Raw genomic sequence first — 1,153,433 nt, forward strand, 5'->3', positions numbered from 1 at the left:
TACCTTTCCAAACATCTACGATATTGTCCATTGTGGAGCTTAAAGACACGTTCAGAGAGCAACCTATATGTTCCTGGACATAAGATCAAAGATTTTACACCCTTTTATGCGATAAATTAAAGTGGCTGGGTATATTCCAGGGAGGATGAGCACACTTCATAATTTCTCAAAAATCAGCCAACTCCACAAGGTGATACGCCAGCGACTGCACCAAAAGCAACTTGACCATGTTTAGTTGGCAAAAATAAACAGAGAGATGTGAAGTAAAAAAGCCCAAATACCGAAAAGATATAAGTTTTATCAGTTGAGTCAGAGAAATAAAAACACATAAAATGGAAGAGTGAGACTTAGAATAAAATCCCCTGCCCAAAAAGAGTCGAATAGAGTACCTCTGAGTCATGTAAAGTACAATCGATATGATAATAAGTGAATCTATCTGTGTATATTTAAAAGTAAAGGGACAGATTAACTGTATACCACAAAATTGACACAGGTAGACCAAAAATGAAGTACACCTGCGAGAGAGGTTATACCATATCTAACATATGTAGCGTGCCAGCACATACAAAATCTGAAACATGTAGTCCAATAAGAAGAAAACCTTGTAGTGGTCTGTGGAGCGCTGAGATAAGGGATAATTATAGGGACAGCAATCTGGTTAACAAACCTTTATTACCGTATTTTTCTGACCATAAGACGCACTTTTTTCCCCAAAAATTTTGGGGGAAAGTGGGGGTGCGTCTTATGGTCGCAATATACTCACTCCTCGGGAGACGAGATTCAAATCTCGGCAACGAGATCTCGGGACGAGATCTGAACCTGAGCATTCGCCGTCCCTGGACCGGCAGCCATCTTACCGGCATCCATGTTCCCGGAGGCCACCGCAACATGGCAGCAACGGATGAGCAGGGGCCTCCGGGCTTTGAGGAAATGTCGGCGGAGCCGCTGCTCCTGCACCGGAGCCGCCGCCCCTGCACCAGAGCACAGCCTGCCGCCACCACCACACCACAGAGCCCACCTGTCCCAGCACAGCCCTCCTGCCCCAGCACAGCCCACCTGCCCCAGCACAGACCACCCCACCTGCCTTAGCACAGCCCTCCTGCCCCAGCACAGCCCACCTGCCCCAGCACAGCCCACCCCACCTGCCTTAGCACAGCCCACCTGCCCCAGCACAGCCCACCCCACCTGCCCCAGCACAGCCCACCTGCTCCAGCACAGCACAGCCCACCTGCCCCAACACAGCCCACCCCAACTGCCCCAGCACAGCCCAACCCAACTGCCCCAGTACAGCCCACCCCACCTGCCCCAGCACAGCACACCTGCCTCAGCCCAGCTCACCTGCCCCAGCACAGCCCAGCCCACCTACCCCAGCACAACCCACCTGCCCCAGCACAGCCCACCTGCCCCAGCACAGCACAACCCACCCCACCTGCCCCAGCACAGCCCACCTGCCCCAGCACAGCCCAGCCCACCTCGCCTGCCCCAGCACAGCCCACCTGATTTTTCCATGCAGATCCGCAGGTAAAACCGCAGGTAAAGTGACCTGCGGTTTTCCTGCGGATTGGCCAGCGGTTTTCAATGGAATAGGTGTCAAACCGCAGCGGAATCCGCAGAAAGAATTGACATGCTGCGGATTTCAAACCGCAGCTTTTCCGCAGTGAAAAATCCACAGCATGTGCACTGCGGATTGTAAATCCCATAGCCTAACATTATACTGTACACTGTCTGCGGAACTGCTGCGGATCCGCTGAGGCCAATCCGCAGCGAATCCACAGCAGAATCCGCAGCGTGTACACATACCATAAGTCCAATAGAGCAACAGAGGTAACAGTGCAAGCAAAGCATAATCATATTGTGAATATCTGAGGTTGTGGGTTATAAAAATTACCTATACAGGTTAACAATGCAACAATTTTATTCCATACATCCATGGTTGTCCAACAAATCCATGTAGATGGCCAAAATACAATGTCCACAGTCCACAAGTTCCCAATCTGAGATTGGTAGTTCTAGTGGCCCCATATCAGGGGATACCTACTGTCTCCCAACTTTTGGTTGGCCCTCAGCTTTTGGTATCTCCAGCCGGTATAGTGTGCAGTCACAGCCTATGTTCCTCTTGAGACTTGATCTGATTGCTAGCCATCTTGCTTTTCACAAATGAACAGTTGATGCCACTTCATCTGCTGATAGAGAGCTGTAGTTCCTAATGCATACAAGCCGGGATGTCCATGATTTATTTTCATCTTGCAAAGACAGCCAACTGCCAAGGAATCATCTGGTGGCAACACGCAAGAGAGCTACCAAACATGAGAAGCCTACACATAGAACTTGCCACCACTGCAAACAGATCATTCAGGTGTTGTATAGTCACCTCCAACAAAAGCATCAACTGTTCCATATCTGACCGCAGAATAAACAGATATTGCCCCAGAGGATCTGTTGACCTCATCTATGTTCTATATCGCCAAGGCCAACATGCTCCCCTTCTGATGACATTATCTACTCGACAATCCTGTCTTGTTCACCACATAATCATCATCATCATCATCAGTCCTGATTTGGCTGACAGTTGTCTCTGTGTGGGAAATGGTCTGAGCTCCTTGCCCACCCCGATTTATTTGGTCAGAGGGCTTCTACCACTGCCAATACCACCATAGCTTGCAGAGCCAACAAGATAGCTTGGCATTCAAATTATGGTCTCCATTTTCTCTGGCTACATATAATTGAAGTATAGAGGTTGGCTGTTCATTTCTTCCAATGTGTGAACTGGAAGAAATTGCTTATGTGTAGTATTTTACTTTATCCTAAAGTTGCTGCTGTGGGTTAAGCAATGGCCGGAGCTGAGCCTCCCCCTCCCCTACAGAAGAGGCGTGGGCGGAGGCCAAACATGACGGGGGGGTTGGAAGGTGAGGGTGGGAGGAGCGTCTTCGGGGAATGGGGGGCGTTGCACATTTAAAAGGGGGTGCAGTGGGCCTTCCTCCCTTTCTGTTCCCGCTCTTACCTGCAGCTTGTCCCGCCCTCCCTCCCTTTTAGCTGATGGATAGTAGCATTGTTGTTTATTCGGGTCATGGCGGTTTTTGAAAGGGGGGGGAGTCCTTGGAGTCGTTTGGAAATTTGGTTTTTGGAGATTCACTGTATAGGGTCTCCTCTGTTTATAAGTTGGTGGTGGTGATCTGGTGAAAGGTGGATGGGGAGTTCCGTAAAGAGTGCGGATCCCCTAGTTGCCTAGTGGACAGACGTGTCGGTGGTTGGTGCTCCCGAGCCTGTGGGGTAACGGCTGGGAGTAATATGTGGGGTTCTGTCCACAGCATTTTGGGGTCGATTCACCTAGATCTTGTGGCTTCAAGGACTCCTCCTCCGGGGTCAAGTTACTGTATCTATGTTATTTATAATACTTTATTGTTAATGTTGTTTGTTTAATAAAAGGCTGCTGTGGCCATATAAATTCCAAAAGAAACCTTTGGTCTTTGGTTTTATGTTGCGGCGTATGGGATTAATTTGTGTTTGGGTGGTGGGTGCGGGGTTGTGGGTGGGTCCCGCCTCCCCCGGCTGGGAGCAACTTGACAATACCAACGTCAAAACAATAAGAGGCAAAACAGAAAAAGGTATCTACTAGCGGCACCACATTTTTAGCCATGGTATGGAAGTTTTTTTTCTCTCATGCTACCATGTTCATTGCCATTGTCACTTTTCATTTTAACATACATTGTGGACACAAATACCATATTTTGCAGACTATAAGACGCACCACAAATTTTAGGGAGGAAAATATGAAAAACTTTTTTTAATAAAATGGTGCTCTTATGGTAGCTTACCAGGAGTGGGGGTCGGCTGTGGTACAACAGGGTCTTGGGAGACAGGGTCACTGCTGCAGGAAGCTGGCAGTGACAAGAGTGGGGCAATTCTGCGGGCCCTGGGCTGGGAGGAGAGTGCGTTCGGCGATGGAAGGCTGCTGCGGGCTCTGGTCTTTTAGAAAATGTCCACACACTTCACATCATGCATTGGACTTCGCATAAAGGGCTACCGAAGGCGACGCATGTGTAGATTGAGGTCCTTCAGCAATAACCCTGCCTCCTAGTACCCGACCTACAGCTGCGTCACAGGTAAGCTACATTCGAATTATAAGACGCACCCCCCCCTCATTTTTCCCCCAAATATGAGGAAAAAATGCAAAAAATATTATATAACTTTCATGTCATTAACAAATTTTTTGCTAAGCATCCCAAATTGGTTCACGCCTGGAAAGAATCATGTGGCTGCATGTGTCATAATTTTTAAAGGTTTTAAAAAAAGAACCCTTGGACCCCTGCCAACAAAGGTGGGACAAAGAGAGAGGGAAGGAAGGGAAGATTGTTATCATGATCAACAATGAAGGCCTCATGGTGAAATATAAACACTTATACACCTCGGCTGCTATCAATTAGGTTATTATTAGTGATGAGCGAGTATACTCGTTTCTCAGGTTTTCCCGAGCATGCTCGGGTGTCCCCTGATTACTTTGGCAATCTCGCAGATTTAGTTTTTGTTGACACAGCTGCATGATTTTCCACATGCCACAATCCACACATGTATTCAGGCTGTCTAGCAGCCACAAATCATGCAGCTGCGTCAACAAAAACGAAATCTCCAAGCACGCCAAAATACTCGGAGGATACCCGAGCATGCAAGGGAAAACCCGAATAACCGGTATTCTCGCTCATCACTAATTATTAATAGTTGTCTGAAGAAACTTCTGCTGCGCTGAATGGACTTGGGCACTCATATCAGTATAATCTGCTATTCGCAGGTCCCTTTGCAATTGTCAGTCAATGACATCCCAGATGTGTTTGATGGGTGACATTTCTGCAGACGGCGCATGCCATATTAACTTATTTAGGCCACACAGACTGCTCACAAAAGCAAAAGCAACATGCGATCTGGCATGGTCAGCTTCATGGACAATATGCAGAATTAACTGTACCTCTGGTTCCATGGACAATTCATTCTGTATTGTAAGATAAATTGGATGTCACATTCCAAATCTAGAATATATCAGTGCCTACACAAACCATCAGAAGGCATTTGCACAATATTGTGCTTAGAACCAGACATCAAGCTTTAGGTGTTTCATTGACCTCATGCTACCGTCCTCATAAGCTATCAGAGTAGGAATGAAGTGGAGGTCTATCATCTTCAGCGATGAGTTGCAGTTATAGCCAGGGATTGGCCCTGAGACCATGTGGGCAACATCATTCAGATTCCTTCATGAAGAAACAACACACTGATGCTACTCCCAGGATTATAAAGTGGGGTGGCACAATGTATGGTAGCCGGATGCTTCTAGTCTTCATCATTACAACTACGCTAATAGCTTGCTCTTTCAATAATTTTTTTGACAGAACTAAGTGTGTGCATTTCTCAAAAGTGTCCCAGGAGTTGTTTTCTAACACCTGGCCATATGTTGCTTGTGCTATTATGTGTAGCCTGTGTGGTCTTAAATGTGCTACCAAGGCCTGCAGCATCTCTGAATTTGTCCTCCATCGCACACATCTGAGACATCATTGGCCAGCAATTGCAAAGGAAGTTGCCAGCAGCAGATCTTTTTGATTTGCCCAAGAGCATTCACCGTGGCAGAACATTTCTCTGACAACTATTAATAACTTCACTGATAGCAGCCAAGGTGTGCAAGTGCGGGGATTTCTGCTAGTGACACTCCTACTCAATGCTGAATAAACGTTTTAAAAGTATTGTTACTATCTAATGATGTGTGAGTATACTCATTGCTTGGGTTTTCCCGTGCATGCTCGGGTGGTCTCTGAGTATTTTGGCGTGCTCGGAGATTTAGATTTCGTTGTCTTATCTGCATGATTTGCGACTGCTAGACAGCTTGAATACATGTGTGGAATGCCTGTTTGTTAGGGAATTCCCACATGTATTCAGCCTGTCCAGCAATCGCCAATCATGCAGCTGAGATGACAAAGTCTAAATCTCCGAGCACGCCAAAAAACTCGGAGATCACCCGAGCATGCTCGTGAAAACCCGATCAACGAGTATACTCACTCATCACTATTACTATTGGGATGCCCTCACACCCAAGACTGTGGGGTACACAGTACCGGGCCCGGTGGATCTCAATGGAAGTTGTCACGGTAGCTGTGACCCGGCCCTGGGTGCCTATTGTAAATATTCAGTGTGAATGAATAAGTCATGACGCCACCTGTGGTGTTCGGCAATGTAGATGTTAGGCCGACGTTGCAGGCAGATCATCTGGGACAGATGGTGTGGTGCAGCAGTGATGGTATAGCCCTCCACAGGCAGGGCTGTTGTCCCAGGGTAGAGTAGATATGGTGACACTTAGGTGGTGTAGTGTCAGGCGCAGGGGATGTAACAGTGCCGGGCAGGTTGACGTTGGAATAAGTAGAGGACACCCGGGCATGTAATTCCAAAGCTTTACTCACAGTCTGTTGTACAAACAGGTGCCTGCTTCTGTGCCGTGTCCTCCGGGTCTGGGACTCAGTCAACCCCCAGGCCAGATGGAATACTCCTTTCCAACACTCCGCCAACTTGTGCCTTTCTGAACGTCTCCTCTTATAGCGCCTTTAGATGAAGTACTCCTAGTACTGAGTTACACTGGAGTTCCTCCTGTCTGATGTTCCCATGAACTGTACTTGTACAGCAGACAGCTGTAGCCTGCTTTGGGGGACTCCTTGCTACTAAGTCCCGGCTCAATATCCAGTTGCTGTTGTGCCCCCAAGTCTTGTGTGGGAATAAAGTGGTCACTACTTCTATTGCTCCATTGTCTGCTGCAGGACCATTAGTATCCGTACAACCTCGGGGACCGGGCCCCGGCCTTGCGCTTAGAACTTCTAGGAAGGGTTCTCTTCTCACCCACATCCTCGGTTCTCTTTAGCCCACCTGCCCCAGCACAGCCCAGCCCACCTCGCCTGCCCCAGCACAGCCCACCTGATTTTTCGTGCAGATCCGCAGGTAAAACCGCAGGTAAAGTGACCTGCGGTTTTCCTGCGGATTGGCCAGCGGTTTTCAATGGAATAGGTGTCAAACCGCAGCGGAATCCGCAGAAAGAATTGACATGCTGCGGATTTCAAACCGCAGCTTTTCCGCAGTGAAAAATCCACAGCATGTGCACTGCGGATTGTAAATCCCATAGCCTAACATTATACTGTACACTGTCTGCGGAACTGCTGCGGATCCGCTGAGGCCAATCCGCAGCGAATCCACAGCAGAATCCGCAGCGTGTACACATACCATAAGTCCAATAGAGCAACAGAGGTAACAGTGCAAGCAAAGCATAATCATATTGTGAATATCTGAGGTTGTGGGTTATAAAAATTACCTATACAGGTTAACAATGCAACAATTTTATTCCATACATCCATGGTTGTCCAACAAATCCATGTAGATGGCCAAAATACAATGTCCACAGTCCACAAGTTCCCAATCTGAGATTGGTAGTTCTAGTGGCCCCATACCAGGGGATACCTACTGTCTCCCAACTTTTGGTTGGCCCTCAGCTTTTGGTATCTCCAGCCGGTATAGTGTGCAGTCACAGCCTATGTTCCTCTTGAGACTTGATCTGATTGCTAGCCATCTTGCTTTTCACAAATGAACAGTTGATGCCACTTCATCTGCTGATAGAGAGCTGTAGTTCCTAATACATACAAGCCGGGATGTCCATGATTTATTTTCATCTTGCAAAGACAGCCAACTGCCAAGGAATCATCTGGTGGCAACACGCAAGAGAGCTACCAAACATGAGAAGCCTACACATAGAACTTGCCACCACTGCAAACAGATCATTCAGGTGTTGTATAGTCACCTCCAACAAAAGCATCAACTGTTCCATATCTGACCGCAGAATAAACAGATATTGCCCCAGAGGATCTGTTGACCTCATCTATGTTCTATATCGCCAAGGCCAACATGCTCCCCTTCTGATGACATTATCTACTCGACAATCCTGTCTTGTTCACCACATAATCATCATCATCATCATCAGTCCTGATTCGGCTGACAGTTGTCTCTGTGTGGGAAATGGTCTGAGCTCCTTGCCCACCCCGATTTATTTGGTCAGAGGGCTTCTACCACTGCCAATACCACCATAGCTTGCAGAGCCAACAAGATAGCTTGGCATTCAAATTATGGTCTCCATTTTCTCTGGCTACATATAATTGAAGTATAGAGGTTGGCTGTTCATTTCTTCCAATGTGTGAACTGGAAGAAATTGCTTATGTGTAGTATTTTACTTTATCCTAAAGTTGCTGCTGTGGGTTAAGCAATGGCCGGAGCTGAGCCTCCCCCTCCCCTACAGAAGAGGCGTGGGCGGAGGCCAAACATGACGGGGGGTTGGAAGGTGAGGGTGGGGGGAGCGTCTTCGGGGAATGGGGGGCGTTGCACATTTAAAAGGGGGTGCAGTGGGCCTTCCTCCCTCTCTGTTCCCGCTCTTACCTGCAGCTTGTCCCGCCCTCCCTCCCTTTTAGCTGATGGATAGTAGCGTTGTTGTTTATTCGGGTCATGGCGGTTTTTGAAAGGGGGGGGAGTCCTTGGAGTCGTTTGGAAATTTGGTTTTTGGAGATTCACTGTATAGGGTCTCCTCTGTTTATAAGTTGGTGGTGGTGATCTGGTGAAAGGTGGATGGGGAGTTCCGTAAAGAGTGCGGATCCCCTAGTTGCCTAGTGGACAGACGTGTCGGTGGTTGGTGCTCCCGAGCCTGTGGGGTAACGGCTGGGAGTAATATGTGGGGTTCTGTCCACAGCATTTTGGGGTCGATTCACCTAGATCTTGTGGCTTCAAGGACTCCTCCTCCGGGGTCAAGTTACTGTATCTATGTTATTTATAATACTTTATTGTTAATGTTGTTTGTTTAATAAAAGGCTGCTGTGGCCATATAAATTCCAAAAGAAACCTTTGGTCTTTGGTTTTATGTTGCGGCGTATGGGATTAATTTGTGTTTGGGTGGTGGGTGCGGGGTTGTGGGTGGGTCCCGCCTCCCCCGGCTGGGAGCAACTTGACAATACCAACGTCAAGACAATAAGAGGCAAAACAGAAAAAGGTATCTACTAGCGGCACCACATTTTTAGCCATGGTATGGAAGTTTTTTTTCTCTCATGCTACCATGTTCATTGCCATTGTCACTTTTCATTTTAACATACATTGTGGACACAAATACCATATTTTGCAGACTATAAGACGCACCACAAATTTTAGGGAGGAAAATATGAAAAACTTTTTTTAATAAAATGGTGCTCTTATGGTAGCTTACCAGGAGTGGGGGTCGGCTGTGGTACAACAGGGTCTTGGGAGACAGGGTCACTGCTGCAGGAAGCTGGCAGTGACAAGAGTGGGGCAATTCTGCGGGCCCTGGGCTGGGAGGAGAGTGCGTTCGGCGATGGAAGGCTGCTGCGGGCTCTGGTCTTTTAGAAAATGTCCACACACTTCACATCATGCATTGGACTTCGCATAAAGGGCTACCGAAGGCGACGCATGTGTAGATTGAGGTCCTTCAGCAATAACCCTGCCTCCTAGTACCCGACCTACAGCTGCGTCACAGGTAAGCTACATTCGAATTATAAGACGCACCCCCCCCTCATTTTTCCCTCAAATATGAGGAAAAAATGCAAAAAATATTATATAACTTTCATGTCATTAACAAATTTTTTGCTAAGCATCCCAAATTGGTTCACGCCTGGAAAGAATCATGTGGCTGCATGTGTCATAATTTTTAAAGGTTTTAAAAAAAGAACCCTTGGACCCCTGCCAACAAAGGTGGGACAAAGAGAGAGGGAAGGAAGGGAAGATTGTTATCATGATCAACAATGAAGGCCTCATGGTGAAATATAAACACTTATACACCTCGGCTGCTATCAATTAGGTTATTATTAGTGATGAGCGAGTATACTCGTTTCTCAGGTTTTCCCGAGCATGCTCGGGTGTCCCCTGATTACTTTGGCAATCTCGCAGATTTAGTTTTTGTTGACACAGCTGCATGATTTTCCACATGCCACAATCCCCACATGTATTCAGGCTGTCTAGCAGCCACAAATCATGCAGCTGCGTCAACAAAAACGAAATCTCCAAGCACGCCAAAATACTCGGAGGATACCCGAGCATGCAAGGGAAAACCCGAATAACCGGTATTCTCGCTCATCACTAATTATTAATAGTTGTCTGAAGAAACTTCTGCTGCGCTGAATGGACTTGGGCACTCATATCAGTATAATCTGCTATTCGCAGGTCCCTTTGCAATTGTCAGTCAATGACATCCCAGATGTGTTTGATGGGTGACATTTCTGCAGACGGCGCATGCCATATTAACTTATTTAGGCCACACAGACTGCTCACAAAAGCAAAAGCAACATGCGATCTGGCATGGTCAGCTTCATGGACAATATGCAGAATTAACTGTACCTCTGGTTCCATGGACAATTCATTCTGTATTGTAAGATAAATTGGATGTCACATTCCAAATCTAGAATATATCAGTGCCTACACAAACCATCAGAAGGCATTTGCACAATATTGTGCTTAGAACCAGACATCCAGCTTTAGGTGTTTCATTGACCTCATGCTACCGTCCTCATAAGCTATCAGAGTAGGAATGAAGTGGAGGTCTATCATCTTCAGCGATGAGTTGCAGTTATAGCCAGGGATTGGCCCTGAGACCATGTGGGCAACATCATTCAGATTACTTCATGAAGAAACAACACACTGATGCTACTCCCAGGATTATAAAGTGGGGTGGCACAATGTATGGTAGCCGGATGCTTCTAGTCTTCATCATTACAACTACGCTAATAGCTTGCTCTTTCAATAATTTTTTTGACAGAACTAAGTGTGTGCATTTCTCAAAAGTGTCCCAGGAGTTGTTTTCTAACACCTGGCCATATGTTGCTTGTGCTATTATGTGTAGCCTGTGTGGTCTTAAATGTGCTACCAAGGCCTGCAGCATCTCTGAATTTGTCCTCCATCGCACACATCTGAGACATCATTGGCCAGCAATTGCAAAGGAAGTTGCCAGCAGCAGATCTTTTTGATTTGCCCAAGAGCATTCACCGTGGCAGAACATTTCTCTGACAACTATTAATAACTTCACTGATAGCAGCCAAGGTGTGCAAGTGCGGGGATTTCTGCTAGTGACACTCCTACTCAATGCTGAATAAACATTTTAAAAGTATTGTTACTATCTAATGATGAGCGAGTATACTCATTGCTTGGGTTTTCCCGTGCATGCTCGGGTGGTCTCTGAGTATTTTGGCGTGCTCGGAGATTTAGATTTCGATGTCTCATCTGCATGATTTGCGACTGCTAGACAGCTTGAATACATGTGTGGAATGCCTGTTTGTTAGGGAATTCCCACATGTATTCAGCCTGTCCAGCAATCGCCAATCATGCAGCTGAGATGACAAAGTCTAAATCTCCGAGCACGCCAAAAAACTCGGAGATCACCCGAGCATGCTCATGAAAACCCGATCAACGAGTATACTCACTCATCACTATTACTATTGGGATGCCCTCACACCCAAGACTGTGGGGTACACAGTACCGGGCCCGGTGGATCTCAATGGAAGTTGTCACGGTAGCTGTGACCCGGCCCTGGGTGCCTATTGTAAATATTCAGTGTGAATGAATAAGTCATGACGCCACCTGTGGTGTTCGGCAATGTAGATGTTAGGCCGACGTTGCAGGCAGATCATCTGGGACAGATGGTGTGGTGCAGCAGTGATGGTATAGCCCTCCACAGGCAGGGCTGTTGTCCCAGGGTAGAGTAGATATGGTGACACTTAGGTGGTGTAGTGTCAGGCGCAGGGGATGTAACAGTGCCGGGCAGGTTGACGTTGGAATAAGTAGAGGACACCAGGGCATGTAATTCCAAAGCTTTACTCACAGTCTGTTGTACAAACAGGTGCCTGCTTCTGTGCCGTGTCCTCCGGGTCTGGGACTCAGTCAACCCCCAGGCCAGATGGAATACTCCTTTCCAACACTCCGCCAACTTGTGCCTTTCTGAACGTCTCCTCTTATAGCGCCTTTAGATGAAGTACTCCTAGTACTGAGTTACACTGGAGTTCCTCCTGTCTGATGTTCCCATGAACTGTACTTGTACAGCAGACAGCTGTAGCCTGCTTCGGGGGACTCCTTGCTACTAAGTCCCGGCTCACTATCCAGTTGCTGTTGTGCCCCCAAGTCTTGTGTGGGAATAAAGTGGTCACTACTTCTATTCCTCCATTGTCTGCTGCAGGACCATTAGTATCCGTACAACCTCGGGGACCGGGCCCCGGCCTTGCGCTTAGAACTTCTAGGAAGGGTTCTCTTCTCACCCACATCCTCGGTTCTCTTTAACTCCTCACGTTCCGTACTAATCCTTTCTTTCTCTGGAGAGTCAAGCTTTCAGTCTATGTTGCGCTCTCTTTCTCTCCTTCCCGTGCCAGCAGACCCAGATCACTGGGATCTGCTGCAGCACCTCCATCCATCTATCCCTCTCTCTAGGGATCTTCTTCTCTCTCCATCCAACTACTGACTAACTACTCAAACTCTTCCCGCTCCTTGAAATGTAATCTAACTCCACCCACCTCCCAGCACGTTTCGTGTTCCAAGCGGGGAGCCACCAATGGGTGCTTTGCTATACTCCAAGCAGGGAGATGCCGAAGGTGCTTTGCTACACTACTTTGTGGTGTGGGATGCAGGTGTTGGAGCGTGGTCAGGAGTCTCCACCTTACCTGGGTGGTGGGGTACCACACCTCAGGAGGAGGTGCAGTACCTCTGTGGCGACTGAGCCTCAGGGGCGCTACACTATCCTGTCATCACTTATATATCATTAACATGTCTATTGATCTTACGATTTCCATAATTATTCCATAATTCCATGACTTTTCCTACTTGGAGTTGCAATTTCATTGTTGAAGTTTGTGTTTCGTTTAATATTTGAGAGATTTTATTAAACTTCACACTGTCATATTACTGACAAGAGTAAGTTACAGGAAATTTTCTTAGGATGCTTAAAAGGAATTACTGTGCGTTCGGTTTGGTTTACCACCGTATTCACAGCTTACTTTATTATTCAACAAGGAAGTGTAATAATGGTCTTCCAACCTCTCATTTTACAGCTCTAGGGAATATTACGACCATCAACAGCCAATAAAAGCCTGCGTAAAGAAAGCACTATTTACTGTAAACCCATTGCTGAATCATAATGAGGCTTCCGTTACACGAGGGTTAGCGTTCATACAAGAACTATGACACTTCCTGATCATTAGTCTTCGTACACGTCACAGCAGTTCCGCTTACTGAGTACTAATGTAACACTTAATCAGCTGCAAAGGAAATGTTAAAGTTTTAGGAAATACAGTTTTACTTATACAAATAACTGATTATTAAAGCCAACACATTATTTAATAATAAACTTTCTAACATAAATAATATTAATACATCATATGTATTTTACACATAGCCGATCTTACAAAATAAACTATGTACTGTATGTACAATCAGTTCGTCGGTTCCCTTAGCAGATGGCACAATTCAGACACAACAACTATTGAATAACACTATCAGTTTGAACATACAATATTGTGTACTGAAAATGGGAAAAAAATTCCAAGTGTGGTGAAACTGCAAAAAAGTGTAATCCCACAGTTGTTTTTGTTTTTTTACTACAGTGGGGCAAAAAAGTATTTAGTCAGTCAGCAATAGTGCAAGTTCCACCACTTAAAAAGATGAGAGGCGTCTGTAATTTACATCATAGGTAGACCTCAACTATGGGAGACAAACTGAGAAAAAAAAATCCAGAAAATCACATTGTCTGTTTTTTTTTCATTTTATTTGCATATTATGGTGGAAAATAAGTATTTGGTCAGAAACAAGCAAACAAGATTTCTGGCTCTCACAGACCTGTAACTTCTTCTTTAAGAGTCTCCTCTTTCCTCCACTCATTACCTGTAGTAATGGCACCTGTTTAAACTTGTTATCAGTATAAAAAGACACCTGTGCACACCCTCAAACAGTCTGACTCCAAACTCCACTATGGTGAAGACCAAAGAGCTGTCAAAGGACACCAGAAACAAAATTGTAGCCCTGCACCAGGCTGGGAAGACTGAATCTGCAATAGCCAACCAGCTTGGAGTGAAGAAATCAACTGTGGGAGCAATAATTAGAAAATGGAAGACATACAAGACCACTGATAATCTCCCTCGATCTGGTGCTCCACGCAAAATCCCACCCCGTGGGGTCAGAATGATCACAAGAACGGTGAGCAAAAATCCCAGAACCACGCGGGGGGACCTAGTGAATGAACTGCAGAGAGCTGGGACCAATGTAACAAGGCCTACCATAAGTAACACACTACGCCACCATGGACTCAGATCCTGCAGTGCCAGACGTGTCCCACTGCTTAAGCCTGTACATGTCCGGGCCCGTCTGAAGTTTGCTAGAGAGCATTTGGATGATCCAGAGGAGTTTTGGGAGAATGTCCTATGGTCTGATGAAACCAAACTGGAACTGTTTGGTAGAAACACAACTTGTCGTGTTTGGAGGAAAAAGAATACTGAGTTGCATCCATCAAAAACCATACCTACTGTAAAGCATGGTGGTGGAAACATCATGCTTTGGGGCTGTTTCTCTGCAAAGGGGCCAGGACGACTGATCCGGGTACATGAAAGAATGAATGGGGCCATGTATCGTGAGATTTTGAGTGCAAACCTCCTTCCATCAGCAAGGGCATTGAAGATGAAACGTGGCTGGGTCTTTCAACATGACAATGATCCAAAGCACACCACCAGGGCAACGAAGGAGTGGCTTCGTAAGAAGCATTTCAAGGTCCTGGAGTGGCCTAGCCAGTCTCCAGATCTCAACCCTATAGAAAACCTTTGGAGGGAGTTGAAAGTCCGTGTTGCCAAGCGAAAAGCCAAAAACATCACTGCTCTAGAGGAGATCTGCATGGAGGAATGGGCCAACATACCAACAACAGTGTGTGGCAACCTTGTGAAGACTTACAGAAAACGTTTGACCTCTGTCATTGCCAACAAAGGATATATCACAAAGTATTGAGATGAAATTTTGTTTCTGACCAAATACTTATTTTCCACCATAATATGCAAATAAAATGAAAAAAAAACAGACAATGTGATTTTCTGGATTTTTTTTTCTCAGTTTGTCTCCCATAGTTGAGGTCTACCTATGATGTAAATTACAGACACCTCTCATCTTTTTAAGTGGTGGAACTTGCACTATTGCTGACTGACTAAATACTTTTTTGCCCCACTGTATGTTCACTATATGTTATAACTGACCTGCCATTATGATACTCCAGGTCATTATGAGTTCATAGACACCAAACATGTCTAGGATCTTTTTCATCTAAGTGGTGAAAAAAATTCCAAAGTTTGTTAAAAAAAAAATTGCACCATTTTTCGTGATCTCGGGTTGGGTTAGGGTTTATTTTTTGCATGCTGAGCTGACGTTTTTAATTATATAATTTTGGTGCAGATATGATCTTTTGATCACCCATTATTGCATTTTAATCCAATGTGGCGGGGACCAAAAAAAACGTAATTCTGGCGTTATGACTTTCTTTTTTGTTACGCTGTTTAGGGATTGGGTTAATTCTTTTTTCATATTAATTGGGCAATTCTGAACGCGGTTATACCAAATATGTGTAGGTTTGATTTTTTTTTTATTGTTTTATTTTGAATGGGGCGAAAGGGGGTGATTTGAACTTTTATATATTTTTTTTTTCATATTTTTAAAAACATTTTTTTTACTTTTGGCATGCTTCAGTAGTCTGCCAAAGGTGACATAATCCGATAGGCTCTTCTTCATACAGACAATGATCAGATCGCCTGTATGTAGCAGAATTGCTCAGCTGCTTTTATCGCCGACCACCAGGCAGCGCTCATAGCAATCCGGCAGTGACCACCATGGAGGTCTGCTGGAGACCTCTGGTTCTCATGACAACCTATCAGCGACCCACGGTCATGTGACATGGGCACCGATGGCCGGGATATTCAGCAGCTTGCCGGAAGCGTGTGTTAAATGCTGCTGTCAGAGATTGACAGTGGCATTTAACTAGTTAACATGGAATCACGATCCACCCGCGGCTGTTAGAGGCACATGTCAGCTTTTCAAAACAGCTGGCATGTGCTGGAAAAGATATGGGCTCAGCCCACATCAAAGGGAGGGAGTCTGACATCGGCGCACTATTACGCCCAATATCGGAAAGGGGTTAAAGATGTGCAGATAGATAGATATAAATTGCAATGTATTATTATACGGTTTTGCATAGTGTTATACGTAATGTTATTAATATACAGTATAATGTAGGATGTGATAATGTAAGGTGTTATAGCACATAGTAATACAGTATATTGCATAGTGTAGGGGGATGCGCTTTGCGTATCCCCTGCTGAATTGAAGAGACGCTGCAGCCACTGGAGGGTTCTACACCCTCAATCAAAGACTGGATCCTATTCAGTAGGGGAGCAGTCAGCAAATGTCTCTAAAGGACTGTGTCCCCGTCCTACTGACTGATGTGGGGCAATGGACTTTGTCCTACTTGGACTGTATCCTAGTCACGAATCACCAATGTTTGTGGGGAGGTGGAAGGATAACTCAATGTCTCAACCAGCTTGATGATACATTGTCTATGAACTGTTGGGCTACTGTTGTGTTCGCCTGAGGGCTGTTGTTTTAAAAAGAACTTGAACTCTTTGTTCCCGGGTCTCAACCTACTAGGGCCGGGGTCGTGCTGATCCATCATGGAAAAGTACACTACATACCCCTGGAGAAAAGACAGTTATTTTTGTTATTGCATTGGCGTCTTTCAGGCATTTGAATGGTCAAGGATGACCATTATTAGAGAAGGTAGGAATGTAAGTGTGGTGATGGACTGTGCTATCGCGTTATTGAACCCAAAAACACAAGTTGCTTTGTATGTACTGTATTATGTTGTGCATCTTTTGTATATATTGTGTCATTTGAATTGTAATATATTGTGATATGGTTATATATACTGCTATCTATATATATAATCGTCTTATGGTGTCTATCTGTCTGTAACCGAAATCCCGCTGCAGGCGCAGCTGTTTTTAACGGTAAGCTGCTCCTGCCGCTGATTGGTCGCGGCCACCAGGCGCAGTCAGGCGCAGCGCATCTGTAAAAAATAGAATTAAAATAAAAAAAGGTTATACTCACCTTCCGACGGCGTCCGATCTCCTTTCCAAGTGCCCGGCCTCGCGGTCCCAGTAATGCCTTGAGCCTTAGACTGGAGATGATGTCACTCTCGCGAGAGCGCGACGTCATCAGCGGTGTTTCACGCAAAGCATTACTGGGACCGCGAGGCCGGGCATGTGGAGTGGAGATCGCGGCTGTCGAAAGGTGAGTATATAACTATTTTTTATTTTAACAGAGACCATGCATACCAGGAAAAGGGGGTGAGGGGTCCATGCTTACCAGGAAAGGGGGGTGAGGGGACCATGCATACCAGGAAAGGGAGGTGAGGGGACCATGCATAAAAAACCTGCAAGAGACAAAATGAGCAAAAACCCTGCTGTAACTAAATAAGTAAAAAGCAAAAGTGCATTTAAATAACAAAAGGTTCTTAGTAATACTGTTTTTGATCAAAAACAGCATACAAGTCATCCCAACATTGACAAGATGACCCTGATTAGGACGGTCCTACACTGTCTAAATTAAAAATCTTACCATGTGTCAGAGTTTACCTCAGTGTGTGAATAAGGGCAGACAAAAGGACTGGGTCCTGACCTGTGGACACCAGTCTGGGGAAGCCTTTCAGGACAGAGTCAGATGGCCATATAACTCGTGCAAGAATCGCATCGCACTGCACAGACTGGCCCAGCACCTCTCCTGACCTGAGCAAGACAGCATGATGAATTACTATGCAGCTATCAAACTCAGGTCAGGAATGCCGACAGCCAGTACGAGTTTTATGATGCCATTCTCGCAAAAGAAATATGGCCATCTGACTCTGCCCTAAGGCCATGGCCACACTATCAGTATTTAGTCAGTATTTCACGTCAGAATTTATAAGCCAAAACCCGGAGTGGGTCAAACATGCAGAATTGGTGCACTTGTTTCTATTATACCTTGTCCTCTGATTGTTCCTCACCAGGTTTTGGCTAAGGCTACTTTCACACATCAGTTTTTTGCCGTCAGGCAGGATCCGGCTTTTTTTAGAAAAAACGGATCCGGCATAAATTTTGGAGAACTGTAGAAACGGATCCGTTTTTTTGCTGGATCCGTCTCTGTTCCTGGAGGCTGGCCAATTGGATCTGAGCATGCGCAGACTTAAAAAAAACCGGATCCGGTGGCTGGATCCGTCTTTTTCTGGATCCGGCGCATTCCGGCGCCCATAGACTTTCATTGTAGCAAAAAGCTGGAAGCGCCGGATACGGCGCTTCCGGCTTTTTCGCCGGAGACAAAAAACGTTACAGTAGCCGTTTTTTCCAGACACCGGAATGAGACAAGTTGCCGGATCCGGCAAAAAACGGATGAAACGCAATGCCATCCGGCACGATCTGGCGCTAATGCAAGTCAATGGGGAAAAACCGGATCCGGCATTGCATTTTGCCGGATCCGGTTTTACAAAAAAAAGCCGGATCGCGCCTGAAGGCAAAAAACTGATGTGTGAAAGAGGCCTTACAAATGCTGAGAAAAAATACTAATCAAATACTGATTGTGTGGCCGTAGCCTAAGGCCGGGATCACACATGCGAGGAATATAGACGAGTCTCGCATGTTAATACTTGTCACTACCGCCGGCACTCAGGAGTGGAGCGTGTGGCTGCATAGCAATATACGGAGCCACACGCTCCGCTCCTGAGTGCCGGCGGCAGTGCCAGGTATTAACATGCAAGACTCGGCTGTATTTCTCTCGTGTGATCCCAGCCTAAGGCCATGTTGAGTATTTGAGTTTTTTACCTCAGTATTTGTAAGCCAAAACCTGGAGTGGAATAGTCAAAGGAAAAGCATAATAGAAATATTTGCACCATTTCTGCATTTTTCACCCACTCCTGGTTTTGGCATACAAATACTGGGGTAAAAAACTCACCAAATCGCAGAAACGAAAATGGGCTGAGGCTGGAAGGGTTTAACCTACAAAGACCCAATAACTCTGGGAACATTCTGATAATACAGTAAACATGCAGTTGTAATCCATCAGTATACTGCCGATTACCATATAGTCTATGTATGGGACTTAGCCTACAGTACAGTGTCCATTTTAGGACATTGTCCATTTTAGGACATGATCATATATTAAAATCAAACATCAGAAATACTCTGTCTGATACCTGATTCTCATACCTGATACCTGATGTCTGATACCTGATAACTGATAACTGATAACTGATACCTGATAACTGATAACTGATAACTGATACCTGATGACTGATACCTGATACCTGATAACTGATACCTGATACCTGATAACTGATAACTGATAACTGATAACTGATACCTGATAACTGATAACTGATAACTGATACCTGATAGAGAATATGGGAAGCAAGATGTGCCACAGTCCGCGCTGCTGAATCCACAAAATCACCTGGGATGCAAGATGTAGTAACAAAGTACTGCTTTATTCCTTCCTACGCGTTTCGGCGCCCTTCCTGGCACCTTCCTCAGGGATATCATTCCCATATTCTCTGGCAGTTTTTCCACTTTGGAGTGGTCGGTGGAGGTCCTGCAGCAGCTGATACTGTGTTATGTCTTCAAGCCAGTTGTGGGTCACACAACCGGAATAGGTGAGTGGAACTGCATTACACCACTCACATCGTAGTGTCACTAGTGATAGGGCACTATTGCACCTCTTGTTCCCCCACCCTTTTTGAACTGATACCTGATGACTGATACCTGATAACTGATACCTGATAACTGATAACTGATAACTGATAACTGATAACTGATAACTGATACCTGATAACTGATACCTGATACCTGATACCTGATACCTGATACCTGATAACTGATAACTGATAACTGATAACTGATACCTGATAACTGATAACTGATACCTGATAACTGATACCTGATAACTGATAACTGATAACTGATAACTGATACCTGATAACTGATAACTGATACCTGATAACTGATACCTGATACCTGATACCTGATACCTGATACCTGATAACTGATAACTGATACCTGATACCTGATACCTGATAACTGATACCTGATAACTGATAACTGATACCTGATACCTGATAACTGATAACTGATAACTGATACCTGATGTCTGATGTCTGATAACTGATAACTGATACCTGATAACTGATAACTGATACCTGATAACTGATACCTGATAACTGATAACTGATAACTGATAACTGATACCTGATAACTGATAACTGATACCTGATAACTGATAACTGATACCTGATACCTGATAACTGATAACTGATAACTGATAACTGATACCTGATACCTGATAACTGATACCTGATAACTGATAACTGATAACTGATAACTGATACCTGATGTCTGATAACTGATAACTGATACCTGATACCTGATACCTGATACCTGATAACTGATAACTGATACCTGATACCTGATACCTGATAACTGATAACTGATACCTGATACCTGATACCTGATACCTGATAACTGATAACTGATAACTGATAACTGATACCTGATAACTGATAACTGATAACTGATAACTGATAACTGATACCTGATACCTGATACCTGATAACTGATACCTGATGTCTGATAACTGATAACTGATAACTGATGTCTGATGTCTGATGTCTGATAACTGATAACTGATAACTGATAACTGATGTCTGATGTCTGATAACTGATAACTGATACCTGATAACTGATACCTGATACCTGATACCTGATACCTGATAACTGATAACTGATACCTGATACCTGATACCTGATAACTGATAACTGATACCTGATAACTGATACCTGATAACTGATACCTGATAACTGATAACTGATACCTGATAACTGATAACTGATACCTGATACCTGATACCTGATGTCTGATAACTGATAACTGATACCTGATACCTGATACCTGATAACTGATAACTGATACCTGATACCTGATACCTGATAACTGATAACTGATACCTGATACCTGATACCTGATAACTGATAACTGATAACTGATAACTGATGTCTGATACCTGATAACTGATACCTGATACCTGATACCTGATACCTGATAACTGATAACTGATAACTGATACCTGATACCTGATACCTGATGTCTGATAACTGATAACTGATACCTGATACCTGATACCTGATACCTGATACCTGATAACTGATACCTGATAACTGATACCTGATACCTGATACCTGATACCTGATAACTGATAACTGATACCTGATAACTGATACCTGATACCTGATAACTGATAACTGATAACTGATACCTGATACCTGATACCTGATAACTGATAACTGATACCTGATACCTGATACCTGATACCTGATAACTGATAACTGATGTCTGATACCTGATAACTGATACCTGATACCTGATACCTGATAACTGATAACTGATACCTGATAACTGATACCTGATACCTGATACCTGATGTCTGATAACTGATAACTGATACCTGATACCTGATACCTGATACCTGATAACTGATAACTGATACCTGATAACTGATACCTGATAACTGATACCTGATAACTGATACCTGATAACTGATAACTGATAACTGATAACTGATACCTGATAACTGATAACTGATACCTGATACCTGATACCTGATACCTGATAACTGATAACTGATACCTGATAACTGATACCTGATAACTGATACCTGATAACTGATAACTGATAACTGATAACTGATAACTGATGTCTGATACCTGATACCTGATACCTGATACCTGATACCTGATAACTGATACCTGATAACTGATACCTGATAACTGATAACTGATAACTGATAACTGATAACTGATAACTGATGTCTGATAACTGATACCTGATACCTGATACCTGATACCTGATAACTGATAACTGATACCTGATAACTGATACCTGATAACTGATACCTGATAACTGATACCTGATAACTGATACCTGATAACTGATAACTGATAACTGATAACTGATACCTGATAACTGATAACTGATAACTGATACCTGATAACTGATACCTGATAACTGATACCTGATGTCTGATAACTGATACCTGATAACTGATAACTGATAACTGATAACTGATAACTGATACCTGATAACTGATACCTGATAACTGATAACTGATAACTGATAACTGATAACTGATGTCTGATAACTGATAACTGATAACTGATACCTGATACCTGATACCTGATGTCTGATAACTGATAACTGATACCTGATACCTGATACCTGATACCTGATAACTGATAACTGATACCTGATAACTGATACCTGATAACTGATACCTGATAACTGATACCTGATAACTGATAACTGATAACTGATAACTGATACCTGATACCTGATACCTGATACCTGATACCTGATACCTGATACCTGATAACTGATAACTGATACCTGATAACTGATACCTGATAACTGATACCTGATAACTGATACCTGATAACTGATACCTGATAACTGATAACTGATACCTGATAACTGATAACTGATAACTGATAACTGATAACTGATACCTGATAACTGATACCTGATAACTGATACCTGATAACTGATACCTGATAACTGATAACTGATAACTGATACCTGATAACTGATACCTGATAACTGATAACTGATACCTGATAACTGATAACTGATAACTGATAACTGATACCTGATAACTGATAACTGATACCTGATAACTGATACCTGATAACTGATACCTGATAACTGATAACTGATAACTGATACCTGATAACTGATACCTGATAACTGATACCTGATGTCTGATAACTGATAACTGATAACTGATACCTGATGTCTGATACCTGATAACTGATACCTGATACCTGATACCTGATAACTGATACCTGATAACTGATAACTGATAACTGATAACTGATAACTGATACCTGATAACTGATACCTGATACCTGATACCTGATACCTGATAACTGATAACTGATACCTGATAACTGATAACTGATAACTGATAACTGATAACTGATAACTGATAACTGATGTCTGATAACTGATACCTGATACCTGATACCTGATACCTGATAACTGATAACTGATAACTGATAACTGATAACTGATAACTGATAACTGATACCTGATAACTGATACCTGATACCTGATACCTGATACCTGATAACTGATAACTGATACCTGATAACTGATAACTGATAACTGATAACTGATAACTGATAACTGATAACTGATGTCTGATAACTGATACCTGATACCTGATACCTGATACCTGATAACTGATAACTGATACCTGATAACTGATACCTGATAACTGATACCTGATAACTGATACCTGATAACTGATAACTGATAACTGATAACTGATACCTGATAACTGATAACTGATAACTGATACCTGATAACTGATACCTGATAACTGATACCTGATGTCTGATAACTGATACCTGATAACTGATAACTGATAACTGATAACTGATAACTGATACCTGATAACTGATACCTGATAACTGATAACTGATAACTGATAACTGATAACTGATAACTGATGTCTGATAACTGATAACTGATACCTGATACCTGATACCTGATGTCTGATAACTGATAACTGATACCTGATACCTGATACCTGATACCTGATAACTGATAACTGATACCTGATAACTGATACCTGATAACTGATACCTGATAACTGATACCTGATAACTGATAACTGATAACTGATAACTGATAACTGATAACTGATAACTGATACCTGATACCTGATACCTGATACCTGATACCTGATACCTGATAACTGATAACTGATACCTGATAACTGATACCTGATAACTGATACCTGATAACTGATACCTGATACCTGATACCTGATACCTGATACCTGATAACTGATAACTGATACCTGATAACTGATAACTGATACCTGATAACTGATACCTGATAACTGATACCTGATAACTGATACCTGATAACTGATACCTGATAACTGATAACTGATACCTGATAACTGATAACTGATAACTGATACCTGATAACTGATAACTGATAACTGATACCTGATAACTGATACCTGATAACTGATACCTGATGTCTGATAACTGATAACTGATAACTGATACCTGATGTCTGATACCTGATAACTGATACCTGATACCTGATACCTGATAACTGATAACTGATAACTGATACCTGATAACTGATACCTGATAACTGATACCTGATACCTGATAACTGATACCTGATACCTGATACCTGATACCTGATACCTGATACCTGATAACTGATAACTGATAACTGATAACTGATAACTGATAACTGATAACTGATAACTGATAACTGATAACTGATGTCTGATAACTGATGTCTGATAACTGATGTCTGAGACTTGATTGCTATCAAAAATCAAGCATCAAAATGCTTTTCAGATACAGTACTTGAGTGGATCATTTCATAAGGGAAGAAAAAGGATTCTTAAGCAGGCTGGTGAGCTGTTGGCTGACTGGTTAAGCAACCAGTTCTAATCCCACATTAGATTTTTAATTATATATATTTTTTTTAACTAGCAGATTACCACACAAAATCCTATCGTGCTTCACTTTTAATATCTGACATTCTTACTATCTTCCTCTCTGGTAATAAAATAATCTATAGTCTAAGGGTGAACCATCTGCATTCCACTTTTAATATCTGACATTCTTGTTATCCTCCTGATTTCTAGTTAAATAATCTTCTATAGCCTAAGGGTGAAGTATCTGGATGAAAAATAGTTTTGGTGTAAAATAATAAGAAAAATTATAAAAATAAAAAATTAAGTTCCACTGCTAGGATTTGAACTCACAACCCCTTGTTTATAATCCTATACACAGTACACTACCACTACACTATAGTGGCAACTGCAAACTTGTTCAGGATGAGTCTGATACTTGACTTAATTGTTGCAAACCTCAAACATTGAAATATTTTCGTCTGATACCTGATACTTGATACTTTATCAAACATCAAACATCAGAATGTTTTTGTCTGAGACCTGACACTTGACCAGTCAAAGATCAAAATCAAAATGTTTTTCAAATACACCTCACTACAGTACTTGCATGGTTCATCTCATAAGGGAAGAAATAGCAGTCTATCACAACATGTTAAGCTGGTGGCTGAGTGGTTAAGCAACTGCTTTTTGGAATGGGAAACAAGGGTTCGAATCCCACATGTTGTGTTTTTGTTTTTATACAGCAGATTACCACATAAAATCCAATCGTGCTTCACTTTTAACATCTGACATTCTTATTATCCTCCTCATGTGTTAGTAAAGAGTTTCGGACATGCTGTGTCTAACGATCAAATTACTTCATAGAATTTTTTTCTTTACATTCACCCAAGAACTGGCTACAAACTCATGAGCACTAGGTGGTGTCACTAATCCCCTGTGTACAAGGCATGGTCCTCCTGTAGCAGCAAAAAACGGAGCTCTGGGTGTGTCCTACACTGCCTGGTTCTGCAGGGGACGAGCGTCTGTTCATTGCCATCTCACAGATCTGCGGAGCATCGGTTCTCTCTGTAAGGCCGGCGTCACACAATACCGTAGAATACGGCCGAGTGCTATGCGAGAAAACATCGGCCCAGTGTTAATCTATGGGGCAGCTCCCATCAGCGTTTATTTTATCAGGCGTATTCAGCGTGCGTGTAAAATCACAGCAGTCTGCGATTGGCACCGAGATTCGGATGAGACTCGCCAATGCAAGTCTATGGGTGCGAGAAAAAAATCGCACAGCACTCGCACCGTGCAAGGCCTGTCCGATTTCTATGCACCAGTGTCCTTAGAAAAAACAGCAATTCATGTGCCGCATACAGTAAAATCACACTGACGGGTTACAATAGAAAAGATGGAATAGATATATAAAATTGTCAGTGACACACACATATATGTATATATATATATATATATTAGATAGATAGATAGATAGATAGATAGATAGATAGATAGATAGATAGAAGAAAAGCCGGTAATGCAGCAGTCACGGCAGTGTGACATCACAGCAGGAGCCGCCAGGATAGAAGAGATGGATTACATACAGTAAATACACACAGGATAGGCAGATGTATGGATGTATGTGACATATACAATCAGTACAGCGTGTGTGCAGCTTACTGTACTTGTTTTTAATTAATAAAAGATTATTTTTCTAGCACAAGTGGCGTGAGCTCCCGTGCAATTTTTGCAACCAGCAGAAGGAAAGCTGATGACTGAGGGCTGTTTTTTATAGCCTGTCAGTGATCTGACATTACATAGTGATGTCCCATACTGGGACAATGTAAAAAAGCAAAAAAAAAAAAAAAAAATGCAATAAAAAGCGATTAAAAGGACAGATGTAAAAAAAATGGTACCGCTGAAAACATTATCTTGTCCTGCAAAAGACAAGCCGCCATACAGCTCGATCAGCAGAAGAATATTAAAGTTATAGCTTTCAGAATAAAGCGATGCAAAAATAATTTTTTTTCCTATAAATTTGTTTTTATTGTGTAAAAGCGCCAAAACATAAAAAAACATAAATGAGTTATCGTTGTAATCGCACTGACCTGAAGATTAACCCCTTCACCCCCAAGGGTGGTTTGCACGTTCATGACCGGGCCAATTTTTACAATTCTGACCACTGTCCCTTTATGAGGTTATAACTCTGGAACGCTTCAACGGATCTAGGCGATTCTGAGACTGTTTTCTCGTGACATATTGTACTTCACTTTAGTGGTAAAAATTTTTCACTATAACTTGCGTTTATTTATGAAAAAAACAGAAATATGGCGAAAATTAAATTTTGCAATTTTCAAACTTTGAATTTGTATACCCTTAAAACAGAGAAAAATGTGACCCAAAATAGATACTAAATAAAATTTCCCACATGTCTACTTTACATCAGCACAATTTGGGAAACAACATTTTTTTTGTTAGGAAGTTATAAGGGTTAAAATTTGACAAGCGATTTCTAATTTTTACAGCAAAACTTACAAAACCATTTTTTTAGGGACCACCTCACATTTGAAGTCACTTTGAGGGGTCTATATGGCAGAAAATACCCAAAGGTGACACCATTCTAAAAACTGCACCCCTCAAGCTACTCAAAACTACATTCAAGAAGATTATTAACCCTTCAGGTGCTTCACAGGAGCAGAAGCAACATGGAAGGAAAAAATGAACATTTAACTTTTTAGTCACAAAAATAATATTTTAGCAACAATTTTTTTATTTTCCCAAGGGTAACAGGACAAATTGGACCCCAAAAGTTGTTGTCAAATTTGTCCTGAGTACGCTGATACCCAATATGTGGGGGGGAACCACTGTTTGGGCACATGGCAGGGCTCAGAAGGGAAGGAGCCCTGTTTGACTTTTTCAACCTAAAATTGGCTGGAATTGAGATCGGACGCCATGTCACGTTTGACGAGCGTCTGATGTGCCTAAACAGTGGAAACCCCCCACAAGTGACCCCATTTTGGAAACTAGACCCCCTAAGGAACTTATCTAGATGTGTGGTGAGTAGAGTTGAGCGAAACGGGTCGAAAAATTTCAAAAGTCGCCGACTTTTGGCAAAGTCGGGTTTCATGAAACGAAACCCGACCATAGGATGAGGTCGGCCACGAGGTCGGCGACTTACGCGCCAAAGTCGCGTTTCAAAAGTTTGTTTTGCGCTCTTTTTCAGCCAATCAGGATCCACGGACACTGTGGGCAACGTGATGACATAGGCAGGGGTTACCACCATCTTTCAGAAGGGCATGCAAGTGATTGGCTTGCTTTGGTGGGCGTCACAGGGGGTATAAAAGGGCGTGCACGCCGACCGCCATCTTACTTCTGCCGATCTTAGCATAGGGAGAGGTTGCTGCTGCTGATTCTGTAGAGAGAGCGTTAGGCAGGGAAGAAGAAAAAAAAAACTGCTTCTGCTGCTAGCGATTTTGCCTGTACAACACACCAGTCACTGTGTGTGCAGTGCAAGGGGAGGCTATATTGTGGTGGATCAGCGGTGTTGGTTGTTAGGCTGGCTTCTAAGGCTTCCTGACAGCTGCATTGCTGTTTACTCACTGCTCTGCAAACTGCTTTTTTAAAAGCAATCCCAATTTTTTTTTTGTCCTGCTGAGGTACTGAGCGTGCATTTTTTCACACCATACAGCGATGTACGCTCCTCACACAGTAACGTGTAACGGCTGTTATCACAGCCTCAGTGAAGCTATCTGTGTGTCACTCTGTGAGAATAAGTCGAGGACATGTTCCGTTCTTACAGACCTGCACCTACTAGTTTTGTCTAGCTTTCAAACAGTTAAATATATTTGCTGTTTGATCACATTCAAAACTATAGAGAGACAGCGTGTGTCAGTCCGTATACTTAAAAAACACAGAGCTTGACAATTTTATGTACACCGGACAGCCGTGTACGTGCACGCTCCTCTCAGTACCGTGTAACGGCTGTTATCACGGCCACAGTGAAGCTATCTGTGTGTCACTGTGGAAGGATAAGTGGAGGACTTGTTCCGTTCTTACAGACCTACACTCTAGGGAGATTCCTATTCTGCCCAATTCTACATACACCTTGTAGTTTGTGATACACTAGCCAATTTCTGCCTGTGACATAGCGCTCTGATATTCAGTGGGCCTCACACAATCCAAAAGTGTCCAGTGTCCACTAGTGTGTGCAGAAATTCAAAATCTCCCTTATCCTGTTTCTCACTTTTTTCACACCTGTGCCATCGAGCCTGTGACATAGCGCTTTGATATTCAGTGGGCCTCACACAATCCATAAGTGTCCAGTGTCCACTAGTGTGTGCAGAAATTCAAAATCTCTGTGATCCTGTAGTCACTTTTTTCACACCTGTGCCATTGAGCCTGTGACATAGCGCTTTGATATTCAGTGGGCCTCACACAATCCAAAAGTGTCCAGTGTCCACAAGTGTGTGCAGAAATTCAAAATCTCTGTGATCCTGTAGTCACTTTTTTCACACCTGTGCCATCGAGCCTGTGACATAGCGCTCTGATATTCAGTGGGCCTCACACAATCCATAAGTGTCCAGTGTCCACAAGTGTCTGCAGAAATTCAAAATCTCCCCTGTCCTATAGACACCTTGTACCTTGTTTTGCATAACTATATAGTTTGTTGGATTTTGTCTACATTTCTACAAAAAATGAGGAAGGCTGGTGGAAGAGGCAGTGGAATTGGGCGGGGGTTGGCAGCTGGTAATGATGGAGTTGGTGGTGGATCTGATGGTAGTGGCAAGAGCAAAATAGGACCGAATGCAGGAGGTGTTGAGCCTGCGTCATCGTCTGGCTCCACAAGGCCTCGAAGGCTTAGTTTTCTAGGAGTTGGCAAACCGCTTTTAAAGGCAGAGCATCAGGAAAAAGTTTTGTCTTACATTGCTGACTCAGCCTCCAGCTCTATCGCCTCCTCTTCTGAAGTTGTAAAAAGTAAAAGCACTGAGTCGTCATTGGAGGCTCATGTTCATGAACCACACCTTTCCTTGTGTCCTTCACCCCAACCAAGATTGAAGGATGATGCAGGCCATACTACTGATTACTCCATGGAGCTGTTTTCACATACCATGCCTGGATTATCAAGTGAAATGGTGAATTACCCAGGCCAAGATGAATCTGACATGGAGTGCACTGATGCACAGCCGCTGATAGATGATTCTGCTGGTACATTCACTCAGAGCACTACATTGTCCTCGCAGTGTACAGAGCCAGATTCTGACCCTGATGAGACTCAGGTGCCCCTTCCCGCACACTATACCACCATACACGGTGACACAGAGGAAGGTGCACATGACATTGAAGAGGAGGTGATGGATGACCCAGTTGTTGACCCAGATTGGCATCCATTGGGGGAAGAGGGTGCTGCTTCCAATAGCTCAGATGAGGAGCATCCACAGCAGACATCGACATCGCAACAGCTGTTATCTGGCAGGCCCGGAGCACTCCAAAGACAGGTTCCAAAAATCAAAAGAGTTGCTGGACAGCTTGTCCAGAGGGTCAAAAGATCACAGCGTGCTAGGCTGCAAAATGTCTGCCAAAGTAGGAAGAGAGCAGTGTGGCACTTTTTTGAACAAAATCCTCATGATCAGGCCAAGGTTATCTGTAAGAAGTGCGTAAAGACCTTTAGCCGAGGGAAAAATCTGAAAAATTTGAATACCAGTTGCATGCTTAGACATTTAACCACCATGCACTTGCGAGCGTGGACACAACACCAAACCTCAAGTGCCACATGTGCAACTGATTACAAAGAAGGTAGTCAGCAACACTACATTGTTTCCCCCACTGTAAGCCCACCGGTTAGCACAGCAGCAAATGTTGAGGTGTCGTTGCAAGGCCACAGCAGTCAGGGAATCCCACTGTTATATCAACGAAAGACTGATTCTAGGCCATCAGAAAGAACACCAACTCCATCACCATCATCAACCCTCTCTCAGTCCGCCTTGTCCACCGCTACTTCCACCATATGCAGCACCTCAAGTTCAGCTCACCCTCCCAGACACTATGAGTAGGTCAAGAAAGTACTTAGTCTCTCATCCGTGTACACTGGGTTTGAACGCCCACATTGCCAAACTAATCTCGTTTGAGATGATGCCCTATCGGTTGGTGGAAAGCGCAGCTTTCCGCGAACTCATGGCCTATGCAGTACCATGCTATGACCTACCCAGTCGCCACTTCTTCTCTCGCAAAGCCAACCCAGCCCTCCACCATCATGTGAAAGACCGCATTGTCCATGCACTCAAGCAGTCAGTGAGCGGAAAGGTGCACCTCACAACTGATGCATGGTCCAGTCGGCATGGCCAGGGCCGTTACGTGTCCATCACTGCGCACTGGGTTAATGTGGTGGATGCAGGGTCCACAGGGGACAGCGGTGGTGGGACAGTGCTGCCTAGCCCACAGTATAGGAAACAGTTGGCTGTAGGCGTTCGACCCTCCTCCTCCTTCTCCTCCTCCAGAAACGAAAGCTCGTCCACAGAGCGCAGTCGTACGAGCACTCCATCTGCAGCTGCCACTGTTGCACACGAGGTGTCCCCCTATCGAGCAGCTAGAGGAAAGCGTCAGCAGGCTGTGTTGCAGATGATCTGTTTGGGGACAGACACACCGCCGAGGTGCTGGCCGAGTACTTGAAGCGACAAACTGAGTCATGGCTGGGCAGTGTACATCTTGAGGCAGGCAAGGTAGTTAGTGATAACGGCCGTAATTTTGTGGCAGCCATAGCCCTTTCAAAACTCAGCCACATACCTTGCTTGGCTCACACCTTGAACCTGGTGGTGCAGTGCTTCCTCAATAATTATCCGGAGTTAACAGCCCTGCTCCAGAAGGTGCGAAGACTGTGCGCGCACATCCGCCGGTCACCTGTACACTCCATTCGTATGCAGAAGCTGTAGCGATTGCTCCACCTTCCCAACCACGCCTCATTATCGACATTGCAACAAGGTGGAACTCCACCCTGCACATGGTTGAGCGGCTGTGCGAGCAGAGGCAGGCCATAATGCATTTGTGGGAGGATACACGGACCGTCACTTTGAGAGCAGACATGGAGTTGACAGGTGTGCAGTGGTCGAAGCTGAAAGACCTCTGTAAAGTCCTTCAGTGTTTTGAGGAATGCACACGGCTGGTAAGCGCAGACGACGCCATCCTAAGCATGAGCATCCCACTTATGCGTCTGCTCATGCAAACTTTGACGCACCTTAAGGAGCAGGCGTCTGCAGCCAATGTTGATGAGGAGGGAATCCTTGATGACATTCAGCCATTGTCTGCTCAGGGACCTCTCCTGGACGAGGTGGAGGAAGAAGAGGAGGAGGAGGAGGATGATGGGGATGATTACTTAGGGGAGGAGGATGCATCTCATGGGGCAAGTGAAAATGTTGGCGTGGCAAGGTCTGGTACAGGGTTTGTGCGTGACTGGAGGGATGTGGATTTGCCAGAAAGTGCTCCTCCAACCAGCACTCGCAGTGCATCATTGACACCGGGAACATTGGCCCACATGTCAGATTATGCCTTGCAGATCCTAAAAAGGGACCCCGCATTGCCAAAATGATGAACGATGACGACTACTGGTTGGCCAGCATCCTGGATCCACGCTCTAAAGGCAAATTACAAAACATCATGCCACAGGAGAACCTTGACCTAATATTGGCTAATAAACAAGCAACTCTGGTAAATCGGTTGCTTGAGGCATTCCCAGCACACAGCAGCGGTGATGGTTCTCACACGAGCCGTACGGGCCGGGGGCAGCTTGGCAGAGGTGTTCGTGGTGCACACAGTAGAAGTGGCGTTGGAGACAGGGGTTTCATGACAATGTTGTGGACTGATTTTTCAAGTACCGCTCATACAACTGGTAATACTGCATCGATGGAAAGTGACAGGAGACAACAGTTGTCAACTATGGTTACAAAGTACTTTTCCTCCCATATCGATGTTCTCCCACACAGGTCATTCCCCTTTGACTATTGGGCCGCTAAACTGGACACCTGGCCTGAATTGGCACAATATGCCTTACAGGAGCTCGCTTGCCCAGCTGCAAGTGTGCTATCGGAAAGAGTCTTCAGTGCAGCTGGATCAATCCTGACAGAAAAAAGGACCCGTCTGTCAACCCAAAATGTGGATGATCTAACCTTCATTAAAATGAACCATGCATGGGTTTCCAAGGATTTTGTCCCACCTTCCCCTGATGACACATAGGGTGACAGAAAAATGGCTTGCTTTGGTCCACCTCTTCCTGGGACTTGACCTATTTCGCCTTTTGCATCAGCTGAATGTCCAACATCAACATATGCCACTTTCTAAAACTCCCTAACTGTGCTGCCTCCCCCCCATGGCCGTGGTCACCACCTAGCGCACGACACCGTGCGAGTGCCGATGCCCTGGACAGGTGGGTAGGCAGACTCTTGGGCGCGGGCACTGGCACAGGGTCCCTCATAGTGCAATCAAGTGTCTCTGACGGTGGTGGTGCACACCCGCCGTCAGACACACCGCCGTACTATGAGGGGCCCAGTGCCAGTACCGACGCCCACGAGTGGGCCCCCCTTGCTTGGGCAGGGCCCCAGCATTTGCAATCTTTACCTCTCCCTGCTCCTCCGCTGTATAGTCTGGGCCGTCAAATCCATACTGTGCCTGACACCGTTTAAGCCTGCCTCCTGATGTATAGACATATATTTTGAATGTGTACACTATGCTATCCATACATGTTATCCGGGGATACGGTACCCTTTCTCACCTTTGTGCAATCACGTGCAATCCATACTGGGCCTAACACCGTCTGAGCCTGCCTCCTGATGTATAGACATATATTTTGAATGTGTACACTATGCTATCCATACATGTTATCCAGGGATACGGTACCCTTTCTCACCTTTGTGCAATCAAGTGCAATCCATACTGGGCCTAACACCGTCTGAGCCTGCCTCCTGATGTATAGACATATATTTTGAATGTGTACACTATGCTATCCATACATGTTATCCGGGGATACGGTACCCTTTCTCACCTTTGTGCAATCACGTGTAATCCATACTGGGCCTGAGAACGGCTGGCAAGCTGTTAAGCAAGCTACAGCACCTGTGGTTTGCACACGTAAGTTTTTCATTTTTTCAGGAATGACGGTTAGGCCTAATTCCGGAACTGCGGTTGACCTGCACTTACTGGGAAATCATCGTTCGCGGGTAATAATTGTAATCACAGATCCCCATCACTAACGTTGTTCAGCGGGTTATCTGCACCTGTAAGCGACAAACGCTGGCCTTTTCAGTGTAGCGCACATGCAGCCACGGACATGTAAGGGCATGACACACCAGTTATTGGCCAATCTCATGTGCCAGAGCCTCACGTGTCCCTCTAGTAAGCCGGACTCGGACTGCGGGGCATGATGGAGTCTCGTTCGTTAACGGAATTAAGCTTGCAATGTGTGCATCTTTTCTGTAGCTGGCATGGTTGAGGTTTCCCAGGTGGAGTCGAATTAAACCGTAGGCTCCACTCCTGGTGGTGCCCTTCTGGACATTCCTTTAAGGTTCAGCTTTGCAACCATACTGCCCACGTAAAACAAACACTTTGCCTTCATGAACGCTGTTTGGAGGGTCATGACTCGTGGGAATAACGCCGCCCAATCAGTTAACCTGCTAGAGAGATCCTTCGTTGCTCCCAAGCATGACATCACACTCCCTAGGAGGAAGGTAATGCCACTGTGGCGACCGTACTCCTGGGGGCGACACAAGTGCACTGATGCCCAGCCACTGCTCGATGAATCTGCTGGTACATTGACCCAGACCACTACATTCCCCTCGCACGCTACACGGCCTGAATCTGACCCTGATGAAATTCAGGTTACCCTTCCCATATACAGTTCCATCTTACACGGTGACAAAGAGAAAGCTGCAGATGAAAGTGCAGGTTCGGCCCACCTGCCATCAGACACACCACCGTACTATCATGGGCCCTGTGCCAGTGCCGTCGCCAACGAGTGGGCCCCCCCTGCTTCCTCAGGATCACAGCACTTGCAAGGTTGAAATACTGTGCAGTGAGATGGAAGATGGGGACGACGAGGAGTCCAGACTAGTACAGGGATTCCCTAGCGAGGAGACTTATTTCATTGTTTTCAATGTTGGGACAGCAATTTTTGGGGAGCACTATACTCTGGAGAATGATAGATGGGGCCCGCCATATACTGGAACATTCCAAAGGTGGACATCAGACACTGGAGCAGCATTTACAGGGCCCATTATACACTAGAGCATTAGAAATGGGGTCCATTATGTTTGGAGCATTATTTGGGCCCATAAGACAGTGGAGCTTCATCCATGGGGACCAACATATACTGTAGCATTATGTGGAGCTCATCATATACTATTTCAAACATTATATGGGACCAATGATTCTGTATGGAGAAATAGATGGGCCTCGTCATGAGATGTAAAAAGTGAAGTATTTTTCATTGTACTATACCGCTATTTCTCTGCCGTTTCGGAGCATGATGAGTTGTGGTATGTGTTAAAGGGGCGCTCTTTCGCCCAGGGCACATGAAAACCTGGAGCCAGCCCTACCCCCCCACAACTTTAGCCAAATAACCCCCATTTTTCAGTGCGTAACTTGTATTATGAAGTTAATTAAGGTTGACAAGCTTAAGTAAGAAGAATTGATGCTTTTGGCATTCAAATGGGCACTGTAGGTGTGTTTCCTGTCCTCCTCTCACTGCCGACTTTTATTCCCCATTGACTTACATTGGGTTTCGTGTTTCGGGACGACCCCGACTCTTCCCTATAATCGGCCGATCTTGCTCGACCCGACTTTTGGAAAAGTCGGGTTTCACGAAACGAAACTCGACCCTAAAAAAACAAAAGTCGCTCAACTCTAGCCCGACGTACTATCCCGTCCACGGTCATACGGGCCCGGGTACCGTGGACGGGATAGTGCGTCGGATGTCAGGAAGGGGCTAAAGCTGTCTTACCAATTATACTACACGTGGAATGGTTTAAAAAAACAAAAACAAAACGCAATTCCTGAATTGCTGGTTTTTGTTCATTCTGTCTCCCAAAAATCAGAATATAAAGCGATCAAAAAATGTCATGTGCCCGAAAATGATACCAATAAAAACATCAGCTCGTCCTGCAAAAAACAAGCCCTCATACAACTGTCAGTCGAAATATGAAAAAATTATGGCTCTCAAAATATAGTGATGCAAAAAATATTTTTTGCAATAAAAAGCGTCTTTTAGTGTGCGACAGCAGCCAAACATAAAAACCCAAGATAAATCTGGCATCACTGTAGTCGCACTGACCTGAAGAATAAAGTCGCCTAATCACTTATACCGCTCGAGGAACGGCGTAAAAAGTAAATAAAACCAATTCTTCACCTACTGTTGATTTTTTCATTCTGCCTCCCAAAGATCACAGTAAGGCTCGGTGCACATTTATCCTGCGCTCTGCGCTTACACTGGGGTTTCAATGTAAATCTCTGAAACAAGTGATTCAAACAGAACCCCCGGCGGAAAATTCCCTATAATGAGGCAGATGTAGTCACTCTGGACACCATAGGACCAGTGATCCGGGGGTGTCCGTCTTTTTAGGATTGCAAAGTTTTGTGCACTTCTGAAAAGGACACCGCTGAACAAAGGCCAGACAGAGTCCAGAGTAACTCTGATGCCTCATTATAGTGAATAGATTAATTAGGGGATTCATCTGAATCACGTCACTCGGAGATTTAGATGGAAACCTCAAAGTAAGTGCTCAGCGTAGAGCGCCAGGTAAAAAGTGATCCCAAATGTTATGTAAAATGTTCCCAATAAAAGCTTCCACTCAATCCACAAAAAAATCAAGTCCCCACTCAGGTCCATCATCTGTAAACAGAAATATAGGGGGCTTCCACGTTACTGGAACAGCTGTTTGTATGTGTGTGTGTATGTATATATATATATATATATATAGTGAAACACACAGTACGAGCACAGCCCCCTGTGGAAGCCAACGCAAAACGCGCGTTGGGGCTGCTGTGTGCATGGTATACTGGGCACTTTATTGATTTGGAGTGATTTATATTGTTTACATTTGGTTAAATTACCAATGGTGACCTCTATTTAATGTGTTACATTTAACTGATAGAGTCCTTATTATTGCTTTTTTACGGTGTGCAGTTAGGAGGTTATCTAGTGGGACTGTTTTATAGAGTGGATTGTTACGGACGTGGCGATACCAAATATGCGTACTTTTATTTACTTTTTATTATTTACATAAATAAATGTATTTATTGGAAACTTTTTTTCTTTATTTAGGCTGTGAGTCCATGATGCGATTTTTAAGCGTTTCCGCGGCGTTTTTAAACGTGCGATTCTGCCGCGGAAACGCTTAAAAAAAGCATTACATGCATTTGTAATAGAAAACGCACATGTTGTTCCAATGGTGCGTTTTTTACCGCTGCGGAATCGCTTAGCGGTAAAAAACGCAGCATGTTCATTAATTTTGCGGAATCACCCGCGATTCCGCATACCATCAATTATATGGGCAAGAACGCATGGGAAAACGCATGTCAAAACACTTGACAATCGCGTCAAAAACGCGTGTCAAAAAGCGTATGTATTTTCCCTAGCAAGGGCATGCATTTCTGCTCAGGAAAAAAATCGCATGAAAAGCCCTACGTGGGCACATAGCCTTAAGGATTTTTTTAAAAAAATTTTTATTCTTTGTAATTTTTTTTAACTTTTTTACATTGTCCCAGTATGGGACATCACTATGTAATGTCAGATCACTGACAGGCTATAAAAAACAGCCCTCAGTCATCAGCTTTCCTTCTGCTGGTTGCAAAAATTGCACGGGAGCTCACGCCACTTTTGCTAGAAAAATAATCTTTTATTAATTAAAAACAAGTACAGTAAGCTGCACACACGCTGTACTGATTGTATATGTCACATACATCCATACATCTGCCTATCCTGTGTGTATTTACTGTATGTAATCCATCTCTTCTATCCTGGCGGCTCCTGCTGTGATGTCACACTGCCGTGACTGCTGCATTACCGGCTTTTCTTCTATCTATCTATCTATCTATCTATCTATCTATCTAATATATACATATATGTGTGTGTCACTGACAATTTTATATATCTATTCCATCTTTTCTATTGTAACCCGTCAGTGTGATTTTACTGTATGCGGCACATGAATTGCTGTTTTTTCTAAGGACACTGGTGCATAGAAATCGGACAGGCCTTGCACGGTGCGAGTGCTGTGCGATTTTTTTCTCGCACCCATAGACTTGCATTGGCGAGTCTCATCCGAATCTCGGTGCCAATCGCAGACTGCTGTGATTTTACACGCACGCTGAATACGCCTGATAAAATAAACGCTGATGGGAGCTGCCCCATAGATTAACACTGGGCCGATGTTTTCTCGCATAGCACTCGGCCGTATTCTACGGTATTGTGTGACGCCGGCCTTACAGAGAGAACCGATGCTCCGCAGATCTGTGAGATGGCAATGAACAGACGCTCGTCCCCTGCAGAACCAGGCAGTGTAGGACACACCCAGAGCTCCGTTTTTTGCTGCTACAGGAGGACCATGCCTTGTACACAGGGGATTAGTGACACCACCTAGTGCTCATGAGTTTGTAGCCAGTTCTTGGGTGAATGTAAAGAAAAAAATTCTATGAAGTAATTTGATCGTTAGACACAGCATGTCCGAAACTCTTTACTAACACATGAGGAGGATAATAAGAATGTCAGATGTTAAAAGTGAAGCACGATTGGATTTTATGTGGTAATCTGCTGTATAAAAACAAAAAAACAACATGAGGGATTCGAACCCTTGTTTCCCATTCCAAAAAGCAGTTGCTTAACCACTCAGCCACCAGCTTAACAGGTTGTGATAGAATGCTATTTCTTCCCTTATGAGATGAACCATGCAAGTACTGTAGTGAGGTGTATTTGAAAAACATTTTGATTTTGATCTTTGACTGGTCAAGTGTCAGGTCTCAGACAAAAACATTCTGATGTTTGATGTTTGATAAAGTATCAAGTATCAGGTATCAGACGAAAATATTTCAATGTTTGAGGTTTGCAACAATTAAGTCAAGTATCAGACTCATCCTGAACAAGTTTGCAGTTGACACTATAGTGTAGTGGTAATGTACTGTGTATAGGATTATAAACAAGGGGTTGTGAGTTCAAATCCTAGCAGTGGAACTTAATTTTTTATTTTTATAATTTTTCTTATTATTTTACACCAAAACTATTTTTCATCCAGATACTTCACCCTTAGGCTATAGAAGATTATTTAACTAGAAATCAGGAGGATAACAAGAATGTCAGATATTAAAAGTGGAATGCAGATGGTTCACCCTTAGACTATAGATTATTTTATTACAAGAGAGGAAGATAGTAAGAATGTCAGATATTAAAAGTGAAGCACAATAGGATTTTGTGTGGTAATCTGCTAGTTAAAAAAAAATATATCTAATTAAAAATCTAATGTGGGATTAGAACCCACAAATTTCATATTCCATGAACGAGTTGCTTAACCAGTCAGCCTACAGCTCACCAGCCTGCTTAAGAATACTTTTTCTTCCCTTATGAAATGATCCACTCAAGTACTGTATCTGAAAAGCATTTTGATGCTTGATTTTTGATAGCAATCAAGTCTCAGACATCAGTTATCAGACATCAGGTATCAGTTATCAGGTATCAGGTATCAGGTATCAGACATCAGGTATCAGTTATCAGTTATCAGGTATCAGACATCAGGTATCAGTTATCAGGTATCAGTTATCAGGTATCAGACATCAGGTATCAGTTATCAGGTATCAGACATCAGGTATCAGTTATCAGGTATCAGTTATCAGGTATCAGTTATCAGGTATCAGACATCAGGTATCAGACATCAGGTATCAGTTATCAGGTATCAGTCATCAGGTATCAGTTATCAGTTATCAGGTATCAGTCATCAGGTATCAGGTATCAGTTATCAGGTATCAGTTATCAGGTATCAGGTATCAGACATCAGGTATCAGTTATCAGTTATCAGGTATCAGTCATCAGGTATCAGTTATCAGGTATCAGACATCAGGTATCAGGTATGAGAATCAGGTATCAGACAGAGTATTTCTGATGTTTGATTTTGATATATGATCATGTCCTAAAATGGACACTGTACTCATGCGAGTCTCTCGCATGAAAACCTGGCACTGCCACCGGCACTTGGACCGGAGCATGCGGCTGCACAGAAATACATGTAGCCGCAAGCTCCGGGGTCCCAGGGCCAGCGGCAGTGCCAGGTTTTCATGCGAGAGACTCACACAAGAATCATGTGAGTCTCTTGCAAGTGAGTATGAGCCCTTAGCCAGAGCAGAAATCATTTTTTCCTGGTATGGAACTAATTACTGGCCAGTAATTTCCTGGTTCCATCTTCTTTCCGTTTTTGAAGATAGGGACAACATTTGCCCTTCTCCAATCTTCTGGGACATCTGTTTTCCAGGATTTTTCAAAGATTTTGGCTAGTGGTTCTGCTGTCTAACCCTCCCAAAAATTGTTAAAAATTGATTGGTATTATATTGCTCATCCACACAGTATTAACTGTTCTTGGGTACATTTCATTGCTATATAGTCCTCAAAAAATGTCATAACAATGTGTCAGTATTATTCTGCTCACCCATAGAGTATTACTTGTTTTTGGGTATATTTTGTTGGCATATAACCCTCAAAAACTTGTTAAAAAATTTGTCAGTATAATATTGCTCATCCATGGAGTTTTACATATTCTTGGGTAGTATTTACGTGGTATGCAATCCTCAAAAAACTTGTTCTTGAGTACATTTTATTACTATATAACCATCAAAATACTTGTTAAAAAAATTATCAGTATATTGCTCATCCATAGAATATTACATGTTGTTGAGTACATTTTGCTGGTATATAACCCTCAAAAACTTGTTCAAAAAATTTGTCGGTAATATTGCTCATCCATGGATTTTTACATATTCTTGGGTAGATTTCGGTGGTATATAAGCCTCAGAAAATGTATTCAAAAATTTATCAGAATTATACTGCTCACCCATAGAGTATTACATGTACTTGGGTACATTTCATTGGTATATAACCCTTAAAAAACTTGTTCAAAAGTTTATCAGTATTATATTGCTCGTACATAGAGTATAATTTTTTTTGGGGTCATTTCATTTGTATATAACCCTCAAAAAACTTATTCAACAACTTATCAGTATTTTATTGCTACTCCATACAAAATAACATGGTCTTGAGTATATTTTGTTGCTATATAACCCTCAAAATACTTGTTCAAAAATTTATCGGTATTATATTGCTTATCCATACAGTAAAACGTGTTCTTGGGTACATTTTGGTGGTATATAACACTCAAAAAAGATTCAAATTTTTTTCCTGCTTTAGTCAATCATCCATACAAATTAACGTGCTTTGTGTAAAACTTCAGTGGGTTAAAGTTTTTACAAACTGCTTGTCCTGGTGCAGATAAAATATTTTTCTTCCAAAAATTGACTTTTGTCCCATATTCTCTACAATCTGGTTTGTGAGAATTTTCTTTGGTTTGAAATAAAATCCAAAATTGGCCTGGTACAGGTGTAGAACTTGGTTGTTCAGAAATTGAATATTGCTACGTATAATTTAAAACTTGGTTGGTGTGAAATTTCACTGGTTTTAAAAAACACCAAAAAATTTAACTGGTTGTTCAAAATTTGACTATTGTAACATGCAGAATAGAACTTGTGTGAAATTTTCTGATTTGAAATTAAAACAATAATTGGCCTGTTACAGGAGTAGAAATTTGATTTTCAAAAATTGACTATTGTCATATATATTGTAGAACTTGATGTGTGAAATTTCGCTAGGTTGAAATAAAAAAAAAAATTGTCCTGCTATAGGTGTACAAATTTGGTCCCTCGGTACTCGGTCCCCAGCCGCCACTATTTCTCCTTTTGTGGTGTCCCCGCCTTGTACCAGCACATGTCCAGGAATACAGGTGCATCTCACAAAATTAGAATATCATCAAAAAGTTAATTTATTTCAGTTCTTCAATACAAAAAGTGAAACTCATATTATATAGAGTCAATACAAACAGAGTGATCTATTTCAAGTGTTTATTTCTGTTAATGTTGATGATTATAGTCCACTGTATTTTACAAGACCAAAGTCAGCGCAGCCGTCTACCAGGAAATTTTAGAGCACTTCATGTTTCCTCTGCTGACATGCTTTTTGGAGATGGAAATTTAATTCTCCAGCAGGACTTGGCACCTGTCCACACTGCCAAAGGTACCAATACCTGATTTAAAAACAACAGTATCACTGTGCTTGATTGGCCAGCAAACTCATCTGACCTTAACCCCATAGAGAATCTATGGTGTATTGTCAAGAGGAAGATAAGAGACACCAGACCCAACAATACAGATGAGCTGAATGCTGCTATCAAAGCAACCTGATATAATAAAACTAGGAAACAAAAGAGCGCAATAGGGTCTTATCTGGTGATAAATTAAATAAATGTGAAAAAAGTCTACTCACCCTTTCCAGGAGAGGTATAAGCATATAAACTCGCCGTCAGCTTGCTGCACGCCCGAAGGTCCACTGCGTGACCTCCAATGCAAATCCTTAAGGATATAAAGTTATTCTCGGGCTTACTGTGCGCTGCTTGACCGGAATGAAATCACCACACTATGAGCAATTTGTCCATTTATTTCCCTACGCGTTTCAAAGTGTGAACCACTTCTTCTTCAGGGGGTGTCAACCCCTGAAGAAGAAGTGGTTCACACTTTGAAATGCGTAGGGAAATAAATGGACAAATTGCTCATAGTGTGGTGATTTCATTCCGGTCAAGCAACGCACAGTAAGCCCGAGAATAACTTTATATCCTTAAGGATTATCAAAGCAACCTGGGCATCCATAACACCTCAGCAGTTCCACAGGCTGAACGCCTCCATGCCATGCTGCATAGATGCAGTCATTCATGCAAAAGAATCCCCGACCAAGTATTGAGTGCATTTACTGAACATACATTTCAGTAGGCCAACATTTCAGATTTTAAAATCATTTTTTCAAGCTGGTGTTATAAAGTATTCTAGTTTACTGAGATAATGACTTTTGGGTTTTCATTGGCTGTAAGTCATAATCATCAACATTAACAGAAATAAACACGTGAAACAGATCACTCTGTGTGTAATGACTCTATATAATAAATGTGTTTCACTTTTTGTATTGAAAAACTGAAATAAATTAACTTTTTGATGATATTCTAATTTTGTGAGATGCACCTGTATAACCTGTGCCCTTACCAATGCAGATATTGGGATTATCCAATTAATGACCAACAGGTGGACAAGTGCTGGTGGCCACAGATGCTACATATCCCTGATGGCACAATGTGAAGGCCGGGGCCAAGTCCCACCCTGGCACAGCACATGTGCTATCAACACCAAGGATTGCTGGCCTTACTTCTATCATGTTTTCCTCCATCTACTACACCATCTTGCTCCTCCTCAATCTCCATCTCTGATGTGCTATCTCAGAGCACATTCTACACATTAGTCAAAAGCAGGAAATTCTGCAGCACTGCCTCAGAGAAGCGGTTGAGGCTAATTTATTTAGGAGACAAACCGCACACTGTGGCAGAGCTATAGAAAGAAATAACAGACCAGACAGATCTGTGACTCTCGCTGCTGAATCTACGATGAGGCATGGTCATGTGTGATAATAGGCATAACCTGGGGGTAGCTGTGAAGCTTGTCAAGCTCACACATGTACCATGCTTGGCCTATGTGCTCAACTTGGTACCTCAGTGGTTTCTGAAAACATACCCAGATTTCCAAATTTGCCAGAGCTTCTGTTCAATGGACATTATGTCGGTGCCCAATTCTGCAAGTTAGCTGCAGCTGCCGCCGTTCTTGCAGTACTGCAGCAGTGTTTGCAAGTGCCAGCTCACCAACTGGTGTGCAATGCAACCACACGCTGGAACTCCACACTACATGCTGGCAAAGCTTTGTAAGCATCAGAGGCCACTTGAGGAATATGAGTTCCAACACGCCCATCAGTTTTCTGGTCAGCCTCCACACATAACAACTGAAGAGTGAGCATGGATGTTTGACATTTGTTCGGTTCACCAACACATTGAGGGCTCAACAAATATGGTGAGCAAAGATGGTGCCATGATCAGCACAATGATCACACTTCTGTGCCTACTTAAACAGCTGCTGCTGACAATTAAACATAAACTGTTGCATGCGGATCATGTGGAGACAGAGTACATGACACAGGGAGATAGTGCCCAGCCTCATCTCATCTGTTCAGCACAGATTGGACAACAATAAGTAGGTGGAGGCTGAAGAAGAGGAGGAGGAAAAGGAGATGTCTCAGTGCAAAAGATGCTAGTACTTACACAAGCTTCACCTGTCTCTCCTATGTGGATGGGCTGAGGAAGGGAATAGGGAGGAAGAGATGGAGGAGGAGGAAATGGAGAGTAGTTATCATGATGGATACAGGGAAGTGTTGGCTGTAGGGACCTTGGCACACATGGCCGACTTTATGTACCGCTTTCTTTCCCATGACCCTCACGTTACATTCATCTAGGCCAAAAAAGAGTACTCGTTGTTTACCCTGCTAGACCCACACTATAAGGACAACTTTGCATCTCCTCTTCCTGAGGCAGAGCGGTCTTCTGAAATGGTGAATTACAAGAAGGCCATTGTGGAAAATATGTTGAAAAAATTGCCATCAGGCAATGCTAGCAGCAGGGGTCAAGCTTTCTTGCCCAACCAAGGAAGAGAGGTGATGGAGACACACACCATGTACAGCAGAGGCGGGTGTACACTGTCAAATGCCTGGGCCAATTTGTTGGCACCATTCCAATATCCATGCTCTCATGGCTGGGTATTTTTGACAAGGGGAAAAAAGTTTTAAAAGATGGTCAAGCAATACCTGGCCGAACAAACCAGTGTATTCACTAATTCCTCTGTGACCTACAGTACATCCATTGGATCTCAAAGCTGGACACCTAGCATGAGCTGTCCCTCTATGCCTTGGAGGTTTTGTGCTGACCTGACCCTAGTGTCTTGTCTAAGCGGATTTTTAGTGCCATGGGGGGTCATAACAGACAGATGCTTTTGCCTGACAGGCTCACTCTGATAACAATGAATAAAGCCTGGCTTAGACCAAACTGTTGCATACCATCAGATGATAGCAGCACATGGTGATTTTAATGTTCTATATTTGAAAGACACAATACAGTTGATGCATTCTAGGGTCTATGGATGATCCTACTTATAATTTTGTCCTGGCTCTGCACATTGTGCAATGCCTTTATGAGTGTATGAGTACCACAACTACTTTTGTTTACTATATTTGAATGAGCCACTACATTTGTTGCCTTCAAGGGTGTATGGATTTCCCTACTTGTATTTTTTCACAGGATTTGAAATTAGTGCATAACCTTTATGAGCCTAGGAGTATCAATACATGCTCATGTGCTCGTTGCTTGGGTCGAGCAAATTGCAATGCTTGGGTGCTCGACCCGATCATAGAGGCCAACATAAGTTTATGAGAAACCCGAGCACTTCTGACGCGATCACCCCCCGGGGGTCTTTTTAGGGTCTAAAAACATCTGAAATCAATAAGAACAGTGTTGAAATGACATGGGAACATCATGGGGAAGACACCTGGAAGCATTTCTGACTCCCAGGTCACTGCTGTGAACAATGTTGTCAGAGTCTTATGCCACTTTTCCAGGCGCATAATAAAACATACAAAAGCAAAACCAAAATTGATTTTCCTGGAAAATATGTTAAGGAACATCCTTTCCAGGGTAATGATTTGTATGTAAGTGTGGCGCCCCCGAGGCTCAGTCGCCACAGAGGTACTACACCTTCTCCTAAGGTGTGGTGCCCCACCATCCGGGTAAGTTGGGAACTCCTGACCACACTCCAACGCTCGCACCTCACACAACAGGGTAGTTCTGCATAACCACATTGCGGCTCCTTGCTCAGAGGATAGCAGAGCACCTTTGGTGGTTCCCTGCTTGGAACACTGGATGTGCTGGGGTGTGGGTGGAGTTAAGATACATAAAAGAGTGGGAAAGTGTAGGAGGACAGGTCAGTCTGACAGAAGGTCAGTCGGGTAGGAAGTCACTCAGACAGGAGTGAGGATCCCTGGAAGAAGGGATGGAGGAAGGATTGCTGCAGCTGCCTCAGTGATCTGAGCCAGCTGGCACGGGAAAAGAAATGGAGAAAGACGTAGAACTGAAATCTATGCTTCCATAAGAAAGAGAGACAAGTATGGAACGAAGGAGTAGAGAGAACAGAGAGGACGTGGGTGAGAAGAGGAACCCTGCATATAGGTTCTCAGCGCAAGGTCGGGGCCCGGTCCCCCAGGTTGTATGGACACTTATGGTTCTATATACAGCACTAGGATATCCACTTCCCAAATTGTTTAACCAGCCAATGGATAGAATAATTAAAATATACCTTTTATTGATTTTTATAAAATAAAGTGCAAGGTGCTCAAGTAACGTTAAACACAACAAAGAAGAACGCATAAATGAAAAAAGCTAGTATTGCCCATCGTTACTGAGTATCCCAATTATCAAGCATATTCATTGGGTATTTTAAATCAGTCCAGAACAACCAACCTTTTCAAAAGACATAAGAATTTCTCAAAATAGTCTCTAGGTTTATCATATCATAGCGTTGGCCGTTTTCATTGGAAACCGGTGTCATGCCATCAGTATGTTCCCAAATATGGCATACCCGTTTCCCTCTCCTCATCAGGAGTACTGTATACTACAGGGTACAATACTGCTATACAACATAAAACAGAACCACATAACCTCAGTTATTACGTTCGCTGCAGGTTCTATGACACATACATAGTATATCAGATAGAAATGTATCAAGTGTCCTATAAAAGATATAATCCCGCATACCCTCCTTATATATCAGCAACAAATCTGAATCCACCAAGTATGCATAAATATCTTAGATAGACCGTCTCTTATATAATGAGACCAATATCTAGACAGCAAAGTATTATATACAACATGGAACAATCTCACCCAAAAGCAGGGGCATTTTTTGATTGATTGCCATCTCCGTGACTAGTAGGCGCGACACCCCTTTCTCCCGACGCGTTTCGTCCTATCTCATCAGGGGAGTCCAGTGGGGTTCATCTGAATGGTGTAGCACGCATGGCCGTTCTATACTTCATCCGACATTATGTGTACATACACTCATGCATGCCTCCTTTTAAATGTTGGCGCCGTGGCGTCTCGGGAAGCCGTCACTTCCGGTCCCTGATCCACCTCACATCCTGTGTTCGGGTCGCGCGCATCATCAGCGTGCTCGCTCAACAGAGCGCGTCACACGCTGAGAGCGCGTACCACCAACTGGGCATGCGCACATAGCGCTGCCCCCTCCAAAGGGAAAATGATATATATACTTTATATTATTATATTGGCGTCATTTAATTGCGGCATCACACAGCCCCTGTTGCACTATATATGCGCCTATCATTACCATCCATACAACAGCAAAATATCATCTCATGCTAATTGTGGGAGCCCCTCTAGAGTTTTAATTCTTGGAGATATTTATCATATTTTGAAGTATCCCCTACTACGATCATGTGCAGGAATTCATATATACGGGATTAGTTCCATATTAAATCAGGGGTTTTAGTTAATACAACTGCAGAATCAACAGACTCCTTCAGAAATATATCAGTTCTAGAAAAATAGGCAGTTATGAAAATTATTGCTATGACAGTACCGACTCACTTTGACCAGATGGGCCTTATAACCACCGAAAAAGTGAAAGGGGTGCCACTATATTCTCCCTATAACAGTTCCTAGACTATCTCTCCCTACCTACCGCGGAGATTGGCACCCTAAGACCTGCGCAGATGGCGTCCCCACTCAACGTCGGCTTTCCCTCACTGCTGACCCTATTAATCCCTTTGCTAGATGAAAGATACAAAGGATAGTTGATCATTAAGACCCTTTGGATATGTAGTTTGTAACCAGAAGATCCATTTTGTTTCTTTTTGAAGGATCATCTGGTCCCAATTGCCTCCACGTGTAGGTGGTCTTATTTTGTCAATACCCATAAATGTAATAGCCTTGGAGTTACCCTGATGGTATCCATTTATGTGGTTAGCAATGGACGTGTCTCTTTTATTACTGATGTCACGTATGTGTTCTCCTACTCTCCTCCGAAACTCTCTCCTGGTCTTTCCTACGTATTCCAGGCCGCATTCACATGTTGCCTTATACACCACTCCTGTACTTTGGCAATTAATAAACAGTCTGATAGAGTACACTTTTCCAATGTTATTACTTTTAAAGGTTTTACCCGGGGATATAGAAGCACAAGCTTTGCATTTCCCACATCTATGACATCCCAGTGGAGGTGACCCCAACCATGTCTGGTTGCACGGATTCTGAAAATGACTGTGGACCAATCTATCCCTCAGTGATCTACCTCGACGAAAGGTGACCTGAGGGGTAGGGCCCACTGTATCCCTGACATCCAAGTCCATACACAACACTGCCCAGTGTCGTTCTAAGATTTTACGTATCTCTTTAGCCCCACTAGAAAACTTCGTTATAAACCTAGAGATATTATCCTCCCGTTTCGGAGGTGCATGGCTCAATAGATCTCTTCTGTTTTTTGTCAGAGAGTTTTGGTAGGCTTCCGTTAGCACATTCTTAGGATAGCCTCTATCCAAAAACCTTTGCCTTAAATCATCAACCTGTTCCTTATAATTGGCTGTATTTGAGCAGTTCCGACGGATTCTAAGATATTGTCCCTTCGGAATGCCTCTCTTAAGGGAGTTGGGATGCCCACTTTCCCATCTTAAGAGGGAATTTTGTAGCCGTAGGTTTACGGTAGTTTTTTGTCATGAGCTCACCATTCTCGTTCTTTTGGACTAGGATGTCTAGGAATGTCAGAGTGCATTTATTAACCTCATAGGTAAAATGCAAACCAATCTCATTGTCATTTAGTCCCCCAACGAACTGACCAAAGTCAACCTCTGTACCTTTCCATATGACGAACACGTCGTCTATGTAACGTACCCACATCACTATCTTCTCGCTGAATTCAGTGAATGTATCATTGAACACTATATTCTCCTCCCACCAGCCCAGGAGCAAATTTGCATACGTAGGGGCACAGGGGCTCCCCATCGCAGTACCCCTGAGCTGGTGGAAGACCTTGTTATCAAACAAGAAGATATTGCTGTTTAGGCAAAATTCCAAAGCTTTCATGACGAACTCATTATGTCTATGGTATTGACAACCTCTTGTATGTAAATAACTATCAACTGCTTTAAGACCAGCATCATGAGGGATTGAGGAGTATAATGCTTCCACATCTATACTTCCCATTATCATATCAGCATCTAAACATACACCATCTAGTTTCCCAAGAAAGTTGGTAGTGTCACGCACATATGAATTTAGAGACAGGACAAATGGTCTGAGTATCTGATCAAGATATAGACCCAAATTTTGTGTGATACTGTTAATACCTGCTACAATCGGTCTCCCCTTAAGGGGATTCGTGCCTTTGTGAATTTTCGGAAGGCAATAAAACGTAGCCATAACAGGGTGCACTGGAATGAGAAAATCTCTCTCATTCACATCAATTACACCAGCATCAAAGCCTTCATTAATCAGGTTTGTTAGATTATGAACAATGTTATTAGTGGGATTACTCTGGACCACTTCATAGTTTTCACCATCATTCAATATTGCCATACACATGGACTTATATTGCATTATGTCCATCACCACTACATTTCCTCCTTTATCTGAAGGTTTAATTATGATGCTTTTGTCCTGCTCCAAAATCTTCAAACTACCCATTTCCTTATTTGTAAAATTGTGAAAATTGGCCTTAAAGGTACTTGACAAATTCATTAAATCATTCGACACAAGATTGACAAAGACATCTATCGAGCTTAAATCTCCCGTTGGGGGTGGCATTTTTGTACTCTTGTTCTTTAATTTTGTAAATGGACCCACTCCTCTATCATTGGGGTTCACATCTCCCAAATGATACAAGAAGCGTACGTCCGCCAATAACTCGTCATCAATGCCAAGCTCTGTCGATGTCTTTTTGTCCTCTCTTATAAAATGCTTTCGCCATTTCAATTTTCGTGCGAATAGGTGCAGATCTTTAATTGTCTCAAAGCAGTCATAATCAGTTGTGGGAACAAAGGATAACCCTTTACTTAGAACGCACATTTCAATTTCTGTTAATGGTCGTGTAGAGAGATTAACTACTTGAGGTTCTAAGGGGCGTTGTGGGTGTTCTGTCGACTTCTTAGGGGGTAGCTGAGGTCTAAAAAATCTCCCTGCGGGGACCTTCTACTACTCCCTCTATTACCACCCCTGTTTCCTCTACCTCTACCTCTTCCCCTCTGATACCTAGACTTTGTCTCAGTATCTGACACCTCCACTTCAGAGGAGGAGATGTCTGTTTCTGGTATTTTAAAGTTACGACCAATGGATACTGAATATGCTTTATTTTCTCTGAATTCCAGAAGGTCCCTATTATAGATTTTATGTTTCCGTTCTTTCAAATGATATTGAAATCTTTCAAGGCTATTTTGCAGACTCAGCTCTTTAGCTGCAAAATCTGGTTCACTTGAGAATTTTTTTGTGACTTCTATCTGTTCTTTTAAAGTCTCGTTTAATTTATTTAGGGTCACCTTCTCTTCATCTAATAATAGTTTCATAAGTCTAAGGGAACTTTCTGTTGCTTCTTTTTCCCACTTTGCTATAAGACCTGGGTTCTTGTATCTATAACCCGGTGCAAGAGTGATTCTTAAATGTCGTGGGACTATTCCTGCTCTGATATAATTGTCCAAACTTTGGACCTCCCACCAGGATGAAACTTGATCTTTATATGTTTTTGTCAATTCCTTGAAGGCAGCAGTGTATGAAGGAGTATATCTCTTCTGTATAAACGTACGGTCCGAAAAAACGTCTCGTGCCTCAGATACCCAAGCATTGGTATCAATCCCTACTGTTAGAAATCCTGCCATAATCTTCAATCAAAATACATATATACAGCACTAGGATATCCACTTCCCAAATTGTTTAACCAGCCAATGGATAGAATAATTAAAATATACCTTTTATTGATTTTTATAAAATAAAGTGCAAGGTGCTCAAGTAACGTTAAACACAACAAAGAAGAACGCATAAATGAAAAAAGCTAGTATTGCCCATCGTTACTGAGTATCCCAATTATCAAGCATATTCATTGGGTATTTTAAATCAGTCCAGAACAACCAACCTTTTCAAAAGACATAAGAATTTCTCAAAATAGTCTCTAGGCTTATCATATCATAGCGTTGGCCGTTTTTATTGGAAACCGGTGTCATGCCATCAGTATGTTCCCAAATATGGCATACCCGTTTCCCTCTCCTCATCAGGAGTACTGTATACTACAGGGTACAATACTGCTATACAACATAAAACAGAACCACATAACCTCAGTTATTACGTTCGCTGCAGGTTCTATGACACATACATAGTATATCAGATAGAAATGTATCAAGTGTCCTATAAAAGATATAATCCCGCATACCCTCCTTATATATCAGCAACAAATCTGAATCCACCAAGTATGCATAAATATCTTAGATAGACCGTCTCTTATATAATGAGACCAATATCTAGACACCAAAGTATTATATACAACACGAAACAATCTCACCCAAAAGCAGGAGCATTTTTTGATTGATTGCCATCTCCGTGACTAGTAGGCGCGACACCCCTTTCTCCCGACGCGTTTCGTCCTATCTCATCAGGGGAGTCCAGTGGGGTTCATCTGAATGGTGTAGCACGCATGGCCGTTCTATACTTCATCCGACATTATGTGTACATACACTCATGCATGCCTCCTTTTAAATGTTGGCGCCGTGGCGTCTCGGGAAGCCGTCACTTCCAGTCCCTGATCCACCTCACATCCTGTGTTCGGGTCGCGCGCATCATCAGCGTGCTCGCTCAACAGAGCGCGTCACACGCTGAGAGCGCGTACCACCAACTGGGCATGCGCACATAGCGCTGCCCCCTCCAAAGGGAAAATGATATATATACTTTATATTATTATATTGGCGTCATTTAATTGCGGCATCACACAGCCCCTGTTGCACTATATATGCGCCTATCATTACCATCCATACAACAGCAAAATATCATCTCATGCTAATTGTGGGAGCCCCTCTAGAGTTTTAATTCTTGGAGATATTTATCATATTTTGAAGTATCCCCTACTACGATCATGTGCAGGAATTCATATATACGGGATTAGTTCCATATTAAATCAGGGGTTTTAGTTAATACAACTGCAGAATCAACAGACTCCTTCAGAAATATATCAGTTCTAGAAATATAGGCAGTTATGAAAATTATTGCTATGACAGTACCGACTCACTTTGACCAGATGGGCCTTATAACCACCGAAAAAGTGAAAGGGGTGCCACTATATTCTCCCTATAACAGTTCCTTAAGGGCAGCACGGTGGCTCAGTGGTTAGCGCTGCAGCCTTGCAGCGCTGGAGTCCTGGGTTCGAATCCCACCAAGGACAACATCTGCAATGAGTTTGTATGTTCTCCCCGTGTTTGCGTGTGTTTCCTCCGGGCACTCCGGTTTCCTCCCACACTCCAAAGACATACTGATAGGGAATATAGATTGTGAGCCCCTCCCGGGACAGTGATGAAAATGTGTGCAAACTGTAAAGCGCTGCGGAATATGTTAGCGCTATATAAAAAAAAAAAAATCTCTCCCTACCTACCGCGGAGATTGGCACCCTAAGACCTGCGCAGATGGCGTCCCCACTCAACGTCAGCTTTCCCTCACTGCTGACCCTATTAATCCCTTTGCTAGATGAAAGATACAAAGGATAGTTGATCATTAAGACCCTTTGGATATGTAGTTTGTAACCAGAAGATCCATTTTGTTTCTTTTTGAAGGATCATCTGGTCCCAATTGCCTCCACGTGTAGGTGGTCTTATTTTGTCAATACCCATAAATGTAATAGCCTTGGAGTTACCCTGATGGTATCCATTTATGTGGTTAGCAATGGACGTGTCTCTTTTATTACTGATGTCACGTAATGTCAATGTGATGTCAATAATTTTCATAACTGCCTATTTTTCTAGAACTGATATATTTCTGAAGGAGTCTGTTGATTCTGCAGTTGTATTAACTAAAACCCCTGATTTAATATGGAACTAATCCCGTATATATGAATTCCTGCACATGATCGTAGTAGGGGATACTTCAAAATATGATAAATATCTCCAAGAATTAAAACTCTAGAGGGGCTCCCACAATTAGCATGAGATGATATTTTGCTGTTGTATGGATGGTAATGATAGGCGCATATATAGTGCAACAGGGGCTGTGTGATGCCGCAATTAAATGACGCCAATATAATAATATAAAGTATATATATCATTTTCCCTTTGGAGGGGGCAGCGCTATGTGCGCATGCCCAGTTGGTGGTACGCGCTCTCAGCGTGTGACGCGCTCTGTTGAGCGAGCACGCTGATGATGCGCGCGACCCGAACAAAGGATGTGAGGTGGATCAGGGACTGGAAGTGACGGCTTCCCGAGACGCCACGGCGCCAACATTTAAAAGGAGGCATGCATGCATGAGTGTATGTACACATAATGTCGGATGAAGTATAGAACGGCCATGCGTGCTACACCATTCAGATGAACCCCACTGGACTCCCCTGATGAGATAGGACGAAACGCGTCGGGAGAAAGGGGTGTCGCGCCTACTAGTCACGGAGATGGCAATCAATCAAAAAATGCCCCTGCTTTTGGGTGAGATTGTTCCGTGTTGTATATAATACTTTGGTGTCTAGATATTGGTCTCATTATATAAGAGACGGTCTGTCTAAGATATTTATGCATACTTGGTGGATTCAGATTTGTTGCTGATATATAAGGAGGGTATGCGGGATTATATCTTTTATAGGACACTTGATACATTTCTATCTGATATACTATGTATGTGTCATAGAACCCGCAGCGAACGTAATAACTGAGGTTATGTGGTTCTGTTTTATGTTGTATAGCAGTATTGTACCCTGTAGTATACAGTACTCCTGATGAGGAGAGGGAAACGGGTATGCCATATTTGGGAACATACTGATGGCATGACACTGGTTTCCAATAAAAACGGCCAACGCTATGATATGATAAGCCTAGAGACTATTTTGAGAAATTCTTATGTCTTTTGAAAAGGTTGGTTGTTCTGGACTGATTTAAAATACCCAATGAATATGCTTGATAATTGGGATACTCAGTAACGATGGGCAATACTAGCTTTTTTCATTTATGCGTTCTTCTTTGTTGTGTTTAACGTTACTTGAGCACCTTGCACTTTATTTTATAAAAATCAATAAAAGGTATATTTTAATTATTCTATCCATTGGCTGGTTAAACACTTATGGTTCTGCAGCAGACACCGGTGGAGTAGTTGGCTGTAAATGCACTACTCCCATCTAAGACTTTGGGCACAACAGCAATTGGATAGAGAGCCGGGACTCAGGAGAAGGGAGTCCCCGAAGCAGGCTACAGCTGTTTGCCGTACAAGTAGAGGTTTTGGGAACATCTGTCAGGAGGAACTCCAGCGTACCACGGTACTGGAGATCTTCACCGTTAAAGGCGCTATAGAGGAGACGTTCAGGAAAGGCACATAAGTTGGCGGAGTGTGGAAGGGAGCTTTCCATCTTGCCTGGAGGTTGACTGAGTCCCTGACCGGGAGGACACGGCACAGAAGCGGGCACTACTGACTGTGAGTAAAGCTTTGGAACTACATGCCCTGGTGTCCTCCATTCCTTCCTGCGTCTGTCCGCCTGGCACTGCTACATCCCCTGCTACACCACCTAAGTGTCTCCCCATCTACACTGCCCCGGGAGGGCTATACCACCATTTCTGCACCACACCATCTGACCCGGAGGATCTGCATGCAGCGTCGGCTTAACACTTCCCTTGCCGAACATCACAGGTGGCGTCACGAACTATTCACCATTAACATTCCCCCATTGATTTGGGCGCCCAGGGTCACGGACCGGGTCACCACTGCTGTGACACATCCCGCTGACACCGGCCCGGTACCGAGTACCCCCCAGCCCTGGGAGGGCGACCCATAAGGCAAACCAAATAACTCAAAACAAAAATGTTCCTCCACCACTTTGGCTATGTTCACACGTAGCGTTTTTGATGCGTTTTTCAACTTTAGCATTGCTTTCAACCAAGACAAATGCATTCACTGGGAACGGTCATTTTAACGTTTTACAACCTTAGCTGGCCATGTGATGTGTGACAGATTATCAGACACATTCTGTTTTATTTATGAAGGAGGGACTGTTAAACGAGGAGGGCCATCAGGCGATCTTCAATGTTCTTAAAGAGAGCCATCAGCCGGCTATGCTTTGTTGTTCCCATTATTAAACAGTGGGTCTCCTATAATGTTATTGCCTATGAATTGAATTCAAGGCCTGCCCCCAATTTGGACACACCCCAATATTCCAGTGAACCAACGTACTGGGTGGCCATTTGAAACCAAAGTTCCTATTATTATTCATTTGGTACTCCCATAATGTTAGCGTATGCATTGAATGCAAGGCCCGCCCTGCCCCAAAGTTACATACACCCCCAATAACCTTTTGAACCAACTCACTGGATGGCCACATGAAACCAAAGTTCCCATTTTTCTTAATTTGCTACTCCCATAATGTTAAATTATTAACACAATGTCCTGGATACATATGGGAATGGCACTTCAAGTCAACAATAAAAACAAAATTCCTATGACAATAGTCAAAGGAAAACGAAGAGATCCAACAAATGATGAAAACACAATGTTTATTATTAATATGAAAATACAAATGCAAAAAAATGTAAAAAAAAAAGCAGAAAAATCTCACAAAGAGATGCCACTAAAAATATCATGTGAGGATGATCATGAACCAGGTAAGCCAGCATCAAGCCATAATTGAATCAGGCAGCAATAGAAAACACTGGGTACAAAAACCATTCCACAATAGGTGACAAGTGTATTTGCTACTCCCATAATGTTTTCCCATGAAGTGAATGCAAGGCCTGCTCCAAATTTGGGTGCACCCCAATACCCCTTGGAAGAGACATGGAGGAGTGCCTACTAAAAATCTTTTTCCAATTTTAAGGAACTGGTTGTGATGCCCATACACTAAGTGTATAGGCTGACAAACATTTCCCCCTGGGGGTACACATCAACATACTGTGTAAACTTTTTATTGCGGGCATCATAAACACCCTCGAAAAAAAATAACCTGGCTGTTGCATCACAGAACACGTTCATGCTGGTGATCTAGTGGTGGTGCCGGAAGAGACGTGGAGGATGGCCTACTTAAAATCTTTTTCCATTTTAAAGAACCGGGTCTCCTATGATTGTAATGCCCATACATTGCGTGTATGGACTGACAAACATGTCCCCCCGGGGGCTACACGTCAACATACTGTGTAAACTTTTTGTTTACGAGCATCATAAACACCCTTGAAAAAAAAACCTGGATCACGGAACACGTTTACCCTGGTGATCTAGTGGTGGTGTTGGAAGAGATGTGAAAGATGGCCTACTAAAAATCTTTTCCCAAATTAACCCCTTTACCCCGAGGGTGGTTTGCACGTTAATGACAGGGTCAATTTTTACAATTCTGCCCATTGCCCCTTTTTGAGGTAATAACTCTGGAACGCTTCAACGGATCTTGGTGATTCTGAGAGTTTTTTCGTGACATATTGTACTTCATGTTAGTGGTAAAATTTCTTCAATATGACTTCCGTTTATTTATGAAAAAAATGGAAATATGGTAAACATTTTGCAATTTTCAAACTTTTAATTGTTATGCCCTTAAAACAGATAAATATGTCACACAAAATAGTTAATAAATAACATTTCCCACATGTCTTCTTTATATCAGCACAATTTTGGAAACAATTTTTTTTTTATAGGAGTTATAAGGGTCAAAAATTGACCAGCGATTTCTCATTTTTACAACAAAATTTACAAAACCATTTTTTTAGGGACTACCTCAAATTTGAAGTCAGTTTGAGGGGTCTATACGGCAGACAATATCCAAAATTGACACCATTCTAAAAACTGCACCCCTCAAGATGATCAAAACCACATTCAAGAAGTTTCACACGAGCAGAAGCAACGTGGAAGGAAAAACTGAACATTTAACTTTTTAGTCACAAAAATGATCTTTTGGCAACATTTATTTTCACAAGGGTAAAAGGAGAAATGGACAGAGCAGAGAAAGATGTTGTGCAATTTATCCTGAGTATGCTGATACCCCATATGTGGGGGAAAACCACTCTTTGGGCGCATGGTCGGGCTCGGAAACGAAGGAGCACTGTTTGACTTTTTCAAACCAAAATTGGCTGAAATTGAGATCGGACGCCATTTCGCGTTTGGAGAGCCCCCTAGTGTGCCTAAACAGTGGAAATCCCTCACAAATGACCCAATTTTAAAAACTAGACCCCCAAGGAACTTATCTAGATGTGTGGTGAGCACTTGGAACCCCCAACTGTTTCACTAAAGTTTATAACGTCTGGGTGTGAAAATAAAAAATCATATTTTTTCTACAAACATGATCTTTTAGTCCCTATTTTTTATTTTCCAAAGGGTAACAGGAGAAATTGGACCCCAAAAGTTGTTGCCCAATTTGTCCTGAGTACACTGATACCCCATATGTGGGGGGAACCACTGTTTGGGCGCACGGAAGAGCTCAGAAGGAAAGGAGCTCCTTTTGACTTTTTCAAAACAAAATTGACAGGAATTGAGATTTGACGCCATGTCACGTTTGGAGAGCCCCTGATGTGCCTAAACAGTGGAAACTCCCGCAAGCGACCCAATTTGGGAAAATAGACCCCCTAAGGAACTTATCTAAATGTGTGGTGAGAACTTTGAACCCCTAAGTGTTTCATTAAAATTTATAATGCCCGGCCGTGAAAAAACAAAAAAACAATTTTCCACAAAAATTATTTTTTAGTCCCCAATTTTTTATTTTCCCAAGGGTACCAGGAAAAATTGGACCTTAAAAGTTGTTTTCCAATTTGTCCTGAGTATGATGGTACCCCATATGTGGGAGAAAACGACTGTTTGGGCACACTTTGGGGCTCGGAAGGGAAGTAGTGATGTTTTGGAATGCAGACTTTGATGGAATGGTCTGCGGGCGTCATGTTCCATTTGCAGAACCCCTGATGTGCCTAAACAGTGGAAGCCCCCCACAAGTGACCCCATTTTGGAAACCTGACCCCAAAGGAACTTATCTAGATGTGCCTAAACAGTGCCAATGCCCAACAAGTGCCCCCTTTTTGGTAACTAGACCCCCAAGGAACTTATCTAGATGTGCCCCCTTGTGGGAACTAATCTACTGTTTCCTGTTATGTAAATTTAAGTAAATTTAAAGTGCATGGAGGATTGGTACAGTTTGAAGCACTCTTTTATACACAGGCCAGGCTTTTCAGGGCAGATGACGCATTGATAAATGGTGTCCTTGCGTATTCCCCTTTTGTAACACACTCGGAGCCTTTTTGCAGCTTACCTTTATTTCCAATTGGAGGGACCACCCTGAGGAAATGCTGACCTGGTACGATACGAGCACCTTCAGTTCCTGAAGTACTGAGTGCCAAATATCAGGACCTAAACCATTCAGAACACTGGAGTGTTGTATAAAATATCTACACTCTAATATTGCCAAAGTTCTGGCTTCTTCAGGATCCCCATGTGAAGGACCATGTGAAGAACCAGGCCCCAAAACTGCATCATTTTGTCATGAACCCAGTGCAGGTTTTTGAGCTGCACGTCAGGGCTTAATGTCTGGAGCTCAGTACAGGTTTTGACCTGCATACCTGGGGTTAATGATTGTGGCCTCTTTTTGGTTCTGGGAGAGCTTCTTAAACCCCTGGGAAGTTCCAATCCCTGTCAGTTATACTTTTGCCTTTGGCCGAGTGTGGTAACCTCTGTGTGCCTGTGCTTGTTCGTTGTTATAGCTTGTTTATATGGTTGTGACCCGATTCTGTTCCCCATTGTGAGTTTGCCTGTTGTATTGCCAACTGTTCAGCAATAAAGGTTCGGATACACTTTAAAGAAGGCTACTACTTGGATATAACACAATTTTATTATACAATGATTAATTTAAATGATAAAACACCAAAATAATGGAATGTATAGTAATTACAGGAAAATAGAAAATAGTATGATATTGCGTATACTTATATATTCAAAACTACAAAGGTTTTGGTACATATACTCACATTAGGAAGAAGGAAAGAAAAGAATCTTCACTAGGGGCATTTACGTCATCGACGTCATCGGTCCGGAAAAACTTCTGCTGGAGGGGCGGTCAGCGGAGACAGAGAATGCTTTCCTAGGATCTACACTGTGCAGAGCATCCTCTCACACAGGTCCAAAAGTTCCCTGTCTCTTCTGGCTGCCTCTCAGCTTTTATATGCTTTAAACAAAGGCTTACTCAATATAATATTGGGTAAACATGAAAATACACAAGTTAGTTGTTTGATGTTCCAATTACATGATAGTAGCCACCTATCATTAATAAATAACATCAAACAAATCTTGTGTCTTCGTACTATTTACTCTTGCCCTGATATTTACATATGATAAGAAAAAAGTTTCCAACAACTTTCTATGACCAGAGCCCTAGCACAAAATATATATTTCAGACCACAGTTAGAGAGATCTTTAAGATTGAATACACTATAATGGGTTTCAGATCACCATCTATATTCCTGGTTCTACATTAGGCTCATCCATCCATATTTCTATAGCCTTATGTACAATAATCTGCAATTGTCTATATGCCTGGTCCACTTTTAACCCCCATATGACACAAATATCAGGTGGTGCCTGGTCAATATACTCACACCATTCACTGCTCTTACAATTCAAGTAAGTCAACAGTGCACATAAAGGTTAATTCTTTCCAGTAATAAAGATTAAACATACTGTTTCAACAAACATTGCCTTTTAGTATACTCAACACTAAGGCTGCATTTCAATAGCCATTGCAGGTCTGACCTCATGAACCCTGGTTTCCAAGAACTGGATATGGGGCCTTCAAATGCAGGTTAATTTCAATATGGACTAATCAATATATTACAATGTGTAGGCTATATACAATATGTAGGCTATAAGATATCCATATTTTTATTAGCACCACACCTGTTGATTCTCTACTTCGTTACCGTCCCTGTGTATGAATCATTGCCTGTGATCTGACTACTCTCTGCTCGCCCCTCTTGTACCTTGCAGCTATCTCTGTGTGTGACTCATTGGCTACGTCCTGACTATCCTCACTGTCTATGCCCCTTGGTAACTTTGTCTCACAGTTACCCTGCTAGGAGTTATCTTGCAGCTCCTAGCTCTCTGGAGTTTAGGCCACGCCCCCAGCAGTCACGTGCTTCAGGTCCTGCTGTTCTGAAGTATGCACCGACTCGGCTGCTGCCCGCTCCACAGGTATCTTTGAGCACAGTTCGCTTTACTTAGGACACGCGCACTGGCTCAGTAAGCAAGTGCAGTGCAGTGTTCCTGATATTATAACTGACGGTCAACTTTTTTTTTTTTTTTCCTCACTTCTGCAGCATGGACCCAATGCATGCCTTATATGAGCAGGTGAAATGCTTGACTCAGTTGCTGCAGAAGCTAAGTTTGGAACACCAAGCTCTGACCCAGTCCCAGCGGCAGGTTGCGGACTCGGTTCAGGGGGTGCTTTCCGCAGGCTTTCAGCAGGTGGGGAATAGAGATGTCATTTTAGTCCCACCCGAATCCCTGGTTAAATTGCCAGATATGATTTCTGGTAACAAAGATGATTTCAGAGCATTTAATGAGGGCTGTAAGCTCTTTTTCTCTTTGAGACCCCGCTCCTCTGGGGATGAGAAACAGAGGGTGGGGGTGGTTATGTCCCTGCTTAGGGGGTCCCCACAAGCCTGGGTATTTTCGCTTTCCTCTTCTGCCCCTGAGAGAATGTCTGTGGATGCGTTTTTTGAAGCCTTAGGGCTTATTTATGATGAGCCAGATAGAGTGCGTTTGGCTGAGGACAAGGTGATGAGTGTCTGTCAGGGGGAGCACTCGGCCGAGTAGTTCTGTACTGAATTCAGACATTGAGCAGCCAAGATTTCTTGGAGTGATGCCGCCCTTTGGGGGCTGTTCCGTAGAGGCCTGTGTGAATGTCTGAAGGATGCTTTGGCACTCCATCCTCCGCCTGACTCTCTGGAGGATGCTATGACCCAAGCAGTTCGTATGGATCGCAGACTGCGGGCTAAAGGCGTTATGCAACTGGAAACACCATTATTTTTCAGTGGAGATGAGACCCGGACTCTTCCTGTGGCTATGGAGGTGAGCGCTGTCACCTGTGAGGAAAAGGAAAGAAGACGCCGCCGGGAGAAGCAGTTGTGCTTCTATTGTGGGGAATCTGGACACTGGAAGAAGGACTGCCTCTCCTGTCCGTCATCCTCCAAGATGGCGGGAAACGACTAGGTCTGGGTAGTAGTCGAGGAGGCTACCCAGAACTTCAGGTACAGTTTTTCTCACGTGCAAAAATGGTGCTGCAGGTGGAACTGGAACTTAGTAATGGTCCGGTTCAAACTACTCTGGTTCTGCCGTGAACCTGATTGATACCAAAATTATGACTCTTAATAAGATAGGGTCAGTCAGGCTTCAGGATCCTGTTAAACTTGTGGCAATTGACTCGTCCCCTCTTACCCAGGACAGTATCTAATCACTTATAGAATTGCCCTCATAATAAAGAAATAAATACCGTAACTATTAATGTAGATCACAATGTCCCACTGAAAAATTAAATCAGAATAAAGGACCAATTGGTATAAAAAGCTATATTTTTATTCACAAAGAATTAGAAAAAGTACAAATGGAGAGATGCACATATCAATAAAGGGACATAGTAAGCCCATATTTATCATATATCAAACACAAATAAATACACCATTATCAAAAATAGTAATAGGTGATAAGTAAGCAATAGCTGCAAAATCCCTTATAAAAACATCCACAGAGAATGTGAAACCTGTGCAATTTATTATAATAAATATCTGTAAATTGGTATGGTAAGGATTCTCATCAGTGCGGGGGCTCTCAGGTCTATAGACCTGAGAGCCCCCGCACTGAAATCAGTGCGGGGGCTCTCAGGTCTATAGACCTGAGAGCCCCCGCACTGATGAGAATCCTTACCATACCAATTTACAGATATTTATTATAATAAATTGCACAGGTTTCACATTCTCTGTGGATGTTTTTATAAGGGATTTTGCAGCTATTGCTTACTTATCACCTATTACTATTTTTGATAATGGTGTATTTATTTGTGTTTGATATATGATAAATATGGGCTTACTATGTCCCTTTATTGATATGTGCATCTCTCCATTTGTACTTTTTCTAATTCTTTGTGAATAAAAATATAGCTTTTTATACCAATTGGTCCTTTATTCTGATTTAATTTTTCAGTGGGACATTGTGATCTACATTAATAGTTATGGTATTTATTTCTTTATTATGAGGGCAATTCTATAAGTGATTTAATATTAATTTTGACTGTTGTTTAAACAGAGTCATATAATGGATCTCAAAGCCAAGGAAAGTTCTTGGCAAGCGAAGGCCACTAGTATGTTCAAGAGAGGTGCCACATCATCATATAGTTCCATTTCCCATGTGAGTCAGGAAAATACACAGAAATATAAAAGAGCTTTGAACAAAAAAATCAAGGTATGGTGGACGAAAATTACCTTAGAAAATTATGTGGCACAGAATATCGTTCCAAGAGGCTTAAGGATCAACATATATCCCACTTTTGATTTGGAGGAAGAAACTCTAATTAATAGGTGGATTGCGGCTGCTAACACCTGTTCTTTGGAATTTATCAAAATAATTATTGAAAAGAATTCTATTATTCTTAAGAATATAGAGACTGAAATTGAGGATCTCCAAAAAATCTTATTACATGATATGAGAAAAGAGGAATTTCAGGAATTTGTTACAAAACTTGATAAAGATATCGAAAAATGGGAGAATCATATTAGTCTAAATAAACAGAAGAAGTATGAAAGGGATTGGGCTGATTTTGAGTCCAAGAGAATTTTCAAGTGGCAAATGCCAAAGAAAAAAGACCCCATCCCAAGGAATCTGTTGAGGGACTTTTCTACATCTAATTCCTCCATTAGTGATGTGGGAAGCAGTACTTTTGAAGCCAGCTATAAACCAAGAACTCGACAGCATTATAAAAAAAGTGCTGCCCCCAAAAATCAAGTGAGTGATACTGTCGAGGTTATTAATTTGTCTAGCCATATGTTAACAGATACACAAACAAGGGTGCTACAAAGAGGGTTAACGTTTTCCCCTTCATCTGATTTAGACACGTTCACGGCAATAAAGGACTTGCATCTCTTCTCCAGAAAACTGGTTTTGAAGAGGTTACATCATAAAAAAGAAAGTGGTGGTGACTTCTCTAGTAGGGAGGAAAATGAAGCTCTTGAGATTCTTGAGTCTCTGATTGATGAGAATACATCAAATGTAAGTAATTTCCCTGTGAAATCAATTAATAAATCTACAAAATTTCCCCCTTTAACATTAGTACCGGCAGTTGATACGTTCACAAAGATTGTGTCATCTGAAATCGATAAATTAAAGAAAACCAGTCATTTTGGCTATAATAATTTGTCAATGCAGGAGAGGAATGCTTTGAGAGAACTTAAGGAATGGGACGATGTGGTTTTCAAGGTGGCCGACAAAGGAGGTAATATAGTAATATGGCCGAACTCCATGTATGAGGCCCAAGCCAATAAATTGTTAAACAACACCCAGGAGTATAGGTTACTTACTTATAATCCTATGGGACAATTCAAATTGGAATTGATTGATATTTTGGAGGCCGCAGTTGAAAACCACATTGTCCCTAAGAAATTATTGGAAATTCATCAAAAACTTAGTCCTAGGTTAGCAACGTTCTACCTGATACCAAAGGTCCATAAAAATTCCCAGGACCCACCGGGAAGACCTATAGTGGCAGCCAATGAGGGTCTCTGTGAGATCATATGTAATGTGATAGATCACTTTTTAAAACCTTTGGTGACTCAGTTGCCCTCATATATTAAGGATTCTACAGCTGCACTTGGACATTTAGAAAATATTCAACTAACTGAAAACATGATCCTCGTTACAGCAGACGTTGAAGCTTTATATACATCGATCCGTCATCAAGATGGACTTAATGCCGTTGGTAAATTTCTCTTAAACAGTAATGTAGATCATGACATGGCCAACTTTGTTCTTGCTTTATTGAAGTATGTATTAACTCATAACGCATTTTCCTTTAATGGAAAAATTTTTCTTCAAAAGCAAGGTACAGCTATGGGGGCGGCTTGTGCCCCCTCATATGCGAATCTATTTATGGGAGCCTGGGAAAGATATATTTTTCAGGACAGTGAAGTAGTGGGTATGGAGCGGATCCATAACTGGATCCGTTACATAGATGACATCCTGTTTATTTATGAAGGATCAGGTGAGGAATTGAGGTGTTTAATGAATACCCTTAACCACAATAACCAAAACATTAGGTTGACGTATCATTATGGACGTAAAATTGAATTTTTGGATTTGTCCATTACAGTTCTATCTGATGGTCGGCTATCAACCACAGTATATCGTAAACCCACGGCAACAAATTCCTTGCTCCATGCTTCATCGGCACATTTAAAATCCACCATAGATGGGATACCCATTGGACAATTTTTGCGCATTAAGAGAATTTGTTCGGATGAAAGTCTTTTTGAAGAACAGTCCTCTATTCTAAGGAAACGATTTCAAAATAGAGGATATAATCGGAAGTCCATTCAGAGAGGATATATGAGGGCAAAATTTGTCCCAAGAGAACAACTTTTACCTTAGAACGTGATTCCTCCCAAGATTGTACACAGGGAACAGCAGGTAAGATTTATTTCAAACTTTAATAACAAATGGTTTGAGGTTAAAAATATAGTACAGAGACATTGGCAAATTCTTTTGACCGATCCTGTGTTGAGAGAAATCTTACCATCAGGTCCCTCATTTGTGGCAAAGAGGGCTCCAAATTTGCGAGACATTTTGACACATAGTCAATATGATCCTCAACGGAAAGAGAGGGAGAAGAATATGGAGCGTATGGGATTTTTTCCCTGTGGTTTGTGCAAGGCATGTGCCAATATGAAAAAAAGCAGCAAGTTTCAGAACTTTGATCAATCTAGATGTTTCGATATCAGAACCTATATTACATGCTCAACGAAAGGAGTGATTTACTATGCTACTTGTCCATGTCAGAAGATTTACATTGGGATGACTAGTAGGGAGCTCAAGATTCGAGTTCGGGAGCATTGCCTTGATATTGATAAAGCCAAAAAGATTGAAGATGCTGCTTTGTTGAAAACATTACCTAGGCATTTTAAAAAATTCCATCACAGTAACTCTAGATTACTCCAAGTCAAGGGTATTGATCACATTAATTTGGGTCTCAGAGGAGGAGATGTTGGTAAAAGATTAGCCAAAAAAGAGTGCCAGTGGATATTTCGATTGGGCACCTTAACTCCTCAAGGACTCAATGAAAGCTTCGGTTTCGGTGCCTTTTTATAGCTTTTTCATTTCATTAATATATCCTTGACTTTCCTCCATGGGTTGTGGACTTTTTAGGGTGGGTTAGTTTTTATTGAGTGATATTAATATGTTGTTTTTTGTAGTTACAGCATATCGGTTTTGGTCTGATTATTCCAGTGGTCAAATGGTAAAGAAGACACATGGTGCATTTATTGAAGATTCAAGATCTGAAGATGCCTCATTTTTTATATTTTGTCCTCATTTATTTCCCCTTTTATTTAATCCTCATATCATGGTCTTTTTCATAGTTGCCAATATAGCACGATTAAGTGTCATTTTTTTATGTGACATTTTCATCATTGATTACATCTTACCTTGTATTTGTCATATTTCCATTTGGGGGTATTGAGAGTGTATTTGAAGTACCCCTTATTACATATATCTTGTGAGTGCGCATAAGTGGGTCTTGATTCACCAGAGAAGAGTGTGATGCTCATATTATGTACGTTTCGCTTTCCAGGGTCATCTGGTGATGACTGGTGGCGAACGACATAGGAGCACACAAACACTTCTCTTATTGATAGCAGTGAATCAAGTTCAACTCCCTCATGCGCCGCCTTTCACTTCATGTATTCAGGGTGATTTCCCTGTTATTTATTTTTTATTTTTATTTTCGTATTTTCAATTTTTTCATTTTTTAGGCCTCCGTGGTTAGTGCTCCAACCATTATTTTGATCATGAAATTTTGAGTAAATAATAGTCTACATCTGTATTTCCGTCCTATATGTATAGACATAGGGTTCCAATACTATAGCATAGATCTCTATACTCGTGTTAACATAGCGCTATAATATGCTGATATACTAGTGATCTATATATTAAGATTATTTGTTTATAAACCTCATTTTTGTAGCGCTTAGTTTTTGGGAAAATTAATATTGTTTTCTAAGATTTGGCGATCTACCTCAAGTGATATTATGATTTACCATTTATGGTTTGGAGCACTTATCTCTGGGCATGCGCTATTGACTTTTCAGTAATGGACATGCGCCTTGGTCATTCTAGTAAGGTAACTGATTGCAGCTGGGCAGAGGATTATTTAAACGGGGATTTCCCTTCCTAAGTCATGCCTCCCGTTGAAGCAAAAGCGAAACGCGCGTCGGGGCAGAGGGACGCCCGAGGAGATCCTTTATCAACCATCGGTAATAGCTGCTTTGCTCCATTATATTATTTGTTTCATTGTCATACGATCAATGCAGTTGTGCAAGTATATGGATTCACATTGTGAGAGCGGACTTGAGTGCCGCTAACAAAGTTTGATACTGCCATAGGGATGTTTAGTACGGTGGCCCAGGTTTTTGTTTTTATTTATCCATGGGCATCGCCACAGTCAGATTCCTTGCGGTTTTTTGGCCATTTATAGGGGTAATATAGACCTGAGAGCCCCCGCACTGATGAGAATCCTTACCATACCAATTTACAGATATTTATTATAATAAATTGCACAGGTTTCACATTCTCTGTGGATGTTTTTATAAGGGATTTTGCAGCTATTGCTTACTTATCACCTATTACTATTTTTGATAATGGTGTATTTATTTGTGTTTGATATATGATAAATATGGGCTTACTATGTCCCTTTATTGATATGCGCATCTCTCCATTTGTACTTTTTCTAATTCTTTGTGAATAAAAATATAGCTTTTTATACCAATTGGTCCTTTATTCTGATTTAATTTCTACCAGGACAGTATCTGTTGCAGGTCTGAACTTTTTTCTCTAAAAGTGGGTTCCATTCATGTGGAAAAACTACGTTATCTTGTGCTAGATAACTTGCCTGCAGGACTGGTACTGGGGATGCCTTGGCTTCAACGCCATAATCCTACCATTGATTGGGTAACAGGGGAGATCACTCAATGGGTGTAAAGATAAATGTGGTAACCTGGGACATCTTGTTAACGCTGTTAAATCTGTATCTGTGTCTTCTGTCGGTCTGGAAGGTATTCTGGAGTACCTGAAGGATTTTGAAGATGTTTTTTTCCGAAAGTGAGGCTGAGGCGCTGCCACCACATAGACCCTACGATTGTGCCATTGATTTAGTACCCGGAGCCAAGTTACCTAAGGCACGATTGTTCAATTTGTCCGGGCCTGAGCGCCAAGCCATGAAGGAGTAAATAGCTGAGAGTCTCCGCAAAGGGCATATCAGGCCTTCTGTGTCACCTGTGGCAGCAGGATTCTTCTTTGTGAAGAAGAAAGATGGTGGTTTGCGGCCGTGTCTCGACTTTCAGGAACTGAACAAGATAACGGTTAGGAACACTTACCCGCTTCCCCTCATCCCAGACTTATGTAACCAGTTAGCTGGGGCCCAATGGTTCTCCAAGTTAGATCTCTGGGGGGCCTACAATCTGATAAGGGTTCGGGAAGGGGACGAGTGGAAAACTGCATTCCTCACATCAGAAGGACTCTTTGAAAACCTGGTAATGCCATTTGGGTTGACTAATGCCCCTCCTATTTTCCAGAATTTCATCAATGTTGTGTTTTCTGACCTGATAGGCCGTTTTGTTATTATTTATTTGGATGACATTTTGGCGTATTCCCCGGACAGCCAATCTCACTTGCAACATCTACAGACAGTTCTCCAGAGACTCAGGGAGATCCAATTGTTCGCTAAATTGGAAAAATGTTCATTTTTTGTAAAGGAACTGTCTTTTTTGGGGTTGATTGTGTCCTGTGAGGGGTTTCATATGGATCCTAAGAAGGTGCTGGCGATCGCTGACTGGGTTCAGCCTTGAGATCTCAAGCGGCTCCAGCGCTTCTTAGGATTTGTAAACTATTATCGGAGATTCATTAAAGGTTTCTCACAAGTGGTTAAACCACTCACGGATCTTACCCAGAAGGGCGCTGATGTAAAAAATTAGTCTGTACTCGCTAAGGAGTCCTTCTCAGCTATTAAGAAATGTTTCATGTCCGCTCCGGTGTTGGTATAACCAGACCTGTCCAAACCATTCATTGTGGAGGTGGATGCTTCTGAAGTGGGGGTGGGGGCTGTGCTGTCCCAGGGTCCGGCCACCCTTACCATTCTCAAACCCTGTGCCTTCTTCTCCAAGAAGATCTCTTCAGCCGAGAGAAACTATGACGTAGGCAATAGAGAACTTCTTGCAGTCAAGCTGGCATTTGAGGAATGGAGGCACTTTTTGGAAGGGGTGGCTCACCGTATCACGGTTGTCACAGATCACAAAAATTTGGCATACCTTGAATCTGCTAAGAGGCTTACTCCTAGATAAGCCCGTTGGTCACTTTTTTTCACGATTTCAGTTCTCCATTACTTTTTGACCGGGGTCCAAAAATGTTAAAGCGGATGCCCAGTCCAGAAGTTTTGACCCGGTGTCTCCCCCCGAATAGCCATCCTCCATTCTTCCCCCAGGGGTGGTAGTGGTGGGGGTTTCATCTGAGTTGGAACAAGAAATTCTAAGGGCTCAGGCCCTAGTTCCGGCAACCAGGCCAGGGGATATATTGGGGGATATATTTGTTCCGGATTTATTGCGGCCTAGACTTCTGCAGGAGTTTCATGAGTCTAGGTTGAGTGCTCATCCAGGTATCACGGCCACTAGGGAGGCAGTAGCCAGGGGTTTTTGGTGGCCTTCACTAAGGTCCGATGTGAAGAAATTTGTTTCTGCTTGTGGTGTGTGTGTCCGTTCCAAAAGCTCGCATAACCGGCCGGCTAGAGATCTCATACCTTTACCGGTTCCTGATAGGCCATGGACTCATCTCTCCATGGATTTTATTACCGGCCTTCCACCTTCCAGGGGCAATACCATGATCTGGGTGCTGGTGGATAGGTTTTCTAAACAGGCCCATTTCATTCCCTTGGCAGCATTACCCTCAGCAGAAACATTGTCAAGGTTGTTTGTGCAGCATGTGGTCCGATTGCATGGGGTACCTCAATGTTGTGTCTGACAGAGGTGTGCAGTTTGTGGCAAAATTTTGGAGGGCATTCTGTATGAAATTGGGCATCTCACTCTCCTTCTCGTCGGCATATCACCCGGAGAGTAATGGTCAGACAGAACGCACCAATCAATCCCTGGAACAAATTCTCAGGTGTCTGACCTCCGCCAGACAGGAGGATTGGTGTGATGTGCTACCGCTGGCGGAATTCGCTTTTAACAACCGGGTGAATCAGTCCACCAACATGTCCCCATTCCTGATTAACTATGGGTTCAATCTGCATTTTGGGGAGTTTTCACGGGTGGATTCCGGTTGTCCAGGGGTAGAGGGGTCCATTCAATGGTTAAAAAACCTCTGGGCTGAAGTCCAGCGTAATATCTCTTGGGCCCAGGAGAGGTACAAATATTTTGCTGACAAAAAGAGAGCCTCGGGAGATATGTTTCAGGTGGGAGAGAAGGTTTGGCTTTCCACATGTAACATCAACTTGAAGGTACCATCAGCTAAATTGGGACCAAAGTTCATTGATCCGTACGAGATTATGGAGATAGTCAACCCAGTGGCATATAGGTTGGGTCTCCCCGCCTCCTTAAAAATATCCAATGTGTTCCATAAATCTCTGTTGAAATCCATAGTCTGTCAAAGAGGACTCCGAGTCTGTTGTTCCTCCAGTGCTGGTGGAGGGTCAATTGGAGTATGAGGTAGGACATATTGTGGACTCTCGCCGGGTGCGCCGCTCTTTGCAGTACCTGGTCCACTGGAAGGGATATGGACCAGAGGAGCGCTCATGGGTCCCTGCTCGCTCTGTACATGCAGATCGCCTGGTTCGGGCTTTCCATGCCCAGTACCCGAGGAAGCCTGGGGGTCCAAAGCCCCCCCATTGAGAGGGGGGGTACTGTCATGATCCCAGTGTAGGTTTTTGAGCTGCACGTCAGGGGTTAATGTCTGGAGCTCAGTACAGGTTTTGACCTGCACACCTGGGGTTAATGATTGTGACCTCTTTTTGGTTCTGGGAGAGCTTCTTAAACCCCTGGGAAGCTCCAATCCCTGTCAGTTATACATTTGCCTTTGGCCGAGTGTGGTGACCTCTGTGTGCCTGTGCCTGTTCGTTGTTATAGCTTGTTTATATGGTTCTGTCCCAGTTCTGTTCCCCGTTGTGAGTTTGCCTGTTGATTCTGTACTTTGTTACCGTCCCTGTGTATGAATCATTGCCTGTGATCTGACTACTCTCTGCTCGCCCCTCTTGTACCTTGCAGCTATCTCTGTGTATGACTCATTGGCTACGTCCTGACTATCCTCCCTGTCTATGCCCCTTGGTAACTTTGTCTCGCAGTTACCCTGCTAGGAGTTCTCTTGCAGCTCCTAGCTCTCTGGAGTTTAGGCCACGCCCCCAGCAGTCACGTGCTTCAGGTCCTGCTGTTCTGAAGTACGCACCTACTTGGCTGCTGCCCGCTCCAAAGGTATCTTTGAGCACAGTTCGCTTTACTCAGGACATGCGCACTGGCTCAGTGAGCAAGTGCAGTGCGGTGTTCCTGATACATTTCAACTGTGTCTACAGTAGACCAGTTAGAAAATGATGAACGGTGGTTTTGTGCCAAAAATTGACGAGCATACAAATTAGTTTGGCCCACCATGAACAAAATCCTCAGAGAAAAATATTATGAAAAAGTGGGCCGATGGTGTCAAACTTGATTCCTGGTTTTGCCACAAAATCAGGAATCAGTGTCTCTTAATTTTCGTGGGGCGAGCTCCATACATTGTTTGTAATGGGGTGCGCTGGTTCACCTTCTGGAAAGGTGGGCGCTGCCTCATCTTCTGTCCTGGGACGTCTGCTTGGTTTTTCCGCAGGACCCGAGGAGGAAGATAAGGAGGCGGAAGAAAGATGGATCAGGGATCAAAACACTTACGGTTAAAGTCTCTCTTCTTTCTTCTGTCTTGTCCTCTTTCTTCTTCCTTTTTTTTTCAGCAGGGATTGTGGTGTTACAGGCTTCTGTGGCACCACAAGTCCCAGCACAGCAGGAGATCCAGCAGTATGACTTCTCTGAAGGAATCCTCAGCTAATGTGAGGACCTGCAGAGCAGTCACAGACAGGTCACAGAGCGATCAGACCGCTGCTGTGACCTGTCATTGGTGTGATCGATGATGACATCGATCACACCAATCAGAACTGGCTCTGGAGACGCTGGTGCTGCTAGGCACCAGCCTAAGATCGACGCTCACATACTATACCGTCCATGGTCACAGGCCCAGGTCACATGGACTTTATAGTACGTTGCATGGCAGAAAGAGGTTAAAGGAGCGGGTCTCCTATGGTTGTAATGTGCATACACTAAATGTATGGGCTGAAAAACATTCTCCCTGGGGGGTACACAGCAACATACTGTGTAAACTTTTTGTTTACAGGCACTATAAATACCCTTGAAAAAAAAAAAACATGGCTGTTGCATTATGGGGACACATTCACCCTGGTGATCTAGTGGTGGTGTCGGAAGTGACTTGGAGAATGGCCTACTAAAAATCTTTTCCCAATTTAAAGGAGCAGGTCTCCTTTGGTTGTAATGACAAACATTTCCCCTTGGGGGATACACATCAACATAATATGTAAAAAAAATATTTACAGGCATCAAAAACACCCTTTAACACAATAACGTGGCTGTTGCATCACGGACCACGGTCACCATGGTGATCTAGTAATGGTGGCTCATGAGGATGAGGAGAAGGAGGAGGAGGATAACAGCAAGTAGGCAAAATCAGGAAGCGTATATCCATGTGTGGGTGTAAAGAGGTGCATGAGAACATACCTCCTAAAAGATGACACTGGATTTGAAGTTATGTTTCACTGTTTTCATTCAGTGGTATAGAGAAGTCTGGCCCAATCCAGCCCTTGTTCATTTTTATGAGAGTCAGCCTGTCAGCATTTTCAGCTGACAGGCGGATGCGCCTATCAGTTATAATTACACCAGTGGCACTAAGTACCCGCTCTGACAAAACGCTAGCGGCAGAGTAGGCCAGGACCTCCAATGCATAAAGAGCCAGTTCATGCCATGTGTCCAGCTTGGATACCCAATAATTATAATGCACAGAGGAATCACAGAGGACGTTGGTACGGTCAGCAAGGTACTTCCATAGCATCTTCCAAAACTTTGCACTCTTTGTGAGAGTACCCCACGCCTCAGGGCCAGTGCAAAGGGAAGTCAGAGAAAACTCTCCCAGAACTTTGCCAGTGTTCCCCTGCCTCTGCTGGATTGGAGTTGTTTCTCTCTCAACTGTACTCCTTGGTTGTCCAACAAACTGTGACCTCTGCCGCCAGCGTTTTAAGATGGGAATTTTTTTATAATTCCGCAACAAGGGCCCTCTGGTACTGCCGCATTTTAGTAGACCTGTCTGTCTCTGGAATAAGACATTGAAAGTTCTCCTTGTAGCATGGGTCTAGAAGTGACATCAATCAGTAATGACTGTCACCCAAAATTTTGAGAATGCGAGGGACACGGAAAAGGCAGCACAACATAAAGTCAGCCATGCATGCCACACTGCTAACAGGCAAGACTTCTGTGTCCACACCAAGAAGATGACTGACCATGCTGTCCTCCTCCTTCCTGTCCTCGCGCCATTCTCACTGAACAGACGTTATGACAGTTGTGCTTGTAGTAATGTCTATAGCACATGAAACTAGCTCCTGTGTTCTTCCTCCTCTTCCTCATTGTCAACCAATTCATGTTGGGATGACATGAGGCTGGACTGTTTGTAATCACCCTGTATGGTTCCTTGCATGGTTCCATCTCATCATGCTCCGCCTGCAATGCATCCTTTTTCATTCTGAGCAGAGAGTTTTTCAGAATACAGAGAAGCAGGATGGTGACGCTAATTATGGCGTTATCGCCGCTCACCATCTTGGTGGACTCCTCAAAGTTTTGTAGGGTGGTACATATGTCTGACATCCATGTCTACTCCTGAGGTCTTAACTATCTGAACTGAATACCGACATCCTTGTTGATGCTGGTAGTCAACAACTGCCCTCTTCTGCTCACAAATCCTTTGCAACATATGCAGTATAGAGTTCCAATGCGTTGGGACATCACACACCAGTCCATGATCTGGAATCTGCAAATGCCGCTGAAGCACGACAAGGGCGGCAGAAGCAATAGCTGACTTTTTAAAATGGGCAAACATGGGGCGCACTTTCACAAGCAGATCCAGCAGCTGCGGGTAACTTTTGAGAAACCATTGAGCAACGAGGTTAAGCACATGGACCAGGCATGGTTCATGTGTGAGCTCGCCTCGCCTCAGAGCCGCCACCAGATTCCAGCCATTGTCACACACGACCAAGCCTGGCTGTAGGTTCAGCGATATCAGGAACAGATCTGGCTGCTCTTTTAGAGCTGTCCATAACTCTTAAGCATTGTCCGGTTTGTCACCTAATTATATTAGCTTCAGTACACCCTGTTGCTGCTTGGCTGAGGCAGTGCTGCAATGCTTCCAGCTTGGGACTGATGTGGCCATTTCGGAGATGGAGGTTGAAGAGGAGGAGGAACAGGAGGAGGTGCAGGAGCTGTAGACTGTGGGCGCAACCCTGATTGACCTAGGGCCCGCAATCCTCAGTGTCGGGAGGACGTGTTCCATTCCAAGGTCCGACTGGGTCCCGGCTTCCATTATGTTAACCCAGTGTGCCGTCAGCAAGATGTACCATCCCTTGCCCAAGCACTTGTCCACGTATCTGTGGTTAGGTGGACTTTCCCAGTAACAACATTGTTGAGGTAATGTTGTGGGACACGTGCTTGTGTAATGCCAGGACGGCACACTGGGAGAAATAGTGGCGGCTGGGGACCAAGTATCTTGGGATGTCCACCGTCATCAGGTTGCGGAAGGCTTCTGTCTCCATGAGCCTAAAAGGCAACATTTCGAGCGCAAGCAGACGAGAAATGTGTGAATTTAGATCTTGTGTGTCACAGAAAGTGTGATACCTTTGTTTTGAGAAGCACAAAATCTTTTTTTTTTTAATCTCCAAAACACTGAAGCTTACAACTGTTTAGTTACCAAAGTATGCGTGTTACTTAAAATAAAAGGTCTGAAAACAAAAAGACAATAAATGGTGCATTCTCTAAATTGGGAATGTCAGCAGTGGGGACCACAACAGTGTTAAGTTCTATTCTTTATTTTTATTCTCTTTCTTAATGACCTTGTGTATAGTTTTAAAAGTGTATTGTCAGTCTTTGCTGATGACACAAAACTTTGTAGCATAATAAACACTGAGCTATGGATTAATGTGTCCCCCTAGACTCCAGTCACAGGTCTCTCATACAGCCAAATCAGATCTCATACTATACTGTGACGAGGGGCAACATACTGATACATGTGTCTGCAAATTGAAATTCTAATATGACTTTTATCTTCCTAAGGCATGTGAGAAGTCTCATTAAATGGTAGATAATGAATTTTAGAATTGCTTCATCCAATAGGTAGCACTATAGGTCAAGTCCTCTTCCTCTCTGAAGACACAATTTGCATTGTTAAACTGGATAATATTATATAACTATCTAGATAAGATATTTTCATGAGCAAACGCATGGCAGATTAAGTTTTTGCCACAGTAATCATATTGCAGTTTATACATCAAATTCAAATATACTCGGGACTACAGAAGAAGGACTTGGGTATTCTGATTACAAGTAAGCTGAGCAGCAGTACTCAATGTCAAGCAGCAGCTGCAAAACACAAACAAGATTTTAGGGTGTATAAAAAGAGATAAAATCCTGCGATCCAGTGATGCACCGCCAATGGCAGCAGGCCACACGGCTGCTTTAGGGCCCGTGAGTCTGGGGGGCACTGTGTGGCACTAGGCTCCCCTCCCCCCACTATCGCAAGTTCAACTGTATCTGCATCTCGGATGTCAAAACAGTTGAAAGCAATGATGAAAAAGGAGCATCAGCTCCCATCATTCCCCCTCTATGTCTGATGTCTGAGCTCTGTGGGCTGATATGTGCAGGCGCCTCAAAACGCTCGCTACAGAAACCTGAGCAGAGATAGTACGAGGAGGAAAGGTGAGTATTGTGCTTTTTTAAATCACTGAGCAAATTGTGGTGGCCATAAAATTGTATAGATAACTATGGGGAGTGCCTTTTACTGTATGGACTAGATGGAGTGTAATATTACTGTATGGTCTATGAAGGACTATGGGGAGTGCATGATACTATATGGTGTATAAAGGACTACATGGATTATAATACTGTATATAGTCTATGGAGGACTATGGGGAGTACATACGGTAATACTCCATGGAGGGCAACAGGAAGTGCATTATATTGAGGACTATGGGGAACACATTAAACTGTACGGTCTATGGAAGACTAGGGGGGTGCATTATACTGTATGAAGGGTGCATTACACTGTATGGAAGACTATGGGGAGTGCATTATATTGTATGCAGAACTATGAGGAACACAATATACTATATAGAAGACTATGGAGAGTGCATTTTACTGCATGGTTCATGGAGGACTATGGATAGTGCATTATATGGAGGACAATGGGGTGCATTATACTATATGGAGGACTATCAGGAGTGCATTATACTGTATAGAGGACTATGGGAAGAACATTACACTGTAAAGAGGACTATAGGATGTGCATTATACGCTATGGTCTATGAAGGACTATGGGAGTACAGTATATTGTATGGAGGACTCTGGGGAGTGCATTATACTGGTTTATGGGGAGTGCAGTATAATGTAAGGACTATGGGAAGTGCATTATACTGTAAGATGTGTTAGGCATTGGGTTCCTGCCTCTGCACAGGAGAGAACTCGAGCCTTGGTGGTCTCCCATTCCTCTCCAGCCAGAGAGGAGGCTGCTGAGCAGAGATGTTGGTCCCAGGCTAATGCTAGGTGTCTGGTTGCTCCTCCTGGCTCTGCTATTGTATCATGCGTGAGTCAGCAGCAAGCAGACGCTCCTGGGACTAAGGCCTGCTTTTCCCCTACTGAGCATGCCCGTGGGACGACCTCTCAATGGAGATCGGAGGTCACATGGGCAGATCCTGTTCCTGCTCGGATTGGTCCATTGGGAAAGTCCCAGAAGGATGCCGGTATAAAAGAGTTGCATGGCCACTCGGCCATGCGCTAGTATAGACAGTTATTATAACTTGTGTTTGAGATGATGGATGCATGAAACTGGTGAATGACTCATTATGAAACCCCTCCCTTTGATACGCATGTTGTAGGGTTATCTTAGTTTGAGTCAGCGCCTTGTAGTGGCTAAGCCTAGCATCACAGTGCTTCGCAGTCACAGTAAGTCTCTGCGCCATATTGTGCCATCCAGCACATGGCACCTAGTGGCTGCATCCACCAGCGTGGCGCCGTGCTCAGGTCTAGCGCTTTCCTCCTTAGTCTGGGTGGTTAGTGGCTTCTGCCAGAGTGGTGCAGTGCACACTAGTGCGTCACTACTCTGTTTGTCTCTTGCTAGCTCCGCTGTAGCGGTGCCAAACGCTAGTGTACTATAGGGACTCTAACCTCATGTCCTTGGGGCAGAGTCCTGTGTCTGTATACTAGTGCTCATCCGGCCGAGCCCTGTGAGCTTAACAGGCTTCGGCATTTACATTGTGTGGCACCGCGGTTCTGTGAATCAACAGAACTTGCTCCTGTACACACCAGGTGACGTTAACCCGCGTATGTTCATTTATTATTTGCCGTATACCCTCCGCCATTACCGAGCAGCAGTTCTACATCTCTGCACGGTGGACCCCAGGCTGCGAACGCACTTCATTATCATCTTTATTATTTATTATTATTATTTATTTATATAGCATCATTGATTCCATGGCGCTGTACATGAGAAGGGGTAACATACAAAGTACAGATATCACTACATACAGATTATTTGGTGCGTTCTGTCAGCCTAACATGGTGGACAATATGGAGTGCAGTGTACTGTAAGAAGGACAATGGAGAGTTCTACGTACTGTATGAAGGACCATGGGGAGTGCAGTGTATTGTATGGAGGACTATGGGGAGTGCAGTATACTGTATGGAGGACTGTGGAGAGTACGTTTAACTGTATGGAGGACTATGTGGATAGCAGAATACTATATGGTTTAAGGAGGACTATAGGGAAAAAGCCAACAACCTATATAGCATATACGGATATTCATGAAGGACAATGAAAACCTACTCAACAAATGAATAAACCAAATTAAATTAAAGTCCAGATTATGAAGACTTAAAAAATATTTTATTAATTACACAATAAAAGCAAAACCAGACAAAAAAGACATAATGCAATACCATAAAATGTCGTAATGTATGAAGGTAGTTACATAGTAAACACATAAGCCATAAGTAAATATAGTGATCATAAAAATTCCATCCGCAACAAAGTGCATATAATGAGCAGGTAAAGAGTATAAAAACTCAAATAAAGTGCATAGGAAAAGTAATAAGATCATAGATACCCGTGATCAATGGCTACATGTGTCTCCAGCTCCCTCCAACGTACGTTTCGCCTACCGTGGCTTTCTCAAGGAGACTGAGAAAGCCACGGTAGGCGAAACGTACTTTGGAGGGAGCTGGAGACGCATGTAGCCATTGATCACGGGTATCTATGATCTTATTACTTTTCCTATGCACTTTATTTGAGTTTTTATACTCTTTACCTGCTCATTATATGCACTTTGTTGCGGATGGAATTTTTATGATCACTATATTTACTTATGGCTTATGTGTTTACTATGTAACAACCTTCATGCATTACGACATTTTATGGTATTGCATTATGTCTTTTTTGTCTGGTTTTGCTTTTATTGTGTAATTAATAAAATATTTTTTAAGTCTTCATAATCTGGACTTTAATTTAATTTGGTTTATTCATTTGTTGAGGAGGACTATAGGGAGTATGGTTTATTGTATGGAGGACTGTGAAGAGTGTATTATACTGTATGGAGGACTATGGGGAGTTCAGAATATATATGACCTATGGAAGACTATGGGAGTACAGAATGCTGGATGAAGGACCGTTGGGGAGTGTATCATACTGTATGGAGGACTATGGAAAGTGCATTAAACTGTATGGAGGACTATGGCGATTGCATTATCTATAATATATCCGGCTAAGCGTCACTCTGTTCAAAGCCTTTATAGACTGAGCAAGCGCGCTGCGCCTGCACAGTCTGGCTCCAGACAGAATGAAGCAGCCAGTGGTGAGGAGTGTGTATGGTGCCGGAGATGGCGGTACGCGTACACACTGCATACCGCTATGTCCGGCGCCATACTTACATACTTACCTGACCGGGAGGAGCGTTGCCGCGGCACTTCTCTTCGGCCAAAGACCGGGCCAGGAGAGCGGCAGGAATTGCGCATGCGCATAGTGCGATCCGGCGCCATTTTACTGAAGACATATTTGCAGTGTCTTCAGCAATATGGAGCCGGACAGCGCTATGGGCATGCACGTACTCTGGTGCCAGACTCCTCCCCCGGCCTCCAGCAGAAAATGACAGGCAGTGCTGGAGCACAGGGAAGAAGGGTGAGTATAAATGTTTTTTTTTGTATGTGTGTAGTATCATAGGGGTGAGGGGGACCATGTATACCAGGAAAGGGTGACAGGGGACCATGTATACCAGGAAGGGGGACAGGGGACCATGCATACCAGGAAAGGGGAGTGAGGGGACCACGCATACCACGAAAGGGGGGTGAGGGGACCACGCATACCACGAAAGGGGAGTGAGGGGACCACGCATACCACGAAAGGGGAGTGAGGGGACCACGCATACCATGAAAGGGGGTGAGGGGACCACACATACCACGAAAGGAGGGTGAGGGGACCACGCATACCATGAAAGGGTGAGGGGACCACGTATAACACGAAAGGGGGGTGATGGGACCATGCATACCACGACAGGAGAGTGAGGGGACCAGGCATACCACAAAAGGGGGGGTGAGGGGACCACGCATACCACGAAAGGAGGGTGAGGGGACCATGTATACCACAAAAGGGGGTGAGGGGAACCATGCATACCACAAAAGGGGAGTAAGGGGATCTTGCATATGGGGAAAGGGGGGTGAGGGGACCACACATACCAGGATAGGGGGGTGAGAGGACCACGCATACCATGAAAGGGGAGTGAAGGGAATCAAGCATACCAGGATAGGGGGGTGAGGGGACCATGCATACCAGGAAAGGGGGGTGAGGGGACCATACATACCAGGATAGGGGGGTGAGGGGACCATGTATACCACGAAAGGGGGGTAAGGGGACCATGCATACCCAAAAGGGGAGTGAGGGGACCACGCATACAAGGAAAGGGGGGTGAGGTGACCACGCATAACATGAAAGGGGGGTGAGGGGGCCACGTATACCACAAAAGGAGGGTGAGGGGACCACACAAACCAGGATAGGGGGGTGAGGGGACCACGCATACCATGAAAGGGGAGTGAGGGGACCACGCATACCAGGATAGGGGGGTGAGGGGACCATGCATACCAGGAAAGGGGGGTGAGGGGACCATACATACCAGGATAGGGGGGTGAGAGGAACACGCATACCACGAAAGGGGGGGTTAAGGGGACAGCGCATAACATGAAAGCGGGGTGAGGGGAACACGTATACCACAAAAGGAGGGTGAGGGGACCACACACACCAGGATAGGGGGGTGAGGGGACCACGCATACCATGAAAGGGGAGTGAGGGGACCTCGCATACCAGGATAGGGTGGTGAGGGGACCATGCATACCAGGAAAGGGGGGTGAGGGGACCACGCATACCAGGATAGGGTGGTGAGGGGACCATGCATACCACGAAAGGGGAGTGAGGGGACCATGTATACCATGAAAGGGGGGTGAGGGGACCATGCATACCCAAAAGGGGAGTGAGGGGACCACGCATACAAGGAAAGGGGGTGAGGTGACCACACATAACATGAAAGGGGGGTGAGGGGGCCACGTATACCACAAAAGGAGGGTGAGGTTACCACACATACCAGGATAGGGGGTGAGGGAACCACGCATACCATGAAAGGGGAGTGAGGGGACCATGCATACCACAAAAGGGGAGTGAGGGGACCACGCATACCAGGATGGGGGGTGAGAGGACCACGCATACCATGGAAGGGGGGGTGAGGGGACCACGAATACCACGAAAAGGGGGTTAGGGGACTATGCATACCAGGAAAGGGGAGCGAGTGGACCACGTATACCACGAAACGGGGGTGAGGGGACCATGTATACCATGAAAGGAGGGTGAGGGGACCATGTATACCATGAAAGGGGGGTGAGGGGACTATGCATACCACAAAAGGGGAGTGAGGGGACCATGCATACCACGAAAGGGGGGTGAGGGGACCATGCATACCACAAAAGGGTAGTGAGGGGACCACGCATACCATGAAAGGAGCATGAGGGGACCATGCATACCACAAAAGGGTAGTGAGGGGACCACGCATACCACAAAAGGGGCATGAGGGGACCATGCATGCCACAAAAGGGGTGTGAGGGGACCATGCATACCACAAAAGGGGTGTGAGGGGACCACGCATACCAAGATAGGGGGTGAGGGAACCACGCATACCAGGAAAGGGGAGTGAGGGGACCACACATGCCATGAAAGGGGGGTGAGGGAACCATGCATACCACGAAAGGGGAGTGAGGGGACCATGCCTACCACGAAAAGGGCATGAGGGGACCACGCATACCAGGAAAGGGGAGTGAGCGGACCACGCATACAAGGAAAGAGGGTTAGGGGACCACGCATACCACAAAAGGAGGGTGAGGGGACCATGCATACCACAAAAGGGGAGTTAGGGGACCACGCATACCAGGATAGGGGGGTGAGGGGACCACGCATACCAGGAAAGGGGAGTGAGGGGACCACGCATGCCATGAAAGGGGGATGAGGGAACCATGCATACCATGAAAGGGGAGTGAGGGGACCATGCATACCACGAAAGGAGGGTACGGGACCACGCATACCACGAAAGGGGGTGAGTGGACCACGCATACCAGAAAAGGGGAGTGAGCGGACCATGCATACCAGGAAAGGGGGTGAAGGGACCATGCATACCACAAAAGGGGTGGTGAGGGTACCACGCATACTATGAAAGGGGGTGAGGGGACCACGCATACCAGGACAGGGGTGTGAGCGGACCACGCATACCAGGAAAGGGGGTGAAGGGACCATGCATACCACAAAAGGAGGATGAGGGGACCACGCATACCACAAAAGGGGAGTGAGGGGACCACGCATACCACGATAGGGGGGTGAGAGGACCAAGCATACCAGGAAAGGGGAGTGAGGGGACCACGCATGCCACGAAATGGGGGTGAGGTAACCATGCATACCACGAAAGGGGAGTGAGGGGGCCATGCATACCACAAAATTAGGGTCAGGTGGACGATGCATACCACAAAAGGGGGGTGAGGGTACCACGCTTACCAGGAAAGGTGGGTACGGGACCACGCATACCACGAAAGGGGGGTGAGGGGACCACGCATACCACAAACAGAGGGTGAGGGTACCATGCATAGCACAAAAGGGAAGTGAGAGGACCATGCATACCACGAAAGGAGGGTCAGGTGGACCATGCATACCACAAAAGGGGTGGTGAGGGTACCATGCATACTATGAAAGGGGGTGAGGGGACCACGCATACCAGGACAGGGGAGTGAGCGGACCACGTATACCAGGAAAGGGGGTGAAGGGACCACGCATACCACAAAAGGAGGGTGAGGGAACCACACATACCACAAAAGGGGAGTGAGGGGACCACGCATACCACGATAGGGGGGTGAGAGGACCACGCATACCAGGAAAGGGGAGTGAGGGGACCACGCATGCCACGAAATGGGGGTGAGGTAACCATGCATACCACAAAAGGGGAGTGAGGGGACCATGCATACCACAAAATTAGGGTCAGGTGGACCATGCATACCACAAAAGGGGGGTGAGGGTACCACGCATACCAGGAAAGGGGGGTGAGGGGACCACGCATACCACAAACAGAGGGTGAGGGTACCATGCATACCAGGAAATGAGGGTGATGGGACCACGCATACCAGGATAGGGGGATGAGGGGACCACGCATACCACAAAAGGGAGTGAGGGGTCCACACATACCAGGATAAGGGGGGTGAGGGGACCATGCATACCACGAAAGAGGAGTGAGGGTACCACGCATACCAGGAATTTGGAGTGAGGAGACCACACATACCAGGAAAGGGGAGTGAGCGGACCACGCATACCACGAAAGGGGGTGAGGGTACCACGCATACCACAAAAGGAGGGTGAGGGGACCTCGCATACCTCAAAAAAGGAGTGAGGGGACCACGCATACCAGGATAGGGAGGTGAGGGGACCACGCATACCAGGAAAGGGGAGTGAGGGGACCACGCATGCCACGAAAGGGGGGTGAGGGAACCATGCATACCATGAAAGGGGAGTGAGGGGACCATGCATACCACGAAAGGAGGGTCAGGTGGACCATGCATACCACAAAAGGGGGGTGAGGGGACCATGCATACCACGAAAGGGAGGTAAGGGGACCATGCATACCATGAAAAGGGGTGTGAGGGGACCATGCATTCCAGGATTGGGGGGCAAGAGGACCATGCATACCAGGATTGGGGGGTGAGGGGTAGCATGCATACCAGGATTGAGGTGTGAGGGGACCATGCATACCAGGATAGGGGGGATGAGGGGACCTTGCATACCAGGATAGGAATGAGGGTGCCATGCATACCAGGATAGGAGGGGAGCAGCACATACCAGGATGAGAGACCATATACCAATAAAAATGCTCGAAACCCGGGCGTAGAACAGGTTCATAGCTAGTACTATATAAGGGGCTATGGGGAGAGAATTGTATTACTGTGTGAGGACTATGGGGAGCACATTATACTATATGGAGGACTAAGATGGAGCTATTATAATATTTGGAGGACTATGTGTGGGCCATTAGAATATTTGGAGGGATATGTGGAGGGAGCCTTTATACTTTATGGAGGGCTATGTGGTGCCATTATACTGTATGCAAGTAATTATACAGTGTGAAGTTCATCATAATGTGTGGGGGCCATTATACTATTTGGAGGGCTAGAGGGGGCATTATACAGTGTGGTGATGTGTGGTGATATGTGGGACAATTATACTTTATGTAGACCCATTATACATGGAGCCTGCAAAAGACAAAATGAGCAAAAACCCTGCTGTGACTAAATAAGTAAAAGCAAAAGTGGAGGACTGTGTGGGGATCACTTTTGGGGATCATACTGTATTGGGTCATCACATTTTGCCTGGGGAGTTGAGGTAGGGTACAGTAGGTTCATCATGCTATGTGTGTGGAAGAATTAACTGTGGGGGTATCATAGAGTGTTTGTGGGGCACTTTTGTTTGCATCATACTTTATGAGTGCAATGAAATCTAGGGCTTAGTATGATGAAAATTACTTTGTAAAGACTGTAAGGTTGTGAGATATGTTCTTCTATGATCCCACCGAATATTAATTATTTTTTTGGGTGGGGCAGCCCATTTAGAAGTTCTGCTATGGGGAAACACGATTTCTATGTATGCCCCTGCCGTGATTCCATTCTATGTATTACCACTCTATAAATATCTTGTAAGACCAAACAACAGGCCCAAATCCACGTTGGAATCCTGTTATGGGCAGCATATTCTAAAAGGTTATTGAAAAGATAGAGTGGACTCAATGGTCAGCAGCTAGATTATTAAATGGGATGCAATGTCTCTAATAATGAGAGGTTAGAAAAATTTAGCCTATTCAGCTTAGAAAACAAGTACCTAATTTACATGTATTAATTGATGTGTAGTCAATTTTAAAAAAAATGGGAATGCATTCATTCTAACAACTTTAAAAAGGACTAGAACACATTCTTTTCTTTTGGAGGAAAAGTAATTTAGGCACTCAAAAAGTACGGGTTCTTTATAATCAGAGTTATCAAATTATGGAATGCCCAACCTCAAATGGTAGCTACTTCATAAAATGTCAGCATTCAAAACAGTATTGTGGGTTTTTAAAATATATTGTGATAGATAATGCACATTGATCAACAATGTTTGAGTCTTTTAAACTATCTATGTAATTATGACTAAGCTCTGCAGAAACATTGAACAAGTAGATATTACTGTTACATGTTAGGTCAGGAACTTGTAGCTGCTGCCATGCAGAACAAGTATTAACCCCTTCACCCCCAAGGGTGGTTTGCACGTTCATGACCGGGCCAATTTTTACAATTCTGACCACTGTACCTTTATGAGGTCATAACTCTGGAACGCTTCCATGGATCCCGGTGATTCTGACATTGTTTTCTCGTGACATATTGTACTTCATGTTAGTGGTAAAATTTCATTAAAATAACTTGCGTTTATTTGTGAGAAAAATGGAAATTTGGCGATAATTTTGAAAATTTCGCAATTTTCCAACTTTGAATTTTTATGCCCTTAAATCACAGAGATACGGCACACAAAAAACTTGATAACTAACATTTCCCACATGTTTACTTTACATCAGCACAATTTTGGAACCAAAATTTTTTTTTGTTAGGAAGTTATAAGGGTTAAAAGTTGACCAGCGATTTCTCATTTTTACAACACCATTTTATTTTTAGGACCACATCACATTTGAGGTCACTTTGAGGGGTCTATATGATAGAAAATACCCAAAAGTGACACCATTCTAAAAACTGCACCCCTTAAGGTGCTCAAAACCACATTCAAGAAGTTTATTAACCCTTTAGGTGCGTCACAGGAATTTTTTTGAATATTTAAAAAAAAATGAACATCTAACTTTTTTCACCAAAAAAATACTTCTGGTTCAATTTTTTTTATTTTACCAAGGGTAACAGGAGAAATTGGACTGCAAAAGTTATTGTGCAATTTGTCCTGAGTATGCTGATACCTGATATGTGGGGGGGAACGACTGTTTCGGCGCATGGCAGAGCTCAGAATGGAAGGAGTGCGTTTGACTTTTTCAATGCAAAATTGGCTGGAATTCAGATCGGACGCCATGTCACGTTTGGAGAGTCCCTGATGTACCTAAACAGTGGAAACCCCCTACAAGTGACCCCATTTTGGAAACTAGACCCCCCAAGGAACTTATCTAGATATGTGGTGAGCCCACAAGGGCTTTACAGAAGTTTATAACGTACAGCGGTACAATTAAAAAATCATATTTTTTCCACAAAAATGATCTTTTCACCCCAATTTTTATTTTCCCAAGGGTAACAGGACCCTAAAAGTTATTGTGCAATTTGTCCTGAGTATGCTGATACCCCACATGTGGGGGTAAACCACTATTTGGGCGCATGGCAGAGCTCAGAAGGGAAGCAGCGCCATTTGACGTTTTTGGCTGGAATTGAGATCGGACACCATGTCGCGATTGGAAAACCCCTGATGTACCAAAACAGTGGAAACCCCCCACAAATGACACCATTTTGGAAACTAGACCCCCCAAGGAACTTATCTAGATGTGTGGTGAGCATTTTGAACCCCCCAGTGCTTCACAGAAGTTTATAACACCCGGGCGTGAAAATAAAAAATTCGTATTTTTTCCACAAACATGATCAATTAGTCCCCAATTTTTTCATTTTCCCAAGGGTAACAGGAGAAATTGGACCCCAAAAGTTGTTGTCCAATTTGTCATGAGTACGCTGACACCCCATATGTGGGAGAAAACTACTGTATGGACACACGTCGGGGCTCGGAAGGGAAGCAGTGACATTTTGGAATGCAGACTTTGATGGAATGGTCTGCGGGTGTCATGTGCGTTTGGAGAGCCCCTGATGTACCTAAACTATTGAAACTCCCCACAAGTGACCCCATTTTGGACACTAGGCCCCCCACGGAACTTATCTAGATGTGTGGTGAGCACTTTGAACCCCCAAGTGCTTCACAGAAGTTTATAACGCTCGGACGTGAAAATAAAAAAATCATTTTTTTCCACAAAAATGATATTTTTGCCCCCAATTTTTTATTTTCCTAAGGGTAACAGGAGAAATTGGACCCCAAAAATTGTTTTGCAATTTGACCTGAATAGGCTGATACCCTATATGTTGAGGTAAAACATTGTTTGGGCGCATGGCAAAGCTTGGAAGGGAAGGAGCACCATTTGACTTTTTCAACTCAGAATTGGCTGGAATTGAGATCAGACGCCATGTTGCATTTGGAGAGCACCTGATGTGCCCAAACAGTGGAAACCCCCCAATTATAACTCCAACCCTAACCCCAACACACCCCTAACCCTAATCTCAGCCCTAACCCTAACCCTAGCCCTAACCCTAGCCCTAACCCTAACCCTAGCCCTAACCCTAGCCCTAACCCTAGCCCTAACCCTAACCCTAGCCCTAACCCTACCCCAACACACCCCTTGCCCTAACCCTAACCCTAATGGAAAAATGGAAATAAATAAATTTTTTTAATTTTATTATTTTTCCCTAACTAAGGGGGTGATAACGGGGGGGTTGATTTACTATTTATGGCGGTTTTTATGTTTGGCAGCTGTCGCACGCTAAAAGACGCTTTTTATTGTAAAAATAGTTTTTGCATCACCACATATTGAGAGCTGTAATTTTTCCATATTTTGACCCACCGAGTCATGTGAGGTCTTATTTTTTGCGGGACGAGTTGACGTTTTTATTGGTACCATTTTCGGGCATGTGACATTTTTTGATCACTTTTTATTCCGATTTTTGTGACGCAGAATGAACAAAAACCAGTGTTTCATGAATTTCTTTTGGGGGTGCGTTTACACCATTCCGCGTGCGATAAAATTGATAAAGCGGTTTTATTCTTCGGGTCAGTATGCTTACAGAGATACCTTATTTAGGTCTTTTTTTATGTTTTGTCGGTTTTATGCAATGAAAACTATTTTATATAAAAAATAATTATTTTTGCATCGCTTTATTCTGTGAGCTATAACTTTTTTATTTTTTCGCTGATGATGCTGTGTGGCAGCTCGTTTTTTGCGGGACAAGATGACGTTTTCAGCGGTACCATGGATATTTATATGTGTCTTTTTGATCGCGCGTTATTACACTTTTTGCTTCGCGGTATGATAATAAATCATTATTTTTTGCTTCGTTTTTTATTTTTATTTTTTAAGCGGTTCGCTAAAGGGGTTAACTAATGGGACAGTTTTATAGGGCGGGTCGTTACGGACGCAGCGATACCTAATATTTGTACTTTTATTGTTTTGGGGTTTTTTTATTTCTAAAAAATGGATTTATTTGGGGGAATATATATTTTTTTTTCTAATTTATTTGGCGATTTTTTTTAATTTATTTTAACACTTTTTTTTATTTTTTTTTTACTTTATTAAATAGTCCCAGGTGGGACATCACTGTCCTGTGACAGATCGCTGATCTGTCACATCACAGATCACTGTGACAGATCAGCGATCTGTCACAGGCACTGCAGAAGGCTTCCTCATGCCTGCGCTTTGCAGGCACTGAGGAAGCCAGCTACCTGCAGGCCCCCGAAGGCCCCTGTCGCCATCTTGGATTCGGGGGCCTGCAGGAAAGGAGCCCCCCGCAGCAGCGCTGCACATTGCGCTGCCGTGGGGGGCTCAGGGAAGCACGGAGGGAGCCCCCTCCCTGCCGATGCTTCCCTTTAACCCCCGGTACACCGCGATCATGTTTGATCGCGGTGTGCAAGGGGTTAACGTGTCGGGGGCGGTCCGTGACCGCCCCTGACACATTGTGCCGGGTGTCAGCTGTGATAATCAGCTGACACCCGGCCGCGATCAGCGGCGCTCACCACGTGGGCGCCGCTGATCGCGGTAGACGTACTATCCCGTCCATGGGCATAGGGGCCCGGGTCCCATGGACGGGATAGTACGTCTGATGTCAGGAAGGGGTTAAATATATAATGTTGTGAGGTCTTTCTAAATAAGGCCACTGTTGGAATATGTTTGTGCTATATTTGTATGCTGTTTATAAAGTTAGAACAAAAAAAAACTCCCAGAGGCTCACACAGGGAGAGCATGTGACTGTACTTCCTGTTTTCCTGTGTCTGTGTATGAGAGAAGCAGCCTGCTCTGTAAAGAAGTTCTGTTGTCACATGCTTGGAGAGCATCCTGAATAATCCACTGCCAACAGCCGCAAACACATTAGTACTTATAAAAGTTCTTCTAGAACCATTAGCAAAAGAAGTGTAATAAGAGTATAGTTACTAAGCTCATTCAAGTTAATGCATGGCAGTCTTTAGACAGTGACCACCTTTTAACTCACAATGTTCTGCAGTAATATCTTAAGTCTACTAATGATCTTCTCATCAGAACACTCTTCTTAATTTGAGAACAAGCTCCCTAGAGAAATGCCAGAGGTGTCCAAAATGGCAGTAAATCAGAAAGAGCCAGATCACGTCTGAGACGTTTTTACCCTTGACAAAAAGGAAATTTGATAAGAGCATGTTATGTACGATCTTTGTACTTCTACTGTACGTTAAAACGGCCAAAGAAGCTTGGAAAACAAAGACTGGCTTCTTAGGTTTTCAAATAGTTTTCTCTATTAACGGCCTCGAAAAATAACACTTCCACATATTTTCAAATATTGTCAGGTTCAGTTATGAAATGAGCCATTTCTTAATGACTTTGACCTCCAAAATTCAAATCTGGCAATGAAAATTTTTAGTTGGCTTATGTTTCTATGACATCAAAGCGTTTTCCTTTTACTGCTACATATACTTAATGCATAAAAGTTTCAGTACTTTGGAACATTATAATTTTTGCAAATGGAAAGATGCAGAATATTTTGTCATGCCAATTTTCTGATATATATTTATAGGAAACTAAGCAACAATTCTAATAACCAAAACGAAACACTATTGTGAAACAGTTACAGAAATTACACTGCAAAATTTGGTCCTCATTCAGTGACAACTCTTTTTTGATGGTCCCCTGTACTCCTGCATCGGATCATCTCTTACAATTTTCCAGCAGTAATCTGCAAGCATTAATGGATTCCATTTTCCTTTATATTCTTTCTCTATAGCTGAAATATCTTGGTAAAATCTTTCACCATGCTCGTCTCTCACTGCTTTGCAGTTTGGTGGAGAAGAGTCTGGATGCGAATGTAAGAAATAAATCTTTAAATACATGGTACAGGCAATAGCCTTATATGTTTTGAGGAGATTTTCCACTGACTCATCATAATTATCTACTATTGAGTTTCCCAAAAGCGTTACAACTAAAGGGAATGCTACCAATGCAGCTTTTTCATTGCCTTGCAACAAAGAAACCCCTCATCTTGAAGAAGCTTTCTTATCTGAAGCCTAATAAAGACTCCTTCCTTTATCTTTGCTTCACACAGCCTAAAGGTACTGTCACACTTAGCAATGTACCAGCGATCCTGACCAGCGATATGACGCGGTCAGGATCGCTGGTGCATCGTTAAGTGGTCGCTAGTGAGCTGCCACACAAGCAGATCTCACCAGCGACATCGCTGGGGACGGGGGTCGCTACTTACCTGTCACACTAGGCGATCCTGCATCCTCCCGCCAGGCTCCACACTCGTCGCTCGTCTCTCCACAGGAAGCGCCGCAGGAAGCTGACGACGAGAAACGGTCCTGGACGTTCTCGCGCGATCAGCAATAACCAGCGGGGGAGCTGGTCGTAGGTAAGTATCACACACAGCGATGTCGCTAGCGATATCGCTATAACGTCACAAGTGACAATACCTTTAGAAATACTGTTATATCAGTGAGATACTTGGATGCTTTTGCTTTTTTTATTCATTGCCTTTACAAAGTTCTTCTCTAGGCCCTTCTTGATATGCAATATTGGTAACAAAATCATATGTGGGTTCACAAGTGCTGAATGCAGGACATTTTTACTCCCTGGCTAAAGTGAATGTTGGAGAAGCCAGTCATTTTTATTGTAGTGGTATTCGCTTGAATGACTATCCCACTCACACAGAAAGCAGTAGTACTTTGTATATCCGCCCTGGAGACCAAGTAAGTGGGTAACCACCTTTAAGTCACCAAAGAGGGGCCACAAATGTTGCTCATAGATCAAGCACCTCAACAACTGTTTCATGTTGTCATTGGTTTCTTTTATGTGGACTGCATAACCAACTGGAATTCAAAGTAGCACATTGCCATTAGGCAGCAATACAGCTTTTAGCCTTGTTTTGGAAGAATCAATGAAGAGCCTCTATTCCTCTGGATTATGACTTTTATTCAGCGTTTCTATTAAACTGTTGATGCTGTTGCATGCCATAAGATCGACCTCATGAAGAAGAATTGGACAAGATCTTTATCACGGTTGTGGAAAAAAGAAGTCTGAACCTGCTAGGAGATTCCACTACTGTAGCCTGGTGCCTAGGAGCTCAGACTATATAGGGGTTTACACATAGCAATATCGTGTATACCGATTTTGTGATTTTACCGATTTTACACATAGCGATACCAATTTTGTGATTTTGTGGTCTTAGACAAGACCAGTTCAGACAAGATGCTAGCGGCAGGGCAGCACAACACCTCCAAGGCATAGAGTGAGAGCTCATTCTTGGTGTTCAGCTTTGAGACCCAATAGATGAATGTCACAGAGGAATGAGGGAGTATGCTGGTTTTGTCGACCAGGTATTGTTTGACCATCTTTAAAAACGTGTCCCTCCTTGTCAAAATTACTCAGTCATCAGGCCCTGGGCACTGGGCTGGTGTCAAGAAAGTGGCCCAAGCCTTGGCTTCTCCTTATTGCTTGAGCAAGGAAGCTTCTCCCCAGCTGCTAGTATTCTCTGATAGGAATATTTTCAACATATTTTCTACAATGGTCTTCTGGTAGGGCACCATTTTACAAGACCTCTCTGCCTCAGTAAGAAGAGATACAAAGTTCTGCTTGTAGCGTGGACCTAGCAGGATGAACATCCATCACTCTATTTTAGCCAAGATGAATGTAACATGAGGGTCATTGGAAAGAGTGGTGCATAAAGGCTGCCATATGTGTCAAGGTCCCTACAGCCAGCACTTCCACCATGATGAGTACCCTCCATCTTCTCCATCTCACATTCCCTTCTTCAGCCCATCCACATAGGAGAGACAGGACAAAGCTGTGTGGGTACTAGCCCCTTTTGCATTATCAGCCAGCTCCTGTTCCTCCTCCTCTTCCTCAGCCTCCACCTTCTCATTATTACGCTATCTCCGCTGAGCAAATGAGATTAGCCTGGGTTGGGTAGTATCTCCCTATCTCATGTCATTCTGCATCTCCACCTGGTCAGCATGCAAAGCTTCATGTTTAATTGTCAGCAGCGACTGTTTAAGTATGCACAGAAGCAGGATCGTTGCCCTGATGATGGCGTCATCCCCGCTCACTATCTTTGTATAGTCCTCAAAGTCTTGGAGAACCACACAAATGTCACACAAATGTCAGATATCCATGCCCACTCTTCAGTTGTTATGTGGGAAGGCTGACCAGAATACCAACGGGCATGTTGGAATTCGTATTCCTCAACTGGCCTCTGCTGCTTCAAGCTGGACGGTGCCAAGATGCATTCGTCCAGGCTGAGAACCACTGTCGAATGAGCTGCTGCGAGCACAGCCTCAGTGACTAGCGGTATCATCACCGAGGTTACCGCAGGCTCTGAAGGTGCCTTTCCAGTCGGTGAAATCACCACTAGCACAAGGAGAAAAAGTCTCATGGTGCAGCGCTGAGCTCACCGAGGTCACCACAGTTCAGGAGCACAGTTGGGAATGCAGCCTCAGTGCCTGCGGTAACCTTGATGAGGTCACCACTAGTCACTGAGCTGGATGGTCGCGTCTTGAAACTGTCCTGGTAGATAACTGTTTATCCCCAGACATGGATTACGGTGTGGGACAGAAAGACGAACAACTGAGAGATATGGTTGTCTTTTATTTTTATTATACTAAAAGAGACCATGGCTTCAGTCGAATAGGTGATGACGTGAGTATGGTTTAATTTAGACTCATTAAAGGAGTCTGTGTCAGTCTTTCAATTAAATGACTTTATTTTGGCTGTGTCTATTTACAATATAACTATAGGTTTATTAATGGCTAGGTGTCTTATAGATGCCTCTCCATTACTAAACTGTGGACTTGATGTCACCGGACAATACAAAGGTGACATCAACCATATATTAACCCCACCTTGCCCTGACACAGGGCAAGTGGGAAGAGTTGGGCAAATTACCAGAATTAGCAGATCTAATAGATGCGCCTTTTCTGGGGAGGCTGCGGGCTGCTATTTTTAGGCTGGGGGGGCAATATTCATGGCCCCTTAAAAGCCTGAGAATACCATCCCCCAGCTGATAGCTTTAGCTTAGCTGTTTATCAAAAATAGTTGGGGGAACCCCACACTGTTTTTTTTTTCAATTATTTTCTAAATTTAAAAAAACTGCTTGAGGACCACTCTATTCTTGATAACCAGCCTTGCTCACACTGACAGCTGAGAGTTGTTGCCCACAGCAGTCAGTTTTGACTGGCTGGTTATCAAAAATACAAGAGAATGCCACATCATTTTTTCATTATTATTTATTTATAACGCAGCTGGTGGCTGATGAATACTCTATTCAGCGGCCGCTTGCTCTCCCTGTTAATAGTTGAATACATCTCTCAACATTGTCCCCAGCTAGCGCTGATTGCAGCTCAAGCAGGTAACAGTGATGCAAGCTGTCTTCACTTCAGCCCAAAGATTCAGAACAGGTGAGGAATATGTAGGCACAAGTGGTTAAACAGTTTTAAAAACCAATAGCAGCTGTTCAGGAAACTTTAGATGGTTGTCGTGCAGTGGCCAACAAGTGGCATACAAACATAAAAAAATATGGAAAGGCAGCACTCACTGTTTCCTGTGGTGAAAAGAAGTCCTTTATTTCAATTCATGCGGACATCCAAAGCGTCACAGCGACGTGTGAGAGGAGATATGCAATGAGATGGAAGGACGAAGACCGTTTCACACACAGGTGACGCTTCTTCGGGTCCAATCTCAGAGACAAAAAGGAACTTAGGTTGGAGACAATCACAAACAACACTGTTACTAGGATCTGGATTACCAAGGAACTGTCCAGCGAGCTGAAGACCTGTCCAGTGAGGGAAGAGCTGATGCTTGGTGCACAAGAGCTGCTGGGTTCGAGTCTTTCCAGGATGGCCCTTGGACAGCTCAGGTGCTGACTTTTCTGGATATCTCCGATGAAAAGCTCTTGTAACCCTGGGTGCATGGACGTTGCCCTCCAGCTCCCATTAATTATCTTCTGGTCCATAACCCCTCCATTGCACTAAATACTGTAATTTTCCGCTAAATCTTCTAGAGTTCAGAATTGCATCCCCAATTTACTCTTCCTGGGGGGGTCTAGTTTCCAAAATGGGGTCACTTGTGGGGAGTTTCAATAGTTTAGGTACATCAGGGGCTCTCCAAACGCACATGACACCCGCAGACCATTCCATGAAAGTCTGCTTTCCAAAACGTCACTACTTCCCTTCCAAGCCCCGACGTGTACCCATACCTATACAGTAAAAATAAAATGGTGTTGCAAAAATGAGAAATCGCTGGTCAATTTTTAACCCTTATAACTTCCTAACAAAAAAAATTTTGGTTCCAAAATTGTGCTGATGTAAAGTAAACATGTGGGAAATGTTACTTATCAAGTTTTTTGTGTGCCATATCTCTGTGATTTAAGGGCATAAAAATTCAAAGTTGGAAAATTGCGAAATTTTCAAAATTTTCACCAAATTTCCGTTTTTTTCACAAATAAACACGTTATTTGAAATAAATTTTACCACTAACATGAAGTACAATATGTCACGAGAAAACAGTGTCAGAATCACCGGGATCCATGGAAGCGTTTCAGAGTTATTACCTCATAAAGGGACAGTGGTCAGAATTGTAAAAATTGGCTCGGTCATGAACGTGCAAACCACCCTTGGGGCTTAAGGGGTTAAACGGAAAGCAGAAATTTTAAAAGGTCATATGAATTTCTGACCCCATTTAGATTATGGTATGCTCGTTTTCAGATTTTTTTGTAGGAAGCCAAACCTTTTCACCGACCTGACGTGGGCTTTGCGATGTTTATCTGTTGTTTCTTTGTAATCTTGTTGTACCTTTTGTAACATCTCAAATAGTTCTTTCTGAGCTTTCTGCAACTCTGTAAGTCTGTTAGTAACAGCAGGAACCAAAGTATTAAATGGAAGGTTAGGAATAAATACTGGATGCAAGCCATAGTTAGCAAAAAAATAGACTTTGGGATGTAAGTGGAGTTTGGTGGAGTTATTAAAGGCAAATTATGCTCTTGGTAAATAATCCTCTCACTCATTCTTTAGGTAAGAAATAAAACAGCACCTGTATTGTTCGAGATTTTGGTTAGTTCTTTCAGTCTGGTCATTGGTTTGTAGGTGGAAGACAGTAGACAAATTGATAGTAACTCCTAAAGCTGTACAGAAGCTCTTCCAAAATCTTGATGTAAACTGAACACCACTATCAGAAATTACATTGTCAGGAATTTCATGCAGACTGAATATCTCCGAGACCATTAATTCTGCAGTTTGCTCAGTGGTAAGAATCCCTATAGTTGGCATAAAACGGTCCATCTTTGTGAGCCGATCCACCACAGCGAGGATAGAAGTAATTTAAGTAGATGGAGTTAGGTCCATGATAAAATCCATTGAGAATGATCCTCAAGGCATGGATGGAACTGGAAGAGGTTTTAGGAGTCCTAGAGGAGAATATTGTGGCATCTTGTCCCGTGCGCATGTTAAACAGGAGAAAATATATTTTCTCACATCCTTTCTACAATTAGGTCACCAACAAGAATGAAGCAGTAGTTCTTGCGTTTTCATTTCTTCAGGGTGTCCTACAAGTTTAGAATCATAGACAAGTTTGAGGACTTAAACTCAAGCAGATTCAGGGGCATATATTTGGTGGTCTGGCATCCAAATCCCCTCCTCAAAAGAAAGATCAACGTCTTTAAGAGGGATGGGTAAGAAAAAGTCAGTTTGGTATCCATCTTTAATCTTTGTTAAAAATTATTTGGTGTCCAATATTCCAAAATTTTTGGACATAGAATAGTACAGTCAGTGTTTGACCTCTTCTGAGGTCCAAGTTCAGTAAATATCCTGAACAGAGCATCAGCCTTGCCATTTCTTGAACCAGACTGATAAGAAATTATAAAATTAAACCTGGAGAAAAATAAGGCCCAACATGCTTGTCCTGCAGACAACCTCTTAGCTGTATGGATAAATTCTAAATTTTTGTGGTCAGTAAGGACAGTGACAGGAAAATTGGCCCTTTTCAAAAGATGTCTCCATTCATGGAAGGCGTCTTTAATGGCTAAAAGTTCTTTATTTCCAATGTCATATTTCTTTTCTGCAAATGACATGGTATGAGAAAGGAATGCAGATGGATGAAGTTGCATTTTGTCTCTGTGGCAAAAAGGCTCCCCCCGAAGAGCCTAAAGGTGTCTACTTCAACAACAAACAGCAGTTCAGGGTTTGGATGGACTAGTCATGGTGAGGAAGCCACTTGTGCCTCTGGAGACCGGGAAAACACTTTGGTTTTCTTTGTGAGTGAAGTAATTGGCAAAAAATTTCTGAAAAGTTTTTAATGAATCTTCCGTAGAAATTTGCAAATCCTATAAAGGGCCGGATGTTTTATAAATTTCTTGGGGAATACAAATCAATTACCGCTCTGATTTCAATGGGATCCTTGCTCAAACCATCTGGGGAGTTGATATCACAGAAATTCAGTCCTGGTTTGTTCAAATTCACATTTTTCAAGTTTGATATAGAAATGGTTCACCTGTAGACATTCCAGGTCTAACTGGGCATGAATGTGATGCTCCTCCAAGGAATCTGAAAATATAAGAATGTCATCGAGATAAACAGCAACAAATCAATTCAAAATTCTAGAAACTAGTCTTTAATGAAGTGCTGAAAGGTGGCAGGGGCGTTCCTAAGGCCAAAAGGCAAAGCCAGATATTCAAAATGTCCGTATCTAGTTCTAAAGGCAGTTTTCCACTCATCTCCAGGGCAAATTCATATTCGATTACAAGCCCCTCTTAGATCGAGTTTGGTAAAAATCTTGGCAGAACGCAGTCTCTCCAGCAACTCAGTAATTAAGGGGAGTGGATTATGATTTTTAATGGCAATCATATTTATATCATTGTAATCAATACATATCCGCAAGGTTGAGTCCTTCTTTTCTACAAAAAAACAAGGGTGCTCCAGCTATTGAAAAAAAAGCTTAAATTAAGCCTTTCTCTAAATTTTCATCTAAATATTCTTTTAGTACTTTCAATTCTGGCTCAGAAAGATTGTAAATTCCTTCAAACGGAATGGATGCTCCAGGAAGCAATTCAATGGGACAGTCATGAGAACGGTGAGGAGACAGTTGATCGGCTTTCTTCTTACTGCAGACCTCATTTAACTGTTGGTACTGAGGTGGTAGTTTATCATAATTCTGATGAAAAATCTCAGATACTTGAATTTGTTTGAAAAACAGATACATTAGCATAGCAATTGTTCTTTCAGTACTCAGAGAGAAAGGTAATGGTCCTCGATGACCAGTTGGTAGAAGGGTTGTGCATTGAAAACCAGGGTATTCCTAGAATAACTGGAAATTTTGGATTGAAAATATGAAAACTTACCACTTCATGATGATTCGGTTCTTTACAGATTTCAGTTTCAATTGTCTCATAACAGGTCCAGACTATAAAGGTGATCCATCCACAGTTTCCATATCAATTGGCATGGATTTAGTCCTATTTGCAATGTTATTATTGAGTGTGAATTGTAAGTCCATGAAATTCCCTCCATAATCGAACATGGCAGAGTATTGTATTTTTTGGCTCCCAATTATGACCTGTGTGGGAACAACAAAATGAGAAGATGAAGATTGCTCCTTGACCTTATTCTGCATTACAGATGAGATGGCCTGCATAACTGTATCTAGTCATTCAGAAAGGTCTAAATTGCTTGCAGTTTTGGCATTTGTGAAGGCTATAGTCCTTTTATTAGGACAATTAATACCAAAATGTCCAAAGCCCCCACAATAGAGGCATACATTTTCTGTGTGTCACCTCTCCTTCTCTACTGCAGAGAGACATTTTTGGATTACATCAATTTAAATAGGTTCAGGCACACTTTTCATTTCCTGTTGGTTTTTAATGCGGATTGAGTAAAGGAGTAGTTAGGGTTTTTTTCCAAACACTCGCGTCTTTGCTTTCTTCGTTCAGTGAGTCTCTGTTCAATTCGGATGCATAATTGAATAAAGTCCTCTAAATTATCAGGGATCTCGACCCTTGCAAGTTCATACTTAATTAGCTATGATAATCCTCATCGAAAATGTCTCTGGGCAGTTAAATTCCATGTAGTGTTTGCCACCTTTTGACGGAATTCGGAGGTATATTCAGCTACAGAGCGCCGCCCTTCATTTAGGTTATGCAACTTGTTTTCAGCTGTAGCACAAGGATTTGGGCGATCAAACACTTTATCCATAGCTGTGATGAAGGAAACTAGGTCATTAAGGCGGTCAGAATTCTATTCTACATAAGGTGAGGCCCATGCAAGAACCTAACTGGTAAATGGAGAAGGTTGCTTCTGAAAATAGATACGGCATTGATTAAAGAATTCACGGTAATGATAACGATCTCCAGTGAACTTTGCGGGTAGCAACATGTGTGTATTTGATTCAGGGCCAGAGTTGCGCAAATCCAGAAGTTGCCTCTGTAATTAAATTTATTTTTTGCTGACCCAACACCCATGTTTGCAAATTCGAAAACTTTTCTTGGTATTTGGCACCAAAATTCTGAAGTTCAGCAACTTGTTGCCTCAGAGAGGCTGCACCAGACTCCATTTTGTGTGCAAGATCATTCTGTTATAGACTGACCTGGGTTGGAGTAGTGGTATTGCTACCACTAGGGGCAGCATCCACAGATAGTGTAGTCAGGAATAGCCAGAGGTCTGTACAAGGAGTAGCAATGTCCCCCCCCCCCCCAAGTTTCCCTCAAGACTATTTTAATTTATGACAGCCTGTTATCTTGGGGTCTGACTTTTTCTCTGATCGGTACCACTTCTGTGTGCAGTGTACTTCAACACAGCTTCATTTAAGGAAAATATCAGTGGTGCTGGACTAAAAATTCCCAGTCTACTAATAGCTGATTCTTTTTAATTTAATGACGTATATGCTGGAAACATGTGGATCCCACCTCTGGAACACATGCCTATGGGAAAAATGAGGGTTCTCTGCTCTTCCACCTTTTTAGTCGTTACATCTAGGAGGAGAATGAATGGAGAAGTGTCTGCACATGTACGTAACTATATCCATTCATTTGTATTAAAATGGAGCCAAGGAAACATCTTAGGTTGATAATTTTCAACATAAGTTTCAAGCAACTGTAGGACATAAAAAAAAGTCCCAATTTGTGAAAAATATGACATTGGTCTCCTGCGCTTTCCTAACAATGGTAAGTATAACAATTAATATGTATGAAAATTCACAATTTGCACTCAATTTTGAGAAACCTGACTTGTGTCATTTAAAACAATAGTCCCAGACTCTTGCCTACCTCTGGACACTACCATGCTTAAAAAGTTGCTCTGCCACAATTTGCACCAAATTTTTCATCAAGATGCAACACTGGATAAATATGAAATGGAAAAGTTAAAGCCAGTAAACTGAAAATGGGGTGCAAATTACACAATTCTTGATAAATGCAGGCCACCATTTCTATTTCAAATAATTGTTAATAGATAAAAAAATTTAAATTCTAATTTGCCAGCCTTGTCAAAACTTAATTTCGGTGGAGGATTCAATCTTCTGAAATTTTTAAAATGGAGCCAAGTATTTCCTTGGGAATTTGCACAAATTGAATAGTAAATTGTTCAAATTCACCAGGCCTTATGGATATATTAGTATTCAGTAAGAACTTGATTAGCATTTAATTGATTTGTAAATCTCTATTAGGTACATATTGCAGAATGCTACACCTCACTTGTTTTTTTTCCTTGAGAAAGATGCCGGTCTAGCGATGAAATGTTGAAAAAAAAACCTTGTGTCACGGTTCGACTGACGAGGGTCCAGGGGGCACCTTTCCTGTCCCTAACACTAGAGGGCAGAATAGCTCAGATGGTGAAGATGCCGTGGCCTCCGCCCTTGCCTTATCTTCTAGTACAGCCCTTCATCTGTCCCCTTCCCCCACCCGGGGAAGAGAGGTGCTACTTTGCAATGCAATACACCAACCCGACAGACAGGGTAACAAATACAAGGGTAAACTGAAAACTTCACACACACCAAATATACACTCACATAAAACAGAGGTATTCACCAGGGTGTGTAGGGAGGGGGAAGAAAGTAAAACAGGGTAGGCTAAGGAATTTCCAAGCATATAAACCAGGCAACAATAAACTCCTCCAGCACTCCTTCACAACACCAACCTCTCCCACTGAAAGATCATGTAGCTATTGCAAACTCTGACAATGACTTGGTAATCGGGCCCAGATTTTATAGGGGAAAGGAATGGCTAACCGAGCACAGCTGAATGTAGGATTATTCCAACATGGCTGATTAACCCCTGTTCTGCTAGTAGAAATAAGCACGTTTAATACACTAGAGAAGTGTTTCTTCTCAGCGCAGTAGGAGCAACCAGATACTGCGGTCTTCAGGCTCCGCGCCATTGCGGTAACCCTGTGACACCTTGTTTATACTCTATGGATCTCATTCCTTTCTGCGAGTGCAGCCTGCCCCTCATGATAAACTCCACTTTTCCAGAATGCTTTAACTGTCTCTATAATATTCATTGAAGTATTAATGAGAGCACAGCGTCTCAGGAATGGGAAACAATTTCTATGAGTTCCTAATGTAATACATATTGGGAATCCCTGCTTTGTTGTACCTACAGAAAACATAGTAAAATATACGTATATTAGCTTACCTTCTGTACAATCAACAATTATATGTTTTGCTCCATCTAGAAGTAATACAAAAATACAATAGATTAGAAACAAATTATTGTTGCATATTATAGGCTGCCACTTCCAGTAGTCTGCATTCTGCTTTTAGTGCATATCTATATTTTCTATTGGGAAGACTCCAGGCGATAGACTTACAGGATGTTTTCTAGCTATTTAATTGAACTGTTCAACATCACAAATATCAGGGCTTTGGATGAATTATATATTAGGTATTTGTGAAGTCTTTGAATATATAGGTGTAAATTCACCTTTGACTCTAATATTTTAAAATCTTGGTCCATTATGAATTAGGAAATTCGTTCCTATACAGCAGTGGTCCTCAACCTTTCTGACCTTGAGAGCTTCATCCACCTCTGAGAGAGGGTCGTGAGCCACATCCAGCTCTGAGAGAGGGTCGCAAGCCATGTTCAAATTTGAGAGATGGTTGCAAGCCACATCCGGCTCCCACACTCCCTCACATTAGTGGCAACCAAAGCCCTTATTATGGGTAGCTTTTACACACAGAACCAGTATACCAAGATCCAAGGGTTCCCACAATCTCCCCTTCAGTATAGTCCCATCAAGCACTCCAACCACACTGTCGTACCCAGCTTCAAGCACCTTCTCTGACTAGTAGTATCATCTTGTCTCCAGCACACCATCCTTAAATTATTTCTAAACTCCTAAGACCAGTATATGTGCATCCAGTTCTACTCTTCTGTGCTGGACTACTCACAAAATTCACCATTTTGAGATGTGCTCTTCATAGCTCTTTACTAGATCTGTAGCTAATGCACCAAGCTAGCAGACAGCCGTGAGCCACAATTCATTAGATCACCAGCCACATGTGGCACCCGAGCTACACGTTCGGGACCCCTGCTATATAGTATCTTGTACATGTCAATGAACTGACGGCCCAGACTGAAGGCGATGCAGCTATCGTGTGTGGTTTGTCTGCTGCTATGTTTTCTCTAGGACCAAATTGATGAAATCAAGTAAAACCTTTTACAGGCTTGTAAGGACATCAATATTCTTTACTTTGCTGAGAGTCATAAATTGCTGAAATCATCATGCATGGTAAGCAGCCACCAATACCTTGCTTTATGAATGGAGGTGTCAGCCAGTCAATTAGCTGCAGAAATAACACTCGCTCCCTTAGGGAGGATTCTCTCTTTCTCATTGATAGCAGCTGAAATGTCAGACATGCTGTAAATGTCGTGGAGGAGGCAGATTACAATTGGCAGCTGTTTGCTTTATTTCTTTGCTTAAAAATGGAGTTTTCATATAAATAAAATATATTTTTTTTCTAAACTTAAAAAGGTGAATCCTTTATTTGGAAGAGACAATGATGGACCTGACATTTAAACTAACTTGAAGGTGGGTTAGTTATTAAAACTTTTACAGCTGTGGCAGTACTGGAGATGCATAGACTTTTTCAGGGATTATCTTGCCATGGACACTGCGAAGCAGAAGCCACTATTGCCACCAGACAAAATCCAACAATTGTTCGATTGAATATATTATCTACCCAAGATAATTGGAATGGTTGTATCACCATTGACTTTAATGGAAATTTACTTGTGTTCTTGCAAAAATGGCAATAAAAATGAATGAAAATGAACAAGCATCTCCTAACTCTTGCGCAAATTACATCATACAATTTGTGTTGACTGTAACTTCACAACCAGACATGATACAACAAAAGCAACTTCAAGATGGGGGCTGGGGAGGGCACAGCCTGAGAGGAAGCCCCCCCATAACTGCAATGGGAGGGCAGGTTTTCAAAATTGTTTGGGCCTCAGTGTCCTGAATGGCTGGGACTGGGTCATGGGAGGAATTCTGGGTGGGGACGGCCTGGGGGTAGTGGGAGAAAGTGTGGGAAAGACCGCATTCGGCGGACCCACCTGATCACAGAAGAAAGATGGAGACCGTGGATGCGCTCTTGTCCAGGCTCCAGGATGTGGCCTGGTCCAGGAGGGGAGGATGGCTCCAATTTCAGCTGTCCTCTCTCCTCAGGTGGGTGGATACGCCCAGAACTAGCCAGCGGGGCAGGAGGACGAGGCCCCCTGAAAGGTTGTCACCGGAGGTGACTGCGCGCAGCACGTGACGGCTGCGGAGCCCCTCCAGGGACTCTCCGGGTGGCGCGAGCACCGGGGCAGCTCCCCCCCTCAGCGCCGGTCCCGGCAGGAATCCACCCAGCCGACCTGCAGGCGCAGCAGGAAGGAGAGCGGGAGCCGTGCCGGAACAGCAGGCCGGGCAGGAAGTGAGAACGTCGTGGGCTGGAGCCGAAGTATCATGGGACGCAGCGGTGCCAGGCCGGTCCCCAGGCACAGGAGCGGTCCGCGGCAGGCCTGCATTGCAGCGGCGAGCAGGTCAGCGGGCAGAGGCGACGTCATTGAGGATGGCGTCAGCAGGCCATGCAGCGGGTGCTCCCGGGAGGCCATGCAGCGGAGAGGTCCACACCGGGGGGCCCGCCGGACAGGGCGCCAGACAGAGCGGCACAGCGGGCAGGCGGGGGCAGTATGAGGATGTCCTGCCTGGCCCCAGCACTGAATACAGGTCAGGGAGAGCAGCGGGCAGCAACGGGCAGCTGCCTGGCAGTCGGCCGGAGTGTGGTACGGACCGGACAGGCCGGTCCGGGTCCGGGGATCGAGACAGGTCCCGCTCGGGCCGAGATCCACGGAGCACCAGGAGTCACGTGCTCAGGTCCCCCCTGGTGACGAGGAGGCCAGGGGCGCGGGCCAGGAGCAGTGCAGAGGGTCCGATGGTACTGGCTCGGACAGCGAACAGCAGGATCGTGGAGGACGTCGGGATTCTGGACAGTCGGCTGGCGGGGACACAGCACCCGCGCAGCTATGTGAATATGGCTCCATGTCGTGTCTGTCGCCCGCAGGGGCTGTATTGCAGGAGGTTGTGGGTAGTCTAGGGGATAGTAGAGAGCAGAGGGGGTGTAGTGGGCCTAGCGGGGCTGAAGTGCCCGGGCTGAGGGATATTTTGAATAATATGTCAAAAATTTTGAGAGACTCGAGGGGGGGGTAATTGGGGAAGCAGCCCCATCTCCGGTGGGGGCATGGTTAGTGGGCAGGGGGTCCGGCACTCAGACAGAAGGAGAGGCATTACGCCCGGTCGAGTGTGACGGAAGGGCATCAGCGGGGGTATCGGTTTCGGTGCCAACGAAGACGGACAAGGGTGACAAGATAAAACTGGACGATAGGGCTAAGGGAGAGGTTTGTGTGTGCTTTGAGGGGCATTTGGGTGCCCATTTAAAGAAGGAAGTGAAGGAAAAGATTTGGCGGGATGAGTACGTCGAGATATTTTCCCTCATTCCGTTGGAAAATTTAACCTGGATAAGGGGAAGAAGGACGATATCAAAAAAGAGGAGGAGGAAAAGAGGAGGTGGCGGTTGATTCCACAGACGTTTGTAAATTGGATGCAGGCATTCACTATTTTGGCAAGTGTCATAGGCGAAAAGTTTCCAGAAAATTGTTCTGGCCTATTTTGCTATTTAGATGCTATTGGGGAGGCGCATCGTATTTACGGGGGTCAGGCATGGCTACGACACGATGAGCAGTTTAGACAGAGGAAGGCGGTGCGGCCAGAGATAAAATGGGATCAGAAGGCTATTGGGTTGTGGCTGAAGGTGATGGCCCCAGTGAGGTATGGGCAGTCCTTTCACGGGAGCGGGGGCAGTGGCAACCAGCAGGCAGGACACGGAAGTGGTGGTCAGCCAACCCAGGGAGGAAAGGAAAAGTCTGGAACGTGCTGGCAATTTAATGACTGCCAGTGTAAATACGGGAACAGCTGTAAGTTCAAGCACGTGTGCTTCCACTGCAATGGTTCTTCTCACGGGGCGGCAAAATGTTTCTGTCACGTCGCCGTCAGACTCGGGGCCTGCTGTTCCACCCTCAGCCACTAGGAGGTGATGGACTGTCACGCCGCCCTCGGGCTCAGGGCCTGCTGTCCAGACCTCGGCCACCAGGAGGCGCCGGACTGACATGTCGTCGTCGAACTCGGGGCCTGCTGTTCCGCCCTCAGCCACTAGGAGGCGCCGTGGCTCGCGCCCGAGTGATGGCAGCAACAGTGAAAGGGCTTCTGCACAGGCGTCTAGTGGACACAGACTCCGCTCCTCTGTCAGTCATGAAGGGGTTGGTGCATCGTCATCAGGTCTGGTCCTGGGGGCAGTCCTGATGACATTATCAGCCCGGGAGCCTGTGAGGGATGACCTGATCCTTCAAATACCTTGGGACTGGGCTTGCAAGCCGCCGGATATTTTCTTGGTTCCCCTGCGTGTTACTGTGTGAATTGCTATAGTTGACTGACTCTGACTCTGACCTTGGCCTGGACTTCTGACTTTGCTTCTGCCTAATGATTCTGTACCTCTGCTGCCCTCCTGGTTTATGACTCTGACCTTGGCCTGGACTTCTGACTCTGCTTCTGCCTAACGATTCTGTACCTCAGCTGCCCTCCTGGTTTATGACTCTGACCTTGGCCTGAATCTGACTCTGCTACTGTCTACTGTTTTTGTACCTTGCTGCCCGACTGGTTTAGACCTGGATACCACTACGTTTTTGTCCTGTTTTGGAACACCTTTCTGGCGACCGTCCTGCTCTGGCCACTGCTCCTATTCAGACAGCGCCTCCTGGGCTCTGCTATAAATCCAGATCCCTGTATAGGGGTAAAGGGTATCAGTGTTTCTCGGGGTGTTGGCTGGCTGCGGCCCAGACCGCAGACGGACGTCACAGTTTCAAAAAGGGAATGGTAAGCCACACGTGGGTACCGGTCAAGGGGGAGAGCCCTGTGAGAATTCAAGAGATGGCCCCCTTTCTAAATAGGTACCCAGCTCGGGTGGAGGCCAATGTTATTTGGAAGGGTTTTGTTGAGGGCTTCCGGATTCCCCCTCCTGGCCATGTGGTTCCTTTCTCGGTTAAAAATTTGCGGTCGGCAACGATGCATGTGGAGGTAGTGGATGTGAAGTTGAAAAAGGAAGTGGAACTGGGCAGGATGGCTGGTCCGTTCCCCACGGCACCAGTAGCGGGTTTGATTGTTTCCCCTTTGGGGGTAGTGCCGAAAAAGGAGCCGAACAAGTTTCGTTTGATCCAGCATTTATCATACCCAAAAGGTTTGTCAGTTAATGATGGGATTGATAAAGAGTTGTGTTCGGTGGAGTATACCTCGTTTGATACGGCATTGCATTGGGTGCGACGTTATGGTTCAGGGGCTCTGTTAGCAAAGACCGACATTGAATCGGCTTTTCGTTTATTGCCGATTCATGCGGTGAGTATCCCGCTGTTGGGTTGTTTTTGTAACTGGGATTTTTTCCTCGATAGGTGTTTGCCGATGGGTTGTGCAATTTCTTGTTTACTTTTCGAGATGTTTAGCATTTTTCTGGAATGGGTGGTAAGGGACGTTGCAGGTGTGCAATCGATCATTCATTACCTGGATGATTTTCTTTTTATCGGTCCTCCGGATTCATCATTGTGTAGGAATGCGTTGGCAGCCATGGTTTGGGTGGCGGAGAGTTTTGGGGTGCCTTTGGCGACGGAAAAGACGGAAGGCCCTAAGACCGTTATAAGTTTTTTGGGCATAGTAATCGATTTGGAAAGGATGGAGTGTCGTTTACCAGAGGACAAATTATCATTGTTGAAGCAGGAAGTAGATAGGATTGCGAGGTTGCGGAAGGTGACGTTAAAGGAGTTGCAATCCTTATTGGGGAGATTGAACTTTGCTTGTAGGATCATGCCCATGGGTCCCATTTTTTCCCGTCGTTTGGCTTGCGCGACGGCTGGAGTGAAGGCTCCGCACCATTATGTTCGCTTGAATAAGGAGCATAGGGAGGATCTGATGGTTTGGCAGCGTTTTTTACAGAATTACAATGGTTGGTCGTTGATGCAGGAGGAGACGTTGAGCAATTTTGACTTTGAGATCTATACGGATGCAGCGGGCAGCTCTGGTTACGGTGCCTACTGCAAGGGGAAGTGGAGCGTGGGGCAGTGGCCGCAAGCATGGAAGTTGTTAGGCCTTACCAAAAACTTGGCGTTGTTGGAATTGTTTCCTATTGTCGTAGCTGTCTCGGTGTGGGGTCCTATGTTCACGAATCGGAGGGTGCGCTTTCATTGTGACAACGCAAGTGTAGGGTGATTAACAGTTTGTCGGCTTCATCTCCCCCGGTGATCAGATTGGTTAGGGTTTTGGTTCTACGGTGTCTGGAGTTGAATACGGGGATTTCTGCAGTACACGTGCCCGGTGTTACAAATTCAATAGCGGATTCTTTGTCTCGTTTTCAGTGGAGGCGTTTTCGAGAGTTGGCGCCTGGAGCAGATGCCTCGGGCGTGGAATGCCCTTCTTATCTGTGGTGAGTAATTACGGAAGAGCAGGAAGATTGATCCGGGAATCGGTATCGCACCAGACCTGGTCGTCATATGAATCCTCGTGGTGAGTATGGCTAAGTTGGGTGTCGGAATGGGGCGGGGTTAACAGCGAGGAGAGGATGTTGGCAGTATTGTTTTTAATTGGAAAGGCGGCTGACAGCAGTTGGTCCGCGGCCAAGGTAAACAAATTTGTAGCGGGTCAGGCTTTCAGTTTCAAATTATAGGGTGTGACGGACGTGACAAAACAATTTTTGGCTAGACAGGCATTGCGAGGGTTTCGCAGGGGTAATAAAACTTGTGACAAACGGAGGCCTATTTGTTCAGTACATTGGAAGCTTTGGGTAGCGTCTTGGAGGGTATTTGTACTTCTGGGTTTGAGCTGGCAATGTTTAGGTTAGCTTTTTCTTTGGCCTTTTTCAGAGCAATGCGCATCGGTAAGGTAGTGTCAGGTAGCAGGGTCGCGGCCGGAGGTGTGTTGGCAGAAGATGTGGAATTTTGGGCGGGGGGCATTGTTTTTTGGATTTGGCATTCCAAAACCGATCAACTGGGTAGAGGCAAGAGGGTAGTGTTGGGGTGAGTTGATATAATGTGCCCTCAGAGGTGTTTGGAGTTGTATTGGGAAGGGTGGTCAGGTAGAGTGGGTACTTTGCGGTGCCATGCGGACGGTACATATTTGTCTCGTTTTCAGTTCATTGCGGTTTTGAAGAAGGGATTGTTAGAGCTTGGCCTCCCCCCGGATATGTATGGGTCCCATTCCTTTAGGATCAGTGCCGCGTCTGAGGCTGACAGTCTTGGTCTGGGGGCCAAGGTGATCAGGACAATTGGCAGGTGGAGGTCAGATCGTTATTTACTGTATGTTCGGCGTTAATTGTTGTTATTGAATGTTAAGGGATTTGTTTTTCCATACTCTGTTATATTTTTTCAGGTGGCGACCCCTTTCTGGCCTGGATATTTGTACACTCGTACGTGTATTGGGGTGCGCTACGAGCTGATGCAAAGCCGGATAGTAGGCAATTGGGCTTTAGGAGGGAGCAAGTGGTGATCCGTTGGTTGGGTTTTCGAGGCATGGTGTGGAGCAGGGTGCTCTCTGAAGTAGCCAAGTCCGCTCGCCTTGATAGACCCCCCGACGTTCTTGTCATACATGCGGGTGGTAACGATTTAGGGGTCAAGCCGGTAAGGGAATTCATTAGGGACATACGTTCTGATTTTTTGAGATTGTGGACATCTTTCCGGGATGTGTTGACTGTGTGGTCAGATGTGGTACCCAGGAAGAAGTGGAGGCAAGCGAGGTCTTTAAAAGGGATTAACAGGGCTAGGGAAAAATTGAATTGGGCAGTGTCGGGATTTGTATCTAGGAATGGGGGTATTAGTGTTAGGCATTTTGAGTTGGATCGGGGGTCGATAATTATTGGTTGGCCGACGGGGTTCATTTAAATTCTATTGGAGTTGATTTGTGGGCATTGGCAATACAGGAGGGGATAGAGAGGGCCTTGGTGGCTTTGGGGCACTCTCGAGCCTGAGGTGGTCAGGGCTATTCGTGGTTGGCGGGGGGTGGGGTTCTTGGAGTTGATGATGCAGTTTTCAAATGGTATGGGGATCTGGCTTTTTGGAAATGGGCTCTGGACGGGGTTTTTACCTCGGGAGCTCTGGTGATTAGTCTCCCAAAACGGGAGTTACGGTGCCCTCGAGATGGGGATGGATGGCTGAGGGTAACATGGTGGTTGAGTTTTCCCATTGGTTTTTTGGCCAAAAGGTTTTAGCCAGATCTTTTAGCTCCAAGAACCCTCCCCTCATATTTTGCATTATGATTGTATATTAATGCTTATTGTTAAATGTTATTGTTTCTTAATAAACTTGGCCGCTGTGGCCAAATTATTCAAAGAATTCAATTAGTAGCGTGTGTTCTTTTGGGAATATGAATATCGGAGGGAGTCGGGTACGTTTGGATAATGGTAAAAGGGAGAAAACTGGACTCGCCATATGCGGTCATGAAGCTTATTTTTGAGATAGTAATAACTCTGTACAAGACCTTTTTATCTCGTAATCCTTGTTACCTGTGATAGAATGCCATTGCCCTGGAGTCCTGTGCTGTTCTGAAACTCCAATTTTGATGTATTCTTTCCTGCAAAAATATATATAAATCTGCTTAGCTATACCTACCCAATAACCAGTAGCGTAGCTACCGCGAGGGGGCAGATGGGGCGGTTACCCCAGGCCCAGTGCTCTGAGGGGCCCGCCCTGAGCTATGCTATTGTTAACTCTATGTTGACTGCACAGCCATCCGGCTGCTATGGAGCCCTAGAGCAGGAGGGGTGGGGAGCATCATCGTAAGTTCAACTGTATTGGCTGGAGGCCTACGGGGAGTACATAATACTATATGGAGGTCTATGAGGAGTGCATTATACTATAGAGGCCAATGGAGAGTGCATTATACTATAGAGGCCTATGGGAAGTGCATTATACTATATTTAGTTATATGGGGAGTGCATTATGCTATATAGAGAACTATGGGGAGTGCATTATACTCTATTGAGGACTATCTGGTGCATTACACGATATGGAGGCTATTTAGGGGGGCCACCATACAGGGAGACAATGTGCGGTCTTTTTATAGTGTAGGGGCCATCATACAGCATTGGAGCAATCAAACAGTTTGGGAGCTACTAGAGGGTCAGTATACTGTGTGGGGGATACTATACAATGAGGGGGCATTACGCTATGTGTAAGAGAGCATCGTGCTGTGTAGAGAGGAGCTGTACGGGGGTAGACTCAAGATATTATTAAATATTAAGTAGGCACTTATTGTTATAGGGGACCTCAGGTTATTGTGACTGTCAAAGGGGCACACAGAGGGCATTATTACTTTCCAGGGGGAAAAATATGGGCACTGTTTTCTAGGGCACTTTCATACGGCATTACTGTATTAGAAGTTGTCTTACCATTTAGAAGGCACACAATAACATATAGCAGGTGCAGTAATAGGGACATATATGGCAGCAGAGGCTCTGCTTTGAGGTATCAGCAGGATGAGGAGTTTGTGCAAGTTGGGAATAGATGGGGACGATGCAGGAAATGTGAGAAGTCAAATGTGTCTTTGTTGTATTCTCTGCAGCCGAGTCCTGACTGGAGAAGTTGTTGAGTCAGTCTGGGCCAGAAGGAAAAGACGGGAAAAGTGAACAATTACATCAGAAAAAACATAAGCTGTAAGTCACTATTAATAACTGCACTGTTATCTATTACATGTTCTGTAGGACTGGTATATTCCACTCTATGGACAACATGTGGCGGTAATATCGATGTTGGTCTTTGTATAGAGATTATTTTCAGTAACAGCCTGGTCATCTGCTGAGGTTCTCCTACATCCACAATTAGTATGCACCACCATAGTTGTAATCAGGCTTACCTGGTTAGGGGCCACTTAGAAGTTTCACCCCATCCAGAACCAAAACCCTAGCTACTCCTCTGCCTAGAACATAATTTTTGCACATTGAACAGCAGACTGAACATTGTAGTTTCACTTTAATAAGTCAAAATTGTAGGAGTAGAAAGTAATTAGTTTCAGACTGACCCACTGAACTACCTGAAATGTAAGCTCAAACTTTAAATGGTTCCGTAGAAGACAACCAACTAAAATATTTTGAAAGTGAAGTTGATGTACTTATAAAGTCATAAAGGCTTTGCCGAAAGTGCAAAGCCTGACATAAATTATGAGAATGGTCATCCATAAACCCCTGAAATGCAAAAACTGGACTGGTGGGCCTTATTAAAATATTGAATATTGCAAACACTTTATGTGCTGATGTCATCTGGGTGGTTGAAAAGTGTGGGCTAATCCAGGCTTTGTTCATTTTTTGAGAGTGAGTCTGTTGACAGACGAAAGTGCCTGTCTGTTACTACCCCCATGGAGGCACTAGAAAGCCTCTCAGTCAAGATGCTAGTGGCAGGGTAGCATAATACCTTCAAGCCATAAAGGGACAGCTCATGCCAGGTGTCCATCTTTGAGGCCAAATAGATGAAAGTTGCAGAGGAAATAGGGAGTATACTGGTTTGGTTGGCCATGTATTGCTTTACAATCTTTCAAAACTTTTCCCTCCTTATTAAAATTACCCTGGATGCTGGGCTGGTGTCATGAAATTGGCCCACACCTTTGACAGTGTACTCCTGCATGTTTCCTTGACATCTCCTCCTAGGTTGGGCAAAGAAACTTGCCCCCTGTCGCTAGCGTTGTCTGATGGGAATTTTTTCCACATATTTTCCACAATGGCCTTCGTGTACAGCAGCATTTTAGAATACCTCTCTACCTCAGGAAGAAGAGATGAAAATTTTTCCTTGTAGCATTGGTCTAGCAGGGTAAACAGCCAGTACTCTTTTGTGGCCAAAATGAATGTAACACGAGGGTCACAGAAATGGCAGCGGTATATAAAGTCTGACATATGTGTCAACATCCATACAGCCAACACTTCCTTGTTTCCACCATGATGATGACTCTCCATTTACTCCTTATCCCATTATCACACAAGACCATGCCTGGTTGGAGGTTCAGCGACAAAAACCACAGAACTGTCTGTCACACCGGGAGAAAAAGTAGCAGCTAAGGCCCAACTACTGAGAGACAGCTGCGGCAATGAGTCGGCAAAAACGTTTTGTGTCTATCAGCCTAAATTACATTTCCATGGCAAGCGACCTGGAAATGGGCTCATTTAGCACTTTGGCCTCTGGGTGGGTAGCTGGGAACTTCCATTTTTGTTGCAAGGCCTGGGCTGACAGCTGAACAAGGGACATGGATTTGGAAGTCACTGATGATGGTAAGTCAGAATGTGCAAGGATAAAAATAAAGAAAAAGATGGGAAATAATGGAAAGTCAGCTCACCACATCACAATGCACCTTGTCAGGTAGAATTGGATCACACAAAGCCATCCCAGTCTCGGGCGTAAGCAGCAAATACAAAAAGGAATAAAAACTCAAGTAAATAAGCCAATGTGAAAAATTTATTTAAAAAAAATTGCTTTTATTGTGTCAAATATAAAAATAGAAAGCACTGGTCACCAAGAGATATCCATGGAAGACAAGGAGCCTCTAGCTAGGAGCCTCAATCATAGTGTATAAATGAGCGAGGATAATTGCAGGTCAGGAGACATCTGTGACAGTGTTTGGACAAGGATTTGGGAAGCACCAAGCACAGGTGAAGATGCACCATGCACACAGGCCTAGACAAGTACTATCTCCATCCAATACGAAGTGTCACAGAGCTGTGCAATGGTACCAGTGTGCCAAGCCGGGCAGCATATGTCCTTTTATTATTCCTGATGATGTCCAACGGCCGGTGAATCACAGTAATTACACAACCAAGATGGCTACGGCATTACAGTGACTCACATGCAATCCTCGCATGCTTATTAGCTGCTTAACAGGCGCGGATGGGGATTTAAGTTTGAACTTGAACACGTCCCATTGCTCACAGAGTAACGATCACATCCAAGCACCATGACACTCGAGTGATAACCAAATATCATGGAGCATGTTTTCTCATCCCTAATTTATATGTAAGAGAATTGTAGAAGTAGTCCTCAAACATCCGCTAAAAATTATGAAGGAGGGCATCACACACCCTGAAAAAATTAACAGTGAGGGTCGCATGATGAGCCTCTAAAAAATGATAAGCGAGGACCGCCTGATGACCCTCTAAAAATTATGAGCTAGGGCTACCTGATGACCTTTTAAAAATTATGAGCAAGGGCAAGATGATGACCCTCTAAAAATTATGATTGAGGGCCATCTGTTATCTCTCTAAAAATTATGAGTGAAAGCCACATAATGACCCTCTAAAAATTTGGAGATAGAGTCTCTTGTTTACCCTCTAAAAATTATTAGCAAGGGTCGCATGATGACCTTCTAAAAATTATGAGCTAGTTCCACATGATGACCCTCTAAAAATTTAGAATGAGGGCCACATGCGTTTGCGCATGTTAAATTAGCTATATAATATATGCCTGCAAACTTTCTAGTATTAATAGGGAGAAAAAATATGTAGTGCTGAATAAGACTACTGTTTTTAGGGTGCAGCAGCAGTAAACCTATAGAAGGATTATAAGACAATAAATCCAGACTGTATACCTCTAATTCAAAACTTTCCCTCCTCCACCAGCTATCCCTACACTGAATGCAGGTAACAGTAGTTTTACTACATAAAGGACAGAATACACTATAAGAGAAGACTGCAGTATAGAGTGCCAAAAGTGAAATTAAATTTTATTTGAACATGATTAAAAAATATACAGTATATACATTTAAAGTGTCCAAGGTGACTGAATTCCAAGCAGGGAAAACCACCACAGATAATACGATCCAATACCAAATGTGCCAGTGTAGCTCAGTATAATTAAAGCCTAGAGTATCTTACTTACAGTAAAGGGATAAATCACTCCTTGTCAAATAAGGTTATTTAGTAGGGCAATAACAAGTAGTACTTACATGGATGGATAGTCTGTGTATGGCATCCCCGCCGCCCCAACGCACGTTTCGCGTCTTCGTTGCTAAACTTGATCGCTCATCACTAATCAAGAACTATCTTTTAGGACATAGAAAAACAATGAGTTCTTGAAATAATTATATGGACCCCACAGAGCCCTGATCTCAACATCATCAAGATTTTGTGGCATTTCATGAAGATTTGAGCAACCTTACTGTACATCCAGAGATCAACAATTGGTTCTAGAAGATGTTTGGAACAAACTCCCTGACAAGTCTCTTCAAAAACTGTGTGCAAGTGTAGCTAGAATAATTGAAGCTTTTATCGTGTTTTCAAGGCAAAGGTTGGTGATACCAAATATTGATAAAAAATAAGAACTACCACATGCCCACAGAGAAGAGAAAATTTGAGACAATTCTATTTTTAAAGCATTCTTACTTTGCAGCACTTTTCCACACCTACCTAAAACTTTTGCTCAGTACAGTAAATAGGACATCATAAGAACTGTAGAACCAAAACTGAAAGATACTAAAAATCAAGGGTTTTCTTTATTTTAATAAAGCATTGAAGAAAAAGTAGAAATGTTGCTCCAATGTGCATACCCTTTATGTGCCTTTTAAAAACAAACACTCACGTGGTCAAAATAGTTGGTAATGACAGAAAAACCCACAATGGGTTTTTCATGAGTTTTATTTTTAAAAAAATTCTGTGGAAGCATGGTTGAAAAGTAATGTCTGAGTTTCATTTGTTCATTTTCATAGATTTTTGATTTATTATTACTTTTGTCAGATTCAAGTTATTTCGGTCACCATTGTGGGTTTTTCTATCATTAAACGAAGGGTACCAACAATTTTGACCACGTGTGTACTGTACGAGAATATACCCATATGCAACACTAATAAAATGCTGAAATTCTAGTTAGATTTTTCTGCCTTTCTTCAACATCCACAGCAGTGATGGAGAAGACAGTTGTTAAAATGTATTGTAAAGTTAGAAACGATGAGTTTCCACTCAAATGTCTTGCTGCCATCCTTCTTTTAGAACCATTGTAAAGGTTGCATTATTGACCTGTTTTGTCAGTGTCACTATATAATATCATTCAAAGACGCAGAGATACTGTGACCTATATAACAACTACCACCTGCCTAGACTCTTCTGTATGTTTCTTCCTTTTTTCTTTAAAATTAAATACCATATCACCTATTTTCTGGTTTTCCAAAAACAAAATTTCAACTTGAAAATCTATTGACCTCAGTTGGAACGTCATGAAATGATGCTGAAAAAAAAACACTTTGGATTAAGTTCTTAATAAATATCAGAGCGAAGTACATTAAACGAAATCTTAAACATCAGTACTTAGAATACTGTAGTAAATTGCAAAAATACATAAAATTAAAGGGGTTGTTTGAGATGTTTAAGAAACAAGGTAAAGAGGTAGTCACCTTTCCGAAAACTTTCTTCAGTAAGCAGTCAAGGGCCCACCAGTAACACTGACTTTGGGGGGGGCAACTTTTCAGGGAAGAAGAACCAAAAAACTGCTTCTGCTGTTAGCGATTTCCACTTACAACACAACACTTTGTGTGCAGTGACTGGGGAGGCTCTATTTTTGTGCATCAGCTCTGTTGGTTATTAGGCTGCCTTATAAGGCTCCCTGATAGCTGCATTGCTGTTTGCACACTGCTGTGCAAACTGCTTTTTTAAAAGCAAAAATACTTTTCTTCCTCTTTTCTGCACAGTTACCAAGCGTTCATTTTTCCACAATTTTGTGTGTGCAGCAGTCCTGCTTATTAGGCTGCCTGCTGCCATACTTGGACTGAGAGCATCATTGTCAGCCTCCTAAAATCTCTAGTGAGATCCAAATTCTCAACCATACTATATACACCTTGTACATGGTCATACACCAGTCAATTTCAGCCTGTTAAATTGAGGTGTAATCTATAGTGGGCCTGAGATAAGAGTTCAGGCTCCTAAAATCTCTAGGGAGCTTCCAATTTTCCCCAATACTATATACACCTTGTACCTTGTTATACACCAGCCAATTTCAGCCTGTGAAATTGAGGTGTAATCTATAGTGGGCCTGAGATAAGAGTTCAGCCTCCTAAAATCTCTAGGGAGCTTCCAATTCTCCCCAATACTATATACACCTTGTACCTTGTTTTACAGTACCATATAGCTGGTGGTATTTTGGGTACATTTTTCCAAAAATGAGGAAGTATGGTGGAAGAGGCCATGGAAGTGGGCGGGGGTTGCCAGCTGGTACTGATGGTGGTGGGGGTGGGGGTGCATCTGCTGGTAGTGGCAAAAGCACAATAGCACCTAAGGCAGGAGGTGTTGAGGCTGCGTCATCGTCTGGCTCCACAAGGCCTCGAAGGCTCCCTTTTATGGGAGTAGGTAAACCGCATTTAAAACCGGAGCTTCAGGAACAAGTTTTGGCTTACATTGCTGACACAGCCTCCAGCTCTATCGCCTCCTCTTCTGAAGTTTCAAAAAATAAAAGCACTGAGTCGTCAGTGGAGGCTCCTGGTCAGGAACAACACCATTCCTTGTGTCCTTCACCCATACCAAAAGTGAAGGATGCGGCAGGCCACACTACAGATTACTCCATGGAGCTCTTTTCACATACCATGCCTTGGTTATCAAGTCAAATCGTGAATTCCCCAGTCCAAGATGAATTGGACATGGAGTGCACTGATGCACAGCCACTGCTAGATTTTTCTGCTGGTACATTCACTCAGACCACCTACATTGTCCTCGCAGTGTACTGAGCCAGAATCTGACCCTGATGAAACTCAGGTGCCCCTTCCCGCATACTATACCACCTTACACGGTGACGAAGAGGAAGATGCAGATGAAAGTGCAGGTTCCTTGAGCAGGTGGGGGGGGCATACTCATGGGCGACGGCACTGGCACAGGGCCCCTCATAGTATGCAAAAGTGTCTCTGCCGGTGGGAGGGCCCACCCGCCATCAGACACACCGCCGTACTATGAGGGGCCCTGTGCCAGTGCCATTGCCAATGAGTGGCCCCCCCTGCTTGCTCAGGATCACAGCACTTGCAAAGTTGAAATACTTACCTCTCCCTGCTCCACCGCCGTGACGTCTTCCGCGTTTCCTGACAGTGACATTCTGGTCAGAGAGCGCGATGACATCACGTCTTTACACCCTCTGCCTAAACAGTCCAAGTGCAGAGAGATGGAAGATGGGGACGACGAGGAGTCCAGACTAGTACAGGGATTCCCTAGCGAGGAGACTTATTTAATTGTTTTACAGGTTGAGAGCAATTTTTGGGGAGCACTATACTATGGAGAATGATATATGGGGCCCATCATACACTGGAGCATTCCAAAGGTGGACATCAGACACTGGAGCAGCATTTACAGGGCCCATTATACACTGGAGCATTAGAAATGGGGCCCATTATATATGGAGCATTATTTGGACCCATAAGACAGTGGAGCTTCATCCATGGGGACCAACATATACTGTAGCATTATGTGGAGCTCATCATATACTGTATGGAATATTATATGGGACCAATGATTCTGTATGGAGAAATATATGGGCCTCATTACTCTGTATAGCACACTATGCGGTGGCCGTAATACTGTATGGAGTAATACACTGTCTGTTTTTGGAGCTATTGAAGAATTTAAAATGGATATCAGTCATGAGATGTAAGAAGTGAAGTATTTTTCATTGTACTATACTGCTATTTCTCTGCCGTATCAGAGGATCATGAATTGTGGCATGTGTTAAAGGAGCCCATTGACACTTTTTGGCCCTGGGCCAACGAAAATCTGGAGCCAGCCCTACCCCCCCCCCCAAAACTTTAGCCAAATAACCCCCAGTTTTCAATGCCTAACTATTATTATAAAGTAAATTAAGGTTGACAAGCTTAAGTAATAGGAATTGATGTTTTTGGCATTAAAATGGGCACTGTAGGTGTGTTTCCTGTCCTCCACTCACTGCCGACTTTTCTTCCCCATTGACTTACGTTGGGTTTCGTGTTTCAGTCGGCCTTCAACTTTTCACGATAATCGGCCGATTTCGTTCGACCCGACTTTTGCGAAAGTCGGGTTTCATGAAACCCGACTCGACCCGAAAAAAGGCAAAGTCGCCCATCTCTAATGCCAAGTACTACCCATATAGTGGAGTTCAGGGCCCATGACTCCAAAGGGGCCCAACGGGGGATTCCACTGTTCCCCTATGGGCCAGTACGAGCCCGTCTGTAAGTTGAGATAAACTTTAAAAGAAAAACAGAGTATTATTAACAGCAACATCTTTCCACCGCTGCAACAGTCTCTGTTGTTTGCCTGCAGCACTGATGCCACATTGACAATCAGTGAGCTTAATGGATCTTGCCATCTACACTGCAGATCTGTCAATCCTAGTGAATGGCAGCAGCACTGTCAATGTGATATCAGTTCTTCAGACAAACAGAGACCGTGTCAGCAATGGAGATCCGGCACTGTTCCCAGCTGGGTTAAATAAAAGGGAAGGAAATGTGTTAAAAAAACTATAAATAATAGCCATCATTGCTACAAACCTGGTGGATTACATCAGGTAAATGCTTATTTTTTTTATTTTATCACATTTCCTGTTATTAGTCCATTTAAAGAAGTACTCCCTTCTATTTATTTTTATAAAATATGTGTATATGCTCATGTATTTCAGCGTGATTTCAGGGCCTCATACTGAAACATTTTCAGAACCCATTTTAAGACTCCACCCAGGGTCCACCTCTCCAACCTTCCACAGTCACATAGCCCGGGTTGGGTCCGTGACCCCCCTCTTACTTCTGCTCCCCGGGCCCCATACAAACAGTAAGGGCAGTAATGTCCTGATGGTGGCCCTGTGTGACTATTAATATACTCACCTACTTCTGCTCTCTCCAGTGTCCAGTTCCGCTTTGCTCACCTTCTCCATGACGTGACCCCTCTGCAGACTACCTGGGTCACACTGTGATTAGTATGACCTGGAAGTGGCTTTTACAATTTAAGTCTGTTTAACATCATAAAGAGGCCCGATTGGCTAACACTGTAAAAGAGACTTCTGGCTCATGCACAGAGGGAGGTGGCTAGTAGGAATTGCTGTGACATCACTGAGAAAGGAAGGAGAACAGCTCTTGACACCGGAGAGAGAAGCGGTAGATGAATATTACATTACATGCATATGTACACACATTAAGTAAAACAATAGAGTTGTGAGTGATTCTTTAGGAAAAACATTTTTTTTTAAATCTCCTTTAACCCCTTCCCGACATTCACCGTATAAATACTGCGCCGCGGGAGCTGCGTTCCCGCAAACCGCCGTATATATATGGTGCTGTGATTGTGCAGGTTCACACTGACATTTAACCCATCTGATGCTGCTGTCAATAGTGACAGCGACATTAAGAAGCATTTGAGAGGGAGTGAGCGGCGTGATGTGATCACATTTTGCCAATGGTCTCCATTGTGTAAAAGCGACAAAACATTAAAAAATTATTCAAATGTGGTATTGCTGTAGTCATACTGACCTGAAAAAAAAAAAAAGCTGCCTTATCAATTTTACCACATGCAGAATGGCATAAGAAAAATCAATTCCTGAATTGCTGGTTTTTGGACATTCTACCTCCCAAAAACTGGAATAGAAAGCCATCAAAAAAGTCATATGCCGGAAAATGGTACCAATACAAACATCCACTTGTCCCGCAAAAAAGAAGCTGTCACATGACTCAGTCAGCTAAAATATGGAAAAACATAGTTGTCTAAATATAGCGATGCCTAGTTTTTGCAATAAAAAACATCTTTTACTGTGTGACAGCTGCCAAACATAAAAGCCCAATATAAATCTGGTAGCGCTGTAATCACACCAACCCGAAGAATAAAGTCACCTAATCTTTTATGCAGCACGAGGAACAGTGTAAAAGATAAATAAAACCAATTCCTTACCTGCGGTTGATTTGTTCATTCTGCCTCCCAAAGATCACAGCAAGGCTTGGCTCACATTTATCCTGCACTCTGCACTGAGCGCTTACACAGGGTTTCCATGTAAATCTCTGAAATATGTGATTCAGCTGGAACCCCCAGTGGAAGATTCCCTATAATGAGGCAGATGGAGGCACTGTGGATGCCGTCACATGTGTGATCTGGCAGTGTGCGTGTTTTTAGGCGAGCATAAAAGCGGTCAACCACAGTTTTGTGCACTTCTTAAAAGAAGGGTGACGCTGAACAGAGGCCAGACAGAGTCCAGAATAACTCTGTTGCTTCATTATCTTGAATAGATCCCTTGGGGGGTTTATCTGTCATGTCACTCAGAGATTTAGATGGAAACCTCAAAGTAAGCGCTCAGTGTAGAGCACAGGATAAATGTGATTCAAAATTTTATGTAACATGCTCTCAATTAAAGCTTAAACTCAATGCACAAAAAAGCTACCACTCAGGTCCATCATCTGTTAATAGAAATATAGAGGGCATCCAAATTACTGGTAGTACAAAGGCTCTAAATGGCTCCTCGTACCCCAAAAGAAACTCAGCAAATTCTGTGCTCCCAAATCCAAATGCCCCTGTCAGGAACACCGCACTCCACTTGCTCACTGAGTCAGTGCGCATGTCCTGAGTATCAAAAGTGCCCACCGAGCCTGTCTGGGGGTCAATCTCTTGGCAGACTCGATATAGGCCAAATTTATGTGATTTGTGATGACTGTAATGGGATGAACGGCCCCCTCCAGGAAATGCCTCCATTCTTCAAAAGCCAACTTTACCGCCAACAACTCTCTATTGCCGACATCGTGATTTCTCTCGGCAGAGGAAAATTTTTTAGAAAAGAAGGCGCAAGGCCTCAGATTAGTAAGGGTAGGAGGGCCCTGAGACAAAACTGCCCCCACTCCTACTTCCGAGGCGTCAACCTCCACGACAAAAGGTCTTGATGGGTCGGGTTGTACCAATACAGGGGCTGAAGAAAAGCACTTTTTTAATGACATGAAAGAATTTTTTGCAGCTACAGACCAATTTTTTACATCAGCTCCCTTGAGAGTGAGGTGCGTTAGAGGCTTTACCACCTGCGAGAAGCCCTTAATAAATTTCCTATAAAAGTTAGCGAAGCCCAAAAATCGCTGCAACCCTTTCAAGTCATGAGGCTGCACCCAATCCGTAACAGCCTGGACCTCCTTAGGATCCATGCGGAGCCCCTCCCCTAACACAATCAAACCCAGAAAGAATAATTCTTGCATGAAGAATGAGCATTTTTCCAACTTGGCATACAAATGATTCTCCCTCAGTCTCATGAGAACCATCCGCAAATGGTGCAAGTGAGATTGACTGTCCACCGAGTACAAAAACTTTGCACAAAGATACCTGTGGAGCAGGGCAGCAGTGGTGATTATGCATGCTCCAGGCTCACAGGACCTGAAGCATGTGACTGCTGAGGGCATGGCATAAACTCCAGAGAGGTAGGAGCTGAGGAAAACTCCTAAAAGGGTAACTACTGGACAATGTTACCATGGAGCAAAGACAGAGACAGAAACCAGATCAAGCCGAGGTCAAAGCATGACAGTACCAAAGGGTTAGACAGAATGGATAGTCAGGACATAGAAATAGATCAGAAACCAGAATGGGCAATAGACGGTACAATAGGGACAAACTGTAACGGAGTAACGATAGCCAAGCCAGGAGGTCAGAACCGGAGAAAACAATAGTACCAAAATGAGAGATGGAGTACAGAGTGAGGGGACAAACCTGGTCATACACGGGAAACAAACAAGCAATGCAGTATACACGCACACCAGGGGGGTCAGACACACAGCCAGAACAACAGTATAGCTGACAGAGAACCCTGGTAAAGAGTGAGTATAAATACCCCTCCCAGATCCAGAAAGAGGCCACGTACACTTAACCCTGTGAGTGCAAGGCAAGAACCCTGTTCAAATCATGACAGCCCCCCTCTCTTATGAGCCCCAGTGTGTTTAAACCACATATAGCGTCCACATATTTGGAATTTTTGTAGTGATAAGAGCCTGCCTAATTTACTGGTGTATGTCTCCAGAAGCATGAGCTGAGCACAGCATACTGGTCACTTCAACCTACTGGTTACTACAATGGAAGTTTGTAATTTTCATTCACCAACATCCACTACTGGTTTTTACTGTAAAACACCCATGGAGTCAAATTCGTTATTACACCTGTAGATAAATTCCCAAAGGGGTATAATTTCCAAGATGGGGTCACTTAAGGAGGGATTCTGCATTTCTTGGACTTAGGGACTCTGTATATGAAGTCCGCAAACTATTCTAGGAAAATCTGCGCTCCAAGAGGCAAAGAGTGCTCTGTCCATGGGACAAATTTTGGTGCCATTTTTACCCATTTCCCAATATGAATATGTAAAATCTGGGGCTAACACACAATCTTGATGGTAAAAATGTAAATTATTTTTCTTCACTGCCCAATGGTCTATAATTCTGTGACACACCTGTGGTGTCAACATGATCACTGCACCCCTAGATGAATTCATTGAGAGGTGTAGTTTGTAAAACGGGGTCACTTTTTGTGGATTCTGGTGTTTTGGCAACATCAGGTGCTCTGCCAATGTGACATGGCACACTCAAACGAGTGCAGCAAAATCTGCAATGTAATATGGTGCGCCTTCCCTTCTGAGTTTTGAACTGTGCCTCAAAAGTAGTTTTTGACTACATGTGGAGTATCTGTGTACTCAAGAAAAATTGCACAACAAATGTTGGGGTCCATTTTCTACTGTTACTCTTGTGAAAAAAAAATTGGGGCTAAAAAAACATTTTTATGGGAAAAATGTGATTTTGTTCTTTTTCACAGCTCAATCTTATAAATTTCTGTGAAGCACCTGGGGTTTCAAGATGCTCACCACACATATAGATAAGTTCCCTGAGGGGTCTAGTTTCCAAAATGGCATCAATTGTGGGGGGTCCACTGTTTAGGCACATCAGGGGCTCTTCAAATGGAACATGGCATCCACTAATTATTCCAGCAAATTTTGCATTCAAAAAGTCTAATGGCTCTCTTTCCCTTCCAAGCCCTGCCGTGTGCCCAAATAGTACCGTTGTCCTACACATATTGGGTATCAGCATACTCAGGATAAATTGCACAACAAACTAAATGGGCATGCAAACTAAATGGAGAATTTCTCTTCTTACCTTTCTGAAAATGCAAAATTTGGGGTTAAAAACTTTTTTTGAGGGAAAATTTTTGATTTTTTTATTTTCACAGCTCAACATTATAAATGTCTGTGAAGCACATGGGGGTTCAATGTGCTCACCAAACATCTAGATAAGTTTCTTGAGGGATCTAGTTTTCAAAATTGAGTCACATGTGGGGGATTTCTACTAATTAGGCACATTAAGGGCTCTGAAAACACGACATGGCATCCGGTAATTGCGCCAGCAAATTTTACATTCAAAAAGCCAAATGGCGCTCCTTCCCTTCCAAGCATTGCCGTACACTCAAACAGTGGTTTTCCCCCAGATTTGGGGTATCCGTGTGCTCAGGATAAATTGTGCAACTAATTGTATGGTCCATTTTCTCCTGTTACACTTGTGAAAGTAAAAAAAAAAATGAGTCTAAAGGAAATTTTTGTGAGAAAAAGTTAAGTTTATTTTTTCCTACCACATTCCATTAATTCCTTTGAAGCACCTGAGGAGTTAATAAACTTCTTGAGTTTGGTTTTGAGCACCTTTAGGGGTGTAGTTTTAGAATGGTATAACTTTTGGGTATTTTCTGTCATATAGACCCCTCAGTCACTTCAAACACGATGTGGTAAAAAAAAAAATTATTTTGTAAATTTTGTTGCAAACTTTAATGAGAAATCGCTAGTCAACTTTTTGATAACCAGCCAAGCTAAATCGGACAGCTGGGGTTGGTATTTTCAGACTGGGATGGGGCCATGGATATTTGCCCTCCACAGTCTAAAAATAGCAGCCCGCAGCTGCACCAGAAAAGTCGCATCCACTAGATGCGCCAATTCTGGCATTTTGCCTGGATCTTCCCAGTTGCTCTGGTGCAGTGGCAAGTAGGCTAATAGTTGTATAGTAATAGTTGTTAGGGTGATGTTAGCCGTTTTATTGCCACTGACATCAATCCTATTGGTTAATAATTGAGAGGGTTCTATAAGACAACCCCATTACTAACCCCATAGTCAAATGTAATAAAGACAGAGACAGAGTAAAGTCCTTTAATTAAAATAAATACAGACTCCTTTGTTAGAAATTAAAACTCCCCAACCCTCCCTGCTACTTTTAGGCTTGGGAAGGACAATATTCATGGCCACTTCCCAGTCTGAGAATACCATCCCCCAGCTGTCTGCTTTAGCTTTGCTGGTTGTCAAAAATAGGAGTGAAACCATGCAGGTTTTTTATTATTTATTTAAATAATTTAAAAATTACAATGTGGGGACCCCTCTATTCTTGATAACCAGCCAAGATACAGCTGATGGCTGAGGGCTGCATCCCACAGTTGTCAGCTTTACCTGCGCTGCTTAGCAAGAATAGCTTACTTCTTGGAAACTGGGATGCAGGTTCTTCAGACCATATAAAATAATTGCCATAATCAATCCGGTAGCATTTCATCTTCACTTGCCATCTACTTTCAAGAACCATAATGTGTTTCACTGATCACTTCTCAAAAATGTATATTGCTTCCTTAGAAACAGCTCTACTGCCACCTTCCCTTGTCATTGTTAATGGAAATCTGGTGTTCGATTCTCGTTTTGTACGCCAGTCACTTCAGTATTTAGTACATTGAAAAGGTTACGGTCCAGAGGGGAGAATATGGGTACCAGTGTCTGATGTTCATGCGATCAGGTTGGTTTGGTCTTATCATCCCTCATACCCAGATAAACCTGGTCATGAGGGTCCAGAGTCCCCTTTTAGGAGTCTGGCAAAGCACCCCAATTGGCGCATCTAATATATGTTCCTTTTCTGGACGGCTGCAGGCTGCTGTTTTTAGAATGGAGAGGGTAATATCAATGGCCCCTTACCAGCTGGATAATAGCTGTTTGCTTTAGCAAGGCTGGTTGTCAAAAATGGGGGGACCACACATTTTTTTTTTTAAATGATTTATTTAAATAATTTAAAAAAACAGCGTGAGGACCCCTCTATTCTTTATAACAACCAAATAGCAACTAGACCCCAGTGGTCACCTTTAGTTGGCTGGTTGTCAAAAATGGGGGGGAACCCAAGTTGTTTTTTTTAATTATTTATTTAAATAATGAAAAAAACATATAGCTTGGATACCCCTCTATTCTTGATAGCCAACCTTGCTAACACTGACAGATGAGGGTTGCAGCCCCCCGCTGTGAGTTTCGCCTGGTTGGTTATCAAAAATGCAGGGTTACCCACGCAGTTTTTTTTTTACTTATTTAGAGTGCAGGCGCCGGCTGATGAATGCTCCCATCAGCCGCTGCCTGCTCTCACTGTTATTAGCACAGCAGGCACAGGCTGATGGGAGCAGTAGTCCCATCAGCCCATGTCAGTGACCGGAGCTAAATTTTATACCTCCGATCACAGCTGCGGGCTCAAGCTGTCATTTGACAATGTAGGAACAGTGGCTGTCTGACAAGATGTAATGATTTAACCACTAATCAGAAGCAGTATTTGCTGCGCTGTCATGCACATGTCATATTCTTTTTCCCCATCTGGTATAAATTCTTAGCTCTTAGCTTGAGTATTTGCTAGTGATAACTTACTATACCTTGAAGTTGCTTTGGGAGCTGAGAGCCTTGAAAAAAGAAACCTTTTTTGAGTCGTCTCTGGAGATTGCTGTTTGGACGTTTGTTTGGTGTTATCCTTCTCCTATCCCTCTTTTTGGTTTGCCTCATCCTTCCTCTCCCATTATATACAGTTCCTAAGTCTGGGTTTGCTGAGATCATGGCTCTACTACGAAGGACACAGGTTTAATATTCTACTGGATGCCAGCTTAGGGAGCCAAGGCCCCAGCTGAATGAATACAGATCTGTTCCATTGACCATCACTGAACCCATTAATACATATGGGGTAGTTAGGATTTGCACCCACCGGTCAGCTGAGCCTCATGGATAAGTTTGGGAAAGCCAGGATTGGGACCCTCCGGTCACCTGGCCTTGTAACTCAATGGACTGTCAGGTTCCTAAGCTTGTCACTACCTCCTCTCTGTGCTATCCACAGGTCGGGGTAGTCAGCCCTGGAAGTCGCAGCTGCTTTTATCTCGGCATGTCATCGGAATGGTGAGACTTTGTTATTTTGCACCATCTTGGGTATTTTGCTGGGACTGTTCTATGTGTTTTTCACCTGTGTTGTGGTTCAATAAAGTATTGCCACACTATTTTACCACCAACCTGTGTTATCTGAGTAGTAATATGTCCAGGGTAAAAGTATAGCGGGCGTTCAGTGGGATCATCTCTGGTCCATGCGTTCTCATGCCAGCTCAGCGGACTAGAGCACCTTCTGACCCCCCGTGTCTCCACAGAAGCATTTCCTAAAGTGGTTTCCACTGGAAAAGTCATTTTTGACCATCTCAGAAATATTCCATACACTTTATAGCTTAATTTCCTTATTGTAGCCAAACTACCTGCTAAACATAATTTATATGCTATTTACCTGCAGATTACAACTACTGTATATATAGATAAATAGTGTTTTTGAAGGTAATTATTTCCCTTTAAAGGGAATTTTTCAGCAGGTTTATGCTATTTAATCTGTAAGCAGCAAAATATAAGGCAAGTGTGCCCAATTCCAAAGATGCATCATTTAGTTTACTGGGTGCAGTAGTTGTGACCAAATCAGAGTTTTTAGTTGCATTATGTAGCAGAGCTCAGAAAACTAACCCAGCCCACACCAAGCTCTGTGTATACATTGTCTACTGACAACGAGCTGCTTATTAGAGGAGGGGGCGAGGCCCAACCAGGGTTCATGAGCTGCTATAGTCCAGCAGTGCTAATCTCTTGTGCTAAAACCTTCATCGTAAGTGAACAGTGGATCGCCCGCCAGGGCAGTGAGGATACTCGGTACCGGGCCGCTTCTTAAAGGGATGTGTCACGGCAGCTGTGACCTGGTCCGTGGCCCTGGGCATCCAATAAAAGGAGATATTTACAAGGGATAAAGTTTATAAAGTTTGTAATAAGTGTTCGTTATGCCACTAGTGGTTTCTGGTCAGAGGTGACCAGCGCTGCACAGCAGAACCTCTGGGAATGATTGTGATGCAGCATAGTTGGTATAGCTCTCCACAGGCAGAGCTTTGTCCCAAGGCAATTGTAATAGAAGAGATGTAGTACTTGGCAAGGGATGTAACAGGGCTGAGTAGGTGTTCAGTGATGATAGATGTAGCAGAGTTGGAAAGGTGATGCAGGAACAATTAGAGGTCACAGCTGGGTGCAGTTCCAAAGCTTTACTCACAGTTCTGGCTGCAACACAGATGCCCGCTTGGTGCCGTGTCCTCCAGGTGAGGGGTCCAGCAAACTCCCAGGTAGATCTGGATACAACTTCCCAGGACTCCCTTCAGTGTGTGCCTTTCCTGGCCATCTTACTGTGTTGTTTTCTCACCTCTCCTGCCCAACACCTCAAAGTCAGTGTCCCAGGCCAGCAGCTGTGGACCTTGTCTGGTAACGTACTCTCTGCGTTCCCTTGCCCCTCTATGACTGTCTTTCTGGCGAAGATAACTGTGGCTTGTGGCTGCAACACTTAAAGGTGCCTCTGCCTCCGGCTTGCTAGTTGAGTCTGATGATCTCTCCACAAGACTAGGGGGCCAGTACCCCACTGCGACCTGGTCTCTCCACTACTGGATCGGGCCCCACGGGTGGCATCTGCACTTCCTGTGCCCCTGAGACCCCTTCTACTCTCCTCTGGGAGCTTCTTTCTGTCTCTTTCCTTCTGCAGCTCCTCCTGACAGGGAGCTGCTTCATCACACGTCTGTTACGTTCACTTTCTCCTCATGTTCTGCCTAACTCTGCACTGTTCTTCCTGCTCTCCTTCTGTTACACTCCACCCACCCCAACACCCTTTCCTACCCAGTAGGGATTACAGGAGTCCCTGCTACTGTAGTGTGTGTGGGGTGCGAATGCTGGAGGTCTGTGGGGTGCTCTCTCCTTACCTGAGAGTGGGGTACCACACCTCTGGATGAGGTGCAGTACCTCTGTGGCGACTGAACCCTCAGGGGTGCCACAACAACATACAACCAAAAAAAGTGATAAGTCAAATATCAGTGTCTCAGCTGGTACCCGATGCTGTCCTCAGTTTACATAGCAAAACTTGCTCACAGATTCTCTTTAAATTAAATAAATAGGTGTGTTAGATTGAAAGACATACAACTCTCTGAAAAATTCCCCCCACCCCAAAAAAAAACCCTCCAAACCCATTAATCAGTTGCACTGGTTTGGCTATTGAAAATAGTGATGAATTGAAATAACTAGAGGAAGCTATGAACAGCAAATTCATGGGTCTGACATGCCCAATAGAGCAGTACAGCACTTTTGCAGCAAAGCTTCACTTTAAAGTTGGAGATCAAGAATGGTCCCCACTATGACAAACATTCATATCCTCTAATAGGACAAAAACAAAAATATATTTAAAAAAATCAATTTAAACTTATTCTAAGGTCATATTCCCAAGTATGAAAGTGTTGCTATATTTTCCGCAGCTTTTTTTCCTGCAGATATTTGTACCAAACTACTGTATACAATTGCAATCTTCTCTGATTAGTGCATTTTTCTGCATTTTTCTGTGATTTTGGTGCGTATTTGATGCAGCATTGTTTTAGTGAGCATTTTATTAATGGAAACCTGGGATTCTGCACTTAAAGATGACATTACGTTTTTACATGCATTTTTTCAGGCTCTCCATAGTAGTCTATGGAGAAACAAAGAAGCACCAAAAACAAAAGCACAGTTCGACAGACTTTTTAAATGCACAATGAATATGAGTTTTCATGAAATCACATCCACTTTGCTTGAATTATTTAACACGAAAAAAAAATTTCTGCACACAAAAAAATGCAGTGTTTACTCTACATGGGAACTTGTCCTAATCCTTATCCTTAACTTATGAAGATAGAGAATATTTTGCATAAATGTTATCGTTTTTCACCTGCAGGAAAGAGCACACATCAAAATTGCTCCTAAAAATTGCCTTTTTAACATACTAGTTGTGAAAAAACAACATTTCTAAGTAACCTTATTGTTCTGGAACCTTTATTTATCCAGCTTTACGAATTTCTCTTGAAGTTGTTTGTAGAATAATGAGATATTGATTCCCCGCACCTTGTAAAGTGAAAAGATCAGGTCCGGGACACTTATTTGAGCAGAAGAGCGCTCCAGATATTAGGATTACATGATGCACAAATATTCTCTCAGTGGTTGATAGACCATTCACTTAAATTTGTCCCCGAGATCAGATGTGCAGGTGTTTTCGATAAAACAAGTTACAAATCATACAATCATTAGAACAGCACTGTACTGGAACAACACAAAAAAAAAACAGAGGAAGAAAAAGGCAAATTGAGCATAATTTCACACAAAACCCTAAAAATAAACCGGACAAAATTGTTGGCACCCTCAATTTGGTTGCACACCCTTTAGAATAAATAAGTGCAATCAATCACTTCCTATGACCATCAACAAGCTTCTTACAACTCTCAACTGGAATTTTGGATCACTCTTCTTTTGCGAACTGCTCCAGGTCTCTCATATTTGAAGTATACCTTCTCCAAACAGCAATTTTCTACACAGGTCTCTCATTACCGGCCACTTCAGTACTCACCAGTGCTTTGTTTCCATCCATTTCTGGGTGCTTCTTGAAATATGTTTGGGATCATTGTCTTGCTGGAGAGCCCATGAACTAAAATGCAAACCCAGCTTTCTGACACTGGGCACTACATTGCAGCCCAAAATCCTTTATATCCTCAGATTTCATGATGCCTTGCACACAGTCATGGCACTCAGTGCTAGAGGCAGTAAAGCAACCCCATAACATTTTTGAAACTCCACCATATTTGACTGTAGGTACTCTGTTCTTTTCTTTGCACGCCTCATTCCATTTTTGGTAATCAGAAAAATTATGTGCTATAGCAAAAAGCTCTATCTTGGTCTCATCTGTCCACAAGATGCTTTTTCAGAAGGATTTTGGCTTACTCACATAAAAATCTGTAGTTTGCTAAAATGTATGTCTCTGTGACAACAGTGGGGTCCTCCTTGGTCTCCTACCATAGTGCTTCATTTCATTCAAATGTCAAGGGAAAGGTCACACTGACACTGTTGCACCCTGAAGGAAAGTTCACACTGTTGCATCCTGAGCCTGCAGGACAGCTTGAATTTCTTTGGTACTTGATTGAGGCTGTTTATCCACCATCAGGACTATCCTGCTTTGCAATTTTTCATCAAATTTTTCTCAGCCGTCGACATTCAGGGAGATTAACTACTGTGCCTTGGGTTGTGAACCTCTTAATTATGTTGCATGACAGGGACAAAGGTATATCAAGATCTGTGGAGATGGACTTGTAACCTTGAGATTGTTGATATTTTTCCACAATTTTGGTTCTCAAGTTCTCAGACAGTTCTCATTTCTTCTTTCTGTTCTCCATGCTTAGTGTGGCACACACAGACATACAATGCAAAGATAGTCAGTCGCTCCCCTTTTTATCTGGTTTTAGGTGTGATTTTCATATTGCCCACACCTGTTACATACCACAGGTAGTTTGATGAGCATCACGTTTGAAACATAGCTGTTTACCGAAAATGTTTGAAAGGTGCCAAAAATTTTCAGAGGTTTCGTGTGAAAATTATGTCCAATTTGCCTTTTTTTCTGTTTTTTTTGTGTTGTACCAATGCACACAAAGGGAATAAACATGTGTATAACAAAACATATGTAATTGCTATTGCGTATATTTCTCCCTGTGAGATGCTGACAAATCATAAGCAGGCAAAAAATTTAAAGGAAAGAACACGCCCACATGATACCTAGTGTGATCAAGTAACTTGTAATTGTTCTGCAGTGAGATCATAGTAGGTTGTCATTACATGCCTATCATAATAGCAATCTGCCTATTCTGGACTACTACAGCAATGAGAGATATCATGAGTCCCTGCTCCAATCTTACTGCAGAGTTAACCTGAGCACAATAGAAATAAGGGTAAAACTGACACATCTCTGGACAGGCAGTGTCAGGGGAGGGAAAGTACAGCAGAGGTGAAAGTACTATGAGAGGAGGAGAGCTAATATAAGGGTTTGTAATGTGACTAAGCTAAACTCAAAAGTACTGCTCTTTCTCCTATAAGTTCCTTGTTTGAAAGGTGTTAGTCATTTGTGCTTTCTAATCATACAGGCTTGATTATGGATATATGTCATTCATTGCACAAACTGAAAAACCTGCTCTGAGTTATAGTGGAGGTGTGCTCTTTTCTTTTTCTGCTGTGTTGCTGCCTGCATATGAGTCTTGGAAGAGGGAGAACAGCTTACAGTCAATGGCTCCTGAGTGTAGCTGGGGCTGGCCTCTGAAGGGGTAAATCCATAGGTACAGGAGTGTATGGATACAGTTCATGCTCACCCCTTAGTACTCTATATAGAGGAAGCAGTAAGGTCCTTACTAAGTTGCGAACAGTAAAATATTTACATTTCACATAACAGTTTGGTGCTTTACTGACATATACAGGACAGGTTGACCCTTTTCTAGTTACTGTGTGTATCTAACTGGTAAGTGAGCATTGGTACTGCATTCTGAGTGGTGGGGAAGGTCAATCCCGGGTGTAATGGGTGAACGTCTTCTAACCATGGGACTTACCAAGGATACAGCAGGCTCTGGAGCACTCGCCATTCCTGGAAGTTCATGATTAAAGACCAGGGTCGGTATTACTACAGCTTCTTTGAATCGCAAACAACTGTCAGGGAGCATACCAAGTATAGTCGCCAAGTCCAGGCCACCCAGGTCTTTCTTATTGATATAGTTGGGATTAGAGATGAGTGACTTTGCCTCCGGGAGGGTCGAGCCGGGTTTCGGACCACCCGACTTTACCAAAAGTCGAGTCGAACGAAATCGGCCGACTATCGGCAAAAGTAGAAGTTCCGACCGAAACCCGACCCCAATGCAAGTCAATGGGGAATAAAAGTCGGCAGTGAGTGGAGGACAGTAAACACACCTATAGTGCCCATTTCAATGGCAATGACATCAATTCTTATAACTTAAGCTTGTCAACCTTAATTTACTTTAAAATAATAGTAACGCATTGAAAACTGGAGGTTATTTGGCTAAAGTTGTGGGGGGGGTACAGCCCAGTTAGGGAGGTGGAAAAACTGGCATATGTTGAGGTGTAGGCTGGACGTTCAGCAGCTGCAAATGGAGGAATTAAAGAAGTCGGAGGAAGAGGAGGACAAAGCGAGCCATTTTGCTGGCAACCTATGTGTCATCAGGGGAAGGTGGTACAAAATCCTTTGAAACCCAGGCATGGTTCATTTTAATGAAGGTGAGATCACCTACATTTTGGGTCGACAACCGGGTCCTTCTTTCTGTCAGGATTGATCCAGCAGCACTGAAGACTCTTTCTGATAGCACACTACCAGCAGGGCAAGCGAGCTCCTGTAAAGCATATTGTGCCAATTCAGGACAGGTGTCCAGTTTACAGGCCCAGTAGTCAAAGGGGAATGAACTGTGAGGGAGAACATCGATAGGGGAGGAGAGGTAATTTTGAACCATAGTTGGTTGCAATTGATTCAGTAATACCAGTCGTGTGAGCGGTACTTGAGAAATCAGTCCACAACATGATCATGAAACCCCTGTCTCCAATGCCACTTCGACTGTGTGCACCACGAACACCTCTTCCATGTTGCCCAGTACGGCTCGTGGTAGAACCTGCACCGCTGCTGTGTGCTGGGAATGCCTCTAACAAAAGGTTTACCAGAGTTGCTTGTTTGTTCACCAATATTAGTTCTAGGTTCTCCTGTGGCATCATGCTCTGTAATTTGCCTTTATAGCGTGGATCGAGGATGCTGGCCAACCAGTAGTCGTCATCCTTCATAAATTTGGCAATTTGGGGGTCCCTTTTTAGGATCCGCAAGAGATAATCACACATGTGGGCCAATGTTCCAGGTGTCAATGATGCACTGCCAGTGGTGGGTGGAGGAGCACTTTCTGCCAAATCCACATCCCTCCAGTCACGCACAAACCCTGTACCTGACTTTGGCAAGCCAACATTTTCTCTTGCCCCCGAGAAGCATCCTCCTCTGCAAAATAATCATCCCCCTCATCCTCCTCCTCCTCATTCAGGACAGTTCCCTGAGCAGACCATGCCTGACTGTCATCAAGGCTTCCCTCCTCCTCCTCCTCCGCTGCAGACGCCTAATCCTTAATGTGCATCAAAGTTTGCATGAGCAGACGCATAAGTGGGATGCTCATGCTTATGATGGCATCGTCTGCGCTTACCAGCCATGCGCATTCCACAAAACACTGAAGGATTTTACAGAGGTCTTTCAGCTTTGACCACTGCACACCCGACAACTCCATGTCTGCCCTCAAACTGCCTGCCCGTGTATCCTCCCACAAATGCATTACAGCCTGCCTCTGTTCGCACAGCCTCTCAACCATGTGCATGGTGGAGTTCCACCTTGTTGCAACGTCTATGATTAGGCGGTGCTTAGGGAGGTGGAGCGATCGCTGCAGCCTCTGCATACGACTGGAGTCTACGGGCGAGCGACGGATGTGCGAGCACAGTCTTCACACCTTATGGTGCAGGGCTGGTAACTCCGGATAATTATTTATGAAGCACTGCACCACCAGGTTCAAGGTGTGAGCCAGGCAAGGTATGTGTCTGAGTTTTGCCAGGGCTATGGCCGCCACAAAATTACGTCCATTATCACTGACTACCTTGCCTGGCTCAAGATGTAGAGGGCCCAGCTATGACTCAGTTTCTCGCTGCAAGTAGTCGACAAGTACCTCCGTGGTGTGTCTGTTGCTGCCTAAAGACATCATCTTTAAAACAGCCTGCTGACGCTTACCACTAGCTGTTCTACAGTGGGACACCTCGTGTGCAACACTGGCAGCTGCGGATGGAGTGCTCGGGTGACTGCGCTCTGTCGACGAGCTTTCACTTCTGGAGGAGGAGGAGGTGGAGGGTCGAACGCCTACAGCCAACTGTTGCCTATACCGTGGGCTAGGCAGCACTGTCCCACCGCCGCTGTCCTCTGTGGACCCTGCATCCACCACATTCACCCAGTGTGACGTGATGGACACGTAATGGCCCTGGCCATGCCTACTGGCCCATGAATCTGTTGTGAGGTGCACCTTTCCACTCACTGATTGTTTGAGTGCATGGACAATGCCCTCTTTCACATGCAGGTGGAGGGCAGGGATGTCTTTTCTAGAAAAGAAGTGCAGACTGGGTAGGTCATAGCGTGGGACAGCGTAGGCCATGAGCTCTCAGAACGCTGCGCTTTCAACCAAATGGAAGGGCATCATCTCTAATGGGATCAGTTTGGCAATGTAGGCATTCAAAGCCAGTGTATGCGGATGAGAGGATGAGTACTTTCTTGTCTTACTCAGAGTCTCTGCTAGGGTGAGATGGACTTGAGAGCTGCATATGGTGGAACTAGCGGTGGACATTGCGGACTGAGAGGGGGTTGGTGATGGTGGTGGTGGTGGTGATGGCTTAGATGCAGTCTTTCGTTGGAAAAACATTGTGATTCCCTGACTGCTTTGGCCTTGCGATGACGCCTCAACATTTCTTGCTGGTGGTGTGCTAACCGGTGGGCTTACAGTGGTGGAAGCGATGTAGCGTTGATGGCTACCTTTAGTCGGAGCAGGTGCACATGTGCTACCTGAGGTTTTGTAGTAGTCCTTCCACGCTTGCAAGTGCATGGTGTTTACATGTCTAAGCAGACAACTGGTATTCTAATTTCGGAGATTTTTCCCTCGGTTAAAGATCTTTCCGCACTTCTTACAGATAACCTTTGCCTCATCAATAGGATTTTGGTCAAAAAAGTGCCACACTGCACTCTTCCTACTATGGGAAAAATTTTCAGGGCTTGCCGCTGTGCTAATTTGACCATCTGGCCAAGCTGTCCTCCAACTATTTTTGTTTTTTTAACACATTATTGGATTGCTATGGGCCTGCCAGATAACCGCAGCTGCGATGTCGATGCCTGCTGTGGATCCTCCTCCTTTTCTGAGCTATTGCCAGTGGCATCCTCTTCCCCCAATGGATGCCAATCCGGGTCAACAACTGGGTCATCCATCACCTCCTCTTCTATGTCATCTGGACCTTCCTCTGTGTCACCGTGTAAGGTGGTATAGTATGCGGTAAGGGGCACCTCAGTTTCATCAGGGTCAGAATCTGGCTCAGTAGACTGTGAGGGCAATGCAGTGCTCGGGGTGAATGTACCAGCAGAATCATACAGCACTGGCTGTGCATCAGTGCACTCCATGTCATATTCATCTTGGACTGGGGAATTCAGGATTTCACTTGTTAACTTAGGAATGGTATGTGAAAAGAGCTCCAGGGAGTAATCTGAAGTGTGACCTGCCGCATCCCTCACTTTTGGTGGGGGTGAAGGACACAAGGATAGGTGTTTTTCCTGACCAGGAGCCTGCACTGACGACTCAGTGCTTTTATTTTTTGAACTTTCAGAAGAGGAGGTGATAGAGCTGGAGGCTGTTTTGGCAATGTAAGCTGTTATGATTGAGTCACCGAGGAGGAAAAAACAAAACACAAGCTCAGCCCAGAAAATCAGAGAGGTTGGAACTAGCGGATTGCAGACCCCTGATCCTATCACAAAACTAGCAGTAGCCTTGGAGTGTTCCTACGGTGATCCTAGACACCTCGTCACAGCCGGAGATCTAAATAAGCCTAAAGAGAGAGAAGGGAAAAACTGACTGCCCCAGAGCAGACCCCAAAGCAATAGGCAGCCCCCAACATATAATGACGGTGAAGCAAGATGAAAACACTAACACAGATAGAAAGATAGGTTGAGCAAACGATGGGGCCCAAGCTAACTAAAAAGGACAGGACAGAAAAGCTGCTGTCTGCAATCCGAGAAAACCCTGCTAAAAATATTGCCAACACAACTGATAAGTAAAAAGGACCCTGAAGTCACTAGACTTCAAACACTATATCAGCACTCAGAAAATTCTGGAAGCAGAGCAAAAGAGAACACTGATCAATGAAAAAGAATCCAGCACACCCCTGGCCGGGGATGGCTGAACTCAAAAAACAAGGTAAACAAAACCAAAACTAATAAGTTCAATAGCAGAGCAAAAACTTATCTTTGGGAAGCAGGAATCAGACTGGTCTCCAAGAATCCAGCAGAGAAATCACCAGCGACTCAGAAGGGCGTCGGCTGCCTTATATCCAGTCTGTAGTTCCCGTTACCCAGTCCACCTGATCAGGTGTTTGGTTTCTTTCATCCAAATCAGCCTCACTACCTTCCTTCACCAGAAGAGGGAGATCCTCGGACACAAAAGATGAATGAACAGATGAGCTCACAACAGTAAGCCAAAACCTGTTCCTGATGCTCCGGCTTTAAAAGCGGTTTACCTTCTCCCAGAAAAGGGAGCCTTCCAGGCCTTCTGGAGCCAGACGATGATGCAGGCTCACCACCTCCTGCCTTAGGTGATATTGTGCTTTTAGCACTACCAGCAGATGCACCACCACCACCATCAGTACCAGCTGCCCCACCCACGTCCGCAGCCTCTTCCACCATACTTCTTCATGTTTGGGAAAATGTATCAAAAATACCAGCAGATATATGGTACTGTATGAGGAGCATACAGCTGTATACGGTGTAGGGAAAAATTTAAATCTCCGTATATATTTCCGGAGTCACACACAGACTCTCACTCAGTATGGATTTGACCGTTATACAAGCAGCAGATATACGATACTATATGAGGAGCGTACAGCTATATACCGTGTAGGGGAAAATTTAAATCTCTGTATTTATTTCCGGAGTCACACACAGATAGTCAGTATGTATTTGTCTGTGATACCAGCCGGTACACAGTAGTGTGTGAGGAGCGTCCAGCTCTATACGATGTGGGAAAAAATGAACGGTCGGTAACTGTGCACAAAAAAAGAATAAAAGCATTAGTGCTGTGTAAAAAGCAGTCTGCACAGCAGTGTACACACAGCAATACAGCTATCAGGCAGCCTAATAACCAGCGCTGCTGCACACAAGAAAACCCTCCCCTGTCACTGCACACTAACTGTACAGCACAATTGCTATCAGCACAAGCACATAAGAACTTCTTATATCTTTACAGCCCTAACTCTCTCCCTACTGATAAACAGCAACCTCTCCCTACTGTTAAGATCGTCAGAAGTAAAATGGAGGTCGGCGGTCAGGGCTTTTATAGACACTATGACGCCCCCCAAAGCAAGCCAATCACTGCAATGCCCTTCTCTACGATGGTGGTGGACGCTGCACAAGTCATCTCGTTGCCCACAGTGTACGTCCTTGCTAATTGGCTGAAAAAAAGCACCTGCAAACATTCTGGGAAATCCGACTTTGGCGCTCGTTTTGCCGACCGCAAGGCGGACTTCACACTATGGTCGGGTTTCGGTCGGCGAAACCCAACTTTGGCATAAGTCGGCGACTTATGAATCTGGCCGACCTGTTTCACTCGACTCTAGTTGGGATGCACTCAGCTTAAAGTTATCATGAGAAACCACTTTGTACATTTTCCCTACATCTCTTGTGATCTGGAAGACTTTATGATCCTGATGTTCTTGGGGACAGATGGTGTTCAGTTCTGCTTCTCATTGATCATTTAATTAATGGGTCCTGGATTTGCACTTTAGAACGGGGTCTCCAGCTGGCCTTGCTGGGGCATGTTTGCTATATTCTCACTATTGGTTCTGTGTTGCTTTGTTCAGATGTTCAGCAATGCACTGTTGTACTTTCTGATACTGTTCCTGGTGTTCTTGGATTCCATGCGCATTGGAAGAAATAAATACATCTTCAGGTCAGATAGCTACCATTTGGTGATCAACTGGTAGCTTGCCTGGTCTCACTCTCATCAAGTGCTCAAGTGAATACCTGGTGGAACTGATGGGGGACTCGATTGTAAATGTCCGCTAAGTCAAGCAAGTTCTGTGGTTACTGGTTACGCTGTTCCAAAGGTAGGGTCTTCAATAGTTTCAGGTTAACCCCATTCATTCTTTCACATAATCCATTTCCTTGCAAGAGGTAAGTGTCATGATCCAGGTTGGATTATGACAGATTTTGCACTAGTAACCTTTTTTTTTTCCTTAAGCAGTGTGCTTAAAGATAGTTCTGCCCCCGGTGGCCATTCGGGTCATTGTACTCTGGTTACTTTAGTTTAGTGCACGTGATTAAGAAGCAGGTGTGATTGCTGGCTCTTACCTATAAAAGAGTTTCAAGTGGTTGCAATCACTGTTGGTGATATTGCTCATTTCAAACCAAGTCTGGTAGAGGAAGGAACTACAGAGAGGAGTTCCTTGCAGCTCAGGCAGTGCTCTTGTGTAGTAGTTTCAGGTGGAAGCTGAATTCTGGTGGTGGACTCTGTTGCTGGGATCAAGAGCAACAGAGCAAAGCTAAGTTGTTGTGACTTCATTTTCCCCTTCATTACTGAGGCCCGAGGAACTCCGTCTTCTGGTAAAGAAAGGTAGTGAGCCTGATTGTCAAACACCTGAGGCTGATGATTGTGACTGGCTGAGTGGAGTTACGGACTGGATATAATGCTGCCGACGCCCTTCTGCCCTGCTGGTGATTTCTCTGTGGGATCCTTGGAGACCAGTCTGAATTCCTGCTCCTCCAAAGCTAAGTTTGCTGCTCGGCCTTTTGCTTTTGTGCTTTGACTTTGTTTTTTGCTTTGTTTTTCTGGATTTCTGCCATTCCCTGCTGGGGTGTGCTGAATTCATTTAGCTCTGTCTTCCGAAAATACCTGAGTGCTGATTCAGTTTTTGAAGCCTAGCTGCTTCAGGGCCTTTTTCATATCAGCTGGTTGGCTTATGTCTTTGATAGGGTTTTGGCAGATTGCAGACAGCAGCCTTCCTGTCCTTTCCTATCTAGGTAGTTTTGGGGCCCCGTCTTTGCTCAGTCTATCTTTCTGTCTGTGTTAGCATTTTCATCTTGCTTCACCGTCATTATATGTTGGGGGCTGCCTATTGCTTTGGGGTCTGCTCTGGGGCAGTTTAGATTTCCCCTTTCTTTCTTTAGGCCTATGTATTTCTCCGACTGTGATCGAGGGGTCTAGGGCATCGTAGGAACCCCCCACGGCTACTGCTAGTTGTGTTGATAGGTTCAGGGGTCTGCAATCTGATAGTTGCCAACCTCTCTGGTTTTCTGGACTTAGCTTGTATTTCTGCTTTTGCCTCCTACGGTGACTCATTCATAACAGAATCACCCGCCATACCGCAGATTCTAGGGTACTCAATAGCAGGAAAGAATTGTAAAAAAAAAAAAAAAGTGTGTATATTTTTTCCTCTATATCTCTGAGGCCGTGGGGGGAATTTTTTTTTCTCTCAATGGAGATAAAGCAATTGTTTGATCGTGTGGAGCAGCTCGCTTCGGAAGTGCGGGGAATTTCCGCCTACCTTGCTCATTCACATGCTGCTGAACCAAAGATTCCTACACCTGATGTATTTTTTGGGGAGCGGTCTAAATTTTTGAATTTCAAAAATAATTGTAAATTATTTTTTGCCTTGAAGCCTAACTCATCAGGGAGCTCCGCGCAGCAGGTTAAAATTGTCATCTCTTTGCTGTGTGGCGATCCCCAGGATTGGGCGTTTTCTTTGAAACCAGATGATCCTATTCTGACTAATGTGAATGCATTCTTTCAAGCCTTGGGGTTGTTGTATGACGAACCTAATGCCATTGATCAGGCTGAAAAGACCCTGCTGGCATTGAGCCAGGGTCGTGACTCTGCAGAATTGTACTGTCAAAAATTCCGAAAGTGGGCAGTACTTACTACCTGGAATGATAATGCCTTGGCTGCTCTCTTTCGGAAGGGGTTGTCAGAAGCCGTAAAAGATACTATGGTGGGATTTCCTGTTCCCTCTGGTCTTGACGATTCTATGTCATTAGCCATTCAGGTTGATCGGCGTTTGCGTGAACGCAAAGCTGCACGAGAGGTGTTGCCACCTCTTGAACAAATGTCTGAACCTATGCAATGTGATAGAGTTTTTTCCAGAGAGCAGCGTCAGGAGTTCAGAAGGCATAATAAGTTGTGTTTTTTCTGTGGAGACGCCTCGCATATTATTTCTGTCTGTCCCAAACGAGAGAAACGCTTTGCACACACGTTTTCTGTTGGGGGTGTTCAACCTAAGTTTCTTCTGGCTATTACTCTGATCTGCTTCCTGTCCACATTTTCCGCCAAGGCGTTTGTGGATTCGGGAGCAGCCCTAAACCTAATGGACTTGGATTTTGCTAAACGTTGTGGATTTCCGATGACACCTCTGCAGACGCCTATCCCTTTGAGGGGAATTGATGCTACTCCTTTGGCTAAAAATAAACCCCAATTTTGGACCCAGGTGGTAATGCGGGTCGCCCCAGACCATCAAGAAAATTGCAGATTTCTGGTGTTGCATAATCTGCATGATACTGTTGTTCTGGGGTTTCCCTGGTTACAGATTCATAATCCAGTTTTGGATTGGAAATCTGTGTCCATGGTGAGTTGGGGTTGTCGGTGTGCCTTTAGTGAGGCTCCGGTGTTTTCCACCTCTCCTCAGTCGCATGATGTTCCTGATTATTTGGCGGACTTTTATGATGTATTTAGTGAGAATGAGTCTGCGTCTCTGCCTCCTCATAGGAGTTATGACTGTGCAATTGAACTGAGCCCGGGGTGTAAATTTCCCAAGGGTCGGCTCTTCAATTTATCTGTACCCGAGCACGAGGCTATGCGATCCTATATTAAGGAGGCGTTGGAGAAGGGTCATATTAGACCATCCTCGTCACCCTTGGGTGCAGGTTTTTTTTTTGTAGCCAAAAAGGATGGATCATTAAGACCTTGTATTGATTATCGTGCCCTCAACAAAATTACTGTTAAATATCAGTATCCGTTAACCCTGATTTCTGATCTATTCTCCAGAGTTAAAGGTGCTTGCTGGTTTACCAAGCTTGACCTCAGGGGGGCGTATAATCTTATTCGCATTAAGCATGGGGATGAATGGAAGATGGCGTTTAATACTCCGGAGGGACATTTTGAGTACCTGGTGATGCCTTTTGGGCTCACTAATGCCCCTTCTGTCTTCCAGTGCTTCATGAACGATATTTTCCGAGATTTTGTCGATAAATTTTTGATTATCTATCTGGATGATATTTTGATCTTCTCCAAGGATTGGGATTCTCATGTGGACCATATTCGGACTGTGTTCCGGATCTTGAGGGAGAATTCCCTGTATGTCAAGGGATCTAAATGCCTTTTTGGAGTACAGAGGATTTCTTTTTTGGGATTTATTTTGTCCCCGTCAACTATTGAAATGGACCCGGCCAAGGTACAGGCCATTCACGATTGGGTTCAGCCCACTTCTTTGAAGGCCCTCCAGAAGTTTTTAGGTTTTGCTAATATTTATTGGAAATTTATAGCAAAATTTTCTAGTATTGCCGAGCCATTGACTGATTTGACTAAAAAGGGTGCTGATGTGTTAAATTGGTCTCCGGAGGCTGTTTCTTCCTTTCAGGAGTTGAAGCGAAGATTCACCTCCGCCCCGGTTTTGTGGCAACCTGATGTCTCACTTCCATTCCAGGTAGAGGTGGATGCTTCTGAGATTGGTGCAGGAGCTGTTTTGTCCCAAAAGGATCCTGTAACATCTAAAATGAATCCCTGTGCTTTCTTTTCCCGAAAGTTCTCTCCATCTGAACGTAACTATGATGTGGGGAATAGGGAACTGTTGGCCATGAAATGGGCATTTGAGGAGTGGAGACATTGGTTGGAGGGAGCTAAGCATCAAGTCGTGGTCCTCACTGACCACAAAAATTTGATTTACCTAGAGTCGGCTAAGCGCTTGAACCCTAGACAGGCTAGGTGGGCCTTGTTTTTTACACGTTTTGATTTTGTGGTTTCTTTTCTTCCTGGAACAAAGAATGTCAAGGCAGACGCCCTCTCTAGGAGCTTCTTTGCTGATTCTCCTGTGGTGACCAAGCCTGCTACCATCTTAGGCGAAGGGGTAGTTCTTTCTGCCATCTCGCCCGATTTGAGACGTGCTCTGGAAGAGTTCCAGGAGGACAAACCTAAGCGTTGTCCCAGTGGAAAGTTGTATGTTCCTGACCAGTGGAAGAAGAGAGTGATGTCTGAAGTTCATTGCTCTGCTTTGGCTGGTCATCCAGGTATTTTTGGTACTAGAGATCTGGTGAGTCGGTTTTTTTGGTGGCCCTCCTTGTCTCGTGATGTCAGGAATTTTGTGCAGTCCTGTGGGATGTGCTCCCGGTCTAAATCGTGTTCTCGCTCTAGTGGGTTGTTGATGCCTTTGCCTGTCCCCAAGAGGCCATGGACCCATATTTCAATGGATTTCATCTCTGATATGCCTGTCTCTCAGAGGATGACTGTTATTTGGGTGATTTGTGATAGGTTCTCTAAGATGGTTCATCTTGTACCACTCCCTAAGTTGCCGTCTTCCTCTGAGTTGGTGCCCCTGTTTTCACAACAGGTGGTTCGTTTGCACGGGATTCCTGAGAACCTTGTATCTGACAGAGGAGTGCAGTTTGTGTCTAGATTTTGGAGAACTTTCTGTTCCAGGCTGGGAATTCAGTTGTCCTTCTCCTCTGCTTTTCACCCTCAGACTAATGGGCAGACAGAGAGAACAAACCAGACCTTGGAGTCATATTTGAGATGTTTTATTTCTGCTGATCAGGATGATTGGGTTTCATTTTTGCCCTTGGCCGAATTTGCTTTGAATAATAGAGCTAGTTCTGCCACTTTGATGTCACCTTTTTTTTGTAACTTTGGGTTTCAGCCTCGATTTTCTTCAGGGCAGGTGGAGCCCTCTGCCTGCCCAGGTGTTGACACTGTGGTGGAGAGAATGCACCAGATCTGGGACCAAGTGGTGGATAAGTTATCTCTCTCCCAGGAGAAGGCCCAGCGGTTTTCCAACCGACATAGGACCATTGGTCCCCAGTTTAAGGTTGGTGATATGGTGTGGTTATCATCAAAAAATATTGCTATGAAGGCGGCTTCTCCTAAGTTTAAGCCTAGATTTATTGGACCTTACAAGATTGTGGAGATTATTAATCCGGTCTCTTTTCGTTTGGCTCTTCCTGTCACATTTAAAATCCATAATGTGTTCCATAAATCTTTGTTGAAGAGGTTTGTTGAACCTGTTGTTCCGGGGGTGGCACCTCCAGACCCTGTATTGGTTGAAGGTAACATGGAGTACGAGGTAGAGAAAGTACTGGATTCCCGTCTGGCTAGACGGAGACTCCAGTATTTGGTTAAGTGGAAGGGTTATGGTCAGGAGGATAATTCCTGGGTCTCCGCCTCTGATATTCATGCCAAACGATTGGTGCGTGCCTTTCATCTGGCTCACCCTGATCGCCCTGGTGGCATAGTTGAGGGTTCGGTGACCCCTCGTCAAGGGGGAGGTACTGTTGTGAGTTCATTTTCCCCTTCATTACTGAGGCCCGAGGAACTCCGTCTTCTGGTAAAGAAAGGTAGTGAGCCTGATTGTCAAACACCTGAGGCTGATGATTGTGACTGGCTGAGTGGAGTTACGGACTGGATATAATGCTGCCGACGCCCTTCTGCCCTGCGGGTGATTTCTCTGTGGGATCCTTGGAGACCAGTCTGAATTCCTGCTCCTCCAAAGCTAAGTTTGCTGCTCGGCCTTTTGCTTTTGTGCTTTGACTTTGTTTTTTGCTTTGTATTTCTGGATTTCTGCCATTCCCTGTTGGGGTGTGCTGAATTCATTTAGCTCTGTCTTCTGAAAATACCTGAGTGCTGATTCAGTTTTTGAAGCCTAGCTGCTTCAGGGTCTTTTTCATATCAGCTGGTTGGCTTATGTCTTTGATAGGGTTTTGGCAGATTGCAGACAGCAGCCTTCCTGTCCTTTCCTATCTAGGTAGTTTTGGGGCCCCGTCTTTGCTCAGTCTATCTTTCTGTCTGTGTTAGTATTTTCATCTTGCTTCACCGTCATTATATGTTGGGGGCTGCCTTTTGCTTTGGGGTCTGCTCTGGGGCAGTTTAGATTTCCCCTTTCTTTCTTTAGGCCTATGTATTTCTCCGGCTGTGATCGAGGGGTCTAGGGCATCGTAGGAACCCCCAACGGCTACTGCTAGTTGTGTTGATAGGTTCAGGGGTCTGCAATCTGATAGTTGCCAACCTCTCTGGTTTTCTGGACTTAGCTTGTATTTCTGCTTTTGCCTCCTACGGTGACTCATTCATAACACTAAGTGGTGTTACCCCTGTTTTGTAACTTTCCTTTTGTGTGTTTCAGTGCAGTGGTCAGATTAGTTTCTGCACCGTCCATTTCACTAGAAAGGGCTAGGTGCAGGCTGAGCTAGAGTTTTTAGGTTCCTGATCGGCGCTCGGTGCGGAACCAGCCTAGGGATCGTTATGAGTGTAGAAACACTGACACAGGGGAGTGCAGGAGGTCTCCACGTCCCTGTTCCCTATTGCAGGGCCCTCCATTGTATCAGTTTCCCTGGTGTTTCCCTTTATTATTTAAATTTGCCCTGCTGGAGGCAGTTTATCCAGTTATACGTGTAATTCTGAAATTCGCCTGCTGGAGGCGGTGTATCCGGCTGCATGGTATATTATTTAAATTCGCCCTGCTGGAGGCGGAGTATCCAGGGTCACGTGTGCCATAGAAATTCGCCCTGCTGGAGGCGGTGTGTCCAGTCACACGTTGACCATCACATTGTCACCAACCATAACGTTTTTCTCTGTTGAGTCATGGGCCAAGTGCAGACCGGTGAGCAGTTGCTGCTGGTCCTCACTGAGATTAGTGAGGAGCTGAATGATGTGTTTCAGCAGCACCTGCAGTGGAATTATGGGTCTGAGGCCTATCCTCTGCCTCAACTAGAGGGTCCATATACGGCTTTGGCGAGGATGTGCCGTGGAGTCCCTGCTGGGGAGCAGGACTTGCATATACTGGCAGACATACCCAGGCAGGTGGGTGGAGTCGGTGTCCCCATGGTGCTGCCTGGTGTTCCCCAAGGTGAAGGGGTACGTCCCTGTAGTGAGCAGACTAATGATTTAGTCCTTCGCACTGACGCCAAAAATTCTGTACTGTCAGAGAAGCTGTGCCTCCCTGGTCGTGTGGTGGAAGACGACCTGGGAGTGTATATTTCCTTCTCGCCCTCAGAAGGTACTAGGTTAGCAGAGGTGATGGTTGGCAAGGTACCTGAGGGCATACCGGTGCTTGTGAACAGTGGAGCTGAAGTCAGTCTGGTGGATGCTCAGTTTGTCCAGACTCATGGTCTGAGGTGTGAGACGCCGCACAGACCCATAAGCGTCCAGGCCATTGACTCTGTCCCACTGAGCCAGGGGGGTTAAACGAAGTCGTAGAAGACATTGTGCTGTATAGTGAACATCATGACGAGTCCCTGTCATACTACGTCTTGGAGGGAAATCCAGCACCTATCGTTGTGGGCCCCCCTTGGTCTAAAAAACACAACCCGGTTTTAGATTGGCGGACTAGGGAAGTAGTCAGCTGGGAGCAGTCGTGTGAGGGCTGCTGCCTAGTGGCTACTGTCCCTGCCGTCTCTCTACAATCGTCCCCTTCCTCTCCAGTGAGAACAGCGGAGATGCTGCAGGAGAGTAGGGGCAAGGCTCAACCCTCGCCATTAGCCAACCCTGAGAGGCGCAGAACTCGTAGTAGGAGGGGTTGGAGGGTGGTGTTTCCCTTGGTGAATTGCGGGGGTGTGAGTGTGGTGACACAGGGAGACACCTCTTTTGTCAGTTCCAGAAAGAGTTCACCCTATTTTGACAAACGAATGTGTAGTGCCTCCAGAACATACTTTGCCAATACCAGCGGTGCTTGATTGTCATAAACCTGAAGTGCAGGTACTTGCTGGGGTGAACTCTGGACCTGAGCGTCCCCGCTGTAGGTGGTTCCCTGATGAGGAACGGTCTTGAGGGTCCAGAGGCCCCTCATTGAGGGTGGGTACTGTCATTATCCAGGTTGGATTATGACAGATTTTGCACTAGTAACCTTTTTTCCTTAAGCAGTGTGCTTAAAGATAGTTTTGCCCCTGGTGGCCATTCGGGTCATTGCACTCTGGTTACTTTAGTTCAGTGGACGTGATTATGAAGCAGGTGTGATTGCTGGTTCTTACCTATAAAAGAGTTTCAGGTGGTTGCAATCACTGTTGGTGATGCTTCTTTTTTCCAACCAAGTCTGGTGGAGGAAGGAACTACAGAGAGGAGTTTCCTGCAGCTCAGGCAGAGCTCTGGTGTAGTAGCTTCAGGTGGAAGCTGAATTCTGGTGGTGGACTCTGTTGCTGGGAGCAAGAGCAACAGAGCAAAGCTAAGTGGTGTTACCCCTGTTTTGTAACTTTCCTTTTGTGTGTTTCAGTGCAGTGGTGGGATTAGTTTCTGCACCGTCCATTTCACTAGAAAGGGCTAGGTGCAGGGCGAGCTAGGGTTTTTAGGTTCCTGATCGGCACCCGGTGCGGAACCGGCCTAGGGATCCTTAGGAGTGTAGAGACACTGACTCAGGGGAGTGCAGGAGGTCTCCACGTCCCCGTTCCCTATTGCAGGGCCCTCCATTGTATCAGTTTCCCTGGTGTTTCCCTTTATTATTTAAATTCGCCCTGCTAGAGGCAGTGTAACCAGTTATACGTGTAATTCTGAAATTCGCCTGCTGGAGGCGGTGTATCCGGCTGCATGTTATATTATTTAAATTCGCCCTGCTGGAGGCGGTGTATCCAGGGTCACGTGTGCCATAGAAATTCACCCTGCTGGAGGCGGTGTGTCCAGTCACACGTTGACCATCACAGTAAGATGGCGTCCTTATTTTCTGACATTCGTATAATGCACAGAATTCTTGGAAAAGTTCTGCTTCTAAGGCTGGACCTTGGTGAGTCAATACTTTCTCGAGGTAACCATGAGGGTGACAAAAATGTTGTTTGAAGGTCTAAGCTGCTAAATTACAGTGAGATCTTTAACTGCTCTGACCACTAGGAAGTGGGAAGCTCTCTGACTTGTCAGATCTTTCCTTTTTAGTGTACATGGGCCACATTCTCTGTACCACTAGTCAATGGAGCTTCGCATGTTGGGCCAGTATGTGAATTAATCGTTCCAAACTGGGAGACTATGTGTTGATACGAATGGTACTGGATTATTCTCAGATTTTTTATCTGCCATTTGCAAATCTTTATCTTTCTACATGTCATCTCAATTTTTTTTTCATTCACTATACTCTCTGTTAATATACAATTTGCAGCTGTATCCTTCCAGGGTCACTGCAGGAGTGCCAGTACCCCTGATCACTAATCCCTGAGAATGCAGATTAACTTGACATATCTGGATGGGTAAGGTTCTGCATCACCAGTAAACCATTACTTCCCAGTAAGTGAATCTCATTTTCAGGATCCTGGGTAAAGTCCTCAGTGGTGCAATATTTTTCATACAAGGTCAAAGGCATAGTTGTTACCTGAGCCCAACATGTTCACCAGGGCCATTAAAGGAATACTGTCAATCAGGACTGCAACCACAAGATGACTGCCAACATATTTGCACTGCACTTGCACACTTGGGGACCACCAGGCCTTACTCCTGAGAGTTGGTCCACTGCTCCAGGACCTTCCCATTTAAAATACACCTTCTCTCAATGTGACCGGCTTTGTAACACCATCTGCAGACTGGTTGGCTGGCGTATCGAACTTGTTGGTAGCCCTTCAGTCCCTATGGGGATACCTTCTTTGGGATGTTAGCAGGTGCTTTCATCGATACCGAGGCAGTTCTTCTGGACTGGAAGCGAGCTGATGAGCCTATACCGTTTGGTACAGCACAGCAACACTTTATGTCAAGTTATTCACTTGCTGTTGTAGTGTTGAGATAATACTGTCCAGTGAAGCTTTTTTTTTGTCTGGGTGGGCCCACACCAAGCCAGGACATAAGAGCAGCAAATGGTCACAGAGTTCTCACAGCAGGTGAACCGTTCTCAGCAGAATAAAAAGGGAAAAGTTGTGGAAGATCAGTGTGTCTCAATAAGCAATTTCCAGACCTTAGGTGCATGATGATGATTGCAGCTTTCCGCAGTTATTCAGCACACTGAGCCAACAGCCCCTTATGGTGTGATGAACCCAGCTCTTTTTGGCAGTGTGTAGTAGCCCTATTCACTGCCACTGCATATAGTACTATATGTGCACTAGAACTTCTCTAAGCCTGGATCTTGGCATCCACGGCACCACGGAATGACAGGAAAGTACCTCAGCTCTCTTCCCACAGCTGATAACTAAGGATCGTATCAAGACATCTCTCCTCTCTGGTCCCTAACTGACATTATTTGGCAGTTGGGCATTTCTTGAATGGAGTCCCAACAGCAATCACAGCAATGTCACTGGCTGCCCTCTTTGATCTCCAGCACCACCTAAACCCAAGGGCACAGAGTTGTTTCTCCTGGGCTCGATAGTTCTCCAGCGTGGGTCTGCTACCCACCAGAATTCACAATAGCCCTTACACTAATTGCATGTGTGTGTGTGTGTGTGTGTGTATGTGTGTAAAAATGGACGAAGAGCTGGCTTCTCACACCATCACAGATATTTTTGACGGCAGACTTTGCAGAGCACCACAGATTGAGACATATGTGCCCACAATGAAAACTATCTGATAACTCCCTCTTAGGGTGCAATCAGATGGCCGTATAACACAGCTACGATACCATCGCAATGCTCAGGCTGGCTGGTGGCTCTCCTGACCCAAGCCTGGCAGCATGTACAGTATTTCTATGTAGCTGTCACACTTGGGTCAGGAGACCCACCGGCCAGACCAAGCATTTCGATGCGATCGTCGTCCATATAATACGGCTGTCACACTGACCACTTAGACCTCAAAAAATTAACTCATTAGATGCCAAATATTTTGATTATAGATATCTCTTCAACAGAGAGGCAAAATAAAAACAAATATGAACTATGTTTTATTGCATAGAATGTTCAGTTCAAAATGGAAAATTTGAAGAAAGATCCTCTTTTATTAGTTGAACCGTTATTAGTTATTCAATCACATGGACTTTATATTAGTGTAATTTAAATAAATGAGTCGTATAAACTCATGTAAACTAATCCCGTATATATCTTGCATCATAAATTACATGGGATGTCTGCTCATTATAGATTTTCACATTGTGACTAGTGTTGAGCGATACCTTCCGATATCGGGAAATATCGGATCGGATTGGATCAGACCGATACCCCAAAAATATCGGGTATCGCCGATTCCGATACTGGAAACCCATGCAAGTCAATGGGGCACAAATATCGGAATGAAAATAAACCCTTTCTTTCTTTGCACATCCAGTTCGGGAGGGGGGAAGAGTGTGGGCGGTGCGTGGGCAGAGACTGTGCGTGTGTGTGCGGGCGGGGTCTGTACGAGCCTTTCGGGGGTTTGTGCGGGCCTGCCGGGGGTCTGTGCGGGCCTGCCGGGGGTTGTGTGTGTGCAGGCATCGTCCGATGGGACTACAAGTCCCCTTGGGCGATGCCTGCTACAATGACAGTGATTGACACATTAGCCAATGATGGGACAGTAGTAGTCCCATCATCCGGCTAATGTGTTGAATGTAAAAAAGAAAAGAAAAACAAAAAACCATACATACTACATACATACTTCATATATAATACATTCATACATACTACATACATACTTCATATATACCTCATTCATACATACAACATTCATACAACATAATACATATGTATGTATGCTGTATGAATGTAGTATATATGTAGTGTGTATGTAGTATGTATGTAGTATATATGAAGTATGTATGTATGTTGTATGAATGTTGTATATATGTAGTATGTATGTAGTATGTATTATGTTTTGTTTTTGTTTTTTTTTACATTCAACACATTAGCCGGATGATGGGACTACTACTGTCCCATCATTGGCTAATGTGTCAATCACTGTCATTGTAGCAGGCATAGCCCGATGGGACTTGTAGTCCAATCGGACGATGCCTGCACACACACACAACCCCCGGCAGACACACACACAATCCCCGGCAGCCCGCACAGACCCCCGGCAGACCCGCACAGACCCCCGGCAGACCCACACAGACCCCCGGCAGACCCGCACAGACCCCCGGCTGGCCCGCACAGACCGTGCATCATGATGACATAATTTCAGCAGCCAATCACAGCCATGCCATTAGTTAACATGGCTAACACAACTGGCTCATTGCATTATGGGAACTTCCGATTCCGGTATTCGATATTGTAAAAATATCAGAACTCGGTATCGGAACTCCGATACAGCGAATATCGGCCGATACCCGATACTTGCAGTATCGGAATGCTCAACACTAATCGTGACACTTTATGTCGATGAATTATGCATATATCAACTCCCTATGTGACATTGTATCATGTAAATATACAGTATCTGGTGTGTGACTCTTCTTTATAATGTTTTCTGTTACGTCATTACACTTTTTTTCGCTGTAATTTGATGTAAGAGCTGCCTCGCTTGGATTTTGTAGATAGAGAGATATTGCTTGGTTACTTCTTTTCCTACATCGTTACTGCTTCATACATTGCGATATCTATCGAAACCGTTCTTTCATAAAACATCTAAATGTTCTAATCATCTAATATAAAATGCATATCTATGGGTAACAAGGCATGAATCTGTAATGATGCTAAATGTATCTTCTACAATTATGGCCAGCTGCACAAGAGATGGGAAGTGCACATCACACCGGCGTAACCAGCCTGACATTACACTCGAGAGATGTTTTTCCCGGAAATAATTTTGGTTTATTCATTGTCCCATCATATTTCAATGGAGAAAGCCACTAGGATTTGGTTATAATTACATATTTACAGTAAGTGCTCTGAAACTAAGAGAATTAGATGATTTCACATGTACACAAACCGCAGACATCCAGCAACATGATAATTGTCAGACATCTGTGCTTGTGTCACTAGTCAGACATACTAATGTTCCACATATAGGATTGGCATATAAATAACTGCAATTAATAATGCTGACGATAAAATGCAAGATGTAGTCTAGTCTCTGGATACAGTCATTATCACGCCAGATAAGTTCTGGAACAATATTACTGCACCGACATGAAACTCAGGTTATTGGGTGTGTAGTACGTGTCATATGACTCCACTATGACTACATTCAGAAAGAAAAAATACATTGTGTTTAGTTGTGCAGCCACTATTACACAGTGCGTCCAGTTCAACATGAAAAATTTGGTGAAAGGCCTTCTTTAAATGGCCCCAAGTAAAATGGACATATGATAAGCCTCCTGTGTACTGATACCACTTTTATTGGAGGTGGAAAGCTTTGACTATGTTTCGCCCCTGTGGGTCCAGTGGCCACAGAGGTACTGCACCTCAGCCAGAGGTGTGGTATCTCACGACCGGGTAAGATGGGAGCACTTGACCACACTCCTAACACTGCACCCAACACACACTAGTTAGTCAGGGCATCTGGGTGTACCCTTCGGGAGGATGGCCTCATTCCAGACTGGCTAGGAAAGGGTGTTGGAGGGTTAGTGGGAAAGGTAGGTAGAAGGGGAGGAGCTTAGAAAGTGGAGTGATTTAGAACAGCCAATCATTGACAGCAAGTGGGCAGAGTTAGAGAAAGAGTGGGAGATTTGAAGTGAGTGGAGGGAGTTCCCTCAGGGGGAGAGCAAGTGGAAGGACGTGTTGGGGGGCAGCTCCTGTCAGGAGGAGCTGCTGGACTGGTTTGCTTGGAAAGAAAGGCTCCCTGAAGGAAGGAGTGATTCTTCTAGAGTCCCACGCTGATTGCTATCAGGTGGGGGAAGAAATTAGGTCGCAGAAGGGTCTCAGCCCCTAGCCTAGTGAAGTGAACATCGAACTTAACTAGCAAGCTGACAGCTGTGGTTACTGTATGGGCCACAGCAAATTTCCACAGTTACCTTCTCCAGAAAGGCTGCCACGTAGGATCAAGAAATCGCCTGAGTTACGAATTCTGACAGGATCCGCGGCAGCTAGCCTGGGACACTGACTGTGAGATGCTGATAGGAAGGAAGGAGTTAAAGCAGCATTGAGGAAATGGCCTAGGAAGGAATATACTGATAGGGAGTGCTGGAGGGGTGTACTCATTTACCTGGGAGTTTACTGGACCCCTTTGCCTGGAGGACTCAGCACCGAAGTGGGCATCTGTATGCACCAGACTGTGAGTAAAGCCCTTTGGAACGGCATTCAACTGAGTCCTTTGTCTCCTTTCTGCACCAAGCACCCAGCACTGCGACATCCACCTGACAACATCACCCCTAAAAACAACTCTCAATGGCCCTGGGACTATTGCTCTACCTGTGGAGAGCTATTTTCACCTCAGCTGCGTCACACCAACAGTCTCAGGGGAACAACACCGCAGCCCTGGTCGCCTCTGACCAGAATACCACAGGTGGTGTCACGTATTCATATATATAACTTTATTCTCATTTTATTACACTTCAATAATAACTCAACAAACATTTTCCATTTGACCGCCTGGGGCCACGGACCGGGTCACAGCAATCGTGACATCCTCGATTGAAGTCGACGGGCCTGGTACCGAGTTCGCCACGGCCCCCGGGACGCGTCAACTACACTTGGGACAGAATGCTTGAAAAAGACCATGTGATGGTCGAAACGTTGCATGTTTTCATGGCATAATAAGTTTTATATGCTTCTTCACCCGGACTGGATGCTGCTCTTCTTCATTCTGTGACTTCTCATGTCCAACTGGGTCCCTGGACTTAGAGCGCGCATCCTTTGATCCTGTAAGTGCTGTCAGCCATTTTCTATTAACTACACTTGGGAGTCAGGGTGCACAGGGTTGTCAAGTGTCCGTTAATTCCTGGACCAAGAAAATAAATTAATGTATTCACTTTTTTTTTTAGGTTTGTGGCATTTAACTAGTTATTAAATATAATTATCAGAATTGTACAGCTTACAGACAGTTAATGCTGGTGGTAATGAGTATATATCAGAGGATTGAGCTACAACCATTTATTAATATAATATTTGTACGTAGAAAATAAAATGGTGTCTGTTCTTGATTTCTGGATAATTTGAACAGCTAACATAGGAAAAAATTCAAAAAAGCACACATATGAAAGGTAGACTCACCAAACCCTGACTGATGCACTAGTAGGATGCAGCAGACCTCCACTGATAAAGGTTTAGGGCAGCACGGGTGCAACCCACTGATGAAGACAGCCAGTAACCAAAAGAAAAAGAGGAGGTGACTGCCTAGTGGGAAAAATGCACACAGATGAGGCTTGCATAGGACATCAGTCACACAGTGCAGTGCAAAGTGTCTGAACAGCCTATTGATCACGCCCATAGTATTAGCAGGCGGGCTGTTCTGCACTTATACATACGGTACATCACACAGAAAAAACCAAGCCAACATAAAGAGGCCTAGCTGCATCCTGCAAATATGATAAAAAGTGCAAAAAGATAAAAAGATGGGGCCTCTTTCACACATCAGTTTTTTGCCTTCAGGCGCGATCCGGCTTTTTTTTGTAAAACCGGATCCGGCAAAATGCAATGCCGGATCCAGTTTTTCCCCATTGACTTGCATTAGCGCCGGATCGTGCCGGATGGCATTGCGTTTCATCCGTTTTTTGCCGGATCCGGCAACTTGTCTCATTCCGGCGTCTGGAAAAAACGTCTACTGTAACGTTTTTTGTCTCCGGCGAAAAAGCCGGAAGCGCCGGATTCGGCGCTTCCAGCTTTTTGCTACAATGAAAGTCTATGGGCGCCGGAATGCGCCGGATCCAGAAAAAGACGGATCCAGCCGCCGGATCCGGTTTTTTTAAGTCTGCGCATGCTCAGATCCAATTGGCCAGCCTCCAGGAACAGAGACGGATCCAGCAAAAAAACGGATCCGTTTCTACAGTTCTCCAAAATTTATGCCGGATCCGTTTTTTCTAAAAAAAGCCGGATCCTGCCTGACGGCAAAAAACTGATGTGTGAAAGTAGCCTTAGTTACTATTTTGGCCAAGACAGATAAGCTCGCAACCCAAACGTCAAGGGTCCCTAGATTTTGCGAGTCCCTAACACTAAATCTGAACAGCTAACATTGGAAAAATTAAAAAAAAACTTACATATGAAAGGTAGACTCACCAAACCCTGACTGATGCACTAGCAGGATTCAGCAGGCCTCCATTGATAAAGGCTGGGATAGCACAGGTGCAACCCACTGATGAAGACAGACAGTAACCCAACAAAAGAGGGGCTGGCTGCCTAGTGGAAAAAATGCACACAGATAAGGCTTGCATAGGACATCAGTGTTAGGCGTCGGGTTTCTGTAACTGCACAGCACAGATCCTGAGCCTTGCATTCGGCAGTCTCCCATTCCTCTCCGACTGCAGAGGAGGCTGCTCAGCAGACTCGTCGATCCAGGCGCTCGGCTCAGACCAGCTCTGGTTGCTGCTGTCACCTCTGGTCCAGCTATAGCAACGCATGCTGGTCAGCAGCGAGCTACTCCAGGGACTAAGATCTCCTTTCGGTCCATTGAACATGCTCTTGGGACGATCTGTCATTGGAGATCGGAGGTCACATGCTCAGGTCCTTCTCCAGTTCGGATTGGACCATCAGGAAGGTCCCGGAAGGACGCTGCTATAAAAGAGCCGCATGGCTGCACGGCCAAGCGCTAGTATAGACTCTTATGCTTATTTGTGTGTATGATGATGGATGTATGTAGCTGGTGATTGACTCATTAAGACTCCCCTCCCTTTGATACACATGTTGGTTAGGGATTTAGAGTGAGAGTCAGCGCCTATGGGTGGCTATACTCAAGCCACGGTGCTCCCAGTAGTCTATGCACACTAGCGTCCGACTGTGCCTCCCTGCTACGGGCAGGGTCGTACCGCACCAGGTAGTTGTGACCGCCATGCAACGCCGTGCACACCTCCAGCGCTTTCCTCCCCGTCCTGGGTGGTTAGTGGCGTCCGCCGAAGCGGCACTGTGTGCACTTGTTGTGATTAAACATATTATTACCTTTTGATGGTACTGCAGCCACGGCGCCGAGCGCTGATGGTCTAGAGGAGCTCTAGTCCGGTGTCTCTAGGACACGGCTCTGTGACCCTAATTAGTGCTCACTCAGCCGAGCTCTGTGAGTTCAACAGGCTCCGGCGTTTGTTTCAGCGGCTCTGTGGAGTAACAGAGTTCGCCTCTATTCACATTGGGTGAAGTTAACCCACATGTAAGCAAGCGTTTAGCCACCATCTTGTTCCGCCATTACTCAGCAGCAGGATCCATCTCTGCACGGTGGACCACGGGCTGCAAACGCACCTCATATCTCCTTTCATATTATTTGGTGCATTGCGCAGTCCCTAACATTATACTATCGCCATGGTCTAGCTAGTAATGGCGGACAAGCAGCGACTGCATAGGTACTGTCATAGTCCAATTCTTGGATCTGTGTCAGATTCGAGATTCCCTTATTTAAACCATTTTTTTCCTTTCATGCTTTTAGGGCCTTAATATGGGTTTTGCCCCCAGTAGCAACAGGTGTTATTACATGTCTGATAGTTTTCTTTGCTTTACCTTTTGCCCCCGGTGGTCACTAGAGTTATTACATGTCTTTGGTTTCTCTGGTGATGGTGACCACTTCTCCTTTGCTATATTAGGTCACCTGGTGTATCAGCTGGTGTTGGTTATAGCAGTTCCTTGGTGGATTCCAACCACGGTGAAGTTAGCAGCTGGCTCTGAGGTGTTTAGCCACTGCTGAAAGCTGATCTGGTGCTGAACTCTGCTGCCCGGTGTCTGCAGCAGAGAAATATGGTGAAGGTAGCAGCTGGCTCTTAGGTGTCGAGCCACTGCTGAAAGCTAATCCAATAATGAATTCTGCTGCCCGGTGACTGCAGCAAAAAAAGATAAGTGTTTGTTGCTTTCCCCGTTTGGTGTATTTTCCTTCGTGTGTATTAGTGCAGCGGTGGGACCAGTGTCCGCACTAACCAGTTACCTAGTAAGGGATAGGTGCAGGGTTAGTGAGGGATTCAAGCATCCTGGTCGGCGACAGGTGAAGAGCCTGTATAGGGAATGTTAGGAGTGTTCAGGGACACTGCCTCAGGGGAGTGCAGGAGGTCTCCACGTCCCCGTTCCCTATTGCAGGGCCCACTGTTGTAACTGTTTCCCCGATGTTTTCCTTTTTTGTCTTGTTGTTTCAGTTACCGACCTGCGGGTGGGTCGTGTCACACAGGACAGGTACACGTGACAGGTACATCCAGCAGCTGGAGGGCAGGTTGGCAGCGCTAGAGAGTTCCACCTCAGCTGCGGATGTTACCTCGGTCGCTGTTCAAGCAGCCACAGAGGCTGTCTCCCGTGTCTCCACGGCCATCTCTGCTCTGACTTTGTCCCGCCTCCCGCTGCCCGAGAAGTTCTTGGGTGATAGTGCATCATGCAGGGGTTTTGTGAGTCAGTGCTCCATTCACCTAGAGTTGTTGGCCACATGATTTCCCTCTGAGTGGGCTAAGGTTGGATTCATCATCTCCCTCCTATTGGGCAGGGTGTAAGGACTGGAACTGTGTACCTGCTTTGTCTGCTCTTGCCCTTAGTTCGGTTGGATTCTGCCCGTAACCAAAATGGAGTTGCTGGCTTCACGGGGGCCATCTTGCTTCCTGTCTGATACTGCTGGTTTCCTGTCTGCTGTGCATATAAATGAACTCTGCACATTGTACCTTGCTTGTGAATCTTGTACCTTAGTTGCTGCCAAGCTGGAAGGACCTGCAACCTGCTTGCTTCTTCTAATCTTTGGGATACCCCCCCTGCTTTTGGATCTACGTACCACGGAAGGACTCTGTTGCTTTACACCAGCTCTGCACCCACCTCCTCTACAGTCTGCTTTCCTTTAGGAGCCTGCCCAGGCTCTGGGCCCTGGACCCTGCATTGCTGGACTGGTCTGTACTACTACATCTGCACACTCTGAGACTGTCTTATTTGCCTGCTTATCTGTACAGTCACCGTTTGCATCTCATCTGAAGTTCATATCTCTGCAATATATATATATATTGTAGGGATGCAACTCGCTCAGGAGCAATGGGAGTAAATCAGGAGGCACGTTCCTTTAAAAGATCATAGGGTTTATTGCTTCATAACCCATAAAGCAGCACATAACACAAGGAATAGCCTTTTGGTCAGGCGAAAGCAAGCATAAATGTCCATTATTTCAGGCTCAGTCCTGGAGCCTCAGCAAAACACAGGAGACTTATCCCTCCTCACATACAGCCAATATACACAGGCCTCCCTGGGTCAGCAGCCTCAGCTAGTGGTCTTCAGGAAGGTAGCACACCTTCTTCCACCTAGGCCTGCCGGGACCTTCCACATGGCCCAATCAGATCCATGCGCTCTCCCTCATGTGACCTACTCTGGTTACCTTATATGGTCCGTAGCCACACCCAGCGGGTCACATGGCTATAGCCTCATCACAGGTCCTTCAAGCATTCATACACATTACCACAATGGATATGACTGTAGGCCCGTCCTGGGACACCCACACAGTGCCCCCTAGCGGACATAGTGGTCACTGCACCACATACCTCCCCCTTCTGTTCAAACTTGTGGGATTGAACACATGACATCACCCAGGGATCTCGAGACCGGGCACCGATGTCACCTTGCCCTACAAGTCGAGAGGACTGTCTCCATCTGTTTTGGCAGTCAAACTGTATCATATTTACGTTAGGCCTCCCCCGCCCCCAGCGGTCAGTATCTCGGCCTTGGGCTTTGGCGTTTCCATCAATGTCTGTCAGAGTGACCAGACACTCATTAGTCTCCACCTGTCTGCGGTGCGCTCCGTCACCTGACCTTTCTCTCACTGGCCGGCTCTTCCAGTTCGTACTGTCATGAGTCCCACGTCCAGTCGAGCCAACTGGCTGGTCTGAGTCTGACCCTTTGTTGCTATGTCCACCACCGGGTCTCCTGCCTATGCTACTAAGATTAGAACTGCCACCTACCTGTCCTTTCATTATTTGGAGGATCCCTTCGGGCCCTTACACCTTGGGATGGAGGTGGATGCCACCTGACATTCTGTATCTGCGTATTCATTTGCAGACGGTCCTGTCTTAGCTGCTCTATCTCCTTCAGGTACGCTACCCGATATTCCAGGAGCATGCGGAGGTTCCCAATGCTTTCCACTGAACCAACCACAATGACAGGAACCATGTCATCTTCAACAGCAACTTGGATTTCACCAGCAGGTGGGATCCTCACTCCTTTCACACCGGATCCATGCACCATCTCCTGCATCACCTTTCCAAGTCTGCCAACGACTTTCCCCACCAGATTTCTGGGTAACGGAATTATGTCTTCCACAAAGCCCAGCCGACTTTGAGCCTCCCCTGCAAGCTCCAGACGTCGAGCGGCTTTCCTATTACGCACCACGAGCACCTGTTTTGTGCGGAGACATTGTAGGTGCTTCTCCTTCAGGACAGCCACCCTTCTCTCTGTGTCTTCCGTTTCGGCCAGTATCACAAACTGGTCTGTCTCTGGTGCCCAGTTCACACTATAGGCCGTTACTGCCTTTTTAAAGGTCTCATGCACACCCTCGCTGGCACATGCTTCTCGCACGTCTTCGGGTACCTCCATCATGCACTTGAAGGTCATGGACTTGCTCTCATCCTAGACAGACGGCTTTGGGTTTACCACGGACACTTCCCTCAAGATATCTGCCACGACCGGGTGACCATCTTGTGCAGCTCTTGGCTCACCATCTTCCTGAGATTTACAGTCTTCAGGACCCTTTTCCAAGATGGGCTTTGGCAGTTCAACCTTGTTATCACTTGGGCACGGCCGCTGTAAGTCTTCGTCCTGCTCTTCTCCCGCAGAAGACCTTTTACTACTCCTCTGAGTTCTTGCAGAACTTTATCCCGCTCCTCTGCCAGGTAGCGACGCTCATCCTCTCTCCAGAGAATCTCCTGTTGATGCTTCTCTTGGGCCTCTCTGAGCACTTCCATATCCTTCACTATAGCTTTGTTCATAATTTGACACGCTGACAGGTGACCTCTGAGCTCAGAGACTTCCTTCTCCAGCTCATCCACTCTGTGCTCAGCTGCTTGCCTTAGGACCCTTTCTTGTTCGACATTTTCTTTTACAGTCTCTTTAAGCATCTCTATTGTGTAGTCCTGTTCTCTTTTGGCCAACACACGTCGCGCCATAACTTCTATAATTAGATTTTCAGATGGGCTCTCTTGCCTACCCACACTCTGCCTGTTCAGAGTTACACCTGTTCCTGCATCTAGCTCTATGGTCTCTGCGGGTCTACTACAGGTCTGTTTTACTTCCAGCCCATCACTAACTCCCTCTGTGCTGGCGATTGTCCGAGATAAAGTGACCTCCTTACTACACACTCTTTCCCTTGTGTTGGAGTCACAGTCTGAATTGGAGACACCACTCACCCTGTCATCCTGGAACAGCCAGTCCCCACTCACACAGGTGTCGGATCCCTTTCCTGGAGGTACCCCGTTTCCCACGGTCACACCTTTGGTCACCCCGGCCAAATCCCTGAGTTGGTCAGACCCACACTTTCTCTCAGTCACCCGAAACTCTGGACTATCGACCTTAGGTGGTGCTACCTCCTCCTTTGAGCCACCCCACACTTCATCAACTTCCCATGCATCGTCAAGCAAGCCAGTGTCCCGGCCCCTCTTCAAGGCATACACTAAGTTTGGTGGCATACTACCACCTTGACACTTCCCCTTTGTCATCTCAATCATAACTCTGACCACCGTATAATTCACAATGACCCCATGGTCGCAGCGAACCCTGACGTTTTTCTCAGTCAGAGGTAAAATGAGAGGAGTTCCAGTCAGAGTCACCTGACTCTTTGAGTCCAGCCTACCAGGGACTCCTTCCTGGTGCACCATCACGGTACACACCTGTGGCCCATCGTTATCAGGAAAATACATGTCGCTCTCCTCAAAACTCATACACACACACTGCGGTTCCACAGACATACCCACTGAGGCAACCAGTGCTGCCATTTCCTGAACCACCCCAATTTGGGTCGCCGCCCCCTCCTGGGACTCCACCCCCTTTTGGATTACCACGCCAACTTGGGTCACCGCCCCGTTTTTGGACCCCGCCCCCTTTTGGGCTACCACCCCGATTTGGGTCACCGCCCCTTTCTGGGCCACCACCCCGATTTGGGCCACCACCCCCTTTCGGGATTTCCCCATGTCCGTTCTGCAGAACTTCTTATGCCACAGTTCACACAGTACAGTTTATGTCTTTTTGGGCTGGTACTGGCCCTTTAAGCACGACACAACACCAGTTCCTTCTGGCGCTGCCACAGCTCCTGCTGTCACAAATCACCGGCACCACCAGTTGCTGTTCACACACAGCAGCTGGTGTCCTCTTCGTAACTCTGCCAAGTTACAGGAAGCCGCTTGTCCCCTTCATAACCACGCCGAGATACCGGAAGCTGCTTGTCCGCTTCGTAACCCCGCCGAGTTACAGGAAGCCGCTTGTCACCTTCTTGACTCCAACTGAGCAACCGCAGGCAGATCCAGGGGCTCAGCAGGTGTTCTTCAGGACATCCGTCTCTGCCTGAGACTGCCCAACACTCACGCCTCACCAGGTCCAAGGTTATACCACGTGCTCCAGGGATCCGATTCTTCTCCCAGAACCTCCCAACACTGACCCTCCAGGACCTTGCTCACTGAACCCTCTAGGTTCACAGTCTTTATCACTGACCCTGGTCAGTACAACACAGACTCCTGTCTGTTACCTGTTGGTGACGGCCACACAGATTCCCGGACGCCTCTTCTCCTCAGAGGTATCCCACAAATATCAGTACAGTCACTTTCTCTGACCCCGGTCAGTATTACTCACGATTTTCCTGACCATCTGCTCTCCTGGCTCAGAGCCACCAGCACGGCAACATGTGCTTCTTGGAACCGCTGCCCGCATTCTCCACCAATTGTAGGGATTCAACTCGCTCAGGAGCAACGAGAGTCAATCAGGAGGCAAGTTCCTTTAAAAGTTCATAAGGTTTATTGCTTCAGAACCCATAAAGCAGCACATAACACAAGGAATAGCCTTTTGGTCAGGCGAAAGCAAGCATAAATGTTCATTATTTCAGGCTCAATCCTGGAGCCTCAGCAAAACACAGGAGACTTATCCCTCCTTATATACAGCCAATATACACAGGCCTCCCCGGGTCAGCAGCCTCAGCACGTGGTCTTCAGGAAGGTAGCACACCTTCTTCCACCTAGGCCTGCCGGGACTTTCCACAAGGCCCAATCAGATCCATGCGCTCTCCCTCATGTGACCTACTCTGGTTACCTTATATGGTCCGTAGCTACGCCCAGCGGGTCACATGGCTATGACCTCATCATAGGTCCTTCAAGCATTCATACACATTACCACAATGGATATGACTGTAGGCCCGTCCTGGGACACCCACACAGCACCTCCTAGCGGACATAGCGGTCACTGCACCACAATACATATACATCTTAAACTGTGATATACTGTGTTTGTCTTAATTTCTGACCCACGTCATCGGGCTCCATAGAACGTTAGCATAAACTTATAACACAGGGCCTTGGAGTGGGCCACCCTGCTGTGGGAGCATGGGGATCCCCTGGTACAGAGTTCCACCCATTTTCTGGTCACTCTGAAGCAGGTTTTCCTGGGGCTTCGGGTCACGCACGACACCACACTTCAGTTGCTGGCCCTAACTCAGGGTTTGTCTCTGGTCAGCCAGTATGCCATCCTCTTCAGGACTCTGGCCTCAGAGCTGGAGTGGCCAGATAAGGTTCTCATACCTATATTCTGGAGAGGTCTGGCTGATCATATCAAAGACGCCCTGGCCACCAAGGAGGTGCCCACCACTCTGGAGGAGCTCATTACTGTCTCCACCCGAATTAACCTTCGTTTCACGGAGCGAGGGCTGGAGCGCTCCAAGTCCAGTCAACGGTATAGGTTGGCCCCAACTTTTCCTAAACCACTGGAACCTCCCGGTCAGGCGCCCAAGTCTTTAGAGGCCATGGAGATGTCCCACACGGGTTCCAAGTTCCGGTCCGTGCAGGTACCCCCGGTCTGTTTCCGTTGTTGGCAGACTGGCCACCTTGCCAACCAGTGCCCACAGCGCTCAAGAAACGCTCACGTCTAGTGGTTATCGGAGGGGGCCTACTAGACACAGCGACTTTCTCCTCCAAGCTATTGTTTAAAGGGGCGCTGGAGTTCAATTCTTCCACTCTGATCATGGAGGTTTGCGTGGACTCCAGGGCAGAGGGCAATTTCATATCATCTGCCTTCACCCAACAACATGCAATTCCCCTGGTCTTGCTACCCCAACCAGTCACTAACAGAGTGGTGAATGGTGCGACACTACCGCCCCAGATCACCCACCAGACGGCTCCACTGAGGCTCTCACTGTCTCCTCATCAGGAGATGTTATCTCTCCTTGTTATGCCCGAAGGTATCGACCAGGTCCTCTTAGGGGTTCCCTGGCTACGATTTCACTCTCCTCATATAGAGTGGTCCTTGGGGAAAATTCTCTGTTGGAGCAAGTCCTGTGAGGGTAGGTGTCTGAGGGACTGCATACAGGTCGCTGAGGTTCCCACAGATTTCTCCTCGCTTCCCAAGCCCTATCAGCAGTATGCAAAAGTTTTCTCCAAGAAGGCGGCGAAGACCCTTCCGCCGCACCGCCTTTACGACTGTTCTATTGACCTCTTGCCGGTGCTGAGCCTCCTCGGGGTCGAGTCTACCCCCTATCTCTCCCAGAGACAGAGACCATGTCTCAGTATATCAGGGAGAATCTGGCAAGAGGATTTATTAGGAAGTCGGTGTCACCGGCGGGAGCGAGATTCTTCTTTGTCCAAAAGAAAAATGGAGAATTACGCCTCTGCATCGATTACAGGGGCCTTAACGCTATAACCATTAAGAACAAATATCCTCTGCCCTTGATATCAGAACTGTTCGATAGGTTATGTGGAGCGAGGGTATTTCCCAAGTTGGATCTGTGGGAAGCCTATAATCTGATACGTATTCGTGCGGGGGATGAATGGAAGACGGCCTTTAACACCAGGGATGGCCACTATGAGAATCTGGTCATGCCCTTCGGCCTCTGTAATGCCCCAGCCGTCTTCCAAGACTTTGTAAATGACGACTTCTGGGATATGCTCTCCACCTTGGTGATGGTCTATCTGGATGACATTCTTATCTTCTCTCCAGACTTGGCTTCCCACCGGAGAGACGTCTGCAAGGTCTTCGACCGGCTGCGAGCGCATTCCCTCTATGCCAAGTTGGAGAAGTGCCAGTTTGAGCAGGAGTCCTTGACTTTCCTGGGCTATATCATCTTGGCCCAGGGTTTGGCTATGGATCTGGCCAAATTGTAGGCAGTAATGGACTGGCAAGAACCCCACTCCCTTAAGGCGGTGCAGCGCTTTTTGGGGTTCGTTAGCTATTATCGCCAGTTCTTTCCCCATTTCTCCACCTTGGTGGCTCCTTTGGTCGCCCTCACCAAAAAGGGAGCCAATCCTAAAGTATGGTCTGAACAGGTCTCCGAGGCCTTTTCCGCCATCTAGACACATTTCGCTGGCGCTCCCATTCTCCACCGTCCCCATGGGGATAAACCATTTATCCTGGAGGTAGATGCCTCGTCCGTCGGTGCCGGGGTGGTCCTTTATCAGAAGGACGCTCAAGGTCGAAAGCATCCCTGCTTCTTCTTCTCTAAGACCTTTTCACCGGCGGAGAGGAACTATTCCAGGGAGGTGTTGGCCATGAAATTGGCCTGTTCTGAGTGGAGACACCTCCTGGAGGGTGTGCGGTTCCCCTTCCAGGTGTACACCAACCATAAAAACCTTGTATATCTACAAACGGCCCAGCGGCTGAATTCCCGCCAGGCCACATGGTTGCTGTTTTTCTCCTGATTCCGTTTCACCCTTTGCTATCTGTCCGGTGAGAGGAATGTTCAGGCCAATGCTCTTTCTCGCTCCATGGTGTCACTGGAGGAAGAGGAGACTGAGCTTTGGTTAATCGTCCCATCGGAGAGCTTGAGGACTGTGGCCCTGGTCGCTCTTGAATCGGTGTCCCCGGGCGAGACCTTTGTCCCCGACCGTCTGCGGCCAGAGGTTCTCTCTTGTGCCCACGCATCCAGGGTGGGAGGTCACTTTGGGATGAAGCGGACCACCGAACTCTTGGCGAGGACATATTGGTGGCCGCACATGGCACGAGACGTGGGAGATTATATTCGGGCATATGTTTCCTGCGCCCAGAACAGGTCTTCTCGTCAGAGGCCTGCCGGGCTACTTTACCCCGTGCTGATGGCGGACAGACCTTGGGAGATGGTCGGCATGGACTTTGTGGTCGGCCTGCCCAAGTCCAGTGGCAGCACGGTCATCTGGGATGTCACCGATCATTTTTCTAAAATGGTGCACCTGGTACCACTCTCGCGGCTACCTTCTGCACGAGGCCTGTCAGCCTTGTTCATAAAATACGACTTTCGCCTGCATGATACGCCAGACAAGATAGTCAGTGACCGGGCCCCCAGTTTGCGTCTTGGTTCTGGAGAGAGCTCAGTAGTCTGCTCAGTATTGAGCTAAATCTCTCCTCGGTCTACCACCCCAAGACAAATGGGTTGGTTGAGAGAGCCAATCAGATCCTGGTCATATACCTGCGACATTTTGTCTCGGCCAGATAGGAAGACTGGGCATCCTTGCTACCATGGGCGGAATTTGCGTTGAACAACGCTGTGGCCGACTCCACTGGTCAGATGCTGTTCCTCCTTAACTACAACCAGCATCCGCACGTCCCTGTCCCTATGCCTGTGTCGTCCACCGATTCCAGGGTGGCAGACTGGGCGGTGGAGGCTCGTGACATTTGGGACCGCACTCAGGATGCCATCCGGGCCTCTAAGGAGAGAATGAGGGCTTCTGCCGACACGCATCGGCGCACTGCTTCGACCTTTGCTCCTGGCGACTTAGTGTGGCTCTCTGCCCGTAATATCAGGCTGAGTCCACTAAGTTCTCTCCTCGCTACATTGGCCCCTTCAAGGTTCTTGAGCAGATCAATCCTGTGGTTTACCATCTGGCCCTTCCACCACACTTGGCTATCACTGACACCTTCCACGTGTCTCTCCTTAAGCCTATTCACATGTCCCGGTTCTCTGAGTCATCTGTCGGGACATCAGACCTGTCTTCGGACGAGTTTGAGGTCAATGCCATCATGGGATGCAGGGTGGTGCGTGGAAAAAAGTATTATTTAGTGGACTGGAAGGGTCATGGTCCAGAGGCTCGGACCTGGGAGCCAGTGGAGAACATCCATGCTCTGCTTCTCATTGCGGCATTTGAGCGTAGCGAGGCTCAGGGAGGAGGGGGTCCTAGGGGGGGTAATGTTATGCATCGGGTTTCTGTAGCTGCACAGCAGAGATCCCGAGCCTTGCATTCGGCAGTCTCCCATTCCTCTCTGGCCACAGAGGAGGCTGCTCAGCAGACTCGTCAATCCAGGCGCTCTGCTCAGACCATCTCTGTAGGTTTGGTTGCTGCTGCCACCTCTGGTCCAGCTATATCAACGCATTCTCGTCTGCAGCGTGCTACTCCAGGGACTAAGTCCTCCTTTTGGTCCACTGAGCATGCTCTTGGGACGATCTCTCATTGAAGATCGGAGGTCACATGCTTAGGTCCTTCTCCAGCTCGGATTGCACCATCAGGAAGGTCAGGAAGGTCCCAGAAGGACGCTGCTATAAAAGAGCCGCATGTCCGCACGGCCATGCGCTAGTATAGACTCTTATGCTTATTTGTGTGTATGATGATGGATGCATGTATCTGGTGACTGACTCATTAAGACTCCCCTCCCTTGGATACACATGTTGGTTAGGGATTCAGAGTGAGAGTCACGCCCTATAGGTGGCTATACTCAAGCCACAGTGCTCCCAGTAGTCTATGCACACTAGTGTCAGACTGTGCCTCCCAGCTACGGGCACGGTCGTACCGCACCAGGTAGCTGTGACCTCCGTGCGACGTTGTGCGCACCTCTAGCGCTTTCCTCCCCGTCCTGGGTGGTTAGTGGCGTCCGCCGAAGCAGCACTGTGTGCACTTGGTGCGATTAAATATATTATTACCTTTTGCTGGCACCACAGCCACGGCGCTGAGCGCTGATAGTCTAGAGGAGCTCTAGTACGGTGTCTCTAGAACAGGGTCTGTGACCCTAATTAGTGCTCACTCAGCCAAGCTCTGTGAGTACAGCAGGCTCCGGTGTTTGTTTCAGCGGCTCTGTTGAGTAACAGAGTTCGCCTCTATTCACATTGGGTGAAGTTAACCCACGTGTAAGCAAGCGTTTAGCCACCATCTTGTTCCGCCATTATTCAGCAGCAGGTTCCATCTCTGCACGGTGGACCCCAGGCTGCGAACGCACCTCCTATCTCCTTTCATATTATTTGGTGCGTTCCGCAGTCCCTAACATTCAGTCACACAGTGCAGTGCACAGTGTCTGAACAGCCTAATGATCACGCCCATAGTATTAGCAGGCGGACTGTTCTGCCCTATAGAAAAAACCAAGCCAACATAAAGAGGCCTAGCTGCATCCTGCAAAAATGATAAAAAGTGCAAAAAGATAAAAAGTGGGTTGCACCTGTGCTGCCCTAAGCCTTTATCAATGGAGGTCTGCTGCATCCTGCATGTGCATCAGTCAAAGTTTGGTGAGTCTACCTTTCATATGTGTTTTTTTCTGGATAATTTGCCCAGAAAACATAAAATTGACCTTGGCCTTTCTTATAGTTCCGGGTGGTTGAATAGGACATTGCAAAAGTCAGATCCTGGTGGAGATCTCATTATTTATTGAAATTACCATATTCCATCTTGTCTACTGCCAAAATGACAGTCATATATCAAAATCAAAGTCTTATCTTAGCTTTCTTTCTCCTGGGCGCACATTTAGTATAGTCTAGACATTTATCGTTATACTCTCATTTATCTAATTGGTGACTTCTACAGCACAAGTGACACATACCACACAAGCACTACCTGCACTCCCTCCAAGTCTAGGCATCTTCATGATATGACTGGTGCAGATAAAGAAGTCATTAAATCGCTTAGCAAGTATGAAAATTGGTCCATACATAGGGTTTTGGGCAATGCCAACCAGAACAAAAGGATCTAGTGTTAGTTTGCTCTCCATATTCTCTTTATATGACACTTGTATCTATTCCTTCCTTCCTGGCTTGACTCCTTTGCTGTTCCAATGAAGAAGGGCGTCCCGAACAACCTTAAATGAGCTCTTTATAGTGCCTTGGTTTGGTACATACAACCTTGTGAAGTGCCCACTACACAAGACCTAACTTTATATGTATCTCACTGTGTATAGACACTTAAGTAAAATAACTGAACATCGCAAATCTACCAAAAGTAAGGAGGAGGTTAATTTATCTAAGACATATCCACAAAACTCCATATCAAATTTAGTGTATTCAAATATTCCTTGGAAAATCTAAGGAATAAATTAGCAGATTTTAGCTACACCTTTCTGTGTGAAAACTGTAATAAAAGAGGTGCCAGTCTCTACTTACTGAGAAATACAAGCAAATACTAGGTGTACATGTGCCCTACAATATGATTGTACTGACAAAGTAAAAGCTGACTTCAGGACAAGTGTTAATAAGGAGAAGGCAAAGCCAAATGTGAAAACTGAGGACAATAGGACAGAATATGTTGTGAAGAGGAAGAATTGAGATGAACTGATCTTACCTAGTGCGGGCAAGGTCAGATTCCACCACCAGAGATCACCATACTAGATGTTCAGGCTGTTCTGAAGACCAGCATCTTCATATGTTATGTTACAGACATTTTGGTGGCACTTTTTGATTATACATCAACAGCTTTTCATATATTTCGCAAGATAAGATGTACAATTCTGAAGCACGATACATTGCAGAGTAAACCCTTAAGTCTGAAACAAAGGTTTTGATTTAGCTATGAATCCTCGCCTGAAACCTCCAACCAATAAAAAAATGGCTAGGTTAAGGGCGCATTTCTGAGCGGCAGCTAGGGCCTAGTTGTAGCATCTCGAATGGTACCGGAGCGTACTCCCAGTTCAGCTTCACTATGTTCAGGAGTTCCCTTGTCCATTTCGCCCCAGACATGAAGACATCTGCCCATGTAGTAAGTTTTTTATGAATATATAGTCCCATGACATTGTGACACCTTCAAGGTTTGGGGTTATTATAATGTCGACAGGGATCCTGAATCATACCACTGAGGAGTTGTGTACAGTGATTGGTTAATGTATAATTATCATTGTCACATACAGGCTGACATTTAATTTAACCTGTATTGTGAGACTTGGGTTATCTTTTATGTACAGCCAACATGGGACAACCACTCTGTATATTGAGGATGTTGCTCCATGTTTTTCCATGGTCTATTGTGTGAGATCATTTTATTTGCAGCTATTCTAGGAGACTTGTAGGTCTCCATGGAGATTGTACACTGTGTTAGCTGTCTGTGTGTTCCATACACAGGATATGCGGTCCATGGACCGGAAGCGCATCACACGCCGGGGCGTGGTTTCGTGTGGCGCATCTCCCGGCTTCTATATTTATATCACGCTGCTTAGGACATCAGTAAGGCAGCTCTCTACTTTATTATAACTCCCTTGATGAGTCCGTGATTGGACGAAACGCATCGGAAGACGCTGTACACTATTGAGGCAAAGTGACGTCACCCATCTTTCTGGATTCCCTGTTACTTGATGCTGAGGCGTGCGTTTCCCGGCTGTATGGGTGAGAGCTAATAATGTCCTTTAAGGATTGTTTGAGATGTGTATCATTTTAAAGTTATCACACTGCATCATCTTAAAAAGCTCTTGTGTACCAATAACCTGTGACAAGGAATGCTCATTATTTTTGAATGGGGCGACATGATTCCATGGTTTATCTGGTACCTTTATACTTGGAAAGGTTTATGATTATATGTTTTTTCTAATTTGTGCCTCAAAGCTGCTGCTAAATTTAAGTACTAGATGGTGGCCCGATTCTAACGCATCGGGTATTCTAGAATATATATGCAGTTTATTTTTGAAGATTCAATAATAATGCAATAATGTACCCCCCAATCCTGATATGTATGGTCCTCTTACCCCCCCTTCGGGGTATGCATGGTCCCCTCATCCCCCAGTCCTGGTATGCATGGTCCTCTCACCCCTCAATCCTGGTATGCATGGTCCCCTCACCCCCCTATCCTGGTATGCATGGTCCCCTCACCCCCCTTTCTTGGTATGCATGGTCCTCTCACACCCCAATCCTGGTATGTATGCTCACCATCACCCCCCTTTCCTGGTATGTATCGTCCCTTCACCCCCCAATCCTGGTTTGCATGGTATCCTCACCCCCCTTTCCTGGTATGCATGGTCCCCTCACCCCCCTTTCCTGATATGTATGGTCCCCTCACCCACCAATCCTGGTATGCATGGTCCTCTTACCCCTTTTTGGGGTATGCATGGTCCCCTCACCCCCCATTCCAGGTATGCATGGTCCCCTCACCCCCAATCCTGATATGCATGGTCCCCTCACCCCCCAATCTTGATATGCATCATTCCCTCACCCCCCTTTCCTGGTATGCATGGTCCCCTCACCCCCCAGTTCTGGTATGCATGGTCCCCTCACCCCCCAATCCTGGTATGCATGGTCCCCCACCCCCCAATCCTGGTATGCATGGTCCCCTCTCCCCCCCTATCCTGGTATGCATGGTCCCCTCACCCCCCTTTCTTGGTATGCATGGTCCTCTCACACCCCAATCCTGGTGTGTATGCTCACTGTCACCCCCCTTTCCTGGTATGTATGGTCCCCTCACCCCCCAATCCTGGTATGCATGGTATCCTCACCCCCCTTTCCTGGTATGCATGATCCCCTCACCACCCTTTCCTGGTATGCATGGTCCCCTCACCCCCCAATCCTGGTATGCATGGTCCCCTCACCCACCCCAAAATCCTGGTATGCATGGTCCCCTCACCCCCAATCCTGGTATGCATGGTCCCCTCAACCCCCTATCCTGGTATGTATGGTCCCCTCACCCACCTTTCTTGGTATGCATGGTCCTCTCACACCCCAATCCTGGTATGTATGCTCACCGTCACCCCCCAATCCTGGTATGCATGGTATCCTCACCCCCCTTTCCTGGTATGCATGATCCCCTCACCACCCTTTCCTGGTATGCATGGTCCCCTCACCCCCCAATCCTGGTATGCATGGACCCCTCACCCCCCCAATCCTGGTATGCATGGTCTCCTCACCCCCAATCCTGGTATGCATGGTCCCCTCAACCCCCTATCCTGGTATGCATGGTCCCCTCACCCACCTTTCTTGGTATGCATGGTCCACTCACACCCCAATCCTGGTATGTATGCTCACCGTCACCCCCCTTTCCTGGTATGTATGGTCCCCTCACCCCCCATTCCTGGTATGCATGGTATCCTCACCCCCCTTTCCTGGTATGCATGGTCCCCTCACTCCCCTTTCCTGATATGCATGGTCCCCTCACCCACCAATCCTGGTATGCATGGTCCTCTTACCCCCTTTTGGGGTATGCATGGTCCCTTCACCCCCAAGTCCTGGTATGCATGGTCCCCTTACCCCCCAATCCTTGTATGCATGGTCCCCTCACCCCCCAATCCTGATATGTAGAGTTGAGCGAAACCGGTAGGTCATATTCTAAATTCGCCGACTTTTGCTGAAGTCGGGTTTCATGAAATGAAACCCTACCATAGCGTGAGGTCGGCCACGAGGTCGGCGACCAGAGTGCCAAAGTCACGTTTCAAAAGATGCTTCCAGCGCCCTTTTTCAGCCAGTGATGGAGGACGCACACTGTGGGCAACGCGATGACATAGGCATCGGTCACCACCATCTTTGAGAAGGGCATGCAAGTGATTGGCTGGCTTTGTGTGGCGTCACAGAGGCTATAAAAGGGCGTGAACGCCGACTGCCATCTTACTTATGCCGATCTTAGCATAGGGAGAGCTGCTGCTGCTGATTCTGTAGGGAGAGTGTTAGGCAGGGAAGAAGAAAAAAAAAACTGCTTCTGCTGTTAGCGATTTCCACTTACAACACAACACTTTGTGTGCAGTGACAGGGGAGGATATATTTTTGTGCATCGGCTCTGTTGGTTATTATTCTGCCTTATAAGGCTCCCTGATAGCTGCATTGCTGTTAGCACACTGCTGTGCAAACTGCTTTTTTTAAAGCAAAAATACTTTTCTTCCTCTTTTTTGCACAGTTACCAAGCATTCATTTTTCCACCCTTTTGAGTGAGCACTGTACAGCAGTCCTGCTTACTAGGCTGCCTGCGTCCATACTTGGACTGAGAGCATCATTGTCAGCGTCCTCAAATCTCTAGTGAGATCCAAAATCTCACCAATCCTATAGACACCCTCCACCTTGTCATACACCATCCAATTTCAGCCTGTTACATTGAGGTGTAATCTCTACTGGGCCTGAGACAATAGTTCAGCGTCCTCAAATCTATAGTGAGATTCAAATTCTCAACAATCCTATAGACACCCTACACCTTGTCATACACCATCCAATTTCAGTCTGTTACATTGAGGTGTAATCTCTCCTGGGCCAGAGACAATAGTTCTGTGTCCTCAAATCTATAGTGAGATTCAAATTCTCACCAATCCTATAGACACCCTCCACCTTGTCGTACACCATCCAATTTCAGCCTGTTACATTGAGGTGTAATCTCTACTGGGCCTGAGACAATAGTTCAGCGTCCTCAAATCTATAGTGAGATTCAAATTCTCACCAATCCTATAGACACCCTCCACCTTGTCATACACCATCCAATTTCAGCCTGTTACATTGAGGTGTAATCTCTACTGGGCCTGAGACAATAGTTCAGTGTCCTCAAATCTCTAGTGAGATTCAAATTCTCACCAATAGTAGATACACCTTCTACCTTGTTTTACAGTACCATATAGCTGGTGGTATTTTGGGTACATTTTCACAAAAATGAGCAAGTATGGTGGAAGACGCCATGGAAGTGGGCGGGGGTTGCCAGCTGGTCCCGATGGTGGTGGTGGTGTTGCATCTGTTGGTAGTGGCAAAAGCACAATAGCACCTAAGGAAGGAGGTGTTGAGCCTGCGTCATCGTCTGGCTCCACAACGCTTTGAAGGCTCTCTTTTCTGGGAGTAGGTAAACCACTTTTAAAGCCGGAACAAGTTTTGGCTTACATTGCTGACACAGCCTCCAGCTCTCTCGCCTCCTCTTCTGAAGTTTCAAAAAATAAAAGCACTGAGTCGTCATTGGAGGCTCCTGGTCAGGAACAATACCTTTCCTTGTGTCCTTCACCCCTACCAAAAGTGAAAGATGTGGCAGGCCACACTACCGATTACTCCATGGAGCTCTTTTCACATACCATGCCTGGGTTAGCAAGTCAAATCGTGAATTCCCCAGTCCAAGATGAATCTGACATGGAGTGCACTGATGCACAGCCACTGCTAGATTTTTCTGCTGGTACATTCACTCAGAGCACTACATTGTCCTCGCAGTGTACTCAGGCATAATCAGACCCTGATGAAACTCAGGTGCCCCTTCCCGCATACTATACCACCTTACACAGTGACACAGGGGAAGGTGCACATGAAATTGAAGAGGAGGTGATGGATGACCCAGTTGTTGACCCAGATTGGCATCCATTGGGGGAAGAGGGTGCCGCTGCCAATAGCTCAGAAGAGGAGGAGGAGGAGGATCCGCAGCAGGCAACGACATCGCAACAGCTGTTATCTGGCAAGACCGTAGAAGTCCAAAAACGTGTTACAAAAAACAAAAGAGTTGCAGGATAGCTAGGCCAGACGGTCAAATTAGCACAGTGTGCAAGGTCTCAAAATGTCTTCCATAGTAGGAAGAGTGCAGTGTGGCACTTTTTCGAACAAAATCCTAATGATCAGGCAAAGGTTATCTGTAAGAAGTGCGCAAAGACCTTTAGCCGAGGGAAAAATCTGAGAAATTTGAATACCAGTTGCATGCTTAGACGTTTAACCACCATGCACTTGCAAGCGTGGATGGACTACCAAACCTCACGTACCACATGTGCACCTGCTCCGAATGAAGGTAGCCAGCAACACTACATCGCTTTCCCCACTGTAAGCCCACCGGTTAGCACAGCACCAGCAGCAAATGTTGAGGTGTCGTCGCAAGGCCAAAGCAGTCAGGGAATAATAATAATCTTTATTTTTATATAGCGCTAACATATTCCGCAGCGCTTTACAGTTTGCACATATTATCATCACTGTCCCCGATGGGGCTCACAATCTAAATTCCCTATCAGTATGTCTTTAGAATGTGGGAGGAAACCGGAGTACCCGGAGGAAACCCACGCAAACACGGGGAGAACATACAAACTCCTTGCAGATGTTGTCCTTGGTGGGATTCGAACCCAGGACCTCAGCGCTGCAACGCTAACCACTGAGCCACCGTGCCGCCCATTCACAATGTTATTGCTATGAAAGACTGAATCTAGGCCATCAGCAACACCACCAACACCATCATCATCACCAACCCTCTCTCAGTCCGCCATGTCCACCGCTAGTTCCACCATATGCAACTCTCAAGTCCAGCTCACCCTACCAGAGACTCTGAGTAGGACAAGAAAGTACTCATCCTCTCATCCATGTACACTGGCTTTGAACGCCAACATTGCCAAACTAATCTCGTTAGAGATGATGCCCTACCGTTTGGTTGAAAGCAAAACTTTCCGCGAGCTCATGGCCTACGCAGTACCACGCTATGACCTACCCAGTCGGCACTTCTTTTTGCGAAAAGCCATCCCAGCCCTCCACATGCATGTGAAAGACCGCATTGTCCATGCACTCAAGCAATCAGTGAGTGGAAAGGTGCACCTCACAATAGATGCATGGTCCAGTAGGCATGGCCAGGGCCGCTACGTGTCCATCGCTGCACACTGGGTTAATGTGGTGGATGCAGTATCCACAGGGGACAGCGGCGGTGGGACAGTGCTGCTTAGCCCATGGTATAGGAATCAGTTGGCTGTAGGCATTCGACCCTCCTCCTCCTCCTCCTGAAGCGAAAGCTCATCCACAGAGCGCAGTCGCACGACCGCTCCATCCTCAGCTGCCAGTGTTGCACACGAGGTGTCCCACTATCGAACAGCTAGTGGTAAGCGTCAGCAGGCTGTGTTGAAGATGATGTGTTTGGGAGACAACAGACACACCGCGGAGGTACTGGCCGACTACTTGCAGCAACAAACTGAGTCATGGCTGGGCAGTCTACATCTTGAGGCAGGCAAGGTAGTTAGTGATAACGGCCGGAATTTTGTGGCAGCCATAGCCCTTTCAAAACTCAGACACATACCTTGCCTGGCTCACACCTTGAACCTGGTGGTACAGTGCTTCCTCAATAATTATCCAGAGATAACACCCCTGCTCCATAAGGTGCGAAGACTGCGCTCGCACATCCGCTGGTCGCCCGTACACTCCAGTCGTATGCAGAAGCTGCAGCGATTGCTCCACCTTCCCAAGCACCACCTAATTATCGACGTTGCAACAAGGTGGAACTTCACCCTGCACATGGTTCAGAGGCTGTGCGAACAGAGGCAGGCTGTAATTCATTTGTGGGAGGATACACGGGCAGGCAGTTTGCAGGCAGACATGGAGTTGTCTGGTGTGCAGTGGTCGAAGCTGAAAGACCTCTGTAAAGTCCTTCAGTGTTTTGAGGAATGCACACAGCTTTTAAGCGCAGACAACGCCATCATAAGCATGAGCATTCCACTTATGCGTCTGCTCATGCAAACTTTGATGCACATTAAGGAGCAGGCATCTGTAGCCGAGGAGGAAGAGGAGGAGGGAAGCCTTGATGACAGTCAGCCATTTTCTGGTCAGGGAAGTCTCGTGGACGAGGTGGAGGAAGAGGAGGAGGAGGAGGATGATGGGAATGTGTTGTGAGTTCATTTTCCCCTCCGTCACTGAGGCCTGGTGAACTCCCTGTTCTAGTGAAGGAAGGTAGTGAGCCTGATTATCAGGCACCTGGGACTAATGAAGACGATTGGCTGAGTGGAGTCACTGACTGGATTTAAGGCAGCCTACGCCCTTTCTGCCCTGCGGGTGATTTCTCTGTGGACTCTTGGACACCAGTCTGATTCCTGCTCTCCTAAAGCTAAGTTTTCTGTTTTGCCTTTTGCATTTAAGATTTGTTTTTGTTTTTCTTGCTTTTTGGATTCTGCCACTACCTGCTGGAGTGTGCAGTGTTCCGTTAGCTCTGTCTTCTGAAAGTACCTGAGTGCTGATTTAGTTTTTGAAGCTTAGTTGCTTCAGTGCCATTTTTATATCAGCTTGTTGGCTTTTGTCTCTGATAGGGCTTTGGCAGATTGCAGACAGCAGTCTTCCTATCCGTTCCTATCTAGGTAGTTTTTGGGCCCCGTCTTTGCTCAGCCTGTCTTTCTGTCTGTGTAAGTGTTTTCATCTTGCTTCACCGTCATTATATGTGGGGGACTGCCTATTGCTTTGGGGTCTGCTCTGGGGCAGTTAGATTTCCCCTTTCCTTCTTTAGGCCTATGTATCTCTCCGGCTGTGATCGAGGGGTCTAGGTCATCGTAGGAACCCCCCACGGCTACTGCTAGTTATGTTGATAGGTTCAGGGGTCTGCAATCTGATAGTTGCCAACTTCTCTGGTTTTCTGGACTTAGCTAGCATTTCTGTTTTTGCCTCCTACGGTGACTCAATCATAACAGAATCACCCGCCAAACCGCAGATCCTGGGGTACTCAATAGCAGGAAAGAATTGTATAAAAAAAATAAAAAAAAAGTGTGTATATTCTTTCCTCTATATCTCTGAGGCCGTAGGGGGAATTTTTTTTTCTCTCAATGGAGATAAAGCAAGTGTCTGATCGTGTGGAGCAGCTCGCTGCTGAAGTGCGAGGAATTTCCGCCTATCTTGCTCGTTCACATGCTGTTGAACCAAAGATCCCCACACCTGATGTATTTTTTGGGGATCGATCTAAATTTTTGAGTTTCAAAAATAATTGTAAATTATTTTTTGCTTTGAAGCCTAACTCGTCAGGGAGCCCCGCGCAGCAGGTTAAAATTGTCATCTCTTTGCTGCGCGGCGATCCCCAGGATTGGGCGTTTTCTTTGAAACCAGATGACCCTATTCTGACTAATGTGAACGCATTTTTTCAAGCCTTGGGGTTGCTGTACGACGAACCTAATGCTATTGATCAGGCTGAAAAGACCCTGTTAGCATTGAACCAGGGTCGAGAATCTGCAGAGTTGTACTGTCAAAAGTTCAGAAAGTGGGCGGTCCTTACTACCTGGAATGATAGTGCCTTGGCTGCTCTCTTTTGGAAGGGTTTGTCAGAAGCCGTAAAAGATACTATGGTGGGATTTCCTGTTCCCTCTGGTCTGGACGATTCTATGTCTTTAGCCATTCAGGTTGATCGGCGTTTACGTGAACGCAGGATTACACGAGAGGTGTTGCCACCGGTTGAACAGACGTCTGAACCTATGCAATGTGATAGAGTTTTGTCTAAGGCGCAACGTCAGGAATTCAGAAGGCGCAATAAGCTGTGTTTTTACTGTGGAGATGCCTCACATATTATTTCTGTTTGTCCTAAACGTGAGAAACGCTTTGCACACACGTTTTCTGTTAGTGGGGTTCAGCCTAAGTTTCTTTAGGCGATTACTCTGATCTGTTCCCTGTCCACATTTTCCGCCAAGGCTTTTGTGGATTCGGGAGCAGCGCTAAACCTAATGGACTTGGATTTTGCTAAACGTTGTGGATTTCCGTTGACACCTCTGCAGACGCCTATCCCTTTGAGGGGGATTGATGCTACCCCTCTGGCTAAAAATAAACCTCAGTTTTGGACCCAGTTGGTCATGCGGGTCGCCCCAGACCACCAAGAAAATTGCAGATTTTTGGTGTTGCATGGTCTGCATGATGCCGTTGTTCTGGGGTTTCCCTGGTTGCAGATTCATAATCCAGTTTTGGATTGGAAGTCTGTGTCTGTGGTGAGTTGGGGTTGCTGGTGTACCTTTAGTGAGGCTCTGGTTTTTTCCACCTCTCCTCAGTCGCATGAGGTTCCTGACTATTTGGCGGACTTCTATGATGTATTTAGTGAGAATGAGTCTGCGTCCTTGCCTCCTCATAGGAGTTATGACTGTGCAATTGAACTAAGTCCGGGGTGTAAATTTCCCAAGGGTCGGCTCTTCATTTTATCTGTACCCGAGCACGAGGCTATGCGGTCCTATATTAAGGAGGCGTTGGAGAAGGGTCATATTAGACCATCCTCTTCACCCTTAGGTGCCATTTTTTTTTTGTGGCCAAGAAGGATGGTTCTTTAAGGCCTTGTATTGATTATCGTGCCCTCAATAAAATTACTATTAAATATCAGTATCCGTTACCCCTGATTTCGGATCTATTCTCTAGAGTCAGAGGTGCTTGCTGGTTTACCAAGCTTGACCTCAGGGGGCGTATAATCTTATCCGCATTAAGCAGGGGGATGAATGGAAGACGGCGTTTAATACTCCGGAGGGACATTTTGAGTACCTGGTGATGCCTTTTGGGCTCACTAATGCCCCTTCTGTCTTCCAGTGCTTCATGAACGATATTTTCCGAGACTTTGTCGATAAATTTTTGATTATCTATCTGGACGATATTTTCATCTTCTCCAAGGATTGGGATGCTCATGTGGAACATATTCGGACTGTGTTCCGGATCTTGAGAGAGAATTCTCTGTATGTCAAAGGATCAAAATGCCTTTTTGGAGTACAGAGGATTTCTTTTTTGGGATTTATTTTGTCTCCGTCAACTATTGAAATGGACCCGGCCAAGGTACAGGCCATTTATGATTGGGTTCAGCCCACTTCTTTGAAGGCCCTCCAGAAGTTTTTGGGTTTTGCTAATTTTTATCGGAAATTTATAGCAAAATTTTCTAGTATTGCCAAACCATTGACTGACCTGACCAGGAAGGGTGCGGATGTGTTGAATTGGTCTCCGGAGGCGGTTGCTTCCTTTCAGGAGTTGAAGCGTAGATTTACCTCCGCCCCGGTTCTGCGGCAACCTGATGTCTCACTCCCGTTTCAGGTAGAGGTGGATGCTTCTGAGATTGGTGCAGGAGCAGTGTTGTCCCAAAAGGATCCGGTAACATCTAAAATGAATCCCTGTGCTTTCTTTTCCCGAAAGTTCTCTTCATCTGAACGTAACTATGATGTGGGGAATCGGGAACTGTTAGCCATGAAATGGGCATTTGAGGAGTGGAGACATTGGTTGGAGGGAGCCAAACATCAAGTTGTGGTCCTCACTGACCACAAAAATTTGATTTATCTAGAGTCGGCTAAACACTTGAACCCCAGACAGGCTAGGTGGGCCTTGTTTTTTACACGTTTTGATTTTGTGGTCTCTTTCCTTCCTGGAACTAAGAATGTCAAGGCAGACGCCCTCTCTAGGAGTTTCTTTGCTGATTCTCCTGTGGTGACCAAGCCTGCTACCATCTTAGGCGAAGGGGTAGTTCTTTCTGCCATCTCGCCCGATTTGAGACTTGCTCTGCAAGAGTTCCAGGAGGACAAACCTGAGCGTTGTCCCAGTGGAAAGTTGTATGTTCCTGACCAGTGGAAGAAGAGAGTGATGTCTGAAGTTCATTGCTCTGCATTGGCTGGTCATCCGGGTATTTTTGGTACTAGAGATCTGGTGAGTCGTTCTTTTTGGTGGCCCACCTTGTCTCATGATGTCAGGAATTTTGTGCAGTCCTGTGGGACTTGCTCCCGGTCTAAATCTTGTTCTCGCTCTAGTGGGTTGTTGATGCCTTTGCCGGTCCCCAGGAGGCCATGGACCCATATTTCAATGGATTTTATCTCTGATATGCCGGTCTCTCAAAGAATGACTGTTATTTGGGTGATTTGTGATAGGTTCTCTAAGATGGTTCATCTTGTACCACTCCCTAAGTTGCCATCTTCCTCTGAGTTGGTGCCCCTGTTTTTGCAATAGGTGGTTCGCTTGCACGGGATTCCTGAGAACATTGTATCTGACAGAGGAGTTCAATTTGTGTCTAAATTTTGGAGGACGTTCTGTTCCAAGTTGGGAATTCAGTTGTCCTTCTCCTCTGCTTTTCACCCTCAGACCAATGGGCAGACAGAGAGAACAAACCAGACCTTGGAGTCGTATTTGAGATGTTTTATTTCCGCTGATCAGGATGATTGGGTTTCATTTTTGCCCTTGGCCGAATTTGCTTTAAATAATAGAGCTAGTTCTGCCACTTTGATGTCAACTTTTTTTTGTAACTTTGGGTTTCATCCTCGATTTTCTTCAGGGCAGGTGGAGCCCTCTGCCTGCCCAGGTGTTGACACTGTGGTGGAGAGAATGCACCAGATCTGGGACCAAGTGGTGGATAAGTTATCTCTCTCCCAGGAAAAGGCCCAGCGGTTTTCCAATCGACATAGGACCATTGGTCCCCAGTTTAAGATTGGTGATATGGTGTGGTTATCATCAAAAAATATTGCTATGAAGGTGTCTTCTCCTAAGTTTAAGCCTAGATTTATTGGACCTTACAAGATTTTGGAGATTATTAATCCGGTCTCTTTTCGTTTGGCTCTTCCTGTCACATTTAAGATCCATAATGTGTTCCATAAGTCCTTGTTTAAGAGGTTTGTTGAGCCAGTTGTGCCTGAGGTGGCACCTCTGGACCCTGTATTGGTTGAAGGTAACTTGGAATATGAAGTAGAGAAAATTCTGGATTCCCGTCTGGCTAGACGGAGACTCCAGTATTTGGTTAAGTGGAAGGGTTATGGTCAGGAGGATAATTCCTGGGTCTCTGCCTCTGATATTCATGCCAAAAGATTGGTGCGTGCCTTTCATCGGGCTCACCCTGATCGCCCTGGTAGCGTTGTTGAGGGTTCGGTGACCCCTCCTCAAGGGGGGGGTACTGTTGTGAGTTCATTTTCCCCTCCGTCACTGAGGCCTGGTGAACTCCCTGTTCTAGTGAAGGAAGGTAGTGAGCCTGATTATCAGGCACCTGGGACTAATGAAGACGATTGGCTGAGTGGAGTCACTGACTGGATTTAAGGCAGCCTACGCCCTTTCTGCCGTGCGGGTGATTTCTCTGTGGACTCTTGGACACCAGTCTGATTCCTGCTCTCCTAAAGCTAAGTTTTCTGTTTTGCATTTTGCATTTAAGATTTGTTTTTGTTTTTCTTGCTTTTTGGATTCTGCCACTCCCTGCTGGAGTGTGCAGTGTTCCGTTAGCTCTGTCTTCTGAAAGTACCTGAGTGCTGATTTAGTTTTTGAAGCTTAGTTGCTTCAGGGCCATTTTTATATCAGCTTGTTGGCTTTTGTCTCTGATAGGGTTTTGGCAGATTGCAGACAGCAGTCTTCCTATCCGTTCCTATCTAGGTAGTTTTTGGGCCCCGTCTTTGCTCAGCCTGTCTTTCTGTCTGTGTAAGTGTTTTCATCTTGCTTCACCTTCATTATATGTGGGGGGCTGCCTATTGCTTTGGGGTCTGCTCTGGGACAGTTAGATTTCCCATTTCCTTCTTTAGGCCTATGTATCTCTCCGGCTGTGATCAAGGGGTCTAGGTCATCGTAGGAACCCCCCACGGCTACTGCTAGTTGTGTTGATAGGTTCAGGGGTCTGCAATCTGATAGTTGCCAACTTCTCTGGTTTTCTGGACTTAGCTAGCATTTCTGTTTTTGCCTCCTACGGTGACTCAATCATAACAGGGATGATTATTTTGGGGAGGAGGATGCTTCTCAGGAAAGGCAACAAAAAATGTTGACTGCTGATGACGCTGATGACGTTGGTCTTTCTCGCTCTCGCGATAGTGATGACGGTCTTCTTTCTCGCTCTCACGAGAGTGACTTCATCAGCGGTCTAAGCCGCAAAGCATTACTGGGAACACGAGGCCGGGCGTGTGGAAAGAAGACAGGAGTCCGTCGGAAGGTGAGAGTAACTTTTCTTTATTTTAATTCTCTTTTTTACAGATTAAGGCCTGTGCCTGCCGCTGATTGGTCGCGGCCTGGAGGCCGCGACCAATCAGCAGCAGGCGCAGCTTACCGTTACAAACAGCTGTGTCTGTCGCTGATTGGTTGCGGCCTGGCGGGGGCCTGGCGGCCGCGACCAATCAGCTGCCCGCGATTTCGGTTACAGACAGACACGATAAGGCGTTTATATATATATAGATGCTGTATTCGTCTGTTTTTGTGGCCATACAATAGACACTGGAGAGTGTTGCTGTGGCCTGTTTATTAATGCACCATTAGAGGTTTTAGAACATATACAGTGCTGTGTAAATTAATGGGGAAAAAGCATTTTTTGAAGTAAAATCGTAAGTTGGTTACCAGTCAGTGATTCTAACCAGTTTTAACTGCTTTGAACAGGTGTGAGTGTCTGTTCAAAGCAGTTAAATCTGGTTTGAATCACTGACTGGTAACCAACTTACAATTTTACTTAAAAAAATGCTTTGTCCCCATTAATTTACACAGCACTGTACAGTATTTGTTCAGGATTTGTTGTTTTTAAATATCCTAGATTCCTCTTAACACATTTGGCTAATTAGTGGGCATTATTGGTGGTCAAAAGAATATGCAAGACATTATATCCAAATTCTTGTAGACCACACTGTGTCTATCAGTAAATTTCAAAAGAGGTTTTTGTAGTGCTATATGACAGACCTATTTGTTCAGTAAGGTTTTTTAAATATATTTGCCCTGCATCTTGTGTCATTGTTCTCGTTTTTTCACTTGAGTTTGTGTTTTTTTTGTTGTGGTTATTTCACATTTTATACAGTAATTGAATAAATGTTAAGTTTTATGGTATCCATATGCTAATTTTCTATGATACCGTATATATTCACGTATAAGCTGAGATTTTCATCCCATTTTTGGGGGCTGAAAGTCCCCCTCTCGGCTTATACGCGAGTCATATACGCCAGGGGGTCGGTGTAGGAGGGGGAGTGGGGGTGTCAGATCATACTTACTCCCTCCTGGCGCGCCTCTGCAGCTCCCCCTGCTTCTCCCTCGGTCTCCCTTCCTTCCTTCAGCGGTCACGTGGTACCGCTCATTAAAGTCTTGAATATGCGCATATTCATGACTTTAATGAGCAGTACCACATGACCGCTGAAGGAAGGAAGGGAGACCATGGGAGAAGCAGGGGGGGCTGCAGAGACCGCGCCAAGAGGGGGTAAGTATATGTGATATTCACCTGTCCCCGTTCCATCGGTGCTCGCCGCTGTCTGCCATGTCCTCTGTCTGTGATGTTTAGGCAGAAAAGGGCGTGATTACGTGGTTAGTGTGCGCCATGCCAACTGCTGCCTGAACAGTCACTGTCAGAGGATCTGGCAGACAGCGGCAAGCAGTGATGGACCGGGGACAGGTAACTATCTCAGTTGCCGGGGTCCTGAGACAGCGGTGACACTGGCACCTGGCCCCCAGCGACAAGAGGTGAGTATGTCATTTTATTTTATTTGCAGCAGCAGCATATGGAGGCATAATCTATGGAGCATTTTATGGGGGCATAATCTATGGAGAATCTCATGGGGGCAAAATCTATGGAGCATCTTATGGGGCATAATCTATGGAGCATCTTATGGGGGCATAATCTATGTAGCATTTTATGGGGCAGCATATGGGGCATATTCTATGGAGCATCTTATGGGGGCATAATCTATGGTGCATCTTATGGAGCATAATCTATGGAGAATCTTATGAGGGCATAATCTATGGAGCATCTTACGGGGGCATAATCTATGGAGCATTTTATGGGTGCATAATCTATGTAGCATCTTATAGGGGCATAATCTATGGAGCATTTTATGGGTGCATAATCTATGTAGCATCTTATAGGGGCATAATCTATGGAGCATCTTATGGGGCATATTCTATGGAGCATCTTATGGGGGCATAATCTATGAAGCATCTTATGGGGGCATAATGTATGGAGCATCTTATGGTGGCATAATCTATGGAGCATTTTATGGGGGCATAATCTATGAAGCATCTTATGGGGTATAATCTATGGAGCATCTTATGGGGGAATAATTTATGGAGCATTTTATGGGGGCATAATCTATGGAGCATCGTATGGGTCATTATCTATGGTGCATCTTATGGGGCCATAACCTTTATGGAGCAGCATATGGGGCATATATATCTATGGGGAAGCATATGGGGCATAATCTGTGGAGCATCTTATGGGGGCATAATCTATGGAGCATTTTATGGGGACATAATCTATGGAGCATCTTATGAGGGTATAATCTATGGAGCATCTTACGGGGGGCATAATCTATGGAACATTTTATGGGGGACATAACCTTTACTATTATTATTTTATTATTATTATTTATTTATATAGCACCATTGATTCCATGGTGCTATACATAAGAAGGGGTTGCATACAAATTACAGATATCACTTACAGTAAGCAAACTTACAATGACAGACTGATAGAGAGGGGAGAGGACCCTGCCCTTTCGGGCTTACATGCTACAGGATGGTGGGGAAGGAGAAAGTAGGTTGATGGGTTGCAGCAGTTCCAGTGTTGGTTGAGGTGATAACTCAGGTAGTGGTGAGGAGGCAGGGGTTCATTGCAGGCTGTAGGCTTTCTTGAAGAGGTGGGTTTTCAGGTTCTGTCTGAAGGATCCGAATGTGGCTGATAGTCGGACATGTTGGGGCAAAGAATTCCAGACGATGAGGGCTATTCGGGAGAAGTCTTGGAGGCGGTTGGGTGAGGAACAAATAAGTGTGGAGGAGAGAAGGAGGTCTTGGAATGACCAGAGATTACGTGAGGGAAGGTATTGGGAGATTATTTCAGAGACATATGGGGGAGACAGGTTATAGATGGCCTTGTAGGTCAGTATTAGTAATTTGAACTGGATATGCTGAGGGAATGGGAGCCAGTGAAGAGATTTGCAGAGGGGAGAAGTGGAGGAGTAGTGAGGAGAGAGATGAATTAGTCGGGCAGCAGAGTTAAGGATGCACTGGAGAGGTGTGAGGGTGTTAGCAGGGAGACCACAGAAAAGGATGTTGCAGTAGTCGAGGCGGGAGATGATGAGGGCGTGCACAAGCATTTTAGTAGATTGAGGGTTGAGGAAAGGACGGATTCTGGAAATATTTTTGAGCTGTAGGCGACAGGAGGTAGAAAGAGCTTGGATGTGCTGTTTGAAGGACAAGACAGAGTCAAGGGTTACTCTGAGGCAGCAGACTTCCGGTACTGGGGAAAGCGTGATGTCATTAATTGTGATAGATAGGTCAGGTAAGGAAGATCTGTGAGATGGAGGAAAGATGATGAGTTCAGATCTGTCCAGATTGAGCTTGAGGAAGCGAGATGAGAAGAAGGAGGATATGGCTGATAGACACTCCGGGATTTTGGGCAGCAGAGAGGTGACGTCTGGGCCAGAGAGGTAGATCTGAGTGTCGTCGGCATAAAGGTGGTACTGAAATCCATGGGACTTTATGAGTTGACCCAGGCCAAGGGTATAAATTGAGAAGAGTAGGGGTCATAGAACAGAGCCTTGGGGGACACCAACAGAGAGAGGGTGGGATGAGGAGGTAGTTGGGAGTGGGAGATGCTGAATGTGCGGTTTGAAGGGTATGAGGAGATCCAGGATAGGGTGAGGTCTTTGATGCCAAAGGAGGAGAGATCTGTAGTAGGAGGCAGTGGTCAACTGTGTCGAATGCAGAGGACAGGTCTAGAAGCAGGAGTATAGAGTATTGTCCGTTTGCTTTGGCTGTATGGCTTTATGGAGCAGCATATGGGGCATATTCTATGGAGCATCTTGGGGGGCCATTATTAACCTTTGTGCAGCATTATATGGGGTGTATTTTGTATGGAGCATCTTATGGGCCATCATGAACTGTATGAGGCTCCTGATTCAATATGGGTATTCAAAAACATTTAACCTACTGATGTCTCAATTAATTTTATCTATTTTTATTTTTGAAATTTACCAGTAGCTGCTGCATTTTCCACCCTAGGCTTATACACGAGTCAATAAGTTTTCCCAGTTTTTTGTGGCAAAATTAGGGGGGTCGGCTTATACTCGGGTCGGCTTATACACAAGTATATAAAGTAATTTTGGATATTGATTCCTGCTACTTCTACACATATTGGAGCAACCTGCATTTCTGTTCGGCTGTGGCTTCTGCTACAGCTTCTGTTTCCACTGCTGATGTCATTGCTGCCCTTCTGTCCCACTGGCTCTGGATGGCTGAGCTTCTCACTTTAATGTTATGGGGTCACTATGCTGTCCCGGGCTCTATAGCCCAACCGGACTCTATGGGTTCCCTGGCCCCTCTACCTACAAGCAGGAAATATCTATTGACTTACCCACAGCGGACTCCTCCTATGTTAACTATTTACAATACTCAGGTGTCATGTGCCCCAACTAGTGGCCTAACTAAATCACTATGCTTTCCCTACAAATACACATAAATACATTACATTACTACGCAGTATATATACATAGCAGCATTACGTTTAGCACCCCCCTTACACATTGACACCTGAAACACATAGATGTCGGCGGTATGCTAGCACTTCATTACTTGCCATCATCTCACTAGATGTCTTTTGTATGAATTTTATTTGAAAAAGATGATCCTGTTTATTGAGATGTATTCCTTTCCTTTTTATTGGAACATTTCGGCAGTGGCAGAGCCAGCATCTGACCTCCGAACAGATTGGGTGAATATCAATGGTGATATGGAATCATAATTACTATGTTTAAAAAGGCATATAAATGATTTAATCCACCTGTGTAGGAGGATGGGTTAGTATGACACCACTTGCTAGAAAATTTAGTTTTCAGCATAAATGAGTACACCCCCTTTGAAGAGTAAAATTTAAATTAATTTCTCATTGAACACAAGAACAATTTCAAAAATTTTGACAAGACTGAGTTTCATAAACATGTTTTAAACTCACAACATAAAAGTAAGGTTAATAATATAAGTTTCGTAATAAAATCTTCAGTTTTGCGCAACTAAATTAATGTAGAAATGAATACATTTCAAATAAAAAAAACTACTACTTCTAGTATTTTGTATGACCTCCTTGATTTATAATGACAGCACCAAGTCTTCTAAGCATGCAATGAACAAGTTGACAACATATTGCAACATATTTGTTTCCATTCTTCTGGAACAACCTCTGTTTGAGCCTGGATTCTGGAAGGAGTGTGATTCTCAACTTCTCTCTTCAGAATTTCCCATAGGTGTTCGATTGGGTTCAGATCAGGACACATGTTTGGCTACTGAATCATTTTCGACCTGTTCTTCAGAAATGGACAGTGACCTTAGGTGTGTGTTTTGGATCATTGTCATGTTGGAAAAATACATGTCTACCAAGGAGACGGAGTGACTGCAGCATCTTCTCTCTCAATATAGAGCAGTAAATCCATGAATTCATGATACTATCAATGAAATGTAGCTCATGACACCAGCAGGACTCATGCAGCCCTACATAAGGACACTGCCACCACGTTTCACTGTAGGCACACTGCATTTTTCTTTGTATTTAACATTTATTCATATACTAGCTGACGAGCCTGGCACTGCCCAGGCATAGTAACAAATTATAACATTCTATGTAGTCATAACATTTATCATGGTCTCATCACTCCAGAGTATAGGGTAGCAGCAGTCTGCATATTTTTCAGCATGGGCCCTGGCAAATAGTAGGCGGGATTTTTTGTTCATGGGCTTTAGGAGAGGCTTTCTTTGTGGACAACAACCATCCATGCCATTTCTGTGCAGTGAATGCTGTACTGTGTCACTGGAAACACTCAACCCGGTTTGGCTTTCTACTTCTTTAGCTAAATGCATTGAACATGTATGTCAATTTACTTCAACCCATACCATCAGAAGGCAATCCCCTGTGGGATAGTTGCAGTTCCATCTTTGTTTAATTTTTGTATCACTTTTGCTAAAGTTTTCTGACTGATAAGTAAAGTTCTGCCGATCTTCTTGTAGCCTTCATCTATGTTGTGTAAATAAATTATTTTCTTTCTCAGATCTTGTGACATTTCTCTTCCATGTGGTGCCATTGCTCACAACATGGAATGGGAAGGGATTTTCTTTGTTAACTAATGCCCATTTATAGTCAATGATCTGCTGGACACCTGTTTAATTAATACCTGTAGTTGAATTCTTGTTAATTAGAATTATGTAGTGTAAACTTTAGTTTTGTTCCTAAGACTATCATTGGGGTGCACTCATTTTTGCAACACGGTCTTAAAATAATTTGTAAGGAAACTTAATTATTTTGGTGTGCAAAATAACAAATTTTGTTTTCAATCAACAGCTTATATTTGTGGGAATATTTTGTAGCATGCAATCCATAGAAAATGTTGATTCTGAAAGGAAACTGAAAGTTTTTGACAAATATGTTGGGCTGTATTCATTTAAACTGAGCACTATATGTTTAAAAGCGGCCTATCTAAGGGGTGCACATGTGCTTACATTGTCCTATGTGAGAACATTCACCACCTCGGAGCCACACGATGAACCTTATATAAAATGGGGAAGCGAGTTGAGGCTGTAACCCTTTTATTTTATGAGGAGATAATATGTATTAGTAACTACCAACTATATTTGGGTTGCTTAGTTTATCCCTATGATGTTATGGCTTGTTAATTATTCTTTATCATCAGTCCATATAGTAGGCTTCATCAAATGTTAGGGATTCATTAGTGATTACTAAGGCTTAGCTTATGTTGACTCCAATTTTGGGTTGCCAACCTTCATGGCTTAGGTAGGGTCTTTTTTAAGATTTACAGCTCTAGAAGAACATTATTGGTGTCCAGCCTCTTTCTCCAATTCTCTGAGGGTGAGTATTCTATCCTTGTCCCCTATTATTATATATGTTTAGTACTATGTTATCCCTTTTAGCATATAATTTCTTAATATAATTTAATAAAGGTTTATTGGCTTTTAACCATATGATTTAATAACTGGGGTTCATTTCTTCCATTGCACTCTTTCTGTACCAAGATTTCCAACAGTTTGATCATGATGTCTCCTTGGACATGGAAAAGCTTGGAGATCATGAACATCAAAGCTTTTATTTTATAATTACTCTATCTTCACCCTTAATAACAAGAATTGCAATGGTCTTGAAGACAGGCTACAATAGGCTTCACTTGTTTGTCAATTGAGCAAGAACATACTGCAGTCCAACATGTATAATTCTTGTTTCAACCCCCACCCCTTCAAGACATAGAAATACAGGTGGGCTGCTGCATATGAATAAGACACATTATTCTCAAGAGATTGAAAGGAGAATTATAACATAGCAGAGGGCTATATTTTTCTTCTGGTTTTCCCTGCTTACAGGATATTAATATCTATTCCTCCAATTGGTAAAAAATATATTAATGTGATCTCCCGAATAAGATGTACACCGGGGTTTAGACTGTCTGTGAATCCTGTTGATTTTGGTGACTTGTTCCAACAACTGTCTCACGTGTTTACCTATTATTACTACAATGATGTAGAATTAAATATTCATCATTATTTTTGCTCAGCGGCAGGGGCATAACTAGAACTGATTGGGCCCCATAGCAAACTTTTAAACGGGGACCCCTCAAAGACACACACCCTCAAAGACACACCCCTCCAGGAACTACATTTCCCAGAGGTCCATGCAGCAAGCAACTCTGCAGAGAGCTATTAGACAGCGAGGGCTCAGGGAAGGGGCGGGGCTGAACTAGTCTGCAGCAATACACTCTGTGACTGGCTGCAGGCAGGGAGGCGGGCCCAATATGTGCTTCGCTCCGCACAGCAGGCACAGAAATGCAGCGTAGGCTGCGAACTCATAGTGTACATTTTTTTCCTCCGGGGCCCCGGATCCCCTACACCAGTGGTCCCCAACCTTTTTTGCACCAGGGACCGGCTTCAAGCAAGACCATTCTTTCATGGCCTGGCAGGGTGGGGATGGAGGTGTGACAGGGGCGGAGCTTTGGTCATAAGGGGGCAGGGCTATGGACGCGGTTGTAGTTTAGCAGTGCATACTTATCATTTAATTATAACATTTATAATGTGACTCAACTCACCATAGGTTTTGAATGAATGGGAGCACCTGGTTTTTGCTTGTTTCTCTGTTTCAGTGGGAGCACTTGGCTACTTCTACTGATGACTGTCACTGCTAATGATGATTGGAACCTACAAGGAAATGGAGCATTGAGCACTTAAGAAAAATTGTACTGGAGTACTGTTACATGCTGATTATTTTCTAATCATCAGAAAATGTATGTGTGGTTCCCCCTGTCCTGTCCAGCTCTGTGTGGCTTCCCCTGTTGTATGCATGGCTCCCCTGTCCCATCCTTGTATACATGGCTCTGCTCCCACTCTCCCATCCTGTATACATGGCTCTGCTCCCACTCTCCCATCCTGTATACATGGCTCTGCTCCCACTCTCCCATCCTGTATGCATGGCTCTGCTCCCACTCTCCCATCCTGTATACATGGCTCTGCTCCTACTCTCCCATCCTGTATACATGGCTCTGCTCCCAACCTCCCATCCTGTATACATGGCTCTGCTCCCAACCTCCCATCCTGTATACATGGCTCCACTCCCACGCTCCCATCCTGTATACATAGCTGTGCTCCCACCCTCCCATCCCGTATACATGGCTCTGCTCCCACCCTCCCATCCTGTATACATGGCTCCCCTGTCCCATCCTGTATGCATAGCTCCCCTGTCCCATCCTGTATGTATGGCTCTGCTCCCACTGTCCCTCCCTTGTATATATGGCTCTGCTCCCACTCTCCTTCCCTTGTATATATGGCTTCGCTCCCATTCTCCCTCCCTTGTATATATGGCTCTGCTTCCACTCTCCCTCCCTTGTATATATGGCTCTGCTCCCACTGTCCCTCCCTTGTATATATGGCTCCGCTCGGCTCCCCTATCCTCCCCCATCATACTTACCCTCACGTCGCTGAACTTCCTTCCCTGCATCTCGCGGGGTTTCAGCTTCTTCCTGTGCAAAGCGGTCACGTGCTACCGCTCATTAAGGTGCATGAATATGGACGCCATGCCTATGGGAGAGGAGTGGCATCCATATTCATGACCTTAAATGAGCGGTACACTTGACAGCTCAGCACTGGATGAAGCCGCCGCGCCGACAGGGACCGCTATGCAGGGTGAGTATCAGCTGCTACACAGCCGCTAGCTCCCCTTGTGTCCGTGGACCGGCAAGAGCACTGCAATGGCCCGGTGCTGGGCCGTGGACCGGTGGTTGGGGACCCCTGCCCTACACTACACGCACAGGGCCGGCGGGCCCCCAAGACAGCGTTGGCCACCCACAGCACCCGCCGGAGTGCCGCAGTAATGTACTTAATTAAATTGCACAACCGGGTAGCGCCAATCGGAGCCGGGGACCCGGGCCCCTATATGGGCCGGGCCCCAAAGCAACTGCTTTGGCTGCTACCCCGGTAGTTTCGCCAGTGATCAGCGGTGTCCACCAACCTTCACTTGGTAGTGTCTCATTTTCTATTTTACAGTGAATACTGCCATTGACTGGAAATACCTAAGAAAAATTCCCAAGTACATCACAGGGAAGGTGAAGGTCACAAGGAAGCATTCTCAGCATCTGGAGGAGAGTAGATTTTTTCACCAACATAGAAGAGGAATCTTTACTGTTAAGGCAGTGAGAATCTGGAATTCCTTGCCTGAGGAGGTGGTGATGGTGAACTCAGTCGAGGGGTTCAAGAGAGGCCTGGATGTCTTCCTGGAGCGTAACAATATTGTATCTTACAGTTATTAGGTTCTTTAGAAGGACGTAGATCTGGGGATTTATTCTGACGGAATATAGGCTGAACTGGATGGACAAATGTCTTTTTTTGGCCTTGCTAACTATGTTACTGGGCCGCCCTCACACCCAGGGCAGCAGGATACTCGGTACCGGGCCGATGTCAGGTGGAATGTGTCACAGCAGCAGTGACCCAGTCTGTGGCCCTGGGTGCCCAATATCAATGGCGGTGATGTTAATGGTGTTAAAGTTTATTGGAATAGTTTGTGACGCCACCTGTGGTGCTCGGCAAGTGTGATGTTAGGCCGACGCTGCAGGCAGATCCTCTGGGACTGATGGTATGCAGCTTAGATGGTAAAGCTCCCCACAGGCGGAGCTGTAGTCCCAGGGCAGTGTAGATGAAGTAATGGCAGGGAGGCGCAGTTGGTGTAGCGGTGCTGGAATAACTGGAGGACACCAGAGTATGCGGTTCCAAAGCTTTACTCACTGTTTGCAGTTCACACAACTGCCTGCCTCCGCACTGTGTTCTTCAGGTCAGGGCCCCAGCCAGCCTCCAGGCAGGATAGGATTCTCCCCTCCACACTCCGCCAATATGTACCTTACTGAACGACTCCTCCAATGCGCCTTTAGGTGCAAAGCACTCCAGGACTTAGTTACCCTGGAATGCTTCTCTCTAGGTGATCCTAGTCTCTTCTTGTATGACAGACAGCTGTAGCTTGCTTCGGGGACTCCTCTCTGCGTCCCGGCTCACTATCCAGTTGCTGTTGTGTCCCAAGTCTATGATGGGAGTAAGGCGTTAGTGGCTCACTACTCCTCCGGTGTCTGTTGCCGGACATAAAGATCCAATCAACCTCGGGGACCGGACCCCGGCCTTTGCGCTCTGGACTGGAAGGGTTCTCTCTCTTTCTCAACCTGCTTCCCACCGTCCTTCTATTCTCCTTCACTCCGATCTGTTCTATCTCTCTTATGGAATCTGTAGTCTCCAGTCTACGTCTCTTTCTCCTTCTCTTCCTTCCCATGCCAGCTGGCCCAGTTCACTGGGGTAGCTGCAGCACTCCTTCTTCCATCCCTTCTTCCAGGGATCCCCACTCCTCACCGAGTGGCTGTCCGAGTGGCTGTCCCCTCCTACTCCGCCTGCCCTCTTCTGCGGACTGACTTGAAATCCTACACCTTCCCTCTCTTTTATATCTAACTCCACCCGCCTCCCCAGCACCTCTCGTGTTACGAAGCCAGGGACCACAAAAGGCACCCTATGACCTTTCCAGCATAAAGCATGGATGGGTCCCTGCTGAACTATCCTGTGTGTGGGGTGCAGGTGTTGAAATGTGGAAGGGAGTTCCCACCCTACCTGGATGGTGGGGTACCACACCTTAGGAGAAGGTGCAGTACCTCTGTGGTGACTGAAGCCTCAGGGGCGCCACATTACTATGTTAATTAATTTACACAACTTCCTGTTAGGCAGGACATTCTGCAGTAAGTCCTATATCATTTCCTATAAGTCTCAGTACTTTTGAAGTTAATTCATTATTGGTTGTGTGTTTTGTTGCATCAACAGCTGAAACAAAAGCCTAATTCTAAACAAATGGTCTCCCCAGGAAGTCGCCATTATATTTCATTGCTATTTAATTAAAATAATGCTATCATACCAATATATTGTGGATGCGCCAGCATTCTCGGTCCAGGACCAATTTAACAATGTCTAGTTTTGTTACCATCAATCCAATCTTGAAATTCACTTCCCGTCAATCATTGATAGGAAATTCCAGCTGCACACGTCACACTGCCTCTGGCGTTAGTGGTGGGCGTATTAACAAGCTACCTCTGTAAACAAATACTTTCAAGAAATAATAATTTCATGTTTCTCAAGGCTGACATTATCTGATCATCTGGAAATTGCAGGAATCTGAAGTGATTTGATCTAATTCTTGCAAAGCATGTTGTTTTATATGTGATTGGTTTAAGAAGTGGGGGAGAGGGGCCAACTGCCTGGTAGTGTCCTACTTTTTGTCTTAGGCCGGGATCACACTACCGTGTGTGATACGAGAAACTCGCACGAGTCTCTCGCATCAACACCCGGCGGCAGAAATACATGCAGCTGCAGTTCTGGTCCTGAGTGCCGGCGGCAGCGCCAGGTGTTGATGCGAGAGACTCGTGCGAGTTTCTCGCATCACACACGGTAGTGTGATCCCGGCCTTAAGCTTATTATCCTCCATTATTTTGCATTGGCTGTTGGCTTGGTTGTCCATTGATGGCGCAGGTAGAGCACATTATGCATAAAAGGTAATCCGAATCATGTTAATAAGGCCTCATTCAGACACTTGTTTTTCACGAATGTCTTCTGTTTTCCGCATGAACAGAACCAATATCCATTGAAGTCTACGAGGCTGTTCCCATTTCTATTGTTTTTTTGTAAAGCTTGCGTGCGAAATAAATCACAGAGACAAATCGCACATCAAAATCACCCAAGACATACATGTCTATTGGTTGGTAAAAATCATGGAGAGAAAGTGGATGCCATCAGTGCATAGTTAGTGTGTGTGTGATTAGCACTGTAATGGATAGGGACAGCTTTGTATTTTTTTTTACATTGCAGGTGAAATAATCTTTTACGGCACAATTGGGTCTCTTTTATTTACACTAGATTACTGCATGTGTGCTTAGGTTCAGTAATTTACATGGTTGTCCACCCCTGAATCTTAAAAAAAAAAACAGCATAATCTTGTAGCATATTAAAATAAAGTATTATTATTCTGTAACAGGTGTGACGGCCGTGGGGGAGGGTGGTATCCGAGCCCAAAGTTACAACAAAAGAAAGAAGATCCTGCTTGGGTTGTGTGTGCTGTTTTCTTAGCGATACGCCGCCACAGACTGCATGCTGCTGCTTAAAATGGCAGGCCAGGTACCGATGAGGTAGAGATGAATGAAGGAGTCCAAAAATAAACTTTTTTTCACTGAACAAGCTGATGAGAAGTATGTACATGAGATAGCAGGCATAACACTTAAATAATATATCTTTTGCACAATCCAGAAGCAATAATAATAATAATAATCTTTATTTTTATATAGCGCTAACATATTCCGCAGCGCTTTACAGTTTGCAGACATTAGCAAGAACTTCACGGTTACACGTAGCGGTACATTACTTCTGTAACATGTTACATTAGACCAATAAATCACTAAGGGAACCTCCATCATCCCTTCTTGTGAGGACATCACCAGATGTGGTGCATTGCAGCGACTCCTCACTAGAGATGAGAGAATATTTCAATGTTCAGTTCGGATTACAATCGCCAAATCTGCAATATTCTTTGATTAATTTGTGAAATATTTGCAAAACATAACCGAACGCTATTCAGGTCAATGGGAGGCAAAAGCAAACGCATGCACAACACCTTATAATGGCCCCAAATGCTACCAAAACATCAAATGAGGGACAGACACGGAGAAAGTGGCCTCAATTCAACCAGAGTACAAATTTTAGCATGACACTGCAGCAATCAGCCAGGCATGAGGTATCAGGGTCTGGGACAGCATTTACAGATTTCAATTGAATGTCACAGTAAGATGTGGTGGGTGAGGGATGGGTATAGGCCTCCTTTGTTGGGAGCCCTGACACCACATGCAACACCTTTACCTGTTTTCATGCTGAGCCACACTCAGGTGGCACAAATATCAGTTTTCTAGTCTACCAATATAAGAAAATTTTAAGGATAGTAACACGGGTAGTTGAGTCCAAGGAAGTGGAGGCCTGACATTCTCGGAGGCCTACTGCTACAGGCAACATGCATGAAGGAGACCCAACAAGGAGTCTACACATTTACAAAAACTAGTGGCAGACACCAACAAAGTGGCATCAATTGCAATAAAGTAGAATTAGTGTAGCGGGGACCGACACCTCTTCCAGTACAGCCAACCCAGCAGATGGAGACTGTAATGCGCAAGGTGATAGAATCACTGTTCCATATCCCTCTGAAAGCTTGGAAGGGGTGTATCTAGGTGGCCTACCAAATCCCTACTCGGACAAGTGGCAGTAGGCGAAAAACTGCGACCCAAGGAGGTACAAAGAGATGGCACAGGGTACTACTCCATGGCTGACCTACAGAATGTGTCAGCTTACCCCCTATAGTGGGTAAGCTGCTAAGGCCCAAAGGAGGGATGAAAAATGCAGGCAGGCATTTTAGAGACTCTGGAACCATGGGTGAATATGGGACCAGCTGAGGAGCACTAAAACATTGGCAGGTGCGGGCTGGACTAGGTGTTAGACAGTTGGGTGCTGGCAGGTGTGATCTGGACCAGCTGCTGGACAGAATAGCGCAGACAGGTAGAAGCAGATGGGTACAGACAGGTAAGAGCAGATGAGTACGGGGTAGACAAGCAGACAGAGAGACCTGGGGAACCTGACAACTAGCAAGCATGCAAGGCAAACTAAAAACGTAGCTCAGGCACCTCCAAATTGGAGGAGAAGCCTTAAATAGAAGGTGTCGCCCAGCTATAGGTTCAGAATATCGTAGGTTGATGTGGGTGCTCATTTTAAGAGGGAGGGAGCACGTGAGTGCGCCCTACAAGCATAGTTCCCCATCCTACAACTGAACCTTAGTGGACACTGACACATAGGGGGTGAAATTAGGAAGTGGTGTGTGAGTGGGTGACACTGAATGTCTTGTCTGTTATGTACGAGGAGATCCAACAAAGGGCTAAGTCTGTAATGTCAACAGATCAGAACGTCTGTAGTAAGAGGAAATGGTCCACTGTGTCAGGGACAGATGCCAGGTCCAGGAGAAAGAGGAGAACAAACTCACATCTCTTTCATTTGAGGTTAGTAGGTCATTGGTGACTTTATTCAGGGCAGTTTCAGTGGAATTGTGCGGTCTGAAGTCAGATTGTACATGGTCAAAGAAAGAGCAAGAGGAGAGGTGAGAGGACAGTTCAAAATCGACATGTTGCTCCAGTAGTTTGGTGACATTTAGTGTCCAGTGTCAGGCAGCTGCTGCAAAGGCAAATAAAATAATGGGATGCATTAAAAGAGGCATAGATGTTCATGAGGAGAACATAATTTTACCTCTATATAAGTCACTAGTGCGACCACACTTGGAATACTGTGTACAGTTCTCGTCTCCGATGTATAAAAAAGACATAGCTGAACTGGAGCGGGTGCAGAGAAGAGTGACCAAGGTCATTAAGGAACTAGGGGGTCTGCAATACCAAGACAGGTTATTACACCTGGGGTTATTTAGTTTGGAAAATCGAAGGCTTAGGGTTGATATTATGACAATGTATAAATATATGCAGGGACAGTACAACCACCTTTCTAATGATCTTTTTTACTCTTAGACCTGTGACGGGGACAAGGGGGCATTCTCTATGTCTGGAGGAAAGAAGGTTTAAGCAAAATCACTGTTAGCAGCGGATTAATCAGCGTAACATCCAGAGTCAGCAAAACAGAATGTAGATTTATTCATATTCAGGTTGAACAGCTTACAGCATGAAATGTGATCAGTCTGGTATCTGCTGTGGCTTGCAGCATGGGAGCATTCCAACATCAAGAAGGGAAGAGAAGGAGGGGGCATCCTGTCTGTTTTTTTTTTTTGTCACTGAACTTTGTTAACAATCTCACAATATGCACAATATATCAAACAGTACAGTAGTAGTTGTTGCAATACATGCAGATCAATATGCATTATTCCAACACCCCCACTCAACAACTACTTATCCTCTTAGTCCCAGTGTGGTTCTCAGTTCTTGGAACCTGGCTTGTGGCAATAGCTTTGTCATAATGTCAGCTGCCATCTTATCAGTTTCACAATACACGAACTGAATTATGCCACGATCTATCAAATCACGTAAATGATGATGTCTGACGTCAATGTGCTTGGTTCTAGCACTGATCTTTTCACTGCATGCAAATTTAATGCATCCTTGGTTGTCCTCATAAATCACCGTCGGCTGAGTTGACGGTGTGCCAAGATCATTCATCAATTGTCTTAGCCAAATGACCTCCTGGCTTGCATAGGCTGCGGACACATACTCCGCTTCTGTAGATGACAAGGCAACAGACACTTGTTTCCTACTAGACCAGGAGATTAAACTTTCTCCAACTTTAAACAAGTATCCGCTTGTTGACTTACGATCATGCGAATCACCAGCTCAATCTGCATCTACATAGCCGGTGAGTTCTAGATCTCCCGTTGCAGACAGCTTTAAATTTACATCTTGCGTTTCTTTTAAATATTGGAGAAGTCTCTTAACAGCATTCCAGTCTCTTTGGCGTGGTTTTTCCACATATCTGCAAAGGATTCCAACTGTTGTTGTGATATCCGGTCGAGTCATAGTTGATATGTATAGAAGTGCCCCCACTGCCTGACGATATTTCTCATTGTTTGTCAACAGGTCATCTCCTTCCAGCTTCAGGTAGGATGGTTCCATTGGGGTTGATATACCTTTGGCTTCTGACATTCCAAACTGATTCAGAATCGAATTAATTTTTGCACTTTGGTTTAGAAGAAAACTTCCATCTTCCTCTCTCTGGATTTGGATTCCTAGATAATATGTCACATTTCCAAGGTCTTTCGTTTCAAAATGCTGGTTCAGAATTTCAGCCATTTTTCCATTTTCTGTGTCTTCCTGATGAACTACAATCACATCGTCCACATATAAGAGAATATACATCCACTTTCCATCTGTATATTTTGTGTATAAGCATGGATCCGCTTGACCTCTTTTAAAACCTTCTTCCAACAAGACCTTATTCATCTTGGTATTCCATGCTCTTGCTGATTGCTTAAGATCATAAAGGGATTTTTGTAGTTTGCAAACAAGATTCTCTTCACCCTCTTTTACATAACCTTCAGGTTGAGTCATGTATAAGTCCTCCTCAATGTCACCATTTAAAAAGGCAGTTTTTATATCCAAATGTCTGACATTCATCTTTTGTACAGCAGCTACAGCTAACAAAGCTCTGAACATGGTCTGTTTAGCGACTGGAGCAAACATAGCATCGTAATCTTCACCATACTTTTGAGAATATCCTTTTGCCACCAACCTTGTTTAAATCTGTGGACTTTACCTTCAGAGTCATATTTGGTTTTGAAGACCCACTTGCACTTGATTGCCTTTTTGCCCTGTGGCAGCTTGGTGAGTTTCCAAGTTTGAAGTTGATGAAGCGATTTGATTTCCTCATTAGCAGCATTGATCCACTTTGTTCTTTCATGGACAGGTAGTTCTTGCATTTCATCCCATGACTGCGGCTCTGATTCAGGTAGTGTCTTGACTATGTAGGATAGACGTTTAGCTGGTATGCCTCTGTTTGATCTTGAAGATCTCCTGATTTCAGATTCACCTGATTTTTCTGTTCTTTCAGTGGTTGAAGAATCCAGCCAGACCTCTACATCCTCCTTGTTATTGTCTTGTAATTGGGACTTCAGCTGGACTACTGGCGTGATGTCACAAAACTTGGGGGACGCAAAGTTCTCATCAATCACTACATCTCTACTTATTGTGACCTTGTTTGTTTCTGGGTGTAGAATCCTATAACCTTTCTGGGTTTCACTGTAGCCTACCAGGATCCCTTCCTTAGCGTGAGATTCCCACTTAGTTCGCCTTTCTTTGGGAACATGTACAAGCGATTTACTTCCGAATATTCTTATATGATGTAGTTTTGGCTTTCTGCTGTTCCATTGCTCAAACGGAGTTTTCTCTGTAGCTTTACCTGGTAGTCTGTTCTGAAGATAGCAAGCTGTCATGATTGCTTCACCCCAATATGCTGTGGGCAGATTTGCATCAAACAACATACTTCTTCCACTTTCACAGAGTGTTCGGTTCCTTCTTTCCGCAACACCATTTTGCTCAGGATTGTACGGTACAGTGGTCTGAAATAGGATTCCATTTTTCTTTAAAATACTCTGTCTCATTACTTGTGTATTCAGTCCCATTATCTGCACGTAGAATCTTTGGCATTCTCCCAAATTTATTATATACCTCAGCTAGATATACTTCAATTTCTCTAGAACTTCTTTCTTGCTGTGAAGCAGATGGACAACTATATATCTTGAATGATCATCAATAAATGTGAGAAAATATCTCTTCTTCCCAGGAGTCTGAGTGCTCATTGGACCACAGACATCTGTATGTATTAAATCTAGTGTCTGTTCTGTTCTTGTAGTACTTCTCTTAGGAAAAGCTTTTCTAGACATTTTCCCTTTGATGCAGCTAGTATATTTCATTATCTGGTTACATAGTTCAATTGTAATGTCCTCAGCTAGTTGCTTTTGAACTAACTTCCTTATTGCTTCTGGGTCTCTGTGTGCTAGGCGCCTATGCCATACATGAATGCAGTTATTGTGCCTTTCTTCCTGAGCAGTGTACACACACTCTTTGCATTTAAGCTGGTAAAGTTCATTTGTGATTTTTCCTTCTGCTAGTGTGTGGCCCTCTTTTGAGATGATGCAGCTATCATGCTTAAATGTAACTTCATTTCCTTGTTTTGTGAGTTTCTTCACAGATAGTAAATTACTCTCAAGACTAGGCACATAGAGCACATCTTTTACTGGGATCTTCTTGCTTTGTGTTGGTGAGATTTGACAATCAATATAACCATCTCCTATACCTTGTGAAGTCATGTACTGACCATTAGCCATAATCACTTTCTCTGACTTACTTTGGTTAAGCTTAGAAAAGAAGTCCCTGTTATTAGTCATGTGAATAGTTGCTCCAGAGTCTATACACCATGCATGCTTTGATGTATTTACGCTGACAGTATATGCAGTTTCAGTATTCACAGAATCATTTTCTGCAGACACAGCACTTTTAACCCTTTGAAGACTGCTTTGCTTTTTCAGCTGATTCATTCTAGCTTTCCAGACTCTGCAGTCGGCTTTCAAATGTCCTGATTTCTTGCAAACAAAACATTCACGTGTTTCTTTTAGGTGCTTTCTGTTATCATTTAGATTTTGTGTCTGTAAAGCAGATTCTGCATCGCATGTCCTGCTGTTTACACCTTCCGCTTTCCGCTTATATTCATCTATGAGCTGCCCTCTGACATACTCCAATGTAAGCTCATCATCTGGGCGCGCATCTAGTGCGGTTACAAGCGTGTCATAGTTTTCTGGAAGACCACTAAGCAGTAATGCGGCTACATGAAAGTCCTTCAAATCTTCCCCAGTGCCTCTCAGGCATTCTACAATCTCTAGAATGCTTGTTATGTAGTCCTGCATATCCTGGCCATTCTGTAGTTTAGACTTGTACAATTTTCTCATGAGATAAAGTTTATTGCTTAAATTTATCCTCTCATGCACCTTTTGCAGCTGCTCCCACATTTCTCTTGCAGTTTCACTTTTACACAAATGCACAATCTGATCATCATCTATACTGAGTGATATAGTACTTTGTACTTTCTGATCCATCTCTATCCACTCCTGTGATACTGGGTCAGGTTTAGGCTCCTGTGTGTATTTCCACGTACCTTCTCTTATCAGCAGCATTTTCACTTTGAATTTCCAGGATTGATAATTCTGGTTAGTGAGACTTGGTACTGTAAACTTCATGGAGTTGCTGCTGCTGGTGGCCATCTTTGCTGTCTTCCTTTCTTTTCTTTTCTCTGTGCTCTGGGGATCTGGGACTCTAGGACTCTGGGCCCATAACCTGTTAGCAGCGGATTAATCAGCGTAACATACAGAGTCAGCAACACAGAATGTAGATTTATTCATATCCAGGTTGAACAGCTTACAGCATGAAATGTGATCAGTCTGGTATCTGCTGTGGCTTGCAGCATGGGAGCATTACAACAGCAAGAAGGGAAGAGAAGGAGGGGGCATCCTGTCTGTTTTGTTTTTTTTGTCACTGAACTTTGTTAACAATCTCACAATATGCACAATATATCAAACAATACAGTAGTAGTTGTTGCAATACATACAGATCAATATGCATTATTCCAACAATCACAGACGCGGATTCTTTACTGTAAGAGCAGTGAGACTATGATGTTGTAATGAGTGATTCCCTACTAAAATTTAAGAAGGGACTGGATGCCTTTCTTGAAAAGTATAATATTACAGGGTATGCACACTAGTTTCCTTAATATTGCGTTGATCCAGGGAGCTAGTCTGATTGCCGTATGTGGAGTCGGGAAGGAATTTTTTTCCCCAATGTGAAGCTTACTATTTGCCACATGGGGTTTTTTTGCCTTCTTCTGGATCAACATGTTAGGGCAGGATAGGTTAGGATATGGGTTGAACTAGATGGACTTAAAGTCTTCCTTCAACCTTAACCCCTTACCTACAATTGACGTAATATTCCGTCCATGTGACCATGGACCTAATTACCATGGACGGTATATTACGTCATCGCGATCAGCGGCGCCCACGTGGTGAGCGCCGCTGATCGCGGCCGAGTGTCAGCTAATTATCATAGCTGACACCCAGCACAATGTGTCAGGGGCGGTCACGGACCGCCCCCGACACGTTAACCCCTTGCACACCGCGATCAAACGCGATCGCGGTGTACCGGGGGTTAAAGGGAAGCATCGGCAGGGAAGGGGCTCCCTCCGTGCTTCCCTGAGCCCCCCACGGCAGCGCAATGTGCAGCGCTGCTGCGGGGGGCTCCTTTCCTCCAGGCCCCCGAATCCAAGATGGCGACGGGGGCCTGAGGAAGCTGGCTTCCTCAGTGCCTGCAAAGCGCAGGCATGAGGAAGCCTTCAGCAGTGCCTGTGTCAGATCGCTGATCTGTCACAGTGATCTGTGATGTGACAGATCAGCGATCTGTCACAGGACAGTGATGTCCCACCTGCGACAAGGTAATAAAGTAAAAAAAAAAAAAAAAAAAGTGTTAAAAATAATTTAAAAAAAATCGCTAAATAAATTAGTAAATAAAAAAAAAATATTCCCCAATAAATCCATTTTTTCAAAATAAAAAAAAACAAAAACAATAAAAGTACACATATTTGGTATTGCCGCGTCCGTAATGACCTGCCCTATAAAACAGTCCCATTAGTTAACCCCTTTAGCGAACCCCTTAAAAAATAAAAATAAAAAACGAAGCAAAAAATAATGATTTATTATCATACCACCGAACAAAAAGTGCAATAACGCGCGATCAAAAAGACGCATATAAATATGCATGGTACTGCTGAAAACGTCATCTTGTCCCGCAAAAAACGAGCCACCATACAGCATCATCCGCAAAAAAATAAAAAAGTTATAGCTCACAGAATAAAGCGATACAAAAATAATTATTTTTTATATAAAATTGTTTTCATTGCAAAAAAACGACAAAACATAAAAAAAACGACCTAAATGAGGTATCGCTTTAACCGTACTGACCCAAAGAATAAAAACGCGTTATCAATTTTACTGCACGCGGAACGGTGTAAACGCACCCCCCCAAAAGAAATTCATGAAACGCTGGTTTTTGTTCATTCTGCGCCCCAAAAATCGGAATAAAAAGCGATCAAAAAATGTCACGTGCCCGAAAATGGTACCAATAAAAACGTCAACTTGTCCCGCAAAAAATAAGACCTCACATGACTCGGTGGGTCAAAATACGGAAAAATTATAGCTCACAATATGTGGTGATGCAAAAACTATTTTTACAATAAAAAGCGTCTTTTAGCGTGCGACAGCCGCCAAACATAAAAACTGCCATAAATCGTAAATCAAACCCCCCGTTATCACCCCCTTAGTTAGGGAAAAATAATAAAACTAAAAGAAAATGTATTTATTTCCATTTTCCCGCTAGGGTTAGGGTTAGGGTAGGGTTAGGGTTAGGGCTAGGGTTAGGGTTAGGGCTAGGGTTAGGGCTAGGGTTAGGGCTAGGGTTAGGGCTAGGGTTAGGATTAGGGCTAGGGCTAGGGTTAGGGTTAGGGCTAGGGTTAGGGCTAGGGCTCAGATTAGGGTTAGGGGTGTGTTGAGGTTAGGGTTGGAGTTATAATTGGGGGTTTCCACTGTTTGGGCACATCAGGTGCTCTCCAAAGGCAACATGGCGTCTGATCTCAATTCCAGCCAATTCTGCGTTGAAAAAGTCAAATGGTGCTCCTTCCCTTCCAAGCTCTGCCATGTGCCCAAACAGTGTTTTACCCCCACATGTAGGGTATCAGCATACTCAGGACAAATTACAAAACAACTTTTGGGGTCCAATTTCTCCTGTTACCCTTAGGAAAATAAAAAATTGGGGGCAAAAATATAATTTTGCGGAAAAAAATGTTTTTTTTATTTTCACGCCCAGGCGTTATAAACTTCTGTGAAGCACTTGGGGGTTCAAAGTGCTCTCCACACATCTAGATAAGCTCCGTGGGGGGTCTAGTTTCCAAAATGGGGTCACTTGTGGGGAGTTTCAATAGTTTAGGTACATCAGGGGCTCTCCAAACGCACATGACACCCGCATACCAATCCATCAAAGTCTGCATTCCAAAACGTCACTACTTCCCTTCCGAGCCCCGACGTGTGCCCATACAGTAGTTTTCTCCCACATATAAGGTATCAGCGTACTCAGGACAAATTGGACAACAACTTTTGGGGTCCAATTTCTCCTGTTACCCTTGGGAAAATAAAAAAAATGGGGACTAAAAGATGATGTTTGTTGAAAAAATACGATATTTTTATTTTCACGCCCGGTCGTTATAAACTTCTGTGAAGCACTGGGGGGTTCAAAGTGCTCACCACACATCTAGATAAGTTCATTAGGGGGTCTAGTTTCCAAAATGGGGTCACTTGTGGGGGGTTTCCACTGTTTAGGTACATCAGGGGCTCTCCAAACGCACATGACACCCGCAGACCAATCCATCAAAGTCTGCATTCCAAAACGTCACTACTTCCCTTCCGAGCCCCGACGTGTGCCCATACAGTAGTTTTCTCCCACATATGAGGTATCAGCGTACTCAGGACAAATTGGACAACAACTTTTGGGGTCCAATTTCTCCTGTTACCCTTGGGAAAATAAAAAAATGGGGACTAAAAGATCATGTTTGTGGAAAAAATACGATTTTTTTATTTTCACGCCCGGACGTTATAAACTTCAGTGAAGCACTGGGGGGTTCAAAGTGCTCACCACAAAACCTAGATAAGTTCCTTGGGGGGTCTAGTTTCCAAAATGGTGTCATTTGTGGGGGGTTTCTACTGTTTTGGTACATCAGGGGCTTTCCTAACGCGACATGGTGTCCGATCTCAATTCCAGCCAAAAACGTCAAATGGCGCTGCTTCCCTTCCGAGCTCTGCCATGCGCCCAAATAGTGGTTTACACCCACATGTGGGGTATCAGCGTATTCAGGATAAATTGCACAATATCTTTTAGGGTCCTGTTACTTTTGGAAAAATAAGAATTGAGGGTGAAAAGATCATTTTTGTGGAAAAAATATGATTTTTTAATTGTACTGCTGTACGTTATAAACTTCTGTGAAGCCCTTGGGGGTTCAAAGTTCTCACCACACATCTAGATAAGTTCCTTGGGGGGTCTAGATTCCAAAATGGTGTCATTTGTGGGGGGTTTCCACTGTTTTGGTACATCAGGGGTTTCCATTCGCGACATGGTGTCCGATCTCAATTCTAGCCAAAAACGTCAAATGGCGCTGCTTCCCTTCCGAGCTCTGCTATGCGCCCAAATAGTCATTTACACCAACATATGGGGTATCAGCGTACTCAGGACAAATTGCACAATAACTTTTAGGGTCCTGTTACCCTTGGAAAAATAAAAATTGGGGGTGAAAAGATCATTTTTGTGGAAAAAATATGATTTTTTAATTGTACCGCTGTACGTTATAAACTTCTGTGAAGCCCTTGTGGGTTCAAAGTTCTCACCACATATCTAGATAAGTTCCTTGGGGGGTCTAGTTTCCAAAATGGGGTCACTTGGGGGGTTTCCACTGTTTAGGTACATCAGGGGCTCTCCAAACGCGACATGGCGTCCGATCTGAATTCCAGCCAATTTTGCATTGAAAAAGTCAAACAGCGCTCCTTCCCTACTGAGGTCTGCCATGCGCCGAAACAGTGGTTCCCCCCCACATATCAGGTATCAGCGTACTCAGGACAAATTGCACAATAACTTTTGCAGTCCAATTTCTCCTGTTACCCTTGGTAAAATAAAGAAAATTGAACCTGAAGTATTTTTTTTGTGAAAAAAAGTTAAATGTTCATTTTTTTTTAATATTCAAAAAATTCCTGTGACGCACCTAAAGGGTTAATAAACTTCTTGAATGTGGTTTTAAGCACCTTAAGGGGTGCAGTTTTTAGAATGGTGTCACTTTTGGGTATTTTCTATCATATAGACCCCTCAAAGTGGCTTCAAATGTGAAGTGGTCCCTAAAAATAAAATGGTGTTGCAAAAATGAGAAATCGCTGGTCAATTTTTAACCCTTATAACTTCCTAACAAAAAAAAATTTTGGTTCCAAAATTGTGCTGATGTAAAGTAAACATGTGGGAAATGTTATGTATTAAGTTTTTTGTGCGCCGTATCGCTGTGATTTAAGGGCATAAAAATTCAAAGTTGGAAAATTGCGAAATTTTCAAAATTTTTGCCAAATTTCCGTTTTTTTCACAAATAAACGCAAGTTATTTGAATGCAATTTTATCACTACCATGAAGTACAATATGTCACGAGAAAACAATGTCAGAATCACCGGGATCCATGAAAGCGTTCCAGAGTTATGACCTCACAAAGGTACAGTGGTCAGAATTGTAAAAATTGGCCCGGGAGTTAACGTGCAAACCACCCTTGGTAGTGATGGGTTAATAACTATGTTACTATGACACAGGGGAGAAGTGATATGAGGTGATAGGTAGACACAGGATGGGTCAATGGTGGGCTTTTAGAGGATGGGATGTGATCGAGGTATGTTTCAATTAGGATGTATTGTTTCAATATTCAATTAGTATTAAAGTATTCAATTACTATTCAGTTAGGATGTATGTTTCAATTAGGATTAATTAACAACACCAGTTGTTATTGACAGATTTAAGAGGTGGGCTTAGCTTGTGATGAAGACTGTGGTAAAGTTAAAAGGTTGTGAGGCATAGTACTCCGCTGAGATGAAAGGCGAAGGAAGGGGAACTGGTGGACGAAGGAAAGAATTGAAAGTACTGAATAGCTATTTAGGGTTGTGAGACAGGTATGATATGAGGGATGAGAAATCGGTTTGTTTTGCTGCAGTCAGAATTTGCGCAGCTTTGTAGATGAGGGACAGAAAGAACCTGTGCTCCAGTAGATGGCAAGTGCTGCATCAAGTGGCCTCTGCTCTTCTTCCTCCACCTTTGTTACACCAGGCCCCCGTCCTGGCGCTGCGCCCAGGTCTGCCGCTGTTACAGCTGGCCCACGTCCTGGCGCTGCGTCCAGGCCTGCCGCTGCTCTCCGTTTTGGGCACTCACCTCGAGCCTCTCATGCTGCTGCTCAGCGTTCTGTCCTCCCTCCTGCCTCCTCCTTCTGGCGTCCTGTGAGGAGATCTGTAGCTAAGACTATTAGGGCACGCCCGCCCGCTCTCTTGCCTTCTTAAAGGGGCGGTGTGCATTATTCAAAAAATGCAATCAACCAATGGCAGCGCACTGGCTGCTATTTCTGGCCTCTCCTCCATAGGGAGAGCACCAGAGCAACGAGTATCTATCAATGCTACAGCCGGTTCTCATACTAACCTGTCTGCGCTGCATCTGCAGTCTCTGTGCATTGTCTAATGCTCTCTGTCTCCACAGCATATCAGTATCCTGTGTTACCTGTTCCGCCTACAGCCATCTGAGTCCAAGGACTGTGTGAAGGTCACTGGAACCGACTCCTTACCAACTAACCGGATCCAGGACCCAGCGCATTACAGACTCTGCTGTAACTTTTGTTATCCCTTTTGGTCCTGCTGGGACAGCTGCCACGTGTTCGTGGTCTAGCTGGAGGTAGCACCTGTGTCCTCTGGGTATTCCATTCTGGCCCTGCCTGAGGGGCTTTACTACGGGTGCCCGGGGCTCACTAGTCACGCCCCCTTCGGAGCCCCCCAGACCGTGGTCCCGAGGTTCCTCTTAAAAAATAAAAACGAATGTGAAATTCACCATCTCTGCCTCCGCTTCCATTCGTTACAACCTTAACATCACACACAGTACATTCCTCAGTGGTGGAACCCCAATTAACCTTTTTTCCCCAACATCACAACTCTGCAAGTGCCCAACTGACTGCGGGGAACCACAGATGGGCCATTCTGCAGAGCTGTTCACACATTCTATTCCATGGGTATCAGAGGTATGCTCTAAAGATTCACAGAGTCAAGAAGAAGAAATCTTCTGCACCGATGGCCAAATTTTTTATGACTTAGATCTATGGCCGGATGAAATTTTGTTGAAGCATAAACCAAACCCTCTTGAACAGACATTAACCCCATTGGATGAAGGTGATCTATTTGTGATGAGACTCAGATAATTGAGGCGCCCCCGGACTGTACTGTGCTGTCAAGGCAGGAAGAGGAGGAGGATGACTCTCAGGGCGAGGAGTGGGAGAACAGAGAGGATGACGATGAGGTAGTAGATCATACTTGATGTAAACCCAGAGGCATGCAGCTGAGTAGCTCAGCTGAGGAGGAGAAGGAAGATGAGGAGGTTACGTAGACCCAGAGTTATGCAACCACGACAACCAATTCATCCTGAGGCCCAACTCTGGCAGTGGACAGCAGCATTCGTGGTTCTGCAGTTGCCTATCTTGGGTCTTTGTTTCAGATTGGCAAAAATCTAAAAAGTCATGTTATCTGTCAACTTTTTTAAAGACAACCTCATAAAGTAAAAAAATGAAATCATTTCAGTACTAATACATGACCTGCCACAAGCATGATCAACATGTGTTAATCCGGGAATATCATTGTGCTAAAATGCAGACTAGCGGGTCTCACCAACCACCTTCCAGCACATCAACCGCATCTTCTGATTCTTCCTCCTCCCTCACCATGGCAAGTGTTGTCACATAGGTCTCTGGCCGAAGAACCTCCACTTGTTTAACACCTAATGTTGGAGTGATTGATAGCCCGCCAGCTGATACGGAATTGGACATGCATGCTGTTTTTGACTGATCTTACATACCAAGCACACCCCTTCTTTCTCAATCCACTGTAACACCCCTGTCTGCACCTCCCTCGTAGTCCAGAAGCTTGTTGTGTTCACCCTACTCCACCCTGTGTCAGCACAGCAGCAAACGCTCGTTTGTGCAGTTGTGCTCACACAAAAGATTCTTCAGTCCTACACATGGCACAGATAACAGTTTGAATTTCACCATCTTCAATCTACTAATAATAATAAACTTTATTTAGTACTTTATGTACTAGCTGAAGAGCCTGGCGCTGCCCGGGCATAGTAACTAACTACGGTTAGTTATAACAAATTATAATGATTATATCTACATATATAAAGCTGAGTGTAGAGCCCCGCCCACGCCACATAGCCACATTCACTATACTATCCCACATCGTCCCATCAGCCAAAGCCACCAGACTACTAATATGCCACATCATCCCATCAAAGCCACCGGACTACTACCCCTAATATCCCACATCATCCCATCAGCCATAGCCACTGGACAACTACCCCTAATATCCCACATCATCCTGTCAGCCAGAGCCACTGGACTACTATCCCTAATATCCCACATCATCCCGTCAGCCAGAGCCACCAGACTACTACCCCTAATATCCCACATCGTTCCCTCAGCCTGGGGTCAGAACCAGAGCACTGAGTGGAATGGCCCTAACTTCCATACCGGGGATCCCTTTAAGAGACGCTTGGCATCAAAACCAGAGCACTGAGTGGATTTGCCCTGACTTCCATACAAATGATCCATTTAATAGAAGCCTGGGGTGAGAATCAGAGCGCTGAGGGATTTACCCAACTTTCATACTGGTTATCCCTTTAAGAGAGGCCTGGGGTCAGTACCAGAGCGCAGAGTGGATTTGCCCTCACTTCCATACCGGGGATCCCTTTAAGAGGGGCCTGGGGTCAGAATCAGAGCGCAGAATGGAATTGCCCTAACTTCCATATCAATTATCCCTTTAAGAGGCCCTGGGGTCAGAACCACAATGCTGAGTGGAACAGTCCTAACTTTCATACCGGGGATCCCTTTAAGAGAGGCCTGGGGTCAAACCAAAGCACTGGATGGATTTGCCCTGACTTCCATACCATTGATCCCTTTAATAGAGGCCTGGGGTCAGTACCAGAGCATTTGAAGGCAATTGTCCTGACTTCCATACCGGGGATTCATTTAAGAGAGCCTGGGGTCAGAACCAGAACGCTGAGTAGAATTGCCCTTTCATACCGGGCATCCCTTTAATAGACCCTGGGGTCAAAACCAAAGCGCTGGACGGATTTGCCCTGACTTCCAAACCAATGTTCTCTTTAAGAGACCTTAGGGTCAGAACCACAGCGCTGAATGGAACAGTCCTGATTCCATACCAATGATCCCTTTAAGAGAGGCCTGGGGTCAGAATTAGAGCACTGAGGGATTTGCCCTAACTTCCATACCAGAGATCCCTTTAAGAGGGAAGATGTGCCTATGGGATGGAGGAAGTGTGATGGGTATATGGGCACAGGAGGGGGTGATTCATATCTGTCATGTGCTCTCTGCTCCTTTCTGGGGGGCAGACAATGGCTAGGAGCTTATGTTCCTGGGGATGCTAGATTTCTCCCACCATGTCAGTGTCCGCTGAGGTGTTGTCGAGTGAGAAAACTGTTGCTCATAGCAACCAATCACAGCTCAGCTTCTTTTAAACAGCTCTGGTGAAATGAAAGATACTTAGTGATTGGTTGCAAAGAAAACTGTTGCTCATAGCAACCAATCACAGCTTAGCTTCTTTTAAACAGCGCTGGTGAAATGAAAGATGCTTTGTGATTGGTTGGTGATACACACACACATTCAATTTTATATATAGATCACAAACACATTACGCATAGCTTTACGAGTCAGCAGTTCATATAAAACAGTAAAAAGTTACAAAGTTTAAGATATTCAATCAATTCAAGCAAAAATAATGATGACTCTGCTCTTCAGAGCTTACAATCTACAATGAGGTGGAGGTGACACCACTTACAGGTGCTTATTTACAATGATGGTACAACCATCTTGAAGAAATGGGGGGTAGATAAAGTCTGCATGAGCCTTTTGGGTACGGTTGAGTTTGATGATGAATTATGTTCAGAGAAGTAGAGAATAAGCTATATATATATAAAAGGAGTTTGATTAGGGAACGTGATAGGCCGCCCTAAACACGTGTTTCTAGGGAGCACCTAAAAATGTCTAAGTTATGGTTATACTCCTAGTTTCATGGGGGACAAAGGGAAAGAGGTGAGTCATCTAGGTAGGAGATTGCACTGAACTGGACAAAGTCCAGATCAGGGGTGTTACCGTCATATGGAAAATGATATGTATGTATCACCTATATGATGGGATAATTGGATATGCTCTTTCCTGTATGGCCCCTGTAATCAGGGCAAGCTTGCGTTCCACTTGCTGGAAAGCACCGCGCACCTTCCCTCCTACTGACTCACTCGACTCGCATCTACTTGCGGTGAGCGTGCGTTCCACTGTTGAACGCATAGAACTTATCACATGTAATTTTCCGGTTGTGATGGACCAAGCAGTGTGTCTACTTCAGGTTTATGTGTAACGCATGGAATTCAACACATCTAATCCTGAGCGGACGCACAGGGTAAGGCAAGGACCAATTGGGTGGAATTTGATAATGGCGCCAATATTTAAAATTCCCAACGGATTGTGAGCACAAATATGGGGAGAGTCTGCCAATATAAAGAGGTTACTCGCTGTGGGTGTAATTCAGGGAACGGATGTACATAAGAAGGGAGGTACACAGGGATACCCCTTTACACCAATGGCCCAGACATAGGCTGAGACACAGATAGATTGGCTCTAGGGATCTCCTGCCACTGCAGGGTCCCATAATAAAGACGGATATATAATTATTCTACCACAGAATCTATTGGAATAGTTTCCCTGATGAATCCCCAGAAACAGGGAGGAAACACGTAGGGAAGTTGCAATCTATCTGTGGATGGTGGGTTATCCATAGTAGGGCACACTTGAGGCCTGTCCTTCTAAGGACAGGAGCTATACAGGGGCACAACAGGGAGTCAGAGGAGATCATTTCTGTCCTATCCCTCCCCTTTCAAAAATGGACCCTCCATGAAAATACATCTACTACAATGGTGAGACCAAACCATTTTTTAACTTGAGCACTGGCGTGCACGAGCACTTTATACATGTGGTTTTTGTGTCCTTTTTTGTCCATGATTTTAGTGTTGTATTAAAAGTTATGTTTTATTAATTAGGGAGACTCTCCTATCTATACTTCATTTGTGATCCCGGGAGTGCTATTATAGTGATATTATCTAGGCACTATAGCTGAGTGTGTAAAGCGAATGTTGAATTATTGGCGCTATATAAATGATAAAAAAAAATTTGAAATTGATGCTCAGCCACACTCAGATGGCACAAATTTGAGTTTCGTTGATTACTATTGTCAGAAAAATGTAAGAATAGTAACACGGGTAGTTGACTCTATGGGTGTGGAGGACTGCCGATCTCAAAGGCCTACAGCTACAGGCAACTCACATCAAGGATACTCAACCAGGAGTCTACACATCTCCAAAAATGTATTGGCAGATACCAACAAAGTGACATCAATTTCACCACAGTAGAAATAGTATAATAGGGACTGCCAAATCTTCCACTACAGCCAACCCAGCAGATGTACACTTAACCACGAGTGCACACATTTCCAAAAATTAGTTGAGGACAGGACACCAACAAAGTGGTATAAATTTCAAGAGAGTAGAAATAGTATAGTAGGGACAGACGCATCTCCCACTACAGCTAACCCAGCAAATTGACACCCAACAAAGAGTGTACACATTTCTAAAAATTAGTGGCAGACATCAATAAAGTGGCATCAATTTCACCACATACCCCATTTAGACCTCAAACACTGAGCCTAATCCCCCTTCTACCACAACCTCACTTTTTCCCAGTCATGTTGCTCACATAGTGTGCTATGAGCACAGTATTAGCAACTAAAAATTAGATTTTTTACTCTGCACCACCTTTGCACAGCTGAATTTCAGCACTAAATGAGAAGGTGAAATATGGCATGCTGAATCGAGTTAGTCACAGGAAATTTTTTTTTCTCTGTGTGGATGAGGCCTGTATGACAAAGAAGATGTTCTCCAAACAATTTAAAACTGTAATCTCCCCTACTGTATGACTTTATTAACAAGAATTTTTGGGGGCCTGTCGATAAGGCCTGTATAAGATTGAGTGGATGCTCCAAACAATTTAAAAGTCACATGTCCCCTGCTGTATGACGCTAGTAATAGAAGAAGAATTTTTCTGGGCCTGTTGATAAGGCCTGTGTAAGATTGAGTGGATGCTCCAAACAATTTAAAAGCTACATGTCCCCTACTCTATGACGTTAGTAACAGAAGAATTTTTGGGGGCCTGTCGATAAGGCCTGTATAAGATTGAGTGTATGCTCCAAACAATTTAAAAGTGACATGTCCCCTACTGTATAATATTAGTAACAGAAGAATTTTTTGGGAGGGAATGGGAACGTACAATAGGATCCATAACAGGGCGGCTATGGGAAGTAAAGATCCAGGATCCTGCCTACAACTATTACGCATCTACCAAACACCAACTACCAGAGAGCATTTCATGCTCGTCAGAAGATAGGTGTAACAGATGCGTGTCTCAAGCTAGGTATAAAAGATGCCCGTGAGAAATTAGATGCAAAAGATACACATAATCTAGAAGATAGCCTCCAAATAATTTCAATGTCACCTACTGTATGATGTTAGTAACAAAAGATTTTTGGGGGGCCTGTCGATAAGGCCTGTATAAGATTGAGTGGATGCTCCAAAACAATTTCAAACTGACATGTCCCCTACTGTATGACGTTAGTAACAAAATAATTTTTGGGGGCCTATCAATAAGGCCTATATAAGATTGACTAGATGCTTCAAACAATTACAAAGTGACAAGTCCCCTACTGTATGACGTTAGTAACAGAAGAATTTTGGGGGGCCTGTCGATAAGGCCTGTATAAGACTGAGTGGATGCTCCAAACAATTTAAAAATGATATGTCTCCTACTGTATGACGTTAGTAACAGAGGAATTTGTTTGGGTGGGAATGGGAACGTACAACAGAATCAATAACAGGGCAGCTATGGGAAGTACAAGATCCAGGATCCAGCCTACAACTATTACTCATCTACCCAACACCAATTACCAGAGAGCTGTTGATGCTCGTCAGAAGATAGGTGTAACAGATGCGCATCTCAAGCTAGGTATAAAAGATGCCCATGAGAAACTGGATGTCAAAGAAGCACATATCTAGAAGATAGGCTCAAAATAATTTCAAACTCAGATCTCGCCTGCTGTATACATTTGTAAAAAAAATGAAATAAATTAATTTTAATGTGCAACAGCACTGCACACAGAACAATTTCAACGCCACTAAATGAAAAGGTTGGATATAGCGGCTGTATCACCTTTATCAACAGAAAAAAATTAGAATTTTTTTAATGCAGACAGTTTAATATCACCGCCACAACATGACAAAGTGAGATACAGCAGGCTGTATCTCATTCAGCAAAAGAAAATATTCTATTTTTTTGCTTAAATGCGCTTTAGGTCTGCAGACAGGTTCATATCACCACCACAACATTTTAATGTGGGATACGGCGGGCTGTATCTCATTCAGCAAAAGAAAATATTCTAATTTTTTTTATGCGTGTTAGATCTGCAGACAGGTTCATATCAACACCACAACATGACAATGTGGGATACGGCGGGCTGTATCACATTCAGCCACAGAAAAAATGAGATTTTTTTTTAATGCGGAATGCTGTAGGTCTCCAGACAGGTTCATATCACAGCCTCAACATGACAACGTGGGATACGGCAGGCTGTGTGACATTCAGCAACAGAAAAAAATTCTACTTCTTTTAATGTGCCTTAGGTCTGCAGAGAGTTTCCTATCACCACAGCAATAAATGACGAGGTGGGATACAGCAGGCTTTTCACATTTAGCTATCAAAAAAATATTATTTAGAATGTTATACTTGTGTATGGAGCAGAATAGAAGCAGTGCACAACGCACTAGTTGAGCATGCGCCCTGCTGGCTTTGTCTGAGAACATCAGTAATGCCCCCCCAAAAAAAATTCCGGAAATTAAATTTTACAGCCACATTGGACACTATCGAGCTGTGGGGAGGAGGACTCCCAGACAGTGACCGGGCAGGTACCCAGGGGACCGCCATCAGGGTTCCTGAGGGAACGATACTGGGAGGACATTAAAGGGAGAGACTTGACTGAAGTTGTCAGGGAAACAGGGGGTGGGGCAAGGATAAAAGGAGCATGGGGCGCGCTGAAGTGGCAGTTGGGAGAGAGTGTGACAGGAGGCAGGAAGCTGGGTGACTTAGAGAGACACCGACAGGAGCCTGTGAGGAGGATACTGTGCACTCACCGACAAGAGAGACGTGAGAGACTTTTACCAGAGGCCACTTCCCACCCCCGTTCGCAGAGAGACACGCCTGCCGCCCCCCGCTTTTGTGAGACAGATCCCTTACCTCAGGTCGTGGCTGTGACTACACGTAAACCAGCCACAGAGGCCTGGACACTGCCCCCCGGCCTTCTTCCACCGCGGCGACCCTGTCATCACCGGCCTCAGGGGACACCACCTCATCCTAGGCGACATTAGAGGCCCATTTCCCGGCTGTGGAGGGACCCTTATCAGAGGACAGCTACTGGTCATTTGGGGAACTGCGTCATTACCGCGCCCCACCGTCATCGTTTCTTCAGGGCCTGTTGCACCCCACTGTCATCATTTTTTCAGGGCCTGTTGCGCCCCACCGGCATTGTTTCTTCAGGGCGTGTTGCGCCCCACCGACATCGTTTCTTCAGGGCCTGCTGTGCCCCACTGGCATCGTTCCTTCAGGGCCTGTTGCGACCCGCCGTCATCGTTTCTTCAGGGCCTGTTGCGCCCCACAGCCATCGTTTCTTCAGGGCCTGTTGTGCCCCACCGACATTGTTTCTTCAGGGCCTGTCGAGCCTAAATCTTCCCAGAATATCGAGGCGTCAAGACAGCCACATCAACGATCTCTAAGCGGCCGCATCTGCGATCCCGAGTGACGCAAGGAAGGATAAGTGGACTATAGTACTATAGTTTGGCCACGTTCCGGTTTTTCTACACCCGGACTAGCCAGGGTACTCCCAGTTTCCTTAGAAAAGCATTGTTTGTTTTATTGAGTCCCTGCGAGGACAGATTTGTGTTTACCCCTTTCTGCCTGTTCAGCATAGCCCTAGGGGCTCCAATTTATAAAAGTTGATTATACAAGTTTTACCCTGTCTCGTGTCTCGTCACTGCATCCTGAGAATCTGCTGGTCACTACAGAGCTACACTATCAGACTCATATGCAACCACCTATCTAACTAGCTACAATGTGGGATACAGCAGGCTTTTTCACATTTAGCTACTGAAATAGTATTGTTTAGAACAGGGTTTCCCAACTCCAGTCCTCAAGGCACACCAACAGATCATGTTTTCAGGATTTCCTTTGTATTGCACAGGTGAAGCAATTATCACCTGAGCAATACTAAGGAAATCCTGAAAACATGATCTGTTGGTGTGCCTTGAGGACTGGAGTTGGGAAACCCTGGTTTAGAATACTATACTTGGGCATGGAGCACAATAGAAGCAGTGCACAACACACTTGTAGGACATGTGCCCTGCTGGCTTTGCCTGTGGACCTCAGTAATGCCCCCCCAAAATAATTCCAGAAGGTAAATTTTACAGCCACACTGGACACTATCTAGCTACACTATCATACTAATTTACAATCGCCTAACTAACTAGCTAAAATCTTGCTGTTAACAGTGCCAGCGTCAGTAGCAGCCTCTCTGCTCTGTTGCAGTGTCAAAATGGCGCTAACACAAAGTGTACACTAGTTACATGGAGAGGGACATGTGATTTCAGCAGCCAATGACACAAGCCATTGTGTCAGGACATTGTGGACATTCCTGTGCCCTGATTGGTTAGCCGCAATGTGCACACAAAGTTAGGGAAAAAAATGACTGCTGTGCTGTGCTTACAAGAACGCTGCGCCTCTGAGCTCTGTAATCCTCCTCCCCTCATCAAACACGTGCCAAACGCTCATGATACACCACCATTATCATTGCTAAAGTGCTGAAAATATTTTTGTGGTAGCACAAATATTTTCCCGCACTGTTGCCAAATGTTACCAATTTTTACCGATTTTATATAATTTTGCTCGGGTTTCCGATCACGAATCCGAATGTGCCATATTCATGCTAAGTTTATGTTTGGCGATCGTTTTCCAAACAAATTCATGCAAAACTAGTTATAAGGGTTAAAAGTTGCCCAGCGATTTCTTATTTTTCAACAAAATTTACAAAACCATTTTTTTTAGAGACCACATCACACCACCCACTGGGCTAGCTATATCTTTAACCATTTCCTATTTTATATGCTAAACCTATTACTCTTATTCTATAGCCTATGCTGTCCTAAGTTTATCCTTTTGCTATACTCACATTATGCATTAACACTTTATATACTGTACATCTCCATAATACATTACCTTAGACTAGTGATGGGCGAGTAGCATCATTGCTCAGGTCTCCCAGAGCATGCTCGGGTGATCGAGTATTTTGGCGTGCTCGGAGATTTAGATTTCCTCGTCTCAGCTGCATGATTTGCGGCTTATAAATATAGATAGGTTGATCCCATTATTAACATGTTTATTACGGAGCAGCCATCTCTATCTTTCCGACGTGCTAAGAATTTGAAAGACTGTTTGGTTTCAAGTCATTATGTTAATCATAAACCATCTACATTTTTGGATAATTTTGTTCCTGTGGATGGGTGTGTTCCATGTGGCCGTTGTGTAGCCTGCCCCAACATTGTTCGCAGTAATTCCTTTAGTACCTCGGATGGCAGTAAGACCTTTTTCATTAGACAGCGGATCACGTGCACAGCGAGGTACGTTGTCTATTATGCCACATATCCTTGTGACCTTATTTATGTAGGTTTGACTACGCGCCAATTGAAGGTATGGGTAAGAGAGCATGTGTTGGGGATTCAGGCTGCACACGGCCATGTTGATGCTGCCACCCTTAGGACCATTCCGAGGCACTTTAAGGAACATCATAATTGTGACTCGACACTATTGAAAGTGCGAGGCATTGATGCTCTGAAAATTGATATTAGGGGTGGTGGATTGTCTAAAAGACTGGGCCAACTGGAATCTAAGTGGATATGGAGGTTGAAAACTGTACATCCACAGGGCCTAAATGAATGTCTATCCTTTGCCCCTTTTCTATAGTTCCCCGTTAGCTGCATTGTGGCATGTGTCTTTTGTGTGTTTTTAACTTTTGTTTTTATTTTTAGTGACTGCTTTTCATCACATCAGTGTTGCTGTTGGGTTGTTATCTCCATTCTACAGGAATATTGGCGCCATTTTTCCGTGCTGGGGATGAAGGAGGAACTAGACCTTTTTCTATCTATATGATGGATTGGACTCCATATTTGTTTATAAACATTTATATTTCTATTTGAACCTGTTAAGTGGGATTTATGTCCTTTGGCTTCTCCTCACTTTTAGCTCTGAGCTATATGTATATATGTGTGTGTAATAATGGATATGGGGGTATATATATTTGTGGGGTATATCATTATTGGTTATATGTTTGTTCCCTTTTTCTCCTTCTTTTAATTAGGGTGATTGTTACATGTTTATTATCCTTTTGTATATTGTTTTGTTTTCGCCCCCTTCCTAGTACCTTATTTATGTATTATATTATTCTATTATAAATATATCTTAAAACAAAGTATTGTGATCGCCATTGTCCCCTATATTCTTCTTTATGAGCGCCCCCTTTCTGTGTGTCACAAATGCTGCGCAGTGAATTTTATCTGTATAACTATCAGTGACGTGCCCACATGCTTGCACTCTTTCAAGAAGGCGGCTGCACGTCTCTTTGCTTCTGCGCATGCGCCAGATGGTCCATCCTCCATTCCTGTCACTTCCGCCCGCGGTCTGGAGCCTGACGTCACGGTGCCCCGTGCACTCGTCGGTGTCAGCTGTGTTGGCGGTTGGGACTGGGGGGTTGGGCTGGACCTTCCTGCGCTATTGGTGCACATATTTTTATGGCGCTTATAAATAGCATCTAATTCAGTATACTTGCACGCCCCCTGAGGAAGGAGTTCTTTTCTGAAACACGCGTCAGGGTCAGTGGCGTGGGTGTACAGTGCTTCCCTATCCTGGTATGTGTTTGAATTAATTTATTTCGCCCATATAGTTTCCAAATTTGCATATTACCATTTCATACTGGTCAGCTGGGGACTTTTCCCTATACTCATTATAAATGCTGGCTATCTACCTTTCTTTGTGACCATATGGATGTAGTTCTAATTACTTTTACAATCAGGTATAGGTTGTAATTTTCACTGCTATGTAATTATAAGCATTGTGCATCGTCAGGCTGCCGCTATTTCATATGTCACTTTTTAGCCACATTGTTTTCTTGCCTGGTTTATTAATAAAGATTTGGTAATTTTACCACACGATTGTTTGGACTTTTTTGCATTGCTTTTTCTTTGTGGTTCATGATTTGTGACTTGTAGGCATGCTGAATACAAGTGGGAATTGCCTAACAAACAGGCATTCCACACATGTATTCAAGCTGTCTAGCAGTCGCAAATCATGCAGCTGAGACGACAAAAACTAAATCTCCGAGCACGCCAAGATACTCGGAGACCACCCGAGCAACGAGTATACTCGCTCATTACTACCTTAGACACACGTTACTTTTACCTATAAAACTGCACAACAGTTTTCACATAGCGCGCCTGTTGTCTTCAGGGGCAAAACAAGGTAAGACAGTCCACATCCCTAAAACTGCACCCTTATGAATCCCCCCCAGCACATGCACTGTGCGCTGCGGGGAATCAACGGTTTCTGAGCTGGGACCAGAGGGTATGTATGATTTAGGACTCTTTCACACTTCAGTTTTTTGTGTCGGTTACAATCCGCCAAAAAGGTGGAGAAGCGGATCCATTCTTAACTGATGTGAATGGATGGCACAGGATCCGTTTTTTGACGGATCTGCAAAATGAGGAAATTTAAAGGAACCGCTGGCCGGGAAGGAGAGAGAGAGACAGAAGGAGAGAGAGAGAGAAAGAGAGAGAGAGAGAAGGAGAGAGAGAGAAAGAGAGAGAGAGAGAAAGAGAGAGAGAGAGAGAAGGAAAGAGAGAGAGAGAAGGAGAGAGAGAGAAGGAGAGAGAGAGAGAGAGATTTTTTTTTTGTCCGGCACCCAGACAGAATTTGGGGTTAAATCAGTGTCTGGAGGATCCGCCGGCCAAAAAAACATTGCAAGCTCCATTTGGAAATCTTTGAGGATGTTAACGGACAGCAACATTATGGCGGATCCTCACAAAAACGGATGCAACGGACGGCAATCGGTCAAAATCCGCCGATAATGGAAGTCAATGGGGAAAAAAACTTTATGGAAGTGAGGCCATGCCCACTGCCCAGGAGTATGTATAAATCATACATACCCTTCAGTCCCGGCTCAGAAACAGCCGAATCCTAGAGTGACTGCAAACTTATCGATATGGACCCGACAACCCCTTTAAAGCAAAAAGAAATAGTCTAAAACCAATTTATTCCGGTTGTGTCTGATGGTAAAAAAAAAAAAAATCTGCAAAACAAAAGCTGAATAAATATTTAATTCCCGACGTTCTGTAGGTCATGGTTTGTCATTACAGATTTATTCTTTGAGATCTTTTCGTAAAAAAAAACCTCATATTAGCAAGACCAACCAAGTAATATTCTTCTACTAGCCATCGAGTGTCTATGTGTTACAGAAAACAAATAATTCACAAACTCATTTACGAGATGCACTGTTTTTATTAAAATATACTTTTAGTCAGCCTCCGTCAAGCAACTAGCGCTTGACAAGATGCTGTGAGAGTGATTTTTTATTGCTTTATATTATTGCATTGCATTGGAAATATTTTGCTACAACAGGACCAATTGCATTGTCAACTGTCCACCCACTCCCCACTTCTCTGGCGAAGTTAGAAAATGCAAGTATGGGTTGCGTACTTTGTATAATATAACCAGAGGCAAATCTTACAGCTGATCCAGTAGTGCTTACTTTGACAATGAGAATTTGCATTGCTTTTTGTTGTTATTGCCTTGTTATGTAGAAATGTGTCTAATTATTATTCAGCAAGGTTATTACCTATACTGCTCTTTGTAATAAGCGTCAAGTCACTCTATAAACTGACATTATATACAAACACATGGAAAAAAAAATCCAGTCTGGTGCTGGCACTCCCGAAAAAAGTATATTGTGAGAGATCGGCTTATTTAAAAAATGTTTTTAAAGATTTTTATTCTGAAATGTAACAGTAAAAACAACAACAACGCGTTTCGGCTTAAAAAAAGCCTTCATCAGGCAAAATATACATGTTAAGCCGAAACGCGTTGTTGTGTTTTTATTGTTACACTTCAGAATAAAAATCTTTTAAAAAATTTTTTAAATAAACCGATCTATACTTTTTTCGGAAGCGCCAGCACCAGACTGAATTTTTTTCCATGTGTTTGTATATAATGTCAGTTTATAGAGTGACTTGACGCTTATTACAGAGCATTATAGGTAATAACCCTGCTGAATAATAATTAGCCACACTTCTACATAGATGTAGAAAGGTGGTGGTTAGCAGGGAGAAGGAAGGGAAGAACACACGCAGATGACCATCACTGTGGCTTCTTCAGGGGTTATGGTAAAGATTGTAAAATTCTTTAAATATTGTATATCAATGATACAGTTCTTCACAATATTACCTGTGATTAGAGATGAGTGAATATTTCAATGTTCGGTTCAGATAACGATCGCCAAATTTGCAATATTTGTCGATTAATTTGCCGAACATAACCGAACATCATTCATCTCAATGGGAGGCAAAAATAAACGCCTGCACAACACCTTATAATGGCCCCAAATGCTGCCAAAACACATCAAATGAGGGACATACACCAGAAAAGTGGCCTCAATACATCCACAGTAAAAATTTTAGCATGGCAATGCAGCAATCAGCCAGGCATGAGGCATTGGGGTCTGGGAAAGCATTTATAGCTTTCAAATGAACCACACACTAAGACGAGCTGGGTGAGGGATCGGTGTAGGCCTCCTTTGCTGGGAGCCCTGATCCCACATGCAACACCTCTACCTGCTTTCATGCTGAGCCACACTCAGGTGGCACAAATATCAATTTTCTAGACTACCATTGTCAGAAAACGTTAAGGATCGTAACACAGGTAGTTGACTTCAAGGAAGAGGAGGCCTAACAGTCTCAGAGGCTTACTGCTACAGGCAACATTCATGAAGGACACCCAACCAGGAGTCTACACATTTACAAAAATTAGTAGCAGACACCAACAAAGTGGCATCAATTGCAATAAAGTAGAATTAGTATAGCGGGGACCGACACCTCTTCCGCTACAGCCAACCCAGCAGATGGAGACTGTAACGGGCAAGGTGGTGGAATCACTGTTCCGTATCCCTCTGAAAGCCTGGAAGGGAGCATAACTAGGTGGCCTACCAAATCCCTAATCAGATAAGTGGCTGCAGGAGAAAACTGTGACCCAAGTAGGGAAAAAGAGGTGACACCAAGTGCTATTCTATTGCTGACCTACAGAAGATGGCAGCTGACCCCTACAGTGGGTAAGCTGCTACGGCCTGAACGAGGGATGAAAAATGCAGGCAGGCACTGTAGGGACACTGGAACCATGGGTGCAGATGGAACCGCCTGAGGAACAGAAAAGCACTGGCAGGTGTGGGCTAGACAGAGTGCTAGACAGATGGGCACTGGCAGTTGTGATCTGGACCGGCTGATGGACAGAAGAGCACAGACAGGTATGAGCAGACCAGCACATTCAGAAAATAGCAGATGGGTACAGTGTAGAGAAGCAGACAGGTGGACCTGCGGAACCTGACAACTATCAAGCATGCAAGGCAAACTAACAACGTAGCTCAGACACCTCCATATTGGTGTCACGATCCATTTTTTGATTTGTGTCAGTGTGAGCTTCTCATATATAAACCTTTTCCCTTTCAGGCCATTGGAGGTTAATGTCAGTTTTTGCCCCCGGTGGCCGCTAGTGTTACTACAACTTTAGTTAGTCTGCTGATGGGTTTTTCCCCCTGGTGGCCGCAGGTGTTACGGCATTGTTATTAATTATCTATGCAGATGGGTGCCACTCCCACCTCCCTTTATAAAGCCACATTGTGCTGCAGCTCACTGTTGGTAATACAGGTCATTGCGAAGCCAACCTTTCTGAAGAGAGAAGCTATCTTGAGCAGTGGTGTTTGCAGCTGATCCGGAGCAGTGGTTTTCCTGCTGGAAGCTGTGTTCGGGTGCCTTACTTTGCGGTCCGGTGCATGACTGCAGAGCAGGCTAAGTGTTTTTTGTTTTTCCCCTGTCTGTTATTTTCCTTGGTGTCTTATTAGTTCAGTGGTGGGACCAGTGTCCGCACTTGCCAGTTCCCTAGTAAGGGATAGGTGCAGGGCAAGTGAGGGACCTAGGTATCCTGGTCGGCGACAGGTTTAAAGAACATGTATAGGGAACGTGAGGAGAGTTCAGGGCTCTTTCAGAGGTGAGTGCAGGAGATGTCCATTCCCCCGTTCCCTATTGCAGAGTCCACCTCTGTAATTGTTTCTCCGGTGTCCCCTTGTTTGTCTTTGTTGGTTTTGTGACCGACCAATCATCGGGTCGCGTCACGCAGGGCCTGTCGCCCCTGTGACATTTGGAGGAGAAGCCTTAAATAGAAGGTGTCGCCCAGCTATAGGCTGAGAATACATTAGGTTAATGCGGGTGGTTCCATTAAGAGGGAGGGAGAACACGCCCTCAAAGCATAGTTTCAGGTCCTACAACTGAAACTTGGTGGGCATCGACACATAGAGGGTGAGATGAGGAGGTGTCATGTGAGTGGGTGACACTAAATGTCAGACCTAACGCAGATTAAAAAAAATTATATTTTCTGTTGCTGAATGTGATGCAGCCCACCATATCCCACACTGTCATTTTGTGGTGGTAATATGAAACTGTCTGCAGACCTCAAGCACATTAAAATATTTTTTTTTCTGTTGATAAACGTGATACAGCCTGCTATATCCAACCTTTTCATTTAGTGGCATTGAAATTGTTCTGGTGAACAGCTGTTGCACATTAAAATTAATTTATTTTTTAGGTTAGTCACCCCATCTGTAGAGGGTAAACAAGTGGAAGTTCTTCAGCCGGAGACCAGTATGACAAAACTTGCCTTGGTGAGGGAGGTAGAAGAATCAGAAGATGTGGTTGATGGGGTGGATGGTGGTTAGTGATGCCCGCTAGTCTGCATTTTAGCACAGTGACATTTCCAGATTAACACATGTTGAGCGCGTATGTGCCAGTTCATGCATGTAGTACTGAAATTATTTCTTTTTTTGTTACTCTACTAGGTCTTTTTTTAAAGTTGACGTGATTTGCCTACGTAACCTCCTCGTCTTCCTCCTCCTCCTTCTCTGCTGAGCTACTCAGCTGCATGCCTCTGGATTTACACCAAGTGTGATCTACTACCTCATCATCAGCCTCTCTGTTCTTCCACTCCTCACCCTGAGAATCAACCTCCGCCTCTTCCTGCCTTAATAACTCAGCACAGTCCACGGGCGCCTCAAGTATCTGAGTCTTGTCACAAATGGATCACCTTCACTCAAATGGGTTAACATCTGTTGACAAGGGTTTGGTTTATGCTCGGACTAAACTTCGTCCGGCCATGTATCAAAGTGAGAAAAAACTTGGCCATCAGTGCAGATGATTTCCTACTCTTGTGAATCTTTAGAGTTCACTTCCTATGCCCATGGCATACAATGTGTGAAGAGATCTGCAGACTCAGCTATCTGTGGTTCCCAACAGTCAGTTGGGCGCTTGGAGAGCTGTGATGTGGGAATAAAAAAGGGTAATTGGGGTGCCACCACTGAGGACTGTACTGTGTGTGATGGTAAGGTGGAGGAAGAGGACCAGAGGCCACTTGATGCAGCGCTTGCCATCTACTGGATCACATGTTCTTTCTGGCCCTCATCTACAAAGCGTACCATTATATGGCTGCCAAAGAAAGGGAGCAGAGTTGCCCGTCCAGTAACAGAAGTTGTAAAAATGCTGCACAATTGCTCACAGCAGAAAAACAAACCGATTTCTCATCCCTCATATCATACCTGTCTCACAACCCTAAACAACTATTCAGTACTTCCAATTCTTTCCTGCGACCACCAGCTCCCCCCTCCTCTCATCTCATCTGAAAACTTTGCCTCAACACCTGTGAACTTGACACATTAATGTACCACATCATTCCAAACTTTATCACAGTCTTCATCACAAGCATAACCCACCTCTTCAACCTGTCACTAACAACTGGTGTCTTCCATCCAGATTTAAACATACCTCGATTACACCCATCCTCAAAGAGCCCACCCTTGACCCATCCTCTGTGTCTACCTATCACCCCATATCATTTCTACCCTATATGCCTTCAAACTACTGGAGCAACACATCCATTTTGAACTGTCCTCACACCTCTCCTCTTGCTCCCTCTTTGACCGCTTACAATCTGGCTTCAGACTGCACCATTCCACTGAAACTGCCCTGACTAAAGTCATCAACGACCTTCTAACCGCCAAATGAAAGTTTAATGAGTTTGTAATCCTCCTTTTCCTGGACCTGGCATCTGTTTTTGACACAGTGCACCATTCCCTCTTACTGCAGACTTTCTGATCTGTTGACATTACAGACTTGGCCCTTTGTTTTATCTCCTCAGATCAGGGCTTATTTGGATTGGTGATAATCATACTGAGATGCTATAGGAACTAATTTATTTCATTATCCTTAGCACCCTATTTGGCTACTTATAGTATTAATTAAGCCTTAGTAATATTGCTAATATTAATTGTACACTAAATTTTCACTACTTCTATATTGCTGGGAGTTTTTGTACTTGTTGATATATATTGTGAGGTTGCTTTGGCTGGTCCCCTTGTGGGGTATTTTCTGTGTAAGAATGAATTATGTCTTTTATCATTTTAAATATCTAATATATAAGGCTCAATGTGGGTGTGTAAGTATGTGTCATGATCCATGCAGGATCATGTCAGATAAGAGCACTGGTAATGGTAACCTTTTTTTCCTCTCTCTAAGCTTTGTGCTTAGAGATAGTTTTGCCCCCGGTGGCCAGTATGGACATTGCACTGGTGTGCTTAGAGTTAGTTTTGCCCCGGTGGCCAGTATGGTCATTGCACTGGTGTTTTTAGAGATAGTTTTGCCCCTGGTGGTGGTTAGTGTAATTGCACGGGAATCACTAACAGGTGTGTTTACTCAATAAAGGTGTGTCAGTTGTGCTCACTCATGTTGGTGATATTGTTGGTCTTTTCCAACCATGCTGGGTGAAGGAAGGAGCTGAGGAGAGTCCAGTACAGCTCAGTCAGAGTCCTGGAGTGGCAGCTATGGTGTCAGCGAGGAGTTCGTGTAAAGCATGGTGGAGTGGCAGCTATGGTGTCAGTGAAGAATTCTGGCAAAGCTTGGTGGAGTGGCAGCTACGGTGTAGAGCTGCACTCAGTTGCTGGACTCTTTTGCTGGAAGCTGCACTCAGGTGCTGGACTCCGTTGCTGGACAGCTGCACTCAGGTGCTGGACTCCGTTGCTGAACAGTGCACCCAGGTGTTGGACACGGTGGGATGAAGATGCACTCAGGTGTTGGACTCTGTTGCCTGGAGCAAGTGCATCAGAGCAAAGCTAAGTGTTTCCCTGTTTGTCACTTTTCCTCATGTTGGTGTTAGTACAGCGGTGGGGCCAGTGCCTGCACCACCCAGCTCCCTAGTAAGGAATAGGTGGAGGGTGTGCTAGGGTGACAGGTATCCTGATCGGCGACAGGTGAGGAGCATGTATAGGGAACGTTAGGAGTGTTAGGGACACTGACTCAGGGGAGTGCAGGAGATCTCCACATCCCCCGTTCTCTATCGCAGGGCCCACCATTGTAAATGTTTCCCTATTCCCTGTGTCTTGTAGTATTAGTTACTGGCCTGCGGGCCGCGTCACACTGGACAATTACACATGCTGTGGCCTGTTGTATTAGTTACCGGCCCGCTGGCCGTGTCACACAGGACGGGCACATGACAGTATGTATGTATGTATGTGTGTGTGTCCGGGATTGGCATCCGCACCGTCGCAGCTACAGCCACAAAATTTGGCACAGTCACATGTCTGGACCCCGAGAGCGTCGTAGGCTATGTTGTGAGGCAAAATTTTAACCCCGCGCTTTCCAATTCACCAAACAATTTTGCCCCTATCTACATAATGGGGAAAAAGTGAAAGGAAAAGTGTTGGAGGCAAATTGACAGCTGCCAGATGTGAAGAAGGGGGACTTAAAGAATGAGAGCAATGGCGCCAAACAGTATATACCGTACAGTTGCTAAGGTGGGGCCCTGACATGAGATACTCACCACACATGGGAATATGAACACACACACAAAATGCGCCACACACTACCACGTGCTTCAACACATATACCACCCTCAGCACACATTTCACCACACATACACCAACCTCGCCACATAAAAGTCGAAACACAAAAGTCACCACTCAAAACTCGCCACGCTGTCCTAGAGCTGTTTAAAAGATGAAAAATGAGCTGTGATTGGTTGCTATCAGCAACAGTTTTCTTTGTAGACAGTTGTGGTAACTGAGGCCTATTATTCTTATCATTTCTATGGTGTTATCGTCCTTCTGTAAAGCTGGAAATAACACAATTTATTACCGTGCCAACACAGACCACCCTCTGACACAGACTGCAGGGGGAGCCCAGTATCACACAGGATAGGATTAGATACATGGCTCAGCAGTCAGTATCACACAGGATAGGATTAGATACGCAGCTCAGCACACAGTATCACACAGAATAGTATTAGATACACGGCTCAGAAGACAGTATCACACAGAATAGGATTAGATACACGGCTCAGCAGTCAGTATCACACAGGATAGAATTAGATGCACGGTTTTTATGTGCAATATAATCATTATAATTTTTTATAACTAACCACAGTTGGTTACTATGCCCAGGCAACGCCGGGCTCTTCAGCTAGTTTATTAATAATTGATATTTTAATTCTGGGGGGCGTGGCCTGCACGCTGATGGCGACGGCTGCTTGAAAGGAGAGCTCTGTGCTTCAGCAGGATAAACCAGCTCTTATCAGCTCACAGATAACAGGATTACCAGCTACAGGAGGTGTGAGTAACCCCAGCCCTTAGCAATGCCTAAGTTGAGACCTAAAAAAACTGGCACTCCAGCCAAGCTGACAGACTTTTACCCCCGGGATAGGGAAGTCTCCTCACCTAGCAAGATGGTGCTGGCTTCCCACTCAGCGTCTTCCCACTCCTCACAAGGAGATACAGGCTGCGTGAGAGGCAATACAGGCATTCCTCTGACAGAGGAAACAATGCAATCTCTGCTGAAAACGCTGAGGGTTTCCCTACAGGGTGATCTCAGAGAAATAGTCAGAGAGCTGAAGGAAGAAATCAGGTCTCTGGGTGATCGCACAGAGCATGTAGAAACTAAAATGGCTGAATTTGCAACATCACATAACAATCTGATAGATGCTAACACAGCTTTGGAAAAGGAGGTGGAGGCATTAAAACTTAAAATCAGTGATATAGAGGACAGATCCCGAAGAAATAACCTAAAAATCAGAGGGATTCCCTCATCTGTAGCAGATAAAGACCTCCATGAATACTTCCACAAGTTTCTGCAGCTTATACTTCCTGGATGGGACGCCAGAGACCTGATAGTGGACAGAATTCATAGAGTCCCTAAATCCAAAGGCATAGATCCAGCTCTGCCTAAAGATGTCCTGGCTAGACTTCATTTCTATAAAACAAAAGAAGCTGTGCTGTACACACTGAGGGAAAGTCCAGCCCTGACAGACACTTTCATGGGACTAAAAATCTTCCCAGATCTTTCTGCTACAACTCTTAATAAAAGAAGAGAATTCGCCCACCTTTCTAAACTCCTTAGAGATCAAGACATTAAGTACAAGTGGGGTTTTCCGGTGAGGATGATAATTTTCAAAGATGGAGGCACTTACATATGTCATACTCCTTCTCAGCTGGGCAAATTGCTGGATGACTGGGGAATAGCCCACCCACCAAACCCTGGCGGGCGGGAGAATCAAAGAAGATCTCCAGACAAGATTAACCCTGAATGGTCAGCAACTTAGCTGGGACTCCTTCCTGCTTATGGCACCTGCTGTCCTTGCTCCTGTGACACGGGATGTCACGTAGCCCCCCTGATGTTCTTGCCTATGGCGAGCGGTTATACTCCGGTCACCCTACTCGGGGCAAACCGGTGTTGATGGAACTTTTTTGTTTTTGTTCTTCTCAAAAATGTTCTTTAATTTTTTTCAGAAATTTCTTTCAATTCCTTGTTGGTCTAACCCTTCTCATCCCTGATGGCGTTCCTAGGAATTCAAACCCCCCTGCGGCTCCAATATGAGAATTAAGATATTGTCTATTAATGTGAACGGACTCAACTCCCCAGCAAAAAGGTCAATGATGTGGAGAGAGGTGATGGCATCTAACTGTGATATAGCGTGCATTCAGGAGACCCACCTTCTTTCCACAGATAATAAACGGCTACTTCATCCCAGGTTTCAACACGCCTTTTTTGCTAATGACTTAAAAAAAAGAGGAGGAGTGGCCATTTTAATAAAGAACTCAGTGGCCTTTAAATTGATAAATGTCAGTTATGGAGCGGATGGAAGATATATTATTTTGTCTTGTTATATTAACAGTGTCCCTTATACCTTGGCAACGGTCTACTCCCCAAATTCATCGCAATTGACCTTTGCTAGGAAATTTTTCCAAGCATTCAAGGATACTGCCACAGGGGCGAAAATCATCTGTGGAGACTTTAATATACCTGTTATACGCTCCATGGATTGCTCCAACATCAACATCTCACATGCTAAGGAACTTAAGCATCTCATCAATGAATTCCATTTTCATGACATCTGGAGATATTTACATGCATCAGAAAGAGACTATACATTCTTCTCTTCCAGGCATCGCTCATACAGTAGAATTGATTTCTTTTTGGTCGACAGCAAATCTATAAGTAATTGTGTTGCAGCTGATATTGGTTTAATCACTTGGACAGATCATGCGCCGATCTCTTTGTCTGTTCAGGGTGGCTTTAATGTTCTAAATTCCCCCAGGTGGAGATTGAATACTAGCTTGCTTGGTAGGCAGAAGGTACATGATGAAGTAGAGTCAGTGTTAACAGAATATTTCAAACTTAATAATAATGGGGAAATTTCTGACGAGACCCTGTGGGCTGCTCATAAAGCAGTAGTCAGGGGGCAGTTCATAAAACTGGCCTCCATCCAAAAACGGCAAAAAGACGTAGATATTAAATATATATTAACCCGTATTCAACACCTTGAATCCCTGAATAAAGCCAAAGCAACCCCTAACTTGACTAAAGAAATTGTAACCCATAGATTTCAACTAAGATCCCTACTCCTGCAAAATTACGAACATAATCTAAAAAAAAATAGATCGACATTTTATGCTATGGGGGATAGAGCGGGGTCCTTATTGGCAAGAAGGACGAAAAAACGTGAGATTCAATCTAAAATAGAATTCCTGAGGGACCCAAATGGAACAATCACTAGACATCCCATTGAAATAGCAGAAGCATTTGCGAAATATTATGAGGCCCTGTATAATCTAAAAAATGATTCCAACACGTCACAGCCGACTCAAGTGGATATACAGGGCTTTCTAGACACCCTGGATCTTCCCCGGGTCTCAGATGAGCAATTAGAGGAACTTAATCTTCCCTTTACTACACATGAAATCCTAGGTGCCATCAAAATGACTAAGTCTAACTCTGCCCCGGGCCCCGATGGGCTGCCATACGAATATTACAAACAATTTACATCCACTCTGTCCCCCTTTATGTTAAAAACCTTCAATTTTTGGCAAAATAAAGGGTCAATTTCCCCAGACAACTTGGAAGCGATTATTATCACGCTACCCAAGCCAGGGAAACCTGCAGACACCCCGGGTAATTTTAGGCCCATTTCACTCCTAAATTGTGATGTTAAAATTTATGCCAAACTAGTGGCGGATAGACTTCATAAAGTGATCCCGGCCTTAGTGGCCCCAGACCAAGTTGGTTTTGTGACAGGCAGGCAATCTAAGGATGGCACCAGACGGATGCTTGACTTGATTGGACTTGTGGAGATATCGGGTGAACCCAGTGCATTCCTGTCTCTTGATGCTGAAAAAGCCTTTGACAGGGTGCACTGGGGATACCTGGAGAGAGTTCTAACAAAATTCGGGTTCTTGGGAAAAATTAAGTCATCCATTCTAGCTCTCTACTCTTACCCAAATGCGTCAGTGTTGGCATCGGGGTTTCTGTCATCTAAATTTCAAATAAGTAATGGCACTCGCCAGGGGTGTCCATTGTCTCCCGCTATTTTTGCTTTAGTGGTAGAACCTCTGGCGGAAGCTATACGAAAAAACATAGCCATTTCTGGTATAAGAGTTGGGGAATTTGAACATAAACTTGGTTTATACGCAGATGATGTGATAATTTCCTGTTCTAACCCTGTAGTTTCGATTCCAGCAGTGGTGAACACATTATCGAACTTTTCTAAAGTGTCGTATTATAAGCTTAATGCGGCAAAGTCTTTGATATTGCCGTTTAATGTACCGGTGGAAGCCAGGAGTGTGCTGGAGGGGGCCTTTCAATTCAAATGGTGCGACAGGGGGATACCTTATTTAGGTATTAAGCTGACACCATCGCAGATGTTAATTAAAGAAAATTTGGAACCTCTGATCCAAAATTTAGAAAAGGAATTGGGAAGGTATGAAAAAATATCGTTGTCCTGGATGGCCAGGATACAGTCCTTTAAAATGGTTTTCTTACCCAAAATATTGTATGTACTCAGATGCTTACCCATCAAAATTTCTCACAAAACCCTGATGAAACTTCAATCGTTGACTAACAAATTTGTCTGGGGTAATAAAAGGGCCAGGGTCGCAGGTAAAGTGTTATATCCCCCATATGACTCAGGGGGAGTGGGCACCCCAAACATATCGGCATATTATAAAGCCTTACTAATTGAATCACTAAAGGAATGGTGGCGTCCAGGTAATTCACATAGATGGGCTCAGATTGAAAATTTCCTGTCCCGCCAGGGCTCGGTCAGAAGAATGATGGAAGCAGAATATTTGAGCCGTTCACGGTTCTCCCCGTGTGTTCCCACCATGTCAGCTTCCCTGGAGGTCTGGCGAAATGACTTGATTCATAAGATTCAGATTCCTCTTTCAGAGATTTCCCTCAAGTCGTTGGAATCTCAAATCCCCTTTTTGAATCTAGCCAGGTGGGAGGGATCGGGCATTACAGTGCTGGCGGATCTATTCTCTGATTTGGGTGTTAACCCCTTTAATGAAATAGTATGGAAACACCCCTCTTTAAAGGGTTGTTTCTATCAACACATCCAAATTAGTCATTTTCTGGCCTCTAAATTTCCTCTAAAGTCGAATCCTCTGTTACCTACAACAAAGGCTTTGGTATTTAAAAAGATAATTAAATCCAAAGGTATCTCCTCAACATACAAATGGCTCAATAACCCCCCCGAAGAGCAAAAATCTCCTTATATGAATAAATGGGACGTGGAGTTGAATGTTTCTACCTCTCCTTCAAACTGGCACTCGGCTTCAGCAAATATCCAAAAATATTCCAAGTGCATAAATCATCTGGAGCAACTGAAAAAAGTACACCTGCGATGGTATCGGTCCCCAGCCAACTTAGCACAGTTCCTCCCAAATTATTCGCCACATTGTTGGAAGGGCTGCCTCCAAAGGGGTACTCTTGGTCACTGCTGGTGGGCTTGTCCCAAGGTTTTCTCGTTCTGGCTGGAGGTGTTTGGCCTGATGGGTGAGCTGACAGGCAATACTATTAATCCGAATCCGGGTCTGGCAGTGCTAAACGTGGGTATAGAGGAGTTCTCTTGGGAATCCAGGGGATTATTGGTTCACATTCTAGTTGCTGCCAGATATTGCATAAGTAGCTATTGGAAATCCCCAAAGACACCTACATTAGCTGAACTATATAACCGAATTAATCTCCATTGCCAATACGAGTTCTGTCTGGCTCACTCCATCCGCGCCAAAAACAAAATACTTCAGACTTGGGACACGTGGCTAAACTCTGTATATGCATCCCCTGTCAGGCACCTGTTTCCAGGGCAAACTGTCTGAGATTAATAAAATGGGTCAAATAGGGTCAAAGAGAGTGTTACGCAGGGAGTTCATCCGTACCACATGTCAATATTCAAGGTGTTTATATCTATGTTGTTGTTACTGCTCGGGCTACCCCGGAACGCCATCTAATTCCCTAGCTCCCCCCCCCTCCCTGGTTGCCGCTTTGCAACCATCCATGGTTCTCCCCCCCCACCTCTTCCTCCCTTCCCCTTTCTTATCTTCCTTTCTTACTCTCTGGTTCTGGTTGTTTGAAACCCTCGTTTTGAGGATTAAAGAGTAAATGGTAGGTTGACTTTATACATATTAGGTGTTGATTAACCAAAAAAAAAAAAAAAAGTTGTAACTTGTATCAGACATGATTGTTGGTGGTATGATGGGAAATGTGAATCATAATCAAAAGATATACTACCACGTGTTACAGCGTTGTTCTCTTTGTGTATTAATGCCATTGATGCCTGAATTTTTTTCCCTTTTCTAATGTAACTTCCTACAATAAAAATTGATTGGAATAAAAAAAAAAAGATATTTTAATTCTTATTTTGGTTCTCTTCGTTTGGTTGGCTGTTTAATTTCAGCTTAGACCTTTTGGTTATTATAGTGATTTGAAGTGCCAAGAATTTGCCGCTTACTACTGTACAGGACAGTTTTTTTGTGTAATTATACAATCTCTCTGTGTTACATCTTCTTCTGTTCTTTCCTCTCTGTGTTATGTTTGCCTCTAACCTCTTCCTCTCTGTGATATATCTCTCTGTGTTACGGATGGATCCCTAGCTGCTCTGCATGCAAAGCTTCATGTTTCATTGTGTGCAGCAACTGGTTAAGTAGGCACAGAAGCAGGATATTTGTGCTGACTATGTCACCGCCACTCACCATCTTTGTGGAGTTCTCAAAGTCTTGGAACCAAACTTATGTCAGACATCCATACACTTTTCAGTTGTTATATGTGAAAGATAACAAGAATGCCGATGTGTGTGTTTGAGCTAATAGCCAACCACTGGCCTTGTTTGCTCACAACCTCTTACCAGCATGTGCAATGTGGAGTTCCAGCGCGTGGTGATGTCGCACGCCAGTTGGTGAGTTGGCACTTGCATGTGCTGCTGCAGCACTGCCAGAGCGATGGCAGATGTACCAGACTTGCGGAAATGGGCACTAACAAGGTGTACCTTAACCAGAAGCTCTGGGAAATCAAAGTTGAGCACATGTGCCAAGAATGGTACATGTGTGAGCTTGCCAAGCTTCACAGTCGCGGCCAGGTTACCCCCATTTTCACACACAACCGTGCCGGGTTGAAGGTTCAGCGGAAAAGATCACAGATTCGTCTGGTCTGTTAATCCTTTAAGTAGCTCTGCCTCAGTGTACAGTTTGTCTCCTAGACAAATTAGCTTCATCAGAGCCTGTTGCCAGTTTGCTGAGGCAGTGCTGCAGAGAATCCAGCTTCTGCCTTATGTGTATGACATGCTCTGAGATGCCCCATTGGAAATGGAGGATGAGAAGCAGGAGGGTGTGCAAGAACTGCTCTAGGAGATGGAGAAAACCATGATAGAAATAGTGCCAGTAATCCTCAGCAACAAGAACACATGCCAAGGTGTGACTCGGCCCCAGCCTCCACAATGTTTACCCAGTGTGCCCGCGGGAAAATGTAGTATCCCTGTCCACAAGGGCTTTTCAACATGTTGCTCATTAAGCGGACAATGCCAATAAGTGCATTTGTAAGGGTACATGTGATGTTCCTCGACACATACTGATACAAGGTGGGTAGGTGGGGACGCCACATTGGGAGAAAAAGTGGCAGCTGGAGACCGAGGGATGGTTGTTGCCATGAGTCAGCGTAAATCCTCCAAATCTACCAGCCTAAATGGCAACATTTCAATTTCATGCAGCCTGGAAATGTCCCTGTTTAGCATTTGAGCCTGTGAGTGGGTGGATAGGAACTTTCTTTTTTTGCACCAAGGCCTGCAGTAGGACAGCTGAAGGCTGTACTGGGACAAGGATTTGAAAGTGCGAGAATATGGAAGGATAGCTGCAGCCCAGAAGGCACCTGTGCCAGTGTTTTGGACAGGGGATTGGGAAGCACCTAGCAACTGGGGAAGAGGCAGTGGTGTCAACCGATGGCACCAATTGTGGACCCAGGGGTTCAGCCCACCAAGTTGGGTGCTTAGATGACATGTGCCTGATCATGATGGTGGTGGTTAAGTTCTTAGTGGTCAGACCCTGCTGATCTTGGTATGGCACAGGTTGCAAATACTTAGTTTGTCTCAGAATTCTATTTAAAAAAGTCCCAGACTGGGGAACACCTAACTCTTTGACAGAAAATCAGGAGTGTCGGTGCTCTGCGGAACAGTTGTCAGCTTCTCCCTCTAACCACCCCACTGTCTCTTCTTGTCTGTTTTGTTGCTGACAATCTCAACCCCTCATTGCTGCTGGTCTTGTGCTGCATGCCAGCTTCCCAGTTTGGGCTGGTGACTTCATTATCCAGCCCCTCGTTATCAACCACTGCACCCTGGTCCTCTTGACTTTGTGACTTAACAACAACAAGACTTAAAGTTAACTGTGTCTCATCATCATCTTCCTCCTCCTTATCTCAAATTTGCTATTATGTCATGTTCTCAGACGTCAAGGTTAGATTTCAGAAAGGCAGATTTTAAGGGATTCAGAAAGAGAATTGGAGGGATCCAATGGCTGGATATCCTTAAAGACAAAAATGTCCAGGAAGGATGGGAAATCTTGAAAAATGAAATTCTCAAAGCACAGTTGTTAACAATTCCGAAAAGAGGGAAGAATAGGAAGCAGTTAAGGAAACCAGGATGGATGAACACAGAACTTAAGCACATGCTAAAAAGGAAGAAAAAAATGTTTATAAAATGGAAAGAGGGAGGCATATCTAAAGAAGAATATAATGCTGTCTGCAGAACCTGCAGGGCACAAATCAGATTAGCTAAAGCTGAAAATGAATTGAGGCTTGCAAGAGATGTCAAAAGCAATAATAAAGGATTTTGGGGATATGTCAAAAGTAAAAGAAAAGTCAAAGATGCTATAGGATTTTTACAGGATGAAAATGATGAAATGGTAAGACAGGATGTTGAGAAGGCTGAACTTTTAAATTCCTATTTTGCATCTGTTTTCTCTCAGAAAGGAAATGTAACATCAACTGTTATTCACTGTCCTATTAAGGGAATAGAAGAATCCAGGATATCTATAAACAGAAAGATAGTGAGGAAACACTTAGCTAGCCTAAATGAATTCAAGTCTCCAGGTCCAGATGAATTACACCCCAGAGTACTGAAGGAGATAGCAGAAGACATTTTTGAACCCCTCTCTATAATCTTTGAAAATTCTTGGAGAACAGGAGAAGTGCCAGAAGACTGGAGAAGAGCAAATGTTGTTCCTATCTTCAAAAAGGGGAAGAAGGTGGACCCAGGTAACTATAGGCCGGTGAGTCTGACTTCTATACCAGGAAAGATCTTTGAACAAATTATTAAACAACATGTATGTCAATACCTGGATACGAATGAAGTGATTAAACAGAGTCAGCATGGGTTTGTAACTAATAAGTCATGTCAGACTAACTTAATTTCCTTCTATGACGGTATCACTGATTGGGTGGATCAAGGAAATGCTGTAGATATAGTATATCTTGACTTCAGCAAAGCATTTGACAAAGTCTCTCATACAATCCTTATTGAAAAAATGATTAAGTATGGAATGGACAAGGCAACTGTTAGGTGGATTCATAACTGGCTTAGTGATCGGACCCAAAGAGTGGTCGTAAATGGCTGCACATCCAGTTGGAAGAATGTCTCAAGTGGGGTACCACAGGGCTCTGTCCTGGGCCCTGTATTGTTCAACATCTTTATCAACGATTTAGATGAAGGAATTGAGGGTAAACTGATTAAATTTGCTGATGACACAAAGCTAGGAGGGATAGCTAATACTAGAGAAGAGAGAGAGAGGATTCAAAAAGATTTAAATAAACTGGAGAAGTGGGCAGCAACTAACAGAATGGTTTTTAACAGGGAGAAATGCAAAGTACTACATCTGGGCAATAAAAATGGAAAAAGCATATATAGAATGGGAGGAATAGGGCTAAGTGACAGCACATGTGAAAAAGACTTGGGTATACTAATAGATCACAGACTGAATATGAGTCAACAGTGTGATGCAGCAGCAAAAAAGGCAAATGCAATTCTAGGATGTATTAACAGAAGCATACAGTCTAGATCACGTGAAGTCATTATTTCCCTCTACTCCTCTTTGGTCAGACCTCATCTGGAATATTGTGTCCAGTTTTGGGCACCACATTTTAAAAAAGACATCAACAAACTGGAGCAAGTTCAGAAAAGAGCGACCAGAATGGTGACCGGTCTGCAAACCCTGTCTTATGAGGAAAGGTTGCAGGATTTGGGAATGTTTAGTTTGCAAAAGAGAAGACTGAGAGGAGACTTAATAGCTGTCTACAAATATCTAAAGGGCTGTCACATTGTAGAAGGATCAACTTTATTCTCATTTGCACAAGGAAAGACTAGAAGCAATGGGATGAAACTGAATGGGAGGAGACACAGATTAGATATTAGAAAAAACTTTTTGACAGTTAGAGTGATCAATGAGTGGAACAGGCTGCCACGAGAAGTGGTGAGTTCTCCTTCAATGGAAGTCTTCAAACAGAGGCTGGACAGACATCTGACTGGGATGATTTAGCGAATCCTGCTTTGAGCAGGGGGTTGGACCAGATGGCCCAGGAGGTCCCTTCCAACTCTACGATTCTATGATTCTATGATTCTATGATTCTTGTGGCCGTGGCTGCTTTAAGTTTTGTGCATCACTACACAGCATGTATTCCTGTGCCTCTTGGAGAATGCAGGTTGAGAGGCCACAATCAAGAAATGTTGTGGTAAAGAGCTCCTTGGAGTGTCCAAGTGTGGGATCACTAGTCTCCTGGGACTCAACATGGTGGAAGGATGGAGGATCAGAGTAAAAATTAAGTGATACAGACTTTAGGGTGGTGAGACTGGACCACCCAGACTGTGTGGTGCTGCCAAGTCTGCTGGAAGCATTATCTGCTATTCAACAAACCACCTGTTCGCACTGCTCTGGCTTCAGAAGTGATGTACCATGCCTCCCTTCAAAGTGGGACAGGAATCGATGTGTCGTGGATGGGTGTGTTTCTTGAGATCCAGCAACAGGCATAGTCACAGCTGCCCCACGTCCTCGCCATCTGCGTGCACTATCATCAGTACTTCCACTTTCCCATCCCGCAATGCACGCCTTACATATTTTGTAATTGCTAGGTCTCTTGAAACCAAGTTTATTTTTAATAAAAGAAAAAAATTGGTCACCTGTAGCAATCAAATCGGGTTTCGGGAGTTTATTCCACTGTAATGTAACAGAGAGGATGCAAAAGTGTATTGATGACAATTAAATTAAATCCAGTAAAATGTTTCAATGCTTTTTATCAACTTTAGAGATCACAGAAATGTTCACAGACCAAATAACACTGTACGGCTAAGAAATGAAAGCCTACAACATTGTGAAAAGCTTTTTATCATTTTTAGTAATCACAGAAATGTTCACAGACCACATAACACTGTAGGACTGAGAAATGTAAGCCTACAAAAATTTGAAAGGCTTTTTTTTAGTTTTAGAGATCCCAGAAATGTTCACAGATCATGTGAAACTGTAAGGCTGAGAAATTGAAGCCTACAACATTTTTAAAAGCTTTTTATCAGTTTTAGAGATTACAGAAATGTTTGCAGGCCACGTAACACTGTGCATATGAGAAATGGAAGGCTACAAAATTTTGAAATGCTTTTTATCAGTTTTAGAGATCACAGAAATGTTCAAAGACCACATAACACTGTAGCGCAGAGAAATACAAGCCTACAAAATGGTTAAAACCTTTTTATCAGTTTAAGGGCTCATACTCACTTGCGAGAGACTGACATGATTTTTGTGCGTGTCTCTCGCAGGAAAACCTGGCACTGCCACCGGCACTCGGACCGGAGCGTGCGGCTACATAGAAATACATGTAGCAGCACGCTCCGGTCCCAGTGCCGATGGCAGTGCCAGGTTTTCAAGCGAGAGACACGCACAAGAATCATGCAAGTCTCTCACAGGTGAGTATGAGCCCTTAGAGATCACAAAAATGTTCACAGACCACATAACACTGTAGGGCTGAGAAATGGAAGCCTACAAAATTTTTAAAAACATTTTATCAGTTTTAGGGCGCATACTCACTTGCACTGGCACTGGTACCGGAGCGTGCGGCTGCATAGAAATACATGTAGCCACATGCTCCGGTCCGAGCGCCGACGGCTGTGCCTGGTTTTCATGTGGGAGACTTGCACGAGAATCGTGCGAGTCTCTCGCAAGTGAGTATGAGCCCTTAGAGATCTCAAAAATGTTCACAGACCATGTAACACTGTAGGGCTGAGAAATGGAAGCCTATAAAAAATTTTCAAGGTTTTTTATCAGTTTTAGAGATCACAGAAATGTTAACAGACTACATAATACTGTAGGACTGAGAAATGAAAGCCTACAACATTTTTAAAAGCTTTTTTTCAGTTTTATAGATCACAGAAATGTTCACAGACACTGTAGGGCTGATAACTGGAAGCCTACAAATACTTGATGGATCAAAATATAATCAATATTTTCAGCCCCCGCAAAAAAAGCTGCAGCTATAAACCGTATTTTTTGGATTATAGGACTCATTTTTGCTACCCCCAAATTTGGGGGGAAAATGGGGGTGCCTCTTATAATGCGGATATACCATACCGGCCGCCACGGTGGAGCAGGGTACCAGGGTTGCTGCTGGAGGATGCAATAGTGGCGTATTGCTGCAGGCCGCAGGCTGAAATCAGGGGGTGTTCCGCTGCAGGTGAAAACGGCTGCGGTGCTCTGTGGTGCGGGGGGCTCCGCCGGCATTTCCATTACTGTGATGGAAAATTTTGCTTCCATTTTTCAGAATTTGTCCATCATTAACATCTCTATGCATCCTATGATTCCCATAATTTCATGAAATTTTCAGTTTCAACTTTGAGGACTGTATATTCAGATCAAAACTATCCATCTTCAACCTGCATGTACAGTATATCGAGTATAGTCTGTCTAATGGTTTCCGCATGAACCAAAGTTAGAAAATAATAGAATAAAAGGGATTTTTGGTTCACTTCATTTGTAGCTGATGAATTAGTAATCAAGCTCCAGAAATTCATCTTTTCTCATATCCTGATCCCAGGGACCTTGTTGTCAACATTTTGCTATTAGCTCAACATTGATTATGAGTCATTGGCTGCAAACAAGAGTTCCTGCACTTCTGCTTTTGAAATGACAAGTCACCAATAAAATTATAATTTCTGATAGTAACTTATGTACAGTGAGATGGAAATAATACATGAAGGAGAGAGCTGTATATATTACTGTAAATAATAAAATAATTGTGAGATAATGAAGCTGGAGTGCAGCAAAAAGTATTCAGTTACAACATTGAAATTGCTACATCAAAAATAAAAAGTCAAGGATTTATTAAAATAACAGGATGGATAGACATTTTAATGATATGCAAATGATGACAAAATGGAAAAAAATTAAGCTAAATTCTATTTATTCAGTATGGAGTATGAGTGCTATGCTCTTGGCATACGATCAATGACATTATTAATGTTGAGGAATGTTCTGCTACTTTGAATGCATTTGGAAACACAAATCATGAAGATCCAAATTATTAAGGTCCCTTAACAATTGTTGACCAATGGCATTCCAGATGTGCTCTATGGAAGGCAAGTCTGGAGAAGATGCAGGCCTTTGATGCAAGTTTAAGCCACACAGGCTGCTCACAATTGCATGAGCAACATGCGGCCTGGTCTTGTCATGTTGAAAAATGGCTCTTTGGACATGATGGAGAAATGACCATACCGCTGCTTATATAACCAAATCAATGTAAAGGCCAGCTGTTAATGCCGATTGATCCTGTGATTTTCATGACTACATGATTTTTCTATCTTGGCATTGCAAGTTCAATGCTGATAACTGTATATAGTTTCACTTCAACTTATTTGCAGCTGGTTCAGTACTATGACCCATTGTGACTATTAGGTTTAAAACTATGTTTCACATGGTATGCAGCAGACCTGGATGAACTGCGGCATGCAGGCCACATCCAGTCCTTTGAGTGTTCCTCTCCAAACCATGGACTGAAACAACCAGGGCTGCCACTAGGAATTTCAGGGCCCCATAATGGCAAAATTTTCGGAGCCCCCTTTAGACTCCGCCCAGGCTCCACCCCAGCACCGCCTCCACCCCTCAAACTGTCCACAGTCCCACCACCCTCTCTTGGAAAAACTCCACTTCTCACCAATCACACATTAACAGTTCCCATCACTAGATCACACATATAGTCGGCAGCTTTTGCTTTGGCCAAAAGATTTTTTACACCGCCATCACAACACTGTAGACACTTTTGGCCAAGCTCTACTCTACGCTAACCTATTAAATATTTGTTAAAATATGCAATACAATTTAGGTATATTTTTATTTATTTTTCAATTTTTAAAATGACCAATAATGTCACATACAAGGGACAAATACCACCGCACCATGTCCAGACCACATATTACCACCACATAGTGACCTTTAATACCACATACAAGGAACAAATACAGCCACACCATGACCAGACCACATATTACTTTCATAGTGACTGAATAATATCACATAAAAGGAACAAATACCACCGCACCATGACCAGACCACATATTACCACCAAAAGTGACCAAATAATAGCACATACAAGGGACAAATACCGCAACACCATGTCCAGACCACATATTACCACCACATAGTGACTGAATACTACAATACTGATCAGTAATAAAAAAACACAATACTATCACCATAAGTGCCATTATACACAGGAGATCTGTACTTAGTATGCAGTATCTGTGTACAGGTAATACAGTGATCAATGACATTATTCACAGGAGCGCTGTATATAATGTACAGGTAATACAGTAATCACTGGTGACATTATACACAGGACCTCTGTATATAGTATACAGTGTATAGTGTCAGTGTCAGTGTATAGGTAACACACTAACTCACCAGTGATGTCTCTAGGTGGAGTCCTTCATCCTTGCATTTCATCTTTCATCCAGCACAGATCACCATCACGTCTTCCAGCCAGGGCTCGTCTCTGCAGGAAATAACACAGTTATCTAGAGCTCCGCTTACAGAACACATTATTTATTTTTTTCCCAGCTTCTACATTACATCGCATGAATAAAAAAAGGGCGACATAGTATCACTCTACACAGTAACAGGACCGCCCCCCCCATTTAAAACAATATACGGTACTCAAAAAATAAAATAAATACATCACTGCAGTAATAATATCCCTTTATTAGCCCCTATGATAATAATATCCCCATCCTGGCCCCCGTATGTCTCATTCCTGGCTTCAGCTATATGTTCTCCCATCCCGCCCTCATGAGTATCCATTGTGCCCCATATGATCTCCCCATCTGTCTCCATCATATCCATCCTGCCCCATGATCCTACACCATGTGTCTCCCATCCTGCCCCCTCCTGTGTCTCACATTCTGCCCCCTCCTGTGTCTCACTGTCACATTCTTCCCCCTCCTGTGTCTCACTGTCACATTCTGCCCCATGTCCATCCTGCCCCCTCCTGTCTCTCACTGTCACATTCTGCCCCGATATCTCGCATTTTTCCCCCATCATGTCTTGCACTCTGCCCCCATTATGTCTTGCACTCTGCCCCATCATGTCTTGCATTCTGCCCCATGTCCAGCATTCTGCCTCCATGTCTGCATTCTGCCCCCATGTTTGCATTCCTTGCATTCTGCCCCATGTCTTGCATTCTGCCCCATCTCGAGCATTCTGCCCCATCATGTCTGCATTCTGCCCCCATGTCTGCATTCTGCCCCCATGTCCAGCTTTCTGACCCATCATGTCTGCATTCTGCCCCCATGTCCAGCATTCTGCCCCCATCATGTCTAGCATTTTGCCCCATCGCGTCTTGCATTCTGCCCCCATCATGTCCAGCATTCTGCCCCCATGTCCAGCATTCTGCCCCCATCATGCCTACATTCTGCCCCCATGTCCAGCATTCTGCCCCCATTATGTCCAGCATTCTGCCCCCATTATGTCCAGCATTCTGCCCCATCATGTCTTGCATTCTGCCCCCATCATGTCTGCATTCTGCCCCCATGTCTAGCATTCTGCCCCCATGTCCAGCATTCTGCCCCCATCATGTCCAGCATTCTGCCCCCATCATGTCCAGCATTCTGCCCCCATGTCCAGCATTTTGCCCCATGTCTGCAATCTACCATTATGTCCAGCATTCTGCCACGTCTGCATTCTGCCCCGGGCCCCCCAGATTGCCACTTTCAATTAAAAAAAAGCAAGTTCTTCTTACCTGGCCGCGCTCCAGCGGCGACGCTCATGCTCCCTCCACGCTGCTGAAGTGCGCACTTGCTGGCGACTGACAGTGATGTCAGACGCAGGCGACGTGCGCGCTGCGGCTGACATCAGCTGCCAGTCTCCGCATGTCAATAGCGTTCAGTTGTCACAGCACAGCGCTGCTCAGGGCCCGGTTTAGCCTGCCAGTAGGAGCCCAGTGAGCAGATGAGATAGGGCCTGATGCGGGCCCCCTCTGCCCACTGGGCCCCATATGCCAGTCAGGGCAGTAATAATTCCCTGATGGCGGCCATCGTAACAACCAGTAAGCTAGAGCCAATGGCGTATCACACCACATGGCTCCTCTTCTCTCACACTCCCTGCATGGTGTCTCAATTGACATGCAGATACAGTTGAATACATTGCTGGATTGGGGAGTTGTTGGCTCCATTGTCCATCAATCAGTCTGTGCAACTGAGTGCCTGTGCACCATAAGCAATTACATAACCAGATTGCACCTGCATAGTGAAACCTCAGTTCACATGCTACACAAAGTGGAGCATCGCATCAGGGGAACGGTAAAAGGAGACTTGACTTTTTTATTATCAGTCAATATTTACAGCCATGGCTGAAAATGTTGGCACCCTTAAAGTTGTTCCAGAAAATAAAGTATTTGGCTGGGTTCACACGTGGCGTTTTTTTTCGTTTTTCCGCGGCGGTTTTTACCAGGGCTGTGGAGTCGGTAAGCCAAACCTGAGACTCCGACTCCTCAATTTCCCTTACACCGACTCCGACTCCAACTCCGACTCCGACTCCACAACTCCGACTCCCACATATATTGCTTATATTTAAGTGAAGAATGTATTGTAGTACAATGTGAACATCAGACATTTAATCATTTCTATGATCCAATAATCAAGATATTTAGATAGAACATAATATCTATTTATTGGAATACAACTTTAGAACACAAAAAACTGTAATAAATTGTAAATATGTAATACACTGTATAATATCGATTACATACATACGGTACAGACCAAAGTTTGGACACACCTTCTCATTCAAAGAGTTTTCTTTATTTTCATGACTATGAAAATTATAGATTCACTCTGAAGGCATCAAAACTATTAATTAACACATGTGGAATTATATAATTAACAAAAAAGTGTGAAACAACTGAAAATATGTCTTATATTCTAGGTTCTTCAAAGTAGCCACCTTTTGCTTTGATTACTGCTTTGCATTCTCTTGATGAGCTTCAAGAGGTAGCCACTGGAAATGGTCTTCCAACAGTCTTGAAGGAGTTCCCAGAGATGCTTAGCACTTGTTGGCCCTTTTGCCTTCACTCTGAGGTCCAGCTCACCCCAAACCATCTCGATTGGGTTCAGGTCTGGGGTCTGTGGAGGCCAGGTCATCTGGCATAGCACCCCATCACTCTCCTTCTTGGTCAAATAGCCCTTACACAGCCTGGAGGTGTGTTTGAAGTCATTGTCCTCTTGAAAAGTAAATGATGGTCCAACTAAACACAAACCGGATTGAATAGCATGCCGCTGCAAGATGCTGGTTCAGTATACCTTCAATTTTGAATAAATCCTCAACAGTGTCACCAGCAAAGCACCCCCACACCATCTCACCTCCTCCTCCATGCTTCACGGTGGGAACCAGGCATGTAGAGTCCATCCGTTCACCTTTTCTGCGTCGCACAAAGACATGGTGGTTGGAACCAAAGATCTCAAATTTGGACTCATCAGACCAAAGCACAGATTTCCACTGGTCTAATGTCCATTCCCTGTGTTCTCTAGCCCAAACAAGTCTCTTCTGCTTGTTGCCTGTCCTTAGCAGTGATTTCCTAGCAGCTATTTTACCATGAAGGCCTGCTGCACAAAATCTCCTCTTAACAGTTGTTGTAGAGATGTGTCTGCTGCTAGAACTCTGTGTGGCATTGACCTGGTCTCTAATCTGAGCTGCTGTTAACCTGCGGTTTCTGAGGCTGGTGACTCGGATGAACTTATCCTCCGCAGCAGAGGTGACTCTTGGTCTTCCTTTCCTGGGGCGGTCCTCATGTGAGCCAGTTTCTTTGTAGCGCTTGATGTTTTTTGCCACTGCACTTGGGGACACTTTCAAAGTTTTCCCAATTTTTCGGACTGACTGACCTTCATTTCTTAAAGTAATGATGGCCACTCGTTTTTCTTTACTCAGCTGCTTTTTTCTTGCCATAATACAAATTCTAACAGTCTATTCAGTAGGACTATCAGCTGTGTATCCACCAGACTTCTGCACAACACAACTGATGGTCCCAACCTCATTTATAAGGCAAGAAATCCCACTTATTAAACCTGACAGGGCACACCTGTGAAGTGAAAACCATTTCCGGTGACTAGCTCTTGAAGCTCATCAAGAGAATGTTAAGAGTGTGCAAAGCAGAAATCAAAGCAAAAGATGGCTACTTTGAAGAACCTAGAATATAAGACATACAGTATTTTCAGTTGTTTCACACTTTTTTGTTAATTACATAATTCCACATGTGGTAATTCATAGTTTTGATGCCTTCAGAGTGAATCTACAATTATCATAGTCATGAAAATAAAGAAAACGCTTTGATTGAGAAGGTGTGTCCAAACTTTTGATCTGTACTGTATATATATACAGTATATATATACACTGTTTGTGTATATATATATACATATATATATATATATATATATACACACACTATGACTTATCTCGGCTAACATAAAGCCTAGATCCTCAGGCTATATTCACACTATGGGCGTAGCCAGGATCAAACCTGGGGGGGCAGAACCTCATACTGTTCTGCAGAATTTCATACTGCACACCTCAGCTGCTGCAGAACCTCATACTGCACACCCCTACACTTGAAAATAAAGCCTGCACCTTAAGAAGATGTGGTGATGAATGCAGTCTATTTATTCCAACTATCAATTGATGTTGATGTGTTACTGAAGACGAGCAATGCCTGTCCTGGGCGTCCTTTTGGGCAGCTATGAGGTGTACCTGACTGGTTCTAAAAAAGGAGTGTTAGTCTGTGTGCTATCCGGCTTTCATTCTTTTTGGTACAGATATGATATGGATAGACAGATATGGATAAATGGATATATAGATAGAGCAGATTTCTAATCTGCTTTTGCTATTGAAAACATTAGCTATGAGCTCAAAAACCTTTCAGGTGATGCCGTTTTTTTAAAAAGCTGATCTGCTTTTGCAACTGAAAAACGTATCCTCAAACAAGGCAGGAAAAACGCTGTGTGTGAATGTAGCCTTAGATCAGGAATAGAACAGTCATTTATAGGACATTTCATAACTTTCCCAAATTCCTATGAAAAAATATTCAGCACATTCTGCATTGAACAACTGTACCCAATTTATTATATATTTTAGGAGTCGGAGTTGGTCCATTTTATACCGACTCCGACTCCACCAAAATGAGCACCGACTCCGACTCCACAGCCCTGTTTTTTACCGCGTGATTTTGCCGCAAAAACGTGAAAAATAAGCATCCTATGGATTCCTATGGGATTCTGCAATGCTGTGCTAATGCTGCGGTCTTTACCGCGGCGGAATTGCTTCGTGGTAAAAAACGCAGCATGCTCATTAATTTCGCGGAATCGCGGCGATCCCGCACTCAAAGGAATGCATTGTTCTGCTTACTTTCCTCATGTGGCTGTGCACACCATGCGAAAAGTAAGCAGAACATTTGCAGATGGTACCCACGGTCCAGAGGAGAGGAGACTGTCCTCCGGCCTTTAGGTACCATATGCCTGTAAAAAATAGAATTTAAAATAAAAAATATTGTTATTCTCACCTTCCGATGTCCCGCGCAGCCTTCCCGCCTCTCTCCACGCTCCCGGTCCCAGTAAGCCTTTGCGAGCGATGGCGTCCGTTCTCGCGGGATCGCGAAGTCTCGCGGTCATTCACGCGACGTCATCGCGAATGACCGCGAGACGTCGCGATCCCACGAGAACAGACGTCATCGCGGTAATTGTCGCAAAGGATTACTGGGACCGGGAGCGTGGAGAGAGGCGGGAAGGCTGCGCAGGACGTCGGAAGGTGAGAATAACAATATTTTTTTATTATTATTATTTACATTCTATCTTTTACTATTGATGCCGCATAGGCGGCCTCAATAGTAAAAAGTTGGTCACACTCGTTAAACACTATGTTTGACGAGTGTGACCAACCTGTCAATCAGTTCTCCAAGCGATGCTACAGATCGCTTGGAAAACGCTAGCAATTCTGCAAGCTAATTACGCTTGCAAAATGCTAGTTTTTCAGTGGGAAAATCACGGGAATTTAAAATGCGATTTTCCCGCGAAATGGAATTCCAGAATTCTTGCGGTAATTTCCGCGAGAGTTCCGCTACGTTTCTCCCAGAAAATGATTGTGATTACATGTTTTGCTATGCACATGTTTATTTCCATTGTGTGTATTTGGACAACAGAAAAAAAAATCAGAGAAAAAAGCAAATTGGACATAATTTTACACAAAATCCCTAAAATGGGCCAAACAAAATTGTTGGCAACTTAATATTTGTTGCGCACACTTTAGAATAAATAACTGCAATTTCTTGCTTCCTATAACCATCAACAAGCTTTTTACACCTCTCAACTGGAATTTTGGACAACTCTTCTTTTGCAAACTGCTCCAAGTCTGTCTGAAAGCGCCTTCTCTCAAAAGCAATTTTGAGATCTCTCCACAGGTGTTCATTCGGATTCATTATGGCCACTTGAGAACTCTCCAGCACTTTGTTTCCATCCATTTTGGGGTGTTTCTTGAAGTATATTTGTTATCCTCCTGGAAGACCCATGACGTAGGACGCAAACTCAGCTTTCTGACACTGTAAACTATATTACAACCCAATATCCTTTGGTAGTCTTCACATTTCATGATCCTTTGCACACAGTCAAGGCACCCAGTGCGAAAGGCAGCAAAACTTCCCCAAAACATCTTTGAACCTCCACCATATTTTACTGAAGGTACTGTGTTCTTTTCTTGGTAGGTCTCATTCCATTTTTGGTAAATAGTGCATTATCCAAAAAACTCTATCTTGGTCTCATCTGTCCACAAGACACTTTCTCAGAATGATTTTGGCTTACTCATGAACAATTTGGAAAACTGTAGCCTATCTTTTTATGTCTCTGGGTCAGCAATTGGATCCTCCTATGTCAAAAAATGAGAAAATCTCAGCTCACCCCTGAGATGTAATTCCAGGCACAAGAAGGAGTGTTTTTTGTTTTTTATTTGTTTTTAATATTTTTTCTCCCATTTTTAATTTCATCTTTCTAGTTTGTCGTGGGACCTTCTAAATCATCTGGAAGTGAAAATACATTCTCAGCACCTCTGATCATCTACCGTACTATCAAGCCCCTCTACTATATGTCTATATGATCTTTTGTATTGTGCTTGTATGTATGTCTGAAAGTATATTCTTGATATAGGATGTTTTATATATGACTATATACTGTCGCATATTCGCGATTGTAAGGCTGCATATTTTTGGTACACTTTTGTCCTATATTATATCACTCTAATGTGGAGGTTCTTTTCTCTCTACTTTGATATTATGTTCCGGTGGTGATGTAGTGGTTGTGCGCGTGCGCGCTGTTTTCCTTGGTGTTGGCGATCGGGGGCGGCGTCTTTTTGCCTTCCCCCGGGCTCTGGGAGGTTTTTCTTCCTCCTTGCGCCCGGGGTAATGTATGACGCCTTCCCCTGTAACGGCTGACGCCTCTGGTCTCCAGTGCGCACGCGCCATCTAGAACCACGTCGATTGGCTCACTGATTCCCATGTGACCGCATCACATGGGACATAAGAAGGTCCTGCGCTTCACCACACACAGACTTCCCTTGAGAAAGCATGGTCTCTTCACGCGAAACGCGCGTCGGGCTTTTCCTCACCTGGCCCTGGGGTCATCCCGCTCCTGCCTATGCCTGGGTAAGATATCGTGTTACTGATGCTGTTTTCAGGCGATCGGTATTTACTTGCATTCTATGGTGTCTCTCTGGGCATTATTTAATAACATGTCGGTGTACAACTGCACTTGCTGTCTATTTCTTTATATATACACCGCATGTATATCCTATTTCATAAGGCATGGTGGAGTGGGTATTACCCTGGGTGAGCTGTTTCTACCCTGTGGTGCTGTCATTTTATTTATTATATTTTTTTGATATGATGTTACCTTATATACCTCAATAAAGATTGTAAGATTTTTTATCTTATTCACCTGTTGACTCATATTTTCTCTTGCATGCAATTTTGTTGGAGTGGGTGTCCCTTCTCTTAGGGGGAGCACAATTTATCTCCCCTTTCTCATGACACGTATGATGTCACTGAGGCATTTGTATCTAACAAGAAGGAGTATGTCTTCCTCAATGCTGCACAGCGTCAAAGGCAATAGGAAAAATAGAAGTAGATCCAGCTCACTTACAGGGCTTATTTAAAAATTAGAAAACAAATTGGATAATCTTTTAAAAATGCAAGATTACAAACAGACATCTCAGATGGCACAGCAATGACAGGGGGTGGGGTGTAATGAGACCATACACGTTTCGTGCAACATGGTTCCTCCTAGGTCTCGTAGCACTGACAATAATGCACCCTCAGGGCGCAGGAATGCTTGAATTTCTTTGGAACTTTGCTTGGGCTGCTTCTCCACCATATAGACCAGGGGTGGGAAATTAATTTTGCCATGGGGCCGCATTAGAAACTGAGATGGTGTCAGAGGGCCGGACTAATATAATTAACTCAGTTGTACCCAATACTAAATATGTATATAATATATAGTATACATATGCTATCTTTTCATAAACAAGGGGCTTTATTAGGTGCTGACTAGTGTTGAGCATTCCGATACCGCAAGTATCGGGTATCGGCCGATACTTGCTGTATCGGAATTCCGATACCGACTTCCGATATTTTTTCAATATCGGAATTCGGCATCGGAATCGGAAGTTCAGTTGATTGACGGCCTGACGTCATCATGATGCGCGGTGTGTGCGCATCATGATGCGCCGTCATTTCGGGCCTTCCGGGGGTCTCTGCCGGCCTGCCGGGGGGCTGTGCCGGCCTGCCGGGGGGCTGTGTGGACTGCCCGGGGTCTGTACCGGCCTGCCGGGGGGCTGTGCCGGCCTGCCGGTGGTCTGTGCACCCTGTGGGGGTCTGTACCGGCCTGCCGGGGGGCTGTGCCGGCCTGCCGGGGGGCTGTGCTGATGTCCGGGGGTCTGTGCAAGCATCGTCCGATGGGACTACAAGTCCCATCGGGCGATGCCTGCTACCATGACAGTGATTGACACATTAGCCAATGATGGGACAGTAGTAGTCCCATCATCCGGCTAATGTGTTAAATGTTAAAAAAAAAAAAAAAAAAAAAAAATACTACATGCATGCTACATACATACTACATGCATGCTACATATATACTACATGCATGCTACATATATACTACATACATACTACATACATGCTACATACATACTACATACATACTACATACATACTACATATATACTACATACATACTACATACATGCTACATACATACTGCATGCTACATACATACTACATACATACATACTACATACATACTACATACATGCTACATACTGCATGCTACATACATACTACATACATACTACATGCATGCTACATACATACTACATATATACTACATACATACTACATACATGCTACATACATACTGCATGCTACATACATACTACATACATACTACATGCATACTACATATATACTACATACATACTACATACATGCTGCATGCTACATATATACTACATGCTACATACATACTACATGCATGCTACATACATACTACATATATACTACATGCATGCTACATACATACTACATACTACATATATACTACATACATACTACATATATACTACATACATACTGCATGCTACATACATGCTACATACATACTACATACATACTACATACATACTACATGCATGCTACATGCATGCTACATGCATGCTACATGCATGCTACATGCATGCTACATACATACCACATACATACTACATGCTACATACATACCACATATATACTACATACATACAATACATTCATACAATACATACATAGACATACAGTACATATAACATAGAGTAACATACTTACCAATACTTGTCACATTGTTCCCCGAAGCCATTGTCTATTCCGGGATAAATATTAACATAACAAACCACAAAAATACTCACCCACGATCCGAAGCAGTCCACGAGTGTGTCCCACGACGATCTTGGGTAGAGAACTGCAGCATCAGATGATGCTGCCGTTCTCTACGGGCTGTAGGAATCCAATGACGGAAGGTAGGTATCCTTCCGCACTGTATTCCTCCGCCACTTAAAAAAAAAAAGTCCCATAGACTTGAATGGGACTTCCGGTATCGGAATCGGCGATACCGATACTTTTTTTAAAGATCGGCCGATACCATCCGATACGATACTTTGAAGTATCGGACGGTATCGCTCAACTCTAGTGCTGACCACTCTACCCAGAGTCCCAGACCCTGGCCTGACGTAAACACCCAGTCCAGACCCATACACCCAGTCCAGACCCAGTCTAAAGTAATTGAAGCTAGCCTTACGTTGCACCACAGTGTCACTGGTCTGCTTGCAGCAGTATAGATCACACCACGCCCGCACGTTTTAGCACAGAGTTGGAGGCATGGTGTGATGTATACTGCTGCAAGCAGACACCATCAACGGCATCTACGCAGCCCTCTCTCAGACCATGCCCCCCTCCAGCCTCGACTAGTCAGCACCGCAGGTCTGGTGTGTGGGCGGTGCGCTGGAGGCAATGTTTCTGTGCCGCTCTCAGAAGGTCGGGGTCTGCTCCGCTTCCTGCTTTCCTCATGAATGATTCAAGAGGAAAGCAGGAACCGGAGAAATCCCGGACCCCTCCGCGGGCCGGTCACAGGCAGGGGGGCCGCCCCTTGCCAGGTCTGATCTAGACTATCCTGCATTGCAACTTTTTTCTGTAATCCATGTCCGGTAAAATTAACTTTAGTAGACTGTAAACTTCTTGATTATGTTGCGCATCGTGGACAAAGGAACATCAAGATCTCTGGAGATGGAATTGTACTCTTAAGATTGTTCATTGTTTCCAACAATTTTTGTTCTCAAGTCCTCAGACAGTTCTCTTCTCTTTGTGTTCTCCATACTTAGTGTGGCACACACAGACGCACAATGGAAAGATTGGGTCAACTTCTCCCCTTTTTATTTGGTTCCAGGTGTCATTTTCATATTGTGCATACCTGTTACTTGCCCCAGGTGAATTTGAATGAGTATCACATGCTTGGAGCAAAGTCATTTACTCACATTTTGGGAAAGGTGCCAACAACAACTTTGTCCAGACCATTTTTGGGGATTAGTGTACAGTTATGTCCAATTTGCCTTTTTTTCTGTTTTATGTGTTGTTCCAGTGCACACATAGGAAATAAACATATGCAAAACAAAACATGTGTAACTGCAATAATTTTCTAGTAGAAATACTTCATTTTCTGGAACAATTTCAAAGGTGCCAACAAACGCCATGACTGTATACAGGTATACTTGGGCAGTGGGCACTATACCTTGTGGGGGTCAGTGGGTCCATCATATTGTGAAAGTGTGTGCGCGTAAGTGGGTGCGTGCGTGTGAGAACTGTGTGCATCTTATACTGTGTGGGGAGCTGTGGGGAGATTATACTGTGTGTCATGTCATGAGAGCATCATACTAGGTTTGTCGAGCTGTGGGAACATCATACTATGTGAATGGGGAGGTGGGGGCATTATATTGTGTGAGGACTGTAGGAACATCATACTGTGTGCATGGAAGATAGTGCGGACCATTCTAGTTTGTGGAGAGCTATGGGATCATTACACTTTGTAGAAGGCTGTGGTGATATTAGGCTAAATGGAGGGCTTTGAGGAATCTAACTGTGTGTAGGGGGATTTTGGGGGCATTATACTGTGTGGGAGTGACTGGGGGAATCATGCTATGTGGGGAACTGTGGGACATCATACCGTGTGGGGGTATCGTACTGTGTGGAGGGAGCTGTTGATCAAGGAAAATCTATACTTAGTATTTACACTTAAACCTATATATAATCAGAATCAGTATGGTTTAGTGATTTTAAAACCTTATTAAAAGGCAGCAAATTATATGGTCCTGGTAAGAATATGTGTTAAATTAAGCCTTAATGTAAAATGTATTAGCAGTAGTAGCTGGTAAACAAACTTAATTTTGATCAACAATAAAAACTAATTTTTAAATAATAATATTAATATTGAGCAAAATTAGGTTTAGCGTGTTGGTGAGGCCCTCCACAACAATTATGGTCTCTCATCTGTCCCATTGAGAAATTTAATTGCGTACCCCAGGATTATTAAATTAGTGCAATCATTCTATTCTCTAACTTCTTACACAGAATACACAGAAGAGAGAGTCTCTATTACCGATCAGCGAGTATACTCGTTGCTCGGGTGTCCTCCGAGTATTTTGGCGTGCTCGGAGATTTAGTTTTCGTCTTCTTATCTGCATGATTTGCGACTTGTAGACAGGCTGAATACATGTGGAGATTCCCTAACAGGCATTCCACACATGTATTCAAGCTGTCTAGCAGTCGCAAATCATGCAGATAAGATGACGAAAACTAAATCTCCGAGCACGCCAAAATACTCGGAGGACACCTGAGCATGCGCGGGAAAACCCGAGCAATGAGTATACTCGCTTATCACTTGTCTCTATAGCAAATATCATACTTAGCCCCCATTTCAGTTCTGGACTCAGGGACCTTCTCTTATCCAGAGAGTAAGGCTATGTGCACACGCTGCGGAGTCACCAGCGGATTTTTCCGTGCAGATCCGCAGGTAAAACCACAGGTAAGTTGACCTGCGGTTTTATCTGCGGATTGGCCAGCGGTTTTCCCCTGCGGTTTGACACTTGGGCAATGGAATAGGTGTCAAACTGCAGCGGAATCCGCAGAAAGAATTGACATGTCAATCCTTTCTGCGGATTTAAAACCGCAGCTTTTCCGCAGTGAAAAAACCGCAGCATGTGCACAGCGGATTGTAAATCCCATAGACTTACATGGTACTGTACACTGTCTGCGGAACTACTGCGGATCCGCAGAGGCCAAATCCCCTGCAAATCCGCAGCAGAATCCTCAGCGTGTGCACCTACCCCAAAGATAACAAAAACTGGTGTTGCCCAGCGCTATTGTAGCACTGCTAAATAGTGGAGCGCACCGCTGTGCAGCAAACTGTACCTGGCTACATTCATTGACGTGAGGCAGTGGTGTGGTTCTTTTGCTTAGATGAGGGCTACTATGCAGGGAAAAAGCAAGAACCACAGTGTTACAGCAGAGCTTTATCCCCTTCATTCTCAAGATCAAGTGGTGTTATATCACAGTAATGCTAGTTGGATTCTAGGAAGTTGAGGTTTCGAGCTTTTATAGGCTTCTTCCAAGGATGTTGTCAAGATAAGTCAACACTTTTCTCAAGATGATGTCTGGGAACCGTAATATCACACTCATCATATTCTATTATAGTCTTTGTGATTGACAGGTTGACTTTAATGTGTTATCAGGCGGATAAATAAAAGTTGATACTCGTTTTGAGAAACATGCACGTCTCTTAGTAAAAGTTGTAAGGTCTTCTCCCAAGGCTTGTGAGGAATTCGACAGCACTTGAGATACATTTGTTTATAAGACTACTGCTAATGTGAAAACTAGGGAAGAACTGTAGGAGTATATTCGCAGACTAGTTGAGCCAATTGGTTTCCTTTATCTCCTACGTTTCTCTATTTGAAGAACCATTATCAGAGATGCGGGACAGAATAATAAGATCCTTATGCCCTATCAGTACTTAAAGAGGTTTGTAAGGAAAGTTCATTTGTTTCGAGCTGCATGCAAGTTGGAAAGTTGAAAAAGAAAATGCGCTTTGTTTGACTATGAGTCACCTTTGAAATTTCCTAGCTATGAATCAGATGACCTGTCTCTGGCGGCAAAACTATGTTTAGAAAAGTTTAGCAGAGCGGCTATGATAATGGACCCCTGTACACAGTTCTTTGATCAAGTATGCTCCATAACAAACAGTAGCATCCAGCTCTCCAATATGGAGTATTAGTGCGTTGTGAAGCCCAGCCAGGCACAGCAGTCACAGGTGATTGCGATGACAGCATCAGAGATATAAGCAGAAGACCAGCTGAGTTTACTGATGGCTGACGTACAGACTCGGCTGTGCCAACAAAACATTTTGGGGCCTCATGCCAGAATTAGAACAACAAGGAAATCTCCTGGGGACATGTTTGATCCGTTGTATTTATAATGAGCTGGCAGATGAGTGCACTTGTTATAATTGTGAAAAAAATGTATAATAATACCCAGAGTTAAATGCGGGAATAGTGATTGATTTTGACATCCAGTGTATTGAATGTCTTTGTAAGGGAAAGTTAAAAAGTGCTGAAAGAAGAGTCAGGAATATGTAAAGTACAAATCTTGTATTGCAGACATAATGTAAAGTCTCATCAAGTTTCATTCACATTTTTTTTTTTCAACTCTTTTTTTTCTATAGTCTTTTTTTTTTTTTTTTAATAAAGACACACCAAAGCCCATGAAAGCAGAAGGATAAAAAGGCAAAACCACGGCATAAATATATTGTATAAAGTGTTAAATGCAGTAACATAAAATAGAAAAATTAAGACTGTCATCAGAAAATACTAGGGAAGACAGACAATACCTACAGTAAGAGTCATCAGAAAATACCAAGGGAAGACCGCCAATATTTACAGTAAGGAAGAGTCATAAGAAAATACCAAGGGAAGACCACCAATATTTACAGTAGGGAAGAGACATCAGAGGATACCTCGGGAAGACAGCCAATAGCTACAGTAGGGAAGAGCCATCACAAAATACCAAGGGAAGACAGCCAATATCGATAGGAGGGAAGAGTCATCAGAAAATGCCAAGGGAAGACAGCCAATATCTACAGTAGGGAAGAGTCATCAGAAAATGCCAAGGGAAGACAGCCAATATCTATAGTAGGGAAGAGTTGTTAGGAATCTGTGTCCTGCCATACTTATGCAGAGATCCAGATCCTCACATTTGTCTCCAGAGGCTAAGTCCTTTCAGCCAGCTTCTGAGCATGCTCCTGGAATGAGCTCCCATTGGAGTTCAGGAGTCAGGTGCTCAGGTCCTGCTCCTGATTCCATTAGTTCAGCTCAGGGCTCTGGAGATTTCCGGAAGGTCCCGGTCACTATAAAAAATGCGCATGGCTGTCCCGCCATGCGCTAGTATTTTTCATACTTGCTGCTGTGTGTTTGGTATTGGATGCTTGGACTGGTGAATGACTTATTATGAAACCCCTTCCGTCTGATATTACGATTGTGTGAGTGATTGGGCAGTCGCCAGTAGCAGCGTTAGCGCCAGCGCGCTCCAGCAATACCTTTTGCAGCAGCTAAGCGTCCAGCATTGCGCCAGCGTCTTTGCAGCGCCTTGCTTGCGGCTTTGTTCACGCCGCGCTGCGGTTGCAGCCTCCCGGGTGTTCGCAGTCGCGACACCTCGTACCTTATTTTTTACGGTAGGTCTATTGGGGATAGTCCTGGTGTTTAAGGCTATTTCTGTGACCTTTATTACCGTGTCCACATCGCTGAAGTCTGTGACTCTATACAGACTCAGCGGTATTTATGCTTTTGTTGGCAGCTCTTTGCATATAACAGAGTCTGCTTTAGTGCACGGAGTGCAGCTAAAACCCTGTGCACATTACCGCCTGAGTGCCCTGCCTCTTTTAGCAGCGGTTACCCCATCTACCGCACGGTGGACCCCGAGCGGTGAAGGCACTTTATTTTAATTTTATTTAGTGCGTTCCACCGCTCATAACATAATACTAGCACCAGAGTCTGGCTAGAGATGGCAGATCAGCAGCAGCTGTTACAGCTTGTGCGTCAGCTCGAGGCTCGTCTTGCTACTCTTGAGAGGTCTCTCGCAGCTGAACAGGCTACAGATGCTGCCGTCCAGGCACTCACAGATGCGGTAGGACGTATGTCCATGTCCGCCCTTGCACTGACAGTTACCTGCCTCCCGTTGCCCGATAAATATGCTGGGAATGGCGCCTCCTGTAGGGGTTTTATCAGCCAGTGCTCGATACACCTGGAGCTGCTGGCTGCGCAATTTCCTACAGAGCAGGCCAAGGTGGCTTTTGTTATCTCCCTACTGTCGGGCAAGGCGCTGGAATGGGCTATGCCTCTGTGGGAGCGTGCTGACCCCGAGATTCGGTCCTCGGCTAACTTGCTAACCGCCATCAGGCAAGTTTTTCTCGGTCCTCGGGTCATGCATGATACGTCCCTGCAGTTATTCGCCCTTACTCAGGGGTCACTCTCGGTTAGCCAGTATGCCGTCTGTTTTCGGACACTGGCATCCGAGTTGGAATGGTCCGACAAGGCCCTAATCCCCGTTTTTTGGCGAGGTCTAGCGGAGCATGTGAAGGATGCTCTCTCTACTAGAGAGATTCCCACTAGCTTGGAAGAGCTAATCTCAGTCTCCTCACGCATCGATCTCGGTTTTTCAGAGCGCGGTATGGAGCGAGCTCACTCCAAGCGCAAATCCGTTTCTGCTCCCAAATTTTTTGTACCCCTTGAGCTAGACGAGCCGGAGGTTCTACTTCCTGAGCCCATGCAGGTGTCTCGCACCAACTTTAATACAGACTCTGACCAGGATTCCATCTGCGGTTGTCACCATGTCTGTGCGGTTTCTCCGGAAGCCGGCTCCCCGCAAAGGTCGGAGTCTGAACCGGCTATCGAGACCTTTGTCCCTCCTCATCTCAGGGCTCAGGTGCTCGCCTGGGCACATGCGCCTAACACGCACCACCATCGGAGCTATATGCAGGTCTCAAAAATGTTGGCTGATGCGTATTGGTGGCCCCATAGAGCTCGGGACATAAAAAATGTATTCAGGCTTGCACCTTATGTGCTCAGCCTAACCCTCCTAGACAGAGGGTGGCGACATCTGCCGACACGCGGCAGCGTGCCTCTGTCACTCCTGCTCCTACTATCTCCCAAGTGTCCCTCTTGAAACCTGGTGACCTTGGTTCCTCTGATGCCTTCCAGGTGTCCCGGGTTACGGTAACCCCTACCTGGACACCAAGCTCGCCCTCGGACGAGTTTGAGCCCTATGCCACCGTAGGGCACAGGGTAGGCGCCCGGAGGGCTCGGGGAGGAGGGGGCCTTAGGAGGGGGGGTAATGTTAGGAATCTGTGTCCTGCCATACTTATGCAGAGATCCAGATCCTCACATTTGTCTCCAGAGGCTAAGTCCTTTCAGCCAGCTTCTGAGCATGCTCCTGGAATGAGCTCCCATTGGAGTTCAGGAGTCAGGTGCTCAGGTCCTGCACCTGATTCCATTAGCTCAGCTCAGGGCTCTGGAGATTTCCGGAAGGTCCCGGTCACTATAAAAAATGCGCATGGCTGTCCCGCCATGCGCTAGTATTTTTCATACTTGCTGCTGTGTGTTTGGTATTGGATGCTTGGACTGGTGAATGACTTATTATGAAACCCCTTCCGTCTGATATTACGATTGTGTGAGTGATTGGGCAGCTGCCAGTAGCAGCGCTAGCGCCAGCGCGCTCCAGCAATACCTTTTGCAGCAGCTAAGCGTCCAGCATTGCGCCAGCGTCTTTTCAGCGCCTTGCTTGCGGCTTTGTTCACGCCACGCTGCGGTTGCAGCCTCCCGGGTGTTCGCAGTTGCGACACCTCGTACCTTATTTTTTACGGTAGGTCTATTGGGGATAGTCCTGGTGTTTAAGGCTATTTCTGTGACCTTTATTACCGTGTCCACATCGCTGAAGTCTGTGACTCTATACAGACTCAGCGGTATTTATGTTTTTGTTGGCAGCTCTGTGCATATAACAGAGTCTGCTTTAGTGCACGGAGTGCAGCTAAAACCCTGTGCACATTACCGCCTGAGTGCCCTGCCTCTTTTAGCAGCGGTTAACCCATCTACCGCACGGTGGACCCCGAGCGGTGAACGCACGTTATTTTAATTTTATTTAGTGCGTTCCACCGCTCATAACAAGAGTCATCAGAAAATGCCAAGGGAAGACAGCCAATACAGCCAATACCTAGAGTAAGGAAGAGTCATAAGAAAATACCAAGGGAAGACAGACAATATCTACATTAGGGAAGAGTCATCAGAGAATACCTAAGGAAGACAGCTAATAGCTACAGTAGGAAACAGTCATCAGAGAATATCAAGACAGCCAATACCTACAGTAGGGAAGAGTCATCAGAGTATATATACTAGGGAAGACAGCCAATATCAACAGTAGGGAAGGGTCATCAGAGAATATCTGAGGATGATGGCCAATATCTATAGTAGAAAAATTAAGACTGTCATCAGAGAATACTAGGGAAGACAGACAATACCTACAGTAGGTGTCATCAGAAAATACCAAGGGAAGACCACAAATATTTACAGTAGGGAAGATGTACAAAAATACTTGGCACTCAAAAATGAAGAAGCAGTATATTCTTTATCTAGCATCCAGACAAAAATAGACTCATATCATATGAATGTTATCGGTCCAACAACGGATCTTCATCTGAAAGGTTTTTGGTTTCTTTTGGTAGAAAACTGCAAAAGATACAGATAGGGTAATAGATATCCTTAGGTGGTAGCAAAGTCTATGCTGCTGGTATTATATAGAGGCTGGAGCACGAGTCTATCTGGTTGGAATTAGATAAATGTGACTGGATAAGGCAGGGCTACAGGAATGGGTTAACTGCGCTAGGAGTGCAGGCTCTGCAAACAGATACAGCGCTTAATGCCTGCAGGAGAAATCCAGGGTGCCGCCGTGCGCAGTGTTATCAAGAAGTTTAAAGCCCATGGCACTGTGGCTAACCTCCCTAGATGTGGACGGAAAAGAAAAATTGACAAGAGATTTCAACGCAAGAGTGTGCGGATGTTGGATAAAGAACCTCGACTAACATCCAAACAAGTTCAAGCTGCCCTGCAGTCCGAGGGTACAACAGTGTCAACCCGTACTATCCATCTGCGACTGAATGAAAAGTGGCTGTATGGTAGGAGGCCCAGGAAGGCCCCACTTCTTACCCCGAGACATAAAAAAGCCAGGCTGGAGTTTGCCAAAACTTACCTGAAAAAGCCTAAAATGTTTTGGAAGAATGTTCTCTGGTCAGATGAGACAAAAGTAGAGCTTTTTGGGCAAAGGCATCAACATAGAGTTTACAGGAGAAAAAAGAGGCATTCAAAGAAAAGAACACGGTCCCTACAGTCAAACATGGTGGATGTTCCCTGAATCCCATAGAACACCTGTGGAGAGATCTAAAAATGGCAGTTTGGAGAAGGCACCCTTCAAATATCAGGGACCTGGAGCAGTTTGCCAAAGAAAAATGGTCTAAAATTCCAGCAGAGCATTGCAAGAAACTCATTGATGGTTACCGGAAGCGGTTGGTCGCAGTTATTTTGGCTAAAGGTTGTGCAACCAAGTATTAGGCTGAGGGTGCCAATACTTTTGTCTGGCCCATTTTTGGAGTTTTGTGTGAAATGATCAATGTTTTGCTTTTTGCTTCATTCTCTTTTGTGTTTTTTCATTTAAGACAAATTAAATGAAGATAATAATACCAAAGAATTTGTGTTTGCAATCATTTTCAGGAAGAAACTGAGTATTAGCTGACAGAATTGCAGGGGTGTCAATACTTTTGGCCACAACTGTACATACATTACTTATATTGTATTGATTCCATAGAATGTAAGTCCGCATGGACAGGGTCCTCTCCCCTCTGTACCAGTCTGTCATTGTAAATTTGTTTACTGTTAGCGATATCTATAAGTTTGTATGTAACCCCCTTCTCATGTACAACACCATGGAATTAATGGCGCTATATAAATAAATAATAATAATGACACCACTGAACAGAGGACAGACGGAGTCCAGATTAACTCTGCTGCCTTACTGTAGTGATTGGATCCATCGGGGGTTTCATCTGAATCATGTTACTCAGAGATTTAGATGGAGATGCCAAAGTAAGTGGTTAGCGTAGAGCGCCGGATAACTGTGATCCCAAACGTCATGTAATATGCTCCCAATAAAAGCTTCCACTCAATCCACAAAAAAAGCAAGTCCCCACTCAGATCTGCCATCTGTTAGCAGAAATATAGGGGGCTGCCACATTACTGGTAACACAAAGGCTCTGGAAAAGAGAAATGGCTCCTCACTTGCCAAAAGAAATTCAGCAAATTCTCCGCTCCCAAATTCAAATGCCCCCTTCCGTCTGAGCCCCAGTGTGCCTAAACCACATATAGCGTCCACCTGTTTGGCATTTCTGTAGTGATGAGAGCCCACCTAATTTACAGGTGTGTGTCTCCAGAAGCATGAGCTGGTCATAATGTACTGGTGACTGCATCGTACTGGTCACAACAGCATGCTGGTCACTACAATGGCAGTTTGCAATTTTCACTCAGCAACATCCACTGCTGCTTGTTTCTGGAAAACACCCATGGAGTCAAAATTGTCACTACATCTGTAGATAAATTCCCAAAGGGTTATAATTTCCAAAATGGGGTCACTTGAGGGCAGATTCTGCTTTTCTAGCACTTAGGGGCTCTGTATATGGAATCCACAAACTAGTCTAGGAAAATCTACGCTCCAGGAGGCAAATAGTGCTCTGTCATTAACGAGTCACTCCGTATGGCAAAGTAGTACTGTACATCCACATATGGGGTATTTCTACATTCAGCAGAAATTGGGGGACAAATTTTGGTGCCATTTTTAGCCCTTTCCCAGTGTGAAAATGTAAAACTTGGGACTAACACACAATCTTGGTGGTAAAAATGTAAATTATTTTTTCTTCTCTGCCCAATGGTATAAAAGTCTGTGACACACCTGTGGTTTCAATATAATCACTGCACCCCTAAATGAATTCACTGAGAGTTTTAATTGGTAAAAAGGGGTCACTTATGGGGGGTTCTGCTGTTCTGGCACCTCAAGGGCTCTGTCAATGTAACATGGCACCCTCAAACAAGTGCAGCAAAATCTGCACTGTAATATGGCGCCACTTCCCTTCTGAGGTTTGCACTGTGCCTCAAAAGTAGTTTTTGACCACATATGGGGTGTCAATGAACTCAGGAGAAATTGCACAACAAACTTGGGGTCCAGTTTTTCCTTTTGTCCTTGTGAAAATACAAAATTTGTAGCTAAAATAGATTTTTGGGGGAAAAATGTGATTTTTTTATTTTTATTTTCACAGCTTAACATTATTAACTTCTGTGAAGCACCTGGTGGTTCAAGGTGCTCAATACACATCTAGATAAGGTTCCAAAGGGGTCTACTTTCCAAAATGGTGTTACTTGTGGGGGTTTCCACTGTTTAGGCACATCAGTGGCTCTTCAGACACAACATGGCGTACGCGAATTATTCCATCAAATTTTGCATTCAAAAAGTCAAACTGTGCTCCTTCCCTTCCAAGTTCTGCCGTATGCCCAAACAGTAGTATTTCTCCACATATGGGGTATCTGCATACTCAGGAGAAATTGCACAACAAATTATATATATTCAAAATATGGAGCTAAAAAGATTTATTTGGGAAAATTTGATTTTTTTTTATTTCTATGGCTCTACGCTATAAACTTCTGTGAAGCACCTGTGGGTTCAAGGTGCTCAATAGACATCTAGATAAGTTCCATAAGGGATATAGCCAAAGAAATAGGGTCTACCTCAAAATGGCACTTCAAAGTTACAAACATATCAAAACAGACGAAGAAGTAATGCCATAAAATATGAATTTTATTAAAGCACAATGGCCAAACAAATAAAACCACAATAAAAGGAGATTCCAGTCCAAACAGGCCAAACAAGGTAAGCATATGCATATATATCACAATGTTATTTACTGGTGGGAGATACAAAGTTTCTAATATCTTAATATAACGTCATGGTGGCATATAAGATTATCCCTTAGCTCTTTTGTAATTAGTCCCACTTCAAAGGCTTTATCCAAAATAGTCATTATTTCTTTCTGAAATTTCAACGTGGGATTGAATGTCATCCTCTCATAGCATACGATATCCCTCAGTTGTCTGAAAGCCTCTCTCTCATATAGTACGGTGGGCCAGATGACAACATTTCCACCTTTGTCCGCAGGCTTAATAACCACCTCTTTGAGGTTTTTAAGTTCCTTGAGTGCTTGTTTTTGGACAAAGGTGAGGTTGCCATGTTCCACATGTCCCCTAATATTCTCAAACTCCCTAGTAACCAGACACTGGTACATAACATTGTGATATATATGCATATGCTTACCTTGTTTGGCCTGTTTGGACTGGAATCTCCTTTTATTGTGGTTTTATTTGTTTGGCCATTGTGCTTTAATAAAATTCATATTTTATGGCATTACTTCTTTGTCTGTTTTGATATGTAAGTTCCATAAGGGGTCTAGTTTCCAAAATGGTGTCACTTGTGGGACGTTTTCACTGTTTAGGCACATCAGGGACTCTCCAACTCGACATGGCATCCACCAATTATTCCATCAAATTTTGCATTCCAAAAGTCAAATGGTGTTCCTTCCATTCCAAGCCCTGCTGTGTGCCCCAACAGTTTTCCTCCACATATTGGGTATCAGCTAACTCAGGAGAAATTGCACAACAAAATATATGGTTTATTTTCTCCTGTTACCCTTGCGAAAGTAAAAAAAATAGGTCTAAAGGAAAATTTTTGTGAAAGAATAGTAAACGTTTATTTTTTCCTTCCACATTCCAAAAATTCCTGTGAAGCACCTGAAGGGTTAATAAACTTCTTGAATGTGATACTGAGTACCTTGAGAGGTGCAGTTTTTAGAATAGTGTCACTTTTGGGTATTTTCTTTCATATAAACCCTTCAAAGTGACTTCAAATGTGAAATGGTCCATAAAAAAAATGGTTGTGTCAGATTTGTTGAAAAAATGCTGGTCAACTTTTAACCCTTATAACATCCTGACCAAAAAAAAATTTGGTTGCAAAATTGAGCTGATGTAAAGTAGACATGTGGGAAATGTTATTTTTTAACTATTTTGTGCGCTATGACGCTCTGATTTAAGGGCATAAGAATTAGAAGTTTGAAAATTATGAATTTTCTAAATTTTTGCCAACTTTCCTTTTTTTACAAATAAACACAAGTCATATCGAAGAAATTTTACAGCTATCATAAAGTACAATATTTTCAGAATCACAAGGATCTGTTGAAGCATTACAGAGTTATTACCTCATAAAGTGACAGTCATCAGAATTGTAAAAATTGGCCTGGTCATTAAGGTGAAAACAGGCTTCGTCTCAAAGGGGTTAAGCATGTCTGTGGAATATGTTGGCACCATAGAAATAAAAAGTATTATTCTTAGCCTGATTATGGAAATCTTAAATCAAAGATGAAGACTAAAAATTGCACAAAAATGTTGTTACTTTTGCCGTTTTTATACCAGTGAATAATTACTGAAAATGTCTAATTTTTTTAGACCGTGTAACATTAAATAGCTGAGACAGTCCTTAACACTTTACATATAAAATAATCCAATAACAGTGCTACAACTGTAATAATGTGTATACAGTAATATTGCTGTAAAAATGAATATTTAGATTTGCAATGATTGCAGGTCTTAGATAATAGGCCATAAAACTCTTCACATATTCAATGGTTTTTAATATGGTTCCCTCCTGGGCACTGCTGTCGGACACAAGTGGATTATACTGTGTACCTCCCGGAAGATGATACATGTCATATGATACTGGGTGTTGTACGGACACACTTGCACCATCGATAGGTTACAAAGTCGATTGGCAATATGTACAATCACAAAGTGTCCCAGAGCTGGACCGGTTCCTTCATCATGTATACATAAAAATCTTGCTCAACTGTCAAGTTTAAAAGGACATAAGGATATGAAATGGTAAAACAAGGGGAGGAGGGGAGTTAAAATAAAAGAAAAAATGTCTAAAAATGTCTTCTCGGTAAACAGGTGAGGAATATGGTGGTTTATTATTTTATTCTTTTACAGGGGGCATTGGCTTCAGTGGATTAGGCATGAGGTAAGTGTAATTTTTTTTATTTTAATTTCAATAAAGGAGTGTCTGTCATTATTTCAATTAAAAGACTTTATTCTGGGTGTTTGTTTTCTTACAATATGATTATGGGGTTAGACGCTTCTCTGTCACTAACCTGAGCTTGATTTTGGTGAAACTAAAACAGCTGACATCATCCCCACAAATAGTGGGAATAGACAGGTAATGCGCCATAATTGGCACATCTTATGGATGTGCTAATTGTGGGGCGGCAGCAGGCTGTTATTTTTAAGCTCGGAAGGGCCTCTATCCATGGGCCTGGCCAGCCTGATAATACCAGGCTGTCTGCTTTATTCTTAGCTGGTTCACAAAAATAGGGGAACCCCATGTCATTTTTTTTTAGTGGGATCTCACTATTTTTTCTAACCATCCAAGGTAAGCAGACATCTTCACCCTTGTATTATCAGGTTGGTAAGGTTCATATATATTGCATTCTTACCATCCTAAAATACCAGCCCCCAATAGTCTGCTTTACCCTGGCTGGTTAACAAAAAAAGGGGGACACCACAACATTTTTTTTAAATAAATTATTTCTTTATTAATAAAAGGTTCAAGGAGGGGATGGCATTACATTCAACTGACCTCTCTTTCTGCTTTCTTCAACTGTCTGTCTAATCTATGTCCTACTCTGTCACAAGACTCACAACTAATTATTTAAATGAGTACACATGCATAGTACGGTGCGTAAACACACTCTAAAATGCATGTGTCATGAAGATATGCAGATTTATCGCATCTTATGAAAGTGTATGGCCAATTTAAGCAGAGGAGACTGATCGTCACTGCTACATAAATTGATATACTGCGGCTCATAAACCTGCGCTGCAGGTGAGTTTACACAGCATCAAAGGAAGCACAGTGGGCATGGGATTTCTTGTAATCTATAACGCAGCATTTTGAACACAGAGGAAGAGCGTTCCTGCTAATGCTGCTATACCAGATCATACCCTCAAAGGAAGATTTTACATACACTCTGTCTCCACCCTCTTAAGGGGGCAGGTGTACATGTAATGAGCTGATCTGGTTTTCATTTGCAGTTTGCTTTTAGAAGTTTCCTGGTCAACACCATCTCATTTTAATAGTCTAATATGTCATTAACCCAATAATATCCTGAGCATACTAGTGCAAACTTGAGTCTCTGTTACCTAGCAGTATAGTACAGCTGTATCCTGTGTAACGTTCCACCATGTGAGTGGACATGGATTACTCACTTTGCAGGTCTTTGAGGTAAACACTGGCACGCTCAGGGTTTAAAATGAAGCCATTCAGTTTTTACTAAGACAGTTCCAGCAGCCATTTGCACTGTCTGTTAAACATTCAGCTTTAGCACATGAATACAGATACAGTCTCTCACTGAAAATACTTCTCACTGACCCCGGTCAGTATAACACGGACACCTGTCCGCTACCTACTGGTGTCGGCCACACAGGTTCCCGGGTACCTCCTATCCACAGAGGCACCCTATAGCAACTTCTCACACAGTCTTTCACTGACCCCAGTCAGTATAACACACGGGTGTCAATACCGTCACCTGTTGGATCGCCCAGGCAGGTTCTCGGATCCCTCTTGTCCTCAGAGGTGTCCGATAGATATCAGTCTCTTTCTGACCCCGGTCAGTATCACATGGTTTTCAAGACCGTCACCTGTTGGCCACGCAGGTTCCTGGATCCCTCTTACCGCAGAGGCATCCTGTACACATTTCTCTCTGACCCCGGTCAGTATCACACAGTTTTCAAGACCGTCCGCTCCTTTTGGCTCGGAGTCGCCAGCACGGCTTCCCCAGGCTATGCAATGTCCAAGCCTGGAACATGAGAGCTCTGTCCTCACTGACAGACTCCTAGCACTCTCTCACACCTGTGCAACACACCTTCCTTAGATAGCCTGTAACCACTCCCAGTTACCAATCACATGGCTAGTCACATGTTCATGACCTCATCACAGGTCCTGCAGATTCACAACCACATACATATCTCTTCAGACAAAATGGGGTACGGTGAGCCCCCTCACCACAGTGTGTGGTACATGGGTAGCCCGACCCTCCCAACTCTCAAAGCTACCCGTAGCCCGGACCCAACTGTGAACAACTACTTAAGAAAACACTCCGGGCTACATCACAGGAAGCTGCCATCCCAGTGACACATACCTTTCATTAACCACGCGACCACCAGTCACACCACACCTGGTACAATAAGTGCATTAGCATTTACACAATGTAATAAATAGTGATATAAAGACATTTGTGCTAATAGATAACAGTAAGCATTCTGTTGTACCCTGCTTTGGGGTACTACATATGCACCTGTTTAAAAAGTTACGTATATGGTTCCATATTAAACTTCTGATGCTTTTCCCTTAATCTTAGCAATATCCTATCCTTATCACATAACATATTTAAAAACATTATGGACCAATCATGTAAGATTCTCATAACAATATTTGCATGTGTTCTTTTTCTTTGTTTTTTCTTTGTTACATTTTGGTATATACTGCGATAGCCATGTTTTTCTGTTTTTTTTGTGATCCTTGTAAAGACTAGGCAATAGGTTTCCTAATGACATACCTCGTTTAGCTACCGTCCTGTAGCCTTGATCAAGTATTTTTGTTTTAAATTTTTATTGATGACTATATATTGTACTAAACGTTGACAAAATTGTATTTTTTTAATTCATTTTTGATTTATAATTTGTATCCAAAAGTTTAGTTCCAAATTGATTTTGGAGTTCAATACTTGGAAACATTTTATCTTATTCATTGGGTTGAACAATTATTTATTTCCTAAAGCTATTAAACTTATATAACAGATGATAATCTTATGTTTATATCTGATTGTATAAATCTGAGTTCTCCCTTTGCTCCTTTCACTTTCCTCTTTTTACCTTGTTCCTCCCCAAATAAGTAATTTTTTAACCCCCATTCCTAATTTTTCATTTCCTCTCTAGTTACCCATGTATATACAGCATTAAAAAACCCAATAAAAATGATTGAAAACCAAAGGTTTAGTTGAGTTCTATTTTCGTCTTTTTAGTATGATTTAATTTTATCCTTGTCATTGTATCCCTGTACTTGTAATCTGTTTTTTATTTTATTAATTTCTATAGTGAAAGCTTGTGAACATATACGATGTGCATGTATGAATTCATTATATGGAATTGTTTTGAATGTGTGTTCAGGATGACAGCTGTTGGCTAGCAAAGTTGCATTGCGACTAATAGGCTTGCAGTATATTATTGTGTGAACAGCATCTAAAGACACATTGCCTTCCAATTGGATATCTAAAAAAATCTTTTTATTTGAAGAAGGATGTAAATTTGTGGTTTAAAATGTTACTATTTATATATCTGATGTAGTTTGGTATGGCTGTCATGCCACATGCCACATGTGAGTATATCGTCAATGTAGCAGCCATACCAAGCTACATCAGACAAAAAGGCATGGTGATCAGAATAAATAAAAAACTCTTCCCACGATGCCACAAAAAGAAGTGAAAGGGGGGTGGAGAAAAGCTATCCCATGGGCGCCCCTTTATCTAAACAAAAAACTCATCATTACATGACAAAAAGCTTGTATTTTCACAAACATTCAGTGGCAAGCATGAATTGTTTTAGACCATCGCTGTACTTGCTATATTTGTTTACATGATGTCCCAATGCTTTTATGGCTAAAATATGTAGATTTTTTTTCTAATAATAGTAGGATACCAATGATGTCTATGATGTTACTTTAAATGGAAATTAATTTAGCAACTTATTGTTCCAGGAACAAAATGCATTGATTGCACTAACTTATTTGGAAAGGGAAAATACAGTAGATAACTCAGTACAGTTTCTCGTCGTTTCTCACCCTCCTTAAAAATTATTTTTTCCTTATGAATTGCACTAATACCTCCCAATTGTCTACTATGGCATTGCATTAGTCCCATACTCCGACTCTTTCCCTCTATCGATCTATTCCACCCAATTTCTGGAGATGCCGATCACACACTGGTACCTTAATTTATATTTTCTGGGAATGCAATTGTGGCACCCCTGAGGGTTCAGTCGCCACAGAGGTACTGCACCTCACTCAGAGGTGAGGTATCCCACTTCCCAGGTAAGTTGGAGGCACCTGACAGTACTCTAACACCTGCACCTAACACACACCCTATAGCAGCAGGGCATCCTTGATGGACCCTATGGGAGGACGGGAGGAGGATCTCAACCCTGCCGGGTAGTAAAGGGTGTTGGGAGGTGGGTGGAGCATGTAGGATCAGAACGGGAGAGTAGAGTTGTTGTTAGGATAATCTTCCCATAGGGGAAGAAGTGAACAGACATGTGTGGAGCAGCTCCAGGTCAGAGGAGCTGCTGGAAAGGGAAAGACAGAAGGAAGCTGCCTGAAGGAGGAGTGGATCCTAGAGGCACTGAGCAGTAACCTTACTGCCCGTGGGGCTCGTTCCACGCCGGCTGACATTGGGTGGAGGGATCAGGTCGCAGCGAGGTACCGGCCCCCTAGCCTAGTGGAGATATCATCTGACTCAACTAGCAAGCCGGAGGTTGAGGCACCTTTAGGTACCTTATCCACAAGTCACAGTTATCCTCATCGGAAAGGCAGCCATAAGAGAGCAAGGGAACGCAGTGAGGATGTTACCCAACAAGGTCGGCGGCTGCTGGCCTGGAACACTGACTGTGCGGTGTTGAGAAGGAAGAGGGGAGAAAGCAACATAGTGAGATGGCCAGGAAAGGCACACACTGAAGGGAATACTGGAAAGGTGTTCTCCATCTGCCTGGGAGTTGGCTGAGCCCCTTACCTGAAGGACGCCGTACCAAGCGGGCATCTGTGTGCACCAGAACTGTGAGTAAAGCTTTGGAACTGCACCCAGCTATTTCCTCCAATTATTCCTGTGTCACCCCCTCAGCACTGCTACATCCCTTGACAAATACTACATCACTACCATCTTCAACACATTGCAACTGCCCTGGGACTAAGCTCTACCTGTGGAGAGCTATACCAACTCTGCTGCATCACCATCAGTCCCAGAGGATCTGCCCTGCAGCGCTGGTCACCTCTGACCAGAAACCACAGGTGGCATCACGACCACTTTACAAACGCTTTATTTCTCCCCTGTAAATATCCCCTTTTTTGGACGCCCAGGGCCACAGACCAGGTCACTGCTGCTGCGACACTGCCCCTTTAAGAAGCGACCCGGTACCGAGTATCCCCACTGCCCTGGCGGGCAATCCACAGTCTCATTTCTTGTTTCTGTGGCATGATTGAAGAGTTTGATGAATACCATTTTCCCAACAATAATTTTCTTGGCTTTCTATATTATCTACTAAATGTCCCCTCAAAAAGACTTATGGAAAAAGTTCACCAGGCTGCTCTTATCAGCACTGTGGCAAAATCTCTTATTATAAGGTCTTGAAAAAAGACTATATCTGTCATGTTCAGTTCTCTATGGAAAATTAAAGGAATTGTGATCAATGGAGCACTTGACTTCCTCCTTTAATAATACTTTAGATACATGTACACAGATTTAGAACCCTTTGGACGCTTTTGACACCATGACTAATTTCTTGGATGCCTAACATAAAAAAGCTAAATACTAGAAATAAGTGGATCAGGAATATGATTTCGCCTGTTTGTGTATGTTTTTCCTGAAAATTTGGTTCTTCAAGAACTTATATCTTTGCACTTTGTAAAGCAAATTGCAAGAGGGACCAGAATAGCAAGGAATCATCTCTTACGTTAGAAAACTAAACAAGAAAATAACTGGGTGCCTCTATTGGTCACCTACTATCCAGATCTGGAGGAGATAAGGGGAGCTGCATGGAAACTACAACCTTTAGTACAAAATGATGCTCGATTACAATCCATATTTCCAGACCCTTCACTTCTGTGTTTTAGGCAGCCCCCAAATCTAAGAAGCATTATTGTCAGAAGCTGCCTGTACTCCCCAACAGCTACAGGCACATTTCCCTGCAACCACAAAAAAATATAAAACCTGTCCATTTATAACGGCCACGAACAAGATAAAGATCCCCAACTCACATCAGGACTACAAGATCTCAGGTACTTTCAGCTGCATCACATCTAATGTGGTGTACTTAATTTTTTGTACTATATGTCTAGCTTGGGGTCTGTATGTTGTAGAGACAGGGCCAGAACTTAAAACAAGGATGAATTCTCATCGCCACACAATAAAAGAAAAAAGAACAGATCTACCTGTGGACAAACATTTTTATATCCCTGATCACTGCATCATGGACATGAAATTACTGGTATCAGAAATTTAGCTGAAATCCCAGAAAGACACAAAAATTTTGGATTACAAACTTATGACAACCTTTGGCACACACAGAGCAAGAATGAATATGTGCTCCTCAGACCATTTGGGGGCATCACAACCATGGACTAGAACTCAATCACAGGACAATAAAACTTTCACACTCCTTATCTAGGAACTGTTCCAATATTTAGGGCCACAACTGTTTTTCACTCTCCCATACTGACAGTTCGGCTTCACATCACTTGTCTTATCTATTGCATTATTCCTGTGTCCTGTTGTGCATTAATATATGACCTCAGATTTTGTGTTATTTTATGCCTGATGAAGAGACCTGAGTAGTCTCGAAAGCTTGTTACCATCTTTTCAGTTAGTAATTAAAACGTATCAACCACTGAGGACTCTCAAATCTTAATATTGTTGAACAAGTTATTTTTCACAAATTTAATGTCCCTTATCATGCTCTGGGGTCTCTCCAGACTCTGGTTCATAATAACTGTAAAATGTAAAAAATAAATCATTATAGGCACCCTATACTCATCTCTCTGGCTCCTCTGCTATTCACAGTGACACTTCCAGTCCCCAACGCATCTTCTGATCCCATGCTGGTCACTTCTTCTAGTACTGTGCCGGTCTTCCAGGGATCATGACGTCAAGGAGGGTTCTGCGCAGGAACACAGAAGGTCAACAACATCATGACATGCACTGTGACCTTTCACATGCTTGCACAGAACCCTCCTGGATGTTCAGCCCAATGCGAGAAGGCTGAAGACTCCAACGCCATTATGGCTTAGAAAAATGGAGGTTGTGTTGAAGAGTGTTACAAAAAAATCTGCATTTTGGCAAATACATCTTTTCGTAAAATTCAAGTAGAACTCAATTTCCTTTAATTTATTTTTCTTTTCTTTCCGAAATACAATGAATAGACAAAATGCATTAGTATTAATGACACAATGTGCTCCGAGTATTATGGCTTTGTAGATAAAACCCCTAATAGGAGGAGGGATGACTCCAAGTGTAGTAGCAGATATTGATATGTGTATTTTAACCAATAAAATACTTCATCTATAAATACTCCTCACATGGGTTTTCATCATTTTGGACAGTGGAAGTGGAAGTCTACGGCACATTATAGTTATCAGGATTATTTTCTATGACATCTGAGGGAATGACAATAAACAAAAGCTGGGACCCTTTTTGGTCGTCCATAAACTTGCTTAATTGATACCATCAGGCTAGTGAATTGTTGTCCAAACACATTACACAAACTTGATTTCCATCATATGGCTACATAATGCATTATGAGAATAGACGTGTTAGAATATAAATTGCATTTCTGATTGTATCTGGATGAACTATATCCGTCTTGTTTGCTCGGAGACTTGAAAACTTTGTATTCACATCTGTTCAGTCACAGTTCTCCTATTATTTTCTTCTACACAGATGTTAGCAGGACAATTGAGCTGAGTGTTGAGCCTGGTTTATGTGTCTCTGATGATAATCTTTAGCTATGAGTTCTCCATGTGAAGACTATGATTGGTGTAATCCCTAATGTAAATGAGACCATAGCATCTTCAGATCGCAAACAGATGTTCTGCTCATTGGGCCATTACAGTCCCATTAGATAATTATTGACTAGTTTTCTAAAACTTTTTGGTTTCTTGCCTTTTACTGTACATAAACTTAGTTACTGTAGTTCGGGGCTACAGAACCACCATGCAGCCCTTTGAAAATGATGGTTCAGTAATGTCAGTGAAATCTGGTACCTATGTGTTTGTGGGCTGAAATCTAGTGCTCCGGTCACATTTACATTCAAACATTCCAATCACCTGTTCTGCTTTCAGGGACAGGCAAATGGAATTAAAGTCCAAAATGGATTTTTTACATAACTAAAGCAGAAAGGTGCCATTGATTATTATGGGGTGTGCCTGGGTACCCATTATGTGCCAGTTTTGAGCGTGGGAAAAAAAAACCGTTCTGCATGAAGCGCTTCTCATACCGTTCTAAAAATGGACACATACCAGAACCAAGACGGACCTCGTAATAATCAATAGGTTCCATCTGCTTCTATCTGCATCAGACATGCAATGGATCTATTTTGAATATCAATTCCAGAACAAGCAGAATGTCCGAATGCAAGTGTGAACATAACCTAACTAAGACATAGTCTGTAGTGCAAGCAATGGTGGAGCCACAGTGCCCATGCAATTGTCAGCGGTAGGGTGGTCATCAGAGGCATAGTTAGGGGTCTATGACAAGAGAATGAGGGGGAAATACTTGGATTAGCCCAAAACAAGGTAAAACATTTACACATTTAGAGTGGGTACAGTGGGCATCACAGCAGACGTCACTGCTGTATAAAAAGAACTATGCAAACACCAAGACCAATATTACCACAAGTGTCCATATGAAGGTGCTGCAGATATAAGGGTATACAGTAGCATGAAATCCAGTGGCTCATGTTGCATTCTCTGATTGGATGCATTCACTTTTCTGGTCTTTTCCATCTTGCCCAGACCGTCATGGAGACTTCATAATGACTTTACTTGTCTACAGAGATACAGTCATATGTTAAAGTTTGGGCACCCCTATTAATGTTAACCTTTTTTCTTTATAGCAATTTTGGTTTTTGCAACAGCTATTTCAGTTTCATATATCTAATAACTGATGGACTCAGTTATATTTCTGGATTCAAATGAGGTTTATTGTACTAACAGAAAATGTGCAATCTGCATTTAAACAAAATTTGACCGCTGCAAAAGTATGGGCACCTCAACATAAAAGTGACATTAATATTTCGTAGATCCTCCTTTTGCAAAAATAACAGCCTCTAGTCGCTTCCTGTAGCTATTAATGAGTTCCTGGATCCTGGATGAAGGTATTTGTGACCATTCCTGTTTACAAAACAATTCCAGTTCAGTTAAGTTTGATGGTCGCCGAGCATGGACAGCCCGCTTCAAATCATCCCACAGATGTTCAATGATATTCAGGTCTGGGGACTGGGATGGCCATTCCAGAACATTGTAATTGTTCCTCTGCATGAATGCCTGAGTAGATTTGGAGCGGTGTTTTGGATCATTGTCTTGCTGAAATATCCATCCCCTGCGTAACTTCAACTTCGTCACTGATTCTTGCACATTATTGTCAAGAATCTGCTGATACTGAGTTGAATCCATGCGACCCTCAACTTTAACAACATTCCCGGTGCCGGCATTGGCCACACAGCTCCAAAGCATGATGGAACTTCCACCAAATTTTACTGTGGGTAGCAAGTGTTTTTCTTGGAATGCTGTGTTTTTTAGCCTCCATGCATAACGCCTTTTTGTATGACCAAACAACTCAATCTTTGTTTCATCAGTCCACAGGACCTTCTTCCAAAATGTAACTGGCTTGTCCAAATGTGCTTTTGCATACCTCAGGTGACTCTGTTTGTGGCGTGCTTGCAGAAACGGCTTCTTTCGCATCACTCTCCCATACAGCTTCTCCTTGTGCAAAGTGCGCTGTATTGTTGACCGATGCACAGTGACACCATCTGCAGCAAGATGATGCTGCAGGTCTTTGGAGGTGGTCTGTGGATTGTCCTTGACTGTTCTCACCATTCTTCTTCTCTGCCTTTCTGATATTTTTCTTGGCCTGCCACTTCTGGGCTTAACAAGAACTGTACCTGTGTTCTTCCTTCTCCTTACTATGTTCCTCACAGTGGAAACTGACAGGTTAAATCTCTGAGACAACTTTTTGTATCCTTCCCCTGAAAAGCTATGTTGAATAATCTTTGTTTTCAGATCATTTGAGAGTTGTTTTGAGGAGCCCATGATGCCACTCTTCATAGGAGAATCAAATAGGAGAACTACTTGCAAGTGGCCACCTTAAATACCTTTTCTCATGATTTGATACACCTGGCTATGAAGTTCAAGGCTCAATGAGGTTACAAAACAGCACGGTGGCTCAGTGGTTAGCGCTGCAGCCTTGCAGCGCTGAAGTCCTGGGTTCGAGTCCCACCAAGGACAACATCTGCAAGGAGTTTGTATGTTCTCCCCGTGTTTGCGTGGGTTTCCTCCGGGCACTCCGGTTTCCTCCCACACTCCAAAAAAAAACATACTGATAGGGAATTTAGATTGTGAGCCCCATCAGGGACAGTGATGAAAATATCTGCAAACTGTAAAGCGCTGCGGAATATGTTAGCGCTATATAAAAATAAATTATTATTATAAAACCAATTTAGTGCTTCAGGAAGTCAGTAAAAAGTAGTTAGGAGTGTTCAAATCAAGAAAATGATAAGGGTGCCCATACTTTTGCACCGGTCAAATTTTGTTTAAATGCAGATTGCACATTTTCACCTCATTTGAATCCAGAAATATAACTGAGTTCATCAGTTATTAGATATATGAAACTGAAATAGCTGTTGCAAAAACCAAAATTGTTATAAAGAAAAAAGGTTAACATTAATAGGGTTGCCCAAACTTTAACATATGACTGTATATTGGATTTCTCGCATGTCCGGCACAATCCCTGCTTATTTCCAATCCCATGGTTCCAATTTTCAGAGGGCCACCAGGTGCTGTGAAACCTGCATTTTGTAAGGTCCACAGTTCATTTTTTGCCACCGGATCCCAGTGGAGTTATTGTCTTAGCGGGTGAAGCCGCTGTAAGGTGAATATAATACAGGAGATGGGGGAGCTGTATGATCAATGTCAGGAAACTGGATTCTACCACCAAAAGCATTAGAATTAAATTCTGAATACAGTGGATGCAAGCGAGGGCCTGTATTGTGGACAGTCTGTCAGGCCTCAAATCCATGTCAGGAACATGTACAAGCCTCATTTTACTTGGAAGCAGCCTCCTCAAGGGACAGAGACAGGAGTGCCGTTGACCAATCTGCACAAGTTACACACTTTTTCAGGAAACTATCCAACCAGGCAGAATGTTTCTTTTCATGGTGTTGAGCAACAATGGAGTAATTACAGGATATGTCCCAGAGAGTGACGAGGTCTGTGGAGTGTATTACTCAGGTGATAGGCAGTGCTACAGAGTTTAAGTAAAGACCTTAGCGTTGCAATGACCATGCTCCAATATATGTAAGGCTGCGGAATAGGTCTGTGGAGAGTATTAACCCAATTTCTTAGACGTGCTTAAAATCTACAGAGACTGGCCAATACCCCACCCCAATTTTTTTTGCAAGGACCCAAATTTAGAAAATGTAAGGGAAGCAACAGTTTAATAAAGAAACACAAGTCTCAATTAGGAGCCTGGAAAAATCAGCAATGGTATTTGTCCATCACCGGACACTGTAAACTGCTAATGTTGAGAGACCTGACAAATTACAAGGGATTGTAAACAGTTCCTCAGAGTTGCCAGCATTAGTGTCATATGTCTCATGGGACTCTTGATGGTGGGAGGAAGAAGGATCAGGTGGAGGATTCAGAGGCCCAGCCTCTTGGCTACTGAGACTGGACCGTGTGGAAGACATCATGGTGCTGATTGTCAACACATCGGAGCCTTTGTCTGCCATCCAACCTACGACATCCTCACCTTTGTCTGGGCCCGATAGTGGTGTAGGGCGCTGACCAAATTTTGACAGGAACCTAGTACGAGATACTGTCACCTTCGGATCTGTCACATGGCCTTGGCTCGCACCACCACATCCATGTCCCTTCATGTCACCCTTTCTCATCTTGAATGTGTTATGATTATGAAACCAAATAATACTGTCTTTATTTTTCACAAGTACCCTTGCAAAGGTCTTATGTACAAATTCATGGTATCTAGCTATGTGTGGCTATTTTATGGAGATCGTCTTGCTGATACACTCCTAATGCGGAGCTATGAAGATAATTGCCCCTGCTAAATTGTCACGTAAGATTATCTGTACCCATCTTGCTAGATAAAGATACACTATTTTTTGAACCAATAGAAAATTCAGATATTTGTTCAATCATCTTGGTGATACACTCCAAATGCAGAGTGATGAAGATTATTGACCCTGCTAAACTGTCACGTAAGAGTATCTCTACCTGGATTGCGCCAGTCGTACAACTGCTAGGCAAATATTATGTATTTTAAGCAATAGACGAGGAATATTGTTCAGCAATTAGATTTTAAAATGGATGTTACTATATGATGGCACTGAGGAATATTATTTTGCGGTAAAAAAAAAAAAAATTATAGGCTGCTTCACACAGGAATTATGTAGCTCCCAAAAAATGGTTTTGTATATGCTGGTATTAATAAATATTATTTCCCTCAACAAATAGCTGATTTTTATTTTTCGGTGGTGGATGAAACCCTCCCTATTTCACTCTAATCCCACAGTCTGTTCATAACACTAACTACTATACAATGTAAGGAGATAGACCGGACCTCAGGTACCTGCATGCCGGGTCCAGAACTAGAGAGGCTGCATCCTCTATTCCCGGGGGGAAGCCTGAGCGAAGCGGACCTTCCCCTGCTGCCTGGGGGAAGCCGGATAGAGATGGAGCTTCCTCCTGACAGGAGGGGGCGGGGAGAGCCAGAAAAGGGAGCGCAGCAGCCAGTGGATCAAAAGGGAAAGCGCGCAAAATAAAGCAGTTTGGCACCAAGGCAGAGCAGCGCGCAGAGCGATGAGTGGTGCACTCTGCTTCCCTTGTCCCCTGCATGGAGTACCGACGCTGCAAGAGGTTGCATAGAAAGGGCCCCGACGCCTGCAGAGCCAAGTAGTAGCACACTGGAGAGAGAGACTGCTGCAGAGCCATGCAAAGCAGAGCAGAGAAGGGCTGTACATTACACCTCGGGCAGAACCGTGCAGAACCGAGCCATGCACATGGAGCAGAGACGTGCACACTGAGTAAAGCTGAGCCAGCCTTGCAGCAGCCAGAGGGATGAGCGCCATGTCCTGAGGACACCAGCAGCATGCAAGCCAGTGACTGTCGTCGCCCGCCGCCAACAGCAGGGACCAGAGAGACGGAACATACAGCATGGGTCCGGTGACTGTCCGAAAGCAAGGCACAGAACGCTCCATGTCCATGAGTGTAACACATGTGCCCCATATGAGTGACCGAGGGCAGGACAAACACTTGTACCCTGTCCGGGCCTTTAAACAAATTCTGAGCCACATAGGGCCCGTACCAGATCGTGACCCCTTTTACTGTCAACCAATTTGGGCTCGCTTGACCGAGACTGTGAGAAGAGTTGTGCAGGAGTCTCGTCGAGCTTAGACAGTAGTCGTGGCCCTTACCTTTATAGGAAACTACAGTATATGGACTAGGGGCAGTGGAAGGTACCGGAGACCGACCACTGTCACCAGAAGACAGGGGTATTGTTGTCTGTGTAGGGTTCGAGCAGGCTCACAGGATGCAGTGACGAGACACGAGACTGAATGTGGTGTGAAATAAACTTTTATAAATTTCAAGCCGCAAGGGCTAAACTGTTTCAACAAAAAAAAGGTAACAACTATTCGTCCTCGCAGGGACCCGGGAAACAACGTAACCAACTAAGGGTCCTTATTTCTCTATAGTGCACTTAGCCTTCCGGGCGTCGCTTGAGTTCACAGATACGACCACTCGGGGATTGCGGATGTGGCTGCCTTGTAATCCACGATTTCCCGGAAGGATTTGGGCTCGTCCGGCCCTGAAGAAACCAGAATGGTGGGGCGCAGCAGGCCCTGAAGAAACGGGAACGATGAGGCGCAGCAGGCCCTGAAGAAACGGGGATGGTGGGGCGCAACGGGCCCTGAAGAAACTGGAACGATGGGGGTGCAACAGGCCCTGAAGAAACTAAACGGTGGGGTGCAACGGGCCCTGAAGAAGCTGGAAAGGTGGGACGTAACAAGCCCTGAAGAAACTGGAACGGTGGGGCGTAACAGGCCCTGAAGAAACTGGAATGGTGGGGCGTAACAGGCCTTGAAGACACTGAACGGTGGGGCGCAACAGGCCCTGAAGAAGCTGGAAAGGTGGGGTGTAACAGGCCCTGAAGAAACTGGAACGGTGGGGCGTAACAGGCCCTGAAGAAACTAGAACGGTGGGGCGTAACAGGCCTTGAAGAAACTGAACGGTGGGGCGCAACGGGCCCTGAAGAAGCTGGAACAATGGGGCGCAACAGGCCCTGAAGAAACGAGGACGGTGGGGCGCAACAGGCCCTGAAGAGACTGGTCAGGGGGAATCTCCCAGGCGTCCGTTTAGAGGTTCTCGTCCCCCAGCCAGGTCATGACGCAGTTCAAAAACATAAATGTTAACAAACTCCGCTTACTGTCCCCTCAGTAACTGGGACGGGGCTCTGCGGCCGCCTATAGCGAGGTGGCGCCCCATGAGGCCGGTAATGACGGGGCCGCAGGTGTGGGAGGAGACAGGGGGGCAGTGTCCTGGCCGCTGTACCGGATTGCTGTCTCGTCGCAGCGGTCGCCTGAGATCCCAGTCCTGTCACGCCACGGAGAGAATCAGCGGGCGTCACTTTATCTGAACGTATGCGGGGAGGGTCTCTTACGCGCCGCTTGTCGGTGAGTCCCAAGTTTTCCCTTCACAGTCTCCTACCTGTCTCTCTTCCACACACCGTCCGTTACCTCAGTCCTCTCTCTGTCACACAGCTTCCTCTCTCCTGTCAGGCTTTTTTCCAACTGCCACCTCAGCGCGCCCCCTGCTCCTTTTGCCCTAGCCCCGCCCCCTGTTGCCCTGACAACTTCAGTCGCATGTCTCCCTTTGTAATCCCCCTGATGTGGTTCCTTCAATAACTCTGATGGTGGTCCCCTTGGTTCCGGCCCAATCACTATATGGGGGTCCTCCTCCCCACATCTGCTTGACCCCATTAATGAGGACACTGCGTCGGCTGTTGCCGGCACCATTGAGTTTGCAGCAGGAGCTGCAGCATTAGGACTTCCTTATACGTTTGCTAATATTTGAATAGTTGAATTGTACTGTTCCTTTAATGCTGTTTAACTCTTTACCTCCCTGAGTGGAGTATTTCCCCTGTAAATAAACCTGTCACCCCTTGCTCTGCTGCTTGCATACCGTCACTGCATCCTGCGTGTCTGCTTCTTACCTTACAACAACACAGTGGAAAATAGCAGAGATCTGCAGCATGTACTTGCAATGCTGAGAATACCCAGGTGCCTGCCTTTCACCCTCCCTCCTATTAAATCTCTCCCTACTTAATTCCCCACATAACAAAAATGTAATCTCTTCACAATCTTCAGCTCTTAAAAGAGCTTTTGGTAATAAATAACACTCAATATAACTTTCTATCACTCTCCCTATGCTCACACTACGCTCTCCCTATTCTGTTTCCAGCTGCAATGTGGGCAAGATGGAGCCAGCAGTTTTTAAATAGCCCCTATAATGCTGGAAGGCCAGCCACCACAGTAATGCCACACCAAAGATGGCACTGGCATTACTGTGATTGGCAAGCAAGCCCAGCATGTTCATTGGCTGCAAATAAAGTGTCAAACATGCTGGGCGGGTCACTCGAATATACCTAGGTGAATACCTAATTTCTCGCCTAGTAGCGAATAGCCCAAATACCGTACTATTCGTGCGAGTAAGGAATAGTGCCGAATGTATTCGCTCATCACTACTTATAAAGCATTTCTCATCTGGATGACTTTTGGATAGGTACTTGGACTTAATTCCTTTAATCCATCTTGTGCATTATGATTTTATTTCTGTTTCCGTCCACTTGGTTTCCAGTGAAAAGAAAATCCATGGAAGTCATCTTACAATTTGCAGAATTCAACAAAAAACTGCAAAACCAGCCTTCTCCTTTATTTTCAACTCCCATTGAAACTAGATAAAGAGAATGTCTGACAATGCTGCAGTGAGGCTCTGTTCCATCTTCAGACACAGACCACTTGTCATTTTGTTTTTTGGTTCAATTTTCAAAGATATCTATAAAGATATCTATCTATCAACAAAAAAAGAGCCAGCACTCCCAAAAAAAAATCTGGGCAAAAACGTCAATGTGGAGACTGTCAGTTCCATAACAGAACCTTTCTCAAGAAAAAGTAGGAATACAATTGAAATATACATAGGAGTATCAATTAAACATATAATCTCTTTCTGGCATGCTTCAAATCTACACAACTTTACCTGGCATCTGACTGTCTATGTGAAGTGCATCTCTTTCTGGTATGCTTTTCTTACCTACCATTTGATTTCCATGATCTGTTTCATTCCTCTTGATTTTGTTATTCTAGCATATTTTTGACCAGTCACTCCAACCCCTCCCTCTGTTTTATGACCTTTGTTTAACTCTCAGCATCTGGTCTGACCATACCCACCCACCTCCTCATTCACACCTGATTGTCCTTAGCTGAAGATATATTCAGACCCATGAGTCTGATCAAGACTTTAGTCTGATCCAGGCATCTTTCCAATTACATCTTTCAAAGTACAGCTTTCTATGTACAATACTTTAAATTAGACTACAATGGGACTGGAATTGACTGTAAGGTAATAGAACAGAAAACCACTACAATGTTTCTGCTGAGCGGAGATGGAAGAGATCCCGTACTGCTGAGCACTTTATCGTATACAAGCAGTCACTCGTCAGCTTCAAGTCCCCGCTCACTGCTGCAAAACAAATTTACTTCTCATCTCTCATATCCTCCCTGTCTCACAACCCTAAACAGCTTTTCAACACTTTCAATTCTCTACTCCGGCCCCAGCACCTCCTCCCTCTCCTCTCATTTCAGCTGAAGACTTTGCCTCTTTCTTTAAGGAGAAGATCGGTAACATCAGAGAAAGCTTTGGCTCACAGCCCCCAATGCCCCTTCTCTTAACTGCTCAGTCCTGTTCTTCCAAAACCAGCTTCTCCACCATGACAGAAGATCAGCTCTCCACCCTTCTGTCGAGATCACATCTCACCACTTGCACGCTCGACCCATTCCTGCCCCACCTCATCCCTAACCTCTCCACAGTCTTCATCCCAACCCTAACACATCTCTTCATCCTTTCACTTACAAATGGTGTCTTACCCTCATCCTTCAAGCATGCCTCAATCACACCCATCCTCAAAAAGCCCTCTCTCGACTCATCCTCTGATATCACTTCTCCTTTATGCCTCAAAATTGCTGGAACAGCATGTAAATCTTGAACTGTCCTCCCACCTCTCCTCCTGCTCTCTCTTTGACTGGTTGCAATCTGGCTTCCGACTGCATCACTCAACTGAAACTGCCCTAACTAAAGTCATCAATGACATACTAACTGCCAAGAGCAAGTGACACTACTCTGTCCTCCTTCTCCTGGACCTGTCTTCTGCCTTTGACACTGTGGACCATTCCCTCTTGTTACTGATTCTCTCATCTCTTGGCATTACAGATTTGGCCCTATCCTGGATCTCATCATATCTAACAGACCGGACATTTAGTGTCTCCCTCTCCCACACCACCTCCTCACTTCGCCCCCTGTCTGTTGGTGTTCCCCAAGGATCAGTTCTAGGACCCCTACTCTTCTCCATCTATACCTTCAGCCTGGGACAGCTCATAGAATCCCATGGTTTGCAGTATCATCTCTACGCTGATGACACGCAGATCTACCTATCAGGACCAGACCTCACCTCCTTACTGACCAAAATCCCACAATGTCTGTGTGCTATTTCATCTTTCTTTTTTGGTCGCTTTCTAAAACTGAACATGGACAAAATTGAATTCATCATCTTTCCCCAATCTCACTATACCCCTCCACCAGACCTATCCATCAATGTCAATGGCTGCTCACTTTCCCCAGTCCTTCATGCTCGGTGCTTTGGGGTGATCCTCAACTCTGCCCTCTCTTTCAAGCCACATATCCAAGACCTTGTCTCCTCCTGCCGACTCCAACTTAAAAATATTTCCAGGATCCATACATTCCTTGACCAAAAAACTGCAAAAACCCTTGTGCATGCCCTCATTATCTCCCCCTTGACTATTGCAACCTCCTACTGTCTGGCCTCCCCTCTAGCACTCTTGCACCACTCCGATCTATTCTAATCTCCGCTGCCCAACTAATCCACCTGCCTCCCCGTTATTCCCCAGGCTCTCCTCTCTGCCAAGCCCTTCACTGGCTTCTTATTGTCCAGAGGCTCCAGTTCAAAACCCTAACTATGACATACAAAGTCATCCACAACCTGTCTCCTCCATACATCTGTTACATAGTCTCCCGATACTTACCTACACGTAACCATCGATCCTCTCAAGATCTCCTTCTCTACTCCCCTCTTATCAATTCTTCCCACAACCGCATACAAGACTTCTCCCATGCTTCCCCCATACTCTGGAACTCTTTACCCCAACACATCAGACTTTCACTTACCATTGAAACCTTCAAAAGGAACCTGAAGAACCATCTATTCCGATAAGCTTTCAATCTGCAGGGATCCTCAGTCTACTGAGCAGCAGCACGACCAGCTCTACCCTCTCCTTGTGTATCCTCACCCATCCCCTGTAGACTGAGTCCTCATGGGCAGGGTCATCTCTCCTGTTCTTGTGTGTGTGCCTTGAATTGCTCATGTTTATTGTACTTGTCTATGTATGCCCCTTTTTTACATGTAAAGTGCCATGGAATAAATGGCGCTATAAAAATGAACAATAATAATAATACTTACAAATTCATTAGAACCAAGATACTAACCCAATATGTAGTAGGTGAAATAATAATAATAATAATAATAATAATAATAATATTAGCAAGTACCTCCAATCAGAAATATATAGTTCTTCTGATTCACTATATTTCTTATCCCATGTGCAGGGTATTGCAGTAGCTTAGCTGTCCATGGTTATGACCACTAACAAATAACTGTCATTTTACAAGTGGTGTTAACTACGGATACCTACAGTAAGTTACTGCAATTCCCTGTACATGTCATAAGCAACATAGCTAATCAGAAGAACTATACTATATTTCTAATTGTAGGTATTTGCTAATATTATTTTATTATTATGAAGTGGAAAATCCCCACAGGTGACCGTATTTTCAAAACTATACTCCTCAAGATATTTTTGAGGTATAGTTATAGTAATGATAATAATACTTTTGGTTTTATTGGTTTATGAATCTATAATGTGGTGGTACGTGGAAGTTGGGAGGAACACATCAGAGAGAGTATTCCCCTCTTGGAGCATACTCTGCATGTTTTCTGTGCTCTTCCTTTCTTTGCTGTTTTTTGGAATCTCACCAGGAAAATATTGCCCTGGTACAATATGGACACCTTCAGTTTCATAAGTACTGGGACCCTCACCTTCTTGATTGCCAAACATTAGTGCCTTGATAACTCTTTACTGAAACTGAAGGAAGGTTCCCATGTTGCCTGCAGATCAGAACAGGACAAAAGCATTATACAGTGCCATTTATAGAATGTGCACAGCCAACTTTTTGTACCATACTTTTGATGTTCGCATGGCAATGTATGGTTTGAGTACCTGATCTGAGAGATCTACACCTGCTATGAATTTATTATAACACAATCTAGCTTTGGGACTTATGTAGTGGTACCTCGAGTAGGAGCTGTTGCCATGATGTTTTGTGGTCAAAATAAGGACAGCCCTCTTGTCCTTCTGCTTGATCACCAGCATGTTGTCACTAAATTGGGGTCTGCTCTCGCCTTTCTTAGTAGCTGCCCAATAAGCAGCTTAGGGAGGCCTGATTTCTTTGCACTGTGTTGTAACACTGGTTCCACAACCAAATCCATGAAACAATGAGCTGTTATTGTACTTCAAATGAAGATTTGAGGGGTCCTGCTACCGTACATTATGCCACCCCCACACCATAAACCTGGGAGTAGGACATGTGTGATGTTCCCTCTTCGTGGCATTGCCCACGTGGTCTCAAGACTAATCTCTGATGGTCCATACACCAGAAACAAACATTTGAGTCAACACTGGATAGGATAGACGTCTATTCCAGGTTCTTCTGTTGTCTTGCTCTGCACCATGATAGCCTTTGAGAGCGGTGACATGAGATCTATGGATCACCTGTAGCTGGACATCTGGCTAATAGGCTAATGATGTTCATATGTCCTCTCATAGTTTGTATATACACTATACTTTAGACTGAGAATGTGATGTCCATTTTAATTCTCAGTACAGAATGGATCAATCATGGAACCAGTGGTATGGCTATTTCTCCAAACAGTCTCAGGAGCCGGTTTCAACACAATGATGCCAGGCCACATGCTGCTCAGGCTATGTGGCCAAAGATCACAGACAGGGAAAAAAGGACTTAAAAATCCTGTAAAATTTTAGCAAAAACACCTCTTGAAAAAATAGCCTCACCAAACCTTGTCCAAGTGTAGGGAGAAGGGCCCCCATAAAGTGTCCGGGCCGGAACCAAGGGGACCGCCATCTAGGTTCCTAAAGGAACTGTACCCGGGGAACGGAGGAGGAGAGTGGACTGCTGGGAGTGACAGGACAGCAAGGGGAGGGGCGAGTATAAAAGGGACAGGGAGTGCGCAGGGGAGTCAGTTGGCGGAACGGCAAACACGAAGCAAGAGACTGTGGGAGTTTGAGAGAGCCAGAGTGACAGACGGTGACCAGAGAGGAGACCAGCGGCAGAGGTGAGACTTACAGTGGCCTGGGGAGAGTAAGCGCCGAACTTACCAACAAGATACTGCTGCTTCACTCCAATCCTGGGTCACTACCTGCCCACGGTCTTCCGCAGCTGTTACCGCTGTGTTCCAACCTGTTGCGGCCTGTCCGCTGCCTCTCGCAGCCGCTGCCGCTTCACTCCAGCCCGTGGATGCGGTCTGCCCGCTACCGCCCCGCTTCAGCCCACGGCTGCGGCCTGTTCATCATCGCCCGCAGTTGACGTCACCCCGCTGCAGTCGGCAGTTGGGGCCTACTCCTCGCCTACAGAGAAACTCTTTGCCTGGGCCCAGGCCATGCATGTGGCCTGCCAACCGCCACTCCTGGTAACTGCAACACAGCCCTGCTTGGGGACTGGAGTCTCATTGAACTCGCTTACGAGCGGAACCCCACTGTTTCTACAGGGGGTTACCTCACCAAAGGACTCCCTCAGGGCCTGTTGTGCTCCAACTCCTCCTGGGCGCTGGGGTGTCCGAAGACTACGACAGATCTTCAGCAGCCGGGCCCAGCGGCTGCGACACCAAAGCAGCCTCATCAGAGACGCCGATGGACGTCAGGACAGATAAGTGACACTATAGGAAATAAGGACCCGTAGTCGGCCATATCGCGGCCCTATGGCAACCGGCCTTTGCCGGGTTAGTCGTGTTCTCTTTGAAAGTGTTTGTTTGTGCAGAGTCCCTGCGAGGACAATAGCTGTTATTGTGTTTTGGTTGCTTAGCATAGCCCTAGTGGCTTAAATTTATAAAAGTTTTCTTCCCAAAATTCAGCTCAGTCTCGCGTCTCGTCATGGCATCCTGCGTACCTGCTGTTACCTACACAATGACTAATGCACTAGCAGGATGCAGCAGGCTCCCAAAGATGTCCTAAGCAAGATCCACCTGTGTGCTTTTTTTCCACTAGGCGGCTAACACCTTCATCATCACTGCTATAGTGATAGGGTGGCTGTTCTCATTAGTGGACGGCACCTGCGCTGCTCCAGCCTTTATCTTTGGGAGCCTGCTGCGTCCTACTAGTACATTAGTCATTGGCCAAGGTTTGGTGAGGCTCTTTTTTCATGATGTGTTTTTGCTAAAATTTTACGGGATTTTTAAGTCCTTTTTTCCCTGTCTGTGAGCTTTAAATTGATGTTTAGTTAGGTACTCACAATAAAATGGCGACCCTTGACGTTGGATTGTGAGCTTATCTGTTTTGGCCAAAATAGTAACCAATACCTCAATGAATGCATTTATCTTATGCATTTTTTTGTTTCTTTTTATTGCACTTTTTATCAGTTTTTGCAGGATGCAGCTGGGCTCCTTTTTGATGGCTGTGTTTTTTTCTGTGTGATGCATATATAGTGCTGAACAGCCCGCTTTCCATTATAGGCGTTTTTAAATAGGCTGTCATCCAGACACTGTGCATCGCACTTTCTTGTGTGACTTATGTCCTAAGCAAGCTCCATCTGTGTGCTTTTTTTCCCACTAGGCAGCTAACACCTTCATCATCACTGCTATAGTGATAGGGTGGCTGTTCTCATTAGTGGAGGGCACCTGCGCTGCTCCAGCCTTTATCTTTGGGAGCCTTCTGCGTCCTGCTAGTGCATTAGTCATTGGACAAGGTTTGGTGAGGCTATTCTTTCATGATGTGTTCAGGCTATGTGGCCTAAACAGGCTACCATGGCCTGCAGCGAATGCGGTCTTGTTTCCCACTGAGCACATCTGGGACATCATTGGTCGGTAATTGCAAAGGGAGCTGCCAGTAGTGAATCTTGATGACTTGCATAAATAAGTGCTTTCAGCACGGCAGGACGTTCATCAGACAACCATTAATGACCTCACTGATAGCAGCCAAGGTATAAGGTATACTCAATACTGAATCGAGATGTTTTGAAAATTTAGTTTCCGTTTTGTGCATCATATCCATAACATCAACATGTTCACCCATCCTGTAATTTCTATAATTGCATATATTTTCCTTCTTGGTGTTGAAATGTACCTGTCCTCCCACACAATCGCGGAAAGAGGAACTATTTAATAACAAATGAACAAAAGGGCAAAGAATTGAGAATGTGAACATTAAATCGCAACAGGGAGGAACGTGACATTAATGTATATACAAGCCAAAGCAGAAGTTACATTGGCAATTACAACTAAATGGTTACGTTGTGGGTAAATAGGTAGAAAATAGCAACTAAACATCATATATGAGGTTCTCCGGGACAAGAAGAAAAGTCCACAGTCACTATGTGACTACAGTCTGCCATGTTTTGGCAGTGTGCGCCTTGCAAACTATCACGCTTTCTATGTACTTCCCGTGCAAATGAGTGGTCTACTGCCGCAAGCATGTGATTTCCATATTTGCGGTCAACTAGATTCTCGTCCACTTCTCTCAATGTTCACTCAATATTGAGAGCAGCAGAAGAGAATCCACTCATCATGCATGCTACTGATGACGAGACCGCACACGCACGGGAACTAAAGGGGAATCCTGACAGTGTGCACATTCGTATGACATGGCAAGCTGTAGACCAATAATAAGGGCAGAGACACACTGGCGAATTTGTCTGAGAATCGGATCGTAAAACTTGCCCTGGCCGGCACCTCTCCTGACCTGAGCATGACAGCGTGATGGATTACTATGCAGCTGTCAAGTTCAGGTCAGGAGAGCAGACAGCCAGGGCAAGTTTTACAATCTGATTCTTGGACGAAAAATTTGCCAGTGTGTCTCTGCCCTAATAATAATAATTTTTATTTATATAGCGCCAACATATTCCGCAGCACTTTACAATTAAGCGGGGACATGTACAGACAATAAATTCAATACAAGTTAAGACAATTTAAACAGTGACATTAGGAGTGAGGTCCCTGCTCGCAAGCTTACAATCTACAAGGAAATGGGGGGGGATACAGTAGGTGAAAAGTGCTTGCTATTTCAGGTCTGTCAATTATAATAAATAGGGATTTTCATATAAAGCTGCATGATCCGGTCATCAGCCCGTGTGTTTAACCCCTTCACTACCAAGGGTGGTTTGCACGTAAACTCCCGGGCCAATTTTTACAATTCTGACCACTGTCCCTTTATGAGGTAATAACTCTGAAACGCTTCCATGGATCCCAGTGATTCTGACAATGTTTTCTCATGACATATTGTACTTCATGATAGTGGTAAAATTTCATTCAAATAACTTGCGTTTATTTGTGAAAAAAATGGAAATTTGGCGAAAATTTTTAAAATTTTGCAATTTTCCAACTTTGAATTTTTATGCCCTTAAATCACAGAGATACGACACACAAAAAACTTGATAAGTAACATTCCCCACATGTTTACTTTACATCAGCAAAATTTTGGAACCAAAATTTTTTTTGTTAGGAAGTTATAAGGGTTAAAAGTTGACCAGCAATTTCTCATTTTTTCAACACCATTTTATTTTTACGGACCACATCACATTTGAAGCCACTTTGAGGGGTCTATATGATAGAAAATACCCAAAAGTGACACCATTCTAAAAACTGCACCCCTTAAGGTGCTCAAAACCACATTCAAGAAGTTTATTAACCCTTTAGGTGCATCACAGGAATTTTTTGAATATTTAAAAAAAAATGAACATTTAACTTTTTTTCACAAAAAAAAATTGAACCTGAAGTATTTTTTTTATTTTACCAAGGGTAACAGGAGAAATTGGTCTGCAAAATTTATTGTGCAATTTGTCCTGAGTACACTGATACCTGATATGTGGGGGGAAACCACTGTTTCGGCGCATGGCAGAGCTCCGAAGGGAAGGAGCGCCGTTTGACTTTTTCAATGCAAAATTGGCTGGAATTCAGATCGGACGCCATGTCGCGTTTGGAGAGCCCCTGATGTAACTAAACAGTGGAAACCCCCCACAAGTGACCCCATTTTGGAAACTAGTCCCCAAAGGAACTTATCTAGATATGTGGTGAGAACTTTGAGCTCATAAGGGCTTCACAGAAGTTTATAACGTACAGCGGTACAATTTAAAAAAATCATTTTTTTCCACAAAAATGATCTTTTCACCCCCAATTCTTATTTTTCCAAGGGTAACAGGACCCTAAAAGTTATTGTGCAATTTGTCCTGAGTACGCTGATACCCCACATGTGGGGGTAAACCACTATTTGGGTGCATGGCAGAGCTCGGAAGGGAAGCAGCGCCATTTGACGTTTTTGGCTGGAATTGAGATCGGACACCATGTGGCGATTGGAAAGCCCCTGATGTACCAAAACAGTGGAAACCCCCCACAAATGACACCAATTTGGAAACTAGACCCCCAAGGAACTTATCTACATGTGTGGTGAACACTTTGAACCCCCCAGTGCTTCACAGAAGTTTATAATGCCTGGGCGTGAAAATAAAAAAAATCATAGTTTTTCCACAAACATGATCTTTTAGTCACCACTTTTTTTTATTTTCCCAAGGGTAACAGGAGAAATTGGACCCCAAAAGTTGTTGTCCAATTTTCTGCTGAGTACGCTGATACCTCATATGTGGGAGAAAACTACTGTATGGGCACACGTCGGGGCTCGGAAGGGAAGTAGTGACGTTTTGGAATGCAGACTTTGATGGAATAGTCTGCGGGTGTCATGTTGCATTTGGAGAGCCCCTGATGTACCTAAACAGTGGAAACCCCCCACAAGTGACCCCATTTTGGAAACTAGATCCCCTGAGGAACTTATCTAGATGTGTGGTGAGCACTTTGAACCCCCAAGTGATTCACAGAAGTTTATAATGCCAGGGCATGAAAATAAAAAAAATTGTATTTTTTCCACAAATACGATCAATTAGTCCCCAATTTTTTTATTTTCCCAAGGGTACCAGGAGAAATTGGACCCCAAAAGTTGTTGTCCAATTTGTCCTGAGTACGTTGATGCCTCATATGTGGGAGAAAACTACTGTGTGGGCCCACGTCGGGGCTCGGAAGGGAAGTAGTGACGTTTTGGAATGCAGACTTTGAAGGAATGGTCTGCGGGTGTCATGTGCGTTTGGAGAGCCCCTGATATACCTAAACTATTGAAACTCCCCACAAGTGACCCCATTTTGGAAACTAGACCCCCCCGGAACTTATCTAGATGTGTGGTGAGCACTTTGAACCCCCAAGTGATTCACAGAAGTTTATAACGCCCGGGCGTGAAAATAAAAAAAATCATTTTTTCCACAAAAATGATATTTTTGCCCCCAATTTTTTATTTTCCCAAGAGTAACAGGAGAAATTGGACCCCAAAAGTTGTTTTGCAATTTGTCCTGAGTAGGCTGATACCCTATACGTGGGGGTAAAACACTGTTTGGGTGCATGGCAGAGCTTGGAAGGGAAGGAGCACCATTTGACTTTTTCAACGCAGAATTGGCCGGAATTGAGATCAGACGCCATGTTGCATTTGGAGAGCACCTGATGTGCCCAAACAGTGGAAACCCCCAATTCTAGCTACAACCCTAACCCCAACACACCCTTAACCCTAATGGGAAAATGGAAATAAATAAATTTTCTTTTAATTGTATTATTTTTCCCTAACTAAGGGGGTGATAACGGGGGGTTTGATTTACTATTTATTGTGGTTTTTATGTTTGGCAGCTGTCACACGCTAAAAGACGCTTTTTATCATAAAAATAGTTTTTGCATTAGCAATATGGATTGGATATGGATTGCATTTGCAATATGGATATTGGGAGCTATAATTTTTCCGTATTTTGACCCACTCAGTCATGTGAGGTCTTATTTTTTGCGGGACGAGTTGACATTTATATTGGTATCATTTTTGGGCACGTGACATTTTTTGATCGCTTTTTATTCCGATTTTTGGGACGCAGAATGAACAAAAACCAGCGTTTCATGAATTTCTTTTGGGGGGTGCATTTACACCGCTCCACGTGCGGTAAAATTGATAAAGTGGTTTTATTCTTCGAGTCAGTACGGTTACAGCGATACCTCATTTAGGTTTTTTTTTATGTTTTGGCGGTTTTATGCAATGAAAACTATTTTATATAAAAAATAATTATTTTTGCATCGCTTTATTCTGCGAGCTATAACTTTTTTATTTTTTCGCTGATGATGCTGTATGGCACCTCGTTTTTTGCGGGACAAGATGACGTTTTCAGCGGTACTATGGATATTTATATGCGTCTTTTTGATCGCGCATTATTGCACTTTTTGTTCGGTGGTATGATAATAAATCATTATTTTTTGCTTTGTTTTTTATTTTTAATTTTTAAGGGGTTCGCTAAAGGGGTTAACCTATGGGACAGTTTTATAGGGCAGGTCGTTACGGACGCGGCGATACCAAATATGTGTACTTTTATTGTTTTTTTTTATTTCCAAAAAATGAATTTATTTGGGAATATTTTTTTTTTCTAATTTATTTAGCGATTTTTTAAAAAAATTTTTTTACACTTTTTTTTTAACTTTTTTTTTAACTTTATTAGGTTGTCCCAGGGGGGACAAACCTGTCATGTGACAGATCTCTGATCTGTCACATCACAGATCACTGTGACAGATCAGCGATCTGTCACAGGCATAGACGCAGACTTCCTCATGCCTGCGCTTTGCAGGCACTGACTGAGGAAGTCAGCTCCCTACATGCCCCCGTCGCCATCTTGGATCCGGGGACCTGTAGGGATGGAGCCCCCCGCAGCAGCGCTGCACATTGCACTGCTGTGGGGGGCTCAGGGAAGCACGGAGGGAGCCCCCTCCCTGCCGATGCTTCCCTTTAACCCCCAGTACACCGAGATCGTGTTTGATCGTGGTGTGCAAGGGGTTAACGTGTCGGGGGCGGTCCGTGACCGCCCCTGACACATTGTGCCGGGTGTCAGCTGTGATAATCAGCTGACACCCGGGCGCGATCAGCGGCGCTCACCACGTGGGCGCCACTGATCACATTAGACGTAATATTCCGTCCATGGGACTTAGGGCCCAGGTCACATGGACGGAATATTACGTCCAATGTAGGAAAGGGGTTAAGTGCAATAGTTAAGTATTACGTGCAGTTATCGTGTGCATGGAGGGTGTGGAGACAGATGAATAGTAGGGTGCAGATTTGTGCAGACTTTTCTTCTCAGCCTGGAAAACACCTTTAACCCCTTAACAACCGCCGATACGCCTTTTAACGGCGGTAATTAAGGGTACTTAAACCACAGCGCCATTAATTCACGGCGCTGTGGAGAAAGTGAATAGCGCCCCCCAGTGTCAGATTTTCTCCGGGGTCTCTGCTGCCGGGGGTAGCCGAGGCCCCAGAGAACATGAATCGGTCGGTTTTTACCGACCCCGCTTTTGCGATCGCCGTTATTAACCCTATAACGGCGACCGCAAAAAAAAAGCCGCGATTTTACATTTAATTTCTCTTTCCTCTGATGTGATCGCACATCAGAGGAGAGAGAAAGAGGGTCCCCGATCCCCCTCGGTACCTCTCCGTGGTCCTCTGTTCCCTCCCGGTGGTCCTGTGTCCCGCTGACGTTCTCCGGTGGGTGCCACCATCTTAGATCCGGGGAAAATGGCGGGCGCATGCGTAGTGCGCCCGCCGGGAATCTGCCGCTTCCGGCGGGCAGATTCCATTCATTCATTTTGATCACGATGATAAACTATCATCGTGATCAAAATAAACAAAATAGTACATAACCCCCCCGTTTATCACCCCCTTAGTTAGGCCAACATAACGAAATAAAGAAAATATTTTTTTTTTCAGTTTTCCATTAGGGTTAGGGTTAGGGTTAGGGTTGGGCTAGGGTTACGGCTCAGGTTAGGACTAGGGTTAGAATTAGGGTTAGGGCGAACTAGGATTAGGGTTAGAATTAGGATTGGGATTAAGATTTGGGTTGGGATTAGGGTTAGGGATGTGTTGGGGTTAGGGTTGGAGCAAGAATTGAGGGGTTTCCACTATTTACCAACTTTGGGGGTCTAAAAATTGGGTCTAAAAAAATCACTTTTGTGTAAATAAAAAAAGACTTTATTTTCACGGCTCTGCGTTTATAAACTTCTTTGAAGTGCTTGGGGGTTCAAAGTGCTCACCACACATCTAGATAAGTTCCTTAGGGGGTCTAATTTCCAAAATGGGGTCACTTGTGTGAGGTTTCCACTGTTTAGGCCCATCAGGGTCTCTGCAAATGCAACATGATGCCCGCAGACCATTCCATCAAAGTCTGCATTCCAAAATGGCACTCCTTCCCTTCCAAGCTCTCCCATGCACCCAACCAGTGGTCCCCCACCCCACATAAGGGGTATCAGCGTACTCAGGACAAATCGCACAATAACTGTGCGGGTACAATTTCTCCTGTTACCCTTGTAAAAATAAAAATTTGGGGGCAAAAAGATCATTTTTGTGGAAAAAAATGGATTTCTTATTTTCACGGCTCTACGTTATAAACTTCTGTGAAGCACTTGAAGGTTCAAAGTGCTCACCACACATCTAGATAAGTTCCTTGGGGGGTCTAGTTTCCAAAATGGGGTCACTTGTTGGAGGTTTCCACTGTTTAGGCACATTAAGGGCTCTCCGAACGCAACATGGCATCCGATCTCAATTCCAGCCAATTCTGCGTTGAAAAAGTCAAACGGTGCTCCATCCCTTGCGAGCTCTGCCGTGTGCTGAAAAAGTGGTTTACCCCCACATATGGGGTATCGGCGTATTCAGGAGAAATTGTACAACAAATTTTGTGATTGATTATCTCTTTTAACACTTGTGAAAATAAAAAAAATTGGTTCTGAAGTAAATTTTTTGTAAAAAAAAGTTAAATGTTAATTTTTTCCTTCCACATTGCTTTAGTTCCTGTGAAGCACTTAAAGGGTTAATAAACTTCTTGAATGTGGTTTTGAGCACCTTGAGGGGTCTAGTTTTTAGAATGGTGCCACTTTTGGGTATTTTCTGTCATGTACACCCCTCAAAATGACTTTAAATGTGAGGTGGTCCCTAAAAAAATGGTTTTGTAAATTTTGTTGTAAAAATGAGAAATCGCTGGTCAACTTTTAACACTTATAACTTATATTATTTTTCGCTAACTAAGGGGGTGATAACAGGCTATCTATATTGATCCACCTAAATAAAATGGGAATGGTTGGTGATATCAACTTCCTATTTGTGGCACATTAGCATATAGGAGGGGGAAACTTTTCAAGATGGGTGGTGACCGTGGTGGTCATTTTGTAGTCGGCCTTTTTGGATCCAACTTTATTTTTTCCAATGGGAAGAGGGTCATGTGACACATCAAACTTATTGAGAATTTCACAAGAAAAACAATGGTGTGCTTGGTTTTATCGTACCTTTATTCTTTCATGAGCTATTTACAAGTTTATGACCACTTATAAAATATGTTCAAAGAGCTGTCCATTGTGTTGGATTGTCAGTGTATCCCTCTTCTCTTGACAGACTGATAGCAACACCGCAGAAGAAATGCTAGCACAGGCTTCCAGTATCCGTTGTTTCAGATGCTCCACATCTTGTATCTTCATTGCCTTCAGTTGACCCTAAAGATAAAAGTCTAAGGAGGTCAGATCGGGAGACCTTGGTGGCCATTCAACTGGCCAACGACCACCAATCCACTTTATCACCAACCATTCCCATTTTATTTAGGAGTATCCATAAATATGGCCCACCCTGTATAACATTTGTTTTCTTTTTTCAAACCACTTTTCAAAGAATATTGGAAATATTTGCACTTTCCATGTAATTGCAGTTCTCTAGCAACTGTCCATACATCTTTGTAACATGCCATTGCTCTGTTACTCTTCTTTGAAAGGTGTGAACAGAATTGACACATAGGGATTACCATGTACTAAGGTTAGGTTCAGACATACATATTGCATGGTCTGTATATAGACCACAATGCCCAAGCTGACTGCAGATCTCTTGACCTGAAATTGTAGCCTTAAATTAGTCTGCAGGTTTTAGGAATAGGTCAGGAGACCTGCGTCATTTCAGGCACTGTGCTCTGCATATGGACCGTGGAATACACCCATCTAAACCAGGCCTAGATTGTGTCTCTGAACAATCTGACATTTTAAGTACTGATTGGACCATAACAGAGTCGATTTATGCTTAGGATGAAGAATAGAGGACCAGCACAAGCCCGATTACTAAGAAAAATGTTGAATAATAGCTTTTATTGGAAAATGCAACTATTTCTTAAAACAAGCATGTAACAGAGATACATAGCCTTTTTTCACTTCTCTAATCATTTACATTTTTGTGTTTTCTTGTGAAGTATACCATAAGACACAATATTTGCTTTACTTTATATGTTTTAGATAAAGCAAAGCCAATTTTCATTGATTGCTTTCCTTTAAAGTGGTTGTCAAGGCTAAAATGAAAAATCTGCAGTGACTCTATGTGATTACAGACTGCCAAATCTTGACATTGTGCCGTGTGCACTGCCGACTAGTCTCTTGGAGTTTCTATCAATTCTTTTCTAATGCGAGAAGCCGGGTGAGTCTAGTTGGCACATGACCGCAGCTATGTAATTCATCACCCAGGGAATACGGGCAAATCATGACAGTGTGTGCACTGCACACTATCGCGATTCAGCAGTCTGCGGTCATATAGAGTAACTTCATCAACAGCTCTGCTCGCTGCATGTCCTGCCTTGCTTTCACTGTCGAGCCAACTTTTGGAGATGGGAAATCGGACAACTGCCATGTTTTCTAAGGACTTCAAAGGTTTAGACCCCAAGAAGTAACCTAAAGGTGGAGTATGTAGAGTATATTTTCTATGACCTTGAACCATCAGGAACTGAACTATCCAGTCCATCATTATTTAGACATGTGTTTGCGGTATTATTTGGACACTGAACGACCATTCATGTAGGTGGTGAATTATTTAGGGAAGGTGCTGTTATTTGGGCAGTGAATGTCAGTACTGTGTGGGCAATGTGTGGCAGGTCAAACATTCAAGCAAGAAATTCACATATAGCCATGTTTTATTAGTATAATTTGAAATCGCAAAAATAGTTGTCAAGAGAAAGACCATACAGTGTCTGCTACCTGAGCTACTATTTTCTGGGAAAAAAGCCCTGCTAGCTTAAGGGGAGAATGTAAAAGGGGGTATACGTAAACTCTTTTATGCTACGAAGTAATATCCAATCTGTATGTGTAATCCAATGTGCTAATAAAAAAATAATAAAATAAATAATAAATAATTAAAAAATCTGTTCCTGGTTTAAAAGTCTTATTTTCTGTTTAATTGTGCTCTACTTATTTTAGAAAAAGTTGATGTATCCCAGAAACTTTGCTTTTGTGGCTGTCACAATGATATGATACTTATGTGGCGCCCCTGAGGCTCAGTCGTCACAGAGGTACTGCACCTTCTCCTAAGGTGTGGTGCCCCACCATCGAGGTAAGTTGGAGGCTCCTGACCACGCTCCAACACTCGCACCCCACACAATAGAGTAGTTCAGCAAAACCACATTGCGGCTCCTTGCTTAGAGAAAGGCAGAGCACCTTTGGTGGTTCCCTGCTTGGAACACTAGACGTGCAGGGAGGTGGGTGGAGTTTAGATACATAAAAGAGCGGGATGGTTTAGGATTACAGGTCAGTCGGTCAGTCAGTCAGAAGGAGAGTCTGGGAGAGGAAGCCACTCGGGAGGAGTGGGGATCCCTGGAAGAGGGATGGAGGAAGGAGTGCTGCAGCTGCCTCAGTGATCTGAGCCAGCTGGCACAAGAAAGGAAAGAAGGAGAAGGACATTGAACTGAAGCCTGAGCCTCCATAGAAGGGAAAAGACAAGTACGGAACGTAAGAGTAAAAGGGAACACAGAGGACGTGGGTTAGAGGAAGAACCCTGCCTAGAAGTTTAAGCGCAAGGCCGGGGCCCGGTCCCCGAGGTTGTATGAATACTAATGGTTCTGCAGCAGACACCGGTGGAGTAGTGTACTGTAAATACACTACTCCCATCTAAGACTTGAGGGCACAACAGCAACATGGATAATGAGCCGGGACTCAGGAGAGAGGAGTCCCCGAGATAGGCTACAGCTGTCTGCCGTGCAAGTGAGGTTCTTGAGAACATCTGATAGGAGGAACTTCAGTGTTACTCGGTACTGGAGATCTCGCAAATACGCGCTAGTAAGGAGACTGCACAGCCCATCTGCTGAGAGAGAATCCCTGAATTGCTTCCAGGCTAGCCTGCTCCAATACCATCTGTAATCAGGACCCTGGACTGCAGTTATCAAGTAAAGGTACAGAAATTGCACCCCGCTGTGTCTTGTCTGCTTCCTACCTTTCCGGCACCGCTACATCCCCGTGCCAACCACATCTACACTGCCCTGGGACTATAGCTTCACCTGTGGGGAGCTTTTACATCTTTGCTGCACGACACCATCAGTCCCAGCGGATCTGCATGCAGCGTCGACTTAACACCTCCCTTGCCGAGCACCACAGGTGGCGTCACGAACTATTCATTTAACTACATTCCACCATTCACATCTTCCTATTACTTGGGTGCCCAGGACCACGGTCCGGGTCACCACTGCTGTGACACATCCCACTCACACCGGCCCGGTACCGAGTACCCCACAGCCCTGGGAGGGCGACCCACTTACGTGGTCCAATAGTAAACCCACTATGTAAACTACTGATAAGATTTGATTTCATTTTTCATAGTATCCACAGTGGGTAAGGTGTTCAGTACTTCAGGATTCCAAACTTTCCGTCGTTCAGAGCTATAAAAACACGTAAATACATCATCGTTCAGTTTAGTTTTTCCACAACTGTCTCACTGTTGATTCAACTCAGATATGGCTTCAAAGGGGTTGCAAGTATCCAGCAGATGTCTTTTGTTATATCTGTATAGGATTTATTAAACCAAGAGCAAAAAAGTACTCCATTTCATCATCAGTTAAGATGTGTCAAGCATACAAGGCATACTTTGGACTGACTGTTGAAGACCAGGACAAATCCAGGGACACAATTCACTTGAGAGATGTGTAAGAAAACTCTGGAAGGATGGTATAGAGGGAAAAAGAGGGCTATGACATTTGGAGTTCCAAGAATGTGACAAGAATCCACTGATCATTCCATGAACTGATACTTCTGAATGGTGGACCCTTCTAAGTGACATGATGGCAAGAATTCACCTGCAGTCAATTATCCAAACATCATCTATTACCCCAGTGCCACATGGCCCTGCAGTCAATTATCGAAACATCATCTATTACTCCAGTGCCACATGGCTTTGAACTTCCTGTTCCTACTCCTCCACAGACAGATGAACTTAGTGATGAAAGTAGTAGCTTAGAGATTGCGGCAGATTTTTGGGATCAGAATTACAGCGATACAGATGAAACCAATTAAAGGAAATGATACCATCCCAACCACCATACCCTTAATGATTTGATCAGTGACCTTGTTCTTGGGTGGCGCCCCCAGGAGTACGGTCGCCACAATGGCATTGCCTTCCTCCAGGGAGGGTGATGTCATGCTTGGAAGCAATGAAGGGTCTCTCTAACAGTTAATCATTTACATGCAACACAGTTCCCACTCGGGGCAAGCAGAGGGAGCTCTGAACCAGAATTGGGGGAGGAGTGCTCTCTGAGGGCCAGGAGGGGAAGTTAGTTAATGTGAGGAGGGCAACGAGTGTAGACATGTGGAGAGAAGCTGGAGGTTGAGCTGAGGATAGAGAGCTCCCTCCCGGTGAGACCGCATGATCTGGAGCCTGGTGTCCTGCAACAGAAACCAGAGGAGTAGGAAGCTGTAAATGCTCTATTCCCAACTAAGACTCGGAGGCACAACAGCAAAGGGTGAGCCAAGAGAGATAGAGGGCTACAGCTGTCTGCCATACGGGGTAGTTCTAAGAGACAATAAGAAGGAGGAACTTCAGTGTAACACTGTACTGCATGTACCTCAAGCCAGCGCTAGGAAGGAGACTACAAAACCCATCTGATAGAGAGATCCCCGAGTTGCTTCTAGGCTAGCCTGCTCCTGTGTCATCTGTAATCAGGACCCTGGACTGCATTTGCCAAGTAAAGGTAAAGAAACTGCACCCTGTTGTGTCCTTGCCTCCTTCCTACAACATCCTCAGCACTGCTATATCTCTGTGCCAAACACTGCACCTTCTTCCTAAACACCTATCCTCACTGCCCTGGGACTACAGTCCTGCCTGTGGAGGGCTACACCATCACTGCTGCACCACACCATCTGTCCCAGAGGATCTGTCTGCAGCGTCGGCTTAACACCTCCCTTGTCGAACACCACAGGTGGCATCACGAATCACTTATAAACTTTATTCCCAACTCAACACCTTTTACATGGGCGCCCAGGGCCACGGACCGGGTCACTGCTGCTGTGACACATCCCCTCTGAGAGAGCGGCCCGGTACCGAGTACCCCGACCCACTTGCAATGTCTAATGTTGAGCTCTTAACATCCATAACTCTGTGCGAGTGTCGGAACAGAGGAAGAGAGATCACACCTTTTCCAGCTTTTTTTTTTTTTATGAAGATGAACTCTGCTGTTGTCATGATATAACTGGTCTTTTTCAGAATATTGGAGTTCCTTTAGAACCTAGTAAGTGGTGCCTCTTCATTGACAGTTGATCAAACAGTCTTAAAGCAGTATCTACATATATAATCGCCAGTTGGGACTTCCGGCCGCTGTCCCCGAATCCCATAAGGCACCGTAGCAGTGTCACTTACGCCTGCGCAAGTGACATACACGTCACCGCTATTCCTGCGCATGTGCAGTAACAGCCACAACTGCGTGTTCTACCCACGCATGCGCGGTAATGACGCGTCTGTTACTGCGCCTGTGTGGGGAATAACGGTGAGATCTATGTTTTACTTGGGCAGCAGCAGTAACAGCCTTACGGCCACGCATTGCACCTACACAAGTGACAGATATACATCACCGCTATTCCCAGTAACAGCCGGTTCCTTGACAGCTCACTTTGCACACATGCACTGAAGAGTGAGCTGTCAATCAGAAGTGATTTCTATTAGTCTCTACGCGTTTCGAAGTGCCTTACTTCTTCCTCCGGACAACAACCTTTAAGTTAAAGTTTTGGTCCTGAGGAAGAGGTAAAGCACTTTGAAATGGGTAGACACTAATAAAAATTGCATTTTAGGCTATGTGCCCACGATTCAGAAGTAGCCGCGTTTTGGATGCAGCATTTTCTGCATATTTTCACTGAACCATGTGGATTTACATGGTACGTTGTACATTCTATTGTGAAAATTTCTGTTGTGGAGACTAGCATCTCCACAAGAGAAATTGACATGCTGCGGATCTGAAGTGTCAGTGTCCGCGGGTGATCCGCAGGTGCACATAGACGCACAGCGGACATGGGATTACTAGAAATCCCAACCACTATGCTGTAACATCTGGTTGCTGCAGTTTTGATGCTGCAAAAATACACAGGGTCAAAACATTTTTGGCAAAAAACGTATCAACCAAATACCCTGTTTTGTTATCATCTTTTTACCAGCACTTGCTGTTTATTGTTACTTTTTTACAACAGAGAATTTTTATACGTTTGTTATACTGTGTTTTTCTGTGTTTCAGTCTTTTGGTGGTGTGAACACTGTCCTACAGACTTGTTCACTGTATGCATGGCCCATGTGTTTATATTCACAGGGTCAAAACAGCAGCAAATCCGGAACATGAGAACGTACCCTTACCGCTCATCCTGTGTGCGTCTACATTTGTCATCTTCACCAGCAGCACAGATATTTCCCCCATGGCTCCTTTCTATGTATATGCAATTGTCCCTAGGACCCGTCGAATCGCAGCAGCTGGGATACATCCTTTATATTGCTATGTGCACACAAAAATTGCAGGTTAGCATATCCTTATTTATATATTCTTTATTTTCTCGGATAAAACCCTATCCCGCTTTTGTTTGCTTCCTAGTCTCTCAAAGCCCGGGGCGTTCTTACTGCCGTCAATCACTGTGTGCTGAGTGGTGACTTTTGATGCTCCGCCATGCCCATATGGCTGAAAGCCCGCAGCTCTCAGGAGGAATAAAGCTCTTTTTCTCCTGGTCGAACTGCTTCAGTAGGGTAGCAGGACTGCCGGATTGTGACACTATAGACCTGCAGATTAACCCCCAGATCTGCAGGTTATTAGCGTTTTGGGGACATGATCGGTTCCCTTTAAATTTCATATTCAATTGGCAACAAAACAATATATACATGAGTCCTATTGGTAGGGCTAATATGTGGCGCCCCCAGGAGTATGGTCGCCACAGTGGCATTACCTTCCTCCTAGGGAGTGTGATGTCTTGCTTGGAAGCAATGAAGGATCTCTCTGTCAGGTAAATCCAGCACACAGCAGTTCCCACTCCAGGCCAGCAAAGGGAGCTCTGAATCAAATGGGGGAGGAGCTGCTCTCTGGGGCCAGAAAGGGGAAGTTAGTGGAGTTCGTGTGGAGAAGGTGAAGTGTGTGGACGTGGGAGAGAGGAGCTGGAGGATTGAGCAGAATTCAGGCTCACCTCTAGCTGTAGCGCATGGTCCGGAGTCCGGTATCCGAAGTTGTATGGATGCTGATGGTCCTGCAGCAGAAACCAGAGGAACGAGAAGCTGTAAATGCTCCGCTCCCAACTAAGACTCGGAGGCACAGCAATGACGTGTGTGAGCCAGAAAGAGGAGGCTACGGCTGCCTGCCATACGAGGGGAGTTCTAAAAGAGAGCAAGCAAGAGGAAATTCAGTGTAACTCAGAAATGCAAGTACCTCAGATAAGCGCTAGGAAGGAGACTACACAACCCATCTGCATAGAGATTCCTAAGTTGCTTCCAGGCTGATCATCTCCTGTTCCATCTGTAATCTGGATCCTGGACTGCACTTACAAAGCAAAGTAAAGGAAACTGCACCCTTTTGTGTCATTGCCTTCTTCCTGCAACCCCTTCAGCACTGCTACATCTCTGTGCCTAACACTACACCTATTACTACGGCCCTGGGACTACAGCTCTACCTGTGGGGAGCTCTTACATCTTGCTGCCTTATACCATCTGTCCCAGAGGATCTGCCTGCAGCGTCGGCTTAACCCCTTCATTGCCGAGCACCACAGGTGGCGTCACACATCATCCACCTATAATCTTTATTCAGCTACGTTTCACCCCCTTTGCATAGACGCCCAGGGCTACGGACCGGGTAACCGCCACCGTGACACCTGCCTCTGAGACACCGGTCTGGTACAGAGTAACCCCACTGCCCTGGTGGGTGATCCAAATACATACACTGATGACACAACGTGCAGCGGTAAGTTCAGCGCTCGTGACACGGTTCACTGGCTATTTATGATATTAATGTGTACAAATATTTCTATTTCTTTAAACCAGAGTTACATGATGTAAAATCCACTTACTAGAAGATGGCAACAATGCGAGAAATTAGTGTCTATTTTAGACATGATGAAGCTATCAAGTGCTAGGTGTAGTGCCGGCAACCAATACTGGTAACTTGATGACAGTGTAATGGAATCCAAGTGGCTCCATCTGATTAGACAACACTTCAATAACAAGGAAAGAAACTGTTTTTCGTATGAAATAGTGGCCTTGGCTGAACTCATCATTGCTTTATTGCAAGATGAAAAGTACTGAAGCTAAAATACTCGGCGTGAAATAAGAGTCTGCCAAGTGCTGTCTACACTGTAAGGACTGGTTACATTAACAGCAGGAGCAAAACACAGCGAATGATAGACACTATAGAGATTATAAAGAGATATACTGTATATTTATATAGATAGATGATAAATTTATTACCCATCAACTATAATTTAGGATCAATGAGACCAGACAAATTTCAGATAGATTTTAACCCCATAATGACCAGGGGTATTTTTGGTTGTGCATTTTCACTTTTTCCTCCCCTTCTTCTCAGAGCCATAACTTTTATATTTTTCCGTCAATATGGCCATGGGAGGGCTTGTTTTTTCGGGACAAGTTGTACTTTTGAATGACACTATTGGTTTTACCATGTTGTGTACTACAAAACTGTAAAAAACATTCCAAGTACGGTGAAATTGCAAAAAAAAGTGCAATCCCACACTTGTTTTTTGTTTGGCTTTTTTGCTAGGTTCACTAAATGCTATAACTGACCTGCCATTATGATTTTCCAGGTCATTACAAGTTCATAGACACCAAACATGTCTAGGTTCTTTAACCCCTTCACTACCAAGGGTGGTTTGCACGTTAACTACCGGGCCAATTTTTACAATTCTGACCACTGTACCTTTATGAGGTCATAACTCTGGAACGCTTCTATGGATCCCGGTGATTCTGACATTGTTTTCTCGTGACATATTGTACTTCATGTTAGTGGTAAAATTGCATTCAAATAACTTGCGTTTATTTGTGAAAAAAACGGAAATTTGGCGAAAATTTTGAAAATTTCGCAATTTTCCAACTTTGAATTTTTATGCCCTTAAATCACAGCGATACGGCACACAAAAAACTTAATACATAACATTTCCCACATGTTTACTTTACATCAGCACAGTTTTGGAACCAAAATTTTTTTTTGTTAGGAAGTTATAAGGGTTAAAAATTGACCAGCGATTTCTCATTTTTGCAACACCATTTTATTTTTAGGGACCACTTCACATTTGAAGCCACTTTGAGGGGTCTATATGATAGAAAATACCCAAAAGTGACACCATTCTAAAAACTGCACCCCTTAAGGTGCTTAAAACCACATTCAAGAAGTTTATTAACCCTTTAGGTACGTCACAGAAATTTTTTGAATATTAAAAAAAAAATGAACATTTAACTTTTTTTCACAAAAAAAAAACTTCAGGTTCAATTTTCTTTATTTTACCAAGGGTAACAGGAGAAATTGGACTGCAAAACTTATTGTGCAATTTGTCCTGAGTACGCTGATACCTGATATGTGGGGGGGAACCACTGTTTCGGCGCATGGCAGAGCTCAGAATGGAAGGAGCGCCGTTTGACTTTTTCAATGCAAAATTGGCTGGAATTCAGATCGGACGCCATGTCACGTTTGGCGAGCCCCTGATGTACCTAAACAGTGGAAACCCCCCCAAGTGACCCCATTTTGGAAACTAGACCCCCCAAGGAACTTATCTAGATATGTGGTGAGAACTTTGAACCCACAAGGGCTTCACAGAAGTTTATAACGTACAGCGGTACAATTAAAAAATCATATTTTTTCCACAAAAATGATCTTTTCACCCCCAATTTTTATTTTTCCAAGGGTAACAGGACCCTAAAAGTTATTGTGCAATTTGTCCTGAGTACGCTGATACCCCATATGTGGGTGTAAATGACTATTTGGGCGCATAGCAGAGCTCGGAAGGGAAGCAGCGCCATTTGACGTTTTTGGCTAGAATTGAGATCGGACACCATGTCGCGATTGGAAAACCCCTGATGTACCAAAACAGTGGAAACCCCCCACAAATGACACCATTTTGGAATCTAGACCCCCCCAAGGAACTTATCTAGATGTGTGGTGAGAACTTTGAACCCCCAAGGGCTTCACAGAAGTTTATAACGTACAGCAGTACAATTAAAAAATCATATTTTTTCCACAAAAATGATCTTTTCACCCTCAATTCTTATTTTTCCAAAAGTAACAGGACCCTAAAAGATATTGTGCAATTTATCCTGAGTACGCTGATACCCCACATGTGGGGGTAAACCACTATTTGGGCGTATGGCAGAGCTCAGAAGGGAAGCAGCACCATTTGACGTTTTTGGCTGGAATTGAGATCGGACACCATGTCGCGTTAGGAAAGCCCCTGATGTACCAAAACAGTAGAAACCCCCCACATATGACACCATTTTGGAAACTAGACCCCCCAAGGAACTTATCTAGATGTGTGGTGAGCACTTTGAACCCCCCAGTGCTTCACTGAAGTTTATAACGTCCGGGCGTGAAAATAAAAAAATCGTATTTTTTCCACAAACATGATCTTTTAGTCCCCATTTTTTTATTTTCCCAAGGGTAACAGGAGAAATTGGACCCCAAAAGTTGTTGTCCAATTTGTCCTGAGTACGCTGTTACCTCATATGTGGGAGAAAACTACTGTATGGGCACACGTCGGGGCTCGGAAGGGAAGTTGTGACGTTTTGGAATGCAGACTTTGATGGAATGGTCTGCGGGTGTCATGTTGCGTTTGGAGAGCCCCTGATGTACCTAAATAGTGGAAACCCCCCACAAGTGACCCCATTTTGGAAACTAGACCCCCTATTGAACTTATCTAGATGTGTGGTGAGCACTTTGAACCCCCCAGTGCTTCACAGAAGTTTATAACGACCGGGCGTGAAAATAAAAATATCATATTTTTTCAACAAACATCATCTTTTAGTCCCCATTTTTTTTATTTTCCCAAGGGTAACAGGAGAAATTGGACCCCAAAAGTTGTTGTCCAATTTGTCCTGAGTATGCTGATACCTCATATGTGGGAGAAAACTACTGTATGGGCACACGTCGGGGCTCGGAAGGGAAGTAGTGACGTTTTGGAATGCAGACTTTGATGGATTGGTATGCGGGTGTCATATGCGTTTGGAGAGCCCCTAATGTACCTAAACTATTGAAACTCCCCACAAGTGACCCCATTTTGGAAACTAGACCCCCCACCGAGCTTATCTAGATGTGTGGAGAGCACTTTGAACCCCCAAGTGCTTCACAGAAGTTTATAACGCCTGGGCGTGAAAATAAAAAAAACATTTTTTTCCGCAAAATTATATTTTTGCCCCCAATTTTTTATTTTCCTAAGGGTAACAGGAGAAATTGGACCCCAAAAGTTGTTTTGTAATTTGTCCTGAGTAGGCTGATACCCTACATGTGGGGGTAAAACACTGTTTGGGCACATGGCAGAGCTTGGAAGGGAAGGAGCACCATTTGACTTTTTCAACGCAGAATTGGCTGGAATTGAGATCAGACGCCATGTTGCCTTTGGAGAGCACCTGATGTGCCCAAACAGTGGAAACCCCCAATTATAACTCCAACCCTAACCTCAACACACCCCTAACCCTAATCTGAGCCCTAGCCCTAACCCTAGCCCTAACCCTAGCCCTAACCCTAACCCTAACCCAACCCTAACCCTAGCGGGAAAATGGAAATAAATACATTTTTTTTTAGTTTTATTATTTTTCCCTAACTAAGGGGGTGATAACGGGGGGTTTGATTTACGATTTATGGCGGTTTTTATGTTTGGCGGCTGTCGCACGCTAAAAGACGCTTTTTATTGTAAAAATAGTTTTTGCATCACCACATATTGTGAGCTATAATTTTTCCGTATTTTGACCCACCGAGTCATGTGAGGTCTTATTTTTTGCGGGACGAGTTGACGTTTTTATTGGTACCATTTTCGGGCACGTGACATTTTTTGATCGCTTTTTATTCCGATTTTTGGGACGCAGAATGAACAAAAACCAGCGTTTCATGAATTTCTTTTGGGGGGGTGCGTTTACACCGTTCCGCATGCGGTAAAATTGATAAAGCAGTTTTATTCTTCGGGTCAGTACGATTACAGCGATGCCTCATTTATGTCTTTTTTTATGTTTTGTCGGTTTTTTGCAATGAAAACTATTTTATATAAAAAATAATTATTTTTGTATCGCTTTATTCTGCGAGCTATAACTTTTTTATTTTTTTGCGGATGATGCTGTATGGTGGATCGTTTTTTGCGGGACAAGATGACGTTTTCAGCGGTACCATGCATATTTATATGCGTCTTTTTGATCGCACGTTATTGCACTTTTTGTTCGGTGGTATGATAATAAATCATTATTTTTTGCTTCGTTTTTTATTTTTAGTTTTTAAGGGGTTCGCTAAAGGGGTTAACTAATGGGACAGTTTTATAGGGCAGGTCATTACGGACGCGGCGATACCAAATATGTGTACTTTTATTGTTTTTGTTTTTTTTTATTTTGAAAAAATGGATTTATTGGGGAATATTTTTTTTTTTTTTTACTGATTTATTTAGCGATTTTTTTAAAATTATTTTTAACACTTTTTTTTTCTTTTTTTTTTACTTTATTACCTTGTCCCAGGTGGGACATCGCTGTCCTGTGACAGATCGCTGATCTGTCACATCACAGATCACTGTGACAGATCAGCGATCTGTCACAGGCACTGCTGCAGACTTCCTCATGCCTGCGCTTTGCAGGCACTGAGGAAGCCAGCTTCCTCAGGCCCCCGTCGCCATCTTGGATCCGGGGGCCTGTAGGGAAAGAGCCCCCCGCAGCAGCGCTGCACATTGCGCTGCCGTGGGGGGCTCAGGGAAGCACGGAGGGAGCCCCCTCCCTGCCGATGCTTCCCTTTAACCCCCGGTACACCGCGATCGCGTTTGATCGCGGTGTGCAAGGGGTTAACGTGTCGGGGGCGGTCCGTGACTGCCCCTGACACATTGTGCCGGGTGTCAGCTATGATAATTAGCTGACACTCGGCCGCGATCAGCGGCGCTCACCACGTGGGCGCCGCTGATCGCGATGACGTAATATTCCGTCCATGGTAATTAGGTCCATGGTTACATGGACGGAATATTACGTCAATTGTAGGTAAGGGGTTAAGTGGTGAAAAAAAATTCCAAAGTTTGCTAAAAAAAAAAAAAATTGTGCCATCTTCCGAGACCAGTAGCGTCTCCATTTTTTGTGATCTGGGGTCGGGTGAGGGCTTATTTTTTGTGGGACGGGCTGACTTTAATGATACCACATTTGTGCAGATACGTTCTTTTGATCACCCATTTTTGCATTTTATTGCTATGTCACAGCGACCAATATAACGTAATTCTGGCATTTTGATTTTTTTTCCCACTACGCCGTTTAGCAATCGGGTTAATCCTTTTTTCATTGATAGATCGGGCGATTCTGAACACGGCGATACCAAATATGTGAAGGATTGATTTTTTTTTATTGTTCTATTTTGAATGAGGCGAAAGGGGGGCGATTTGAACTTTTATTTTTTTCATAATTTTAAAAACATTTTTTACTTTTGGCATGCTACAATAGTCTCCATGGGAGACTAGAAGCTGCCATAGCACGATCGCCTCTGCTACATATAGGTGATGCTCAGTTTGCCAATATGTAGCAGAATTACTGCTTTGCTATCAGCACCGATCACAGGGTGGCACTCATAGCAATCCAGCATCAACAACCACAGAGGTCTCCAGGAGACCTCTGGTTGTTATGCCAACACATCGCTGACCGCCGATCACGCGACGGGGGTCAGCGATGCGCGTATTTCCGGCCACGTCACTGGAAGTGCTGGTTAAATGCCGCTGTCAGCGTTTGACAGCGGCGTTTAACTAATTAATAGGCGCGGGTGGATGGTGATTCCACCTGCGCCTATTGCGGGCACATGTCAACTGTTCAAAACAGCTGACATGTCCCGGCTTTGATGTGGGCTCACCGCCAGAGCCCTCATCAAAGCGGGGGAGACATCCAATGACGCACTGTGTCCGTCATTGGACGTTAAGGGGTTAAAGATAAGTAGAAGAAAAGTACTTTAGCTAAAGAAGCAAGAAATAGATTCCGTCAAGTGTAGTTTAGACTAAGGTTAGCAACAGAAGTAAAAATACAGATAGATAAGAGATAAACATATAATACATGGATCAACTATAATTAAGGATCCAGGAGATCAGACAGATTTCAGATTACCAGATAGCTATAAGAAAAATTGAAAATTAAATATTGACCTTGACCACCCATTTATAATTGTAACATGGAAGTAGTATATAGGACACTGAGTATAAGTTTGACTTACCTTAAGATTTATGATGCTTGATATATTAGCTTCAGGAGTCATGGTGAGGAGCATAGTTGTGGCAAACAAAGGGCAATTGTAGCATGTGCTTTAGTGTTTAATGCCAAGGAGGTGCCCACACAGGGTGTTTAGATCCAGAACAAGGGCAGCAAACTGAACGTTTAACCCTAGCGAAACAGTCTGTCAATAGCTATGGATAAAGATGAGAGACTGAGGATTCGCTGAGAAGTCTACAAAGCTGAAATACCCTGAAGTGTGTGTGACAAGGGTCCCTCATTGCATATTCTGATTAAATACATGTAAGGTGGAGACTGGAGAGTGCAAGAAATGGATCTTCAATGCTTAGGAGAAAATGTGATTGGAGATACTTCAGCACTGACTTGTTAGACCTTTTTCAATATGTTTATTTTTCCAATAGGAATAAAGACAATTCAATGTGATCTGCAGATTCAGGTCTTGAACTTCATAAAGAGTTACATGAGGAGGAGTAAAGGGTCCTTCTACCTATTCAGTGGAAGTAAAATGAGGCATTTTTGGAGGGTAAAGTTACAAAAATAATACAAGTTATTTCTGAAGATCAAGTAAAAAGCATTGCTGTAATCCAATATCTAAGCAGCCATTCTGTCCTCTGGCAATCCTCAGTTTCTAATGTTTTCTTGGTGACGGTACAATTTTTACATGAACCAGTGCTTGTTGTCTCCATGTGTTCCGTCGACATTGAAAATTCACATGGAGGTCGTTTATGTTTTCACATTTCAAACATGAACTGGATTTCTGTTTTTTATTTGTATTGGCACACATGGAATTCTAATTCTGTTGTAGTTCTCTCTGAAGTCCCCGGACTCTTTGTATAATACACCAGCCAATCTGCAGCTGTGGAACCATCACCAGAAGATGCCGATTGTAATGAAATTATAAATCTGTGCTGCTAATAATTAATTGTGTTGCATAAAACCGGTTAACATTTTGTCGTAACGTTCTGAAACTCTATCATGTCCAAATAGAATTTCACAAGAGGTTTTACTTAGGAGTTCAAGGCTGTAAACCTTTTGCACATTGTCTTACCCCATGGTTAATGCCTTTGAAGATCTACAATAGCTTTAATTGATGTAATTTTCTCGGAAAAAAAAAGTAAATTGCTCTGTTTTCAAATTTCCATTTGGGATTCCCAAAACAAGATTTGTAACCGACAGCTGTTCTGGAAAACTCCGATTACGCACAGGAAGCGCTACAGACTTTGTTACGTTGCAGATTGTCAGTAAACAAATGGAGAATCCTCCTTATCTCAGCACAACAGTCAATATTTTGTGGCAGTGAATTAAGTCAATGACAACACAATTTTGTAAGTGATATCTCTGATACAATAGCTGTGGCCACAAGATCAGATTGCAAACAAAGTCTAGCAGCCCATGACATACATAGTGGGATAGACATTTACTTGGTCCTTGCTTCAATTGTAATTTGAAGGTGCTATCTAAAGGTCTATTTTTACATCCCAAGTCCTAACCACTCCTGTAATTAGCTTTATTATACAATTCCCTGCACTTCTTTTTCATCTAGCCAATTCCTAAAGGTGTTTTATTTTGCTTCACTTCCCGTGACATTTTGTTTAAGAGGAGTCTCAAACAGGAAATCTAAAGGGGGCTTTACACATAGCGATATCGCTGCTGCGCCACTGATTTTGTGACGCAGCAGCGATACCGCTAGCTGAGGGGTAGCGCCACTCCCTGCTTTTATTGCCCCATTGATGAAATCTTCTTTCACAGTAGAAAATAAAAGCAAAGTGCTGGCGTAGCGCTCCCCTCTCCCAAAGATGAGCGCAGCACAGTGGCTTAGTGGATAGCACTGCGGCCTTGCAGCGCTGGAGTCCAGGGTTCGAATCCCACCAAGGACAACATCTGCAAGGAGTTTGTATGTTCTCACCGTGTTCGCGTGGGTTTCTTCCAGGTACTCTGGTTTCCTCCCACATTCCAAAGACTGTGGAATGGGTTCGAATCCCACATTCCAAAGACTGTGGAATGGGTTCGAATCCCACCAAGGACAACATCTGCAAGGAGTTTGTATGTTCTCCCCGTGTTCGCGTGGGTTTCTTCCAGGTACTCTGGTTTCCTCCCACGTTCCAAAGACATACTGATTGGGAATTTAGATTGTGAGCCCCATCGGGAACAGTGATGATAATGTGTGCAAAACTGTAAAGTGCTGTGGAATATGTTAGCGCTATATAAAGATTATTATTATTATTGTTCTATCACCATGTATACAGGACATAGTAAAGTACAGGTGATAGACGCTGCAAGGAAGTTAGTATAGCCCCAGCCTCTGGTATTGTCCAGTTTGAGACTTCACTCAAACGAAACATCACTGGAAGTGAAGTAAACATTTAGGGATTAGCAGGATAGGGAGAAGTAGTAGCGGACCACCTCTTTAAGATATATGAAGTGGAAGGAAGGAATGTAATACGAACGGTTGTGAAATTCGACATATCCTTCAAGATTGTTGTACGGAATTTCACTCATGAAAGATACTTTTTAATTCATTTAAAGAGGATTTTCAGGACTTTGATATTGATGAGTGATTAGATGATTGCAGATTCAAGTCGCCAAAGGGGAAGTAAAAACAAGTTGTATTTTTGAATAAAAATTAGAAATCGCCTCTTTTTTGCACCATTAAAAATATAGAAATATAAAAAATAATCATGAATTATTGCTGAGTCCATAAAAGTTTTATAAATGCAATGAAGTGAAAAAAATTGAAACATCCTATTTTTTGTCACTGCAATTCTGCAAGAACAAATGTCACAAGAAATTATCACATCATATCTGTCCCAAAATGGTATCAATAAAAATGTGAGCTTGTCATGCCAAAAATAAGCCCTCACACGGCTCCATCAACTTAAAATAAAAATGTTATAGGTCTCACAAAATGGCAACGTGAAACCAAATCCTATCACAGGTCATTTTTACATTTTAATGTTTGCAAATAATAACTTAAAAATAAAAACCTCAAAAACAATTGGGGAATTTCAGGTTTTAGTTGCAATATACTGCAATATATATTAAAAATCACAGTCTCCCATGAAGGCCAGTCATAGGCTGATTTTCACAAGAGTACCATCATGACCGGCACTGGGCACTTCAGCAAGTCCCTAGCTGCCACGGCAGAGGGGTTAACAGGAGCTTTTAGCATCCTGTGTTTCTGCCACCCTCCTTGGAGACCACAACAGTTTTCATGCTATGCACCATTTAGGACCATCTTCCTTAATAGGTCAATATTGATACTTATGCGACCCTATCCCAGTTGCCCTATTGTCCGCTCCCTCTATGCTAGCCTGTGCCAAGTTACTGTAGGAACTTGCCACAACCTGCATATTCAATAATTAGATCCTTCTACTACTTTGGGCTTTTCCAGGAGTTTGCCCCATTGTCCACTTGCTCCAGCCAGGTATCTACTTACCTTGGAAAAAGAAAAGATCCAACCAGCTCACCTGTTGCAGCTTGTGGTGTGTGGAAGCAAGGGAACACGTAGTCCAGCGTATGTTCAATCAAGAGAGAATAAAAGGGAGACATTCCCAGCTTCCAAAAGATCCATAATTTATTGTGTAAAAACAGAGTTCACATGAATGTCAGAGTGATGCATTTCGAACACTAGACCTGTGATCTTTTTCAAAAAGCTCAAGTTACTGTAGGCACTTGCCACAGCCTGTATATTCAAGAATTAGATCCTTCTACTACTTTGGGCTTTTCCAGTTTGCCCCATTGTCCACTTGCTCCAGCCAGGTATCTACTTACCTTCCTAGCTACACACAAATGCACTCAGCACCCAGTTTCTACTTCACTCCAAGCTCTGTCCACATTTTCCTGGTACTATTGCACTTTCAGGTCTGCTATGTCAAGTTACATGCCAAGAAATTCACCTTGGCTATTAACATTCCAGATTACCAGCTTCACTCAAGTGTTCTCATTGGTATTCACACCTTCATGTTTTCTCTTAAGGTATCAGATAATTAACTCACTTAAAATACCAGTTTGTCTATGCATCCGCTATTACTGTGTGTACTACATTTCGGCAAGCAAGATGCCACTTACTTACACAGTTCCTTTGTCCTGTACTATCCACATAGCTGGTTCAGCTGCAAATAGTCCTTCCAGGTTTGGTTGCCCATCTGGTGTCCTATATACCATGATATACTGGTTCTCACTCCTTTCTCCACATGCCGTCAAGGCAAGTCCAGCTTTGCTCCATAATCGCTTCAAATCAATGATGCTTACTTTAACATATGACTTAGAGAATCCACCTTAGCTAGCAGGTGAGCCCTACAACATCATTGCTGCTGGATAAGGAGGATTTGTCAGGATTGGTAATACAAATGCTTCTCACTAAATTAGAATATCATCAAAAAGTTAATTTATTTCCGTTCTTCAATACAAAAAGTGAAACTCGTATATAATATAGAGTCATTACAGAGTAACTTATTACAAGTGTTTATTTTTGTTAATGTTGATGATTATGGCTTACAGCCAATGAAAGCCGAAAAGTCATTATCTCAGTAAATTAGAATAACAAAAAACATCTGCAAAGCCTTCCTAACGTTTAAAAAGGTCCCTTAGTCTGTTTCAGTAGGCTCCACAATCATGGGGAAGACTGCTAACTTGACAGATGTCCAGAAGGCAGTCATTGACACACTACACAAGGAGGGTAAGCCACAAAAGGTCACTGCTAACGAAGCTGGCTGTTCTCAGAGTGCTGTATCCAAGCATATTAATGGAAAGTTGAGTGGAAGGAAAAAGTGTGGTAGAAAAAGGTGCGCAAGCAACCGGGATAACCACAGCCTTGAAAGGATTACTAAGAAAAGGCCATTCAAAAATTTGGGGGAGATTCACAAGGAGTGGACTGCTGCTAGAGTCATTGCTTCAAGGGCCACCACACACAGACGTATCCAGGACATGGGCTAAAAGTGTCACATTCCTTGTGTCAAGCCTCTCATGATCAAAAGACAACGCCAGAGGCGTCTTATCTGGGCCAAGGAGAAAAAACTGGACTGATGCTCAGTGGTCCAAGGTGCTGTTTTCAGATGAAAGTAAATTTTGCATTTCATTTGGAAATCAAGATCCCAGAGTCTGGAGGAAGAGTGGAGAGGAACACAATCCCAAGCTGCTGGAGGTCTAGTGTGAAGTTTCCACAATCAGTGATGGTTTGGGGAGCCATGTCATCTGCTGGTGTAGATCCACTGTGTTTTATCAAGAACAAGGTCAGCGCAGCCGTCTACTAGGAAAATTTAGAGCACTTCATGCTTCCCTCTGTCAACAAGCTTTTTGGAGATGGAAATTTCATTCTCCAGCAGGACTTGGCACCTGTCCACACAGCCAAAAGTACCAATACCGGGTTTACAAACAACAGTATCACTGTGCTTGATTGACCAGCAAACTCGCCTGACCTTAACTCCATAGAGAATCTATGGGGTATTGTAAAGATGAAGATGAGTGACACCAGACCCAACAATGTAGAGGAGCTGAAGGCTGCTATCAAAGCAACTTGGGCTTCCATAACACCTCAGCAGTGCCACAGACTGATCCGCCTCCATGCCACGTCGCATTGATGCAGTAATTGATGCAAACGAAGACCCAACCAAGTATCGAGGGAATTTACTGAACATACATTCCAGTAGGCCAACATTTCAGATTTTAAAATCATTTTTCAAGCTGGTGTTATAAAGTATTCTACTGAGATAATGACTTTTTAAAGCATAAACGTTAACAGAAATAAACACGTGAAATAGATCGCTCTGCTTGTAATGACTATATAATATATGAGTTTCACTTTTTTTATTGAAGAACTGAAATAAATTAACTTTTTGATGATATTCTAAATTAGAGTGAAGCACGTGTACTGTATATAGTATCAGGACTGGCAAGCTGCAGAGATCCATATGGGAGAGTGACATGAGGTCTTCATGACCACTCCAGTTTGAAGACAGTCAAAATAATTTCTAAGCCATGTTTGAAAAATTTCTATTTGAGTATCATGAATTCTTGAATATTTCATCTCTTCTGGAGGTCTACGTATGAACCTAGAAACATTTCAGCTATTTTGGACTGGCCACAGCCCGTCTTAAAGTCCTTCAAAGTTTTCTAGGCTTTACAAATTCTTACTTATGCTTAATTAAAAATGACCTGTATGTGTAAGCTCCACTTACAGCCCTCATGCAAAAGGACACTTATTTTCAAGCCTATAAGCAATTTTAGTATTGCTTTTCCATTGCTCCAGTTCTGCACCACCCTCATGTGAACAGGTTGCGTTGCCTTGAAGTGAATATGTCTGCTATTGGCAATTCTATCACAGAATCCTTCTGAATCTAGAAATTAACCCTTGCAGTTTCTTCTCCAGAAAATTCCCTTAGGCAGAACTGACTTACTCCATTGGTGATTGAGAACTCACCCATAAAATTAGCTGTAAAGGAATGGTAACAACTTCTAGAATAAACTACGTATCTGGTCAGCCTGTAGTCTGAATTAGCGTGGTGGTCACTCTTATTCTTGCAGTTTCACTTCATCCTCACCCACCATTCAGCAGCAGGACTGATGCTCCTCTCAGATACTTTGATCCATGAGATGCGTCTGAAGTTGCACCCTCAGATGTAACATAACCTAAATGTATTCTTGCTTCTATTTCTCCAACTAAAGAACTTTTCATCACTGCAAAGTCTTAGCTAGGGTTCATTCTTCCTTTCTTTCCAGCCTCCAAGGGTTTAAAAGAACTGCAAAAGTCCGTTCCCATTTTTATTGGTGGCCTAAATGTAAACAAAATATCAAAGAGCTTGTGGCAGTGGTGTAGACTCATGTGAGGTAGAGGGTGCAGTTGCCCCAGACCCACTCACATAATGGGGCCTATCTGGAGTGACCACCACTCTGAAATTCAAGGCCCATGCTGTGCATGCCAATACATATAAAATATCCTGTGTCTCTCGCTACAGTACATAGGAACTATTCAGCTTGGTTATAATGACCATATGCTAACCCTTTGAAGCTTAGAGTCTCTGAGCTGTGGTACCGTGTTCGACATGTCCAGAAAAGCTGTTCTTGCAAAACTGGTAAAGTAAATTTGTCTATACATTACCCTACAATTATATATTTCCTTCACAATATTCAAGAAGCAATCATCGTTGTGGTCATTGTAGTGGACCATTTTTCCAAGATGCCTCGTTTTTCTCCAAATGAAGAAAGATTGCAATCATCATGACTTTAACTTCTTCCCAATATGTGCCATATACGGTTCCACGGGAGCTGTGTTACCCCAAACTGGCACATAACGGCACAGGTTCACTCTGAGCGCCACCGCAATAGAGTGCGGTTGTCAGCTCTATGTGAGATCTGAGACCCTACAGCAATGCCCACAATTGGTGTTAGCACCGATCATGGGCATTTAACCCCTTCTGGTAGATCACCTCACTCAGTGGTACATGGAGGTAGAAAACGGGAACACTGTCTTTTTAAATCTTCTGTTGGTTTATTATACAGATGGCATATATCAATATGAAATGAAAAATAAACACAGCCCTTTGGGCAAAACAGGAAAACAAAACAAAATGGTGCATCACAGTCCATACACCTGCAGGGATCTGTCCGCTGTGGAGAATTTAGCATCCACAGGTTCAGTCTTTCCTCCTCAGGACAAAAACCGCTGCAGTTCCTCTTTTCAGCCCTACTGAACATTGACTGCCTCTAGAGGCCAGCTATTTAAGCTCCAAACCACACCCTGGAGTGAAGGTAAGGTGTACAACCTACCCACCCGCTCTATGGTTGTCCACAAAAACCAGCCCTTAAACAAACTGGCTAGTTAACCCCTCACAACACTTAATTTGCTGGATGAAAACTTCTGGGCTTCACATCACTGAAGCCATTAACCTCAGTGAAACATATCTCCCCTCCAGCATCTTTCTAGTGAATTTGTCACACCCATTGTCCACAGCAAACACCGTTTACACCTTCTGTTTGCTGGCGATAAGCCTTCAACTTTTCTGGCACATATCAGCTGATTTTATCACCTGACATGTGTCCCTAATAGCCCTGTGTGGAATCACGATTGATCCACGGCTGATAACATGTTAAATGGTGCTATCAATCTCTGAAAGCGGCATTTAACATGATAGTGCTGGAAGAGCGACACAAACCCTGCCCATTGTCGTTGCCAAATAGCTAGGAGCATCGCTCAATGGCTGAAGCCCTGCTGTATGTAGCACAAGTGATCAGAAGATTGCAGCTTCCAGTCTCCCCTGGAGACTATTTACGCTAGTAAAAAGTTAAAAATTTTTTTTTAAAAATATTTAAAAAAAAAAAAAAAAACAGTTTAAATCACCATCCTTTAAAAAACAAACACACACATATTTGGTATCGTGTTCAGAATTACCCGATCTATCAACATATAATAATTAATCCAACCAGTAAACGGCGTAACAAGAAAAAAAATCGAAACGCCAGCAACATTGCATTAAAATGCAATAATGGGTGACCAAAAGATCATATCTATACCAAAATGGTATCAATAAAAATGTCAGCTCGGCACGCAAGTAAGCCCTCACTTAGCCCCAGATCATGAAAAATTGAGACGTTACGCGTCTCGGAAAATGGACATTTTTCTTTTTTGTACAAACTTTGGATATTTTTTTTCACCACTTAAATAAAAAAAGAACCGAGACATGTTTGGTATCTATAAACTCGTAATGACCTGAATAATCATAATGGCAGGTCAGTTTTAGCATTTACTGAACATGGTAAAAAATAATATTAAATAATTGTGGAATTGCACTTTTTTTGCAATTTCAATTCACTTTGATTTTTTTTTGTTTTCCAGTACACGACATGGTGAAACCAATGGTGACTTTCAAAAGTACAACTCATCCACCCAAAAACAGTTCTCACATGGTCATATTGACAGAAAAATAAGTTATGGTTCTGGGAAGAAGGGGAGCAAGAAACGCAAAAACGGAAAACCCCAAGGTGGTGAAGGGGTTAACCCCTGTGATTCCGCTGTCAGTAGTGACATCGCGGGGTATCGCAATGGAAGTGAGCTCCCCCTGTGTTCCCATCGGCACAACGTGATGCAATCGCGTTGTCATTGGTCTCCATGGTCACGCAGGGACGGTGGCCTGTTAACTCATGCAGAGCGCACGAACTGACATGCCGCCTCTCTTCATGTCAGATGCTGATGCTCTGCAGAGTATAAGTTCAGCGATCTGTCATTACACAGTTGATGTCCTATTCTTGGACAATGTACAAATAAGTAAACAAAAAAAGTTTAAAAAAATTCTAAAAATATTTTAACAAAAATCACAAAAATATTAATCCAATAAATACATTTATTATTATTATGCATTTATATAGCGCCATTTATTCCATGGCGCTTTACATGTGAAAAGGGGAAATATAGACAAGTATAATAAACATGTCTAAGACAAGGGACACACAAGTACATAAGGAGGGGACCCTGCCCGCGAGGGCTCACAGTCTACAAGGATGGGTGAGGATACAGTAGGGGAGGGTAGAGCAGGTCGTGCGGTGGTTCAGTCGACCGAGGATCATTGCAGGCTGTAGGATTTATGTAGAAACAAAAAGAAAACATTTTTTGCTTTGCAAGACACACTTTTTTCCCCAAAATTTGGGGGGAAAATGGGGGTGCATCTTACAATGTGGATATAACTTATCTGTGCTGCCGCTGTGGGTGTCCGGTGCTTGTCGCTGCGCTGTCCCACGGTGCTGCCGCCGCTGCACTCTGTCCCGTGCTGCGTGGGGGGCTCTGTTGTTCCATCCATGCTTTCCTGTGCATGTGCAGTGGATTCCTTCCGGGAAAATGGCCGCCGGGAGGCGGCGCATGCGCAGATGGAGATCTTGGCACTGAAATCTCGGGGGAAAGAAAAAGAAAGAAATAATTCTAGAATTGCTGGCTTTTTCTCATTCTGCCTCCCAAAAATAGGAATAGAAAGTGATCAAAAAATGTCATGTGCCCAAAAATGGTACCAATAAAAACATCAACTCGTCCTGCAAAAAACAAGCCCTCAGATGACTGTCAGCAAAAATATAGAAAAATTATAGCTATCAAAATATGGCTATGCAAAATCTAGTTTTTGCAATAAAAACGTCTTTTAGCGTGTGACAGCAAACATAAAAAACTGATATAAATCTGGTATAACTGTAATCACACCGATCTGAAGAATAAAATCGCCTAATCACATATACCGCACGAGGACCAGTGTAAAAAAATAAATAAAATAAAACCAATTCTTCACCTGATGTTGATTTGTTCATTTTGCCTCCCAAAGATAGCAGTAAGGCTCAGGCGCATATTTATCCTGCGCTCTGCGCTTACATCTGGGTTTCCATGTAAGTCTCTAAAAAGCGTGATTAAGACTGAACCACCGGTGGAAGATTCATTATAATGAAGCAGATGGAGTCACTGGGATCGTTGTGTGGCTGTCTATGACCCCGCAGTGTCCATCTTTTTAGGCGTGCATATAAGTGCTGCTGACCACAGTTTTGTGCACCTCTGAAAAAAACTTCAGTCTTACCAGTGATGCGGCGGTGTCCATCTTTTTAGGAATGCATAAAAGTGTCTTCGGCCACAGTTTTGTGCGTTTCTGAAAAGGACACAGCTGAACAAAAGCCAGACAGAGTCCAGAGTAACTATGCTGTCGCATTATAGTGGATGGATCCCTTGGGGGGTTTCATCTGAATTACGTCACTCAGAGATTTAGATAGAAACCCTGATATAAGTGCTCACAGTAGAGCACAGGATAAACGTGATCCCAAGTGTTATGTAAAATGTTCCCAAAAAAAGCTTCAACTCAATCCACAAAAAAAAAGCAAGTCCCCACTCAGGTCTGTCATCTGTTAACGGCAATATAGGGGACTTCCATGTTACACTTAGTACAAAGGCTCTGTAAAAGCTAAATGGCTCCTCGCCCCCCAGAAGAAATTCTGCGCTCACAAATATAAATGCCCCCTCCTTTCTGAGCCCGTGTGTCTAAACTACATTTAGCGCCCACGTTTGGCATTTCTGTAGCAATGTCAGCCCACCTAAATTACGAGTGCATGTTTTCAGAAGCAAGAGCTAGGCACTACCACGTACTGGTCACTGCACATACTGGGGACTACAGACAGTACAATGCACAAGCACCACAATGGCAGTTTGCAATTTTCACTCAGCAACCTCCACTCCTGCTTGTTTCTGGAAAACACCCAAAGAATTAGAATCGTCACTACACCTGTGGATAAATTCCTAAAGGGGTATAATTTCCAAAATGGGGTCACTTGAGGGGGGATTCTGCTTTTCTAGCACTTAGGGGATCTGTATATGGAGTCTGAAAACTATTCTAGCAAAATCTGCGCTCCAGGAGGCAAGAAATGCTCCATCCCTCACGAGTCTCACGATGTGGCCAAGCAGTACTGCACATCCGCATATGGGGTATTTCCTCTTTCAGCAGAAATTGTGTGTCAAATTTTGGTGCCATTTTTATCCGTTTCCCAGTGTGTCAATATAAAATCTATGGCTGAAACTATAGATGCAGTCCTATCATGCAAAACCAATGAGACCAGTGCGGTAATATACTGTATGTTGTTCAGCTCTCCTATATCTGTACAATACACTATGTTGTCTGGTCACTTCAATTGATCTTCCAGGCAGTGAAACTATTAAACCTGGAGGACATGTGGCTTTTCATTCATTAATTATTTTCATTTCCAGATAAGACATTTTATTTATTTAGATCCTTTTGCCATTAATTTAATACATAAACCCATAATTTAAGTGGCCAGTAGATTGAGGTTTACCAAGGGTTACGTTCTTCACCTTTGTCTAGGAAGTGAGACCAATCCTTTGTGATACTAACTCACATGAATATTATTGAGTGGTATATTTACATACATCACTGAACCGCATGCAGGTAATGTCAAGCCTTAAAGGTGATCAGTACCTTTACTGTCATTTTTGTTATTCACATATGTCTAACAAAGTAACTTTGCAAATAATCTAGTTTAAAAATATACTACCATATGAAGTACACAGCTACAACAGACACCTATGTGCACCAAATTGATGCAGCTGCTGCTCCACTCAGACTACAAAGAAATTATGTGTGTAGTATTTTCATGCTGCTATGTATTACTCCCCTGCTTTTTCTTGACATCTGAAACTTGTAGAGACATCTGTTGTCAAGCTGCAAAGGAAGCTGCCAGCAGTGGATCTTGATAATTTGCACAAGTGCATTCAGTCCAAGTGCAGAACCGTCCACAATCAATCATTTTTTCTGCAGTTCCATGAGTTTTCTTTCTTAATCTTGCAGTTTTAATGGTGAGGAGTCTAATTTATCTTGAATTTCTCCAAGTAAACAGATGCTCATCTAAATGTCTGTTTTTCCATGACAAGAGTAGAGGTGAAAATGGAACATAATATGGGTTTTATAAACAGAAGTCACCTGCCATTCATCTCTAATAGTTAAAGGGAATCTGAGAAAAGGGTTTTTTGCCCCATTGGAGAGCAGCTTGACGTAGAAGCAGAGATCCTAATTCCAGAGATGTGCCAATTACAGGGTATCTCTCAGTAGTTAAAATTACTGTATTATGGGCTGCAGGTCCTTTGAATGCTAAGCTCTGCATAACTTTGCCTGCAATATTATTTGGCAGCTTTCTGTGTACATAGATAGTATATTAAAAAGCTGAGTATTTTGCAACTATGTGGCCCCCATTCATCATTGCCTTTGTGCTTGTTTAGTTTTGTGTGTTTTGCACCCAATTCATTATTCTCTTTGCATCCTTTGTAAAGTCTATTTTATATGTACTCGCCTGTTTTATTTCCACTTTGTGGGCTGTTTAGTGATTCCTGATGCATTCGGTTGATTAATAAACCACACTTTTTAAAGAGTTGCTAAATTTGGAGCAACTCCACTCCTATGTCACCCTGGTGTATTTATGAGTAAACCAGTAAAGTGTCACAAAACAGTTCAAGATAGAAAAAAAAGACCATTTTTTACTTTGCGCCAAATTCTTGAAAACAGTGCAGCATTTTGAACAACTTTGCACCCAAAAAGGCAACTATTACTACAAGACAAAATGCAAAGTGACTCTGTAATTGGCCAGCTCTAGCGGCCACCACCAACAAAAATAGCTGATAGGTGGGAGTGCAAGGTGTCACAAATTTTGTGACTTGTGGCATTTTCTTGCTAGTTTCAGCTTGCTCCACTAAAGTGGCCAGAGCTGGGACCGATGCAACGCCCCTTCATCTAACTCATAACAAGCATGTGTAGTTTATGCCCTAAATCTTGCTTCAATACCCAACCGGTGTAAGATTTGTCATGAGGCATACGCCACTTTTAAGATGATCCTGATACATTAAGATTAGTGATGAGCGAGTATACTCGTTGCTCGGGTGATCTCCGAGTATTTTGGCGTGCTTGGAGATTTAGTTTCTGTCACTGCAGCTGCATGATTTGTGGCTGCTAGACAGCCTGAATACGTGTGGAATACCTGTTTGTTAGGGAATTCCCACATGTATTCAGGCTGTCTAGCAGCCGCAAGTCATGCAGCTGCGGCAACAAGAACTAAAGCTCCGATAACTTCCAAATACTCGAACACCCGAGCATGGTCGGGAAAAGCCGAGCAACAAGCATACTCGCTTCATCACTATTTAAGATGTATGTGCATTAATAACTTTGGCGCCTGACTCCAACACATCCCCTCATCACGACCTGTGCACACAAGGCTGGTTTTGATGAATAGGGGGCCTTAGTGTTTTTCTGCAAATGATTACTATATAGTGAAGGGGGAGTCCAGAACGCAATTCACGTCCTTCACATAAATTTAGTCCCAATGGCAGGACAATTGTGAAAGGTGCTATGACCTAAGAGACGCTATAAGCAAATGATCAGTACAAGAAAAGTAATACAATTTACAAAATTAGGGGTGATTCAGACGCAAAGATAAATGCGAAATATGCATTCACATGTATCAAATTGTATTTTATTTTTGTCCTTTCAATTTCCAAATTGTTTGTCTTTACCCCCTGTGCACTGAACATATCTTGCTGATGTCCGTTGAAGGCATATCACGTCAACAATTTTTAGGCTGTCATCGAAATCGAGAAATAAGTTTACACTGGACAACAATCAGGAACTTTTGCTAAATTAGACGGTTTTTTACAGAATTATTGCCCCAAGTAAACATCTTTACCTCAATAGCTCACATATTTTCCGAAGGAGGCAAACCTACCTTTTATTGCCGCTGACCCTATGGTAATATATGAACCCACAGCTCCAGTATCACAAGTCAGCACAGGTAGGTGATGTTCATAGTTTTTTTTCTGTATCTATAGAATTAGGCCAAACCACTGCCATGTTCCCTGGTGGAAAAATAATATTTCCTGTAAATGCGGTTTATAGATTTGTAAAGACGTGCCATCACTGGTGAAGCATGTCATGGTCAATGGCATCCTGGATTCTTCCTCTACTCGATTACTTGCCCTATTTGGGTCTGAAACATTGTCTGCTAAATGACAAGCATCCAGTGCTGCCAATTTCTGTAATGAACCCACATAAATCAGGGGGAAAGGGTTAGGGGTCAAGCTTGGGCATAATGTCGCTCACTAGGGATGGTGTCCTTATTTTTGGGAGTGAGGTTTTATTCATAGAGGTTGAATGGAGCAGCATTGTACATTCTTGTCGTTTCTTCACTTTTAGAGTATGAATGGAGGATCAGCACACTTCTGGGCGGAGAAATGTTTCCTATTCTAAAGACTAGCCAGTTGGCACTCCTCAACGATCTAATGCCTAGCACCTAATCAATGGACACGTGTTGTTTGTGGTTGGAATTCTCCCTTTTTTCCGAACTATTTCAGTTCTCTAACTGAAGTTCTCTGTTTCCTTGGGTTTGTAACTGCTTTAGAATATGTAGGTTTATGACAAATACCGCCAATTTCTAGCAGCCACTACACATGAGCTTTTATCACAACCATTTGTAACTGGAACCACATTTAATATATTTCTTTGAAGAAACATATTTGGATTCATAGAATATAACATTTTAATTGTGCTTTGTCTGTAGTAATGGCAAATAAAACTATAAGATGCTATGTGGAGTTTCCCTCCAGGATCTCATGTGAGCCTTGTTCTTTTATACTTCTTATATGACAATAAGCCATCAGAGTCTCCTTAGATTAGTTCCCAGGGATGATGGTAGAAGCATATTTGACACTCCATTCCACCACCACTTTAAGTACCGTATGAGAACTTTAAGAATTTTCTGCAAAAATAGTAACTTAACAGAAAAAAAAACTTTAAAATATTTTAAAATGTGATTTAAATAAAAGTTATAATCATGGTTGTATGAGTAGAACCTATGGCTAGCATAATCTCAATGTGGATGAATTCAAACAATTAACTCCAACGGGAATATCTCATAACCTCTGTCCATGTAATTGGGAAGTCCCTCTGTGATTGAAAATTTACAGCTACTCTAGCTTACCCGGCCCACGTCTGGCTGCAGTAGAGCCAGGTCATTAACCCCGTCTCGACCTATGACATACAGTGGGGGAAACAAGTGTTTGATCCCTTGCTGATTTTGTACGTTTGCTCACTGACAAAGACATGAACAGTCTATAGTTTTAAGGGTAGGTTAATTTTAACATTGAGAGATAGAATATCAGAAATAAAATCCAGAAAAATCACAAATGTATTTGCATTTTGCAGTGAGAAATAAGTATTTGATCCCTCTGGCAAACAAGAATTAATACTTGGTGACAAAACCATTGTCGGTAAGCATGTTTGGCTGCTGTCACACACTAAAAGGCTAAAACAAATCCAATTGTGGAAGTTATTATTCCAAGATCTATAGATTAAAATGAACTTTAACTTTGTTCATGGGAAAAACCCCTTTAATTTGGGTGAAGTCTCTCATCTCCAGTATTTAACACATCAGCTTCACTTATTTTTTTTTTTACAGGGATCATCTGGTACAGGAAACTAGGTTTGAAATATCAATTAGAAAATTCTGAGCTAACTGAGAACCTACCATTTAGAGCAGTCAACTATTGGCTTGAGCACGTAAAATCAATTTGCTTTGTGACCGTATAGACCCAAGTTCAATGGTAGTGGTTGAAGTATTCCTGGGTGTATGATACAGTGTGACGCAGTGGTAACTTAGCTAATGCTGGATCATGCTCCATTTTAATGACCAGATCGGGTACCTAATCTCTCCGCACTGCAGCTTTACCTATTCAGATTGTACATAAGTCAATCACAAGCCCGACACAAAGCAAGAAGTCAGTGCACGGAGAGATTTTTCACAGCAATGACTAAATATTCGTAACCTATAGACGACCAAACCGCCAGCGAGAAAAAGAAAAAAACATCAGGCACATGTACTAAAGGAAACAAGCCTGCACAGTAAATACAACATTTACCTTGACAAGAATGAAACATGGCAATTATCAAGTCTGGGAATTAGAATGTGCTAAATTACATCACATATGAATGGTTGAGGTTGCTGGTAAAGATTCCCAACATGCTACAAGTTGCACATGCAAAACCTTTTCATATCAACTTCAAGTTATCATAAAACGTAATTTTAAGGTTTTGCAATGACCATGTAATCAACCAAACCATTCATATTTTCCAAACATTTCCATATCAGACTGCTATTATTGATGAGCGAGTATACTCGTCGCTCGGGTTTTCCCGAGCATGCTCGGGTGTCCTCCAAGTATTATGGCGTGCTCGGAGATTTAGTTTTCAGCGTCTCAGCTGCATGATTTGTGACTGCTAGACAGCTTGAATACATGTGAGGAATGCCTGTTTGTTAGAGAATTCCCACATGTATTCAGCCTGTCTGCAAGTTGCAAATCGTGCAGATAACACAACGAAAACTAAATCTCCGAGCACGCCAAAATACTCTGAGGACACCCGAGCAACAAGTATACTCGCTTATCACTAATTACTATATAGTAGGTATTCTTACACTTTGATGACATTCCATTTTGGAAAGTCAACCCAAATAGAGTGGTTTCTTTTGATATTTTAAGATCTGCTCCTACCTGTTCTTGCACATCAGGAGGATATAATAAATAGAGGGGGCACCCATGTAACTGGAAGCCTGGTCATCTGCCCCCTCTGGTTTCTGAAGCTGTGGAGGGGCATCTTTGCTCCCTCTAGCGTCAAGCCCCTTCTCCCCGCAGTTCGTTTTCACCCTCATGACCGGTACAAAATTTACAATTCTGACCAGTGTCACTTTATAAAGAAATAACTCCTGAAAGCTTCAACGTGTCCAGTGATTCTGAGATTGTTTTATTTTTTGTTACGTATTGCACTTCATGATGGTGGAAAAAATTGTTTGATATGACATGCGTTTATTGGTGAAAATATTGGAAACTTGGAGAAAATTTTGCAATTTTCAAACCTTTAAATCTTATGCCCTTAAACCAGATTGTTATGTCACCCAAAATAGTTCAGAAATAATAAATATGGGCTAGTAAGAAAAAGTGGGACCTCGCAGTTTGTTGTGCAATTTCTCTTGAGTGCGCCAATACATGTAATTTAGAAATACTTTTCAGGCATAGTGGGAAAACTCAGAAGGGAAGGAGCGCCATAATATAGTGCAAATACTGCTGGAATGGTTTGAGGTGCCATGCCGCTTCCCCATAAGTGACCGCATTTTACAAACTAAACCCCTCAATGAATTCAGCTAGACGTAACAGTGATCATATTGACACCACAGATGTGTCGGAGAATTTTATACCATTGGGAAGTGAAGAAAAAATAATTATATTCTTACCACCAAAATGTAGTTTTAGCCCCAGATTTTACATTTTCATAGTAAAAAATGGGTAAAAATGGCACCAAAATTTGCTTCTGAACACAGAAATACCCCATATGTGGCTGTAAAGAACTGTTTAGCCGCATGGTCAGACTTGGAAGGGAAGGAGCTCCATTTACCTCCTGGAGCACAGATGTTCCTAGAATAGTTTGCAGACTCCATATACAGAGCACCCAAATGCTAGAAGAGCAGAACCCAACCCTCAAGTGACCCCATTTTGGAAATTATCTACAGGTGTGCTATGAGCGTTTCACGAAACAAGCAGCAGTGGATGTTTCCGAGTGAAAATTTGCCGTTGTAGTGCCCTGTACATTGTGCCCAGCTAAATAAAGTGATTCTGGAGACATGCATCTGTAAATTAGGCGAACTCTCATGGTTACAAAAATGCCAAACATGTGGAAGCTAAATGCAGTTTATGCAGAATTAAGCTCAAAAAGGAGGGAGCGCTTGAATTTGGGAGTGCAGACTTGGTGAATTTGTTTTAGGGGGCGAGGAACAATTTTGATTTTGCCGAGTCTTTGTACTACTACTATTGATGAGGAAGTCCCCTAAATTTCTGTTAACAAATGACTGACATGAGTAGGGACTTGCTTTTATTGGGAACATTTTGCATAACATTTTGAATCTTGTTTAAGCTGCATTCTACGCTGAGCACTTATATTGGGGTTTCCATTTAAATCTATGAGTGACGTAGTTCAGATGAAACCCCTGAGGGGTCCATTCACTATAATGAGACAGCAGAGTTGCTCTGGACTCAGTCTGGCCTCTGTTCAGCGGTCTTCTTTTCAGAGGTGAACAAAACTGTGGACAACCGCCCTTTAATGGACACCGCTGGATAATAGGCCAGACTGCATCAAAAGTGCCTCCATTTGCCTCACTATAGGGAATATTCTACCAAGGGTTCAGTCAGAAGCATGTATTTCAGAGATTAACACAGAAACCCTGGTGTAAGTGCTCAGCGTAGTGCACATGATTAATGTGAGCCGAGCTTTGCTGCAATCCTTGGAAGGCAGAATGATAAAATCAACAGCAGGTGAAAAATTGGATTTATTTTTTACGCCGCTACTCGTGTGGTATAAGTGATTAAACTACTTTTTTCTCTGAGAGAAAAAAAGCTGTGGCATTATGGAAATCACAGGATGGAGGTGTTAATGATATGCAAATGTAAAAAAAATGTTAACATTTGCAAAACATCTCGATTCATTCAGTGTCAAGTAGGTGCACCGCGAGCAGAAAGACACACACGCCTTGGAAGCCATCAGTGAGGTTACTAATGGTTGTCTGAGGCATGCTTTGCTACGATGAATGCAGTTGGGCACACAAATAATCAAGATCCGCTACTGACAGCTCCTTTTACAATTTCAGAGGCGCTGCAGGTCAAGGTGGTTTAAGTATACACAGGCTGCGCATAGTAGTTTTAGCATCTGGTTGAATAACAGCCAAACTATGCTACAAAAGGTGAGGTTGTGGAAGACTGTTTGCTCTCACAGGTCATGCAAGACTGAGCACAGCAATCAAACACCAGGTTAAGCTGAATTAGCATGATCACTCTCAGGCAAAGATTTCAAAGCAGACTCGGGTGTAAAGATGCATTCAATTTTTTGTAAAGAAGCAAAGAGAAACAAACTGGAGCAAGTTCAGAAAAGAGCAACCAGAATGGTGACCGGTCTGCAAACCCTGTCTTATGAGGAAAGGTTGCAGGATTTGGGATTGTTTAGTTTGCAAAAGAGAAGACTGAGAGGAGACTTAATAGCTGTCTACAAATATCTAAAGGGCTGTCACATTGTAGAAGGATCAACTTTATTCTCATTTGCACACGGAAAGACTAGAAGCAATGGGATGAAACTGAATGGGAGGAGACACAGATTAGATATTAGAAAAAAACTTTTTGACAGAGTGATCAATGAGTGGAACAAGCTGCCACGAGAAGTGGCGAGTTCTTCTTCAATGGAAGTCTTCAAACAGAGGCTGGACAGACATCTGACTGGGATGATTTAGCAAATCCTGTTTTGAGCAGGGGGTTGGACCAGATGGCCCAGAAGGTCCCTTCCAACTCTACGATTCGATGAAATGGGCAAGCTGAGGACTGTAGATACAATGCTTCGTCCAGGAAGAAGAGCAGCAGATGAGACACACATCATGGGTGCTTCCCTTCAAAATAGAAAGATGGCCAGCAATGCCATCAGCTCACAACAGGCAGCAAGCAGTGGACACCGCTACTGTTCTTAATGCTGAAAAATACAGGCACATACTTATCACGCAATACCATCAGGGAGTCATCTTATGTATTCCAAATTAATTCTGCAGCAGGACAACGGCCCCAAACATACAACCGATGTGATTAAGAAGATTATTCAGTGTAAAAAAAAAAAAAAGAACAAGGAGTCTTGTGAGTGGTGATATGGTCTTCACAGAGCTCTGATCTCAACATAAAAAATTCTGTCTGGGATTGCATGAAGAGAGAGAAGAATCTGCGCAAGTCTATATCCACAGACGATCTGCGGTTAGTTCTCCAAGATGTTTGGAAGAACCTCACAGCAGTCCTTATAGGATACTAATGTGCAAGTGTACAGAGAAGAATTCATGCTTTGATGTAGCTACAAAGGCGGACACATCAATTATCAATTTGATTAGGTTTCTCTTTTGTTCACTTTGCAGTTTGTTGACTGCTAAAAATAAACTATTAACACTTCTATCTTTGATAACCTTACTTTATAATATACTTTTTACACCTACCTAAAAAACTTATGCACAGTACTACACAGTTGAAACCAGAAGTTTACATACACTATATAAAAAGATACACATGCATGTTTTTATTAATATCAGACATGAAATCAGAATAAACGCTTCCAGTTTTAGGTATCACCATAATATTTGCCAAATGCCAGAATGAGAGCGAGAGAATGTTTATGTTTTAAGGCATTTGTATTACTTACTGCAAAGTCAACAGTTTACATACATTAAGATTACTATGTCTTTCAACAATTATGGACTACCCATATGATGATGTCATTCGTTTGGAAGCTTCTGAGTTAATTATAGACATGTGGATGTATTTTAATGCACACCTGAAACACACTGCTTCTTTGTGTAGCATCATGGGAAAGTCTCAAGAAATCTGCCAAGATGTCAGGAAGAGAATTGTTGACTTAACAAGTCTGGCTCATCTTTGGGTACAATTTCAAAATACCTGAAGGTTCCTTGTCCATCTGGACAAACATTTATACGCAAGTACAAGCAAAATGGGAATGTCCAGCCATCATACCCCTCAGGAAGGAGACGGGTACTGAGTCCCAGAGATTAAAGTGCTTTGGCCCGACATGTGCATATCAACCCAAGGACAAAAACAAAAGACTTTGTACAGATGATGGTGGAAGCTGGTAAGATTGTCAACATGGGTTGAAAGGCCACTCTGTGAGGAACAAGCCATTACTTCAAAAGAAACATAAAAACAAGACAAAAGTTTGCAAATGAACACAGGAACAATTACCTTAATTTTTGGAGACATGTCCTGTGGTCTGATGAAACTAAAATTGAACTTTTTGGGCATAATGACCATCTTTACATTTGGAGAAAAAAAAGGGTGAAGCTTGTAAACCTAAGAACACCATCCCAACCGTGAAACATGGGGTGGGGGGTGGCAGCATCATGTTGTGGTATTGTTTTGCTGCAGGAGGGACTGATGCACGTCACAAAATAGATGGCAACATGAGAAAAGATTAGGTGGCAATACTGAAGCAACATCTCAAGATATCAGCCAGGAAGTTAAAGCATGGGGTGGAAATGGGTCTTCCAAATGGACAATGACCCAAAGCATACTGCCAAAATGGTAACAAAGTGGCTTAATGATAACAGTCAATGTTTTGGAGTGGCCATCACAAAGCTTTGATCTCAAACCTATTGAAAATTTTTGGGCAAAGATGAAAAGGCAGGTGTGAGCAAGGCGACCTACAAACCTGGATCAGTTACACCAGTTTTGTCAGGAGGAATGGACCCAAATTCCGATCAACTATTGCGAGAAGCTTGTGGAAGGAAATCCCAAATGTTTCCCTCAAGCCATTCAGTTTAAGGGCAATGGTACCAAATACTAATAAAATGTATGGAAACTTATGACTTTGCTGTAAGTAACAAAATGGCTTAAAACCTTCCCTCTCATTATTCTGGCATTCAGGAAATAATAATAATTATGGTTATCAGTTTTTTCTGAGTCTATATCAGATATTGGGAAAACATGGATTTTTGTGAGTACTCACCGTAAAATCCTTTTCTCCGAGACACTCATTGGGGAACACAGGTACGGTGGGTGTATGCTACTGCCACCTGGAGGCTGACACTAAGTGAACAAAAGAAGGTTAGCTCCTCCACCGCCGCATACACCCTCTCCCCGATTGCGGGCGGAAACCAGTTTAGTGCAACAGCAGTAGGAGAACACAAAATAAATCAGCCTTAATGCAGAATACAATGTCTGGAAAAGGGCCACCCTAATCTCAAAAAAAGGAAATAGATTAATTAAATAAACAAGCGCCAACTGGCTCATAGGGTGGGTGCTGTGTCCCCCAATGAGCGTCTCGGAGAAAAGGATTTTATGGTGAGTACTCACAAAAATCCATGTTTCTCCTTCGTCTCATTGGGGGACACAGGTACTGTGGGACGTCCTAAAGCAGTCCCTGGGTGGAGATTGACTCACCGATCCAAGCCACATGCACCTCCTGTCTAAAGGTGCGCCACTGCTGCTTGGAGAATTCTTCTACCCAGGCTTGCATCTGACGAAGCCTGAGTATGCACATTGTAATATTTAGAAAATGTGTGCAGGCTGGACCAGGTTGCTGCCTTGCATACCTGCTCCGCCGAAGCCTGGTGCCGAAGTGCCCAAGAGGCACCCACTGCCCGAGTAGAGTGCGCTCTGATCCCTGCTGGAACCAGCGTGCCTCTAATGCGGTAAGCCTCTTAAATAGTTAGACGGATCCATCTGGCTATGGTCGACTTTGAGGCTGCGAGTCCCTTCCTGTGCCCTTCGGAGAGCACAAACAGCGTGTCCGTCTGGCGAAAGGGTGCCGTCCACAACACGTACCTTCTGAGTGCTCTCAACAGGTCTAATGTGTGAAGCGCTTTTTCCACCTGATGTACTGGTGCTGGACAAAATAAAGGCAGGACAATGTCCTCATTAATGTGAAAAGAGGACACGACCTTCGGCAGAAAGGGGGGAGCTGGTCTGAGAACTGCCTTATCCTTGTAGGAGGTGAGAAACGGTGCTCTACAGGATAGGGCCGCCAACTCCGAGACTCGCCTAATGGAAGTTATGGCTACCAAGAATACCACCTTCCTGGAAAGGTACGACAACAAAATTTCCCGTAATGGCTCAAAATGAGCTTCCTGCAGGACACTCAAGACCAGGTTAAGGTCCCAGGAATCTAGGGGCACCCTATAGGGAGGTACCAAATGTGAGACCCCCTGGATGAACGTCCTCACCTGCATATTAGTAGCGATTTTTTGATGGAAGAGGACAGACAAGGCCGATATCTGTCTCCTAAGGGAACTCGGGGCCAACCCTGAGTCTAGGCCTGACTGAAGAAAAGCCAAGACGTTGGGAATAGAAAAAAAACCAGTGGAGCAACCCCGCGATCTCGACACCAACCAAAGAAGACCTTCCACGTGTGATCGTAAATTCTTGCCGAGGTAGGCTTCCGGGCACTAACCATTGTCGCGACCACTTTACGCCCAAACCCCGCCTGGGTCAGACTCCAAGATTCAACGGCCATGCCGTCAAACATAGGGCCCCTAAGTTCGGGTGGCAGATCGGCCCCTGAGACAGTAAGTCTGGATGCTCTGGCAGACGCCATGGATCATCTGCGAGGAGCTGCACTAGATCTGCGTACCATGCCCGACGGGGCCAGTCTGGGGCCAGCAGAATTGCTGGAACCCCCTCAGTTTTGATTTTCCTGATGACCCTCGGAAGTAGCGCGGCAGCGAGGGAAACAAGTATGGAAGGCGAAACTGGTTCCATGGTAGAACCAACGCATCCACTGCGATCGCTCGCGGGTCCCGAGACCGAGCAACAAACACGGGCACCTTAGTGTTCACCCTGGAGGCCATCAGATCCACATCCGGTGTTCCCCACCACTGGCAAATCTGCTGGAAGACCTCGGGGTGCAGGGCCCATTCCCCGGGCACGACATCCTGCCGGCTGAGGAAGTCCGCCGCCCAGTTTTCCACGCCTGGTATGTGGGACTGCTGAAATTACCGAGCGGTTCTCCTCAGCCCAGCGAAGTACGTGTTCCATTTCGCGCATGGTTGCCTTGCTGCGCGTGCCCCCTTGATGATTTACATAAGCCACCGCCGTGGCGTTGTCCCATTGAATCCGGACAGGACGTCCTGCTAGAAGGTGCTGGAAATGTTGCAGCGCCAACCGCACCGCTCGTATCTCCAACAAGTTGATCGGGAGGCGTGCCTCCTGTTGCGACCATCGTCCCTGAGTCATGTGATGGTGGAAACCCGCTCCCCAACCGAGGAGGCTCGCCATCCGCCATTGAACTGGGGGAAAGGGTTACCCCTGAAGAAGGGAGGGGCACCAATGATCGAGCGTAAAGGGGCTCTTGTCCCAGGATGTCAAGAGTGCGTGCTGTAGGGGACGAAGATGAAATTGGGCAAACGGAATCGCTTCCATTGCCGCCACCATCTTCCCTAGCACCCTCATCCCAAACCGAATGGTATGAGGGACAGGTTGCAGAAGCTTCCGGACTCCTTGCCGGAGCGCTAGAGCCTTGTCTTGAGGAAGAATTACCAACCCTCGGAAGGTGTCGAAAATCAACCCTAAGAAAGAAATCCTCTGGGCTGGGACAAGGGATGACTTCTTCCTATTGACCAACCATCCCAGGTGGGATAAGGTATCCAGCGTAATGCTGACATTTTCTTCGCATGCCCGAAATGAAGGGCCTTTCACCAAGAGGTCGTCTAAGTATGGCAAGACGACTATACCCCGAGAGTGTAGAATGGCCATGGCGACTGCCATTAGCTTTGTGAACACTCTGGGGGCGGTGGCCAGCCCGAAGGGTAGTGCTACAAATTGGAAATGCCGACCCTCGATGGCAAACCGTAGAAACCTCTGATGTGGAGAAAAATAGGGATGTGCAGGTAGGCGTCCTGGACATCGATCGAGGCCAAGAATTCTACTTGCTCCATGGACGAAATAACTGAACGGAGAGATTCCATCCAAAAATGTTTGATTCTGATGAACCTGTTCAGGAGCTTTAGGTTCAGTAGTGGCCTGACTGTCCCGTCCTTTTAGGGGACCGCGAACAGATTGGAGTAAAAACCCTGAGTCCTCTCATCCTCTGGTATGGGAGCAATAACCCCATTGAGCTGGAGTACCTCGTTGGCTCCCCGCAATGCCTCCGCCCGGGCTTCCACTTTGGGAAGCCAGGACAAAAAAAATCGTCTTGGAGGACATTTGACAAATTCTACTTTGTACACAGACGACACTAATTCCATCACCCACGCGTCGCGCGCTACCGCGACCCAGACGTGGCAGAACCGGAGCAGACAGCCGCCTACCCTGTCGTTTTCGGGTAACGGGTGCCCCGAGTCATTCAGCTGAGGGTTTTTGGGATCTGGCTGCCCTTGACCTGGGCTGGCGAGCCCGCATCCTGCCCAGCGGGTTGGCTCTATATGGGACCTGTTGATCCTTGTCTTGGTTGTAGCGAGCTGGAGCAGCGGAACTGGCCACTGCCATCCACCCAGGGTTGCGAAATGCCCAAAACCACGCCTGACGAAACGGCGGTTTGATTTTCTACTGCAGGAGAAAACGGCTTTTTCCCCCTGTAGCATCAGAGATGAGTTGGTCCAATTTTTCCCCGAATAGGCAGCTACCCTGATAAGGCAGGGAAGTCAAGGATTTTTTGGAAATCGAATCGGCCCGCCACATTCTTAACCATAGGGCCCTCCTAATGGCGATTACATTTGCCGCCGCTAGTGCCGCATCTAAGGAGGCATTAAGTAGTCACCCGCCATTGCGATCTGACTTGCTATCTCTGACACCTCCGCCGGCAGGTCCCTATCCTGCAGGAACTTATTTAATGACTCAGACCATGACATCATGGCCTTGGCTACCCAAGTCGCTGCGAATGAGGGAAAGAGTGCCGATCCTGATGCTTCATATACTGAGCGGGCCAAGCTTTCTATGAGCCGATTTGTGGGGTCTTTAATGGAAGAGACACTAGGTACCGATAAAGTTTTCGAGGCCAAGCGTGACACTGGGGGATCCACGACTGGAGATTCCACCCATTTCTTACAGAACTCCGGTGCAAACGGATATCTTGCTTCCAGCGTCTTCTGGCCCGCGAAACACCTGTCCGGTTGTTTCCAGTAAATCAACAGCCGCGGAGACACCATCACATGTTTCTCAACGCAAGCAATGACTAGCCAGGTCTTTCACCGGGAAGGAACAACCACGGGAAGGGCAGTCTTCAATGAAGGAAGCCACCTATGCCAAAACATGGTATCCATCCACAGACAGCTGTTTTGGGGTATTGCCCCTCATCAGTGTGAAGTAGGAAACTGGCTAGTAGGAGCAATGCCTAGTAAAAGACTGTGAAAAATGAGGGATGGGGGCATTGCTCTAGCAACACTGCGTTGAGAAACATGTGATGGTGTCTCCGCAGTGTTGGATGTTGATCTCCATGAGGTCATTCATCCTCATTTTTCATGGTCGTTTCCTGTGACGCTGTACTATGTCCTCGAACTCTGGGTGAGTGTTAAACACCCTATGCGGTCGCTTGGCCCTCTTAAAGGACACCTTATGACCTGAGGCTAGGGGGACATCATCTTCGATACCCAAAGTCTGATTCACAGCTTCGATGAGACTGTCAACCGTTTCCCGACACCCTGGCGTATCGAGGTCCTCATCTGCGTCATTATCTGAACTCTGCTCGCTCCCGGATAATGGTGATGGTGAACGAGACGCCATACTCACGGATGCCGAAGCACCGGACGGGTCCGGCGACGCAGTGTGGGTTCTTTTCCTTTGCGCCTGCCTAGAAAGTGTGTGGCCCCTGCAGGCCGGAGGCTCTAGTGAGGTGAATGATCCCTCCCAAATCGGCAAGCCGCCACCTCTGCTCCTGGGGCTTGAAGGGTCTCGATCGCCTTCGTTAGCGATGCCATAGACCGTGAAAGTGATAAAGCCCATTCGGTGGGATCCGGACCCCTGGGCTCCGAAACAGGGGAGGGCTCCTGGGCGCATTCGAAGTCACAGACTTCACATACTTTTTTACTCTGCGCTCGTGGAAAACTAGCCACACAGGAAATGCATGCAGCATAAAGGAACGTGTGCGATTTCCCTTTTCCGGTCATATTGCTGTCAGGCTCAATAACCCCCTCTGTTTTCTATAAGAGGGTTGAGGGAAGGGAGGAGGAAAACCCCCCCTTTATCGCACGTAGCGCGGATCCAGGGTCGGGGTCGCCCTTACCCTGATCCTGTGTCCCCACGTGCTCCTGCCTTTCTCCCCTGAGTAGGCCGAGACGTCCTCTCCTGGTTGCGGCCTACCCTGTAATGAGACCGGGGGGCTCAATTTGTTCGCATCCGCCCTCCACGGGGGGCGGCGCCGGAAATGACATCACGCCGGGGGCGGGACTTCCACCCGCAGCCTAGCCATGGCTGAAGCCGCGGGCTAAATTTCTACTCCTCCCCGCCCGCCCGCTGGTGGCCCCGCAATCACGGCGATCCCGCCGGCCCTACTCTGAGCCGCTCCATGCGCGCTGGCGGCCCCCACCTGGGGGGTAGGAGGGAGGAAGGAAAATGCTGCCGGCTCTTCTCTGCCGACCTTCTCAATGAAGTGCTTCCTCCCCAGTCCTCCATACCTGCGATAACCTCCGCTACAGATCCAGCGCACCAGGTAGAGGGGATGGGGTAATTTTCTGGACGGTGCAGGCACCCTAGCGCCGTCCCTCCTGCAGGGGCTAGGAGAGGGACCGTCCGCCGCCATGCAGCACTGCCGTCTTGCGTTGGTGGAGCAGTGGGGGCTGCACAGACTAGTCTTGTGCCTCTGTGCAAGCCCATCGTTTCAATACCTAGGGGTGGACAGGGCTAAGTCCGGCATTATGTCCCACGTCGCGTGAGAGGATACGTGGAGGGATACTCGCATGTGCTCACCCGTTGATGGTTTGGGGAAATCGGATCCTTTCAATAGGATGCGTTGCCCCTGTCTTATCTTCATAAAATAAAAAAGAAAAATAGAAGTCTGTCGAAAAAGTCCCAGATATGTCCCACGGTGCGGGAAAGGATACGCGGAGACGATACTCAACGCGTGCTCGCCCATTGATGGTTTGGGGAGATCGGACCCTTTCAATAGGATCTGTCACCCCGTCTCATCTTCATAGTTAAAAAAAGAGTCTGGAGACATCCAGACGTGTGTGCCTCCAACGGACACTAAGCAAAAAACTGGTTTCCGCCCGCCCTTTTTTTGTTCACTTAGTGTCAGCCTCCAGGTGGCAGTAGCATACACACACAGTACCTGTGTCCCCCAATGAGACGAGGGAGAAACATGCATATGTGTCTTTTTATATAGTGTATGTAAACCACTGGTTTCAACTGTATGTATGTGTTACACACCTATATAGCAAACTTTGCGTAAAGCTTTGATGAAACATTTCTACTTTTATAGTGAGTACAGCTACGATGCATGCCTACATACAACAAACAAATCTACGTAGCATGATCCTACGTTCATATTCCCATTGATTTGAAAGTTAGGAAGTAGTGGACAGATTGAAGAACCTGTGACTGCACGATCAGACTACACAGGGTGTGCATATAGTGTATAATCATGGGGACACAAAGGCTATGCACATATAAAATGGCAAAATATTTTAAATTGAGACTATTTAAAACAAATTTCTATCTTTTGTGTTATTTACATTGAAACAATAAAAAAAATACTATAAATGTAAAAAAAAAAATAGGTGTTTTCATCTAGCCTTTGAACACAAAGTGATAAAAGGAAAAAAAATACTTTAATTACAACTATAAAAATAACGTATTTAAAACATTTCAGACAATTAGTAGACAGGTTATTTACAAGACAGCTCTGTACACTTATAGTACACACGGAAAAAAAAATATTAATAACACAGGAAACCAATATTTACAGCTTAAAAATAAAATAGCACTCATAATGATCATTCACAGAAACCATTAGTAAAAACCATGGCTTACAGGAACCTCTTAAAGTTGTAGATTTTTTTTTATAATTGGTGCTGGGATCTCCAGCTATAACGCTAATGCTTTTTACATTACCACAATGTGTGGGGAAATCCTGCCTGCCAATAAAAGCGTTTGCATGAGTAGTCTGCGTCTAACAAGGCATTTTCAGTCAAAGGGAAACAAAAGGCACTTTGCTAAAGTAAAATGTTATGGAAAACCTGACAAAGTTTAAACATTTTACTATTTTCCTAAATGTTTTTTCATTCCTATGTCATAATGTGGTGCCATATCGCTAGGATGTCCCATCATTACGGTAGGTGGAGGTCTGACGACTGATGGTCTTGGGAAGGATGGAGACAACAATGGCGTCAACATCTTACAACCAGACTGTACGGCGTGACGTAAGGACGGAGTGTACTGAAAAAAGCACATTTATAGAAGAATCAGACAATAAAATGTATTATTTGTAAGACAGGACAAGGCTTTGCAGTCACTGGACTGGAGAATACATTCCAGATGTGGGAGGCTACTTTTTCTTCGCAGCTTGTAAAAACTGCTGAGATGATCCAAGGAAGAAGGGTTTTCTTTTCGCGCCAGCTAACGCTCCTTCCGAAATACTCCTAGGCAGACGTCTTTGCACATTGCTGTCCTTATTCTTTGATACCCCTACAGTAACCAGAAAAAAATTAAAACTGGACAGTTTAGTAGCCACACTGGAAGCATTGCAGTTACACATGGGACAATTTTTGTATGCAGATATATACACAGCTTTACATTCAGAGAACATGATATTCCTTATATTTCCATGCCATGAGTCCACATCATTCTCAACTTTAAAGTCAGGGCTGTGGAGCCGATGTCCATTTTGGTGGAGTCGGTATAAAATGGACCGACTCCTAAAATATATTATACATTGAGGTCAGTAGTACAGTGCAGGATGAGCTGTAAATGTTTCCAGAAGAATTTGGGAACGTTCTGAAATGTCCTATAAATGTCTGTCCTGTTCCTGATGTAAGAATCTGGGCTGTTAGCTTAGATGAATCTGTGCTGCACTTTATATACTTCAGCGTATATCTTTTTGTCTTTGGAGCTTTAAATATGATTTTGGTCCTGAAATCTAAGAAGTGTCTGGGTGCGTGTGTATAAGAGGGCTGTGGAGTCGGAGCCCATTTTGGTAGATTGGAGTTGGGGTCATGGAAATTGAGGAGTCGGATGTTTGGCTTATCGACTCCACAGCCCTGGTATGAGGGAGTCGGAGTCGTGGAGTCGGAGTTGGTGTCATGGAAATTGAGGAGTCGGAGTTGGTGTCATCGAAATTGAGGAGTCGGATGTTTGGCTTATCGACTCCACAGCCCTGGTATGAGGGAGTCGGAGTCGTGGAGTCGGAGTTGGTGTCATGGAAATTGAGGAGTCGGAGTTGGTGTCATCGAAATTGAGGAGTCGGATGTTTGGCTTATCGACTCCACAGCCCTGGTATGAGGGAGTCGGAGTCGTGGAGTCGGTGTCATGGAAATTGAGGAGTCGGAGTTGGATGTTTGGCTTATCAACTCCACAGCACTGTGTATAACAGCGAGAATTCTGTGGAGTCAGAAAAGGAAACCTCACTGTTAGAAAATATTTTAGATGACTGATTACAGCCACAAAACCATTGAAGATGATGACCTGGAAATGTCAAGCTTTCATCACAAAGTCAAAGATACTATCATAATGTATCATTTCAGGCTTACCCACTGGCCTTTTCACTCTCAGCGCTTTGCAGTCCGTGGGTATGTCCTGTCTTACGCGTTTCGGTACAGGAAGTAGTACATTCTCCTCTTTCACAGCACTGCCGGCAGCTAGACTGAAGACGAACAAAGAAAGGACAAAACGGTACTACAGTTTGGTCTATTTAGCAAAGAAAGAGCACTTTCCTTACAGTGTACGGAGCAGGTACAGCACAAAGTAATGAGAACAGAGCAGAGCTCTTTGCTCCGAGACTAAAGCTTAATTAAAAATTAAATTTTGCGAAATATAAATGAAAATAGTAATTATTCGCTAAAGTCTACAAGACTCGCTTTAAGGGAATCTGTCACTAGGTTTCTGCTAGCGCAGCACGATATACAGTTGACCCTTAATCCAGTGATGCATCACTTACTGGGCTGCTTGAAGCAGTCTGAGAAAATTATCTGGCAGTTCTCTGAAAGCTGAGCTCTGTATAACCCCGCCCACACCACTGATTGGCAGCCCTCTGGGCACTGTGCATAGGCAGAAAGCTGCCAATCAGTGGAGGGGGCCTCAAGTGAAACAGAGCTCATGATTATGGAGGACTACATTGCAGCAGGTTTACTGGTTTTATAATGATAATCTCCTGCTGATAAATTGCTGACTATCAAAACAACAACGAGCAGCCGAGTAAGTGACAACACTGGATTCAGGATCTCTGCCCCTACACTGTAGATTAACTAGCAAAAACCTGATGACAGATTCCCTTTAAGATTCCTAGAGAAGCATAAGCCCAAAATAAACTGTGCCGCCAAAAAAAAAAAAAAAAAAATCTTTAAACTTGTTAGGCAAAAAAAACAACAAAAACGTTCCATGTAAAATCTGCATCATGATTTTACTTCTTAAAGTGCACACAATGGGGCGAGATAATCAAACACTGTCTAATAGCAAAACTGGCTTAGTAAAATGTAAATACTAATTATTATTTAACGCCGAAACACTAATTGTAATGAAATATCCACAATAAAACACTTTGCACTTTGATGTTAAGATTTTGTGGTTATACTGAACTTGAACTGCATATGTGATTAGTGGTGAGCGTCAGTGGGTGACAATGATAGATGGGCGCAGGAGAAGCCGCAGTGTTGTCACTTGCATTGAGACGACAGCATTGACAACTGACGGAGAGTATGTGCTTTATGGCAACTGCAGCAAATGGGAAGAGACAGAAAACTGTCAGACTATTGCAATCTTCATGCCCGCTTACCCTGCCTAATCCAGGACTCAAGCCCACTAACTGATAAGAGGATGACTGCACATGTCGACCCAGTCTAGTCTATACAGCAAAGATGACTAGCGAGCTATGGTGAAAAATGAAGTGTACTCCGTATTGTTCTGCTTTAGTCACCAGTTTAAAGAATTTTATCCAATAAACATAATATATACAGTGCCTACAAGTAGTATTCAACCCCCTGCAGATTTAGCAGGTTTGATAAGATGCAAATAAGTTAGAGCCTTCAAACTTCACACAAGAGCAGGATTTATTAACAGATGCATAAATCTTACAAACCAAAAAGTTACCGTATTTTTCGCTTTATAAGACGCTCCGGATTATAAGACGCACCCCAAATTTTGAGGAGAAAAATAGGAAAAAAACTTTATTTTTAATAAAATGGTGGTGCATCTTATAATCCATGCGTCTTATTGCTTTCCAGGGGTGGTGATGGAGGAGGCCGGAGTGGAACATTGCTGCTGGGATGAGGGGGTGTTTTGATGTGCAGCGTGCCGCTGCCGGTGTCTGTTACTGCCGCCGCCCTCTGTCCCCTGATGCTTGCCACCACCGCCACGCTCTGTCCCCCGGTGCCTGCTTGCCACCACCGCCGCACTCTGTCCCCCAGTGCTTGCCACCACCGCCACGCTGTCCCCCGGTGCCTGCTTGCCACCACCGCCGCGCTCTCCCCCGGTTCTTACCGCCACCACCGCGCTCTGTCCCCCCGGTGTTTGCCGCCATCGCCGCGCTCTGTCCCGTTCTGAGGGTACTTGCCGCGGCACTCTGTGCCCTGATGCTGCCGCTGCGCTGTCCGCCACCGCCGCGCTCCTGTCCCCCAGTGGTTTCTTCCGCCCCACCGCCGCCGCCGCGCTCTGTCCCGTTCAGCGTGGGGGGGTCTCTGTCGCTCCATGCCTGCTTTCTTCCTGGAAAATGGCCGCCGCGCATGCGCAGACGGACATCTCGGCACTGAAATCTCGGGAGATGAGATTTCAGCGCTGAAATCTCATCTCCCGAGATTTCAGTGCCGAGATGTCCGTCTGCGCATGCGCGGCGGCCATTTTCCAGGAAGAAAGCAGGCATGGAGCGACAGAGACCCCCCCACGCTGAACGGGACAGAGCGCGGCGGCGGCGGTGGGGCGGAAGAAACCACCGGGGGACAGGAGCGCGGCGGCGGCGGACAGCGCAGCGGCAGCATCAGGGCACAGAGTGCCGCGGCAAGTACCCTCAGTGGCAGCGCAAATGTATATCCTCTTTGTAAGACGCACCCCCTTTTTCCCCTCAATTTTGGGGGAAAAAAAGTGCGTCTTACAAAGCGGAAAATACGGTATGTTGCTCAGTTAAATTTTAATAAATTTTAAACATAAAAGTGTGGGTCAATTATTATTCAACCCCTAGGTTTAATATTTTGTGGAATAACCCTTGTTTGCAATTACAGCTAATAATCGTCTTTTATAAGACCTGATCAGGCCGGCACAGGTCTCTGGAGTTATCTTGGCCCACTCCTCCATGCAGATCTTCTCCAAGTTATCTAGGTTCTTTGGGTGTCTCATGTGGACTTTAATCTTGAGCTCCTTCCACAAGTTTTCAATTGGGTTAAGGTCAGGAGACTGACTAGGCCACTCCAACACCTTGATTTTTTGCCTCTTGAACCAGGCCTTGGTTTTCTTGGCTGTGTGCTTTGGGTCGTTGTCTTGTTGGAAGATGAAATGACGACCCATCTTAAGATCCTTGATGGAGGAGCGGAGGTTCTTGGCCAAAATCTCCAGGTAGGCCGTGCTATCCATCTTCCCATGGATGCGGACCAGATGGCCAGGCCCCTTGGCTGAGAAACAGCCCCACAGCATGATGCTGCCACCACCATGCTTGACTGTAGGGATGGTATTCTTGGGGTCGCATGCAGTGCCATCCAGTCTCCAAACGTCACGTGTGTGGTTGGCACCAAAGATCTCGATCTTGGTCTCATCAGACCAGAGAACCTTGAACCAGTCTGTCTCAGAGTCCTCCAAGTGATCATGAGCAAACTGTAGACGAGCCTTGACATGACGCTTTGAAAGTAAAGGTACCTTACGGGCTTGTCTGGAACGGAGACCATTGCGGTGGAGTACGTTACTTATGGTATTGACTGAAACCAATGTCCCCACTGCCATGAGATCTTCCCGGAGCTCCTTCCTTGTTGTCCTTGGGTTAGCCTTGACTCTTCGGACAAGCCTGGCCTTGGCACGGGAGGAAACTTTCAAAGGCGGTCCAGGCTGTGGAAGGCTAACAGTAGTTCCATAAGCCTTCCACTTCCGGATGATGCTCCCAACAGTGGAGACAGGTAGGCCCAACTCCTTGGAAAGGGTTTTGTACCCCTTGCCAGCCTTGTGACCCTCCATGATCTTGTCTCTGATGGCCTTGGAATGCTCCTTTGTCTTTCCCATGTTGACCATGTATGAGTGCTGTTTACAAGTTTGGGGAGGGTCTTAAATAGTCAGAAAAGGCTGGAAAAAGAGATAATTAATCCAAACATGTGAAGCTCATTGTTCTTTGTGCCTGAAATACTTCTTAATACTTTAGGGGAACCAAACAGAATTCTGGTGGTTTGAGGGGTTGAATAATAAATGACCCTCTGAATAAACTTTTCACAATTTAAAAAAAAATTAAACAAAGAAATAACATTCTTTTTTGCTGCAGTGCATTTCACACTTCCAGGCTGATCTACAGTCCAAATGTCACAATGCCAAGTTAATTCCGAATGTGTAAACCTGCTAAATCTGCAGGGGGTTGAATACTACTTGTAGGCACTGTATATATATATATATATATATATATAAAAAAAAAAAAAAAAAAATTCATGTTCTCATGATACATTCCACAGCAGGTGCTTTTTTTTTTTTTTTTAAATAATGGAAACTTGCTAATGGAAAAAAAAAAAACGTATTTTTCAGATTATAAGACGCACCCCAAATTTTGATGAAAACAATAAGAAAAAAACAATTTTTTTATAAAATGGTGGTGCTTTTTATAATCCTTGCATCTTATTTCTTACCGGGGGGGGGGGGGTGATGGCTGCGGTGAGGTGGGGTCCCAGGGTTGCTCCTGGAAGAGGCAGGAGTGGGGTGATGCTGCAGGCAGTGATGAGGGGGGGCTTTGATGTGCGGCGCTGCTGCTGCGGGGGTCTCTTGGGCTGCTGCTGGGTGCTTGGCGGTTGCTGTGGGTGTCTCCGGTGCCCAGCGGTGCTGTATGAGTATCCGGCGCTGCCCGGGGCTCTGCCAACATTCTGTGACCGGCCAGAGCCCCGGCACTTCCACAGTTCCATGTGCGGTGGTCTCCGGGAATATGGCCGCCGTTGGGGTGGCGCATGCACAGATGGTGATCTCGGGACCAAGATCTCGAGAGATGAGATCTCAGCGTTGAAATCTCATCTCTCGAGATCTTGGTCCCGAGATAACATCTGCGCATGCGTCGCCCCCGGAGGCAGCCATATTCCCGGAGACCACCGCACATGGAACCATGGAAGTGTCGGGGCTCTGGCCTGTTCCAAAATGTTGGCAGAGCCCCAGGCAGCGCCGGACACCCACGCAGCACCGCTGGGCACTGGAGACACCTGCAGCACCAGCCAGCAACCGTCAGGCACCCGGACACCCCCCTCATCCCAGCATGCGGCCTACACCCACGGTATCGGTAAGGCATGTACGCTTTCTAAGACGCATCCCCATTATCCCCCCAAATTTGGGGGGGAAAAGTGCGTCTTACAAAAAGAAAAATACGGTAAGTAAAACCCCAAATGGTCACATATTCACATCTTAAACACTCACCACTATGGTGCAATAGGCCGTCAATCTCAATTAAATCCACAGCAGAGATGACGTCCTGAACAGATACCAAACCCCTGCGCTGCAGCCAATCCACTTCACAGTAAAAACCATTTAACAAGCAGCAAGGAAACCAAAACTCTTTTACAAGTGCTCAATTAAAAATTTCTGACAACATACCATGACAGTAGTTTTATGGTATGACATATACCGTAATAAAAATGCCTTAAAACATTCTCTCTCATTCTGGCACTTGGCAAATATTAATAATAATGGAAATCTTAATTGACCTAAAACGGGAAAAGTTTATTCTGATTTCATAGCAATATCTAAAGTTTGGAAGTGATGGTCAGTCTTTTGATATTTGTATGCATTAGCTGTCTGACTGAGCACTCCGCCCCTCAGCCTCAGGCATTAACTACAGCAGGACCCCATCTTCCCATAGAGATGTAGATTTTAGTCTAAGAGAGGATTCACATTACGCAGATTCCCAGCAAGGAGAATCGCCTTATCATGGCTGTTGGGCATACATGAATTGGCCAATTTGTGAGCTAAGTGTTCTCAAATTTTTCATATTTTCTAGTGCAGTAATGCAATTCAATTTTCTTATTTCATGTTTGCATGCTATAGCGCTACTTTATTTGTTTATTCTGATTTCATGTCTGATATTGAGAAAAACATGCATGTGTGACTTTCTATATAGTGTATGTAAACTTGAGGTTTCAACTGTAGTTTCCTACCCAAGTTCATCACTGCCGTATGTTTTTAGGACATAACCGGGTATTAAAAATTCTTAGACATGAACGAGGTTGCACAGTTATATAAAAGTCAGATGATCAAAGTACAAAAACGGTCATCTTACCTTTGCAACTTTCTCTTCCTTTCAGCAGCTGAAGTCATTGCCATGTAGGACGGCTTATCGTTTAATTTTCCTAGATTCTTGCTTAGTAAGGATGGGAGTCCTAGCCTGAAAGAATAGAATTGGTCACCGTAATAATAATAATAATCTTTATTTTTATATAGCGCTAACATATTCCGCAGCGCTTTACAGTTTGCACACATTTTCATCACCGTAATAAGAGATTCTCTTGTATGCACACCATGCTCTAGGCATGATCACAATTGGATACAACAACTAGAAAAATAATGAAAATCACATCCCCTGCATTGACCCAATCCATCACCGATACTCTGTGGTATTGATATAGGATGCCATGTGCTGGAATTTGTATATAATCAAACACACTTAACAAAACCAGATATCCATTGTATCATTTCATCTTCGTTAAAAAATAAAGAAATCTAACTTTTAGGTATAGCTTTTAGCTTTTTTCTTTTTCACTTTTTGTACAATTTATCATTTTAGCTCAGGCACAACTGAGAGAAACAAACTGTATAACGATATGCCCCCGTCACAAGGGAACGAAAACGTTCAATTGTTAATCTGTGCATATATTTGTAGGGGAAATAACAGAGGAACCGCACAACCTAGAGTTAGAAGAACATAATCTCCTCATGTATGGAGCGGGCTCAGGAGCTGAGCCTGCAACAAATCTGGCAGCTGTTGGCTGTGTGACATGCCCAGCATCTGCCTGTAACAGCAGTGACCAGAGCTTGGTCTGAATATTGCTGTTTAACCATTTTAATTGTTTTGTCAAAATCAAATCAGTGACAGGGAAAACTACAGGACACGATTACCGACTCCCGTCACCTCATTCAGATGCCAAAATGACTCGCATTAGTCCCATCATGCCAAGAAGTTGTCATGGCAGCTAGGGTCCCGTTGAACACCCCCCCCCACCCGGACGGCCAGCTTAAACTTCCTATGAAGCCCAGCCTGCAAACTTCAATAAAGTAGTAATGCAACACACAGACAGAGTGATCTCAAGTGCAAGTCCCCCAGGGAAAAAAGAAAAAAATCTAAAAACTCAAAATCAATCTCCCTTTCCCAGTTTAAAAGTAAAGAATAAAAAAAAAAACAAGACTCCATCCATATATGCTGGATATATAAAATGTGGTTTGTGTTAGGCGTCGGATTCCTGCCCCTGCACAGGAGGAATCTCGAGCCTTGCCTTCTGCGGTCTCCCATTCAGTCCCAGCCGCAGGGGAGCCTGCTCAGCAAAGACGTCGTTCCCAGCGTCTTGCTCAGGCTAGTGTGGTCAGGTTGGTTGCTGCTGCCACCTCTGGGTCAGCTCTGGCAATCCGCACTAGCGAGCAGCTCCAGAGGCTAAGTCCTTTTTGCAGCCTTCTGAGCATGCCCATGGGATGACCTCTCATTGGAGGTTGGGGGTCACACGCTCAGGTCCTCCTCCAGCTCGGATTGGACCACCAGGAAGGTCCCGGAAGGACGCTGCTATAAAAGGTTCGCATGGCCGCTCGGCCATGCGCTAGTATAGTCTGTAATTTGTAGTGGTATGTGTGATGATGGATGCTTGTGAAACGCTGACTGACTCATTATGAAAGCCCTTCCCTCGGATACGTATGTTGCTAGGGTTTTGAGTTCCAGTCAGCGCCGGCTAGTGGCACTGCCTAGCACTGCAGTGCTCCCAGCACATGCTAGCGCCAGTGTGTGCCACACTACAATAGGCACTACGGAACCGCACGTTCAGCGACAGCAACCGGAGCGGCGTCGTGCGCCACTGATGCGCTTTCCAGCCCAAAGCTTAGGCTGGTTAGTGGCATCCGCCAGAGCTGCGCTGTACGTACCTCTTACGGTATTGAGTTATCAGCTGTGCCCTGTGGCTGTTAACAGGGCACAGCGTTTAGTAAGGGTCTCTCCCTGGCGTCGCAGTAGCGGCGCCAAACGCTGGTGGGTCTAGAGGGACTCTAGCCCCGTGTCCTTGGGGAAGGGTCCTGTGACCAAAACACTAGTGTTCACTCTGCAGTATTGCGGCCCTGTGATGCAACAGGGTTCGCCTCCTAGTCACCGGGTGAAGTTAACCCGTGTGAATCTGCCACACAGCCAGTTTCTTTCTGCCATTACCGAGCAGCAGTCTACCATCTCTGTATGGTGGACCCTGGGCCGCATTACCATCTTTTATTATTCAGTGGGTTCCGCCAGCCCTAACAGTTACGGCTGGTGAACGCGCCTTCATGACCTGATGAAGGCGCATTCACCGCCGAAAAGCTTTGTGAGGACATAATGACCAAGTAAAGAAATTTCTTTTCCATCCAAAACAAGTGTCTGTCTTGGTCTGAACGCCCTAATCAGCCATACTTCTCATTCCTTGTATTTTACATCCTTCTTGGGTGAGCGGCTTGGTGCAGCACGGACCCAGCAGGCTTCCAACCACCCTGCAAGGCCTGAAAAACAGAGGACCTGTGGTGAGATCAGCATCACGTGACACCCCTTGTGACCAGCTAACCTTGGAACCTGGAGGTCAGGATGACGAATGGTGCACGATAAGCACTGCAGGCTCTGCAAAGGTGGTTATGCCGGCAGCTTAACCATGGCAGGTTAGTGTACTTTGCTCCTAACCTACTCTATTTGACCACCGGGTATCACACCAGAAGCGTCCCCTCCTCTCTTCTATTTTGTTTCAGCCCTAACAGTTTGTCTCTATAACTTCCTGAAGAAATGCAATAAAAAGTGAATAAAATGTTCTGTGTAAACAAAAATCGTAACAATTAGACCATAAGTTCACCACGAGAAAAAAAAAAAGTTATGGTTTTGATAAAAAAAAAAAAAAAGAAAGATTAACAAACACAAAACTGTCCTCATCAGAAAGGGGAGAAAAAGAATTTCAGCAATCAATGTTACCAATAACAAGTGTAGTACATAGCATGAAAGCATTACAAAAATCTACAGGGTGGGCCATTTATATGGATACACCTAAATAAAATGGGAATGGTTGGTGATATCAGTTTCCTGTTTGTGGCACATTAGTATATGGGAGGGGAAAACTTTTCAAGATGGATGGTGACCATGGCGGCCATTTTGGATTGCATCTTTATAAACGGCCCACACAGGTGTATCCATATAAATGGTCCACCCTGTAGAGTGTTCTTTGACACAACCTACTTAAAGACAAATACCTTTGCAACATGCTGGTTGGAGGTTTAGCCTCTTTGATGTTAGACTCTGGATCCAGGCTCGTGCTGTCCTGAGAGAGGATTACAGTGGAGTTCAGATCAGCTTGCTCAGATCCAGTCTTTAAATTGAAGGTGAAACCTAATTTCCGGAAATCCTTATCATGAGCCATAAAGCTTCGGGTACTTTCCAGATTCTGGTCAACGCTTGCGACATGTGCAACCTCTTTAGTAATGGTGACAGTTTTATTCAACATTTCTGGGGTGTAAACAAGGGGGGTGAGCTCCTCGCTGATCGAATCATCCGCATCATTTCTTTTGGTAAGTTGAGTTGGTCCAAAAGGTTGAGAAGATTGTGGTGAATCCATTAGTTTTCTTCTGATCCTCTTACGAGGTGGAACTACTTCTACTGGCTTTGGAGGAAGATTTTCCTTTATGGCCATCAGAGGGGCATCTATAAGATGGAAATAAAAAGTTACAGTATGAATAAAAGTGACGTGCGCCATTATTTTTAGCATTTTCATTTAAATATGAAGGTTAAATGATATGTGGATTTTGTAATTTTTTTTTGGGAAGCTTCAGCAAAAAATCTCTAATCCAGATTATCAGACTATCTGACATCAATGTTCAATAATTCGATAACCTAAGTCTAGAAATGCAATGATAAAGAGGCCACAATAAAATGATAAAATACACGAGATGCAGAAAAATTGTGCCCCCTGTACATACACCTACAAGAAGCTATTAGGACATCCCATTCCAGATGGATAGGCATGGTTATGCAGTTGGTCCCGCAGCAGATATCTGATGGCTTCCAACCATCTGGGAAGGATTTGCTACAAGACTTCAGAGGGTGTCTATGGGAATTTTATTCCTCAGAAGAGCATTTGTCAAGCACTGATGTTGGATGAGAGGGCCGGGCTCACAATCTTCATTTTAGTTCCTCCTACAGGAGGTAGATGCTGTTGAGTTTAGTGCTCTGTGCTGGCAGTCAAGTTCTTCCTCACCAAACTAATCCCCATGCTTTCTAGATCATTCTTTGTGCACGGGGGCCTAGTTGTGTTGGAATAGAAACAGGTCTTCCTCAATCTTTTCCCACAAAAGGTGAAAACATAGAATTGACCAAAATGTATCGGCATGCCGAAACATTAAGACTTCTGGTCAATGAAACCAAGGGGCCCAGGCCAACCACTGAAAAATAAATCCATAGTATTTATCCCTCCTCCTCCAAATATTACAACTTGCACAATGTAGTCAGACAGGTAACACTCACCTGTTATTCACCAAACCCAGACTCATTATCAGACTGAGAAGAGTGATTTTGTCCCTCCACAGAACACACTTTCACTACTTCAGAGACTAATGGCAGCATGCTTTATACCAATCCATATACCAAAGTGCTTGGTGATGTAAGGCTTGCATGGAGCTGCTTGGCCATGGAAATCCATGCCATGAAGCAGCACAGTTATTGTGCTGATGGTAATGCCAGAGGAATCATAGAATCGTAGAGTTGGAAGGGACCTCCTGGGCCATCTGGTCCAACCCCCTGCTCAAAGCAGGATTCGCTAAATCATCCCAGTCAGATGTCTGTCCAGCCTCTGTTTGAAGACTTCCATTGAAGGAGAACTCACCACTTCTCGTGGCAGCCTGTTCCACTCATTGATCACTCTAACTGTCAAAAAGTTAGAGATATGGACTCTGCAGTTATGGAGTCAGCAGAACATTGGAAAATTAGTACACTCAATGACTCCTCTCTGTAACTGGTCTCTTACTTTGTGGCTGAATTACTGTGGATCCAAAACGCTTCTACCTTTCTATATCAACAATCACAGTGGATCGTAAAACATTTGGCAGGGTAGAAATTCAATGATTAAACAGAAGCGGAGAGTGGATACATGATGCTCAAACCACAGGCACTCCACATCGTTAAAATGAGGGCTACTGAAGTCACGCCTGAGGTATCAGAGGTGGCAATATTAAGAAATTACTGGCTCAGCGTGAAGCAAGGTGCATTGTTACCTTGGGCACGATAACCCCAACAGGGTTAAACGAAACACTAAGCTTCTCGTCCTTCCTGTAGGCATCCTATACCCTTCTCTGTGTATGTATGTATGTATGTATGTATGTATGTATGTATGTATGTATGTATGTATGTATGTATGTATATATATATATATACACACACACACACACACACACACACACACACACACACACACACACACAGTATATATATTATATATATATTGATTCCAAGCAAAGGCAGCACTGCATAGTTAGTTTTTTAGGTGATAGTGAATTTATTAGACCCATATATCAGGTGTTCTATTTTTCCAGCTTGGCTTGTGGTTAAAACTTAGATATCCTAACATCTTACCATTGATAATTGAAAAGCCACTTCGGCTACCCTTTTGGGATAATCGATTGTGTACTTCTGGAACTTCTTTCTTCATTACTGCTTTGTTTTCCATACATTTCCATCACCCTTGTCCTCTATTTGCCATAATATTTAGTAGTGCGCCCTTCCTATTTGGCTTTGCTTGTCATTTCCACACACCACCCTGTACAGGGGGGTTCGTCTTAGGGCAGCACACGGTTTATAGGGATGGTTAGGCTGGGGTCACACTGCGTTATGGCAGTCCGTTAACGCTGCCATTGACCCCCATTATGTGGCGCATCACGACGCATGCCGTAAAGAGGCACACATTCGCGATGTGCCGTCATTCACTGATGGAGCCTCGGAAGCGGGCTGCAGCGTCTGAGGCTCCGTAACCGCTAGCGCTGATGAATCATCAGTGTTAGCGGTATAGCATAACACATCGCGTTATGCTAGAGTGTTAACGCAGCCTGTCAACGCTATGCGTTGAACGGGCTGTGTAACGCAATGTGAACCTGGCCTTACGGGTACAGCTTTGTTTAACTTTTGTATCAATTTTGCCACAGTATTCTGACTGATAAGTAAGACTTAATTGATCTTTTGTAGTCTCCACATTTTTTATGTAAATATTTGATTTTTATAGCCTTGAGACATTTCTCTTCCCTGTGGTGCCATTGCTGACAGCATGAAATGGGAAGGTGTTTTCTTTAAGTAACTCCCTTTTATAGTCAACTGTCTGCTGGACACCTGTTTAATGAGTAATTACACTTATCTGTGGTTGTATCCATATTAATTAGAATTGTGTAGTCTAAATTTTAGCTTTGCTCCCAAGTCTTTCATTGGGGTGTACTCAATTTTACAGCATAGTCTTGAATTAATTTGCTAGGGAAACTATATTTCTTGGTGTACTATACAGTTGTGGCCAAAAGTATTGACACCCCTGCAATTCTGTCAGATAATACTCAGCTTCTTCCTGAAAATGATTACAAACACAAATTCTTTGGTATTATTATCTTCATTTAATTTGTCTTAAATGAAAAAACACAAAAAGAATTGTCCTAAAGCCAAATTGGATATAATTCCACACCAAACATAAAAAAGAGGGTGGACAAAAGCATTGGCACTGTTCGAAAAATCATGTGATGCTTCTCTAATTTGTGTAATTAACAGCACCTGTAACTTACCTGTGGCACCTAACAGGTGTTGGCAATAACTAAATCACACTTACATAGTAACATACATAGTTACATAGTTTTGAAGGCTGAAGGAAGACCTTATGTCCATCTAGTTCAGCCTATTTTTAGTGCAGCTGTTCTGCATTGTTGATCCTGGGGAAGGCAAAAAATCCACAGAGTAGAAGCCAATTTTCTCCATAGGGAAAAAAAATTCCTTCCCCTAAGCTGGGTCCACCATCTACCTATAATATTCTGTTATTTGTAACCTTCTATACTCACAAGAAAAGCATCCATTCCTTTCTTAAATTCATTCAGTGAGTTGACCATCACCACTTCCTCAGGAAGAGAATTCCAGAGCCTCACTGCTCTTACCGTGAAGAACCCTCTTCTATGCTGGTGTAGAAAAGGTCTTTCCTCCAAACGAAGAGAATGCCCCCTTGTTCACAGTCCTTGGTACAAACAGTTCATTGGAGAGATCTCTGTATTGCCCTCTGATATACTTGTACATATATATTAGGTCTCCCCTAAGTCTTCTCTTTTCTAGAGTAAATAGACCTAATTTTGATAACCTTTCTGGGTATTGTAGTGAACCAACTCCATTTATCATTTTAGTAGCCTGCCTTTGAACCCTTTCAAGTTCAGTAATGTCTTTCTTGAGCACCGGCGTCCAAAATTGCACACAATACTCCAAGTGTGGTCTGACGAGTGATTTGTAGATTTGTACAGAGGGAGAATTATGTTTTCATCTCGTGTCCCCAGACCTCTTCTAATGCATCCCATGACCCTATTTGCTTTGGTGGCAGCTGCCTGACACTGGGCACTCCAATTTAGCTTCTTATTGACTAAGATGCCTAAGTCTTTTTCTATGTCTGACTTCCCCAGCAGTTTCCCATTTGGTAAGTAATTGCAGCATCTGTTTATCCTTCCCATGTGCATAACCTTACACTTATCTGTGTTAAACCTCATTTGCCATTTTTCAGCCCAATTCTCCAATTTACTCAAATCTGTCTGTAGTTGCAAACTGTCCTCCTTTGTGTTAACTACCTTACATAGTTTTGTATCATCTGCAAAAACTGATATTTTACTGTGTAAGCCATCCACTAGATCATTAATAAATATGTTAAATAGTAGGGGGCCCAATACAGAACCCTGTGGTACCCCACTAGTAACCCTGGCCCAATCTGAGTGTGCCCCATTAATAACCACTCTTTGTTTTCTATCACTAAGCCAGCTACCTACCCATCTACACACATTTTCCCCTAGCCCAAGCTTTCTCATCTTACTTACCAATCTTTTATGTGGGACACTGGTGAAATGCTTTAGAGAAGTCGAGATAAATGACATCCAATGATTCTCCTTGGTCCATTTGAGAGCTTACATCCTCATAGAAGCTGATCAGGTTAGTTTCACAGGAGCGATCCTTCATAAATCCATGTTGATATGGAGCTAAACTTTTATTAACATTGAGATATTCCATAATGGTATCCCTTAGAAACCCTTCAAAAATTTTACCCACAACAGACGTTAAGCTTACCGGCCTATTGTTTCCAGGTTCCCTTTTACACCCCTTTTTGAATATTGGTACCACATTTGCTTGCCACCAATCAAAAGGAACAGACCATGCTTCTATAGAGTCTTTAAATATAAGGAATAGAGGCCTGTCTATCACATTACTTAACTCCCTTAATACCCGAGGGTGAATGCCATCAGGGCCTGGTGATTTGTCAATTTTAATCTTACTAAGGCGGTTCTGCACTTCTTCCTGGGTTAGGCAGGTAATACTTAATGGGGAGTTTACATTATCACTCTGCATTTCCCCTGGCAAATCCTTTTCCTGTGTGAACACTTTTGAGAAAAAAGTATTTAAAACATTTGCTTTCCCACATCGCTCTCTATGATTTCACCCTCATTGTTCTTTAAAGGGCTGACACCATCAATTTTAATCATTTTACTGTTTATATAATTAAAGAATAATTTGGGGTTTGTTTTACTTTCCTTAGCAATGAGTCTCTCAGTTTCCACTTTTGCTAAATGTATTTTTTTTTTTTTTTTTTACACATTTTATTTTTTTCTCTATAACTTTTTAATGCTTCTTCATTGCCTTCTTGTTTTAGCTTCTTAAATGCCTTGTTCTTGTTATTTACTGCCCTTTTTACATCCTTATTTAGCCACATTGGTGTTCTCCTGTTCCTAGCCCTTTTATTTCTGTACGGTATGGCTAGCTCGCAGTGGGTGTGTAAAACTGATTTAAATATTTCCCATTTATTTTCTGTGCTCCTATTTTTGAGGACATTGTCCCAATCAATTCGGCGAAGGTCCTCTCTAAGCTGATCAAACTTTGCTTTCCTGATGTGACGGGAGTATTCTCCAGAGCAAGGAGGGACAACAGGCCTGGGAACGATCCAACAGATTTATTGACCAGAACACAGGAACAACACGAAGGTAATTTGCAGAGTCCCAAAATAAGTCCACAGGAAACTGATTCGGGGGCACCTCCCGACAATCCTTGTGCCAGATCACAAAACCATAGTCCTTTTAGAGTCCCAGAAATCCGCCACGATCACACTAAGGCCGAGGCTTCCTCAGACAGCCTCGCCCTTCTCTTTCAGCATCCAACTCACATCTGATGGGTCACACATAAGTCCATTGTCTTGGGCTCCTGGGATCAGCCCAAGTGTAGGGGAGTAGAAGTTCCCACCTCCTAGTCAGTGGTTTGGTCCATCGCACGGCTCCGAGGTGTCTACAAGGATGTGTATTGTGAGTCCTCCCCCTGCTGAGGAGAACAATGGTGATTCCCCTAGCTGTGTTGACCCAAGCCTGAATTCAATTATGGTCTAGATACACAAGTCTTGTGGAAAGGAGACAGGTTACTTACATAATTACATTATAGTCCCAGAGACACAGGCAATGGGGAAAGGAAACATATTGTTACAGGTATACACAAGACATTGCAAAGTATTGGGGAAAAATACATATCATGACAATCCCTTCCCCTCCTAATTTGTGTACGTACTAGGGACCTCTGCAGGTCACTGGTTAAGTACACACAGGCATGGCGTAACTTACATGTGGCTTCATGCAGCCACGAATTGGCATCGTAGCTTACCCACATCATTGCCCAGGAGAACAGCTGCAGGCAGACCACCCATCACCCCAACCAAACATCGCCTGACCCCAAAACCAAAGTTCAGATCCACAGTGGCTGTGGGAATAGTCCTCCATTGTCCACCAGCCAGTTCAATGACAATCCCAGGTCCTCTATTAATTGCCTCAGGCCGAACCACTCGGGGATCAGCCAGCGTGAGGAAAGCCCCTGAGTCACAAAATCCAACAAGTCTTTGTCCATCCAGCACGACCTCCTGCAAGTGCTTACCTCGATGAGCTGAAGTCGTCATAGCTGCGGGTCGCACACCATAAACTCCTAGTGGTGCAACATGGGTGGGTGAGGCACTAGGCCAGTCCTCACGTAGTGGTGACACGTCTTCCTCCATGGCACTTGGCTGTACATAATTAATAATATGAATGGGTACAGGATCAATTCTCATTTGAACAGCTGGGCAGGAGGCTTGCAGATGCCCCGGCTGCCCACATCGATAGCATCTGTGCTGTGTCTCACTCCATCCAATGCGTCCTCTTGGGCGAGGAGTAAGGGAACCTGCCGGTCGGCTCCCACCTGAAGGTGCTGTAGGGGTTTGAGGACGATTCCTCCATGAGCTGGCTGGACATGAGGCCTGCAGATGCCCCGGATGCCCACAACCATAACACCTGCGCTCTGCTACTTCCTCTCCTCGTCGTATTCCAGAAAACGCAGTGGAAGCAACAGGAGGCACATTAACACAGGTATCAACACGAGGTGGTGGCTCAGAGGAACGGGGAACAATGGGGACAGAAGAACTGGGGGCCACCGGTGTTGTGGAGCTGGTAGGCCTCTCTCCATCCTCCAACAGAACTCTCCACCGAGGCTTGATGGTGAGAGCCTCATCAGCGAGAGATGCAGCTTCTTCCACTGTAGCAGGTTTCCTCTCACGCACCCATTCCCTGATCTCAGCGGGGCACTGGGCAAAAAATTGTTCTTTTAGGATAACCTGGAGACAGGTGTTCCAGGTTAAGGCCTCCTCTGCCTCCAGCCAGCGATTACATATTTGTTTGAGTCTGTGGGCATACATCTTGAAAGACACTTCCTCATTACAGGCTAAAGTACGAAACTGGGTCCTGTAAGTGTCTGGGGTCACAGCATAATGTTCTAGAACAGTCCGTTTAATCTCCGCATACTCACAGTTCAACCGAGGGTCCATAGCTCTATAGGCTGCGGCAGCTCCACCCTCTAAGAGCCCCACAAGATGTCGGACGCGCTCCCTTTCCGGGACTTCCATTAATCGACACTGATGCTCAAAGTCTAGGAAGAAGCCCTCAATGTCACCGGAAGCCTCATTAAACGGCTTGAAGTCTTTGCGGGACACTCTGGGGAGTTCCCTCATGGGGGATGCTGTGGGTACAGTCTGTCTGTAGCTTCTCGCTGCCTCCAAAGTGATCTCCCTCTCCAGCATTGCCCTCTCCTCCATCCTGCGCTGCCTCTCCTTGGCTGTGCGCATGACCTCCCTCTTATCTTCTATGGTAGCCTCTTCTCCCAGCAAGGCCATCTCCTCCTCGTACCACACAACCCACTGACTTTTTTGGGTATTTACCTCCGACTGCCGCCTTTCCTCTCTTTGCTGTGAGGATCCTTCCTCAGCATCATCTTGCAGGTGAACTGCTTCCAAAGCCTCAATCAGCTGCTCCTTGGAGAGTCCCTTGTAGCTGACTCCCAGTTCACGGGCCTATGAGTTCTTGTACTCTACGGTGCTGGTTCCAGATGTTGATGGGCCGTTGTCCTCCATTCCTTCTGCTCTGATCCCAGCGCTGCCAACCAGTTTGTGACGGGAGTATTCTCCAGAGCAAGGAGGGACAACAGGCCTGGGAACGATCCAACAGATTTATTGACCAGAACACAGGAACAACACGAAGGTAATTTGCAGAGTCCCAAAATAAGTCCACAGGAAACTGATTCGGGGGCACCTCCCGACAATCCTTGTGCCAGATCACAAAACCATAGTCCTTTTAGAGTCCCAGAAATCCGCCACGATCACACTAAGGCCGAGGCTTCCTCAGACAGCCTCGCCCTTCTCTTTCAGCATCCAACTCACATCTGATGGGTCACACATAAGTCCATTGTCTTGGGCTCCTGGGATCAGCCCAAGTGTAGGGGAGTAGAAGTTCCCACCTCCTAGTCAGTGGTTTGGTCCATCGCACGGCTCCGAGGTGTCTACAAGGATGTGTATTGTGAGTCCTCCCCCTGCTGAGGAGAACAATGGTGATTCCCCTAGCTGTGTTGACCCAAGCCTGAATTCAATTATCGTCTAGATACACAAGTCTTGTGGAAAGGAGACAGGTTACTTACATAATTACATTATAGTCCCAGAGACACAGGCAATGGGGAAAGGAAACATATTGTTACAGGTATACACAAGACATTGCAAAGTATTGGGGAAAAATACATATCATGACACCTGAAATTCAGCATTTTTGTAACCCCCTTCCCCTTGCAGCCAGTTGACATGGATTAAAGTTGACTCAACCTCTGTCCTGTGTCCTTGTGTGTACCACATTGAGCATGGAGAAAAGAAAGAAGACCAAAGAACTGTCTGAGGACTTGAGAAACCAAATTGTGAGGAAGCATGAGCAATCTCAAGGCTACAAGTCCATCTCCAAAGACCTGAATGTTCCTGTGTCTACCGTGCGCAGTGTCATCAAGAAGTTTAAAGCCCATGGCACTGTGGCTAACCTCCCTAGATGTGGATGGAAAAGAAAAATTGACAAGAGATTTCAACGCAAGATTGTGCGGATGTTGGATAAAGAACCTCGACTAACATCCAAACAAGTTCAAGCTGCCCTGCAGTCCGAGGGTACAACAGTGTCAACCCGTACTATCCACCGGCAACTGAATGAAAAGGGACTGTATGGTAGGAGGCCCAGGAAGACCCCACTTCTTACCCCGAGACATAAAAAAGCCAGGCTGGAGTTTGCCAAAACTTACCTGAAAAAGCCTAAAACGTTTTGGAAGAATGTTCTCTGGTCAGATGAGACAAAAGTAGAGCTTTTTGGGCAAAGGCATCAACATAGAGTTTACAGGAGAAAAAAAAGAGGCATTCAAAGAAAAGAACACGGTCCCTACAGTCAAACATTGCAGAGGTTCCCTGATGTTTTGGGGTTGCTTTGCTGCCTCTGGCACTGGACTGTTTGACCGTGTGCATGGCATTATGAAGTCTGAAGACTACCAACACATTTTGCAGCATAATGTAGGGCCCAGTGTGAGAAAGCTGGGTCTCCCAGCAGGACAATGACCCAAAACCCACTTCAAAAAGCACTAGAAAATGGTTTGAGAGAAAGCACTGGAGACTTCTAAGGTGGCCAGCAATGAGTCCAGACCTGAATCCCATAGAACACCTGTGGAGATATCTTAAAATGGCAGTTTGGAGAAGGCACCCTTCAAATATCAGGGACCTGGAGCAGTTTGCCAAAGAAGAATGGTCTAAAATTCCAGCAGAGCATTGTAAGAAACTCATTGATGGTTACCGGAAGCGGTTGGTCGCAGTTATTTTGGTTAAAGGTTGTGCAACCAAGTATTAGGCTGAGGGTGTGAATACTTTTGTCTGGCCCATTTTTGGAGTTTTGTGTGAAATGATCAATGTTTTGCTTTTTGCTTCATTCTCTTTTGTGTTTTTTCATTTAAGACAAATTAAATGAAGATAATAATACCAAAGAATTTGTGTTTGCAATCATTTTCAGGAAGAAACTAAGTATTATCTGATAGAATTGCAGGGGTGTCAATACTTTTGGCCAGGGTGGATAAAAATCAATGTTTAAAAAAAAAAAAAAAAAAAAAAAAAAAAAAAAAAAAAAAAAAAAAAAAAAATCGGATTTTTTTTCAATAAACTGCTTTTTGAGGAAAATATTTTACCATCCAAAGGTTCTTCCATCATGAGATAAAGCGGAGTTGTTTAACTCAGTAGAATAAAGGCTGTATATGTGTAACATTCACAATGCCATGCTCTTCCAGAGGTTTCTGTAGGATTAGTGGGCAGTTTCTCTCCTATATTATCACAGACGCTCGCTTTACTTACGCAGTTCTCAAAACTGAATTTGACTCCGCAGAGGTCCCAGCCTCTTCTTCACGGCAAAAATGTTACAACATGAACAGAGTTGAGAAAAAGACCTTAATCCTATTGTTCTACAAACCTATGAATACAGAATCAACCCCTTCAGTGCCAAGTCCAAGAAGTTAGACAATATGTTTCTGATTGTTTGGAGTGGAATAGATCTGCACAACACAAGAAGAATGTGAATCTAAGTGTGAGGAGGAGGAAGGGCAAGCAGACAAGAAAATGAAAGTGAAACTTTGAGCACAATACTGCAGCATAGCCACAGACAGACAAGTCTGGATCTGTTTGTGTGTACGATCTGAGGTTTATTACATTCTTTCCTTATAATGGCAGCAGGCCGTAAAAGAGACCCAGTTTGGGAATATTTTAATGAAGCTCCTTCGGTAAGGCAGGCATGCAAAATGCAAACGATGCAACAAAGAGATGCAAGGCCTGGTGGCGCGAATGAGGCAACATCATGAGAAGTGCGGTGATGAAGATGACCAAAGAAACACTTCTGAACAGGCAGGATCTTCAGGTTGGTAAACATTTTTATTGAATCCTATTTCTAAAGACTGGACTTTCATGTGTGAGAAAAATTATATTTCTTATTATTACTGCATGTTACTGTCATTTGGTACAGTTATGAAGAAAAACAAATATTCCTTTTGGGGCAGGGGCAGTGATGTGTTGTGTACAATAAGCAGAAATTGTATAAACAATAAAATAACAGCATTGACTTTTTTTGTTTAGGGGAATTCATGGATTCTGGAAACTATCCACCTCCAAGATCATCATCATCCTGTTCTACAGTTTCAGAGTTATCCATCCAGGATAGTGCTTCATTAGCAGCAGCAGCATCATCATCAGACACCCACAGCCACATATCGCCATCACCCAAAAGGAAGAAAAAACCTTTACCTCCTGGAACCACCATAGATAGGTTTGTGATAAGAACTAGCAGATTAGAAAAAGAGTTGATTGATGAAAAAATTGCCCAGTTTATTTATGCAACGAACTCTTCTTTCCGTCTGACTGAGAACCCACATTTCATTAATATGGTTCAGTCACTGAGACCAGGATACAGTCCACCCAGCAGAGCTGATGTTGCAGGGAAACTGCTGGATCAAGTGTATGACAGAGAAATGGAGCAATGTGCAACAGCTCTGGAGGGTAAAATTGTTAACCTAAGTATTGATGGGTGGAGTAATGTCCACAATGATCCTATTGTATGTGCTTGTATAACAACAGAAGAAGGTAAAGTCTTCCTTGCACAAAGAACTGATACATCAGGAAATGCACACACAGCAGAATACTTACAAGAAGTGGCAGTAAAAGCTATAACGACATGTGAACAAAAATTCAAATGTCTAGTACGCAGTTTGGTCACTGACAATGCTGCAAACGTATCCAAGATGAGAAGAGATTTAGAAGAGCAGGGAGGGAATACAAAGCTGCTAATAACATATGGTTGCAGTGCTCATTTGCTGCACCTCTTAGCCAAAGACTTAAGTGTTCCAGAAATAAAGGCTAATGTTGTTGAAATTGCTAAATACTTCCTTAATAATCATTTTACCGCAGCAGCTCTGAAAAGGATGGGTGGAACCAAGTTAACGCTCCCACAAGATGTTAGATGGAACTCTGTGGTGGACTGTTTTGAGCAGTATATCAAAAACTGGCCTATTCTGATGACACTTTGTGAAGAAAATCGAGATAAAATAGATGGCACTGTCACGGCCAAAATCCTCAACATTGGGCTTAAGAGAAATGTTGAACATATGCTGAGCTTCCTGAAACCCATCTCTCAAGCTTTAAACAAAATACAGAAAAATAGCTGTTTTATTGCGGATGCTGTTGAAATTTGGAAGGAACTGAGTGAACACTTAAAAACAGAACTACACATGGACAATTAAATTACAAGCAGTAAACAAACGAATGGGACAAGCACTGACTCCAGCTCATTTTTTGGCAAATATTGTCAATATCCAATATCAGGGTCAAAACCTAAGTGCTGAGGAAGAGGAGTTAGCTATGACATGGGTATCCAGCAATCATCCATCTTTAATGCCAACTATAATAAACTTCAGAGCTAAGGGGGAACCATTCAAGAAATATATGTTTGCTGAAGATATTTTAAGGAAGGTCACACCAGTAAACTGGTGGAAGTCACTTAAGCGCTTGGATTTAGAGACTGTTCAAGTAATGATTTCACTTTTAACAGCAGCAGCTTCTTCTGCAGGCGTTGAAAGAATATTCTCTTCCTTTGGACTCATTCATTCTAAATTGAGAAATCGGTTGGGACCCAATAAAGCAGGAAAGCTTGTTTTTCTTTTCCAGATTATGAATAGGAACAAAGAAGAAGATGATGATGAAGATGACGACAAGTGAGCTATAGAGGACAGCAGGGACAGTAGTATTTAAGTTTTTCATGTGTCGGCTGGGCTGACAGTCTAAGTTTCTTAAAATATATATATATTTTGTTTAGCCAAATTAGTTAACAAACATGGATGTTTGTTTAAGCAAATAACTTATGCTGTAATGTTGTTATTGTTTCAGTTGAATAAATCTATTTAAATTGTTATTAAGGTCAGGATTATTTTTCTCCTTCCTAAGTACAACAGAACAGTGGTGTCCAAATATGAATGATTAACCCATTAAACTGGGGAGAAAAAAGTAATATAAAAAGTGATTCTAAAAATCTTCATCTATTTGCATGTTAAAGTAGCAAGAACTAGTTTAGGTAGAAACTTTGATTTAAATCACTGATTTAAATCAAGCCTTACTGACTAGTGATTTAAATCGTGATTTAAATCAGTTAGATTTAAATCAAATCCACCCTGCTTTTGGCCACAACTGTAATATTCCTCTGTTAATTGTTACCGGTGGGTCGGTTGTGCCCTGGTCTTTACTATGGATTGGGACGCACGTGAGGCCGCATGACGGGCCCAATCTTCTAATATATTTGTTCATACAAAATCTCCTTCCGACAATTCTGATTTTACTAAACTCACTTCAGAAGTTACCTCAGCTCATAAGCTAGGCATCCGCCTGTGGTGGAACATTAGGAGTTTAGAAGAGTACAAAAAGGCAGGTATTGTTCCACGGGGTCTTAGAGTTCAGATATTTCCAGCCTGGGAACCTTCTCCATCCATTAAAACAGATGTGGGAACAGAGATTGTTACAATGCTATAGGCACAATTATCAATATGTTGCTGGACCATGACAGACAACTCTTTACCTTCACCAAAATCAATATCAAAGAACTGGAAGTTAAACTCCTTGCCTTTGATGAGATTCAGCTGGTAACACCATTTAAACAGAAGCTTAAAGAAACCTTGGATAGGTTCAAGAAGGACATTATTTCTAGGAAACAGAAAAATACCAGAGAGACGGGATAGATTTTGAAAACCAGACTGCATTCAAATGGAGGCATACTGGCAATTCTCACCAGGCCATGCTGCTAGCCCCAACAAGAGGAACATTACCCACAGTACCAACCCCGGGGACAACTAGTTCTAGTGATTTTTTGTCTTCTGGGGCCAGCGATCTCAATACCGGACCAGACTCGGGAGGAGACACCAGAAATCTAAGAAAGCGACAAGTCGGGCACAGGGGCCCTTCACCACCTTACTGGCACAACCACAGGACCAGAAGCTGTTAGTCCAACCAGACAATGTTTCCTTTTTGATCCCCCACAGCACAGGTACCATTGACTTCTTTGCAAATCATAAATCTGTCTAACAATATTTTGTCGCTGGATGAAATCTGCTTTGCAAAAAGGCTTAACTTTCTCTTCTACCCAAACCCCTGAAAAATTTGAATTAATCAAGCACTTGTTTCTCTTCTGTAGAAAGCTTTTCCTACAGGTCATTCACAGACAACCAGACACCATACACACAACCACGGCAGAAAAACGACAAGCATTCCAGGACCTTCTGCAAGAAAACGCCAAACAGCTAGGAGACCCTTTCCATACAAGAAAAAGTCTAACAAGTCCCCCTCATTCTCCCTGGTTTCTGCAGTTAAAATATTTTTTTGAATTGGTTAAAAGGGACATTTCTGCCATGCCTACCTTACTTGAGAGAAAAGCCATTATCTTGCTTAAGAATAACCAATTCTTAATTAGAGAAGCGGACAAGGGAGGTAACGTATAAATTGTACAAAATTACTGTAGATCATGCATTAGTAATTATATGGCCATATGCATTTTGTGTGTTCCCATCTTACATAGGCTATTGGATATTATTATATTATAACAACTAATTGTTTGTTTCCCAATTTGTGCAGTGTACTGACCAGATGTATTTTTCTGGGGTGTAGTACTTGTAATTCCATTATCTTACTGTATCCTCACATCTAGACAGGGGTTTTGACACTTGGTTTTAAATTCTTTAATGTTAGTGCTTTTTTGTGTCAATAAAATGGTCTTTTGCTATTTTATATTTAGGTGTGCGCAGTATATATGTATTGGCCTCTCTTTCTGCATTACTACTTTTGGAACACAGAAATCAGTATTGTATTCTGTTTAATATTTTATGGTCTGCGCTGTACGGATGCTCAAGGGCCAGAGCTCTCACTGGTCCCTGCTGCACGCGGTCTGTTCCCGCCAAGTCTGCCTGTTTCCGTGCGCTTTGTAGCTGTACCCCCTTAACCACGCCCCTTGCTTCTGCATGCAAGGATTGGTCCTGTCCCTCAAGCTTTCCCCCGGACAACAGACGAGACAGCCCTAACAGTTCTGGAAACGGCATAGAACAGGTACCCGCGGCACGGTCCTTCTCAGGGCTGTGGAGTCGGTAAGCCAAACCTCCGACTCCAATTCCTCAATTTCCATTACTCCGACTCCACGACTCCCTCATACCAAGGATGTGGAGTCGGTAAGCCAAACCTTCGACTGACTCTTCAATTTCCATGACACCAACTCCGACTCCACCAAAATGGGCTCTGCCTTCACAGTCCTGCTTCTTCTTACACATACAAGGATAGGGATGAAGATTCATGCATACCAGGATAGGGATGAAGAGCCATGTATACCAGGACAGGGATGATTAGCCATGCAGACCATGATGGGGATGAGGGGGTCACGCAGACCACGCTGGGGATGAGGGGGCCATGTAGACCAGGATGGTGATGAGGGGGCCATGCAGACCAGGATAGGGATGAGGGGGCCATGCAGACCAGGATAGGGATGAGGGGGCCCTGCAGACCAGGATAGGGATGAGGGGGCCCTGCAGACCAGGATAGGGATGAGGGGGCCCTGCAGACCAGGATAGGGATGAGGGGGCCCTGCAGACCAGGATAGGGATGAGGGGGCCCTGCATACCAGGATAGGGATGAGGGGGCCCTGCATACCAGGATAGGGATGAGGAGCCATGCATACCAGGATAGGGATGAAAGGACAATGCACACCCGGCTTATACTCGAGTCTAAGTTTTCCCAGATTTTTGTGGCAAAATTAGGTGCCTCGGCTTATACTCGTGTCGGCTTACACTCCAGTATATACGGTAAGCATTTGATTCTGTGTCCTCCCTCTTTTCTCACATGTCTTTTGGAGTTGCTTCAGGCCATTTATATACAGTTAGAGATTGCTTGATGGCTATTTTTTGAGAAATGCTTTTCTGGATTGTATATGTCTAAGTGTCTGATATACACCACCTTTCAAGAGGTGTGCCCAAATACTTTTGTCCATATTCTTTTGTCCATATTGTGTATATATGTCCACATGACTATTTTAGGAGGGGGGAATTTTAATCAGCTGCCTTCTCTCAATGACCTGGTTCTGATCTTGTGAAATGATTATTTATACAGTTGTGCCAGATATCAAGAACTCACTTCTCAGACTTGTGATTCAATTTATTTAAACTTCCCCTCTTATTAGTGTTTTAGCCCTTTGACAATAAGTGATTTGTACACAGCAATCTACATGAAAAGACAAACTGGACAGCACAGAATGATTTCTGAGGTGGTGGGAAGACAGGCCACAAGAACCCCTCGGAGTCTGGTCTGTGTGTGCCCAAACAAGACTTGTCTGAAAAGTGCTATATTACAACCTAAAGAAAAATGAAATTAAAACCCCACAGCTTTTTATTTCAGTTAATAGATAATATTTCATGAAACAGAACAAGAATTTTTTTTTAAATCAGAAACAGATTTTAGGTTTAGTGCATGGAAGTAATAGAACATTTCAGAGTAAAGCTGGTATGAAACCAGCAGAAACACGGAGCTGAAGCAGAAGTTTATGTTGCACTTCCCGGTACTGCACAGTCTAACATTATTCCTACTCACAAAAATAAGAAAACGCTGTACAGCATGGGCAAATGAGGCAGCAGGTACAAATTCAGAGCCACAGGACTAAAGAGAGGTAAAATTATACACTTATCCCTAATTACAGGAGCGGACACAGACAGAAGGGGGCTCCATGTGCAAGAACAATGTAGAGTAATAGCTCATCTTCATGCACCATTTCACCAACTTTGCAAGTGGCATTTGCCCCCTTACTTTATGGGCCCATGTGGCTGCACCAATGGTATGTCCGTCCCTGCCTAATTGTATTCATATGTGCCCCAATTACATAGCCGCACTGAAAAAGCCAACCCCGTCGTGAAGGATCAACCCTCATACGCTCTTAAATATCCCCTACTGTGACATCCCCAAAACCATGCCACATATTCCAATGTTCATCAAGGGACTTACAAAATCATTAGACGAGCAAGCAAAAAATGAAACCATGGGTAAATGAAGATAGAATAGATTTGTTTGATAGACAGACTTTCAAACAAGATGAAGAAGGTAACAAATCACCAGGTCAGCAATACAACCACTTATAGTATTCCCTCCTCAGTAGAAGAAGCATCTTCTTAATGGCAAATTATTTGGCACCCAATAAGTTAAGTTTAAGTTAACTCCAAGTGCGTGTCATCAGTTTTTGGCTTCACTTTTCCCTATAGGATGCTGCTCAATCATAAGCAGGCAGGAGAAGTGTTAAAAAATGCCCTGACTGGTCAAAATCATACAGGGGTAAAAGAACACCCCCCCCCCCCCCCCAGTGAAAATAATAAGATAGTAGATTACTTGACCAATTTTTTTTGCATTTGTGTTTATGGTTCGCTATTTTCCTGACTGGTCTTAGTGTATATATCCAGCAGGTATGTGTGTATGTACTAGTCTTATATTGCACCATTGTATATGTGCATATATTCCTCTCATTTACATGTATATACATATGCCATCTGCTTATTCCTTATTCTAGTTACATAATTGCCAGTATCTCTCCAATGGAGAGGAAGAATACACTGCGTGCAGAATTATTAGGCAAGTTGTATTTGAGAGGATTCTTTTTATTATTGAACAACAACTATGTTCTCAATCAACCCAAGACTCATAAAAATCAAAGCTTAATTTTTTTGGAAGTTGGAGTGTTTTTTTTTTTTTTAGATTTGGCTATCTTAGGAGGATACCTGTTTTTTTCAGGTAACTAATACTGTGCAGAATTATTAGGTAACTTAATAAAAACCAAATATATACCCATCTCACGTGTTTATTTTCACCAGGTAAACCAATAGAGCAACACAAAATTTAGAAATAAACATTTCTGACATTCAAAAAAAAAAAAAAAAAACAGTGACCAATATAGCCACCTTTCTTTATGATGACACTCAAAAGCCTTCCATCCATAGATTCTGTCAGTTGCTTGATCTGTTTACGATCAACATTGCGTGCAGCATCCACCACAGCCTCCCAGACACTGTTCCGAGAGGTGTACTGTTTTCCCTCCCTGTAGATAGATCTCACATTTTATGAGGGACCCCTGGTTCTTTATGGGATTCAGATCGGGTGAACAAGGGTGCCATGTCATTTTTTCTTCTTTTAGACCTTTACTGGGCAGCCACGCTGTGGAGTATTTGGATGCATGTGATGGAGCATTGTCCTGCATGAAAATCATGTTTTTCTTGAACGATACCGACTTCTTCCTGTACCACTGCTTGAAGAAGGTGTCTTCCTGAAACTGCCAGTAGGTCTGGGAGTTGAGCTTCACTCCATCCTCAACCCGAAAAGGTCCCACAAGTTCATCTTTGATGATACCAGCCCATACCAGTACCCCACCTCCACCTTGCTGGCGTCTGAGTCGGGGTATTGCCCCTCATCAGTGTGGAGTAGGAAACTGGCTAGTAGGAGCAATGCCTAGCATGTTTTTGCATCCATCCTCATTTTTCACAGTCTTTTACTAGGCATTGCTCCTACTAGCCAGTTTCCTACTCCACACTGATGAGGGGCAATACCCCGAAACAGCTGTCTGTGGATGGATACCATGTTTTGGCATAGGTGGTTTCCTTCATTGGAGACTGCCCTTCCCGTGGTTGTTCCTTCCCAGGGAAAGACCTGGCTAGTCATTGCTTGCGTTGAGAAACATGTGATGGTGTCTCCGCGGCTTGTGTTTTGCATGTTTTTGCATATTTCCCATAAAGGATGGGGGCATTGCTCTAGAATCACTGCGTTGAGAAACATGTGATGGTGTCTCCGCGGTGTTGGATGTTGATCTCCATGTGTTCATTCATCCTCATTTTTCACAGTTAAGATATTTCTTGGCCCAGTCTTGATGTTTTATCTTATGTTTCTTGTTCAAAGGTGGTCATTTTTCAGCCTTCCTTACCTTGGCCATGTCCCCAAGTATGGCACACCTTGTGCTTTTTGATACTCCAGTAACGTTGCAGCTCTGAAATATGGCAAAACTGGTGGCAAATGGCATCTTGGCAGCTTCACGCTTGATTTTCCTCAATTCATGGTCAGTTCTTTTGCGCCTTTTTTTTATCAACACGCTTCTTGCGACCCTGTTGGATATTTGCCATGAAACGCTTGATTGTTCGGTGATCACGCTTCAAAAGTTTGATTTCAAGACTGCTGCATCCCTCTGCAAGACATCTCACAATTTTTGACTTTTCAGAGTCCGTCAAATCTTTCTTCTGACCCATTTTACCAAAAGGAAAGGAATTAGCCTAATAATTAAGCACACCTTATATAGGGTTTTGATGTCATTAGACCACATCCCTCCTCATTATAGAGATGCAAATCACCTGATTTACATAATTGGCAGTTGGCTTTCAAGCCTATACAGCTTGCAGTAGGACAACATGTGTAAAAAGGATGATGATCAAAATACTCATTTGCCTAATAATTCGGCACACAGTGTATATTAAAAAAAAAAAAAAGCTTTATTCTGCTCTGCAGCTATTCTTACATCTTGTGTCCAGTTATCAAAGTCGTCACGGCTCCATTACGCCTTGACAGCAATATGAACAAAGTCTTATTTCTCTTCCCATTGGAGGATATCATTTAATGGACGACGCATTGGTTAAAATGAGGTCAATTTGTCAACATGAAGCTTCTCGTATAAAATACATTAGGCATTTTAGCCCTATTGACCAGCATGCTTATACACCAATAATATCCTCTCCCTGACAGAATGGGCCATTTTACCAGTCTTCGGGGCCACCTCTCTCTCTCAACACTTTCCAAATTGTACAGGGCATCTATTTCTGTACAGTTCATGCCATTCTCCTTTATAATAAAGGAAGCAAAGTGGACGAGTAGCACGTCACAAAAAAGCAAAAAAGATACAAGAACATAATACAAAAGAAGTAAATACACTCTAAAGGGAAAAAAATGATTGTGTGAATTGGTACAAAAATAACGTGGAAGAAGTTCATGTAGTACTAATTATATATACACTTATATAGACACTGATCAGGCAACCATATACTACATCACTTCCACTTATAGAAATCCGAACACAGCTTTTGCAACAACATAAAAAACAACTAATTTGATAACAAAGGCCATTAATCACCCACATCACATGCCAAGTATTACTCATATATGCAGCAAATCTCTACGACACAGAGGCAGGACTGCCTGGAGTAACTATGGCTACCTATCTGTAGTGTCAGAAGGAGCAGAGTGGGTGAATTTCAGACTCCTGGTCTCTGTGGTAACCTACATTTGTTCTACTAAATAATTATTAGCACCGTAGATGTGGCTGTGCTCGTTGTCAGCACAAACAGTGTGAAAAAGAAATCGATAAAATTGGTAAAAGTTTCAGAAGAGTCACAGGTACAGCTGTATCCCTGCTGGTTCCCCATGGCTGAGCTCTGGGCCTGGGGGCAGAGCTAAGCTCAGCTTCTTCCGAGGTTCTCTCTTTCAGAATCGCAGAAAAATTTCCAGTGAATGTGGGAATGAACTTACAGCAGCACAAAAATGGATTACTTTAGGTTACTAACCTTCAAGTATTACATTTTTTTGTGCTAGAAACTTTTTTTTTCTTCTTCACTTGACGTCATGATAAACGTCCCGAATGAATGTGTTATTGGTAAATTATGGAGAAGTAGATACGCCGAGGCTTTCAGCTTCAAAGGCCTACAGGGCGTCTATGTGCTAAACTTAAGGAGGCTACAGATTCATCTATTGGAATCAAAACGAAGAAAGGACAATAATAAAGTTAGCAAACCCTGATAGAGACACATCACATTCTATCCTATGAAATTTTGCTTGAAACACCCAGACAAATGGGGCGGATGATGTTATCTGGTGTCCGCCAGGTCTCACACACAGTCACTAGCATCACCAGCGCTTCCTTCCTCCTGAGAAGAGCAGAATACCTTTAAGAACTGTTGTACAATGTTGGTATGCCATTTTTTTTGGCACATTCAACTTAATAGATCTCTCATCATGGAAAATTAAGAGACTTCCCTCAACCACTTCTGGGTTCTCTTGCTCTAACAGATGACGACTGACTGCACCTTATCCCTCAATGGTTTCCTGCTGCACTAGAAGCGCGTATCGTAGGACTATATTACATATTTATACCTGTTACGATCCGCAAATGGAGGTAAACAGTTCTTTTTCTCACAAGGCTTCATGTAAAAATGAAAAAAGAATTATGGTGTGCTCCATTGCACCTCCAAACTTAGGAGCATTGCTTCTAGGTTAGAATATGGCTCGGCAAACCATGTCCTCATGCATGAGGTCAAATCGCGAACCATCCAGCACCTCTGCATAGAACACAAGCGTATAACCTGCCCTACCTAACAGATGCTCACTCCTTGCACTGCGGTCACAAGTACTCGGTGGTTAGATCTTTCTATGCCTCCTCCAGTGTGGTTTGTTTGGTCCAGTGGTTCCCTGCATCTGAATGTTTAGAAAGCAATGGGCTCAGAAAAACGGGTCATGGCTTTGGCTTACAGATTAATAATACAATCAGTACATTTTCAAATGATATCAAGATAATCAGCAAAGGGCACTCCAAGCCAATCCTTCATTTACACATTCCAATGGACATCTACATAAAACACGAACACTCTTTTACAATAAGCTACGGCTGTGAGCGCCAAGAAGGAATGTGATCAATACGTATGAAAGCCGAATTCCAGGCAAAACTTGACAATTCAGATGTGGGGGCACTTCCAATGGTATTCAGGATTTTTAAAAAATAAAAACAAGACTTTAATGCTTGAGCTCTTTTCACTAATTGCTAGTGTGGCTCAGAAATCCTTTTTGTATATAGACCAATGTGTTTATATCTGTTTCTATGGAGCATGTACTTTGGGCATATGTCTGGGTAGTACGAGTCAAATTCGTTGACTGCAGATTTCAGTATAAAGGGGTTCTAATCGTATCTGGTCAATGATTGAGACATACAGACAAATATGTCCAGGTCATATGCCGAACAGGCACTGAAAACAAGGTGTGAGTATGGGCCTTATATCTATTTCCCAAATCTTGAAGTTTGTACCCAAGTCAATATGTAAGGAGAATGAATATATACTCTGTGGAGGATTCATCCCTCCCTCACCGGAGAGTTGAGATGCCGTGCTGTAGCACGCTCTAGGATTTCAGCTATAAAATTAATTTTTTTATGGTTTCATTGCACACATGAAAAAAAGCAAACTTTGCAAGAAGTTTCAATAAAAAAAATTACCGTAGTTCTGTCGTTTGGTGTATACAGCGTAACAGATTTCAAGCACACTCTGTGTGGTCAGATCCGACAGTGAGATTCCCTTCCACCAATCTATCCCCCGATTTTAGTAGTGGAAGCTACAGCTAGGTAGAACTTTATAACTTAGATATTTTACCAAAAAGCAATATAGAAGCAAGAAGATCGTTTGGTAGAGGGAGTTTGCTGTCAAAAATGTCAGCAAACGTGCAAGTTAAAGTTTCCTTCCAGTGTTAGTGATGCAGAAGCAGTGGTATAACCCCCAGGGATTACTGCTCTACTCTAGAACACAGCACAGGGTCTACTCCGATTCCCAGCCCCCATGCCCGATCCTCACTGGGCCCCAAGCAGCTCCTTCATCTACACACCCAATGTCAGATCAGGCAGGAGAGGTCATTGATGGGAATCTGTGCTGAAGGAAGTATGATTCTGTAAGAAGACGCCCACGCTTTAACCAAAACGTACAAAGAATCCAGCTAGTGATTAGCTTTATGATATGCAAGTTAGCAAATTCCCTCTTGGCTGCTTTTGATGAATAGAAAAACAATTACTATTCCACATAGAAACTAGACACCTACATTAAAAATAATTAGTTTTATGGGACTCACAAACAACAATCATAATGGCCATTAGTGGATAATACATGTTGACTTCCAGACATCACTTTACTAAACGATAAACAAAATGTACAAAGGTATTTAAAAGTTTTATCTGGCAGGTTTTTTTTCTTTACTATTGAGCCACGTAACTTACCTGTAGGTCGTTACTAGCTACCTACCTGATCCGCGGTGAGCCCTTCTCTCCTAGCTCAGAGCAGTGATGTGAAAAGAAAGCAAAAAATTCTGCCGGGGTATGTAAACTTTCAGCCCAACTGTATATCATAGTCTTTGCCTCAAGTACAGGACCAAGAGGATACACTACTTCATAGATGCCATGGTAGCTCAATCACCGCACGCTGATTTTGACCACAATCAAAATGTTGATCGTGTGCCAACAGTTGTGAAAAAAGCAACCTTTCTGGGGATCCTGTTGGCACAGTTCTATACCATGTGGAGTTCTCAAAGGGTAGAGGCGCATGGGTTGTGGAGGCCTTGTTTGAGCCAACATCCCAAAGAATTTATGGATGGCATACTAGAAGACGTAATACGCATACTAAAACCAGAACTGCAAACCACACGTCAAATAAAATGTCATGAGTTTCCGCAGGAATATTGCGCCAAATGGGAAATCAGACAAGCATGAACTTGTCAACATGAGACATAGGACTAAAAGAAAAAAAAAAAAGAGCCGGCTGTCAATAAACAGGACATCAGCAGTCATGCACTGTCAAGAGAGCAAAGTGGAGCGGAAGAGAATTGGCTGCTCTGCAGATGTGACGTCTGCAGAAGCCATTGAATCACTGGCAGGAGCAGTCTGTGACAGATGACCGGTGGATGACTGCAACGGCACAACAGGCAGGTATGTAGCAACTATCTGCCTGTTAGTTCATAGGCCATAGTAAAAAAAAAAAAAATAGCTCTGTTAACATTAAATCACATAATTTGATATTTTGTGTGTACCTTAATAAAAGATTATCACTATTGATCCTATTTTTTTCCTACAAGTGCTACTCACAAAATTAGAATATCATCAAAAAGTTAATTTATTTCAGTTCTTCAATACAAAAAGTGAAAACTTATTATATAGGGTCATTACAGGCAGAGTGACCTATTTTAAGTGTTTATTTATGATAATGTTGATGATTATGGCTTACAGCCAATGAAAACCCAAAAGTCATTATCTCAGTAAATTAGAACACTTAAAACCAGCTTGAAAAAATGATTTTAAAAGCCGAAACGTTGGCCTACTGAAATGTATATTCAGTAAATGCACTCAATACTTGGTCAGGGCCCCTTTGCATCAATTACTGCATCAATGCAGCGTGGCATGAAGGCAATCAGCCTGTGGCACTGCTGAGGGGTTATGGAAGCCCAGATTGCTTTGATAGCAGCCTTCAGCTCGTCTGCATTGTTGGGTCTGGTGTCTCTCATCTTCCGATTGACAATACACCATAGATTTTCTATGGGGTTAAGGTCAGGCGAGTTTGCTGGCCAATCAAGCACAATGATATTGTTGTTTTTAACCCGGTATTGGTACTTTTGGCCGTGTGGACAGGTGCCAAGTCCTGCTGGAGAATGAAATGTCCATCTCCAAAAATCTCTAAAATTTCCTGGTAGACGGCTGTGCTGACTTAGGTCTTGATAAAACACAGTGGACCTACACCAGCAGATGACATGGCTCCCCAAACCATCACTGATTGTGAAAACAGCTTGGATTGTGGAAACAGCTTTGATTGTTTGCCTCTCCACTCTTCCTCCAGATTCTGGGATCTTGATTTCCAGATGAAATGCAAAATTTACTTTCCTTGTGGAGTGTGTCAATGACTGCCTTCTGGACATCTGTCAAGTCAGCAGTCTTCCCCATGATTGTGGAGCCTACTGAAACAGACTAAGGGACCTTTTTAAACGCTTAGGAAACCGTTGCAGGTGTTTTTTGTTAATTATTCTAATTTACTGAGATAATGACTTCTGGGTTATTGTTGGCTGTAAGCCATAATCATCAACATTAACAGAAATAAACATTTGAAATTGATCGCTCTGTGTGTATATAATAAGAGTTTCACTTTTTGTATTGAAGAACTGAAATAAATTAACGTTTTGATGACATTTTTATTAAATCAGATAATTTTTATTGAATTTTTCAACATACAACAAAAGACAACACCCAACCAAACTCCCTCTCCTCCCTCCTTGTTCCGGACCACATAGCAATTATCTCATTATGTTAAACAACATATTTAAGCTGAATACGGCAATCTGTACATACACTGTGTTTATGTGGTCTATGACTTGGGTCCAGAAATTCCCAATGGAACCACATGATCAAAACATATGCAGCAAATCGGCAGGGCCCGAACTGCATCTCAGACACAAGTCATCCTCTCTTACCCAAATTTTATGCAGAAATTTGGGAGTCCTGTATACCCGATGCAGCAGATATATTTGTGACAGCCTTTGTGCCTCACTAGTGGACAGCTGGGGAATCGAGGATAATATGTCATCCCACTGTTCATTGTCAATTACCCCAATATCCTGCTCCCATTTATCGTTAAGCTTCAACGGATGTTTATCTATAACCTGGGCAAGGAGTAGTTGATAAAATCTAGAAATTGCACCAGCGACACAATCCTGGTTCCCAACCAAAGAAAATAATAAATGATCATGGGTTCTAAGCGGAGTAAGGGACTCCTGTTTGTGCCATGCGTGTCTCAATTGAAGGTTCTGAAAAAGTACTTATGTGGTAGCTGGAATTCATCTCTTAACTGCTGAAAACTTTTATAGACTCCATCCAGCTGAAGTTGATCTATAAATAGGATCCCTGCTTGTCGCCAGGGGCTAAAAGCCCTCTAACCTGAATATTTCCAGCAACTTTGGGTTTTGCCATGTAGGAGTAACTGGAGTAACCCATCAATATGAAGGAGTTGCTTAGTTTTTCCCCAGGTTTTAATCATAAGGACTAGAGTAGGGAGTTTCGTCTTATTTTCCCCTCAAATAACCTGCTTCCAAAAATGAGAATTGGGTTTCTTCCCGTCTACTCCTTGGACAATGGAAGCTGTAGAGCCATGTAGCAGTTTAAGCTGTTGCAATTGTGAGGTTTGAAAATTCAGCCATGGGTAAGGGGGCAGCCAATCCTTCCTCCTCTGTAATGTGTCATATTCAATCCGAGCTGTGCCTTTTTTCCAAATTCATTCTCTGAACATAGCTTGAAATTTTGTAAAAGTGTGTCAGAGGAATCCACACTGGGGCGTTATGGATGACATAACAGCTGGGGCATGAGAATCATTTTAACCAGATTTGTGTGACCCACTACTGATAATGGTAATTTACAACAAGTGTTGATTTTTGCTTGGAATTACATGTATAGTGGATCCAAATTCAGAGGTATAAACGATCAAACATTTGTGGAAACTTAAGTGCCCCAATATTTAAACTCCTTCCCCACTTTAAGTCTTGTTTGACTCACTTTGGATGCTTGAGAAAGTTCATCCACTGGCATTAACATAGATTTCTCCCAATAAATACAAAGCCCCGAAAAATCTCCAAACTGGTTAATCATAGATATAGTGTTTAACAATGAATCCTCTGTATCTCCAAGAAATACCAAAAGGTCATCTGCATATAATGCCACCCTTTCTTCCACAGACCGATGCACAAAGCTCTTTATCTCCCCACTAGTTCGGGGTTTAATAGCCAGGGGTTCCATTGCCAATTAAAACAGCAGAGGGGACAGTTCCCCCATCACAGGTCAAAAGCCTCTGAGGTACAACCATTTATTTTAATTTTGGCACATGGATTGCAGTATAAAAGCTTGACCCAGGACAGGAAAATGGGACCAAAACCCATGCCCCTCATGATAGACCACAAGTACTCCCACTCGACGCTATCAAAAGCTTTCGCGGCATCGAGTGAGAGTACGGAGTACTGCCCTCTCCCTGGGCAGAGAGGAGTAGAGAGCGGGTGGGCAGGGAGGAGCAGAGCACGAACGGGCAGAGAGGAGCATAGAATAGCACTGGCTGCAAAGTTAAATATACACGAATAGCAGCATTTAAACAGCTAGCATAGAGGCACTAAACTGAAAAACCGGATCAAGTGAAGGTGTTTATTGGCTATTTTAAATTTTTGTGGAAATTGAAAAACTGAAAAGTGGGGCGTGCAATATTATTCAGCCCCTTTCTCACTCTGAAAGCATCAAAACTATGAACACATGTGGAATTATATAATTAACAAAAAAGTGTGAAACAACTGAAAATATGTCATTCTAGGTTCTTCAAAGTAGCCACCTTTTGCTTTGATTACTGTCTTGCACACTCTTGGCATTCTCTTGATGAGCTTCAAGAGGTAGTCACCGGAAATGGTCTTCCAACAGTCTTGAAGGCGTTCCCAGAGATGCTTAGCACTTGTTGGCCCTTTTGTCTTCACTCTGCGGTCCAGCTCACCCCAAACCATCTCGATTGGGTTCATGTCTGGTAACTGTGGAGGCCAGGTCATCTGGCGTAGCACCCCTTCACTCTCCTTCTTGGTCAAATAGCCCTTACACAGCCTGGAGGTGTGTTTGGGGTCATTGTCCTGTTGAAAAATAAATGATGGTCCAACTAAACGCAAACCGGATGGAATACCATGCCGCTGCAAGATGCTGTGGTAGCCACGCTGGTTCAGTATGCCTTCAATTTTGAATAAATCCCCAACAGTTTCACCAGCAAAGCACCCCCACACATCACACCTCCTCCTCCATGCTTCACGGTGGGAACCAGGCATGTAGAGTCCATCCGTTCACCTTTTCTGCGTCGCACAAAGACAAGGTGGTTGGAACCAAAGATCTCAAATTTGGACTTATCAGACCAAAGCACAGATTTCCACTGGTCTAATGTCCATTCCTTGTGTTCTTTAGCCCAAACAAGTCTCTTCCGCTTGTTGCCTGTCCTTAGCAGTGGTTTCCTAGCAGCTATTTTACCATGAAGGCCTGCTGCACAAAGTCTCTTCTTAACAGTAGTTGTAGAGATGTGTCTGCTGCTAGAACTCTGTGTGGCACTGACCTGGTCTCTAATCAGAGCTGCTGTTAACCTGCGATTTCTGAGGCTGGTGACTCGGATGAACTTATCCTCCGCAGCAGAGGTGACTCTTGGTTTTCCTTTCCTGGGGCGGTCCTCATGTGAGCCAGTTTCTTTGTAGCGCTTGATGTTTTTTGCCACTGCACTTGGAGACACTTTCAAAGTTTTACCAATTTTTCAGACTGACTGACCTTCATTTCTTAAAGTAATGATGGCCACTCATTTTTCTTTACTTAGCTGCTTTTTTCTTGCCATAATACAAATTCTAACAGTCTATTCAGTAGGACTATCAGCTGTGTATCCACCAGACTTCTACACAACGCAACTGATGGTCCCAACCCCATTTATAAGGCAAGAAATCCCACTTATTAAACCTGACAGGGCACACCTGTGAAGTGAAAACCATTTCCGGTGACTACCTCTTGAAGCTCATCAAGAGAATGCCAAGAGTGTGCAAAGCAGGAATCAAAGCAAAAGGTGGCTACTTTGAAGAACCTAGAATGACTTCCATGTTTCTCCTTCGCCTCATTGGGGGACACAGATACTGTGGGACGTCCTAAAGCAGTCCCTGGGTGGGATATTGACTCACCAATCCAAGCTACATGCACCTCTTGTTTAAAGGTGCGCCACCGCTGCTTGGAGATTCCTTCTACCCAGGCTCGCATCCGCTGAGGCCTGAGCATGGATATTATGTTTGGCAAATGTGTGCAGGCTGGACCAGGTTGCTGCCTTGCAAACCTGTTCCATCGAAGCCTGGTGCCTAAGTGCCCAAGAGGCGCCCACTGCCCGGGTAGAGTGCGCTCTAATCCCTGCTGGAATCGGCGTGCCTCTAATGCGGTAGGACTCCTGAATAGTCAAACGAATCCATCTTGCTATGGTCGATATTGAGGCGAGTCCCTTCCTGCGCCCTTTGGGGAGCACGAACCGCATGTCCGTCTGACGAAAGGGTGCCGTCCGCGACACGTACCTCCGGAGGGCTCTTACCAGGTCTAACGTGTGAAGAGCCTTTTCCACATGGTGCACCGGTGCTGGACAAAATGAAGGCAAAACAACATCTTCATTAACGTGAAAAGAGGACACTGCTTTCGGCAGAAAAGGAGGGGCTGGTCTGAGGACCACCTTATCCTTATGGAAAGTGAGGAACGGAGCTCGGCAGGATAGAAACGCCAGCTCTGAAACCCGCCTGATGGAAGTGATGGCCACTAGGAACACCACTTTCCAAGAAAAGGTACCTCAAAGAGATCTCCTGAAGCGGTTCAAATGGAGCTTCCTGCAGAACACTTAGGACCATGTTAAGATCCCAGGCGTCCATATGTGCCTTATAGGGAGGTACCAAGTGGGAGACTCCCTGAATGAAAAGTCTTCACCTGCAAATTGGTAGCAATTCTGCGCTGGAACAGGACGGATAAGGCCGATATTTGTCTCCTGAGGGAACTTGGGGCAAAGCCCGAGTCTAAGCCCGACTGGAGAGAAGCCAAGATGTCGGGGATCGAGAATCTCAGCGGAGAAACACTGCGGCCTCGACACCAAGCAAATAACACCTTCCAGGTGCAGTGGTAAATTCATGCTGAAGCAGGCTTCCGGGTGCTAATCATTGTAGCGACCACCTCGCTCCCGAACCCTGCCTGGGTTAGAATCCAAGATTCAACGGCCATGCCGTCAAACACAGGGTCCCTGAGTTCGGGTGGCAAATCGGCCCTTGAGACAGTAGATCTGGGCGCTCTGGCAGGCGCCAAGGAACGTTGGCGAGCAGCTGCATTAGATCTGCGTACCACGCTCGACGGGGCCAGCAGAATCGCCGGCACCCCTTCCGTCTTGATCATTTTGATGACTCTCGGCAGTGGGGGAAATAGATATGGGAGGCGAAACTGGTTCCGTGGCAGAACCAACGCGTCCACCGCGAATGCCTGCAGGTCCCTGGCCCGAGCGACATATGTGGGCAACTTGGCATTCACTCTGGAAGCCATCAGGTCCACATCCGGAGCTCCCCACAGTTGACAAATCTGCTGAAAAACTTCGAGATGTAGAGACCACTCTCCGGATGCAAGACCCTGCCGGCTGAGAAAGTCTGCCGCCCAATTTTCCACGCCCGGGATGTGGACAGCCGAAATCACAGAGTGGTTTGCTTCGGCCCACTGAAGAACGTGCCCCACCTCGTGCATGGTTGCTCTGCTGCGGGTGCCCCCTTGATGATCTATGTAAGCAACCACCGTGGTGTTAACCGATTGAATCCGGACAGGGCGGCCTGCTAGAAAGTGATGAAACTTCTGCAGAGCCAGCCGAATTGCTCGTATCTCCAATAAGTTGATCGGGAGGCGTGTCTCCTGTGGCGACCACCGATCCTGGATTGTGTAGTGGCAAAAACACCGCTCCCCAACCGAGGAGACTGGCGTCAGTTGTCATTACGAGCCAATGACCTGGGGGAAAGGTTTCACCTGGGCCAGAGAAGAACTGGTTATCCACCATCCGAGCGACTGCCTGATTTGAGAGGACAGTCGGCACTGCCAGTAGAGCTTGACAGGATTCTTGTCCCAGGCTGACAAGAGGGCGAAGATGGAACTAGGCGAAAGGCATCGCTTGCATTGCTGCCACCATTTTCCCTAGAATCCTCATCCCGGATTGGATGGTATGAGGGACTGGTTGTCGAAGTGTCCCGACTTCCTGCCGGAGAGCTAGCGCCATTTCCTGAGGGAGAATTACCAACCCTCAGCAAGTGTCGAAGATCATGCCTAGGAAGGAGATCTTCTGAGCTGGCACAAGGGATGACTTCTTTGCATTGACCAACCATCCTAAGCGGGCAAGAGTATCCAGCGTGATGTTGACATTTTCTTCACATGTCCGTATAGCCCGGCCCTCGACCAAGAGGTCGTCCAGATAAGGCAAGACTACTATGCCTCGAGAATGCAGCGTGGCCATGACAACTGCCATAACCTTTGTGAACACTCCGGGAGCTGTGGCTAGCCCGAAGGGTAGCGCTACGAAACTGAAAATGTTGATCGCTGATCGCGAAGCGTAGAAGCCTCTGATGAGGAGGAAAAATGGGAATATGCAGATATGCGTCCTGGATGTCTATTGAGGCCAAGTATTCTCACTGCTCCATGGCCGATATGACTGAATGGAGAGATTCCATCCGGAAATGTCTGATCCTGATGAATTTGTTCAGAAGCTTCAGGTCCAAAACAGGCCTGACAGACCCGTCCTTTTTGGGAACCACAAAAAAGGTTGGAATAGAACCCCTGAGCTCTTTCGTGTTCTGGCACTAGAACAATGACTCCGTTGTGCTGGAGCGATGTGATGGCTCCCAATAGAGCCCTTGCCTGGGTATCCACCCTGGGAAGCCGGGATAGAAAAAAACGTCTTGGAGGGTATCTGACATTCTATTTTGTAACCTGGGGCCACCAATTCCTTTACCCATGTGTCGTGAGCGACATTGACCCAGACGTGGTGAAACCAGAGTAGGCGGCCGCCCACCTTGCCGGTGTCGTCTGGTAAAGGCCTCGAGTCATTTGGCCGACGATCTTTGGGATCTGGATCCCTCCGATCTGGGCTGCTGAGTACGCATTCCCCCCAATGGGTTGGCTCTATATGAGACCTGCCGCTCCCTATCCTGGTTGGGGTGGCCTGAGGCGGCGGAATTGGCCGCTGTAGTCCACCTGGGGTTGCAAAATGCCCGAAAACGTGCCTGAAAACGGGTGACGAAAAAGCGTTTTGACCTTTGTTGAGGGAGAAACCCGCTTTTTCCTCCAGTGGAGTCAGAGATAAGTTGATCCAACTTCTCCCCAAATAAGTGGCCGCACTGATAAGGCAGGGAAGTCAAGGACTTCTTAGAAGTAGAATCGGCTCGCCATGTCCTTAACCATAGGGCTCTTCTGATAGAAACTGCATTAGCGGCAGCAAATGCCGAGCAATTGTCTGCATCCAAAGACGCATTGATTACATAGTCTCCGCCTATTTCCATCTGACCTGCGACCTCCGAAATCTCTGCAGGTAGATCCTGCTCGACCTTGTTTAATGTTTCTGACCATGATATCATAGCCTTGGCTACCCAAGTTGTTGCGAATGAGGGAATGAGCGCTGACCCGGACGCCTCATATACTGAGCGAGCTAAGCTCTCTATAAGGCGATCCGTGGGATCCTTAATTGAAAAAACACTAGGGACGGATAGCAGGGTCTTAGTGGCTAGACGCAAAATCGGAGGATCCACCATCGGGGATTCCATCCATTTTTTATGGCGGTCCGGAGCAAACGGATACCTTGTTTCGAGTGCCTTTTGACCCAAGAAACGCCTGTCTGGACGTTCTCTGTGCCGCTGCACTATGTACTCAAACTCCGAGTGAGAGGAAAAAATTATGTGCGGGCACTTCACTCGCTTAAATGCCACTTTATGTCCCGTAGCCGCTGGGGGATCATCCTCAATCCCCAGGTCTGATTGACGGCTTCTTTGAGGCTGTCCACTGTTTCAGGTGACCCTGGAGTGTCCAGGTCAAGTGGCTCGTCTGGGTCGCAATCTGAGGTCTGCTCGCTATCAACCACTGGTGACGGGGAGCGAGAAGCAGAGCTTACGGATGCCAAAGCACCAGATGGACTGAGCGATACCGTGTGGATTCGTTTCCTCTGGGTCTGCCTGGAGTGAGAGAGGCCCCTGCAGGCCGGAGGCTCTTGTGAGGTGGAGGTTCTCTCTAAGACCAGCGAGCCATTGTCCCTGCCCCTATCTGGGGCTTGAAGGGACTCTCTTGCTCTTGTAAGCGACTCCATGGACTGTGACAGTGATAGGGCACACTCCGGGGGATTCAACACATTGGTCACGGTCGCAGGGGAGGGCTCCTGGGCGCGTTCGGATTCGCAGGCTTCGCATAATCGCTTGCTCTGCGAATGCGGAAACGCAGCCCAACAAGAGATGCATGCAGCGTAAAAGAACATGTGCGTCTTTGCTTTTTCAGACACGCTGTATCTGTCCGCCGCTGGGGAGGGGGGAGGAGGTAGCACCTCAGTCTCCCTATAGCGTGGCCTCTCTGGCAGCACTTACCCCAGTCCTGCGCCCCCCCATCCTGGACGCTTCCACCTTCAAATCGCGCGCCACCAGCTGTGGGAATGAATCACCAGCATGTAAAAACCGCTCTAGGGGCGGTACTTCCGTTCTGCGGCCTAGCCGCGCTCCGAAGCCGGGGCCCAATTTTTTTTGCCACCGCCCAGTGCGGGGGGGGGGGGGCTCCGCCGGAAGTGACGCGCAGCCCGGAGGTGGGACTTCCGGCCTCAATTTTTCCCCTACCCCGACCATTGGGGGGGCGCGGTTCCAAGGCGCTAACAAAACATGCTGCCACTAACCGGCGCGGTGCCGCCTGACGGATCCAGCCACTCCAGCCCTCGGATCTTTGCGGGAGCCCTCCCAGACCCTCTCCTCACCGATGATCCTCTTCAGCCTGAGCGCAGGCACCCTAGCTCCATCTAACCCCTTCAGGGGGTGAGGAGAGGGACCGTCCGCCGCCATGCAGCACCGCCGTCTTGTGTTGGTGGAGCAGTGGGGGCCGCACAGACTAGTCTTGTGCCTCTGTGCAAGCCTATGGTTTCAATACCTAGGGGTGGACAGGGCTAAGTCCGGCATTATGTCCCACGTCGCGTGAGAGGATACGTGGAGGGATACTCGCACATGCTCGCCCGTTGATGGTTTGGGGATATCGGATCCTTTCAATAGGATGCATTTCCCCTGTGTTATCTTCATAAAATAAAAAATAAAAATAGAAGTCTGGGGAAAAAGACCCAGATACGTCCCACGGTGCGGGAAAGGATACGTGGAGACGATACTCAACGCGTGCTCGCCCGTTGATGGTTTGGGGAGATCGGACCCTTTCAATAGGATCCGTCGCCCCTGTCTCATCTTCATGGGAAGAAAAGAAAAAAAAAAAAGTCTGGAGACATCCAGACGTGTGTGCCTAAAAATGACACTAAGCAAAAATCTGATTTCCGCCCGCAATAGGGGCGAGGGTGTATACGGCGGAGGAGTTAACCTCTTTTTTTCACTTAGTGTCAGCCTCCTAGTGGCAGAAGCATACACCCATAGTATCTGTATCCCCCAATGAGGCGAAAGAGAAATATATATATATATATAAATATATATATATATATATATATATATATATATATATATGAGAGAGAGAGAGAGACAGACAGAGAGAGATATAATATATAATTAATATATATACAGGGGTTGGACAAAATAATGGAAACTCATAACATTTTGGCATCATAATCCTCGAACATGTTATAAACATACAAACCGTGACATATGGTAATGTTCGTAGTTGATTATTTGTGTTATGTGATATGTGTTCGTAAATTGACTGTTTGTTTTGCAGAATTTTAAGAAAATTGATGAGAACCTGATACCAATGGCAGACCTCTCGGATTTTCAAAGAGGCCAAATTGCTGGTGCTCGTATGGCGCTAGTGTAACAGAAAGTGCCTGAATGCTTGGTGTGTCAAGAGGTACTGTCTCCAAAGTAATGACTGCGTTTGAAAGAGAAGGAAAAACGTCTGCAACAAAGCACACGTCTGGTCGAAATTGGAAGTTGACAGAGAGACCGTTGGACTCTAAAGCGAATTGTGAGAGAGGATCGCAAGACCACGGCTCCGAAAATCACTGCTGAGCTCAATGAACACCTACAGAACACAGTTTCCACGAAAAATGTCCGTCAGGAGCGGCACAAATCTGGGATTCCACGGAAGAACTGCAATTAGAAAACCGTTTAGAGTGGTGTAGAAACCTCCAGAATTGGTCCCTCGAGCAGTGGAAACGTGATATTCTCAGACGAATCATCGTTTACCCTATTTCCAACCTCCGGCCGAGTGTACGTTTGGAGACAGCCGAAAGAAGCATTACATCTAGACTGCCTTCTCCCAACCGTAAAACATGGCGGAGGTTCTGTGATGATCTGGGGTGCTATTTCATGGAGATCCACCAGGCCAATGATATCCCTTCATGGAAGAATTAACAGCCGAGATTATTTAGGCATTTTGGGCGACCAAGTGCATCCTATGGTTCAAGCACCGTTCCCGGAGGGGAACGCCATCTTTCAGGATGATAATGCACCAATTCATACAGCTGGAATCATTAAAGCATGGCACGAGGAACATTGTAATGAAGTTGAGCATCTCATCTGGCCCCCACCCACAATCCCCAGACCTCAACATTATTGAGCATTTATGGTCGATTTTAGAGATTCAAGTTAGACGTCGATTTCCGCCGCCATCGTCGCTCAAAGAACTAGAGGGTGTTTTAACTGAAGAATGGGCTACAATTCCTTTGGAAACAATTCACACCTTGTATGAATCCATACCTCGGAGAATTGAGGCTGTAATCGCCGCAAAAGGTGGACCTACACCATATTAAACTAACTTTTGTTGATGTCTCCAGGTGTTTCCATTATTTCGTCCAACCCCTATATATATATATATATATATATATATATATATATATATATATATATATATATATATATATATATACACACACACACACACACATATACATACACACACACAGACAGACATTCACACACTGCGCCCGAGTCAAAAGATTTTAGTTGATAATTCTGAAGTCAAAAGCTTTGAAGAGTCGCAAAATTTTAATGCAACTTGAGGCTGCACTAAAATTTTTTGACTTTCACTGTTTTCACTCCAATAAAGTGTGCAGAGCTAAGTTAAGCTGGGACAGGGGCGTGACAAGCCCAGCTAGTTAAATTCATAATCAGCGATGGCGTTCTTTACTTCACAAATCTTATTCCAGTGCCAGACTGGAGAAAGATTTGTGGCTGGATCAAAATCACTTTTCAGAGGTGCCAAAGCCATTCAAAGGCATTTGCTTTTTAATGAATCAAGAGTGTCTGGCTCCATCACGACCCCTCATCAAGACCGGAGTGAATAACACCAGTCTTGATAAATCAGGGCCATAAGGTCTATCCATATGTGAGTGAAAACGAGGCCATGTAATGGTAGCACCATTCTAGTGGGACTCCATGTCTACAAGATTCTTAAATAAAATATTGAGCAAAATAACTGTAATTTCGGCATTGTAACTCTGATAACCAGATACAGATTTAGAGCAAAGCAGGCTATAGTTTGATTTGCTATTTGTCGTTTATGGAGAAACTTTTATTAAGGTGGCCAAAATCTAAAAGGGTTTCCTAGGAGCAGGCTGCAGTCAGTAAAAAAAAAATAAAAAAATAAAAAAATCAGGACCGAGCATATAGCCAAGTATAAAATACTTTATTGCTTTGTTGACACATAAAATCCATAGTTATGCTAGATATTACATATGGTTCTTTAAATATGGACTAATGACCACAGTTTAACAGGTGGCCGAAGGGTTGCAATTTCCGCGTAAAGTCCACCTTCCGTTAAAACATCTTGAACGAGTTAAGACTAAGAACTAGTTCCCCAGAAGGTGCAAATAGATCTATATAAATCTTCATTTTAATTGAGGAGATTGTTATGCTGGGAGATTTTTTTTTTCCTATAAAAACGGAGATTGGTCATTTACTCAGAACGACTCCATTCAGTTTACGGTTTAGCTGTGAAGCCACTTGTCACCACACTTCTATGCTGTCCATGTAGAATTAAGTGGGGAGAAAGATCTTTGGGTTTCAGGTTACATGGCTTACACAGCCTTCCTGAAAATGAAATCCATGTGTAATATATATTGTGGGACACAAAACAATGGTTTTATTTTTATACTTAGACTAGTCAGTAATATATTGCACCAGATTTATCACAGTGGCCTATGCCAGCTGACAAACCTGACGACTATGTAGTCCAAAATGTTGGCACAACTCAAGGCGGCATAGCATTCTCACACAATTTTTGCCCTGCTTTGACACACTGGGCAGGACTGGAAGGGGGCATGATGAGAAATATTGCTCGCTAAACCACAAATTTTACTCCAGCACAGGCAAGAGTAGAATTTGTGGTGAGGCGCACAAAAACGGCGCATGGCATTTGTCCGACACTCCTGATTTATGAAGTGGCATACGCCAATCTTGAGGAGTCAGAGGATAGGTTTACACCCCTTAGTTGACTGATTGTCAGAAGGTTGAGACAAAATTTTCTCTGAGTGAAGCCCCTTCCCCTGGGGACAATTTTCACTGTTGCACCTTTATTTTAGGGCCCGGTCACACATAGCGACTCACCAGCAATCCCGACAACGATATGAACTTGTCCGGATCGCTGGTGATTCGCTACATGATCGCTGGTGAGCTGCCAAACAGGCAGCTTCACCAGCGATGACGAGCGCTCATGTCGCTGTGTACCTTAGATACCAGCGCGCTGGTGCAGGGAGCTGGTAACAAAGGTAAACATCGCGGCACTTAGAAACCCGCTGTTTACCTTGGTTACCAGCTCCCTGCACCAGCGCGCTGGTATCTAAGGTACACAGAGGGTTTCTACCTTGGATACGAGCTGGGAGCTCGCTGATCGCTGCTCTCCCGCCTGCCACACGCAGCGATGCGTGCTGGCCAGCAGGAGACCAATTATCCAAAAAAAGTCCAGGGCATTCGAGCACGATCAGCGATACCCGGCGGGGGCGGTCGCTGATACCTGTCACACACAGCGATCTCGCTGGTGAGATCGCTGTTGCCTCACAAAACTTGTGACTCAGCAGCGATCTCGCTAGCGAGATCTATGTGTGTGACGGGGGCTTTATCCTCCCTTTCTTCCAAGGGTCATAACTTTTGATGATAATCATGGCACAGCAATATGAGGGCTTCTTGTTCTTCTCTTTATGATAAAGGGTCAGTTTTTATTTTGATATATAGAAAAAGGGGCGATTCAAATGTTTAGAGAGTTTCCCCTTTAGGGGACTTACAGTAGTTCTTCCATGAACTAAGTACATGTTAATCAATAGATCTTGGAATAACACTAAGTTCCACAAATGGATGTGTTAAAAAAAAGTTCCGCTGCTATGTAATCGATGTGTATGACTAAGCAAAGCTGCTCAAGTTCATGGTCGACACATCCCATAGCTCCTTGCCAAGAAAGTATAAAGATGACAGCAGTGGTTTCTTTCTGTGAGGTAACACATTTCACTGGCTGTTTTAACACAGGAGCGAGTGTTTCTGCTGCATCTTTAGTCCTCTTAGCTCATCATAAATCAGTGACGTAGGAGCTCTTTTGGAACCAGTACCTCCCAGAGATTCATAGCGCTTACTTCTGATATGCTATACCACCTTAGAACGTAATACTTCTTAATCATTTTTGCATTTTTTTTATTTTTTTTTATTTTTTTATATTGAGTTTGAGTTTATATTTTTTTTGCATTTTATTTTATAATATATATTTTTTGTTATTTTGGTGTATAATATTTCCATGATATTGATAGAAAGGTTATTGGATTTTAATCACTATATTTAAGCATTTTTTATTTATATACATGGTTTTATATGATATATGGGCGTTTCCACAGGAAATGATGTCAAAGAAAGGTGTATTGAAACAGTTTGTGATTGTATTTATATCCTGAATTTGTGATTGTTCTTTATGCCCTGATGAAGTGGCTGGTTTTGCCACGAAACGCGTAGGCTCATTAAAGAAGCTTTTTATTATATGGACTGCCGAAGGTGCGTTTTTTTCTGGTCAGCGTGGTTTATTCAGTCCGGCTCTTTTTTCCCACTTTGGATTTGTTTTACTTCTTAATCTTGGAATAGTACTAAGTTCCACAAATGGATGTGTTAAAAAACAAAAAAACAAAAAAAAAAACCTTCTTGTGCCACTGCTATAATATTATATAATGTCTGTGCCTGACTATGCAAAGCTGCTCCAGTTCACGGTCAGTGCAAAACAAAGCTCCTGGCCAAGAATCTATAAAGGGGCTTGCAGCTGTTTCTTTCTGTGAGCTAACACATTTCACTGCCTGTTTTATCACAGGAGGGAGAGCTTCTTCCACATCTCGATTTCTGTTAGCTCATCAAAAAGCAGTGATGTGGGAGCTCTTGTAGAACTAGTACCTCCCAGACATTTGTGGTGCTTAATTTAAATATGCCATAATACCTTACAATGTCATACTCCTTAATAATGAGAAAGGAGTAGAAAAAACATGGAGTAGAAAAAAGTTGCATGGTTCCTCTGAGACATGTCATTGCCCCATAATCAGAGAAATTAAAGAACTGCAACATCGTGTCAGACTAAAGTACATTTTTGGAACAGTTTTGAGTGGACATTGTATTTTTTTTTCTTTCAGTTCCATTATCTCATTATAGTTAATACGGAATAAATTCTTGGACTTTAAGTGCGCTGCCAGACAAATTCCATAACCACACAAGGTTAAGAAAAGTTAACCCTTTAATCCCTACGCGTTTCGAAGCATAACGCTTCTTCAGGGGTTGACACATGAATACAGAGAGCTGTCATTGCATTTATACATACATGATTCAAATTTGGCGCCATCAAAGACACGAGGTGCGCCGCAAAGGTCAAAGATCAAAGTAATTCAAGCGTCTTGAAGAGTTCATAAAGGTTAAACATTCCATAATTAAAAAAACAATTAAATCTTTATTATATTTTGCAGATAAAAGAAAAAAAGGAAAAAAGAAAGAAAAAATGAAAAAAATGAGGAAAAATAAAAAAGGCGCATCTTTGACATTTTCTTCCTTTTTTATTTTTCCTCATTTTTTTCATTTTTTCTTTCTTTTTTCCTTTTTTTCTTTTATCTGCAAAATATAATAAAGATTTAATTGTTTTTTTAATTATGGAATGTTTAACCTTTATGAACTCTTCAAGACGCTTGAATTACTTTGATCTTTGACCTTTGCAGCGCACCTCGTGTCTTTGATGGCGCCAAATTTGAATCATGTATGTATAAATGCAATGACAGCTCTCTGTATTCATGTGTCAACCCCTGAAGAAGCGTTATGCTTCGAAACGCGTAGGGATTAAAGGGTTAACTTTTCTTAACCTTGTGTGGTTATGGAATTTGTCTGGCAGCGCACTTAAAGTCCAAGAATTTATTCCGTATTAACTGTGGTGCAGTTCCGCTGTGGACCGTTGGACGTGCAGCAGGCTGACATACTATACAGGCTTTACTTTCTCTTTGAGAAGGTGAGTATAATACCTTTAGTAATTGTACATTTTACCCGGATAAGACCCTATTGCGCTCTTGTTTCAACCTTTTAGTGCATACAATTATCTCATTATAAACAGACCATTTCAAAATAAATATGGTAAAATAACTCTCGCTCCACAGGCGGGTGCTATTCTTTATCTTAGATTCAGTTAAAGAGGTTGTCCGCTATTTTTTTTTCCTGATAGCCTAAACCCTTGGCTAGGCCATCCATATCTGATTGATTGTGACACTCGGCACCCCCGCCAGTCAGTTATTTGCTGGCGCCGGCCGGATGTGCTCAGTTGTGGAGTGGAACTATACAGCGCCATCAACTTCACAGTGGCTGTGGCCAGGTACTGCAGATCTACCACTCTAAGGGTACGTGCACACGCTGCGGAATCCGCTGCGGATTAATCCGCACGGATTTTGCAAAAACCGCAGATAATCCGCAGGTCCAAAGACCTGCGGATTATCTGCGGTTTTGCCTGCGGTTTGGTCCTGCGGATTCACTATCTCCACAATGGTGGAGATAGGAACCCGCAGCGGTTTCCGCAGAAAGAATTGACATGCAATTCTTTCTGCGGAATTCAAAACCGCAGCAAATCCGCGCGTTTTTTTCCGCAGCGTCGGCACAGCGTTTTTTTTTTTCCATTCAAATTAATGGTACTGTACACCGCAGCTAAAACTGCTGCGTCTCCGCAGCGGCCAAAACCGCTGCGGAAACGCAGCGGAATCCGCAGCGTGTGCACACAGCCTAAGACTCAAAGACAGGGCTAATGTGCTTTACCCAGTCATGGCTACTATACAGTTGATGGAGGTATGGTATGCAGCTTCACAAGTGATTATATCCGGCCGCTGCTGCACCAGAAACAGCTGATCAGCAGGAATATCGGATATCGCACCCCCGCCGATCAGATATTGATGACCTATCCTTAGGGAAGGCCATCAATATAAAAGTCCAGGACAAACCTTTTAAACTACGTCTAAGATACATTAGAAGTTTTCCATATTTCGGTCATTCTGGAGCGGTCTAATCATTATTTGTATTTCTACTTTCTGATTTTGAAGAATTTACTTTCATTTTTCCAGGAAAACACAAGAACTAAAGCAAAAGTCAAAAAAAAGTCAGACTCTCTCAGGTATTAATCATATATTCAGAGCAACTCAAAGAAATAGCAAGAGGCAATTAGAGCTGAGGGGATGATCATCTGGAAGCGTCTGATATTTAGAAGAAACACTTACTTTCTTGTCCAGTACAAGGCTTGACAATGGACATGGCGCTTTCATGTGGCACTGTGGGGTCTACAGACTGTTTTTTCTGAATTTGCTTATCGCCACCTACAAGAAAAAAAAACTAAGTTACAGTTGTGCAAATTGTCAAGATCATAGCAATACGGCAACATCTCCCTTCAATTAATTATAAGTAAGGGAAATAATGAAGAAAACGAAAAGATTCCATTGTGTTCAAACACTTTCATTGTACCTATTGATGTACAAGATGCTCCCAGTCTCTTTCTAAATTCTGACAATATAAAACAAGAATTTTAGGCAAAAACTACCTCGAGACTTCTCCATAACCTTTCTGGGAGCCCAACAATGCACCCGTCTCTATAAGCCTTTAGTGATGAAGCCAATTTTGGCCTAAAGACCAAGTTACAAATTTCAATTCAATTTTTTCACGGCACATGACACTTTATGTTGCCTGTAAATTTAGGACATTTTGTGGGTTTTTTTTCTATGAAAATACCATATCTAAAATTTTATATGAAAAATATATGTTTGTACAGTGTTAGTCAGTAGAAGAATAATAAAATTTGAGAGTCCTCGGTGGTTGATACCTTTTAATGGCTAAATGAAAAGATGTTAGATGGCAAGCTTTCGAGACTTCTCAGGTCTCTTCATCAGGCATAAAATCAGGCATAGATTCTATGCCTGATGAGGAGACCTGAGTAGTCTCGAAAGCTTGCAATTTGTTACTATCTTTTTAGTTAGCCATTATAAAGGTATCAACCACTGAGGACTCTCAAATCTGAATATTTTTCTAAAATTTTACAAAAAGTTAGAAAAAAAATAGTAATTTTCACATTCTGAATGCTTACACCCTTAAACCAGAAACTCATACCACAAACTAGTTGATAAATTTAAATTTCCCATATCTCTGCTTTACGTCAGCATCATTGTTCAAATGTTTTATTTTGCTGCAGTGGTTCAAATATTGCAGAAATTTTCCATTTTTTTCAAATAAATTTACAAATCTCATTTTTTATGGACCTATTCAGTTTCGAAGCAACTTCAAGGGTCATATATTGGAAACCCACCAAAAGTAACAGTGTTAAAATCTGCACCCCTCAAAATCAGTCAAAACTGCTAGTCTGAAAATGTGATAACCCTTTAGGGGCATCACAGAAATTAATGCATAGATGAATGAAAAGAAAAAGGGATAAAACTTTTTTTTTTTTTTTTTTTTTCAAATAAAATGTTCATTTTCAATAAAGGGTAATATGAGAAAATGGACCTCACAATTTGTTATGCAATGTGACATAAAACCAGTAATATCCCATGTGTGGTTGGTGCTATTTGGGCACACAGCAGGGCTCGCAAAGGAAAGAGCACAATTTGATTTTTGGAACCCAAATCTGGCTAAAATACATTGGGGACACCATGTTGCATTTCCAAAGGCCTCCCAAGAAAACAGAACCCTTTCTCACACCCCACCAAATAAGCCCATTTTGGAATCTAAAAGCCTTCAAGGAACGGATCTAGGGGTCACTTTAACGTATTAAACCAACAGGTGCTACACAGATTTTTATACGATTGGGCCATGAGCACAAAAAATGAAAAAAATCTAAAATGTTACATTAGACTCACACAAAAGAAAAAAAATAGCACCAACACACCTTTAGGCTATGTGCCCACGTAGCGATTCTGCAGCAGAATAAACCTGAGCAGAATCGCACACCCTGCTTTCCTAAGCGTTTTTGCCCATATAATTGATGGTATGCAGAATCACCCGCAATTCCGCAAAATTAATGTACATGCTGCGTTTTTAATCGCTAAGCGCTTCCGCAGCGGTTAAAAACGCATCATTGGCACAACATGTGAGTTTGTCAATAAAAATCAATTGGATGCTTTTCTTAGGCCTCTTTCACACTTCAGTTTTTGTGCATCAGTCATAATCCGCCAAAAGGACGGATGGCGGATCCGTTGTAGTACTGATGACAACGGATGTCACCCGTCCGTTTTTTTGACGGATCCGACAAATGAAGAATTTTAAAGGAATCGCAGCCTGGAAAAGAGAGAGAGAGAGAAAAAGAGAGAGAGAGAGAGAGAGAGAAAAAGAGAGAGAGAGAGAGGGAGAGAGAGAGAGAAAGAGAAAGAGAGAGAGAGAGAGAGAGAGAGAGAAAGAAAGAAAGAGAGACCCAGAAAGAATTTGCAACGGACGGCAATCCGTCACAATCCGCCAATAATGGAAGTCAATGGGGAAAACCTGGCGGATTGTGACTGATTGTAAAAAACTTAAGTGTGAAAGAGGCCTTAAGCGTTTCTGCAGCAGAATCGCTTGTCAAAAAGCGCTGCAGAAACACTTAAAAAAACACTACGTGGGCACACAGCCTTAGTATTAAATTAAATGTACAGGTGCACAAATACGCTATGTGGCCAACATAAGATTATTTTTAATCAAAGTGCGCAAAAATCATCCAACCACGTCAAGGTGTACACAAACACGGATGGTTCCTATCACTAATGTCCGACTTCTCCATGTGGGGCTTGAAAGGGAAAAACACAACAATGGGTCGATGAAATTAAAAAAATATATAAAATACATTTTCAACAATATATTCGCCGCAAATTTCTGATTTTCACAAAGGGTAATAGGTTAAAACAGACCCCACAATTTGTTACACAATTTCTCCAAAACGTGGTGTTACACCACGTGCTGTCGGAAACTACTCCACACAGGAGGACTCCGAAGGAAGAAGCGCCATATGACTTTTGAAGTGGAGATTTTACTAATAGTCTGCATACGCCATATGCAGAGACTCTGAGGTGCTTACACCCCCAAAATTCATCTATGGGTACACTGACTTTTGTATGCACACAGATGTTTTCCAGAAGAAAGCATGGAGTGGATGTTGCAGAGCGGGGGTTCGGGTGTACGTACTGGACCAAAATTCACAGAAAGAGCAGAGGATGAAATGATTAATGCATGGATTACACCAAATTTTTTCTTACAAAACTATATCAGTCAGCTCAGCCCCTCTGCTGTATAACATGGTGCCTGCGTGTTGGATCATTTTCTGACTGGTAATGCTCTCCAATGTATCAGTGCAGCCTCTTTCACTAGAAATAGAACGGTTTTGCACATAAGATGGAGAAGATTGCTGCTGCGCAGTAAAAAAAAAAGAAACACCGAACACCCCTGAATCCAACACTACAAAGGAAAATCCTACACTCAATCCCAGCAACGAATATACAGCCTCATCTTCACAGCAACCCAGGGCAACCAACAGCCTAGGACACACAAAAAATAAACAGCCCAAATAAAACACCGGGCCCTGACATCCTCCTAATAATAGACTCAAAAGGGAAATTCCTAGACACCAAGAACCTATTCCTGGGGGAACGGGTCACAAAAATCCGCTGTTCAACATTCCCACAAACAGAGAAGGTGATCAATAACTCATACTTCACAGAGCCCACACATCTCCTATTACACACAGGCCCAAACAATATTCACCAAGAGACAGCCACCCAAGGCCTATCAAAACTCACAATAACTGCCCAGCAAAAATATCCCAGATCCAAAATAATCCTGTCTGCCCTGCTTCCAATGAAAGACATAGACCAACCGGTAACCCAGCAAATCAACTCAGAGTTGGCCGCCAGTATCGCTTTAACACCAAACATACAACTGGCAAGACACCCTGAAATAATGCTCCATCACCTGTATGACAAGCACCTCAATAAACAAGGGGTCAGCCATCTAGCCAGAGAGCTAAAGGACATCGCTCTAAACAGACCTCCAAGACCACAAGCAAGATACCCACCAAACAGATGGTAACGCACAGCGATCCGCAGTAAGAGTCCACAGAGAGGGCAGAAGTAATGGAGACCACAAGCCCCACTATGGCAACATAAAATAACAGAGGACAGCAACATGGCAGAAATAAGGACATTGCTCAACACAGTGTGCAGCAAACTCATGGGACACCCCTAAAACATGCCACCTAAATACACCACTCGAACTTTTATGTGCTATGAAAATCTTTCCCCATTATAACGTATAGCGACTAAACAAGATATCCTTAGTTATCAGAAGCTGGAACATTTAACATTGAATGCTTCAGCTTTTGGGTCCAAGACAAACGACCCAGACTCCAAACAAAGGCTAAAGAACATTGACATCCAGGACCTTCTGGAGACATGGGCCCGAGCAGGAGGAATCCCTGGGATACAGAGAATTAGGGCCCCGTCACACACAGCGAGATTGCTAGCGAGATCGTTGATTTTGTGACGCATCAGCGATATCGCTGTGTGTGACGGGGATCAGCGACCAGCCCCCCTGCCGGGTATCGCTGATCGTGCAGGATCGTCCTGGGCCATTTTTCGATCGCTGGTCTCCCGCTGGCCAGCACGCATCGCTGCGTGTGGCAGCGAGAGACAAGCGATCAGCGACACTGGTTTCCAACGTAAACATCGGGTAACTAAGAGCAGCGCGGCTCTTAGTTACTGAAGTTTATGTTGGTTACCAGCGTGCATGCTGGTATCTAGGGTAAACAGCGGGTATCCAAGAGCCGCGTGGCTCTTAGATACCCGCTGTTTAGATTGGAAACTAGCTTGCTCGCTGGTCCTGATCGCTGGAGGGGCTGTCTATGTGACAGCTCACCAGCAATCAGCCTAACGATGTCCCAGCGATCCCATCCATGTCGGATCCTTGGTAGGATCGCTGGGACATCGTTATGTGTAAAGGGGCCTTTATGTGTCTCCGCCAAGAAAAACAAGAACACCAAACAGGGCCGCTGCTCAGGGGGCATACTAATATGGTACAAGGAGAAGACCAAAGAGCACATCAAAGCAGTGAAAAGAGGAGACAGCCATATCTGGATAAAGATAAGCAGCTCCTTCCTCACCTCTCAGCAGGACATTTAACTCTGTGCAGCTTACATCCCTCCATCTGAATCCCCATACTATAAGCCTGACATCTACGAGGTCCTACAGAGGGAGGCAGCTCAATTCCAGTCCAAGGGTAAGGTTCCCCTCTGTGGTGACCTCAATGTCAAGACGGGTACAGAAAAGGACTGTCAGCAGATGGAAACACATACGTGCTGAGAGATGAGTCCTTCTACAGCAACTCAGTACAGACAGCAAGAAACAGCTGTGACAGAGTGGTGAACAAAAGCTTCAGAACACTGCTGAACCTGTATCGGAGCCTGGGGCTGTATATACTGAATGGATGCATCAGGGGGAACTCATTAGGGAGATTTACACTAAACTCCCACATGGGCAGTAGTGTGGTGGATTATGCCATAACAGTCATGGACCCAGCAAACTTAAATGCCTTCATAGTCACCCCCGAAACCCACTTGTCAGACCACAACCAGATACTGCTGTATACGAGATCCACGGACAAACCACCCACAGAAAAGCCCTATCTCCACAACCTACCACCATCCTTCAAGTGGTCTAAACAGTTAGGCACTGAATACATCAAAGTGCATCCTCAAGGAGAAAAAACAGATGCACATTTCCCAGAAACTATGGCAGCTTGAAGACTCCCTCCAGGACAACTCATTCTGGGAGACCTGGAGTCATATCAGCACAAAGCCCAAGCACAAGACCCTCCACATCCAGAACGGCAACTTCTGGCACAACTACTTCAAGAGCCTCTACAGGAACATACCAGAAGACATAACCCCAGAACAGCAACATCTAACCAATAAACTGAGGGACATGGAGGAAACAATCAAGGACTTCCAAAACCCTCTGGACACACAAGTGTGTAGGAAACAAGAAGGCCGGGGGCAGTGACGGCATCCTGCTAGAGATGATGACATACAGTTCCACATACATGCAGCACTGGCAAAACTTCACCCACGTCCTAAGCACCGGCTACTTCCCGCAATGCTGGAATCAAGGTCTCATTACACCCATCTACAAGAATGGAGACTGATCCAATCCAGCAAACTACAGAGGGATCTGTGTCAGCAGCATTCTGGGAAAACTGTTTAACAGCATCATTAATAAAAGGATATTCACCTTCCGTGACATCCTCAGCAGAAGCCAAGCTGGGTTCATGCCAAACCACCACACTACCGATCACATCTACACCCTGCACAGCCTCATCAAGACCCACGTACACAGCAAAAAACGGGAAAATATTTGCATGCTTCGTGAACTTCAAGAAGGCCTTTGACTCAGTGTGGACCCCAACCTGTTTCTGAAACTCCTGGAAAAGGGAATAGGTGGCAGAACCTACGAAGTCCTCAAACATAGCTTGTCCGGCAGAGTAGGGCCGATTCCCCTTATGGCTAACTATAAACAAGAGGGCACTATCACACCAGGCGCACATACAGAGCAGCAAACCCAGCTCCTACCATTATAAAGCCCTACTGAGCCAAAGCTCAACGCAAGCCATGAACCCGAGCAGCCAGTCCCGCCAAAGTCAGCAACACACCCTGACAAAGCCAAAATAAAGAAGATCGCAGAGAGCTGCAAGATACAATATATAATAGAGGGTTGGCAGAAGTGAATTAGAGAACTCCCAGAAACTCACTACCTACCGGTCATTGCGGAAGGACTAAGTTATGGCCCCATATCTGGAGAGGTTACATCACCCCAAAGACAGGCAGACCCTGAAACTATACAGACTGAGTGCCCACAGTCTAGAGGTGGAAACAGCGCGGCACCAGCATACAGGCACAGACATGCAGGACAAATACAAACGCATGGGCCATGCACATACAGTGAACAAGTCGGTAAGACAGTGTTCACACCAAGAGACTGGAACACAGAGAAACATAGTACAACAAACGTGAAAAATACTCTGCTGTAAAAAAAATTTTCAACACTAAACAGCAAGTGCTAGTAAAAAGAGGATAGCAAAACAGGGTATTTAGTTGATATGTTTTTTGCAAAAAATGTATACTAAGCCGCTCTACCAACGCCAAGGTATACCCATCAGAGAAGTCATATCCAATGTATTTAAAACCTGACCATGTGAACAGTACCTATATGTTTTCTATCATCTTTTTACTAGCACTTGCTGTTTATTGTTGAAAATCTTTTTACAGCAGAGTATTTTTTCACATTTGTTGCATTGTGTTTCTCTGTGTTCCAGTCTCTTGGTGGTGTGAACACTGTCTTACCGACTTGTTCACTGTATGTGCATGGCCCATGCGTTTGTATTCTATTGGTTTCTTGCTTCTGTAAGTTTTTGGGAGGTCTCCACCACTCTCATGTGGGACATGCACATATAAAGCCGTCTCACACAGCATGTCCTCATCAGACATTACCTCTCTGAATCCTGCTCATATAGGTACTGTTCACATGGTCAGGTTTTAAACACATTGGATAGGGCTGCTCTGATGGGTATACCTTGGCGTTGGTAGAGCGGCTTTGCATACATTTTTTGCAAAAAACTTATCAACTAAATACCCTGTTTTGCTATCATCTTTTTACTAGCACTTGCTGTTTATTGTTGAAAATTTGTTAGTATTTTTCCACATTTGTTGTATTGTGTTTCTCTGTGTTACAGACATGTAGACATACAAGCCATGTGGCAGCAGGGGGCACTGGAGAACGAGGCACACTTCCTGCTTCACTGCAACAAATACTCAGCAGTGAGGGCCTCCCACTTTCAGAGACTTCCTATTCACAACCCAGACTTCCCATCCATGGATGAGGAGAGGAAACTCTGCACCCTACTGGGGGGGGGGGGGAATCAACAGTGGAGATCGCCGCCCAATATGTCACCATATGTCATAAGCTGATCGGAACTTAAAACCCCCAAATGGACTATTATTTCCCAAAATGTGCCCCCAACACCCCATTCCCATAATCCCCAATCCCCTCCCCTGTCACATCTATTTTCCTTGCTTTGGCAACACTAAATGTATTTTGGTCCTGCCAGTAAAGCCTATTTGAGCGGAGTTTGAAAAAACAAAAGTCATTGTAACATCTACTTCTTAAGGATTGGCGAGGTACATGACAGCAGGTGCCCACTGATCAGAAAGTGGGAGTATATCCCAAGATTATCACAATCCTTTCCAGAAAGAAAAACCTCTAATAATCTAAATAATTCACCTAGCATTTTGCTAAACATAAGAAGCATGAAAACACTGTGGCCCCTAATCATTAAGCTTTGTGCTTCGCATGCCAGTCTTAAATGACTTTGGTGCATCTTATTCCTAGAAGCCATTTGTTGAATTTAGCGCATCTTATCACTGGCGTTCACCTCGCCAGAAATGATGCTCCGGCGAATGATTGGAGTAAACTTTTCTGGCATAAGAGGCACTGCCGCTTTTGATGAATGTGACTTGGGGGCGTATCCTTGCCGTGTCCCGTCTCCTCCCCAGCTCTACCCATTTTGATAGAGCTGCTTGAAAGTGGTATGAAAATGCCAAAAAAGAAACATTTTTTCAGAACTTCAAATCTAACTATTGAAAAATGTTTAACGCCAGATTTCTGGCATAAACCCTGATGTATTGGTCCCTATGCATTTACATGAATAGACGTATCAATAACAGTTTGCTGATGGTCTAAAAGTAGCAAGAGATGTTTGTTTCCACGCCGAGTAACCATTAAACTACCAATATTTGCCAATTTATGGCAACTGTTAAATGTGGCGCTTTATCTAGCACATAAGAACAGAACTTACAGCATGGGGTCGTCTGTGAATACGACAGATGAGGGAAAGACAGAAGTGATGCAATATCTGGTAAATCCGTTTTGTTTAGATCCTCGACAATTGTCTGGTCGGCCCATACGACTGCCTTCTCTCTCTGGACCAGGTGCTTGACTTCTTGGAATTCAGACTCCACAAATGCATCCGCTAACCCTGCTTGATGTAATATTTCATATTGCCTCCGGAAGGCAGGCAGAACTGCATTGAGCAACCTGGCAAACCAAGTAGGAAAAGTTAGGAATAAGGCATATAATTTTATCTCTCTTCAACAGAAGAAATAAAGCTAGCCACAGATATAGTAGGATGAGGCCTCCTGTAATGAGCAATGGTCTGGACAGGCACAAGCATGCACAAAGCTGGGTGCAGTCACAACCCTGAATAGAAGTAGTTCTCCAAGGTCCTCTGATGGTAGTGTTATATTTTCCGGATGGTGGTGCTACAGGAAAACTGAACAGTTGCCAGCAATAGGGTGAACTGACAACTTCTTATTTTGGGGAATCCTTAAAATTAAATTGTTTAAAGCGCAGACAAATGGTCTTTTCGATTCCGTTCAGCCAAAACTTCAAGAAGCTGATCTATACAAAAAACGTTTTTAATACTAACCCAAAAAAGGGGAGGGGAAAAGAAAAGTACCTACTTCGAATTGTATCTATGTTCTCGTTCTTGAAGAGACACAAGAAGATTCATGTTTTCAATCTGGGCTTTTAAATCTTTTACGTCCAGCTTTAAGTGGCAACACTGTAAATCTTTCGAAAGCTCCTGAAATAGAAAAATAAGTTAAAAAACAAAACAAAACAGTGTTTTCATGCAGTCTGAAGCAATGCATACATCAACTTCCAGGCACACATTTATCAGGGAGAGATTATAAAATGCCCAACTTATTCTAGGCCTTTACAATTAACTACTGGTAGCCATAAATTATTAATGAAAATGTCACAGGAGCTATTTATAGGAAAGGATCATGGCTACTTTGCAAGAGAAGCTTATGAAATATTAACAAGTGAAATCTGTGAAGAATCAAAAACCATTGGAAATTAACTAAAAATAGAAATATTACAATACGGAAATTCTTGGCGTTGTATGCCCTCTCTCTTCACATGTTTGAGGCCGCAAAAGAAAGGAATGGATAATTGATAGGAAAAAAACAGGATTCCATATTAATAGATAATAATGATGTCAAATAAGAATATCAGCGATCTAAATAGTCTGAACATTGAGACCTAAACCCAAAAACTACAATCTGAAGTGCATGTTAAAACATGCCCATACTAAAACATAGTGTTGTTCAATGAGGACAGTGCATTCACATTAAAAGGGGCTGCCTCCCTGCCAAAATCCCTTTTATAAATTAAGTCTGTATGGCAATTGGCTAGTTTCAGTAGTGCAGCCCCTAAAACCATGTTGTTGTATGCAGCATCCATTTCAAAGAAGGGTGCCAAAGCCACGTTATAAGTCCAACAGAACTCTTGGTAAAAGTTCTCTGCTTTAGTCAAATGTCTATCTGCCAAAAACTGCAAGGCTCTGACTTGGCAACTCTAGGGGGTACTGCACTCCCCAACAGCTAGGAGACAGCAAATGTCAATAGAGTGGTAAGTTCGTTAATGGTTATTGGGGGGTTTTTATTATCAGGGCGACGAATAGAAAAATTTGTCACAAAGACCAAATGGTTTGCAGTCTCCCCGATGCCAGGGTTTGGCAATTGATGGAACGGGATGATAAATTACTGTAGGGGTTGGTGATGACCCAGCTGACATGGTCCATAAGGCAACCAATAACATAAGCAGTAGGTGGTGGATCATCAAAGAATAATTTTACAGAATTAGGCTCCAAGCTGAAGAGAAGGACCTCCAAGGACATGTTCTCTAGAACACTGCCTGTGCTATGGACAATGCAGGAGACACAGTGGGAATTTAGGGACTTAAATGCATGGCTTAAAGGGCATTTGTCACGACCCTCCTAAGCAGTCTATACGGGCATATAAGACATAAGAAGCTGAATAAAATGATACCTTGATATCTGCGATCCAAGGCCTTATTTCAGAAAAACCCACGTTTTTTTTTCTTAATGTACATGAGCTGTTAAGATCTATGGGCCGGACACTGATTTCCCTGAGAATCTGCCTCCAAAGATTACTTTAATTAAATGGGGTGTTACCAAAGTGAGACATGTAGATCAGGAAAGCAGACTGTCAGCCATGACATGTCTCACACTGGTAACACCTTTTATTTAAAATAAGCCCTGTAGGCAGATTCTCATGCAGATCATTATACGACCCACAGAACTTAAGGGCTCATTTACATATTCAAAAAAATGTTGATTTCTTGAAAAAAATAAGACATTTGATTGCAAACATTAATGTATCATTTTGTTCAGCTTCCATTGACCTACATGCCCATATAGACTGCTTAGGAGAATTGAATCCTACTTATAGATTCCCTGTAAGCATTGGTGCAAGGCAGAATTACTAAAGCAATGGGCTGACTGTACTGAGGTACAATATGTATTCGCTCTGCTTGATTTCTAAAACTTAATATGGACAAAACAGAATTCATCATCTTTTTCCCGTCTCACTGAACTCCCCCCAACAGACCTATCCATCAAAGTCAATGGCTGCTCACTCTCCTCAGTCCTTCAACTTCGCTGCCCTGTGGTAACCCTTGACTCCGATTTCTCCTTTGAACCACATATTCAAGCCCTTTCCACTTCCTGCTGGCTCCAGCTCAAAAACATGGATTTTTGTGAGTACTCACCGTAAAATCCTTTTCTCCGAGACGCTCATTGGGGGACACAGGTACTGTGGTGTATGCTACTGCTGTCTGGAGGCTGACACTAAGTATACAAAAAAAGAGTTAGCTCCTCCTCCGCATACACCCTCGCCCTGACTGCGGACGGAAACCAGTTTAGTGCAAAAGCAGTAGGAGAACACAAAACCAATTTAGCCTTAAAGCAGAATACCATATGTCTGAAAAAAAACACCCTAATCTTAAAAGGAGCCATATTAATTAAACAAACAAGAGCCAACTGGCTAATAGGGTGGGTGCTGTGTCCCCCAAAGAGTGTCTCAGAGAAAAGGATTTTACGGTGAGTACTCACAAAAATCCATGTTTCTCCTTCGTCCCATTGGGGGACACAGGTACTGTGGGACGTCCTAAAGCAGTCCCTGGGTGGGAGATTGACACACCGATCCAAGCCACATGCACCTCCTGCCTAAAGGTGCGCCACTGCTGTTTGGAGAATTCTTCTACCCAGGCTCGCATCTGACGAAGTCTGAGTATGCACATTGTAATGCTTAGAAAAAGTGCGCAGGCTGGACCAGGTTGCTGCCTTGCATACCTGCTCTGCCGAAGCCTGGTGCCGAAGCGCCCAAGAGGCGCCCCACTGCCCGAGAAGAGTGAGCCCCTATCCCTGCTGGAATCGTTGTGCCTCTAAAATGGCAAGCCTCTTGAATAGTTTGACGGATCCATCTGGCTATGGTCGACGTTGAGGTTGCGGGTCCCTTCCTACGCCCTTCAGGGACCCAAAAAGTGAGTCTGTCTGGCGAAAAAGGTGCCATCCGTGACACGTACCTTCTGAGAGCTCTCACTAGGTCCAATGTGTGGAGAGCCCTTTCCACCTGATGTACCGGCTCTGGACAAAATGAAGGCAGAACAATGTCCTCATTAATGTGAAATGAGGACATGACCATCGGCAGAAATGGGGGAGCTGGTCTAAGAACTACCTTATCCTTGTAAAAGGTAAGAAACGGTGCCCTACAAGATAGGGCTGCCAACTCTGAGACCCGCCTAAATGGAGGTTATGGCTACCAAGAATGCGACCTTCTTGGAAAGATACGACAACGAAACTTCTTGTAACAGCTCGAAAGGAGTCTCCTGCGGGACACTCAGGACCAGGTTAAGGTCCCAGGAGTCTATGGGAGCTCTATAGGGGGGTACCAAAACAGAGACCCCCTGAAAGAACGTCTTGACCTGCATATTAGTAGCAATTCTTCGCTGGAAGAGGACAGACAAGGCCGATATCTGTCTCCTAAGAGAACTCGGGGCCAACCCTGCGTCTAGGCCTGACTGAAGAAATGCCAGGATGTTGGGAACCGAGAAGGACAGTGGAGCAACCCCGTGCTCTCGACACCACCCAAAGAAAACCTACCAAGTGTGATGGTAAAATTCTCGCCGAGGTAGGCTTCCGGGCGCTAACCATTGTAGCAACCACTTCACGCCCAAACCCTGCCTGGGTCAGAATCCAAGATTCAATTGCCATGCCGTCAAACACAGGGCCCCTGAGTTCGGGTGGTAGATTGGCCCCTGAGACAGTAGATCTGGTCGTTCCGGCAGACGCCAAGGAACATCTGCGAGGAGCTGCACAAGATCCGCGCACCATGCCTGACTGGGCCAGTCTGGGGCCAGCAGAATTGCCAGAACCCTCTCTGTCTTGATTTTCCTGATGACCCTCGGAAGTAACGGCAGCGGGGGAAACAGGTATGAGAGCCGAAACTGGTTCCATGGCAGGACCAACGCATCCACTGCGATCGCTCGCGGGTCTTGAGACCGAGGAACAAACACAGCCACCTTGGCGTTTACCCTGGAGGCCATCAGATCCACTTCCGGTGTCCCCCACCATTGGCAAATCTGCTGGAAAACCTCGGGGTGCAGGGACCATTCCCCTGATACGACGCCCTGTCGGCTTAGGAAGTCCGCTTCCCAATTTTCCACGCCTGGTATGTGGACTGCTGAGATTACTGACTGGTTCCCTTCGGCCCAGCGTAGTACATGCTCTATCTCGCGCATGGTTGCCCTGCTGCGTGTGCCTCCCTGATGATTCACGTACACCACCACCGTGGCGTTGTCTGATTGAATCCGGACAGGACGTCCTGCTAGAAAGTGCTGGAAATGTTGCCAACCACATCGCTCGTATCTCCAACAAGTTGATCAGGAGGCGTGCCTCCTGTTGCGACCATTGCCCCTGGGCCGTGTGATGACAGAAAACTGCTCCCCAACCGAGGAGACTTGCATCGGTTGTGATCACCAACCATTGATCTGGGGGGAAAGGTTTCCCCTGAAGAAGAGAGGAGTCGCGCGTCCACCACTGCAGTGACCGCTTGACCTGCAAAGACAACCTGCACTGACGATCGAGCGTGAATGGACTCTTGCCCCAAGATGACAAGAGGGGCGTGCTGCAGGGGACGGAGATGAAATTGGGCAAATGGAATCGCTTCCATTGCCGCCACCATCCTCCCTAGAACCCTCATCCCGAACCGAATGGTGTGAGGGCCTGGTTGTTGAAGCCCCAGAACTCCCTGCCGGAGCGCTTGAGCCTTGTCCTGAGGGAGAACCACCAACCCTGGGGAGGTGTCGAAAATCATCCCTAGGAACAAAATCCATTGAGCTGGAACAAGGGATGACTTCTTCCCGTTGACCAACCATCCTAAGCGGGATAGGGTATCCAGCGTGATGTTGACATTTTCCTCGCATGCCCGAAAAGATGGACCTTTCACCAAGAGGTCGTCTAAGTACGGCAAGACCACTATGCCCCGAGAGTGTAGAATGGCCATGACGACCGCCATTACCTTCGTGAACAAGAGAGGAAATTCAGCACAGCCCCCAGCCGGGGCTGGCTGACCACACAAAAAACTGAATAGACCAACAAAATCAAGTGTGAACATTAGCAGAAAAACTTAGCTTGAGATGACTGGAACAGAGCTGAAAACCAAGAGCTGACAAGCCAGAAGGAATCACCAGCAACTGAATAGGGCGTCGGCTGTCTTAAATCCAATCTGAGACTCCTGACGTCCAATAGTCATCCTCATTCTCAGGTGGCAGATCTCCACCGATCAAATCAGCCTCACTACCTCCTGTTACCACCAGAGGGAGTCTGGAAGGAGGACTTACAACTGGTGAACCAGAGAATGAACTCACAACAGATTCCATTCGAAAGTGTCTGATTCTGATGAACTTGTTCAGGAGCTTTAGGTCCAGAACCGGCCTTACTGTCCCGTCCTTCTTGGGGACCGCTAACAGGTTGGAATAAAAACCCTGAGTTCTTTCACACTCTGGTACCGGATCAATGACCCCGTTGCGCTGAAGTGCCTCGATGGCCCCTAGCAATGCCTCTGCCCGGGCTTCCGCTTTGGGAAGCCGGGAAAGAAAAAATCTTGGAGGGTATCTGACAAACTCTATTTTGTACCCGGACGACACTAATTCTGCCACCCATGCATCGCGTGCTTCCGCGACCCAGACGTGGCAGAAGCAGAGTAGACGGCCACCCATTCTGCCGTCTTCGGGTAACGGATGCCCCGAGTCATTTAGCTGAAGGTTTCTGGGACCTGGCTCCCCTTGACCTGGGCAGGCAGCCTCGCATCCTGCCCAGCGGGTTGGCTCTATACGTGACCTGACGATCCTTGTCTTAGTTGTAGCGAGCAGGGGCAGAAGAACTGGCCGCTGCCATCCACCCGGAGCTGCGAAATGCCCGAAAGCGTGCCTGAGGCTGACGCAATGGCAGTTTAATTTTCTGCTGTGGGAGAAAACTGCTTTTTCCCCCTGTAGCATCTGAGATGAGTTTGTCTAATTTTTCTCCAAATAGACAGCTACCCTGATAAGGCAGGGAAGTCAAGGACTTTTTGGAAATCGAATCAGACCGCCACAGCCTTAACCACAGGGCTCTCCTAATGGCGATTGCATTCGCCGCCACTAGTGCTGCGCAATTAGCCGCATCTAAGGATGCATTGATTAGTCACCCGCCATCGCGATCTGACCTGCTATCTCAGACACCTCCATCGGCAGGTCTCTATCCTGCAGGACCTTATTTAAAGATTCTGACCATGACATCATGGCCTTGGCTACCCATGTTGCCGCGAATGAGGGAGAGAGTGCTGATCCTGATGCTTCATATACCGAGCGGGACAAGCTCTCTATAAGGTGATCCATGGGGTCTTCCGCCCATCTCTTACAGAGCCCTGGTGCAAACGGATATTTCGTTTCTAGCGTTTTCTGGCCCGAAAAACGCTTGTCTGGACGTTCCCTGTGACGCTGCACTATGTCCTCGAACTCTGGTTGAGTGCAAACACCCTATGTGGTCGCTTGGCCTTCTTAAAGGACACCTTATGACCTGTGGTTAGGGAGACGTCCTCCTCAATACCCAAAGTCTGACTGACAGCTTCAATGAGACTGTCCACCGTCTCCCAACACCCCGGGGTATCCAGGTCCAGGGACTCCTCCGCCTCATAATCTGAACTCTGCTCGCTACCAGAAAATGGTGACGGTGAATGAGACGCCGCACTCACGGATGCCGAAGCACCAGAGGGGCCCGGAGACGCAGTGTGGGTTCTCTTCCTATGCGTCTGCCTAGAGAGAGTGCGGCCCCTGCAGGCCGGAGGCTCTTGTGAGGAGGATGAACCCTCCCAGACAGGCGAGCCATCGTCTCTGCCCCTATCCGGGGCCTGAAGGGTCTTGATTGCCTTTGTAAGTGAAGCCATGGACCGCGAGAGTGATAACGCCCATTCCGGGGGATCCAGACCTCTGGGCTCCGTCGCAGGGGAGGGCTCCTGGGCGCGTTCGGAGTCACAGGCCTCACATAACTTAATAGTCTGCGCTCGTGGGAACATAACCCCACAGGAAACACATGCGGCATAAAGGAACGTGTGCGTTTTTCCCTTCCCAGACATATTGCTGCTAGGGCTCAATCTATGAAAGTTGAGGGGAAAGGAGGAGGAGGATGAGGATAACCCCCTATCACACGTAGCGTGGCTCCAGGGACGGGGTCGCACTTACCCTGCTCCTGTGTCCCCCGTGCTCGTGCCTCTGCTCTGATGCGCTCCTTCACCCCTGGTCGCGGCCTACCTTATACTAAAGCCGGGGCCTCAATTTGTCTGGCGCCCACCCTAGCCACGGGGGGCGCCGCCGGATATGATGTCACGCCGGGGGTGGAACTTCCACCCGCGTCCTAGCCGCTGCCGAAGCAGCGGGCTAAATTACTCACCGCCCGCGCACTGGCAGCCCCACTATCCTGGCGATCCCGCCAGCACCTCCATGAACCGCTCTCCTCACCCACGCGCTGGCGGACCGCCAGCACCTCCACATCCACGGCCCTGATGAGCCACATGGAGGTAGTAGGGAGGGAGTGAGAGGGATGCGAGAAGGGTAGGAGAAGGGGGGAAGGAGGGAGGGGAATGGAGCCTGCCGATTGCAGCCCTACACCGCTGAACCCAAAACACTGCCCAGGGCCCTCCCCAGCCATCCATACCTGCGACTCCAGCCACTCGGTAGAGGAAATGGGGTAATTAATTTGGACGGTGCAGGCACCCTAGCTCCGGCCGCCTTCAGGGGCGAGGAGAGAGACCATCCACCGCCATGCAGCACCGCCGTCTCGCGTTGGTGGAGCAGTGGGGGCCGCACAGACTAGTCCTGTGCCACTGTGCAAGCCCATGGTTTCAATACCTAGGGGTGGACAGGGCTAAGTCTGGCATAATGTCCCACGTCACGGGAAAGGATACTTGGAGGGATACTCGCACGTGCTCGCCCGTTGATGGTTTGGGGAAATCGGATCCTTTCAATAAGATGTGTTGCCCCTGTCTTATCTTCATAAAAATAAAAAAAGAAAAAATAGAAGCCTGGGGAAAACTCCCAGATATGTCCCATGGTGCGGGAAAGGATACGCGGAGACGATACTCAACGCATGCTCGCCCGTTGATGGTTTGGGGAGATCGGACCCTTTCAATAGGATCCGTCGCCCCTGTCTCAACTTCATAGTAACATAAAGAAAAATAGTCTGGAGAGATTCAGACTGCGTGTGCGTCCATAGGACACTAAGCAAAAAACTGGTTTCCGCCCGCAGTCAGGGCGAAGGTGTATGCGGCGGAGGAGGAGCTAACTCTTTTTTTTGTATACTTCGTGTCATCCTCCAGACGGCAGTAGCATACACCACAGTACCTGTGTCCCCCAATGAGACGAAGGAGAAATATCTCCTGGATCGGTACATTCATTAACCAAGAGTCTGCAAAAACACTAGTGTGTGTCCTCATCATCTACCACCTTGACTACTGCAACCTCCTGCTCAGTGGCCTCCCTTCTAACACTCTTGCACCCGTCCAATCGATCCTAAACTCTGCAGCCCAATTAATCCACCTGTCCCCAGCTATTCCCCGTTCTCTCTTCTCTGCCAATCCCTTTACAGGCACCCCAATGCCCAGAGACTCCAGTTCAAAACTCTAATCATGGCATACAAAGTCATCCACAACCTGTGTCCTCCATACGTCTGTGAACTAGTCTCGGTATTTACCTGCACGCAACCTCAGAGCCTCCCAAGATCTCCTTCTCTACTCCCCTCTTCGATTAATTGCATACAAGATTTTTCTTGTGCATCCCCCCTACTCTGGAACTCTCTACCACAACATATCAGACTCTCGGCCACCATGGAAAGCTTCAAAAAGGAACCTGAAGACCTACCTCTTCCGACAAGTCTACAACCTGCAGTAACCCCTGTTCCACCATACTGCTGCATAACCACCTCTACCCTTACGTACTGTATCCTCAAGCATTCCTTGTAGACTGTGAGCCCTCGCGGGCAGGGTTCTCTCTCCTCTCATACCAGCAGTCGTGACTTGCATTGTTGTTTTTTTTTTTTTATGTATACCCCTTTTCACATGTAAAGCGCTATGAAATAAATGGAATTATAATAATAATTCTACAGATAAACTAAAGGGCGATGGAGGAAAACAAGGCAGAAAATAAAGGGGTAAGTAAGTTGACGCTCGGTCAGCCTATATTGGAACGTAGAGAAGTGATTGCACCCAGAGAGTTGTGGTGCGTGACTGCTACTCTGAATGGCCCCTCGTTGTAAGTGACGTACCCCAAGGCTCAGGGCTGAGACCACTACTATTCAAAATATTTAATTATATAGAAGACAGGATTAATAATGTTTCTGTCTTTGTAGATGGCACCAAGCAATGTAGTATAGTGCAGTCTATGGCGGATACTCGTAAGTTACAGGCTGATTTGGACAGAGTTTGAGCATTGAGGTGGCAAATTAGTTTCAATGTGGATAAATGTAAAGTTGTGAATCTGGAACTAATAAAGGCACTATATGTTTTGGGGGGGTAAAACTAGGAGAGTCACTTGTAGATCACAGACAGCATGCAATGTTAATCAGCTCAGATTTTATTTTTAAAGAAAATACTTAGACACATGTAAAATGTATAAAATTATAAGTCTGGGTGTTTATACGTGGGAACAAGAGGGAAAAAATTGCTGTTTAGGGCAGACAGGATCATGCAATATGGATGTATCCATGCCCCGTCCCTCTGTCTTTTCTCACCCATCAGTTGAACCTGATGGACATGTCTTTTTTTCAAGCATACTATGTAACGGGATTGTGAGGTTGCGGTCACCATTCATAAGACATACCCATACAGCCGACGACGTGTATGTACTGTGAAAACGATACAGATTACTAGCTTGAATTATAGTGAACCTAAAGTCTGATCAATCAGCAAAGGCATAAGCATTACCGCCGGAATCTGCTTGTCTGGGCCGAGCAATTTCATTTCATTTTCCAGGCGATGCAGCCAATTCGTGTTCTCCTCAAATCGTTTCATCTCCTCTTGTTTTCTCTTTTGTATAATGCCCTGTTTGGTCTTCAAAGCCTCAAGTCTATGATCCCGCTTCATCGTTGCCTACAAGACGAGGGTCAATAAATTACAATGTTTCCAGACAATACCTCTACCAAAAGATCTATGCCAGACCCCATTTCACAAGGTTATTGCAGATCCATATTTCAGGCTTACTAGGCACCAGTATCTGTGTCCGGTTCTGAAAAGAGCTCCAACAACCATTCCCGTAACTTGAAAGTCAAGTGGTATGCTCGCTAATGTGACTGTCCCTTGGGTACCATTTTTAACACCTCTTCTTGGCTGGACACGTTTTCATAATATTTTTGTCTATAATTATTTTTTTTTTTTCAAATATACCCCCACCCCACCCCAGAGTGATTTTTCGGTCAATATAGCAGTAAGCGGGTTTGTTCATTTTGTGAGACGGGTTGTAGTTTTGATTGACATTTGTTTTGCCGTACAATGCACAGAAAACTGAAGAAAAAATTACAAGTGGTGTGAAATGAAAAAAAAAAACCATAACTCTTCCAGTTTTTTTTTTTATTCGGTTTCTAAAATATTCAGTGTGTGGTAAAAATGATCTAGTAATAGGATTTTTGGATAGCAAGGTGATTTATACAATTTGGGGCTCTATATGAAGCTTTCACTGCATTTTTTCCCCTTTTTGATGATTAATGTACAGTTTATACAATTTTAGATTTTGATAAACATTTATGGACATGCCCATACCAAAAACTGTTTATTTTTTAATTTTTTTTAATTGTAAAAAAATCAGACAAAGTAAAAAAAAATTATATTTTTAAAAATATTATACAACTCATCTCTACCCGTTTTGAAGTACGGTAATCCAATGTCTTCAGAAGAACCACGGAGATCTGTGATACTACACATGGTATAAATCCAATCAATGAATTAAATAACATCAGTGCAGGAAACCCGTTAATCTCCAATAATCCCTGTATGGTAAAATTTTCCTATAGAACTAAGATGGCAGTGACAGGAGCCTTCAATAGGAGTCTGGAGACATGGGCTAGGGGAGCGTTCCCATAGCTCTCCATTCAGGGCATGCATGCTCTGGCAACTAATTCATATAACTAAGTTGTAAGTGACTGTAATGGTTAAACAGAATCTAAATGGTTAAACAGCCATGACCAGAGGTAGTTTAGATGGCTTCACTTACTGACAAATGTCAGCTGTACACCAGAGCTGGCACCTTCCGGGTATGCTGCAGACTCAGTTCCTGAGCCCGCTCCATAAAATTCACATCGGATGTCTTATGTCTGATTTGTGGTTAATACCTCGGTAGTGGATTATATTCCAGTTTTGTGATACAGATTTCCAAATTGCCTACACTAACACATGATAATACAATTTTTACTGCCCTTCTTGACCTCAGTGCAGATTACCAGACTACATTACGAAGGAGAACAAGAGTTTGTCCCCAAAAACAGTATGGTGATAAAACATTCTCATTTAGACACCAAAAAAAACTGTTGGGTAAATGTTTAAAGGTAATCTGTCATTAGATCCACCATGGGCAGAATGTACCAGCGCCTACTGCGCAACTGACAAATAAACCAGGGACTATAGTGAAAGACTAGAGTAGTCCGGTGTGGCCTCCAGATTTTCCCTGCTCTGCTCCAGTTGATTGACGGGATCTGTCCCACGTATGTACATGTGTAGATCTATACATACTTGGGTGAGATCCGTGAAACAACTTTAGCGCGGTGGGGACCACAACGGACTAGTCACAACTCTCCCTATAGTTCCTGGCCGGCTTTTCTAAACTATGCTTTCTCTGAACGAATGCAAGATTTCTGAGAAAGCTCTCGGGATGCAGTCGTGTGGCTCGGGCGGCATGAATCTAACAGCTTCCCTTTATACGACAGCTGCATCCACGATGGGTTTCATGAGGCTTCTCTCCTCACCATGGACCCAGTTTTTTTATGGCGAGTAGCAGAATAGGGGGATTAGACTGAATTCCCGACAACAAATAAGATCTCAGCATCATCTAACCTCCAATGTCTTGGGATTTCCATTTGGCATATCGCTTGGTTCTCAGTCATGGAGCTGCCATCTCTATAGTTACTTTGACATCTTCTCAGGAGCAGATTACAAAACATATTAACCGGAAACAGCTGCCAAGCTAAACTCAGGTAAAAATAAACTCCAGCCTCATATTGTCAGGTGGCAGATTGCTACTTTACGAACTACAAATTCAAGCTTTCATTTTAATATGTGCTTGAAATTGTGAACATGCTCATAAGAAAAAAAATAAATAAATAAAAAAAATCAAATACACCGGCATATGGTCCTCTCACCAATTTTGAGTTCTGTAGCTAAACTTTCAAGAATCAAGGCAGTTCAGAGATGCCAACCATATGTCCATTGAAAGCAAACAGTCATTTTCATTGAAAGCCTCGCTACACATCCATAGACCGTATAATCTTTTTAGTAAATATATTTCCTTTACGCCATCATCACTGCGCAGGAGAGGAGACACTACGGAGTTAAAACCATATGGCATAAAATAAAGTTTAATCCTCCTGACATTATTAATCACACAAAGGCTGCATAACTTGGCAGGTTAAGAAGCTGCACTGTCCTTCATGACATTCATGTCTGATGGACTCACCTTTAATGTCTGCTCTTGGGAACACATCATTTGAATCTGCTCATGGTACTGCCTCTGGTAAAAGGCCTTCAGCTCAGTTTGCTTCAGACGCATCTCCAAGTTGCAGTATTCTGCCCGTATTTCTTCTCGGTTTTCAAAAATGCATCGAAGAAGATCTTGACACCTGCAAAATCAAAGAAATTCAGGATTCACTGTCAGGTCTACGCAACGCGAACAGGGACAGCTGGCTATGTAAAAGAGATGCACAGGCTCTACGGCAACAAAAGGGTAGGGAAAGGTTACTTAGGACCATCAATTAGCACGCAAAGGAAAAATTCAGTGCCAAGGAATCCAAAGCATTTAGCATAGCCCACCAGCTAAGGCCGGCGGTACCAGGCACATCTATTTGGAAGCTTTTTATTCTATGTACTGTATCTGTAGGACAGTCTGTTTTACAAACTTCAAGCTATAGTTTTGATTGCTATTATTTTGGGATAAAGACAACATTTTGATTACTTTATTCATTTTGGATGGGGCAATTCTGGAGCTCTGGGTCTTTTTGGTCTTGGAGTCTATCTTGTGGGATAAATATTTTTATATTTTATTAGTCTTGGCAATTACGAAGTGGAAAAAACAAATATGTATTTTTTTATATTTTACATTCGGGGAAAAGGAGTGGGGTTTTAAACACATTCTAAAAAAATTATATATTGTACACACATACATATTTACTTTTTATAGATAGATATACAAAAAATACCCGTGCCATCAATACATATGCCCTGCCAGTTATTAGATACCCTGCTGGCATAGTGTACTGGCCAAAAGAAGAGATAGAAGCTGCAGATGTGAAGACACGAAAGCTCCTCACAATGCATGGAGGTCTCCACCCTAAGTCTAGCACCCAAAGATTGTATACCAACAGAAAGGAGGGTGATCGAGACTTGATAAGAATCCAAGCCACCATCACTGATGAAACGAGTATCCAGGAATACATCAGAAGAATGGCGCCAAAAGATGAGATGCTGAGAGAAAGCCTAAGGCAGCAACAACAAATTTGATCTGGAAGGAAGAACAGGAACATGAAGCGCCATGGCAAGACAAATCGCTGCATGGGATGTACCATCGACAGATAATGGAGGTGGCCGACATGGAGAAATTCTACCAATGGCTGGAGAAAGCTGGACTCCGAGACAGCACAGAGGCACAAGAGCAAGCACTAAGTACCAGATCCATAGAAGCAGGAATTTACCACAAAAGACAAGTCCCAAGGTGCAGACTATGCAAAGAAACCTCAGAAAGCATCCAACACATAGTGTCAGGAAGCAAAATGCAAGCAGGAACAGCGTATACTGAACGCCACATCCAAGTAGCGAGAATTGTATACAGGAACATCTGCACTGCATATGGGCTAAACCCCCCTAATTCCAGATGGGAGATCCCAGAGAAAGTGATGGAGAATGAAAGGGCTAAAATCCTGTGGGGCTTCAACATCCAGACGGATAAGCAGGTGTTGGCTAACCAATCAGACATTGTCATAATAGACAAGGATCAGAAGACCGCAATGATAGATATGGCAGTGCCAAGTGACAGCAACATCAGAAAGAAGGAATATGAGAAGCTGGAGAAATACCAGGGCCTCAAAGGAGAACTGGAGAAGATGTGGAAGGTGAAGGCAACAGTGATTCCAGTGGTGATAGGAGCACTTGGAGCAGATCCCAGGAGCAACATCTGAGCACTCTGTCCAGAAAAGCGCAATATTGGGAACAACTAAGATCCTGCGCAGAATCCTCAAACTCCCAGGCCTCTGGTAGAAGACCTGAGAATGACATAGGACAACAAAGACCACCACCGGTGGGGGTGAGAATGAAGTTTTTTCAATAATATTATATATATATATATATATATATATATATATATATATATATATATATATATATATATATACACACACACATATATACACACATTCATATATATATCTCAAAAAAATAAAGGGAACACGTAAACAACAGAATATAACTCCAAGTAAATCAAACTTCTGTGAAATCAAATTGTCCACTTAGGAAGCAACACTGATTGACAATCAATTTCACATGCTGTTGTGCAAATGGAATAGACAACAGATGGAAATTATTGGCAATTATCAGAGAAAAAAGAATGGATCTACCTGTGGCAAAACATTTCTGTATCCCTGATCACAGCAGCATGGATATGAAATTACTGGTATTGAAAGGTAACTTCACATCTCAGAGAGAGAGACGAGTTTGGGAGTACAAATTTATGACGAACTTTGACACTCTCAGTGCTGGAATGAATGTGTCGCATGGATTTATGTCTTTTTACATCAATTAAGGAATTTCCTTTTAAAACCTTGCGGGGCAACACAGAACTAGACCCCAATCAGAGGACCATAAAACATCCAGACTCCTTATCTATGAACTGGTCCAATGTTTATATTTATGTTTCTCCCTCTCCCATACTGATAGTTCTGCTTCACGTCACTTGTCTTATCTATTGCATTTTTTCTAGGCTGCATTGTGCATAAATATGTGACTTCAGATTTTGTATTAGTCTAGCCTGATGAAGAGACCTGAGTAGTCTCGAAAGCTTGCAATGTATTACCATCTTTTCAGTTAGCCATTAAAAGGTATCAACTACTGAGGACTCTCAATCCTGAATATTTGGCAATTATCAAGACACCCTCAATAAAGGAGTGGTTCAGCAGGTGGGGACCACAGACCACATCTCAGTACCAATGCTTTCTGGCAGTGCCCCTCCGGTTCCTCCTTGCACAAAGGCTGAGGTAGTGGTCCTGCTGCTGGCTGAGTTGTTGCCCTCACCTGCCCCCTCCACGTCCCCTGGTGTACTGGCCTGTCTCCTGGTAGCGCCTCCAGCCTCTGGACACTATGCTGACAGACACAGCAAACCTTCTTGCCACAGCTCGCATTGATGTGCCATCTTGGATGAGCTGCACTACCTGAGCCACTTGTGTGGGTTGTAGAGTCCGTCTCATGCTACCACGAGTGTGAAAGCACAACCAGCATTCAAGTGACCAAAATATCAGCCAGAAAGCATTGGTACTGAGATGTGGTCTGTGGTCCCCACCTGCTGAACCACTCCTTTATTGAGGGTGTCTTGATAATTGCCAATTTCCATCTGTTGTCTATTCCATTTGCACAACAGCATGTGAAATTGATTGTCAATCAGTGTTGCTTCCTATGTGGACAGTTTGATTTCACAGAAGTTTGCTTTACTTGGAGTTATATTCTGTTTACGTGTTCCCTTTATTTTTTTGAGCAGTGTATATAAAATTATGTATGTATGTATATGGATAGATAGATATATATATATATATTTATATTACACACGCGCATATATACATACAGGCACATAGTATTTGATACACGGCCGATTTTGCAAGTTTTCAAACTCACAAAGAATGGAGAGGTCGGTGATCATACCTGTATTTTTACAATTTATAGCAATACAACAGTATTGCAGTGTAATGTGTACTTACTGATGTCGTTTGCAATGCAGCCACAGACTGGGCTTCTTCAAAGTTTTAACATGGCAAACAAAGGGGGTTTTCAGAAGGCTCTGTGCTGTCATTGCCGGCCAAGGTGCATGAGGTGGGTTCAGCTGCAGAGCTCTATATAGTATTGGTGCATGGCTGCCTAACATGTACTGCAAACATAACTAAAGGTTAAAAGACCTAAATACGCTCAGGTCTATCACTTACAGGAAAGAAGGGGACACATTCTCTTTAAGTTGATATTACTAAGGAGTTTTCTGACCACACGCTGATCGAGGAGAAATCCTGAAGGAAATATGCTTTTTGCTGTTCAGTTATATTAATATACTACTAGACTGTTTGTATAAACCAACCAGGAAATCACCAGATTTGATCATTTAGGTCTGGACTATTCAGAACAGAACGAGCCAGCGGATTGTGTTAGTGCTCAGCCTGAGGATACATTTTAACAGCTCAGACCTCAGCTGCTCAACTGTGCGGCTCTGCTAATGCGCAACAGTAGGATTTAATGAAAGTTGTAGCCGGTTCCTGTAATTCTCAGTGCGTTTCCTATTACGTGGATGGTGATGCTGTTCTGCTAAATTTTTAATACACAAGAGTCTACGGCTTCCAGAAAGCTCGCGTTAAGGATGTGCTGTACCAGAATCAGCAAGAACTACTTTTCGCATCAATCTTAGGATGACAACACATTGCTCTGAAACGTTAGTCACATAGATAAAAAAAAAATACCATACATTAAAAAATGTCCTATTGTTTGTTACAGTTCTGAAAAAAACTAAGTAAACCCTTTCTTCCAATTCTATAAGCATGAGGACTTCACTTTAGGTAAATGCAACCACAGGCGAACAAACACCTGACAGATCACACAGTCACATTTAATAAAAACTAGGCCAAAACGAAGTAGCAGTATGTAAAAATTAAGTACACCATTAAACTTCCATAGAAATGACGAATGCAATAAGCACAAAGGTGCTGCTGCTAATTAAATGTCTATGATTAATCATTTATCAGCAAGTATGCAAGCACAGCCACCTCTATAAAAGCAGAAGTTCGGGCAGTTTGCTGGTCTAGAGCACTTGCATGTGTTAAAGGGAATCGGTCACCTATTTATAGGCGTATTTATAAGCTGCGGCCACCGCCATCAGGGGCTTATCTACAGCATTCTGTAATGCTGTAGATAAGCCCCTGATGTAACCTGAAAGAGAAGAAAAACGAGTTAGATTAGGCGCCGGACCTCGCTGACCTTTCCCGGCGCCTGCGCACTGCAGTACTTTGCGCTGCCCTCAACAGAGCATAGAAGTACGCCTGCGCAGAAGCCGCGACAGAAGCAAGGAGGAGGACGTCATCGCTAGAAGATGGAAGGACCCGGACCGCCCCCCCCCGGTGAGTATAATGTAACTCGTTTTCTTCTCTTTCAGGTTACATCGGGGGCTTATCTACAGCATTACAGAATGCTGTAGATAAGCCCCTGATGGAGGTGGACGCAGCTTATAGGCCAAAAAATAGGTGACAGATTCCCTTTAACACGAGGCTAAGAAGGAAAGACATCAGCAATGATGTGAGAGAAGCAATTGCTTCCGCCCATCAATCTGCAAAGGGTTATAAGGTCATTGCCAAACAACTGAGTGCACATTTTAAAGTGAGAAAGATGGAGAACATTCAAGACAGTTGCCAATCTTCCCAAAAGTGGATGTCCCAGCAAATTCACCCCATGGCCAGACCATGCAATGCTCAGAGACATTTAAAAGAAAAAAAAAAAAACATGAACTACAGCTCAGACTCTAAAGGCCTCAGTTTGCAGGTTAGATGTTCAAGTTCATGACTGTTGAATTAGAAAAAAACAAATAGAATGTCCTGTTTGGAAGGGTTGCCAAGGAAAAAGCTTCTTCCTAAAAAGATAATGGCAGCACCAATAGTTTGCAAAATTGTATCTACAACGCTTGTGAGACAAAGTCATTTGGATACATGAGACCAGAGTGAAGATGTTTGGCTATAATGTCATAAAAACCAAACATTGTATTGGAGCCTAAACACCGCACTCCAACTGCTAAGTAAAGCTATGTTCCCACAATTCGTTTTTTGATGGGTTTTTATGCTGCATATTTTCGAACAAATGCCAGTAACTAGTAATGATATATACTGTAGGAACAAAGGGAGCGCAAATAGGGTCTTATCCGATGGTAAAAAATATATAATTATATATTATCCACTCACCCGCTGCAGGAAAGGTAAAGCATGTAGAATATGCGTTCAGCTGCTGCACGTCCAATGGTCTAACCAGTGACCGCCGACATATAAAACCTATGGAACTTTTTTATGGACTTCGTGCGCTGCCAAACATTAGACTCAGATCCAGTTGAGATGAAAGATTATAGTTTTATCCCAACGCGTTTCGAAGTAATTACTTCTTCCTCAGGGGATGACAGACCTACTTCGAAACGCGTTGGCAATAAAACTATAATCTTTCATCTCAACTGGATCTGAGTCTAATGTTTGGCAGCGCACGAATTCCATAAAAAGGTTCCATAGGTTTTAGTAACTAGTAATGAGCATACATGCTTGAATAAACGTCTTAACCGAACATACTCGGGTGTTACTAGAGTACGGTATCTTGGTTGTGCTCAAATAACATGTTCGAGGCCCCGCGGCTGAATGTTTTGCATCTGTCGCACAGCCACAAGACATGCAGGGGGAGCCCAACAACTGGCAATCCCCGCATGTCTATCCAACAGCCTCAAATCATGCAGTCGCGGGGACGCAAACATTATTTCAGCACACCCAAGATACTCGGATAACACGTTATCTGAGCACATTCGCTCATCACTACAAGTAACCTAATGCATTTAATAGATGCAGAAACGGTGCAGAAAATTTGCAACATCACAAAAATCACCAGAAGCTCAATGTGAGTGAGACCTTAACCTTAGCTGGATGAGGTGAATGATCTGGGTTTGTTTTTCAGCCACAGTCAAATAAGCGCTCCTCTGTATACCAAAATACAATACAGTCAAATTTGAGGCCACTTATATAAGATGCTAAAGCCTGTCCAACATTCATGCAACAGAACAATTTTTAATATAGACACTGCCAATCCATTTTTAACCCCTTCACAACACACACCCGTACATGTACGGCGCATGTTGTGTGTCTCCTCTTGATGTGGGCTTTGGCGCTAAGCCCACATCTTTCCCGGCACATTTCACCTGATTTGAACAGCTGACATGTGCCCCTAACAACCGCGGATGGAATGGCTATCCACCTGCGGCCGTTAACTACTTAAATACCACTGTCAATCTCTGACAGAGGCATTTAATGTGATCACGCCGGAAGCGCGTCAATCATCCCGTCCATTGGCGCCCGTGTCGCTGATGGGTTGGTATGACAACCCGGCATCTGCAGCAGACCCCATGTTAATGTCATTGCCGGAATACTATGAGCATGCTCATAGAAAGTCTCTCATGGAGACTATTGAAGCAAGTGTAATGTAAAGAAAAAAAGTTTTTAAAAATATAAAAAAAAATAACATAAGGGTGTGTGACTATGTGTCTAATATAGTGATATTAAAACAAGTCCCAAATGGGACCAGAGACTGCTGAGTGCTTATGTACAGCATATTGGAGATCTTGGCGTTACTTCCAGTGTTATACAGCTGACATTCTGCAGTATTATACAGAAATAGTAAGCCCTAACATTGGTTCCCGTCCCAATTACCATCATATATCTATATATTTTTTTTAAGGGCGGAACCCGCTATTTTAAGATAAAACCAATGCAGCCTTGGCACAACAGAGCTATCCACGGAGGAGACAGCAACATCTGATCACTGTATGCGGGGTATATCATCTATATTATTAATTATATAAGGGATGTAATTAAACGAGACAGACTTCTTCCTGCAGCCAGCCCACACAACATGTTTGCATATGACGGTCTATAGCAGGAATCTCAAACTCGGCTGGGTATATGGGTCGTATACGGAAAAGTTTGAACTTGGAGAAGCGGGGGCACATTCTTTGAAGAACAAAGTGACATTTTTTAGTGATACCATTTTTTTTCTATACCCCTTTTGAACATTTTTGCTGTGTTTTTTTCAAATTTTTTTAGCGCTTGGGTTATGGATGTGGTGATAACAAATGTGCACTCATATTGTATTTATCTCCCCATATTGTAGTCATGTCCCCATCCAGGTACTCATATTGGAATCACGTCCTCATATTGTAGTCATGTCCCCATATTGTAGTTATGACCCTAGGTTTGAGAGGAGGAAAATATTTAAAATAAGAAGCAAAAAATGTGGACAATTCTGTACAAATATTCCCCATCATGGATATATATATATATATATCTATCTATCTATCTGAATATATGTGTGTATCACCAACCAATCACTAAGCATCTTTCATTTCACCAGAGCTGTTCAAAAGAAGCCGAGCTGTGATTGGCTGCTATGAGCAACGGTTTTCCTTGCAATCAATTACTAAGCATCTCTCATTTCACCAGAGCTGGTTAAAAGAAGCTGAGCTGTGATTGGTCGCTATGAGCAAGTTTTCCCACTTGACAACACCTCAGCAGACACGGACATGGTGGGAGAAATCTGGCATCCCTGGGAACAGAAAAAAAGGAGCACAGAGCACTTTGGTTTTGACCCCAGGCCTCTCTTAAAGGGATCCCCGGTACGGAAGTTAAAACCGTTCCTCAGCTCTGTGGTTCTGACCCCAGGGTCTCTTAAAGGCATTATTGGTATGGAAGTTAGAGCAAATCCACTCTGCACTTTGGTACTGACCCCAGGCCTTTCTTAAAGGGATCTCCAGTATGGAAGTCAGGGCAAATCCATCCAGTGCTTTGGTTCTGACCCCAGACCTCTCTTAAAGGGATCCCCGGTATGGAAGTTAGGGCAATTGCCTTCAAATGCTCTGGTACTGACCCCCAGGCTCTTTTAAAGGGATCTCCTGTATGCAAGTCACGGGAAATCCACTCAGCACTCTGGTTCTGATCCCAGGCTCTCTTTGAGGGATCCCCTGTATGGAAGTCAGGGCAAATCCACTCTGCGCTTTGGTACTGACCCCAGGCCTCTCTTAAAGGGATCTCCGGTATGGAAGTTAGGACCGTTCCACTCAGCGCTCTGATTCTGACCCCAGGCTCACGGGATGATGTGGGATATTAGGGGTAGTAGTCCGGCAGCTGTGATGGGATGATGTGGGATAATAGCGGTAGTTGTCCGGTGGCTCCGGCTGATGGGATGATGTGGGATATTAAGGGTAGTAGTCCGGTGGCTTTGACGGGATGATGTGGGATATTAGTAGTCCGGTGGCTCTGGCTGACGGGATGATGTGGGATATTAGGGGTAGTAGTCCGGCGACTGTGACAGGATGATGTGGGATATTAGTGGTAGTTGTCCGGTGGCTCCAGCTGATGGGATGACGTGGGATATTAGGGGTAGTAGTCCAGTGGCTTTGACGGTATGATGTGGGATATTAGTAGTCCGGTGGCTCTGGCTGACGGGACGATGTGGGATATTAGGGGTAGTAGTCTGGTAGCTCTGGCTGACGGGATGTTATAGTGAATGTGGCTATACACTCAACTTTATATATAGATATAATCATTATAATTTGTTATAACTGTAGTTCGTTACTATGCAGGGCTCTTCAGCTAGTGTGTGTGTATATATATATATATATATATATATATATATATATATATATATATATATAAAAAAATATGGGGGGAAGCCAGCACTGCTTAAGGTTAGAACGCATAAATTGGAGTGCATATGCACATAATATCTAGCTGTATTCAAAAATGAGATATTTAGCAAAAAAATTGATCAATTCAATTGAGCCACCCCGCCGCGCCAAGGTGCACATACACACACATGTACACACACATACATACACATACATATACACAGTGCCTTGCGGAAGTATTTGGCCCCAGGGAACTTTTCAACCTTCTCTCACATATCATGCTTCAAACATAAAGATACCAAATGTAAATTTTTGCTGAAGAATCAACAACAAGTGGGACACAATTGTGAAGTTGAATGAAATTTATTGGTTATTTTAAATTTTTGTGGAAATTCAAAAACTGAAAAGTGCGGCGTGCAATATTATTCGGCCTCTTTACTTTCAGTGTAGCAAACGCACTCCAGAAGTTCATTGTGGATCTGTGAATGATCCAATGTTGCCCTAAATGACTAATGATGATAAATATAATCCACCTGTGTGTAATTAAGTCTCCATATAAATGCACCTGCTCTGTGATTGTCTCAGGGTTCTGATTGAAGCACAGAGAGTGTCAAGAAGACCAAGGAACACAACAGGCAGGTCCGTCATACTGTTGTGGAGAAGTTTGAAGCCGGATTTGGATACAAAATGATTTCCAAAACTTTAAACATTCCAAGGAGCAATGTGCAAGCGATCATATTGAAATGGAAGGAGTATCATACCACTGCAAATCTACCAGGACCCGGCCGTCCCTCTAAACTTCCATCTCAAACAAGGAGAAAACTGATCAGAGATGAAGCCAAGAGGCCCATGATCACTCTGGATGAGCTGCAGAGATCTACAGCTGAGGTGGGACAGTCTGTCCATAGGACAACAATCAGTCGTACACTGCACAAATCTGGCATTTTGGAAGAGTGGCAAGAAAGCCATTTCTCAAAGATATCCATAAAAAATGTTGTTAAAAGTTTGCAACAAGCCACCTGGGAGACACACCAAACATGTGGAAGATGGTGCTGTGGTTAGATGAAACCAAAATCGAACTTTTTGGCAACAATGGTAAAAGATATGTTTGGGGTAAAGGCAACACAGCTCATCACCCTGAACACACCATCCCCACTGTCAAACATGGTGGTGGCAGCATCATGGTTTGGGCCTGTTTTTCTTAAGCAGGGACAGGTAAGATGGTTAAAATTGATGGGAAGATGGACAGAGCCAAATACAGGACTATTCTTGAAGAAAACCTGTCGGAGTCTGCAAAAGACCTGAGAATGGGGCGGAGATTAGTCTTCCAACAAGACAATGATTCCTAAACATAAAGCAAAATCTACAATGGAATGGTTCACAAATAAACATATCCAGGTGTTAGAATGGCCAAGTCAAAGTCCAGACCTGAATCTAATCGAGATTCTGTGGAAAGAGCTGAAAACTGTTGTTCACAAACGATCTCCATCAAACCTCACTGAGCTCGAGCTGTTTGCCAAGGAAGAATGGGCAAGAATTTCAGTCTCTCGATGTACAAAACTGATAGAGACATATTCCAAGTGACTTGCAGCTGTAATCGCAGCAAAAGGTGGCGCAACAAACTATTAAGTTAAAGTGGTCGAATAATATTGTACGCCCCACCTTTCAGTTTTTGAAATTCCACAAAAATGTAATAATATATATATATATTTATTTATTAGATATAGATATCTATCTATATCTCTCCGCAATCCAGGTATCCATGGCCTCCTTATCCCTATCCTGGCATACATGGTGCCCCATCCCCATCACTATGGCATGCATGGCGCCCATCCCTATCCTGGCATGCAGGGCTCCCTCATCCCTTTCCTGGTTTCCGTGGCTCTCTCAGAGTATAATGCAGCTCCCCCTCACACAGTATAATGCAGCTCCCCCTCACACAGTATAATGCAGCTCCCCCTCACACAGTATAATGCAGCTCCCCCTCACACAGTATAATGCAGCTCCCCCTCACACAGTATAATGCAGCTCCCCCTCACACAGTATAATGCAGCCCCCTACACACACAGTATAATGCAGCTCCCCCTCCATACAGTATAATGCAGCTCCCCCTCACACAGTATAATGCAGCCCGCCTACAGACTGTATAATGCAGCCCCCTACACACACAGTATAATGCAGCTCCCCCTCACACAGTATAATGCAGCCCGCCTACAGACTGTATAATGCAGCCCCCTACACACACAGTATAATGCAGCTCCCCCTCACACAGTATAATGCAGCTCCCCCCCACACAGTATAATGCAGCTCCCCCTCACACAGTATAATGCAGCTCCCCCTCACACAGTATAATGCAGCTCCCCCTCACACAGTATAATGCAGCTCCCCCTCACACAGTATAATGCAGCTCCCCCTCACACAGTATAATGCAGCTCCCCCTCACACAGTATAATGCAGCTCCCCCTCACACAGTATAATGCAGCTCCCCCTCACACAGTATAATGCAGCTCCCCCTCACACAGTATAATGCAGCTCCCCCTCACACAGTATAATGCAGCTCCCCCTCACACAGTATAATGCAGCTCCCCCTCACACAGTATAATGCAGCTCCCCCTCACACAGTATAATGCAGCTCCCCCTCACACAGTATAATGCAGCTCCCCCACACACAGTATAATGCAGCTCCCCCACACACAGTATAATGCAGCTCCCCCTCACACAGTAAAATGCAGCTGCCCCTCACACAGTATAATGCAGCTGCCCCTCACACAGTATAATGCAGCTCCCACACACACAGTATAATGCAGCCCCCCACACACACAGTATAATGCAGCCCCCCACACACAGTATAATGCAGCCCCCCACACACAGTATAATGCAGCTCCCCCTCACACAGTATAATGCAGCCCCCTACACACACAGTATAATGCAGCCCTACCCACACACAGTATAATTGCAGCCCCCTACTCCACACATGCACATACAGTATAATGCAGCCACACACAAACACTATATATTGCAGCACCCCACCACCACACACACGCAATAATGTAGCCCCACAGTCCAGCAGCATATTACACACTGTAATGCAGAGACACACACACACACTACTGCCATTCCCCTGGTGTTCCAGTCTCATCAGCTCCACTGCTGGCACAGCGTGGCACACGATGAAGTGAGGTCATCGTGCGCCCGCTGAGTCAGAGGGGGAGCGGGACTGATGGGAAAGGGAGCATCATCTGACGCCCTTTCCTCCATCACTGTTTTCAACTGTATCAGCGTCTATGACGGGGGGGGGGGGGCGGCGCCTGGCCCCATAACGGCTTGGTCTATTTGCCCCTAATGCTGGCCCTGCCTGCACGTCGAATGAAGCATGTGGCCTGCGTGTTTCAGACTCTTGGTCTATAGGGAGGTGTAGAGTTCATGGTCTGCATCTATAAAGTCGCTGTCATATTTCACACAGAGCTCGGTAGGAAGCAAACCAGCATGTCTGCAATGAACACCACCATAGCGGCTGTGGTTATATCCAGTCACACCAGCACTTGTAATCACTTACACAAGTCATTTACAATGGTTTGGCGTTAGTTGCCCTTTAGTAAAACTCTGCAAACTCGGAAAGCCAAGCTGTTGGATTCTACTATTCATTCTCACGAATTATTGGACTGGGGCCTGAAGGTTTATCCATTACTGCCTGTGCAGATGAATAGGCTGTCACTACAGAAGTCTGTCCTAGAGCAACATTGACTCTTTAGTAACCCTATCAAAGGGGTTACTAAAATATAATGCACATTATAAGTTACGGTTCAGCGTCACATCCACTCCTGCTCTCGGCTCGGAAGGTGTGATGTCTCAATATGAGAAACAGATTCCAAGCACATCCATCCAATTCTCCCACTGCAAGGGGCAACCAAATCCTCTGAAAGCAGTGTGCGACAAAGGGGTATCAAGCGTTAAAGTGGACATACACTTTAGATAGCTGTTAGTGACCACCAGACACATGCATGGTCAGCTGAGCAGAGTGCGCGTTGTAACAACTCTGTTGGCATCACTGCATGGCCTCCCATCACCCGCACACCAACTTACTCACTGCTCCAGGTCATGCTGATTTCTGTCTGCTGCCAGCTCCATGCTCTGTGCCTCTTGTCTCCTGTCTATTCTGTGCATGTTTCCTGGCTGTGTGTATAGGGGGGCGGCGCCAAAACTCTCTGGTTCTTATGGAATCAGGGTGCACCTGTCTAATGTGTCACTGACCAATTACCAAGAGCCCTCTAATATTTAGGGCAGCTCCACCCAGTGGATCTTGCCTGTGCAATGTGTTAACTCAGTTTCTTGCTGCTGAGTAAGCCAGGCCCTGTCCTATGTCTCGCCTTCTCTGAAGGCTTTATTCCTAATCTCTGTGTCTGTAGCTTGCCTAGTACTTCTCTGTCCACCCACCAGGAGGCAGAATATCCTGGTCCCTGTGCTATTACTCCTTGCCTTGTCTTATCCTGGTCTCTGTGTCTTTGTTCTAGCCTTGTCTTGTACATGTCATCCATGTCCACCAAGAGGCCGTATATCCTGGTCCCTGTCTCTTTGGTCCTATACCTTGTCTCACATCGTTACCTTGTCTGAACTCTGTCCTACCTTTGTCTGTCTCCTTGTCTCTGGCTTCTTTCCCTGCTGTGTCTTTCCTTGTGTCCTCCCTGTCTGCTTGTGTTCCGCACTCTTGCGGCTCTGTTCGTGCTCCGCTCTCTTGCAACTCTGCCTGCTCTGTACTCTCTAGGCTCTGCCTTTGCTCCGTACTCATGCGGTTCTGCTGCTGCAGAACCTCTTGCTGCTCTGCTCGTGCTCCGCACTCTTTAGGCTCTGCAGTCTTCTGGTGGTTCTGCTGCTGCAGAAACTCTTGCTGCTCTGCTACTCTTCCCCAGTCTTGCGGCTCTGCCTGTGCTCCGCACGCCTGCGGTTCTGCTTGTGCTCCGCACCCTCGCAGCCCTCCTCCTGTGTGAGCAGGTCCAAACCTGTTCCGTCAAACTCCACTCCTTCCTGCCTGTTCCTTCATACACCGTTCCTGCCTGCCCTGCGTCTAAGCCGTGCCTGCCTGCCCTGTGTCTCAGCCGTGCCTACATGCCTGTCAGTCACACCTGTCCAAGTGTCCTGTTCCCCAGTGGGATCAGCAGCCACAGCCAGACACCACCCTGGAGTGGCACCTGGCAGCTACCTGCCGCACAAGCCTGATCTCACCATCAGAGGCTCCAGCGAAGACCGAGGTAGCTGTCTTAGTCACGCCCCTTCCAGGGTAGCCTGGTTTGTGGCACAGTGGGGCCACAACCCGACTCACGCCCACCAGTCAGGGCGTGAGTGTGACACGCATGTGTGCACTATGAGTGAGAGGAATAAGTCGTAGCTAGACATTAGATGGTTGGTTGGGGAATGGTCCATCTAAACTGTATGACCACCATTAAACAAGGGAAACCACCCTGATGTGAACCAACAAAAGCAATTCATGGCATATAGAAAATACCTCTTAATTTCTGCCTGCTGCCGGTGTGTGGCAGACAACTGCTTGCTTTGCTCTGGAATCCTTTCCTCCTCATAATTCTTTAATTTCTCCTTCAGTATTGCAATCTAAAAATAAAACATGGGAACAAGATCCATTAAAAATCCATTGATTTTAAAAGGATTATCCATTCTGGAAAAAGATCCATTAAAAATCCATTGATTTTAAAAGGATTGTCCAGAATGAGACAGTGCCAGGAAACCGTGACACTGCCATTCATCAGATTACTGAACAACATTGAGCTGCAAAACCAGGAACAAACCATGGACAGTAGGAACAATGATATTGTATATTATGTACAGTTTTTCCCTCCAGTTCTGTAGCATACTGAAAAAAACCTTTAAATAATCCCATATTACCCTATGGCTTTCTTTGCTTGCATACATAAGAGCTATAGCCAGTGAGTTGTCGGGAAACATGAACAGGTCGTATCATCTCAGACAACAATTTTTTAATCGTCTGTCTTCAGGAGCACACTGCCCTATGCCTCCAAGCTTCTTGCCTGCTGGGTGGAGCGGCACTCCTAAAGACTGACAGCTCAGGCTGGCGGCATGGTAGAACCACTAGCTGGAGCGGAGTGAAACTAATGCTGGCCAGCTTCATGGCACAGCATTCAAGCTCTACAGTCAAGAGCATGTAAGCACACGCTCCTTACCCAGGAAGCCAGCCACCTCTCAGACTGCAACTGTGGCAAGCAACCAAGACAAATAGCACAAAACTAGTAATGATTCTTCTATTCTTGAAACCGGAGATTTTTATTGAGATCAATTATAAACATGCTTATTTTTACCAACTCTTTGCAATTTTACCCACATACTGCAGTATTATGAGAAAACTCCTATAAAATGAGTGTCACCAGAGAGCTTAGCCTTTAGACCTGAACCCAGCTCCCTACACCCCACAGCAGGCCACTGCTTATTTCCCCTGCATAATTCTATATATGCCTGCAGTGTCCGCTACCGGCATATATAGAATTACAGCAGAGACTGAAAATAATTACTACTTCCCATTTTGGTGGAGTCGGAGTTGGTGTCATGGAAATTGAGGAGTTGGAGGTTTGGCTCACCAACTCCTCAGTCCTGGTATGAGGAAGTCGGAGTAGTGGAAACTGAGGAGTTGGAGTCGGAGCTTTGGCTCACCAACTCCTCAGTACTGGTATGAGGGAGTCGGAGTCATGGAAACTGAGGAGTTGGAGTCGGAGGTTTGGCTCACCAACTCCTCAGTACTGGTATGAGGGAGTCGGAGTCATGGAAACTGAGGAGTTGGAGTCGGAGGTTTGGCTCACCAACTCCTCAGTCCTGGTATGAGGGAGTCGGAGTCATGGAAACTGAGGAGTTGGAGTCGGAGGTTTGGCTCACCAACTCCTCAGTCCTGGTATGAGGGAGTAGGAGTCGTGGAAACTGAGGAGTTGGAGTCGGAGGTTTGGCTCACCAACTCCTCAGTCCTGGTATGAGGGAGTCGGAGTCGTGGAAACTGAGGAGTTGGAGTCGGAGATTTGGCTCACCAACTCCTCAGTCCTAGTATGAGGAAGTCGGAGTCGTGGAAACTGAGGAGTTGGAGTCGGAGGTTTGGCTCACCAACTCCTCAGTCCTAGTATGAGGAAGTCGGAGTCGTGGAAACTGAGGAGTTGGAGTCGGAGGTTTGGCTCACCAACTCCTCAGTCCTGGTATAAGGGAGTCAGAGTCGTGGAAACTGAGGCGTTGGAGTCGGAGGTTTGGCTCACCAAACCCTCAGTCCTGGTATGAGGGAGTCGGAGTCGTGGAAACTGAGGAGTTGGAGTCGGAGGTTTGGCTCACCAACTCCTCAGTCTTGGTATGAGGGAGTCGGAGTCATGGAAACTGAGGAGTTGGAGTCGGAGGTTTGGCTCACCAACTCCTCAGTCCTGGTATGAGGGAGTTGGAGACGGTGTCATGGAAATTGAGGAGTTGGAGGTTTGGCTTACCGACTCCACAGACCTGACCTAATCTCAGGAAAAACAAAAAGTATTGTAAAATATTGAAAAAAATAATATAATATATATATATATTTTCACATATAACCCAGTCACTGAACTTTTACACTGCACCCTGGCCATTACACAAGCCCCAATGTTACGGTACCTCTTTCTTTTGCTGCTCACAGATCTTGACGTATTGACTAATGTGACTGTCCAGGCTAACCACATTCCTCTTCACCTATTAAAAGAAGCAAAACTCCAAACATTTAGTCTTCAATAACTAAGCCATTTTTCATTCATACGAAAAGTATTAGGCCATAGTCACAGTCAGAGATGGTCACATGAGTGGGTTCAGTCTATAGAGTGTTTGCCGTCTATGAAGACACATCTGCATGGGCGCTGTACACCCAAAAAGACAGACTAGGCTTCATTCTCCACATGTTATAGGCAAAAAATACAGTAGCCATTTCTGGCTGGGTATAGCCTTTAAATTGGATTGGTTTGTGGTAGTAAATTTGTAAATAATCACAAGATGCAACATAAAATGTGAAGAAAACACTTTGCAGCAATTAATGAGGTATAAAAAAGGTGAGGATTGTCCCTTACTGCAGATTTGATGTCCTTGGCCCGGTTTGCATACTTCAGAGTATTGTATGTATCATCATATGACAGCGAGGAGGGGCTGACTGCAGCGATCATGATGGTGTGGCAGTTTCCTCCCAGCGAATCCTTTAGGAGCCGGGTAAGCTTACTATTTCGGTAAGGGATATGTTGCTTCTTTGTCTATAGGGCACATAAAGCATGATCCGCCATTAGTCAATCGATGGTAGAGTTGGAAAACGTGCACATTGCTGTGATCGGTGCAATGTAAAACAAAGGAAATGAGGATCCGATAACACTGTGATGCCCACAGGCTAGGGCTGTCACACTAACCCTAAGGCCGGGATCACATATGCGAGAAACTCGGAAAATTCTCGCACGTCAATACCCGGCACTGCCGCCGGCACTCAGGAGCGGAGCGTGCAGCTGAATATAGTTCTATGCAGCAACACGCTCCGCTCCTGAGTGCCAGCGGCAGTGCCGGGTATTAACATGCGAGACTCGTCCAAGTTTCTCGCATGTGTGATCCCGGCCTAAGGGAGACCCTGAAAGGCCGGAGATACATATTTAGGGTATGTTCACATGGAGTTTTTGCTGTTGATTTTTCAGTATTAAAAACCAGGAGTGTTGGGAGGAAGATACGCTGCGTAAAATACGTGTGTTTGATGTTGTTTTCAAGTGTTTTTTTTCCATTCATATAAGTGAAAAACAGAGCAGAAATGCTGAAACAAGTGACATGCTGCAGATTTCAAGACTCAATGGGTTGCTCAAAGAACGCAAGGAAGGAACTACCTGGTTGTCCGAGAGGATCCTCACATGATGACCCTGTAGGTACATAATGAGTTTTTTAACTGCCAACTCATTCGCCAACAGCTCCCTCTGGTTAGACGAGGTCTCCGTTTTAGGGTCCCATTGTCCCTGGACCACTATGTCCCCCATATAGGCACCCCAACCCGAGGGGCTAGCATCGGTGGTTATTATACGGGTTATCTGCGTCACCCAGGGCACCCCTGAGGATAAGTTGTTCTTGTCAAGCCACCATCTAAGAGATGTAAGGGTCAAAGTACTCAAAGATATCTGACCTTGTAAAGACCCCTCTAAGGCTCTGTCGCTAACTAGGACGTCCTTCTGAAGGGATCTAGTGTAAAACTGCGCCCACCTGACTGCTGGCATACATGAGGTAAGAGAACCTAACAGTGACATGGCTTGCCTGAGGGTCATGAAGGGTCTATCAATCGCCTGAAGTACCTGCTGTTGAATGCGTTCTAACTTATCTGGTGGCAGAAGACACTGCTGGGTTTCTGAATTTAACAGTAGGCCCAGGAATTTTTGGACTCTTAGGGGCTGAAATCGGGATTTCTCGTAATTTATTATCCACCCGAGGTGCTCTAGTCTGGACCTAGTCTTTTCTATTTGAGATAAACAATGGTCCACCGAATTTCCCACAATCAAAAAATTGTCTTAATACGGGACTATCAGAATATTCGCCTCTAGTAGATGAGCCATGACTTCGGCCACAATCTTCGTAAATACCCGGGGGGCCGCTGACAGACCAAAAGGGAGAGCCCTAAACTGAAAGTGACAGATTAAACCGTTCACTGAAACTGCCACTCTCAGGAACTGCTGGAAGTCTGCGTGGATAGGCACATGAGAGTACCCGTCTTTCAAATCCACGACTGCCATGAAACACCTTTTAAACAACATCTTTATTGCTGAATTGATAGACTCCATCTTAAAGGTTTGGTTAACCAAGAATTCATTAAGGGAACGCAAATTAATAATGGTTCTAAATGATTTATCTGGCTTTTGGATCAGTAATAGGGGAGAGTAGAAGTCTCTACCTCTCTCAGATTCCGGAACCTCCACCAAGACCTTTTTAAGACAGAGAGTCAAGACTTCTGCTTCTAAAGCAGTTTGTTCAAGTGGCGAAGATCGTAAGGGAGTTAGTTTAAAGGTATCCCGGGGAACATAACTAAACTCCAGCCTGAGTCCGGTGGATATTACGTTCCGCTCCCAGTCACTATTGGTGATCTGAAGCCAAGGTGGGAGGAAGGCTGACAGTCTACCTCCCACGGGAATCACTAGTCATTGGCCAGGTTTCTTTCGCTCTCTTGAAGAACGCCTGAACATAAAGCCTGTACCTCTCCTCCTTCTATTCTCCCATCTGGGACGGTCTCTATTAGGTGATGGGTTGCGCCTTCTTCCCTGACCGAATTTCCTTCTATTGAACGAACGTCGGTAGGATGCGGACCACAGATTAGGGAACTTCTTTTTGTCATCCCCTGCTTTATCCAGCAACTCATCCAGGACTGTTCCTCCATTTTTCCTATCACTGCTTTTACCAGCTTGTCCACCCGGTCTAAAAGGTAGACAGCACCACCCGGAATCCTCTTCCTCCGAGGACGACGAGGGGGATGAGCCAGAGGAGTTTTTATTTCTCCTCCACTCCGCCGAGGAATCTGACTCAAAAGGGTTCACAACCCCTGAGCTTCCTGCTTGGGACAGGGTTTTCAGGGTTTCTTTCATTTCTGCCCTATGTTTTTTAGACTTGCAGTGATTTTAGGCGATTCCTCCGCCACTGTCTGCTGGATACAGGGGGGGCACAACTTTTTGGGGTATGAGTCCGGTAGTGGGCATGCACAGAGAGCACATTCCCTGTGTTTTGCCTTACTTGTGGCCTTCTTCCCCTAGGAATAAAAACATAGAGGGAGGCTCCATCACTGAGTGAACTTTCACGTAGATCACTTACCAGTGCAGCAATAAAGTACCGAAGAATGAGGGGGATCTTTCTCAGTAGATGCTCCTGTCTGTCTGGAGGAGCTTTTATGACTGGATTGGTCACTCCGTTTGGTGTCCCGCGATTCTTTTTCCTTTGTTTGACCTGCCAAAGGTTCTCTAGAGGCGGCAGTGATGATTGCCGCTGCTGCCCTTGTTCGCTCTCCATCATCGCATGCAATGATGTGGCCAGAAGCATGGAACCCACCTTAGGCCCTGCTTAAATACCCCTCCTCCGGTCAGCAGACATGCCACGCCTCCCCCCCTGATTGGACTCCTCCCCCAGCTGGCGCAGCTATTGGCTCCCGAGCCAACGCTTACCGGCACTTGTCCCAATGGGCGCCACCATCTTGGATCTTCCGCGCCTGCGCAATGGCGCCGCTGACCCGGAAGCGCCCCACAGGCTCCACCCCCGATGTCACCGTGGCCCCGCACACACTTCCTGTGTAACCGGAAGTTGCTCGGGACGACCGGACATTCTCATGCAGCGCTCCCGGATCCCAGCCACCGAGTTGCGCCGGTACGCCGACCCCAGCCACCGCGCCGCTGGAGCAGGGAGACCCCGGGGGGCATACTTACCGGTGGCGGCTTCTTCCTAACGGAGGCGGATATCCTCCGGACACAGCTCCCTGCTGCGAACACCACAGCCGTGCAGCCCAGCAAGGACCACCGTGGCGTCTCCAGGAGCTCCGCACCTGGCCGAGGTAGGAGACCCTCCCGCTATCTGTATCGACCGGTCGGCCTGGGATCCTCTTCGGATTCCATCTGTAGGATCCCGCCCCACCAGGAACAGGAAACCAATTGATGCGTGGGAGAGGTGCTACCCTTTTGTATCTGTAGGTTTCCTGTTCCTGAAGGGCGGATCCCCTCTCTCGTGGTGCTGTCATGGGAGTCCGAATAAATATGTCTTATATTATAGGTTCTTCAAAGTAGTCACCTTCAGCTTTGATTACTGCTTTGCACACTCTTGGCATTCTCTTGATGAGCTTCAAGAGGTAGTCACCGGAAATGGTTTTCACTTCACAGGTGTGCCCTGTCAGGTTTAATAAGTGGGATTTCTTGCCTTATAAATGGGGCTGTGACCTTCAGTTGTGCTGTGCAGAAGTCTGGTGGATACACAGCTGATAGTCCTACTGAATAGACTGTTAGAATTTGTATTATGGCAAGAAAAAAGCAGCAAAGAAAAACAAGTGGCCATCATTACTTTAAGAAATTAAGGTCAGTCGGTCCGAAAAATTGGGAAAACTTTGAAAGTGTCCCCAAGTGCAGTGGCAAAAACCATCAAGCGCTACAAAGAAACTGGCTCACATGAGGACCGCCCCAGGAAAGGAAGACCAAGAGTCACCTCTGCTGCGGAGGATAAGTTCATCCGAGTCAACAGCCTCAGAAATCGCAGGTTAACAGCAGCTCAGATTAGAGACCAGGTCAATACCACACAGAGTTCTAGCAGCACACACATCTCTACAACAACTGTTAAGAGGAGACTTTATGCAGCAGGCCTTCATGGTAAAATAGCTGCTAGGAAATCACTGCTAAGGACAGGCAACAAGCAGAAGAGACTTGTTTGGGCTAAAGAACATAAGGAATGGACATTAGACCAGTGGAAATCTGTGCTTTGGTCTGACGAGTCCAAATTTGAGATCTTTGGTTCCAACCACCGTGTCTTTGTGCGACGCAGAAAAGGTGAACGGATGGACTCTACTTGCCTGGTTCCCACCGTGAGGAATGGAGGAAGAGGTGTGATGGTGACACTGTTGGGGATTTATTCAAAATTGAAGGCATACTGAACCAGCATGGCTAGCACAGCATCTTGCAGCAGCATGCTATTCCATCCGGTTTGCGTTTAGTTGGACCATCATTTATTTTTCAACAGGACAATGACCCCAAACACACCTCCAGGCTGTGTAAGGGCTATGTGACCAAGAAGGAGAGTGATGGGATGCTACGCCAGATGACTTGGCCTCCACAGTCACCAGACCTGAACCCAATCGAGATGGTTTGGGGTGAGCTGGACCGCAGAGTGAAGGCAAAAGGGCCAACAAATGCTAAGCATCTCTGGGAACTCCTACAAGACTGTTGGAAGACCATTTCCGGTGACTACCTCTTGAAGCTCATCAAGAGAATGCCAAGAGTGTGCAAAGCAGTAATCAAAGCAAAAGGTGGCTACTTTGAAGAACCTAGAATATAAGACATATTTTCAGTTGTTTCACACTTTTTTGTTAATTATATAATTCCACATGTGTTAATTCATAGTTTTGATGCCTTCAGAGTGAATCTACAATTTTCATAGTCATGAAAAGAAAGAAAACTCTTTGAATGAGGTGTGTCCAAACTTTTGGTCTGTCCAAACTTTTGGTCTGTACTGTATGTATGTAATCGATATTACATAGTGTATTACATATTTACAATTTATTACAGTTTTTGTGTTCTAAAGTTGTATTCCAATAAATATATATTCTGTTCTAAATATCTTGCTTATTGGATCATAAAAATGATTAAATGTCTGATGTTCACATTGTACTACAATACATTTTTCACTTAAATATAAGCAATATACGTGGGAGTCGGAGTCGGAGTTGGTGTAAGGGAAATTGAGGAGTCTGAGTCGCAGGTTTGGCTTACCAACTCCACAGCCCTGATTTTAACCAGCTCTGGTGAAATGAGAGATGCTTAGTGATTGGTTGCAAGGAAAACTGTTGCTCATAGCAACCAATCACAGCTCAGCTTCTTTTGAACAGCTCTGGTGAAATGAAAGATGCTTTGTGATTGGCTGGTGATACACACATACATACATTCAGTTTTATATATATATATATATATATATATATATACACATATATACATATACACACACACACACACACACACATACATATATATATAGATAGATAGATAGATAGATAGATAGATAGATAGATAGGGGCTTAAAGTGAAGACTCTCCACTTTAATTTGAGGGTCTTCACATCCTAATTTAAGTATTTAGGCATTACAGCTCTTTAACATGTAGCTACTTCTTTGTTTAAAAGGACCAAAAGCTAATAGACAATTATCTCAAAAGCTTTTAAATGGGCTAAATGGGTTATTCCCTAATCAATCCTTCATCAATTAACCCCTTCACTACCAAGGGTGGTTTGCAAGTTAACTACCGGGCCAATTTTTACAGTTCTGATCACTGTCCCTTTATGAGGTCATAACTCTGAAACGCTTCCGTGGATCCCGGTGATTCTGACATTGTTTTCTCGTGACATATTGTACTTCATGTTAGTGGTAAAATTTAATTCATATAACTTGCGTTTATTTATGAGAAAAACGGAAATTTGGCGAAAATTTTGAAAATTCCGCAATTTTCCAACTTTGAATTTTTATGCCCTTAAATCACAGAGATATGGCACACAAAAAAGTTAATAAGTAACATTTGCCACATGTTTACTTTACATCAGCACAATTTTGGAACCAAAATTTTGATTTGTTAGTAAGATATAAGGGTTAAAAGTTGACCAGCGATCTCTCATTTTTGCAACACCATTTTATTTTTACGGACCACATCACATTTGAAGCCACTTTGAGGGGTCTATATGATAGAAAATACCCAAAAGTGACACCATTCTAAAAACAGCACCCCTTAAGGTGCTTAAAACCACATTCAAGGAGTTTATTAACCCTTCAGGTGCGTCACGGGAATTTTTTGAATATTTAAAAAAAATTAACATTTAACTTTTTTTTCACAAAAAAAATTACTTCAGGTTCAATTTTTTTTATTTTACCAAGTGTAACAGGAGAAATTGGACTGCAAAAATTATTGTGCAATTTGTCCTGAGCACGCTGATACCTGATATGTGGGGGGGAACCACTGTTTCGGCGCATGGCAGAGCTCAGAAGGGAAGGAGCGCCGTTTGACTTTTTCAATGCAAAATTGGCTGGAATTCTGATCGGACGCCATGTCGCGTTTGGAGAGCCCCTGATGTACCTAAACAGTGGAAACCCCCCCACAAGTGACCCCATTTTTGAAACTAGACCCCCCAAGGAACTTATCTAGATATGTGGTGAGAACTTTGAACCCACAAGGGCTTCACAGAAGTTTATAATGTACAGCGGTACAATTAAAAAAATCATTTTTTCCACAAAATGATCTTTTCACCCCCAATTTTTATTTTCCCAAGGGTAACAGGACCCTAAAGGTTATTGTGCAATTTGTCCTGAGTACGCTGATACCCCATATGTGGGTGTAAATGACTATTTGGGCACATGGCAGAGCTCGGAAGGCAAGCAGCGCCATTTGACTTTTTTGGCTGGAATTGAGATCAGACACCATGTCGCGTTTGGAAAGCCCCTGATGTACCAAAACAGTGGAAACCCCCCACAAATGACCCCATTTTGGAAACTAGACCCCCCAAGGAACTTATCTAGATGTGTGGTGAGAACTTTGAACCCCCAAGTGCTTCACAGAAGTTTATAACGCCCAGGCGTGAAAATAACAAAAAATTTTTTTTCCACAAAAATGATATTTTTGCCCCAAAATTTTTATTTTTCTAAGGGCAACAGGAGAAATAGGACCCCAAAAGTTGTTTTGCAAATTGTCCTGAGTAGGCTGATACCCCATATGAGGGGGTAAAACACTGTTTGGGCGCATGGCAGAGCTTGGAAGGGAAGGAGCACCATTTGACTTTTCAACTCAGAATTGGCTGGAATTGAGATCAGATGCCATGTTGCGTTTGGAGAGCACCTGATGTGCGCAAATAGTGGAAACCCCCAATTCTAACCCTAACCCTAGCCCTAACCCTAGCCCTAACGGGAAAATGGAAATAAATACTTTTTTTAATTTTATTATTTTTCCCTAACTAAGGGGGTGATAAAGGGGGGGTTTGATTTACTATTTATGGCGGTTTTTATGTTTGACAGCTGTCGCACGCTAAAAGACGCTTTTTATTGTAAAAATAGTTTTTGCATCACCACATATTGAGAGCTATAATTTTTCCATATTTTGACCCACCGAGTCATGTGAGGTCTTGTTTTTTGCGGGACGAGTTGACGCTTTTATTGGTATCATGATCGGGCATGTGACATTTTTTGTTCGCTTTTTATTTCGTTTTTTGGGACGCAGAATTTAAAAAAAAAAAACAGCGTTTCATGAATTTCTTTTGGGTGGTGCGTTTACGCCGTTCTGGGTGCGGTAAAATTTATAAGGCGGTTTTATTCTTCGGGTCAGTACGGTTACAGCGATACCTCATTTAGGTCGTTTTTTTATGTTTTGGCGCTTTTATGCAATGAAAACAATTTTATATAAAAAATAATTATTTTTGCATCACTTTATTCTGCGAGCTATAACTTTTATTTTTTCGCTGATGATGCTGTACGGTGGCTTGTTTTTTGCGGGACAAGATGACGTTTTCAGCGGTACCATGGATATTTATATGCGTCTTTTTGATCGCGCGTTATTGCACTTTTTGTTCGGCGGTATGATAATAAATCATTATTTTTTGCTTCGTTTTTTATTTTTATTTTTTAAGGGGTTCGCTTAACCCCTTCACTACCAAGGGTGGTTTGCACGTTAACTACCGGGCCAATTTTTACAATTCTGACCACTGTACCTTTATGAGGTCATAACTCTGGAACGCTTTCATGGATCCCGGTGATTCTGACATTGTTTTCTCGTGACATATTATACTTCATGTTAGTGGTAAAATTGCATTCAAATAACTTGCGTTTATTTGTGAAAAAAACAGAAATTTGGCGAAAATTTTGAAAATTTCGCAATTTTCCAACTTTGAATTTTTATGCCCTTAAATCACAGAGATACGGCACACAAAAAACGTAATACATAACATTTCCCACATGTTTACTTTACATCAGCACAATTTTGGAACCAAAATTTTTTTTTGTTAGGAAGTTATAAGGGTTAAAAATTGACCAGCGATTTCTCATTTTTACAACACCATTTTATTTTTAGGGACCACTTCACATTTGAAGCCACTTTGAGGGGTCTATATGATAGAAAATACCCAAAAGTGACACCATTCTAAAAACTGCACCCCTTAAGGTGCTTAAAACCACATTCAAGAAGTTTATTAACCCTTTAGGTGCGTCACAGGAATTTTTTGAATATTAAAAAAAAATGAACATTTAACTTTTTTTCACAAAAAAAATACTTCAGGTTCAATTTTCTTTATTTGACCAAGGGTAACAGGAGAAATTGGACTGCAAAAGTTATTGTGCAATTTGTCCTGAGTACGCTGATACCTGATATGTGGGGGGGAACCACTGTTTCGGCGCATGGCAGAGCTCAGAATGGAAGGAGCGCTGTTTGACTTTTTCAATGCAAAATTGGCTGGAATTCAGATCGGACGCCATGTCACGTTTGGCGAGCCCCTGATGTACCTAAACAGTGGAAACCCCCCCAAGTGACCCCATTTTGGAAACTAGACCCCCCAAGGAACTTATCTAGATATGTGGTGAGAACTTTGAACCCACAAGGGCTTCACAGAAGTTTATAACGTACAGCGGTACAATTAAAAAATCATATTTTTTCCACAAAAATGATCTTTTCACTCCCAATTTTTATTTTTCCAAAAGTAACAGGACCCTAAAAGATATTGTGCAATTTATCCTGAGTACGCTGATACCCCACATGTGGGTGTAAACCACTATTTGGGCATATGGCAGAGCTCGGAAGGGAAGCAGCGCCATTTGACGTTTTTGGCTGGAATTGAGATCGGACACCATGTCACGTTAGGAAAGCCCCTGATGTACCAAAACAGTAGAAACCCCCCACAAATGACATCATTTTGGAAACTAGACCCCCCAAGGAACTTATCTAGATGTGTGGTGAGCACTTTGAACCCCCCAGTGCTTCACTGAAGTTTATAACGTCCGGGCGTGAAAATAAAAAAATCGTATTTTTTCCACAAACATGATCTTTTAGTCCCCATTTTTTTATTTTCCCAAGGGTACCAGGAGAAATTGGACCCCAAAAGTTGTTGTCCAATTTGTCCTGAGTATGCTGATACCCCATATGTGGGAGAAAACTACTGTATGGGCACACGTCGGGGCTCGGAAGGGAAGTAGTGACGTTTTGGAATGCAGACTTTGATGGAATGGTCTGCGGGTGTCATGTTGCGTTTGGAGAGCCCCTGATGTACCTAAACAGTGGAAACCCCCCACAAGTGACCCCATTTTGGAAACTAGACCCCCCACGGAGCTTATCTAGATGTGTGGAGAGCACTTTGAACCCCCAAGTGCTTCACAGAAGTTTATAACGCCTGGGCGTGAAAATAAAAAAAACATTTTTTTCCGCAAAATTATATTTTTGCCCCCAATTTTTTATTTTTCTAAGGGTAACAGGAGAAATTGGACCCCAAAAGTTGTTTTGTAATTTGTCCTGAGTAGGCTGATACCCTACATGTGGGGGTAAAACACTGTTTGGGCACATGGCAGAGCTTGGAAGGGAAGGAGCACCATTTGACTTTTTCAACGCAGAATTTGCTGGAATTGAGATCAGACGCCATGTTGCATTTGGAGAGCACCTGATGTGCCCAAACAGTGGAAACCCCCAATTATAACTCCAACCCTAACCTCGACACACCCCTAACCCTAATCTGAGCCCTAGCCCTAACCCTAGCGGGAAAATGGAAATAAATACATTTTTTTTTAGTTTTATTATTTTTCCCTAACTAAGGGGGTGATAAACGGGGGGTTTGATTTACTATTTATGGCGGTTTTTATGTTTGGCAGCTGTCGCACGCTAAAAGACGCTTTTTATTGTAAAAAGTTTTTGCATCACCACATATTGTGAGCTATAATTTTTCCGTATTTTGACCCACCGAGTCATGTGAGGTCTTATTTTTTGCGGGACGAGTTGACATTTTTATTGGTACCATTTTTGGGCACGTGACATTTTTTGATCGCTTTTTATTCCGATTTTTGGGACGCAGAATGAACAAAAACCAGCGTTTCATGAATTTCTTTTGGGGGAGTGCGTTTACACCGTTCCGCGTGCGGTAAAATTGATAAAGCGGTTTTATTCTTCGGGTCGGTACGGTTACAGCGATACCTCATTTAGGTCGTTTTTTTATGTTTTGTCGGTTTTTTGCAATGAAAACAATTTTATATAAAAAATAATTATTTTTGTATCGCTTTATTCTGCGAGCTATAACTTTATTTTTTTGCGGATGATGCTGTATGGCGGCTCGTTTTTTGCGGGACAAGATGACGTTTTCAGCGGTACCATGCATATTTATATGCGTCTTTTTGATCGCGCGTTATTGCACTTTTTGTTCGGTGGTATGATAATAAATCATTTTTTGCTTCGTTTTTTATTTTTATTTTTTAAGGGGTTCACTAAAGGGGTTAACTAATGGGACAGTTTTATAGGGCAGGTCATTACGGACGCGGCGATACCAAATATGTGTACTTTTATTGTTTTTGTTTTTTTATTTTGAAAAAATGGATTTATTGGGGAATATTTTTTTTTTTTTTTTTACTAATTTATTTAGCGATTTTTTTTAAATTATTTTTAACACTTTTTTTTTTTTTACTTTATTACCTTGTCCCAGGCGGGACATCACTGTCCTGTGACAGATCGCTGATCTGTCACATCACAGATCACTGTGACAGATCAGCGATTTGTCACAGGCACTGCTGCAGACTTCCTCATGCCTGCGCTTTGCAGGCAGTGAGGAAGTCAGCTCCCTGCAGGCCCCCGTCGCCATCTTGGATCCGGGGGCCTGTAGGGAAAGAGCCCCCCGCAGCAGCGCTGCACATTGCGCTGCCGTGGGGGGCTCAGGGAAGCACGGAGGGAGCCCCCTCCCTGCCGATGCTTCCCTTTAACCCCCGGTACACCGCGATCGCGTTTGATCGCGGTGTCCAAGGGGTTAACGTGTCGGTTGTCAGCTATGATAATTAGCTGACACTCGGCCGCGATCAGCGGCGCTCACCACGTGGGCGCCGCTGATCGCGATGAAGTAATATTCCATCCATGGTAATTAGGTCCATGGTCACATGGACGGAATATTACGTCAATTGTAGGTAAGGGGTTAAGGGGTTAACTATTGGGACAGTTTTATAGGGCGGGTCGTTACGGACGCGGCGATACCAAATATGTGTACTTTTATTGTTTTTTGTTTTTTTTATTTCCAAAAAATGGATTTATTGGGGAATATTTTTTTTTTTTTTTTAATTTATTTGGCGATTTTTTTAAAATTTTTACACTTTTTTTTATTTTTTTTTTTACTTTATTACAATGTCCCAGGGGGGACATCACTGTCCTGTGACAGATCGCTGATCTGTCACATCACAGATCACTGTGACAATTCAGCGATCTGTCACAGGCACTGCACAGGCTTCCTCATGCCTGCGCTTTGCAGGCACTGAGGAAGCCAGCTTCCTGCAGGCCCCCGGAGGTCCCCGTCGCCATATTGGATCCGGGGACCTGCAGGAAAGGAGTCCCCCGCAGCAGCGCTGCACATTGCGCTGCCGTGGGGGGCTCAGGGAAGCAAGGAGGGAGCCCCCTCCCTGCCGATGCTTCCCTTTAACCCCCGGTACACCGCGATCGTGTTTGATCGCGGTGTGCAAGGGGTTAACGTGTCAGGGGCGGTCCGTGCCCGCCCCTGACACATTGTGCCGGGTGTCAGCTATGATAATTAGCTGACACTCGGCCGCGTTCAGCGGCGCTCACCACGTGGGCGCAGCTGATCGCGATGACGTAATATTCCGTCCATGGTAATTAGGTCCATGGTCACATGGACGGAATATTACGTCATTTGTAGGTAAGGGGTTAAGCATGTAAGAAAAATCTGGAGCTGATTCTAGGTGTGGCATTTGATTAAAATTATACCTGGAGTTAAGAAATCCGTCTTGTGGTTCTTGTGTCATCAGTGTTAGGCCTCTTTCACACTTCAGTTTTTTTGCATCAGTTATAATCCGCCAAAAAGGCGGACAAGCGGATCCGTTGTCAACTGATGTGAACGGATGGCACAGGATCCGTTTTGAGACGGATCCTGAAAATGACGAAATTTAAAGGAATCGCTGGCTAGGAGAAAGAGAGAGAGAGCGAGAAAGAGAGAGAGAGCGAGAAAGAGAGAGAGAGCGAGAAAGAGAGAGAGCGAGAAAGAGAGAGAGAGCGAGAAAGAGAGAGAGAGCGAGAAAGAGAGAGAGAGCGAGAAAGAGAGAAAGAGCGAGAAAGAGCGAGAAAGAGCGAAAAAGAGAGAGAAAGAGAGAGAAAGAGAGAAAGAGAGAGAGACATTTTTTTTTTTTTTGTCCGGCACCCAGAAAGAATTTCGGGTTAAATCAGTGTCTGGAGGATCCGCCACAGAAAAAAACGTTACAAGCTCCGTTTTGAAGTCTTTGAGGATGGTGACGGACAGCAACTTTTGGCGGATCCTCAAAAAAAACGGATGCAACGGACAGCAATCCGTCACAATCCGCCATTAATGCAAGTCAATGGGGAAAAAAACGGATCCTCAAAAAAAATTGAGGATCCGTTTTTTTTCAAAACCTGGCGGATTGTGACTGATTGTAAAAAACGGAAGTGTGAAAGAGGCCTTAGAAGTTTTCAGCTAATGATATGCACATGCTTCAGAGAGGGACTGTAGGCAGAGTTCCTCATCATAGAGACAGACTACTTGTGCTTCGGGGCAGCCTGTGGGCAGGTCTTTACTTAGTTTCTCTGGCTTAGAGCAGGAAGATAAGATCTGCCTACAATGCTGCCCCGAAGCATGGGCATCTCATTAACTGAAAGCTTCTAACACTGATTACACAAGAACCACAAGACTGATTTCTTCACCCCAGGTATCATTTTAGTCAGTTTAACACTGTCAATCTGACAGTGTCTGTAGTTTACTTAGCAAAATCCTGCTGACAGGTTCACTTTAAGGCAGAAAGACTCATAAAAACAAACAACTGAAGTCAGCTGCGGTAAAGGCGGCAAAGCATCACAAAGAAGGAAACCCAGTGTTCAGTGACGTTCATGGCTTACAGATGTCAGGCAGTTACTACCTGCAAAAGGATTCTCTACAAAGTGTTAAAAATTAAAATTGTATTTATGGTAAAGTTAGTTCGTTAAAAATAATTGAACTAAACCTGAAAGTCTAAACTTCAATTGTATCTTATTTATTTATTTTTAAATAAAACAAAGTGAGATGCAGAGCCCAGATAATGAAGATTTAGTCACGGTCCAATCATTTCTGCAACCTAACTGTATGCCCCTGCTGCAGGCTCTCACTTTCTATACCAACAACATTGAAATTCCATCTTTATATTACAGAAACATTCTGCAGAACTTTATAGTTCAGACTGTTGATAGTAAAGTGACTGCAGAGCTTTATGTATGTGAAGAAAATAAAGGACAGGTGTTACTTCACTTGAACCTTAATCACAAACGTGTAGGGTGTGAATTCAGGCAATCGGAGAGAAGTTTGTTATAGTTTCTCTGATAACTAAACTTTCCTTACAACTAGAAAAGAATGGAAAGATCTGCGCTTTTTATTGCCATGAATATGGAGAATAGACAAACAATGGGATTATAGCTGTAATGGCGACTTTTGGAGGTGTTTGCAATCATAAATCTCAACCACAGTTTTCTCACAGTTTAACACTGCTGAGAATCTCAATAACCGATTGCTCTACAACAAAACCACAGAAAAAATGAAGAATTGTACACTTCTTATTGAAGTCAGTGCTCCCCAAAGCGATTACCAGCTCAGGAAAAGGTTCAGAATGCACAGTAGAATGTGAACGTATAATTTTCCAGCTGATCTTTCTGGAAGCCGGTAGAGGGATAACAGCCCCCCTTTGTTTGGATCAGAGAACCCCCATGGCATGACATCCGGGTCACCAGAGCTAGGAAAGTTGCTTGATCATGCGCAGTGCATGATATGAGCAACTTTCTCTAATCAGTGCAGAGCTGACAGTTTGCATAGTATGGGGATGCTGCTGCATGATGAGGCGGTTTCCATCTTTTAGGATTGCATAAAGTGCCGTCAGCCACAGTTTTGTGCATTTCTGAAAAGGACACCGCCAAACAGAGGCCTGACGGAGTCCAGAGTAACTCCACTGGGTGTTTCATCTGAATCACGGTCACTTGGAGATTTAGATGGAAACACCAAAATAAGTGCTCAGCGTAGAGCACAGGATAACTGTGATCCCTAACGTTATGTAAAATGCTCCAAATCAAAGCTTCAACTCAATCCACAAAAAAAGCAAGTCCCCACTCAGATCTGTCATCTGTTAATGGAAATATAGAGGGCTTCCACGTTACTGGTAGCACAAAGACTCTGGAAAAGCGAAATGGCTTTACACTTCCAAAAAGAAATTCAGCAAATTCGCCGGTCCCAAATCCAAAATGCCCCCCCCCTTCTGAGCTCCATAGTGTACCTAAACCACATATTGCGTCCACATGTTTGGCATTTCTGAAGCGATGAGAGCCCGCCTAATTACTGATGCATGCCTCCAGAAGCAAAAGCTGGGCAAAATACTGGTCACTACAGCGTACTGGTCACTACAACAGTAGTTTACAATTTTCACTTGGCAATATTAATTGCTGATTGTGTCTGGAAAATACCCATGGAGTCAAAATAGTCACTACACCTGTAGATAAATTCCCAAAGGGGTATAATTTCCAAACTGGGGTCAACTGAGGGGGAATTTCGCTTATCTAGCAATTAAGGGCTCTATATCTGGTCCGCAAACTGATCTAGGAAGCTCCAGGAGGCTAATAGCGCTCTGTTCCTCCCAAGTCTCTCTGTATGGCTAAGTAGTACTGTACAGCCACAAATGGGGTATTGCATTGTTCAGTAGAAATTGTGGGACAAATTATGGTGCCATTTTTACCCACTTCTTGGGTGAAAATGTAAAATCTGGGGCCAAAACAAAATTTTGGTGGTAAAAATGTAGTTATTTTTTTCTTCAATGCTCAATGGTATACAATCCTGTGACACACCTGTGGTGTCAATATGATCAGTTTGTAAACTGGGGTAACTTATGGGGGGGGGTTCTGCTGTTCTGGCCCCTCATGGGCTCTGCCTGTGAGTTATGGCACCTGCAAACCATAACAGTAAAATCTGGTGCTCCTTGCGGCGTAGTGTGTTACTAACAGTAATGTTTGAAACTGTGGTCCAGCTATCTTCAGCTCAGTGACCAGGTCCTCCAGTGTAGTTCTATGCTGATTTCTGACATTTCTCAGAATCATTTTTACCCCTTTAACCAAGATCTTGAATAGACTCTAGTCCAAGGAAGATTAACAGTCATCCTGTGTTTCTTCTATTTTCTAATAAATGTGCCAAGAGCTGTTGCCTTCTTACCAAGCTACTTGCTTATTGTCATGTTGTCCATCCCAGCCATGTGCATGTCTACAATTTTGTCCTTGGTGTCCCTAGACAGCTCTTTGGTCTTGGCCATGGTGGAGAGGTTGGAGTGTGATTAACACAGGTGCATTTAATGCAAGTAATGAGCACAGAGTAGGAGGGCTTCTAAAAGAAAAACCATCAGGTCTGTGAGAGGCAGAATTCTTGCTGGTTGGCAGGTGATCAAATACTTATGTCAAGCAAAAAAATGCAATTTAATTATTTAAAAATCATAATGGGATTTCAGTTTTATTTTTCGATTCTGTCAATCACCGTTAAAGTGTACCTATGAGAAAAATTACAGAATTCTCCATTCTTTGTAGGTGGGAAAACTTGCAAATATATATATAAATATGTGTATTATAATGTCTATTCACATTTTCACATCATGAGACAAAGACCACCTCCAACAATTATTCAACAGTACCTCACCATTACGAGGCTTCAGGCAGGAAGTACTCAGACGGAAGTGGCCACTGAGCTTGGAGTGTCAGCGTCATCAGAAGGTTGCAACAAAGATACAGTGAGAATAGTCACAGAAAAGCAGAGAAGTGGACGTCCTTTGGCCACATCCCACACTAATGACCACTTAATTGTGAACAATGCCCTTAGGAACTGGATGATGAATGCCACACAACTCCAGGCACGTTTAAGGAAGTTTAGAGGCACCCAAGTGTTATGTCAGACCATTCAAAACTGTTAACATCAGCGTGGTCTGTGTGCTAGAAGATCTGCAAGGATACCTGACCACATCACTAGGCAGAGGAATCATTGTCTTACATGAGCCAGGGGGCATCTACACTGAATAAAGAACCTGTGGGCCTCAGTGCTGTCCACTGATGAAAGTTGATTCACGCTAAGCAGAAATAATGGCCACCAACGATGTTTGTGACATCAAGGAGAGTGCTATGCATAAGACACTTGTCACCAGTCGAGCCTTTGGTGGTGGTGTTACAGTGTGGGCAGGTGTGTCTAGTCAATACAGAACAGAACTACCCTACACTTTGGATAAATGTTGTTATTCAAGGAGTAGTGACTTGTCACTATCATTCACAGTCATTGTGCCTGTGTCAACACAGGCCTAATTTCATCATCATGGATGACAATGCTCCAAATATGCCTAATTTTTTGTGAAACACAAAGAAAAAACAGTATGACAAACGTGCAAAAATACTCTGCTGTCAAAAATATATAACAATAATCAGCAAGTGCAAGTAAAAAGATAACAAAAACAGGGTATTTAGTTGATACATTTTTTGAAAAAAAATGTATACTAAGCCACTCCACCAACATCACGTTATACCTATCAGAGCAGTCCTATCTAATGTATTTAAAACGTGATCATGTGAATAGTACCTATATGAGAAAGATTCAGAAAGGCGCTTCCTGATGTGGGCATGCTGTGCAAGACGGCTCTTTATGTGCATGTCACACAAGAGAGGGGCAGGAATCTCCCAAACCTTGCATAAGCAAGAAACTAATAGATTAAAAACACATGTGACATGCACAAAAGTGAACATTAGATAGGACTGCTCCGAGATGGGTATACCGTGACGTTAGTGGAGTGGCTTAGTATACATTTTTTGCAAAAAACGTACCAACTAAATACCCTGTTTTTGTTATCTTTTTACTAGCACTTGCTGATTACTGTTATATATTTTTTTTACAGCAGAGTATTTTTGCACGTTACTCATACTGTTTTTTCTGTGTTTCAGTCTTTGGCTGGTGTGAACACTGTCCAAACGACATGTTCACATTTGTGCATGTCACATGTGTTTTTAATCTATTAGTTTCTTGCTTATGCAAGGTTTGAGAGGTTCCCTCCCCTCTTGTGTGACATGCACATAAACAGCTGTCTTGCACAGCGTGCCCACATCATGAAGCACCTTTCTGAATCCTGTTCATATAGGTACTGTTCACATGATCAGGTTTTAAATACATTAGATAGGCTACTCCGAGATGGGTATACCGTGACGTTGGTGAAGTGGCTTAGTATACATTTTTTGCAAAAAAAGTATCAACTAAATACCCTGTTTTTGTTATCTTTTTACTAGCACTTTGATTACTGTTGGTATATTTTTTACAACAGAGTATTTTTGCACGTTTGTCACTGTTTTTTCTTTATTTTTCAGTCTTTGGGTGGTGTGAACACTGTCCAACTGACCTATTCACTTTTGTGCATGTCATGTGTTTTTACCTTTTTGTGAGTAGTGTATATGCTAGAGGTTTGGCAGATGATGTGGTAACAGTGATCACATGCAGTCATTCAATCATTTACATGACCTCTGCAGCCAGTCACTGGCCTCGTAAGCAAGTCTTCCACGTACTGCACATGACCACTGATGCCAGGAAGAGTGGCTAATGGTGTAGGGCGCATGACCAGATGCCAACCTGCGACTGGCAGAGCAGCAGTGCTGTAACAAAGGGAGTTTGAAAGACGCGTTATCCCTTTTTTATTTAGTCACACTGGTACGTTTCATGACCTCCAAAAAAAGCCTCTTTAATGAAGTCAAGGCTCATCAAAGAATCTTCCCTGTGAGTGTCATTTTGTGTATGAGTTGCTGGCAAACACATGAGAAACAAACAAGAAAAAAAAAGCCTAATAAAAAAAGCTTAATCCTTAAATCCACGATCTGTACATACATGTAGAGCCCATGCCCTCCTCAGAGCAGAATAGAAAAGGAAGAAAAGCAGCAGCCATATGTTATACTTGTTATGCCAGAAAATATCTGGCACGACAACTGACAGATTCAAGTTATACAAACCTAGTAAAGCTGGCCAAGGAAAGCATTTCACTTTCAAAATTGTTGTAATATAGTATTACATAGCAATAAGGACCATGCCTTCCAGACAATAATGTCATGGTAGTTCATCGTTCTACTAAATCCTTCTGACATCCCACGTGTGTTTCATCAATGCGCAACGTGTTACCATCCACCCATTTCTAAAGAACCGTGTAGGACGGTAACCTCCCTCCAGGCGCCCAATAATCCTGAAAAACACTATATGAATGCACTATATGGTAACAAGGAGTCGGTAAACCAAACCTCTGAATCCAACTCCTCAATTTCCATGACTCCGACTCCCTCATACCAGGGCTGTGGAGTCGGTAAGCCAAACCTCCGACTCAAACTCCTTAATTTCCATGACACAGACTCCGACATACCAGGGCTGTAGAGTCGGTAAGCCAAACTTCAGACTCCAGCTCCTTAATTTCCATGACACAGACTCCGACATACCAGGGCTGTAGAGTCGGTAAGCCAAACTTCAGACTCCAGCTCCTCAATTTCCATGACACAGACTCCGACATACCAGGGCTGTAGAGTCGGTAAGCCAAACTTCAGACTCCAGCTCCTCAATTTCCATGACACAGACTCCAACTCCACCAAAACGGGCTCTGACTCCACAGCCCTGATGGTAACTACATATTATACAAATCTACCAGGCGTCAGGAAGCAGCACTGGTGGGGTATGTGCATACAGGGTCTTCACCAGTTATTCTTTTGCACATTTACAGTGTATTTTACCCACTTCATAAAGGGTTCATCCTTGGGACCCTCAAATGAGTAAGGGTAGGCTCATGAGCGCGCATTTCCAGTCTGGATGTTGTACGTGAAAACAAAGACCAATGCCATTCCACGGGACAGTGCAGACGAACCGTTTTGTTTTTACTGATCAAATCTGCGTGTGAAAAATAAATCACAGCATACAGTTTTTTCTTTTTTGCCAAAAATTGTATGACACTTTGCAGTTCAAGTCTATGGGTGTGCCAAAAATCTAATTCCATAGGAAGCCATCATTTAGCATGTGTTTATTACACTGCAATTCAGTAGGAAACTGGAAACGGTCTAGTAAATGACTAATAGCTGCTGAAGTAAAAAACGGATTGTATATGGACTGCACACGGGTAATGAGTGAGAAAAAAATCTGCGGTTTATTAGATGAGCCTGCCCCAATGGTGGAGAAGTGCTAGATGCTACTCACTGCCTCTAACATCGGGATCCACATCAAGCATCATATTATGGAAAGGTAACAATGTTAAATGCTGGAATACCATGTACAAAGGATTGTGAGGTCTGCATTTGGCGGCGATGTGTAGTAAGTTTGAGCATTTTTAAATGTTTTATTTTTTTCTCTAAATGCAGAACATTCTAGGAATGACATCTTTACTTCAAACATGCATCATTAAGGTGTTACAAGATAAAAAGCAAACTTAAAAACTTCACCTCATCTCCCGCAGCCTCTAAAGCATAAAAAAAGCAACAAAACAAAAACTAAATACTGTAAATAATAAAAAAATAATAAATGTGTGTAGGCGAGGTCATGGGACCGGAGGTCAGATAAAATATGGATGAGAAATGGACTAAATAACAGTTTTCGACTATGTAGACAAACCCTATTGATATGGGAATGTGCAAAAGTCAACTTGTTCATACATTTCCAGGAGCAGCAACAGAGGAACGTCACAACGTTGTAGATCCTTAACTAGAACAGACGACAAGAGAGCCGTCGGGGGCCTTTAATCATGATCTTGTGCAGTGCTCCACAGATGTGAGCAGCACAGGGTATGACAACTCAGCCATACTGGATTTATTAGATCACATAAACAAGTATGGGGCCTTTATTCTCAATTCCCCACTTATTTAAGTTACAGGCAACACAGAAACACAAAAGGAAAAAAACAAACATTCTAAAGGAAAATCTCTGACACTTTGTTTAGCTTTGCATTGTAATGCTTGTGGCTGGAGTAAGGCAAGCTCTACAGCCAGATGTGCTGTATTGCTGCACGACGGAGACAATCCAAGATTTTCACTAAGACCTCATTCAGATGTCACAGATTTTTCACGTGCACGCACACACACACACACACACACACACACACACACACACACACAAAAGTCATCAGTAAGGCTCTCATAGACTTAAATTGCAAAGTGACCTCTGGCTCGCTCCAGCAAACATTGGAGCGATCCAGTGGGTCACAACCTGTTGGAGACCGATGGGAGCGGAGCAGATAGAAGGTGAAGACGGTAGTGGGTGAGAATAAACCTAAGCGCAGGGATCTTCAATTATAAGCACCAATCCAGCCCTGCATGTGAACAGCTCCATAGATTATGGATCAGAGGCTGGACAGACATCTGACTGGGATGATTTAGTGAATCCTGCTTTGAGCAGGGGGTTGGACCAGATGGCCCAGGAGGTCCCTTCCGACTCTACGATTCTATGAATGGTACGTAAAAAACGGACATCTAAGTGAAGCCTTAGCGGGACAAGAAAAAAGCTCTGGCCGTTACACAAATGTAATATGCTGCCTTGAAATTGCACCATATTTATGCAGTTATTAAGAGCAAAGAGCTCACAGCTATCTGTTTTGTTTTTTTCTCTGGCTGAAGACCACCTTGAAGTCTTACCCAGTCATCTCAAAAAAATATCTTTGTCCAAAAAAAAAAAAAAAAAAAAAAAAAAAAAAAATGCAATACACACCATATTAAATCTCAACCCCAGCTCAAAGTGACTTCAGTGTCTTCGGTTTGGCTAGACTTTTAAAGAGGAGAAACTTGATTCTTACATTTATTTCCTCCAATAATTGATAAAATGTGCACATATTGGTTCCACAGTGAATTACTCTAAGTGATGATATGGACATTTGGGCTCACTACAACCACAAAAACATTAAAACAAGCAATGTTAAGAAAAAACAAGAACAAGGGCTGGCACACCCATCAGTACAAGTGTAATTCGTGCGTGCACATTCACATTGTGGCTATTAACAGACAAATATAACCTAGAATAAAAATAAGACATACAAACCCTACAGTAAGAAAACAGTAACAAATGTTAAAATAGTTGATGAAAAGAGCGTAAAAGCCATCGAACCTTGACCAGGTGTACCCCATCGGGATGGTCCCCAACTCTAGTGTCTCACCTAATGTGCCAGCAGGCCTCAAAATAGATGGGCCTATAATGACAATAAAAAGGCGGCAGGGCACAAATCCTTAAAGTGGAGAGGGCTGACAGAAAGGTCAGCCAGTTGTCCCCTCATCTTGAAGGAATGTGCAAATACCAGGCTTGACCCCAAATCCAGAGATGGAAGAAATCAGCTGCAGCTTTCCTCAGGTGATGGTCCGGTGTAAGGACCGCCATGAATCAAATAAATGATATAAAAAACAAAAGTTGCATCCTCAGCTTGCTGCCGTGTTTTATTTTTTACAAATAAAGGAGGATATTAAAGGATGGTGTCAGTTTTTCTTCTTTTCTCACTTCCACAATATTTGCCGGTTGGTCGTTCTGGCACCTGAGATTCTTGCTGTATGGAAGTTGGTCTAATGGATTTTTAAGACAAGGTGAGCATTGGTGCCATTTTTTTCTTTTCGTGAAATATGTTCATATGAATTTATTAAAAGAATAATGGCAATGAGTTTCAACATCAGACAGATGTCTTCCTCAGGACAAAATAGGTGGCGGTTGAGCTGGACTTGGGCTTGAGTTCCACTGGCAGGTGTAAAGCACAGTCAGGCCCAGGTCCTGCTCGGCCCCCATCTATCCTGAGGCCAGCTGGTTCATAGCGAGGTAAGAAACTAGAGTGAGGATCATCCTGATGGGGTGCATCTTGTGGTGGGGTGGCTTTTATTAGGAAATAAAATGTTAACCAAGTGTTACTTTCTATATACTGTAGGGTTTCTATACACTGTTTTTACAGTTCGGTTCATATATATTTGGACAGAGACAACATTTTTCCAATTTTGGTTCTAGACATTACCACAATGAATTTTAAACAAAACAATTCAGATGCAGTTGAAGTTCAGTCTTTCAGCTTTCATTTGAGGGTATCCACATTAAAAATTGGATGAAGGGTATAGGAGTTTCAGCTCCTTAACATGTGCCACCCTGTTTTTAAAGGGACCAAAAGTAATTGGACAGATTAAATAATTGTAAATAAAATGTTCATTTCTAGTACTTGGTTGAAAACCCTTTGTTGGCAATGACTGCCTGAAGTCTTGAACTCATGGACATCACCAGACGCTGTGTTTCCTCCTTTTTGATGCTCTGCCAGGCCTTCACTGCGGTGGTTTTCAGTTGCTGTTTGTTTGTGGGCCTGTCTGAAGTTTAGTCTTTAACAAGTGAAATGCATGCTCAACTGGGTAGAGATCAGGTGACTGACTTGACCATTCAAGAATATTCCACTTCTTTGCTTTAATAAACTCCTGTGTTGCTTTGGCTTTATGTTTTGGGTCATTGTCCATCTGTAGTATGAAACGACGACCAGTTTGGCTGCATTTGGCTGGATCTGAGCACACAGTATGGCTCTGAATACCTCAGAATTCATTCGGCTGCTTCTGTCCGGTGTCACATCATCAATGAACACTAGTGACCCAGTGCCACTGGCAGCCATGCATGCCCGAGCCATCACACTGCCTCCGCCGTGTTTTACAGATGCTGTGGTATGCTTTGGATCATGAGCTCTACCACGCCTTCGCCATACTTTTCTCTTTCCATCATTCTGGTAGAGGTTGATCTTGGTTTCATCTGTCCAAAGAATGTTCTTCCAGAACTGTGCTGGCTTTTTTAGATGTTTTTTAGCAAAGTCCAGTCTAGCCTTTTTATTCTTGATGCTTATGAGTGGCTTGCACCATGCAGTGAACCCTCTGTAGTTACTTTCATGCAGTCTGCTCTTTATGGTAGATTTGGATATTGATACGCCTACCTCCTGGAGAGTGTTGTTCACTTGGTTGGCTGTTGTGAAGGGGTTTCTCTTCACCATGGAGACTATTCTGCGATCATCCACCACTGTCTTCCGTGGGCACCCAGGTCTTTTTGTATTGATGAGTTCACCAGTGCTTTCTTTCTTTCTCAGGATGTACCAAACTGTAGATTTTGCCACTCCTAATGTTGTAGCAATTTCTCGAATGGGTTTTTTCTGTTTTTTCAGCTTAAGGATGGCTTATTTCACCTGCATGGAGAGCTCCTTTGACTGCATGTTTCCTTCACAGCAAAACCTTCCAAATGCAAGCACCACACCTCAAATCTACTCCAGGCCTTTTATCTGCTTAATTGAGAATGACATAACGAAGGGATTGCCCACACCTGTCCATGAAATAGCCTTGGAGTCAATTCTCCAATTACTTTTGGTCCCTTTAAAAACAGGGTGGCACATGTTAAGGAGCTGAAACTCCTAAACCCTTCATCCAATTTTAATGTGGATACCCTCACATGGAAGCTGAAAGTCTGAACTTCAACTGCATCTGAATTGTTTTGTTTAAAATTCATTGTGGTAATGTCTAGAACCAAAATTAGAAAAATGTTGTCTCTGTCCAAATATATATGGACCTAACTGTAATTAATCTGTTGATATATTTAGCCCCCTTAGTGGCAGGGTTATCCAGCAATATGGAAACTCATGGGAAAAGTCCAATTCCAAATACTTTGGCTGGGAAATGGAACTGCCCCATTCTGCTTGTATCTCTAGGTAAATAAAGCACAAAAGTCAATTCTGCCCTCTAAGACAAAAAACATAAATTAAACACAAGTTAAAAAGGAACAAAAAACACCACAAGTAAATACAATTTTCCTTTTTTCTACAATTCCACCCATAACCTCATTATTATAGACTGAGTGACATGGTCTTTTACGGATTTCCATGAAAGCTCTGGACAAGCTGCAGAAGAAACAAACGGACATAAAGTGGTCTAACTGGCCCCTAAACTCTAGTAACGTGCTCATACCTGCCAACGTGAAGATCCCCTGGAGAATGATAAAGACACCCATCCAGGCCATTGCCTCCGATTTTCAAAGAAAACAATATATTTACAAAGTAAAAAATGAAAACAAAGAAAGCTAATCCAAAGAGAGTGGTGCTGCAAACAGCCTCCGCTCCTCTTTGTAGTGCTAGTATTACCAGACAGGCATTGAAGGATGAGGAAGCTGTTTGCTGGGTTAGAACAATAAAAAAAGGAGAGGAACGGGTAATGACTCTGCTGAAGACATTTACTGAGAGACGAAAGGAAGCGAAGGGAGACTTTGTGAGTGGAAGTAACTACATTCTGTGACTCCAAGTCTATGTTTCTGTCTCCCTCCGGATTCATGCCAACAGACCCGTAAGATGTCTTAGTGGCCACAGAAACCCCATTCTGCTTGATAACTATGGGTCCAATGTTATAAGGAATTCTGTGAGCAAAACACCTTGAAATGTTAGAGAGTACTCTTCTAAAAGGTTTACACACAGGAATTAATGTTTCAGTGTAAGGAAAGAACAGTCAATGTCTTCACTGCGCCATCACAATCTGGTCGGATAGGAAGAGCATGGAGGACTTTGCCTACTATGCTGATGGCTAGAGTCCAGGGTCAACATGGAAAGCCTAACCAACATCCCAGCCCATCATAGCCCTACTGAAGCACTAATTCATCCACATTGGTGGAGAGTAAGAGTTACAGGGCATACAAGGAACAACTCAGTACACCTCTCTTTGAGAAATTATATGGCTACCCAACTTATCCGAATTGCAGGGATTTGGGAACTGTAGACTGGGTGGGATACTCAGACTGCCTCATATTTTAAAAGGACAAAATACTCAGGGAATTTTCTCAGCTACAAATGGAAGCAGGGCTACCTCATTCTGAATTCTATAAATCGTAAGACACACATATCAGAACATATCCTTTACTAAAAATGTGATCATACACAGAATAGCCACTTCACACAGATCGGGAGGGTTGAGATCAGTATTACACAGTGCAATGTCGGATCCAGTTCTAGTAAAATATCCTATATGCTGTAAAGCAAGATGGGAGGGATTGATAGGTCCTATTGCCGATGAGCACTGGCAGGACATCTTAGACAGGACTACCCAATAATCCTTAAGTGGATCCCACATTCTACCCCAGCTATATGTTATTGATCAGGTCTATAGGACGCCTACATCCCTTTTCGACATTGGGCTCACAACACCCAATCCAGTAGACTTGCTACACATGCTCTGGTCCTGCCCCAACTTAGAATCCTTCTGGAAAGGCGTGCTAGATGTCACACAGTTTATTTAGTGCAAACAGATTCCATACCTTAGGTATGTATACTGGGTTACATCGAAGACCTGAATATTGACGAGTATGGTAAAACCGCCATCTCTCCAATGTTGTACATGGCTAGAAAATTAATAGCTCAATAGTGGACTCCCCCAATCCCTGAGTTCATAAAGAGTTACTGGTTGCTCAACTTGGAAAGAGGCAATTATCTAAAGACAAATGCAATAACTACATTTGAAAATCATTGGGCTTCTTGCATGGAGAACTCAGTTATTGCATCACATGAACTGAAGAGCGATCAGTTGGGTCTTTTATAAACGTCTACTCCACATAACAATAAACTCCGTGTGCTTTCTTAAGGTCCTTTTACATTTAGCGATGCACCAGCGATCCCGACCACGATATGACCCGGTCAGGATCGCTGGTGCATCGCTAAATGGTCGCTAGTGAGCTGCCACACAGGCAGATCTCACAGCGATGCAGCAGCGATACAGCGGTCGTTATTACCTTTCAGACGCGGCGATGAAGACGTCTTCCCACCCGCCTCCACACGTCGCTCGTCGGCGCCACAGGAAGCGCCCAACGAGAAATGGAGCTGGCTGATCTCGCGCGATCATCGATGGACAGCGGGGGAGCCGGTCGGAGGCAAGTATCACACATAGCGATATCGCTAGCAATAATCGCTGCTACGTCACAAAATCGGTGAAGTTATAGCGATATTGCTAGCGATATCGCTATGTGTAAAACCCCCTTTAGATGTTGGCATTACCTTCCTTCTTGTGTTGCATAGGCAGTCGTTGGGGTACATTAAATATTCCAAATTAAATAGACAACTAATCAAACAGGTCGACCTCCTCCTTGCCAAACCAAGAATTTGCTATCCATTTATGCATTTTTTTTATTTTTTGTTGCACTTTGTTGGGGTGTGAGGGAGGGTACGGGGGGGGGGGGGTTGGATTTTTTGACGTTTGTTTTGTCTGTATAATATGAGAAAAAACTTCTCAATAAAAAATAGTTGATCCCAGCCTATCCACAAGGACTCCAACATACTAGAATAACAAAGTATCAGGAGAGGATTGCCCAGAGAAAACGTTGCATCTGTTTTCTTTCTCCCCACTTTTTTTTTATTGAAGAAGTTGTACATTAATCAATATTCAGCTAACACCGTCAAGCTTCACTACTGTCCTCCCAGGACCTTTCATACACCAGTGCCAAATTTTAGACGTTCCTCAGCTCTGGTGTGTGTCTCAGCTTATACTGGAACTGGAAGAGTAAAGACGACAGTGCAGCCCAAAAAACACTGAGTTGACCATTCATTAAGAACTTTATTATAACAGTTCCTAGTTTTCAGAGCAAATGTTGAAGCTGCGTAGACAGGTGTTGCATATGCAAATCTTAAAATGGTTTGCGCTAGAGTAAAAATGTGCCACATTTATTAAGAGGTGAACAGATCTCAATACATTTGGGACATCATTGGCTGCCCTTCACTACAATCTCCACTAATTTCTGCAGTAATTATTAATGTGTTGATCCAATGGTGGCTTTACTCACTTCAGATTTACACATCCCACTTTTGTAAACATATTTGGGGGAGAGAGAGAGAAAGGGAGGGACTAAAGAGCCTGATATGTCATAGACTAATTTACCCAACCCTGAACATGCCCCTATCCTCTAGAAGGGGCCCGATAAAACCTGGACTCCTATATGCCTCCCTACCCCTGTCCCCCTATTCTTACCATTTGCTTTGACAATGCTAACGTACTTAGTCCTGCCAATAAAGCTCATTCGATTTTGAAAGGGAAAGAGAGAGAAAGGGAAGATACAAAGTACGGGAAGATATACGCCTGTTTTGTGGAATTCAAAAAGGCCTCCGACTCAGTGTAGCATCCAGGACTATTCCTAAAACTGCTGGGGAGCGGAATAGGAGGCAAAACATATGATGTCATCCGAAGCTCCTATACTGGAGAACAGTTGCAGCATGAGAGTCAACGGAAGGAGGACGGCCTATTTCCAACAGAGCCGAGGCGTGAGACAGGACTGCAGCCTCAGTCCAACGCTCTTTAACATCTACATCAATGAGCTGGCGGTGGCCCTAGAGTCCTCCTCAGCACCAGGACTCAACCTCCATGACACTCAGGTGAAATTTCTGCTTTATGCCGATGACCTTGTGCTGTTATCACCAACCGAGAAAGGCCTCCAAGATCATCTGAAAATACTAGAGACCTTCAGCAGCATGGGCACTGCCAATCAACCAGAAGAAAACTAACATCATGGTGTTCCACAAAAGAAAGGAGAAACCTACTGACCTTCCTACCTTTATGATAGACAAAAGTCCACTTTCAGAAACCAACAAATACACCTACCTCGGCCTAGAACTCAGCCAGTCAGGGAGCTTCAAGCAAGCCATAGAGTTACTGAAAGACAAGGCATCTAAAAGCCTTCTATGCCATCAGAAGACATCTGTACCTTCTCAAGGCACCAGTAACTGGCTAAAAATCTTTGACTCCATCATTGCCCCAATCTTTCTCTACGGCAGTGAGGTCTAGGGCCCAGTCTCATACCCAAACTGGTCAAAGTGGGACGCTGAGCCGAATGAAATATTCCTCCTAGAGTTCTGCAAGTATCTTCTCCAAGTCAATTAGAGCACATCAAACAGCTCCTGCTGATGGGCAGATTCCCACTACACCTCGCAATTCAGAAGAAGGCGCGGTCATTCAAGGCTCATCTATAAAGTAGTAGTCCCAGCTCCTACCATCACAAAGCCTTCCTACACCAGGAAGCCTCCCAACTATCTCAAGGGGGAAACGGGAGAGAGGGTTGAGAGAGAGGGGGAGAGAGAGAGAGAGAGAGAGAGAGAGAGAGAGAGAGAGAGAGAGAGAGAGAGAGAGAGAGAGAGAGAGAGAGGGGGGAAAACGGGAGAGAGAGAGAGGGGGGAAAACGGGAGAGAGAGAGAGGGGGGAAAACGGGAGAGAGAGAGAGGGGGGAAACGGGAGAGAGAGAGAGGGGGGAAACGGGAGAGAGAGAGAGGGGGGAAACGGGAGAGAGAGAGAGGGGGGAAACGGGAGAGAGAGAGAGGGGGGAAACGGGAGAGAGAGAGAGGGGGGAAACGGGAGAGAGAGAGAGGGGGGAAACGGGAGAGAGAGAGAGGGGGGAAACGGGAGAGAGAGAGAGGGGGGAAACGGGAGAGAGAGAGAGGGGGGAAACGGGAGAGAGAGAGAGGGGGGAAACGGGAGAGAGAGAGAGGGGGGAAACGGGAGAGAGAGACGGAGGGAAACGGGAGAGAGAGGGGGGGGGAAACGGGAGAGAGAGAGGGGGGAAACGGGAGAGAGAGAGAGGGGGGAAACGGGAGAGAGAGAGAGGGGAGAAACGGGAGAGAGAGGGGGGAAACGGGAGAGAGAGGGGGGAAACGGGAGAGAGAGGGGGGAAACGGGAGAGAGAGGGGGGAAACGGGAGAGAGAGAGGGGGGAAACGGGAGAGAGAGAGGGGGGGGAAACGGGAGAGAGAGAGGGGGGGGAAACGGGAGAGAGAGAGAGGGGGGAAACGGGAGAGAGAGAGGGGGGAAACGGGAGAGAGAGAGAGGGGGGAAACGGGAGAGAGAGAGAGGGGGGAAAAGGGAGAGAGAGAGGGGGAAACGGGAGAGAGAGGGGGGGGAAACGGGAGAGAGAGGGGGGGGAAACGGGAGAGAGAGAGGGGGGAAACGGGAGAGAGAGAGGGGGGAAACGGGAGATGGGGAAACGGGAGATGGGGAAACGGGAGATGGGGAAACGGGAGATGGGGAAACGGGAGATGGGGAAACGGGAGATGGGGAAACGGGAGATGGGGAAACGGGAGATGGGGAAACGGGAGAGGGGGAAACGGGAGAGGGGGAAACGGGAGAGGGGGAAACGGGGAGAGGGGGAAACGGGAGAGGGGGAAACGGGAGAGGGGGAAACGGGAGAGAGAGAGGGGGGGGAAACGGGAGAGAGAGGGGGGAAACGGGAGAGAGAGGGGGGAAACGGGAGAGAGAGGGGGGAAACGGGAGAGAGAGAGAGGGGGGAAACGGGAGAGAGAGAGGGGGGGGAAACGGGAGAGAGAGAGGGGGGGGAAACGGGAGAGAGAGAGGGGGGGGAAACGGGAGAGAGAGAGGGGGGAAACGGGAGAGAGAGAGAGGGGGGAAACGGGAGAGAGAGAGAGGGGGGAAACGGGAGAGAGAGAGGGGAAACGGGAGAGAGAGAGAGGGGAAACGGGAGAGAGAGAGAGGGGGGAAACGGGAGAGAGAGAGAGGGGGGAAACGGGAGAGAGAGAGAGGGGGGAAACGGGAGAGAGAGAGAGGGGGGAAACGGGAGAGAGAGAGAGGGGGGAAACGGGAGAGAGAGAGAGGGGGGAAACGGGAGAGAGAGAGAGAGGGGGGAAACGGGAGAGAGAGAGAGAGAGGGGGGAAACGGGAGAGAGAGAGAGAGGGGGGAAATGGGAGAGAGAGAGAGAGGGGGAAACGGGAGAGAGAGGGGGAAACGGGAGAGAGAGAGGGGGAAACGGGAGAGGTGGAAACGGGAGAGAGAGAGGGGGAAACGGGAGAGGGGGAAACGGGAGAGAGAGAGGGGGAAACGGGAGAGGTGGAAACGGGAGAGAGAGAGGGGGAAACGGGAGAGAGAGAGGGGGAAACGGGAGAGGGGGAAACGGGAGAGAGAGAGGGGGAAACGGGAGAGGGGGAAACGGGAGAGAGAGAGGGGGAAACGGGAGAGAGAGAGGGGGAAACGGGAGAGAGAGAGGGGGAAACGGGAGAGAGAGAGGGGGAAACGGGAGAGAGAGAGGGAAACGGAGGAGAGGGAAACGGAGGAGAGAGAGGGAAACGGAGGAGAGAGAGGGAAACGGGAGAGAGGGAAACGGAGGAGAGAGAGGGAAACGGAGGAGAGAGAGGGAAACGGAGGAGAGAGAGGGAAACGGAGGAGAGAGAGGGAAACGGAGGAGAGAGAGGGAAACGGAGGAGAGAGAGGGAAACGGAGGAGAGAGAGGGAAACGGAGGAGAGAGAGGGAAACGGAGGAGAGAGAGGGAAACGGGAGAGAGAGAGGGAAACGGAGGAGAGAGAGGGAAACAGAGGAGAGAGAGGGAAACAGAGGAGAGAGAGGGAAACAGAGGAGAGAGAGGGAAACAGAGGAGAGAGAGGGAAACAGAGGAGAGAGAGGGAAACAGAGGAGAGAGAGGGAAACAGAGGAGAGAGAGGGAAACGGGAGAGAGAGAGGGAAACGGGAGAGAGAGGAAAAAGGAAAATAAAATAAAAAAAAAAAAAAAAGACCCACAAAGAACAAGTCTGTTCACTCACCTTTGGATCTGCCAGAGCATTAATTACATTTCCAAGAGCCAACAAGGAACGGTTAATGTTTGTGCCTTCGCGTAGCCGCTCACCCTTCGCATTGGTGGCACTTGCCCGTTCTGAACCAGCCAAATCAATAAGACTCATTTTGGCAATTCGAACATTTTGATTAATGCTAGCACTTTTGTCCTGCTGTCTTAAGTATATCTAAGTAAAAAAAAGACACAAGATTATTCAGAACTTGAACTAACAACATTGGGGAGATTTATCTTTGCACTTAAATGGCACTTAGCAGATATTAATACCACCGCATTTTCACTCACCTGAAATACAGCGTGTGATCGTGAAGAAGTGGCATTCATGTCAGTGGGATGCTGAGTTCTGTTCTTATTCCCATAGTCTAGCAGTTGGAGGATATTTTCAGCAGATTTTGGCTTTAGATATTTGAGGGAAAGTCAAACAATTATAAAAGCGCAAAAACACAACATTACCAATCAATGATTTATCAGTAATCATCAATAACTTATGAATAACAGCCTTTTACCATGATCAGTCCAGAGTTACTGTCTGGTAATCATTAAATGCTCTCGGTTTCAATAAACGGAGGCTCATCTGATGGCCAATAAAACATCCAACAAAATGTACCCAAAATGACGCGCTGACACCAAATTGTCGGCCTCTAGGTTAGGGTTACATGTCTAACTTCCTACACAAAGAAAAACACTCCCGCCCCTCCTTTGTGTGACATGCACATAAAGAGCCGTCTTACACAGCGTGCCCACATCAGGAAGCGCCTGTCTGAATCCTGCTCATATAGGTACTGTTCACATGATCAGGTTTTAAATACATTAGATAGGACTGCTCCGAGATGGGTTACCGTGATGTTGGTGGAGTGGCTTAGTATACATTCTTTGCAAAAAACGTATCAACTAAACACCCTGTTTTTATTATCATCTTTTTACTAGCACTTGCTGCCTACTGTTATATATTTTTTACAACAGAGTATTTTTGCACGTTTGTCATACTGTGTTTTTTCTTTGTGTTTCAGTCTTTGAGTGGTGTGAACACTGTCCAACCAACCTGTTCACTTTTGTGCATGTCACATGTGTTTTTAATTTATGTCTAACTTCCTGTAATGTACAATTAGTCTCTAGCAGCAGAGGACCACACGGATTACAGGACCTGAGGGTGTGTCTGTGCTCTCTATTCTTGCTATCATGTCAGTCAAATTGCATAGTCATAATTGAGTGGGGGGTATTCAAGGGCAGGCAAGCCACCGAACAAAGGCAGGATCATTGCACAAGGCCTAATAGTGCTGGCAGAACGTTGATGAAATAGAACCTGAAAATGAGCGGATGTAAGATAAATCACAGAGCAGGAGTTCTGGGATGTATTAAATTGGTATGTGCACCAACAAGTTAACTGATTGGGGGAAAAAGAGGGTATAGTCTCTTTGAGCGGCACAGTGGCTTAGTGGTTAGCACTGCAGCCTTGCAGCGCTGGGATCCTGGGCTCAAATCCCACCAAGGACAACATCTGCAATGGGTTTGTATGTTCTCCCCGTGTTTGCTTGGGTTTCCTCCGGGTTCTCCGGTTTCCTCCCACACTCCAAAGACATACTGATACGGAATTTAGATTGTGAGCCCCATCGGGGACAGTGCCAATATTGTATGTAAAGCGCTGTGGAATTAATGGCGCTATATAAATGAGTAAAATAAATAAAAACATTTCTCAACGATCTGCAACCTATAGCACGTGTGCAACAGAGGGTATGGGTGCCATGTTTGCCTGGAAGGTTGCAGTTCTGGTGAACCCTACATATTTGTAATTCTAGCTCTGTGGCTCTAACTTTTAAAAGAAAAAAAAATGTTACAACTTGTCAAAAATGTGCATATTTTACATAGCACTTTACCAGCCAACACTTTAATTTTTGGTGAAGAATCTGCTACAAATACTCAATGTGTGCACATACCCCTACACCTCACCCTCTTCCAATGCCACAGCCTGAAGGCCTTCCAAACACAAGGAGGGAAACCATGTAGTTTACATACATCATTACTATATGCGGTCAATATTCCAAGGGTAGTTTGACGCTAAAGAGGTAAATGCATACTGTATATACTTTAAGGGCTACCGTTAAAAGGGTTTTAGCTCATCTCACAGACCACATACCTCATGCAGCGTTAGCCCTTGAACGACCACTCCTTTCTGAGCATCTTCTCGCACGGCAAGAGGACCAGAGTTTGCAAGAAGGTCACGGATTTGCTCGTTGTACACCTGTGAAAATGAAGGGGTCTCAGACTTGTATTTTCTATGTGGAACATTAGAAACTCTGCCTTATCATCATGTTGGAGTGCAGTTTCAGCTTCTGCTACCAGTTAGGATCAGAACTTCTGGACCTTTAAAGAGTTTTGCATGGGAATGACTGAAGGTTTTACAGAGTTAAACACAACTGAAGTCTTTGATGAAGGGACTGATGTAAAAATAATACTGCTTCTGAATATACTGTGACGTTTTCAGCATTTTGAAAGAAAAAGAACTCCAACTATGGAGCCCGAGTGGCATACGCAAGACCCATGTTGTAGGAGCACACAGGTATAGCTATCGGCACATACTGTACCAGAGATTACATTACAGGAGTACTCTCCCTAGAAACTTCGCCACATGGAGGACCGAGGCACAGATCTGTAGGCGCTGACGAGGTCTTTGCACACAGCTTTGCCATGTGCATTAGGGCTTAAAGTGGCAATACATATTGATAACCTGTCGGCCAACTGCTAAGAAAAAACTGTATCATATATCCTATAGTAAATTAATAGTACACTGAAATAACATTGGATACTAAGTAAACGCCATTTTGAACAAAAAAGTGTAACTGCCATTCCACCGCGACAAGGTGTATGTAATCTTTACGGTCCTATCCTGTCTTGTAATAAAACCTTACAATGTGTCAGCTGACCTCAATGTGAATAAGGGCCGAGCAGGACAAGGCACCGACTGTTCAGCCACCTGTCCACGGGAAGCCTTACAGATGAAATGCCCAGCTCTGGAAGGGTGGCCACACCCCTGTGTGTACAAAGCACAAGAGACAACAGCAAGACCAAATAAATGAGCCGGAGCAGAAGTTGTGCTATTACTATTTACTTGCGATAGGCTTTATGCTCATGTGTTTTCTTGGGTGTGGTCTGTGAAAAGGCTACAGTGTGAACATGCTCTTAGATTGCATGTATACCAACTTATGCTCAGGCTCATTTCTTTTGTTTTTTTCCTCTTCAGAGGGGGGAAGCAAACAGCTTCCCTACACCTCTGGAGAGGGCTGTTCCTCCGTAAAAACAAAAGTATTCGGCATGCTGAAAGCGAACGTTAGACTCCTTCTTTCACCTGACATCTGCAGTTGGCGACAGTTCAGACACACCATATACATTTGAGGACCGACATAGTCCAACACATTTGTCTAGTGCATTTGACCAGCTTAAGGCTGTATAGAAGACCTCTGTTAATTAGCTTAACGTTAAACTGTGGGTTCATAATAAACATGGATTTTTGTGAGTACTCACCGTAAAATCCTTTTCTCCGAGACGCTCATTGGGGGACACAGAGACTGTGGGTGTGTGCTTCTGCCGTCTGGAGGCTGACACTAAGTATACAAAAAAAAGAGTTAGCTCCTCCTCCGCCGCATACACCCTCGCCCCCAGACCGGGCGTAACTCAGTTTAGTGCATAAGCAGTAGGAGAACGCGCCTTAAACTCAGGCAAGAAATTATACGTCTGAAAAAGGGGCCACCCTAATCCTTACACAAGGATTTGTATAACTCAAAATAAGTAAATGCCAACTGGCTAATAGGGTGGGTGCTGTGTCCCCCAATGAGCGTCTCGGAGAAAAGGATTTTACGGTGAGTACTCACAAAAATCCATGTTTCTCCTTCGTCTCATTGGGGGACACAGAGACTGTGGGACGTTCTAAAGCAGTCCTCTGGGCGGGATCTTAGCTCACCCAATCCATGCTAATTTGCGCCCCTGATTAGAGGTGCGCAACTGCTGCCTGGAGAATCTTTCTTCCCAGGCTTGCATCCGAGGATGCCTGGGTATGTACGTTATAATGTTTGACAAACGTATGCAAACTGGACCAGGTAGCTGCTTTGCACACCTGCTCCGCTGAAGCCTGGTGTCGCAGTGCCCATGAGGCACCCACTGCTCGAGCCGAGTGTGCCTTGATCCCTGCCGGAACCGGCGTGCCACTGATTTGATAAGATTCTTGGACCGTCAGGCGAACCCATCTGGCCAAAGTCGCTCTGGACGCAGCGAGCCCCTTCCGCCGCCCTTCTGGAATCACGAATAGAGAGTCTGTCTGGCGGAATGGCGCTGTCCTTGTCACATACCTCCTAAGGGCTCTTACCAGATCCAGGGTGTGCAATGCCTTTTCTACCCTGTGCACCGGTGCCGGGCAAAACGAGGGTAAGACAATGTCTTCGTTGATATGGAATGCAGACACAACCTTCGGCAAGAAGGGAGGAGCTGGCCTTAAAACTACCTTATCTTTATAAAAGGTCAGGAACGGCGGTTTACAAGATAAGGCCGCCAATTCCGAAACCCGCCTAATAGACGTTATAGCTACCAGAAAAACGACCTTTCTGGACAGGTAAGGTAAGGAGACTTCTTGCAATGGTTCGAAAGGAGCCTCCTGAAGGGCCCTGAGCACCAAGTTCAGGTCCCATGATTCCGTCGGCGCCTTATAGGGGGGTACTAAATGTGCGATCCCCTGCATAAACGTCCTAACCTGCCAGACGTAAGCGACTTTTCATTGGAAAAGCACCGACAGGGCCGAGATTTGCGTTCTGAGCGAACTCGGAGCCAATCCCGCGTCCAGCCCTGCCTGCAGAAAAGCCAGTACGTTGGGGATCGAAAAAACCAGAGGAGCCACTCCGCGATCCCTACACCAACGGAAAAAAACTTCCCAAGTCCGGTGATATACTCTCGCCGAGGAAGGCTTTCGGGCACTCACCATCGTGGCCGCCACATCGCGCCTGAATCCTGCCTGTGTTAACAGCCAAGATTCAATGGCCACACCGTCAAACACAGGGCCCCTAAGTTCGGATGGCAGATCGGCCCCTGGGACAGTAAGTCCGGCCGATCTGGGAGACGCCAAGGTACGTCCACCACTAGTTGAACCAGATCTGCATACCAGGCCCGCCGGGGCCAGTCTGGGGCCAGCAGAATTGCTGGAACCTTCTCTCTCCTTATTTTTCTGATGACTCTTGGAAGCAGAGGCAGCGGGGGAAACAAGTACGGGAGACAAAACTGGCTCCACGGAAGCACCAGAGCGTCTGCTGCGATTGCCTGCGGGTCGAGGGATCGAGCGACAAACCTTTGTACTTTGGCGTTCTCTCTGGATGCCATAAGGTCCACGTCTGGTGTCCCCCACCGTTGGCAGATCTGTTGAAAGACCTCGGGGTGCAGGGACCATTCCCCTGCCGCGACCCCCTGTCGTCTGAGAAAATCTGCCGCCCAGTTTTCGACTCCCGGAATGTGCACCGCTGAAATTACCACGTGGTTCTTCTCTGCCCAACGCAGTACCAGCCCAACCTCGCGCATGGCTGCCTGGCTGCGCGTGCCCCCTTGATGGTTGACATATGCTACTGCTGTAGCATTGTCCGACTGAATGCGCACCGGCCGGTGTCTCAGCAAACGCTGAAAATGTTGCAGGGCCAATCGTATTGCCCGTATCTCCAGAATGTTGATCGGGAGAATTACCTCCCGAATGGACCACCGCCCCTGGGCTGTGTGACTCTGGAAAACTGCTCCCCAACCATGCAGGCTTGCATCGGTCGTCACCACCAACCACTGTTCCGGGGGAAAAGGTTTCCCCTGGACCAGAGACGAGTCGCGAGTCCACCATCGGAGTGATCGCCGGACCGGTGGAGACAACTTGCACCGATGACTGAGAGACAGCAGCCTCCGGTCCCATGCTGACAAGAGCGCATGCTGAAGCGGACGGAGATGGAACTGGGCAAACGGGATTGCCTCCATCGCCGCCACCATTCTGCCCAACACACTCATGCCGTACCGGATGGATCTGGTGCCCGGCTGTAGAAGGCTCCGTACCCCCTGCTTGATCCTTCGCGCCTTGTCCTGAGGGAGGATCACCAGCCCCCGGGAGGTGTCGAAAACCATGCCTAGGAATACGATTCTCTGGGCTGGAACCAAGGACGACTTGTTTCGATTGATCAACCAGCCTAGACGGGCCAGGGTATCCAGTGTGATACTGACATTCCCCTGGCACGCCTGAAACGACGGCCCCTTTACCAAAAGGTCGTCCAGGTACGGTAGTACCGTTATGCCCCGTGCATGCAGGATGGCCATAACCACCGCCATTATCTTTGTAAAGACTCTGGGGGCAGTGGCCAAACGAAGGGCAGAGCCACAAATTGGAAATGTTGCCCTCCGATCGCAAAACGCAGGAACCTCTGGTGTGGAGGAAATATCGGAATGTGTAGATATGCATCCTGCACATCGATCGAGGCCAGGAATTCCCCTGGATCCATGGCTGCAATGACCGAGCGGAGGGACTCCATCCGGAACCGCCTGACCCTGATGAATTTGTTCAGGATCTTTAGATCCAGTACTGGCCTCACAGTCCCGTCTTTTTTGGGGACCGAAAACAGGTTGGAGTAAAAACCTTGCGTCTCTTCGCCTTGCGGCACTGGGACAATGACCCCTTTGCGCTGTAGCGTCATTATAGCCTGTAACAAATCTTCCGCCTGCGATTCTGTCCCGGAAAGTCGGGAACGGAAGAATCGCTGTGGCGGGAGTCCGACAAACTCTATCTTGTACCCGGACGATATCAATTCCGCCAACCAAGCGTCGCGTGCCACTGCGACCCAAACGTGGCTGAACCCTAGTAGGCGTCCGCCCACTCTGTCGTCCGTAGGTACGAAGCGCCTCGAGTCATTTTGCTGGAGGCTTTTGGGATCTGGCCCCCCTCGCTCTGGGCAAACGGCCTCGGCCTCTACCCAGCGGATTGGCCCTGTAAGAGGTTTGCCTTTCCCTACTCTGGCCATCGTTTGCGGAGGAGGATGCCCTGGCTGAAGTCCCCCCCCAGGGGCTACGAAAGGGCCGAAAACGCCTCTGCGTTTGCCTGAATGCCGGGCAACTCCTCTGCTGCGGGAGGAAACTACTTCTCCCCCCTGTGGCTTCTGAGATAAGCTTATCAAGCTTCTCACCGAACAACCGATTGCCCTGAAAAGGCAATGAGGTTAAGGATTTTTTAGAGATAGAATCCGCTTTCCACAACCTCAGCCATAATGCTCGCCTAATGGCGATCGCATTTGCTGCTGCAACAGCCGAACACTCGGCCGCGTCCAGTGAGGCGCTGATGAGATAATCACTCGCTCCTGATATCTGATTTGCCACCTCCAAGACCTCCGCGGGCAGATCCCTGTCTTGGAGGGCCTTATGCAGAGCGTCCGCCCATGAAACCATGGCCTTAGCCACCCAAGTTGCCGCAAAGGAGGGGGCCAGAGCCGACCCTGCTGCCTCATACACCGAGCGGGCAAGCCCCTCTATGAGGCGATCAGTTGGGTCCTTGATGGAAGAAACACTGGGTATCGACAATAGCGATCTTGATGCTAAACGGGATACCGGTGGGTCCACTACTGGCGACTCCACCCATCCTTTATGGAGCTCAGGAGGAAACGGATACTTAGCTTGCAGCGCTTTTTGCATTGCAAAACGCTTATCCGGGTGTTCTCTATGTTTCTGGACTAGATCCTCGAACTCCGGATGCGTGGCAAACCTTCTATGCGGTCGCCTGGTTTTCTTGAAGGAGACCTTGTGACCTGAGGCCGTGGACACATCGTCCTCGACCTCTAATGTCTGGTTGACTGCCTCAATGAGGCTGTCCACCGAGTCTTGGTACCCCAGGCTTTCTAGATTCCAGGCCTCCTCCTCCTCGCCCTCATCCTGATCGCTCCCTGAGCTCAGCGACAGGGAACGAGATGCCCTAATACCCGCCGCCGAAGCCCCGGAGGGCCCGGCCGACGGGGAACGAGCTCTTTTGCCATGAGCTTGTCTGGTACTGGAGCGGCCTCTAACGGTCGGAGGGTCCTGAGACGTGGACGAGCTGTCTTTCGCTGGCAGACCACCATCCTTGTCCCTGCCCGGGCCTCGAAGGGATTCAATTGCCCTTGTAAGGGACAACATAGAATGCGATAAAGACACCGCCCATTCCGGGGGGGGTCCTGACCCCTGGGCTCTGAAACAGTGGGGGGCTCCTGGGCGCGCTCCGACTCGCAGGCTTCACAAAATTTACCCGCCTGCGCCTTTGGCAGCCTGACCCCACAGGAAACACAAACAGCGTATAGGAAAGAGTGAGCTTTCCCTTTGCCAGACATATTGCCCAAGCTTGAAGGTAGGGTAGAAGGAGGAGGAGGGTAACCCCTTCCTTGACTACCAGTGCGGCTCTCGAAACGGGGTTGCACTCACCCACAGGTAACGTTCCACTCCTGTTGAACGACCGCGGAAATGCGAGGGGGGGGGCGGGAGTTTCCGCTCCGGTACTGTGTGCGCCCGCCGCTCTCCACCCCCTGGGCTGAGCCGTACCGGAAGTCAGTGGGCGGGTCTTCCGGCTACCACCGGAAGTCGGCGGGCGGGGCCTCGCGCGGTACCCACAGACTTCCTCATGCAGCGGGGGCCGCGGCTTCCGGCCGCACTCCGGTACACGGGGCATGCGGCGTTACTCGCCGGGGGCAGCACCGGGAGAGAGGCGGACCTCCCCATTATCAAAGGTGAGCAGGGCGTTCCGCCGTGGGGGCTCTCTTGGGGTGCTCTCAACTCCATCCCCGGGCAGGGAGGGGGAGGCTTCTGGTATCGGGACGAATCTTCGATCCCTCGGCTCACCTGCGCCTCCAACTCAACCCCTGGTCTCACTACCTAGGGGTGGAAGGGGCCTCAATGAATCGCGTTGCAGGAGAGGAACAACGTGGAGGGTCGCTCACACGTGCTCGCCCGTTGAGGTTATGGGGAAACCGAATCCTCTTATCAGGATGCGTTGCCGCCTCTTTACAAAATAAAAAAGAAAAATGGTTGTCTGGGGAAAAGTCCCAGATGTGTCCCTCGGTGCGGGAGAGGAAAACACGTGGAGGGTTACTCACACGTGGTCGCCCGTTGATGATTTGGGGAGATCGGACCCTCTCTATAGGATCCGTCGCCCCTGTCTTATCTTCATAGAGAAGAAGAAGAAAAAAAAAAAAAAAAAAAAAAATCTAGTCTGGAGCTCCAGACTGCGTGTGCCTCCATCAGACACTAAGCAAAAAACTGAGTTACGCCCGGTCTGGGGGCGAGGGTGTATGCGGCGGAGGAGGAGCTAACTCTTTTTTTTGTATACTTAGTGTCAGCCTCCAGACGGCAGAAGCACACACCCACAGTCTCTGTGTCCCCCAATGAGACGAAGGAGAAAAATAGAATTCTAGAAAACTAGGATTAAAAATAAAATAAATAAATTTACTAGGATCTATATTACAGAACTGAATCATCCCCAACAACGTACGCTTTTGTCTATAGAGACTTCAGTGATTTCTTACATTGCTGGGCATGGACGATTGAACAGTGAAGGGCAGCTTTAGAAATACATTAATTTTGTTTTGCTGTAAATTAGCAGCGAAAGAGATATTACGGATCACCACTAGAAATGACGAGACAGAGGACACGCTGTTCTCACAAGAGGCACAATATGAAAGTATAAGTGTAATATGCACATATCACTCCATCAAACACATAGCTTTCTATACCCAGCTATGAAGTCTCACAGAGTCCTGCAGACCGGGCAGAGTCAGGATCTTCTCAAAGTCAGGTCACACAACACATAGTTACCAGAAAGAAAGAAAAACTAACCTCCAGATAAGAGACCGCGACATTGCAAACCTTTTCCTCTTTCATGCTCTCTATTCGGTCATACAGATCCATCATCGTGAGATACATAACTCCAGGACACCCAGGAGAGCCCAGCATTGTGTGCGTCTTGCCTGCTCCTGTAGCTCCATAAGCCAAAACTAAGGAGACAAAGCAAAGTTGTTAAAGCTGACAACAGAATAAAACCACCTAACCCCTCTAGATAAATGGCAGTGGACATTGACAACTTGAGAACGGCTAAGGATGTCAAGCATGGAGTAATTTACTGGATGCCGTTGACAATTTTATGCATGCCACTTTACCTGCCTTTGCTGTCCCAATTAGCATGGGATTGGTAATGGGTAGCACAGTGATGCTTGTACCTACACGGGGCAGATCTCCGGCTTATGATCTGCAGTCAGTCTGATGGCCTTATATTCACATCTACCATTCCCGGCTCTAAGATCCTAAGCTAGATTGGATTTACAATAGTATTTGGCTAGCACTGGCATAGCAGAAGAAGGAAAACTTACATACTTCAGAATAAGGTGAACCACAAAGTGTTCCAAGCATTGCAAACAAGCATTTACACGGCAATATGACAGAGATTGAGGATTGTTAAAAACACTAGTCTCACAATTATCTTGCTGTGTAAACAGACTGCCGGTCGCTCGCTCGATCAAGCAAAACGCTCACTTAGCAGGTGAAGTGTAAAGTACTGTCACACTTAGCGATGCACCGGCGATCCCGACCAGCAATATGACGCGGTCAGGATCGCTGGTGCATCGCTAAGTGGTCGCTAGTGAGCTGCCACCCAGGCAGATCTCACCAGCGACATAGCAGGAGTCGCTACTTACCAGTCAGACGAGGCGATCCTGACGTCCTCCCGCCCGTGTCCACGCGTCGCTCATTGGCGCCACAGAAAGCCCAGCAGGAAGCTGACGATGAGAAACGGTTCAGGACGTTCTCGCGCGATCAGCGATAATCAGCGGGGGAGCCGGTCGGAGGTAAGTATCAGACATAGCGATATCGCTAGCAATATCGCTGCTACGTCACAAAAACCAGGGACGATATAGCGATATTGCTAGCGATATCACTTAGTGTGACAGGCCCTTAACAGATCATCATTCTCGGCAGTGTAAGTCCAATTAACATTCTGTGTACACTGAGGTAGAGACCTGTTAATCCAGGGCAGTGGGCGAGGAGGAGTCTCCAGTGTGACTCCATCCTGAGCAGCTTTTAAATATCCCTGAGATCAAACAGCAAGTGCAAAATACATGATGCCCATGTATTGGGACCCAAGAACCAGCCAGGGCTGTGGAGTCGGAGTCATGGAGTCGGAGCCCATTTTGGTGAAGTCGGTATAAAAAGAACCGACTCCTAAAATATATAATAAATTGGGTACAGTAGTACAATGCAGTTTGTGGGGAACATTTTTTCATAAGAATTTGGGAAAGTTATGAAATGTCCTATAAATGTCTGTCCCATTCCTGATCTAAGGTCTAGACTTTTAGCTGAGATGAATCTGTGCTACAGTTTAAGCAGTCAAGCTCATTCTCTACAGATAAGGGGAAAAATAAACACAGGGAAGGAATGCCTGCATTCATCTCAGAACTTCTGGAGTTAACAGGAAAGCAGGATTAATGTAAGTACTTCTTAAAGCATATCTGAACTTTCAATAAACTGTGCATAAATCAATAGCCCAGTATATGTTGTCTCTGCAGGCTTGATGTTTTAGTTTTCTTTTCCTCTTAGATCCTGTTTGGAGAAATTAGCTGCTCTGACGACCTATATACAGTGGGGCAAAAAAGTATTTAGTCAGTCAGCAATAGTGCAAGTTCCACCACTTAAAAAGATGAGAGGCGTCTGTAATTTACATCATAGGTAGACCTCAACTATGGGAGACAAACGGAGAAAAAAAAATCCAGAAAATCACATTGTCTGTTTTTTTTTCATTTTATTTGCATATTATGGTGGAAAATAAGTATTTGGTCAGAAACAAGCAATCAAGATTTCTGGCTCTCACAGACCTGTAACTTCTTCTTTAAGAGTCTCCTCTTTCCTCCACTCATTACCTGTAGTAATGGCACCTGTTTAAACTTGTTATCAGTATAAAAAGACACCTGTGCACACCCTCAAACAGTCTGACTCCAAACTCCACTATGGTGAAGACCAAAGAGCTGTCAAAGGACACCAGAAACAAAATTGTAGCCCTGCACCAGGCTGGGAAGACTGAATCTGCAATAGCCAACCAGCTTGGAGTGAAGAAATCAACTGTGGGAGCAATAATTAGAAAATGGAAGACATACAAGACCACTGATAATCTCCCTCGATCTGGTGCTCCACGCAAAATCCCACCCCGTGGGGTCAGAATGATCACAAGAACGGTGAGCAAAAATCCCAGAACCACGCGGGGGGACCTAGTGAATGAACTGCAGAGAGCTGGGACCAATGTAACAAGGTCTACCATAAGTAACACACTATGCCACCATGGACTCAGATCCTGCAGTGCCAGACGTGTCCCACTGCTTAAGCCTGTACATGTCCGGGCCCGTCTGAAGTTTGCTAGAGAGCATTTGGATGATCCAGAGGAGTTTTGGGAGAATGTCCTATGGTCTGATGAAACCAAACTGGAACTGTTTGGTAGAAACACAACTTGTCGTGTTTGGAGGAAAAAGAATACTGAGTTGCATCCATCAAACACCATACCTACTGTAAAGCATGGTGGTGGAAACATCATGCTTTGGGGCTGTTTCTCTGCAAAGGGGCCAGGACGACTGATCCGGGTACATGAAAGAATGAATGGGGCCATGTATTGTGAGATTTTGAGTGCAAACCTCCTTCCATTAGCAAGGGCATTGAATATGAAACGTGGCTGGGTCTTTCAACATGACAATGATCCAAAGCACACCGCCAGGGCAACGAAGGAGTGGCTTCGTAAGAAGCATTTCAAGGTCCTGGAGTGGCCTAGCCAGTCTCCAGATCTCAACCCTATAGAAAACCTTTGGAGGGAGTTGAAAGTCCGTGTTGCCAAGCGAAAAGCCAAAAACATCACTGCTCTAGAGGAGATCTGCATGGAGGAATGGGCCAACATACCAACAACAGTGTGTGGCAACCTTGTGAAGACTTACAGAAAACGTTTGACCTCTGTCATTGGCAACAAAGGATATATCACAAAGTATTGAGATGAAATTTTGTTTCTGACCAAATACTTATTTTCCACCATAATATGCAAATAAAATGAAAAAAAAAAACAGACAATGTGATTTTCTGGATTTTTTTTTTCCTCAGTTTGTCTCCCATAGTTGAGGTCTACCTATGATGTAAATTACAGACGCCTCTCATCTTTTTAAGTGGTGGAACTTGCACTATTGCTGACTGACTAAATACTTTTTTGCCCCACTGTACACTATACAGGGAGGGCCATTTATATGGATACACCTAAATAAAATGGGAATGGTTGGTGATAACTTCCTGTTTGTGGCACATTAGTATATGGGAGGGGGAAACTTTTCAAGATGGGTGGTGACCATGGCGGCCATTTTGGATCAGCTTTATTTTTTTCAGTGGGAAGTGGGTCATGTGACACAAACTTATTGAGAATTTCACAAGAAAACCAATATGAATATGCGCATATTCATGTCTTTAATGAGCGGTACCACATGAGTGCTGAAGCCTGGACGAGCTGCCGGCGCCGAGATCATGGGAGAAGAGGGGCAGCAGAGACCGCGCCAGGAGGGGGTGAGTATGACGGGGGGGAGCCATATTCACATGTCCCCGTTCCCCCAACCATGCGCCGCTCTGTCCTCCGACTGTGACATTCAGGTCAGAGGGCGCCATGACGTAGTCAGTGCGCGCCCTCTGCTGAACGTCCCTGCAGAGACCCGGGAGACAAAGCAGCGGGTGGCGATGGAACGGGGACAGGTGAATATCGCCAGTGCTGGGGGCCTGAGCCAGCGGCAACACCGGCACCTGTCCCACATAGCTCAGGTCACCAGCACCTGGCCCCCAGGGACGAGAGGGGAGTATGTCATTTCTTTTAAATTGCAGCGACAGCAGCAATATATGGGCAGTATTTCTCTATGCAACTTTTTGGGCCACCATTAACCCTTGTGCAGCATTTTATGGGGGGTATTTATCTATGGAGCATATTTTTGGACCACCATTAACCCTTGTGCAGCACCACCCTCAGCTTATACTCGAGTCAATACGTTTTCCCAGTTTTTAGTGGCAAAATTAGGGGCCTCGCCTTATACTCAAGTATATATGGCAACTTAAGTCTGCTGATCCGGTGACAATGAAAACAGGGAAATTGAATTATCATTGTTATTTCATTAAGATTGATTTCAAACATCCGTGAAGAACAGACTATGCTCAGATTAGAAGATTAGGTCTGGTCGCTGGCTCTCTTGACCGAAGCACACGGTTTCATAGGCCTAACAAATGCTAAAATTGTGTTTATAAGGGTAATTGGAAATCATTGGAAAGAAAAATCCTCCTCTATGAGACGCCTTCTCTGCCAGACATAGGTTGGCTGGTACATATTTTGAAAGGTTTTAAAGACAAATCATTGGAGATATACGGTACTTGGATATATCAATAGAAAAAGAGAAGAAGCTACATACCAGTGCAGTTGTATCCATTCAAAACGCCATCGAGCACGACCCTTGTGGTCTGCTCAAAAACTTCTTGCTGGGATGAATTTTCATCAAAGACGCAATCAAACACAAACTTGATATCTTTATTTTTCCTTTTGGTTACGTCCCGATTGGTGGCACTTCTGCCGTGAAAAAAATGTACTTCTTCAACTTTTGGGTCAAAAACGAGAATGTGTTTATCAACCACTTGCACCACGCTGGTAAAATTGGCTACTTTCTCCTTCTCGTTTGGAGGACGGACTCTGATTACCACTCTTACATGACTGCAAATGCCAGATTCATCAGGGGCAGCCATGTTTTAATGTTTCGCAATCCAGGAGAACGGTTTTATTCTGCAAGAAGAAGAAAAAAAAAAAAGGTCAGGTGCAGACGACAGTAGATTATTTCATTCGAGAGAATTGGGTTGATTGATAAAACTCTGATCAGAGTGTGATTAGCACAGAGTGTTAGCACAGTGTGCTCCGATTCTCTCAGAGGAGCAGAAGAAGGTGAAAAAAATTTCAACAACTTAATTTTGTCAGTCTGTGAAATCGATCTGATGGTTTCCATGGACTTATATAGGCTTGCATGGCCATGAATGATCCAAATTTTGGATGAAACCTGGACATGCAGCCATTTTTTTTCCTTGAACTAGCATGGTCCAAGGGAAAAAAAAAATGGACTTGTGCATGGCCCCATAGCACAACATTGGTCCGAGTGAAATCCGTTTTGTCGGATCGCACTTGGACTGATAATACGGTGGTCTGTACGATCCCTTAAATGTTTATATTTATAGCAAACCCGTAAATTCAATACATGCAAGACAAGACGCAGGGAGCATGAATTCGAGTCTGACTGCAGAAATGCAACAAGGTGTATTTCTCTCAAACTCTGGCATTTTAGAGAATAATAGTTTCAAGATCTATCTGGAAATTATAAACAGAGACCAAACTAGTTCTTTGTTGCCCCTGGCCAGCTTTTCCTCGCACCAATCCAGGTTATGTACACACATAGAAAAGACCTATTCATAAGTGCTGTTAAAAGACAGTCAGGGACAGCACCAGACTAGTCTCCTCTCTGCCTACGGTCCATGACCGGATCTTCTACCGATATTGCGCAGTCTGGCTACGAATCATGCTGCATTTGGTTTAGGAAGCAAGAATAAAACGACAGGTTCCATTTATATATCCACATTGTACAAAGGTTTCACTAATTTCTGCACTTCTTTAAAAGGTGGAGAAGTCGTCTACACAGCCTGGTTGTTCTCAGATGCAACTGCCTACCCTTTACACTCTCTATATACACAGGCTCTGGCTGTTTAGTCCCGAGCGGTGAAAGAATCATCTTCCTGCGTGGTGTGCTAAAGCTTAGTAGTTCAAGTTTGGACTTGGAGTTTTGGTGTTGTGTAGTTTGCTGTAGTACGTGTGTGTTTATCTCCTGGTCCCTTTTCCCATTCAGTTTATTCCTCCCTGTCCCTATCCTCCTCCCTATTGTTGGTTAGGGCTTTTGAATGCTAGAGGTTTTCTGTTGACCCAGTTTTGTCTTTGTGTATGGTTTACCTTTCATTTCTGTCCCATGCCTCATGGGGTGGAGAGGGGGCAGATTATGTTTTTTTTTTTTTACAGGAGCATAGTATGGTTGGAGACTTAGGCCTCTCTACCTTTAAGAGTATCCCTGTAACAGGGACAGTTAGGGTCCCAGCTCCAGTTTGAGGCCCCTCTTCCTTACTGAAAAAAGTCATAACGTGACAGTTACAGAGCTGTAATGAAAGTAGCCACATGTATAACATATGCTAATAGCTATAAAGCAGAATACTGGAGTGTAGCTCATTCTGAGCTCTGTAATTGCCATAGGCTCAGGTGAGCTTCCTTTAGCAGTCTTGAACGCCAGTCACGCCTTCCTGGAAGCAAACACCCCTGGACTGGTTAGCGTTCAGAAGGTAAAAAAGTACACCTGCAGTGAGGTATCGCTTATTTATAAAAGGTGTAGATATTATTCATCAATTATAGTCATGAGGTCTCAGGCAGAGCAGGCTTTCCGGGTCTATTGGAAGATGGACCTGGGCTTCACTTGCACAGTTTACTCTGCTCCTAAATAGAGGGCAGGTTATGGCAATATGAAAAAGATCAGATTTGTATAATTTACTGCAGCCGTTAAAGCAACACAGAGTCCCACAGAAACATGGCAAGTGGCTTTCATCAGTGTCATACTTGAATGTAGGGTATGGTCACAAATGGTTGTGACCTGTGGAACCATTCAACTGTTCGCTGCTGAAGTCTTACAGCCAGGGGGGAAAGGGCCATACGAGTCTATTGAATAGGTTTATATTTGTTTAGGAAGTGAGAACCTATTACAATTGCTCATAATTCTGCAATAATTACTAATAAAATGCTTTCTGATTGTTAACGTTATAATTGTTGACAAACGATTCAAAAGGGGTCGTCCAGGTTGGAGAATAAAGTCAGTAGTCCGTGTCTGTGTGACTGCTGACTTCTGGATCGTCTCAGCCTGTAGTGTGCACAGCGTCCCGATTATCCATTTATGTGCACCTGGTCTCTCCGTCTCTCGGGCTTTCTGAAAGTTTGCCTCAAGGTATGGTCACACTAACCAATCTTGATTCAGAATAGATTTATTGGTAACCAGGCTGTGTGTGCCTGGACAATGGACATAAGACCTGTGAAACCTACACTTTCAATCTCTCAATATACACACACACGACACCACCCATGGACTGCATGGAACACACAACTAGTCTTTTTTTTAAGTTTTGCAATCAAGGAACAATTACTTTTACTGAAAAGTGCTTGGGGGGGTTCTTGTACTTTCTTTTATGTTTTATGCTTTTGGGTTTGTTCTCTGCTAAGATCTTTACTCCCATCATTAAAGGGGTATTCCCATCTCCAAGATCCTATCCCAATATGAAGTAGGTGTAATAATAAAAATATTAGCAAATTGTTGCATGCACGCTACTCAGTATGAGAGAAATACAAAGGAAGCACGAGTTCTTTTTGGAATTCTGGGAAAATCTCTTTTTCAAGGCGACCGTTAACTCTAATTCTTCAAAAGCAAAGGGGCACACAGCTATGACACAGTTCGGAGCTGGAGTTGATCACAGGGGTTTTAGTCATGCTTCTTTTATCGTACAGAATCGCTTCTTTCATGTAACGCTTAGTCTACATATGTGAAAGTCTCTTTACAGATAACATTTCTTCACAGCGGTGTCTTAACTTAAGCAGAACTGTACCTTCCACATGCAATAATGTGGGGGGATGAGTTTGGTGCTGCAGCTCTCATGTCTATCTTAAGGAAATTGAAGGTAAACAGGAGAAGACCTTGGCATCATCATTTTTCTGCAAGATTTTTCCATGGTGCTCAAACATATAGTCTAAATGAAATCTTGCATAGAGGAAAAAGGTGTTAATTCCCTTCTTTCTTCTATTTTCATGGGTGGAAGAGGGATTCTTTGCAGTTAATTGTCCAAAGATGGTTGCCCATCCCTCAACTGATATTGGGTGGAGATGGACACAGCATCTCCACTGATCCACTATTATCAGCTGCAGCTTGTGACTGGATATAAAAAGGATGCGGAGCAGAACCGCAAGGCTCCCATCACTACAAACTACAGGTTGGCAACCATAAAACTGATCAGTCATGAAAATGCTTAGGACATAACGCAAATGTATTCCCAATTAATCTACGAGTTACTGATACCATTGTTAGGCCTGAGTCATGCTACCTTAAGATATGGCCGAGTGCCATGCGATAAAACATCACATAGCACTCGGCCCAGTGTTACTCTATAGGGCAGCTCACATCTGCGATTATTTTTGCATGCTGATTTGGCATGAGAAAATAATCACAGCATTCTGTGATTGGCAGCGAGACTCGGCTCAATCACACCCATACAAGTCTATGGGTGTGAGTAATGATGGAAAATATGGAAAAATTGTTGCTCTTACAATATTAATTGTTGCAAAAAAAAACCCCCAAAAAACAAAACTGTCTTTTACTGTGTGGCCACAGACAAAGATAAAATACCCATATAAATTTCTTATCGTTGTAACCTTGCCGACCCGAAGAACAACGTCGTCTAATTACGTATACTGCACGAGGAGCGGAGTAAAAAGCCCGGTCTGCCAGTTTAGTGCACAGAAGCCAGATGGAGTTCAAAGTAACTGCTGACCCATTACAGCAAATGGACCAGTCAGGTGTGTCATCTGACTTACTTCAGGGTTCCATCTAAATCTCCGAATGATGTAAGTGCTCAGCGTAGAGCGCTGGATAAATGTGATCCCAAACGTTATGTTCCCAACAAAAGCTTCAACTCAATCCACAAAAAAGCAAGTCCCCCACTCAGGTCTGTCATCTGTTAACGGAAATATAGAGGGCTACCATATTACAGGTAGTACAAAAGGCTCTGGAAAAGTACTATGGCTCTTTGCTCCCCCAAAAGAAATTTAGCAAATGCTGCTCTCACTTCTGAGCCCCCCAGTGTGACCAACCACATTTTTGACATTTCTGTAGAGATGAGAGCTCACCTCTTTTACGGGTACATGTCTCCAGAATAACTAGAATAGCAGATTGGCTATTTTCTGTCAGCAACATCCACTGCTGCTTGTTTCTGGAAAGCACCCATGGAGTCAAAATCTTCAATATATCTGTAGATAAATTCCCAAAGGGTTATAATTTCCATAATGGGGTTACTTGAAGGGATTCTGCTCTTCTAGCACTTAGGGGCCCTGTATACGGCATCCATAAACTATTATAAAAATACACATAAAAATCTGCGCTCCAGGATGCGAATAGCGCTCCGTCCTTCCAGAGTCTCGATCTGTGGCTAAGCAGTACTGCACAGCCACATATGTGGCATTTCTACGTTCAGCAGAAATTGTGTAACAAATTTTAGTGTTGTTTGTTCCAATTTCCCTTGTATGAGAATGTAAAATCTGGAGCTAAAACACCATTTTTGAGGTAAAAATGTAATTATTTCTTTTTCACTGCCCAATGGTATAAAATTCTGTGACACACCTGTGGTGTCAATATGATCACTGCACCCTAGAGGAATTCATTGAGGTGTGTAGTTTGTAAATTGGGGTCACTTATGGGGGTTCTGTCCCAATGTGACAAGACACCCTCAAACCATTCCAGCAAAATCAGGAACTCCAATATGGCACTTCACGCACTCTGAGCTTTGCACGGTGTTTCCAAAGTAGTTTCCGACCACATATGGGGTATACGACTACTCAAGATAAATTGCACAACAAAGTTTGGGGTCCATTTTCTCCTAATATCCTTGTGAAAAAGAAAAAAAAACTGGATATAACAATTTTTTATGGGAAAATAATTTTTTTCATTTTCACAGTTCAACTTTGAAGCGCCTGTGCGCTAAAGGTGCTCACCACATGTCTAGATAAATTCCTTGAGGTGTCTAGTTTCCAAAATGGGGACCACTATTTAGGCACACCAGGGGCTCGCCAAACACGACATGACACCTGCAGACCATTCCAGCAAAGTCTGCGTTCTAAAACGTCACTCCTTCCCTTCTGAGCTCCGAAATGCGCCCCAACAGTTACTTTCCCCAACATATGTGGTATTGACATACTCAGGAGAACTTGCACAAAAAGTTTTGGCGTCCATTTTCTACTGTTAACCCTGTGAAAATAAACAATTTGGAATTAATATTTTTGTTGGAAAAATGTGATTTTTTTTTTGCACAACTCTAGGTTATAAAACTTCTATGAAGCACCTGGGGAGTTAAGGTGTTCACCACACATGTAGATAAATTCCTTAACGGGTCTAGTTTCCAAAATGGGGTCAGTTATAGTGGGTTTCCACTGTTTAGGCCCATCAGGGGTTTGCCAAACATCCACTTTAAATTCTAGCCATGTTTGCATTCATAAAGTCAAACTGTGCTCCTTCCCTTTTGAGTCCTGCCATGTGCCCAAACAATAGTTTGACCCTACATAAGGTGTATTAGTGTACTTGAGAGAAATTGAACACTTTGGGGTCCATTTGCTACTGTTAGTCTTGGGAAAATAAAAAAAATTAGGGCCAATGTAAAATTTTGGTGAAAAAAAAAAAAATGTATCGCCCAATCGTGGTGTATGTGGATTTGTGTACCCACTGTGCCAGAGGGCCAGGCCTACCCAGGAAGTAGCATAACTAAGTGGCTAACTTGGTGTTCACTGGAGCCTCGAGTAGTGAGGTCAGGCTTGTGTGGCAGGTAGCCGTCTGGTACCACTAGTGGGCAGAACCCAGTACTGTAGCTGCTGACCCCAGGGGTCATGTACACTGACAAGGATTTAGGGCTTTGCTCAGACATGCCAGTCTAGGATAGATCACTCATGGACTAGGGAATAGTATTCATGCACTGGCCGCTCCGGGACCAGGGGACCAGGCACTGGCCGCTCCGGGACCAGGGGACCAGGCACTGGCCGCTCCGGGACCAGGGGACCAGGCACTGGCCGCTCCGGGACCAGGGGACCAGGCACTGGCCGCTCCGGGACCAGGGGACCAGGCACTGGCCGCTCCGGGACCAGGCACTGGCCGCTCCGGGACCAGGCACTGGCCGCTCCGGGACCAGGGGACCAGGCACTGGCCGCTCCGGGACCAGGGGACCAGGCACTGACAGCTCCGGGACCAGGGGACCAGGCACTGACCGCTCCGGGACCAGGCACTGGCCACTTCAGGACCAGGGGTTCAGGCACTGACTGCTCCGGGACCATGGGACGGGTTCAGGCACTGGCTGCTCCGGAACCAGGGAATCGGGGTTTAGGCACTGGCTGCTCCAGGACCAGGGGCCAGGACTTGTCATACCTGGACTAGGGGACCTCAACTCATTAGCAGTACACCATACTAATTAAGGATTCACTAGGTTAACTACTCCCCTAGGGGACAGGGACTCTTTTATACATGATGCCTCCCAGCTGTACTCACGCTACATGCCTCTCAACTACAAGTTGAGAGCATTTAGTATAATGCGCACGCTGACCCTTTAAGAACTGGGAAGCATGGGCAGTATGGCGGCACGCATCTACAGAGTAGGAAGTGAAAGGGAATCAGGAGAACCTAAGGGACCACGCTGTGGGGCTAGGGTGGCAATTAAGCTGGCGTCCCTGCAAGGAGGGGAAGGGGACACCATGCAGTGGCATCGGCAGCAGCGTTACAAAAAGTAAAATGCTCATTTTTTCCTTCCACTTTACGTTAATTCCTGTGAAACACCTGAAGGGTTAATTAACTTCTTGAAAGTGGTTCTGAGTAGTTTGAGGGGTGCAGTTTTTAGAATGGGATCACTTTTGGGCGTTTTCTGTAATATAGACTCCTCAAAGTCACTTCAAATGTCATGCGGTCCTTAAAAAAAGAAAATAGTTAAGCAAATTTTGCTGTCGAGGACTGGAGAATGATTTCTGTCATAAAGTACGCCACAGCTAGTCATTAACTAGATGGTTGGGCGTTGTCACGCCTTTGTAAGGTCCATTTTGGCGGAGCTTGCCATGAATTGGGGGAAAAGGTAAATGTACGGCGCATTTTGACGGAGCTTGCCAGCAATTGGGGGAAAAAGGTAACAGTCGCTTAACTTTTTTACAACTTTGAAAAATCCCAATTTTCTTTTGTAAGTTATAAAACTGGTGTAAACATTTTGAAATATTTGAGGTTAACTTTCTCAAGTTGCATCATGTCTCAATTTCTGTTCTTTCAGAGTTTGTAGTTGATATGCGACAGTATCCAAAATGCACAACAACAGAACATGAGATATTGAAGCGGGAGGGAATGCTAGTCATATAGGAGGTCTGAGCCCCGCCGCTGAATTCTGAAAGTATCTCTCAATGTCGGTGGATATGTCGTGACTCAATATCGGTACAAGAAAAGTAAAGCTAACTGTGTACAAAGCTAATTAAGATCTATTTAGGAAGATCCTTGTATATGCAACGCCTAGTATGTTGTGCTTTAATCTATAAATGACGTCTAGCTGCCGTTATACTTGATCTGCTAAATGAATTGGTTCTCGGTCTCCAGCTGTGTGTCTGTCCACTGGGAGATTTAGGTGGCAGGAGAGAGAAGGCAAATGAAGAAGCCTCCCACACAATTCGGGAACCTTGGCCAGACAGCTAGAACGTTACACACGGTTTTGAACGATCGTCTTTTTTGAAGTTCAGAAAAACCACTGCACTTCCCAATGATATGAAGAAATTGCAGGATCCGTTTATGAACGTAGAAAGAAAATAAAGACAACTTGGTAAAGGAACGTCCCAGGTAAACTGGTAGGACGTGTCCTTCGTGTCGTTCTGAGGGGGCAGAGCAGGATTTCTAGGTCCCTCCTTCACAGAACCTGCAACAGTTTTGCTAGGAGTGTTTGACTCCTTCCCACCGAAGCCAATTTTCATTTTCGCTCTTTATTTTTTCCTCCTCTTCTTCCAAGAGACATTTTCTCATCCACATACCTGAATGGCAGCTTGTGTTTTGTAGTTTTGAATGACGCCATTCAATGTGCTGAAAAAACGGGAAATTCTTTTGAAGGCTGGTGACATTGGGAAAAATATGAAATTCTCTCATGATTCTTTGTGTTTTGTTTTTACAACGCTCACCTGAATTAGGATTCTTTGCATTTCCAGTGGTTTTATACTGATTCATGAATTGCGCCTCTGGCCAAATTGCATTTTTTGCATGGTGCCCAGATCGATGTTGATCGACAGTCATTTTGTATTTCTTCCATTTTCTTACTCTTGTATCAACAGTTGTCTCCTCATCCAGCGTTTTACTTATGGTTTAATAACCCATTCCAGCTTTGTGCAGGTCTATGATTTTGTCCCTGATAGCCTTATAAAACTCTTTGGTCTTGCCCATGTCGTAGAGGTTAGTCTGACTGATTAATTGAGTCTGTGGACAGGAGTCTTTTATAAAGGTGACTATGTAAGACAGCTGTCTTCAATGCAGGTAACAAGTTGATTAAGAGCGTCTAACTGGTCTGTAGGAGCCAGAACTCTTAATGATTGGTTGGTAGGGGATCATATACTTATTTCCCGCACTGTACGTCGGAGTTTCCATGTAAATCCCACAAAAATGTGATTCAGACAAAACGGAAACCACCTACCATGAGGCAGATGAAGACACTTTCACTCCATTCCGCATCTGCTCTGTTAGGATCAATCTTTTCAGGCGTGAACAGATGGAAATTGAGGAGTTGGAGGTTTGGCTTACGGACTCCACAGCCCTGCTGAGATCTCATCTCCCGAGTGTGACGGGAGTATTCTCCAGAGCAAGGAGGGACAACAGGCCTGGGAATAATCCAACAGATTTATTGACCAAAAAACAGGAACAACACGAAGGTAATTTGCAGAGTCCCAAAATAAGTCCACAGGAAACTGATTCGGGGGCACCTCCCGACAATCCTTGTGCCAGATCACAAAACCATAGTCCTTTAAGAGTCCCAGAAATCCACCACGATCACACAGAGGCCGAAGCTTCCTCAGACAGCCTCGTCCTTCTCTTTTAGCATCCAACTCACATCTGATCTTAAAGCAAGAATGTATTGTCAGGGCTCCTGGGATCAGTCCATCTGAAGGGGGGTAGGGGTCACACCTACTATTCAATGGTTTGGTCCATCAGAAGATTCTAGAAATGTAAGGGCTCCACTTAGTCTACAGGATGTGTATTGTAGGTTATCTTCTGCTTAGGAAAACAATAGCCAAAGTTCCACTAGCTGTTGACACAAGCCTAAATTAGATTATGGTCCAGGTACATCACAAGACATTGCAAGTATTGGGGGAAGGAGACATGGTTAATTTACAGCAAATGAACCAGAGGAAAGTTAAATGACATATTATACAAAATACAGGACAGGGCAAGACTGCAAATCATGACAATCCCTTCCCCTCCCAATTTGTGTACGTACTAGGGACCTCTACAGGTCACTGGTTAAGTACACACAGGCATGGCTGACAGGACTCAGGGCTCCTCTTGCCTGGACAGTCCATCTGCATTTTGGTGTTGGCTGCCTCTTCTATACTGTATGGTAAAGTTATAGGGCTGCAGTGCCAGGCTCCATCGTAGTAAGCGTCCATTGTCCCCAGAGACTCTGTTCAGCCAGGTGAGGGGATTGTGATCAGTAATGACAGTGAATTCTCGTCCATACAGATACGGCCTTAGTTTCCTAAGGGCCCACACTACAGCCAGACATTCTTTTTCAACAGTTGCATAGGCCACTTCTCGGTCCAGCAGTTTCCGGCTGAGGTAGGCAATGGGGTGCTCGTCCCCAGCTGCATTCACCTGGCTGAGGACAGCTCCCAGTCCATAAGCAGAGGCGTCCGTCTGCACAATGAATCTCCTCTTGTAGTCTGGAGCAGCCAGAACAGGGTCACAGACCAGAGCGTCCTTCAGCTGGTTAAAAGCCTCATCACAGGCTGGAGTCCAGATCACCAGCCGGGGCATCGTTTTCTTGGTCAGGTCGGTAAGAGGCTTGGCCACAGTGCTGAAATGAGAAACAAATTTTCGGTAATAACTGGCAGTGCCCAAAAAAGCCATAACTTGTTTCTTAGTTTGGGGTACAGGCCAGTCTCTAATAGCCTGGATTTTGGCAGGTTCGGGACGGAGCTTCCCTCCTCCTACTCTATGCCCTAGGTACTGGACTTCACCCATCCCCAATTGGCATTTATCTGGTCGAATGGTTAGGCCTGCTGCAAGAAGCAGGTCAAGAATAACGGCTACTTGGTTCAGATGTTCCTCCCACGTCTGGCTGAAGATAGCGATATCATCCAAGTAGGCACAAGCAAAGTCACCACATCCCCGGAGGATCTGGTCCACCATTCTCTGGAAGGTGGCCGGGGCATTCTTCATTCCAAAGGGCATATTTAGGAATTCATACAGACCAAAGGGGGTTATAAAAGCGGACCGTTCTCTCCCCTCCTCCGTCAGAGGGATTTGCCAGTATCCCTTACTGAGATCAAAGATAGTGACATATCGGGATCCAGCCAGTCGGTCTAGAAGTTCGTCAATACGAGGCATTGGGTAAGGATCACTGACGGTATGGTCGTTTAGTCGTCGATAGTCCACACAAAATCGAGTACTCCCATCCTTCTTGGGTACTAACACCACAGGAGAGGCCCAAGGGCTATGGGAGGCCTGGATTACCCCAAGCTGTAGCATCTCCTCCAGTTCGTGCTGCATGGTGTTTCGAACTGATTCAGGTACCCGGTAAGGAGCCTGTTGTATGGGACGGATGCCCTGAGTGTCCACATGATGTTGGGTGACGGTGGTTCGACCTGGTTGGGATGAGAAAGCAGCACGTCTCTGTTGAAGCACTCCCAGCATCTGGTTTTTCTGTAAGGAATCCAGGTGATCTCCCAGAGGAACCTGTTCCACAGTGGATGGGGCTCTCGCTGCTTCCACAAGATCAGGTAGGGAGTCCTCATCCTCTTGACCGTCCTCTGAAGCTAGCCGACAGCTTGCTATCATTGGAAGGGTCCGGTCATGGTACTCCTTAATCATATTCACATGGACAGTCTTTTGTCTTAGCCCCTGATCATCTAAAGCAAGAAGGTAATTGGTGTCATTCAGTTTTCTGAGAACCCGGAAGGGACCCTCCCATGTTGTCTGCAGTTTATTCTGCCGATGGGGAACAATCATTAAGACCTGTTGTCCTTCTACAAACTCCCGGTAGCGTGCTTTACGGTCATACCATGTCTTCTGTCTGGTTTGAGCCATCCGCACATGACTCTGGGCAAAACTAGCAAGTTGGGCCAGGGTTTCTCGCAGCTTTAGGACATAAGGGACAACAGGGGCCCCTGTATCTTCAACTTGCCCCTCCCAGTATTCCTTGAGCAGGGTTAAGGGTCCTCGGACCTTTCTTCCAAAGAGTAGTTCAAAGGGGGAGAACCCAGTGGACTCCTGGGGAACTTCCCGATAGGCAAACAAGAGATGGGGTAGGTACTTCTCCCAGTTTGAATCTCTGTCAGTGAAGGCCCTCAGCATATTCTTCAGAGTGCCATTAAATCGTTCACAAAGTCCATTTGTTTGGGGATGATACGGGGTCGTGCGGATCGCTCGTACTCCACAGGTGCGCCACAGACACTGGACCAGCTCTGACATGAACTGGGAGCCTTGGTCCGACAAGATCTCACTGGGAAATCCTACTCTGGTGAAAATGGTAACCAGGGCCTCGGCCACCTTGGCTGCAGAAATACTTGACAAGGCCACCGCTTCTGGATATCGGGTGGCATAGTCCACAACAGTGAGAATGTACTGCTTTCCAGATTTACTTGGTTTAGCCAGAGGTCCAATGATATCAACAGCTACTCTTTGAAAGGGTTCTTCTATTATAGGGAGCGGTTGCAGGGGTGCCTTTGGGTGATCTCCGGGTCGCCCTCTACGCTGACATATGTCGCAAGTTCGGCAGAAATGCGCCACTGCTTGGGAAATCCCAGGCCAATAGAAAGATTGAGTCAATCGCCTCTCGGTGCGGGTTTTGCCTTGATGGCCAGCAGTAGGAATATCATGAGCAAGGTGTAATAGGGGAATTCTGTATTTCTGAGGAACAATCAGCTGTTTGCTATAAGTCCAGGGCTTATCTAGGGAGTCGGCATTGGTAACCCGATACAGAAGTCCATTTTCTCTGATAATTCTTTCTCCATTCTCCCCTAGCTGCCCTATTTCAGCTCGAGCTCTAAAACTAGCTAGGGTGGGGTCAGTCTCCACTTCTTGTCTAAACTGAACTTTATCCCAGGTAACATTCATATTATCCCCACAAGAAGAATCACTCACCGGCTGTGACGGCAGTTCTGGTGGCCTCATTTCCATGGATGGGTTGTACACGTCCACATTTGCTGCTCTCTTGGCTTGACTTCGGGTTACCGCACCGACAAAGTGGCAATGAAGATTCCCCACATCATTTCCTAGAAGAACGTCTGCAGGGAGCCGCTCATCACACCGACCATGCATTGTTTGGCCCCAAAGCCATAATCCAGGGTCACACTCGCTCTTGGAATATATCTCTGGGTACCTCCAGCCAATTCAATGGCAATTCCTGGTCCCTTTTGAATTGCTTCTGGTTGAATTACTCGGGGATCGGCTATGGTGAGAAAAGCCCCAGTGTCACGGAAGCCAACAACTTTTTGACCATCCAGCACGACCTCCTGTAGATGTTTGTGCTGAAGATCAGAAGAACAGGTGGCTGGGGCTCGCACCCCATAGACTCCTGGTAGGGAAGCCAGGATATCAGAGTCACTTGGCAAGTCATCAGGCACTGAATCCATCTCTTCTCCAGGTGAGGGGGTCTGTAGATAATGAACAGGCAAATGCGGTCTGTAGGTGTTCTGCCTCCGTACACCTGGACATTGGAATTGCATATGCCCGGGCTGCCCACATCCATAGCATCTGCGCTCTGGGATTCTTCCTCCACGTCGTAGTCCCAAAGGTGGAGCAGGAGTAATGCGAGGCACAGTCACACGAAGGTCACCATGAGTTGATGGTCTAGTGGGATGGTGAATATTGGAGGCAGAAGGACCAGGGGCCGCCAGCGTTGGGGGGCTGGTAGTGTTTTTCTCCCTGAGTAGTAATTTTTTCCACTGAGGCTTGATGGTGAGAGCCTCATCAGCTAGAGCTGCAGCTTCCTCCACTGTTGCTGGTCTCCTTTCACGCACCCATTCCCGGATCTCAGCGGGGCACTTAAAATAAAACTGCTCTTTTAGGATGACCTGCAGGAACGTTTCCCAGGTTATTACCTCCTCTGCCTCCAGCCAGCGATGACATATATGTTTGAGTTTGTGAGCATACATCTTGAAGGACACTTCCTCATCACAGGCTAAAGTACGGAACTGAGTCCTGTAAGTGTCTGGGGTCACAGCATAATGTTCTAGAATAGTCTGTTTAATCTCCGCATACTCACAGTTCAACCGAGGGTCCATAGCTCTATAGGCTGCGGCAGCTCCACCCTCTAAGAGCCCCACAAGATGTCGGACGCGCTCCCTTTCCGGGACTTCCATTAATCGACACTGATGCTCAAAGTCCAGGAAGAAGCCCTCAATGTCGCCGGAAGCCTCATTAAACGGCTTGAAGTCTTTGCGGGACACTCTGGGGACTTCCCTCATGGGGGATGCTGTGGGTACAGTCTGTCTGGAGCTTCTCGCTGCCTCCAAAGTGATCTCCCTCTCCAGCATTGCCCTCTCCTCCATCCTGCGCTGCCTCTCCTTGGCTGTGCGCATGACCTCCCTCTTATCTTCTATGGTAGCCTCTTCTCCCAGCAAGGCCATCTCCTCCTCGTACCACACAACCCACTGACTTTTTTGGGTATTTACCTCCGACTGCCGCCTTTCCTCTCTTTGCTGTGAGGATCCTTCCTCAGCATCATCTTGCAGGTGAACTGCTTCCAAAGCCTCAATCAGCTGCTCCTTGGAGAGTCCCTTGTAGCTGACTCCCAGTTCACGGGCCTTTGTTTGTAGGTTCACCGCAGTCCAGTTCTTGTACTCTGCGGTGCTGGTTCCAGATGTTGATGGGCCGTTGTCCTCCATTCCTTCTGCTCTGATCCCACCGCTGCCACCAGTTTGTGACGGGAGTATTCTCCAGAGCAAGGAGGGACAACAGGCCTGGGAATAATCCAACAGATTTATTGACCAAAAAACAGGAACAACACGAAGGTAATTTGCAGAGTCCCAAAATAAGTCCACAGGAAACTGATTCGGGGGCACCTCCCGACAATCCTTGTGCCAGATCACAAAACCATAGTCCTTTAAGAGTCCCAGAAATCCACCACGATCACACAGAGGCCGAAGCTTCCTCAGACAGCCTCGTCCTTCTCTTTTAGCATCCAACTCACATCTGATCTTAAAGCAAGAATGTATTGTCAGGGCTCCTGGGATCAGTCCATCTGAAGGGGGGTAGGGGTCACACCTACTATTCAATGGTTTGGTCCATCAGAAGATTCTAGAAATGTAAGGGCTCCACTTAGTCTACAGGATGTGTATTGTAGGTTATCTTCTGCTTAGGAAAACAATAGCCAAAGTTCCACTAGCTGTTGACACAAGCCTAAATTAGATTATGGTCCAGGTACATCACAAGACATTGCAAGTATTGGGGGAAGGAGACATGGTTAATTTACAGCAAATGAACCAGAGGAAAGTTAAATGACATATTATACAAAATACAGGACAGGGCAAGACTGCAAATCATGACACCGAGATCTTGGTGCCGTGATATCCATCTGCACATGTCCCGGCAGCCATTTTCCCGGAGTCCACCGCACAGTAAACCACGTAAGTGCAGGGCTTTCACAAAATGTCGACAGAGCCCCTCATCCCAGCCTGCAACAACGCTCCATTCTTGACTCCTCCAGCAGCGACCCTGGGACCCCGCTTCACCGCAGCCATCTCCCACGGTAAGCAATAAGACGCAAGTGTGGCGCCCCTGAGGCTCAGTCGCCACAGAGGTACTGCACCTTCTCCTAAGGTGTAGTGCCCCACCACCTAAGTTGGAAACTCCTTTCCACGCTCCAGCACCTGCATCCCACACACAGGATAGTTCAGCACTGACCACATTGCGGTTTCATGCTTAGAGGGTAGCAGAGCACCTTTCGTGGTTCCTTGCTTCGTAACACGAGATGTGCTGGGAGGTGGGTGGAGTTGGATATAAAGAGTGGGAAAGTTTAGAATCACAGGTCAGTCTGACGGGAGGTCAGATCAGTCTGGAGGTTAGTCGGACGGAGGGTCAGTCAGTCAGGAGATACTGAGGACGGATCCCTGGAAGAAGGGATGGAGGAAGGAGTGCTGCAGCTGCCTCAGTGATCTGAGCCAGCTGGCATGGGAAAGGAACAGAAGGAGAAAGACGTACAACTGCAACCTAAGCTTCCATAAGAGGGAGAAGGAACAGCGCGGAACGAAGGAGTAGGAGAACAGAGAGGAGCTGTGGGTTGGAGAAGGAACCCTGCTTATAGGTTCTCAGCGCAAGGCCGGGGCCCGGTCCCCGAGGTTGTATGGACACTTACGGTTCTGCAGCAGACACCGGTGGAGTAGTTGGCTGTAAATGCACTACTCCCACCCAAGACTTGGGGCACAACAGCAACTGAATAGAGAGCCAGGACTCCAGAGAAGGGAGTCCCCAAGAGAGGCTACAGCTGTCGGTCATACAAGTAGAGTTGTTAGGAACATCTGACAGGAGGAACTTCAGAGTAGCACGGTACTGGAGCTCTTCACACTACAAGGCGCAATAGAGGAGTCGTTCAGGAGAGGTACATGTTGGCGGGGTGTTGGAGAGGAGAATCCTGACTTGCCTGGGAGGTTGATTGAGTCTCTACCCCGGAGGACACGGCGCGGAGGCGGACACCAGTGTGTACCACGAACTGTGAGTAAAGCTTTGGAACTACAAGCCCTGGTGTCTTCCATTCTTTGTGCGCCAACACCGTCAGCACTGCTACATCTGGGTACCAACACTCCTCACACCGCCTGCGCCTATACACTGCCCTGGGGTTACAGCTTCACCTGTGGGGAGCTACACCATCTATGCTGCAACACACCATCAACCCCTGAGGATCTGCATGCAGCGTTGGCTTAACATCTTGCTTGCCAAACACAGGTGGCGTCACAAACTATTCCGCACTGCAGTGCACAAGAGTCACTGTCTCAATAACACAGCCTATGAGACCCAGCTGGATCTCGCAGGCCACCATACACTGGGGTCATCACATGACCTCAGGGTACCATGGTAATCATCAGGACCCACGATTCTCATTGCGGGGGGGTCCGATGGTTAGTAAGGGGGTCTTTTGACCAGGGCTGTGGAGTCGGCAAGCCAAACCTCCGACTCAGACTCCTCAATTTCGATGACATTGACTCCCAACTACCTCAAACCAGGGCTGTGGAGTCGGTAAGGCAAACCTCCAACTCAGACTCCAATTCCTCAATTTCCATGACACCGACTCCAACTCCTCCAAAATGGGCTCCGACTCCATGACTCGGACTCCACAGCCCTGCTAGTGACCCCCTTGTAACCACTTAAATACTGCTGTTGCGATTGACAGCGGTATTCAAGTGGTTAATTGGCCTTAAAACCTGCAGGGTGTCAGCTCTCATATACAGCTGACACCCACTGGAAATTTTGCCGTGTGGTGGTGCTACACTGTTATTCCTCAGCACCATTAAAAAGTGGAGCTGAGGACAAAGCCCTTTAACAACCGCCGCTAAAAGGTTCACATGTTACCAGCCCTGATCTTGTGGCAGGCTTACAAGGTTGAGCATAGTTTATGCATTTTTACTTTGTCTTGACGCTACTGCTGCTTGATAACCTTTGTAAAGTGCCTCCAGAGCAGCGTTGTACTACCTTATTCTACTGCACTTTCCTCCAAGGCCAGAGCAAGGCGACTTAAAGGCGCACAATAGAAAGTAAGAGCAGTTACCGGGACTAACCATTGTAGAGTCTGTATAGCATGCAGAATCGCTACATGGAAGGGCATTATCCTGTGATTTAGCATATCAACCTTCAAAAGGCAGACAATGTAAAAGAACGATCTATGTTGTACAAGAAATGTAGCGATGGAGAAGACGTCCTACAGGTGCGGGGCTGCGTTTAAATGCAGTCTCCATAAATACATCACCGAAACCAGGCATTTGGCAAAGGACGAAGGCTAGGCATCAATAATGCATGGAGGAGGGAGATGCATCTGTAAATAGATCTATTATCTGAAATCCCACTGTCCACCGATATTAGTTGTTTTTGACAAGTGTGATGGGGAAATCCATATTTCCCTGTAGGCGGTGACATTATATTCGGCGGATATTAATGACAAGGTGTGAGGAGGAAGGCAATGTGTGTATGGCAGGGATTTCCCCAAATATCACAATTCAGAAGTGCAATGAACTGCTGAAAGGACGGACGGCTGTGTGGGCTGCTGCTGGCAGCCGTGATGACATGCCTGCCGGGATAGATGGCTTTCACAGACAAATACCACCCTCACATCCCAGGGGAGAAGCGGTGGGGGCCAAACTGGTCTTTTTCATGCAAATCTCTGCTCCTAGAGAGACTCTTCGGGGATATCCTGAAAAATGATTAATGGATGTGTGCACAAGATCAGACTTTATTTTCCAGACATGTATAACCTCTGCCCTGCCAAAATATTTTGCAATCAATTACCGTAATGGGTGGGCAAAAAATAAAATGTTATTTCTGTTGTAAGCAAAAAAAAAAAAAAAAAAATCTACTTTTTTCTATGATGCAGCATTTCTCATCCTGGGCTACTGTGGATCTGCTAATGGAGGTCACCAGAAAATAGTAACCGCAAAGCCTGTCCCTGTAGGCGTGATGGCTGTAGGCGTTTCTACGGAGGGCTGGGATGATTTTCCTCAATTGTAAACTTACTGACATCATTTATTATAAAACAAAACTGGACATAGGAGAATAAGGCTGTGTGCACACACTGTGGATTGGGGTGCGGATTGATCCGCGCGGATTTTGTAAAAAGACCTGCGGTTTTACCTGCGGATTGCTCTGCGGTTTTGCCCTGTGGTTTTTCATCTCCTCAATAGAGGAGATGGCAAACCGCAGCGGAATCCGCAGAAAGAATTGACATGTCAATTCTTTATGCGGATTGAAAACTGCAGATAATCCACGCGGAAAATTCCGCACCGTCTGCACTGCGGTTTTTGATTCCCATAGGGAATCATGGTACTGTACACCGCAGCAAAAAACTGCTGCGGGTCCGCAGCGGCCAAAACCGCTGCGGAACCGCAGCAAATTCCGCAGCGTGTGCACATACCCTAAAAGGGGGTAAAAAAAAAAAAAATCAACTGACCAGAGTGGAGAACCTCTATCCGGCGTTTGGGACCACTCGCACAGATAAAGGCTCAGCAAGAGCCGCTGTCGAGCTTACGAATACAAAAAGAGGAACAATCCAGTGTAATAAAAAGGTATTAAAAATTAATGTTTATTCCAAGATGTCAAATCTCCATAAAGGTTAGTAAAATTCAGACACAGAGGGAAACAGAAAAAAAAAAAAAAAAAGAAGAACCTACATGTTTCGGCAATAAGCCCTACTCATGGTTTAAACTCAATTCTTAACTAATCTCCATTAATCCAAAAAGGATGTGGGAGGTCTCCCTTAATTAAAAAGGTCTGGGGAAAGAGAGAAAGGTGAAGAAAGATAAAAGCCTTTAGTAGAAATATTTAAAAATAATGCACTTAATACATTATAAACTTATCTTCAGCATCCAACTAACATTAAACAAAGTTACATCTAATAGATCAATTCATATAAATACATATACGCGAGAATAAAAAGCGGACAAACACTAAATCCTGAGAAACTACTGAGCAACGCATTAAATGTACATCAGGTACAACCAGTCCAGGTATAACCAGTCCAGGTATAACCAGTCAACATGTGAGTTTGAGGAGAGCCACTGGCCAGTCACACATCACTCCATGCGAATAACCGCAAAATCCAGCCACTCTTTGGGAGAGATCAGCCATCCGTAGGGTATATGCAGTGTTTTTAAGCTGCTGAGTTTTCAAAGGCAAAAGAGCTTCAGGAAAGACGATGGCACAAAAGCAGCAAAATGCTGGCGGCATCCAGTCTCTATATTAGAAACATAGGAGCTGGCAGCTTCCAAAAGAAGCCTCTCGAGAATGAACATGTCACTTCATTTATCCGCTTCCAAGGTTTACCAACCCAAAAGCAGTTAAGTGTCATAAAACAGAACATATGCACTGCAAAGGCAAGTTCACAAAGGTGTTGTGTGAACATACCCCGAGGGTGCTTTCACATCGCGTTCAGGCACTCATTTGTTGGCCCCGTCAGGGTTGACGTCTGAATTCCCCCGCAAAAGGGGATTTGGGCAAACGCACTGACTGGGCCATGGACTAATGGTGCCGACAGAGCCAACATGTGCGCAATATTTTCGGGCTTATACGCCTACTGGAGACTGACACCCAAGCGCAGTCTACCAAGTCTGAGTGTCCCCCTCCAGTAAGTGTATGCTCCCGAAAATGATGCACGACAGAACGCACAGTCACTCTGTTGGCACCAATACAGTCTGCCCCGCTTTAGCTGTGGTTATAACAGAACATACCCATTTGGAGAGAAGATTATGGCAGCGAAAGGTTCTGCATCGGTCATTCAGACGCCAGTGACTTTTCTCATAGGAAAACTGTTGTCTGAGAGCCAGAGTGTTTCATCTGATTTTCACCAGTGTTTCAGCAGTAATTTTTGCTTATGGAAAAAACAAAACTGCAGAGCTCCTCCTATTCATTGCAATGTTAATCACGAACAGGAAATAGATGGCACACGGATGGCATCTGTGCAATCGGCAATTTTCATGGACCCAGCAGCTTTTTAAGAGATTTTGCTCCATGATGCAGATACAGAAAAAAAAAAAAAGACAGGTCTGATTTTTTGTGGAGTCACGGTTTGCAAATACTGAGGACGCGAAAACAGCCGCAAAGAGTGTACACGGTATGTGCTCCATCTGTGAAAACCACAGATAGCACATATCTGGAAAAAAAATTGGTGTCGGAATGAGGTTACTCTTTGGGTAAGCCGCTGCAGGAGATAGTTCTGATCAGGGCTGTGGAGTCGATAAGCCAAACCTCCGATTCCTCAATTTCCTTGACACCGACTCGAACTCTGACAACCAAAAAGGGCTCCGACTCCACAGCCCAGGTTCTGATGCATACGACTCGTACAACACTCAGAAGAGGAGAAAAGTGCAGATCTTTTCACTGCCATAATCTATACTCATACTCCAAATGAGCACATTCTGACATCAATGCAGTTGCAGGCAGGAAAATGGACTGTGGGAAAGCAGGGTCATTTCGCACCACATTTTTAATTTTCACTAGGGGTAATGGGAGAAATTGAACCCCACAATTTATGTAATTTCTCCCTATTGTGGCTGTACACTAATGTTTGAGCACACAGCGGGGGTCGGATGGGAAGGAGCGCTACTTGGGTTTTAGAACGCAGATTTCGCTTGAATAGATTATTGGCTCCATTAGGCTGAGCCCCTGAGGTGCCAAAACAGCAGAAACCCTCATAGGTGACCCCACATTGGAAGCTAAGGAACTAAGGTACAGTTGTAGTGAGTTTTTTGAGCCCATAGCTGCTTCACAGAATTTTAGAACATTGAAACATGGAAATGACATTTTAGTGGTAAAAATGTAATTTTTGTATTTGCATATTTTTCAGATACATAAGGGTTAATACGTGAAACCGGACCACACAATTTATTACGCAGCTTCTCCTGAGCACGGTAAGGCCCCTTATGTTGTCAAATTACTGTTAGGCTACACGTCAGGGCTGAGAAAGAAGGAGCGCCATTTGGCTTTTGGGGCACAGATTTTGCTAGAACTGTTTGCGGGCAACATTTGTGGAGCACCGAAGGTGCCAGAACAGCAGAAAAACCCCATTAGTGATCCAATTGTAGAAACTGCATCTCTCAATGAATTCATCTATGGCTGAAGTGACTATTTTTGTAATATTCATGCCAAGCTTTTTTGTGGAGAGCTGCAAATATGTCAGTTTAGTGCCCATAAAACATGGAAAGTTTGTGGTCCATATCTGCAATGCCAGTGTGTGAAAAAACGTTGGACTCCAGAAGTATGATAAAATAAGTGTTTCTTTTTTCTACACATTTCAAAGTGTCACCCACTTTTTCTTCAGGAGATAAAAAACCATGTCAGTTTAGTGCCCATACAGTGTAGAGCCCCAATATATTGTAGCGTCTCCATACAATGTGCCCAGCTTGTGCTTCTGGCGATATGCACCCCGTAAATAAAGTGCTATCTCCCATCATTAATAATGCCAAACATGTGGCCACTTACTGAGGTTTAGACACACTGGGGCTCAGAAGAGGTGGGGCATTTAGATTTGGGAGAGTAGAATTCACAGGATTTTAATTGAGAGGGCAGGTGCCATGTTGCTTTTCCAGAGTCTTTTTTTCTACCAGAAACATGGGAACTTCCTATAGTTCCAGTGACAGATGACGGATAAATTACGGGTTTTATTGGTAACATTATGGAGTACATAATATTTTTCAAACACACTGTGTTCTACGCTGAGCACTTACGCCTGGGTTTCCGTGCACATCCCACAAAAATGCGATTCAGATCAAATCCCAAACAGAACCACCCACCGTGAGGCAGATGGAGACACTTTGGTGTCCATTTGGCATCTGCTCCGGTGGTATCCATCTTTTTAGGTACGCACAGATCTGTGGTCGCCCACACTTGTGCGCTAAAAGATGCCTAAAACGATCGGACACCGCCAGAACACAGACCAGTCCGAATTGGCTCCATCTGTCTCATAAGCGAGTCAGATCCGTCCGGGGTTTTGTCCAAATCGAGGTTTTGGGGAATTTACACGAAAACCCTGATGTAAGCGCTCAGCAGAGAGCGCAGGATAAATGTGAGCCGAGCCTTTTTCTGATTTTTGGGAAATAGAGTGAACAAATAGACAGCATTATAAGAATAGCTATTTTTGTGCGGTATAAGTGATGAGGTGGATTTATTCTTCGGGTTAGTGGAATTATAGTGATACCAGATTTACATTGGGTTTTTGTTTTTAGATTTTGGACCTATTACAGTAAAAATGCTTGTGGTTTTTTTTTTTTTAGAAAAAGTCGTTTTTTTTGTCGCCATATTCTGACAGCTGTAACTTTTTATTTTTTTGGTGAACAGAGCTGTAGGAGAGCTTATTATTTGTGAGACAAGTTGCAGATTTTTTTTGGGTATTTTGGGGTATATAATAATTTTTTATCACTTTTTTTCAGACTTTTCAGGCACAGAATGAACAAAAAACAGCAATTTAGTTATTTGTTTATTTTTTGCACCTATGACCGTGCGGTAAAAGTGATAAGACCATTTGTTTGTCAGGTCGGTGCGATTACAGTGAAACCAAATTGATAGTTTTTTTTGTGTTTTGTTATTTTTGCAGACTAAAAACAGTATTTCACAAAAAAGAATTTGTTTTTGCATCATCATTCCGAGAGCTGCAACTTATTTTTTGGAGCGTTTTCATTTATAGCTTTTTTTTAACATGACTTTTTGATCCCTTTTTATTCACTTTTTTGTGAGTCCGTATGATGTAAAAGCAACTTTCTTTTTTTTTTTTTTTTTTTACGGTGTTCGCCATACGGAATAAGTAACGTGCTAGTTATCTAGATTTAGATGCTCCGGACGCAGCGATAATTATGTGTAGTTGTTTTGTTTATTTTTGTTTTATCACAAACACGTATACTTAATGTCGACACGGCTTCCGTGATTTGTGCGCTTCTTTTGTGTGATTTTTATTTTTTACTTATGGTAGTCTTAGTCACTGTGGGACATGTATAATTTTTATTTTGATAACGGGTCTCAAACATTGTGCATAAGACTGTCAGTGTCTCACTGACACCGCTTGTGAAACCCAGCTTAAAGCTGAATCTCACAGGCCACCGTACCCTGCTAACCGTCGGCACCCGCAATTCTTATCGAAGTACTTGAGGGGCTAACCGGCCTCGATCAGCTTCAAAGATGGCCGGGGCCGATACTGCAGCTGTGATATACAACTGACTGACACCTATGGGAACTGCGGCCGCTGCTATTCCATCATTCCCGATCACCGTTTTAAAACAGTGGTATGTGAATAAGGCCACTTAACTGCCACTTTAATGCGTTTCAGTGGTTGATAAGGGGTTAAGCAAACAAAATCAACACCATGAAAACCAAAGATCTCCAAACAAGTCAGGGACAAAGTTGTTTAGATGTACAAGTCAGGGTTAGGTTATTTAAAAAAAAAATACTAATCTTTGATGATCCCCCGGAGCACAATCAAATCCATTATGAGCAAATGGAAAGAACATGGTACCACAACAAACCTGTCAAGAGAGGGCTGCACTCCTATCAGCTTGGGCAAGGAGGCCATTAATCAGAGAGGCAGCATAGAAACAAAAGGTAACTCTAAAGGAGCTGTAGAGTTACCGAGCAGGGACAGGAGTATCTGATACGACTACAATAAGCCGTACACTCCATAGAGGTGACCTTTAAGGAAGAGTGGGCTGAAAAAAGTTTGGCAGGAGACATGTGGGAGACCCCGCAAATGTATGGAGGAAGGTGCTCTGATCAAGTTAGAGCAAAATTGAATTTTTTCGCCACCAAGCTAAACGCGATGTCTAGCGCTAAACCAACACAGCTTATCACCCCCAACAACACAATCACCACAGTGAAACATGGTGGAGCGGCATTATGCTGTGGGGATGTTTTTTGGCAGAAGGGACAGGGAAAATGGTACAAGTCGAGGGGAAGATGGATGGTGAGAAATACGACATTCTTCATCAAAACCTGTGACAATATGTGGCAAGCTCATAGAGGCTTATCTAAAGTGACTTGCATCTGTAATTGCTGCAAAAGGAAGCTCTACAAAATTTAAGAGGGTGAAAAGTTATGCACACTGAAGTTTTCAGTTATTTTGACCTATTTTGTTGTTTGCTTCACAGTAAAAAGAAAACCAAATGTTCACAGTTGTAGGCATGTACTTTACAACAACTGATGCAAACCCTCAAAAAAAGGGTAATTCCAGGTTGTGAGGTAGCAAAACACAAAAAATGTCAAGGGGGTTATATGTTCGCATGGCACTGTATACACCAAAAATCAGTCCCTTTTTGAAGGCAGAGTTTCAAGGGAACTCTGGAATGACATGCATGGAGGTCTTCAACAGATCCCCCCTGCTGTCACAGCAACCATTGGCGCTTTGCGATAAGGTTACTGGGCAGCCGATGGGCTCAAAGTATTTTAGTGGAAAAACATTTTGCTTTTTGTTCTCACATCTAAAAATGTTATAAAGCGAGAAAGTTCTCACGCTAGCGGTGACATCAGTGAGGTGAATGGAGTTCATCGGCTATGAACCCCGCTCACCTTACTCACGTCACTGCGAGACACTGATGCTGTGCCATCATGCGCAGCTGTATGGAAGGCAATTTGACATGGTGTGGATTGAAGAAACAAACCGCACGTCCGTTTACGCAGCATAAAAAAGAAGCAGCACAGTGGGCAGGAGATATCTATACACTCTTCCACTGACTCACTGCAATAGGCAGACAATGAGCCAAGCGTATCCACAGCCAGCTCACGCACAACATCACACTTTTTTCTGCCACGACTTGCCATTTTGATACAGGTCTGTGAGACACCTACCTGGGTATCTCACTAGCGCACACACAGATTTCCCAAGGACCAAGCAGGTGCACTGCTTGTGCTCGGCCATACACAAGGTAACACCACCAGTCTATACTTTCCCTCTTCAGGGTTGCTGGTGCATTTAGATCAGTAAAGAACAAATGTATTGCATTTTGGATTTAATTAATATATATCTAAAAAAAAAAAAAGCACAGTAACAAAAGACATAAAATAACAACACGACATACAAACAAGGCAAAAACAGCGCAAAAATGAAAAAGGATAAAATAAACAAATGTTTTATGTATTGGCTCTCAGAGCTTCAGGAAACCGACCCTGCAAATGTTTGGACAGATCTATAATATTCATTGTGCTTGGAACTACAAAAGTCATTGTGTTCCCAAACCGCAGATATGTCCGTGGAAAGTGTAGACATCAGACTGCAGATATGGCACGCAAATTTTGCATTACCATTGGGCCCTGTGATGTTCGTGGTATGAAATGCATCAAGAGTACTCGGAAACTGGTGCAATCATATAATACTCAAGGAAAAAGGTACACCAGTATATGACAAAGGCAAAGCTAAAGGATTTATTGCATTTATTGTTTTAAATTCTGTGTTTATTATTGACACAATTAGTTTACAAACAAGTCTGGACAATAAAAAAAAAAAAGTACAACAAAGGAGTCCCCCCAACACAGACTCCTGACAGAGGTCCATGTGACAGCAAGTTAGCCAAAATAAAATTCTAGTATTGTGTGTCCTTAGCTTACACTCCTCTACACTGACATTGCAACAGCAAAAAAGAAAACTTGTGGAATTATGAAAAATCATAGTATGGATATCTTACCAATATACAAAATGATGAAAACTAAACTGTCAGGACATCTTGATTTATTCAGTATCAAGTATGCGCTCCATTTTCAATGGGAGACAAGTCTGGAGAAGCTGCAGCCATGGGCGCAACGTTTAGGCCATGCAAGGCGACCACAGTAGCATGAGCATCATGTGGCCTAGCGGTGTGTTAAAAGTCAGCTCAAGGGACACATCTTATTGCTTCGATTGCCACTATTCAATGCATTAGGCTCGGTGTGTGACGTCAAGCGTCACATGGCGTACAGACTGGATCACTATGCGCTATTCTTCAATTCTGACAAGACCATGTGGGCATTGCAGTGTGAAGAGGAAGTCACGAGGGCACAAGGCCACTAGTGCTACCCCAAGGATTATGGTGTGAACGGTAGCCGGATCCCTCTAGTCTTTATTCCAGGGACTCGATCAGCATAGTTTGGGCTTTTGTAGCAAAGTGTGGAAAGGGAAAAAAAAAATAATTGAAAAGAGAACAGCCCCTTTAAGTTCAAGGTGTGCTAGTACACAATAGTCTCATCTTTGTTGGACTTTCGCAATTACGTCGTCTTCTTTAAGAAATGTGGAATGTCTTTTGTACTATAGTCCATGTGTATGAACATACGCTTACATTGAGCGTATATCTATTATGTATATATATATATATATATATATATATATATATATATATACATACACACATACACACATACACACACACACACACACACACACACACACGCCTTATCGTGTCTGCCTGTAGCCAAAATCGCGGGCTGTTTGTAACGGTAAGCTGCGCCTGCCGCTGATTGAGGCCTGCGCCTGGCGGCCGCGACCAATCTGTAAAAAAAGAGAATTAAAATTAAAAAGTTACTCTCACCTTCCGACGGCCTCCTGTCTTCTTTCCACGCGCCCGGCCTCGCGTTCCCAGTAATGCTTTGCGGCTTAGACCACTGATGACGTCACTCTCGCGAGAGCAAAGAAGAAGACCGACATCATCAGCGGTCTAAGCCGCAAAGCATTCCTGGGAACGCGAGGCCGGGCACGTGGAAAGAAGACAGGAGGCCGTCGGAAGGTGAGAATAACTTTAATATTAATTTTTGTACAGGGCCGCGGCAGCGATTGGTCGCGAACAGAGGGCCGCGACGCTGATTGGTCGCGGCTACACGGAAAGGGGGGTGAGGGGACCATGCATACCAGGAAAGGGGGGTGAGGGGACCATGCATACCAGGATTGGGGGGTGAGGGGAACCAGGCATACCAGGAAAGGGGGGTGAGGAGAATCAGGCATACCAGGAAAGGGGGGTGAGGAGAACCAGGCATACCAGGAAAGGGGGGTGAGGGGAACCAGGCATACCAGGATTGGGGGGGGGGTGAGGGGACCAGGCATACCAGGATTGGGGGGGGGGTGAGGGGACCAGGCATACCAGGATTGGGGGGGTGAGGGGACCAGGCATACCAGGATTGGGGGGTGAGGGGACCATGCATACTAGGATTGGGGGGGTGAGGGGACCATGCATACTAGGATTGGGGGGGTGAGGGGACCATGCATACCAGGATAGGGGGGTGAGGAGACCATGCATATCAGGATTGGGGGTGAGAGGACCATGCATACCAGGATTGGGGTGTGAGAGGATGCATACCAGGACTGGGGGGTGAGGGGACCATGCATACCAGGAAAGGGGGGTGAGGGGACCATGCATACCAGGATTGGGGGGTGAGGGGACCATACATACCAGGAAAGGGGGGTGACGGTGAGCATACATACCAGGATTGGGGTGTGAGAGGACCATGCATACCAAGAAAGGGGGGTGAGGGGACCATGCATACCCCGAAAGGGGGGTAAGAGGACCATGCATACCAGGAAAGAGGGGTGAGAGGACCATGCATACCAGGAAAGAGGGGTGAGAGGACCATGCATACCAGGATTGGGGGGGTGAGAGGACCATGCATACCAGGATTGGGGGGGTGAGAGGACCATGCATACCAGGATAGGGGGTTGAGGGGTCGCATGCATATCAGGATTGGGGGTGAGAGAACCATACATATCAGGATTGGGGGATGCATTATTGCATTATTATTAAATCTTCAAAAATAAACTGCATATATATTCTAGAATACCCGATGTGCTAGAATCGTGCCACCATTTAGTACACTAATAAGGGCACTCATGCCAACAATTTGACCCGATTGCATGACTGAAGTCTAATGACGCGCTACCGCTACAGTCTGATGTGTGGGGATAATGTGCACAGAAAGTCAATCACTTTAGAAGGGAATCTGTCCCCCTCGGGACGTATATGACCTATTAATATGGGCATACAGGTAATAGAAATGTTACACTAGTCCTACCTGTCTGCAACATATTAATGGTCATGTTGTGGAGAAATGTTATATTCTGTCTTCCTTGCTCCTTCACAGGGACCCGAGAGATGGCATTTGACTGTAGAAGCTGCAGAATGCCGGAATTTAGAGCTGGGGTCTCCCAAGATGGTAGGGAGGTGACTCTTATACCCCGCGGGGATAGGAGTCGAGTTCTAGCAGTAGGCCCTCTCTGATCACACTGAGGACCCAGGGGCTATTGGAAATCAACTGCCAAGCAGGAAAGAAACTCGAAAGCCTTCCCCCCACCGGGATCGAGTCATTGTTTTTCTTGGGACTGCTGTTGCTGCTGCTGGGGGACCAGGATGTTCCTGCCTCTCCCTTTAGCGTAGCTCCATCTTCTCGTCTGTCCCTTCCCTCGTGGTTGGGATGACCGATTCTGGGGGGCTCAAAAAAGACGTGTTCTCTGCTCTGGAAGCACCTTCTTTTTGTCAGTGGCTTTTTCCAGAATTTCGTCTAAGGCAGGGCAGAAGACATGTTCACCTTTAAGGCTGTGTTCACACACAGCGTTTTTTTACCACGGTTTTCACTATAAAAACGCTAAAAATAAGCTTCCCAGTCATTTCTATGCATTTTGCACTTTTTGTGCACATTGATGCGTTTTTTACCACGAAAAAAACGCAGCATGCTAATTAATTTTGCGGATTTTTCTGCAGTTTTGGCTTCTTCCATGCGGTTTGAAACCGCTGCGGAAAAAAACGCATCAAAACCACGCAAAAACCGCCGCAGAAAAATAGGTGCGGTTTCTGGGAAGGGATTCAGGTTTTTGAGCAGAAATTTTTTGCAACGTGTGGACTTAGGCTTGGGGGTAAAGAGCATAGTTTAACATTGGATGTAATGTCTCCGCTCCACGTCTTAAACTAGAGGCCTCGTCTGGCAGAGTTTGAGTGTACCATGGCTCTGGCAGAAGTACGGATCATCTCCATTGATGCATCTGCCAGGAAGCCCGTAGCCCTCTGCAAAATAGGGAGTGAGTTAAGGAGGTCACTCCTTGAGGTACCATGCGAAATATGGTTCTCTAGCTCCTCAATCCATTGAAAGAGGGACCTAGAGACACAAGTGGCCGCAATTCTTGATTTTAAGGTGGCCGCAGAGGTTTCCCATGTTTTCCTCAGGAGGCTTTCAGCTTTACGGTCCATCGGGTCTTTAAGCTGAGACGCATCATCAAATGGTAGAACCGTCTTCTTTACCACCCTTGCCATCTGGACATCGACCTTTGGGATGTCCCATTTAAACTCCTCTCCTTCCAGAGGAAATCTATGACGGAGCTCTGAAGGGGCTGAGTAGCGTTTCTCAGGGTATTCCCATTCCTGGGAGATCATGTCCGCTATGCTTTTATGAACTGGAAAGCCTGCTCGTTTAGGTCCTTCATATCCCCCAAACATGCGATCCTGTGCTGTTTGCGTGACAGGTTCATCTTCTAGGCCCATAGTGGCGTGTACTGCGCTAATCAACTCTTCCACGTATTCTGTGGAAAGGAGATACCTTCTAACGTCAGGTGCCCTAGAGGTCCCTGGTTGCTCCCAATTTTCGGAGCTCGAGTTGAATGATCTCTCCGACTCGGATTCTGAATCCTCCGTTTTTTTTAAGGTGGTGAGCCCATTATCGGAGGGGGTGGAGGTGGAGGGGGGGACAGGGCGGCTAAAGAGGTCTGAACCTGACGGGTGACCAAGCTGCGGATCTCGTCAATTAATGACGGGTGCTCGGTCCTGACCACTTTATCCGTGCATGCCTGACATAACTTTTTCTCCCAATTGAAGTTTCGTACTGCATATGGCACATTTGGCTGTTTGCTGGATGTATTGGTGCTTTTATGGGCAGACTTTTCTCCCTATAAGAAAGAGGGGGAGAAGTATTTTAAGGACCTCTATCCCGGATCGCACCACTAGGACCCACCCCAGGTAACACTCACTGTGGCTGGGGCAGCGCTGGGCTCTGCAGATGCAGGGCAGAAAGAACCGTCCATGACAGCAGGGGATTTGCCTTACCTGTCGGCGTCTTCCGGCGGGTTAATGAAGGGTTAACCCCGCCCTCAGCGCTTCAGCTTGATTCCCCCTCCTCCTCCCTGGGTCCTGGAGCAGGCACAGCAGGTGCTGGCGAGCTCCGAGCGCTGGCAGCAAGATGGGGGCCGCCATGACAGCGCGCCCTCCACATACCCCGGAAGTGACCCGCGCGTGACGTCACTTCCGGGTCTTCGCACAGCACGCAGGGGAGGAGGAGACGCCAGAGAGCTGCAGGAGGCCTCCTGCGGGGATCACTGGCCCGCTTTACTCCCCAAAGGGGAGCGCGGGAGGGCCAGGAACGGTCCCGAATGCAGGAGCAGACAGGAGCAGAACGTAGGAGGGGAGGCTGCACCACCGACCACCACTGCCTGGCTTTGAAACATCTACAGGTATGCTATAGCAGCCGGCCACACAGCACACCAGACCTCTCCATGCCACATGGGGGACAGGAAAGACACTGGTGAGAGGGAGGAGGGAGGGACCTTTTAAGCTCTCGTGCTTCCTGTCCCCCATTAGGGCGTGGAGACGACTTCCTCCTATGCTGTCGTGGAAGGTTGTTAGAGAATATATATACAGTGGGGAAAAAAAGTATTTAGTCTGTCAGCAATAGTGCAAGTTCCACCACTTAAAAAGAAGAGAGGCGTCTGTAATTTACATCATAGGTAGACCTCAATTATGGGAGACAAACTGAGAAAAAAAAATCCAGAAAATCACATTGTCTGTTTTTTTTTCATTTTATTTGCATATTATGGTGGAAAATAAGTATTTGGTCAGAAACAAAATTTCATCTCAATACTTTGTGATATATCCTTTGTTGGCAATGACAGAGGTCAAACGTTTTCTGTAAGTCTTCACAAGGTTGCCACACACTGTTGTTGGTATGTTGGCCCATTCCTCCGTGCAGATCTCCTCTAGAGCAGTGATGTTTTTGGCTTTTCGCTTGGCAACACGGACTTTCAACTCCCTCCAAAGGTTTTCTATAGGGTTGAGATCTGGAGACTGGCTAGGCCGCTCCAGGACCTTGAAATGCTTCTTACAAAGCCACTCCTTCGTTGCCCTGGCGGTGTGCTTTGGATCATTGTCATGTTGAAAGACCCAGCCACGTTTCATCTTCAATGCCCTTGCTGATGGAAGGAGGTTTGTACTCAAAATCTCACGATACATGGCCCCATTCATTCTTTCATGTACCCGGATCAGTCGTCCTGGCCCCTTTGCAGAGAAACAGCCCCAAAGCATGATGTTTCCACCACCATGCTTTACAGTAGGTATGGTGTTTGATGGATGCAACTCAGTATTCTTTTTCCTCCAAACACGACAAGTTGTGTTTCTACCAAACAGTTCCAGTTTGGTTTCATCAGACCATAGGACATTCTCCCAAAACTCCTCTGGATCATCCAAATGCTCTCTAGCAAACTTCAGACGGGCCCGGACATGTACAGGCTTAAGCAGTGGGACACGTCTGGCACTGCAGGATCTGAGTCCATGGTGGCGTAGTGTGTTACTTATGGTAGGCCTTGTTACATTGGTCCCAGCTCTCTGCAGTTCATTCACTAGGTCCCCCCGCGTGGTTCTGGGATTTTTGCTCACCGTTCTTGTGATCATTCTGACCCCACGGGGTGGGATTTTGCGTGGAGCACCAGATCGAGGGAGATTATCAGTGGTCTTGTATGTCTTCCATTTTCTAATTATTGCTCCCACAGTTGATTTCTTCACTCCAAGCTGGTTGGCTATTGCAGATTCAGTCTTCCCAGCCTGGTGCAGGGCTACAATTTTGTTTCTGGTGTCCTTTGACAGCTCTTTGGTCTTCACCATAGTGGAGTTTGGAGTCAGACTGTTTGAGGGTGTGCACAGGTGTCTTTTTATACTGATAACAAGTTTAAACAGGTGCCATTACTACAGGTAATGAGTGGAGGAAAGAGGAGACTCTTAAAGAAGAAGTTACAGGTCTGTGAGACCAAAAATCTTGATTGCTTGTTTCTGACCAAATACTTATTTTCCACCATAATATGCAAATAAAATGAAAAAAAAACAGACAATGTGATTTTCTGGATTTTTTTTCTCAGTTTGTCTCCCATAGTTGAGGTCTACCTATGATGTAAATTACAGATGCCTCTCATCTTTTTAAGTGGTGGAACTTGCACTATTGCTGACTGACTAAATACTTTTTTCCCCACTGTGTGTGTGTGTATATTATATATATATATATATATATATATATATATATATATATATATATATATATATATATATATATATATATATATATATATATATATACACACACACACATACACAGTTGTGGCGAAAAGTATTTGACGGTCCCTGCAATTCTGTCAGATAATACTCAGTTTCTTCCTGAAAATGATTGCAAACACAAATTCTTTGGTATTTTTATCTTCATTTACTTTGTTTTAAATGAAAAACACAAAAGAGAATGAAGCAAAAAGCAAAACATTGATCATTTCACACAAAACTCCAAAAACGGGCCAGACAAAAGTATTGGCACCCTCAGCCTAATACTTGGTTGCACAACCTTTAGCCAAAATAACTGCGACCAACCGCTTCCGGTAACCATCAATGAGTTTCTTACAATGCTCTGCTTGAATTTTAGACCATTCTTCTTTGGCAAACTGCTCCAGGTCCCTGATATTTGAAGGGTGCCTTCTCCAAACTGCCATTTTTAGATCTCGCCACAGGTGTTCTATGGGATTCAGGTCTGGACTCATTGCTGGCCACCTTAGAAGTCTCCAGTGCTTTCTCTCAAACCACTTTCTAGTGCTTTTTGAAGTGTGTTTTGGGTCATTGTCCTGCTGGAAGACCCATGACCTCTGAGGGAGACCCAGCTTTCTCACACTGGGCCCTACATTAGGCTGCAAAATTTGTTGGTAGTCTTCAGACTTGATAATACCATGCACATGGTCAAGCAGTCCAGTGCCAGAGGCAGCAAAGCAACCCCAAACATCAGGGAACCTCCACCATGTTTGACTGTAGGGACCGTGTTCTTTTCTTTAAATGCCTTTTTTTTTCTCCTGTAAACTCTATGTTGATGCCTTCGCCCAAAAAGCTCTACTTTTGTCTCATCTGACCAGAGAACATTCTTCCAAAACGTTTTAGGCTTTTTCAGGTAAGTTTTGGCAAACTCCAGCCTGGCTTTTTTATGTCTCGGGGTAAGAAGTGGGGTCTTCCTGGGTCTCCTACCATACAGTCCCTTTTCATTCAGACGCTGACGGATAGTACGGGTTGACACTGTTGTACCCTCGGACTGCAGGGCAGCTTGAACTTGTTTGGATGTTAGTCGAGGTTCTTTATCCAACGTCCGCAAAATCTTGAGTTGAAATCTCTTGTCAATTTTTCTTTTCCGTCCACATCTAGGGAGGTTAGCCACAGTGCCATGGGCTTTAAACTTCTTGATGACACTGCGCACGGTAGACACAGAAACATTCTGGTCTTTGGAGATGGACTTGTAGCCTTGAGATTGCTCATGCTTCCTCACAATTTGATTTCTCAAGTCCTCAGACAGTTCTTTGGTCTTCTTTCTTTTCTCCATGCTCAATGTGGTACACACAAGGACACAGGCCAGAGGTTGAGTCAACTTTAATCCATGTCAACTGGCTGCAAGTGTGATTTAGTTATTGCCAACACCTGTTAGGTGCCACAGGTAAGTTACAGGTGCTGTTAATTACACAAATTAGAGAAGCATCACATGATTTTTCGAACAGTGCCAATACTTTTGTCCACCCTCTTTTTTATGTTTGGTGTGGAATTATATCCAATTTGGCTTTAGGACAATTCTTTGTGTTTTTTCATTTAAGCCAAATTAAATGAAGATAATAATACCAAAGAATTTGTGTTTGCAATCATTTTCAGGAATAATATTATCTGACAGAATTGCAGGGGTGTCAATACTTTTGGCCACAACTGTACACACACACACATACATATACACACACACAAGCACGAACAATAACGTCTGGGAACTGTACCAAAAAAATACTGTGTTTTTTCCATTGTACCCCTCTTTGAAAAAAATAAAAGTGATAGAATATATTCTATATAAAAAAAAAAAAAAAAAAAAAGCTTGTCTAGCAAGACTCAGCCCTCGCACAGTTATGTTGGGAGCAAAATGTTATGGCTCTTTGGAAAGAGGGGATATAGAAGATACAGAAAAAAAATCTAAATGCTGACAGTAAAAATGTTTATGTTCTCAGGTGTTTACGTTTTGTTACAGCACCGTGGGATGGAGATAGATCGAATTTGGAATTTTTTCTGGGGTGGATGATGCACCTTGATGAAGCAGACTGGTAACCTTTTCCAAGCCAACCACTGTCTTTTGACGGTGCGTGGCGGAGTCTGCTGAAAAACATTGTCTGGCTTGAGTGTTAAGCAGTAAACACAAGTGATGGCAATACTGATGCTTCTGCTGGACTCAGAGATCACATCATCCCCAGCAACAGTGACAAACTAAAAAAATTAGTTTAAAAAAAAACAAACTATGTCTTCCAGAGATACATTGTGCTTGCCTGGTAAACATTATGCAACAAATATAAACATTACCAAAGAAAAAGATAGAAGCTGTATTTACCAAGATATACATTTCACATAAAACAGTGACACCTGATTAGGCTTTTACATAGGAATGATAAGGTCAAGAGTTAATTGAACAGATCACTTTATGTAAATGTAAAAAAAAAAGTATAATACAAAACATAACACAAAAGTCATATACAAATTAGCGTGGGCCTGAACTCTGGGACCTACGGCAGCGGCCAGAGCCTGTCAGCTGTCCACTGCAGCTACAATCGTTCTCAATGGGACTGCTGGAGAAAGCCGAGCACAGGCCTCTGCTAGTTCCAGAAAACCAGATTACAAGAGCCACCAGAATGTCAAGGAATCACCTGCTACATTACAAAGCTAAAGAAGAAAATAACCGGGTGCCTCTAGTGGTCACCTACAATCCAAACCTGGAGGAGCTAAGGGGACCTGCACGGAAATTACAACCTTTACTACAAAAAGATGCCCGATTACAATCCATATTCCCAGACCTCCCACTACTGTGTTTTAGGCAGCCCCCAAATCCAAGAAGCATCGTTGTCAGAAGCTCCCTGTCCTCCCCAACAGCTGCAGGAACATTTCCTTGCAGCAAGAAAAAATGTAAAACCTGTCCATCTATAATGACCACGGACAAGATAAAGATCCCCAACTCACATCAGGACTACAAGATCTCAGGTACTTGTACTTTCAGCTGCATCACATCTAATGTGGTGTACTTAATTATTTGTACTAAATGTCCAACTGGGGGTCTGTATGTGGGGGGGAGAACGGGCAAAAACTGAGAACAAGGATGAATTCTCACCGCCACACAATAAGAGAAAAAAAGAATGGATCTACCTGTGGAAAAACATTTTTGTATCCCTGATCACAGCACCATGGACATGAAATTACTGGTATTGAAAAGTAACTTCAAATCTCAGAGAGACAGAAGAGTCTGGGAGTATAAACTCAAGATAACCTTTGACACACTCAGTGCAAGAATGAATGTGTCGCATGGATTTAAGTCTCTTTACATCAATTAAAGAATTTGCTCCTCAGACCTTGGGAGGGCTTCACACAACACATTACCAGACCCCAATCAGAGGACAATATAACTTTCACACTCCTTATTTATGAACTGTTCCAATAGGGAGGGACACGACATGCGCTGTACTAGTGAAGAAGTTCAAAGCAGACAGTGAAATATTTAACCTTACAAAAATAAGCTTTGACCCCCTACTATACTGTATGCTCTTTTGCTTCCTCCCCTGCCCAGGAGATGTGGTATGATCAGACCATGGTCCTGCACTATCAGACACAGCCATTACACAGTACACAGCAGGGGAACATTTATAAGATTATCTCAGCACGGGAACATTATTTTTAACACATCCAATTGTGGAAGCTATTATTATTCCAAGATCTAGTGAATAAAGTGAACTTTTGTTCATGTTAAAATGTTATGAATGAGTCACCAAGGAGGAAAAACAAAAACAAGCTAAGCCACAGAAAACCAGAGAGGTTGGTAACTAAGCGGATTGCAGACCCCTGATCCTATCCACACAACTATCAGTAGCCGTGGAGCGTACCTACGATGATCCTAGATGCCTCGTCACAGCCGGAGAACTAAATAAGCCTAAAGCAAGAAAAGGGGAAATCTAAACTGCACCAGAGCAGACCACAAAGCAATAGACAGCCCCCAAACATGTATTGTCAGTGAGACAAGATGAAAACACAAACACAGATAGAAAGATAGGCTGAGCAAACGATGGGGCCCACACTAACTAGAAAGGACAGGAAAGGAAAGATGCTGTCTACAATCACGCACAAAACCCTGCTAAAGGATGTCCAACACTTTCTGATAACAAAAACCCTGAAGTCGCTAGACTTCAATTCCCTATATCAGCACTCTGGTATATTCTGAAGACAGAGCAAAAAGAGACCAATCTGATCAGGGACAAAAAGCAAACTGGCATAAACAGAGACATAAGAATGGAAATTCAGCTCAGCCCCAGCAGGGGCTGGCTGACCACAAAAACTGAGTAAACCAGACCAAATCTCATGTGAAAAAATAGCAGAGCACACTTAGCTTGAGAAGGCAGGAACAGAACTGGAAACCAGAACCTCAGGGCAGGAAAAAAATCAGCACAAAATTAGGGAGTCGGCTGTCTTAAATCCAATCAGAGACTCCTGATGTCCACTCACAGTCCTCCTCCTCAGGTGGCAGGTCTCTGCCATTTAGATCAGCTTCATTACCTACTTTCACCACTAGAGGGAGCCCGGATGGAGAACTCACGACTCCTGTCAACACATCCAGCTCCACCACCCTCACCAGAAGCCAGAGGTAAACCAGAAAATGAGTTCACAACAGGAAAACCTCCTTTAATCTATGACTTTCATGTTGTGCTTCTGCAGCTTCTATAGGTTTCTCCTTCACTATGATGTCCAAACACACACACCAGTCTTGTATACAGCTATATATCTGTCCACGGGACTGATGTGTCATATATACACTTATTACATATATGTTATATATACACACAGTGATATATACACATACCAAGTATAGAGCTATATAACTGCGTACACACCAGTTTCCTTTATGCATCAAAAAAGGAGAGAAAAAGTCAATGCATGAACATATTTTTCTCATCCAGGAGTGCGCTATGTTCATGCATTGACTTTTTCTCCCGTTTTTTCATACATTTCCTTCCTGTGCATGTTGCAGCACCCACACTTATGCCATTTATGCAGTGCACCCTATCTCTTAATTGCTTCATGCATATGCACACACCAGCTCCATCCACCTATGTACACAGCCGCTCCTGCATGTGTATGAAAATATATATATTATATACCACAATGAATTTTAAACAAAACAATTCAGATGCAGTTGAAGTTCAGACTTTCAGCTTTCATTTGAGGGTAGCCACATTAAAATTGGATGAAGGGTTTAGGAGTTTCAGCTCCTTAACATGTGCCACCCTGTTTTTAAAGGGACCAAAAGTAATTGGACAATTGACTCCAAGGCTATTTCATGGACAGGTGTGGGCAATCCCTTCGTTATGTCATTCTCAATTAAGCAGATAAAAGGCCTGGAGTTGATTTGAGGTGTGGTGCTTGCATTTGGAAGGTTTTGCTGTGAAGGAAACATGCAGTCAAAGGAGCTCTCCATGCAGGTGAAACAAGCCATCCTTAAGCTGCAAAAACAGAAAAAAACCATCTGAGAAACTGCTACAACATTAGGAGTGGCAAAATCTACAGTTTGGTACATCCTGAGAAAGAAAGCACTGGTGAACTCATCAATACAAAATGACCTGGGCGCCCACGGAAGACAACAGTGGTGGATGATCGCAGAATAATCTCCATGGTGAAGAGAAACCCCTTCACAACAGCCAACCAAGTGAACCACACTCTCCAGGAGGTAGGCGTATCAATATCCAAATCTACCATAAAGAGAAGACTGCATGAAGGTAAATACAGAGGGTTCACTGCATGGTGCAAGCCACTCATAAGCATCAAGAATCAAAAGGCTAGACTGGACTTTGCTAAAAAACATCTAAAAAAGCCAGCACAGTTCTGGAAGAACATTCTTTGGACAGATGAAACCAAGATCAACCTCTACCAGAATGATGGAAAGAGAAAAGTATGGCGAAGGCGTGGCACAGCTCATGATCCAAAGCATACCACATCATCTGTAAAACACGGCGGAGGCAGTGTGATGGCTCGGGCATGCATGGCTGCCAGTGGCACTGGGTCACTAGTGTTTATTGATGATGTGACACAGGACAGAAGCAGCCGAATGAATTCTGAGGTATTCAGAGCCATACTGTGTGCTCAGATCCAGCCAAATGCAGCCAAACTGATTGTCCATCTGTAGTATGAAACGACGACCAATGACCCAAAACAAAGCCAAAGCAACCCAGGAGTTTATTAACCCCTTAGCGACAGAGCCAGTTTGCAGCTTAATGACCAGGCCAATTTTTACAATTCTGACCACTGTCCCTTTATGAGGTTATAACTCTGGAACGCTTTAATGGATCCTGCTGATTCTGAGATTGTTTTTTCGTGACATATTGTACTTCATGTTAGTGGTAAAATTTCTTCGATAAGTCTTGTGTTTATTTATGAAAAAAACAGAAATATGGCAAAAAATTTAAAATTTTGCAATTTTAAAACTTTAAATTTGTATGCCCTTAAATCAGAGAGATGTGTCACATAAATTTCTTAATAAATAACATTTCCCACATGTCTACTTTACATCAGCACAATTTTGGAAGCAAAATTTTTTTTTGTTAGGAAGTTATAAGGGTTAAAAGTTGACCAGCGATTTCTCATTTTTACAACAAAATTTACAAAGCCATTTTTTTTTTTAGGGACCACATCATATTTAAAGTCATTTTGAGGGGTGTACATGACAGAAAATACCCAAAAGTGGCACCATTCTAAAAACTAGACCCCTCAAGGTGCTCAAAACCACATTCAAGAAGTTTATTAACCCTTTAAGTGCTTCACAGGAACGAAAGCAATGTGGATGGAAAAAATTAACATTTAACTTTTTTTTGGAAAAAAATTACTTCAGAACCAATTTTTTTTATTTTCACAAGTGTTAAAAGAGAAAATCAACCACAAAATTTGTTGTACAATTTCTCCTGAATACGCCGATACCCCATATGTGGGGGTAAACCCCTTTTTCAGCACACGGCAGAGCTCGCAAGGGATGGAGCGCCGTTTGACTTTTTCAACGCAGAATTGGCTGGAATTAAGATCGGATGCCATGTTGCGTTCGGAGAGCCCTTAATGTGCCTAAACAGTGGAAACCTCCAACAAGTGACCCCATTTTGGAAAATAGACCCATTAAGGAACTTATCTAGATGTGTGGTGAGCACTTTGAACCTTCAAGTGCTTCACAGAAGTTTATAACGTAGAGCCGTGAAAATAAGAAATCCATTTTTTTTTCCACAAAAATGATCTTTTCGCCCACAAATTTTTATTTTTACAAGGGTAACAGGAAAAATCATACCCCCACAGTTATTATGCGATTTGTCCTGAGTACGCTGATACCCCATATGTGGGGTGGAACCACTGTTTGGGCGCATGGGAGAGCTCGGAAGGGAAGGAGTGCCATTTTGGAATGCAGACTTTGATGGAATGGTCTGCGGGCATCATGTTGCGTTTGCAGAGCCCCTGATGGGCCTAAACAGTGGAAACCCCCAACAAGTGACTCCATTTTGGAAACTAGACCCATGAAGGAACTTATCTAGATGTGTGGTGAGCACTTTGAACCTTCAAGTGCTTCACAGAAGTTTATAACGTAGAGCCGTGAAAATAAGAAATCCATTTTTTTTCCACAAAAATGATCTTTTCGCGCCCAAATTTTTATTTTTACAAGGGTAACAGGAGAAATCATACCCCCACAGTTATTATGCGATTTGTCCTGAGTACACTGATACCCCATATGTGGGGGGGAACCACTGTTTGGGCGCATGGGAGAGCTCGGAAGGGAAGGAGTGCCATTTTGGAATGCAGACTTTGATGGAATGGTCTGCGGGCATCATGTTGCGTTTGCAGAGCCCCTGATGGGCCTAAACAGTGGAAACCCCCCACAAGTGACCCCATTTTGGAAATTAGACCCCCTAAGGAACTTATCTAGATGTGTGGTGAGCACTTTGAACCCCCAAGCGCGTCACAGAAGTTTATAAACGCAGAGCCGTGAAAATAAAAAGTCTTTTTTTATTTCCACAAAAGTGATTTTTTAGACCCCAATTTTTAGACCCCCAAAGTTGGTAAATAGTGGAAACCCCTCAATTCTTGCTCCAACCCTAACCCCAACACACCCCTAACCCTAATCCCAACCCTAATTCTAACCCTAATCCTAGTTTGCCCTAACCCTAGCCCAACCCTAACCCTTAACCCTAGCCCAACCCTAACCCTAGCCCAACCCTAACCCTTAACCCTAGCCCAACCCTAACCCTAGCCCAACCCTAACCCTAGCCCAACCCTAACCCTAGCCTAACCCTAACCTAACCCTAACCTAACCCTTATGGAAAACTGAAAAAAAAAATATTTTTTTTATTTCATTATGTGTGCCTATGTAAGGGGGTGATAAACGGGGGGGTTATGTACTATTTTTATTATTTTGATCACTATGATCATTTATCATAGTGATCAAAATAATGAATGGAATCTGCCAGCCGGAGCCAGCAGATTCCCGGCGGGCGCACTGCGCATGCGCCCGCCATTTTCAAGATGGCGGCGCCCATCGGATGACGCCGGCGGGCGCGGGACCACCGGGAGGGGACGAAGGACAAGGGAGAGGTACCGGGAGGGGACCGGGGGGGATCGGGGACCCTATTTCTCTATCCTCTGATGTGCGATCACATCAGAGGAAAGACAAATTAAATGTAAAATCGCGGCTTTTTTTTTTTTTTTTTTTTGCGATCGCCGTTATTAACCCTATAACGGCAACCGCAAAAAAAAAAAAAAGCGGGGGTCGCTAAAAACCGACCGATTCATGTTCTCTGGGGTCTCGGCAGCCAAGACCCCGGAGAAAATCCGACACTGGGGGGCGCTATTCACTTAAATCACAGCGCCGTGAATTAACGGCGCTGTGGTTTAAGTACCCTTAATTACTGCCGTTAAAAGGCGTATCGGCGGTCGTTAAGGGGTTAAAGCAAAGAAGTGGAATATTCTTGAATGGCCAAGTCACTCACCTGATCTCAACCCAATTGAGCATGCAATTCACTTTTTAAAGACTAAACTTCAGACAGAAAGGTCCACAAACAAACAGCAACTGAAAACCACCGCAGTGAAGGCCTGGCAGAGCATCAAAAAGGCGGAAACACAACGTCTGGTGATGTCCATGAGTTCAAGACTTCAGGCAGTCATTGCCAACAAAGGGTTTTCAACCAAGTACTAGAAATGAACATTTTATTTACAATAATTTAATCTGTCCAATTACTTTTAGTCCCTTTAAAAACAGGGTGGATACCCTCAAATGAAAGCTGAAAGTCTGAACTTCAACTGCATCTGAATTGCTTTGTTTAAAATTCATTGTGGTAATGTCTAGAACCAAAATTAGAAAAATGTTGTTTCTGTCCAAATATATATGGACCCTGTCATGATTTGCAGTCTTGCCCTGTCCTGTATTTTGTATAATATGTCATTTAACTTTCCTCTGGTTCATTTGCTGTAAATTAACCATGTCTCCTTCCCCCAATACTTGCAATGTCTTGTGATGTACCTGGACCATAATCTAATTTAGGCTTGTGTCAACAGCTAGTGGAACTTTGGCTATTGTTTTCCTAAGCAGAAGATAACCTACAATACACATCCTGTAGACTAAGTGGAGCCCTTACATTTCTAGAATCTTCTGATGGACCAAACCATTGAATAGTAGGTGTGACCCCTACCCGCCTTCAGATGGACTGATCCCAGGAGCCCTGACAATACATTCTTGCTTTAAGATCAGATGTGAGTTGGATGCTAAAAGAGAAGGGCGAGGCTGTCTGAGGAAGCTTCGGCCTCTGTGTGATCGTGGTGGATTTCTGGGACTCTTAACGGACTATGGTTTTGTGATCTGGCACAAGGATTGTCGGGAGGTGCCCCCGAATCAGTTTCCTGTGGACTTATTTTGGGACTCTGCAAATTACCTTCGTGTTGTTCCTGTTTTTTGGTCAATAAATCTGTTGGATTATTCCCAGGCCTGTTGTCCCTCCTTGCTCTGGAGAATACTCCCGTCACAGACCCAACTGTATGTACATAGCCATCCCCTATGTATACACACACTATAGACCTCTGTACACAGCCGTCCCCTATGTATACACACATTATACACCTCTGTACATAGCCGTTCCCTATGTATATATACACACACACTATACACCTCTGTACACAGCCGTCCTATGTATACACACTATACACCTCTGTACACAGCCGTCCCTTATGTATACACACACTGTACACAGCCGTCCCCTATGTATAAACATACACTATACACCTCTGTACACAGCTGTCCCCTATGTATACACACTATACACCTCTGTACACAGCCGTCCCCTATGTATACACACACAATACACCTCTGTACACAGCCGTCCCCTATATATACACACACTATACACCTCTGTACACAGCCGTCCCCTATGTATACACACACTATACACCGCTGTACACAGCCGTCCCCTATGTATACACACACTATACACCTCTGTACACAGCCGTCCCCTATGTATACACCTCTGTACACAGCCGTCCCCTATGTATACACACACACTACACACCTCTGTACACAGCCGTCCACTATGTATACACACACTATACACCTCTGTACACAGCCGTCCCCTATGTATACACACACTATACACCTCTGTACACAGCCGTCCCTTATGTATACACACACACTACACACCTCTGTACACAGCCGTCCCCTATGTATACACACACACTACACACCTCTGTACACAGCCGTCCCCTATGTATACACACACTACACACCTCTGTACACAGCCGTCCCCTATGTATACACACACTACACACCTCTGTACACAGCCGTCCCCTAAGTATACACACACACTACACACCGCTGTACACAGCCGTCCCCTATGTATACACACACTACACACCTCTGTACACAGCCGTCCCCTATGTATATACACACACTATACACCTCATACACAGCCTATGTATACACACACTACACACCTCTGTACACAGCCCTCCCCTTTGTATACACACACTATACACCTCTGTACACAGCCGTCCCCTATGTATACACACACTACACACCTCTGTACACAGCCGCCCCCTATGTATACACACACTATACACCTCTGTATACAGCCGTCCCCTATGTGTACACACACTGTACACAGCCGTCCCCTATGTATACACACACACTACACACCTCTGTACACAGCCGTCCCCTATGTATACACACACTACACACCTCTGTACACAGCCGTCCCCTATGTATACACACACTACACACCTCTGTACACAGCCGTCCCCTATGTATACACACACTACACACCTCTGTACACAGCCGTCCCCTAAGTATACACACACACTACACACCGCTGTACACAGCCGTCCCCTATGTATACACACACTACACACCTCTGTACACAGCCGTCCCCTATGTATATACACACACTATACACCTCATACACAGCCCTCCCCTATGTATACACACACTACACACCTCTGTACACAGCCCTCCCCTTTGTATACACACACTATACACCTCTGTACACAGCCGTCCCCTATGTATACACACACTACACACCTCTGTACACAGCCGCCCCCTATGTATACACACACTATACAGCCGTCCCCTATGTGTACACACACTGTACACAGCCGTCCCCTATGTATACACACACACTACACACCTCTGTACACAGCCCTCCCCTATGTGTACACAGCCCTCCCCTATGTATACACCTCTGTACACAGCCCTCCCCTATGTATACACCTCTGTACACAGCCCTCCCCTATGTATACACCTCTGTACACAGCCCTCCCCTATGTATACACCTCTGTACACAGCCCTCCCCTATGTATACACCTCTGTACACAGCCCTTCCCTATGTATACACCTCTGTACACAGCCCTCCCCTATGTATACACCTCTGTACACAGCCCTCCCCTATGTATACACCTCTGTACACAGCCCTCCCCTATGTATACACCTCTGTACACAGCCCTCCCCTATGTATACACCTCTGTACACAGCCCTCCCCTATGTATACACCTCTGTACACAGCCCTCCCCTATGTATACACACACACTATACACCTCTGTACACAGCCCTCCCCTATGTATACACACACACTGTACACAGCCCTCCCCTATGTATATACACACACTATACACCTCTGTACACAGCCGTCCCCTATGTATACACACACACACACTATACACAGCCGTCCCCTATGTATACACACACACTATACACCTCTGTACACAGCCCTCCCCTATGTGTACACAGCCCTCCCCTATGTATACACCTCTGTACACAGCCCTCCCCTATGTTTACACCTCTGTACACAGCCCTCCCCTATGAATACACCTCTGTACACAGCCCTCCCCTATGTATACACCTCTGTACACAGCCCTCCCCTATGTATACACCTCTGTACACAGCCCTTCCCTATGTATACACCTCTGTACACAGCCCTCCCCTATGTATACACATCTGTACACAGCCCTCCCCTATGTATACACCTCTGTACACAGCCCTCCCCTATGTATACACCTCTGTACACAGCCCTCCCCTATGTATACACCTCTGTACACAGCCCTCCCCTATGTATACACCTCTGTACACAGCCCTCCCCTATGTATACACCTCTGTACACAGCCCTCCCCTATGTATACACACACACTATACACCTCTGTACACAGCCCTCCCCTATGTATACACACACACTGTACACAGCCCTCCCCTATGTATACACACACACTATACACCTCTGTACACAGCCCTCCCCTATGTATACACACACACTATACACCTCTGTACACAGCCGTCCCCTATGTATACACACACACTATACACCTCTGTACACAGCCGTCCCCTATGTATACACACACACACACACACACTATACACAGCCGTCCCCTATGTATACACACACACTATACACCTCTGTACACAGCCATCCCCTATGTATACACACACACTATACACCTCTGTACACAGCCCTCCCCTATGTATACACACACACTATACACCTCTGTACACAGCCCTCCCCTATGTATACACACACACACTATACACCTCTGTACACAGCCCTCCCCTATGTATACACACACTATACACCTCTGTACACAGCCCTCCCCTATGTATACACCTCTGTACACAGCCCTCCCCTATGTATACACCTCTGTACACAGCCCTCCCCTATGTATACACCTCTGTACACAGCCCTCCCCTATGTATACACCTCTGTACACAGCCCTCCCCTATGTATACACCTCTGTACACAGCCCTTCCCTATGTATACACCTCTGTACACAGCCCTCCCCTATGTATACACCTCTGTACACAGCCCTCCCCTATGTATACACCTCTGTACACAGCCCTCCCCTATGTATACACCTCTGTACACAGCCCTCCCCTATGTATACACACACACTATACACCTCTGTACACAGCCCTCCCCTATGTATACACACACACTGTACACAGCCCTCCCCTATGTATACACACACACTATACACCTCTGTACACAGCCCTCCCCTATGTATACACACACACTGTACACAGCCCTCCCCTATGTATACACACACACTATACACCTCTGTACACAGCCCTCCCCTATGTATACACACACACTATACACCTCTGTACACAGCCGTCCCCTATGTATACACACACTATACACAGCCGTCCCCTATGTATACACACACACTATACACCTCTGTACACAGCCGTCCCCTATGTATACACACACACTATACACCTCTGTACACAGCCGTCCCCTATGTATACACACACACTATACACCTCTGTACACAGCCCTCCCCTATGTATACACACACACTATACACCTCTGTACACAGCCCTCTCCTATGTATACACACACTATACACAGCCGTCCCCTATGTATACACACACTATACACCTCTGTACACAGCCGTCCCCTATGTATACACACACACTATACACCTCTGTACACAGCCCTCCACTATGTATACACACACACACACACACTATACACCTCTGTACACAGCCCTCCCCTATGTATACACACACACTATACACCTATGTACACAGCCGTCCCCTATGTATACACACACACTATACACCTCTGTACACAGCCGTCCCCTATGTATACACACACACACTATACACCTCTGTACACAGCCGACCCCTATGTATACAAACACACTACACACCTCTGTACACAGCCGTCCCCTATGTATACACCTCTGTACACAGCCGTCCCCTATATATACACACAGACACTATACACCTCTGTACACAGCCGACCCCTATGTATACACAAACACTATACACAGCCGTCCCCTATGTATACACACACTACACACCTCTGTACACAGCCGTCCCCTATGTATACACAAACACTATACACTGCTGTACACCGCCGTCCCCCATGTATACACACACTCTATACACCTCTGTACACCGCCGTCCCCCATGTATACACACACTCTATACACCTCTGTACACCGCCGTCCCCCATGTATACACACACTCTATACACCTCTGTACACCGCCGTCCCCCATGTATACACACACTCTATACACCTCTGTACACCGCCGTCCCCCATGTATACACACACTCTATACACCTCTGTACACCGCCGTCCCCTATGTATACACACACTCTATACACCTCTGTACACCGCCGTCCCCTATGTATACACACACTCTATACACCTCTGTACACCGCCGTCCCCTATGTATACACACACTCTATACACCTCTGTACACCGCCGTCCCCTATGTATACACACACTCTATACACCTCTGTACACCGCCGTCCCCTATGTATACACACACTCTATACACCTCTGTACACAGCCGTCCCCTATGTATACACACACACTATACACCTCTGTACACAGCCGTCCCCTATGTATACACACACACTATACACCTCTGTACACAGCCGTCCCCTATGTATACACACACACTATACACCTCTGTACACAGCCGTCCCCTATGTATACACACACTATACACCTCTGTACACAGCCGTCCCCTATGTATACACACACTATACACCTCTGTACACATCCGTCCCCTATGTATACACACACTATACACCTCTGTACACAGCCGTCCCCTATGTATACACACTATACACAGCCATCCCCTATGTATACACACTATACACCTCTGTACACAGCCCTCCCCTATGTATACACACTATACACCTCTGTACACAGCCGTCCCCTATGTATACACACTATACACCTCTGTACACAGCCCTCCCCTATGTATACACACTATACACCTCTGTACACAGCCCTCCCCTATGTATACACACTATACACCTCTGTACACAGCCCTCCCCTATGTATACACACTATACACCTCTGTACACAGCCGTCCCCTATGTATACACACACTATACACCTCTGTACACAGCCGTCCCCTATGTATACACACACTATACACCTCTGTACACAGCCGTCCCCTATGTATACACACACTATACACCTCTGTACACAGCCGTCCCCTATGTATACACACACTATACACCTCTGTACACAGCCGTCCCCTATGTATACACACACTATACACCTCTGTACACAGCCGTCCCCTATGTATACACACACTATACACCTCTGTACACAGCCGTCCCCTATGTATACACACACTATACACCTCTGTACACAGCCGTCCCCTATGTATACACACACTATACACCTCTGTACACAGCCGTCCCCTATGTATACACACACTATACACCTCTGTACACAGCCGTCCCCTATGTATACACACACTATACACCTCTGTACACAGCCGTCCCCTATGTATACACACACTATACACCTCTGTACACAGCCGTCCCCTATGTATACACACACTATACACCTCTGTACACAGCCGTCCCCTATGTATACACACACTATACACCTCTGTACACAGCCGTCCCCTATGTATACACACACTATACACCTCTGTACACAGCCGTCCCCTATGTATACACACACTATACACCTCTGTACACAGCCGTCCCCTATGTATACACACACTATACACCTCTGTACACAGCCATCCCCTTTGTATACACACTATACACCTCTGTACACAGCCGTCCCCTATGTATACACACTATACACCTCTGTACACAGCCGTCCCCTATGTATACACACTATACACCTCTGTACACAGCCGTCCCCTATGTATACACACTATACACGTCTGTACACAGCCCTCCCCTATGTATACACACTATACACCTCTGTACACAGCCGTCCCCTATGTATACACACTATACACCTCTGTACACAGCCGTCCCCTATGTATACACACTATACACAGCCATCCCCTATGTATACACACTATACACCTCTGTACACAGCCGTCCCCTATGTATACACACTATACACCTCTGTACACAGCCGTCCCCTATGTATACACACTATACACCTCTGTACACAGCCGTCCCCTATGTATACACACTATACACAGCCATCCCCTATGTATACACACTATACACCTCTGTACACAGCCGTCCCCTATGTACACACACTATACACCTCTGTACACAGCCGTCCCCTATGTATACACACTATACACAGCCATCCCCTATGTACACACTATACACCTCTGTACACAGCCGTCCCCTATGTATACACACTATACACCTCTGTACACAGCCGTCCCCTATGTATACACACTATACACCTCTGTACACAGCCGTCCCCTATGTATACACACTATACACCTCTGTACACAGCCGTCCCCTATGTATACACACTATACACAGCCATCCCCTATGTATACACACTATACACCTCTGTACACAGCCGTCCCCTATGTACACACACTATACACCTCTGTACACAGCCGTCCCCTATATATACACACACTATACACCTCTGTACACAGCCGTCCCCTATATATACACACACTATACACCTCTGTACACAGCCGTCCCCTATATATACACACTATACACCTCTGTACACAGCCGTCCCCTATGTATACACACTATACACCTCTGTACACAGCCGTCCCCTATGTATACACACTATACACCTCTGTACACAGCCGTCCCCTATGTATACACACTATACACCTCTGTACACAGTCCTCCCCTATGTATACACACTATACACCTCTGTACACAGTCCTCCCCTATGTATACACACTATACACCTCTGTACACAGCCGTCCCCTATGTATACACACTATACACCTCTGTACACAGCCGTCCCCTATGTATACACACTATACACCTCTGTACACAGTCCTCCCCTATGTATACACACTATACACCTCTGTACACAGCCCTCCCCTATGTATACACACTATACACCTCTGTACACAGCCGTCCCCTATGTATACACACTATACACCTCTGTACACAGTCCTCCCCTATGTATACACACTATACACCTCTGTACACAGCCGTCCCCTATATATACACACACTATACACCTCTGTACACAGTCCTCCCCTATGTATACACACTATACACCTCTGTACACAGCCCTCCCCTATGTATACACACTATACACCTCTGTACACAGCCGTCCCCTATGTATACACACTATACACCTCTGTACACAGTCCTCCCCTATGTATACACACTATACACCTCTGTACACAGTCCTCCCCTATGTATACACACACCATGGCTATCCAGCTCTGCACACATCTCCTGCGCTGAGCGCTGCCCCTCTCCTCGCTCCCCGGGCGCTGCTTGCCCCGCACATACCGGTAGCTGTCCACTCCTCACTTATTGCTATTCACCATTCAAATCCGGCGCCCACAGACGTTACCGGCGCGGTCTCCAGTCAGCAGCCGCCGTGACGTCACCGCTGGGCGTGGCCTTCTCCGGGGAGTTACTATGATGTACGGTTCGGTGTGAGAGCGTCAGCCTGCCGCCTGGGTCCCGTGCCCGTCAGTCAGCCCGTACCTGTAGCAGGGAGGATCTGCCGCTGGGAAATAATAGTTAGAAAAGGGAATGGGTAACGCTCTCCCACCTGGGGCGGAACTTTAGGGCTAGAGCGTTGTTGCGTGGGGTCCTAATATGTGTGAGCGCAGGGCCGCAGGCGACGTTCCAGTGACTTCCGGTCCGCTGCTGCATCTGCTGGCACTGTACGCTAGTAAGTGGCTTGTGTGTGGGGGGGCACAAGGGAGAGCCGTCATCCGGACAGGAGCTGGGTGGGAGTGCTCGGCTGTGCGGTGTTGTCAGTAGTGCACCCAGTGCTCTAGTGTTCTCTGGTGTCATCCGTTTTGGGAAAAGCTGAGAGTGGCTTTTATTTCGTGTTACTATAACTTCAGCATTTCCCCCTTCTGTTTTCCCTTCACGTTCTATAATAATGTAATATCTGATCTGAGAGGAGCTCGGAATAAGACAGATAAGGGTCATCGTTCTGTCGGAGAGCTCGCTGATGGGTGCTAAGTCGGCTCATTCTGCAGCAGGCAATAGACAATGCAGCACAGAGGGCGGAGAAGACGATTCCCACCCCGATACAAACATGACTTTTAGCTGTTAACCCCTTAGTGACAGCCTTTTTGCAGCTTAATGACCGGGCCAATTTTTACAATTCTGACCACTGTCCTTTATGAGGTAATAACTCTGGAACGCTTCCATGGATCCCGGTGATTCTGACATTGGTTTCTCGTGACATATTGTACTTCATGTTAGTGGTGAAATGTGTGTTGTGTTTAGTTATGAAAAAAATGGAAATATGGTGGAAATTTTTTAAATTTGCAATTTTCAAACTTTTATGCCCTTAAATCAGAGAGATATGTCTCAAAAAATACTTCATATACTACATTTCCCACATGTCTACTTTATATCGGCACAATTTTGGTCCCAACCTTTTTTTTTTTTTTTTTTTGTTAGGAAGTTATAAGGGTTAAAAGTTGACCAGCGATTTCTCATTTTTTACAACACCATTTTTTTTGGGACCACCTCACATTTGAAGTCACTTTGAGGGGTCTATATGATAGAAAATACCCAAAAGTGACACCATTCTAAACACTGCACCCCTCAAGGTGCTCAAAACCACATTCAAGAAGTTTATTAACCCTTCATGTGCGTCACAAGAAGCAATGTGGAAGGAAAAAATGAACATTTAACTTTTTTTTCCCAAAAATGTATCTTTGGACACAATTTTTTTTATTTTGTCAAGAATTTCAGGAGAAAATGAAGCACAATGTTTGTTGTGTAATTTCTCCTGAGTACACCGATACCCCATGGGTGGAGGAAGACCAATCTTTAGGCGCACGGCAGAGCTCAGAAGGGAAGGAGCATCGAGATTTTAAATGTCAAATTGGCTGGAATCGAGATCGGACGCCATGTCACGTTTGGAGAGCCCCTGATGTACCTAAACAGTGGAAACCCCCCACAAATGACACCATTTTGGAAACTAGACCCCCCAAGGAACTTATCTAGATGTGTGGTGAGAACTTTGAACCCACAAGGGCTTCACAGACGGTTATAACGTAGAGCCGTAAAATTAAAAAATATTTTTTCCACAAAAATGATCTTTTCAGTTTTCACCCCCAATTTTTATTTTCCCAAGGGTAACCGGACCCCAAAAGTTATTGTGCAATTTGTCCTGAGTGCGCTGATACCCCATATGTGGGGGTAAACCACTATTTGGGCGCATGGCAGAGCTCGGAAGGGAAGCAGCGCCATTTGACTTTTTTGGCTGGAATTGAGATCGGATGCCATGTCGCATTTGGAAAGCCCCTGATGTACCAAAACAGTGGAAACCCCCCACAAATGACACCATTTCGGAAACTAGACCCACCAAGGAACTTATCTAGATGTGTGGTGAGAGCTCTGAACCCTCAAGGGGTGCACAGAAGTTTATAATATAGAGACGTAAAATTAAAAAATCATATTTTTTCCACAAATGATCTCTTCATCCTCAATTTTTATTTTCGCAAGGGTAAAAGGACCCCATACGTTGTTGTGCAATTTGTCCTGAGTATGCTGATACCCCATATGTATGACCCATATGATGCTGCAACATATGCGGTACTGTGATGCCTGTGCTGACTGGTGCTAACGGATGAGTGAGCTGAATGCAGTACTAAGTGCTGACTCTAACCTCCAAACCCTACTAACACGCAAAGGGAAGGGGTTTCATAATGAGTCATTCACCTGTCTCATACACCCATCATCACACACACCACTATAAACATAAGAACTAATGTCTATCATAGCGCATGGCGGGGCGGCCATGGGAGGCTTTTATAGCCTCGACCTTCCGGGACCTTCCTGATGATCCAATCAGAGCAGAAGCAGGACCTGAGCATGTGACCTCCGATCTCCAAAGAGAGATCGTCCCACGGGCTTGCTCAGTGGACCGAAAGGAGGACTAAGTCCCTGGAGTAGCTCGCTGCTGACCAGCATGCGTTGCTATAGCTGGACCAGAGGTGACAGCAGCAACCAAACCCACAGTGCTAGTCTGAGCAGAGCGCCGGGATCGATGAGTCTGCTGAGCAGCCTACTCTGCGGCTGGAGAGGATTGGGAGACTGCCGAAGGCAAGGCTCAGGATTGCTGCTGTGCAGCGACAGGAACCAGACACATAACACATTATCACAACAGCCGGGGAAATTGGAGAAATATAGGTATTTTCCATAAAAATCACACACCTAAGGATCTTGCATTATTTTCAGTTTAGACCCTGCGTTTCTAGGTAAAGTAGTAAAATCCTTTCATATGAGCCAAGAGTTAGTCTTGTGTTCGTTCTGACAGGACCAACGAAATAGTCAAGAAAGGACATTTCATTCCATTGAGGTCAAAAGAGTAGTCCTCCAGTACTTGGCATCCACAAAAGACTGGCAAACAGATTCCAATCTGTTCGTACAGTTTGGGGGGGGAAAAGATGTCAAAAGCAATGCTAGCGAGATGGAATATGTCAGTGATCAACCTGACCTACTCATCAGGAGGAAAGCAGGGCTGTGGAGTCGGTAAGCCAAACCTGCGACTCCGACTCCGACTCCTCAATTTCCCTTACACCGACTCCAACTCCGACTCCGACTCCCACACATATTGCTTATATTTAAGTGAAAAATTTATTGTAGTACAATGTGAACCTCAGACATTTAATCATTTTTTTGATCCAATAATCAAGATATTTAGATAGAACAGAATATATATTGGTGTACTACCCGGTTTTCATTCTTTTTGGTACAGATACGATATGGATAGACAGATATGGATAAATGGATAGATAGAGCAGATTTCTAATCTGCTTTTGATATTGAAAACATTATCTATGAGCTCAAAAACCTTTCAGGTGATGCGGTTTTTTAAAAAGATTTTCAGCTTTTGCAGCTGAAAAACGTATCCTCAAAAAACACAGGAAAAACGCTGTGTGTGAATGTAGCCTTAGATCAGGAATAGAACAGCCATTTATAGGACATTTCATAACTTTCCCAAACTCCTATGAAAAAATATTCAGCACATCCTGCATTGAATTACTGTACCCAATTTATTATATATTTTAGGAGTCGGAGTCGGTCCATTTTATACCGACTCCGACTCCACCAAAATGAGCACCGACTCCGACTCCACGACTCCGACTCCGACTCCACAGCCCTGGAGGAAAGTGTCTTCTAGTCAATGTTGGAGCCCAATCTACCACATCAGTAACCACATCTTGGGCAGGGGAACAAATCTGCAGTGCTGCAACGTGGACAAACGTTAACTCCTTTTGCAGATGCTATAAACTGGAGGTTTTATCTGGCAAAAAAATGACCTTCGGAAGAAAGGTCCTTCAAGCAGTACTCCCACCCTGAATGTATTCTCCTGGTGGTGGTGTCAGGAGGGACATCTTGGAAAGTAGGCGTTAATTAGTCCTACTGTTAGGTGCTGTCATGACGGACACCTGGAGAACCTATTATATTCCCTCCCTTTAAACGCCTGTCTAATATGTGACGGTAATGTATTGTAAGGTAGCGCTTATTGTTCGTTTTGAGGGACACTCACTTGACAGCAGATTAACAGGGTCCAGCACGGGTTTTTCACATAGTCCATACGGTTTATTTTTTATACGGCATAAACCATGGAAGCATGAAGACAAGTAACAGTCATATCAGACAGAAGAACGTTCATAATAGCGCTCTGCTCTCTCAGACCTGTGGTCACACAGGCTGTGCTATATCCAGCAAACCGGCTCTATAGCTTCAGCACATTTATTTCCCCCTGTCCGGGGTTACCTCTTAGGAGCTCCTTATTCAAGACGACCGTCCCCTCCTGGGGACCGTCCAACACACACAGGCCTCACCAGGTTGTTATGAATGAGTCACCGTAGGAGACAAAAACAGAAATACTAGCTAAGTCCAGAAAAACCAGAGAAGTTGGCAGCTATCGGATTGCAGACCCCTGGACCTAACAACAACAACAACTAGCAGTAGCCGTGGGGGGTTCCTACGGTGCCCTAGACCCCTCGATCACAGCCGGAGAACTACATAGCCTAAAGACAGAAAGGGAAATCTAAACTGCCCCGGAGCAGACCCCAAAGCAATAGGCAGCCCCCAACATATGATGGTGAAGCAAGATGAAAAAACACACACATAGAAAAAGAGGCTGAGCAAATGATGGGGCCCAAGCTAACTAAATAGGACAGAACAGAAAAGCTGCTGTCTGCAATCCGCCAAAACCCTCTCAAAAACAAGAGCCAACAGACTGATAGGGAAAAAAAGCCCTGAAGACGCTAGGCTTCAAAAAGACTATATCAGTACTCAGGTATTATCTGAAGACAGAGCAAAAAGGAATTCAGCTCACCCAGCAGGGAAAGGCAGAAATCCAGAAAAACAAGGCAAAACAAAACCAAAACACAAATGCAAAAAGTAGAGCAGAAATCTTAGCTTTTTAGGAGCAGGAAACAGACTGGTCTCCTGAATCCCTCAGAGTAGTCACCCGCAAGGCAGAAGGGCGTCGGCTGCCTTATATCCAGTCAGCAATCCCAGTCATCATCATTCTGCTCAGGTGCTTTGTAATCAGCCTCACTACCTTCCTTCACCAGAAGAGGGAGTTCATCAGACCTCAATGGTGAAGGGGAAAATGAACTCACAACACCAGGTCCAAAGTCTCGCCACGTGTTCCAGGGGTCCGATCCTCCTTCCAGAATCTTCCAGCACAGACCTTAGAGGACCTTGCAGTCTGCACCATTCACGTACACACACTCTCTCTATGTGACCCACCCTGGTCACATTATATGATCCATAACCACACCCACAGGTGAGGTATGGATCACATGATCATGACCTCACTACAGGTCCTATTCCACACAGCCACACACACAGGCTTTACTTTGGGCGTTCAGACACACGCTCCTGGGTGGGTTTGTAGGTGACTGGTCCCACCCATCTCACCAAGTTACCTAGAAGCTTCCCTATTGTAAAACAGAAACCATCAGCAGTACTTCTGCTGATCAATACACGTTCCAGCTTCCATCACAGGGCCACCCACCCTGTGGTACATATCGGTCAATTACAAACCTGCCGCTCATCATGTCTCCATCACAATAATGGAAATGCCAGTATGCATGTCTTGGGAAGCACATACAGCGCCCCCTAGCTGTCACAGGGTCACTGCACCACAGTATGTATAAGGAAACTAAAATAGGGTTGCATCCATTGTGGTGTGGTACCTGAAATAATCCAAGGTTCTGAAGGGCAACATCCTGATGGTGCTCTTACCGGTAGGACTAATGCCTACTTTTAAGACAAAATAAAGAGCATTTTTTGATGTGTGTGCCAAATTCATAAACTGTGTGCGCTATTTTGAAGCATTTGGCACAAAACAAAGTTAACGCACACCAGAGGAAAAGAAAAGTAATCGCAAATGATGAATAGGTCCCAATGTTTATTTTGGCTTTGACAGTGACTACATCCCTGACAATAAAGTTTAGGTTATAATTAAAGGGAACCTATCACCGCTTTTTTGGACTACCAGCGAAAAATATTTAATTGAGTGTCAGCTATGCGTTCCACAACTAGTTCTGAAACCCCCTGACTCCCCATGTATCAATCATAAAACCCTTTTTTATTTGTCCCGCGCTGTATGTTAATCTCTTTGGTCCGGTGTGATGGGTGTTGCCTCTGTTCCGTCAATCCACCCCTCCTCGGCTTGCTGTACGCATTCTTTGCAGTGAATATCACAGATTGAGTACAGATTTGGCACGTGCGCAGTATACTTTGCCCAACGCAGGCAAAGCTGAAAATCAGTGTGCATGGCCGCAAAATACTTCCAGGACATAAGAAACAACTGCATATGCCGGCACATGCGCACTACTACTACAATAAAATCTGTCGCTCCTTCCCTTCTGAGCTCTGCCATGCACCCAAACAGTGGTTTACCCCCACATATGGGGTATCAGCATACTCAGGAAAAATTGCACAATAACTCTTGGGGTCCAATTTCTTCTGTTACCTTTGGGAAAAATAAAAAATTGGGGGTGAATATATCATTTGTGGAAAAAATGATTTATTTTTTTTATTTTTACGTCTCTACGTTATAAACTTCTGTGAAGCACTTGGGGGTTCAAAGTGCTCGCCACACATCTAGAGAAGTTCCTTAGGGGGTCTAGTTTCCAAAATGGTGTCACTTGTGGGGGGTTTCCACTGTTTAGGCACATCAGGGGCTTTCCAAACGCGACATGACGTCCAATCTTAATTCCATCCAAAAAGTAAAATGGCGCTCTTTCCCTTCTGAGCTCTGCCGTGCACCCAAACAGTTGTTTACCCCCCACATATCAGGTATCAGCATACTCAGGACAAATTGCACAACAACATTTGCAGTCCAATTTCTTCTGTTACCCTTGGGAAAATAGAAAAAAAAATGGCTCTGAAGTAATTTTTTTGCGGAAAAAAAGTTAATGTTCATTTTGTTTTTAAACATACCAAAAATTCCTGTGAAGCACCTGAAGGGTTAATAAACCTCTTGAATGTGGTTTTGAGCACCTTGAGGGATGCAGTTTTTAGAATGGTGTCATTTTTGTGTGTTTTCTATCATATAGACCCCTCAAAGTGACGTCAAATGTGATGTGGTCCCTAAAAAAAAAAAAAAAATGATGTTGTAAAAATGAGAAATCGCTGGTCAATTTTTAACCCTTATAACTTGCTAACAAAAAAAATTTTGGTTCCAAAATTGTGCTGATGTAAAGTTAACATATGGGAAATGTTACTTAAGTTTTTTGTGTGGCATGAAAATTCAAAGTTGTGAAATTTTCAAAATTTTCACCAAATTTCATTTTTTTTTCACAAATAAACGCAAGTGATATCAAATAAATTTTACCACTAACATGAAGTACAATATGTCACAAGAAAACAATGTCAGAATCACCGGGATCCATGGAAGCGTTCCAGAGTTATGACCTCATAAAGGGACAGTGGTCAGAATGGTAAAAATTGGCCCGGTCATGAACGTGCAAACCACCCTTGGGGGTTAAGGGGTTAATAGAGAGACTAAAAAGGTGAATCTGGGTTAATATTGGTATAAAGGGATTTTCCATAATTGGACAAAAATAGTCGTTGAGTTTCCAGAGCAGTGCCACAGGTTGTCTGGTATTGCAATCTAACCCTTTCACTTCAATACAGCTGAGCAACCATTCCACACACAATCCACAGAAACAGGTGGTCCGATCGTTTTGGAAAAAGTAGTTTTTTTTTTAAGTCCTCTACTTGATCTGGATCCGTTTGTGATGTGTACAGGACGACAATCTTTGTGTTTGTGGCATGTAATGTGCATGTGTACTGCTATTACATGTATGTGCTTTGGGGTTGTGCCTGCAGTTTCCCATGTATGTGCCTTCGCACACCTGCTAGCGGTCCCTGGGGTGTTGGTCCTAGGGTCGCCGCGCAATGGAAAGTCTGCAGAACGGAGACAAGGCAGAGTACATTGTGATACAGAATAATGAAATTGAGTAATTGGTTTTCTGCAGTAAGTAGGAGTAAGAGGTGAGGCTAGAAGAATGCTGTTTGCTAGCTCTGATAATGAGAGGAAGTTTGGTGTTTGAGCTATAAAATGAGATCTGGGGGTGGTATGTGCAGTATAGCGCAGTAGCTAATAGTTCCCAGTTTGCAGTACAATTTACAGAAAAGTTATCCTCAGCTGTCAATGGGTCTCCTGTTTTTCGGCAAGGCAAGCCTCCCACTGTCAGCGCGTACAGGGGCATGTAAAAGTTTGTACACCCCTGGTCAAAATTACCGTTTTGTGAACAGTTCAGCAAGTTGAACATTAAATGATCTCAAAAAGTCCTAGAGTTAAAGATGACATCTTTTCTTTGTATTTTAGGCAAACAGAAATGTGTGTAAAAATAAATATAATTTTTTTACATTTTAAAAACTATTAGATGGTAAATGGGCCTTTGCAAAAGTTTGGACAGCCTTGGAGGTTTGTGTGCACAGATAGCTTTGACCAAAGTTTCAGACCTTAGTTAGCCTGTTAAGGTTATGGCTTGTTCATTATCACCTTTAGGAGAAGCCAGGAGATGCAACTTTCCCAGCTTTATAAAAACCCAGCCTTCTCTAACCTTGTGCTACAAACCCGCAGCCATGGGTTTTGCTAAGCAGCTGACTAGCACTCTGATAATGGTAGAGACCCACAATGCAGAAAAAAAGGCTGTAAGAAGAGCGCAAAGCGTTTTCAAGTTGCCCCTTTCCTCAATTCGAAATGTAATTAAGAAATGGCAGTTAACAGCAACAATGGAGGTCAAGATAAGGTCTAGAAGACCAAGCACTATTTTAGTGAGAGCTGCTCGTAGGATTGCTAGAGAGGCAAATCAGATTCCCCGCTTATCTGCAAAAGACCTTCAGAAAGATTTAGCAGACTCTGGAGTTGTGGTACATTGTTCTACTGTTCAGAGACACCTGCACAAATATGGCCTTCATGGAAGAGTCATCAAAAGGAAACCTCTCCTGCAACTTCATTTTAAAATTCGGTGTCAGAAGAATGCAAAAGAACATTTAAACAAGCCTGATGCATTTTGGTAACAAATCCTGTTGACCAATGAGGTTAAAATAGAACTCTTTGGCCTCAATGATCAATGGTATATGTGGAGAAAAGAAAGGGACCAGAATTTCAGGAAAATATCATCTCGCCAACCATTAAGCATAGGGATGGATCATTCATTCTTTGGGGTTGTGTTGCAGCCAATGGCATGAGGAACATTTCACGGGTGGAAGGCAGAATAGATTCAATGAAATTTCAATAAATTTTTCAAATAAACATAACACCATCTGTAACAATCTGAAGTTGAAAAGAGGATGGCTTCTACAAATGGATAATGATCCTGAACATACGTCAAAACCCACAATGGACAACCTCAAAAGGTGTAAGCTGAATCTCTTACAATGGCCCTCACAGTCCCCTAATCTGAACATCATTGAAAATCTGTGGCTAGACTTCAAAATAGCAGAGGATGGAGGAAGACCCAGGAATCTCACCAAACTGGAAGAAGTTTCTTATGAATGAATGAATGAATGAATGAATGAAAATCCCTCAAGCAAGAACTAAAAGACTCTTGGCTGGCTGCAAATAGTGTTTACAAGGAGTGATACTTTGAAAAGGGGGTACTTCTAGATGTTAAACATGCAGAGTGCCAAACTTTTGCATCAGGCCATTTTCCTTTTTGCAATTTCATGCTTTATAGCACTCTTCATATGTAATTCTGGGGTGTAACTTCCTGGTGGATCACACTAGCATGGTTTTTGCACAAAAAAACAAGTTGGCTAATCAGAAAAAAATACATTTGCAAGTTTTTGGAGCATAGAGGATCCTTCCTCAGGATCCTTATAAATTAATGGCTTAGGCAACAATTAAAGAGGACCTTTCACAGATAGAGCATGTTAAACTGGCCATAGCACTGAATGGTCATAGAGCCGAGTAAAACTTTTTAGTTTTTATTTTGTAACTAGCTGAAGAGCCCGGCGTTGCCCAGGCATAGTAACTAACTCTGGTTAGTTATAACAAATTATGATTATCCTCCATCCCATAGTCCAGTGCCCATATACCTATCATACATATCCGCCATCCCATAGTCCAGTGCCCATATACCTATCATACATATCTGCCATCCCATCGTCCAGTGCCCATATACCCATCATACATATCCGCCATCCCATAGTCCAGTGCCCATATACCCATCATACATATCCTCCATCCCATAGTCCAATGCCCATATACCCATCATACATATCCTCCATCTCAGTCATCTCCATCTCCAGTGATTATAGGGGGGCTTTGCGTGTGGAGTGAGTGTGGCTATGCAGAGTGCACGGGGCTATGTGGAGTGGGCGTGGCTTGATACACACTGATAAAATATATATATACATATATATATATATATAGTGGTGTAGTGACCACTGTGTCCGCTAGGGGGAGCTGTGTGGGTGTCCCAGGACAGGCGTATAAGCATGTCCAGTGTTCTGATAGGAGTAGGATGCTGAATGATTGTAATGTATCTCAAGGTGGGTGGTGTTGTGAGCTCATTTTCGGGTTTGCCTCTGGCTTCTGGTGAGGGTTATGGAGCTGGCTGTGCTGACAGATGAGTAGTGAGTTCTCTATCTGGACTCCCTCTGTTGGTGAAGGGAGGTAATGAAGCTGATCTAAATGGCAGAGACCGGCCACCTGAGGAAGAGGACTGCGATTGGACATCAGGAGTTTCTGATTAGATTTAATGCAGCCGACTCCCTAGTTTCTTGCTGGTGATTTTTCCTGACTGTGGCTCCTGGTTTCCAGTTTGGTTCCTGCCTTCCTAAAGCTAAGTTTTCTCTGCTATTGTTCATATGAGTTTTTGTCTGGTTTACTTAGTTTTTGTGTTCAGCCAGCCCTGGCTGGGACTGGGCTGAATCCCCATTTTGTCTCTGATCAGTTGATCTCTTTTGCTCTGTCTTCAGAATATACCTGAGTGCTGATATAGTGATTTGAAGTCTAGCGACTTCAGGGCCTTTTTCTATCAGACGTGTTGGACACTCTTTTTGGCAGGGTTTATTGCATGATTGCAGACAGCAGCTTTTCTTTCCTGTCCTTTCTAGTTAGCGAGGGCCCCATCTTTTGATCAGCCTATCTTTTTACCTGTGTCTGTGTTTTCATCTTGTTTCACCGACAATACATGTTGGGGGCTGTCTATTGCTTTGGGGTCTGCTCTGGGGCAGTTTAGATTTTCCCTTTCTTTCTTTAGGCTTATTTAGTTCTCCGGCCGTGACGAGGCGTCTAGGACCACCGTAGGCACTCTCCACGGCTACTGCTAGTTGTTGTGGATAGGATCAGGGGTCTGCAATCCGCTAGTTACCAACCTCTCCGGTTTTCTGGGCTTAGCTTGCTTTTTGTTTTTTCCTCCTCGGTGACTTATTCATAACAGGGTGGCCTTGGGATGAAAGCTTGATTATGTGCTGATCAGCAGATCTGATCTTTCGTGCCAATGTGTTAGGGAGAGCTTCCTACAAATTCACCTAGGGGTGTGTCTAAAAACGCCATAGTAAAGTATATGTGTGTCACGCTGGCGCCGCCTGTCAGGTCGGGGCCGGCGTCACCTGTCTCGCCGGGTCCCGCTCTGCCTGCTCTTGCTCCCTGGATCTACCCCCGACTTCCCACTCACCATTCCCGGCGCCGCACTGTGCTCCCAGCCTCTCGTCCTGCAGCCCGGGGAATCCAGCGTGGGGTCTCCTCTTCTTCCTGCTTTCGTCCTGCTCCAGCCCTGGGAATGCGCCTTAGGCCGTGGGCGCGCGCTGCTCCCTCCTCTTAACTCCTTCTGCACCTTCCCTAAGGAGCGACCTCCAATCAAATGCCAGCATGTGGTATATCAGGCGGCTCCTCCTTCATGGAGGCGCCTGATTATCGTGTGCCTACCGTACTGTACTCTGGCCCCGTCTGGTCGCTCCTGACTCCTGTCGCTCCTGACTCCTGTCGCTCCTGACCCTCTGCCTTGTTTGTCTCAACCGCACCTGAGCCCGCCCCTCTTGGTATCAGTTATCGTGGTATCCAACTTCGGGCCTACTCCTAACGGTCCCTGTATAGGGGTCGGCACCACCTGGCCAGCTCGCCCCAGGGATCCCGGTACCGTGACCCAGAGGGTCCACTCTTGCTACTCCTTTCAGCGTGTATGAATGCTTGAAGGACCTGTAATGAGGTCATAGCCGTGTGATCCGGTAGGCGTGGCTACGGACCATATAAGGTGGCCAGAGTAGGTCACATGAGTGAATGCTGGGACCCGGTTGGTCCATTGTGGAAGGTCCCGCTGGGAGATGGGCGGGGCTTCCTGCCTGACAGCACGTGAATGCTGTGAGTAATGGCTGCAAGCGTCTGACAGTTCCCTGGAGGGAATGGACGTCTGAAGTATGAAGCAGCTATAAGAAGGTAACCCTGACAGGGGATATAACTGTGAGGCTCGAGAGCCTGTGTGCTGGACATTGCACAACCTGTATGACTACAGGATAAACACAGTGAAGCTCTGTCATGGACGCTGTTCTGTTTATATGAACTTTATGTTGCTGGTCATGGTTTATGATGCCTGAATAAACCGCATGGACTGTTATTGTTTTATGGAAAACCCGTGCTGGACGTGATTATTTGGCTGCCAAGCGAGTATACCCTACCCGAATGACAGCGCTACCTTAAAAAAAAAAAAAATATATATATATTTATATATATATATATATATATGCCTTGAGATGGAGACTGATGTGTGTGTTGATCAGCAGTGACAATGTGTCAGGGAGAAGTCTCCAGGTAGCTGGGTAGACGGGCTAGTGTTATGATTGAGTCACCGTAGGAGGCAGACACAAAAATAGAAGCTACGTCCAGAAAACCAGAGAAGTTGGCAACTATCAGATTGCAGACCCCTGAACCTATCAACACTACTAGCAGTAGCCGTGGGGGGTTCCTACGATGCCCTAGACCCCTCGATCACAGCCAGAGCGCTAAATAGCCTAAAGACAGAAAAGGAAATCTAAACTGCCCCAGAGCAGACCCCAAAGTAAAAGGCAGCCCCCAACATATAATGACGGTGAAGCAAGATGAAAAAACACTCAAAACAGAAAGATAGGCTGAGCAAACGATGGGGCCCAAGCTAGCTAAACAGAACAGGAAAGGAAGGTTGCTGTCTGCAATCTGCCAAAACCCTATCAAAGACATAAGCCAACAAGCTGATATGAAAAAGACCCTGAAGCAGCTAGGCTTCAAAAACTAAATCAGCACTCAGGTATTTTCAGAAGACAGAGCTAAAGGAATTCAGCACACCCCAGCAGGGAATGGCAGAAATCCAGAAAAACAAAGCAAAACAAAGTCTAAGCACAAATGCAAAAAGCCGAGCAGAAAACTTAGCTTTAGTGGAGCAGGAATTCAGACTGGTCTCCAAGGATCCCACAGAGAAATCACCCGCAGGGCAGAAGGGCGTCGGCAGCCTTTTATCCAGTCAGTAACTCCACTCAGCCAGTCATCATCATCAGACTCAGGTGTTTGATAATCAGGCTCACTACCTTTCTTTACCAGAAGAGGGAGTTCCTCGGGCCTCAGTAGTGAAGGGGAAAATGAACTCACAACAGTACCTCCCCCTTGAGGAGGGGTCACCGAACCCTCAACCACGCCACCAGGGCGATCAGGGTGAGCCCGATGAAAGGCACGCACCAATCTTTTGGCATGAATATCAGAGGCAGAGACCCAGGAATTATCCTCCTGACCATAACCCTTCCACTTAACCAAATACTGGAGTCTACGTCTAGCCAGACGGGAATCCAGTACTTTCTCTACCTCATATTCCATGTTACCTTCAACCAATACAGGGTCTGGAGGTGCCACCCCCGGAACAACAGGTTCAACAAACCTCTTCAACAAAGATTTATGGAACACATTATGGATTTTAAATGTGACAGGAAGAGCCAAACGAAAAGAGACCGGATTAATAATCTCCACAATCTTGTAAGGTCCAATAAATCTAGGCTTAAACTTAGGAGAAGCCACCTTCATAGCAATATTTTTTGATGATAACCACACCATATCACCAACCTTAAACTGGGGACCAATGGTCCTATGTCGGTTGGAAAACCGCTGGGCCTTTTCCTGGGAGAGAGATAACTTATCCACCACTTGGTCCCAGATCTGGTGCATTCTCTCCACCACAGTGTCAACACCTGGGCAGGCAGAGGGCTCCACCTGCCCTGAAGAAAATCGAGGATGAAACCCAAAGTTCCAAAAAAAAGGTGACATCAAAGTGGCAGAACTAGCTCTATTATTTAAAGCAAATTCGGCCAAGGGCAAAAATGAAACCCAATCATCCTGATCAGCAGAAATAAAACATCTCAAATATGACTCCAAGGTCTGGTTTGTTCTCTCTGTCTGCCCATTGGTCTGAGGGTGAAAAGCAGAGGAGAAGGACAACTGAATTCCCAGCCTGGAACAGAAAGTTCTCCAAAATCTAGACACAAACTGGACTCCTCTGTCAGATACAATGTTCTCAGGAATCCCGTGCAAGCGAACCACCTGTTGTAAAAACAGGGGCACCAACTCAGAGGAAGACGGCACAAGATGAACCATCTTAGAGAACCTATCACAAATCACCCAAATAACAGTCATCCTTTGAGAGACAGGCATATCAGAGATGAAATCCATTGAAATATGGGTCCATGGCCTCTTGGGAACAGGAAAAGGCATCAACAACCCACTAGAGCGAGAACACGATTTAGACTGGGAGCACGTCCCACAGGACTGCACAAAATTCCTGACATCACGAGACAAGGAGGGCCACCAAAAAGACCGACTCACCAGATCTCTAGTACCAAAAATACCTGGATGACCAGCCAAAGCAGAGCAATGAACTTCTGACATCACTCTCTTCTTCCACTGGTCAGGAACATACAACTTTCCACTGGGACAACGCTCAGGTTTGTCCTCCTGGAACTCTTCCAGAGCACGTCTCAAATCGGGCGAGATGGCAGAAAGAACTACCCCTTTGCCTAAGATGGTAGCAGGCTTGGTCACCACAGGAGAATCAGCAAAGAAGCTCCTAGAGAGGGCGTCTGCCTTGACATTCTTACTTCCAGGAAGAAAAGAAACCACAAAATCAAAACGTGTAAAAAACAAGGCCCACCTAGCCTGTCTAGGGTTCAAGCGCTTAGCCGACTCTAGGTAAATCAAATTCTTGTGGTCAGTGAGGACCACGACTTGATGCTTAGCTCCCTCCAACCAATGTCTCCACTCCTCAAATGCCCATTTCATGGCCAACAGTTCCCGATTCCCCACATCATAGTTACGTTCAGATGGAGAGAACTTTCGGGAAAAGAAAGCACAGGGATTCATTTTAGATGTTACAGGATCCTTTTGGGACAAAACAGCTCCTGCACCAATCTCAGAAGCATCCACCTCTACCTGGAACGGAAGTGAGACATCAGGTTGCCGCAAAACCGGGGCGGAGGTGAATCTTCGCTTCAGCACCTGAAAGGAAGAAACAGCCTCCGGAGACCAATTTAACACATCAGCACCCTTCTTAGTCAAATCAGTCAATGGCTTAGCAATACTAAAAAATTTTGCTATAAATTTCCGATAAAAATTAGCAAAACCCAAAAACTTCTGGAGGGCCTTCAAAGAAGTGGGCTGAACCCAATCGTAAATGGCCTGTACCTTGGCCGGGTCCATTTCAATAGTTGACGGGGACAAAATAAATCCCAAAAAAGAAATCCTCTGTACTCCAAAAAGGCATTTAGATCCTTTGACATACAGGGAATTCTCCCTCAAGATCAGGAACACAGTCCGAATATGTTCCACATGAGAATCCCAATCCTTGGAGAAGATCAAAATATCATCCAGATAGATAATCAAAAATTTATCGACAAAATCTCGGAAAATATTGTTCATGAAGCACTGGAAGACAGAAGGGGCATTAGTGAGCCCAAAAGGCATCACCAGGTACTCAAAATGTCCCTCCGGAGAATTAAACACCGTCTTCCATTCATCCCCATGCTTAATGCGAATAAGATTATACGCCCCCCTGAGGTCAAGCTTGGTAAACCAGCAAGCACCTTTAACTCTGGAGAATAGATCAGAAATCAGGGGTAACGGATACTGATATTTAACAGTAATTTTGTTGAGGGCACGATAATCAATACAAGGTCTTAATGATCCATCCTTTTTGGCTACAAAAAAAAAACCGGCACCCAAGGGTGACGAGGATGGTCTAATATGACCCTTCTCCAACGCCTCCTTAATATAGGATCGTATAGCCTCGTGCTCGGGTACAGATAAATTGAAGAGCCGACCCTTGGGAAATTTACACCCCGGGCTCAGTTCAATTGCACAGTCATAACTCCTATGAGGAGGCAGAGACGCAGACTCATTCTCACTAAATACATCATAAAAGTCCGCCAAATAATCAGGAACATCATGCGACTGAGGAGAGGTGGAAAACACCGGAGCCTCACTAAAGGCACACCGACAACCCCAACTCACCACAGACACAGATTTCCAATCCAAAACTGGATTATGAATTTGTAACCAGGGAAACCCCAGAACAATAGTATCATGCAGATTATGCAACACCAAAAATCTGCAATTTTCTTGATGGTCTGGGGCGACCCGCATTACCACCTGGGTCTAAAACTGAGGTTTATTTTTAGCCAAAGGAGTAGCATCAATCCCCCTCAAAGGGATAGGCGTCAGCAGAGGTGTCATCGGAAATCCACAACGTTTAGCAAAATCCAAGTCCATTAGGTTTAGGGCTGCTCCCGAATCCACAAAAGCCTTGGCGGAAAATGTGGACAGGGAGCAGACCAGAGTAATAGCCAGAAGAAGCTTAAGTTGAACACCACCAACAGAAAACGTGTGTGCATAGCGTTTCTCTCGTTTAGGACAGACAGAAATAATATGCGAGGCATCTCCACAGAAAAACACAACTTATTACGCCTTCTGAACTCCTGACGCTGCTCTCTGGAAAAAACTCTATCACATTGCATAGGTTCAGACATTTGTTCAACAGGTGGCAACACCTCTCGTGCAGCTTTGCGTTCGCGCAAACGCCGATCAACCTGAATAGCTAATGACATAGAATCGTCAAGACCAGAGGGAGCAGGAAATCCCACCATAGTATCTTTTACGGCTTCTGACAACCCCTTCCGAAAGAGAGCAGCCAAGGCATTCTCATTCCAGGTAGTAAGTACTGCCCACTTTCGGAATTTTTGACAGTACAATTCAGCAGAATCACGACCCTGGTTCAATGCCAGCAGGGTCTTTTCAGCCTGATCAATGGCATTAGGTTCGTCATACAACAACCCCAAGGCCTGAAAAAATGCGTTCACATTAGTCAGAATAGGATCATCTGGTTTCAAAGAAAACGCTCAATCCTGGGGATCGCCACGCAGCAAAGAGATGACAATTTTAACCTGCTGCGCGGAGCTCCCTGACGAGTTAGGCTTCAAGGCAAAAAATAATTTACAATTATTTTTGAAATTCAAAAATTTAGACCGATCCCCAAAAAATACATCAGGTGTAGGGATTTTTGGTTCAGCAGCATGTGAATGAGCAAGGTAGGCGGAAATTCCCCGCACTTCCGCAGCGAGCTGCTCCACACGATCAGACAATTGCTTCATCTCCATTGAGAGAAAAAAAAATTCCCCCTACGGCCTCAGAGATATAGAGGAAAAAATATACACTTTTTTTTTTTTATACAATTCTTTCCTGCTATTGAGTACCCTAGGATCTGCGGTATGGCTGGTGATTCTGTTATGATTGAGTCACCGTAGGAGGCAGACACAAAAATAGAAGCTACGTCCAGAAAACCAGAGAAGTTGGCAACTATCAGATTGCAGACCCCTGAACCTATCAACACAACTAGCAGTAGCCGTGGGGGGTTCCTACGATGCCCTAGACCCCTCGATCACAGCCGGAGTGCTAAATAGCCTAAAGACAGAAAAGGAAATTTAAACTGCCCCAGAGCAGACCCCAAAGTAAAAGGCAGCCCCCAACATATAATGACAGTGAAGCAAGATGAAAAAACACTCACAACAGATAGAAAGATAGGCTGAGCAAACGATGGGGCCCAAGCTAGCTAAACAGAACAGGAAAGGAAGGTTGCTGTCTGCAATCTGCCAAAACCCTTTCAAAGACATAAGCCAACAAGATGATATGAAAAAGACCCTGAAGCAGCTAGGCTTCAAAAACTAAATCAGCACTCAGGTATTTTCAGAAGACAGAGCTAAAGGAATTCAGCACACCCCAGCAGGGAATGGCAGAAATCCAGAAAAACAAAGCAAAACAAAGTCTAAGCACAAATGCAAAAAGCCGAGCAGAAAACTTAGCTTTAGAGGAGCAGGAATTCAGACTGGTCTCCAAGGATCCCACAGAGAAATCACCCGCAGGGCAGAAGGGCGACGGCAGCCTTATATCCAGTCAGTAACTCCACTCAGCCAGTCATCATCATCAGACTCAGGTGTTTGATAATCAGGCTCACTACCTTTCTTTACCAGAAGAGGGAGTTCCTCGGGCCTCAGTAGTGAAGGGGAAAATGAACTCACAACAGGCTAGCCCAGTTACCTACAAACCCACCCAGGGGTGTGTTTTCAAGAACGCTAGTGCAAAGTGTCTGTGAATGGTTTAAGGACCTGTGATGAGGTCATAGCCATGTGACCCGGTGGGCGTGGCTACGGACCATATAAGGTGGCCAGGGTAGGTCACATGTGGTGAATGCAGGGACCTGGTTGGTCCGTTGTGAAAGGTCCCGCTGGGAGATGTCTCCTGGCTAACAGCATGTGGAGTGGCTGTGTGTAATGGCTGCACGTGCCTGATGATTCCCTGGAGGGAATGGATGTCTGCAGCATGGAGAAACAGCCATGAGGAAACCCTGACGTGGGTGAGATAACTATGAGGCTGAAGAGCCTGTGTATGCCAACCTGTGTGACCACAGGGAGGACAGAGTGAAGCTCTGTCTAGGACGCTATGCTGATATGAACTTTATGTTGCTTGCTTTGGTTTATGCTGCATAAATAAACCGCATGGACTATAATGGTTTTATGGAAAACCCGTGCCGGATTTGGTTTTGTGGCGGCTAAGCGAGTGATCCCCTATGTGAATGACAGCGCTACCTCACAAAATAAATATATAATATTATAGATGTCTCCTCCCCGTTTCTGATACTCGCTTGTAAAATTTAGGTTATAATTTGTTATTGTTCAGCTGGGCATTATCAGAGGTTTGTCTCTGGGGGTGTGTACAGCTTCCTCTGCATGTTATTAACCAATCCTAAACAGAAAGGATCTTGCAGGGGAGAAAAGGTTATGCCCTCCTCTCATCATTGATCTTTGCAGCTACTCTGTAGAGTGAGAATGAACAGTACTGTGAGATGAGATCAGGAATTGTCTGTAATGATGCATACAGTAAGGTCCAGAAATATATGGATAGTGACAAGTGTTAATTTTTTACCAAAACATTGAAGGTACAGTTATACAATCAATATGGATGTAATGTGCAGACTCTCAGCTTTAATTTGAGGAATGCATCAGCAATCTGCCAGCACTACCTGTGCTGTAGTTTTCTTTTTCTAATTTATCTTAATAATTTGTTCCTACCGTTGTCCAGTGGTTTGCCTTCTTGTTATGCCTGTATGCAGTTCGACAGACAGGAGAGCGGAGAGACTAACCCCTGCCTCCACCTGCTGTTAGCGGTCTCCGTAAATGCTAAACACAACAGGCAGTGGAGAGGAGGTTATAAAGGACACATCTAGTAGCCTTTGCCACTTTTGTAAGGATTTTTAAGCTTAAGGACAATATCATTTTTAAATAAAGTGATTTATTAATTACTTTTTTTATCACATTGTCTATCAGTGAGCTCAAGTTGTCTGAAAATGCAATGACTGTTTAAGCCTGGCTGAAGGTCCTCTACTTTATTTTACTCAGCATCACATCACACACATAGTCCATAGCACTTCCTAGTACACGGCCTAACTCGCAGTCCCTAAACACACCATACTACTTTATCCAGGTACCGTGAGCGACCACACGCCGAACACTTCATTAATGTCCACGGAACACAACAGGCACCGACGTACGACAAAGTTGCAGTCTCTAAACCTGCTGGATCTTGCTCCGTCCAGTTACCATGGGTGACCGCATAGTTCATTAACATCCGTGGAACATCATAGATACTAACAGTCTGTTCCAACATCTGATATTTGTGTACACATAACCCTCTTGTCTGGAGTAACCTTACAGCAGCTCCTGCTCCACACGCTGACTCCTTGTCAGTCCTCTCTTCCAGGGAAACTGCCTTACTGGGATCACCGTCTCATCATGCCTTGGGACAAGGGCACTCCCCGCAGTTCAGACCCTCAGAAGGTCGGTAGCTTCCCCGAATGCAGTACCGTCACAGACTCTGCACACACATGGTCTCTCCTGTGCACTTCAGGAATTCAGTCCCACTCCCCGGACCTTCCAACACAGCGACCATCCAGCTCCACGGCCTCTCCATGTGCTATTCAGGACGTCCGTCCAACACCCAGGCCTTCAGGTTCATGGCCTCTCCATGTGCTATTCAGGAATACGGTCCTACTCCCAGTGCCTTCCAACAAACAGGACATCCAGGACCTTACACAGTGACCATGTGACCCAAACCCTGGTCACATGCTGTAACCACCCCCATAGGTGGGCAGTGTATGTGTGGTTAGCCAGATCCACCCAGCTCTCCGACTAACCCTGTAAGCCCCCCTTATAAACTAAACAAACTTGTGGAACTATAAGTCTCAGAGCAACATTACTGGCTTACAGTGCAGAGGACCTCCTCAGCAACACATACCGGCCATTTACAATAACACCGGTCACTGTCTCACCATTACATTTATGTCTCCATGCGTATCCTGAGGAGCACATACAGCGCCCCCTAGCTGTAAGAGGAATCACTGCCTCACATACCCCCCCCCCCCGTTCAAACTTGTGAGGTTGAACACTTTGTCACAAACCAGGGGCCCGAGACAGGGCACCCACGTCACCCTGCCCTACCAGTCGAGAGGGCCTTCTCAGTCGTCTTCGAGCGTCAGCTCCCAAAACATAGTCCATCACTGTCACTGCATCCCTCTCTGTGACCAATGCACTATATGACTTTGTCGTTTCACATTTTAGAGTGAATCTGTTATGCCTCCCCCCACCCCCAGCGGTCCGTATGTAGGCCTTGAGCTTTGGCCCTTAAGTCACAGTCCGTCTGTGTCACCAGACCCGTTTTAGTCTCCACATTTCTTAAGTACGCCCCTTCACTCGACCTTTCTCTCCATGGCCGCCATCTTATGTTCTGCAGCTGTTTATTAAACTGCAGTCAGTCCCGTCTTAGCTGCTCTATCTCCTTCAGGTATGTCACCCGATATTCCAGGAGCGTTCGGATATTCCTAAGACTTTCCACTGAGCCAACAATGACGAATGGGACCATCCCTTCTTCACCAGCTAACGTGAACTTCGTCTTCAGCTGGAATCCTCACTCTCGCCACACCGGATCTTTTCACAAGTTCTTGCATCACCTTTACACATCTCCGAATGACTCTCCTCACCAGATATCTGGGCACATGAATGATGTCTTCCACAAAGCCCAGCCGACGTTGAGCTTTCCTGGCATGCTCCAAACGTCGAGCGGCTTCCTTACTCCTCAACAGGATCATCTGTTTCGTTCGGAGGCATTGTAGGTGCTATCCCTCAGGATAGCCACCTGCTTCACACTGACTTCCCTAGTCATCAGTATCACCAACTGTTTCGTCTCTGGTGCCCAGTTCATACTACATGCTTCTACTGCCTTTCTAATGGCCTCATGCACAGCCTCACTGGCACATGCTTCTTGTACATCTTCGGGTACCGCTATTACGCTCTTGAAGAGCGATGTCTCGCTAGCTTCGTGGACGAACGGTTCCTGCTTTGTCTCAGACTTTTCCATCAAGACATCCACCACGACTGGGTGACTGTCTTGTTCAGCTCTTAGCGCAAACTCTTCCTCAGCTTTACACCATTACATACCCCTCGCCAAGATGGGCATTGACAGCTTCACCTCGTTACCACTCTGGCACTGCCATGGTAAGTCTGCGACCACCACCTCTTTCTCTTGTAGAAGACCTCTTAATGCTTCTCTGAGCACTTCCACATCTTCCCTTAAGGTCTTATCCACGGATTGCCACATTGACAGGTGACCTCTGAGCTCAGAGACTTCCTTCTCCAGCTCATCCACTCTGTGCTCAGCTGCTTGTCTCAGGACCCTTTCTCTTTCAACATGCTCTTTTACCGTCTCTTTAAGAATCTCTATTTCGTGATGCTGTTCATTCAGACGCTTTACTTCGGCTTGTAAATCTGTCACTGTCTCCTTCTCACGAGACAATTCTTTGGTGAGGTCCTGGAACTCCTGTGTTTTGTTGCAGCAGGTTATTTCCAGCTGCTGCGGAGTTGGCAGCTTCCATACTTGTCTCATTCAGCCTCACTTGAGGCTCTGTCCTCTCACTCTTGGGTACCTCACAATTCTCTGCAGCTTCAGAGAACTACATCTTTACAGCTCCATCTTTACAGCTTCAAGCTCTCCAGCGCCGCCTTCTTGTGGTGCACTGTCGTTCCACTGTGTCAGTGCTTCGGACAGCACAACATTGTACTCCACACTACCAGTTGCTATGGGCAACGACACGTCACCTTCCTTTCTGACCTCTTCAGTGTCTGGAAGAGTACTAACACTTTGAATTAAAGCACAAGTCACTGTTTTTTCTTTATTGATATCTTCCAAGGGTGCAACTTGCTCAGCGTCTTTGCGCCCTTTACGTCTCCGGCGCTGGGAGGACTTGCCCTCCTTGTAGGGCCCTTCCTTACTGTACTCCCTTTCTTTCTTCGAGTCTCAATCACTCCCGGAGTCTGTGTCACTCCCCACAGTGTGGTGAACCCCCAAGTCGCTCTCTATCTGGCTATCAGCTCCACACATTTTATCTACCACATCGCTATCAGTCATATCGTGGTACACTTCAGGTGACGTCAGGCCAGTAAGTTGGGAAGACCCATCCTTGCTTCTCGTCATATCTAACTTAGGACTGTCAACTCTAGGGGGCACATTCTCCACATTATTGCCTCCTAGACACACATTAATTCTACAGAGACTTTTCCTTTTATCCACCATCCCACAGGGCTTCTATGTCCCGACCTATTACCGTAGTATACAACAAGTCCGGGGCTACCCCCACTTCGTGGTACGTGGAAACCTCAGCCACATCAATGTAGAGGAGGGCTGTCAAAAGTCTTTTAATGTCCTCACCGGAGCCATTTTGTCTCGGCCCTGTCCCTGGCAACACAGAATGTTCAGGAGGGGTCCTTAGCAAAGACACTCCACTCCCCGAGTCTATCAGTCCCATCACACTTTCCCCATCTAGCCAGAAGAGACACTGTCATGACACCTTATTGGCCGAGCAATCCACAGCATAACATGGACCTGCATAGCTTGAACTATGCTGTTCCCAGCCGCAGTCCAATGGAGCATTTGCTGCCGCCTATTTTTTTGCCACCACCTCTATTCGGGATACCGCCCCCTTTTGGGACACCACCACCTTTAGGGTCACCACCCCCTTTTGAGACTCTGCCTCCCTTTTGAGCAACTACTCCCTTTTGGGACTCCACCCCTTTTTGGGCAACCATCCATGTTTGGGTTACCTGTTATGATTAGGTCACCGAGGAGGATAGCCGGGGAATAAGCTAGGTAACCAGAAAGGTTGGTAACTAAGCAGATTGCAGACCCCTAAAACTAACAACACAACTAGAATTAGCCGTGGGACGTACCTACGATGCCCTAGACGCCTCGGCACAGCCAAAGAGTTAACGAAGCCTAAAGCAAGAAAGGGGAAAGCTAAACTGCCCCGGAGTAGAACCCCAAAGAAATAGCTAGCCCCAAACGTATATTGCTGGTGAGACAAGATGAGACACAAACACAGGCAGAAAATAGAGTAAGCAAATGATGGGGCCCACACTGTCTAGATCAGTGTTTCTCAACTTCAGTCCTCAAGACTCACCAACAGGTCATGTTTTCAGGATTTCCATAGTATTGCACAGGTGATGCTATTAATGCTTGAGCAGGTGATGAAATTATCACCTGTGCAATACTAAGGAAATCCTGAAAACTTGACCTGTTGGTGGGTCTTGAGGACTGGTGTTGAGAAACACTGGTCTAGATAGGACAGTTAAGATACTGTCTGCAATCACACAAAAAACCCTAAGAAAAATCCAACACGTCTGATATGCAAAAATACTGAGGCCACACGATCTCTCCCCCACTAGATCAGCATTCTGGTGTGAACTGGAAGGAAAACAAAAGATACTGATATAACGGGACTAGCAATACTGAACAGACTGACATAAGCTGTGGCATATGGAATGGGGTCCAGCACTGGTCCCAGCAGGGAACAATGCTGAACCCACACAGCAAAGCAGAAAGCAGAGAAAGGCAAAAACTGGATCAAATGCAAAAAGATTCCAGCAAACAAATAACTTATCTGAGCGATGCAGGGGCAAGCGGACTTCAAAATGCACAGGAAGAAAACCAAATCACCATCAACAACTGAGGGAAGCTTGCTGACTTAAATCTTCCCAGTCTGTAACACCTGACCTCCAATCATCCTCTTCAGATGATTGACTTCTGTCAACCCGACCAGCTCCATTACCCGCAGCAACCACCAGATGGAGCCCAAACTCAGAAGTCAGGTTAAAAGTGTTCACAACAGTACCCCCCCCTTGAGGAGGGGTCACCGAACCCTCATCCAAGCCACCAGGTCGATCAGGATGGGCCCGGTGGAAGGCGCGAACCAATCTCTCGACATGAATGTCAGAAGCAAACACCCAAGACTTATCCTCCTGACCATAACCTTTCCACTTGACCAAGTACTGGAGTCCCTGTCTAGCCAGACGAGAATCCAATACCTTCTCTACCTCATACTCCAGATTACCTTTAACCAATACAGGATCAGGGGGCGCAGCCATGGGAACTACTGGCTCCGCAAACCTTTTCAACAAAGATTTATGAAAAACGTTGTGAATCTTAAACGTTCCTGGAAGAGCCAAACGGAAAGAAACGGGATTAAGTATTTCCAAATCTTATAAGGTCCAATGAACCTTGGCTTGAATTTTGGAGATGCAACTTTCATAGAAATATGTTTTGAGGACAACCAAACCATGTCACCCACTTTAAACTGTAGACCAATGGTCCTATGCCGGTTGGCAAACCGTTGGGCCTTCTCCTGAGAGTGAGACAACTTATCCACTACTTGATCCCAAATCTGCTGCATTCTCTCTACCACAGAATCCACACCTGGGCAGGCCGAAGCCTCCACCTGTCCTGAAGAAAATCGAGGCTGAAACCCAAAGATGCAGAAAAAAGGAGACTTCAAAGTGGCAGAACTAGCTTTATTATTTAGAGCAAATTCAGGCAAGAGCAAAAATGAGACCCAGTCATCTTGATCAGCAGATATAAAACATCTCTAATAGGTTTCCAAAGTCTGGTTTGTTCTCTGTCTGCCCATTGGTCTGAGGGTGAAATGCAGAGGAGAAAGACAACTGAATTTCCAGTTTAGAACAAAAAGCTCTCCAAATTCTGGAAACAAACTGGACTCCTCTGTCAGACACAATGTTCTCAGGAATACCGTGCAAACGACCCACCTGTTGTAAATACAGAGGCACCAACTCAGAAGAAGATGGCAACTTCGGGAGTGGTACAAGATGGATCATCTTAGAAAATCTATCACAGATCACCCAGATAACCGTCATTCTCTGAGAGACAGGGAGGTCCGAAATAAAATCCATTGAGATACGTGTCCATGGCCTCCTGGGCACCGGCAGGGGCGTTAACAAACCACTAGAACGAGAACAGGGTTTGGACCGAGAACAAGTCCCACAGGACTGCACAAAATTCCTGACACCATGAGATAAAGCAGGCCACCAAAAGGACCAACTCGCCAAATCTCTGGTACCAAAAATACCAGGATGACCAGCTAATGTGGAGCAATGAATTTCAGACATTACTCTTCTCCTCCACTGTTCAGGGACATACAATTTCCCTATAGGGCATCGTTTAGGTTTGTCATCCTGAATTTCCTCCAGGGCAAGTCTCAAATCGGGTGAAATGGCATGAAGAACCACACCCTCATTTAGAATGGTAGGCTCGGTCACATCAAGAGAATCCGCAAAGAAACTCCTAGATAGGGCATCCGCCTTAACATTCTTAGTGCCCGGAAGAAAGGAGACCACAAAATTAAAACGCGTGAAAAACAAGGCCCACCTAGCCTGTCTAGGATTCAATCGCTTGGCTGATTCAAGATAGATCAAGTTCTTGTGGTCGGTGAGGACAACAACTTGATGTCTGGGTCCCTCCAACCAAGGTCTCCACTCTTCAAATGCCCACTTCATAGCCAGCAATTCCCAATTCCCCACATCATAGTTACGTTCAGATGGGGAAAAGTTTCGAGAAAAGAAGGCACAGGGATTCATCTTAGAGGTTACCGAATCTCTTTGAGACAAAATGGCTCCTGCACCAATCTCAGAAGCATCTATCTCCACCTGAAATGGGAGTAAAACATCAGGTTGCCGTAAGACAGGAGCAGCAGTGAATCTCCGCTTAAGCTCCTGAAACGCCGAGACTGCCTCTGGAGACCAAGTCACCACATCAGCGCCCTTTTTGGTCAAATCAGTCAGTGGTTTAACAATACCAGAAAAATTACTTATGAATTTACAGTAGAAATTAGCAAAACCCAAAAACTTCTGGAGAGCCTTCAAGGAAGTGGGCTGAACCCAATCATAAATGGTCTGGACCTTGGCCGGGTCCATTTCAATAGCAGACGGGGACAAAATGAATCTAAAAACGAAATCTTTTGTACGCCAAAGAGACATTTTGATCCCTTAACATACAGAGCATTTTCTCTCAAAAGTCCGGAACACAGTCCGAACTTGTTCCACATGAGAATGGCAATCACTGGAAAAAATCAAAATATCGTCCAAATAAACGATCAAAAACTTATCCACAAAGTCCCAGAAAATATCGTTCATGAAAGATTGGAAGACAGAAGGGGCATTAGTGAGCCCAAAAGGCTTCAATAGATACTCAAAATGTCCCTCAGGAGTATTAAACGCAGTCTTCCATTCATTCCCGTGCTTGATGCGAATAAGATTATATGCCCCCCTAAGGTCAAGCTTGGTAAACCAACTAGCACCTTTCACGCTGGAAAATAAATCAGAAATCAGGGGTAACGGATACTGATATTTAACAGTGATTTTATTAAGGAGACGATAGTCAATATATGGCCTTAATGAGCCATCTTTGTTGGCCACAAAAAAACAGCACCTAAAGGTGAAGAGGACTGTCTGATACGACCCTTCTCCAATGACTCCTTGCTATAAGATCACATAGCATCATGTTCAGGTACAGATAAGTTGAAAAGCCAACCCTTGGGAAATTTACAACCAGGCGATAATTCGATTGCGCAATCATAACTCCTATGAAGAGGCAAAGACGCGGACTTACTCTCACTAAATACATCAGAAAAATCAACCAAATAGTCAGGAACATCATGAGACTGGGGAGAGGTGGAGAAAACCGGAGTGTCACTAAACACATTGACAACCCTAACTAACCTGTGACGGACTCAGCTTCTGCTGAGCCGATTTTTTGAGTGGACCCTCTGGGTCGTGACACCCACCCACCGAGGGCGAGCTGACCTTGTGAAGAACCACCCCCTCTACAGGGAGTGTCAGGGGCAAGACCAAGGGGGTGAGCTACCACGACTGCAGGGACCAGAAGGCCAGCTCAGTGGGACACTAGTGAGTGTCTAACAACAGGAACGAGCAGGATGCAAAACATAAAGCGAGGTCTCTGGGTTTCTTCAATAAACGTGGTTTGAAGCTTTAATTAGGTGCAAGGCATAAACAGTGAAACACAGCAAAGTGCATGCAGGGGCACGCCAAATGTTCAAGGCATAACACGTGCTAGAAAGCATACCAGGGTCCAAGGGGCAGGGTATGTGCTACGAGACACACCAGGGTTTCAAGGCAGGAGGCCTGCTAGGAGACACTCCAGAGTCCAAGAGAGGATGCGTGCTAGGAGACACGCCAGGGTCCAAGGCAGGGTGCGTGCTAGAAGACACGCCAGGGTCCAAGGCAGGGTGCGATGTCATCGGACTCCGGACTACTGGTAACGACCGACAGGATCCAGGCATCAGGCTGTGGAAATCAGCTCCGGACATCAGGCTGCAGTCATCTGATTCCGGACCTCTGGCAGCGGTGGGCAGGTTTCGGGAATCCGGCAGGCAAGCCAGGGTTTGAGGCAGGGTGCGTGCTAGGAGCCACGCCAGGGTTTGAGGCAGGGTGCGTGCTCGGAGCCACGCCAGGGTTTGAGGCAGGGTGCGTGCTAGGAGCCACGCCAGGGTTTGAGGCAGGGTGCGTGCTAGGAGCCACGCCAGGGTTTGAGGCAGGGTGCGTGCTAGGAGCCACGCCAGGGTTTGAGGCAGGGTGCGTGCTAGGAGCCACGCCAGGGTTTGAGGCACGGTGCGTGCTAGGAGCCACGCCAGGGTTTGAGGCAGGGTGCGTGCTAGGAGCCACGCCAGGGTTTGAGGCAGGGTGCGTGCTAGGAGCCACGCCAGGGTTTGAGGCACGGTGCGTGCTAGGAGCCACGCCAGGGTTTGAGGCAGGGTGGGTGCGTGCTAGGAGCCACGCCAGGGTTCGAGGCAGGGTGCGTGCTAGGAGCCACGCCAGGGTTCGAGGCAGGGTGCCTGCTAGGAGCCACGCCAGGGTTCGAGGCAGGAGACACTTCTCACTGGCCAGTGCACACGACTGAGACACAAGCAAGCGGCACGACTAAGGCACAGGAGGCGGGCAAGGGGCAATCTGTCATGTATGCCTGTCCTATGTGACACGACCCGAAGGCCGGTAACTAAAACAACAAGACTGACACATGACACTGTCCTGTGTGACGCGACCAACAGGTCGGTACTGAAACAACAAGACGAGGGGAAGGGAAAACCAACAGGGCAAGGAAAAGACAAAGCAAGGAGCGGAACCTAGGCAGAAGCACAGAGCGGGGTCAGAGAGAGTACAGGAGAGTGTGCCAGGAGGCACCACAAGCAAGGGAGAATACAGAGCAAGCAGCGAAGCGTAGGCCGAAGCCCAGAGCCGGGTCAAGGAAGAACCTTGCGACTAGCCTGGAAATGTGCTGGAGAAGCACCATAGGTCAGAGAGCAGAAATGGTGCGTGTGCCAGGAGGCACAACAGAGCACCAGGCAGAGAACAGGGCTAGCAGCGGAGCGTAGGCTGAAGCCCAGAGCCGGGTCAAGGAAGAACCTTGAGACTAGCCTGGAAATGTGCTTGAGAAGCACCATAGTTCAGAGCAGGAATGGTGCGTGTGCCAGGAGACACAACAGAGCACCAAGCAGAGCAAAGGCAAGACATGGCAAAGCAGGCAAAGGCAGAGAACACAGGAAGGACTACAAGTCAAAGCATAGCAAAAGCAAGACATGGCAAAACAGGCAAGGCAGAGAACACAGGAAGGACTACAAGTCAAAGCATAGCAAAGGCAAAACAGGCAAGGCAGAGAACACGGGAAGGACTACAAGTCAAAGCATGACAGACAAAACATGGCACAAAGGACAACATGACATTTCACAGGACAAGAGGCAGAATACAAGCACAGAGCGTGTGCAGAGATGCACGACAGGGGAGAGTGCAGGGGCACAGAATACGGGGAGTGACCGAGGAGACCAAGCAGCCATGCTGGGAAGCAACACGGTACTCAGGCCCGGCCATAGGAAGGGGTGGTCTGACATAAGGCATTAGCACCTGCACTTCTGGGTCAGGACCAGGAGGGGACTTCCGGTTCAGATCCTCCAGGATCATTGAGAGCATTGCTAGATCAGACTGGGCTGGACCATAGAGAAGGTCACATGATCAGGGGCTCCAGAAACACACAGAGGACTGCTGCATCAGACAGTGCTATAAACTTCACATGAACAGGGTCTTCAGGAACACAGAGGATTGCCGCAGGCAGAGCAGAGACAGCTGGTCACAGCCACGGCATGCAGCCACGAGGTGAGGTGCCCATGCACACTGCTCTAGGCATCTTGCAGCACAACAGTCATGAGGTGCATGTGCACACTGCTCCAGGGATCTTGCAGCATAAGACATGAGAGACCTCCAGGGCGCCCGCAGGGACCCGGCACTGGGGGCAAAGCGGCATGACAGACATGGCAGGCGTGACATAACCACAGACACAGATTTCCAATCCAGAACAGGATTATGGGTCTGCAACCAAGGAAAACCCAGTACAATAATGTCATGTAAATTATGCAACACCAAAAATTTACAGTTCTCTTGGTGGTCCGGGGAGACCTGCATTATCACCTGGGTCCAAAACTGGGGTTTATTCTCCGCCAAAGGGGTAGCATCAATACCCCTTAAAGGAATAGGAGTCCGCAGGGGTATCATGGGAAAACCACAACGCTTGGCAAAGTCAAAATCCATCAGGTTCAGGGCTGCTCCTGAATCAACAAAAGCCTTAGCAGAAAATGAAGATAAAGAGCAGATCAAGGAAACCGCCAAAAGGAATTTAGGCTGTACACTGCCTACAGCAAATGAGTGAGCAAAACGTTTTTCCCGCTTAGGGCAGACAGAAATAGTATGAGAGGCGTCCCCACAAAAGAAGCATAACTTATTACGCTTTCTAAACTCTTGACGTTGCGCCTTAGACAAAACCCTATCGCATTGCATGGGCTCAGAAGTTTGTTCGAAAGGCAGCACCGCCTCTCGCATAGTTTTACGTTCACGTAAGACGTCGATCAATTTGAATGGCTAATGACATAGTCGTTAAGACCAGAGGGGACAGGGAATCCCACCATAACATCTTTTACGGTTTCTGCCAGACCTTTTCAAAAAAAGAGCTGCTAGGGCGTCATCGTTCCATTTAGTAAGGACTGCGCACTTTTGGAATTTTTGACAATATAACTCTGCCGCTTCCTGACCCTGGTTTAATGCCAATAAAGTTCTCAGCTTGATCAATAACATTAGGTTCATCATACAACCACCCCAGAGCTTGAAAAAATGCATCCACAGTAGCCAGAAGAGGTTCCCCAGGTGTCAGAGAAAAGGCCCAATCCTGGGGATCGCCGCACAGCAGGGAGATGACAATTTTAGCCTGCTGCACTGAGTTCCCCGAGGAATTAGGTTTCAAGGCAAAAAAAACAGTTTACAATTATTCTTAAAGTTCAAAAATTTAGACCGATCCACAGAAAATACATCAGGAATAGGGATTCTTGGTTCTACAGCAGACGATTGAGCGAGATAGGCAGAAATTCCCCGCACTTCAGCAGCGAGCTGCTCAACCCAATCGGACAATTGCTTAGTCTCCATTAAAGAAAAAATCCTCCTACGGCCCCAGAGAGAAAGAGGAAAAAATATATAAAAAATTCTGACACTTTTTTTTTTTTTTTTTTTTTTACAATTTTTCCCTTCTTAGAGTACCCTAGAATCTAGAGTTTAGGCTGGTGATTCTGTTATGATTAGGTCACCGAGGAGGATACTAGGGGAGTAAGCTAGACAACCAGAAAACCAGAAAGGTTGGTAACCAAGCGGATTGCAGACCCCTAAAACTAACAACACAACTAGAATTAGCCTTGGAACGTACCTACGAGGCCCTAGACGCCTCAGCACAGCCAAAGAGTTAACTAAGCCTAAAGCAAGAAAGGGGAAAGCTAAACTGCCCCAGAGTAGAACCCCAAAGGAATAGCTAGCCCCAAACGTATATTGCTGGTGAGACAAGATGAGACACAAACACAGGCAGAAAATAGAGTAAGCAAATGATGGGGCCCACACTGTCTAGATCAGTGTTTCTCAACTTCAGTCCTCAAGACTCACCAACAGGTCATGTTTTCAGGATTTCCATAGTATTGCACAGGTGATGCTATTAATGCTTGAGCAGGTGATGAAATTATCACCTGTGCAATACTAAGGAAATCCTGAAAACTTGACCTGTTGGTGGGTCTTGAGGACTGGAGTTGAGAAACACTGGTCTAGATAGGACAGGAAAGATACTGTCTGCAATCACACAAAAAACCCTAAGAAAAATCCAACACGTCTGATATGCAAAAATACTGAGGCCACACGACCTCTCCCCCACTCGATCAGCATTCTGGTGTGAACTGGAAGCAAAACAAATGATACTGATATAACAGGGGACTAGCAATACTGAACAGACATAAGCTGTGGCATATGGAACGGGGTCCAGCACTGGTCCCAGCAGGTCCCACACGGCAAAGCAGAAAGCAGAGAAAGGCAAAAACTGGATCAAATGCAAAAAGATTGCAGCAAACCAATAACTTATCTGAACGATGCAGGACCAAGCAGGGGCAAGCGGACTTCAAAATGCACAGGAAGAAAACCAAATCACCAGCAACAGCTGAGGGAAGCTTGCTGACTTAAATCTTCCCAGTCTGTAACACCTGACCTCCAATCATCCTCTTCAGGTGATTGACTTCTGTCAACCCGACCAGCTCCATTACTCGCTGCAACCACCAGAGGGAGCCCAAACTCAGAAGTCAGGTCAAAAGTGTTCACAACAGTTACCGCCCCCTTTTGAAACACCACCCCTTTTAGGGGAACACCCCGTGGACTCCCCCACAGCACCCCCAGGACCCAGTTCGCACAGTACCCTTATGTCTCCCTGGGCTTGTACTGGCCCTTTCAGAGTTTGCACGACCTGGTCCACACTGTCCTCTTATGACACCTCTGAAGCTCTGGTAGCTTCCACTTAAGCACCTCTTGTTGCTTGCTGTTGCTACTGCAGCTCCTGCTGCAGAACCTCTTGCTGTAACTGCATCTCCTCTCCTCAAGGCTCTGCACCGCAAACTTCGTGGACCCACCGATCCACAGCAACTTCGTAACCCCATCGAGTTACAGCCAGACGCTTGTAATCTTCGTGGCCCCGCTGAGCCACAGCAAGCTGTCCTGAAAAAATTTTCGTGCTTCCTGGACCGTTGCCATCATTCTCCAACATGTGTAAGACAGCGCTTACTGCATGTGTTGGGGACACTCGCTTAGCAACAGGATGAAGGCACATGGGCACCTTTTCTCCACAAAACAGTCTATTCGGGTTTATGTTACTCGGCATAAACCGCCATGTTACACATCACACATACAGTCCATAGCACTTCCTAGTACACGGCTTAACTCGAAGTTCCTAAACACGCCATACTTCTTTGTCCAGGTACCGTGGGCGACCGCACGCCGAACTCTTCATTAATGTCCGCCGAACACTTCATTAATGTCCATGGAACACAACAGGCACCAATGTACGACATTAAGTTGCAGTCTGTAAACATGCTGGACCTTACTCCATCCAGTTACCATGGGGGACTGCATAAGTCATTAACATCCATGGAACATCATAGGTACTAGCAGTCTGTTCCAACAGCAGATACTTGTCTGCACATAACCCCCTTGTCTGGAGTTACCTTGCAGGAGTTCCTGTTCCACATGCTGACTCCTCGTCAGTCCACTCTCCTGGGGAAACTGCCTTACTGGGATCACCATCTCATCAGATGCCTTGGGACAAGGGCACTCCCGACAGTCCAGACCCTCAGAAGGTCGGTAGCCTCCCCCAACGCAGTGCCGTCACAGACTCTGCACACATATGGTCTCCCCTGTGCTCTTCAGGAATCCGGTCCTACTCCTAGGACCTTTCCAACACAGTGACCATCCAACTCCATGGCCTCTCCATGTGCTAATCAGGATGTCCTTCCAACACCCAGGCCTTCAAGTCCATGGCCTCTCCATGTGCTATTCAGGAATCCAGTCCTCCCAGGACCTTACAGCACACAGGCCATCCAGGACCTTACACACTGACCATGTGACCCAAACCCTGGTCATATTATGTAGCTGTAACCACCCCCAATAAGTGAGCGGTGTATGTGTGGTTAGCCAGTCTCGCCAAGCTCTCCGACTAACCCTGTAAGCCCCCTTTATAAACTAAACAAACACTTGTGGAAATACAAGTCCCAGAGCAACATTAATGGCTTACAGCGCAGAGGACCTCCTCAGCGACACATACTGGCCATTTACAATAATGCCGGTCACTGTACTACCATTAGTTATGCCTCCATGTGTATCCTGAGGAGCACACACAGCGCCCCCTTGCTGTAAGAGAGGTCATTGCCTCACAATAAAATATATATATATATATATATATATATATATATATATATATATATATATATATATATATATATACAGTACAGACCAAAAGTTTGGACACACCTCATTCAAAGAGTTTTCTTTATTTTCATGACTATGAATTAACACATGTGGAATTATATAATTAACAAAAAAGTGTGAACCAACTGAAAATACTGTGTCTTATATTCTAGGTTCTTCAAAGTAGACAAATTTTGCTTTGATTACTGTCTTGCACACTCTTGGCATTCTCTTGATGAGCTTCAAGAGGTAGTCACCGGAAATGGTCTTCCAACAGTCTTGAAGGAGTTCCCAGAGATGCTTAGCACTTGTTGGCCCTTTTGCGTTCACTCTGCAGTCCAGCTCACCCCAAACCATCTTGATTAGGTTCAGGTCTGGTGACTGTGGAGGCCAGGTCATCTGGCGTAGCACCCCATCACTCTCCTTCTTGGTCAAATAGCCCTTACACAGCCTGGAGGTGTGTTTGGGGTCATTGTCCTGTTGAAAAATAAATGATGATCCAACTAAACGCAAACCGGATGAAATAGCATGCTGCTGCAAGATGCTGTGGTCGCCATGCTGGTTCAGTATGCCTTCAATTTTGAATAAATCCCCAACAGTGTCACCAGCAAAGCACCCCCACACCATCACACCTCCTCCTCCATGCTTCACGGTGGGAACCAGGCATGTAGAGTCCATCCGTTCACCTTTTCTGTGTCGCACAAAGACCCCGTGGTTGGAACCAAAGATCTCAAATTTGGACTCATCAGACCAAAGCACAGATTTCCACTGGTCTAATGTCCATTCCTTGTGTTCTTTAGCCCAAACAAGTCTCTTCTGCTTGTTGCCTGTCCTTAGCAGTGGATTCCTAGCAGCTATTTTACCATGAAGGCCTGCTGCACAAAGTCTCCTCTTAACAGTTGTTGTAGAGATGTGTCTGCTGCTAGAACTCTGTGTGGCATTGAACTGGTCTCTAATCTGAGCTGCTGTTAACCTGCGATTTCTGAGGCTGGTGACTCGGATGAACTTATCCTCCGCAGCAGAGGTGACTCTTGGTCTTCCTTTCCTGGGGCGGTCCTCATGTGAGCCAGTTTCTTTGTAGCGCTTGATGGTTTTTGCCACTGCACTTGGGGACACTTTCAAAGTTTCCCCAATTTTTCGGACTGACTGACCTTCATTTCTTAAAGTAATGATGGCCACTCGTTTTTCTTTACTTAGCTGCTTTTTTCTTGCCATAATACAAATTCTAACAGTCTATTCAGTAGGACTATCAGCTGTGTATCCACCAGACTTCTGCACAACACAACTGGTGGTCCCAACCCCATTTATAAGGCAAGAAATCCCACTTATTAAACCTGACAGGGCCCACCTGTGAAGTGAAAACCATTTCCAATGACTACCTCTTGAAGCTCATCAAGAGAATGCCAAGAGTGTGCAAAGCAGTAATCAAAGCAAAAGGTGGCTACTTTGAAGAGCCTAGAATATAAGACATATTTTCAGTTGTTTCACACTTTTTTGTTAATTATATAATTCCACATGTCTTAATTCATAGTTTTGATGCCTTCAGAGTGAATCTACAATTTTCATAATCATGAAAATAAAGAAAACTCTTTGAATGAGGTGTGTCCAAACTTTTTGTCTGTTTTTTTATATATATTAAAAAATATATATTGTGTATCAAATAGGGAGATATATATATATATATATATATATATATATATAATCGTCTTATCATGTCTGTCTGTAACCGAAATCCCACGTCGCTGATTGGTCGCGGCCGGCCGGGCTTAACCAATCAGCGATGCAGGATTTCCGTGACAGACAGACAGGTACTGTATGATAATGGGTATAGCGCCGGAGATCGCGATCTCCGGCGCCATACTTACATACTTCTCACCGGGAGGAGTGTTGCCGCGGCGCTTCTCTTCTTACGGTGTCCAGTTCAGGAGGCTGGGGGAGGAGTGTGGCACTGACGCCGGAGTACGCGCATGCGCATAGCGCTATCCGACGCCATTTTCCTGAAGACACATTTGCAGTGTGTCTTCAGGAAAATGGCGCCGGACAGTGCGGTGTGGGCATGCGCGTACTTCGGCGCAAGTGCCACACTCCTCCCCCCCAGCCTCTGGCAGAACGGGACAGCGCTGGACCACAAGAAAGATGGGTGAGTATAAATGTTTTTTGTTTTTTTTTTTTTTTTTTGTATGTGTGCAGTTTACTAGGGGTGAGGGGTACCATACATACCAGGAAAGGCGGGTGAGGGGTACCAAGCATACCACGAAAGGGGGGTGAGGGGACCATGAATATCACGAAAGGGGGTGAGGGGACCATGCATTCTAGCAAAGGGGGGGTGACGGGACCATGCATACCATGAAAGGGGGATGAGGGGACCATGCATACCAGGAAAAGGGGGTGAGGGGACCATGCATACCACTAAAGAGGGTGAGCGGTACCATGCATACCACGAAAGGGGGGTGAGAGGACCATGCATACAACAAAAGGGGGTGAGGGAACCATGCATTCCACTAAAGGGGGTGAGCGGTACCATGCATACCAGGATAGGGGGGTGAGAGGACCATGCACACCAGGATAGGGGGGGTGAGGGGGACCATGCATACCAGGAAATGGGGGGATGAGGGGGACCATGCGTACCAGGAAATGGGGGTGAGAGGACCATGCATACCAGGATAGGGGAGGTTAGGGGGACCATGCATACCAGGAAAGGGGGGTGAGGGGACCATGCATACCAGGAAAGGGGGGTGAGGGGGACCATGCATACCAGGATAAGGTGGGTGAGGGGACCATGCATTCCAGGAAAGGGGGGTGAGAGTGACCATGCATACCAGGAAAGGGGGGTGAGGGGACCATGCATTCCAGGAAAGGGGGGTGAGGGGGTCCATGCATACCAGGAAAGAGGGGGGGGATGGGACCATGCATACCAGCAAAGGGGGGGGTGATATGACCATGCATACCAGGATTGGGGGGTGAAGGGTAGCATGCATATCAGGATTGGGGCTGAGAGGACCATGCATACCAGGATTGGGGGGTGCATTCTTGCATCATTATTAAATCTTCATAAAGAAACTACATACATATTCTAGAATACCCGATGCGTTAGAATCAGGCCACCATCTCGTGTGTGTGTGTATATATATATATATATATATATATATATATATATATATATATATATATATATATACACATATATATATACTGTGTATATATGTGTGTATATATATATATATATATATACACACTGTATATACTTTAATTTTTTTTTACTTTTTTTAGCAATGACTACAGTGAACTTGCTCTGGAGACTTTGCAAGTGTTTTACTTTTGCTCTGCAGTAAAATCAGAGATTTATTCCAGAGATTACAATTGTCACTGCAGCCAGCTTATTTGCCTTTCCATGAGAGTTGATGGGAATTAGCCATTATTGCTAGTTTTGTATATTGCTTTAAAATACAAAATCTGCATATCCCACAGGCTGTAAAGAGAAGGATGACTCACCCTCTACTGTTAAACTCTAATTGTATATATATAATTGAATTTCTGCTGTTAACTTTTCTTGCGTAATTCAATTTGTCGCTTATTTGTATGTCATCTATTTTAACCTATTCTGCATCAGACAGACAATATCAAAGTGAGGTCTTGTGTTTTTTTGGGGTTTTTTTTTGGTGTGTATCCTTTTCCAATATAGTTTAGTAACCTCAGTAATATATTCAGTAGTTTTAGGCTTAGGAATGAAATGGCTAAGCTGATCAGTCACTTAGGTATTTCTGTATGCATACGTACAGGGGGAAAACTGTCAGTCACTGATAAAAACCGGCCACTGGACTCCTAAGCCTAGAATGAGCAGTGAATTCAGCTCATAAAATATACTCTTTTCCCACATCCCACAAACCATGACAGCATTTTTACTTTTATTAACTCATTGCATTGAGCAATTTGAAGAAGAGAGAAACGCTGCAAAGGAGCTTTGACTTAATGCCAGCTGGTGTTATTTTTTGGCATTTAGCTATTGTGGGTATATAAAGCCTACAGTGCTCAGCAAAAATGAGTACACCACAAAAGATTTGTCAGAAATCTTTAGTTTCCTTTCAGATCAAAGATTTGTTATTTTACATACCCAGAAAAGTAATTTTCTTCACAAATTCATTCAACACCATGCAGCAAAAATGAGTACACCATAATAAGTCTTAGGCAAAGCCAAAATTTTAACTACAACATGTTAATTGACAAGAATAATTTAAACATCGTTAAATCAAACTATTTGTTACACAGGTGTCCAGCAGACAGTTGACTATAAAGGGAGCTACTTAAAGAAAACACCTTCCCATTTCATGGTGTCAGCAATGGCACCACAGGGAAGAGAAATGTCACAAGACCTGAGAAAGAAAATACTTTGTTTTACACAAGAAAGATCAAGTATTCAAGAAGATCAGCAAAGGTTTACTTATCAGTCAGAATACTGTAGCAAAAGTGATACAAAAATGGAACCAAGGTGGAACTGTATCCTCACCCATCCCTTGTAGATTGTGAGCCATCGCGGTCAGGGTCCTCTCTCGTCCTGTACCAGTCATGGCTTGTATTGTTTAAAATTACTGTACTTGTTTTTATTATGTATACCCCTCCTCACATGTAAAGCGCCATGGAATAAATGGCGCTATAATAATAACTGCATCTATCCCACAGAGACGTGCAGGACGACCGTGTCATTTAACACCCAAACATGAGTGTCTTATTATGAGATGGGTTGAAGAATATCGATGTGCAAAGTTTACTGCAGTTAGCTATAGAAGTAGAAAGCCAAACCAGGGTGAGTGATTCTCATTATCACAATAAGGCTGGAGTCACACTGCCGTATAACATGGCGGAGTGCTATGCGATAAAACCTATCACTCGGCCCAGTGTTCTTCTATGCAGCAGCTCCCATCTGCGATTATTTTCTCATTCTGAGAACAATCGTAGCATACTTTGGTTGGCAGAGAGACTCCTCTGTCACACACACACACGTCAGACTGTACTCGGATGTCTTCCCAGTGCCGTCAGATACACTCCAAGTGTATTCATGGAGGATACGGAGAAATTACTTTCTCCGTCTCTTCCAAACCTGTGCTGTGATTCTTTCATGCAAGAGCACAGGGCACTGACACTGGGCTCACGCTCGCAGCAGAGCAGGAGCCGAGGGTCATTAGCTTATTGCATCGTATCCCAGATGCTGGTGTGATTCCAGCCTTAAGCATACACTAGAGAGGAATGGCATGCATAGGTGCTGTCCACAAAAGTCAGAACTGTCATAGTGATATCGCGACAAATTGGAGTCAGACCATTGCAGCATCCAATGATACAGACACCTGCAGTAGTTAGAGCAGCTTCACTGTCTTATTAGTAGTTCTGGTTTTCATTGCTCTGTTGCTGCAAGGGTTAAACTGCTTAGTTAGACTCCTGGAGTTCTCTGTGAGCTGTTCTGGGTTTATTACTCCCTGCAGGTCTAAGAACCTACTTCTTGGCCTCCTTTGCCAGTGATAGTTTTCCACTTCCTGGTTTGGAAGTGAAGGAGAAGTTCAGCCTTGGTAGCAGGCGTTTGGAGTCATTTTCAGGAGATTTCTGCGTGGAGTTGGTTTGTGCAGTTTCCTCTTTATCCTCTCCCATTTGGTTTTTCACACCTACACCTTCCCTGTTTCCCACTTGTTTTTGTGAGTGTATTTTTATGATTGTAATTTACTTTTATCCCTGTCTGTTTACCCCTGTTATCCTATACACTTTCATCTCATACCTCCCTGGGTGGTGGAAAGAACAGATAAGTGTTATTATAGGAGCATAAAAAGGTACAAGACCGCGGCATTTCCACCATCAGGAGAAATCCGGAGTACAGGGACAGCCTAGAGTTCCCCTAGCTCGAGGGGCAAAGTAGGTGCCCACTGTCCCTGGCAAAAACATGAGTAACGTGACAGGAAGCCTGCTGTAAAGCCCATGCACCAAAATAGCCCACCTACATTTTGCCAGGGCTTCTGAAGAAAAATTTGTAGATTACTGGGACGTTATTACGCCACAGTGATAAGAACAAGGTAAATGTTTATGGAACTGACGCTTCAAAACTGTAAAGTGTCACAAAGGTGAGGAGAACAAAGAAAAATGTGTGTGGAGCTACATTTCATTGACGTCATCATGTACTCACAGATGTACTGCTTTATATTGAAAGCGAAGATGCTACATTCACTCCCTGTCCTTGGTGGTCGACTTTTCAACATGATAATTAACCAAAGTGATTCAGTGACCAAGTGTCTCCTGATCTGAACCCAATCACGTATCTATGGGGAATTCTGAGGACTCAAGTTATCACTCTCCATACAGAAGAAAGGAAAAAGATAGATGTTGCAATATGTCACCAACTTGTTAATTTAATGCCTGGAATACTTGGTGCTGTCCTTTACCCCTTCACTACCGGAGCTTTTTTCGATTTTTCGTTTTTCGCTCCCCTTCTTTCCAGAGCCATAACTTTTTTTTATTTTTCCGTCAATATGGCCATGTGAGGGCTTATTTTTTTGTGGGACGAGTTGTACTTTTAAACGATACCATTGGTTTTATCCTGTCATGTACTCGAAAACGGGGAAAAAATTTCCAAGTGCGGCGAAATTGCAAAAAAAGTGCAATCCCACACTTGATTTTTGCTTGCCTCTTTTACTAGGTTCTCTAGATGCTAAATCTAATCTGCAATTATGATTCTCCAGGTCATTACGAGTTCATAGACACCAAACATGTCTAGGTTCTCTTTTATCTAAGTGGTGAAAAAAATTCCAAAGTTTGCTAAAAAATAAAAATTGTGCAATTTTCTGAGATCTGTAGCGTCTCCATTTTTCATGATCTGGGGTCGGGTGGGGGCTTATTTTTTTGCGTGTCGAGCTGACGTTTTTAATGATACCACTTTTGTGCAGATACGTTCTTTTGATCGCCCGTTATTGTATTTTAATGCAATGTTGCGGCTTCCAGAAAAACGTAATTCTGGCGTTTTGAGTTTTTTTTCCTGCTACACCGTTTAGCAATCGGGTTAATGCTTTTTTTTTTATTGATCGGGCGATTCTGAACGCAGCGATACCTAATATGTGTATGTGGGATTTTTTTTTATTGTTTTATTTTGAATGGGGCGTGACTTGAACTTTTAGGTATTTTTTTTTTTTTTTTTTTTAAACATTTTTTTTTACTTTTGGCATGCTTCAGTAGCCTCCATAGGAGGCTTGAAGCATGCACAACCCGATCGGCTCTGCTACATATGGGTGATGAGCAGATCGCCCATATGTAGCAGATTTACTGCTGTACTTTGAGTGCCGACAACCATGCGGCGCTCAAAGTGATCTGCCTGCAACAACCATAGAGGTCTCTGAGACCTGTGGTTGTCCAGGCAATGTGACGCCGACCCCCGATCACGTGACGGGGGTCAGCGATGAGCTCATTTCCGACCCGGCGGCCGGAAGTGCCATTTAAATGCCCGCTGTCAGCTTTGACAGCGGGATTTAACTAGTTAATAGGCGCGGGCGGACGGCTATTGCGGGCACATGTCAGCTGTTCATAACAGCTGACATGTCGCGGCTTTGAGATGGGCTCACCGCCGGACCCCACCTCAAAGCGGGGGATCCTTACCAATGACTTACTATTCCGTCATCGGTAAGGAAGGGGTTAAAAATCATTGAGGTCATACAAGATACTAGATGTAGTAGTTTTTGATGTGGAGTGTATTCATTTTTCATCACTAATTTGATTAAAACTAAAGATTAACAACCTTCCATGTTTTGGATTAAAAAATGTTCTGTAAGACTCAATTGTTAAAATTTTGGAAACTCTTCTGTTCAGAGAGATATTGACTAAAATCTGACTGTTCAAAGGGGTGAACTCATTTATGTTGAGCATTGTTTGTCTGGATCAAGGCTATCTCAAGCTAGCAACTTTGTAAAGAGGTGTCTGCAAAATAAGAGTATTTCTCTAAGGCTTCTTTTACACTCGCTGTGTTTTTTTGCGGCCCGTATTGCCATAATTTTCACGGTCTTCCACCAAAATCTTCTCGGATCGCCATTTTTCTGGTTTGGAATAGGTTTTGAAAAGTAGGGGGGAAAAAAAGTACATGGTAGTGTCCTTGTAAAAATATGGCGTTCCACAAATAGGGTGTACCGCAAAATGGGCCAAAATACCTGTCGTAAACTAATTTATCAAATTTTAACTTTAAAAAAAAAAAAAAAAAATTTGGCGCAAATCTGCCCAGTACCCCCTGGAGTGGTTTAATGTATGCCAGCTAAAATTTCCATATTTTTTGCTACATTATGCAAAACATGCGACTGTTTGTAGTAAGGAGTTGCAAAAATTGTTAACGGAGGTAAAAAAAAATAAAATTGGCCTTTGCACAAAATTTTTAAACGATGTTTGCCATTTTGATGAATTTGAAAGAGAAAAGTGACTTATAAACCCCATAAATGATGAATTGGGGCACTTGAATTTTAGAAATGTTGTATTCATCCCAATAGAATGCCATTTACAGAGTGTTCTTTTCCCATCTTGTCCGATGTCTGCAGCTAGGATGCAATCTTCGAGAAGACTAGTGATGTGTGGAAGATTCGGCCGATTCTACAGCTCGTGTGTTCTGCAGAGCAGGAAGTTTTGCCAGACATCGGCATCTTCAGAAAAAGTTCTACACCAACCTGTGATGCCTAATGAAGTCATAAGCTGCTTGGGTCTGAAGGAAGGACAGGTTAGTTGCGCTTTTTTGCCTCAAAATTTCACATAAAATAGGTTATAGGTTTATTTTGGAATAACAGAGCTCGAAAACTTAGAAAGTATCTCCAGGACCCCAACTTTTCAAATGGGTTGTGTTGATCACAGATCCCACCTTTTTTCAGCCAGGAAAAACATTTTGCGGGACCTACTGCAGGAGAAATGTGGTATAACATGGTGGCCATTCAGTTAACGGCATGCAATATGTGGTTGGGTTGGTGTTACGAAGCAACTCTGACTTGGCTAAAACGGGGGGATCCTGAACTGAGGAGCACCCTCTATAAAGTCCATATGTCCTAATAGGACTTCAGGCCAAGGGCTACTTTAATGAGACAACTTATGTAAAGGAACACTCCAAAACATTTAGGGCACATTTTTGTACAAGGATTTTACACATGAACAAAACAAAAGCATGCCATGTATACTGTAGGTGCCAAAGTTGCTCTATGAAAGTAGATTGAAGAAGGCCACAGGTCCATCAAGTTTTCTGTTTCTCCATCAGTTACAAATTCTCTATCTCTAGATTCACTTTAACCCATGTTGTCATTGTTGTAAAAAAAGAAAAAAGGATCCAGATCTTATTCTTTAAAGCTGTTATAGTGTCTGCCATTACTACCTCTTGTGGTCGGCATTCCACATTCTGACTGCTCTAACTGTAAAGAACCCTTTCCTGTTTAGCTGCCAAAATTGCCTTTCGTAAACCAACAATTAATGTCCCCTGATTCTTTTTTTTAATCACATCGTTTTTATTGATAAGAAAGCATACATAACATTGTTACATTTCTACCATATACCTGTTTGTAATTACAGATTAAGCCTTTGTATGGTCTTTGGAAGGAATACGTCCCTTGTATTGACGACACACATATTTTATACATGTAAATGAGATCTCCTCTGAGACATCTTTTCTCTAAACAAGCCCACCTTTCCAAACAATCAACACACCTAGTCCCATCCCTGACATGTTACATAATAGTGGACTGGTTTTGGTCATTTTCATGAAGAGAGCCCCTAAGCTGCGGCACAGTGACCAGTCATCACCTTTGTTTTAGTGGGAGGTTACCTATCCCGAGCAGTCTGCCTGGACTTCCGGCAACTTCTGCCCTCACGTCGGTGACCAATGGGTGGCCAGCCCGAAAGAGAAACCTCCCTTCTTATATTCTTCTCGTAACAGAGGAGAACTGGAGCTAACAAACAGCAGCACAGTGCGAGCTAGAGAGGAAAAGATGGAGCTGACAGCACAGGGAAAGAGACGGGAACCAGCTGAGAGACTGCGGCAAGAAAACTTAGTTACTATCTGCTCCGCAAGCAGTAGCTCACAGCTAGCAATAGCGAATGCTGCACGACTGCTTGCGAGTCTGTCTCTGCTTCTTAGCTGCTAGAGACTGATTGGACCTTACAACAGGCAGCAAGTTACAGGACATGTGACCAGAATTTTATGGCTTTATTACAGGGGTAAGACAACATTTTTTTAAGTGTTTTACAATTGTATTATTTAGTGCACAGCTATCAAATGGACGTACATTTACGGAAACGAGATTCACTTTTTAATATCGCTTTGTCACGGCACTAGACAGAACCTATGGACATGCTTGGGGCTACAGTGGCATGTAAAGTTTGGGCACCCCTTGTCAAAATTAATGTTACTGTGAATAGTCGAAGATGAAATGATCCCTAAAAGGCCTAACGTTAAAGATGACACACTTCTTTTGTATTTTAGGCAATATATGGTTCATCTTGCTTGCTCTGGTATTTTGAAGTCTAGTCACAGATTTTCAATGATGTTCAGATCAGGGGACTGTGAGGGCCATTGTAAAACAATCAGCTTGCGCCTTTTGAGGTAGTCTATTGTGGAGTTTGACTTGTGTTTAGGATCATTATCCATTTGTAGAAACCATCTTCCTGCACCGTGCCCATTTCTAATTGCTTCGGGATATAGAATCCCTACAACAGACACCAGTACACAAAGGAGCAATCACAGGTACAGAGATTACCCCCATCGTTCAGTGAACTAGAATAAGGTTGTTATATTGGCAAACTGTAGATCTTCTTTTTTACTCCTTATGCTTCACATGCATGATTGTTAGCTGAAATGCTAGGTCTGCTGTGGTAACTATTTGTAGCAATATAAACTGACACTTTTAGATAGAGATTGGTGAAATATCTATATGTAACATCTATGCTCCAAATGCTACATTTGCGACTTTAGTTAGCAAGAACACCACAAATGTTTAGTCCTTCGAATTATACAGTGTGTTGCGAAAGTATTCGGCTCCCTGGAACTACACTCCCTGACAGAAGTTATTTCGCTTATCCCATGTTATGTAAATAAAAGCTTATAACCTGACATTGAATTAATCCATTGGTTGTATAAATTATTCTTTTGAAAGCTGAAACCCTCCAAAATGTGGTTTAGGATAAGAAAATTGCCATCAATGCAGAAATATTGATCATTTGATGGACACAGAATGGTCAGATTTTGGCAAGACAAAAGTTTTGTCGCCTGGTCATATAATGCACCCAATCCTAGTTTACATCCTCACCTGTGCTCAGTAAATGATCGGTTAATTAGTGGGTGTGTATAATAAGAAACCCAGCACCCCAGACCTTCACTTGAGCTGCAACTTGAGCTCTGACAACATGCCAAAAATCCACCCTGCAACCAAAGCCTGGATTATCAAGAGGCTGAAGACCAGATCCACTGCAGAGGTGGCTGGCACCTTTAATGTGTCTCAGTGTCAAGTACAAAGAATTAAAAAAATTTTTTTAGAGACTGGAGATGTGTTTGACAAGCCCAGGTCCAGCAGACCCTACAAGACAACTGCTCAGGAGGAACGTTTGTTGGTTAGAAAATCCAAAGCACGCCCCTCTTCCCGTGCAGCAGAGCTCCAACAGGCCTGGCCACCTCAAGTCCCTGTGTCAACTAGAACAGTTTGTAGGATTCTGTCTTGAAATGGCCTCCATGGTCAAAACAGTGCCAGCACTAAACAAAAGGCAAATATAAAACCGTGTGGCATTTGCAACGTCCCACAGCCTGCTAAACAGATGGACACTGGAAAAGTGGCAGAAGGTGGATTTATCTGATGAATCTTCAGTAGAATTATGCTACAGCCACCGCAAATAATGCAGGAGACCTACTGGAGCCCGTATGGATCCAAAATACACCCAGAAAACAGTTAAATTTGGTGGTGGAAAGATCATGGTCTGGGGTTACATTCAGTATGGGGGTGTGCGAAACATTTGCAAGGTGGAAGGCAATATCAATAGCCTAAAGTATCAAGAAGTATTAGTAACCTCTTCTATTCCAAATCATAAAAGGGGTCAAATTCTGCAGCAGGATGGTGCTCCATCTCGTACATCCATCTCTACAACAAAGGTGCTCAAGGACTGGCCAGCCCAGTCACCAGACATGAACATCATTGAGCATGTTTGGGGTAGGATGAAAGAGGAAGCTTGGAAGGCAAAACCAAAGAATCTAAGTGAACTCTGGGAGGCATGTAAGACTGCATTCTTTGCTATTCCTGATGACTTCATTAATAAGTTGTATGAATCGTTGAACTGCATGGATGCAGTCCTTCAAGCTCATGGAAGTCACACAAAATATTAAATATGACTCTAATAGCACCACAACTTCATTCACAAATGTTATGCAACATATATTTGTATTTTAAGTTAATTATTTGTTTGCATATCACATTACTTTCTGTGGATGACAAAACTTTTGTCTTGCCAAAATCTGACCATTCTGTGTCCATTAACCCCTTTCCTACATTAGACGTACTATTCCGTCCATGTGACCTGGGACCTAAGTCCCAAGGACGGAATAGTACGTCATCGCAATCAGCGGCGCCCACTATGTGTTAGGGGCGGTCATGGACCGCCCCCGGCTTGTTAACCCCTGGCACACCGCGATCAAACATGATCGCAGTGTACCGGGGCATTGAGAAGCGCGCAGTGAGGGGGCTCCCTCCATGCTTCCCTGAGACCCCCGGAGCAGCACGATGTGCTGCGCTGCTCTGGGGACCTCCTTCAATGCAGGTCCCCGGATACATTATGGCGATGGGGACCTTATCACAGCGATCTGTGATGTGTCAGATCAGCGATCTGTCACATGACAGTGATGTCCCCCCGGGACAGTGTAATAAAGTTAAACAAAAAAAAAAAAAGTAAAAATAATTTATAAAAATTCGCTAAATAAATTTAAAAAAAAAATATTCCTTAATAAATTCATTTTCTGAAAATAAAAAAAACAATAAAAGTACACATTTGGTATCGCCGCGTCCGTAACGACCCGCCCTATAAAACTGTCCGACTAGTTAACCCCTTTATTGAACCACTTAAAAAATAAAAATAAAAATCGAAGCAAAAAATAATGCTTCATCATACCGCCGATCAAAAAGTGCAAGAACGCGCAATCAAAAAGACGCATATAAATATCCATGGTACTGCTGAAAATGTAATCTTGTCCCGCAAAAAGCGATCCGCCATACAGCATCATCAGCGAAAAAATAAAAAAGTTATAGCTCGCAGAATAAAGCGATGCAAAAATAATTATTTTTTATATAAAATAGTTTTCATTGCATAAAACTGCCAAAACATAAAAAACTACCTAAATGAGGTATCGCTGTAACCGTACTGACCCGAAGAATAAAAACGCTTTATCAATTTTACCGCAGGCGGAACGGTGTAAACGCACTCCCCCAAAAGAAAATCATGAAACGCTGGTTTTTGTTCATTCTGCGTAACAAAAATCGGAATAAAAAGCGATCAAAAAATGTCACATGCCCGAAAATGGTACCAATAAAAACGTCAACTCGTCCCGCAAAAAATAAAACCTCACATGACTCAGTGGGTCAAAATATGGAAAAATTATAGCTCTCACAATGTGGTGATGCAAAAACTATTTTTACAATAAAAAGCGTCTTTTAGCGTCTGACAGCTGCCAAAAATTAAAACCCGCCATATATAGTAAATCAAACCCCCTGTTATCACCCCCTTAGTTAGGGAAAAATAATAAAATAAAAAAATGTATTTATTTCCATTTTCCCATTAGGGTTAGGGCTAGGGTTAGTGCTGAGATTAGGGTTAGGGCTAGGGTTAGTGCTGAGATTAGGGTTAGGGGTGTGTTGGGATTAGGGTTGGAGTTAGAATTGGGGGTTTCCACTGTTTAGGCACATCAGGGGCTCTCCAAACGTGACATGGCATCCGATCTGAATTCCTGCCAATTTTGCAGTGAAAAAGTCAAACGGCGCTCCTTCCCTTCTGAGCTCTGCCATGCGCCGAAACAGTGGTTCCCCCCACATATCAGGTATCAGAATACTCAGGACAAATTGCACAACAACTTTTGGGGTCCAATTTCTCCTGTTATCCTTGGTACAATAAAAAAAATTGGATCTGAAGTAATTTTTTTGTGAAAAAAAGTTACATGTTCATTTTTTTTTTAAACATTCAAAAAATTCCTGTGAAACACGTAAAGGGTTAATAAACTTCTTGAATGTGGTTTTGAACACCTTGAGGGGTGCAGTTTTTAGAATGGTGTCACTTTTGGGTATTTTCTATCATATAGACCCCTCAAAGTGACTTCAAATGTGATGTGGTCCGTAAAAATAAAATGGTGCTGCAAAAATGAGAAATCGCTGGTCAACTTTTAACCCTTAACATAAACTTCACTGGCTTCTTTATGGGTTCCGTGCGCTGCTTGACATATTATACAAAGACTAATGCATTAAAGGATCAATCTTTATTCTCTTTTCCAATGCGTTTCGAAGTAAAACACTTCTTCCTCAGGGGAAGACACACATGATGTATGTCAAGCAGCGCATGGAACCCATAAAGAATCCAGTGAAGTTTGTTTCTGTGGTCACTTGTTTGACCTTTGGACGTGCAGCAGCTGACTATTAATTCCTTGCGATTTATCTCTCCTACATCAGGTGAGTAGAATATATACATTTATTTTGCCTTAACCATCGGGTAAGACCCTATTTGCGCCTTTTTAAGTTCCTCTAGTGCAATATATTGAAACTTTTAACCCTTATAACGTCCTAACAAAAAAAAATGTTGGCTCCCAAATTGTGCTGATGTAAAGTAAACGTGTGGGAAATGTTACTTATTAAGTTTTTTGTGTGACACATCTCTATGATTTAAGGGCATAAAAATTCAAAGCAGGAAAATTGCGAAATTGTCTTAATTTTCACCAAATTTTCATTTTTTTCACAAATAAATGCAAGTTATATGATGGAAATGTTACCACTAACATGAAGTAATTAATAAACAGGAAAAAGGGGAATCGAAAACTCACAAATCTCACAAATCAGGTAATGTATCAGCAATTGAGAAAATCATAAAACATAACTTTTAATAAGTAATATAAAAGCTACCACTAGATAAAGTGAGGATAAAAGCACACTAAATCAGATTGTCACAGACTATAACAGAGTGTTTGTATAAATTTCAGACCACCCAGCGTATATACATGCGACTAGTCCAAGTCCAAAAATCTGAAGGACTGGACAGGTTATACTTGGTCTGAGACAAAAAAGCTCAAGACCAAGATCAAACAATAAACAGTTTCCTTATTAGAGGTATTACAGTAAAACAATTTCCTATGAAGAAAAATGAAAACCTCTACCTTGTTCGGGTTATCAAGGAAGTTGCCTCGTATAAGGAGACCCAGGGACATAATAGGGCTTCTATTTTGAGGGTCAGATGTGGACTGCCCTTGTTAGGGCAGGAGTCATGGGGGTCAGGTTTGTTAGCTCTGATAGGGCTTGATTAGGGTCATTGCCTTTTTTCCTGACCGAACATGAGTCTGATGGGACATCTGCTTGGGGATATCTTCCACGCGCATGCGGTGAGGTCTTTCCCTTTTTCATGATTATGCTTGTGGATTCTATATATGATGTCTCCTTATATGTATAAACAGGCAACTTCCTTGATAACCCGAACTGGGTAGAGGTTTTCTTTTTTCTTCATAGTAAATTATTATACCTCTAATAAGGAAACTGTTTATTCGACGCAGCACACGGCGCCGCTAAGCCCCGCCCCCTGCTGGCTCCCTGCCCGCCCCATCCGGTCATCGCCGCCTACTATCGCACATGGACGCTTGCGATCTGCGCACCCTGCGCTTGCCATGCGCTAGTAGGATTTTGGCGTGCGCTGCGCATTTTTGAAGGTGCGCCGAGCAGGCCGAAATGCAACATGCTGCGTTCGGCGCACACGGGCGCACCTTCAAAAGTGAGCAGCGCACGCCAAAATCCTACTAGCGCACGATCTGCGCACCCTATGCTAAAGATAGGGTGCGCAGATCGCAAGCGTCCATGTGCGATAGTAAGCTGCGATGACCGGATGGGGCGGGCAGGGAGCCGGGCTTAGCGGCGCCGTGCGCTGCGTCGAATAAATGCTAGTGTGAAACTAGCCATAAATGATCAATATTTCTGCACTGATGCCAATTTATTTTCTTAACCTAAACCACGTTTCGGAGGGTTTCAGCTTTCAAAAGAATAATTCATACAACCGATGGATGAATTTAACGTCCGGTTATAAGCGTTTATTTACATAACATGGATAAGCGACATAACTTCTGTCAGGGAGTGTATATATATTTATCATCATTAGTCATTTAGGACGACATTGGATCATTCAGAGATCCACAATGAACTTTGCTGCACTGAAAGTAAAGGGTGTGAATAATATTGCATGCTCCAATTTTCAGTTTTTTGAATTTCCACAAAAATTTAAAATAACCAATAAATTTCGATCAACATCACAATTGTGTCCCACTTGTTGTTGATTCTTCACCAAAAATGTACATTTGGTATCTTTATGTTTGAAGCATGATATGTGGGAAAAGATTGAAAAGTTCCAGGGAGCCGAATACTTTTGCAAGGCACTGTAGAGAGGTGTTGATCATAAATAGCTGTGTGCAAGCTTGAATTATCATGATTTTTGAAGGGAAGATCTGAGCATTACTTTATACATGCAATTCTTATTGCTATATTTATCATTGCACGTCCCCTTTTTTTTTTGGCTTCTTCCATGTCCATCCACTAGCTGTTTAGCACGACAGTATCCAATTTTTATCTGATTTACCTTTCTCCATGGGTTTGCCACACAGGACCTGTTTTTCTGGCCGCAGGTTTCAGCAGCACCTATCCCCTTGGGCTCTAGTGTCTTCACGGTTACTTTATTTTTTTTTTATCTTTTGTCTAAAATTACAAAAGAAATGTCATCTTTATCTTTATCCCTTTCAGAGATCGTTTCATCTTCAACTTGCTTAGGTTAGTTTCACATTTGCGTCTTTGTGCTCAGCGCAAGTAGAAACGCATGCAAAAACGCGCATGCGTTTGCTTTTTTTACGCGCATGCGTTTTCTAGGTGTCACATTACACAGGAGGAAAATCCTTGAAACAGACTCCACCAATGGGACACCAGTGGGCGTGTGTCATGGGAATTCTTTATATAGAGCCTGTTTACAGCTGAATTCTTCAGATTTTGCTGCTGATGAAGAAGACCTGCTGCAATAAAAAAGAGACATTAGTACATAATATAAATAGAGAAAAAAGTAGGTTTTTATACTCGCATTTCAAACAATGTTTCGTGGTTTAAACCAGTGTCTAGACATGTTTACTCTTAAAGCGCATGCGTACACAAACACAGGCATATGCATGTCCACGCCTGCGTTCCCATAGACTGTAATGCGTTGTTTTGTCACATTGCGTGCACATGCGTTTTTTTACGCCTTTGGACAGACCAAAAAATGCAACATGTTGCATCCGGCGCGTCTAGACGCACACCTAGAAAAAAAACGTATGCGTACGAAAACGCAGATGAACGCATGCAAACTCAAGACCCTGCATACTCCATTTTAAACATAGGTACGCATGGTGCATGCGCTGCGCACAAAACCGCTAATGGGAAACCAGCCTTAACTGTCCACAATAACAGTAATTTTGACCAGGAGTGCCCCAACTTTACATGCCACTGTATGCAACATGTCAAGCCCCTGACATAATTTTCCTTGTCATGTCTTGTACAAATGTCTTAAAATACTAAATATTGATATCTTTACTTTATGTACAGTATATAGGGGTTATGAAAGAGGAAAAATCCAAAATCCCTTTCCAGTGTTCTTGTTTATAACAAATGAATAAGGCCATCAGATTGGTAAAATGTCCGTTTTCATATAAATTACTTTCATTTATATTGATGCACCGTTGTAATGGTTTTCTGTGTGCACATATTGGTTGTCGGCACATTGTATGTATAGATGTTTCCCATTTACAATAGCTGCTCCCTCCCAGTACATGGCTCTTACTTATCTGCTTTACGGGCAAACATCTGCACTTCTCGCCCCATTTATTTTCATTCAACAAGCTATATATTTCCTGCAGCGACATATGGGCATATGAGGGGCTTACCAATGTAAATGCGTCAAACACATGTATTAAGCTTAATTAGACATGAATCAAAGTGAAGTTCCTCCTGCTGCCACCCCATTTCATGAATGGCTGCACGTTCTACTACATTTTGAGAAGTACGTACATATAGACAATTACTTGGGCACATTTTGTACATAATATTCTATTTGCACAGGTCGGCCGTAATATTATAACCAGTGACGTGAATGACATTGAATTTCTCCCGACAGTGACAGATGTCAAGGTGCAGGATACATTAAGCAGCAAGTGATCAGTTAGTTCTATAAGATCAAGTGTTGGAAGTAAGAAAATGGGCAAGTGATCTCACAGAATCATCGAATGGTAGAGTTGGAGGGGACCTCCAGGGTCATCGTGTCCAGCCCCCTGCTCAATGCAGGATTCCCTGAACCAGCTTCTGTTCAAAGACTTCCAGTGAAGGAGAACTCCCCACTTCTCATAGTAGCCTGTTCCACTCATCGATCACCCTCATTATCAAAACAGGGATAAATCCTGCTGGCTAGATAAGTGGGTCAGAGCATCTCTACAAGGTAACATAGATGCTAGGGTTATAAGCTTCCTAATTTAGTAACCTTATAGAAGATGACAAACGTTCCCTGTCCTTATCCAGTGCCAAATATATGGGAAAATGGGCAAAAGTTCAGGCACAAGACCTAACAATTCATTATATTCACCTGCTTGCCAAAGTCCCAATTTGGCTTATTGTCCATAAGACTTGGGGGCATGCACACAGTGTTCATCAGTAGGTAGCCAGCGTGAGCACACGTCAGGCCTTATCGGGAGCATAGGCTGGTGCCGCGCCAGCTGACTCTAGCACAAGAGTGGGGCTAATGGCAAAGTTTGGTAACAGGGAACCTGACAGTGGATACATGCGGCCCATCCGTGGGTAGCACGTATCCGGCACTGGCTGTATGATCTCAGTCTGAAACTCTGCAGAATTTCAGAGAAAAAATACTTTAAAAGCCTCCGGGGACCCAGCCGCACAAGTGACAAATCAGAAATGCTTGTCCCCTGCCCACTATCAATGACTGACAGGTCTCTCCCTATGCAAGTGTGCCGGAAGAGACCAAGGAGAGCGGGCGAGAAGAAGCAGCCGGAGACCGACCTTTTCGACTAGCTACACATGTGGCTTGGTCCCTGGCTACTTTTAAAATCTGTTTTTCTCTGAATCGCCGCAGCATTTCAAAGTCAAACATACCCGGCTGAGATCATCCAGCCATGCAAATAGAAATGATCAGCATACCTGTCCAGCAGGTGCAAATATCTCATGTCCACAGCAAAGGGAATCCAAAAAAATAGTATAGCTACCACTTCCGTAAAATATGAAACTTTTATTTGTATCAGTTAAAATCAGGTGACAATAACAAAATAAACCAGGAGTAAAAGTTCCTAAAAAGATTAACAATTAAGCTTGACGCATTTTGGAAGTGATACTTTTAACTCGTGAGTAGAGTTGAGCGATACCGTCCGATACTTCAAAGTATCGTATCGGATGGTATCGGCCGATCTTTAAAAAAAGTATCGGTATCGCCGATTCCGATACCGGAAGTCCCATTCAAGTCTATGGGACTTCCGGTATCGGAATAAGAAAAACCCTTTCCTGCCCTTGTACAGCCTCTCTGGGGTCTGTACGGGCCTTTCGGGGGGCTGTGCCGGCCTGCCAGGGGGTCTGTGCAGGCTCCGGTGGTCTGTGCCGGCCTGCCGGGGGGCTGTGCCGGCCTGCCGGTGGTCTGTGCAGGCTCCGGTGGGCTGTGCCGGCCTGCCGGGGGGGGCTGTGCCGGCCTGCCGGGGGGGCTGTGCAGGCTCCGGGGGGCTGTGCCGGCCTGCCGGGGGGCTGTGCCGGCCTGCCGGTGGTCTGTGCAGGCTCCGGGGGGCTGTGCCGGCCTGCCGGGGGGCTGTGCCGGCCTGCCGGTGGTCTGTGCAGGCTTCGGGGGTCTGTGCAGGCATCGTCCGATGGGACTACAAGTCCCATCGGGCGATGCCTGCTACCATGACAGTGATTGACACATTAGCCAATGATGGGACAGTAATAGTCCTATCATCCGGCTAATGTGTTGAATGTAAAAAAAAAAAAAAAATTACATGCTACATACATACAACATGCATACTACATACATGCTACATTCATACTACATACTACATACATGCTACATACATGCTACATTCATACTACATAAATACTACATGCAACATACATACAACATATATACTACATACATACTACATATATACTACATGCATGCTACATACATACTACATGCTACATACATACTACATGCTACATACATACCACATATATACTACATACATACTACATACATACTACATGCATGCTACATGCATGCTACATACATAACACATATATACTACATGCATGCTACATACATAGTACATGCTACATGCATGCTACATACATACTACATGCTACATACTACATATATACTACATGCATGCTACATACATACTACATGCTACATACTACATATATACTACATGCATGCTACATACATGCTACATACATACTACATATATACTACATGCATGCTACATACATACTACATGCTACATACATACTACATATATACTACATGCATGCTACATACATACTACATGCTACATACATACTACGTATATACTACATGCATGCTACATACATACTACATGCTACATACATACCACATGCATACTACATACATGCTACATGCTACATATATACTACATATATACTACATGCATGCTACATACATACTACATGCTACATACATACTACATATATACTACATACATACTACATACATTCATACATATATACTACATGCATGCTACATACATACTACATGCTACATACATACTACATATATACTACATACATACTACATGCTACATACATTCATACATATATACTACATGCATGCTACATACATACTACATATATACTACATGCATGCTACATACATACTGCATGCTACATGCATGCTACATACATACTACATACATACTACATGCTACATACATACCACATATATACTACATACATACAATACATTCATACAATACATACATAGACATACAGTACATATAACATAGAGTAACATACTTACCAATACTTGTCACATTGTTCCCCGAAGCCATTGTCTTTTCCGGAATAAATATTAACATAACAAACCACAAAAATACTCACCCACGATCCGAAGCAGTCCACGAGTGTGTCCCACGACGATCTTGGGTAGAGAACTGCAGCATCAGATGATGCTGCCGTTCTCTACGGGCTGCAGGAATCCAATGACGGAAGGTAGGTATCCTTCCGCACTGTATTCCTCCGCCACTTAAAAAAAAAAAAGTCCCTAGTCTCACTTTATGCCATTGCTGTGTGGGATTCCCACACAGCAATGGCATAAAGTGAGACTAGGGACTTTTTTTTTTTTAAGTGGCGGAGGAATACAGTGCGGAAGGATACCTACCTTCCGTCATTGGATTCCTGCAGCCCGTAGAGAACGGCAGCATCATCTGATGCTGCAGTTCTCTACCCAAGATCGTCGTGGGACACACTCGTGGACTGCTTCGGATCGTGGGTGAGTATTTTTGTGGTTTGTTATGTTAATATTTATTCCGGAAAAGACAATGGCTTCGGGGAACAATGTGACAAGTATTGGTAAGTATGTTACTCTATGTTATATGTACTGTATGTCTATGTATGTATTGTATGAATGTATTGTATGTATGTAGTATATATGTGGTATGTATGTAGCATGTAGTATGTATGTAGTATGTATGTAGCATGCATGTAGCATGCAGTATGTATGTAGCATGCATGTAGTATATATGTAGTATGTATGTAGCATGCATGTAGTATATATGTAGTATGTATGTAGCATGTATGTAGTATGTATGTGGTATGTATGTAGCATGTAGTATGTATGTAGCATGCATGTAGTATATATGTAGTATGTATGTAGCATGTAGTATGTATGTAGTATGTATGTAGTATGTATGTGGTATGTATGTAGCATGTAGTATGTATGTAGCATGCATGTAGTATGCATGTAGTATGTATGTAGCATGTATGTGGTATGTATGTGGTATGTATGTAGCATGTAGTATGTATGTAGCATGCATGTAGTATATATGTAGTATGTATGTAGCATGTAGTATGTATGTAGTATGTATGTGGTATGTATGTAGCATGTAGTATGTATGTAGCATGCATGTAGTATGTATGTAGTATATATGTAGTATGTATGTAGCATGTATGTGGTATGTATGTAGCATGTATGTGGTATGTATGTAGCATGTAGTATGTATGTAGCATGTAGCATGCATGTAGTATGTATGTAGCATGTAGTATGTATGTAGTATGTATGTGGTATGTATGTAGCATGTAGTATGTATGTAGCATGCATGTAGTATGTATGTAGCATGCATGTAGTATGCATGTAGTATGTATGTAGTATGTATGTAGTATATATGTAGTATGTATGTAGCATGTATGTGGTATGTATGTAGCATGTAGTATGTAGCATGCATGTAGTATATATGTAGTATGTAGTATGTATGTAGTATGTATGTGGTATGTATGTAGCATGTAGTATGTATGTAGCATGCATGTAGTATGTATGTAGCATGTAGTATGTATGTAGCATGCATGTAGTATGTATGTAGTATGTATGTAGCATGCAGCATGTATGTAGCATGTATGTAGTATGTATGTAGTATATATGTAGTATGTATGTAGCATGTAGTATGTATGTAGTATTTTTTTTTTTTAACATTTAACACATTAGCCGGATGATGGGACTACTACTGTCCCATCATTGGCTAATGTGTCAATCACTGTCATGGTAGCAGGCATCGCCAGATGGGACTTGTAGTCCCATCGGACGATGCTTGCACAGACCCCCGGACATCAGCACAGCCCCCCGGCAGGCCGGCACAGCCCCCCGGCAGGCCGGTACAGACCCCCACAGGGTGCACAGACCACCGGCAGGCCGGCACAGCCCCCCGGCAGGCCGGTACAGACCCCCACAGGGTGCACAGACCACCGGCAGGCCGGCACAGCCCCCCGGCAGGCCGGTACAGACCCCCACAGGGTGCACAGACCACCGGCAGGCCGGCACAGCCCCCCGGCAGGCCGGTACAGACCCCGGGCAGTCCACACAGCCCCCCGGCAGGCCGGCACAGCCCCCCGGCAGGCCGGTACAGACCCCCACAGGGTGCACAGACCACCGGCAGGCCGGCACAGCCCCCCGGCAGGCCGGTACAGACCCCCACAGGGTGCACAGACCACCGGCAGGCCGGCACAGCCCCCCGGCAGGCCGGTACAGACCCCCACAGGGTGCACAGACCACCGGCAGGCCGGCACAGCCCCCCGGCAGGCCGGTACAGACCCCGGGCAGTCCACACAGCCCCCCGGCAGGCCGGCACAGCCCCCCGGCAGGCCGGCAGAGACCCCCGGAAGGCCCGAAATGACGGCGCATCATGATGCGCACACACCGCGCATCATGATGACGTCAGGCTGTCAATCAACTGAACTTCCGATTCCGATGCCGAATTCCGATATTGAAAAAATATCGGAAGTCGGTATCGGAATTCCGATACAGCAAGTATCGGCCGATACCCGATACTTGCGGTATCGGAATGCTCAACACTACTCGTGAGTATTTGTCACCTGATTTTAACGGAATACAAGTAAATGTTTCCTATTTTATGGACGTGCTGGATCTAAGTGGCTAACACATGAAGCCCTCTGTATAAAATGTTATAAATTTATTAGGTATGCATTAAAAACTGGACTTGTGACCTGTATAGTGAAAAACACAAAAATACAATGGAGTGTAAAAGTATTCACCCCTCTTGGCGTTTTACCTATTTTGTTACATTACAACCCGTGTTTACATATTTTTGTAATCCGATTTGTGTGTGATGCATCAGTACTAACTAGTCTAAGTTAATGAAGTGAGGAAAATATAAGCATACATTAAATGTATGGAATCAAATATCTAAAAATTGGCTTGTGGATATGTATTTACCCCTTTTGTTACGAAGTCCCTAAAAATTTCTTGTGCAAGCGTCACATCTGTCAGTATATACACTTTACCTTTTATGAAAGGCCATAAAGTCTGCAACACCATTAACAAGAGGCACCCCTAACCAAACAACACCATGAAGACTAAAGAGATCTCCAAACAAGTTGTTGACAAGTACAAATCAAGGTTGGGTTATTAAAATAAAAAAAAAATATCTGCTGATCCCCCTGAAGCACCAGCTTATGGAAAGAACACGGTACCACAACAAACCTGACAAGAGAGTGCTGCCCACCAAAACTCTCAGCCCTGGCAAAGAGGACATTAATCAGAGAGAGAGCACAGAGACCAAAGGTAACCCTGAAGTAACTGCAGAGTTCCCAAGCAGAAAATGGAATATCTGTTCATATGACCCCTATAAGCAGTGCACTCCATAGAGGTGGCCTTTATAGAAGAGTTGTCAGAAAAAAACCTTTACTTACACACAAAAATTGTAAGGCTCATTTTCAATTTGCCAAAAGACATGTGCGAGACTCCTTAAATGTATGGAAGATGCTGTGGTCAACTGAGACCAAAATTGAGCTTTTTGGCCACCAAGGTAAATGCTATGTCCGGCGCCAAATCATCAACACAGCTCATCACCCCAAGAACACCATCCCCACAGTGAAACACTGTGGTGGCAGCATCATGCTGTGTGGATGTTTTTCGGCAACAGGGACAGGGAAAATGGTCCGAGTCGAGGGGAAGAATGGGTGTGAAATATAGGGATATTCTTAAGCAAAACTTTTTTCAGTTTTCCAATGATTTGAGACTGGGTGGAGGTGTATGAATTTATGAGACTATTACATTTGTGTTTTATATCTTCTTATTTGCTTATTTATTAGGGCATTTTAGTGAGTGCATCTCTTTTCAACATTATCATGATTCTATATCTGTCTAATAAGCTGTGTGGGGGTGCGGAATCTACTACTAATTTTTGATTGCGATCAAACACCCCTGGATTGGGCAGTATGTGTCAGTTGTCAGCTTCTCTTTAAAGGTATATTTTTACTAGGGAATACTTTTCCTTTAAAGAGCATCTTTCACTTAATTTTGAAATTTAAAGCAAACCGCTCACATTGAATAACGTTATTAATCTGCAGATAGAGGGTCAGTCTTCATGTTAATAGTGTTATAAAGGTGCCCGGCTGCTCTACTGAAAGTGTGGCACTCGGGAGAAAATTAACTTTATTGTCACAAGTGTGTCACACCAACCTGGGAGATCTGTGGGTAGAAGATCACTGTGTATTATGAATCGCAGACCTTGCATTTAGACTGTGTATTTGGATCCTATATTAAATGATTTTGGTTTCCTTAGATGCTGACCTTAATGACCCTTTCTAGGCTGGTCAGAAACGTGCATCTCCATATCAGCTGCTTCTGATCTGGTCTTTAACTTATGCTATTAAACTTGGTCAGACCCTCTCGGTTTTGCCAGTGAAAGCTCAGCTTCTTTGCTCTTAGGAGCACTGTGCTGAATAGGAGTTTGTTCTTTCTATTGGAGATTCGTTTTCCTGTGCTGTGTGCTAAAGCTAAGTAGTAGAAGTATGGAGTTGTGGTGTTCTGTGGTGTGCTGTTGTACCTGTGTGTTTATCTCCTGGTCCCTTTTCCCACTTAGTTTATTCCTCCCTGTTTCTATCCTCCTCCCTATTGTTGGTTAGTGCTTTTGAAGGTTTCTGTTTTTGCTGTTTAGTCTTTTTAGTCTTATGTGTCTTGGTCACATTACATTTCTGTTCCAGGCTCCATTGGGTGGGTGAGGGGACGGACCAGGGATTAACAGGGGCAAGGTGAGGTCTGAGATTCGGGCCTCTCTACCATAAAGGGAATCTGTCACCCTTTTTTCGAATATTAGCTGCCGGCACCGACATCAGGGGCTTATCTACGGTATTCTGTAATGCTGTAGATAAGCCCCCGAGTAGATAAGCCCCCGATGTAACCTGAAAGATAAGAAAAAAGAGTTAGATTATACTCACCGGGGGGCGGTCCGGTCCGATTGGTGTCGTGGTCTGGTCCGGTCCGGCTCCTCCCATCTTCTAACGGTGACATCTTCTTCTTTGTTGCCTGTCGTGGTAGAAGAGGGTTGCGTTGACAATCCAACACAATGGGCAGCACTTTGAACACATTTTATAAGTGGTCATAAACTTGTAAATAACTCATGAAAGAATAAAGTTATGTTAAAACCCAGCACACCATTGTTTTTGTTGTAAAACTCTCAATAAGTTTGATGTGTCACATGACCCTCTTCCCATTGAAAAAACTAAAGCTGGATCCAAAATGGCCAACTTCAAAATGGCCGCCATGGTCACCACCCATCTTGAAAAGTTTCGCCCTCTCATATACTAATGTGCCACAAAGAAAAAACAAAAAACAATATCCTAAAATACAAAAAGTAAATTGCAAAAATTGCATGAAGGTAGTAATAATAATAATTATTATATGGGTATTTAGTAAACATAATTTTGATCAAAAGAATGTACAAGCCATCCCGCCACGTCAAGGCAACCCTTGTGGGACAGTCCTAACTCTTGTATTTAAAACCTTTCCACTTGTCAGGTGACGTAAATGTGAACAAGGATCGAGAGTTTCTCATAATGTGCCACAAACAGGGAGTTGATATCACCAACCATTCCCATTTTGTTTAGGTGTATCCATAGAAATGGCCCACCCTGTAGTTTAATATAGAGAAGCCATGATATATAGTGTAAGGTTTTGTGATTCAGCCTGTACTGTATTATCTTAATGCTGATAAGGATGTTTTTCTCACAAATGACACTAAAGAAGCAGTAATTATGAGTAAGCCCAACGATGAGTCTGTCCCAGTGGGACTAATCTAAGTGTAATGGTGTATTAAATACATTCCTAATTGTGAGCTGTGTCCCAAGGGTGCAGTTCATTGACCTTTAGACAAACGTGTGAATTTCCATTTTAATTTAGCGCTACCATGCAAACAGTCTACAGAGCTCGTCTCCTACGTTTAAACAAGCGTTCATAATGTACTGAGGGGTCTCCGCCGAGACGAGGAATCGTTAACCTCTTGTGTATTAATATCGAGAGCTGCTTCTTTTTCTGAAATGCAATTTTTATTGATTTTTGTCGTCTTTTTGATATCCAGAACCACGCTAGTTCAGTGTATTACACAGTCTTTTATTTTGTGTTAGAGAGTGAGCGCTGGGATTGAGACATGGGGCATGTGTGACAATGAGGCGCGTGCTACGGGAAGGACAGGAGAACAGTCAGTGATCACTGGGGTGATTGGTGAGACTGGGGGCAGGGAGGCTCCGCAGGGCATTACCACCCACTCAGCCCATAGATTATAAAGGGAACTGTGCAATACTTAATTTCCCCTGTTATGAGGTTGCTAGAAAATCAAACACTTACTGATAAGTCTCCCTATAATTATTTGCTGGGGATATGTTAACTCGCCCTTTGATCAGATTATGATTGAAGGACGCTTTTCACATAACTTTTTTCTTGACTGTCTTGTCCAAAGAGCTGTTTGTTTGTTTTTTTTTTTGTTTTGTTTTTTTTTTGCATTTTTGCAGCTTTTTTCACCCGTTGATAACAATAAGTAGTGCAAAAAAAAAGCACAGATATCAGGTTTTGGTGCCCAAACCTGACGAAGTTGAATCAGATTATATTTTTGTGGACTACTCTTTGTCAGCATTCACAAGAGGCAAATGTACCCTGACAAGAACGCAGTAAAAAAAAACAACAAAATACTGCAAACACTTGGCAAAACCTGCTTTTTTGACGTTACTTTTTGCCTGCGTGGAAAGAACGCTTCAAAAACGCAACGTTTGAAAGTACTTGAGGTTGTACCATACTATAGGAATATGACATTCTTCTAAAATACTTTCGGATTATCCTCTTGACAAACACCTCTGGTGACCGCTACTGAAGGTAGAAAGAAAGGTCCCCCATTGAAACTCTACATAAGTGCACTGAAAACTTCTGTTCTTTACGGCTGGGCTGAGCTCCTATTCGGGAGTGTTTGTCTGGACACTATCCTACAGACAGAAGCAGCACCATGTATATTTGTTTCCACCTTTTAGGGCAGCATCTAAGGTACATTTGAGTGTAACTGATATATTGGGGTTTATAGTCTGTGTATAATCTCCTCACATAACCCACATTCCCTGTTCTACATTGTCGCACTACTGAGAAAAGTGATCCAAGAAATCTAGACGGTATGTTCTGCAGCCTCGGCATTTCACCGGATTTTTAGTAATCTCCAGACCGTGGGGTTTTCTCTGCCCGATTCATGAAGTGATCATTATCATAAGTGGGTGACTCAATACTTCATGTCGGTTGTTGGTGGAGATGTGATTCAGTGTTTGGTTTACTGAGATGTTCGTTAAAATACTTTGGAGAGCCCTTGTGATGACTGCCAGTGATTATACGTGAAGTAACCCAGATATTACGTTACCTGCTGGCAATGTGCGGTCATGAGCTGGGCAGCCAGTTTTAGCGAATGAGAAAGAAAACCTCAAAAGTTTCCATGTTTGCAATTTTTAGCTTAATGGCAATATTCCACCTTATCATATGACAGCCTGTACTCCCCTACTGTGTTGGCGCCATTGGTACCTGGTCTCCCAGGGCTCGAAAGACGTTATACCACACGAGCCCTGCCGCCGATAAGCAACTTCCTTTGGACATACGTATCTGACATTCGGAGGAGGTCCGAGAGCAGCAGCAGCTCTCACTATTTTCCACCATGTGAGAACATAGCCTAATACTGGAGACAGGAGTGCAGGTTTAAAGGGAAATTCCAGTGAAAAGTATAGCCTTCTGCTGCTGTCAATCCCTGCCAGATAGCAACCCTGACAAACCAAAGTAAAATAAAGTGTTGTGTTTATTCCGAGACTTTGACTCCGACTTCGGCTCTTTTGGGTTCTATATGGAAAGTTATTTTGAAGTCATCTTCAGTAATCTAAGTTATATTCTGTATATGAATTGACTGCTTTTGGATATACATCCTCACTTCCAGGCTGTTCTTATGGCGTGTAGATGTTGTTAGATTATTGCCATACTAGTCTTATCCCTTTGAACTGGGCTGGAATATGCAATTACCTGTGACATGCATGCAACCGCACAGGGCACCGTCTGTAGCCTCTCCTGTGCATCTGTAATTCTTCAGCATCTTCCTGCTATTCGTAATGATTCATTCTAATTTATTATTGATTTATTTTACTCATTTATATAATGGCATTAATTCCACAGCGCTTTACAGGCATTTATCCCTATCAGTATGTCTTTGGAATGTGGGAGGAAACCGGAGGAAACCCACGCAAACCCGGGGAGAACATACAAACTCCTTGCAGATGTTGTCCTTGGTGGGATATGAACCCAGGACCCCAGCATTGCAAGGCTGCAGTGCTAACCACTGAGCCACTGTGCTGCCTTAATTTTCTGGTAAAGGACCACATCTTCCAATCTTAAGCCATAAAATGAAAGTGTTGGGCAGGATGATGCATGCTAAGGTATGGACTGGTATGTAGAAGGTAGGAAAACATCTTGGAAAATGGCTAACATTAGATAGGACTGGGAAGTAAAAGTTGGATTTTCAGTAATTTCCCAATGAGTCAAGGGACAACTTCCCATCCTCCATTGGCTTTAGAATGGTAAAGTGAGGAGAAGCTAATGGTATACTGCCATTTTATTTTCCTGATTTTGTTATGAAACATTGCTGTGAAGAAGATAAACACCTGAGAAATTAAAATGTCTGAATGTGCCCATATCTCCAGGAATAGTTGACCTTGTTTGTATGAGCCTTTGAATTTTGTCCTGGCGGCCGATATCTGCAATCCCTTTTTTCCACAAGTTATAAGCCGCTGACTTTCTGGCAGAAGTATATTTCTGTCTCTTCATTACAATACAACCTGTCTAGGTAGATGGTGCCAATGTCCAAGTGGCATTAAAAGGGTTGTCTGAAATGAATTCTGTTTTAATCCCAAATTTCTATTTAATGTAGTAATCTAATCTTTTTTTTTTTTTTTAACATACTAATATAGCTGTTTTTTTTTTTACTTGCTGTTTGATGACATTTCGTTTGAAAATCCCCAGTGCATTCTCGATACTCAATCAATATGTTATCAGGGGGCAGACGCAGTGGTCAGTAGCATACGCTTTGAGTGCTGGGCTAGTTTCTGCTCTACTGAGCATGCATCGGTTGTCAATTCACTCATATGCTCAGAAGGAAGTAGTCACTCTGCAATGTGATAGTGTGTAGTCTGTGTCTGTGATGGTGTGTAAACTGGCTCTTATCAAAAGTAACAAGTCAGCAAGAATTAACAGTGCGCTCTTGTAAGAAGAATATCTGGCGTGCAGAAAAGATCATCAGCCTTGCTTTTGAAAATGATGGTGGAGTCGGGGCTGGTCCTCCTTTTCTGCTTGCCAGGTTTTCTCCTTACAATGCGCACTGACAGTATGCTCTCTTGCCGGCTCATCACTTCTCATCACAGCCGACGAGGGAGCGCACTGTCACTGTGCATTAAAAAGAATATTCCTCGGTGACAAGATCCTACTGAGCATACAAGGGAATTGACAATCGACGCATGTTAAGTAGTGCAGAGAATAGCCTCAACCCCTTAAACAAACGTTTCTGATGACGCTTCATTTCAGGGTGGGAACAAAGGCTGCGGCAGTGACAACAGCTTCTGTCCCTGATGACGTCTTGCTTAGATATCTGTGCTTGCCATGTGGATTCTCAAACAAAATGTCATCAATAGGAAGTTGGTCAAAAAAATAAAGCGGTTAAAGTAGTGAGGGAAAGGTAGAGACTTTTTCATTAAAGTATATTAGAAAAGAAATTGTGGTGGGGTCTGAGACTAACACAGATTTAATCCAAAATGTCTGTGAAATTTAATGTAATAATCTAGTTTCGGACCCCCCTCCCCCTTTAATCACATAGCTCACTTCTTTGTAACTTTTTAGAAGTGAATCATAACTCATTACAAGTGAATCGTAAAAAAGTTTTTAGATCCATTCCTAGTTTTGAGAAAGAAATGAAAAAAAAAATGGAATCAAGATTGTACATATGTTTGCCATGTTCATTTTGGCAGTCGATCAAATGATGGCATTTTCTCCTTGAAACCTACTGGAATAAACTCAAGTCCGTGTAATAATCACCATGTTTTCCCAGCCTTCGCATCTTTCATTACCTCATACCTGGAAATGACTGATGTCTGTTGTCAGTTGATATGAGAGAGCTTTATTAATAACACATAAATGAGATTATCAGATTAATGGAACCACATTACAGCTTTAGAAGTTAGTGCAACATTCATTCAAAGTTCTGCGTGACTCACTCCCAATGGGGACAATGAGGAGATGCGGCCCCTTAATGAAGAACATGCATTCATACTGCATCTACTGTATGTATTTTCAGTATTTGTGTTTAGATGGCAGATATGTCGCTGCTTGGGAAGAATGTGAAGCCTGGCTGCCTGCCGCCTGGTTTAGCTGCTGGTAAGCCTTTGTCTTTCTGCCTCTGACAACTCGTTCACCTTTCTGTGTGCCTAGTGCAGACTGTACGTCACGCCGGGGAGATGGGACAGACTTTTAAGTATGGCTTTGAGTGGGCTGAGTACGCAGTAGTAAAACAGACTTTCTTCCAGATGTGGCTTCCCTAGGTTTAGAAATTGATTTTTTTTTTTTATTTTGCAATGTGTGTGGGCAGCTACGTGGAAGAGCGATGTTTTTTCCTTTCTTTTGTGTCTGGTTTTATTTGCAAACACAACTTGTGCTAGTACTCGTGTCATAAAATAATGTCTGCAGCTAGCGTATGGTACATTTATGGTGTATATCGTTACCATATAACAGTTGCAGACACAAATAATATGATTATCAGGGTCATATTCTCAATACTGAGCTGTAAGTCATTTTATTTGGTGCACTCTGTGATTATGTACATTAGGGAATGGAAAAATGGCAATTCCTGAAAATACTGCTTTCAGGCTATGTTCACACATATACAGTGCGCTCCACTGGGCATAGCATCAGGTCTCTTGTTGGAATCCCCTAATAATAGGATTCCCACTAAGGTATTCACTATTATTAGGCTGACAGAGCCATTTCGAACATGCTGCCCTCCGTTCCAGCACTGTGAAAGAGTAGTCCGGCACCTTTAAATGTATTTTTTAATTATCTATCCTTAAACTTATATAATTTTCTTTATTACACAGCACCCTTCACTTCTCCTTATCTATCTAATCTCTAAATGTGTTTTCCAGGACGTCCCTCCTGACAGCACCATGGAGGTTGTCCTTCATTCCTTATAGGGACAGGAAATGCATGAAAGGTTAAAAGTCCACCCCCCCCCTACATTCACCAGTGTTTTTCCTGTCCCTGTAAGGACAGGCATGAGAAAGAGAAGGTCTGGGTTGGAGCTCTGACGTGATTTACCTTTTTGACAGGCTCAGGGGGCTCGGGGGTTCCTCAGCCAGGTTCCCCGTTGAGCTCCGGGGTTGGAGCCATTTCCCTCCGGCAAGGGCTCTCGGCGTCCAATGCCAGCAAGTCGCTTCCGCTGACTTCAAATCCGGGGCAGTGGAGGAACTTCTGGATGCTTTCCAGGCTGCACGCAAGATGCAACGTGCTTACCTGTGACGTCAGATGCCGGGTACCCAGCGATGGATTCCAGAAAAGGACCTGCCAGGCAGTAAGAAGACAAGGTAGGAAATAAAAGCTGCCTTAGTGTCAGGCTGTGACAGAGTAAACATCTGAAAAAGCATGGAGCAACCTGTAATGAGTATTGCCCCACCTGAATCACCAATGATTGTGTGTAGCCTTGAGGCAGGGGAAATAAGGCCAAAAAGGGGACCGAGTTGACTAAGGGATCTTATCTTTTATTAGGATAATACAACACCGGCCTCGACACCTGTGGCCAGGAGGTCTGCCAATGCCTCAGGGAAGTCCAGGAGATGTGCCCTCTGTAGAAGCAAGCTGCCTGACTCAGGGGCTAAACAGCTGTGCGAATGTCACGCCGCTCTCACCTGGGGCAGGGACTCCGTGCCCGATGTAACCACTTACGGTGCTGCTGCCGCTCCGGGGATCCCGTCGGGTGCGCATGCGCACCTCTCATACTTGATCCTGTGGCTGCACAGCTATGCCTAGCGTGCATGCGCTCACCTCTCTGCCCTGACTGCAGCATCGCCATCTCCGACGTCTCTATGGTCCTGAAGATTTCAAAAACTTACCGTCACATCCAAGCATAAGCATAGTGTGAACAAGTGCTTAACCTAGAGACACCAACTCCTATACATTCAAACAAAAAAGGAAGCACACTGTAGCGCCATAACATGGAAACATGAAATATGAACAATGAATTGCATTACTGCGTTGGAAGTATAAAAAATTGAGAAAGTTTAGCGCATAAAATGGCCAATTTTATATGTACCTGGAAGCCACAGTAAGGCATTTCTCGTTTACCTCCACAGAGATATAGACTTCAGTCTAAACAGATTTGCATAGGTCCCCATTCAGATGAAGACTTCAGTCTAAGTGAGGATTGGCATAGATAGATAGGGTCCTGGAAAACGAGAAATGCCTTACCGTGGTTTCCAGGTACATATAAAATTGGCCATTTTATGCGCTAAACTTTCTCAATTTTTCTTACTTCCAATGCAGTAATGCAATTCATTTTCATATTTCATGTTTGCATGTTATGGTGCTACAGTGTGCTTTCTTTTTTGTTTGATTCTATGGTCCTGGAGGACCTGACCTGGAAGTCTCAGCGCTCATACCCTATATCAGGCTGCCTCTTCCTATGGGAGGCGCCTGATTATTGTTGTGCTTCCTTGCTAGGCCTGCTTGGTCCCTGCTTGGCTGCGCTTTGTATTCAGGTCCCTTGCCCTGTGCTCTGCCGTGCTTCCTAGCACACGCTCTGCTCCTGCACTGTGCTCTGTCGTGCTCCTTTTCACACGCTCTGCTCCTGCACTGTGCTCTATCGTGCTTCTTAGCACACGCTCTGTTCTTGCCCTGTGCTCTGTCGTGCTTCTTAGCATATGCTCTGCTCCTGCCTTGTGTCCTGTCATGCTTCTTAGCACACCCTCTGCCTTGCACCCAGGCTTGCTTCCCAGCATGCACCCTGTCTAGCCTTGTACTCAGGCGTGCTATCCTGCATGCGCTCTGCTTTGCTCCATACCCGGGCGTGCTTGTCACTGCACGACATACGCACTCCCGTACCCAGCATGCTCCCGTGCACGCGCCTTGCACTATCCAGTACCCTGCATGCCCCCGTGTTCACGCCCTGTACTGTCCTGAACCCTCCATATTTCCGTGCACACACCCTGTACTACCCTATACCCTGCGTGCCCCTGTGTCCATGCTTTGCACTTTTGTATTCTGCTTGTTCCCTGTTGCACCTTGCTAGACACACTCACTCGTGTCTCCTGTGAGCCGTCCGTCTGGTTCCAGCAGTCGTTTTAGTTTGCCCCCTTGAGTCTGCTCCTGACACTCCCTGTATAGCTCACTACATCAGCTCACTCTGGGTGGGTTGGTATCATGACCCAGAGGGTCCACTCCAGGAGTCGTCACAGCGAAGCATGCCTATGTAAAGTCTTCAAGGACAAAATTCTTCCTTTCTGACGGAAATGCGATCCATGGTTAGAGGGGAAATTCAGGCTTCCATCTCAGGCCTTTTACCATCCCAGTCACCCCAGCAGAGCCCCCGTCCTAAAAGACAGAGATGGGAAATTGAGCAATACTCAGAGGAGTAGGAACAGTCCATATGCTTGGACCTGGAGGAAGAGGAGGAAATTACCTCAGAACCTCCTGAAGTGGGCAAAAATTACCTTCTTTCACGGACAACACATACGAACTGCTCCGGGCCGTCAGAGCGACTATGCAGATAGAAGAATCTCAGAGGCTTCAGTCGATACAAGATGAGATGTTTGGGGGTCTGAGGTCACAAATTCAGCGTGTTTCCTGTCAACGACCATATCCGTACAATGATCATGGAGGAGTGGGAGGATGCAGAGAAGCGTTTAGTTATCTCTCGGGATTTCAGGCTCCATCTGCCGTTTGACCCAGACGAGATAAATACCTGGGACGAGATTCCAAAAATCGAAGTTCCAGAAGCCAGAGCGTCTAGAAAGACTTCAATTCCGTTTGAGGACTCATCTAGCTACAGAGAGCCTATGGACAGAAAGGCGGATAGACTCCTTAAAAGGGCTTGGGAAGCATCTGTGGCAATCTTTAAAGAAAATATTGCCGCCACATTAGTGGCCAGGTCCATGTATATATGGATCGACCAACTGGAGGAGCAGTTAAAAGGAAAGACTTCTAGAATTAGTCTGTTAGAAGGACTTCCCTTGTTGAAACTCGCCCCCGGGTTCTTGGCGGATGCCTCAGCGGAATCTGTACATTTCACTGCCCGTAATAACTTTGTGCAAAGCTTCTTGAGGAGCTGTATGGATGAAGACCTGGTCGGGTGATTACCAGTCGAAAAATAAGCTTTGCGCCATACCTTTTTCAGGCTTTAGAGTGTTCGGCCTAGTTCAAGATAACATACTAGAAAATGCCACCGATATGAAAAAAGGATTCTCTGAGGAGAAGTCTAGACGACATTATCCCTTTCAGAAGTCCTGGCCATCCCAGAGACAGGAGTTAAGGGTGAAAGGGAAATCTAGTCATTAGGGCAACCCTAAACAGGGAAACAGTAGAACTCCTCCCTCACGATTCGACTCCAGTTTGAAACGTAGAAGGCGATGACGCCGGGTTGGTAGGGAGTCGCCTGGGGAAATTCATAGATTCTTGGAGACTTATCTTCCAAAATCAGTGGGTCTTAAATACTATATCTCGGGGCTACACCTTAGAGTTCATCAGACCCCCCCCAGCAAGGTTTTTGGTGACAGATCCCCAATCCAGTACCACCGCCTCCCCCATATGGACAGACATAAAAGACCTTTTAAAAGCCGGAGTGGTGGTCCCAGTTCCACAGTAAGAGGTGGTTCTGGGACATTACTCAACACTGTTCACAATAAAGAAGCCCTCAGGAGAGAGTCGCACCATCCTAAACTTAAGACCACTAAATCGGTGGATAGTGTACAAGCAGTTCAGAATGGAGTCTCTAAAGACTACCATTTCCCTCATAGACAAAAACGTGGTAATGTGCACAATAGACCTAAAGAGCGCATACTACCACGTTCCGATTCACCCACTCTTGCAGAAATATCTACGGTTCGCCCTAAAGTTAGGAGGCAAGTGCTACCACTTCCAGTTTTGCGCTCTTCCATTCGGCCTCGTTTCGGCGCCTCAAGTGTTAATTAAGCTGGTCATCGAAATAGTGGCCTACCTAAGACGGAAAGATATTTAGATGACTTCCTACTGATATCAGCTTCAAAAGCAGAATTAAAAGAACAGCTCAATCGGGTGATCTCTACTTTAGAAGGTATAGGTTGGATCCTAAACCAAGAAATATCAGACCTGCTACCTGGAAGAAGTTTCTTGGCCTTATGTTAGATTCCAAACAGAGTGTTAGGCGTCGGGTTCCTGTCGCTGCACAGCAGGAATCCCAAGCCTTGTATCCGGCAGTCTCCCATTCCTCTTCGGCCGCAGCGGAGCCTGCTCAGCAGACTCGTCGATCCCGGCGCTCTGCTCAAACCAGCTCTGTGGGTTTGATTGCTGCTGCCACCTCTGGTCCAGCTATAGCAACGCATGCTGGTCAGCAGCGAGCTACTCCAGGGACTAAGTCCTCCTTTCGGTCCACTGAGCATGCCCGTGGGACGATCTCTCATTGGAGATCGGAGGTCACATGCTCAGGTCCTTCTCCAGCTCGGATTGGATCATCAGAAAGGTCAGGAAGGTCTCGGAAGGACGTGGCTATAAAAGGTTTGCATGGCCGCTCGGCCATGCGCTAGTATAGACTGCATTATCAGACTATGAGGAGTGCGTGTCATATGTATGTATGAATGTCTCTGGTGAATGACTCATTAAGAAACCCCTACCCTTGGTACGCATGTGTTGTGCAGCCTAGCCTGTTAAGCGACCAGGCTTAGGTGTAGGTAGGACAGAGTCTGAGACAGACATCAGTGTCCACCTGTGGCTCGGCACGCCATGATGCACTTGATCGACACTCCATAGTCAGCGTCTATAGTGGCGTCTGCAGGTGCGACGCCGCGCGCTCAGGAGGTCTAGAGCAGTGGTCCCCAACCTTTTTTGCACCAGGGACCGGTTTCAAGCAAGACCATTCTTCCATGGCCCGGCAGGGCGGGGATGGAGGTGTGGCAGGGGCGGGGCTTTGGTCATAAGGGGGTGGGGCTATGGACACGGTTGTAGTGTAGCAGTGCATACTTATAATTAAATAACATTTATAATGTGACTCAACTCGCCATAGGTTTTGAATAAGTGCTCCATCACCCCCTTCTCCCCATCATTGCCTTCACCCCATCACTCCCCTCTCCCCATCATTGCCTTCACCCCATCATTTCCTTCACCCCATCACTCCCTTCTCCCCATCATTGCCTTCACCCCATCACTCCCTTCTCCCCATCATTGCCTTCACCCCATCACTCCCTTCTCCCCATCATTGCCTTCACCCCATCACTCCCCTCTCCCCATCATTGCCTTCACCCCATCACTGCCGTCTCTCCATCATTGCCTTCACCCCATCACTGCCGTCTCTCCATCATTGCCTTCACCCCATCACTGCCGTCTCTCCATCATTGCCTTCACCCCATCACTGCCGTCTCCCATCATTGCCTTCACCCCATCACTCCCCTCTCCCCATCATTGCCTTCACCCCATCACTCCCTTCTCCCCATCATTGCCTTCAGCCCATCACTCCCCTCTCCCCATCATTGCCTTCAGCCCATCACTCCCTTCTCCCCATCATTACCTTCAGCCCATCACTCCCCTCTCCCCATCACTCCCTTCTCCCCATCACTCCCCTCTCCCCATCACTCCCTTCTCCCCATCACTCCCCTCTCCCCATCATTACCTTCACCCCATCACTCCCCTCTCCCCATCATTGCCTTCACCCCATCACTCCCTTCTCCCCATCATTGCCTTCAGCCCATCACTCCCCTCTCCCCATCACTCCCTTCTCCCCATCATTGCCTTCACCCCATCACTGCTGTCTCTCCATCACTCCCCTCATGGCCTTCTCCTCATGTCCCCATCTCCTCCAGGGCCAGGCTACACAAACACAGACCAACACACACACACACAGACAGACATACACACACACACACCACCTCTCTCCTCTCACCTGCCCGCCGCCCGCGCTTCCTCGCTCTGACACAGCAGCGGCCGCGCTCCTCTCTGTGTCAGTCAGAGACAGGAAGCGCGGGCGGCGGGCAGGAAGCTGGGCGGGTCCTTGCAGCTCCGCTCCTGCTATTCCCTCTTGCAGGCAGCGGAGCTGCTTGGATCGCTCCCTGCCGCCGCTACACACGCCGCCCCAGCCCCCGCTACGCCACTGACCGCCCCTGGCTCCCCTTGTGTCCGCGGACCGGCAAGGGCACTGCAGCGGCCCGGTGCTGGGCCGCGGACCGGCGGTTGGGGACCCCTGGTCTAGAGGGACTCTGACCCCCCTGTCCTTGGGGCAGAGCTCTGTGACCGCTTTCTGTGCGCTCCGTGGCCAGGTTCTGAGAGTTAAACAGGCACCGGCATTTATGTTCTGCGGTAGCGCGGCTCTGTGAGTTAACAAAGTTCGCTTTTGTTCACACTGGGTGACGTTAACCCACGTGTGACCTTTTGTACACAGCTTTATACTTCCGCCATTACTAAGCAGCAGTTTGCCACCCCTGCACGGTGGACCCCGGGCTGCGAACACACGAAGAGAAGCAAGAGACGGTAAAGAGCAGAATTCGTCTTCTTCTTCTGAATCTAATTTCCATAAGGACAGCAATGAGAGTTCTACTGCAAAAAATAAAGAGGGGGAGCGCACTAAGGCGGTAAATGATGGACACCAGCGTGTTTAACAAAGGTAATCCACTCACCTGATGTAGTTGTGAAGGAAGTTTTGGCCGCTGCAGATCCCGGGATGCAGATAAAACAGTAGAGAAGAGAAAAGTCGGGGTTCGTCCGTGCTAGACCACAAGGAACCAACCGAAGATGCAAGCAAACCTTTATTCACATTCAAGCCAATGCGTTTCATGGCCTCCTGGCCACTTCATCAGGGCAGCAGCTGAAAATTATAGAAAAAATATGAGACTCTTAGCATAATTCTAAAGCTGTATTGCAAGTCTAATTACATATATTCCACATTGACATGCCTTAGCATGATAGTGTGCAACCATTCTTTGTATATTGTATATGGGGGTAGCTCCTCTTGGTATGCACCTATTCACATTAGTTTGGATGTGCCAGGCAGTTTTTTTTGTCTCTTGTATGTTAGCTTACTGACCGAGCACTCCGCACTCCACCAGGTGGTAATTTTAATTATAGCAGGTCCCTACTTACCCATAAAAGCAGGCATTGCTGACAGAGGTGTCCGCATTCACCCAGGAATTCAGACATCAGCCATAGAGAGGTATTCACACAGTGTAGGTACCCATCAGATTTGAGGCCGCCTTGACGTTGGCTGGTGGGCAGATAATATTTGGCCAAATTTGATGCTAAGAGTCTCATATATTTTTTCTATAATTCTAAAGCTGTATTGCAATTCTAATTACATATATTCCACATTGACATGCCTTGGCATGATAGAGTGCAACTATTCTTTGTATATGGAAAAGAAGACAGACATCTTTGGACAAACAGATCCATCTATCCCTGTCATTAAAATCATCTCTAACATGGTGGACCAATCCCAGGAACCTCACACAGGGAGTTCAGTGGATTTTGTCACCTTGCATAACAATAGTGACTGCAAGCAGGGAAGGATGGGGAACCCATTTAGAAGGAAGGTATTATCAGGGATGTTGGTCCCCACATGTCGGGTCCCAATCCTCAAATTTCAGTGAGCTACGGGCAGTCTGAGAGACTCTGAAGCAAAATCGGTCCTACTTGCAAGGTCAGCATATAAAAGTCATATCGGACAATATGACAACGGTATGATTCCTTTGTCACCAAGGAGGCCCAAAGCACTGGGTGCTCCAGGATCTGCCCACAAGGATATTTACATGGGCAGAAAAGGTAGTCTTATCGATATCTGCAGTTCATCTACAGGGATCCAAAAACACAGTGGCCGATTACCTCAGCAGACAAAAGATTCAGTCTACCAAGTGGAAACTAAACAGAGAGGCTTTTGATGACCTGTGTCATCAGTGGGGAACTCCCAGCCTAGACCTCTTTGCGACCAGAAGAAACACCAAGGTCCAAAGGTTCTACTCCCTCAGTCCCGCGGACAACTTGGGAGGGATCGATGCCTTAAACCAGGCATTGTTGAAAGAACCCCTGTATGCTTTCCCCCCCCATCACCTTAATCCCAAGAGTCCTCAGGAAGATTCAGGAGGAAGGTGCATTGGTGATGTTGGTGGTTCCATTTTGGCTAAAACGAAGTTGGTTCCCCTGCTGAGGAAGATATCCCAGAGAGGTCGGCTTCGGCTGCTGTTCCAGGGCCCAGTGCTTCATCTAGATCCAAGAAGTCTTCAGTTATCTGTATGGATCCTGAAAGGAAGATCTTAAGGGCTAAAGGCCTTTACAACTAGGTGATCTCCACTATCCAGGCCAGCCGTAAGCCTGTGACCTGTGCAATTTACAATAAGATCTGGAAGAGATTTTGCCTGCAATGTGGTAGATCTTTCTTTGAGTCTTCCCCACCCGATATCCCAAAGATCCTGGACTTTCTCCGGGGGTGTTTAACAAATTATTAAAGCCAAGCACACTAAAAGTGCAGATTGCGGCTCTGAGTATTTTTTTCGATTTTCACCTGGCAACTTGCCCTTGGGTAGCGGGTTTTTCTAAAGCCACACAGAGATTGAGGCCCTCAATAAGGAGATCTGTCCCTCAGTGGGATTTAAATCTAGTTCTCAATGCCCTATGTAGGCCTCCTTATGAGCCGGTGGAAGACTTTGACATTGCAAAGCTCTCGATCAAGATGGTCTTTTTAGTAGCCATTACATCGGCCAAAAGACTAGGAGAAATTCAGGCACTCTCAATCCAGAACCCCTATATTCAGATCTATGACTATCGCATAGTCCTAAGGCTAAACCCCGGGTTTTTGCCCAAAATGGTCTCCTCTCGGAAATTAAATCAGGAAATAGTACTTCCCTCGTTTTGCCAGGCCCCAAAAAACCCAAAAGAGTAGTTTTTCCGCTCTTTGGACGTTAGGCAGTCAGTCATCCACTATACAAATCTATTTGTCCAGTACAGGGGTAGAAATAAGGGAAAGAAGGCGTCAAAATCTTCCTTAGCTAGATGGATAATAGCCGCCATCCCGGGTTACCCATCCCGGTAGGATTGAAACACCACTCTATCAGAGCAGTAGCAACCTCTTAGGCCAAGAGGGCAGGTGCATTGGTGGATCAAATTTGTAGTGCAGCTACTTGGTCTAGCTTAAATATGTTCTGTAAACATTATAAGCTGGATACTGTGGCATGAAATCAGATGGCCTTAGGTTCTGCAGGCAGTAGTCTCACCGTAAAGTTAGAGTACTTTGCTATTCTCCATGGTGCTGTCAGGAGGGATGTCCTGGAAAACCGGAATTAGACCTACCGGTAATGTTGTTTCCAGGAGTCCATCCTGACATCACTGGTAATTCCCTCCCTTAAATTCTGTATTTGTAATGTTTAAACTTGTACAGAATTTGAATAAATAACAATTGCATCCATCCAGTTGTGGTACTTGGAAAAATCACTGGTGAATGTGGGTGGGGAGGAATTTTAACCTCTCGTGCATTTCCTGTCCCTGTAAGGAAGTAATGACAACCTCCATGGTGCTGTGAATGAGATTTGTTACAAATGCTGTTTTCTCAATTATCTTGCCTTGTAGATAGGCTGCCGATCACCCGATAATAAAGAAAAACACTTGTTCAGCTTGTGAAATGATCTCTTATGCAACATATGCAACTTAAAAAGATCATCGTTCTTGGCAGCACACCGTCCTGTGTAAACAGGACTTGCTTTGCTGAGAACTATGGCATCCGATATGCACTGAGCGATCTATAATAGATCTAGTGTTTAATCACTCAGTGCACATCATTTATTTTAACTTGCCTGTGTACACGAGTCTTCAAGTGGTGGTTTTATCAGTAAAAGTGTACCAATCGGCAGTTGTGTCTTGCCGCCTTCAGTCAGTATTAAGAGACCCTTTGTCTTTTTTAGTCATGCGCAAAAGATTGTTCTGCCTTGCTTTTATGCATATCTGAAAAAGAAGAAAACTTTGTGGATGGAGGGCAAACAAATATTGATGTCATGACTCAGGAGGGGGTGGTTCTGCCTCTGTCCTGGTCAGGTCAAGGTTAATGCTAGTTCGCCTCTCTTTGGTTCTGGAGTGGCTATTTAATGCTGATTGTTCCTGGGTCTGGTGTCAAGTGATACTTCCGTTTTACTTGGGTAGTGTGGCTGACTCAGGTTACTCAGTTAACTATCGTTGTTCCTCTGTGTGCGTGTGTTTATATTTGTATGACCCGGTTTGTTCCTTGACTCATTTCTGTTTCCCGTCTCTGTACCATTCTGACTTCTCTGGCTTCTGACACATGGCTTCCCTCCTGACCATTCTCCTGTCCTGCCTTTTGGATACCGCGCTCTCTCCTGGCCTCTGATCCCTGGCTCGTGATTAACTGCTCTTTGGTCTCTCCCTTCGCTACGCACTATCCCCATCTGGCTTCTGACCCTGCTCGCTCCTGACTATGTCCCCGTTGCCAAATCCAGTTGACCCCATTCCATTGCGCGGTGGTTGGCTCCGCCTCCATCACTCCCTCCAACCTTGCGCGCTCAGCTGGGCTTCGGTCCGGTGTGCACGGCACCGTGCGGTGCGCACTACTCCCTTGCTGGCCCGTGCTCTCTGCTAGCGCCCCATAGGCTTCACCTCTGGATACACACGCGCTGTGTATCATTACAAGTGAGTGGCTGAATTCTGGATTTTGGGGATTGTGACAGAACTTCAAAGTCCGCAGTAGAGAATACTGTATATGTTACATAATTTGAAAAAACCCTAGCTTCATCAAGTTCAACCTTTTTTCCAAAACTCGTACATTTTGTCACTAAATTATCTATAATCCTCGATATTATTTGTACTGGGGAAAAGCGTCCAGCCCTATTTCAAAAGCTGTTATAGTATCTGGCATTACTACCTCTTGTAGTAAGGCATTCTACAGTCTGACTGCTCTAACCGTAAAAAACCCTTTCCTATTTAGCTGCCGAAGTCGCCTTCTTATTCCTTGTACTGAGTACCCCCTGGTCCGTAGTGTGGTCTTTTGAAGGAATAGGTCATGCACCAGTCCTTTGTATTGATCACGTATGTATTTATAAATGTAAAATGTGGTCTCCTCTGAGGCATCTTTTTTTTTTCTAGCTAAACAAGCCCAACTTTTCCAACCTTTCATTATATGAGAGGCCTTCCATCTCTTGTAATAATCTAGTTCCCCACCTTTGAACTGACTCTAATTTCTGAATATCCTTTTTTAAATGTGGAGAACAAAACTGGATCCCATATTCTAGATGTGGCCTCACACATCCTTCTCCTGTTATGTAGTCCCAAGTATACTCCCATTTAATGCATATGCAGCTACAGTATACGATTACTCCAGCCATGGTGCTTTACTCTACAATAAATCTAATTTTCCAAGTGTTTGCCCATTCAGACAACTTATCCAGACCATTTTGCAATATTGTAATGTCAAGGTCAGATTTTAGTATCCTACATAGTTTGGTGGTGTCAGCAACGATGGACCATCCCATCCAAAAGGTCATTATTAAAGAGGTTAAAAAGAATCCGTCCTAGCACAGATCTCTGCGGTATTAACAAAATAAACATGGCCTTTCTTTCATAACTGCAAAACAAAAGAAAACTTCCTGCACAGTCCATATGCCTTCAAGATTCTCCCGCTAAGGATACAATAAACTTCAGCTCCCACTGGACCTCCCGACTGGATACTTCCCTGTCTCAAAAAAACACAGACGGACAAAAAACTCAGTGGTCGGTCATTTACCTTTGCGAACCACACCCTTGGGGAGGAGATAGGGTGAATGGCCATCCTGCCCATCTCTTACAGCCACTTACAAAACAGCAAACCCTGTCATGGCCGATTAACCCCTCTTGGCACATAACATGCTGGAGAGAAACTTCTGGGTTTCACATCACGAAAGATGGCAACTTTCATGACACATATCTCCCCTCACATACATTGCCAGTGACCCTGTTGCAACCCCAAAATCTTGTTTGCTTGCTTTTGCAGTTGCTGCTTGACATGGACTACTGCTGCTCAGCTTACTTGTAACCAGAATACCCAAGTCCTTCTCTTGTTCTGTAGTCCCGAGTATACTCCCTTCTCATGTATATGCAGCTATAGGATTACTTTGCCCTAGGTGCATTACTCTACATTTATCAACCTTAAAGGGAATCTGTCACCACTTTTTGGGCTATCAGGTTAAAATATCATCCAATTTAGTGTCACCTATGCACTAGACAAGTACTTTTGATACCCCTTGACTCCCCATGTATGATCCATAAATACCTTTATCGTTCCTCCTGTGCTGTGTATTAATATGGTCTGTCCGGTCCAATGGGCGTGGCTTCTTTTCAGTCTCTACCCACCTCCTCGCTTGCTCTATGCATTCCTTTCGGTGAATTTCTGCAGTCGCGTATAGTTTTCGCGCATGCGCATTCAAATGGCTTCTCGCGCGTGTGCAGTATGCTTTGTCCAACTGTGGGCAAAGCCGAAAAACAGTATTGCACGAAAGGCCATTTGAATGCGCACATGCGGAAACTCTACGCGATCTGTGATATTCACAGAGAGGAATATATACATATATGATAATGCCCAGTATCAGAGAACGAGACAAGGCGGTGACCATGGTCCAAAAACGCCTTGTGCATGGATTACCACTCCATATGCTAATCTTAAAAAGGAGAAAACGGAGTAACGGATCCAAAATATATGCAAAAGTATAAATTTTATTAGTACTCACATCAAGTGCTGACAAGTATACAAGTTGACTAAAATAGGGGGGATAAGCCCCAATGATACAACAATCAGGACAGACAAGGACAGGGTAAATAAAATGATACCAGTGCTCGAAATCTACATGGCACAACGTTCAGTCAGCCCATGGGCATTGCACATAACAGACATATGTGAACCTCAGTCAACACTCCCTTGATAAAGCGCCTGTGGCGGGCGCGAAACGTACGTCGGGGGTCGTTGCATGGGCCTTCACCTCCTCTGCTCCCCGGTAAGCAGCCTGCCTTTACTTGTTTCCACACTTCGGTCATTTGGACCGCTGGGCGGGTCGTCTCCCGGGTTCTCTCTGGCACAATTGCGCAGTTTTGATATGTTGATACATATGTTATTAACTATTTAAGAATCCTTTCACATGTCATTGATTCATTTATGTTCAGTGTCCATTGGACTTGCACATTGACCCCTCTGGATGTTTTTTTTTTTTTTTTTTTGGCGCTCTAGACATGTACAACTATGTACAATACACATTTAATTGAGTATGCCATATTTGACTATCTTTTACCATTAGACATATGTCTGTTATGTGCAATGCCCATGGGCTGACTGAACGTTGTGCCATGTAGATTTCGAGCACTGGTATCATTTTATTTACCCTGTCCTTGTCTGTCCTGATTGTTGTATCATTGGGGATTATCCCCCCTATTTTAGTCAACTTGTATACTTGTCAGCACTTGATGTGAGTACTAATAAACTTTATACTTTTGCATATATTTTGGATCCGTTTCTCCATTTTCTCCTTTTTAAGACAGAGAGGAATATGTACAAGCCTAGGGGGGATGGAAAATAAGCCACGCCCATCGGACCGGACCGACCATATTAACATACAGCGCGGGAGAAATAAAAAAAGCTATTTATGGATCATACGTGAGGAGTCAAGGAGTTTCAAAAGTACTTGTGTAATGCATAGGTGACACTAAATTGAATGATATTTTTACCTGGTAGGCCAAAAAATTGGTGACAGATTCCCTTTTTTAAATCTCATTTCTCAAGTGTTTGCCCATTCAGATAACTCAACAATTAAAGTAGCACTCTGTAGCGCTATAGCATGCAAGCATGAAATATGAAAACTGAATTGCATTACTGCACTAGAAAATATGAAACGTTGAGAATACTTAGCGCATAAAATGGCCAATTCAGGTTACCCGGCAGCCACAATTAAAGCGACTCTCATTGCCAGGACCTGCCTAATGTGAATCCTCTCTTAGGGTGCCGTTTCACATAGCGACGCACCAGCGATCCCGACAACGATACGACCTGGTAGGGATCGTTGGTGGGTCGCTACATGATCGCTAGTAAGCTGCCAAACAGACAGATCTATTCAACGACGCACCAGGGATCCCGACAACGATACCACCTGGTAAGGATTGCTGGTGCGTTGTCACACAGCAGCTATTCTGAAAGATTCCAGCCTGAGTTCTGTGTCGCCAACGAGGTTGCTTGTCGGCGTCAAACACAGCGATGCATGCTGGCCAGCGGGACGCTGATAATGAAAAAATGGCCCAGGACATTCGAGCACGATCAGTGATATCCAGTGGTTGCTGCTGTGTGTCACATGTAGCGAGATTGCTGGCGCGTCACAAAATCGGTGACGCATCAGCGATCTCGCTATGTGAGACGGGGCCATTAGACTAAAGTCTACATCTCTATGGGAAGGTAGGATCCTGCTGTTTTTAAAAACACCTGAGGCTGAGGGGCGGATTGCTCAGTCAGGGAGCTAATGCATGCAAATATTGAAAGACTGCTATCAGGATGAATATAAAACAGGATCTTGCATATCATATTATTAGTTTTTTCTTTCCTCTCTTTTTTCCTTAATTAAGTCCATTCGAATTTTTAATTTTTATATTTATGTGATAATTGTTTGTATTTTAATTATAGATGTTCCATGATTAGAAGTTTAATCTAACAGGTGATGAGTGATTCATTCATGTAATTGCTTTAGAGCACCTGATCTCAAGAGGATGTTATATATAAGGTCGATCTGAGATGTATGTGATAAGCAATGACTAAGAACCGCAAGGTTTGAAACGCGTCTGCCCCTACAAATTAACCCTTTCAGGGGGCCGGTGACATATATGCTGTATACTGTTTTAAAAGTATTTTTCAATAAACTATGGATTTTATGATACAAGTGGAGCTGGATCTACCCATTTCCTTAATTTTTTTTTAAATCCGCTTTCCTAAAGTTTCAGGTTTTTGCCTTTCCCCCTTTGGAATGTTTTATTGAATATTACAATGAAACATACCATATTATAGTCGCTCAATCCCTAATGCTTCCTGACCTCTAGATCTGAAACTGTACCTGGTCTATTTGACAGAACCAGGTCCAGCAGATTATCTCCCCTTGTTGGTTCATCTACCAACTGAGAGAAATAATTGTCTTGAACTGCCGATAAGAACTTGCTAGTTTTAGCACAATCAGAACATTATAGGTCCCATTGAATGTCTGGATAGTTAAAATCCCCCATAATAAGGACCCTGTTATTAGTTACTGCCTTTTTAATTTGTTGCAGCATTTCATCCTTTAACTGTCCAGCTATATTAGGAGGCTTATAGGAAACGCCAAGTAGCAGCTTTCTTTTCTTGCCATCCCCATGTACATTTACCCATAGTGATTCTACATTTCTGTAGCGCCCCTCCAATGTCGTCATTCAGCACAGGTCTTAAGTTGGAATTAACGAAAATACATACCCTTTTCTAAGCGCAATTTTTTTATTAATTTGTTTTATTTTTAATGGGGCAAAAGTGGGTTGATTTGAACTTTTGTGTGTTTTTTTTTTTTTTTTTTTAAACCTTTTATCTTTATTTTTTATGTGTTCAATAGTCTGTCTTAGGAGACTTGAAGCTGCAATCTTCTGATCGCCTGTGCTATACGCAGCAGTGCTTCAGCACTAGCACTGTTAGGCTATGTGCACACGCTGCGGATTCACCCGCGGATTTGTATCTGCGGATCCCCAGGTAAAACCGCAGCTAAAATGACCTGCGGTTTTACCTGCGGTTTGACACCTGGACAATGGAATAGGTGGCAAACCGCAGCGGAATCTGCAGAAAGGATTGACATGTCAATTCTTTCTGCAAATTCAAAACCGCAGCATGTGCACAGCGGATTGTAAATCCCATAGACACATTGTACTGTACTCTATCTGCAGAACTGCTGCTGATCCGCAGGGCCAAATCTGCAGTGGATCCGCAACAAAAACCGCAGCGTGTGCACATAGCCTAAACGTGAGTGTGGACTCAGGCTTTGGGGAACTCTGAACCAACTTCTGATCACATCAAAGATATAATTTTCTTTAATTGGATGCTTACAAAAGGAGTTTTTTGGAATAACGAAAAAAATGTAATTGAATACAGTTGTGTATTTTCAAGATCAGTAAGGCTACGTACCCATGATGAGCTTTTATCACATTTTTGATGCTGTATGATATCCCTGTATCAAAAATGCAACGTCTTATAGTTCCAGGAAAGTTGATGTGATTTCTAGAAATGCCATAAAAACGCATGTTAAAAAAATAACTATGAAAAACGCAAGTAACCTAACTTAAATAGTAGATGCAGAAAGTCTGCAACATCAAAAATTCACATAAAAAAGTCATCGTGGGAACGTAGCCTCCGCATCAAAAAAGCTCAGATTTTCTGCATCCATTAAGTAAAATGGATTACTTGCTGTTTTTCAAAAATACACTGCATAAAAAGTTCATCACGGGAATGTAGCCTAATCATTGGAACCTTAGTCCTATTAGATCCCGGGAGAAGAATTATTAAAGAATCCAAAATTTGGCTTATATTGAACATCTGTAGTGACATTCTTGGCCAACAAGGGAAAAAAATTCACAGTAAGTAAAATGTGCGCTGTCAGCCTATATCTGCAAGAAATAGTTATCATCTTCAACCCCTATTTAAATTGTTCAATTCCGACAGTGACCTTTCAAGGTGGCGCCATGTGAATCTAATTCACAAAGGTAGAACTTGAGGGTAATGGAGATTCTTGTATATAATAACTATAAGGTTGGAGTTTCCGAACTCCTTCACCCAACGTGCTTCTCTAGAGAGGATTTTGCTAATGGTGTATTGGTTATTGTTCTACTGCACAAGTCGTTTAGCTTCTTGGATATTTCTGAGCATTGCTTACAGTGTATGTTTACAGGATATTGGATATTGAAGACATTTTTTGTCAGTCAGGTAAAACATTTACTTGCAAGGATTGTATGTCATCCCACATCCTCAGAGATGCCATCTCCTACACAGTCTGGACAGTTGAAATAAACTGCAATGCCTGCCTTTCTTCGTGTTAAAGGGTTGTCTAAAGGCCCCGTCACACTAAGCGAGATCGCTAGCGATGTCGCTTAAGCATCACCGATTTTGTGACGCAGCAGCGATATTGCTAGCGATATCGCTATGTGTGATACTTACCTCCGACCGGCTCCCCCGCTGTCTATAGTTGATCGCACGAAATCGTCCTGGGCCGTTTCTCGACGGCCGCTTCCTGCTGGTGCCGACGCGTGGACGCAGGCGGGAGGATGTCTTCATCGCCACGTCTGACAGGTAAGTAACGACCGCCGACCGCTGCTACATCGCTGGTGAGATCTGCCTGTTTGGCAGCACACTAGCGACCATTTAGCAATGCACCAGCGATCCTGAACGGGTCGTATCGTTGTCGGGATCGCTGGTACATCGCTAAATGTGACGGTACCCTAAGATACATTTTAGTTTTACAAAACCTGTCAAGGGCATATTCACATGAGAGAGTGGAGATAATAAGTGAAGAAAATCTTTTCAATTTGTATGGTGTCCTGTTGTGAGTTTTCCCCTTCACCATTGAGGTCTGATGAACTCCCTCTTCTGGTGAAGGAAGGTAGTGAGGCTGATTACCAAGCACCTGGGCAGGATGATGATGACTGGGTGACGGGAATTACTGACTGGATATAAGACAGCCAACGCCCTTCTGCCTTGCTGGTGATCTCTCTGAGGGATTCTAGGAGACCAGTCTGATTCCTGCTCCTCAAAAGCTAAGTTTTCTGCTCTACTTTTTGCATTTGTGTTTTGGTTTTGTTTTGCATTGTTTTCCTTGATTTCTGCCATTCCCTGCTGGGGTGAGCTGAATTCCTTTTTGCTCTGTCTTCAGAGAATACCTGAGTACTGATAGTCTTTTTGAAGCCTAGCGTCTTCAGGGTTTTTTTTCCCTATCAGCTGTTGGCTCTTGTTTTGATAGGGTTTTGGTGGATTACAGACAGCAGCTTTTCTATCCTGTCCTATCTAGTTATCTTGGGCCCCATCATTTGCTCAGCCTATCTTTCTAGCTGTGTGAGTGTTTTTTCATCTTGCTTCACCGTCATTATATGTTGGGGGCTGCCTATTGCTTTGGGGTCTGCTATGGGGCAGTTTAGATTTCCCTTTCTGTCTTTAGGCTATGTAGTTCTCCGGCAGTGATCGAGGGCTACTGCTAGTTGTTGTTGATAGGTTCAGGGGTCTGTAATCCGATAGCTGCCAACTTCTCTGGTTTTCTGGACTTAGCTAGTATTTCTGTTTTTGCCTCCTACGGAGACTCATTCATAACAGTGTCCCATTGACCACATAGATTATTAGAACGGCGTCGCCATGATTGGTTACAATGTATGTTTTACACTGATGAGCAACAGGGTAACAATGTTTTGAGTTTTAGACTTTCAGGCTCCATATTTCACCATCCACTACTGTTTTGATCGTGAGTCTACCATCATTCTATATACAGTCACCTTGGCTATCTCATGCATAAATTTGACTTGCAACTATTTAACATATTTAGTTGTGCAGATTCTTATCTTGTCACTGCATTGTTATGGTTTTGCTCCTAAAAATCTAAATTTTTATTTTTATTATTTTGTTCGTATTTTATAAATCCACTTTTGGCTTTCAACAATGCCTGAATTCTTCTGGGCATGCTCTCGATCAGATTCAAATGTGTTTCAGCCAAAATCTGATCCCATGTCTCTTCGACATGTTCCCAAAGTATCTGCATACTGGTCAACTCACGCATCAGACTTCCTCCACCAAACGTGAGCGTTCCTTCAAATTCTCGATCCGTTAGCCCTTTTTTTTCCCTTTTCTTCCAGATCCATTTGCACCCATCAGAGCCTAGTCTATTGACTTTCGTCTCATTGCTCCAGATCACCAGTTACCAATCTTCTACTGTCTACTTTTCATACTTTTTTGTATTCTCGAGCCAACACTTCTTATGACGATATTGAAGTTGAGGCTTCTTCACCTTTTTTTGGGCCACCGTTCTAGACTTTTGTAACGTGCATATCACGGTGCTTGCATGGATGTCTGTGATGTCACTATTACAAAGAATACGAGCCACCTCCACTGCCATGTTTGTCACACCAGAACTAATAGACCTTATGATGTGCCTACTTGTTGACGCCGATATTTTGCCTGGATGTCTACCTTTTGGCTTTTGAATGGATGGACGAATTTCATTTCATATTCTTCCAACTGTCGTGGCACTCACATGATGCAGTTTGGCAATTTTCTTGACCAAAAGACGATGAGCTGGATGATGCTGTTTCTCTTTTCTTGGGAAATCGTCTTCTTGGCTGCTCCTCAATTCAAACAAGTGACCTTTCACTTGAGAATCAACCTAATAACACACTGAGCTAATAGGGAATGTGAGAACAGGTTCTAATTTGTAGTATTCAGGAAGAAAAAGAGTTTTCCACCACCAGGAGCAACACAGTAACAATGCAGTGACATGACAAGACTCTGCATAACTAATCAGATGCTAAATAGCCGCGTCAAACTTGAGTACGAGGTAGCCAAGATGATTGTCTATAAATTATGGTAGTCTTGTGTTCGAAGCAGTAGTGCATGGTGAGATATGAAGCCTGTAAGTCAAAAGTTCCAAACATTGTTACCCTTTTGCTCGTCAGTGTATGCAGCAGTGCTCAGTCCAATAAGTGCCAAATTGAATAAGAATATTGCATTTTTACTTAGGCTTCTATTGCAATGTTTTATTCTTCATATTCTTAAAGAATAAAACTGATATAAAGAAAGCGATAAATCCGTTCACATAGTGTCTTGGGAAAGTATTTACCCCCCCTTGATGTTTTACTTTTTTTTTTTTTACATTGCAACCTGTGTTTAAATATTTTGCAACCTGGTTTGTGTGTGATTCATCAGCACTAAATAGTCTTAAGTTAATGAATTGAGAAAAATTATAGGCATAAATTAAATTTATTGTATAAAGTAACTGAAAATTGGCATGAGCATATGTATTTACCCCTTGTGCTATGAAGTCCCTGAAAATTACCGGTGTAAGCAGTTACCTTTATGAGTTACATGGTCTGCCAGTATTTACACACCTTTTCTGAAAGGCCACAGAGCCTGCAACATCATAAAGCATGAGACACCACTAACTAAACATCATGAAGACCAAGGAGATCTCAGCACCAGACAGTGACAAAGTTGTTGAGAAGTACAAATCAAGGCCCCGTCACACTAAACGATGTCCCAGCGATCCCACCAACGATCCGACATGATGGGATCGCTGGGACATCGTTAGGATGATCGCTGGTGAGCTGTCACATAGACAGCCCCAGCGATCAGGACCAGCGACGCTGGTTTCCAAGGTAAACGTCGGGTATCCAGGAGCCGCGCGACTCCTGAATACCCGCTGTTTACCTTGGAAACCAGCGTCCAGCGTCGCTGATCGCAGGTCTCTCGCTGCCACACGCAACGATGCGCGCTGGGCAGCGTGAGACCAGCGATCGAAAAACGGCCCAGGCCGCTCGAGCACGATCAGCGATAACCGGCAGGGGGGCCAGTCGCTGATGTGTCACAAAATCAGCGATCTCGCTAGCAAGATCGCTTAGTGTGATGGGGCCTTCAGAGTTGGGTTATAAAAAGAAAAAAAAAAGATATCCCAATCTCTAATGCCCCCCAGAGCACCATTAAATCCATCATCATCAAATGGAAAAAACATAGTACCACAACAAACCTGCCAAGAGAGGGCTGCCCACTAAAACTCTCGGCCAGGGCAAGGAGGGCATTAATCAGAGAGGCAGCACAGAAACCAAAGATAACCCTCAAGGAGCTGCAGATTCCCAAGCAGAGACTGGAGTATCTGTACACACAACCACAATAAAAAAACATACACTTAATAGAGGTGGCCTTTATGGAAGAGTGGGAAGAAAAATAAGAAATATTTGTGTTTGCCAAAAGACATGGGAGACTCCTTAAATGTATGGAAGGTGCTGTGGTGAAATGAGACATCAAGGTAAACATTATTTCCGGCACCAAATCAGCACAGCTCATCACACCAAGAACACCATACCCACAGTAAAACAAGGTGGTAGCAGTATCATGCTGTGGGGATGTTTTTCGGCATCAGGGTCAGTGAAAATTGTTTGAGGCAAGGGGAAGACTAATGGTGCAAAATATAGGGATATTCTTGAGCAAAACCTGTCTGTCGGTGATTTGATACTGGACGAAGGTGTCACGCCGCGCTCACCTGGGGGCAGGACCTCGGCCCCGACATCATCTCTTCCGGAGCCGAGGTCACTCCGGGGGTCCCGCCGGGTGCGCACGCGCACCTCTCGTACCTAGGTCCCTGTCTCCTTCATGTTATGTCTGCGCTTGCGCGCTTTTCTCAGTTCGGTCTCCAGGTCAGTCCTCTCTATGGTACTGGAGGACTTGACCCAGAAGCTCTCGTGATCATGTGCTATATCAGGCTACCTCTTCCTAGGGGAGGTGCCTGATTATTGTTGTGCTTCCTGGCTTGGCCTGCCGTGTCCCTGCCTGGCTGTGCACTGTATTCGGGTCCCCTGCCTTGCACTCTGTTGTGCCTCTTGGCACACGCTCTGACCCTGTGCTCTGTCTTGTACTTAGTTGTGCCTCCTGGCACACACTCTGATCCTGTGCTCTGTCATATACTCAGCTGTGCCTCCTGGCACACGCTCTGACCCTGTGCTCTGTCTTGTACTTAGTTGTGCTCTTGGCACACACTCTGATCCTGTGCTCTGTCTTATACTCAGTTGTGCCTCCTGGCACACACTCGGACCCTGTGCATTGTCTCATACTCATTTGTGCCTCCTGGCACATGCTCTGATCCTGCACTCTGTCTCTTACTCAGTTGTGCCTCCTGGCACACGTTCCAATCCTGTACTCTGTCTCTTACTCAGTTGTGCCTCTTGGCACACGTTCCAATCCTGCACTCTGTCTTATGCTCAGTTGTGCCCTCTGGCACACACCCTGCTCCTGTACTCTGTTACACCTCCTGTCTATTAGAATCACTGCACACATACACTTAAGGAGTATTTGCTTATTAGTGAAATTTATTGAAAACAAGTGCTCTTATAGTGATTGCGACAGAATGACGTTTCGGTCATTCAAGACCTTGATCACATTAGTCGCCGTAGTAGTTCTGAACTAAGGGCTGTCCTGAATTAGGTAATGGTCACTTATGCCTTTAGGTTAGCCAGGGTCAGAGCGGTCGCTCTATGTGGGGTGGTGGCGAGACGGTGGAGTGTGTTAACACTCAGTTGTAGCAAGGAGCCCTTAGTTCAGAACTACTACGGCGACTAATGTGATCAAGGTCTTGAATGACCGAAACGTCATTCTGTCGCAATCACTATAAGAGCACTTGTTTTCAATAAATTTCACTAATAAGCAAATACTCCTTAAGTGTATGTGTGCAGTGATTCTAATAGACATTTATGTGGGGCTCATGAGCCTCCTTCACTAGCACCATACCCCCGTACCTATCGTGTGCTAGCCATTGAATCTCATACTGTTACACCTCCTGGCACACCTGCTGCCTGACTCAGTGCTCTGACGTGCTCCTTGCACGCATCCTGCTTCACTCACACCCGGACGTACGAAGTCTCTGTATACCACGTGTTCCCATGTCCACGCTTTACACGTTCCTGCAGACACACTCACCCACTCGTGTCTCCTGTGAGCCGGCCGCCTGGTGCCAGCAGTCGTGGTACCTCACCCCCTGGGGCTTTCCCCTGACACTCCCTGTATAGGGGGTGGTCTTCACTAGGTCAGCTCACCCTGGGAGGTTTGGTGCCACGACCCAGAGGGTCCACTCCAGGAGTCGTCAGTATAATCAGGCCATGGACCCCGCTGGTACCACCGCCTCCGTCCAAAAGAAACTGGTGTTCCTACGGGAGAGTCAGACCAGGCTCGTGTCCTCTCTGAAATCCATGGAGTCCCGTTTGTCGGCCATGCAGTCCTCTGACCCTGGGAATGCTTCCCAGCTGGCCAGCCTCCAGCAAGAACTCACACAGCAACGCGACACCTAAGTCCATATCCTCAACTATATGGCATCGGTAGACAGTCGGCTTCTTTCCATACAAGCCGTTTCTGCCCAGTCCTCGGCCCCGCACCCGCTGCCACGCCTCGGCAAGCTACCCCGATATAGCGGGGAACCTAAGTTTTGTCGAGGATTTCTGAACCAATGCCAGTTACATTTTGAGCTTTTGCCGCAGCACTATCCCACTGAGCGCGCCCAAATTGCCTTTATTATTTCACACTTAGAGGGGGAGGCGTTAGCATGGGTGAACCCCCCCTCTGGCAGCGCAATGACCCACTCGTCTCTCAGCTTTCCACCTTTTTGGACACCTTCCGCAAGGTGTTCGACGAGCCGGGTCGGCTGGCCGCTACCACTGAGTCTCTCTTTATCCTCCATCAGGGTACGCTACCGGTGGGACAGTATGCCATCCGTTTTCGTACCTTGTCCTCCGAACTCGGTTGGAACAACGAGGCTCTCGTAGGGATCTTTTGGCGTGGCCTGTCCGGTCGGATCAAAGACGAACTGGCAGGTCGGGATACTCCCACCTCTTTAGAGGATCTGATCTCTCTGGCGACACGCATTGACCTGCGGTTTCAGGAACGTGCCCGCGAATCAGCCAGAGAGAGGAGCTCCTCTCACCTCCTTCATTCCTGCCCCAAGAAGCCGGGAAACTTCTCCGCCTAGGGTTGGTAGGAGAGGCCTCCCTAGGTGTACGTGATCCCTCTCCTCCCCTGCTCGTGTCCGTGTTATTGAATCTCGGTGCCAAGCGTTATTATGAGGAGGCTTTTCTGGATTCTGGCGCGGAGGGGAATTTTATCACACTCGAGGCGGTTAAAAAATACCGGATTCCTGTCAGATCCCTGGAGACTCCTCTGTCGATAGTTTCGGTCAATGGTACATCCGTGCAGGAGACCGTTACCCAGGCCACTGAAAACATCGAGCTGCAGATCGGAGCCCTGCACCGGGAGAAGATCTCCTTCCTCGTCTTGTCTACCATGTCTCACACGCTTCTTCTAGGTCTCCCTTGGCTACGGACTCATGAGCCAACCCTGGACTGGCGGTCGGGTGAGATACTCCGTTGGGGACCGTCCTGTGAGGAGAAGTGCCTGTTGACCGTCCATCCGATGAACTCTGCCTGTCCATCCCCGGCACCTACAGGTCTGCCGTCGGCTTACTGTTCCTTTGCAGATGTCTTCGACAAGAAGGAGGCCGAGACTCTGCCCCTCCATCGGCCATATGACTGTCCGATTGACCTCATTCCTGGTTCTACGCCACCCAGGGGTAGAATATATCCGCTATCCCCTGCTGAAACCCAAGCTATGTCTGAGTATATCCAGGAGAACGTTGCGAGAGGTTTTATCCGTAAGTCCTTCTCGCCCGCGGGAGCGGAATTTTTCTTTGTCAAAAAGAAGGACGGCTCCCTCTGTCATTGCATAGACTACCGAGGCCTGAATGATATCACAGTCAAGAACAAGTACCCATTGCCATTGATCCCGGAACTCTTTGACCGGCTTAGAGGAGCTCGAATTTTCACCAAACTGGATCTTCGTGGGGCCTACAACTTGATCCGCATTCGTTCCGGTGATGAGTGGAAGACCGCCTTTAACACCAGAGACGGTCACTACGAGTACTTGGTCATGCCCTTTGGCCTCTGCAATGCCCCAGCGGTGTTCCAGGAGTTCGTGAATGACGTCTTCCGGGATATGCTGTACTCCTGCGTGGTAGTCTATCTGGATGATATCCTCGTTTTTTTCTCTAGACTTCTCCACCCACAGAAAGAACGTGCGTCAAGTCCTCCAGCGCCTGAGGGAGAACCGCCTTTATGCCAAGCTCGAGAAATGTGCCTTCGAGCAAACGTCCCTGCCATTCTTGGGGTACATTATCTCAGAATCAGGTCTATGCATGGATCCGGCAAAGGTGTCCGCCGTCCTCGATTGGCCACAACCCCATGGGGTGAAGGCAATCCAACGCTTCCTTGGTTTTGCGAACTACTACCGACAGTTCGTTCCTCATTTCTCCTCGTTGGTTCGCCCCATCTCGTCCCTTATCTGCAAGAGGGCTAACCCAAAGCCTTGGCCCTCTGAGGCTAAAGAGGCCTTCCAGTCGTTGAAACAAGCCTTCGCCGCTGCTCCGGCGCTTCACCGACCTGAGGTTAGTAGACCTTTCACTCTCGAGGTGGACGCATCCTCTACCGGGGCTGGCGCAGTCCTTCTGCAGAAATCCTCTTCTGGACGTTTTGTCACCTGTGGCTTCTTTTCTAAAGTATTTTCCTTCACTAAACAGAACTACTCCATTGGCGACAAAGAGCTATTGGTCATTAAATTGGCCTTGGAGGAGTGGAGGTACTTACTGGAAGGCGCCATACATCCATTCAAGATCTTCACGGACCATAAGAACCTGGCGTACATCCAGTCCGCACAGAGGCTCAATCCTCGGCAAGCCAGGTGGTCCCTATTCTTTGCCCGCTTTGACTTTGAACTACATTTTCGGCCCGGCGATAAAAACGTTAGAGCGGATGCGTTGTCAAGATCATTCCTGTCTGATGCAGAGGAAGAACCCTCTCATATCATTGATCCATCAAAAGTGATTACCGTGGCTCCTGTCAAGTTAACCACGTTACCTCCGGGAAGAACCTTTGTGGCTGAGAATAACCGAAAAAGAGTGTTAAATTGGGGACATTCATCCAAGATTGCCGGCCACGTTGGTGTCCAAAAGACTTTGGACTTAATCTCTCGCTATTATTGGTGGCCTTCACTCTCCCAGGATGTTAAAGACTTAGTGGCATCTTGCCCGTCCTGTGCCCAGAACAAGATACCCAGACAACCACCCTCCGGTCTTCTGCTCCCGCTTCCCATTCCGTCGGCTCCATGGCAGCACATAGCCATGGATTTCATTACTGATCTGCCTTGTTCTTCCGGGTGTACTGTGGTCTTGGTGGTTGTAGACCGATTTTCAAAGATGGCCCACTTCATTCCTCTTCCCGGACTACCCTCTGCTTCTGACTTGGCTAAGATCTTCATTTCCCATAGCTTCAGGATTCACGGCTTCCCCCAGCACATCGTGTCAGACAGAGGGGTCCAATTCACCTCTCGGTTCTGGAGAGCTCTATGCGGACTCATGAAAGTGTCATTGGATTTCTCTTCCGCCTATCACCCCCAAACCAATGGGCAGGTGGAACGTACCAACCAGATCCTTACATCCTACCTCCGGCATTTTTCTAATGCTCATCAGAATGACTGGGTCGGTCTACTTCCTTGGGCTGAGTTCTCCTACAATAATCACTCCAGTGAATCGTCTACCAAGTCTCCTTTCTTCATCGTCTTTGGACAGCATCCCAATGTGCCTCTACCGGTACTTCTTGTCTCGGGGGTACCTGCTGCCGATTCTCTGTCTGTGGAGTTCTCCAGGGTATGGCAGGAGACCAAAACCGCTCTCGAGAAAGCACGGGACAGAATGAAATTACACGCTGACAAGAGGCGCCTGGACGTTCCTCCATTTCTCCCTGGTGACAAGGTGTGGCTCTCCACCAAATACGTCCGCCTTAAGGTACCATCTTACAAACTGGGTCCCCGTTACATTGGTCCTTTTGAGGTCCTCAGGCGGATTAATGATGTTGCTTACAAATTGAAGCTGCCTCCTTCACTCCGTATTCCCAATTCCTTCCATGTGTCTCTCCTTAAACCTGTGGTTCTTAACCGATTTCATCCTCCAGGCCACACACCCCAGCCTGTTGGCTTGGGGGATGAGTTTGAGGTGAATGACATTTTGGCCATGAAGAAGGTAAGAGGGAGAACCATGTTCTTGATCGATTGGAAGGGTTTTGGCCCCGAGGAGAGGTCATGGGAGCCCAGGGAGAATATCCACGCACCCCAGATTTTGTCTAAGTTCCTCTCCAGTTTTAGAAAGAGGGGGCGTAAAAGGGGGGGTACTGTCACGCCGCGCTCACCTGGGGGCGGGACCTCGGCCCCGATGTCATCTCTTCCGGAACCGCGGTCACTCCGGGGGTCCCGCCGGGTGCGCACGCGCACCTCTCGTACCTAGGTCCCTGTCTCCTTCATGTTATGTCTGCACTTGCGTGCTTTTCTCAGTTCGGTCTCCAGGTCAGTCCTCTCTATGGTACTGGAGGACTTGACCCGGAAGCTCTCGTGATCATGTGCTATATCAGGCTACCTCTTCCTAGGGGAGGTGCCTGATTATTGTTGTGCTTCCTGGCTTGGTCTGCCGTGTCCCTGCCTGGCTGTGCACTGTATTCGGGTCCCCTGCCTTGCACTCTGTTGTGCCTCTTGGCACATGCTCTGAACCTGCACTCTGCCTTGTACTCGGTTGTGCCTCCTGGCACACGCCCTGACCCTGTGCTCTGTCTTGTACTTAGTTGTGCCTCCTGGCACACGCTCTGATCCTGTGCTCTGTCTGATACTCAGTTGTGCCTCCTGGCACACGTTCCAATCCTGCACTCTGTCTTATGCTCAGTTGTGCCCTCTGGCACACACCCTGCTCCTGTACTCTGTTACACCTCCTGGCACACCTTCTGCCTGACTCAGTGCTCTGACGTGCTCCTTGCACGCATCCTGCTTCACTCACCCGGACGTACGAAGTCTCTATACCACGTGTTCCCGTGTCCACGCTTTACACGTTCCTGCAGACACACTCACCCACTCGTGTCTCCTGTGAGCCGGCCGCCTGGTGCCAGCAGTCGTGGTACCTCACCCCCTGGGGCTTGCCCCTGACACTCCCTGTATAGGGGGTGGTCGTCACTAGGTCAGCTCGCCCTGGGAGGGTTGGTGCCATGACCCAGAGGGTCCACTCCAGGAGTCGTCACAGTAGGTTCACCTTCCCACAAGACTATGACCCAAAACATACTGCTAAAGCAACACTCGATTGGTTTAAGGGGAAACTTGTAAATGTTTTTCAGTGGCCTAGTCAAAGCCCAGACCTTAGTCCAATTGAGAATCTGTAGTTAGATGTGAAGATTGCTGTTCACCGGTGCAAACCATCTAACCTGAAGGAGCTGGAGCAATTTTGCTTTGAGGAATGAGCAAAAATCCCAGATGGTGGAAAGCTCATAGAGACTTATCCAAAATAACTTGCAGTTGTAAATGTATCAAAAGGAGGCTCTATAAAGTACTGACTGTGGGGGGTGGGGCGATAGTTATGCACGGTGTAGTTTTCAGTTATTTTGTCCCAATTTGCTGTTTGCTTAATAATAAAAAGAACAGCAAATGTTAACAGTTTTAGGCATGATCTTTACACTCCCGTCTCCAAGACTTTACACGTGCCGCGCCAATTCTTTGGAATGTACTTCCCAGGTCAATACGATTAGTCCCCAATCCCCACAATTTTAAGCGTGCCCTGAAAACGCATTTATTCAGACTGGCCTATCGCCTCAACACATTAACCTAATCTATCCCTGTGTGGCACAGCCAAAAGTTTTACCATAACCAGGTTCCCCGCATCATGTTCCCACATGCTTTATGCATCCATTAGCCCTCTGCGTCTGTCCTGTTACACACTTAACATTATGGCTGGTCCAAACAATCAAAGCAACTGTTACCACCCACCTTTCGTGTCTACCTCTTTCCTCATAGACTGTAAGCTTGCGAGCAGGGCCCTCTTTCCTCTTAGTATTTGTTATAATCTACTGTATGTGATTATTGTTATGCTGTAATGTCTATTGTCTGTACAAGTCCCCTCTGAAATGTAAAGTGCTGCGGAATATGTCGGCGCTATAGAAATAAAATTTATTATTATTACATGAACTGATGAAAACTCTCAAAAACACAGTGAAATTCCAGGTTATGAGGTAGCAAAACACAAAAAATGCCAACTGGGGTGAATACTTTAGAAAACCACTGTATGTTCCAAGTATTGCTATTTTTTATAATTTATCTTTTTTATTACCACAATTAGCTGTTAATTATTAAATTTACACTCGTGGGTTTCACACGTCCAAAATTCACAAAACAAATACGAACTGTGGTGTCCGGGCCGGCCCCAGGTCTCTTGATACACTCATCACCTTCATATATACCAGATTAAATGCTCCGGTAACCTTATAATGTTTTTCAGTTTCAGCTTCCCTTACCATACACACAATTTAATTTCTTTAGTAAGTGCAGTAACGACTATTTTGCCTGGAACATGTCTTTATATTGGAGTCCTACACTTTCACTCAGTTCCGTAGGAATAATCTGCGGCGTACCTTCATGCCGGTAGTAGGAGTGGGACGCAATTCCATTTCTGCATAACACCCTTCACTTGTTAGACAGAATATGCTGAATTTAATCCTATGACATCAGTGTTTTTCGGTATGTGATAATCGTGGACTGTAGAGTGCTTTCCATGAATCATCTGGGTCGATTACAGTTAGAGGTTTGTTTTCCTGCTGGGCGAATTGACTGAAAAAAAAAATGCACAAAAAAAACAACAATCCCTGCAGTTCTTGAGTGGGATGGACCCATGGTCAAAATAAAACATTTATGAGAAAAAAGTGTAGGTGACCTAAAGTGCTTATTTGCTAAAGGAAAAAGATCACAAACCAGCTCCACCATGTTACGTAAAATTTAGTCAGAATTAAATGTATTTAATGTTTCTACCAGGAAACCATTCCAGTACCTGCACATTATACTTTTTTTTTTTTCTTTGTTCCAATCAGTTTGCCTATTACCAAAAACTAAGCCAATATTTGTGCACAGATATTTAATATTTTATGTACTATGTATTTTTGGAGGACTTAAGCCCACCTATCTTTACTGTGATAGACCATTAGAATGCATTAAAGTTCTCTTTTTTCTCACAGTTAGAGTGACAGTCCTACTAATTTTTAAAGGGAATCTGTCAAAAAATTTTTGGATATGAGCTACGGCACCGCCATCAGGGGCTTATCTACAGCATTCTGTAATGTTGTAGATAAGCCCCTGATGTAACCTGAAAGAGAAGAAAAACGAGTTAGTATACTTACCTGGGGGTCCGGTCCGGCGCCTCCCACTTTCTAGCGATGATGTCCTCCTCCTTCTTACTTCTGCCGCGGCTCCTGCGCAGGCGTACTATATCTGTCCTGTTGAGGGAAGAGCAGAGTACTGCAGTGCGCATGCGCCGGGAAAGGTCAGAGAGGGCAGATAAAGTACGCCTGCACAGGAGCCATGGAAGAAATAAAAAGGAGGACGTCATCGCTAGAAGACGGGAGGCGCCGGACCGCATTGCGACACCTATCGGACCAGACCCCCGGTGAGTATAATCTAACTCGTTTTTCTTATCTTTCAGGTTACATCGGGAACTTATCTGCAGCATTACAGAATGCTGCAGATAAGCCCCTGATGGTGGTGACCGCATCTTATACTGTAGGCCAAAAATGAGGTGACAGATTCCCTTTAATCCATAAATCAATATTAAAGATAAGTGATATTACAAATGTCAGGGAAATCTGCTTGTTTCTCCTCCTGAACTAATCATTCATTTTCAAAATTTTACAGAATTTTAAAAGCACAAACCGTCATCTCCTATCTGTGTAACGCAAACATTTGTCTTCAGTAAATCCAGAATTTGATCATGAATTAATTGATTGATCAGTCCAGGAGGAGAAACAAGCAGATGTTCTTGATAAGATATGTGACAATGTTGTTTACTTTCAATGTATAATTGATTTATTAAATAAAAATAAAAACAACTTTACCTCATTAAGGCTTTGAGAAGCGATGGGGGCTTAAGGGTCTTGGATAGAAAATCAAACTGATGGCAACGTAATGAACTGCGATGACTCTCAAGACTAGTGGGAATCCAAAACTGGATTAAATGAGTTCCTTTTTTTTATCTTATTGTTTTTCACTGCTAATTAGAAAATACAAACAAGAACTGATTGACAACTCACAAGAAGGATGGCAGCAATAAAACATTGGAATATGTAGCAGCCTACAGTATATTGATAACATTCGAAAAAAAAACCTGAAGAATATCAGCTACAAAACCCGAATTATTCTCCTTTGGTTGAGGATGCAATCCAAGGTGTGTATGGTGGAGAGAAGATTTAAAACGAAGAGAGAACAAGTCCCCGGACACTGGTCTGTTTTCCAAAGCGGTTTTCTTTTGTGGGGATCATGGCAGCCAGACCAGATTTTTGTATGAAAAGATTGGCAAGCTTTAAATATAACGTAGTTTTTTCTATGCTCCCCAGTTTCCAGAAGGTTCTTCAAAGTATAAAAGTACTTGGGTTTTCACAAACCGAATGTGAATGAGTGTAGGATTTCAGTGGGACCTGGTTACTTCTCTGGCAAAAATTAAGAGACTACTTCCAAATGTTCAGTGTGTCTGATTTTTCTCTTTATAGGTATATTTTTGAGTAAAATGTAAATTGTTCTTTTAGTCTATAAACTTCTGACTATAAGTCTCCGAATTTCCAAGCAATAAATTTTGGTTCTTTCTTCTGAAAGAGAAATGGTCAAAATTAAAAACAAACAGTGCTTTCAGACCTCAAATAATGCAAAGAAAACAAGTTCATAATCATTTAGAAACAACAATACTAATGTTTTAACTCAGGAAGAGTTCAGACATCAATATTTTGTGGAATAACCACAATTTTTAAAAACAGCTTTCATGCGTCTTGGCATGCTTTCCACCAGTCTTTCACGCTGCTTCTGGCGCAAAAATGTAAGCAGTTTTTCTTTCTTTGATGGCTTGTGACTATCCATCATCCTCTTGATTACATTCCAGAGGTTTTCAATGGGGATCAGGTCTGGAGAACGGGCTGCCCATGACAGGGATTTGATGTGGTGGTCTCTTAATTTTTACCAGAACTGTATATTAGTCAGTTGAAAAGAAGATAGATTTCTAAATCTATGTGTGTTAGAGGTGAATAAATGTTTGGGAGGGAAGTGAACACTAAGGCCTCGATTCATCCTGACAGTCTTGAACAACGCCACTCTTTATGATGGTTCATGTTGCAGACCGACCCTCCTGATTCATTAAAAGTAGTGATGAGCGAGTTATACTCGTTGCTCGGGTGGTCTCCGAGTATTATGGCATGCTCGGAGATTTAGTTCTCGTCACCTCATCTGCATGATTTGCGACTGCTAGACAGCTTGAATACATGTGTGGAATGCCTGTTTGTTAGGGAATTCCCACATGTATTCAGCCTGTCTACAAGTCATTTATGAGGTTTATGACTCTTAGTTTATTCTGTGCGTGTGAAAAGTGGCAATCACAGCTATGCCTCTAATCTTACTCTGAATTTCTGAGAATTAGACCTGCTTTGGTATCACGCACTTTCCCCGTTCTGCCTTGTCCTGCCCCAGCTTTGTCCGTTTTTGTTGAAACTGATTGAAACTAGCACAAAAATGTCAAAAAGGTGCAACATTTTCACACTATTGAGTTACACAAAAATTTTGCTATTCAAACACTTTGATGTGTCACATTTCTGGCAACAACATTTTGGTGAATCGGGGCCAATACCTATTACTCTGAAATATTATTCCAGTTTTCTGTTGGGCACCTGGGTGTTTCTTACTGTCTGAAATATGCAGAAAAGTCAATTGCCGTCTTATGCCATTACTTTTTGACTGCTGTAAGCCTCACTGGGCGATTTAAAACGCTTGTAGGTTCTTAGCGTTCCGTAATGTCTAATTGACAATGTCTACTCTCTAACAACTTATATCAACCCTTCCGTGTCATGCAAACCATTGGCGCTGTCCTTGAGAAGCATTGTTGATCAACTGATTAAACTTTAGTTCTTCACTCACTCTTGGTGACCATCTGAAAATAATACTTAAGTCTTGCAGAGAAGGTGGGTGAAGTTGCCTTCTTTTTTATATTGCATCCTCGTCCTCACCAGTTCAAGGATATTTCGTTCTTTTTTTTTTTTCGTTAAAAAAAAAAAACCCTTCTGTGCCGAATGAGTCAGCTCACTGAGTCATAGACAGCGTGAAGCCTGTATTGCTCTAGACTAACTAATTGGAAACAGTCTCAAATTTAATTAAAGCGCCGTTGTCAGTTCACTGTTTCTGACTGACATCCTCCTGAAGTATTTTGTCTCTAGGAAGTTGTATAATTGTTATATGCTGTTTACTATTTTACGTTTTAGATCATTTTCTGCAGCGAGAATGATAATTGTAATCTGTAACTATAATGCTTGTGTTGACTGCTGCAGTAATCTGGAAGCCTTTAGAAAGTCATGTTGTTTTTTTTTATTGTTAAAGCAGACAAAATTTTTAACAATTGCTCCTGGCCATAGGGTCCTCGTTTTGCAAAAATTAGACCGTTCGCAGAGGGCTGACTTTATTTCCTAATTGCATTGCACTAGTTCTTGTGAGGATATTCTTGACTGAATGATGACTACTATATACAGAAACAGAAGGGAAATTGAGCACTTTTCTAACTTATTTGTTTCCTGTACCATCATTATATTGGGTAATTGATAAGATTTCAGTTTACTAAAATAATGACGGTGGCTAAAAAATGTGTACCGTTGCTAGCATGTCTGTTTTAGTAAACCAAAATAATCAGCTGTGATCCCCTGATGTCCTGTGTGTATCCTCTTTTGCTTCCTCCCCTGCCCAGGAGATGAGGTATGATCAGACTACTTCCCTGTATGGTCAGACACGACCATTACACAGTACACAGCAGGGGCACATATATAAGATTATCTCAGCACAGGAACTTTTTTTTTTTAACACAAAAAACTTATTTTCATTCCAAGATTTATAACGTCTTAATTAAACATGCCTTCTTTAAACTTTCTATGAAGCACTTCAGACAGACAGAATTCGGGCTACATACAAGGACTGTAGAGAGTCAACTACAGGGCATTGAGTTTTGTGACAGTTGCATGTACATTGCAAGTTTTGTGACCTTTTTATGAGACCGAGAACAAAGAAGAAAAGAATTTTAAAGATATTTGTGTTATATTTGCAACTGACTGTTTTTGGCTTTACTACCAAAATATCCAGGGTGTTATGATTGAGTCATCGAGGAGGAAAACAAGACCAAGCTAAGTCACAGAAAACCGGAGAGGTTGGTAACTACGCAGATTGCAGACCCCTGATCCTATCCACATAACTAGCAGTAGCCGTGGAGCGTACCTACGATGATTCTAGACGCCTCGTCACAGTCGGAGAACTAAATATGCCTAAAGCAAGAAAAGGGAAATCTAAACTGCCCCAGAGCAGACCCCAAAGAAATAGACAGCCCCCACACATGTATTGACGGTGAGACAAGATGAAAGCACAAACACAGGTAGGAAAATAGGCTGAGCAAAAGATGGAGCCCACACTAACTAGAAAGGACAGGAAAGGAAATATACTGTCTGCAATCACGCCAAAAAACCCTGCAAAAATGTCCAACACTTCTGATAGCAAAAAACCCCTGAAGTCACTAGACTTCTCCCACTATATCAGCACTCTGGCATATTCTGAGAACATAGCAAAAAGACGCCAATCTAGTAAGGGACAAAAAGCAAACTGGCACATGCAGTGAACTAAGAATGGAAATTCAGCAGAGCCCCAGCCGGGGCTGGCTGACCACACAAAAAGCTGAATAGACCAAACCAAAAAAAATGTGAACATTAGCAAAGAACACTTGGCTTGAGAAGGCAGGAGCTGAGCTGGAAACTAAGACCTCAGGAGGCAGGAAAAAATCACCAGCATGGGAATAGGGTGTCGGCTGTCTTAAATCCAGTCTGAGACTCCAGATGTCCAATCCTCATCCTCATTATCAGGTGGCAGGTCTCTGTTAATTAGATCAGCTTCATTACCTCCTGCCACCACCAGAGGGATCCCGGAAAGAGAACTCGCAACTCCTGTCAGCACAACCAGCTCCCTCACCAGAAACCAGAGGCAGACCAGAAAATGAGTTCACAATACAGGGTATAGGTAAGCGGTTCTTATTCCACAACACGTTTCAACGCTGGACTGGCCTGCAGAAAGACGCCAATGCAGTGTCGAAACTTGTTATGCAATGAAAAATGCTAATCTATATCACTACATCAAGGATCTTTATTTCAGTAAAGTAGCCTAAAATGTGAATTGTCTTTTCTTGTCAAACATCCTGGTAGAGTTCATCCCCCAGCCACAGGGCAGCTGCAACTGTTTTTGATCTTTTTTTTTACAGGAGTTGTGCCTACGCAATATGCTGAAGAGAGCTTATTACCTGGATCTACTATATATTTTCATTAGTGTATCGTCTATGATATTGTTAAATAGAAGAATAGGAAATGTTTCTGCGCGCTCTGGATTAAGTCACACATATACAGCTCTGGCAAAAATTAAGAGACCATTGCAAAATTTTCATTTTGTCTGATTTTTTCTCTTTATAGGTATATTATTGAGTAAAATGTAAATTGCTCATTTATTCTATAAACTACTGACAACATGTCTTCAAATGTTTAAGCACTAGATTTTGTATTTATTTTCAGAAAATGAGAAATTGGTCAAAATAAGAAAAAAAATGCAGTGCTTGCAGACCTCAAATGATAAGAAAACAAGTTCATAATAATTTAGAAGCAACAATACTAATGTTCAGAAATCAATATTTTGTGGAATAACCATGATTTTAATCACAGCTTTCATGCATCTTGGCATGCTTTCCACCAGTCTTTCACACTGCTTTTGGGTGACCTTATGCCACTCAGGGTACAAAAATTTAAGCAGTTCTTCTTTGTTTTGATGGCTTGTGACTATCCATCTCCCTCTTGATTACATTCCAGAGGTTTTCAATGGGATTCAGGTCTGGAGATTGGGCTGGCCATGACAGGGATTTGATGTGGTGGTCCTTCATCCACACATTGATTGGTCTAGCTGTGTGACATGGTGCATTGTCTTGCTGGAAACACCAGTCCTCAGAGTTGGGGAACATTGCCTGAGCAGAAGAAATCAACTGTTTTTCCAGGATAACCTTGTATGTGGCTTGATTCATACGTCCTTTGCAAAGAATTCCAGCCTTGCTGAAGCATCCCCAGATCATCACCGATCCTCCACCAAATTTCACAGTGGGTGCAAGACACTGCCTTGTACGCCTCTCCAGGTCTCCGTCTAACCATTAGACGACCATGTGTTGGGCAAAGCTGAAAATTAGTCCTCTATGGTCCAATACTTGTTGTCTTTGGAAAACTTCAGCCTGGTTCTCCTTTTCTTCTCATTGATCAAAGGCTTTTTTCTAGCTTTACATGACTTGAGCCCTGCCTCTAGGAGCCTGTTATGAACTGTTCTTGCCGTGCACTTCACCCCAGCTGCCATTTGCCATTCCTTTTGTAGGTCACTTGATGTCATCCTGTGGTTGCTGAGCGACATTTAAATAGGATGGCGGTCATCCCTTTCAGTGGAGAGTCGTTTTCGCCCTCTGCTGGTCTGTAGCTTTGTTGTCCCCAATGTCTGCTGCTTGACCTTGTTGTAATGGACTGCCGTCTTACAAATTTTAAGGATGGAGACCACATGACACTCACTGTATCCATCTGCTAGTAAAGCCAGAATTGAGCCCTTCTTTTCCTCATTCAAGACTTTTCTTTTTAACTCCTTTGGCAAGGTTAAAAGTTATTTTTTCATTCCTATTACTTTTGGGATATTACTAGCACTTGTTTTGCCATCCAGCTTGTCCTATTGCAAGAGTATTATGAACACCACAGCAGGGTTTTTTTTTATACTTTCCTGTGTTATATAATATTTGGTTCAGGTGACCACCTAATCAGAAGCACATTAAGTAGAATGAGGTGTCCTCTGGTTGGAATTCAACTGACACTGGAATGGAATGTCTGTCCGACATGTAGAGAAGCTATATATATGTGTGTATATATATGTGTGTCTATATATATATATATATATATATATATATATATATATATATATATATATATATTATACATTATACATACACCCTTTAATATGGATTAGACCCTATTGAGCTCTTGCAGATTTTTTTGCAATCTGTGGTGTGGTGCACTCTGTTTCCATCCTCTTTTTTTCTATAGTTGCAACTGAAGCAGTTTAACCTGTGCTATTTCAATAAAACTATTAAAAATACAGAAAGTCAGTGTGTGGGAAAGCATAAGGTCACCTCGCAGAAATGCATCTCTTTATAAAATTTGTCTGTGGCCATTAGCTTACAAAGCCAACCTCGGACTGAGTTAGTACTAACTACTCTGTCTATCAGGTTCCAGAGAAACTGACCTTTCCCCATTTAATATTTATATAATGATCTGTACTTACAAAAAGTAAGTAAGTTCCCCCTGTATTGCACTTAGGAAGCTTTTGGATGGAGGAGTGAGCTTGAAATAAGAGTAGTCAAACTGTTTGGGTCAGTGACTGAAGATAGAATCAGGGGACAAAATCATAGTCCGAGGAATAACCAATATAAGATATCAGCAAGTCAGACAAAATCAAAGTCGGTCAAACCATGGTCAAATTCAGGAGAGATTACGGAACGGACAAGATCATGATCAAGGCGGGTCAGAATATTAGAAAATACACCTCCAAAAATGTGTGAGGTATAGAAAACACAATAACTTGTATTCGATTTCTTGGAGTTTAACCCCTTCATGACCAAGCCTATTTTGACCTTAATTACCAGGCCATTTTATGCAATTCTGACCAGTGTCCCTTTATGAGGTAATAACTCTGGAATGCTTCAACACATCCCAGCGATTCTGAGAATTTTTTTTGTGACATATTGTACTTCATGTTAGTGGTAAATTTAGGTCGATAATTTTTGCGTTTTATTTGTGAAAAAATCAGAAATTTGGTGAAAATTTCTCAATTTTCACATTTTGAATTTTTATTCTGTTAAATCTGTGACACAAAATAGTTACTAAATAACATTTCCCACATGTCTACTTTACATCAGCACAATTTTGGAAACAAAATTGTTTTTGTTAGGAAGTTATAAGGGTTAAAAGTTGACCAGCGATTTCTCATTTTTACAACAAAATTTACAAAACCATTTTTTTTTAGGGACCACCTCACATTTGAAGTCACTTTGAGGGGTCTATATGGCAGAAAATTCCCAAAAGTACCACCCTTCAAGCTATTCAAAACTACATTCTAGAAGATTATTAACCCTTCAGGTGCTTCACAGGAACTAAAGCAATGTGGAAGGAAAAAATGGACATTTTAATTTTTCCAACAAAAATTTTCTTTTAGCATCAATTTTTTCATTTTCACATGGGCAACAGGATAAAATAAATCCTAAAATTTGTTGGGCAATCTCTCCTGAGTACACCGATACCTCATAAGTGGTCATAAACCACTGCTTGGGTGCACGGCAGGGCTCAGAAGGGAAGGAGCGCCATTTGACTTTTTGAATGGAAAATATGCTGGAATATTTAGCGGTTGCCATGTCGCGTTTGGAGAGTCCCTGTGTGCCTAAACATTGGAGCTCCCCAACAAATGACCCCATTTTGGAAACTAGACTCCCCCAAGGAACTTATCTAGATGCATAGTGATCACTTTGAACCCCCAGGTGCTTCACAAATTGATCGGTAAAAAAAAAAGTTCTTTTTTTTTCACAAAAATTTTCTTTTAGCCTCAGTTTTTTCATTTTCACATAGGCAACAGGATAAAATGGATCTTAAAATTTGTGGGGCAATTTCTCCTGAGTACACCGATACCTCATATGTGGTCATAAACCACTGTTTGGGCGGGGTCCGGAAGGGAAGGAGCGCTATTTGACTTTTTGAATGGAAAATTAGCTCCAATCGTTATCGGACACCATGTCGCGTTTGGAGAGCCCCTGTGTGCCTAAACAGTGAAACACCCCCCACAAGTGACCCCATTTTGGAAACTAGACCCCTTATGGAACTTATCTAAATGTGTGGTGACCACTTTGAATCCTCAAGTGCTTCACATAAGTTTATAACGCAGAGCAGTGAAAATAAAAAAATCATTTTTTTTCCTCAAAAAATTTTTTAGTGCTCAATTTTTTATTTTCACAATGCTAACAGGAGAAACTGGACAACAAAAGTTGTTGTCCAGTTTGTCCTGAGTACGTTGGTACCCCATATGTGGGGGGGGACCACTGTTTGGGTGCACAGCAGGGCTCAGAAGGGAAGGAGCGCCATTTGACTTCTTGAAATGAAAATTACCTCTAATCATTAGCGGACGCCATGTCGTGTTTGGAAAGCCCCTGTGTGCCTAAACATTGGAGCTCCCCCCAAATGACCCCGTTTTGGAAACTAGACTCCTTAAGGAACTTATCTAGATGCATAGTGAGCACTTTGAACCCCAAGTGCTTCACAAAAGTTTATAACGCAGAGCGATGAAAATAGAAAACATTTTTTCCTCAAAAAATTATTTTTTAGTGTGCAATTTTTTATTTTCACAAGGGTACCAGGAGAAATTGGACCCCAAAAGTTGTTCAGTTTGTCCTGAGTACGCTGGTACCGACAACTGTTTGGGCACACATCAGGGCTCAGAAGGGAAATAGTGACATTATGAAATGCTGACTTTGATGGAATGGTCTGCGGGCATCATGTTACATTTGCAGAGCCCCTAATGTACCTAAACTGTGGAACCCCCCCACAAGTGACCCCATTTTGGAAACTAGACCCCCCAAGGAATTTATCTAGATGTATGGTGAGCACTTTGAACCCACAAGTGCTTCACAGAAGTTTATAACGCAAAGCTGTGAAAATAAAAAAATCACTTTTTTTCCTCAAAAAAAGATTTTTTTAGCTCGCTAATTTTTATTTTCACAAGGGTAACAGGAGAAATTGGAGCCCAAAAGTTGTTGTCCAGTTTGTCCTGAGTATGCTGGTACCCCATATATGGGGGGGAAATATTGTTTGGGCACACGTAAGGGCTCGGAATGGAAGTAGTGACGTTTTGAAATGCAGACTTTGATGGAAAGGTCTGCGGTCGTTGTTACGTTTGCAGAGCCCCTGATGTGCCTAAACAGTAGAAACCCCCCACAAGTGACCCCATTTTTGAAACACGACCTTCCAAGGAACTTATCTTGATGTGTGGTGAGCACTGTGAACCCCCAAGTGCTTCACAGAAGTTTAGAACGCAGAGACGTGAAAATAAAAAATCATTTTTTTTCCACAAAAATAATTTTTTATTCCCCAATTTTTTATTTTCCGAAGGGTAACAGGAGAAATTAGACCCCCAAAGTTGTTGTGCAATTTTTACTGAGTACGCTGATACCCCATATGTTGAGGTAAACCACTGTTTGGGCACACGTCGGGGCTTGGAAGGGAGTGAGCACCGTTCGACTTTTTGAACGCAAAATTGGCTGGAACCAATGGTTGCACCATGTCGCTTTTGGAGACCCCCTGATGTGCCTAAACAGTGGAAAGCTCTCAATTCTAACTCCAACCCTAACCCCAACACACCCCTAATCACAGCCCTAACCCCAACACACCCCTAACCACAGCCCTAACCCCAACACATCCCTAATCCCAACCCTAACCATAACCCCAACCCCAATACACCCTTAACCCTAACCATAACCCTAACCACAAGCCTAACCCCAACACATCCCTAACCGTAATCTTAACCCTAATTCCAGCCCTAACCCTAATTCCAGCCCTAACCCTAGCCCTAACCCTACCCCTATTTCCATCCCTAACCCTAATGGAAAAATAAAAATAATTTCTTTATTTTATTATTTGTTCCTGCCTTTGGGGGTGATAAGCGGGGGGTTTATTTACTTTTCATTCTATTTTGATCACTGTGAGAGTTTATCACAGTGATCAAAATGAATTAATGGAATCTCCAGCCGGCGGGCGCACTGCACATGCGCCCGCCATTTTCCAAGATGGCGGCCCCCATGGAACAGGACGTCGGGACACCGGGAGCCGGTGGGGGGGGTCGGAAGGTGGGGGAAGTGGAGAGAAGGGGGAGGGGAGCAGATGATGATGGCAACGACACATTGCCGCCGTCAGTCGGTATCGGGCGCCGATCGGCCCCGTGAGTCGTGGGGGGGTCGGATCACGGTCTCCAGCCATGTCCGATGCTACTGCAGCATCGGCCATGGCTGGATTGTAACATTTTATCAATTTTCATTAATGAAATATTACTATCGCTCTGATTGGCAGTTTCACTTTTAACAGCCAATCAGAGCGATCGTAGCCACGTGGGGGCGAAGCTACGCCCCCTGTGGTGAAGTACAAAGCCCCCTGTATCTGTGGGTCGGGTGACCTTTCAGTGATCCCGGTCACCCGACCCGCAGGGGGGCTTTAAAGTCATGACGCCACATAGGCGTCACTGGTCGGATTGGCACCGACTTTCATGGCGCCTATGTGGCATCATTGGTCGTGAAGGGGTTACATAGAGTGTGGTTCAGCCCCATTAGCTACAGTAGTTATCTGATTACACCTGCTGAGCAGCAGAAGAGCAGATAAACCCATTCTACATGGCTGGGCGGCACAACGTATATCTACCACACTAGTATTCCTAGCTGGAATGCACCTGTGCTGCCCAGTGATGTTGTCAATGTCATATCTTCCATCACCAGAGCCGTCCGCAGAGTTAATAAGGCAAAGGATCACGTACAGATCCAGGTAAGGATATAACACTTTACTGTGCAGATCCTCCAAATAATTGTTAGAAAAATAAAATATACATACGTCCAGAGAGATGAGCCTGTTCTAGTGTCTGGTGTATGTTAGTGCCCCCTCTAGTGCCAGAGTGGAAGTGTTGATGTTTGCAGCTGCTACTCTTTATGAGGATCCAGACATCCAGATGTAGAGGTGTCTTCCAGCATGTATTGTTAAGCAAAAACCTGAGCACAAACTGGACATCCAGATAATTATTCATTAGGGGAATCTGAATGGAACCCTAACCGGTTGATACCGTGGAGGACTTTAGTTTACCAGACTCTTATTACCCAGCTTTCATTCAAGGGCACTTGAACTCCCATCATTTGGGTCAGCTGCTCTTTTTGTTTTCCACGCGAATGATTAAAGGCACAAAGTAAAAGAGTGCTTGCATGCGTACGAATAAAAATGTTTATTTGGCGTGAGCAAACAAAGCTTACAAAATTACTCTGAAGATTGGCAGTAATTGCAGAGTGAATGCAGCAAATGTAAATTACCGTTCATTTACAAATTAGGTAATAGTGGTGCAATTGTGACTTATTTCAGATAAACAGGCTCTGTGATGACTAATGAAATTGGGGCATCATTATACAGCATGAATGGTTCAAGGATATTTGACAAGCTTAAATGTTGCTTATAAAGAGCTGTTGACAGCCTGGAGTGCTGTAATAGATATTGTTTGTTGGTATAGCAGATATGCAGGCAGCCTATAATGTGATTACAGCAAGATACGAGATAAACAGTCATACAACCATTCACAGCATGGTCTTCAGAATGAATGCTAATGTTTTTGCCTATTTGTCACAGAATAATTTCCCAGAGGTGGTGAGTGCAGCACTGGTGACCTTACAATTAAAGTGCACCTGTCAGCTGTTTTGTCCGCTAGAAGATGCGGCCACTGCCTTTCAGGGCTTATCTACAACATTCTGTAATGTTGTAGATAAGCCCCCAATTCGACCTGCAAGATGAGAAAAATAAGTTTTATTATACTCACCCGGGGGGCGGTTCGGTCCAATGGGTGTCGTGGGTCCGGCGCCTCCCATCTTTTTGAGACATCGCCCTCCTGCTTGCTTCATGCCTCCCCGGCATCGCGCTCCTGTGCAGGCGTACTTCTCTGCTCTGTTGAGGGCAGAGCAAATTCTTGCACTACTCAGGCGCTAGGTCTCTCTGACCTTTCCCGGCGCTTGCGCACTTCAAGAGGGCAGAGAATTATGCCTGCGCAGGAGCGCAATGACAGGGAGGCATGAAGCAAGCAGGAGGGCGGTGTCACAAAAAGATGGGAGGTGCCGGACCCACGACACCCCTCGGAACAAAAAGCCCCCGCGGGTGAGTATAATAAAACTTATTTTTCTTATCTTGCAGGTCGGATTGGGGGCTTATCTACAACATTATAGAATGTTGTAGATAAGCCCTGAAAGGCAGTAGCTGCATCTTATAGCAGCCAAAACAGCTAACAGGTTCGCTTTAAAGGTTGTGAAAAATCTACAAACTCAAGTGCATTTTTGTCATGAAATATGTCATGTCTTATTGTTCAATCCTACATACAGAGCTGTGCTGCATCTCCTGGGTTTGGAAGTGACAGGCAGGCACAGCTCACAGACATTCACCCTCACTAAGCTGCGGCCCCCCTCCTTCACCCCCTGCCAGCACTGTGTAATTCTACTGTATCTCCCTCTTTCCCCATTCCTCAGGAATGTGTGTGTGATCAGAAACCAGCCATTGTTTAGAAGCACATGGTGCGTGGTTCCATTTGTGTATCTCAGATCAAATATAATGTTGCCGATTATTCATATAGGAAGGAAACTTTTAGATATTTTGAATCTACATCCTTGGTGCTATTCACCACAGCGTTTGGCAACGTCTGTGCCCACCAGAAAGCGAGTAAAGGTTTTCTACCTCACAATAATACATAGACCTATGATGAGTGGTCTTAAATGAAAGAGAAACTCAAGCAAACCTATGATAGTCCTACGAGCATCCCCCGAAGAGTTATTGCCAATAGAAGGTTTTTCATAACTTCCAAAAGGGGAGTGCATTCCCTAGCTCCACCCACCTAGTGAGGTCGTGGGACAGAGTATAAGGCTATGAAGCCCAATTAGGCATTTGTCTTTTTGCCTGGGGACCAGCTGTGGCAAGCTGTGCATTTTGACCTGCCACTTTGGGAAGGTCCTCTCCCCCTACTCCACATGGTATGCTATTTACTGAGATATGTAAGTTCCTTCTTTTAATCCATGTTCTTTTGTAATTACCTGTATATACTGTATCTGTCTCTCTTTCTAACATCTTTTGTACTTTTGTAAACACTGCCCGTTCTTTTTGGAGTAAAGTCTATAAATATTTACTTGTTCCTTTTTCCTTGCGTTATAGCGTACTGCTACTTCCCCCGTGCTAAAACTACACTGCTATTGGGTTTCTCCTAACCTGATAATGATTTTAATATCCGAACTAGGAGCTGGTGGCAGCAAAATGTGTTCTGGGGTATTTGGTAGATTCTGACAGGGACGGAACGGAGGTTTTACATGTGTATTTCCTGTCTGGGACTGGAAATGTACATACCGCCCTCCCTGCAGAGTGCCAATAGCCAGTACACAGCAAGGCAGCCCTTCTAGCATCTACTTATCGTATGGTGTAGCTCCCAGACTGACCTGAGGGTAAAGAGGTGCGCCAGAGAGCTGCAAGTTCCAAAATAGGAACTGACATTGGGATCGTGAAATAGGATCCCTGACAATTTTAAAGGGAACTTGTCATGTCAATAAACTCTTATAACCTGCAGCTATGCCATTAATCTGCAGGTTAATGACATTCAAAATCGGCCGGGCCACCACTCTGAAAGCCCAGCTACCATATGAAAATTACCTTTATTCCTTCTGGCAGCCTCCAGCTTTCAGTCATGGAAGAGCGGCCAAGGCGACTTGGGTCACTGCTCAGCATACAGTAAAGGGCCTTTTACACATAGCGATATCACTAAAGCGTCTCCAATTTTGTAACACAACAGCGTTATCGATACATGTGACACTTACCTCCGACCGACCGACCGCCCCCCCCCCCCCTGCTGGCTACCGTTGATCGTGCAAGATCGTCCTGGTCCATTTCTCGTTGGCTTCCTGCTGGCGCCGACGAGCGACTCCATGGACACGGGAGGAAGTCATCTGACAGGTAAGTAATGACCGCTGCTACGTCGCTGGTGAGATCTGTCTGTTTGGCAGCTCACTAGCGACCATTTAGCGATGCACCAGCGATCCTCACCGGGTCGTATCGTTGTCAGGATCGCTGGTGCATTGCTAAATGTAACGGGGCCTTTAGCCGTTGCTGTAACCGTGGCCCCTGGCACTGACGAAAGGCTTGCACAGCTATGTACTGATCAATGAATAAAGCGTTACGGGCCACTCCTCTGTGACTGAAAGCCTGTGATTGCCAGGAGGAATAAAGTGTATTTCCCCCCAGCAGCCGGGCAGCTTTAGAATGTCAATAACCTGTAGATTAGCCCCACATCTGCAGGTTAATAGCATTTTTGACATTACCGGTTTCCTTTAAAAGGGAAATGTGAAGCAACTTTGGAAATAGTTTTGAATTTAATCATGCCTTTTATGAACAACTCCTTTGCAAATCTTTACGTTATCATGGTAACGGTTTGGAAATTAACCCTGATATTGCAGTTCTATTCCCCTTTACCTGTCACTTTCTCACCTTAAGGAAGGGTGGAAAGTAGTACTACTGAAGACCATAGTCCCCTATACACATTGGAATCATTTGGCAGACAGCTATCTTCCGCTATCCACCCCCCCCCCCCCATACACAAGAACACTAGGCCAGGCTGTGTTCTCTAAGGGGTAATTTATACAGACCAACTGGCAGCACAATACGATAAATGATAGGTAAACTTATGCTGATCAGTGATCGAGTGAATGCCTGTTTACACAGGCAGACCAAAGCAAACGATACACATGGCGGGATCTATACTAGATTGCGCAGTCCACATAGGCAGCCATTGTTCTCAGCAGTGTGCATCCTGTTTATGCAGGATGATGCACCGCCGAGAGCAATGATCTTTTGTGACGATTAAAAGACAATTTCACACAATGAAAGAGTGTTTTGTTCATTCATTGAGTGATCATCTGCCTGTTTACATGGCAAGATAATCTTTAAACAAGCATTTTTAACAGCATATTTTCTTGCAGTAAAATGCTCCTTAACAGATGTTTTCAGCATTGCCCACATCCCAAATTTATTTGTGCAGCATTTTTTAAAAAATATGTACCGACTTGAAGAAACCAGGAAACTTGGCACTTCAACCATTCTGGCTTTGTCATAACAGAATGGTCTGCCTAAGCGCCTCTTGATTTCCTACTTTTCCATGTAATGGAATTCAGTGTTTCATATGTTGGAGCGTCTGTACGAGCAGCGTAAAGTGGTAATTAATAATATGCGGCAAGCAAATCGGATCTTGGTTTAATTTGAAATCCACTGTTTGCAGCTGATTTCAGAAACATGTTGCTTATTGACACCCTTCAAAGAGCTTGCTAAATTTATCAGAAGGGACCACTGTGGCACCTACGGTGTCATCCTCATATTTGAAATGGAAAAAAGCAGTCACAAGAATGCAACAAGGGATAGAGGAAGAACAGCAACTTCTACTTGGTGTTTGCCGCACCCTCTGGGACAATGTTATGTTTTGCAGGAGGAGGAAGAAAATGAGCAGATGCTTGTACAAAGCAACATTGAGCTATCCCAGGCCCTGGTAGGCGATGAGGCTTAAGGCCCCGTCACACAAAACGATCTCACTAGCGAGATCACTGATTTTGTGACGCCACAGCGATCTCGCCAGCGAGATGGCTGTGTGTGACGGGGACCAGTGACCCCCCCCGCCGGGTATCGCTGATCGTGCACTATCGTCCTGGGCCATTTTTTGATTGTTTCTCTCCCGCTGGCCATCGCGCATCGCTGCATGTGGCACCGGGAGCCAACGATCATTGAGGCTTCCAGCGCTCTAAGCAGGTGCTGGGAGCTGGTATCTAAGGTAAATGTCGGGTTACTAAGCGGCACGCATCACTTAGTTACCCGATGTGTAACTTAGAAACCTGCATGCTCGCAGCTCTCGGTGCGAGCACGCAGGTTTCTAAGGTACACATCGGGTAACTAAGTGACGCGCCGCTTAGTAACCTGATATTTACCTTAGATACCAGTGTTCTTGCTGGTGCTGATATCTGGTGAAGCTGCCTGTTTGGCAGCTCACCAGCGATCATGTAGCGATGCACCAGCGATCCTGACAAGAACACTTGTTTCATATAGTCAGTATGAAATTGATGATGACTATGATTCTGGCAATGAAGACTGTTGAGAAACGGGGGTCAATGGGTGCTCTTGTCTGCTGGCCTTGGCTGTCTTTAGCAAGACTGCTTGGACCTGAGCTCATACCTCTGAACACCGGCGCTCTTTCCCCGTGGGCGGGTCACTATTCAGACGACATAGGGTGAGGTTAAACTGTGGCAATACTTTATTGAACCACAACACACAATAGCAAACAGAACAGTCTCAGCCAATACCCAAGATGATGCAAATTACAGGGTCTCACCCTTCTGCTGACTTGCTGGATAATGGCAGATGTTAACGTCAGAGCTTCCAGGGTCGCTACCCCACCTATGATACACACACACACACAGAGGAGGTAACAACAAGCCTAGGGAGATGACGGTCCATAGAGTCCATACAAGGTCCAAAGCTAGTTGACACGAGAGTCACCACCTGGCTTTGAACATCTCCATGGTCCAAGGTGACCAGCGGGCCCAATCCTGGCTTTCTCCAAACGTATCCATGGTTCAGTGATGGTCAAATGTTGTAGCTCTGTATTACTTCAGTTGGAGTAATGATCCCATGACTTCTGCAGTGTAGACTCTCTGAACACAGTAGGTCACACTCATTCAGTCCTTCCACCACAGGCTTGGAGGAAGGTGGGTAGGGGCCCATCCCTCACTGATGGAGTGTGCAAACAACATGCATAGATTGTCCTTCAGATTGCAGAGCATCATTGAGTCATCAACATAAACTGCTCAAAAAGTAAAGGGAACACTTAAACAACAGAATATAACTCCAAGTTCTGTGAAATCAAATGGTCTACTTAGGAAGCAACACTGATTGACAATCAATTTCACATGCTGTTGTGCAAATGGAATAGACAACAGATAGAAATTATTGGCAATTACCAAGACACCCTCAATAAAGGAGTGGCTCTGCAGGTGGGGACCACAGACCACATCTCAATACCAATGTTTTCTGGCTGATGTTTTGGTCACTTTTGAATGTTGGTTGTGCCATCACACTCATGGTAGCATGAGACGGACTCTTCAACCCACACAAGTGGCTCAGGAAGTGCAGCTCATCCAGGATGGCACATCAATGTGAGCTGTGGCAGGAAGGTTTGCTGTGTCTGTCAGCGTAGTGTCCAGAGGCTGGAGGTGCTACCAGGAGACAGGCCAGTACACCAGGAGATGTGGAGGGGGCCATAGGAGGGCAACAACCCACTAGCAGGAACACTATCTCAGCCTTTGTGCAACGAGGAACAGGAGGCGTACTGCCAGAGCCCTGCAAAATGACCTCCAGCAGGCCACAAATGTGCATGTGTCTGCACAAACAGTTAGAAACCGACTCCATGAGGATGGTCTGAGGGTCCAACGTCCACAGATGGGGGTTGTACTCACAGCCCAACACCGTGCAGGACACTTGGCATTTGCCACAGAACACCAGGATTGGCAAATTTGTCACTGGCGCCCTGTGCTCGTCACAGATGAAAGCAGGTTCACACTGAGCACATGTGACAGTCTGAAGACACCGTGGAGAGCGATCTGCTGCCTGCAGCATCCTTCAGCATAACCGGTTTGGCAGTGGGTCGGTAATGGTGTGGGGTGGCATTTCTTTGTTGGGCCGCACGGTGTTGGGCTGTGAGCACAACCCCCATCTGTGGATGTCGGCCACTCAGACCATCCTCATGGAGTCAGTTTCCAACCGTTTGTGCAGACATTTGCACATTTGTGGCCTGCTGGAGGTCATTTTGCAGGGCTCTGGCAGTGCTCCTCCTGTTCTTCTTGCACAAAGGCTGAGGTAGCGGTCCTGCTGCTGGGTTGTTGCCCTACTAAAGCCCCCTCCACATCTCCTGGTGTACTGGCCTGTCTCCTGGTAGTGCCTCCAGCCTCTGGACACTTCACTGACAGACACAGCAAACCTTCTTGCCATAGCTCACATTAGTGTGCCATCCTGGATGAGCTGCACTACCTGAGCCACTTGTGTGGGTTGTAGAGTCCGTCTGATGCTACCACGAGTGTGGAAGCACAACCAACATTCAAAAGTGACCAAAACATCAGCCAGAAAGCATTGGAAATGCAAATGCCCGTACTCCATGACGCCTATCCTGCTTGTCCACAATGTTCTATTTATGCTGTACTGCTGGGACTAGCAATGGTGGCTCTACAGACTGACCTCTTCCAATCCAACAGGTAGTATACTGTGGTGTTGCTGCCACTGCTAATAGACCGTTAAAGGGAAGACCGTGCATTCTAACTATGGAGGACACAGTCAAGCCCGAGGGACTGGAGCTGAGCCAGGGGCACGTGAGTAGGCTGCTAACAGAGCCATACCACAATGCCATATTAAATACGCTACACACACTGAGATAATGCCAGGATCTCTCTGTGTTTTTAGGGGGAGTCATCCACCCTGTCAGGCGAGAAAAAGAAGCCTGCAAAGACTTAATGCCCCATTTGCGCCACGAAATTGCAGAAGCCACTCTGTAAGGCCTGTATCTTTAAAATCGTTGGGGAGCAGCAGACATCACTGATAACCAATATGAGGTCAATGATAAGGCAGGAAGTGCAGGCTTCTATAGCGGGCCTAAACCTCCCTCATACCAGCCAACTAGAAACCCAGAGGCCACAGAAAAGGCTTAGGGAATTTAGTCCTTCCTCAGACGAGGACGGCTCGGAGGATTCGGATCAGGAAGAAAAGGAGGATCTGATAGGGAGATGGAAAAGATACCTCTTCTCGTCAGCAGACACCGATGAGCTCCTGCAGGCAGTACTGGGCACCATGCAGTTACAGGACACCCCGGAAGAAGTATCCATACAGGATGAAATGTTTGGCGGCCTATGTACCCAGGTCACTAGAGTGTTCCCAGTAAATAGCCACATCCAATCCATGATCCAAGAGGAGTGGGAAGATTCGGAAAAGAGACTAGTGGTACCAAGGAATTTCAGGCTCCGTTTACCCTTCAATCCAGAGGATAAAAAGGCTTGGGATGAAATACCCAAAATAGATGTACCATTGGCCAGTGGCGAAAGACTGCAATCCCGTTTGAAGACTCCTCCAGCCTGAAGGAGCCAATGGACTGTAAGGCAGATGGACTCCTAAAAAGATCCTGGGAGTCTTCGGCAGCCATAATTCGGGCCAACATTGCAGGGACTTCTGTGGCCCGGTCGATGCATTTATGGGTGGACGATTTGGAGAAACATTTCAAAGCAAAAACCCCCAGAGATTTTATACTCAAGTCCCTGCCATTACTGAAGCTCGCAACGGGATTCATGGCAGATGCATCGGCGGAGTCCGTACGATTCGCCGCCAGTGTTTGTCTAATGCAGCCAGAAGAGCAATCTGGCTAAAGACTTGGTCTGGGGATACCCAGTCCAAAAACAAACTCTGTGCCATTCCTTTTTCTGGGGGTTAAGTGTTTGGCCCCATTCTGGATGACATACTAGAAAAGGCCTCAGATAAGAAAAAAGGGTTCCCCGAGGAAAAAAACAAAGACGTACCAGCCCTTTCGTAGGTCCCATCCTAATCAGAGGACAGACTACAGGGGGAAAGGGAAGACTGGGAGATGGAGCTATCCCAAAGGGGGTAAGGGTAGATACTCCATTTTCTCTGGCTCAGGGTCACAAAGAAAATGATGCCATCAGAGTGGGAGGTCGGCTACAAGAATTTCTAGGGGGTTGGCAGAAAGTATCACAAAACCTTTGGATTCTACGTACAATCAGCCGGGGCTGCAGGCTAGAATTCACCGGCCTTCCCCCAGAGAGGTTCATAGTAACCAGATCCCAACTTCCACTAGCCACCTCTATGTGGACAGACATCAAGGAACTACTAGAAATAAACACGGTCATCCCAGTTCCGACACCAGAAAAAGGCAGGGTTCACTATTCGAGTCTCTTTTCACTAAAGAAACCATCGAGAGACTCTCGGACGATCATAAATCTCAAACCCCTGAACAAGTGGATTGCTTGCCAGAGGTTCAAAATGGAGTCCATAAAATCTACGATTCCACTAATAGACAGAGACAAGTAACAAGTGATATGACCATGTCCCAATCCACACCGCCAACTAGAAATATTTGAGATTTGCCCTGAGAAACCAGGGTACAATCCATCACTTTCAATTCCGATGCCTGCCCTTTGGCCTTGCCTCGGCCCCCAGAATTTTTATCAAGCTAATGGTAGAAGTAGTCACTTACAGTTGTGGCTAAAAGTATTGACACCCCTGCAATTTTGTCAGATAATAAGTTTCTTCCTGAAAATGATTGCAAACACATTCTTTGGTATTATTATCTTCATTTAATTTGTCTTAAATGAAAAAACACAAAAAGAATTGTCCTAAAGCCAAATCGGATATAATTCCACACCAAACATAAAAAAGAGGGTGGACAAAAGTATTGGCACTGTTTGAAAAATCATGTGATGCTTCTCTAATTTGTGTAATTAACAGCACCTGTAACTTACCTGTGGCACCTAACAGGTGTTGGCAATAACTAAATCACACTTGCAGCCAGTTGACATGGGTTAAAGTTGATTCAACCTCTGTCCTGTGTCCTTGTGTGTACCACATTAAGCATGGAGAAAAGAAAGAAGACCAAAGAACTGTCTGAGGACTTGAGAAACCAAATTGTGAGGAAGCATGAGCAATCTCAAGGCTACAAGTCCTTCTCCAAAGACCAGAATGTTCCTGTGTCTACCGTGCACAGTGTCATCAAGAAGTTTAAAGCCCATGGCACTGTGGCTAACCTCCCTAGATGTTGACGGAAAAGAAAAATTGACAAGAGATTTCAACGCAAGATTGTGCGGATGTTGGATAAAGAACCTCGACTAACATCCAAACAAGTTCAAGCTGCCCTGCAGTCCGAGGGTACAACAGTGTCAACCCGTACTATCCGTCGGCGTCTGAATGAAAAGGGACTGTATGGTAGGAGACCCAGGAAGACCCCACTTCTTACCCCGAGACATAAAAAAGCCAGGCTGGAGTTTGCCAAAACTTACCTGAAAAAGCCTAAAACGTTTTGGAAGAATGTTCTCTGGTCAGATAAGACAAAAGTAGAGCTTTTTGGGCAAAGGCATCAACATAGAGTTTACAGGAGAAAAAAAGAGTCATTCAAAGAAAAAAACACTGTCCCTACAGTCAAACATGGCGGAGGTTCCCTCATGTTTTGGGGTTGCTTTGCTGCCTCTGGCACTGGACTGCTTGACCGTGTGCATGGCATTATGAAGTCTGAAGACTACCAACAAATTTTGCAGCATAATGTAGGGCCCAGTGTGAGAAAGCTGGGTCTCCCTCAGAGGTAATGGGTCTTCCAGCAGGACAATGACCCAAAACACACTTCAAAAAGCACTAGAAAATGGTTTGAGAGAAAGCACTGGAGACTTCTAAAGTGGCCAGCAATGAGTTCTGACCTGAATCCCCTAGAACACCTGTGGAGAGATCTAAAAATGGCAGTTTGGAGAAGGCACCCTTAAAATATCAGGGACCTGGCGCAGTTTGCCAAAGAAGAATGGTCTAAAATTCCAGCAGAGCATTGTACGAAACTCATTGATGGTTACCGGAAGCGGTTGGTCGGTTTGGCTAAAGGTTGTGCAACCAAGTATTAGACTGAGGGTGCCAATACTTTTGTCTGGCCCATTTTTGGAGTTTTGTGTGAAATGATCAATGTTTTGCTTTTTGCTTCATTCTCTTTTGTGTTTTTTTCATTTAAGACAAATTAAATGAAGATAATATCAAAGAATTTGTGTTTGCAATCATTTTCAGGAAGAAACTTAGTATTATCTGACAAAATTGCAGGGGTGTCAATACTTTTGGCCACAACTGTATGTGAGAAGCCACGGCGTGACCATAGTGCCATATTTGGATGATTTTTTACTAGTGGCAAAGTCGGTAGAGCAGTTCAGGATCGATTGCCACCTCACAACCTCCACGTTACAGAAGTTGGGGTGGGTCATAAATTTGGAAAAGTCAAATTTAATCCCTCAGCCCAGAATAAAATTTCTAGGAGTCATACTAGATTTCGACATCAGAACATCTTTTTTACCAGAGGAAAGACAGGTCCACCCTAATAGAGAATGTCCACCGATTCAGAAGGAAACCATGCTATATAAGGGAGGCAATGAAAATACTGGGTCTAATGATGGCTTGTATCCCCGGGGTGGTGGAGTCAGTTTTACTCACTGAAGTTACAGGAGCAGGTTCTGCAGACCTGGAACAGGAGACAGAGTTCGTTGGACAAGACGATGACACTCTCCCATTCAGTAAAGAAATCATTAGAGTGGTGGACCACCCTGGAAAACCTGAAGGTGGTGGTACCATGGGTTCTCTGTCACTCTGTCAACGTGACCACAGATGCCATTTAGTTCGGATGGGGCGGACATATAGAGGGAGAATTCTATCAAGGACAATGGGACCCAGAAATGAAGACCAGGTCATCAAATTTCCAGGAATTATACGCCATATGGAAAGTTCTGTACCAGGCCCGAACGAAGATCAGAGGCAGACATATGAAGGTTCTCTCCGACAGTGTGACGGCAGTGGCATTTCTAAGACACCAGGGAGGCCCGAAACATCCATCATTGCAACATCTGGCAAACCAGATCTTCAAGTGGGCAGAGATCTCGGTCGAATCCATCTCGGCGGTACACTTGGAGGGAGCCAGAAACCAGCTGACAGATTACCTAAGCAGAACATCGATAAATCCCACAGAATGGGAATTAAACTCTGAGATATTCCACATGCTGTGCCAGCATTGGGGACACCGCAGGTGGATCTCTTTGCCGTCAGAACCTTCTTTTCTCTAAATCCCCTAGAGGGGGCAGCAGGGGTCGACGCTCTGTTACAACCCTGGGGAGAAGGACTCCTTTACGTGTTTCCACCCTTTCACTGATTCCAAGAACACTCAGGAAGATACTAGACGACGGAGCAACAGCAATCGTAGTAGTTTCCTTTTTGCCAAAGAGGAGCTGTTTCTCCATTCTAAACAGAATGGCGGTGGAAAGACCCATCCTTCTACCAAAGAGACAGGATCTGCTACACCAGGGTCCGGTACTGCACACGAATCCGGACTCACTACAGCTCTTCTTGGATCCTGAGCTCCAAACCCTGAGATCCAGAGGCCTGTCAGGCGATGTCATCACCACACTCCAATCAAGTAGGAAGCCGGTGACATCGTCAATTTATAATAAAATTTGGAAGCGGTTCTGTGCCTTCTCAGGAGGAACTCCGATATATACTTCAAGTCCAGACATTCCCAGAATTCCTGACTTCCTCCAGCTAGGGTTTAGAAAGGGTCTTCGGCCTAGTACGTTAAAAGTACAGATATCGGCCCTTAGTGACTTCTTTGATTTCTCCCTAGCCACCCATCCCTGGGTAGCGAGGTTTTCTAGAGCCACACAGAGATTGAGGCCCCTGGTAAGGAAGTCATTTCCACCCTGGGACCTTAACCTGGTCCTTAATGTGCTGTGTAAAGCCCCATATCTCCTGTCAGAGAATATGGATATAGCCAAGCTCTCCTTTAAGACAGTCTTTCTCATAGCTATTACATCGGCCAAGAGGTTGGGGGAAATGCAGGCCCTATCTATACAGGACCCGTACCTACAGATTTTTTTATGATAGGTTAGTCCTGTGGCTTGACCCAACTTTTCTCCCCAAAGTGGTATCTTCCAAGAATATAAACCAGGAGGTGGTTCTTCCCTCGTTCTGCCAACACCCTAGAAATCCAAAGGAGGGGGTCTATCATAATTTAGACGTCAGAGAGACGGTTCTAAAATATCTGAAAGCAGCTGAGGGTTTGAGGCGAGACAAAAAACTGTTGATCCAGTACGGGGGATCAAATAAGGGCTGTAAAGCGGCAAAAACGACAATTGCGAGGTGGATTAAAACCACAATAGACTTGGCCTATAGAGCTCAAGGGAAAGATTCCCCAGACAGTCTTGGAGCCCATTCAACTTGAGCCGTAGCTACGTCATGGAAATAAAGAGGGGTGGCCTCAGCAGAACAGATTTGCAGGGCCGCAACATGGGCAAACCTTAGTACATTTGCTAGGCTTTACAAACTAGATGTAGTGTCAGAACAGTTAGCTTTCGGCAGTAAGATTTTGCATGCAGTCGTCCCGCCCTAAGATTACCATTCTTTGGTACTTCTCCATGGTGCTGTCAGGTGGTGAACTGGAAAACGATAATTAGACCTACCGGTGATTGTGTTTCCAGGAATCCATCTTGACAGCACTACTAGTTCCCTCCCTACTGCAAGTTTGTGTTTGCATACTGATGTAAAGTAACATTTGTATAAGAATTGTTAATAAAGTTTCTGTTTGCATCTGTCCAGATGTGGTACTTTGGAAAATCACTGATAGGTGGTAAGGGGAGGGTCCTTTTAACCGCTTGTTGTTCCTGTCCCACTGAGGGTAAGAAGGACATCCTCCATGGTGCTGTCAGGATGGATTCCTGGAAACACAATTACCGGTAGGTCTAATTACCATTTTCTACTACACACAGGCGATATGATCATCACCTGTGTGTAGGAGAGCAAATCAAAGTACTGCAGCTACTAGTCTCCCATGGAGACTATTGAAGCATGCAAAAAGTAAAAAAAAATGTATTTAAAAAAAAAAATAAAAGTTCAAATCACCCCCATTCAAAATAAAACAATAAAAAAAAATACATATTTGGTATCACTGCGTTTATAATCGCTCGATCTATATATTAATATAGAAACTTTGGAATTTTTTTCACCACTTAGATAAAAAAGAACCTAGACATGTTTGGTGTTTATGAACTCGTAATAACCTGGAGAATCATAATGGCAGGTCAGTTTTAGCATTTAGTGAACATGGTTAAAAAAAATCCCAAAAATACAAATGTAGGATTGCACTTTTTTGCAATTTCACCACACTTGGATTTTTTTCACGTTTTCCAGTACATGATATGTTAAAAACAGTGGCTTTGTTCAAAAGTACAACTCACCCTGCAAAGAACAAGCCCCTCACATGACCTTATTGACCAAAAAATAAAAAAAGTTATGGCTCTAGGAAGAAGAGGCACAAAAAAACGAAAACGCGAAAACGATAATACCTCCAGGGTTAAGGTCTTTTTGACATTACTTGGGCTGTATTTGCATTGAAGGTATTGTCCACTACTTGGACACAGGATAACCCTTTCTCATTCTGCATGTTTGGTCCCGTTAAATTAAAAAAAACTTGTACTCCAATCCCGTGCCATTAGTGTCGGCACTCTCATTCCTAGGGCTCACATGAAGTAGTTACGTGACTTGAGTGTTGCACCCAATCAGGGCCAGCTTCAATATCGCCGCCTTCAGACGTATTGAACATCACCAGGAAGCCAGGGCTTCGACTGCTCTCTGACTTAATCTTTAGTTCCATTTATCTAAAGGGCGGGTACAGTGACAGGCGCGGACAGTGATGTCATCGCTGACTGGGCGCATGGCTCACGTGACATAAACTATTGGAGGCTTTGCAGTTCTGTATAATGAATCAATTCCCTTGAAATCGAATGTTTTGGAAACATTTGGCAAATTCATATTTTTAAACATTTGTTCATCTCTAGTTAATAGCTTTTCTTTTCTCCAGTTCAAAATAAGTCCCGTTTACTAACTGATAAAATTATTATAAATTACATTATTCTTTTCTTTTTATTAAATATTTTTGGTGTTGGATGAATCCAATTGAATAATCTTATTGAAATTGAATGTATTATATTTGCATAATTTTAATTTTTTTTTCTTTTTTTTGTGACGTAAAATCCAGCTCTTCATTATGTAATTGGATACCAAAGATAATAGCGCTGGAACAAAAGGTGCTGTCACCTGCATGTTGAGGCCTTTGTTCTTTGATGGGAAGCATAATGACTGTCTTGGCATTATCATGTTAACACGGTTAAATGTTTAATAGTATTTGTGATACGCAACATTATAAAAGTTCTGGAGAAACCTTGAGAAATCCCATAGGCTGACTCGCCTGTAAAATGTGTGTGGCTTAAATAAAGCTATGTTTATTAGTGTTTTAATAAAAAAAAAACCCAAAGCAAAAATAACATATATCAATATATGTCGGAGGAACTACTAATGGGTGCACAGTTTTTTACCTTGTGCATTTTCATTTCTTAGCTTCAGTAATGAAGTACAGAGTTATGTAAGGTAGACTGTACATAGACACATGCTATGGAGCCCAGGGCTGTGGCGTTGGTAAGCCAAACCTCCGACTCCAACTCAGACTCCTCAATTTCCATGACTCTGACTCCCTCATACCAGGGCTGTGGAGTATGTAAGCCAAACCTCCGACTCCTCAATTTCCATGACTCTGACTCAACCAAAATGGGCTCCGGCTCCACAACTCCGCCTTTACAGCCCTCATGGAGCCATTGACTCCCCTGGTGGGCCTCTGAGTGGGGTGTAATAAATGCAATTGCAACGGATGCGTCTGGGCCTGGAGAGCCAATATGGTCTCTTGTGTCAGCCCTATTTTATGCTTGATGTGCTTCTTCAATGCTCATTCAGTTGAAAAGTATTGTGGAGCAGAGACCCACTGGCTCCCTGCCTCGCAATACCTGTACTATTCACCAGCCTATTAGAAGCTAGCATCAGGTGATAAGCCGGTCTTCATGGAAGTGGGAGCAAGTGTCAGGAATAGTAGTTTTTAATTGCTATGTAAAGGGCTCCACAGAGGGGAACATTGTACTGCATGGGGGCCACAGAAGGGGACATTTACTGTATGAGACTACAATTCCTCGACATTTATCCTGTCTAGCGGCCACATAGGGATTACATTATAGTTTGTGGGGGCTTTATAAAGGTATATTAAAACTATATTTGGGTCAGAATGAGGGAAATTATTACTGTATGGGGCCCAGAATAGGGGACATTATTACTGTAAAGGGTCACAAGAGGGGGTTTTATTAATGTCGCTCAATGTGGCCCCCCTTGTAGCCGTGCTCATTATTACTATCCTTCTCTTCAACACACACCAGCAGGGGAACGTGTCATGCCACACTCCCATTGGCGGGCCAGTGACGGGATCACCCCGTGCCTGTCATTACTTTCTTTCTGTGGCCATTCATAGGAGATCATGACTGTAGCTAAACTTAGCAGTGCTGATGAACTTCTATGTATGGTACAAGCGACTGGACAATTGCAGCTTTAAGTCCCCTAAAGAGACTAACAAATACAGTTAAACGTGAAAAAATGTTTTTAAAAAATTTGAAAAAAATCACAAGTTCAAATCATCCCCCTTTTGCCCCATTAAAAATATAACAAAAGTACCCACATATTTGGCATTGCTGTGTCCTTAAAGGTCAGATCTATTGACATATAAAATAACTTAATCTGATCGGTAAATGGGGTATAGATAAAAAAAAAAAATCAAAACACCAGAATTACGTTTTTTTTTTACAGCAGCAACTTTGCAATAAAATGCAATGAGTTGATCAAAAAAATCATATCTACCCCAAATTGGCATCCGTAAAAATGTCTGCTCAGGGTTCAAAAAATAAATTACTCACACAGATCCAGATCCCCAAAAATTAAAACATTACGGGTCGAAAAAGACGCAACCAAAAAAAAAATATTCTTACTATGCCTGTTTGTCATCTGCATACTCGTACTGACAAGGGGAATCGTATTGTCGAGTCAGTTTTGCCATATAATGAACAAGGCAAGCGAAAAAAAACCCAAAAACAATTGTTGAATTGCAATTTCAGCACACTTAAGAATTTATTTCCTGCTTTCCAGTGCATCGCATGATAAAATGAATGACGTAATTGAAAAGTGAAACTTGTCCCACAAAACACAAGACCTCATACAACTATATTGGCTGCAAAATAAAAAGAAGTTATTGCTCTTTGAAGAAGGGGGAGTAAAAAGGAAAAAAAAAAAAACACAGAAAATCACAAGGTCATGAAGGGGTTAATAAGGAGATTCATTATTTTCCTTAGAGATTAAAGACTTGAACGTTTAACCCCTCACTGTCCTGTGACATGCTATGACACAGTAGTAGAGATGCACTTAACCCGTTTTCATCAGAGAACCCCTTTATAACCTTTTCCACAGGATGGGCGATGATCGGTGGAGGTCTGACTGCTGGAACGCACATCGATAGGCAGAACGGGAATCTTTGATCCCATGAGAATGTAGTATCATGTTCCACTGCTGCTGCATTCATTCCCTATAGGGATGCCGAGCTCTGCGCTCATATTTTTTCACCACCACTGTAGACAATGAATGCAGCAGCGGTCAGGCATCCAACTCTACACTCCATTTTGAAATGGGGATAAAAATGCCTTGTTGGGGATAAAAGTTCCTCATTCTTACATCTGTGTGGGTCCCAGCGGTCAGACCCCATGTATAGGTAATAATTTATCTCATGGATATGAGACTTATTTTCACCAGGTAACCCCTTACTGCAAATCACTCTGTTATTAACCCGCACGGCACCGCCCCACCTAATGCCACTATTATCTCAGAAGGATCACATAGTACGATTTCCCCACTTGCACCAACGTGATGTTCCGCACGCCATGGGGACACACAAGGTCAGCTTGGTACAGTCTTACACAGACCTCTCCAGTCCACACAGGGAGACTTGGAGAGTGAGAGGATCCACGTGCCCCACACAACCCTGACAGGTTAAGATGCCCCTTTCTCTTTTGTTCTGATCTTAGCTGGTTCAAGAGATGAGATCAGTCACTCACAGCCTTTTGAGGCTTGACCCCATTCTGAGCTAGGTATCCTGTTACAGCTGCACTTGGGAAGGGGGTTTTATAATCCCATGCCAAATAGGGTACAAATGATTGACATGAAATTATACATCCAATATTCTTCACACTCCCTAATTGTACATCGCACTTATGATGTGGGCACAGTGCATGTTCTGGAGCCACCTGTATTTTACAGTCAACGCTCCGTTCTAACAGGTATAATGCCAAACAGGTATTTGCATGTAGTGGGGATCGCGAGAGTCACTTCTGCCTTTTTGCCTTAGTCTCCCAAGTTGGACATTGACCTTTTGTAATACTGCAGGACCCCTGCAGTGGCGATAGCAAGGGAAGTATGCTTGCTGAGTTTAAAGACAGTCACCAGGGCAATTGCCATACCATACCTGTACAAGGAGAGAACTTGGCTGTCCAGTAGGATACGCTCTACTGGGCTAAGGCGAAGTTCACACTGGACAATTTTGCTGCGGTTTTTCTTATGCTGATTTTCAGCTGCATTTGACAGTACCAGGCAGCTATGTTAATGAGATTTCAGAAATCTCATGCACACAGCTTGTTTTTTTGCCATCAGTATTTTGCTCTTTGCTTGTTTTTTTGGACATAGAGCATGTCGCTTCTTTTAGTGTTTTTTCAGCATTTTTCATCCACTGAACTGAATGAAAAAAGTGTGAAAGAAACACACCAAAAATGGCACAAAAAACACAGCAAAACCTGCGCTTTTGCTGCAGCTTCTTTCCTGCAAACGCAGCCAAAACCCCCAGTGTGAACTTAGCCTTAGGGCCCCTTTACATTTAGCGATGCACCAGCGATCCCGACCACGATACGACCCGGTCAGGATCGCTTGTGCATCGCTAAGTGGTCGCTAGTGAGCTGCCAAACAGGCAGATCTCACAGCAACGTAGCGACGTAGCAGCGGTCATTGCTTACCTTTCAGACGCGGCGATCCTGACGTCCTCCCGCCCGCGTCCACGCGTCGCTCGTCGGTGCCAGCAGGAAGCGCCCAACGAGAAATGGAGCTGCACGATCTCGCACGATCAGCGACAGAGCCGGAGGTAAGTATCACACATAGCGATATCGCTGCTGCGTCACAAAATCGGAGACGCTATAGCGATATTGCTAGTGATATCGCTATGTGTAAAGCCCCCTTTAGTCTTCATTTGTCAAGGCCACAACTATCGTCAGACAGGAGAATGAGTGCCCTCCAGCAAGGACATGTGTACCCCAGAAAGTAGCAGCTCTGAACCCCTGCTGCTTCATCTGTATACTGACTTATAATGAAGCTGCTCCAGTTCATGGTTAGCACATACCACAGCTCCTGTCCAGGGATGAAAGCAAGAGCTCATTATACTTCCACCCCTGGCCAGGAGCTGTGGTATTTGCTTACCGTGAATTGGATCCGCTCTGTAAAGTTTAATACAGCAAATAACAGCACATTTATATGATTATCTCTGCACAGGAACATTACATTTTAATGCATCCAATTGTGTAACTTTTTATTCCAAGAGCTATTGATTAAAATGTGCTTTGTTTATGAGAAAGCCCTAAGTATAATCTTTTGGCATGTGTTTCATTTTTCGGCAGCACCTCCACAGGAGAATTCATAGAATGGTAGAGTTGGAAGGGACCTCCTGGGTCATCTGGTCCAACCCGATGCTCAAAGCAGGATTCACTAAATCATGTCCAGCCTCTGTTTGAAGATTTCCATTGAAGGAGAACTCACCACCTCTCGTGGCAGCCTGTCCCACTCATTGATCACCCTCACTGTCAAAAAGTTTTTTCTATTATCTAATTGAAGCATTGCACGGTGTCCATTTAACTCAATGAGTTGCCTGAGTAATGTTTTGGACTGGCTGATACAGGAAAGCTATATATGTACCGTGAGCACTCCAGAGCCAGAGAATCATTTTTTTTAGTTGTCCCTAAGGCGATTCCTTGTGGGTCTTGGATATGATGTCAACTTTATTGTTTTAGTTTAGAATTTCAAATTTGGGTTTCCAATCGAGACTACCTCTTTAAATTTGAATTTTGTTATGATAAAGTAGGCAAAGATCACAGATAAACATCATAATGTCCACTAAAGGTAGACACTACAACTCGGCCATTAACTGCTGCCTACGTCTCCTGTATATTGTCACATTTCCCTCTTTTAAGAGTATAAAGAAAAATTATATTTAATCTTTCGCTCATTTCCTAAACACTGTATGAGGAATGAATAATCCGAAAACGAGCAGCTCCGACTCCATAAAATACACAGAGATAGGAGTTGGTAAATGCTCCTGCCATATACTTTACTGCCCATTTACTAGGGAATAAATGTTGGTTATAAATAAGGATATATTTTTCCTTGAATTATTATTTTTTATGAAGCAATTTAGCAGTTTGCCGAGAGATCATTCTGTGTAACGCGGGCGATGTGTAATATTAATATGCGGAGTCGTTACTTTAGTGGGTGTAGAATAGCAATACACTTTCAGCGGGCTCATAATAGAGGAACAGCTGTGAGATTTATACGGTGGAAGATCACTAAACAACTTGTAAACTGAATCCAGCCATGAACTTCAGGTGACAGGAAAAAGACCCCCTACTGTATGTTTAACCAAATGAAAGTGATCCGCCTGCCATCAATCTCATTTTCATAGGCCGTTTGTTACCATAATAAGCTCCTCCAGAAAAACCGTGAGCAGCTCTCTGAAATTGTTCTGTGTAATCGAGCTGGTGTAAGCTAACTTTGTCCCAGGCTGCGGGATCGTAACATAAGCGGGAGTATTTAACTCGGAATAGTGGACACGAAACTTCTAAAGTTCCATAACGTGGAATAAGTAATAGGCAGATTGTGCTCATTAGTGTAATGTGCTCTGCTCTATTGTGCTAGACCAGCTAATGCTTCCAGATGAATAGGTTTTAGCACTTGATGACACAGAAGGCGTCCACTAACTGAAGCTTAATGAGAAAATGGTGAAAATGTTCTTCAATTTATAGCATGTGTGAGTGTATATACAGCTCTGGCAAAAATTAAGCGACCACTGCAAAATGTTCAGTTTGTCTGATTTTTCTCTCTATATTTATATTTTTGAGTAAAATGTAAATTGCTCTTTTATTCTATAAACTACTGACAACATGTCTCCGAATTTCTAAGCACTAAAGTTTGTATTTATGTTCTGAAAATGAGAAATGGTCAAAATATTAAAAAATGCAGTGCTTGCTGACCTCAAAGCATGCTAAGAAAACAAGTTCATAATCATTTAGAAACAACAATACTAATGTTTTAACTCAGGAAGAGTTCAGAAATCAATATTTTGTGGAATAACCTTGATTTTTAATGACCCCTTTCATGCATCTTGGCTGCTTTCCACCAGTCTTTTACACTGCTTTTGGGTGACCTTATGCCACTCCTGGTACAAAAAGTTACGTAGTTCTTTGTTTGACGGCTTGTGACTATCCATCTTCCTCTTGATTACATTCCAGAGGTTTTCAATGGGGTTCTGGTCTGGAGATTGGTCTGGCCATGACAGGGATTTGATATGGTGGTCCTTCATCTACACATTGATTGAGCTAGCTGTGTGGCATGGTGCATTGTCCTGCTTGAAAAAAACAGTCCTTGGAGTTGGGAAACATTGCCTGAGCAGAAGGAATCAACTGTTTTTCCAGGATAACCTTGTATGCGGCTTGATTCATACGTCCTTCGCAAAGATTAACCTGCCGAAATTCCAGCCTTGCTGAAGCATCCCCAGATCATCACCGATCCTCCACCAAATTTCATAGTGGGTGCAAGACACTGTGGCTTGTACGCCTCTTCAGATCTCCATCTAACCATTAGACGACCAGGTGTTGGGCAAAGATGAAAATTAGACACAGAAGATTACCTTACTCCAGTTCTCTATGGTCCAGTCCTTAAGGTCTTTGGCAAACTTCAGCCTGGCTCTCCTTTGCTTCTCATTGATTAAAGGCTTTTTTTATAGCTTTACATGACTTGAGCCCTGCCTCTAGGAGCCTGTTACGATCTGTTCTTGCCATGCACTTCACCCCAGTTGCCATTTGCCATTCCATTTGTAGGTCACTTGATGTCATCCTGTGGTTGCTGAGTGACATTTGAATAGGATGACGGTGATCCCTGTCAGTGGAGAGTCGTTTTCGCCCTCTGCCGGTCTGTAGCTTTGTTGTCCCCAATGTCTGCTGCTTGACCTTGTTGTAATGGATTCCCATCTTAGAAATTTTAAGGATGGAGGCAATATGACGCTCACTGTATCCCTCTGCTAGTACAGTCATATGTTAAAGTTTGGGCACCCCTATTAATGTTAACCTTTTTTCTTTATAACAATTTTGGTTTTTGCAACAGCTATTTCAGTTTCATATATCTAATAACTGATGGACTCAGTTATATTTCTGGATTCAAATGAGGTTTATTGTACTAACAGAAAATGTGCAATCTGCATTTAAACAAAATTTGACTGATGCAAAAATATGGGCACCTCAACATAAAAGTGACATTAATATTTTGTAGATCCTCCTTTTGCAAAAATAACAGCCTCTAGTCGCTTCCTGTAGCTAGTAATGAGTTCCTGGATGAAGGTATTTGTGACCATTCCTGTTTACAAAACAATTCCAGTTCAGTTAAGTTTGATGGTCACCGAGCATGGACAGCCCGCTTCAAATCATCCCACAGATGTTCAATGATATTCAGGTCTGGGGACTGGGATGGCCATTCCGGAACATTGTAATTGTTCCTCTGCATGAATGCCTGAGTAGATTTGGAGCGGTGTTTTGGATCATTGTCTTGCTGAAATATCCATCCCCTGCATAACTTCAACTTCGTCACTGATTCTTGCACATTATTGTCAATAATCTGCTGATACTGAGTTGAATCCATGCGACCCTCAACTTTAACAAGATTCCCGGTGCCGGCATTGGCCACACAGCCCCAAAGCATGATGGAACCTCCACCAAATTTTACTCTGAGTAGCAAGTGTTTTTCTTGGAATGCTGTGTTTTTTAGCCTCCATGCATAACGCCTTTTTGTATGACCAAACAACTCAATCTTTGTTTCATCAGTCCACAGGACCTTCTTCCAAAATGTAACTGGCTTGTCCAAATGTGCTTTTGCATACCTCAGGCGACTCTGTTTGTGGCGTGCTTGCAGAAACGGCTTCTTTCGCATCACTCTCCCATACAGCTTCTCCTTGTGCAAAGTGCGCTGTATTGTTGACCGATGCACAGTGACACCATCTGCAGCAAGATGATGCTGCAGGTCTTTGAAGGTGGTCTGTGGATTGTCCTTGACTGTTCTCACTATTCTTCTCTGCCTTTCTGATATTTTTCTTGGCCTGCCACTTCTGGGCTTAACAAGAACTGTACCTGTGTTCTTCCATTTCCTTACTATGTTCCTCACAGTGGAAACTGACAGGTTAAATCTCTGAGACAACTTTTTGTATCCTTCCCCTGAAAAGCTTTGTTGAGTAATCTTTGTTTTCAGATCATTTGAGCGTTGTTTTGAGGAGCCCATGATGCCACTCTTCATAGGAGAATCAAATAGGAGAACTACTTGCAAGTGGCCACCTTAAATACCTTTTCTCATGATTTGATACACCTGGCTATGACGTTCAAAGCTCAATGAGGTTACAAAACCAATTTAGTGCTTCAGGAAGTCAGTAAAAAGTAGTTAGGAGTGTTCAAATCAAGAAAATGATAAGGGTGCCCATACTTTTGCATCGGTCAAATTTTGTTTAAATGCAGATTGCACATTTTCTGTTAGTACAATAAACCTCATTTGAATCCAGAAATATAACTGAGTCCATCAGTTATTAGATATATGAAACTGAAATAGCTGTTGCAAAAACCAAAATTGTTATAAAGAAAAAAGGTTAACATTAATAGGGGTGCCCAAACTTTAACATATGACTGTAAAACCAGAATTGAGCTCTTCTTTTCCTCACTCAAGACTTTTCTTTTCAACTCCTTTGGCATGGTTAAAATTTATTTTTTCATTCCTATTACTTTTGGGATATTACTAGCACTTGTTTTGACATCCAGCTTGTCCTATTGCAAGATGATTGTGAACGCCACAGCAGGGTTTTTTATACTTTCCTTTGTTAAATAAGATTTGCTTCAGGTGATCACCACCTAATCAGAAGCACATTAAGTAGATTGAGGTGTATTCTTGTTGGAATTCAACTGACACTGGACTGGAATGGCTGTCATACATGTAGAGAAGCTGATTTTTTATTTTCTCTTTCCCCCATGACGCCACCACAGAGAGAGAGGGAACCGCCCTCAAGGACAGGAAACCTACAGATGAAAAAGGCGGTACCTCTCTCCCACATCGGTTGGTTTCCTGTCCCTGACGGGGAACCTACAGCACGTACCTGCAGTCGACGTGGGATGCCGGGGCCCGAGCCAGTCCGGTGATAGGCAGCGGGGCTCCCTGTCTCGGCTGGGTCGAGGCCTTGCGCTGGCTCCCCCCGTAGCACCACCACCGAGGTCGGCAGGCCTTGAGGGTGAGTGGGGGAGAGGCAGCGAAGATCCGTGGACGAAGCCTGCCGATCCCAGAAGAAAAGAAAAAAAGGGGGTTGCTGTCTCCTTTAAAAGAGTGACGGCGGTCACTCAAGGAGAGCCCCCCGTCGAGCGCCGGACCCAGAGCGGCCTGCGGAGGATGGCGGCGGCCACCGGGACCGCAAAAGGTACAGGGGTCGGGGCAGAACCTGGGAGCGGCCCGGAGGGGGTTGCGGCGGCCACCAGGAGCCGCAAGGTATATGCCCGCAAGGCTTGCAGCGATGGGGGTGGCGGCGGCCACCGGGAGCCGCAAGGTATATGCCCACAGGGCTTGCATCGATGGTGGCGGCGGTCACCGCGGGCTGCTGAACGCCGGTACCGGACGCGCGCGCAAGCAGCAGCTTTCTTAATGAGTCGCAATGCACTGCTGGCAGAAAAAGCTCTGCGCAGCATGCATAGAGCAGACTATACAGGAGGAATCTCCGAGGTTTGCTTCAGACCTCAAAACATTGATAAGGACCCAGGTAGAGGACGCCCTCTAGGGCGTTAGAACCACTGAGAAAAAACGTAGATCCAGGCATAGATCTCCAGAGTCCAGTGTTAGTGAGTCAGGGAGTGAATCATCGAACTCGAGTTATTCATCATCCTCCCAGTCATCATCATCATCCTCAGAAGGGGGACGCAGCTGCTTCCCTATTGAGGAGACGAATGCACTGGTAAAAGCCGTGAGGACAACTATGGGGCTGGTAGATGAACGCCCTAAAAAAAACGGCGGAAGAGTTAATGATCAGTGGACTGGAACAAAAAAAAAATGGAGAGTTTTCCCGGTGAATGAGAAAATCCACTCTCTAATCAAACAGGAATGGAAAAACCAGACAAGAAAGCCCTCCTAACACCCAAGGGGAAATACCCTTTTGATGATCCGGCCTGCTCCCTATGGAGTAAAGCACCTAAACTGGATGTGGCGGTTGCAAAGGCTTCTAAAAAATTTGCCCTGCCTTTCGAAGATATGGGTACCCTAAAGGACCCAATGGATAAAAAGGCAGAAAACTTTTTGAAAAACGCTTGGGAAGCGGCAGGACGGGGACTAAAGCCAGCCATAGCAGCCACATGCACGGCACGTGCCTTAATGGTTTGGTTAGACCACTTAGATTCCCAAATAAAAGAAAAAGTCCCAAGGGAAACAATACAAAGGTCAGTTTCCGTAATGAAGGGAGCAGCAGGTTTCCTGGCAGATGCGTCAGTAGGCTCAACTAGGTTGGCGGCCAGAGCAGCCTCCTCAAATGCCGCGAGACGCGCCTTATGGCTGAAATGCTGGCCGGGGGATCTGCAGACTAAAACCAAATTGTGCGCAATCCCATGTGAGGGAGAGTTCTTATTTGGCCCAACGTTAGACGACATCTTGGAGAAGGCGGGGGACAAGAAAAAATCCTTTCCCGGTTTCCCTAATCAGGCATACAAACGGCCTTTTCGGAACAGAAGATTTATGTGGCGAAGACCCCCAAAAGGGAACAGAGACGGTTGGGAGGATAAAAGAAATAAGAACAAAGGCTTTATGTTCAACAAGCCCCCCAATAACAAAAAGCCACAATGAAGGTGCTCCCCGGGTCGGGGGAAGATTGTCCTACTTCTTCCAGGCCTGGGAAAAAATATCCGTGAGCCCGTGGATTCTGAACATAAGAAAAGAAGGACTGAGACTAAAATTCAATACCCTCCCCAACCATGTTTTTGTGAAAACGCCCCAAAGGACATCACACGAGCAGCTGGCTCTGCAACAAGAGGTCGCGAACCTAAGGGAAAAGTGGGTACTACAAGAAGTCCCCTACCTGGACAGAGGCAAAGGCTTTTACTCCCCTCTCTTTCTCCGCAGAAAGCCAGACGGAACATACAGGGCCATAATAAATCTAAAGAGACTGAACAAGTTCCTGGAAATTCAGCGTTTCAAGATGGAAACAATAAAATCTTGTGTAAAATTGCTTCCCCCATCATGCTTCATGGCTGTATTAGACGTCAGAGACGCATACGACCATGTACCTATTCACAGAGACCACAGGAAATACCTCAGGGTGGCGGTGACAATCCAGGGGGAGATAAAACATCAGTTCAGAGCTCTCCCCTTCGGGCTAGCTATTGCCCCAAGAGTATTTACAAAGATAATGTCGGAAGTAATGGCCCACAAAAGAGAGCAAAACATCCTGATAGTCCCATACCTGGACGATCTCTTAGTAGTAGGCGTCACGTTTCACCACTGCAAACAACAGTTGGACATGGTCATGGGATCCCTAGTGAATCTAGGATGGATGCTAAATTTGCCCAAATCCAGACTCATACCAAGTCTGGTACAGGAATACTTGGGAATAATACTGGACTCAACCGAACAAAAATGTTATCTTCCACAGGCGAAGATTCAAAAGATGACACAGATGGTGTCACAAGTGATAGCTTCCCCAGTAACTACCCTGAAAAAGGCAATGTCTCTATTGGGGTTAATGACATCCTGCATACCAGCAGTACAGTGGGCACAAAGCCACACTCGAGTCTTACAGTGGGAAATATTAGACGCAGACGTTTCCCTACACGGGAATTTAGACAGGCGGTTAAACATATCACCAAACACAATACACTCCTTAGCGTGGTGGACAGACCCAGCCAATCTAACCAATGGGGTCCCTTGGGCGTTACCAATGACAAAAATCTTAACAACAGATGCAAGCCCCTGGGGGTGGGGTGCACATCTAGACATCCAGGTAGCGCAAGGGCCCTGGCTCAAAAAAGAAAGTCAGTTTCCTCAAACATGAAGGAGCTGCTGGCAGTGAAACTAGCTCTCGTTCATTTTCTAGACTCACTTCGCTCCCAACACACAAGGGTCTTCTCAGGCAACCGGGTAGTGGTAGCATATCTAAACCACCAGGGGGGGCACCAGGTCTCGAGCACTGATGGAAGTAACAAAGTCTATCTTTCACCTAGCGGAACACAATCTGGAATCCCTGACGGCCCTCCACATAAAAGGGTCGGAAAACCGAACAGCAGACTTCTTGAGCAGAACACGCCTAAAGCAGGGGGAGTGGGAACTAAGCCAGTCAGTCTTCAACCAGATTGTGAACCTCTGGGGCCGACCAGAGATAGACTTATTTGCAAACAGTCAGAACCGGAAATTGGAAGCCTTCTGCTCAATAGATCCCCGGGGGGGGCCCAGTAGCTCTAGATGCCTTCACGATTCCCTGGGATTACCATCTGGCTTACGCTTTCCCTCCAATATCTCTTATTCCCTTAGTACTGAGGAAAATATGCGGGGACAAAGCGATGGTAGTAGTAATAGCACCCTTCTGGCCCCGGAGACTATGGTTCCCCTGGCTGAGAAGAATGTCCGTAACAGACCCCTGGGTTCTGCCAGAATCTCCAGACCTGCTATCCCAGGGACCAGTGTATCACCCACACATAAAAAACCTACACATGACAGCTTGGCTTTTGAGAGGGAACTCCTAAGCAATAGGGGCTTCTCATCAAACTTGGTAACCACGTTACTGCAAAGTAGAAAACCAGTAACCACTATGGCATATGGGAAAGTATGAAAAAATTCATATGAATATCTGATTCTGACCCAACGGGGGAGATCCCAATAGGAAAAATTCTGGAATTCCTACAGAAGGGGTTGGAAAAGGGACTAGCTACAAGCACCCTGAAAGTACAGGTGGCGGCCTTAGGGGCTTTGTATAATCATGACTTAGCCGGGAATCGGTGGGTTAGGAGGTTCATGAGGGCCGCAAGTAGATCTAGGCCGACCCCCCTACGCCCCCCCCCCCTTGGGATCTAAACCTAGTATTGAACGCACTAACCAAATCTCCCTTCGAACCCCTGGCGGAGGCTCCCTTAAAAATATTATCCCTTAAGACCTGACTCCTCGTAACCTTAACTTCTGCCCGCCGCATTAGTTATATACAAGCTTTGTCTGCCTACTCACCCTTCACGCAAGCTCTGGATGATAGGGTAGTTCTTAGAACCGACCCAGCATATCTCCCCAAGGTATCCTCACAGTTTCATAGGACCCATGAAATCTCCTTACCCTCCTTCTGTCCCAATCCCAAAAACAAAACAGAGGAGGTATGGCACACTTTAGATGTAAAAAGATGCCTGGTCCAGTATTTAACAACCACAAAGGAGTTTAGGAAGGATAGGGCTCTGTTTGTCTGTTTTCAGGGTCCTCGAAAGGGTCAAAAAGCATCAAAGGCCACACTGGCGAGGTGGATAAGAGAGGCCATCACCCTATCCTACTCCTCTTGCGGGGCGGCCATTCCGGAGGACGTAAGGGCCCATTCAACCAGGGCACTGGCATCATCTTGGGCGGAGAAAGCCGGCGCTTCAATAGAACAGATATGTAGAGCTGCCACTTGGTCTTCCCCCTCTACATTTTTTAAACATTACCGTCTAGACTTGACCTCCTCTTCAGATCTTACCTTTGGGAAAAGGGTTCTGGAAGCGGTGGTCCCTCCCTAGATGTACAATCTTTGTAATTCTCTCCGTGGTGCCGTCATGGGGGAAAGAGAAAATCGTAGTTACTTACCGATAACGGTATTTCTCTGATCCCATGACGGCACCCGTACATCCCCTCCCCTTCACACGCACAGGTGTGCACATTAGAGTGAGTTAGTTAGCTTTAGTACTTAGCCACACGGTGCCTCTATTAAGCTTAAGTTGAGTAATTTGATTAATTTTGGATTTTTTATAACCATTTGAGTTGCAGCTGAAAGTTCTGTGTAATGCTCTGTAAACCTACTGATGTGGGAGAGAGGTACTGCCTTTGTCATCTGTAGGTTTCCTGTCCCTGAGGGCGGATCCCTCTCTCTCCGTGGTGCCGTCATGGGATCAGAGAAATACCGTTATCGGTAAGTAACTACGATTTTTTTAAAACTGCAGTGATCTCTTAACTTTTGCCAGAGCTGTATATACAGTTAGGTCCATATATATTTGGACAGAGATAACATTTTTGTAATTTTGGTTCTAGACATTACCACAATGAATTTTAAACAAAACAATTCAGATGCAGTTGAAGTTCAGACTTTCAGCTTTCATTTGAGGGTATCCACATTAAAATTGGATGAAGGGTTTAGGAGTTTCAGCTCCATAACATGTGCCACCCTGTTTTTAAAGGGACCAAAAGTAATTGGATAGATAAAATAATTGTAAATAAAATGTTCATTTCTAGTACTTGGTTGAAAACCCTTTGTTGGCAATGACTGCCTGAAGTCTTGAACTCATGGACATCACCAGACGCTGTGTTTTCTCCTTTTTGATGCTCTGCCAGGCCTTCACTGCGGTGGTTTTCAGTTGCTGTTTGTTTGTGGGCCTTTCTGTCTGAAGTTTAGTCTTTAACAAGTGAAATGCATGCTCAATTGGGTTGAGATCAGGTGACTGACTTGGCCATTCAAGAATATTCCACTTCTTTGCTTTAATAAACTCCTGGGTTGCTTTGGCTTTGTTTTGGGTCATTGTCCATCTGTAGTATGAAACGACGACCAATCCGTTTGGCTGCATTTGGCTGGATCTGAGCACATAGTATGGCTCTGAATACCTCTGAATTCATTCGACTGCTACTGTTCTGTGTCACATCATCAATAAACACTAGTGACCCAGTGCCACTGGCAGCCATGCATGCCCAAGCCATCACACTGCCTCCGCCGTGTTTTACAGATGATATGGTATGCTTTGGATCATGAGCTGTACCACGCCTTCGCCATACTTTTCTCTTTCCATCATTCTGGTAGAGGTTGATCTTGGTTTCATCTGTCCAAAGAATGTTCTTCCAGAACTGTGCTGGCTTTTTTAGATTTTTTTTAGCAAAGTCCAGTCTAGCCTTTTGATTCTTGATGCATATGAGTGGCTTGCACCGTGCAGTGAACCCTCTGTATTTACTTTCATGCAGTCTTCTCTTTATGGTAGATTTGGATATTGATACGCCTACCTCCTGGAGAGTGTTGTTCACTTGGTTGGCTGTTGTGAAGGGGTTTCTCTTCACCATGGAGATTATTCTGTGATCACCCACCACTGTTGTTTTGCGTGGGCGCCCAGGTCTTTTTGCATTGATGAGTTCACCAGTGCTTTCTTTCTTTCTCAGGATGTACCAAACTGTAGATTTTGCCCCTCCTCATGTTGTAGCAATTTCTCGGATGTTTTTTTTCTGTTTTTGCAGCTCAATGTTGGCTTGTTTCACCTGCATGGAAAGCTCCTTTGACCACATGTTTCCTTCACAGCAATAACTTCCAAATGCAAGCACCACAACTCAAATCAACTCTAGCCCTTTTATCTGCTTAATTAAGAATGACATAACGAAGGGATTGCCCACAACTGTCCATGAAATAGCCTTGGAGTCAGTTGTCCAATTACTTTTGGTCCCTTTAAAAACAGGGTGGCACATGTTAAGGAGCTGAAACTCCTAAACCCTTCATCCAATTTTAATGTGGATACCCTCAAATGAAAGCTGAAAGTCTGAACTTCAACTGCATCTGAATTGTTTTTTTTAAAATTCATTGTGGTAATGTCTAGAACCAAAATTAGAAAAATGTTGTCTCTGTCCAAATATATATGGACCTAACTGTATATGTGTGTGTGTGTGTATATATAATATATATAATTATATTTCATTCTCACCCCTCAATGGGCGTGGTCTTTGTTGTCTTTTCTCATTCTCGGGTCCTCTACCAGAGGCCTGGGAGTTTGAGGGTTCTGCGCAGGATCTTAGTTGTTTCCAGTATTGCTCTTTTCTAGACAGCTCCGATGTTGCTCCTGGGATCTGTTGTAGCCATTCTTCCGACTTAGGGGTGACTACTCCAAGTGCTCCTATCACCCCTGGAATCACTGTTGCCTTCACCTCCCACATCTTCTCCAGTTCTCCTTCGAGGCCCTGATATTTCTCCAGCTTCTCTTATTCCTTCTTTCTGATGTTGTTGTCACTTGGCACTGCCACATCTATTATCATTGCTGCCATCAATGTCTGGTTGGTTAGCCAACACCTGCTTATCTGTCTGGATCTTGAAGTCGCACAGGATTTTAGCCCTTTCATTTTCCACCACTTTTTCTGGGGTCTCCCACCTTGACTTAGGGGGGCTTAGCCCATATGCTGCACAGATGTTCCTGTATACAATTCACGTTACTTGGTTGTGGCGTTCAGAATACGCAGTTTCTGCTTGCATTTTGCATCCTGCCACTATGTGTTGGACTGTTTCTGACGTTTCTTTGCATAGTCTGTACCTTGGGTCTTGTCTTGTGTGGTAGAATTCTCCTTCTATGGATCTTCTACTTAGTGCTTGCTCTTGTGCTGCTATAATTAGTGCCTTTGTGCTGTGTCAGAGTCCAGCTTTCTCTAACCATTGGAAGGATTTCTACATGTCAGCCACTTCCATTATCTGTCGGTGGTACATCCTATGCTGCGGCTTGTCTTGCAATGGCGTTTCATGTTCCTGTTCTTCCTTCCAGATCTGATGTTGTTGCTGCCTTAGGCTTTCTCTCAGCATTTCCTCTTTTGTCGCCATGCTTCTGATGTATTCCTGGTTACTCGTTGTTTCATCCATGATGGTGGCTTGGATGCCTATCAAACCTTGATCACCCTCCTTTCTGTTGGTATACAATCTTTGGGTGCTAGACTTATGGTGGAGACCTCCATGCATTGTGAGGAGCTTTCGTGTCTTCACATCTGCAGCTTCCACCTCTTCTTTTGGCCAGCACGGTATCTGATAGCTGGCAGGGCATATGTATTGATGGCGTGGATTTTATTCTTCCCATTGAGCTGGCTATTCAGGACCTGTCTTACCCTTTGATGGTATTTGGATGTTGTTGTTTTCCTTGACTCCTCATCATGGTTACCGTATCCCTGTGGGATGTCGAGGTACTTCTATCATGTCTGTACATCTGCTTTGTGCCCTGCTGGTAATTCCACTCCATCAGTCTTGACTACCATGCCTCTCTTTATTACCAACCGGCCGCACTTCTCCAGGCCGAAGGACATCCTGATGTCTTCACTGTAGATCCTTGTCAGGTGGATCAGTGAATCGATGCCTCGTTCGTTTTTCGCATACAGCTTAATATCATCCATGTAGAGGAGGTGGCTGATGGTGCTTCCACCCTTGAACTTGTATCCATAGCCAGACTCTGTAATTATCTGACTGAGGGGGTTCAAGTCTATGCAGAACAGCAATGGGGACAGTGCATCACCTTGGTATATGCCATATTTGATGGTCACCTGTTCTAGTTGTCTTGAGTTGACTTCCAATGTTTTTCTCCATAGCCCCATTGAGTTTCTGAGGAAGATTCTTAATTTCCTGTTTACATTGTAGAGAGCCAAGCATTCACAGATCCATGTGTGTGGCATTGAGTCATAGGCTTTCCTGTAGTCAATCCAGGTTATGCTGAGATTGGTCTGTCTGGATCTTGAGCGACTGCTCTATCTACTAGGAGCTGGTGCTTAGAGCCTCTGGTGTTGGTCCCGATACATTTCTGAGCTGGATTCATGTACTGGTTTATATGGTTCTGCAGCTTGGTGGCTATGATGTCTGACAGGAGTTTCCATGTTGTTGTAAGGCAGGTTATTGGGCGTTAGTTGGATGGAACTGTTCTCCCATGTCATAGGCTGTGCACTTAACCACTACACTACACCATTAGTCGTCTCCTTCCTGGGCAATATGTTGGCTGGACAATCCCATCTTGTTTATTCTTGTGTATAATTGATTGTACAGATGAACAAGACACCTTCAGGTTTCTTGAAATTGTAGTCAAGGATGAGCCAGACTTGTGCAAGTCCACAATTCTCTTCCTGATATATTGGCTGATTTATTTAGACTTTCCCACGATGCGGCAAAAAGCAGTGTGGTTCAGGTGTGCGTAAAAATACATCCACAGGTGTCTCTAACTCAGATCCGAAGCTTCCAAAGACATGACATCATATGGGCAGTCCAGAATTGTTTAAAGGCATAGTAATCTTAATGTATGTAAACTTTTGACTTTGCAGTAAATAATAAAAATGCCTTAAAACATTCTCTCTCTCATTATTCTGGCATTTGGCAAATACTAATTATTATGGTAATCCTAATTGACCTAAAACGGGAAAGATTTATTCTGATTTCATGTCAGATATTGAGAAAAACATTCATGTGTATTCTTATATAGTGCATGTAAACTTCTAGTTTCAACTATATGTATGTGTAACGAATGGAAGCGGAGGCAGATATGGTGAAGTTCACATTCGTTTTTATTTTTTAAGTGGAACCTCGGGACCACGGTCCGGGGGGCTCCGAAGGGGGTGTGACTAGTGAGCCCTGGGCACCCGTAGTAAAGCCCCCCAGGCAGGGCCAGAATGGAATACCCGGAGGACACAGGTGCTACCTCCAGTTAGACCCCGAACAAGTGGCAGCTGTCCCAGCGGCACCAAAAGGGATAACTAAAGTTACAGCAGAATCCGTATTGCGCTGGGTCCTGGATCCGGTTAGTTGGTAAGGAGTCTGTTCCAGTGACCTTCACACAGTCCTTGAACTTGGATGGCTGTAGGCGGAACGGGATGGCTTAGGCCCAGATGGTTGCTGATATAACCAGGTAACACAGGATACAGATATGCTGTGGAAACAGGGAGCATTAGACAATGCTCGGAGACTGCAGATGCAGCGCAGACAGGTTAGCATGAGAACCGGATGTAGCAATGGTAGATACTCGTTGCTCCGGCGCTCTTCCTATGGAGGAGAGGCCAGAAATAGCAGCCAGTGCGCTGCCATTGGTTGATTGCATTTTTTGAATAATGCACGCCGCCCCTTTAAGAAGGCAAGCGAGCGAGCGGGCGGGCGTGCGCTAATAGCCTTAGCTACAGATCTCCTCACAGGACGCCAGGAGGAGGAGGCAGGAGGGAGGATAGAACGCTGAGCAGCATCATGAGAGGCTCGAGGTGAGTGCCCAGAACGGAGAGCAGCGGCAGGCTGGGCGCAGCGCCAGGACGGGGACCGGGTGTAACAGTATCCCCCTCTTTACACCCCCTCTTCTTCAAGCCTGCGTAGAATCGTTTAAGGAGAAGAGAAGCCTGGATGTTCTCCCTAGGCTCCCAAGATCTCCTCAGGACCAAAACCCTACCAGTCCACTGGGTAGTAGGTCTTACCCCTTACTTTTTTACGGCCAGGATATGTTTTACCTCAAAAACATCATCCTCCGAGACAGGGTCAGGAGTGGTACCCGGATCCTTAAAGAAGGGACTCAAAACTACTGGTTTGAGGAGAGAAACATGGATGGAGTTAGGCACACGTAGGGAAGTGGGCAACTTCAGCTTGTACGAGACTGGATTGATCTGTCTCAAGATCTCAAATAGTCCTATGAACCGGGGAGCCAATTTGTAGGATGGCATCTTTAACCGGATGTACTTAGAAGAGAGCCATACCTTGTCTCCATGGCGAAAGATAGGTGCATCCAAACGTCTCTTGTCCGCATGCCTTTTCATATGCTGGGAGGCTTTCTTCAGAGCAGTTTTGGTATCCCTCCAGACCTTAGAAAAATCTTCGGAGAAAGTATCGGCAGCTGGAACGCCAGATGATCCGGAGATGGGAAGAGGTATTCCGGGTTGCAATCCGAAGACAATCTGAAAGGGAGACTTTCCAGAAGATTCACTTACTTGATTGTTATAATAAAATTCGGCCCAGGACAGTAAGTCTACCCAGTCGTCATGATGGGCGTTGACAAAGTGACGGAGGAATCCAGCCAGGATTTGATTTGTCCTCTCTACTTGTCCATTGGACTGGGGATGGTACGCTGAGGAAAAATCCAGTTCAATTCTTACCAGTTTACAAACTGCTCTCCAGAATCTTGAGGTGAACTGGACTCCTCTGTCGGACACGATGTGGAGAGGGAAACCATGGAGACGGAAGATGTGCCGAATGAACAGGTCCGCCAACTCAGGAGCAGTTGGAAGACCGGGTAGTGGAATGAAGTGAGCCATTTAAGAGAAGCGATCCACCACTACCCACACCACAGAACAGCCAGGTGAGATAGGGAGATCTGTGGTGAAGTCCATCGCGATATGTTGCCAGGGAGCAGATGGAATTGGAAGAGGCTGAAGCCTACCTGCGGGTAGATGCTTGGCCGTCTTGTTACGAGCATAGGAAGGACAGGCTGTTACGTACTCCAGAATGTCCTTAGCCATGGCAGGCCACCAGTAGTACCGGGAGATGAGTTGCAGAGTCTTTCTCTGGCCGGCGTTACCAGCCAACTTGGACGAGTGACCCCACCGAAGGACACGAGTACGCTCAGAAGCTGACACGAAAGTCTTCCCTGGAGGCAGCCGGGCAAGATCAGTAGAAGCGACCGCGACTAACCTTGAGGGTTCAATGATGTGCTGCGGTTCTTCTTCTTAATCAGGAGATAGAAAGGCTCTGGAAAGTGCGTCTGCTTTGACATTTTTGTCAGCTGGGCGAAAATGAAGAACAAAGTTAAAACGAGCAAAAAACAAAGCCCAGCGGGCTTGACGAGGATTCAGCCTTTGTGCAGTTTGGAGGTAAGCAAGGTTCTTGTGATCGGTGTATACGACTACTTGATGAAGAGCTCCTTCAGGAAGATGCCTCCACTCCTGCAGAGCCAATTTGATAGCCAACAATTCCCGATCTCCAACAGAATAATTCCTCTCTGCGGAAGAAAAACCTTGGAAAAAAAACCACAGGAATGCATTCGCCTGGAGGACGATTTTTGGGTTAGAACAGCTCCCGCACCTACTGAAGAGGCATCGACCTCAAGAAAAAATTGTTCATTGGATTTAGGATGATGAAGAACAGGTGCGACAGCAAAGGCCTTTTCGAGAGAAACAAAGGCCTCCTGAGCCTCAGGAGGCCAATCCTTCGGATTTATACCTTTCCGGGTTAGAGTTGAGATGGGCGCCACTCGGGTGGAGAAGTTAGGAATGAATTGCCTGTAGTAGTTGGTGAAGCCCAGGAATCGCTGTATGGCCTTCAACCCAGACGGACGAGGCCACTTGAGTACAGCCGATAACTTCTCTGGATCCATTTTTAATCCTGTGGAGGAAACAATGTAACCGAGGAAAGGCAAAGAGGATTGTTCAAAGAGGCACTTTTCAAACTTGGCGTACAGTCTGTTCTCCCTGAGCCTCTGTAAGACCATGCGCACTTGTCTGTGATACGAGACCAAGTCAGTAGAAAAAATCAGAATGTCGTCTAGGTAGACAACAACACAGGTGTAAAGCAGATCCCTGAAAATGTCATTGACGAACTCTTGGAAAACAGCGGGAGCATTGCTTAGACCAAACGGCATTACCAGGTACTCGTAGTGGCCATCACGGGTGTTTAAGGCTGTTTTACATTCGTCTCCATCTCTGATTTGGATCAAATTGTAACCCCCTCTGAGATCCAGCTTGGTGAAGATCCTGGCCCCTCGGAGACAGTCAAACAGTTCTGAAATTAGAGGCAAAGGGTACCTGTTTGTTACCGTGATCTGGTTCAGTCCTCAGTAGTCGATACAGGGCCGCAGGGATCTGTCCTTTTTCATCACGAAGAAGAAGCCTACTCCAGCCGGTGACGATGATTTTTGGATAAACCCTCTGGCCAAGTTCTACTGGATGTAGTCCGACATAGCCTGAGTCTCTGCCTGGAAAAGAGGGTAAACTCTCCCATGGGGAGGAGATGTTCCAGGAAGAAGGTCTATTGGACAGTCATACGACCTGTGGGGAGGAAATTTTTCAGCCTCCTTTTTCCCGAAGACATCTGAGAAGGACCAGTAAGCGGATGGTAATCCAGGCAGGGTAGCAGGTTGAACAGGGGGTGAAGCTGGTTCAATCTGGGTTAAACAACGGTCCGAGCAGGAATCTCCCCAATGTAGAATTTCGCCTGTTCTACAATTAAGGACTGGTTCATGTTTCTGAAACCAATGCAAACCTAGAAGCAAGGGGTGAGACAAACCAGGGTACACATAAAAACGGATTCTTTCAGAATGCATAAGATCTACCTGGAGTTCCACTGGCTCGGTCTGGAACTGGACTGGTGCGGTCAGAGGCTGGCCATCGACAGCGGTTACTCGCAACGGGTTGGGAAGAGCCTGAACTGGTAAGTGGTAGCGATCCACAAGCGTCTGCTGGATAAAGCTTCCGGCGGCTCCGGATTCCAACAGACAGAGTCCAGAAAATGTTATTGCTCCGCAGGTCATGGGGACTGAGATCTGCAACGAAGGGGAGGAACGTTCTCTACCTAGGGTGGCTCCTCCTACCAAGCCTAGGCACAGGAGTTTTCCGATTTCTTTGGACAGGAGCGGATCAGGTGTTCGGAGTACCACAGTACAGACAGCTTCCGTTTTTGCGACGAGCTGGCTGGCCAGACTTACTCGATCTACCTCCATAGCTTCGGGAGAAGAGGATGAGGTAGACGTTTTGGAAGAATTAGAGTCCAGGTGGTAGGACCTCCTGTCACGCTTAATCTCCATGGAACGCTCCTGAAAACGCATGTCAATCCGGGTCGCCAAGGAAATCAGGTCATCCAAGATGGTAGGCCTGTCCCGTCCCACCAGCTCATCCTTAATTTTTCCAGATAGGCCCTCCCCTGAGGTAGCCAGCAAGGCCTCATTGTTCCAGGATAACTCAGACGAGAGGGTGCGGAACTGAATAGCATACTGAGCCACCATGAGTGTTCCTTGGCGTAAGCGAAGCAGGGCAGAAGCGATCGACGTGACCCGGCCAGGTTCATCAAAGGTCCTGCAAAAAGTTTCTAGGAAAGAATGAAGATCACTAACCAGTGGGTCTCCTCTCTCCCATAACGGATTCAGCCAGGCGAGAGCCTCTCCTGCTAGATGTGACATAATGAAGCCCACTTTGGCACGGTCAGAAGCAAACATATGCCCCAAGATTTCGAAGTGTAGGGTACACTGATTGAAAAAACCCCGACACTGAATGGGATCACTATGGAAGCGGGTAGGAGCCGCCAGGCGGGGGCCCTTGCTTGTCATGACAGCAGGTACCTGGGTGTTGCTCGGTGAATCAGGAGCAGACAGGTTCTGCAGAGAATCCATGCGGGTGGACAGGTTACGTAGATACGTCGTGATCTTATCCTGTTGATCTCTTAAATGGGTCACCTCTTGGCACAACTCTAACGTCGGAGGCCTCTGGGGTCCAGCGGATTCCATGGCCGGAGCAATCTAACGAATTGAAGCGGAGGCAGAGATGGTGAAGTTCACATTCGTTTTTATTTTTTAAGTGGAACCTCGGGACCACAGTCCGGGGGGCTCCGAAGGTGGCGTGACTAGTTAGCCCCGGGAACCCGTAGTAAAGCCCCTCATGCAGGGCCAGAATGGAATACCCGGAGGACACAGGTGCTACCTCCAGTTAGACCCCGAACACGTGGCAGCTGTCCCAGCTGGACCAAAAGGGATAACAAAAGTTACAGCAGAGTCCGTAATGTGCTGGGTCCTGGATCCGGTTAGTTGGTAAGGAGTCGGTTCCAGTGACCTTCACACAGTCCTTGGACTCGGATGGCTGTAGGCGGAACGGGATGGCTTAGGCCCAGATTGTTGGTGATATAACCAGGTAACACAGGATACAGATATGCTGTGGAAACAGAGAGCATTAGACAATGCACAGAGACTGCAGATGCAGCGCAGACAGGTTAGCGTGAGAACCGGATGTAGCAATGATAGATACTCGTTGCTCCGGCGCTCTCCCTATGGAGGAGAGGCCAGAAATAGCAGCCAGTGCGCTGCCATTGGTTGATTGGATTTTTTGAATAATGCACGCCTCCTCTTTAAGAAGGCAAGAGAGCGGGCGTGCGTGCCCTAATAGCCTTAGCTACAGATCTCCTCACAGGACGCCAGGAGGAGGAGGCAAGAGGGAGGACAGACCGCTGAGCAGCAGCATGAGAGGCTCGAGGTGAGTGCCCAGAAAGGAGAGCAGCGGCAGGCCTGGACGCAGCGCCAGGACGGGGGCTAGGTGTAACAGTGGCAGACCTGGGTGCAGCGCCAGGACAGGACCGGGTGTAACAGTATGTATGTATGTATGTATGTATGTGTGTGTATATATGTTGTGAGGCAGTGACCGGTGTTATATGTGAAGGTCGCTATGTGTGCCCTAGGATGCTTTCAGAAGTGTATTGAGGCTGCAGGAGTGCATTGCAGTCACAGGCATAGCTGTGATTGCAGTGCAAAATACAAGTAAGTGTTGGTCTTGGGCAAGCTATTTATTTGTCCAAAGCAGATTTAGGAAAACCTGCCATGGGCTTTTATTTTTGATGCGGACTACAGGATGGTAGTGGGGCTGCCCAATTCCTTCCAGCCATATCTTCCATGTGCCCTACAGCCACAGATTCCTTGGGGGTGTCAGTCTTGTTTTGCAAAGTGAAGAGACTGCACTACTAGAGGTGCCTTAGTAGGTTCCCACACCATATGCCAAAATAGTAAAAAACTAGGCACTCAGCTTAAAGATACATTTTTTCAGGATTTTTTTAATGCAGCCAAAATAAAACATTTCAGCCACACACGGCCTTCTTCAGTTGCAGGCAGAAAGGAGGTGAGTGGATTTGTGGTAAACTTCTGTGCATAAATCAGACACCTATCGGCAATTTGCAGGCTTGAATCAAAAGGTAATGACCGGTAAGTAAGAGAACCCGGAGGAGAAGAGTGTCGGCGTGTCAAGTAGCGACACAGTGTTCACCGCTAGTCAGTCTTGTTTTGCAAACCTGCAGAGCAGAAAGCTCTGCCATAGTTTCAGCCTGTGTGTAGCAATGCGGAGCCAAAAAGGCCTGGCACCCTGCAGCGTATATGGTGGTACAGTCACCCCGGTAACCAGTCCCGGTCACGGACTTTCTTGTTTCCCAGCTGCTTTCTATTTGTGAGTACGCTGACCATTAAGAGACTTTGTTTTTAAGGTTTCCTGGGTCACTGCCGGTCTGTCACAATGTACCAACACCGCTGCACTACAGTGTGTATATATATATATATATATATATATATATATATATATATATATATATATACCGGGTGAGTCATAAAGGACGGACGTTTTTAAACTAATCATAAAATCGTTAAATATTTATTAAATATAAATGTATTCACAGATTTGGTTACGTATACTGTGTTGAAACCACACACTAGAGATGGGGATATGTTGCCGTCGTAACTCAGGAACAAAGAAGTTATTTATCATGGCGATATAACGTTGTGAGTTCACGGTAACAGTATTGCCATTATCGCCTTCGAAAAAGTACGGACCGATCACATCATATTTGCCCATAGCGCACCACACCGTTACCTTAGGGCTGTGCAGCGGTCGTTCATGTAATTCTTTCGGATTTTCATAGGCCCAATAACGGCAGTTCTGCTGATTAACCATGCCATTGACATGGAAATGAGCTTCATCACTCATGAATAAAATAAGGTTGTCGTTTTGCTCAATAATTGCTTCCATCTCATGTGCGAACTTCAGTCGCGCTGCGTAATCCCCGCGCTCCAACTGTTGCACAATGGCCAATTTATAGGGGTGGAAATGCAGGTCTAAATGCAAAATACGCCTTACTGTACGATTACTGAGGGCAAGTTCTAAAGAATGTTTCCGAGCAGATCGACTCGGACTACGCAGCATGGCTTGCCTGACGCGTTCCACATTTTCAGGGGTACGTGCCGTTCGTGGAGCCCCCGGTGGTCGTTTGTTCATTAGTGTACCTCGTGTACGGAGTGCTTCAACCCAACGTAGGATAGTGTTACGAGCGGGAACAGCTTGATTTCTGTGAATATTGAAATGACGCCGAAACTCACGCTGAACGGCTGTGATACACTCATTATTCTTGACAAAACTGTCGTACGCAAAAACGCGATGTTCTATCGTCCACGGCACCATAGCTTAAACTGAAACTAAAATAAAAACAATGCTTTCACCTCACAAACATAACCCCGCCTCCCGCACATCTCTACCTCCACCTGGTGGTGAGTTATAGCCACTTCAAATACATCCGTCCTTTATGACTCACCCGGTGTATGTATATATATATATATATATATATATATATATATATATATACAGTGCCTACAAGTAGTATTCAACCCCCTGCAGGTTTACACATTCGGAATTAACTTGGCATTGTGACATTTGGACTGTAGATCAGCCTGGAAGTGTGAAATGCACTGCAGCAAAAAAGAATGTTATTTCTTTGCTTAATTTTTTTTTAAATTGTGAAAAGTTTATTCAGAGGGTCATTTATTATTCAACCCCTCAAACCACCAGATTTCTGTTTGATTCCCCTAAAGTATTAAGAAGTATTTCAGGCACAAAGAACAATGAGCTTCACATGTTTGGATTAATTATCTCTTTTTCCAGCCTTTTCTGACTATTTAAGACCCTCCCCAAACTTGTGAACAGCACTCATACATGGTCAACATGGGAAAGACAAAGGAGCATTCCAAGGCCATCAGAGACAAGATCGTGGAGGGTCACAAGGCTGGCAAGGGGTACAAAACCCTTTCCAAGGAGTTGGGCCTACCTGTCTCCACTGTTGGGAGCATCATCCGGAAGTGGAAGGCTTATGGAACTACTGTTAGCCTTCCACGGCCTGGACAGCCTTTGAAAGTTTCCTCCCGTGCCGAGGCCAGGCTTGTCCGAAGAGTCAAGGCTAACCCAAGGACAACAAGGAAGGAGCTCCGAGAAGATCTCATGGCAGTGGGGACATTGGTTTCAGTCAATACCATAAGTAACGTACTCCACCGCAATGGTCTCCGTTCCAGACGAGCCCGTAAGGTACCTTTACTTTCAAAGCGTCATGTCAAGGCTCGTCTACAGTTTGCTCAAGATCACTTGGAGGACTCTGAGACAGACTGGTTCAAGGTTCTCTGGTCTGATGAGACCAAGATCGAGATCTTTGGTGCCAACCACACACGTGACGTTTGGAGACTGGATGACACTGCATACGACCCCAAGAATACCATCCCTACAGTCAAGCATGGTGGTGGTAGCATCATGCTGTGGGGCTGTTTCTCAGCCATGGGGCCTGGCCATCTGGTCCGCATCCATGGGAAGATGGATAGCACGGCCTACCTGGAGATTTTGGCCAAGAACCTCCGCTCCTCCATCAAGGATCTTAAGATGGGTCGTCATTTCATCTTCCAACAAGACAACGACCCAAAGCACACAGCCAAGAAAACCAAGGCCTGGTTCCAGAGGGAAAAAATCAAGGTGTTGGAGTGGCCTAGTCAGTCTCCTGACCTTAACCCAATTGAAAACTTGTGGAAGGAGCTCAAGATTAAAGTCCACATGAGACACCCAAAGAACCTAGATAACTTGGAGAAGATCTGCATGGAGGAGTGGGCCAAGATAACTCCAGAGACCTGTGCCGGCCTGATCAGGTCTTATAAAAGACGATTATTAGCTGTAATTGCAAACAAGGGTTATTCCACAAAATATTAAACCTAGGGGTTGAATAATAATTGACCCACACTTGTATGTTTAAAATTTATTAAAATTTAACTGAGCAACATAACTTTTTGGTTTGTAAGATTTATGCATCTGTTAATAAATCCTGCTCTTGTGTGAAGTTTGAAGGCTCTAACTTATTTGCATCTTATCAAACCTGCTAAATCTGCAGGGGGTTGAATACTACTTGTAGGCACTGTATATATAAAATATATATATAAATTTTGGTTATGATGAAGTATGTTTTAAATTAGCTAATATTTTTTATCCTTTTGTCAAAATGTCATATTTTTCTTTGTAGTATTTATTATCTTTAATTTCTTCAACATTGTCCTTTTGTAAGTTTAGTAGCATAAGAGAAGACAAAAGCCATGAGGCTAGTACTACAATTCGGTAATGTATCCATAGATAATGCAGTGAAATCATGCAGATAAACACAGCATTTTTCTAGTAAAAATATGTGGGCACTGTTATATAAGCTTTTTACTTTACGCTTGGGAAACATTGAGCTATACTTTCCAATTTGTTTTTTTGTTATCCTTTACCCATTATGTTTTTGTTAGTTCCAGCCCCTGGCCACCAAGGAAAATGTATCCAGTAATATTCTGTTGTTGATAAATGCTGCATCCTGCCAAGTAATATGAATTTATCCAGAATAATGACCGTCAGAAAATAAGCTTCTTTGTTGGTCTTGTTAAGGGTGCCGTTCTGCAGACATCTGAAGAGATGATCTATTTAGTTTGATAGGCATGTAACAATCCGTATGCGTTAATCTCATTCTGACTATATATGTATTGTATCACTATCCAAGCTGTGCTAGTTTGCTGAAAATGATTACAGAATCTAACATTGCAAAGAGTCCAATCAGAAATATACGAAAGTGAATACTTTGAAGTCTGAACCTTTGGAGAGTAATTTTTATGTTGTGCAGATGAAAAAGGAAAGTTGTAATAAAGACCAGACCAGGATTTGCAGCAAATAAATGGTCAAAGACCGTTATATGCTATCAGCAGACAGATGGTCATTGGCAGGGGTGTAGGTAGTAGTGATAAACATGTAAACTTGTTTGTAGAGATAATACACACTGTTTCAGGCACAGTTTGTAGTGTGAATGTGTGGCGCCACAGAGGTACTGCACCTCCTCCTGAGGTGTAGTATCCCACTCTCCAGGTAAGATGGTAACACCTGACCAGCCTCCAACACCTGCATCCCACATAAACACAGTAGTGTAGCAGAGCAACCTTCATGGCTCCCTGCTTGGAACACGAAGAGTGCTGGAAGGTGGGTGGAGCTTAGACTGCACAAGAGAGTGGGAGAATATTAGGAAAAGGTCAGTCGGTGAGAGAAGATCCCCTGAGAGGGATGGAGTGAAGGAGGTGCTGCAGCAGACTTCAGTGACCTGGAGCTGCTGGCACGGGAAAGAGAAATAGAAAGCCTGATTCTTCAGAAGAAAGAAAGTTTAGTACGGAACGTAAGGAGAAGAAGAGAACTAAGGACTAGGGTCAGAGCAGAACCCTTCCTGAAGTTTGAAGTGCATGGCCGGGGTCCGGTCCCCGAGGCTGTTTGTGAAACTAATGTTCCAGCAGCAGACACCGGAGTAATAGGAGCTGTGACCACTCTATTCCCACAAAAGACTTGAAGACACGGTGGCAACCTAAGAGTGAGCCGGGACATGACGGATGGAGTCACCGAAGCAGGCTACAGTCACTGGTCATGCGAGTAGAGTTCAAAGGAACACCTGAAAGGAGTAAATTGGGTTTAACACACAACTACAAGTACTTAAGTATAAGCGCTAGTGGGGAGACGTTCAGAACAGAACAAAGGGAGAGCTGGAAAGGTTAATTCCATCTGCCTGGGAGTTTGCTGAGCCCCAGATCTGGAGACCGCAGCATTGAAGCGGGCACCTGTCTGTGCCAAGAACGTGAGTAAAAGAACTGGAACTGCATTCATCTGTCTCATTGCCTTCTTCCTGCGCCAACCCACTCAGGACTGCTACATCTCTGTGTCTAACACGGCACCATCTACTTCTCACTATCTCCTCATTTGCCAACCTCATCTACTCTGCCCTGGGACTACAGCCCTACCTGTGGAGGGCTACAACATCATTGCTGAACCACACCATCCATCCCCGAGAAGCAACCCTGCAGCGCTGGTCAAACTGACCAGAAACCACAGGTGGCATCACGGATCATCTCAACAACTTTATCCCCATTACTCTACCCCTTTTACATTGCCACGGACTGGGTCACTGCCACTGTGACATCTCCCATTGTAATCAATGGGCCTGCCACCGAGTACCCCTCTGGGGGCGAGTCAAATGCAACAAGAGAAAAGTTTATGCTTACAGCAGATAAAGTGTTAATCAGCAGGGCTGAACCAGGAAGTAAATGCAGTTGATTGGGAAAAATGGGAGTTTAAAGAAGATATAATTGTCAGCTGAGAGAAATTGAAGATGAGGCAAACTACACAGCACATGATAACTGAAAAAACGATTACTGAATACTCTAGACGCACACCGCTGTCTGATTTGACCTAAAAAAGGACTTCTGTGATGATGTCAGAAGATCACAAGAGTTTGCCAGGCTACATGAGAAATCTGGCATGGACCACAGCAACAGAGGCCTGCCATAGGAGCAGGGAGCAAGGCTTGTCACTGATGCCTAGACAAGTGAGTAAGTTATTTAGGATTGCTAATGTTCATTTGGTACTATTGATATGAGTTCACACCTGACGTTTTTATTTTTTGGATGGTTGATGTTAGAGAACATTTATAATCAGGTTTACTGAAGGTTAATGAGTGCACTGCCAAGCAGATGTTAATTTATGCTTTGTTCTTAAAAGGGCACTAGCTTCACCACTACAGATGGAACAACACAGGGGATAGTGACAAATACGAGACAGATGAGGAAAAAACACCAAACTTAGCTTAATGGCCTTCTCTGTTGCAAAGCACCGCACAGCCGAGGAAAGGCACCCAGACCACGAACTCCACAAAATCAGCAGATTCCACACTGCAGTCAGAGAGCTCCTTACTCCCAGCTTGGTCAACTAAGGATGCTCTATCACCAACAGTCAGCTGATGCATCAGGTGACTATTTAAAGGATGGTGGGAGTGTTCACCACCCACATCAGCTGACCTAGCAACCCTGCAGTTGCAGCAAGGGAAACTGACATTAAGGCCGGAGTCACACTAGCGATTAAATCGGACGAATGCAGTGTGATAAAAAATCGCATTGCAGTCGTCCCTATGTTATTCTATGGTGCTGCTCCCATCATCCGTTTTTTTATCAGATCCGTTCCTCGGACCGAGACAATCGCAGCATGCTGCGATTGTCACCGATTTTCAAATCGGATTCGACAATGCAAGTCTATGGATGCGATTAAAAATCGCATTGAAAACGCACCACACGTGTGACTTGCGATTAAATCGCAAGACTTCTCCAGGTCAACAGGAAAGAGCATCAGGCATTGACATTGGATGTCAATTTGATGCTTAGATGCAAATAAAATCGGTTCATCGCCGGAAAATCGGATGACAGACGGATCCCTGGACAAGAAATCTTTGTGCGATTTCGTACCGTTAAAATCGGACCGATTTTTTAATCGTTGTGTGTGACTCCAGCCTAACTCTGCTGGTCTGAAGGGAAAAAGATACATTTAAATCATAGTGTAACCAGAGTTGCCACAATTACAAAAATGGATCGTGGCAGTATGTAATTTTAAAATGCTGTAATTAATTTATCATTGCCTAGATCCTTACGTGCACTTAATAAATGTATCAGTTTGGACAATTCCCTGTAAGCTAATAGCATAACTGTTGCAGCAGCACTAGAAAAACCTGTAAGCTAATAGCATAACTGTTGCAGCAGCAGAGCTAGAGAAACCTGTAAGCTAATAGCATAACTGTTGCAGCAGCAGCGCTAGAGAAACCTGTAAGCTAATAGCATAACTGTTGCAGCAGCGCTAGAGAAACCTGTAAGCTAATAGCATAACTGTTGCAGCAGCAGCGCTAGAGAAACCTGTAAGCTAATAGCATAATTGTTGCAGCAGCAGCACTAGAGAAACCTGTAAGCTAATAGCATAACTGTTGCAGCAGCAACGCTAGAGAAACCTGTAAGCTAATAGCATAACTGTTGTAGCAGCAACGCTAGAGAAACCTGTAAGCTAATAGCATAACTGTTGCCGCAGCGCTAGAGAAACCTGGAAGCTAATAGCATAACTGTTGCAGCAGCAGCACTAGAGAAACCTGTAAGCTAATAGCATAACTGTTGCAGCAGCGCTGGAGAAACCTGGAAGCTAATAGCATAACTGTTGCAGCAGCAGCGCTAGAGAAACCTGGAAGCTAATAGCATAACTGTTGCAGCAGCGCTAGAGAAACCTGTAAGCTAATAGCATAACTGTTGCAGCAGCGCTAGAGAAACCTGTAAGCTAATAGCATAACTGTTGCAGCAGCGCTAGAGAAACCTGGAAGCTAATAGCATAACTGTTGCAGCAGCACTAGAAAAACCTGGAAGCTAATAGCATAACTGTTGCAGCAGCAGCGCTAGAGAAACCTGTAAGCTAATAGCATAACTGTTGCAGCAGCGCTAGAGAAACCTGTAAGCTAATAGCATAACTGTTGCAGCAGCAGCGCTAGAGAAACCTGTAAGCTAATAGCATAACTGTTGCAGCAGCGCTAGAGAAACCTGTAAGCTAATAGCATAACTGTTGCAGCAGCGCTAGAGAAACCTGTAAGCTAATAGCATAACTGTTGCAGCAGCGCTAGAGAAACACTTTTTAGCCTCTAAGCAAGAAGAGAGAGCAGGTTTGATGAAGGATTAAAGATGCAGATCGTTAGTTGTATACACTCTCTACTACTCAAGGGGTTGTCTCTTTATGACCTTCACTGGCCTTTCACCCTATTATGGACCTTTTTAGGGTTCTGTTCTGTGATCCAGAATGATGAGTTGTGATGTAAGAGAGGCTGCTGCTATTGCAGACCTGGAGTGTCCATAGATTACATGGATTTAATTGAAGGGAAATATCAGGGCAGATGTGTATCCTGCAGACAGCAGCTGATCAGGTGATAGAGACGACGTACCTCCACTGGTTTAAAAATTAAAAAAAAAGTTCTGTTCGCGAAAGCCGTCCCTCATGGGCTGAATACTGAATATACAGAATGTGACGGGCAACCTATTGGCTTAAAATGAAGTGGACTGTGGAAGTAGCTTGTGTTATTGTAACTTATGCAATTTGAGAATGTTATTATTTAAGAAGCATTTACAACCACAAATGACCTTGATATTATTCAAGCATTGTTACAGAACATATTCTAATAAACTACAGTAAAAAGTTAGATTCCTGTCATCATTTGCTAAATTATTTCAGTCTCTTAGACTTTCCATTCATAAAGCAAATATCCGTCAGGAGTTTTTTTTTTTTTTTAAACTTTTCTAATGTGACTAACATGGAATTAAATTGTAATGGAAAACATATTCTCCACATTGCAGCAAAGTAATTGAAGAAAGATGGATTTTATGGAGTAAATCATGTTCTAAAATCATTAAACGTTACTTTAAAGGGAAACTCATTGAAAGTTTCTTACAACTTTATATTTAAAGTGTATTTCCAAGGAAAACTAATTAAGGTATGTGACTCAGGCTGGAAATAAAGCTACTATATTTCTTAAAGGGTTTTCTGGTTACAGCAAACTATAAAGATGATGTTTAAAAACTACGTAATCTACAGTCCAGAATTCACAAATATGTGAAAACATCCCAACATTAAAAACCATTCTGCAGCACCTTGGAGGCACCATACCATTAGATGGACCATCTTTGGAGTTTCCTTTTGTGATTCCTTCCATTTTTCTTGTTGGCGGATAGCTGAATGTTGAGGCCTCAAGTCCCCGATGTAAATTTTTAGCCTTTCTTTACTGCTTCACAGAACAACCACACCGTTGTACCTGCTGTTGGAACTATCGCATTAAAACTTCAGAGATTTGAAGGAGATCAGAAATTCATGCTTACGATACTAATGCTGACAACCGTTGTTGGCTCAGGAATTTGAACTTTTACCCATTCTCTGCCCAGGACTCAAGAAAATTCAGAGCCACCAAAGTCTTTTGGCACAGGTGAACCTCTTGATCTCTAAGAGGAATCTTGAATCCCTGCTATATAATCACTGTTCCCTGTTTCAAATGGTGTATCCCATTATACCTTTTAGAGATCTTTCAACTTGCCTCTAACTTTTGGATTTTTTTCTCTTGGTGATAGTTGTGGGAAGTACCTAGAGATACCTAGTATCTCAAAGTACCTTGTTCTTCCTCCATCTTCTATGATGACCTTGGTGTGGTCCTCCTAGTTTATGTGGTGATGTACTAAATCTCTACTTGACTTCTCTGTAACGATATGCAACCTTCAGGGTATCATAGGTGGAGCTCTTTACAGATAATATTTCCTTTTTTATGTTGAGCTCCACTTTACTTTCCACAGGTAAAGTGGAGTGGTGTATTAATTTGACAACTTCCATTCCTTCCTAAGTTTTCCTCTCAGTCCCGTCTGTTGGTGAGTTGGTTACTGACTTTTCTGCTCTTGCAATGATTTGCTTGCATATAAATATTTTAGATTGTTGTATTAAAGTCCCATAATATTCATCTCTCTCACCTCGCTTACTGTGTCTTATATATTTAACTACGGTAGTTATTTCATACGCCTTAGTTCTTAACCTTAAACCTATCACAAGATAGGAGAGATGGGTAGGTGAGAATGTGCTTTGTTTTGATATGATGTCCTTTTTTTATTACCCGTGGTTTGTTGCACCTTCTTTTCCTCTCCGCCAGCACGACCACTCCTGTGAGTTCCCTTTCTCACTGAAGATTCTTTAAACTTCTCCGTACACATAAGATGGCTCTTCTGCCAATCGTTCAATTCGTTTTTGCCCTACTTTCTCATTATTTTCTATGATAAAGTTGCCTATACTCTTCTGGCAGGTTATCGCTTACAGAACAAAAGGATCGGTAGTCTGAAGTGGGACTTCTCGGATAATTATCTCTTCCGACATCATCTGTGGAGAAACAGTAAGGGGCCCCTATAAATGTTTGACATGTTTAAACAATGTTAGTGTGATTTGTATGGGGACTTTTAGTCCTACAGGGACTTTGACATTTAATTCTATTACGACTTTCTCTTTGTCATATTCTTGCAGGACAAAACAATTTGATGACTGGAGATGTGGGCCTTGATTCATTAAGACCGGATTTGTTCACGCTGGTCTTGATGAAGGGACATATTGGAGTCAGAGGTACCTGACTCTTTAATGAATTGGGTTCATCTGAAAAGCAGTACAAATCTTACTTCAGAGAGGTTTTTGGCACGAGGTATGCCACAGCTAGTCATGCCCTGTCCCACTTTGGTGGAGCTGACTAAAATTGGCATGAAAACAAAAAAAATGGCTACGTTTTTGTTGAACGTCGAGTTGCGCAATAGTTTGGCAACTTTTTAAAGTATTTAATTCCAGATTTCTTGCGAAAGCACAATAATGAATTGGGGGTCATAAGTGTTTCATTTTCAAGTGATTTCTGAAAATTCAAATAAACATCTCAAAAGTTTCTGCACAGCGCGGTTATTATTTTATAACTCTGCTATGTGGTTGTAATCACTTCAGCGCCACATTCATGTCACAGATATAGTGCATTGCTGGGGTAATGCACAAAGACTGATGTGGTTTTCTGCTAATATAATTTAACTCCTAATGTCCCAACACCATGAAAATGGAAAAAAAATATCAGATCATGATGGCCGTTCATTTAACAAAACATCAATGGAAACTGTAGACGTTGAGTTAAGATTACAATGACCTATTCAAGTGTTTTGTTTTATTTAAAAAAAAAAAAAAAATACTGTCCTGATGTTATACAAGTCTAAAGACAATTATGAAGGGCATCGTAAACATTTTACTTATCTTGCGTTAATGGTTGTTTTTATTTTTTTTTTTAAATGGCATTCTGCCTTGTGTGTGGGTTGTTTTCAGGCATTCTACTACTGATTTCACTGTCGAAGAAAAATTGCAAAAAATGTAAAACATTGTCACAAATTTGCTGTAAAAAAAAAAAAATAGAAGTTTAAAAACCACCTCTATCAATTTTCCTGGGATGCAAAGATAGCCTGCATAGTCATGTGTCCTGAGAAAATGCAGGAAAAAACATGGGGGCAACCACAGGGCAGTTTTGCATCAGACTTCAAATAGTACCAAAACCCTAATACACATTAGCCTAAAGTCGATTGAACCCACCAATCTCAGCAGGATTGGCTGACAGTTTAATGTACATAGGGCATGAGAGAAGGATTCGGCCTGTTGAATTTTAACTGACGATTCTCTTGTTCACTGCTGAGATAAGCCACAGAAAAAACAAAATTAACTCAGATGGGTGGAATAAAATCCCGCAGAGAGAGACAAATAATAAAAAGTTTACATTATATATATATATATATATATATATATATATATATATATATATATATATATATATATATATATATATAAAAATATAAAAAAAAGTTGCAGGAACACAATATTCAATAATAAAATGCCTTTATTGCATTATTGACACAACATAAAAGTTCATAAAATAGGAAGTAAACAATTACATTAGCAATATATATATGGAAACAGGGGAATACCCATCCATAACATAAGGCTTAATTAATGAACCAGGTAAATAATCATAAGGTAGCACAAAAAAACATTCAAGTGTGTATAAGTAGACCATGTGCATTAAAGTGCCACTGTGCAAATATGAGACCGCACAAAAATAGTGAGACCTAACCATAAAAAACAAGTGCTATGTGTATAACAATACCTGTAAGCCTTAATGCGCTATGTAAAGTGTCCTAGAACGCGCCCCGACGCGCGTTTCGGAAATGAATCTCCTTCGTCAGGGGGGGTAAAAAAAATTAAATAAAGAACATAAACACTTGGCCGAGTGTTCCTGTGTATGAGGGATTCAGGAGAGATACCGTATTTTGCCTATTATAAGACACACTGGACCATATGGCGCATCCCAAACTTTGGGGAGGAAAATAGGGAAAAGCTATTTGTAAATAAAATGGTGGTTCATTTTGCAGTACAATTTTATGATAGCTTACCAGAGGGCGGCGGAGCGAAGTCAGAGGAGGCAGGATCACCACTGCAGGTGGCCAGCGGCGGCAGAAGTAGGGCGATGCTGCAGGCGCCGGGGTGTAGGGAGGCGGTGTCTCGGCGGTGCAAGGCTGTGGGACTTGGGCTTTCATAAAATGTCAGCGGAGACATTTTCCCTGCCATGGACTTTGGGAAAATTGCCACCGGAGGTGGTTCATTCTCAGGTTGAGATCTAGAGAGCCTATATACAGTGAAGGAAATAATTATTTGATCCCTTGCTGATTTTGTAAGTTTTCCCTCTGACAAAGACATGAACCATCTATAATTTTAAGGGTTGTTTAATTTTAACATTGAGAGATAGAATATCAAAAATAAAATCCAGAAATCCCTCTGACCTTCAAGTCAACTGTTGCAGTCCTGGTGACTGCCCTGGAATGGTACCTATCCTCTCCACCAGAGTCTTGAGTGAAGACTCTGTAAATACCTAGTGACGCCCAAACAGGTTAAACTCGGCCCGTGGCACAGTGGGTCCACACATTTTCACTTTACATTCACCAATCAGCGTAATACAGTCAACTTGCATGTTGATTTTCTTTAGCCCCTCTCATCAGAAGATGCTCCTGTTTTAGTGTTAACTTCCATAATCGGCCTAGATGTTTCTGTGGGATGGTTAATGATAGATCTTTGTTTAACTTTTGTATCACTTTTGCCACAGTATTCTGACTGATAAGTAAAACTTAATTGATCTTTTGTAGTCTCCACTTTTTTATGTAAAGATTTGTTCGATTTTCCTGGCCTTGAGACATTTCTCTTTCCTGTGGTGCCATTGCTGACAGCATGAAATGAGAAGGTGTTTTCTTTAAGTTACTCCCTTTTATAGTCAACTGTCTGCTGGACACCTGTTTAATGAGTAATTAGATTTATCTGTGGGTGTATCCATATTAATTAGAGTTGTGTAATGTATAATTTTAGCTGATGTCCCTGAAATAATTCATAAGTAAACTGGACAAATGGATCACCTCGAGAAATAGATGGTTGTCATAATGTCGGATTGAAACATGTAGAAACCGTTATATGTAACAAATGACAAATGATTGATGTGTTGCAGACAAATAAGGGAGTGATAGGACAATATTAATTAATTTGCTTTTTTACATGTAACAATAACATTTTACAGTGCAAAATAATTAATATTGAAGTGACGCTCGGGGTCTTTTTTACATTGTTTGGTATAGCTAGAAGCAAAAGAATTTTGGGGAGAAAAATCAAATTGCTAGCTTTCAAAGATTTAATCGCCAGCACAGGTTTAAATTTGTAATGCTTATATATGAAGTGTATGCAGTGCTACCCATAACCTATAAATATTCATTGTGTTCATGAAATCCGTTCGTTTTAAACTTGTTGGTATTTTCATTCTTTTAGAGATTGTCACATTATTTTTCTATGTCAATAACTGCACATTTTACAGTAATCACATCTCTTCCAGTAACAGGTTCTAGTATCTGTAATGTACCCACCGGTGCTGACATAAAGTAGGTAATAAAAAATCTAATTGTTATAGAGATGAGAAGAAAAAATCATTAAGGCAATGAACACTAATGGAGTTCCCCACTATTTAGCGCCTTTGACCATGGCCAGGAACTGGACTATGGATCAGTGGTTGGTGGAGTTCAAACTTTCAAAGTTTCTTGTACAATACCGGTCAACTGGTTGCAAAGCGAGTAGTGCAAATTGAAGTGGTTGTCCAGCCGTAGGGTACAAGTCTGAAGTCACGGATGCCGATAACTGACAGTCATGTGAACGCAAGTATGCAATTTGCATACTTACATCCACATTCTGACTAGATGTGTCTGACCTCACTCAGTGTAATTGTATTGATCGAGGCTGCGCATGATTAGTCAGCTCGTGACAGCATGAATTGAAATCACATGTTTTAGTTATGCTCCTGACACCATCACTAGGGATTCCTCATAGTGTGCCATGTATGCGCTGTGTGGATACACAAGTCTGCAGTCAGAGTGACTGCAAACTTGTACCCTAAAGTCGGACAAGCCCTTTAATGATCAGACTATAGGAAGACTTCTGAGTCGTCTGATAGAATATTCGGTTGATTTCTCCACCACACTTCAGTTGACTGGCAGGTTTCTTCCTTGTATGTACAGTGGGGGAAATAAGGATTTGATCTCTTACTGATTTTGTAAGTTTGCCCACTGACAAAGAGATGAACAGTCTATAATTTAAGGGTAGGTTAATTTTAACATTGAGAGATAGAATATCAAAAATAAAATCCAGAAAATCACATTGTATATAAATTATATAAATGTATTTGCGTTTTCCAGTGAGAAATAAGTATTTGATCCCCTACCAACCATTAAGAGTTCGGGCTCCTACAGACCAGTTAGACGCTCTTAATCAACTCGTTACCTGCATTAAAGACAGCTGTCTTACATGGTCACCTTTATAAAAGACTCCAGTCCACAGACTCAGTCAGACTCTAACCGCTACAACATGGGCAAGACCAAAGAACTATTTAAGGATGTCAGGGACAAGATCATAGACCTGCACAAAGCTGGAATGGGCTACAAAACCATAAGTAAGATGTTGGGTGAGAAGGAGACAACTGTTGGTGCAATAGTAAGAAAATGTAAGAAAAACAAAATGACTGTAAATCGACATCGATCTGGGGCACCATGCAAAATCTCACCTCATGGGGTATCCTTGATCATGATGAAGGTGAGAGATCAGCCTAAAACTACATGGGGGGAACTTGTTAATGATCTCAAGGCAGCTGGGACCACAGTCACCAAGAAAACCATTGGTATCACATTGCGCCGTAAAAGTTTAAAATCCTGCAGTGCCCGCAAGGTCCCCCTGCTCAAGAAGGCACATGTGCAGGCCCATCTGAAGTTTGCCAATGAACACCTGGATGATTCTGTGAGTGATTGGGAGAAGGTGCTGTGGCCAGATGAGACACAAATTCAGCTCTTTGCCATTAACTCAACACGCCATGTTTGGAGGAAGAGAAATGCTGCCTATGACCCAAAGAACACCGTCCCCACTGTCAAGCTTGGAGGCGGAAACATGTTTTGGGGGTGTTTCTCTGCTAAGGGCACAGGACTACTTTACCTTGTAAATGGATGCAGCCATGTACCGTAAAATCCTGAGTGACAACCTCCTGCCCTCCACCAGGACATTAAATATGGATCGTGGCTGGGTTTTCCAGCAAGACAATGACCCAAAACATACAGCCAAGGCAACAAAGGAGGGGCTAAAAAAAGAAGCACATTAAGGTCATGGAGTGGCCTAGCCAGTCTCCAGACCTTAATCCCATAGAAAACTTATGGAGAGAGTTGAAGCTCCGAGTTGCCAAACGACAGCCTCAAAATCTTAATGATTCAGAGATGATCTGCAAAGAGGAGTGGACCAAAACTCCTCCTGACATGTGCGCAAACCTCATCATCAACTACAAAAAATGTCTGACTGCTGTGCTTCCGAACAAGGCTTTTTCCACCAAGTATTAAGTCTTGTTTGCCAGAGGGATCAAATACTTATTTCTCACAGCAAAATCCAAATAAATTTATATAATTTATACATTATTTTCTAGATTTTGTTCTTGATATTCTATCCCTAAATGATAAAATTAACCTACCCTTAACATTATAGACTGTTCATGTCTTTGTCAGTGGGAAAACTTACAAAAGCAGCAGGAGATCAAATACTTATTTCCCCCAATGTACATGAGTAGAGACCTATCAGTCAACTGAAGCAGAGCGGGGAGAAGCATGCCAGTGACCTCACCGGACTAGCCAGATCTCCTCCTGTAGTCGCTAATAATGATGGGCACACCCATGGATGTAAGGGTCCAGTGGGTTAGGCTGCACATCTTTAAAAAAAAAAAAAAAAGTTTGGTTCGGGTACCAAAACTATGCTCGAACTCTAAAGCGGACCCCATTCAGATGAATGGTGGCTCAAACATGCATTGTTTGCCTTGCTGTCATCTGCATTGGTCAGAGAGCTGTTGTTTCCACTCCAGCAGCTGTGATAAACAGTAAAAAGGTTACTGACGGTCACAAGCATCGACTCATGAGTACTACTCTTACCAGTGTATGACTGCTGTCGCTGATAAAAGTGAAAGCAAGCACCACTGATGAAAGTATTCATCAGCCGGCGCCTGTGCTGTAAATGGTAATAAATGACGTGGGGTCTCTTGTATTTTTGATAACCAAAGTTCTCACATATAGCAGTGCTGTAAGTTAGGTCACCGGGGTTCATCAGGTATGAACGCTGGTGAACTTTTTCACGTCGTCAGTACACATTGCAGGAGGGTGATTTTTGCTCCTGTCGCAGCGTGAGCTGGCTGGTGTGGATAGCAGTTGTATCACTAATTTGACCACTATCAGAATCATCTTGAACTTCATGAGACAGATATGGGTTACCTTTACGTCAGATGTGGAATATGGTTGTTCATTATTTTTCTTATTTACAGGTGACATAGGCATCAGTGGATTAGGCATAAAGGTGAGTATTATGGTTGTTTGTTGTTTTCTGTCTTTTACAGGTGACATGGGCTTCAGTGGATTAGTTGTAAAGATGAGTATAACTTTGTTTTTTTATTATTTCAAATAAAGGTGTCTGTCATTATTTAAAAATAGATTTTGTTCTTGCTGTGCTTTTTTTACAATCTAACTATGGGTTTAGTAATGAGGGTGTGTCTGCGTTATGAACCTCTGGGCTTTATGTTAGGGGCCATAAAACAGCTGACATCAACCTCAAATGTATTACCCCACTTTCCACAGCACCAGCCTAAGAGCTAACTATATCTAATAATTGTGCCTTTCTGGGGAGGCTGCAGGCTGCTATTTTAGGCTGGGGGAGGGGCCAATATCCATGACCCTTTACCATTCTGAATACCAGCCCCAGCTGTGTGCTTTAGCTTAGCTGGTTGTTAAAAATGGGGGAGATCCCACAACACGTTTTGAAATGATTTTTTTTTTTAAACCATTTTAAAAAACGAGGTGGGACCCTTCTTTTCTTGAGAACCAGCCATGCTAAAGCTGACAGCTGAGGGTTGCGATTATCAAAAATAGAAGAGACCCTACGTCACTTTTTTAAAAAAAACTTTTGTTTGTAGCGCAGGAGCTAGTTGATGAATACTCCCATCAGCAGCACTTGGTCTTGCTGTTCTCAGCAACAGCAGCCATATGCTGATGAGAGTAGTACTCTCTCATCAGCCGACGCCTGTGACCGGCGGTAACCTTTTTACCACCGGTCACAGTGCTGGCTCATGCTGTCATCTGATAGTATGGGAACCATAGCTCTATGACAGGCGTTAACTAACTTACCACCGATCAGAGCCACCGGTGTTTCTTGCGCTGTCACACAGATGACAGCGTGGAAAACAGCCGATGTTTCACCGAATCCTAACGGTAACATGGACTTTCCCAATGCATTAGTAGTGATGCAGTGTGCATCACTGACACCTTTTTTTTTCATTAAAAATGGTGTTGTAATGATGTCCAAAAATCACTTTATAGTTATATGGTTCCTGCTCGTTTAGCTATAGGGGTGTGATTCATTTTCTGTTGAGTCACTGGCATCGTCGCCCACTCAAGTTGATTACGCTAATTCCCCTGGCTGTGCCAACATCACTGGATTATCGCGCTTGTGCAGTGTGGAGCGGGGAGACGTGCATCACGGTGCATGTGCGGCTCCCCGATCGACACTGTGCAAGCCCTTCCAGCTACACGGTACACACTGCGCAAGCGTGACTGCCTGCTGGACACTGCATAAGTGCGGTCCCAAGCGCCACACTGCACAAGCAGGGGATTCCAGTGACGTTGGCGCAACCTGGGAAATCAATCAACTTGAGTGGGCGGTGACGCCTGTGACCAAACAGAAAATGAAGCACACCCCTATGACTACACAAGCAGGTACCATATAACTATAGAAAATGGTTTTTGGACATCATCATACCGCCGTTTTTAATGAAAAAAAGTGTTTGTGATGCACATTGCAACACTAACAATGCACTTGGGACATTTTATATGCTTGAAATGACATGACAGGTTCCTTTCAAAGCCTCAATATCTGTCTAATGAGCTGCATCTTATGCGGGAAACTTTTTTGAAGTGTCATAAACCCCTTTTATTATAATTCTTTGTACTACTGATTCATCGGAGCCTCTATTATGGAAACCTTCTTTTCACTTCATGGCCAGAATTAATATTAAAGTTCTTTGTTTTGTTTTTTTTGTTTTGTTTTTTTTTTATAGAAGTAAAAGAAAAGCATTTTATTCTGGAGACATCATGCATAAATCTTTTTTTATGCAGATGAAATGTATTATACAATCATTCCCTTACAACTCCGAAATATGTGTCACTATGGCAATTGCATATCCATGAAATCGTAGGAGGACGCAATATTTTTCCAATCTACTAGATCATTAAAAAAAATAAGTAACATTTGTACTTTAGGTATATCTCGCAGGGTCTCCCAGACTTGGGGGTGCGCTCACTACTGCTTGTATAGGCTATGGTTTGCAGTTGAGACCTTTTTTGGCCAGTTTCACACAAGCATATTATAGGCGCATTTGTGTGCCCTTTCTACATGTACAAGCCCGGGCCCAACAGCGAGTATTAAGGCCCGGACTGTCGGTATGAAAGATCCCTGTAAGTTTCTGGTGGTCCGCACAGGATTGTATCTGTGACATGGGCGCATTTCTGCAATATTCCCATCTGACAGTGCCCTCGGATATTCACTATTGTTGTATTCTTGCGACCAGCATGTTTTTTTTGAGATGTTGGTAACTGGCTTCGCTGTGTCTGTACATTCTTATTCATATGAACGATGACTCAAATGGCCTTCACAAGACAAAACAGATGTTAGAGGGCAGCCATTTGCACATGACGCATGTAATAGAATAAGGGTTCATTCAGACGAATGTATTAAAGGGAATCTGTCACCAGGTTTTGACTGCCCCATCTGAGAGCATCATAATTTAGGGGGTAGAGACCCTGATTCCAGTGATGTGTCACTTACTGGGCTGCTTGCTTTTATTTTGATACAATCCCTGTTTTATCTTCTGCAGATCTAGCAGTTCTCTGAATGCTGAAGCCCTGTATAATAAACCTCAAGAAGAATAATTTAGGGTTCACAAAATCAGTAGTGTACCAGAAAGCACAAAGGGAAGGACCCCTAAAATATAACTTTTAATTTAATGATTAAAAAGAACATATATACAGTATGTGAAATCACATAATACGAGGGGGCCCAGTATCAATCAAGCAGCGTAAATTTTAAAAAATCCATATATGTCAGAGGGGCAGTAGGCTATAATGCCCTAGTATACCCTAGTACAGCCCTTCCTGACTGCGGAGGTTGGCACCCTAGTTGTAGACGACATGGCGCCCCCGCTCACTGTCGGCGTCCCTAGAACTGCCCTAGACCACCCTGCGTATACAAAAAAAGGACACAAAAAGAAAAACCACACTCGCACCTAAGATACCGAGGACAATAATAAAAAAAGTGCTATAGTGCTGTAAACTTATCTCAAAGCCAAGTATGAATGCAGCTTATTAAGACTTATCTCGTAGTCACAAAATGCTGACAGCTGCTATAAAAAAGGAGAAATGAGGGGTAAATATACCTTTCCAAAAACGTCTTACCAAAAAAGTTGATAAACAACAATAATCAATTAAACACCCCCTAATATAATCTTATCTCGGAATCAAAATAAAGATATATAGCGAATGCAGCTTAATAAAACCTATCTCATAGTCAAAACAATTGTTTATAAGCTGCTAATCAGTAAGACAGTACCCCACACACCATTCAATATGAATGCACAGCACTTATAGACAATGTCCAATAAGTGCACAGTGCACATGGATTGACGGACCGAAAATTCCACATATAATATGCAGTATAAGGCACACAGGTGAAGGAGCAGCCCTCATGTAGCATGAGGCTATATCCGCCTCGCCAGAAAATACCTGGCACAAAAAACATATATTGCTCACAGAGGTTACAATGTGCACTCCCCCATACAACACCGTTAATTCTCAATAAGGTGCCATTTCTTATAGCTGCCCGAGTTTCTCCAATCAGGCTCAAGCATGTGGTCTGTCAAGAAAAATACTTATCAGCCATTGATGATGGCAAAAACCCAACGCGTTTCCCACATTGCATTTGCCTCTCGGCCAGGGGGTGATTGGACCCCGATCTCTTGACCCCTGATGAACCCTCGCTACTTGAGAGGGGGAAACACGTCAGGTTTTTGCCATCATCAATGGGCTGATAAGTATTTTTCTTTTTCTTATACATACTGCACTTGACAGACCACATGCTTGAGCCTGATTGGAGAAACTCGGGCAGCTATAAGAAATGGCACCTTATTGAGAATTAACTGTGTTGTTCATGTGCAAAACAGATGCCCTACGAATGTGAAAAATGGACATGCTGACTGCATATGGATGACAATACAGATGATAAAGCTTGATTTTTTTTTCTAGATTTAGAGGGATGATCTTGCATACGAACATGTTAACCCAGCCTGAAACTTCATAAATAGGAAATAAAAACTACTGTTGCCTCATACTTAGCTGTATATTAGTGGTTGCCAAACTCATGCCCCTCTGTAAAACATTAATGGATCCATAGCTCAGGGGTCTTGTAAACCAGGGGTCGTGAGTTCAAATCTCGCTGGGGCCCGTGGCATCTTTTAGTTCTTGTGGCTTTCTTAGTTAAAGCGCCTATTCAGGGGTTGGTGTTGGGACCTCTTCTATACAACATATTTATTATATAACGATCTGGTAGAAGGTTTACACAGTAAAATATCGATATTTGCAGATAATACAAAACTATGTAAAGCAGTCAATACAAGAGAAGATAGTGTTCTGCTACAGATGGATCTGGATAAGTTGGAATCTTGGGCCAGAAGGTGGCAGATGCAGTTTAACAATGATAAATGCAAGGTTATACACATGGAAAGAAGAAATCAATATCACCATTACACACTGAACGGGAAACCACTGGGTAAATCTGACATGGAGAAGGACTTGGGGATCCTAGTTTAATGATAAACTTATCTGGAGCAGCCAGTGCCAGGCAGCGCTGCCAAAGCAAACAGGATCATGGGGTGCATTAAAAGAGGTCTGGGTACACATGATGAGAGCATTATACTGCCTCTGTACAAATCCCTGGTTAGACCGCACATGGAGTACTGTGTACAGTTTTGGGCACCGGTGCTCAGGAAGGATATAATGGAACTAGAGCAAGTACAAAGGAGGGCAACAAAATTAATAAAGGGGATGGGGGAACTACAATACCCAGAGAGATTAGCAAAATCAGGATTATTTAGTCTAGAAAAAAGACAACTGAGGGGCGATCTGATAACCATGTGTAAGTATATAAGGGGACAATACAAATATCTCTCCGAGGATCTGTTTATACCAAGGAAGGTGATGGTCACAAAGGGGTATTCTCTGCGTCTGGAGGAGAGAAGGTTTTTCCACCAACATACAGTGGGGCAAAAATGTATTTAGTCAGTCAGCAATAGTGCAAGTTCCACCACTTAACCCCTTCACGACCAATGACGCCACATAGGCGTCATGAAACCTGGTTCAAATCTGACCAGTGACGCCTATGTGGCGTCATGACTTCAAAGCCCCCCTGCGGGTCGGGTGACCGGGGTCACTGAAAGGTCACCCGACCCGCAGATACAGGGGGCTTTGTAATTCACCACAGGGGGCGTGCCTTCACCCCCACGTGGCTACGATCGCTCTGATTGGCTGTTAAAAGTGAAACAGCCAATCAGAGCGATAGTAATATTTCATCAATGAAAATTGATGAAATATTACAATCCAGCCATGTCCGATGCTGCTGTAGCATCGGACATGGCTGGAGACACCGATTCCACCCCCCCACCGGCGATCGCCCCCCCGCAACTGAATGACAGCGGCGATCTGCCGCCGCTGTCATCATCTGCCCCCCTCCCATTCCCTCTGCTCCCCGCCAGCCTCCGATCCCCCCCTCACCCCCCCGGTACCTCCGGTGTCCCCCCGTCCCTCCCGGTGTCCCTCGGGTCCAGATGATGGGCGCCGCCATCTTTGAAAATGGCGGACGCATGCGCAGTGCGCCCGCCCGAATCTGCCGGCTGCAGATTCCATTCTTTCATTTTGATCACTCTCACAGTGATCAAAATGAAAGAAAAAGTAAATAAACCCCCCGATTATCACCCCCATAGGTAGGCAGAACTAATAAAATAAAGATAATATTTTTTTTTTTTTTTTTCCATTAGGGTTAGGGTTGAAAAGAGGGTTAGGGTTAGGGTTGAAAAGAGGGTTAGGGTTAAAAAGAGGGTTAGGGTTAGGGTTGAAAAGAGGGTTAGGGTTGAAAAGAGGGTTAGGGTTGGAAAGAGGGTTAGGGTTAGGATTGGAAAGAGGGTTAGGGTTGGAAAGAGGGTTAGGGTTGGAAAGAGGGTTAGGGTTGGAAAGGGTTAGGGTTGGAAAGGGTTAGGGTTGGAAAGAGGGTTAGGGTTGGAATTAGGGTTAGGGTTCGAATTAGGGTTAGGGTTGGAATTAGGGTTAGGCTTGTGGTTAGGGTTGGGATTAGGGTTCGGGGTCTGTTGGGGTTAGGGTTATGGTTAGGGTTGGAATTAGGGTTAGGGATGTGTTGGGGTTAGGGCTGTGGTTAGGGGTGTGTTGGGGTTAGGGCTGGAGTTAGAATTGAGGGGTTTCCACTGTTTAGGCACATCAGGGGGTCACCAAACGCGACATGGTGCAACCATTGATTCCAGCCAATTTTGCGTTCAAAAAGTTAAACGGTGCTTCCTCCCTTCCAAGCCCCGACGTGTGCCCAAACAGTGGTTTACCCCAACATATGGGGTATCAGCGTACTCAGGAAAAATTGCACAACAACTTTGGGGGTCTAATTTCTCCTGGTACCCTTGGGAAAATAAAAAATTGGGGGCTAAAAAAATATTTTTGTGGAAAAAATTTTTTTTATAATTTTCACGTCTCTGCGTTATAAACTTCTGTGAAGCACTTGGGGGTCCAAAGTGCTCACCAGGCATCTAGATAGGTTACTTGGGAGGTCTAGTTTCCAAAATGGGGTCACTTGTGGGGGGTTTCTATTGTTTAGGCACATCAGGGGCTCTGCAAACGTAATGACGACCGCAGACCATTCCATCAAAGTCTGCATTTCAAAACGCCACTACTTCCATTCCGAGCCCTTACGTGTGCCCAAACAATAGTTCCCCCCATATATGGGGCACCAGCGTACTCAGGACAAACTGTACAACAACTTTTGGGGTCCAATTTATCCTGCTACCCTTGTGAAAAAAAAAATTGCTGGCTAAAAATCATTTTTTTTGAGGAAAAAAAAATATTTTTTATTTTCACGTCTCTGCGTTCTAAACTTCTGTGAAGCACTTGGGGGTTCAAGGTGCTTACCACACATCTAGATAAGTTCCTTAGGGGGTCTAGTTTCCAAAATGGGGTCACTTGTGGGGGGTTCCACAGTTTAGGTACATCAGGGGTTCTGCAAATGTAACATGATGCCCGCAGACCATTCCATCAAAGTCAGCATTTCATAATGTCACTACTTCCCTTCCGAGCCCCGACGTGTACCCAAACAGTGGTCATCCCCCACATATGGGGTATCAGCGTACTCAGGACAAACTGGACAACAACTTTTGGGGTCCAATTTATCCTGCTACCCTTGTGAAAAAAAAAATTGCTAGCTAAAAATCATTTTTTTTGAGGAAAAAAAATATTTTTTATTTTCACTGCTCTGCGTTATAAACTTCTGTGAAGCACTTGGGGGTTCAAGGTGCTCACCACACATCTAGATAAGTTCCTTGGGGGGTCTAGTTTCCAAAATGGGGTCACTTGTGGGGGGTTCCACAGTTTAGGTACATCAGGGGTTCTGCAAATGTAACATGATGCCCGCAGACCATTCCATCAAAGTCAGCATTTCATAATGTCACTACTTCCCTTCCGAGCCCCGACGTGTACCCAAACAGTGGTCCCCACCCACATATGAGGTATCAGCGTACTCAGAACAAACTGGACAACAACTTTTGGGGACAATTTATCCTGCTACCCCTGTGAAAAAAAAATTGCTGGCTAAAAATCATTTTTTTTTTGTGGAAAAAAAAATATTTTTTATTTTCACGGCTCTGCGTTATAAACTTCTGTGAAGCGCTTGGGGGTTCAAGGTGCTCACCACACATCTAGATAAGTTCCTTGGGGGGTCTAGTCTCCAAAATTGGGTCACTTGTGGGGGGGTTCCACAGTTTAGGTACATCAGGGGTTCTGCAAATGTAACATGACACCCGCAGACCATTCCATCAAAGTCAGCATTTCAAAATGTCACTACTTCCCTTCCGAGCCCCGACGTGTGCCCAAACAGTGGTTCCCCCCCACATGTGGGGTACCAGCGTACTCAGGACAAACTGGACAACAAATTTTGGGGTCTAATTTATCCTGGTACCCTTGTGAAAATAAAAAATTGCGCACTAAAAAATAATTTTTTGAGGGAAAAAATTTTTTTTTTATTTTCACGGCTCTGCGTCATAAACTTTTGTGAAGCACTTGAGGGTTCAAGGTGCTCACTACACATCTAGATAAGTTCCTTAGGGGGTCTAGTTTCCAAAATGGGGTCATTTGTGGGGGAGCTCCAATGTTTAGGCACACAGGGGCTCTCCAAACACAACATGGTGTCCGCTAACGATTGGAAGTAATTTGCATTTTAAAAAGTCAAATGGCGCTCCTTCCCTTCTGAGCCCTGCCGTGTGCCCAAACAGTGGTTCCCCCCCACATATGGGGTACCAGCATACTCAGGACAAACTGGACAACAAGATTTGTGGTCCAATTTCTCCTGTTAGCCTTGTGAAAATTAAAAATAGTGTGCTAAAAATCATTTTTGAGGAAAAAAAATTATTTTTTATTTTCACTGCTCTGTGTTATAAACTTTTGTGAAGCACTTGGGGGTTCAAAGTGCTCCCTACACATCTAGATAAGTTCCTTAGGGGGTCTAGTTTCCAAAATGGGGTCACTTGTGGGGGAGCTCCAATGTTTAGGTGCACAGGGGCTCTCCAAATGCGACATGGTGTCCGATAACGATTGGAGCTAATTTTCCATTCAAAAAGTCAAATGGTGCTCCTTGCCTTCCGGGCCATGCCGTGCGCCCAAACAGTGGTTTATGACCACATATGAGGTATCTGTGCACTCAGGAGAAATTGCTCAACAAATTTTAGGATCCATTTTATCCTGTTGCCCATGTGAAAATGAAAAAACTGAGGCTAAAAGAAAATTTTTGTGAAAAAAAAGTGTTTTGTTTTTTTTTTTACAGATCAATTTGTGAAGTACCTGGGGGTTCAAAGTGATCACTATGCATCTAGATAAGTTCCTTGGGGGGTCTAGTTTCCAAAATGGGGTCACTTGTGGAGGAACTCCAATGTTTATGCACACAGGGGCTCTCCAAACACGACATGGCAACCGCTAAATATTCCAGCATATTTTCCATTCAAAAAGTCAAATGGCGCTCCTTCCCTTCTGAGCCGTGCCGTGCGCCCAAACAGTGGTTTATGACCACATATGAGGTATCGTTGTACTCCGGAGAAATTGCCCAACAAATTTTAGCATCCATTTTATCCTGTTTCCCATGTGAAAATGAAAAAATTGATGCTAAAAGAAAACTTTTGTTGGAAAAATTAAAATGTCCATTTTTTCTTTCCACATTGCTTTAGTTCCTGTGAAACACCTGAAGGGTTAATAATCTTCTTGAATGTAGTTTTGAGTAGCTTGAGGGGTGCAGTTTTTAGAATGGTGTAACTTTTGGGTATTTTCTGCCATATAGACCCCTCAAAGTGACTTCAAATGTGAGGTGGTCCCTAAAAAAATGGTTTTGTAAATTTTATTGTAAAAATGAGAAATCGCTGGTCAACTTTTAACCCTTATAACTTCCTAACAAAAAAATATTTTGTTTCCAAAATTGTGCTGATGTAAAGTAGACATATGGGAAATGTTATTTATTAACTATTTTGTGTCACATAACTCTCTGGTTTAACAGAATAAAAATTCAAAATTTGAAAATTGCAAAATTTTCTAAATTTTCACCAAATTTCTGATTTTTTGACAAACGCAAAAATTATCAACCTAAATTTACCACGAACATGAAGCCCAATATGTCACGAAAAAACAATCTCAGAATCGCTAGGATCCATTGAAGCGTTCCTGAGTTATTACCTCATAAAGGGACACTGGTCAGAATTGCAAAAAATGGCCTGGTCATTAAGGTCAAAATAGGCTTGGTCATGAAGGGGTTAAAAAGATGAGAGGCGTCTGTAATTTACATCATAGGTAGGCCTCAACTATGGGAGACAAACTGAGAAAAAAAAATCTAGAAAATCACATTGTCTGTTTATTTTTCATTTTATTTACATATTATGGTGGAAAATAAGTATTTGGTTAGAAACAAGCAATCAAGATTTCTGGCTCTCACAGACCTGTAACTTCTTCTTTAAGAGTCTCCTCTTTCCTCCACTCATTACCTGTAGTAATGGCACCTGTTTAAACTTGTTATCAGTATAAAAAGACACCTGTGCACACCCTCAAACAGTCTGACTCCAAACTCCACTATGGTGAAGACCAAAGAGCTGTCAAAGGACACCAGAGACAAAATTGTAGCCCTGCACCAGGCTGGGAAGACTGAATCTGCAATAGCCAACCAGCTTGAAGTGAAGAAATCAACTGTGGGAGCAATAATTAGAAAATGGAAGACATACAAGACCACTGATAATATCCCTCGATCTGGTGCTCCACGCAAAATCCCACCCCGTGGGGTCAGAATGATCACAAGAATGGTGAGCAAAAATCCCAGAACCACGCGGGGGGACCTAGTGAATGAACTGCAGAGAGCTGGGACCAATGTAACAAGGCCTACCATAAGTAACACACTACGCCACCATGGACTCAGATCCTGCAGTGCCAGACGTGTCCCACTGCTTAAGCCTGTACATGTCCGGGCCCGTCTGAAGTTTGCTAGAGAGCATTTGGATGATCCAGAGGAGTTTTGGGAGAATGTCCTATGGTCTGATGAAACCAAACTGGAACTGTTTGGTAGAAACACAACTTGTCGTGTTTGGAGGAAAAAGAATACTGAGTTGCATCCATCAAACACCATACCTACTGTAAAGCATGGTGGTGGAAATATCATGCTTTGGGGCTGTTTCTCTGCAAAGGGGCCAGGACGACTGATCCGGGTACATGAAAGAATGAATGGGGCCATGTATCGTGAGATTTTGAGTGCAAACCTCCTTCCATCAGCAAGGGCATTGAAGATGAAACGTGGCTGGGTCTTTCAACATGACAATGATCCAAAGCACACCGCCAGGGCAACGAAGGAGTGGCTTCGTAAGAAGCATTTCAAGGTCCTGGAGTGGCCTAGCCAGTCTCCAGATCTCAACCCTATAGAAAACCTTTGGAGGGAGTTGAAAGTCCGTGTTGCCAAGCGAAAAGCCAAAAACATCAGTGCTCTAGAGGAGATCTGCATGGAGGAATGGGCCAACATACCAACAACAGTGTGTGGCAACCTTGTGAAGACTTACAGAAAACGTTTGACCTCTGTCATTGCCAACAAAGGATATATCACAAAGTATTGAGATGAAATTTTGTTTCTGAACAAATACTTATTTTCCACCATAATATGCAAATAAAATGAAACAAAAACAGACAATGTGATTTTCTGGATTTTTTTTTCTCAGTTTGTCTCCCATAGTTGAGGTCTACCTATGATGTAAATTACAGACGCCTCTCATCTTTTTAAGTGGTGGAACTTGCACTATTGCTGACTGACTAAATACTTTTTTGCCCCACTGTAGAAGAGGATTCTTTACTGTTAGGGCAGTGAGAATCTGGAATTCCTTGCCTGAGGAGGTGGTGATGGCGATCTAAGTCGAGGGGTTCAAGAAAGGCCTGGATGTCTTCCTGGAGCGTAACAATTTTGTATCTTAGGCTATGTGCACACGCTGCTGTTTTTGCTCCGGTTCCGCTGCGGTTTTGGCCGCAGCAGAACTGCAGCAGTACAGTAGCATGTTATCCTATGGGATTAACAATCCGCTGTGCACATGCTGCGGATTTTTAACTGCGGAAAAGCTGGGGTTTTGAATCCGCAGAAAGAATTGACATGTCAGTTATTTCTGCGGATTCTGCTGCGGTTTGCTACCTATTCCATTGTCCAGGTGGCAAACCGCAGGGCAAAACCGCAGGCCAAACCGCAGTGTGTGCACATAGCCTTACAGTGATTAGGATCTTTCGAAGGACGTAGATCTGGGGATTTATTCTGACGGAATATAGGCTGAACTGGAAGGACAAATGTCTTTTTTCGGCCTTGGTAACGATGTTACTATGTAAAATCAGGCACGTGGACCAATAATAAATGGATTCAGCCTAAACTTAGCTAACATCATGGGATTAATATCCTCTGTAATAAAATAATGGGCTTCTAGATTTCTTTGTGATTTTATGTATTATGGATGCAGCTTGCTATCATCTGTCATATTTAGTATACAGCATAACTTTGATATGTTTAACTTTCCCAGCGGTAATGCTAATTCATCAAATCCTGGATCGGAAATGATAGCTTTCTTTTCCTTTATTAACTGATTAAAAAAAAATAGACCCGTTGGGAATATGCTAATATGGGAAATTGGGATCTGTTACTTCTCTTGGAGTAGATGGAATGATACATTATTCCTTTTTCATCAAACTGTTGATTTTTTTTTGAATCCTTGTTGTTTCCAACATTCAACCACTGTGGGGTAATTTTTGGACTTTAAACCTTGATTTCCATCCACATTTTTTTTTTTTTTTTTTTACAAAAATGTATACTAAGCTCTCTTTTTCCATGCAGCCATAGTATGACTAAACAATATTTAATGCTAAATATCCTTATTTTATTCGTTTCATCTAGCATATAACATTATTTTTTCGACCTCCTTTTGCATCCTGCAATAAAATCTGAGTGCACATTTGGGGAAAAACTGCATTCAATGAAAGTAATTTATTTAGTATATATGGTATAATACTATACCTTATGGACACTTGGTAAATTGTGTAGATCTTATGTTGGACAGTATTATTAGCATGTAACGTTTTACAGTCAAGATTTAGATCTGATTGTGATGCATTCCAGTGACGTATTGGGTCTCATGTTTAATGTGATCTTGACTGATTGCCAAGGTTATAATGGTGGCCTGAGATCAAAGCCTTACTTAAGCCTATGATTAAATCCTGTAGTACTTGTATCCGTGGGTCGGGGCAAGGCAAGAGCCTAAATTCATGCTGCCATATTGTCTTTAATATATATGTATGGTGTGAATATACTGTACATATATACTCATAATTCATAAACAGGAAATTTCCATAAAGTTGATGAACAGTTCTGAAATATATGCTGATGTAGAGTGCTGGTGATTTCCCTTGATTACACAGAATGAGGCCATTAGTTATTCTACCAATGGATCCACCTACAGTACATGTACAGCGGGTGTATGGAGCAGGCTCACGGCAGCTCATGGGTGTGTCTTATAGCCAGGACCTCCCTCGAGCAATCACGGGTGGAGGAGAGCTCCGCCTGCGATTGTTAACCTGTTAAGTCCTACTGTCATACTCTGACAACGGCATTTAGCATGCACCAAGCATGGGTGCGCGTCATTCCAAGCACCCATTAGCGGCCCATCGCGGGTCACCTATGGGTTACTGTGACAGCTGGAGGTCTATTGAAGACCTCCACGTTTTGTCTTTACAGCACTTTCAGGCTTCACAGACAAGAGATCATGATTTTCACTATATACAGCAATGCTGTGGCATTGCTGTATGCAGCACAAGCGATCAGGCAAAAATTGCAGCTTCAAGACCCCTAAGAGGACTAATAAGAACAATGAAAAGTAAAAAAAAAAAAAAAATGTTTAAAAAAATATGGAAAAAAAATTAAAATGTAAAAGTGGAAATCACTCCCCTTTTTGCCCAATGAAAAATGAAGATAAAAAATGAAATACACATATTTGGTATTTTATTCAGAAAAATCTGATCTATCAAAATATAAAAATTATTAACCTGGTAGCCACCCTAATGAAAAAAATTCAAGAATGATAAAAGTAATTTTTTTTTTGTCGTTGAAATACCACAAAAAAAGCTGCAGCAAGCGATCAAAATGTAACATATATCCTAAAATGGTATTATTAATATTATTATTATACTGTCACGCCGTGCTCACCTGGGGGCGGGACCTCGGTCCCGACGTCATCTCTTCCGGAGCTGCGGTCACTCCGGGGGTCCCGTAGGGTGCGCACGCGCAGCTCTCGTCCCCGGGCCTCCTCCTACATGTCACGTTTGCGCTTGCGTGCTCCTGTCAGTGCTGTATAGGGCTCGGTCCTCTCTATGGTAATGGAGGACCTGACCCGGAACCTGTAGTGGTCATGTGCTTTCTGGCTAGTTCCTGACCCGGAACCAGTAGTAGTCATGTGCTATATCAGACGACCTCCCCCTAGGGGAGGTGCCTGCTTATTGTTGTGCTTCCTGGCTTGGTCTGCCGTGTCCCTGCCTGGCTGTGCGCTGTACTCAGGTCCTCTGCCTTGCACTCTGTTGTGCCTCTTGGCACACGCTCTGAATCTGCACTCTGCTTTGTACTTGGTTGTGCCTCCTGGCACACGCTCTGATCCTGTGTTCTGTCTCGTACTCGGTTGTGCCTCCTGGCACATGCTCTGACACTGTACTCTGTCTCATACTCGGTTGTGCCTCCTGGCACACGCTCTTACCCTGTACTCTGTCTTATACTCAGTCGTGCCTCCTGGCACACACTCTGATTCCGTGCTCTGTCTTATACTCGGTTGTGCCTCCGGGCACACACTCTGATCCTGTACTCAGTCTCTTACTCTGTTACACCTCCTGGCACACCTGCTGCCTGACTCAGTGCTCTGACGTGCTCCTTGCACGCTTCCTGCTTCACTCACACCCGGACGAACGAAGTCTCTGTGTACCACGTGTTCCCGTGTCCACACTTTACACGTTCCTGCAGACACTCTCACCCACTCGTGTCTCCTGTGAGCCGGCCGCCTGGTGCCAGCAGTCGTGGTGCCTCACCCCCTGGGGCTTGCCCCTGACACTCCCTGTATAGGGGGTGGTCTTCACTAGGTCAGCTCGCCCTGGGAGGGTTGGTGTCACGACCCAGAGGGTCCACTCCAGGAGTCGTCACAGTATAATCAGGCCATGGACCCCGCTGGTGCCACCACCTCCATCCAAAAGGAACTGGTGTTCCTACGGGAGAGTCAGACCAGGATTATGGTCTTTTTGAAATCCATGGAGTCTCGTTTGTCGGCCATACAATCCGTTTCTGCCCAGTCCTCGGCCCCGCACCCGATGCCGCGCCTCGGCAAGCCACCCCGATATAGCGGGGACCCTAAGTTTTGTCGAGGATTTCTGAACCAATGCCGGTTACATTTTGAGCTTTTGCCGCAGCACTATCCCACTGAGCGCGCCCAAATTGCCTTTATTGTTTCACACTTAGAGGGGGAGGCATTAGCATGGGTGAACCCCCTCTGGGAGCGCAATGACCCACTCGTCTCTCGGCTTTCCACCTTTTTGGACACCTTCCGCAAGGTGTTCGACGAGCCGGGTCGGCTGGCCTCTATCACCGAGTCCCTCTTTAACCTCCATCAGGGTACGCTACCGGTAGGACAGTATGCCATCCATTTTCGTACCTTGGCCTCCGAACTCGGTTGGAACAACGAGGCTCTCGTAGGGATCTTTTGGCGTGGCCTGTCCAGTCGGATCAAAGACGTACTGGCAGGTCGGGATACTCCCACCTCTTTAGAGGATCTGATCTCACTGGCGACACGCATCGACCTGCGGTTTCAGGAACGTGCCCGTGAATTAGCCAGAGAGAGGAGCTCCTCTCACCTCCTCCGTTCCTGCTCCAAGAAGCCGGGAAACTTCTCCGCCTAGGGTTGATAGGAGAGGCCTCCCTAGGTGTACGTGATTCCTCTCCTCCCCTGCTCGTGTCCGTATTATTGAATCTCGGTGCCAAGCGTTATTCTGAGGAGGCTTTCCTGGATTCTGGCGCGGAGGGGAATTTTATCACACTCGAGGCGGTTAAAAAATACCGGATTCCTGTCAGATCCCTGGAGACTCCTCGGTCGATTGTTTCGGTCAATGGTACGTCCGTGCTGGAGTCCGTTACCCAGGCCACTGAAGAGATCGAGCTGCAGATCGGAGCCCTGCACCTGGAGAAGATCTCCTTCCTCGTCTTGTCCACCATGTCTCACGCACTTCTTCTAGGCCTCCCTTGGCTACGGACTCATGAGCCAACCCTGGACTGGCGGTCGGGCGAGATACTCCAGTGGGGACCGTTCTGTCAGGAGAAGTGCCTGTTGCCCGTCCGTCTGATGAACTCTGCCGGTCCATCCCCGGCACCTACAGGTCTGCCGTCGGCTTACTGGTCCTTTGCAGATGTTTTCGACAAGAAGGAGGCCGAGACTCTGCCCCCCCATCGGCCATATGACTGTCCGATTGACCTCATTCCTGGTTCTACGCCACCCAGGGGTAGGATATACCCGCTATCCCCTGCTGAGACCCAAGCTATGTCTGACTATATCCAGGAGAACCTTGCTAGAGGTTTCATCCGTAAGACCTCCTCGCCCGCGGGAGAGGGATTTTTCTTTGTAAAAAAGAAGGACGGCTCCCTCCGTCCTTGCATAGACTACCGAGGCCTGAACAATATCACGGTCAAGAACAAGTACCCATTGCCATTGATCCCGGAGCTCTTTGACCGACTTAGAGGAGCTCGAATTTTCACCAAACTGGATCTTCGTGGGGCCTACAACTTGATCCGCATTCGTTCCGGGGATGAGTGGAAGACCGCCTTTAACACCAGAGACGGTCACTACGAGTACTTGGTCATGCCCTTCGGCCTCTGCAATGCCCCAGCGGTTTTCCAGGAGTTCGTGAATGACGTCTTCCGGGATATGCTGTACTCCTGCGTGGTAGTCTATCTGGATGACATCCTCGTTTTTTCTCCAGACCTCTCCGCCCACAGAAAGAACGTGCGTCAAGTCCTCCAGCGCCTGAGGGAGAACCGCCTTTATGTCAAGCTCGAGAAATGTGCCTTCGAGCAAACGTCCCTGCCATTCTTGGGGTACATTATCTCAGAATCAGGTCTATGCATGGATCCGGCAAAAGTGTCTGCCGTCCTCCATTGGCCACAGCCCCATGGGGTGAAGGCAATCCAACGCTTCCTTGGTTTTGCGAACTACTACCGACAGTTCGTTCCTCATTTTTCCTCGTTGGTTCGCCCCATCTCGTCCCTTATCTGCAAGGGAGCTAACCCAAAGGCTTGGCCCTCTGAGGCTGAAGAGGCCTTCCAGTCGTTGAAACAAGCCTTCGCCGCTGCTCCGGCGCTTCACCGACCTGAGGTTAGTAGACCTTTCACTCTCGAGGTAGACGCATCCTCTACTGGGGCTGGCGCAGTCCTTCTGCAGAAATCCTCTTCTGGACGTTTTGTCACCTGTGGCTTTTCTAAAGTATTTTCCTCCACTGAGCAGAACTACTCCATTGGCGACAAAGAGCTATTGGCCATTAAGTTGGCCTTGGAGGAGTGGAGGTACTTACTGGAGGGTGCCATACATCCATTCAAGATCTTCACAGACCATAAGAACCTGGCGTACATCCAGTCCGCACAGAGGCTCAATCCTCGGCAAGCCAGGTAGTCCCTATTCTTCGCCCGCTTTGACTTTGAGCTACATTTTCGGCCCGGCGATAAGAACGTTAGAGCGGATGCGTTGTCAAGATCATTCCTGTCGTCTGATGCAGAGGAAGAACCCTCTCATATCATTGATTTATCCAAAGTAATTACTGTGGCTCCTGTCAAGTTAACCACGTTACCTCCGGGAAGAACCTTTGTGGCTGAGAATAAACGAAAACGAGTGCTAAATTGGGGACATTCGTCCAAGATTGCCGGCCACGTTGGTGTCAAAAAGACTTTGGACTTAATCTCTCGCCATTATTGGTGGCCTTCACTCTCCCAGGATGTTAAAGACTTTGTAGCATCTTGCCCGTCCTGTGCCCAGAACAAGATACCCAGACAACCACCCTCCGGTCTTCTGTTCCCGCTTCCCATTCCGTCGGCTCCATGGCAGCACATAGCCATGGATTTCATTACTGATCTGCCTTGTTCTTCCGGTTGTACTGTGGTCTTGGTGGTTGTAGACCGATTTTCAAAGATGGCTCACTTCATTCCTCTTCCCGGACTACCCTCTGCTCCTGACTTGGCGAAGATCTTCATTTCCCATATCTTCAGGATTCACGGCTTCCCCCAGCACATCGTGTCGGATAGAGGGGTCCAATTCACCTCCCGGTTCTGGAGAGCTCTATGCGGACTCATGAAAGTGTCATTGGATTTCTCTTCCGCCTAGCACCCCCAAACCAATGGGAAGGTGGAACGTACCAACCAGATCCTTACATCCTATCTCCGGCATTTTTCTAATGCTCATCAGAATGACTGGGTCGGTCTACTTCCTTGGGCTGAGTTCGCCTACAATAATCACTCCAGTGAATCGTCTACCAAGTCTCCTTTCTTCATCGTCTTTGGACAGCATCTCAATGTGCCTCTACCGGTACTTCCTGTCTCGGGGGTACCTGCTGCCGATTCTCAGTCTGTGGAGTTCTCCAGGGTATGGCAGGAGACCAAAACCGCTCTCGAGAAAGCACGGGACAGAATGAAATTACACGCTGACAAGAGGCGCCTGGACGTTCCTCCATTTCTCCCTGGTGACAAGGTGTGGCTCTCCACCAAATACGTCCGCCTTAAGGTACCATCTTACAAACTGGGTCCCCGTTACATTGGTCCTTTTGAGGTCCTCAGGCGGATTAATGATGTTGCTTACAAATTGAAGCTGCCTCCTTCACTCCGTATTCCCAATTCCTTCCATGTGTCTCTCCTAAAACCTGTGGTTCTTAACCGATTTCATCCTTCTCCAGGCCACACACCCCAGCCTGTTGGCTTGGGGGATGAGTTTGAGGTGAATGACATTTTGGCCATGAAGAAGGTAAGAGGGAGAACCATGTTCCTGGTCGATTGGAAGGGTTTTGGCCCCGAGGAGAGGTCATGGGAACCCAGGGAGAATATCCACGCACCCCAGATTTTGTCTAAGTTCCTCTCCAGTTTTAGAAAGAGGGGGCGTAAAGGGGGGGGTACTGTCACGCCGTGCTCACCTGGGGGCGGGACCTCGGTCCCGACGTCATCTCTTCCGGAGCTGCGGTCACTCCGGGGGTCCCGTAGGGTGCGCACGCGCAGCTCTCGTCCCCGGGCCTCCTCCTACATGTCACGTTTGCGCTTGCGTGCTCCTGTCAGTGCTGTATAGGGCTCGGTCCTCTCTATGGTAATGGAGGACCTGACCCGGAACCTGTAGTGGTCATGTGCTTTCTGGCTAGTTCCTGACCCGGAACCAGTAGTAGTCATGTGCTATATCAGACGACCTCCCCCTAGGGTAGGTGCCTGATTATTGTTGTGCTTCCTGGCTTGGTCTGCCGTGTCCCTGCCTGGCTGTGCGCTGTACTCAGGTCCTCTGCCTTGCACTCTGTTGTGCCTCTTGGCACACGCTCTGAATCTGCACTCTGCTTTGTACTTGGTTGTGCCTCCTGGCACACGCTCTGATCCTGTGTTCTGTCTCGTACTCGGTTGTGCCTCCTGGCACATGCTCTGACACTGTACTCTGTCTCATACTCGGTTGTGCCTCCTGGCACACGCTCTTACCCTGTACTCTGTCTTATACTCAGTCGTGCCTCCTGGCACACACTCTGATTCCGTGCTCTGTCTTATACTCGGTTGTGCCTCCGGGCACACACTCTGATCCTGTACTCAGTCTCTTACTCTGTTACACCTCCTGGCACACCTGCTGCCTGACTCAGTGCTCTGACGTGCTCCTTGCACGCTTCCTGCTTCACTCACACCCGGACGAACGAAGTCTCTGTATACCACGTGTTCCCGTGTCCACACTTTACACGTTCCTGCAGACACTCTCACCCACTCGTGTCTCCTGTGAGCCGGCCGCCTGGTGCCAGCAGTCGTGGTGCCTCACCCCCTGGGGCTTGCCCCTGACACTCCCTGTATAGGGGGTGGTCTTCACTAGGTCAGCTCGCCCTGGGAGGGTTGGTGTCACGACCCAGAGGGTCCACTCCAGGAGTCGTCACATATACATTTTTATAGCACCATTTATTCCATGGCGCTTTACATGTGAAAGGGGTAAATATAGACAAGTACAATAAACATGAGCAAAACAGGGCACACACAAATACAGAAGGAGAGGACCCTGCCCGCACTGGCTCACAGTCTACAGGGGAAGGGTGAGGATACACTGGGAGAGGGTAGAGCTGGTTGTGTGGCGGTTCAGTCGACTGAGGATCACTGCAGGTTGTAGGCTTGTCAGAAGAGGTAGGTCTTCAGGTTTTTGGTTTTTTTTTTTGAAGGTTTCCTTGGTAGGGGAAAGTCTGATGTGTTGGGGTAGAGAGTTTCAGAGTATGGGGGAAGAAGGGGAGAAGTCTTGTATGTGGTTGTATGAAGAAGAGATAAGAGGGGAGTAGAGAAGGAGATCTTGAAAGGATCAAAGGTTGCGTGTAGGTAAGTACCGGGAGACCATGTTACAGATGTATGGAGGAGACAGGTTGTGGATGGCTTTGTATGTTATAGTTATGGTTTTGAACTGGAGCCTTTGGACAATAGGAAGCCAGTGAAGGACTTGGCATAGAGGAGAGGTTGGAGAATAACAGGGAGATAGTTGGATTAGTCGGGCAGCAGAGTGTAGGATGGATTGGTGTGGTGCTAGAGTGCTAGGGGGGAGGCCAGAGAGTAGGAGGTTGCAGTAGTCGAGGCAGGAGATAAGGGAGTGCACTAGTGTTTTGTGGTTTCATGGTCAAGGAATGCACGGATCCAGCAGGAGAAGGCAAGGGCTTGGAAATGTGGCTTGAAAGAGAGGGCAGAGTTGAGGATCACCCCGAAGAATCAAGCATGCGGGACTGGGGAAAGTGAGCAGAAACGTCTCACGCCGCAAAAAATACTGTCACACAGCGCCATCTAATGAAAACATTATGGGTCTCGGAATGGCGACACAGCCCCCCCAAGTTTTTTTGGAATCTTCTGGGGGGTTTTTTCACCACCAAAATAAAAAAAAAACCTGTACATGTTTTGGTATCACCGTAATCGTACTAATGAACAGAATAGTATTTCAAAGTCTTTGTTACCACAAAATGTATACCGTAAAAACTTTTCCCAAAAAACAATGTCAGAGTTGTGTATTTTTCACATTTTCTCCCCAATTGAATTTTTTGGCCCACTACAGTACTTTGCTTTGCCTGGGCGTAGGATGTGTCATCCACACAAAGCAGGGAAGGAGGAGACGTCGGATCCGCAATCGAGACTATCATCAAAATGTACTGCACCGTCTGTGAGTATAATAAAAGCTATTTTTTCGGGATCTGCAGACTGGATTCCAGTATGCTGTAAAAAAGACCCTAAATCTAGTGGACGTACTCTGTGGGGAAAACTTGATGACAGGTTCCCTTTAAATAAAAGAAAGCTTAGGCTGTGTGCACACGCTGCGGATTCTGCTGCGGATCCGCAGTAGATTTGGCCGCGGTGTACAGTACCATTATTCCCTATGGGAAATGGAAACCACAGTGCAGACGCTGCGGAATTTTCTGCGGAAAGAATTGACATGTCCGCAGCGGTTTCCTATCTCCTCCATTGTGGAGATGGTGAAACCGCAGGCCAAACCGAAGAATAATCCGCAGATAAATCCGCAGGTCTTTTGACCTGCGGATTTATCTGCGGATTTTGCAAAATCCGCGCGGATGAATCCGCAGACCAGTCCGCAGCGTGTGCACGTAGCCTTAAAATCTACCAATCCCCTGTGTTTTGTAATTCTCGCTTTTGCTGCTCTTTTGGAGAAAACCAAGAGATTTATACAGTCCTATGATAAGTACTGGGTTATTAAATGTTGAAATAAAATAAATGGATTTTTGTGTTATTATTATGGTTCTGATTTTAGAACTTATCTAAATGACTTTCTAGTATTTATGCGCTTTTAAAATTTCATGATTCATTATCTTCATACTCCCCCACAAAGACTTTTCTTTTTGGGCAGGTGGTAAAACCACATGAATTTCTTTTTTTATCCCATTAATCATGTAAATCTGTTTTGTGGGCCTATGTAAACAACATCAAATCGGCTGTTAAAATAGGTGTCATAATCTGTGTTTAAAAGTGAAAAATGTCTAATTTCTTACAGAGAACTTGAAAGATTGAAGGTTTAAAAGATGTATTAAAGCATTTACTTCCATCTTGTCCTAACAATTACACTTAGTTTGGACTTTTTCTATCTCCTTTCTACAATTGTGCAATGTTTTGTGGCGCAGTCTGCAGCCTATGAAGGTTTCAAAATGCACAGAGGAGCATCTTAGCTATGCAATTGCCAGGAAGTTAAATGCAACCTGCTACTAGATTTCTATGCCCTTAACCACTAATATGTCATTATACTGCTGGAGAATGGTGGTCTCAACATGCTCCTGTCAAGAATTTTTTTAGCGTTAAAGGAGATGTCCAGTACTTGTAGACTAATGACTTATCCTTAGGATATAACAAGATCGCTGTGAGTCTGACATCTGGCAGCCCTACTCATCAGCTGCTAGTACCAATATAGACAGTCAGAATCGAAGATAAAGACAAAATGAGCTTATACCATGTAGGAACTAAATAGTAATAGTACATGTAGAAAAACATGGGGTACTTAGTTAACACTAAGCATAAAAGCCATCCCACCACGACAAGGTGTGTAACATGCTGGCGCTGGGATGCAGTAACACAAATGCTGCAGAGCAGGGGTTAGCTATATTTAATTAATCAACAGTAGGGAACGCCACGCAGCGAGATAGCAGGGTAAAAGGGTGCAAAACTAAACTGAATAAACGGTTGTTTAACAAACAGTCTCTGGTTACCAGTTCAGTTATCGTGGCTCTGCAGCCTGTCACTCGCTGAAGGTCCAGTGGATAGCAGGATGCTGGTGGCGTCAGTGTGGTGTCTTCAGGCGTCCTTGCCCAGCACACGGTCCTACTTCTGGCGGCAGCGGGTGGTCTCCGGTTTTGCCTGCTGAGCCCCTAGTCCATATATCTGAGGAGCAAATGAATAGAGCTCTCCGCAGGATTCCTCTAGATGCGTGTCTCTTTGAGCAGCCGTCATCACCTGAAGGGCTGCGCTGCAAAGCTCTGCCCGACGCGCGCCTCTCTGGATGTCAGAGCTGCGATGCTCCGTCGGTCGCACGCTCCCCTGGGCACCCAACAGTTTCGGTGAGTCCCTCACTATGCCTCCCTTTCTCTGTCGCTCCCCTCTCACCATTTGCGGTCTGTACCTCATAAGCATTCTGGCGGGAAGAACGCTTCCATTGCCGCACAACCCATTTTACCTCACACTGGCCACGCCCCTTTCATCTTGGTTACTTGCTCGCTCCGGCTGCAATCTCGTTCCCTCCAGGAATAGGATGTTTGGCTTCAGCAGCTCTGGCAGCCTGGTCTTCCCTTCTCGTATATCTCATCAGGATGAACCCCAACTTCAGTAGTTCACCTAATTATGTGTCAGCAGACATCAACTTAGATGGGGCAGAGCATGAATGTTCAGACACCTTCCCGTAGAAAGCTATTTAAACACAGTGCCGAAAAGGGGGAGCCATGCCCCTGCTTGCACATAGTACAAAAACCTTTGGGTCCTGTTATGCCCCCATCTCTTTTGATGTCTGGTGACACATTATGAGATGAACTAGAAGAGTTATTGTCCGTCCTAATTGTGTACACCTTGATGCGGTGGGATGGCCTTTATGTTTTTTTATCAAAATTCTGTTCTAAGTACCTTCTGATATTTACATGTACCGTTACAATTTATGTACTATAGGGTATTTGCTAATTTTGTTTTTCTCATAGGTTCTGTCTGCTGATTGACAGCTGGCTTCCTACAGATGTGCAGATGAGAGCTGGCTGTCAATCAGCATGACATCTGCAGTGACGCCCTATCACCAGAGCAGAGTGGAAAAAAGCCACTAATATGTCGACGTGACCCATGACCACTCTGTGCCTGCGGAAATGAGCACTGGGCAGAACAGGCACGTAGTTAGCAAGCTCTTAGGCTCACAGTAAAAAATTCATGTAGCCCCGGATAACCTCTTTAGTTTCTGTCACCTTAATACACTGCTCAAAAAAATAAAGGGAACACTCAAATAACACATTCTAGATCTGAATGAATGAATGAATGAAATATTCTCATTGAATACTTTGTTCTGTACAAAGTTGAATGTGCTGACAACAAAATCACACAAAAATCATCTTAGGAAATCAAATGTATTAACCAATGGAGGCCTGGATTTGGAGTCACACACAAAATTAAAGTGGAAAGCAATGTCCTTAAAACAAGTCAAAATGATGCTCAGTATTGTGTGTGGCCTCCCCATGCCTGTATGACCTCCCTACTGTACAACGTCTGGGCATGCTCCTGTTGAAGCGTCGGATGGTCTCCTGAGGGATCTCCTCCCAGACCTGGACTAAAGCATCCGCCAACTCCTGGACAGTCTGTGGTGCAACGTGATGTTGGTGGATGGAGCGAGACCCGATGTCCCAGATGTGCTCAATCGGATTCAGGTCTGGGGAATGGGCGGGACAGTCCATAGCTTCAATAACTTCAATGCCTTCATCTTAGAAACAAAACTAGTTGCATAATAATGCACGGGAGAACATCACCACCTGGTGAGCCTCCCAGCGACAAAACTGCACCAACTCCAATCGTAATGACATCACCAGAGGAAAAAGGAGTACACGGTGAAAGAAGATTAAAAAGTTTTCGTTTTATTCAAAGTACAAAATACATGATTTAGAGGTATCAGAAAGTGAAATAACCATAGTGCACCAAGGAATATACAGGCAAAAGAAGAGACCACCCCTCTGACGTCCTAACCCGGTATTACCAATAGCCCTGGTCAAGTGACCCAAAGAAGTAAGGCATGCTGAACTACAAAGTAGAAAAATATGTGAAAATATTAATAGGTGGGCTTACCAGGATAAAGAGGGTGCCAGAGAGAGTGTCCCACGACCAGATGTCCCCCCCCCCAACGCACGTTTCGCAGGCACTGATGCCTTTATCTTGCAGGAACTGGTAACACATTCCAGCCATATGAGTTCTGGCATTGTCCTGCATTAGGAGAAACCCAGGGCCAACCGCACCAGCATATAGATTCACAAGGGGTCTGAGGATCTCATTTTGGTACCTAATGGCAGTTAGGCTACCTCTGGCGAGCAATTGGAGGGCTGTGTGGCCCTCCAAAGAAATGCCACCCCACACCATTACTGACCCACTGCCAAAACCGGTCATGCTGAAGGATGTTGCAGGCAGCAGATCGCTCTCCACGGCGTCTCAAGACTCTGTCACGTGCTCAGTGTGAACCTGCTTTCATCTGTGAAGAGCACAGGGCTTCTGTGGCGAATTTGCCAATCCTGGTGTTCTGTGGCAAGTGCCAAGCGTCCTGCACGGTGTTGGGCTGTGAACACAGCCCCCATCTTTGGATGTCGGGCCCTCAGACCATCCTCATGGAGTCCATTTCTAACCATTTGTGCAGACACATGCACATTTGTGGCCTGCTGGAGATCATTTTGCAGGGCTCTGGCAGTGCTCCTCCTGTTCCTCCTTGCACAAAGGCAGAGGTAGCAGTCCTGCTACTGGGTTGTTGCCCTCCTACGGCCCCCTCCATGTCTCCTGGTGTACTGGCCTGTCTCCTGGTAGCGCCTCCAGCCTCTGGACACTACGCTGACAGACACAGCAAACCTTCTTGCCACAGCTCGCATTGATGTGCCATCCTGGATGAGCTGCACTATCTGAGCCACTTGTGTGGGTTGTAGAGTCCGTCTCATGCTACCACGAGTGTGAAAGCACAACCAACATTCAAAAGTGGCCAAAACATCAGCCAGAAAGCATTGGTACTGAGATGTGGTCTGTGGTCCCCACCTGCAGAACCACTCCTTTATTGAGGTGTCTTGATAATTTTGATAATTGCTAATAATTTCCATGTATTGTCTATTCCATTTGCACAACAGCCTGTGAAATTGATTGTCAATCAGTGTTGCTTCCTAAGTGGTCAGTTTGATTTCACAGAAGTTTGATTTATTTGGAGTTATATTCTGTTGTTTGTGTTCCCTTTATTTTTTGAGCAGTGTATATGAAGGAGACGGACTTATCTTGTGTGTTCACCTTGACTCATGTGAGGAAGGCTTCTGTGCCTCTCATTCTCGATCAGTCACTTCCTACGAAGCCTTCTACTACCGTTAGCATCTTTCTATTTTCCTGTGCTACAAAAATTCCCATAACTCAATAAGGAACTTTTTCTGTTATCAAAATTCCTTGACTGGATTTGTTTGAGGTTTCCATCTTTTACCTGCTATAAATTTCGAGTTAAATGGCTAAACCCAGAAGGTAACGGTGATTTTTTTTTTTGTTATGCGCCATCATAAATGGATTCTAAAATTCCTCTGGGTAGATCTGTCAGAAAATCATAACTTAACTAAAGGAGTGTGAGTCATGCTATATATAACCATTGTGACATTCCATTCTGTTATTTGCAGGGACATGGAGAAGTAATGTGATTTAGTTATATCTGATTAAAAAGAATTGAACTTGATAGCAAAGCAACATTTTCAGAAGTAGTGTTCAGGTTGTTTCAAGTGGTGTGGGAGTCTTACTACTTTTGGTTTTCTTCCTGTTATTGTTTGTGTAGCTTTTTGAACCAGAAGAAACATATTTTTGAAGAAATAAAATACATATTGGAAGCGAGATGAATGCAGTTTTACATAGTCAAAGTTCCTTAGCCACAAACCTAAAAGTCTAACAAGCCAACATAATCAAGATATAACATTCACTTTTTACCTGAATTATTTAAATTCCATGAATTCTTGATCTAAGGATATAGAAGTTTGTTGGGGAATATGGCCTCTTGAGCACAAGGTGTATTGAGACTTTGGTAATTGAGACTTTGGTAATTGAATGTTTCTTTTGGCTAAAGTTATTCTTCTTTAACCCGGTTTACACACAAGCAACAAACAAAAAGTAAAAACACATTGTAAGTTATGTGACACGTATCTCAATATGATCACAGAAATGAGCCTTTTAATTAACTGCTGATTTCTGTGGTCGTTAATGAAGGGGTATTGTGCAAAGGGTAATTGTGCAGAGCAGTCTACTGACCCACCCCAACAGAACCCTATAAGCAGTGGCCCCTATAAAAATTAGCTCTTAATAAAAAGTGCCATAACTCTGGAACTTTACTGTGGATTTAAAAAAATATGCTCCAGCAGAAGTGTGGGAATAAATTAAGAGCAAGAATTGGACACTTTTGACATGGTGACAGCTTAACTTTGACCCTCTAATACTGCTGGTGTTTTGGACCTCATAGCATGCCTGTCATTCCATGTAACTTTTCAGAATAAGCTGTCGTGTGTACATGAGGAATGACTTTATATTTGGCCATCATATGAATGGTATGCAGCAGTTTTCAATAGTTTTCCTCTCTAGTCTCATATTTTTTTTTTTTTTTGCATCTGATCTATGTTGGTAGAACTAGTTACCAGGATGTCTACTATCCAGAGTTTCGAGAGACATGAGTGATGCCTGCTCTATTGTCTCTGTAGCAGCAACATGAACATTGTACAGCAGTACTGAGCAGAATAGATGTGCATCGAGTCCTGAGGTCATAGTTACAATGGAATGGTTTAGGTGAAAGCATACTCATTTGTGTGAATGGGCCAGTCACAGTCCCTAGACCTATGTCCCATTGAGAATCTGTGGCAAGACTTGAAAATTTATGTTCACAGATTCCTCCATCCAATCTTACCGAGCCATTTGGCAAAGAAAAATGTCAAACTTTTCTGCCACTTTATGTGTAAAGCTGCCAGAGACACACCCCAAAAGACGTGCAGTGCTAACTGCATCGTAAGGTGGTCCTCCAATGGATATTCTGATTTCATACTGTAGGTGTTAGGAGTGTTGAGGCTAAAAAGTGGCTGCTCACACTGCTGTCCACCCTGTCTTTCTGATCTAATTCTGGAGATAGCTGGGGTGCTGAGGCCAGAAGAGGCAGATCATACTGCCTTCTACTCTGTCTTTCTGATCTAATACTGGGGATATCAGGAGTGCTGAAGTAAGAAGAGGCTGCTCACACTGTTGTCCACCCTATATATCTGATCTAATACTGGAGCTACAAACTCAGGACAAAAATGACGTAACCATGAACCACCAAATAGAGTAAAAGCCATATTTTATTTAAATATATTAAAAAATTACATGACAAATTATAAGAGAGTTCTCTTACATGTTGACCAAGAAAGGGAGGACCCATCCATTTGTAACGTCACCCATGGGAAATGGGAATACAAGCAAAGCGAGACCCGTAATTAGGATTTTGCCCAGTAAACTACAGACGCTGTCAGGTTAGCGCTCTAACACTGATTAAAATGATACCTGGGTTGATGAAATCCGTCTTGTGGTTGTTGTTTAATCTGGATTTGTAGTTTTCAGTTAATGAGATTCTCGTGCTTTGGGGCGGCCTGTGGGGGGGTCTTTATGTGGTGCTCTGCCTACATATGCATCTGTATGGGCGTAGGACAGATCACTGATCCTTCAGTGACCTGCCCCCTATTTTACATACTGCATAGAATATTGTGTGTGAAAAGAAATTAAAGTTAGTCAAAATATATACATATATTCATTTATGATTGCTAAATAATTTTGTAGGAAAAGATTCAGTATAACCTGTGCTTTATTCCTTTAAATATCTGCTAATTTTGGCATTTTCAGTCAGTCGCTGATAGGACCGCCCACTGGACCAAGAATTCCAGTAAGGACAGCAATTTAAATGAATATTATATGAATAAAACATAAGTTAGACTAAACATATCAGTCTACTCTCCCTGCTCTATAACATGCTGCCTGCAGATTGGACTGCAATTTCATGGTGACATGCTTAAAGACGACCTGTCACCAAATTTTTCATGATGAACTAGACACAAGATGTGATAGTTGATGCAGAGTGGAATAAACTGTTTTGTGTTTTTTTTGCCTCTCTGGCATGGAGATATTGCCAATAAAAGTAGTTGGTAACAAATGAGTTAACACCCACTTGGACTTAACAAAAGATCCTCTCTTCCCTTGAGATCTCCTCATACCTCTTTAACTGCACGTTTAGCGTCTCCCACTCTACCTCTTCATCCCCTGCTCTCTCTGTCAAAGTCCCTCAAGGCTCTGTCTTAAGACCCTACTCTTCTCCATCTATACCTTTTGACCTGGGACAACTCATAAAGTCCTGTGGCTTTAATTACCATTTATACACTGATGACACTCAGATCTACCTCACTGGCCCAGAATCCCGGAGTGTCTAACAGTCATTTCCTCTTTCTTCTTGTCTCACTTCCTAAAGCTAAATGTCGACAAAACTGAACTCCTCATCTTTCCTCCATCTCACATACTTTCCCTACCTGATCTATCTATGACAATAAATTGCATCACGCTTTCCCCTGTATCTGAAGTCCTCTGCCTTGGCGTAACACTCGACACTGCCTTGTCCTTCAAACCACTCATCCAGGCTCTCCACCTCCTGGCAACTCCAACTCAAAATTATTTCCAGACTTCATGTTTTCCTTACCCTCAATCTACTAAAATTATATTTGCATGCTCTTATCATCTCCTGCCTCTACTACTGCAATATGTTTCTCTGTGGCCTCCCTTGCTAACACTCTCGCACCTCTCCAGTCTGTCCTTAACTCTGCTGCATGACTGTTACACCCGGTTCTGGCCCTGCACCCGGTTCTGGCTCTGGCGCTGGTCCCAGTTCTGGTCCCTCACCCGCTTCTGTTCCCGAGGCTGCCCCTATACCTCTGCGAGGTCCCAGTCGGGATCCTCGTTCTCTGTCTGCCCCTCGGTGTCCTGCTGCTGCCTCTGTCTCCTCTGCTTCCTGGCGTGCTGCCAGCAGGCCTCCAGGGAAAGTTCTTAGGACACGCACGCGCTTACCTCCGGTCTCTTAGAGACAGCGTGCATTTTTTGAAAGTACCAATTAACCAATGGCAGCGCACTGATTACTATTTCTGGCCCCTCCGCCATAGGGAGGGTGCCGGAGCAACGAGTATCTACTCCTGCTAATCCAGGTTCTGTCTCTGTTCTGCCTGCGCTGTTAAAGCATTCAGTTTTGCACTCTGCTTACACTCTTTGTCTCTGCAGAATATCAGTGACCAGTGGTTCAACTTTTCTAGACAACATCTGTACAATTACTGTCAAGTTCCATCCCGTTCCGCCACTCCGCCATCCGTACCCATGGACAACACTAAAGTTGCTGGAGCCAGCTTCGAACCTATCTATCCGGAGCCTGACTATCCTCACCAGAGCCAGGTTCACCTCGTATACCCAGTGTCCGCCGGTCAGCTCCACTATATCTGTAATATCTGCTACCTGCTTGTCCCACTGGGACAGCTGCTACGTGTCTGGGGTCTAACTGGAGGAAGCACCTATGTCCCCCAGGTATTCCACTCTGTTCCTGTTTGAGGGATCTTACTACGGGTACCTGGGGCTCAGTAGTCATGCCCCCTTCGGAGCCTCCCGGACCATGTTCCCGAGGTTCCACTCAAAAAATAAAAGACGAATGTGAACTTCATCACCTGTGCCTCCGCTTCCATTCATTACATTGACTAATCAACCTTATTCCTCACTATTGCTCCTCTTCTCCCATCTGCAAATCCCTTCACTTGTTCCCAATTCCACAATGTATCCACTTCAAACTTCTAACGCTGACCTACAAGCTGTCCATAATCTCTCTCCCCCATATATCGCTGAACTAATCTCCCGATATCTTCCCACACGTAATCTCTGGTCCTCCCAAGACCTTCTTCTCTCCTCTACACTCTTACTCATGCGACTCCACATTGATGCATTATTTGATGCCTAAGGAGCCCCAACCAAGTATTGAGGGCATTTACTGAACATACATTTCAGTAGGCCAACATTTCAGATTTTAAAGTCATTTTTTCATGCTGGTGTTATAAAGTATTCTAAATTACTGAGATAATAACTTTTGGATTTTCATTGGCTGTAAGTCATAATCATCAACATTAACAGAAATAAACACTAGAAATAGATCACTCTGTTTGTAATGTCTCTATCTAATATATGAGTTTCACTTTTTGTTTTGAAGAACTGAAATAAATTAACTTTTTGATGATATTCTAATTTTGTGAGGTGCACCTGTATGTGCTCAACTCCGGCACTTTTTACTCATGCAGGAAGCTAGATGAGGAAGTTAGAGCTGTATCCTTACAACTCACACACAGAAAAACCACCTAAACTATTGTGGGTACTTGTTCTCTTTCTGCTATGTTGCTGCCTGTTTGTGATTGGGCAACTGATACAGGGAGAAAAGGTACATGCCCCCCAGTAAAATCTATCTGACATAGGACATAACAAAAGTTATCTCATTAGATGCCAAATACTTTGATTGCTAATATCTCCACAATCGAGAGGCAAAATATAAAATAATAATTACACTATTACATTGTGTGTACTGTTCAACATAAAAAAATTGGTGAAAGGTCTTTTTTAAAAGCCTAATTTACTTGAATACAAATGTCCTACAATGTTAGACAAAGCCTGTGGACATGTGTGGAACTATTTATGGGAAAAAGACTGGTTTCCTTATACCAGTATTAAAAAGCTCCTTCAACATAGCAAGTACTGATGATTTTTCTGTGTTTTTCAAAAGTGGTTTTGCTTTCTTTCCTCTATATCACAAATGTCAAACTCTGGTCCATCAGCCAAACCTGCCCCTCAGGGTGATATTAGGCCCTCGACGCCGGTGACTATGTGGGGACTTTTGTACTGTATTTAGGACTATGTGAGGTGTCCGGCACCCCTGCATGATGTTTTTCTTCATTCAGGGACACAGGCTTAAGGGCCTGTCACACTAAGCGATATCGCTAGCAATATCTCTATAAAGTCACTGGTTTTTGTGACGTTATAGCGATATTGCTAGCGATATCGCTATGTCTGATACTTACCTCCGACCGCTCCCCGCTGGTTATCGCTGACCGCGCAAGAACGTCCTGGACCGTTTCTCGTCGCCAGCTTCCTGCTGTGGAGACATGCGACGCGTGGACGTGGGCGGGAGGACGTCAGGATCGCCTCGTCTGACAGGTAAGTAGCGACCCTCGACCCCTGCTATGTCGCTGGTGAGATCTGCCTGTGTGGCAGCTCACTAGCGACCACTTAGCGATGCCCCAGCGATCCTGACCGCGTCATATCGCTGGTCGGGATCGCTGGTGCATCGCTAAGTGTGACAGTACCTTTACTCATTGCCCTGCCCCTGCGGTGTGGTTTCCCGGCATGCTCCTGCTTTCTAATGTGAGCATGCTCTTAAAGGGGCAGTGTTGTGAGTTCATTTTCCCCTTCACCATTGAGGTCTGATGAACTCCCTCTTCTGGTGAAGGAAGGTAGTGAGGCTGATTACCAAGCACCTGGGTATGATGATGATGACTGGGTGACGGGAATTGCTGACTGGCTATAAGGCAGCCGAAGCCCTTCTGCCTTGCTGGTGATCTCTCTGAGGGATTCTAGGAGACCAGTCTGATTCCTGCTCCTCAAAAGCTAAGTTTTCTGCACTGCTTTTTGCATTTGTGTTTTGTTTTGTTTTGCCTTGTTTTTCTGAATTTCTGCCATTCCCTGCTGGGGTGAGTTGAATTCCTTTTTGCTCTGTCTTCAGAAAATACCTGAGTGCTGATATAGTCTTTTTGAAGCCTAGCATCTTCAGGGCCTTTTTCCCTATCAGCCTGTTGGCCCTTGTTTTGATAGGGTTTTTGGCGGATTGCAGACAGCAGCTTTCCTATCCTGTCCTATTTAGTTAGCTTGGGCCCCATTATTTGCTCAGCCTTTCTATCTGTGTGAGTGTTTTTTCATCTTGCCTCACCGTCATTATATGTTTGGGGGCTGCCTATTGCTTTGGGGTCTGCTCTGGGGCAGTTTAGATTTCCCTTTCTGTCTTTAGGCTATGTAGTTCTCCGGCTGTGATCGAGGGGTCTAGGGCACCGTAGGAACCCCCCACGGCTACTGCTAGTTGTTGTTGATAGGTTCAGGGGTCTGCAATCCGATAGCTGCCAACTTCTCTGGTTTTCTGGACTTAGCTAGTATTTCTGTTTTTGCCTCCTACGGTGACTCATTCATAACAGGGCAGCGTGCGCATAGTGCCCTCGGCCTGTTGCTGAGAGTCATTTAGCATAATGTGTACACCTGCTGGATGGCTCTCAGCCAGTTGCTGGGAGCCATCCTGTATACGTCTCCCTCTCCCTTTCCAAGTGGCAAAGTACAAGTTTATTGATTAGGTTGTGTTGTGTTTTATCAAGCAGTTGTGGGGTCCCCTGGTCTCAGTGCGGCCAGGGTGCTGATCCCAAATCCCTGGTCCTGGTGCTGCCAGTGTTCTGAACACGACTCTATGGTCCCTGTGCAGCCATTCCTGAACATTGTCCCCTGTTTCTGGTCCAGCCAGTGTCCTGTTCCCAACTTCTCCAGGTCCCAGTGCGACCAGTGCTTGAACATTGCTCCTTGGTCCTTGTGCTGCCAGTCCTTTTGTTTGCATCATACGTTATTATCTGTATTTATTAATTCAAGGGTTTTTAGCCTTTATTATTACATATTTTAACTAGGCTATTGGACCATATACTTTTTAATATTCTTACATGACAAATTACGTTATTTCAGTATGCCCCATTTGTGATTATGAATGTGCTAATTTTATTCTATCGTGTATTAATTGAAATGTACTTTGTCTGTAGGACAAGCCTTTTAAGTTTGTTTCCATATGAAAAGTTTCATCATTATATGTGATAAGGAAAAAGTTCCTCAGTTGTAGACATTTTTTAATAAATATCAACATTGGCCCTTTGTAAAAAAAAAAAAAAAAAAAACCCAGAAAAAAAAAAAAAAAAAAAAAGGCAACTTTCAAACTCTCTCTATGATATCATTCAATCCATTTGGATATAATGTTCCCAGACGATATTTCCAAAACGTTTCTTTCCGGTTTAAAAGAGCATTCCTATTTGCACCCCCAGAGGGTATCTGCTCCACCGGAGTTACTTTTATGTTAAAAATTTGGTTATGTTTAATTAGTAGATGCCTTGAGAGACTATGTTTTAAAAGGCCGTTTTTTTCTCTATTTCTGTGACCATTAATGCGTGACCGCAATGTCTGCACAGTGCGCCCCACATATTGCACACCACAACTGCATGTGATGACATATACCACAAAATCACTGCTACAGGTGAGTCTTTGTGAAATCTCAAAGACCTCACCAGTACTATTACATTTGATGGTTTTAGCCCCGTGATCTAGGATCCCACAGGTACAACATTTTTTGGAGGTGCATTTAAAAACTCCGGTTCCTTAAGAAACACCACATAAAATTTGATCAGTACTTTTTTTTAATGTTTTTCCTTTTGAATCCAACTGTTTTTTTAATTTACTGGGGGCCACCAAATTTTTCCCCCTTCTATATGGGAAAACATATCCCTGATAAACCAGGGATTACATATAGAAGGGGGAAAACTTTGAAAAATTTGGTGGCTCCCAGTAAATTAAAGGATATGCACTGTATCCGAAACACGTTGTATCTCCTCTTTTTATAACCTATAAAATAAAAAAATATGAAATATCATCTTTGGATGTGAGTCCTGGGAAGCGCTCCCATTCTTGGGCTTGATGTGCCTTTCTTGAAGATTGGCCCTTTGTCCAAGTTTTTAATTTTGGCCCTCTGTGTTTTTGAGTTTGACATTGATGCTTTAGATCCAGTGTAGAAAGTTGTGCTTGATGGAGTTACTTAGCCTGTGGGTTGGAAAAGGACATATAAATGTATATGCCATTATGCCATCAAAGACCTACTGGAGCAAAGTTTAGAGTCTGGCAAATGTGGGAGTTGCAGTTTACATATTAATTCTGGGTATAAATAATAGATTAATTCCATGTATACACATGCTTATCCCAGATGCAAATGAGTACTGTTGGTGCAAGCGCTTTGAATCCTTAAATATTTAATTGAGCAATCAACTGCATGTTGAATATTTTCATTTATTTTTTTCTTGGTCTAGATTATATTGGATATGACTTTTGGGGCAGGAGGTCACACCACATCAATTCTGAAGCAGGCTCCAAATATTAAAGTATTAGCGCTGGACCGAGATCCTGTGGCGTATTCAGTAGCTCAGCATTTGTCCTACCGTGATGGGTAAGTACAACATTTGATGAGCCATAGTTTTACTTGAAGTACACCACATCTAATCTAGAAAATTAATAATTGTTCTTAGTTAAGTCATAATTGACGGATGGTGTTAAAAACGAGAATGTTTATAACTAACATGGTAGTTACCAGATATTTTCTTCAACATTTGTTGTATTTGTCAATGGTTTTGCTGAATTTTTAGCTAACCTTTTCCTAAAATTGGATGTAATGATACGTTCAGGTGTTTATGCTGGTGCAGGAGCTGTGCCCGCAAGATCAACTCTGGTGGCCCATGTAAATTTGTAGCTAAACATTTGCAATAACATCCAGAGCTGGTACTAGCACTGCCACTAGTTGCTTAACCCCTTAAATGCCGCGATCAATGGTGATTTCTATATTCAGAATGTTGAGAGGAAGGGGACTCCCTCTGTCGCCCCATTGGTATCCCCGTGACAAGATCTTGGGGAGACTAAGTTTGTCACATCAACTGGTAGTTATACAATGACCTTTAGGTTTGCCAGATATAATGGCCTTTTTTAAGCAGGGTCTAACAGCATTCTTCTTGATGACGATAAGATTCAGGTATATCACAGAAGCTACATAAGGCAATTGAACAAAGAGGACTTTTTGGCAAACATATAATATAGACACACAATTAAAAAATGGGACAACAGCCAGACACTTATTCCTAAGTGATATAATATGAATAATATAGATCTCAGTGGACAGAAGTGCAACAGTAATTCTGTGGAGATATAATAGGTATGGTTAATATAATAATTGTAGATATCACTATGGATATATACAGTAGATTACATACCCAAAATAAACCCTAAATTATTCTCAAATAGTCATACTCCTAATATTGCATCCTTACCCATATTCAGCCGGATAGCAGTCACCAGGACCGAGAAACAGAGCCTCATCAGTCCGACACTTGCAAAGCAAGAGAAACAGTTGCTACTATGTGACATCACTGTTCTTTTTAATAAATAAAAACTAAAAAAAAACGCTTGGGGGTCTGTGGTAATTTTCATAAGCAGCAAAGGGAAATCCAACATATGAGGGCTGATATTAATATTCTAGAAGGAAGGCCAATATCACTGAAGGTTCCCAGGCTAATAATATCAGCTCACAGCTGTTGGATAGTCTTTATTGGTTATTTTATTGGGGATCCCAGAAAAAAATTATGTAGGGTCCACCCCATAATTTCAAACCAGCAAAGGCTAAGCAGGCAGCTGTGGACTGATATTAATAGCAAGGGAAGGGGCCAGAGAAATTGACCCTCTGCCCAATAATCAATAAGAAAAAAAGGTGTGGCATACCCAATTTAGATACAGAAAAAATAGAAGTAAATTTATTGATATAGGTTCATCCACCGTATCAAAATGTTGACATTTTGCCCTAAACTAGGCCTTCATCAGAACTACAAATAGTAAAGAGCAAAAGAATTGTCAATATAAAGTGGGAATTCAGAGCCTCAGTACCTTGATAGTAACCATAATGCATCGTTTACAATATGCAAAATAAATTATAAATACTGTATGCATTTGCCTAATAGTAATAAAGTTCATTGCAACATTCAATGGAAGCAGTTAGATGAATAATTTCACTATGTTGAAAACTAAAGCCGATCTTCCTATAATCTTTTGACAAGTGAATCACAACATTCTCAGGAGCTGAAAATTATTTCTGATAAAGGCCTAGTTTAGGCTGAAACACCAACATTTTGATACTGTGGATGAACCTATAACAATAAATTTACTTCTAATTTTTCTACATCTGAATTGGGTGTGTCGAATCTTTTTTTCATATATTTTGGGAGTTGTATCCTTATTTGTGCACCCCTAAATCATTGGAGTCTACCGCAGCCTCTTTTTTTGCAATAATCAATAAGATGCGTCAAATCTGGTGCTTAGCCTCACTCTTCCCACTTCCCTGTGGCGCTGGCAAGTGGGTAATATTTGTGGGGTTGATGTCACCTTTGTATTGTCAGTTGACATAAAGCACAGGGATTAGTAATGGAGAGGCATCTATGAGATACCCCCATTACTAAACCCATAGTAAGTTGGCAAATAAACACACAGCATGAATATAATCCTTTATTTGAAATAAAAATCCACACCATGTTTTATACATTTATTTAAAAATAAAAAACAAAGTTATACTCACCTTGAACATATTCCATTTAAGCCTCTGTCCCCTGTTAAAGACAGAAAAATAATAAACATCCATATCCGTCACCTATCCACAACGTGAAGATAATCCTCCAATGTCCATGTCCCTGTAAAGAAAGAAAAGTAATATTGTCCCATGAAGATTCAGATGATTTGGATAGTGGTCACATCAGTGATGCAACCACTATCCCCGTCGGTCAGAACAAACTGACAGAAGCGTAATCACTCCTACAGTGTCTAGCGCTGAGCTGTTGTGAGAAAGTTCACCGGAGTTCAAACCTGATGCAGGGAGCGATGCTGTAAGTGAGGTCACCGGGTTCAGCTATGAAATCTTTTTCACCGGAGCTTAGAGCTAGATATTGCAGGAGCGATTACACTCCTGTCAGAATGAGCTGGATGACGGGATAGCGGTAACTGATGTGACTGCTCTTCAAATTCTCTGAATCGTCATGGGGCAGTATGGATTATGTTCACGTCAGACAGGTGAGGGTTATGGTTATTTACTACTAGCTATGAACCTATTCTATGCCCGGGTGGCGAGCATTTTAATTGGTATATGGTCTCCCATACTGGTATGTGCTGCCACCCTCCTATCCTGCTACGCATGGCACTCCTCATTCCTATCCTGGTATGCATGGTACCCTCACCCCCCTTTCCTGGTATGCATGGTCCTCTCACCCCCCCTATCCTGGTATGCATGGTCCCCTCACCCCCCTATCCTGGCATGCATGGTCCCCTCACCCCCCTTTCCTGGTATGCATGGTCCCCCTCACCCCCCCTTTCCTGGTATGCATGGTCCCCTCACCCCCTATCCTGGTATGCATGGTACTCCCTCATCCCTATCCTGGTATGCATGGTCCCCTCACCCCCTATCCTGGTATGCATGGTACCCCTCATCCCCCAATCCTGGTATGCATGGTCCTCTCACCCCCCAAATCCTGGTATGCATGGCACCCCATTCTTCATCCTGGTATGCATGGTCCCCTCACCCCCAATCCTGGTATGCATGACACCCCATTCTTCATCCTGGTATGCATGGCCCCCTCACCCCCCAATCCTGGTATGCATGGTCCTCTCACCCCCTATCCTGGTATGCATAGTCCTCTGTCCTCTCACCCCCCCTATTCTGGTTTGCATGGTCCTCTCACCCCTTCTTATCCTGGTATGCATGGTCCTCTCACCCCCTATCCTGGTATGCAGGGTCCCCCTCATCCCCTATCCGGGTATACAGTACATGGTCCTCTCACCCCCCAATCCTGGTATGCATGGTACTTCCTCATCCCTATCCTGGTATGTATGGTCCCCTCACAACCTATCCTGGTATGCATGGTACCCCACATCCCCCAATCCTGGTATGCATAGTACCCCTCATCCCCCAATCATGGTATGCATGGTCCTTTCACCCCCCTATCCTGGTATGCATGGTACCCCTCATCCCACAATCCTGGTATGCATGGTACCCCTCATCCCTATCCTGGTATGCATGACCCCCTATCCTGGTATGCATGGTACCCCTCATCCCCCCAATCCTGGTATGCATGGTACCCCTCATCCCCCAATCCTGCTATGCATGGTACCCCTCATCCCCTAATCCTGGTATGTATGGTCCCCTCACCCCCTATCCTGGTATGCATGGTACCCCTCATCCCCCAATCCTGAAATGCTTGGTACCCCTCATCCCCCAATCCTGGTATGCATGGTACCCCTCACCCCCCTATCCTGGTATGCATGGTACCCTTCATCCCCCAATCCTGGTATGCATGGTACTCCCTCATCCCCCAATCCTGGTATGCATGGTCTTCTCACCCCCCCTATCCTGGTATGCATGGTACCCCTCATCCCCCAGTCCTGGTATGCATGGTCCTCTCACCCCCCTATCCTGGTATGCATGGTACCCTTCATTCCCCAATCCTGGTATGCATGGTACTCCCTCATCCCTATCCTGGTATGTATGACCCCCTATCCTGGTATGCATGGTACCCCTCATCCCCCCCATCCTGGTATGCATGGTACCCCTCATCTCCCAATCCTGGTATGCATAGTACCACTCATCCCCTAATTCTGGTATGTATGGTCCCCTCATCCCCCTATCCTGGTATGCATGGTAGCCCTCATCCCCCAATCCTGGTATGCATGGTACTCCCTCATCCCTCAATCCTGGTATGCGTGGTCCTCTCACCCCCCCTATCCTGGTATGCATGGTACCCCACATCCCCCAATCCTGGTATGCATGGTACCCCTCATCCCCCCCATCCTGGTATGCATGGTACCCCTCACCCCCTATCCTGGTATGCATTGTACCCCTCATCCCCCAATCCTTGTATGCATGGTACCCCTCATCCCCCAATTCTGGTATGCATGGTACCCCTCATCCCCCAATCCTGGTAAGCATGGTCCTCTCACCTCCCCTATCCTGGTATGCATGGTCCTCTCACCTCCCCTATCCTGGTATGCATGGTCCCCTCACTCCTATTAAAACTACACACATGCAAAAAAAACCCAAAACATTTATACTCACCCTTCTTTCCTGTGCTCCAGCGCTGTCACCACGTTGGACACTGCAAGTGTGTCTTCAGTAAAATGGCGCCGGATCGCGCTATGCGCATGTGCGATTTCCGGCCGCACTCCCGCCCCGGTCTCCGGCCGAAGAGAAGCGCCGCGGCAACGCTCCTCCCGGTCAGGTAAGTATGGCGTCGGAGATGGCGGTATGCAGTGTGTACGGTACCGCCATCTCCGGCGCCATACACACTCCTCACCACTGGCTGGCTCATTCTGTCTGGAGCCAGACTGCGAAGGCGCGTCGCGCTTGCGCAGTCTATAAAGGCTTCGGACAGATTGACGTTTACAGCGTTATATTATAGATTTTTGTTTTTAACAGGGAACATGGGCATTGGTGGATTGAGTGTAAGGTGAGTATCATGGTTGTTTATTATTTTCTGTTTTTACAGGTGACAAGGTCTTCAATAGATTAGACATAAGGTGATTATAACTGCTTTTTTATTTTTTTCAAATAAAGGAGTCTGTGTATTTTTTCAAATAAAGGATTTTATTCTGGCGGTTTCTTTTTTACAATCTAACTCTGGGAATGGTAAAGGGGGCATCTTATAGACGACTTTCCATTACAAAGGTCTTGGCTTTGTCAACGGCCCTAAAATAGCTGGCACAGCCATTACCCTACTTGCCACCGCACCACACCAGGGCAAGTGGGAAGAGGTGGACAAAGCGCCAGAATTGGCACTTCTAATACAGGCACCTTTTTTCAGTGGCTGCAAACTGCTATTTTTAGGCTGGGGGTCAATATCCATGGCCCATTTCCAGTCTGAGAATACAAGCTCCCAACTGTTTGCTTTAGCTTGACTGGTTGTAAAAAATGGGTATGACTCATGCTGTTTTATTTAAATTATTTATTTAAATAATTAAAAAATCAGCATGGGACCTCTCTATTCTTGATAACCAGCCATGATAAAGCTAACAGCCCATGGTTGTCAGTTTTGCCTGTGCTGGTTTTCAAAAATAGAAGAGACACCACAAAATTTAAAAAAAATAATTTCATTATAGCACAGGTGCCGGCTGATGAATAATCCCATCAGCGTCGCCTTCTCTTGCTCTTTTCAGCGACAGCAGGAGTAGGCTGATGGGAGTAGTACTCTTTCTTCAGACAACTCCTGTGACCGGAAGTAATCTTTTTACCGCTGGTCACAGCTTCTAGCTCTGCAGCTCTCTGACCGGCGATAATGATTTTACGGCTGATCAGAGTCCATGTTTGCCGCAGTGTCATGCATGTTCGGTCCCCCTATTCGTTCTGATACCCAAACCAAACTTTTTTTTTTTTTTTTGAGGTTCACCCATCACTATCCATAAAGACATGAATAGTTATCAATATAGTTCACCTTACAATGTTTGGCTTAACCTATTTCCAGAATAATAAATGAGTATTTTTTTTCCTAGGGACTGTTGGGACTAAAACTGAATAAAGTGTGGTCATAAGTTGAAAGTTAATATTCAACTTAAAAAAACCCTCATACACGTTTATAAGATTATTGCTGAAGAACTCCGAAAGGCAGGGTGACATTACTTCTTTAAACTGCAAAAGGCTTCTCTTTCTACATATGTTTATTTGTTTCAGGCGAGTGAAGCATTTACTGCGCTTTTATTGCAGCGTCTGGATTTAACACCATTTGGTACATTCTTGTTAGTGTGCGCATTTACCCCATTGTGTGAGATTTGTGTGACATTTGACTGGAGACTGATAAAGGATTTGCAGCAAGTAACACTTTGTACTTTGCAGCAAGGTCCTTTAGTCCCAGATTGTCTCTGTTTGTTAACTCTAGCTTATGTCCTTTTATGCCATGGATTCAAGAAACAGGCATCTTCCGTATTTCCTCGTTTCATGGCTGCATGTTAGTAAAGTGCAATTTCTCGGTTGCGTAGCTTGCATGAATTTTCTCACCACTATGACCAATTGGATTCTTACTCAGAAGTCTGATGTATAATCCATTTTCAGCAGTCTGAAAGTAAGAAGGACTGACTTTTTCAAATGCTACTGTGCCTAATAGACTACCACAAATGGTCGTATACTAATCTGAAATTAAAATGAATGCTATTGAGGAAAACTGGAGTATGTACAGGACAAATCAAATCATATTTGGTATCGCCACGTTCATAAATACCTGATCTATCAAAATATAGAAAGAATTAATCTGAACGATAAACAAGGTAACGAGAAAAAAAATCAAAACACCAGAATTTTTTTGGTCACCGCAAAGTTGCAATATAATGCAATAATGGGTGATCAAAAGATCGTATCTACCTCAAAATGGTATCAATAAAAACGTCTGCTCGGTGCACAAAAAATAAGCCCTCGTCCATCCCCCGATCCAGAAAACTGGAGACGCTACAGGTCTCTGAAACCGGTGCCTTTTTTTTTTTTTTTTTTACAAACTTTTTGTATTTTTCTTTTTCACCACGTAAGTAAAAAAGAACCTAGACATGTTTGGTATCTGCGAACTCGTAACGACATGGAGAATCATATTGGCAGGTCAGTGCTGAGATCTTATCTCCCAAGATCTTGATGCCGAGATCTCCATCTGCGCATGCCCCGGCAGCCATTTTCACCTCACAGTAAACCATGTAATAAAGTAATAATAATGTAGTAAACTGAAATGTCGGCAGAGCACCCGCACCAATGAACACCCGCAGCGGTGCACATCGGAACACCCCCTCATCCCAGCCTGCGGCCTGCAGCAGTGCTCCACTCCTGCCTCCTCCAGCAGCTACCCTGGGACCCTGCTCCACCGCGGCCGGTAAGGTATATCCGGATTTTAAGACGCACCCCCATTTTCCCCAAAAATTTTAACACCACTTTTGGTCAGCTCTGACAAAAGTGGGCAAAGCTTCACCATAGTGACCGGCCAAGCAGACGAATTGGCCATACTTTACACCATAAAAGTAGCATATATTATTACAGGAATGCACACCAGTCTTACACCGGTACACACCAGCTCATGAATGTGCCAAATTCATTAACACATATTACTCCAGCATGACCTTTATCAAGACTGGCCTGCTAAACTCCAGTCTTGATGAAGCACCGTCTTTATAGTTTATATGTTGATTGCTTACAGACCACAGTTTTTCCTATTCAGATTGAGTTATTATGCATTGCTTATATAGTATCATCATATCCCACAGCGCTTTAAAGACATTATCCTTACTGTCCCCATTGGGACTCCCAATCTAAATTCCATACCAGGATGCCTTTGGAGTGTGGAGGAACCGGAGAACCCGAAGGAAACTTACCAGTCGTAGCAATAAATGGGCTAATAGTTGCTAGTCGTCTGACATTGTATGTCCATCACTAGCTAGTATCACCTTTTTTACCTGATGGGAACATGAACTAATATTAGATCAAAACACATCTTAAATTAGAAAGGAGAAAATGTGCATTTATGTTTTTGATTTATTAATTCTATGAAGGAGACCATAACATTTCACAGTGTCTTATTTTTGTTCAGGGAAAGACGACATGTGCAGCCTTGAGCGAATTAAGGCTGAGCATAGACTTTAGATTGAAAAATGTCATGATCATTCATTGTGTCCATACATGTCTGATAACCAAAAATTATAACCAGCTCGCCTGAGTATTCCACTTTTTACTTTTTTCAAAACTGCTATACGGTTCCAGAGATCTGGGCCTTTTTGTTAAGTGTTAATTTTATGGCCTTTTTAAGGGGGTGTGGCTGACAGGCTACTAATGCAAAGCAGTGTAAAGGCACGCCCCTGAGGATCCTGTGAGCCTTGCACTCTTAGTAAAGACATAAAAATTAACACCAAAAAAGGGCCCATATCTCTTCAACCATATGGTGGAATTGGGGAAAAAAAGGCATATTCAGGGGAGCTGTGAGAATAAAATAAGAGCAAAAAACTGGCCAGTTTAGACCTAGCGACAGGTCTTTTTTAAAAGTCAGGCCTACTTCGGCACTGAGAGGAAAAAATACAAAAATCAGTTTCAGAATTGCTGTTTTTTGTTCATCCCTCCTGTAAAAAAAATGAATAAAATGTCATCAAAAAGCCGTAGGCAAGTAAAAATAAGACCAGTGAAAACTACAGGTTCTCCCACAAAACATAAGCCCTCGTATAGCTGAATTGACAGAAAACTGTTTATTGACCAGGGAGTGAGTGATGTAAGACTTGAAGGAGCCCCAGGATCACAATCCTAGGTTGGAGACTTGCTGCCTTTTCACATCCTAAAGGACAGATGCACACTCGTTTAGGACCTGAAAATGGAGAGCCTTCTATGAGAAGCGGTTAAACTCATCTGACCTAGACAAAGTTGACACTTCCATCAGCTTTCATCCAGTGTGTACTGTGAGCTTTAAGCAGGGGCGTGGAACCTTTTTTCTGCTAAGGGCTATTTGGATAATTATACCATACAAATCGTGCCCAAACTCTGCCCACAAGGTACGTCTTCACCCTGGCACTTGTGTCAGGATTTAATCTTATGCAAGCTTCATGTTGGCGTTGCTTGGGTGGATTTGATCCCAAAACGTCAGACTGTAGTGGTTCATACAACTCAAAGAGCCACTGTGGAGTCAACATTAAAGGGACTAAATACAAAAGTTGTTCCAGTGTTCACCACATAGATGTGACCAAGGATCAGGAAGATTTAAAATGTAATTTGAAGATGATTAAATTATTGAATTAACCTATTATAATTCTACTAAATGGAGGACGAATAATAATTTCCTATTTTTCGATTACTGGTATCCATTGGAGTCTATTGAGTTATGTAAAATATGAATCTTTGAAATCCTTCCTTTAAAGGGGTTTTCCGATATCTATATATATAAAAATGAGTGTATGTGTGTGTGTATCAAGCCATGGTGACTATGATGTCATAATAGGTTGTTATAGCTATGATGATGTCATAAAAGTTGCCATGGCGATGATGATGTCATGATAGGTTGCAATGGTGACGGTTATGTCATAATGGTTGCCTTGGTGACGATGTCATAATAGGTTGCCATGGCGACCATGTCAGAATGGTTGCCATGGCGAAGATAATGTCATAATGGTATATGGGCATGGAACTATGGGATGGAGGATGTGTGATGGCTATATGGGCACGGGACTATGGGATGGAGGATGTGTGATGGGTATATGGGCACGGGACTATGGGATGGAGGATATGTATGATGGGTATGTGGGCATGGGACTATGGGATGGAGGATGTGTGATGGCTATATGGGCACGGGACTATGGGATGGAGGATGTGTGATGGGTATATGGGCACGGGACTATGGGATGGAGGATATGTATGATGGGTATATGGGCACGGGACTATGAGATGAAGGATATGTATGATGGGTATATGGGCACTGGACTATGGGATGGCGAATATGTATGATGGGTATATGGGCACGGGCCTATGGGATGGAGGATATGTATGATGGGTATATGGGCACGGGACTATGAGATGAAGGATATGTATGATGGGTATATGGGCACTGGACTATGGGATGGCGAATATGTATGATGGGTATATGGGCACGGGACTATGGGATGGAGGATGTGTGATGGGTATATGGGCACTGGATTATGGGATGGAGGCTATGTATGATAGGTATATGGGCACTGGACTATGGGATGGCGGATATGTATGACGGGTATATGGGCACTGGATTATGGGATGGCGGATATGTATGATGGGTATATGGGCACTGGACTGTGGGATAGAGGATGTGTGATGGGTATATGGGCACGGGACTATGGGATGGAGGATATGTATGATGGTTATATGGGCACGGGACTATGGGATGGAGGATATGTATGATGGGTATATGGGCACGGGACTATGGGATGGAGGATATGTATGATGGGTATATGGGCACGGGACTATGGGATGGAAGATATGTATGATGGGTATATGGGCACGGGACTATGGGATGGAGGATGGGTATATGGGCACGAGACTATGGGATGGAGGATAATCACTATAATTTGTTATAACTAACCACAGTTAGTTACTATGCCCGGGCTCTTCAGCTAGTCTTAAAATATTAATTAAAGAAGGTTTGTACCATAAATTAAGGGGAAAAAATGTGTTAATGTGTTGCAGGAATGACTTGATTGCAGCCAATCACTAGCCTCTGAGATTGGCTGCAGCAGTCACATGAGTAGGTGAGCTCATCATCACAGAGCACTGGAGTGATGGGGCTTTGTATGGTGAGTAATGACTCTTTTGATATGTTATGGTATTTGCTCCTTTTAGCCAATTTGTATCTTTTTCTCAGAAAACTCCATTAAATGTCGGGACACTGTGGTATCTACACGTTCATTCCCACCACCCTGCCTCCACTGAAGGATGATGATTTATATGCTTTTCTGTTTTGTTCCTTTTCCCTGAGGCATACACAAAAAAAGGCGTCCAAGTCTTAGAAAAAGTAATCAGCATATGGCTACACACACAGATCCAACGTGCACACTTAGCTTAGCAATTCCAAGTTTAGTTAAAAACAAGACACTCATAAAAATAACATGTATTAGATGCATTTTGTTTGATTTTTGTCTCTTAACTCTTTAATGAGGTTAGGTTTATAATTAGGGTTTAATATCTGGCCATGAAAATAGTTGCAAAATATATATTACATAATGCAATGGTAACCCTTTCACCACCGATCCTGTTTTCACCTTCATGACCAGATTTTTACAGCAAGAAATTACCTAATGCGGTACCAATTTCTTTATAAAACATAATATCTTATTAATGTAGTTCTTGTAAAATCAAATTAAAAATAGAAAGGTGCAGAAAAAAAGGGAAGAAAAGGACACTAATCCATGGTATTCAATGCGATAAGGATAGTCCATACATACAGATATTATTAAAATTCACTATGACCACCACTCTCCGGTCCAAAACATGCAGGGAGATGGCACTAGTGCTACTTTGCTGCTAAATCACCATGATGTTTTAGTGTTTTATCCTGCTAAGTACAACGGCCTGATATGTGGTGACTAGTGAAAACATTTTCATATCCAGCAAACCTGTTGTGCGTAATCAAGGAGCAGAAATGTAAGGAGATTGTTACCTGTCAGTGTGGATCGCCATTTTCAGGTCTCTCCAGAGATTCTCAATTGGGTTTAGGTCAGGGCTCTGGCTGGGCCAGTCAAGAATGGTCACAGAGTTGTTCTGAAGCCACTCCTTTGTTATTTTAGCTGTGTGCTTAGGGTCGTTGTCTTGTTCGATGGTGAACCTTCGGCCGAGTCTGCGGTCCAGAGCACTCTGGAAGAGGTTTTCATCCAGGATATCTCTGTACCTGGCCGCATTCATGTTTCCTTCAATTGCAACCTTTCGTCCTGTCCCTGGTGCTGAAAAACACCCCCATAGCATGATGCCGCCACCACCATGTTTCACTTTTGGGATTGTATTGGGCAGGTGATGAACAGTGCCTGATTTTCTCCACACACACCACTTATAATTATCACCAAAAAATTATTTTTTTCATCAGTCCAGAGAATCTTATTTCTCATAGTCTGGGAGTCCTTCATGTGTTTTTTAGCAAACTTTATGCGGGCTTTGATATGTCTGGCAATGAGGAGAGACTTCCATTGGGCCACTCTGCTATAAAGGCCCGACTGGTGGAGGGCTGCAGTGATAGTTGACTTTGTGGAACTTTCTCCCATCTCCCTACTGCATCTATGGAGCTCATCCACAGTGATCTTGGGGTTCTTCTTTACCTCTCTCACCAAGGCTCTTCTCCCACAATTGCTCAGTTTGGCTGGACGGCCAGATCTAGGAAGACTTCTGGTGGTCCCAAATTCTTCCATTTAAGGATTATGGAGGCCACTGTGTCCTTAGGAACAGTGAGTACTGCAGAAATTCTTTTGTAACCTTGACCAGATCTATGCCTTGCCACAATTCTGTCTCTGATCTCCTTGGCCAGCTCCTTTGACCTCATGATTCTCATTTGGTCTGACCTGCTCTGTGAGCTGTGAGGTCTTATATAGACAGGTGTGCGCCTTTACAAATCAAGTCCTATCAGTTTAATTAAACACAGCTGGACTCCAATGAAGGAGTAGAACCATCTCAAGGAGGATCACAAGGAAATGGTCAGCATGTGACTTAAATATGAGTGTCTGAGCAAAGGGTCTGAATACTTATGACAGTGTGATATTTCAGTTTTTCTTAAGAAATTAGCAAAAATTTCTACATTTCTGTTTTTTTTCAGTCAAGATGGGGTGCAGAGTGTACATTAATGAGAAAAAAATATGAACTTTTTTGAATTTACCAAATGGCTGCAATGAAAGAGTGCAAAATGTAAAGGGGTCTGAATACTTTCTGTACCCACTGTATATGAAGTTTTGATGGCACTTGCATTTTTTACCCTACTACAGCTCTGTAATAAGTCAGATATATTATATATTCTTGTTGTTATCATGTTTGATTACTATTGATTATCATTGATTGCTATGTGATTTGTACTTGCCACTTTTATAATATAAGGATACTGTTTAACCCCTTTCTGACATCAGACGTACTATCCCGTCCATGGGACCCGGGCCCCTATGCCCATGGACGGAATAGTACGTCTAGCGCGATCAGCGGCGCCCACGTGGTGAGCGCCGCTGATCGCGGCCGGGTGTCAGCTGATTATCACAGCTGACACCCGGCACTATGTGTCAGGGGTGGTTACGGACCGCCCCCGACACGTTAACCCCTTGCACACCGCGATGAAACACGATTGCTGTGTACCGGGGGTTAAAGGGAAGCATCGGCAGGGAGGGGGCTCCCTCCGTGCTTCCCTGAGCCCCCCACAGCAGCACAATGTGCAGCACTGCAGCGGGGGGCTCCATCCCTGCAGGCTCCCGGATCCAAGATGGTGACGGGGACCTTCGGGGGCCTGTAGGGAGCTGGCTTCCTCAGTGCCTGCAAAGCGCAGGCATGAGGAAGCCTTCTGCACTGCCTGTGACAGATTGCTGATCTGTCACAGTGATCTGTGATGTGACAGATCAGCGATCTGTCACAGGACAGTGATGTCCCCCCTGGGACAACCTAATAAAGTTAAAAAAATAAAAAAAAATTGTAAAAATAATTTTTTAAAAATCGCTTAATAAATTAAAAAAAATATATATATTCCCTAATTTATTTTTTGGAAATGAAAAAAAAACAAAAAAAAAAACAATAAAAGTACACATTTGGCATCGCCATGTCCGTAACGACCTGCCCTCTAAAACTGTCCCATTAGTTAACCCCTTTAGCGAACCCCTTAAAAAATAAAAATGAAAAACGAAGCAAAAAATGATTTATTATCATACCGCCGAACAAAAAGTGCAATAACGCGCGATCAAAAAGACGCATATAAATATCCATGGTACCGCTGAAAACGTCATCTTGTCCCGCAAAAAACGAGCTGCCATTCAGCATCATCAGCGAAAAAATAAAAAAAGTTATAGCTCGCAGAATAAAGCGATGCAAAAATAATTTTTTATATAAAATTGTTTTTATTGCATAAAAGCGCCAAAACATAAAAAAAACTACCTAAATGAGGTATCGCTGTAACCGTACTGACCCGAAGAATAAAACCGCTTTATCAATTTTACCGCACATGGAACGGTGTAAACGCACCCCCCCAAAAGAAATTCATGAAACGCTGTTTTTTTTTCATTCTGCGTCCCAAAAATCGGAATAAAAAGCGATCAAAAAATATCACGTGCCCGAACATGATACCAATAAAAACATCAACTCGTAACGCAAAAAATAAGACCTCACATGACTCAGTGGGTCAAAATACGGAAAAATATCACCCAATATGTGGTGATGCAAAAACTATTTTTACAATAAAAAGCGTCTTTTAGCGTGTGACAGCCGCCAAACATAAAAACCGCCATAAATAGTAAATCAAACCCCCGTTATCACCCCCTTAGTTAGGGAAAAGTAAAATTAAAAAAATGTATTTATTTCCATTTTCCCATTAGGGTGAGGGCTAGGGTTGGGGCTGAGATTAGGGTTAGGGGTGTGTTGGGGTTAGGGTTGGAGTTAGAATTTGGGGTTTCCACTGTTTGGGCACATCAGGTGCTCTGCAAACGCAACATGGCGTCTGATCTCAATTCCAGCCAATTGTGCGTTGAAAAAGTCAAATGGTGCTCCTTCCCTTCCAAGCTCTGCCATGCGCCCAAACAGTGTTTTACCCCCACATGTAGGGTATCAGCCTACTCAGGACAAATTGCAAAACAAGTTTTGGGGTCCTATTTCTCCTGTTGCCCTTAGGAAAATAAAAAATTGGGGGCAAAAATATCATTTTTGTGGGAAAAAAATAATTTTTTTTATTTTCACGCCCGGGCGTTATAAACTTCTGTGAAGCCCTTGGGGGTTCAAAGTGCTCACCACACATCTAGATAAGTTCCATGGGGGGGTCTAGTTTCCAAAATGGGGTCACTTGTGAGGAGTTTCCACTGTTTAGGTACATTAGGGGATCTCCAAAGGCAACATGACACCCGCAGACCATTCCATCAAAGTCTGCATTCCAAAACATCACTTCTGAGCCCCAACGTGTGCCCATACAGTAGTTTTCTCCCACATATGGGGTATCAGTGTACTCAGGACAAATTGGACAACAACTTTTGGGGTCCATTTTCTCCTGGTACCCTTGAGAAAATAAAAAAAAATGGGGGCTAAATGATCAGGTTTGTGGAAAAAATACAATTTTTTTATTTTCCTGCCCGGGCGTTATAAACTTCTGTGAAGCACTGGGAGAGTTCAAAGTGCTCACCACACATCTAGATAAGTTCCTTAGGGGGTCTAGTTTCCAAAATGGGGTCACTTGTGGGGGGATTCCACTGTTTAGGTACATCAGGGGCTCTCCAAACTCGACATGGTGTCCAATCTCAATTCCAGCCAAAAAAGTCAAATGGCGCTGTTTCCCTTCCAAGCTCTGCCATGCGCCCAAATAGTGGTTTACCCCCACATGTGGGGTATCAGCGTACTCAGGGCAAATTGCACAATACCTTTTAGGGTCCTGTTACCCTTGGGAAAGTAAGAATTGAGGGTGAAAAGATCATTTATGTGGAAAAAATATGATTTTTAAATTGTACGGCTGTATGTTATAAACTTCTGTGAAGTCCTTGGGGGTTCAAAGTTCTCACCACATATCAAGATAAGTTCCTTGGGGGGGTCTAGTTTCCAAAATGGGGTCACTTGTGGGGGGTTTCCACTGTTTAGGTACATCAGGGGCTCTCCAAACGTGACATGGCGTCCGATCAGAATTCCAGCCAATTTTGCATTGAAAAAGTCAAACTGCGCTCCTTCCCTTCTGAGCTCTGCCATGCGCCGAAACATTCGTTCCCCCCCACATATCAGGTATCAGCGTACTCAGGACAAATTGCACAATAACTTTTCCAGTCCAATTTCTCCTGTTACCCTTGGTAAAATAAAAAAAATTGATCCTGAATTATTTTTTTGTGAAAAAAAGTTAAATGTTCATTTTTTTTAAATATTCAAAAAATTCCTGTGAAGCACCTGAAGGGTTAATAAACTTCTTAAATGTGGTTTTGGTGTCACTTTTGGGTATTTTCTATCATATAGACCCCTCAAAGTGGCTTCAAATGTGATGTGGTCCGTAAAAATAAAATGGTGTTGTAAAAATGAGAAATCGCTGGTCAACTTTTAACTCTTGTAACTTCCTAACAAAAAAAAATTTTGGTTCCAAAATTGTGCTGATGTAAAGTAAACATGTGGGAAATGTTAGTTATCAAGTTTTTTGTGAGCCGTATCTCCGTGATTTAAAGGCATAAAAATTCAAAGTTGGAAAATTGCGACATTTTCGCCAAATTTCTGTTTTTTTCACAAATAAACGCAAGTTATATGAATGAAATTTTACCACTAACATGAAGTACAATATGTCACGAGAAAACAATGTCAGAATCACCGGGATCCATGGAAGCGTTTCAGAGTTATTACCTCATAAAGGGACAGTGGTCAGAATTGTAAAAATTGGCCCGGTCATGAATGTGCAAACCACCCTTGGGGGTGAAGGGGTTAATAATGCCCTATACTGTGTGATTATAATTATGGCTATGATCGGTTGCACTTGCCATGTTACAATTGTCTGCAATCTTTTCCTTTATGTAAAAATATGTGCTTTAATCAATGAAATCTTTATAGATCTGATTACTAGTACAATTCTATATGAACTGCTAAAACCCCTATTGCATAATTTATAAAGTAGTAATTACGGCTAATAATAAAATAACCGAGTATTGAGCCCTGCATTTCCTTGCAGCATTGTGTTTTAATTTAAAATAGTTTATAAAAAAAAGCCCTTTTTTATGATAATAAAGATTTATTATTCGATATACTCTGGTTGATGGGCTTTTTTCAGTGCCCTTATTCATGTCTTAATACAATTTGTTGTGCAATTTCTCCTGAGTGCGCCAATACCCTACATGTAATCAGGAACTAATTTTCAGGCACAGTGGAAAACTCAGAAGGGAAGGAACGCCATAATTCAGTGTAGATTGTACTGTTATTGTTTGCAGGTGCCATGACTCACTGGGAGAGCCCCTGAGGTGCCAGAATGGCGGAACCCCCCATAAGTGACCAATGAATTAATCAAAAGGAAATCGTATCATCAATGAATGAATCAAAGGGTGCAGTTATATTGACACCGCAGGTGTGTCTTAGAATTTTATACCATTGGGCAGTGAAGAAAAAATAATTACATTTTTTTCATAAATTTGTTATAGCCCCATATATTCCATTTTTTACAAAGGGAAATGGGTAAAAATGGCAACAAAATGTCACACAATTTATGCTGAACATGGAAATACCCCATATGTGGCTGTACAGTTCTGATTAGCCACACGGTGAGACTCGGGAGGAACGGAGTGCTCTTTGCCTTCTGGAGCGCACATTTTGCTAAAATAGTTTGTGGACTCCATATACAGAGCCCCTAAGTGCTAGAAGAGCAGAATGACCCCATTTTAGAAATTATACTCCTTTGGGAGTTTATCTCCAGGAGATGTAGTGATGATTTGACTGCATGGGTATTTTCCAGAAGCAAGCAGTCTCGGATGTTGCTGAGTGAAAATTGCAAATCTGCTATTGTAGTGCCCAGTAAGTTGTAGTGACCAGTATATTGTGCCCAGCTCGTGGTTCTGGAGACATGCACCCGTAAATTAGGCGGGCTCTCATTGCTGAAGAAATGCCAAACATGGATGCTAAATGTGGTTTGGCACACTGTGGGGCTTAGAAGGGAGAGGGGCATTTGCATTTGAAAGTGCAAAATTCACAGGATATCTTTTGGGTGGTGAGAAGCCATAGGTCTTTTTCCAGAGCCTTTGTACTACCAGTGACATGGAAGCTCCCTATATTTCTGGTAACAGATAATGGACCTGAGTGGGGACTTGCTTTTTTTGTGGATTGAGTTGAAGCTTTTATTGGGAAAATTTTACATAACATTTTTAATCCCATTTATCCTGTGCTCTACACTGAGCACTTACAATGCGGTTTCCCTCTAAATTTCCAAATTAGTATGTGATTCAGAAGAAACCCCTGAGGAATCCATCCACTATAATGAGACAGCACAGTTACTATGGACTCTGTCTGGCCTCTGTTTGGCGGTGTCCTTATTTTCAGAGGTGCACAACTAGAGTGACTGATTGCACTTTTATGGACGCTTGAAAAGATGGGCACCGCCACATCATTGGCTAGATGGCATCCATAGTGTCTCTATCTGCCTCATTATAGGGAATCTTCCGCCTGGTGTTCTGTCTTAATCACGTATTTCAGAGATTTACATGCAAACCCCGGTATAAGCACTCAGTGCAATGCACAGGATAAATGTGCGCCAAGCCTTACTGTGATCTTTGGGAGGCAGACTGAACAAATCAACAGCAGGTGAAGAATTGGTTTTATTTTCTTTTTACACCGTTCCTCATGTGGTGAAAGTGATTAGATGATTTTGTTCTTCTGGTCGATGTGATTACACCAATACCAGATTTATATCTTTTTTTTTGTTATTACACAATAAAATACACTTTTTTTATTGCAAAAACAAGATTTTGCATCGCTATATTTAAGAGCTATATTTTTTCCATATTTCTGCCAACAGTCATGTGAAGGATTGTTTTTTGCAGGACGAGTTGACATTTTTATTAGTACTATTTTTGGGCACAACATTTTTTATATCACTTTCTATTTTGACTTTTAGGAGACAGAATGCACAAAAACCAGCAATTCAAGAATTTGTTTTTTTTCAGGTTTTTTTTATGCCTTTCTGCATGTCGTAAAATTTATATTTTTCGGGTCAGTACGATTACAGCGATACCAGATTTATATAATTTTTTTGTGTGTTTTGGCTCTGTACAAAATAAAAGCTATTTTATAGAAAGCATTTATTTTTGTATTGCTTTATTTTAAAAGCTATAGCTTTTTCATTTATCTCTGGATTGAGCTGAATGTTCTTGTTTCTTGGATCTTGTTTTCTGCAGCATAAGATGACGTTTTCAGCAGTACCATTTTTATTTACATTAGTCTTTTTGATTGCATTTTATATAGTTTTTTGTTTGGTATGATGAAAAAGCATGGTTGTCATTTTTTTGTCTAGTTTTTTATTTATTTTGTTTATGGTGTTCACTGAAAGGGTTAACTAGTATGATAGTTTTATAGGTCGGGATCGTTCCGGATGCAGTGATACTAAATATGTGTACTTTTATTTTTGTTTCTTTTTTTTACATAAAAATACTTTTTTATGCATACAATATATTTTTATTATTTTTTATATTGTGACTTTTTTTTACAAAAAAATTGTTTTACTTTTTTATTTAGTCCCTCTATGGGACTTTCGCTTTTAGTAGTTTGCTCGCTGGTACAAAGCATTGCAATGCTTAATACATGTCAGTTTTACACAAGCACCTTAGACCATTCTCTGATGTCATCATAATTACGTCAGGTCACCATGGCAGCGATCAGGCCCTCACGTTGATGTTGTGAGAGCGCCGATGGGAGGGCAGAAGAAACCCCCTTCCTGCCTCCTAAATGCTACTATTGATTTTGATTGCAGCATTTAGAAGGCTAAAATGCTCACACCGCTCCTGGCAGTGAGTGCCAGGTGTCAGCTGTCATGTCAGCTGAACAGCTGGCGGCGATTGCCATGATGTATATATACTTCAAATGTCGTGAAGGGGATAAAAGGGTAATCTATTTATTTATTTATTTTTTGTTTACTATGAGTCTAAGAACTAAGGCTACTTTCACACATCAGGTTTTCGGCGTCAGGCGCGATCTGGCGTCGTGCCGGAATGCCGGATCCGGCAAATGTTTTGTAAAACCTGATGTGCCGGATCCGGTTTTCTGCCGGATCCGTCTTGTTCTTGACAGACAAAACCGGATCCGTCTCATCCGGTTCATCCGTTTTTTTATCCGTTTTTCGACGGATTACGCCGGATCCGGTTTTTAAAATTGACCCTAGTAGCCTTCCGAACGGGATTGGCTACTGGAAAACTATATATAGCGTGTTCCTACAGCCCTTCTTTGACAGGTTGGAGAGGAGAAAGTGCAGGTTGGAGAGAAGAGCAAGTTACTGGCGAAGATGGATGTTGTGATTGGAAATATTTTGAAGAATTTGGCGGATTTTATAGCGGAGGCGAATCGTTTGAGGGTGATTGTTCTGGAGAAGGAGAGAGCGAGACAGCAGCGCATCAGGCATCGTAGACGACGTTTGTGGATCCACCCCATCACAGCCAAGAGAATGACGCGTGGGGTCTATTCTACACTCTGCATGGACCTTCGACGAAACCCGGATAAATTTTTTGGATATGTTCGGATGAAAATGGAGAATTTTGATTACTTGGTGGAGCGCATTGCACACCTCATAAGAAAAGCGGACACCTATTGCCGCTTCTCTGTTTCACCCGCAGAGCGTCTGATGGTGATTTTAAGGTAAGCCACATTTATTGGATGTGATCGCATCAGAGCACACTTTCACTGCAATCTTGTTGGTGGTAGTTTGTATCTCCAAGTGTTATAGCTCAGTTTTGGTATGTAATGCTGTGATTTAAAACTAATTTATTGTTTTTTAATTCCCCACAGATTTCTTGCAACTGGAGAATCCCTTTCGTCACTGCATTTCCAGTACAGACTCGGGATTTCCACCATATCTGGAATTGTGAAGTACACATGCCGTGCACTGTGGGACTCCTTAGCTGAAGAGTTTTTACCAGAGCCCACAACAGAGAGGTGGATTGAAATTGCTGACAAGTTTCAACAGATATGTCAGTTTCCCAACTGCTTGGGCGCTGTGGACGGGAAACATATCCGCATTGTAAAGCCAGCTGGATCGGGATCGGAATATTTCAATTACAAGAAATATTTTTCAATTGTCCTCATGGCCATCGCTGACGCGGAATACAAATTTATTGCTGTTGATATTGGGGCCTATGGCCGCTCCAATGACTCTCAAGTTTTCAAACTGTCTGCCATGGGGCGTAAACTGTATGGAAACACCTTCCACTTCCCACCACCTAGACCGCTGCCGCAAACATCTGGTCCACCTATGCCATTTGTCTGTGTAGGGGATGAAGCCTTCCAGCTGTCAGAACACCTTTTGAAACCGTACTCTAGCAGAGGATTGACAAGACCAAAACGCATTTTTAATTACCGCTTCACAAGAGCAAGAACAATGGTTGAATGTACCTTTGGTATTCTGACAGCCAAATGGCGGGTCCTATTGACTGCGATCAACCTCAAGACAGAAACTGTTGAGGTGATCAAAGCGTGCGTGGTACTCCACAATTTTGTTATCTGCAAGGAACCCATTTCCATTGAGGACACCTCTGAAGAAACCACCTTGCAAGATTACCATGACATTACCACTAGAAGTTCTGTGACGGTTTCAGTAATGAGGGACAATTTTGCACTATACTTTATGTCACCTCAAGGCAGAGTACACTGGCAGGATGACAGAGTGTGAAAGATTTGTGCCCAACCAAACTTGTGTACCTTCTGTACCAACAGTATATACCATTTGCCAACCAAAGTTGGCTATCTTGTCATGGTCTCTATTTTTAGCTTTAGGCCACAGGTGTGTACCTGGTTGTGTTTTATGCAAAGTATTTCACCTTTTAACAAAAGTTGTGTACATTGTTAGGAAATCACCAACAATAAACACAACTTTTTAGGTGAAATACTTTGCTTCAAACACAACCAGGAACACAACTGTGGCAAAAAGCTAAAATTTACCCACAGTTATATACCTGGTTTTGAATACCTTTTTACCTTTTAAATACCGTGTATTTAACCTTTTTTTTAAACATATTTCGCCGCAGAAAGAAATGACAGACAACCAGTGTAAACAATAATTTAACTTTTATTTAAAATATTTTTTTTTTGTAAACTGTTTTTAAAGTTAAAAAAACTTTTTCAATAAAGGTTTGAAACCAACCAAATGGGCATTTTTATTACAAAAAAAACATTATAACTCGGTGTAGTGTGGGGTGGAAATACTGCTGGAGGGGCTGCGGGACACTTCGACACTGGGAGTGTGGAGAGAGGACTGGGATCGTGGTGGGGAAGGAACAGTTAGAGGTGATGGTGTGGAAAAAGCTACAGAATGGGTGGACATGTGGGAGGCAGAAGAGGTGGTGGGCGGTGGAGTGGAGGGTTGGGCAGGGACTGTAGGAGCAGATGATGTTGATGGAAAGTTGGATGGGGAAGGAGTTTGGTACGGGGAAGGAGTTTGGTACGGGGAAGGAGTTTGGTACGGGGCAGGTTGCTGGAAGTGGGGAGATGTCTGGTACTGGGGAGGTTGCTGGTACTGGGGAGGTTGCTGGTACTGGGGAGGTTGCTGGTATGTAATAGGAGGGGGAGGATGGAAAGTGGCTGGAGGGGGTGCAGATGTAATAGGAGGGGGAGGATGGAAAGTGGCTGGAGGGGGTGCAGATGTAATAGGAGGGGGAGGATGGAAAGTGGCTGGAGGGGGTGCAGGTGGAGGAACTACAGTGGTGGGAGGTGGAGGTTGGGAGGTAACCTGCTGTAGAGCACCGTGGCACGAATGCATTACATGCATCTGCTGGGTAGGAGATAGTGTTGCCATGCGCTCCACAACAGACCTGAAAAAGGTGTGGTTTGGCGAAGATCTTGCTTCTGAATGCATGGTTTGCAGAAGTGTCTTCACCTCCAGAATGCTGGAGTTGATCTGCTGAAAGCCTGCGGAGATTTGCTCTGACAAGACTTTTAGACAGTTCTGGAAAGATGCATTCAGAGGCAAGAACTCTGGCGCATAACTCTTTTCCTGACCCCTCTGCCGCTGCCGCCCAGTACCCGCAGGTGTACTAGAGGTGGCAGGGGCAGAAGGGTGGGGTAAAGGGAAAGCGATCTCCTCACCAGCAGCTTCATGTAATGTAGGCGGCCACGATGCTCCTGTGCTGGTGGATGGGACAGATGGGTCAAATGTGTGGGAAGGCTGGGAAGGTGCAGATGTACCAGGGCGGTCGAAGTGTCCCTCGGTGCCGGTCTCCTCAGGGATCGCCTCAGAAGGGTCCAATCGTGCAGGCTCCCGAGTGCTGCTCACCGTGCTGTGGAATAAAGAGAAAAAAAACAATTAAAATAGTGACATGGTATGGCCCTGGCTGAAAAAAAAAAAGTTACATGTAAACATTTTTTTGTCACATGTGGTGTGTAATATTTACCTTCTGGTGAGCATTGTCTCCCGGAGGAACGACAGGGCTCGTGCGTACTTGTACTTGCTCCTGCGTCCTCCAGATCCACTCGGGGCCCGCATCTCTTTATTGAACTCCTTCTTGAAACGATCCCTCACAGACCGCCACCACTTAACAATTCTCTCCCCTGAAACGAGAAAGGACAAAGTGGTTAGTATACAACATCAGTGTTTCCCAAACTCCAGTCCTCATGGTCCCCAGGGGTCATGTTTTCAGGATTTCCAAAGTAAATAGAAATCCTGAACACATGATCCGTGGGGACCACGAGGACTGGAGTTCGGGAAACACTGGTTTAAATCAAGCAACCGGTACTGTATATACTTACGCTCTTTAATCTGGGCCCGAGCTTCGAGGTCCTCCCAGCGGTCCACAAGGAGCGAACAGATTTCCTCCCAGAGTCGTCGGGTAACGATAAGGTCAGCGTGGCGGCGGTCAGCCATATTCCAGAGCGGCTCGCTTTCTCTGACGAGATCGATGAGGCGGTCCACATCTATCCCTCCATTCTCACCGTCAGAGTCGGGAGCACGCTGTGAAGGCTGTTAAAGAAAAAGACAAAAATAACATAATTAGCCTCCACAAAAGAAATGAAATAAAAAGTGCAAAAAAAACAAAGCAAAAATATTTATACTTACACGCTGGTGACCGCCGCGTTGCTGTCGCCGACGACCCCGGGAGGCACTGCGAGGACCTCTTGGCCGAGCACCAGGTTGGGAAGACTAGAGAAGAAAACAAAAAATGTTATGTCTTTGGATGTAGGCATTTGATTGCTGTGTGTGGTCTGCAGAACATTGTTTTCTATGTGTTGTGTGTAGTGTGATGTTGTGTTTCTGCGTTTGATGCAAAAAACTTACCAATTGTGAGCCCACTCCAAGTGTCTGTCCTTCCCTTCCTTCTTCTTCTGGGAGCTCCTCTTCATCTTGTGATTCCTGTTTTGAAATAAAAGGCAAAGAATAGACATATATTCCAGAGATGATGGATTTTGGAAATAAAAACTTACCGTCAAACGCTGACGATGCGAGGGAGGGCTCCCAGAAGAAGATGTGCTGTCTTCCTCATGGCCAGACTCCATGGCTGTGGGTGGTGTTCCTGCTGCTGCCATTGCTGCTGCATCTATTGGGCGGCTGTTGAATAAAGAGAAACAAAGGGCCAATGAATATCTTGATATTCCATAGCCCTAGTTTGGAAGAATGGGGGATTTGATAATTACCGTCTCTCATCTGCTGCTGGACTCCCCTCCCGTTGTTCAGCATGATGCTCCATTTGGGGTGGTGCTGATGGTGCTGCTGCTGCAGATGTCTGCTGCCTTCTCCTGGTTCTTGGCTTGGGTGGCATGTTGGGTGTGGCTGAGGGTCACACTGTCTTGCTTTTATATATGTCTTGTGGGCAGAGCTACTGAGCATGCTCAGACCAAAAAAACCGGATCCGGCCACCGGATCCGGCTGTCGCCGGATCAGGCGCATTGCGGCGCTCATAGGCTTTCATTGTATGAAAAAGCCGGACACGCCGGATTCGGCGTGTCCGGCTTTTTCACCGTAGACAAAAAACGTTACAGTAGCCGTTTTTTCCAGACGCCGGATCGCGTCACATTGCCGGATCCGGCGAAAATCGGATGAAACGCATGGCCATCCGGCTCGATCCGGCTCTAATGCAAGTCAATGGGGGGGAAACTGGATCCGGCATTGCATTTCGCCGGATCCGGTTTTTGTCAAAAGCGCCGGATCGCGCCTGACGGCGAAAACCTGATGTGTGAAAGAGGCCTAACAGGCAAGTAGTTGATAACTACCTGCCTGTCCTGCCCAGTTCAGATTTGATAGTCACAGACCACTGATGTCAGCGAAAACTGCAAATTCAGTGGAATCATGTTGACTGATCAGTGGCTTCTCTTCCGCTCAGCTCCATTAACAGGGCATGACTGCTGGCATCATGCTGATGGACAGCTGCCTCTCTGCTGCCTACACCAGCTGTCAATGGGTATGATGTTGGCAGTCACGCCCCTTTGAAAAAGGAGCCCTAAAGAGGAAGCCCTGGTCTGTTGATGTGGACCAGCTGAATCCGCCGGCAGGAGGAGTCGGTGACCGCTCTGAGCCATCACCTGATCCAACAGGCGGGTAGATAGTAATTTACTGCCTATTACATTTTTGGATCATTGTAAAAAAATAATATAGTCCTGGATAACCCCTTTAAATTTACGGATTTAAAAGTGCAATGCAAGCTTATCCATATACCTAATTTGGATGTGTCCGTGTGTCTGTGCACAATGAGTCATCCACAGCCCAACCGTCTGTCTGGGTGCAATGAGTCATCCACAGCTAAACAGTAACTTAGGTATCCATAGTTACTACCACTAGCAGCTAACTGACTATATGCGTTAGCGTAACTATGGATACCTAAGTACTTTAAGGCCCTGTATAGGAGTTAAGTGACATATCTAATAAGGAGAGGAGCTCTCCCTAGTGACAAGTTAAGGCATAAGCCTTTTTTGAACGTTAGCCTGCGAGGCAACACTCAAGCAACATTGTGAGGCAACATTGCAAAGATGATCTCGCTGCTGCACATAGAGAAGCGAATCGCAGATGGATGCGTAACCTGCGACTTAATGAAACAGAAGACGAACAAAATAGTTGAAGAACTACTGATGCAGCCAGACAGAGGGCGGCCAGAGCAAGAGAAACGAATGAAGTAACTGAATCACGTAGACAGCGTCGGACTGGCCCACCGGGGAACCGGTGGATTCTCCGGTGGGCCCTGGCATCTGGTGGGCCCTGGCACCTGCTGGCATACAGGGCCAGCAGTTGCCTAGGGCCCCCGCTGCTCCAGGGGCCCCCAGCCAGTGGTGTGTCGCACACCATGCAGCTGCTATGGGGGCCCCTGCCAGCAGAGCAGCAGCGGGTGTCAGGAGGCAGGAGCCCCTGTCCCCGCTGCTAAAGAGAAATGAATATTCACTGCGAAGCAGTGAATATCATTTCAGGTCTCCACCCCCCAGAGACCCCGCCCCCAGCCCAGTAAGCCGCTCTGCAGACTACAGCTGTAAATCAGGGCCGGCGCCGCCCTCAGTCCTCTCTGCTCCTGGCTCACAGCCAGTGCGCGATGACGTCACTACATCGCGCACCCGCTGTGTGTCTGGCAGAGGGGGCAGCTCCTGACACTGAAGCCGGGATCAGCGTGGGAGCGAGGAGGAGAGGTGAGTATTGTGTTTTGTTTGTTTTTTTTTATATCTCTCGCTCTCTCTCTGTCTCTATCTATCTCTATTTCTCTATATATCTCTCTCTCTATCTCTCTTATATCTATCTTTCTATCTCTATCTATTATCTATATCTATCTATCTCTATATCTATCTCTATCTATTATCTATATCTATATCTATCTCTATCACTCTATCTTTATATCTATCTTTCTATCTCTACATCTATCTCTATATCTATCTATCTCTATATCTATCTATCTCTATATCTATCTATATATATCTCATCTCTATATCTATCTCATCTCTATATCTATCTCTATATCTATTATCTCTATATTTATTATCTATCTAGCTACCATCTATATTTATCTATCTTTATCTATATATATCTCTATCTAATATCTATATCTATCTATCTCTATACCTATCTATTTATCCGTTATCTATCTCTATATCTTTTCTCTGTATCTATCTATCTCTATATCTATATCTCTCGCTATCTATCGCTCTATCTCTATATCTATATCTATCTCTATATCTATCTTTATATCTATATCTATAAATCTATCTCTATCTATCTCTATATCTATCTCTCTATCTCTATTTCTCTCTATATCTATCTCTATATCTCTATAGCTATCTATCTATATATCTCTATCTATCTCTATATCTATCTCTCTGTATATCTATCGCTCTATCTCTTTATCTGTCTTTCTATCTCTATATCTATATATCTATCTATCTTTATCTATTTATCTCTATATCTTTTCTCTGTATCTATCTCTCTCTATATCTATACCTATCTATCTCTATATCTATTATCTCTATATCTATATCTATTTCTCTCTATATCTCTCTCTATATCTATCTATTTATCTCTATCTCTATATCTATCTCTCTGTATATCTATCTATCTTTCTATCTCTATATCTATCTCTATATCTATCTATCTTTCTCTATCTATTTATCTCTATCTATTATCTATATCTATCTCTATCTATCTCTATATCTATCTTTCTATCTCTACATCTATCTCTATATCTATCTTTCTATCTATATCTATCTATATCTATCTATTATGTCTATCTATCTAGCTATATCTATTATCTCTATATCTATCTACCTATCTATCTCTATATCTATCTATATATATATATATATCTGTTTCTCTCTATATCTATCTCTATCTCTCTCTCTATAGCTATCTATATATTATCTCTATATCTATCTATCTCTATATCTATCTATCTCTATATCTGTTCTCTATATCCATATCTATCTTTCTATCTAACACTATATCTCTATATCTATCTCTATATCTCATTATCTATCAATCTCTATCTCTCGCTCTTTATCCATCTATCTATTGATCTATCCATCTATCTCTATATCTATCTCTATATCTATTATATCTATCTATTATCTCTATTATCTATATCTATCTATCCATCTATCTCTATCTATCTCTATATCTATCTTTCTAACTCTATATCTATCTATCTCTATACATATCTCTATATCTAGCTATTATCTCTATATCTATCTGTCTCTATATCTATCTCTATATCTATTATCTCTATATCTATCTATCTCTATATATCTCTATATCTATTTTTATTTATAGCCATCTATCTATATATATTTATCTCTATATCTATCTATATATGTCTATATTATTATTATTATTATTATTATTATTATTATTATTATATCTGTATATCTCTATCTATTATCTATCTATATATCTATCTATCCCTATATCTTTCTATCTATAGCCATCTATCTCTATATCTATCTATCTATCCATTATCTATTTTCTATCTATCTCTATATCTATCTACCTATCGATCTATCTATATTTCTTTCTATATCTATCTTTATATCTATCTCTATCTATCTCTATGAATCTTTCTATCTATATCTATCCATTATCTACTTTCTATCTCTATATCTATCTATTTCTACATCTATCTTTCTATCTATATCTATCTAACTCTATATATATCTATATAGCATTATACCCTATGAGGGGGCAGCATTATACCCTATGAGGGGGCAGCATTATTCCCTATGAGGGGGGCAGTATTATACCCTATGAGGAGGCAGCATTATTCCCTATGAGGGGGCATTATTATACCCTATGAGGGGGGCATTATTATACCCTATGAGGGGGCAGTATTATACCCTATGAGAAGGCAGCATTATACCCTATGAGGAGGGCAGCATTATACCCTATGAGGGGGTGCATTATTCCCTATGAGGGGGGCAGTATTATACCCTATGAGGGGGGCAGTATTATACCCTATGAGGGGGGCAGTATTATACCCTATGAGGGGGGCAGTATTATACCCTATGAGGGGGCAGTATTATACCCTATGAGGGGGTGCATTATTCCCTATGAGGGGGGCAGTATTATACCCTATGAGGGGGCAGCATTATACCCTATGAGGGGGCAGCATTATACCCTATGAGGGGGTGCATTATTCCCTATGAGGGGGTGCATTATTCCCTATGAGGGGGTGCAGTATTATACCCTATGAGGGGGGCAGTATTATACCCTATGAGGGGGGCAGTATTATACCCTATGAGGGGGTGCATTATACCCTATGAGGGGGTGCATTATACCCTATGAGGGGGTGCATTATTCCCTATGAGGGGGGCAGTATTATACCCTATGAGGGGGGCAGTATTATATTCTATGAGATGGCTGCCTTATATTCTATGAGATGGCTGCATTATACTATGTGAGGGGGCTGCTTTATATTCTATGAGGGGGCTACCCCAACTCCTGCTACATAATTAAGACATGTACAACCTTATACCCGGATATTAGCGTGTTTTACCGCATAATTGGTGGTCTGGTATTTAACTCTATGCAGCTACATAGTGGGCCCCAAGAATGATTTTCTCTGGTGGGCCCAAGGTGTTCCAGTCCGACGCTGCACGTAGAACATCTATTGCTGCACGACAACGAGCAACACACAATGCACAAAGTGATACACAAATTTCACAAAGACAAGAACAAGATAGAAGACGTGTTCAAAATGCAAGAGCCACTCGCGTGAAATAGCTTACGCTCAGAAACATTGAGGGATAGCGCTATATGATAGCTCTTCCCATTCATTTCCGTTAGGAATAGAGCTATGGGATAGCTCTACCCGTGCACTTTCTTCATGGAAAGCGCTATCGAAAAACTGTACCCGAACAGTATTCACTACAGAGCTTTTTCATACACAAGGTAGGAGTGGCAGGAGAGGTACACCAGATATTTATGTCTGCTGCGTGGTTACATCCTATTGCGTGGTTTGTAATCACTCTTTAAAGTTATTTCTTCCTCAGGTTTCCCAACTTACAGTGAAACCGGACATGAACATAGATTTTGCTACTTTTTTCCCATATAGTTTGTTTTTAATTTTTTCTTTCAGCATGAACTGATTAAATTTAATTGTGGACCAAAAAATACTCTTTGCGAGACAGTTTTCTTTTCTGCAAGGGTCCTGTTATCCAGACATGTTGGTTTAATAAAACTATTTATAGGGCTTTGTGTCAAATGGGGGAATTGTAAAAAAAACACATCCATATACTTCTCCTAGGTACCATGTTCTACCCCAGTTTTTTTTCTACAATGCCTGCAATCAAATTGGAGGCATTAGTGCAGTTTTTGCATTTCAGTAATAATGCAGAAAACCTCCTAATTACAAAGTATGATCGCCCTCACAAACTATGGCTGCTTGTTTCAGTGCTACATTGCCCTTGAAGATCCTACATTCCTGACGAGCACTTGAGTGTGAATGAATCCTTGAAAGGGTTGTCCACTACTTGAATAATCCTTCCTTGATCAAAATGTTTTTCCGCCGATAAAATAAAAAAGCCTGTACTCCCCTTTCGTGCCAGCGCCGTTCCAGTGGTGTCGGCACTCGCGTCCCAGAGCTATCATGTGCTTGTTATGGCACGTGAGCCTGATGCCCAGTCAGCGCTGACATCACTGCCTCCGCCTTCGTGCAGATTAAACATGAAGAGATAGTCGGCTGCAGCTGCTTACTTCCTTATCATGTTCAATTTTGAGGGCATTTATACTACCCTACCTTATAAGTACTCAGCAAAGACAATATAGTGGTTAAAAACAATCTTTGAAAAATGTCATTTCTCTGCTAAAATGGGTACATTTTCGTCTAGACAATGCCATGTGCTCAGAAAGAAAAAAAAAAAGAAGAAACATAAGTGATAAGAAAATGTTTTGTATGGTCATTATAACCAGTTTCCATTGGGTTATGCAACATATAATTACTTAAAATCACACGCTTCAAATAAAGTGTTACATACACTACCATTCAAAAGTTTGGGGTCACCCAGACAATTTTCTGTTTTCCATGAAAACTCATACTTCTATTAATCAATTGAGTTGCCAAATGAATTTAAAATCTAGTCCAGACATTGACAAGGTTCGAAAAAAAGATTTTTATTTGAAATACGGTAATAATTTTCTCCTTCAAGCTCTGCTTTCGTCAAAGAATGCTCCCTTTGCAGCAATTCCAGCATTGCAGACCTTTGGCAATCTAGCAGTTAATTTGCTGAGGTAATCTGGAGAACTTTCACCAAAAGCTTCCAGAAGCTCCTCCCACAAGTTGGTTTGTCTCGATGGGCACTTTTCGCGTACCATACGGTCAAGCTTCTCCCACAACAGCTCAATTGGGTTGAGATCTGGTGACTGCGCTGGCTACTCCATTACAGATAGAATACCAGCTTCCTGCTTCTTCCCTGAATAGTTCTTGCATAATTTGGAGGTGTGGTGTGGGTCATTGTCCTGTTGTAGGATGAAATTGGCTCCAATCAAGCACTGTCCACAGGGTATGGCATGGCGTCGCAAAATGAAGTGATAGCCTTCCTTATTCAAAATCCCGTTTACCTTTACAAATCTGCCACTTTACCAACATCAAAGCAACCTCAGACCATCACATTACCTCCACCATGCTTGACAGATGGCATCAGGCACTCTTCCAGCATCTTTTCAGTTGTTCTGCGTCTCACAAATGTTCTTCTGTGTGATCCAAACACCTCAAACTTGGATTCGTCTGTTCATAACACTTTTTTCCCATCTTCCTCTGTCCAATGTATGTGTTCTTTTGCCCATATTAATCTTTTCCTTTTATTAGCCAGTCTCAGATATGGCTTTTTCTTTGCCTCTCTGCCCTGAAGGCCAGCATCATGGAGTCGCTTCTTCACTGTAGATGTTGACACTGGCGTTTTGCGTGTACTACTTATTGAAGCTGCCAGTTGAGGACCTTTGAGGCATCGATTTCTCAAACTACAGACTCTAATGTACTTGTCTTGTTGCTCAGTTGTGCAGCGGGGCCTCCCACTTCTCTTTCTACGCTGGTTAGAGCCTGTTTGTGCTGTCCTCTGAAGGGAGTAGTACACACCGTTGTAGGAAATCTTCAGTTTTTTGGCAACTTCTCACATGGAATAGCCTTCATTCCTAAGAACAAGAATAGACTGTCGAGTTTCACATGAAAATTATTTTTTCTGCCCATTTTGAGAGTTTAATGGAATCAACAAATGTAATGCTCCAGATTCTCAACTAGCTCAAAGGAAGGTCAGGTTTATAGCATCTCTAATCAGCCAGACTGTTTTCAGCTGTGCTAACATACTTGCACAAGGGTTTTCAAGGGTATTCTAACCATCCATTAGCCTTCTTACTTCTTCTTAGCCTTCTTAGCAAACGCAAAGTGCCATAAGAACACTGGAGTGATGGTTGTTGGAAATGGGCCTCTATACACCTATGAAGATATTGCATTACAAACCAGACGTTTGCAGCTAGAATAGTCATTTACCACATTAACAAAGTATAGAGTGCATTTCTGAATAATTTAATATTAGCTTCATTGGAAAAAACTGTGCTTTTCTTTCAAAAATAAGGAAATTTCTAAGTGACCCTAAACGTTTGAACGGTAGTGTATATTTTATGAAAAATGTCAGCAAAAGTCTGAAAAATCCGACAGAAATAAAGTTCAAACTAATAACCATATGCTTCTGCACTAGGGTGTGTGGTAATACCAATAATGTGCTCCAGAAAGGTTTACTCTTCTACATTTAAGCTATGGTCTCCGCAATAATGTCAGGCCATAACCAATTTTTGAAAATATTTTTTTTTTACCTCTGTGGATTTTAAATTATGTGCTAGTTAAATCTAATAACACCATCATATTTGCTATCCGTAAAATCAAAACAAATACAGAAATAAATCTCGAGGTATAAAAATGTAAAAGCTTTACTTAAAAAGTCATTCTTGAAATTGAAGAAAACTGTTTTGTAGTGCGTTTTCTTGCTTTCTCGTAACATTTATGGTACTTATCAAAAGTTTGGATTCACCTGTTCATACGGTGGTTTTCCTTATACATTGTAGATTCAGACTGAAGACTGTAAAACCACTGCGGAGCACATATGGAAACAAGGAGTAAAAAAATGTGTGAACAAGCAAGAATTTGTTAAACCTTAGATTATTCAAAGTAGCCCTTTGCCATTTACTCTGATAACAGCAATACACATTGTGGAGACACAAGGGTCAGTGGGTGCTCTCGTCCGCTGGTCTGGCTGTCTAGAAAAATTACATGGACCAGGGATCATCCCAATGAACGGCCGCACTCCTTTCCCTTGGATGAAGTACTACTAAGCCAACATAGGGTGAGGGTAACACAATGTGGCAATACTTCATTGAACCACCAATCGACAATCACATATAATACTGTCCTAGCATGTACGTAAGTTACTGCAAATAACCGAGTCTCACCCTTCTGCTTGCTCTCAAGGAATTAGAACATCTTCAACTTCAGGACTTCAAGGATCAACTACCCCAATCAGTGGCACACTGCTTTTGGCGGGCATCCACAAAATATATACGTCTGGTATAATTAAGAATAAATGATGTGTTGTTATATACATGCTTTCCATTCTCTCACAAAGTTGAATCAGTTCGTCAGTTGGAATGTGTTTCCAACAGTCTTGAAGGACTTCCCTTAGGTGCTAAGCACTTGTTGGCTGTTTTGCCTTCACTATTCGTCTAACTCATCCCAAATCATCTCAATTGGTTGAGGTTGGGTGATTGTGAAGACCATTTTATCTGACATACGACTCCATCCCTCTTCTTCATCTCTCAATCTTTTCATAGCCTGAAAGTGTTTTTTAGGTCATCGTTCTGTTATAGCCCAAATGATAGCCCCCACTATTTGTAAACCAAATGTGATAGCATTTTAGTGCAGATGATGTGGTAGCCGTGCTGTGTTAGTGTGCCTTAATTTAGGAATACATCACCTACAGTATCATCAGCAAATCATCATGACACCTCTCGCTGCAGGCCTCATGGTGGGCTCCACATATGTAGAAACCATTGTTTAATTTTTCCTGTGTCTTACAAAAACATGGCGGTTGGTACCAAAATTCGTAAATTTTGAATCAGACAACAGTACAGATTTCCACTGATCTAATATCCAGGCCTTGTTTTGCTTGGCCAAAGTCTCTTATTTGTGGTGCTTAGTAGTGGCTTCTTTGCTGCAATTCAAACATAAAGGCCTGACTCTCACAGTCTCCTCCAGACTTTTGATGTTGAGATGTGTCTGCTGCTTAATATCTGTGCATCATTTATGAAGACTGTTTTCTAAGTTGCTGTGATATTTGCGGTTTCTAAGATTGGAAACTCTGATGAACTTATCCTCTTCAGCGCAGGTCATTCTTGGTCATCCTTTCCTGGGGCGGTCCTCATGAGAGCCATTTTCACCATAACGATTGATGATTTTCATTACTGCACCTGAGGATTCCTTCAAGGTTCTAGTAATTTTTCAGATTGACATACTTTCATGTCCTAAAGCAATGATAAACTGACTTTGGCTTTACTTTCTTGAGGGATACTCACCATATTCTAACTTAGAACAGTTGCTGAATAGGTCTCAGCACTGTATTAAACTATGTACTAACACTGCCTTTGCAAAACACACTCTACTAAACATACCTGATGCTTGGAAAAACTTTCTGAAGTCTGGTGATTCCACAAATGATCTCTTGATGGGTCATCCCTGTCCATTAACTACCCGATGAAGCTACTTGATGATATGCCAATGTGGTGTAAAGCTGTCATTAGAGTAGATAGGAATACTTTGAAGAATCTAAGTATTAAGCCATGTTTTGGTTTCTTTCACACATTTCTTACTCCTTGTTTCCATATATGTTTATGATTTTGCTGCCTTCTGCCTGAATCTGTAATGCGCACATTCCAGTTAGACGGAAAATCATGATATAAATGTGTCTAAACTTTTGGCTGATACTGTAGGGAAAAAAATAGAATGCTTAAAAGAAACCTACAAGAATTTTTTTTTTTTTTTTTAGGATAAAAAGGACATTTATCAAATCCATAAGGATACATACAATTCCTACAAAAGTATACCCAGTTAATTAAAATCATAGCAAAATTGCTAAATTTGATTTGGCTATTAAGGTCTAAAATGAATGGGGAAGAATTACAATGCAAAATGATCTGTTCTTTGTCTGTGGTTTTGAGATGGTCAACTCTTTTGTGTTAGTGATTTGTGTTATCTTGGTTCTCCAACACATGTAACGGAAGAGTAAATAGTCAGACATTGATGTGCATTTTAATGTTGTGTAAAGGCAGATTTGTGCCTCTGTCTGTTCGCAACACACCTTTTTATAATGACAGATCACATTCAGCAGGCTGGAGCTTTCATTGTGATTAATCATGTGCTGGAGCGTGTTACCGCCGAGTCACAGCTTTGAGGTTGAATGTGATGTCATCCATCAAGATGGGAAACCCTATTGATTACAGAAAATGGCTTACACGGTCAAACTCATTTTGCTCCGTTACTTTTTTTTTTCCGCCTAATTAAATAGTGTGAGCTTAGCAAATACAGCCTGTTGTCGCAAATTAACAAAGATTTGTGATTTACTGCTGCAGTGCTGTCCAAGTATTTCTTGGAAAGGATCTCATATTATATATATTAACGCTGGCAACGTTGTGTCAAGTTGCGGTTTGTAGGCTCGGTCAAAGATTTCATGGCGTGTATCTGCTGGTTAGATATTTAGCACTTTTTACAGGTTACGTCTGATTAGAAATATGAGTGATTATTATTTTTAATAACTTTATTATGTCAAATGTCCAATATCCGTTTATCTATCCATGATACAGCGGTGTGTAAAATTTTGTGAACTGTTCAGTGGTTTCCATATTTCTTCATACATTTTTCCCGCTACTCGCTTTCCCCACCCCTACTCTTGTTTTACCTGCTGCTCGTTTTCCCCACCCCTACTATCCTACTATTGTTTTTCCTGCTACTCGTTTTCCCCACCTCTACTCTTGTTTTTCCCGCTACTCGCTTTCCCCACCCCTACTCTTGTTTTACCTGCTGCTCGTTTTCCCCACCCCTACTATCCTACTATTGTTTTTCCTGCTACTCGTTTTCCCCACCTCTACTCTTGTTTTTCCCGCTACTCGCTTTCCCCACCCCTACTCTTGTTTTACCTGCTGCTCGTTTTCCCCACCCATACTATCCTACTATTGTTTTTCCTGCTACTCGTTTTCCCCACCTCTACTCTTGTTTTTCCCGCTACTCGCTTTCCCCACCCCTACTCTTGTTTTACCTGCTGCTCGTTTTCCCCACCCCTACTATCCTACTATTGTTTTTCCTGCTACTCGTTTTCCCCACCTCTACTCTTGTTTTTCCCGCTACTCGCTTTCCCCACCCCTACTCTTGTTTTACCTGCTGCTCGTTTTCCCCACCCCTACTATCCTACTCTTGTTTTTCCCACTACTCGCCTTCCCCTACTCTTGTTTTTCCCACTACTCGCCTTCCTCAACCCTACTCTTGTTTTTCCCGCTACTCGCTTTCCCCACCCCTATTCTTGTTTTACCTGCTGCTCGTTTTCCCCACCCCTACTATCCTACTATTGTTTTTCCCGCTACTCGTTTTCCCCACCCCTACTCTTGTTTTTCCCGCTACTCGTTTTCCCCACCCCTACTATCCTACTATTGTTTTTCCTGCTACTCATTTTCCCCACCTCTACTCTTGTTTTTCCCGCTACTCGCTTTCCCCACCCCTACTCTTGTTTTACCTGCTGCTCGTTTTCCCCACCCCTACTATCCTACTATTGTTTTTCCTGCTACTCGTTTTCCCCACCTCTACTCTTGTTTTTCCCGCTACTCGCTTTCCCCACCCCTACTCTTGTTTTACCTGCTGCTCGTTTTCCCCACCCCTACTATCCTACTCTTGTTTTTCCCACTACTCGCCTTCCCCTACTCTTGTTTTTCCCACTACTCGCCTTCCTCAACCCTACTCTTGTTTTTCCCGCTACTCGCTTTCCCCACCCCTATTCTTGTTTTACCTGCTGCTCGTTTTCCCCACCCCTACTATCCTACTATTGTTTTTCCTGCTACTCGTTTTCCCCACCTCTACTCTTGTTTTTCCCGCTGCTCGTTTTCCCCACCCCTACTTTTGTTTTTCCCTCTATTCTTGTGCTACATTGCTACATTCTGAAGTGACAGTGCCAAATATGGTGCCTTTTTTCTGCTATATACGTATTTTCAAGTGGGATATGTAGATATGTTCAAGAGTTATTACAACATAAAGTGGCACATATCAGATTTGAAAAATTTGGCCTGGTAAGGAAGGTGAAAGCTGGCATCGTTTTGAAGGAGGTAAAATCCACCAAGCATTGGCATCAGAAGAAGTTGACTCTGGAGTCACCGTTACTGTTACCTTACTTAAACCCCATAGAAGATCTTTGGTGGCATGCAAATACAAGAATGTTAGTGATCTGGAGGTCATGAGGAATGGGCTAAGATTGATCAGGAACCCTGCCTGAAGCTGGTGTCTGGCTATTCATCACATTTGCAGCCATTCATAACCACTAAAGGTGCTCAACTTAGTACTAAGGATGCTTGTAATGAAGGGCTTGAATTATTTGCGTTGAATTTATTATATTAGTTGTTTTTAGGTGTTTAATTTGTTCTTGTTTGATTGGTTTGATTGCAAACAGCAGAACGTTTGTAAAGTTTTGCTAATAAACCTGATTTGCAATGGTGGTTGAGTAATTGTGTTTGCAACTCTATATGTACTGTGTGCTGAGCTTTAAGAAAACCAATGACAAAAGCCCAGCCTGGGATATTTTGTCCACCTTCTTGTCTCTTTCTGCTTATCGTTCTTCCGCTATCAACCACCCACGTAGGACTCGGGCACCTAGACCACCAGCTCATTTACGCTGCGTCTTTCTTTGTGTCTGCAGAGAACCTCTTTCTTGAAAGTGTTACTTTCCGGAGCTATTTCTGTTTTGCTGTCCTAAGCAATGAGCTACTTTCTGCATACATAAAATAGTAAGGGGTCATGGAGAACTATGTATTGCCAAAAGGCAGTTCAGAGCTAGACATTGTTATCTTAAAACTATGCGTTTCCTTCCCACTGTTAGGAAATTCCTGCGTCACCTCTAGCCAAATGTCAGTCTAATTAAAGCACATAAATGAAATAGAAGAATATACTGGATTTCCAGTAACTTCATTCCATGTAGTGTTTATTGCTGGAAAACCTATTTCGGAGAGTATCCAATGTGCTGTGAATAGAGGGGTGTCCCCTGCTAGAGGTTGCCCATTCCATTTTTTTCAGTACTTAATTGCTCCTGATCTTTAAAGTGTGCGTGCCACCAGGTTTTTGCTCTGTAACCTGAGAACAACATAATGTAGGGGCAGAGACCATGATTCCAGCGAAGTGACGCTTACTGGGCTGCTTTTTTTTTTTTACTTTTGATAAAATCACTGTTTTATCTGCGGCACATCTAGCAGTTCTCTGAATGTTGAGCTTTGCTTAACCCTGTCCACACCACTGATTGGCCACTTTTTGGCAATGTACAGTGTACACAGAAAGCTGCCAATCAGTGGTGGGAGCAGGGTAATACAGAGCTCATGAAAATGGAGGACTAGTCTTATAATGATAATCTCCTAATAAAATAATGATTTTATCAAAACCTCTATAGATTAAGCAGCCCAGTAAGTGACACATCGTTGGAAACAGTGTCTCTGCCCCTCCATTTTGCTGCTCTAGATTCCCTTTAACACCATACTCACATTTTTCCCTGCAGATAATGGCTGTGATCTGCCTGTAATGATCTGCCTGTAATGATCTGCCTGTAACAGCCCTGCATGGGACAGAGTTTCACCCCTGGCTGTTATCCTGGTAAATGCTACTGTCCATTTCTGATTGCAGCATTTACAGCATCTGCACCCCCATGACTTGATCGCAGGGTATTGATGAAATGCCATGATGACCAATGGTCTGCTGAAGAACCCCGTGCCTGACGCTTTTTTTTTGCTATATACAGCATTACTCTGGTATTGCTGTATATAGCAGATGCGATCAGAGGATTGCAGATTCAAGTTCCCTAAAGAGAAAAAAAACACATAGTGAAAATTAAAATAAAAATAATTTTAAAAATTTAATAAAATAACAGGCGATCAAAACATGTATATATTGTGATAGAGCGTCTCACTCGGCTGGACACAGATATAAATGGAACACTGTCTATTTAAGAATGTGCTTGGTTTATTGAGGCAGCATAAACCAAGCGGGGAAAAATAAGCACGGCCCTCTGGGCAAAACAGTAAACAGCCATGCACAGTCCTTCTCCTAGTGGGCTTCAGCCCGCTCACGGGTATAGTGTCCACAGTACAGGTCCTTAACGTACCACACGGACACAAACACTTTCCTGGAGTGTTTCCTCTCCAGGTACACTGCACCCTGCTGTCTTAGAAAACCCGCCACTTAAAACCTAAACCATGTGACTCCTCCAACATGTGACTGACCACATGATTGTGGACATCTTCCCACCCACTCTACAGTATAGATGTCCACAAAATAAACAACCCATGTATGTAACTTTAACTTAACCCTCACAACAGGTAGTGTGCTGGAGGAAAATACTCTGGTTTCATATCTGCCCTCCATTACTTTACCAGTGGACATTGTCACAAGTATACACACACACACACACACACATATCTACACACACACACACACAGATACATACATACATACATACAGTCATATGTTAAAGTTTGGGCACCCCTAAGAATGTTAACCTTTTTTCTTTATAAGAATGTTGGTTTTTGCAACAGCTATTTCAGTTTCATATATCTAATAACTGACGGACTCAGTTATATTTCTGGATTCAAATGAGGTTTATTGTACTAACAGAAAATGTGCAATCTGCATTTTAACAAAATTTGACCGGTGCAAAAGTATGGGCACCTCTACATAAAAGTGACATTAATATTTCGTAGATCCTCCTTTTGCAAAAATAACAGCCTCTAGTCCCTTCCTGTAGCTATTAATGAGTTCCTGGATCCTGGATGAAGGTATTTGTGACCATTCCTGTTTACAAAACAATTCTAGTTCAGTTAAGTTTGATGGTCACCGAGCATGGACAGCCCGCCTCAAATCATCCCACAGATGTTCAATGATATTCAGGTCTGGGGACTGGGATGGCCATTCCAGAACATTGTAATTGTTCCTCTGCATGAATGCCTGAGTAGATTTGGAGCGGTGTTTTGGATTATTGTCTTGCTGAAATATCCATCCCCTGCGTAACTTCAACTTCGTCACTGATTCTTGCACATTATTGTCAAGAATCTGCTGATACTGAGTTGAATCCATGCGACCCTCAACTTTAACAAGATTCCCAGTGCCGGCATTGGCCACACAGCCCCAAAGCATGATGGAACCTCCACCAAATTTTACTGTGGGTAGCAAGTGTTTTTCTTGGAATGCTGTGTTTTTTAGCCTCCATGCATAACGCCTTTTTGTATGACCAAACATCTCAATCTTTGTTTCATCAGTCCACAGGACCTTCTTCCAAAATGTAACTGGCTTGTCCAAATGTGCTTTTGCATACCTCAGGCAACTCTGTTTGTGGCGTGCTTGCAGAAACGGCTTCTTTCGCATCACTCTCCCATGCAGCTTCTCCTTGTGCAAAGTGCGCTGTATTGTTGACCGATGCACAGTGACACCATCTGCAGCAAGATGATGCTGCAGGTCTTTGGAGGTGGTCTGTGGATTGTCCTTGACTGTTCTCACCATTCTTCTTCTCTGCCTTTCTGATATTTTTCTTGGCCTGCCACTTCTGGGCTTAACAAGAACTGTACATGTGTTCTTCCATTTCCTTACTATGTTCCTCACGGTGGAAACTGACAGGTTAAATCTCTGAGACAACTTTTTGTATCCTTCCCCTGAAAAGCTATGTTGAATAATCTTTGTTTTCAGATCATTTGAGAGTTGTTTTGAGGAGCCCATGATGCCACTCTTCATAGGAGAATCAAATAGGAGAACTACTTGCAAGTGGCCACCTTAAATACCTTTTCTCATGATTTGATACACCTGGCTATGAAGTTCAAAGCTCAATGAGGTTACAAAACCAATTTAGTGCTTCAGGAAGTCAGTAAAAAGTAGTTAGGAGTGTTCAAATCAAGAAAATGATAAGGGTGCCCATACATTTGCACCGGTCAAATTTTGTTTAAATGCAGATTGCACATTTTCTGTTAGTACAATAAACCTCATTTGAATCGAGAAATTTAACTGGGTCCATCAGTTATTAGATATATGAAACTGAAATAGCTGTTGCAAAAACCAAAATTGTTATAAAGAAAAAAGGTTAACATTAATAGGGGTGCCCAAACTTTATCATATAACTGTGTATATATATGTGTGTGTGTATATATATATATATACACACACACACACACACACACACACACACACACACACACATACACACACGGTCACAGAAATAACTTGAATCCGACAAAAGTTAATAATAATTAAAAAATCTATGAAAATGAACAAATGAAAGTCAGACATTGCTTTTCAACCACGCTTACACAGAATTTAAAAAAAATAAAACTCATGAAATAGGCCTGGACAGAAATGATGGTACTCCTGAAAATAATGTGACAAAAGGGACATCTTACATTGCGGTGTGACCACTAATTAGCATCACAGGTGTCTACAGTCTTGGAACCAGTGAGTGGCCTGTATAGAGGGCTACAGATACTCACTGTGCTGTTTGGTGACATGGTGTGTATCACGCTCAGCATGGACCAGAGGAAGCAAAGGAAGGAGTTGTATCAGGAGATTAGAAGGAAAATTATAGACAAACATGATAAAGGTAAAAGTTATAAGACCATCTCCAAGCAGCTTGATGTTCCTGTGACTACAGTTGCACATATTATTCAGAAATTTAAGCTCCATGGGACTGTAGCCAACATCCCTGGATGTGACCGCAGGAGGAAAATTAATGACAAATCAAAGAGACGGATAATACGAATGGTAACAAAAGAGCCCTGAAAAACTTCTAAACAGATTAAAGGTAAACTTCAAGCTCAAGGAACATCAGTGTCAGGTCACACCATCCGTCATTGTATGTGCCAAAGTGGACTTTGTGGGAGACGCCAAGGAGGACACCATTGTTGGGAAAAAATCATACAAAAGCCAGACTGGAATTTGCCAAACTACATGTTGACAAGCCACAAAGTTTCTGGGAGAATGTCCTATGGACAGATCAGACAAAAATGGAACTTTTTGGCAAGGCACATCAGCTCAATGTTCACAGACGAAAAAGTGAAGCATGTCAAGAAAAGAACACTGTCCCTACTGTTAAACATGGAGGAGGCTCTGTTATGTTCTGGGGATGCTTTGCTGCATCTGGCTCAGGGTGTCTAGAAATTGTGCAGGGTACAATGAAATCTCAAGACTATCAAGGGATTCTAGAGAGAAATGTGCTGCCCAGTGTCAGAAAGCTTGGTCTCATTCGCAGGTCATGGGTCTTGCAACAGGATAATAACCCAAAACACACAGCTAAAAACACCCAAGAATGGCTAAGAGGAAAACATTGGACTATTCTGAAGTGGCTTTCTATGAGCCCTGGACCTTAATCCTATCGAGCATCTTTGGAAAGAGCTGAAACATGCCGTCTGGAAAAGGCAACCTTCAAACACGAGACAACTGGAGCAGTTTGCTCTTGAGTAGTGGGCCAGAATACCTGTCGAGAGGTGCAGAAGTCTCATTGACAGTTACCGGAATTGTTTGATTGCAGTGATTGCCTCAAAAGGTTGTGCAACAAAATATTAAGTTAAGGGTATCATCATTTCTGTCCAGGCATATTTCATGAGTTTTTTATCTTTTAAAAGATTCTTTGGAAGCATGGCTGAAAAACAATGTCTGACTTTCATTTGTTCATTTTCATAGATTTTTGATTTATTATTACTTTTGTCAGATTCAAATTATTTCTGTCCCCATTGTAAGTTTTTCTGTCATTAAACAAAGGAGACCAACAATTTTGACCACGTGTGTGTGTGTGTATATATAGATACATTTATATATATACTGTATATGTATATATAGTATAATTGTGATAGTCATTGGTAAAGTAATATATACGTATATCCAAAAAGGTATCAATAAAAATGACCGCTGAGGGGGCAGAAAACCAAGCCTCGCAAGAGCCCCATAGACCAACAATTATTATTAGTTTTTTTTTTTTTTTTTTACATATTTTCACATGAAAGAATGTTGTGCCGTTTGATATGTCTATAATCATATCGACCTGGAGAATCGTATTGCTAGGTTATTTTCACCATATAGTGACTATGGTAAATAAAAAAAAAAAAAGCAAAAAAGAAATATGGAATTGCGCTTTTTTCTTAATATCACCGTAATTGGAATTTTTTCCTTGCTTTACAGTACATCACATTATAAATTAAATGGTGCCATTCAAAAGTAAAACTGGTCCCGCAAACAAGCTGTCGTATGGGTCTGTTGATTAAAATATACAAAAGTTATGGCTCTTGGAAAAAGTAGAGGAAACAACAAAGAGGCAAAAATGGAAAATAGTCATGTAAGGCCGGGGTTATCCGAGCTATGATTAGAGAAGCACTCCCAGTAAACGTGCCTACACCTGTGTAAATGTGCATGTTCTGTAGTGTAAGTGCGATAATATGTAATATACTCTTCCCCGGTTTCCGGTGTCACTCCACTCCTCTCCTGGGTCTCGTGACAGCTCTTCGGGTGTGACTTCTCACACTGGAGAACCCTGAAGTAGCTTTTGCAACGTACTGTAAGTCTAAGGAGCATCAGAAAGAGACTCTATAACCTTGTAAATGCAAAATTTCCTGCTCCTTAGCATCCTCGATAAATGTTTTTTTTTTTTATTGATCCAAAATAGTCAAACATTTGAAATCATTTAGTTGCTGTATCTTTCTGACGTTTATAATGAATAGTTATGTAAAATCCTGTCAGTCGCTGGATGGGAACACCTACTGAACACCCAAATCCAGAATTAGTAGGTATTTAAACAAATAATTTCCAAGTTACACTGCGTTAAAAGGGTTTTCTGGCATTAGGCTACAAGGCTGCAGTCACTCTGCGACTGCAGACTCTTGAATTCCCACAGTGCGCGTGCTCTGCGCTGCGTGGATTCTCCGGTGCCAGGAGCGGTAGGCGCGTGACCGCAAGTATATGATTTGCAAACATGCCGACTAGACGTAACTGGCCACGCTCAATGCAAGTGTGCAGAACAAGACTGGACATTTCTAGCAGGAATGTGTTGCCTCGGGAAGTATGCAAATAATATACTTGGTGTCTTATGGCTGACTGAATCATCACAGAGCGTAGCGCTGTAGACTTGCACCCTAAGACTGGACAACTGTATCTAGTGTCATGATCCAGGCCGGGTTTTGGGTCTGGTCTCTCCTTTCCTAGTCTGGTCATGTCAGTGGTAAACTTTCTCTGCCTCGTTCCGGGGTCGGATCTGCTATTTCTCTGTGCTGCATCCTGCAGGCAGTGCCAGTTATATTTCCTGCCTACGGCTGTGTAGCTGGCTGTGGTGAAACCCTGATTTGTCCTGCTACGTTTAGCTGACTTTGCCAATGTCTGTTCACTCCTCTCCTACCCGTCCTTACTCTGTGTCTCCTTGTGTGTTTGGGTTTCCCGATACTCGACTCTACTTTGCCTCTGACCTGATTATGTCTCTTCCTTCTGGTACTTTTACGGACCGGTACTGACCTTTTTGCGCTCCTCTGACTGTGTGTGGGATTCCCCTTGGTACTACGCTACTCCCTGGTATCGACTTGGCTTGTCTGACTATTCTGCTGCTACCTGTTGATAGCCTCGCTGCAATTCTGCTGGTCTGCTCTGAGCAGGATTTCAGCCCTCTGTCCACTCTACTGCTATCTAGTGGAGTTTGTGTTACTCAGAATTTACATGTAGTGCTGCAGCGTGACATTTAGATACAATCTGTATCTAATCTTGCCCTATAATATTCTGCATGCAGATGAGACATCATGTTCAATGTCACAGATTCCCTTTAAATTTCTCTGTTATATTGTAGAAGTGAGCTTAATAAAATCCCAGTTCATAAAGGGGAAGGAAACATTTCTTCTTTGCTAGAGTTGAGCAAAAATTTTGCAAGACCCTGGTCTGGCTGCCATATAGCTATTTCATGGCAGCTGAACCAGAGCACTGAGAAAATCCTACTACCTGTCATCATCCACGGTGCCTCTATTGAGGAGCATAGTAATGACGTCACTGGGGCCTTCTAATCATAAAGAGGTGACCAGGATGCCTGCAAGTAGAAGGAAAGATTCACAGGACCCTGGTCTGGCTGCCATATTGGAACTTCATGGCAGCTGAACCAGAGCACTGAGAAAGTCCTACTACCTGTCATCATCCTCGGTGCCTCTATTGAGGAGCATAGTAATGGCGTCACTGGGGCCTTCTAATCATAAAGAGGTGACCAGGATGCCTGCAAGTAGAAGGAAAGATTCCCAGGACCCTGGTCTGGCTGCCACATTGGTACTTCATGGCAGCTGAACCAGAGCACTGAGAAAGTCCTACTACCTGTCATCATCCTCGGTGCCTCTATTGAGGAGCATAGTAATGGCGTCACTGGGGCCTTCTAATCATAAAGAGGTGACCAGGATGCCTGCAAGTAGAAGGAAAGATTCCCAGGACCCTGGTCTGGCTGCCACATTGGTACTTCATGGCAGCTGAACCAGAGCACTGAGAAAGTCCTACTACCTGCCATCATCCTTGGTGCCTCTTGAGGAGCATAGTCATGACGTCACTGGGGCCTTCTAGTCACAAGAGGTGGCCAGAACGCCTGCAAGTGGGAGAAACGATTCACAGGACCCTGGTCGAGTGGTCTCCTCCTCGATATGCTCTGGCAGACAGATCAGGGTCACATAAATCGTTTTGCTCATCTCTAGTCTTTTTAAGGATATTTTAACAATGAAATGCTAATTTTATTTATTGAAATGACTGCATCATTTATAGCAATGATTATTTGAAAGGCATGTGAACAATCCTCCTTTCCGGTCTCTGAATATTCCTTTCTTTTTTTTACGATTAACATAATGTTTTGAAACCAAGACTGTTTTTCAGATCATCTGTGTATAATATTCCGGGATTTGTGACAAAATAGGCCGATTTAACAAGGGGTTGGCTCAGGCAGTGTTGTATATCAGCCCCAGGGCAGAAAGGAAAACCTTGTCGTAGTACAAATGTCAGGACAGCCGCCTGTCCGGGGCCCGGATAATTGTCTGTAGACTCGGAGGGATGTTTTTTACTATGCATTTTTAATATCGGCACTATTACTTTAACAAGGAAAAAAAATGGGTCAGGTCTTGTTATCTATGCAGTGCGTGGGTAGAAATCCTTTGACGAGCTTTCTGGGGAAGCCTCTGACTTGGGAATTGCGGCTGAGATTGTAGGAGAACACAGATTTCTGTCAGTGGCAATGTATAATACAAATAAACCCTTTCACGCCCACTGAAAAGAGAGGCAAGCAAGGTGCGTGATATCTACCAATTAACCAATATCATTGGAAACTTTTAAGGCTAAGGAGCCTACGCATAGCCTACACACAGGAGACAAGGTGTTCTTTTTTAATATACTGCATAGTATCAGAAATCATGGCCCAGAAACTGGAATTAATGAATCCTGCCGAGTCCCATATTTTACACTTCTGTCTCTGTTGCATTTAACATGTTCACTGCCTGGGAGAACAAAGCCACAAATCACAGCAAATAGATGCGGGCGAAGCGAAATTTAAGCCAATTTTTGGTTGTTTTATTAAAGTTTTCCTCTGATTACTTTTGTAAGGTATTTTTTTAGGTCTTGCATAAATGACTAGCCTTAATGATGTCAGACACCTACAGTATAAGATCTTGCAGAAAAGTGCTAACTGGAGATAAATATCAGCCCATCTTACAGAAAGGAATATGAACCTCAAACTAGCAGGGTGTGTAAGTATTCTCAGTCCTCTGCAGTAAATGTCATTTGGTTCGGGCAGCATGAATCGTGTGACAGGTTCCCATGTTGGGTTGAGTCACATATGCTGAAAAAAAGTATCAATACAGTCACATTCAATTTCAGGGCAAAAAGGGAGTAATTATTAAAGGAGTTGTCTACTACTTGGATAGCCCCTTCTTGATTTAAATGTTTGGCCCCGATAAAATAAAAAAGCCTATACTCGCCTCACGTGCTGGCACCGTTCCAGCCATGTTGGCACTTGCGGTCTCGGGGCTTTCGAGCCGTCGTAATTATACGTGAGCCTTGTTGGCGCCCAATCAGCGCTGGCGGCCCTGTCCCCACCTTCAAACCAATTTGCATGAACAAGAAGAGGAAATCAGGGATGCTGCTCTCTCACTTCCTCTTCATGTATGTCCAATATGTCCAAAGGTGGGGACAGTGACATAAGTGAAATAAAACATGATAAAAAATAAAAATTGTACTGCTGAAAATGTCATCTTGTGCCACAAAAAACAAGCCACTACACAGCATAATCAGTGGAAAAATAGAAAGTTCTAGCTCTCAGAATAAAGCGATGCAAAAATAATTATTTTTTCTATAAAATAGATTTTATTTTGTGAAAGCGTAAAAATATATAAATGGGGTATCACTGTAATTGTACTCACCCTAAGAATAAAGCTGCCTTATCAATTTTACTACATGCGGAATGGCATAGCCCCCCCCCATAAAAAAACAATTACTGAATTGTTGATGTTTGTTCACACTGCCTCCCACAAATCAGAATAGAAAGCGATCAAAAAAATGTAATGTACCCGAAAATTGTACCAATAAAAACATCAACTCATCTCTCAAAAAATCTAGCCCTCACATGGCTCTGGTGGCTGAAATATGGATTATAGAAAGATTATATGGAAAGATTATAGCTTTCAAAATATGGCAATGCAAAAACTAGTTTTTGCAAAAAGAAGCGTCTTTTAGTGTGTGACAACAGCCAAACGTAAAAACCCAATATAAATCTCATATCACTGTAATCACACCAAACCGAAGAATAAAGTCATCTAATCACTTCTACCACAGGAGGAATGGTGTAAAAATAAATAAAAGCAATTCTTCACCTGCTGTTGATTTGTTCATTCTGCCTCCCAAAGATCACAGGAAGGATCAGCTCACATTTATCCTGCGGTCTACACAGAGCGCTTACACATTTATAAGTCTTCGAAATACGTGATTCAGACGGAAACTCCAGCGAAAGATTCCCTATAATGAGGCTGGTGGAGGCACTGTGGATGGCGTCTGACCTGTGATCCGGCGGTGTCTTTCTTTTTAGGCGTGCATAAAAGTGCAGTCGGCTCCTCTGGAAAGAAGGACAACGCTGAACAGAGGCCAGAGAGAATCCAGAGTAACTCTGCTTCCTCATAATACTGAGTGGCTCCCTTGGGGGTTTCATTTGTCACTCAGAGATTTAGATGGAAACCCCAATATAAGTGCACAGCGTAGAGCGCCGGATAAATGTGATCCCAAACGTTTTGGAAAATGTTCCCAGCAAAAGCTTCAATCCACAAAAAAAGCAAGTCCCCACTCTGGTTCATCATCTGCCAATGGAAATATAAGGGCTTCCACGTTTCTAGTAGCACAAAGGCTCTAGAAATGCGCTATGGCTCCTTGCCCCTCAAAAGAAATCCAGTGAATTCTGCACTCACAGACCTAAATGCCCCTTCCCTTCTGAGCACCACAGTGTGTCTAGACCGCAGTTAGCGTCCACATGTTTGACATTTCTGTAGCCATGAGAGCTCGCCTAACACTCAGCAACATCCACTGCTGCTTGTTTTTGGAAAACACCCATCGAGTCAATATCATCACTACTTCTGTAGATAAATTCCATAAGGGGTATAATTTCCAAAATGAGGTCATTTGAGGGGGATTCTGCTGTGTTAGCACTAATGGGCTCTGTATATGTACGCAAAATATTTTAGGAAAATCTGCGTGCCAGGAGGCAAATAGCTCTCTGTCCGCCCATCCTAAATCTTGGGGTTTGGCTATGCAGTACTGTACAGCCATATATAGGGTAGTTCTACATTTAGCAGCAATTGTGGGACAAATTTTGTTGCCATTTTTACCCATTTCCCAGTGTGAAAATGTAAAATCTGGGGCCAAAACAAAATGTTGTTGGCAAAAATTTAATTAGTGTATATACTCGATTATAAGCCGAGTTTTTCAGCACATTTTTTTGGCTGAAAGCGCCCCCCCCTCAGCGTATACTAGAGTCGTCTCAGAAGATGGTGGGGGGAAGGGGAGTGGCAGAGCAGCGGGTCACAGGAGGCAGTAGCTGGCTGCTGCTGCTAAAGCCTTTGCCCGCTGCTAAAGAGAAATGAATATTCACTGCACTGGCAGTGAATATATTAATTTCTCTTATAACACGCACAGTGTTGGCCACAGTTGCCGGCTTCCAGCAGCTGCCGGACTATCACGGGTGCATGCTACTTAAGAGTTATGAATATTCACCTCTCTCTACTCCCATAGGCTTGGAGGTGAGTGAATATTCATTACCTTATTGAGCGCGGATGCATGATTGCCCGACTGCTGGAGCTGTGGGCAACAAAACAAATATGAGGGCGCACAGGGAAGGTAAGTAGGATATTTTTTTTATGCTTTTCTCATGGGGGCCATGCATTCAAAGATAGGGTTAACGAAACATGCATGCAAGGATAGAGATGAGGAACCATGCATACAAGGATGGGAATGCGGAACCATGCATACAAGGATGGGAATGAGGAACCATGCATACCAGGATATGGATGAGGATCCATGCAGACAATGATGGAGATGAGGAGTCATGCAGACAATGATGGGGATGAGGAACCATCCATACCAGGATAGGGATGAGGAACCATGCAGACAAGGATGGGGAATGGGGATAAAGAGCCATGCATACAATGATGGGGATGAGGAGCGATACAGACAAGGATGGGACTGAGGAGCCATGCATACAAGGATGGGGATGAGGAACCATGCATACTAGGATAGGGATGAGGGGACAACATACCCGGCTTATACGCAAGTCAATACACTTTCCCAGTTTTTCTTGGCAAAGTAGATGCCTCGGATTATACTCGGGTCGGCTTATACACGAATGGTATAAAATTGTCACCCACCTGTGGTGTCAATATGATCACTGCAACCCTAGATGAATTCATTGAGATGTGAAGTTTGTAAAATGGTGTCTCTTATAGTGGGTTCTGCTGTTCTGGCACCTCAGGGGTTTTGCCAATGTGACATAGCACCCTCAAATCAGTCCAGCAAAATCTGAAATCCAGTTTGGCGCTTCTTCCCTTCTTAGTTTTGCACTGTGCCTCAAAAGTAGTTTTCGACCACATACGGGGTATCGGTGTACTCAATAGAAATTGCACAACACATTTTTGGTTCCATTTTCTCTGGTCACCATTGTGAAAATAAAAAAAATGAGGCTAAAACAACATTTTAATGGGAATTTTTTTTTTTTTCATGACTCTACGTTTAATACTTGTGTTAAGCATCTGGGGGTTCATTGTGCTCACCATATGTCTAGATATATTCCTTGGGGGGGTCTATTTTCCAAAATAGTATCACTTGTGGGGGTTTCCACTGTTTAGGCACATCAGGGGCTCTCCAAATGCGACATGACACTTGAAGACCATTCCATAAAAATCTGTGTTCCAAATCGTCACTCCTTCCTTTCTGAGCCCTGCCGTGCACCCAAACAGTAGTTTTTCACCACATATGGGGTATTTATGTACTCAGGAGCAATTGCATGACAAATTTGGGGTCCATTTTCTCTTGTTGCCTTGTGAAAATTAAAAATTGGGGAGGCTAAAAGAATTTTTTTGCAGAAAAAAAGTGCTTTTTTATTTTCATGGCTCTACGTTTTAAGTTTCTGTAAAGTACATCTGGTTTCAAGGTGCTCACCATGTGTCCAAAATGGTGTCACTTGTAGGGGATTTTCACTGTTTGAGCACGCCAAGAGCTTTCGAAATGCAACATGGCGTCCACTAATTATTCCAGCAAATATTTATTTCAAAAAGTCAAATGGCGCTCCTTCCCTTCCTAGCCCTGCCATTCACCCAAACAGTGGTCCCCCCCATATACAGTTGTGTTCAAAAGTTTACATACCCCAGCAGAATTTTTGCTTTCTTGGCCATTTTTCAGAGAATATGAATTACACTAAAACTTTTCTCCACTCATGGTTAGTAGTTGGGTGAATCCATTTATTGTCAGAATACTGTGTTTTCTTTTTTAAATTATAATGACAGCCCAAAACATCCAAGTGACCCTAAACAAAAGTTCTCATACCCTGCTGATTTTGGCCTGATAACATGCACAGAAGTTGACACAAATGGGTTTGAATGGCTGCTAAAGGGAACATCTTCACCTGTGGCCTGTTTGCTAGTAATCAGTGTGTGTGCATAAAAGCTGAGTGAGTTTCTGGGATCCAGACAGACTCTTAAATCTTTCATCCAGCCACTGATGTTTCTGGATTGACTAAAGATAGTTGAAATGTATAAAACAGGAAAGGGATGCAAAAAGATATCCAAGGAATTGATAATGCCTGTCAGCAGCGTTCAAACTGTGATTAACAAATGGAAAATCAGGGGCTCTGTAAAAACAAAACCACGGTCAGGTAGACCAACAAAAATTTTGTCCACAACTGTCAGGAAAATTGTTTGGGATGCAAAGAAAAACCCACCAATAACATCAGCTGAAATACTGGACTCTCCGAAAACTAACAATGTGGCTGTTTCAAGATGCACAATAAGGAGGCACTTGAAGAAAAATGGGCTGCATGGTCGAGTCACCAGAAGAAAGCCATTACTGCACAAATGCTACAAAGTAACTTGCCAGCAATATGCAAAACAGCCGAGAGAAAAGCCTTAAAACTTCTGGAACAAGGTAATTTGGAGTGATGAGACCAAAATTGATCTTTTTAGCCACAACCATAGACGTTACATTTGGAGAGAGATGCCTATGATGAAAGGAACATCATTCCTACTGTAAAGCATGGAGGTGGATCACTGATGTTTTGGGGATGTGTGAGATACAAAGGCACAGGAAAGTTGGTCAAAGTTGAAGGAAAGATGAATACAGCATGTTGTAAGCAAATACTGGATGCAAACTTGCAATCATCAGCTCAGAAGCTGCGCATGGAACGTACTTGGACGTTCCAACATGCCAACGATCCAAAACACAAGGCCAAGTTGTCCCGTCATTGGCTATAGCAGAATAAAGTGAAGGTTCTGGAGTGGCCATCTCAGTCTCCTGACCTCCATGTCATTTAGTCACTCTGGGGAGATCTCAGGCACGCAGTTCAAGCTAGAAAGCCCAGGAATTTACAGGAACTGGAGGCTTTTTGCCAAGAAGAGTAGGCAACTTTACCATCTGAGAAAATAAAGAACCTCATCCACAACTACCACAAAAGACTTCAAGCAGTCATTGATATTAGAGGGGACAATACACTGTATTAAGAAATGGGGTATGTGAACTTTTGATCAGGGTCATTTGGATGTTTTGCGTTGTCATTATGATTTAAAAAGAGAAAGTACAGTAGTTTGTCAATAAATGGCTTCACCCAACCACTATCCATGAGTGGCGAAAAAGTGTTGGTGTTATCATTCATATTCTCTGAAAAAAGGCCAAGAAAGCAAAAATTCTGCCAGGGTATGTAAACTTATGAGCACTACTGTATGGAGTATCGTGATGCCCAGGAGAAATTGCACCACAAATTTTGGGATAAATTGTTTTCTGTTACCATTGTGAAAAAAAAATTGGGTCTAAAGTAAAATTTTTGTGAAAAAAAGGTTAAATGTTCATTTTCTTCTTCCACATTCTATAAATTCCTGTGAAGCAACTGAAAGGTTATAAACTATTTGCCTGTGGTTTTGAGGACCTTGGGAGATGCACTTCTTTTAGAATTATGTCTTTTTTGGGTATTTTCTGTCACATAGACCCCAAAGTCATTTAAAATGTAATGGGGTCCCTAAAAAATGGTTTCATAAATTTTTTATGACAAATCGCTGGTCAACTTTTAACCCTTATAACATCCTAAAAAAAATATTGCTGTAAAGTAGATATATGAGGAATGTTACTTATTAAGTATTTTGTGTGGCATAACTCTGATTTAAGGGCATAAGAATAAAAAAAAAAAAAAAATTTTCCAAATTTTTGCCAAATTTCCGTTTTTTTCACTAATAAACGCAAGTCATATCAAAGAAATGTTAACACTATCATGATGTACAATATGTCACGAATAAACATTTTCAGAATCAGGGGGATCCATTGAAGCGTTCCAGAGTTATTACCTCAAAAAGCGACAGTGGTCAGAATTGTAAAATTTGGCCTGACCATGAAGGTGAAAACCGTCTCAGGGTGAAGGGGTTAAAGTAGATATTTCCCTACTTCTATGTATCAGACAGTGAAAAGGCACATTGAATGCTATGAGTGCTTTATACTGATTGAATGACATCAATGAGAATCCACTATATCCATTCTCGCCGATATTTCTGGCAACCCTCTACGTAGGAATTCCAATAACTCTTGTTTCCTATCACTTGCTGTAAAGTAAGACATTTCCTCTTATGGAGTTGTTCGCACCTAAGAGGCTTCAGACTGGAATTGTGATGTATAATTTACTCCTCGTTTTGTCATGTCACGAGCTGTAGATTAGATGTTTCGTGCCTACCTGTATGTGGAAACTATTTGTGCTTGGGGGGATGCGTTGAGTGTTCACATATTAAAATGAGATGAGACGTTCCCCGCTGATAATATATGCAGTCGGCATCCTCCCTCGTAGACAACTGACCACATTAGTATGCCGGATATCTGTGCAGTGCTATTGGATTTTCTGAGTCACCCTTGTTTTCTAATTAATCAACTCCAAGCACCCAGGAACTCATTCATCAAGCCTAACAAATTGCTGAGAAGCTGGATAACTTGTTTGTAGATCTGGATGGGTACATACAGTATAACAAGTGCAAGTCTGTCTCGATGCATGGGGTTTTCTATCTGATGTGGTCATTGTGTAGGAGGTGTTTGCAGTGACCGAATGCTCATCAACTTCCAATATGAGCTGCAGGACAAATTGTGATCCAGAAGTTCCTTTCAATGCCTTTGTCTCCTACATTGAATTTTCTGTTTTCTGCCACGGCTTGTGAAATGTAATCTGTCTGATGGAAAGTTTAAGCCGACTCTTTATAACATGAAGATGTTAACCGCTTATTACACTTCGAATGAAAATATTGTAAGCTATTGGCAAGTAGACTAAGCTCAGAGATTGCATTTAGTAGGTGTTTGCTTGGTAAAACATTTAATGGCTCTGATTAAAGTACAATCCGCTATCATAATCTATGGTAAGGATAAGTCTTGTAGATGTAATGGAGCTGAATTGGTCACTTTACAACTCTTTTGTTCATATTGATTCTTCATTGAGATAAATGAGTTTTCCCACAAAGTACATTTTTCTCCTATCCAAAGCAGAGCAGGTCAATGTGTAGTTGCTGGAACACGGGTTTCCAGAGCAATTTGTTCCGCGAGTGTCATGATCCAGACTGGGTTTTGAGTCCTGTCTTTCCATTTTCCCGGACTGGTCATTTCAGGGGTTAACGTTTCTCAGCCTCAGTCTGGTCTCAGGTTTGCTATTTAGCTCTGCTGCATCCTGCAGGCGGTGTCAGCTATAGTTCTGCCTTTGGCGTTTGTATCTGACTGGAATATCCTGATTTGTCCTGCTGTGATCCCTGACTTGCCTCGTGTCTGTTTATTCCCTCTGTGTGCCCTGACTTAGTGTTTCCCTGTAAGTTTGTTGACTCCCTGGTTTTGACTTGGCTTGCATTCGGACCTGTTTCTGTCTTTTGTCTTTGTCTTATTCGTTTCCAACCGTTGCTGATCCCCTGGCTTGTTTCTGATCACGTGTACTGCTGTGACCTCTGGTACTTCTGCTCCTGACTGTTTGTGATTCAGCTCATCTGACCACACTTTTGCCACCTGGTGGCGCTTTTGCTGCTGCTCAGTGTTGCTACGCTGTATATGTGCAACCTCTCTTCCCTCACCAGCACCCCCTGGTGGAGGTTGCGCTATACTGCACTGCAGTAGCATGACAGTGAGAACGAGATTGAATGGAGGTGGTGGTTGAGAATGCATGCACCACTGTGTTAACATTTGAGCTGACGGATACTCTACAGTCAAGACGAACAAAAAGCAAAGGGTCCATTCACACGGACCGACTAGCTGCATGAAACGATTGCTGATCGGTAAACTTTTACCAATTAGCGGTCATTTGATAGCAGAGTCCAAATTAAACTATGCACATTGATCGATCTATAATAGATTGCTCAGTGCGTGAATAGGTTGCCAAAGTGCTCAGCAATGTGAGTCCTGTTTACACAGGATAATACACTGCTGAAAATAATGATCCTTTATGCTACGCAAAAGATCATTACACCAGAAGAACCCTGTTTATACGTCAAATTAACTGTGAAACAAACATTTTAACAATGCTTGTTCACGATTATCTTGCAATGTAAATATCCCTTTAGGATTTATGTATTAGTTTTTTTTTTTTATATAGCGCTAACATATTCCGCAGCGCTTCACAGTTTGCACACATTATCATCACTGTCCCCGATGAGGCTCACAATCTAAATTCCCTATCAGTATGTCTTTAAAGTGTGGGAGGAAACCGGAGTACCCGGAGGAAACCCACGCAAACACGGGGAGAACATACAAACTCCTTGCAGATGTTGTCCTTGGTGGGATTCGAACCCTCCGCTAACCACTGAGCCACCGTGCTGCCTATTAGTGATCATAAGTTTCCAGTGACCCAATATTAATTTATTTTACTTATATATCGCCATTAATTCCACAGCGCTTTACAGACATTATCATCACTGTCCTCCAAGGGAAAATATAAATTCTCTAGCAGAACTGTATGCTTTTGGAGTTTGGGAGGAAACGGGAGTGCAGGGGAGGACAAAAAAGGGAGAACATACAAACTTCTTACACATGTTGGCCTTAGTGGGATTTGAACCCAGGACCCCTGCACTGTAAAGCAATAGTGCTAACCACTGAACCACTATGCTACCCTATTGTGAACTTATTATTATACATTTTTATAGCGCCATTTATTCCATGGCGCGTTACATTTGAAAAGGGGCAAATATAGACAAGTACAATAAACATGAGCAATACAAGATGCACATAAGTACAGAAGGAGAGAGGACTCTGCCCACAAGGGCTCACAGTCTACAGGGGATGGGTGAGGATACACTAGGAGAGGGTAGAGCTGGTCGTGCGGCGGTTCAGTACACTGAGGATCATTGCAGGTTATAGGCTTGTCGAAAGAGGTGGGTCTTCAGGTTCTTTTTGAAGGTTTCTATGGTAGGCAAGAGTCTGAGGTGTTGGGGTAGAGAATTCCAGAGTATGGGGGAAGCATGGGAGAAGTCTTGTATGCGGTTGTGGGATGAAGAGATAAGAGAAGAGTAGAGAAGGAGATCTTTAGAGGATCGAAGGTTGCGTGTGGTTAAGCACTGGGAGACCATGTCACAGATGTATGGAGGCGACAGGTTGTGGATGGCTTTGTATGTCATAGTTATGGTTTTGAACTGGAGCCTATGGATGATAGGAAGCCAGTGAAGGGCTTGGCATATGGGAGAGGCTGGGGAATAACGAGGAGACAGGTGGATTAGTCGGGCAGCAGAATGTAGGATGGATTGGTGTGGTGCTAGAGTGCTGGAGGGAAGGCCAGAGAGTAGGAGGATGCAGTAGTCAAGGCGGGAGATAAGGGCGTGCACTAGTGTTTTTTGTGGTGTCATGGTCAAAGAATGCACGGATCTAGGAAATATTTTTGAGTTTGAGACTTGTTATGTCGACTAGTGCTGCAGCCAATGTCGGTGTAGTATGTGCAGTTTTGGTCCTATTTCCACCAAGCAGTGCTTTATTCAAACATTGAATATACCAAAAATAATGACAAAATTGAAATACGTGCAATCAGTGAATCAATCAATCAAATAGTCATATCAAAAGGTTAACGCTGCTGTTATGTTCGGTCAAAAACGACTGATTTTGAACTTTAATATTGGGGTCATACTTGACTCCGAGCTTTCCTTTGCCCCCCACATCCGATCACTGGCTCGCTCTTATTATCTGCACCTCAAAAACATTTCTAGAATTCGACCTTTCTTACTTTTGACTCCGCAAAAACTCTTACTGTTTCTCTTATTCATTCTCGTCTCGACTATTGTAACTCTCTTCTAATCGGTCTCCCTCTTACCAAACTCCCCTCTCCAATCTGTCTTGAATGCTGCAGCCAGGATCATATTCCTCACCAATCGTTACACCGATGCCTCTACCTTGTGCCAGTCATTACACTGGCTACCCATCCACTCCAGAATCCAGTACAAACTTTTTACCCTCACCCACAAAGCTCTCCACGGCTCAGCACCACCCTACATCTCCTCCCTCGTTTCAGTATACCACCCTACCCATGCCCTCCATTCTGCTGATGACCTGAGGTTAGCATCCTCAATAATCAGAACCTCCCACTCCCGTCTCCAAGACTTTACACGTGCTGCGCCAATTCTTTGGAATGCACTTCCCAGGTCAATGCGATTAGTCCCCAATACCCACAATTTTAAGCGTTCCCTGAAAACGCACTTATTCAGACTGGCCTATCGCCTCAACACATTAACCTAATCTAGCCCTCGGTGGCACAGTCAAAAGTTTTACTATAACCAGGTTCCCCGCATCATGTTCCCACATGCTTAATGCATCCATTAGCCGTCTGTGTCTGTACTGTTACACACTTAACATTATGGCTGGTCCAAACAATCAGGGCAATTGTTACCACCCACCTTTCATGTCTACCTCTTTCCTCATAGACTGTAAGCTTGCGAGCAGGGCCCTCATTCCTCTTGGTATTTGCTATAATCTATGTGATTATTGTTATGCAGTTATGTCTATTGTCTGAACAAAACCCCTCTGAAATGTAAAGTGCTGCGGAATATGTCGGCGCTATAGAAATAAAATGTATTATTATTATTATTATTATTATTAAAATATTCAAGATGCGGTTCTGAAACTTGTGGTTGATTGACTTTTCCTCATTTGAGGGGTTCTTACTATGGGTGCTTTTTTTTTTTTGCTTACCTTTTGCTCCACAATTTTTTATACACTTGTACTGTTCGGTCAGAAATGCCTTTTATAGTGATCTCCAGCCATTTAGACCATATATTACATCTACTACTATTTATCAATTTATTTAGGTCCTTTTGGTCCGTGCAGATTTACACATACCTACATTTTCTCATTACAATACTGCTGATGGATTACCTTCCAGTATAGTTATGTGCCAAATATTTTTACCCTGCTGTTCGAGTAAAATGGTTCAATTTAGTTCTCAACATGTCATATTGTAAATGAACATATTCTTTTTTTTTTACTTGTGTTCCCTGATCTAATTTCTGTGAAATGCTGACCTGAAAGAGTACTAATAAATTCTGTCCGAAAAGTGTGTTTGCTTTACTCTGAGCTCTTATCCTAAAGGGTGGGGGGTGTTTTATTTTTTCTTATCAGTAGACAATTGCCATAGTAGTCTATCCAGTTTCATTTTCAGTCCAGCTGGAGAGAGCAGAGAGGACATGTACAGACAACAGAGTTCTGAAGGATCATCGTTAAATATGCAATATGCATAAATATTCCAATAAAGCCATGTTAAATGTTTTGACACAAAAAAAATAAAAAATAAGTTTTTCTTACCATTTTTCATTTGTTTATAAACAACCAGGTTCACATACAATATAATCCTGCAAAATTATTCAATTAAAACACTTAAATTAGCTAAAAATCAAGACTTTATTAGGTCCGGTCAAAAATGACCGCAACATAACAAGTGTATAGTGGTAACGAACAGAATAGCAGGGTTAATGTAAAAAGAAACCTAAAAAATGTTACATGGTACCTAATCAACATCCAAATTACAGAACCACAACCTAAAAATGACAAGCAGCGCAATGTAAATAGGACAAAGAAAAATACTGGATATATACAGTAAGTATATGTTTCAACTCATGCACATTAAATTAAAACTAATAAAAAATGGATCACATGGTAGGAAAGGCGACATCTCAAACGAGATTACGGTAATAGGAAATTACACATATGCCAACCAAATGTATAATTTAACCCAGACTTATTTTTTTACACCCAGTTGTACAGTTTGCTTTTATTTTTGATACTCATTGTATTTTTCATCTACTGTTCCATACCATCATGTGGACATATTTATTATCTCCTGTGTCGTCTTCTAGGGATCTTGGTTTTCCTACCATTTGATCCATTTATATTAGTTTTAAAGGGGTTATTTGATACTTTAACATTGATTGCCTATCATCAGCATAATTGATCAATGTCTGATCGGTAGGGGGTTTGACACCTGGCATGCACCCTCTACAATCAGCTGCTCCCGATGCTGCAGAGCTCCATAGATGTGTAGTACTCAACCATGGTCACTATTACATCTGCCCTCTATTGATTTGAATAGGGGGAAGATGTGCAGTACTTGGCTGCGGCTACCATACAGTCACTCTAGTATAAAATTTGGAATGCACTCACCTGGTGAGTGTGAGATGCAAGTGGAAAGGGAATGGAATCCCATGTAGTAGTAGACAGAATATGCACTGACTGCACATTCAATTGATGCAAATAAACAGTTAATTGAAACCAGTGCACAACAATGATGGTTTCAATAGTGCGCCTTCGATACGAACATCGTGAATGTCAAAACTCTGTTGTCAGAATACCTGGGGCTAGGGGGCTCCTTCCCTGTCCATAACGATATGGGCAGCCTAGCTGTCCCTGCTCACCAAATTACTTCTGATGGTGAAGATATCGGAGCCTCGTACTTTGCTCAACTTTTGAATCTGTCCAAGCGGGGAGTAATAGTGCATGTATATACATAAACCAGACTAACAAGGGAGGACGCACAAGGAAAATTGAAATGCCAAACATACAAATATGCACTTATAGACAACAGAGCGGAACATCGGGGAGAAAAGGAAGGTAAACCATATAGGAGAGGGTTAGGATTTGCACACAGCCAAAACAAGCAGCAGTCACAGATTCACACTTCAAACACCTCTATCAACAACCGACAACTCCATTCCACACCAGGCAGTACAAGACTAACACTGGAAATCCAAATTGCCTGAAACAAGTATTTATAGGAGAGAGGAGTGGCCAGTACTGAACAGCTGAGATGGTCCAAGAAAGAACGCTTCAGAAAAACTTCTTTTTTTCAAACAGTCACTGGATGGGAGGTTACTGTGGGCATGAATATATCTTATAAGGCACTAGATATTCTGTCACTGCCATTACACAGTCAATGGAGCTGCGCAGCACCGTAACTGAGCAGTTCTAACCGCCGCTGACAATGGGGACATTTGATCTACAGGTGGGTGCACATGTCGGGCCCCCACCGATCAGACATTGATGACCTATCCAAAGGATAGGCCATCTGTGATAGTCTCGGACAACCTCTTCAACATTATGTGTATGAATTAATAACGATACCTATATATGTTTATTACTTTTTCATTTACTTTGCACTGCTTAGCATTTTTATGTTTTGCTTCAACCATTACAGAGATCAAAAACATTTCCTTTCAAATTAGATATAAAAACCAGAGTCTCCTGCCAATGCAGTATGGCTGTAATCTTGTCTTCGTCACGAAATTCAATGTATTCCAATGAGATTTGCTAAAAGATAGCTATTAGGGATGAGCAAATATCTTTGGCTCCGTCCTTATTCGGCAAGCTATAGCGCTTACCGCATAGCTGCATCGGGAACCCGGATACCTGGAGCGCTCCCGATGATCAACTGTTTGGCGCTGCAGCTGCATGTGTCGTGGCTGTGTGACAGTCACATCACATGCATGGAGAACCCAACAAACAGGCTCTCCATGCATGTGTTGTGACTGTCACACAGCTGCGACACATGCAGCTGGGGCGCCAAGCAGCTGATCATTGGGAGCGCTCCAGGTACCCAGGTTACCGATTCAGCTTCTTCGGTAATCGCTATAGCTATTCGGATAAGGAGTTATCTGAAGCTATTCGCTCATCCCTATGGCTATCACTCAGTAATGTGATGATATTTGTATTTACAAAGTGATTAATTTGCTTCACGTGGTTGGAATTTGAAAGTGGCGAGTCTAGAGCTCTTTCTCATGCAGGCAATATGCTGCCTTGGCGTAACCTTATGCAAGAACAAGAAATGGCTGTGCTGTTTAGGAAGACTTTGACCTGCCAACCGTTAAATACAATGTGATTCATGTACAGTCAGGCAGAGCCCATCTGCCTTCTTAATCACTAAAAATGATACAGCCTATGCCATGTTATTTTTAGACAGGCGAACACAGTAATAGATTTTTGGCACATTTTACGAAAACCGTGCTTTCACTTGAAATTTACTTGAGTCTCGGCCAAGGAGAAAATATTGCAACGTGGAAAATACATTTTGGTCTATGTCCAAGTTGTGGGCCATGTGTCAGGGCACTCTGCTTCAGTCTAGTTCCCAAAAATATTACATGCAAAACAGTGATGTGTGGAGGATTCTGATACATATAGAGTTATTTATCCATCTACCTTATGGCCTATCTTTATTAGGCCGACCATAAAAAAAATCTTGAAATTAATTGAATCATTGTGTAGCTACGAATATGTAGATGGAAAATCATCTTGTAAATTAAGGTTTTTTTTATTGTTAGTTAAAAATGTGAATTTTCCCTCCATAATTTTCACTTGCTCATCAATGGGACTTTAATGTTTAAGGGAAAAGTTTACAAGATAGTTGCAATGTCTAATTTTTGGAAAAAAAATTAAACCCAAACCCAATCAAATTGTAAAATATCAGGTTTCCCATCCCTACAACCCCTTTCCATGTAATCCTATGACACATGTCATAGGTTGAGGTCAGCTTATGTTTGCCAATCACCATAAAAATTGTCTCCCACTTAGAACACGTCACCATTTCTAATTAAAATAATCTTTATTTTTGACCAGCCAGCATAATCAACAGTAATATTACATTCAGTATGTTCTTGTACAAATAAATTCTGTCCTTTAATAGTGACAAGCTTAACAGCAATTTAAAGCGAACCTGTCATCAGGATTTTCTACCCCAAACGAAGGGCATGTGTGCAAAGGTGCTTCAATGGTCAGTAATTCCATGCCTTTCTTGTAGAAATCCAAATTGCTGTTTTAGAGAAATCCATGGGTGTAGTTGCATGCTAACAAGTTGTAAGTACAGTGCTCCACAGCACTCAGGGGAATAAGGAGAGAGGCAGGAGAGTTGTGAGTACAGTGCTCCACAGCACTCAGGGGAATAAGGAGAGAGGCAGGAGAGTTGTGAGTACAGTACTCCACAGCACTCAGGGGAATAAGGAGAGAGGCAGGAGAGTTGTGAGTACAGTGCTCCACAGCACTCAGGGGAATAAGGAGAGAGGCAGGAGAGTTGTGAGTACAGTGCTTCACAGCACTCAGGGGAATAAGGAGAGAGGCAGGAGAGTTGTAAGTACAGTGCTCCACAGCACTCAGGGGAATAAGGAGAGAGGCAGGAGAGTTGTGAGTACAGTGCTCCACAGCACTCAGGGGAATAAGGAGAGAGGCAGGAGAGTTGTAAGTACAGTGCTCCACAGAATGCGGGGAATAAGGAGAGAGGCAGGAGAGTTGTAAGTACAGTGCTCCACAGCATGCGGGGAATAAGGAGAGAGGCAGGAGAGTTGTAAGTACAGTGCTCCACAGCATGCGGGGAATAAGGAGAGAGGCGGGAGAGTTGTAAGTACAGTGTTCCACAGCATGCGGGGAATAAGGAGAGAGGCAGGAGAGTTGTAAGTACAGTGCTCCACAGCATGCGGGGAATAAGGAGAGAGGCGGGAGAGTTGTAAGTACAGTGCTCCACAGCATGCGGGGAATAAGGAGAGAGGCGGGAGAGTTGTAAGTACAGTGTTCCACTGCATGCGGGGAATAAGGAGAGAGGCAGGAGAGTTGTAAGTACAGTGCTCCACAGCATGCGGGGAATAAGGAGAGAGGCAGGAGAGTTGTAAGTACAGTGTTCCACAGCACTCAGGGGAATAAGGAGAGAGGCAGGAGAGTTGTAAGTACAGTGTTCCACAGCATGCGGGGAATAAGGAGAGAGGCGGGAGAGTTGTAAGTACAGTGTTCCACTGCATGCGGGGAATAAGGAGAGAGGCAGGAGAGTTGTAAGTACAGTGCTCCACAGCATGCGGGGAATAAGGAGAGAGGCAGGAGAGTTGTAAGTACAGTGTTCCACAGCACTCAGGGGAATAAGGAGAGAGGCAGGAGAGTTGTAAGTACAGTGTTCCACAGCATGCGGGGAATAAGGAGAGAGGCAGAAGAGTTGTAAGTACAGTGTTCCACAGCATGCGGGGAATAAGGAGAGAGGCGGGAGAGTTGTAAGTACAGTGTTCCACAGCATGCAGGGAATAAGGAGAGAGGCGGGAGAGTTGTAAGTACAGTGTTCCATAGCATGCGGGGAATAAGGAGAGAGGCAGGAGAGTTGTAAGTACAGTGTTCCACAGCATGCGGGGAATAAGGAGAGGGGCAGGAGAGTTGTAAGTACAGTGTTCCACAGCACTCAGGGGAATAAGGAGAGAGGCAGGAGAGTTGTAAGTACAGTGTTCCACAGCATGCGGGGAATAAGGAGAGAGGCGGGAGAGTTGTAAGTACAGTGTTCCACAGCATGCAGGGAATAAGGAGAGAGGCGGGAGAGTTGTAAGTACAGTGTTCCACAGCATGCGGGGAATAAGGAGAGAGGCAGGAGAGTTGTAAGTACAGTGCTCCACAGCATGCGGGGAATAAGGAGAGAGGCAGGAGAGTTGTAAGTACAGTGTTCCACAGCACTCAGGGGAATAAGGAGAGAGGCAGGAGAGTTGTAAGTACAGTGTTCCACAGCATGCGGGGAATAAGGAGAGAGGCGGGAGAGTTGTAAGTACAGTGTTCCACTGCATGCGGGGAATAAGGAGAGAGGCAGGAGAGTTGTAAGTACAGTGCTCCACAGCATGCGGGGAATAAGGAGAGAGGCAGGAGAGTTGTAAGTACAGTGTTCCACAGCACTCAGGGGAATAAGGAGAGAGGCAGGAGAGTTGTAAGTACAGTGTTCCACAGCATGCGGGGAATAAGGAGAGAGGCAGAAGAGTTGTAAGTACAGTGTTCCACAGCATGCGGGGAATAAGGAGAGAGGCGGGAGAGTTGTAAGTACAGTGTTCCACAGCATGCAGGGAATAAGGAGAGAGGCGGGAGAGTTGTAAGTACAGTGTTCCACAGCATGCGGGGAATAAGGAGAGAGGCAGGAGAGTTGTAAGTACAGTGTTCCACAGCATGCGGGGAATAAGGAGAGAGGCAGGAAAGTTGGATGTAAGCATGTTGCCAATAAGAAAGGGGGCACAAGATCTCAGTGTGATTTCTATGGGGAAGCTTTTGGTTGTAATTATACTAATAATCTGGGGATCAATATTGGGATGAGTGGGAGGTGCTGGATGTTATTTGTGGCCATCTCTCAAAGCTGAGTGTGGCGCTGAAGTTAAGAATGATTGAGGACCACTTCTTTAAAGATTTTGAGTGAGGGAATAGGGCTCATACAATAGATGCTTGTTAACTTCTATAGTCCAGCCATGTTTTCTAAATCCAAAGCAGTTCTCTTGAAGCTACAAAAAACAGTTATTCAGCAAAAGTCCATTTTTGTACATATATATAGTCATGAGGAAAACTAAGTACACCCTCTTTGAATTCTATGGTTTTAAGTATCAGGACTTACAAATAAAACGCCCAGTTTCAGCCAGGCTTTAGCTTTTAGATAGATAGTGTAACACAAATGGCTCTAGAATACTTTGGTGTACAGTACAGAGGAGTTCTTGGTTGACTAAGTAACTGCAGGGTGCCTGGAACCAACGGTTGAAAAACTGGACCAATTTATCACCCCTCTACCACCGTTCGTCACTGTTGGTATGAGGAGTTTAAGGTGTTTTGCTGTGTTTGGTTTTCATGGCGCAGGGCATTATGGACAAACATCTTAGCTCAATTTGGTCTCATCTGTCCAAAGGACATTTTTGCAGAAATCTTATGGTTTATTCAGATGCATCTTTGCAAACTTTAGCCTTGCTGTTATGATCTTTTGAGAAAAAGAGGCTTTCTCCTGGAAACCCATCTGAACAAGCAGTATTTGTTGATTTTTTTTCTATTTGTACTGTCATGGCTTTGAACTTTGGCATGATAAGAGTACCGTCACATTTAGCGATGCACCAGCGATCCCGACAACGATACGACACGGTCAGGATCGTGGTGCATCGCTAAATGGTCGCTAGTGAGCTGCCAAACAGGCAGATCTCACCAGCGACGTAGCAGTGGTCGGCGGTCGCTACTTACCTGTCAGATGCGCCGATGAAGACGTCCTCCCGCCCGCGTCCACGCATCGTTCGTCGGCGCCACAGGAAGCCCAGCAGGAAGCTGACGTCAAAAAACAGGCCTGGACGTTCTCGCGCGATCAGCGATAGCCAGCTGGAGAGCCGGTCGGAGGTAAGTATCACGCATAGCGATATCGCTAGCAATATCGCTGCTGCCTCACAAAATCGGTGACGCTTAAGCGATATCGCTAGCGATCTCGCTTAGTGTGATGGGGCCTTAAGGCCTACAGTGTTTGAGCTGTAGCTCTTGGGCTTTTGCCAATATCTCTGAGTGTTGCACGGTATGACTTTGGGGTGAATTTGCTGGGAATTCCAGTCCTGGTATTTTCAATTGTCTTGAATGTTTTACACTTGTAAATAATTATTCTTACTGTAGAATAATGGACTTCAAGACTTCAAATTGTTTGTCAGAGGTCTTCCCAGATTGATGGAATGGAATTGATGATGCTTCTCCAAGTATATTTCTGATGTCTTTCCACAGTAGCCATGTCATAGACACCGCACTGCACTTGCTCATAGAGCCAGTGCGTGTGTCCTGAGCACAGAAGCAGTGCTAAAAGATACCTGTGGAGACGGGCAGCAGAGGTGACCATGCGTGCTTCAGGCTAATAGTGTCAGGGTCCAGTCAGCGCTGGAAGGTAAAGAGGCAAAGGACCTGCGGACACTGAAACTGAATAATGTGCACGGGACCTATTGGTCATGTGACTGCAAGGGGGCGGGGCTTAGCGTCCTGTATTCAGATAGGACAGGACACCATACAACAACTCAGAGTCAGACAAAACAGAGGTCACAGCAGTACGTGCAAACGAGGTACAGAGGGACAAACAGACGGGTAGTCAGACAGAGCCAAAGGTCATACACAAGAGGGCGACGTGGTACCAAGGGGACGAGCAGAGAGAAGTCGGGTCACAAGCAGAGAGTCATACACGAGAGGTAGCGCAGTACAAGAGGGTCAGGCAGAACTCGTAACAGGGACAGAACCAGATCACAACCGAACAAGCAAGCAAGATATCAGGCACAAGGCACACGTATACAAGAGGTCACTTAACTCAGCCGAGGGCAGGAGTATAACTGACACCGGACCCAGGTCCAGTGAGCACTAAATAGCCTCCTGCTGCCAGAGAGAGGCAGCACAATTAACCCATAGTCTAACCAGGACGGGTCAAAGCGAAATCCCGTCCTGGATCATGACAGTACCCTCCTCTCAATGGGGGGCCACCGGACCCCCAGGTCTCTCAGGGTACTTGGCGTGAAAGGCTCGGATCAACCGATCCGCATGAACTGATCGAGCAGGAACCCACGAGCGTTCCTCAGGACCGTAGCCCTTCCAATGTATCAGATACTGAAGGGCGCGACGGACCAACCTGGAGTCGACAATTCGTTCCACCTCATACTCAGCCTGCCCATCTACCAGAACCGGTGTCGGGGAAGATGATGATCCCTCCCCACTGGACCTCACAGGTTTCAAAAAGGCCTTATGGAAAACAGGGATCCTTAGAGATGGCGGAAGACTCAACCGAAAAGCCACCGGGTTAACTGCTTCGGTAATTACATAGGGACCTATAAACTTGGGTCCAAGCTTCGCAGAGGGGACCTTGAGCCTTATATTTTTGGTGGATAACCATACCTTATCTCCGACCTGAAACACTGGACCCACGGATCATTTTTTGTCCGCAAAAAATTTAAATTTGTCCTGGGCCTTCGTAATGTTATTCTGGACCTCCCGCCATACCTCCCCCAACCGCTGGATCGTCTCGTCCGCCCCAGGACACCCAGAATTCAAGCGGGAAAATTCTCCAAAATGAGGATGAAACCCATAATTGCAAAAAAAAGGAGATGTACCCGTAGACTGGTTAGTGCGGTTGTTAAAAGCAAACTCAGCCAATGGTAACACAGAACACCAATTATCCTGTCGGGCTGAGGTCAAACAACGCAGAATTTGCTCCAGAGACTGATTGGTCCGCATCAGTCTGTCTCTGGATGGTAGGCGGATGAAAAGGACAGACCAATACCCAACCTCCTACAAAAAGCTCTCCAAAATCTGGACACAAATTGCACTCCCCTATCAGACACCACATTCAGGGGTACCCCATGCAACCGCACCACATGCTCCACAAACAATCTGGACAATGTTTCCGCATTAGGTAGAGCTGCCAAAGGTACAAAATGTGCCTGCTTACTAAACCTGTCCACTACGACCCAGACCACGGTATTACCCTTAGAAGGGGGAAGGTTGGTGATGAAATCCATGGACAGATGAGTCGATGGTCTCTCAGGAATTGGCAGTGGTACCAATTCCCCGGCCGGCCGGTTATGGGGAGTTTTCGCACGGGCACAAACCTCACACACAGACACATACTCCCCAACATCAGAGGCTAAAGAAGACCACCAGAATATTCTAGCAATGGCCTTCCGGGTCGCTGAGATCCCTGGATGTCCACTCAGAACTGAGTCATGGAACTCCTGGAGGACCTTGAGACGAAACTGAGCTGGCACAAAAAGTTTATCCACCGGCTTAGCTGGAGGTGCAAGAGCCTGGGCTTCTCGAATCTCCCGTTCCAACACATTAGAAACCTCTGCCACCACCACCCCAGGCTGAAGGATGGAGGTTCCGGGGGGGATACCGGATCAAGACTGCGTGACAACGCATCCGCTCTGATATTCTTGGATCCTGGTCGAAAAGTGATCGAGAAGTTGAATCGGGAAAAAAAAAGTGACCATCTAGCCTGTCTGGGAGTCAACCTTTTAGCTGACTCAATGTAAGCTAGGTTTTTGTGGTCCGTGATTACCGTTATAGGATGAACAGCCCCCTCCAAAAAATGCCTCCATTCTGCAAAAGCCAATTTTACGGCCAGAAGTTCCCGATTCCCCACATCATAGTTTCTCTCCGCCGGAGAGAACTTCTTTGAGAAAAAGGCGCAAGGTCTTAAATTGGTCAAAGTGGCGGGTCCCTGGGACAATACCGCCCCCACCTCTGAGGCATCTACCTCAACAATAAATGGTTCAGAGGGGTCCGGTTGGATAAGAACCGGGGCCGACATGAAACATTTTTTCAAAAACTGAAATGCCGCTACCGCTGCGGTTGACCAATTCTTGATATCGGCCCCCTTTTGAGTCATGTCTGTGAGGGGTTTAACCACCTGTGAGAACCCCCTTATAAATTTCCGATAATAATTAGCGAACCCTAGGAAACGTTGCAGACCCTTCAAATCACACGGTTGAACCCACTCGAGAATGGCCTGCACCTTATTAGGATCCATGCGATACCCTTCAGCAGACACGATGAACCCCAGAAAGGACAGTTACTGAACAAAAAATAAACATTTTTCAAGTTTAGCAAACAGACAGTTCTCCCTGAGCCTTTGGAGAACTGCCCGAACATGACCAATGTGAGTCTGTTTATCAGGCGAGTAGATTAAAATGTCATCCAAATACACCACCATAAAATGTCCAATCAAATCGGAGAACACATGATTTATGAAATTTTGGAAGACCGCTGGAGCGTTGGTCAGGCCGAAGGGCATGACCAAATTTTCAAACAACCCTTCAGTAGTGAGAAAGGTGGTCTTCCATTCATCTCCGTCCCGGACTCGGATAAGGTTATACGCTCCCCGTAGATCTAATTTCGAAAACCACTTAGCTCCGGACAACTGATTGTATAAATCAGGAATAAGTGGAAGGGGATAAGTATTCCTCACAGTTATTTTATTTAACTCACGAAAATCGAGGCATGGGCGCAAACCACCGTCTTTTTTTTTTTACAAAAAAGAACCCTGCCGCCACAGGAGAAACAGAAGGACGAATATGTCCCTTACGGAGGCTCTCAGAAATATATTCCTTCATCGCAGCCCGTTCCGGACCCGAGAGGTTATACAGGCGGGCTTTGGGCAATTTAGCACCTGGAACCAGGTCAATGGCACAATCAAATGGGCGGTGTGGTGGTAAAACCTCAGCCTCTTTTTCGGAGAAAACGTCAGTATAATCTATCAGGCACTCCGGAATGCCTTCTAGACCCACGGACGACACAGACACAGAAACAAGACATTTCTCAGAGCAATAGGGACCCCATTTAACAATATCCCGAGATTCCCAATTAATCACAGGATTATGCAGCTGTAACCAGGGGAACCCCAACACCAGTCCCGCAGGCAGGTTGTTCATTACAAAACATGAAATACGTTCCTGGTGTAAGGAACTCACTTTAAGGAGAAACTCTTCAGTACAAAACACAATGTCATTCTTAACCAGTGGTGTTTTGTCAATAGCAACAAGGTGAATCGGAGTCTCCAACCTAACTGTCCCTAACTTACACCTGTCCACCAAGTCAGAGTCAATTAAGTTCAATGATGAACCGCAATCCACGAAGGCAGTTGTGGATGTGGAGACACCCCCACAACAAAGTTCCACTTGAAATGACATTTTAGAAAATGCAGAAAAGGGTACCTGAGAGCCTGGGTGACCTCCACGATCATCACCCGGGCTCAGTCGCTTGTTGGTTAGTGGCCGGGAGGGGACATTCCTTTTTCCCATGTCCAGACTCGCCACTGTGAACACAGCATTTTCTCACGTGCCGTTGTCTCCTTTCTTCCTCCTTAAGGTTGATGGTTCCCATCGCCGTGATTTTCAGTGAAGAACTGGCTCCCCTTCCTTGGGAGAATAATGATGTCTCGGTTTGTATCACTCCCCTTGCCCGTAACCTGCGATCCATTCGGACGGCCTGTGTCATAGCTTCCTCCAGGGCATCAGGTGGGGGGTGGAGAGCCAAGGCGTCTTTCAGATGCTCAGACAGGCCTCTACGGAACAACCCCCGGAGAGCAGCGTCGTTCCAGCAGACCTCAGCAGCCCAGCGTCTGAACTCTGAGCAAAACCACTCGGCTGAGTGTTTCCCCTGGCAAACATTCATCAGCCTGTCCTCAGCCAAACGCACCCGATCAGGCTCATCATAAATATGCCCCAGGGCCTCAAAAAATGCATCCACAGTCATACGCTCAGGGGCCGTGGTAGGAAGGGAGAAAGCCCAAGCTTGGTGGGCTCCCCTTAACAGAGACATAATGACCCCCACTCTCTGACTTTCATCCCCAGAAGAGTGTGGTCTTAAGGAAAAAAAAAGCTTACAGCCCTCCTTGAAAACTCTGAAGTCATTTTTATCTCCAGAAAAGGTATCTGGTAACTTCACTGGAGACTCAGGGGAAACTAATGTAACATCCCGAGCCCCCCATGAAAGAACCCCCTGCACAGTGTCGGCGATCAGCTGCTGAGACTGAGCCAGGACTCTTTGTTCTCCAAAGAGTTTCTGAGACATCTGAGTAAGGTTCCTCACCTGCTCAGAAAGAGTGTGCAAAGGATCCATCACACACACAGGTGAATGGGAGCAGAGAAAAAAAAATGGTATGGGTCAGTTATAATGTCAGAGACACCGCACTGCACTTGCTCATAGAGCCAGTGCGTGTGTCCTGAGCACAGAAGCAGTGCTAAAAGATACCTGTGGAGACGGGCAGCAGAGGTGACCATGCGTGCTTCAGGCTAATAGTGTCAGGGTCCAATCAGCGCTGGAAGGTAAAGAGGCAAAGGACCTGCGGACACTGAAACTCAATAATGTGCACGGGACCTATTGGTCATGTGACTGCAAGGGGGCGGGGCTTATCGTCCTGTATTCAGATATGACAGGACACCATACAACAACTCAGAGTCAGGCAAAACAGGTCACAGCAGTACGGGCAAACGAGGTACAGGAGGGACAAACAGACGGGTAGTCAGACAGAGCCAAAGGTCATACACAAGAGGGCGACGTGGTACCAAGGGGACAAGCAGAGAGAAGTCGGGTCACAAGCAGAGAGTCATACACGAGAGGTAGCGCAGTACAAGAGGGTCAGGCAGAACTCGTAACAGGGACAGAACCAGATCACAACCGAACAAGCAAGCAAGATATCAGGCACAAGGCACACGTATACAAGAAGTCACTTAACTCAGCCGAGGGCAGGAGTATAACTGACACCGGACCCAGGTCCAGTGAGCACTAAATAGCCTCCTGCTGCCAGAGAGAGGCAGCACAATTAACCCATAGTCTAACCAGGACGGGTCAAAGCGAAATCCCGTCCTGGATCATGACAAGCCTACAGAGACTGTCTGGTCAGTGTTGATATACTGATTAAGATGATACCTTGGTTGATGAAATCCGTTTTGTGGTTGTTGTTTAATCCTTATTTTCAGTTAATGATATGCTCGTACTCCGGGGCAGCTTGTGTTTAAAAATGGCGCCAGCAGCTGCTATTGCGCAGGTAGAGAAAAAAAAAATCCTCCTCCAACATGGCGCCAACTGCGCAATAGCAGCTATCGGCAATCGCTTCTGTCATGACTGTATGAGTTCATGGAGTATGGGGTTACTACTAAAGTCAAGTTCTGACAAATATTGTAGAATGGAGAGTAATAAATAGAGAAGAGTTGGTAGTAGGGTGAAAGAGATGTCAATAAAGATGTGTTTCATGGATATACTTAAAACTTTGGATGTAATAAATTAATTTGATTGATATAGAGCATTATAGAACAGTTCAGATTATAGTGGATGTTAGACCTAGATTATTTTGAGAATATAGACAGAAGCAAGAGAAAAGATATAGGGTGATGGCAAAGTATACAGGCATTGACGTGGTGGTTGTGCAGAAAGATGAGCCTGCCCGTGCATTCAGGATAGATTTCAGAGGCCAAAGTTTAGTGAGATGTAGACCAATTAGTAATTAGTTAGAGTAATCAAGCTGAGAGAATAAAGACAACAAAGAGCTGCCTAGGAGTTACACTAGTAAAGTACATTAAAATGAAAACATCACATAGATGGGTTTGTTGATGGTGGAAACAGAGGTTCACTTTTTGAAAGATTTACCTTCAGATAAGAAATGACATGATGTTAGTGACAGTTGACAGACATTCATTGGTGCTTTGTAGTAGTGTAGGGGTGATGACAGAAGAAAAGGTGTATAATCTGGTGTCATCAGCATAATGATGGTATTCAAAGTCAAAACTGCTGATATATTGCCAAGTACGGGTATATAGAGAGAAAAGAGTAAAAGACCTAGGACTAAACTTTGAGTATCCCAAACAAGTGGAAGATAAGGTCACTAGTGATGAGCAAGCGTGCTCGTCGCTACTCGTTACTCAGACATCAGTGTGCTCGAGAAAAAGATACTGATAAGGAATGCCTGCACTCATCTCAGTAACTGCTAGTGTAAACAGTGTAAGGTAGCGCTTGTTATTCATGATGGGGACACTCACTTGGCAGCCGATTAACCAGGTCCGGCACAGGTTTTTCAACATAAACAGTCCATGCAGTTTATTAATCAGCATAAACCATATACTGCAACAGGCTTATATCCAGCAACAGAAAGTTCATAATAGAGCTCCGCTCTCTCAGATCTGTGGTCACACAGGTTGTGCAATGTCCATCAATCAGGCTCTATAGCCTCACAGTTATTTCTCCCTCTCCGGGGTTACCTCTTAGCTGCTTCTCACTCCGGACGTCCTTTCCCTCCTGGGGACTGTCCGAGATACACAGACCATTACACACAGGCCTCACACGGTCAGCGGCATCCGCATGTGCGCTCCAGGAAGGCAGCACACCTTCCAGCACGTCGGCCTTCCGGGACCTTCCACACTGACCAATCAGATCCAGGCACTCACTCTCATGTGACCTACCCTGGTCACCTTATATGGTCCATAGCCACGCCCACCAGATCACATGGCTATGACCTCATCACCATCACAGGTCCTATTTCAGACACCCAGCCATACACACACATATACAGGCTTACTATGGGTGTTTAGACACACGCCCCTGGGTGGGTTTGTAGGTGACTGGTCCCACCCGTCTCACCAGCCACCTGGAAGATCTCACTGTATGATACACTGTAACAAAAACCTCAGCAGTACCTCTGCTGATCAACACACTTTCAAGCTTCCATCCCAGGGCCACCCACCCTGGGAAACATAACAGTCATTTGCCATCCAATCTCCATTACCACAATGGATATGCCTGTGTGCATGACCCATACAGCGCCCCCTAGCTGTCACAGCGGTCATTGCACTGTAGGATACAGCAGGTTCTCAGGATGCAGTGACGAGACACGAGACTGAATGTGGTTTGTGGAATCAACTTTTATAAATTGTAGCCGCTAGGGCTATGCTGAGCAAACAAAAGGAGTTAACAAGAACAACAACCGATCCACGCAGGGACTCAACAATATTGACAACACTTTCTTAATATAATTATGACTAACCCGGTTTGCCCGGGTGTTATAGGCCAAGTATGGCCAAACTATGGGTCCTTATTTCCTATGGTAACTTATCCTTCCAGGGGTCTGTCAGGATCACAAGCGTGGCCGCGTAGAGGTTGCTGATGCGGCTGCCCTGGCGCCCCGATATATGGCTAGGCTCGACTGGCCCTGAAGAATCGTTGCCGTTGGGGCTCAACAGGCCCTGAAGAATCTGTGCTTTTGGGGCACAACAGGCCCTGGAAGATCTGTGCTGTTGGGGCACAACAGGTCCTGGAGGATCTGTGCTGTTGGGGCACAACAGGCCCTGGAGGATCTGTGTTGTTGAGGCACAACAGGCCCTGGAGGATCTGTGCTGTTGGGGCACAACAGGCCCTGGAGGATCTGTGCTGTTGGGGCACAACAGGCCCAGGACGATCTGTGCTGTTGGGGCACAACAGGCCCAGGACGATCTGTGCTGTTGGGGCACAACAGGCCCGGGACGATCTGTGCTGTTGGGGCACAACAGGCCCGGGACGAACTGTGCTGTTGGGGCACAACAGGCCCTGGAAGATCTGTGCTGTTGGGGCACAACAGGCCCTGGGGGATCTGTGCTGGCTCTCATTCTCAGAGCGCAGGTGTGACGCAGTTTCTAAGGTGACGGTTGGCCGGCCTCTGCTCAGGGTCTCTTTGTAGACGGGACGTAGGCCTCTACTGACGACTATGGCGAGAAGGCGTCCACTGAGGTCGGTGATGGACGGGCCGTAGCCTGCGGGCGGAGGCAAGGGGGCAGTGTCCAGGCCGCTGCAGCGTGTGGACCCACAGTCACAGCAGCGGTAGGGGGTCGCAGACCAGCCGCTAAGGAGCGAGGAACAGCCGGCACGACTGTGTCTGGACGGTGGGCGGCCCCCGGTCGGGATCGAGCACCCATGAATAGTCCGTGAGTGAGTCGCTTACCCCTCACAGACCCTTGATCATCTCTCAACTTTACCGCATCCGTTACACCGTTTCTCTCTAGATCACACGGGCTCTTGTCTCTTGTCAGTCTCCTTGCCAACTGACTCCTGAGCGCGCCCCCTCTTGCCCTGACAGCGTCAGTCGTGTCTCTCTTTTCATTGTCCCCCTGGTGTTGTTCCCTCAGGAACCCTGATGGCGGTCCCCCTGGTTCCAGCTCAGTCACTCTGTGGAAGTCCTCCTCCCTACAGCACCACAACAGGATAACAGGATTTAGGTAAGTACTTCTTAAAGCATACCTAAACTTTCAATAAACTGTGCATAAATCAATAATCCAGTGTATGTTTTCTCTTCACGCTTCATGTTTTATTTGTTTTTCCTCTGAGCTTAGGTACAGACAGGTTAGTTGATCTGATGCTCCTCATGTTATTCGCTCTGCTAGCAGTTTCAGTTTCTTTCTGGGGCATGATTCAACACAAACTTGCTCCCTCCCTCCTCCCCTCTTCATAGACTGTGAATAGTGTTGAGCATTCCGATACCGCAAGTATCGGGTATCGGCCGATATTAGCGGTATCGGAATTCCGATACTTAATTCCGATACTTTTTTCATATCGGATTCCGGGATCGGAATCGGAATAGGAAGTTCCCATCATGCTATGAGCCTGCTTGCTTTGATTAAGCCAATGGGAATCCTCCGAAGTGTGGGCACATCCTGTTAGGCATGTAGGCATGTTAACTATTGGCATGGCTGTGATTGGCTGCCGAAATGATGTCATGATGCACTATAAAAGCCACCGCAGCCGCCATTTCTGGTCACTCTGCTGTGAATTCAGTTAGGGACAGGCTGCTGTAGAAGACTGTGAGGGACAGTTAGAAATAGCGATTCCACCAAACATCTAGTGCTTTACCCAGGCTACATAAACCACCACTGTAGCCTTCTTTGCCCTAGCAGCAGTGTTCACAGCTGTCTGCAAGGGCTGTGTGAGTGCAGCTCACGCTGTGGAGTGGGTCCTGCAGCCACGTCAGGCTGTAGGCCACCCAGTGTGATCACTGCTGCCTCATACATCTTTTATTTTTTGAGCTGCATTTTTTACATAATTTCAATCTAGTGTGCTTCCATCCGTATCCATATACGTTGGTTGCAAACACTAGTAGTAGACAGCGGAGCCTTTCTGCAGCCTTTCAGTGCTAGTGTCCACTTTGCTGCACTGTTCACGGCTGTCTGAGAGGTCTCTGACTGTGTGTGAGTGCAGCTCACGCTGAGTAGTGTGTCCTGCAGCTACGTCTGGCTGTAGGACGCTCAGCGTGCGTCACTGCCTCACACATATTTTTATTTGAGTGCAGCTCATTTTTTCTTCTATTAGTGTGCATCCATCCGTCTCCATCTACGGTGGTTGCAAACACTATATAGGAGTACACAGCGGAGCCTTTCTGCAGCCTGTCAGTGCCAGTGCCCACTTAGCTGCACTGTTGATGGCTGTCTGAGAGGTCTCTGACTGTGTGTGAGTGCAGCTCACGCTGAGTAGAGTGTCCTGCAGCTACGTCTGGTTGTAGGACGCTCAACGTGCGTCACTGCCTCACACATATTTGTCTTTGAGTGCAGCTCATTTTTTCTTCTCCTATTAGTGTGCATCCATCCGTATCCATCAACATTGGTTGGTTGCAAACACTATATAGGAGTAGATAGAGGAGCCTTTTTTTCTGGCTTGTGCCCTGCCGGCGCAGCCAGATTAGTATTACCCAATTTTTTGGGAGCCTCATCTTTTGCATTGTAGGTTACCTGCCTGCATTGTAATAGCTCCAAAAAGTTGGTGATACTATCAGTTTCAATTCTTTGTTCACATACTTTGAGTTTGTTTCAAACAAAGAAACCACATAAAAAGTTCACCAAACACTACATTTTGAACTTGTGTAGGCCACATCAGCTCCTATTAAAGTCTAGTCCACACACACACACTTCATAAAATTAGTGTTTCTTGTACCTGTAACCAGCTGTTCAGGAATAAGCACACTAAGGCCCCCCTTTGTACTTTTTTGCCTATCTTAAGCAGTCTTGCAAGATGAAGAAGGCAGGGAGTAAGGCGCGGGGGCGTGGGCGTGGAGTTTCAGCAGGGAGAGGACGTGGGGATTCTGCAGGGAGAGGACGTGGGGATTCTACAGGTAGAGGACGTGGGGATTCTGGGCCTGCTGCGGGCACCAGTGGATCAGCATCCCCCAGTTTTAGCAGGCAACAGTCCTTTATGCGCAGCTTTGTAGGACCTCAACGTACCCCACTGCTGCGGGAGGAACAAATTGAAGCCGTTGTCGGATGGATGGCAGCTAACGCATCGACTTCAATTACTTCCGCATCCTCTCAGGGTCAGAGCACCGAAGAGCAACCATCTGTCTCTTCACCACCTGCCAAAGTGCCCAGGCAGTCAGAGAGACATGGACAGGAGCCATCACAGTCTCTACTTCTGTTCTCGGAATCTGTTGGCTTGGAAAGAGGGGGCCAGCCAAGCAGCATTCCTGAATGTGAAGAAGAGGGAGTATGCAGTGATGCGCAACTTCTTTGTCCCTCTGAATCTGAAGAGGCGAGTGGGCCAGTGCCTATGGTCAGCACACCTCAGTACGCATCAGATGATGACGAGACTCAGTTGCCACTTTCTGGTGCGTACGGTGCGGGCGAGACAACCCCGGAGAACCAGCTGTTTGAAGAGGGGAGGGAAGATGATGAGGTCCTTGACCCATCATGGCGTGAGCAACAGGAAGGTGGTGGGAGCAGCTCTGAGGAAGAGATTCCCCTACCGGCCAAAACAGGAGGCAGAGGGAGGGGGAAGACTTGGTTGCCTGTACCCTCCACTTCGGCACCCGTTAGGAGCATTCCTCCTTCCAAAGGCAAACCGGGCGCTCCCAAGAGTTGCAGTGCGTGGTCCTTTTTTGACACAGTTGCAGATGACATTTGCTTTGTCAAATGCAAGCTGTGTCATCAGAGAGTCAAAAGAGGGAGAAATGTCAGCAACCTCAATACCACAAATATGTGGAAACATGTGCGCACCAAGCACGAGTTGGAGTTGCAGAGACACCCTGAAGACGTAGGCCAACGTACAGCACCACCTACCACCTCTTCAGTTCGTGTTGGGCCCTCTTCCTCCAGCTCACACACTGCTGGTTCGGCTTCCTCACAGGATCGCCAAGGAAGAACCTCTGCCACTGTTGTCCGGAGACCCTGTCAGATTACACCCATAGCAGCACGTTCCCATCCATCACAGCCATCGGTAGCACAGGCATGGGATAAAAGGCGCCCTTACTCGGCAAACCATCCCCGAGCACAGTCTCTGAATGCTGGCATTGCCAAACTTCTGGCAGTTGAAATGCTGTCATTCAGGCTGGTGGACACTGACACCTTCCGGGACTTAATGGCATTGGCAGTCCCCCAATACAACGTGCCCAGCCGCTTTTATTTCAGCAGGCGAGCCGTCCCTGCCCTGCAGAAACATGTTGAGGGCAAAATAAAACATGCGCTACTAAACGCCGTTAGTAGCAAGGTCCACCTGACCACCGATGCGTGGACCAGTAACCATGGACAGGGACGATACCTTTCCCTCACTGCCCACTGGGTCAATGTTGTGGAGCCGGGTACCGATCTGGAGAGTGGCGCTGTACGTGTTCTTCCAACGCCACGGATTGCAGGACTCCAGTCTGTACACATAGACTCCTCCTCCTACTCAAGTTCCTCAGAAACAGCAGAGCAGGAGCCTGTTACGACCAATATGAGCACAGCCGTGGCCAAACGTCAACAGGCTGTACTCAAATTAATTTCTTTGGGGAATCGAAGCCACACAGCGCAGGAGCTCTGGAATGCTATCAAGCTGGAGAGCGATGTGTGGTTTGGGCCAGCGAATCTCCAGCCGGGCTTGGTAGTGTGTGACAATGGCCGAAATCTGGTGGCAGCTCTTGGCCTAGGCAACCTCACACACATCCCATGTCTGGCACATGTTCTTAACTTGGTCGTGCAGAGCTTTCTGAGGGACTATCCGGATCTTGCTGCACTGTTGCACAAGGTCCGCATAGAGTGCGCTCACTTGCGACGTTCCAGCACGGCAAGATCGTGCCTCGCTGCTCTGCAGCGACGATTTGGCCTTCCGGAACATCGCATCATATGTGACCTACCCACCCGGTGGAATTCAACGTTACATATGTTGGAGCGGTTGTGTGAGCAGCAGGCAGCAGTCATGGAGTACCAGCTGCATCAGGCGCAAACAAGTCGCACTGTGCGCCGTTCACACTTCAGCACCATTGAGTGGGCCTCTATGAAGGACATCTGCCTCGTTTTGCGTGCCTTCGATGAATCCACGCGGATGGCGAGTGCAGATGATGCACTAGTCAGCATGACTGTCCCCCTTATCTGCCTGCTTCAACAAACACTGCAAGCACTAAGGGATGAGGTTTCAGAAGAGGTGGAGGATGAGGAGTCCCAAATGCCATCTGCTTCTGGACAGTCTGCGCTACGTGTTTCCTCACAAAGGCCTAGGCAGGGGACACTTTGTGAGGAGGATGAGGAGGAGTCGATGGAGGAGGAAGACATCTCTCCAGAGGAGGGAGGTACACAAACCTCTACTCAGTATGTACAGCGAGGGTGGGGTGATGCAGAGCAGGCCGAGGTCACGCCTCAAACAGGGGACAGCGGTTCTTTGGCAGTTGGGAGTCTGCAGCACATGGTTGATTTCATGCTGCAGTGCCTGAGAAACGACCGCCGCATCGCCCACATTCTCGTCTCGGCTGATTATTGGGTGTACACCCTCCTAGATCCTCGCTACCGGGACAGCGTACAAAGGCTCATACCAACGTTGAACCGGGAGCGTAAAATGCGGGAGTACGAAGAGTCACTGGTGCAGTCCATAATGTTTTCCATTCCACCCGACAGCATTGTTGCTAGTGCTTTACAAAGCAGCTCTGTGCGTCGAGGCAGTGGAGGAAACTCTGCACAAAGAGGGAGCAGAGGCAGTGCCGCAGCACAAGGCAAGACCACTATGGCCCAAATGTGGCAACGTTTTGTGTGTCCACCACAATTGTCTACACCATCAGCGACGCCTCGAGTCAGCAGGAGGCAACGCTTCCGTCAGATGGTGTCAGACTACATGTCTTGCCCTGTCGCTGTACTCCCAGATGGCTCTTCCCCCTTCAAGTTTTGGGTCTCAAAGCTGGATACATGGCCAGAGCTTAGCCAGTATGCATTGGAGGTGCTGGCTTGCCCTGCTGCCAGTGTATTATCGGAACGTGTCTTTAGTGCCGCAGGTGGTGTACTAACAGACCGTCGCACGCGACTATCTTCCGATAATGTTGACCGGCTGACTTTTCTGAAAATGAACAAGGCCTGGATCTCCAAAGACTTTGCCATTCCTCTTACAGACTAAATTAGTGGTTGGCAACTGTATCCAGGTCTGCTGGTGTGTTCATTTTTCTACCACCTGAACTATAATCCCTGTGCTTCAACACAGCCAGTTGTCGCTCAGATGTGTCGTCTGCACAGAGAAACACACTAGCTCCTGTGTTAGTGGGGTTCAGTAATGCCAGCTGATCCCCTGCTGTGTGGACGGCAGAGTCACCAGCTCCATCAACATTCAAACCACTACTGATTTTTAACCGTGCCCAACTTAGGTCTCTGGCTCCACTGCCTCTACTATTTCCCCTGACCTCCAACCCCGCCATCTACATCTCTGAAGTGGCGTCAGCACAATCTACACTTGTTCCTGTGTTCCTGTGGCTCAGTCCCATCAGTTTATCCCCTGATGTGTGTCCGGCAAGGTCTCCTGCTCTGTCCACATTCCCATAACCAGTAGTGGGAATGAGGACAGAGCTGGCGAACTTGCCGGACAAACATCAGGGGATCAACTGACGGGACTGAGCACCAGTAACACAGGAACAAGTGTAGATTGTGCTGACGCCACTTCAGAGATGTAGCTGGCGGGGTTGGAGGCCAGGGTAAATAGTAGAGACAGTGGAGCCAGAGGCCTAAGTGGAGCCAGAGGCCTAAGTGGAGCATGGTTAGAATCAGTAGTAGTCCACAACCTCCATAAAAACCGCTGCCCATTGGCCTCTGCATGCGGCATGCGTAATCCTGGGCTCCAACAGCGTCAGTTGGTGTTCAGAAGTGTCGTCTCCACAGAGCCAAACACATTCGTTCAAGTGTTAGTGGGTTTCAGCACTGCCAGCTGTTCCCCTGCTGTGGAGATGGCAAGTCTCCTGCTGCCTTCACCTGCCAAAATCCAGTAGGCCCCAGCCTGCTCCTCGCCTAATCCTGGGCTCCAACAGCGTCAGTTGGTGTTCAGAAGTGTCGTCTCCACAGAGCCAAACACATTCGTTCAAGTGTTAGTGGGGTTCAGCACTGCCAGCTGTTCCCCTGCTGTGGAGATGGCAAGTCTCCTGCTGCCTTCACCTGCCAAAATCCAGTAGGCCCCAGCCTGCTCCTCGCCTAATCCTGGGCTCCAACAGCGTCAGTTGGTGTTCAGAAGTGTCGTCTCCACAGAGTCAAACACATTCGTTCAAGTGTTAGTGGGGTTCAGCACTGCCAGCTGTTCCCCTGCTGTGGAGATGGCAAGTCTCCTGCTGCCTTCACCTGCCAAAATCCAGTAGGCCCCAGCCTGCTCCTCGCCTAATCCTGGGCTCCAACAGCGTCAGTTGGTGTTCAGAAGTGTCGTCTCCACAGAGCCAAACACATTCGTTCAAGTGTTAGTGGGGTTCAGCACTGCCAGCTGTTCCCCTGCTGTGGAGATGGCAAGTCTCCTGCTGCCTTCACCTGCCAAAATCCAGTAGGCCCCAGCCTGCTCCTCGCCTAATCCTGGGCTCCAACAGCGTCAGTTGGTGTTCAGAAGTGTCGTCTCCACAGAGCCAAACACATTCGTTCAAGTGTTAGTGGGTTTCAGCACTGCCAGCTGTTCCCCTGCTGTGGAGATGGCAAGTCTCCTGCTGCCTTCACCTGCCAAAATCCAGTAGGCCCCAGCCTGCTCCTCGCCTAATCCTGGGCTCCAACAGCGTCAGTTGGTGTTCAGAAGTGTCGTCTCCACAGAGCCAAACACATTCGTTCAAGTGTTAGTGGGTTTCAGCACTGCCAGCTGTTCCCCTGCTGTGGAGATGGCAAGTCTCCTGCTGCCTTCACCTGCCAAAATCCAGTAGGCCCCAGCCTGCTCCTCGCCTAATCCTGGGCTCCAACAGCGTCAGTTGGTGTTCAGAAGTGTCGTCTCCACAGAGCCAAACACATTCGTTCAAGTGTTAGTGGGGTTCAGCACTGCCAGCTGTTCCCCTGCTGTGGAGATGGCAAGTCTCCTGCTGCCTTCACCTGCCAAAATCCAGTAGGCCCCAGCCTGCTCCTCGCCTAATCCTGGGCTCCAACAGCGTCAGTTGGTGTTCAGAAGTGTCGTCTCCACAGAGCCAAACACATTCATTCAAGTGTTAGTGGGGTTCAGCACTGCCAGCTGTTCCCCTGCTGTGGAGATGGCAAGTCTCCTGCTGCCTTCACCTGCCAAAATCCAGTAGGCCCCAGCCTGCTCCTCGCCTAATCCTGGGCTCCAACAGCGTCAGTTGGTGTTCAGAAGTGTCGTCTCCACAGAGCCAAACACATTCGTTCAAGTGTTAGTGGGTTTCAGCACTGCCAGCTGTTCCCCTGCTGTGGAGATGGCAAGTCTCCTGCTGCCTTCACCTGCCAAAATCCAGTAGGCCCCAGCCTGCTCCTCGCCTAATCCTGGGCTCCAACAGCGTCAGTTGGTGTTCAGAAGTGTCGTCTCCACAGAGCCAAACACATTCGTTCAAGTGTTAGTGGGGTTCAGCACTGCCAGCTGTTCCCCTGCTGTGGAGATGGCAAGTCTCCTGCTGCCTTCACCTGCCAAAATCCAGTAGGCCCCAGCCTGCTCCTCGCCTAATCCTGGGCTCCAACAGCGTCAGTTGGTGTTCAGAAGTGTCGTCTCCACAGAGCCAAACACATTCATTCAAGTGTTAGTGGGGTTCAGCACTGCCAGCTGTTCCCCTGCTGTGGAGATGGCAAGTCTCCTGCTGCCTTCACCTGCCAAAATCCAGTAGGCCCCAGCCTGCTCCTCGCCTAATCCTGGGCTCCAACAGCGTCAGTTGGTGTTCAGAAGTGTCGTCTCCACAGAGCCAAACACATTCGTTCAAGTGTTAGTGGGTTTCAGCACTGCCAGCTGTTCCCCTGCTGTGGAGATGGCAAGTCTCCTGCTGCCTTCACCTGCCAAAATCCAGTAGGCCCCAGCCTGCTCCTCGCCTAATCCTGGGCTCCAACAGCGTCAGTTGATGTTCAGAAGTGTCGTCTCCACAGAGCCAAACACATTCGTTCAAGTGTTAGTGGGGTTCAGCACTGCCAGCTGTTCCCCTGCTGTGGAGATGGCAGTCTCTCCTGCTGTCTCCGCATTACAAAGACAGTAGGCCTCTGCCTACACCCTCCTATTTCCTGGGCTTCAACACAGCCAGTTGTAGCTCGGAAGTGCCGTCCACACGGAAAGAGACACTTGCTCCCGTGTCTCAGTGGGGTTCAGTAACGTCAGCTGATCCCCTGCTGTGTGGATGGCAGTCTCTCCTGCTGTCTCCGCATTACAAAGACAGTAGGCCTCTGCCTACACCCTCCTATTTCCTGGGCTTCAACACAGCCAGTTGTAGCTCGGAAGTGCCGTCCACACGGAAAGAGACACTTGCTCCCGTGTCTCAGTGGGGTTCAGTAACGTCAGCTGATCCCCTGCTGTGTGGATGGCAGTCTCTCCTGCTGTCTCCGCATTACAAAGACAGTAGGCCTCTGCCTACACCCTCCTATTTCCTGGGCTTCAACACAGCCAGTTGTAGCTCGGAAGTGCCGTCCACACGGAAAGAGACACTTGCTCCCGTGTCTCAGTGGGGTTCAGTAACGTCAGCTGATCCCCTGCTGTGTGGATGGCAGTCTCTCCTGCTGTCTCCGCATTACAAAGACAGTAGGCCTCTGCCTACACCCTCCTATTTCCTGGGCTTCAACACAGCCAGTTGTAGCTCGGAAGTGCCGTCCACACGGAAAGAGACACTTGCTCCCGTGTCTCAGTGGGGTTCAGTAACGTCAGCTGATCCCCTGCTGTGTGGATGGCAGTCTCTCCTGCTGTCTCCGCATTACAAAGACAGTAGGCCTCTGCCTACACCCTCCTATTTCCTGGGCTTCAACACAGCCAGTTGTAGTTCGGAAGTGCCGTCCACACGGAAAGAGACACTTGCTCCCGTGTCTCAGTGGGGTTCAGTAACGTCAGCTGATCCCCTGCTGTGTGGATGGCAGTCTCTCCTGCTGTCTCCGCATTACAAAGACAGTAGGCCTCTGCCTACACCCTCCTATTTCCTGGGCTTCAACACAGCCAGTTGTAGCTCGGAAGTGCCGTCCACACGGAAAGAGACACTTGCTCCCGTGTCTCAGTGGGGTTCAGTAACGTCAGCTGATCCCCTGCTGTGTGGATGGCAGTCTCTCCTGCTGTCTCCGCATTACAAAGACAGTAGGCCTCTGCCTACACCCTCCTATTTCCTGGGCTTCAACACAGCCAGTTGTAGTTCGGAAGTGCCGTCCACACGGAAAGAGACACTTGCTCCCGTGTCTCAGTGGGGTTCAGTAACGTCAGCTGATCCCCTGCTGTGTGGATGGCAGTCTCTCCTGCTGTCTCCGCATTACAAAGACAGTAGGCCTCTGCCTACACCCTCCTATTTCCTGGGCTTCAACACAGCCAGTTGTAGTTCGGAAGTGCCGTCCACACGGAAAGAGACACTTGCTCCCGTGTCTCAGTGGGGTTCAGTAACGTCAGCTGATCCCCTGCTGTGTGGATGGCAGTCTCTCCTGCTGTCACCTCATTCAAAATACAGTAGCCCTCTGCCTACACCCTCCTATTTCCTGGGCTTCAACACAGCCAGTTGTAGCTCGGAAGTGCCGTCCACACGGAAAGAGACACTTGCTCCCGTGTCTCAGTGGGGTTCAGTAACGTCAGCTGATCCCCTGCTGTGTGGATGGCAGTCTCTCCTGCTGTCTCCGCATTACAAAGACAGTAGGCCTCTGCCTACACCCTCCTATTTCCTGGGCTTCAACACAGCCAGTTGTAGTTCGGAAGTGCCGTCCACACGGAAAGAGATACTTGCTCCCGTGTCTCAGTGGGGTTCAGTAACGTCAGCTGATCCCCTGCTGTGTGGATGGCAGTCTCTCCTGCTGTCACCTCATTCAAAATACAGTAGGCCTCTGCCTACACCCTCCTATTTCCTGGGCTTCAACACAGCCAGTTGTAGCTCGGAAGTGCCGTCCACACGGAAAGAGACACTTGCTCCCGTGTCTCAGTGGGGTTCAGTAACGTCAGCTGATCCCCTGCTGTGTGGATGGCAGTCTCTCCTGCTGTCTCCGCATTACAAAGACAGTAGGCCTCTGCCTACACCCTCCTATTTCCTGGGCTTCAACACAGCCAGTTGTAGTTCGGAAGTGCCGTCCACACGGAAAGAGACACTTGCTCCCGTGTCTCAGTGGGGTTCAGTAACGTCAGCTGATCCCCTGCTGTGTGGATGGCAGTCTCTCCTGCTGTCTCCGCATTACAAAGACAGTAGGCCTCTGCCTACACCCTCCTATTTCCTGGGCTTCAACACAGCCAGTTGTAGCTCGGAAGTGCCGTCCACACGGAAAGAGACACTTGCTCCCGTGTCTCAGTGGGGTTCAGTAACGTCAGCTGATCCCCTGCTGTGTGGATGGCAGTCTCTCCTGCTGTCTCCGCATTACAAAGACAGTAGGCCTCTGCCTACACCCTCCTATTTCCTGGGCTTCAACACAGCCAGTTGTAGTTCGGAAGTGCCGTCCACACGGAAAGAGACACTTGCTCCCGTGTCTCAGTGGGGTTCAGTAACGTCAGCTGATCCCCTGCTGTGTGGATGGCAGTCTCTCCTGCTGTCACCTCATTCAAAATACAGTAGCCCTCTGCCTACACCCTCCTATTTCCTGGGCTTCAACACAGCCAGTTGTAGCTCGGAAGTGCCGTCCACACGGAAAGAGACACTTGCTCCCGTGTCTCAGTGGGGTTCAGTAACGTCAGCTGATCCCCTGCTGTGTGGATGGCAGTCTCTCCTGCTGTCTCCGCATTACAAAGACAGTAGGCCTCTGCCTACACCCTCCTATTTCCTGGGCTTCAACACAGCCAGTTGTAGTTCGGAAGTGCCGTCCACACGGAAAGAGACACTTGCTCCCGTGTCTCAGTGGGGTTCAGTAACGTCAGCTGATCCCCTGCTTTGTGGATGGCAGTCTCTCCTGCTGTCACCTCATTCAAAATACAGTAGGCCTCTGCCTACACCCTCCTATTTCCTGGGCTTCAACACAGCCAGTTGTAGTTCGGAAGTGCCGTCCACACGGAAAGAGACACTTGCTCCCGTGTCTCAGTGGGGTTCAGTAACGTCAGCTGATCCCCTGCTTTGTGGATGGCAGTCTCTCCTGCTGTCACCTCATTCAAAATACAGTAGGCCTCTGCCTACACCCTCCTATTTCCTGGGCTTCAACACAGCCAGTTGTAGTTCGGAAGTGCCGTCCACACGGAAAGAGACACTTGCTCCCGTGTCTCAGTGGGGTTCAGTAACGTCAGCTGATCCCCTGCTTTGTGGATGGCAGTCTCTCCTGCTGTCACCTCATTCAAAATACAGTAGGCCTCTGCCTACACCCTCCTATTTCCTGGGCTTCAACACAGGCAGTTGTAGTTCGGAAGTGCCGTCCACACGGAAAGAGATACTTGCTCCCGTGTCTCAGTGGGGTTCAGTAACGTCAGCTGATCCCCTGCTTTGTGGATGGCAGTCTCTCCTGCTGTCACCTCATTCAAAATACAGTAGGCCTCTGCCTACACCCTCCTATTTCCTGGGCTTCAACACAGCCAGTTGTAGCTCGGAAGTGCCGTCCACACGGAAAGAGACACTTGCTCCCGTGTCTCAGTGGGGTTCAGTAACGTCAGCTGATCCCCTGCTGTGTAGATGGCAAAGTCTCCTGCTGCCTACACAGTCATACCACTACTGATTTTTAACCGTGCTCCAATTAGGCCTGTGGCTCCACTGTCTCTCGTATTTCCCCTGTCCTCCAACCCTGCCAGTTACAGCTCCGAAGTGGCGTCTGCACAATCCACACTTGTTCCTGTGTTACAGGTGTTCAGTCCGGTCAGTTAATCCCCTGATGTGTGTCCGGCAATGTCGCCTGCTCTGTCCACATTCCCATTATGGGAATGTGGACAGAGCAGGCGACATTGCCGGACACACATCAGGGGATTAACTGACCGGACTGAACACCTGTAACACAGGAACAAGTGTGGATTGTGCAGACGCCACTTCGGAGCTGTAACTGGCGGGGTTGGAGGACAGCTGAAATACGAAAATCAGTGAAGCGGCTTCACTGATTTTCGTATTTCCCCTGTCCTCCAACCCCGCCAGTTACAGCTCCAAAGTGGCGTCTGCACAATCCACACTTGTTCCTGTGTTACAGGTGTTCAGTCCGGTCAGTTAATCCCCTGATGTGTGTCCGGCAATGTCGCCTGCTCTGTCCACATTCCCATAATGGGAATGTGGACAGAGCAGGCGACATTGCCGGACACACATCAGGGGATTAACTGACCGGACTGAACACCTGTAACACAGGAACAAGTGTGGATTGTGCAGACGCCACTTCGGAGCTGTAACTGGCGGGGTTGGAGGACAGGGGAAATACGAAAATCAGTGAAGCCACAGGCCTAAGTGGAGCTTGGTTCAAATTAGTAGTCTACAACCGATCTTAAAATTTCTTCAATGCAGCCTCAGCCTGCTCCGTGCTTGTCCCTGGGCTTCAACACAGCCAGTTGTTGCTCGGAAGTGCCGTCTTCACAGAGTAAAACACTAGCTCCTGTGTTTGTGGGGTTCAGTAACGTCAGCTGTTCCCCTGCTGTTTTGATGGCAATCTGTCCTGCTGCCTCCAAATTGACAGCACATCAGGCCTCAGCCTGCTAAGTGCTTGTCCTGGGCTCCAACATCGCCAGTTGCTGCTCATAACTGACTTTGGCACGGGTACTCCCTCCTGCCCAGCTTGGTTCCAGCCCTGCCTGCTGTTTCCGGGAAGTGTCAATGTCAGTTTGCCACCCCAAGTTGCCATGTCGTGTTGCGGTTGGGTTAGCCGAGGCTAGGGTGCCAGCAGTTTAGGTGCTTCCTATGTGGACTGCGGGTTCTGGTAAGAAAGGCTTGTTCCATAGTGCCAGTAGGACAAGCACCCCCTGTAGGACTGTGTGATTCGGTAACTGCGGCCAGCTTGCGGCATGCCAACTTTGCTTTTCAGGGGTAACTTCTGATACCCCTCCGGGTTCCAGCACCGTCAGCTGGTTCTCGTCAGAGCCTTTGGCCTAGGTGCCTCCATCTCGGTATCCGAGTTCCGGCAACGTCTGCTGGTCCTTGGTAGTGCTTTGTAGCACAGGTACCTCCTGCTTAGTAACCGGGTTCCAGCACCGTCAGCTGGTCCTCGGTTGTGCCATTGGCTCTTATTCCTTCTGCTGCCCCTCCGGGTGCCAGCACTGTCAGCTGGTCCTCGCTATTTCCATTTGCTCTTGCAGCTTATGCTACCCCTCCGGGTTCCTGCACCGTCAGCTGGTTCTCGTCAGAGCCTTTGGCCTAGGTGCCTCCATCTCGGTATCCGAGTTCCGGCAACGTCTGCTGGTCCTTGGTAGTGCTTTGTAGCACAGGTACCTCCTGCTTAGTAACCGGGTTCCAGCACCGTCAGCTGGTCCTTGGTTGTGCCATTGGCTCTTATTCCTTCTGCTGCCCCTCCGGGTGCCAGCACTGTCAGATGGTCCTCGCTATTTCCATTTGCTCTTGCAGCTTATGCTACCCCTCCGGGTTCCAGCACCGTCAGCTGGTTCTCGTCAGAGCCTTTGGCCTAGGTGCCTCCATCTCGGTATCCGAGTTCCGGCAACGTCTGCTGGTCCTTGGTAGTGCTTTGTAGCACAGGTACCTCCTGCTTAGTAACCGGGTTCCAGCACCGTCAGCTGGTCCTCGGTAGTGCCATTGGCTCTTGTTCCTTCTGCTGCCCCTCCCGGTGCCAGTACCGTCAGCTGGTTCAAGAGGACAAAGAACAGGAAGACAACCACCAAGATGCAGAACAACAAGAGAGAGAAGACAAAGAAGCATAAAAAAAACAAAGCAGAAGAACATTAAGCATAAGACTAATACTCTGAGCAAATGATATTATCTTATTTATAAGCAGAAGAAGACTAAGCAGTGTATGGGGGTGAGTCCGTTCCTCCTCGTGGTGCCCCTGGAAAAGGCCTGCTGCTGCAGGCCAAACTGAACGCGGACAAATCCTGTTGTAAATCTTTTGTGACAGGCAGAACGGAAGGTGTAAACTTCTAACTTTTCCAGATAACAACTACAGGAATGCCTGACACAAACAAGAATATGATGAAGAAGAATAGGAAGAAGATGAAGAAGTTGAATATGTAGAATAATAATTGTTGAATAAGAAGAATATGAAGAATGTAAGAAAAGGAAGAAGAAGAAGAATGTAAAAAAAGGAAGTAGAAGAATTTAAAAAAGGAAGAAGAAGAAGAATGTAAAAAAAGGAATAAGAAGAAGAATGTAAAAAAAGGAAGAAGAAGAAGAATGTAAAAAAAGGAAGAAGAAGAAGAAGAAGAATGTAAAAAAAGGAATAAGAAGAAGAAGGTAAAAAAAGGGAGAAGAATAAGAAAGAAGAAGAAAGAAGAAAGAAGAAGAAGACATACATGTCTGGCAAAATATAAATGAGGCTAACATAGTCAATATCTTTGTAACTCCTAACATCTTTAAAAAAAAAAGTTTAATTCCTGCTATTCCATTTGATTGGGCTAAACCTCTATGGCTTTAATGTCTCCTCCACCTCCCACAATACATTCTACATTATTCTTAGTTGTTTTTCTTCATGTAGAATTAACCTACAAGGAAAGAAAGGGTTTTTTTTAATTCCGATATTTTGGCCCCATTGACTTGCATTGGTTCCCGGTATCGGAATCGGCGATACCGATACTTTTTTTTAAGATCGGCCGATCCATTCCGATCCGATATTTTCAAGTATCGGCTGGTATCGCTCAACTCTAACTGTGAAGCATCATAATGGAAACATTTACTGAGCTGTAAACTGCGAAACCCCTGAGATTGAAAGTTCAGAGTAAAGCTATCTAATACCATATATTCCAAACGTTATTATTGTCATAATCTGTACTATTGATTTATGCAAAGTGTTTTATTTTTATCCAAAATTATACATGATTTCTTATTCCTGCAGGAATTACAATATAGCTTATATTTTTATAGAACAAAATTATTTTGAGAGCGATTTCATGATTAGAAAATTCCTAAGCCTCCTATGACATCAGCTGTATTTGAGCATTTCACATTAACTCAAAATAAAAAATATGTTGTGTGTCAGTGTATGACAGATGAAAACAAATGCTTTGAGCTCAAAATCAGTGCATACTCAAGCAGTAATAAAAATGTTTCTTGTTTCTACAAGAGCTTCCAACCTAAAAAGACATTTACAACACTTACACCTATAAGTAAGCTGTGACTGAGAAAGATCACAGTGACACCATGAAACCAGAGCCCAGCACTTCCCGCCATGCAAAGGAGGAGGAAAGAGCTTCTTGAACGTCAGTTGCAGTAACTTTGTCACTTACAAAATATCTTGTAACAATGACAGCAGATATGTTTAAAAGACCGCTCATAGAGCTTGTTGTGGAAGACTGTGTACCATTATCATTACTTGCACCACCAGTTTTTACAGCTCTTAATAGAGAAATGGCCCGCAAACTTGGTGTTTCTGTTGAAAGAGAAAGTATTAGAAAATTAATGACTGAAGAAGCCCTTAACCAAAATGAGGATATTAAAAAGACTCTTTGTGATGGACACCATATCAGACTCACCACCAGAGACTGTATGCTGTCCAAAGACGTGCTGGGGAAACCAGAGGACTCCTGCTGTGGAATATGAACACGGCCGATAGTGTGCTGCACGAGGAACAGGACCTGCAACACGTGACCCCTGGGGGAGTGACTGGGGGCGGAGCTAGGTCCCAAATTCCTAGCAGGGATAGTGGGACCCAGCAGAGGCGGGAGAACCAGACCAGAGGGCACCGCAGTAACAAGCGGGTAACACGAAAAGAATGGTAAGAAGCAAGCCAGAAGTCAGAAGCCAGAGAGAGCAACGCAGTATCAGGGGAACAGGAAGTCAGGGACATAGCTGGGGTAGAACCAAGAGTAACACAGATAGTACAGAATCAGCAGATGAATATCAGATGGGAAACAGACTGGTTGATACACAGAGCAATCGTACAGAAGCAGGCAATATACACAGGTATACAATTTCATTGAATGCAATATGTGCAAAGTAAAATACATAGGCTGCACCATTACAAAATTGAAGCAACGTATTTCAGAACACCTGGCTAATATAGTAAAAAAGATTGCATCTTACTTGGTTGCGGCAAAGCACTTTATCAGTGCATATAATGTAGACATAATAGATGCTTCACATTTTATAGTATAGAAAAGGTTTTCTACCCTGTCAGAGATGGAAGTTGGCAGAAGCGTCTCATGTTGAGAGAAGTCTATTGGATACTCTAGCTTGGCACTAAATACATTTCTTTCTTGCTATTATACATATTGATCTAAGTACTCCATTAGTGTTCAGGTGTATCCCAAGTCATGAGGTTTCCCTGTTAATTGCATTTACATCATGTACTTGTCCTCCATGATATGATTGTTTTTTTGTGCTTTATGTAAGATAATTGTAGTATAAGAGTTATACCATGATTAAGGGTGAGTGACTGGCAGAAACGCGTCAGTTTTAAATCCCTGGTTTGTCGTTTTAATGGATACAGATTCAATAATTATTCACTTTTATTTACCTTTGATGTGCCGTCTCTTCCGTCTTCCCCCTGGTTCTTTCATTGCTGCGCTGCACCAGCTTGAGACGGCACCCTTCGGTCCGATCCTCTTGTCTGCATTTGAACTAGCGTGATCAAGCTCCTTCCCTCTCCCTTTTTTTCCTACTACCGCTGTTAGCTGCTTTATGTGTAGGGATAGCTGTTGGGTATCATCTGCTAGAAAAGAGTGTTTATACTGGTCGCATATATCTCTTCCACAGTCCATAACTTGATTGCTTTTTTTCCATACACTCATTGACAAATTCACGTTTTTTACTATGATCTGTACTCAGAAATTCAAGAAAGCAGGCAGGGTTGCTTGCGTTCCTCCAGAGTTGGTTGCTGCTACGTACAAGAAAAAAAATCCTTTCAGGTCTCGTTCAAATCCCTTCTATATTCTGCAATACCGTTCTTATCTGCAGTTCATCTAGGGTGAGCTGTCGCAGTAGGGATATCATATTACAGGTATCAGGGATTATTTCTTATGAATTATAATCCTTACTGCCGTTGCCAAAAAAAATATCAAGGTAACCTCTCTTCTGTTCCCTATTAATACCGCTGTTAGCTGCATTTAGTGTAGGGAGAGGTGCTAGGTATTATCTGCTGGAAATAAGTGTTCATTCTGGTCACAAAATGTAAGAGAAAAAAGACCAAGCAAAGAATGGCCTGCACACCAATTAAATCTGATAACACATAATAACCATAGAAAAATGCTTTATTGGAAAACACAACACACGTGTTAAAAACAATTAAAAAGGACAGAGGAAGTCCATGTAACACCCCCGCATGTAATAATCACATACAGCCATAATAGGTATAGAGCCCCTTTTGTATCATTAAAAGCACAGACAATGAAAAGCCATCACAATACACCATATGTGCAGAGTTTTTTCTGAGACATATGTAGTCTCCAAATTGATTCCTATATACCAGCCCAATGTACAAAACTTTCCAGGACCACAATTCAGGAGCCTGCAAACAAATAAGGCTGTTAAGATGTAAGAGAAGTTGTAGCTACTCACTGAGCCACCTAGTGAGCAAAAACCCTGAAAGCCAGCTCAATATTGCCAGATGATGTGCTGGTGGATGGCCAGGCACCCATGAAGTCTGTGTATAGCCAAGGGAATAATGCCCATAGGCATCCAAAATCAAGCTAAGACAGGTCACACACATATCTTCCACAGTTCATAACTCGATTGCTTTTCCATATAATTATTGACCGATATGTGTTTTTTTACACTGATCTGTACTCAGAAATTCAACAAAGCAGGTGAAATTAACTGATTGTATGTGTCCATTCACAGTTTCACTGTAGCAGCTATATTTAAGAGGTAGTGGTGGGAGACGTTATGCTACTGGAGCTGGAATTACCACTTCTGAACACTTCAGTGCTTTTTTTTTTCCCCATCCATTTCTAGGTGCTTGTTGAAGTATGTTTGGGTCATTGTGCTGCAGGAAGACCTGTGAGCTAGGGTGCAAACCCAGCTTTCTGACACTGGACACTACATTGCGAGCCTAAATCCTTTGGGAATGTTCACATTTCATGATGCCTTGCACAGAGTCAAGGCACCCAGTGCCAGAGGCAGCAAAAACAACCCCAAAATATCTTTGAACCGCCATCATATTTGTCTGTAACTGATGTGTTGTTTTGTTTGTAGGCCTCATTCCATTTACAGTAAAGAGTATGCAAATTGTCTCTTCACAGAGGAAGAGGACTAGAACTCTAGTGCCACCTATTGGAAATAGCAATCCTAAAAGTCAATGTCAACCCTTTAGCGAGCCTTGTCACATGACTTAGGATAAAAGCCAAACCAGAATCTCAGTTTGAGAACACTTGTGTTTCGGGTTGCTGCCCCTCATCAGTGCAAAGTGTGAAATCTGGTTTGGCTGTGTGAGAGGCGTCTGACCAATATCCAAGAAGTATCGTTTCTCCTTGCGGAGAATGATATGCTAAGCATGCCAAGATGAGACTTAAAGCCGCAATGCTCCTCTGGGAAATATGCAAATTGTCTCTTAACAGAGGAAGACGACTAGAACTCTAGTACCATCTATTGGAAGTTGCAATCCTAAAAGTCAATGTCGACCCTAAAAGTCAATGTCGACCCTTTAACGAAGAGACAATTTGCATATTTCCCAGAGGAGCATTGTGGGCTTTAAGTCTCCTCATCTTGGCATGCTTAGCATGTCAATCTCCGCAAGGAGAAATTATACTTCTTGGATAACAGTCAACAGTAGAATGATGTGCTTTACATCTTTTAGATGAATAAGAAAAATAAAGTCCAGCTCACCAGTTAAGACATCACGACAATTGGAGCACGGAACCGCCGTGTCAAGGCGTGGGACATTGCACAATAGAAGAAAATCCAGCTCAACGATGAAGTTAAGGAAATCCAATTCTTTATTCACTTGAGAGTTTCAAGAATAGAGGATAAAAGTATCAGCATAGATTGCAGCAAACAATGCATTATCAACGCGTTTTAAGGGTGCTGAGACACCTGAAACGCGTTGATAAAGCATTGTTTGCTGCTATCTGTGCTGATACTTTTAAGGCCCCTTTACATTTAGCGATGCACCAGCGATCCCGACAACGATACGACCCGATCAGGATCGCTGGTGCATTGCTAAATGGTCGCTAGAGAGCTGCCACACAGGCAGATCTCACAGCGATGCAGCAGCGATACAGCGGTCATTACTTACCTTTCAGATGCGGCGATCCTGACGTCCTCCCGTCCGCGTCCACGCGTCGCTCATCGGTGCCAGCAGGAAGCGCCTGACGAGAAATGGAGATGCGTGATCTCACGCAATCAGTGACAGACAGCGGGGGAGCCGGTCAGAGGTAAGTATCACACATAGCGATATCGCTAGCAATATCGCTGCTGCGTCACAAAATCGGTGACGCTGTAACGATATTGCTAGCGATATCGCTATGTGTAAAATCCCCTTTATCCGCTATTCTTGAAACTCTCAAGTGAATAAAGAATTGGATTTTTTTCACTTCATCATTGAACTGGATTTTCTTCTATTGTGCTTTACATCTTTTCCCTGTCTTTTTAACCCCATTTTATGTTTTATATTTTTTGTATTCAATAAAAATTATTTTACCTTCTTTTTCTAGTCACTTTGTACTGCCACTGCAGATTATGTGTCTGACTATAATTAAAGTACAATTGGGCTAGTTGAAATCAGATTATGGGATTAATTGTTAAGGCCCCGTTACATTTAGCGATGCACCAGCGATCCCGACAACGATACGACCCGGTCAGGATCGCTGGTGCATCGCTAAATGGTCGCTAGTGAGCTGCCAAACAGGCAGATCTCACTAGCGATGCAGCAGCGGTCGACGGTCGTTACTTACCTGTCAGACGCGGCGAGGGTGACCGTCTTCCGCCCGCGTCCATGGCTCGCTCGCCAGCAGGAAGCCGATGACGAGAAATGGACCAGGCCGATCTCGCGCGATCACCGATAACCAGCGGGGGAGCCGGTCGGAGGTAAGTATCACATGTAGCGATATCGCTGCTGCGTCACAAAATCGGTGATGCTTTAGCGATATTGCTAGTGATATCGCTATGTGTAACAGGCCCTTTAGTAATAAAGCCTTATCAGACCAAAAAAGTATTTTTTTCCTAATCCAAAACACCTTTGTTCTGTGCATATTGCCTCCTTTTTAAGTTGACATCCTATCCCCAAATTCAGACTCCCTCCCAGTTTGGATATGACTTCTGTGACTTTTTTTGGCTTCAAGTGTATAGCTTCCATGTTACGTTTTTCCCCAGCGCCTTTTTGATTTATTTTCTGTGACAACAACAATTAGTCTACATTCTGTGGCCTCAGGAACCAGACATAATGTCATTTGACTGACAGATGCATGCAGAAAAATGACTGCAACTTTATCTAATATGTTGCATCTGTTATTGAAGCTAGGGTTTGTACATAGTTTGGTCATTATCGCCTATCCATATTGGATCCATGGATAATATAACATCAAAACTTGCTACAACTATTTTAAGTTCTTAAAAAGGATGTCTTATTTGTTAGACAAGTCTCCCATTTCAACACAAAATGTCACTTTTAATTATTACTACAGGCTCAGAATTATTCAACACCTTCATGGAAAGCTTATCTAGTATAGTTACCTGTGGCTTTCATGACCTGCGGCAAATGTGACATGTATGCAGACACCAGCTTCTGGCATTGGATAGGATCTTATCCCATTCCGCTTGGGCAATAACCTTCAGATCTCTAATATTTGTGGGTTGTTATGAGAGTGGCTACAAATCGGGCTTTGCAGATAGAAGAAGCTTTCACCAGCTGCCACCAGATTCCTAATGAGACATAAAACCTCCAACGGACCTGCAACAAGATTTGGTGGGAACAGGCACTGAGGTTTCAGTTTGCACAGGAAGGCTCATACTAAAGAACAGTAAACTTTGTTATGCTTAAAGCCAGATATATAAGACTTGGGATTCTGTTCTGGGGAGTAATTAAACTTTTTAGGTATATAGATCAGTGATCTATCTGAAGGGCATAAAGTGAAGCATACTCTGCAAAAAAAACCCTGTCTACAGTGAAGCATGGTGGTGGCTCTATGATGCCTAAAGTGAATCATGTCCTTTTTGCTGCTACTATTATGTGAAATCAACATTAGTCTGAATTGCAATGAACAAATTAATGAGTGTTAGCTTTGGGAAAGCCACTAAGGTTCAAATATTCAGCCCCAGAGGCTTATGAGCATCCCCATCCCATGGACTCACTTATATGTGTATCAATACTTTTCTGGAGCTGGGTTCGTTTGTGTGTATTATTTTTGCATGTTGATCAAATGCTTCCATTCACTTAGGCTTGGCTCCAGCAATCAGTCAGATGATAATTTCTAGCAGCTTTGACGCACATCTCCAAAGAAAGGTCAGCCGGTGGAATATTTCAAGTCTCAATGGCAATTTAAGCAGAGCTTTGCGAAAGGAAATACTTTGTGATGCATTTTCAGAACTAAGCAAACATCCCTTGATTATTATTGGCTTTCTGATGTTGTTTAGCTCTATAATTAAGTTTCAGAGATACATCGGGTGGCTCAGGATAGAAAGTTAACGATTGATTAGGCCTTACATAGCTTTTGCGTCACTTTTTTTATTTGCAAATTATGTGCTAAATGTTTACCGCTGGGTGAAATATTGACTGATTGCAATAGCCACAAAGGTCATCCTAGGCCCTTAATGCTCCTGTATTATTGTGTTACTTTTATGTATATACATACAAAATAGTCCTTGGATCAAATTTGAAATGGTTTCCACTTAGATGGCATGTACACCTTTGCTCCAATGTATCTAAAATTAACACCGATTTTCAAATAGCACTTATTAAACAAATCTTACCGTTGTCTGTATGATACCACCAAGCAGATAATAGTCTCCGTGGTTGCAAAATACCAGTGAGTCCTGATCCTGCCATCATACTCCCTTTGACATGACCCCTACTTCTTGCTAACCCATTAAATATTGACTTGAGCTCAGGACCGATGTGAAAGCCTTAAAGTTCTCATACATGGCAGACTGATATTCTGACTCCATCACTAAGATGCAAGTGTAGGGCACTGGGACACCATTTCTAGGCTGCCTCTTTTAACCATTACTCACACATAGTGATATTCTCAGATGACTTGAACTTGACTGTAGGAGGCACGAATAAAGATTCTAGAAGAAGGTTTATAATTCCAGCTGAATTCTTGAAGATATGCACACATACAGCAGGTAAAAAAGAGTTTTCAGAAACAAGGCTGCAAACAGCTGAGCTTCTAAGATGGCTGATAGGCAGTGAATGAGGAGGAAGGGGAAGTGTTAATGACATCAGAGCTACATCATAGAGAGACATGGAGAGAGGAAGGACAAACTTCTAAAGAGAGCAAACAATACAACAACAGGATTGGCATCCGCTCCGTCGCAGCTACAGCCACAAAATTTGGCACAGTCACACGTCTGGACCCCGAGAGCGTCATAGGCTATGTTGTGAGGCGAAATTTTAACCCTGTGCATTCCAATTCACCAAACAATTTTGCCCCTATCTACATAATGGGGAAAAAGTGAAAGGAAAAGTGTTGGAGGCAAATTGACAGCTGCCAGATGTGAAGAAGGGGGACTTAAAGAATGAGAGCAATGGCGCCAAAGAGTATATACCGTACACTTGCTAAGGTGGGCCCTGACATGGGATACTCACCACACACGGGGATATGAACACACACACAAAATGCGCCACACACTACCACGTGCTTCACCACATATACCACCCTCAGCACACATTTCACCACACATACACCAACCTCGCCACATAAAAGTCCAAACACAAAAGTCGCCACTCAAATCTCGCCACGCTGTCCCAGAGCTGTTTAAAAGATGAAAAATGAGCTGTGATTGGTTGCTATCAGCAATAGTTTTCTTTGTAGACAGTTGTGGTAACTGAGGCCTATTATTCTTATCATTTCTGTCCTTCTGTAAAGCTGGAAATAACACAATTTATTACCGTGCCAACACAGACCACCCTCTGACACAGACTGCAGGGGGAGCCCAGTATCACACAGGATAGGATTAGATACACGGCTCAGCAGTCAGTATCACACAGGATAGGATTTGATACACAGCTCAGCAGTCAGTATCACACAGGATAGGATTAGATACACGGCTCAGCAGGCAGTATCACACAGGATAGGATTAGATACACAGCTCAGCAGTCAGTATCACACAGGATAGGATTAGATACACGGCTCAGCAGACAGTATCACACAGGGTAGGATTAGATACGCAGCTCAACAGTCAGTATCACAGAGAATAAGATTAGATACACGGCTCTGCAGTCAGTATCACACAGGATAGGATTAGATACGCAGCTCAGCAGTCAGTATCACACAGGATAGTATTAGATGCACGGTTTTTATATGCAATGTAATCATTATAATTTGCTATAACTAACCACAGTTGGTTACTATGCCCAGACAACGCCGGGCTCCTCAGCTAGTACCATATTAAACTGCAAACAACTGTAAAGTCCAATTTTATGGTTGGTGGCCTGTAGTCTAAGACAGTAGGATAATCCAAGACCAATTGGAATCCCATCTTTGGATTGTGGAACCTGCAACTAGCAAACACTTCCAGCAGCCCAAAAATTCATACTGTGAAAGTTCCACGTCCTAACACAGCTGAAGTGTATGACAGTATTCTCCTCGCCATTAGCTGTGTCCAGTTGCAATGTCCATCATGTATTGCATTCTCTCATGAAGTCCTTGGCCATATAAGTCATGTAAATACCAGCCTGCATGACTGATGACCAGCTCAAAAAGAGTCCAGAGTGTTGACACCACAGCTGTGACCTTGTTGTAATATCTGTGCGGCATGTAGAGACGGCTGGTCTTATCTCCCCATCGGCGTCCACTTCCTCAAGCTCATATGTGCTGCTGGCATCACCAGAACAAGGATCCTCATGTAGAAAGCTTGGAGAAGAAAGCTAGATGCAGCCAAATGTTCTGTTCATCGAACAGCTGATTTCAAGCAGCGAAGAGGTGTTGCCATTGTTTGGCAACCTCCACCAGCAGTACAGCAACACAAAGGCCAAGCCCTGGTACTGAGTGTGCAGGATTTGGGACTACTTTGGCTTTGTCCATGACAAATCCACAATTTACCATATTTGCTTCTGATGTTTTCAGATAGGCTATTGCAGCTCTGGCCTCTGTAGATGCAGCAGAGAAAATGTGGGTTTCTCTTCTGATGGCAGCTGAAAAGGACTTTAAGGAATAACAATGTGGGACTTGGAGATGTTCTATGACCTTCAGAGACTTCTTTCATGTCTCCCACCTTTTCTGTTTCTGAGATGGTAGCAGAGCATCCTAATCCATGTTCTCAGCGGTCAACTATATCAACAGTATCTTGCCTTGAATGATGGTGGGCGCTATAAACTGAGGAGATCATAAATGAAGTTCACAACAGATAAGACTCCTCATTTGGTGAAGTGTTTATTGCAGGTCGACACATGGAATGTGAATGTGTCCTGTTTAATGTCTCAAAGCAGGCCAAGACAACTTTGCATAGGAGGAACATCAGAACCCAGATTGATGTCCTTTAAGCTCATTGCGTGGTCCTCAGATGGGAACGCCTTCATTACCTCCTGGCTGTGTGAGATGATCTTGTGAAGTCTGAGGTTTACTGCCGACAGCATTTCTTGAGTTCTGGAAAGCAGTTAAATTGCCTCTTCACTTGTGGGCAGAGACTTAAGCCCATCACCTACGTAGAAGTTCATTTCCACAAATAAGCACGCATCAGATCCATACTCTCTCTCACCTGCTTGTGCTGTCTGTCTCAGTTTATAAATTGCCACAGAAGGTGAGGGGCTGTTCCCAAAGACATTCACCTTCATCCTATAGTCTACGACCTCGTTGTGAATGTCATTGTCCTTGTGCCATAGGAACCTAAGGTAGTTTCTGCGGTCTTCTCTAACGATCAAACAATGAAACATTTACTGGATGTCGGCCATTACTGCAACAGGTTCTTGCTTGAAACAAATCAATACTCCTGTAAAGCTGTTGTTTAGGTTAGGTTTCCAACCTCCATAGTTCTCAGGTTGATCATCGAACCTTGTGAGACCAGTCTGACTGAGTAAGTTCATGGTGAACCATATACTTTGCAAAGTCAGACATGTCTGTTTTCTCTGGTTTTGGAAAGACAATTGCTGGCTGAGTAGTGTTATTCCCATTGTCTGTGGCGTTTCAACCTGGGAATGCAAGAAAGTATGGTGCAGCATAGACATTCAGTCCAGTAACTGGTTTAATGTGTATAGTTTCTGCCACGCATGGAACTGGAACTGTGTTGTTCTCCAGAACATGATGACTTGCCGGCTTATTGGCTTTCACGTGCGCTTCTGTTTATAGGCTTTGGTGATATACTGGTGTCTGGTACATTCTGGTGCATAAAAGAGGTTCAGTATGAGTTGTACTTACAGGTGCTTCTCGCAAAATTAGAATATTATCAAAAAGTTAATTTATTTCAGTTCTTCCATCTAAAAAGTGAAACTCATATTACATAAGAGTAATTACAAATAGTGATCTATTTCACGTGTTTATTTCTGTTAATGTTGATGATTATGGCTTGCAGCTAATGAAAACCACAAAGTCATTATCTCAGTAAATTAGAATACTTTATAACACCAGCTTGAAAAATGATTTTAAAATACAAAATGTTGGCCTACTGAAATGTATGTTCAGTAAATGCACTCAATACTTGGTCGGGGCTCCTTTTGCATCAATTACTGTATCAATGCGGCATGGCATGGAGGCGATCAGCCTGTGGCACTGCTGAGGGGTTATGGAAGACCAAGTTGCTTAGATAGCAGCCTTCAGCTCGTCTGCATTGTTGGGTCTGGTGTCTCATCTTCCTCTTGACAATACACATTAGATTCTCTATGGGGCTTAGGTCAAGCAAGTTTGATGGCCAATCAAGCACAGTGATACTGTTGTTTTTAAACCCGGTATTGGTACTTTTGGCAGTGTGGACAGATGCCAAGTCCTGCTGGAGAATGAAATTTCCATCTCTAAAAAGCTTGTCGGCAGAGGGAAGCATGAAGTGCAATAAAATTTCCTGGTAGACGGCTGCGCTGACTTTGGTCTTGATAAAACACAGTGGATCTACACCAGCAAATGACATGGCTCCCCAAACCATTAGTGATTGTGGAGACTTCACACTAGACCTCAAGCAGCTTGTATTGTGGCCTCTCCACTCTTCCTCCAGACGCTGGGATCTTGATTTTCAAATGAAATGCAAAATTTACCTTCATCTGAAAATAAAACTTTGGACCACTGAGCAACAGTCCATATCTTCTGCTCCTTGGCCCAGGTAAGACGCTTCTGGCATTGTCTATTCGTCATGAGTGGCTTGACACAAGGAATGCGACACTTGTAGCCCGTGTCCTGGATACATCTGTGTGCGGTGGCTGTTGATGCATTGACTTCAGCAGCAGTCCACTCCTTGTGAATCTCCACCAAATTTTTAAATGGCCTTTTCTTAACAACCCTTTGAAGACTGCGGTTATCCCGGTTGCTTGTGCACCTTTTTCCACCACACTTTTTCCTTCCAGTCATCTTTCCATTAATATGCTTGGATACAGCACTCTGTGAACAGCCAGCTTCTTTAGCTATGACCTTTTGTGGCTTCCCCTTCTTGTAAATGACTGCCGTCTGGGTATCTGTCAAGACAGCAGTCTTCCCCATGATTGTGGAGCCTACTGAAACAGACTAAGGGACCTTTCTAAATGCTTAGGAAGCCTTTCCAGGTGTTTTTTGTTAAAGCGAACCTGTCAGCAGTTTTCGTTGATATAAGATATGGCCACTGCATTTCAGGGCTTATCTACAGCATTCTATAATACTGTAGATAAGCCCCCGATTCAATCTGCAAGATAAGAAAAATAAGTTTTATTGTACTTACCTGGGAGGGGGCGGTCCAGTGCCGTCCGGTCCGATGGATGTCGCAGGTCTGGGTCCGGTGCCTCCTATCTTCTTGTGATGCCGCCCTTCTGCATGCATCATCTCTCCCCGTCATCGTGCTCCTGCGCATCATGCTCTCTGTGAATGAGTATAATAAAATTTAGTTTTTCCTATCTTTGAGGTCGGAGCAAGGACTTACCTACAGCATTTTAAAATGCTGTAGACAAGCCCTGGAAGGCAGTGGCCTCATCTTATATCGGCCAGAGCTGCTGACAGGTTCACTCTAATTATTCTAATTTACTGAGATAATGACTTCTGTGTTTTCATTGGCTGTAAGCCATAATCATCAACATTAACAGAAGTAAACACGTGAAACAGATCACTCTGTGTGTAATGACTCTATATAATATGAGTGCCACTTTTTGCATTGAAGAACTGAAATAAATTAACGTTATGATATTCTTATTTTGTGAGAAGCACCTGTACCTTGAATACAGGATGCTGGTGAATGATCTGGATCCTGTTGCCTTAGAGGAATGTCTGTGCTGTCCGGAATGATTGTTGGCATCAGGAGTGCGCTAATTTAGCTTAGAGCATAGTCTCCTATGTGCTTAAGAGGGTTTTCAGTATCCAAATCACTTCAACTGATGCTTTCTCTTTCACTCCTATTGATAGCTTGTTACAGGACCTTTTAATTTTGCCATGGCTGTGGCATGTTCACATTCCTTCTCCAGAGCCTCTATTTTTGCCTTTTTGTGCACTGCTCCTGCTTTTGCTTCCATTTCTGCCTTCTTGCTCTCCACTTCTGCTGCTGCGTTTACTTGTAATGCATCCATTTCCATCTTCTTTTGTGCAAAAGCGACTTATACCTTTGTATCCCCAGCTTCTGGACGTGATCTTATAAGCTGGTCACTGAGCATTAAAGGTTTTGAAAAATGTGTCTTCGATTAATAATTATCGTTTTGACTGCCTAGCGGACCCAGCAGTGCGAGATGGTATCTCAGGTATTTGTGCAATTCTTAAGGGCCTGTCACACTAAGCAATATCGCTATAACTTGTGACGTTATAGCGATATTGCTAGTGACATCGCTGTGTGTGATACTTACCTACGACCCGCTCCCCCGCTGGTTATCGCTGATCGTGCGAGAACGTCCAGGACTGTTTCTCGTCGTCAGCTTCCTGCGGCGCTTCCTGTGGAGAGACGAGCGTGGAGCCGGGCGGGAGGACGTCAGGATCGCCTAGTGTGACAGGTAAGTAGCGACCCCCGACCCCTGCTATATCGCTGGTGAGATCTGCCTGTGTGGCAGCTCACTAGCGACCACTTAGCGATGCACCAGCGATCCTGACCGCGTCATATCACTGGTCGGGATCGCTTTTACATCGCTAAGTGTAACAGTACCTTTAGAGTCTGTAAAAGGAGTAATGGCGCTAGCATCAAGTAAAGGTCCTGTGGTGGAATGACGAACCCGTGGCCAAAGAGCTGGAGCGGTTCATCGAATGGTGTTACGTTCTCAGCATTAAATATACGTGACTTATATAGATGAGAAGAATGTGCAGCACTCACCAATTAAAAAAAGCAGCAGTGCGAAATAAAGTACGATCACACGTTTTCGAATTGGTGAGTGCCACATATTTTTATTATCTCCATAAATTTGTGCAATTCTTGCCTTTGATATCAATTAAGTTGTTGGAACCCTAGCAGCTCTTCAAGAGAAAGAGATGTATTAAGCCTTTGCAGAATTGTAATGTATTCGTTCGCCTTTCAAGAATAGGTTTCATAAACCGAGCACAGTTGTCCTAGAGCTCCCTCGAGTCATATGTTGTGAGGAGCAGGCTAGCAGATGCTGTTGATGCGACTCAGCAATTTTTGCCATAAGTCTGCTGTATTGCAAAAAAGTTCCTATTTAATGGTTTCAAAGTTCTCTCTTGCTTTCCATGTAGGGTTTGTAGCGCATTTAGCCTTTTTACTGGACTGTGGATTAAACTCTACACATTCTTCATCTGACAGTGGCTCTGGTAGAGGCCGTGTAGTCTTTCTCTCAGCCATTGTATTTCACAAACAGAATGGAGTTCTGATGTGAGCTGCAGATTTCGGGAAGCTGTGCTATTATTCTTACACACACTGGATGATTTCTTATTGTAAGCACATGCTCTGCTGTAGGTTCTAGAGCTTTATAGATGCTGGAGTCTGACCTTACAGATGATTTTGGCAAATGTTTTTTTTTTTTCTATTATGACTCCATAACTAAGCTGCAAGTGAGTGGCGCCAAGACACTGTTTCTAGGCTGCCTCTTTCAACCATTACTCACACTTAGTGATGTCCTCAGATAGCTTGAACTCGACTGTAGGAGGCACGTATAAAGATTCCAGAAGGAGGTTTATTTTTCCAGCTGAATTCTTGTAGATATGCACACATACAGCAGTTAAAAAAGACTTTTCAGAAACAGGGCTGCAAATACATTAGCTTCTAAGATGGCTGATAGTCAGTGAATGAAGAAGCTACATCAGAGAGAGACCAAAGAGAGAGGAGCGACAAACTTCTAAAGAGAGCAAACACAATATAACAACACAATGATAATATAATTCTGTCTGTATGATTCCCAAATCATGGGACATGACAACTACATTGATGAAAATGGATGTGTTTCATCCTATTGTTCATCAAGAGAGATTTACCAAATTATCTTTTTGTCCACCAATGACAGATTGTCATCATATGGAAAGAATTTGCACTTGTTTAAAAAAAATATGTTTTCAAAATTGAATATGGACTAAAATCTGTGTGGCTGCATTGGGGAACCAGATGATTGTTCTTTTAACAGTTGTTCAACCATCAAACTACTATTATGTAATGCATACGACCACATCTATAGTCTTATGTTAGTTGGAAAAATGCCATGAGGGAAGTGATACAATGTAAAGGTGCTTATTTAAGTTAGACAACTTTCTTCCAAATTTGCTGAATTTGAAGGAATCGAACGATCTAGTAAAACAAACAAGGGGGCATTGTGGCTCTTTCATGGTGCCAGAGGTTAGGAAAAAAGGTTAGGTATGTTGGATAAGGTTATGTTAATGGATTCTGCCTCTCTTTCAAATGGACGCATAGCACAGTGGCTCAGTGGTTAGCGTTGCAGCGCTGGGGTCCTGGGTTCAATTCCCACTAAGGACAACATCTGCATGGAGTTTGTATGTTCTCCCCATGTTTGCACGGGTTTCCTCCGGGTCACGGGTTTCCTCCCACATTCCAAAGATAAGGAATCTAGATTGTGAGCACAAATGGGGACAGTTCCGATAATATCTGTTAAGTGCTGTGTATTTATTGGCGCTATATAAATGAGTAAGCAAATAGTAGATACAGTATTTGTGGTGGAGTTAGAACAAGAACAAGCTGTAAGACCCCTCTACAGATTAGACTAGTGTTGGCTAAACCCGCTGATATCGATGGGTTTGACTGTCCTATGTATATCGGGGAATTAACCAACTGAAGGTCCGGAGAGATGTCGATCTTGCGTGTCCGATTTTGGATTATCGATTGCATGGCAGTAGATAGCTTTCAGCCAGATGAGCGATTCGGCTGAGATGATTGTTGGCTCAAAGGAGTAGCAGAACTATCCTTCAGCTGACAGCCATTTAATGTGAGTGACTAGTCTTAGACCAGGTTTTGTCTTATAAAATAGTCCTTCCAAGGTAGGGTGGTATATTCACAAGAAGAAAGCAAAGCATAAAATACCGTTATTTATCCGTAGACATCAGGACATCTGTGGCAATTTACCAAGAGAGGGACCATTCTTTCAGGGGTTCCCTCAGGGTTTGCACGTCACTGCCATATTTTACAATGGAATTTAGGTTTCATTTTTTAGATTATAATGAAGGCTCTTTTTAAAGTCCTAGTGTATAGGTGTGCTTGGTTAATCTGTACTTTTAACCTGCCCTACTTGCTGCTAGGAAGTTATTGATGTCACTGAGTGAAATATCACGCTCACGTCTCATCCATCATGTGTGATGTAGGAAGAAAAACGAAAGGAAAACATTGTCAGTCAAGATGATCTATCAAATATTAGACGATACCTGGAATTTTGTATTATTTAAATCCATTGTTTTTCACTTATCATTTATAGCTTTGACATCTGGACAGTTAGACGCACACCACGGGTTAGTAAGAATGTCTTCATCACAGCCGTCACTGCTTTCCATAGCAACAGACCATTCTTTGACGTTGCACTTGCTTGGCAGAAAACATTGCAGGGAGTGATGTCCACTTACACCATTCCTCCTCAAATTTTATTGCCTGAGTTTCCTTTATCCATGTGGATTTTTCTTCATACTGTACATGAGGCTGAATGACACACGCGCCTGCAATAGCACTGACAAAATCTGAATCATGTTGCCCAAGTTCCCTAGGAACTAGGATGTAAAATGCCATAAAAAATACTAAATTCTCTGCCTGAGTTGACCAAAATGATTAGAAGGACCCTGGACCAGCAAGCAGCCACTGTAGTAGTCTGAGGCCGTTGGACTAAAGTCAATACCAATAGCACTGCAATATCACTCTATTCAGCCCCTCTATATGCAGCCCCATCCTGCAGTAAATCTCTCCTTTTTGCCCCTATACAGTGCCCCAACATGCAGTGTTCCTCTCAACAACTATGTATAGTCCCATCCTGCAGTACATTGCCGCTCCTCACCCCTGTATACAGCCCCATACTGCAGTGTATCCCACTTCTCAGCCCCTCTATAAACCGCTCAATCCTACAGTATGTTACTCCTTTCAGCCCCTTCATAAGTAGACCCATTCTACGTAAAAGGATATCGATGTTCCTGGTTGTAGAAAAGAACAAAAAATGTTAGTATTATTTTCCTGCAGACATTAAAAAGAACCTGTCAGCACAATACTGTAATGTAAAGATATGGCTGTAATGGCGCTGATATACAGATTAAATTGACACCTTTGGTGAAGAAATCCACATTTTTGCTCTTCTGTAATCACCATTTGAAGGTTTCTGCAAATTAAATTTCGGTGCATCTGGGCTGGACTGTGCACTGAGTCTTCTCCCTGTCCGATTCCCTGCCCCTCCACCTACCTTCCAATTTTTGAATGACCGGTTACTGCTGAGAGTTGACTTTTTTCTGGCTTCATATGCAGAAGGTCAACTCTATTATGCAGGCCTATATATCATAATTCTGTATAATACAGCCAATGTTTTGTCAATGTATCCATTCTGTTCCCAGACTGTACAGTGTCCATATAATGAACCATGATGTTTTGAGTTGTCATTATGATTAAAACAAAGCGAAAACAAAGTAGATTGACAATGAATGGCTTCACCCAACCACTAACCATGAGTGGAGAAAAAGATTTGGTGTTATCATTCATATTCTCTGAAAAAAGGCCAAGAAAGCAAAAATTCTGCCCGGGTATGTAAACTTTTGAGCACAACTATATATATGTATAAAATACACAGTGTGTGTGTTTATTTCAGTCCTCATAAACCACATCACATGAAAACTTAAATACAGCCTTTGGCCGACACAAAGTGACACATAAAGTAACAAGTCCATACAATAGTGCTGGTTAGCCCACCTGAATTAGAGTCCAGCTTTTTAGTCCTTTAGCAAAGGCACTCAATCCAGGAGATCTGCGCACCTCCATAAACAGACAGTGCGAGACAAGTGAACCACACCCAGTGATGGAGATATGGTGAGCGGCCTTTAACCTGTCATGATTAACCCCTTTTAGTATGTACAGTTGTGGCCAAAAGTATTGACACCCCTGCAATTCTGTCAGATAATATTCAGTTTCTTCCTGAAAATGATTGCAAACACAAATTCTTTGGTATTATTATCTTCATTTAATTTGTCTTAAATGAAAAAACACAAAAAGAATTGTCCTAAAGCCAAATTGGATATAATTCCACACCAAATATAAAAAAGAGGGTGGACAAAAGTATTGGCACTGTTCGAAAAATCATGTGATGCTTCTCTAATTTGTGTAATTAACAGCACCTGTAACTTACCTGTGGCACCTAACAGGTGTTGGCAATAACTAAATCACACTTGCAGCCAGTTGACATGGATTAAAGTTGACTCAACCTCTGTCCTGTGTCCTTGTGTGTACCACATTGAGCATGGAGAAAAGAAAGAAGACCAAAGAACTGTCTGAGGACTTGAGAAACCAAATTGTGAGGAAGCATGAGCAATCTCAATGACGCCATTGCAGCCAGGCGCGGGAGCGCCACTCTATAGCACCACAGCAACAGCCATCTTTCTTGGGCTATTCTCTTGGGAGTTCTATTCTTCTTTATTCAAAGATCCGACTCTGGATTCAGCGATAAAGTGATAAAGGCTCGGACTGAGCCGAAACGTCGTAATATTTATATCGCTTCTACTTGGTGCTATATATTCTTGTTTGGCTCCCACATGTTTTGTACATAATAAAATGAACACTTGTTTGCATAAAACCCCTCTGAGTGTGCAGTGAATTAGATTATTATTGGTAATAGGACCTACTGGTCCATTACACCTGCACCTCGCTACTGGACTTGAGTGCACGCTAACCTCCTGGTTATGGCCGAAAGTGTTGGCACTCTTGAAATTGTTCCAGAAAATTATTGCAATTTCACGTTTTGTTATATACATGTTTATTTCATTTGTGTGTATTCAATCAAAAAAAAAAGAAAAAAAAGGCAATTTGTACATCAGTTCACATAAAACTCCAAAAATGGGCCAGACAAAATTGTTTGTCCCCTCAAATTAATATTTAGCTATGCAACCTTTGGAATGAATAACTGCAATCAATCGCTTCCTCTAATGATCAAAAAGCTTCTTACACCTCTCAACTGGAATTTTCGACTTCTCTTCTATTGCAAACTGTTCCAGGTCTCTCATATTTGAATGGTGATTTCTCCCAACAGGAATTTTAAGATTTCTCCACAGGTGTTCAATGGGATTTAGATCCGGCTCATTGCTGGCCACTTCAGAACTCTCAAGCCCTTTTTTCCATCCATTTTTGGGGGCTTTTTGAAGTATGTTTGGGGTCATTGTCCTGCTGGAAGACCCGTGACCTAGTAAACAAACCCAGCTTTCTAACGCTGGACACTACGTTACGACTCAAATTCCTTTGGTGGTAGTCAGATTTCATGATGCTTTGCACACAGTGAAGACACCCAATGGCAGAGTCATCAAAACAACCCAAAAGCATCTTTGAACCTCCACCATATTTGACTATGTACCTTGCTCTTTTCTTTGTACACCTCATTCCTTATTAGGTAAATAGTAGAATGATGTGCTTTGCCCAATAGCTCTATCTTGGTCTCATCTGTCCACAAGACGCTTTCCCAGAAGGGTTTTGGCTTACTGGCGTACATTTTGGCATACTGCAGTCTTGCTTCTTCTCAGCATCTGTGTCAGCAGTGGGGACCTACTGTCTCTCCTGCCATAGTATTTCTTGTTGTTGAAATGTTGATGGATAGTTTGCACTGACACTGATGTACCCTGAGCCTGCAGGACAGCTTGAATTTCTTTGGAAGTTGATTGTGACTGCTTATTCACTATCCGGACTATCCTGCGTTGCAACCTCTCATCAATTTTTCTCTGCATTCCAAGTTCAGGGAGATTAGCTACAGTGTCATGGGTCGTAAACGTCTTGATTATGTGGTTCACCATGGACACTGGAACATCACGATCAACTTTTAACTTGGAAATTATTGATATTTTTCAACAATTTTTGTTCTCTTGTCCTCAGACAGTTTTCCTCTTTTTGTTCTCCATTCTTACTGTGGCACACACAGACACAATGCAAAGATTGAATCAACTTCTTCCTTTTTATCTGGTTAAGGTGTGATTTTCATATCGCCCACACCTCTTACTTGTTACAAGTGAGTTTGAAATAGCATCACATGTTTGAAACAAAGTTGTTTACCCACAATTTTAGAAAGGCGCCAAAAATTTTGTCCAGCCCATTTTTGGGGTTTTGTGTGAAATTATGTCCAATTTGCCTTTTTTCTCTGTATTTTGTGTTGTTCCAATACACAGAAAGGAAATAAACATATGTATAGCAAAACATGTGTAATTGCAATAATTTTATTGGAGAAATTCTTCATTTTCTGGAACAATTTCAAGGGTGCCAACACTTTCAGTCATGACTGTATACCTGAATCCCAAAGTGCCTACTTTGGCGGCTTTCTAGAAAATGTGCCAATGAAATAAGTGTTTTTCATTCTTGGTGTTGTCCTGCACAGTGGATGGTGGAGATATATTGCCGGATCTTCTTCCTTAGCTCTTGTGTGGTCTGTCCAACGTACTTCTTAAAGCAAGGACAAACTAAAACATATACCACGCATTGGGATTTACAATTTATGTAATATTTTAAACATAAATTTGACATAGCTATAGGATGTTAAAAGGTAGTTGTTTGGGGTATGAGCCGGTAAATATTAGCCACCACACAGGTAGAACCCCTTCTTCAGGATCCCTCAGTGAAACCTGTGAAAATCTGCATCTAAAAATTGTGAAATAATTTCAGAAAAATGTTCTTCAATGTATAATTGCAAAGACTTTGAATATTCCATCATTCACAGCAAATAATATTATCAGAACATTTAGAGGTCTTCGAGAAACTCATGTACACAAAGGACAAGGTCGACGGTCAATATTGGATGCTTGTTATCTCTGGGCCCTCAAGTGACACGACTTTAAAAACAATGGTATTAAGAAGAATCCAGCACTCTGAGCTGAGAATGATGAAAAAACATGAAATTTGTATTACAGTGGTCCTAATAGATATTGTGTATCATACGTGATGTTTCGGTCAATTTAGATGAACGGATGTCTCTTATACGCATAGCGCTGCCAACTGTGTATCTTCTCCCACAGCCTGTGGCCTGATATACATGTGTATGTTTGATAAAAGTCTCCATTGAATGGAACGTCACGTATGATACACAGTATCTATATATATATATAAACGCCTTATCGTGTCTGTCTGTAACCGAAATCGCGGCCCGCTGATTGGTCACGGCCGCCAGACTCCCGCTAAGCCGCAACCAATCAGCGACAAGCGCAGCTGTTTGTAACGGTAAGCTGCACCTGCCACTGATTGGTCGCGGCCGCCAGGCGCAGACCTTAATCTGTAAAAAAGAGAATTAAAATAAAAAAAAGTTATTCTCACCTTCCGACGGCCTCCTGTCTTCTTTCCACGTGCCCGGCCTCGCGTTCCCAGTAATGCTTTGCGGCTTAGACCGCTGATGACGTAACTCTCGCGAGAGCGAGAAAAAGGACCGACGTCGCTCTCGCAAGAGCGAGAAAGAAGACCGACATCATCAACGGTCTAAGCCGCAAAGCATTACTGGGAACGCGAGGCCGGCTGCGTGGAAAGAAGACAGGAGGCTGTCGGAAGGTGAGAATAACTTTTTTTATTTTTGTACAGGGCCACGGCAGTGATTGGTCGCGGCTACAGGGCCGCGTTGCTGATTGGCCGCGGACAGAGGGCCGCGACGCTGATTGGTCGCGGCTACACGGAAAGGGGTTTAAGGGGACCAAGCATACTAGGAAAGAGGGGTGAGGGGACCATGCATACCAGGAAAGGGGAGTGAGGGAACCATGCATTCCAGGATTGGGGGGTGAGGGGACCATGCATACCAAGAAAGGGGTGTGTGGAAACCATGCATACCAGGATAGGGAGGTGAGGAGACCATGCATACCAGGATTGGGGGGTGAGAGGACCATGCATACCAGGACTGGGGGGTGAGGGGTCCAGGCATACCCCAAAAGGAGGGTAATAGGGCCATGCATACCAGGATTGGGGGGTGAGAGGACCATGCCTACCAGGACTGGGGGGTGAGGGGACCAGGCATAGCCCAAAAGGAGGGTAAGAGGACCATGCATACCAGGATAGGGGGGTGAGGGGACCATGCATACCAGGAAAGGGGGGTGAGGATACCATGCATACCAGGATTGGGGGGTAAGGGGACCATACATACCAGGAAAGGGGGGTGACGGTGAGCATACAAACCAGGATTGGGGTGTGAGAGGACCATGCATACCAGCAAAGGGGGGTGAGGGGACCATGCATACCAAGAAAGGGGGGTGAGGGGACCATGCATACCAAGAAAGGGGGGTGAGGGGACCATGCATACCAGGATAGGGGGGTGAGAGGACCATGCATACCAGATTGGGGGCTGAGAGGACCATGCATACCAGGATTAGGGGGTGAGGGGACCATGCATACCCCGAAAGGGGGGTAAGAGGACCATGCATACCAGGATTGGGGGGTGAGGGGACCATGCATATCAGGAAAGGGGGGTGAGGGGACCATGCATGCCAGGATAGGGGGGTGAGGATACCATGCATACCAGGATTGGGGGGTGAGGGGACCATACATACCAGGAAAGGAGGGTGACGGTGAGCATTCAAACCAGGATTCGGGTGAGAGAGGACCATGCATACCAGCAAAGGGGGTGAGGGGACCATGCATGCCAGGATAGGGGGGTGAGGATACCATGCATACCAGGATTGGGGGGTGAGGGGACCATACATACCAGGAAAGGAGGGTGACGGTGAGCATTCAAACCAGGATTCGGGTGAGAGAGGACCATGCATACCAGCAAAGGGGGTGAGGGGATCATGCATACCAGGATAGGGGGGTCAGAGGACCATGCATACCAGGATTGGGGGGTGAGAGGACCATGCATACCAGGACTGGGGGGGTGAGGGGTCCAGGCATACCCCAAAAGGAGGGTAATAGGACCATGCATACCAGGATTGGGGGGTGAGGGGACCATGCATATCAGGAAAGGGGGGTGAGGGGACCATGCATACCAGGATAGGGGGGTGAGGGGACCATGCATACCAGGAAAGGGGGGGTGAGGATACCATGCATACCAGGATTGGGGGTGAGGGGACCAAACATACCAGGAAAGGAGGGTGACGGTGAGCATTCAAACCAGGATTGGGGTGAGAGAGGACCATGCATACCAGCAAAGGGGGTGAGGGGTCCAGGCATACCCCAAAAGGAGGGTAATAGGACCATGCATACCAGGATTGGGGGGTGAGAGGACCATGCATACCAGGACTGGGGGGTGAGGGGACCAGGCAAAGCCCAAAAGGAGGGTAAGAGGACCATGCATACCAGGATAGGGGGGTGAGGGTACCATGCATACCAGGATTGGGGGGTAAGGGGACCATACATACCAGGAAAGGGGGTGACGGTGAGCATACAAACCAGGATTGGGGTGTGAGAGGACCATGCATACCAGCAAAGGGGGGTGAGGGGACCATGCATACCAAGAAAGGGGGGTGAGGGGACCATGCATACCAGGATAGGGGGGTGAGAGGACCATGCATACCAGATTGGGGGCTGAGAGGACCATGCATACCAGGATTAGGGGGTGAGGGGACCATGCATACCCCGAAAGGGGGGTAAGAGGACCATGCATACCAGGATTGGGGGGTGAGGGGACCATGCATATCAGGAAAGGGGGGTGAGGGGACCATGCATGCCAGGATAGGGGGGTGAGGATACCATGCATACCAGGATTGGGGGGTGAGGGGACCATACATACCAGGAAAGGAGGGTGACGGTGAGCATTCAAACCAGGATTCGGGTGAGAGAGGACCATGCATACCAGCAAAGGGGGTGAGGGGACCATGCATGCCAGGATAGGGGGGTGAGGATACCATGCATACCAGGATTGGGGGGTGAGGGGACCATACATACCAGGAAAGGAGGGTGACGGTGAGCATTCAAACCAGGATTCGGGTGAGAGAGGACCATGCATACCAGCAAAGGGGGTGAGGGGATCATGCATACCAGGATAGGGGGGTCAGAGGACCATGCATACCAGGATTGGGGGGTGAGAGGACCATGCATACCAGGACTGGGGGGGTGAGGGGTCCAGGCATACCCCAAAAGGAGGGTAATAGGACCATGCATACCAGGATTGGGGGGTGAGGGGACCATGCATATCAGGAAAGGGGGGTGAGGGGACCATGCATACCAGGATAGGGGGGTGAGGGGACCATGCATACCAGGAAAGGGGGGGTGAGGATACCATGCATACCAGGATTGGGGGTGAGGGGACCAAACATACCAGGAAAGGAGGGTGACGGTGAGCATTCAAACCAGGATTGGGGTGAGAGAGGACCATGCATACCAGCAAAGGGGGTGAGGGGTCCAGGCATACCCCAAAAGGAGGGTAATAGGACCATGCATACCAGGATTGGGGGGTGAGAGGACCATGCATACCAGGACTGGGGGGTGAGGGGACCAGGCAAAGCCCAAAAGGAGGGTAAGAGGACCATGCATACCAGGATAGGGGGGTGAGGGTACCATGCATACCAGGATTGGGGGGTAAGGGGACCATACATACCAGGAAAGGGGGTGACGGTGAGCATACAAACCAGGATTGGGGTGTGAGAGGACCATGCATACCAGCAAAGGGGGGTGAGGGGACCATGCATACCAAGAAAGGGGGGTGAGGGGACCATGCATACCAGGATAGGGGGGTGAGGGGACCATGCATACCAGATTGGGGGCTGAGAGGACCATGCATACCAGGATTAGGGGGTGAGGGGACCATGCATACCCCGAAAGGGGGGTAAGAGGACCATGCACTCCAGGATTGGGGGGCTAGGGGACCATGCATACCAGGATAGGGAGTTGAGGGGTAGCATGCATATCAGGATTGGGGGTGAGAGAACCATACATATCAGGATTGGGGGGTGCATTATTATTAAATCTTCAAAAATAAACTGCATATATTTTCTAATATACCCAATGCGTTAGAATTGGGCCACCATCTAGTCTATTAGAACCACTGTAATAAAAATGTCATGTTTTTGACCATACTCGCCTTAGGCCTGTTTCACACATCATTTTTTTTCGTCAGTTAAAATCCGCTAAAATGGTGGACAACGGATCCGTTCCTGTACTGACCACAACGTTTGGCACCGGACCGTTGTTTTAACGGATCTGGCGAAGGAATAATTTTAAAGGAACCGCTGCCTGGGGAGGAGAGAGAGAGAATTTTTTCCAGACGCCAGAACTGAGTTTAGGGTTAAATTTCTGACACAGGTATTTCTCCCGGGCATGCGCAATAGAAAATGCGGATCCAGATGGGGAAAAAAATGTTTCATTGTCCGTCCTGTCCGCTCAGCGGACAGCAAAATCTTGGCGGATCCGTAAAAAACGGATCAAACGGATGACCATCCGTCAAGACCCGCCGTTAATACAAGTCAATGGGGAAAAAAACGGATCCGTCAAGAAAAATGGCGGATCCGTTTTTTTTTTGCAAAACGGCGGATTTTGACTGATGGGGAAAAATGGATGGATGAAACAGGCCTTAGAGTGCTGTATTTTTCTTACCACTTTAGTATTATGGATTGGGATCCTATCCAGTCACCTACTGCTGACCGGGAGTGCCGTATTTCCTTTCTATCACTGCATTAAAAACAGGCATGATTCAGTCCTGCAAATCTCTGCATGGTCTCAGGAATTCTCCCAAAAATCATTGTCTGTGAACACAGTTCTCCATGAAAGTCACAAATGCAAGTAAAGCACTATAACACAAAAGATGAGGCCTTATATCATCGCAATCCAGAAACCCTGCCTTCTTCTCTAGGCCAAAGTTCATTTAAAATGGACTGAAGCAAAATAGAAAACTTTTCTGTGGTCAGAAGAATCAATATCTGAAATTCTCTGTGGAAACCAAGGATGCCATATCCTACAGACTCCAGAGGAGATGAGCCATCCAGCTTATCAGCATACAATTCCTGAATCTTTGCTGACAAGGGGTAGCCCTAGGGCTTATGGCATGAGCATCTTACACATCTTGATAGGCATAATCAATGCTGAGCTTTATGTGGATGTTTTAGAACAACATTTTTTCCCATCCAGGCAATGTCTGTCAGGGAAGACCTTGCATATTTGAGTAAGACCATGCTAAATCGCATACTGCATCCATCCCACCACCATGGCTTCACAGAAGAAGAGTTTGGGTGCAATGGCGGATCTTAATAGGGGCGGATGGGGCGGTCGCCCCGGGCCCAAGGTTTTTTGGGAGCCCAGGGGCAGGGGCGGGCTGGGCCGGGAGGCAGAGAGGCAAATGCCACCCGGACCGCTCCCCCAGCACCTGTACAGGGCCGGCCGTGCCCTGTGCTGTGACGCCGCCGGCAGCAGACAGCCGCCCGCGTCACATTCTATGAGGGGCCGGGAGCTGTGCACGGCCGTCACCTTGACGGCTGCTCAGCTCCGGCTCCCTCCGGCTGTACTTCCGGGTCAGATGTCGGGCGTGCGCGATGACGTCATCGTGCACGCGCCGACATGTCCCGGAGGATGCTGAAAGCAGAGGCGCTGCTGGGGAGCGAGCCGGCTGTGAGGTAAGTATGGGGAACTTTTTTAATTTTTTTTTATTTATAAAATGAATTAAATGGGGGAGGGGTGAGTAGGGGCTGTACACAATGAAGGGGGGGTGACTGGGGCCTGTATATGATGACGGGGGGGTGACTGGGGGCTGTATATGATGAAGGGGGGTGACTGGGGGCTGTATATGATGAAGGGGGGTGAGTGGGGGCTGTATATGATGAAGGGGGGGTGAGTGGGGGCTGTATATGATGAAGGGGGGTGACTGGGGGCTGTATATGATGAAGGGGGGGTGACTGGGGGCTGTATATGATGAAGGGGGGTGACTGGGGGCTGTATATGATGAAGGGGGGTGACTGGGGGCTGTATATGATGAAGGGGGGTGACTGGGGGCTGTATATGATGAAGGGGGGTGACTGGGGGCTGTATATGATGAAGGGGGGTGACTGGGGGCTGTATATGATGAAGGGGGGTGACTGGGGGCTGTATATGATGAAGGGGGGTGACTGGGGGCTGTATATGATGAAGGGGGGGTGACTGGGGGCTGTATATGATGAAGGGGGGTGACTGGGGGCTGTATATGATGAAGGGGGGTGACTGGGGGCTGTATATGATGAAGGGGGGGTGAGTGGGGCTGCACATGATGAAGTGGGGGGTGAGTGGGGCTGCACATGATGAAGTGGGGGATAAGTGGGGCTGCACATGATGAAGTGGGGGATAAGTGGGGCTGCACATGATGAAGTGGGTGATAAGGGGGACTGCACATGATGAATTAAGGGGTAAGTGGGACTGCACATGATGAATTGGGGGGTAAGGGGAACTGCACATGATGAATTAAGGGGTAAGTGGGACTGAACATGATGAATCGGGGGTAAGAGGGACTGAACATGATGAATTGGGGGTAAGGGGGACTGAACATGATGAATTGGGGGTAAGGGGCACTGCACATGATGAACTGGGGGTAAGGGGGACTGCACATGAAGTGGGGGTAAGGGGGACTGCACATGAAGTGGGGGTAAGGGGGACTGCACATGATGTGGGGGTAACATTAACTGCACATGATGATGGGGGAGTGGGGCTGCACATGAAGTTGGGGGGGAAGGGGACTGCACATGATGAAGCGGCACTGCAGATGAAGTGAGTGGGTGATAGGGGACTGCAATGGATGAAGTAAGGGGACTTCAAATTAAAGTGGGGACATTAAAGTAGATCCCCTATGGCCAGGATCACGTTGGGCGATTTTGTGCGTATTGGCCGTAGGCCTACAGCTTATGTGCAACGTCTTTTTAGGCCATGTCCACACGTGGTGGAATGGTGGCGGGTTTTCCGTATGGACCCGCAGCAAACCAAGTGCTGCGGTCCGTACGGCTGTCAATTCCCGCACGGGGACCGCAGCGCTCAGGTGGGAAGGGGGGTACAGGGGCCCAGGTTTTATGAACAGCCCCGGGCCCATAGTCCACTTAATCCACCACTGTTTGGGTGATAAACTGGCCGCCATCAGTCCTGATTCATTGCCAATAGAAAACATTTGGCGCATTTTGAAATTAAAAATCCGGCAAAGAAGATCTAAGTCTGTTTAGCAGTGAGAATTCTACATCAGACAAGGATGAAACCATAGTCATCTCCCAAAACTCCCGCAATTGGTCTCCTGATTTCACACATGTTTACGGACTGTTGTAAAAAGAAGTGAGGATGCTACACAATGGTAGACATGGCTCCATCCCAACTTTTTTGAGATGTTGTTGCTGCCATCAATTCCGAAATATCCTTGCCCCGTGACCAAGCCAACGTGATGCGCGCGTTGGGGCTGCACGGTGTGGGTCCTGGTATACCACATGATGGGTAAGGAACCGTAGGATATGGTATGGTCTGATATACACAGGGCACTTCTGCTCTAGGCACTGATTATTATGTTGGCTATTCACCATCCTACTACCTTGGTTTTTCTCCCCTGACATAATGGGACTGCACTAAGCACTTTATTGTATCTATGACGTGGTATTATTTGCTTTACACACCGCCATCTACCTGATCTCTTTTTGCTGAACATATCTCTCGTACTATTGGTTCAAATATATGTCAAATGTATTTAAATGAATGTTACTATTTGATTCTATGGAATAAATTTATATCTTTTTACTATTTTGGCTCTAAGCTCCATATTTTTTCTCTTGTTGCATCAATTTCTAAATGACTTAAATTGTCAGATTTTCCATGTTTTTTGTTGTTTACTTTGCAATTATTATTGGCATTTTCTTTTTTAGCCCTTTTTTAGTACTTGTAAAATACACTAACTTAATTTACAAAATAAATCCATGAGAAATTGTGGCCAAAATTGCAAACAAAAGAAGTGTGAAATGAGCTTCAAATGGGAAGCTGTTACGGTTGCTGTTACAGGGGCGATGAGGAACAACCCGGAAGTGGACCCTCTGGGTCACGGCTCCAGAGTCCCCGAGGGCGAGCGGCCCAGGTGTGGCCACCCCCTATACAGGGAGTGTTAGGGGCAGGCTCAAGGAGGGTGGAACCGTGACAGCTGGAACCAAAGGGGCGACTGGGATACGCCTGGAGAGGATACACAGGGAATCAGGGCTGATGCAGTGAAGGATCTGGAATAACGGAGAAGGGGCTGCGAGACAGACTCCGCAGATGACACAGGCGGGAGGCTGCAATAGAGAGGGAAAATGGATAAGGCACAGGCTGGGAGACAAGGCAGGAGACAAGCGGACAGAGGCAGACACAGGAGACAATGGAGGCAAGGGCAGGCAAAAGAGACAGAGCGAGAGCCGACAGGGAGAGCGCAGGCAAGGCGCAGACAAGACAGGGATGGTGCAGCAAGGCGCAGACAAGAGGCACGGCCTGAGACAGTGAACGCTGCAGGAGACAGCGTCACAGAAGTCGACAGTTAGGCACCTTACCTGACTAGACACAGATCCTAAATAGCCGGTGGATGCCGCCATGTTGGGGGCGGCGCCGCCGCATCATCACTCCCAGGAGGCAGAGCACCGGGATCCCCACAGTGCGCAGGTGCCTGATGCCGAGGAACCCGGAAGTCGGGCACGAGGACGCGCCGAGGCACAGGGACGCGCCGGGAGGAGCGCGCAGCAGCCAGGACCGTGACAAAAGCTAATCCTACAAGAATGAATGCCCATCTACGTACCGGTTTTTTTGCTTACTCATAACTATTAGGTATCTCTTGTTTTGTTAGCACCTGATTCAGACGCATTTTATTTGTTCCTTTCGACCGAGCCGTAATATTTTTAAAGTGGTAGTAAAAGGATAAAACCATTTTTTTCCTCCAGTTTATTCTTTTCACTAGAACGGAGCCATTAGGGCAGCAAGTGACAGAAGATCCTATTTTAGTATCATCTATCACTTTGGTTAACGTTTTGCTGGGCATAAATCATATAATATGAGGTTGCATAGCGACAATTTAGTTTGCTGCACATTCTATTTTTATAACTTTATTTAAAACTGAAATATAACTTGCTGTACCTGAAACCCCAAGTGAGCCAGTTATTGGAGTGTAAGAAACGTCTGACGTCAGAACAGTTATTTATTCCACTGGAGACCATTAGCGATGCATTACCCTTTGGCACTTTTGTTTTCAGAAGCCTAGTTAAAATTTTATGAATGGTTTTTTACCAATTATTATATATTTTTAGCTCTAGAAGAGCGAGTAGCTTGTATATGTGCAAGTTTATAAATAATAGGTATTATACAGAAGACATTTATATACATGAAAGACTTGCAATAAAAATCTGGATTTGCGTAATATTATGAGATTTTTACTATGTGAGAATTGTCGGTGATTCTTTTTTTTTCACATTTTACATTGCTGTCATTAAAATTTAATTCCGCCAGATTCCATCTTGTCAGTAAGCTTTTGAGATTTTCACATCTTATAGAAGACATATTTTCATTTTGCTAATTTTTGCTCTCTTTCCCATGAGGTTTCAAAATCCCCACACTGCAGCCCTGTACAGCAATTTAAGTCCCCTTTTCTTTGCTAAGTCATTGCATTTTATCTACTACTCCAATAAGGCTTGTTTTTTTTCACTCTTACAGCGATAGCCATTTTTAATGCGGTTTTAAAACTCATTTTTTACATTATTGTCCAAATCCAATTTTAGCAAGGGATTGTACCACCAGCTATAGGTTTTAACTTTAGCAGTAATACATGGGACCATCCAAGGTCAGCTTTAATGCACCAGAGCAAGAACCTCTGATTACTAGTGATGAGCGAGTATACTCGTTGCTCGGGTCTCCCAGAGCATGCTAGGATGGTCTCCAAGTATTTTGGCGTGCTCGGAGATTTCGTTTTCGTCGTCTCAGCTGCATGATTTGTGGGTGTAAGACAGGCTGATTACATGTGTGGAATGCCTGTTTGCTAGGGAATTCCCACATGTATTCCGGCTGTCCAGCAGCCGCAAATCATGCAGCTGAGACAACGAAAACTAAATCTCCAAGCACGCCAAAACACTCGGAGGTCACCCAAGCATGCTTGGGGAAACCCAAGCAACGAGCATACTCGCCGATCACTACTGAGTGATTACCAGTCACTCTTTGCTCTTGCTTGTATGTTATTTCTGATGGTCACCCAACACATTTTTGCACTTATACCCATGAGTCATAACCCAAATGTGTCTCTCCCCACAGTTTAGATAAAACATGCCCCTAAAACAGTATACCTAAACATATTATACTGTTTGCATTAGTCCCATTAGTCCAGTGTATCGAAACAAGGGTTTTATAATAGAGTTCGTGCAAATATATTCATAGCATCCAGTCCATTAGCCGTATCAGTAATTTCTGGCTGCTATATAGAAGCCCTGAGACTTGCCTCCTACCTGACCACATCTGTGGTTTTTCTTTGATTAGCCTGGCCTGGTGCATTGTTACAATGATTATGGTACATAATGCCAGCCAGCTAACCCTAAAGAATAACTACAGATGCCGGGAAGTAGGAGGTGGTTCTCAGGCCTGCTGTCCAGCGGCTACAATTTACCGACATGGCTGATGGACCTGGTACTGCGAATTGATTCTCACGAATTCCCAGGCTATTAGCAATTTCAGTATTTTTGGTCCTCCTTATGGGAAACCTAGGACCGGCCACAAATCACTGTTGAGAATCTGATCCAAATCACTGATAAAGATCGGTCCTTTGCATAGAAAGAAAACCTGTGACACTTCAATGAGCCCTAAAATTAGTTTAAAACACTGCATTATTTTATTGTAATTTGTTTTATTTATTTTTTTAACTCCACTGCAGTTTTTGATGCAGTTTTTAGCTAAAGCCAGAAGTGATTTCCAATTGAATTGGAATTATAAAGGTACTAGCTGAAGAGCCTGGCATATTACCTAACTGTGGGTCCCGCTGTCTTCCTTAACATCCCCGCTGTCCACCCGCCGTCCTGTTCTATCCCTCCGCAGCCACGCTCTACATCCATTTCCCGGTGTCCCTCCACAGCCCTGCTCTTCCCATCCACAGCCCCGTACTCTTCCTTCACAGCCCTGCTCTCCCCGTCCACAGCCCTGTTCTCTTCCATCACAGCCCTGCTCTCCCGCTCTCTCCGTCCACAGCCCCGTTCTCTTCCTTCACAGCCTTGCTCTCCCCGTCCACAGCCCCGTTCTCTTCCTTCACAGCCCTGCTCTCCCACTCTCCCCGTCCACAGCCCTGTTCTCTTCCTTCACAGCCCTACTCTCCCGCTCTCTCCATCCACAGCCCCGTTCTCTTCCTTCACAGCCTTGCTCTCCCCGTCCACAGCCCCGTTCTCTTCCTTCACAGCCCTGCTCTCCCACTTTCTCCCTCTACAGCCCTGCTGTCTTCCTTTCTCCACAGCCCCACTCTCCATGCACCACACGCGGTGACGCCGGGACCAGAAGAGAGAGGTGCGCAGATTGTTCATTCGGCCGAGTGGGCGGAGCTGCAGCTCATGTGATTGGTTGCCCTGAGGGGCGTGGCCTATCAAGGGCAGCCGGAGTGGGCGGAGCTAGGGCGGAGCTGCAGCACATGTGATTGGGCGGCCTGTGGGGGCGTGGCCTAGCGCTTTAGTAGGCTGCAGTAGAAGCCGGGGACTAAATTTAGGCCAGCAAACTGCAGGGGAGAGGTGGGATAGCACAGTTGGGGACGGGGAGCGCCGACTGAGCCGGGACAGGGCTGGGAGGGTTCCGGTACTATTTGCCCCCTGTCCTGAAGACTGTCTTCCTCACAGCCCCGCTCTTCATGCGCTGTTCTGCTGTATCCATCCTCAGCCCTGCTCTCCAACCGCGTCACACTCTGCTGCTTCATGATTGGTTGGTGTCCGACTCTGCTGCTTCGTGATTGGTTGATGATACACACACTCACATTCAGATTTATATATAGAGATGACTCCTTCCTTGGATCCACTTCTGATTTGGCTCAGAAGAGGGCATTTAAAAATTATTTTTTTCCCATAAATACAGTGTGAAACCAAACTTAAATATTCTCAATGGACATAGTGTTTCTTAAAGGTCATTAGAAAATAACATTTGCTCATTTAAAATATAGTCTATTATAATATATGAACAAGGAAAATTGTGAGTACCTTGGAATACTTAAGCAGATGTCTTAGAGTCCTCCACAACCCACTATTAAAGTTCAGCACTATGTCTTCTATTTAGTTCCAGCTACACCTCATTAACTGAATATATGTTAACAGGCAGCAGGGTTGTTGCTATGAATGAGTTTCATTGGAACGTACTTGGTGTCACTTTATTCTACATGCTTGCTTATGAGTCACTGTGAATGTGGTGACCCTGATTTTGGTTCTTCAGGCTTGAGGATGAGAGTCTAGCAATTCATTTGGCACACTGGTATACGCCTATGCTTTTTAGATATTTTAAGTTACTCAACATATATATTTGTAGCCACAAAGTACGTAGTTGCACACGTTTTCAGACAATTTCCAGAAATGATTATGCTTCCAATTAAGGTTCTAATGCCAGTAGCTTTTGGAAAGACTCACTTTCTAGAAAATGATTATTTCTTGAATAGCAATTAAAATGATTGCTATTTAGCTTTGTTTAAGGTAGAATAATAGACTTAAAGCGTGACCCTGTTCACATTTCATTTTAAATGAACGTTCAACTCATGAATTGGGAAAGTTCCAGGCAAACACACCAATTGTATCTATAGTCATTAATCACCCTTTCTTACAAAATTTGCAAAAAGGCGATTTTTGACACACTGGACCAGTATCCATTGGCCTTTTTTTTGCAGTATTGTGGGAGAAAACCAGAGTACTCAGAGGAAACCCACACAAACACGGAAAGAACATACCAACTCTTTTTAGATGTTGTGCTTCATGGAATTTGAACCTTGAACCCTAAGGCTGAAAAGAAACAGTGTCCAGTGTACCAGAGAAAACAACCTGTCAATCAGCCAGGGGACGGTACTGATGGCCAGGAGTACAGTGGAGGCAAAGAAGCTGAAAGTGCATATTCACATCCCAGTGCTCGATGACGCTCCGGAGACCCCGCGGATGTCGACCATACGGAAGCTCAAAAGGACAATACCCAGTTGAGACTTGTGGAACCTCCCAGATAGAGAACAGCAGAAATGGTAGCAGACAGTCCCAATGTCTACCGTCCTTTTCTATGGCCTGTCTAAAAAAACATGAGAAAACCTCAAAACACGACCAAGCAGTCCAAAATTGCTAATTTGCTCATTAGCAGTTTGATTGACTATGGCCTGTCTAAGCATAGTTTTGAGTGTTTTATTGAATCTTTCCACAAGGCCTTCTGTCTGGATATGATATACTGATGTCTTCAGTTGTGTAATTTCCAGGGCATTACACAGTTCCCTCATCACCTTTCTCAAAAAAGAGCGTTCCTTGGCAAGTCAGGATCTCCCTCGGTAATCATGTGTGAGAAAAAACATGGACCAACTTGCGAGCTATAATTTTTGCATATATTGATGCCTTTGAGCAGACTTAACCAGGGGATTGACCAGTGCATGGCAATTCTCACAAATGGCAGTTCTATGATGGGTAATGGCACAAGGGGACATCAAAAGTGAGAGGTGGGGGCAGTTAACTTGTATGTGGAACAGGATCTGCAATACTTTAAGATTTCCTGCTGACATCTGGGCCAATAAATCTCTACATGATCCATTTCTAAGTATTTTCCACCCTCAGATGGCCACACAAGAAATGTGAATGGGCCATGTCCAAAACCCTCTGTTTATAGGGTCCTGGTACTAATAACTGTTCCACTAGCTCATCCCTCACTTTTGTAACCCAGTAAAATAACTCCCCACTCAATATAAAATAGGGAAAGCTGGTGTCAGCCCCCAGCTCCTGCACTATAACATTTATGACGGTTACATTGTTGAATGCTTCTCTTAGGCTAGTTTCACACTAGCGTTTATTCGACGCAGCGCACGGCGCCGCTAAGCCCCGCCCCCTGCCGGCTCCCTGCCCGCCCCATCCGGTCATCGCCACCTACTATCGCACATGGACGCTTGCGATCTGCGCACCCTATCTTTAGCATAGGGTGTGCAGATCGTGCACTGGCCATGCGCTGCGCACTTTTGAAGGTTCGCCCGTGCGTGCCGAACGCAGCATGTTGCATTTCGGCACGCACGGCGCACCTTCAAAAGTGCGCAGCGCACGCCAAAATCCTACTAGCGCACGATCTGCGCACCCTATGCTAAAGATAGGGTGCGCAGATCGCAAGCGTCCATGTGCGATAGTAGGTGGCGATGACCGGATGGGGCGGGCAGGGAGCCGGCAGGGGGCGGGGCTTAGCTGCGCCGTGCGCTGCGTCGAATAAACGCTAGTGTGAAACTAGCCTTACAGTTAAATTCCTATATTGGGTGTACCCAAAATTTTTGACGGTCACCACTAGCTCAGGAATGTCAGCCTCAGGGGACCCTTCTAACACCAATTGTAAGGAATGCTACTTGCTTGGGTGTGTCGGGAGGCAACACAAGAAGCGTTTCCATCCAAACATCTTTGTTGGTTTATTGCTGCTTCATAAACCATCCATAAGCAAAGTAAAAGCTTTCAGTGCTGGCAAATCAAAGAAAACAGTTCTTTGGACAGAGTTCCTTGTCAGCCAGTCCTGGTCACACAGGCTGGATAGCATCCAGTACACTGGCTTAAAGCCCCCATCACACACAGCGATCTTGCTAGCGAGATCGCTGCTGAGTCACAACTTTTGTGACGCAACAGCGATCTCACCAGTGAGATCACTGTGTGTGACACTTATCAGCGACCGGCCCCCCTGCCGGGTATCGCTGAATGGCCTGGACATTTTTTTGATTGTTGGTCTCCCGCTGGCCAGCACGCATCGCTGCATGTGGCAGGTGGGAGACCAGCGAGCTGGAGCTGGTAACCAAGGTAAACATCGGGTTTTTAGGCAACGCGCGGCGCTTAGAAACCCGATGTGTACGTTAGATACCAGTGCGCTGGTGCAGGGAGCTGGTAACCAAGGTAAACAGCGGGTTTCTAAGTGCCGCGCGGTGCTTAGAAACCCGATGTTTACCTTGGTTACCAGCTCCCTGCACCACCGCGCTGGTATCTTAATGTACACTGCGGGTAACTAAGCGACGTGCGTCGCTTGCTACCCGCGTGTCGCTGTCCTGATCGCTTTGCCATATTTCAGAGCTGCAATGTTACTGGAGTATCAAAAAGCACAAGGTGTGCCATACTCACGGACATGGCCAAGGTAAGGAAGGCTGGAAAACGACCACCCAACAAGAAACATCAGATTAAACATCAAGACTGGGCCAAGAAATATCTTAAGACTGATTTTTCTAAGGTTTTATGGACTGATGAAATGAGAGTGACTCTTGATGGGCCAGATGGATGGGCCCGAGGCTGGATCAGTGAAGCTCAACTCCCAGACCTACTGGCAGTTTCTAGAAGACACCGTCTTCAAGCTGTGGTACAGGAAGAAGTCGGTATCGTTCAAGAAAAACATGATTTTCATGCAGGACAATGCTCCATCACATACATCCAAATACTCCACAGCGTGGCTGGCCAGTAAAGGTCTAAAAGAATTAAAAATAATGACATGGCCCCCTTGTTCACTTGATCTGAACCCCATAGAGAACCTGTGGTCCCTCATAAAATGTGAGATCTACAGGGAGGGAAAACAGTACACCTCTCAGAACAGTGTCTGGGAGGCTGTGGTGGCTGCTGCACGTCATGTTGATCGTAAACAGATCACCAACTGACAGAATCTATGGATGGAAGGCTTTTGAGTGTCATCGTAAAGAAAGGTGGCTATATTGGTCACTGATTTTTTTTTTTGTTTTTTGAATGTCAGAAATGTTTATTTCTAAATTTTGTGTTATATTGGTTTACCTTGTTAAAATAAACAAGTGAGATGGGTATATATTTGGTTTTTATTAAGTTGCCTAATAATTCTGCACAGTAATAGTTACCTGAAAAAAACAGACATTCTCCTAAGATAGCCAAATCTAGAAAAAAAAACACTCCAACTTCCAAAAATATTAAGCTTTGATATTTGAGTCTTTTGGGTTGATTGAGAACATAGTTGTTGTTCAATAATAAAAAGAATCCTCTCAAATACAACTTGCCTAATAATTCTGCACGCATTGTATACCTCTCATCAACTATCTCTCCAGTAGCTGCCTTACTATATATATATATATATATATATATATATATATAATGTACACACACAGCAGATGTAATAAAATATTGCAGACACATCACCCATTTTCTAAGTAAATATATTTCTAAAGGTGCTATTGACATGAAATTCTCACCAGATATCGGCGGCAACAACCTATCCTATTCACACAGGCAAAGAAATCAAACCATAGATGTCCATAAATTATTTAATAATGATAAATGACACAGGGGAAAAAGTATTGAATACAGTTACTGAAATTTAATTAATACTTCATACAAAAGTTTTTGTTGGTGATGAAGCTTCAAGACACCTCCTGTATGGAGAAATGGAGAAACTAGTCACATGCATTGCTCAGGTGTGGCAAATCATAAAAAGTATACTTTAGCTACAAAAACCATTGTAATGTTCACCTATTTGCTTGTAGGCACATGAGGTTAGACTAATAAGTGGTTTTCTGATGTCAGGTTTCCTGTAAGAGATCACAATTTACTATTTAGTAGTGGCTTAAAATGCTCATGGTCGCAAAGTGACTTGAATAAGGGTTTTACTGGAGCTTTTTAGGGTAAGAAGTCTCAATTTTTTAGTGTATATTTTAGTAGTGTTTAAAGAGGTTCTACAGAATTTAAAAAATGCATCTTTTATTGCAAGTCTACTTCCATGAAGTGAATAGGGGCCAAGCTGTAATACCATACACAACCTGTGTACAGCTGTGGCGCTGTTTGTGGAAGAAGGAAGTCATGTTTTTCATATATTTTACAATCCATTAAACTCTTTGATATCCTAAATGTTAAATACATTATATCTTTGTAAGTTCTGAAAGTCAAAGCTGCATCTGCGGTAATTAATTTGGGATTTAAGTATGTCTTTGCCTTTCATTAGTCTGTTCTTCCCGCTAATGGTACTGCCATTCAGTTAGCCAGTAGACATGATAGGTTGACTATACATCAAAAGGGTTTTGTTTTTAGAAACCATAAAGCTGTTTTTCTGACATTAAGCAATGGAGCGCTGAACTTATTCCATCAAAAAAGGCTTTGAAGAACCAAATATAGGTTTTGGCCTGGTGAATGGTCCTTTTTGTTCTGTGGTCTCAACCTATAGTGGTTTTAATAGATAGAAGAGCTACAATGACTGATTTATCATCCCACAGTAACACAGAGCTGCATTTGTGATTTGAACACATTGCAGATCTCTGTGGGTTTATCCTACAGATATAGGATAATATAAGGACAATTGATGTCCGAACAGACTTAGATCACAATTTAGGACTAAGTGGTGTGTCTTCAGCCGTTGAAGAAAGTCGTGGTAGCCTATGTCTTGAATGGTGTCTTGGCACTTTTGAGTCAACAAGTCCCAAACTATTCTTGGAAACATTTATTGATGATTCAATGAGGACTTTAATCGAAGTCTATGAAGATGTATTAAGCTGTTCTCCGTTGTAATTAATCATGTAACGTTTAGAGAGACAGAAGTGTTTGATAGAACAAGTGTTACTCTTATCTTCTAGTGTGCCATGCGTGATAATCCTTGCTCTGCTTCATTATCATTCCTCGGCACATTTTGCTACAGACAGATGAACTTTTATTTTAGGAAATACAGTTGGTTAAGAAAGACATTTAGTATCTACAGTTCTTTTATGTAAGGGAATATCACTGAGTTTCATTCATTGTGTGCAGGCTGTATAGCCACTGGCTATGAGGAGCATTGGTAGTCTGTAACTCCGAACAGTTTTCTACTGACAGCTTCATTTGTAACCTTGTTTTCTGCTTCTTGAGCTCTAAAGTCATTAAAGTTCAAATTGTGCCTCTTCCAATCTCATTGGTGACTGGCTTCTTGATTTTCTTTTTACAAATATAATTAATGTCAGATATGAATTTTGGGATATTGAAGGCAATATACGTACTGCTCTTTGTGCTAAGAGTGTGTCAACTCCATGGTGTCATACCCCCAAATATCTACAGGTATAGCAAACTTTATCTTAACACTTTTTTTCTACCTGGTGAGAGCGTGAGGGTCCTCCTACTTCTGTTCCATTAGGTCATATAGGTCATATGATTGGTGGGGGTGTGCCACCCAGCACCCCCCAGGATCAGCAATTACCGGCGGCCGACAGAAGTTCTCGAATAATGCTGGAACGCACCAGCTCCATCAAAACTATAGTGGCTGAAGCCAGTAACTTAATCCCTGCCTTATTCATATGAATAGGGGTAGCTCTGTAGTATCAGGCCGTGGCCACTATAGACGTGATGGAGCTGCAGTGTTTTGGCAGCAACCAAGAATTTCCTGCTGATTGGCAGGAGGACCTGGTTCTGCACCCCGACTGGCCCATTATAAGGATAGACCATCAGTAAAAAAAGTAGTGGCCAAACCCTTTAGGTTTGTGAGTAACCGACATTTTATTTTTTATTTCATAAATCAATAGTATGCATGAAAATAAGCAAGTTAATATCTTATCAAAGGAATTCTGCTTCTTTCTCCTCCAGGACTAATGTTTCATTATCAAAATTTTCAATTCATGGGTGTTACACCCGGTCCCCGTCCTGGCGCTGCGCCCAGGTCTGTCGCTGTTACACCTGGCCCCCGTCCTGGCGCTGCGTCAAGGCCTGCCGCTGCTTTCCGTTCTGGGCACTCACCTCGAACCTCACATAGGCAGCAGCCGGCCTCCTCTGGATTTCATGCTGCTGCTCAGCGTTCTGTCCTCCCTCCTGCCTCCTCCTCCTGGCGCCATGTGAGGAGATCTGTAGCTAAGACTATTAGGGCACGCCCGCCTGCTCTCTTGCCTTCTTAAAGGGGCGGCGTGCATTATTCAAAAAATACATTTAACCAATGGCAGCTCACTGGCTGCTATTTCTGGCCTCTCCTCCATAAGGAGCGCGCCGGAGCAACGAGTTTCTATCATTGCTTCATCCGGTTCTCATGCTAACCTGTCTGCGCTGCATCAGCAGTCTCTGTGCATTGTCTAATGCGCTCTGTTTCCACAGCATATCAGTGTCCTGTGTTACCTGGCTATATCAGCAACCATCTCGGCCTAAGTCATCCCGTTCCGCCTACAGCCATCCGAGTCCAAGGATTGTGTGAAGGTCACTGGAACTGACTCCTACCAACTAACTGGATCCAGGACCCAGCGCATTACGGACTCTGCTGTAACTTTTGTTATCCCTTTTGGTCCCGCTGGGACAGCTGCCACGTGTTTAGGGTCTAACTGGAGTCTAACTTAGGCCCAGATGGTTGCTGATATAGCCAGGTAACACAGGATACTGATATGCTGTGGAGACAGAGAGCATTAGACAATGCACAGAGACTGCTGATGCAGCACCTGTGTCCTCCAGGTATTCCATTCTGGCCCTGCCTGAGGGGCTTTACTACGGGTACCCGGGGTTCACTAGTCACGCCCCCTTCGGAGCCCCCCGGACCGTGGTCCCGAGGTTCCACTTAAAAAATAAAAACGAATGTGAACTTCACCATCTCTGCCTCCGCTTCCATTCGTTAGATTGCTCCGGCCATGGAATCCGCTGGACCCCAGAGGCCTCCGACGTTGGAGTTGTGCCAAGAGGTGACCTGTTTAAGAGATCAACAGGAAAAGATCACGACGTAACTACGTAACCTGTCCACCCGCATGGATTCCCTGCAGAACCTGGCTGCTCCTGATTCATCTAGCAACACCCAGGTACCTGCTGTCATGACAAGCAAGGGCCCCTGCCTGGCGGCTCCTACCCGCTTCCATGGTGATCCCACTCAGTGTCGGGGTTTTCTCAATCAGTGTACCCTGCACTTCGAAATCTTGGGGCATATGTTTACTTCCGACCGTGCCAAAGTGGGCTTCATTATGTCACATCAAGCAGGAGAGGCTCTCGCCTGGTTGAATCCATTATGGGAAAGAGGAGACCCGCTGGTTAATGATCATCGATCTTCCTAGAGACTTTTCGCAGGACCTTTGATGAACCCGGCCGGGTCACGTCGACCGCTTCTGCCCTGCTTCGCTTACGCCAAGGAACCCTCACGGTGGCTAGGAATGCTGTTCAGTTCCGCACCCTCTCGTTTGAGCTATCCTGGAATGATGAGGCCTTGCTGGCTACCTTCTGGGAGGGCCTATCTGGAAAAATTAAGGATGAGCTGGCGGGATGGGTCAGGCCTACCATCTTGGATGACCTGATTTCCTTGGCGACCCGGATTGACCTGCGTTTTAGGAGCGTTCCATGGAGATTAAGCGTGACAGGAGGTCCTACCACCTGGACTCTAATTCTTCCAAAATGTCTACCTCATCCTCTTCTCCTGAGGCTATGGAGGTAGATCGAGTAAGTCTGGCCAGCCGCCGCCAGGAGGCGCGTCGCAAAGACGGAAGCTGTCTGTACTGTGGTAGTTCCGAACACCTGATCCGCTCCTGTCCAAAGAAGTCGGAAAACTCCTCTGCCTAGGCTCGGTAGGAGAGGCCACCCTAGGTAGAGAATGTTCCTCTCCTTCGTTGCAGATCTCAGTCTCCGTGACCTGCGGAGCAATAAAATTTTCTGGACTCTGTTGGACTCCGGAGCCGCCGAAAGCTTTATCCAGCAGACGCTTGTGGATCGCTACCACTTACCAGTTCAGGCTCTTCCCAACCCGTTGCGAGTAACCGCTGTCGATGGCCAGCCTCTGACCGAACCCGTCCAGTTCCAGACTGAGCCAGTGGAACTCCGGGTAGGTCTTATGCATTCTGAAAGAATCCGTTTTTATGTGTACCCTGGTTTGTCTCACCCCCTTGCTTCTAGGTTTGCCTTGGTTTCAGAAACATGAACCAGTCCTTAATTGGAGAACAGGCGAAATTCTATGTTGGGGAGATTCCTGCTCGGACCGTTGTTTAACCCGGATTGAACCAGCTTCACCCCCGGTCCAACCTGCTACCCTGCCTGGATTACCATCCGCTTACTGGTCCTTCTCGGATGTCTTCGGGAAAAAGGAGGCTGAAAAACTTCCCCCCCACAGGTCGTATGACTGTCCAATCGACCTTCTTCCTGGAACATCTCCCCGTGGGAGAGTTTACCCTCTTTCCCAGGCAAAGACTCAGGCTATGTCGGACTACATCCAGGAGAACTTGGCCAGAGGGTTTATCCGAAAATCATCGTCACCGGCAGGAGCAGGCTTCTTCGTGAAGAAAAAGGACGGATCCCTGCGGCCCTGTATCGACTACCGAGGGCTGAACCAGATCACGGTTAAAAAACAGGTACCCGTTGCCTCTAATTTCAGAACTGTTTGACCGTCTCCGAGGGGCCAGGATCTTCACCAAGCTGGATCTCAGAGGTGCTTACAATTTGATCCGAATCAGAGATGGAGACGAATGGAAAACAGCCTTAAACACCCGTGATGGCCACTACGAGTATCTGGTAATGCCGTTTGGTCTAAGCAATGCACCCGCTGTTTTCCAAGAGTTCGTCAATGACATTTTCAGGGACCTGCTTTACACCTGTGTTGTTGTCTACCTAGACGACATTCTGATTTTTTCTACTGACTTGGTCTCGCATCGCAGACAAGTGCACCTAGTCTTACAGAGGCTCATGGAGAACAGACTGTACGCCAAGTTTGAAAAGTGCCTCTTTGAACAATCTTCTTTGCCTTTCCTCAGTTACATTGTTTCCTCCACAGGATTGTAACGTCCGTCCGCGGATCTGGGCTGCAGTAGGGACAGCACCCCGAAAAACCCCGAGACCCTTAACCCCTATACAGGGATCTGGAATTGTAGCAAGGCCCAGGGGGTGGCTGTCTAGAAGCAGCGCGCCAGAGCAGGACGGTTGCCAATAGGGAAGAAGGCAGGGAACCAAAAACGTAGTCAGAAACCAGGCGAGCAGCGGAGGTACAGAAACGGCAGGCAGTGGCAGAGTCGAGAGTCCATGCCAAGGTCACAAAACGGGAGGGCGGTAAAGGTACAAAAATGGCAGGCAGTAGCAGAGTCGGATATCCAGGTCAAGGTCACAAACCGGGAGAATAGCAGAGGTACAAAATCGTCAGGCAATAGAGGGGTCAGAAATCCAGGCTGAGGTCAGAGTCAAACAATAGCAAATCACACAGTAGCACAAAGGGGAACCAAGAATATATCCGGCGGCTTGCAAGACCAGTCCCAAGGTATTTGAGGGATCAGGTCATCCCTCACAGGCTCCTGGACTGATGATGTCATCAGGACCGCCCCCAGGACCAGGCCAGATGGCGATGCACCAACCCCTCCATGACCGACAGAGGAGCGGAGCCTCCGTCCATCAGATGCCTGCGCAGGAGCCCCTTCTCTGTCGCCGCCATCACTCGGGGGCGAACCACGGCGCCTCCCAGTGGCCGAGGCAGGAACAGCAGGCCCCGAGTCTGACGGCGAGGAGACAGTCCGGTGCCTCCTAGTGGCCGAGGCCGGGACAGCAGGCCCCGAGTCTGACGGCGACGTGACAGTCCGGCGCCTCCTAGTGGCCGAGGCCGGGACAGCAGGCCCCGAGTCTGATGGCGACGTGACAGTCCGGCGCCTCCTACTGGCCGAGGCCGGGACAGCAGGCCCCGAGTCTGACGGTGACGTGACAGAACCCCCCCTCTAAGAGGGGCCTCCGGACCCTCAAAACCCAGTTTGTCAGGATGAAGGAGATGAAATCTCCTAATTAATGCTTTGGCATGGATGTTCCCCGTGGGAACCCAGGACCTTTCCTCCGGGCCGTAGCCCTTCCAGTGTACAAGATACTGTACGGAGCCTCTCACAAGGCAGGAGTCAAGGATACCCTGGACTTCATACTCCAAGGTCCCCACGACCGAAACAGGAGGAGGAGGGGACTGGACAGGGTGAATTGGAGAGTGATACAGCTTGAGGAGAGACTTGTGGAACACGTTGGGCAACTTAAATGACTGAGGAAGTTATAAACGGAATGCTACCGGGTTAATCACCTCTATAATTTCGTATGGGCCAATAAATCTGGGACCCAGTTTGGCAGACGGCACTTATGCTTGATGTTTTTGGTAGAGAGCCAAACCTTGTCTCCAACTCCCAGGTGCGGCCCCTTAGATCGCCGTCTGTTCGCAGCCGAAGCCTGTCTAACCTGGGCCCCTTTCAAGTTCGAGTTTACCTCAGACCAAATCGTTTTTAAGCGATGTATATTTTTCTCTACCCCAGGGAGCTCCGACATCCTGGCCAAGAATGAACCAAAGCGCGGATGCAGTCCATGGTTGCAGAAAAAGGGGGTAGTCTTAATGGAGTCCTGATATCGATTATTTAGGGCAAACTTAGCTAGTGGCAGATGTTCCACCCAATCGGACTGATGCTCTGACACACAACAGCGGAGGTATTGCTCCAGAGCCTGGTTGGTACGCTCGGTTTGACCATTGGTTTCAGGGTGGTAGGCGGAGGAGAAGGACAACTCAATACCAATGCGTTTGCAGAACGCCCTCCAGAATTTTAAGACGAACTGGGTACCTCTGTCAGACACAATATTCACCGGAGCACCGTGAAGATGTACAACATGCACAATGAACAGTTTACTCAAGGTTTCGGAGTTAGGTAACCCAGACAGGTGGACAAAATGACACTGTTTGCTGAACCTGTCCACCACCACCCAGATTCACGTTTTCCCATCTGAGGGCGGCAGGTCCTTAATGAAGTCCATGGAGATGTAGGTCCATGGACTCTCAGGGGTGGGCAAGGACTGGAGCCAGCCGGCAGGGAGATTATGGGGGGACTTGGCGTGGGCACAGACTTCACACGCTAAAACATAGTCTTTACAGTCCTTAACCACTGTCGGCCACCAAAGGTTCCTAGTTATCAGTCTAGTGGTATTATTGAGACCAGGATGGCCTGCCAGAACAGAGTCATGCGATTCTTTAAGAACTTGTAGGCAAAACGTAGCCAGGACGAACAATTTTTTTGGGGGTGTAGTGTCAGGAGCTTGTTCTGGGGACCTACGGATCTCCTCCAGAAGGTCCAAAGACACTGCCGACACAACGATCCCATTGGCCAATATCGGGACTAGCTCACAGTCCTCGGCTTGTGAGGGGCAAAAACTGCGAGAGAGGGCATCGGCCCTCACATTTTTAGTACAAGGGCAAAAGGTGATTAAAAAATCAAACCTAGAGAAGAACAAGGCCCACCTTGCCTGTCTAGGATTTAGTCTTTTAGCTGAATCCAGGTAGGTCAGGTTCTTGTGATCAGTAATTACAGTGATCTTATGTTTGGCGCCTTCGAGGAAGTGGCGCCATTCCTCGAAGGCCCATTTGATTGCCAATAATTTCCGATTATCTATATCATAGTTTTTTTCAGTGGTAGAGAATTTGCGGGAAAAAAAAGCACATGGGCGAAGCTGAGTGAGGGATGTAGTGCCTTGCGATAGCACTGATCCCACTCTGACTTCAGAGGCATCTACATCTACAATAAATGGGCGGTCCAGATCAGGCTGAACCAAAACCAGGTTGGCCGCAAAGCACTCCTTTAGCGTAGAAAATGCCTGAATTGCAATGGGTTCCAATTGGCCACGTCTGCCCCTTTCCGGGTCAAATCCGTGAGTGGTTTGGCAATTTCTGATTAACCCCTGATGAACTTGCGGTAGTAATTAGCAAACCCTAAAAATCGCTGCAGCGCTTTTAGCGATTTGGGTTGCACCCAAGCTTTAATAGGTTGGATCTTGGCAGGATCCATGCGAAACCCTTTGCCTGAGACCATGTACCCTAAAAACTGTACCTCCTCAGCAAAAAAAAACACATTTCTCCAGTTTAGCAAACAAGGAGTGTTGTCGCAGTCTCTGCAGCACAGAACAGACGTGTTGAGCGTGTGTCACAGGGTCAGCAGAGTAAATCAAAATGTCATCCAAATACATGACGACATACACCCCACAAATGTCTCTGAAAATATCCTTAACAAAGTTCTATAAAATACACTATAGGAAACAGAGAAGCGCAATAGGGTCTTATCTGATGACAATGTTATAAAGATATATAAAATCCACTCACCCACTGAAGGAAAGATCAGGCATATAGAAATCGTCAGCTGCTGCACGTCCAAATGGTCAGACAAGTGACTGCCAGTATAACACTTCCAATGGAACTTAGTTTTTTGGACTTTCATGCGCTGCTTGACATAATAGACAATCCAGTTAAATTGAAAGATCAATCTTTTATTCACATTTAATCCCAACGCGTTTCGAAGTGAAAAACACTTCTTCTTCAGGGGAAGACAAATATTAACAAGATGCTGTTAACAATCCAGAGAATAAATACATACCGCCTTGAAAATTGGCGCTAAAACAGTCACATGTTCTATTTGCATAAATGTCAAAGTTCATACTGTGACGAATTGGTTTAAGCACATAGGATTATATATATATATAAAATCATTAAAATGACATCACTTTATTATATTATAGGTGAAAAATGAAAGAAAAAACGAAAAGAGAAGAAGAATAAATAAAATTAACAAAGAAGGGAATATAAATCTGTCTGTGATTAGATCCAGCTGAAACCTTCACTCACCGGATCAAGAAAAAAAAAATCATCCTATACACAGACAAGAGATCACTAATATAAAAAAAAATTATATATATACACATGCATATAAAAATAATATGATAATAAATATATAAAAATTCAATGAAATCTGTGTGTGTCAAATTATTCTTAATTAGTAAAAGAAGTGATCAAATAAAAATATATTCTTTATAAACCACCTCTGGTGGGTGATGATGCCTGCCCCAATGCACGTTTCGGCTATTGTCTTCTTCTGGGGTTGAGTTTTTTCCACTAGGATTCTCTGGTCTTTGCCTTGTATGTATCATCCTGTGAAGTGTGTTACTTTATCAACTCTTATGTACAACCTCTATATAGCAAGTGGTGGGGTTTTGGTGCCATTTTTTGGTTTCCCACTTTTTAATAACCTTGTCTGTTTTTTTTTTTCTTTTTTTGTTAGCAAAATTTTGTACTTCTTAATTATGATTGGATCTTGGGTGCATTTTTCTTATTGAATTATTCTGTTGATAAAATTGGCAAATATTGATTTCACTGGGAATCTTATGATGTTTGGGTTATGTGATGGTATATAACCTTGAAAGACCCCTCAATGCTTGTAAAGGTGGGGACTTGACTATGACTAAGGATGCTATCAGAAAATCTTTTTTACATTTATGGCAGTTAAGCTCTCAATTTTGTTTCAGAGCCTCGGAATATTGGATTTTCATCTGTTTTGCGGTATGTGAGGACTGAACTCATTTTCCCATTCATGAAATCTTTGTGAAACTTTAAATCCAATTGTTTCCATGTAACTAACACTGGCTCACAGAAAACACAACGATTAACCACCACAGATCTCGGAAGGCTAAACAATTTGCAATGTTTGTAAAATCATTGTTCTTATCTGGAGGTGTTGATTAATACTAGGGGTGGCCTAGTGACAGTTATCAAGGACTTAGGGCGTGATCTCATTTTTTTTAGGGTGATAACCCCTGCAGTTATTTTTTTTTTATTATTATTATTTATATAGCGCCATTAATTCCATGGTGCTGTAAATGAGAAGGGGGGTTACATACTAAGTTATAGATATCGTTAACAGTAAACAAATTTACAATGACAGACTGGTACAGAGGGGAGGGGACCCTGTTTTTGCGGACTTACATTCTACAGGATAGTGGGGAAGAGACAAGGTCGGGGGTGCAGCAGCTCTGGTGGTGATGAGGCGGCAGCTCAGGCGGTGGTGAGGTGGCAGAATGGTCATTGCAGGCTGTAAGCTTTCCTGAAAAGATGGGTTTTCAGGTTCCGTTTGAAGGATCCGAGGGTGGTGGATAATCGGACGTGTTGAGGCATGGCATTCCAGAGGATAAGGGATATTGGTGATAAATCTTTTAGGCGGTTGTGTGAGGAACGAATAAGTGTGGAGGAGAGTAGGAGGTCTTGGGAGGATCGAAGATTACGTGAGGGAAGATATTGGGAGATTAGTTCAGAGATATAGGGAGGGGAAAGGTTGTGGATGGCTTTGTAGGTCAGTGTTAGTAGTTTGAACTGGATTCGTTGGGGAATTGGGAGCCAATGGAGGGATTTGCAGAGGGGGGAGACAAGGGAGTAGCGAAGAGAGAGGTGGATTAGTCGGGCAGCGGAATTGAGGACAGACTGGATTGGTGCAAGAGAGCAGGGAGGCCACAGAAGAGAGTGTTGCAGTAGTCTAGGTGGGAGATGATGAGGGCATGTACAAGAGTTTTAGTAGATTGAGGACTGAGGAAGGGATGAATTCTGGAAATATTTTTGAGTTGGAGGCGACGAGAGATTGGACATGTGGTTTGAAGGACAGGGCAGAGTCGAGAGTTACTCCGAGGCAGCGGATTTCAGGTGCGGGAGAGAGCGTGATGCCGTTTACCATAATAGATCGGGTAGGGAAGATACGTGAGATGGAGGAAAGATAATGAGTTCAGTTTTGTCTACGTTGAGTTTTAGGAAGCGAGAGGTGAAAAAGGGGGATATGGCTGATAGACACTCCGGGATTCTGTACAGCAGAGAGGTGACATCTGCGCCAAAGAGGTAGATTTGAGTGTCATCTGCATACAGATTGTACTGGAAGCCATGGGACTTTGAGTTGTCCTAGGCCAAGAGTATAGATGGAAAAAAGTAGGGGCCCCAGGACAGAGCCTTGGGGGACTCCAACAGAGAGGGGGCGGGATGAGGAGATAGTGTGGGAGTGGGAAACGCTGAATGTGCGGTCAGAAAGGTATGAGGAAATCCAGGACAGGGCAAGGTCTTTGATGCCAAAGGAAGAAAGAATTTGTAGCAGTGGGCAGTGGTCAACTGTGTCAAAGGCAGAGGACAGGTCAAGAAGGAGGAGGATGGAGAACTGTCTGTTAGCTTTGGCTGTGAGTAAGTCATTAGTAATTTTGGTCAGGGCAGATTCAGTGGAGTGGTGGGGGCGGAAGCCTGATTGCAGGATGTCAAGGAGGGAGTTAGATGAGAGGTGGGAAGAAAGTTGAGCATGGACATGCTGTTCAAGGAGTTTGGAAGCAAACGGGAGCAGTGATATGGGGCGATAGCTGGGCATAGCAGTTGAGTCAAGGTTTGATTTTTTGAGGATGGGTGTTATGGTGGCATGTTTGAAGGCAGAGGGGAAGGTACCAGAAGTTAGGGATAGGTTGAAGAGATGGGTTAGGGCTGGAATTATCATGTTAGTGAGGTTGGAGTGCAAATGGGAAGGGATGGGGTCAAGTGCACAGGTGGTGAGGCGTGATTTGGAAAGGAGATGAGTAAGCTCTCCTTCAGTGATGTTGGAGAAGGAGGTTATTAGTGAAGGGCAGAGGTCTGGCATGTGGAGTGGTTGGGGTGGTGGAACTGTAAAGGTTTGCCTTGTTTGGTCAATCTTGTTTTTGAAGTACATAGCATGGCTGTAAATACCACAACTAAAAGAAGAGAACCATATTCTATAAAACTTATTTTTTTATTTAAAATTATCCATAAAATACCACTTTAATATGATCACAACAATTATACCCCAAAAAATAAGGGGGCACAAACCACTAATATAATGTTTATAAAATTAATCATTTAATAGCTATCCATATATGAAGTATAGTATAGTAAAGTATAGAACCAGGCTTATTCATAAGGTCATATAAATTTAGATTTTGAAAATAATTCTATATAGATAAATGGCAATTTATATAATAAAAAGTGCCTAAAAGCATCTCTGTTATGAATGAGTCACCGTAGGAGGCAAAAACAGAAATACAAGCTAAGTCCAGAAAACCAGAGAAGTTGGCAACTATCAGATTGCAGACCCCTGAACCTATCAACACAACTAGCAGTAGCCGTGGGGGGTTCCCACGATGCCCTAGACCCCTCGATCACAGCCGGAGAATTAAATAGGCCTAAAGAAAGAAAGGGGAAATCTAAACTGCCCCAGAGCAGACCCCAAAGCAATAGGCAGCCCCCAACATATAATGACGGTGAAGCAAGATGAAAACACTAACAAAGACAGAAAGATAGACTGAGCAAAGACGGGGCCCAAAACTACCTAGATAGGAAAGGACAGGAAGGCTGCTGTCTGCAATCTGCCAAAACCCTATCAAAGACATAAGCCAACAAGCTGATATGAAAAAGGCCCTGAAGCAGCTAGGCTTCAAAAACTAAATCAGCACTCAGGTATTTTCAGAAGACAGAGCTAAAGGAATCCAGCACACCCCAGCAGGGAATGGCAGAAATCCAGAAAAACAAAGCAAAACAAAGTCAAAGCACCAATGCAAAAAGCCTAGCAGCAAACTTAGCTTTAGAGGAGCAGGAATTCAGACTGGTATCCAAGGATCCCACAGAGAAATCACCCGCAGGGCAGAAGGGCGTCGGCAGCCATATATCCAGTCAGTAACTCCACTCAGCCAGTCATCATCATCAGCCTCAGGTGTTTGATAATCAGGCTCACTACCTTTCTTTACCAGAAGAGGGAGTTCCTCGGGCCTCAGTAGTGAAGGGGAAAATGAACTCACAACAGTACCTCCCCCTTGAGGAGGGGTCACCGAACCCTCAACTACGCCACCAGGGCGATCAGGGTGAGCCCAATGAAAGGCATGCACCAATCTTTTGGCATGAATATCAGAGGCAGAGACCCAGGAATTATCCTCCTGACCATAACCCTTCCACTTAACCAAATACTCTAGTCTCCGTCTAGCCAGACGGGAATCCAGTACTTTCTCTACCTCATATTCCATGTTACCTTCAACCAATACAGGGTCTGGAGGTGCCACCCCCGGAACAACAGGTTCAACAAACCTCTTCAACAAAGATTTATGGAACACATTATGGATTTTAAATGTGACAGGAAGAGCCAAACGAAAAGAGACCGGATTAATAATCTCCACAATCTTGTAAGGTCCAATAAATCTAGGCTTAAACTTAGGAGAAGCCACCTTCATAGCAATATTTTTTGATGATAACCACACCATATCACCAACCTTAAACTGGGGACCAATGGTCCTATGTCGGTTGGAAAACCGCTGGGCCTTTTCCTGGGAGAGAGATAACTTATCCACCACTTGGTCCCAGATCTGGTGCATTCTCTCCACCACAGTGTCAACACCTGGGCAGGCAGAGGGCTCCACCTACCCTGAAGAAAATCGAGGATGAAACCCAAAGTTACAAAAAAAAGGTGACATCAAAGTGGCAGAACTAGCTCTATTATTTAAAGCAAATTCGGCCAAGGGCAAAAATGAAACCCAATCATCCTGATCAGCAGAAATAAAACATCTCAAATATGACTCCAAGGTCTGGTTTGTTCTCTCTGTCTGCCCATTGGTCTGAGGGTGAAAAGCAGAAGAGAAGGACAACTGAATTCCCAGCCTGGAACAGAAAGTTCTCCAAAATCTAGACACAAACTGGACTCCTCTGTCAGATACAATGTTCTCAGGAATCCTGTGCAAACGAACCACCTGTTGTAAAAACAGGGGCACCAACTCAGAGGAAGACGGCAACTTAGGGAGTGGTACAAGATGAACCATCTTAGAGAACCTATCACAAATCACCCAAATAACAGTCATCCTTTGAGAGACAGGCATATCAGAGATGAAATCCATTGAAATATGGGTCCATGGCCTCTTGTGGACAGGCAAAGGCATCAACAACCCACTAGAGCGAGAACACGATTTAGACCGGGAGCACGTCCCACAGGACTGCACAAAATTCCTGACATCACGAGACAAGGAGGGCCACCAAAAAAACCGACTCACCAGATCTCTAGTACCAAAAATACCTGGATGACCATCCAAAGCAGAGCAATGAACTTCAGACATCACTCTCTTCTTCCACTGGTCAGGAACATACAACTTTGCACTGGGACAACGCTCAGGTTTGTCCTCCTGGAACTCTTCCAGAGCACGTCTCAAATCGGGCGAGATGGCAGAAAGAACTACCCCTTCGCCTAAGATGGTAGCAGGCTTGGTCACCACAGGAGAATCAGCAAAGAAGCTCCTAGAGAGGGCGTCTGCCTTGGCATTCTTTGTTCCAGGAAGAAAAGAAACCACAAAATCAAAACGTGTAAAAAACAAGGCCCACCTAGCCTGTCTAGGGTTCAAGCGCTTAGCCGACTCTAGGTAAATCAAATTCTTGTGGTCAGTGAGGACCACGACTTGATGCTTAGCTCCCTCCAACCAATGTCTCCACTCCTCAAATGCCCATTTCATGGCCAACAGTTCCCTATTCCCCACATCATAGTTACGTTCAGATGGAGAGAACTTTCGGGAAAAGAAAGCACAGGGATTCATTTTAGATGTTACAGGATCCTTTTGGGACAAAACGGCTCCTGCACCAATCTCAGAAGCATCCACCTCTACCTGGAATGGAAGTGAGACATAAGGTTGCCGCAAAACCGGGGCGGAGGTGAATCTTCGCTTCAGCTCCTGAAAGGAAGAAACAGCCTCTGGAGACCAATTTAACACATCAGCACCCTTCTTAGTCAAATCAGTCAATGGCTTGGCAATACTAGAAAATTTTGCTATAAATTTCCGATAAAAATTAGCAAAACCCAAAAACTTCTGGAGGGCCTTCAAAGAAGTGGGCTGAACCCAATCGTAAATGGCCTGTACCTTGGCCGGGTCCATTTCAATAGTTGACGGGGACAAAATAAATCCCAAAAAAGAAATCCTCTGTACTCCAAAAAGCATTTCGATCCTTTGACATACAGGGAATTCTCCCTCAAGATCCGGAACACAGTCCGAATATGTTCCACATGAGAATCCCAATCCTTGGAGAAGATCAAAATATCATCCAGATAGATAATCAAAAATGTATCGACAAAATCTCGGAAAATATCGTTCATGAAGCACTGGAAGACAGAAGGGGCATTAGTGAGCCCAAAAGGCATCACCAGGTACTCAAAATGTCCCTCCGGAGTATTAAACGCCGTCTTCCATTCATCCCCATGCTTAATCCGAATAAGATTATACGCCCCCCTGAGGTCAAGCTTGGTAAACCAGCAAGCACCTTTAACTCTGGAGAATAGATCAGAAATCAGGGGTAACGGATACTGATATTTAACAGTAATTTTGTTGAGGGCACGATAATCAATACAAGGTCTTAATGATCCATCCTTTTTGGCTACAAAAAAAAAACCGGCACCTAAGGGTGACGAGGGTGGTCTAATATATGACCCTTCTCCAACGCCTCCTTAATATAGGATCGCATAGCCTCGTGCTCGGGTACAGATAAATTGAAGAGCCAACCCTTGGGAAATTTACACCCCGGGCTCAGTTCAATTGCACAGTCATAACTCCTATGAGGAGGCAGAGACGCAGACTCATTCTCACTAAATACATCATAAAAGTCCGCCAAATAATCAGGAACATCATGCGACTGAGGAGAGGTGGAAAACACCGGAGCCTCACTAAAGGCACACCGACAACCCCAACTCACCACAGACACAGATTTCCAATCCAAAACTGGATTATGAATTTGTAACCAGGGAAACCCCAGAACAATAGTATCATGCAGATTATGCAACACCAAAAATCTGCAATTTTCTTGATGGTCTGGGGCGACCCGCATTACCACCTGGGTCCAAAACTGAGGTTTATTTTTAGCCAAAGGAGTAGCATCATTCCCCTCAAAGGGATAGGCGTCTGCAGAGGTGTCATCGGAAATCCACAACGTTTAGCAAAATCCAAGTCCATTAGGTTTAGGGCTGCTCCCGAATCCACAAAAGCCTTGGCGGAAAATGTGGACAGGGAGCAGATCAGAGTAAAGCCAGAAGAAACTTAGGTTGAACACCCCCCAACAGAAAACGTGTGTGCAAAGCGTTTCTCTCGTTTAGGACAGACAGAAATAATATGCGAGGCATCTCCACAGAAAAAACACAACTTATTACACCTTCTGAACTCCTGACGCTGCTCTCTGGAAAAAACTCTATCACATTGCATAGGTTCAGACATTTGTTCAAGAGGTGGCAACACCTCTCGTGCAGCTTTGCGTTCGCGCAAACGCCGATCAACCTGAATGGCTAATGACATAGAATCGTCAAGACCAGAGGGAACAGGAAATCCCACCATAGTATCTTTTACGGCTTCTGACAACCCCTTCCGAAAGAGAGCAGCCAAGGCATTATCATTCCAGGTAGTAAGTACTGCCCACTTTCGGAATTTTTGACAGTACAATTCTGCAGAATCACGACCCTGGTTCAATGCCAGCAGGGTCTTTTCAGCCTGATCAATGGCATTAGGTTCGTCATACAACAACCCCAAGGCCTGAAAAAATGCGTTCACATTAGTCAGAATAGGATCATCTGTTTTCAAAGAAAACGCCCAATCCTGGGGATCGCCACGCAGCAAAGAGATGACAATTTTAACCTGCTGCGTGGAGGTCCCTGACGAGTTAGGCTTCAAGGCAAAAAATAACTTACAATTATTTTTGAAATTCAAAAATTTAGACTGATCCCCAAAAAATACATCAGGTGTAGGAATCTTTGGTTCAGCAGCATGTGAATGAGCAAGGTAGGCGGAAATTCCCCGCACTTCCGCAGCGAGCTGCTCCGCACGATCAGACAATTGCTTTATCTCCATTGAGAGAAAAAAAAATTCCCCCTACGGCCTCAGAGATATAGAGGAAAAAATATACACACTTTTTTTTTTTTTTTTTTTTTACAATTCTTTCCTGATATTGAGTACCGTAGGATCTACGGTATGGCGGGTGATTCTGTTATGAATGAGTCACAGTAGGAGGCAAAAACAGAAATACAAGCTAAGTCAAGAAAACCAGAGAAGTTGGCAACTATCAGATTGCAGACCCCTGAACCTATCAACACAACTAGCAGTAGCCGTGGGGGGTTTCCATGATGCCCTAGACCCCTCGATCACAGGCAGAGAATTAAATAGGCCTAAAGAAAGAAAGTGGAAATCTAAACTGCCCCAGAGCAGACCCCAAAGCAATAGGCAGCCCCCAACATATAATGACGGTGAAGCAAGATGAAAACACTAACACAGACAGAAAGATAGACTGAGCAAAGACGGGGCCCAAAACTACCTAGATAGGAAAGGACAGGAAGGCTGCTGTCTGCAATCTGCCAAAACCCTATCAAAGACATAAGCCAACAAGCTAATATGAAAAAGGCCCTGAAGCAGCTAGGCTTCAAAAACTAAATCAGCACTCAGGTATTTTCAGAAGACAGAGCTAAAGGAATCCAGCACACCCCAGCAGGGAATGGCAGAAATCCAGAAAAACAAAGCAAAACAAAGTCAAAGCACCAATGCAAAAAGCCGAGCAGCAAACTTAGCTTTAGAGGAGCAGGAATTCAGACTGGTCTCCAAGGATCCCACAGAGAAATCACCCGCAGGGCAGAAGGGCGTCGGCAGCCATATATCCAGTCAGTAACTCCACTCAGCCAGTCATCATCATCAGCCTCAGGTGTTTGATAATCAGGCTCACTACCTTTCTTTACCAGAAGAGGGAGTTCCTCAGGCCTCAGTAGTGAAGGGGAAAATGAACTCACAACACATCTCATTAGATACCATATATCTTCCTTATATCACCCCATATACTATTCCTTTCAATGAAAATACCAATTATATAGCCCAATTACAAAGATTATATGTACATCAAGTCGTTCATAAGATCACATATACAAATGCCAACATATTACTTACTAGATTAAGCCCAGAATAGGATATAAACGGTGGCCGTGCGCCCCGACGCGAGTTTCGCCCGCTAGCTTCTTCCAGGGGCTTGATAGCTATTAATTGATTAATTTTATAAACATTATATTAGTGGTTGGTGCCCTCTTATTTTTTGGGGTATAGGATGAGCATGGGTAGGGTTAGGTAGGGGCTTATAAATAGGGCTTATAACAGCAATAGTATATAATTGTATCATCTGACTACACAATGGCAAACATTTGGGTTTTGCAGTCTATAAGTGACTCCTTGGATTTCTCATGATTGGTGTATGCCAAGTCTGAGATTTAGAAAAAAAAAGGGGGGGGAGTCAAGTGCACATAAGGTGATATTGAAGGGTACAGATGAGAAGGAAGTTATGGAGTTGCTCACCGGAAAGGTTTGTGATTGTCACAACTCCAATAATTGCCCATGAATATTAGAGCTGCTGCTGTCACGTTGACAAATGAAGGTGAACGCTCTTTTTCATATTGATTAATAGAAAAAGGAGATATGACATTTCAGAGTAGACCACGCTGCGGTATGAAGGAAGTGGTTCCAGGGTGGAATAGCAATTTCATAATTTTTATTTTTACGCGTTTTGTGCTCGCACCAATCTCTTTTTCAAAAACAAACTACATAGCACCTGTGCACCTATGCTATGTGGTTTGTTTTTGTGTAAAAGAGCTTGGTGCGAGTGAGTATACGTCATAAATATCTACTGAAGATCTCGCACCTTGGGCTCCTACCTCGTGAGAGCATGCTGGTCCTCCAACATGTTTTCCGCTAGGTCATGTTGGGCTTGGATGGAGAGGTGCTCTAGTTTATGGTTCTCTCCTACGTCTTTGGGAGTAGTGGAACAGCCTCAGCGAGGTGAAATATAAGACAATACACGCCATTGCCTTTATCCATATATGCAACCATTTTTTTCTACCTGGTGAGAGCGTGAGGGTCCTCCTACTTCTGTTCCACTAAGTCATATAGGGCTTAGATGGAGAGGTGGCTGCTCTAGTCTGTGGTTCTCTCCCAAGTCTTTGGGAGTGACAGAGGGAATAACAGAACAGCCTCAGCAAGGTCAAATATAATACAATACATGCCATTTCCTTTCTCAGTATATGCAACCATTTTTGTCTACCTGGCGAGAGAGTGCGAGTCCTCCTACTTTTGTTCTGCTAGGTCATGTAGGGCTTTGATGAGGAGGTGGCCGCTCTAGTCTGTGGTTCTCTCCCAAGTCTTTGCTAGTAACCGAGGGAATAACAGAACAGCCTCAGCAAGGTCAAATATAATACAATACATGCCAGTTCCTTTCTCCGTATATGCAACCATTTTTGTCTACCTGGCGAGAGAGTGCGAGTCCTCCTACTTCTGTTCCGCTAGGTCATGTAGGGCTTAGATGGAGAGGTGGCCGCTCTAGTCTGTGGTTCTCTCCCAAGTCTTTGCTAGTAACCGAGGGAATAACAGAACAGCCTCAGCAAGGTCAAATATAATACAATACATGCCAGTTCCTTTCTCCGTATATGCAACCATTTTTGTCTACCTGGCGAGAGAGTGCGAGTCCTCCTACTTCTGTTCCGCTAGGTCATGTAGGGCTTAGATGGAGAGGTGGCCGCTCTAGTCTGTGGTTCTCTCCCAAGTCTTTGCTAGCAACAGAGGGAATAACAGAACAGCCTCAGCAAGGTCAAATATAAGACGATTCATGCCATTTCCTTTCTCAGCATTTTTTTCCGTTTGGATTATCAACAAATTTGTTGGCATCCGGTCACTTTTACGCATAGGATTCTTTAGCAATTGATTTTTTTTTTTTTTATAAACTGGATATTCTTAAACACTAACCCTTTAACAAAATGTCTCTCCACATCTAATGATAGCTGCTTGTTTTTTTTTCTTTTCACTTTCTTTGGAACCAGGTATAATATCCAGCCATTGTTGGGAAAATTCAGTGAATGTGAGAGTTTACTTCTCTCTGTGGGAGTCCAACCCGGGGAAATCGATGGCGTTCTTATTGATGCAGGGTGCTCATCCATGCAGTTTGACACTCCTGAAAGAGGCTTTTCACTGAGTAAGGATGGCCCCTTAGATATGAGGATGGATCATAGCAGGTAAGTGGCTTTTAACCCATAATGATAAAAGCAGTGATGTACTTTATATTTACTATGTTTTGTGATGCTGCTCCAGCACTACCAGGTAGCACTCAGTAAGGATTTAAGTGGAATCCACTTACACACATATGATAGTTCAACGACAGCAACTACCATGGCAGAGGGGCTACAATAATGCTGGCCCTGGTATCAGAGCGCATCTGTATACCTTATTATTATTATTTTGCATTGCTTATACGGCACTATCATATTCTGCAGTGTTTTGCTGAGGTCAGCATCACTGGAATATGGGAGAAAACCGGAGAACCCAAAGGAAACCACGAAAACACGGCTAGAACATACAAACTCATTGTAGATGTTGTCCTTGGGGCGATTTGAATCCAGGACTCCACTGCTGACCTCTATGCAATCATTGCTCAGACCTTGTCACTTGCAGAAAAGGAAAAAAAAAGCAAAGGTCCCTTTCTATAAACATAAGTCGCTGACCAGCTGCCCTAACGTACGGTAGAATACATCGGTAGCTTCCATTGTAAAAAGAAAAACAAGAAAACACAAACAACGTTGTATACTTTGTTTACTGTGTCCCACTGCATAGGAAAGCATAGTAGACTATTGAATCTACTGATAGTAGACCCTGATTCCTGCAATGGGCCTCTTATCGGGCTGCTTGCTGCAGTCTTGTTAAAATGAATACATAGCTAGAATTGCTGATTAATAAAGAAACCATATTCTTTGATTAGAGAAACTCTCCATACAACTTAGATAGCAATAAAGAACATTTGGGAGCTTAAATCCCCGGTAGGAAAAATGTGGATAATGTCTTAAAGAAATCCTTTCCTTTGTTTACAAACTACAAAAAGCCTTTATTTATTTATTTATTTATTTATTTTTATATATATATATATATATATATATATATATATGAGTGTGTGTGTGTATCAAGCAACACACACTCCACATAGCCCCGCTGATGATGTCATTATCATTTGGTATCACAATCAATCGATTATGTCATAATCAACTGATGATGTCATAATCAACTGATGGTGTCCCCGCTGTGCGGAGTGGGTGGGGCTATGTGGAGTGGGCATGGCTTAATACACACACACACACACATACACCTATGGGATGGGGGATGTATGATGGGTATATGGGCACAGGACTATGGGATGGAGGATATGTATGATGGGTATATGGGCACGGGCCTATGGGATGGAGGATATGTATGATGGGTATATGGGCACGGGACTATGGGATGGAGGATGTGTATGATGGGTATATGGGCACGGAACTATGGGATGGAGGATGGGTATATGGGCACGGAACTATGGGATGGAGGATGTGTATGATGGGTATATGGGCACGGAACTATGGGATGGAGGATGTGTATGATGGGTATATGGGCACGGGACTATGGGATGGAGGATGTGTATGATGGGAATATGGGCATGGGACTATGGGATGGAGGATGTGTATGATGGGTATATGGGCATGGGACTATGGGATGGAGGATGTGTGATGGGTATATGGGCACGGAACTATGGGATGGAGGATATGTATGATGGGTATATGGGCACGGAACTATGGGATGGAGGATGTGTATGATGGGTATATGGGCACGGAACTATGGGATGGAGGATGTGTATGATGGGTATATGGGCATGGGACTATGGGATGGAGGATGTGTGATGGGTATATGGGCACTGGAGTATGAGATGGAGGATGTGATGGGTATATGGGAATGGGAGTATGGGATGGAGGATGTGTGATGGGTATATGGGCACGGGAGTTTGGGATGGAGGATAATCATTATAATTTGTTATAACTAACCACAGTTAGTTACCATGCTCAGGCAGCGCCGGGCTCTTCAGCTAGTAACAATTCTAAAACAGGTGGGCAACGATACAACTGAGGGGCAAAAATATAAGCATGTCATTAAACAGAGTAAGGGACTGACATTATATAGAGTAATGGATTGATATCAGGTTGTCATGTGAGTCCTTACACAAATGGGTAATGGGAACAGCTGGTAGATAGACCTAAAGGGTCCCCGTTACAACACTCACAGGACATCTGAGACAGCCTCAGGGATAATCAGGTATAATAGTGAGCAACATGTCATGTTTAGGTAACACACATAACCTGATATGCAGCCAGAAAATACTGTGTGATGCGTGAATAAGCTCCCTAACAATGGCTTTTCCAAGGTATTAAAAAGTTCTCTTACCTATTTGTATAATGCCTATATGTTGTGCCCGGGGCCCCAAGTTTTGATAAAAATCACAGTTTTTTTCTGCTGCAGATCTAGCAGTTTTCTGAGCTTTGTATAACCCCACCCACACCACTGATTGGCCTCTTTCTGTATACATAGGCAGAAAGCTGCTAATCAGTGGTGGGGGCGGGGTTAGACTATATGGCAGCAGGTTTACTAGTCCTCTAGTGACAATCTCCTGCTGTTAAAACACAAATTTTAGAAAAACTACACTAAGCAGCCCAGTAAGTGACACATCACTAGAATCAGGTTATCTACCCTGACATTATGCTGCTCTCAGATTAGATGGCAAGAACCTGGTGACAGAGTCCCTTTATGTGTTCCTTTTGCCCTGTCATCTGGTAAGATATTTTTCAAATACTATGCCCAGTATTCCTCCTTAGAAATTCTAAAATCAGAAAGGTACAAAATTCTGTTGTGTCCCGTCAAACACACCGGGAGCTGCCTGCACCATGCTCATGGTAGGATAATTGTCGAGCCAATTTATAAAGTCCATATCATATCAGAAATAATGTAGAAGAAAAGCGCGGAAAGAGCACAACGAGGAGACAGCGGCAGTCAAAGTCCAATTATAAAGTTTTGTTGAGGCAAGAAACTCTCCTTCCCACTCTTCTCTTCATATGCCGAGAACAGAGAGTGTGTAGTAACTGTTATCTTAAATTCCTCCTCCAGTATGTAGGCTGCAAAATAACAAAAATAGTCAGTCGACCAAGTTTTACTCTCATAAGTAAGTGAAAGAAATCAACCTAGCGACTAATAAAGAGACTATGGAAACAAATTTAACCCTCAGTATTTATTTCTGAGAAAAGTTCTTTCCCCCTATATATCAGCCAGGCATTAACTTAGCACCTTCCGTACTTCCTATATGTTGCACTAGAAGATGATCACATAAATGTCTTGCTCTCCTCTTCACTGTTCCCCAAGATTAAAATCAGCCTCTATCCATAGACATATTGGAAAACTGTCAGAAGGAGCAACCCTCCTTAGCAGTCTATATGGGCATATAGGTAATAAAAAGTTGAATAAGATGATACCTTGATATCTGTGACCCAATGTCACATTCCCGAAAAATCCACATTTTTCTTAATATGTAAATAATCTATGGACATAAGATAGATCTCCCTGAGAATCTGCCTCCAGAGCTTATTTTAAATGAAAGTGAGAATTATCAATGTGAGACATGTAAATAAGGAGAGCAGACTGTTGGTCATTAAATGTCTCGCACTGGTAATGCCCCCTTTCTTGTAAAATAACAACTGGGGGGCAGATTCTTAGGGAGATCTGTGTCTGGCCCATAGATCTTAACATCTCATTTACATATTAAGAAAAATGTGGATTTTTCTGGAATAAAACATCAGATCACAGATATCAAGGTATCATTGTATTCACCTTCCTAAGACCTACATTCTCACATACAGTGGATGGATTAGGAGGGTTGATCTTACTGGCGAATCATTTTTTTATGAATATACCAGATTATTACCCTTGTGATCTTTTATGCTGCCACACTGGGATCAGATATTGGCTCATGAGCTGCATTATAAAACATAGCTACGTTCTTGTCTGTATATCCATATTTAGTCAACGACGTGCCTTCCATAACACTATTTTACATCTTTATAAATCGTACTTGAACAAGCAGCATAAAAATATGAAGGCAAGATATATTGGTTAACCCTTTAAAGAGCCTGTCCACTACTTGGACAACCCCTTCTCAATTCCTATGTTTTCCCCAGGATTGTGGAGTCTGTAAGCCAAACCTCCCACTCTGACTCCGACCCTTCAATTTCCCTGATTCCGACTCCATCATATATGGCTCATGTTTAAGTGATAAATGTACTAGTACTACTACTCATGTAGTAAAATGGTAACATCAGTAACATCAGGCTTTTCATGACCATTATGATACAACTATCCATCTATTTTCTTGCCTTAATCCTGTTTTCCTGTGCACTCTTGCAGTTCTGAGATGAGTGCAGGCATTCCTTCCCAGTGCCTTTGTGCTCTGATCTGTAGAGGAGGAACTTCACTACTCAGCATGTGCATAAAGTGCAGCACAGATTTATCTAAAATAAAAGCCCAGGTCCTTAGATTAGGAACAGAACAGACATTTATAGGTCATTAATAACTTTCCCAAATTGTTATGAAAAAAATATTCATCACATCCTGCATTGAACTTCTTCTTATTTTAGATTTTAGGAGTTGGTCCATTTTATACCAACTCCACCAAATTGGACACTGACTCTGACTCCACAGCAATGATTTTTCCCCAGTAAAATAATAACACCTATACTCACCTCCAGTGGTGGTGTCATTCCAGTGCTGTCTCTCTTTAGAGCTATGTGATGTGGTCCCTGCCACCAATCAGCTCTGGCTTCACTCTCCTTTTCTTCGGATGTAGTTAATATCCGGTTGAAGTAGGAGCTGTGGCTGCTCTATCAGGTCCAACGTATGTCTTGATTCATCTGTAGGAGAGGAAAGTGAAGCCAGCACTGAATGGCCACAGGGATCGTGTGACCTAACAATGTTGTCTGATCCCCGGGACAGACAGTGCCAACATTGCTGGAATGGCAGACGCATCCAAGGTGAGTACAGGTGTTATTAATTTACTGGTGAGAAACATAGTGGTTCAGAAGGGGTAGTCCGAGAAGTGGACAGCCCCTTTAATATAATGCTACTGGTTTACCTGCATCTCTGTGGAAAACACTGATATAGATCTTCCAAGTATCGTACAGTACTTCGCTCTTCTGCACCTGGAGAACTGGGCTCTACTGTATATTTAAGATGGTTGTTTTCAATCCTACTATGTAAAAATGTTGTCAGAAAAAGAACTAAAATTAGGTGGATCAGAAGGTAGCATCTATTTCTGAGATTCAGGAAGGTTGGTTCGAGTTATTTTAGAACCTCGGAGGAACACCTATGCAGAGTAAATGTGTTTTTCTGTAAGTTTTTGCTTTTTTATGTCTCTGTGCTATGAAGCTTCACCTCTTGTCAATGAAAACCGACGTCAGGGAACTAATTGGCTCTCCTTGTGCGTAGGTATCCTGACATGCCCACCGCTGCTGATGTTGTGAATGCTTTAGATCAACAGGCACTTGCGTCTATCCTGAAAACATACGGGGAGGAGAAACACGCCAAGAAAATAGCTTCAGCCATCGTACAGGCACGTAGCATATACCCCATCACCAGAACTCAGCAGCTCGCAAGCATTGTTGCAGGTACCCTCATTAATTCTATGCTGTGTCTGAAAAAAAAAAAGAAAAGAAAATATTAATCCCTAAGGTCCCAGAGGGATCTATTTGTCCTGGAAATCATTCAAGATGTAATCCTGTCTATTCCTCTTTTATGTCAACCATACTCTTGATTCGTTATTATATTTGGATTATATAGTTTTAGGCCCATTTTTTTTTTTGGGGGGGGGGTCCTCTTCCACCAGCTTTTACCGATCAGTTTGAATTGTATATGAAATGATTTAACGTAGAAACAGAACATGCATCCACAAGAGCAGATGGGAATTTTGATCACTATGGCTGCTTTAGAAGTCACATTTACACTCATGGCTCAGCCTTGTCATTGTTTGCCTGATTCGTGATTTATCATGGAAAAAGGCTAAAGCTGTTCAAGGGCTGAGCTACATCTTCATGTGTTTCTTAGAGCTGTGGGGGCAGAAGAAGATTTAGTAATAAACTGGGTATGTGTTCATGCTTCAGGTTATATATAGATAGATATATACTGTATATCTATATACGTAATATACCATAATATAATATGCCATGAATTTCATCATTACCTTATACAATGCTGATATGGACTGAAAGGGGTTATCCATGACTAAATTGTTTTTTACTATGAGCCAAAAAACTAACAAGCAACTAGTTGCTTACTAATTACAGTGGCTTGTGAAAGTATTCACACACCCCCCCCCTTGGCATTTTTCACATTTTGATGCCTCACAACCTGGAATTTTACAATTTTTTTTGAGGGTTTGCATCAGTTCATGTAAAAAACATGACTACAACTGTGAATATTTGGTTTTCTTTTTATTGGAAGCAAACAACAAATAGGACAAAATAACTGAAAAATAGTCACCACCTCCTAAAGTCACTACTTTCTAGAGCCTCCTTTTGCTGGAATTATAGCTGCAAGTCACTTTGGATAAGTCTCTATGAGCTTTCCACATCCTGCCACTGGGATTTTTTTTCCCATTCCTCAAGGCTAAACTGCTCCAGCTCCTACAAGTTAGATGCTTTTCTTTGGTGAACAGAAATCTTCAAGTCTGACCACAGATTCTCAATTGGATTAAGGTCTGGGCTGTGACCAGGCCATTCCAAGACATTTGCACATTTTCCTTTATAGTACTCGAGTGTTTCTTTTGCAGTATTCTATGGGTCATTGTCTTGCTGGAAAGTGAACCTCCGTCCCAGTCTCAAATACACTGACAGACTGAAACAGGTTTCGCTCAAGAATATCCATGTATTTCGCACCATCCATCTTCCCCTTGACTCGGACATTTTCCCTGTCCCTGCTGCCGAAAAACATCCCCACAGCATGATGCTGCCACCACTACGTTTCACTGTGGGGAAGGTGTTCTTGGGGTGATGAACTGTGTTAGTTTGATGCCAGACATAGCAATTACCTTGGTGGCCAAAAATGTCAATATTGGTCTCATCTGACCACAACACCTTCCTCCCTAAATTTGGGGAATCTCCCACATGTCTTTTATCAAACTCAAAACGAACCTACAATTTTTGTGTGTAAGGAAAGGATTTTTTCTGCCCACTCTTCCTTAAAGGCCACCTCTATGGAGTGTACAGCTTATTGTGGTCGTATGGACAGATACTCTAGTCTCTGCTTGGGAACTCTGCAGCTACTTCAGGGGTACCTTTGGTTTCTGTGTTTCCTCTCTAATTAATACTCTCTTTGTCTGGGCTGAGAATTTTGGTGGGCGGCACCTTTTGTCAGGTTTGTTGTGGTACCATATTCTTTCCTTTTGATGATAATGGATTTGATAGTTCTGCGGGGAATCATCAGAGATTGGGATTTTTTTTTTTTATAACCCAGACCTGACTTGTGCTTCTCAACATCTTTGTCCCTACCATTTTGAAGATCTCCTTGGTCTTTATGGTGTTGTTTTGTTAGTGGTGCCTTCCTGCATTTTTGGATCCACCTCCACATCGCTCTTTTCAAATTCTGGCGCCTGCGCTGTCCTATTTATTCTTGGGCATGCGCAGTTACCCCTGCCCGTCCTCTCTCATGACTTCCGGGCCTTCCTATTGCGCCTGCGTGGACGCGCGGCCAGAGATTCCGCCCCGCAGTCGCTTATGGTTTATTCACACTGCGGGGCTGGGAATCTCAGGCATGCCCAGTAGTTATCTGTGGCTGTCCGACGTCATGAAATCCCTCCACCTCTTTTCTACATTGCAGCGTCATCGGTGGGAGAAGCTGACAATTCCACCGATGACGCTGCAATGTAGGATAGAGGCAGAGGGATTTCCAGGAGTTGGAGAGCCGCAGATAACTACTGTGCATGCCCGAGATTCCCAGCCCTGCAGTGTGAATAAACCATAAGCGACTGCGGGGCCGGATCTCTGGCCCCGCGTCCACGCCGGCGCAATAGGAAGGCCAGGAAGTCATGAGAGAGGACGGGCAACGGTAACTGCGCATGCCCAAGAATAAATAGGACAGCACAGGCGCCAGAATTTGAAAAGAGCGATGTGGAGGCGGATCCAAAAATGCAGGAAGACCTGAGTGACGGATGTGAGTCGTCTGTCAGATGGGGAAAGACCTGCCCCCCTGTCAAATATCAGGTATGTCTGACCAATTTGATAAACGATTATTTCAGCGGTGGAAGGTACCCTAAATAAAAGAGCCACCTAGACAGAATGCAGCATTAGTGCTGCACAAGGTGGCTCTTTTACTTAAAAACGCCAGGGGGGGGTGACAGGGTCCCTTTAAAGAGAATCTACCAGCAGGTTTTTGCTACCTCATCTGAGAGCAGCCTGATATAGGCAAAGAGAAGCTGAATTCAACAATGTATCACTTAGTTTACCGAGTTCAGCCATTATGTTACTATCAGAGCTTTTAGATTTAGAATGAAGCAGAGCTGAGAAATCTAACCCCGCCCACACCTGGCTCTCTATGTACAAAGTCCATAGACAGTGAGGTGCTTAGTTGTTGAAGTAGTTCGGCATTTTTAATTTCTTAGTGATAAATCCTTCACAGTTAATAAATAACAGTACACACTTTGACAAGTGACACATCCCTGAATTCTGTGTTTCAGCCTTTATCTCCTGCTGTCTTCAGATTATATAGCAAAAACCTGCTGTCAGATTCTCTTTAATGGTATTGAAGCCTCTATGGCCTTTCAGAAAGGTGTGTATGCACTGATAGACCATGTGACACTTAGATTGCACACAGGTGGACTTCCTTTCACTAATCATGTGACTTATGAAGGTATGTGAATGCATTTGCACATGCCAATTTTTAGTTATTTGATCTTATAAATGTAATAAATGCTACTTTTTTCTCATTTCACTTCACCAACTTAGACTATTTAGTGCTGATGCATCACACACAAATCAGATTACAAAAATATTTAAACACAGGTAGTAATGTAACACAAAATAGGTCTAAAACCAAGGGGATTATCAACCAAGAAGCTCATCTTCTTCTGGTCTACTCTGTCGATGGGGCGTCACTGCCGATGTCTTGCTAACTGACAGCAGGCTTTCCACAGCCAGGCAGCAGGGAGCTGGCTGCCAATCAGCATGACATGGGTAGTCAGTCCCCATCAATAAAGCAAAGGGGCAGAAAAGATGCTGCTCTGTCAACATGGCTTCACCAGAGGCCGCAAAATCACTCATCACTAATTGCCATATAACAGAACCACATATTGGAACAAAGAGTGCCTATGGGTCTAAAGTACTGAGCTATGTGGATTACGCATGCTGTCATACAGGCTTTTTGCACTTGACAATGCCATGTGTACGAACCCTAAATGATAACATACCTGTTGTGACGTATTCGGACGACCAGATGACTACTTTGTGCCATCCATGTTTAACTGAGCATCATACATTAAATAGCTGAATGTTAGTGGCAAAAATGAATCAGAATAGGAGAAGCACAGATGTTATGAAATTTACATACAGATCTGCGCTTGCGCAGTATGCTTTGCCCAACTGAGGGCAAAGCTGAAAGTCAGAATTGCGCATGCGCCGGCATATGCAGTTGTTTCTTATGTCCCGGAAGTATTTTACGGCCATGCGCACTACTGATTTTCGGCTTTGCCCTTAGTTGGGCAAAGTATACTGCGCACGCGCGAGGTCACTTTTCAATGCGCACGTGCGAAATCTGTGCGCGATCTGTGATATTCACGGCGAAGAATGCGTACAGCAAACCGAGGAGGGGTGGAGTGACGGAACAGAGGCAACACCCATCGGACCAGACCAAACAGATTAACATAGAGCACGGGGCAAATAAAAAAGGTTTTCATGGGTGATACATGGGGAGTCAGGGGGTTTCAGAACTAGTTGTGGAACTCATAGCTGACACTCAATTAAATAATATTTTTAGCTGGTAGACCAAAAAAGCGGTGACAGGTTCCCTTTAAGGATAAACTTGTGGAGAAGTTGCTCCTCTAAACGTCCAATTACACTGCTTACACTTATGGTATATCAGATTTTCAGAGTTTGCAGTTTTTTTCTGATTTCCCATCTTGCTAAAATGCCTGTTCTGCACTCGTCTATAAATCAGCGGAATCTTCATGCCCCTTTTCTCCTTGCTACCAAGATCTAAGTATCTGTCTGTTTTCTCTCCAAGATAAAATTAAAGTGAACCTGTCAACAGTTTTGGCTGATATAAGTTACGGCCATCGCCTTTCAGGGTTGATATACAGCATTCTATAATGTTGTATATAATCCCCCGATCCGACCTGTAAGAGAAGAAAAATAACTTATTATTATCTCCTACAGGGCGTTTGGGTCCAATGGGTGTCGCTGGCCTTGGTCCTGCGCCTCCTATCTTCTTATGATCCCCGCCCTCCTGCTTGCTTCTTGTGGATAGATGCGTCACTGCATCATTCACACAGGCTCCCAGGCATTGCGCTCCTGTGCAGGCGTACTTCTCTGCCCTGTTAAGAGCAGAGCAAAGTACTGCAGTGTGCAAGTGCCGGAAAAGGTCAAAGAGCCCCGGCACCTGCCCACTGCAGTACTTTGCTCTGCTCTCAACAGGGCAGAGAAGTACACCTGTGCAGGAGCGCGATGTCGAGGAGACTGTGTCAATTATGCAGGGACGCATCATCCACATGAAGCAAGCAGGTGGACGGCATCGCATGAAGTTGGGAGGTGCCGGACCAAGACCAGCAACGCCTATCGGACCGGACCGCACCGCAGGTGAGTATAATAGAAGTTATTTTTCTTCTCTTACAGGTCGGATCGTGGTCTTATCTACCGCATTACAGAATGCTGTATATCAACCCTGAAAGGCGATGGCTGTAACTTTTATTGGCCAAAACTGCTGACAGGTTCACTTTAAGGGGAGTTTTTCAGTAGGATAAACCCTTCTGAGCGGTCTATATGGGCATGTAGGTCATAGGAAGCTGAATAATTTGATACCTTGATATCTGTGATCCAATGTCTTATTCCAGAGAAATCCATGTTTTTATTGTATGTAAATGAAAATGAGCTGTTATCTGTAGGACGGACACTGACCTACATGAAAATCTGCCTTCAGAGCTTATTGTAAATTAAATGACGCATTACCAGTGTTAGACATGTAATGACTGACAGTCTGCTCTTCTGATCTATAGGGTAGGCCATTTATATGGATACACCTAAATAAAATGGGAATGGTTGGTGATATCAACTTCCTGTTTGTGGTACATTAGTATATGGAAGGGGGAACTTTTCAAGATGGATGGTGACCATGGCGGCCATTTTGAAGTTGGCCATTTTGGATCCAACTTTATTTTTTTCAGTAGGAAGAGGGTCATGTGACACATCCAATGTATTGAGAATTTCACAAGAAAAACAATGGTGTGCTTGGTTTTAACGTAACTTTATTCTTTCATTAGTTATTTACAAGTTTATGACCACTTATAAAATGTGTTCAAAGTGCTGCCCATTGTGTTGGATTGTCAATGTAGACCTCTTCTCCCACCCTTGACACACTGATAGCAACACTGCAGAAGAAATGCTAGCACAGGCTTCCAGTATCCGTTGTTTCAGATGCTGCACATCTCGTATCTTCACAGCACAGACAATTGCCTTCAGATGACCCCAAAGATAAAAGTGTAAGGGGGTCAGATCAGAAGACCTTGATGGCCATTCAAGCTGGCCCACGACGACCAATCCACTTTCCAGGAAACTGTTCATGTAGGAATGCTCGGACCTGACACCCATAATTGATGGTATGGTGTGGTATATCGGGTACAAAGATAGTGGGGCCATTCTTCATCAATGGAGACCTCAATGCCACTGGATATCTGAGATTTCTACATGATGATGTGTTGCCCTCTTTATGCACTGAAGATGGCACGTTCCCTGAGTTTTTCCAGCAAGATGGTGCACCACCACATTATGGGTGTTAAGTCCGAGCATTCCTACAAGGAATCTGACCCCCTTAGAGTAGCATTTCTTCTGCGGTGTTGCTATCAGTGTGTCAAGAGTGGGAAAAGAGGGTTGCATTGACAATCCAACACAATGGGCAGCACTTTGAACACATTTTGTATGTGGTCATAAACTTGAAAGAATAAAGTTATGTTTAAACCAAGCACACCATTGTTTTTATTGTGAAATTCTCAATAAGTTTGATGTGTCACATGACCCTCTTCCAATTGGAAAAAATAAAGTTGGATCCAAAATGGCTTACTTCAAAATGGCCACCATGGTCACCACCCATCTTGAAAAGTTTCTCCCCTCCCATATACTAATGTGTCACTAACAGGAAGTTGATATCACCAACCATTCCCATTTTATTTAGGTGTATTCATACAACTGGCCAAACCTGTATATGTCTCACACTGGTAATGCCCACTTTAAGTTAAAAAAAACTCTGGAGACAGATTCAAAGATCGCAACAGCTCATTTACCTATTATGGAAAGTGCAAATTTCTCCTTTGTCTCATTGGTGGACACAGGTACTGTGGGGTGTATGCTACCGCCATCTGGAGGCTGACACTAGGCAAACAACACAAGGTTAGCTCCTCCCCCACAGTATACACCCTTGCCCTGATTGCGGGCGGACACCAGTTTTTTGCTTAGTGTCTATGGTGGCACACGTCTGGTCTTTTTTCTCCAGACTTTTTTCCCATGAAGATTAGACAGGGGCAACGGATCCTATTGAAAGGTTCCGATTTCCTCAAACCATCAACGGGCGAGCACGTGTCGAGTATCGTCTCCACGTATCCTTTCCCGCACCGTGGGACAAATCTGGGTTTCCCCAGAATTTTTTATTTTAGTTTGTTTTTTTTTTCTTTTCTTTATTTTTTCTATGAAGATGAGACAGGGGCAACGGATCCTATTGAAAGGGTCCGATTTCCCTAAACCATCAACGGGTGAGCACGTGCAAGTGTCCCTCCACGTATCCTCTCCCGCGACGTGGGACATTATGCCGGACCTAGCCCTGACCATCCCTAGGTATGGAAACCATGGGCTGTACAGCGGCCCCCACTGCTCCACCAACGCTAGACGGAGGTGCTGCAAGGCGGCGGATGGTCCCTCTCCTCGGCCCTAGAAGCTGGATGGAGTTAGGGTGCCTGCACCGTCCTGGATCCCCCCACCACCCCCGCCTCCCCGGTGGTTTTCATACCTGTTGGCGATCCCGGATGAAGGTACAGGGCGTGGGTTGGCTCGGCGCGCTGCAGCGCAGCTGCTAGGCCGTGGTGAGGGCTCCTGGGCAGCAGGGGAGAAGAGAGCAGACTTACTGAGCGTGCAGCTCTCAAATTCCCCCCCCGGGTAGCGCTGGGTGGGGAGTAGCAGCAAAGGGCCCGCGGCTTCGGGCAGAGCTAGGCCGGGGCGGAAGTCCCGCTCCCGTCCACGCAGCGTCACTTCCGGCGGCCCACCCCCGGGAGTCTGGGCGGGTGCGGGATAAATCGAGCCCTCGGCTTCAAATCGGGGTAGGCCGCGACCGGTGAATTGGTCGGCCTGCCCCACAGAGGAGCGTAGCACGTGAAGGGGACACAGGAGCGGGTAAGTGCAGCCACGTCTGCGTGAGCACACTAGAGACCAAGGGGTGCCCCCCCTCTGTAGAAAAAAAACAAAAAAAAACAGTGAGACAAAACGCCTGACAGATGCAATATGGCCAGGAAAGGGAGAGGACGCACACTTTCCTCTACGCTGCATGCATCTCCTGTAGGGCTGTGTTCCCGCGAGCACAGAGCAGCAAGTTGTGCGAGGCCTGCGACTCCGAATGTGCCCAGGAGCCCCCCCCGGCAGCAGAGTCCGGGGAGCAAAATCCGCCAGAATGGGCTCTATCATTATCCCAATCTAAGGCATCTCTTACAAGGGCGATCGAGCCTCTTCGTGCCCCGAATGGGGGTAGGGATATTGGCTCGCTTGTCAGGGTCTTCCACCTCACAAGGACCTTCGGCCTGCAGGGGCCGCTCTCATGCCAGGAGGAAACGGACCCACACGAGGTCTCCCGGGCTATCCGGCGCCTCGGCATCTGGGAGGTCAGCATCTCGCTCTCCTTCACCAATGGTCAGGAGCGGGCAGAGTTCGGATTGTGACTCAGACGGTCCGCTGGACCTAGATACCCCGGGGTGTCGAGAGACAGTGGACAGCCTCATTGCAGTAGTCAATCAGACCCTGGGGGTGGAGGATGAGGTTACTTTGGCTTCGAGCCATAAAGTGGCCTTTAAGCAGGCCAGACGGCCCCACAGAGTGTTTGGTACTCACCCAGAATTTGAGGACATAGAATGCCCAGATAGGCGATTTTCAGGCCAAAAGACTATAGAGGCAAGATATCCATTTGCCCTGGATCTCCGTAAAAAATGGACGGAATCACCAGTAGTGGATCCACCAGTGTCGCGCCTGGCCTCAAAGTCTCTATTGTCAGTACCGAGTGGCTCGTCCATTAAGGCCCCCACTGATAGGCTCATAGAGAGTTTGGCTCGATCAGTTTTTGAGGTGTCAGGGTCAGCGCTCGCTCCCTCGTTCGCGGTGACGTGGGTGGCTAAGACCATGATGTCATGGTCGGAATCATTGAGTAAGGCCTTGCAGAATAGAGACCTGTCTGAGGAGGTGTCAGAGGTCGCAAATCAGATTGCTATGGCTGGAGAGTACTTAATCAATGCTTCCTTGGATGCGGCCAATTGTGTGGCATCCGCAGCCGCTAACGCGGTGGCCCTTTGGTTAAGATCTTGGCGAGCTGATTCTATCTTCAAGAAGTCTCTGACTTCCTTGCCCTATCAGGGAGGCCGCCTGTTCAGGGAGAAGTTGGATCAGCTCATCTCCGACGCGACAGGGGGAAAAAGCAGCTTCCTCCCGCAGCAGAAAATAAAACAGCCTTTTCGCCAGGTCCTGGCACGGTTTCGGGCCTTTCGCAACACCGGATGGACGACAGCCACCAGTTCGGCCAGCCCAAGTCGCTCCAACTAGGATAGAGAGCGACAGGTCCCATATAGACCCAATCCATTGGGGAGGATGCGCGCGCGCCAGCCCAGGTCGAGAGGGACCAGGCCTCAGAAATTCTCAGCCAAATGACTCAGGGCACATTGTAGGCGACATCAGCAGGGTAGGCGGCCGCCTGCTCTTCTTTCGCCATGATTGGGTCGACGTAGCACATGACTCATGGGTGGTGGAACTGGTGTCTTCGGGGTAGAAGATGGAGTTTGTCAGGTACCTCCCAAGACGGTTTTTTTCTGTCCCGACTTCCCAAAGTGAAGTCCCGGGCAGAGGCACTGTTGGGGGCCATGTATTCCCTCCAGTACAACGGGGTCATAGTTTCCATACCAGAGCACGAGAGGGCTTGGGGCTTTTATTCCAAGCTGTTCGCAGTCCCCAAAAAGGATGGGACTGTCAGGCTGGTTTTGGACCTGAAGCTCCTGAACAGATTAATCAGGGTCAAACATTTCAGGATGGAGTCTCTCCGTTCAGTTATATCGGCCATGGTACAGGGAGAGTATTTAGCCTTGGTCGACATCCAGGATGCCTACCTACATGTCCCCATTTTTCCGCCGCATCAAAGGTTCCTTCGATTCGTCATCAATGGCCAACACTTCCGGTTTGCAGCGCTGCCCTTCGGGCTAGCCACCACCCCCCAGAGTGTTCACGTAGGTAATGGCAGTCATGATGGCCGTCTTACACTCTCTGGGCATAGTCGTCTTGCCTTACTTAGACAACCTCTTGGTGAAGGGTCCCTCATTTCGGGCATGAGAGGAGAATGTCGGCATTACGCTGGATACGCTCTCCCGCTTAGGGTGGTTGAGCAACAGGAAAAAGTCATCCCTTGTCCCAGCCCAGAGGATTTCCTTTCTAGGGATGATCTTCGACACCTCCTGAGGGTTGGTAATTCTCCCTCAGGACAAAGCCCTAGCGCTCCAGCAAGGAGTCCGGAAGCTTCAGCAGCCAGTCCCTCACACCATTCGTTTTGGGATGAGGATACTAGGGACGATGGTGGCAGCAATGGAAGCAATTCCGATTGCCCAGTTTCATCTTCGTCCTCTACAGCACGCCCTCTTGGCAGCTTGGGACAGGAACCCGTTTTCGCTCGATCAGCAGTGCTGGCTGTCCCTTCAGGTCAGGCAGTCACTGGAGTTGTGGATGATCAGATTCTCCCTTCTTCAGGGAAAACCTTTTCCCCCAGGGCACTGGCTAGTGGTCTCGACCGATGCCAGCCTCCTGGGCTGGGGAGCAGTTTTTCTCCACCACATGGCTCAGGGCCAAAGATCACAACAGGAGGCATGCCTTCCGATCAACTTGTTGGAAATATTAGCAGTCCGGCGGGCGCTGCAGCATTTTCAGCACTTCCTAGCAGGACGGCCCATTCGGATTCAGTCGGACAACGCCACAGCGGTGGCTTATGCAAATCACCAAGGGGGCATGTGCAGCAGGGCAACCTTGCACGAGATAGGATATGTGCTTCAGTGGGCCGAGAAGAACCAGCCGGTATTATCGGCAGTCCACATTCCAGGCGTAGAAAATTGGGCAGCAGACTTCCTCTGCCAACAGGAGGTCGTGGCTTGGGAATGGGCCCTGCACCCTGAGGTCTTCCAGCAGATTTGCCAACGATGGGGAACTCCGGACGTGGATCTGATGGCGTCCAGAAGGAACGCCAAGGTGCCCGTGTATGTCGCTCGGTCACGGGACCCACGAGCGTTCGAGGTGGATGCGTTGATTCTACCGTGGAACCAGTTTCGCCTTCCATACTTGTTTCCCCCGTTGCCATTGCTCCCGAGGGTCATCAGGAAGATGAAAATGGAAGGGGTTCCAGCGATTCTGCTGGCACCAGATTGGCCCCGGCGGGCGTGGTACGCAGATCTTGTGCACCTGCTCACCGACGTCCCATGGCGACTACCAGAGCGTCCAGATTATACCGATCTTCCACCCGAGCTTAGGGGCTCTGTGTTTGACGGCATGACCGTTGAATCTTGGATTCTAACCCGGGCGGGGTTCAAGTGCGAAGTGGTCACTACAATGGTTAGTGCCAGGAGTCTACCATCACACCTGGAAGGTTTTCTTCGGTTGGTGCCGAGAGCGGGGTTTTTCGCCCCTGACATTCTCTGTTCCCAACATCTTGCCTTTTCTCCAATCAGGCCTAGACTCGGGATTGGCCCCGAGCTCCCTTAGGAGAAAGATTTCGGCATTGTCCGTCCTTTTTCAGCGGAAGAGTGCTACTAATATGCAGGTGAAGACTTTCATCCAGAGAGTCTCTCATTTAGTACCTCCCTATAGGGCGCCAGTGGGCACCTGGGATGTTAACATGGTCCTGAGTATCCTGCAAGAAGCTCCTTTTGAGCCGCTGCAGGATATTTCTTTATCGTTCCTCTCTTGGAAGGTGGTGTTTTTGGTAGCCATTACCTCCGTGAGGCGAGTGTCGGATTTGGCGGCTCTGTCTTGCCGAGCACCTTTTCTCGCTTTCCACAAGGATAAGGTGGTGCTTAGACCAGCTCCCCCCTTTCTTCCAAAGGTGGTGTCCTCTTTCCACATGAGGACATCGTCTTGCCCTCGTTCTGTCCGGCACCGGTGCATTGCGTGGGAAAAGCTCTTCACACGTTAGACCTGGTGAGAGCACTCAGGAGGTACGTGTCGCTGAGAGCACCCTTTCAACAGACGGATATGCTGTTCCTGAGGGGCGCAGGAAGGGACTCGCTGCCTCAAAAGCGACCTTAGCCAGATGGATACGTTTAACTATTCAGGAGGCCTATCGCATCAGAGGTGCGCCGGTTCCGTCAGGGATCAAAGCACACTCTACTCAGGCAATGGGCACCTCTTGGGCACTTCGGCATCAGGCCTTGGCAGAACAGGTATGCAAAGCAGCGACCTGGTCCAGCCTGCACACATTTGCCAAGCATTATAACATCCATACTCAGGCTTCAGCGGATGCGATCCTGGGTAGAAGGATTCTCCAAGCAGCAGTAGCGCACCTTTAAACAAGAGGTGTATGTAGCTTGGATCGGTGAGTCAATCTCTTACCCATGGACTGCTTTAGGACGTCCCACAGTACCTTTGTCCCCCAATGAGACGAAGGAGAAACATGGATTTTTTTGAGTACTCACCGTAAAATCCTTTTCTCCGAGACGCTCATTGGGGAACACAGCACCCACCCTATTAGCCAAGTTGGCTCTAGTTTATTTAATTAATGTGTATCTCTTTTGTGAATGTCAGCGTGGTGTTTTTCTTTGCCAGACATATTGTTATCTGCATTAAGGCTGATTGTTATTGTTCTCCTACTGCTTTTGCACTAAATTGGTGTCCGCCCACAATCAGGGCAAAGGTGTATATGGCGGGGGAGGAGCTAACCTTGTGTTGTTTGCCTAGTGTCAGCCTCCATATGGCGGTAGCACACACCCCACAGTACCTGTGTCCCCCAATGAGCGTCTCGGAGAAAAGGATTTTACGGTGAGTACTCACAAAAATCCATGTTTGTCTAGAATAAGACATCGGACTGCAGATATCAACGTATTATGTTATTCGACTTCCTATGACCTACATACTCATATAGACGGCTTAGGAGGGTTGATCGTACTTCAAGTTCTGAACCCCAAAAGAATATGCACACTTATATTTGTTGGACCACATTCAGTTGTTCCTGAAAGAAACAATGTTGGCACAAGAATCTGAACAACTCTCTACATCTATATCAGAAAATAACACTAGCGCCCTCAATGATATAAAAAAAGCAGGAAAAGACAGAAAACTGCAGACAAACTTAGGATTCTGTGTGATACAATCCAAGGAGTAAGCCAAAACTAAAAATACAACTATTACTTGTATTTTTAACTCTCTGACATCCACTCTACCTATTTTATGCACGTCAGTTGTGGGTGTATGAAGGGGGCTCAAGAGCTGAGCCTGCACCATACACGACGCATGTCATCTGTGTTACACAGCCAGCATATGTTTTTAACAGCAGTGATCAGAGCTAATGCTCCATTCCCTATACAGCTAAGCTATGATTTTTGCTGTTAACCCATTAAATGCCACTATTAATCACTGACTGCAAGATTTAAGGCACAGGGCCCTGGGATAAATTGAATGATGACATTCAAGCCTATAACTTGTGCTGCAAAAAACAAGCCTTCGAATGGCTATGTCAATGGAACAATGGCAGGAAAAAATAGAAGCACAGTTTTGCTGCACAGAAAGAGTTAAATGAGTTGTACCTCAGTCGATATATATTATCTACCTACAGGGTAGATGATATATATTTGATTACTAGATGTGTGCCCGATGCTATCGCATCAGATGGGCAGAAACATCACGATGGGGGCAGCTTTGTGGCGCAGGGGGTGGCGGCCCACCCACTTCTGTGCAGTCACAACCAGCAGGAAAGACGATGTTTTGCGGCCTGTGCTGGAGATAGTGTGCAGCACCACCAGAGGGTGGCCGCACCCAATCTCCAGCACAGGCCTCAAGCCGCGGTCTTTCCTGCCAGCTGTGACTGCACAGAGGTAGGTGGGCAGGCAGCGGCAGGATCCAGTGCGTGTAGTCAGGCGGTGGGTCCTGGTGGGGGTCCGGCGGCATCCCTCTCTTTACTCCCCCCTCATTACACCCTCTTGTGACACCCCTCTCACAGCTGGCAAGAAAGACAGTGTTTTGCGGCCTGTGCTGAAGATGGTGTGCAGCGCCACCAGAGGGTGGCCGCACCCAATCTCCAGCACAGGCCTCAAGCCGCGGTCTTTCCTGCCGGCTGTGACTGCACGGAGGTAGGTGGGCAGGAAGCGGCGGTATCCGGCACATGTGGTCAAGTAGTGGGTCCTGGCAGGGGGTCCGGCAGCGGCACCACTCTAATTACTCCCCCCTCATTACACCCTCTCATTACACCCTCTCATTATACCCCCTTCATTACACCCCTCTTGTTATACCCCCTCGTTACACCCCTTTCACAGCCTTGTGATCGCAGCGGCGGTCTGGATCCGAGCGGCTGCTGGGATCCTAGCAGCGTTCAGGATCGCAGCGGCAGCCTGGACCCGATCACAACGGTGGCCTGGATCCTAGCGGCAGCTGGGATCCCAGCGGCGGTTGTGATCACAGCAGCGGCCTGGATCCGAGCGGTGGTCGGGATCGCAGCGGCGGCCTGGATCGCAGAGGCGTTCGGGATCGCAGCTGCATCCTGGATCCAAGCGGCATCACTTGGGTGTTCCAAAATGGCGGTCGGCGTACTTCCGCTGCAGCGCGGTGGATTGTGCGATTCGGGGACATCCAGACGGAAGTGGATAACGGACAATATAAGGCAATTATATATATAGATTGAAAAACCCTTTCCTGCAACACCAGCCAATCACAGGGGTTCCGAGCGTCTATTTTTCCTTACTGCTAGGTAGCAGTGAGTAGGAGTTTAAATGCAGCCACTTTGGAGCTTGTATGGTGCCACTCCATTCAAAATCTATGGGACTGATGGAGACAGACAACTATTGCACTTGGCAGTGCAGAATAGTAATAATGATTGCTGTATTAAGCTATTTCAAGAAAGAGTAAGGTCACATTATAAGTGATTAAATCCTAAATCCCACTACCAGCATTGCTAATGGTAACATACACCTATCAGTAAGGAGCTGTTACCCATGTTCCAATTTGTGAGACCATGCGCACAGCCCCAACGCGCGTTTCACGTTGGCTTCTTCAGTGCCCTGCCACTTTATATAAAACCGCAATCTATTTCTTACGCTCTCCCTGCTCTAAACCACATTTGTGACACTCATGCTCCCCCTAATTTTGGTACCTGCTCTCCGATTTGAATCACTTTGTTCTTTGATACAGATTTTACATTTATTGTTGTCCTGTATGTCTTAATTATGAATAAAATCTTTTTATATCTCATCTTGGACTATATACTCCAATTTTTTATACGCATCCTTTACAGGAGTGTCGATATATCATTGCTTTGCCGGCCCTGCTATAGAGGCATAGGACCGATTTTTTAATTGATTTGGTGATTATGATGTCTGTTTTGATGATTTGGTATTATAGTGAAAGGAGACTGTCTGCTATGATGATTCCCATGCAAAGCACAGGGCAGAGAGATGAATTTCTTCCATTTTCTTCATTCCTTTTTTTTTAAACACAGAGTGAAACAGCATAGAAGACCTTAAACCGCAACACTGAGCAGGATAGATTTGAATCCAGCTTTGGGGTGAGGTAAAAGATTTGTCAGAAATCTCAGCCCGATCTTTCATTATCTTCCTCTACTTGTTTCCTCACTCTGCTCCTTCCTCTTTTTTTTACCTTCTCCTCTCCATAAGGTTTATTAGGCTGTGTATCTGTGATACCTTAGTGAGCTGGCAGTCCATCTTGTCTTGAGCAAGTCAGCATGGAGATATTTTTTCTGAGTGGATGATAAGTTCAGGAAGCAGGGAAAGGGGAAGACGTGTCTCATACGTGGGGAAGGAAGCTGATTACATTATACCATTTTTTTATAATTCACCTGTACTATTCATTTCATTCATTAGGGGAAGATTTTTGAAAGTAGAGTTCCCATTTAACCCCTTCGCCTCAAGCCTATTTTCACCTGCCTGACCAGCCAAAATTTTGCAATTCTGACCAGTGTCACTTTATAAGGTGATAACTCTGGAATGCTTCAACGCTGCAACATATCCACTGAGTCTGAGATTGCTTTTTGTGATATGTGGTAAACTTTAGTTTGAAATTTTTTAAGTTTGTTAAAATATCAGAATTTTGGCAAAAGTTTGCAATTTTCAAATTTTTATGCCCTTAAACCAGAGAGTTACAGTTGTGCTAAAATACCCTGGCAGAATTTTTGCTTTCTTGGCCTTTTTTCAGAGAATATGAATGATGACACCAAAATTTTTTCTCCACTCATGGTTAGTGGTTGGGTGAAGCCATTTATTGTCAAACTACTGTGTTTTCAGTTTTTAAATCATAATGACAACCCAAAACATCCAAATGACCCTGATTAAAAGTTTACAAACCCTGGTGATTTTGGCCTGATTACGTGCACAGAAGTTGACACATGGGTTTGAATGGCTACTAAAGGTAACATCATCTTTCATACAGCCACTGAGGTTTCTGGATTGTGAGTCATGAGGAAAGCAAAAGAATTGTCAATGGATCTACGGGAAAAGGTAGTTGAACTGTTTAAAAGAGGAAAGGGAAACAAAAATATATCCAAGGAATTGATAATGCCAGTCAGCAGCTTTCAAACTGTGGTTAACAAATGGAAAATCAGGGGCTCTGTAAGAATAAAACCACAGTGGGGTAGACCAACAAAAATTTTGTCCACAACTGCCAAGAAAATTGTTCGGGATGCAAAGAAAATCCCACAAATAACATCAGCTGAAATACTGGACTGTCTGAAAACTAGCAGTGTGGCTGTTTCAAGATGCACAATAGCGAAGCACTTGAAGAAAAATGGGCTGCATGGTTGAGTCGCCAGAAGAAATGTCACAAAGTATTTTACCTACAATAGGCAAAACAGCAGAGACAAGCCTCAAAACATCTGGAACAAGGTAATTTGGAGTAATGAGACCAAAATTGAACTTTTTAGCCCCAACCATAAACGTTACATTTGGAGAGAGGTCCACAAGGCCTATGATGAAAGGAACACCATTCCTACTGTGAAGCATGGAGGTGAATTGCTGATATTTTGGAGATGTATGAGTTACAAGGCACAGGAAACTTGGTTAAAATTGAAGTAAAGATGAATTCAGTACGTTATCAGCAAATACTGGATGCAAATTTGCAATTGTCAGCCCGGAAGCTGCACATAGGATGTACTTGAACCTTCCAGCTGTCACGCTCGCGCCTTGGCTGAATGGCGCGAGCCGGGGGTTTGTGGCCCCACTGAGCCACAAACCAGACTACCCTGGAAGGGGCGTGACTACGACAGCTGCCTCGGTCTTCACTGGAGCCTCTGATGGTGAGGTCAGGCTTGTGCGGCAGATAGCTGTCGGGTGCCACTCCAGGGTGGTGTCTGGCTGTGGCTGCTGATCCCACACGGGGACAAGTCACTCGGACAGGTGTGACTAACAGGCAGGCTGAGACACTGGGCAAGAGGGCATGGCTTGGAGACACAGGACAGGTGGGCACGGCTTGGAGACACAGGACAGGCGGGCACGGCTTGGAGACACAGGACAGGCGGGCACGGCTTGGAGACACAGGACAGGCGGGCACGGCTTGGAGACATAGGACAGGCGGGCACGGCTTGGAGACACAGGACAGGCGGGCACGGCTTGGAGACACAGGACAGGCGGGCACGACTTGGAGACACAGGACAGGCGGGCACGGCTTGGACACAGGACAGGCGGGCGTGGTAATAGAAGGGGCAGGTAGGGACCTGTTCACACAGCAGGTGTAGGTAGGAGGGAGTGGTGTATGAGAGAGCAGGTTTGGACCTGTTCACACAGCAGGTGTAGGCAGGAGGGAGTGGTGTATGAGAGAACAGGTTTGGACCTGTTCTCACAGCAGGTGTAGGCAGGAGGGAGTGGTGTATGAGAGAACAGGTTTGGACCTGTTCACACAACAGGTGCAGGTAGGCAGAGCCGCAGAGGTGCGGAGCAGGCAGAGCCGCAGAGGTACGGAGCAGGCAGAGCCGCAGAGGTGCGGAGCAGGCAGAGCCGCAGGGGTGCGGAGCAGGCAGAGCCGCAGGAGTGCGGACAGAGCGGCTAGGGGGCCATGCAGACAGAGTGGCAAGGGTGCATATGCACAGATAAAGCTGCGAGGGTGCAGATGCACAGATAAAGCTGCGAGGGTGCAGATGCACAGATAAAGCTGCGAAGGTGCAGATGCACAGATAAAGCTGCGAAGGTGCAGATGCACAGATAAAGCTGCGAAGGTGCAGATGCACAGACAGGGGGGACACAAGGAAAGACACGGCAGAGAAGGAACCACAAACAAGGAGACTGACAGACAGAGGTAAGACTGAGTTCAGACAGAGACACCGGGACAAAGACACAAGGACCAGGATATACTGCCTCCTGGCAAGCGGACAGAGAACAGACAAGGCACTGGGAACAAGACTCAAGGGCCAGGATATTCAGCCTCCTGGCAGGCAGACAAGGTACAAAGCAAGACTAGAGTAATCCTCCAGAGAAGGAGACACACAGAACAGGGCCTGGCTTCCTCAGCAGCAAGATACTAACTGAGTATAGACATTGCACAGGCAATGTTTCAGTGGGAGTGGTGAAACTAAATAGTCAAGGGCTCCAGGTGATTGGTCAGGGACAGATTACCCAGGTGCACCCTGACTGCATAAGAACCAGAGAGTTGAGGCGCCGCCCCCCTATACACACAGTCAGGAAACATGGAGAGCAAGCAGGAAAACACGAGGCATAGCACATGGAGCACAGGGCTGGCAACAGACAGTATTCACAGCATGGCTTGAAGCAGAAAGTAAGTTGGTGTGCGGGGGATGGGAGGCCATGTAGTGATGCCAGCAGGGTTGTTACACCAACATGACAACAATCCAAAACACAAGGCTAAGTCGACCCATCATTGGCTACAGCAGAACAAAGTAAAGGTTCTGGAGTGGCCATCTCAGTCTCCTGACCTCAATATCACTGAGCCACTCTGGGGAGATCTCAAGTGCGCAGGTCATGCTAGACAGCCCAGGAATTTACAGGAACTTGGGGCTTTTTGCCAAGAAGAGTGGGCAACTTTACCATCTGAGAAAATAAAGAACCTCATCCACAACTACCACAAAAGACTTCAAGCTGTCATTGATGTTAAAGGGGGCAATACACGGTATTAAGAAATGGGGTTTGTAAACTTTTGATTAGGGTCATTTGGATGTAAAATATGAACATTTTACTTTTTCCCACAAATATGTTGTTTTGGACATATTTATCTAATTATCCTTGTTTTGCCCATATATAATTTTCTTCAAAACAATGACCCTCATTTCATCTTTTCTCACACCCTTTATGCATTTTATAGCCCTCTGTGTCTGTACTTTTACACATACTTGTTTGTTACTGGTTCATGCAGTATTTCCTCAAAGTTTGCCCTCACTCCTCTTGGTATCTGTTGATTTATGTGGTTATTGTTATTCTGTAATGTCTTTTATTTTCTGTGCAAGACCCCTCTAAAATGGAAGTAATTCACTGCTGGTTGGTGGACAAGGTGGCTCCAAAAATATTTTGTAAACTTTCACCGACTAATCTCGTTGTGAACACTGAGTCCATTTTAATATTACCGTAATAATAAATCACAGATACAATTTTTTTAATGGACACTATTAAAAGTTACATTTTATGCACTTTACTCGAATTGAATTAATCAGTGAAAGTCCCTTCTAAAATGTAAAGTGCTGCGGAAACAGTTGGCACTATAGAAATAAAATATTATCACTTGTCGAACTCTGAAAGGATGGAGTGACGTTTTGGAATTCAGACTTTGATGGAATGGTTTGAGGGCTTCATGTTGCATTTGGAGAGCCCACGATGTGCCTAAATAGTGGAAACCCCCCCACAAGTGACCCCATTTTGGAAACTAGACCCCTCAAGGAATTTATTTAGCTTTCTGGTGAGCACCTTGGACCCACAGGTGCTTCACAGAATTTCGTAAAGTTGGACTGTGAAAATGAAAAAAATAGATTCACCCATGACAGAACACATGAGAGAGGAATCCACTCAGCAAGGACAGGAAACCTACTGAAATAAAAGAGCGGCGCCTCTCATCTGCATCAGTTGGTTTTCTGTCCTTGATGGGACCCTTGCTGAAATCTGCGGTAAAGAAGAAGCTTACCCAGGCCTGTCCTGGTGTGCAGAAGAACAGACTACATGCGTCTGGTAGCACCTTTTATGGGTCTAGTGGGGGCTCTGATGCACGTGCAGGAGGGTGGCTGAGACAGATGTGCAACATGTCTCAGTCCTCCATGCTTCCCTTTCCCTGCTGCACTAAACGAGTCCGCTGTCCACAGCGTGAGCCAGCAGCCGGGAAGTCTGCCTGGTGTTGGCGATCATCGCTGATGTCACAGGTGCAAGGGACGCTGGGAATGGGCATGCCGGAATGATGTCACAGGGGCATGCTGGAAGAAAATGTCGGTGCCCTACGTGATCTTCGCCAGCCTGGGCACATGAGAAAGGCATCCTGGTTGGTTCTTGCGGGGGTGGAGCAATTACCTGAGTGACTGGAGGAGACTGACCTGGATGACGGCATTGTGGACACCTTCTAAAAGTGGATCAATCCACAGAGAGACTACTTAGGCTTTAACTCCACCTCACCTTCTGGCTACCATATAGGATCACAGCAACCAGCAGGAAAAGCAGCAGTCACTACCAACTCGCCGTCAGCGTCGACACAGTAAAGAGGGCAGCCGTTTGAGTGGCAGGGGCAGCATCCATCCTGGCCAGAGTAGCAGGACCCCTTAGTTTTCAGAGAGGATGCGCTGCGTATCTCAAAACAGCTTCTGAATTCGGTACCCTTAAAGTGACAGCAGGTGGTGAGTGATCTTTGTGAATGTCACCTTTTTTGTAGGCCTTTTGTTGTTTGTTTAAATCACTAGGAGAGACCTATGCACTATGTAAGTCCCCAATAGCAGTTGATAGAAAAATGTCTGCTCAGACTGCATCCACAAAACAATCAGCGAAGAGACCCCAGACTTTGCAGCAAGCTTTAGATTTGTTAAAAGGGCTGAGGTGGAAGGCTCCCTTAAAACCCTATTAAAGAAAGCGAAGAAAAGACCTAGCGAAGTATCCACTGACTCTGGCTCTTTTTCGTTACCAGAGGAGCAATACCACAGTGAGTCTTCATCGTCATCCTCCTCGGATAGTTGCATGGGGGCAGACCATGTTTTCCCGTGGAGGATACAAATAGGTTGGTTAAGGCCATTCGGTCAACAATGGGCTTAAAGAAAGAAAAGTCTGCTAAGTCCCTGGAAGAAGTGACGTTCAGAGGGTTAGAACAGAAAAAGAAGCGCACCTTTCCGGTTAAAGTAATACCCAGGCACTCTTTAGCAAGGTGTGGTGAAAATCAGAGAAAACTGGTGCCTTGGCCTCATCTGCAAAAAGGAGATATCTTTTAGAGGCGAAGGACCCGTAATTATGGGATAAGGTCCCTTGAATTTATGAGACCATATCAAAATCCTCAAATAGGTCAGCCCTACCCTTTGAGGATTCCAGAGTGCTTAGAGATTATTTATACAAAAAAGCGGATGAGATCTAAAGCACACATGGGAAGCGGCAGCAGGGGTTCTGAGACCAGAGATCGCTGGAACTTGTACCACCCATTCCCTTATTATCTGGCTGCATCAAGTGGAAGAACAACTCAAAAACAAAACCCCAGGGGATAAGATTTTGGCCAACCTTCTTTTGTTACATGTGTCTTCTAGGATTGCTGCAGCTCCATCTGCGAACTCAGTGAGTCTGGAGGCTAGATCAGCTGGATTATCAAATGCAGCAAGACTGGAAAATTTGATTTCTGTGAGGTCGTCAGTGTCATACTAAATTCTTGATTGGGCCATAAAATCAGGAATCTGAAACTCAGAATTTTTAGGAGGTGAGGTCTATAGGGGGTCACTAAAGGTGGGCGCTGGCTCATTTCCTGTCCTGGAGCATCTGCATGGGGGTTCATTATCACTGGAGGGAGAAGACGATAAATAGCAAAAACTGCCCAAAATAGAACGATCAAGTACTGATCAGCACTCGGCAGCAGAAGTGTAGGGGGGGGAGCAATATGTCAAGTGTCGTAAAGCAGTTAAAGATTGGTCTTTGCTAGAGTTGAGCGATACCGTCCGATACTTCAAAATATCGGATCGGAATGGATCGGCCGATCTTTAAAAAAAGTATCGGTATCGCCGATGTGAATACCGGAAGTCCCATTCAAGTCTATGAGACTTCCGGTATCGGAATTGGAAAAACCCTTTCCTGCCCTTGTACAGCCTCTCGGGGGTCTGTACGGGCCTTCCGGGGGTCTCTGCCGGCCTGCCGGGGGGCTGTGCCGGACTGCCCGGGGTCTGTACACCCTGTGGGGGTCTGTACCGGCCTGCCGGGGGGCTGTGCCGGCCTGCCGGGGGGCTGTGCACCCTGTGGGGGTCTGTACTGGCCTGCCGGGGGGCTGTGCCGGCCTGCCGGAGGGCTGTGCACCCTGTGGGGGTCTGTACCGGCCTGCCGGGGGGCTGTGCCGGCCTGCCGGGGGGCTGCGCTGATGTCCGGGGGTCCGTGCAGGCATCGTCCGATGGGACTACAAGTCCCATCGGGCGATGCCTGCTACCATGACAGTGATTGACACATTAGCCAATGATGGGACAGTAGTAGTCCCATCATCCGGCTAATGTGTTAAATATAAAAAAAAAAAAAAAAATACTACATACATACATACTACATGCATGCTACATACATACTACATACATACTACATATATACTACATGCATGCTACATACATGCTACATGCTACATACATACTACATATATACTACATGCATGCTACATATATACTACATGCATGCTACATATATACTACATGCATGCTACATATATACTACATGCATGCTACATATATACTACATGCATGCTACATACATACTACATGCTACATACATACTACATATATACTACATGCATGCTACATACTACATGCTACATATATACTGCATGCTACATATATACTACATGCTACATATATACTACATGCATGCTACATATATACTACATGCATGCTACATATATGCTACATGCATGCTACATATATACTACATGCATGCTACATATATACTACATGCATGCTACATATATACTACATGCATGCTACATGCATGCTACATATATACTACATGCATGCTACATACATACTACATGCTACATACATACTACATGCATGCTACATGCATACTACATATATACTACATACATACTACATACATACCACATGCATGCTACATACATACTACATGCTACATACATACTACATGCTACATACATACCACATATATACTACATGCATGCTACATACATACTACATGCTACATATATACTACATACATACTACATGCATGCTGCATACATACTACATGCTACATACATACTACATGCTACATACATACCACATATATACTACATGCATGCTACATACATACTACATGCTACATACATAACACATATATACTACATACATACTACATGCTACATACATACCACATACATACTACATGCATGCTACATACATACTACATGCTACATACATACTACATGCTACATACATACTACATGCTACATACATACTACATTGTACATGCATACTACATACATACTACATGCATACTACATGCTACATACATACCACATATATACTACATGCATGCTACATACATGCTACATACATACTACATACATGCTACATACATACCACATATATACTACATACATACCACATATATACTACATACATACCACATATATACTACATACATACTACATACATACAATACATTCATACAATACATACATAGACATACAGTACATATAACATAGAGTAACATACTTACCAATACTTGTCACATTGTTCCCCGAAGCCATTGTCTTTTACGGAATAAATATTAACATAACAAACCACAAAAATACTCACCCATGATCTGAAGCAGTCCACGAGTGTGTCCCACGACGATCTTGGGTAGAGAACTGCAGCATCAGCTGATGCGACCGCTCTCTACGGGCTGCAGGAATCCAATGACGGAAGGTAGGCATCCTTCCGCACTGTATTCCTCCGCCACTTAAAAAAAAAAAAAAAGTCCCTAGTCTCACTTTATGCCATTGCTGCGTGGGAATTTCCCACACAGCTTTTACCATAAAGTGAGACTAGGGACTTTTTTTTTTTAAGTGGCGGAGGAATACAGTGCGGAAGGATACCTACCTTCCGTCATTGGATTCCTGCAGCCCGTAAAGAGCGGCAGCATCAGCTGATGCTGCAGTTCTCTTCCCAAGATCGTCGTGGGACACACTCGTGGACTGCTTCAGATCATGGGTGAGTATTTTTGTGGTTTGTTATGTTAATATTTATTCCGTAAAAGACAATGGCTTCGGGGAACAATGTGATAAGTATTGGTAAGTATGTTACTCTATGTTATATGTACTGTATGTCTATGTATGTATTGTATGAATGTATTGTATGTAGTATGTATGTAGTATGTATGTAGCATGTAGTATGTATGTAGCATGTAGTATGTATGTAGCATGCATGTAGTATGTATTGTATGAATGTATTGTATGTAGCATGCATGTAGTATGTATGTAGTATGTATGTAGTATATATGTGGTATGTATGTAGTATATATGTGGTATGTATGTAGCATGCATGTAGTATGTATGTAGTATGTATGTAGCATGCATGTAGCATGTAGTATGTATGTAGCATGCATGTAGTATGTATGTAGCATGCATGTAGTATGTAGTATGTATGTATGTATGTAGTATGTATGTAGCATGTATGTAGCATGTAGCATGTAGTATGTATGTAGCATGCCTGTAGTATGTATGTAGCATGCATGTAGCATGTAGTATGTATGTAGCATGCATGTAGTATGTATGTAGCATGCATGTAGTATGTATGTAGCATGCATGTAGCATGTAGTATGTATGTAGCATGCATGTAGTATGTATGTAGTATGTATGTATGTAGCATGTATGTAGCATGTAGCATGTAGTATGTATGTAGCATGCCTGTAGTATGTATGTAGCATGCATGTAGCATGTAGTATGTATGTAGCATGCATGTAGTATGTATGTAGTATATATGTAGTATGTATGTAGCATGCATGTAGTATATATGTAGTATGTATGTAGCATGTAGTATGTATGTAGCATGCATGTAGTATGTATGTAGTATGTATGTAGTATGTATGTAGCATGCATGTAGTATGTATGTAGTATGTATGTAGTATATATGTAGTATGTATGTAGCATGCATGTAGTATATATGTAGTATGTATGTAGCATGTAGTATATATGTAGCATGCATGTAGTATGTATGTAGTATATATGTAGTATGTATGTAGCATGCATGTAGTATATATGTAGTATGTATGTAGCATGTAGTATATGTAGTATGTATGTAGTATGTATGTAGCATGCATGTAGTATATATGTAGTATGTATGTAGCATGTAGTATGTATGTAGCATGCATGTAGTATATATGTAGTATGTATGTAGCATGTAGTATGTATGTAGCATGCATGTAGTATATATGTAGTATGTATGTAGCATGCATGTAGAATGTATGTATGTAGTATTTTTTTTTTTTTTTTTTTTACATTTAACACATTAGCCAGATGATGGGACTACTACTGTCCCATCATTGGCTAATGTGTCAATCACTGTCATGGTAGCCGGCATCGCCCGATGGGACTTGTAGTCCCATCGGACGATGCCTGCACAGACTCCCGGACATCAGCACAGCCCCCCGGCAGGCCGGCACAGCCCCCCGGCAGGCCGGTACAGACCCCCACAGGGTGCACAGACCACCGGCAGGCCGGCACAGCCCCCCGGCAGGCCGGTACAGACCCCCACAGGGTGAACAGACCACCGGCAGGCCGGCACAGCCCCCCCGGCAGGTCGGTACAGACCCCGGGCAGTCCACACAGCCCCCCGGCAGGCCGGCACAGCCCCCCGGCAGGCCGGCAGAGACCCCCGGAAGGTCCGAAATGACGGCGCATCATGATGCGCACACACCGCGCATCATGATGACGTCATTTCAGCTGTCAATCAACTTTGAAATTCCGATTCCGGAATCCGATATGACAAAAGTATCGGAAGTCAGTATCGGAATTCCGATACCGCTAATATCGGCCGATACCCGATACTTGCGGTATCGGAATGCTCAACACTAGTCTTTGCACAATCTCCAATGTCATATTTGTCCAAATTGAGAATTTTGTGCTGCACAGTCATAAGATGTTCAGTAGAGGTTGTAGTCACAATTGTAATTTTCCCTACTATGCAAAAATGATCTAAGACTATCATTGGACAATGGGTACACTTTAGTCCCATATACATTGCAATGGGTACACTTTAGTCCCATATACATTGCAATGGGTACACTTTAGTCCCATATACATTGCAATGTAAACCAGCCTGCTCTTCAGATGCAATATATCTGCTTACTATTAGTTTGTTTAGCTTACCACTATATAAAAAGTTAGATAATCATAAAAAATCATATGATAGCATTTTTTTTATTTTTGCTTTCAAAGCTGTCTGTTAAAAATAAAAAACTTGACTACAGAGAAAGTTTTCGTCCGTCTCAGTATAAATCCTTGAAAACCATCATTAGATGGAGCATGCTAGTTGGTATAACTCTTAATCCAAAATAAACGTAGATCACTAATAGAAGGAAAATAAAAATAATTGGATGGTAATGATCAAGAAGTATATCACAGGACAATTGGTCATGTTTTTACTCTTTTTAAAGCAACCATTGACTGGATCTCATTTGCCTTAATATACAAATTTAAAGGGAATCTGTCACCCCATTTTTGCTCTATGAGCTGCAGCCACTGCCATCAGGGGCTTACTTATCTACAGCATTCTGTAATACTGTAGATAAGCCCCCAAAGTAACCCGAAAGATAAGAAAAACTAGTTAGATACTCACCGGGGGGCTCCGTCAGATGCGGTGGGTGGAGCGGTCCGGTCCGGCGCCTCCCATCTTCTAGCGATGACGTCCTCCTTCTTACTTCTGCCGCGGCTCCTGCGCAGGCGTACATTATCTGCCCTGTTGAGGGCAGAGTAAAGTACTGTAGTGCGCAGGCGCCGGGAAAGGTCAGAGAGGTCCGGCGCCTACGCACTGCAGTACTTTACTCTGCCCTCAACAGGGCAGATAAAGTATGCCTGCACAGGAGCCGCGGCAGAAGTAAGAAGGAGGACGTTGTCGTTAGAAGATGGGAGGCCCCGGACCAGACCGCGACACCCACCGCACCGGACCGGACCCCTGGGTGAGTATAATCTAACTCATTTTTCTTATCTTTCAGGTGACATCGAGGGCTTATCTACAGCATTACAGAATGCTGTAGATAAGCCCCTGATGGCGGTGATCGCAGCTCATAGAGCAAAAATGGGGTGATAGATTCCCTTTAAGTGAGTATTCATCCATGACCACAATAAGCCTACTGTACATGGTTTATTGTTCCTGCTTATGCATTGACCCTTTGGGTTATAGTTGATAACCCAGGCGTACTCATTTATATATGCAGAGCACATTAACACTTAAAAATACCATTGTGTTGATTGTTCAAGGCAGTACTAGAAAAGTAGAAACTTTGCAAACGTACTTGATGAGTAGTTGGCGTCCAATCACCTTGCCACTTTGCGCCACATGAATTCAATTTTATTATCAATTAATACTCTACGGCCAAGGCTTGACTGTAGAATTTTGGTGTATCTGAAATTATCAAGCCTACTTATTTGAAAGGTTTTTATGGAGTTTGGCCATCTTCAACAAGAGGGGAGTAAATAATCTTTAAATGCTATCCGTCCTCAATTTTGGGCACCATTACCTGCTGTTATGTAGTCATTCATGAAACTAACATGTTTCTATAGTTACCCTATAAATAAGAACTATGCAGAGTTTGCAAACTATATACAAAGAGTCAGATGGAAGATGCCACAAATACTCTTGGAAATCGGTTCTGTTAACATGTTTCATTGGACTTGAATCATGTCCCCCATCCCAGGACTTTGGATACCTTCAGGTGGTAACTGGCACATGTCACGCCGGGGAGTATGATAGAATAGCTCATGCATGAGATTTCAATCTGGATTAAAATGGAGCAATGGTATGGAGAAATTGGAAGTTTGCAATTATCATACACTGTAAGCTAAGTTATTTTTCTTACTCTTGATTCTTCACTTAAATTATAAATGGGCATCTTAGAAGCATCAACATCAAGTCTACCAACCTTGCAATACTCTTGCAAACATAGGTTCCCTGTAGCAGTAATTATGAAAAGTCTAGTATTGCGTCCACTGGTTGAGAGTAAATCTGTTTGATGTTCACTAGGGCAGCGTTTCTGAAAAGCTTTCACTGTCCTAATGCATTTCTTGAAATGAAATGAAAAGTTCGGACTAAATCTGCTTCTGCACAGCTCACGTCAGCACATTCAATTACCTGCTGAACAAAGTCAATGGTCAGGTGTAGACCACAGGTTTGATTGGTTATCGGTGAGTCATAGTCTTAATTGCTATGCCTTGCGACGGCGTGCTTCCTCTCTTGTCATTACAAACCCCTCGGCTCATCTCATGGAACATGCTGTGTTTTTAAATGTGTCTACTTGGGTGTTGCTGGTTGAGTTTGATCAGCTATCTTTTAACTCTTTCACAACACGCACTACTGTATCTGTAGTCGTGGGACAAGGTACTTACAGCAAGGATGTGATTATCTGCATGGTTTATTAGTTCAATAATTAGTGTCTGTCCCCGTTGTCTTGCCAGACGTGATCTTGGTGATGCAGTTTGAACCAGTTTTCAAATTAGAGTAATGGGAAAACAATTTGCAACGTCAAAGTTGATCAGTTTGCAAAAGTACTAATTAATCGCACTGTGGTCACCAATGTCTTAACAACCATTGATAAGAATAAGAATGGGAATCAGGTTCCATCTCATTAGCCTTTTGTAAATAGGCTGTTGTTTTTAAACATACATTTGTAATTAGGCTTCTATAAATTTTGGTATAAGGACTTAAGTCGATGGAGTTCTTTTGGTTTAATAAATATAATTTAATGTAGAGCACGCATAAGGTTAAAAAATATTAATTTAGGCCAAGTTCAGACCAAGTATTTGTCTCTACACCTGACTCCTGTTTATGCTTCATATTTTCCTCTACTGGAGCCATTGACTTCCGTGTAAACATGCGTCCGTGTGCCATCCGTGTAAACATGCCGTCCGTGTGCTGTACGTGTGTCGTACGTGTGCTGTATGTGCTTAACATTGAAAGAATGTGAGAAGCTTTGTAATTTCATTCCCAGTATCCATACCGGAAACACACAGATGACACTTGGACAACACTCTGACTGAAAACACTGGTGACACCGATATCGGTGTAAAACATACATGTTTAATATGGACCTGTGAAGAGGGCCTAACAGTGTTGTTGGTGGAACATTTCAGGATTGGGGGCCCCTCTTTGAATTTTGCCCCGGGCCCCAATTTGTCTAAAACCAGCCCTGCCTGAAGGCCTGTTTGTCATCCATATTGACGTTACATTGCTAAGACATATACGATACTTGCAGTGTCCAATGACTTTTGCACTTTCATACATAATGTGCTTCATTCTTGTCAGTCTCCTGTCACTTGACAGTTTTTTAACTTCCAAAATCCACCTCCCTCAGTGCTTATGTAGGGTTGTGGATCTGACCTTTGGAATCTTTACATTCAGTCAAGAGGTAACCATGTCTCCATTGATCACAACGGTCGTTAAAGAATTTTTCAATTAACTACTTGTCACAATTCGTTTTTGGATCTGTGTCAGATCTGCATTCTCATATTAAACCTTTTTTCCTTTCAGGCCATCAGGGGTTAATATTAGTTTTCACCCCGGTGGCCGCCGGTGTTAGTACATGTTTAGTTAGTATGCTTGTGCTGGTGGTGACCACCCCCACCTTCCTATAAAAGGTCACCTGAGGTATCAGCTGGTGTTGATGATACACTTCCTTTTGAATACCAATTGTGGTGAAGACAGGAGCGGGCTAAGTGCAGTGGTGCTTCAGCTGAATGCTGATCTGGTGCCTTACTCTGCTGCACAGTGCATTGGCAGCAGAGAAAGCTAAGTGTTGTTTGTCTTACCTTGTCTGTTATCTTTCCTTGGTGTTATATTAGTGCAGGTGGGATCAGTGTCCGCACTTGCTAATTCCCAACTGAGGGATAGGTGCAGGGCAAGTGAGGGCTAAGGTATCCTGCTCGGCGACAGGTTGAAAGAACCTGTATAGGGACGCTAGTAAGAGCAGGGCACATTCTCAGAAGAGTGCAGGAGGTGTCAATTTCCCCGTTCCCTATTGCAGTTATTTGCTAATTTACCTTACATGTCTAATAACCCATTTTTTGCCCAGCCTGACCACTTAAATAAATTATTTTTATTTTCCTAGGTTTAGTGCTTCTTTTCTGATAAAATCTAAAATGTTTATATCTTACGGAAGCTGTTACTGTAACCTTAAGGAGAATACAACTAAACAAGTAATTTGTTAATTCCCCAGTGCTAATTCTGAAAATTCATCTCTTTCGACGCATGAATGATTGGTTTGGTCTTGGGACGAGCTTAAGAAAGACTGTTAGTTTTTCATGTTCCAAATAACTTTAAGCAGTGTGATTCATTCTTAGCCCATTTTCTGGCAATGTGAGAGTAATTTGTCTGTCACTAACATGTCTATTTGGTCAGCTTCTCGTTGCATGTGTGTTATAGTTGCTTCAGGTATCAATTTTTTGTATATATTTTTAATTATATGTATGATGAGGGCATTTTTGAGGGGTCCTTATACACTAAATGCAAATAAAAACCTTGTCCCTCCATAATTATTTGTTTATAAGGCATCTGTCTGTAGGATCACTCCTTCTAAGCTGTTAACGTGGGCATGCAAGTCATAGAAAGTTAATTAAAATGATACTGTCACAACTCTGTTGTTGGTTGTCCTGAGACCAGGGGCTCTTTCCCTGTCCCTAACGCTAGGGGAGCCCTAGCTCATCCTGTTCCCCGGATTACTTATGATGGTAAAGACGCCAGGGCCATGTACCTTGCCTTATCTCCTAAATCCACCCTCAGCCTGTACCCTTCCACCACCCAAGGAAGAGGGGAGTAGTAGTGTACCGTAATACACCAACCAGACTAACAAAGTAATACGAACAGGGATAACGAAAAATACCATTTGTCATGGTTAGGACATGGTTAATGTCCTGTTTTCTCAGGGTTAGTTTTACTGGCCTCCCTTTGGATCTGGGAGGGGTATTTATACTCACTCCAGACTAGGATTCCCTGTCAGCTATACTGTTGTTCTGGCTGTGTGTCTGACCCCTGGTGTGTGTGTATACTGCATTGCTTGTTTGCTTCCCGTGTATGACCCGGTCTGTCCCCTCACTCTATTCTCTGTCTCACGTTTTGGTACTATTGTCTTCCCCGGTTCTGACCTTCTGGCTTGGCTATTGTTACTCCGTTAGTTACAGTTTGTCCCTATTGTACTGTCTATTGCCCGTTCTGGTTTTCTGATCTATCGCTACGACCTGACTATCCATTCTGTCTAACCCTTTGGTACTGTCGTGCTATCTCGTGTTTTGACCCCGGCTTGATCTGGTTTATGCCCCTTGGTAACTGTGTGCCGTAGTTACCTTTCTAGGAGTTTTCCTATAGCTCCTAGCTCTCTGGAGTTTAGGCCACGCCCCCAGCAGTCACGTGCTTCAGGTCCTGCTAGTCTGAAGCACGCATCTTCACTGCTGCTGCCCCGCTCCACAGGTATCTCTGAGCACAGTTTGTTTTACTCAGGACACACACACTGGCTCAGTGAGCAAGTGCTGTGCGGTGTTCCTGACACCATTCATACAAATATACTTGCACAAACAACAGAGGAATGCACTGAGGAGTGGAGGATGGGATTAAACCAAAGTAGAAGAAGTGGAATTATTACATGCCCAAAACCTAGAAACAGTCACAGATAAATCCACCAAACGCCTTCTCAAATAACAACCACCAACTATCTCCATCCATGCAGCAAATGCCACTCTGACAATGAGTGCTAGCAAAGGCCCAAATTATATAAGAGATGGGAGCTGCTAGCAGTGAACAGCTGAGAGCCTTAATGCAGGAAACCTTCCAGGAGCTCTCAACTGAGCAGATTAACCTCTGCACCGCTAAAATAAACCTTATACTATAAGACTGTAAGATCCCCGGGACATTCACATGTTCCTCTTCCAATGTGGTGTATTTAATTCTATGCAATATATGTCCTGTGGGTGGCCTCTATGTTGGAGAAACAAGACCGAGACTGAGAGCAAGGATGAGGTCTCATCGTCATACAATTACAGACAAAAAAACCATTTACCTGTGGCCCAGGACTTGTGTCATAGAAATATGAAAGTTGTCATTTTAAAAGGCAATTTCAAAATCAAATCACAGAAACATCGCAGGGTGTGGGAATACAAATTCATTACAATCTTTGATTCTGTTCACAAAGGACTCAATTTGTCAGAAGGATTTATGGCCCACTACCAAATCTGAGCTATTTCCTTCAAAAACAATGAAGGCACCACCAGCCTTTTGATCTCATATGCATATGGGGTCCATAAAACTTTAACACCACTTATCTAATCTTACCTAATTAAGGATTCCATCTTTAAGCTCATTGTTTGTTTATTGAAATGATCATGTATCACACCATGCCTGTGCTTTTTACTGTATATAATTAGGTTTCTTCAAATATTTTGTTATATCAGCCTAAAGCTCCCGTTACACATAGCTATATCACTAGCAATAGCGCTATAACGTCACCGATTTTGTGACGTAGCAGCGATATTGCTAGCGATATCGCTACATGTGATACTTACCTCCGACCGGCTCCCCCGCTGATTATCGCTGATCGCGCGAGAACGTCCAGGCCCGCTTCTTGACGTCAGCTTCCTGCTGGGCTTCCTGTGGCGCCGACGAGCGGCGCGTGGAGCCGGGCGGGAGGACGTCAGGATCGCCGCGTCTGACAGGTAAGTAGCGACCCCCGACCCCTGCTATGTCGCTGGTGAGATCTGCCTGTGTGGCAGCTCACTAGCGACCACTTAGCGATGTACAAGCGATCCATATCGTTGTCGGGATCGCTGGTGCATCGCTAAGTGTAACGGTACCCTAAGTCATATCGAACAAATTTTACCACTATCATGAAGTACAATATTTCACAAAAAAACTCAGAATCAGTGGGATCCATTGAATCATTCCTGAGTTATTAAGTAATAAAGTGACACTTGCCAGAATTGTAATATTTGGCCTGGTCATGAAGGTGAAAACAGGCTTGGGGAGTAAAAGGTTTAATATGAAAATGAACTGTTAAGATCTATGGGCCGGACATGGATCTCCCTGAGAATTTGCTTCCAGAGGTTATTTTAAATGAAAGGGGACATTACCAATAGGAGACATGTAGGTCAGGAGATCAGAATATCACTGGTAAATGTCTCCTTTAATTTAAAATTAACTCTGGAGACAGATTTTCAAGGAGATCTATATATTGCCCAGAGATCTTAAGAGCTCATTTACATATTATGAGAATTTGAATTTCTCTGGAATAAGGAATCTGATAGTTATCAAAGTATCATTTTATTCATGGAGTCTAGGAAATACAAAGCTTTTCCCCATGCTTGATTGCTAAATGTAAAATATAGCGTCATTTCTATTGGATGGAGGAATTGGACACAAGCCCATTATAATAAACTGTGTTCTGTGCAGTGTACAGAGATTGGATAGGCGGCTACAAAATTCTTCATATTAAAACTGTTCAAACAGTGAAACGATATATTAGGGAATTGCAGAGATGACCGTCTCCTTATGTAATCTGAATCACTGCTTCTTGGAGAAATTACCTGCATTTATAAGAAGATTATTTTTTAACTAAGCATTTTATGTAGGACTTTAAAGAGAACACCCAGAAACATAAAGAAGTCCTAGAAGTCCTAGAAAAGGACGTCTGAACCCAGTGTAGGTGCTAAACAATATTTAGCAAAAGACGTGTGCCATTTTTTTGGAATCTACCATTACTCTTGCAGCATTCCAGTATTACATCTCTGTGTAAATGATATGAGTCTTAGGGGTACTTCACACTAAGCAAAATCGCTAACGAGATCGCCGGTGTCACCGATTTTGTGACGCATCAGTGATCTCGACATTGATCTCGCTGTGTGTGGCACGCATCAGTGACCGACCCCCCGCCAGGTATCGCTGATCGTGCTGGAATGTCTTGGGCCATTTTTTGATCGTTGGTCTCCCGCTGGCCAGCGCGCATCGCTGCATGTGGCAGCGGGAGACAAATGATCAGCAAGCTCCCAGCGCTGTAAGCAGACGCTGGGAGCTGGTATCCAAGGTAAACAGCGGGGAACTAAGCGCCGCGCGCTTAGTTACCCGCTATTTACCCTGGTTACCAGCGTCCTCGCTGGTCCTGATCGCTGGTGAAGCTGCCTGTTTGAGAGCTCACCAGCGATCCTGAGCAGGTCGTATCGTTGTCCGGATCGCTGGTGCGTCGTTTAGTGTAACGGGACCCTTAATGTAGGGATAACAATAAATAAGTGATTACTCATAAAAACAGAAGAACCAAGCAGTCATAATGCTATATTAATATTATCTGTCTCTATACCCTTCTTAATATATATATATACTGTATATATATGCATGTTCGGCTCAACTAGGGAAAGGGGCGTAGGCTGCTGACAATCAAAGCTTACCTCTACTGGGACAAAGTCATTACACTTCCAAGCACTGATGACTAACCCGTCCCACCTAAATCCCACCCATCTATTGTGTATGGACATCTAATCCTATCCTGTGTGATACTGTCTGCTGAGCCGTGTATCTAATCCTATCCTGTGTGATACTGACTGCTGAGCCGTGTATCTAATCCTATCCTGTGTGATGCTGACTGCTCAGCCGTGTATCTAATCCTCTCATGTGTGATACAGTCTGCTGATCCGTGTATCTAATCCTCTCCTGTGTGATACAGTCTGCTGATCCGTGTATCTAATACTATCCTGTGTGATACTGACAGCTGAGCCGTGTATCTAATCCTATTCTGTGTGATATAGTCTGCTGAGTCGTGTATCTAATCCTTTCCTGTGTGATACTGTCTGCTGATCCGTGTATCTAATCCTCTCCTGTGTGATACTGACTGCTGATCCGTGTATCTTATCCTATCCTGTGTGATACTGACTGCTGAGCCGTGTATCTAATCCTCTCCTGTGTGATACTGACTGCTGAGCCATGTATCTAATCCTCTCCTGTGTGATACTGACTGCTGAGCCGTGTATCTAATCCTCTCCTGTGTGATACTGACTGCTGAGCCGTGTGTCTAATCCTATCCTGTGTGATACTGACTGCTGATCCGTGTATCTAATCCTCTCCTGTGTGATAGTCTGCTGATCCGTGTATCTAATACTATCCTGTGTGATACTGACAGCTGAGCCGTGTATCTAATCCTCTCCTGTGTGATACTGTCGGCTGAGCCGTGTATCTAATCCTATCCTGTGTGATACTGACTGCTGAGCTGTGTATCTAATACTATCCTGTGTGATACTGACTGCTGAGCCATGTATCTAATCCTCTCCTGTGTGATACTGACTGCTGAGCCGTGTATCTAATCCTCTCCTGTGTGATACTGACTGCTGAGCTGTGAATCTAATCCTCTCTTGTGTGATACTGTCTGCTGAGCCATGTATCTAATCCTATCCTGTGTGATACAGTCTGCTGATCCGTGTATCTAATCCTCTCCTGTGATACTGACTGCTGAGCTGTTTATCTAATCCTATCATGTGTGATACTGACCTGCTGAGCCATGTATCTAATCCTATCATGTGTGATACTGACTGCTGAGCCGTGTCTCTAACCCTATCCTGTGTGATACTGACAACTGAGCCATGTATCTAATCCTATCCTGTGTGATGCTGACTGCTGAGCCGTGTATCTAATCCTCTCATGTGATACTGTCTGCTGAGCCGTATATCTAATCCTCTCCTGTGTGATACTGACTGCTGAGCCGTGTATCTAATCCTATCCTGTGTGATGCTGACTGCTCAGCCGTGTATCTAATCCTATCCTGTGTGATACTGACTGCTGATCCGTGTATCTAATCCTCTCCTGTGTGATACAGTCTGCTGATCCGTGTATCTAATACTATCCTGTGTGATACTGACAGCTGAGCCGTGTATCTAATCCTATTCTGTGTGATATAGTCTGCTGAGTCGTGTATCTAATCCTTTCCTGTGTGATACTGTCTGCTGATCCGTGTATCTAATCCTCTCCTGTGTGATACTGACTGCTGATCCGTGTATCTTATCCTATCCTGTGTGATACTGACTGCTGAGCCGTGTATCTAATCCTATCCTGTGTGATACTGGGCAGTGTATCTAATCCTCTCCTGTGTGATACTGACTGCTGAGCCATGTATCTAATCCTCTCCTGTGTGATACTGACTGCTGAGCCGTGTATCTAATCCTCTCCTGTGTGATACTGACTGCTGAGCCGTGTGTCTAATCCTATCCTGTGTGATACTGACTGCTGATCCGTGTATCTAATCCTCTCCTGTGTGATAGTCTGCTGATCCGTGTATCTAATACTATCCTGTGTGATACTGACTGCTGAGCCGTGTATCTAATCCTCTCCTGTGTGATACTGACTGCTGAGCTGTGTATCTAATCCTCTCTTGTGTGATACTGTCTGCTGAGCCATGTATCTAATCCTATCCTGTGTGATACAGTCTGCTGATCCGTGTATCTAATCCTCTCCTGTGTTATACTGACAGCTGAGCCGTGTATCTAATCCTCTCCTGTGTGATACTGACTGCTGAGCTGTTTATCTAATCCTATCATGTGTGATACTGACTGCTGAGCCGTGTCTCTAACCCTATCCTGTGTGATACTGACAACTGAGCCATGTATCTAATCCTATCCTGTGTGATGCTGACTGCTGAGCCGTGTATCTAATCCTCTCATGTGATACTGTCTGCTGAGCCGTATATCTAATCCTCTCCTGTGTGATACTGACTGCTGAGCCATGTATCTAATCCTATCCCGTGTGATACTGACTGTTGAGCTGTGTATCTAATCCTCTCGTGTGATACTGTCTGCTGAGCCGTGTATCTAATCCTATCCTGTGTGATAGTCTGCTGAACCGTGTATCTAATCCTATCCCGTGTGATATTGACTGCTGAGCCGTGTATCTAATCCTATCCTGCGTGATACAGTCTGCTCAGCCGTGTATCTAATCCTATCCCGTGTGATACTGACTGCTGAGCTGTGTATCTAATCCTCTCCTGTGTGATACTGTCTGCTGAGCTGTGTATCTAATCCTCTCCTGTGTGATACTGACTGCTGAGCCATGTATCTAATCCTCTCCCGTGTGATACTGTTCTCCTGAAATACTCTGTGCTGCTGTCACCCTGCTGGTTTTATGTGTGATCTACATGGTAGTATTGTGTATGATCTATATGGCGGCATTATGTGTGAACTATGTGGCGGTATTATGTGAGAACACTATGGCAGTATTATCTGCTAAAAGGGGACCCATTCTAGGGTGGTTCTGGCTGAGCACCTGCACACGGTTCAGGGGTAATAGGTGCAGTCAGGGGTGGGCTGGTGAGGCAGCTGAAGAGAGGGGTCTCATTTTTATCGTTACTGTATGGCTACATTTCCCCCCATCCTGCTTCCCAGCATCACCCCGGACTGCGCCTGTCGCCTCGCTTTCACACATCACCAGGACAGGATCTGAGGAGGGGAATGGGGTCTTTGCCTGCATGCCTGCAAAGTCTGGATCAGGACAGGCCATCAATCAGCAGAAATGTTTCCTGGATTTCTGTGGTGCTGTCACCCTGCTCCTCCCCCATATATCTCCCTCTGTGCCCCCCATAGACCAGCACACTGCTCTCCTGAAATACTCTGTGCTGCTGTCACCCTGCTCCTCCCCCATATATATCCCTCTGTGCCCCCCATAGACCAGCACACTGCTCTCCTGAAATACTCTGTGCTGCTGTCACCCTGCTCCCAGAATCCTTGCTGCCTGCCATCCTTGGTGACCGAAGACCCCATTCCTCACCTCAGATCCTGTCCTGGCCATGTGTGAAAGCGAGGCGACAGGGGCCTGATGTATGGTGGAAGGAGCAGGGTGACAGCAGCACAGAGTATTTCAGGAGAGCAGTGTGCTGGTCTATGGGGGGGCGCCCTGTTCGGTGCCAGGGATTGTACATAGAGCACTGTGTTTTATACACATGGATGGACCATCTGCTTGTCTGCTCCACAGAAATCCAGGAAACATTTCTGCTGATTGATGACCTGTTATAATCCCGACTTTACATGCAAAGACAGTAACTTTGCAGACCCCATCAAAATGGCTGCTCACTGTGTTCCTAGATGTCATCCTCTCTTTTCCCTTAGCAAACACCCAGAAGGGGAGGAGAGGAGTGACACCACACCCATGGGAGAGGAGGAGAGGAGTGACACCACACCCATGTCAGCAGATTCCGCCCATAATTACTGCAGGGCAGTAATGTGAGCTAGTTGTACACTAGGTTTTTGTGCCAAATTTCAGTAGCTGCTCCCCCTAGTGTTAACAAGTGGAAATGCCAAACTTTTTAAAATTATTTTTCATACTTTGCAAAATTAAAAACAAATGATAATATTTTTTAAGAAAATGTAAACTTTAATTCTTTACGTTTTTTCAATTGCTGAAAAATTTTTTTGGGATGGCACCTTCCCTTTAAAGTTCCATAATGGACTTAATATGTACATAGAGAAATATATAAGGAATAAACGGGCCCATTTGGCCGCAGACATTTTGCCTCTATGGTGGGAGCCCTTCTGGATGCCTGGAGTGAAGTGATTATGTTCGCTTGCTACATTTGTTCCTTGTCATGTAAAACCCTCTCTCCAGAGTACTGCTGTGACTGAGCAGCTTGATAAGAGCATTATCTACATTTTGACACATTAACCTACACAAAGGCATGTTGTACTCTCTGCAGTATGAGCTCTGCTAAACCTTCATCAACCATTCTTTTTTCTTTTTTGCCTTTTCGGGATGAGGAAAAGAAAAACCTTTTTGTTTTAAATAATATTAAACCGACCATGGGATTGTCTTAGTCTGCACAGATCATAGAGGAAACTTGACTTCATTATTGGCTGGTGCTGCTTAATAATAAGGCTGGCCCAGAGCAACAATTAAAATGTATGCAGGAGCAAAGCTGATTACGTATCACTGAACAATAAACGGTGATGGATATCAGATTGTGTCACGCACACTGTGACAATATTGGCCCAGCCTCTCAAATCATTTGCGCCGACTTTTTATTGTTAGTTGATTGCTAAATTACATGTGCCATTCCAACTGCCATGATCCGGCAGGATTTAACAGATGCTTTGAATAATATGGAGAATTCGGGAGAGACGTCAGCACAAGGTTCATTAAGTTGCTGCTGGCGAGGAGACGCTTCTGTCACCACCAACGATCGTTCTGTAGCAAGATGTTTTAGTAAACATGTCCAAGGATCGCAGGAAGACAGTTAAAAGGAAATAGATGGTGTAAGTCTACCCATCTATATTAGTCATATAAATGAATGGAACTCTATTCTGTCCCATGGAGTCTCAATCAAGTGAATAAAACTTGTTACGTTTCAGGTCTATATGATTCAAGGATCCTGCTGAAATTCTGCATCAATGGAACACAGCAGGTGTGACATACATTGCTGACAGCAAAGTATTAGCTCTACCTATCGTCAGTTTTTCTCTTCCTTTAGTTTTCTTTTCGTTAAGGACATTTACCAAAATAGAACATTAAAGGTAATTTATTGGGGAAGAGGGTCAGAAATTGCATTAAAAAATTCAGAATTTTTACCAAATGCACCATTTTACTATAGGAATGTGTCTCCCCTCAATGCTATAAGAATGGTGGCTCTAACTGTTGGCCTTCCTCTTCAGGAACATGGCTCATTACTTTTACAGGTACAGCAGATCTCTGAAGTAGTCTTCAAATACAACATAGAAGTTGTATGGCATCATCGGATTGGAATGTACATGAGGCCATATAGTGATATTTGGATATCACTCGAGTATCTGGGTGCTCAGATGTGCTCATCACACATTAGCCGGTGCTCAATTTCAAACTCGAATCCCTGCCCCGCATGTTTGGTGCCTGTTATGTAACCAATAGGCATGCATTGTTTGCTTGTGTGCCACTGTAATGCCGTAGCCATCTTGGTAGTGACATTACTATGATTGACTGGCCCTGTGACATCAAAAGGGGTTATAAAAGGACAGGCACTGCCATTGCACAACTCTGACAGTAATTATTGGAAGGAGAAAGTGCTTGTCCAAATGTGTTTGCACAGTTTAACAAATCAGATTCCTGTAGTGTTGATACTGATGCTGATGCTGAACCAGCATACTAACAGTACTTTTAAGGGCTAATTTTTTGCTTTGCTGGCTGTATCCGATACAATCTGCATTTAGCCTAGGGAGGGGGAAAGAGTTACAGGAGCATGAAGAGTAGCTGAATACAGTTTCTAGGCAGGGATTAGGGCTTTGCAGTCCATTGCTAATATATATAGCTGCAGCAGTTGATCATATTTTTATTTTGGGTTGAAAAAATTTACTATATTGTCATCCATAGAGTATTAGGTGCTTTGTAGTACATTTCTATATTGTATAACTTGACACTAAAGTATTGAAACATTTTGTGGATTTAATTACTCACCCATAGAGTATTATGTGTTTTGCAGTACATTTTGTTGTTATGTAACTCTGCCAAAAAGTGTTAAAACAATTTTTCTGAATTCAATTACTCATTCATGTAATATTACATGGTCTGTGATACATTTCGGTGTTGTATAACAGTCCAAAAATGTGTTGAAACTTTTTTCTGTATTCAATTACTCATCCATATACTATTGCGTGGTTCCAGAAATCGTTGCAAAATGTGTATAAAATTAGTCATCCAAAGAGCATTAGGTGCTTTTTGTGACATTTTGGTTGTATATAAGACTCCAAAAAAAGCATTTAAAAATTTGTTTGGCTTCAATTAGTCATTCATACAGTATTAGATGCTTTCTGTTATATTGGCTGGTATATAAGACTCCACAAAAGCGTTAAAAAATTTGGGGGTATTCAGTTACTCATTTATTGAGTATTACATGATCTAGGGTACATTTCTGTGGAATATAACACTCCAAAAAGCGTTCAAATTTTTTCTGTACTGAATTGCTCATCCAGGCTGCAGCCTTCACCATTGTGGTTCTTGCCGACTGGAGACGGGAGAGCTAGGATCCAGCAATTGGTGAGCTGACTGCGGAGCCTAGGCTGGTCAGAAAAAGAGAAGAATGCAAGGCAGGATGAGGGCTGGAGAAATGCTAGCGGACCCGCTAGCTGCAAGGTACCAACAGCTGGCATCTGGAGGGAGGTCATTATGTACCATTGGCAACAGAGATGGGAGGTCCATTGAAGAGTTTGGGACCTGACATTACATTTTGCTCAACCAGCAGGCAATAGAGATGGAATACTTTCCTAAAAGGCTGCAAGAGCTGATGGCTGGAACCAAGGTCACATTCCTCAAGCTGGAGGGTCAACATCGCTGAGAAGTGGTGAGTGTGATCCCAGATGGAAAGGTGCAGGATCAACCCTTCTTTAAAAATGAATGGGTCTGAGAAAGACTCCTTGAGGAGGCTTGAGATGGAGATACCACCCCCTGAAAAATAGTATTGTCCTTGGAGTTCCCCACCTCCTATGCGAGGACAGGCGATGGTGCAAGTGACATGGGGCTGTCACCCATTTCTACATTGTGAAACTGAGTCACTTACAGCCGAGGTACCTGGGAATCGGGCTCCAGGAAGTAGGTGGAGGCAGTCCCCCTGGCCTCCCGAGAAATGAGAAGTGGTGAACATCTGAAGAGGATTACTGTATAACCCTCCTTATAATTTTTACCTTTATGAGTGTAGGAGTACATCAACTACACTTTCAAAAATTGTTTTCTGGATTCTGTTAGTCATCCATACAGTTTAATGTGCTTTGCATAAAATTACAGTGGGTTAAAATTTTTAAAAACTGCTTCACAAAATATTTTTGTTTAAAAAATTGACTTGTCATATATACACTAGAACTTGGTTTGCGTGAAATTTTGATGGTTTGAAATAAAAACTTAAATTGGTCTGCTACAGGTGTAGAAATTTGGTTGTTCAAAAATTGACTATTGTCATATATACTGTTGATCTTGGTTTGTGTGAAATTTTGTTGGTTTGAAATAAAAAATAAAAATTGTTCTGCTACAGGTGTACAAATTTGGTCGTTTGGTTGTCACCCGCACTATTTCTCCCATTGTGGCATCCCCGCCTTGTACCAGCACGTGTCCAGTAACAGCACCCGTGCCCTTACCAACACGTTTACTGGAATTGTCCACTTAATGGACGACACATGGAAAAGCGCTTGTGGCCAGAGATGCTACATTTCCCTGACAGCACACTGGGTGAACATTGTGGAGGCCTTTGCAGAGTCCCACCCTGGCACGGCACATGTGATACTGACGCTGAGGATTGCTGTTCCTACTTCTATCAGAGTTTCCTCCACCTCCTACACCAGTTCCTGCATCCCCTCCTGATCTTCCTCATCCTCCATCTTCGATGTGTTGCCTCAGAACACGTCGTCCACATCAGCTGGAAGCTCTACAGCACTGACTCAGTAAAGCGTCAACAGGCTCTGCTGGAGCTAATTTGTCTAAGAGACAAACCACACCGAAGCAGAATTTTTAAAAGGAATAACAGACCAGATAGTTCTATGGCTTTCGTCGCTGAACCTAAAACCAGGCATGGTCATATGTGATAATGGGTGTTGCTTGGTGGTGGCCATGCAAGGTCACACATGTACCATGCTTGGTCCATGTGCTCAACTTACTAGTTTAGCGGTTTCTGAAAACCTACCCAGAGCTTCTGGTCAAGGTGCACTGCATCAGTGTTCATTTCCACAAGTCAGCTACAGCTGCTGCCGCTCTAGTAGTGCAACAGCAGCGCATGTAAGTGCCAGCTCACTGACTAGTGTGCAACGTGACCATGCACTGGAACTCCACACTGCACATGCTATCAAGGCTTTGTGAGCAGCAGAGGCCAGTTGTAGAATACCAGCTCCAACGTGCCTATCGGTATTCTGGTTAGCCTCCACATATAACAACTGAAGAGTGGTAATACGATGTCTGACATTTGTGCGGTTCTCCAAGACTTTGAGTACTTCCCAAAGATGGTGAGCTGTGATGATGTCATCATCAGCGCAATGATCCCGCTTCTGTGTCTACTTAAACAGTCACTGCTCACACTAAACATGAAGCTTTCCATGCTAACCAGATGGAGACGGAGGAAGACATGAGACCGGAAGATACTACCCAGCCCAGCCTCATCTCATCTGCTCAACGTAGATTGGGTAACAATGAGGAGGTGGAGGCTGAGGAGGAGGAACATGAGCTAGCTGATAATGCAAAAGAGGCTAGTACCCACACAAGCTTTGTCCCATCTCTCCTATGTGGATGGGCTGAGGTGGAGAAGGAAGAGATGGAGGAGGATGATATGGAGAGTAGTCATCATGGCAGAGACAGGGAAGTGTTGGCTGTAGGTACTTTGGTACATTTGGCAGACTTTATGTGCCGCTTCCTTTCCCATGACCCTCACATTATATTCATCTTGGTCAAAAAAATAGCACTGGTTGTTCACCCTGTTGGACCCACACCACAAGGAGAACTTTGCGGAGAGGTCTTCTAAAATGGTGCTATACCAGTAGGCCATTGTGGAAATTATGTTGAAAAAATTCCCATCAGACAACACTAGCGGCAGGGGGAAAGGTTGGAGAGGTGAGGGAGACACAAACCAGGTACAGCTGAGTCAGGGGTACACTGTCAAAGGCTTGGGCCAATTTCATGACACCCTCCCAGCATCCAGGCCCTGATGACCAGGTATTTTTGACAAAGAGTGAAAAGTTTTTAAAGATGGTCAAGCAATACTTGAGAAACCAGCGTATTCCTTAATTCCTCTGCGACCTTCAACTATTGGGTCTCAAAGCTGAACATCTGGCATGAGCTGTCCCTCTATGCCTTGGAATTGTTGTGCTGTCGTGCTGCTGGCGTCTGGTCTGAGCGGGTTTTAGTGTCAGTGGAGGGAAGTCTTTTACAGACAGACTATTTTGCCTGTCAACAGAAAGTGCTGTAGGAAAAATAGAAATGGGTCCAGCTCACTCACAGGGCTTATTTAAAAATTAGAAAATTTTATTGGATGATCCTTAAAAAATTCAAAATGACAAAACCGACATCTCAACCAGTGCAGTGTTCAAGAGCCGTGTTGCTCGAAACGCATATGGTCTTATTACACATCACCCCCTGTCATTGCAGTGCCATCTGAGATGTCTGTTTTGTCATTTTGAATTTTTTAAGGATCATCCAATAAAAATTTTCTAATTTTTAAATAAGCCCTGTGAGTGAGCTGGATCCACTTCTATTTTTCCTATTGCCTTGGACGCTGTGCAGCAATGAGGAAGTCGTGCTCCTTCTTGTGCTTGGAATTACATCTCAGGGTGAGCTGAATGTTCTCTTTTTTGTTTTTGCTTAGCAGAAAGTTCTGACAGGCTCACTCTGATAACAATGAACAAAACCTTGATTAGACCCAACTTTTCCACACCAGCAGATGACATCAGCACATAGTGTTTTTTTTTTAATGTTCAATACTTGAATGAGGCCCCCCAGTTGTTGACTTCTAGGGTCTATGGATGACTGGATGACCCTACTTATAATATTTTCCTGTGCTTTGCACTTTGTGCAAAGCCTTTGAATGTAGGAGTACCACAACTACACTTTCTTCATTTTTTATGAGGCACTCCAGTCGGTGCCTTCAAGGGTGTATGGATGACCCGTCTCGTAATTATTGACAGGCTTTGCACTGTGTGCAGAGCTTTTATGAGTGTAGTAGTAACACAACTAGTCTTCGTTCACAATATTTGAATGAGGCACTACAGTTGGTGCCTTCAATGGTATATGGATGATTGTGCCTGTAATGTTTGGCAGGATTTACACTTGATTCATGGCCTTTATGAATCTAGGAGTACCACTAGATTACAACTTGAACAGAAGTGTATGAGGCCCTCCTTTATGTCTAGTACAGAGTGTATCGAAGTCCCTTATTTTTGGCAGTTCTTGATTCCTTCATAAATTGCACTGACCGTTGGTTTACTTAAATTATACATTTTTAAAATCCTTTTTGAAATTTACCTTATATACAAGTCATTAAACAGGAAAGAATGTTTCTGAACGTTTTTTTCCTGTAAACTCCAACTCCGTCGATTTTGAATGTTTTGGTGTGAGTAACAAGCATCCACGCATTTTAGTCCTCTTGTAACCTCTAGTAACCATCATTTTTACAAAAAATATTTTTATAAGTTGGTAATGCACATGTAGACAAAAAATAATATATCTTAGAACATAAATATGCCTCTTTATCCATTTTTCAGACTTTTCTGAATTCTCTCATAAGGCAGGCTTTCAGCTCATTGAGAGAGCAGGTTACAGTTATTGTCTATAGAATTTTATCGATAGGAAAAGAGGAAGAAGGAACTAGGCATACACAGAGAAAACTGCGCAAAATGTAGCATACAAATCATACGATAGTGAAAAATAGTGATAGTCCTCATGTACACACACAGCAGCCCATCCTGAAAAGTCAACAGGAAATTGCAGAATTAAAGTTTTTTTTTGTATTTTTATACTGCTAGAAAAAAATAAAATGATGGATGGCCATTAATACTGAGCTTTAGCACTGCTTCTGCTGGCGCTAATGGAAATTTTCCGACGTGTTTCTCAGAATGCTGTATCCATTCAGCAGGCATCTTAGTCTTCAATATAGTTCTTATAAAATACCTTCTAATACCGCTTGCTGATCTCATAACATTACATGTTGTAGCTTTGAAAGTAATATATGACATAACTGTGATATAAGATTATTAATATTTTAAGACATCTAGAAATATAATGTTGCCATGAAGTAATCCGGTGAATGCAGCCCTACCGATTCACCAAGACAATTTTTCCAATCTTGAGACTTTCTACTTTTGTTTTTGCAATACCTGGGGTCTTCTTTACTTTTTCTTGTGTGTATTATAAGAAGTACCCTATTCAATAGAGATGAACTACGTTTGACCACAGCCTTTACCTGTATGTATCACTCATTATATTTTGAGCATCTCGGCACTTTTTGAACATCTGTCCATTGATTCTAGATACTTTTTTCTCTTAATAGTGATGATCACCATTTTTTTAATATATGATATGTCAGATGTGTGATTCCCATACTCACATTTTTGTACCACAAAGGGGCCTCTGTGACCTACGGCCCCGTAAGAACATGCCACCAATGTCTATCCTGAGACTAGTTGGTTAATAATATCCTCAGTGGAATACATTGGTCGATATACCTAACCATGAGGTCGTTTAGTAGAAAGCTAACAATACCTGTCTATGTATTATTTAATATATACACTCAGTGCTTACATGCATTATGTATGGGGTTTGTACATATTTAACTATTTATGGGATGCCTTTATACATTTACATGCATGTCAGTTTAGTCTGTAGCTTTTAGAGCATGATCCATCACTGATTGCAGACCAGCAATGCATTCCTGTTTTTGGTATCTTGCACTGGATACCATTGCACACAGTGCAGAAGGGAAAAAAGGATCATATTCGTACTGGTGTAGGGATTAACAAGGGAATTTGACGACTCTGTGCTTCGGGCATATATTAAATCAGGCATGACTGTGATTGGTTGCGAGAGTAAGCTAAGAAAGAATGGGGGCATAAATATCTTTTCTTTTTGCTACTGCCTTAACTTCTGATTCTCTCAAATATGGATTTTTTTAGGTTTTCAAGGAAATGTATATTAGGTATTTAGACATTTTTCAAATGATTCAGTCCTTTTCATATTCCATGTATTTACCTGTTTTCAATAGACTTTTTAGTTGGGCAGGCGTGTGTGTGTGTGTGTGTATATATATATATATACCTGAAAATCAATTTGAAAAAATTATATATACACATCTCTGTGAAAAATTAAGAGACCTCTGCACAGTTTTACAAAATCAGCTTCTCTACATATCTGACAGCCATTCCATTTCAGTGTCAGTTGAATTCCAACCAGAGGACACCTCATTCTACTTAATGTGCTTCTGATTAGGTGATCACCTGAACCAAATCTTATTTATCAAAGAAAGTATAAAAAACCCTACTGTGGTGTTCACAATCCTCTTGCAATAGGACAAGCTGGATGGCAAAACAAGTGCTAGTAATGTCCCAAAAGTAATAGGAATGAAAAAATAAATTTTAACCATGCCAAAGGAGCTGAAAAGAAAAGTCTTGAGTGAGGAAAAGAAGAGCTCAATTCTGACTTTACTAGCAGAGGGATACAGTGAGCGTTATGTTGCCTCCATCCTTAAAATTTCTAAGACGGCAATCCATTACAACGAGGTCAAGCAGCAGACATTGGAGACAACAAAGCTACAGACCAGGAGAGGGTGAAAACGACTCTCCATTGACCGGGATGACCGTCATCTTATTCGAATGTCACTCAGCAACCGCATTATGACATCAAGTGACCTACAAAAGGAATAGCAAATGGCAGTTGGGGTGAAGTGCATTGCAAGAACAGTTCATAACAGGCTCCTAGAGGCAGGGCTCAAGTCATGTAAAGCTAGAAAAAAGCCTTTCATCAATGAGAAGCAAAGGAGAACCAGGTTGAAGTTTGCCAAAGACCATAAGGATTGGACCATAGACGACTGGAGTAAGATAATCTTCTCTGATGTGTCTTATTTTCAGCTTTGCCCAACACCTGGTCATCCAATGGTTAGACGGAGACCTGGAGAGGCCTAGAAGCCACAGTGTCTTGCACCCACTCTGAAATTTGGTGAAGGATCAGTGATGATCTGGGGATGCTTCAGCAAGGCTGGAATTGGGCAGGTTAATCTTTGCGAAGGATGTATGAATCAAGCCCCATACAAGGTTTTCCTGAAAAAAACAGTTGATTCCTTCTGCTCAGGCAATATTCCTCAACTCTGAGGACTGTTTTTTTTCCAGCAGAACAATGCGCCATGCCACACAGCTATGTCAATCAATGTATGGATGATGGACCATCAAATCCCTGTCATGGCCAGCCCAATCTCCAGACCTGAACCCCATTCAAAACCTCTGGAATGTAATCCAGAGGAAGATGGGTAGTCACAAGCCATAAAACAAAGAACTGCTTAAATGTTTGTATCAGGAATGGCATAAGGTCACCCAAAAAGCAGTATGAAAGACTGGTGGAAAGCATGCCAAGACGCATGAAAGCTGTGATTAAAAATCATGGTTATTCCACAAAATACTGATTTCTGAACTCTTCCTGAGTTAAAACATTAGTACGGTTACTAATTTAAAAATGTGTGTGGATATATATATATATATACAGTGTGTGTATATGTGTATATATATATATATATATATATATATATATATATATATATATACTTTAATAAACCCTCCTACTCTGCACTCATTGCCTGTATTATTTGCACCTGTTTGAACTCATTACCTGTATAAAAGAAACCCGTCCACACAATCAATCGATCACATTCCAATCTCTGCACCATGGCCAAGACCAAAGAGACACCGGGGACAAAATTGTAGACCTGCACAAGGCTTTGATGGGCTACAGAACAATAGTCAAGTAACTTGGTGAGAAGCCAACAACTGTTGGCACAATTATTAGGAAAATGGAAGAAATAAAAGGTGACTTTTATATTTAACATGGGTGCGCATACCTGCGCGCTGGTAAGCGCATGTATGCGATTTTCATGCGCTGCGTTTTTTTGGGGTGTGCGTTGGTATTTTCCAGACGCAGCATGTTGCATTTTTTGGCCCTGCAAAAAAGCGCATGCGCACATATGCGCACGTTTTGCGCTAAAAATGGCCATTATAGCCTATGGATGCGCATATGTGCGCACTGGCATGCTCATGTATGCGTTTTTTTGCATATGCGTTTTTTTTTTTTAACCATGGAATTTAGGGGTTTGGGTTAGAGTTAGGGTTAGTTAAGGGGGTTTAGGGTTAGGGTTATGGTCAGGGTCAGGGTTAGGGTTGGGGTTTGGGTCAGGGTTAGGGTTAAGTATGGTTTGGTTAAGGGTTAGGGTCAGGGTTAGGGTCAGGATTAGGGTTAAGTATGGTTTTGTTAAGGGTTAGGGTCAGGGTTAGGGTCAGGGTTAGGGTCAGGGTTAGGGTCAGGATTAGGGTTAAGTATGGTTTTGTTAAGGATTAGGGTCAGGGTTAGGGTCAGGATTAGGGTTAAGTATGGTTTTGTTAAGGGTTAGGGTCAGGGTTAGGGTTAGGGTCAGGGTTAGGGTTAGGGTCAGGGTTAGGGTTAAGTATGGTTTTGTTAAGGATTAGGGTCAGGGTTAGGGTCAGGATTAGGGTTAAGTATGGTTTTGTTAAGGGTTAGGGTCAGGGTTAGGGTTAGGGTCAGGGTTAGGGTCAGGATTAGGGTTAAGTATGGTTTGGTTAAGGGTTAGGGTTAGGGTCAGGGTTAGGGTTAAGTATGGTTTTGTTAAGGGTTAGGGTCAGGGTTAGGGTCAGGGTTAGGGTTAGGGTCAGGGTTAGGGTCAGGGTTAGGGTTAGGGTTAGTTAGGGTTTGGGTTAGGGTTAAGTATGATTTGGTTAAGGGTTAGGGTCAGGGTTAGGGTCAGGGTTAGGGTTAGGGTCAGGGTTAGGGTTAGTAAAGTCATGGTTTGGGTAGTGTGAGGGGCCACCTAAAAATGTTGGAAAAAAACGCAAACGCTGTAAAAACGCACTAAAAACGCATACAAACGCATAAAAACGCTGCGTTTTTTTCATGCATGCTCATAAAAATGCTTGAAAAAAACGCAGCAGTTGTATGCTTATGTATGCGTTTTTTCAATGCGTTTTTTTGCGGGAAAAACGCGCTGCAAAAAAAAGCAAGTGTGAAACTAGCCTAACAGCCACTCTCCACCTACCAATTCCTGGAAGGGGTGACTGCCCAGAATACAATTGCACAATAAAGGTCCGCATAGGGGGGTGTTCACACAAGGGAACTGCATAGTGTCTGGCTCACAGCCTATTAGTCACGCCCCTACTATTCGATTAGGCGGGCTGGCCAGCACACTCTCAATGCACCCAGTGTGAACACCCCTCTTACGAGACCAGACGTGTCTGGGCTCGGCTGCACCCCGAAAAATATAGTGCAAAAAGTACAAAATTAGTATACCAGGCTCTATGCAGTTCCCTTGTGTGAACTTCACTCTATGCGGGCCTTTATTGTGCAATTAAAACAAATCAACTACGAAAGAAACCGAACCAACCAAATGTCCAATATTTACAATAAAATAGATATTTTATTCACATGGTTGAATCACATACAAAAATGGTGGGAACACAAATACCAAAATAGAAAGGGCAATACTGGGAATCAAATAGCACCTATATATTGCACATAGAAATAATTTTATGTAATCCTATATATACAGCAATAATTATATATGCAAATGTAAAATTGCTGATAAAGTGGCAGAGTGCAAAAAAATATAATAATAATAATTTGCTAAAAGTGCCAAATTTAGGGCAAATCACATCCAAAATAGTATTAAGTAATAAAGTGCAAATGCAAAATATCAAAAAGGGTCTCAAAAATTGAGATCACTGTGTTAGATTTAAATTACATGTATCATGGTGAAATTATAGGTAAGTGAAAATTACATATGCCAGAATGAAATGGCGCATAGATGGATAGAAATATCAGACTATATAATGCTGCACACAGAAAGCAGGTACTACTAGTTCAAAAATTGTATAACTTAAAATATACCAGAACAATACTGGTTCAACAGGAGCACACAAAAAAAAATATATGCAATGCCAGTGCAAAAATAACAGTGTGTGTCATCTCCGTGCCCACATGTGCTGCAGGCTAACATCAATATAAAAGAGGTAATGGACTGGTAGATAAATTGTCAGTGCGCACTGGTGTGCTACAGGCCAAATGGCCGCATACTACAAACCTCAGTACATTGTGCTATGTATCAACAATGCGTAATGAAAAAACCAAGTAATTACCTAATGCCCATGGTGCAAGATTCCTTGGATGCGACCGACACTGATGCGCGTTTCGGCATCTGACCCCCTGACGAAGGCAGACGTCGAAACGTGCGTCGGGGTCGGGCGCATCCTGGGAATTTTGCAACACGGGCATTAGGTAATTACTTGGTTTTTTCATTATGCATTGTTGATACATAGCACAATGTGCTGAGGCTTGTAGTATGCGGCCACTTGGTGTGTAGCCCACCAGTGCGCACTGACAATTTATCTACCAGTCCATTACCTCTTTTATATTGATGTTAGCCTGCAACACGTGTGAGTCTTGTAGTACGCGGCCATTTGGCCTGTAGCACACCAGTGGGCATTGATAATTTATCTACCAGTCTATTACCTCTTTTATATTGATGTTAGCCTGCAGCACGTGTGGGCACAGAGATGACACACACTTCCTCAAACTCAATGTGGACCAATCTGAACTAATCATCTTTCCCCATCCCACAGATCTTCCTTACCCGACCTTTCTATAACAATTGACGACATCACGCTTTCCCCCATAACGGAGGTCCGTTGCCTCGGAGTAACCTTTGACTACTCTGCCCTGTCCTTCAAACCGCACATCCAAGCTCTCTCCACCTCCTGTCGCCTCCAGCTCAAAAATATCTCCAGAATCCGTCCCTTCCTCAACCCTCAATCTATAAACTACTTGTGCATGCCCTCATCATCTCCCGCCTTGACTACTGCAACATCCTTTTCTGTGGCCTCCCTGCTAACACCCTCACACCTCTCCAGTCCATCCTCAACTCTGCCACCCAACTAATTCATCTCTCTCCTTGCTACTCCTCTGCTTCTCCCCTCTGCAAATCTCTTCACTGGCTCCCATTCCCTCAGCGTATCCAGTTCAAATTACTAATACTGACCTACAAGGCCATCTATAACCTGTCTCCTCCATATGTCTCTGAACTAATCTCCCGATACTTCCCCTCATGTAATCTCCGGTCCTCCCAAGACCTCCTCTCCTTCACACTTATTCGCTCCTCACCCAACCGCCTCCAAGACTTCTCCTGAATAGCCCCAATCCTATGGAATTCCCTGCCCCAACACGTCCGGCTATCATCCACACTCGGATCCTTCAGACGGAACCTGAAAACCCACCTCTTCAGGAAAGCCTACAGCCTGCAATGATCCCCGCTGCCTCCTCACCACTACCGGAGCTACCGCCTCATAATCACTGGAGCTGCTGCAAACCCCACAACCTACTGTCTCCTACCCCACCATCCTGTAGCATGTAAGCCCGAAAGGGCAGGGTCCTCTCTCCCCTCTATATCAGTCTGCGATTGTTAGTTTGTTTACTGTAAGTGATATCTGTAATTCATATGTAACCCCTTCTTATGTACAGCACCATGGAACCAATGGTGCTATATAAATAATAATAATATATAAATGTGTATATAATATGTGTGTATCAACAGTGGATATAAAATGAAAAATCCTACTCCAGAGTAGATAAACTGACATTTAGAGGACTACATGGAATGTAAAAACGTTAACAGCGCTACCCTTGTTCTTGGTGGTATCTAGTATTGAAGATCTACAGCATTCCAGTCAGTGGGGCTAAGGTACATTCATGCGAATAACATAAACTAGGATGCTGCCTTTTCTAAAAAAAAAAAATAATTTATCTTAGTGTTTTTAAATCTTGATCGACCCCTTTTTAACACTTTTGTGACCAAGTCAATTTTGGCCTGCATTAAGCCACATTTTTCAAATCTATTTTATGTGGTAATAACTTTTAAATGTTTCCAGATATCTCAGTGATTCTGACATTTTTTCATGACACATTGTACTTTGTTAGCGGTACATTTAGGTCATTGTGTTTCTCTTTCCAGAACATATATGGAATTTAACTGAAATTTAGAATAAATAGCAACTTTTAGTACTTTTATGCTTAGACAGATAATCGTACTACACAAAAATAGTCTACTTTATATATATTTTTCAAATGTCGTCTTATTTTTTTTAATATGTGAAAAGGCATTAAAGTCTAGCAGCAAATTTTCATTGTATCACGGAAATTTACAAAACTTGTTTTATACCATACCTATTCTGTTCTGTTTTTAAGTAACTTTGAGTGTCCTAAATATTGGAGAAACCCCAAAATTGAAAAATGCACCACTTAAATTATTTAAAATTGCTATCAGGACGTTTGTTAAAGTTATTTAGTGCATCACAGGAGTTAATGCAAAGGGGTATGAAAAAAAAAATTAAAAAAATATTTTGTTTTCCACTAAAACATTGCAACACCAATTTTTTCAAGGGGTAACAGCTTAAAATCATACCCACAATATGTGGCATTGACTAATTACTGGATTAGTCTGCTTCAGAACCTCGAACGGTCCGATGAAGTGAGGACCCAGTTTATAGGAGGGTACCTTGAGACTAGAAATGGGCGAACCCAAATAGTAAAGTTTGGCGTCCGTACCAAATACCTACTGTTCGGTCACAGACACTGAACACGGACTTCACCAGGGGAATTTTGTGTTACTGTACAAGTTCAGCCCCCCGAACACCGGGTGTTTATCGAGCTGTCTTGTGCATGACACGGCATGACGTGCATGCATCTTGTGCATGTCGTCTTTTCGTGCATGCATCATGACATCTTGACGTGCATGCATCTTGTGCATGACGCGGCAAACAGTGCTTCTCATCGATGGTAAAATTATTACCGCCTGTCAGAAAGCCACAGTTCCCACACTGTCAAATGACAGCGTGAGCCCACAGCTGTAATCGGAAGTAAAAAGTATACCTCTAGTCACTGACGTCGGTTGATGGGACTACTGCTTCCATCAGCCTACACCTGCTGCCACTAATAACAGTGATTGCAGGCTGCGGCTGATAGGAGTATTCATCAGCCAATGCTTGTGGTGTAAATAAATAATTAAAACAGCATGGGTCCCCCTGTATTTTGATAACAAGCCAGGCAAAACTGACAACTGTGGGCTGCAACCATCAACTGTCAGTGTTAGCAAGGCTGGTTATCAAAAATAGGAAGGTCTTCACACTATTTTTTTTTTCTAATTATTTAAATAAATAGTTTAAAAAATGGTATGGGGTCCCCCCATTTTTGACAACCAACCATGCAAAAGCAGACATCTGGGGGCTGGTGTTTTCAGGCTGGCCCCCATGAATATTGGTCGCCCAGCCTTAAAAAAAGCAGCCCAGAGCCGCCTAAGAATAGGCACATCTATTCGATGCACCAATGCTGGTGCTTTGCCGGACTCTTCCCACTTGCTCTGTAGCGGTGGAAAGTGGGGTTCATATTTGTGGGGTTGATATCCCCTTTGTATTGTCTGGTAGCATCTTGCCCACAGGTTAGTAATGGAGAGGGGTCTATAAGACACCTATCCATTACTAATCCCATAGTTATATTGTAAATTAACAGTGAGACTTTTTCTCACTGTGCTAGCTGTGACCTCATCAGAGGGAGGTTACTGAAGTTCATTGGCCTGGCTGGGAACGCAGCCTCAGTGACCTGCGGTAACCTCAATGATGCCACTGCTGCTCACTGATGCTGCATTAGAGCCACTCATTCATAAGTGGTTCCCAGCCTGGACGGTCACATCTTGGCACCAGCCAGGTTGAAAACTATTTATCTCCCAGACTTGAATTACAGCATAGTGCTCAGAGTAGAGCAGAGGTGGGGAATCGTTTTTCTGCTAAGGGCCATTTGGATATTTTTACCATCCTTCTGGGGCCATACAAATTGTGTGCTAAGACAAACCACAAAGTACGTCCTGACTCTGGCCCTGGTGTCAGGATGTAATCTTTTATTGCACTCTCTTCAGGATTTAGTAGTGAACACTTCATGCTCGTGCACACAAAGCAAGAAGTGGCAGCCCAAGCACTGCGGTCCCAGGGAATCTGTCCAGGGGCCGGATAAAAGGTCATTGAGGGCTATAAACGGTCCGCAGGCATCAGGTTCTCCACCCCTGGAGAGAACCATAGGAAAATATGAGCCTATCCTTTTTCTGATTTTTGAGTGTCAGAGTCAATAAATAAACAGCAGTTGAGGAAATGTTTTCCATTATCGTTACGATATTCGCTCTTAGGTAAAAGTGATAGGCCAACTCTATTTTCTGGAGGTCAGTATGATTACAGCGATTCCAAATTTATATAAGTTTTTTCTTTATTTTGCAACTTTTTCTGCACTCTAAAAACAAACTTAACAAGACATTTAATAAAGGAATATTCTGTTTTGCATTGCAATATTCCGAGAACTACAAGTTGTTATTTTTCAGTGGTAAGAGCTGTGTGGGAGCTTGTTTATTGCAGGTTGAATTGACATTTTCAGTGATACTAATTATTTTCACATGCAACTGTTTGATCGTGTTTTATACCATTTTTGCATGGCAATATAATGGAAGGGCACCATTTTGGTCAAGCTTTTTATTTTTTCTTTACGACGTACACCGTATGAGTTATATAAAGTGACCGTTCTATAACTTTTATCATTCCGGATACCAACTGTCCATGTTATTTTCTTTTTGTATAAAATCTGTATTTTTAATTAATTTTTCTCTTTTTTTTTTTGTATTTTACAATTTTACAAATTGTATTTTGCCCCATCGACCATTACTCTAGTGCTGATGGAGTGAAAGATGGAATCCCAGAAAAATGAAGCAGAGCAGCATCCAATCCAGGTGAAAGAATATGCAGAAGTTTATTTTGCCATGAGAGTATACAAGGTTTCGACCATCAGATGGTCTTTTTCAAGCATAAAAAACAGCAAATATGGCGGTCTTAAATAGGCCAAAGTGGCCAATCACCATCAAGTAACCGCCCATTATACAATAAACAGCAGTGATATATGCAAAAAGCATACAAAAATACAAAGCAAATAAACAACAATACAATGTGAACATAATCATTAAAACCTGTCACAGAAATGGTGCAGTCATATCAGCACATGGTGAAAATAAACAAAGATAAATCCAATCCCATTCCTGTGACCGCCAATCAAAAGTCAGCGCCCCCACGTATCCTAGCAACGTATCCTGTCTCTTTATTTGGATGTCATAATAAAGTTATCTTCTGCTATTTGTATTTTTTATGTGCCTATTGTAATGTCCCCCCGAGATTTAGATTACTATTCGTTTGTCCCCTGTGAGGAGTCATTATATTGGGCCCTGTGACCGCGGTCATGTGACTATCCATTTGATCGCCTTTTTGGTGGATTTATGCTGTTGAAGCCATTATTATTGGCCTTGCTATTTAAGTTTGCCCATATGCAGTATGCTGATCGTTATTGTGATGATTATGTTTGATTATCATGGAGTTGGTGTTCTAATAGTGTGGATACATGAACGCTGTGGCTTTGTTTTGAGTATGCGGTAATGTGGCTTTTGTCATGTGACCGCGCTCTGGATGACAAGGGCTGGTGTAAGTACGGTCATGTGACTGATCATGTGACTGTTGCTTGGCTGCTATGGGCTTCTATGATTACTGGTAGGCTGACCGCGCTGTGCGCATGCGCGAGATGTGTGCGACATTGTACCGCGAGATTTGGTTCCTGTGTTGTCATTTCCTTTGCAACAACAGACTGGCACTTTATGGTAACTGTAGTGGGCGGTTGTTGAACGCTGAATGGCAGATCTAGGACTTCTTGGAATGTGTAGGTAGTTCTGATAGGTCGCCGGGTTTGGCGCCGATTTTAAGGGGACATGGCGATTGGCCAATTTGTTTGACCTGTGATGCTGGTTGTATGATTGTTTTATTGGTAGAGGGTTGCTAGGATACGTGGGGACGCTGACTTTTGATTGGCGGTCACAGGAATGGGATTGGATTTATCTTTGTTTATTTTCACCATGTGCCGATATGACTGCACCATTTCTGTGATAGGTTTTAATGATTATGTTCACATTGTATTGTTGTTTATTTGTTTTGTATTTTTGTATATATCACTGCTGTTTATTGTATAATGGGCGGTTACTTGATGGTGATTGGCCACTTTGGCCTATTTAAGACCGCCATATTTGCTGTTTTTTATGCTTGAAAAAGACCATCTCATGGTCGAAACGTTGTATACTCTCATGGCAAAATAAACTTCTGCATATTCTTTCACCTTGATTGGATGCTGCTCTTCTTCATTTTTCTGGGATTCCTGATGTCCAACTGGGTCTTTGGACTTTGAGCGTGCATCTCCTTGATCCTGGAAGTGCTCTTAGCAGGAGTCTTTTCCCCCCTGTTGATCCCTTCACGAACTTAGGATTTTCCATTTTTGCCTCTTCGTTTTTTTGCTCCCCTTCTTCCCAGAGCCATAACTTTTTTAATATGGGCGTGTGAGGGCTTAATAATAATAATAATAATAATTTTTATTTATATAGCGCCAACATATTCCGCAGCACTTTACACTTAAGCGGGGACATGTACAGACAATAAATTCAATACAAGTTAAGACAATTCAAACAGTGACATTAGGAGTGATGTCCCTGCTCGCGAGCTTACAATCTACAAGGAAATGGGGGGACACAGTAGGTGAGAAATGCTTGTTTAGAAAAATGTTTGTTTTTTGCGGGACAAGTTGCACTTTTAAATGACACCATTGATTTTACCATGTACTGTACTGGTAAATGGGTAAAAATTCCAACTGCAGTGAAATTGCAAAAAAATAAAAGGTCATTACGAGTTAGTAGATACCAAACATGTACAGGTTTTTTTTTATTTAAGTGGTAAAAAAAAATCTCCCCACCAAAAAATAAAAAATTGCTCAATTTTCCAAGACTCAGTAGTGTCCCATTTTTCGTGATATATTGCTGAGTGAGGGCTTTTTTGTGCCGAGCTGACATTTTTTAGAGATACCAATTTTGGGCCGATATGATGTTGTGATCGCCTGTTATTGCATTTTATGACAATGTTGCGGAGACCAAAAAATGTACTTCTGGGGTTTTGACTCCTTTTTCTCATTACGCCGTTTACTGATTGGATTAATAATTTTGAGATTTTGATAGATCAGATGTTTCTGAGCACAACAATACCGAACTTGTATTTTTTAATTATTATTTTATTTTGAATGCGGCAAAAGGGGGCGATTTGAACGTTTATATTTTTAAAGTTTTTTTAAACTTTTTTTTACACTTTTTACTTGCTTGAATATTTCCCTTAGGAGACTTCAAGCTGTAGTCACCTGATCGATTGTGCTACACATAGGAGGGCTTACGCTCTGCTATGTGTAGCAGAAATGATCATCTATGAACGCCGGCCACAGGCGGGCGTCGATAGGAGATCTGCAATGACAGGCACGGGGCTTTTCTGCAGACCCCCAGATGTCATGTCAACCCATCGGCTCCCTGTTATCATGTGACAGGGGCGCCAATGGGCGGAATTTGTGACATTCTTCCAGTAAGCACAAGTTAAGCGAGAGATTGATAGCAGCATTTTAAATGTTAAAAGCCGCAGGTGGCTCATGATTCCACCCTCGGCTGTTAGGGGCACATGTCAGCTGATCAAATCAGTTGTCATGTGCAGGGAAAAATGCGGGGTCAACGTCGGAGCCCGCGTCAAAGGGAGGGAGGCAACCTTGGACGTAACTATACAGTTGTGGCCAAAAGTATTGACACCCCTGCAATTCTGTCAGATAATACTCAGTTTCTTCCTGAAAATGATTGCAAACACAAATTCTTTGAACTATGGAACACCAGTAGGAGCTAAAAATAAGTGTTGCTTGAAACTCAGACTGTCGCACTCATTCTGCTTATTCCATTTATTTCTTGTTGTTCTATTAACCCGTTTTCACTGCTCATTAACTCCCTGCGAGGAGATTACCTTTACCCTTGATTAATAAGGTTATACCGCACTGCTCTGCAATCCCTGTGTACTCCATCTCAACACCTGCTTACACAGACGACTGTAGATTGTCTCATGTGAAATAATCGGGCCAATTATGCTAATCACATTCTGATCAGAGTCTGATCAGTGTCGGCACAGTGTGCCTCCAATTCTCTTCACTAAGGAGAAGATGGAGTAAAAAATTCCATCTTTCTTCTGCAAGAGCAGTTGTCATCCGAGTGCAGTCCGATGTTTTCCACGCACTCATTGACTTACATGGGCGAGTGCGATCCCCCCAAAAAATAATGACTGCAATATTTTAACTAGTGATGAGCTTTTTTTACAGCAATCAGTAAATCAGTAGGGGACCTTAATACTCAGCTAATTCTTTTTACGGCGCAGAGGAATAATTAAAGGGAATCTGTCACCTATTTTTTCTACTATGAGATGCGGCCACCACCATCAGGGGCTGACAAGATATAGAATAAACGGGCACCAACCACAATATCAATTTAGGTGGGATCACCTAGTGCATATAAATTGATTGACATGAGAACACATGAAAAGAAGAAAGTATATGCACACAAATAGGGATCACCACAAAGATATCAAAAAAGTATCAATTTTATTAATGAACACAACAAACAGACACTTTGTGGTTAAAAACAATTAAAAAGTCTGAACAACCAGACATTAAACAAAACAAAGACAATGGGTCATTTTGATAAATAATTAAATGCTATGGGTCCCAAGACCAACCATACAGTGTAATGCCAGGTATCTGCTAGTTACCATAACCTAGGGTCTATCAAATCAATTGTTATGACAATCATGACCTTAAATCAAAAAATACCATATTATCAATAACTACTATGGTTACATAGAAATTCTACATATACCATGGACAGAAAGTTGAATGCTTATCATGTTGCCAACACAAATAAACATACATTAATAAGTCCCTTTCCCTAGCATGATATCACCTGGTTTCTGAGGATGAACAAGCTACCGGGTAGGTTACATGGGACCCCCAAACCCACGCGTATCGACACGTTTGTTGTGTCCATTAATAAAATTGATACTTTTTTCATATCTTTGTGGTGATCCCTATTTGTGTGCATATACTTTCTTCTTTTCATGTGTTCTCATGTCAATCAATTTATATGCACTAGGTGATCCCACCTAAATTGATATTGTGGTTGGTGCCCGTTTATTCTATATCTTGTCAGCCCCTGATGGTGGTGGCCGCATCTCATAGTAGAAAAAATAGGTGACAGATTCCCTTTAATTATTCCTCTGCGCCGTAAAAAGACTTAGCTGAGTATTAAGGTCCCCTACTGATTTACTGATTGCTGTAAAAAAAAGCTCATCACTAGTTAAAATATTGCAGTCATTATTTTTTGGGGGGATCGCACTCGCCCATGTAAGTCAATGAGTGCGTGGAAAACATCGGACTGCACTCGGATGACAACTGCTCTTGCAGAAGAAAGATGGAATTTTTTACTCCATCTTCTCCTTAGTGAAGAGAATTGGAGGCACACTGTGCCGACACTGATCAGACTCTGATCAGAATTTGATTAGCATAATTGACCCGATTATTTCACATGAGACAATCTACAGTCGTCTGTGTAAGCAGGTGTTGAGATGGAGTACACAGGGATTGCAGAGCAGTGCGGTATAACCGTATTAATCAAGGGTAAAGGTAATCTCCTCGCAGGGAGTTAATGAGCAGTGAAAAAGGGTTAATAGAACAACAAGAAATAAATGGAATAAGCAGAATGAGTGCGACAGTCTGAGTTTCAAGCAACACTTATTTTTAGCTCCTACTGGTGTTCCATAGTTCACAGTTCGATGGGAGTAGTAGGGTCCAAGATTAGTGATCCGTCTTCTGGCGGAAGTGGGCGGTCTCCAGTTTTACCTGCTGAACCCCCAGTCCATAAGCCTGCGCAATAAAGTGGGAAAAGCTGCAGAAGTCTCCGTACCAAGTGTGGGCTGATGAACACTAGCCAGCACCTCAGTGTCCTGTAACCGGCCCACGCTTCTCTGCATGAGCGCGGTCCTGCGCTTGGCTGGGCGCATGGCGCTTCCCACACTCGCTGTCCCTCTAGAGCACTCAGGAGATGTCGGCCGCAGTATGTCGCGGCGCTGCTGCTTGGGGCATAGAGCATGCTCCTCACTGTCCTGCACTCTCCCTGTCAGCGTAAAACTGCTCCTCGCTTTGCGCTCTTTCAGCTCTGGTTTCCCCTTAAACACGCCCCCTCTTCCAGGGTCTTGGGGTCTCTGCGGTCTCCTATTCCTTCCCCCGGGCAACATGGGATGCAGCCTCGACATTTCTGGACCCGGCTCAATACAGGTAATCCGCAGCCTGGTCTTCCTCCCTACATCTGCTCAACACAGCAATGAGAAAAGCCAAAGAGAAAGCGGTTGGCATGTGACCGGCAGTATGTAACTTGCATGAGTGGTCATGCTACATGCACTGGGACTGTCCACCGGTAGGATTACACTTATCAGACTGACTTGCTAGTTTTATAAATGGTCCAGAAACCCCCTTTAATTATCAAACTAACAGTCACAAATTGAATAATATATACCCCACCCCCTCCAATTGCTAATTCCGCAATGTGATCCTTGAACCGTGTAATTCTAGCATCCTTCCATTTCTCATATCGTCATAATTGTACTACTCAGGCATATAAGTTAGGCTTAATTGTGCCTTTAGGCTTCATCATGATTGGTTTATCAAATTAAAAATACCGCCGAGATTGGATTATTACAGGAACAGTTAGTAGTTAAATACAAATCCCAACCTGAAGCTCCGATATTAAAACTTCAAGATTTGTGTTCATAAGATTTTTTTTTCCTCTTTTTGTCCTTTATGACAACCTAAATATGTAAAGCCAGCTATAGCGAAGTTCATGGTCTTTAATTAACAGTTGGAACATTGTAATATCACTCGAATTTTAGATTGGTGAGAATCCAACACTGTATTAAGCAGCCGAGACAAAAGGACATGAATTGCGTCACTGAGACTTATTAAATGCGATGCAAATTCAATAGTCGGATTCCTGCAAACAGGTGCGAGAGGCGAATTAATTTTTAAACTCCACCACTCGCTCTTACTCGAGGGACTTTAATGCATCACATTGACAGCCCTAGCACGTTGACAATTTCATCCACAGGCATAAAAAAAATGTTCCAATGCATTTTCAATGGAAGCGATGGGCTCTATTATTCTAAATTAACCCATTCCCTGTGCCGCTGTCTGTTTGTCACCAAGCAAGTCTGCTATGGGTTAAACTGGGAACGAGAAAAAGATAAGGAACTCTCGGTTGGGTAATCGTCGCCTTATTGTACAAAGGCCGACAGTGTTTATTTTATTAAAACCAACCTCATAACTTGTGTTTGGCTTCGACTCATCTAACAGAGAAGCATAAGGGGACAGGAATACGGGAGACTTTTTTTGCAGTAAGGTAAAAAAGAAAATTGAATTGTGGGCGACGCCGCTGCCCAGAAGGACAATAGGGCTGCATGTAATGGAAGCCGACATGTTTCCTATATCAAGCATTCTTTGTTTCCCTTCTGGAGTTTCATGGATGACTTTTCATGATCTTGCAAAAAGAGGCTGCTAGGGAAGGGAGGCAGTGCAGCAAGCATCATCCTGTTCTAGAACTGAAAATGTTAATTTCTGCTGCTGGGATTTCACTTCATTCATCTCACCAGCAGCATAGATTTTTTTTTTCCCTTTGTTTTATGAATGAAATCCATCTTGCTGGCTCTGCATACAAATACTCTTCTTGTCTCATCAGTGTGATCTATTAGCCGGCAGCAATCTGTTTAAGTTGTAATTTTCTTTAGTTGGTGGGTAACCATAGGTTATTTGCAATAGAACTGACCCTTAGCAACTTAACTCTTGCATTGCTACAAATATGAGACGTGCAGGAATTGTGCCAAATAATAAAATAACCAATACTCAGCTGTGATTCATACCTCTCTTTGTCCTATTTGAAGCCATAATCATGTACCATGCATCCTCATGAATGCTGCAGCTAATCACTGGCCTTGGTGCGTGTATGACAAAGATTGGCAGCGGCATTTAACACGTTAACAGCCGCGGGTGGATTACAATTCCACTCGCAGCTGTTAGAGGCACATGTCAGCTGTTGAAATCAGCTGACATGATCATTGGTCAGTGATATTATTAGTTGTAATTATCACTTATTTATCACTTTTCATCGATGCTATATGGTGTGTAATGAAGCATCTTACCACACCATGGAATTATTGCTTTTGAGGGCATAAAATACTTAAATTATGGTTGTTACAAGGCCAGATCACACAATTCATATCTGACAGGTGGTTCACTATAGGTTGTTTGTAATGGTTTTCAACTTGAAACACCATATTTTTGTACTACAGTATAAGATGCACCTACATTTTAGAGGAGGAAAATAGAAAAGAAAATTTAAACCTCAAGCTTGAGTAAATCCTTCTGTAATATTAAATTATCTTCCTCTGTGTTGATTACCTCGTAGGGTTTAGTATCATCTGCAAATATTGTAATTTTACTCTGTATGCCACCTATACCACCTAGAAGTTCATTAATAAATATGTTAAAGAGAGCCCAATACTGACCCCTATGGTACCCCACTGTTAACTGTGACCCAATCTGAGTGGGTTCCATTGATAACCACTCTTTTACTTACCATTTTGTGTGGAAAAAGTATAGTTGTATTTATTAATCCCTTTACCCATGAGGATGGTTTGCACGTTCATGACCGGGCCAATTTTTACAATTCTGACCACTGTCACTTTATGAGGTTATAACTCTAGAACGCTTTAATGAATCACAGGGATTCTGAGAATGTTTTTTCAAGACATATTGTCCTTCATGATAATGGTAACATTTCTTCAGTTTGACTTGTGTTTATTTGAGAAAAAAAGGAAATTTGGCACAAATTTTGAAAATGTCACAATTTTCAAACTTTGAATTTCTATGCACTTAAATTATAGTTATGTCACACAAAATCTATATATATACAGTGCCTACAAGTAGTATTCAACCCCCTGCAGATTTAGCAGGTTTACACATTCGGAATTAACTTGGCATTGTGACATTTGGACTGTAGATCAGCCTGGAAGTGTGAAATGCACTGCAGCAAAAAAGAATGTTATTTCTTTGTTTATTTTTTTTTTTTAAATTGTGAAAAGTTTATTCAGAGGGTCATTTATTATTCAACCCCTCAAACCACCAGAATTCTGTTTGGTTCCCCTAAAGTATTAAGAAGTATTTCAGGCAGAAAGAACAGTGAGCTTCACATGTTTGGATTAATTATCTCTTTTTCCAGCCTTTTCTGACTATTTAAGACCCTCCCCAAACTTGTGAACAGCACTCATACATGGTCAACATGGGAAAGACAAAGGAGCATTCCAAGGTCATCAGAGACAAGATCGTGGAGAGTCACAAGGCTGGCAAGGGGTACAAAACCCTTTCCAAGGAGTTGGGCCTACCTGTCTCCACTGTTGGGAGCATCATCCGGAAGTGGAAGGCTTATGGAACTACTGTTAGCCTTCCATGGCCTGGACAGCCTTTGAAAGTTTCCTCCCGTGCCGAGGCCAGGCTTGTCCGAAGAGTCAAGGCTAACCCAAGGACAACAAGGAAGGAGCTCCGGGAAGATCTCATGGCAGTGGGGACATTGGTTTCAATCAATACCATAAGTAACGTACTCCACCGCAATGGTCTCCGTTCCAGACGAGCCCGTAAGGTACCTTTACTTTCAAAGCGTCATGTCAAGGCTTGTCTACAGTTTGCTCATGATCACTTGGAGGACTCTGAGACAGACTGGTTCAAGGTTCTCTGGTCTGATGAGACCAAGATCGAGATCTTTGGTGCCAACCACACACGTGACGTTTGGAGACTGGATAGCACTGCATACGACCCCAAGAATACCATCCCTACAGTCAAGCATGGTGGTGGCAGCATCATGCTGTGGGGCTGTTTCTCAGCCAAGGGGCCTGGCCATCTGGTCCGCATCCATGGGAAGATGGATAGCACGGCCTACCTGGAGATTTTGGCCAAGAACCTCCGCTCCTCCATCAAGGATCTTAAGATGGGTCGTCATTTCATCTTTCAACAAGACAACGACCCAAAGCACACAGCCAAGAAAACCAAGGCCTGGTTCAAGAGGCAAAAAATCAAGGTGTTGGAGTGGCCTAGTCAGTCTCCTGACCTTAACCCAATTGAAAACTTGTGGAAGGAGCTCAAGATTAAAGTCCACATGAGACACCCAAAGAACCTAGATAACTTGGAGAAGATCTGCATGGAGTAGTGGGCCAAGATAACTCCAGAGACCTGTGCCGGCCTGATCAGGTCTTATAAAAGACGATTATTAGCTGTAATTGCAAACAAGGGTTATTCCACAAAATATTAAACCTAGGGGTTGAATAATAATTGACCCACACTTGTATGTTTAAAATTTATTAAAATTTAACTGAGCAACATAACTTTTTGGTTTGTAAGATTTATGCATCTGTTAATAAATCCTGCTCTTGTGTGAAGTTTGAAGGCTCTAACTTATTTGCATCTTATCAAACCTGCTAAATCTGCAGGGGGTTGAATACTACTTGTAGGCACTGTATATATATATATATATATAAACGCTGTATCATGTCTGTCTGTAACCGAAATCGCCAGGCCGCGACCAATCAGCGGCGGGCGCAGCGCTCAATGGGGGCGGCAGGCCTTGATCTGTAAAAAAGAGAATTAAAATAAAAAAAGTTATTCTCACCTTCCGACAGCCTCCGATCTTCTTTCCATGCGCCCGGCCTCGCGGTCCCAGTAATGCCTTGCGCCTTAGACCGAGAGTGCGACGTCATCAGTGGTGTTTCGCGCAGTGCCTTACTGGGACCGCGAGGCTGGGCGCGTGGAAAGATCAGAGGCTGTCGGAAGGTGAGTATATAACTATTTTTTTTTAACAGAGACCACGCATACCAGGAAAGGGGGGGTGAGGGGGACCATGCATACCAGCATAGGGGGTGAGGGGGACCATTCATACCAGCAATGGGGGGGAGGGAGGGGGACCATGCATACCAGGAAAGGGGGGTGAGGGTGACCATACATACCAGCAAAGGGGGTGAGGGGGACCATGCATACCAGCAATGGGGTGGAGAGGGGGGGCATGCATACCAGCCATTGGGGGGTATGGGGACCATGCATACCAGGAAAGGGGGGTGAGGGTGACCATGCATACCAGCAATGGGGGGGAGGGGGATCATGCATACCAGCAATGGGGGGAGGGGGACCATGCATACCAGGAAAGGGGGGTGAGGGTGGCCATTCTTACCAGGAAAGGGGGGTGAGGGGGACCATGCATACCAGCAATGGGGTGGAAGGGGACCATGCATACCAGCAATGGGGGGAGGGAGGGGGACCATGCATACCAGGAAAGGAGGGTGAGGGTGACCATACATACCAGCAAAGGGGGGTGAGGGGGACCATGCATACCACCAATGGGGGGGAAGGGTGACCATGCATACCAGGAAAGGGGGGGTGAGGGTGACCATGCATACCAGGATAGGGGGGTAAGGGTGATCATGCATACCAGGATAAGGGGGTGAGGGTGACCATGCTTACCAGGAAAGGGAGGTGAGGGGACCATGCATACCAGGAAAGGGGGATGACGGGACCATGCATACCAGGAAAGGGAGGTGAGGGGGCCATGCATACCAGGAAAGAGGGTTGATGGGACCATGCATACCAGGAAAGGGGGGGTGAGGGGACCATGCATACCAGGAAAGGGGGTTGAAGGGACCATGCATACCTGGAAAGGGGGGTGAGGGGGACCATGCATACCAGGATTGGGGGGTGAGAGGACCATGCATTCCAGGATTGGAGGGTGAGGGGACCATGCTTACCAGAATTGGGGGGTGAGGGGTACCATGCATATCAAGATTGGAGGGTGAGAGAACCATACATATCAGGATTGGGGGGTGAGAGGACCATGCATATCAGGAAAGGGGGATGACGGGACCATGCAGACCAGGAAAGGGAGGTGAGGGGGCCTTGCATACCAGGAAAGAGGGTTGATGGGTCCATGCATACCAGGAAAGGGGGGTGAGGGGACCATGCATACCAGGAAAGGGGGGTGAGGGGACCATGCATACCAGGAAAGGGGGGTGACGGGACCATGCATACCTGGAAAGGGGGGTGAGGGGGACCATGCATACCAGGATTGGGGGGTGAGAGGACCATGCGTTCCAGGATTGGAGGATGAAGGGACCATGCTTACCAGGATTGGGGGGTGAGGGGTACCTTGCATATCAAGATTGGGGGGTGATAGGACCATGCATATCAGGATTGGGGCATGAGGGGACCATGCATACCACGAAAGGGGGGTGACGGGACCATGCATACCAGGAAAGGGGGGGTGAGAGGACCATGCATTCCAGGGTTGGGGGGCGAGGGGACCATGCGTATCAGGATTGGGGGGTGAGGGGACCCTGCATACCAGGATGGGGGGGAGGGGTACCATGCATATCAAGATTGGGGGGTGAGAGGACCATGCATGCCAGGATTGGGGGGTGAGAGGACCATGCATACCAGGATAGGGGGTTGAGGGGTAGCATGCATATCAGGTTGGGGGTGAGAGAACCATACATATCAGGATTGGGGGGTGAGATGACCATGCATATCACGATTGGGGTTGCATTATTATTAAAACTTCATAAATAAACTACATACATATTCTAGAATACCCGATGCATTAGAATCGGGCCACCATCTAGTAGCTAATAAATAGCGTTTCCCACATGTCTACTTTACATCAGCACAATTTTGGAGCCAACATTTTTTTTGTTAGGAAGTTATAAGGGTTAAAATTTGACCAGCGATTTTTCATTTTCCAACAAAATTTACAAAACCATTTTTTATTAGGGACCACCTCACATTTGAAGTGGTTTTGAGGGGTCTATATGATAGAAAATACCCCAAAGTGACACAATTATAAAAATTGCACCCTTCATGGTGCTCAAAACCACATTCCCATGCTGTAGAAACTGTCAGCTCTGCATTGACAAGAGAAGCTTGCTCATCATGCACTGGGCTTGATCAACAAGTTTTCTAGCTCTGGTGACCTGAATATAACGACATCTTGTCACCATGGTAACGATTGGGACTGCGCATCATGCCGCGAGGTCTCCGATCCAAAAGCAGAGGGGCTATCAGCCCTCTGCAGCTCCCGGAATGCTGCAATCACTTTTGATCACAGTATTTAGGGGGTGTGGGACCACTCTTGGCACTTAGTGCCGGGAGTCAGCTGTTAGAATCAGCTGACACCCGGCGGCGATCGCCCACGCATAGCCCATGTGCGTGGGAAATCGTGATGTCATAATAGGTCCCTGGTCAGATAGGCCCAGGGCACAGGGACGTATTATTACAACAAATATCATAAAAAGGTTAAAATATAAGGTTTTCAAACTTGTGAAGGACAATTCAATCTCCTTGTGCATGACAAAGCTACCTGCCACACTGAATACCCTACACTGCTGGCTAGACAAGACAGTATGCTCTTGGAAAACTCAGTTCTTGCCACTGTCCAGGCTGCTTACTCAAGAGTCGATGGGGCTAGAGCCCAGGGTATGTGCCAGAAAAAGGACCCAGTCGATTTATGACCGAACCAGACTGTTCAGTCTGTGACTCTCTGCTTATGGGCAATAGGTTGTGTCAGCGGGGAGTGCTAGCTCTACATGGAGTTGACACAGTGCTTCTGGACAGACATGTGATATGTGAAAGCCTTGCTGAGCAGGAAACACATATTATCCTGTTAGTGCACCAATATTGACTCCCTTTCGGAAGCGGGAAAAAAATCCCCTCATTTTACTTTTGTAGCAAGGGTCTAAAAGTTTTGGAATACAATAGTTAAGTCTCTAACTGATGCAAGCAAAATGTTTCTCATCCCGTGAGTGTTCAAGGATGCAGTTTGCCATGCTCACCAGCATGACTGTAATTCACTTATGTTAGTTTTCCACTTCAACCCCCCACTTGCTGTGTCATCGTCATCATTATCAATTTGCCAATAACTGAACGTCATCCATTGTCTGGGCCTGGGATAATTCAATGTGCCACAAAAGACATGTATTGTCCTTAGCTGCTCAAAGTGTCTACAGCGCAGTGCACTTTTAAACTATTTACCATCTCCAGGGAGTGACTCAGTTTATCCTTCTGCATGTGAGAGTACAAAGCTTCCACCCCTTTATGTGGTAGTTAAAAATGACTGTATTTCAGCGAGGCAGAGCCCACACCATTACCATATTTTTTGGACTATAAGATGCACTGGACCATAAGACGCACCTAGGTTTTAGAGGAGGAAATTAGAAAAAAAATTGAAGCAAAAATGTGGTCAATTCTGTACTAATATCTCCTATCCTGGTATACATGGTCCCCTCACCCCCTTCCTGGTATTCCTGGTATACATGGCCCCCTCATCTCTATCCTGGTATTCCTGGTATACATGGCCCCCTCATCTCTATCCTGGTATACATGGTCCCCTCATCCCTATCCTGGTATACATGTCCCCTCATCCCTATCCTGGTATACATGGCCCCCTCATCCCTATTCTTGTATGCATGGCCCCCTCATTCCTATCCTGGCATGCATGGCCCCCTCATCCCTATCCTGGTATGCAAAGCCCCCTCATTTCTATCCTGGTATGCATGGCCCCCTCATCCCTATCCTGGTATGCATAGCCCCCTCATCCCCATCTTGGTATGCATGGCCCCCTCATCCCCATCTTGGTATGCATGGCCCCCTCATCCCTATCCTGGTATGCATAGCCCCCTCATCCCTATCCTGGTATGCATAGCCCCCTCATCCCTATCCTGGTATGCATAGCCCCCTCATCCCTATCCTGGTATGCATTGCCCCCTCATCCCTATCTGTTGTGAACTCATTTTCTGGTCTGCCTCTGGTTTCTGGTGAGGGAGCTGGTTGTGCTGAAAGAGGAGTTGTGAGTTCTCTTTCCGGGCTCCCTCTGGTGGAGGCAGGAGGTCATGAAGCTGATGTAATTAACAGAGACCTGCCACCTGATAATGAGGATGAGGATTGGACATCTGGAGTCTCAGACTGGATTTAAGACAGCCGACTCCCTATTCCCATGCTGGTGATTTTTTCCTGCCTCCTGAGGTCTTAGTTTCCAGTTCAGTTCCTGCCTTCTCAAGCTAAGTGTTCTCTGCTAATGTTCACATTTGATTTGGTTTGGTCTATTCAGTTTTTTGTGTGGTCAGCCAGCCCCGGCTGGGGCTCTGCTGAATTTCCATTCTTATGTCACTGTATGTGCCAGTTTGCTTTTTGTCCCTTATTAGATTGTCCTCTTTTTGCTCTGTTCTCAGAATATGCCAGAGTGCCGATATAGTGGGAGAAGTCTAGTGACTTCAGGGATTTTTTTGCTATTAGAATAGAATTGTTGGACATTTTTGCAAGTTTTTTTTGGTGTGATTGCAGACAGTATCTTTCCTTTCCTGTCCTTTCTAGTTAGTGTGGGCCCCATCGTTTGCTCAGCCTATTTTCCTACCTGTGTTTGTGCTTTCATCTTGTCTCACCGTCAATACATGTGTGGGGGCTGTCTATTCCTTTGGGGTCTGCTCTGGGGCAGTTTAGATTTCCCCTTTTCTTGCTTTAGGCTTATTTAGTCCTCCGGCTGTGACGAGGCGTCTAGAATCATCGTAGGTACACTCCATGGCTACTGTTAATTGTGTGGTTAGGATCAGGGGTCTGCAATCCACGTAGTTACCAACCTCTCTGGTTTTTCTGTGGCTTAGCTGGGTCTTGTTTTCCTTCTCGGTGACCCAATCATAACACCTATCCTAGTATGTATTGCATCAGGACAATGACCTGAAACACATCTTCAGACTTTATAAGGGCTATGTGACCAAGAAGGAGAGGGATGTAGTGATGCATCAGATGCCAAGCATCTGTATAATCACCTGACCCTAACTAGGATGATTTGGGATCAGCGGCACCGCAGAATCACCTGTTGGAAAGATATTCCTGGTGACTATTTGAATATGTAGAACAAAATACTCTTGTATCATATATAGATAATTACACCAATTAAGTCATTAATGATGTCATTGGAGTAATTATCTATTTATTTATTCTTCTGGAGCATTCTGTTTTATATTTCTAATTGGAAGTCTTTGGTAGTTTTGTCAATTTTTTGGATTGTTTATGGTATTTCCTTCCTTTGGTAGGTTTAGACTACTTGATGAGGCTGCTTGAGAGAAAGAAAGCTGTAGTTAAGCTGTTCCTGCGGCACTCAGGGCCCCCATTGAAGGAATATACATAAATGTTCTCTTTTTCAATGAGCACTGACTGTGCGCTCTCTTGTCGGTTCGTCACTTTACATTAAAACTGGCGAAGGAGTGCAATGTATCTTTAGATTGAAAATAAATATTGTGCAGGGAGCCTGTGTCCTCTGATAACGTCCCATCTAAGTATCCCAGCATGCACTGGTGATTCTAAAATGAAACGTCATTTAACCATAAGATGCAACAATAAGTAAAGCTGTTAGTGTAGAAAGTTAACTGTAGGGACCTTTTAATTAAAGTATATTAGAAAAGATTTTAGATTATTAAAGTAAATATTTAAGATTAAAATAAATGTTAATTTTGGACCAACCCTCTAAAGCATTCATTCTTTTATCTACACTTGCACACAGATTTTGAAGGAACTGAGCAGGTAGGTTATTCCAAACATCTTGGAGAACGAGCCACATATCTTCTGTGGATGTACAATTCCACAAATCCATCTGTCTCTTCATGTAATCCCAGATAGAGTCAATGATATAGAGATCAAGGTGGGTCCATGATGATGACTCTGTGGGTCTATATCATCACTTCCAGGACTCCTTGTTCTTTAAACTGAATATAGTTTTTAGTAAAATTGTTTGTGTATGTTTGGGTTCTTTGTCCTGATGCAAAATAATTTTTCAGCCTATCAGATGCCTCCCTGATAGTACTGCATGATGGATAAGTAACTGCATTCATTTCTCAACAATGAAGATGCCATTAATCCTGACCAAATCCACAACTTCTTTTGCTGAAAAGCAGGCCAAAACTTGTAAGAACCTCCACCATGCTTCACTGTTGTTGTCTCCAACTCTTTGGCAAACAAACTGTCTTCTGTTATAGCCAGATATTTCACATTTTGACTCTTCAGTCCAGAGCACTTGCTGCCTTTGTTCTTCACCCTAGTTTATATTTTTCACGAAAAGAGAATAAGAAGTCCTTCATATGATAATTCAGCCCCAACAGAGCCCTGATCTTATCAAGCCTATCTGGATTACATGTAGACACGAAAAGATTTGTGCAAGCCTACATCCAAAGATGATCTGTGGTTGGTTTTCCAAGATGTTTAGAAGCACCTCTTCAACCTACATATGAAAACAATGATCATTATTTCCTGTTTAGTCATATTGGTTACTAATACACCTGACTATAAAGGGGCCTTTACACATAGCAATATCGCTAAAGCGTCTCCGATTTTGTGACGCAGCAGCGATATCGCTATGTGTGATACTTATCTCCAACCGGCTCCCCCGCTGATTATCGCTGATCGCGCAAGATCGTCCAGTTCCATTTCTCGTCGGGCGCTTCCTGCTGGCGCCGACGAGCGACGCGTGGACACGGGCGGGAGGACGTCAGGATCGCCGCGTCTGAAAGGTAAGTAACGACTGCTGCTGCATCGCTACATCGCTGTGAGATCTGCCTGTGTGACAGCTCACTAGCGACCATTTAGCGATGTACCAGCGATCCTGACCGGGTCATATCGTTGTCGGGATTGCTGGTGCATCGCTAAGTGTAAAGAGGCCTTTATACTACAAAATCCTGAACTCTGTGCAAGTGTACGTAGAAGAATTGATGCTGTTTTGAAAGCAAATGGTCACGCCAAATATTCATGTGATTTAGATGTTTGTTCATTCATTTTACATTTTGTTAATTCAAAAAAATAAATATCAATACTTCTGTCTGTTTGATTTAACTGTTTGTTGTCTATGTGCACTTGGTTAAAAACGTTGTTACTGACATGAAGCTAACATACTGTATCTGAGTTGTTATGCTCAGAAATGTTACATCTTTCTAGTGGCGTCCTGAAGTAATTTAAATTAACATTTGCTTTTATATTACATTTTTTTGTACATTTGTAGACTGATAGGTTATTCAGGCATTTTGGAAAGTTTTAGACTGGATATCTGCTATCTAGGGTCTATATGTTGAATTTTGAGCAAATTGGTCCATTGGTTTTTCCGTAAAAAAAATATTTTCTTTTGTATTCTGTATTTGTGTGAATATGATAATGTTGGGTCTTAGAGACCTGAAATGTGGTGTAAATTGTTCCAAAGTTCCTGATTTCCTTATGTAACAACTTGGGGCCAGTTAGTCCAGTTGCTTGGTTGTAAATTAATGCTTGCTTTTGTGTTCAGTTTTTTTGGTGAGTGTCTCGAGAACTGTAGGTCTAGAGAGCTAAAACTTAGATTAAGCCTGTTAAAGTGCTTGATTTACCTATGTGTCAAATGTTGGCCAAATTGGTCCAATCGCTTGGTCATAAATTATTTGCTTTCATATTCTGCTTTTTGGCAAATATATCAGAACTGTAGGTTCTAGAGGGCTGAAACCTGAAATAAAAACTTCCGAAGCTCCTGATTTTCCTATGTGCCAAGTGTGGTGCCAATTGGTCTATTTGTTTGGATGAAAATAATTATTTGCTTTTCCATTTTATTAGGAGAGTTTAAACCTGGTCTAGAATTTACCGTAATTAATATTTTTTCTGCATTCTGTTTTTTGGGTGAATATCTTGAGAACGCTTTTATACAGAATTAAGCGAATATGTCACTAGCAACAGATTTTAGAGAGCTAAAGCATGGTGTGATACCTTCTGAAATTCCTCACTTACCTGTGTGTCAAATTTGGAGAAGATTGGTCAGGTTTTTTGGCTGTAAATTAATATCTGCATTTCTATTCCTAGATTTTTTGTGAATATCTTGAATAGAGAGCTTAAACATGGTGCAAAACCTTCTGAGATTCCGAATTTAACTATGTGGCAAATTTGGGTTAGATTGGTCCAGTCGTTTGGCCGTAAATTAATTGCATTTGAGTTCCTTTTTATGATGAACATCTTGAGAATCGTAGGTGCAACAGAGCTGAAACCCAATGTAAGGGCCCCGTCACACTAAGCGATCTCGCTAGCGAGATTGCTGATTTTGTGACACATCAGCGATCTCGCCAGCGAGATCGTTGTGTGTGATGGGGATCAGCAACCGGCCCCCCTGCCGGGTATCGCTGATTGTTCTCGATCGGCCTGGGCCGTTTTTCGATTGCTGGTCTCCCGCTGCCCAGCATGCATGGCTATGCGTGGCAGCGAGAGACCAGCGATCAGCGACTCTGGACGCTGGTTGCTAATGTAAACGTCGGGTATCCAGGAGCCGCGGCTCCTGGATACCCGCTGCTTACCTTGGAAACTGGCGTACACGCTGGTTTCCATGGTAAATGTCGGGTATCCAGTAGTCGTGCGGCTCCTAGATACCCAATGTTTACCTTGGAAACCATCGTGTACGCCGGTTTCCAAGGTAAACAGCGGGTATCCAGGAGTCGCGCGGCTCCTGGATACCCGATGCTTACAATAGAAACCAGCATCCAGCGTCGCTGGTCCTGATCGCTGGGGCTGTCTATGTGACAGCTCACCAGCGATCAGCCTAACGATGTCCCAGCGATCCCATCATGTCGGATTGTTGGTGGGATCGCTGGGACATCGTTTAGTGTGACGGGGCCTTAAAACGTTCCGAAGTTGGCTGTAACTTGATGATTGCTTTCTAATAACATTTTCTTTATCTAACTATCTCAAGAACAATAGATCCTAGAGTGTGGAAACTAGGTCTAGAACCGTCAGAAGAGCCTGATTTCACCTGTGTGCCAGATTAGGTGCAGATTTATCTGTTCGTTTGGCCATGCATAATAACGAATCACGATACATAAGACAATGGACAGCAGAACTTCATTTTACTAAGATAATAGAGATATTATATATACTATTTAAAATATAACCATTATCAATCCACATTCTTAATAAGACATATGTAGCCAAGTTGTTGTCATATGTTATTTATTACTGGTATAATTTGATTGGAATATTTTTAAGACATTTTTTATTGCCTAGTATAATCTTATCTAATGTAATCGCTGCTTTCTTCTGTGGGCAATGATGCAATATATATTTAAGACCTGAATAGTAAAGGTTTCAAGTGTATCATGTATGAAATAGTTCAAGGATACTGTATGAAGAGTATATCCGTTCACCACTGTTTATATATTAAATCCCAGCAGCTTAGTTGGATTTATATTTTTGATTTTGTTCCAAAAGTTGAGCAATTCTTAGGTAATCCTAGGAACTATTTTTTTGTACTATATCCAATAAGATGGGGCTCTTTCTTTTTATTATTTCAGCATAATGGATAGTTTAATGTCCTAAAATTGATTGTAAATGAACAATAAAGTTGTTGTCTTATATAAGGATACTTCTTTTCCATATGCCTTGCTAGAAGAGCGCTTGGACCTTTAAGAAGAGAATTCCCCACTCGGAAGCCCACTCTGTAAGGGTGCTTTCACATTGCGTTTTGTTACATGTTCGTGGGTCCTATCAGGACTTGCGCCATCTGGGCCGTAGACTTATAATGGTTTTGGCAGAACGAACGTGTTCTCTGACATGCATCATTTTTCGGGCATGTACACCTATTGGATGCGGACACTCAGGCATAGTAGACTGCATCTGGGTGTCCTCCTCCAGTAGGTGCATACGCCCAAAAATGATGCACGGCAGAGCACACGTTCACAAACTTGCACTCTGCCCCCACCGTTATAGTTTATAGCCCCATCAACGCATACTTCCAAATCTTGTTTTGCGGGGGTTTCTGCCGCAAGCCCCGATGGAACCACTGAACATGTAACTAAAACACCATGTGAAAGCACCCTAATACAATACAAAATTACTTTGTAAGAGTTACTGTTTTCACAAGTTTTAGGCTATGCCTGGTTGCTTTTTTTTACTGTTTGCTCATTTTTTTCATCTCCTTTCACACTTATATTCATGACTAGTTTGCATGCTATATCCAACTATTATACTTTATTAGGGGATAATGATCTCAGATCTTTTGCCTAATTTGAGTTTAATTTTTGTTTGTTTGATAATGCCCCCTCTCCGTCCCCTATCCAAATTCCAAGAATATTAATGGTTTTAAAGGCTATTTACACCTTCGCCCAGATATTTTTACTCTTTCATTTGCTTTCTAAATGCAAATTTAAAGAGGTACTCGTGTGATATAGCATTTTTTTGTACTGCCCCTGCCCTCATAAACTATAAAGATGAGATGCCCAGTGCGCTTTAATTATCTTTATAACACTTGTAATTCCCTTTGACAGCAGCTGCTCTTCACTGCTCCCCCTGCTGCCTGGGACCTTAACTCACACACCAGTGTTCACCTCCCGCTGTGAGTGGCATCCAGCCTGAGAAGATGGGGCTTGACCACACCTCCTTTTCTATACAGAGAAACAGCATGGAACTGCACACTTCTGTAATGTCCCAGGTGGGGGTCAGCAGTGCTGTGAAAAGCAGCTTCTGTCACACCAGTCCCCTGATAATGTCTGCAGTCTGAGGTGAGGTGGTGTGGTGTGAGCTTTGGCCTGCTCCCTATTAGTAGCCCTGCAGTGAAGGAGACATTTTCTGGGGGCTGGCTACTGCTACTAAAACCCATGATCAGGCCATGCCCCGGCCACACCTCTTCACATTGGACTTCAGACAGGAAGACATTATCAGGGGGCTGTTGTGACAGAAGCTGCTCCTCACTACTCACCCCTCCCATATGGGACATAACAGCATGGAGCTTCACACTCCTGTAATAAGCCAGTCTCATGATAATCGCTGTTTTTTTGTAGAGAACAGGGACTCCCTCTTCTCAGTCTGGCTGTTATAGTGGAGACCTAAACACAGGTGTGTACCTAAGGTCCCAGTCAGGAGGGGGGAGCAGTGAAGTGCAGCTGCTGTAACACGGAATTACAAGTCTTACAAATATAATTAAAGTGCAGTGGGCATCTCATCCTTATAGTTTATGAGGGCAGGGACAGTACATTTTTTTAATCTCCCCAGAGTACCTCTCTAAGCAACTTTCTATATAATCTTCAGTAAAAGATGTCTTCCAGTTTACTGTATACAGAAGTACAGAAGAGTGGCTGTTAGTAGTTTATGTAGCTGCCTGCTTTTTAAAAAAAAAGTTAAAATTTTAATGGAGCTGCTCGATTTTGGCTGAAACAGATAGCAGCAGAGAGGAGAGAAGGTTCTATATAGATTTTAACAGCATTAGGCTAGTTTCACACTATCGTTCGGCAGGGCTACGGATAGCAGCCTTCTTCCTCCATTAAGCCCCGCCCACTGCCACACCTCTTCCTTTAGCTCCATCTACGTCTGCATGCATCCTGCGTACCCTATCTTTAACATTGGGTACCCAGGCCATGCGGATGTATGCGAATGCCTCTGCATGCATCGTTTTGACACTGCGCTGAACTGCGTCAATCGCAACATGTTGCGTTTTGTTGCAGTTGGCGCAGCGTCAAAACGACTCGTGACGAGCCCTAGGGGGGTCGTTGGATGCTCGCTACTGGGCCGGTCGTCTTAAAGGGATATGTCACAGTGGCAGTGCCCCAGGCAGTCATGTAAAATGGCAGTAATTAGATGAGAATAAAGTTTATATGCAGAAATTCGTGATGCCACCTGTGGTTTCTGGTCAGAGTGACCAGCGCTGCAGTGTTGCTTCATTGGGACAGATGTTGTGGTGCAGCAGAGTTGTAAAAGCTCTCCACAGTTAGAGCTGTAGTCCCAGGGCAGTTGAGATGAGGTTATAGCTGGTGAGGTAGTGTGAAGTGGAGGATGTTGCAGTGCTGGGTGAGAGGCGCAGAGAGAAGGTAGAAGACACAATTGCATGTAGTTCCAATGGGCTTTACTCACAGTTCTGTCTGCAGTACAGATGCCCGCTTCATTGCTGCGTTCTCCATGTGAGGGGTACAGACAACTTCCAGATAAGATGAAGTACACCCTTCCAGCCTTCCCTGTCAGTATGTACCTTTCTTGGCCGACTCCACACAATATGCTGCTTTAACGCCTTCCTTCCTTTCCAGCACTTATCGTTCTGGGCCAGCAGCTGCGAATCCTGTCAGAGAACGTGTAATCTTCAGTTTCTGTGATCCTATATAGCTGCCTTTCCAGTCGTACTAACCGTGGTAGGGACGATGGTCCATAAAGTAACCAAAGCTATCTGCTTGCTAGTTGCGCCCTGAGGAACGCTAACTAGGCTAGGGGCTTTTCCCTTTGCAACCAGTTTCTCCCTCCACCTGACCTGTAGTCAGTATGGAGAAGGGACCCACGGGGAGTATGCTCCAACCGTGTCCCAGAATAACCTTCTCTCCTTTAGGGAGCTTTCCTAATAATACAATCAGTCCAGCAGCCTCTAATCTGAAGAGCTGCTGCAGACGCGTCCTTCTCCTTCCGTCCCTCAGAGGGATCTCTTCCTAACTTCCTTGTAACGCTCCTGCTTTAAGCTACACTCCGCCCACCTCCCAGCACTCTTCGTGTTTCAAGCAGGGGCCATAAAGGGTGCTCTGCTACACTACTGGTGTGTGTGGGATGTGGGTGTTGGAATCTGGTCGGGTGTCTCCACCTTACCTGGTTGTGGGATACCACACCTCTGTGGGTGAGGTGCAGTACTTCTGTGATGACTGGACCCTCAGTGGCGCCACATATGCGGAGCCATCCGCATGGCCTGCGTACCCAGTGTTAAAGATAGGGTATGCAGGACGCATGCAGACGTAGGCAGAGCTGAAGGAAGAGGTGCGGCAGTGGGTGTAACTTAACGGAGGAAGAAGGCTGCCATCCGCAGCCCTGTAGAACGCCAGTGTGAAAATAGCCTTAGAGATGGCAGAAAGTATCTTCGGTAGGACAGAGTAAATAGGTTGTACAAAAGGATGAAAGAACATGAAGATCATTGAAGATAGAAATACCCTGGAAGTACTCAGATTTCAAATCCAGCCTGTATTACTGGAATAGAGAATCAAAGATTCACCGTACACTCTTGAGATTAATGATGAAGGTATGTATTACAGTCCATATAACATTAAACACCAAGATTTCCCTGAGAAATGGGATTGGTAAAAAGTAAAAAAAACAAACCACAGTATAGATATCAACAAACCCCGATAGGCTGATTCTAGCAAGAAGGGGATTAGAGAGTATCTTTAGACAATACTAATACATTTTATTTAAGCAAATAAACATATATCATAAAATACAAAACAGAGCAACACTAACTAAGCAGGCACAAAAAGGGGGGTTCAAACGATAGAATGTACTTAGAAAGGCCTCCGTACTTGACTAAGCAGAGATCTTATAGTATAAGGCAAGTAGTAGTACAAGGCCATTTGTAAAGATGCAATCCAACATTGCTGACTTCAAAATGGCCACCATGGTCACCACCCATCTTGAAAAGTTTTCCCCCTCCCATATACTAATGTGCCACAAACAGGAAATTGATGTCACCAACCATTCCCATTTTATTTAGGTGTATCCGTATAAATGGCCCACCCTGTAATGTGCAAGTGCTGGCACATCAGCAAGGCGTGGGAGCGCTTCTATTCTGACTCTGATCTTCAGGTCACCAGATTTACTGGCAACCACCATACTAAGCACTCCTTGTGTGGACCTCCGAAGACATTCCCTATTCTTGACTATGCTCCTACCTAATAGATACAGCGACTCAAAGAGTGAGTCCTGGGATGGGTCGAAACATCTGTTATTTTAATCGCTTTGTGTAGGATAACTTGCTTTGCTCCCATGAACCATTGGTTCTGTTATATGGACCGTAATAAATACCTTCATCATTAATTTCAAGCGTGTACGGTGAACTTTTGATTCTCTATCAACAGGGGCTTCCCAGCCCATTCCACCGACACCTCGCCTACCAGAGTGCTCACTAATATTGTACCTTTTGTATTACTGGAATGACACTCCCACGTGATAATAACCTGAGTATGAAGGCATGAAGATTGCAGCATGGAACTTAGTGTTATTGTAGTAATTTTTCCATGTCAAAGGTGTCCATAATCATTACATGCAAATCCTAACCAAAATTGTGATAGCCAAACTGCTATTGCAGCTATGCAGATTTCATCATAAATAATGAACTTAAGTTTAAAATGTTATTTACCTGGATAAGATACATTTTATAGACCAAGATGTCAAAGAATATCTATATTTTGGTATCTAAAAGGATTCAAAGCTTGTGATTATATTTTCTACGTTTTGTTTTTCAGGTGTTTGTCTTTATAATCGTAAAGATCTGCTTCAACGTCCAGCACACGTGGCAACCAAAACATTTCAAGCTCTCCGTATCTTTGTGAATGATGAACTGAACGAGCTCCATGCAGGTCTTCAGGCAGCTCAGAAGATTCTGAGACCAGGAGGGAGACTTGTGGCCATTTCATTCCATTCCTTAGAAGACCGAATAGTTAAGAGATTTCTGTGTGGAATACCCATGGACGAAAAGCCAAATCTAAGTGCTAGACATAGAATTAGACAAGGCAGTAGGGAATTTACAGAAATTGATGATGATGATGTTGAACAGTTCCCAAATCCTCCGCATAATCACCCGTGGAAAATTCTACAACGAAAGGTTCTTACACCTGAGTACCAGGATGTTCTTGAAAATCCACGAGGAAGGTCTGCAAAACTCCGAGCTGCTGTAAAAATATATTAATATATATTTTGTTTATTTAATTTTCTATAATCTGCACCAGAGAGGTTGTCCTGGATTAAGTTTTGAGTACAGGCTTGCAGCACTGCCTCTCTGCAGCTGCCCTAGTCTTTAGTGACAGGCTGCAGAGGCGATATCACAACTACAGCGAACCAATTACATGTCTCTGAGATGATGGTTGTGTAGACAAGTGTAACAGAGTCCAATCATTGGCTGCAGTGGTTACATAGTCATGACATCATTTCTGCAGTCTGTCAGCCAAAATCGGGGCGGCAGCAGAGAGGTAGTGTGAGTATAGCTGGGTTTAATATTGAAAAAAAAATCCAGAAAAATTGGAGGCAGCACACTGTTTGTAGTGAAAAAAAAGAGCTATTTAATTAAGCCCAAAATGCAATGTTTCGGTCCAAACAACAGGAAGCTTTCTCAATAGCGGACGATCAGAAGAAGGTATTGTCTATGTAGGCAAGCCAGTAATGAATCCCAGAAAACCACCTTAGATATTTTTCAATTTAGTTGTTTTTTCTTTGTCAAAATTATGTATTTAACATAGAATTTATTTAGTTTTGTACTTTCTGCTCTTGAGAAATAACGACATTGGATACTTGCTTGTCTGAAGCTATCTCAACTACTTCATCTGTCAGCGCCATAGATTGTGACTTGAGCAGCAGCGTGCTGTCTTGGAGTGAAGTCGGTCAGTGGCTTAAAGGGGGCTGACTGCCTTAGGATCGTTTCGCAAAACATATTTATGGAAAACACCAATACAGTTTATTGAGTCGAGAAGTGTATTAAAAAAGACATATAAAATGTAAATAAAGGGCTTCTTCGTTTTGGTGGACACTATTCTGGATGTGGCTACAAAAATACATAAAAAATTGCATTTATTTTTTATCTTAAAGCTGGGTTTGAAGCCACCCTCAGAAGTTTTTTTGTGTTAGCAGTAACCAGACAATTAGGTAGAATTAATGTCGAGTAAATGGAAGTTATTCCACGCTTACTGGAGTAACGACAATCCAATAACGGAAGTGAGATGCAGGTTTATTGTCAAAGTGTTTCAGAGCCACATTGACTCCTTCAGGACTTCCATACAACAAAAATTGGTGGCACTGTACATGGTTTAAATGTATATCAGGGTCCAAATGTCCAATGGATACCAACTCTTTGAAGCTTCAAAACTATCTGTTGTTTTCCTGAAGAAGTTGTAATACAGGGTGGGCCATTTATATGGCTACACCTGGGTGGGCCATGTATATGGATACACCTAAATAAAATGGGAATGGTTGGTGATATCAACTTCCTGTTTGTGGCACATTAGTATATGGGAGGGGGAATCTTTTCAAGATGGATGGTGACCATGGCGGCAATTTTGAAGTTGGACCTTTTTTGCTTCCAACTTAATAAATGGCCCACCCAGGTGTATCCATATAAATGGCCCACCCTGTACTTCGAAATGCATAGTGAATAAGCCACACTGTTATTATCTTTATCTGACTCCTTGATCGGTTGTACTCCAGGAGCGTAGATCACCCACTATTCCCCTACGACTTCCAGATTTGAAACTAATAATTTGTCATTAGCATCAATTTCGTTTGGGCTGATATGTCCGTAATGATAGAAAAGTTTTCAGTGGAATTAAAAGTGGTCACTCGAAAGCATGTCGTCTGGTGGACACAAAGAATTGCAGCTGGACCCTGATAAAACCACCGTGCACATCATAATCCAGCTAATTTATTTACCATGTTTAATTAAGGGTTTATTAGATCTTCTACTCTTTATAAAATTTGTAATACAATTTCTGGTAGAGTTTATCTCAACAGCATACGTACACACAAATATTTTCCTACTTATTATGAAACTCTTATTTGCCTTTTCTAAACTACAGACTTGATGAACACTGGATATTATCGCTCCAATCACACAACCATTGAGATTGTTGCATGTTATTTGTCATGTGTAACCTGTAAGAAAGCTTGGTGAAATAAAGTAATATGTATATTCTTTCCCAAAACCATCAGCTTAAGAAAAAATGAAATGTCAAAATATTTCAATATTGGAGTCTAGCCAACATAAAAGCAAACACATTCATATTATATAGTTTATTTGCATACCAGTTTTTAGGTAAAATGCATTTCTCAGTTACAATGAGTGGATACATTTTGATGGATGACACATCTCCGGATAACTCGGGAAACATACTGTTGTAAAAATAAGTAAAATTAGAGGGTTTTTTTACAGAGCCACTGGATCTACAAATATTTTTCACCTAATTGTTTTTCTTAACCACAACTCGATTCACAGTTTTTAAGAAATTCAAGGCAAATATTTTTATGGTTATGCCTGCTACCATGTAAATTGTGTTATTTAAATAAATGCTTTAATCATTAAATTAATCCCTTACCAACATCGGGCGTAATAGTATGCCGATGCCTGTATCCTTCCCTTTGATGTAGGCTCCGGCGGTGAGCCCACATCTTTTCCGGGACATGTCGGCTGTTTTGAACAGCTGACATATGCCCACAATAGTCGCCGGTGGAATCGCGATCCACCTGCGGCTATTAACTAGTTAAGTGCCGCTGTCAAATGCTGCGGCATTTAAATGGCGCTTACGGCCATGTGCGCAGGCATCGGACCTCTCTGACCTTTCCCAGCGCCTGCGCACTGCAGTACTTTACTCTGCCCTCAACAGGGCAGATAAAGTATGCCTGCGCAGGAGCAGCGGCAGAAGTAAGAAGGAGGATGTCATAGCTTGAAGATGGGAGGCGCCGGACCGCGACACCCATCGGACTGGACCCCCGGGTGAGTATAATATAACTCATTTTTCTTCTCTTTCAGGTTACATCGGGGGCTTATCTACAGCATTACAGAATGCTGTAGGTAAGCCCCTGATGGCGGTGGCCACATCTCATAGGCCAAAAATGAGGTGACAGATTCACTTTAAAGGGGTTTTTAAAGACAGGCTACCAAAATGGATTCCCGATGGTCATTAATATCTTAGCACTACAGTGGCTTATTTCCCAACAACACAGCCAGAACACTACAATAGATTGGTACTCCAGCAATGTAGAAAATAACTTACTTTTATACCAGTTGAGCCATCTGGTGGGAGAAGAACAGATATTTTCTTAAAAAAAAAAATGTTTTGACAGGCCAACAGCTCTGCTGTTGAATACTCACTCCACTACTCTCTGTCTAGGATGACATCACCTCCTCATCACCCCAATTTAGTTCTCAATTATAAGTAGCATTATCCATGGCTTGGTTTATAGTTGCCTCTGTGAATAATATGGCCTGAGCTTTTTCCCCGTTACATGATTTTCACCTCAAGATTTTCCCTGGCTCGGGATGCTCCTACCATTGCCAGTGCCAGTGCCCCTACCACCAAGGCTAATAGAACTAGCAACACAGCTTGGCATTTTAATCATATCCCCCATCTCCTCTGACCCAGTGTTATCCCAGTGCAAAAGCTGACTGTTTATTTCTTCCAATAAATCAACTGTAAGACTTTGTTCTAGTATAGTATCTTTATTAGCCACCAGAGTGCTGTGACTTAGGTGACTAAGGGTCCCGTTTCACATAGCGACGCACCAGTGATCCCGACAACGATAAGACCTGGTAGGGATCGCTGGTTCATCGCTACAAGGTCGCTAGTAAGCTGCCAAACAGGCAGATCTCTTCAATGACGCACCAGCTATCCCGACAATGATACGACCTGGTAAGGACCGCTGGTGCGTTGTCACACAGCAGCTATTCTGAACGATTCCAACCTGCATCCCTGAGTTCTGCATCGCCAACGAGGTCGCTCGTCGGCGTCAAACACAGCAATGCATGCTGGCCAGCGGGACGCTGATGATGAAAAAATGGCCCAGGACATTCGAGCACGATCAGCAGTATCCAGCGTGGAGGCTTGTCACCACTATGTGTCACATGCAGCGAGATTACTGTTGCGTCACAAAATCCGTGAAGCATCAGCGATCTCGCTAGTGATTTTGCTATGTGAGATGGGGCCTTAAGGGGAAAAAGAAAAACTGGTGTCATTGACGGAATTTAAATTATGGCGGTGAAGGACAGAGCACTGACAACCTGATGGTGTCACTGTCAGAGGCTACTGTTATGATTGGGTCACCGAAGAGGAAAGCAAGACCAAGCTAAGCCACAGAAAACCAGAGAGGATGGTAACTAAGTGGATTGCAGACTCCTGATCCTATCCACACAACTAGCAGTAGCCGTGTAGCGTACCTACGATGATCCTAGATGCATCGACACAGCCAGAGAACTAAATAAGCCTAAAGCAAGAAAGGGGAAATCTAAACTGCCCCAGAGCAGACCCCAAAGGAATAGATAGCCCCCAAACATATGTTGTCGGTGAGACAAGATGAAAACACAAACGTAGGTAGGAAAATAGACTGAGCAAATGATGGGGCCCACACTAACTAGACAGGAAAGGAAAGACTCTGTCTGCAATCACGCAAAAAACCCTGGTTCAAAAAATGCCCAACACGTCTGATAGAAAAATACTGAAGTCACTAGACTTCGCCCACTATATCAGCACTCTGGTATATTCTGAAAGCAGAGCAAAAAGAGGCCAATCTAATAAGGGACAAAAACAAACTGGCACAAGTATTAACATAAGGATGGAAATTCAGCTCAGCCCCAGCCGGAGCTGGCTGAACACACAAAACTGAAATAGACAAAACCAGATAAAATGTGAACAATAGCAAAATAACACTTAGCTGAGCATGCAGGGACTGAGCTGGAAACTAAGACCTCAGGAGGCAGGAAAAAATCAGCAGGGATAGAGGGAGTCGGCTGTCTTAAATCCAGTCATCCTTCTCATTATCAGGTGGCAGGCCTCTGTTAGTTAGATCAGCTCCGTTACTTCCAGTAACCACCAGAGGGAGCCCGGAAAGAGAACTCGAGACCCCTCTAACAATGCAACCAGCTCCACTACCTTCACTAGTAACCAAAGGTAGGCCAGAAAGCGAATTCACAACAGGCTACATCATACTGAAGTGACTGAGATGATAGCTATGAGGCTATGTCATATATTCCATTGTGCCCTCCACTTCCCCCTCACTGATATGCTTGCCAGAGGCAAACAAGGTTTGATCTACTTTTGGTACTTTTACTACCATGTTGGTTTTTCCCAGCAGTGCTGATGGTGCTGTTGTTAGCAACTTGCACATTTTTAGCCATGATATATTTTTTCTCTCACATCATTACGTCAGTTTTCCTTGCCACAATGTATTTAAACATATATTTTGGACACAAGTATAACATTTATGACACGCTCACCAGGGCAGTCAGGTACTCGGAACCAGGTTGGACAGTTCTGTGGGGAAGTCACGGGGCTGTGACCCGACTCCGTGGCCCTGGCTGTGCTGTAAAATGGTGAATATGTTTATGGGATTTAACGTGACGCCGCCTGTGGTGTTCGGCAACAGATGGCCAACGTTGCTAAAGGAGACTGCTGGGGCTGATGGTGACGCAGCTGGGATGGTTCTGCTCCCCACAGGTGGAGCAGGGCCCCATGGTTACCGGTTCTGTTTATGCTAGGCTTCGTGTTCCTTATGGTGCAGGACTCGGGATGCAAGAGTTCACTGGCAGACACATGGACTGCAGTTTTCTTTTCCTTTACTTGATGGTTGATAGTACAGATTGGGGCACTGGTAACAGTTCGTGATGGAGAGTCGGGCAGCCTGGAAGCAATTTTGGATATACCTGGCCAGGTAGGTACGGAGCCCTTCCTTCTGTGCTGTCCTCCCTTTTTCCTCGCTGTCTTAACAGTTCAGCCTCCTGCTGCTTACTGTCTCTCTCAGTTTTAAAAGCAAACCATTGCCCGCATGGCAGGCAGCTCGAGCCTATCACTGGTGCCGCTCCTTTGTGTCGGTTACAGGCTCTGGTATGCTGCTGTGCCGCTGGGTAATAGATCGAGCCAGGAGACCTGCAGTGCCCTGCCCTCAGTCCCCTGCCCTCCAGATTTAGCTGCCGGGACTTCAGTACCCACGCAACCACGGACTCCGGTATCTGGTCCCTAGCACTCAGCTCAGGTCGCTGCACCGTCAAAACGACGCATGCCGCATACATCGGCACGGCCTGCGTATCCAAAGCTAAATATAGGGTAGGTTGCTCCACCTACCTCGGCAAGCCGCATGCCGAGGTAGGTGGAGCTGACCGGAGGAGGCGCGGCAGTGGGTAGAGCTTCATGGAGGTAGTCTGCATAACTCCGCAGCTCGCTCTTCCGCAAATGTTAAACCAGCCTTAGCTAATCAGTAAAATGCTAATTTTTTTAGGAAACAGGAAGGTCCACAAAAAATAATAAAATAAAACTTGTGTTATGGGTGGCTAAAGCAAGAGGATGAAGAACATGTGACTTATTACAGCTGTGACAACAAAGTTGAAAAATTTGTGGCAGCAGCAACATTTTTGTTGTATAATTGTTGGCCACCATACAAAGCCATTATGGGCCCTAAAGAAGCAGTGCCTTTTAACATCCTGTACAAAAATGTTCCCTTTTTCAGATTAGCAACAGGCTTGTTATTTGTAAAATAAAAATAAAAAAGCAATTGATTTTTAACAATCCATCAAAATGTCATACCTTTTTTAGGAGTAGCAACAGGTTTTCTATTTGCAAAGTGAAAAAAAGAGATTCAATTTTTTACAAGCCCTTTAAAATTAGTCCTTTTTTACAGCAGTTACAAGCTTTTTATATTTATCCTGTGGGAGGGTATGGTTCACAGCAACAGTACAGTATAGAGAACACAATAGATAGGAGATGTCTGGCTCTATATCGGCACTGACAGCAACAGCAATATGGAATATGATGGATGGGCAAGAATATGTCCAGCTGTGCAGGATGAGCGCTGGCAGCCCCAGAAGCAGTACAGTATAGCTGTAGAACACAATAAACAGGCAGGAGATGTGTTACTGCTATAGGTGAGCAAATTGACATGATGCAAATCAGGTTTATGTAAAAATTTAGGAAATTCGCATGTTATTATTTATTTATATAGCACCATTGATTCCATGGTGCTGTACATGAGAAGGGGTTGCATACAAATTACAGATATCACTTACAGTAAACAAACTAACAATGACAGACAATGTCCAGGAAGGATGGGAAATCTTGAATAATGAAATTCTCAAAGCACAATTGTTAACAATTCCGAAAAGAGGGAAGAATAGGAAGCATTTATGAACACAGAACTTAAGCACATGCTAAAAAGGAAGACAAAAATGTTTATAAAATGGAAAGAGGGAGGCATATCTAAAGAAGAATATAATGCTGTCTGCAGAACCTGCAGGGCACAAATCAGATTAACTAAAGCTAACAATGAATTGAGGCTTGCAAGAGATGTCAAAAGCAATAATAAAGGATTTTGGGGATATGTCAAAAGTAAAAGAAAAGTCAAAGATGCTATAGGATTTTTACAGGATGAAAATGATGAAATGGTAAGACAGGATGTTGAGAAGGCCGAACTTTTAAATTCCTATTTTGCATCTGTTTTCTCTCAGAAAGGAAATGTAACATCACTGTTCTTCACTGTCCTATTAAAGGAATAGAAGAATCCAGGATATCTATAAACAGAAAGATAGTGAGGAAACACTTAGCTAACCTAAATGAATTCAAGTCTCCAGGTCCAAATGAATTACACCCCAGAGTACTGAAGGAGATAGCAGAAGAAATTTTTGAACCCCTCTCCATAATCTTTGAAAATTCTTGGAGAACAGGAGAAGTCCCAGAAGACTGGAGAAGAGCAAATGTTGTTCCTATCTTCAAAAAGGGGAAGGTGGACCCAGGCAACTATAGGCCGGTGAGTCTGACTTCTATACCAGGAAAGATCTTTGAACAAATTATTAAACAACATGTATGTCAGTACCTGGATAAGAATGAAGTCATTAAACAGAGTCAGCATGGGTTTGTAACTAATAAGTCATGTCAGACTAACTTAATTTCCTTCTATGATGGAATCACTGATTGGGTGGATCAAGGAAATGCTGTTGATATAGTATATCTTGACTTCAGCAAAGCATTTGACAAAGTATCTCATACAATCCTTATTGAAAAAATGACTAAGTATGGAATGGACAAGGCAACTGTTAGGTGGATTCATAACTGGCTTAGTGATCGGACCCAAAGAGTGGTCGTAAATGGCTGCACATCCAGTTGGAAGAATGTCTCAAGTGGGGTACCACAGGGCTCTGTCCGGGGCCCTGTATTGTTCAACATCTTTATCAACGATTTAGATGAAGGAATTGAGGGTAAACTGATTAAATTTGCTGATGACACAAAGCTAGGAGGGATAGCTAATACTAGAGAAGAGAGAGAGGATTCTAAAAGATATAAATAAACTGGAGCAGTGGGCAGCAACTAACAGAATGGTTTTTATCAGGGAAAAATGCAAAGTACTACATCTGGGCAATAAAAATGAAAAAAGCATATACAGAATGGGAGGAATAGGGCTAAGTGACAGCACATGTGAAAAAGACTTGGGTATACTAATAGATCACAGACTGAATATGAGTCAACAGTGTGATGCAGCAGCAAAAAAAGCAAATGCAATTCTAGGATGTATTAACAGAAGCATACAGTCTAGATCACGTGAAGTCATTATTTCCCTCTTCTCCTCTTTGGTCAGACCTCATCTGGAATATTGTGTCCAGTTTTGGGCACCACATTTTAAAAAAGACATCAACAAACTGGAGCAAGTTCAGAAAAGAGCGACCAGAATGGTGACCGGTCTGCAAACCCTGTCTTATGAGGAAAGGTTGCAGGATTTGGGATTGTTTAGTTTGCAAAAGAGAAGACTGAGAGGAGACTTAATAGCTGTCTACAAATATCTAAAGGGCTGTCACATTGTAGAAGGATCAACTTTATTCTCATTTGCACAAGGAAAGACTAGAAGCAATGGGATGAAACTAAATGGGAGGAGACACAGATTAGATATTAGAAAAAACTTTTTGACAGAGTGATCAATGAGTGGAACAAGCTGCCGCGAGAAGTGGTGAGTTCTCCTTCAATGGAAGTTTTCAAACAGAGGCTGGACAGACATCTGACTGGGATGATTTAGCGAATCCTGCTTTGAGCAGGGGGTTGGACCAGATGGCCCAGGAGGTCCCTTCCAACTCTACAATTCTATGATTCTATGATATAGAGGGGAGAGGACCCTGCCCTTTCGGGCTTACATGCTACTGGATGGTGGGGAAGAAGACAGTAGGTTGGTGGGTTGCAGCAGTTCCGGTGTTGGTTGAAGTGAGATCTCCAGTAGTGGTGAGAGAGAAGGAGGTAGCGGGGTCATTGCAGGCTGTAGGCTTTCTTGAAGAGGTGGGTTTTCAGGTTCCATCTGAAGGATCCAAATGTGGTTGATAGTCGGACTTGTTGGGGCAAAGAATTCCAGAGGATGGGGCAATTCGGGAGAAGTCTTGGAGGCGGTTGGGTGAGGAGCGAATAAGTGTGGAGGAGAGAAGGAGGTCTTGGGAGGAACGGAGATTACATGAATACAAATTATGGCGCTACAGTGTGCTTCCTTTTTTGCTTGAATGTATATGAGTTGGTGACTCTAGGTTAAGCACCTGTTCACACTATGCTTATACTTGGATGTGACGGTCAGTTTTTGAAATTTATGAACTCGTAATGACCTGGAGAAATTTGTATTCATTTACCTTCTGACTGAGCACTCCACCTGTTAGCTGCAGGCGTTTTTAATCAAAGCAGGGCCACTTCCCCTCCACAGAGATATAGACTTCAGTCTAAACAGAGGATTTTTCATAGGTTCCCATTCAGATGGAGACTTCAGTCTTAGTGAGGATTGGCATAGACAGGGTCCTGGAAAACGAGAAATGCCTTACCGTGGCTTCCAGGTACACATAACTTGGCCATTTTATGCTCTAAACTTTCTTAATTTTTCATACTTCTAATGCAGTAATGCAATTCATTTTTCATTTTTCATATTTGCATGTTATGTGTACAGTGTGCTTCCTTTTTTGCTTGAATGATTGAGTTCATAGACACCAAACATGTCAAGGTTCTTTTTATTTAAGTGATGAAAAAAAATCCAAAGTTTGTAAGGAACCAAAAGGCCGCCATTTTCCGAGATTCGTATTGTCTCCATTCTTTGTGATCTGGGGCTGGGCAAAATCTTATTTTTTTGTGCATAAAGCTGAAGTTTTTATTGATGCCATTTTGTGGTAGATATGATGTTTTGATTGCCCGTTATTGCATTTTATTGCAGTGTTGCGTCGACCAATAAAAAAAGTAATTTCCGAGTTTTTAATTTTTTTCTTGCTGTGCTTTTGCTGATCAGATAAATTTACTATATATTCTGATAGATTTGACATTTATGAATTAAGCAATACCAAATGTGTGTATTTTTTATTGTTTTACTTTGAATGCGGCAAATAGTGGGGTGATGTGAACTTATACACTTTTTTATTTTTTAATGTGTTTTAAAATGTTTTTTTTACTTTTAATTTGCTTCAATAGTCCCCTTAGGAGACTAGAAGCTGTGATCATCTGATCGCCTGTGCTACACATCGCAGGGCTTCAGCCTTGCTATGAGAAACATAAATCATCATCTCCAATGAAGACCTCCGGCTGTCATGACAACCCATCGGCGTCCCGCAATTACATGAAAGGGGCACCGGTGGGCGTGTCTTATGATGTCCTTCCGAGGCACGCTAGTTAAATGCTGCCAGAGATTGACAAGTGACATTGAACTTTCAAGGTCGTAAAAGATTTAATAATTACCATGAGTACTCCTCTGTGCCATTTACATGTAACCATATACACTAGTCATTTTTTTGCTATCCTATCACCTCTGGATTACATTTTTTGTTCTTGATGTTGCCTTTATTTTGTGTCCTCACTCTTAATCCACTATCCACCACTATACATTTTTATGACTTTATCATATTTTGCCTATTTGTGTCTTGTGTAATAAAATTGGATTTTTTTTAATTTTCAAATAGGTTTTTTCCATTTTGTCTGTGCTATGGGGTTTTTACTCCCTTTTCTGTAGGATGGTATTAAACTTAAAAGTCTCTATTTTTTACATTTTGTTTTGTATTTTTGTCATAACTCCCTCCTTTTTTCCCTCTCTCTCAAAGACTAACTAATAAGTTGTTAAGTACACAGTCAGAAAACAGCAGTAACAACTGGCTGCAGAATTGATGCGGCGCGTATGTACCGTACGTGAATTTTGACTAATAAAGTGGGTATGCAAAAAAATCTATGGTTTTTGACACAAATTAGACAGTCACACAGTTAAATGACTGCATTTTTTTTTTACTACTTTTTTGTAATTTTCAACAGGATTCCCCCTTTCCATAAAGGACAAGCTAAGAAAAGGTACATAGCATGTCCAAAAAACAATAGCAGCATCAAGCTGTAGTATTTGGGTGACATGTATGTGCGTGAAATTTGACTAAGAAAATGGGTGTACAAAAAATCTGGAGTTTGGGACTCACACACTTTGTGTGACAATCACACGGTTAAATCTCTACATTCTTTTCTGCTTTTGTATTTCTTTAACATGATTACTCCTTTCCCAAAAATGACAAGAAGAAATGCTACTGTATATACACACACACACGTGAAAAATAGCAATGGCAACAGGCCTCGGAAATGGTGTCCCACGAGGATTCCAGATACTTTGTCACTTGCGTTTCAGACCTGTCCTTTTATATTCTGACAGTTGTTAAAATCTGTCTGTTATGGTTGTGTTAATATTAAATTTTGGCAAAACCAAGAAACAGTTTTTTTTTTTTTTTGTTTTTGGTTACCGTAAGTGGTGAAACTTTGATTTAGCCGGGCGTCTAGCGCTGTTGACCCTATTACAAGGTCTGGTTCTCAATTCAGCTGTCACCCAAGAATAATTAGACTCAAAATCGATATATCGTTCAAAGCACTGCTACTGTTTTTGATAAAACTGTATTTTTTTTATCTTAGAAGATTGGCAATGGTTCTTACACAGTTTAGTATATGGAGAAACAATTTTGCTTTGTAACTGAGAAAATAGGAATGGCTCCAACTTTCTGATATTTAAGCTGCATTGGCTTTTGTGGGCTTTTTTTCCTTCTGCGGTTGAGCTTTATTTCCAGAACGATGACTTGACATAACTTGTTAAATTCTAAATGCTTAGCAGTTTTATTCGAGTGTTTGTAATATTTATGACCCTAATTCCATGAAACCATTCAAATGGACATGTTACACCATCTGACTGTCTATGTTCGGTTTTGGCGATGACAGGCAGCTTGCTCCGGACATGTTGGAAAGTCCAATAGTTACTTATTAAAATGTATACTATCATTTCAGTAATCTATCCCAAGAAAAGGTTATTTTAAAATGTAATAAAACTTTTCAGCTTGTCTTAATAACGTTACATTTCTTTACATTGTGGAAAAAGGTTTGGAAAAAAATGATTTTTCTACATTTTGTATACTTTATATGTGTAAGTATGTTTAGTTTTATGTAAAGAGATAACTTTTTCATGGCAAAGTTTCAATGCATTTACTTCACAATCAAATATCAAGGTGTTAAAAACAAAATATTTTAAAATCAAAAATGTTAAATTTTACAATACAAAATATTAATTTAATTAATGTGCCAAAAACTCTGATGCATTATCTGTACAAACGTTGGGTCCAACAAACTTTTGGTTTTACATTTTGTACTCCTTTTTTTTTTTGCAGCAAAGTTAGAAGTGAGGGGAAAAAAATGTATTTTTTTAAACATTGTACAAAAGTTAAAGTATCCAATAGTGTTCTAAATAATAGCAGTGTACTCAAAAACATGAGTTAATCATAAAATCTTTATACTAGTTTTTATTTCTGCATTGGGAGAATTGCACACTGTTTTCTAATTCAACACATGAAGATAAATGTATAAAATTTTTAAACTACTTTACAGAAAATAACAAAAAATGAACATTGACCTGTTCTAAAAAATAGCAGTGTCTGCATTTGTCTTTGCAAACTCACAATATGTACTTTTTTTTTGAGGATTTGGCATTCCTTTGAATCTCTAACCTAATATTTAGTTGTTACCCACAGTTTTTTTTAGAACTGTTTCACATCTATGTTGCATAGACTCAACCAACTTCTGGCACCTGTCACCTGTTATTCCAGACCAGGATGCCTGGACTACATCCCAGAATTTTTTGGCATTTGTTAGCTTTGCATCAGAAACGGCATTTTTAATGTCACCCCATAAGTGTTCAATCGGATTAAGGTCCGGGGCTTGGGTGGACACTCCATAACCTCAATTTTCTTGGACTGGAACCAAGGTTTTGCTCGTTTACTGGTGTGTTTAGGGTCATTGTCTTGTTGAAACCCCCATTTCAGGGACATATCCTCTTAAGCGTAAGGGAGCATGACTTCTTCAATTATTTTAATATATGCAAACTGGTGCATGATCCCTGGTATGTGGTAAATAGGTCCGGCACCATAGTAAGACAAACATGCCCATATCATGATGCTTGCACCACCATGCTTCACTGTCTTCAGTGTGCATTGTGGCTTAAATACAGAGTTTGGGGGTTGTCTGATGAACTGTCTTCAGCCCTTGGAACCATAGAATCAATTTTACTGTCATCGGTCAGCAAAATGTTTCCCCATTTATCTTTAGGCCAGTTGATGTGTTGTTTGGCAAATTGTATCCGCTTCAGTACATGTCTTTTTTTTTTTTTTTAACGGTGGGACTTTGCGGGGACTTCTTGCTAAGAGATTAGCGTCACATGGGCATTTTCTGTCACAGTCCTCACAGGTAACTTGAGACTGTCTTTTGATCATCCTGTAGCTGATCCTTGGCTCAGCCTTTGCCATTCTGGCAATTCTTCCATCCATTCGAATTGTAGTCTTCCGTTTTCTGCCACGTCTCTCTGGTTTGGCTTTCCATTATAAAGCATTGGAGATCATTTTAGCTGAACAGCCAATTATTGACTCCACTTCTTTATAAGTTTTATCTTCTCCAATCAACTTTTTAATCAAAGTGCGCTGCTCTTCTGAACAATGTCTAGAACGACCCATATTTCTCAGGCTTTCAAGAAGAAATGTATGTACAACATGTCCTGGCTTCACCCTTAAATAAGGGCCACCTGATTCACACCTGTTTCTTCACAGAATGATTGACCTCACTAATTGAACTCCACACTGCTATCATTTTGAACACCCCCCCCCCTTAAAAATTAATTATTCTAATACACAGACTCAAAAACATGCAGGTCATGAATGCAGAGTCTGTTGGTTTTCTTAGAATCTACTGCACCAACTGGTAAATTGTTTGACATGTGGTAATGTAATTTATACCAAAAACAGTGATTAATCTGGACTGAGATTAATCTGGACTGATTATTGGACTGCTATTATTTTGAACACTACTGTAATGTTACAAAACAATTCATTAATTTTTCTGCCTTCCATCAAGACATCAAAAAACCTATTAAAGTCTTGTTGAAAGGAAAAAAAGATGTACAAGCACAGGTACCGCAGGGTGGGTGGCCTGATGCCTCACAGCGCCCATGCTGCAAGACTGAGTCCCCATGACTATAGACCACACCGCCCCACAAGTACAAAACCTCATCAACAATGGCCGCCACACAGCACTAACACCAAACTAAAGCAGCATTGAAACCTTCGGTAACCTCTCAAATGAGAGCAAAAATAGGCTGGACCCTAGTTTCAAAGCTACCTTCATTTGGTGTTCATGTTCAGTCATATACCGTATGTTTTGGATTATAAGATGCACTTTTTTTCCCCCCAAGTTTGGGGGGAAAATGGGTGTGCATCTTATAATGCAGACATACCTTACCAGCCATGGTGGAGACGGGTCCCAGGGTCGCTGCTGGAGGAGGCAAGAGTGGTGCGTTGCTGCAGGCCGCAGGCTGGGATGAGGGGGTGTTCCGATGTGCGCAGCTGCGGGTGAAAATGGATGTGGTGCTCTGTGGTGCAGGGGGCTCCACCAGCATTTTGTGAAAGCTGAAGCCCCCCAAGATCTCAATCTGAGCATGCGCCGCCCCGAGGGCCATTTTCCCAGAGCCCTCCCACACTTCCATTACTGCGATGCACTGGCCTCCAGGAAAATAGCCGAGATCTTGTTGTCGAGATCTCAATCTGAGCATGCACCGCCCTCGGTCACCATTTTCCCGGAGGCCACGGCATCGCAGTAAGGGATGTGCGGGGGAACTCTGGGCTTTCACAAAATGCCAGCGGAGCCCCCTGCACCACAGAGCACCGCAGCCATTTTCACCCGCAGCGGCACACATTGGAACACCCCCTCATCACAACCTGTGGCCCGCAGCAACGCGCCCCTCCAGCAGCGACTGTTGTGAGTTCATTTTCCCCTTCACCATTGAGGTCTGATGAACTCCCTCTTCTGGTGAAGGAAGGTAGTGAGGCTGATTACCAAGCACCTGAGCAGGATGATGATGACTTGGTGACTGGAATTGCTGACTGGATATAAGGCAGCCGACGCCCTTCTGCATTGCTGCTGATTTCCCTGAGGGATTCTAGGAGACCAGTCTGATTCCTGCTCCTCAAAAGCTAAGTTTTCTGCTCTGCTTTTTGCATTTGTGTTTTGGTTTTGTTTTGCCTTGTTTTTCTGGATTTCTGCCATTCCCTGCTGGGGTGAGCTGAATTCCTTTTTGCTCTGTCTCCAGAAAATACCTGAGTACTGAGATAGTCTTTTTGAAGCCTAGCGTCTTCAGGGCTTTTTTCCCTATCAGTCTGTTGGCTCTTGTTTTGATAGGGTTTTGGCGGATTGCAGACAGCAGCTTTTCTTTCCTGTCCTATTTAGTTAGCTTTGGCCCCATCATTTGCTCAGCCTATCTTTCTATCAGTGTGAGTGTTTTTTCATCTTGCTTCACCGTCATTATATGTTGGGGGCTGCCTATTGCTTTGGGGTCTGCTCTGGGGCAGTTTAGATTTCCCTTTCTGTCTTTAGGCTATTTAGTTCTCTGGCTGTGATCGAGGGGTCTAGGGCACCGTAGGAACCCCCCACGGCTACTGCTAGTTGTTGATAGGTTCAGGGGTCTGCAATCCGATAGCTGCCAACTTCTCTGGTTTTCTGGACTTAGCTAGTATTTCTGTTTTTGCCTCCTACGGTGACTCATTCATAACAAGCGACCCTGGGGACCTCGCTTCACTGCAGCCACCACCCCCGGTAAGCAATATGATGCATGGGTTATAAGAGGCACCACCATTTTATTAAAAAAAAGTTTTGTTTCCTATTTTCCTCCTCAAAATTTGGGCTGCGTCTTCTAGTCAGCAAAATATGGTATATTTGCCTAGCGGCATTAGATCAGTGTATGATTTTTGGAGGTGCTGTCCATTGATTTTTCTTTATTTAGTCCCATTGTCAAAGATATATAAAGTCAATCACCTAGAAATGTAGTCCATCTTAGGCTGGTTTCACATTTGCAGACGGAGGGTTGCGGACTTCCTCTGTGAAGCCCAGCCCCCTGCCGTGCCTCCTCCGGTCAGCTCCACCTATTTCTGCATGTGGCCTGCATACCAGATCTTTAACATTGGGTACACAGGCCATGCCGCAGTATGCGGATGCCGCTGAATGCGTCGTTTTGACGGTGTGGCAACCCGTGTAGAACGCATCATGTTGGAATTTTATGCGGGCAACACATCGTCAAAATGACGCATGCAGTGGCATCCGCATATGGCAGCGCGGCCTGTGGACCCAATGCTAAAGACAGGTACGCAGGCCGCATGAAGCTGCATGCAGAAATAGGCGGAGCTGACCGGAGGCGGCGCGGCAGGGGGGCGGGACTTCACGGAGGAAGTCCGCAGCCCTCCGTCCGCAAATGTGAAACTAGCCTTAATAAACATTTGTGAAAAAAGGGTCTTTCTAAAGAGCTCCCTGAATTCTAAGTTATTTTCCATGCTACTTCCTTTAGTCTCACTTTTGACATTACTCCATTTGGTTCATCTTGATAACATTCTTCTCTCTTTATTGCCGAACCCAAAATATTGTGCATTTTTCTGTGAGGTTTTTAATTTTTCTGTATCTGGAAAATGAGTTTCTAGCTTCTGCCTAAGCCTTTTTATTGTTCACTGGTGGGCCCAATATTTGATATAAGCAACACAAAACTTTGGGTTTGCCTTTGCATATTGAGGAGCTATTTTCTCCTCCCAATGTGCAACATGTGTCATAAGGCGGGTCATTAATGCTGCTTTGTCAGGCTCCCAATATAAAGCAGTGTTTTTATAGTGCAAAAAAAGAGGAAAAGTTCCAGCTTCTGGTAAGATTTCAAATATTATCTTTACTCCATTAAAATCAATTAAAAAATTGTGGACAGGATGGTCAGCAAGCAATGCATTTCGAACACGTTTTTTTATATGGTTATGCAATTTCTACTGAGAATTATAGCCATCATCTCCGGACTGAACTCTTAAACTAGTCATCGTCAAAAAAAATAAGAGGAAACCTCCAGAAGTAATCATTTCTTTTGGGAACATTGTCTGCTAGGTCTTTATATACTGGTGAGTAGAGTTGAGAGATACCGTCCGATACTTCAAAGTATCGTATCGGATGGTATCGGCCGATCTTTAAAAAAAGTATCGGTATCGCCGATTCCGATACCGGAAGTCCCATTCAAGTCTATGGGACTTCCGGTATCGGAATAAGAAAAACCCTTTCCTGCCCTTGTACAGCCTCTCTGGGGTCTGTACGGGCCTTTCGGGGGGCTGTGCCGGCCTGCCAGGGGGTCTGTGCAGGCTCCGGTGGTCTGTGCCGGCCTGCCGGTGGTCTGTGCAGGCTCCGGGGGGCTGTGCCGGCCTGCCGGGGGGCTGTGCCGGCCTGCCGGGGGGCTGTGCAGGCTCCGGGGGGCTGTGCCGGCCTGCCGGGGGGCTGTGCCGGCCTGCCGGGGGGCTGTGCCGGCCTGCCGGTGGTCTGTGCAGGCTCCGGGGGTCTGTGCAGGCATCGTCCGATGGGACTACAAGTCCCATCGGGCGATGCCTGCTACCATGACAGTGATTGACACATTAGCCAATGATGGGACAGTAGTAGTCCCATCATCCGGCTAATGTGTTAAATGTAAAAAAAAAAAAAAAAAAAAAAATTACATGCTACATACATACAACATGCATACTACATACATGCTACATTCATACTACATACTACATACATGCTACATTCATACTACATAAATACTACATGCAACATACATACTACATATATACTACATGCATGCTACATACATACTGCATGCTACATACATACCACATATATACTACATACATACTACATGCATGCTACATGCTACATACATAACACATATATACTACATGCATGCTACATACATACTACATACTACATGCATGCTACATACATACTGCATGCTACATGCATGCTACATACATACTACATACATACTACATATATACTACATGCATGCTACATACATACTACATGCTACATACATACTACATATATACTACATGCATGCTACATACATACTGCATGCTACATACATACTACATATATACTACATGCATGCTACATACTACATGCTACATACATACTACATATATACTACATGCATGCTACATACATACTACATGCATGCTACATACATACTACATACATACTACATATATACTACATGCATGCTACATACATACTACATGCTACATACATACTACATATATACTACATGCATGCTACATACATACTGCATGCTACATACATACTACATATATACTACATGCATGCTACATACTACATGCTACATACATACTACATATATACTACATGCATGCTACATACATACTACATGCATGCTACATACATACTACATGCTACATACATACCACATATATACTACATACATACAATACATTCATACAATACATACATAGACATACAGTACATATAACATAGAGTAACATACTTACCAATACTTGTCACATTGTTCCCCGAAGCCATTGTCTTTTCCGGGATAAATATTAACATAACAAACCACAAAAATACTCACCCACGATCCGAAGCAGTCCACGAGTGTGTCCCACGACGATCTTGGGTAGAGAACTGCAGCATCAGATGATGCTGCCGTTCTCTACGGGCTGCAGGAATCCAATGACGGAAGGTAGGTATCCTTCCGCACTGTATTCCTCCGCCACTTAAAAAAAAAAGTCCCTAGTCTCACTTTATGCCATTGCTGTGTGGGAAATTCCCACACAGCAATGGCATAAAGTGAGACTAGGGACTTTTTTTTTTAAGTGGCGGAGGAATACAGTGCGGAAGGATACCTACCTTCCGTCATTGGATTCCTGCAGCCCGTAGAGAACGGCAGCATCATCTGATGCTGCAGTTCTCTACCCAAGATCGTCGTGGGACACACTCGTGGACTGCTTCGGATCGTGGGTGAGTATTTTTGTGGTTTGTTATGTTAATATTTATCCCGGAAAAGACAATGGCTTCGGGGAACAATGTGACAAGTATTGGTAAGTATGTTACTCTATGTTATATGTACTGTATGTCTATGTATGTATTGTATGAATGTATTGTATGTATGTAGTATATATGTGGTATGTATGTAGCATGTAGTATGTATGTAGCATGCATGTAGTATGTATGTAGCATGCATGTAGTATATATGTAGTATGTATGTAGTATGTAGCATGCATGTAGTATATATGTAGTATGTATGTAGCATGCAGTATGTATGTAGCATGCATGTAGTATATATGTAGTATGTATGTAGCATGTAGTATGTATGTAGCATGCATGTAGTATATATGTAGTATGAATGTAGTATGTATGTAGCATGCAGTATGTATGTAGCATGCATGTAGTATATATGTAGTATGTATGTAGTATGTATGTAGCATGCATGTAGCATGCAGTATGTATGTAGCATGCATGTAGTATGTAGTATGTATGTAGCATGCATGTAGTATATATGTGTTATGTATGTAGCATGTAGCATGCATGTAGTATGTATGTAGTATATATGTGGTATGTATGTAGCATGCAGTATGTATGTAGCATGCATGTAGTATATATGTAGTATGTATGTTGCATGTAGTATTTATGTAGTATGAATGTAGCATGTATGTAGTATGTAGTATGAATGTAGCATGTATGTAGTATGCATGTTGTATGTATGTAGCATGTAATTTTTTTTTTTTTTTTTTACATTTAACACATTAGCCGGATGATGGGACTACTACTGTCCCATCATTGGCTAATGTGTCAATCACTGTCATGGTAGCAGGCATCGCCCGATGGGACTTGTAGTCCCATCGGACGATGCTTGCACAGACCCCCGGACATCAGCACAGCCCCCCGGCAGGCCGGCACAGCCCCCCGGCAGGCCGGTACAGACCCCCACAGGGTGCACAGACCACCGGCAGGCCGGCACAGCCCCCCGGCAGGCCGGTACAGACCCCGGGCAGTCCACACAGCCCCCCGGCAGGCCGGCACAGCCCCCCCGGCAGGCCGGCAGAGACCCCCGGAAGGCCCGAAATGACGGCGCATCATGATGCGCACACACCGCGCATCATGATGACGTCAGGCCGTCAATCAACTGAACTTCCGATTCCGATGCCGAATTCCGATATTGAAAAAATATCGGAAGTCGGTTTCGGAATTCCGATACAGCAAGTATCGGCCGATACCCGATACTTGCGGTATCGGAATGCTCAACACTACTGGTGAGTGAATCTCCTATACCAATTTAGAAACTTTGCGCAACACCAACAAGCTGATTAGGAATCAATGTGGTACGAAGGAGAGGAGGAGAGTTAGAGTGCAAAAAAATGAATGTACTCTCTACAACTGAGTGGTCCATTCTTTAGGCGTCTGTAACGTCCGTCTGTTGCGAGTCTCAACTGCAAGTAAGACAGCACCCCAAGACCCTTTACCCCCATACAGGGATCTGGAATTACAGCTTAGCCCAAGAGAGCAGCGGACCAGAGCAGGACGTTCGCTAGGAAGGGGCTATTAAACGGAACCGAAAACGTAGCCAGGAGTCCAAGTCAAAGCCGGGCGAGCAGCAGAGGTACAAAATCGGCAGGCTGTAGAAGGGTCAAAAAATCGAAGCTAAGGTCAGAGTCAAAATAGTAATTCACACTAGATCACTGGGGAAGCCAAGACTATATCTGGCAGCCTGCAGCACAGGCTCCAAAGTATTTGAAGGACACAGCTAACTTTCATAGGCTCACAGCCTGATGAGCTAATCTGGACCGCCCCCAGAACCAGGCCAGATGGTGATGCACGACCAGCACCAACCACTTCACCTCTGACAGAAGAGCGGAGCCTGTGCCCACCAGACGCCTGTGCAGGGACCGCTTCTCTGTCACCACCATCACCCACAGGAGAAACACGGTGATAGAGGCATGTGTCAAAGGAGCGGGACCATATAAGGATATAGCCCTCCTATCACCGACACCACCAGTCGAAGGAGTCCGGCGCCTCCCAGCGGCGAAGGCAGGAGCACCAGCCACCGAGTCAAACGGCGACGTGACAGCGTCCATCAAATCTGTCTGTTGTGGCAACGTAGACAGAACCAAGTTTCTCAACCTGGAAGAAGAGATCAATGGTTACACCTTTTCTATCTTCTCTTCAATTTAGTACCATATTTAAATCTCTTAAATGCAGTAGGATACAAACTGACTTTATTAGCTAATTTCCTCAAGAAGGAACTATTTGAATCATAGGGACCATAAATACTATGGATACGCAGGTCTATGGTACTGCTGTGTCTTTTTTATCTGGGCCTTTTTTCTAAGTTTATTCTATATGTTTTTTTTATCATTTTCAAAATTTCCTCAAAAGGTGCAACATTTCTTGCAAATATACTCTAGTTCCCCCTGAAGTAAATTTATTTATGCCAACTTTTTTGGGCATTTTGAAAATATTTTTTAACGTTACATGTGACTATTTGTACTAGAAAGTCACAAAATGGATGAAATACACCCGAAATTACCATGTTTTACTTTGCACAAAGATAAGTGAACTGTGTCTGCCACTTTGATGAATGAAATGTCAGTAAACAGCAAGCCAAAAAAAGTAACTTCAAAAAATACTCATGTGATAAATCAGGGTCATAGATCCTTATAATAAAACTATGGTCCCATCAAGTTGTTTACATCAGAACATTTGCATGAAATACTGTAAGTTTGCTTAAAAAATTTGAGACTCAACGTTTTTACGCTAGTAATTGGCTAGCTCCGCCAAAGCAGTTGTAGTTAGGGAAAATGGAGTACGGCAAAGCCCTCCCAGCAAATTCATAAAAGTGTATAAAACTTTAGTGGCATAAATTAGGCTAGAAATGTATTCTCGTCCCTGACTGAACATTTCTGATGGAGATACATACTAGTTGTAAAATGCATCTAATTGCGCCTCTTAATGATTTAGGCACATCGTACTCCAATGGTCCCTTCATTAGAGCTGACTTAAAAACACCAGTCTTTATGAATTTTGCCCTTCAACAAAGGCAAATCTATGTTTTCTGCAACTGTGGAAAAAATTCAGTTTATCAACTCTTCCTATACACAGCTTAAGCTGTTTCTGCAGTTGTCTTGTGACCATGTATATGCAATTTGCAAAGGTACAGTCACGTGCCAGCTAGCTGTTCTTCCTACTTCTCTCAATTTCATTGAAAAACTACAGCACCTGCTTCATAGAGAATGAAGAAACACTACATGGCATGAAACCACAAGTGTCAAAATTGCACATGAGTGGTCATGTGATGACCATTGCAACCGGCAAACCGAGCCACACACTGACACTGATTATAATTCGCTTTGCTAGGATTTGGCATTCTACAGTTCTTAATTTCATAATGAATGTTCCTAACATAAATACAGATAGAATAATCCTTAACTTGCAAGACAGCACAATATATTAACACAGCCATGTATCGTTCTGGCACCCTCAACTTTGTGCTTAAGAAAAGCGAGTTGACAGACAACTAGACTTACCTATCGATGCATTGAGGTAGATCCAAGGGGTCCTTTATAACTTTTATTGATAGGTTCAGTGTAAAACTACAAGAAAAATGAAAAGTGCATAGCTTTATGTATTGTACAGGGCATTCACAGCGTAATTGCACAACATGGCGAATAGTGCAAATATCTCTAACAGCAGAAGACTACTTTGATATAAATCACGTAGAACAGAGTCACTACATAGTACAATATGGTGAGCCCTAACAAGGGAAAAATAATAACTCACCGACTGTGCTATGTGGAGGTACACAACCAGATGGGCTGAAAATCACAGAGAGATGATCAGCATGTCAGCATCTATGAGGTCAAAATGGCTGATGGAGAAGAAGGGGGCAAGGCTAACACAGAGGCTGATGGGGAACCAAGGAAGCCTTGATGAGCCTTAAATATTGAATTGCACAGTAATCAATGAAACAGGAATTAAAGCTGTAATAAGAACATGGTCGATAGATGGTACTGTTGGATACGTTATCAAACTACACCACAATTCAATACAAAGCACAGCAAAGCTGACTAATTGCATTTGCACAAAGGCATGACGTATCACATTATTTGAAAAGTTATGGATTGCTTCATTTGTACAGGATCAAAGCCAATAACAGTATGTGAATACAACACCAGAACTACCAACAGTACATAAATACAGCATAATAACCATCATCAGTACATGAATATATCACCTGAACCACCATTAGTACATGAAATCAGCACCAGAACCACCAACATTACCCAAATAAAGCATCTCCTCATTCAGTATCTGTATCTGGAAGGATCTACGTTTTAGAAACAGGTCACCTGACTTACCATTAATTGACGGAGTTCCCAACATTATCTTGAGCTATAAACTAGTCATTCTAGACAAGTCACCTCACATAGATTACATAGATATCTTCTGGTGTTCTCTGCTTTAACACATTTTAAATATCTTAACAACTTAATTAATCATTCTCTTCACTTCCCAGGAGATGACCCTAATGTTATGTACATCAAAACGGTGGTACAAGCTGTAAGATGCTCATGGTATCTCCTAATATGATGTTTCGGTCCTCCCTAAATTTAACAAAATCCCTCACTCCCCAAATGAAAAATGATGGTCAAGTGGTGCAGCTGCAATCACCGTAGAACAGTTTTCAACATAAAAAGTCAGTCAAGGTAGAAAAACAAGATCTTAAGCTGTCACCTTGACAGTGCATCAGACATTTCTCTTTTATTCATTCTTGACTAATAATAATAAAGCACATTTCTATCTTTCTTTGCTTATCTATTTATCCTCAAAGACAATAAGGTCACCTCTTCATTGTAATTGCTGCATGCAGAAGCTTACTTAGCTGTATCAATGCTTAGCAACTAATGAATAGTTTGCTAATAACAAGAGCAATAAAATGACGTAATTACTTAATTTAATTACGCACTGATTTACCTTCAAAACTGAAGTCCATTTATTATGCATACAGTGATACCTTAGGTGGACACTGGCCTTTCAGTAGGATGCTTTCAAGTGTCCCCGTTTGGATTGCATTCATTCTCTGACTGTGCGTGTAGATGGGGCTGGATTCTTAGTGAAAATTGATTAGGATCACACTGATGTTGGGCCTCTGTTTAGTACTTCTAGACATGGTATCACTCATGGCATCTGGGTGAAATGTCAGAAACATAGCTGGATTGTTATGGGTTTAAGGAGACAGAGAGGAGCCAGAAGACCACAGTGTCAGATTTATCCTATTCCTGCACTGATTATCAGCACTTCACCTTCTTATTAAACGGTGGAAATTTATTTTGGAAGTGCAAGGGTTAATCTGCTCTGTTGAGAACTCCTGGAGCTAAGGCTCTCAGGTGTGCACTGATAGTCACTCCCATCTCCTATATAATCTGTCTGGGCTAGCTTTCATTGTCAGAGGTAGTTTATGCTGCATGGCTGGAGGTTGCTATTGGTTATAAAAGGGAAAAGATGTTTGGTCGATTTATCTGTGACTGCTGCTAGGTGTTGAGTGTGTGATAATTTCCTTTCTTCTCTTACTTTGGTTTTACCTCATCCTCCACTCCTCGGTGAATTCCTCTGTTATATGTGTGAGTATATTTGAATGTTTTGTATTTTCTTTACCCCTTTTCATATTACTTTGTTAGTTTAGTTGGTGTACTATGGTATACTACTACTCCCCCCTTCCCTGGGTGGGGGAAAGGGTACAGACTGAGGGCGGATTCAGGAGCTTAAGCAAGGAACATGGCCCCAGTATCTTCACCATCAGTAGTAATTCAGAGAACAGGGTGAGCAAGGGTGCCCCCTAGCGTTATGGACAGGGATGGAACCTGTGGTCCTGGAACACCCAACAACAGAGTCGTGACATAGATATTGGAGCGTAAACATGTTTTCTCTGATAAAAGCTGTCTTTGTGCCTTTTAGTAACTTCCACCAACTAGACATTAAAATTAATTCAACAGGTATAAAACATCTATAAAGGCTGTTCTATATCTTGGAAAGCTCATACAAATATTGCTTTATCTGTGAAGTCCAGCTACTTCACAATGACCTTTTGTGGTCACGCAGTAAGACTCATTAAATAGTTAATTTTGACTTCTACTGCCATGGCTAACCTGATGAGGCAATGGCACAGTGGACAGGACTTGATGAATGGCCTGAGAAGCAACTGGGATCAGAACAATTCGGTAAGCTAAGCTGAATGGGAGGCAAACAAGTGGGACAAGACACACCAGATGGTAAAGAGCTAGAGGTGTACAAAAAAGCACAGGAATTGAAGAAGTACAGCAAGTCCAGGAATTGCTGCAATGTAATGTGAACAAGTCCAGAGGGGAGATCATGGCGCTAACAGCAGGTGGAGTGTTAATCATTGAACAATGTGTAGCAGTTAGCAGCAGAGATGGGGGATGCAAATTTGTTTATAGAGAGCATACATTTGATGCGGCAGTGTGAACAAGTTCATATAACAGTTCATTAGGCCTACAGCAGATAACGTGTTCATCAGTATGTCTTAGCCAAGAAATAGAGACAGATAGTAGAAACCAAGGAAGTTTGGAGAGATGATTCCAGCTGACAGAACTGGATTGTGGCAAACTCCAAATCATAAGATAACTGAACACATAGCTTAGTTCATACTCAGACATACACATGTGCGTCTAAGTTGACCCTAAAAGGTTTTGTGTGCTGATGTCACTGAAGTTTGCCTGACAACTTGTGAAACTCAACATGCAGCTCAGCAAACAAAGGTGGAAAAAGGGGAAGAGCCCAGCCCTGGGATTCGAGACAGGTGTGTAACAGTTATTTTCACAGATGCACTGGATACTCTGTTTCCTTTTCGTGTGAAAAGTCAGTTTAATTTCTAGGGAACATTGAGTGGCCAATAACATGACATCCTGGGGCTCCCATTAAGGAAGAAATGTAACCCCTTTGAACCCATTTGAAGGACATTAACCCAGCCAACGAGTCTCCTACTTTGCATTGTAAAGGGGCAAGGGACAGAAACAAGCTGTATACAAATGGAGATTCGGTGTTTATTTTTTTTTTACATTTTAAATAATGTGGTTGATTTTGATTTATATAAATTTATATGGGTGCAAATACAATAATGTTGGAATATGTTTGGTGCAACAACTCCATTCCTGCCTATGAGTGTTTAGTTGATAGATTTGTATGCTGTTCATAAAGTTAGAACCAACAAAAAAAACTCCCAGAGGCTCACACAGGGATAGCATGTGATTGTATTTCCTGTTTTCGTGTGTCTGTGTATGAGGGAAGCAGCCTGCTGTAGATGGCTGCACAGATAGAGACACACAAATGATTTATTTCTGATCTCTTAAGCTTATCATATATTGCTCCTATTTGTTCCTGAATAAAGAAGCTCTGTTGTCACACACTTGGAGAGTAAAAAAATGTTTTGTGATGTGATTTTTTGGTTCAACACCACCTTTTTCATTCTGTTGCAGTAGCATCAATGTTATGGGATTAGGCTTGGTGTCAGCAGCTGTCATTGACACCAAGCCCTAGGTTTAGTAATGAAAATGTGTCAGCCCAACACCCTCATTATTAAGCTGATATGTAAACACACACACAAACAAATGCACAAACCTACACACCAGCCTATGTTGGTGCTTTAACAGAACAAACGTATATAGGCTGTAACCAAACAACAACTGTTCATTTTAAAGAAAATAAATGGAAAAAAAATTTCATGGGCTCATGTGTAATTTTTATAACCAGCAGAGGGAAAGCTGATGGCTGAGGGTTGATGTTAATATTCTGGGAAGGAGCCAATAGCCATAAAGTTTCCCAGGCTATTAATATCAGCTCACAGCTGTTTGATTAGCTTTTACTGGCTAGTTTACAGGGGAACCCAGAAAAAAATTCAAACAAAAAAGGAAGCACACTGTAGCGCCATAACATGCAAACATGAAATATTAAAAATGATTTGCATTACTGCATTAGAAATATGAAAAATTGAGAAAGTTTAGCGCATAAAATGGCCAATTTACGTGTACCTGGAAGCCATGGTAAGGCATTTCTCGTTTTCCAGGACCCTAACCTAATGCCAATCCTCACTTAGACTGAAGTCTTCATCTGAATGGGAAGCTATGTAAATCCTCTCCTTAGACTGAAGTCTATATCTCTGTGGAGGGGTAGTGGCCCTGCTTTGATTAAAACCGCCTGTGGCTAACAGGTGGAGTGCTCAGTCAGAAGGTTAATGAATACAAATTTCAAAAACTGACTGTCACATCCAAGCATAAACATAATGTGAACAGGGGCTTAACCTGGAGTCACCAACGCTAGAGTTGGTGACTCTAAGTTAAGCTGTTCACACTATGTTTATGCTTGGATGTGATGGTCAGTTTTGTAAATTTGTACCCAGAAAAAAATTGACATAGGGTCTCCCTATAAAATCTAACCAGCAAAGGCTAGGCAGTTGGCTGTGGGCTGATATTAATAGCCTAGGAAGGTGCCATGGATATTGGCCCCCTCAGGCTAAAAACATCATCTCTCAGCCAACCCAGAAAAGGCGCATCTATAAGATGCGCCAAATCTGGGTCTTATCTTCACTCTTCCCACTTGCCCTGTAGAAGTGGCAAGTGGGGTTCATATTTGTAGGGTAGAGGTCACTTTTGTATTGTCAGGTGACATCAAGCCCACAGGTTAGTAATGGAGAGGTGTCTATGAGACACCTATACATAAGTAACCTAATAGTGAAATTGTATAAAAACATATCCAGAATAAAGTCCTTTAATTGAAATAATGACAGACATTTTTTACTGTATCTTATTTAAACCATACTCACTGAACGTCTTATCCACTGAAGACAACATCTCCTGTAGCAAAAATAAAATCATATTCCTCACCTATCCGCAGAGAAGATAATCCATAATGTCCCACAAGGATCCTGATCACTTTGAGAGCAATCACTGATGATTGACAGCCCGCGATACAGTGACAGGAGGTAATCGCTCCTGCAATGTATAGCGCTGAGATGCTGTGAGAAAGTTCTCACGCAGCGGTGCCGTAAGTGAGAACATCAGAGCTGATCAGCTGATGAACTCTGGTGAACTCTCTCATGGCAGCTCAGTGATACACTGAGGAGAGCGATTACCTCCTGTCAGAGTATCGCCAGTGGCTGGGTAGAGAAGTCACATCTCATGATGTGACTGTTCTACATGTGAGATCGTCATGGGACACTCGGGATTAGGTGGAGTACGGTGGACAGGTGAACGTATGGTGGATTATTTTTTATTTTTGTCAAGGAGATGAGGGCATCTGGGATTTGGCGTTAAGGTGAGTATAATTTTTTTAAATTTTTATTTGAATATGTACAGTTGTGCTCAAAAAGTTTACATACCCCGTCAGAATTTTGGCTTTCCTGACCTTTTTTCAGAGAATATGAATGATAACACCCAAACTTTTTCTCCACTCATGGTTAGTGATTGGGTGAAGCCATTTATTTTCAAACTACCATATTTTCTCTTTTTAAATCATAATGACAACCCAAAACATCCAAATAACCCTGATCAAAAGTTCACATACCCCATTTCTTAACCCCTTCATGACAGGAGGTATTTTCGGTTTTGAGGTTTCGTTTTTTGCTCCCCTTCTTCCCAGGGCCATAACTTTTTATTTTTCCATTAATATGGCCATGTGAGGGATGAGTTGTACTTTTGAATGGGATGAGTTGCAATTTGAATGATACCATTGGTTTTACCATGTTGTGTACTAGAAAACAGGAAAAAAAATTCAAGTGTGGAAAAATTGCAAAAAAAGTGCAATCCCACACTTGTATTTTGTTTGGCTTTTTTTACTAGGTTCACTAAATTCTAAAATTGACCGGCCATTATGATTGTCCAGGTCATTATGAGTTCATAGACACCAAATATGTCTAGGTTCTTTTTATCTAAGTGGTAAAAAAAAATTCCAAACTTTGTTAAAAAAAAAGTGCCATTTTCCGATACCCGTAGCGTCTCTACTTTTCGTGATCTCAGGTTGGGTGAGGGCTTATTTTTTGCATGCTGAGCTGACTTTTTAATTATACCGTTTTGGTGCGGATGCGATCTTTTGATCGCCCATTATTGCATTTTAATGCAATGTCGCGGCGACCAAAAAACGTAATTCTGGAGTTTCGACTTTTCTTCTCGCTAAGCCATTTAGCGATCAGGTTAATGGTTTTTTTTTAAACTTGATAGATCTGGCGATTCTGAATGCGGCAATACCAAATAGGTGTATGTCTGATTTTTATTTTATTGTTTTATTTTGAATGGGGAGAAAGGAGGGTGATTTGAACTTTTATATTTTCAAGCTTGCATAAGGATTCCATATGGTTTTTGGCCAATGTGAAAACGCATCAAAAACGCACCGCCTTATTGTCTTGGGTGAAAGCAGAGTTGCAATGTTCTATATGTACTGTACATTCCCGATATATCCTGACATTATGCACTGCACAATCCTGCATGGTTTTCTTTGGCCCTTGATATTGATATTTTAGAACAATGCTTTCCAACATTCTCAACATACCTAAAAAAAATTACATTAGAAAGCCCCTAAAATCTATAATCATTTACTGTGCTGCTGCCTATTAAAGTAAAATTATGAGTGTAAGGCCGGGGTCACACTTGCAAGAAATTCACACAAGTCTCACATCTCAATACCAGGCACTGCTGCCGGCACTCAGACCGGAGCGCTCGGCTGCATAAAAATACATGCAGCCGCACACTCCGGTCCCAAGTGCTGACGGCAGTGCCGGGTATTGAGATGTGAGACTCGTGCTAGTTTCTCGCAAGTGTGACCCCGGCCTAAGTGTCCTGCTGAGACATGACATCTCCCCGCCCACGGTATTGGTTCCTCAGCTTGATACCCTACAGTAAATGTTGCCAATCCAAGCTTTAACCGATCATGCAAATCTTCTCTATGATTTATAGAACTTATAAACTGCATACGTACAAATACCCGACAGCTTTCAAGATAGTTGTATGCAGGTAAAAATTATATTTTACATGTTTTTTTTGCCAATCCCTTATACTAGAATGAACATGAAAGATTCTTGGTTGTTCACTTTGAAATCCAGGCTTAATACTACCCATGTTTAATTCTGTTAAGCGGTGAATTAATTGCCAAATTGTCCATGAGACAGAACAGTATGTCAGCAGCTAAAATGTGCCACGCTTGTGATTCCAGGCTTCTTCTAGCTTCAGGGGGGTCATTTCACTGCCATTTAGGATGGAAATTCGTTTTACATTGATGTGCATTAGTCACAAAATGAAATTGAAAAGTAAAAGCCTTACAAATTAATTTTCACGATAACGACAATATAGCAAGTATTGAAGTTAACAACTGGAACAGATAGGATAATGTACAGCTATTCTAGTGCATGACTGAAAAAAAAAACATCACTAACCAAATCGCCTTTAGGGCTTTCCTTCTCTTGTGTTGATGAGGCAGCAATTACCTTGCCTGTCGGAAAACTTTATGAGCTGTGGAATATTACCGGGCTCGAAAAACCTTTCTAATAGAAATCAATGCTTTTTAGAGATGCATTTATTTCCTAGTCTACTGAATGGTGTTGAGCAGGAGGTTATATATGAAATATTTTCATATAAGGCTAACATGGGAAAAGTTTAAATTCTGCATTTAAATAAATACATTTATGGGGATTTAGCATACAATCAAATATTTTTCAAGACATTGATTTTTTTCATAGAATTTATTTATCATTGCTTAATCCAGACACCACATGAATCTAATATAATTTTTCAATAATATTTGCCATGAATATTAGATTTTTGATGTCCGACTCTTTCCACCAAGAAGGAATTCGATTGGTCACATTTTAACTTTCCAAAACATTCCAAAATATTTATTTGCTAGGATGATTAGAGAAAGAAAAGGAGTCCAAAAACTGCTTACCGATCCAATAAATTACTTTTCATAGCAAAGTAGGGGAGCACAGCTCTCAATTGAACTATTGAATTTCTATTACAAGGTAAAAAATACTTTTAGGAAAAATAAGGGATATTCAGACATTTTTTGCATTAAAACAATCTTTATTAGTAGAATTGAATAAAAACGGAACATTCCCAGATAAAAATAAAAGTGAGAACTTTTCCTACATGTTTATTAGGGGAACAGATAGGGCAGTTTGTCACAAAGACAGGGATCGTCGAACGGTGTGCTGCCTACCTGGCGCTCGAGTCCGACACATCGCTGATCGGGTTGACAGATTACTGGGAGGGGCTGGTGAGGATCCAGCGGTCATGGTGCACATTGGCAAAAATGACAAAGTTAGAGGTAGGTGGAAGGTCCTTTAACCCCTTCATGACACAGCCTATTTTGACCTTAATGACCTGGCCATTTTTTGCAATTCTGACCAGTGTCCCTTTATGAGGTAATAACTCAGGAACACTTCAACGGATCCTAGCGATTCTGAGATTGTTTTTTCGTGACATATTGGGCTTCATGTTAGTGGTAAATTTAGGTCAATAATTTTTGCATTTGTTTGTGAAAAAATCAGAAATTTGGTAAAAATTTAGAAAATTTTGCAATTTTCACATTTTGAATTTTTATTCTGTTAAACCAGAGAGTTATGTGACACAAAGTGGTAACTAAATAACATTTCCCACATGTCTACTTTACATCAGCACAATTTTGGAAACAAATTTTTTTTTGTTAGGAAGTTATAAGGGTTAAAAGTTGACCAGCGATTTCTCATTTTTACAACAAAATTTACAAAACCATTTTTTTAGGGACCACATCACATTTGAAGTCACTTTGAGGGGTCTATATGGCAGAATATACCCAAAAGTGACACCATTCTAAAAACTGCACCCCTCAAGCTACTCAAAACTACATTCTAGAAGATTATTAACCCTTCAGGTGTTTCGCAGGAACTAAAGCAACGTGGAAAGAAAAAATGGACATTTTAGTTTTTACAACAAAAAATTTCTTTTAGGATCAATTTTTTCATTTTCACACGGGCAACAGGATAAAGTGGATCCTAAAATTTGTTGGGCAATTTCTCCTGAGTACACCGATACCTCATATGTGGTCATAAACCACTGTTTGGGCGCACGGCAGGGCTCAGAAGGGAAAGAGCGCCATTTGACTTTTGAATGGAAAACATGCTGGAATATTTAGCGGACACCATGTCGCGTTTGGAGAGCCCCTGTGTGCCTAAACATTGGAGCTCCCCCAGAAGTGACCCCATTTTGGAAACTAGACCCCCCAAGGAACTTATCTACATGCATAGTGATCACTTTGAACCCCCAGGTGCTTCACAAATTGATCGGTAAAAAAAAAAAGTACTTTTTTTTCACAAAAATTTTCCTTTAGCCTCAGTTTTTTTCATTTTCAAATGGGCAACAGGATAAAATGGATCCTAAAATTTGTTGGGCAATTTCTCCTGAATACATTGATACCTCATATGTCGTCATAAACCACTGTTTGGGCGCACGACAGGGTCCGTAAGTGAAGGAGCGCTATTTGACTTTTTGAATGGAAAATTAGCTCCAATCGTTATCGGACACCATGTCGCATTTGGATAGCCCCTGTGTGCCTAAACATTGGAGCTCCCCCACAAGTGATACCATTTTGGAAACTAGAAACCGTTATGGATCTTACCTAGATGTGTAGTGAGCACTTTGAACCTCCAGGTGCTTCACAGAAGTTTATAACGCAGAGCAGTGAAAATAAAAAATCATTTTTTTTCCTCAAAAATGATTTTTTAGCACGCTATTTTTTATTTTCGCAAGGGTAACAGGAGAAATTGGACCACAAAAGTTGTTGTGCAATGTGTTCTGAGTACACCGATACCCCATATGTGGGGGGGAACCACTGTTTGGGCGCACGGCAGGGCTCAGAAGGGAAGGAGCGCCATTTGACTTTTTGAAATTAAAATGACCTCTAATCGTTAGCGGACACCATGTCGTGTTTGGAGAGCCCCTGTGTGCCTAAACATTGGAGCTCCCCCACAAATAACCCCATTTTGGAAACTAGACCCCCTAAGGAACTTTTCTAGATGCATAGTAAGCACTTAGAACCCCCAAGTGCTTCACAAAAGTTTATAACGCAGTGCCGTGAAAATAAAAAAATTTTTTTTTAACTCAAAAAATTATTTTTTAGTGCACAATTTTTTATTTTCACAAGGGTACCAGGAGAAACTGGACCCCAAAAGTTGTTGTCCAGTTTGTCCTGAGTATGCTGGTACCCCATATGTGGGTGGGGGCCACTGTTTAGGCACACGTCGGGGCTCGGAAGGGAAGTAGTGACGTTTTGGAATGCAGACTTTGATGGAATGGTCTGCATGCATCGTTACATTTGCAGAGCCCCTGATGTACCTAAACTGTGGAAACGCCCCACAAGTGACCCCATTTTGGAAACTAGACCCCCCAAGGAACTTATCTAGATGTGTGGTGAGCACTTTGAACCCCCAAGTGCTTCACAGAAGTTTATAATGCAGAGCCGTGAAAACAAAAAATCATTTTTTTTGCTAAAAACAAATGATTTTTAGCCAGCAATTTTCTTCCACAAGGGTAACAGGATAAATTGGACCCCAAAAGTTGTTGTCCAGTTTGTCCTGAGAATGCTGATACCCCATATGTGGGGAGGAACCATTGTTTGGGTGCACGTAAGGGCTGAGAATGGAAGTAGTGACATTTTGAAATGCAGACTTTGATGGAAAGGTCTGCGGTCGTCGTTACGTTTGGAGAGCCCCTGATGTGCCTAAACAGTAGAAACCCCCCACAAGTGACCCCATTTTGGAAACTAGACCTTCCAAGGAACTTATCTAGATGTCTGGTGAGCACTTGGAACCCCCAAGTGCTTCACAGACGTTTATAACACAGAGACGTGAAAATAAAAAAATCATTTCTTTTCCAAAAAAATAATATTTTAGCCCCCAATTTTTTATTTTCCCAAGGATAACAGGAGAAATTAGACCACCAAAGTTGTTGCGCAATTTTTCCTGAGTACGCTGATACCCCATATGTTGGGGTAAACCACTGTTTGGGCACACGTCGGGGTTTGGAAAGGAGGGAGCACCGTTTGACTTTTTGAACGCAAAATTGGCTGGTATCAATGGTTGCACCATGTCGCGTTTAGAGACCCCCTGATGTGCCTAAACAGTGGAAAGGCCCAATTCTAACTCCAACCCTAACCCCAACACACCCCTAACCACAACCCTAACCCCAACACATCCCTAACCCTAATCCCAACCCTAACCCCAACACACCCCTAACCCTATCCGTAACCCTAATTCCAACCCTAACCCTAATTCCAACCCTAACCCTAGTTCTAACCCTAACCCTAATTCCAACCCTAACCCTAATTCCAACCCTAACCCTATTTCCAACCCTAACCCTCTTTCCAACCCTAACCCTAACCCTCTTTCCAACCCTAACCCTAACCCTAATGGAAAAATAAAAATAATTTCTTTATTTTATTAGTTGATCCTGCCTATGGGGGTGATAAACGGGGGTTTATTTACTTTTCATTCTATTTTGATCATTGTGAGAGTTTATCACAGTGATCATAATAGAATGAAGGGAAATTGCAGCCGGCGGCGCCCATGGTCCGGGACCGCGGGACACCGGGAGGCAGAGAGGGACATTGGAGGTACCGGGGGGGGTCGGAAGGTGGGGGGAGCACAGAGAAGGGGGAGGTGTTATGATGAGTCACCGAAGGAGGAAAAAACAAATTACCAGCTAAGTCCAGAAAAACCAGAGAGGTTGGCAGCTATCGTATTGCAGACCCCTGGACCTATCCACAACAACTAGCAGTAGCTGTGGGGGGTTCCTAAGGTGCCCTAAACCCCTCGATCACAGCCGGAGAACTAGATAGCCTATAGACAGAAAGGGGAAAACTAAACTGCCCCAGAGCAGACCCCAAAGCAATAGGCAGCCCCCAACATATAATGATGGTGAAGCAAGATGAAAACACTAACACAGATAGAAAGATAGGTTGCGCAAATGATGGGGCCCAAGTTAACTACATAGGACAGGATATGAAAACTGCTGTCTGCCATCCGCAAAAACCCTATCAAAATGAGCAAACCGACTGATAGGAAAAACAGGCCCTGAAGTCGCTAGGCTTCAAAAGACTATATCAGCACTCAGGTATATTCTGAAGACAGAGCAAAAGATCAACAGATCAGAGACAAAATTGGAATTCAGCTCACCCCCGGCCGGGGATGGCAGAACTCCCGAAAAACAAGGCAAAACAAAAATCAAAACAGAAGAGTACAAAGCAGAGCAGAAAAACTTAGCTTTGAGATGCAGGAATCAGACTGGTCTCCAAGAATCCAGCAGGAAAATCACCAGCCAGGAAGAAGGGCGTCGGTAGCCTTATATCCAGTCCTCAATTCCAGCCACCCAGTCATCATCTAGCTGCCCAGGTGTCTGATAATCAGCCTCACTACCTTCCTTCACCAGAGGAGGGAGTTCATCAGACCTCAATAGTGAAGGGAAAAATGAACTCACAACAGGGAGGGGAGCCGATGATGACGGCGGCAGCACATTGCCGCCGTCAGTCGGTATCGGGGGCCGATTGGCCCTGTGAGCCGGTGGGGGGGGTCGGATCACGGTCTCCAGCCATGTCCGATGCTACTGCAGCATCGGCCATGGCTGGATTGTAATATTTCATCAATTTTCATTGATGAAATATTACTATCGCTCTGATTGGCTGTTTCACTTTTAACAGCCAATCAGAGCGATTGTAGCCACGTGGGGGTGAAGCCACGCCCCCTGTGGTGAAGAACAAAGCCCTCTGTATCTGCGGGTCGGGTGACCTTTCAGTGACCTAGGTCACCTGACCCGCAGGAGGGCTTTAAAGTCATGACGCCACATAGGCGTCATGGGTCGTTCTGGCACGACTTTTCATGACACCTACGTGGCATCAAAGGTCGTGAAGGGGTTAAGATGATTTCAGGGAATTAGGCTGTAAGCTTAAAGCAAGGACCTCCAAGGTGGTATTTTTGGAAATACTTCCTGTACCACGTGCCACGCCAGAGAGGCAACGGGAGATTAGGGAGGTTAATAAGTCTCTCAAGAATTGGTGTAGGAAGGAGGGGTTTGGGTTCCTGGAGAACTGGGCTAACTTCTCAGTTGGCTACAGGTTCTACGCTAGGGATGGGCTGCACCTCAATGGGGAGGGTGCAGCTGTGTGGGGGGAGAAAATGGCTAGAAGGTTGGAGGAGTGTTTAATCTAGGGACTGGGGGGAGGGTATTACTTTTATAGGAGGGGAAGACAGTGCAGATAGAGACCTGGGCACAAATGATGAAATTGGGGGTGGGGTGGCATGGGGGGTGGGGTTAGAACAGTTAATAATTTAAGAAAGAATAGAGGTACAGAGAGAAACATAAAGTGCATGTATACTAATGCCAGAAGCCTCGCCAACAAAATGGAGGAATTGGAATTTATTTTCTTGGAACATAATTATGACATGGTGGGGATATCTGAGACATGGCTGGACGAGAGCCATGACTGGGCGGTTAATTTACAGGGCTATAGTCTGTTCAGAAATGACCGTACAAATAAACGAGGGGGAGGTGTGTGTTTATATGTAAATTCATCCTTAAAACCCATCCTTCGTGATAATATATATGAATCTAATGAAAATATAGAGTCCCTGTGGGTAGAGATAAGGGGAGGGGGGAAAAATAATAAATTACTGATAGGGGTTTGTTATAAGTCTCCAAAAATAATAGAAGCAACAGAGAAAATCCTCATAAAGCAAATAGATGAAGCAGCAACTCAAGGAGAAGTCATTATTATGGGGGACTTCAACTACCCTGAAATACATTGGGGAACCGAAACCTGCAGCTCCAGCAAAGGTAGACAATTACCTTTCACAACTGGTTCAGGACCCAACAAGAGGGGGGGCACTGCTAGACCTAATATTAACCAACAGGCCAGACCGCATATCAAATGTAAGGGTTGAGGGTCACTTGGGTAATAGTGATCACAAATTAATAAGTTTTCATGTATCCTTTAATAAGATGTGTAGTAGAGGGGTTACAAGGACACTAAACTTCAGGAAGGCAAATTTCCAACGGATGAGAGATGATCTTGGTGCAATTAACTGGGACGATATCCTGAGACATAAAAATACACAAAAAAATGGGAAACATTTATTAGCATCCTGAATAGGACCTGTGCACAATATATACCGTATGGGAATAAACATGCGAGAAATAGGAGGAAAAACCACTATGGCTAAATAGAGCTGTAAGGGATGCAATAAGAGATAAAAATAAAGCATTTAGAGAATTAAAGCAAGTAGGTAGTGATGAGGCATTAACTAAATACAGAAGATTAAATAAATTCTGTAAAAAGCAAATCAAGACAGCAAAGATTGAGACAGAGAGACTCATTGCCAGAGAAAGTAAAAATAATCCCAAAATATTCTTTAACTACATAAATAGTAAGAAACTAAAAAATAAATAGTGTTGGTCCCCTTAAAAATAGTCTCGGTGAAATGGTGGATGGGGATGAGGAAAAAGCCAATATGTTAACCCCTTAGTGACAGAGCCAGTTTGCAGCTTAATGACCAGGCCAATTTTTACAATTCTGACCACTGTCACTTTGAGGTTATAACTCTGGAACGCTTTAACGGATCCCGCTGATTCTGAGATTTTTTTAAAAAAATATTCAGGATTGAGAGTCCTCAGTAGTTGATACCTTTTAATGGCTAACTGAAAAGATGGTAATACATTGCAAGCTTTCGAGACTATCTTTTCAGTTAGCCATTAAAAGGTATCAACTACTGAGGACTCTCAATCCTGAATATTTTTCTATCCACTGGCTAACATGGTACAAAGATATACATCTTTCCTGTATCGAGATTTTTTTAATGACATATTGTACATCATGTTAGTGGTAAAATTTCTTCGATATGACTTGTGTTTATATATGAAAAAAATGGAAATATGGCGAAAATTTTGCAATTTTAAAACTTTAAATTTTTATGCCCTTAAATCGGAGAGATGTATCACACAAATTTCTTAATAAATAACATTTCCCACATGTCTACTTCACATCAGCACAGTTGACTAGTGATTTCTCATTTTCACAACAAAATTTACAAAACCATTTTTTTTAGGGACCACATCATATTTAAAGTCGTTTTGAGGGGTGTACATAACAGAAAATACCTAAAAGTGACACCATTCTAAAAACTAGACCCCTAAAGGTGCTCAAAACCACATTCAAGAAGTTTATTAACCCTTTAAGTGCTTCACAGGAATTAAAGCAATGTGGAAGGAAAAAATGAACATTTAATTTTTTTTTGCAAAAAATTTACTTCAGAACCAATTTTTTTTATTTTCACAAGTGTTAAAAGAGAAAATGAACCACAAAGTTTGTCGTGCAATTTCTCCTGAATACGCTGATACCCAAAATATGGGGGTAAACCACTTTTTCAGCGCACGGCAGAGCTCACAAGGGAGGGAGCGCCGTTTGACTTTTTCAACGCAGAAGCGGCTGGAATTGAGATCGGATGCCATATTGCGTTCGGAGAGCCCCTGATGTTCCTAAACAGTTGAAACCCCCAACAAGTGACCCCATTTTGGAAACTAGACCCATTAAGGAACTTTTCTAGATGTGTGGTGAGCACTTTGAACCTTCAAGTGCTTCACAGAAGTTTATAACGTAGTGCCGTGAAAATAAAAAATCATTTTTTTTCACCCCAAAATTTTTATTTTCACAAGGGTAACAGGAGAAATCATACCCTCACAGTTGTTGTGAGATTTGTCCTGAGTATGCCGATACCCCATACGTGGGGGTAAACCACTGTTTGGGCACACGGCAGAGCTCAGAAGGGAAGGAGTACCGTTTGACTTTTTCAATGCAGAATTGGCTGGAATTGAGATTGGACGCCATGTCGCTTTTGGAGAGCCCCTGGTGTGCCTAAACAGTGAAAGAACCACAAGTGACACTATTTTTGATACTAGTCCCCTTAAGGAACTTATCTAGATGTGTGGTGAGCACTTTGAGCCCCCAAGTACTTCACAGAAGTTTATATCGCAGAGCAGTGAAAATAAAATAATCACTTTTTTTTCTCAAAAATGATAATTTAGCATGCTATGTTTTATTTTCTCAAGGGTAACAGGAGACATTAGACCACAAAAGTTGTTGTGCAAGTTGTGCTGAGTACGATGATACCCCATATGTGGGGGGAACCACTGTTTGTGCGCATGGGAGACCTCAGAAGGAAAGGAGCGCCATTTTGGAATGCAGACTTTGATGGGATGGTCTGCGGGCGTCATGTTGCATTTGGAGAGCCACTGATGTGCCTAAACAGTATAACCCCCCCACAAGTCACACCATTTTGGAAACTAGACCCCTGAAGGAGCTTATCTAGATATGTGGTGAGCACTTTGATCCCCCAAGTGCTTCACAGAAGTTTATAGACACAGAGCCGTGAAAATAAAAAATAATTTTTTTTCCTCAAAAATGATTTTTTAGCCCGCTCTTTTTTATTTTCCAAAGGGTAACAAGAGAAATTGGACCACAAAAGTTGTTGAGCAATTTGTCCTGAGTACGCTGATACCCCATTTGTGGGGGGGACCACTGTTTGGGCGCATGGGAGAGATCGGACGAGAAGGAGCACCATTTTGGAATGCAGACTTTGATGGAATGGTCTGCGGGCATCATGTTGTGTTTGCAGAACCCCTGATGTGCCTAAACAGTATTACCCCCCCACAAGTGACCCCATTTTGGAAACTAGACCCCCCAAGGAGCTTATCTAGATGTGTGGTGAGCACTTTGAACTCCCAAGTGCTTCACAGAAGTTTATAATGCAGAGCCGTGAAAATAAGTCTTTTTGCATTCCACAAAACTGATTTTTTTAACCCCCAATTTTTTTATTTTCCCAAGGGTAACAGGAGAAATTAGACTCCCAAAGTTGGTAAATAGTGGAAGCCCCTCAATTCGTGCTCCAACCCTAATCCCAACACACCCCTAACCCTAATCCCAACCCTAATCCCTAATCCTAATTATAACTCTAATCCTAATTCGCCCTAACCCTAATTCTAACCCTAGCCCTAACCCTAATTCCAACCCTAATTCTAACCCTAGCCCTAACCCTAACCATAGCCCTAACCCTTATACCAACCCTAACCCTAGCCCTAGCACTAACCCTAGCCCTAACCCTAATGGAAAAATGAAAAAAAAAATATTTTCTTTATTTCATTATGTTTGCCTAACTAAGGGGTGATAAACGGGGGGGGGGTTATTTACTATTTTTTTTATTTTGATCACTATGATAGTTTATCATAGTGATCAAAATGGATCTGCCAGCTGGCAGATTAGCGGCGGGCGCACTGCGCACGTGCCCGTCATTTTCTTCTGGATCCAAGATGGCTGCGCCCACCGGAGGATGCCGGCGGGACAGAGGACCACCGGGAGGGGACGGAGGACCACCGGGAGGTACAGGGGGGGATCGGGGATCCTATTTCTCTCTCCTCTGATGTGCGATCACATCAGAGGAAAGAGAAATTAAATGCAAAATCGCTGCTTTTTTTTCTCTTTTGCGATCGCCGTTATAGGGTTAATAACGGCGATCACAAAAGCGGGGTCGGTAAAAACCGACCCGATTCATGTTCTCTGGGGTCTCGGCTACCCCCGGCAGCCGAGACCCCGGAAAAAATCCGACACTGAGAGGCGCTATTTTACTTACTCCACAGCGCCGTGAATTAACGGCGCTGTGGCTTAAGTACCCTTAATTACCGCCGTTAAAAGGCGCATCGGCGGTCGTTAAGGGGTTAAATTACTTTTTTTCAACAGTATTTACACAGGAAAATCCCATGACGGATAACATGATCAGTGATAACAAAAATTCACCATTACATGTCACCTGCTTAACCCAGCAGGAAGTACGACGGCGTCTGAAAATCACTAAATTTGACAAATCTGTGGGCCCGGATGGGATGCACCCCTCGAGTACTGCAGGAATTAAGTACAGTCATAGATAGACCATTATTTTTAATCTTTAAAGATTCCATAATAACAGGGTTTGTACCACAGGACTGGCGTATAGCAAATGTGGTGCCAATATTCAAAAAGGGGACAAAAACTGAACTTGGAAATTATAGGCCAGTAAGTTTAACCTCAACTGTGGGTAAAATCCTGGACAGTTTTCTAAGAGATACTATACTGGAGTATCTGAAGAAGAATAACCTCATGACCCAATATCAACATGGGTTTACAAGAGACCGTTCCTGTCAGACTAATCTGATAAGCTTTTATGAAGAGGTAACTTCCGGACTGGACCAAGGGAAAGCAGTGGACGTTGTTAGGAGTCGGATTTCTGCGTTTACTCAGCAGGGATCCAGATCCTCACATTCTGCACTCTCCTCCTATTTTTCCACTGCAGAGGAGAGTGCAGAGGAGATTGCCTTGCAGCAAATCTCTCCTGAGGCTATGTCCTTCTGTTCTCTTAAGGGGCATGCTCATGGGACGATCTCCCATTGGAGATTGTGAGTCATGTGCTCAGGTCCCACTCCAGTTCTCATTGGTCCATCTCAGAGATCTGGAAGAAGGTCCCGGCTGCTATAAAAGGCGCACATGGCTGTTCTGCCATGCGCTAGTATAGACTATACTTGCTATGTGTGAATGGTGACGGATGTATGACTCAGGTGACTGACTCATTTGAAACACCTTCCCTCTGATATTACGCATGGTGATAGGGAATTAGTTTAGTAGTCAGCGCCAGTCAGTGACAAGCCTTAAGCCACTGTGCTCACCGCACCGCTATGCTAGCGTCCGACATTGCGCTTACTATCTGGTTTTGTCGTCGAGCGGCAGTGTCCTACGCCGCCCTGCAGTTGCAGCCCTTCTAGGCGTTCGCAGCAGCGACGTCGCACACACAGTAGGTCTAGAAGGACGCAGCTCCTATGCCTTGGCTCCTGCTCCTGTGACCAGATACCGTGTGTGCATCTACCTGAAGCCTGTGTCACTAACAGGTTCAGCGTTTTGTGTGTTTTTTGTTGCGGCATCTCTGAGTGTGAACAAAGGCCACTCTGCGCACTCCGGGTGAAGTTTAACCCATGTGCATAATACCGCCATATTGCTCCTGCCACCACTTAGCAGTGGTTTTATCACCTACTGCACGGTGGACCCCGAGCGGCGAACGCACTTTATTATTATTTTTATTTTACTGCGTTTCGCCGTTCCTAACAGACGTGGTGTACATGGACTTTTCAAAAGCTTTTGATACGGTGCCACACAAAAGGTTGATACATAAAATGAGAACAACGGGGATAGGGGAAAATATGTGTAAGTTGGTTAAGAGCTGGCTCAGGGATAGAAAACAAAGGGTGGTTATTAATGGAGCACACTCAGACTGGGTCACAGTTAGCAGTGGGGTACCACAGGGGTCAGTATTGGGCCCGCTTCTTTTTAACATATTTATTAATGATCTTGTAGGGGGCATAGAGAGTAGAATTTCCATATTTGCAGATGACACTAAACTCTGCAGGGTAATCAATACAGAGGAGGACAATTTGTATTGCAGGAGGATTTATGTAAACTAGAAGCTTGGGCTGATAAATGGCAAATGAGCTTTAATGGGGATAAATGTAAGGTCATGCACTTGGGTAGAACAAATAAGATGTATAATTATGTGCTTAATTGTAAAACACTGGGCAAAACTCTCACTGAAAAAGTCCTGTGTGTATGGGTGGTTGACAAACTCACATTTAGCGGCCAGTGTCAGGCAGCTGCTGCAAAGGCAAATAAAATAATGGGATGCATTAAAAGAGGCATAGATGCTCATGAGGAGAACATAATTTTACCTCTATATAAGTCACTAGTGCGACCACACTTAGATTACTGTGTATAGTTCTGGTCTCTGGTGTATAAGAAAGACATAGCTGAACTGGAGCGGGTGCAGAGAAGAGCGACCAAGGTTATTAGGGAACTAGGGGGTCTGCAATACTAAGACAGGTTATTACACTTGGAGTTATTTAGTTTGGAAAATCGAAGGCTTATGGGTGATCTTATTACTATGTATAAATATATGCGGGGACAATACAAAGACCTTCTAATGATCTTTTTACTCTTAGACCTGTGACGGGGACAAGGGGGCATCCTCTACGTTTGGAGGAAAGAAGGTTTAAGCATACTCACAGACGCGGATTCTTTACTGTAAGAACGGTGAGAATATGGAACTCTCTGCCGTATGATGTTGTAATGAGTGATTCCCTACTAAAATGTAAAAAGGGACTGGATGCCTTTCTTGAAAAGTATAATATTACTGGGTATATACACTAGTTTCCTTGATATTGCGTTGATCCAGGGAGCTAGTCTGATTGCCGTATGTGGAGTCGGGAAGGAATTTTTTTCCCCAATGTGAAGCTTACTGTTTGCCACATGGGTTTTTTTTGCCTTCCTCTGGATCAACATGTTAGGGCAAGTTAGGATAGGATATGGGTTGAACTAGATGGACTTAAAGTCTTCCTTCAACCTTAATAACTATGTTACTATGTTATGTTTGGAATTGAATCTCAGTCCTTAAGGGTATGTCACACTAAGCGAGATCGCTCGCGATATCGCTAAAGCGACCTCGATTTTTTGACGCAGCAGCGACATCGCTGACGATGTCGCTGCGTGTGACATGTTGTGGCGACGTGGCCCCCGCTGCGATGTCGCTGACCGTGCACGAACGTTCAGGACCGTATTTTGATCGTTGGCGTCCCGCTGGTGTGCCTGAATCATAGTGTTTGACCCCTTTTATGAACGACGAGCGATCTCGTTGGCGACTCATATGTCAGCGGCGCAGGCGGGACTAGGTTTCATTTGTAATAACGCCCCTCAGCACCGATTGGTGGCCACTACATCACCCCAGCAATAAATGAAAACGTCACAGTGCATCCCCATCTATTGTTCCATTGCGCTTGGATTACACCTCATTCTGGTCCTTTGTGCGTGCTGAGTATAGTATCGTGTGAGGCTGGTTTTGGATTCTGTCGGAGTCACAACTGCGATTCATCTTTGGCATTTCTACCATCTGGTTTTCTGGATTTCCTTAGCAAGGTACATATATTTTGTTTGTTTTGTTCCAATTTTTTAACTATTTTAATCTTATTACAATTTGTTCTATCTACTGTTTTTTCTTTTAGCAGTGCACACCGCATCTATTGTTTGATTTTTGTTGCTTTGTGAGTAAATCTTTTTGTAATATTTGATCCTCTATTAAGTTTTTTTTTTAAACTTTCTAAATAACTTTTCTATTCCTTTTACCGGGCAGGTTGCACATAATGTACATGTCCACCGTGGAACGTGTGATTGTGGCAGCAGCTTTACTGACGGAGGGCGATCGACAAGAAGAGGCGCGGGTGGAAGAGAGGCACTCCAAACGAAAGCGTCGCATGTGGACCAGAGAATGGCTTGAGCAGCGGTCCAAATTCACCCACATGCATCTAGTGAGGGAGATACAGGAGAAGAATTGGCAGGATTTCCGCAATTATCTACGGATGTCGGAGGATTCATTTAAGCTCCTACTGGAATGTGTGAGGCCACTCATTGAACGGCAGGATACACGGATGCGTGCAGCTGTTTCGGCAGAGGAACGTTTGGCTGTCACACTGCGATTTCTGGCAACCGGACGTTCAATGAAAGACTTGCAATTTTCAGCAGCTGTTTCCCGATCACTCCTCAGCGTGTTAATCCCAGAGACATGCAACGCCATCGTCCACAGTATATGGAGCTACATGCCTTTTCCTAAATCCGCGGCGGAATGGAAAAAAATTGCATCTGAGTTTGAACGTATTTGGCAGTTCCCTAACTGTGGTGGTGCCTTGGATGGCAAACATGTGCGGATCACACAACCAGCCAACAGCGGAAGTTATTTCTACAACTACAAGGGCTACTTCAGCATGATCCTCATGGCCCTTGTGAACGCAAATTATGAATTTATAAACGTTGATGTTGGCATGAACGGGAGGGTTTCGGACGGAGGCGTTTTGGAGCACACTATTTTTGGTGAACGCTTGAATAACTCTGAACTGCACTTGCCAACCAACATGGACACCACCGCCAATCTTAACTTTGTGTTTGTGGGCGATGAAGCCTTCCCCCTTCATGCGCATCTTGTGAAGCCGTACCCACAAAAGACTTTGACGGAGGAAAGGCGTATTTTTAATTACAGGCTGTCAAGGGCACGCCGCGTTGTTGAGAATGCGTTCGGCATCATGGCCAACCGCTTCAGGGTTTTCCACACTCCAATAAACATGAAGCTGGAATCCATAGACTCCGTGGTGTTGGCCTGTTGTGTGCTGCACAATTTTTTAAGACAACGCGATGCTGCAGCATACAGTCCGCCAGGCTTCATGGACTCAGACAGCAATGGTGACGTGGTGCTCGGAGAATGGCGTGAGAATGATCCCGCTATTGCAGGACTTCGACCTGTCAATCAAGGCAGGACCAAGGACGGTGCAAAGGCCAGCCGAGATAAGTACTGCCAATACTTCAACGGGCCTGGTGCTGTGAGTTGGCAGCATCAAATATAGTTATGTAAAGATTGCTTGGTTATCCTGTTTAAAAGTTTGTGTTAATAAAAAAAAAAAATTACAATTTTGTGTTGTGTTTATTCATAGGTGTGATGGGGAGGGGGTATTTATATCGAGAAGGCAAAAAACAAGAGGGTTGAGATGAGGAGGGACAGTACTGGGGACATAACTCCAAATGAGGTGGAGGTGATGGTGAGGGGGGAGTTATGGGGGGAGGGCAAAACAGGTGGTGTGATTGTAGCTGAGTGAGCAATGGGCAGAAGGAAAAATGAGGTTAAGCCCACACATATGCATCTCAGGTACTATCTCAAAGAGGCTGTGGGACTATGACGCATCTGCGTTCCCGTTCACCGTGACGTCATGACGCATGCGTGGGCGGCGTTAAAGCGGCCTAGAAAAAATTATTCTAAACAATATGGCTTCCAGGCGTTCTGTACCCTGGGGAGAGCCTGAGGTTCGATTCTTGATCCAGGAAATCGATGCAAGGGACTATGATTGCACCACACACGTCCGGCCCATGCTTCATAAGAAGAGGGTGTTGAAAAAAATTAAAAGAGGCCTCATGCGCAGGTTTGGCGTCGAGCGCAGTACGACGCAGATCCGAAAAAAACTCGCAGATCTGCGCTACCGCTCCAGCCAGCGCATAGCAAACATCCGGTCCGACAACCAAATTGAAGAGGGTGAGTGTTTTTGACAGAATATGAGAAAAATTTCTTTTAAGTTGTATGTTGTCTATTAACGTGTGCGTTAACGCTTCATATCTCAGATTGCACGTTCAGCATTCGGTAACTGTTCAATTGTTAACAGTTTGCAAAATGCCATGTGGTTATGCTGGGACATAGCAATGTGCTAAAGTGAAAGTGAAATGAAGTTTGAATATTATTTTCCTTTGTTTTGTTGTTGTTACTACAAAATAAACATGAGCTTGCACTGTGGAGAATAACATAAATTATTGTTATTATTCAAGTGTTCTTATTCAAATAACGGTGACGATGTAGCATCTCGCAGAACAATATCCTTTTTTTTTGGTTTCAATTAAAGACAGCATTTAACATGCAGATATCCATGGATTGTTTTCCATATCTGTAGAACCACCATTACCATCAAGCCCGCCATCGCAGGATGATCTAACAGCCCCAGCATCAACGATGGATCAAACAGGGTCACCACCTACCCCTTTGCCCGCTTCAAGCCCATCTCCAGCATCACTCCAGGATATAGATGTGGCCTCTCCATCCGGTAAGTAAAGACATTTATTTTTAAAAATAAAATAACAAAAAAAGGGGTTCTTAAACTTTTGTCTTTGGAAAGGATGAAGTGTTGCCGTGTAAAATTTCCCTTTTATTTTTCTCATAGCCGTTGGTGCCAGTGCTTTAGGGTGGGCTATTAGCCCCTCCCCAGAAAGAACTGTTCCGACCCAATACCGTAAGGATAAAAACAAAAGCCATGTACCTTTTGTTTCTACTGTCTCTATAGTTGCCAGGTTTACATTTGCCTTTTCATCCACAGAAATACCCACAGCACAGGCACTGCTGGCATCTCACTGGCGGATGAGAGCAGCTATGGCTGTCACTCTGGCAGCCATGGACGTACACGGAGTGATGCTGGAGAGATTCTTGGCGGGTGTACAAGAGGGTGGCAGTAGCCAGTAAATAATTTTTTTTTTTAGGTTTATTTATGTTTTTTTGTTAAACCCCCTTCTTTCTGATGTTGTAAAAGATGTAAAAAAACAGAGTTTCTAAATATATCAGAAATAAAATTTTTTATATTTTCTGATTATATACGTGGCTGGATATTACTTTTAGTAAAAGATGTTCATGTGCACAGCCATCTTTTAAGTGTTGTTAACCACAATGTTCTAATACGAAACAAAGGCAAGTAAACGACACCACAATTCATGTAAAATATTACATTTTTATTTTAAAAAAACTTAAACAATTTGAAAAATTAAAAATATGTAAAACTATATACAAAACAAAATTTTCTAAAAAACAAATTGGCACAACTACAATTGTAAAAAATATGGATCTTTTTCATTTACACGGTGCCTAGGCGGAGTTAAATAATAAGGTGCAGGAACATGGCCTTGGTTTGGCGGATGCTCCCTCCACATTGTTGGCTCTGGAGTGTCAGGATTCTGCGGCCAAGCGTTTTGGGGGTACTGACGTCTGTCCATGAAAACTATTGTATCTGTAAGTTTCCCCATTGAGGCTTCACTCAAAACTTGTAGCATAAGCCTTTCTGCATGGAGACGCTGAACTGGGTCTAGTGTTGGCAGCTTTTCATTTGCATAGAACGCAAAGCCGGTCAGGTTCTGAGGTGTAGTTAAAACTTTTTTTGCCAGTTCAATAAATTGTGGTGTCTCCGAGGTGGGGGCCTTCCTTTTGCGCTCGGAAAATGTCAGTTGCCTCGGCACAGAGGCGGATGGTGCAGATGGGGATGGTGTCTCTGTTTCCTCCTCTTGTGTCGTAGTTGCGAAGCTGTGTTGCTCTGGCGTGATTATGGGTGTAGAAATGCCAGCCTCTTCTGTGTCCTATGGGAACAGAAAATACATGTTACATCACAAGCAAAAGAAATATACCTTCACAGTGTAACAGCCAAATACAGCTACAAGATGAATAAAGGGGGTTGTATCAATGGTTATTATATGTCCTTCAACGGTATGTCAAATAGGTAGGCATCTAGCGTAAAGCTAGATCAATTACCAATAGGTTAAGGAATAACGACTGCTATTGTGACAATGTTTCCTTAATTATTCATAAATTCTATTCCTAATGGCCACGTACATTACTATGAGTTGTAAAATTAAGGTACTTACATCACCGACAGGGGAGTCATGCTGGATCACTGGGTCTGGTGCCAAGATAGATGCCATTTTTCTCGGAACTTCTTGGTCCCTTGTGAAAGAGAGAAGTTCGAAGTACCAAAGTTTCGGCACATAAACATCCTCCGACCCCGCTCCCGACTTGCTTGAATTCTCGACTTTGTTCACTTCTTTTCGGTACACTGTGCGTATGGCCTGAATCCTTTTTTTAACCGATGCTTCATCCGCTGGCTCACTGGGGTAATGTTGTTTTGTAAGCTCGACAAGTTTTTGGTAGGCCTCCTTCTTTTTAAGTCGGTTACTATAATCAGCCGACTTTATTCTCCATAAGCAAGGCATCGTGCGGTAAATCTCTATGAAGTCCCGCAGGAATTCGTGCTTATCAGCCATCTGTAATAATGAAAGGATAATGTTAAAATGGCACAATACTAATAGAAACATTTGTTTTATTAAAAAATAGGATAAATTAAAATGCGTACATTACCAACAACTTATAACACAGCTATGATCATAAAATGGCGGAGGTGGGCACGGCTGAAACTAAAATGGCTGCCTGCCACCCAAAAAAAAAATTAGATGGACAACAACAGTTTACACAGCTGCAGAAAAAGGCAGTGGTGGGCGCAGCAGAAAAAAAATTTGCTGCACCAAAAAATCACAGAGATAGACGACAAGTAACAAAGCTGGCAAGAAATTGGCGTGGCAGAAATAACATGGCTGGCCACAAAAAAAAATTACAGTGATGGCCAACAACACAGTAATGGTGGGCGCGGCAGAAAAAAAAAAGGTCCGAGATAGATATGTGATAGCGGAGGGCGGTGGAAGGAAAACTACCAAGGCTGCTAAACAAACATGTAATTCAAAAATGTTAATGACACGAAAAAATGTTAAAATAAAAAAATTATAAAAATAAGTGCCTACCTTACAAGACTGTATGGAGATCCTGATGGAATCAATGAATCGAGGGCGAACGCAGCAGCGCCACACAATGGATCTCAGGTCTTAAATCACAGAAGGCGGGCAGGACGCATTAAGGTAACCACAGCGCTCGAGAACAATGAAAGGGAGCGCTATTGCGTCGTCCTTTATTACCCAGTCGTCCAATCACAAAGCGAGAGCTGTGACAGCAACAGTCATGCCATACCGTGCCATATAGTGATGACCAATCTGGGTTGAGGGGAGTGGAAAATGATGCGCTCAATCACGCCTATCTAGGTCTGGGTCTTTAACAATACATGCTGTGTGACAGGTCCCAATGACCCCCGAGGTCGTTATACAGATCGCTGATCGCTGATGTGTCGTTTATAGTGTTGAGCATTCCGATACCGCAAGTATCGGGTATCGGCCGATACTTGCTGTATCGGAATTCCGATACCGACTTCCGATATTTTTTCAATATCGGAATTCGGCATCGGAATCGGAAGTTCAGTTGATTGACGGCCTGACGTCATCATGATGCGCCGTCATTTCGGGCCTTCCGGGGGTCTCTGCCGGCCTGCCGGGGGGCTGTGCCGGCCTGCCGGGGGGCTGTGTGGACTGCCCGGGGTCTCTGCCGGCCTGCCGGGGGGCTGTGCCGGCCTGCCGGGGGGCTGTGCACCCTGTGGGGGTCTGTACCGGCCTGCCGGGGGGCTGTGCCGGCCTGCCGGGGGGCTGTGCTGATGTCCGGGGGTCTGTGCAAGCATCGTCCGATGGGACTACAAGTCCCATCGGGCGATGCCTGCTACCATGACAGTGATTGACACATTAGCCAATGATGGGACAGTAGTAGTCCCATCATCCGGCTAATGTGTTAAATGTTAAAAAAAAAAAAAAAAAAATACTACATACATACTACATGCTACATACATACTACATATATACTACATACATACTACATACATGCTACATACATACTACATGCATGCTACATACATACTACATATATACTACATACATACTACATACATACTGCATGCTACATACATACTACATACATACTACATACATACTACATGCATGCTACATATATACTACATGCTACATACATACCACATACATACTACATGCATGCTACATATATACTACATGCATGCTACATACATACTACATATATACTACATGCATGCTACATACATACTACATGCTACATGCATGCTACATACATACTACATACATGCTACATATATACTACATACATACTACATATATACTACATGCATGCTACATATATACTACATACATACTACATATATACTACATGCATGCTACATATATACTACATACATACTACATATATACTACATACATGCTACATACATACTACATACATACTACATATATACTACATGCATGCTACATATATACTACATGCTACATACATACCACATACATACTACATACATGCTACATATATACTACATGCATGCTACATACATACTACATATATACTACATGCATGCTACATACATACTACATGCTACATGCATGCTACATACATACTACATACATACTACATGCTACATACATACCACATATATACTACATACATACAATACATTCATACAATACATACATAGACATACAGTACATATAACATAGAGTAACATACTTACCAATACTTGTCACATTGTTCCCCGAAGCCATTGTCTTTCCGGAATAAATATTAACATAACAAACCACAAAAATACTCACCCACGATCCGAAGCAGTCCACGAGTGTGTCCCACGACGATCTTGGGTAGAGAACTGCAGCATCAGATGATGCTGCCGTTCTCTACGGGCTGCAGGAATCCAATGACGGAAGGTAGGTATCCTTCCGCACTGTATTCCTCCGCCACTTAAAAAAAAAAAAAGTCCCTAGTCTCACTTTATGCCATTGCTGTGTGGGAAATTCCCACACAGCAATGGCATAAAGTGAGACTAGGGACTTTTTTTTTTTTAAGTGGCGGAGGAATACAGTGCGGAAGGATACCTACCTTCCGTCATTGGATTCCTGCAGCCCGTAGAGAACGGCAGCATCAGCTGATGCTGCAGTTCTCTACCCAAGATCGTCGTGGGACACACTCGTGGACTGCTTCGGATCGTGGGTGAGTATTTTTGTGGTTTGTTATGTTAATATTTATTCCGGAAAGACAATGGCTTCGGGGAACAATGTGACAAGTATTGGTAAGTATGTTACTCTATGTTATATGTACTGTATGTCTATGTATGTATTGTATGAATGTATTGTATGTATGTAGTATATATGTGGTATGTATGTAGCATGTAGTATGTATGTAGTATGTATGTAGCATGCATGTAGCATGTATGTAGCATGCATGTAGTATATATGTAGTATGTATGTAGCATGCATGTAGTATATATGTAGCATGTATGTAGTATGTATGTGGTATGTATGTAGCATGTAGTATATATGTAGCATGCATGTAGTATATATGTAGTATGTATGTAGCATGTATGTAGTATATATGTAGTATGTATGTAGTATATATGTAGCATGCATGTAGTATATATGTAGTATGTATGTAGTATATATGTAGCATGCATGTAGTATATATGTAGTATGTATGTAGTATATATGTAGCATGTATGTAGTATGTATGTAGCATGCATGTAGCATGTAGTATGTATGTAGCATGCATGTAGTATATATGTAGTATGTATGTAGCATGCATGTAGTATATATGTAGCATGCATGTAGTATGTATGTGGTATGTATGTAGTATATATGTAGTATGTATGTAGTATATGTAGCATGTATGTAGTATGTATGTAGCATGCATGTAGCATGTAGTATGTATGTAGCATGCATGTAGTATATATGTAGTATGTATGTAGCATGCATGTAGTATATATGTAGCATGCATGTAGTATATATGTAGTATGTATGTAGTATATATGTAGCATGTATGTAGTATGTATGTAGCATGCATGTAGCATGTAGTATGTATGTAGCATGCATGTAGTATATATGTAGTATGTATGTAGCATGCATGTAGTATATATGTAGCATGCATGTAGTATATATGTAGTATGTATGTAGTATATATGTAGCATGTATGTAGTATGTATGTAGCATGCATGTAGCATGTAGTATGTATGTAGCATGCATGTAGTATATATGTAGTATGTATGTAGCATGCATGTAGTATATATGTAGTATGTATGTAGCATGCATGTAGTATATATGTAGCATGCATGTAGTATATATGTAGTATGTATGTTGCATGTAGTATGAATGTAGCATGTATGTAGTATGTAGTATGAATGTAGCATGTATGTAGTATGTAGTATGAATGTAGCATGTATGTAGTATGTAGTATGAATGTAGCATGTAATTTTTTTTTTTTTTTTTTTTACATTTAACACATTAACCGGATGATGGGACTACTACTGTCCCATCATTGGCTAATGTGTCAATCACTGTCATGGTAGCAGGCATCGCCCAATGGGACTTGTAGTCCCATCGGACGATGCCTGCACAGACCCCCGGAGCCTGCACAGCCCCCCGGCAGGCCGGCACAGCCCCCCGGCAGGCCGGCACAGCCCCCCGGAGCCTGCACAGACCACCGGCAGGCCGGCACAGACCACCGGAGCCTGCACAGACCCCCTGGCAGGCCGGCACAGCCCCCCGGCAGGCCGGCACAGCCCCCCGGCAGGCCGGCACAGCCCCCCGGAGCCTGCACAGACCACCGGCAGGCCGGCACAGACCACCGGAGCCTGCACAGACCCCCTGGCAGGCCGGCACAGCCCCCCGAAAGGCCCGTACAGACCCCAGAGAGGCTGTACAAGGGCAGGAAAGGGTTTTTCTTATTCCGATACCGGAAGTCCCATAGACTTGAATGGGACTTCCGGTATCGGAATCGGCGATACCGATACTTTTTTTAAAGATCGGCCGATACCATCCGATACGATACTTTGAAGTATCGGATGGTATCGCTCAACTCTAGTCGTTTATGAGATCTTCCTGTTTGGAAGCTAACTAACGATCATATAGCGATGTTCTAACGATCTCTCCCAGGTCGTGTCGTTGTCGTGATCGCTGGTGCGATCGTTTAGTGTGACAGTACCTTTACTCATGGATTAGTGTGGCTGAATATCCCTATCTTTTCCAATTGCTACCACCGAGCAGGAGTGCTTGTTCATCCATGCCAAGGATTTGCTGGCTACTACAATGTGGATGAGCTGAATCACACTCTTATTTAATGATAATTTTAGCAAGTTAAAATAAGTTACTTTCCAAAAAAAAAATTGTGCAATAACAAATTACTTTGGAGGCAGTGATGACACCCCTAAGTTCATTTTCCAGTGTCTAGATATTGGCTTGATATGAATGCATTTTTGATGCCCTTTTCCAGTTCAGCCCTACCCTTTTGATGTGGCAGCTTGAATATACCATATCTATGATTCTGATCTACTTGTCAGAGGAGGTGCGGAGCACGTGGGATCAGAAAGAGCTCAAGACTTGATATAGCACACAATTTTCAGAAACTCTTAATGTAATAATTAGAGTTGAGCGATACCGTCCGATACTTCAAAGTATCGGATCGGAATGGATCGGCCGATCTTAAAAAAAAGTATCGGTATCGCCGATTCCGATACCGGAAGTCCCATTCAAGTCTATGGGACTTCCGGTATCGGAATAAGAAAAATCCTGTTTTTCCCTTGTACAGCCTCTCTGGGGTCTGTACGGGCCTTTCGGGGGGCTGTGCCGGCCTGCCAGGGGGTCTGTGCAGGCTCCGGTGGTCTGTGCCGGCCTGCCGGGGGGCTGTGCAGGCTCCGGTGGGCTGTGCCGGCCTGCCGGGGGGCTGTGCCGGCCTGCCGGGGGGCTGTGCAGGCTCCGGGGGGCTGTGCCGGCCTGCCGGGGGGCTGTGCCGGCCTGCCGGGGGGCTGTGCAGGCTTCGGGGGTCTGTGCAGGCATCGTCCGATGGGACTACAAGTCCCATCGGGCGATGCCTGCTACCATGACAGTGATTGACACATTAGCCAATGATGGGACAGTAGTAGTCCCATCATCCGGCTAATGTGTTGAATGTAAAAAAAAATAAAAAAAAAAATTACATGCTACATACATGCTACATACATACAACATGCATACTACATACATGCTACATTCATACTACATACTACATACATGCTACATTCATACTACATATATACTACATGCAACATACATACTACATATATACTACATGCATGCAACATGCATACTACATATATACTACATGCAACATACATACTACATATATACTACATGCAACATACATACTACATATATACTACATGCATGCAACATGCATACTACATATATACTACATGCTACATACATACTACATATATACTACATACATACTGCATGCTACATACATACTACATGCTACATACATACCACATACATACTACATACATACTACATGCTACATATATACTACATATATACTACATGCTACATACATACTACATATATGCTACATACTACATACATACTACATGCTACATACATACTACATATATACTACATACATACTACATACATACTACATGCATGCTACATACATACTACATGCTACATACATACCACATACATACTACATACATACTACATACATACTACATGCATGCTACATACATACTACATGCTACATACATACTACATATATACTACATGCATGCTACATACATACTACATGCTACATACATACTACATATATACTACATGCATGCTACATACATACTACATGCTACATACATACTACATATATACTACATGCATGCTACATACATACTGCATGCTACATGCATGCTACATACATACTACATACATACATGCTACATACATACCACATATATACTACATACATACTACATACAATACATTCATACAATACATACATAGACATACAGTACATATAACATAGAGTAACATACTTACCAATACTTGTCACATTGTTCCCCGAAGCCATTGTCTTTTACGGAATAAATATTAACATAACAAACCACAAAAATACTCACCCACGATCCGAAGCAGTCCACGAGTGTGTCCCACGACTTGTAGTCCCATCGGACGATGCTTGCACAGACCCCCGGACATCAGCACAGCCCCCCGGCAGGCCGGCACAGCCCCCCGGCAGGCCGGTACAGACCCCCACAGGGTGCACAGACCACCGGCAGGCCGGCACAGCCCCCCGGCAGGCCGGTACAGACCCCCACAGGGTGCACAGACCACCGGCAGGCTGGCACAGCCCCCCGGCAGGCCGGTACAGACCCCGGGCAGTCCACACAGCCCCCCGGCAGGCCGGCAGAGACCCCCGGAAGGCCCGAAATGACGGCGCATCATGATGCGCACACACCGCGCATCATGATGACGTCAGGCTGTCAATCAACTTTGAACTTCCGATTCCGATGCCGACTTTCGATATTGAAAAAATATCGGAAGTCGGTATCGGAATTCCGATACAGCAAGTATCGGCCGATACCCAATACTTGCGGTATCGGAATGCTCAACACTAGTAATAATACAAAATAGATCCTTGGCTTCAGGGAAGGTTTTATAACAGCAAGAGCACAGGAAACCAGTGGAAGCTATGGTGGTCTGATAAAAATTTGTAAAGACTAGAGAAAATAGCTGAAAAAGGGGCCCTAACAGTTGTGGGTATTAAGGAGTTAATAACCATATAATTTTGTAAAGCTATGAATAAAGAGTAGTGATGAGAAAGTGTGCTCGCCACAGCTCAATACTTAATTGAATATTGTTGTGCTCAGGCTCACACTTTACTCGATCGAATATTGTCTGTGCTTGAGTGTCCTGCGTAACTCCTCGTCCAGCATGTTTTGCGGTAGTTAAACAGCTAATGAACATGCGTGGATTGCACGCTATACACAATAATGATGTAGTCATGTTGGCTACCGCATTACCGTAATTGGCTGGTCGCATTGCATCATGGGGTCTTATGTAGAACCCGGTGATGTGATGCTTGTCACACTGTCCTCTGGAAACAGTTGAAGTAGAGTTATTATAGGAGGGAGCGCTTAGATGAATGTCTGCCCCCCTAAATATTATAAAGTTCCACCCTTTAGTGCCTTTCATGTGGCACTAAAGGGTGTCTTTAACTTTTTTAAACCTAAATTTTAAAAAAATTACATGGGATCCCCTATTTTTGATAACCAGCCAAGGTAAAGCAGACAGCTTGAGTCTGATATTATCAGGCTGGGAAGGTCCATGGATATTGTCTCCTAACCAGCCTTAAAATACCAGCCAACATCTGCCTCACAATTGGTGCATCACATTAATTGCACCAATTCAGGCACTTTGCCTGGCTCTTCTCGATTGTCTTAGTGTGTTGGCAATGGGGGTAATATTTATTGGGGTTGATGTCAGCTGGCATTAAGCCCATGTGTTATTAATGGAGGGGCATCCATTAAACATCCCTTTTTCTATCCCAGTAGGTTAAACTAAAAAAAAACACAAACAAAAATTTTTTATTTAGCAAAAATTTGCCAGATTCCCTGGTTTGCCAATATATTAGAAGACAAAAATGTCATGCTAGTCTGACGTAGTCCAATGATTTTGACATAGTCCACAAAAGGCAACCTGAAAGACAAAAAAGAGAAATAATAAGGACAAGAGACAATCCCTTGTTCACCAATTCATTAACCCCGCAACTCCAACATAATCCATGGTGCTCCTACGACGTCCACTGATTCTGTAGTACATCCTATGAAGCCTTCTGAGAAGGGACTTCATAGGTCACTCCCTGTCAGGCTGTGATCTGTGTGACTTGGCGAGAGGGGTGAAGTCAGTAACGTTACTGATGTCAACACTGCTCGTCTCAGTTAATGAGTATTGCAGAACTCTGCCTGACTCGGAGTGACCTTTAAAGCATCCTTCTATTTTTGATAATCAGCCAAAGTAAAGCAGACAGCTTGGGGCTGATAATATCAGGCTGGGAAGGTCCATGGATATTGGCCCCTTCCAAGCCTAAAAATACCATCCCTCTTCCGCTCCAAAATTGGCACTTTCATTAGTCGCCGGGTAGTGAGGACATTTCTCATCAGAGCCACTGGCTGTCAATGAGCACAGCATTAAGCTAGCGGCTTTGATAAGAATTGTTGTCACTACCCAGCACCTGTGAATAGCAGTAATTTAGTGCTATTCACAGACACCGTAAAAAAAATAAGGGAACGTGGACTACATTGGAGGAGCTTTGTGGGAATTTTTTAAATTGTTGAACAAGGGATAGTGTGGGGGAGTCTTTATTTAAATAAAGTTATTTTTTAGATTACTGGGTTGGTAATTGGGGAGTCTGATAGACCCCTCTCCATTTCTAACTCCTGGTCTTGATGCCAGCTGACATCAACCCCCAAAAATATTACCCTGATTACCAATGCACCAGGGTAATCAGGAAGAGCCAGGCAAAGCACCAGAATTGGGCATCTAATGTGATGCACCAATTTTGGAGTGGCTGCGAGCTGGTATTTTTAGGCTGGGACTGGCCAAATAACCATGGACCTTGCCAGCCTGATAATATCAGCCCCCAGCTGTCTGCTTTAACTTGGGTGGTTATCAAAAATGGGGGGAACCACATGTAATTTTTTTTAAATTATTTATTCACTTAGTTCCCAGCAGTGACCTGGGAATCAGAGATGTGTCCACGCACCTTCCCCATGCTGTTCCCATTCCATTTGACTATTGTTTCCATCCATTTCAATAATTTCCCATTAGGGTCTTCTGGAAAAATGCTTGAGTTTCCTATTGACTTTCATTATAAACGTTACTTGAATTGTGCCCGTCCAAGCATCCGACCTGAGTACAGAGCACTCAGTCATTTTAATGCTCAATCATCGCTAATAAAGGCCAAATGACTTGATGAATTTTAAGCATTCACTATATTTTTGTAGGGTGATGGGGGAATAGGGGAGCTGCATACAAATTGATATTATTTGAGCATTGCTTAAAAAAATTCAGTGGTGAAATTTAGTCAGCAACCCTACAATTGAAAAATAACTGTCTTACAAGTACAGAACAGGGAATAATCTGGCTTCAATCTATTTTAGCATCCAATTACCCAGAAGTCTGTGGGTTTTGCAATTTGAGATTGAAATATCAAGTTTTCATTACTTCTATATCAAATTAGCTAAACTGGAAAAAAAAATCTATTGAAAGTCGTAATTCATGAGCAGAAATATCTCAACTGGGCAGGAGACTTCAAAATAAGGGACAGAATATTATTATATTTGGACAACTACAAGGAAAGGGGTGGATTGTTTCCTTGTAGAATATATCAAATCCATGCACGATAGTTGACATTGGTTTCAGATATTAGGGAAAAGGATGACTTTAATGACCTGCAAGTTTTAGGAATAAACGCTGTAATGCTTTGCAAATATCAATGGCCATTTATCACCCGACTGATTAAGAAAGCATACATTCATTTACCCACTGTATTTACTTACTACAGTATTTTTATTAAGATGCTACAGCAAATTTTCTTTCTATATAGCAATATTATTTTATTTTATGGATTCTAAAGAAGTTAATTTTAATGGCCCCGGGGAGTGTGAAAAAACAAAAAGCCCTACACTCCCAGACAGGCCCCGATCCCCCACTATGAACTGTCTCTTTAAACGGGCCCAGTGCTATGGGCCCACTGCTCCCTTCCGGTCTCTGTTGACAGTGATATTGTTTCTACAATATATAACGGCTGCAGACAAGCGGTTTGCTCAATTGTTATGCCCATGAAGATGGTCCAAGACCCCTGATCCTGGTATTCAGCTTTGAGCTTTGATAGTCATAAGCAGCAGCCATATACAGTATAAGCCAATATAAGCCGATAAAGACTGGCAAGAAGCCGCAGAGAAGTAGCGCTCGAGAGGCAGTAGATAGGCAATGCCGAATTTGCTATTTTCAAGCATTTGGGCTAGTGATCTTTAAAACGTGAAAGTTCCTGCAGAAATCAATCTATCCACCAAACACTGATAACATACTCTCATATGTACTTATTTCATAATCTTGGAAACAAGGGGATCTTCCTACAAATGATGAGTGAGATATGATCTCACAATTAAGATGTGTGGGTTCTAAGGAAAAAAAACTCATATGAAAAAACCCTACATGAAAATTACAATGAGAAAATGAAAAACGGTCTTAGGAGTGCAGGACAGAGACTCAGACGAAAGATGGGATTAAACTACAAGGCGTTTCAACGGAGGAACCATTTTCAAACATCCACCTGATGAAGACGGATCCTCCATCGAAACACGTTGTGGTTTAACCCCATCTTTCGTCTGAGTCTCTTTCCTGCTCCTCTAAGGCCATTTTTCATTTTCTCATTGCTCCCATCCTCTATCGGAGGTTCTCGGTTGGAGCTGCGGTGGAGACCTGACATCCTGTCCACCCCTGGGCTGCTTCCTAAGCGCTCCTTTATGACCGCTCATCACTGACTCTCATTACATGAAAATTACACACAGAGATAAAAATGCACTGTGTAAATGTGGGAAAACAAGTTTGATGCATCTGTCTCTTTGCAGCAGTTCATTTTGTATATAAATTTCCACCATGAGTATTTGTTGTATTTTTGATGTTGAGGATTTTCTGTAGTGTTTCTGCATAGTTTTACTAAATGAAGTTACTTGTATTTTTTCATTGCCTTTTAGAGTACCTTTTAACTGCATTTTTGTCACCTTTAGGTATGTAAGTTTTTAAACACAACTGCTTTGGTTTGGATACTTTGTGTTACCTTTAGTTATAAAATCATGCATGGATTGCATCTGTTTTTAAATGTTTATCTGCAGATTTTCCTCATCGCACTGAAATCAATTACTGAAAATCCACAAATAAAAAGCAACTTTAGGTTGGTGAAATTTAAATTATTGTGGATTTCATAATCGACTGTTTCTTTTAGGCTCATAATAAAATAATAAATAGTCCTTTAAAGGTCTTGTCCACTACTTGGCCATCCTTGCAGTAAATGCTGTCTTTCCTGGAGGAAATGAGAAAACATCTTGCACTTATCTTCTGCATCGGGGGAAATTTGCGATATTGGCATCAGGTATCCTGACGCTCATGTGACATTGTTATGCAATCTAAGCACTGCAGCCAATCAGCAGCTTCTAATGGGCTGGAGCTCTACCACTTCCCTTGAACATCTGACTTTTGTCGGAGAGAAGTGTGAGAATTGCACCTGACATAACAATCGCTGGAAAGGTACCAGTAACATACATAGTAACATAGTAACATAGTTAATAAGGTTGAAGGAAGACTTTAAGTCCATCTAGTTCAACCCATATCATATCCTAACTTGCCCTAACATGTTGATCCAGAGGAAGGCAAAAAAAAACCATGTGGCAAACAGTAAGCTTCACATTGGGGAAAAAATTCCTTCCCGACTCCACATACGGCAATCGGACTAGCTCCCTGGATCAACGCAATATCAAGGAAACTAGTGTATATACCCTGTTATATTATACTTTTAAATTTATAAGTTTTTATAATTTCACATGGGGAGTTACAGCATTTTAACCAAGTAATGTATTGTAACTTTAGAAACTTTACATCTCTCTCCCAAATCATTATGCCGAATCCCTACCTTAAGTAAAGTAAAAAAAATTAAAAAACCTAAATATACTTCTAAGTGCATGTCTATGGATTTCTCAGGCTCATCTCACTCCTAGGTACAACAAAGTGCAAAGTGATGAGCACCTCCAAAAAACATCTCATGACACTATGCATTAATTATATCAATTTACGCTGCAGGCAACATATCCTGATCTTCGGGTGCCCACCCTGAAAAAACAGCACTAAATGTCCATGCAAGAGAAGACAGGGTGGCACTCACCAGAATTAAAACTCAACCTTTATTGGTCACTTTTAAAACCTCTTCAGCAGGGAGTGGAACAATGAAGTGTGAGGACGACGGCCGTTTTGCGCTATTGTGCTTCTACGGGTCACCCGTAGAAGCGCAATAGCACGAAACGGCCATCATCCCCACACTCCATTGTTTCACTCCTATGTGCAGTATGCTTTGCTTTGTTAAGTGCCTTTCCTTTATGCAAAAAAATAAGGAGCACCGTCAACAGTAGTATTGGAGAGAGAAAGAGAAGGCTCAACAAAAGGTTATACTATATACTGAAGGATGAATTGGATAAAAACACCAAAATTACATTTTATTATGAATTATACATTTTATCGCCTTTATAAAGATACATTATTTATGTGTGATTTAGCTTATGCTGTATTTAGTTTTTCTAAAGGGAAAGTTGAATAAAATAATATCTAGGATCTTGATATCTGTGATCTGGTGTTTTATTCCAGAGAAATCCACTTTTTTTTTAAAATATGTAAATGAGCTGTTAACATCTATGGGCTGGACATAGAGGTCCCTGACAATCTGCATCCAGAGCTTATTTTAAATGAAAGGAGGCATTAATGATGGACAGTCTGCTTTCCTAATTTACATGTCTCACACTGATAGCTTCCGCTTTCATTTAAAATAAGCTTTGGATGCAGATTTTTAAGGTGATCTATGTCGAGCCCATAGATCTTAACAGTTTATTTACATGTTAACAAAAATATTGATTTCTTGAGAATAAGACATTGGATCACAAATCTCAAGGTATAATTTTATTCAACTTTCTATGGCCTCTGTGACCATGCAGATGGCTCAAGAGGGTTGATACAACTCAGATTCCCTTTACGTGTTTTCCGACTCTTCTGCTAGGGATGAGAGAATGTACTTGTGGAAGTGGTCAGCACTCTGTGAGCATTGGCCGGCACTCGGTGAGCATTGGCCAGTGCTCGATTTCAAATTTGAATCCCCGACCCGCATGTTTGGTGCCTGTTACACAGCCAATGAGGAAGCTGGGATTGCCTGCGAGTCACTGTGATGCCGTAGCCATCTTGTAGTGGCATAACTATGTTGGATGGCTGTGTGACATCATCAAGGGTTATAAAAGTACAGGTGCCGCCAGACTCAGCACAGTGATATCATTGCACAGCTCTGTGACAGTTTTTTTTGGAGGGAGAGAGTGCTTGTCCAGGTGTTTGAATGCACAGTTAAATGAATCAGAGTCCTGTAGTGTTGCTACTGGAGCTGATGCTGAACCATCATACTCTCAGCCCTTGTAAGGGCTAATTTTATGCTTTGCTGTTGTAGGACTTTGTAGTCCATTGCTAAATATATAGCTGTAGCAGTTGACCACATTTTTTTGTGTGAAAACATTGACTATACTGTCATACATAGAGTATTGCATGCTTTGTGATACATTTCTATGTTATATAACACTCCCAAAAAGTGTTAAAACATTTTTCTGTTTTCAATTACTCATCCATATGCTATTATGTGCTCTGTGGCACATTTTGGTGCTATATAGCAGTCCAAAAAAGCTTTGAAATTTTTCTGTATTCAATTACTCATCCAGATAGTATTACATGCTCTGTGGTACATTTCATTGGAATATAACACTACAAAAAAGTGTTGAAACTTTTTTTGGATTAAATTCTTTACCCACAGAATATAATGTACTGTATATACTTGAATATAAGCAGACCAGAGTATAAGCCAAGGCACCTAATTTTGCCACAGAAAACTGAGTAAGCTTATTGACTTGAGTATAAGCCGGGTATGCATTGTCCCCTCATCCCTGTCCTAGTATGCGTGACTCCCCCATCCTATCCTGGTATGCGTGGCTCTCCCTGTTGCTGTCCTGGTATGCGTGGCTCCCCCGCATCGCTGTCCTGGTATGCATGGCTCCCCCCATAGCTGCCCTGGTATGCATGGCCCCCCATCCCTATCCTTGTATACATGGCTCCACATCGCTGTACTGGTATGCGTGGCTCCCCATCGCTGTCCTGGTATGCGTGGCTCCCCTCATCGCTGTTTTGGTATGCGTGGCTTCCCCTGTCACTGTCCTGGTATGTGTGACTCCCTCATAGCTGTCCTGGTATGCCTGGCTCACCTAAAGCTGTCCGGTTATGCATGGCTCCCCCGTAGCTGTCTGGGTATGCGTGGCTCCCCCCGTAGCTGTCCTGGTATGCGTGGCTCCCCCCTCCCATTCTTTTATGCATGCTTCCTATTACAATAAAAACAAACATCCTACTTACCCTCCAGTGTGCCCTCACAGCATCTCGTTCCAGCTTCCTGCAGCTCTTCCTGTGCTGAGCAATCATGTGGCACCACTTATTAAGGCAATTTATACTCCCTCCATGCCTATGGGAGAGGAGATGCGTGCATATTCATTACCTTAATGAGTGAAGCCACGTGATCGCTCAGCACAGGAAGAGCTGCAGGAAGCAGGTACAAATGAGATGCTGCGAGGGCGCCGGGACCAATGAGATGCAGGACACGCTGAAGGGTGAGTAGGATGTCTTCTGGAAGCCGGCGGCTGTGGCTGCATCTGTCACTGTGCGCGCTATAAGAGAAATGAATATTCACTTCTTTTTAGCAGCAGCACAGGCTTTAGCCACAGCCGCCGACTCCTGCTTCTGTCACGCGCTGCTCCACCGTTCCCCCTCCCCCACTGGCTTTCTGGGACAATGACTCGTGTAAAAGCCGAGGGTGACATTTTCAGCACAAAAAAGTGCTGAAAAACTCAGCTTATACATGAGTATATGCAGTACTTTGTGGTAGATTTTGGTGTTATATAACACTCCAAAAAAGTTGAACAATTTTTCTGTATTAAATTACGCATTCATCGAGTATTACGTGGTCTGTGGTACATTTCAGTGTTATATAATACTCTGAAAAAGCTTTAAACTTTTTTTCTGTATTTAATTACTCATCCATTTACTATTACATCATCTGTGGTACATTTAAATGTTATATAACACTCAAAAAGTGTTGAAAGATTTTTCTGTATTTAATTGCTCATTCATATACTATTATGTGCTCTATCACATTTAGGTGTGATATAACAGTCAAAAAAGCGTTGAAAAATGTTTCTGCATTTAATTACTCATCCATATACTATTACATGCTCTGTGATACATTTGGGTGGTATATAGCACTTAAAAATGTTGCAACATCTTTCTGGATTCCCCTATCAACTGTTTTTTTCCAAATCATCTTGTAAAATGTAAGCTGGTAAGGGCAGGTTCCTCTTTCCTCTGTACCAGTCTATTATTGTTAGTTTGTTTACTGTAAGTGATATCTTTTGTATGTAACCCCTTCTCATGTACAACACCATGGAATCAATGGTGCATTATAAATAATAATAACAACTACTCATCCATTTACTGTTAAGTGCTCTACAGTACATTTCGGTGTTATATAACACTCCAAAAAAAGCGTTGACATTTTTGGGGATTGAATTACTCATCCGTAGAGTATTACATGATTTATAGTACATAATGGTGGTAATAAACTCCAAAAAGATGCTTTGATTGCTGCAGGAGACCATTTTTTTAAAAATGATTTTGGTTTCAAGAGACTTAGCAATTAGATAATGCGTAAGATGTGCGGTAAGGGACTGGGAAGGGGAATTGCTGCTGATGGTGTGCGCAGATGCCAAGGATGTGGGGAAGGTGCGACTATGCCTGTGCTGGAGCACAAGAAACGCGCCCATCTACTACAGGTTCCTGTCCCACTTTGCAGGGAGGCACAGTACACCACTTCTGAAGCTAGAACAGTGAGACAAAAAAGGTTATTTGGAACCTGTGACATGCCAAGATCAGTAGGAGCATGGCCCCTAAGAGCCTAACCACCACCAGCATGATCAGGCACATGTGATCTAAGCACCAGACTTGGTGGTTCGAACACCTGTTTCCACGAATGGTGACAGTACTGCCAGCGGGTGACAACACTGCCTCTTCCACTGTGCTAAGTGCTTCCATGTCCCCTGTCCATGACACTGGCACAGATGCCTTCCGTCTTGCACCTGACCTTGCACTTTCTGACTCACCACGACAAGGCACTTCCAAATCCTTGTCCCAGCACAGCATTCAGGTGTCCCTACCTCAGGTCTTGGAACAATAGTGAAAGTTTCCAGCCACCCACCCACAGACGCAAAGGCTAAAGTGGCACATTTCCAGGCTGCTTTCTGTGCAAATGTTGCTGTTTAGGCTTGTTGACAGGTTGAATTCCGCCGACTCATGGCAGCAGCCGTCCCTAAAGCTGGAGTCACACATAGCGACTTACCAGCGATACCGACACCGATATCAAGGTGTCAGGATCGCTGGTAAGTCGCTATGTGATCGCTGGTGAGCTGTCACACAGACAGCTTCACCAGCGATCAGCACAGCGATGCCGAGCGCGCGACATCGCTTGCCATCCCTGTAAAAAATAGAATTAAAATAAAAAATATTGTTATTCTCACCTTCCTACGTCCCGCGCAGCCATCCCGCCTCTCTCCACACTCTGGTCCCAGTGATCCTTTGCGAGAATGACCGCGAGAGTCACGGTCTCGCGGGAGCGTGAAGTCTTGCGGTCATTCGTGCAAAGGATTACTGGGACCGGGAGCATGGAGAGAGGCGGGATGTCGGAAGGTGAGAATAACAATATTTTTTATTTTAATTCTATTTTTTACAGCTGATCGCTGGTCTCCCGCCTGTCACACGCAGCGATGCGTGCTGGCCAGTGGGAGACCAGCGACGAAAAATATGTCCAGAGGTTTCTTACAGCGATCAGCGATACCGGCGGGGGGGGCGCTCGCTGATCGCTGTCACACACAGCGATCTCGCTGGTGAGATCGCTGTTACGTCACAAAAGTTGTGACTCAGCAGCGATATCGCTAGCGAGATTACTGTGTGTGACTCCCGCTTTAGTGTCCCCAGCTGCCACTTTTTCTTCCAGTTTAGCTAGCGTCCCCGTCTTCTACCAGCACGTGTCCAGTAACATCATCCATGCCCTTACCAACTCAGTTAATGGGATTGTCTATTTAATAACCAACACGTGGACAGGCGCTTCTGACCAGGGACGCTACATTTCCTTGACGGCACACTGGGTGAACATTGGCATGGCACAGCTGCCGTCACTGAAGATTGTTGGCACTGCTTCTGTCAGGGTTTCTTTCTCATCATACATCAGTCCTGCACTCCCTTCTGCTACTCCTCATCCTCCATCTCTGATGTCTTATCTCAGAGCATGTCTTCCACATCAGCCGGAAGCTGTAAGCTCTGCAACACTGTCTCAGCGAAGCACCGCGGCTAAGTTACTTAAAGGAATAACAGACCAGACAGATCTGTGGCTTTTGCTGCTGAACCTCCAACCAAGCATGGTTGAGTGTGATAATGGGCGTAACCTGGTAATGGCTGTCAAGCTGGACAAGCTCATACACATACCATGCTTGGCGCACATGCTCTACTTGGTAGTTGAACGTTTTCTGAAAACCTACCCAGATTTGCTAGATCTTCTGGCAAAGGTATGCCACGTCAATACCCATTTCTGGGCGTTAGCTACAGTTGCTGTGGTTCTGGCAGTGCTGTAGCAGTGCCTGCAAGTGCCAGATTACCGATTGGTGTGCGACGTGACCACACACTGGAATTCCACACTGCACATGCTGGCAAGACTTTGTGAGCAGCAGAGGACAGTTGTGGAATAGCAGCTCCTACACACCCATCGGTATTCTGGTCAGCCTCCACACAACAACTGAAGAGTGGGTATGGATATCTGGCATTTGTAAAGTTCTTCAAGACTTTGAGGACTCCACAAAGATGCTGAGCGGTGGTGACGCCATCATCAACGCAACGATCCTGCTTATGTGCTTACTAAAACAGTCGCTGCTGACAATTAAACATGAAGCTTTGCATGCGGACCAGGTGGAGATGGAAGAAGACATGAGACAAGGAGATACTACCCAGCCCAGCCTCCTCTCATCTGCTCAGTGCAGATTGGGTAATGATGAGGAAGTGGAGGCTGAGGAAAAGGAACACTAACAGAGGCTAGTACCCACACAAAATTTATCCTCTCTCCTATGTGGATGGGCTGAGGATGGCAATAAGGAGGAAGAGATGGAGAAAGAGGAGATGGAGAGTAGTCATCATGGTGGAGACATGGAAGTGTTGGCGGTAGGGACCTTGCCACATATGACAGTCTTTATGTACCACTGCCTTTCCAGTGACCCTTGCATTACATTAATATTGGCCAAAAAAGAGTACTGATTGTTCACCATGCTACATGGAGAACTTTGCATATCTTCTTCCTGAGGCAGAGAGGTCTTCTAAAATGGTGCTATAACAGAAGGCCATTGTTGAAAATATGTTGAAAAAATTCCCATCAGATAACGCTAGTGGCAGGGGTCAAGCTTCCTTGCCCATCCAAGGAGGAGAGGTGAGGCAAACACACACCAGGTACAGAGGAGGCAGGGGTACACTGTCAAAGGCCTGAGCCAATTTCATGACACCCTTAAAGCATCCATGCCCTGATGACCGAGTATTTTTGACAAGGAGGGAAATGTTTTTAAACATGGTCAAGCAATACCTGGCTAGCAAAACCAGCATACACCCTAATTCCTCTGCGAATCTTCAGCTATTGGGTCTCAAGGCTGGACACCTGGCATGAGTTGTCCATCTATTCCTTGGCGGTATTGTACTGCCTTGCCGATTTTGAATGTTTTATTGTCAGTCCTTCTAGTGGAGTAAAAGTGTGACACCATTGTTGTCAGCAGCAACCTGGAAGTCAGAGATGCTTCCATGGGTTTTCCCCATGCTGTTCTCCTTCTATTCAGAACTTTGTCCATCCATTTTGACATTTTCACTGCACCCCAGACCTTCTTAGCGGATCTGCCAGAAAAATGCTTAGATTTCCCATTGACTTCCATTATACTCGTTACTCAAACCGAGCATTTGAAATTGCTTGGTTCAAGTAACAAGTATCTGATCATTTTAATGCTCACTCATTTTTAACTTTTGCTCCTTTATACATTTTATTTTTGTATCAGTTCCATAATGGATTGTCACATTAACTTGACTCCATACAGTGTGTTTAAAAGTTAAAAGGATAAATAAGATAATACAATCAAAGATAAAGAAGAGTTAAAGGAGTTGTCCACTTTGTTTATTGCAGCTTTATTCTTTAAATTACTAGCACTTTTGCTCATAAAATGACTGCTGATGGAGATTCATGTGACAAGACCTCTTCAAGAGCCTCAGCCGATAGAAAAGCTGCTTAACCACTGTGGATGCTGATGTTCTGATCACGTAATCTTCTATTAGCATCCATTTTTCTTTTGGGGGGGGAGTGCTGGTCAGTTTGTGAGGAAAACTGTACAAATAAGAGAGGCCAAACCCTTTAAAGGATATACCGTAAACACCTTTTACTTGAACAATATTATTACAGCTTACCACTGATTTTTTTTTAAGTTGCTCATTTGATTCCTTAATGAAAAAATAGTCAACCTTCTAGATAGTCTTCAGTTATAATTTCTAACTATTTAGCTAAGGCAGATATTGTGTAAATTCTTTACCTAACTAGATGCTCTTCACAATTTTGAGCAAATCCATCAAAGCTGTGATCCTAGATCTGTAGGTGCTATCTGACCCTTCTATTAGTGTTAGTCCTAACAGAGTATGGAGAACTGTATTGCGAAAATACAAGAATGGAGAGTGAGCAAAGCATCAAAGTTCTCAGGGAGAGCAGATAAAAGCATGAACATGAAATCACAAGACAACGAGAAGGCAGAGCTTAGGGCAGAGCTTATTGTTAAATATATAGCTTCTGCTTGTAAACCGCATTTTTTTGGGGGGGGTAAAAAAATTGACTATATTGTCAATTATAGAGAATTACATGCATTGTCTTACATTATGGTGGTATATAAAACTAAGAAAAAACCTTAAAACAATGTATGGATTCAGTTAGTCATTCATAGACTATTACGTGCTTTATGTTACATTTTGATGGTAAATAACACTCCAAAAAAGCTTTCAAAAATGTTCTGGATTCAATTAGTCATCCATAGGCTATACTTTGCTTTATGTTACATTTTGGTTGCAAGTAACACTGCAAAAAAGCATTCCAAAATGATTCTGATTTTCTGATTTTTCTGCAATCAATGAGTCATCCATAGAGTATTACATGCTTTGTGCTACATTACGATGGTATATCACACTAAAAAAATGTTCAAAAGTTTTTTATGGATTGAATTAGTAATCCATACAGTATAACATGCTTTTTGGGCGACAAGACGACGAAGGTGGAAGAAGCCTGTGTGAATCCAGAGGGAGTGACGGGAGGAATATCAGAGCTAAACCAAGCTGGCATGACAGCAGAGGTAGCAGAATCCTGTGGTCCAGAACCGGCCACTTTCCCAGAACCACCATGACCCGAAACACAGTATTAAACATGGGGGTTCTTGTGGACTGCGGAGAGCTAGGATCCAGCAACTGGTGAGCGGACTGTAGGGTTTAGGCTGGTCAAAAGAGGTGAGCCAGTGCTGAAGACATGCTAGAGGGCTCGCTAGCCACAAGGTAAAGAGAGTTATTATCCCTGGGGGAGGTCGTTATGTATGATCGGCAGTGCAGAAGGGGGTCCAGGGTCCATAGAAGAGTTTGGGACCCATCATCACTTCTTGCTCAACCAGCAGGCAGCAGAGACAGAACACTTGCCTCAAAGGCTGCAAGCCTGATGGCTGGAACCAGGGTCACATTTCTCAAAATGAAAGGGCCATATCACTTGTATGTGGTGGGTGTGATCCAAGAAGGTTGAGAGCAGGATGAAGGCATCCTGCAAAATGAATGAATCTGGGAGACGCGCCTCTGGTGGCTCAAGACGGGGCTACTGCCCCTAAAGATTGGACTGTCCTTGGGGTTCCCCACTCCAGCAGGCGATGGTGCAGTTGACAAAAGGGCTCTGCCACCCATATCTACATGTTGGGGGCTCTGGCATTACTCAAAGCTGGGTTAGTTACAGCCCAGGTACCTGATAACTGGCATTCAGGAAACAGGTGGAGGCAGTCCCCCCAGCCTCCCGAGGAAGTAGAAGAAGTGAATACCTGAAGAGGCCTTATAATTTTCTCCAGGCTTTGCATTTTGTGCAAAGTCTTTATGAGTGTAGGAGTACAACAACTACACTTTCAATATTTGAATGCGGCCCGCAAGTTGTTGCCGTCAAGGGTCTATGGATGACTGGATGACAATCCTTATAATTTTTCCACCTTTTATGATTGTAGGAGTACATTAACTGTACTTTCAAAATATTTGAATGAGGACCCCTAGTTATTGCCTTCAGGGGTCTATGAATAACTGGATGACACTCCTTGTAATTTTTTCTGGCTTTACACTATGTGCAAAGCCTTTATGAGTGTAGGAGTACACCAACTACACTTTGTTCAGAATACTTGAATGAGGTACTACAGTTGGTAGTATGTCTGGATGACCCTACTTGTAATTTTTTGCAGACTTTGCACTGTATGTTGAGCTCTTATGAGTGTAGGAGTACCACAACTACACTTTGTTTACAATATTTGAATGAGGCACTCCAGGTGTTGCTTTTAAGGGTGTATCGATGACCCTGCTTGAAACTTTTGGCAGGCTTTACACTTAGAGAATAGCGTTTGAGTCTAGGAGTACCACTATATGACAATTTGAACATAACGTGTATGAGGCCCTCTTTCATGACTAAAACAGGGTGAATCTGAGTCCCTCTTACATCTAAATTTTGGCAGTTCTTGCTTCCTTCTTAAATTACACTGAAACTTCAATTTATTTAATAAAAATGTATTAACAATTTTTGAAAAATAAAATTTTGGTTTACTTAAACTACTTTTTTTAAATCATTTTTAAATTTTGCCTTACATACAAGTCATTATACAGGAGATAATGTTTCTTAATATTTTCTTTCCTGCAAACTTTTTCCTGGAAAATGTGATTTCTGATTGATTTTGAATGTTTTATTGTCAGTCCTTAAAGTGGTGTAAAACTGTGATACCATTGTTCTCAGAAGTGATCTTGGAGTCAGAGATGCATTCAGGGGTCTTCCCCTCTTTCCATTCAACAGTCTTTGCATGCATTTCAATATTTTTACTGCCCCCCAGACCTCATTATAGGGTGTATTAGAAAAATGTTTGAATTTCCCATTGACTCCCATTATACTCATTACTCGAAATGAACATTCGAGCATTAGGAATTGCTCGGTTCAAGCACCTTTCTTTTAAAATAAATTTTTATTACTGCACAAATCGGTATGGCTGCTATACCACGCATACTGTACTCTAGCTACAATCTCCTCTAAAAAGTAAGTACACCCCTAGTGGGCTACTGGTATTCACAGATCAGAGCTGCCATTCTAGCTGAATGGCCGAGCACCTGTGCAGCTTGTAATCTTCATCCTGGCCCGGAGATGGTCACATTGGTTACGGGCTTGGTAGATTTTAGCTTTGTACTTTAGAAAAAATGTTCCAGTAGCCCATGCTATAGTCACCTGAAATTTCTCTGTGTGGAAGAAAATTTGAGATTTTTGGTATTTTTGGCCTATGTACTGTTCAGATGCCTCCTTGAAGAGCACAAAGCATGCCATAATGAGTACTGAAGCAGAGAACCTTTATTTCTTTGTTCACTATAACATGCCAATGGAATCCTCAGAAGCAGTACTGTTCTGGTTCCGGAAGTGTGAATGACATGCCCGTGATTGTCCGAAGCTGTTACAACAAGAGCACTTCACTGGTATATTCAGCTGTACTGTGAAATGTCAAGGAGACAGCCCACAGAAGGATAACGCCACAAAAACAAAGAAAAAGAAGACATTCTAAGATACTTGTAGGGAAGGTGACTTGACGGACAGACTTGACTGGAAGTAGGAGGGGACAGTTTGTGCACTACAGACTAAGATTGGCAATGACAGAAAGGTAACAGCAGGGAGAGACAGAAAAGGGAGTGCAGTACTGAAATTTGACCACAAGACGGCAGGGGGGAGTGTAGTTCAGGACTTAACATCAGCTTACAGCTATATAAACTGCTTAGTCATGGGGGGCGGGGAGATAGGAACCCAGGAGGGAAATTCCCAGTGAGAGAGGGGATAAATAGGACTGATTGGGGTTCCAGAGGCTAGGCTAGTCCCGGGAGGAGCTCAACAGAGGAGGACTCAGGACAGAAGATGGAGAACGGTGAAAAGCTCAACCAGGGGACTGACAAGAGAAGACAGTCAGGGGGGTGGCCCTGACACGATGTACCGCAGGACAGACGAGGCCCGGGAGTACCGACTGGACGACGACCTCGGGCAGGTGAAGCGCTGGCAGTAGATTGGTCTAGGACAGCACCAGCGAAAGATCCGCGAGGGACGTCATCACAACTAAAAGAGAGGTGAAAGGTACCCGGGCCTGGAAACGGAGATCTGTAAAGGAACTGCAGTGCATGGCTAAGGTCGTCAGGAAGACGGCAAGTAAACCCGGATCTGTTACAACTGAATTCTGCCTCCAACTCGTCTTTGCCGCATCCGGTCGTGGTAAGCAGTGGACAACCCCCCAATCCTGGCCCCTACCACATACTGTTGGCTGTAACAAGTTAATTTTGCATTATTATGCCATGATTGCTTACATTACTTGTACTTGTTTTCTGTAATTGTAACTAGAGTTGAGCGAAACGGGTCGAAAAAATTCAAAAGTCGGCGACTTTTTGCAAAGTCGGGTTTCATGAAACGAAACCCGACCCTAGGATGAGGTCGGCCACGAGGTCGGCAACTTACGCGCCAAAGTCACGTTTCAAAAGTTTGTTTTGCGCTCTTTTTCAGCCAATCAGGATCCACGGACACTGTGGGCAACGTGATGACATAGGCACGGGTCACCACCATCTTTCAGAAGGGCATGCAAGTGATTGGCTTGCTTTGGTGGGCGTCACAGGGGGTATGAAAGGGCGTGCACGCCGACTGCCATCTTACTTCTGCCGATCTTAGTATAGGGAGAGGTTGCTGCTGATTCTGTAGGGAGAGCGTTAGGCAGGGAAGAAGACAAAAAAACTGCTTCTGCTGCTAGCGATTTGGCCTGCACAACACACAAGTCACTGTGTGTGCAGTGCAAGGGGAGGCTATATTGTGGTGTATCAGTGGTGTTGGTTGTTGGGCTGCCTTTTAAGGCTTCCTGACACGCTGGCATTGCTGTTTACCCACTGCTCCGCAAACTGCTTTTTTAAAAGCAATCCAATCTCCCTTATCCTCTCGTCACTTTGGTCACAGGCAGCTGTGCCATCGAGCGTGTCACATAGCGCTCAGATATCAGTGGGCCTCACACCATCCACAAGTGTCCAGTGTCCAAAAGTGTACGCAGAGATTCAAAATCTCCATTATCCTCTCGTCACTTTGGTCACAGGCAGCTGTGCCATCGAGCGTGTCACATAGCGCTCATATATCAGTGGGCCTCACACCATCCACAAGTGTCCAGTGTCCAAAAGTGTACGCAGAGATTCAAAATCTCCATTATCCTCTCGTCACTTTGGTCACAGGCAGCTGTGCCATCGAGCGTGTCACATAGCGCTCAGATATCAGTGGGCCTCACACCATCCACAAGTGTCCAGTGTCCAAAAGTGTATGCAGAGATTCAAAATCTCCATTATCCTCTCGTCACTTTGGTCACAGGCAGCTGTGCCATCGAGCGTGTCACATAGCGCTCAGATATCAGTGGGCCTCACACCATCCACAAGTGTCCAGTGTCCAAAAGTGTACGCAGAGATTCAAAATCTCCATTATCCTCTCGTCACTTTGGTCACAGGCAGCTGTGCCATCGAGCGTGTCACATAGCGCTCAGATATCAGTGGGCCTCACACAATCCACAAGTGTCCAGTGTCCAAAAGTGTACGCAGAGATTCAAAATCTCCATTATCCTCTCGTCACTTTGGTCACAGGCAGCTGTGCCATCGAGCGTGTCACATAGCGCTCAGATATCAGTGGGCCTCACACAATCCACAAGTGTCCAGTGTCCAAAAGTGTACGCAGAGATTCAAAATCTCCATTATCCTCTCGTCACTTTGGTCACAGGCAGCTGTGCCATCGAGCGTGTCACATAGCGCTCAGATATCAGTGGGCCTCACACCATCCACAAGTGTCCAGTGTCCAAAAGTGTACGCAGAGATTCAAAATCTCCATTATCCTCTCGTCACTTTGGTCACAGGCAGCTGTGCCATCGAGCGTGTCACATAGCGCTCAGATATCAGTGGGCCTCACACCATCCACAAGTGTCCAGTGTCCAAAAGTGTACGCAGAGATTCAAAATCTCCATTATCCTCTCGTCACTTTGGTCACAGGCAGCTGTGCCATCGAGCGTGTCACATAGCGCTCAGATATCAGTGGGCCTCACACCATCCACAAGTGTCCAGTGTCCAAAAGTGTACGCAGAGATTCAAAATCTCCATTATCCTCTCGTCACTTTGGTCACAGGCAGCTGTGCCATCGAGCGTGTCACATAGCGCTCAGATATCAGTGGGCCTCACACCATCCACAAGTGTCCAGTGTCCAAAAGTGTACGCAGAGATTCAAAATCTCCATTATCCTCTCGTCACTTTGGTCACAGGCAGCTGTGCCATCGAGCGTGTCACATAGCGCTCAGATATCAGTGGGCCTCACACCATCCACAAGTGTCCAGTGTCCAAAAGTGTACGCAGAGATTCAAAATCTCCATTATCCTCTCGTCACTTTGGTCACAGGCAGCTGTGCCATCGAGCGTGTCACATAGCGCTCAGATATCAGTGGGCCTCACACAATCCACAAGTGTCCAGTGTCCAAAAGTGTACGCAGAGATTCAAAATCTCCATTATCCTCTCGTCACTTTGGTCACAGGCAGCTGTGCCATCGAGCGTGTCACATAGCGCTCAGATATCAGTGGGCCTCACACCATCCACAAGTGTCCAGTGTCCAAAAGTGTACGCAGAGATTCAAAATCTCCATTATCCTCTCGTCACTTTGGTCACAGGCAGCTGTGCCATCGAGCGTGTCACATAGCGCTCAGATATCAGTGGGCCTCACACCATCCACAAGTGTCCAGTGTCCAAAAGTGTACGCAGAGATTCAAAATCTCCATTATCCTCTCGTCACTTTGGTCACAGGCAGCTGTGCCATCGAGCGTGTCACATAGCGCTCAGATATCAGTGGGCCTCACACCATCCACAAGTGTCCAGTGTCCAAAAGTGTACGCAGAGATTCAAAATCTCCATTATCCTCTCGTCACTTTGGTCACAGGCAGCTGTGCCATCGAGCGTGTCACATAGCGCTCAGATATCAGTGGGCCTCACACCATCCACAAGTGTCCAGTGTCCAAAAGTGTACGCAGAGATTCAAAATCTCCATTATCCTCTCGTCACTTTGGTCACAGGCAGCTGTGCCATCGAGCGTGTCACATAGCGCTCAGATATCAGTGGGCCTCACACAATCCACAAGTGTCCAGTGTCCAAAAGTGTACGCAGAGATTCAAAATCTCCATTATCCTCTCGTCACTTTGGTCACAGGCAGCTGTGCCATCGAGCGTGTCACATAGCGCTCAGATATCAGTGGGCCTCACACCATCCACAAGTGTCCAGTGTCCAAAAGTGTACGCAGAGATTCAAAATCTCCATTATCCTCTCGTCACTTTGGTCACAGGCAGCTGTGCCATCGAGCGTGTCACATAGCGCTCAGATATCAGTGGGCCTCACACCATCCACAAGTGTCCAGTGTCCAAAAGTGTACGCAGAGATTCAAAATCTCCATTATCCTCTCGTCACTTTGGTCACAGGCAGCTGTGCCATCGAGCGTGTCACATAGCGCTCAGATATCAGTGGGCCTCACACCATCCACAAGTGTCCAGTGTCCAAAAGTGTACGCAGAGATTCAAAATCTCCATTATCCTCTCGTCACTTTGGTCACAGGCAGCTGTGCCATCGAACGTGTCACATAGCGCTCAGATATCAGTGGGCCTCACACCATCCACAAGTGTCCAGTGTCCAAAAGTGTACGCAGAGATTCAAAATCTCCATTATCCTCTCGTCACTTTGGTCACAGGCAGCTGTGCCATCGAGCGTGTCACATAGCGCTCAGATATCAGTGGGCCTCACACCATCCACAAGTGTCCAGTGTCCAAAAGTGTACGCAGAGATTCAAAATCTCCATTATCCTCTCGTCACTTTGGTCACAGGCAGCTGTGCCATCGAGCGTGTCACATAGCGCTCAGATATCAGTGGGCCTCACACCATCCACAAGTGTCCAGTGTCCAAAAGTGTACGCAGAGATTCAAAATCTCCATTATCCTCTCGTCACTTTGGTCACAGGCAGCTGTGCCATCGAGTGTGTCACATTGCGCTCAGATATCAGTGGGCCTCACACAATCCACAAGTGTCCAGTGTCCAAAAGTGTACGCAGAGATTCAAAATCTCCATTATCCTCTCGTCACTTTGGTCACAGGCAGCTGTGCCATCGAGCGTGTCACATAGCGCTCAGATATCAGTGGGCCTCACACAATCCACAAGTGTCCAGTGTCCAAAAGTGTAACCAGAGATTCAAAATCTCCATTATCCTCTCGTCACTTTGGTCACAGGCAGCTGTGCCATCGAGCGTGTCACATAGCGCTCAGATATCAGTGGGCCTCACACCATCCACAAGTGTCCAGTGTCCAAAAGTGTACGCAGAGATTCAAAATCTCCATTATCCTCTCGTCACTTTGGTCACAGGCAGCTGTGCCATCGAGCGTGTCACATAGCGCTCAGATATCAGTGGGCCTCACACCATCCACAAGTGTCCAGTGTCCAAAAGTGTACGCAGAGATTCAAAATCTCCATTATCCTTTCGTCACTTTGGTCACAGGCAGCTGTGCCATCGAGCGTGTCACATAGCGCTCAGATATCAGTGGGCCTCACACAATCCACAAGTGTCCAGTGTCCAAAAGTGTACGCAGAGATTCAAAATCTCCATTATCCTCTCGTCACTTTGGTCACAGGCAGCTGTGCCATCGAGCGTGTCACATAGCGCTCAGATATCAGTGGGCCTCACACAATCCACAAGTGTCCACTGTCCACAAGTGTGTGCAGAAATTCTAAAACTCCCCTGTCCTATAGACACCTTGTACCTTGTTTTACATTACTATATAGTTTGTTGGATTTTGTCTACATTTCTACCAAAAATGAGGAAGGCTGGTGGAAGAGGCCGTGGAATTGGGCGGGGGTTGGCAGCTGGTAATGATGGTGTTGGTGGTGGATCTGATGGTAGTGGCAAGAGCAAAATAGGACCGAATGCAGGAGGTGCTGACCCTGCGTCATCGTCTGGCTACATAAGGCCTCGAACGCTTAGTTTTCTAGGAGTTGGCAAACCGCTTTTAAAGGCAGAGCATCAGGAAAAAGTTTTGTCTTACATTGCTGACTCAGCCTCCAGCTCTATCGCCTCCTCTTCTTCAGTTGTAAAAAGTAAAAGCACTGAGTCATCATTGGAGGCTCATGTTCATGAACCACACCTTTCCTTGTGTCCTTCACCCCAACCAAGATTGAAGGATGACGCAGGCCATACTACTGATTACTCCATGGAGCTGTTTTCACATACCATGCCTGGATTATCAAGTCAAATGGTGAATTACCCAGGCCAAGATGAATCTGACATGGAGTGCACTGATGCACAGCCGCTGATGGATGATTCTGCTGGTACATTCACTCAGAGCACTACATTGTCCTCGCAGTGTACAGAGCCAGATTCTGACCCTGATGAGACTCAGGTGCCCCTTCCCGCACACTATACCACCATACACGGTGACACAGAGGAAGGTGCACATGACATAGAAGAGGAGGTGATGGATGACCCAGTTGTTGACCCAGATTGGCATCCATTGGGGGAAGAGGGTGCTGCTTCCAATAGCTCAGATGAGGAGCATCCACAGCAGACATCGACATCGCAACAGCTGTTATCTGGCAGGCCCGGAGCACGCCAAAGACAGGTTCCAAACATCAAAAGAGTTGCTGGACAGCTTGTCCAGAGGGTCAAAAGATCACAGCGTGCTAGGCCGCAAAATGTCTGCCAAAGTAGGAAGAGTGCAGTGTGGCACTTTTTTGAACAAAATCCTCATGATCAGGCCAAGGTTATCTGTAAGAAGTGCGCAAAGACCTTTAGCCGAGGGAAAAATCTGAAAAATTTGAATACCAGTTGCATGCTTAGACATTTAACCAGCATGCACTTGCAAGCGTGGACACAACACCAAACCTCAAGTGCCACATGTGCAACTGATCACAACGAAGGTAGTCAGCAACGCTACATTGTTTCCCCCACTGTAAGCCCACCGGTTAGCACAGCAGCAAATGTTGAGGTGTCGTTGCAAGGCCACAGCAGTCAGGGAATCCCACTGTTATATCAACGAAAGACTGATTCTAGGCCATCAGAAAGAACACCAACTCCATCACCATCATCAACCCTCTCTCAGTCCGCCCTGTCCACCGCTACTTCCACCATATGCAGCTCTCAAGTCCAGCTCACCCTCCCAGACACTATGAGTAGGTCAAGAAAGTACTCAGTCTCTCATCCGCGTACACTGGGTTTGAACGCCCACATTGCCAAACTAATCTCGTTTGAGATGATGCCCTTTCGGTTGGTGGAAAGCACAGCTTTCCGCGAACTCATGGCCTATGCAGTACCACGCTATGACCTACCCAGTCGCCACTTCTTCTCTCACAAAGCCATCCCAGCCCTCCACCATCATGTGAAAGACCGCATTGTCCATGCACTCAAGCAGTCAGTGAGCGGAAAGGTGCACCTCACAACTGATGCATGGTCCAGTCGGCATGGCCAGGGCCGTTACGTGTCCATCACTGCGCACTGGGTTAATGTGGTGGATGCAGGGTCCACAGGGGACATCGGTGGTGGGACAGTGCTGCCTAGCCCACGGTATAGGAAACAGTTGGCTGTAGGTGTTCGACCCTCCTCCTCCTCCTCCTCCTCCAGAAGCGAAAGCTCGTCCACAGAGCGCAGTCGTACGAGCACTCCATCTGCAGCTGCCACTGTTGCACACGATGTGTCCCCCTATCGAGCAGCTAGTGGAAAGCGTCAGCAGGCTGTGTTGCAGATGATGTGTTTGGGCGACAGACACACCGCCGAGGTGCTGGCCGAGTACTTGAAGCGACAAACTGAGTCATGGCTGGGCAGTGTACATCTTGAGGCAGGCAAGGTAGTTAGTGATAACGGCCGTAATTTTGTGGCAGCCATAGCCCTTTCAAAACTCAGCCACATACCTTGCTTGGCTCACACCTTGAACCTGGTGGTGCAGTGCTTCCTCAAAAATTATCCGGAGTTAACAGCCCTGCTCCAGAAGGTGCGAAGACTGTGCGCGCACATCCGCCGGTCGCCTGTACACTCCGTTCGTATGCAGAAGCTGCAGCGATTGCTCCACCTTCCCAACCACCGCCTCATTATCGACATTGCAACAAGGTGGAACTCCACCCTGCACATGGTGGAGCGGCTGTGCGAGCAGAGGCAGGCCATAATGCATTTGTGGGAGGATACACGGCCAGGCACTTTGAGAGCAGACATGGAGTTGACAGGCGTGCAGTGGTCGAAGCTGAAAGACCTTTGTAAAGTCCTTCAGTGTTTTGAGGAATGCACACGGCTGGTAAGCGCAGACGACGCCATCCTAAGCATGAGCATCCCACTTATGCGTCTGCTCATGCAAACTTTGACGCACCTTAAGGAGCAGGCGTCTGCAGCCAATGTTGATGAGGAGGAAGAGGAGGAGGGAATCCTTGATGACATTCAGCCATTGTCTGCTCAGGGACCTCTCCTGGACGAGGTGGAGGAAGAAGAGGAGGAGGAGGAGGAGGATGATGGGGATGATTACTTAGGGGAGGAGGATGCATCTCGTGGGGCAAGTGAAAATGTTGGCGTGGCAAGGTCTGGTACAGGGTTTGTGCGTGACTGGAGGGATGTGGATTTGCCAGAAAGTGCTCCTCCACCCAGCACTCGCAGTGCATCATTGACACCGGGAACATTGGCCCACATGTCAGATTATGCCTTGCGTATCCTAAAAAGGGACCCCCGCATTGCCAAAATGATGAACGATGATGACTACTGGTTGGCCAGCATCCTGGATCCATGCTATAAAGGCAAATTACAAAACATCATGCCACAGGAGAACCTTGACCTAATATTGGCTAATAAACAAGCAACTCTGGTAAATCGGTTGCTTGAGGCATTCCCAGCACACAGCAGCGGTGATGGTTCTCACAAGAGCCGTACGGGCCGGGGGCAGCTTGGCAGAGGTGTTCGTGGTGCACACAGCAGAAGTGGCGTTGGAGACAGGGGTTTCATGACAATGTTGTGGACTGATTTTTCAAATACCGCTCACACAACTGGTAATACTGCATCGATGGAAAGTGACAGGAGACAGCAGTTGTCAACTATGGTTACAAACTACTTTTCCTCCCATATCGATGTTCTCCCACACAGGTCATTCCCCTTTGACTATTGGGCCGCTAAACTGGACACCTGGCCTGAATTGGCCCAATATGCCTTACAGGAGCTCGCTTGCCCAGCTGCAAGTGTGCTATCGGAAAGAGTCTTCAGTGCAGCTGGATCAATCCTGACAGAAAAAAGGACCCGTCTGTCAACCCAAAATGTGGATGATCTAACCTTCATTAAAATGAACCACACATGGGTTTCCAAGGATTTTGTCCCACCTTCCCCTGATGACACATAGGGTGACAGAAAAATGGCTTGCTTTGGTCCACCTCTTCCTGGTACTTCACCTATTTCGCCTTTTGCATCAGCTGAATGTCCAACATCAACATATGCCACTTTCTAAAACTCCATAACTGTGCTGCCTCCCCCCCATGGCCGGGGTCACCACCTACCGCACGACACCGTGCGAGTGCCGTTGCCCTAGACAGGTGGGTAGGCCGACTCTTGGGCGCGGGCACTGGCACAGGGTCCCTCATAGTGCAATCAAGTGTCTCTGACGGTGGTGGTGCACACCCGCCGTCAGACACACCGCTGTACTATGAGGGGCCCAGTGCCAGTACCGACGCCCACGAGTGGGCCCCCCTTGCTTGGCCAGGGCCCCAGCATTTGAAATCTTTACCTCTCCCTGCTCCTCCGCTGTGTAATCTGGGCCGTCAAATCCATACTGTGCCTGACACCGTCTGAGCCTGCCTCCTGAGACATATATTTTGAATGTGTACGCTATCCATACATGTTATCCGGGGATACGGTACCCTTTCTAACCTTTGTGCAATGACGTGCAATCCATACTGGGCCTAACACCGTCTGAGCCTGCCTCATGCTGTATAGACATATATTTTGAATGTGTACGCTATCCATACATGTTATCCGGGGATACGGTACCCCTTCTAACCTTTGTGCAATGACGTGCAATCCATACTGGGCCTAACACCGTCTGAGCCTGCCTCATGCTGTATAGACATATATTTTGAATGTGTACGCTATCCATACATGTTATCCGGGGATACGGTACCCTTTCTAACCTTTGTGCAATGACGTGCAATCCATACTGGGCCTAACACCGTCTGAGCCTGCCTCATGCTGTATAGACATATATTTTGAATGTGTACGCTATCCATACATGTTATCCGGGGATACGGTACCCCTTCTAACCTTTGTGCAATGACGTGCAATCCATACTGGGCCTAACACCGTCTGAGCCTGCCTCATGCTGTATAGACATATATTTTGAATGTGTACGCTATCCATACATGTTATCCGGGGATACGGTACCCTTTCTAACCTTTGTGCAATGACTTGCAATCCATACTGGGCCTAACACCGTCTGAGCCTGCCTCATGCTGTATAGACATATATTTTGAATGTGTACGCTATCCATACATGTTATCCGGGGATACGGTACCCTTTCTAACCTTTGTGCAATGACGTGCAATCCATACTGGGCCTAACACCGTCTGAGCCTGCCTCATGCTGTATAGACATATATTTTGAATGTGTACGCTATCCATACATGTTATCCGGGGATACGGTACCCTTTCTAACCTTTGTGCAATGACTTGCAATCCATACAGGGCCTAACACCGTCTGAGCCTGCCTCATGCTGTATAGACATATATTTTGAATGTGTACGCTATCCATACATGTTATCCGGGGATACGGTACCCTTTCTAACCTTTGTGCAATGACGTGCAATCCATACTGGGCCTAACACCGTCTGAGCCTGCCTCATGCTGTATAGACATATATTTTGAATGTGTACGCTATCCATACATGTTATCCGGGGATACGGTACCCTTTCTAACCTTTGTGCAATGACGTGCAATCCATACTGGGCCTAACACCGTCTGAGCCTGCCTCATGCTGTATAGACATATATTTTGAATGTGTACGCTATCCATACATGTTATCCGGGGATACGGTACCCTTTCTAACCTTTGTGCAATGACGTGCAATCCATACTGGGCCTAACACCGTCTGAGCCTGCCTCATGCTGTATAGACATATATTTTGAATGTGTACGCTATCCATACATGTTATCCGGGGATACGGTACCCTTTCTAACCTTTGTGCAATGACGTGCAATCCATACTGGGCCTAACAACGTCTGAGCCTGCCTCATGCTGTATAGACATATATTTTGAATGTGTGCGCTATCCATACATGTTATCCTAGGATACGGTACCCTTTCTAACCTTTGTGCAATGACGTGCAATCCATACTGGGCCTAACACCGTCTGAGCCTGCCTCATGCTGTATAGACATATATTTTGAATGTGTACGCTATCCATACATGTTATCCGGGGATACGGTACCCTTTCTAACCTTTGTGCAATGACGTGCAATCCATACTGGGCCTAACACCGTCTGAGCCTGCCTCATGCTGTATAGACATATATTTTGAATGTGTACGCTATCCATACATGTTATCCGGGGATACGGTACCCTTTCTAACCTTTGTGCAATGACGTGCAATCCATACTGGGCCTAACACCGTCTGAGCCTGCCTCATGCTGTATAGACATATATTTTGAATGTGTACGCTATCCATACATGTTATCCGGGGATACGGTACCCTTTCTAACCTTTGTGCAATGACGTGCAATCCATACTGGGCCTAACACCGTCTGAGCCTGCCTCATGCTGTATAGACATATATTTTGAATGTGTACGCTATCCATACATGTTATCCGGGGATACGGTACCCTTTCTAACCTTTGTGCAATGACGTGCAATCCATACTGGGCCTAACACCGTCTGAGCCTGCCTCATGCTGTATAGACATATATTTTGAATGTGTACGCTATCCATACATGTTATCCGGGGATACGGTACCCCTTCTAACCTTTGTGCAATGACGTGCAATCCATACTGGGCCTAACACCGTCTGAGCCTGCCTCATGCTGTATAGACATATATTTTGAATGTGTACGCTATCCATACATGTTATCCGGGGATACGGTACCCTTTCTAACCTTTGTGCAATGACGTGCAATCCATACTGGGCCTAACACCGTCTGAGCCTGCCTCATGCTGTATAGACATATATTTTGAATGTGTACGCTATCCATACATGTTATCCGGGGATACGGTACCCCTTCTAACCTTTGTGCAATGACGTGCAATCCATACTGGGCCTAACACCGTCTGAGCCTGCCTCATGCTGTATAGACATATATTTTGAATGTGTACGCTATCCATACATGTTATCCGGGGATACGGTACCCTTTCTAACCTTTGTGCAATGACGTGCAATCCATACTGGGCCTAACACCGTCTGAGCCTGCCTCATGCTGTATAGACATATATTTTGAATGTGTACGCTATCCATACATGTTATCCGGGGATACGGTACCCTTTCTAACCTTTGTGCAATGACGTGCAATCCATACTGGGCCTAACACCGTCTGAGCCTGCCTCATGCTGTATAGACATATATTTTGAATGTGTACGCTATCCATACATGTTATCCGGGGATACGGTACTCTTTCTAACCTTTGTGCAATGACGTGCAATCCATACTGGGCCTAACACCGTCTGAGCCTGCCTCATGCTGTATAGACATATATTTTGAATGTGTACGCTATCCATACATGTTATCCGGGGATACGGTACCCTTTCTAACCTTTGTGCAATGACGTGCAATCCATACTGGGCCTAACACCGTCTGAGCCTGCCTCATGCTGTATAGACATATATTTTGAATGTGTACGCTATCCATACATGTTATCCGGGGATATGGTACCCTTTCTAACCTTTGTGCAATGACGTGCAATCCATACTGGGCCTAACACCGTCTGAGCCTGCCTCATGCTGTATAGACATATATTTTGAATGTGTACGCTATCCATACATGTTATCCAGGGATACGGTACCCTTTCTAACCTTTGTGCAATCACGTGCAATCCATACTGGGCGTGAGAACGGCTGGCGAGCTGTTAAGCAAGCTACAGCACCTGTCCAGACAAGTACAGGGATTCCCTAGCGAGGAGACTTATTTGATTGTTTTCAATGTTGGGACAGCAATTTTTGGGGAGCACTATACTCTGGAGAATGATAGATGGGGCCCACCATACACTGGAACATTCCAAAGGTGGACATCAGACACTGGAGCAGCATTTACAGGGCCCATTATACACTAGAGCATTAGAAATGGGGCCCATTATGTTTGGAGCATTATTTGGGCCCATAAGACAGTGGAGCTTCATCCATGGGGACCAACATATACTGTAGCATTATGTGGAGCTCATCATATACTGTTTCAAACATTATATGGGACCAATGATTTTGTATGGAGAAATAGATGGGCCTCGTCATGAGATGTAAAAAGTGAGGTATTTTTCATTGTACTATACCGCTATTTCTCTGCCGTATCGGAGCATGATGAGTTGTGGTATGTGTTAAAGGGGCGCTCTTTCGCCCAAGGCACATGAAAACCTGCAGCCAGCCCTCCCCCCCCACAAATTTAGCCAAATAACCCCCATTTTTCAGTGCGTAACTTGTATTATGAAGTTAATTAAGGTTGACAAGCTTAAGTAAGAAGAATTGATGCTTTTGGCATTCAAATGGGCACTGTAGGTGTGTTTCCTGTCCTCCTCTCACTGCCGACTTTTATTCCCCATTGACTTACATTGGGTTTCGTGTTTCGGGACGACCCCGACTTTTCCCTATAATCGGACGATCTTGCTCGACCCGACTTTTGGAAAAGTCGGGTTTCACGAAACGAAACGCGACCCTAAAAAACCAAAAGTCGCTCAACTCTAATTGTAACTGTAACTTATACAATGCAAGTTTCCATGAATACAGTGCCATTGCTTTCAACTTGGTATCTGTAGTTGTCTTTTAATTTTTATTACTGCACACAGTTTTTTTGTTACGGCACATATTTGGTTTATTACTGTAAAAATTGTGTATCACGGCACAGTAAAAAATACTCTGGGTTTGACTAACGAGCATCTGACCATTTTAGTACTCGCTCATCCCTAGTGGTCACCCCACCCCAAGTACACACGTGGTCAAAATTGTTGGTACCCCTCGTTTAATGACAGAAAAACCCTTTAATATAATATTCATTTTATCTAAATGATCCATTTGCAGAAATAGCTTTATTGTTCCCATGAATGTGAGGCTAACTATGGTGTAAGGAATAAGTCATTGATGAGTAGATTAGACAGAGTAGAGAGCAGGGGTCCCGATGTGACTGCTACGCCATCGTGTGACCCTGAAAGAAGAACTAGAGCTTTTTTAACCGCACAATTTTTGTTCTAAAGAATGTGCTCTGCTCTCCAGTTTCTATTCTGGCATCCTAATTGTAACAGACTTAGTTACTTAAAGAATTGTGTAATTTCAATTAACTGAAAAAAATGAACTGTCAGTGTTTTATGTGCCATGAAATTGCCCAGCTCTTTAATCTCACTTAAGATGCTATTAGGACCAGTATTTATCAAGTACCATTGAACTGTGTCATTCTAAATACTCACCTTTGCTCTACACTATGATTTTCATCATGTAGGGTGGCAGACCATTCATTACTTACCTGCTTCTTTATTTGTTTCAACTTTTCTTATTTTGGAAATAAAATTTTTTCTTTGCTATTTTTAGGATAAAGCAGTAAGCCAAAATCTGAAAGATATTGTCTAGGACTAGAAAAATATGAATACTTTCCTCCAGAAACTGTGCCAAGCATGTTCCTGGATTGTGACTTGTACGACACCTTACCTCAATTTCTGTGAATGAAGATATCAGCTCTAAGGTGTCTACCTCTCCAGCCATCTTCCCTTTACTAGTCTCATTGCCATTGTCTGACTCTCTGTAGTGGTACAAATGAATGCACAGTCATATCTTAATGATACAATTGCATGTTAGATATTTAGAGTTCAACCTTTGCCTGAGTATATCTGATTACTTAAAGTGAATCTGTCATTAGAAAAAAGCTATTAACCTGTAGATATGGGGTTAATCTGCAGGTTAATAGCGTTAGGTTGCCCGACGCCCACATATAGTCAAATTCTGCAGGGATAAAATTAACTTTATTCTTCCTGACAACATTCCCGTTTCAGTCATGGGGGTGGTGCCAGCATGAGTTCAGTCACCGCTCTGGCGGCTGAAAAAGCGACCCTGGTACTGATTGACATTGAATCAGCATTGGGGCTAGCTGTCAGGGCCAAGGTCGCGGTTACAGCTACTACTCTGCATTCTCAGAGCGGTGACTGAATCAGCGCCGGCACCGGTGCCATGACTGAAACAGCACCCCATTCCCTGACAGACAGCCAACTCCAATGCAGAGCCAGTGTCAGTCAAGGCCTGGGGTTGCTGTTTCAGTCATGGGGACAGTGGAGGTTCAGTCACCACTCTGAGAATACAGAGCAGCAGCTGTAACCGTGCATCTGACATTAGGGTCACTGTCAGTCAGTGAGGGCCAGGGGTGCGGTTACAGCCATTGCTCTTGTTCTCAGGGGGGTGACTGAACCAGCTCAGGTACTGCCCCCGTGAATGAAATGTTAAAGTTGCTGGGAGAATAAAGTTTACATTCTCCCCGCAGCATTAGGCTAAGTGCAATGCTATTCACCTGCAGATTAACCACATATCGGTAGGTTAATAGCATTTTTCTGGCGACAGGTTCCCTTTAAATCTGTTACTGATAAAGCCAAATATTTATTTTGCGCTTTTGTTTTTTTCATCTTCATTCATGCTTTTTCTACATTTCCATAAACATAGCCTTATGAGGGCTTGTTTTTTGGTGAACAAGTTGTAGTATTGAATCACACTATTCATTTGACTATGTTTGGAAAGGTAAAAAAAAATTCCAAGTGAGATGAAATAGTGAAAAATATACAATTTCTTCATTCATTTTTTTCTGTTTTTATATTTAGTGTGCACTAAAAATAACCTGCCAATATGATCACCTAAACAGTGAAAACCCCCCACAAGTAATCCCATTTTGGAAACTACACCCCTCAAGGAATCTATCTAGATGTGTGGTGAGCACCTTGAACCCGCAGGTGCTTCACAGAATTTTATAATATTGAGCCGTGAAAATAAAAAAAATAAAATTTTTCCTTAAAAAATATTGCTTTAGCCCACATGTTTTTATTTTCACAATGGTAACAAGAGAAAATGAACCATACAATAAGTTGTGCAATTTCTCTTGAGTATGCAAATACCCCATATGTGGTGGAAAACTACTGTTTGGGTGCACGGCCTAGCTTGGAAGAGTTGGGAGACCATTTTGCTCTAATAGGCTTTGGACGTCATTTCACATTTGAAGAGCTCCTGACATGCCAAAAAAGCAGAACCCCCCCACAAGTGAAGCCATTTTTGAAACTACACCTTTTTTGGAATTCATCTAAGGGAGTAGTGAGTGTTTTTAACCCTTAGGTGATTCACAGAGTTGTATAACATTAGGCTGAGTAAATTAAATATTACAATTTTTCCACTAAAATGTTGTTTGTAATTTTCAAAAGGGGTAATAAGAGAAAACGAATAGCACAATTTGCTATGAAATTTCTTCTCGGAATGCCAATACCCCATAAATGGTTGAAAACTACTTTTGAGGCACAATGCAAAGCTCGGAGGAGAAGAAGCGTCATATTGGAATGCATATTTTGCTGCTATGGTTTGCGGGTGCCATGTCACATTGCCAGAGCCTCTGAGGTCCCAAAACAGCCGAACCCCCATAAGTGACCCCGTTCACGTATTTTGGGAGATTTACTTGGAAACCCGGGTGTAAGCGCTCAACGTAGAGCGCATGATAAATGTGAGCTGAGCATTACTGTGATCTTTGGGAGCCAGGATGAACAAATGAACAGCAGGTCAAGAATTGATTTTATTTATTTTTGTGCGGCATAAATAATGCAGCTATATTCTCCGGGTCTGTGTGATTGCAGCAATATAAGATTTATATTACGTTATTAAGTTTGGCTAAAATCACTACAGTAAAAAACACTTTATATGCAAAAAAAGTTTTTCCATTGCCATATTTTGAGCACTATAATTTTTCTATATTTCTGCTGACAGAGTCATATGAGGGCTTATTTTTTGCGAGATGATGTTTTTATTGGTACCATTTACTGGCACATACTATGTTTTGATCACTTTCTATTCAGATTTTTGGGAGGCAGAGTGAACAAAAGCCAGCAAATTAGGTTGTGTTTTTGAGTGTTTTTTCATGTTGTTCACCGTGTGGTAAAAGTGATAAGGCAACTTTATTCCTCAGGTCAGTATGATTACAGCGATACCACATTAATATCAATTTCTTTTATGTTTTGCCGCTTTTTAAAAACTATTTTATAGAAAAAAGAATTGTTTTTGTAATCTAAGAGCTATCATTTTTTCATTTCTGCAATGACTGAACGGTATTGGGGCTCGTGTTTTGCGGGACAAGATGACGCTTTCAGTGATACCATTTTTATCTACATTTGTCTTTTTGATTGTGCTTTATTCTACTTTTTGTTCAGCGGTACTGTAAAGCGTGAGACCAAATGCAAATCACATGAGGCACAAGGCGGGTGTCACGCCGTTCTGTTTGTATTTGTTTGTCAGCGTGACAATGCATGTTTTTTGCTTTAACCCTTTGCTCCTTCCCCCACTAATTGAGCTGGGATGCTGCTGGCTTTTACCTGTATGGAGCCTGCTCAGTTCCCTGCTCTGCTGCGTAGCTGCACATATGGTGTTAGGTCTTTGCTCTGCTGCTTGACCTTTCGCATGTGCGGTCCCTGGTCGCCACTGTGGAAGCTGTCCGCGGGTTGTGAGGTCATTTGCGGCTGGTGCATGACTTTCCACGTGTGTCTAGGCTTGCAGACGATGCCAGTTCCTGCACTGATTGTGCTGCAATGGTTTCTGTGTGTGCTTAGCGCGTGCGCAGCCACACCTTCCCTGCTTTTATCAGGGTTAGTGTGTGCACTTGAAATGCTGTCCCCAGCCACTTGCTGTGGGGCAGCCCCTTTATAAACTTACTCTGCCCTATGCGCGGGGCCAGAGCTACTCACAACTCACAAAGCTCTTGGACTTTGCTATGTGTGTCTCGTGTCTGTGGACCTCGTCTGTCTCGGTTATGGTACCAGTTTCCCTGCCTTGATTCCTGCTTTGTCCTGTTCCCTCGCCCTGCCCCGGAGGCGGTATATCCGGGCCTGAATCCATGATCCTGTACCTGTCCTGTACCTGTCCCTGTCTAAATTCGCCCTGCCATGGAGGCGGTGTATCCAGGCTTGAATCCTTGATCCTGTACCTGTCCTGTAGCCGGCCATGTCTGAACTGTCTGCTGTTATGTTCCTAGAATCCCTTTGTGTTTGGAGCCCTGCACCCAGTGACTCTGAGACCCTTGTAACCAGTGTTCCTGCTGAGCATCTACTATGCTGTGCTCTGACTACCATGCGGTGCTAGCTCCATGCAGGCCCAGCAATCCTGCGGTGTTAGCACCATCACGCTTGAGTTCCTTCCTAGGTCCGATGCCCGGAGCCGGACGACTGCAGTCTGGAACCTGATGACCGCTGCCTGGAGCTGGATGACTGCAGTGGTGCCTGTAGGTCGTGTTGGATGTCCAGAACCAAACGACTCCTGTCTGATGTCTGCTGGTGACTCTGATGTCCTGTGGGTGACTCTGATGTCCTGCCTGCGTCTGGATGACCTCGTGTGTCCTGATGACCTCCTGTGTCCTGATGTCTTGATGACGTTGTGTATTCTGATGACCTTGTGTGTCCTGATGTCCTGATGACCTCGTGTGTCCTGGTTTTGTCTATGTACTGTGACTTTACTTTAGTAAACTTCACTTTATCTATACCTGAAGTTGTGCGGTGTCATCAAGTCCTACGTCTTCTTTGTCCACATGCTCAGCTGCCACAGAATCCCGGTCGCTGCCCTTCCCTAATTCGGGTAAGCCCGGGTTCCCCTCTGTGGTATAGAGGGTCTATATTGCGTCCCCAGGGGACACCTGCCCCCTCGCCGTCGGCGTGGAGGCGCCTGCTGGGCCGCGTCTGTGGCTGCAGTCGTGACAGCAGGAACAGTCAAGGAACGATTTATTTCTATCCCATATAGTGGGAATTCATAGTGGTTAGGGAACAGTTAATAATATGAAACAGTGAAAACCGCAGTAAACCATACACAATAAAAAATACAATGACTTTGAAAATACAACTAGAATAACGGAAAAGTCTCTCAAGAATTATACTTGTGTCCTTCATACAAAGGTAGTAAATCTGTTCCTGGGAGCTCCTTCTTTAGCTCTTCCTGCAACAATGGCCCTATCAGGGTTTTTCCACTAGGCCGCAAGTCCTTCTGACAAAGTCTATCAAGGAGTGCTGATCTTCCTGTGTACCAACCGGCTCCCACCTGTTGTCTTAACGCAGACCAATTCTTTTACCGTATGTTATGGCTGGAAGTGACTGCCTGGCTCATTCGTGTCATTCTTCTGTAGTCACAGGCGTTCCCCTCTGGTCGATGTCTCATTGCAGATCTTCAGTGCTTGACTGACGGCAGGTGTCTCCTAGGCCTAGTGAAGAGAGGGCCGTGTGTTGGCTCTCGACGGGCATCATTTGGGCTCTGCAACTTGACTGACTTAGGGCAAAGGTTCTGTTCTTGACCAGTTGGTTTAATATTTTTTTTATTTATTTTGTCATTTTTTAAAAAATTTGTAAAAAAAAACCAAACTTTTTTTTTACTTAGTCCTTGTACGCGACTTCAACTTTTATCTACCTGATTGCTGGTCTCATACATTGCATTACATGGATGACGGAAGGGTGAGAGAAGGAGATCGCTCCCTCTCACTAACGTTTAGATGCCTTGATCGTAATAGATGGCGGCACCTCGAAGATAACACGGAATTCACATCATCGGGACCTGAGCCAATCAGGTTCCAATCATGTTGCTGGTCAGAGGTATTGCGCTACACCGGAGTCTCAGTGCTTGCAGGACCCTGGGAGTCCCAAGCGCTGCAAGACCAGGAAACATCAGCACTGCACAAATCCCAGGAAGAGCCGACATTTATTAACCATCGGCAGTTGTGAAAGGGTTTAACCCTAAGCCAAATTTAATTGTGCCACATTATAATCTTTATAATAATCTTTATTTTTATATAGCGCTAACATATTCCGCAGCGCTTTACAGTTTGCACACACATTATCATCACTGTCCCCGATGTGGCTCACAATCTAAATTCCCTATTAGTATGTCTTTAGAATGTGGGAGGAAACCGGAATACCCGGAGGAAACCCACGCAAACACGGGGAGAACATACAAACTCCTTGCAGATGTTGTCCTTGGTGGGATTCGAACCCACCACTGAGCCACCGTGCCGCCCTAGGTCTGCACTCCCATCAAGAGGCCGGATCATGAGTGCATATAAAAGGAAAAAAAGTTAAAATTTGTCTTACATCTCAGCAATAACAAAAATCCAAGTAAAAACAAAAAACATACATAACAGAAATATAAAACAATTATACAACACAAAGGATATCATAAGTGGAAAGTTACTCTTGCAGCATGGTTCAGAAAATGCATTTCAAATACATTATTACAAATTCTATGCTAAAGTTGGAAGGATATTATGAGCAGGACACTCTTCTATTCGCCGGTGTGAAGAGTGACTGTAACGTGCTTCGCTCACTTTGGAGGATGTAATTACACTGGTAACCCATTAACACTTGCTGCCAGATTTTCCTTAAAGACCACAGCTGTTCACTGGGGTGACACTCTCCAGATTGCCCCCTGAAGGTCAACTTATTGTTGTAGAATTTTTTTTAGGGACCAAAAGTGACAACTCCCGTAAACATTTAGTAAATATTAGGTATATAATTGTAGGGAAGGTGACCTGACGGACGGACTGAGCAGATTGCAGGAAGGGAAAACAGCTAGTGAAGTGTAGGTAGCGTACAGTACCAGGAATTGACATTAGAGGGCAGGGAGGAGTGTGAGCATAGGACATGACATCAGCTTAGGGCTAAGAAAACGTTGGTCATGGGGGGCGGAGTTACAGGGAACCGAGAAAGCTATAAATTTGACAGGAGGGTTCCAGAAAGTTCCAGTCCCCAGGGGGAGCTCAAGTGATGCTAGGATCCCCGAGGGTGAACCCACTGGACCACGGCAACGAACCCTCCCTGGGCGAGTGGGCCAGGTGGAACCACCCCCTATACAGGGAGCGTTAGGGGCAGGCCCAGGGAAGACTATTACCGCGGCAGCTGGTACCCAGGTCAGACGGGGGAGATCAAACAGGTGGAAGCCAGAGAAGCCGGAGGACTGGACCCGGGGAGAACGGCTGGAACACAGGAGACTGGACCAGGGTAGAACGTCAGGAACAAAGGTGGCCGGACCAGGGTAGAACGTCAGGAACACAGGTGGCTGGACCGGGGTAGAACGTCAGGAACACAGGAGGCTGGACCAGGGTAGAACGTCAGGAACACAGGAGGCTGGACCAGGGTAGAACGTCAGGAACGCTGGAAGACAGGAGGGCACAGGTAACAAGAATGGAAGGACCCGACACGAAGAGCGCAGCGGAGGACGCAGCGGCGACCGCCAGCAGGAGTGGGGCCAGAATCACTAGGGAATGCAAGTGACAATCAGGCAACGTCACTAGGGAGCGACGGCCTGATATAGGAGAGTGGGGAGGAGCCCTCGGGTCAGGGTCCTCCTGACCATAGAGAGGGCCAGGAGGAGGGACCGGCTCAAAGAGGAGGAAGTGCCCGGGCGCGGGGAGCGCGCGCCCGGAAGGTGGCACGCGCAGTCATGGGAGCAGGAGCAGAGACGGGGACGCGCCGGGACGCTGCAGGCCGGTGAGTCAGACGGGGTACAGGAGGCGGTGGCACAGCAGGAGCGAGTGAGGAGAGTGACGGCGTGACAAGTGACAGGAAGACTGCGACAGTTTGTGCACTGTGAGGAGAATCTAACCAGGGAGACTGAGGAGAAAGGAAGTCAGGGGGGTAGTCCTGACATAAAGTACCACAGTATAGACGAAGCTCCGGGTGTAGGGCACCGTATTTGGAACGATGTTTGACCAGTAAAATTACTGTTGGTGTACAGGCCTACGGCGGTTACAGTGACGGAGCTGTCAGAAACGTCGCAGAGTGTAAAGGGGACGGTACGTACATATACGTTCCCGGAGAAAGTATGTGTCAAAGGTGTTCTGTAACCGGAGAGCTGTGAAGAGCGGTACGGTGTGTTGAGAGGCCGTCTGGCGGACGGCGAGAGAGCGAATAAACTTGGACCTGTTGCACCCGAAACTGCCTCCAGCTTGTGTCTGTACGTTACTGCGCGGTATACAGAGGGACCACCCCCCCAGCCCGGCCCACCGACTCTACACTTGGCGTAGTCGGCAGGATCCATGCCGCTAATACAATATCTTCTGCGGCAGGCCTGCCTTGGAGGAATGGAAACGGACTTGGACTGCACTGTGTGGAATATAAACACCTGTGGATTACAAATTACCGACCTGTGGATTACAAATTGGGAGTGCTGTGGCGTATCTGCGTTGTCAGCAGAGGATCCGGGGCGGTACCAGGTCCGGAGCAAGATGGCGGTGCTGCTTGAGCGCAGAGAAGAGATCCAGGTGTTTGCCATTGTTCCCAATGGACTGGGCCCCCCTCCTACGTATCCCTGCGGGAAGCGGTATGTACCAGGAGGCCGATGCTCCCGCATATTGGACCCTGGCAGATGGGTGGAGAGGCCTGTCAACGCTCCACCCAACAGAGGGAGTGGCACAGAGGAAAAGTTTGGCTGCGGCTGCCTGGCGCCATTCGATTTCTGCTCTCCAGACGGTATGAGACGCTGTGGTTGCCGGGGCATCGGGCGTCTGGAGTGGCGGTGGCACCGGGAGGTCAAGTCACGCCAGAAATCGTCTTCCTCAGAGTCACGGGCAGGAGGTTGGATGCCGAGCGGAGGATTGGAGCCTTTGCGGAGCCAGTGGGAGCGGCCACCAAAGATACTAGCAGGGAACTTGGCCGCGGAGCTCCTGAGCCTGGAGGCTAGCCCCGCCGGACGTCGGGGTGAAGAGCGGAGACTGCGGGAGTAGCCGCATGATAACGTGACAGAGGCCATGGGGCCGGGGAAGGTGAGAGTTCCCCCGGTTCCATCAGTGGCTCCGCAAGCGGCCCCCACCATTCAGCCGCAGCACGCGGCATCCTGTGTCCCCGAGAGCCTGATCAGGGAAGGCCCTACTGTCTACCCGGAGCTGAGCGGGGGCTCCGCTCCTAATCTCGAGCCACCCCGCCCGGTGGCGCCACGTCCGGTGTCACCGGTGCAGAACCTGTCGCCAGAAGACGCTGTTGTGTCCCCCCTGCCAGACGTGACATCTTCCCCGAAGCTGGCCGTTACTTCTGCTATACTGGCTCCGGCTGAGGCCCCAGAGGCGGTCCACCCTGCGGCCGCGGCTATGCCAGCGCTGGAGCTGGCTGCGGCCTATGTGTCGGTTCCTGTGGGAAATACGGCTGTCCCTGCTTGCCACCCGGTCCCAGCGGCTGCTGGGCCGCAGACATCATTAGCCGCCTCTGCTCCGCCAGCACCCTCGGTTAAGTCCCACCCACCGGACTCCGCCTATGCCGGACCCTCCGTTTGGGTCGTGGAGGTTATAAAGAAAAAGAAAGCCAGGGCGCAGGAAGTGTGGAACTTGCTTCATACAAAAGGAGAGGCTGGCATGGCAACCACACGATCCCTGGAACGGCTCGTGTATACGAAGATACCAAGAGGATACGGGTTCATACGAGATCTTGCGACCGGCCAGAAGGTTTATATCAGTGTTGCTTCTATCCGTCATGGCCGGGCCTTGCAGGAGGGAGACTTAGTATCCTATTATAAGGAGTATTGCCCTCCGCGGCTACGATGCAGTAGCTGTGCTCGCGGAGCCTGAAGAACACAAGCCCCCATAGGAAGGACTGTAGGACACTCTCTGTATCCCAGGAACTCCACGGCTGTGGGGATTCCTTGCTACCAGTCACCTGCAAGTGAATTGGACTGTAGGGAGTTCGTTGCACCGTAGTGCAGGTTATAAAGTACAGTTCACAAAAGGAAAAAAATCGTTTATGTGTTGTTTCTTTTCTTATGTTCCTCTTATAGGATGGTTTACGTTTACTTATTAACCTGACAGAGCGGGGGTACGAAGAAGAGAGGGAGTGTCCATGTCGAAGGAAGGGGGAGAAAAAGAAAATCTGTTATGTTCTAATGTTTTGTGTGTGATGGTTTTAAAGCAGGAGTAAAAAGAAAAAAAAAATGTAAGAAAATGGGGTACTTGTGATGTTATAAAGGTGTTCTGAAGTATAGCATGCACAAGTAAATGCAACAGGTCCGGGTAAGGGAAGGTCTGTGTGACCGAAGGAAACGTGAGACCAAAGGGGTCTATGAGTTGAGAGGGTCTGGGAGACCGAGGCGCCGACCATGACTGGTAACCAAGAGAAAGATAAAGAGATGGAAGATGTGAAACAGACAGTAGTCTTAGGTCAGGTCCCTGACACCAAGGACCCCCCAGAAAAAGGCGGGTCCTGATAATGATCTGGTAGGTGTAAGGCCTTGATCATGGCGTACCGGATTGTGAAAAGTGACAGAAGGGGAGAGTAGGGGAAGATACACGCTGGAGGGAGAGAATTCAGGTGTACCTAGCCCAATTTTGAAAGATGTTGTCTTGTGGCGTGCACGCTGGCGAGTGGCAGTAGGCTGCTCGGAGCATGGTGCTCCCGGTTTGGTTTGGCCCCCGCAGGTAGTGGGTTTGGCCCAACAACTGGTCCGACAACAGACTGTAGTAGAAGCTTCAGAACGACTAAGGCAGGGTCGACAATTGGCGAGGACGACAATAGACAAAGGAAGGGGGAGTGTAGGGAAGGTGACCTGATGGACCGACTGACTGATCAGATTGCAGGAAGGGAAAACAGCTAGTAAAGTGTAGGTAGCGTGCAGTACCAGGAATTGACATTAGAGGGCAGGGAGGAGTGTGAGCATAGGACTTGACATCAGCTTAGGGCTAAGAAACCGTTGGTCATGGGGGGCGGAGTTACAGGCAACTGAGAAAGCTATAAATTTGACAGGAGGGTTCCAGAAATTCCAGTCCCCAGGGGGAGCTCAAGTGACAGGAAGACTGCGACAGTTTGTGCACTGTGAGGAGAATCTAACCAGGGGGACTGAGGAGAAAGGAAGTCAGGGGGGTGGTCCTGACATAAAGTACCGCAGTATAGACGAAGCTCCGGGTGTAGGGCACCGTATTTGGAACGACGTTTGACCAGTAAAATTACTGTTGGTGTACAGGCCTACGGCGGCCACAGTGACGGAGCTGTCAGAAGTGTCGCAGTGTGTAAAGGGGACGGTACGTACATATACGTTCCCGGAGAAAGTACGTGTCAAAGGTGTTCTGTAACCGGAGAGCTGTGAAGAGAGGGACGGTGTGTTGAGAGGCCGTCTGGCGGACGGCGAGAGAGCGAATAAACTTGGACCTGTTACACCCGAAACTGCCTCCAGCTTGTGTCTGTACGTTACTGCGTGGTATACAGAGGGACCACCCCCCAGCCCGGCCCACCGACTCTACACTTGGCGTAGTCGGCAGGATCCACGCCGCTAATACAATATCTTCATTCTAATTTCAAGGTATCAACTCTTTGAAGTGGAGCTCAACATAAAACATAATAATGAAACTTTTCCCAACCTATTCTTCTAGAAGTTTGTTCTGTTTTATTAAAAACATAAGATTTAACGGCTTATTAAAAACGTCTTCAGAGTACGCGCATGAAATAATCTCTTGGCCCCTTCTCTGGCCTCCTCAACTCATTGTTTGTGATCTGATTGATAGCAAGACTTTAATTTAGTGCATCAATTGGGTTATTGTGTGCACATAAATATTTTATGGGATTAAAAACTAATTGAGATTTGATAAAGATGTACAATGAAGATATTATGTTACCAACCTAATTATTAGAATTTCAACAAAGGGGATGACTCAACTTTTTGGCAGAAAAAAACAATGGAAGTAAAAAAATATTGAGAAAAGAGTGTTTATGAAGGCAATCATGTTTTCTTAACATTTAGAAAATTAGAAACATATTTCTTTTTCTTTATATCTAATAAGACAACAGTTATTTGTTAGAAATATCTGATTGAGTGGGCAGCCATTCATAAATTCTGTGATTGTTTTCTAAAACTTTAGATTACTAATTTAGAAAGTAATTTAGTGAGCCAACTGGGATGCCTATAGAGATCCCCATTGAAGACAAGTTTTTTTCCCCTCTTTGTCCCTGCATCTATGTAATGAATAGTACAATTTGACCCCAATCGACAATGCAATGATACAGATTAGTGATGAGCGAGCACTAAAATGCTCGGGTCGAGCAAATTGGAATGCTCATGTGCTTGACCCAAGCAACGAGCCCAATGTAAGTCTATGGGAAAACCAAGCTTTTTTGCTGCGACCCCCCTGGAGATCTTTTTAGGTTATCAAAACATCGCAAATCTATGGGAACAGTGCTCAAATGACATGGGAACATCATGGGGAAGAGCCCTGGAAGCATTTCTGACTCCTATGTCACTGCTGTGACCAATGTTGTCAGAGTGTGACGACACTTTTACATGCGCACACTAAAACATACCAAAATGAAACCAAAATGGATTTTTCTGGGAAATATGTTAAGGAACATCCTTTCCAGGGTAATTATTTGTATGTAAAGCAACATAAATAACCCCCCCAAAAATTATCTCCACCACTTGGGCTATGATCACACGTAGCGGTTTTCAACTTTAGCATTGCTTTTAACCAATGCAAATGCATTTACCGGGAATTTCCCACGCAGCAATGGCATAAAGTGAGACTAGGGACTTTTTTTTTTTTAAGTGGCGGAGGAATACAGTGCGGAAGGATACCTACCTTCCGTCATTGGATTCCTGCAGCACGTAGAGAGCCGCAGCATCAGCTGATGCTGCAGTTCTCTACCCAAGATCGTCGTGGGACACAATCGTGGACTGCTTCGGATTGTGGGTGAGTATTTTTGTGGTTTGTTATGTTAATATTTATTCCGTAAAAGACAATGGCTTCGGGGAACAATGTGACAAGTATTGGTAAGTATGTTACTCTATGTTATATGTACTGTATGTCTATGTATGTATTGTATGAATGTATTGTATGTAGTATGTATGTAGTATATATGTGGTATGTATGTAGCATGTAGTATGTATGTAGCATGCATGTAGTATATATGTAGTATATATGTGGTATGTATGTAGCATGTAGTATGTATGTAGCATGCATGTAGTATGTATGTAGTATGTATGTAGCATGCATGTAGTATGTATGTAGCATGTAGTATATATGTAGCATGTAGTATGTATGTAGCATGCATGTAGTATATATGTAGTATGTATGTAGCATGTAGTATGTATGTAGCATGCATGTAGCATGCATGTAGTATGTATGTAATATGTATGTGGTATGTATGTAGCATGTAGCATGCATGTAGTATATATGTGGTATGTATGTAGCATGTAGTATGTATGTAGCATGCAGTATGTATGTAGCATGCATGTAGTATATATGTAGTATGTATGTAGCATATATGTAGTATGTATGTAGCATGTAGTATGTATGTAGCATGCAGTAAGTATGTAGCATGCATGTAGTATATATGTAGCATATATGTAGTATGTATGTAGCATGTAGTATATATGTAGTATGCATGTTGCATGCATGTAGTATATATGTAGTATGTATGTTGCATGTAGTATATATGTAGTATGCATGTTGCATGCATGTAGTATATATGTAGTATGTATGTTGCATGTAGTATATATGTAGTATGAATGTAGCATGTATGTAGTATGTAGTATGAATGTAGCATGTATGTAGCATGTAATTTTTTTTTTTTTTTACATTCAACACATTAGCCGGATGATGGGACTACTACTGTCCCATCATTGGCTAATGTGTCAATATGTAGCATGTAGTATGTATGTAGCATGCATGTAGTATATATGTAGTATGTATGTAGTATGTATGTAGCATGCATGTAGTATGTATGTATGTAGTATTTTTTTTTTTTTTATATTTAACACATTAGCCGGATGATGGGACTACTACTGTCCCATCATTGGCTAATGTGTCAATCACTGTCATGGTAGCAGGCATCGCCCGATGGGACTTGTAGTCCCATCGGACGATGCCTGCACAGACCCCCGAAGCCTGCACAGCCCCCGGCAGGCCGGCACAGCCCCCCGGCAGGCCGGCACAGCCCACCGGAGCCTGCACAGACCACCGGCAGGCCGGCACAGCCCCCCGGCAGGCCGGCACAGCCCACCGGAGCCTGCACAGCCCCCCGGCAGGCCGGCACAGCCCACCGGAGCCTGCACAGCCCCCCCCCCGGCAGGCCGGCACAGCCCCCCGGCAGGCCAGCACAGACCACCGGAGCCTGCACAGACCCCCTGGCAGGCCGGCACAGCCCCCCGAAAGGCCCGTACAGACCCCAGAGAGGCTGTACAAGGCAAAAACAGGGTTTTTCTTATTCCGATACCGGAAGTCCCATAGACTTGAATGGGACTTCCGGTATCGGAATCGGCGATACCGATACTTTTTTTTAAGATCGGCCGATCCATTCCGATCCGATACTTTGAAGTATCGGACGGTATCGCTCAACTCTAGCTATCAGCCAGCTATGCTTTGCTGTTCCCATTATTAAACAGTGGGTCTCCTATACTGTTATTGCCTATGCACTGAGTGGCTGGGCTGCCAAAATTTAGGACGCACCCCAGTACCCCTTTGACGAGACTGACAGGAGGGCCTCGAAAAAATGTTCCCATTGTAAGAAAGTGGGTCTCCCATAGTATTTGCCTTTGCGTTGAATGCAAGGCCCACCTTGCCACAAAGTTACACGCACCACAATAACCCTTTGAAATGACGTAGTGGATGGCCACATGAAACCAAAGTTCCCATTAATTAATTAATTAGCAAATCTGGATGAAATTGCATGGAGCGTTTCCTTACATCTCTCTGGAATAAGGTAACCCAACCAAGCTAAGCCGGGTTACGGCTTAAGACGGAATAAGCAGCCAGGAGACCATCTCTACTTTGAGGGTACAACTCCAGGGTCTACAGCACAACTGGTTTCCCAAAAGAGGATTGCACAGAAGAGAGTTTTACAAGAAATATCCAAGCTGTGGTGCCCATGCCTACCATCTGGTTTTCCAGCAGACTGCTCTGAAATATACAAATTGCCACAGAGGGTCCTTTGAATGAGTGAGCTGAAATTTTTCTTTTCTCTTTTGCAGTATTAGGAAGTTTGTACTACTATACTGTTTGACTATGCAGTGAATTGCAGTGTTAAGAATGAAGAACCTGCATCGGAGAATTGCAATATTTTTCAATGAAGAAACTGCAGTGGAGAATTGCAGTGTTGAGGATGAAGAACCTGGAGTGGAGAATTGAAGTGTTAAGGCTGAAGAACCTGCATTGGTGAATTGCACTGTTGAGGCTAAAAAATACGTGGCAGTGGAGAATTGCAGTGCGGAGGCCGAAGAAACTGCAGTGAAGAATTGGAGAATTGCATTGTTGAGGATTAAGAACCTGCAGTGGAGAATTTCAATGTTGAAGCTGGAGAACCTGCAGTGCAGAATCTCAGTGTTGAGGATGAAGACCCAAAGTTGAGAATTGCATTGTTGAAGCAGTTGACTAATCCCTACAGGTCACATTATTATGAACTGTGTCTCCCATACTGATTGGCTATGCAGTGAATGCAAGGCCTGCCCCAAAATTTGCACGCACCCCAACCCCCCTTGGAAGAAACATGGAGGAAGGGCCTCATAATTTTTTTTCCCATTACAAAGGAACAGGTCTCCTATACTTGTAATTCCCATATACTAAGTGTATGGGCTGACTAACATTTCCCCCTGGGGGGTACACATCAACATATTGTGTAAACTTTTTTTTTACGGGCATCATAAACACCCTTTAAACAATAACATGGATTCCTACACAGTTGCTGCTGGGAAGGTGCAGGTTTTTAGCAGAAATATGGCGGATGAGTCGTTGGATGAAGGGATCAGGAAAAGGGGCATGGTGACGGCAGGAATGGGAACATACAGGATTAATAACAGGAGGGCTATGGGAAGTATGAGATCAAGGATCCAGCCTACAATGATTAATCATTTACCCACAACCAATTACCAGAATGTGTTTGATGCCCGTCAGAAGAACGGTGTAACAGATGCCCATCTGAAGCTTGGCATAAAAGATGCCCATGAGAAATTGGTTGCCATAGACGCACGTGTCCGTATAAAGGGTAATATGCAAGATGCTCATGAGATGCTTAAGGAGGAGTGCACCGGCCATAACTATCAACTCACCCGTGGCACAAGGTTCTTCATCTTCACCCATATATATTCATAGAATTGTAGAGTTGGAAGGGACCTCCTGGGCCATCTGGTCCAACCCCCTGCTCAAAAGCAGGATTCGCTAAATCATCCCAGACAGATGTCTGTCCAGCCTCTGTTTGAAGACTTCTATTGAAGGAGAACTCACCGCCTCTCGTGGCAGCCTGTTACAATCATTAATCAATCTAACTGTCAAAAAGTTTTTTCTAATATCTAATCTGTGTCTCTTCCCATTCAATTTCATCCCATTGCTTCTAGTCTTTCCTTGTGCAAATGAGAATAAATATGATCCTTCTACAATGTGACAGCCCTTGAGATATTTGTAGACAGCTATTAAGTCTCCTCTCAGTCTTCTCTTCTGCAAGCTAAACATTCCCAAATCCTGCAACCTTTCCTCATAAGACAGGGTTTGCAGACCGGTCACCATTCTGGTCACTCTTTTCTGAACTTGCTCCAGTTTGTTGATGTCTTTTTTAAAATGTGATGCCCAAAACTGGACACAGTATTCCAGATGAGGTCTGACCAAAGAGGAGTAGAGGGCAATACTGACTTCACATGATCTAGACTGTATGCTTCTGTTAATACATCCTAGAATTGCATTTGCCTTTTTTGCTGCTGCATCACACTGTTGACTCATATTCAGTCTGTGATCTATTAGTATACCCAAGTCTTTTTCACATGTGTTATTACTTAGCCCTATTCCTCCCATTCTGTATATGTTTTTTTCATTTTTATTGCCCGAATTTAAAAGCTCGGCCTTCTCAGCATCCTGTCATACCACTTCATCATTTTCATCCTGTAAAAATCCTATAGCATCTTTGACTTTTCTTTTACTTTTGACATATCCCCAAAATCCTTTATTATTGCTTTTGACGTCTCTTGCAAGCCTCAGTTCATTGTCAGCTTTAGTAATCTGATTTGTGCCCTGCAAGTTCTGCAGACAGCATTATATTCTTCTTTAGATATGCCTCCCTCTTTCCATTTTATAAACAGTTCTTTCTTCCTTTTTAGCATGTGCTTAAGTTCTGTGTTCATCCATCCTGGTTTCCTTAAATGCTTCCTATTCTTCCCTCTTTTTGGAATTGTTAACAATTGTGCTTTGAGAATTTCATTTTTCAATATTACCCATCCTTCCTTGACATTTTTGTTCTTAAGGATATCCAGTCATTGGATCCCTCCAATTCTCTTTCTGAATCCCTTAAAATCTGCCTTTCTGAAATCTAACCTTGACGTCTGAGTCTTCACAGGTCTTCCTCCTCTAGTTATCCAAAATTCTAAAATAGCACGGTTGCTACCTCTAGGGTCCCAGCCACTTTTACCTCCTCAACCATTTCCACCCTGTGTATATTACCAAGACCATCCAAATTTCACAGCCGAAAACTATTTGTTCAGGTGTAACAAACAGCCCAATTAACAATTTACTGGGTGTGTGTCGCCAGAAGCACAAGCTTGGCAAAATGTATGGGGGTGCTACAATATATGGGGGAACTATACTGTATGGGTGCACAATGTATGGGCACTAAACAGGCATACTGTATTTACAATTCTCCATAAAAAAGCATGGCGTGGATGTTACAAAATATTTACTGCAGCTGTAAATGAACTCATTGAGAGGTGCAATTTCTACAATGGGGTCATTTTTTTTCTGCTGTTCTGGCACGTTAGGGGCTCCACAAATGTTGACCACAAACTATTCTAGTAAAATCTGTACTCCAAAAGCCAAAAAGCGCGCCTTCCTTTTCAGCTCTAATGTGTTGCCTAAGAGTAGTTTCTGATTATATATGGGGAATCACTGCGTTAGGGAGAAATTTCACAATAAATTATGGGGTCTAGTTCCAAATACATATTTCCTCCACTGGCAGAATAGGACAGCAAATTTTAGCACCAGCATCCCCCAACATGTTTCAGCACGCTTGCGGCATCATAAGGTTTATTAAACCTACAGTGGGGAAAAAAAGTATTTAGTCAGTCAGCAATAGTGCAAGTTCCACCACTTAAAAAGATGAGAGGCGTCTGTAATTTACATCATAGGTAGACCTCAACTATGGGAGACAAACTGAGAAAAAAAAATCCAGAAAATCACATTCTGTTTTTTTTCATTTTATTTGCATATTATGGTGGAAAATAAGTATTTGGTCAGAAACAAGCAATCAAGATTTCTGGCTCTCACAGACCTGTAACTTCTTCTTTAAGAGTCTCCTCTTTCCTCCACTCATTACCTGTAGTAATGGCACCTGTGCACACCCTCAAACAGTCTGACTCCAAACTCCACTATGGTGAAGACCAAAGAGCTCTCAAAGGACACCAGAAACAAAATTGTGGCCCTGCACCAGGCTGGGAAGACTGAATCTGCAATAGCCAACCAGCTTGGAGTAAAGAAATCAACTGTGGGAGCAATAATTAGAAAATAGAAGACATACAAGACCACTGATAATCTCCCTCGATCTGGTGCTCCACGCAAAATCCCACCCCGTGGGGTCAGAATGATCACAAGAACGGTGAGCAAAAATCCCAGAACCACGCGGGGGGACCTAGTGAATGAACTGCAGAAAGCTGGGACCAATGTAACAAGGCCTACCATAAGTAACACACTACGCCACCATGGACTCAGATCCTGCAGTGCCAGACGTGTCCCACTGCTTAAGCCTGTACATGTCCGGGCCCGTCTGAAGTTTGCTAGAGAGCATTTGGATGATCCAGAAGAGTTTTGGGAGAATGTCCTATGGTCTGATGAAACCAAACTGGAACTGTTTGGTAGAAACACAACTTGTCGTGTTTGGAGGAAAAAGAATACTGAGTTGCATCCATCAAACACCATACCTACTGTAAAGCATGGTGGTGGAAACATCATGCTTTGGGGCTGTTTCTCTGCAAAGGGGCCAGGAAGACTGATCCGGGTACATGAAAGAATGAATGGGGCCATGTATCGTGAGATTTTGAGTGCAAACCTCCTTCCATCAGCAAGGGCATTGAAGATGAAACGTGGCTGGGTCTTTCAACATGACAATGATCCAAAGCACGCCGCCAGGGCAACGAAGGAGTGGCTTCGTAAGAAGCATTTCAAGGTCCTGGAGTGGCCTAGCCAGTCTCCAGATCTCAACCCTATAGAAAACCTTTGGAGGGAGTTGAAAGTCCGTGTTGCCAAGCGAAAAGCCAAAAACATCACTGCTCTAGAGGAGATCTGCATGGAGGAATGGGCGAACATACCAACAACAGTGTGTGGCAACCTTGTGAAGACTTACAGAAAACGTTTGACCTCTGTCATTGCCAACAAAGGATATATCACAAAGTATTGAGATGAAATTTTGTTTCTGACCAAATACTTATTTTCCACCATAATATGCAAATAAAATGAAAAAAAAAACAGACAATGTGATTTTCTGGATTTTTTTTTCTCAGTTTGTCTCCCATAGTTGAGGTCTACCTATGATGTAAATTACAGACGCCTCTCATCTTTTTAAGTGGTGGAACTTGCACTATTGCTGACTGACTAAATACTTTTTTTCCCCACTGTATGTCCCATCCCCTGATGACGCTGCTAGTGCGGTGAAACATGTTCGGGGATGCTGGTGCTAAAATTTGCTGTCCTATTCTGCCAGTGGAGGAAATATGTATTTGGAACTAGACCCCATAATTTATTGTTGTCCAATTCTGCCAATATGTATTAGCTTACCGGGTGCTATACACTTTCTAAATATAAATTAGCAAGAATGCTGCTTAAAATAACTACAGACTTCTGAGGCAGATTGAGGACAAAACATTTTATACTCTTTGTATATTCTTTATTTTAATTAATAGAAATAAAAGTTACATTTTATGGTCTTCTAGTAAGGGTTTATTAGTGGTTCTCTGCAATTTGGAAATTAATTTAGGATAATGGGTACATGGATGTGTGGTGCCCCTGAGGGTCCAGTCGCCACAGAGGTACTGCACCTCAGCCAGAGGTGCGGTACCCCACTCTCGGGTAAGGAGGGGGCACTACCCAGGACCTACACACTAGCACCCAACATTAGACCTCTTTAGACCCTGGAGGAACTAGGTAGAGGGCAGGGTGGAGGAAGTAGATAAGGGTAGGACAGCTGGAGAGACAGCTGACAGTTGAGAGTGGAGAGTTGTCATGGTAACAGGAGACAGTTGGAGGAGAAGTCAGGAAGTGAAGACAGTTGGTGGAAGAGACTGGAGGAGTGAGGAGCTCGTCCCAGGACTGGAGAGTAGAGTGGAGTGAGCAAGGGGTCCTAGGGGCCAGGGAAGTGAAGAATTCACCCATGGTGCCCGAATCCACTCTGACCGTTGTTGGGTGGAGGGACCAGGCTGCAGTGGGGGACCGGCTCCAGACTAGTGGTGAGACTGTAGGACTCAGCTAGAAAACCGGAGGCTGGAGTATCTGTATGTGCAACAGCCAAATCCACATTTGCTGAAAAGGCAGGCACATAGGGTCAAGGGGACCAGGAGATTGTCATCCGACAGGATCAAAGGCTGCTGGCTTGGGACACTGTGTGTGAGGCGCAGGGCCGGAGAGGCGGGAGCCAGCATAGTGAAATGACAAGAGAAAGAACATAAGAATAGGGTTCTGGAAAAGTGGACCCCAAACTACCTGAGAGTTGGCTGAACCACCGACCCGGAGGACACAGCACCCTGGCTGGGGATTGTAACTTGAAAGACCGTGAGTAAAAGTGTGAAGACTGCACCCCGCTGTGTCCTCAGATTTATTTACTGCGTCATCTGCCCTGTACTACAACCATTACCATCACCTTGAGCCCTATGACTGCTTTGGGGCCTAGCTCTACCTGTGGAGAGCTGTAACATCTCTGCTGCATCAACAACCGCCCCAATGGATCTGAATCTCAGCGTCGTCCATCTTCTTATTGCCGAACACCACGGGTGGCGTCACAAACTTTCCCTATCTTTATTTCATTGCACGCCCAGGGCCACGGACCGGGTTACTGCTGCCGTACCATCCCCTGAAGAACTGACCGGCCCGGACTGTGTACCTCTGGCTCTAGCGGGCACTGCAGATGCAGAGGAGCAGGTGCAGTGATGGACAACCGGCCGTTTCATGACGATCAGATGCTTCAACGGGTCCAAGTATGGCAGGAAGTGGATAGACGAAACTCTTCTCACAGAGACATTTATAAAACCATTTCTACATTTCTCCAGTGCGCATCCGACACACACAAAAGCCGCATTACCATATAGCCAATTTCTAAGAAGGTAATATTGAAATAACTTTTGAGAAATAAGCAGATGAATTAAAAATTTGGTTCTTATCAAGAGGTTTCCAGCACAAGAGTCTTGATGAAGCTCTAAAAAAGGCAAAAGAATCAAGTCCAAAATCACTCATGACCCCTCAAATAAATAATAACTGTGTTAAACCTAAGAGATTCATCTTTAACTTTAAATATGGTCCTATGGATAATGCAATACGTTCTGCCATAATTAAGAACTAGCATGTCCTAAGTTCGGACAAAGATCTAAGAGATGTGGTTCAGGAAAAACCCTTAATTACTTATAGACAGTGTCCAAATTTGAAAGATAATTTGGTCTGAAACAGTCTAAAGTTACCTCAAATCACAAATGTGGCTCTTGTCACTTCTATCAATTTTATTTAAAAACGAATCCCATTTCTATAGGGGGGAGTATCGCATTATGTCAATCAATTTATTTCCTGCAGAACTCAGTTTGTCTGTCATCTTCTGCCTGTATATTAGGTTCTATATTGGAAAAACTATTTAGACCTCTTTTTGTTAGGTTTAGGGAACATTTCAAATCTGTTTCCTCACGGAGAGGGTCAATGCTTTTAATAGAACATATACGTGACATGCATAATTCAGATCCTAAGGAACTTAGCCGGACTAGAGAGGGTGTCTTTACCAGAACAAGGAGTTAATCTAAAAAAACATCTACGTAGAGAGGCCAGATGGATAATATGCACGAATTCCCAAGGTCTATGCGGTTTAATGATAAGATCGATATGTCGGTCTTTTTGCAATTTTTTTGATTGTTTTAAACAAAATGGCTGTTTTTAATTGTTGTTACAGTGATGTGGTTAAGAAGGCGTTGTCTCCATAAAAAGAGACCACGTATCCACTTCCTGCCATACTTGGACCCATTGAAGCGTCTGATCGATGCAAAATAGCTGTCGTCCACCACTGTACCTGCTCCCCTGCATCCATGTACCCATTATCCTGAATAAAGAGGAATTATTTTAGTTGATCATGGAGTGCCACTATTCATGTTCTCTGAGATGGTTTCCACGACACTGCTTGTTCCAGTTGCTGCCCTTTTGATCTTGAAGCCCACAACCTGATTAAGCTCTTGAAGGTATGCACCACGTTGTTTGGTGCTGGTTTTTCTTGATTACTACAGCAAATTGCATCTCTTTCCTAATATATTCTGTTAGATTGAGATCAGGAGTCATTGTTGGCCTGTTTAAAACAATCCATTTTTTCCTTTCTGACTATTTTTATGTTCTTTTGGATGTGTGCTTTTGTTTCAGCACAGTACTACTATATTGCAGAATTTAGTGTAACTGATGCTCTTTAAGGATTGAGACTTATAGTGCTGTGGGTTGTAGTGTCAGAGGAGGAAAAACGTGTTCTCTTTATGGACGCTAATTTTGCCTCTTTAGGGCTCTGTAAAGCTGTGTTGGTTACGGTGGCACGGGCATAAAGCTCAGAACCCACATGTCCTTTCTCATCAGTGTCTCATTCACCAAGGCGTGACAACCCCTTTAGGTTAACATGCACATATTTTGGAAAATGAACTTTTTCTATATGAGAGCTAATAAAAAAATTAAATGAATATGAAGCCGTAGTTCATTATCTCTGACATGAAGGGCTAATGATATTAGGTTTCTGCTTATCCCTGCTCTCGATATGTTAAGGTTGGAAGTAGAAAGCTGCTTTCACACATTCTTGTTTTTCTCATTACTAACAATCTTTCACTTGGAAATGTGTTTGGTCACCGTGGTAGTGTTTATTTCACTGGACATTACTGTAACTTTGTGAGCATTTGTAGGAGGCTAGCATGACTAATATACATAAGTCTATGAAACATTGTATATTAAATAGAAACCTTGAGACAAGTATGTGGGAGCTGTATTTAATGTATTTGTGTATATAAATATATATATATGCTGTGGTGTGACTGGTGGTCGTGTGGTTCATGGGAGGTATATGTCACTGGGATGGATGCCCCCTGCGATGCAACCCGGAGTATTTTGTGTCTAGTGCACATGAGCACTAATATGTCATTTAGTGCACCAGGGTCCAGGTTGTGAGTAGCTATGAGAGATGGGAGGGTCTGGCTACCCATATTGCCTCACCTCTGGGTGAGGGTGCTGACTGTACCCCTGTTTTCCTCCAGGACCTGCAGGTGTTTCAGAACCTGCGGTGAGGTCATAACCATGTGACCAGCCCATGTGATCCATACCTCACCTGTGGGTGTGGTTACAGCCTACATAATGTAGGCTGGGGTTTAGCACATAGTCTGTTACTTGGGAGGTAGAAGGCCTCCTGTGTGTATGGCTCAAGACGGAGCCTCCGGGTTGGACATTGCCCTAGCCTGTGTGCTCAAAGCCCAGGGAACAAAGCCCAGCTAAGGACTGTTTTTTGCTGCTTTTACCTGCTGTGAAGGCCGGTTACCTTTTGTTGTTGCTTTGAGGTTTATGGAGCAAATAAACCCAGATGGACTCTTTTAAAGAAGCACGCCTCCTGTTTTTCCTCCTGCTGCACATACGTGAGTACAAATCCTTACTATATATATATATATAATACATGTCCAATAGAGAGCAAAGATTTTAGGCAAGTAATGTGAAAATGCTGCAAGGTAAGAATGCTGTCATTGCTAGAAGTGTTAATAGTTTATTTGTAGCAATTAACTAAAAGCAAATTAAGTGAAGAAAAAAGAAATCTAAATTGAGTCAATATTTGTTGTGACCACGCTCTTGCTTCCAAACCATCATCAATCCTTTCACTTACACAAAGTCAGGATTATAGTCAGGTGTAAAAGTAATCATTTATACCAAACCGGTGAAAATGATGTTGATTAAACAGTTATTAATGGGAACGGAAACAGTTGTGTAAAAGGCTCAAAACCGATTGAGGAACATCCAAACTCTTCTACAAAGGGCAAGTTATGGAAGACAGTTTCAAGTCACAGATCATACAAATATCATGAGAAGACTGAGGACAGGAACAAGACACAAGGTAGTTATAGTGCATCAACAAAGTCTCTCCCAGACATGGATTTCAAAGGAGACTGGGATTTCAAGATGTGCTCATGAGTCAAGATTCCAGCGCTCACAGTGAACTAAGGATGCTGTGAGTGATAGCCCAGCCATCCTATGGGATTAAATGCGTGCTGGGCCATCAAGTATTGTGAATGACAGCCCAGCTGTCCAATCTGGCCTGGCCTATGGGGTTTCTTCCAGGTGTCACCCGTTCAGTGAGATTACTTGGTTATTTAGCTGGCTGACAATGGTCAGTGGTATGTTAGCTACAGTAGGGTACAGGACTGAATCATAGAGTGGTAGAGTTGGAAGAGACCTCCTGGGCCATCTGGTCCAACCCCCTGCTCAAAGCAGGATTTACTAAATAATTATTGCTACCCCTTCAGTCTGTTGATGAAAGGGGGTGCTGATAGTTGGACCCCACTGTTCCATACTGATGGCCATATTCTGATCCCATGAAAACCTCTTTAATTTGATAAACTCAATATGAGTTCTTTAGATGCCAATCTTGAAATGGTACAAGTACCGTAATTTATGATATAAGGCCAATGCATATAATAATTTTGTTTTTAATTTAGCTGTAAGAGAGCCAGCAATGTGTTTATAACTAACTCTCTGACTAGTGATGCTTTTGGTTTATAATTAATGAGAATGTGAATATGGATATTTTAACCGATGACATTTTCCTAGCTTTGATCTAGAATTTAGAAGGACAAAATTGAAGGAATACAGTGTTCTTTTGATTTGATAAAGTTCATGCTTTTCTTACAAATTAAAGTTGTGTCCTTAGTAGGGTGTCGCAAGATATGACTGTATGATAATCCATTATATCATCAATTTAGTCCTACTGTATTCCTTGTGTTTGCCATTGGTAAAGCTTTAAAAAAGCTCTCTATTAACAATACAAAAAATTCTGCCATGCACATGAACAAAGACCCAGAGCAATGCTGAGCAAAGATATGTGGTCATTGACTAGGTGGAGTGAGTAAAAAAAAAGAAAAGAGATCCATACTGTAGATGTTTTGAACAAATAAAGTAAATTTCAATAAAGTTTTGTCGCTCACGTATGTTTTAACTATCTACAATTCAGCAAATCAGTAGGATGAGCTTCAATCCATCTCAAGCTTTCAACCTGTTGATGAATCCTTGGGATGGACGGAAATGTATCCTTCTGATTTACTGAATTAAAGTTAATACATGAGCGTCGAGACTTTACTGAAAATTACTATTTGGATCTCCACGAGTGCCAACACGATAATTGAGTGCTGATTAGAGATGAGCGAACACTAAGGCTGTGTACCTAAGTTGCGGATTGTATGCGTTTTTGCCACGAAAACGCTGCGAAAACACATACAGAAGACACCTCATGTATTCCTATGGCATTCCGCACATGCTGTGCTAATGCTGCGTTTTTTCCTCGGCGGAATCGCATCGTGGAAAAAAACAGCATGCTGATTCTTTTTGCGGAATCCGATTCCGCACCCATAGGAATGCATTGATCCACTTACTTTCCACATGTGGCTATGCCCACCATGCGCAAAGTGAGCGGATCGTGTGCGGATGGTACCCAAGGCCTGGAGGAGAGGAGACTGTCCTCCAGGCCCTAGGTATCATATCCCTGTAAAAAATAAGAATTAAAATAAAAAATTGGGTTATACTCACCTTCCGGCGTCCTGCGCAGCCTTACCGATACTCCCATCTACTCCCGTTCCCAGTAATGCCTTGCGGCAAGGACCTGCAAGACCGCTACGTCATCAAAGGTCTCACAAGGCATCACTGGGAACTGGAGCATCGCTGAGGCCTGGGGACACTGCGCGGGACGCCGGAAGGTGAGAATAACACTTTTTAATTTTTTTTTATTATTTTTAACATTCATAGGCAGCCTCAATAGTAAAAAGTTGGTTACACTAGTCAAACACTAGTCAATCACCTTCCAAGCGATGCTTCAAATCGCTTGGAATGCGCTTGAATTCCACATGCAAAAATCACGTGAAAAACACATGTTTTCCGCGGGAAAACGCATGCAAATTCGCATGCATTTTTCAAGCGGCGGGATTTGCAAAATGTTGCAGAAATTTACGCAGTATCTCTGCAATGTGGGTACATAGCCTAAAATGCTCAGGTTCTTGTTGCTCGAACAGTGCAATTCCTATTAAGCACATGCTCATTTCGAGTGAGTAGCATAATGGGAATCAAGGGAAATGCCAAGCTTTTTTCCAGCAATTTTGAACAATTTTTTTGAGGGTTTATAGCAATAAAGTGTACCCAAGAAGATGCAATGTTGTACCCTATGTGTAAGCAATATGATATTGATAAGTTTGAAACAAGTTTTTTGAGGCTTTTATAGCAACAAAATGTACTCAAGAAGATGTAATCCCCTACGGATGAGCAATATAATACCGATACATTTTGAACAAGTTTTTTGAGGGTTATATACCAACGAAATGGACTCCGGACCACGGAATAGCCTAAGAGTGAGAAAAATAATAAAGATTAATTTGTAACTAGTTTTTGAAGGCTTATATAGCAACTGAATGTACACAATAAGACATAATTCCCTATTGGTCAGCAATATGATACTGATATGTTTTTGGAGGCTTATATACCAACTAAATATACTCCAGACTTTGGAATAGTCTATAGGGGAGCAACAAATACAAATAAATTTTGAACAAGTTGTTTTGAGGGTTATATACCCAGGAAATGTACTCCAGACCAAGAAATAATCTATGGGTGAGCAATATAATAACAACAAAATTTTGAACAAGATTTTTGAGAGCTATATACCAACAAAATGTACCCAAGAACACAAAATATTGTACTGCAGAGAAATATAACCCAGCAAAATTTTTAAATGTTTTTTTTTTTTAGTCTTGTATATCACAAAAATGTACCCCAGAACACGGAATAGTGAATGGGCAGGAAATGAGAAGAAACAAGCAAAACTTTAAAAAAAAAAAATTTTAGTGTACCACCAAAATGTGACAGAAACCATGTAGTACTGTATGGATGAGTAATCTAATCTTGAACTATTTTCTACACTTTTGTAAGTTTTACATACCACTGTAGTGCAACAAACTGTCCTTGAAACTGTAATTGAATCCCTAACAAAAATTTTGAAGGAAATATTTTGAAAGTGTAGTTGATGTACTTACAGTGGGGAAAAAAAGTGTTTAGTCAGCCACCAATAGTGCAAGTTCTCCCACTTAAAAAGATGAGAGAGGCCTGTAATTGACATCATAGGTAGACCACAACTACGAGAGAAAATGAGAAAACAAATCCAGAAAATCACCTTGTCTGATTTGGCAAGATTTATTTTGCAAATTATGGTGGAAAATAAGTATTTGGTCATTAACAAAAGTTCATCTCAATATTTTGTTAAATATCCTTTGTTGGCAATGACAGAGGCCAAACATTTTCTGTAAGTCTGCACAAGGTTGGCACACACTGTTAGTGGTATGTTGGCCCATTCCTCCATGCAGATCTCCTCTACAGCAGTGATGTTTTGGGCCTGTTGCTAGGCAACATGGACTTTCAAATCCCTCTAAAGGTTTTCTATGGGGTTGAGATCTGGAGACTGGCTAGGCCACTCCAGGACCTTCATATGTTTCTTACGAAGCCACTCCTTCATTGCCCTGACAGTGTGCTTGGAATCACGATCATGCTGTAAGACCCATCCACATTTCATCTTCATTTCCCTTGCTGATGGAAGGAGATTTGCACTCAAAATCTCATGATACATGGCCCCATTCATTCTTTCATGTACATGGATCAGTCATCCTGGTCCCTTTGCAGAGAAACAGCCCCAAAGTATGATGTTGCCACCCCCATGCTTCACAGTAGGTATGGTGTTCTTTGGATGCAATTCAGCATTCTGTCTTCTCCAAACACAACTAGTTTTGTTTATACCAAACAGTTCTACTTTGGCTTCATCAGACCATATGGCATTCTCCCAAAACTCTTCCGGATAATCCATATGCTCTCTAGCAAACTTCAGATGTGCCCAGACATGTACTGGCTTAAGTAGGGGGACACATCTGGCACGGCAAGATCTGAGTCCCTGGCGGCGTAGTGTGTTACTGATGTAGCCTTTGTTACGGTGGTCCCAGGTCTATGCAGGTTCTATGCATTCACCAGGTCCCCCCCATGTGGTTCTGGGATTTTTGCTCATTGTTCATGTGATCATTTTAACCCCACGGGGTGAGAACTTGCGTGAAGCCCCAGATCGAGGGAGATTATCAGTGGTCTTGTATGTCTTCCATTTTCTTATTATTGCTTTTTTATCACAAAAAGCTGCTTGCCTATTGCAGATTCAGACTTCGCAGCCTAGTTCAGGGCTACAATTTTGTTTCTAGTGTCCTTCGACAGTTTTTTGGTCTCCACCATAGTGGAGTTTAGAGTGTGACTGTTTGAGGTTGTGGACAGGTGTCTTTTATACTGCTAATAAGTTCAAATATGTGCCATTACTACAGGTAATGAGTGGAGGAGAGAGAAGTTACAGGTCTTGAAGAAGTTACAGGTCTGTGAGAGCCAAAAATCTTGCATGATTTTAGGTGACTAAATACTTATTTTCCACCATAATTTGCTAAATAAATTCTGCCAAATCAGACAAGGTGATTTTCTGGATTTGTTTTCTCATTTTGACTCTCATAGTTGTGGTCTACCTATGATGTCAATTACAGGCCTCTCATCTTTTTAATTGGGAGAACTTGCACAATTAGTGGCTGGCTAAATACTTTTTTTTCCTCACTGTATACAGTCATAAAGGCTTTTTTGAGAAGGGTTATCCATAGTCCCCTGAGAGGCAACAACTTGTGGGTCTCATTCATATAGTAACATAGTAACATAGTTATTAAGGTTGAAGGAAGACTTTAAGTCCATCTAGTTCAACCCACATCCTATCCTAACTTGCCCTAACATGTTGATCCAGAGGAAGGTAAAAAAAAACCCATGTGGCAAACAGTAAGCTTCACATTGGGGAAAAAAATTCCTTCCCGACTCCACATACGGCAATCAGACTAGCTCCCTGGATCAACGCAATATTAAGGAAACTAGTGTATATACCCTGTAATATTATACTTTTCAAGAAAGGCATCCGGTCCCTTCTTAAATTTTAGTAGGGAATCACTCATTACAACATCATATGGCAGAGAGTTCCAAAGTCTATATATTGAATATTAGAAATACTTTATGTGCTGCTGTCATCTGGTGGTGTGGAAATATGGGGGCTAATCCAGGCTTTATTCGTTTTGATGAGAGTGAACCTGTCTGCATTCTTTGTTGACAGGTGAAAGCGCCTGTCTATTATAACCCCCCAGCAGCACTAAAAACCTGCTGAGGCAAGATGCTAGCAGCAGGGCAGCACTATAGATAAGCAAACTTGTTCGAAAAATGTTCCCCAATCTCAAATTCACCATGAATTTTGCACATTTGGATATGTGTTCGGATTCCTGAGCATTTGTCCCTAAAATCAGCAACATTCGGTCAAAGTTCAGTAAATAGTTAAGTTTCCACTAAGGGCTCTTTCAGAAGTCAATGTTTCCAGTAGCAGCACGGGCCGCAAAATGTTCCGCACATGTGCACACTGATAACACAGATGTTGCATGATGCGGTTATACAGCCTGCCATCCAACAGAGACACTGAGCTGGGCATGCTTGCTCAGCTTAGTGTCTTATGGTGAACTCCTGTAACCTCCCTGACATCACCACCAACGTGAGAAAGTTCTCATGCTCCTAGTGCTGCCATAAAGGACGTGGGAGTTCACAGCCAATGAGCTCTGCTCGCTCTGTCCTCAGTGAGTTGAACTGAATCATAGAATTATAGAGTTGGAAGGGACCTCCTGGGCCATCTGGTCCAACCCCCTGCTCAAAGCAGGATTCGCTAAATCATCCCAGACAAATGTCTGTCCAGCCTCTGTTTGAAGACTTCTATTGAAAGAGAACTCACCACTTGAGTCCATTGGCTTAAAAGACTTTATTCTGGGTGTGTGTTTTTTTATTCAGTATCACTATATGGTTAGTAATGGGGATGTCTTATAGATGCCTCTCCATTACTAACATCTGGGTTTGATGTCATCTGACAATGCAAAGATGACATCAACCCCCAACCCCCACAACTATCACCCCACTTGCCATCACACCAGGGCAAGTGGAAAAAGCCAAACAAAGTGCCAGATTGGTGCATCTAATAGATGGAATTTTTCTGGGGAAGCTGTGTGGGACCCCTCAATTTTTGATAACCGACCTTAATAAAGCTGACACCTGAGGGTTGCAGCCCGCAGTTGTCAGTTTTACCTGGCTGGTTATTAAAAATACAGTGAAACTCACATCAATTTTTTATTTTTATTATTTATTTATAGCGCAATTGGTTTCTATCCCTAATTTCATCTGTTTTGGCAGCTTTAGGAACACCCTTAAGGTGCTGTCTATGTGTTTGGTTTTGTCTCCCACTGAATTCAATGGTATTCGGCTATGTTCTACGAACTGTTCTGTGAACTTGTTTTGCAAACATTGGGAAGTTTGGCGAGCATAGCCGACCCGAACCTTAAAAGGTTCACTCATCTCCAGGCATAACAACACCTCCAGCTCATGCCAGGCCTCTTGCAGCAGAATTAGGGAGTACGCTGGGTTGATCAGCCAGGTATTCCCTGACCGTCTTTAAAAACTTTTCCTTCCTTGTCAAAATACCCGGTCAACAGGCCCTGGGTGCTGGGCTGGTGTCATGAAATTGACCCATGCCTTTGACAGTGTACCCCTGCCTTTGCTGTTTGTCCCCTTCACTTCTCCTTTGTCTCCTTTGCTTCTCGTTGTCTGATGGGAATATTTTCAACATAAATTACACAATGGCCTAATGATATAGCACCATTTTAGACGACCTCTCCACCTTAGGAAGAAGATATGCAAAGTTCTCCTTGTAGCATCGTTCTAGCAGGGTGAGCAACCAGTACTCTTTTTTAATCAATAAGAATGTATTGCGAGGGTCATGGATAAGGCAGCATTATATAGTCGGCCATGTATGCCAAGCTCCATACAGCCAACACTTCCCTGTCTCCACCATAATGATGACTCTCCATCTACTCTCTCTCTTTCTCCTCATTCCCATTCTCAGCCCATACATGTCGGAAAGATGGGACAAAGGTTGCCTGGCTACTAGCCTCTGTTGTGCTAGCCACCAGCTCCTATTCCCTTTCTTTATTCCCCTCAGCGTCCACCTCATTGCTACCTAATCTGAGCTGAGCAGATGAGATGAAGCTAGGCTGGGTACAATCTCTCTGTGATATGCTTCCTCCATTTTCACATGGTCTACATGCAAAATTTCATGTTTAGCTGTGAGCAGCGTAGAAGCGGCATAGTTGTGCCAACTATGGAGTCATCGCCACTCACCATCTTTGTGGAATCCTCAAAGCCTTTGAAACCAGACAAATGTCAGACATTTATGCCCACTTTACAGTTGCTATATGCGGAGGTTGACCAGAATACTAATGGTGTGTTGGAGCTGGTTCTCAACCACTGGCCTTTTCTGCTCACAAAGCCGTGCCAGTATGTGCAGTGTGGAGTTCCAGTGTGTGGTGATCTCACACACCAGTGTGTTTTCATGGCACTTGCATGCACTGCTGCAGCACTGCTAGAGCAGCAGCAGCTGTAGCAGACTTCTGGAAATGGGCTCTGACAGAATGTACCTTCACCAGAAACTCTTGCATGTCTGGGTGTATTTTCAGAAACATCTGAACTACTAAGTACTGAACATTTACCAACCATGGTAGGTGTGTGAGCTTGCTAAGCTTCACAGAAGCCACCAAGTTACGCCCATTATCACATACAACCTTGTCTGATTGGAGGTTCAGCTGCCAAAAACACATATCAATCTGGTCTGTTATTGCTTTAAGCAACTCTGCTGCTGTGTGAGGTTTGTCTCCTAGACAAATTAGCTTCAGTAGAGCCTGTTGCTGCTTTGCTGAGTCAGTCCTGCAAAGCTTCCTGCTTCCAGCTGATGTGGACGACATGCTCTGAGATATCACATCGGAGATGGAGGATGAGGAGGATCTAAAGGGGGTGTAGGAGCTGCCATGCCAGGGTGTGACTCCGTCCTAGCCTCCACAATGTTGAGCCAGTGTGCCGTCAGGAAAATGTAGCATCCCTGACTACATGTGCTTGTCGACGTGTTGGTCATTAAGGGGACAATGCCAGTAAGTGCATTGGTAAGAGCACGGGAGATGTTCCTGGACACATGCTGGTACAAGGCGAGGATGCCACACTGGGAGAAAAAGTTGTAGCTGGGACCGAGTACTGAGGGATGGCTGCCGCTATTAGTCAGTGGAAATCCTCTATATCTGCCAGCCTAAATGGCAACATTTCCACAGCACACAGCCTGGAAATGAGCTTGTTTAGCATTTGTGCCTGTGGGTGGGTGGCTGGAAACTTTATTTTTTATTTTGATGCCTGTGGGAGGGAAAACGATGAGCGGGTCAAGGAATTGGAAGTGCCTGATGATGTTAAGTCAGACTATGCAAGAATAGGTGGAGGGCAGGCGGCATCTGTGCCAGTGTGCTAGACAGAGGAGTGTGAAGCATCTAGAACAGGGAAAGAGGTAGTGGTGCTACCAGATGGCACCAATCCTGGACCCAGGCATTCAGCCCACTGAGTCGGGTGCTTATATGACATCCGCCTGATCATGCTGTAGGTTGCAAATGGTCAATTTGTTTGACTCAGATCTCTTTTCCCAGACAGGGAAACACCTAAGTCTTTGATGGAGAAATGCAGGAGTGTTGGTGCTCTGTGGAACAGTTGTCCACCCTCTCCCTCTGGTCACCCCACTGGCTCTTCATGTCTGTTTCGGTGCTGCCGATCTCTCCCCCTCACTGCTGCTGGCCTTGCTCTGCATGCCAGCTTCCAAGGTTGGGTTGGTGACTTTGCTATTCACCACCTTGTCTTCAACCACCGCACCCTGGTCCTCCTGACATTGTAACTTAGAAACAAGACTTAGCACAACTGCATGTCATCATCTTCTTCCTTATCCCAAACTTGCCATTGCCAACTGTCATGTTCTTGTGGCTGTGGCTGCTATAAGTTTTGTATGTCACTAAACAGCATATCCTCCTGTCCCTCTTGGAGCATGCAGGTTGAGGGGCCACAATCAAGAAATGTTGTGGTAAAGAGCTTCTCAGAGTGTCATAGTGTGGGATCACTAGTCTCCTGAAACTCAACATGGTGGACGGAATAAGGATTAGGGTGAGGATTCCGTGATCCAGACTTTAGTCTGGTGAGACTGGACCGCGTGGAAAACTGTGTGGTGCTACCTAGCCTGCTGGAAGCATTATCTGCTATCCAACCGATCACCTGTTCGCACTGCTCTGGCTTCAGAAGTGGTGTACCGTGCCTCACTGCAAAGTTGGACAAGAACCTATGTGTTGTAGATGAGCATGTTTCTTGTGCTCCAGCAACAAGCAACAAGCCTGCCCCACGTTCTCGACATCTGCATGGACAGTCATGAGCACTTCCACTTCTCCCTCCCTTAATGCATGCCTTACACATATTATAATTCCTGTCTCTTAAAACCAAGTTTGTTTTTAATAAAAGAAAGAAATTGGTCACCTGTAGGTATCAAAGCATTTTTTGGGAACTTATGCCACCATAATGTAACAGAAAGAAAGCAAAAGTGTATGGATGACAATCAAATTTAATCTAGAAAAAGGTTTCAATGCTTTTTTTTAAGTTTTAGAGATCACAGAAATCTTCACAGACCATGTAACACTTTATGTCTGAGAAATGGAAATCTACAAAATTTTTAAAAGTTTTTTAGCAGTTTTTCAGATCACAGAAATGTTCACAGACCACATAACACTGTATGTCTGAGAAATGGAAACCTACAACATTTTTAAAAGCTTTTTAGCAATTGTAGAGATTACAGCAATTGACTCCACACTACGGAATAGTGTATGAATGAGAAATCTAGCCCAGTAAACTGTTTCAACAATTTTTGGGTGTGTTAAATTACCCAAAAAGGACCTCAAAGCACGTAATACTTGATGGATCAAAATATATTAAATTTTTTCAGCCGGCACAAAAAAATGCAGCTATGTATTTGCCAATGGACTGCATGGGCCTAATCCATGTCTACAGACTGGATTTTGTCACTCTTCCTGATTCTACTATTCTCTCTCCCTCCCTTGGCTAAATGCAGATTGCATGTGCTGTAAACTACTAGCCCTTAGAAGGGCTGCTATTATAATGGCTCAGCGTCATCACTAGTATCAATACTACCGGTTCATGATACGTCAAACTGTGCACACAGGCCTAGACAAGCACTTTCTCCCTCCAACATGAAGTGTCACAGAGCTGTGCAATGGCATCAGTGTGCTGAGCTGGGTGGCGCCTGTCCTTTTATAATCACAGCTGGTGTCAGACGTCCAGCCAATCACAGTAATGCTACAACCAAGATGGCTACTGTATAACAGTGACTCACAGGAAGTCCTTGCATCCTTATTGGTTGCGTAACAGGCACCAAAGATGTGGGGCTGGGATTTGTGCTACTAGTAATGAGCATATATGAGCACCATACCTCTATCCATTGGGTCATTGGGTAAAACACAACCACAGGGTTGAAACTAAAATAATCTAATATCTTTTTCATGGTCTTGAATGTAGCTACACATGTGGTCAAAATTGTTGGTACCCCTCGTTTAATGATAGAAAACCCCCAATGGTGACAGTAATAACTTGAATCTGACAAAAGTAATAATAAATAAAAATTCTATGAAAATGAACAAATGAAAGTCAGACACTGCTTCTCAACCATGCTTCTACTGAATTAAAAAAAAATAAAACTCATGAAATACGCCTGGACAGAAATGATGGTTCCCTTAACTTAATATTTTGTTGCACAACATTTTGAGGCAATCACTGCAATCAAACGATTCCTGTAACTGTCATTGAGACTTCTGCATCTCTCAACAGATATTTTGGCCCACTCCTCAAGAGCAAACTGCTCCAGTTATGTCGTGTTTGAAGGTTGCCTTTTCCAGACAGCATGCTTCAGCTCTTTCCAAAGATGCTCAATAGGATTTAGGTCAGGGCTTATACAAGGCCTCCTCATAATAGTCCAATGAATTCCTCTTAGCCGTTCTTGGGTGCTTTTAGCAGTGTGTTTTGGGTCATTATCCTGTTGCAAGACCCATGACCTGCAACAGAGACCAAGCTTTCTGACACTGGGCAGCACATTTCTCTCTAGAATCCCTTGATAGTCTTGAGATTTAATGGTACCCTGTACAAATTCTAGAAACCCTGTGCCAGATGCAGCAAAGCAGCCTCAGAACATAACAGAGCCTCCTCCATGTTTCACAGTAGGGACAGTGTTCTTTTCATGATATGCTTATTTTTTCTGTCTGTGAACATAGAACTGATGTGCCTTGCCAAAAGTTCCATTTTTTTCTCATCTGTCCATAGGACATTCTCACAGAAGCTTTGTGGCTTGCCAACATGTAGTTTGGCAAATTCCAGTCTGGCTTTTTTATGATTTTTTCAACAATGGTGTCCTCCTTGGTCGTCTCCCATGAAGTCCACTTTGACTCATACAATGGCGGATGGTGCGATCTGACACTGATGTTCCTTGAGCTTGAAGTTCACCTTTAATCTGTTTAGATGTTTTTCTGGTCTCTTTTGTTACCATTTGTATTATCTGTCTCTTTGATTTGTCATCCATTTTCCTCATAGGGCCATGTCCAGGGAAGTTGGCTACAGTCACATGGAGCTTAAATTTCTGAATAATTTGTGCAACTGTAGTCACAGGAACATCAAGATGCTCGGAGATGGTCTAATAACTTTTACCTTAAACATGTTTGTCTATAATTTTCTTTCTAATCTCCTGAGACAACTCTTTCCTTCGCTTCCTCTAGTCCAGGTTGAGTGTGATACACACTATGTCACCAAACAGCACAGTGAGTATCTGTAGCCCTATATACAGGCCACTCACTGATTCCAAGATTGTAGACACCTGTGATGCTAATTAGTGGACACACCGCAATTTAACATATCCCTATTGTCACATTTTTTTCAGGGGTACCATCATTTCTGTCCAGGCCTATTGCATGAGTTTTATTTTTTTTTAAATTATGTGGAAGCATGGTTGAAAAGCAATGTCTGACTTTCATTTGTTCATTTTCATAGACTTTTGATTTCTTATTACTTTTGTCAGATTCAAGTTATTTCTGTCACCATTGTGGGTTTTTCTGTCATTAAACGTGGAGTACCAACAATTTTGACCACGTGTGTATACACTGGGTGCAGAATTTTTAGGCAAATGAGTAATTTGATCACATCATCCTTTTTATACAAGTTGTCCTACTCCAAGCTGTATAGGCTTGAAAACCATCTGCCAATTATGTAAATCAGGTGATTTGCATCTCTGTAATGAGGAGGGGTGTGGTCTAATGACATCAACACCCTATATAAGGTGTACTTAATTATTAGGCAACTTTCTTTCCTTTGGCAAAATGGGTCAGAAGAAAGATTTGACAGACTCTGAAAAGTCAAAAATTGTGAGATGTCTTGCAGAGGGATGCAGCAGTCTTGAAATTGCCAAACTTTTGAAGCGTGATCACAGAGCAATCAAGCGTTTCATGGCAAATAGCCAACAGGGTCGCAAGAGGCGTGTTGATAAAAAAAGGCGCAAAATAACTGGCCATGAATTGAGGAAAATCAAGCATCAAGCTGCCAAGATGCCATTTGCCACCAGTTTTGCCATATTTCAGAGCTGCAACGTTACTGGAGTATCAAAAAGCACAAGGTGTGCCTTACTCAGGGACATGGCCAAGGTAAGGAAGGCTGAAAAATGACCACCTTTGAACAAGAAACATGAGATAAAATGTCAAGACTGGGCCAAGAAATATCTTAAGACTGATTTTTCTAAGGTTTTATGGACTGATGAAATGAGAGTGACTCTTCAAGGGCCCGATGGATGGGACCAAGGCTGGATCAGTAAAGGCCAGAGAGCTCCACTCTGACTCAGACACCAGGAAGGTGGAGGTGGGGTACTGGTAAAGGCTGGTATCATCAAAGATGAACTTGTGGGACCTTTTCGGGTTGAGGATGGAGTGAAGCTCAACTCCCAGACCTACTGGCAGTTTCTGTAAGACACCTTCTTCAAGCAGTGGTACAGGAAGAAGTCGGTATCATTCAAGAAAAACATGATTTTCATGCAGGACAATGCTCCATCACATGCATCTAAATACTCCACAGCGTGGCTGGCCAGTAAAGGTCTAAAAAAGAAAAAATAATGACATGGCCCCCTTGTTCACCTGATCTGAACCCCATAGAGAACCTGGGGTCCCTCATAAAATGTGAGATCTACAGGGAGGGAAAACAGTACACTTCTCCAAACAGTGTCTGGGAGGCTGTGGTGGCTGCTGCACGCAATGTTGATCGTAAACAGATCAAGCAACTGACAGAATCTATGGATGGAAGGCTTTTGAGTGTCATCGTAAAGAAAGGTGGCTATATTGGTTACTGATTTTTTTGGTTTGTTTTTGAATGTCACAAATGTTTATTTCTAAATTTTGTGTTATATTGGTTTACCTGGTGAAAATATACAAGTGAGATGGGTATATATTTGGTTTTTATTAAGTTGCCTAAGAATTCTGCACAGTAATAGTTACCTGCACAAACAGATATCCTCTTAAGATAGCCAAATCTAAAAAACCCCACTCCAACTTCCAAAAATATTAAGCTTTGATATTTATGAGTCTTTTGGGTTGTTTAAGAACATAGTTGTTGTTCAATAATAAAAAAATCCTCTCAAATACAACTTGCCTAATAATTTTGCACGCAGTGTAGAGAATAGTGGTTCTTTTACAATTTCGGGCCCAATTGTTGCTTCTTATTGTCCCAGGTTCAGGTTGTAAAGTCTGGAGCTCAGGCAGGGTCATAAAGTAAATATGTCTTTGTGAAGTTTGCATGAAATTTAAATTGTGTGGGATTAAAAAAGGCCAATAATGTTTGCAGACTTTAGAACAGATGGACATTTAAGATTATGGTTATTCCACCTTTTCTAATTTTGAGTTGCTTTTCCTAACCTTGCCTCTTTATGACGGTACATTTGGATATTTATCTTGTCCTTTTGCCACTGTACTTCGGCATGTTCTTTGTGTTTAAGCGCAGTTATATATTTTACCTCGAGGTAATGGCAGACTTGCAAATATGTCTGTTGCAAAGTTTAATGAGTTGAGCATTTAAGATAAGCCTTGAACGATTGAATTAAAGGTCTTCATATTGATAGTTAAAGGCCCTAAAGAATTGAGTCCTTGTTATTTATTCAGTTAATCACAGGTGACTCATAAACATCCACGAGTTTTCTCTTTGTACTTGACCCTGGCTTGGTGTTTTTTTACCATTTCTGATACTGTTCAGTGTCATTATTTGTATAATGAAAAGTGATATCGTTTTCTGACATATGCGTTTTGTATCAGTTTCTCACAAATTTTAGATCTCAGCTTGTTGTCATTCAGTTGTAACGTTCATTATTTTCCAGAAGTTAAAAATTTACTCTGTCATGGGATGGACACCCAGTTAACAGCAAGGGATTAGCCCACTAGTTGGGAGGGGTAAGATCAGTTAATAGGAGAAGAACTTCCTGCTTCTAGATAGTCAAGAGGAGTGAGAGTTATAGTTTGGAGTCTATTCCTGTTCAGCAGATGCTAAAATGTTCTATCAGTGTCAAGTCTCCAAATAGTATGAGGACACATCTAAAGACTCGTGAGGTCCTCGGAGCAGTCTTGGGCCTAGGGTCCAGAAAAGGTATTGAGGGTCATATCTCTGTCTCCCTTGGGAGGAAGATGTTGCCTGGGTCTCAGCGAAAGTGAAAGGTGGTGTATCTCAGGAAAGCTGTAATGCCAGATAGAAGGTACCTTGTACAAACAGTGAAGGTTGAGAAGAGGGCAGGTCGGGTAGAACTGAGGCAAGTAGTGATAGTACAAAGAAAAAAGTAAACATGACCTAAAAGGGACTCTGTTTCAATGTGTATGCTGCAGCCATGTGTAAATGAGTTGCATAGTAAGCTGAACCTGTTAACCTAGACCTAAGGTTTCCTGTCTTGTCTGCAGCCGAATCCGGTTCCATGGACGGGGAGGTAACAAGGGCTCCGGAAAATGAAGTGCGTAAAGCACAAACTCTACAGCACAATACCCTACACCTGTCTGACTCCTGTTTTTGAAGAGGGGTTTCAGGGAAAAGTGAACTCAGTTCTGGCCCACAGTATACCGGCCCCGTCGCCTACTTCACCTGTGTGTTCAGTTTTTGTACGTGCGGCCTACATTTTAGTGAAGGTTGCGATCCGGTGGGATGAAGTGTTCCAACTGTCAGCAGAAGCAATTTGTTGCCAGGAGACAGTTTCAGGAGGACGCGCTGGATAGGTGCAGGCAGATAATGATTGCCCTGCTTTATCTGCACCCCTCCAGTACCAAAGAACAAACAGCATAGGTTTCATATAGATAGAAAAGGTAAATATTATAAGAGCTGTCAAAAAATGTCAGCGGATAGAAGAAGTCACTTGTGAGCAACTGATAGTGAGGATGCTGGGTGCTGGGGGATTGTATACAACCTATAATGAACTGAATGTGGCTATAAAGGATTATATTGAATTGCTAATAGATTGCAAGCTCATATACCAATAAAAATTACTTGTGCAACCATTGTGTTTTACTGAGAGGCGTCTGAACAGAAGTTACATTTCTTACGGCGCTTCTACACGCGACTCCTTTTTTTATTAGCCCGCCTGTCAGGACATTATTGTTCCAAGGTTGTGGAACCACTGTGACATAGCCCACGGAAAGCCTGGAGGGGCGTGACTAAGTGACCTTGCAAATCTGACCTTGGATAAGTCGCAGCAGGTGAAAACTGAGACCCAATGAGGGACAAGGTAGTGGCACCAGTTGCTAGGGCTGACCTACAGAGTGTGGCATATTGTGAACACTTGTGACCTGACTTCTGAGTTTGGGCTCCCTCTGGTGGTTGCTGTGGGTGATGGAGCTGGTCGGGTTGACAGAAGTCAATCACCTGAAGAGGATGATTGGAGGTCAGGGGTTACAGACTGGGAAGATTTAAGTCAGCAAGCTGCCCTCAGCTGTTGCTGGTGATTTGGTTTTCTTCCTGTGCATTTTGAAGTCTGCTTGCCCCCGCTTGGTCCCGCATCATTCAGATAAGTTACTTGTTTGCTGGAATCTCTATGCATTTGATCCAGTTTTTGCCTTTCTCTGCTTTCTGCTTTGCTGTGTGGGTTCAGCATTGTTCCCTGCTGGGACCAGTGCTGGACCCCGTTCCATATGTCGCAGCTTATGTCAGTCTGTTCAGTATTGCTAGTCCCCTGTTATATCTGTATCTTTTGTTTTGCTTCCAGTTCACACCAGAATGCTGATCTAGTGGGGGAGAGGTCGTGTGGCCTCAGTATTTTTTGCATATCAGACTTGTTGGATTTTTCTTAGGGTTTTTTCATGATTGCAGACAGTATCTTTCCTGTCCTGTTCTATCTAGACAGTTTGGGCCCCATCATTTGCCTACTCTATTTTCTGCCTGTGTTTGTGCCTCATCTTGTCTTACCGGCAATATATGTTTGGGGGCTATTCCTTTGGGGTTCTACTCCGGGGCAGTTTAGCTTTCCCCTTTATTGCTTAAGGCTTAGTTAACTCTTTGGCTGTGCCGAGGCATCTAGGGCATCGTAGGTACGTCCCACGGCAAATTCTAGTTGTGTTGCTAGTTTAGGGTCTTCAATCCGCTTAGTTACCAACCTTTCTGGTTTTCTGGTTGCCTAGCTTATTCCCCGGCTATCCTCCTCAGTGACCTAATCATAACAGTGGCAGCTGACCCCTACAGTGGGTAGGCTGGTGCAGCTCGAAGGAGGGATGAAGAATGCAGGCACTGTAGGGACATTGGAATTATGTGTGCAGATGGGACCGGCTAAAAAACAGAAAACCACTGGCAGCTGCAGGTTGGACAAGGTGTTAGACAGATGGGCACTGGCAGGTGCGATCTGGAAAGGCTGATGTCAGAAGAGCATAGACAGGTATGAGAAGATGGATACAGGGTAAGCAATCTGACAGGTCGATCTGGGGAACCTGACAACTAGCAAACATGCAAGGCAAACTAGCAACATTGCTCAGGCACCTCCATATTGGAGGAGGAGCCTTAAATAGAAGGTTTCACCCAGCTATTGTCTGGGAACACCTTAGGGTGACGCTCCTGGTCCCTTTAAAAGGGAGAGAGCATTCGTGAAATAAGCATAGTGCCCGGGCCTACAACTGAACCTTGGGGGACACTGACACAAAGGGGGCGAGATGAGGAGATGGTGGGTGAGTGTGAGACACTGAATGTCATGTCTGTTAGGTATGACTAGATCCAACAAAGGGCCAAGTCTGTAATGGTAAGAGATAAGAAAGTATGTAGTAAGAGGGAATGGTCCACTGTGTCAAAGGCAGATTGAACAGTGTGAAAATGGATCCAGCTCACACACCAGGGTGTTGATAAAAATCTTTCATTCGGCTTTATTTGGATGAATTCTTTTTAAAATGATGCAACATCAATCAAGATGTCTCAGACAAGATCGCAAATATAAAATAGGGGGTGATGTATGACAAGAACCATACGCTTTTCAAACAAAAAAGTTCTTGAACACTGGTGACCAGTTGATCGTCGTCCAATCGTGTAATTGACTAGATGATAGGGACCAGCTGAGAGCTCTTTGCTCCAAAGATCCCAGCAGGTGGTTCTGCGTGACTCACACAATGTGAACTCTGTGATAATTGGATGGCCAATCCAACCTGTTGGCCACAGAAATGCAGCCTTTCCGCCTTGTGGATACAGACAGTTTCCTGAAAGCTGATGGGCATCGTAGTCCTCCAATGGCAGTTGCCCAGTCACCATTACTTCTCTAAGAAAGACATGCCTGCGCTACACCAGTATGTCGCAGACATCACCCGTTTCCCGAAAAAGTCTATGTCTGCTAGGGTGCATTTCAACACTGGCACCTGGATGAGCAAGCATGGACAGGGGAGTTACAGCTAGATGACTGGGCACTTGGTGACTCTGGTGGCTGTAGGGGCAGTCGGGGAAGGGGCTGCTCCACAAGTCTTCGAATCCCAAAGGCTTCCTGGGTGCTTGGGGATGGAGAACTAAACCACTATACACCATAAAATGGAGATCTAAACTACTAGACAACAGGGGTTGGAGAACTAAACTACTAAACAGCTAGGGTTGGAGAATGAAACAAATACACACCATAAGATGGAGAACTAAACTAATAGACAACAAGGGTTGGAGAACTAGACTACTAAACAGCTTGGGTAGAAGAACTAAACTAGTACACATCAGGAAATGGAGAAATAAATTACTAAACACCAAGTCTCGTAATCCCCAGGGCAAGCGGGACAAGCATCTGTATGTAACACTTCCTCCAGTGCATCTGCCTCCTCCACCTCCTCTAGGGACTCCACATGCACTCTCAACCCTTGCCTTAATGAAACACACATTCCAACTTTGCAGAGATAATAACCCCACCTCCGTACTATGCAGCTAGGGCTCACTGCAATCAGGTAGTGTCTAAATTAATATGCCTTGGAGATTGCATACAGATCAAGAGTTGTTGACAGTTTGAGCAATGGCTGTGTTCACCTGGAGCCAGGGAAAGCCATGTGCGATAATGGTACAAACCTGGAGGCGGCCTACGCCAGGGCAACTTCACACACTTGCCTTGCATGGCTCGCATCCTTAATCTGCTGGTACAGCAATTACTCTGTCATTGTTCCAGTCTGGATGCGCTGATGCAGAAACCACTGTCGCTGTGTGCTCACTTCCAAGATTCCATTTAAGTTGGTATAGAGCTATTTTGGCCTACCGGTTAACTGGTTGATATGCAATGTGACTACACCGTGGAATTCAACTCTGCACATGGTGCGGCGACTGTGGCAGCAGTGCTGAGACCTGATCCAGTACAACATTTTGTATAGCCTTGCACAACGCAGTACAGACGTGGTGCAATTCACACTTGTGGAGTGGACACAGATGAAGGACCTCTGCACCCTTCTGCACGTTTTCAAAATGGCTACTAAGATGGTTAGCGCTGACTATGCCATCATCATCACTATTACTGTCATCTACATGCTGGAGCACACTTTGAATAATCTGCAAAAGGAGGTGGTGGTGGTCCTGGGGAGGAGGCGGAAGGGTTAACAATATCTCTAAGTTCAGGTCTGTCATCTCACAGGCTGTTGCCATGGGAGGAACAATTGGAGAAGGATGAGAAGGAAGAGGTGATTGACATGCAACAGTTAGGAGATGAAGAGGATAATTATTCCCTCTCTGTTGTCCGTGGTTGCCAGGAGGGGATAGAGGAAGCAAGCTTCACTGTTAACCCACCACAGTACACTATAGACTTGTACCTCATGGAAGAGACTGATCCATAAGCACATTCTTGCAGCACTATCTGCAACATGTATGTTGCCCAAATAGTTATGATTCGAAATAGTGCTTACTACTGGGTTGCTAGTTTTTGCGATCATTGAGGCAAAAGTAAATTTTGTCAGAAAGGGATGCGCCCATGCTGCTGTTTCAAAACGTGCTTGAAGACAATCTTGACATTGGGTTTCCCCAAGAAAGCAGTGAGGCACACAGTATGTATCTCAGTGATAGGCTTCTAACCCCGAGAACATTGAGTCGTCAACGTATAAACATTTGCAGCCTTGCAGCGCTGGAGTACTGCATTCTAATCCCACCAAGGACAGCATCTGTTCTCCCCATGTTTGCGAGTGTTTCCTCCCAGTACTCATTTTTCTTCCCACACTCCAAAGACATAGTGAAATTTAGATTGTGCGTCCCAGTGGGGACAGTGCCACTAATGTCTGTAAAGCAATGTGGAATTATTGGCATTATAAGTGATAGAAAAAAAATAAATAAGAAATTGATGCCACTTTTTTTGTGGTATCTGCCCAAAATTTGTGGAAATATTTGCTCTCCAAGTTGGGTCTCCTTCATTTGAGTTGCCTGAATTTGGCACAGGTCTCAGAGCACCAGGCCAACACCTGTCACTCATCCATTAGTTAATGATAAAACTTTAAGGAAAAAATACTGCTCCAAGTTCTGTATAATAGGTAAATGTGGCATGGTTTAAGGACCACGCTATTAGCACTAAGAATTTATATTGTGAAATGTGGATGTGACACCCCAGAGTCCGGTTGTCACAGTGACATTGCCTCCCTTTAAGAGGTGAAGTCATGCTTGGAGGCAGAAAGGGGACCCCCCCATGCCCGGTAACATAGATTAAATCACAATTCCTGCTGCAGGTCAGAAAAGGGAGCTGCCTTATAAATTCTGGCCAGCAGACGAGGCTGGTGAGTCAGCTAGAAATCAGCTGAGTTGTCATGGAAACGAGAGCAGCTGAGAGCTGTGGAAAAATGACATGACAGTTAAACGTGAGGTAAAAAGATCTTTCTGGAAGATCCTGTCAGTTAGAGACGGAGAGCTGATCTGACAGGAGGGGAAGGACGATAGGAGAGACGGAGAGGCTCTGGGGAAGCTAAAACTGCGTATAGCAGACCCCAGAGTGAAGCGCTAATAGAGAGAAAAAGGGACGCCAGAGTCCTTGGTGGTCAGGAGCGGTATGTCCTGATCACCGAATCTGGAAGTACAGGGGACTGTAAGTTCCTGTGCGACATTAAACACCTGAGGGCTCGGCAGCGGATAAGGAGCCCGGGGCTGACGGAGAAAAGGACAGTACCCGTGGAATAGGCTCACGCTGACAGCCGTACAGGTTAGAGAAATCATCACAATAGAGGGTCTCAACTTAGCTATAAACAGCAGAGACCCACACACAAAGCACAGAAGGAAGGTCCTAAACCCCCTACCTGGCAAGGTGGATCCCCTGAATGCCTCCAGGTGAGCCGGACTCATTCCATCACCTGTATGTGGTACTCCGGATTGCAACCAATTATCAGTAAAGGTAAAGAAACTGCACCTCTCTGTGTTCTCCTCTCATTTCTCTGTACCCCAACGTTCACAGCCATCTTAATTATTAATCAAACATCTTTGCCCTGGGACTATTGCTCTACCTGTGGAGAGCCATTTTCACCTCAGCTGCACCACATCAACAGTTTCAGGGGAACAACACCGCAGCGCTGGTCACCTCTGACCAGAATACCACAGGTAGCGTCACGTATTTAATCATCTATAAACTTTTTCTTAATTTCTGCAACATCTAACAACATCATCAAACAACTTTCCCCTCTATTTTATTATTTAATGGACGCCCCAGGGCCACGGACCGGGTCGCCGCCGCCGTGACACCGTCCCCCATTGAAGTCGACGGGCCCGGTACCGAGTACCGCCAGGGCGCTCCAACTGGCGTCACAAACAGGATTTAGTGAGCCTGGCAAAGCTGGGTAAAGGAGCCTGGCAAAGCTGGGTCCTGTGTGCCATAGACTTTAATAAATTGAGTGCTAAAGATTTGACTGAGCTTGCAAGTAACCGCCAAAACTGCGTCACACAGTGCGTGCGAGCAGAGAGGGGCGTGCCAGTGAAGCTGGAGCTGCGCTCTATTGTGAGCAAGTGAAAAACAGGAAGAAAAATGCCCAACTCGGGTGGAGATTCAGCGGCGGTCGCAGCCGCAGCCTCAATAATGCCGCTATCGATGCCATATATACCAGGAGCAGCCTGGTTACCACAGTACTCAGTGGAGTCGCACACTCTGAGCAATTTTAAAGAAAGACTATGTAGTTTGTTTAAAGTGTACCCCCTGTCAGAAAGCCAAAAAGTCAGTATCCTCATTGGCCAGTTAACTGGTGCAGCCCAGAGGGAAGTAAAGTCCTGGCCGGACACTGATAAAGGGACTGTCCGACAAATCTTGGCCAGACTGAAGAATACTTTTGATACCCGCACTGCAACAGAGATAAAAATGAGATTCTTTGGGTGCAAAAAGAGAGTGCAGGACAGTATACGGGACTATGCCCTTAATCTTCAGGAGGCACTACAGGCCGTAAACCAGGTTGACCCTGAGAGCGTGCAAGATGAAGATAGATTACTAACAGAGCAGTTCATAGAGGGACTCCAGTCTAACAACCAAAGGACACAGCTGCGCATAATGGCCCTGCAAAATCCTGAATTGGACTTTGCACACTTTAAGGATAATGCCATCCAAGTGCTGCGTGAACCAAATCCTAGCAGCACAGAGCCCTCTAAGCATCCCCCAATTGCATACCAGCAGGAGACAGCATCCTTTCCAATGACCTCTATTGAGACTGACAAGCCGTCCCAAGATGATGATTCTGCTGCAGACTTACATCTCCAAGTCAAGGAACCAAAAGTGTGGCTACACTCACAAAAACTGTGAAGTCACTGCAAGTGAGTCCAAAGAAGAATTCTCTGCTAGTCTCCAGTCCAGATGACATCCCGTGGCGACAACAGACGAGAATCCCACCGACCAGAGGGAGAGACAGTGATCGTTACGACGAGGACGGACAGCCCATCTGTCGCCGCTGCAACAAGGCGGGACACCTAGCCAGATCCTGTCATTTAAACAAGCAACCCCTGGGGCAAAGGGCCAACCCTCAGGAGTAAGATGACCAGGCCCACCAAATGGGCGAGACAAGTATATAGGAGGATGAGCAGTCTTGCCTCTTGTGATTGACGGTTTTTCGATGAACGCTTTACTGGACACCGGCTCCCAGGTGACAACGATACCATATGTTCTTTTTAAGCAGTACTGGGCAGATTCAGACATTACTCATAGCCGAGATAAAGACCCTACCATTTTTGCCAGCAATGGTCAGCCCTTGCCTAAGATGGGATATAAAGAGGTGACCCATCAAGATTGGCTGAGTAGAATTGCAATCGCAAGGTTTGATTATAGTTGATATTGACAAAAGAGAATGCCATCCTATGATCACTTTAGGTACTAATGTAATTGAAAATTGTCTTGGAGAAATTATTGCTTTGTTTCAACAGGTAGCCGAGACCGCCAGCTCCAGTCAGCAACGGGTTCTGCAAAAGGAGATCAGAGCCTTGATGCAGAGACAACAGGTAGAGCTGTTTGGTGGAGAAGTCGGCTGTGTCAGAGTAAGTGATCCTTTCCCCTTTGCAGTACCTCCCAGAAGTGAAATGTTAATTTGGTGTCGGGCAGCAATAGGCCTAAGGAGTCAAGATTACCAAGCCTGGGTAGAACCCATGTACTCTGATAGTAGGCCCACTATCCTGACAGCCAGAGGAGTAGTTGATGTCCGCAAGGGGAGAGTACCAATACGCATCTTAAATTGTGGGAAAAGAGAGGTCCAGTTACCCCGGTATGCCACCCTTGCTAAATTGTTCACTGTCAGTAACAATGCAATCGAGACACTAGAACCCTTGCTTCCGTCTGACAAGGTGGAAGAGAAAGGCTCTGAAGGGCAGCAGGAGGATTGGTGTCAGCAACTACACGTGGGCACTGACTCCACCCCTTCGCACCAAAAGCATGGGGTTTACTGGGTGGCTCGAGAATTTGAACGGGTCTTCAGCAAACATCCTCTAGACTTTGGGCAGGCAAAGAGAGAGACACTGGCCTGTACCCCCAGCACACTATCAATGTGCCAAGAGTATGTTACGGGAGATGAAGGAGGCTGGGGTAATCAGAGATAGTTGTAGCCCCTGGGCAGCTCCATTAGTCCTCGTTAAGAAGAAAGATAGTACTATGAGAATGTGTGTAGACTACAGGCGGATAAACAGCATTACACATAAAGACGCTTACCCATTACCTTGAATTGAGGAATCACTAGCTGCACTGAGAACTGCTAACTATTTATCTACCTTAGATCTCACCAGTGGGTATTGGCAGGTTCCTGTGGCAGAGGCAGACAAAGAGAAGACAGCATTTACAACACCAATGGTCCTCTGCGAGTTTAACTACATGCCGTTCGGGCTCAGCAATGCGCCAGGAGCATTTCAGCGGTTAATGGAATGCTGCCTTGGACATAAAAACTTTGAAACCGTTCTGCTGTACCTGGACGACATCATCGTCTTCTCCAAAACCTACGAAGACCATTTGAAGCACCTAGCTGAGGTATTTGAAGCCCTGTCAAACTTTGGCTTGAAAGTAAAGCCATCCAAATGTCACCTTTTGAAACCCAAGGTGCAGTACCTAGGCCATATGGTGAGCACGGAAGGTGTGGCACCCAACCCCGACAAAGTCACTGTTATCCGGGACTGGAAAAGACCCAGCACTATTCAAGAAGTGAGGCAATTTCTTGGGTTAGTAGGCTTCTACCAAAGATTTATCAAGGACTTCACCAAGATAGCAGCACCGCTGCAAGATCTTCTAGTGGGCCAATCCAAGAAGGCCAAAAACAAAAATCTTCCATTCGAGTGGAACAAAAGGATAGAAGAGTCCTTCACCAAGTTGAAACTGGCCCTCACGGGAGATGAGGTCCTGGCCTACCCTGACTATGACCAACCATTTGTACTTTACACTGACGCCAGCAACGTGGGATTGGGAGCAGTGCTGTCACAGGTGCAGAAAGGCACAGAAAGAGTGATTGCCTACGGCAGCAGGAAGCTTCGTTCCACTGAGATGAACCCCGACAACTACAGTTCCTTTAAATTGGAGTTCCTCACCATAGTCTGGGCGGTAAGAGAGCGCTTCATGCACTACTTGGCTTCAACAAAGTTCACCATCTACACGGACAATAATCTGCTAACTCACCTTGAAATGGCAAAGCTCGGGGCACTTGAGCAGCGATGGATGGCCCGGCTGTCCAACTGCGAGTTCACCATCAAGTACCGAGCAGGACATAAGAACGCTAATGCGGATGGATTGTCCAGAATGCCCAATTCACCAGATGGGGGAGAAGATCCAAAAGAACTCGAAGAAATCGAGTTACCAGCCTTCCACCGTCCAATTGCAGCCCAGCGCTCCCAAGGAGTACCAGAAGCAACTTTGAACCCATTACCCCATCATGAGTGGGCAGAGACACAAGTCAGTAATCCAGCTGTTCATCTAGTAAAGGAGTGGCTGGCACAAGCTGATGCACACCCTGGTCCAGATGACCCACAGGAAGCACAGCAGTTATGGAAGGAGAGAGGTGAGCAGTTCATCTACGAGGATAAACTGTGTCCGAGGAACATCAACTCACGTACACATGAACTGGTCTGGCAGGTGGTAGTCCCGAAGAGGGATGCGCCAATGGTCTTAGAGGCGTACCACAATGGAGCAGGACACTTCAGTTGGAAGAAGTTGGAGGTCCTACTTCATGAAAGATTCTACTGGGTTGGCATGAGGAGTTCCATTGAGAAGTGGTGCCGAGAATGTGGCCAATGCAACCTGCGCAAAAAAGACCGTAACAGCCAGCGAGACCCATTACAACCGATTATCACAAAACAGCCGCTTGAACTGGCAGCCTTGGATTACGTGAAGTTAACTCCAAGTAGGAATGGCTACACCTATGCATTGACCATCACTGACCATTACTCAAGGTTCTTGGTAGTTGTGCCTGTTAAAGACCAAGCAGCGAAGACAGCAGCCAAGGCATTTCAGCAACACTTTTGTCAACTGCACGGATACCCTGAACAAGTGCTCACCGATCAAGGTCCAGCCTTTGAGGCAGAAGTGTTCCAGGAGTTCTGCAACAAGTACGGTTGCAAGAAAATCAGAACGACGCCATACCATCCACAGACAAATGGCATGTGTGAGAAGATGAGCCAGGTGGTCATTGACTTATTGAAGACTTTACCTCTGGAAGAATGAAACCAGTGGCCAGAGAAGTTGCCAGATCTGGTAGATCTATCTAATCATATACCGGTAAACTCCACTAATTTCACTCCGGCCTACTTGATGAGAGCGAGACCTGGCAAGTTACCCATTGATTTAGACATGGGAGTCTTAACACCTGAGACAACATCACCAGATGCAGACTGGGATACAGAGCGCCAGCAACAATACTGCAAAGTGCAAGAATGTGTGGAGAAAAGTTTGTCCCAAGCAAGACCGAGGCAGGAAAGGAATTACAATCAACACGCCCCTGCAGTTCCCTTGACACCAGGAGAACAAGTACTCAAAAGAAAGAGACGTGTTCACAAACTAGATGACCAGTGGGAGGCAGAGCCATACACCGTGATACCTTCAGACTTTAATAACACCAAAGTATGTATCATCAGTAAAGATGGAGGAGAAACCTTAGAAGCAGCCTCAAGAGATCATCTAAAGGTGTGCCCTGATCAGTTGAAGGACAAGAAAGAAGTCCAAGACACTCCACAGCCCATAGTAGAGGTGGAAGAAAAGATCCATACTATACTTGGAGAATTACCTCAGACGTGGACACAAGTAAATCAGGCAATTGTAGTGCCAGTCCTAACCTTTCATCAGCCTACTGCACTAGATGAAGTAGAGACTCTTAATGAAATGGCTCCAGAAACAGATGCCACATCTGCAGTGGATTGTGGAAATCTGTCCCCTGCTAACAGCAAATCTGTCAATCTCATGTTGAGTCTAGGAGTCAAGAGAAGGCAGTCTAGAATAGCTATATTACACAAGTCTACTTATAGCATAGTGACTAGTGAACCAACAGTAGACATCAGAGAACAGGTCAGGTCATCAAAAATACCTATACTGCGTAGATCCACTCGTAGTACAAGAGGTCAGATCCCTGCCCGTTACAGAGATTACATAATGTAAATAAAGTAATAAGAATGTATAGTTGTAACCGTTAAGCATGAGAGCCTTCAGAGACTTACTGTATGAACCTTTTTAAGTATTTGTAATAACCAGTTAAAGGACAATTGGGCCACAGGACTATGTATGGTCAGAACTTTTATTTGTTAATAGTTACTCCAACTTGGCCTTGAAAATAAGCCACCAGCGTTGTCGAAAAACAGGCCCATCTACAGAGTGCCCTGTAGCCATGGCCAGGGACAACACACAAAGTGGGTTAAGGCGGTTCCCACCAACCAAACTCCAGGTACAAGCACAAAGACAATTCCTGGATAACAGCGTAAGGACTGGTCGCTGCAGTAACTGTGCTATTGTTTCTTTTTCTTGTCTGTTTTTTGATAATTTTTATATTTTTAAGACTTTGTAGATTTTCATTAATTGTTGTTGTTAACAATTCTTGTTATGTTTTCCTTAGTCCAGGAGTACTGAACTTAACTGGGGGGGAATGTGACACCCCAGAGTCCAGTTGTCACAGTGACATTGCCTCCCTCTAAGAGGTGAAGTCATACTTGGAGGCAGAAAGGGACCCCCATGCCAGGTAACAGATTAAATCACAATTCCTGCTGCAGGTCAGAAAAGGGAGTTGCCTTAAAAATTCTGGCCAGCAGAGGGGTTGGTGAGTCAGCTAGAAGTGAGCTGAGGTTGTTGTCATGGAAACGAGAGCAGCTGTGAGCTGTGTGAGGAAATTACAAGACAATTAAACGTGAGGTAAAAAAAGATCTTTCTGGAAGATCCAGTCAGTTCAAGAAAGGAAGCTGATCTGTGAAGAGGGAAAAGGACAAGAGCAGAGACAGAGCGGCTCTGGGGAAGCTGAAAGCTGCATATAGCAGACCCCAGTGCAAAGCACTAATTTAGAGAAAGAGGATGCCAGAGTCCTAGGCTGACAGGAGCTGTACGCCCTGATAGCCGAATCTGAAAGTACAGGGGACTGTAAGTTCCTGTGCGACATTGAACACCTGAGGGCATGGCAGCAGATAAGGAGCCCGGGGCTGACGGAGAAAAGGATAGTACCCGTGGAATAGGCTCACGCTGACAGCCGTACAGGTTAGAGAAATCATCACAATAGAGGGTCTCAGCTTAGTTATAAAAAGCAGAGACCCACACACAAAGCGCAGAAGGAAGGTCCTAAACCCCCCACCTGGCAAGGTGGATCCCCTGAATGCCTCCAGGCGAGCCAGACTCATTCCATCACCTGTTGTGGTACTCCGGATTGCAACCAATTACCAGTAAAAGGTAAAGAAACTGCACCTCTCTGTGTCCTCCTCTCATTTCTCTGTACCTCAACGTTCACAGCCATCTTAATTATTAATCAAACATCTTTGCCCTGAGACTATTGCTCTACCTGTGGAGAGCCATTTTCACCTCAGCTGCACCACATCAACAGTCTCAGGGGAACTACATCGCAGCGCTGGTCACCTCTGACCAGAATACCACAGGTGGCGTCACGTATTTAACCATCTATAAACTTTATCTTCATTTCTACCACATCTAACAACATCATCAAACAACTTTCCCCTCTATTTTATTATTTACTGGATGCCCCAGGGCCACTGACCGGGTCGCCGCCGCCGTGACACTGTCCCCCATTGAAGTTGACGGGCCCAGTACCGAGTACCCCATGGCCCTGCGCTGCACGCTCATGCGCCAGGGCACTCCATGGACTCGTAGCTGGAGCACAATATCAGCAAATTACCACAATAGGGCAGCACGGTGGCTTAGTGGTGGCTGGGGTCCTGGGTTCAAATTCCACCAAGGATAATATCTGCAAGGAGTTTGTATGTTCTCCCTGTGTTTGCGTTGGTTTCCTCTGGGTACTCCGGTTTCCTACCACACTCCAAAGTCATATTGATAGGGAATTTAGACTGTGAGCCCCATTGGTGACAGTGATGATAATGTATGTAATGTGCTGTGAAATAAGATAGAGCTATATAAGTAAAGCATATAATAAGTTAATTGATTCCAGCCTAAATTAATTAAAAGATGCCCTAAGCAACTTCCGGTTGTAACAACTTCCGTCCAGTTGTAACCAGTGACGTCACCGCACACCTCTTTCCATGTTAACCCTCAACACACACACTCCTCTCACCTTTCACCATCTCCACTCACTCTTTCACTCCACATACGACCCTTTCTCTCACTCCGTCTCTCATACTCACGCCGTCATCGCCGCTGATCCACGATCCCCGACATCTTCTTCCGCCGGCGCCATCCTGGATCCAGCCGTTGTCCACGCCGGCGACATGTTCTTGCGGCGACGCCATTTTGGATCGGCGAAATCCCGCGATAGTCAAGATGGCGTCGCCGCAAGAACATGTCGCCGGTGTGGAGGACGTCGGGATCCAAAATGGCGTCGGCGAAATCCCGCGATATTTCGCCGACGCCATTTTGGATCCAAACGGCATCCACGTCGGCGACATGTTCCTGCGGCGACGCTATTTTAGATCCGTGAAATCCTGCAATACTCAAGATGGCGTCGCCGCAAGAACATGTCGCCAGCGAGGACGACGTCGGGATCCAAAATGGCGTCAACGAAAACTCGCGAGATTTCGCCGACGCCATTTTGGATCCCGATGTCGTCCACGCCGGCGACATGTTCTTCCGGCGACAACATCTTGACTATCGCGGGATTTCAAGATACTCAAGATGGCGTCGCCGCAAGAACATGTCGCCGGCGTGGACAACGGCTGGATCCAGGATGGCGCCGGCGGAAGATGTCGGGGATCGTGGAGCAGCGGCGATGACGGCGTGAGTATGAGAGACGGAGTGAGAGAAAGGGTCGTATGTGGAGTGAAAGAGTGAGTGGAGATGGTGAAAGGTGAGAGGAGTGTGTGTGTTGAGGGTTAACATGGCAAGAGGTGTGATGCTATCGCATCCTCTCGATGCGATAGCATCGGGCCATAATCTAGTTAAAAGATAAAATGTGACCTGATTTATGTAGCACGGTAGTAACAGAAAAAAATGAGATTTGTTAATGTGGCTGAGCCTTGCATACAGCAGAATATGACCACAAAAGAATGACAACCTCAGATGTGACAAATTTTTGTAGCACAGTAGTAACAGAACAAATTTATATTTTTTCATGTGTACCCCTGTATGGAGAACAATATGGGCACCAAAGAATGAAAAGATGAAATGTAGCTTGCTTTTGGTAGCACGACTGTAAGAAAACCATTTTTGAATTTATCATGTGTACCCAGGCTCGGACTGGCCCATAGGGTAACAGGGGAATCCTCGGGTGGGCCTCAACGCCACTGTATGGGCAGTACTTGGCATAGTTCACTTGATTCATTCTGTACAGAAAAAAGCAGCATCTCATCATTCATTAACCAAACTACCCAGTTTATTATTATATAGAGATATAGGTAAATTTGTGAACAAGGTTAGGGTAATATTTGTATGCAGGCAAAAGGTGGGCCACCCACAGTTAATATTACAGGTGGGCCCCTAGCACCCCAGTCCGACACTGCCTTTGTTGCTACCCGAAAGGTCGATAGTCAACAGATTAAAAAAACTGACAGACTCCATGGGTGGAAAGCTTATGACTGTATTTGACAAGAATAATGGCTATATTGGTCACTAATATATTTTTTTAAGTATCAGAAATAATAAACAATTTAGCTGGGAAAATGTATGCGTTCAGTTAGTTACATAATAATTCTGTACACCAATAGTTGCCCAATAATTCTGCACACATAGCTATTCACCTAAGAAAGACAAAACCTCACTTTTACTTTCTTAAATATTCAGATGTCAGGTATATTAACCTTTTGAAGTGACCGACAGTTCTGTTTTGTTCAATAATAAAATTAATCATAAAAAATACAAGTTGCACACAGTTTATAATGCGACTAGTCTGAAAAGGATCATTTTACAGTTGATTCCTTTAAGGATAATTTTACTCTTAAATTGAAACTTCCAGTATTGTAAAGATATTTATAGATATTCAGGACAATTTGGGGTACATAATGTTTGCATTTAATACAAATGACAAACATGCTTTACAAATGTACTTAATTATTAACATGAAATAATCAAAGGACTAGAAATTCATTACAAAGAATTTGGGACAGCCACATGTCCTCCCGGACATGTTTATATGATGACATCAAAAGCTTGCGTTCATTAATCCACATATCACCCACAGGGTGTGCACAACGCAAGGATGTTCCCTATTTATGAAAGTGGAGTCACTAGCTACAATATTTTCTGTAGGTTTTGAAAGCTAGGATGCAACCAAAACCTTTAATTAATGAGTCAAGACACTTTTTGCAAATAAAGAACTTGGCACTCAATTTAAGGAAAAATAATGGTGTAGTTTATTGCAGCCAAAATGAAATGTTTCGGCCAGTCATGGCATCCATCAGTTGCAGACTGCAATACAGTACCGGATGTCTGGTCAAGCGAGAGGTGTTAAGAAGGTTCACCACATCACTTTAAGTGCGGTATAGAAAGTGCAGCGCTGGTCAGGACGCCAATACTGTTATTCGTCCTTCTGGATGTAGTAGAAACCGTGCGCGGCCTGCAGCGACACGGTATCCTCCGCTAGTCGGCTGTGAAAAAAATAAAAAAAAATAAACGTTTAAATCAACCCCCTTTCACGCCATTCAAAATTAAACAATAAAAATAAAATCAAACATTGACATATCTGGTATCGCCACGTTCAGAATTGCCCAATCTATCAATAAAAAAAAGGAATAACCTGATCAAAAAAGTGATAATACCAGGCCACAGCAGTCTTCTTACCTTGGATGGTTAGCATAAATAATGGGATCCCCTCCAAAAAAAAATAGCGTGGGGTCCCCCTATTTTTGTTAACCAGCCAAGGAAAAAGCAGACAGCTGCCACCTGGTATACTCAGACTGGCGAGGCCCATACATTTTGGTCCTCACCAGCATAAAAATAGCAGCCTGCAGCCGCCCCACATTCCAAAGATGCGCCAATTGTGGCACTTTACTCGGCTCTTCTCACTTGCCCTGTAGCAATGGCAAGTGGGGTAATATTTGTGGGGTTGATGTCACCTTTCTATTGTCTGGTGCCATTAAGTACACGGCTTAGTAATGGAGAAGCGTCTATAAAACACCTATCTATTACTAATCCTATAGTTACATGGTAAATACAGACACAGTCAGAATAAAGTCTTGTAATTGAAATAATGACAAAAACTGCTTTAATCTCAATTAAACCATACTTACTGCACAGACGCCCTTTTTCCTCCTGTAAGAGAAATAAAATAGAAAAGCAACAGTATACCATACCTGTCCGCTGAGAAGATATACATACTATCCCACGACGAGTCCAGCTCTGCTACATCTTTATGCATTTGGCTGAATGGTGGCATTACGCCACCACTTAGCATGACATCCAGACACAGCGGATCTTTAAGCTGATGACCTCTGATGACAGGCGATAGCTCGGTCACGTGTGCTGCAGTTCTCGTGATCAGCTCAGCTCATCGCGAGAACTGCAGTGTACGCGAACTTCTGGCTGAAACAAGGTATGACATTATTTAAATTAGTGCACACGCTGGAGTCCTCATCAAAGCGGGGGGATACTGCCAGCTGATGCACTATTCCGGCAGGAGAGGAAGATTACTGGAAGCTGCATGAGCTGTACAGCTGAAGCACCTTTCACCTTAATTAATTCAAGTAACCTTTCAGGTCATGTGACTCATCACATGGCTAAAAGGTCCTTGAGTTATTTGTGTGGAAGGTCCTTCAGTTACTTAGCTTGTGCCACTTCAATTCACATACCAATGAAGAACTGCAAGATGTGGTACTATAAGTCCAAAATAATTATTGATTTTACTTTGGACTTATAGGCGCTTTTTTTTTAGCTTTGCTCAGTGTGTTCTCTTGGTAGATTGTGATTGTCTTTATTGTCCATATATTGGTGTCTGCTATTGAATTATTATGCTGTTTTCCTAAAATGTTTGAAATGCAGATATTTGTCAAAAGCATTTTTATTCATTAAGATGTGGTACTGTATAGTGTGTGCGTTTGTGTGTGTGTATGTGCCTGTAGCAGAGGTGTGTTTATGTGTGCGTACAGTGTGAATGTAGAAGAGCTGTATATGTCTTTATGCACATGCAGCAGAGTTGAGTGTCTATATATTCATTTGTAGCAGAGCTGTGTGAGTCTATATGTGAGTGTAGTAGAGCTGTGTACACACGTGGTCAAAATTGTTGGTACCCCTCGTTTAATGACAGAAAAACCCACAATAGTCACAGAAATAACTTGAATCTGACAAAAGTAATAACAAATAAACGATTTATTAAAATGAACAAATGAAAGTCAGACATTGCTTTTCAGCCATGCTTCCACAGAATTTAAAAAAAAAATAAAACTCGTGAAATAGTCCTGAACAGAAATTATGGTATGCCTGAAAATATTGTGACAAAAGGGACATGTTAAATCACAGTGTGTCCACTAATTAGCATCACAGCTATCTACAGTCTTGGAATCAGTGAGTGGGCCTGTATAGACGGCTACAGATACTCACTGTGCTGTTTGGTGACATGGTGTGTATCACACTCAACATGGACCAGAGGGAGCGAAGGAAAGAGTTGTCTCAGGAGATTAGAAAGAAAATGTAGACAAACATGTTAAAGGTAAAAGTTATGAGACCATCTCCAAGCAGCTTGATGTTCCTGTGACTACAGTTGCACATATTATTCAGAAATTTGAGCTCCATGGGACTGTAGCCAACTTCCCTGGACGTGGCCGCAGGTGGAAACTTGATGATAAATCAAAGAGACAGATAATATGAATGGTAACAAAAGAGCCCAGAAAAACTTCTAAACAGATTAAAGGTGAACTTCAAGCTCAAGGAACATCAGTGTCAGGTTGCACTATCCGCCGCTGTATGAGCCAAAGTGAACTTCATGGGAGACAACCAAGGAGGACACCATTCTTGAAAAAAAAATCATAAAAAGCCAGACTGGAATTTGCCAAGCTACAAGTTGACAAGCCACAAAGCTTCTGGGAGAATTTCTTATGGACAGATGAGACAAAAATTGAACTTTTTGGCAAGGCATATCAGCTCTATGTTCACAGATGGAAAAATGAAGCATATCAAGAAAAGAACACTGTCCCTACTATGAAACATGGAGGAGGCTCTGTTATGCTCTGGGGCTGCTTTGCTGCATCTGGCACAGAGTGTCTAGAATCTGTGCAATGTACAATGAAATCTCAAGACTATCAAGTGATTCTAGAGATAAATGTGCTGCCCATTGTCAGAAAGCTTGGTCTCTGCTGCAGGTCATGGGTCTTGCAACAGGATAATGACCCAAAACACACAGCTAAAAACACCCAAGAATGGCTATGAGGAAAACATTGGACTATTCTGAAGTGGCCTTCTATGAGCCTTGACCTAAATCCTATTGAGCATCTTTGGAAAGAGCTGAAACATGCCGTCTGGAAAAGGCAACCTTCAAACACGAGACAACTGGAGCAGTTTGCTCTTGAGGAGTGGGCCAGAATACCTGTCGAGAGGTGCAGAAGTCTCATTGACATTTACAGGATTTGTTTGATTGCAGTGATTGCCTCAAAAGGTTGTGCAAAAAAATATTAAGTTAAGGGAACCATCAATTCTGTCCAGGCATATTTCATGAGTTTTATTTTTTTTTTAAATTCTATGGAAGTATAGTTGAAATGCAATGTCTGATTTTCATTTGTTAATTTTGACCATTGTGGGTTTTTCAGTCATTAAACGAGGGGTACCAACAATTTTGATGACGTGTGTATGTTGTATACGTCCATATGTGTAAAATACATCCTGCAGAGAGGCACTAACCATGGATTCTTTACCTACCTATTCTATCCTAGTACATTAAAATTAGTGATACTGATCCTCCCCCTTTAAACTGCCAAGAAAGTTTAATTTAATAGGAACAAATGTTTTTCCTATTTTCTGCTTTGTAAACCTGGGGTGCATCTAATGGTAAGGTGTGTCTTAAAGTCTGAAAAATAAGGTTCTAAAAATAATCTCCCTTTATTTATAATAAATTAAGTAATCTGAATGTGGCATGATTTTGCATTGAATAGCATACTCTATTGAGCTATTTTCATTATATAGGAAAAAATGTTTACCAATTTTTAACCAATGAAAATATACAAGTATAATATTGCAAACATAAGGGAAAAGGTTGAAAAAAAATTATAGTATAAAGTGGCAATATTGGTAGTAAAAATTAATCTGAATTATACAATAATGGGCAATCATGCCAAACATTGTAAATTGTTTACAGCCATTATGAAGCAATATCTAGCTAATTTTTGCATAATTTTGAGAGATGACTTTAACTCCTTTACCCCCTAGGGTGGTTTGCACGTTCATGACCGGGCCAATTTTTACGATTCTGACCACTGTCCCTTTATGAGGTAATAACTCTGGAATGCTTCCATGGATCCTGGTGATTCTGACATTGTTTTCTCGTGACATATTGTACTTCATGTTAGTGGTAAAATTTCTTTCAAATAACTTGCATTTATTTGTGAAAAAAATGGAAATTTGGCAAAAATGTTGAAAATTTTGCAATTTTCCAACTTTGAATTTTTATGCCCTTAAATCACAGAGATATAGCACACAAAAAACTTAATAAGTAACATTTCTTACATGTTTACTTTACATCAGCCCAATTTTGGAACCAATTTTTTTTTCGTTAAGAAGTTATAAGGGTTAAAAGTTGACCAGCGATTTCTCATTTTTGCAACACCATTTTATTTTTATGGACCGCATCACGTTTGAAGTCACTTTGAGGGGTCTGTATGATAGAAAATACCCAAAAGTGACACCATTCTAAAAACTGCACCCCTTAAGGTGCTCAAAACCACATTCTAGAAGTTTATTAACCCTTCAGGTGCTTCACAGGAATTTCTTGAATGTTTAAAAAAAAAAAATGAACATTTAACTTTTTTCACAAAAAAATTACTTCAGGTCCAATTTTACCAAGGGTATCAGGAAAAATTGGACTGAAAAAGTTATTGTGCAATTTGTCCTGAGTACGCTGATACCTGATATATGTGGGGGAACCACTGTTTCGGCGCATGGCAGAGCTCAGAAGGGAAGGAGCGCCATTTGACTTTTTCAATGCAAAATTCGCTGGAATTCAGATCGGATGCCATGTCATGTTTGGAGAGCCCCTGGTGTGCCTAAACAGTGGAAACCCCCCACAAATGACCCCATTTTGGAAACTAGACCCCCCAAGGAACTTATCCAGATATGAGGTGAGAACTTTGCACCCCCAAGGGCTTCACAGAAGTTTGTACAGCCGTACAATTAAAAAATCATATTTTTTCCAAAAAAATGATCTTTTCACCCCCCAATTTTTATTTTCCCAAAGGTAACAGGACCCAAAAAGTGATTGAGCAATTTGTCCTGAGTATGCTGATACCCAATATGTGGGGGTAAATGACTATTTGGGAGCATGGCAGAGCTCAGAAGGGAAGCAGTGCCATTTGACTTTTTTGGCTGGAATTGAAAACGGATGCCATGTTGCGTTTGGAAAGCCCCTGATGTGCCAAAATAGTGGGAACCCCCCACAAATGACACCATTTTGGAAACTAGATCACCCAATGAACTTATTTAGATGTATGGTGAGTACTCAGAACCCCCAAGGGCTTCACAGAAGTTTATAACGCCCGGGCGTGAAAATAAATAAATCATATTTTTTCCACAAATATGATCTTTTTGTCCCCAATTTTTTTATTTTCCCAAGGGTAACAGGAGAAATTGGACCCCAAAAGTTGTCCAATTTGTCCTGAGTACACTGATACCCCATATGTGGGAGAAAATTACTGTATGGGCACACATCAGGGCTTGGAAGGGAAGTAGTGATGTTTTGGAATGCAGACTTTGATGGAATGGTCTTCAGGTGTCATGTCACGTTTGGAGAGTCTCTGATGTGCCTAAACTGTTGAAACTCTCCACAATTGACATTTTGGAAACTAGACCCACCACGGAACTTATCTAGATGTGTGTTGAGCACTTTGAACCCCTAAGTGCTTCACAGAAGTTTATAACACCCAGGCGTGAAAATAAAAAAATCATTTTTTTCCACGAAAATGATATTTTTGACCCCAATTTTTTATTTTCCTAAGGGCAACAGGAGAAATTGGACCCCAAAAGTTGTTTCCCAATTTGTCCTGAGTAGGCTGATACCCAATATGTGGGGCTAAAACACTGTTTGGGCGCATGGCAGAGCTTGGAAAGGAAGGAGCACCGTTTGACTTTTTCAACGCAGAATTGGCTGGAATTGAGATCAGACTCCATGTTGTGTTTGGAGAGCACCTGATGTGCCCAAACAGTGGAAACCCCCCAATTCTAACTCCATCCCTAACCCCAACATACCCCTAACCCTAATCTCAGCCCTAACCCTAGCCCTAACCCTAGACCTAACCCTAATGGGAAAATGGAAATAAATACATTTTTTTAATTTTATTATTTTTCCCTAACTAAGGGGGTGATAACGGGGGGTTTGATTTACTATTTATGGCGGTTTTTATGTTTGGCAGCTGTCGCACGCTAAAAGACGCTTTTTATTGTAAAAATAGTTTTTGCATCACCACATTTTGAGAGCTATAATTTTTCCATATTTTGACCTACCGAGTCATGTGAGGTCTTATTTTTTGTGGGACGAGTTGACGTTTTTATTGGTACCATTTTCAGGCACGTGATTTTTTTGATCGCTTTTTATTCCGATTTTTGGGGCGCAGAATGAAAAAGAACAGCGTTTCATGAATTTCTTTTGAGGGGTGCGTTTACACCGTTCCATGTGTGGTAAAATTGATAAAGCGGTTTTATTCTTCGGGTCGGTACGGTTACAGCGATACCTCATTTAGGTCTTTTTTTATGTTTTGGCTCTTTTATACAATAAAAACAATTTTATATAAAAAATAATTATTTTTGCATCGCTTTATTCTGCGAGCTATAACTTTATTTTTTTGCTGATAACGCTGTTTGGTGGCTCGTTTTTTGTGGGGCAAGATGATGTTTTCAGCGGCACCATGGTTATTTATATCCGTCTTTTTGATCACGCGTTATTGCACTTTTTGTTCGGCAGTATGATAATAAAGCATTATTTTTTCATTTGTTTTTTTATTTTTATTTTTTAAGGGGTTCAATAAAGGGGTTAACTAATGGGAAAGTTTTATAGGGCGGGTCGTTACGGACGAGGCAATACTAAATATGTGTACTTTTATTGTTTTTTTTTTATTTCCAAAAAATGAATTTATTAGGGAACATTTTTTCTAATTTATTTAGCGATTTTTTTATAAATTATTTTACACTTTTTTTTAACTTTATCACATTGTCCCAGGGGGGACAGCACTGTCATGTGTCAGATCGCTGATCTGACACCTTGCACAGCAGTGTGTCAGATAGGCGATCTGCAGGCACTGCTGGAGGTGAAGGACCCCACTGCCATATTGGATCTGGGGACCTGCAGGGAAGGAGGCGCCCGCAGAAGCGCTGCTGCGGGGGTCTCAAGGAAGTGTAGGGAAGGTGACCTGACGGATGGACGGACTAGTCAGAGGGAAGAAGGAAAGGTTTGCACAGTGTAGGTAGGTGTCAGTTATTACAGTGGGGAAACAGCTAGGAAAGTGTAGTGGACGTGCAGTACCTTGGGTTGACCATTAGATGGCAGGAGGAGTGTGAGCAAAGGACTTGACAACAGCTTAGGGCTTTAGAAACCGTTGGTCATGGGGGCGTGGTTACAGTGACAGGGGACCGGGAGAGCTATAAATACTGAGGGAGGGTTCCAGAAGGTTCCAGTCCCCAGGGGGAGCTCCAGTGACAGGAGGACTGCTACAGTCTGTGCGCTGTGAGGTGAATCCAGACCAGGGGGACTGAGGAGAGAGAACGTCAGGGGGGTGGTCCTGACAGGAAGAACCGCAGAAGGGATGAGGCACTGGGTGTGAGACACCGTATTTGACACGACGACTGATCAGAGGAAGCGCTGTTGGTTTAAGGGCCTAAGGTGGCCACAGTGATGGACCTGTCAGGAGCGTCGACGAGTGAAGAGGGGACGGTGTGTGCAGACACGTCCCCAGTACAGAATAAGTGGCCCTGGAAACAGAGGGCCGTGAGGTAAAGAAAGTGCGGTGTGCTCTGAGGCCGTCAGACGGACGGCAAGTGAAATAAACTTGGACCTGTTGCACCCAGAATCTGCCTCCATCTTGTCTCTGTTTTTATCTCTGTGTGGTAAGAAGAGGGACCACCCCCCCAGCTCGGCCCACTGACCCTACATTTGGCGTAGTCGGCAGGATCGACGCCGCTAATACCCCATCTTCTGCGGCAGGCCTGCCTCAAGTAATGGAAAAGGACTTGGACTATGCTGCATGGATTATAAACACCTGTGGATTACAAATGACTTACCTGTGGAATATGAATTGGGAGCGCTGTGTCGGATCTGTGTGGCCAGCAGAGGATCCGGGGCGGTACCAGGTACTGTGCAGTATGGCGGTATTGCTTCAGCGCAGAGGAGAGGTCCGGGTGTTCGCAGTTGTTCAGAATGGACTGCGACCCCCTCCAACGTACCCCAAAAAGAAGCAGTATGTGCCTGGAGATCGACGCTTCCATATATTGGACCCTGACAGGTGGGTGGAGAGGCCTGCCGACACCCCACCTCACAGAGGGAGTGGCACAGAAGAAAAACTTGGCTGCGGCTGTCTGACGCTATTCGAGTGCTGCCCAACCGACGGTATGAGATGCTGCGGGTGTCGGGGCATTGGCCGCCTAGAGTGGCAATGGCAGCAGGAGATGGAGCTGCACCAGAAGTCATCTGTAGAACCACGGGCAGGCAGCGGGATGCTGAGCCGGGGAGCGGAGCCTGAGGGGAGTCAGCGAGAACGGCCGCCACCAATACCAGCAGAGGACTTCTCAGCGGAGCCCCCGAGTCCGGAGGGAAGGCCCGCAGGACAGTGGAGCAAGGAACGGAGGCTGCGGGGGAAACCGCATGATGATGGGACGGAGGCCGCAGCGTCGGGGAAGGTGAGAGTACCCCCAGCCCTACCAGTGCCTCCGCAAGCGGCCCCCACCATTCTGCTGCAGCACGCGGCCCCCTGCGCACCAGAAGGCCTAGTTACATCGGGCCCTGTGGTGTATGCAGAACTGAGCGAGGCCCCCGCTCATGTCCCCGAACTACCCTGCCCGGAGTCACCAGTGCAGAGCTCACCCAAAGAAGACGCTGCTGCGCTTCCCCTGCTAATAGCAGCTGCATCGTTGAAATCGGCCGTTACTCCGGCTCCGTTGGAAGTAGTGGATGCGGCCTGTCCTGAGGCCGCGGTTATGCCGCTGCTGGAGTCAGCTGCGGCCAGCTTAGCGGGCCCTGTGATTCCAGCCCCCGAGGACCCGGTTGTCCCCATTTGCCACCTGACTCCAGCGGCTGCTGGGCCGCAGAAATCTTCGGCCGTTTCTGTCTTGCGGCCTTTTTCAGCGGAGTCCCGACCACCGGACTCCAGGGCCCGTGCTGTTCCCTCCGGTGGGTAGCGGAGGTGATCAGGAAGAAGGCGGCCTGGGAGCAGGAAGTGTGGAATCTGCTCCACACTCAAGGAGAGGCTGTCATGGAAAAGAAGAGGACTTTAATGGACACCCTCAGTATCCCCGGGGGCTCCACGGCTGTGGGGTCCCTCACTACTAGCCACTGCGTAGTGAAGTAGACTGTCGAGAGTTCGGTGCACTGTAGTGCAGTTTCTGAAGAACAGTTCTAGTTAAAAAAAAAAAAAATGTTTCATGTGCTGAGTTTATTTTTAGTTTGTTCCTCTTACAGGATGTTATTTGCTGATCTGAAACTTGACAGAACAGGGATACGGAGAAGTGGAGGAGTGTTCAGGTCCAAGGAAGGGGGGAGAAAGAAGACATGCAATGTTATGTTGTTATATGTTGGTTTTAAAATGAACAAAAGAAAACGAAAAAAAATATATAAAAATGGGTACTTGTGCTATTATAAAGTTGTTTAATGTATAATATGCCAAAGTAAAATGCAACAGGTCCGGGTAAGGGAAGGTCTGCGGGACCAAAGGAAAGTGTGAGATCCGGTAGGGATCTAAGAGTTGAGGAGGTCTGGGAGACCGGGACGCCGACCATGACATGTAATTGAAAGAAAGGAAAATGAGTTGGAAGACGTGAGAGAGACAGCCGTCCTTGGTCAGGTCCCCAACCCCACGGACACCCCTGAAGGAGGAAGGCGGGCGCTGGTAATGATCTGGAAGGTAAGAGACCTCGATCATGGCGTACCGAATAGTGGAAGGTGACAGTAGGGGAGAGTAGGGGAAGGTACACGCCATAGAGAGAATATGGGTGTACCTAGCCCAATTTGAAAGACGTTGTCATGTGGCGTGCGCGCTGGTGAGTAGCAGTAGGCTGCTCAGAGCATAGTGCTCCCAGTATGGTTCGGCCCCCGCAGATAGTGGGTTTGCTCAACAGCTGGTCCGACAACAGAATGTAGGTGTAGCTTCAGAACGACGAAGGCAGGGAGGACAACAATGGACAAAGGAAGGGAGAGTGTAGGGAAGGTGACCTGACGGATGGACGGACTAGTCAGAGGGAAGAAGGAAAGGTTTGCACAGTGTAGGTAGGTGTCAGTTATTACAGTGGGGAAACAGCTAGGAAAATGTAGTGGACGTGCAGTACCTTGGGTTGACCATTAGATGGCAGGGAGGAGTGTGAGCAAAGGACTTGACAACAGCTTAGGGCTTTAGAAACCGTTGGTCATGGGGGCGTGGTTACAGTGACATGGGACCGGGAGAGCTATAAATACTGAGGGAGGGTTCCAGAAGGTTCCAGTCCCCAGGGGGAGCTCCAGTGACAGGAGGACTGCTACAGTCTGTGCGCTGTGAGGTGAATCCAGACCAGGGGGACTGAGGAGAGAGAACGTCAGGGGGGTGGTCCTGACAGGAAGAACCGCAGAAGGGACGAGGTACTGGGTGTGAGACACCATATTTGACACGACGACTGATCAGAGGAAGCGCTGTTGGTTTAAGGGCCTAAGGCGGCCACAGTGACGGACCTGTCAGGAGCGTCGACGAGTGAAGGGGGACGGTGTGTGCAGACACATCCCCAGTACAGAATAAGCGGCCCTGGAAACAGAGGGCCGTGAGGTAAAGAAAGTGCGGTGTGCTCTGAGGCCGTCAGACGGACGGCAAGTGAAATAAACTTGGACCTGTTGCACCCAGAATCTGCCTCCATCTTGTCTCTGTTTTTATCTTTGCGTGGTAAGAAGAGGGACCACCCCCCCAGCTCGGCCCACTGACCCTACAGAAGCACGGAGGGAGCCCCTTCCCTGCCGATGCTTCCCTATACCCCCGGTACACTGCGATCGTGTTTGTGATAATCAGCTGACACCCGGCCGCGATCAACGGCGCACCCCCCGTGAGCGTCACTGATCGCGGTGACGTACTATCCCGTCCCTGGTCATAGGGTCCCGGGTCCCGTGGATGGGATTGTGCGTCACATGTCAGGACGCGGTTAATAATCTATAGATCAGGGTGCATAAGGAAAACATTTCAATTTGGCACATTGAGGGGAAGATACCACAAACTCTTTAATGTCTTGTTTCCAATATGGCCGTCAATAAAATTGGGAAATTAGTTCTCCGTGTCATTTTATTATTGGGTGATCAGAGAAAAAAAGAATACGAGATTCAAGCAAAAATCTTCTGGCAAGCACATTAGAGATGAGAGATTTTACTTTGGGTGGAGAATAAAGAGAGGACATATTAGGGAAGAATACATTCATGCTCAATTAAATGAGAGGGTAGTGTTTGGCGTCACATGGATGAAAAATCGACAGCCTGGCTTTTCCTTTCTTTGACTGGACACTGAGGATTAAGTCAAACCAAAAGAAGAAATTGACCTCTAAGTTTGATATGAATGAAATCTACATACAGACTGAAGATACTTTAGATTCTTATGGTCAGTTAATGAAGGCAAAAGACATACTACAACTTGGGAATATTTATCGATGAACTGCTGGTAACTTTTGATGAAGCCAAGGAATTGTTGAAAAACTTTTAAGGCCTTCAGAAGAGGCATTTCATGATCTTCAGATTGGGATTTTTCATGTTTGGGCTAGCGATTATTTCATCACAAACTCTTTAGAGAAGATTAAGATGTCATCCAGGTACAACTAAACATATTAATGAAATCTTATGTTATATTTTATATTAACAAAAGCATTATAGAATCCAAAGGACATGACAAGATATTCATAGTGACCATCCCAGGTATTAAAGGTCAATTTCCATTTGTTGCCTTCTTTTATAAAGAGTAAGTTATGGGCTCTAGGCAGGTCTAATTTAGTAAAGATGCAGGTACACTTACTATGGTTAAAAAAGCGATAAAATGAGGGGCAATGGATAACGGTTTCTGAAGGTGATTTTCTTTAAACTCTGATAGTCTATGCATGGTTTAATAGACTCTTCCTTCTCTTTTACAAAGTAAAAACCTGCTCCAAAAGGTGATGCAGACATCAGCTTCAGCCCTTAAAGAAAGTAAAGGAATTTCCAAACTTTCTGACTAACATGGCAACAATAATATTTCCTACAAATTCAAAATCAATAAAATCTTGAAAATATAGAAGAACTGACAATGAGAAACAGGCTCATACTTATGGATCTGGGATTTTCCTATTTGGCCTTGAATTCAGAACAGTCCATGCGGGAATGATCACTTCTGTCATGCAAATGGAGATTTCAGCTGAAGATAATTTTATCTGGATAATTTGCATGTGTTCCTGTCTGACCTCTTCAAAATAAGATTTAGAATAAACTACAGTTTTTGGAATGTAAAGATTTTCGACTTTCTTCTTTGATCACTCCTTAATATGTAAATTTACTTTGCTGGCAAGAGAAATTAAATCATCTAAAGTGGATGGAAAATCTCAAATATCTATCAGCTAATTCATGCTTTATCCGAATAGACAAAGCAGCATAAAGATTCGTAGAAGTGCTAGATTCTTCTAGGCCTATTCTTTTAACAGAGTTGAGAACCGGGTGGCAAAATGTCCAACAGAATTAGTTATTTGTCTTAGCTGATGTGTAGAGTCCGTAGCAGTGTGACTCAAGTCAGTTCTTCAAACACAAACAAAATCCAGAAAGGAAAGATGGAAGCGAGTACCTCATGGGATTGTATCATTCCCATAAAAAACATCGCCCAGGCTAAGGCTTCATGGGTGAGCCATGGGCCACTTTTTTAGGTAATAAAAAAATGTTGTGGGCAAAGTTTACAAATGCACAATACATTGTTTAAAACAACCTCAGCAAGCCTTAGGATCTCCAATAAAGCAAGCAGAGGTAGGCAGATGTACAGATGATCTCCTAGAAGAATATCCTGGATGAGGGGAGGATTAAGGCTGGGGTCAGACTTGCGAGAAACTCGCACGAATCTCATATGTCAATACCCGGCATTGCCGCCGGCACTCGGACAGGAGCGTGCGGCTGCATGTATTTCTATGCAGTCGCATGCTTCGGTCCCGAGTGCTGGCGGCAGTGCCAGCAATTGACATGCGAGACTTGTTCGAGTTTATCGCAAGTCTGACCCCGTCCTTAGACAGATATTGGGCAGTCACTGGTGAAATAATAGGTGTTTGAGACATTGTTTCCATATGGGCTAAGAGGTCACACACAACTTGGAAAATCTCCAGTTGAATCACGGAAAGTTGTGTAACTAATCTGGATAAATTCTCAGTATTCAACGCAAAGGTGTTGTGGCAGCTGTAACTTTGAAATTCATGGCCTGAGTATTATGTGATGGTTCAGCTGATGAAGTGAATTTACTAAGTTGTAGACCATGATGAGCAGAATGGACCAGAATGAACAAAATGTGATGATGCAGCCGAGTTTGATAAGCGAGATGGTGTGAAGACCAGTGAAGCTGGATATGCTGGATGGCACAGGGAATAGCAGAGTCATGTATGCAGCATAGGACAAGGAAAGTGAAGAACAGTTTATCTCAATGTGTGGAAAGTATCTTGGAACAGAAGAACTGAGTAGTCAGACTGGTACCTTGATAGACTAGGGCCGAGTGTGCAGGTAGTGCCTTGAAACACTAGATCCAGAGTAGCAGACAGTGATATTGGTGTAGAAAAGATGAGAGTGGTTATATAACATCTTGGAAAAGGAGAGCTGGATAATCCAACAAGCACCTTGGTATAGCAGAGCTGGGGATGTGAACAGTATTTCGGAACTGTTGAGTAGGGTGACCGGATCTCATATGGGGGGGAAAAATGTCAGAATCTTGTTCGTCTGGACCCCACAAAACGATTCCCCTTTCCAGATATTGAGAGAGCCAAAATTTGAGCTCGATCAAACGACGTTAACCCGTGCCGCTCGTCGCTCAAAGTTTGAAAAAATCCAAATTGAGGTATTTTAAGATTTAGGTATTTTGCATAGTCTGTTAGACTATAAAGAATGTGACAACAACATTGCAGAAATAGCCCTGACCAAATTTTCGAACCATTTGTGGTATTTGAATGCAGAGTTGGTGGGATTATCGTTTTTTGATCCCACCATTACAGACAATGAAAAGTTGTTAATGGCTAATAAATTGCTCAGTAGCACAGATGAACCATCAGAGCATGCTAACCTACATGAGTTGATAATTTTACATAGTTATCTTATCTATTCTAGAGCTTTTGTTAAAGTAGTTTTTGAAACGTCAGAATATAATGCTCGGCATTTGCTTACAACTTGCAGGACATATTGCTTTTGTTCTTCATCTTTTGTCAGAAGGTCGTTAAAGTCGGTTACTTCCTACCTCTTTTAATTTTTCTTTCCTAACTTTTGGATTTACAACCCTAGCATGCTCTGATGGTTCATCTGTGCTACTGAGCAATTTATTAGCCATTAACAACTTTTCATTGTCTGTAATGGTGGGATCAAAAAACGATAATCCCACCAACTCTGCATTCAAATACCACAAATGGTTCGAAAATTTGGTCAGGGCTATTTCTGCAATGTTGTTGTCACATTCTTTATAGTCTAACAGACTATGCAAAATACCTAAATCTTAAAATACCTCAATTTGGATTTTTTCAAACTTTGAGCGACGAGCGGCACGGGTTAACGTCGTTTGATCGAGCTCAAATTTTGGCTATCTCAATATCTGGAAAGGGGAATCGTTTTATGGGGTCCAGACGGACAAAATTCCGACATCGATTTTTTGCGGTCACCCTACTGTTGAGTCATGTAGGCAGTCGGGTACCTTGATGCAGCTGAGCAGAGTGTTAGCAAAGCTGGATTTGTCAGCAAGGTTAACTGCACATGCATGTAGTACGTTAATGCTCAGGTAATATGCAGCCGCCCGAGCTGACCTTAAAAGGATTAGAATTATGACATCAAATGCATGTACTGAATTCACATAATACTGTAATGTACATTAAAGTAGTAAAACCCAACCACCGGCGATGGAAAACTCATGGACTGGAATAGGAGTCAGGACAGGTGAGTCAGGGCCAAAACAAGGTATTCTGGTGCCCACAGTAGATAATGCCAATGACACTTCTGCCCAAAAGCAAAGGAAATGGGTAAGAGACTAAAATAATAAAACCCCTAACACACTCCCCCTCCGATTGGTCAGGTAGCAAGCTCTGACGATCATGTCCACTAAAATTGTTACCTTTCTTACAAAAAAAAACCATCAAATGTAAAATAAGTGGTGTATTTTAGGAGTGTGACTTAACAGGGGATTTAATTTCAAAGAATCTTTCATTGTTTGAGGACACAATACAAGGGGAAAATAGTGATATACATCCCTGACATCCTATTTTTTGAATGTCAGACCCAAGGATAGTCATGAAAACTAATATACAGTAGTTTATCTACAATGGGGCAGTTTGATTTCAATTAAGATGTCCAACATTTGACGGTTACCCAAATGGAAACTAAACAGACCCCCATTATACACTGTGTTCCAAATTATTATGCAAAAAATATTTCGTCATATTTTCTCTAAATTACCTGTATGAATTGCAGTCATTGTTATTTTCCAGTCATCTAATATTCTAGTATAATTGCAATGTTTTTGAACAAACTGCCTATGAAAACAGTATATTTTTTAAAATAATAAACACTCAAAATGCATGTTCCAAATTAATATGCACAGTAGAGTTTTCAACCTTTTTATTTTGAACAAAAAAATGGTCAATTGTGAAATTATAAGCATTATCAGCTTATTACAAAATGAAATCAAACAGTTTTCAAGTCAAAACTTTATTCTAGGTGATGTTACATTTGCACATAGGACCCCTTGTTCAAAAGAAGCTTCTGAACTCTCTCGTCCATTGAATTTGTCAGTTTTTGAATGGTTAGTGCTTCAATTGTTTTGCATGTGGAAAGAATACCCTCCCAGAGCTGTTGCTTAGATGTGAACTGCCTCCCGCCATCATAGACACTCATTTTGATGATGCTCCAGAGGTTCTCAATGGGGTTGAGGTCAGGGGAAGATCGTGGCCACACCATAAGTTTGTCCTCCCATAGCAGCCAGAGATGCAGATGTGTTATTTGCAGCATGAGACGGTGCATTATCATGCATGAAAATGATCTTGCTGCGGAAACCACGGTTCCTCCTCTTGAACCATGGCAGGAAGTGCTGTTTTAGAAACTCCACATAGAATATGGAGTTCATTTTTATCCCTTCAGGGATCCTAAAGGGGCCGACAATCTCTCTCCCCATGATTCCAGCCCAAAACATTACTCCACCTCCTCCTTGTTGGCGCCTTAGCCGTGTTTTCATGCGGTGTCCATCAACCAGCCATCCTCCACTCCATCCATCTGGACCATCGAGCATTGCACGGCACTCATCGGTGAACAAAACAGTTTGGAAGTCAGTCTTCATGTATCGTTTGGCCCACTGGAGCCGTTTCTGCTTGTGTGCAGTAGATAGAGGTGGTCGACAGGATGGCTTACGCACAGCTGCAAACCTCTGAAGGACCCTGCATCTTGTTGTTCAGAGGACGTTGGAGGCACCAGCAGCTTCAAAAACTTGTCTGCTGCTATGACAAGGCATTTTTGCAGCTGCTCTTTTAACCTGACGCAATTGCCTGTTGGAAAGAGTCCTCAATTTTTCCTTATCAGCACGCACACGTGTGTGCTGGGAATCAGCTACATACTTCTTGATTGTGCGATGATCACGATGAAGTGTCTTGGCAATGTTGATTGTAGTCATGCCTTGACCTAAATACTCCACAATTTGTTGCTTCTCAGCAGCCGACACATCCTTTTTCTTTCCCATTTTGGCAAAAAATGTAGGCTGCTTAATAATGTGGAACAGCCTTCTTAAGTAGTCTTGCCTTTATTTGGACACACCTGCCAAACTAATTTGCACAGGTATCTGCAATTGCTTTCAGTGATATAAAGAGCCCTGACACACATCACCATCAATGAGTTTAAATGACAAACAAAAAAATTCTAACCTTATCACTCCTAAACTCTTTTTGCATAATAATTTGGAACACAGTTTAGATCAAGAGATACAGTAGGTATGATGGTTTTTGCATCTATCATGCAAAACTTTGAACAAAAGTAATTGTAGTTCTGGTGATGCATTCTTGTACTGAAGGTGGTTCTGGTGATGTACTCATGTACCGATAATGGCTCTGATGACATATTCATGTACCAATGGTGTTTTCTGGTGATCTCATATAGGGAACCAACTGAAAATATAAAATTCTTAATGTCTCCTCATAAAATTTGAGGCATATTGTAAGCCCACAAAGGCAGGGTCCTCTATCCACTCTGTATCAGTCTGTCATTGTTAGTTTGTTTACTGTAAGTGATATCTGTAATTTGCATAATAACCCCTTCTCATGTACAGCACCCTGAAATCAATGCTGTATAAATAAATATTAATAATATATTGGCCCCATATACATCTATAGTGCCTTGCTGTAGCATGTGTTAATACCTTTTAAATGGTTGTCCTGTAAAAGAAAAACATTGCGTACAGTTTTAGCTTTATGGAGCATTGCTACACACACTGAATGACTCTACATAAATCTACATTGTATAAGAGACCCCTGCTTCACGCATAAAGCTTTGAGTGAACCGGAGAGTTTGAAGTGTGGTGATGCTATTGAGAAGAGGAGCAGAATGGTGCTGGACCCTGGAGAAGATGGTGGTAGTTAAGTATATTAACGCAAACTCACTGCACTACATACACAAGTGTATTCCCAGATTTAAAGAAAAAAAAATCTTCATGAGAGGGATTCTTGAATATGGGATAATTAACCAAACAAATACATTGAACAATAGTATAATCCTCTATCTCAGGTCCATGTTTGCTTTAAAGTAGCTGCTCCCAGCACTATGTTACCTCACACAGGTGTCACCATAACCTCATTTCCTATCAGACCCCATCCAATATCGCACAACATTCTCCCTCAACACCACAATCTAGGGCACTGTTCTACTCACTACAATCATCACCATCTAGGGCATTGTTCCTCTCACCCTAATGTAGTACGTGTGCCGACTGGGGGGGTAGTCCCTTTGGCGGCGAAACAGACTTGAGCCAGAAACAGATGAACGTTCAAGCAGGTCTTCTTTATTGCTTGTCTTCTCTGACATCCACAGCAATCTGACAGCTCCTGCACACTAGCCTGGGTAGCTATCACCTCCTCCTTCTCCTGTCTGCGACGGCCCTCTAGGTTCTTTCACTGTGGCTGCCGTTAGGTTAGGTCCATCCGTCCGGTATCCCAGGTGTCCTCTTGGTGCCACTGTCCTGTCAGGGCTACCCCCCCCCTGACTGTCCTGTCCTTCTGGAACTCTCCTTCCTTTTATTCTCTCTCACTGGAATTCCCCTTCTCCGTTCCGTAACTCCGCCCACCATGACTCTGCATTTCCTAGCTTCAGCTGCTGTTATGTCCTTTACTCACTATCCTATGTCTCCATCTAGTGGCCAAATCTCAATACTACACCATCTCTCACTAATGTTAGCTGTTTCCCCACACATATATACAAATTACAATAAAGCATTGTACACTGCACGCTTTTACATTTTATATCTCTCCTTCAGACAGGTCCACATTTCAGTCCTCCCTCCTACACTAATCAAGAATTAATTACAACCCACCTTTCCCTTGGCCCATATTTCCTAAGGACCAAGAGTGTACATTGTCAAGATCACCACTCCTCTTCATCCAGAATGTCTTCTCAAGGGCCCTTCCTGTCTCCATCAAGTTCACAAATGACTTACTCCTATTTGTCTAGATCCTTTTTTCAAACTGCCCTACTCATATCAAACGGACTTCACTCTTTGCTAGTTTGTGCACAATTTCCTCTAGGTATAGTTCCATTCAGTCTAACACACTACATACCATATTTTTCAGACTATAAGACACTTTTTCCCCCAAAAAATATGGGGGGAAAACAGGGGTGTGTCTTATAGTCAGAATGTACGGTACTTACACTTAGCGTTGTGGCAGCAGGAGTTGGGCGATTCTTCCAGTGATCCTGGTCTAATGCTGCAGGGCGATGATGATGCGGCTGGTGTGGCGGTGCTTGGTGGTGTTGGGGGCTCGGTCAACATTTTCTGAAACCCCGGAGCCCCACACTTCTATTACCTCAATGCTGTGGCCTCCGGGAAAATGGCCACCAGAGGCGGCGCATGTACAGATTGAAATCTTGGCTCTGAGATCTCGTCTTCTGAGATTTCAATCTGCGCCTGAGGAATCAATCTGGCCTCCGGGAAAATGGCCGCTAGAGGTGGCGCATGCTCAGATTGAGATCTCGTTGCTGAGATCTCATTGCTGAGATCTCAATCTGTGCATGCGCAGTCTCTGGCGGCCATTTTCCCACGAGGCAATAGAAGTGTGGGGTCTCTGGGCTTTCAAAAAAATGTCGCCGGAGTCCCTGGCACCACTGAACACCGTCGAACCATCATCACCCTGCAGTGTCGGACATCAGAAAATGTTGCCAGAGCCCCCCACACCACCGAGCACCGCCGAACCAGGCTGGGATGGGAGTGAGATCATCATCCTGCAGCGTCGGACCACCGGAAGAATTGCCCGACTCCTGCCACCAGAGCTGCAGATCCCTCCCCCCCGGGTAAGCTGAATTCAGGACTGTAAGACAGATCCCTTTTGATGCTTTTTTTTCCACCATTTTCCTTCTGAAAATTTGGGGTGCGTCTTATAGTCCGAAAAATACGATAACTGAATTCCTAGGACATGCCTCCATTAAACCAGACCTCTGGTATAGCTTCTTTCTTAGTCCCCACATAAGTAGCTTCTCACACAGCCCACATTGGACACAACTATAGCCTGCCAAAGGTTTGAGCTCTGCTCTCACAATTCTGTACAGCAACCTATTGGTTGTTCTATACAGCTCACTGAACTTAATCATTATACTATAATAGAATGCCACCATTTCAACGAGTTAGCTTGTCAAATTTCTTTCCTCTTAAAGGGAATCTGTCACCCCATTTTTGGACTATCAGCTGCCGGAACCGCCATCAGGGGCTTATCTACAGCATTCTGTAATGCTGTAGATAAGCCCCCGATGTAACCTGAAAGATAAGAAAAACGAGTTATATTATACTCACCGGGGGCGGTCCGGTCTTGGTCCGATGGGTGTTGCTTTCCTGCGCCTCCCGTCACGGCTCTGGCGCAGGTGTACTTTACCTGCCTTGTTGAGGGCAGGGTAAAGTACTGCAGTGCGCAGGCACCGGACCTCTCTGACCTGGTCCAGCGCCTGCACACTGCAGTACTCTACTCTGCCCTCAACAGGGCAGAGCAGAGTAGAGTGCGCATGCGCAGGAGCCTCAACGGGAAGCAAAGAAGAGGACATTACTGTTAGAAGATGGGAGGCGCCGGACCAGACTGCGAGACCCATCGGACCAAAACCGGACCCGGACCACCCCTGGGTGAGTATAATATAATTCATTTTTCTTATCTTTCAGGTTACATCGGGGGCTTATCTACAGCATTGCAGAATGCTGTAGATAAGTCCCTGATGGCGGTGCTGGCAGCTGATAGTCGAAAAATGGGGTGACAGATTCCCTTTAAATATTCACTGATCAATTGTGAGTGATATCATTGAAAAGTGGAAGTGTGTAAGTAACCACAGCAACTCAACCATGAAGTGACAGACCAATTGAGCTTGCAGAGTGCTGTAGCACAAAAAGTTACTGAAGTTCTGCTAACTCAATAACTGCAGAGTTGAAAACTTCCTCTGTTATTAATGTCAGCAAAAAATATCAGCTGGTAGCTTTATAACATGAGTTTTCATGGATAAGCAGCTACATGCCAGCCTCACATCACTAAGAACAATGCAAAGTGTCACATACAGTGGTAGAACATGGTGCCACTGGATTCTGAAGGACCTGGAAACCTGTTGTTTGGAGACATTAGTCACTATTCTTTATCTGGCAGTTTGATGGCCGAGTTTGGGTTCGATAATGTCAGGAGAATGCTACATGCCTGACTCCATTGTTCCAACTGTAAGTTTGGAGGATGAGAAATAATGCTATGGGGCTGTTTTTCAGTGGTAGACCTTAGTTCCAGTGAAGATAAATCTTCATAATTCAGAACACCAAGACATTTTGAACAATTATACGGTTTCACCTTTTGTGGGAACAGTTTGAAGACCTTTTGCTGTTCTGGCATGACTGAGCCCCCAGTGCACATAGCAAGGTCCGTAAAGGCATAATTGGGTGAATTTGTTTTGGAAAAACCTGACTTCGCAGAACAGAGTCCTTTACCTCAGCCCCATCAAATATTTGTGAGGTGACCTAGAATGGAGGTTGCAAGCTAAGCCTTCTTGTCTAACATTAATGCCTGACCTGACAAACACTTCCAAGTGAATGAGTAAAAATTCCCACCATAATTTCCATTATATAGAAAGCCTTCCCAAAAGAGTGGAAGATTTTTAAACTGCAAATGGATCAACTCCATTTTATTAGTAAGGCTGGGGTCAGACATGTGAAACTCGCACGAGTCTCGCATGTCAATAACCCGGCACTGCCGCCGGCACTCGGGACCGGAGTGTGTGGCTGCATAGAAATACATGCAGCTTAGCGCTCCGATCCAAGTGCCGACGGCAGCGCCGGGTTATTGACATGCGAGACACGTGCGAGATTCTAGCATGTCTGACCCCGGCGTTAGAGTTAGAATGGGATGTCAAAAAGCTGTAAAACTCAATACTTTTTTCCATATGGTGTACATCTGAATGCAGTGATTAGTTTTTCAGTATCTTTAGTCATCTTAGTATTCACCAATAATTTGTGCTTTCACTTACAACGACAATAAATGTGTAATAATTCAATTATGGTATCATCATAACCACTGTGCTACCATAACTCTGCTCACATTATACCACTTTCATGCCTTGGGAATTACTCTGTGCTCTGTGACTACACTTGCTGCAGTTTAATTACCTTATAATTGGATTGTCATTGCTTTGTTCAATAATACTTTTCCCGGCAAACGCAATCCTCAGTGTTGGAACATTTTGCTTAAACAAATGCAGTGAGACAATGGTTGAAAATAAACTGACATCTCCGTCTGCAAAGAAGAATGCTGCGGAATATGAGAAATATTTTTAGCTGAACGAAAACTCGGTTTATTTGACAGATGACTCGCTCGCTATAAAAATATTTCTGCCTGATTTGTTAACAACCCTTGTTAAAGTCAGATGCATTGTCCTTGATCCATAAAGATCTAAGGGGGGAAAAAAAGAAGTGTCTGGCTAGCTACTATGTAAATCAGAAGGAGTCTAATTTTATGCTGCTGCTGGAAAAAAAGAATAGATTTCTCAATGAACCACTTTAAGGTTAGAACTTTTTGAATGATTTTTCTCAATGACGCAAGAAAAGCTACGGAGAATTAGATCAAATCTAGCTAAAGAGCCTAAGATGTTGAAACAGAATAAGCATCCAGCTGGGAGACCTGCTATTTGGAGATGTGCTAAAAAACACAGAGAAAGACAAAAAAAAAGATAAAATAACAAAATAAAAAAAGAATGAAAAATGAGCTTCTGAAGTCAGAGAACACTGGGGAATGTCTGGTAATTTAAAGCAGACATTGAAATATTAGTAATAAGAAAAACAGACCCAATAAAGTACATGACAGCACCGGCCAGTGAGGCTAAAGTGGCTAGAAAAGATTACGAATAGAATCAGATACCTATTATATCTTTTATGTATTAGGCTAGTTTTAATCCTCTATGTCATTGAATAATAGAATTTTATGTGTGCACAAAATAGATGACACGATTGGTGTCACCTTAAAGTGAACCTGTCAGCAGGATTGTGCACAGTAACCTACAGTCACTGTCAGGTTGTCGCCATTATACTGATTAAAATGATATCTTGGTTGATGTAATCCGTCTTGTGGTTGTTGTTCAATGTTGTTCAATGACCTGTGGGGGGTCTTCATGTGGTGCTCTGATTAGGTATTTACCAGTATGACCTGACCCCTAGTTTACATAAATATTATATATATTTTTTTAAAAAATCCCCTTATGCAGGCATGCACTGGCGGCGGCGCCTGCGCTTTTTCATGATCGCACCCATAATGTGCATGTAATTATTCATTTTGATGGTATCTATAAATTCATAAGAAAAAAATCAGTTTCAAAATGGTGCACAGTAGCAGCTATCAGCGAACCGATAGATAGATGCTCTGCGCAGGCGCAGGCGGAGCCATCTTGGAAGAGACAGGTTTTTTTTCACTAGCAAGATGGTGCTGCTGGTGCCTGCGCAGTAGCAGCTTTTGGATTGCCGATATCTGCTACTGCTCAGGGGCACCCAGCGCCATTTTCCAACCAATTTTCTTTTTTAAATGAAACTATAGATGTCATCAAAAAGAATAATTGCATGCATATTATGGGTGCGATCATGGTACAGCGCAGGCACCGCCGCTGGCTCCTGCCTGCAGAAGGGGATTTATTTATTTTAATATATATAATATTCATTATCTAAACTTGGGGCAGCTTAGTGAAGGATCAGTGACCTGTCAGAAGCCATACTGCTGAATAACTAATGAAGACCCCCTCACAGCCCCGCCCACAGTCCGCCCAAAGCACGAACATACCATTATCTCAAAACTGAAAATAAAAGATTAAACAACAACCACAAGATGGATTTCATCACCAGGTATCATTGTAATCAGTATAACAGCGCCGACCTGACACTGCCTGTAGGTTACTGTGCACAATCCTGCTGACAGGTTCCCTTTAAATCCCTAGAGCTCTATACTACAGAAATAGAGGAACACTGTGTATGGCCATATAGTGCAATCCTTTAAATGGAGAATAACTCCATAATACAATATCTGATGGAAGATGCCACAATTTTTATTCAGTCTCTATGTAAGGAGATGGACATTTTGCCCTGCTCCCCCTTGATGACATCAATGTTATTGTTACAATGTAAAGTATAAAGCCATGTGTTATTGTGATGGAGATATGTAATGTGAATTATAATGGTGATGTATTGAAATGTTTTGCTCTGTACTGCTAGGAAGCTGAGTTCAGTCCAGCAACAGACAGTGAGCAGGCAAAGACATAGTTAAGTTTTGGAATTAGCCCAAAAAGGGAGGATCTATGTAGCAGGATCAGAGAAGACTTCCTGTTAATGACTCAGACAGGAGCTAGCTTGCAGCTAGAGCAAATGCTTGATCTCAGTACTCAGCAAGGCAACAAGCAGTGGGTGTTTTGTGGCAAGATGGAAAGGAGATTGGGACAGAGATAGCGTGATCCTGAGCAACAGACCAAGACAGAGAGAGTGACAGAGAGACACAGAAAAGCACAGTGCCAGCTGAGAGGACTGACCAGAGTGACCAAGCGAGAAGGATCCGAAGAAGGTATGCCTAACAGCAAGACTCTGAGTAGCTTACAGCTCTTAAAAGTAATAGGCCAGGATGGAATTGAGCATGAGACAGAGTGAGTCTCACGGGCAGGAGTTCCCTAAGCATCAGAGAGCTTGAAACTAAGTCCAGCCATATTGTCAAACCTTCTCCACTACACGGAGATTCAGACGCGAAAGTGCAGGAAGAGAAAATGACTTTCACGGACTGTACAGTGGTGTTAAGCTGGGTGGTCGTGGATGAAGGGGCTCATAATGGTGGACATTTTTATGGGATAAGGCCAGGATGAGGGACATTAGTACATTGGAGGGAGGAACATGTATGTCTTTATAGGATCTAGAACACTACAAGGGCTCATACATCTGACCAACATGCAGATGGGTGCCCAGGTCCAAATTTAATATCGGGCCTGTTGAGCTCTAGTTACGCCACTGGATGTGTTTGTTGTGTTAGCCCGGCTGCATCACAGTTAGCAGACAAGTCTGTGCAGTACGCTGTGCTCGGCCCTGTCTACTAAAGTAATGTCATGCAGTGTGCCCTGCACTGCCACCTTCCTGCCAGAGAGAAACTTCGATCAAGAATGCGAGCTAGACAGGAGGCAAGACGGGAAAAGGTGATTTCTGTTTTATTGATGGGTTGTGAAAATGTGGCCAGGAGTATTCATATCATACACTTGAGGTTACATGACTACCCGCTGGCACTGGAGAATCCTCACGGCGCGCAGTGCAAGCAATCTGAGAACTCACGAGTCTGCAGTAAGAAAAAGAGTGACTACAGACTTGTACCTTAAGACTGAACAACCCCTTTAAGGATGTATATTAAATTAGACTAGGAGACTGGCACATTTATACTGTACATACAGTGCAAACAACACAATCTGTATAGACATGCAAACAGCTCCAACACGCAATTACCTGCTTTCTTCTTCCCAAGGTTACAAATGGCAGAACTACCTAATGGCATTTCAGTGTACTGTTCTTCCACTCCTTCTGTCTCCTGTGTGGCCAGGAGCAGAGAACATGGACCTGTTCAACCTCCATCATCCTGCAATTTGATCAGCCTTGCCCTCCCTGCTATCCTGTCCGGTAGGTCTGTTGTCAGCACTGGCTGCTGATGCTGCCTTATCAAATTTACTCTGAGCACTTGATCACAGCCATTTTCTTCCTGAGCTCTTACACAACAGGATAAGGGAAGACGATAATTTGAAAAGCTTACAACAAAGCTTTTAAACTAAAAGGGACACTTGCTGGTTCGGAAGCCCACTGGTCCCAGATGGTCAAATCCAAGTCTGATGATGTTACTTGACTCTGCATTGGTTTATTCAAAGGCTTCATAGTCAACTCCTTCCATATTAAACCATATTCACACTTGGCCTAGGGCTTTCAACCTGGCTTTTTATCGCCTTTGAAGGTAAAAAAAAAGCACAGCAAGCAGTTCTATTGTTACCTGTCAATCAAATGAAACCTTGACAGAAGCCCATTGAACCACACATTATGTTGTTATGTCCATCAGTCGCCTTTCAAATTCATTGTACAATGGATCCATCAAATCCTCAAGGTTTTTAACATAACACAAAGCCATTGTAAACAGAGCTCACCTATTTAATGTTAAAGTTCAATTACATTTCCAGAGTTGTGATTGTATAATGAAATTTTACTAGGAGTCGTTGTTAGGTTTATTGGTCATGCTACGAAAAAATCATTCAACATGCAGCGAAATAGCCAAGAGATCGATATCTGCAATGAGCATTGCTCAGATGTCCAGTATATGACTTACATAGACTTTGAACACTATGTGGAGTTGGCCATGCTAGCTATTGCTTGCTTTGTGAGCCAAATGGCAGGTACATTAAAACAATCAAGGTAATATATGACAAAATCATGCTGATGGTGATTCATTATGGACATAAAATTCACCAGAGGAACATCGGCCCAGACACAAATGACGACATTACGCACTCACCCACTCACCCGGTGATACCTAGACACATGTTTTATGGAAAAAATTGATTGGAATTGAAAAAATACTGTAAATGTATTAGTGTTGTCACTTTCTAAGGAACTTTACCCAGATTTAATTAGAATGATACGCAGCAGTTGCTTAATGTTCACACTGGATACCGGCTCAGTGTTTTGGAGTTATTTGGATGTCATATTTTGCATCAACTAGATCAGAAACAAAATGTTGTAGTTTAGAACAAAAAGTTTACCATGGAAAAACACATTTACTCATTTTACTCTAAATCTAATTGAATTGAGCTAAAATTAGGAACATGTTGGTCAAAAGTAAAGTCATAGGCAGAGATATGATCAAATGAATTTGATGCAAGTCGAATTCAAGTTAAATTTTATAAAGTTAGCAGGTCAGGACAAATTTGAACCATTTGCATTTCGATGCGTGAATCGCCCCCAAGATTGTCAGTCACCATTTTGCACATTGCTGAAGATTGTGTGAGTAACAGAAGAAGGACATGACCTCAGGCGCACTGGCTTCCTTATAGGGCCATACAGTTATCACATCACGTGGGTTAGTGCACTATCATAGCCTGTATAAAAGCTGAACAAGGGAATGCAGAGGACATTTTAAGGTTTATTTAGGATGGAGAAATGACATCAGAGCTTAAAGCTCAGCAATAGAGATATAAGGAGAAAGCTCTAAAATATTGGACAAATACTACAGCAGTATAACTGCAGCACTGACGAAAATGAGAGTGATAGTGTGCGAATAATACAGAGATTTAATAGATAGGGGGAAAAAGGGAAAAGAAAAGAGCCAGATGTAGTACTAGACTCACTGTGATTAATTAGGGGTACGGTGTAGTTAGCATTTGTTCTACTACATTTGAATTACAATTATTAGTGATGAGCGAGCATGCTCGCCACTACTCGGTGTTCGCCTGAGCATCTCACTGCTCGAGATGCTCAGAGTTCGCCGAGTATTTCCCAGGTTGCTCGGTGAGAGCTTGGGTCCCCGCCCTGCATGTTTGTTGCTCTTTAGAGAGCAAAAAAAATGGCCGGAGCGAGCCTCCCAACCTCCCATAAGAGGCGTGGGCGGAGGCCAACATGATGGGGGGTTGGAGGGTTTAGTGGGGGGGAGCCGATACTAATGAGGGGGGGAGTTACGGGGTATATAGGGGATGGTTGGGGGCGTTCCTTCCTCTGTTCCCGCTCTTGCACCCAAGAATCAGTAGCATTCACCCAGCATGTCAGGAGTGGATCAGGCTCTGGAGCGGTTGCGGGCCGCAGCCCTGTGGCAGCCTCCGGGCTGGCTAGAAGCGCAGGTGACTGGGATGATTCCAGGTACCTCCGGGCAGTCAACCCCGTCGGAAGTGAGGGAGCACCGATCAAGACGGGTGAGGCCTCCTGAGCGACTCTCACCCGATGCAGCTCCCTGGGCCTCGCGTCGCCGCAGGAGCCCCTCCTGGGACCCTCCCCCCACCAACTCATCCCGGCCTGGGAGGAATCGTCAGGCCCGGCAAGGCCCCACGGCGGTGACTAGGCATCTGCCTCGCTCCCGGCTGGGGGCAGAGCCAGCACGTGCTGGACGACGCAATCTCCCTGCTTCTTCGGGGGGTCGCGGCAGTAGCGTGCACGCCGCGCGGCCTGCCTCTTCCTCCAGGCTGGCATCCTCCGTCGTCAGAGTGGCAGTCTGTTGGGCAGCAGGGCAGGAGACACCATCCCCCAGCAATGTTGGGGCATCATTTTCTGCGGGGGGGTCGCTGCTGCGGAGGCCCGCTTCGGCGCATTGATCCGGGAGTTCCAGTACTTCTGGCGCAGCGCGAGCGGCCTGCAGCACTGCGGGGCAGGCGCCAGCTACCCCTACAGATGGAGGCAGGAGGAATGTTTTGGGCTCCCAGGCATCATGGGGGGGCCATCAACGCGTCGCTCCAGCATGATGGGACACTGGCAGGAGCCTTCGGCGGGGTGACCAAGGCAGCATCGTTATCCAGGGTCCGGCAATCTGGATCCCCCCAGGGGCTCAGGCCTCCCACCCCGGTTCTCCCTGTGGGGAGTCTTGGTGGTCAGCAACTCCCCGGTGAGGTCGTCATCGTGTGCATTTGGACAACCGGGCGCATGGTGAGGAGTATGTATGCTTCGAAGGCCCGCTGGGGGCTCATTTACAGAAAGAGGTGAAAGAATGCATTTGGAAGGATGAGTACATAGAAATATTTTCTTTGTTGCCTCTTGAGAAATTTAACCTGGATAAGAGCAAGAAAGAGGATAGCAAGAAGGAGGAGGAAGAAAAGCGCAGGTGGCGTCTAATCCCACAGACATTTGTCAACTGGCAGCAAGCTTTTGCCATTTTGGCAAGCGTCTTTGGGGAAAAAGCCCCTGACAATTGCTCCGTGCTGTTTTGTTACCTGGATGCTATGGGGGAGGCTTACAGAGTGTATGGGGGTCAGGCGTGGCTGAGGTATGACGAGCAATTCCGGCAGAGGAAGGCCGTGCGTCCGGCTATTCGCTGGGACCAGAAAGATATTGGATTGTGGATGCGTGTTATAGCCTAAAACAAGTTTAGGAGCTCCTTTCATGAGGGGGCTGGGAGCACCAGCCAGAGTAGCAGCAACTCCAGTGCCACAAGTGGAAGCGGGCAAGGGCAGACAGGGACGCACAAGGTGGGGGTGTGCTGGCAATTTAACGAAGGTCAGTGTAAGTTTGGGGCAAATTGTAAATTCAAACACCTCTGCTCCAATTGTAGCGGCGCCTCACATGGAGCATCCAAGTGTTTCATGAAAGGGAAGCCCAGAACAGGGGGCAGGAATTCGCAAGGGGGAGACTCCAGTGAATCTGGAAAGGATGGTCCCCTATCTAAATAGGTAGCCAGATAGGGATAAAGCGGCGTTGCTGTACACGGGATTTAAGGATGGTTTTCTTATCCCTTGTCCCCCGTTCGATATTCCACTAGTTTTGAAGAATTTGCGTTCAGTTCTATCGCATGGCGCGGTTGTGTCAGAAAAACTCGAAAAAGAAGTTTTGTTGGGCCGTATGACTGGCCCTTTCGTTTCCCCTCCTTTTCCAGACTTGATGGTTTCCCCTTTGGGAGTCGTTCCGAAGAAGGAGCCGAATAAGTTTCGGCTTATCCAGCATTTGTCCTACCCACGCGGGAGGTCAGTTAATGATGGTATTGATCCGGAGATCTGTTCGGTGGTATACTCCTCATTTGACGAGGCGGCTCGGTGGGTGCGAAAATGTGGTCGTAGAGCCCTTATGGCAAAAACTGACGTTGAATCCGCTTCTCGTCTTTTACCGGTTCACCCTGATAGCATGAAGCTGCTGGGTTGTTTTTAGGAGGCATGTTTTTTGTGGATAGGTGTTTACCTATGGGAGGTTCGTTGTCCTGTGCATATTTTGAGGCCTTAAGTTCCTTTCTCGAGTGGGTTGTGCGCGATGATTCCGGGTTCGAATCGGTTATTCATTACTTGGATGACTTTTTGTGCATCGGTCTTGCAGATTCATCAAATTGTCACAGGATCTTGAAAGCCATTGAGTGGGTGGCTGACCGTTTTGGAGTCCCTTTGGCGCCCGGCAAAACGGAGGGCCCTAGTACGTGTTTGCGTTTTTTGGGGATTGTCATCGACACTGTGGAGTGGGAGCTCAGGCTGCCCGAGGACAAGCTAGTGGATTTGCGTACGGAAGTGGTCCAAGTGAGCCGTTTGAGAAAAATATCGCTGCGTGATCTCCAGTCGCTGTTGGGGAAGCTTAACTTTGCTTGTCATGTTATGCCGATGGGGCGAGTTTTTTCACGTAGGCTGGCTAGTGCTACTGCGGGGATTCGGGCTCCCCATCATTTCGTCAGGTTGTCGTCGGAGCTCAGGGCAGATTTGGTGGTTTGGTAGTCCTTTTTGGAGGAGTACAACGGCCGCTCGTTGGTAATGGCGGAGGTTGTAGGTAACGATGCACTGGAGTTGTTTACGGATGCGGCTGGTGGTATCGGTTTCGGGGCCTATTTCAGAGGGCAATGGTGCTCGGCTCAATGGCCTGATGAGTGGATTTCGGCCGACCTGGTGCGCAACATCATGTTGTTGGAGATTTTTCCGATTCTTGTGGCCGTGCATTTGTGGGGCGGGATTTTAGGAATCGGCGAGTGCGTTTCAATTGCGTCAACATGGGCGTTGTGAGTGCGATTAATGGCCTTACTGCGTCGTCCCCTCCAGTCGTTCGAGTTTTACAACAGTTGATGCTATTATATTTGTCCTTGAATGTGCATGTGACCGTGACGCACGTTCCTGGTGTCAGGAATGAGATAGCTGACTCTCTCTCTCGTTCGCAGTGGGATCGTTTTCGTTCTTTGGCTCCAGAAGCAGAGATCGAGGGTTTAGCCTGTCCAGAAGAGCTGTGGAAGGTGGCTTACGGGCCAGAGTCGCTGATTGAACTTCCTTTGGCTCCAAAAACATGGGAGGCCTAACGGGCAGCGTGGCGGATGTGGGAGGAGGTCCTTATGGCCGGCCAGGCCAGCGGGTCTGGGCTGGATCAGGAGGGAATTTTGTTGTCCTGGTTGGGGCGCGTTGCTACTGAGGGTTGATCCTGTGCGAAAGTCATGCGCTTATTGGCCGGTTTGTCTTTTGGTTTTTGTTTGCGCGGGAGTAGGGATTTAACAAAGACATTTTTGGTCAAACAGGCGGCAAAGGGTTTCCGCTGTTTCAAAGGCGGGGGCGCTTTAAGGGAGCCAGTATCTTTTAATTTATTAGAGCAGTTGGGATGTATTTTGGAGTCGGTTTGTTCTTCGCGCTATGAGGTTTTGTTGTTTCGTCTGGCTTTCTCGTTTGCATTTTTTGGGGCCTTGCGGATGGGGGAGCATGTTTCCCCCAATAAAGAGTCAATAGGTGGCCTATTGGCCAGGGATGTTGTATTAACCTCACGGGGTGTTGAATTCTGGCTGTGACGGTCCAAGACGGACCAGTCCGGGAAAGGCCGCCGAGTGGTGCTGGGTGGCGTACCTGGTTCCTCAATATGCCCCGTTCATTGTTTGCGGAGTTTTTGTGAACTTTGTCCTAGCTTGAGTGGTTCACTGTTGTGCCACGTCGATGGCGGCAGTTTGTCTCGGTACCAGTTTGGCGCTGTTTTTAAGAAGTCCATTCGGTTGTTGGGTCTGGACGATTCCCGCTTCGCCCCTCATTCGCTTAGGATAGGAGCGGCGACCGAAGCGGCGGCGGGGGGTCTGGGTCCCGCTTCAATACAGCGCATTGGTGGGTGGAAGTCCAATCGGTACCGCAGTTACATTCGTTTCGTCCTTAGCTTTTTGGGGGGGTGGTTCGAATAGATCATGGGGACGGGGAGGGTTGCAGTGTTGGTTGCTGTAAATTATACTTCAAGTATATTTTGATGTTAGTATTGCATTTTTGTTTCAGGTGCCGAGCCGCTGCTGGTCTGGATTTTCGGTCACTCCTTCGCTTATTGGGGAGCATTGCGAGCCAATGTCAGGAATGAAGGCAGACAACTGGGGTTTCCCAGGACCGTGGCGGTGGTGCAGTGGCTCGGTTTCAGGGGCCTGGTGTGGCGAAGGGTGTTGCAGGAGATACACGAATGCGCCCGTTTGGACCGTGCACCAGATATTCTTGTTCTTCACGCTGGGGGCAACGATCTGGCGGATTGGCCTTTTCAGGAATTGGTTAAGGATATTAAGCAGGATTGCTTGAGGTTGTAGTTGCTGTACCGGGGGGGTCACTATCGTGTGGTCTGAGATTGTTTCACGCAGGCGATGGCGGTCTATGAGATCCTTGGCGAAGGTCAATAGAGCTAGGATAAAAGTCAACAGGGCGGTGTCTTCTTTTGTTGTTAGGAACGGGGGAGTGGCCGTAAGGCATTTTGACTTGGAAAAGGGCAAGGGCGATTTTTGGTTGGCGGACGGTATCCATTTAAATTCAGTTGGTTCCAATATTTGGGCCCTCGGCCTTCAGGAGGGCAGAGAGGGCCGTAGCATGGTGGGTTGGGGGGGTCTCGGGTCGTTGAGGTGTTCAAGGGCCCCTCGTTGTGGCGGTTTTGGAGGAGGGGGGAGCCCTTGAAGTCGGTTGAAATTGGTTTTGGAGACTCGGTGTATAGGGTCTCCTCCGTTAAAAGGTATGTTGGTGGTGATCTGGTGAAAGATGGATGGGGAGTTTTCCATCAGAAGTGGGCGGATCTCCAAGTAGTTAGTGGACAATATTTCTCGGTGTGTTGGTGCTCCTGAGCCTGTGGGGTAATGGCTGGGAGCAAATTGATGGGGTTTTGTTCACAGCATTTTGGGCTACTTCACCAAGATCTTGTGGCTTCAAGGACTCCTTCAGTGTTCAAGTCATTGTACTTATGTTCTTTATAATACAGTGTTTAATGTTGTTTGTTGGTTTAATAAAAGGCTGCTGTGGCCATATAAATTCCAATGATAAATTACTAGTGTCTGTATTTTAGTTTGCACTGGCATGGGGTTTTATATTCATGCGGGGGTAAGGGGATGTCAAGATGCTTGGTCTCCCCTGAGGTAAACTACTTGACAATACCAACGTCATGGACATGCAGGGATTGTCTGCCACACACCGTAATGCCACAGCCATGTTGGTTGTGGCATTACAGTGATTGGCTGGCCGCACAGTGTCATCAGGTCTATATCAGACCTGACACCGCCATGCTCGTCACAGTCTACTCTCGAATCAGGCATAGGGATGAGTGAGTATACTCGTTAGGATTCACTACTTGCTCATCCCTGATCAGGCAGTGTAGGGAGAGTTGCTGCTGAGCTAGGGAGAAATTTGCTTGGTTCTTACATAGTGTGTGTATATCATGTATAATACACATATCCATCTCAACCAATAGTCCTTCTGAGGACTAAGAAAGCTGCATAGATATCAGTGCTAGGCAGTCAGGCAGGTATGTGGCAGACTGCAGTGCATATAGCAAGAGGGTCCATTCCAGTTTTGTCTGCAGCTGCTATTAAATATATTTCTAGACATAGCCTCAGGTATCAGGGGCCAGGAATTTTTTTTACAGGCCACCTATTTAAAACTGTGGTTTGTCTGTCACACGGATCAGAGATAAAAAGTGCGCTCAAATTTCTGCCATTTCTGGCCTCCCTTTAAATATTGTTGCAGTGTGTTAACGAAGTTATTGACACCAGTTTGCTGGTAAAAAAGTTCCCTTCAGGCCAGCTATTTCAAACTGTGGTTTGTCCATCACACGGATCAGCGATAAAAAGTGCGCTCAAAATTCTGAAATCTCTGCCCTCCATTTTGTTGCTGTGTGATAGCAAAGTTATTGACACCAGTTTGCTGGTAAAAATAGTTACCTACAGGCCAGCAATGTAAAACTGCGCTTTGTCCGTCACAAAGATCACATATAACTGCGCTCCAAATTCAGCAATTTGTAGTGAACATGGAAAATATTGTCCTCCATTTAAAATGGGCAAGGTACATTGCAAGGGACGGGGAACTAGACATGATGGTGATAGTACATGCAGATGCCGAGGCAGAGCCCGTGGGCAAGCTGAAATTGTGCCACAACAAACACACACATCTTCTCGCCCAACCTTCCTGTCCCAATTATTAGGGGACCGCAGCACACCACTATTAAACCCAGAGCAGTGTCAAAAGGTTGTTTGTTGGATAGTGGCTAATGCTTCCAGTCACTTTGCCACCAGCACCACCACTACATCTTCCACATGGTCAAGTCTCAGTAGCCATGAGTCTGGACTGCATATTCCTCACACTATTCTTGCTTCCTCCCACCATGCTGAGTACCCGGAGACAACTGATCCCACACTTGGACACTCCGAAGAGCTGTTCACTTTTCCATTTACAGATTTGGGCCTCTCGGCCCACCCACTTGAAGCGGGGCAAGAGGAGATTGTATGTAGCAATGCTCAAATATTTGTACAGCCACGGTCACACTAAGGCGACAGTGGGAAAGTGTCACAAGAGGTGGACGATGATTAGACACAATTGCCAGAAAGTCAGGAGGAGGACCAGGGTGTGGAAGTGGAAGACGAGGTGATGGATGATATAGTAACTGACCCAAGCTGGCAGGAGGATATGCAGCATGAGGACAGCAGCACACAGAGGGAGGGAGGCGTAGCACCCCAACAGGCAAGGAGAAGCAGTGTGGTGGCCACAGACAGAAGGCGGGCAACCGTTCCCCATAACACCAACACGACGAAAGTTGACAGTCCAACTGTTAGGTCTTCCCGAGTCTGGTTGTTTTTAAAGACTCTGCCTATAATCCCAAACAGGCCGTTTGCAACACCTGCCAGGCCAGCATCAGCAGGGGTAGCAAAACTACCAGCCTGACCCCCACCAGAATGATCAGACACATGGGAGCAAAATACCCGACTTTGTAGGCCGAACCCCAGGGTCCAGGAACAGTGGCTGCGGGTGACACCACTGCTTCTTCTGCTGTTGTGCATGCAAGCCAATCCCCTATCCATGTTGCATGCAAAGATGCCTCCTGCCCTGGACCTGTCATTGCACACACTCAAATAGCACCATCAGTAAGCACGTCCATGTCCTTGTCCCAGCGCAGCATTCAGTTGTCCATACCCCAGTCCTTGGAATGCAAGCGCAAATACGCAGCCAACATCCTACAGGCCACACTACTAAATTCACACATTTCACGACTGCTTGCGCTCGAAATGTTGACTTTTAGGCTTGTGGAGACAGAAGCTTTCCGCAACCTGATGGCGGTGGCCTTCCCTCAATACTCGGTCTCCAGCCGCCGCTATTTCTCCTGGTGTGCCATCCCCGCATTACACAAGCATGTGTCTCACAACATTAGCCATGTCCTCAACAATGCAGCTACTGGGAAAGCCCACCTAACTACGGACATGTGGAGAAGTGGTTGTGGGCAGGGATGGTATATCTCGCTGATGGCACACTGGGTTAACACAGTGGAAACCGGGACCCAGTCAGACCTTGGGATGGAACACATCCTCCCGACGCCGAGGATTGCGGGCCCTAGGTCAGTCAGGGTTGCCCCCGCAGTCTACAACTCCTGCACCTCCTACTCCTCCTCCTCTCAGCCTCCATCTCTGAAATGACCACATCAGTCACAAGCTGGAAACACTGCAGCACTGCCTCAGCCAAGCTGCAACAGGCTGTGCTGAAGCTAATATGCTTAGGTGACAAACCACACAATGCTGAAGAGCTGTGGACAGCTCTGAAAGAGCAGGCAGATCTGTGGCTAACACCGCTGAACCTATAGCCAGGCATGGTTGTGTGTGACAATGGCCGGAACCTGGTGGTGGCTCTGAGGTCAGGTGAGCTCACACACATACCATTACTGTCCCATGTGCATAACCTCATGGTTCAGTGGTTTCTCAAGACCTACCCAGAGCTACGGGATCTGCTTGTCAAAGTACGCTGTTTGTGTGCCCATTTTAGAAAGTCAATTACAGCTTCCGCCACCCTTGTCATGCTTCAGCATCGTTTGCAGCTTATGGCTCACCGACTGGTGTGTGATGTCCCCACGCATTGGAACTATACACTGCAGATTGTTGTGAATTCTCTCTCTGACTTCCCTCTGGTGATTACTGAAGATAGTGGAGCTGGTCAGATTGAGAGTTCTCTTTCTGGGCTCCCTCTGATGGTTACTGGAGGTAGTGGAGCTGATCTGATTGACAGAGGCTTGCCACCTGATAATGAGGAAGACGTTTCTAGATCTGGGGTTTCTCATTGAGATTTAAGACAGCTGACTTCCTCTATCCCTGCTGGTGATTTTTTTCCTGTGCCTCCTGAGGTCTGATGTCTCCTGCTCTTTCCCTGCATGTTAAGCTAAGTGATTCGTTTGCTATTCTGTTTGCATTTGATCTGGTTTTGTTTATCTCTGCTTTGTGCGGGTCAGATAGCTCCGGCTGGGGCTGTGCTGAATCACCGCTCATATGTTACTGCGTGTGCCAGTTTGTTTTGTCCCCTTTTATATTGGTCTCTTTTTGCTTTGCTTTCAGAATATACCAGAGTGCTGATATAGTGGGGGGCGAAGTCGCGTGACTTCAGTGTTTTTTGCATCAGACGTGTTGGACCTTTGCAGGTTTTTTGCGTGATTGCAGACAGTGTCTTTCCTTTCCTGTCCTGTCTAGTCAGTGTGGGCCCCATCGTTTGCTCAGTCTATTTTTCTGCCTGCGTTGGTATTTTCATCTTGTCTCACCGACAATATATGTTAGGGGGCTATCTATTCCTTTGGGGTCTGCTCCGGGGCAGTTTAGATTTCCCTTCTTGCTTTAGGCTTAGTTAGCTCTCCGGCTGTGCTGAGGCGTCTAGGATCATCGTAGGTATGCTTCACAGCTACTGCTAGTTGTGTGGACAGGATCAGGGGTCTGCATCCGCTTAGTTACCAACCTCTCTGGTTTTCTGTGGCTTAGCCTGGGCCTGCTATCCTCCTCGGTGCCCATTCATAACAGAATCACCAGCCTAACTAGACTCTAGGGTATTCTAAAACAGGAAAGAATTAAAACAAAAAAAAGTGTCAGAATTTTTTTTTTCATATATTTTTTTCCTCTTTTTTTTCTGGGGCTGTAGGAGGATATTTTTTTTGTCTAAATGGAGATTAAGCAATTGTCTGATTGTGTTGAGCAGCTCGCTGCTGAAGTGCGGGGAATGTCTGCCTATCTCGCTCAATCATCTGCTGTTGAAAAAAAAAATCCTCCTGATGTGTTTTCTGGGGATCGGTCTAAATTTTTGAATTTTAAGAATAATTGTAAATTATTTTTTGCTTTGAAACCTAACTCATCGGGGAGCTCTGTGCAGCAGGTTAAAATTGTCATCTCCCTGCTACGCGGTGATCCCCAGGATTGGGCCTTTTCTTTGACACCCGGAGATCCTATTATGGCTAATGTGGACGTGTTTTTTCAAGCCTTGGGGTTGTTGTATGATGAAACTAATGCTATTGATCAAGCTGAGAAAATTTTATTGGCATTGAACAAGGGTCAGGATTCTGCAGAGTTATATTGTCAAAAATTCCGAAAGTGGGCGGTCCTTACCAAATGGAATGATGATGCCCTAGCAGCTCTCTTTTGGGAGGGTTTGGCAGAAACTGTAAAAGATGTTATGGTGGGATTTCCTGTTCCCTCTGGTCTTGATGACTCTGTCATTGGCCATTCAAATTGATCGGCATTTACGTGAACGTAAAACTACACGAGAGGCGTTGCCGCCTTTTGAACGAACTTCTGAACCCACGTAATGTGATAGGGTTTTGTCTAGGGCGCAACGTCAGGAGTTTAGAAGGCGTAATAAGTTGTGTTTTTTCTGTGGGGACGCCTCTCATACTATTGCTGCCTGCCCTAAACGAGAAAATCGTTTTGCTCACACATTTGTGGTGGGTAGTGTACAGCCTAAGTTCCTTTTGGTGATTACCCTGATCTGCTCCTTGTCTACGTTTTCCGCTAAGGCTTTTGTTGATTCAGAAGCAGCTTTGAATCTGATGGATTTGGACTTTGCTAAACGTTGTGGTTTTCCCATAATACCCCTGCATACTCCTATCCCCTTGAGGGGGTACTACTACCTTGGCAGAGAATAAACCCCAGTTTTGGACCCAGGTGATAATGCGGGTCGCCCCGGACCACCAAGAAAATTGTAAATTTTTGGTGTTGCACAATTTGCATGATACTATTGTTCTGGGTTTCCCTTGGTTGCAAACTCATAATCCTGTTTTAGATTGGAAATCTGTGTCTGTGGTGAGTTGGGGTTGTCAATGTGCTCTTAGTGACACTCCTGTATTCTCCACCTCTCCCCAGTCTCATGATATTCCTGACTATTTGGCTGATTTTTCTGATGTATTCAGTGAGAGACTGCGTCTTTGCCTCCTCATAGGGGTTATGACTGTGCAATTGAGTTAATGCCCAGGTGTAAATTTCCCAAGGGTCGGCTTTTCAACTTATCAGTACCCGAACATGATGCTATGCGATCTTATATCAAGGAGTCATTGGAGAAGGGTCATATTAGACCATCCTCTTCACCTTTAGGTGCTGGGTTTTTTTGTGGCCAAGAAAGATGGTTCATTAAGGCCATGTATTAACTATCGTTCCCTTAACAAAATCACTGTTAAATATCAGTACCCGTTACCCCTGATTTCTGATTTATTTTCCAGAGTTAAAAGTGCCTGTTGGTTTACCAAGCTTGACCTCAGGGAGGCGTATAATCTTATTCGCATTAAGCACGGGGATGAATGGAAGACGGCGTTTAATACTCCGGAGGGACATTTTGAATACCTGGTGATGCCTTTTGGGCTCACTAATGCCCCATCTGTCTTCCAGTCTTTTATGAACGATATTTTCTGGGACTTTGTGGATAAGTTTTTGATCGTTTATCTGGATGATATTTTGAACTTTTTCAGTGATTGGGATTCTCATGTGGAACATGTCCGGACTGTGTTCCGGATTTTGAGGGAAAATTCTCTGTATGTTAAGGGATCGAAGTGCCTCTTTGGTGTACAGAGGATTTCATTTTTGGGATTCATTTTGTCCCCGTCGGCTATTGAAATGGACCCAGCCAAGATACAGGCCATTTATGATTGGGTTCAGCCCACTTCTTAGAAGGCTCTTCAGAAGTTTTTGGGTTTTGCTAATTTCTGCCGTAAATTTATAAGTAATTTTTCTGGTATTGTTAAACCACTGACTGATTTGACCAAAAAGGGCGCTAATGTGGTGAATTGATCTCCAGAGGCAGTTTCGGCATTTCAGGAGCTTAAGCGGAGATTCAGTTCTGCTCCAGTTCTACGGCAACCTGATGCCTCACTCCCATTTCAGGTGGAGGTAGATGCTTCTGAGATTGGTGCAGGAGCCGTTTTGTCCCAAAATCTGGTGACTTCTAAGATGAATCCCTGTGCCTTCTTTTCTCAAAAATTCTCCCCATCTGAATGTAACTATGACGTGCGGAATCGGGAATTGTTGGCCATGAAATGGGCATTTGAAGAGTGGAGACATTGGTTGAAGGGAGCTAGACATCAAGTTGTGGTCCTCACCGACCACAATAATTTGATTTATCTTGCATCAGCCAAACGCTTGAATCCTAGACAGGCTAGGTGGGCCTTGTTTTTCACGCATTTTAATTTTGTGGTCTTTTTTCTTCCGGGCACTAAGAATGTTAAGGCGGACGCCCTTTCTAGGAGTTTATTTGCGGATTCTCTTGACGTGACCGAGCCTGCGCCCATTCTAAATGAGGGTGTAGTTCTTTCCGCCATCTCTCCTGATTTGAGACGTGCCCTGGAGGAATTTCAGGAGAAATAGTCTTGGAAATAGAAGAGGAAGGGATGCTACTTACATTTATTTTTTTTCAAAAATGTAAAAAAAAAATGTTTTGCAAACTTTCATAATTTTCCATGTTGGTCAAAATTTCTAAAAGAAAATAAATGTTTAGTTACTTTTTAAGCTTAATTTCTACAAAGAAGGAAATACAGTTACATAGTAATATTAAATGATATTAAAAGCAAGATAACAAACTTGAAGGCAGCTTATAAGAAACAACTAGTAAATCTGATTGATAAGATGAGCTTCTAACTATTAGTAGAGGATGATATGAAACACTGGTGACTTCATCATTTAACCTGTCACATTCTGTAATGCAGGTGAGTGTAGATGACATTGTTACTGCGGCAGCTTTGACCCATGCATGAGTCGATAATCCCGCACAGCGCTTCTTCATGGTGGGATCCATGCACCCGGCTTACTGGAACGCTACTAAATAAACCGCTTCTTGATCTTTCTACCCCTCATGTTCAATCCTGATATCTGCTCACTGTCTGAGTGATTTCCTTCTGTATTAAAAGTTAACGATAAAACAATGAAATTGAAAGTTTGAAGTGTATGATGTTCTGTGCCGCCTCTGCATAGAGATTACATTTTACTCCACAGCCGGTAAGATCTTTGGTGTAAATACACAGCAGTCATGTCCGTATGATGTTTGTTCACAATGACTTTGTGTGGGTAAAGCCAATGTGATTGGCACGGAGAGTCAAGACAGAAGATGAAACATTTCTTTGCCATTGTACAGTAATTCTATTATAACCGGCTTTACATGAAGGGGTAACATCCTTTCCTGAATAGCTAACAAGACTTCACACAGAGAAAAATAGAGAAGCAAAGTGTCCCCACAGGATTTTTTTACTTTTTAAAGCAGACCTCCACTAATATTCCTGCTTTAGTCAAAGCTCCAATTGTCAATTCGAGATACTAGTCCCCCTTGTTGATAGGATGTTTCCTTACACATTTTAAACTCTCCAGAGTTCACAATTTCAGATGATGTAAGGGACCACCTTAGTGACATGTCTAACATTTATACCCAGTCGTCCATATATTTGTCCAACAATAAAAGAGGAATGTTTCAACCAACATCAGTGTTAAAGCACCAACCCAGCATTTTTCTTTTTTTACAGCCTTGGAATGATGCTACTAACTCAAGTCCCTGGGCTCTAGTATTAGGGAGGAGGTTCCAATAATAGTGGTAGCATATTGTAGGAAGGAGGACCCTCGCAGAGTGTCCGGGCCGGAACCAAGGGGACCGCCATCTGAGTTCCTAAGGAAACAGTACCCGGGGAGCAGAGGAGGAGAGTGGACTGCTGAGAGTGACAGGGCAGCAAGGGGAGGGGTGAGTATAAAAGGGACAGGGAGCGCACAGGGGAGTCAGTTGACAGAGAGGCAGACACAGAGCAAGAAACCGTGGGAGGTTGAGAGAGCCAGGGTGACAGACATTGACCAGTGGGGAGACCTTCAGTGGCCTGCGGAGGGTAAGCGACGAACCTGCCGACAAGAGACTTGTGCTTTACTCCAATCCGGGGCCGCTCCCCGCCCACGGTTGTCCGCAGCCGTTACTACTGTGCTCCGGTCTGTTGCGGCTGGTCCGCCGCCCCAGCCACTTCACTCCAGCCCGCTGCGGCGGCCTGCACACTGCCGCCTCGCCTCAGTATGCGGCTGCAGCCTCTTCATCATCGGCCACAGTGGATGTCACCCCGCCACAGCCGGCAGTTGGGGCTTACTCCCCGCCTACAGGGGAACTCTTCGCATAGGTAAAAGCCGTGCACATGGCCTGCCAACCGCCACTCCTGGGAACTGCAACATAACCCAGCTTGGAGACGAGTCTCATTAAACTTGCGGATAAGCCGAACCCCGCTGTGTTTACAGGGGGTTACCTCATCAAAGGCCTCCTTCAGGGTCTGTTGTGCCTAGTTCCAGGACTCCTTCAGCGCCTGTTGTGTCCCAACGTCAAGACTCCTTCAGGGCCTGTTATGCCCCAACTCCAGGATTCCTTCAGGGCCTGTTGTGCCCCAACTCCAGGATTCCTTCAGGGCCTCTTGCACCCCAACTCCAAGACTCCTTCAGGGCCTGTTGTGCCTCAACTCCTCCTGGGTGCTGAGGTGCCCGAAGATTATGACAGATCTTCAGCAGCTGGGCCCAGAGCCTGCGACGCCAACGCAGCCCATCAGCGACACCGAGGGACGTCAGGACGGATAAGTGACCCTTTAGAAAATAAGGACCCGTAGTCGGCCATATCACGGCCCTATAGCAACCAGCTGTTGCCGGATTAGTCGTGTTCTCAGTTAAAGTGCTTGTTGGTGCATAGTCCCTGCGAGGACTGTATCTTCTAGTGTTACTTTTGGTTGCTTAGCATAGCCCTAGTCGCTCAAAGTTATAAAAGTTTCTTTAGCCAAAGTTCACCCAGTCTCGCGTCTCGTCACTGCATCCTGTGTACCTGCTGTTATCTACAATATCACTAGCTATGTAAGTTCCTTGCACTTGAGTCTAAGGGTCACTATTGGTCAGCGCAATTAGGTGCTACTCTTGGTTAATGTAAATTGGTATGCAAGATTTTGAGTGATTGGATGAAATTTGTATGTGATGTCATAGCCAAGTCTTTAAAGGTCTAACTGTCGCACATACAGCTCATTATAGCCTCATTCCTCTGATGACGCCGGAAGGCGAAACATGTTGGGAAAAATAATGGCTGCTAAATTTTAATTGTATGTACTTGGCAGTACATACAGTGGTTTGAATAGGCACCTGTTGCAGTGAGTCTTAAAAAAACAGTTATTAGCAGAGAGATTGAGTTGATGTGCATGTATTAGCATGCATGCTATGGAAAGATGATATCTGACAAACTGATTTATTAGATATCCAGAAAACTGGTAGACAGCCAGAAATTTAGGAATTTACTGAAGTGTGCTGATACACTGGCAACCGATTTATTCTATTCTAAAGACTACATTTTTTGAACTGGTACCATGAAGTGAATACAGTAGAATATAAATAGTGTGGATGAAACTAGTTAGTGACAATTAGTTGCTAGATAGTTTACAATATTAAGGAAAGGAATTAAAAGTACAGTTCTATTAGGCTCATTAATAGGGGATCTTCCTTTGCCTCCAGCAATTTGTGTGAATTTAATGATAACCGATAACCCTATGCTGATCTTTGAGCAATATTATGCTACTGGCTTTAGTATTATACTCACCAGCCACCATCTTCAGCTTTTCCCAGGGCTACTCCAGTCCCGAGCCGCTATCTTGTGACTGCAACTTATGACTGACCGGAAGTCAGAGGTAATGGTCACAAGCTGTCAATTTAAGTCTATGAGATTCTTGTTCTTGCTCTCTTATGTGGCACCCCAGGAGTCCGCTTGCCATAGTGGCATTGCCTCCCTCACAGGGAGTAATGTCATGCCTGGAAGCAAGGAGGGGTCCCCTTACCAGGTGTCAGTAGGCGAGAAGTTGAGCATAACCTGGGGAATGGAGTTGTGATTAAACTCGCCCCAGAGCTGAGCGCTAGGAACCGGGTACCAGAGTCCGTGGTTCGCGGGTACTGAAGTCCCGGCAGCTAAATCCGGAGGGCAGGGGACTGCAGGTCTTCTGGCTCGATCTAATAACCGGCTGTGCAGCAGCATACCAGAGCCTGGCTCGAGTTGCCTGCCATGCGGGCAATGGTTTGCTTTAAAAGCAGAGAGAGACAGCAGCAGGAGGATGAGCTGTTAGGCAGCAAGGAAAAAACGAGGACAGTGCAGAAGGAAGGCCTCCGTACCTACCTGGACAGGTGTATCCAAAATAGCTTCCAGGCTGCCCGGCTCTCCATTACGATCTGTTACCAGTGCCCCGGTCTGTACTATCAACCATCGAGTAAAGGAAAAGAAAACTACAGCCCTTATGTCCTCCAGTGATTTCTTGCGCCCTGAGTCCTGCACCACAAGGTACACAAAGCCTGACATAAACGAAACCGGTAGTCCTCGGGCCCAGCTCCACCTGTGGGGAGAACCATCCCAGCGGCATCACCTTCAGCCCTAGTGGTCTCCTTTAGCAACGTCGGCCATCCGTTGCCGAACACCACAGGTGGTGTCATGTTAAATCCCACATACGTATTCCCCATTTTACGGCACAGCCAGGGCCACGGAGTCGGGTCACGACCCAGTGACTTCCCCAAAGAACTGTCCGACTCGGTTCCGAGTACCCCATGGCCCTGGTGGGCTTGTCACTTTTACTTCCACTGAGTTTTGATTTCCAGTTCACTCATCAAGCACTGGAGCAATCCAGCAGGTTACAATCTGCAGAAGACAACCGAAGTGGTGCCGAGAACAGGTGAAGACAGCGGCTTGTGAGAATAATAGTAGGGGCAGGGAACATAGATTAGTGACACCACTCCAGAGGTAAAAAAAACAAACCCAAAATGTTGCAGTGGTGCTTCAATTAGTTGTCTAACATACAATATTTCATAATATCCTCAAAATCAGGATATAATCAGTTCCCTAACAGTAGCTAGCCTCCTTGTTGATGGTTTTCAAGTAATATTATTATTATAATTCTTATACCTTTATTAAGAGGACGTGTCTGCTCTCATGACCAGGCTGGCCTTACAGGTGTGTGTACATTGTGGCTGCACACTCCTGCTTAGTCAAGCATATATTTCTATGGCTAGTGTGAACATGCCTTTACATCATGCATGTTTTCAAGTCAAACTCTGGCTCAGTTTTCTGTTTTTTCCATCAGTATTTTTATATTCAGTACAAATAAGGTGTGGGCCCCTTTTCACTGAGCTGGACAGTTCATATATAGTCCTTCCAAAACTGGGTGTCCGGTTGGGACCTGGTGATTCTCTGCCACTGTTCACACTAGGTAGGTTGGGTTGGGTATACCTTGTCGCGGTGGGACCGCTTTATACTTTTTTTGATCAAAAAACAGTGTTTACTAAATACCCTATGTTAACTATTTAATGCACTTGCTTTTTTACTTATTTATTTTCATTAGGGTATATGCACACATTGTCTTTTTTTGGTTTTGCTTACTGAAGCAGATGTTAGTGTCTCCATCATTCTAGGAAGCTTCAATCCAATAACCCAGCCAGTACATTTACAGACTCACGCACTCCCTGCCGGTAACCTCTTGTCAAAACTCTCTAAGGAAAGAGATATTCTTTCTAATCTTCACAAATAAGAGATTTTCTTTCATAGCAGGAATACAGGACTTCTGTATTAGCTTGTAGTAGAGGGTATTGCAGTCTTGTCTTCTGCAATATTATCTTTTATAGGCTGCTGATCTGTCAGAAACAGCAATGAAAGTAGAAAAAATTCTCCCTATGCCCCTCTGCCACTGCTGAGTACTTGGAGCTAAGGAAGAGCACCACAATTGCACTATACGGAGAAAACAATTGGGAGTGGTACATATTTATCCTGCATTTAATTTTGTTTTTTCATTCAGTCCCATTGCCCAATGTCACATATGTATAAAAAAATCAAGAACCTACCACGGCAGTCTGCCTTTACAAACATTTGTAACAGAGTGGATCGTTCTAAAGAGCTCACTGAATTCTACCGTGGTAATATAAAATGTCACTATTTCATCTTGTTAAATTGTAGTGGCATTATAGAAATGTTGGAGTGTTTAGGAATCACAACAACTCAGCCACAACACGGCAGACCATGTGAACTTACAGAGAGGGGTTGCCAGGTGCTGAGATGCATAGTGTATGAAAGTCACTAATGGTTTAGAGATACAATCCTTTACAATTAACATGAGCAAAAACTGTGAGCCGGGGGATTAATGGCTGAACTGCTCCAATCAAGTCTTACATCACCAAGAACAATACCAAGTACCAAGCAATGAATAGAATGGTGTAAAGAATGAATGATCTGTGGAACTAATCATGTTTCTTTATTTGGCAGGCTGGTGGTTGAGTCTGGGTTTGGTTAGCACATGTTTGGTGGAGGATGGCTAATGCTGTGGGGGTTGATTTGTAGGGGTTGGGTTGCCTAGACCAGGGTTCCCCAATTCCAGTCCTCAAGGCCCACCAACAGGTCATGTTTTCTGGATTTCCCTTGTATTGTACAGATGATGCAATTATCACCTGGGAAATACTAAGGAAATCATGAAAACATGACCTGTTGGTGGGCCTTGAGAACTGGAGTTGGGGAACCCTGGTCTAGACCCTTTGCTCCAGTTAAAGAGACACAAAATTCTTTAGCATACCAAGACAATTTGTACAATTGCATGTTTCCACTTTTGTGGGAACATTTTGGGGAAGGCTATTTCTCTGTTTTACTCTGGCTGTCCACAAAGTAAGGCCATAAAGACTTTATTGGGTCGGTTTAATGTGGAAGAGCTTGACGGTCAGCACAGAGCTCTGACCTTAACCCAATCAAACCCTATTGGGAACTAAAACAGAGATTGCAAGCCAGGCCGTCCTTTCCAACATCTATGTCTGACTACATACATAGATGGGGGTCAAACTACATATAGATGCCAATGCATTTAGAATGGGATGTCATAATAGGTCGTGTACTATGTAGATATTCCAATAATATTGTCCATGTAGTGTATCTATCTAGAAATTTTTAGGCTATGTTTATGTTTACCTGGTATCTTTTTCCAGTATTGTATCTATGGAAATAGAGTTGTCAACTACATTATTCCATACTTTATTTCTAGTGGTATATTTAACAACACTAGACAAAACGACAGTCTTATGGTCTCCATTCAACCCCTAAAGACCTGTTGAGATGTCCATCGTGAATGATAAGTGATTTCCTGAAGAAGTTTGCAACTGTGAGATCACCCTTGCTGACTTAGCCCTTATTAACTTCTTTACTGCCCTATACCACCAGATATGTCCCTATGAAGCTCTTTAATGCCCTATGATGCTTCTGAGAATCTACCCATTATACCGTGTCCATTTTAGGTCATGACCATATATCAAAGTCAAACATCAGAAATACTCTGTCTGATGCCAGATTCTGATACATGAGTCTGATACCTGAGTCTGATAGCTGACTCTGATACTTGTCTGATAGCTGACTTTGATACTTGACTCTGATCTCTGATACATGATTCTGATACATGATTTTAGTTTCTGACTCGGTTCGTCTGACCATTCTCTCGTTACCTGTCACACCTGTGCTATTGCTCAGTGTTTGCTACTTAGTGTGTAACCTCTCTTCCCTCGCCAGCTCTCCCTGGTGGAGGTTTCACTACATTATCACTAACCTATACATTTAAACGGGATTTTGCACTTATTTTTTTCCTCTGGTCATGGATCTGCTGCATAACTTGGCAGATCAATTGTCCAGTTTGACGCAGATGGTGCAGGATTTTTCTGTGAATCATCAGTCCCTTGTCATGTTTCATACCCACTTACAGAAAGAACTGACTGAGACTATTAAGACCATGCAGGGAAACACCTCTCATATTGTTAGTCCACCAGGTGACCCTGTAGATGTTATTTTGCATTCTCCTGAACCCTCAGTTAACCTTCCTGACATGTTTTCTGGTGAAAAAGATAAATTTCACATATTCAAGAGTTGTAAATTATGGTTTTCATTTAGACCCCGATCATCTGGGGATGAGACTCAGCGGGTGGGGATTATTATTTCCTTACTTAGGGAGGGTCCCCAATCCTGGGCTTTCTCATTGCCCCCTACTGCCCCAGACCGGATCTCAGTAGATAAGTCCTAGGGCCTCAAAGAACCTATCTATGATGAACCGGACCGTGTTAGGGTGGCAGAGGACACTATTATGGGTCTGGGGCAGGGGAAGCACTCAGCCGTATGGTACAGCTCCGAATTCCGTCGATGGTCCACTGAGGTGTCCTGGGACGACTCCGCACTGAGATGTCTGTTCAGGAAGGGACTGTCGGATTGCTTGAAGGACGCTCTGGCTCTCCATCCACCTCCCAGCTCATTGGAGGAGGCTATGACTCAGGCTATCCATATGGATCGGAGACTGCGGGAGAGAGGTGTTACTCAGCGAGGGATTCCGTTGTTCCCTGCTAACCCTAATATTTTGCTTCCATCTGAACCTATGGAGGTGGGAGCCACCAACCCCAAGGAGAAAGGAAACGGCGACATGATGGAAAGTTATGTTTTTACTGCGGAGATCCCGGACACTGGAAAAAAGACTGCCCCTCCTGTCCACCGACTAACAAGCGGCTGTGTCTGGGTGATCATCGTGGAGGTCACCCAGACTCCCAGGTACCTTTTTTCTTCATTTTCAAAGATACTGTTAAAGGTGGAACTTGGTGATGAGAATGGCTTTTTCCATACTTTGGCTTTTGTAGACTGTGGGTCATCCTTGATCCTGATTGACTCTAAGCTGGTGGCCCACTGTAGATTAGGGACAGTCAGGTTGGAGACTCCTTTAAAAATTGTGGCTATTGACGCTACACCTCTCACTAAGGATGGTCTCCATTTTAGTTCTAAAGAATTCACCCTTCAGGGTGGTGGCCCTACACCAGGAGCGCATGTCATGCTTTGTTTTGGATAACCTCCCTGCTGGCCTGGTGTTAGGGTTTCCCTGGTTGCAACGGCATGACCCGGTTATTGACTGGGGGTCCCGGGATATTGATAAATGGGGACCTGCTTGCTCTGAAAATTGTCTTGCCACTGTGTCTGTGTCATCCGTCAGTCTGGAGGGTATTCTAGAATACCTGAAGGATTTTGAGGATGTGTTCTCCGAAAAGGAGGCTGAGTGCTGTGAGTTCATTCTCTGGTTCACCAGTTGGGAGTTCTCCTTCCAGACTCCCACTGGTGGTAACAGGAGGTAGTGAGGCTGATTTGATCGGTGGAAATCTGCCACCTGAGAAGGAGGATGACGATTGGACCTCTGGAGTCTCAGATTGGATTTAAGACAGCCGACGCCCTATTCAGTTGCTGGTGATTCCTTCTGGCTTGTCAGCTCTTGGTTTTCAGCTCTGTTCCAGTCATCTAAAGCTAAGTTTTTCTGCTAATGTTCACACTTTATTTTGTTGGTCTATTCAGTTTTTTGTGTGGTCAGCCAGCCCCGGCTGGGGGCTGTGCTGAATTTCCACTCTTATATATCAGTATTTTGCCAAATTGCTTTTTGTCCCTTACTAGTTTGGTCTCTTTTTGCTCTGTCTCAGAATATTTCAGAGTGCTGACATAGTGGGAGAAGTCTAGTGACTTCAGGGTTAATTTTGCTATCAGAAGTGTTGAACATAATTTTTGTAGGGTTTTTTGCAGGTTGCAGACAGTGTCTTTCCTTTCCTTTCTAGTTTGGGCCCCATCGTTTGCTCAGCCTATTTTCCTGCCTGTGTTGGTGCCTTCATCTTGTTTCACCATCAATACATGTGTGGGGGCTATCTATTCCTTTGGGGTCTGCTCTGGGGCAGTTAGTTTTCCCCTTTTCATGCTTCAGGCTTATTTAGTCCTCCGGCTGTGACGAAGCGTCTAGGATCATCGTAGGTACGCTCCACGGCTGCTGCTAGGTGTGTGGTAGGATCAGCGATCTGCAATCTGCATAGTTACCAACCTCTCTGGTTTTCTGTGACTTAGCTTGTTTTGCCTTTTTCTCCTCGGTGACCCATTCATAACAGCTGAGGTTCTACCACCACACCGCCCATTCGATTGTGCTGTTGATCTGGTTCCTGGTGCCAAATTGCCCAAAGCCCGTCTGTACAATCTCTCTGGCCCTGAGCGGGCTGCAATGAAGGAATATACAGTATCTCTAAGAGCCTCCGTAAATGGCATATACGGCCATCTGTCTCTCTCGTGGCGGCGGGGGTTTTTTTTGTAAAAAAAAAAAAAAAAAAAAGATTGTGGTTTACGCCCATGCCTCGATTTTCGAGAACCGAATAAGATAACCATAAGAAACACTTATCCTCTCCCACTGATATCTGATTTGTACAATCAATTGGTGGTTCTCTAAGTTGGACCTCAGGGGAGCATGCAATCTCATCCATATGTGGGAGGGGGATGAGTGGAAAACTGCATTTCTCACCTCTGAGGGTCTGTTTGAAAATTTGGTTATGCCATTCGGTTTGACTAACGCACTAGCGGTACTCCAGAATTTCATTAACCATGTTTTTTCTGATTTTATTGGACGCTTTGTAGTAGTTTATCTTGATGATATACTCATATATTCTTCTGATAGACAAAGTCACATGGGTCATCTTCGTGCGGTTCTCCAGAGGCTCAGGGAGAACTTACTCTTTGCCAAACTGGAGAAATGTTCATTTTTTACTCAAGAATTGTCCTTTCTAGGGGTCATCCTGTCTGCTGAGGGGTTTCGTATGGACCTTAGGAAGGTACAGGCAATTGTGGATTGGGTACAACCCAGAGATCTCAAGGGTCTTTAGCGATTTCTGGGTTTCGCCAATTACTATAGAAAATTCATCAAGGGGTTCTCTCAAGTGGCCAAACCCCTCACTGACCTCACCCAAAAGGGGGCTGATTTAAAAAACTGGCAGCTCCAGCTGTGGCGGCGTTTTCTTTGTTAAAAAAACGTTTCATGACTGCTCCGGTACTGGTTCAACCTGATTTGTCTAAACCATTCATCATAGAAGTGGATGTCTCTGAGGTGGGAGTGGGAGCTGTGTTGTCCCAGGGCCCCACCACATTAACTAACTTAAGACCCTGTGCCTTCTTTTCTAAAAAATTTTCCTCTGTGGAGAGGAATTATCATGTGGGTAACCGAGAGTTGTTGGCCATTAAATTAGCTTTTGAAGAATGGAGGCATTTTTTGGAGGGGGCTGTCCATCGTATCACTGTCATTACAGATCACAAGAACCTGTCTCACATCGAGTCCGCCAACTGTCTGACTCCAAGACAGGCAAGTTGGTCACTTTTTTTTTCTCCCTGATTTCAGTTTTCCATCACTTTCAGACCAGGTTCCAAAAATCTGAAGGCGGATGCCTTGTCTCGCTGCCTAGATCCGATATTGCCTCCTGAGCCTCCCTCCTCCATTCTTCAGCGCTGGGTGGTGGTGGCTGTGGTGTCCCCGTGACTGGAGCAGGAGATTCGTGAGGCCCAAACTCTTCCTCCTCCGTCCATACCTGAAAATAAGCTCTTTGTGCCTGTCAGTATCGTTTAAGGTGCTTCGGGAGTTCCAGGACTCGGCTCTGAGTGGGCATCCTGGAATCTCGGCCACTCGTAAAGCCATCACTAGGCTGTTCTGGTGGCCCTCGCTGACTTCTGACATCACTGGCTTTGTGTCCTCCTGTGAAATTTGTGCCCGCACTAAAGCCTCCCACAACCGGCCAGCCGGGGAATTGGTGCCATTGCCAATTCTGGATAGACCGTGGACTCATCTGTCCATGGATTTTATCACCCATCTCCCCCCCTCTAATGGCAAAACCGTGATCTGGGTAGTGGTGGATAGGTTCAGTAAACAAGCACATTTTGTACCATTAACGGGCCTTCCTAATGCTGAGACTCTATCTAAACTATTCATTGAGCATGTGATCCGGTTGCATGGTGTGCCTGTCAGTGTGGTGTCTGATAGAGGGGTGCAATTCGTGGCAAAATTCTGGAGGGCTTTTTGTAAAAGGCTGGGCATCAGTCTGACCTTTTCATCGGCCTACCATCCCGAGACCAATGGTCAGACTGAAAGGACCAATCAGTCTTTGGAGCAGATTCTACGGTGTCTGGTCACATCCAGACAGGATGATTGGTGCTCTATGATACCTATAGCGGAATTTGCTTTCAATAATCGTGTCAATCAGTCTACGGGTACTTCTCCTTTCTTCTGCAACTACGGGTTTCACCCTCATTTTGGTGAATTTTCCCGACTGGATTCGGAGTGACCAGGGGCTGATTCGACCTTTTTGCAGTTGGGGGAGGTTTGGAGGGAGGTTCAGAGGAACATTGGGGAGTCTCAAGGCAAATATTAATTTTTTACGGATAAATGACGCTCTGTGGGGCCGGCTTATCAGGTGGGAGATAAGGTATGGTTATCCACCAAAAATAGAAGGCTGAGAATTCCCTCTGCTAAGTTGGGTCCCAAGTTTATTGGTCCGCATGAAATTCTAGAGGTGACTAATCCTGTGGCCTTTCGCCTGCGCTTGCCTCCGTCATTGCTGATCCCTAATGTGCTCCATAAGGCGCTTATGAAGCCATTGGTGCCTTCCTCTGAGTCTCCCTCGCACCCGCCGCCTATTATGGTAGATGGCCAGACCGAGTACGAGGTGGAACAGGTGGTGGATTCTCGTATGCTCTGCCGTTCACTTCAGTTCTTAGTGCATTGGAAAGGGTACGGGGTCCTGAGGATCGGTCATGGGTGCCGGAGCTTTCGGTCCATGCGGATCGGTTGGTCATGGCCTTTCACGCTCGTCATCCAGGGAAGCCTGGGGGTCCGGTGGCCCCCATTGAGAGGGGGTACTGTCATGGTCCAGTCCAGAGTTTATTTTCTGCTGTCTTCACTCTGGACTGGTCATGTGGGGGTTAAGCTCCTCAGCCTCGTTCTGGAGCTAGCTGGGCTATTTCAGTCTCTCACAGCCTGCTGACCAGTGTTAGTGATAGCTCAAGCTTCCAGTTTAGAGCCTCTGACCCTTGTACCTTGGTGATCCTCCTGCCTCTGACTAGTATCCACGTGTATGACCCGGACTGATCTCTGACCCCGTCTCTTGGTATTCGCTCTCTGCTCCTACGTTTCCTCTCTGGCATTTGACTTCCCAGCTTGTACCCCGACCACGTATTTTGCCTCACGTTTCTGGACCCTGTGCTCATGCTTTGGCTTTCTGACCCTCGGCTTGGTACTTTGACTACTTGTATTGCTTCTCCTTCTGGTACGTCTGCTCCTGCTAGTTTCTGACTCGGTTCGTCTGACTATTCTCTCTCGTTACCTGTCACAACTGTGCTATTGCTCAGTGTTTGCTACTTAGTGTGTATCCTCTCTTCCCTCACCAGCTCTCCCTGGTGGAGGTTTCACAACAATTTTGTAGTATGGTATCCCATGTTGATTATAAAAGGAAACAAAAGGTTTTCTTACAAATCTGTTTGAGAAGACGATAACCTTGTTGGAACCGGATAACCTTGTTCCCCCATCCCTACAGCAAAGCACCACTAGCCTCCCCTAAATACACAATGCATTTGGAAATAAAAAAAGTATTAGATCACATGTATTTTTGTACTAAAGTTCTTTGGTCCAAATATATATCGCCTTGACTGTATGAGTTTAGTACAATGCTGCCAACTTTGTATAAACACACTCATCCACTATTACAGCCACCGCAGCAGTGTGAAGACAAACTGTTGTGATTGTTAAATTATAGCCATTCTCAACTCACGGCATATTATCTTGTCACTACACAAGAGGAAGCCTATTGTGGAAATAGCAGCAATTTCTGGAAT

At 44.4% G+C, this 1,153,433-nt stretch overlaps 2 protein-coding genes across 7 annotated transcripts; one reads left to right on the forward strand and one right to left on the reverse strand.

Moving 5' to 3' along the window:
- Nucleotides 1–336,833: 336,833 nt before the first annotated feature.
- On the reverse strand, nt 336,834–525,203 carry KIF18A (kinesin family member 18A). 5 transcript variants are annotated; one of them, XM_073576284.1, is made up of 18 exons: nt 525,144–525,203; nt 474,620–474,984; nt 469,998–470,155; nt 462,283–462,387; nt 460,434–460,544; nt 460,120–460,317; nt 428,696–428,872; nt 428,253–428,327; nt 426,118–426,221; nt 411,420–411,582; nt 408,683–408,847; nt 398,825–398,946; nt 398,161–398,399; nt 389,526–389,621; nt 347,843–348,290; nt 344,670–344,774; nt 338,770–338,882; nt 336,834–337,708 (listed from the first exon to the last, which is right to left on the reverse strand). In XM_073576284.1, the coding sequence occupies exons 2-18, from the start codon at nt 474,945–474,947 to the stop codon at nt 337,569–337,571; spliced, it is 2,847 nt and encodes a 948-aa protein (XP_073432385.1). In that variant the 5' UTR covers nt 474,948–474,984; nt 525,144–525,203; the 3' UTR covers nt 336,834–337,568. The 5 variants fall into 5 exon arrangements, with proteins under 5 accessions (XP_073432385.1, XP_073432383.1, XP_073432384.1 ...); XM_073576282.1 differs by lacking the exon at nt 525,144–525,203 and adding an exon at nt 524,978–525,142; XM_073576283.1 differs by lacking the exon at nt 525,144–525,203 and adding an exon at nt 525,007–525,138.
- On the forward strand, nt 525,194–960,850 carry METTL15 (methyltransferase 15, mitochondrial 12S rRNA N4-cytidine). Of its 2 annotated transcripts, none has more exons than XM_073576285.1 (6): nt 525,194–525,333; nt 567,938–568,113; nt 724,748–724,884; nt 872,312–872,503; nt 877,815–877,993; nt 958,400–960,850. In XM_073576285.1, the coding sequence occupies exons 1-6, from the start codon at nt 525,258–525,260 to the stop codon at nt 958,840–958,842; spliced, it is 1,203 nt and encodes a 400-aa protein (XP_073432386.1). In that variant the 5' UTR covers nt 525,194–525,257; the 3' UTR covers nt 958,843–960,850. The 2 variants fall into 2 exon arrangements, with proteins under 2 accessions (XP_073432386.1, XP_073432387.1); XM_073576286.1 differs by lacking the exon at nt 525,194–525,333 and adding an exon at nt 622,801–622,966 and having other exon boundaries at nt 567,977–568,113.
- The last annotated feature ends 192,583 nt before the right edge of the window (nt 960,851–1,153,433 follow it).

The sequence above is a fragment of the Dendrobates tinctorius genome, unplaced genomic scaffold (genome assembly GCF_039654945.1).
Source record: "Dendrobates tinctorius isolate UK_male_01 unplaced genomic scaffold, ASM3965494v1 ptg000048l, whole genome shotgun sequence".
Taxonomy (NCBI): Eukaryota; Metazoa; Chordata; class Amphibia; order Anura; family Dendrobatidae; genus Dendrobates; species Dendrobates tinctorius.

Coding starts and splice junctions, on each gene's coding strand:
- METTL15 (XM_073576285.1), top strand. CDS start 525,258: ATGTGTGAGCGCAGGGCCGCAGGCGACGTTCCAGTGACTTCCGGTCCG. Junction 525,334..567,937: donor TCTGCTGGCACTGTACGCTA/GTAAGTGGCTTG, acceptor CGATGTCTGCAG/CTAGGATGCAATCTTCGAGA. Junction 568,114..724,747: donor TGGGTCTGAAGGAAGGACAG/GTTAGTTGCGCT, acceptor TTCTTGGTCTAG/ATTATATTGGATATGACTTT.
- KIF18A (XM_073576284.1), bottom strand. CDS start 474,947: ATGGCTGCCCCTGATGAATCTGGCATTTGCAGTCATGTAAGAGTGGTA. Junction 411,583..426,117: donor CAGCAGGCAGAAATTAAGAG/GTATTTTCTATA, acceptor TTGATTTTGCAG/GTGTCAAGATCTTCTTCGAT. Junction 337,709..338,769: donor GAGAGTGAAAAGGCCAGTGG/GTAAGCCTGAAA, acceptor TGGTTACTGTAG/GGGTATCAAAGAATAAGGAC.